Source organism: Panthera tigris, chromosome B3, assembly GCF_018350195.1.
Source record: "Panthera tigris isolate Pti1 chromosome B3, P.tigris_Pti1_mat1.1, whole genome shotgun sequence".
NCBI classification, from domain to species: domain Eukaryota; kingdom Metazoa; phylum Chordata; class Mammalia; order Carnivora; family Felidae; genus Panthera; species Panthera tigris.
This window is the reverse complement of record NC_056665.1, coordinates 28,926,270-30,025,648: the sequence shown is the minus strand read 5'-3', so window position 1 is coordinate 30,025,648 and position 1,099,379 is coordinate 28,926,270. Positions and strand designations below refer to the sequence as shown.

The following is a 1,099,379-nucleotide window of genomic DNA, read 5'->3' as shown; positions in this document are numbered from 1 at the left end:
CAGATCCAGATTTCTTTCCTACCTGGGATTAACTGGTTCACGTTCCTCTCTGGGTGCCTGGGGCTGTGAGTATGCGCCCTCCGCTCCAGGAGCTCTTTGCCTGCTCTCCAAGGCCCAGCAAATTATGCTTAATTTTAAGTGAGCCTGTGCTATGCAAGGGAAGGAACTTCATTAGTGCCTTAGGAGCCAAGAACTGCAGTTGGCGGATCACAAGTTGCCATTAAGAGCGGCTCAAGGCAATTATAGCTGAAACTTAAAAATTGGATTCCACACAGCGGGGGCAGGAGAGAGTCGGTTGCCAAGATCCAGTTCTCCCAAATGTGCAGAGCTCTGAATGGAAACAGGCTGCCTGGGCACAATCCCTGACTTCCTGGAGATCCCGGATAACAGTACACGTACTATCTGGAAGGTACATGGAAGCAACCAGAAGGCTGAGTGGTGTTGGTCACCAGTCTTGGCTTGAGAATCAGAGTGGGGCTGGGAAGGGTGCTGGACTGCTGGGGAATCTGCACTCTGGGGACCACAAGCCCAGGGGTAGAGGGGTTCCACGTGTCTGTCAAGAGGGCAGAACTCAGTTCTCTCACTTGAGCTGGAGTCCCAGAACCGGGGATCAGAAGTCAAGACAGTGAAAACTTCCAGACCTGCAGCTCATCTTCCACTCCCCCACCCCCCAGCACGTTTGCTCCCCACACCACAGCCGAGTGAGAGCATTAAAACAGTAGCAGTGGTCAATGTGCACTCCGTTCACTCCATCCTCACCACCACCCCATGAGATGGATCCATTCTGCCCATTTTCCACTCAACTAATCAGAGCCAGGATTTCAACCCAGATCTGTGCCACTTCTGGCCAGGCACTCTTTCCTCCATCCCATTCCTGCCGCCTGTGTGTGGCCAGGACACTGGGAGGACCGTGGGGGTTCAGGGGACAGCTTCCAGGGGGCAGTCGTAGAGACTTCTTTCGTTCACTAAGTACCGTGTGCTGGGGACCCAGTGGTGGGCAAAGCCAGCAGGAGCTCTGCCTCAATTCTGATAGGCTGAAAGGACAGAGGGAGTGCCAGCTGGAAGGCGAGCAAGGGGCAAAGGCACCTGCTCGCTGCTGTGTGCCGGGGGGGCAGTTTGGAGGAATGGGGCCAAGGTCTGGAATGAATTGTTTTCCCTGGGCACCAGAGGCCCATCTGCTGGGCCACACATTTATCCTGCAGATAAAGCAAGCACCTCTGGAGGCCCATGTTGGGCCCCAGGGATGCCATATAGCCCAGGACCAGGCAGGCCACCAGTGTTCCTCCCAGCACCACCCTGGGCTAGCTACAATCACTCCCTGCTTCCAGGAAGCCAGAGACCCGGTTTGAAGGGATCTTGAGTACATTTCTTAACCTCCATGAACTCCACTCATCTATAGAATGGGGCCTCATCTACCATCTCCTCCAGGACAGTTAGCTGGCAGGATGGATCAGTGCAAATGTTTTAGCCTGAGTTGTTAAAAAGTAGGGCACACCTGGGGCATTCAGAAGGAAGCTGGGGAAGGGAGAAAAGTGTTTCGTGGATCAGACAAAACTGATCATTGCCTGAGAAAGGCCTTAAAGGGATGGTGTTGGAGGGATGAGGCCCTACTGACCCCATCTCAAGCATCTGCACCCCTGATTTTGCCCACTCTCTTGACCTCCAACCACCTTCAGGCCAATTCATCATGCCTTGCAGAGTGGATGAGGGTCCCAGCCTAAACACCTGGAAGGGGAGTCTTCTCCTCAGAATGCCTGTGTCCCAGTGGGACAGGCTCATGGGGTCTATCTGAATGAAGTGTCAAGGAACCTGCTGGAGGGCAAAGTCACCAGGCCCCAAAGGAAGGATGATGTTGAATGCACTAGAAAATGGAGTCGGTGCCTTCCAGGGTGAAGGACTCAGTCTTCTCTAGGAACCCAGCCGGGATGATTCCCATGAATCAGCTTAATTTTATATTCAAAACCATCCTGTGAGGTTCTAGAACTATTCCCACTCTACCAATGAGAAAAGGAGAGGTTTTGTTTGTCCCAAATGCCTAATGAGGGTCTAGGTTTGTTGTTAGGCAATCTGGCTCCTCCTCCCAGCTTCCCGGAGCTTGTGGCCTTCCTCCCTCACCCTCCAGCTGCCACCCCGCTGCCCAACCACAGAGCCCAGGTCCCACCACCTAGTCACTTTCATTTCTGTCCAGACCCATGCCAGCTTCCACCCCACCAGGCTGGCCTCCTCGCTGCCCCATCAGACACGCTTCTGGAATTTCCATGCCCACATTGTTCCTGTCCTTCTCCGTTTCGCAGGGCCCCATCTGGCCAAGAGACTTTTGGGGTGACTCCAATCAGACATGTCCCCTCACCCATCTGAAATCTCCAGTTTGCTCCTCAGATTCGGCTCCTCCCTTCCTGTCAGCACTTGCGGGGGAGGCCTTGGCTTCCACTTCTCCACCTGCTCTCCTCATCTGGCTCCTCGGATTCCGACTCAGACCAGGAGGAGGGCAGGACAGAACTGCTCCTGGCTTCCCCTGAGCACAGGCCATGGACCGGGCTTCCCCACATTTAATCCTCACTACAGCCCTGTGACTCCCTTTCAACAGATGAAGACATTGAAACTCGGAGTAGATAAAGAACATGCCCAAGGCTGCACGGTCAGTAAGTGGTAGGGCTGACTCAAACCTAGCCTGGCTGACTTAAGCCAGTCTTCCTCCCCACCGCTTCCCAAGCCTTCATCTGGTGGCCTGTTAATGTGCCAATGGATAGGTCTGGGTGGTGCAGGCATTCAGTCCAACTGAGACTAGGGCAGCACAGAAGGCTTCCTGATGCAGACACAGTGGAGATGGGGAAGGGGGCAAATCCAGAGGGGCCTGCCAGGCTGAGCAGTCAGACCCCTGGATCCTTCTATAGACCAGCTGACCATGAACAGAGCATCAGCTGAGGAGAGGGAGGCACAGGTTGCCTTCTGGAGCTTCCTGCTTGAGAAGCCCCAGAGCCCACTTGCCTCCTACCACCCACTCAGCTCCACAGGTGAGGAGGGGTGAAATTGTCAAACTAGTGAACCTTGGTTCCACCCACCCGAAGGCCCCTACCAGGGCGGGGGGAGCCTCCCCGACTGCTTCTGAAATGAAAAACACAACCGAGTAACGACCAGCCACCAAAGGCAACTTTGGCACCTTTCTTTTCCTTTTTTTTTAATGCTTTTTTTTAAGATTGATTGATTGGTTGATTGATTGATTGATTGATTGATTTTGAGAGAGAGAGTGAGCAGGGAAGGGGCAGAAAGAGAGGAAGAGAGAGAGTCCTAAGCAAGCTCCATGCTGTCAGCACAGAGCCTGATTCGGGGCTCCATCTCATGAACTGTGAGATCATGACCTGAGCTGAAATCAAGAGCCAGATGCTTAATGGACTGAGGTACCCAGGCACCCCTTTTTCCTTTCATTTTAGGGGATGAAGGAGGGTTTAATAATCTGCCTTCCATTCATCCACCCCCTCCATTTCCCCCCATAATGGTAATCAAGATTGTAAAATACTCAGTCCCCCACTCCACGCTAGCACAGATATATGCAAACATACACACATATTTACCTGCAGGATATGCACAATACTGTCAGTTGCTTTTCTCATTTAACTTGAGGGCTGACCCCAATAGACATGATGGTCATAACACTGCTTAAAAGGTAGCTTCTCTCACTAAAAATAATAGTAATATATAACATACATATTTGCAAATTTATGATTCTTATTACTTCTACTTCTCTGGGCATTCGGTCACATACTTGTAGGGATGGCTAAACAATGAAATATGAGAAACTACAAAACTCCCCTGAAAGCAACAGAAGGAGATCATAGAGCAATGATGAGCCATTATGTTGGTTGGAAAGATCATGTTGTCTCCTCAGATATTTTTAATGAAATGTAAGTTAAAAATCTCAGTGTTTTTTTTTTATTTTACAAGTATTTCTCAGAATCACTTGGAAAAAATGAATAGGTGAAAGAAATCCAGAGACTTGAAATCAATAGGCTATTTAAGCAGATGAAAAAGCTATGATCTATAAAACAGTGTGATACAGGTATAAGAAAAAAAATAAGTCTTTATAACAAATCACATAACCAAAAACAAAAGTTAGCACCTATAAAAATGTAACAGAGGTGGGGCGCCTGGGTGGCTCAGTCAGTTAAGTGTCCGACTTCGGCTCAGGTCACGATCTCGCGGTCCGTGAGTTCGAGCCCCCCGTCGGGCTCTGTGCTGACTGCTCAGAGCCTGGAGCCTGTTTCAGATTCTGTGTCTCCCTCTCTCTCTGACCCTCCCCCATTCATGCTCTGTCTCTCTCTGTCTCAAAAATAAATAAACTTTAAAAAAAATGTAACAGAGAATAAGTAAGACATCACTACATGGAAAGGAAAGAAGGTCTTATCCAATAAAATGTTCTGGTACATTGGTTAGCTATTTGGAAAATAATCTGCATGCTGTAAACCAAAATAAATCCAAACAGATCACACAAAGAGCTATGTGCACAAAGGAAAGAAGAAAGAAAAGAAAGCCTAAGAACTAGAAAGAATTCTAAGTCAATATCTGTTTTATCTCTTTTTGATAAAGGACTTTCTAAAAGAAAGCATGGAAAGAAGGCATCTGAAAGGGGAAGATCAATAAGCTTGATTACATACAGCTGGTAAACCATCATCCACTGAAAACATGAGAAGCAAGATAGAAAAGTAAATTGAAAACTTTTTAAATAAATATAATGGACATAGGGTAAAATCCCTAGTTATGAAGAACTTATGTAAATAATTATTAAGTACATAAAATGCCAACAGAAAGTTGAGAATAGACAAGTCAAAGAAGAATCTAAATGTTTGAATTTTCAAGAAATGAAAAGCTAAGGTGACCTACCTAAAAACCATTTTAATAGCTTTTTCTGATGATTAATGTATGTTCATGGTAGCAAATCTGGCAAATAAAATTGACCCACTAGATCACCATCCAGAAATGACCACCACTAACATATTTGTGTCCTACAAGTAGGGTTTCCTCTGCCTTTTTCTTTTTTAATTAGGATTGTACTGTTGGCATCACATTTTCTGCCCATCAAATTAGCAAAGGTCTTTTTAAAGCATATTGTCAGAATAGGGTTCTGACCATGTAGATGCAATTGAGTTGGAAAGGGGCTTAAATCATCTGTCCTTTGAGGCCACAGCTGAGCCCAGGTGTCAGGCAAAGTGTGACCCCAGTAGACAGGGAGGGTGTAAGGATTTCAGTTGCCAAGGTCACAGCACTAGAGTCACCAGGGAATTTTCCAACAGGATAGACTCTGGGGCCCCACCCAAGTCCAGTGAATCAGAGGATCCCTCTCCCAGGGTCCCCCAATTATTCTGAGCTTGCCAACGGCCTCTCTGCCCCAAGTCTGGCTCCTAGGTTTGGATCCAGGGTCTATCCCGAACTAGTGGTGTGTACTCGGGCATTCCCTGAGCCTTGGTTTCCGTGGAGACTCCTACCTCGCAAGGGTCATCATGAAGATGTAGGACATAGCCCAGCAAATGCGTTTAGCCCACTGCCAGGCCATAGTACGTGTGCAAATATTGTTAGTTCAAAAGGACGAACTCCAAATCAGTATTTGCTTCTGTTTTTATAACAAAGGGCTCATCAAGGGATTTTTGCTGAACAAAGACACTGTAAATTCAAATCTGTGCCTCGTGAGAATCAGGAAAATATTTGCAGCTTTTAAATGGCAATTTCCCCAGCTTTCCAAATACCTCCTGGCTAAATTTCAGAAAGCCCTGCTAACAGTCCTTTCTTTGAACACCTTCTACCTGTCCAAGGTGACACAGCACATCAGAGGCAGTAATGGGCCCTGGCCCCTGAATCCACAGGTGTCCCTTCATTCCCTCTCCAGTCTTGATCCTTTAATGCACAGGGATGGGCTGAGGGAGGGGGGGAGGGGGGGAGGGAAAGGGGGCTGTAGTAGGCAGGGGGATGAGGATGAAGGCAGCTGTAGGCCGTCCCTCAGGTGTGGGCCTGCTTGCTCATTAGGGAGTCACTGTGTCTAGAAGCATGGCCTCCCTCCCTCGCCCTTCCTCAGAGTCGGCTGTCCAGCAGCCCTTGCACATCATGCCTTGGCATAATAAATACTACTTTCTTTTTGGGAAAGTCATTAAACTACTTTTGTGGAAACATTTTAATTGAATTAGACTGTTTTCTGATTGTAATAAATGTTAATTAATTGAGTGGGCTGGGTGTCCTTGGATCTAGCTGGCTTCTCTCAGTTTAATTAGGATGAGAGTATGGACTTACTTCTTTTTGCCGTGAATCTGCGGTTCAAATTCATCTTTTGTGCTAATAAAGTGATCAGGGAGTGCAGGGAGCAGATTATTTCTTCTATCTGAAATTTAATAGACTGCTTCACTCACAGAGCCAAGTGGCAGCCCCTGCTTGTCATCATTGGGGCGTGACCCAGTCCTCTCATCCGGGCTTAATGAGGTTTCTCCATTTGTCTTGGGGAAAAAAAAGAAGTTTTAAGTTCTGCAAACATCCCTTTGTTTGCCAAGAATATGAGTCACCTAGTTCCAGGGGGGTGACATTGCTGGTTCCCGTGGGCACATCTGACCAGAGAGATGGGTAGTCTGCCAAGTAGCCGAGTGCCTACCACCCCGCCCCCCCCCCCCCACGCTTTCTGTCTACACCTGGGGAAGGCAGGCAGGCCCTGGGCAGTTACAGAAACTCAGAACAGCCAAGAGACCCTGGCGGCTTCTTCATTATAGAGACGTGGAAACTGGAGCCTAGAGAGGGAAGAAGCATGTCCAGGACAGCACAGCATTCTTCTGCGACAGTGACATCTACAGCCCAAGGAGTCTTCACTAGTAACAAATTCAGTTTGGTTCCAGCAACGCTGACATGAGCCAGATCCTGAGTTAGGCGAGAGGGGGAAGAGTTGCACAATAGTGCAATTGTGATGGTTGTATAAACTGAGACAACAGAGCAGTCCACACAACATCAAAGGCAACGCGAGGGACCAGGCGTGTTGTCTCAGACTTGTGGGGAAGAAGGGCGGTCGGGAAGCCTTCAAGAGGAGGTGTGCCTGCACTGAGTTCTGGAGGATAAATAGGACCCTTCCAGGTGGACAAAGTGTGAGGAAGGGCGTCCTGGACATAGGTAACAGCATGTGCAAAGCCAAGTTCATTCTGGTGAACATGAGAGCGGCAGGAAGCTCTCAGAGGGAGGACATATTCAGATTTGCACTCTACGAAAGATCCTTCTGGCTGCTGCAGCGGAGGAGGGTCCAGAGGGGGAATCGAGGAGGAGGGACAGCCAGGGGAGAGAGGCTAGGAGATCGCCCAGTTTGACTCACTGCCATGGAAATGCATGAGCAGGGCCAGATCCTAGAAATTCCCAGGAAGTAAAATCAAGAGTTCCTGGCTTGGGCAACTGCCCAGGAGGTCAGGTCTCCAGAGGACTGACACCCTCCCTTTTGGACAAGTTCCTCTGTAACTGACTGGTTTGTTCTTCCTCTGAATGGTGCTCTGCGGTGACAAGACTTTACAGTCGCAAAAACAGCTCCTGTTGTGCAGCTTGGTTTAGCCAGATACGGTTCCCTGCGCTTTACCTGCATAATGCATTTCATCTGCAGAATGGCCCTGTGAGATGGGCCCTGTACCTACCCCCTTTTGCCAGTCAGGAAACCTGGGCATGGAGAGGGTCAATGACTTGCCAAAGGTCACTAAGCTTAGGAAGTGAATGAGCCAGGGCTCCTCTGACCTGTGCCAAAGAAATGTGTGCTCCACATTCACGTAAGGCTTAATTGACTCTCTACTCAAGAAACAGGCAGCAAAAATTTAGGTTTTCCTTTGAGAAATCAAAAGACATTCCCAGAACCAAACAGCCTTCTCCAGGACCAGACCTTGGCATCTTGTTCCCTCCCCTATCCATGCCCAGACGCTTCCTGTCTGGTGGGAAGAGGTGGGGAGTGCAGGCTGGACTTCCTTCTCGAAGGTCCCACAGTACAGCAAGGAGGGCCTGGGCTCAAACGCACGTCCTCCCGGTGCGACTCTGGGCAAACCCCTCTCCTCTCTGAGCCTCAGCAACCAACCATATCTGCATCAGCCCCTCCCAACGCTACACGGGGTCTCCAGAGCCCTGGCACACAGGAGTTGGTGGTTGCTGTGATTATGGCCATCCCAGCTCTTCTCCCGGCTCTCTCCAGACTGAGGTGGTCTGAGGACACAAGACCACCCTTGGAAAAGGATCCTCACAGGGGCAGCCACTGACCCAGAAACTGAGTCCCAGGCCTGCCACCCAGAAATCAAGCTCACTGTCAATGGAGTCTCTTTCTTTAGTAGATCCTTGCTCCTCAGAGAATCCTTGGGTAGTTGCGAGAGTCCCAGAAGCACACCCCTTCCCCATCCACGTGCCAGCCCCAACTCTGCCTGTCAGGATTCTATTTACCCTTCAAAGCCTCAGTCTGCGCACTGCCTTTCCAATCCCACAGAGCACCTCCCTGACTGCTGTCTGTCTCCCTCTCCCCCATCTGCCCCTCGGCACTTGTCTGATGCTGGTGAGCTCCCAGGCCAGGCCTCTGCCTCTGAATTGCCCCCAAGGCCTGCCAGAGCCATCCTGGAGGAAGCTCCAGCTGAGGGATGGAGATGGGGTGGAATTTACCAGGATGAAGTTCTATCCCCCCCACCTTTCTTTCTTTCTTTCTTTCTCTCTCTCTCTCTCTCTCTCTGTCACACACACACACACACACACACACACACACAGAAGTGTGCCCATACACATGCATACAAGCACACATGCTGTCTGGCTCTCCTCCCCTTTTTGTGGCAATGCTAGCCTTCCCTCTAGCTGTGCCCAGGGTGGCTCTGGGCCTCTCCCCATTCCACCTTTCTCCTCACTGGGCCCCTGGTACATATTCCCACCCCACCTTTCCCTCTGGGACACGTCCTGACTGTGGGGCAGGGGCTGGCAGTAGACAAGGTGCCACCACACACCACAGTAGTCCTGTCCTTAGGAAAATATGGGGAACATGGTTTGGGAGATGGTCACCTACCGGCCTCAGGAAACTCCTACAAAATCCAGCGAGAAAGCAAATCTGGATCCTTCCCACTGAGGCCAGGAAAGTGGGCCCTGAAAAGCAAGATTAAAAAGGTTTTCCCTCTCTCTCCCCATTCACTAGAGAGCAAAGCAGCAGAGCCAACTTGTTCCCAATTGATGGGTTTCCTGTCAGCCCCCCCCCCCCTTTTCCTGTAGGATAGACCAGCTGTTGGTGCCAGATTAATGGCCACAATTAAAAGCAAAATGCCCTTGCTGTGGCCGACTGTCCTCCCACACCTGTGAGTCTGGAGGCTGAGCTTTAAGCCCTGGGAATGGAAGATTTGTAATGAAATCAGACAGGCCTCTTAACCGCTGATGGTATCAGGGCCCAGGGGAGATGCAGACTTATTTCCTAATCTCCTGCGGAGCATCTGTCAGCCCCACCACACAGCAATGTCATTCCTGTGTGCAGCAAGGACCTTTCATGGGGCAGATGGTCAACTGCCTGCCTGGCTACCCACCTGCCCACCTCTTCCATCCCCTCCTCCAACCCCTTCCAAGCTTAGGCTGCACAGATATTCACAAGTATTCACACACACACGCGCGTGCGCGCGCGCGCACACACACACCCATTCATAAGTTGCCTGCTGGGATCCATTTGAACAGACAGAAAAAAGGGAAAAATAAGAAGGTCTCTTTAGCAGCAATGGAAAACAGCAAAGAATACCATTGACAACAGAGTAATCATTCTGAGAGATTTCTAGAAGCTGAGAGGCAAAGCTGAGAACCTACGACCCACCAGAGAACTCTGGGGACCAGTTTCCTCACCAGAGCCCAGGAGGCCCCCAACTCAGGGCAGCAGGACTGGGCAAAGTGGCTGGAGGATGCCTCAGAAGCTACATCCAGGCCACTCTTTGTCCTCAGGATTTACTGGATTATGACCACATGCTGAGTCGGTGAGGGGTCCAAGAGGCCTGCATAGCAGAGGGGATAGGACCATGCAATCACAGCACAGGGAAACCATGAGAGGGACTTGACCGAGCAGGGGCAGCTCCTGCCATACCAGAAACTTCTCTACTGCTGTTGCCTCTAACGGCCCACTCCTCTCAGGAAACCCTGAGATCCCATTAGTAGGAGGTGTAAGAGTGGGTGGGTGGAGAGCAGGTGGCATGGCCTGGACTCTACCTCTCCCTGGCCCCAGTCTCTCAGTGGGAAGAGTTCCCCAGGAGACCTAGAACATGAGACACAAGGAATATTGTCTCTCCTGTCCCCACATGGCCATTTTCTCTCAGTTCATGCTCTTGGAAGGACATATTTCCTGTCCACACCCTCCCCAACAAGGTTCAAATTAGGTCAGGAAACCCTGTGTGCTACATCCTCCTCTTGTCATTCATAACACACCTTACCTTAAAGGCTCTGAGAAATCCTGCAGTAACTTTTTTGCCTAATTTACATTCAGTACAGTTACAGGTCTTGAGTGTGCAGTTCAATGAATTTTGACAAAATAACACACCCATATAACCCACAGTCATATCAAGATTCAAAACACTTTCATTGCCCCAGAAAGTTCCTTCATGCCCCTTTCCCATCATCTCTATACCTACCCCAGAGGCAACCACTTTATGACTTCTATGACAATAGATTAGTTTTGCCTGTCCCGAAGCTTCATATACATGGATTCTTATACAGTAGGTGCTCTTTTGTGTCTGGCTTCTTTCACTCAGCGTGATAATTGCAAAATCCATCCATGTTGCTGCATGTGCCAGGAGTTCGTTATTTTTAATTGTTGAGGAGTAGTCCGCTGCAAAAACATATTTATTATAGTTTGCTTATCTCTTTTTGTTTTGTTCAAGCAAAAACCTGGAAAACCCTTAAATATTTAGGGCTTTCCAGTTTTTTGCCTGAACAAAACTACTACAAACACTTCTCTACTAGACTTTGTGAGCACGTGTTTTGCATTTTTCTTGCGTCATTATTCCTAGGAATGGAATTTGCAAGCATATGCAAACTTTGTTCTCCAAAGTACTAATTTACATTTCCCCCAGAAATGCATGAGACTTTCTGTTGTTCCATATCGTCACCATTACTTGGTATTGTTTCTGCAGTAACTTTTTAAATTTTTCGCTTAATTCCTCACTTCTCACACTTATTAGACCACTGAACTATTTTTCCTATAAATCCTTCTAATCTCCCACGGAACTAGTGTGCTGTAGAATTCACTGTGGACGGTGAGGATCTGGACCTTCACTCATAAATAGGAGAGGGGCACCTGGGTGTTTCAGTCAGTTAAGCGTTGGACTTCAGTTCTGGTCATAATCTCACGGTTTGTGAGTTCAAGCCCCGCATTGGGCTCTCTGCTGTCAGCATGGAACCTGCTTCAGATCTTCTGTCCCGCTCTCTCTCTGCCCCTCTCCAGCTCTTTCTTTCTCTCAAACATAAATAAACATTTTAAAAATAGGAAAAATCAAAATGTTTAGCCACAACAACAAATCACCAAACTATGAGGAGAAAGAAAAGCTCAAAAGAAGGGATCAAGGCAAGAAGTCAGAAGAAAAGGCCTACAGGGAAAAGGAGTGAATTCAATAAATAACTTGGAAATTATTCTGAGATTCAAGAGGATGTCACATAGATAAAACTAGAGCGGGCTACTGTGAAAGAGAAAGAGAACTCAGAAATTACAAACATGACTGCAAATGTGAATGCCACTTTAGAAGCATCTATAAGGGAAATGCTGAAAACACAAAGGCACATGGAGAGAGAACCAAGAGATCAAGAAGTGAGAGGAAGACATCCCCAGAGTAGAGGAAGGCTTGAATTCACAGATTGAAAAAGCACGCTACATCTCAAGGAAACCTTGGCAAAGAACAAGATCAACAGCATTTGGTCCTGGTACGTAAACAGACTAAATAAAGGGACAAGTTGAAGACCTCAGAAATAGAAATAATATGAGAATTTAGTTTAGGATAAAGGTAGTATTTTAAATCAGAAGGGGAAAACTATCACTCAAAAGTCTTGGTACAACTGTGTATCCAGAGAAAAAGATGGCTCTCCATGTTATTTCTTATTCTAAAGCAAATTCCAGTTGGATTTTAATTGTAAAAATGAAACTATAAAAATAATAGAATCAAACATATATACTAGATAAGGGGCCGTACTAAGTAAATTCCTGAAACATCAGCAGCTTAGTACAATAGTTTATTATTTGCTCATGTGGAGTCTGACTGGAAGAGATGGAAAGAGCTGGGGACTTTGCTGTCCACAGTTATCCAGAGACTCAGAGTGAAAGAAGTTCTGTCGTCTTCAACAAGTGGTCTCCAAGGCCTCCCTGAGCATTGACATCCATCTGTGAGTCAGAGAAGGAGAGAGAAGTCATGCATGAGACAGCGCACATGTCCAAAACAGGAAAGACAAGTGGGAATAACTTGAAACTGAGGGAATTTAAAAATGATAAAAGGTTTCTCTGCATAACTCTATGTAAATATATTTGAAAAATCTAGTTGAAATATGGTGATTTTCTAAGAATAGATTATTTATCAAAACTGACCCCAGAAGAGATAGAGAGTCTAAACAGATAAATCTCAGTGAAAGAAACAAAGTTGTGAATGAGCCAATCCCTAGGGGCACCTGGGTGGCTCAGTCGGTTAAGTGTCTGACTCTTGATTTCAGCTTAGGTCATGATCTCACGGTTCATGAGTTCCAGCCCCACATCAGGCTCTGTGCTGATAGTGCAGAGACTGCTTGGGATTCTCTCTCTCTCTCTCTTTCTCTCTCTCTCTCTCTCCCCCCTCCCCTGCTTGCTCTCTCTCAAAAAATAAATAAACTAAAAATAAATAAATATTTTAAAAATTAATAAAGAGCCAATTCCTAAAAAATGTCAGAGGGGAGCTTTCTAAAGCTGAAGAAACAAATATTCTCAATGCTTATTAAGTTATTCCAGGGAATAGAAAAAATAAGGGCATGAAGAGACAATGTGAAATTATCTAGCAAATGACTATGGAAATTCAGGTGGCCTGGTAGTAAGCAGACTGTTCGCTGGGGGCTACCTTTACCTCAGCAGCCAAAGTTCAATTTTCTACCAGGCTAACCAGGTGCTAGCAGTTAGTGTTCTAGACAACTCTCTGAAAAGCTGGTGTCTAAATTTAAATCGGACTTCTGGACTTGTCTTACACCAGATTTATCTTATTCAGTGGGTGAATTATACTCTATTTAATTCTTAATGTAAATAGGAAATTATATGTTCAAATACATTTGCTAATAACTTAAAGATAAGCACTAATAAAATGGATATGGGATATGGAAACTGAAAACCACAAGAGGAAAAGCAACAAAATTCAGAAGAAGGAAAAAAGGAAAGAATATTGAAAAAGAATAATAAACAGAAAAAATGAAATAGAATGGCAGAAAGACCAAACATTTCATTGTTACATTATAACTGTGAATTAAATTTCTTTATTAAAGATAAAGCCCCTAATATTGGGCATGCACACACATATTCTTGGATACACTCACACGCATAAATCTGATGATACACCAGTTACAAAATACTCACTTATAGCAAAATGACAAAGATTAACATTGGAGATCTGGCAAAGAGATCTCAAGCAAGTACTGATGAAAGCAGTGCAGAGTATGCTCATATCAGACAAGGTAGAATTCAAGACAAGACACATGTTAAACAAGATAAAGAATGCATTTTTTCCTCAGTAAAAAACACAGTCTACCAAGGAGATGTGAAATAAAAAGGGACTTTATCCAAACCATAGTCACAGTGGGAGAATTTATCTAACCCAGAATCAAACTGAGTAGAGGAAAGAGGTTTGAATATCAAAATTAACAAGCTTCGTGTGTAGCCTCAAAGCAAACTCTGTGTTTTCTTTTCAAATTCTCATGGAACAATAACAACAACTGACCACACACCAGGCCACAAAGATCTCAGTAACCAAAAAGTATACATTATGTGGGCCACGTTCCCTGATCACAATGTAATCAATCTAGAAAATCGACAACAAAAGGATAACGCCTTCACCTCAAGCCTAACCACTTGGAAATTCTCAAACATTCCTCTAAAAAGCTCAAGTTAAATTGAAAAATGAAATTAGGATTACAAACTGTCTGAAATTATTAACGAGAATATTTCATATCAAAACCTAGATAATCTGATTGATACATATATATATATATATATATATATATATATATCTCCACACACCACACACACAATGGAATATTACTCAGCCATAAAAAAGGATGAAATCTTGCCATTTGCAACAACATGGGTGGAGCTAGAGAGTATAATGCTAAGCAAAATAATTAAGTCAGAGAAAGACAAATACCATATGATTTTATGCGTATGTGGAATTTAAGAAATAAAACAAATGAACAAAAGGAAAAAAAGAGACAAAACAAAAAACAGATTCTGAACTATAGAGAACAAACAGATGGTTACCAGAGGAGAGCTGGGTCAGGGAGTGAGTGAAATAGGTGAAGAGAATTAAGAGTACACCCATCTTGATGAGCACTGAGTAATGTATAGAATTGTTGAATCACTATATTGTATACATGAAACTAGCATAACTGTATATTAACTATATTGGAATTAAAATTAAAAACTTAATTTAAAAAATTAAGATCTGCGCAGACTGTGCCATGCCTAAGAAAAAAGAAAAATCACAAATATGTATCATTAGAAAGGGCAAAACATGTAAAAACTTAGATAAAAAATAGATGGCTATTGTGGATAAAGTGAATAAATTACTAGAAATATATCAATTACCAAAATGGACTCATGTGGTGGAAAAATTGCATGGTGCAATAACTACAGAAGAAAATGGAATGACTGCAGGTTCTATCCACCAAAACACATAAATACCTAGACAAATTCAAAGTGAAATTTGACAAACTATTGAAGCACAGATAATCTTATTTAAACTACGTAGGACATAAAGATGGAGAGAGACTCTTTGGCAAGGCTGGCATACCAAACTCTAAAACACAAAATAAATGCTGGAATTATAACAATAAGAGCAGATGCAAGAAGAGCAGGAAGGCTGGAGCACAGATTGCCCTGAGGAAGAAACTGTCACAGTGGGAGTTGCTGTGCGTGTTCACTCGGGCACATGAGTGGCCTGTCACCCAAACACAGCTGTGGGGACATCTCTTAATCTGTGTCCCTGCCCTCTCCTCACTCCCACCACGATCCACATCTATGACTTCATGGGGTGTTCCTTGCACACAGCTGGTCCCCTGGATGTGGACTGCTGTGGTGCTACTGTCCCAGTTGGAGGTGGTCCCAAAAGATGGTGGGGAAGAGAAATTCTCTCAAGGACAGAATGTAGAACAGTACCTCATCCTGACCACCTTCTCCGAAAGCCTGAGATACAGATCTACATTGGTTCATGGGCAATAGCTAGTGGTCTAGCTGGACAATTGGGAGCTTGGAAAGAACAGGATTGGAGGTTGGTGACAAGGTGGTCTCGGGAGAATGTGAGTGGATCTCTCAGAATTGACCCAGAAGCAGAGACTGCTTGTGTCCCATGTTGACGCTCTCCAAAATGTGCCCACTGTGAAGGAAGTTCTCAATGATCAGGTGGACAAGAGTCCTACCCAGTGGATGAGTAGATATCTATCAGCTTCTTCCCTCAGCTACCCCCGGGCCCACTCAAAAGTGGTTTTGGAGGCAGGAACAGAGACCACCTATCCAAGTAAGGAGTTGACAGCCTCTCCAAAGCTGAAGCAGCCACTGCCACTAACAAGACTCTAATTTCCAGTAGTGGAGGCCAATTCCACAAATCCAATGTATTGCAGTAGAGATGACCTGTCAGCATTTGATAGCAAGTTGGTTACACTGGACTCCTTCCATCAGAGAAGGCCCATGGTTTGTCCTCATTGGGATAAATATTTGTATTGGAGTTAAATATGCATTTCCTCTCCTTCATGCTTCTGTCAGGACCACCATTAGTGCACTTAATAAATGCCATCAGAACAACCCACTCAATACTGTTTCTGCCCAAGGAACTCACTTTACAGTAAAAACAGAAGTGAAGCAATGGGCTGATGGACATGGGATTCATGGGGCTTACCACACCCCAGGAGAGTTGGACTGATAGAAAATAGAATGGGCTGTTGAAGATCAGTTAGAGCATCTTGGTAGACAACCTCTTGCGAGTTTGGGATATTGTCCTCCAAGACATGGTATGTGGGCTCAACCAGCAACAAATTTATAGTGATAAAATTTTCGTATTTGTCACTATTGAACCAAATAACCCCCCTTTCAAAAAAAATTTTTGTTCTTATATCTGCTCTATATCTGCTGGTTTAGAGGTTTTGATACCCAAGGGAGGAAAGCTTCAATCTGGGGACATATAGGAAGTTAATAGTGCCAACCAGCCAGTATGGGCTCTCTATGCCACTGGATGAACAGGCCCAAAGGGAGGTCATGGTGTTGGCTGGAATGATTGATTAAGATCTGTGCTGTACAATTTACAGCCAATGTGGCCATTATAAATTAATTTAAATTAAGCAAAATGAGAAATTCCGTTCCTCAGTCACAATAGCCACACGTTGGCTGGTCAGTATCTACACATGGCTATTGGCTACCATATTGGGCTATAGCATATAGCTATTGTCTACAGAATTAGGCAGAGCAGATGTGGAACATTTCTATCACTGCAGAAAGTTGCATTAGACAGTGCCGATTTAGACTATCAAAGGGTAATAGGGAGGTTATTACAACAAGACCTGAAGAAATGAGGTTGACTCTCGGGGAACCCTCTGCTTTACCTGCTAGTACTGGTATGAGTGGTGGTCAAAATGGAAGAAAATCTACACAAACATATTATTTATTATTTACTTATTAATTTTTTAAGAGAGAGAGCATGGGGGAGAGGGGCAGAGAGAGAGAATCTTAAGCAGGCTCCATAGTTAGTGAGCCCAACACGGGGCTCCATCCCATGACTCTGGGATGAAATCAAGAGTTGGGCGCTCAACTGACTGGTGCCACCCAGGTGCCCCACAACAAACAAATTTAGGCAGGACCACCAGGTCTCAGACCCCTCAAGAATAATGGTCCAGGCAACCTTACCAGATAAAGAACCCCTGCCAACTGAGGTGTTGGCTGAAGGCAAAGTCAACCTAGAGTAAATGGTAGAGGAGGGAGGTCACACCTTAGCCAAGGCATAGAGCCCCATATTCCCTACCCGCAGTTTCTTCCTTGCTCAGCCATGTGTATATTCATATATTTTAATGAATTTATCTTATATTTCCCTTTAATCCACTATTGTATATATTGTTTGCAGAATATTGGGACAGGATTGGGACAGAATTAGAGAAGGAATGGACCTTACCCCAGAAATCTTGGACTTGGAGTTGTATAGAGTAACAATAAAAGAATGAAAACATCGTCAGTTTGGCAGGCTGGAACTTTGGTGGGGGGGGGGGCACTATAAGCATGAAAAGCAGGCAGAACTGTAATAGGACTTTATTGGTTATTTTGGCTGCTCCGAGTTTGACTCTCCCAATAACCTTCCCATGTTAGTTTAAGTAGAGCTGGTTTCTGTTGTTTGCAAACAGAACTTCTGACTGGTACAGAAGGATAAATATTGGCAAGGAATTGACCACAAGGCTATTTGCAGATGACGTGCTTGTCTTCCTAGAAATTCCTGGAGAATCAATAGGGAAAAAAAATAGAAAACATTAAACAATTAATGTGGTGACCAGATATAAAATTGCTTTCCTGTTTATCAGCCTTCTTCTGCAAGGAAATTTAATTTTTAAAATCCCATTTCAAAAAACATAAAATAAAACCCCATTTTCCATGTAAAATAAAACTAGACCCACAAGGGCCTTGAATGCCAGACTCTTTTGTCTTGATGGTGCTGAAGAGCAAAAGAGAAGGTGTGAGATCATCTAGACCCATCAGAAAGCTGAACAGGGGAGTGTGCAGGAGGGTGAGGGCTCCGGAGACTCATTCCCCCTGGGACATGCCTGTGGCTGCTGCCCGCCGGGCCCAGGAGGGGCGCTGCGGCTTGAGAGCAGTGACAGAGGTAGTGAATGCTGTGCTGGTGGGGCGTGCAAGGGCTCACCCACGGGAGGGCAGGAGGGACAGGAGTTCTGGTGTGGTCTCCAGGGTGTGAGTCAGTGCCGCTCCTCGGGCCACAGCAGATCCACCTTTTGTGGGCCCTTAGGCTTGTGTACATTGGAGGACTTCTGTAAGGAAAATAATAAAAATTATAAATACAAAATCAGGTATGAACATGAATAATTACTGGGAATAAGAAACCAAAACAACCAACAAAACAATGTATAAAAAAAGCTGACATAGTACAAATATGACAAAATCCCCCCAAATAACACAGAATTCCCCCAAAAGTTTCTTTCGGCTTCACGATGTATTGATAAAGTTGGAAATTTTCAGGATTGTTGCCAAATTGGGGGAAACCTCTATCAAATATCTTTCATAAGTGAGCTGTAAGATTGCAGGGGGAGGACCAGTCTTAAATATTTGGAATTGATGGCTCATTAACCAGAGCAATTCAGATGCATTCTTAAATTGCTGCTACATTGTTTTTAGCTACATAATTGTGTAAGAAAATTACTCTTGCGCTATGTACGCTGTAGTTATTGACGAGTATGTGTAGGAGTTTTGTCACTGGAACACTTGTTTCTCTGGGCCGTCTTGTTCTGTTGGGGATTTCGTGTGCCATTTCATCTGGAAATACCAGACCACATCAGGACAAGATGCATCAGTTACACTGAGATGTGATTCCATATAATGAGATGCATAAAACATACAACTTCACCCAGAAGTACTTGCTACTTGTAGGACTCCTACAGTACACAAGCCCTACTAACGATGGAATTCTGACATTCTTTGAGAGGAGAGAATTTCCGTTTTGACTGGGCATCCATGAGAAATGAGTCCTATGTTCTGATGGTGGAAGCATTTTTTACCGACCAGCTCTGGTTCTGTACATTTCAAACCTTGTTTCTCCTCCACAACCTGCCAGTACTGGGTGCTGACACATTCATATTTCATATAAATTCATATTTCACTATGACCTCTGGTCTGCACCCTTTTGTCATGATAATGGGTGAGTTGGCATGGTGGATATTGCTGGGTAGGAGTATTATTGCCAAACGGCTAGCAATAATTTAGCTATACATCAGAGTGATTGTAAAGTACATAACTATATCCCACTAAACCAAATCTTCAATTCAACTTCCCCTTGGTCAGGTCCCAAAGATGTCCACAGCTATCCAACACCATCCAACATGGTGGAAATATGACATGGGAGTTACAGTGGAAGAGGCAGTGATCTTAATGGAAACATTTCACTTCTGTAAGTTTTACAGAAACATTGTGACCATGTAAATGCATCGCTAAGATCCTTCACAGGGCTTTGGAGAAGATCTGTGTGAGTTTAATTGACATCACAGTATACCCACCTTTGGCTTTGGCTTTCAAACCAGGGGTTGGGGAACCAGGGAATAGTCCCATTAATCATTCCTCTCACTGAAAATCACAACACAGTCCACACCACATACCTCATGCTCACCCTCTCATCTATTCTCACTACAACCTATGAGGCAGGAAATAGCATTCCCGGGCCACAGGTGAAAAAGGGAGGCCCAGAAAGGAAGGACTCTTGGCCAGGGTCACACAATCAACAAGCAATACAGCCCAGCTCTTGTGTCCAGTCCAGGGCGCAGTGCCTACACAAGGCCTACACTGTCACATTTGCACCCACGGTCATCCTGACAGAGAGACAAGGAAGGTGTTATGCTTCTATTTTATAGAGGCAGTAGCTATTATAATTACCTCTCATACCTGCACCCACAGGACGGTTGACAAGCCACTTGTACATCCATGAGTTTATTTAACTGTAACAGCAATCTGCAGGGAGTGCTATCCTCTTTTCTGATAGAGGAAACTGAGGTTCATGGAGGTCATGTGACCTAATTAAAGTCCAACAGCAAGGCACTCCAAGGAGGCACTCCAAACCAGGTCTCCTCACTCTTGGTTCAATGCTCTTTTCACTGCACTTTGCTTTCTTCCCCATTAGAGATCAAAGGAACCCCAGAGTATCATCTAGTCCCATTCCCTTTTGCCACAAATGAGAAACTAAAGCCCAGAGAAGGGAAAGGACTTGCCCAGGTAACACAGATTCTTAACCTAACTGTCAAGTCTGTGTCTCTGCCTCATTTCTCCAGGAGACTTCATCTGCTCCCCCATGTCTAGGGGACCACAATGCTGGCTGGATCTTTGCCCTGACCTCTGACTGACCCATCCAGAAACAGCATATACTAAGTAAGCCTATCACTGTCTTACTGCCCAAACCCCTCTTTTTGGAAATAGTCTCTAACCACAGCTCCCACTGAAGAGGGAGGGGTATCTTAGTCAGCCCTGTTTGTGCTGCGTAGCCCTGCTCCATGGCCACAGCTCATTGGATGATACCTATGAGGGAGGCCAATCCTATATGAGCAAGGCTAGACTTAGGCACTCTGGTGCAGGGCCAGAGTAGGTGGGCAGTCTGAGCACTGGAAGGAGCCCAGACAGACTCAAATTCGGAGCCGCTTGGCGGAAAGGCAGAAGCACAGAAAAGAGACTAGGGGACCCCAGAAAGAGCCTCTGCTCTGTTCCTTTACCAATCCCATGATTCCTAGCAGTAACTTCCAGGTTATTTTTCTCACACTCCCCACATTGAATGGGTTCCCATGAGTGGTTTTTTGTACCATGCAACTTAGACACTATAGAATTAATTTATTTTTATTTTTTAACTAGTCTAATGGGTGGTACAATCATATGGTTCACAAATCTAAACAAAAAGGATACATTTGGAAGTCTCACTCCCACCCCTGTTTCCAAACTCTATTCCTTAGTCCCCAGAAGGGACTTTTCCCACTTTTATTTATTTCTGGTGTATCTTTTTCAGCATTTCTTTATGCAATTTTATGCAAATGTGAATATATATATTCTTACTACCTTCCCCTTCCCATGCTTAAACAAAAGTAGCATACTGGTGATTTGGGACTTTCTGTGGTTCCATACAAATTTTAGGATTGTTTGTTCTAGCTCTGTGAAAAATAATGGTGATATTTTGATAGGGATTGCATTAAATGTATGGATTGCTTTAGGTAGTGCAGACATTTTAACAATATTTGTTCTTCTAATGCATGAGCATGGAATGTCCTTCCATTTCTTTGTGTCTTCTTCAATTTCTGTCATCAATGTTTTATAGTTTTCAGAGTACAGGTCTTTCATTTCCTTCATTAAGTTTATTCCTAAGTATCTTATTCCTTTTTTATACAACTGTAAATGGAATTGATTCTTTAAATTCTCTTTCTACTGTTTCATTACTGGTGTATAGATATGGAACAATTTCTGTATATTGATTTTGAATCCTGCAACTTTACTGAATTCATGTATCAATTCTAGTAGCTTTTTTGTGGAGTCTTTCTTTTTCTATATAGAGTATCATAACATCTGCAAATAGTGAAAGTTTTGACTTGTTCCTTGCCAATTTGGATGCCTTTTATTTCTTTGTGTTTGATTGCTAAGGCTAGGATTTCCAGTATTATGTTACATAAAAGTGGCAAGAGTGGTAAGACATTCCTGTCTTATTCCTGAGAGAGGAAAAGCTCTCAGTTGTTCCCCATTGAAGATGACATTAGCTGTGGGTTTTTCAGATATGGCCTTTATCATGTTGAGGCACGTTCCCTCTAAACCTACTTTGTTGAAGGTTTTTATCATGAATGGATGATATACTTTGTCACATGCTTTTTCTTCATCTATTGAGAGGATTATATGGTTTTTATCCTTTCTTTTATTAATTTAGAGTACCACATTGATTGATTTGCAAATATTGAACCACCCTTGCAACCCAGGAATAAATTCCACTTGATTGTGGTGAATGATTTTTTAATGTTTTCTTGGATTTGGATTGCCATTATTTTATTGAGAATTTTTGTATCCATGTTCATCAGGGATATTGGCCTGTAGTTCCCTTTTTTAGTTGAGTCTTTATCTGTCTTGGTGTCAGGGTAATGCTGGCCTCATGGAATGAATTTGCAAGTTTTCCTTCCTTTTCTACTTTGTGGAATAGTTTGAGAAGAATAGGTATTAACTCTTCTTTAAATGTTTGGTAGAATTCACCTGTGAAGCTATCCTGCCCTGGACTTCTGTTTGTTGGGAGATTTTTGATTACTGAACCAGTTTCTTTGCTGGTTATCAGTCTGACCCCGAATAGTCAAAGCAACCTTGAAAAAGAAAAGCAGGGCGCCTGGGTGATCTGACTTCAGCTCAGGTCATGATCTCATAGTTCATGAGTTTGAGTTCCACATCAGGTGAGCCTGAGCCCCGTTTTAGGTTAGCATGAGCCCCACTTTGGTTAAAACACAAGCCCTGGGTGAGCCCCATTTCTCTCTCTCTCTCTCTCTCTCTGCCCCTCGTGGGATTCTTTTTCTCTTTGTCTGCCCCTTGCTCACTTGTTCTCTCTCTCTCTCTCTCTCTCTCTCTCTCTCTCTCTCAAAAAAGAAAAAAAAAGAAAAGCTGGAGACATCACATTTCGGAACTTCACATTATATTACAAAGCTGCAGTGATCAAAACAGTACAGTACTGGCACAAAAATAGACACATAGATCAATAGAACAGAATAGAAACCCCAGAAATGAACCCACAACTATCTGGTCAATCTTTGACAAAGCAGGAAAGAATATCCAATGGAAAAAAGACAACAAGTGGTCTCTCCAACAAATGGTGCTGGGAAAACTGGACAGCAACATGCAAAAGAATGAATCTGGACCACTTTCTTATGCCATACACAAACATAAATTCAAAATGGATTAAAGACCTAAATGTGAGATGGGAAATTATAAAAATCCTAGAGGAGAATACAAGCAGTAATTTCTTTGACATTGGCCGTGGCAACTTATTTCTAGATATGTCTCCTCAGGCAAGGGAAACAAAAGCAAAAATAAACTATTGGGTCTTCATCAAAATAAAAAGCAGCTGCACAACAAAGGAAACAATAAAATGAAAAGGCAACCTATGGAATGGGAGAAGATATTTGCAAAATGATGCATCTTTACATATTTAGTATGCAAAATATATAAAGAACTTACAAAACTCAACACCCAAAAAACCAAAAATGGGCAGAAGACATGAACAGACATTTTCCCAAAGAAGACATACAGATGGCCAACAGACACATGAAAAGATGCTCAACAACATTCATCATCAGGGAAATACAAATCAAAACTACAATGAGATATCACCTCACACCTGTCAGAATGGCTAAAATCAACAATACAAGAAACAACAGGTGTTGGCAAGGATGTGGAGAAAGGGGAACCCTCTTGTACTGTTGGTGGCAATGTAAACTGGTGCAGCCACTCTGGCGAACAGTATGGAGGCTCCTCAAAAAGTTAAAAATAGAACCACCCTATGACCCAGCAATTGCACTACTAGGTATTCACCCAAAGAATACAAAAACACTAATCAAAAGGGATACATGCACCCCAGTATTTATAGCAGCATTATCTACAATGGACAAATTAGGGAAACAACCCAAATGTCCACTGACTGATGAATGGATAAAGAAGATGTGGTATTTATATATAATGGAATATTACTCAGACATAAAAAAGAATGAAATCTTGCCATTTGCAATGATGTGGTTGGAGCCAGACAGTATTATACAAAGCAAAATAAATCAGTCAGAGAAGGACAAATGCCATATGACTTCACTCATGTGAAATTTAAGAAACAAAACAAATGAGCAAAGGGGAAAAAAAGAGAGAGAGAGAGAGACAGGCAAACCAAGAAAGTGGCTCTTAACTATAGAGAACAAACTGATGGTTATCAGAGGAGAGCTGATAAGCTCAAGGAGAGCACTTGTGATGAACACCTGATGTTGTATGAAAGTGACGAATCACTATATTGTACCCTTGAAACTAATATTACACTGTATGTTAACTAACTGGAATTTAAATAAAAACTTAAAGACATTTTTAAAAAAAGTAGCAGCGGCACCTGGGTGGCTCAGTTGGTTAAGTGTCCAACTATTGGTTTCAGCTCAGATCATGATCTCACTGTCCATTAGTTTGAGCCCCACATTGGGCTCTGCACTGACAGTGCAGAGCCTGCTTGGGATTCTCTCTCCTCCCTCTCCCTCTGCCTCACTCTTTTCTCTGCCCTTCTCTCTCTCTCTCTCTCTCTCTCTCTCTCTCTCTCTCTCAAAATAAGTAAGTAAACTTTTAAAATAAGTAGCACACTATATACATTGCTCTGTATCTTCCTATTTTCATGAACAGTCCTGGAAATCATTCCATGCCATAAAGTGATGCAATTTTCTTTACAATCAAAGTCCATGGTTCATGTTTGGTGCGGTTCCCCACCCCCCCATCCCCTGCCGAGGCCTGTCATTTCATGTAAAACAAAAGAGAGGCAATATCAGGAAATATTCCCGGTCTCTCAGCTGGTGGGGAGAATGGCAGAGGTGAGGCTTTGAGGGGTGCCTGGGTGGCTCAGTCGAAGCATCCGACTTCAGCTCGGGTCATGATCTCCTGCTTTGTGAGTTCAAACTGGGTCAGGCTTTGTGCTGACAGCTCAGAGCCTGGAACCTGCTTCAGAGTCTATTGTCTCCCTCTCTCTTCCCCTCCCCTGCTTGCTCTCTCTCTCTCTCTCTCTCTCAAAAGTAAATAAAAATTAAAAGAAGAAGAAGAAGAAGGAGGAGGAGGAGGAGGAGGAGGAGAAGGGGAATGAGAAGAAGAACAAGTGAGGCTTTGACCAGTGTCTGCCGGAGACTGAGGCGCCCGACCTAGGGATCTAGGGCTTGGCCATGGCAGGGATAAAAGCCCATCATCATCTTACCACAAGACTTGCTGGCCTCTGCCCCTCTTCAGCTTCCTCTGGTTTCTTCCCTGTGGAGTTTAGAAATAGGTCTCTCAACTACTTCAGACCATTCTCCCCATATTTCTCTTGCACAGAACTGCTCCACCCACTGAGTCGGTGACTGTAGAAACCGGAAAGCTGCTAAGGCCTCCCTTGCACGTCCCCCCTCTCCACCTGTCTCGGCACTGCTACGCTCACCTCTGCCCCTGGAGGGTCCTCCCTCCCCCATGGCAGCAAGGACTGCAGGCCCAGAACAGGCAGCTTCCCTTGCCCTCTGCCTTGTATCCATGGCCTTGGGGAGGCTGTGTTTGACTCCCCCGCCTGAGCTCCCCTGCCTTTACCCTCTGCCTCCCTCGGGCTTCCCTGGCCCCTGGCCCCTGCTTCTCCACACCCCTTATTCCTGCCCTCTGCCTAGTGCCCCACCCGAGGCACTGGGGCTGCCCTGGGTGCCTGCCTCAGAATCACTCTTCCCATTTACTCTTTCTCCTTCTCCCCCACTTCTTTATTCCATTCTTCTGCAAATTGCTTTTGAAATTCTATTCCTGCTCCAATACTCACTTCCACTGAAATGCCTTTCTTGACTTTCCAGCCTGCTCCAACACCCCACCAACAATTTACTGCTGGTCACCTCCTCTTGTAGTGAACTGTAGTGCATTTGTCTTTCATTCTTCTCTCTCCTTGCCATCTCTCTCTCTCTCTCTCTCTCTCTCTCTCTCTCTCTTTTTTTTTTTTTTTTTTTTTTGCTTTTGGCTTTGGTAGGGCCATTGCACCAAGTTGGTGTCAAGTGCGTCTCTATACCTGAAAGGAGTGATTATTTTATTTTATTTTATTTTATTTTATTTTATATGTTTATTTATTTTTGAAAAGAGAGAGATAAAGCAGGTGAGGGGCAGAGAGAGAAGGGGACAGAGGAGCTGAAGTAGGCTTCTATGCTGACAGCAGAGAGCCTAATGTGGGGCTCAAACTCACGAACCGGGAGTTCACGACCTGAGCTGAAGTTGGACACTTAACCTACTGAGCCACCAGGTGCCCCAGGAGTGATTATTTTATATGACTGCACATGCACTGTCGCCCCCAGCAGGGCCTGAGAGCCCCTGCTCCAGCTACTCCTTCAGTTGGGAAAACTCCCTGAACTCTAGGGGGACACGCAGAAGAATAGGACGTCCTTGCTGCCCTGCAGGATCCCCCAGTGTGTTGTAGAAGACAAGTCCTGTGTAAGGATAACTGGGGACTACAGGTTGTATTTGTGGTGGAACTTCATCCCCTTTAGTAATTGTTAAGCATTTTTTGAGCATCTATTATGTGTCAGGCATCGTGCTGTTACTTCACTTACGTTGCCTCATTTCATTTTAACAACCACTGCAAGTTTGGTATTGTTAACTTCACTGTACAGATGAGAAAACTGAAGTGAGAAACTTGAGTAACTTACATGAGGTGACATAGGAGGTTCAGAGTCAGGATTTGATTCCAGGATAGTTTGACCCCAACGCTAGGTTCCTTCACTGGCTAGAGCAGCCCTCTCTCAGCTCTGATAGCAAAAAGGAGCAGCTTTCACGCTGGTTCCTTACCTTGTCTCTTTTCTACCCTCAGTGTAACAGGCTGGGGACAGAGCTGGCCCCGGAGGATGGAAGAGGACAATTGGCCTGCACGGGGCTGGAGGGTGGGAAGCAGTGCTTGTCTGTTTGTGTGCACACATGCACAAGGACACAGCTAGTAGGGACAGTAGATCTTATGGGAGTAAATGAGGCTATCCTTGCCTTTTAATGCACTAGCATCTTCACTTGTGTGGAAGCCTTAATACCACCAGAATCACAACTGATAGGAACCCCTAGTTCAAAAAGAGCTACACCCTTCGATCAACAAACCATTACTGAGGTCTTCCCATAAGTGGGGCATGGAATAAAGAGATGCATGAGAAACAGACCTTTCTCCCAAGAGCTCATAACACTGTCCATCACCATGTGGCAAGTAGCTTGACAGGAGAATGCCTGGGGGCTGGGGGGCTGTCAGAGCACAGGGAAGAGGATTTCACTCAGCTTGAGGAGGTAGATCAGGAATCCTTCTTGGAGCTGATGCCTGAGCTGAATTTTAAAGGATGAGCAGTCTTTCAAGTAAAGGCAGGTGAGAGAGGGCATGCCAGCCCATGTGTGTAATGTGTCCAAAGGCTGGGAGAGGAGAGGGGGCAAGGCAGTTTTGGAGAACAGTAAATAGTTGAGTATGACCAGAGCCTCCGCCAGGGGCTTTGTTACAAAGGGTCATTTGCCGAGGTAGGAGTTTGGTCCCTGTTCAGTAGATAAAGAGAATTAATAAAATCCTTTAAGTGAGGGTAAGGCATGGTCAGAGTTGCATTTTAGAGAGATCATTCCAGGAGCTGTCTGATTCTAAATGGTGCCTGGAGAGCAGCCCCTATTATAGCCTCCAGTACTTCTTGCACAAACACACACAAAAAAACACAAAAATGCAAAACAATTCTGAAAATCAAAACTGACAGATAATCAATTACGAGATTCTGAAAGACAAAACAATTGCTTGTCCATGCTTCAACTAGGAAACAAAGCAATCCACTGACATACATAAAGATAGAAATACACTTAATTCTCTTTGTCATCCAGAGACCCCAAATATTTAACAACTAGAAAATTGCACAACTGCCCTTTTGCTGTCATGGGCTGCTTTTTTGAGGTAGCCAGTGCAGTGTTCTCAACTTCCTGTCTTTTTTCTTCTTTTGTAAAGATTGTATTTTGAAGTAATTGCTACACCTAACATGGGGCTTGAACTCACAACCCTAAGATCAATAGGGAGGAAGAAGTTAGAAAAATAAAACAGAGGGCACTTGAGTGGCTCAGTTGGTTGAGTGTCCGACTTCGGCTCAGGTCATGATCTCACGGTTTGTGAGTTCGAGTCCCGCATCAGGCTCTGTGATGACAGCTCGGAGCCTGGAGCCTGCCTCAGATTCTGTCTCCTTCTCTCTCTGCCCCTCCCCACTTGTGCTCTATCTCTCTGTCTCTCAAAAATAAATACATGTAAAACAATTTTTTTTTTGAAAAATAAGAAAACTAAGCCCAAGTAAAGTAGAAGAAAGGAAATAATAACAAAAATGAGTCAAATAGGAAGGCAATTAATTTATTAATTAAATTTAGCAATGTTGCTGGATCCATCCTCTGTATACCAAAATCAGTAGTACTTCTAACCACCTACAGTTAGTGAAATTCAACAATGAGACCATTTCCAGTAACATTAAAAAAGCAACAAATTTATAGGAACACATCTAGTGAAAGGTGTACAAGACCACATACTATATTACTGAGAAAAATCAAAGAAAACCGAAATCAAGGGAGGAGGGGATGTACCATGTTCATAGATTAAAGGACTAAGAATATTCATACCAGCACCATTCTAAATACCCTAAACTAGAAACAACCCAAATGGTCCTCAACAATAGAATGCACAAATTCAGCATGATGTAATCCTACAACTGAATACATTCAGCAATGAGAATGAACAAACTTCTGCTGCATGCAGCAACCCAGATGAATTCCATAAACATCATGTGGAACGGTACACATTTATCTCATTTATAAAAAGTTCAAAAACAGACAAAATGACTCTATGGTGTTAGAAGTCTGGATAGCAGGAGATAAAGACAAAGGAGGGGCTAGGAGAGATTTCTGATGTTAGTCATCTGTTTCCTGACCTCGTGGTGGCTTCACAAGGGTGTATGGCACAAGCCATACATTTATGGTTTGTGCACTTTTCTGAATATGTTTCAATTCAAAAACTCAATAAAAAAAGAATATTCAGGAAATGGAAAATTGTGATATAAAGGACTTACAAGGTTTCTCAAATTCCATAATCCAGATGAATTCTGTGTCATATGTGGATACTGCAGCTCAGCAAAAGAGCTGAGCACTTTATAGTTATTCATTTATTTAGCCCTCTCTGATTAAATAGTGTTCTATGAAATAGGCAATACTCTTATCATCCACCTACCCACTCTCAATTTGAAGATAGTTGCAAAAGTCTGGAAAAAAAAATTAGTGAATATCATTTCTCATTTTCCAGGTGAGAAAACAGGCCCAGAGAGTTTAAAAAAAAAATTTTTTAACACTTATGCATTTTTGAGATTGAGAGAGACAGAGCATGGGTAGGGAGGGGCAGAGAGAGTGGGAGATACAGAATCAGAAGCAGGCTTCTGATGCTGAGCTCGAACTCATGGACCGTGAGATCATTTCCTGAGCCAAAGTCAGAAGCCCAACCAACTGAGCCACCCAGGCACCCCAGGCCCAGAGAGGTTAAAGTAACTTCCGCAAAGTCAAAAGATAACTAAGGAGTAAGAACCAAGAGTCAAACCTTGGCAGTTTAGTCCCAGGACTCATGCCCTATGCCACTCTGCAGAGTCAGCTTGTCAGCTGTTTCTCTTCCATTCCACTCCTTCCCCAGTTCCTGGAACAGTGTTTCTCAAGCTACATAATTCGTTCCAAAGTCCATGTGGTGTCTTTGCCCATGTTTGATGACACTAAAAACAACAGCGCTTCCTATTGTATTGCAGCACTTGCCAATAATGGACAAACTTTTTAAGAGCTTGGAACCCTGTGCCAGGAAAATCACTGAACAAAAAGTCTTCTGTATTTTTGTCACTAGAAGCAGAGTTGGGAAGGGCACATAATACACATGTTCACTGCCAAGAAACTTGCATAATGATTTTCTGCATCTTTAAAGCCCTGAATCCATTAAGGCTTTTTAACTGGTATTTACCACACAAAGGGCAGATATTATCCATACCCATCCCCAAGCTCCTCTTCATGCCATCTTTTATCTAGAACTGTTAAAATTGCTCAGTTAACTATGCATAAACATGTGGAATAATCAGTATTCTCAGCTATGTAAAAATGCAGAAAAAATTTTTAGGAAATATACCAATTATGAACAGTAGTTATCTTTGGGTTGTAGCTTTTTGCGTTGGTTTTTATTTTTTATTTTTTGGTATCCTCAAATTTTCTACAATGATTATATGTCACCTTTTAAATAATACAATTTTTAAAATCAGCTCAGAGTACATAAATTTTTATATAATCATGTAATCATAATTATGTCAAAATGTGTATATAGTAAAAGACGGGAAGAATTGTTAATAATAATTTTTTCTGGATGTAGGGCAATGAGTTTTTTTCTCATTCTACTTTTTAGAACTTTCCAATTTTTCTGTAACAATCATATCAGTCAAGATTCTTGATTGCAGGGGTGCCTGGGTGGCTCAGTCAGTTAAATGTCAGACTTCGGCTCAGGTCATGATCTCACTGCTCGTGAGTTTGAGCCCCATGTCAGGCTCTGTGCCTGCTTCAGATTCTGTTTCTGTCTCTTAGCCCCTCCCCTGCTCATGCTCTGTCTCTCTCTTTCTCAAATATAAATAAAAAATGAACATTTAAAAAAAGATAAAAAAGATAAAAAAAGATTCTTGATTATCAAGAGTGGAAATTGAGTCCAGCTACCTTAAGCAGAAAAGGCTTTATTATAAGATCATAAGGTGTTTCTCACTATCTTTTGGAAGCAAAGGAAGGCTTAGTAGGACAGAACCCAACCAAGGTCAAAGCAAGGTCAACAATTTGGTTAGGAGACTGTCACTGGAACTGCTACCCAGGCACTCGTAGCCATCGCTGCTGCTGGACTCCCGATGCCTGCATTGCTATAACAAATATACTAACTGTCCCTCTATCTTTGTGTCACTCTTTCATGGTCCAGATTTCTGGGCAGGATCCCCTGATTCACTAACAACAATCATGTGCCCATGTTCTAGCTGCCTGAGCTCAGGGAGGACTGTCTGGCTCTTGACTGGGCTTCCCACAAGGTTCATACAATGGGGATCCTTCCAAATAGACAGGGAGTTCAAATGTGGGATAGCTCAAAAAAAAAGACAAATGTCTACTACACTCAGATATTGTTACTATTATTATTATTGTTATTTGCAATGTCTCAAATCAGGCTTCAGAGCTGGTCTAATAAAGATACCAATCACCATAAGTAGGCATTGCTTTTATAATGGGAATAATAATTTTTTTTTTTTTATAAAACACAAACACTTTGTGTCTGTCACACAACATGGATCAGAGTGCATTTTACTTTACACAGTGTGGACTAAAAAACGGGGTTTTATTGGGAGAAGTTATAAGCCAAGGATCAGTGAAAAAAGGGCACGAGGACTCCATCTTCCCCTTGTTCCCCAGACAGGTGTGCCATGGTCAAGTGCCGCAGGACACAGACTGGGTCTGTGTTTCTGGGGATGGACCTCACACCCTTATCTGCTCCTTTTTTTCTAAGTACAACTTTGCCAGTGAAGGTAAAATCAGATTGCCTGAGCACTGGGCAGGAGGAATTTATAGAGTGCCAGGAGTTACCCGAGAAGGCTACTTTTCTAGAAAGGAGAAGTCTCCCGGTGAGTGGAAGGAGTCAGCAAGGGATAGTATGGGTATTGACACCCAGGTCTTGGCCTGGATGGGACGATGGGTGTGCTGTTCATTGAGCGAAACAACACAAGCAGAAGAGGGATAGGGTAGGCTTGGGGGAAATGATGAGTTTGGTTTGGGACGTGTTGAGTCTGGAGTACGTATGAGTCACTCCTGGACAAGGTCAGGGTTCCCATTATACACCCCCCACAGCAGCCTGCACCTCTCTTTTGTATTGCTAATCCTGAATGCACTTTAATCAATAACTGCAGAATTAGTATTGAATCTTTATTTCAGATCATGAGTTCCCAGAGGTCTTGGCTCAGGTCTAACCACTTCACTGTTATATCCCCAGCACTTGGCATTCGGTCAGGCACAGAGTAGGTAACCAATACATATGTGTTGAGTGAATTAATGAATCTCTGTGGAGACCTAGAGCAGGCAGTGGGATATGTGGATAGGAAACTGAAAGACCTGGGATGAAGATCTAGATTCAGAAGAGTTCCACACTTAGATAACTGAATCCAAGGCACTGGGTAAGCTGGGTTACCCACTGAGCCCAGGTGCATTGAGAAAACCAAAGAGCCTAAGCCAGAACCCTGGGAAACACCATCATACCAGGGAGGCAAGGAGGGGAGCAGCCAGAGGTAGGTAGAGAACTAAGAGAGAGGGTGGTGTTCCGGAAGCTAAGGCAGAAGAGAGTTTTCAGCATGGTGGAGTGAATGGAGTCAAATGCTGTCAGTTAGGAGTTCTTGTAAAATGAAAAACACCAATACTTGTGAGGTTCTTGTGTGCCAGGCACTGTTCTAACAGCTCTCAATGTATTAACTCCCTTAATTTTCAAGACCACCAAGTGAGATGGGTGTTATCACTATTGTTCCCTCCCTAAAATGAGGATACTGAGGCACAGAGAGGCCACCCACCTAGGAAGTGGGAGGGCTGTATTCTGAACCTAGGTTATCTGTTTCCCAGGTCTGTGCTCTTCACCATTATATCTGCTGCCTCAGAGAAGAGGTAGCCGGTGGGTCACAAGTAACATCAGGGGGAACAAATTTCAGTGGGGCTGTGGGGTGAAGCTACATGGCAATGAGAAAAACGGTGAGTTGGAAGCAAGAGAGTCAAGACCAGAAGTCCAGCCCTTTGCTACAAAGAGTGGTCCAGCTACACTGACCCCACCTGGGAGTCCATGAGACATGCAGAACCTTGAGCCGCAGCCAGCTCTTCTGAATCAGGCTTTGCAGTTTAACAAGCTTCTTGGGTGATTCATGTGCCTGGTGAAGTCTAGTTGGACTAGATGATCTTTCAGGAACTTAGGCTGTGAAGAGAGAGAGACAGAAGAACACAGTGTTCAGTGAAAGGTTTTTTTAGGTTGGAGAGCCTTGAGCAGGTTTATAGACTGAGACCAGTAGTTTGCAACTCCTGTAACATCCTAGAAGCATCTGGGTGCTATTAAAAAATACTAGTTTCCTAAGGCCTACCCTCAGAAAGTCTGTGGCCCAGGTGATTCTAATGAATCTACATGGCCTACCCAAGGGGAAGGCACAAGTAAGGAAGCACAGGATGGAGGTGGAGACGCCAGGGAATAAAAAAATGGATGAAGGTCTCCTCAGGGAAATGGGAAGGGATGGGGTAAGGATGAAGAAATGCAAAGATGTTTTGTGGAAGGAGGGAAAGCAGTAACAATAAAGCAGAGAGAAATGTGTAGAGGGTGGGGACCCGCAGGCCTGAGAGCCATGATTGGTTGATTCTTTAAATGCTAACTAGGACATGCATGGTGTGAGAAGAGGGTACTTTAAGTCAGATGGTGTTACTGGCCTGCTCAGGGCCTTGCAGTATGTTTCCATCACACATGGCTTACTAGGCCCTTGGTGACTTCATTCTCTGCTCTCCACTGACCTCCAGCACACCAACCTCTTCAGTATTCCTTTTCCCACTGACCATGTTCCTGCCTCAGGGCCTTTGCACTTGCTACTCCCACCTATGGGCTGTTGTTCCTCCAGATACTCACATGGCCTGTTCCCTTACTTCAGTACGGTCTCCTCCAATGCCCTCTTCTCAGAGAAGACTTCCCACATCACTCTCTATTCCCTTTCTCTGAATTGTTTTCTGTTACTGCCCAACATCAGGTCATAAAGCTACTTGCCTATTTGTTTAGGTCTGCCTTCTCTACCAGAACACAAATTCCATTGTCTTGTTCACTGTGGAAAACCCACCACCTAGAACAGTGAGGCACAGAGGTGTGCTTGTAAAAAGTTTGATGAATGAATAAATGACAGGTGCTGCTTGGTGCAAATAAATAGGATACTGAAATGAACAGGTATTGCTGAGAGTGCCTGGGGAAGGTGACTAGGTAGGGAGATTGAGGAAGAATAAGATGAGTAAGGACAAGTAAACAGGCAACATAAAGGCCTGATCGAGGAGGAAGCAAAGGGTTGTAGCAGCAAGAAAGACTATGGTTTCTGCACTACACCAGCAACTCTGTGTTGGTCTGGGAAAGTCTGTTAATCTTCTAAACCTCAATCTCCCCATCAGTAAAATGAGGTTGATGACCATAGTACCCTCCACGTAAGTGTATGATGGGGGTTAAGTGAGCTAGTAGTTCTGGGTGGCTCAGTTGATTAAGCATCGGATTTAGGCTCAGGTCAGGATTTCATGGTTGGTGGGTTCGAGCCCTGCATCTGGCTCAGTGTTAGCAGTGCAGAGCCTGCTTGGGATTCTCTCTCACTCTCTCTCTCTCTCTCTCTCTCTCTGTCCCTCTTCTACTCGCACTCTTTCTCTCTCAAGAGATAAATAAACTTTTTAAAAAAATGTAAAGAAACTATAAGCTCTCAATACGTGCTAATTACTGTGATCAATCCCAGATCGTGGGAAGAGTGTGAAATGTTGTCACCTAAAAAAAAAGTTTCTGTAATCATTCCAAGTGTTGACCCAAAATGTCCCATCCTGATATAGCCTTGACTTGTTACCTTGCCACCACCCACCATCCACACAAACATGTCTCTGCTTTGCCAAAGCCATCAGCAGCCTTTTCGGCTTTCTTTTTCTTCTTTTTTAAGTGTTTATTTATTTTTGACAGAGACAGAGCGCGAGCAGGGGAGAAACAGAGAGAGAGGGAGACACAGAATCCGAAGCAGGCTCCAGGCTCTGAGCTGTCAGCACAGAGCCCGACATGGGGCTTGAACCAACAAACCATGAGATCATGACCTGAGCCGCAGTTGGACCCTTAACCTATTTGAGTCACCCAAGCGCCCCGCCTTTTCTCCTTTCTGATGACTCTTCTGAGAACTACCCTATCGCCTGGCACAATAAGTTCTCCATAAATTGTTGGAGTTCACTACAATTCTCCCAAACAGTGCTGCTTAAGTGTTATCTTGTCAGGAAAACCTTGATGTGAATATGTGGCTCTGGCCTTTTTAAGGAAGATGGGCTACGTACAAAGACAGCATTCTACGGGCTCGGAATCATCTATAAGTCTGGCATAGTAAACATACCTCAATAGGACGGGAGTGGGTTTGTTCCTCTGGAACTTCCCTGATACGCCTTAGGCGTCCAAGGGCGGCCAGAGGCCAAGAGCTGGCGTGGAACCGTCGACTCCTTTAAAAGGCGTGGCCTCGCTGTAGCCGCCGCGGGAGTGATTGGCTCAAACTGCCGGGGGCGGGACTCGGTTGCCAGGGAGCGGCGCGGGGAGCTCGGGGAGCTCGGGGATCTGCGGAGGCTGCGCGAAGAAGCGAGGTGCTTGCTGGGGCCGGGGCTGCGCGACGGCACTGGGGGCTGCGGTGAGCGCCGCGCAGGCCGTGCAGTTCCCAGCGGAGAGGCGCCGCCGCCATTGCCGCCTCGCTCGGTGAGCGCATCCCGCTCGCCGAGCAGGGCCCCAGCGGGGCGCCGGTACCATGGGCCAGTGCGGCATCACCTCCTCCAAGACCGTGCTGGTGTTTCTTAACCTCATCTTCTGGGTGAGCGGGGTCGCCGGGCGGGAAGGGCGAGGGGTCGGCGGCGCGGGTGAGGGGAGGCCTCGTCTGAGGCGCCCCAGGGCCCGGCGGCGACGGGGCCCTGCGGTGAGGCCCTTCGCGGGCTGGGACGGAGGCCCCGGGCGTAGAGGGCGGTGAAGGGAAGCCCTCGGGCGGCCTTCGCGGTTGAGCTTCTTGAGTCCCCGACCCGCTGGCTCCGCGCAGTGAGGCTGGGCCGCCCCCCCCCCCCCCTCCGGCCCTTCCCCTGGAACAGCCTGCTCGTCCGAGAGCTCTCAATGCAGATTCTTTCAGGACACCAGGCTTGAAATAGGATATTCCCCAAAGGGTCAGGCTCCTCTTTCTTTGTCAGGGCCCGGAGCCCCCGCAGCTCCAGTGGCAGTCCTGAAGCGTGTGAGCAAACGGTGCAGCGACGCGGGGACGCTAGCGGCACAGGGCTGAGGGATTTTGACTTCCAGTTCTTTGTGTATCTAGAACTTGTTATTTGGTTACCAGCCCAGAAAACTGAAAGGTTTCAATTTATTAAGCCAAATAATTCTTTGCCCAGGAAAATCATTATATTTGTTTGGTCATTGGGCGTGAGTAACCTGAGATTATAAACCTTGGTGAAATAGGATTCGGATGTCAAAAGATTTTGAAAGCGATGAGTTCACTTTCAATAAAAGGTGGCTTGTGAATTGTTTTGGACACGCCCCCGAAGAAAGGAGTGTTTATAACCACTTAGTTCATCTTAGTTCGGTTTCTTATCTCACCAGGGACTTGTAATAACCGGTGTTGTTCCTATCATTCTCCACCCTCTAGTCCATCTGGACCTTGCACCTGGATGAATAGTAAGCATTTCCCTTACATCGTTTTAAGAAACAAAATCCAGCCCGAAATCTTCAGCAGTAGAATAAGGTTCAGCCTCCTCTTGGTGTTGCAGCTGAAGTCCTCAGTCACCTTTCCTTCCTCATGACTGGCCAGGTTCTTGCTGTCCAGTCCCCAGACATTCCTTGAATGTTCATACTTACTTTGCTTTTGTGTGTCCCCATTCAACTGCTCCTTCTCACGCACACCTAATTTGGAAGGAATCCTTGCCTCCTTACCACCGCGCCCCGCCCCCCCTCCCCAACAAAGGATGAAGCGTTTCATATCCCAACCCCTGTAGCATAAAAGGATAATTCTATGTAATAAGGCATTTACTACACACTCTTACTGCCATAGAGTCTTTTAGGGTATTTCTGGTGTGATGGAAAGAGTCCCAATAATACCTGTTCAAAATCACACATGTGACATTGGGATTTCTATGATCTTTTCTAATTAGAACAGTATTTCTCATACTTTAGTTTGAGTTACCAGCCTTTTTAAAAGGTAAAAGAATATTTCAGTGATCCTCAAATGAGAAACACTCAATTAGATAATAAGGTACTTAGGTAGAGACTTGGCTTTGTATCCTTTACAGTTTCTTGGGATTTTTGTGGGCATAGCTATTTGACTTTGAAGAGTAAACTATCAAATGAATTCTATGCTATTCAGTCTCAGGGACTGGAATCATTAATGTAACAAAATATTAAACATATAGGAGCCATTTTCTTTAATTAATTTTTCATTTACTGTAAAATATCAGTTAATTCTAAGTGCTCATGAATCTTTGGAAATTGTGTATCTACTACTGGTACCTCTGTGGAGAAAGGTCATACCGAACTTCACTTGTGCTTGTCATAGTGGGTTATTGCCAAGACTAAAATCATACTGTGTAGTAAAAATACCCTTTTTCTAGGTTAGTGGGATAGTAAAGCTTTTGTGAGCAGTAATAAGTTAAACAGATATGCAGGGTCAGGGGTGGGAAATGTGGCTTAGAGCAGGATTAGTGGAACATAACTAATGAGGAAACAGTATTAGACATGTCTCCCACCTAACAGTTTAGGGGCAAACTGTTGGAATCTGATGATGCTAGTAATGATAACTAAGATTTCAGTATTTATACCCAGGTAGTTTGCTGAGCACTTTACAGTCTGTTTCCTCACAGCAACCCTATCTGGCAGTAAATATTCTTATGCATATTTTACAGATGCAGACTTTATGGTTTACTGAGGCGAAGTTGCACACCCAAGGTGTGGCAGAGCCTGTGTTCAATCCCAGGTTGTCTTATTATCTAGAGCCTGTGATGTTAGAGCAAAATGTGATTTTAAAAGATTTGGAAAGGGGAAGGAACTCCTTAGCCAAGTTAAAGTCACTTTCTCTAAACCATACTAATTTTAACCTTGGTTAGAGCCAGTTCTTTCATGTGAACTACACTGACTTGTCAGTTTAAAAAATTAGGTCATTATGAGGAAGTACATAAAACAGATGTTAACTGGTTCTTCCTGAGAATGTAATGCATTCTTCAGTTCTAATAAGTGTATTCTTATATAATGGCCCCTCCCTCCTTTTAATGCCGCATACGTGGAAGAATAAACATTCCCTGCATAGAGCATATCAAAAGTTTATCTAGGTTCCCTGGAGCAACTTTGTGAAGACTATATTAGCTGTGTTGCACTAGTTCCTCACTATCAGATGGTAATGGCTGCTTGTGATAATGGCTGACTGGATTAATTGCTTTGGCAAGATCTTTATACCTTTTAATATCTTGATATCCTGTTTTAGTTGGCAGTTTGTTTAATGAGCTGTGGAAATAGATATGTACCTGAAATACTTAGCCTTGGCACTACATGACCTGCCAGTCAAAATTGTTAATGTGGACTTGACCTGGATTCTTTTGGATGGTGTGGTCTAAGAATATTAACTGTGAAAAGGCACAAACGGTCATTTCTAAAGTCCTAAAGGTTGCCTTATTGGAACTAGAGAGTTCCTTACCAAATTCCAGAATGTTAAGGCTTGAAAGATAATTTGGGACAAGTGAAATCACATGTACAACTTGAATCTCTACTTTTTGGAGTGGCATAGCTTTAAATGTAAGTTTATTAGTGCTAGACCATGATAATTTATGGAAGACAGGGGTGTTTGAGGTACATTACTAAATTTTGAAGACTGTTGGAATAGTCATTAGCCTCTTCTATTAACTGCACCCTTGTACCAAGATCAGAAAGGATTCTTAATTTGGTGGGTCATTTGCTGTGACCCAGAGGCCTCATCTAAAACTTTAAATCAGTACTTTTTAATTTTCAGGTTTTATTCTCGTAAGTTAATTGAGTACTCAGTCAAGTTCCATATTACACAAATTGCCTTTACTTTTTCTACCCTATAAGAAAAAACCAACTGGCTAGTATTTATTTTGCTGATGTGTCTTAGGTATTATATTGACTGCAAGAGAAAACTTTGTCCATGCTTATAGAATTTATAATGTGGCATATCTATTTAGACTTTTGTTTTTCATCCATATGAGAGGTGATAGTAACACTAAAATACCTATGGGGGTAGGAAATACTACATGAAAGTCAGATAGCTTTTTAAGTGTCTTTAGAAAGAACTCCAGAATGTGGCACCTTCACTAATCATCGTTCACTTATATGAAGTACCCTATACATACAAATCATATTTGAAAGCCACATATAACCTTTAATATTTATCTTTAAAAAAATCTTTTCATACCACACTTCTATCTGAATATATGTAGTTAAAGAAAATTGCTTTGTTAAACAAATACAGCACAAATACTTGAGCACCTAGTTTATGCTTGTATTATTGATAAAACAATGGAAAAGACAGGGAAGGTCTTGTTCTTACAGAACTGACTTTCTAGTGGAGCAAGCAAAAGTAAGCAAGAAAAATATCAGCTAGTGTTGCATTATGCAGACAGTTAAAACAAGGTCATATCATAGAGTGAGTGAATGAATGGCTGCCTTAGGTTGGCAAAGAAGGCTTCTCCAAAGATGTGAACTCTGGAATACAAGGAGGCACCGATTTGGGCATGATTTGGAGAGGATGAGGGCATTCAATACAGGGAATAGCCTGTAGGCCTTGTGGCAAAAATATACTTGGTATCTTCAGATTACCAAAAGAAGCTTCAACTATAGTTTTCATGCTTTTGTTTAAAAAAAAATAGAGGCAACGGGGCACCTGGGTGGCTCAGTCGGTTAAGTGGCCGACTTCGCTCAGGTCATGATCTCACGGTCAGTGAGTTCGAGCCCCGAGTCAGGCTCTGTGCTGACAGCTCAGAGCCTGGAGCCTGTTTCCGATTCTGTGTCTCTCTCTCTCTCTCTCTCTCTCTCTGACCCTCCCCCGTTCATGCTCTGTCTCTCTCTGTCTCAAAAATAAATAAACGTTAAAAAAAATTAAAAAAAAAAAAATAGAGGCACCTGGGTGGCTCATTTGGTTAAGCATCTGACTTTGGCTCAGATCATGATCTCTCAGTTCATGGGTTCGAGCCCCGAGTTGGGCTCTGTGCTGACAGCTCAGAGCCTGGAGCCTGCTTTGGATTCTGTGTCTCCCTCTTTTTCTGCCCCTCCCCTACTCGTGCTCTGTCTCTGTCTCTCTGTCTCTCTCTCTTTCAAAAATAAACATTTAAAGGGTGCCTGGGTGGCTCAGTCAGTAGAGCATCCAGCTTTGGCCCAGGGCATGAACTCGTGGTTTGTGAATTCAAGCCCCACGTTGGGCTCTGTGCTGACAGCTCAGCGCCTGGAGCCTGCTTCAGATTCTGTGTCTCCCGCTCTCTCTGTTCCTCCCCTGTTTGCTCTCTCTCAAAAATGAATATTTAAAAAAATGTATTTTTAAAAAATTTTTTTAAACATTTATTTATTTTTGAGAGACAGATAGAGGCAGAGCATGAGCAGGGGAGGAACGGAGAGAGAGGGAGACACAGAATCCAAAGCAGCCTCCAGGCTCTGAGCTGTCAGCACAGAGCCTGATGCCGGGCTCAAACTCATGAACCACAAGATCATGACCTGAGCCGAAATCGAGTTGGACGCTTAACCGACTGAGCCACCCAGGCGCCCCAAAATAATTAAAAAAAATAAACATTTAAAAAATAATAATAAATTAAGAAAAATAAAAAAAATGTATAGTGAAATATTTCAAGGAACACTTCCTGTCAGAAATCTCCTTATACATATTTTGTGTTTTCCAGCACATCTTACATGTTTGAGTTAGGAATGTGATTCTTTTAAACTGGAACTTTCATCAGACATCCCGGAATTTGCTTCTCTGTTTCCTGTATTTCTGTCATCATGAATGACTGCTCTAACAAAGACTATGTCATTGGAACACACCTTCAGCTAACAGATTTTTTTCCCCATAATTGTTTTTAGTTCACTATAGAAGAAAAGCTGACTTTGTCAGTAAGCAAGTCATGGTACATAATAGATCTGTTTCTTACCTTGTCTTTGGCAGTTATGAAATTGAATGTTTCCAGTTATATTATTTCATTTTCAGTCATCTGTCCACTGATCAAGTGCCTTGTGGCTCTGAGTAATCATTGACTGAAAGAACTCAGCATTGGGAACTTGGAATCAGCCAGGTGACCATATGCAGGAAAGCTCTCTTTAGTTGGATACTTATTTGCTTTTTAGAATATTTATCATGCATTGAAATATTTTCATGAATTTTATTCCATAAGACCCAGTTCGGGTTGGGATTTTTGCAGAAAATTTATTCCATAAAATTTATACTTGCACCAGACAGGTATACCCTAAGAATCATTCATTCACAAATGCTTGTTGAATATCTGTGCTTTACTTCACTCATAAATGCTTGTTGAATGTCTATACTTTACTTGTTTCTGAGAAATATAAAAGGCAAAAAAGGCATAGTCCCTATTCTGTAACAGCCCATGGGGAGAGGGAGCAGACAGGCAAAATCATCTAATACTTTATTGAATTTAATTTCTAGGCGCACTTTCCCCGTCTCCCCCTCAGATAACTCATGGATAGTCTCAAGTCTTTCTTTATTTCTTCTCCTTCCCCAGCTTAATAGTTTGGTAGAATTGGTAGAGGAGAAAAATTACTTGTGTTTATATATTTGTTTTTAATTTTCTAAAGGCGGTTTGTAGTAAATGCCAGCATATTGTATCTTACATTGTTGCTGCTGCTGATTAAGATGGACAAACTATAAAGTTTATGCATCCCAGGCTCCTATAGTAATAACTGACACTTTTTATAGTCAGAGGAGGTTATGGGGACAGAAGGTCTTAGGAAAAAAGTGCATGTTTAAATTCCATGCTTCTCAGATGACCCTTAGAGCCCTATAATCTGAAAACAGCGTTTCCATGCTGTTAAAATAATTTGGTTTTGGCAATTGGTTGATCTCCAATTTCATTGCCACCCAAACTTTTGGGTCTTTTTAACTGGTAGGTATAGTTGGATTAAGTGAATAACTTTGTTAAAGTAGATAAACAGTGACATAAAAAACTGAATACAGAAAAAGTAAAAATAAGGCAGAATTGAGGAACATGACCCCTGGAATATCATCAAAGTTATAGCGACGTAAAAGGATTAAAATATTTTTTCTTCAAGAATAAATGACAGGGCTCTGGTAGCTCAGTTGGTTAAGCATCTGACTCTTGATTTTGGCTCAAGTCATGATCTCATGGTTCGTGAGTTTGAGTCCCACATCTGGGGGACTCAAGTGCGGAGCTTGCTTGGGATTCTTGCTCTTCCTCTCTGCCCTCTCCTGCTCTCTCTCCCTCTCCTCTGTCTCCCTCTCCTTCTCTCAAAAAATAAATAAACTAAAAAAAAAATTTTTTTTTAAATAATAGTGGCAGTGACATAGATAATGATGACAGGAGTGGCTTATTGTCAAAACTTTGCGACCCTAAGTAGGAATATTTTCTTTTTTTTACTTGGTCTCCTTGAAAGGTGATATTTATGGGGCAAAAAAAGAATAATGTGTTAGATAATCAGAAAGCATCTGAAAATGAGTCAAAGCCAGGAGACCAGAGAAAAGTGATAAACAGGGGAGATTGGCAGAAGTGCCTAAAGTATTTGGGGTTGAAGAGATTCGTGTTTTATGTTGGTGGAATTCATTTGTGAGGAAACAACAGTCTCAATTTCAGATATAATTTTAAATATTTTACTTTTTTTATTATAAATAATATATTTGCTTTTTAAAGAAGACCCTAAAAAGTATTTTAAAACAAACTAACATCACCATAATTTCACATGCAGAGACAAACAATATTTTAGTGTGTTTTTTAAATGTCTGTATGTGATACATGTTTTCCCCCCTACCACAACACAAGTATATTATTAAATTATGCTTTAACAAAATATGTAAAGGCTATAATGCCAAGTATGCCTCTAGATGCCAGGGTTTTTTCTTTTTCTTTTGTTTTTGCTATAATTTTGTTACAGTATTATAACATTTTGATGAACATACCTTCTTCCATACAAATCTTTGTTTCTATCTGACTTATTTTCTTCAGGATAGGTTCCTAGAAGTGGAATTAAGTGGTATGAAAGCAGGGTGCCTGGTGGCTCAGTCAGTTAAGCGTCTGACTTTGGTTCAGGTCATTATCTCAGGGTTTGTGAGTTCAAGCCCTGCATTGGGCACCGTGCTGTTAGTGCTTGGGATTCTGTGTCTCTGCCCCTCTCCCACTGGTTCTCTCTCTCTCTCTCTCTCTCTCTCTCTCTCTCTCTCTCTCTGTCTCTCTAAATAAAACCTTTAGAAAAAAAAATAGGTATGAAAGCATAAATACTGAGGTTGGTATGTGTTGCCAGATTGCTTTCTAAAAAGATTATTCTGTATTAATTTTTACTCCAGTTCTTTTCTCTGTACCCTCACACTTCTTTGAATACTGCTTGGCTTAGGGCACCTGAGTGGCTCAGTTGGTTAAGCATCTGACTTGAGCACGGGTCGTGATCCCACAGTTTGTGAGTTTGGGCCCCACATAGGGCTCTCTGCTGTAGGTGCGAAGCCCACTTCTGGTCCTCTGTCTGTCTGTCTGTCTCTCTCTGCCCCTCCCTCACTTGTGCATTCATTAAAAAATTACGTTTGAATACTGCTTGGCTTTATTATTGACCAGTTTGTTAGACAATGATGTAATTATTTTCATAGCTTCAGAAAGTCTTGGTAAGAGTAGATGTAATTTCTGAAACAGGATTTGAAATCTTTGGAGTAGTCTTTTTTTTCTTGAAACTTGATAAGAAAGTAAACGACATATACAGGCATTGGAGTTAGTAAAGGAGTAATTGTGTTTAATGCTATGAAGTATTTTATCAGAGTAAGAGTTGAAACAAAACATGTCTGGACTAGAGAATATTATGGTATGTAGAATGTTAAAAGATTTAAGGTGATTTTAAGACACTTGTAATGGCACAAAACTGGAGTTTGGGGAAGCTTTCAGAAATACCCTGTGCAGAATTACCAGTAGATTCCTTGCAAGAGAGAAGTATGGTACATAAAAATTAGTATGACTGTACAGGAAACTGAATTAAATGTTAAAAGATGTACATAAGATGGATTTCTGCTGGTATTTTCACCCTCTGCTTCTTTTTTGAAATCTGTTCTCTTACAAAGTCTGGAGAACACAGTGGTTTACCCCTTTCCTTTTCTTGACTGTTTTCTCCCAACATTCCAATCACTTTTACTTTAACAGTTGATTCTTTGAGGCAAAAATTAGTCTGAAGGAGGAGTTGACGAAGACAGACAAGAACTTGTCAGACATTGTGATTTTAACTGAGAGATCTCACATGGTCCCACATCTTTACACCATCTTGATTCCTGCCACTTCTAGACATGAATCCATGACTTACAGCACTATAAGAAAATCACTTCTATTCTTCTTTGCTTTATCCTCCCCCAAATGTTCTATGGGATGCTTTCACCTTCACGCTTCTGAACTTCCATACAGGTACACTTTTCACAGCAGAGCTGTTATCTCCTAGCTTGTAACAAGTCTGTTTGGTTTTTAATAGTGCCCACATTCCAGTGTCAAGCTTCCCTGTGGTTGATGTGCCCCCTTTTGTTTCATATTCCTTCTTCCTTAGGAAATTAAAGAATTTTGTAGTTTTGTGTATTTCAGCATTTCATCAGCTGTTTCTTTCACAGAGGATTTGAAAAGTACAAAAAAAAAAAAAAAAACAACCCAAAACAACTATAAACTATAGACAACTATAGTTTATGTAGTGTCTAAACTATAGAAAAAATCTTGTATAAGAATGAAATTTTTTTACTTTAGAAGATATTTTACATTTGTGTGTATGTAGTGGAAGGGTTAAAGGATAAAATGAATACCATATTTTTGGAATCCCCCAAAATTTTATAGCAAGATAGCTTTATTTTTTAGAGGAACAGCTTGGTGTGGAAAAACACTGGCTCTCCTAAAATTTTAAAATTCTGTGACTTAATTTAGGGCATCCGTTTTTTAAAAGGTAAAAAATTATTCTTTTGGTAGTTTCAATCCTCAGCCTTTTCTTTAAATTTCCCTTCACTTCTTTGTAAAAAGGATGAATATTTTTAGTATACTGTCCTGGCACAAATCCTCCTTATAAGCTCAGATTTTTTTCAGCGGTGACTAAAGCAGTGCAGTGCAGTTGCTTCCAAGTTCTACATTTCATCTCCTTTTCTATTGTACCTCCTCCCCCTCTGCAGCTGCTTTGCTGGCAAAGTCCTGATCCTTTGATAGATCCCAATCCCATCCTGACCCTTCAAAAGCAGGATTTAACCCAGCTCACCTTTTAACCTTTCTAATAGCCATAACTCCTATATTAAACATGTGTGACAACAAAGTCCCTATGCATACTAGTTCAGAATTATTTATTGCTTCCCCTCCATTTACAACTCTACCTATGTCTTTCATACTGATGGTTAGATGTCATTAAAGAAGTTTCTTATTGTTGTTTTTAGGTCTTCATCTATTGTTAGGACACCTACCCTATATTTTTAAAGAAACTTGTCATTTCATAAGTTTATTTTTTCTTTGAATTTTCTCCATTTTATTTTTTTAAGTTTTATTTTTGAGAGAGTGAAAGAGTGTGAGTGGGGGAGGGACAGAGGGAGAGAGAGAATCTCAAGCAGCTCCACGTCCAGTGTAAGCCTGACACAGGGCTCAATCTCATGATTGCAAGATCATGACCTGAGCTGAAATCAGAAGTTGCACACTTAAACTAACTGAGCCACGCGGGCACCCCTCATAAAGTTGTTTATTATGCAACTTAAGATACAGACCCTATACAAATGTCATTAAAAGAAAATTTTGAAGTTGTCTTCTATTTAGGAAATAAGCCTGTGTTTCCAAGTCATGTGATTTATATACTCTCATATCAGCAATCAGCACAGTTTCTGCTTTGGTGTGTAACTAGTAAGTTGTTTCCCACTATGTGTTCAAAATAGAGTTCTGTTATGTTCTCAGCTCTGCTGTGTGAATTGGATGTTGACTGGTTTGCAGCTTGGGAAAAGATACTGCTCTCAAGTCTATTAGGAAAAAAAACAGGCAGCCTTACAAATGGCATCTCCTGCTAGCCTTCCATTGCATTTGTTACATGTCTGGTTGTATCTGCTGTTGGTTTGTTTTTCTGCTTCCTCAGAGTGTCACTTTCAGTTGAGTGCTTCAGTCTGGGTGAAAGGTAGCAGCACAGGAAGCATTTCCCTTGGCCCATTCCCAGGCAGCACCAAGTGTGAGTCTCTTCAGGTGGAAAACTCATCATTTTGTATTTAAAATGCAAGTATTTCAGTGTCTGTGCTTCAGATTAATTGCTGAGTATATATATTTTCCAGTTTTATCTTGTTTTCACTCATATTTCTGTAGACTAAAATTTCATTTATTGGAAGCTCAAAATGGAGTTGTTTTTTTTTACTTATTTTTTACTTTTTAAGTTTTATTTATTTTGAGATGAAGGAAGGGAGAGAGAGAGAGAGAGAGCATGCACACAAGCAGGGCAGGGGCAAAGAGAGAGGGGGAGAAGGAGAATCCTAAGCAGGTCAGTGTGGAACCCAATGTGGGGCTTGAACTCAGGAACCTTTGAGATCATGACCTGAGCCAAAATCAAGAGTAGCTTAATTGACTGAGCCACCCAGGAGCCCCATTGTGTTTATTTTAATTAAGCCTTTTAAGAAATAAATATTGCCTTTTAGTGTAAGAAAAGCTAAGAACCCAAAGGATGGAAAGATGACTAGTGAAGACAAACTGCACACAATTTGATTAATTTGTATTTAGGATTTCTTCTAAATCAGTTGAACACTGAAAGTATTTAGCAAAGTATGTGTATACACACATGTGTGTGTTTTTATATTGCAGATATATAGTTTCTTTATACCAAAGAAAAAGTAGTATTTGGTAAGAATGTTCAGTAGTCCATGTACTTCTGTCATTAGTTAAGCTACTTTTCTTCTTTTCCCTTTCCTATACCTGCCTTCATCCCATAATAATATACCCCCAGATTAAGTATGTCAGTGAACTCTGAGAACTTTTGAACAGGCATGGTTGCTCTAAGTGCAGCATTTATAAACTAATCTATTCCAGATGTGATGGCCATCAGGAATTTAGTAAGATAGATTAAGTTGCCAAATCATGTTTGAATAGTGAACTGAACACTATACATATTAGACTGAAGAGAAAAAAAAAACACCAAAGCTAATGATAAAAATGGGGCAGGGGTGTGATTTCAAGGGAAAGGATGAGATGAATTGTACTCAATAAATGTTGACTGATTGTGCCAAACACCGTTTTAGGTGCTGGGTGGTGTTACAGGGCTAAAAGACAGATGAGCAAAGTTTGTGCCCTAAAGGTATACTGAGACCTGTAGTCATAATAAGGGTGTGTGTGTGTGTGTGTGTGTGTACGCGTGCGCTGAGATAAATGTAGTTGCAACAGTTGTAACAAATGCTGTTAGAGCCATGTAGGGGGTGAGTGGATAAAGGGCACCTAATCCAGCCTGAAAAACTGAAAAGGTCAAGAATTTGCATTTTAATGGGGACAAGGAGTTCTCAGGCAGATGTGGAGAGGGCATTCCAAAGAGAGCCGCATAGAGGTACAGAAGTGAGAATATGTGGTACATTTGGGTACAACTTTTCTCTCAGGGTGTTTGAAAGGTAATGGAATCTGAGGTGAGTAGCAAGGAAGAGCAGCTTTGTTCATCAGGGGCTTTATTTTATTTGCCTCATCCTGATTTTAAACAAGCTAATGTCTTGATCTGGTTTGCCCAAGCTAAATGGGTCCCCTAGACATAAATAAACTCTCTCATGTGAGAGAGTTCATGATATTTCTAGTATCATTGTAGAAGGCTATTTTCTAGTTTGGAGGTTATTGATTTATATGTTAATTTTTTTTTTAAGTTTATTTCTTTGAGGGGGGCAGAGAGGCAGAGAGAGGGAGAGAGAATCCCAAGCAGGCTCCACGCTCAGTGCAGAGTCCAACGTGGGGCTCAGACTCACAAAACAGTGAGATCATGACCTGAGCCAAAACCAAGAGTCGGATGCCTAACTGATTGAGCCACCAGGCACCCCTATGTGTTAAATTTTAAAGGATAGTGAAATAATTCTTTTGTTGTGAAAGTCTCAAAGTGCTCTACAAATAGTAGCTCGTTACGCCAGATATTTTAACACTTAGCCTCACACTGCATTTGATCATTCCCATATAAGCAAGTGGCATTAGGCATTGAGCAGGTACACAGTGATAGCAAAATGGACAACAGTAGAGAGGAGAATGCATGTAAAACTCTGCAGTTGGAGAATGGTATCTGGAGCAGCGCTGAAATAAGGCATATCTCTGTTCCATGACTTTCTACATTCACTTTCCCTTTAGGTGCTCTAAAACCTTACTATTCAAAGTGTAGTCCAAGAACCAGCAGCATCACCTGGGAACTTGGAAATGCAGAGTCCCATGCCCAGCCCCAGCCCTACTGAATCAGAGTCTGCAGTTTAATAAGATCCTTAGGTGATTCCTGTTCATCTTAGAGTTTGAGAAGCACCATTCTAAAGAACAAATCTAAGGGTTTGCAAAGTTCTTGAGTTGTTTCACAGTCTTGACTTGGGACAGTAAGCATTTTGAAAATGGATATCAAGGTTACTAGCAGTTATTATATTTTATTTTTCCCAGTGGGTGGATAGAGGTTAGAAATGCAGATTCTGGAGTCAGATTGCCTGGGTTCAAATCCTGGCTCTGCCACTTCTGCATAATTTCTTCATTCGTTGAGGGCAACTACAATGAGCAAAGGGGTATCCCACCACCCCGCTGATCTGTGGTGGAGGTTTAGTTGAGTTACAAATAAGCCTTTGTTGTGTGTTTGGGGGGTAATTTTTGTCAGTATTATTTATTGTATTCATGATTTCTTGGTCTTAACTGAGCCATCAATTATTGAAAAGAAGGTAGTGTTTGGGAAACTTTTCAACTTTAGTAAAGAAATGTTCTTACTAATGAATAATAGACCTTTTGGCTTCACTGTAAAAAGGTGTATAAGTAGATTTAAAAGTGATGGCAAATCTCATTAAATTATAACCTGCTAAGAAATAGTAGGAACATTTTACTATCAGAGCTTAGAGACTTTTACCAGTGCTCTGATCTTGTTTTCTACAGGGGGCAGCTGGCATTTTATGCTATGTGGGAGCCTATGTCTTTATCACTTACGATGACTATGACCACTTCTTTGAAGATGTGTACACTCTCATCCCTGCTGTAGTGATCATAGCTGTAGGAGCCCTGCTTTTTATCATTGGGCTAATTGGCTGCTGTGCCACAATCCGAGAAAGCCGCTGCGGACTTGCCACAGTAAGTTAGCACTTTATTGACTGCATGTGTCATCATAATATGTGGGAATATTTCATTTGTGTTACTGGCTTGAATTGAACATAAAATTCCATAGACTCTTTGGCTCTTATAATTGGAACAGAATTAGCACTTGTCTTCTAGCAGTTACCTCTGGTAACTGTTTTTTATCAGTTTTTTAAATTTGTATTTAATTTTTGACAATGTTTTCTTCCTTACAGTTTGTCATCATCCTCCTCTTGGTTTTTGTCACAGAAGTTGTTGTAGTGGTTTTGGGATACGTTTACAGAGCAAAGGTATGTTGTCTACTCTAGTTCATGTTTTAAAAGGCAATTTAAGTGTTTCGGGTGAAATAGAACAAACTCATTTTATCAAAGTAAACATTTTCTTATGCCTTAACTCCAGTTTAGTCACTGCTTTAAAAACCTAAAGTTGGGGCACCTGGGTGACTCAGTCAGTTAAGTATCTAACTCTTGATTTCTGCTCAGGTCATCATCTCACAATTTGTGGGATCAAGCCCTGTGTTGGGATTCTCTCTCCTGCTCTCTCTGCCCCTCCCCCTCTCACTCTCTCACTCCAAATAAATAAATAAACTTAAAAAAAATCTAAAGTTAATTAGAAATTGCACAGAGAGAAGGCCCTGGGTGACTCAGTCACTTGAGCATCTGACTTCAGCGCAGTCATGATCTCACAGTTTGTGAGTTCGAGTCCCACATCAGATTGGCTGCTGTCAGCACAGAGCCCGCTTCAGCTCTTTTGTCCACATCTCCTTTATCTGCCCCTCCCTCAGAAATAAATAAACATTAAAAAAAAGAAAGAAAGAAATTGCATACAGAACAGATTGGTGGTTGCCAGATGTGGGGGCTTTGGCGAAATGGGTGAAGGGAGTCAAAAGGTATAAACTTCCAGTTATAAAGTAAGTCAGTCATGGGGATGTAATGTACAGCATGGCAACTAAGTTAATAATACTGTAATGCATATATGGAAGTTGATAAGGGAGTAACTTTTAAAAGTTCTCTCATCACGATAAAAATTTTTTATAATTATGGTAAAGGAGTTAATTAGACTTATTGTGATCATTTTGCCATATAAAAAGATTGAATCATGCTGAAACTAATGTTAGATGTCAATTATACCTCAATTTAAAAAAAAGAAAAGAAAAAATACATGTAGTGAACACACAAGTCCAGTTTCCTGGCTTAATAAAGAGCACATACTAGAGAACTGAGCTTTTGTTTTATGTTTAAGAATACTGCAACGTTTCAGGCTCTTTTTTCTGAATAGTTCTTTCCATTGAAGTTACCTATATAGGTGTCAAAAGGTTGTGTTTAATGTGGATTCTGATCTCGGGAAGTCTCCTGTAAGCTTACTTGATTATTTATTTCAGTTTTAAAGTATTTTTCTGCTACAGTAATTTTTTTCTACAATGTATCCTGTGCTGTGTCAGTTGGGGTCTTGTGAGAAGCAGATGCAAAGATGGAATTCAGTATACGTGGATTCTGTTAGAGGAAAGGTCTGTGAGAGAACATGGGGAAGGAACCAGGTCTGACTGAGAACTGTTAGGCCTGATGCAAGTGTAATCCCAAGTACTTGTTAGTGTAATTGTGTGGTTAATTAAATATGGATGAAGTCTAAGAAAATGAGTACATGAAAAAAAGAAAATTGAATAATTTGAAGAGACTTGGTAAAAACAAGTCACTACAACTTTTTTTTTTCAGTTTCATTACTTAGAGAGAGAGTGTGTGTGTAGTGGGAGAGGGGCAGAGAAAGAGGGAAAGAATCCCCAGGAGGCTCTGTGCTGTCAGTGCCGAGTCAGACTCGAGCTCTGTCTCACAAACTGTTAGATTGTGACCTGAGCCAGAATCAAGAGTCGGACGCTTAACCAACTGGGCCACCCAGGCACCTCAATCACTAAAACATTTTTGATCAAATCAGCTATGAGTACAATTACTGTAAAAGTTTAGGGGAAATTTATTAATAATTAATAGAATTCGACACTTTGATTGTGTTGCAATGTCTCTGCAGTGTAAAGAAACCCAAACTGGAAGTCGCTGTCAATGTACTAAGGATGTGATTTGTGCAGAACAAATGATAAAGAGCTCTAATCAGTGGATCCTATGCAAAGAAAAGACAGGCTTGCATTTTAAGATTGGTGTGAAATACACATTTCTGTGCTTTAAGCTAAATGAAAATGTTCATTTTTTTAAAGTTTTATTTATTTATTTTTGAGGGAGAAACAGAGAGGGCACAAGCAGGGGAGGAGCAGAGAGGGAGGGAGAGAAAGAATCCTAACCAGTCTCTGCACTGTTAGCACAGAGCCTGACGCGAGTCTCGAACTCACAACTGTGAGATCATGACCTGAGCTGAAATCAAGAGTTGGACACTTAATTGACTGAACCACCCAGGTGCCCCGAAGATGTGTACTTTTTCTAAAAGCCTGTGATTTTCTAAAAGCCTGTACTTTTTCTAAAAGCCTCAGTTAACCAACCAACTACTCCTGACCATGCATGGGAGGCTTCTCCATTTGTTAACTATAGTACAACTGCATTTACCACTAATTTTTACATGTAGGATAATAATGAAAACAACAACAACAATATGTTCCTGGGATGGAGAGAGTATGTGAAAGTCAGTTTAGGGTCATGGTTAGGTCCTTTCATTCCACAAATATTCGAGAGGAATGGTTTTAGAACCTTGTCAAAATCATAGATGGCCTACTTGGATTTCACATCTATATTTGACAAACATATGTATATGGGTACCCATATATATACATACACCCAGTTAACCTTTGAACAACACGGGTTTTATATGTATAAATTAATGAATTATATGACATAAATTTCTGGACTCAGGGTAGAGATCAGCCAAAGGGTTTTCTTACTATTTCATATAGTCTCTACCCAAGACATGCTAGGGAATATTCAGCTATCATCTATATTACATTTCAGCTCTCTGTTGAAGGAAGGATTCATTTTAAAATTTGATTCATCCAGGCCTACCTCTAACCCCAGACTATTACATTTGATTGATTTGTTCATACAGAATTTCCAGCTAATCCTTAACTGAACTTTATAGGCATACCCTAGTGACTGTTCCACATGAGGGAGATGTTGTAGCCCTTTGTAAAATCCTTCTGGAACTTAAATTAGAGGCTGTTGTAATATCTGATCATAATTCACTTTCCTCATTTGAGGCAGGATAATAGAAACATTAAATCAACAAGCAAGTAATAACTTTTGGACAAGATAGTTTTCTGTTTCCCCCTTGTTGAATTCTGTTACAGTGTATCTTTTAAAGATTTAGCCTGGGGACTCCAAACTTTTTAAGGGCAAGGCAGTCATCTTTGACTGTCCAGCAGTGCAAGACACCTGGCATAATAAATATTAATGAATTTATGGATTTGTTGAATGAAAAAAAAATTACAGGTCAAGACTTCTAATCTTATTTAATATAGCAAAGTGTTCTATTATTCTAACTTGTAAGTATTTAACTTTCTTTAAATTACCTCAGAATGAGAAGTTTGTTCAGATTTCCTCAGCCCATAAATTCCTGGTATGGAAAGGGGGAAATACACATTTTCTGATTTCTTTTTTAGAGCGAAATTGAGGACTTCATTTTCCATTGCCACTTTAAAAAAAAAAAAAAAAAGCCTTTGTTCTGGACATAGAAAAAGGTGATTATGAGTTGAGATCCTACCTTCTGTGCCCATCCTGATGAATGAGGGTCCTGCCAACTTGAACACCGAGGCAGCTGTTGCCAGCCATTCCCGTCTGGCCCCTCTTTCCTCTTTCTTAGTCATTTCCTTTTCTTTCGCCTTTCTATTTGCCTGCTTTTCCTTTCCACCTAAGTACCATTTAAGGCTAAACAGGCTGCCTTAAAGTAATTAATTGGGGTATAACTTTAGGGCTATGATAAAGACGTAATAGAGGTGCTGGCTTGGTTTCGGCTCAGGTCATGGTCTCATGGTTTGGGAGTTCAAGTCCTGTGTTGGACTCTCCTGGGATTCTCTCTCTTTCTCTCTCTCTCAAAAATAAATAAACTTAAGAAAAAAAAGAGAAGTATTGTTACTGTAATTTATAATTTTAAATCAAAGGCATAATATGCCAATCTAATTTTCAAACCATTGATACATAAGGTACCAGGTAACTGTGCCCCAAAAAAGAATGTATTGGGTTTGCCCCTACTGGTTATCACCTTGTAGTTAAATCACATAACTGGTATAATTACTAAGTAGGTCTAATCATCTTAGAAGGGTAAGGAGAATCTGGTACAAACACATTTTACTAAATGGTACTTTTCTTGCCATTTAGTGGTTGACAGAAATAAGTTATGAAGAGTTTATTTCCTGTCGCCTAATTCATATAACATCAAACTGCACCTTTTTCATAAAATGCTACTTGTAAGGACTGATTTTTTTTCACCTGCTGATTACTTTTGTGTATTTGGCTAAATCGAAACATTGAATAAATAAAATGGAAAGTATGTTGGTATTTGTTCCAAAAGTATCTTGTGGGAGGTCTTTATTTTTAATCTACTTTTGGAAAGGAAAATGAGTAAATCCAACCCACTGAAAGCTTATTTGAAAAGAAAAGCAGTTCATTTATAATTTAGGACATCTGTCTCAGGGTTCAGCTGCTTTCTCTCTCTTGAATAGATTGTTAATCTGCTGTCTTGCACACAGTCTTCTCTTTGAATGCTTATAGTGTGTGATGTAATATGTCTGCATTTTTACCTGAATCTCTGTGGAGACAGGGAGAAAAATTTTTTTCTTAAAAGAAATTCACAAAGATATCTGGCAACTCTGCATACATGTCAGTTAGGTTTCTTAGCTGGAGCCTTGACAAATGTTAATTTTACCAGTATTTTTAAGGGACCGAATTCTTTGTTTTGATTCAGGTGGAAAATGAGGTTGACCGCAGCATTCAGAAAGTGTATAAGACCTACAATGGAACGAACCCTGATGCCGCTAGCCGGGCTATTGATTATGTTCAGAGACAGGTGAGCTCTCTTCAGGTGAATTCGATTTTGAGGGCCAGTCGCTGTTGGGTCAACCTTAAACTCAGCTATTACTGTGTAAATTAAACATGTATTTTTGTAGCCATGGATAGCTTCATGGTGTGTCTGATATTTTCACCTTCACTCTTGAAAAGTTTCTTCCATTGTCACCTAGTGACTTTTTACCAAAAAAGTAATTAGTCAGAAAGGTGATAATGGAAGAGAGGTATGTGTCACAGGAAAGATGGGATCCTCAAGGGACTTCAAGGAGGTAAGAGGTCTTCATATACCTTTAGAAAGCAAGACCAGAAAAGATAATAGACAAAACCGTTAAAAAAAATTATGGATAATTGGAAATGTGTGAAGGTAGAGAGACTGGTATAGTAGATCCTTATATCCATAAACCTACCTCAAAATTTTCAATTTTTTGTTAATCTTTTTTCATCTTTTACCCCACATATCTTTTGCTAGATTATCTTAAAGCAAATCCCAGACATTTCGGAGAAAATATTTGAAATATATTATCATTGGAAATAATATTTAACATGTAAGATATGAAGATTTTTCTTAGCTATAAATTACCCCTTGTGGGTAATATGCTTTTCATGTAGAATTTCTAAAGTTACTAGTCATGTGGCTAATTAAAATTTAACATCCAGTTCTTTAGTCACCCTAGCCACGTTGTAAGTGCTCAGTAACCTCAGGTGCCTAGTGGCTACTATGTTGAACAAGCAGACACCGAACATTCTTATCATTGCAGAAAGTTTTATTGAACTTAACTGGTCTAGAGTAGCTTAAAGCTCTGCAGTGCACAGAATTTTAAAGTTCAACACAGATCTGTGTGTCTTGGGAGGACTAATATTTCTGTTCTCTTTCCCACTAGCTGCACTGTTGTGGAATTCACAACTATTCAGACTGGGAAAATACAGACTGGTTCAAAGAAACCAAAAACCAGAGTGTCCCTCTTAGCTGCTGCAGAGAGACCGCCAGCAGCTGTAATGGCAGTCTGGCCCACCCCTCCGACCTCTATGCCGAGGTAAGTTTGGCTTCTTGGCCAAGACTTGAATCTAGCTTGGTAACCTGGTTGTCTCTGTGAACTATCTTTACCTAGAACTTCTTTTCTACACTCTTTTGTTTGTCTTTATGCTGTTTTATGTTACTGTAAATTATTTTTAAAAACATTGTCTTTCTTTCTTTGGGTTTCTGTTATTTCCATTTCTGCCACTGAGTAGTGATATGTGACCTTATAGCTTTCACTTTAAAAAAAGACTTTTATTGAGGATGACTTTGTGTGTTTCAGGGATGTGAAGCTCTAGTTGTGAAGAAGCTACAAGAAATCATGATGCATGTTATCTGGGCAGCACTGGCATTTGCAGCTATTCAGGTAAGCACAGGGGTTGTTATCAGAATGTGCTCATTCTCTGATGTCAACCATGAATGGTTTTAATCATTAAGTGCATTTAATCCTTGTGTATATAGATAACTTGGAAGTCATTGAGGTACTGGCCGTCAGTTTCCAACGTCTTCCATTTCCTGTCTCTAGTCCTAGACCCATAATGGTTCCAAGAAACCAGAGATCTGGATGCAGGGACTAGGTTTGAGGAGACTTTGCTTTACTTTCTTGACTTGACTAGTGAGTGGCCTGTTCAAAAATACATACTGTCGCCCGGGGCACCTGGGTGGCTCAGTCGGTTAAGTGTCCGACTTCAGCTCAGGTCATGATCTCACGGTCCGTGGGTTCGAGCCCCGCGTCGGGCTCTGGGCTGATGGCTCAGAGCCTGGAGCCTGCTTCGGATTCTGTGTCTCCCTCTCTGTCTGCCCTTCCCCGTTCATGCTCTGTCTCTCTCTGTCTCAAAAATAAAAACGTTAAAAAAAAAAAAAAAATTAAAAATACATACTGTTGCCCTAATGTATTCTTGGGAGGTATTTTAATAGAACTTCACAGAATTTTTAAAAATTGTACTGCTTTATTTCACTATGGAAATGGAAAGCTTCATTTCAATCTTTTTGTACTGTTTCTTCTTCTGGTTCTTATTTTTCTGTCCTCAGGGTTTTATATGTCCATATATGTACATCAGGAACTCCTACTACAACACTAGACTCTTATGCTGATAGGAGCAATTGAGTTGCTTTACAGAAAAGACGAAGTCAAAATGAGGTTCTAACCTCTTCTGTATTTCTGGGCTTAGTTTTATCAGACTAATAGCCATCAAGGAGTCTGTGACATCACTTAGCACATCCAAAAGTATACCATATCATTGTTGGTAGCTGAGAGAACTTGTCTTCCCAACTTCTACCAGTGAAAACAATCTTTTTCCCACCTAATAATGGCGTATGCATAGGAGCTGGTAATTGTTTAATTACTTCTCACTTTATCTACTCCTTCCTCCCTCCCTCACCAAAAAATCCCTTCCACCCACATCCTTAGCCCTCACCTGAAAACAAATAAAGATAGCTATTTTTCTGCTCTGTACAACTACCTACGTTGCTAGTTTCATATACAATGTATCTTAGGGATTCTGTTAGAGGAACATCTTAGAGGAATCTTACAACTGAGAATAACCAACTGTTTAAAATGATTGAGAATCCGGGGCACCTGGGTGGCTGAGTCAGTCTGACTTTGGCTCAGAGCATGATCTCACAGTTCGTGGGTTCGAGCCCCACATGTGCTGACAGCTCAGAGCCTGGAGCCTGCTTCAGATTCTGTCTCCATCTCTCTCTGCCCCTCCCCTGCTCATGCACTGTTTCTCTCTCAAATATAAATAAATATTTTTTAAAAATTAAAACGATTGAGAATCCTTTGTGTCAGATCTAGTTCTCAGAGTGTTCTTTTGGTTGTTTTTGAAATATGCTTCAGGCCTAGAATCTATTTTAAGAAAGTGTAGTTCTCCTTTAATTGTTAGATAAAACCAACATAATTGCTAGTTTAAAGGTAAGTTGCTTAGATTGCCTGCTGTCTGTGTATTTGAAGAAAAGCTAGTGTATTTAATGAGAAATGCCTTAAAGGTGATTGTTTACTTTGCTGGTACTCAAACAGCTTTGAAATGATTCATTTAAAAGCCTAGCTCTTTATTTGCTATGGTCTCTGCCCTTCTAAGCATTTACTTTGTGGCTCAGCATAGCAGTAATATGTTGATCAGCAGGGATGATATTTTGATTGTCCAAACATATTCATTTAGCTAAAAATAATGAAACATGAAGGAAGTCTCTTCCCAAGTGAAATCCTGGTCTGTGCATTCTTAATTATCTTATTTGTGTTAATAAATCAGCACATACTAGCATGCAGCAAAAAAAAGCTTTGAAACTGTAAGGTGCTTGTGGTCATGAAATATACAGCATGTATAAGGAAGACTGATGCACGTGATTACTTTAGCTTCATCCCTCATTTTGTTAAGCTTATTAACCAGGCAGATATTTTTTCATTAAATATTTTTCATTGGGGGCTAATAAATATTTTAGCTAGTCTTTTAATTTTTAAGTATGCCTTCTTCTATGCATTTTATACTTAAATTACCCTTATTTAAGTAATGGCTGATAAAGATTTGATGTGTTCAGTTCAGCAAAACTAAGTCAAGGATTCAGAGCTTTCACAGATTCAAATGCTAATGGTTTGAAAATTTTTAAACTTTGGTTTTAAGGGAAAAAACATACATTAGAAATAACGAAAGAATTTTCCCTAATATGTTTTCTTTTTTTAAAGAGTACCTATAAACCTATAAAGAGTACCTAAACATTTGATACTCAAAATCTGATGTAGATTGGTGCCCTGCGTTTGGAAAACCAGAGCAAAGGTAAAAACAATCCAAAGTGTACTTTTATGCTCATCCTGATAGAGTTAGAGCTAAAAGCACACTTGGAGAGTCTCCAGTCCCTGTTTCCTTCGTAATTGCATTATGTTTTTAATTTCTTTTTTAACATTTATTTATTTTTGAGAGACAGAGTATGAGCTGGTGGCAGGGGAGTGGGGGGGTGGCAGAGACAAAGGGAGACACAGAATCCGAAGCAGGCTCCAGGCCCGAGCTGTCAGCACAGAGCCTGATGTGGGTCTTGAACTCACAAGCTGCGAGATCATGACCTGAGCCGAAGTCAGACACTTAACCAACTGAGCCACCCAGGCACCTCTCCTTTGTTTTAAAGGCCATGAAAACGAGGGGGAGCAAGGATAGTATGACTAATGACCATCACTGAAGCTTGAACCCTGGCCCATTGTACTCTGCCTCGAATTAGAAAGTGAAGAATTAAGGTTTTCAAAAGATTAAATTCCTCAATTCTGTTATGCAACCTAACAGTTAATTGACACTTCAGCTTAATAAAATACACAATGTAATAACATTGAAATATCATTAGCACTTTCCTTCAGGTTCTAAAGTGAGAAAGCTAAGAGCTATCATAGGAAATATAGTTCTAAATAATGTTAGGAGTACCTGGCTGGCTCAGTCAGAAAGCATGCAATTCTTGATCTTGGGGTTGTGATTTCGAGCCCCATGTTGGGTGAGGGATTACTTTCTTTTTCTTATTTTTTTTGAGAGGAAGGGGCAGAGGGAGAGAAAGATTCTGAAGCAGGCTCCATGCCCACTGGGGTAAACCCCATGACTCTGAGATTACTTAAGTAAATAAAACTTTGAAAAATAATGTTAAAGATCGAAAGATGCTTTTTGGTAGTATTGTATCAAAACTGTTGGAAGCATTGTTTCCTTTGAATTTGAGAGTACTTTGTGGTACCGTTAAGTACCATGTTCTGTTGAATGAAGTACTGCATTCTGTTGAAGTTCTAAGGCGTAAAAGTGAATTTAAGAAGAAATGTTTTCATGAACCTGATTTACCAATAAAAGCCTGTAGTTCACGTGTTGGCCATCAGTAGGCCCCGTGGACCAGTCTAGCCCACTACCTCTTTTTGTGTTAGCCACACTCATTTATGCATTATCTGTGACTGCTTTTGTATTATAGTGGCAGGGTTGCATGGTTGTGACAGAGACCCAGTTTTGTCTCTTGGTTTACAAAGCCTAAAATATTCATTATATTGCCCTTTCAGAAAACATGTGCTAGGGGTGCCTGAGTGGTTCAGTCGGTTAAGCGTCCGACTTCAGCTCATGTCATGATCTCACAGTTCGTGAGTTGGAGTCCCGCATTGGGCTCTGGGCTGACAGCTCAGAGCCTGGAGCCCGCTTCAGGTTCTGTGTCTCCTGTCTGCCCCTCCGCTGCTTGCACTCTGTCTCTCGCATTGTCTCAAAAGTAAATAAACATTAAAAAAAATTTTTTTTTAATAAAAAAAAAACAAAACAGAAAACACGTGCTAACTCTTGCTCTAGTCTAGTTAAATGATCTAGGTTTGAATAGGACCAAAATGATAAAAACAAAAAAACAAAAAACAGGGGCACTGGGGTGGCTCAGTCAGTTAAACGTCTGACTTTGGCTCAGGTCATGATCTCATGCTTTGTGGGTTTGACCCCTGCATTGGGCTCTGTACTGACAGCTCAGAGCCTGGAGTCTGCTTCAGATTCATTCTCTCTCTCTCTCTCTCTCTCTCTCTCTCTCTCTCTGCCCCTCCCCTGCTCATACTCTGTCTCTCTCTCTCAATAAATAAACATTAAAAAAATAAAAAAAATAAAAAAACCCTGAAAAATACTAGTTAATTGTTAAACAGGATTTTTTAATGTCGGAGAAAGATTTTTAGGATTTTGCTGCACTTCTTATTTTGTTAGCCTTTTTTTTTTTTTTAAGTTTTTATTTTTAAGTAATCTCCCCTGGACCCAATGTGGGGTGCCAACCCACAATCCTGAGATCAAGAGTCACACACTCAACCAATGAGCCAGTCAGGTGTCCCTTTATTTTGTTGTCTTTTTAATCAGCAAGCTATTTCACTTCGTTGAGTGTCACCAGCCTCTTAAATTAACAATTAATCAATTAGGAATTTTATATTTAAAAGATCTGGTCATAATAATAGACAAAAATCTATGTTTTGATTTGACGATATCAAGTATTTGCTAGGGTAAGGCTTTCTGCAAAGTAAATATGGGAAAAATGGGAATTGTCTGTCTTTGGAGTCTTACAAAGTTGGCATGTCCTCAAGATGGATCACCAAGAGCAAACTTTCACAGAGAACTGTTTCCCAAAGCCATGTTGGTTTTTTCTGGTCTATATTGCCAAGTGTGAAGGAGGTTGAGACTGCTATTTCCTCCTGCTGCTTCTTGACGGCCAGTTACTCATTAATGTGAGTTAAAAACATAAGTGAATAACACTTCACATTGGGCCCCCACATAGGTAAAATCTAGTGGGCTGATTCTGATACACTCTTAAATATTTCAAGTAACTCTTCTTTAAGGCTTGGGAAGCTAATTCTTGAGTGACTAGGTTTTGTTTTGGTTTAGAGGAAATGAAATCTTGTTAACTTTCTGAAAGTTTTGAAAGTTTTACCCATTTGATAGAATTTTTTTCAGATTATTTAAATTTAGTAAAATGTAGGTCTCTCTCTCAGTTTTACCTTAGTTCTTGAGACCCATTCTCCCCATCCCTCATCAAGTGTTAACCACTGATACCAGTTTTCTGTATATCTTCCCAGAAGTAGTTGTGGTTAGACAGCACATAAATATTTTTTATGCAAATAGAAGCTTATGGTATACAGTTTTCTACCTTGCTGTTTTATAAAATTGTTATAATTGTATGTTCACATGTATTTTTTTTAAGGAAACTAGCCCCATTGTGGGGCTCAAACTCATGACCCCGAGATCAGGAGTCGCATGCTCCACCAACTGAGCCAACCAGGCACCCCTATACATGTGCATTTTTAAGAAGTAATACAGACAAATCTTTGTATGCCTTGCCCAGTCCCCCCCGCCCCTGGGGTAATATTTTGCAAAACTGTAGTATATCACAACGAAGGTATGGGCACTGATACAATTCACCAATTTTATTCAGATTTTTCATTTCTACCTGTGTATGTTCAGTTCTGTACAGTTTTATGACCTGGTGGGTTTACTGAACAGTTCTAACACCATAGGGATTCTTCCTGGTACCTGTTTATAACTAACTGCACCCACCTCCATCCTGTGCCTCCTCCCCCCATACCTTGGGCAACCATTAATCTGTTCTCCATTTCTAAAATTTTGTCTTTTCAAAATATATGAATGGAACCATATTGTATGTAACCTTTGGTTCCTTTTTTTTTTTTTTTTTTAAAGTTTATTTATTTTAGAGGGGGGTGGGAGAAACACAAGTGGGAGAGAGAGGGAGACATAGAATATAAAGCAGGCTCCAGGCTCTGAGCTGTCAGCACAGAGCCCAATGCAGGGCTTGAACCCATGGAACCAGGAGATCATGACCAGAGCTGAAGTCAGATGCTTAACCTACTGAGCCACTCAGGCACCCCTATAAGTGACTTTTTGATACAGAGTTCCACATTTTTCTCAGAAAAGGGTGTTTCCAGTGTGCAGTTCCAAAACCTTATATAACAAACAATACCTATTTTCCCATAATGTCCCCTACATAGTATATTCTAGAACATTTTAATCCTTGGCAGTCAGTTTTTTTTAATTACCACTTGCCTCTGTATTTAGCAGTTATTTTTTGCAGTTGCTTGGTATTATATTTAGACTAAGTGCAGATTAGTTCTCATGGCTTGAATGTTGCAGGGCAAATTTTTATTGCAAGAAATAACTCTAAAGCTAAAATATTTCCAAGTCTATTGTTGGAAAATTTTAATCAGTGAAATTTCAGTATAGCAGAGCTTTGGAAGTGGGCCTGTAGCACTTAGTGATGAGGTTTGGAATATAAGAAGTTAATGTGTAGAGTTTAATGTTCATAAACAGACTCATTCCCAAGCATGAGTAGGGTTTTATCAAGTTTATTTAATTGTTTTAAAATCAGGTCAAGTTGACTTAATTGAAATAAAACTCAGGAACAGAAATGATACTTATTTCAGATCCCATTTGAGAGTGCTGACTCCTTCACTAGAAGTTAACCAACTGAAAGGAATGTGAGGGAAGTGGGTTGGGAAGAGAGATTTTTTTTCCAGAAAATCAGTAATTTCTGAGCTTAGCGTTTTTATTGCTTAATTTAACATTGCCTGGGAACATAATTCTGTTTGATTTTATAGCTATTTTGAGGATGTACAGTAAGTAGAAATGTATTTCTTTAGGAATTAGATACTAAACATGTCTAGACTGGCTATAGATATTTACTCAATTTTCAACAATATCCACTTTTAAAATGTCTTCAAGGTGTTTTGTGCTATTACTGCACTCAGCAAATATTGATGTAATGAAACTGATGGATTTAAGCAGCAAATATATATCTTGAATGGGTAGAATGTGAGCTAATTGAGGCTGGAAATTGGAATGTGTGACTTTATACCATGGGGATTCAGATTGAGGACATCGTTATTCTCTGTATATGTATCTCATTAGCAATCTTCCACTTCAAACATTCAGAGCCTGTTTATAGATCTGGTACATTTTGTTGAAATTGATTGACCCCATATGTACAGAAAGCCCTGCCTTTTAAAATCAAATAACTGAAACCATTATGAAAAGTTAGAACAGCAAATTAAGTTACTCTCATTTAGCTCTTTGGTTACTATTTATATTTTGTAAGAAGCCAGGTCAAAAATTCTAGAATCATTTTCTCTTTAATCCAGTTTAATCCTCTTGTTTATTCAAAATAACATGGCATGACTTTATTACAATTCCAGCTTGCTGCCACAGAGGGATTAGGGCTTATTAAAATAAAATCATGAAGGAAGAGTGACCTTTAAAAAGTAATATGTATGTAATACCACAGAGCCAAATCTGGATTTCAAAAATAGTAAATAATTATGAAAGAAACAAAAACCTTCAGACGAATTGATTGGTTTCCACCATAAGGCTTTTGGGCTGTTCATGCGTGTAGTGAATTTTGTGGTTGTTAATAAAACTTATGTCCCCAAATCCAGATGTCTGAAAAGACCACCAGTAAATTTCCTAAATTCACAAAGTCTTGGTCATTCTACTCCCTAGACCTTTGCTATCAGATACAGAATGTTTCCATCATTGCAGAAAGTTATTTTTTTTTAGAGCACTGCTATTGATCAAGAGTGGGAATGGCAGGAGAGCCTTCCATTTCTCCTCTTCGTGTATTGTTCTTAGGTGTTCTTAGGCAGGGAAACTAAAAGTTGGTATTTAAACAGCTCCTAAAAAGATAATACAGTCATTAGAAATTGCCTCTATTACTGTTGTTATTGCTTTTTTGATGATTTGAGATCACTGAACTTTGAAACAGCTCCATTGCCAACAAAGAAATTACACACTTGCTATGAGAGGGTCTTCAGCCTTCTTTTTTCTCTGTTGTTTTCTTCCCACAGCTGCTGGGCATGCTGTGTGCATGCATCGTATTGTGCAGAAGGAGTAGAGATCCTGCTTATGAGCTCCTCATCACCGGTGGAACCTATGCATAGTAGAAAAATGCAAGCCTGAGCTTTTTAGTCTTGTTGTTCTGATTTGGAAGGTGAATTGAGCCAGGTCTACTGCGTTGGCCTCTGAGTTCATTTAGTTAAAGCACACAGGTGTTGGACAAAGCAGCTTGGCTCTTCATGTACCCACCTACTTCCCTACCCACCTATGACTTTCTTTTCCCTTATTCTGACTCTCCATGTCCCTAAGTTTTTAAGTATGGCAGTATATGTTCTAATTCAGAACCATTTGCAGGTTGCATAGTGTGGGAGAATTAAAGGAGGGCTTGGACCTACTTCTGTTACCTCCATGCAGTAATGGGGCTGCTACCGGAGTGTCCCGGGGCCCTTTCAGTCTTCACAATGGAGAACTCTTGGCCAAAGGTTTTTGGGGGGAGGGGGAGGAAACCAGCTGTGGTTAAAGTTAACACCAGATGGTGCCCCTCATCAGTGTCCTTTTAAAAAACATATACTGTAGTCCAATAAGATAGCAACTGTATAAAATTGCTAAAATAGATTTTAGAATCATACAGTGTGTCTCTTGGTTCATCTTCAAAATCAGACTGATCTTTGAAAGTAGCAGTTTTTAATCAAAGCTGGCTTTATAGGAGGAGTATAATATATGCACTACTGTTTTAAAGCAATTAGTGTGAGTGTGTGTGCGTTTTTGTATGACTGAGCCCATTCATCATAAGTCTAAACTCATTAGGATTAATGTACCCATGTAGACTAGCAAAATAGTATGTAGATGTGATCTCAGTTGTAAATAGAAGGATCTAATTCAATAAACTCTGTATCACCCCTCAACATGTACTTTTTAATTATTTGGGGATACTTCAGTTCCCAAGGAGCAGTGTAATGTTTTAAATGTTGGTGCATGTCTACATGATTTGCGTGTGTTTTAATTAGATCAGTTGCCAAATTCTAAAGGCCTTGGGATCCAAAAAGCCAGAGATGCTTTTCACTCTAGTATATCCTACAAATACGAACACCTAACCGTGTACATGACACTGGGCATACGGTGATGATGCTCTCCTTGTCTTGGAGGAATGTGGAGTCCTATTATAGGACTATATACAGAAGCAGTTAATTTCCATACAATGCAATGATTATAGTAACAAAAAAATGGGAGCCCAAAGGAGGTACCCAGAGAGGTCAGAGGCAACTTCCTGGAGGAGAGGCCTGAGCCCAGAGTTTGGATAGGCTTTGTGAGAGAAAGTACACAGGAATGCGAGATGGGTCGGAGTGTGCAGGGAGCTTCAAGTAGCTTGTTGTACCTGGAGCTTAAAATAACAGGGCTGGGAAAAGTTGAAGTGGCAAAGCCCAAGTCCTCTAGGGTCTCCCACGACATCCTGTAGAGGTTCAATGTTACTTGAAAATGAGGCAGCTGTGTGTGTGCCTATTGTGGATGTCCGTGACTGCAGTAGGGAGGATGATTGAAGGGGCGTGAGGTAGGTGTAATGGCTCAGGACAGAGCAAGAGCGTGGGGTAGGGTATCGTTGGTGGAGGTGGGGAGAGGGATGGTGGAATTCCATCACTGATTGCATATGGGATAGAGAAAAGGGAGAGGAAGGAAGGAGTCTAGGTTGAGGCCCATGTTTCTGGCTCAGTCAACTGAGGAAACAGAATTAGTAACAGAGCTAGGAAGCAAGTAAGGACCGTATCTATGGGCATGAGTTCACATTCGGTTTTGGATCTATCAATTTGGGGAAAATCATGCAGGTCTGTCCTGCCTGAAAATGGAGGCGTTGAGAAGAGTAAAAACAAACTCCTGTTCACAGAGTGGAAGTTAACTAAAACATTCATGGTTTTTGAGAACTACAGGAGGTTTGCTGTGTTCCTCTGACTCATCCCATCTCTTGTCCCTACAGGTTGCACAGTAGGCAGGAATGTTTTGCTTGTCCTCATGACCTTTCACTACTGCCTTCTCCCCCCAGCCGTCTCTTTTCTTCTCCCTTCCGGTTTTCGATATGTACCATTCTTTGGCTGTCCCGTCACAGGTTGGAGCTGGGGTGAGCAATATCTGGACCGATGTTGGCTGTCCTCAGCAATTTCTGCACAGCAGAACTGAACCTCTAGAGTAGGCAGTTGCTTTGGGGAAAATGTACCAATTGTTAGCCTGTTCCTTTAACTTGCCCAGGAGGCTAATTCCACACAGTCTGCTTTACTCGTTCCTCTCTGCTTGCCTGGTGAAAGCGCAGCTTCTTCCCTTTAATGGTGGACTGGGAGTTTGTAGTACCTGAGACTCTGTTCCCCAATGCTTATTCTTCAGAGGGCAAAAGAGCCATTTTTTATGTCTGGATTTAATGGATGAGCTCTCAGGCTGTGTCGCTGTCCCACCCTTGTCTGCACATTGGAATCACCTAAAAGAACTTTGGGAACTACAGACCCCTGGATCCCAGAACCTGGGTAGCGTCCAGAGCATGAAGGCTGAGGGCCACTGCTGTATCCTATTGCCTTTTTTAAAGTTACTTTTATTTGGCAATAATTTCAAACTTAGAGAAAAATTACAAGAATAGAAGGCCCAAATATCCTTCATGTAGATTCATCTATTAATATTTTGCCCTGTTTGATCTGTCATTTGTGTTTTTGCATGTGCTCTCTCTGTAAGTACCTCATGGCCCTTAGCTCTAATACTTTGGTGGGTATTTCCTAAGAATAAGGATATTCTAATTCAGCACATTAAACACTGATACAGTACTTTAACCTACCATTCGTGTTTCATTTGACCTCATAATGTCCTTTACACCATATCTCCTCCAGTTCTGGATCCAGTCAAGGACCAGGTATCATTTGTCCTGTCTCTTTGATCTCCTTTAATCTGGAGCATTGCCATAACTTTGTCACTTATGACACTGACATTTTGGAAGAATACAGTCCCTTCCTTTAAATGCTGCTGCTCGTTTGGGGTTTGTCAGATGTTTCTTCTTGATTAGACTAGGTTTTGCATTCCAGGTGGCTGGAGCACCACCCGTGTCATGTGTCCTCTCAGGGTGTAACAATCAGGAGCACACAATGCCATCTGCCCCACAGTGGTGACGTGGTGATGTTAATTTTGATCACCTGGCACCTGGTGTATCCTTCAGGGTGCAGTGAGGGGAATATGAAAACAGGAAACAATATAAACAGTTGCTAACAGTGGTAAAGATTGGTTAGCTACTAAAAGCGGTTTTTAAAAAAAGCTCTAAAGCAGCTTAGTAGGAAACCGCTCCCACACCCAGGGTCAAGGGAAGAGAGGACAAGGAAGGAACTGAGAAAGTCAGAGGAGGGCCCTGCAGGTCTGAGGGTTGGACCTGACAGGAGTGCAGTGCCTGCCCTGTGCTGCAGGATAACTCCCTAGTGGTGCCCACCACTGAGCCAGGAGAGCCAAGAGCCACCATGGAGAATGCCGCTGAGATCCAGGCCAGACTGAAACACAAAGTCTCCTCCAGCTGGCAAAAGAGAAATGTCCTCACTTCTATATGGTGAGGAAGGGCGAGTTTGGCACACATTAGTTAAGGTGGTTTTTGTTCTCTCAATGGTATAGTTACTGTTTTCTCCCAACTCAGGCCATCTCTGGAGACCATACAGTAAGACTGTTTAAAAATCCTGCTTCTCACCAAACTTCCCCTAGGTTTAGCAAATATTGCTGATTCTGGCCTGATTTGATCTTCTCTATGATGATTGTTGTTTTAGATTTCATCTTTACTATGATGGTTGTGAAACACTTTTTCCATTCTGGCACTCCTTCCATGTTTACCAGTCTGTCCTCCCTGCCTTCTCCCCCAGTTTGTTTATGTATGTATGTATGTATGTATGTCCACACACACACACACACACACACACACACACACACACACACACACATTTAAATTCATTATGGACTGATCAAGTCCCATTTTTTTCCCCAGTGATCTATAATTCATTATTGTCCTTTTTTGCTTTTGGTTTTCAAATAGTTTCAGATTTGGCCAGTGGGAGCCCCTTCAAGTTGCTTTTTGTGTCCTGACATTTTTTGTTGAACGTTTTTGTAATTTCTGACTTAACAAGATGTCCCAGGCTTATCTTGTACCCCTGGTGCCCTGAAATCAGTTTCTCTGAGGATCCCTGGTCCCTGACACTAGCTGTGTGCATTACTACAGGGGTGTCTTTGCCGCTCATCCTATCAGAGCTTGTCTTAATCCCTTTTAAAAATTGTTCATAATTCTTTTTTAACAAAAGTAATAGTGCTTTAAAAAATGTAAACCATACAACTATTTTAAAAAAGTACCCACAGGTAAAGTTTAGGGATGGTGTGTATCCTTCCAGACTATTTACATATACAAAAAACTAGATTTGGTGATGGGGTTTAGTTTTGCTTTCTGCTAATATATGAATTCTGTTCTACAAGGTCTTTTTTTCTTCTTCACAGCATAGTGTGTACTCTGTACCAGAATGTAGAATTCTGTCATTTTTGTTTGTCAGCTGCATGGGTATATTAATATCATGCTTAACCAGTGTGCAGTAGATGGACATTCGGATTGACTCCAGCCTTGCTGCAGTGCAGACTTCTGTACACATGCTATTAAGCATTTAACTTTTTTTTAATTTTTAAAAAATTTTTATTGAGTTAAATGCACATAGCATAAAATTAACAATTTTAAAGTGCATGGTTCAGCATTTAGTGCATTCAGCGTTGCACAACCACCTCTCTAGTTCCAGCGCGTTTTCACCACCCCATGTTGTGCATTTTTACGTGGATGCAAGAATGGAGTAATGGATTTACTCTGGACAAAAAGGCACATTAAAAGCTTTTCATGGTTATGTCCAGCTGCCCTCCAGAAAAGCTATTCTAATTTATATTCCCACTAGAGTATGAAAGTGTGCATTTTCCTATACCCTTATTGACATTTTGTGTATTAGCATTTATTTTTCTTCCACTCCAATAAATAAGAATATGTATTCTTTTACTATTAAGATGTTTTAGCCATTTGTATCTGTTGGATTTCCAGTTTCTGTCATCTGCCTAATTTGATAGGGTTTTGGTAGTGGATTTTTTCCCCTTACATATCTTAACAGGGTTAAGTTTACTTAGGAAACTTTTCTATGAAATTCAGTGTCTACTGCTGTGAGTGGGATAATCTTCCTGATACATTTTCTAACTGGTTATTGTTGGTGTGAGGGAGCACCTCCACCTTAGATACATTGATCTTGTATCCAACACAGGTTGGGGGGCAGTTCTTGAAAATAATTTGCACATTCTGGGTGGCTCTTTGTTACAGTGTGTCTGAGGTCTCCTGAGGGTGTTAGTGACCTTGCAAAAATAAGCTAAGTGTTCCTGCTAAATACCTTTTTGGACAGTGCTGTGTACATTCCTATTCCTGGGGAAATGGACTTACACACAAGTCCTTCTCTCCTGAGTGTATTCACTGAAAGAAAAATAGACATGGAAATAATAGGATAGAAAAGAAATGTGTTTATCTTTGCATCCCCAGCACCTGGCACTTAGTGGGCACTGAATGTCTAAAATAAGTTACTATGGTGCCATAAGAATAGGATTTCCATTTTATTTTATTTTTTTAAAGCTGAAAAACCCATTAGCCAGAAAGGTCCTCATCGCTGGCTGCATATTAGAATCACCAGGAGAATGTTTAAAATACTTATGCTCAAATTCGGCTGACTGAGAATTGGTTTCAGTCTATCTAAGGTGGGACCAAAGCATCAGCATTTTTGAAAGTCTTATTAGGTAAACTCCACTGAGAAGCCAGGATTGAGAACCACTGCTAGTCCAGCATATAAACTCTACAAGTGGAGTTCAAGATGAAATAGGCACTCCCTTCCTCCTCCTTTTGGCCCCTAAGTGGGGCTTTGCTGGACACAGTTGGAAAGCCACATCCCTGGGGTCCTGAGAATCCTGTGAGGATGTTAAGGGTGGTGTGCCCACTTGCTGGTGGCAGCTTTGTTCCGGGCCTGTGCTACTGCCTCACACGCCAGGATGGGAAATAGGCAGACATCTTGGTTCACCAGACTGAGGCAGATGTGGCTGGGCCTGGGAATAGCTATGGGAAGGTGTTTGGCATTAGGTGTTGGAGCTCAGTGATGGCATGCATCTAGTTTGGCCAAAAAGCAGATCGCTTCTTCTTTACTCCTTGTCTCCTTTGGGAAGGACTTACTGACATAACCACAGCCCTCCAAAGGGCATGCTGAGTGAGGATGATTATGCCAAGATTCAGAGGACTTTTTGTTCAAAATGGTCATCTCTTGCTTTTAATTAGTACTTATATCTAATTTGAACTTACATGAGGATAGCCGGTACACAAGAGGCTGATTATACCCATCTTACTGATGATGAAGATGAGGTCCAGAGAAATTGTGACTTGCCTAAAACCACACAAGGAAGCACGAGCCTGGCTTTGGACCCTGATGTTCTGACTTCAGAGGCTGTCATCCATCAGGAAGCAGGCTGCCAGCTCCCTCTTTATGTGGTGCCATCTCTTCTGCCGGGAAGGCTGTCCGTCCACACAGTTGTTTCATGGCAGCTGAGGTTCTGACCTGCCTGGTGCATGGAGAATGGAGAAAGCTGCAGAGGCCATGACTCTGACTTAGATTCATTTGTGGGTTTTTTCCCTGGTATAAATTGTGACCTATGAGTTGCTTTCAGCTCCATTCTCTGGCTGCCTGAACGACTAGAGCACAGGCTCTGTTATCTAACACTCATTACCCATCGCCCTCTGGGGCCATAGACACTGCAGCACCTGTCAGAAATGATGATAAATATCTAGGCCAAAGGTTTTTTTAAAAATCTCTGTAGTCGAATGGAATGCTCAGTCAAGATGACAAGGTATTTTCAAGGAACAAATAAAGCACGGATACCTAGCTTTCTCTTTTTCTTCCCTCTTGGCTGCCCATACATGACTGACGCCGGTGGTCAGTCTCCTTGGCTGTCCTGCCTCTTCCGGGCCCTTGCTCAGGCTTTGTCCCTGCCGCTGACCCCCCATCCATGTCCTTCTCAGCCTCGGGAGGACCCGTCTGCCCTCAAGGCCTGGCTCAGTTCAGAAGTCGCTCCTTTCCTCCTTCCTTTCCAGTCCTCCCACTTCTGTCTCTTAGCCTGTAAGTTACCAAGTCCTGTTGATCTGCTTTCCCTGGCCTTCCTGAATTGCTCTTCAGCCCCTTTGCCACTTCCCAGACGAGCCACCATCACTTCCATGTTGGACAGTCTGCACCTAGCATCTGGGGCCTACTCTCACTTGCTTGCTTTCTACCTTATGTCAGAGGATTTACAGCATCTGTGCACCCCTTCTGGAGTGAGTGAGCTCTTTGCACCCCTGAACACCCCTCCACTCCCAATTATTAAATACAGGGCCAGTCACAGAAGTCATCAGGAGGCCTTGATCAAATTCCTTCCGAGGCGCCTGGCAGGTCCCACTCCTGGCAGTCGCAGGCAGGCATTTCCATAGGGCTTTATTCACTGACCTCTCTCCTTCAGGGGAGTAGAAGACCAAGATTGCACACAAGATTATGTTTTCCTTTCCAAACATCCCTATTTATGAACGTCAGATGTGTCAGGGTGTTTGGTCAGTTCCCTTGTAGAATGTGCTTTATAAGGGACAGTGACATTTCCAGGAAGATTTAAGCCTTAGTCTGATTTTTTTCAAAAGCCCAAAGCCTTTCTCTCATCCCATCTGCCACATTGAAGCAGAGGTGGGTGGTATCCAGCAGAGGGCTAGCTGGAGCCCTGCTTCCGGGAGGCCTGCCCTGCATGGGGGCTGCCTCATGCCTTTCCACCTTGCCTGGCCCCAGCATGAGTAACGGGTAGAAAACAACCGTTTCATTGCTTGATGGACTTTTGTGGTGCCCACACCCAAGACAGGTGAGAGGCTGCACCCCAGAGGTACTACCCCTCCCAAGAGAACAGAGCCCATCCCCTCCACCACCAGGTGCCAAGGGTACTTAGTCACCCTACTTTCTTGCTCACGTGATAAAGATGAGGCACAGAGCTGGAAATCTGCGTAGCCATGGAGGGCAGCCCCCTTTTCTCAGTGCCCTCCTTACCCTCTGCCTAGGGCAGAGCTTGGTCAGATGCCTCATTTTTGCCACCGTAGCACCTGACATTTGCCCGGGCATATGGGCCTTCATGGATGCTGCCTGTCACCAGGGATGTTGATGCCGACTGGGGTACCCAGTGGTGGCAGGCAGGGCATTGTGCAGGAGGTCAGATTAGATTCTCCCAGAGTATCTTCTAGTTCTAAATCCTGGGGGATTCCAGTGCTGACCCTCACTCCCTTCTCCATCACACACATGAGCCCTCTCCGGCCCATTGTGGGCTACCAGAGGCAGGCAGAAGCAGAAAGGAGCCCTCTTTTTTCTCTGGGAACAGCCTTCCTGTTTCCTTGGCTTCTCTTGGGTCACCTATTCCCAGAAGTCTCATGACTGCTCTGAACCTCAGGACATTTCCTGTACTGTCATTAACTTTCTGGGCTGTTTGGTCCCCTTGACTGGGTCGTGAGCTCCTTGAGTAAAGCAAGACTGAGGTTTACTCCTCTTGCTCATATGGGGCGGGCCATACAAGTTTATGAATAAGTGAAGTAACGGTCCTAGAGAAAGCTGCCTTCAGGGGATAGTGACCCTCCTCGGCAGTATCTCTCAAGGTGTGCCCAGTGCAGAAGAACGCTGTGTCCCCTGCCACCCCCTTTGGTCGCGCCTGTTGTGCTGGCAGTGTTGGGGTCCCCACAGTTGAGTGGGGGAGTGCCAGGAATGAGGAGCCACTGGTTCCCATGGGCTCTCTCCCCAGCACCCACTCCCAACATCTTTGGCAATGATGGCACCTACTGTGGCCAGAGCAGGGCTTTGGCAGGCCTTGGCCAGCAGTGGAAGTTGTGTTTCTGGGGGCCTGAGAGCCCGGCAACCTCAGGGCCCAGGGCCAGCCTGCGTGGGCTCTGGAGCCCCTACCTGGGTGGGACATGCCATGTTTGATGGAGCGGCACAGGCAGTCGTGCCTTCCCTGAGCCTCAGCTGGGTCTGGAAGATAGGGTCGCTTGCACCCACAAGGCTCCAAGCCTGTTGACTCTGCACTCTGGTCCCTTCACCTCCAGTGGACCCATCACCTATTTCCTCCCCAGACTGAGCTTGGCTCATCCCCAGAATGTTCCAGGCATTCCCACCTCCATCCTGTGCTCACACGTTTACCCCACCCTGATGCTCTTTTCTCTGTGCCCTGTCTGCTACTGCCCTTCTGAGACTCCTTTCCAGTCCCTCTGCCCCCAGAAAGTATGGTCCCCCATCCCAGGTCTCTTGAGCACATGCTCATCGCCATCCCCCATCCCGACCCCTACAGCCTTCTCCCATTGGCCTGTGTGTGAATGTGTCTCCCTGGCAGCGTGGGAGTTCCCAGACTGGGGCCAGGGCTCTTCTCCCTCCCCAGCAGACTTTGCGACAGGACTGGCCCGGGCCTTAGTGATAACACTGGAAGTAAGTGAGCTCTGCTCCCCTGGACTTCTCCATTCACTCCTTTCCCTCATCTTGGACGATGTACTTGGACACAGGGGCAGGAGAAAGAGTGAAAGGGACCCCCACAGACTGAGAAAAAAATGCACTCCTTTATTCCCTGTGGGAGAGACTGTTCAGGGAGCCTCCAGCATCCGTCCTGGGGTGTAGGCTTGGTCTTAGGGCCCCAGCAAGGCTGGGGCAGCAGTGAGGACTCTGCTGGCCCCAGGGCAGGGCAGGTCCAGGTGGGGGCTGCTGCCCCTTCCTCAGAGCTTCTCCAGGTAGGAACCAGGGACGAAGCCACGCTGCCCATTCCGTTCCACTGTCCACCAACCATCCTCCCCTTCCAGGATGACTTCCAGGATGTCTCCCGCAGAGATATTCAACTCGTCGGAATTCTGGGCAAGAGAATGAAAGTGCATTGGGCTGGAGGGGCCCTTTCAGGGGGGCTCTGGTGGGCACCCCCACCCCAGGCAGTAAATGGGAACTTGTCTCCCCGGTGGGCCAGGTCTTCAGAGCCGTACCTGGCCTCCTGGAGCCACAAGACGCGGCTGCTCTGGCTGGGGCAGCCTCCAGAGACATGTAGGGTGTGGAGTGTCTTGTGGGACTCGGCCTCCTGCCCTCCTTGGTTTGTTATTTTTAGGCCTTCCTCACCCTGGGGCTTCTTCCCCCACTTTCCCCCCTGCTGCCCACTTTCCCAGCTCTGCTTACACAGTCAGGTGTGTTCGTCATGCTCTGAGCCTTCTCAGGCGCACCGCACACAGCCTCCCCACTGCTGCTGAGCCAGCCCCTGTCATGCAAGCACACTCCCATTCTCCTGGCCTGTCCCCCCTCTGACTGAAAACCAGGCTTTGGGAGTCTGCACAACCCAGGGCACAGCCTGCCTGCCCCGAGGGGATTCTTGGCTTCCCTCTGTGTGGACTGAGGGGGGCTCTACAACACCCACCAAAGCAGGGAGCAGATTGGACTCTCAAGGATCTCAGAGCACCCGTCCTATGGCCTCTCGACCCATCCTTTCCCCATGGACCTCAGAAGACCAACCCGAGGTCTCGTTCTTGGCACCTGTGGCCCCAGTCTGAGGGCACAGAGTCTGACCCTTGGTCCATCTCCTGCAGGTTGCCCCAGGTGCTGTCAGCATGCCTGCACATGCACACCCAGGCACACAGTGTCCGTGAATGCCTGGACACCGCGTGTGTGTGAGAACAGTTTCGGGCACAGGCCCTCGTACCCGTTCCACATTTGCTTGGCAGATACACAGCCACTGCCAAGTGCTGGGTGCTATTCTAGGGGCACATGCCCCAGCTCACTCCACACTCTGGCCTACCTGTGCCTGCCTGAGGAGAGGGGGTGAGGGCCTCACCTGGGCCGTGTAGTCGTAGAGCACCCTGTAGCCCTGTGCTGGCACGCTTGGGGGGCCCGGCGCCTCCTGCACCGTGATGGCAGAGTAGACAACCTCACTCCGTTCAGGGGTTGGGGTCAGGGTCTCTGTGGAGGCGGAGAGCAAGGTGAGGCTTGGAGCCTACCCCTTTCAAAGGCAGTGATCCCGGAGGCCCCCCTGGCACGGAGCTTCTCCTGACTTGGCTCAGCCTCCCCCCAAAAGCAGAGAACCCGTCTGTGCCACAAAGGAGTCCTCTCCTTTCCCCTGGGCTAAGTTGCTTGGGGGCCCCCACATCACTCCCAGTAACCTGCAGAGGCTGCCAATGATGTGGTCTTGGGACTTCCGTGTAGCAGCCCGGAGAACCTGGGGGCAAGAAGCAAAGCAGGTAGGGAGGGAGAGGGATTCAGCAAAGCCCCAGGGCTGGGGCCATCTGGCCTCTAGGCACAGAGTGACATGAGAGCCCATCAGGCCTGAGGGTGGTCCTTCCCCTGCCTCACCCTTCTAAGCCTCCTCAGCCTGCTTTTTGCAGGCCCTCCTCACTGCATTCCCAAGGCCCTGAGCCCCCAGACCTCTGCTCCATCCTCCTTCTAACCCCCACAGGTGAAGGGGCTGCCCTCTAGAGTTCAGCCCGCTTGGGCCTTGCTGGGACCTTCACCTGCCTGGGCCCAGTCAGACCTCTCCTCCCTGCGCTCCACCATGACCTGGCCAGCCCAGCCATTCCCTGACCATGGGAAGTAGGGACTCCAATGTACATAGCACTAGGAAACAGTGCCAGGCTAATTCACCCCTTCCCTTGTGCCTGGCTCATGCCTGGACTGAGCGGCAGCCATGAAGGTTTGCTGCATAAAAAGACCAGAGCCAGCAAGAGGCAGACCCTGGGGGCATTGGGGAGACAGACGTGGGTACCCACAAAGCAGGCAGTGCTGAGGGCTGTGTAAGTAGAGGCTGATGCTATTCCTAGCCTCTGGAAAGGCTTCCAGGTGGGGTTGAGTCCTGAAAGACAGCTTTAAGTTTATTCATTTATTTTGAGAGAGAGAGAGAAAGAGCAAATGGGGGAGGGGAGGGGAGAGAATCCCAGGCATGACCTAAGCTGACGTCAGATGCTTAACTGACTGAGCCACCTAGGTGCCCCCTGAAAGAAAGCTTTAACGGACAGAAATGGTGCAAGGCATAGCCTGTGAGTGATTGTGAGGTGCAGGGGGGCTGCCCAGGATACATGCCCAGGATAGAAACACATGGACATGGGTGTGTGGACCCGGTCTGATGATACGGGCTGTGCAGGTTCAGCACCAATGACAGAGTCCTGCCCCTACCCAGAGTCAGGGTAAACGTCTGCAGGGTTGTGGCTGGGAGGAGCAGAGCTCATGGAGGCTGCTGCCCATTTCCCCAGCTTTGTCTATACCTGTGACACTTTACTCACTTCCCGGCCACTGGCCCACCCCTCCTCAGCTGTACGTGGCTTCTAGCTCTCCCCTGCTTTGGCTCCTGCCCATCCCCTCCAGTAGCCAGGCCTCCTCCACCTGGTGGGACCGCTCTCTCATCAAGGCACCCGTGTCAGTCCTTTCTTGACGCTGTCCCAGGTGAGATTTTCCATCAGGTGTTTAAATGACCATCTGTGCTGAGACCCAGGTCCTTCCTAGGGTTGCAGGGAGGCCTGAGTCCCCCAAGACTACACTAAGACTGTGAGGGTGTGACTGCCCTCCCTTGGGGCCTTTGCTTTCTCACGGTTCCTGGAGGGGCAGGCTGTGCCCCCGCTCTGAGCACAGGTGGTCACTCCCTGTCTCCAGAGGTGTCCCACAGGGGAGGCTTCAGGAGTTCCCGAAGCCTCAGAGATAAGCTGTCCTCAGGGAGCTGAGAGGTCCATCAACCCCATCCTCATCCTTACCTACCTCCTGAAGGCAGGGCCTTCTCTGCACGAGGCTGGATGGAGAGAGGGCATCACAGGGGCCTCGGGGTGGGAGTGGGGCACAGGCACCACATGAAACCCACAGATGCAGACTCCTCCCACACACACACACACACAGGGCACATGGCCCCCTCAGGAACTTGGGTGCTCTCAATGAGCTGTCACCATTGTCACCCAAGGCCTGAACCGAGAGGGTCTTTGGATTCTGAGTCTGACCTCAATGACTTCTGGGCTCTGGACCTGGAGAAGGGACTTGTGCAGGTGACACAGTAATGCATGGCACTAGGATCCTCTGCAGCCAGGCCAGGGAAGGGGCCCTGAAAGGCCTGGGGAATTCTCCCAGAGAACTGTCTATAAGGTCTGCTCTTGTGTCCTGATCCTGCACGAGCAGGAGTGCTACTGCCGCAGCATGACAGTCCAGGGTACCAATCCAGGCTAGCAGCAGGGTCCAAGGGACAAGGAAGCCAGCCTGGGGCCTCCCTGGAGCTCTGAGCGCAGTCACCGGCAAGTAAATGGGGTGTGATTATTTGCTTAATGTCTGGGTCCCTTTGGACTGAAGGTGTCATGAGTCCAAAATGAGGCTGTCCTGTCCCCAAAGAATGCCCAACACCTAAACCCAGCACTAGGCCAGCCGTAGGTGCTCAGTAAATACACGTGGAAGAAACACTTGGAGGAGGAGGGGCCGGACCCACTTCCTGGCACTTCCTCAGCCCCATCTGGCACCTCACCTCTTTATCACGCCGCACGATGGTTGTACGCCAGGGCTGCCAGATGAGGGCGCGACCTCCCGATCGTAATAGTTCTGGTAGGGCACCGGAGCTGTGGGCAGCAAGCCTGTGAGGCCCAGGGTGACCGAGGGCAGGGCAGGCGGGACCTGCACCACCTGATACCCGACTTGTCCCCATCCAGAGACCCAGATGGGGGCCCCACTTACCCACTCTGGCCCTAGCCTGCCTCGGTGCTTAGAGAGGGGGCCTCTCTCACTTTGACGAGACACACCCCACTGTGGGCACCACTGAGATCAAATATTCTGGGCTCATGATTTAGTGGAACCAAACCGGCTGTAAGAAGGCTCCCGCCTCCATTTCCCCTTCTGAGAGTTGTGTTCTTAAGCACTGTGCCATCTCTGCCTCAGAGGAGGCAGCAGGCCAGGGCCCTGACCAGGGGGCTGCCCCATCCCTGACCCCTCCTTGGGGTCTGGCCCAGGCTCCTTCACCCAGAAGGGAGCTGTGAGCCTTGTTCTGGCAGTTGAGGCTCAGAGAACTGGGGCCAGGCCTCTTAGGGACAGATGGGCCTGGCCCCAGAGGCTGTCTACCTGCAGGCCGGGCCTCACCCGGGGGCTCAGTGCCTGTGCTCTTGGCCTGGATGAAGCCATCGATGTCGGCTTCCACGCTGCAGCCTTCTAGCGTCACCCGCACCTCCTCGTAGAGCTGGCAGTGGGCAAGAGCAGAGGCTGAGGGATCAGGCCTCACCTTGGGGACTACCCTCTTCAAAGCCCTGCTCCTCAGTGGGTGTGAACTCTGGCCAGGGGCCTCCACCCCACCAGCCTCCTCACGGGCCCTGTGCGCACAGCTCAGTGCCTGTATTTGGGGGCCTTGGCGTGGAACTGAGAGGTCAGAACCCTGGCTGACAGCTTCTTCTACTTCCTGAACACCTATTGTGCACAAGGTCCTATGCAAGGGAGTTATCTCACTCCTGTCCTCTGAAGAAGACACCACTTTCCCCATTTTATAAATGAGGAAACTCAGAAAGGGGAAGTGATTTGCCCAAGGTTGCAGAGCAAGAATTCAGTGTAGCCAGTCTTTGCATTAATGGGAGGATCCAAAGCCCCCATTCCTTCCTCTGCCACAAGGAGACCACCAGTCCGTGGTCCAGGCAGAAGGGTTCAGGCAAGTAACAGCAGTGGGCATCAGGGAGTCTGGGCTGCCTCAAGAGAGCTCATGGCTCTCAGGCTCCACTAACAGAGGTCAGAGCCCCTCGTGTGGAAGTGGGTGCCCCTCTCTGCTGGGGGAACCCACCCCAACACTCCTGGCATGTAGAGTTCAGTAAGGGGAACCAGGACACCCCAGGGAGTTGGGGGGCAGAGGAGGGACTGGACCTTGGCTCTTACAAGCACCAGGCCTGGAGTAGAGCAGCCCAGTGTCCTCCAGCCTCTCTGCAAACCTCTGAGGGGCAGTGTCAGAAGGCAGAAGCTCCCTTCTGACCCCAACAGGGAGCAGGTGCTCTGTGGCCTTGAGAGCAGAGCCAAGGACCTGGGAGCAGGGGTGAGCAAAGAGGCAGATGCCAGGGTAACCACAACAACAGTCTTCCAGGCAAGGAGACCAGGGCCTTGTACTGAGTCCCCTGTCCTTTGGGGCCCCAGGGGCAGAGGCTAAGCCCTGAGCTGTTTGTTGATGGACTCGGACCTGGGCATGCTGTTGCCTGGAGTCTGCCCTATCTGCACACCTCCACCCCCAGCTCACTCTCTGCCCCGCCCTGTCCTTAGTCCCCCACCTCATCGTCCTTGACACACTGCAAGGAGAGCTGGTTACAGTGCACCCACAGGGCATTGCGAAGGATGGTCAATCGATCAAACTCTTGCAGCTGGAAAGCCTGCGAGGTGGAGATGGGATGGAGGTGAGAAGTGAGGAGGGGCTCGCAGGGTCAGGCCAGACTGGGCCCCACTCAGCTACCATGGCACTGAGTAGCCACACGCCCCCCCTGCTGAAAGCCAAGTCCAAAGGAAATGCCCTTCTTGGAGGATCCCCACCCCCACCTTTGTGCCAACCCCTGAGGCTTCTGGTTCCTGCCCTCACCCTTCCTCCAGTCTCCATCACATGCTAGAAAAAAAGCCCTTGGGCATTGTTGTGAGAGGAGCACTGGACCCGGAGTCCTAAGGCCTATCTCCCAGGTCTTGTCCACCAGCAGGACCCAGGGAAGCTATGGGCTTTTTCTGAGCCTGAGGGCCAGCTTCAGCAAAAAGGGGTGAAGGATGCCTGCCTCCCCATCAGGGCATAAAGCCAGATGGGGAGCTCCCTGGGACAGGGGCCCAGCACAGGGCCTGGGGAGAGAGCAGATGGGTGAATGAATAAAAGAATGAGGTCTTCCTCCCACTACTGCCTCACTTTCCCCCATGAAGCAGCTGGAGGGATGGACAACCTTCTCATTTTGCAGCAGGAGAAGCAGGCCTCATGCCCACACTCACCTCACAAGTGGTCCGGTGCTCCTGCTCCCACTCACCCCGCACCTTCTCCAACTGCTCGATGTTCTGCCTGTACACTCGCTCTGGAAGCACAGGTGGTCCTCAGGGAGGTCAAGGCCTAGACACCCACCCCCAACCTCCACCCCTTTGCTCCCGCAGCGCCCCTGCACAAAGTGCCCTCCTGCCCCAAGTCCTCGGAGTCCCTCCTCCTGCCTCAGAGAGACCTGCCCTGGCTTCTGGTGCCTCATCCAAAAGCCTGTCAGGACCACTTACTCTGGTACTGCTCTTTTTGGAGGTGACTCTTAGCTCCCTGCTGTGCTCTGAGCTGCCCAGGGCTGCAGTAGAGCCCACACCTCAAGATCAGAGTCCAAACCTTTTGCCACCCCCAGGTCCTACCCTCTCACAATTTCTAGATGGGAAACTGAGGCTTGGAAAGGGCAGCATTGAAGGGGGGGTGGGGTAGAGCAGGGGAGCTGTTGAGTTGGAACCCAGCAGGCTGGGTTCCATGACCTCCGTTCCCAGAAATCTGAGGGACACCTATCTGCCAGCCAAGTCAGCAGCTGGGTTCTGGGAGAAGCAGAGAAAAAGGGAGAACATTTTCAGGGGGCAATAGGGGTGAGCTCTCTGCCCTAGGAGGTGTACCAACAGAGATGAAGCGTGTTGGGAAGGTTCTGGCATCAGATGAAGGATAGAGGAGACAGAAACCCAGAGAAGGCTGTGTGTGTGTGTGTGTGTGTGTGTGTGTATAAGAGAGAGATGATGAACAGGTCTGTCTCCCATGATGGTGGTTGTGAAAGTCCTGGACTCTGGAGCCAGATAGACTGGGTTGAAATGCATTCACCACCACTTCTTGGCTGTGTGGCCTTGGGTAAGTACTTAACCTCTCTGTGTCTCAGTTTACTCATTTGCTTAAAAAAAGGATTCAACAGTGTGGCCAAGCCACTCAGCCAGCTGTGCTGAGGGCTAACCTCACCCACCAGCACACCTGCAGCAGCTGCAGCCAAGCCTCTCAGCTGGCCATGCTGGTGGCCAGTCCTGCCCATCAGTAAGCCTGCAGCAGTCACAGCCAAGTCACAATAGGAGGACATATGCAGCCCACACAGGGGATACCTCTAGAGTCCTGGTTCTAGTGACCAGGAAGGATTGTCCTATTGGGACCCACAAGACATACATAGCTGACCTACCTAACACATAGAAACAAGCACAGTCAGACAAAATGGAGAGATAGAGGAATATGTTTCAAATGAAAGAACAAGACAAAACCTCAGAAAAAGAACTAAATGAAATAAAGATAAGCAGTCTACATGTTAAAGAGTTCAAAGCAATAGTCATAAAAATGCTCACCACACTTGAGAGAAGAGTGGATAAACTCAGAACTTAAAGAGATAGAAGATATTAAAAAAAGAACCAAACAGAGCTGAAGAATGTAATAACTAAATGAAAAATACACTAGAGGCAATCCACAGCAGATTAGGGGATGTAAAAGTACAGATAAGGTTGTAGAAAATATCCAAGTGGAACATCAAAAAATATAAGTTTTTATTTTTATTTATTTTTAATTTTTTTATGTTTATTCATTTTTGAGAGACAGAGACAGAGCACGAGTGGGGGAGGGGCAGAGAGGGAAGGAGACATAGAATGTGAAGCAGGCTCCAGGCTCTGAGCTGTCAGCACGGAGCGCGACACGGGGCTTGAACTCATGAACCGTGAGATCATGACCTGAGCCTAAGTCGGACACTTAACCAACTGAGCCACCCAGACACCCCAAGAAAATAACTTTTTAAATGAGGATAGGTTATGGGGCATCTGGGTGGCTCGGTCAGTTGAGCGTCTGACTGATTTTGGCTCAGGTCATGATCTCACAGTTCATGAGATCGAGCCCCACATCAGGCTCTGTGCTGACAGCAAGGAGCCTGCTTGGGATTCTCTCTCTCCCTCTCTCTCTGTCCTTCCCTTGTTTGTTCTCTGTCTCTCTCTCTGTCTCTCTCTCTCTCTCTCTCAAAATAAATAAATACACATGAGCAAAAAAATTTTTAAATGAGGATAGGTTAGGGGACATCTGGAACATCAGGTGTCCTAAATTTGCATTTTAGGGGTCCCAGAAGGAAAAGAGAGAAGGAAGCAGAAAACTTATTTGAAGAAATAATAGCTGAAAACAACCCTACCACGGGGAAGGAAACAGACATCCAGGTCCAGGAAGCACAGAGAGCCTCAAACAAGACAAACCCAAGGAGGCCCACACCAAAACACATAATCATTACGATGTCAAAAATTAAAGCTAGAGAATCTTAAAAGCAGCAGGAGAAAAACAACTAGTTATATATACACGAAAAACCACAAAGTTATCAGCTGACTTTTTAGCAGAAATTTTGCAGGCTAGAAGGGAGTGATAAAATGCTGACAGAAAAACAAAAACAAAACAAAACCCTAAAACCAAGAATACTCTACCTGACAAGCAGTATAATCAATTATATCTACAAAAATTGGTCAAGAAATATACAAAATAAAAAAGATGTAAAATATGACATCATACATATGAAATGTAGGGGAGGGAGTAAAAATGTAGTGCTTTTAGAACGTGTTGGAACTTAAGTGACCATCAATGTAAAATAAATTACTCTATTCATAGAATGTTATACATGAACCTCATAATAATCATAAACCCAAACCTATAATATAAACAAAAAGAGAAAAGAACCCAGTCATCAAACCACAAGGGAAGACAGGAAAACTACAAAAACATCCAGGAAACAGTTAACAAAATGCCAATAAATGCATGCCTGTCAATAATTACTTTAAATATAAATGGACTAAATGCTCCAGTCAAAAGACATAGGGTGACTGAATGGATAAAAAAACAAGACCCAGCTATATGCTGCCTAGAAGAGATTCATTTCAGACTTAAAGACACACACAGGTTGAAAGTGAAAGGATAGAAAAAGATTCCATGCAAATGGAAGCAAAAACAAAATAAACAAAACACAACTGGGGTAGAAATACTCCTATGAGGCAAAATAGACTTTTAAAAAAGATGGTAACAAGAGACAAAGAAGGGCATTATACAATGATAAAGGGATCAGTCCAACAAGAGGATGTAACAATTGTAAATAGCCACACACCCAATACAGAGACACCTAAATATAAAAAGCAAATAATAACAAACACAAAGGGAGAAGTACAATAATATTAGGACACTAACACTCCACTTACATCATGGGTAAATCATCCAGACAGAAAATCAATAAGGAAATGATGGCTTTGAATGATACTTTAGGCCAGATGAACTTAGATATGTGCAGAAGATTCCATCCCAAACCAGCAGAATACACATTCTTTTCAAGTGCACATGGAACATTCTCCAGGATAGACAGATCACATGTTAGGCCACAAAACAAGTCTTAGTAAATTTAAGAATATTGAAATACTATCAAGCATCTTTTCTGATCACAACAGTATGAAACTTGAAACCAATTACAAGGAAAAAATACAAACACATAGAGGCTAAACAACCAATGGGTCAATGAAGAATTCAAAAAGGAAATTAAAAAAATACCTGGAGATGAATAAAAATGGAAGCAACATTTCAGAATCTTTGAGGGATGGCAGAAGCAATTCTAAGAGGGCAAATTATACCAATACAGGCCTACCTCAAGAAATAAGAAAAACCTCAAATAAACAATTTAATCTTACATCTAAAGGGACTAGAAAAAGAACAAACAAAGCCAAAAGTTAGTTGAAGGAAGGAAATAATAAAGATGAGAGTGAAAATAAATGAAATAGAGACTTAAAAAAATCAGAAAAGTCAATAAAACTAAGAGCTGTTACTTTGAAAAGATAAATAAAATTCATAAACCTTTATCCAGACTCATCAACAAAAAAAGAAAGAGAACTCAAAAAATAAAATCAGAAATGAATGAGGAGAAGTTACAACCGACACCAGAGAAATACAAAGGATTGTAAGAGACTACTAGAAAAAAACAGATGCAGAAAAGCCATTTGAAAAAACTCAACATCCAGTCATGATAAAAACTCTCAAAAAGTGCGTTTAGAGGGAACATACTTCACCATAATAACCCACAGCTAACACCACAGTCAATGGTAAAAAGTTGAAAGCTTTTCCTCTAAGATCAGGAACACAACAAGGATGCCCATTTTTATTCATCATAATATTGGAAGTCCTAGCCACAGCAATGAGAAAGGAAAAAGAAATACCCAAAATGATATGGAAGCAGTAAAACTGTCACTGTTTGCAGATGACATGATACTATACATAGAAAACCCTAAAGCTTTCACCAAAAACTATTAGAACTAGTAAATGAACATAGTAAAGTTGCAGAATACAAAATTAATACACAGAAATCTGTTGTGCCTCCATATACCAATAATGAAGTAGTGGAAAGAGAAATTAAGAAAATAATCCCATTTATAATTGCACCGAAAAGAATAAAGTACCTAAAAATAAATTTAATCAAGGAAATGAGAGACCTGTACTCTGAAAACTAAGGCATTAATGAAAGAAATTAAAGACAACACAAATAAATAAATGGAAAGATATTCCATGTTCACGGATTATAAGAATTAATATTATTAAAATATCACACTACCCAAAGAAATCTACAGATTCAATACAAACCCTATCAAAACACCAACATTTTTCACAGAACCAGAACAAATCCTAAAATTTGTATGGAACCACAAAAGACCCCAAACAGCCAAAGCAATCTTGAGAAAAAAGAACAAAGCTGGAGGTATCACAATCCCAGACTTCAAACTATACCACAAAGCTATAGTAATCAAAACAGTATGGGACTGGCACATAAACAGATCCATAGGTCAATGGAACAGAATAGAGAGCCCAGAAATTAACTCATGTGTATATGGTCAATTAATCTATGACAAAGGAGGTAAGAATATACAATGGGGAAAAGACAGTCTCTTCAATAAATGGCATTGGGAAAACTAGACAGCTACATGCAAAAGAATGAAACTGGACTACTTCCTTATACCATACAAAAAAATAAACTCAAAATGTGTTAAAGGCCTAAATGTAAGACCTGAAACTATAAAAGTCCTGAAAGAAAACATAGGCAATAAACTCTTGGATGTCAGCCTTAAGAGTACTTTTCTGGATCTGCTTCTTCAGGCAAGGGAAACAAAAGCGAAAATAAACAATTGGAACTACATCAAACTAAAAGCTTTTGCACAGCTAAAGGAAACGATCAACAGAATGAAAAGACAACCAAATGAATGGGAGAAGATAAGGGGGTAATACCCAAAATACATAAAGGACTCATACAACTCAACGTAAAAAAAAATATCTGATTTAAAAATAGGCAGAGGCCTGAATAGACATTTTTCCAAAAATGACATACAGATGACCAAAAGACACTTGAAAAGATGCACAAATCATTAATCATCAGGGAAATGCAAATCAAAACCACAATGATATATCATCCCATACCACTCAGAATGGCTAGTAGCAAAAAAAAAAAAAAAAAAAAAAAAAACAAGAAATAACAAGTGTTGGCAAGGATGCGGATAAAGGGAACCTACTTGCACTGTTGGTGGGAAGGCAAACTGGTGCAGCCACTCTGGAAAATAGTATGGAGCTGCCTCAAAAATTAAAAATGGAAATACCAATTCAGTAATTCTACCTCTGGGTATTTACCTGAAGAAACTGAAAACACGAATTTAAAAAGATATATGCATCCCTGTGTTTACTGCAACATTATTTACAAGAGTCAAGATGTGGAAGCAACCCAAGTGTCCATTGATAGATGAATGGATAAAGATGTGCAATGGAATATTACTCAGCCATAAAAAGGAATGAAATCTTGCCACTCATGACAACACGGATGAACTTAGAGGGTTATGATGCCAAGTGAAATAAGTCAGACGGAGAAAAACAGATGCCATATGATTTCACTTTATGTGTGGAACTTAAAAAAACAAACAGCAACAACAAAAAACAGATATAGAGTCATAAAAATAGAGAACTGGTGGTTGCCAGAGGGCAGGGGGTTGGGGGATGCAAAATAGGCGAAGGGGATTAAGAGGTGTAAACTTCCATTCATAAAAGAAATAAGTCACAGGGATGAAAAGTACAGCAGAGGGAAGAGAGTCAATAATAGTGTAATGACACTGGTGACAGACAGTAACACTTATCATGGTGAGCACTGCACAATGTTTATAATTGTTGATTCTATGTTGTACACCTGAAATTGATATGATATTGTAGGTCAACTATACTTCAATTGAAAATCTAAAAATTTAAAAGAGATATAATTAGAGGTGCCTGGGTGGCTCAGTCAGCTAAGTGTCTGACTCCGGCTCAGGTCATGATCTCATGGTTTGTGAGTTCGAGACCCATGTTGGGCTCTGCGCTGACAGCTCAGAGCCTAGAGCCTGCTTCAGATTCTGTGTCCTCCTCTCTCTCTGCCCCTCCCCTGCTCACACTCTGTCTCTCTCTGTCAAAAATAACATAAATAAATAACAAATAAATAAATAAATAAATGGGGGACGATTATAGCAGCCATCTCATAGGACTGCTGTGTTGTGCAGACTGGTTGAAACATGCAAAGTACCAAGAACAGTCTTGGCAAAAGGAAGAACACCAATGTTTTTATTTTACTTGCATGATCGTGTGAGACTGGTAAGCATATGACTCTGTACAGTCCTGCATGAGTGTGTGTCCCCGGGGTGAGGAAAGTGTGGGGTGGGGCAAGGGACAGGCCTATCTGGTCTGCCATCCCAGGGCAGAGGAAATGGGCCAGGCCGCGTACCTGCCTCCGTGGCTGAGTCCTTGCACTGCTTGGCTTTGTTCTGGCTCTGAGGAGACAGAGGAAAAGCAGTGCTGAGCTGGCCCCAGCGCTCGGGCTCCCAGCCTTCCTGGGGGGCTCTGAGGTGCTTCTTTCCCACCCTTCCTGAGCCGCCCAGGGGGACACTTAGGAGCCAACTGTGGGCAAGTTCTACCATTTACTCCAGCCTCACCCCACAAAGGACCACAATCAAAAAGCGTCCAATTAAAAAAATAAAAATAAATGCATAACCCGTGCAGATACATGTGAAAACTGGATATGAAGATCAGAGGGAGAAATATGAACTGGGGCCAGGTCCCACGGCCCTGGCCACCTCTGAACCCACCAGCTGGGACGTGGGCCCTGCCCTTACCTTGTTGCCCCTAATTCACCCACAGTTCTCTGCCCTTTGTGGGCCTCAGCTTTCCTGTCTGTGCAATGGGCGAAATATGTTCTTGGGCCCTGGTGCCTCTGATGCCTCACCCTGGCCCAGGGGCCAAAAAAGTCAAGATCTTGGGCTCTGGATGACCTGGGTGTGTATCCTTTCTTTATTCCTTCTTGGATCTGAGACCTTGGACAAGCCACCCACTGTCTCTGGGCCTCGGTTTCCTCTCTGTGGCATGGGTCTCCTGAGCCTGTCTCCAAGGGTTATGTGAGAGTTAGCTGGCCCTGTCTATGTCCTGAGATTCCAGGAAACCCATTCCACAGATGGGAAGATGGTAGTTCAGAGAGGAGTAAACAGATGTTCCAGATGTGGACCTTTCTTGGGGTGTCTGTGGCATGCCCTCTTTCCCTCCCTGCCCTGCTCCAGCCCTGGGTGACACCACATGGCCTCAGTGGCCCCACGCACCTTCTCCACTTGCTTCTGGTGGCCATTGGTGCTAATGCGCTCAAAGGCCTGCTCGGCGTCATCGGCGTCCCGGCACTTCTGCTCATATGTCTTCTTGGACTGCGGGTGTGGAGAAGCATGACTGGGTGGGGGGGGGGGGTGCGGGGGGCACCCAGAGTGAGGCTCCCTGAACCCAGCCTCCCTTCTCCCTGTCGGGGACTGTGGGTGGAGTGGGGGCCTCCTAACCAGGGACAGGGATCTGGGGGGCCAGAATAGAGATGGAGAAAGGAGTTTTATTTCCAGGCTCTGTCCAGTCTCTTTAGAGACATGGTCACATCAAACCACTAGCAGGTCCCTGAAAATACCATGCATCTGCATGATGCTGGCCTCTGCATATGCTGTCTCCTCTTGCTGAACCTTTTTTCTCCTTTTCACTCAGTGTCCTAGGGGACACAGCTCAGAGGTCCTTTCTCCCTCCACCCCCAAAGTCCCTAGCTAACAGTATGGGTCATCCCGTGGGCCACTTCTGGGACTGACCACCAGCCCATCAGTCAGGAGCCCCCCAAGGGCAGGGCCTGGGTCCATCCACATGAGTCCTTGGCTCCCAGCTCAGCCCCAAACACCCAACAGGCAATGGTGTGTGTTGTTGGGCAGGGGTTGAGGCAAGCCCTGTCCCAGGGGCCCAGCCCAGAGCTCCTGAGGTCCACATTGTGAGTCCTCCACCCCTCCAGGCCAAAGACCCTCACACTCACATCCATAGCCTTCTTGTAGAGAGACAGCTTGCTCTTCTGGACACGGTCCATGACGGCCTCATACTGCAGGGGACACAAGGCTCTGAGCAGGGGGCTGCGGCCTCAGGATGCTCCCCTAGGCCAAGAGGACGGGGTGTCCCTGGGATGAGACACAGCATCCCCTCCTGGCTCTGAAGGGAGCAGTGACAAGATGCCACAGAAAACTAGAGCCCGGGGCAGGTTGTGCCCATTGTGTCTCTTTGCTGCAGACTCCAACCAGGACTTGGTCTCTGTCCCAGGAATACTCGCCCTGCGCGCACACACACACACACACAGTCCTTCACTCACAGTCTCTGTACCTCTTCATGCTGGTCATACACTGTGTACACACCAGCACACATAGGCACACAAAGTTCCACATGACACACAGAAGTACACACTCACAGGCTCCCATTGCTCCCACCGCTCACGCTCGCACACACAGGCCTTCATGTGCACACTCACAGAGCACCCACAGACACCATCCAAAAGCACACACAAGCCACTCTCCATGTCCCTGTGCACAGCCATAGGCCTGTTCACACAGGTGAACATACACATGCCAAACTTTTGCCACTTGTGGGCACACAGGGCCACTGCACCCCTACCTCACCTCCCAGGTTCCTCGTTATGGTAGAGAGAATAGAACTCAGCATGGGCAGCCTCAGCAGGGAGCCTCAGGCTTGCTGTCCAGTCACCAAGGTGTGGGCACACATAGACACTGACACACGTGTACATGCTCACAAGTGAGGACACACGCATGCAGGCTCCCCCCTGCTCCCTCTCACACACGCATGTACATATGCACACAAGTCCAGGCTATCTCCCCTACATACTACATCCCAGTTCTCCACTTGTGGGGGCTCTGGCCACCCTGGGGAAGGTGTCTCTCTGTCTGGAACAGCTTTTGCAGACATTACAGCCCCTCTGGCCACAGAAAAACTAAAAATAGCCAGCCTGGGGCCAGTCTCAGCAGGTGCCCTGCACACATGAGGCAAGTCCCAGCTCAGAGTGTTCACCTGCTTCAGCCCCTGATGCAGAGCTAGCTTTTGGGGCTGGCTTGGGAGACCAACTGTCCACTCAGGGTCCCAAGTTTAGAATCCTAAAAGCCTGAGACCCTGGGTGGCTGGCTGGGCAGAGAGTACAGTCATGCTCTATTTCTGTGGCCAGAGCCACTTCTCAGAGCCTGTCAAAGAAGACTGAAGGAGCCCTGCTTGTGGGCTGGGTCCCCAAAACTTGGGAGATGCACATAAGTGTCCCAACCTGTGAGAGGGAAACTGAGGCACAATGAGGAGAAGAGCTTGCCTAGGACTCCCAGGCCTAGCCTGGCCTTAGCTACGAGCTGGCAAGCCCTCCCCCTCACAGCTCCATTTTGTGGGCCTTTCCATTTTTCAATTCTTTGGAGAGTTTGCAAAGATCCTTCATCTCCAAGCAAGAAGTGTTTCTGTGTGCTGCTGGCCTGTCCCATCCTGTCCAGGTGCCACCCTCATCACTAAGGCCTTGTGAGGCTGAGCACGTGTCCCCAGCTGACTTCCCAGCAGCCATGGGCTCAGCCAGTCAGAGAGTCTCCAGCCTGGGAGGAGACCCTGGGACAGAGAGGTCACCGAGCCTACTCTCCACCCCACCTCTGCAGCTTCCCTGACAAATAGCCTCCAGACTCTGCTTACATATCTCCCTTGATGGGGACCTTAATTCCTTTCCATGTAGTCCCTCCATCTGGGAGCAGCTATGCGCTACCCATGGAGGAGAAGTACCTTTGGATGCCGAGGTCAGCGTGACACCCCCCACCCCCCATCTCCATGCAGGATCTGTGGCCCCTCTCAGCCGGGCAGCCCTACAGAGTGGCTACAGTGACTAACCACCAAGTCTGCCTTTGTCCTAGACAAACAGCCTTGACCCTTCAGCTCAGGACCAGTTTCTGGTGACTCAGGCTGCCTCCTTTAGATACCCCCAAACTCTCACGGAGCTAATCAAAAAGACCAATGCCTTTCCCTCTTCCTGGCATGAGAAGCTCAGGAGAAGACCTCCAGTGGGGCTCTCAGGCCTGCATGCTGGGCCCTCATTCCAGTGGCCCATCTCTGCCCACATGCATCCCCTCTGCCTTCAAGTCACCCTCATCCCCAAGCCTGGAGTGCTGTCCTCCACTGTTCATTGGCTTCATCTCCAAGGTCCATCACCCAACTTCACAGAGATGATGACCACCTCCCACTCGGGGCCCACCCCCAACACCCGCCTCACCTTCTTCCTCTGCTCCTTCTGCCTCTCACGGAACTCCTCGAGGCTTCTCAGCTCCTCACGCAGGGCCAGGGCCAGCTGGATGTGGGAGCTGCCCACATTCTCCATTTCTGGGGGCAGAGCACGGAGGCGTGGAGCCCCGGCCTCCCACATACTCACTCCTGCCTGGACTAGCCCAGCCTCAGCCCCATACCCCCAAATCCTCTGCCAGCCTCAGAGTGCTGTGTGCAGCCTGAGCACCCCACCCCCGCCAGGATCTAACTACCTCCCTCTATGGGGACAGGGGTGTTCCCAGAAGGTCCTGTCACCCTGCAGCCTGGGGTTGAGGACAGTCGGGACTTACGCTGCTTTAGGGAGTCAAAGGAGGCCCTCAGGGAGCTGTAAGACAGAAAGGCCAGGATCAGAAGGAGGGCACAACAGATCCTAAAGCCCCCACTGGCCCCAGGGACGTTATGTTTGGTAGGATGGCCCTAGATTGCTCACACACACTGACCTAGGCGCAAGGGACCCTCTGGTCAGACCCAGTGACCATCCACTCAGCCCCTTCTGGAAGATGGAGCTTCTCTTTGGAAATGATAAAGCCTTCAAACCTTTCCACTGTGCCAGAATGTTCCTGGCTTCTGCATGTTTTCAAGGCCCTCCCTCCTTCAGTGGGGCCCCTCCCCCACGAGGTCCTCACCTGCCTTCAGGATGAGCTGAAGTAGGAAAGAGCAGCATTCAGACCTGGCTTTAGGCAAGTGGCCTGAGGGATGTTTTGGAAGAAGCTGGATGGGGAAGGCAAGCAGGACAGGGATACCAGAGGAGAGAAATGTGGGGTCTTAGGGCAGTATGAGCAGAACATACAGGTGAGGACAGAGAGAGGCTGTCCCTGTCCCTGGCTGGGGTGGCTGAGCAGACAGTGGTGACATTTCTGAGAGGGGACCCAGGAGCGAGTACATGACCCACGAGCAGTGTACAATAGGGTGCATTAAGCTTGGAGCTCCTGAGAGAACCTCTCAGGAGGAGTCAGGAGGCAGCAAGGTGGCCGTTCTAGAGTAGAGACATGGCATTGTCCACTGCAGGGGGCATGCCAGGGAGGGCAGGAAGGGGAGAGGCTAGCCCGGGCATGGGGGGCGGTGGGGAACATCCAAGGGTAGGGCTGCCAGACAGAACAAATGAAAATAGGGGTGCCTGGGTATCTCAGTCGGTTAAACGTCCGACTTCGGCTCAGGTCATGATCTCGTGGTTTGTGAGTTTGAGCCTGTGTCGGGCTCTGTGCTGACAGCTTGGAGCCTGGAGCCTGGAGCCTGCTTGGGATTCTGTGTCTCCTTCTCTCTCTGCCCCTTCCCCACTTATGCTCTGTCTCTATCAAAAATAAATAAATGTTAAGAAAACCAAATGAAAATACAGGATGTCCAGTTAAATTTGAATTTCAGATAAACAGCAAACACTTCTTGAGTAGAAGTATCCCCATGTAATACTTGGAGGATACTTACATTTAAAAAGTATTTATTGTTTATCTGAAATTTGAATTTAACTGGGCGTCCTGTATTTTATCCAGCAGCCCTGCCAGGGCCACAAATGGAGCTGGTGCCTGAGCAAAGGTGTCGGAGCCCACCCAGGACACAGTCCCGTCTGCTGGTAGGTAATGGGGCACCATGAGGCAAACCTTTCCTTGGGTCAGAAACAGGACTGGCAGGGGAGAATGCCTCTCTGCAGGTCATTGGATCTCAGGGATAAGGGCCTCTCAGTGGGGTGAGTTCCCCATCCTGGTAGAGAAAGAAGGAGACTCGAAATCCCAGCCTCAGAAAGCAGCAGGGCCTCGGCAGGGGCTCCCTGCTCTGTGCTCCCACATGCATTAGAAGCAGACCCTGGAGCCAGACAGCCTCGGTTCAGTCCAGGCTACTCACTCTGTGGGACCTCGGGCGAGTTACTTACTCTCTCTGTGTCTCAGTTTCCCCTTTTGTAAAATGAGGATAATAGCACAAACATGATGTTTGTGAGGAATAAATGAATTAATATGTATAAAGTACCTTGTTGGGACCCAGTTGCTGTTGTGCAACCCTCCCCTGAGCCCACATTTGCACACCCCTGTCCTGAACTTGACCCGAGCTGGCCTCTAAACTACCCCACATAAGAGCTTACCAGTTTCCCCACTTATCAGGAACCTCCCCAGTTTTGCTTTCAGGTAGGGGTTCTCTTGAGGTAGCACCATAGGCTGGGCTCCCTTCTCATCTCCCCAAACCCCAAGGCAGGAGGGGCAGCCTGTGTTCACCAGCAGGTGTGTGGGCATGGGCCCATGGGTGCCAAGTCTCCAAGTGCGCAGAGAGACGGTATGCAGGCATTGCAGACTGGACCTAAAGCGGTACTTGTCTGCTCTCTCAGGGGTAAATATCTCGGCCTGAGTTAACTCTGTCCCTTAACCAAGGATGCAAAGTAAGCTGTAGCTCCTTCTGCACCTGGAGGCTCGGTCAGTCGAGGCAGAACGAGAAACTGGGGCCAGAGTGTGGCCAGGCTTGCTGTGGTCACACAGAGGCAGCAGCGAGTCACCCAGGCTCTGGCCACATCCTCTGCCGCTCTCTACCCAGCCAGCCCTGTGCTCCCCTCCCTGCCTCTCTGCCAAGTGGCACGCACGCCCCCTGGTGGCCATATGGCCTCATGATGCCCGCCCGCGACAGCCCTGGACTCTGGCCCTACTGCCAGGGTCCCGCAGTCTTTGCAAGGCAGGCTTTCCAGGGGGCTCCTTCCTCTCATTGGACAGTTAGGGAAACTGAGGCCAATGAGGATCAGCAACCTGGTAGAAGTCACGGGGATCCAGGCCTACAAGAGAACTGTGTGGGGTCTGTCTGGTCAATGCCAGGCCCCTTGCCCTAAACTAAGTGGGTCTCAAAGGGTGGTCTGAAGACCAGCCACATGACCATCAGCTGGAAGCAGGTTGGAAATACGGATTCTTGGGCTCCACCTTAGTCCTCGTGAAGCAGAAACTCCGGGGTGGAGCCCAGCACCCTGTTTTCACAAGCCTCCGGGTGCTGATGATATACATTCAAATGTGAGAATGGCTGGCCTAAATTATTTAATCCTCACAGCTCTGCCAGGGAGGGTCTCATCCTTATCCGCATTTTACAGGTGAGAAAAACAAGCATCAGCGAGGTGAAGAAAGTGATCCACGGCCACACAACAGGTAAGATGGCAAGGCCAGCCCTCTGCTTCTCACCAGAGGAAGGAGGGGTGACTGCCAGGGTGACCCCACCTGCCCTGGGGATGAAGGGTCAGGACTCTTCTCTGACTGAATTGATGCCTTGCCGGCGGCTACACCTCCAACCCCTCTGCTTACCCACACACTCATGTCCTGCCTCAGTCTCTCTATTCACGGTGAGAGCCTCTCCAGACTCAGTGGGGCCCCTCCCCCACCACCAGCCCTCACCCACACCACCTTCAGGCCCCAACTACTTCACGACCACATCTCCTGCCAGAACTCAGGGCCTGAACACCCACAGCCTGGTCTTCACCTCTTTTTAGATCTCACAGCTCACAGACACCTCAAGTGCAGTGTCCAAAACTGGACTCAGCTCCCCACAAAACTCTGTTCTCAGCAAGGTTCCCCTCTCAGCAAAGGCATCGCCCTCTACCTGGCTGTACACACCAGAGACCAGGAGTCATCCTTGTCTCTACCTTCTCCCTCCCCCTGCACTATCTTCCTTCTCACCTCCTAAATCTCTTATCCATCCACCTCACTGCCACCACGCTGGCCCCTGCCTCATCAGCTCCATGCCTCCAGTTTCACCTATTAGACCTGTTTTCTGGGCTACCTGGTCACCTGGCCACCCACCAGTTCCTTCTATTCGCCATGTTCATTCTTGCCTCAGGGCATTTGCACGTGCTGATTCCTTATGTGCAACATCTTTACAGGTCTTCTTCTTCTGTCTCTTCTGGGCATTTGTCCCTGTTGTCACCTTGGGGTGATGCATTGAGTATCTGTCCCTGCACTGACCTGTGAGCCCACTAAACAGGGGCAAGGGCTGGTTCTCCTCCCCACCTTGTCCCCAGGCTTGTAGTCCAGGGCAACAAATTCAATATTTGATAAATACCAAGTCCTTTCTCAATCCCAAACCTACCCTGACCCACCCTCCTTGGCCCATGGCCCTGGGGTGACGGTAAGGAGTCACAACCTCCTGGGACAGCTGGTCCTTCTCCCTACACCCCTCCCTGCCCCCCAGAATGGATTCTGGGAGCCCCTGAGTCCATAGCACTGCCACGTGGACATTCTCCGTTCCCACCCAGCACAGTCCTGATGGTGACAGAGTCCATTCTCGTCTTGGGCTCCTGTTTGTCTGCCAGCTTGCTGCCCCTTGGGGCTGCACGGATGAGGCCACCCTCATTCTACCTGGGACAGTGGGGTAGGGTTGCAGGCCATGAGCCCTCCATGTTCCCTACCTGCTCACCTCTGGGCTGTGGTCCTTCCCGCCCAGCCCCACGGATTCCTGGTGCTGGGGATTTTCTGGCCACTACAGCTCCACTCACACAGGGCCCAGGACACCACCTCTCTTTCTTGGCCCCAGACTTTCAAGAAGGTAGCCTCTGTTCTATGGGGGAGGGGATACTTCACTGTTCTTGGGACCAGAGGCAGCCCACTGTGGGTTAGCCACAATTCTCCCTTGGAGAACAGCCTTCATCTCTGATCTTGTGAAGGACTTGGGGAGCATTTGAAGTTTTCCTCTGCTCCATGAGACCCAGAAAAGATGGCGTCTTGTAGCTTGCCTCCCTCTTGCCACTAGGACCGCCTAGAGTTTCTCTTCTATTGTGTCTCTCTCGCACGGTAAGGGCGGGGCCCCATGCAGGCCTCTATCCTGTGTTATCTGCCACCAATGTCCTCATGTGTGACTCATCCCGTTGTCCTTTTTTGACTTGGCTGTCAGGACACAGAGCCTGAAATGCCATGCTCAAACACGGTCTAAATTGCCAGTGTAAACATGTCCTTCCATATCCTCCCCACCACCTCATGCCCCTGCCTAGACATGTCTACCCCTGCCCACCTACTGGCCAGGAGGCTCCTGCCTCCCAGCTTACAGGAGCAGACTCTTCTCACCTCTGTGCTGGAGGCTGGGCCTCACTGAGCTGGTGTCAGAGGACCCCTGATGGGAACAGGGCCTGCCTCTCTCCCTCTAACACCAACAGCATGTCTTCATTTTCTGAGCTCAGAAAAGAGATCATGAAAAAAAACCAAAAAACAAAACCGCTTCTGACAGGAAAAGCACAGCATTTTAGGCAGTGGCCAAACAGTGAGGCGGGGACTCAAATTCACGGCCTTTGAGGAGCTATCCTGGCCTGCGGTAGCTGCCTAGGGGCTCACAGGAAGTTGGCCGCAGCCCTTTCAGCCTTGATTTCCTTCCATTTCCAGAATGCCTGCCCTCTGCAGCTGCTGGGAGCACGTGGCACCCCAGCACCCCACCCGAGGCAAGATGAGGACTGGACAGGGGAGAAATGAGAGCAACCAGCAGAGCAAAGGCCTGGAGGCTGGAAGGGAGAGTCCAAGCGAACTTTATGCAGAGAAGGACATGGAGTTTAAGCTTGGATAAGCTTGGATAATGGATATCAATGGATAAGCCCTTCACTCATTGAACGAGGTCTTTAAAATGCATTGAGAGGGCTTGTGGGGATCCCTTAGTTTGGGGACTGGGTCTCATATGTGTGTTCTCCATTGCCCCTGCCCAGGAGGTGTTTGCTGAGTCCGTGTGTGAAGGAGGTGAATGTTAGAAATTATTTAACGATGGGGGGAACCTCCCTTTAATGTATATGGCTGAGCCTCCAGGCCTGAGAGAGGTTTCTGGCCAGGCTGAGGTCAGAGGATAATGCAGAAATGCTGCATCTTCTGGCAGCAGAGGTCAGGGAGGCTGGCCCACTCTACTGTCTTTGCTCTCACTGGGCTTCCTCTGGGGTCACTTAACCCCCCAGCTTTTGTTCTCCCCACTTGCTCCTGCCCAGTCTGTGCACCCCCCAGCCCTCTACTTGCCCTCCATAGAGCTAAGAATGAGCATCTCAGGGGACCCAGGGGGGTTGGCTGTGGGGAGGCTGGGAGCTCCACCCTACCAGGGGATGGGCCCTAGAGGATGAGCCGCCAGCCCCATGCTGAATAGCCGGCCATTCCCAGGTGCAAACCTCAAACACAGCCCCCACAAGTCTCCAGGAAAACAAGGAGGTGACCCATGTTGTCATGGCCACCCTTCACTCTCCCCACAAAGAGCCCTCCAGGTTGGTAGGGGACAGGATGACCTGGTCTAATCCAAGACTCTAACAGTCACACAAAGCTGAGTGTCTGGGAGGACCTCCTAGAGGAGGTAGGGCATGAGAAGGCCCTAAAAGGAGGCCCTAATGCAAAGGATTGGGAAGGTTTCACTCAGTGTGTTCGAGTCTGGCTTCAGGGTGGTAGGACCATTTATTTTACATTATTTTTAAATTCTTGAATCCTCCTAACTCAGCATAGGGCATGACACATAGTAGGTGCTCCATAAATGCTTGCTGAATAAATGGATGGATGATGGATGCTTGGCCCCCAGTTAAAGAAAGGAATGACTGAAGAGTCTCACTAATCCTAGTACATGCCACATGGCTCAATAGCAACACTTATTGAGCACCTAGTATGTGCAGTCAGCTGAGCTGGGAGCTGCATAGGGCATGACTCTGAGGGAGGCAGCAGGTGAACTGAGATGGGTTCAGCTCCTGCCCTGTCACTCACTGGCTCTGAATGTGTCCTGACCTTGTCCACCTTTAGCAAGTTCTCTGACATCTCCCCTCTGTCTCCGTCTCTCCCAGGAGGTGCCCTCCCCAGTCCACCCTGTTCTGACCATCCGAGCCTAATGGTGAGCTTGGGGCCCTGCTGGCTCTCCCCCGCCACCCCCGCCTGCTCTGGGAGCATGTGCACAGGGATGTGGGTTTTATTTCTGCCTTTCCTGCTGCTGGGCAGACTGACCCATGGAGCCTGGTGTTTCTGGCCTAGGCTCCAGCTCCTCCTTGGTGGGCAGCAAGGCAGACTTGACTCTACCCCTTGCTCTGGGCTGGGGCTCTACCACTGATGCTCCCACCTTAGATGAAGGCTGACCCTCCAGTGATACTGACTTCTAGCTTTCTGGGCCAGGGAGGGGCTGGGCCTCAAAGGAAATGGTCTAGACCACCAAGTCTAGAAGCCCTAAACTAAATAGGGTGAGCCCAACTTATCTGACCTACACAGGGGCCGGTAAGACCATAAAGAACCCCACTGTTTATTGAGCATTGCCATGACCTGGTACTTTCTGCTTGACATCGTGACTCCAGAGTAGCTCCTGGGGGCGACTCCCCTTTCACAGCCCAGCCCAGGAGTCAGCGAGGTGTAGTGACCACCCCACTGCCACACAGTATATGGAGCAGGGCAGACCTAGCCCCACTTGGCCTCTTACAGCCATGCAAGGGATCAGGACCACCTAGAGCATTACCCTGGCCACTTCTTAATCCTACAATGGAGCAGGATACTGTGTACCTCCTGCACTTCCCGCAGTCCACCTGGCTCCCCTTCCATTGTGTTCTCTTTTTCAGTGGCTTCTCCTTCTCTGTTTAAGTCCCCAGTGACTCACAGGCTTCTGAGTATGAGTGTGCCCTACAGCCTGGTCTCCTGTCACGGCCCTGCCCAGAACACCCTCTCTATCCAACCCCCAGAAGAGGTGACCTTTCCCATCTGGCTTGGGTGGCCAGGAAGCAGAAAGGGATGCCTCCTGGGTCGTACTCCCTCAGCTCCCCTTCCCCAGGGAAGACAAAGAAGGGTTACATCAGACTTTCATTCATTCCTTACCATGCCCTGAGCCCTCCTCTGCACCCAGCCTGCATCTAACCCCAGCCCTGCCCTGTTTATCGGTAAACAGCCCACTGGAGTGGGCAAATGAGAACCAAACTCAACTTGCCCACCGTCACATAGCTCACAAAGGCCAGGTGGGGACTAGACCTCATGCATTCTTACTTCTAGGGCTGTGTTCGTGCTTTCTGGTCCAATGCACAAACCTTTGGGCATTGAGGATTAATCTCCCCTGGCTCACGCCACTTTTAAACCTTCCTCCAGCTCTTCCTGTGTTTTCTCTGGCTCCAGTTTGGAAGCAGAAACCAGCCATGGTCCCACATATCTTTAGAAGACCCAGAAAGTGTTGTATGTTCAAGGCTCAAAATGAGGGAACCTGGGTTCGTTCCAAGTTTTGGAGCTGACAGCCTTTCGGGTCACTCCCCTTGTGCAGAGCCAGATACTCATAGGCTTGACCTCCAAGGGGTTGCTATGGCAGCTGCAGACCCCATAGGTGGGGCTCCTGGGTAGGAGGTGCTCCTACCCAGGGGGAGGCTCCACACCTTCACAAGGCAGCCACAAGACTTACTGTTAGAAGCAGTCACAAGACTTACTGTTAGAAAGTCCTTCAGGGGCTCTCCAATCATCCTGCTCTCTCTACTGCCTCCCTATCCCCCAGTCTGCACACTGGGACCCAGGCCTCGGGGCTGGAGAAGACCCCTGCTTCACAGCAGAACTACTCCTATTGTCTCCCCTTTGGGCCGGGCCTGAGCCAAGCCCCTGGACTCTATTAATCCTTTGATGAAGGCTGTATTGTTATTCTGCTCACTGTTGAGGAAATGGAGGCACAGAGAGTGTCAGTGGCCAGCCTGAGATCCCACAGCTGTTGGATGATGAGATGCCTCTGGAACCCAGATGTATCCCCTCCCGCCACTGTCTCTGGCCACACCTGTCCCCTTGAAGCCCAGGCTAAGCCAAGGCCACGGTGGGGCTTGAGCAACCAGTGGAGGGCCCATCACCTGGCCCTCAGGGCTCTCAGGACTTGGGTGGAGGCTGTCCAGGTGCCGCTGGCTGTGCTACAAACCCCTGAGGACAGTCTCTGCCCCCTGCCCAGAGTCTTCTCGGCACTGAGACAGCAGGGTGTTCTCCCCTACACAGAACCTGACCTCACCCAGAATGCCCTGTAAGCCAAGAGACTTGTCCTCCAGGCATCTCCGACTTGGAGCCATCCAGACCCTTCCAGGTCCTCCCAGGTCCACCCCAAGCCAGGAAGTCCTAAACCCCATCCAAGGGCCCAGAAGTGCCTGGACAAGGAGCAGAGAGCCCAGGGCACGGGGCCTCTTACTTGATCTCTGTCTGGCCGCCTGCCTTCCGGGCGATCTGCACCAGCTCCTTCCCATACCTCTCCTCTGCTTGGGCCCTGCAAGAACAAAGGGTGGTCACTGTCCCTTTACTTCTGCTGGCTGCGGCTCCCTTAGATATCTAAGTGGTGGAAGCTGAGGGTCCACTCACTCAGCCTCTTGGGGCAGGCTGAGCCTGCAGGCCCCTCCTTGACAAAGTTTGGCTCCCAGCCCTCCTTCCAAATACATGTTGGGCCAAATACCCGCACATCTGAGGGGACACCAGATCATTTGCTCGTGAGGGGAGGCCCTGGCTGGGAAAACCAGGAGAGTCACACTTCCAACAGCAGGGTGGCCGGGCTGTCTGTTCCCACAGAGCCAGGAGGACAGCCCACGCCCTGCCGGCCCTCGCCCAGTGGCTGGCTCACCTCTGCCTCAGCAGCTCCTCCACGTCCTTGCACATCTTCCTGCCGTCGAGCAGCCGCTGCAGCAGCACCTCATAGCCTGTGTGGGCCGTGAAGTCCCTGCACTGGAACACGAGACAGAGGGACGCGTGAGTGCCGCTGTGTGGGTTGGGAGGGGCACTGAGCTCGAGGTCCTGGCAAGGACTCCGCTGACATCCAGGAAAAGTCTGTGTCCAGCGTCTGGGGCCTGCCCTGCCTGTCTGCCTCCATTCTCCCATTCAAAGACGAGCTCTTGGGCTTCAGGATGTGGTTTCGCACCACGGGGCCCCTGTCTGTGGGGGTGCCAGGTGTGTGAGCCCTACGCACCATGGCGCTCACAGTCTGGGACACATCAGCTTCACACAAGATGGCCGCGGGGAGGGCCGGCTCCAAGGCCTGGTAATGACAGCCCCGTAGGGTGCCCAGCAGGGCTCGTTTCCGTCACATTCCCAATAACCCTATTATCTTGGTTGTCCAAGTGAGAACACTGAGGCGCGGATGGGTACGGTGCCCATAGTGACACAGCTTGGCAGTGGTAGGCCTGGCGTTGGACCCAGGCTGTCAGGCTGGAGTCCATGCTCACCACCTCTGCACCGCACAGCCTCTGCGAAAAACTGCACCAATCATGTCTCCATCAACAACTGTGTGCCAGATGCCATGCCAGGCTCTGTGTGGGCTCCCGTAACCGTCTTGTACCCACCTGGCAAGGTGGGCATCGAGAGTGACTTGCATCAGGATGCAGGCACATCCTAACACACCCAGGACACCTGACACATGCTTAACACCTTAGGGCCAGCCCTGAAACAGGACAGTGGGGAGAGGGGCATTTGGGAGAGTTCTCCTGGATACGACTGCCCCTCTGCTGCCTGGCACTTTCTCAGCCTGTCCCAGGGCTCCTGACCAATCTGATTCTCCTTTCTCACCCCTGGAATGCATTCTGAGCTGATGGTGCTGGACTTAGTCCTCATAGTCAAGAACTATAAGAGTCGGTCTAGGGAGTGGGTCTTGGGGCCAGGCTGCACACGTGGCTGATTGGCAGAGGAGGGAGATTGATCCTAAGAGAAAGTAGTGAAACATTACGCTGAGAGCAGGGGCTTCTGTGTGTGTTTCTTACCTGAGCCTGGCCCCCACATCCAGTCTTGGGGAAGGACCACCCCCCAGGATGCTTGGCCAGGCAACTGTAAATTGAGGCAATCCCTGAGATTCAGCACCTAGTCTGTCTTCTTTTCCATCCCCATGGACCCCCAAAAGCCTCAGAGACTGGAGAAAGGGTCCCTGCTCTCCTGAGTGCACACATCATAGCCCCATGTCAGACCTCAGCAAATCAGTGGGGCTTTCCCAAGGCCACACCTTGGGGGAGGTAAGTCTAGCCCATCTTAGAGTCAAGAGCTGATGGTGCACCTTTCCCTGCCCCATGTCTTTCCTCAAATGCTGTGTATGGGCATGTAGAGAAAGTCAGGAGAGGAGTCTAAATCAAGGAGAGCTTCCCCCAGGAAGAGGCATTTGAGCCAGGTTCTGGGAGAGAAGGTGCTGTTCTTCCAGGTCTAAGTAGAATAGACATGGTAGAAAGGGCAGAAATTCCACAAATTGTCCCAACAGGCCCTGTGCCAGGCCCAGCCACCCTCAGCAAACTCAGAATCGTGGAATCTCCAGGCATATAGCTCACCTACGACCCCAAACTTATTCCCTCCTCCATAAGCATCCCTAGAAATCCCTGAGGCCAAGACTCAGCTGCTGACTGGATCTCAAGCAGTGTGCCTGGGCTCTGGCTGGCTATTTGGGGCCCCAGGGGAAGGAAGTTGTCCCCCTAACTAACCCCTGCCAGCCTGTCCTGGATCAGGCATCAGCCCCCAGGCCGGTGTGGTTGAGCCAGGCTTTCATTTCTGTGGTTTTTGTGAGTGGCCACTTGCCCACTAACTGGTCAGCAGACCCTGGTTTCCCACCTCTCAGCCTCTGCTCTCCCTCCAAACGCCCCTGGCAGAAGGCTATGACAGCTGGGGAGGAAAAGGAATCTGGAGCCTCAGCCTCCTTCCTTCTCCCCACGAGGGAGGCACTCTGAGCTGGACACCACCATTCAGGACTGAATTCCACAGACCACCAAACTGGGAAGCATCTTGTCCAGTGCCCCCCAGTCCCAGGGAAACTGAGGGCCAGAGAAGGGAAGGACCTACCTCAGGAAACACAGGCAGAGGCAGGACAAGAACGTGGACTTGCAGGGGCCCTGTCACTCTCCATGAAGCCTCTGGGAGAGAGGGCAGAGCTGGCAGACTCTGTACCCTGCCCCACACCCCACCACAGCAGGTTGCTCTGTTCTTCCCTCCTAGGCCCCCGCCCGACCCCAACTCTCCAGGGAAGCCCCTCCGTCCTTACTGAGACTCCCAGAGTGGAAAGAAGCAAAACCAAACCTACACTGGCCATTCTGTAGGATGCAGAAGGTAGCAAGGCCCTTCAGGCTGGGTCCCCAGGAGCTCAAGTCCCCAGAGCGCTGTAGGCTCAAGAATCTTGTCTAGCCTTTGCTCAGAGCCACAGTGGTGCTAGCAGTGGCTGTGGCCAAGTGAGCCACTGTCGCAAGTGACTAGATTGTTCCGAGGAAGTGCTTGGTTCCCCCAGGGCTGCTCCTTCTCAGCACCGCTCCCCTTCCCCCAGCCTGCATCCTCCTCCTTAGCCCCTACTCCACCACCTCCTCCGGGGAGTGGGTTCTGACTCATTATTCAGAGCTGGGCAGAGTCCTGCTCAGGCTGCTGTTGAGGAAACGAATGAACCAATCATTCAGTTAGATAATCAATCAGTTCTGCAAGTTCACAGGCCCGGGCCCAGCCACACAGTCACCCCTGCCAGGGCCCACCCTGGCCTTCCTTCCCAGCACCCACCCAGTTCCACCCTGTGAGTACCAAGGGCTCCATGTCAGCCCCCCTCCTGTGCCGGCTGACATTTCCACAATGCAGAAGCCACCAGGCAGGGCCATTCACCTCCTTCCATCTACTCACAGCCTCTGTTGCCTGAAACCCACCCATGGCCTTGATCGTGGTGAAGTCTACCGGCCACACAGTGCACTGTGAACATCACAGGGGTTTTCTCATTGAAAACGCCACACACCCAGGGTGGTTAGGAGGGTAAGGAAGATGCCTCAAGGGGGGAGGTGACTACCCAAGATCACCCAAATGGTAAAGGTCAGAATCTGGAATATGAATCTAGGTCGGCCTGTCCCCAAGCCCACATACCTACACCAGTCATTCAATAGATAGTCCAGCACTGTTTTTCATGTTGAAACATCAAAAACTAGTTTTAAAAAATAACTTTGGAAAATGATTACTGAAATTCTTTCCAGCTTAAATCAAAGCTGTATTTTGGGCTATCATTCAGTTACCATGGATTCACAGAGACCAGGTCTGTGCCCAGGCTAGGTCAGAGAAACTCTTCCCTGGAGAAGGGCCACGCGGGCTCTGCAGATGTGCACACTAAGAACCAGCAAGCGGCCAGAAGCCATGCCCCATCCCCACCAAGTGGCACCTACAGCAAGCCACTCTGGGGTATGACGCCAGGTGGTGAGAAAGGTCCCCTCCTTTGGGAGGCCTGCACAAGCCAGATGTAGGGACTTGCCATCACACTTGTGTGGCTACTCTGGGCCTCCCTTTCCCCACAGAGGAGCCAGATCAGGGCTGAAAGATGTCTCCCAAGGCTCTAAAAGGAATGCTCAGGAAAGCTCTGAGCAAGTGGAATCATATCTGTGCCTCAGCCTCAAGGCAGTGTGGGGAAGGCCTGGGTGCTCTGTTCTACCTGGGGACAGCCCATCTGCTTCCTTCTCTAGGTGGGTCTAGGTGACAGCCATTGTCCAGGCCTGAGCTCTGCCATGCTCCCACTTGGGTGGATAGAAAAACAGCCTTTGTACCCACCATGACTTCACCCTTTTCCTACCCACATCGCCTTTTTCTTTTTTGAATGTTTTATTTATTTTTGAGAGAGAGAGAAAGAGAGTGGGTGAGGGGCAGAGAGAGGTGGGGCAAAGGATCTGAAGCTGGCTCTACTGTCAGCAGAGAGCCCAATGCGGGGCTCGAACTCACGAACCGTGAGATCATGACATGAGCCTAAGTCAGACGCTTAACCGATTAAGCCACCCAGGTGCCCCTACCCATAGCACTCTTGGTGGTTGCAGGGGCTAGGCCACAGAGACCAGGGCCTGAGCATGCCATTTCCCCTTTGTGGGACTTGGTTTCCTCATGAAGGAAGTGGGAAGAGACCAACCTCTCCCCTCTAGGGCACAGCCCCATCAGGCAGACCTACACAGTCAGGGAAGGTGCCCGGGCCTGGTCTGAGAGACTGTACAGACATCAGCAGACTAGCTGTCAGTTCACACCTCTGGTCCAGTAAAATGGGCCCAACAGATCCCACCACTTATGGTTGATCTGAGAAGCCAATGAAATAATATGCAAAGGTGAGAATGGTGAACAGAGATCAGAGCATGCCCTAAGTAGGGTATGAGGCTAAGGATTATTACCCACATTTTACAGGTGAGGAAAATGGAACCCAGGGAGTTCACCTAACTTGCCCAGAGCCTGCAGGACACAGCCCGGATTTGAAACCAGCTCTCCCAGGGCAAGATCTTGGCTCTTACCCTCTCAATCTCTTGCCTCTCTGCAGTTCCCCAAGCTCAGCAGCTGCTCCGCAAGTTGTAGCTCCCCAGGCCCTGCCCTGTCCCTGCCTGCCAGCCTGGTGCCACCCCCAACAGACAGCAGGGTGAGAGGGTTGGCCTGTCCAGGAATTAGCACTGATATTTTTCTGGGGACCAAGTGGAGGGTGTGGAAGGTAGCTGGGAAGAGCCATCTTGTGACTTTCTGCCCATGAGACCTTGCTGACAGGGAGGAAGGAGCCACCGCAAAGGGCTGTGTGGAGGGGACTGCTGGGTGCAACTAAGAGGAGTCAGAAGTGGACAGGTGCAGGCAGCAGAACAGGGGGAGACTCGGTGGGGGAATGGGGACACCGAGGAACCAGCCGAAGTACCCAGGAGACCAAGAGCTGGCCTGCGGGAATCTGCCACCTGCTGGGCCATTGCCAGCTACCACCTTTCACCCCTTTAGAGTCACTGAGCCCACACCTCACCACAGCTGCGGAGACACCAGAAGTAGCCAGCAGTGGGTATGGGTAGAACACAGCAAATGAAGAAACGAACCCCGTTCTTCCCCATCGTAGGCTCCCAATGTGGAGTGTTCAACTGAGCAAGACAGTGAACTTGTGACATGAGATAGAGCTGGAGTGAGTTATACTGAGACTAGAAAAGGACTAGAAAAGCTCTAACACATGCCCAGGCATGGGGAAGGGAAAGCTAACAGTGGCTTTAGAAGGTGGAAGAAAGAAAAGTTAAGTTGCCAGCTTGCACCTTACTGGGCTCAAAAAACATTTTGCAAAATGTTAACCATTCTTGTTGAAAATGTTTCTAATGTCTGTCATGCTCTTGGGTTGATGGGCTCTTCATTCTTTATTTTTATCCTTTTTTAAAAAAGAAATATTTGGGGCACCTGGGTGGCTCAGTCGGTTAAGCGACCGACTTCAGCTCAGGTCATGATCTCACAATTCGTGAGTTCAAGCCCCACGTCAGGCTCTTTGCTGACAGCTCGGAGCCTGGAGCCTGCTTCAGGTTCTATGTCTCCCTCTCTCTCTGCTCCTCCTCTGCTTGTGCTCTGTCTCTCAATAATAAATAAACATTAAAAAAAATTTTTTTTAAATAAAAAGAAATATTTATTTTTGGAAGAGCGCGAGTGGGGGAGGGGCAGAGAGAGGGGTACAGAAGATCTGAAGGGGGTTCTGCCCTGATAGGCTGACAGCAGAGAGCCCAATGCAGGGCTCAGATTCAGGAACCACGATATCATGACCTGAGCCAAAGACATATGCTCTATCAACTGAGCCACCCAGGTGCTCCAACCATTAAAAAAAAATGTTTTTTTTTGAATGTTTACTTATTTTTGAGAGACAGAGAGAGACAGAGCGTAAGCTGGGGAGGGGCAGAGACAGAGGGAGACACAGAATCCAAAACAGGCTGCAGGCTCTAAGCTGTCGTCACAGAGCACCACACAGGGCTCAAACCCCCGAACAATATGATCATGACCTGAGCCAAAGAGGCTTAACCGACTGAACCACTCAGACACCCCTGCCACTGACTTTTGTGGAAAACCACCTTTTATCAGCGGGAGAGGAGACGGAACAGGAGACTAGACTCACTCTTCTCACCCCAGAAGCCCCAGACAGTGGCCTGAGCAGGCATCAGGGGCGGCACGGTGCCAGCCGCACTGTCCTATCCTCTCGCACACTACTCTCACTGAAGGGACCTCTGCAGCCAGTGTGCCTCCTATGGCCAGTTTACCGGCCACAGTTTACTGTTGCCAGTCTTCTGTGGACTGAGAAACCAAAGCCTAAAGACAGGAAACCTGACGTGAGCACTGAACTCTCCAGAAGGCAGCTCCATGAAGGCAGAAAGTGGGTCTGTTCTCTTGCTGGGTCCCAGAGCCCAGAATCTGCACAGCAAATACATTGGACAAGGGCTAAATAAATGTCTTAGGGAGGCCCTCGAGAGGCTGTGGCTTTAAGACTGCTGGCTCCTGAGGTTCCCCATGGAGGGGACCAGATCACTGGCTTGCATTTCAATGATTCATTACCCAGCACCTTTATATAAACCAGACAGACCCATCCCCTCTACTTCTTAAAGCAGTATTATCATCCCCATTGTACAGATAAGGAAACTGAGACTCAGGGAGGATCAGTCAATGAATAGTAGCCAGGGTCTTTCCACTGCCCCACAGCTACTTCCTCACAGTGGGGCTAATCTCCACCATTCTTAGTTAGCAAATTGAGGAAGGCAAAGGGCCAAAAGCTCAGGTATGGCTTGGATGGATGGATGGATGGTTGGATGGATGACCAGAGACTTCAGTAAGCAAGCTAGTTGCGTACCTGTTGTAAAGCAGGTGGCAGGTGGGTAAAGACAGGGTCCCAAGCCAAGGCCCTTGGGGAATTGGTGAGGAACACTGTCACCTGCAGACCTTTGTGGGGCTATCAGGAATAGAAGGAGTGTCTGTGGCTGATGTCCCCAGAGGCCCAAGCCAGGACTCATGGAGATAGAGAGAGGGAGGCCGACTCCAGATCAGCACAAGGGCTTCCCAAAAGCCGAAGTGATCCCAAATATGGCTACACAGGGTGAGCTGCTTCACCAGGTGGAGAGCACCCTGTCACAGGGGTCTGTAAGCAGGTTAGGGATTCTGCAGAGAGGTCTCAGCTGGGTCTAAGTGTCCCTGGCCCAAGGATTGGGGGGTCCATGCATAAGCAGATAAATGTGGGGTGATTTATAGTTTTTCTAAGATGGCCCAGGGTAGGTGTCAGAGGGAGAGATTCAAGAAGGTAAAGGTGGACTTTTATTTTTAAAAGAACAAAAGCACGTTGAATGTGGTTAGATGAGCTACACTGAGATCAGCTAGGCTGACAGGAGCTTGAGATTAGACATGAGTTTCCAGAGGCATATGGGTGGATCAGCTGATTAAGCATCTCTAGACCTTGGTTTAGATCACGATCTTACGGTTTATGGGTTCAAGCCCCGCATCGGGCTCTGTGTTAACAGTGAAGAGCCTGCTTGGGATTCTCTCTCTCCCTTTCAAAATAAATAAACTTAAATAAATAAATTTAAAAAAAAGAAATGAGTTTCCAGAGGACTCCACTTCTCCACTGAGCCCAGTCTGACCGCCTCCCCGGGGCCTTCAGGGGCCTTCACCCAAGCAGCCAAGCAGTAGAGCTGCCTGGTTGGCAGGGGCCCTGAGATGTCTGGGCCCCTCAGCCTATGGCCAGCAGTCACCCTGAGCCTTCCAGGGGCCCTGTCAGAGCCCTGCGAACTTTCAGAGCTTCTCAGGGATCCCACATAACCAGGTATGGGGGGCAACACTAGCACCAGAAGAGGACTACCATGTATGCGGGTGGGGAGACGGTGGGGGGTGGGGGGGGGCATAGGGAAACACTTATCTTAGTAATACTGACCACAGGGTGCTGTTGTTTGAGGAAAGCAAGAATGAGAGAGGTTATGTAACTTGTCCAGGCCCAATCAGCAATTGTGTGGGCGGGCCTGGCTTTCAACCAAAGTCTGTCTGGTTTGAAAGCTTTGTTCTTTTAAATAAGCCTCCTCAGATTATCAGGAAGGAAAGGTCTTGGCTACCACACTCCCCTCCCCAAGTCTGTGAAGTCCTGCCCACTTCCCTTATGCATTCTCAAGTCTTAAAGGAGTAGCTCGACCCCCACTTCTTCCTACTGCTTTGTGAAACCAAAACGTGTAGAAAGATCAGAAAAGGGAAGGGACAGGGAGTGAACACAAGTCCAGGCAGAAGCCTGCGGGTGGGAATGGGCCCCTGAGGTTTAGAAGACTGGAAGTCTAACGCACAGAGCTCTAAGTGGTCACGGTGAGATCTGAGTGAGGCTGGAGCAGGTGTCTGAAGAGGTAGCCTAAGGCCAGCTGGAGGAGAGACTCATGAGCAGGTGTGGGACCTTCCCAGGAGGTAAAGGGAAGCTTCGCCAGGTTCTGAGTTCAGGGGATGGGAGCTGGGTGGGATGCAGACAGGTAGAGGTCAGTGCTCTAAATCCATTATCACCTCTAATCCTCAGCACCCCCTGGAATGTCAGGCCTGTGCTATTCTTATTGCCCCCTGTTACAGATGAGCACCTGAGGCTCAGCAAGTGGATGATTGCTCAGGTCACACAGTCCCTCTGCACTGGCCCCACCAAGCTGGTGGGGCAGTGGGGACTCCCTAGATCTAGCACTGGGTGGAGTAGAAAGCAGATGCCAGTGGCCGAGGGTGAGGGAAGCAGTGGGATGCAGAGGATAGTTAATGGAGAAGAGGAGAGAACTGAGCCACCCCAGACATTGAGCCCTGGAGGAGACTGACCCCTTCAGCAAGGAGAGGCACCGTCCATTCCCTGTCCATAGCCAGCCACACAGGGCCTCTCGCCACATAGTTTGTGGGTGACCAGCCAGAGACTAGAGGCCAGCACTGATGGTCCACCTACTTACCCTGCACGTCCCGTTCCCCTAGTTTCACCCCTCCTACACACCTACACCTGCCAGGGGATACCCTACAGAACACCACCCCAGGAGGAAGCCCAGGCAGTGGGATGTGGGCAGAGCTCAGGCATTGGGTTCTCGTCCTGGCCAGTTCCATGAAACAGGCAGTGCAACCTTGGGCAAGTCACTTAACATCCTGAGCACAGAGCCCCTCCTGTGTAAAATGAATGTGAACATATTGCCCACCTCTGGGCTCTAGGACTAAATGAAATAATACATGGAGGAGCCCAGCAATGGGCACCCTGACACTTAATGAGCTCCTGGAAAATGGTGGCCATGGTCATGAGTACGTATGAAGTCAAAGAAAGGAAATAAAAAAGGCAAGCTAGGTGTGAATCTTAGCTGTGATACTTATTTGGACTGGTTGCCTCTAATCTCTCAGACTCAATTGTTTTTATTTGTAAAGTGGGATGAACACTTGCACTTTGTGCCCTCACAGGGCTGATGCAGGGTGTCTTTCTTTGTGGCCGTGAATTGCTCCTCCTTTGGGCTTGAGACTTGCTCAAGATACAGAGATGAAGCCCTGGAGCTGCAGAGGAGCCCCGTTCCCATCCCTACGCCTTTTCCTGAAGGCAGGGACAGACCGCTGCAGCCTCTGAAGAAGGCCCTGTGGCCTCCTCTGCCAGCCTTGTCAGGTTCTGGATCTCAGAGCTGACCCTGGGTTCTGGGTGCTAGCTGGGCTCCTGCACCTGCAGGGGGTCTGCACGTGAAGCTCCTTGCCTTTGCAAGGCCATTAACAAGCATGTTGCCACAAAAATCAATTTAATACAGACAAAGAGTCAGGCTCAGAGAGTGGAGGGACTCACCAGGGCCACCCTGTAAATGTAGTAGAATCAAAGCAGGGCATTAGCTTCTAAAGGCAGTGTAAGAGACAAAGATGGCACCTTCTACAGTAATTTAAATCGTATGGTACTGTCATAAGGATAGGCATATAGACCAATGGAATAGAATAGAAAGCCCAGAAATAAGCACATATATGATTTTCCACAAAGACATCAAGGTCATTCAATGCGGAAAGGAGTCTTTTCAACAAATGGTGCTGGGGAAAGTGATATCCACATGCAAAAGAATGAAGTTGGACCCAGTCTTTACACTGTATACAAAAATTAACTCTAAATTTATCCATGGCCTAAATGTAAGAGCTAAAACTGTAAAACCCTGAAAAGAAAACATAGGAGAAAAGCCTCAAAACACTGGACTTAGCAATGATTTCTTGGATTTGACACCAAAACCACAGATAACAAAAGAAAAAATAGATAAATTAGATTTCATGAAAATTAAAAACTTATGCATCAAAAGACAACATCAAGAGAGTAAAAAGATAATGCCCAGATTGAGAGAAAATATTTGCAAATTATATATATGATAAGGGATTAATATCCAGAATATATAAAGACTTCTTACAACTCAGAAAACACTAACAAAAGAGAGAGAGTATGAGCAGGGGAGGGGCAGAGAGAGAGAGTTGAGAGCTGTCCACACAGAGCTGAGGACACAGGGCTTGATCGCAGGAACCATGAGATCACCTGAGCCAAAATCAAGACTCGGACGCTTCACCGACTGAGCCACCCAGGCACCCCAAGAAATGAAATTCTAATGTCTGTTGAAACACAGATAAACCTTAAAGACATGCTAAGTGAAATAAGCCAGACACAAAAGGTCAAATATTGTATGATTCTACTTATATGAGGTTCCTAGGGTAGGCAAATTCATAGAAAGAAAGTAAGAGACGAGGGAAGGGAGATGAAGAGTTACTGTTTAATGAGTCCAGAGTTTCTGCTTGGGATGATGAAAAGTTCTGGAAATAGGTAGTAGTAATGGTCGTGCAACATTATAAATATATTAATGCTGCTGCATTGCACGTTTAAAAATGGTTAAAGTGTTGGGGCGCCTGGGTGGCTCAGTTGGTGAAGCATCCGACTTCAGCTCAGGTCATGATCTCACGGTCTGTGAGTTCGAGCCCCATGTGGGGCTCTGTGCTGACAGCTCGGAGCCTGGAGCCTGCTTCCGATTCTGTGTCTCCCTCTCTCTCTGTCCCTCCCCCACTCATGCTCTGTCTCTCTCTCTCTCTCTCTCTCTCTCAAAAATAAATAAACATTAAAAAAATTTTTAAATGGTTAAAGTGTTAAGTTTTATGTTATGTATATTTACCACAATAAAAAAACATAATCGTAGATTATAAGGTTAAAAAGCAAAACGAGGGGCGCCTGGGTGGCGCAGTCGGTTAAGCGTCCGACTTCAGCCAGGTCACGATCTCGCGGTCTGTGAGTTCGAGCCCCGCGTCAGGCTCTGGGCTGATGGCTCGGAGCCTGGAGCCTGTTTCCGATTCTGTGTCTCCCTCTCTCTCTGCCCCTCCCCCGTTCATGCTCTGTCTCTCTCTGTCCCAAAAATAAATAAAAAACGTTGAAAAAAAAAAAATTTAAAAAAAAAAAAAAGCAAAACGAAACAAACCTCTACCCTCTATTCATTCACAAGTGAGTCAAATGAGGTCACCTAAGTGGTAAAAGCCAGCTGTATGCTGGTTATCAGCAATGGCAATGCATCCAGCATCACAATTATCCACGCCAACGGTTCTCAACCCTGGCTGCACTTTGGAAACACTCAAGAACTTAGGAAAATACTGATGCCCAGCCTCCCACCCTGAAATTCTTATGTAATTGACCTTGGGTGTGGCCTGGGCATTGGGATGTTTGAGAACGACAGTCCTACAAGGTTTGGCTCCCTGTCACATTTTCGATATTATCTCCAAGTACTACCCACCTCGGTCACTTGGCCTCAGTCACACAGGTCTCCTTGTCCCTTGAATATGTCAAGCACTGTCCTGCCTCAGCCCGTCATCCCCTCTTTCCTTCCCAGTATGGCTCAGCTTCTGTTTTCCCATGTCCACTGCTGGGAAACCCTGAGTCCCATCTGGCCACCCCATCCCTGCCTTGGCTGTGGTCTCTGGAGCTCCAGCAGGCACTTCCTGTTGCCCAATAGTGGGTGCTGTCAACACCAGCGGAAGGGGCTGTCATTCCCCCACGTTCTCCTCACCCACTGCTCAGAGTGCCAGGTCTTAGCGAACCACCGCACCTCCCAGTAACCCCCAAGGGCTCTCTGACCTAAGCCTGAGAAGGTAGCAGCCAGGTCTAGACCAGCAACCCCAAAGTCCACCTCGGTGGTATCCCCAGTCCCACATCCCCTCTGAGATTTCTGCCTGCAAAACAGGCATAAGAATACCAAGTTCACAGAGCTATTGTTGGAAGGAAATGCATCTTGTCATTTAAAGCCATGGGAATGACTCTCTGATGGCAGAATTTAATGTGTAATGGTGAACAGAGTTGGGGAGGCATTCTGGGAGTAGGAGGATGCACATACGTGGCTCACCCTGTAGTGTACATGCAATCCTAAGTCTGGGTCCCTTAGAACCTGTTCCTGGTCTGCTAACTCCCCATAGTGAGCAGCAGAAGGTGGTCCCCTTAGTGCTGCCCTTAGCCTCCTCATCTTTAAGGCCTCTGTCTTAGATGAGCATCACTCTGACATCCCACATGAGGAATCTGAAGTTCAGAGAAGGGAAATGATTCTCCCCGGCCCAGCAAGTGAAGGTGGAGGCTAGGAGAGGCATTAAAGAAGGCCTGGAGGGAAGAGCTGTTGGAGTGAGTCCAGGGAAGAGCCCCAGCACGGGCAAGCCCCCAGGGCACAGGGTGCTACTCTCTCTTGCTGGAAGTCCAGGCAGTTTCAGTTTCCACACCAAGTTCCCTTCATTGTGTGGTTTGCGGCATCAGCTAGACTCTGGGTGAGGAGGGAGGGCATCCCGCCCACAGCCTGCAGCTCCTTTTCATGATAGGAAACATCCGCTGCTGGAGAGGGTGCAGGGAGGCAGAAGAAAGTGTCTCTGTCACCCCTTAAGGCCGGTCAGGACCTTTCACAATCTCCAGTCACTTTCCTACCAGTCGCCCTGCATGAGCCTGTGGGCCAGAAAACTGCCTTCCAAACCCATTGTGCCCACTCCCCACTTCCACACCTTCGTCCATGCCATTCCTTCCCCTGGGCTGCCATCTGCCAGCCTGCCTTCTCCCAAATCCTTGCCTGCCCTCCATAGCCCAAGCAAGGCCCTCCCGCTCCATTCCGGGGGGCTACCCCCGTGGTGTGTAGTACACAAGTCCCAGGAACTGGAGTGCAGGGGGTCATTGAGAAGCAGACCTTGTTTTCCACCAAGAATAAAATTGAGGGTGACCAAGGCTGCTGTGGCCAGTAGATCCTCCAGGTGACTTCTGCCAGCCTCACAAATGCACAGCAAGCATAACCAGAGACCTCTGCCTCCTTCTCACACCATCAAACAGCTGGCCATGTCCTGGGAAATAGGCACAGATGAACCAAGTTCTTGGGCCCCAGGGGGACGATGTACCACAAAGTGCACACAGAGTATGTGCAAGAGGTAATGCTATCAAACCACAAATTTCACTTAAAATCTCAGGCTTGAAAACAGCAGTTGCTTAGTTTTGTTTTCAAGTATTTTCCTTTTAATGACATACATAATCTGTGTTCACTTACAGAAAATTAGAGGGGAAATGGAGAGAAAAATAACCCTACTTCCAAAATGACCGAAATCAATGTCAACATATAGAGTCAACATATACAATGTCATGTATCCTATAAGAATTATAACTGAACCAAGAAGAAACTAGTCAATCTCCTTGAATTCAGAGGCAGAATATGATGGTGTCCAATAGACCTGGGAGGGAGTCCCTGCTCTGCCCTGGACATGTGGCCATGGAGTAGGCCCGCCCATGCCTCCATTCAGGAGATAGGAGGACATTGACAGAGAGAGTCTGTCCTCACTCCTTCAGACGGCCATGGCCAAGGACACACTGGGAAGGCATTTGGTAGCAGCAAAGGCAGGACAGCTAGGGCCTCCCTCTCCTACCTCCTGCACTGTCTACAAGCCCCTGATGCTTGGGAGGACCCCTTCCCCAGCCACTGGCCTCCTTGGCCTTCAAGGCCATAGGGGCCTGCCCTGCTGCAAATTCTTGAACAAAGTCTGAGCAGGCTTCAGTTCGTGGCAGAGCCCCTCCAGGCCTGGCCCTCCCAGCCCCTTCCAGGCCACTCTGGTCCCTCCTTCCTGCATAAAAAGGCTCCTGCCCAGCTAGAGATGCGGCCCCACTATCTCACTCAGGAATGTCTCTTCTCCTGGGAATCCACCCAAGAAAATAATCCTCAAGTGAAAAATTTTGATACACAAAGATCTACCCAATGCATCACTGTCTAGAGTAATGAATAATAGGCAGCAGCAACCTACATGTCCAACAATAGGGATTGGATAAATGAATCATACATCTACCAAATCCACAAGCTGGACTGTGTAGCCATTAACAATGGTGTTTTGAAACGAGGAAATCACACCCACACCCACACATGTTCAAAATGGAATTATGATGAAAAGAGGCAGGAGCGTCCACAACAATGTGAGTATACTTAACCCTACTGAACTGTACACTTAAATGTTAAAATGATAAATTTCATGTTAAGTATACTTTACCACAATTAAAAATAAAGTTTAAAGTGAAAAGGGGTGCCTGGACCGCTCAGTTGGTTGAGCGTCTGACTCTTGATTTCAGCTCGGGTCATGATCTTGCCGTTCGTGGGATTGAGCCCCACACCCAGCTCAGCGCTGAAAGTGTGAAACTGGCTTGGGAGTCTCTCTCTCTCTCTGTCTCTCTGTCTGTCTCTCTCTCTCAAAAATAAATAAATAAACATTACAAAAATTAAAATGCAAGGAAAAAAGGTACAGGAGAATACAAAATTGTGTACACAATGTGCTTGCACCTATGTCAAATAATGTTAGGGAAGCAGAGCAAAATATTACCAGTTGTCTTTGTGTGATGAGACTAAGGGTGCTTTTCTCCTGGCTTTCTCTATTTTCCTACTTTCTTCTTAGGATCTTATATTTATTGATTTTATTTCTTTAGAAGGTATGTACATAGCTTTAAGGGCTCAGAACAGAGTAGGTATCCAATGAGCATCAGCCTCTCCTGATTTTCTGTGAGGCCCCAAGACAGTGGTTGGCAGGTCCTGGGGTGGGGGACAGGCCAAAGTGGGGCCTCTATCCTAAATGGGGAACCTCAGAGTCTCAGAACTGGGAAGGGGAAGAGGCAACAGCAGCTGAGCCGACACAAGAGGGGAGGGATGGGCCCATCCTCAGCCCCTGTGTATCCCTGGTGAGTCATTCCCCCACCCGGAAAGTGGTGCCTTCCTCTGTGCTCTGTCTGTTGGGGAGCTCAGCCCCTCCCAGGATGACACAGAGGTTTCCAGATGATGCTAGAGCCTAGCCTCAAAGGGGAGAGATGTGACTACAAGTCAGAGGGAAAAGTTCAGGCTTGCTCCCTCTGTCCCCTTTGGTGGTCCATCTTACCCCTTAGGGGTGAGATGTCACTGTAATATATGTGGCCCATCCTCCTCAAGCCCTTACGTTTCATTTTAACAACACCAAAAGGGATAAGATGTGGATCTCAATAAAACCTGGTTCAAAACTAGATTTTCCTTCTTAAAACAATACTCAGTGGCTTCTTCGCAAAGCCTGGGAGGGAGCCAGAGGGTGGGATGGGAAGGTACAGCTCAGAGCAGGGCACCCCGTGCCTGGCTCAGTTATTAGGGAACCTCAGTGTTCAGTGTTGGACAGTAACTTCCTTGAAGGCCAGTCTCACTCACCTGATTGGATGTGGGGGTGAGGGTAGGTAGGGATCCAGCTTAGACCACCTAGCAGAGAATACTGCTCAACAAATATTTGTAGAATAGAACTCAAAAGAAATGAAGGAGAAAATGGGTTCAGGAAGGCAGTGGAACCATGTTCATGCATTCATTCTACAAACATAGACTGAACACTGTCCCTCGCTTGCCAGCCCTGTGTTGAGAATTTAGACAGATGTTTTCTGCAATAGAGTTTGGCTGCCTGCTGGGAGCTGAGACACTGGCAAGGAGACACTGGGAGGTGAGGGGCAGGACCTTGCCTTTTTTGGGTTTCTGTGCCCGTCTGACTCACTGCTGGGCAGGTTATATGAGATCTAAACCCTTCTCAGCTCAGGCACCTGATATTCTTACCCTCAACTTCGTCTCACTGACAAGCCCCACTCTGAGGCCCAGCCACTAACTTCCTGCAAAGCTGCGATGCTTTTTATCATTTGTATGTGTAACAGAAATTAAATTATCCCTTCCTTCCCCCTGTGGCTAGTCCACCCCTGCCTCACTCCATAGTGGCCTGCATCTGAATGTTTTGCCACAGAAAATAGCGGGCTATAAATAAATACTGGGTAGTCACATTGATAAATTAGAAATACAGGCCTGTTGAGAAACAGAACTGGCCTGCTCCCACACTGAATGTTCCCATCACTTCTGAGCCATTATGTCGGCTTTTTATAATTTTTTGGTCTCCCACCTTGCTATCAGCTATCAGCTATCTGTCAAGCTGTCTTTAACAGTTCATATCACTCATCAATGTATATCATGTTCCATGTAGACCCCCTCTAACTGATACATCTATAAATTAAAAGCTTGGGGCCCCTGGGTGGCTCAGTTAGTTAAGCCTCCGACTTCGGCTCAGGTCATGATCTCGCAGTTTGTGAGTTTGAGCCCCGCGTCGGGCTCTGTGCTGACAGCTCAGAGCCTGGAGCCTGCTTTGGGTTCTGTGTCCCCCTCTCTCTGCCCCTTCTCTGCTCATGCTCTGTCTCTCCTTCTCTCTCAAAAATAAATAAACATTAAAAAAATTTTTTTAATTAAAAGCTTGTTAAAATTATGGGTAAAATTAGAGTTCTTAAGCCCTAAGTAAAAATTATGGGGCATCTCATATGATTAAAGTATATGAGCTTTAATATAAGCTCTTAGCTCCTCAGAAACCGCTTGTGTTTCTCTTACTCTGAGCTAGTGCCAGGAATGGGGCTACATACCACCTGTGTTCTGGATGGTTGAGACTGCCGAATAACTGCAGTGCTATGGTGTTAGACATGATCCTTCTAGTTCATGGGCTTCCTTCCACTATTTAAGACTACTCATTTTGAACTGCTAAGCTATGGAATGGCTTGCCTTGGGCTGGGGTAGGGGGAAAGATGGGGGAGGGGCAGGTTGGGCTCTGTCCCTGGTATTTCTACAGCAGTAAGATCACTGTCTTTTGTTTTACAGATTTGTCTGTAAACTGAGCTTCAAAATACTTCTATAAACCTCGTCTGATCTTCTTACTTCTCTGGGAGGTAGGAAAAACAGACATTTTCCCTCCAATTTGCTGATGTGGCCCAAAGACCCAGTGATCTACTGTGTTGATAGAGGGTGTTGAAGCACCTTGGGTGAGAGCCCAGACACTGGAGCTAGCCTGTCAGGGTTTAATCCCCACTGTGTGACCTTGGGCAAGCTATTTAAGCTCTGTGCCTCAACTTCCTCCTCTGAATAATAGAGATAACAATAGCATCTACTTCATCAGTTTAAGTAGATGAATAGATCAACAGTCCTGAGAACAGTGCCTGGCACTTCTTTAGTACAAGTAAGTGTCATTTGTCCTCATGGGCTGAGCTGAGCATCAGGGAGAGGGGTTAGAATTCAGAGCCCTGGGGTCAGTGATGATGACCATGACCTCCTGGTGTGTTTGCCAGGCTCAGGGTGAGAGGCTCCCACTGGGCACTTCTCTCTGCTCTGGCCTTGCCTAGGCTATACCCTCACTCCAGTCCAGGGAGCCAGCAGGGGAGGAGAGGAGGCACTGGAGGTCTTGAAGCCTGCGATGGCTCAGAGGTGGGGCAGGCACAATGCATGGCTGGATGTCCCTTAGAAAGCCACCACAGCTGCAGCTCCTTTATTGCTGCTGCTGCTGTCCCTGCCACACCTTACCCACTCTTATGCCATCCCCCACTGCCCAGATCCTGCCATGGGGGCTGCTCCTTGCCAGAGCTCTGCCCTCAGGAAGGTGGGGCCAGGGGCCCTGGGGTGGGACAGACGTCCTAGAGGTGAAACGATCAGGGTCTCCTGGTCTGCCCTGGGCTACAGAGCACCCTGGATTTCCAGGCCCTACCTCTTTCCCCCACTTTTCACTCTAAGTCACAGCAGAGGTGATGACTCACTGCCCCACCCCCTACTGCAGCCAGCACCCCTTCGAGAGGACCCAGTTGCCAGCCTGGTACTTGGGCTGGGCTGAGCCAGGTCTGCCTCCATTGTTTTCTCTGGAATGAGCCCCCCTCTTCTTTGTAGAGATGGGGAAACAGAGACCCAGAGAGGAACGGAACGGGTACCCTCCCCAGGTGGCCCTCTGCCCACTGTGTGGTCAGGGCAGGTGAGAAGCAGGCCACTCATATGTTGGCCACAAGCCCCAAGCAGAGCACGGCCCGGAACGGAAGGAAGGCCTGGCTTGTTAACTGTCATCCTCCTAGCCACAGGCCCCAGGAAAGGGCCCAGGGAGGGCCAGGATATTGTCTAAGGCTGAGACGGCTGAGTGAAGGACCAGGGAGTCCTCTGTGTGGTTGAAGGGAGGCACCCTCAGGACAGCCTCATTCCCCAGCTCTAACCAGAGAGGTCTCCGCTTTTTCCCATGAGCTGCTGGGGACAGCCAGAGCTTGAGAAGCAGAGGAAAGATAGAGGCAGGGCTGCTAAAAAGCTGAGGGGATCTGGGGTCCAAAGTGGGCTTGCAGGCTGTGTGGCCCATGCCAAGCCATTTCACCTCCACAAGCCTATTGCGTGCCATCATTTCATGGGGGAAAGGATTTGAAGTATGCTTGCACTGAATTTAAGAAAGTTAGCAAGGAATTGCCCAGCCGTGCTGTCTCCTTAAAGGACCCCTAAAGTCTGCAAAGAAGAGAGGTTATATCAGGAAAAAAGAACTGTCATTTGATTACATTAGATCACCTTTTTAAATCCTCCCATTCAGTTGAGATGCTTATTAATATTTATCTGGACTGTATAGCTGGAGAAAATGAGGCTCAGAGAAATAAGATAGCTTGTCCAGTCTCTAAGTAGCAGGGCCAAGATCCCAATTCAAGTTTGTCTGGTCCCCAAACCCATGACCACCCCCCCTCCCTCCTTCACCTCACATGGCCTCCTCAAGCCCCTATCCATATATTAGATTTTCCTTTTTTAAAAAATATTTTTAGGGGTACCTAGGTGGCTCAGTCAGTTAAGTGTCCAACTTCGGCTCAGGTCATGATATCGCAGTTCGTGAGTTTGAGCCCTACGTCAGGCTCTGTGCTGACAGCTCAGAGCCTGGAGCCTGCTTTGGATTCTGTGTCTCCCTCTCTCTTCCCCTCCCCTGCTTGTGCTCTGTCTCTCTCTCTCTCTCTCAAAAATAAATAAACATTAAAACAATTTTTTTTAATTTTTTAAAAGTTTATTTATTTTGAGAAAGAGAGCGTAAGTAGGGGAGGGGCAGAGAAAGAGGGAGGGAGAGAGAGAGAGAGAGAATCCCAAGCAGACTCTGCACTGTCAGCTCAGAGCCTGATGCGGGGTTCAAACTCATGATCCCCAAGATCATGACCTGAGCCGAAGTCATACGCTTAACCGACTGAGCCACCCAGGCACCCCTAGATTCTCCTAAAAAGATCCTGCAGTGGGGAGATGGTCTCTCAGAGAAATCAGGCCTGGGTGTTTAGAGGATATCCCTCCCCCACCTCACTGTGGAGAAGTTTGCAGAGAAATCAGCACCCCAGGCCAAGGACCCCCTTCATCTTCCAACTCAGAAGGGACAGAAGCCCGGGTCACCTCCACAATAATTAAGACCAAAACATCAACCGCTATATTTATGAGCAAACCTCCTTCCTGGAGCCACACCCCCACCGGCTGCCGAGGGGGAAATTTCAGTGGAGCCAGCCTCCCCAGAGCCCATTCCACTTGTTCAATGCCCCAGCTGTCTTCACTCACCCAAAAGGCATCTCTGAACTGAAGCTGGGGCATCATCTTCAGGCAACTGCCACGGCAAAGCTTGCTCTCCTGCCACAGACAGGGCTGAACGAGGGCCAGGAGCCAGGCGCACCGTCCCAGTCCCGACAGGGCTGGCCCAGGCCCCCCCTCTCTGGCCGGCACCGTTTGCAGCGGCTCAGAAGGCAGCCGCAAGCCAGAGAGGAGCTGCCGGAGGGAGGAAAAGGGCTCAACCTGTTTTGTTTGGGGCTAGAATCAGCAGCAAAATGAGGAAGGAGCAGTACCCTTCCAGGGATGGGAGGGCGGGCCCTGGTGTCCGGCAGGCCCCTTGCCAACCCTGTGGTGATGGAGACACAGTCCAGGCTGCAGGACTGAGAGCAGGGATGCCAGCCGCAGTAGCCAGCAGGAGAGGCAGGCTGGTGCACAGGCCAGGCGGGAAGGCAGCCTGGGGCCTGCGCAGGAAGGTTTGTGCAACCTCCCCCCCCCCCCACCCCGCCCGGGGCAGGCACCGGGCCCTCGCCCACAGGAAGTGGAGCCGCGGTGCTCCCTGGTGCAGCCCCGCCTGACACCTGCCACTCTGCTGCCTGCCTCCACTTGCCCCCTTCCAAAGCCCTAGCTGGGCCATTCTCAGAGCCCATAAACTTAGGGAGCCTGAAGCCCACCGAAGGTGTGGGTGAGGATGGGGCAGGAACCCCAGTGCTGTCGCCCACCATCCCAGCCCCATGGCCAAGCCAGGTGCAGAGATGCTAGATCTCCACTCCCCAGCAGCAAACCATACTGGAGGGCTCACCCAGGTCCAGGACATCACTATCACTCATCAAACCCTGGCTGCCTAGTGCCTCAGTCCACAGTCTGCCCTCAAGGAGCTCGCAGCCTGGGGGCAGACAGCCCTGTGCTATTGTTGGGTGGGGGTGGGGGGCAGGGGGGTGGGGGGAGTGGAAGACAGAGATGGAGTGACTAGGTAACTAGCAAGGGAAAACAGCCTGAGGTCTCATAAGCACTGCCCACCCCCCCACCCCACCCCCTACCCGACCCCCACCCCACCCCCCACCCCCCCCCCACCCCCCCCACCCCCCCCCCCACCCCCCCACCCCCCCCCCCCCCCCTCCCCGCCAAGTCTCCAGATTACACACTCTCTGGGGCAGGAAACCTCCCTCAGGAAATGGAGTCTTCAGGCTGAAGAACGTGGTTGAACTGAGAGACAGGATTATGAAGGCATAGTGTGGGAGTCTGAAAACCCAGGCTGAGGCGCCCATTTTTGTTTTGCCTGGCCCCTACACTTTAGTGGTCGAGGGACCTTAATCGACCCTCTAACTCTCTGAGTCTCAGTTTCCCTATCTGCCACCACCACCCCGTCCCCCAACTTTGGAAAGGAGACAGTGTTGAGAACATTACTGGGATTTCCAGTTTGGCTGGGCAGGTGCTGGGGGCACTGTCTGGTACCACCTTGGAAAGAGCCCTGGGCTGCAGCCCCGAACACAGCCCCAAAGAGCCAGGGCCTGAATGCTCAGCAGAAAATGCTGGCAGGGGAGCCTGAGCCCAGGCTGGGTAGGCAAGAAGGGATGAGTCAGCCTTGTCTACAAATCACCACCCTCACCAATGCCTCCTTTACCACCGACTGAGGTGATAAGACAGATGAAAGCTGGTGTGCAAGACAGCTAAGCTCCCAAGTGCCAGTTCTGTGTGCCCAGACTTAGAGATGGGGCACACCCATACTTCTGAAATAGCCGCCCAGGAGAGAATACTTCAGGGAGAATTGTAGAGCAGTGGGGCTGCCCCTGGGAGTCCCCTACCTCCAGAACCCTTAGGTTTGAGCCACTAAACATCTTCAGCATTGAAGGCACCAAGCCAGGTTTTCTGTTGCTTGCAGCTGATGACAGCTAATGGTGTAAATATCACCTTGAACTTTGAATGCTGAGGCTGCACCTTATCCTAACGGCAGCTGATAGCACTGACTCAGCCTCCCTGGCCTGTTTTTCCATCTATCAATTGGGGTGATGCCTCTAGTTCTGGAGGCAGACTAGAAACCCTATGGTAACAGGAGGTTACCATTGGCAGAAAACTTCACAGCCAGGTTCCTTCCCCTGACTCTCCAGGGGTTCCTCCCATCACCCTCAACAAATTTCTCTTCCTAACAGGCCTTTTCCCTCGCCCCAGAGGTACCCTTCTCGCTGCTACACTTTTCCCCTCTGTTCTCCAGCCTTCCTCCTGGCATGACTTCCTTGACCTACCTTACCTGGGCAAGTCCCCCCAAGGTCCACCTCAAGGACCCCAAAAATAAAGAATTCCTATCCTGACTGCTCTGGTCTAGCCAGGGCAGCCTCGGAAAGATTTGCTGTGCTGGTCATGGGCCAGAGCAATTGTGGAAGGAAGTAATGGGAGGCATCCAAAGAGGCTCTAAAGTTCTCCACTGCAAAGAGGTCTTTCTCCTCCCCTCACACCGCCCCACCTTTCACAGCTTCCGAGGCTGGGCCACCAGGGCAGCCAACTGGGCTTCAGAACACTTGCCAAGTACTGGGGACACCATTAAGCTTTCTACACACACTGTCTCACCTAGTCCTCACCCCATCCTGTGGGGTGCATGCTATCATTGCCCCCACTTCCCAGTGGAACAAACTAGGGATTAAAGTTTATGTGACTCACCCAAGGCCTCACAGCCAAGTGAACAGAGTGCTGGGCTGCACACTCAGGTCTGTCTGATGCCAAAGCCCAGGCTCTTGACCTCCGCGGTATCTTTTGCCAACAGATCTCTCTTTTAATTTAATTTAATTAAAAAAATTTTTTTGATGTTTATTTATTTTTGAGAGAAGGAGAGAGAGAGACAGAGCATGAGAAGTGGAAGGGCAGAGAGAGAGGGAGACACAGAACCCAAAGCAGGCTCCAGGCTCTGAGCTGTCAGCACAGAGTCCGACGTGGGGCTTGAACCCACAAACCGCCAGATCATGACCTGAGCTGAAGTCGGACACTTAAATGACTGAGCCACCCAGGCGCCCCAACAGCCCTCTCTTAACAATGGGTTTCAGCCTTCCTTTCTCCAGTTCTGCCTCCAGACCCTCTCACCGCAATCCCGAGCTGGAAATACTGAGCCTCAGGAGGCTGTTGGGGCTGGTGGTGCTATTGGGTGAGAGTCCAGTGCTGGCACATGGTCTTCACTGTGTTATTTGCATCCATTGAGGATGTCTTGGTTGCAAGAAACATAAAACCAAAGGGTTTATTATGGAGGAAGTGTGTTATCTCCCACATGAGGGGTCTGGAGGCAGCGTGGCCTCCAGGTGGGGTACTTTAGGGCTTCAGCTCAGTTTCTTTGTGGTTCTCCTCCATTTGCTTTCTTCCCCCATGGGTTGCAGCAGCTCTGGCCTACAGCTCCAGACAAAGCCACATCTAGGGGAAGAAACAGGCTACCTCCCCTTGCATCTCATTTTCTTCAAAGTCCTCTCTATCCCCATCCTCCCAGGAGACCTCCCCTCATGTCTTGTGGCCAGAAGTGAGCCACATGTTTGTACTTCACCACTGGGGGGGGGATCCCTTGGGGTGTCATAGGTGTTGGGAGCCAACCGCTGTTACTACCACAGCCTTCTCTAACCCAGGTCCACAAACACTGCTGGACGCCAACCCCTGCCAGGACTTGCTAGAACTGGGGCCCAGAGAGGAGGCAGACCTGGTCTCTGCCTGGAGGAGCCCACAGACAGATTCTAGAAGAACTTTCCCGATGAGAAGTGGTTTGGGGTAGGAGTGGGGGGTGGGTTAAACCAGAAGAGGGTGTTGTTATATCCCTAAAGGAGAGAGAGAGAGAGAGATGAGGCCTGGAAAGGCAGCAGGGATGGGGAAGATGGACCGTGGACGATCCAGGAGGTAGAGAAGCAAGACAGAGACATCTGAGTGCCCCTCAGAAAGGGAACTCTTTTCGGGCCTCCCTCATTCACTAGCCCCCTAGAGAGGTGAATCCAGTCCTGAAAATCACAGCTTTTTAATCACTGTTCCAGCTGCTTCAAAACTCAACTTGCCTTGAGGTCTGGGCAGCTATGCCTCAGGCCAGGCTATGGCTCCTCTTTTAAGGGGGATCCCCCTGCGCAGGCAACGTCCCATCCTGTTTTGCATGGCATTTGAACACATCTGCTTGAAGAATTCAAGTTGTAGTAGGCCCAAGGATTGAGAATAAAATGGAAAATAGGTTACAACATCGATTGCCACAGCCAGCCACTGGGCAAGGCTCAGCTCCCGAAGCTACTTCATTTATCCTAGCCAAATAAACAACAAGATCAATAATACTAGCCTCCATTAAGGGAATATCAGTACCTACAGGCCTGCATGTATTTTACATGCTTTATCTCATTGATTGCTTTCTACCAGGATGAGCTATATCCTTTGCGGGGTCAATGCAAAATGAAAATGTAAGGCCTCTTACTAAAAAGGCAAAGACAAAAATTGCCATTAAAGGTACCAAAATGTAAAGTTTCTCCCTTAGCCATGTTCTCTCACTCTCAGTTTTGTGGTGCTTTATTTGTTATTTAATGTGCTTCTGCGCAAACCCTGTCGGCTTTTGGGCTTCCTGTCCAGCCAACCATGGCACTGTCTTCCCTGGCTGGGGACAGGGAAGTCTAGCCAGTCGTCTCCCTTTCCTCTGTAGATAGCAGTCCCGAAAGGTATTGCAAACTCCCACCAAGACACACTTTTCACCTGCATCAGGAATGGGAGAATGACTCACCCCTGAGTCACCTGCTGAATGTGCCATGGTGCTGTCCACCCAGGGCAGTGACTGTCACCGACATGCCTCATCCTGAGGTGCCACCAGACAACCCCGAGCCTCCCCACACATGCACCCAGATCCCTTCTGGGGGCACAGAGTGGCAGTGGTTGCTAGGAAGGACTGGGGAGGAGGGAGCTGAGAACCTGTGCAGGGGAGGTAGCAGGAGTCAGGACCACATAGGAGCCAGGGCTCCCCACCCTTCACCGTCTCAGACTTCGCTTACAAAACACAAATTCAAAAGATAATATTATTAAGAATTTCAAATGGCAACTGCAGGGTTTTAAGCCCCGAGTGCAGGGTCCTTCTGATCAATAGTGCCCTGCACAACAGCACTAGTAGCTCATCCCTGAAGCCAAATCTGTTCACTACTGTCTGTTCTCCACACAGCAGAATGATATTTTCAGACCCAAATTTGATCATGTACCATCCCTTCGTCACCTTGCTATGACTTCCCATTGTCCTAAGAACAATGGTCATTGCTCTCACATAGCTTACAGACCCTGTGTGATCCGGCCCCAGCCTACCTTTCAACCTCATCTCATATAGGAAGAGTCTGAAGCAAGAGCTTGGACCCTCCTGGAGAGGGGAAGGGCTATAAAGAAGGAGGGTCTCAAAGCTGCTCGGTGACATCGGGAAACCAGAGGGCCTTTACCATAAATTTCACTTGGAAATGGCATTGCCTGTGGTCCAAGGGACATTTATTTTGTTCCTTTCATTGCTGACATGCTGTCTTGATAACATCTGCCATTCTCTAGGCAGGCCAAGCAACATGTGTATCTCCTTCCTTCCTGGAGGAGCAGAGTGCACTGCCATAATGTTGGCCATGGCTGTCAGGTGCCCAAGTTCAGGTGCTGAACTGGAATGTTCCCACTGCCATGCACTGTTCTGGGATGCCTGCAGAGTACCTCTGGGCAGCCAGAGGCTGGGCCACTAGGCTGGGGCTCCCACTCTCAACCCCACCTAGCTTGCCCTGGAATGGGACAAACCCCACTGCAGTGCACCCATCAGCATTTACTGATCTTCCTTCTGGGGACATGAAAACAAGGCATGGCTCCTGCTAGTCTGGTGGGGGAGGCAACCCAGGTGGGGAAATGTGCTGAGTGGCAGGACAGCAGTGTAGCAGTGAGAGAGAGACTCTGCTGGGAGGTCCTCCCATAGGAGGGGATCTGGAGCCTGATTAAGGAGAAGGAACTCACTGGTGAGATCAGGCAGGAAGGGAATTCCAGAAAAACTGCCAAAGCTTGTTGGGTGTCTCACTGCATCAGGCCCTGTGCTATGCACTTCACATACTTTAGGTCTCACCTAATCCAGCAGATACAGAAATTGAGGCTCAGAGAGGTCGGACAATTGTCAGAGTCCCATCCTAACCAGGATCTTTCCTTCCTAGAGGGTAGGGCTGGAGGTGAGAGGCTGGGCCAGGGTCTGGGGCAAAAGCCTGGCGGGAGGGGAAAGAAAGGAAGTCCCCAGCTGAGGAGGAAGTACAGAGACCTGGGGCCAGGCTGGGTGGGGGTGGGGCTCCTAGATCTTATGTCTGAACCTGGAGATCTCCTTCTCTCAGAACCTTGATGGTTCCTGAGGATGTGGCCCTCAGCCCTCAGGATGTGATATAGTTTGTTTTTCAGTTTGTACCAGGAAAACAGTTGCAAATAATAGTAAGTCTTCTTCCCACTCAGACAGCTCTTCTGAGATGACAAGGAGCTTTCAGATTTACTAATTAGCAGCCACAAAAGTGTGACTCTGAGTTTCCATGCACTGTCAATCTTCAGAAGCTGGGGTGCTGCTCAGGATCCTTGAAAGATGTCAAAGAGGTACAAAGTGGCCAGTGGGCAGCCTGCAGAGTAACTGAACAGAGGACCAGCAGACATGGAGAAGGAGCTCCTTCAGTGAGGGCCAAGAATCCCCACCACCAGCTCACTAGTCAGAGGACAGAGGCCTGCAAAGACCATCTGGAGGTTCTCAAATAGTGGGAGGAGTGTCTACCAGAAGCTCTGTGTGACTTCGTAAAACAGTGTAAGGCCGGGCTCCAACTTAGACCTACTGACTGGGTGGGGGCCAGGGAATCTGCAAAGTTTATAGGTTTCATAAGTGAGTCAGACATACACCCTTGGATCAGAACACCTGCTATTGCCTTACTGCTTCATTTTACAGATGGGGAGACTGAGGCCCAGCAGAAAAGAAGACTGACCTGACTCTAACAGGGAAGGCAGGATGTAACCACCTCCCACCCACTCCACCCCTTGCCCCGCCCTCATCCTTTCCAGCCTGTTTGTGTTTTCTATTGCGCAGCTGTCTCGAATTAGGAGCTTTAAAACAGCTTCTCAGCATTGTCTCCTCAATTGGGTTGGTTTTAATTTAGTCAGAAAATGACTTGTTCACAGGAAAGCCAAGCTTGATTCTGGCCTTGTTGGTGTTTTATGTATCACCGAGAACCTGGGATTCAGGGGCAGGAGACCTTGACTTCACTTTGGCCGGCAGGAAATTCATGAAGTTCACATAGGAGGAGGGGACCATGGATGCAGGCAAAGGAATGGCACGTGCCAAGGTGTGGAGGCAGGAAAGTCTCTGGCACATCCAGGGAGGGGGCCGAGAGCCCTAGACTTGGAGTCAGAACAGCAGTGTTTGCAACTTGTTCCAACCTCACCGTGCCAAGACTCGGTTTCTTCATCTGAAAAGCAGGGAATTATCCTATGTATTTAACAGGATTGCTTTAAAGCTTAAATAAGGAGTTTCTCATGTGCCTAGCCCAGAGTCTGAGAACATGAAAAGGTGCCTGGCCCTGAGCCCATGCACAGCAGGCTTCCAACCCACAGTGGTGATGCACCCTTAGACCTGGCATTGTTGCTGCCCACAGCCCTGTGCCCTCAGGCTTGGTGGGAGAAGCCTCACTCTCAGGACTTAAACAGCAGAACCAAGCTGAGGAGTGACTGATAGCTTGAGCAGTATGGGGAACTCGACAACAGACTCTCATTGGACCATGAGACTCCCTACTCTTGGGTGCAGGTACCCATCTGCCTAGTTCCTTCCCAAGCCTGGCCCTCAGCAGCACCCTCCTCTGGGTTATCTGTAGGAAGCATGTTTTCTCATTTTGTAAAATACATGTACATTTTTATTCTGGTATAACTTTAAATTTAGAGAAAAGTGTACAAAGAACTCGTCTCCTTTACCCAGTTTACCAGATTAATTTTTACCCCAAGTGCTTTACTATTGTTTCTTTCTCTATTTTTATATATGCTTATTAATTTCTTTTTTTTTTTTTTGCTTATTTCTTATGTTAGCATGGCATCCCTTCACCCCTAAATTCTTATACCATAGAGACATGGTATCCCTTCACCCCTAATTTCTTCAGTGTATATTTCCTAAAAACAAAAACATTCTCTTACATAACCACAGGACAATTTTTATTTCTAAATGTTCATTTATTTTTGAGAGAGAGAGAGTAGGGGAAGAGCAGTGAGAGGGGGACAGAGGATCTGTGCTGAGAGTGCAGAGCCTGGAGCAGGCCTTGAACTCACGAACTGTAATGTATGTTTTTTCTCCTGGTCTCCTTCAATCTATGACAGTTCCTGCCAGTGATTCTATAGAATTCTTTCTATTTGGATTTGTGTCTAGTCCCTTCCTCATGATGAGATCCAGATCATGCATTTTTGGCAGTAATTCCAGATAAATGATTCTGTGTCCTTCTGGGTGCATCACATCAGGAGGCATGTGATGTCAACTTGTCCCATCAAGGGGATGTTAGCTTTGGTCATTTGACTGAGGTGGTGTCCACCAGTTTTCTTCACCATAAAGTTGCTCTTTTCCCCTTTGTGATTAATCAATAGCTCACAGGAAAATTCTTTGAGACTATGTAAATATGTGTATCCTGTTCCTCATCCCAACCTCACCCATTTGTTTTGGCTTCCAATGATGATTTTCTAACTCCATCATTGCAAATGTGTCTGTTGGTATCCTACTAAAAGGAGAGAGCCCCCTTTACCTCATTTATTTATTCATTTACTTATAATAATGAGAACTCAGTAACTTCTATTTCATCCAATGGGTTATAATCTGTTACTATTATTTATTTTGATGCTCAAACTGTCGCAGACTTGGCCAGTGGGAGCCCCTCTAGAGTGGTTTCTGTTTCCTTCAGATATGGCTCTGTTGCCTTTTGAGCACTTTCTTAACTTCTTGCACAAGATATTCCAGGCTCATCTGGTACGTTACCTGCCCCAAGCTCTGCAGTCAACCTTTCTCCAAGGATCCCTGTTTCCTTTCAATGGTGAGTCCAAAGCTTTTGCTCTTAACTAAATGCTCTTTATCCCTTGTCTCCCAGAAATGGTTGGAGTAGACTTTGAGGAGAGAGTCCAGGTTTTGCATGAGCAGGAGAGCCAAGAAGTTTTAGGCCATTGCTTCTTCTACTGAACCCTAGGAGTGCCTGTTGTCTGGTGGAGCCTAGAGAAGCATGAGTTCTTTTATTATTATTATTATCACTATTAATAACAACAAACATTTCCATTGTGACACTCACTGAGTCCCCACTCCGTGGCAGCCTGGGAGGAGGCAGGGCCAGCCATAAAGGCATTACATGCCAGGCTGAAGATTTGAGACTTCAAGCTAAGGACACTAAAGGGCTATTGAAGGTCTTGGAGCCAGAGGGTCCTCCTATCTCCTCCTTTCCCTCGAAGACTCAAGGCTCAGGTCATGTCTCTTTCTAGGATTGCCTGTTTTCTTCCTGACATCAAGGCCTCGGGGCCAGATCACACAGAAATGGGAAAAGGAGAGAGATAATGTTTAACTGAAGAATAATCTGACACCCTCTCCCAGCAGAAAGCATATTACCAGACCCAGGAGCAAGCATAGAAGGAGGAGAGGGAAGTGGTGAGATATGACAAGCCGGACATTTCAAAACTGCCAGGCCAGAAAATCAGGAACCAGTGTGCTCAGAGGATCTGACTCTCCTGATAGGGGACTCCATTGGTACAAATACAACGATTTCTCATTTAATTTTCTTTTCTCTATCTAATCTTTTTAAGCATGTGGACAAGGCACAGGTTTGATCCTCTAAAATTTCTCTTCCAACAGGACTGCCACGTACAAGGTGGTTCCTTGACCAAGGTGTCACAAACATGAAGATACACTACCCAGATTCCTCTTCAAAGCGGGACCTGCTGCCCAGATGCAGGGAGAGTAGTTAGCAGATAGTCTCCAGCTGTCACTTCCTTCATAGCCTTTCTCGGCTGCAGAGTGAACCAGTGCCTGGCAAGGGCGGGGTTCTTGTCTAGGGTCACACAGTGAGCTAATCATAGAAGTGCCAGGCAGCTTGTCAGAGCCCTTTGATGCCCAACTCCTGCCTTGGGCCAGCCTCTGCTGACCTGGTACCTGGATTCACCTTACGTCCTGGTATTAAACCGGCCCTTCGCTTTGGACCTCAGCCCCTCGGTCTTGACTTTTCCTGTGGGCCCCTCAAGCCCTGTTCCTCCACCCCACCACTTCCTTCTCCTTCCCAGATCTCCTTCTCAATCAGCCAGGAGATCACTTCCTCCCTCTGTTCTGCCCTCCGAACCCTTTGTTCACTTTCTCTGGCTTTGGCCTTTGCCTTCTGCCCTGCTGTCTGCAGGGTTCCTGGGGGCCTTGGCTTATTCAATGGAAGGGCACATATGCCTCAGTTGGTAGAGACTGGAGCCAAGGCCTCACCTGGCAGCATCAGCTTACAGAAGGCATGAATTCACTCCAGTCCCAGTCGGGAAGTGTCACACTGTAGCCGTAAGCAATTAGTGTGTTCCTACCGTGTGCCAGGTGCTGAGTTCTATGCTTTATACTCACTTCACAAAACTGCCTAAGGACAGTATCATCACTCCTGTCATACTGTCCTCAGGAAGGAGAACTGATGTCGCCAGGGTTATGAGACCCCCAAGTCTGTTTGATTCAAACCCCACCCCACTCTATCTTTCTATTATAATCCTGTAAATACCTCCAAACAGACCCAAGGACTGACAATGCCACCACCACTGCAGGGTACACTAGGAAAACCACTTCAGAAAGTCATTTGGTGGTAAATATCAAGGGATTGTTGACGATCTTAACATGTTGACGTCCTGTCAGGAATCCTGTGCCTGGAAATCTACCCCAAGGAAATACCAAGAAACATAGGAAACAACTTGTACACAAAGATGTTCGTAACAGTATTATTTATTATAGGAAAACAGGAACCCTGAAAACAACCTAAATGTCCAAGCCTAATTACATTATGGCATTGCTCTACTCAAAATATACTGCAGCCACTGAAAGTATTTACAAAAGTTTAATGATAACATGGGGGAAATATTTATGACATAATGCCAATGAAAACAGCAGGTCTTAAAACTATGTGTACCGCTCGGTCTCGACCATGAAAACATGCTATGCAATTAAAATAAGAAAAAAGGAAGTGCAAGTCTTCAGCAGCTCCACTTCCTCAGTGTACCCCGCCTGGTGGGGCACAACCCCAACAGCAGTTTCCACTCTGATGGTGTTTCCCTGCTTTGCCTCTCTCCCTATAGGGCTGTGGGCATCTCAGGTGGGGGGCAACTAGGTCTTAGTCCTGTCTGATTTTGTTTAAGTATATTTATTTATTGTGAGAGAAAGAGGCAGAAAGAGGGAGGGAGAGAGAGAATTCTGAGCCGGCAGTGCAGAGCCCAATGCAGGGCTTGAACCCACGAACTGCGAGATCATGACCTGAGCTGAAATCAAGAGTCAGACACTTAACTGACTGAGCCACCTCGGTGCCCCTTCAGTCCTGTCTGATTGAGAGACAGCCGGGACAGAGTCTCTTTCTGAGTGGATGCTCCATCCACACTGTGGAACGAGAGAGCAAATGAAGGAACAGAAGGGGTGGGAATGTTGGCCCAGGTCCCAGGCCACTCACCTCCTTGGGATCAAGCAGTCCAGGATAGGGAAGAGAGAGTGTCCCCATCACCCTGGGCCAGGGGAAGGGAGCTGATGCCTAAGCTGCCGCCCAGAACGGGCACCATATATGCATCATTACCTCGAGTGCTCACAGCTCTAAAATGTTAGAATTGCAAGCCCTTGTTAACATTTACAGAAACTAAGACTCGGTTGTAACTTGCTCCAGCTCTTAGTAAGTGGCAGAGATGGGATTCAGATTTCTCTATCTGCAAAACCCACACCACTGTTATGCCAAGAATTCGTGATCCCCAAATACCGCCAGGGAGCCGAGTCCGATGTAAAAGCAAAAGAGCCTTTATTCGAGCTAGCTCGAGCTCAATCCCCTACCTGCACCGACGCAGCGGTGAGATACCGAGGAGAGAGAGCGAGTTTCAAAAGGACAAAGGTTTTATTGGGGCCTAGGGGCAGTTGGTGAGGTAATGGCTATGGCCTCAGCCGATTGGCTGGGGAAGGGTCCTGGGGAAGGGTCCGAGTCCTGTTAGGCAGGTGAGGGGGTGGTCACTCAAGGGGAGGAGGTGTGGTCAAGGTGAAGGACACAGAACAAGATGGAGTCGGCCGGCGTAGGCCCGCCCTTTCAACCACGACTGTAAAAGTGACCTTGGGCAAGTCCCTTCTCCTGTATGAGCCCTGGGCTTCCCCTCTGGACAGCGAGGTGCTGACTCAGAGGGCTCAGCTCTCCCTCCCCACCATCACAGATAGCCTGTGATGATAAAATACTCTGATTCAACCCCAACCCCACCTAAGTCCCTTGGGGACTTAGGACTGCAATCCATCCAAGTGAAGGTATCTCTACCAACCCCTTTCAGGCAGCTTCGGTCTGGGGTCTGGGTCTGCCCCTTACCAGACACTGGGAGAAACCCCAGGAGCATAGGAGCATCTCATCCACACCTCAGATAGACACCTGTGTGGCAGGTTGCTGGCCATTTCCCCCTGCCTTATTCTCCCTGGGCTGACATCTGAGGGGCATGGAAGGTCCTAGGCCAGCTTTGCTCAGCTCAGCTCTTATGGCCAAGTAGCTCTAAGAAACACTCATCCCCCTCCACCCCCAACACACATCCTGATTGCAGGGGAAACCTGCAATAATAACAGCCTGCACCTGCACAGAATCTCCCACCCACCTTAACCCAATAAAGTGGCCAGGACAAGGATGGTAGTTTCATTTTACAGCTGGAGATCTAAAGGCCCAGGGAAAGACAGTAGCTCTCCACAGCCACACAGTTTGTAAGTGGCAAAGCTGGGATCAAGCTCTAGACTCTCAAACCAGTGTTTAGCGCTTTCCAATCAGAGCCTGCATTTGTCCTATTTATGTGACACACATTTATTGTTTATTAATCCCTGCCACAGGCAGGATGCTGCGGGGCCGTGAAATGGGCAATACACAGCCTCTGCTGCTGAAGGTTTACAGTTGCATGGAGCAGGAGAGGAAGGATAAGGTCTCACATGGGTGGTTAGTTGGTGGGTTACTGAGATCACAATACAAGGATGAGGTGTCAGAGCAGAGAGCACACAGTGAGGTGCCTGAAATACCTGCTGAATGAAAGGCTGCCTGAGCGAGTTGTTTTATTAACTAGATGGGGAGAGGAGAGCAGGATGGAGAAGGAGCCTGAGGTGTGGCAGCAGGAATGAGCACACACAGCCTGACACATGGACAGGATACACATCTGAAAGGAAGGAGAAATAAAGCTAAAAAGTTCAGTAGGACCACATTCTTGAACCACTTTAAATGCCAGGCCAGGAAGTTTCAAAGATCCTTTGTAGATAAAGGTCGTAGTTATAATACATGTTTTCAGACCAGTAGTTTGGCAGCAAAACAGTGAATAATCAGGAAAACAACGGCAGCTCTGGTAGATAGGTGTGAGGGGTAAAGCTGCAGGCAGAGAGGCAGGTGAGGGTTCTAGAAAGGCATGAAGGGGCGGGGCCAGGCCAGGCTGGCACAGAGGAAAAGGGAAGCATGGACATGGGTGAAGAGTGCATGGGCTTGGCTTCTGACAGTGCTCCCAAAAGCTGGGGCACCCTGCTGGCCACCTCAGCCTCACCCCATCCCAAGGGTCAGGCCTGATTCACATAAGGAGGGTAAGAAGGCATCCAGCGGCAGGTCTCATCAGCTCTGCTGCTAGTCCTTTTCCTACCTGGATGAAACACAGTAACACAGTGATGTGCCTGGCTTGGTGCCTGGCACACAGTGGGCACTCAGCCCACAGTGGTAACCCTAGACCCTGAGCTGCACCTTCCAGACCCCTTAAATGCCACTTTGTCCGGATGTGGGACTGCCCTGCCTCAGCTTGACAGAGCTGGAGTTAGGGCCCCGGATGCCAGACCAAGCTGCTTGTGGCCCTGATGCTAGGAGCCACCTGACTCCATGTGTGCCCCTGCCCCCACCTCGTTAGCACTGCCTGTTGGACCACACCATCCTAGGCTGCAGTGGTAGACAAGGGGAGGGAGATGTGAAGATAAACCTGGGTGTGAATTCAACTCTGCCCCTGACTAGCTGCCAGTTCTTGGCAAGTTACTTAACTTCCCTGGGCATCATCTATAGAAAGCGGCCAACAATACTCATGTAACAGGATGTTAAATGGGGCTTTCAGTTATCTGAGAGTTTGGTCTGATGCCCAAAGGTGAGGAGGAAAAAAGACATTAGGAAACTACCCGCATTGACAGGATCTGCCAAAAGGGGGCTCCATATAGGTCCTGCACTATTGCCCATCATCACCTCCAGCTTTATGTAGAGTTTGGGGCAGAGAGGAGACTGGTGAAGGAGGATGATTCCAAAGAGAGTTTTGGGGAATGCTGATGTATCTCTTCCTTTCCCCTCTGTAGATTCAGAGAATCAAAAATGGCCTTAGAGCTTGATCATTACACCTCTCTCCCCCATTTCCATTTTCTTTCTCTCCCTCTCCATTACCCAACTCTGCTTTCCTGGGAGTGGGCTCTGTTCTCACTCAGCCTCTTCCCATGTGGCTGCCCCTGGCTGTTCAAGGCTGACATCCTCGTTTATCATCCTCAAAAAGGGATACGCTTCTTGTCCAATGCTCCAGCCAAAGTCCCTGCCTAACTCTCCTTTGCCATGTTTGGGTCATGTACCCATCTCTGAACCAATCACTGTGGCCAGGGTAGGATGAGGGTTCCCGATTGGCCAGATCTGTGTTACATGTCCACTCCAGGAGCCTATGCAGATCAAGAGTAAGGGAGGGAACTTGCTATACAAGAGGAGGGAACAGGAGGCTAGGCCAGGTGAAATGTCCCATAATTCACTGCTTCAGCCATAGGAGAAAAACACAGCATCTCCTTTGATGTAGCTCTCCCCCCACACCCCATTATTCTCTATCTCAGCACCCTCCCAGTTTCTCTTATTGTTCTTATTGCAATTTATAACTACGTATTTTACTTAACACACTGCCCTGACACGTAAGAGATGCTTAAAGAATAGTTGTGGAATCAATGAGTAAATGTTACCCTTACAGTGACTGCCCTTGCTCTAGACAGCAGCCATACTTAATAGGGTATGCCACCCACCCCTACCCTAGGCTGCGGCAGAGGGCATTCACACCCCATGGCCTCCTACTCACCTCTCCACTCTGACAGGCCCACCCCCAATCTCACTGGCCTTGCCCCAGCGTGGGTGTCCTTAACCTGCATTCGTGCCCATAAGATAAGGGTCCAGAAGGCAAAGAAAAGTATCTCTCCTCCACTGTTTACTGTGTGGTGGTGTCTATTATACTTGTTGTTGCTTGTGTCTTCCTGAGATAAAGCATTCAGGGAGCCTACCAGGGAAGGTCACTGCTCTCCTGCTAGGGAGGAGAGGACGCAAGAAATGGAACTGCAGCACTAGCCAGTGGTGAGGTGAGGGCTCAGCCTATCTTGGTCACTTTGGGAAGGGTCTGGACGAATAGGAGGAGCTCCTGAAACAATGGTGAAAGATGGTTCTGTTGGAGCACAGTGGAAGAGAACCAAGCTATACCCCAAAGGACTTACCTTGGTTTGGATTCTGCCTGGGCCAATTTCTCTTGATTCTCCCCAAGGCTTTATCTGAGTAGTCTTTACCATCCCCAGAGGCCCCACCAAGCTCTCCCTTGGTACCTGCCCTTGGTTATGGCTCAGACCCTCAGATGTTGGAGAAACAGCGCCCTCTAAAGGTCAGAGGGGTGGGGCCATGGAAATCAGCAAGAGGTCCTCTAAGGTTCCATCTTTGGGCTTCAAGAACTTCATGCCAGAGTCAAAAATTTCTGAATTGTATTTAGTTCAAGAACCTTGAACTTCCTAAGGTGGCTCAGGCCAACGGTAAATGAAGATGCTCCCCACAGGCCTGCCTGGCCACGTGCATAGGCGCCACCTGATCCCAAGTGCACCCGCTCAAGTCTTCTGCCTGCCCTGTCCTGCTCCCAAATCTCTTCAGCTTTGGGGCAAGAGGTGGCTGTTTCCCTACCCTGAGCTATGCTCAGTATTCAGGACTTGTAAGCAATATTCGAGCAAATTCTTCAGAGATGTTGGGCCTCTCAACTGGATCCCAGAATGACTACAGAGGAGGGAAGACTGGCTGCTGCTCAACTCCAACTTACATACCCCAAATCTTATAGTTCGAAGAGTTAATCCTGGCACTACCTCTCTACAGAGAGGCATTGTGGCTGTTCAGACTTTCAGAATGTCTCTTCCAGGCACAGGGAAAGGGTTTTGGCATTTGCTGCACTAACATGTTTCCAGACTAAAGCCTCTGTCTTCGTCCTATGACCCAGAAGTTCTGTTCCTGTGCCCGTCCGTGTTGGGGGAGGGAGCAGGCTGAGAGTCCATCGGCAGGGGAGTGGATTAGTAAAACGTGGCCATGGCTGATGCACTATAGGCAACATGGATGCATCATAAAATTGAAGTGCTTCTTTTAAAAACCAGGAAATCAGAGGTGCCTGGGTGGCTCAGTCAGTTAAGCATCTGACATCAGTTCGGCTCATGATCTCACGGTTCGTGAGTTTGAGCCCATGTTAGGCTCTGAGCTGTCAGCACAGAGCCTGGCACCTGCTTTGGATTCTGTGTCTCCCTCTCTCTCTGCCCCTCCCCTGCTTGTTCTCACTTTCTCTCTCTCAAAGATAAATAAATGTTAAAAAAATTTTTTAAGTAAGAAATCAACTGAGATTTTATAATGTGATTCCATTTCTATGCATTAATAATACAGGCATAGGTGCATACTTATTTTTAGCATACTTATTTTATTGTGCTATTGCCTCTGGTGTTAATAAAAGGAACATGACTATCTTGTATCAGTGTGTAAAATATTTCCATGACTTCGCTTATTCTTAGGATACTAGGGAAATGTATTTTCACCCAAAATTTGAGCACAAACTTCATAGACCAGCATGATTGTATAACATCTCCCTTGTGTTAAAAAAAAAAATTTGTTTTAATTTGCAACTTTCACATTTTTCACATGTGAAAAATTTTTCACATTTTACACAACAGTTGAAAGCTATTTCAGTAATTACGGTAATTTAGTACTATTCAGTACTATTCAATAAGTCAGTATTATTTTAACAATAAAATTTGAAAATTTACCAATTGACAGAAATAATATACATAAGTGGAAATGTACATATGTGAGTTAATCACAATATATTTTTGCTCCCCAAATTATTTTTAAGCCACAAGTGTGGAATAACATGCTTATTCTATATTTGGATAAAGTCCTGGTAATGTAGTAATGCTTATAATTTTCCACTTACATTTAAGAAAAATACATAATTTTCCAAGTTAAAAAATAGATATTCACACACATCATGTGCAAGAATACATGCAAATAAAAAGGCATCTAGCGCATCAGAATGCTTATCTGTGGGATAAGTGGGAAGGGTGAAGGAAGGAAACTAAGAAATAAAAGGGAATTCATTAATTCAAAATCAAGGAGGGAGTCTCACTGAGGGTGATAAATGGGCCAAGAAGGCTGAGTAACTCAACCTACTTCTGACACCTAAGGGCAAAAATATAAAACATCTCGCAAAGCTCCTGTCTCCAGGCCAAAGTAAGTCCATCTACTCCAGCTCTGGGGCCCAACTTCTTCCAAGAGTTTGAAACAAAAGCACAGTGGCCTGTGGCTTATCACCTACCCAGAGATCCAGCATTATAAAAAAAACTCCCAGAAGCTTGTATGGAGGATGGTCAAGGCTCAGGGAGTTTCACACTATAACCTGTTAGACAGAGAGAAGCGCCCCCTAGAGGCCAGAAATGTGGCAGCGGTCACAGAATTCTCTTTCTGGTCTATGTGAGTTTAACCAAAACTTCCTGGCCAACTTAGAAGCCCTTGACTGCCCCCAAAGCTCTAGCTATGAGCAGTGTTCAGACTGCTGTGGCTGTGAGGCCAGGAATGGGCTGGCAGAGCACTGGTCAACCTGAAGCCTGTGCCTTTGGTCCTTAATATCCAGCTCCTAAAAAAAAAAATCAGGATTCCAAGAAGACACAAGTCTCAGATTCGCAGTGTGCTGCCTGGCTTATAGAACTCTGAAAAATTCCTGCTGTTTTATATCTGTAATACATTCTGCATCACAGCCTCCTGTGGTACAGGAGCCCTCAGTAAAATTATGAAGAAGGCAAACTTGGGTGGAAGTCTGTACCCCATCTGAAGTCCTCTGTTTATTCTTCACCCCTTCCATTCAAGGGCCAGGGTGCCTGAGACTCTGTTGCCCTTGCCCTTCCTGTGAGAAAAGCTGGTCAACTTGTTCTCACTAAGGTGTGAAGGTCTGAGAGGTTTCCCTTCCTAGGACAAGTTGCATTTGCTCTAAGAGCCTGATGTATATTGCTGCTGATGCTAACAAAGTACTGATGGTGGGACTTTAAGCAACTGAGAAGCAAAGATTTTTCAAGTTAGGCCAAGAGATTGCCACCTGGTCAACCAAACCAATAAATCTTGGAGGCATTATCCCCTGCTGTTTGGTTTTGGAATGCATACCAGTTTCATCTTGGAGGCACAATATGAATTTTATTTCAATAAGTGCTGTGACTTTTTAGAAGATACGATGTGTATAATTGAACTGATATTTATTTTCCTCTCCAATCAAACCAAAATAACTATATTATTTATAATGTTACTCCAAATAGTCAAATTTTAAACCCTCAAAGGATAAATAAGTCTTCTGATTTAAGATGGCTTCTAGGACACCCTTTCCATTTGTATGCCTTGATTTTGCTGTGGCTGGTCATCTTGCTGTGGGAATAGGGTTGCAGATGAAAAAATTATCCTTTTTCCAAAAGGCATGTATTTAATTTTGGATTTTGAAAATTCTAAGGGCCTTTCAGTTTTGCTTCATCTGAGATAAAATTTCCATCCTCTCACCAGCCATTCACTGGTATCACTCTGGGGACACAAGGACTCTGGCCCCCATCATGGACCTCCCCCAACCACATTCCTCTCCACAGCATGAGGAGTCAATAGGAACAAAGAGACATACCCAAGCAGAGCTGTGTCCCCTTCCTGGAACAAATTTCAGATTCCTGAAACTCTGGAATAGCCTTCCCAAACTGCCTCCAAGCCTTGTGAGGGCCTCTTCTTCATACCTGTGTCCTCCTGTGGGTAAACTAAACTGTTGGCATGTGCAGCCATAGGTCCAGAGGATGGGGCAGCTTTGGTAGGCAGCGTGGACAGAGGTTGGACATGTGAGCTGGGATACCCACATGCATGTGCACAAGGTTCTTTGCAATGTAGGACAAAGCTGGGGGGAGGAAGAAAAAGGGAGCCCTTTCCAAGATTCCATGTTCCAGCACAGTCTAGGTATTTGAAATTTGAACCTGGTTTTCCAGGTCTGTATGAAAGTGTATTTGTCAAGGTAAGAGGATAAAACAAATTTTACTTAGTAATTGTTAGTCTGATTTATAACTTTTATGATTTAGACATCCCATGGCACGTTGCCTCCATTTATACTCTTAGCTTGGGCCCTGCAAATTTGGGGAAAGGCCTGACCCTATATTCTCTTGTGAGTTTGAGACACAAACATCTGTTCTCTTGTTCTATGAGGCAGGGAAGGAGATGCAAAAGGAACTTGAGAAGAGAGTAGAGGAAAAAAATGCCTCTAAATACCCCTTCCAGCCCATCTTCCACACGGCCACTACAGGGATCTTTCTTTTCTTCTCATTGCTTTTTTATATTTTTAAACATTTTATTGTGGAAAATCTCAAACATATCCAAAAGTAAGATAGAAGGTAGAACAGAAAAATGAACTCCCATGTCCCCAACACCCACTTGCAGCAATTATCAATTTACAGTCAAATTTATTTAATCTCTATCCCCATTCACGTCCTCCCCCTCTGCTATTATTTTGAAGCAAATCCCAGATATTATATCATTTCATATGTAAATATTTTTGTATATATTTCTCAAAGTTAAGGCCTCTTGGGAAAAACCCATAACCACCTCACACTTAAAAACTATAAACAATAGGGATGCTGGGGTGGCTCAGTTAGTTAAGCCTCCGACTTCAGCTCAGGTCATGATCTCACAGCTTGTGGGTTTGAGCCCCATGTTGGGCTCTGTGCTGACAGCCCCGAGCCTGGAGCCTGCTTCGTATTCTGTGTCTCCATCTCTCTCTACCCCTCTCCTGCTCTTGCTCTGTCTCTCTCTCTCTCTCAAAAATTAATAAAATATTTTAAAAAACAATTAATAATTTTAATGTCAAATATCCAGCCATGTTCACATTTTAAATTTTTTGTATTAATTTTTAAATATTTTATTTTTACGTCATCTCTAACCCAATGTGGGGCTCATACTCCCAACCCCAAGATCAACAGTCGCATACTCCACTGACTGAGGCAGCCAGGTGCCCCAAATTTCTAATAGCCTTTTATTTATTTATTTTTATTATTTTTTTAATGTTTATTTATTTTTGAGACAGAGGGAGACAGAGTGTGAGTGGGGGAGGGGCAGAGGGAGAGGGAGACACAGAATCTGAAACAGGCTCCAGACTCCGAGCTGTCAGCACAGAGCCCATGCAGGGCTCGAACCCACGAACTGTGAGATCATGACCTGAGCCGAAGTTGGACACTTAACTGACTGAGCTACCCAGGCGCCCCTCTAAGAGTCTTTTAAATGTCACAAATGTCTTGTTTTTTTAGTTTGTTTGAATCTTGATACAAATAAGTTGTGATTGGTGATATGTCTCTTAAATTTCTTTTAAATATCAGTTTTATATCTCTTGTCTCTTTTTTTTTTCTTGCAAGTTATTTAAGAAATGAGATCATTTATCCTATCGAGTATCCCATGATGGAGATTTTACAAATTGCATGCCCATGGTGTCCTTTTATATTTTCTTTTGTCCCTTATAATTCCTGTAAATTGCCATTTGAATATAGATTTAGGCTGAAAATCTTGACAAGAATACTTCCTAGAAGGCTTGTGATGTCTGGTTGTCTCTATTTGTTTTGTTTTGTTTAAAGTTTATTTATTTTATTTTGAGAGAGAGAGAGAGAGAGAGCACGAGCAGGGGAGGGGCAGAGAAAGAGAGACTCTCAAGCAGGCTCTGCACTGTTAGTGGAGTGACATGGAGCTCAAACTCAAGAACCATGAGATCATGACCTGAGCCGAAATCAAGAGTTAGACACTTAACCACCCGACCACCCAGGCACCCTGGTTGTCTCTATTTGTGATAGCAGATACCACTAATCAGTGCCACCATTCATTAATTAATTAGGGGTTGCCAAATGATGATATTCCAATTCTATCATTCCCTCTTCATTTATAAAGGGAATTACTTCTATAAAGAGAAACTCCCCCTCATCACTGTTGGGTTCCCCAGTAGTACAGTTTGTATTGGAAAGACAGATAAATGCTCAATTACTTGTCTTTATAAATTTCAAAATAATGAATTTATTCATGAGCATGCTCCAAAGGCAACCGATCAGATTTGTTTTAATTTCATTATGAACTCATGGAGTTAAACTTGATGTGCTTCACTCCATTGCAGTTTTACCTATATTGATGCTAAAATTGTCCTTCTTTGTCCAGAGGGAGCCTCTTCAAGTTGACTCCTAAATCCTTTTAACCCTGTCCTAGCAGTCTTTGAGGACTTCCTTGTCATCTGGTTTGATTGATGTTCCAGGCTCCTCTTGTCCATTTCCTGTCCCAGACCTGGAATCAACCATTTTTTCATGGAGCCTATCCTTTTATCAGAAAGGGGGATTTCAAGACCACGATCTGGGCACTGGGGGTGCTCACTGCTACTGGATAGGTTATTGGTCCTAGATCCTTTCAGAGATCAGAACAAGGAAATATGTCTTTTGTTAGTTTTAAAGATAAAACACATAAATTCATAATGATACTGTCAATTCAAATTCAAGGGTACAGTGTTTTTGCATAACCTCTTATTTCTTCCACCTGAGTCTCCTTTCTTCCATGCTAAAAATCTCATTTCTCAAAGACACCAAGAATTATAGAATTAGAATTTCACATAGTTTCTCATTTGTTTCATCTCATATGTACACACGACAGTCTCTGAATACCAATATCAATTCTCCCATCAGCCAAATGATTGCTGAAAATGGCTTAAGATCATTTGTTTACAATTCTCTTTGTTCTTAGCTTATTTCTTTCTGTAGATATATAGTCAAATTACTGTGTTTGGAACAGTTTCCCTGTGTGCTTATTCCACCAACAGCAAGCATACTTCTCTTTATTTGTTTCATTTCATTTTTTATTTTCAGGGATTCCTTTTTTAAAAATGTTTGTTTGTTTGTTTGTTTGTTTGTTTGGAGAGGCAGAGAGAGAGGGTGAGAGAGAATTCCAGAGCCCGACACAGGGCTCAAACTCACAAACCATGAGAACATGACCTGAGCCAAAATCAAGTCAGTGGCTCAACTGATTGAGCCACCCAGGCACCCCCCCAGGGATTCCTTTTTATTTGATTTTGTTTTTTACTTGAATGAAATCTTTACTTGGTCCCAAAGTTAATATACAAGGCTAATATACAATGTACATTCAAATAAGTTCAGCTTCTTTGTTTTTAAGTTTATTTTTTTATTCTTGAGAGAGAGAGAGAGAGAGAGAGAGAGAGAGAGATACTGAGTGAGGGAGGGTCAGAGAGAGAGAGAGAGAGAGAGAGAGAGAGAGAGAGAGAGAATCCCAAGCAGGCTCCACACTCTCAGTGTGGAGCCTAATGTGGGGCTCAAACTCACAAACCAAGAGATCATGACCTGAGCCAAAATCAAGAGTCAGACGCTTAACCAACTGAGCTACTCAGGCACCCCCAAATAAGTTCAGCTTCTACCCCCATCCCCTCCAGTCTATACCCTCCTTCTCCGTATAAGTAACCATTTTTCACTGGTTTATCTCTCCAATGCTTGTCTGTTTTAAATATAAGCAGATAAGTTTATATGTTTATATGTTTGTATCCCTGCCTTTCTTAGACAAATATTATACACACATGTCTTTTTTACTCAATGGTATGTCTTAGGTGGAGATATTCCTCATTCCTTTTTACAGCTGCCTAGTACTTCTGCACATGGGAATGCCAAAATTTATTCAACCAGCCTGCTGATAGACATGTGGGCTGTTTCCCATTACAAATAGTCCTGAAATTAATTGCTTTTTATATTTTGCCCCAAGTTTATTTGGATACAAATCTTAGACATCATATCATCTCATAGAGGAGTACAGAGGTGGTCATAACTCTCCCTTCCTTAAAACCCAGTAATGGCTCCTCCTCACTTGTGGGATAAAGTCCAAACTCCCTAGCTCAGTAGACAGCACCCTACCAGATCTTACCCTGCTCAGCTCACCAGGTCACATGCTGCCCCTCACTCCCCAGCACCTCTCATGCCCCCTCCACCCAGGAGGATGGTCCATTCTTCCCTGACACTGGGCTTCTTACACATGCTCTACTTTCTGCTTTGAAGGCTTTTTGTCCTTCTTTTCTTCACCTGGTTAACCATGTAGCAGCTTGTGTAAACCAATTGCTGACAATGCATGGATGTATGGATCATGATTTTCTTACATTTACCACCTCACCTCCTGGCCCCTTCAGAATTAGGTTTGACTTAATATCTTCCATGCCCAGCAGAAGCCCAGCATCTCTATGTGCTCACCAAATGTTTGTTGAATGACCAAACAATTGCCTTTCCTTTTAAATAAGCAAAATCAGGGATGCTTGGGTGGCTCAGTGGGTTGAGCATCCAACTCTTGAATTTGGCTTAGGTCATGATCCCAGGCTTGTAGAATCGAGTCCTGCATCAGGCTCTGTGCTGAGCTTGGGATTCTCTCTCTCTTTCTCTCTCTCTGTCTCTCTCTGTCTGTCTCTTACCACACTCCCTCTCTCTAAAAATAAAATTTTTTTAAATTTAAATAAACATAATCAGCTCCAGGTCACAGCCATACCTCTTGCCAACCAGAGAAGCGGCTGTACCATACTAAGCTCTCCTTGGTGTTATTCTTTGTGTGCCCTCCTGAAGGGAAAGCATTTTCTGCCTGTTAGATATTTATAAGAGAGACTTGAGTTATCATCACTGTGGAAAAAAAGAAAGATGTTAGAATCCAGAAACTCAAGTAGGCCAAGAATTTTATGACAGGAACTCGGTTCTGTTGGAAAAAGGCAGACTCAGAGCCAGCAAATGTTGGGCAGAGAAGGGAGGGCCCTGGAGGTCAGCCCTCCACAGCAGGTCCTTGGGCCATCTCACATTTGGCCCCTTCAGAGTTGAAGAAGGCTCCCTTGTTCACCTCTGAGACCCCTTCCAAGGCAGGCCCAGACAGCCTTCTAGGCTGCCTTCAAGATGGGTTTCCCACAGCATGGCAGAACCAATTCCGTTCACGCTTACCTGTTGGCCCAGGCTTTGGGATCTGCCTGCTTTGTCATGTCTGCACTAAAGCTGGCTGAAGACAGGCATGTCCCACTTGAGTGAGCTCCAATCACAGCCTCAGCTCTCTCCCTGCCACTATGATCCTCAGCCTCAACTTGGAAGGCCTTCACTGCGTGCCATCCCTGAGAAGGACATGTGAGCCATGTGGCTGCAGGAGCACACACTCTTGGATTTGTCCCACCCCCTTTAAACATCACCATCTTGGTGATACCACGTTGAAGGAAGCTCTTGGGGAGCTCAGGAGAAGCCTAGAGAGGAAAGAGAAGTTCTGGTTCGAAAAGTTATCAAAGCACCACAGAATCAGAGAGTGCCCCAGGGATCACTAAAGAGGCCTCTCTTCAAACTGTTTTATAAATTTAGGTACCATGGTGTACTTTCTAGCTTGAAGGAGTTCTGATTAAAAAATAATAGTAATAAGTCTGCAAAACCCTAGCCCTACGGCGGCTTCTTGCCTGATACAAGAATTCCCTTTACTATGGCATCTTTGTCACGTGGCCATCCAGACTTACATGCTCTATGAGCCAGGAGGCTCCTTATTGCCCCTAATATGACTTTCTATTATTCGGCAGCTCTAATGATCGTAAGGAGTCCCCAAAGCCTCCATGGTTCTCTGCATTGGTCCTTTTCCCGGTCTTCTTCCCTTTGACTGGGCTGCAGCCAGTTAGTTGAAGGCAGAGCTCAAATCCTTCCCCTCTTCGCACCTCACCTCTTCTCCTTATTAATATCCTCAGGTCCTTGGTCTGCTCCTTTGATATTTAACAGACCATTACCTGCCCTAAAGGGATTCTCTTGTCAGAAGTAAAAATGTTTTATGGCTATCTCTTCAATTTGCTGTGCTACTGATTCAAAACAGCAGTTGTTTTTCTCTTTAATGGTTTTTTTTTTCCTCCTACTTGTGAGTTCTCTCCCTTTTTAAAGGTGTGAAGATGGAAAGCAGGCACCAGCAGGTCTGAGATTGCCTCCCCAGGCGTTTCCCAACACCGTGCTTCTTCCCTTCCTGTCACGGAGGTTGTTGCTGTCAGCAGCCTTACAAGGAGGCAACTTCAGGTGTGCAGAATTACAAAGGAAAGACTTTCTAAATTAGAAGTAAAGCGGTTTGATGATCCACACCAATAGAAACAGTGGTTCAAATTGGTAGTTTTGCACCTGACCGCCTGCACTAGAATTACCCAGAAGGCTTGTTAAAACAGATTCCTGGACCCAGCCCCAAGTTTCTCATTCAGGGGGTGTGTGGTGGGGCCAACATGCATTTATAACTTGTTCCCAGATGATGCGTGTGCTACTGGTCTCAGAACTATACTTTGAGAACCACTGGATGAAATGACCAGAGAAAGATTCCCAAAGGAAGCAAAGTTTCAGAGAATGGAAGTGTTTCTAAGTGCCCAGTAGGAAAGCTTGCGGCTGGACTTGCACACCCTGCAGGTACCTGAGCTCTCTGATGCCCCCGCTCCAGGTGGTTCCTCTCCTGCCTGCCTTCAGCATCCCTCCTCCTAAAAGGAGTCTCACAGCATCCCTCCTCCCAAAAGGAGTCTCACTGGGCCGGAAGCACTGCGCCTGGCACTTAAGCCTTGCTTTGCTGACCATTTTATCTCAGAGACTAAAGGAAACTGCTCCTCTGGACCCAATTTTGGCCATTAAAGAATTGGCAAGAAAACAGCCATTTTGTCTTGGAGGTGGCAATCACCAGAGAACAGAACAAGTCATGGCTCTCAACCAGCATTTAAACAACTCCCATGCATGTCAAAGGGCCCTGCAGACATGTCTCAGTGTCTTCAACACTGCACGGTTCAAAATTCTGGGAAATATGGTTCCCAAGAGATGTGGCTCCCGAGAGAGATGAGAAATACTTTAACAATAACGGTGGCCTGATTTTGCAATGCTAGAGGATGCTAGTAAGGAAGGGAAGCTGAGCAGGAAACCAAAGCAGGAGAACGGGCTGTCACCAGGACCAGGAGGTGTTAGAGTTTGTGGTGGTGGTGGGGGTGGTGGGTGTTGGTTTTTAAAATTTTTCACACCACCTGAGCATCAAAGACTGACAACACACTGTGAAACTTCCTGGTCCAAGAGAAAAGGCAGTTAAGTTTCAGGGGCAGGAGCTGTCAATTGGTAGCCAGTGTGTGTGGAAAAGGAGCCTTCATCTCTGGCATCTTAACTCCAGGCTGTGGGGATTCATCTCACCCTGCAGCCTTATCAAAGCATTGCCCTTTTGTTACTTAGAAAATCACTTTATGGAGATCTTAAAATGCCAAAGTTTTCAAACCATTGTCAGTGGCTATCAGAACTCAGATGAGCTTTAATCAGAATGTGTGTATTTTCTGTTTTAACCTTCAAGAGGAACTTCTACAGTACCCACTGAGGTTTGACGAGAACTGTTTTACGACAGCGGGTTCCAGAGCTTTCCTTCACATTGTATTTTGGCCATGCTTGCTTCATCTTTTTATTACCTAGCAGGGAAAGAATTTCCTTTTTTTTTTTTTTCTAGTCTAAACATTCCCCACGAGAAAAACAGTCTGCTTCTCTATTGAATAATAGACCAAAGAGTCTGTTAATAAAAAGTAAAGTCTATTTAGAAATTAATGGTAGGTAAGAATCAATATAACTCATGTTAATCTTATTTTGCTACCCTATAGAGCACGCAAAAAGCAGATTGCCTTCCTGAGCTTGCTTTGAAGGAGTTGATTCTCTCCAAAATGTCTCCACCATCTGTTGTGAGGACAGCTGTCTTACCCAAGGGCTCATTATTCCTTTCTAGATGAGTCAACATCCTCCTAACTCCCCACCCCCACTGTCCTTCCCTTCCCATTTTGCTAATAATCCTTTCTCCATACACTTCCCAAACATTCCTCCTCAGGGGGGCACCACAGAGCCCCCCACCAACATTCCTTTCCAGCTTCACCTAGCCCAGGCTCCCAGTTCCCAGCTCCTACCTCAGAGCCATCACTTTTGAGTCAAGCAGCCAGGAGCTCTTTCATTCACTCAGCACCCACTATGCCCTTTGGCCCTGGGCCACAGTTTTAATAACAATAACAACAGCTAACATTTACTAAGGACTTTCCATGGGCCAGGCACTGTGCTAGTCCTTTCAGGTAAGAACTCATTTGATCCACACAATGACCCTATTAGGTAAATATAGTAACTCCTCAGTCTCTGTTAACAGTAATGAAACAGACTCAGAGATGCTAAGCAGTTTGCCCAAGGTGATGCTTCACAGTTTTGGGGAGAGACAGAAGATCTAAAGATTAAGTGCTATAGTAGAGGTATGAAAGTATAGTGGGTGACCAGAGGAGGCTTCAACCTACCTTTTTTCCTTCCTCCCGTCCTCTCTTCCTTCCCTCCTTCTTTCCTCCCTCTTTCTTTCTTTCTTTCCTCCTTCTTTTTCTTTCTTTCTTTCTTTCCTCCTTCCTTTCTTTTCTTGCTTTCTCTTTCTCTTTCTTTCTTTTTCTTTTCTTCTAGTGGTTTTGGTGCACCTGTTATGTTCCAGGCATTGTTCTCAGTGCTTGCAAAATATGAGAGAAGAAAACAAAGAACTCTGCCTTCATGGAGCTTATATTCTTGTGGCAAGAAATGAACAAAAGAGAACAGACATTATAAGTAAATTATTTAGTGTGTTTGAAGGTGGTAAGGAATCAAATGAAGAGAAGGGCCTAGGGAAAGGGGAGTCAGTATGTGAGTGGCAGGTTGCGGTATTAAATAGGGTAGTCAGGGTGGCTGAATTAAGCAGGGGACCTTTTACCAAGACCTGATGGAAGGAAAGGAGTTACCCTATGGCTGTATGGGGGAAGAGCATCCTTGGGAGAAGGAACTGGCTAGTGCAAAAGTCCCGAGGCAGGAATATGCCAAGTGCCTGGTGTGTTTGAGGAACTAGAAAGGTGTGGAGGGAGAAGAGTAAATGAGGGAAAATAGCAGATGAGGTCTGAGATAAAAGAGGAGGGGTGGGAAGTCAGATTCTATAGGACCTTGTAGCTATCATAAGGACTTTGGTTTTCAAACTGAGTGAAGTGTGAAGTGGTGGGGAGCTGTTCTATTCTATTCTATTCTATTCTATTCTATTCTATTCTATTCTATTCTTTCTTTCTATTCTGGTGCCCTCTAGAGAAGAGATTATGGAGAAGAAGGTGGAGGGTGGGGGAAAGGGAGTCAAAATGGAAGCAAGAAATAGGAGTTGATTACATTAATCAGAAGAGATGGGTCTGGCAGGAGCAGTGCAGGGGTGAAAAGAGGTGGCTAGACTAGAAATGGAATGAGAGAAAGAGAGGAGTTAAGGACTCAAGGCTTCCCAGAGCCTCACTTAGAAGCCCAAGTGCTTTGTCTCTTGTCCCACCTTCTGTCTACCTTCTGCTCTATTCTGCCTCTTTACAGGTTCCTCTGATTTCACTGTTGGCTTTTAAAGGGCAATGCACCAGTCCTAGCTGATTTTGTATCCCCAGTGCCCAGCAGGGCTCCTGTTTGCACAACTCCAGTGTTCTCCATTCACATTGTAACCTATAGGCAATGCTGCTGTCCTGTGGGGTGCTTCATTATGGGGAACGCAATCAATGATTATCAGAGAAGAAGAAAGGAGGGGGCTGTGGAGGAAGGAAGGAAATCTCTTTGAATTAGCAGATTTGTTTGCAATCACACACTCCAAACTGGAAATAGTTCATTTAAGTTAATTTAATATTAGCATTATATTTTTAATATATTATTATTTAAAAAATAATATCTATATAAAAAATAACACCTACATTTTAAAATTCCTACAGACATTTTTTGTCTGTGAGAGTTGAAGTGTTAAATCCATCATCTCCACTTTTAAATTCCTCTCATAAAAAGCAGTGTTTCTTCCTGCCTGTTTAAATCATATTCCACACTGAAATTGGTTATGTAACTTAGGAATGAAAACAATGTCATGCCTTACTTTTAGTTTGTCCCCTGGGAGGTTGGTACAAGGAAACTTATTGAGGTGGAGTGGAGAATCAATAAATTCATAACCGTAAAGCAATTTGATGAACTTTTTCTTAATTAAATGGGAAATATAAAATTCTTTTCAATAACTGTATCAATTATTAAAACACTCCAATCCAAGTGGCTGCTAGGTAAAGCAGGAAAAGACAGAGCTGGAAAGAAATGTAAAGATCCACTTTGGTTTGTTTATTTATTTATTTTGAGAGGGAGAGAGAGAGAGAGCACAAGCAGGTGAGGGGCAGAGAGAAAGGGAGAGACAGAATCCCAAGCGGGGCTCGAAACCACAAAACTGCGAGATCATGACCTGAGTTGAGATCAAGTCAGACACTTAAGCGACTGAGCCACCCAAGCACTCTGTTTGTGTGTGATCTTTTCCATAGCCCTCTGATGAGGAACAGGACCCAGGGAAGGAGAGAGTGTGGCTGGGATTGTAACGCTGTTGAGCAGCCAAAACCCAGGTCTGCCTTCTCACACCAGCTTAGCGCCTTTCCCAGACACAGTGATGCAGCTTCCTGTCAGAGAAGACACAGAAAACAAAATTACAGGCTTTCAAAGCCAGGCTCTTAAAGCAATACACGGAACCATAGACCAGTGGTTCCAAATGGGGTGATTTTACCCCATGGGAGGCATTTGGTAACACCTGGAGATATTGTCTATCACAAGTATAGAGTGGGGAGGTGCTATTGGCATCTCACCAATAGAGGCCAAGGACACTGCTAAACATCCTAACATACACAGGACAGGCCCCCAGCAAGGAATTATTCAGCTCCAATCATCAATGGTGCTAAGGTGGAGAAACTCTGAACTAGACTGCAGCCCCCAAATGAAGATAAAACCAGTGAGGCAGCTCCCACCCTGGGGGCCAGGACCACAGTGAACTACAGAAAGAGCTGCATTGGTGAGGGCCCCTGAGCTTCTGTTTGGATTCTATTTCCATGGGATGCCAGCCCGGTGAGCAAGCAGGCAAAGGGACCCAGCTTCTCTGGTAGGCTAGGATTCAAGGCTTCAGTCATCAAAACTAGATGTGTCCTCCTCTGAGATCCTGTTTGCCTGGGATTTTATCCTATCAGTATCATTAGTGAGCTCTATTCTCTCATGATTTTTTTTTATGTTTATTTATTTTTGAGAGAGAGAGAGAGAGAGAGAGAGAGAGAGAGAGCATGAGCAGGGGAGGGGCAGAGAGAGAGGGAGACAGAATTTGAAGCAGGCTCCAGGCTCTGAGCTGTCAGCACAGAGCCTGACAGAGCACAGAGATGGGTTGAGCCGGCTCAAACCCATAAACTGTGAGACCATGACCTGAGCTGAAATTGGATGCTTGACTGACTGAGCCACCAAGGCGCCCCTCTCTCATGGGATTTTGAATAAGGTCACCATACACCAAAGTATTTAGGGCCCCTTTTTCTTTTGCCAATCTTCTCAGTTACAATAAAAACTGAGCCTGGGTGGCTCAGTCAGTTAAGCATCTGACTCTTGGTTTTGGCTCAGGTCATGATCTCACAGTTCTTGGTATCAAGCCCTGTGTTGGGCTTTGCGCCGAAGGTGCAGAGCCTGCTTGGGATTCTCTTCTCCCTCTCTCTCTGCCCCTCCACTGCTCTCTCTTTCTCTCAAAAGTAAATAAATAAACTTTAAAAAAAAACCTTAATATGATGCAAATATATATGAGAGAGAAAATATTCTTCTGCTTTAAAAGATCTCAAGAGGGTAGGAACAGAAGTCAAAAGGGAGGGTAATGTTGATGAGCCTGGGAATTTATAAGGAAAGTCAGTGGGAAGGAAAGAGTTGAGGACATCAGAGGACATCAGATATAGAGTATCTAGAGGAGGATGGGATGGGGACTGGGGCTTAGAACCAACTCTGGTGGCTCTACACTTCAGCTACACATGCCTATTCCAGATCATTTTTTTCCAAAATGATCTTCTCAAAGTCAACCTGATAACATACACTTAGTGGTGTTTTCCAGTAAATTCTGAAATGACCCACTTGGTTTCCTGCCTTTACCTCCTGGTTATATCCATCTGCAGAATCAACCTTGATCCAAGGTCTAAGGTCAAGCCTATCATTAGGAAGTATTTTAAGGGGTAATTCTTACATTTTGATATAATTTCACACCTAAGAAAAGTTTCAAGAATATGACTTTGACTCAGATTCACCAACTGTTTATGTTTTACCTCATTTGCATCATTATTCTCTTTCTCTTCCCCTCCCTCCCCACCCTCTCCATGCATACACAGATTTTTTTAAATGATTTGAAAGTAAGTTGCAGATATCATGCTCCTTTGTCTTCCAAGTACTTCAGTGTGTATTTTTAGAACAAGGACATTCTTATTAAAACCATGGTTCAATTGTCAAAAATAGGGAGATTTATCATTGGTACAATATTAACAAATTACAGTACATTTCCAAATGTCAGTATTGTTCCACTAATGTCCCTTATCCCTATATTTTCTTTCTTCAGGATCCAGTACAGGATCATGTGTTGTATCTGGCTGTCATACTTCAATCTCCTTTAAACTAGTAGAAGAGTTCCATGACCCTTTTTATCTTTCTTCACCTATCATTTTTGAAGAACATAAGTATTTGTAGAATGTCCCTTGCTTTGTGTCTGTCCGAGGTTTCCTTGCAGTGATTCAGACTATTTTTGTCAGGAATGCCACAGAAATGATGGTGTGTCCTTCTCAATGACTATATCATAAGACAAATAATATTAGTTTGTCCCGGTATTGGTGATGTTAATTTTTATCGCTTGGTTAAGGTGGTGTCCTCCAGGCTTCTCAGCTATAAATTTACTGTTTTTCTCTTTGCAATGAAAGAATCATTTGTGGTAAGATGCTTTGAAACTGTAAATATAGTGTTCTCCATCAAGCTTTCACCCACTAGTTTTAGCATCCATTGATGATTTTCTAACCCCATCATTTGTTTTATGTTTATTGGTTGGCATTCTACCATATGGAGGGAGGTTCCCTCTTCTGCTCACTTGTTTCATTCATTACTTTATATCACCATGGACTCATAGATTCTTATTTTATTCAAAATGTTATAATCTATTACCATGATTCATTTTGATGCTTAAATTGTACCATATTTGGCCAGTGGGAGCCCCTACAAGCTGACTCCAGTGTCCCTTTCATGCATCCCCATTATTCTTCGTTTGAGGAATTTTAAGAATTCTTGTTTAGTCATTTAGTTGACTCAACAGGTCTCTGGTTTGCTCTGACCTCATGGCTAAGTCTCAGAAAGAAAATGCAAATGAGATCAAAATAGCAGTGGGATTTTTCTGACAAGCTGCACATAGCATTTTTATTTGAAAAGCATGTAAGACTGCATTATATACGTTGCTTTATTTTTGCACTATTAGATGCTCCTATTTTGTGGTTACGTAACATCTCCAGCTCTCTTGCAATATAAATTAACATGAATTCTTGTAGTAATCATGGCTGACTGAAATCCTGCTCCAAATAAATAGAAATGCTGGACAAAATACAAAATGTTTAATATAAATCAGAGTACAAGAGTAAGAACATCTCCAGGTTCTAGAAACAAAGAAGGAATAAACACAAAGAAGGAGTCAGCAGGGGCACAATGGCTCACAGGGGAATCAGATATGGCCACTGGATATGGGCCTTAACCACTGGCGCTGAGGTCTAATGCCAAAGAGAGGGAACGAAATGATGCTTGTATATGTGGAGAGCTAGCCAGGACCACGAAGGAAGATCTCTTTGAGATGGAGACTAGAAAAATGCCACTTACTGGTCTAAAAGGAACAAAGAATTACAGTATCTGCCAGTCATGGGTATATAAGGTCACTGATGAGAAATTGGGATCCAAAACTGCGCCTGTGCAGATACAGGGGAGGTCCTAATTCACTCTATTATGAAGTACGGAAACTTCAGGCTAAGAAATTTAACAAAGAAACCTGTCTAGAACAGATAAAACCACAGGGTTTAACAAAGGACACTTCCACGATGTTCCAGATTCCCATGAAAACAATTCTCACTAAATATGAATTCAGCCATAATTTGCAAACCACAGTGAAACAGAGTCATTGGACTACTAAATGGGAATATAACTAGAAGACACAAAATCATCTCAAAGACACTTTAACATAAATAAACTTAAATATCCAAAGAGATAAAGAATATATAGAGACTATAAGGCAAGAAAAAGGGACATAAAAAGAGACAAAGAAAAAAAAAGCCACAGCCATTGAAACAAACATATATTATGTCAGCTCTCTCATCTTGTACCATTAGTACATTCACTCAGTAGATATCTACTATGTGCTAATCACATCCTGGACACACAATGGTAAAGAAGATATAGCTGCAAGCCCTCAAGAAGCTTACATTCCATTTTTTAAGTGCAAGATAATACACTGATTTCTAGATAAACTGTTATACTTTTTCTTCTTGCCACACATAAACTTTTATAAATGTTTATCATGTCTTTAAATTTAGCAGGGTAGTGGCATTAATACAAACCATCCCCATTTCTTTCCCTCTGTTAAGCATTAGGAATTGTTTTTGCTTTGGTAGCTTGTTTGGGAGTGAGAGGGTTTAGCTGAGATGTTGCAGTATATAATGGGGAAGGGCTGAAGGAGCAGACTGAAGACTAACTTGCTGTGTGACCATCAGGTAATGTGTAAATCGCTTCATCACAGTTCAGTCTCAGCTGAGCCTAGCTCCCCTTTCCTTATCACCCTGGAGGCAGTCCACAATTAAATGTGATCAAGTTTTTCATTAGAGTATTCTTAGGAAATCAATCACTTGCATAATGTCATTGTCATAGACAGAACAACACGGCATCACTTCTGACGGTCCAGCAGCTGGCACAAAAATACCCATGTTTATGTTTTCAGTGTATCTTGTAATGGGATAGCCTCTTTGCCTGTGTCACTAACCACTGCTAATGGTACAAAAGAGCAAAACAGTGATGCCTTCTGTTCATTGGAACCTGGTCTCAGAAGAGATGAAAAATATCTTTGTAGAACAGAGAACTAGTTAGGACTTTATTTTTTAAGGTATGTAAAGTCAAGATTAAAGGCTATCTTATTCTAAAGATATTCTAATATTCTAATGATTCTTTAACCATTTTCAATAGTTTTATAAACTCAAATGATTTCCTTTCTACACCTCATGAACTAACTTTGGTTAATTTGAAATGAAGATATGGCAAACTTTAGGTATTAGTTTTTCTTTGTGTTTGGATTGAGTCCTTTTTTCCAAATAAAACTGAGATATATTTGGTAGCTTCTCTGGAAGCCCTTAGGTAGGAGATGCTCATTGATATCAGTTATAAAAATAATTTATAGCAGCCAGGAAATCTAGCCAAATATTTATTCCACAAAACTCAATGTTGAAATAAAGCAAATTAGTTGTTAATACTTTTATCAAAATTTTCACTCTAATTGGCTTTCCTAAACCATTTTCCAAAGTGAAAAAAAGATTTCATAGCTTAAGTAGAAATTTCTCACTGAAAAGGAAATATTGTTACACAAAAACCTTAGAGAACGAACAGCACAAATTTATTCTTACATTTAAAACTGTAAAGGAATCTGAAAAGACCACATACTGTATGATTCCAACTATATGACTTCTTAAAAAAGGCAAAACTAGAGATACTAAATTCAGTAGTTACCAGGGGTTAGGGATGGAGAAGCACAGATGATTCTTAGGGCAGTGAAACAACTCTATATGATACTATAATGGTGGATGCATGTCATTATATATTTGTCCAAATCCACAGAATGTGCAACACCAAGCGTGAACGCTAACATAAACCATGATCTTTGGTCTTTGAGTAATAATATCGTGTCATTGTATGGTCACTGATTGTAACAAATATTCCACCCTAGTGTAGGATTTTGAGAGCAGGAAGGCTGGTCGTATATGGGGAGCAGAAAGTATATGGAAAAATCACTGTACCTTGTGCTCAATTTTGTTGTGAACCTGCAAGTGCTGTAAAAAATAAAGCTGCAAATGGAAAATAAAAATAAAGCTGCTGTAAAAAACCGCAATGGAAAGAACAAGCCAAACATGACATCATGGCTTTTACCCTGAGTGTCCTGGCTTCCTTTAAATTCATATCACAAACTAGACAGCCATTTTCTGTCCTGTAAAATTGCCCAATCAGAACCACCTAAGAATTGATTTGTACAAATCCTGTCAACTTTTTCATTTTGAAGTAGTACCTGCAGTCAAACAATGGAAGTGATTAAGTCCTTTTGCCAGAATCAGCCAATAATTCAAAAAGTCACATTCCATTTTTACTCTCATGCTACAAAGATAAATTCAAATTCTCCTAATTCCATCAAAATAAAAACAAATGCTTTATTTTTAAATTTTTTAATTTTTAATAAATTTGTAATAATTTTTCTAGTTTGACTTATTAGAAGATATAGAAGCTCTTCTCAAGCAGATGATTCTTTTTCTCCGTTTGCCTGTAAAAGCCAGTTGTTTAATACTAAATTTTCACTCAGGATAAGCTAGGCTCTGCTGTGGTTAAACATACATATCCCCCTCCCCCAAGATCTCAGTGGCTTAACAACCACACACACAATCTCAGCAGCTTAACAGAGTAAAAGTTTATATTTTTTGATCATGCAAAGTCCACTGAGGGTCCAGCTGACCTCCATGTGGTCACTCAGAAATCAAGGCCTCTTTGATCTTGTGGCCCCACCATGTCACCTGAGGCCTTCTCTACAATGCCATGGCAAAGGAAATGGGTTGGTCACTGGCCCAGTCTGAGAGTGACACGCACTATTTCCACTCACTTTTAACTGGTCAGAGGTAACTGCCTACAGGGAGGCTGGGAAGTGTAATTTTCCTCTTGCCAGGAATAAAGGAGGACAGATATTACTGAACACTAATAATATCACCAAAATTCTTATATGTGATGATATCAAGGCTGAATGTAGAATGTTAATTCTTGGGGCACCGGGGCGGTTCAGTGAGTTGAGCTGACTTCGGCTCAGGTCATGGTCTCACGGTTTATGAGTTTAAGCCTTGAGTCGGGCTCTGTGCTGACAGCTCTGAGCCTGGAGTCTGCTTGAGATTCGGTGTCTCCTTTACCCTCTGCCCCTCTCCTGCTTGCGCTCTGTCTCTCTCTCTCTCTCAAAATTAAATGTAAAAAAAAAAAAATTAGAATGTTAATTTTTAACTCATTAAGATAAAAATAAAATCCGTATCTAATGATCTAACAATTCTGATATAGATTTTGAAGAACCTAATAACAAAAACAAATAGTATCATGCTAATCAAACTGGTTATTTCTAATATCCCAACTTCAGTAAGGCTGACAAGTGACAAGTGAGTGATAATGGTGTATCTTTAAATCTTAAACTGCTATCACCAGATAGGTGTTGTAGGTTAAAATGAAAACCTTATACTTTAGGTACCAGGGTAAGCAAGCTATCAGTATGGTGTAAGAGTTTACAATTTGCATTCACACTTCACATCAGCAAAGATGGGGACAACAGAGAGGTAGGCAGATGCTGTTAATTCTATCAAAAAGAGCTTCAGGCTTTCCCAAATACTCATTGAGGACTTGCTAAGCTCCCTGACTGCTATGTGTGCCATAGAAGACACAACTTTAGTCTGGAAGAAGATTAACAGAATATGTAGCTGACCTCTTCCCCCACAAATAAAAGTAATTAAAAAAATTTTTTTTAAATGTTTATTCATTTTTGAGAGAGACAGACAGTGGGGGAGGGGCGGAGAGAGGGAGACCCAGAATCCAAAAGCAGGCTCCAGGCTCTGAGCTGTCGGCACAGAGCCCGATGAGAGGCTCAAACCCACGAACTGCAAGATCATCATGACCTGAACCGACGCTGGCATTCCACCAACTGAGCCACCTAAGTGCCCCAAAGTAATTTAAAAAAAAAAAAAAAAAAGGAAGACTATCTGTAGGTAAGAGCTAGGAAAGCAAATTCCTCACCTTGTCACTTTTCTTCCCCCCCACAAAGGTGAATAAATGGATCCCCTGAATGAGGTTGAAACTGACAAATACTTACCAAGTATGATTTTAATTTCAATAGAATGGACAGTAAACGATATCACTGATAACTAACCAGCTCTACTACTGATTTCAACCTGTGTAATTCTTAGGGTTATTTCTAGCACAAAACAGCAAGACTACATTTGTTACAATACCAACCGAAGTAGGTCAAGTGTACATTCAATTATAACTTGATTCTTTTATCAAAAAAAGAAAAAAAAAAAAAAGAATATGTAGCAAAAATAATTTAAGTTTTGAGAACACTCACTACCAAAATCTAAGAACGAATAAGGTGAGATCATGTATAATAACAAAACCTATGTGAAATATCTGGGAGATCAAAGAAAAACAAACAAACATATAAAAAGATAGGACATTTCATTTTTAATCAGTCAAAAATGAAGAGTTCTGGACAATGTCAAATTCCACACACCATAACGCTATAGTTACACATTAAATATAATTACTATCTATACATATGCAAAAATATAGTTCTATTTCATACAATAAAACCCTTTATAGAAACCATTTTAAAATTAAGCAGAACTTCTCAACATTAAAATGTGAGGTGTAAGTCCTTCTAAAGGTTCCTTTAAAGGTTTTAAAACAAAATGCTAAATCTAAAAACAATGTCCTTTCTGTCAGTTCCAAAGTTAAATCTACTTAAAACAAAAGAAAAACTGATAGCTCAGTCACATACTATTTAAATAATATTGTTCAGGCATCTCTAAAATCCTGCATTTTTTTCAAGTATGGAAATAGAACTCAAATATCCCACGATACAGTACTAAACAGATGGAATATTTAGGAAAGACTTTGTTGTCATATGGCACAATATTGTTTTATTCCTTCAATATATTTTGAAATAAATACCAGGTTTCGTTCTGTTCTTCTAAAAGGCCAAAATTACAATCTACATTTAAGATCATTTTGACTGTGTTAAGACTTGAGTGTAAAATATAACATCAATATTTTATCACAAAAGTAAAGCTGGTAACAAATTATAAAAGAGACAGTACTCCACTCAGATCTACCCAGGGATTAAAGCTCATCGTGATAGAAATACTCATCATGAAGCTGTCTGCCATAATCTGTAGCTTCACTGGTAAGAAACAAGTCCTGGTTCTCCAGAATCTCTGCTTCAGAGAGCTTTCTGTCACTATTCAAATCCATTTCATCAATTAGGTGAAGAGCCTTTAAAACAAAACAAAACAAAATAAAACCAAAAGGTGTCAAGTATAAGTTTTCAGCAAGATGTTCACATTTCAATGTGATTGGATTTGTCAAAATCATTCAGGTGTGCCAAATACTCATTACTATCTCAGTATCTCAAAATATTACACATTATAACCAAGCTATCTACCGCTTCTCTTACTATCTCCTTTCTTAATTTCTGCTAGGTTCTGCCTCCTCCCTACTCAAATCCAATTCAGGATACCTCAAAGTTAAGCAAAATTAATATAACCCACTTTGGGCCCTTATAGGTAAAGTATACACTTTTATTGTTCTATTCACTGTACTATCAAATTAATACATGATATAATCTTAACTTCCTTGACAATCTAAAACAGTTCACAGATTTAAGTCAAGAAATTGCAATGCATGGATCCTAAAGAAACAATGATTCCATTACTTCTTTCTTCAGCTTATGGCTTTGAACTTCTTTTCTATTAATAGCACCAAATCTGGGGAAGAGGAGAATATATAGTCACTTTTTAACACTCACCTCTTCTTGTGCAATTCCTTGATTATTGGGTACTACCCAAGACAACAGCTCTTGGGGGTCAAGCCTGCCATCGGTATCTTTGTCATAATCATTCAGGAATCTATCTTTCTCAACCAGTATCCACTCTGGATCCTCATTTGCTGCTTAATTAAAAAAATAAAACACAATATGCATACACAAGAATAGAACCTGTATCCAATAAGAAGTTTGGTACATCCCTAGAATAAAGGAAATGAATTTAAAGCTTACTACATCAAGGAAGCCCAATGAAACAGATCTACATATCTGAAAAGTCCTAAAATAAGTATACACTATATAATTTTCAAAAGTGACATGTAAGTCTAAATGACCCAGAGTTTTTATTTTTTATTAAAGGTTTGTTTTTTTTTTTTGAGAGAGAGAGATAGAGAGAGAGAATGAGCAGGAAAAGGACAGAGAAGGAGAGGAATAGAGGATCAGAAGCGGGCTCTTTGCTGACAGCAGAGAGCCTGACATAGAGCTCGAACTCACGAGAACTCATGAACTGTGAGATCATGACCTGAGCCAAAGTAGGACACTTAACTGAGTGAGCCACCCAGGTGCCCCACCACTCAGAGTTTTTAAAATGATGTATATTATCACAACAAGTTAAGTCTGTTAACTGCTGCTAATTGTTCTGGTATCTAGTTTCCCCACATTTGAGCGGGGTACAAGTACCCATGTACACATTACATGTACATCATGCGGCTATATAAAGCTTGCCATGTGTGCTTATAAAGTAACATGTGTAATTTTAAAGTGAAATTCACACTAAGTGATGTTTTGAAGCAACAATTCCAAAAAGACCGCTGTGAAAATAAAAAGCTGCACATGCAGACTCCTCAAATTTCAAACACTCAGTAAGACGCCATCCATGGTCTATACCAGTAATTATAGTATTTTGTTTCTTTTTCTTTTAAGATCTACATGCAAGGTACAGGATTTTGTTTAAAAATATCAACCTCTACCTCCTTGCCCATTTGAATTGATAATTATGTTACGTTTGTTTGGAAAGGAAGAAAACTCTTTGAATCTACAAGTGGAACTAAAAGTGAGATAGCATTCTCACTCACATAAGCCATGAGTCTGTTTTGCTTATATTATATTTACTCGGCAGAACAAGCAGAAATCAGGCACAATTCTTCTTGTTCCATTTCCCTCTGTCAAACAGACCTCAAACAGAGTAAGGCTCTCTCCCAATTCCTTTCTTCTTTAATTCCCATTTTTCCTTCCTCCTTCCACACATCCCAGGGTACTTACTTGGATCCCGCCTGTAGTCACCAAGAAATTCTTCCAAACTAACAAATCCATCACCATTTTTGTCATGTTCTTCTAAAGCCTCTTGAATGACAAATTCCTATTGTATGTTCATAAACAACAACAACAACAACAACAATTAATTACAAAATTTTCCCACCACCATCTGGATCCATCCCAGTACAGAAGTTCTTTAGGAATAATCATTTCAATTGTCCATACTTGCAAGACAATCTTTCTAAACTGGAATTTAGAAGCAGGAATAAAACCACAAATATTAAGTAGTTTTAAATTCAATGTCTTTAAGCTTCTGCTATTGAGAAGAACTCCACTTCACCCTCCTAAACAACCTGAACACTAAACTCACAATCCTATTTTCTGCACATTCCCCTCCTTCTCCAGAAGGACACCTCTTATCACCTAGGTCTCCTTCAGCTCCACTTTTCGTCTAGTCCATTAACAAACCCAAAAGAACCCCCATTTTAGATCCCTTTGCGTGGAAGTGTTCTGCCTCTAGATCTAAGTGAAATGTGTCAGTCCCCCATAAACCTACACCTCCTTTCTTCCTCTTCCACCAAATCTACCCCATCCACCCCAAACTGCCCCAAATCTGCTCCTCATTCTTATCATGGCTTATCAACCAACCCTCTCTAACCCAAAGATTACACGCTTTCTAGTTACATTTGACCCAAGGTGACCTGTTTAATGGCCAGCTATTTCAGGCCTTCCCTTATTACCTTCCTGTATCTTCTTGTACCCTTTTCTTACTTTGCCAGTCTCCACCCTGTATAGCAGACCCACATCACTTTCTCCTTTATTCCACAATCATAAAGTCTAAAAGAAAGAGAAACACAAATACAAATACAAACCTAACGCTTATAAATTAATTTTATTCCTTTCAGTGGGCTCTCACTGCAGTTTGGAAGTCTGTCTCTGCTTCAGTTTCCCTAACACATACTCTAAAGCTGTTTTTTGAAAATTCCACTTTGAGCCTGACTACAATTCTATCCAAATACTCTCCCATTTTTCCAAACAAGGTACAGGTCTTCTGAGAGATAGAGCGTGAATGGGGAAGGGAGAGAAGGGGACAGAGGATCTAAACCGGCTCCACACTAACAGCACAGAGCCCGATGTGGGGCTTGAACTCATGAACTGTGAGATCATGACCTGAGCTGAAGTCAGAAGCATCTGACTGAGCCACCCAGGTGCCCCAAGGTATGCCTGTTTATCAGCATTGCATCCTCACCTTTAATTACCTCTATTTTTATGCCTATTCCTCTCATCCTTCTCTTCAGTCTCAGGAATTTGCTGTCTTTCCCTTTTCTCTAGGGTGAATCCCTCAACACTCTTCCTAGGAAGACTTTTCCCATACTTTTCCATTTCCTGAGTGTTTTCTTTCACTCTTAACTCTGGCCTCTCCTAAGGCTCCAATCTCTTCTCATCAGCTTCTTCTTCTATGCCTTTAACACATTCAAGTCCCCAGGACTTTGCTATACTCTTTAATTACCATCCTGGATTCTTTGATGCCTAGCTTCTTATGGGTTACATTTATTACTTTGTCCTCACGACCTGCTGCCACCCAAACACCTTTCCACCTGGATTCTAGCATCACAACTGTAACAAAAACATATTCTCAAAAGTCTCTAATTCTAGCCAAACCCAAAGGCTTCCTTTACATCTGCATGAAATAACTTAAATACAAGTTGTTAGTTTTCTAAAAATCAAATGTTACAGATTTTATATATAGAAATCAGGGGATCTTAACCTGGATAGCCAAAGATTAGTTTTAGAGAATCTGAGAATCTCCTGAAATTATAATCCCATATTTTGTGTGTAGGAGCCTATGTGATTTTTCTGGGATAGTCTACAGGTTGCTCCATATTTTTAAAGGAGTCTGTGATCCCATACAAGTTAAGAATCACTGTAATCCCATACAAGTTAAGTAATCCTCTTGGGAGACAACAGACTTATTTCAATAATGTTGCCATGATTAAAAGAAATTTTGGGGGGCACCTGGGTGGCTCAGTCGGTTAAGCATCTGACTCTTGATTTCAGCTCAGGCATCTCATGGTTGTGAGATGAGGCTAAACCTGCTTGGGATTCTCTCTCTCCCTCAAAAAAAAAAAAAAAAAAAAAGGAAATTTTGGAACTACATGAATGAAAGTACTTTAAATTCTAACTTTTAATCCAAAGTAAAACCGTCTAGTTGATCTTGTACTCTGCCTTTTCCTTTATCAAATATATCTTTAAATGGAAAAAGGGATACACCAAAACAAATTAAGGTAAATAAGAATTAATGAAGCTGCTTTGAATGAGACACCACTTTTTGGTCACATATCTTATGTGCCACAGTCACGTAAGTGGGAGTCAACTCCCACTTGGCATATCCTGTCCCGTCCTGACACGACCCATTCTGTCAATGGTACTACTGTTTTGATCATTTTTATACAAGCTCAAAACCTCACAGTCCTCTCTAGCTTTTCCTTTCTCTTCCCACACTTATTTAGTCAGTCAACATTCTTGCTGTGTTTTCTTCAAAATGTTGTTCATGCCTATTTCGTTCCATTGCCACATTGTACTCTGGGGCCGTGGCACATGATGCCCAAATTATTTCATTGTTTTCACTGGTCATTCCCCTCCTCAGTCTTCAATTCAATTGTTCCTTATTCCCCAGAGAATCAATAACTGCCTGCCATGCTAGGGTTCAATTAGCTAGTCTTAACTTAATTTTGGCACTTAAACAAACTGTGCCCAGCATTGTTCTAAAACTAGGTCGTGTGTTTTGTGCCAGGTGAGAAATCAGAAGCCTCAGTGGCAAATGTGGTCGCAATTGTGGTGTCTTGCCGCTGGGCTATGGAGAAAAAGGTTAACTGCAGCCTTGTTATTCAAGGCAGCAGCTTTTGGCCATGACCCATTTAATATAAAGCTATGTTCCCTCCTTGAAATATCTTCCCTCCCTGAAATATCCAGAGAACCAAGCCACACAGCTGGAGGCTGAGGCTAGGCAACAGACCTCAATATTGAATGTTTAGTCTATTTTTTTATAAGGCTATTTGTTATATTAGCCTTTACAATAGTAAAGTTAACTAGCCTTTACAATAGTTTCTGTTCTCAAGAAGCTTGCCGCGTCATAGTAGGGACTCAATCAATGTTTGTTGAGCTAAATTCTAGAGTTCAACAAAAATTCTGAAGAACTGGTAATTCTTTTAAGTACTAAAGTGATGAGAGGGATCATTCCTCACGCTGCAAACATGTTATTCAGCAACGGCTACACCTACACCCCTCACCAACACCCTAGGAAAAGGGATCCGAAGGTGATATGTTTTCCCAGACCTGAAGTTTTTACAAGTGATGTCGTAAACTAAATAGAAGTACTGATGCTACTGATACTGGAAAACAGAAAAGTGTGAAAGCTACAAAAGGACAAGGAAGGCAATGAAAGTAATGTGGTTATAAGGGAGAAAACAGCCAAGGGAAGCATGCCACTCACACATTTGACAGAGATTTGCCTTCTCCCTCCTAATCAGCACTCCTCCCCGATCAGCAGAAATCCTTTCCCACCTCTCATCTTAAGTAGGGAGATCTTTGGATCTTGGGTTCTCTTAAAAATTCTCATTGCTAGACGATTCATTTTAACAACTTAGAAAAAAACAGGTTTTAAAGTTTTGGTTACTCAAGAATTCTCTTAAAACTTCCTTACCGTCATATAATCAACTTCTTCAGGATGCTCAAAAGCAATAAATTCCTCAAGATTCAAACCAGGACCAGAATCTTGGTTCGCTTTCTCAAATCGCTTCTTGTCCTTTAAATGAAGCTTTGAAAATTAAACATTGAATTTATTTAAGGTCTCATCCACACAACATCATTACACATACTTTGAAAAATACATACTATGTGAAATCTGAAGTACATTCTCGTACATTATCTTCACATTGCCCTTTTGAAGGTAGGTTAGACAAATTAACAAACATTTATGAGAAGCAACTGAGACACAGACTCTAGAGTCAGAGACTCAGATCTGAATGCCAGCAATGCCACTTACCAGCTGTGGTAAGAGCACGTTGCTTAACCTCTCTGGTTTCCTCAGCTATAAAATCAGGATAAAAATCTCCATTAAGCAATTGGGATGAGAATCCCTCTCAAGCAATTAGTAAACCTTAGCATTTAAAAACTGTTACATATTACTATTATTGATAGAAAACTGAAATTAAATGATTGAGAGAGATGTCAGAAATACAGCTGGTATGCTGAACTTTGATCCTCCCTGTTCTTCTACAGTACTACACATTATCTTCTTTAACAATCTCAACTTTTCCGAATGCCCCAAAAGCAATAAATTCAGACTATGTATTAATTCTTGATATATCATTTTCAAATAATTTCTGGTCCTTGGAATGACTTTTCAAAAATGTTAACAGATTTTAGAAAAATAGTCCTCTTATGAGAATACTTCTGGTATATGTATCTAATATTTGAAAGTCTATTGTTGGTAGGCCCTTTAGAGTGCTAATAATTACTCAGGTACAAACACATCAAAAGGTGAAACGGACCTATTTTGAGGTTAAGTAAACATACTTTTTTACTTTCTCACACCATCTTCCTTTTTTTCCTTTTGTAAAGTATGCACAAGTAGTAAATCAAGAAGCAGCTATTAGAGACAAGGCTGTTTTTAATGCATTTCTCAAAAGGAATTCTGTAATCAAAAACCTTGGAAGCCAATAGTGCTATATTGCTAATCTTGCATAAATTCTATTTTGAGAATTTATGGGAAAAACTTTCCTTTCTGTAAACTGTATGTATTAAACAGCACATGAAAAAAAAACACAATTTCAAATATTTTGGAAGTTTTTAATATATGTATCTCATTGTTGAAAATAAATGCTCTTTTCAGTTTTCTAGAATAGAGGTTAGGTAGCAGTCATTTACTGAAACACTAGTTCTTTTAAAATGACTGATTTACAGTGGAGAGGCTCACTTCTTCCCCCAAAGAGTTCATCTTTTAAACCATCCAGATCCCACTAGCCAGTTATTACTAAATCATGACAGAAAGAAAAAAAAAAAAATAACAACAACCTTGTTTCCAAATAGCTGCTTTTAACTTAATGTTTCCTAATTTCACATAACTAGACCAAATAATTTACATTTGCTGTTCAGGGGCTTAACATGGGAAAAAGTAGACAAGAATTTGAGGTACTTTGTTGAGTCAATCAAGTTCTTTTTGAATAAACTACTATTCAAAATACCAAGTGCTTAGATTTCCTTATGAAAGAACCCTTCAGTTTGGAGCAAAAAGGTCCATGTTTCAACAGCGGGAGCTGAATTTGGCCAAATTTGCCTATGGAAAGAAAGGATCTCTTTCAACAAGCTCAGATTGTTTTTTAAAAAATTAAGGAAAGTAGTTTTCTTGTTCATATTTCTCAGATTTTTAAAATCAAATGAAATAATGAGATTTTAAAAAACAGTTTTATTCATGGTTATTTGAAGAAAACAATTTAAGAGCAACTCAAATTAAAGAAGCCAATACACAGGAAGATTGTTTTTCCAAAGTGGCAAAAGATTACAACAAAAAAGGCTGTCAGCTTCATAAAACCTCAACAGTCTTCTGTGTAAAAACACTGTATTTTAGTGGAGAGTAGAAAGTGCTACATACAGTTAGTAAAAAGGTAGAAATGACCATAATCATTTATTTTTATATTGTCACAGAAACTTGTGAAGAACAAAACTGCCATCTTTTGGTAGACTAATGATTTTACACGAGGAAATATATAACCTGTGATGCCAGAACAAAAGTCTAGGTCTTAAAAATTCTGATCAGCCACGTGCCAGATTCTATCTTACATAAATAAATATTGCTTGTACATGCACATTCAGCAGCTGGCTTTAAAAGTTAGACCAATTGAACTTTTGCCAGGTAGATGCCCAAACTTTAATTATCCTGCCTAAAAGTGCTGACTATTATTGTTCACCATAACGTAAAGAAATGCTTTTTCAAGCATTTTACAGCCTTAGAGGGCCATTATTACAGGTTATCTCTATTCTCTACATGGAAAGTTACTAAAAATAAGATAAAATTCAGGCATCAAATTGATTTTTGTTTAATAGGCTTCCATATAGAAAAATTTTATTTTATTTAGATATGCAATTACTTTTGATGATTAGTTATGGTATAATGTTAAGTCTGTAACTTTGAGTAAGACTGATTCATTCTTCATCCTTGTTGATTTTTATTTTGAAGAATAATACATACGTTTCTGAGTTCATCTTTATAATCCATATCCACTCTGAGGGGGTTATATATAACAAATTCTAATAAAGTATTATCAATGGAACTTCATATAGAGACATGAAGAGAGAGACATGAGATAACACCTGGTGCAGAGATATTCCTGGGTTGTCAAAGAATAACCAGTAGGACTTCCATTGAGAAGTGTTCATTTTAGGGATCCATCAATTCCTTTACACTATTAAGATCTAATTCACTCTTAAAAAGTAGAGTCTTATAATCAAAATGTACTGAGTACCTTGGTGGCGAACCCATTATCAGAACCACACATTTTTTAAAAGAAAAACTGTTCTTAAGTAGATTATATTAATGAGTCATGTATCCCTTCAAAGTGAAGATTTTTTTCTCAACACCATCATCTATTACTAATCACCCTGTTCCAAGAATATAGACTCAAGAAACCACATATAAACATTTCTCATGTTTTGATGGAATAGTTATTAAATCTTTTGGGTGCCAAAAGAAAAAAAAAAGACACAATTATAGTCTGATGCTGGTAAGATTTTAAAATATTGTATTTAACTTCTCTCTTGTTACCTAGCAGTTAAGTCATTATATCATTCCATGGTTTGGTTTTAGAGAAGTCTCAGAACTCAAACAATACTTTTAAGATTAATTGATTCCTATAGGATATCTAGGAGACAGGCAAATCCCAAATCTCATTATTGTTTGTTTCTTTTTTAGCATTAAGTAGTAAAAAGACTAATTTCCACTCTCTGTAGTCCACTGTAAGATGAAGACCCAAATAAAGAGGAAAAAAGGGAAAAGGAATCTTAACTAATCTAAAGCTGATATAGTTAACCAATTCTTCAATAATTTTTAAAAGCTAATTATGTATTAAATATAAACCTATGTGAATCACACATGCTTTCTTCAATAATATTCTTTTGTGGGGCACCTGGGTGGCTCAGTCGGTTAAGTGTCAAACTTCAGTTCAGGCCATGATCTCATGGTTCCTGAGTTCGAGCCCCACATCAGGCTCTGTGCTGACAGCTCAGAGCCTGGAGCCTGCTCCAGATTCTGTGTCTCCCTCTCTCCTGCCCCTCCCCCAATCATACTCTGTCTCTCTCTTAAAAATAAACATTAAAATAATATTCTTAACCGTCTGAGCCACCCAGGCACCCCTAAAATATTATTCTTTTGTTTACTGTTTAATATTCTGTTGACCTACCCAACTGCTACTATTTATTGCTATCTCTCCATACTATTATTATCCTCATTTTTTGAGATGAGGAAACTGAGGCATAGGGAGGTTTAATAGCTTACCCAAAGCTGCACAATTGTTAAGCTGTACAGCTGGATGTGAAGCCAGGCAGACTGGCTCCAAGGCTGAAGCCCTTAACCTCTACACTGGTGGCATACACATAGCATAATCATTAGCAGAAAAAACAATCCACTTTGAGTTAGTGATGGCCTATAGAGCTCAAGTGGCCAATATGATTCTGAAATAAATAGAATGTATAATGATAAATATGGCCACAACAAAACCTAAAAAGTAGACACCATAATGGAATATTAAAGAATGGAAGAGGCTCAAATGTTATACAAGTATCCTTGACTAATATTTTGGGATGTAATAATTTGCAACAAGGTGTTTAGTTTAATTGAATCAGTTACTTTTATTCATTTATTCAAAAAAAAAATTTTTTTTTAACATTTATTTATTTTTGAGACAGAGAGAGACAGAGCATGAATGGGGGAGGGTCAGAGAGAGAGGGAGACACAGAATCCGAAACAGGCTCCAGGCTCTGAGCGGTCAGCACAGAGCCCGTTGCGGGGCTTGAACCCATGGACCGGACCGTGAGATCATGACCTGAGCTGAAGTCAGACGCTTAACGGACTGAGCCACCCAGGCACCCCTCATTTATTTTTTAAATAGGCTCCATGCTGGGTCCCTAACACAGGACTTGAACTCAGGACTCTGAGATGAAGAGTTGGACACTTAACTGACTGAGTCACCCAGGTGCCCCTGGGTTTATTTTTTCCACATAGAAAAAACTATTCAAAAAAAGTCTTTAGAGTTACCTTTGAAATATAAAAGTTCATATTGAAATAGCAATTTCTTAAGCTTATTTTCCTTTGTGTTAAGAAGTTCGTACAAATTAATAATTAAAAGTTCTTATTAACTCCTAAATAAAAATTGTCTTCCTCACCTCTGTTTAAGAAGCATTAGAACCTGTGTGGCTCAGTCAGTTAAGTGACCGATTCTTGCTTTTGGCTCATGTCATGATCTTACGGTTTGTGAGTTCCAGCCCTGAGTCGGGCTCTAACGCTGGCAGCATGGAGCCTGCTTGGGATTCTCTCTCTCTCCCTCTCTCTCTGCTCCTCCCCTGCTCACGCTATCTCTGTCTCTCTCAAAATAAATAAACTTAAAATTTAAAAAAATTTTTTTTAAAAAAAGCATTAGAACAAGACATATTTTAATTATGACAAATTAAACCATGAGAATCAACAAAACTTATAGTGACACTGAATCTTCAAAAATGAGTTACTTTAAATGGTACAGCCTCTATGGAAGACCATATGGCAGTTCTTCAAAAAATTAAAAATATAAGTACTACACAATCCAGCAATTCCATTTCAGGGTGTATATCCCAAAGAATTAAAAGCAGGATCTCAAAGAGGTATTTGTACACCCATGCTCATAGCAACATTATTCACAAGAGCCAAAAAGTTGAAGCAACCCAAGTGTCCATGGATAAACAAAGTGTGGTATATACACACAATATATCCATGGATATACATGTGGTACATACATACGATAGAGTATCATTCAGTCTTAAAAAGGAAATTCTTACACATACTACAACATTATGAGGACATGATGTTAAGTGAAGTAAGCCACTCACAAAAAGACAAAAATATGTGATTCCACTTATATGAGGTTCCTAGAATAATCAAATTCAAAGACAGAAAATACAATGGTGACTGCCAGGGACCCAGGGGAGGAGGAATGGAGAGTTGTTGTTTTATGGGTTTAGAATTTCAGCTTTGCAAGGTGAAAAGAGTTCTGGAGATTGGTTGTATTAACAATGTGAATGTACTTAACACTACTGAACTGAACACTTAAAAATGGTTAAAATGGGGGTGGCTGGGTGGCTCAGTCAGTTAAGCATCTGGCTTCAGTTCAGGTCATGATCTCACGGTTCATGAGTTCAAGTCCCGCATCAGGCTCTCTGCTGTCAGTGCAGAGCCTGCTTCAGATCCTCTGTCCCCGTCTCTCTGCCCCTCCCCTGCTCATGCTCTCTCAAAAATAAAAATAAACATTTAAAAAATTTTTAAAAAATGGTAAATTTTAAGTGTATTTTATTACAATTAATTTTTTCAAATAGTTATTTTATATAAAACTATCTGTTTACAAATGGGAATGGGCCTCTAGTCTTAGTCAATATGATATAAAACTGTTCAATAATAACAAAAAATAAAATACTGAGGTACATATTCAAAATAGACTAAAAAGCAACTGTAGCAATGAGGACAAATGATGCAGCTGGGAAAAAAAAATGCAAGGATAATTTAGGTAGTCCGGAATAAGAGTCCTGAATCCGGTGAGAAAGGAAGCCATCAAAATGACCACTGAAGTGGAACAGGTGATTGCCCAGAGGACAAGGCAATCCCAGTCTATAACCTCAGAACCTCTTGTGCTCATTCATGCAGGAAGGGAAAGTGAACTGATAGATCAAAAGGAACAGCCCATGCACGCATACTCACCTGCCGAAAAGACTCCTCTTCTGCATCATCCAGAGCAGTGTTCTCATCAAAGTCAATCACACGATCATACATCTGAATGTTGTATTCATCCCATGACACACTACCGTCACCGTTTTTGTCATATTCAACAAACTGTTGTTTCGCTTCTTGCATAGCATAATGTTTGAAAGACATCTGAATCCACGAACTGAGTTCACCTGTGAGAATTTCCCAGAACACAATGAATGTTGACGGTAATTCTGGTATTTACAGAAGTGAACGTTTCTAAACTTTATCTAAAAGAAAAAAATCCTGAGTGTTTTCAAATACTGAGAGAGAATTAGCCTAGTTGTATTCAATAGAAATAGGAGTAGAAGGTGGTGAGAGCAGTTTGGAATCTAAGAATATAATATTATGTGATCCAAATAGAATGCAAACTCTGAGTACAGAGTTTGGGTATGTTTTGTTCATTAAGGTACTCTAAATGCCTAGAAAGTTCCTGGCTCAATAAGTTATTTGTTAAATGAATTACCAATTAGCCAAAATAGTATTTGACTTTTAAAAATTATCCACAAAATTGCAGATGACCTTTGCTAACTATCACAGATCTCTTGGGAAGTACAAATATGTTAGTAACTACCTATTTATTTTAATATGCATTAGAAATAAATTTTTCATTTATGAAAGTAACATAAAGTTTCCCTTTAAAATAAATTTCATGTTGAGTTGAATCAAAACCATATTAAGGAAGTAACAGATGGCAAGTAGCTATGGTCTAAATTGTGAAAATGTATTCAAGTGACTGATGTTTGAGAAACACTATTACAGTATATGTCCTTCAACCATGTCATAAAACTTCTGGGTGAAATTTTAACAAAAGTTATGGGTAGCATTTAGGATTTAAGCCCTCTTGCAACAGCTCTCTGTCTTATCTTGGTACCTGAAGACATGGGAGAAAGTTTCTAATCTCTAATGTCCACATTCAGATCAACTTTAAAAAAATCTATTCAGAGATATTTACTCTATTGCATTATAGAAAAAAGGTGGTGGGGGAAGAACATGAATATTTGCCAGGACAGCAGGAGTACACCATTTGGTTTAAAAGTGATATACCATTTGGTTTAGAGTGGTACTCCTCTACTGGTTTGGGGGAGGTCAAGTGGATAGAAAAGTGAAGACACTTTGTCTCTCCTGAAACTCTAAATTAGGGCAGAATAATTCAGTACATGGTAACCATGTATTGAACAATTATTATATATCAGGTCCTCTACATATGTTGTCTCTAATCTTCAAAGCAAGGCAATTCTAATCACTGTCCATTTCCGTTTCTAATCTAATTTATTTTACAGTTCAAGAAATTGCCATTTGGAATTGAGGACTCACAGCCAGTAAGCAGAATCCAGATTCAAACCTATGTCTGTTTCTAAAGCCCAAAATCCTTCCACAGAATTTCGGGCTCTCAAGAACCTGAGTCCAGTCCTACCTCTTACAGTGCAAATTAGCAAACTTCTCTGAAGGGTCCTTCAAGTACAATGAGGGTTTCTTCTGGTTTATTTAAAGAGATCATCATGACATAATAGAATACAGATTGGAAAAGGGACCAGAAACATGGGTTCACACTTGAGCTCTGCCATAAGGGGTAAGTTTACTCACCCAAGTTTTTGTTTTCTCATATGTAAAATGAAGATTTGAACTAAGTTCCTTTTGACTTTAAATTTAAAGTTTACTATTAAATATTTGAACATATCTAGGCCCTAATAGGTACCACAAAGTCTTCCAAATCAATTTTTTCTGTGTGCTTGCTAGTATAACCAAAGATAGACCTATTTTTAGTGGACAACTAGAGTCAAAGCTTTGTTTTTATTTCAAGTAGAGAACCCAAAACCTTAATATTTCTGAGGGCACCAATTTTACTGACAACACATCTTAAATTTACCAATTATTTTGTACTTCTCTGTCCAGCAATTTTCTTTATGATTGACTTCAGACGATGAGAAGCATTTAAATAAGAGTTATAGCAAAATATGGGATGCCTGGGTGGCTCAGTCGGTTAAGCATTCAACCTTTGGTTTCTGCTCAGGTGATGATCTCACAGTTTGTGAGTTTGAGGTCCACATAGGGCTCTGCACTGACAGCACAGAGCCTGCTTGGGATTATCTCTCTCCCTCTCTCTTCCCCTCTCATGCTCTCTTTCTTTCTCTCTAAATAAATAAATAAGCTTAAAAAAAAAAAAGAGTTATAACAAAATATCTCCTGAATTTTTTTGGATGATCGACTTAGAAAGTTGAGAGGGTTTACCACTTGAATTAAGCAATGAAGAGAAACAGTTGCACAGCAATTTAATATTCTTTTAATAATCTGTGTGTTTCATTTCTGACTGGAGAACCTACCTGAGAGCAAATTTTTTAAAGTAAACTCTACCAACTGAGCCAGCCAGGTACTCCTCATAAAAAAAAAAAAAAAAAAATTAATGTTTATTTATCTTTGAAAGAGAGAAACAGAGCGTAAGTGGGGGTGGGACAGTGAGAGAAGAAGACACAGAAACCAAAGCAGGCTCCAGGCTCTGAGCTGTCAGCACAGAGCCCAATGTGGGGCTTGAACCCATGAACCATAACATGATGACCTAAGCCGAAACTGGATGCTTAACCAGGTGCCCCTCAGATTTTTTTTTAAGTGAAGGATATTAAAAACTGAATTAAGAGCAAGAAATCTGGATTCTAATCCTGGCCACTCGTTTAAGAAAGGCACTTACCCCTCTGGACTTCAGTTTCTTCAGCTCTACAAAGAGAGGTGGACAAGATGATTCTAAGGCCCCTACCAGGTGTAGTTAGTTGTAATAAACATAATTTACATGCAACAGGTCTTTTTCTACTTATGAAAAAGAAGCAAATTCTTAAATTGCTAATGAAGCATATATCAAAAGAGCAATACAGCATGTAACACCATAAGGTTTTCGACATATTTCTCTAAAAGTCATATTGTTGACATTGATAAAAGTCATATGAGAAACAGGGTGTTTGCTCAATGTATGATTTACACATACCGTGTAGCGTCCACGATGTTTATATATTACCGGAGAGCACTGATTTTTACTTGGAACCCATGCCTAAAGATTTCCAGATAAAACCTACTCAACATGTTCCCCCCACCCCACCCCCGTCACAGTACCTCTCATTTGTTGCAACACTAGCAATCTACACTCAACAGATAGACCTGCTTAATAAAATGTTTATATTTCTATCTCCTACAAAGGGATTTCTCCCTAACATTGTTAGTTGTGTAGGACGTCCTTACTTTCGGTGAGGAAGCCATCTGAGTCCAAGTCAATTTTCTTTATGATTGACTTCAGTCTTTTGTGTTGCTCTTCAGGGGTAAGTTTAACATACTCATCGACTTCTTCCTTTGGGGGGGGTAAGCAATACACAGGGGGGTAAAGCATTATCATCAGTGCGGTAAAATGGTGGAAAAAATAAGGCTACCAGAAGCCTCTCCTGTCCAGGGTTTTGGGGTGACCCACACTTGCTCTCCAAGGCCCCCACCTCCTACACACCTTCAGTGATCCTGCCCCGTGTCGGAAGGGTGGAAGGGTCCCGGCTCCCGGGCCGCTCTATTTCCTCAGGCTCAGAGGCCTCGGGGTCCCCCTGAGAGTGAGAGGCGCCCCGCCCGGACCCCATTGTCAGGCAGCCCGGGCCAGGCCTCGTCTGGCCGCCCCTCTTTGTCCCGGGACAAAGCCCGCCGCAGCCGCGGTGCGAGGCCCGGCCCTCCCAGCCCCCGGCCTGGCCACCTCACCTGGCCGCCCAACAGAGCCTCACGGTCGTATTCGCTGCGGTGCTCGCCCTGCGGGTAGTGCAGCTCCTCGGCGTCCCCGGCGCCGGCTGTCGCGGCACACAGCAACAGCAGCCCCAGCGCCGCGGGCCTCGGGCCCAGCTGCATCGCGCCGACCCGCCGCGGACACAGAGAGGCGAGGAAGGAGACCGGCGGGGGCTCAGGCCCGCGGCGGCGCTTCGCGGGCTGCTGCGGACCGGCGGTGCGGCGTATGTGGGGAGGAAGGACGGAGACGCGGAGGGGGCGGTGGCCGTCTTCCCTCGGGCCGTAGGCGGCTGAGGCCTGAGCGACTACTGCGGTGTTGGGGCTGGCCAGCCCAAGGCCTAAATGGCCCCGGCGGAGGGGCGGGGCGCCAGGCCGCGCCGCTGATTGGGCCGTCCGGCGCTGGGGGAGGGCCGCGGCGATGTGGCGGTCTGCTGCCGGTCCGAAAGCTCCACAGCGCTAGCGGTGGCTGCCGGGAGGCGAGACCCCCGCGGGCGCCTTCGTCTGCGCCAAGAAACCCTCAGAAAGCACGACCCCACCTTACTCCCTCCCTGTCTTTTCCCGTCAGTCTTGTTAATGGCAGAAATTCCTCACTCCGTGTGTCCATCCGCCCTCGAGAAAAGCTGGAGATTTGGATCAAAAAAATATGGTACCTAGAAAAATGTTTATCTTGAGGAACCAACCAACAGTATGCATTTCCCAGTCTTCAAGTGTATGTCTACTTATTTATTTCACCAGAGCAGGAAGAACAAACCCAGCTGCTGAAGTCAGGTATTTGTAGCTGATGCTCAATTTCGTGACTTACAGGTTCTGTGACCATGGCAAAGTTCCTTGGCCCTTGAAAACTTGTTTGCTTACTTATAAAATGGACGTCAATTGACCTTAAAGAGTTGTGAAGATTATATTAAATAAAATAATGCGTTTAGAACAGTAGCTGCAGCATATGGTAAAGTGTTCAATAAATGTGAGCTTACATCCATGTGGGTGAAAAAGTAGATGAATGGACAGGTGGCATAGCTTAGAAAGTACCTAGGAAAACCTTGATGAATAGAATGCATGTACTCGTAGCTTCTATTCCATGTGTGCCTACAGGTCTACGTAATTTCTGTACCTCATCCACACTAAACACAAAAAAAATTTGTGGGCTGCAGCTTGAGCCCTTTTCTTTCATTGACTGCTCCACTTAGGATCAGGCCTTTTCACACGGAAGAAAAGGCTTTCTGGGTTCTCTTTCACTTCCCACAGTTTCTATTTGGATTGGGAGTAAGAATCCTGTTCCAAACTGAAAAACTGAGTGGGCACAAATCAGACAAATTTCCTGGGTCAAGATGGAATTTTATTGTTTTTAGTCAGAGACCATTGAAAGGTTTACAGAGTAGACTAAGTTCAAATGGGATCTTTTCAGCGTTATAAGGAGCAATGCAGAATAAAGTTTTAAGTTTCAGAGTCTAAGTGTAGGCTCTAGAGTTGATTTCTCTAAAACAAACAGAAAAGAAGGAAAAAACTTTTATCACCAAGCCATTTTAATTTTAACTTCAGTTCTGGGTTTTCAGGCAGTCTGTGAAAAAAAGAGACACAAATGTCTCTAACTCAGCTTTGTACCTATTGTTCTCCAGTAAGTGCAAGGTAAACTTTGACTAGCTTCTGATGTGATTCCAATTACAAAGGTTAGGATAAAAGGTATTATAGAAGTTCTTCCGGTCTCAAGGGCTCTACAGGTGGGGGTTTTGGGGCAAAGGGAATCTAACGATATCTAAAGAGGCAGTGGTGAACAGACAAATGTCTGAGCATCAGAACACTTGGGTTCTGTCTTCCCTCAGCCCCTAAGCAGGCTGCTTTTCCTCCTTGTGCCTATTTTTTTCCTCTGTTGCAAAAGGATTGGGTTAGCTCTGAGGATCTTAATTTGAGAATTTAGGGCTGCTAAGGGTTCCTAAATGGTGTGATAATCTCAAAATCTCATGCAAAATTGTGTGCATATGTACATTTCTGGGGAGGAGGTCTATAGTTTTGCTTTCATCAGAGTCTCAAAAAGATCCATGGTAGCAACACTTGTAGAAGTTTCTAAACAACTCTTCATCTCTTAAATGCACAATTTTATGATCTTGGCAGTCAGAATTGTTAGGGGGCAGATTACAGTAACGACCTGTGCTTAAGAGAGGCAAGATGGATGCATTGTCGTTATTTGTAATTAGTCCATTTTATTCAGGGAAAAATAAGTATCTAAAATAAGCAGCCTGTTCATAAAAAAAAAAAAAAAAGGCATTATGAGAATCTGGAGATCAACTTTCTTGACCTATAAAAGTCATAGCACGTAGAAAATTTGTTTTTATTTGTATTCGAAGTATAATTTATATATAGTACAGTGCACAAATCTTATGTGTACAGCTCAATGAACTTTTAGATATATATACACCTTTGAAACCTGCCCGGCACCCCAAAAAACTCCCTCCTGCTCCCTAGATATCATCTCTGCTAAATGTAGTTACTATTCTGACCTCTCTCATCATAGATAAGTTTTGGCTATAAAGATGACATCATATAGCATTAAAAATTACTAATCATATGCCCTTCTGCCCTGCTGGAAAGCAGTATGGTGCCATGGAAAGAACACAGACAATCTTGGAATCACACATACAGAGTTTGAATCTTCAGTCTCCATAGCTTACTCCCTATGTAACCTTGAACAAATGGCTTAATCTTGTTTTTGACCCTGTAGAAAAATGGAATAATATAAAACTGATAAGTTTTGTGTGATAAGTATATTAAATAATCTATATATCTGATCCATAGAAGAAGCTTAAGTTTTTTACTTTCCTTTCTTTTTCCCTAGAGAATTCCTACTCAACCTTCCAGACCCAACACAAGTGTTTCCTAAATGAGGCCTTTTCCAACTCCCTGACAACTAAAATTTTTAATCTCTTAGGTCTCTCTGTTTCCTCATTGTCCCAACATTGTACACATGTTCTTTGGTACAGCATTTAGCACAATCTACTGTGACTATTTGTTGACACTACTACAAGAACATGGGAGCCTTGAGGTCAGGAAATGTGTGATTGTGCCTGTATTTCACTAGTGTCCCTACTAGTAAGAGGAGCTCAATAAATTTTTGTGGAATGAATGAATTCTGCTATAGTGACATTCTTTTAGAAGTATGGAGATAGGAGAGTTAGAAGGGGACATTTATAGATTTCTTCTTGAGTTGGGTAAAATGTGTGTTATGATGACAGTGGCTTACAAAACAAAGCAATTCTTAACATACATAGTGTGGGCATTTGTGTTATAAGCCAAGGTCCATGGAAATGAATGATTTTTGGCACAATAAACAACTTAAGTGGAAAAGCCAACAAATTCCATGAATTTGTAGCTTTTCCAAAGTTGGAAAACACAGGACAAAAGAACAGACTATAGGGCAGTGAATGAAGGAACAACTTAGACTGAATGATCACACAATTACAGGGATTTTGCCGGTTGTTAATCTTTTATTAGTCTTTTGAGGAGAGGAGATGTGAAAATTCCAGGGTCACAGTAGAGTCCTAGAAGGTGACAGAAAATATGAAGGTGGGTAGGAGTGTTATACTACTTAGAAAATATTTTCATTTCCAAGTGTGTAAGTAGTCATAAAATCTTAATAATCTATATAATTCCAAAAAATTCAATGTTATTGTTTCTTGCTGAATGAAAGTTCCTTAAATTAAACATGAATTTGTCCCAATGATCAAATGTAATGACAGCTCTGTCCTCAAATAAAAGGCATCCTCTATATCCGGCAATTCACATTTATGGCCCCAGGCCAGTTACACCCATCTCTGGCTCTAAAGGCAGCCCAAGTGGACAGATACTAGTCAGATTCCTTCCCTGATTTGTTCCCTAAATCCATAGGGTAAATGCATATCTTGGTTGACCTGGCATAATTGTTAATCATGTCCCCTCTCACTCTCAAAAGTTCCAGAATGGGGTGATAAATTATAATGTCACCGTACCTTTGGGCCCCACACTCAAACTGTCCAGCCCCCTCTCAGTACCCCTCCCCAAGTCCCAGTCTTTATTAAGCCTCAGAACCCTTTCCCACACTCTATTCCTCAGGTTCTCAACAATAGGTCCTTGAAGGCTTAGTCAAACACAGTGGCAGTAAAAACAATGAGTACAAAGAAGGAAGGGATGAAACTTAGCTGAAGAAGGCAGTGAGACAAGGAACCAGAAGAGTAAGATTGTGGACTAAAACAGGAGTTTTAATGAATTATAACGGAATTCATTTTCTTTAGGCATTACTAAACCAGCTCTGAAGACAATTTTGTCAGAGGAAATCCAAAACTGATATGAGCAGAGTGGCTTCTCTGAAAGACAGTACTTCCTGAATGTGTAAGTTTTGGGTGATTATAGGATGAAAACTCAGGATTGCTTTATAGTCACACCATGCATGCAAGCCCTACATGTTCTCAGATCCAACCAACAAAGAGAAAATACAGTTGCTATGATTGCAGCTCCATCACAAGATGGTGTTCTGGGACTTGTGAATGATTTGGGCTTCAGTTTTTTGGATTCAAGATCAAACTCAGGTCTGTGGGCCTTTGAGGTTGGTTTCTGTTTAAAAAAAAAAAGGCTTGTACTGCAATGTAGTGCAGAAACAAAGGATATATATAATGCATGCTTGTTTATTTTAGGAAAGTCAGTATATACAAATAAGCAAAAAACAATGATCACAAATCACATTCTTAAAAATAACTGCTATTAACATTGGTGTTTAACTTTCGAGAGTTTTTCTGTATGTGTTATACATATTTTTGAAGGCAGAGATGCTTTATGCAAAACTAAGATACAAAGGAAGGTACTACTATCAATGAAATAGCTTGAAGAAACAGAGGAGCATAGCCTAGAATGTCCTACAAGGTCTGGGGACAAGGTAAAAATCCTCACCAAATATCTGCATTCCATCTCAGGAATTTCTTTGTGTCAGTTCTCTGTAATGAACTTTTGCCTGATATGCTTTTCCTTATTTTCTCCCTTTCTTGTTGCATGTCTTCACCTCCCACCACAAATGCTGCTTGGCCTAGATCCATCTCACCTCTATGAACATATGCTTTGGAATTGAGTATAACAAACTATACCTTTGAATCTCCTCCAAAATATGGCTCCTGGTCTCTATCCTTACATTTTACTCATAATACCCAAAGTGAAAGGTATCTCTCATGCCCTCTCTCCCCAGCACTCAGTAGGAGAGTGGAATTGGAATACAAGGGGAAAAGACAGACATGATTGTATCTGTTATTTATTCTGTTACAGAGGCCAGTTCTTGGACTCCTATTCCCCATGTCTTCTTCTAAAGAGTTCCCCCACCTGGTGCCTTGGGGCAAAAATAATCTGTGTTCTGAAGTTGTTGATTGCAATTTTCTATGTGTATCAATTAGGTAACGTTCGTTCATTGCACAGTATGGATCTTTTATGACTCTACTGGTATTTTGCCTGCTTGTTTTATCAGTTACTGAGAGATAGGTTTCATAATCTCCTACTCTGGTTATTTCTCTACTTTTTTAAGTTTTGTCAATTTTTGTCATATATATTTGAAGCTATGTTAGTAAGGACCTACAGTTCTGGGGTGTCTGTGTGGCTCAGTTGGTTAAGCATCCAATTCTTGATTTCGTCTCAGGTCATGATCTCTCGGTTTGTGGGTTCAAGCCTTGCATCAGCTCTGTGCTGACAGTGCAGAGCCTGCTTGGGATTTTCTCTCTCTCTCTCTCTCTCTCTCCCTTTCTCTCAAAATAAATAAATAAATAAAAAGGACATACAGCTACATGATTTTTATTATCTTTCTGGTAGATTGACATTTTGACATTATGAAATGTTATCTTTAGTTTTAAAGTTTTTTGTCATAAAGACTACCTTGTCTGATGTTAGTATAACTACATCAGGGTTCTTTTCATTACTGTTTGCAGGTATACATTTTTCTATACATTTACTTTTAGCCTCATTGTATCTTTGTATTTAAGGTGTATTTCTTGAAACAGCAATGATTGAATATTTATATTTAGTTTTCAAAATTTTTGCCTTCTAATTTACTTATTTTTGATATAGTGACTGAGAGATTGGGTTTAAATCCATCATCTTACTATTTCTTTTCTACCTGTCTGATATGTTCTATGTTCCTTTTTCTTGCCTTTTTAAAATTCATTTTCTTTTCATTATTTTGTTTTTTCTCTTATTCGTGTGCTAGTTACACATTGATTTACTGTTCCTTTAGTGTTTGTTATCAAAGAGATTATAACCTTGATCTTTGATTTCTGAAAATTTCTCTAATATAAGATAGGACTTTCACCACTCTCTGAATAGTGCAGGGATCTTAGAATCCTTTAATAACATTTACTACCCACCACATGCCTTAATGCTGTTGTTGTTATGTAGTATAATTCTTTCTACATGTTAGACTCTACAAGACGTTGTTGTTGTTGTTGTTGTTGTTGTTGTTGTTATTTCACAAATCAGAGGTGCCTGGGTGGCTCAGTTGGTTGAGCATCGGACTCTTGATTTCGGCTCAGGTCATGATCCTAGTGTTGTAGGATAGAGCCCCACAATCAAGCTCTGCTCTGAGCATGGAGCCTGCTTCAAATTTTCTCTTTCTCCTTCTGACCCTCTCCCCAACTTGCATGCATGATCTCTCTTCCTAAAATAAAAATAATTTTTTTTAAATCAACATTTATTTATTACCTACATATTTACCCTAGCAAGTCCCAGTAGGAGAGTCATAGTACAGACCACTTGGGTTCTATAGTAAAGCCATGAGGTCTATAGCAGAGAATTTTCTTTGAAAATAGAGTTAAACTCTATTTTAACCATTTGAAAAGTATCTCTACGTATGCTATTGTGCCTTGGTAAAGAATGAACATCTGGCTATGATGATATTTTGTGAGGATGGTCTCTATCTTTCTTTATTCCTTCAACCAACAATCATTCTGTGGTTCTGGTTCCCCAGTCAGTACAATACATGGGTCGGGAACCAGAGAGTGGAAGTAGGAGCAGCTCCATTCACTGTCATTCTTAGAAACCCATTTGAAGAATTTAGGTTTTTTGTCTCCATAACTTTAGGTCTTATGGTTCTGTATATCCTGCTTTCTGGAAAGAGGATACCAATACCAGGAAACAAAGAATCCCACTGAACTTAATACTATGACTGCCTCCTTACTACTTTGGGTTCTTTGTGCCAGTAGAAAGGAGTTATAACCTTGTGAAGGAAATCATGAGGAGACAGGTCTGCTGCTGCACAGTGGGGATAGGCAGAAATGTTTGGCACTTGGGTGATCCACTAAAGAGTCTCTTCATACTCATGGCAATTTTAACTATAAATGGAACTATTCCTAATAAGGGCATGGTAATCGGGAGCTCAGGCTCCCCAGAGATGAGGATTGGGTCACCTCACGAAACAAACCATGTAGACCAGCAGAAGTACTACCTGCGGATGAGGAGAATCTAGATTGGATGGTAGAGGAGAAAGATGATGAATATCATCGATGGCCTTGGGTCCCGCTACAGAGGAGAGACTGTAGCTCATCTCACAAAGACTCCTTTCTTCTATTTTGCCAGAAATTGTAATTCACCAGAATCCTTGAGAAAGACATGACAGAGTAGAGTGAACCCAATGTGTAAAGCACTCGGATCTGAACGGTACAAGAGGTAGTCTTTGCAGATATCGTTGATGCTCTGCCCAGATCTTCTGAGATCCCTTTTCCCAGTTTGGTTGGGTAGTATCCACTACCCAGCAGCCATAGGTACTTGAAGTAATGCACCATACCTGCAACTTTCTCTGGAGGATTTCCCTTGTATATTTAAATCCTCTGGGGCTGGAGGTTCCTGGAGTTTGACCAACCTCCCATTTCATAAACTGTGACAAATAATTGATTGGGGGCAAGGGTACAAAAATTCTACTCCCTTGTTTCAAGGCAAGACAAGATCTTTGTGCACTTTATACTTCCCCAGCTTCTTGTAGGATGAGGTTGAAACTAGATTTCACTTGGAATCCCATTATTCCATAGTTCCTTGCCTATCCTGCTTTCCTCCCCCACTTCTCTGTCTCTTCTGAGTGCATTCTCAATAAATTACATGCAAACAAATACCTATTTCAAGGAAGCTTACTTAAAATTTCTCCCAAATAAACTACCTGCACCCAATTCTTTCTCCAATGTAAGAAAGTAGTCATTTATCCAATTGATATTTAATACCTGGGAAGACCATATGACCCTAAGTTATTATAGGAAACAACACCTGGACTTCAACTGTTATAAAAACCATTAAACTTGAATCACAGTATATATTGGCATGCATAACTATATTTATACTTTTAAGGCATTTTAACTCACTTTCTATATGAAAGATTATGTGCGTTTGTAGAAACCTCATTAACAATGAAATATGAAAAACTTCAAGATGTGAAATTAGTTTCAAGGGTATAAATTACAGTAACAAGAAAATCCATTTATAGGGAGAACTTTTAGCTTTTAGAGTGGCCTCAGATTAGGTTGAATTTCCTGTCATCTTAGATTTTCAAACACAAGCTGGATGATCACATGGTGAAAACAAAATAAAGGGCTCATCAAGCATCAGAAGCATTGTATTGGTAGCTAGTTGATGCAGATGATCTATAGTTATGATCTATATTCAGGAACTTAAATATAGTATTTTGAACCCTCTGTTGGAGAAGGATTCAACTGAGAAATTATTATTTCCAATTATTTACTTTTTCTGTTTTTTTTTTAAATTTTGCTTTCTGATACCTAGTACTAAATCCATCATTTGTTTTGTACACTTTTTGCTTTAACCAAATATCATCTTTATAGTAATTACTATTAACTAAAAACATAACCAACACACCAGCCTATGTGATCTTTCAATGAATTGTGTTGGGCATTGACCATGACTGGAGGTATGGACTGAAAACCATCAGCTTTCTATACCTGTAGATGGCTGAAAACCAGATTTAAATTTCAGTTGTTGAATTTAAGCACTTATTGAATTCATAGCCTTTCTCTCATGTGAAAATTAAAGCATCAATTAGGAAGTAGGATGCTTAGAATTGAAGTGGGATATATGGTAGTCTTTGGATGATTGCTGTCTGATGGTACCATTCAATATCCCTGCCCACCATGCCTTAGACCATACCATCATCCATAGCCCTTAAATATCTTATACACCTTCATGGTATCCCATGTAATATTGCTTCTGGCAAAGAAAACACACTTTATGGTGAAAGAGTTAAGGCAATGAACTGATATCTATGGGATTTGCTGGTCTTATCATTTATTCCATCACCCAGAAACAAATGGTCTTATAGATGGCCTATTGAAAACTAAAATAATGCTGGCCAGAAGATTTTCCAAGGTTAAGGTGCTACTTTTCAAGGTGTCCTCTAAGTCAGCAGTCAAGATATAGTCTTATTTTCTTTTTCCATTGTAAAAGTATAGGTTCCAAGATGGAAGTGAGAAGTATACCTTTTTTTTTAAAGTTTATTTATTTATTAAATTTTTTTAATGTTTATTTATTTTTGAGAGTGAGAGTGAGAGAGAAAGAGAGAGAGCACAAGTTGAGGAGGGCTAGAGAGAGAGGGAGACACAGAACCTGAAGCAAGCTCCAGGCTCTGGTTGTCATTACAGAGCCCGATGCGGGGCTCGAACCCACAAATCGTGAGATCATGACCTGAGCTGAAGTCAGACGCTTAACCTGCTGAGCCACCCAGGTGCCCCTAAGTTTATATATTTATTTTGAGAGAGAGAAAGAGAGTGAGCAAGAGAGAGAGCATGCACTTGAGCAGGAGGGGCAGAGAGAAAGGGAGACAGAGAATCCCAAGCAAGCTCCACTCAGTGCAGAGCCCAAGTGGGGCTCAATCGCACCAACCACGAGATCATGACCCAATCTGAAATCAAGAGTCAGATGTTCAACCAACTGAGCCACCCAAGCACCCTGGAAGTGTATCTTTCATACATAACGCAAATTAGAAAAAAATTTGGTTTTCTTTCCATGATCCTTGATGGGCTAGTTTAGAGGTTTTGGTATGCATGAGAGAAATGCTTCTGCCAGAGGCAGGTCCAATTCAGGTCCTCTGAATTGGAAATTAAGACTGCCACCTGGGTGCTTGAAGTTCTTTCTATCACTAGAAAAACAGTTCAAAAAAGGTACTGACTCGGGTGATTGATCGTCCCTATCAAGAAGAGATAGTGTTGGGGCGCCTGGGTGGCTCAGTCGGTTGGGTGTCCGACTTCGGCTCAGGTCATGATCTCGCAGTCCGTGAGTTCGAGCCCCGCGTCGGGCTCTGTGCTGACAATTCAGAGCCTGGAGCCTGTTTCAGATTCTGTGTCTCCCTCTCTCTCTGACCCTCCCCCATTCATGCTCTGTCTCTCTCTCTGTCTCAAAAATAAATAAACGTTAAAAAAATTAAAAAAAAAAAAAGAAGAGATAGTGTCACTGATAAGTGTCAGGGGCTTAACAGACTACAGCTGGGACTCACAGATCTCCTTGGGGTCACCCTTATTACTGCCATGTCCAGTGGTAAAGTAAATGGAAGACTCCAACAATCTTAAGTGGGCAAGGCTATCAAAGGCTCAGATCCCTTGGGAATGAAGGTTTGGGTCATTCAAACAAGTAATGAAGCCTGACCAGCTGGAATTGTTGCTCTGGGCAAGAGAACATGAAATGAGTGGTGGAGGATAAAGGTTAGAAATATCAATTCCAGTCTTGTGACTATTTGCAGAAATAAAGCTTATAGAATCTGCCTAATTTTCTCACATGTTCTGCTCTGCATATACTTTAAACTAGTTTTATTTTCTTTTCCATCCCTTTCTTCCAGGGCATGCTGGTGGTGCTTAGCTTTACAAGTTCACTCATGGGTTACAGAATTCTGAGAGGATCTTGATGGGACTAGATGAGGACTGAATACCATACAGAGAGTCAAACTGTATTCAGCTACCAATGGGATTTGAGGTTATCATTCTTTTAGGGAGGGAGTGAGCACATTTTAATTTTTTCTTCTGCAGGATTAAATACAGGAAGAAGAGTTATGTTAATATTGGACAGGGGCAGCAAAGAAGTGAGCTCTAGTGAATATTGTCACTTTTTTTCCATCTAGCATGGATGATTGGATGATTGGATGATTTCGATGATTGGAGAATTCCCCACCTTAAATCTGCCTCTTACTCTAGAAGTTGAAAATGGCAAATATTTTCTTACCTTCCTTACAGTAAGGGTATGGGTGCATGATCTAGGACCCACCACTAACCAGACACAATCTTCCAATACTCTATATCAGGAGTAAGCCACAGGAGGACTGTGGGGAATTCTCAGCAGCATTACAGAAGGATCAAGTTCCTTGGGCAGAAGTAGTGCTTTCAATGACAAGTTTTGGGGTGTGAATTTGGGTATGTTTCTGGCTGGGTAGCACTGGGAAATTCTTGGAACAGCTCCTATGTCATGTTTTTTTTTGGTTTGCAAAATTTGATTTTTGTATAATTTCATACTTGTCAGCAAAATTGTAAGAATAGTTAAGGAGCCATATGCCCTTAGGACAGGGAGAAAGTGGGGGGTGGGGGTGGAAGAGAGCAAGCACTGGGAAGAATGGTAAAGGAAATGAAGCAAAGTGTAAACAATTGGTAAATTTAAATGAAAGGAATATGGGAGTTCCTTAACCATTTTTGCAACACACACACACACATACACACATGCACATATTTTCTCTGATCCATCTGATAGTAAGTTGTAAACATAGCTCCATACCCCAAAATACTTCAGTGTATATTTCCTAAAAACATGAATATTCTTTTACATAACTACCATACATTTATCTAAATCAGAAAATGTAGGGGCACCTGGGTGGCTCAGTCGGTTAAGCGTCCAACTTTGGCTCAGGTCATGATCTCACAGTCCGTGAGTTCGAGCCCCGTGTCGGGCTCTGTGCTGACAGCTCAGAGCCTGGAGCCTGCTTCAGATTCTGTGTCTCCCTCTCTCTCTGACCCTCCCCCATTCATGCTCTGTCTCCCTCTGTCTCAAAAATAAATAAACATTAAAAAAAAATGTTTAAATCGGAAAATGTAACATTGATATAACACTATTATCTAAAGTATAGTCCACATTCAAATTCCTGTATCAGTTAAACAAATTTATTTTCTGCTTAAATGAATCAGTGTTAGCTTCTGTGAACTCTGATTAATTCAAAGTCTCAGAGCTATCACTTCCTCCCTGATATGTTCCTGGGCCCCAACTTTGGGTTAGATGACTCTCTTATGTACTCTTTATAATAGAGGGTACTCTACCTACCAGAGTATTTATAACACTATTCCTGATTATGTATCTGCCTCTCTAACCTGAATTAAGCCACTTAAAAGGGTAGCTATATCTCTTTTTCACTGGTCTTTCTTCACTGGCTAGCACAGTTTCTGAGATATGGTATATGCTCATAAATATTTGTTGAACAATTGGATCTGTACACTTTAGTGGCAACTCAAATTAAATATGTTCTTTTTAAAATTTTATATATTTTTAAATGTTTATTTTTGAGATAGTGAGAGCAAGTGGGGGAGGGGCAGAGAGAGAGGGGGAACAGTGGTTTGGAAAGAGGCTCTGTGCGGACAGCACAGCTGTGGTGTCAAACTTACAAACCACAAGATCATGACTTGGGCTGAACCGACTGAGCCACCTAGGCCCCCCTCAAATTAAATATATTCTAAGTTGAATTTGTCATATTCACTTTTTCAGTTGAAAGGTATATCTTTCATGGTTCAATGCAGAAATTAGAAACCATTCCATGTACTTTTTATAGGAAGAAACTTATTACAAGAAACTGATGCATATAAGGTCTAGGAGAGCAAGATCTAGGCTGGGCCACTGGAAATTATTCCCAGAAAAAATACAGAACTGGACCATCAGCAACATTCTGAGGTCATCATTTGAATTATTCAAGACACACCTATATAGTTTTGGACCAGGGGTCTGGAAACTGTAATTAAGAAGCTGTTGCCTCTACCACCATGGATGACTTCACTGCCTCTTGGCACTCAGAAAGCTGGAAAATGGCTATGGGAATTCAGCTGCAGAAAAAAATTCACATTTTCACAAGTTTTCTTGATAGTATAAAGGGTAAAAAGGTGATTTTCAGCTTCATCTCACTTCTGCTTGTCATATTTCATGAGTTTATCCCATTATCAGAAACTAATTCACATTCAGAAACCTAGTTGCAAAGGAGTCTGAAAAAAGTAGTTTTCTGCTATCCAGGCTTTGCAATGAAGGAAGATAGCCCACAGAGATGGAGTTGATCCCCAGCATGCACCACAATGGCATCCCCATTCATGAAGTTGCCGAAGTTAGACACCAGTGTGCCCAGTGTGCAAACCTCCACTCCTTTCTGATACCAAGCTGCTCTTCTTGGATGGATGGAGGTGGCAGCACCTCTTCTCTGTGAGATTAAATTTAGAGGATTAAATTTAGTATTCTGAGGGAATGGAATGAAGTACACCTTGGTTGACTGCTCCAGAATCACTGATCCTCTGAGCAATTTTCTGCCCAAGAAAATGGCAGTCACATGACTAACTTGGACTTTCCTCCCTCTGGAGGTGGCAATAACAGATTAATTCATTTTCCAGGTACCCTGTGACTTTTGGGGTCATGTAGTAGAAGGAAAGTGGAGAAACCAAAGCCCAGATTGGTGAGGAGATCTGGGTGACATTATGGAAAGAGCGAGGATTTTATAGTCAGGTGACCCTGGATTTGCCTCTTACTAAATATAACACCTAGAACAAGTTCCTTAGTTTCCCTATATCTTGATTTGTTTATCTTTAAAATACCTATCTCCTAGTGTTGTTGTGAGGATTAAATTAGATAATACACATAGAATGCAGGTATATAAAAGTACACAAAGAAAATGTTGGTTCCTTTATTGATTTCCTATGGCTACAGTGATAAATTATGATACTCTTAGTGGCTTAAAACAACATATATTTACTCTTTTACAGTTTTGGAGGTAGAAGTCTCAATTCAGTTTGACTGGGCTGAAATGAAGGTGTTGGGAGGGCCATACTGGCTCCAGAAGCTCCAGGGGAGAACTTGCTTTTACCACCTTCTAGATTGTTTGGAGAGAGCTGGAGATATGGAGGAAATATAGCCACTAATGGACATGTTGCCTGAGAAAAGAGTGAGAGAGCATAATACCCTGATTGTCCCTTCCTTCCACCTTTCAGTACTCTGTCAGGGCCTCTCACTGGCCAAATCTACCTGGAAGCCACTTGCCAAGGGATGCCAGGAAATGTAGTTCCCTGAGAGCAGAGCAGAGGAAGATCAGGGAACGGGCCAAGAGCAAAAGGCAAATAAGTGTCACAGTCCACATCATTAGCTATTCAAAATATTTACCTCCTTTATTACAGTTTCATGCTTCTTTCTAACAGGATGCAGCTGTGCTTCACACAAATGAAGATGCCCTCATCATCTCCTCAACCTGGGTGAGATAAGTCATCATTGCCATCTTAAAGTCCATCATCTGTAGGAAATTCAGTCTTTCCCAGTAAACTGTGTTTCTTATAGTCTGGTAACATCTGAACTTATTGGCAAAGTTAATACCATTGACATTCTTTGTGTAAATTAGTAGGAAGAAGGAGAAAAAAAAGAAATGATTATATTAAAATATACATAACACAAATATGCATAGCTGTTAGTAATTTCTATAACTGGTCATAAGAGCAGAGTTGATATTTATCACTTCCTTCTTTCGCTATTCATTCCATGCTTCTGTTGTCCTTAGTTAGTGCTTGACTGTTTGTTGTTTTTACCTGGGTAGTGACCTAAACCTTCATTCTTGAAGGATCTGAATCCTACTGGTCTTGCCTTTATTGGGTTTTGCCTTTTTTGGGGGTTTTCCTTTAAACTTTTCAATTGGAGATGGAAAAACAGAGGCACCCCATTGATTCCCCTGGGTACCAGATAGGGTCCTCTTTGTCTTCATTGCTAATTGGACTTACTGCTTCATCCAGTATTGTAACCTCTCCTCTGGCTATTGGTTCAGTGGCATGAGGCCCCAAAATAGTCAGGTGGCAGTTTCTTTTTCTCATTCATTATTGTGTACTCTCATGAAAGCATACCTCCCTTGGGACTGTAGCAGATGAGGTGGATGCCTCTCTCCATGTCCTATCAGTCCACCTGAGTTCATCTGCAGCCGCAATGGAGAGTTCCCTGAACAATGACAGCTTTCTCCCTTCTCTTGTCTCTTCTGGTGGGCTTTCTCTGGCACTCTGCCAAAGGGAATTATAGCCCAGGAATGTGAGAAAGTTAATGTCCTGTGAGTAGGAGTTGTTGGGTATATTCCTTGGTTTCTTGTACCCCAAAAGGACAATTCTGAAGCTTATTTCATACTGTTTTTCAGAGGGTTTTTGGTGAGATTGAGCTTTAGTTGCCTACAGTGCTCATCTACTCATTGTCACACGTTTATTGGTTTTTCTCCCTTCTCTGGCTCACTTTCCTTTCTTCCTCACTTGTGTTTACTAGGATCATTGCCCAAACAAACAATTTGCACCCAAGACCTGTCTTAGGACAAGAACCCAAACTAAAAGAGGAACTAAGACCTCTAGAAGGGTCTAAGGTTGTGGACTTTGTCAGTGGGTCATTAGGTTTCCGGAACCTAGGTGTTCTGGCTGTAAGAGAAACAGCACCATCTGTTGGTCACTAGCTCAAAGCAAATACAGTATTCCATTCTGTAGGACAGCACTGTGTCTCACAGGGGTGTTATTATCCTATGGGGGTGCTGTAATTATGACTTCAGTAGGCCATTCCACCAATCTACTAGGTCAGTTATTCTCTGATGATTCTCACCCCTGCTTCCATGGCTATAGTACACAGGCCCACTGAACCAGGCTGAGGTGGCTTAATAAAGGATCTGACCATAGTTCATGAAGTGAGTGGGTCGTTCACGTGGTTATATTGAGAGCCCTCTCTTCAGTGAATGCCTTTTGATAAGCATTCACATGAGAAGCAAAAATCCTCATCCTACTGGCCAATTTCGAGAGATCTATCCACATACCTCTCCCATAGGTTTCTTTGTTATCAATATTCCAATATGATTCTTTCCAAGTCTCTGAGTAACAGGCATAATAATTAATTACTACCCATGAGCCAGAAGAGGTTTGTACTTTGGGCCATGTTTTCTTCAGGCAAAATGGACATCCAGAAGTGCTGCCCAAAGTTCTCCCTATTGGGGAGAGAGTTGACTTTCACCATTTTCCTTCAGAGTGATTCCTGAATGGAATGGTGATAGTCCAGCAGTCCACTTCCACCTGATGCCAACATATTGTACAAACCCATTTTTAAACTAGGCCCAGGTTTTTTTTCCCTCTGTGACAACTGGTTATAGGGAACTCTTCAGTGGGGTGTGAGCCACCTGCCCATGCAACCTCCTGGTCTGCTCAAGTGTAATCTTTTCTATACCATTTTCAATTGATGATGGTTTATTGCTATGTATGCCCAATCTTATGGCAGTTCAAGAATGGCATGGGGTGCCTGGGTGGCTCAGTCAGTTAAGTGGTTAAGCATCTGACTCTTGATTTTGGCTCAGGTCATGATCTCACAGTTTGGGAGATCAAGCCCTGCGTCAGGCTCTGCACTGACAGTGTGGAGCATGCTTGGGATTCTCTCTCTCCCTCTCTTTCTCTGCCCCTCACCCCTCTCAAAATAAATAAATAAACATTAAAAAAAAAGAATGGCAGCTGAGATCACATCGATCTTGATGTCATCAAGACATGGTCTCTACCAGAATCCAGTGCCCTTTCAGCAGAGGAGAACATGGTATTGTGTTCAAAATCCTAAAATTCTGTGCATCAGATATCTTATTGGGGTTTGCCGGAGGGTCCAAACAGTATCCTTACTTGCCACAGACACTTTGGATCTTCTGAATCATTAGGCTGGAGTGGCAGAGACTTTCATTTCCTGGGAACACAGGTTTCTCAGTAAATGGGTCAAAGAAATATACCCAAATGTGGTATATATGTTGCCTCCAAAATTCAAAGGCTCATCAAGATTGTGCCTCTTTCTTAGTGTTAGGATGTGCAAAGTATAGAAACTTCTCTTTCACTTTAAGGCAGGGATTCTCAACCTCAGTCTTAACATTTGGGCTTGATAATTCTTGGTTGCGGGGAGCTGTCCCGTGCATTGCAGGATATTTAGCAGCATTTTTGGCTTCTACACACTAGATGCCAGTAGCCACTAACTCCCTTACTCCCAGTTGTAACAACCAAAAATCTCTCTAGATATTGCCTGTTAAATGTTCCCTTGGGGACAAAATTGCTTCTGGTTGAGAACCACTGCTATAGGGAGATATTCCAACAATCCTTTCACTGAGTTTTTGTATTTATGGCATTCATGTGTCTTACTAAGAATATTTGCTACTTCCTGTTCACCAAGCCAATCAGCATGGTGTTATCAATGTAGTAGATCAGAGTGATGTTCTATGAGATGATCAAGATCCCTGTGGGCTAGACTGTGACAAAAGTTTGAGAGTTGACATGGCCCTGAAGTAAGGCTGTAAAGGTGTATTGCCAACAGCTGAAACTTTGCTGCTAATTGGTATGAGGGGAGAATGATTTGTCAGATAATAGCAGCATAGTAGATGGCAGGACTATGTTGACTTGTTCTAGAAAAGGTGCCATATATGGATCGGAAGCTGCAAGTGAAGCCACCATCTAGCTTTGTCACTGTCAAACATAGGAGTTAAACAGAAGTGTATTGAGAATCATCACTCCTGCATCTATCAAATCTTTGATGGCGGCACGAATTCCTGCAGTTCCCACAGGGATGTGATATTACCTTTGGCTTACTATTTTGTTAGGGAAGAGCAGTTCCAGGGGCTTCTGCTTGGTCGTACATACCATGGTAGCCCGTTCATTATGGGTCAGGGAGCCAGTGCAGAGAATTTGCCAGTTACCAACATCTAGCCCAAATATGCATTTAGGACCTAGAAATTGCCTTAGAATGTATCTACAGAGGCCATTGAGTTCTCTGTGTGGTGGACTTGGATATACATTTAGCTTATCATCTGATCACCCAAAGCCCTCCATCTATTCAGCTTTAATCTAAGCTGCCTAATGCTTGTGAAGTTGTTACCTTACTCTATAGTCCTTGTGATTATCATTACTAACACATGGCAGAATATAGCAGGTCCCCAAGAATGTGCATGAATTCAGAGCAGCGTCTAATAATCCTTCAAAAGTCTAGTTATGTTCCTTTCTTCAGTGCTCACTCATCTTGTTAATAGTCACAGCTTCTTTTGGGAAAGACTTGGAGATATATTTATAGTATGTAGTCATGACAATGTTGAAGTGTCTTTCCTCAAGAAGACCCAGTTTCTCCTTCAATCACTGGGCCCTGGGTATGTGGCATAACTTAGGTCTGCAACTAAATGAGAGGCTATGACTTCCTTTTGTAACAACTCAAGTCAGGTCTTTGTACACTAGACCTATAGTTTTCCCAGTTGTATATATCAAGTAATACTTTAGTAGGCTGCCCATCTATTTCATTCCTAAAGACCTTGTCATCAGGGAAGTACCCCCACATATCCTTGAGGGTCAAAACATTCCAATTGCCACTTTGCCCCTGTTGTCCATTATGGTAATCGTGCCCCCTTGTCTCTGATGGTTAAGTATTGACACATGGCCTCTGCCACTCTGCCAACATTACCACTGAAATCAGAAAACCCATCCTTGCTCTAGAAAGGATAGTCATTTCAGAGCTTTCAAGGATGCCTATGTTTCTGTCACTAACGTTTTCTCAGTACCTTAGTGCCCTCTGGTCCCTTTCATGCAACATAGTCAGGAAAAGGGTGAGCAGGTTACACATAACAAATCCACTCCAACATTCCCATCACCTTGATGCTTTCGTATATTCTGTGGCTTGGCCCTTTTGAATAGGAACTTTTACATTCATTTCTCCATATTATGTGAGGTGAATTTCTGGCATCTCAGCTTCATTGAAGTCAACCAACCAAGTACACCATTAGATACTCAACTTAGTATATCAAAATTGGGATCTTAGGTAAGGACATATGTATTTAAATTTAGTCTGGCTTGTCAAATATATTCTATCTTTTCTGATGTAACATCCTTAGAATCTACTCCATATAGTTTTCCAGGTTACTGCTAATGTAAATGCACAAGATATTGCAATTCTTTGAGTGTATAAGTTTTGTTTTGTTTTGTTTTGTTTTCTGAAATAGACCTTACAATTCTGTTCTGGGTTCCTGGATTTGATTATAGAAGTGGGTTTGGAGGTAATGAGGGGTGGTGGATAGTATCTGGAGAGAATAGACATCTCTTTGCCAGGCAACTGCTGCATACAGAATCATTAAACAAGGGAATGTCAGTTTCCTAAGATAGAATAGGGATCTCAGGGATATTTACGGGGCTAGTCTGAGGTCCCCTCAAATGTCCCCATCCTAAGTCTCAGAATCCCACTTCTTTCCAATCTATGTCCTATCTTTAACACAGTGATTTAGAAAATCTGTGAGTTCAATTTCATTTTACCCTAGCAACTTGCACAAATAAATTTGGTTCTGATCCTAAGCCATGGTCTGTCCTTAGGCCATAAGAAATAAGAGATTCTCAGCCATGAGCTGAGAGTTTAAAGCACTAATTTTAGCATTTAGTAGCTTCCTAATGCTTGCGAAGTTGTCAACTTACTCTATAGTCCTTGTGATTATCATTACTTTCATGGCAGAGTACAGCAGCTCCAGAATTTTCAATTCCCTTACCTCCATCTGGCATTTTATTTCAAGCAACCACAGATATTAATTTAAGTGATTACACTACCATTGCCTGCCATGGATTACTAGAATTCTACTTTCCACTTACTAGGAGGTGATAACGGCATTCAAGTCAAATAGGTGAGAAAATTAATCCCTTGGTGAACAGTGGAATGGGGTGCTGGTATCAGAACCTCAAAGTCAAGGCTGTCAGGGAAAATCCAGAATCATGGCCAGAGATTTCCAGTTGGAGCTACTGCCGTGGAAGAGGTGCATTGGCCACTGGAGATGACACCTGAAGGAACTGTTATACTTTGATCTCTATATGCTAAACTATTCTAACTGCTTTCTAAAAATTGATTAATTTAATACAAAACCCACTTAGGTATATCTTATTGCTCCATTTTACAGATGAGGAAAATGGAGTTTAGAGATGTTTAATAATTTTCTCAAGAACACACAATTACATAATCTGACTCCAAAATCAGAGTCTTAACTGCTATGGGATACCACTATTCTATACTATACTTCCATTTCATATAATTTCTTATTTATTTATTTATTTATTTATTTATTTATTTATTTAAGTAATCTCCACATCCAATGTGGGGCTCGAACCCACAACCCTGAGATCAAGAATCACACACTCTTCCGACTGAGCCAGCCAGGTGCCCCTCATATAATTTCTTTACGTGGATTAAATACAGTCCATGCGAAGTGCCTCAGCATGGTGCCTCCTACAGTAAATACTGAAGAAAAGCTAACTCCCTTTAGCTATTATTATAGCCTAATGCTTCAAAGAGGAGCTTTGGAGTCAAAGAGACCTGGTTTCAAATCCTAGCACGACCCCCTTCTAGCTGTCTGCCCTAGGAAAAGTAAATCTAGGGCCTTTCTTGATTTGTAAAATAGTAGAAACTACCTAATTCTCAGGTTTTTTTTTTTTTTCAGATGAAATAAGACTCTCTCTCTCTCTATAGTCTTACACATAGAAAATTCTTAGGCAAAATTATCTATTACCATTCCAGTAATAAGGAAGAACTTGAACAAAGAGAGAGGAAGAAATGAATTTCAGGGTTTCAGTGTACTGTATTTTGTCTGGAACATAGGCTGGTTGAGGAAATGGCCTGGAAATGAGGTTGAAGAAGTTATCAGGCCTGATTCAAGCCTTGTGGGCCATGTTAAGGAGGCTGGAGAGATAGTAGATCCACACAGCACATGGGACAAGTGATACTTTAGCAGAGGCTAGGTTATGGTGCAGTAACAAATGTACCAAGCATCTGAGTGGCTTACCAAAATAAATGCTGCATATCCATTGGGGAATCATGCAGTTACACAATCTGGTTCTGTTCCATGCCATCTTCACTCTGGAACCCAGGTTGATGGAACAACTTTTCTCTGAAATAAATCACCGATCTTGTGGCAGACAGAAAAGAGACATGGTGAACCCACAAGCTGGCTTTTAAAATTTCTGCTTGAAATGTGATCCTCACATTTTATTGGTCAAAGCAAGTCACCTGGTCAAGTCTGCCATTGGTGGGGCTGAGGAAGGGGCATTTCATGGAAGGGCACTAGAATATTTGGCAGAACAATAATCAGAACAGATTTTGTGGCAAAATTTAATGAGTTGTGGGGCGCCTGGGTGGCTCAGTCAGTTGAGTGTCTGAGTTCAGCTCGGGTCATGATCTCACGGTTTGTGAGTTTGAGTCCCGTGTTGGGGTCTGTGTGGACAGCTCAGAGTCTGGAGCCTGCTTTGGATTCTGTGTCTCTCTCTCTCTCTCTGCCCCTCCCCAGCTTGCACTCTGTCTCTCCCGCTCTCAAAAATAAGTAAACATTAAAAAATTTTTTTTTTTAAAGTTAATGAGTGGTAATCCAATTAAAAAATGACCAAAGGATTTGAATAGACATTTCTTCAGGGACATACACAAATGGCCAATAAGCACATGAAAAGCAGTTGAACATAATTAGTCATTAGGAGAATATAAATCACAACCACACTTTACCCACTAGGATGGCTGCAATCCAAAAGACAGACGATACAACGGTTGGAAAAAGTGTGGAGAAATTGGAACCCTTGTAAACTGCAGGTAGGAATGTAAAATGGTGCAGCTGGTTTTGGAAATAGTCTGGCAGTTTTTAAGAAAGTTGAACATAGAATTAGCATATGACCCAGCAATTCCACTCCTAGGTCTATACCCAAGAAAAATGAAAACATATGTCCACCCAAAACTTGTACGCAAATGTTCATAGCAATATTATTCATAATAGTGAAAAAGTAGTGATACCTAAATGTCCTTCAACTAATGAATGGATAAATAAAATGTGGTATATCCATACAATGGAATATTATTCAGCCACAAAAAAGGATTGAAGTATTGATACATGTTATAGTGTGGTTGTGCTTTGAAAACATTATCCTGAATGAAAGAGGCCAGTCACAAAATACCACATATTGCATGATTCCCTTCACATGAAATGAATAGGGAATTGAGGGAAAATGGGCAAGTGACTATTAATGAATATGAGGTTTCTTTCTGTAGTGATGAAAATCTTCTAAAATTGACTGCAGTGATGATTGCACAATCCTGTAAATGTTTTTAAAACCACTGAAACATTAAGTGGGTGAATTGTGTGGTATGTAAATTATATCCCATAAGGCTGTTTTACATGTATATAAGAAAGATAATGAGTGTCTTTATTTTCATCTTGTTGGTTTTGAGAGGCTCAAGTGGAACTAACCAGGTAGTTAACCATGTAGATCTGAAGCTCAGGAGCAGAAATCAGGCCTGGAGATATATACTGGGAAATCTAGAGCACAAAAATGCTAACTGAAATTATGTAAAAAGAAGCAATCACCAAGAGGGTGTGTCCAGTGGGAAAAGAGAGGGCTTGCACCTATCCCTGAGGGATACCAACATTTAAGAGATGAGAAAAATAAGAGGAGACTTCAAAAGAGATGAAGAAAGGGTGGTTAGAGATGAAAAAGTGAGATCAAGAGAGTAAAAATGGTAGGTGAAGAAAAAGTGTTTCCAGAAGGAAGAAGTGTCAAAATTTGCAGAGAAATTAAGTTAGGTCATGATGAATACATCCAAAGCATCTGTAGTCAGTCGAGCCCTAGTGACTTTAGAAAGAATGGTTTTCATGGGGCGGTAGGGAAGAAACCAGAGTGCAATAACACTAGTTATCAGACATGAGTTGTAGTTGATGAAGTAGAGACATCCTACACTGGAGAAATGTAGTTGTGAAGGGCAGATCTGCAAAGAAGAAAAATAAAGTGGAGGTTGAAATGGGGTTTGTTGGGTGGGACATTTCAAGATGGGAGAGGTTGTTTAAACCCTTATGGGAATTGAGAGAGGAGAAAAGGAACAGTTGATTAGAGGAATAAAAGCCCTGACTACACTTTATGAAATTGCAGTATGTTCCCTACTCCATCCTTCTTATCCTACTCACTTTGTTTACTGTAGGGTTTATCACATTATCATGTAATTTACTTATATGTTCACTATTTATTGTCTCCAGCTGGCTCCAAGAAGGCAGGCATCTTTATTTACTTTTATTTTATTTTTTAAAGCATTGTTTTAAAAAATGTTTATTTTTGTGAAAGAGAGAGAGGGCATGAGCTGGGGTGGGGGGGGGGGTTGGCGGGGAAGGGCAGAGAAAGAGACATAGAATTGGAAGTAGGCTCCAGGCTCTGAGCTGTCATCACAGAGCTGGAGGTGCTGGGCTGGAACCCATGAGCTGTGTGTGAGATCATGACCTGAGCTGAAGTTGGATGCTTAACCAACTGAGCCACCCAGGCACCCCAAGGCAAGCATTTAAAAAAATGTTTATTTATTTTGATAGAGAGAGAGAGAGAGAGAGAGAGAGAGAGAGAGAATTCCAAGCAGGTTCCACACTGTCAGCTCAGAGCCCAATGCACGGCTTGAACCCAAGAACCATGAGATCAGGACCTGAGCCAAAACCAAGAGTCAGATACTTAAAAGAACTGAGCTACCCAGGTGCCCTAGAAGGTAGGTATTTTTAATGTTTTTTTTATTTATTAACTCCAACCATCTAAAATACCATTTGTCATATGGTAAATGCCCTACAAACAGTTGTTAAATAAATAAAAGAAATTTTCTAAGAAGGCAAAAGGGGAAAGGAGCCAGAACATACCCATTTGATATGGTTCCTGCCTTCACAGCGTTTATAGTCTATTTGTGAGGCAGACTCCATTAGATTCCATGAGTTCTGCTTATTGTGGGTAACAAGGGAAAGGGAAAGGTAGAGTCTGAACTTCCCAGGTGGATGAAAAGTGATGAGGAATATTCATTTGATAATTACGGTCTGCGCGGAGTTTTTCTATTTCATTCAGAACTATGATTTAAACATCGTTAAATTATTTAATTGGTGTGTTTATTTCGTCTTTGAGGTAGAGAAAACATTTGGTAGATCCTTGTACTTTGAGCCTTTCAAGGCTGGCACGCAGGGGATGAAAAAAGGTTTACCGCGGAGGGTAAGCAATGCTTGGTGTAGTGCTGCGTGCTTTTCCGAAGCGTTTTCACAAGTATAGATTTTTGTAAGGCAGACCTCTAGGTCGTTATCTGTGGGACTGTGTCGATAAGACAGGCGGAGGGAAGGGACTGAATCCAAGATTGTAGCTAAAAGCCGCGGTGAGAATGCAGCCTAACGAAGGGAAGAGCTCCACGGAAGCAAGCGCGCCGGTACAACGAAAGCCAACCCACGCCAAGTCTCCCCGCCTTCTCGGCGGGTCGGCGCGAACCTGGCTGCGCCTGCGCGCGGGAGGCCGCAACTAGGGCGGGGAACAGCACGGCCCCGGCTGGGGGTCACGTGGTGCTCCGGCAGCTGCCCCGCCCCCCGTAGCCTCCCCTCCCCGCCCCGCCCCTTTCCCGGCGGGACGCTCGGAGCCGCCCCGAACTGCGCAGGGCTGCCGGGGGTGAGTGTCCGCGAGGGGCGCGCGTAGCGCAGACCCAGGAGGCCCGGGGCTGGGGCCTGGCCGGGCGGAATGCGTTGCGGGGTCCAAGGGACAAAATGGCGGCGGGTACTCCCTTCACCCTCTCCCCTCACCTGGCAGTGTGGGCGGAGAGGGTCTGCGATCGCTGCTGGGGGAGGGGAGCCACGGCTGCTCGGGAGGGCCCGGGGTTCCTCTGAGAAGGCCTGGGGACGAGGGTAGGCAGGCTCCCGGCCTGCGCTGCGGGTTCAACTGGGATGGGGGTGAAGGTGGGGATGGGTACTGCCTCACCCCTTAACTGAGTACGCGGTGGTGCGCGTGTTGAGGCTTCTGGAATGTCCAAACTGCAAGGGGTTTCCATAGGAGACTCCCACCCAGCCCTTCATTTGACAGGTGATCGCCATCATTTCATTCTCCGCAGGGTTTACCACCCCTTGATGATTCCGGTCTTAGCTTTGCTTGGGAAGCAGGGCGGGAATTGTCTTACAAATTCGTAAACTGAGGCCTGGAGGGGTGAAGACTTGAACCAGTGCCTCACACCTGGGAGTATTAGGACCCAGCCTTCTGCCTGTGTTAGTGCTCCTTTCCCCCCCAGTGAGTGAAGGGATTTTTCGAAAGCAGTCAGAAAACTGGTTCTCTGAGCACCTGCTGCTGTCAAGTGGCTCCCGCTGGGATGGGGCTGCCTGCCTTAGACCAGTTTCCTGTTGCTCGTGGACTGTTCCCTCCTTCTATATGTGCCGAGATATTTTCCATGAAAATGGCTGTTCATTATAGTCATCTTACTGAATAGATAGCAATTCCATATAAGTACCATAGTTTGGTATGGTTTACACATTGATTTCACCAACATTAGCTATTTCATTCTCATAATCCAAGGTAGAAGGGTGGGCTAGGCATTATGTTCATTTTATGAATGGGGAAACTAAGGTTCAGAGACGTTATTACTTGCCCCAGGGTCACCAGCTGGTGAATGGTTGATCTGGGATGATGCTTTTATACCTTGGGTTGGTAATCTGACCATTATCCCACTCTGGTTTATTTTGGTGCCCTGGCCCTTGTATTTTTTTCTAGCTATGACTTTTCCTCAAAATGTGTTGGGTGCAGATTGATTTATGCCACATATGGAAGTGATCTGAGTAATATTCACTAAGGAATTAATATTTTAATTAATCAGAGAGTCAATTTTTAATATGATTTGGAAAGTTTCTTTGTGGGAGGAAGTGTGAGAATGAGGGCTTTGAAGGCAGACTGATTTGAGTTTGAATCCCAGCTTCACTACTTGTCCTTTGGCAGATTACTTAATTTTTCTGAGCCGTGGTTTCCTCATCTGTAAAATAGAGATAATGTGATTCACCTCATAAATTTGTTGATAGCAAGTAAATGAGGTATGTGTACAGCATTAAGAACTGCTCCTCGCCCATAGTAAGCCCCCAACAAATGCTTGCCTCTTCATTCTCCGCATTCCCTTGAGCTGCAATTTTTTTGTTCTCTGTAGTTAACCACTTTACCTTAGTCCACCTGGTGGATTGTGCATGGACACATAATCAATGTTGCTATACAAATGCATTTATAAATAATTTTGGTTACTAAGGTTCAAAGGATATAGTGTTTTAAACATAGATTTTAAAAATATCCTTAGGGCTTCATAGATACTTAATCACTGAAAGGTTGATTTGATGTTAACTTTATTAAAAGCTTCACTTAACTACTTTACAGGAATGTTAAGATGAAGGGGGTTGATATTCTATCTTTTCTTTCACCTTCCTACCTAACCACAACTCAACCTAGTTTTAAAGGAGAAACAAAAGTTATTTGGGAATCCCATGTGAACATTCTTTAAACACTTAGATGGTGGTGGTAAGTGGGAAGTTAAACAGAATTCTCTCTAATGGTGCAACTTGATATCCATTGTGAAATTCACGTTTCTGAAATTGTAGAAGTGAGAACTGCAAATGGCTTGAATAACAAAATAAGTAGTAAAAATCTGTTTCCAGTTTTATGCTGGGATGGTAACCTTTTTCACACACATGTTTGGCTTTGGCAGTAGATATTATGGGAAAAGCAAAAAGATCTGCAGTTCACTGGTGAGGCCACCTTAAATTATTAGAAGGAAATGATTTATAGAAAGACTTTATTCTGGACATAGAGATTTCATGGAGCTTTGCTAAAATAATGGCTACTTTTTAATGATAATTTCTTCAATAGTAAGTTCATTATATGTTTTGAAAACATGAATTAGAATAGTAGAATTAATTGCTATGTACTAATTTTCTATTTCAGTAATTATGTATGCATGGACAATTTTGTCTCATAAAAGCTAATCCCCTTTCATTGTTTGGAAGCATATCTCAGAGGTATTTGATTTGTAAAGATTTCAGTATGTGTTAGGCCTATTTAATATAGTATTGCAAAAGAGAGGTAGTGTTGGTTTTTTCAAAGAGGCATGCCAGGTTCATGGGAGAAGATAAATTCATCCTGTGTGATTTATTCATGCTAGTATATATGGAAGTGCTCAGAATTGAAAACTTCATTAAACAACTGGAATTATAAATAAAATGTCTATATTCTTCAAAGTACTTATTTTGCCATAATACACTTAATTTTCCACTTCGCAAAGCTGTGAACAATTACTGGTAGTTTTTGAGTATGCCTGTGACAGCATTGTTTACCTGACTCAGGGAAATACTTGGATTGTCTTCAATTTCAGAAAATGCAAGTACATGAGTGGTAGACTTTGTGAACACCGGAGATTGTAAACCCCAGCTTTGCTAGAATTTATTGGCGAACATGAGAACAATTCATAGATGTACTCACCTGGTTTCTGTTAGATGGGTCTATATTTTTTAGAGTTACTAACAGGCTTCTCACCATTTGGGCCTGCCATTTGCTTCTTGCCCTTTCACAACCTGCGTACCTAAACTCCGATGAAGAGAGACAGGCCTTTCCTGGCCCTTGAGCCAATCTTCCCATTTCCATTTGTAGGACTCAGGTGTTTCCACAGACTTTCTGGGACTGTAGAGCAGGCTAGGACAAGTGAGACTTCAGTTTATCATTGGCAGCTACTTGTTTGGAAATCTCTGGCCCAGGGTCCGTTTCCTGTTTACTGACTTGTTTATTTTTTGTGCTCCATTTTCTGCTTGCCCATTGTTTTGCTGTAGCCTAGAGTTTCTCAAATTTATTTGAGGAGCACTGCCAAATATTTGCCACATCCATTTTTTTATATTAACTGATTTTTTTGTTTATGGTAACATTTTAGATTTTCTTTTAAAATGTAAGTAAAAGGGGCACCTGGGTGGCTCAGTTTGTTAAGCATCCAACTTTTGATTTCAGCTCAGGTCATGATCCTATGGTTCTGAGATTGAGCCCCACATAGGATTCTGTTTGGGATTCTCTCTCTCCCTCTCTCTCTGCTCGTTCTCTGCTTGTGCATGCTCTCTCTCAAAAATAAATATTAAAAAATAAATTGTAAGTAAAAGTGTTTTATTTAGGGAAAAATGTTATATGAATAATAGTATGGGTGGTAGTTAATGGCAAATACGAAAGTAGTAACTGCTTGAAATTTTGGAAGTTCTGGATTAGGTGTTAGGTTTTGTTTTGTTTTGTTTTGTTTTGTTTTGTTTTTAAACAACTTATTGCGATATATTTCACACCATAAAATCAACCATTAAAGTATACATTTCAGTAGTTTTTTGGTGTATTCACAGAATTGTGCAAACATCACCCCAATTTTAGGACATTTTCAGAACCCCATATGAAACCCCATAACAGCCATTCTCTATTCCTGACTGTCATCTCTTCTCCTTCCCACTTTCTGCATCAGCCGTAGGCAACCACTAATCTACTTTTTTTTCTCTGTGGATTTGTCTGTTCTGGCATTTATATTAATAGAATCATATAATAGGTGGCCTTTTGTGTTTGGTTTCTTCCATTTAGCATAGTATTTTCAATGTTCACCCATGCTGTAGTGTATCAACACTTCCCCCCTTTTTTTTTTAACTCTTTAATGTTTTAGAACAGTTTTAGGAGCACAGCAAATTTTTTTAGGGAAAGTACGGAGATTTCCCATATGTTCCCTGTCTCCACTTAGCTTTGCTTCTCCCATCATCAACATCCCCCGCTAGAGTGGAATGTTTGTTAAAATTGATTTAACTTACATTGACAAGTCCCTATCACACCAAAGTCCATAGTTTACATTAGTATTTACTCTTGGTGTTGTATTTATGGGTTTGAACAAATGTGTAATGACATGTATACACCATTATAATATCTTAAAGAATACTTTCATTGCCCTAAAAATTCTTTGTATTCTGCCTGTTTATCCCTCTTTCTCCCTAACCCCTGTAACAATTGATCTTTTCCCTTCCATAGTTTTGACTTTTCTAGAAACTTAATGTCTTTTTGTGGCTGAATACTATTTTATTGTGTGGATATACCACATTTTATTTATCCATTCATCAGTTGATGCACATTTGGATGGTTTCACTTGTTGAATATTATGAATAATGCTGCTATAAACATTTGTGTATAAGTTTTTGTGTGGACATATGTCTTTATTTCTCTTGGGTATATACCAAAGAGTGGAATTGCTGGGTCATATAGTAACTCTACCTTTTGAAGAACTACCAGATTATTTACAAAACCAGCTACAGCATATGACATTCCAAAGTTTATGTTGCGTCCACAATTTTTCCACATCGTCTCCAACACTTGTTATTGTTTGTCTTTGGGATTGTAGCCATCCTAGTGGGTGTGGGTGTGAAGTGATATCTTATTGTGGTTGTGATTTATATATCCCTAATGATTAATGATATTCAACATCTTTTCATGTTCCTATTAGCCATTTGTCTATCTGTTTTGGAAAACTGAGGACATAGCCTTTTTTTTTTTTTTTTTTTTTTTTTTTTTAAAGTAGGCTTCACACCCAGCGCAGAGCCCAACACAGGGCTTAAACTCATGACCCTGAGATCAAGACCTGAGCTGAGATGAAGAGTCAGACACTTAACTGACTGAGCACCCAGGCACCCCAGAACATAGTCTTTTTAACTTCTTCATTTTTATAGATGAGACTTCTGATACTCAAAGAGATCAAATGACCTCTCATGGTCACAGCCAGTGATTTGGTTGACTCCAGTGTCTCTATATACTCTTTCCACTACATCGTGCTTTCTCCTACTTTTTATTTTTTATTTTTATCTATCTATCTATCTATCTCCTACTTTTTACAAGTGAATACAGATGAAGTGATCTGGAAATTAAGATGTAGAAGACATCTGTCAGCTGGGGATGTCAGAGTAGGCTTTATGAAGATGACTTTAGAGTTGGCCTTGAATATTTAAAAGGCTTTGAATATGTAGGAGGGTGAGAGGAAGGCAACATGGTGAGCAAATATTCTTTAGCATGGGCTTTATCAAATAAGTATTTAATGCTTATTGAATGCCAGGTACTGTTCTAGGTTCTGAGACCATAGCCGTAACGAAACCAACAAACACCATGAAGCTTATGTTCTTGTGGGGGGGGGGGGGGAGATGGACAGTATACCAATTAAGTAAATACTATAAGGTGATAAATGCTCTAGAGGAGAAGTGGGATAGGAAGTGCCGGGGGTGGGAGTCAGGATAAATGGGTTGCAATTTAATGTATTTTAATTTATTAAATAATTTAATTTTTTATGTAATCTTTATACCCAACATGGGGCTTGAACTCTCAACCCTGAGATCAAGAGTTGTGTGCTCTACTGACTGAGCCAGCCAGGTGCCCCTAAATGGGTTGCAATTTTAAATAGAATGTTTGGGAAGGCTTCACTGAGGAAGTGATATATGAGTAAAGATGGAGTAAATCTTGAGTCTTTCAGATAAGTGGCCAATAATTAAAAAGCCCTGAGGCCTGAGTGTGTCTGGCATGTTGGGGAACATAAAGAGGCCAGTGTGGCTGGAGTGGAATGAACACCAAAGAGGAGAGGGGTCGAGGTATGGTCAGGGAGGTATGAGTGTGGTAGGCTACTATGAAGACTTTGGCTTTTACTCTGAGATGGGGAGTAACTGGAAGAGTTGTGAGCAGAGAGGCACTGCATTAAAAAATAACAGTTTAGGGGCACCTGGGTGGCGCAGTCGGTTAGGCGTCCGACTTCAGCCGGGTCACGATCTCGCGGTCCGTGAGTTCGAGCCCCGCGTCAGGCTCTGGGCTGATGGCTCGGAGCCTGGAGCCTGTTTCCCATTCTGTGTCTCCCTCTCTCTCTGCCCCTCCCCCATTCATGCTCTGTCTCTCTCTGTCCCCCAAAAAAAAAAAAAAAAAAAATAACAGTTTAATTGAGATATAATTTATACACCATACAATTCAGCCATTAAAAAAAATGGCTTTTGTATCCACAGACTTGTGCAACCATCACCATAATGAATTTTAGAACATTTTTGCCATTTCAGAAAGAAACCTCATGCGCATTAGCAGTCACTCCCATTTTCCTCCAACTTCCTAGCCTTAGGCAACCAATAATCTATTTTCTGACTCTGTGGATTTGCCTGTTCGGGAAATTATGTATAAATTATTCGATATGTTATCTTTTGTGACTGGCTGGCTTCTTAGCATAATGTTTTTAAGGTTCCTTCATGTTGTAGCATGTATTAGCACTTTATTCCTTTTTATGGCCCAGTAATATTCCATCGTATGTATATACCACCTTCTATTTATCCATCATTTGATGGACATTTGGGTTGTTTCCACTTTTGGCCATTATGTATAATGGTGCTATGAATACTTGTGTATAAGTTTTTGTGTGGACTTATGTGTTGTATTTTAAAAGGAGCAAATACACTTGGCAAAGGATAAATTACCTAGGCTCTGAGCCCAGAAGCAACTAGGTTCCAACTGCTACATTTCTTCATTCATTAGCTTTTCTTATGGGGTTAGGTCATTCTATACAGGAATATCCTTGTTGCTTTGTGTTCTATCTTGGTTTCTGCTTTGGGTTTGAGTAAAGGTTTGGCCACATTATATTGATATCCTGAAAAGTAAGATATGTTCTATGTGGAGACTTATATAATAGTAATTAAAATATTCTGATAAAATCTCAGTTTTTGAAAGTTCCTAAGAATAGGTATATCATGTTTTGTATCCTGGGTTGGCATTCATTAGTGGGTCATAAATCAGTTCAGTGAAAGCAGCATTTGAAAAATGAGAAGGAAATCTCAGAGTACATCTCACACAATAGGTATAAACATCACTTTATGAAACTTTTGTTGCAGTTAAACATTTGTGAACCGAGTAAGGATATACTATATGTGTGTTATGTGTACTATATAGATGGTAGTAAAAAAAAAAGTCTCTGGATTGAGAGATCATAGACTCTTAATGTAATTAATTAACAGTGTTTCTCTCGTATTTAATTAAAAAATTTTTTTGGAGAGCACTGAGGTATTGTTCAGCATGGAATATTTAAAACATGCGATATTACATCCAAACAGTATAAAAGAGCAATTTTATTTTTTTGTTTAATGTAATGACAAACTTGTGGTAATGAGACTTCTGTCTTTTTAAGAATAAATGTTTTTTTTGACAATCTTATGACTAAGGATATGTATTTTTTTTTTTTTTTTATTGTAGGAGTCACACCCCAGGGGTTTATGTGGTAAATGAGCTTCTTGGCATACTAACGGAATTAAAGAATGATGGTAAGTGATCAAGCTACCTTAAACACTAACCTGTTTTTTTGTCCTTCCTTCCATATCTTTTTCATTTATTATCTTTGCAGTATACTCTAGAGCATCAGAGAGCTTTATTTCCTTTTACAGCTTCATAGTATTTCTTATTGATTTGTGTTGTTTTTAAATAGCTCTGATGGGCAAAGTGTAGTAAAAGCATTGCTTGTTTGCCAACTGTGATGGTAAGGAATGTGGCCAAAAACCTGAAAGTAAATTAAAAATGCCTGTGATCATCCATAACAGATAATTCCCATAATGAAAGTATATTCACTTTACTTTTTGTAACATTTCCTGTAATTCTAACAAATAAGAATTGAAAACTGATAGCTTGATAGGGAAAAAGAGAAAATAATTGAGAATTAAGCTTTTGTGTTCTGCCTAATTACCAGGAAGTAAAGAGTTCAAAAAATCTAAAAAACACTTTGGTCTGAGCCTATTAATTTTACAGCAACCATCCTCTGCATTTCTATAGTTCCTGAGGGCATATTGTAATATCATACAAAAGTTATTCCTGGTGCTAACTTGAAAGTACCAAGAAAGGAGGAAGTTGATTCAGTAGCCACTGTTTATTTTTTTACCTATTTATTTAAAAAAATTTTTAATCTTTATTTATTTTTGAGAGAGACAAAGCACGAGCAGGGGAGGAACAGAGAGAGGGAGACACAGAATCTGAAGCAGGCTCCAGGCTCTGAGCTGTCAGCACAGAACCTGACGTGGGGCTTAAACTCACGAACCATGAGTTCATGACCTGAGCCAAAGTCGGATGATTAACCGACTGAGCCACCCAGGTGCCCCAGCACCCATTGTTTAAAAGTCAGGGAAGTATGATCAGATTTTCATCCAAAATGGTAAAACTGAAAATAATTTGTGCTTAGCAGGGCTAACTTCAGTTACTTATTTTTGTCGAATACCTCGTTTACAAATGATGTTCATTTATTCATGATGTACTTATTTCAGTCATTTATTCATGATATCTTTATCATGCCAATTATTCATCATTCATGGGAGAAGATAGATGGTAAATACATAAGTATATGATTTAAAATATAATTGTGAGATGTGCTACAAAGGAGTACAGGTTTGTTCGAGCATATAAAAGGGGTCCTGGCTGAGTCCGGGGGTTAAAGTACTTCATTTTGAGAGAGTTACTTTTTAAGTTGGGACTTGAAAGACCAGTAGGTTTTATTTATTTATTTTATTTATTTATTTTTTTAAGACCAGTAGGTTTTAGTTGGACTAAGAGAAACACCATCATCAAGGTGTCATCAAGGATTTGATTGCTTTTCTTCCCTTCTCTCTACCATCTAGTGTGTTTCCATTATATTAAGTTTCTTTATATGATCCTAATTGCCTAGAGGCAGATTTTCTATTTTTTTGGCAGAGTATCACATGACTGATGATGTGTCCTTCTCAGTGAATCACATCAGAAAGCATATGATGGTCAGTTTGTCCTGCTTTTGGTCATGTTACCTTTGATCACTTGGTTAATACAGGATTGTTTTTTCTGTTTAAAGTTTGTGTTTTCTCTTTTGAAATTAATGAGTAGTTTGTTGAGAGAGACTTTGAGGCTGTGTACCTCATCAAATTGTCACCCGCTAGTTTTAGCACTCAATGATGGTAACACTTACTAAACATCTGTGAGGAAAAGGTTGACATACCCACCTATCCGTGTCTGGATACTTGGATTTTTTATTTTATTTAATGTTGTAGTCTATTACTATCATTATTTTGATGCTCAAATTGTTCCAGATTTAGCCAGTGGAAGCTCCTCCAACCTGGCTTTTGCCATATGTCATTATTCTTTGAGCATTTCTGTACTTTGTAGTGTAACAAACTGATCCAGGTTCATTTGTGTTTTCACTGCCTCATTCTTTTTCCCACCTTATTACACAGGCTAGGGCCTTTTTTTGAAGGGAAGTGGTGATGGTGGGCAAGATCCTTGTCTCTTTCAGCATTATAGCATTAAATATGGTGTTTGTTGTAGTTTGTGAAGAGTTTTATCACATGCTTTTTTTCATCTGTTGAGATGAACATAGGGCTTTACTCCTTTATTTTGCTTATTTGGTATATTACATTAATTGATTTGAAAATGTTATACCAGCCTTGCATATTTGAAATAAACTCAACTTGGTTGTGATATCTTAGGTGGATTTGATGTACAAATCTGTGTGTGTGTGTGTGTGTGTGTGTGTGTGTGTGTGTGTGGTATTTTCACATCTTCACTCTTGAACTGGGGGCCAATGGAACGGGATCCTTTAAGACATCCAACAAACGAGCCCACTCATGCCTGCATGGCACTGTGAAGAGCAAGAAGCCCTTTGTTGGCTGGCTGGGTGGAGTGGCTCTACCCAGAACCAGGGCTTGCAGAGCGGGTCCCCTTAAAACATCAGGGTTTGAATCCCAGCCCAGCGCCTGGGGAGGGGGGAGACTGTGGAGTGGAACAAACTGGTGTGCTGGCATCTACACCGCACTGTGAGGACGGCTTAAACAGAGTGGTTTGGGACACCTGGTCCAGGGAGAATGACTGGAGTGTTGCTATTTTTCTCCCCATCACAACAAGGTGGGGCTTCAGGGAATGGGCAATGGGCCCACAGTGGAGGCATGACGCACCTACACCAAATCACGTCTCTCCACGCCTGGTAACTGCATATCTACTGGAGCAAGCCTGACACTGACCAGACCAGACAGCCCCTCATCCAGACCAACACAGTCACTGGTTCCACCGCACCATCAGATATCTGTCTAATGGTTTTGCATTTTCTGATTTGGTTTTGGTCAGTCCTTACTGTTTATATACATGTATAAGTATATAATTTTTTTTTTTCTTCTTCCTTTTCTTCTGCATGTTCCTTCCCTTCCCTATTCTGGTTACTCTGGTTGTTGGTTTGTTTAAAGAGACATTTTTAATCTATTCTTTTTATACCTCTTCTGTATCTCCTTCTTTATTTTCCCCCCTCTGTCTCTCTGGATTAAGCCATATAGTTCCTCTGATTCTTTGCCTGATCAGTTGTTTTTTTTTTTCTTTTCTCTTTCCTCACCCCTGTCATTTCTCTCTTATTCCTATGGGATAAGGCTTCTTCTACCACCAACCCCCCCTCCCCCCCCCCTTTAAAGATTTTTTCCAGGGTTACTTCAACAAACAAAGCACACCTGGTAGAAGGCCCAAACCACCACTACGAGTAGGGAAATAAAGCAACCAGAGTCACAACAACAGAGAACATGCAACACACTCCAAAAACACCTCCTGAAGGGCTAAGCCCTGGACAGTATATGAGCCTTTTTTGATATAATAGTGCTCGCAGGTGCAGGCCACATAATAAGCTATTAAAACACACAAGGGACAGAAAACTATCCAAAATGATGATCCAAAAGAATTCTCCTCAAAAGAAATTCCAGGAAGAAATGCCAGCTAGAGAATTGCTGAAAACAGATATAAACAATATCTGAGCAAGAATTTAGAATAATAGTCATAAAATTCATAGCTGGGCTTTAAAAAGCATAGAAGACAGCAGAGAATCTATTGCTTCAGAGATCAAGGAACTAAGAAATAGTCACCATGAATTAAGAAATACTGTAAATGAAGTACAAAATAAACTAGATGCAGTGACATCAAAGATGGAGGAAGCAGATGGGAGAATAAGTGAAATGGAAGATAAAATTATGGAAAATGATGAAGCCAAGAAAAAGATAAGAAAATACTAGATGAGGAGGGGGGAATTAGAGAACTAAGTGATTCAATGAAATGTAATAGTATCCATATCATAGTTTCAGAAGAAAAGAGAAAGGGGCAGAAGGTTTACTTGAACAAATTATAGCTGAAAACTAATTTGGGGAAGGAGGCAGATATCCAAATCGAGGAGGCACAGAGAACTCCCTTCAGATATAACAAGAATATGTCTTCTCCATGGGATATCATGCTGAAACTGGCAAAATACAAAGATAAAGAGAGAATTATGAAAGCAGCTAGGGACAAATGGGCCTTAACCTACAAGGGTGGACATATAAGGGTAGTAGCACACCTGTCCACTGAAACTTGGCAGGCCGGAAGGGAATGGCAGGAAATATTCAATGTACTGAATAGGAAAAATATGCAGCCAGGAATCCTTTATTCAGCAAAACTGTCATTCAGAATAGAGGGAGACAGAAAGGCTTTCCCAGACAAACAAAAACTGACGGAGTTCATGACCACTAAACCAGCCATGCAAGAGATTGGAAGGGTGACTCTGTGAGTGGAATGCTGCAAAGACTACAGAGGACCAGAGATATCACTACAAGTGTGAAACCTACAGATAACACAATGACACTAAATCCATATCTTTGAATAATCACTCTGAAGGTAAATGGACTAAATGCTCCAATCAAAAGACATAGGATATCAGAATGGACAAAAAAACAAGACCCATCTATATGCTGTCTACAAGAGACTCATTTTAGATCTGAGAACACCTTCAGATTGAAAGTGAGGGGATGGAGAGCCATCTATCATGCTACTGGAAGTCAAAAGAAAGCTGGAGTAGCCGTACTTATATGAGACAAACTAGATTTTAAACTAAAGGCTATAGCAAGAGATGAAGAAGGGCATTATATCATAATTATGGGGATCTATCAAGAAGAGCTAACAATTGTAAATGTTTATGCCCCCAACTTGGAGAACCCAAATATATAAATCAGTTAATCACAAACAAAAGCAACCTTATTGGTAAGAATACAGTAATTGCAGGGGACTTTAATACTCCACTTACAGCAATGGACAGATCATCTAGGCAGAAAATCAATAAAGACACAATGGCCTTGAATGATACACTGGACGAAATGGACTTGACATTATTGACATATATTGACATATATTGACATCTTGACATATACTCAGAACTCTTCATCCAAAAGCAGAAGAATACACATTCTTCTCGAGTGCACATGGAACATTCTCCAAGATAGATCACATACTGGGTCACAAAATAGTCCTCAATAAATATAAAAGAATTGAGATCATACCATGCATATTTTCAGATCACAAAGCTACGAAACTTGAAATCAACCACAAGAAAAAGTTTGGAAAGCCACCAAATGCGTGGAGGTTGAATAATATCCTACTAAGGAATGAATGGGTCAACCAGGCAATTAAAAAAGAAATTAAAAATGTATAGAAGCAAATGAAAATGAAAACAAGACAGTTCAAACCTTTTGGGATGCAGCAAAGGCAGTCCTAAGTGGAAAATACATTGCAATCCAGGCCTATCTCAAGAAATAAGAAAAATCCCAATACAAACTTAACCACACACCCAAAGGAACTAGAAGCAGAAGAGCAAAGAAACCCCAAAGCCAGCAGAAGAAGAGAAATAATAAAGATTAGAGCAGAAATAAATAATATAGAATCCAAAAAAACCCAGTAGAACAGATCAATGAATCTAACAGCTGGTTTTTTAAAAAAATAAAATTGAGAACCCCCTAGCCAGACTTCTCAAAAAGAGAAGAGAGAGAACCCAAATACATAAAAATCATGAATGAAAGAGGAGAGATCACAACCAATCACTCAGATATACAAACAATTTTTAGAGAATACTATGAAAAATTATGCCAACAAACTGGACAACCTGAAATGGACAAATTGCTAGACACCCACACACTACTAAAGCTCAAACGGAAAGAAATAGAAAATTTGAACAGACCCATAACCAACGAAGAAATTGAATCATTTATCAAAAGTCTCCCAACAAATAAGAGTCTTGGGCCAGATGGCTTCCCAGGGGAATTCTAACAGACATTTAAAGCAGAGTTAATACCTATCCTTCTCAAGCTGTTCCAAGAAATAGAAATGGAAGGAAAGCTTCTGGATTCATTCTATGAAGCCAGCATTACCTTGATTCCCAAACCAGACAGAGACCCCACAGGCCAATATCCCTGATGAACATGAATGCAAAAATTCTCAACAAGATACTAGCAAATCGAATTCAACAGTGTATTAAAAAGAATTATTCACCATAACCCAAGTGGGATTCATTCCTGGGCTGCAGGGCTGGTTCAACATTTGCAAATCAATGTGATACATCACATTAATAGAAGAAAGGGTAAGAACCATATGATTTTGACAATATGTGCAGAAAAAACATTTGACAAAATACAGCATCCTTCCTTATTAAAAAACATCAGGAAACTCGGGATAGAAGGAACATACCTTAACATCAAAAAAGCCATATATGAGGGGCACTTGGGTGACTGTTGATTGAGCATCCGACATGGGCTTGGTCATGGTCTTGCATTTTGTGAATTACAGCCCCACGTTGGGCTCTGCTGACAGCTCAGAGCCTGGGGCCTGCTTTGGGTTCTATATTGCTCTTTCTGCCTCTCCCCCACTCATGATCTGTCTCTCTGTCTCAAAAATAAATACACATTAAAAAATTAAAAGCCATATATGAAAAGCCCACAACTAATATCATCCTCAATGGGCAAAAACAGAGCTTTCCCCCTGAGATCAGGAACACAACAGAGATGTCCACTATCACCACTGTTGTTTAACACGGTGTTGGGAGTCCTAGCCTCAGCAATCAGAGAACAAAATGTAATAAAAGGCATCTAAATTGGCAAAGAAGAAGTTCAGACTCACTTTTTGCACATGACATGACACTCTACATGGAAAACCTGAAAGACTCCACCAAAAAGCTGCTAGAACTGATACATGAATTCAGCAAGGTTGCAGGATACAAAAATCAGTGTACAGAAATCGGTTGCATTTCTATGCACCAATAATGAAGCAACAGAAAGAGAAATCAAGAAATCGATCCCATTTGGAATTGCACCAAGAACCATAAAATACATAGAAATAAATGTAACCAAAGATGTAAAAGATCTATATGTTTAACTATAGAAAACTTATGAAAGAAATTGGAGAAGACACAAAGAAATGGAAAAACATTCCATTCTCATGGATTGGAAGAACAAATATTGTTAACATGTTGATACTACCCAAAACAATCTACACATTCAATGCAATCCCAACCAAAATAACACCAGCATCTTTCACAAAGCTAGACAAACAATCCTAAAATTTGTATGAAACCACAAAAGACCCCAAACAGCCAAAGTAATATTGAAGAAGAAAACCAAAGTAGGAGGCATCACAATCCCAGACTTTAGTCTCTACTACAAAGTTGTAATCATCAAGACAGTATGGTGTTGGCACAAAAACAGACACACAGACCAATGGAACAGAATAGAGAACCCAAAAACGGACCCACAAATGTATGGCCAACTCATCTTTGTCAAAGCAGGAAAGATTATCCAATGGAAAAAAGGCAGTCTCTTTAGCAAATGGTGCCTGGAGGACTGGACAGCAACATGCAGAAGAATGAAACTGGACCACTTTCTTACACCATACATAAAAATAAACTCAAAATGGATGAAAGACTTAAATGTGAGACAAGAAACCATCAGAACCCTAGAGGAGAAGACAGGCAACAACCTCTTTGACCTCAGCCATAGCAACTTCTCACTCGACACATCTCCGAAGGCCAGGGAAATAAAAGCAAAAATGAACTATTGGGATCTCATCAAGATAAAAGACTTCTGTACTGCAAAGGAAACAATCAACAAAACTGAAAGGCAACTGACAGAATGGGAGAAGATATTTGCAAATGACACATCGGATAAAGGGTTAGTATCGAAAATCTATAAAGAATTTACCAAACTCAACACCTGAAAAATAAACAATCCAGTGAAGACATGGGCAGAAGACATGAATAGACACTTTTCCAAAGAAGACATCCAGATGGCCAACAGACATATGAAAGATGCTCAACATCACTCATCATCAGGGAAATACAAATCAAAATCACACTGAGATACCACCTGACACTGGTCAGAGTGGCTAAAATTAGCAACTCAGGAAGCAACAGATATTGGCAAGGATGTAGAGAAACGGGAACCCTCTTACACGGTTGGTGGGAATGCAAACTAGTGCAGCCACTCTGGAAAACAGTATGGACGTCCCTCAAAATATTAAAAATAGAACTACCCTTTGACCTAGCAATTGCACTACTAGGAATTTATCTAAAGGATACAGGAATGCTGATTCATAGTGGCACTTGTACCCCAGTGTTTACAGCAGCGCTATCAACAACAGTCAGTGCTAAGTGAAATAAGTCATTCAGAAAAAGACAGATATCATGTTTTCACTCATGTGCAACTTGAGAAACAGAAGACAATAGAGGAAGGGAAGGACAAATAAGTTACAAACAGAGAAGGAGGCAAACCATAAGAGACTCTTAAATACAGAGAACAAACTTGGGGTGCCAGGGTGGTTCAGTTGGTTAAGTATCCAACATCAGCTCAGGTAATGATCTCACGGTCGTTGAGTTTGAGCCCCACCTTGGGCCCTGTGCTGATAGCTTGGAGCCTGGAGCCTGCTTCAGATTATGTCTCTCTCTCTCTCTCTCTCTCTCTCTCTCTCTCTCTCTCTCTCTCTCTTTCTCTCTCTCTGACCCCTCCCCTGCTCATGCTCCCTCATTCTCTCTCTCTCTCAAATATAAACATTAAAAAAAAGTTAATAAAAAAAAAGAGAACTGAATGTTGATGGGGGTGAGGGGTTGGGAGTGAGGAAAATGGATGATGGCATTGAGGAGGACACTTGTTGGGATGAGCACTGGATGTTGTATATAAGTGTTGAATCATGGGAATCTACTCCCGAAGCCAAGACTACACTGTATATACAATGTATGTTAGCTAGCTTGACAATAAATTATTTAAAAAAAAAAAAAAAGCAAAGGGATAGAAAAACATTTATCATGCAAAGGGAAAAGAAAGCTGGAGTAGCAATACTTAAAAAATAGACATTAAAACAAAGACTGTAACGAGAGACAAAAAGACTGTAACGAGAGACAAAAAGGGAGGGCAGAGAGACAGAGACACAAAGAATCCCACGAAGGCTCAGCACTGCACTGCACCTGATGTGGGGCTTGAACTCAGGAACCACAAGATTATGACCTGAACCAAAATCAGATGCTTAACCAACTGTGCCACTCACGTACCCCATAAGGAGCTGGTTCTTCAAAAAGATCAACAGGAGTGCCTGAGTGGCTCAGTCGGTTAAGTGTCCAACTTCAGCTCAGGTCATGATCTCAAGGTTGGTGAGTTCAAGCCCTGTGTTGGGCTCTGTGCTGACAGCTCAAAACCTGGAGCCTGCTTCTGATTCTGTGTCTCCCTCTCTCTCTCTGCCCCTCTCCTGCTCTCTTTCTCTCTCAAAAATAAACATTAAAAAAAAAATTTTTTTTTAACATTTATTTACTTTTGAGACAGAGAGAGACAGAGCATGAATGGGGGAGGGGCAGAAAGAGAGGGAGACACAGAATTGGAAGCAGGCTCCAGGCTCTGAGCCATCAGCCCAGAGCCTGACACGGGGCTCGAACTCACGGACCGCAAGATCGTGACCTGAGCCGAAGTCGGACGCTCAACCGACCGAGCCACCCAGGTGCCCCCAAAATTTTTTTAATTAAAAAAGTCAACAGGGGCGCCTGGGTGGCTTGGTCGGTAAAGCGTCCGACTTCGGCTCAGGTCATGATCTCATGGTCCGTGAGTTCGAGCCCCGCATCGGGCTCTGGGCTGACGGCTCAGAGCCTGGAGCCTGTTTCAGATTCTGTGTCTCCCTCTCTCTCTGCCCCTCCCCTGTTCATGCTCTGTCTCTCTCTGTCTCAAAAATAAATAAATGTTAAAAAAAAAAAAAAAATTAAAAAAAAAAAAAAAGTCAACAAAATTGATAAACCTTTAGCCAGACTCATCAAAGAGAGAGACAGAGAGGACTCAAACAAAATCAGAAATGAAAAAAGGAGAAATACCAACAGAAATAATGTAAATACAAAGAATTGTAAAAGAATATTATGAAAAATTATATGCCAAAAATTGGACAACCTAGAAGAAATGGATACATTTCTAGAAACATATAAACTACCAAAAATGAAATCGGAAGAAATAGAAAATCTGAAGAGATGCCTGGGTGGCTCAGTCAGTTGAGCGATCAACTGTGACTCAGGTCATGATCTCACGATTCCCAAGTGTGAGCCCTGTGTTGGGCTCCATGCTGACAGCTCAGAGCCTGGAGCCTTCTTCACTTTCTGTGTCTCCATCTCTCTCTGCCCCTCCCCCACTCTTACTCTATCTCGCACCCGTAAGAACGCTCTCAAAAAAAAAACAAACAAAAAACATAAAACATTAAAAAATTTAAAAAAAAATCTGAACAGACTGATTACCAGCAATCAATGTGAATCAATAGTCAAAAAAACAAACTCCCAAAAAACAAAATCCAGGACCAAAGAACTTCAACAAGCGAATTCTACTCAACATTTAATGAAGAGTTAATACCTATACTATCAAACTATTTCAGAAAATAGAAGAGGAAGAAAAGCTTCCAAATTCATTCTATGATGCCAGCATTATCCTGATACCAAAATCAGATAAAGACGTTACAAAAAAAGAGAACTACAGGCCACTATCTCTATTGAACACAGATGTAAAAACCCTCAACAAAATACTAGCAAACCAAATCCAACAATATAAAAAAATCATTCACCACAATTAAGTGGGATTCACTCCTGGGTTGCAAGACTGGTTCAATATTCACAAATCAATCAACTTGCTATATCATAACAAGAGAAAGGATAAAAACCATATGATCCTTTCAATAGATGCAGAAAAAGCACCTGACAAAGTACAACATCCATTCATGATTAAAACCCTCACCCATGTAGGTTGAGAGTTAATATATCTCAACATAATAAAGGCCATATATGAAAAACTCACAGCAAACAACATCAAAAACTGAGAACTAAGATCAGGAAGAAGACAAGGATGTCCACTCTTACCATGTTTATTCAACATAGTCCTGGAAGTCCTAGCCACAACAATCAGACAAGAAAAAGAAATAAAAGGCATCCAAATCAGTGAGGAAGAAGTAAAACTTCCACTATTTGCAAATGAATCATACAATATATCAAAAACCCTAAGAATTCCACCAAAAAACTACTAGAACAATAAATAAACTCAGTGAGGCCACAGGATTCAAAATCAATACACAAAATCCACCGCATTTCCATAAGCTAATAATGAAGCAGCAGAAAGAGAATTAAAAAAACAATCCCATTCACAATTGCACCAAAAATAATAAAATACCTGGAAATACATTTAACCAAAAAGGTGAAAGACCTATACTCTGAAAACTATAAAACAATGATGAAAGATATTGAGGACAACACAAAGAGGTGGAAAGATATTCCATGCTCGTGGACTAGGAGAACAAATATTGTTAAAATGTCCCTACTACCCAAAGCAACCTACAGATTTAATGCAATCCCTATCAAAATACCAACAGCATTCTTCACAGAACTAGAGCAAACTAACCTAAAATTTATATGGAACCACAGAAGACCCCAAACGGCAAAAAAAAAACAAACAAACAAACAAAAAAAAAAACAACTTGAAAAAGAACAACAAAATTGGAGGTATCACAATCCCAGATTTCAAGTTATATTACAAAGCCATAATAATCAAAACAGTATAGTACTGGCATAAAAACATAGATCAACAGAACTGAATAGAGAGCCTACAAATATGTCAACATTTATGGTCAATTAATATTTGACAAAGGGAGCAAGTGTATACAATGGAGAAAAGACAGTCTCTTCAACAAATGCTGTTGGGAATAGCTGACAGCTATAAGCAAATCAATGAAACTGGACCACTTTCTTACACCATACACAAAAATAAATTCAAAATGAATTAAAGACTTAAATGTGACCTAAAACCATAAAAATTCTAGAAAAAAGCACAGGCAGTTTATTTCTCTGACATTGGCTACAGCAGCATTTTTCTATATATGTCTCCTGAGGCATGGGACTACATGAAAATAAAAGCCTTCTGCACAAAGGAAATAATCAACAAAACTAAAAGACAACCTATGGAATGGAAGAAGATATTTGCAAAGGACATATCTGATAAAGGGTTAGTATCCAAAATATATAAAGAACTTATACAACTCAACACACAAAAAAGCAAATAATCCAATTAAGGAATGGGCAGAGAACAGGAACAGACATTTCTCAAAAGACAGACAGCTAACAGACACATGAAAAGATGTTCAACATCACTGATCATCAGGGATATGCAAATCAAAACCACAATGAGCTATCACATCACACCTGTCAGAATGTCTAAAATCAAAAACGCAAGAAACAGCAAGTGCCAATGAGGATGTGGAGAAAAAGGAACCCTGTGCACTGCTGGTGGGAATGCAAAATGGCACAGCCACTGAAGAAAACACTAAGAAGGTTCCTCAAAAAATTAAAAATAGAACTACAATATGATCCAGCAATTCCACTATGAGGTATTTACCCAAAGAATATAAAAACATTAAATCAAAAAGATATATGCATCTCTATATTGTGGCATTATTTACAACAGTGAAATTATGGAAGCAGCCATTGACAGATTAATGGATAAAGATGTAGTATACACATAAATTAGAATATTACTCAGCCATAAGGCGGAATGAAATCTTGCCATTTGCAACAACATGAATGGGTCTAGAGTGTATAATGCAAAGTAAAATAAGTCAGGTAGAGAAAGACAAATAGCATACAATTCCACTCATATACAGAATTTAAGAAATCAAACAAATGAACAAGAACAAGAGACAAACTAATACAGAGAATTGTTGAATCACTATATTGTATACCAGAAACTAATATAACACTGTATGTTAACTCTGCTGGAATTAAATTTAAAAAAGAATGGTAACTATATCAATATTGAACAAAGCCAACATTAAGGCAAGGATTACTGCTAGAGACAGAGTGATATTTCAAAATGATAAAAGGTTCATCAACCAGTAAAATGTAACAATTCTAAATATACATCTAATATCATAAAAGGAAAAACTGAAATAGAAAAAAAAAAACACTATTACTATGGAAAATTTTAACATACCTCTTAAGAAGATGGCAGAATAGACAAAAAGAGTTAACAATACAGAAGTCTGAACAACATAACGAGCAAACTTGACATATCTGACATCTGGAACCCAACACTCAACAATGATCGAATATACATTCTTTTCCAGTGTATGGAATTTTCCAGACTGTTGATATCCTGGGTCATAAGCAGGCCGCACTAAATTTCAAAGAATAGAAAGTACCAAAGAGAGACAACCAGAAGAATCCCTGTACATTAGGAAATTAGGCAATACATTTCTAACTAACATACATATAAGAAGCCACACTGGAAATTTTAAAATACTTTCAACTGAGTCATAATAAAAATATGATACATCAGTACTTGTACAGCAGCCAAAGCCATGCTTAAAGGAAAATGTATAGCCATAAATGAGAGAATGTCAAAAAGCTAAAAACCAATTATCTGAGTCTCTATTTCAAGAAGCTAGAAACAGTAGCATATTAATTCCAAAAAAGAAGGAAATATTAAGCACCAAAAATAAATAAAATACAAGACAAACCTATGATAATAAAAAACTAATAATAAAACCTAAAATGGGCTATTTGAAAACACCAATGAAATGTTGATTAAAATGAAACATCACTGTAGATTCTAGAACCTCCAACATTTAAGGGAAAAAAAAGGATATTAAAAATATCAATTTACAGTATTTGATGAAATGCAAATTCCTTGGAAAACATAAATTATCAAACTTTGGCATAAAACGAAACAAAATCTGAGTATTTATTAAAGAAACTGAGTCCCACAAAAGAAAAAATCCAGAGCCCATTGGTTCCACTGGTGAATTTTCCAAACCATGTAAACAAAAAATTACACTAACTTCATAAAGAAAATAAAATAGAAGGAACACAACTCATTTTATGAGGCCTGCATCACCCTGATAACAGAACCTAACAGGATAATACAAGCAAAGTAAATTGCCAGTTCAAACTATATTTTTTTTTAAATATAATTTATTGTCAAGTTGGCTAACATACAGTGCATACAGTGTGCTCTTGGTTTTGGGGGTAGATTCCCGTAATTCATCGCTTACACACAACACCCAGTGCTCATCTCAACAAGTGCCCTCCTCAATGCCCATGAACAATTTTCCCCTCTCCCCCGTGCCCTACCATCAACCCTCAGTTTGGTCTCTGTATTTAAGTCTCTTATGGGTTTGCCTCCCTCTCTGTTTAAAACTATTTTTTCCCTTTCCCTTTCCTAAAACTATTTTTTCCCTTTCCCTTTCCCCATGGTCTTAAGTTTCTCAACTTCCACATATGAGTAAAAACATATGATACCTGTCTTTCTCTGACTTATTTCACTTAGCATAATATTCTCCAGTTCCACCCAGGTTGTTGCAAATGGCAGGATTTCATTCTTTCTCGTTGCCAAGTAGTATTCCATTGTAGATATAAGCCACATCTGCTTTACCCATTCATCAGTTGATGGACATTTGGGCTCTGTCCATTCTTTCACTATTGTTGAAAGCGCTGCTATAAACACTGGGGTACAAGTGCCACTATGAATCAGCATTCCTGTATCCTTTAGATAAATTCCTAGTAGTGCAATTGCTAGGTCAAAGGGTAGTTCTATTTTTAATATTTTGAGGGACGTCCATACTGTTTTCCAGAGTGGCTGCACTAGTTTGCATTCCCACCAACCGTGTAAGAGGGTTCCCGTTTCTCTACATCCTTGCCAATATCTGTTGCTTCCTGAGTTGCTAATTTTAGCCACTCTGACCAGTGTCAGGTGGTATCTCAGTGTGATTTTGATTTGTATTTCCCTGATGATGAGTGATGTTGAGCATCTTTCATATGTCTGTTGGCCATCTGGATGTCTTCTTTGGAAAAGTGTCTATTCATGTCTTCTGCCCATGTCTTCACTGGATTGTTTATTTTTCAGGTGTTGAGTTTGGTAAATTCTTTATAGATTTTCGATACTAACCCTTTATCCGATGTGTCATTTGCAAATATCTTCTCCCATTCTGTCAGTTGCCTTTCAGTTTTGTTGATTGTTTCCTTTGCAGTACAGAAGTCTTTTATCTTGATGAGATCCCAATAGTTCATTTTTGCTTTTATTTCCCTGGCCTTCGGAGATGTGTCGAGTGAGAAGTTGCTATGGCTGAGGTCAAAGAGGTTGTTGCCTGTCTTCTCCTCTAGGGTTCTGATGGTTTCTTGTCTCACATTTAAGTCTTTCATCCATTTTGAGTTTATTTTTATGTATGGTGTAAGAAAGTGGTCCAGTTTCATTCTTCTGCATGTTGCTGTCCAGTCCTCCAGGCACCATTTGCTAAAGAGACTGCCTTTTTTCCATTGGATAATCTTTCCTGCTTTGACAAAGATGAGTTGGCCATACATTTGTGGGTCCGTTTTTGGGTTCTCTATTCTGTTCCATTGGTCTGTGTGTCTGTTTTTGTGCCAACACCATACTGTCTTGATGATTACAACTTTGTAGTAGAGACTAAAGTCTGGGATTGTGATGCCTCCTACTTTGGTTTTCTTCTTCAATATTACTTTGGCTGTTTGGGGTCTTTTGTGGTTTCATACAAATTTTAGGATTGTTTGTCTAGCTTTGTGAAAGATGCTGGTGTTATTTTGGTTGGGATTGCATTGAATGTGTAGATTGTTTTGGGTAGTATCAACATGTTAACAATATTTGTTCTTCCAATCCATGAGAATGGAATGTTTTTCCATTTCTTTGTGTCTTCTCCAATTTCTTTCATAAGTTTTCTATAGTTAAACATATAGATCTTTTACATCTTTGGTTACATTTATTTCTATGTATTTTATGGTTCTTGGTGCAATTCCAAATGGGATCGATTTCTTGATTTCTCTTTCTGTTGCTTCATTATTGGTGCATAGAAATGCAACCGATTTCTGTACACTGATTTTTGTATCCTGCAACCTTGCTGAATTCATGTATCAGTTCTAGCAGCTTTTTGGTGGAGTCTTTCAGGTTTTCCATGTAGAGTGTCATGTCATGTGCAAAAAGTGAGTCTGAACTTCTTCTTTGCCAATTTAGATGCCTTTTATTACATTTTGTTGTCACATGGTCATCTATCTGTAAGAAACCAGAAAGTGTTATCTAGCTTTGTAGCAGGAGAAAAACCTAGTGATTTTGGTGAACATATTATTGTCTCTGTCCCAGAGGCTGTTATAATAATTTTGCTTCACATGGTAATGGCTCAGACTAGGGTAATACTAGTGGATTTATAATTTCAAGATATATGTAGGGATAGAATTGGTAATATTTGATAACTGTTCTAACAGATCTCAAAACAAAGTAGCTCATAAAGAATTGCAATTTATTTTTGTCCATTGTGATAGTCCAAATAGCCTCAGTTCATTTATGGCTTTATTCAGTCTTTAGAAAGATGTGAAATACCAGTAAGATCTGACAAAGTTATCATTCTGTTAGGGAAATTGAACCAGTCACTCAGTTTCTGAGATAAGTTTGTGGTTTGTAAAAATGTAAATGCTACAATTCTTAGAGTTTTAATGTACTCCTGGTGTTCAGTGACTGGTAATCTTATCTTCATTCTATTTAAAATATGAAGGGCTTAGTAGTGGGAATTTAAAACAAAGGGTCTTGAGGCACCTGGGTAAGGCTCAGTCGGTTAAGCATCTGACTTTGGCTCAAGTCATGATCTTGTGGTTTATGAGTTCGAACCCCACATGGGGACATGCTGACAGTGTGGAGTCTCCTTTGGATCCTCTGTCTCCCTGTCTCTGCTTCTCCCTGTCTCTCTTTCTCTCAAAAATAAAATAAAAAACATTAAAAAAATACAAAGGTCTTTCCTGAATTATTTGAAAAGCTGAAAACCATCTTAAAAAGGATGGGGATTTCAATTTATGAGCAAGTAGTATTATGGATGGATTTTGAAGAATTTATAAGGAGTAGATATTTTTATGGAGATACAAACATAAAAATTTAATAAATGGTGCTTGAAACCAGTTCAGGATTATGAACCAAGTTGCTTAAAGTGGAAATTATTCAGGAGAAAAATAGGTTGAAACTTCTTTTCACAATCTAGGAGCAAGTCTCAGAAATTATATGCATAAATCATAAACTGAGAGTTAAACATAAAAACTTTAATTCAAGACTGATATTTATTCCTTTTATTGAAACATTTAGTATTTGAAGAAGCCTCTGCAAAATCTCCATATGGCACTAGGTGGCACACTGTGACTTTGGATGAAAATAATATATTTTGTTTACGTCTCCTGGAAGAAAAGAACTTAGATGAAAATTTTGTTTGAAATAGATAATCTGTAATGTTATGAAGTATCTCAGAGTCATTTTTTGAATACCAAGCCCTGATGCTGAGATTAAAATGTTTAAAACTACTGTACTTTAAGTTACTACTGACATCCTTACAATAATAGGGTTATTAAAAATGACTAGAATTTATTAGTTTATTGAAGAGTTCACTCAGCATATATTACAGAATGCACCTATACTTTTATGGAAAAATGATTTTCAGTCAGGCGTTGTTGTAAGATGAATGTTATACTGGTTTTGCATATGAAATATTAGAATTAAGAATTAAAATAAAGTCTTGAGCTAGTAGCTCTTTCTTTGAATGTGTGCATGTGTACTGAATATAAAAGAACTAACTTTGCAAAATTTATGGTAGAACTGAAACATTTATAGAAGAAAAGAATATTAGATTTCCAGTTTTCTGTTCAGACATTACTGCAGCATTGCTATCTTGTGATAACTTTAGTTCCTAGAAATTCATGAATTTATGAAGACTCTTGAATTAGAGAATAATGTATAGAATGATGGATTTTGTGATCTGATATGTATCTCCATTTATCTACCTGTAAGATTTTATGTGATTGCATAATTGTTGGAAATATCTGAAATTATCGGAAAAAGAGCTGAAGAGCAGGCCACCTACTTAAACTTGTTCATCTGGCCTGAAAGAAATAGTTATACTCCTTGGTTAAACAATGCTTAGGTAACCTAAATGATAGATGCCAATCTAAGTTATCTATAGAGCTAATAATCATTGGGTGATGAGTTTAATCAAAAGGAGATTTTATTGTGTTAAATTTATTGGAAAGTATGGGAATAGAGATGATTCAAGAATTTTGCACAGGATGGAGTTGGAAGAGTGGTCACAGATTAATGAGTTTTGGTGTAAGCTTATGAGTTAGGTAAGTAGATGCCATGTGGATATCCGGTGTAAAGTCAGAGGAATGAAAGAATGTAGGGGTAGGTATTTATTTTAAAGATGTAAAAGTTAAATTCTGGCTGCTTTCATACAAAAACTATGATTGAGTAGTTGTCACAGAGATTGTATGGCCTGCAAAGCCTGAAATAAATTATCTGGCCCTTTGTAGAAGTTTGTTGACCCATGCTTTAGAGGGTAATGCCTTTTTCTTCTCTTCAAGTCATACCGCTCGTCAAGCAGTTTCTTTGAGAATAATGTATTGCTTTCTTTCACATACTCCCGCAATAAACAAGCAATTAAAATTAACCAGTAGGTGAGGAGAACCCAAAATGGAATGTGAATAATGTAATCACACTGAAAGTGGTGAGGATGGGAAGTACTAATTTAAGTAATTTTGGAAACAAAATGCAGTACTTTGGATGCTGTAAGGCTAAAGATAAGAACTTTATAGAAATGTAATCTTAATAATATGTTTCTCAGAGTTGTGGGCTCGCAATTATGAAACTATTTTATTTGTATGTTAGAACTGAACATGTAAGTAAATTCAGATAATGAGAACTGAGTTTCTCACTGGTAGAGAAAGAAATTACAAATGAAGAAAGGGAAAGAGTAAAATCAACCATATGCGTGGGATTAAAATCAGAGGTATCAGACCTGTGATACGTAAGTGGTGGTGCTACAGTGTGTACACAGCAGTATTTGTGCTTCTTAGAAGAGCACATTTCCAAACTGAAGATTGTATTTATTCTTGAAGTAATTTATTTTTAAAGTTGTAAAATCAGTCTTTTTAGAAATAAAAAATCTCTGACTTACTTTCTTTTCCTCGTTTAATCTTTCAATCCCAAATTAGTTTTAAGTGTTTCCTTTATGAGAAAATGTGAGAAATAATGAATTTGTCAGCCAAATATATTTTATATGTTGACTAATCTAAAATATAATAAATATTCTCTTTTCTCTATATAGGCTTCATTCCAGCGCTCTAATAGTCATGACAAAGTAAGGAGAATAGTTGCGGAGGAGGGTCGTACAGCAAGAAATCTGATAGCTTGGAGTGTTCCACTAGAAAGCAAAGATGATGATGGTATGTGTTTTTAAAAAGTTTCATTTTTGTTGTAAATTAGGAGGATATATTTAGCCCTAAACAGTAGATAGACCGAAAACAGTTTACAATTCAAACTCTTGAGCAAATTAGCATGCATTAAATAGGAAATAACTTTTCTGTTGCTTTTTTATCTTAGCTAATATACAAATGGTTTCATGAAAGTGTTAGTTTTGCTCTTTCACATAGGAAGGAATGTGGGTTATGATCGGCATATTAATTTTCTTTTTTAAGTTATAGGAGATTTAGATTTTTTTCTTTTGTTAAATTCTTCTGAAAATAAAGAGGCTTTAAAATTTTACTGTATTCACTACAGTTACCTAGGTATAGTTTAATATAATGTTTTAGAAAATAAAAGGTGAGTGTATTTCTTTAGTTACTATTTGAACTAGTTCTTTCACTTCAATGGGTAGAATGATTGTGAGCACTGCCTAGATCCTGGGGATCCAGAAGATTGTCTTGGGATATAGAAAAAAGGAGGGTGGAGTGTGCCAAAGGGCACCTCACTTTGAAATTTTCTGAGGGCTTGTAGAATATTCCTCATATTGGGTTTGTGTGATGTCCTTTCATGATTAGATTCAGTTACATATTTTTGGAGGGATTCTGTAGAAATTATGTTGTGTCCTTTTCAGGGCATCATAGGAGGCACAAGATAGTGGTTTTGTTTTGTTACTATCGATGTCAACATTTACCACTTGGTTATCTTCTGAGTTTCTCTACTGTTAAGTGACTAACTTTTTCCTTTGTAATTAATAAGTAATATGTGCTAAGATAGTTTGAAACTATGTAAATATCTCTTAAAACAGTCTACCCACTACTTTCAGCTTCTGTTGATAATTCTTAGCTAAGTTATTACTTCTGGTGGTTGTAAAATGGTGATTTGCTAACCTCAGCGTTCCTTCTATACTTATTAACTGACATTTAAAAAAAATGATTTATTGATTTTTGAGAGAGAAAACGTGAGTGTGGAAGGGGCAGAGAGAAGGGGGGACATATAATCCAAAGCAGGCTCTGAGCTGACAGCAGACAACCCGATGCGGAGCTTGAACTCCTGCACCATGAGATCATGACCTGAGCCAAAGTTGGAGGCTCAACCAACTGAGCCAACCAGGTGCCCCTAGCTGACATTCTATTAAAAAGTGTATTTATTTATTTTTGAAAGAGAGTGAGTGCGTGCACACAAGTGGATGAGGGGCAGAGAGAGAGAGAGGGAGAGAGGGAGACACAGAATCCAAAGCAGGCTCCAGGCTGTGAGCTGTCAGCACAGAGCATGACTCTGGGTTTGAACTCACAAACTGTAAGATCATAACCTAAGCCAAAATCAGCGCTTAATCAACTGAGCCACCCAGATGCCCCTATTAGCTGACATTCTAATGTAAGGAAGAGCTTTCTCTTTTCTCTTTGTATTTATATGTGTAAGTTTATATTTGTTTAAATTTGCATGGGGTCATGATTTCTAATTTAATTTAATTTCATATTTAAAGTTATAATCTATCACTCTGTTTTGATGCTTAAATTGTTCTAGGTTTGTCTTAATTGTTCTGTCAGTGGGAGACCTGTTTTAAGCTGGCTCCTGTTTCCTTTTGACATATTTTTCTTCTTTGAGAACACCCTTACCCAGCAGGATGTTTCAAGCCATATAAGAGTTCATCTGTGTTTTATTCTTTTGAATTTACTTTATGTTTACATATATTTTTTAAAATATAAAATTTATTGTCAAGTTGGTTTCCATACAACACCCAGTGCTCATCCCAACAGGTGCCCTCCTCAGTGCCCATCACCCACTTGCCCCTCCCTCCCACCCCCATCAACCCTCAGTTTATTCTCAGTTTTTAAGAGTCTCTTATGGTTTACCTCCTTCCCTCTCTGTGTATGTTTACCTATTTTTTACATTTTATCTTGCTTTTTATACTTTTTTACTTAAAAGTTTATTTTATCTGTATTTTACTTTCTACACTTTTATCTCTGATCCATTTGTAGTTTATTCTTGCATATTGTGTGAGGTGTGGGTCTCATTTTATCTTTTCCCATATGGTAAACAAGTTGCTCCAGCATCACTTACTATAAAGTCCATCTTGGCCCCATTGTTTTTGAGATGTCAGCTTATCATAAATTGAATTTCCATATGTAGTTATATTCTATTTCACTGGGGTGTTCATTCATGTATGAAGGCCATGCTGTTTTAATTATAGAGGCATTATAGTATATTAAAATATCTGTTTAGGGGTGCCTGGGTGGCTCAGTTGGTTAAGCACCCACCTTCGCCTCAGGTCGTCTCACGGCTCGAGGGTTCAGGCCCTGCATTGGGCTCTGTGCTGACAACTCCCCTGCTCACACACGGTCTCTCTCTCTCAAAAATAAACATTAAAAAAAAAATTAAAAAAAAAATCTGTTTGGACCAGTCCTCCCTCAGTAGCTTTTCTTTGTCAGTCTTCCTAGATATTTTTAAGGAACAGTTACTTTGAATCAAAAATTACTGAATAGAGAGGGAAGTTAAATTTGTCTTAAAAATTTTTTTAAATGTTTATTTTTTGAGAGAGCAGAAGCGAATGAACTGATGGGACTATTGAACTGTTGGGGAGGGGCGGAGAGAGATGGAAACACAGAATCTGAAGCAGGCTCCAGGCTCTGAGCTGTCAGCACAGAGCCTGACATGGGACTCGAACTCATGAACTGTGAGATCATGATGAGCCGAAGTCAGACACTTAACCAACTGAGCCACTGAGGCATCCCAAATTTATCTTTTTATATTTAGCTCTATTCTAGCCAAAAAAAAATTTTTTTTTAATTTAAATCCAAGTTAGGTAACATATAGTGTAATAATGATTTCAGGAATAGAATTTAATGATTCATCACTTACATATAACACCCAGTGCTCATCCCAACAAGTGTCCTCTTAATGCTCCATGCCCCTTTAGCTCTCCCCACCACCCAACACTCTGCCAGCAACCCTCACTCAGTTTGTCCTCTGTACTTAAGAGTTCTCTTATGGTTTATCTCCTTTTGTTTTTATTATTTTTGCTTCCCTTATGTTCATGTGTTGTGTATCTTAAATTCCATGTGAGTGAAATCATATGATATTAGTCTTTCTCTGACAAATATCCTCTAGTTCCCTCCACATTTTGCAAGTGGCAGGATTTCATTCTTCTTGATCACCGAGTAATATTTGATTGTGTATATATATCACATCTTCTTTATCCATTCATCCGTCGATGGACATTTGGGCTCTTTCCATACTTTGGCTATTGTCGATAGTGCTGCTATAAACATAGAGGTGCATGTGCCCCTTCAAATCAGCACTCCTGTATCCTGTGGATAAATACCTGGTAGTGCAATTGCTAGATCATAGGGGCAGTTCTATTTTAATTTTTTGAGGAACGTCCATACTGTTTTCCAGAGTGGCTGAACCAGTTTGCATTCCCACCAGCAGTGCAAAAGAGATCCTCTTTCTCCGGATCTTTGCCAGCATCGGTTGTTGCCTGAGTTGTTAATGTTAGCCATTCTGACAGGTGTGAGATGGTATCTCATTGTGGTTTTGATTTGTATTTCCCTGATAAGGAGTGATGTTGAGCATTTTTTCATGTGTCTGTTAGCTATGTGGATGTTTTCCTTTGAAAAGTGTCTATTCATGTCTTTGCCCATTTCTTCACTGATTATTTGTTTTTTGAGCTTTGAGTTTGATTAAGTTCTTTATAGATTTTGGATATTAACCCTTTGTCTGCTATGTCATTTGCAAATATGTTCTCCCCTTTCGTTGGTTGCGGTTTAGTTTTGCTGATTGTTTCCTTTGTTGTGGAGAAGCTTTTTGTCTTGATGAGGTCCCTCCCAATAGTTCATTTGTTCTTTTGTTTCCCTTGCATGGAGGGAAGTAAGAAGTTGCTGTGGCTGAGGTCAAAGAGGTTGTTGCCTGTTTTCTTCTCTAGGATTTTGATGGCTTCCTGTCTTACATTTAGACCTTTAATCCATTTTGAGTTTATTTTTGTGTATGGTGTAAGAAAGTGGTCCAGGTTCATTTTTCTGCATGTTGTTGTCCAGTTTTCCCCTCACCATTTGCTGGAAGAGACTATCTTTTTTCCACTAGATATTCTTTCTGCTTTGTCAAAGATTAGTTGGCCATACATTTGTGGATCCATTTTGGGTTCTCTGTTCTGGTCCATTGATCTGTGTGTCTGTTTATGTGCCAGTACCATACTGTCTTGATGATTACAGCTTTGTAATATAGCTTGAAGTTCGGAATTATGATGCCTCCAGCTTTGGTTATCTTTTTCAGGATTGCTTTGGCTATTCAGGGTCTTTTCTGGTTCCATACTAATTTTAGAATTGTTTGTTCTAGCTCTGTGAATAATGTTGGTGTTATTTTGATAGGGATTGCATTGAATGTATAGCTTGCTTTGGGTAGTATTGACATTTTAACAATATTTGCTTTTCCAATCCATGAGCATGGAATGTTTTTTTTGTGTCTTCTTCAATTTCTTTCATAAGCTTTCTATAGTTTTTGGTGTATAGACTTTTCACATCTTTGGTTAGGTTTCTTCCTGGATATCTTATGGTTTTGGTGCAATTGTAAATGGGATTGAGTCCTTGATTTCTCTTTTTGCTGTTTCATTATTGGTATATAGAAATGCAACCGATTTCTGTACATTGATTTTATATCCTGTGACTTTGCTGAACTCATGGATCAGTCCTACCAGTTTTTTGGTGGAGTCTTTTGGGTTTTTTATATAGAGTATCATGTCCTTTGCAAAGAGTGAATGTTTGACTTCCTCCTTGCTGATTTGGATGCCTTTTATTTCTTTGTGTTGTCTGCTGAGGCTGGGATTTCCAACGCTGTGTTGAATAACAGTGGTGAGAGTGGACATCCTTGTCATGTTCCTGACCTTAGGGGAAAAGCTCTCAGTTTTTCCCCATTGAGGATGGTATCAGTGGTGGGTTTTGTATATGGCCTTTATGATCTTGATGTGTGATCCTTCTATACCTATTTTTTTGTATAAAAGTTTTTTATCAAGAAAGGATGCTGTATTCTACATCTATTGAGAGGATCATGTGGTTCTTATCCTTTCTTTTATCAATGCAGTGTATCACATTGATTAATTTGGAGATATTGAACCAGCTCTGTATCCCAGGAATAAATTCCACTTTATCGTGGTGAATGATTCTGTTAATGTATTGTTGGATCCAGTTTCCTAGTATCTTGTTGAGAATTTTTGCATACATGTTCATCAGGGAAATTAGTCTGTACTTTTCCTTTTTAGTGGGATCTTGTCTGGTTTTAGAATCAAGGTAATGGTGGCCTCATAGAACAAGTTTGGAATTTTTCCTTCAATTGCTATTTCTTGGAACAGCAAGGTATTAACTCTTCTTTACATGTTTAGTAGAATTCCCCTGGAAAGCCATCCAGCCCTGGATTCTTGTTTGTTGGTACATTTTTGATCACTGATTCAATTTTTTACTGGTTATGGGTCTGTTCAAATTTTCTATTTCTTTTTGTTTCAATTTTGGTAGTTTATGTGTTTCTAGGAATTTTCCATTTCTTCCAGATTGCCCAGTTTGTTGGCCTATAATTGCTCATACTATTCTCTTAATATTGTTTATAATTTTGCAGTGTTGGTTGTGATCTCTCCTCTTTCATTCATGATTTTATTTATTTGGGTTCTTTTCCATTTTCTTAAAAAAATTTTTTTTTTAGTGTTTATTTTTGAGAGAGAGGGAGAGAGAGGGAGGGAGGGATGGAGGGAGAGAAAGCACGAGCAGGGAGGTGCAGAGAGAGAGAGGGAGACACAGAATCTAAATCAGTCTCAAGGCTCTGAGCTGTCAGCACAGAACCCGATGTGGGGCTTGAACTCATGGACTGTGAGATCATGATCTGAGCTGAAGTCGGATACTTAATTTATTGAGCCATCCAGGTGCCCCTCCCTTTTCTTTTTGATCAAAAGGAGGTTTATCAATTTTGCTAATTCTTTCAGAGAACCAACTCCTGGTTTCATTGATCTGTTCTACTGTGTTTTTTTTTTTCTTATTTTTAATTTTGTTGTCATTGATTTCTGCTTTAATCTTTGTTAGTTCCCATCATCTGCTGGTTTGGGGCTTTATTTGCTGTTCTTTTTCCAGCTCTTTTAGGTGTAAGGTCAGGTTATGTATTTGAGACCTTCCTTCTTCAGAAAGGTCTGGATTGCTATGTACTTCCTTCTTATGACTGCCTTTGCTGCATCCCAGAGGTTTTGGGCTGTCATATTTTCATTTTCACTGGCTTCCATGTACTTTTTAATTTTCTCTTTAATTTCTTGGTTAACCTATTCGTTCTTTAGTACAATGTTCTTTAATCTCCAAATATTCATGGTCTTTCTAAATTTTTTCTTGTGGTTGATTTTGAATTTCATAGTGCTGTGGTCTGATAGCATTCAAAGTATGATCTTGATCTTTTTGTACTTGTTGAGGGCTGATTTGTGACTCAGTATGTGATCCATTGTGGAGAATATTCCATGTGCACTTGAGAAGAATGTGTATTCTCCTGCTTTAGGATGAAAATTCTGAATATATCTATTAAGTCCATCCAGTCCAGTGTGTCTTTCAGAGCCATTGTTTCCTTGTTGATTTTCTGCCTACATGATCTGTCTTTGCTCTAACTGGGATGTTGAAGTCCCCTTCTATTATGGTATTATTATCAGTGAGTTTCTTTATGTTTGTGATTAATTGATTAATATATTTGGGTTCTACCACATTGGGGTCATAAATATTTATAATTGTTAGATCTTCTCGCTGGGTAGACCCCTTAATTACCATATAATGCCCTTCTTCATCTCTTGTTACAGTCTTTATTTTAAAATCTAGTTTGTTTGATGTAAGTATAATTACTCCAGCTTTCTTCTTGATGACTATTTGCATGATAGATGGTTCTCCATCCCCTTGCTTTCAATCTGCAGGTGTCTTTAGGTCTAAATGAGTCTCCTGTAAGCAGCATATAGACGGGTCTCATTTTCTTATCCATTCTGATACCCTGTCTTTTGAGTGAAATGTTTAGTCCATTGACATTTAGAGTGAGTACTGAAAGATATGAGTTTAGTGACATTGTGTTGCTTGTAGAGGGTGTTTCTGGTGATGTTCTGTGGTTGTTTCTAGTCTTTGTTGCTTTTGGTCTTTTTGTTTTCTTTTGTCTTCTCTCCAATCAAAGGGTTCCCCTTAACATTTCTTGCAGGGCTGGTTTAGTGGTCATGAACTCCTTTAGTTTTTGTTTGGGAAACTCTTTATTTCTCCTTCTATTTTGAATGACAGCCTTACTGGATAAAGAATTCTTGGCTGCACATTTTTCTGGTTTAGCACTTTGAATATATTCTGCTACTCCTTTCTGGCCTGCCAAGTTTCTGTGGATAGGTCTGCTGCGAATCTGATTTGTCTTCCTTTATAGGTTAAGAACATTTTTGCCTTGCTGCTTACATGATTCTTTTCTCATCTGTGTATTTTGTGAATTTGACTACGATATGCCTTGGTGATGGTCGGTTTTTGTTGAATCTAATGGGAGTTTCCTGGTTTTTTGGATTTTGATGTCTACGTTCTTCTCTAGAGTAGGAAAGTTTTCTGCTTAAATTCACTCACATACACCTTCTGCCCCTTTTTCTCTCCTTTCATCTTCTGAGACTCCTATGATTCGAATGTTATCCCTTTTTAATAAGTCACAGAATTCTCCAAGTCTTGTATCGTGATCTTTTGCTCTGTTTGCCTCCTCTTTTCTGCTTCAGTATTCTCTTTATCTTCTAAATCACTGATTTGCTGCTCTGCCTCATCCATCCTTGCCATCGTGGCATACATTTGAGATTGCATCTCGGTTATAGCACTTGTAATTTCATCCTGACTAGATTTTATTTCTTTAAATCTCTGCAGGAAGGGATTCTATGCATTTGTCAACCCCAGCTAATATTCTTATTATTGTGCTCATAAATTCTAGCTCAGACATCTTGCTTATATCTGTGTTGATTAAGCCCCTGGCTGTCATTTCTTCCTCCTCTTTCTTTTGGGGTAAATTCCTTTGTTTTGTCATTTTGGAAGAAGAAAAAAATAAAGTGAAAAATAAAAATGAAAAAATCAAAAATCAAAAATCAAATGAAGGAAGCTAGATCCTAGGTGTGTTTTTAGTCTGCTTGTTGAAGGAATCTTGATAGAGAAAAAAGGGAAAGAAAAGAAAAATAAGACATTTAAAAATTTTAAAAAATAGATAAAATAGAATAAAGTGATATAAAGAAAATGAAATAGAATAAAAATTAAAAAAAAGTAAATGTAAAGTAGAAAAAATAAAAATAAATTTTTCTCTTTTTGTGTCCACTAAAGAGAATGAAACGAAAGAATGAAAAAAAACCAATTTAATCAAAAACAGAAGCAAAAAAAAACGAATGCAAAACAGCAAACAGAATGAAACCTAATGAAGTTGCATCCAGTTTCCCCTAGAACTGAAACTTTGAAGCCCTGTATAGTCCATCTGTTCACTAAGTATGCGATGTGACTTCTGCTGGTCTTCTAGTGGATGTGCTTGGAGGGCGCAGTTGGGCGGGGCTTGGTGTAACAGCTCTATTCTCCACTAGGTTTCACTGCTTAGCTTACTGTGGTTGTCAGTGTTGTGCGCAAATGTGTTCGGAGAGTGGAAATGGCTTCACCGAGTCCCTAGTCTCTGGCACAGGAATGTTGCACTTTCGCCAGTTCACAATCAAGCACCCCTCCTTTGTCTCAGGCCTCTGTCCACCTTCAGCCTCTACCCTCTGCGTGTCCCAAGCTGTCCGCCTGCCAGGCAGCACCTCCCTCCAGAATTTTATATCAGATGAGGTTGTGTTTCAAATCCTCACACTTCAGAGACCCCCCCCCCCCCCCCGGCTTGGACCCGTGCTGACTCCCTGTGGGAGGTTCTTGCTGAGCAATGGCTGGGTGCGGAATTGCCCCTGAAAATGTTCATGCGATCGCACAGCAGAAGAGGGTCAGAGATTATGTCAAGTCACAACACAGCTGTTACTGGGTTTCACCACACTGTGGTGTCTTTGTCCCAATACCAGCAAACATGGCTGCCCTCTGGGGTCTGCTGGGACCTTTGCCTGTTGGCAGGCCTTGTGGCCTCTACCAAATGCACTCCAAGCAGGGGAATCACTTCTCCTGGGGTGGCACATGGACCCCTTAGATCCCTCTGCCTGCTCCTGGGAATCTACACTCCTTATTTCTTCACCAGAGCACCAGGCACTGAGTTTCAGAACTTTAGACTCTGGGCTCCACTGTTTATATAATCCTGATGGTATTGAAACCCTCTCCTTTCTTCCTGTCAGTGGTTTTGGGGAACAGATTTCTTGCTCAGTCCCCTGCAAGTGTTTTCACTCTTTCTCTCTCTTTCTCTCCAGCTACTTGCAGGGGAGTGTTTTTCCTGCACTCTCCTCATGTGCTGCACACTCCCCCTTTCTCTGTCTTCTCTCTGCAAAAACAGTTTCCTACCCTCCATGGCTTTTCTCTTCCCTAGTTCACCTCTCTGCAGTGTGTATCCGCTGAGTTCTGTAGCTCAAGTTATGCAGATTGTTGTGTTAACCCTTAGGTCAATTTCCGAGGTGTTCAAAATGGTTTGATGTTGATCTAGCTGAATTTCAGGGACAAGCCAAGCTCAGGGTCTCCATGCTGCTCTGCCATCTTAACTTTTCCCCTCTGTATTAGCCAAAATTTTCATAAGGAAGCTTACTGTTACGTTTTAAAATTATTTGATAGAGAATATATATTAACATTATTTACTATAAAAGTTATAACATAAAACCTAAGATTGTCTTATGGTTGTTATATATGATTAACGAAATTTTATTTTCCCATTTCCATGGGTTATTTTATTATATAAATCTGAGGTTTATTAAAGTTTCTTCTAGTCAAAAAACATAAAACTAAAGAAAATACAACAGTGAATCACATCTCTGTATATAACCTGATTTTGCATGTAAGTGCATAAGAAATTGGCCAGTACAATTTTAAAGCTTCATTCATGCTTACTTCAAAATAACAGAACTATGAGCACAGAGAATCAGAACTTTCTGAATTTCTAAATAATGATGACAAAAGAAGAATGTTAACTTCATAATTTTTGAGGATTATTTTATATTGTCAGAACTTTACCAATAATAGGAAAATTTTTATTTTCTTTTTAAAAAAATAGCATCTTGTTCTTATTTATGGCTATAATATATACTCACATATTTCTAAGGATAATAATTCAGTTTTTAATAGTTTTCTTCTTTTATTTGTTTTCTCTGGTACTTGTTCTAAGCTGGTTATTCTACTGGATATTCTAAAAAATCTGCTGGTACCTTGTTCTCTATAATCAAAGGATGAATAATATAAGGACTGTGTAGGTGAGTGTAGTTCTGTGCCTTTATCCCTGGTAGAACATTTGAGGGAGGCCCACTTATGTGTGATTAAATTGTTAACAGGTATTATGGCTCACTTCACTTATACTTCTTTTCAGGGGTCCTGGTCCAAAATTATTTTGCAGAAAGGAAAATCATTCTATTATACATTACAGATAGAATCTTATTCCTGTTTTGTCTTGCTCTCAAGAATAGAGTGATTATAAAACAGTAGTTAGGGGTGCCTGGGTGGCTCAGTCGGTTAAGCATCTGACTTCGGTTCAGGTCATTATCTTGTTTGTGAGTTCGAGCCCTGTGTTGGGCTGTGTGCTGACAGCTCAGAGCCTGGAGCCTGCTTCAGATTCTGTGTCTCCCCTTCTCTCTGCCCCTCCCATGCTCATGTTCTGTCTCTCTCTCTCTCTCTCTCTCTCTCTCAGTAATAAATAAATGTTAAAAAAATTTAAAAAACACCAGTAGTTAGTGTCTTTCTAACTACTGGTGAGAAACAGGTGAGAATGATCTTAAATGACATCAAGAATACAAGGAACTGAAAACTTCTCTTCCCAATGAAACTGTGTATTTCATAAATCAGATAAATTAGTCAAAATACTGAGTTTTTAAATGGTAAAAAATATTCTTGATTTGATTGTTAAAATAAATTTTGAATTCAAAGAAGTATTTTTCAGACCTGTTTATAAGTTGAGGAGTATCACTAACTTGATCTTGTTTTTAAATTACTGGAATATCTGACTTATTTAAGAAGTTGATTTATTCCTGTTCTGAGAAAGCCATTCAATAAAATCAGTTTCTGGTACCATGGAAGTTTTTTTTTTATTATTTTATATTGACCATGTATGGATTGTACTGTTCTGTGGTCTCTAGAAGGAGATTATATGTTAGACTGTCCAAATGATTTGTATAGTTCAATTTTGTATTATCCATTTGTTGACTTTTATATTTGTCTGTTTATTCTTGCCTTGAAGGAAAATCTAAATGTCAAACTGGTGGAAAATCAAAGAGGACAATTCAAGGCACACATAAAAATACCAAACAGGTACAGCATATACAACTTTCTACTTGTAGAGTTTTAATTTCATTGAGACAATAAATATTGTGTATTTTGTCTTTATGTAAAAATCATTGTAACATTCTTTAGTTAACAAATGTGTGTATAGTACTGTATACCCAGCTCGTACTAAATACTTTACAAATATAAATTTATTGCTGCTTGTCACAGTCCTTCAATGTTGGCATTATTATCTTTATTTAAAAAATGAGGAAACTGAGGTAGGAATAAGTTCTATAACTTGCTAGTGAGTGACAAAGCCAAGATTTGAACCCATGCCATTAATTTCTAGTTTATGCTCTTAATGCTTCTGCTACACATCCCATATTTGTGAATTCTTTATGATTTTCTTTCTTGGTATGACAGTGTCTTTAGGTTGTAGAATAGTAAGAGTATTGTCTCTAAAAATTTTCACATTGCTTTACTAAAATTTAGAGAATGCAAGCCTACTTTATTTAAAAAATTTTTTTAGCATATGAATAGTTTGCTTTTTAATTCATAGTTATTTTCTCTTAAAGCATAGTTATATATGCTTTTCATATGTATTATTTTGGTTTTGATATTAAATATACCAATATGATTCTGTAAGCCAAAAGGTTCATTCACATAAGGAAAGCAGGAACTTCTAATCAAAATGTCATTGTAAGTTCCTAAGAAAATCCCTGACTCCTCACATACAGTGGTATCAATGATAAAAAAATTAGCTTTAATTAAAAAGATAAAGGATTTTCAAAAATAAGATAACCATCTCTGTGGATCAGAAGTAAAACAAACACATTGACAGGTAGGTGGAGTTGGGGATGTGAACCTAATCAACAAATCTTAGGGGTAAAGGAGGCTGAAATGTCCTGATTATGATGGGAAAACAGATGGAGGATATGGTATAAAATTTTAGGCTTGTGTGGGGTTCTACATTAGAAGCAAAAAAAGCTACAATCTTCCTGGGGTTGTGCCCTGTGAATTGATGTCTGAAGTAGTACAAGGGAGTAGCCTGTGGTTTATGACAGGATCTGTATTCTTGAAGGGTGAGAGTTTTAAGTCCCCAATAAAAGACCTCTGGAAGTGAGATCACTTCCAGAGTGGGCTAGATGATGGTCATCATAACACTAGTACACATGGAGTGAGGGTGAGCAAAGTGAAGAACAAAAATACGAGAAATTCAGACTCAAAATGAACTTGTGATGTAAAATGTCAAAGCACACGAGGAGAATAATGTTATAAAAAAAAGATAACACATTCTGTGAATGAGGTAATGAAAAGGCATTTTCCTAGAGAAGACTTGCAAATAAATGAGCTTAAATTTCTCAAAGGAAAGAATAACTACAAACAAAAAGGAAAATTCTTAAAGAATACAGATGGATATTAATTTTGAACATTTATGGATGAAAGTGAACCAATTAGAAATCTTATAAATGAAATGTCAATGAAATTAAAAAAACCCCATAATTAATGGAGTAAATGTTGTATTGGACAAAGGGAATTTGTGAATTGGAAGACACTACTGTGGAGAATTTAAAACATGTCTCAAAGACCTAACGAGATGGAAAATAAGAAAGATGGATTCCAGGACTGTTGAAAGTAGAGAATAAATAGTGGGCATTGAATATTTGAAAAGATAATGTTGAAAAATTTTCTCATTTTGAGTTCCCAAGAGCTTCAGAGCATAACTGTAGAGCTGAGCAGGGTAAGTAAAAAGAGATATATTCCTAGCTACATTCTAGGGAGTCTGAAGAATGTTAAGGTTAAGGAAAAAAATCTTTAAAAATACCAGGAAGTTGGGGCTCCTGGGTGGCTCAGTCGGTTAAGTGTCCGACTTCGCCTCAGGTCGTGATCTCGCGGTCTGTGAGTTCGAGCCCCGTGTCGGGCTCTGTGCTGACAGCTCAGAGCCTGGAGCCTGTTTCAGATTCTGTGTCTCCCTCTCTCTCTGACCCTCCCCCATTCATGCTCTGTCTCTCTGTGTCTCAAATAAACGTTAAAAAAAATTTTTTTTTTAAATAAAAATAAAAATACCAGGAAATAAACAAAACTACAGAGGAATGACAGATTAATAGCCTTATTATGAACAAAAGGACAATGAAGCAATATATTCGAAGTTTTAAGACAAAATTACTTTTAACCCAGAATTCTATGCTCAGCCAAGTGCAAGAGTAAAATAAAGCCATTTTTAGATATTTTAGACAAAGACTTAAGTGTTTGCCACCCACTGACCCTTAATGAAGGAACTATCAAAGATGAACTTAAAGAAGAAAAGGTAACGTGGAGGAAGGAGCGTGATAAAAAGGTATGTGTAAAATATGTTCGTAAGTCTTACTAACAGTTGATGGTTTGAAAACACACACAATTAGATTTAGAAAAGTGAACTATAGTTTTAGACAATATTAACATGAAAGCTAGATTGTAGGGAGCTAGAATGGAGTTAGAGTGATAAAATCCTTGTCTTATTTAGGAGGAAGTTTTTGTTAGGAAAATATGAAGTAAATGTGTATGATAAAAAGGCCATCTACTAAAAGCAGCCATGATTTCCAACTAGAGGAAAAGAGGAAGTAAATAAATCAAAGTTTTTCAACCCCGTAAAAGGCAAGAGAAAGAAAAGAAAAATTATGGTAAATAAAAAACACAAAAGATGGTGGTGGATATTAAGCATAAATATATTAGCAAACATAATATATGTAATAGATTAAATTCACTACTTACAAGTACTGTGTGTTAACTGGTTGTGTCACTGGAGCTGCACAGGTTAAGTTCACTTAAAAGGCAGTTGATTGAACTAAATCTCTCATTTCAAATTGAGCTATATGTTGCTTACAAGGGACACATTTAAAACTTCAAGGAAAGAGGGCGCCTGGGTGGCTCAGTTGGTTAAGTGGCCGACTTCAGCTCAGGTCATGATCTCACGGTCCATGAGTTCAAGTCCCGCGTCAGGCTCTGTGCTGACAGCTCAGAGCCTGGAGCCTGTTTCAGATTCTGTGTCTCCCTCTCTCTGACTCTCCCCATTCATGCTCTGTCTCTCTCTGTCTCAAAAATAAATAAACGTTAAAAAAAAAAAATTTCTTTAAAACTTCAAGGAAAGACAAAAAACAAAGGGATAGAAAAAGACCCAGGTAGATACTTGGTATTCTAGATATACTCTAAAGTTAGTATAGCAATACTCAGATCAGTTGGAATTCAACATGAAATGCATTGACAACATAAAGATGGTAGTTGCATAATGGTGAAAAGAATAATCATCTATGGAGTATAAAAATAGTAAATTTTTATGTACCTTACAGCATAAGCTTGAAATAAGTAAAGCCCAAACTAACAGAATTATAATAGGAAATGTACATTCATAATCATACTAGGAAATATTAATATCTCCTACTCAGAAACTGATAGATCAAGCAGAAAAAAAATAGTAAGGTTACAGAATTAGGAGTACAATTATGTTACATCTCACATAAATAAATATATGTGTGTGTATTGGCACTCAAGAAATAGTGTACACAGAACATATATGCAAAAATTGAACACATAGTAGGTCGTAAGGGTAGTCTCAATAAATAGAAGTCAGAGAAGTCAGAACATGTTCTTTGACTGTAAGTGCAATTAAATTAGAAAAAAAAAAGGAAGGGTATTTTAACATCATATACAAAAAATAGATTATTGATGGACTAAAGCCCAAATGTGAGAACAAAAATTTAAAACTATCTAGAAAGATATTTTTATTACCTTGAAATAGGAGAGACTTTCCTAGATAAGACAAAAAACACAATTCATGCATAAGTTACGTAAAATTAAATTTATATGCTAAAAAACTCAGTTAAACAAAACTAAAGGTAAGACTGGGAGAAGATACTATATATCAAAATTTATAAAGAGCTAAGATTAATCAGAAAAAAACCGTAAAAAATTGTGGGAAACCTGAATAGCTTGTAAACTGAAAAGATGCTTCTTTTTAGTAGTAACCAGGGAAATACGTCTTGTGAAATCTTGCCACTTTGCCCTCTAGAACTAGGTTCATCATCAGCATATCTTCTGTATTTCACTCTTCTCTTGAACATTCCTTTTACCTTCTTGTTTTAAAACTAAATCCCAACTCACTTGTGAGGATCCTGCTTCCACGGTCTTTAAGTAATAGCTGCAGCACTTCGATCTCTGGTTGTAGAGTTTGGTTAGGTTTTCTGCCTTTCCTTACTGCCATTTCAGACAGTTCTCCCTTCTATCTCCTAAAACTCCCTGGATCTGAAGTGTGTGCTATCAGACTGTACCACCTGCGTTTCCTTCTTGTAGTTGCTGACAGACTTCTAGGTCACTTTTTATTCCTTGAAGATATAATTTCCAGGCTCACTGCAGGCTGTCTACCATCACTGCCATCCTCTCAATTCCTTGCATTTCTTTCTTCCAGCAGTCTTATCTTCTACTCATTTCCATGGTCACACTCTTGCCTTGTCCTTACTGATAACCACTCTTCCTCCAGGATCTCAGTCTCCATCCCTCTTCTACCTGTCATCTTTCTTTCCACCTTACTTCTTCTGATCTCCTGACTCTAATTGTTCTTCAACCCCATATAATCTGTAATTTATTGATCCTGCTACCCTTTGGCTATCTTTCACTTTCCATATGTCTACACTTCCCTGAAAATCCACCTGAGATTCTATGGTTTGTCTGTCATAATCATTTTCTTGCATACTCTCTTGACTGTCTTACTACCCTGCCCCTTGGCAGTATATGCTTGGCAGGACTGTCCTGTTTAAATCTACCTTTCTGCCTGTTGTGCTCTGTATACCTATGCATTTTGAACATGGGTAGAGAAAAGTATCAATTATGTTGACTAGTCTATTTTTACATTTATGACCGCTAACTTCACACGGATAGTACTGTCCCAAAGTCCTATTGCATGCCCCTAGCTTTTTATGTCAATACAGATCCCAGAGTTATTAAAAGGATAATAAAGGAATACTACAGATAACTCTATATGACACAAATTTGATAACCTAGATGAAATGGACTAAGTCCTTTAAAGGCACACTGTCAAAACTCTGTGAAGAGGGGCACCTGGGTGGCTCAGTCAGTTAAGCCTCTGACTTTGGCTAAGGTCATGATTTCATGGTTTGTGAGGTGGAGTCCCGCATCAGGGGCTGACAGCTCTGAGCCTGGAGCTTGCTTAGGATTCTGTGTCTCCCTATCTCTCTGCCCCTCCCCCCTTTGTGCTCTGTCTCTGTCTCTCAAAAATAAACAAACATGGGGCGCCTGGGTGGCGCAGTCGGTTAAGCGTCCGACTTCAACCAGGTCACGATCTCGCGGTCCGTGAGTTCGAGCCCCGCGTCGGGCTCTGGGCTGATGGCTCGGAGCCTGGAGCCTGTTTCCGATTCTGTGTCTCCCTCTCTCTCTGCCCCTCCCCCGTTCATGCTCTGTCTCTCTCTGTCCCAAAAATAAATAAAAAAACGTTGAAAAAAAAAATTTTAAAAATAAACAAACATTTGAAAAAAAAAAAACCTCTCTGAAGAAGAAATAGATAATCTTTATAGGCCTAAAGCTATAAAGAAATTGAATCAGTAATTAATAATCTTCCAAAACAGAAAGTGCCAGGCCCCTGTGGATTCATTGTTGAATTCTAAGTATTTAAGGAAGAAATCAAACCAATTCTCTACAGTCTCTTTTAGAGGGTAGAGGCAGAGGGAATAGTTCCTAACTCATTTAATCAGGCCCTAATACCAAAATCAGACAAAAACATTATAAGAAAAGATAACTGCAGACCAATAACTCTCACGAACATAGATGAAAAACAATCCTCCATAAAATATTAGCAAATTGTATCCCACAATATTTGAAAAGAATGATACACTATGACCAAATGGGATTTATCCCAAGGACAAAGCTAGTTCAACACTCGAAAGTAAATAAATGTAATGCATTACATCAGCAGGCTAAAAAGAAAAATCACATTATCATATCAATAGGTGCAGAAAAAACATGTGACAAAACTCAACACTGATTTATGACAAAAACCTTCAGGAAGCTAGGAATAGAGGGGAGTTTCCTGAACTTGATAAAATAAAATCTACGAAAAAAACCTACAACTAATGTGATACTTAATGGTGAGAAAGTAGAAGCTTTCCCACTAAGATCAGTTATAAGGCAAGGATGCCCCTTTCACTACTGGTTTTCAACATTATAATGGAAGTTCTCCTAATGCAGTATGACAAGAAAAGGAAATAAAAGGCATACAGCTTGGGAAGGAAGGAATAAAACTGTCTTTGTCCACAGATGATAAGATTATGTAAGAAATCTGAAAGTATCAAGAAAAAACTCCTGGAACTAATAACCCATTAGAGCAGGTTGCAGGGTAGAAGATTAATACACAGAAGTCAGTGGCTTTCCTGTATACCAGTGATGAACAAGTGGAATTTAAAATTAAAAACACAATACCATTTATATTAACACTCCCTTGAATTAAATACGTAAGTATAAATCTAAGAATGTATGTATGGATCTATATGAAAAAAACGATAAAACTCTGATGAAAGAAATCAAAGAACTAAATAAATGGAAAGGCATTCCATGTTCATGAATAGAAAGACTGAATATTGTCAAGATGTCATTTCTTCCCAGCTTTATATGTAGATTCAGTATAATCCTGACAACTTATTTTATAGATACTGACAAACTGGTTCTAAACTGTATGTGGAGTCAACGAAATATTGAAGAAGAACAAAGTTGGAGGACTGACACTACCCAACTTTCAGACTTTCTATAAAATTACAGTAATCAAGGCATGTGTTGTTGGCAAAACAATAGGTAAATGGATCATGGAAGAGAATAGAGAGCCCAGAAATAGGCCCACATAAATAGCTAGCTACTCTTTAACACAAGAGCAAAGGCAATACAATGGAACAAATACGGTTTTTTCAACAAATCATGCTAGACCAACTGGATGGACATCCATATGCAAAAAATGAATCTAGGCAGATACCTTATACCCTTCACAAAGTTAAACCAAAAAATGGATCATAAACCTAAATGTAAAGTGCAAAAACTATAACATTCCTGATAACATAGAAGACCTAAATGACCTTGGGTATGGTGATGAGATTTTAGATATAATATCAAATTTGTGATCCATGAAGGAAATCTTGATAAGCTAGATTTAATTAAAATTAAAGCTTTGCTCTACAAAAGACAATGTCAAGAGAATGAGAAGACAGGCCACAGACTGGGAGAAAATATTTGCAAAAGACACCCTTGTTAAAGGATTGTTATCCAAAATATATGAAGAACTCTTTAAACTCAAATAGTAAGATACAGTGTTATATTAGTTTTAGGTGTACAGTATACTGATTAAACAACACTGTATGTTAACTGCCCTAGAATTAAAATAATAAAAAACCTCAACGATAAGAAAACAAGCAACCTGATTAACAAACAGGCCAGAGGATGTACAGAAGGCAAATCAGTATATGAAAAGATACTCCACATCATATGGCATCAGGGAAATGTAAGTTAAAGCAACAATGAGATGTTACTACACACCCATTAGAATGGCCAAAATTGGGAATACTGATAACACCAGATGCTGGTAAAGATGTGGAATCACAGGAACTCTCATTCATTGCTCATGAGAATGCACACTGGTATAGTCACTTAGGAAGACAGTCTGGCAGTTTATAAATTGCTAGTTTATAAAGTCTTATAAAACTAAACCTACTCTTACCATATAATCGAATAGTCCTGGTCCTTGGTATTTATACAGAGGAGTTGAAAACTTAATGTCCACACAATTTGCACATGGATGTTTATAGCAACTTTATTCATAATTGTCAAAACTTGGAAAAAACCAAGATGTCTTTCAGTAGGTGAATGGATAAATAAGCTGTGGTACATCCAGGCAATGGAATGTTATTCAGTAAAAAGAAAAGAGCTATCAAGCTATAAAAAGACATGGAGTGGGGGTGCCTGAGTGGCCTAGTCAGTTAAGCGCCCGACTTAAGCTCAGGTCATGATCTCATGGTTTGTGGGTTTGAGCCCTGTGTCAGCTCTGTGCTGACAGCTCAGACCCTGGAGCCTGCTTCAGATTATGTCTCCCCTCGCTCTCTCTCTCTCTGCCCCTCCCCCGCTCACACTCTGTCTCTTAAAATGAATGTTAAAAAAAGAAAAAAGTCATGGAGGAACTTTATTATTATTTAAAAAAATTTTTTAAATTGTTTATTTTTGAGAGAGATACAGAGCATGAGCAGGGGAGGGGCAGAGAGAGAGGGTGACACAGAATCTGAAGCAGTCTCTAGGCACTGAGCCGTCAGCACAGAGCCTGACTTGGGGTCTTGAACTCATGAGCTGAGCCATGAGATCATGGCCTCAGCTAAAGTTGGAGGCTTAACCGACTGAGCCACCCAGGCACCCTGACATGGAGGAACTTTAAATGCTTACTACCAAGTGAAAGAATCCAACCTCAAAAGGGTACATACCATATGTTTATATGGCATTCTAGAAAAGGCAAAACTGTGGAGACAAGATCAGTGGGGTGGACGCTGCCCAGTAAACATCATTAAAGTCTTCCCCCTCACCACCATTGTGTCTAAGTCAGAGTCTCCCAAAGAGCCTGAACAGCTGTGGAAGCTTTTCATCGGAGGTTTGAGCTTTGAAACAACTGATGAGAATCTGAGGAGCCATTTTGAGCAATGGGGAACGCTTATGGACTGTGTGGTAATGAGAGGTCCAAACACCAAACACTCCAGAGGCTTTGGGTTTATCACGTATGCCACTGTGGAAGAGGTGGATGCAGCCATGAATGCAGAGCCACATAGGGTGGATGGAAGAGTTGTAGAACCAAAGACGGCTGTCTCAAGAGAAGATTCTCAAAGACCTGGTGCCCACTTAACTGTGAAAAAGATTTTTGTCAGTGGCATTAGAGAAGACACTGAAGGTCATCATCTAAGAGATTATTTTGAACAGTATGGGAAAATTGAAGTGATTGAAATCATGACTGACTGAGGCAGTGGTAAAAAAAGGGGCTTTGCTTTTGTAACATTTGATGACCATGACTCTGTAGATAAGATTGTCGTTCAAAAATACCGTACTGTGAATGGCCGTAAATGTGAAGTAAGGAAAGCTGTATCTAAGCAAGAGATGGCTGGTGCTTCATCCAGCCAAAGAGGTTGAAGTGGTTCTGGAAACCTTGGTGGTGGTCATGGAGGTGGTTTTGGTGGGAATGACAACAGTGGTCATGGAGGAAACATGAGTGGGCGAGGTGGCTTTGGTGGCAGTTGAGGAGGTGGTAGATATGGTGGCAGTGGAAATGGCTATAATGGATTTGGTAATTTGGTAATGATGGAAGCAACTTTGGAGGTGGTGGAAGCTATAACGATTTTGGCAATTACAAAAATCAGTCTTCAAATTTTGGACACAAGAAAGGAGGAAAGTTTGGAGGCAGAAGCTCTGGCCATTAAATCACGAAGCCAAGGTATCTATGGAGGTTCCAGCAGCAGCAGTGACTATGGCAGTGGCAGAAGGTTTTAATTACTGCCAGGAAACAAAGCTTGGCAGGAGAGGAGAGCCAGAGAAGTGACAGGGAAGCTACAGGTTACAACAGATTTGTGAGCTCAGCCAAGCACAGTGTGGCCGGGTCTAGCTGCTACAAAGAAGACATATTTTAGGCAATACTCATGTGTATGGGCAAAAAAGTTGAGGACCGTATTTGTGACTAATTGTATAACAGGTTATTTTAGTTTCTGTTCTGTAGAAAGTGTAAAGCATTCTAACAAAGGGTTTTAATGTAGATTTTTTTTGTATGCATACTGTTGATTGCTAAATGTAATAGTCTGATCATGATGATGAATAAATGTGTCTTAAAAAATAAAAGATCAGTAGTTGCCAGAGGTTCGGGTGTGGAGTTAGGGAGGGGAGAACAGTCAGAGCACAGAAGATTCCAGATACCATACTATGTATGATACTTTAATGATGGATACGTGCCATTATACATTTGTCCAAACCCATAAAATGACCAACACCAAGAGTAAACTGTAAGGTAAACTATAATCTTCGGGCGATTATGATGTGTCAGTGTAGGTACATCAAGAAAATATATGTTGAATTTTATGTGCCCATGTACTTTTCTGCGAATTGGTCCATAGGCATCATTAGAGTATCAGGGGAGTCAATGAGCCCTTCTGAGAGAGATGAGTCAGAAATCTCAATTTCTCCCCTCCTCTTTCACTCTCCTTACCTTTATTCTTCCTCTTTCCCTCAAGAGTCATTGATTAAAACAGTATAATGTCACGGAATTCAGTTGTGTCAAACCTTTCTCACCAATTTAGATTGCTTTGTCTTCTTGAGGATCTTGAAAGCAGCTTACTACAGTGAGCTGTAGTAAGGGGATAATTCTCTGATTTTGAATCTTGGTTTTATTACTTAGTGTGAGACCTTGTGTTCATTTCCTAATTTAGTTAAACCTGAGTTTTCTTCTGTAAAATGGAGTTAATAAAGTTACCTATTATATAAAATTGCTTCAAAGATTAAATGAAGTGTAACTGTGTGGAAAGCACTTAGCACAGTGCCTGGCACATAGCAAGTATACCATGAATGTTAGATGCTGCTGCAGTTATTTATTATCATTGCTATTATTTTTATCAGTGGTAAGTAAGAGCCATGTACTTTGGAACTCTATAGTGACTTAATCTCTACAATTTGATTTACCTGTTCCACTCTTTTTCACAAATTTGACAATTTTGCCATTAGTTTATTCCCATTTTTTTCTATGAGCACATTTCTTCTCTTATTCATCTTTCCCACTATAATCATACCTAACATTATTTGGGCACTAATTGTATGCTAGGTGCTATGTGAAATGCTTTATGAACATTGGAGTAGAAGTTGGAAGACTAGGTTCTAGTCCTGGTTCCATCACTCACCCTTTGACCTGCTAAAAAATTCAATCTTTCTGAGCCTCAGTTTTGTTATCTATATAGGAATAATAAATATTTGTCCTGTCTTTACAGTTTGTTGGAATGATTAAATGATAAGTCTTCAAAATCCTTTGATAAAATATAAATAAGCATGCAAGTATAAAGTATTACCATTGTTGCAAAGTTAAACATCAAATTTGCATAGCATATTGCCCTGTAAATGGAATTTTCTAACCGTAGTAGTTTTTTGCCTTACTAGCAACTTTCCTAGTAAAAGCTTCACATAGAGCAATCACAGAGAATAGAAACATCTTAACCTGCAAGCAGTAGTGGCTATTCTACATTGTAAGAAGGCATGGCAAAATGTTTGAATCATATACACATGGTTGCGTGACAAGGTAAATGCATAAATGGGTGAAAATGAGTGAAAGTACTTTTGAGAATTCATAAGATTAGAATCTAAAGTCACAGGAAGCTACTCGCTCTTTGCTGATCAGTGTAGAACAACTTCATGAAGGAGGCACAATTTGGGAAACTTCACAAATTAACTTTAACTTTGGATGGTGTATGGGAAGAGAAGTGAAATGGTCTGGGCTGTATGGTAAAGGGCTGGCAGCACAGGGCCTGCATTACATTACACGCAGTGTAAATGGTAAGCAGTGTTTTTGTGGAGCTCTAATGGGAAGATGGTCTCCTGTGGCTATATGATCTTTGACAAATGAGCCTCTGAACCTCAGTTTTCTGAACTATAAAGTGGAGCTAATAATACATAGTTTATGAATTGTTTGAAGGAGGTTAGAAGATTATGTAAAGTTGCTTTATGATGTTTTGTTGTCCCTGTTATCAGGAGAGTGGACAGAATTGAGCTTGACTTTGGGATAGATGCTAGTTGAATGGGATTTTGAATTTGGTTTAATCCAAGGAAGGGGTATTTGCCATAATAATAAAATTATTTACTACTAGGGCCAGAAAGAACTGGGAAAGCAAGTGAGGCAAAGATGTTGTGGATTGTTGATAATCACTTCAAATTTTATTGCTTGAGTATTGAGAATTTGGACCTGGGCTAGGGCTATCGCATAAAATGTTTGCTAGTTTTCGTTTGTGAAATCTGGTTGGGGGACTGTGGAGGGAGGGTAAGCAGCTCCATCTCAACCTCCCAAATGCGTATATGTCTGTGTATGTATGTATACTTTATTTGCTTCCTTTTTGGTGTTAAAGATTCTGTGTAAAACAAAGATAGGCTATAAAAGATTTACGAAGTTTAGGAATTGCTGTTATATTGAAGACCAGAGCCTAAAACAAAACAGGAGGGTATTAGCCTGTTTCGGCTACTGTCCACTCTAGAGCTCTTCTATGAAAAAGAAAAACAAGCAATCAGGAATGATACACACACATACAAAACAACCCAAAGAAACCTGGGATTGTTTGTTGCTCTAACTGTAGTAGAGGGTTAATATTTATTTATTTTTCAGTTTAAGTAGCCACAGAAAGATAAGCAACTCTTTTGTACTTCTAGTGAGAAGCTTCAGGTTTGCATTTTGAATTTCGGTCTTTATGTAAACTACATGCTTTTTGGTGGAATGACTCTGTGGTAGAGTCTGTAAAACTATAGAATGTAATCTTTATTTTCAAAGCTTGCCAGTGCAACTGAGCAAAGAATGGGTCCTTTAGTGCTCCTTTTTGACTAAGGGTCTGTTAACTGTTGAAGCCATGCTAATCTTCAGTAAGACATGTCTGAAATAAAAACATGTCCTTAAAAACCTGCTGGTTTTAAGATGAGAAGCTTCGTTTTGATGACTTCAGTGTGGTATAAGATAAAAAGAAGAATGTCACGTTTTTAAGTATTTATGTTGAAAAATGTGTTTTATACAAAAGTCCAATCCCTGAAGGCTTTTACAAAATATTTTTATACGTTTATGTTTTGTTTTATCTTACCAGAATGTTGGAGTAGACTGTAAGATAACATCATCTACAACTGGAGATAAACACTTTGATAAAAGTCCCACTAAAGCACGGCATCCTCGGAAAATTGATCTAAGAGCTAGATACTGGGCATTTCTTTTTGACAATCTTCGCCGGGCAGTAGATGAAATTTATGAAACTTGTGAATCAGATCAGAGTGTGGTAGAATGTAAGGTAAGGTTTGCCTGGAGACTCTGAAAGCCAAATTCTCTAATTTTTGTTATACCTGACATGATCATTTTCCTCAGTATGCAGTACTGTATTGTTAACTATCAGTGTCATCATGCTGTATATTAGATCCTCACAACTTATTCATCTTATAACTGAAATTTTGTACCCTTTCATCAGCTCTATCTTCCCCACTCCTTGGAACCACTATTCTACCCTCCTTCTATGATGGCTTCAGGTTTTTTTGGTTTTGATTTTTTGAGTACCCCCCCTTTTTTTTTTGTATTACCTAATTATGTACTTTAATATTCTGTGCAAGATTTGGTAGAAAGCTGTGTTAATACATATTCCTGGGCCAGAAACCAAAAAGATGGATACACACACACACACCCCACATAAAATTATTTTACAAATCTCTCTTATCTGCATTTTCCATTAGTACTGTAGGTGGCACTAGTGAGATTTTCACATTCTTTGGTTTCATGTTTAATGTCTTTAATTGGACATTGCTCCCTTTCTGCTACCATTCTGATCACTCTCCTAATTCACTGTGGTCAGGGAAAAGTGAGATTGATAGCTAACCATAAACGATCCTGGGTGGGATTGGGATGTCATTCTAAGGTGTGTTTTCCAATTTCAGATAACCTTGTGTTTGTAATAGGACATTAAACACATAGTACAATCTGTTTCTAAAAATTCACTAAAAAGCCTTACCTTTTAGTAAGTAGAACTATATGCTATCTTATTTAATACTGAATGAAATTATTTTGAGAAAAGCCAGAGTGTTACGTCTTCATAGAAATATCTTTATAGAGATAGCTTGTGTTTTTACAGTGAACAGGATTGAAAACCCTGGAATTCATTATTTAACTTTTGAAAAATATGAAGGGTCTAAGAAAAGTTACATGTTGAAACAGCAGCTGTGTTTCCTCTATAATTGAAACAGCCAGAATAGGTTTTAGAATAGTTTAAAAATATCATTCATTAGAAGCAGGTTTCAGAATGAAAAGTAATTGAAATCACCCAAATTTATAGTCTGTTTGTCACAATTTTGTTATTATCGCCATGTAAAAATTTTTATGTTTAAAAAGTATGTTTAGGCAAAATCATAACCTTGGAGTTTAATGAGTCAGCATGTTGTGGTAGAAAATACTATTGACCTTAATTTTAGGTTACAGTTTCTTCTATAAAATGAGCATGTGGACCTAGATAATTTCTTTTTTATTTATTTATTTTCATTTATTTATTTATTTGTTTACTTAAAATCTTATTTTTTTAAATTGACATCCAAAAACAAAAAAATAAAAACAAACAAAAAAAATAAATTGACATCCAAATTAGTAAGTAAGCCATAGAAATCAGATCAGGAAATTCTTTGATTTTTGTATTTAAAAACAACAAAAGGTTGAAGAAATAAAATTTGTTTGTAACATGTGTACTTCTTTATAGAAGTGAGTATGACCAATTGCAATCATGTTTCTACCATGAGCAGAAACCCTTGCAACTGTCTGAATTTTGGTCTCTCTTGTTCATCTACCAAAGCTTTGTGAAAATTTAATAATGATAGATCTTTTTTTTTGTGCAAGGTATAGATTATAAAAGTAGAGAAGGTTTTGACAAAGAGAGAGTAGTACAGATGTGTTCTTTATTTTTTGTACTGCTCCAAGATGCTCAAAGGCTTATGCTGGGAAATAAAATCTGAGAGCTTAAAAGCTGATTTTCATACCCAACTCTGCTCTTCTCCCCATCCAGGACTTAACAGGTGGTGAGGTAAAAAGATATAGTTTGGTCTGAGCATGTGCTGGCTGTGTAATAATTAAAATTCTTTTATTTTTATTTTTCTTTAGCTCTGTCCTTACTATAAAAGTGATTTATTTCTTATCTCATTTGATTAGTACCTTTCTGAGACAAAAAGCCCAGAGAGTTTTCCTCACTGTGCAGGTAGATTCAACTCTTGTTTTGTGAATTTACTGACAAGATTTACCCCTATTTGTGATTTTTGTGTTTGAGCCTTATTAAGTAATCACAGTTCAGTTCTTTGTCTCATGAGTAAAATGCAGTTAATAACACCTGTATTATGTAATTCACATGCTAAGTATAGCCTGATAGTGGAAAGTATCTTTTTTATTTCAGCTAGGATGGCTGACCAGAGCTCCACTGTATAATCAAGAGGCTAAATTTCTAATTATTTTAGTTTGAAGATGTGCCTTTTATGCCGTCATCCACTTCCCTGTATGACTTGCTAAGAATTGACGTTTCAGCAAAACTGTAACCACCACCATTGCATTTCCCCATCTCCTTTATAAATTGGGCTAGAGGATGGGCTAGGGCAGATTGCCTTTTAGAGAGTACGTAGTTAATGAAGCGGTAGCCATCCTCTCACCTTGTTCTCACCAAAGTTTGAGGTGGTTTTGAATTTCTTGTAAAGTTTGTGAGTATGGCTGCAAGAATGAGAGACTGACATCTTGTTCTCTGGCTGGATCTTTGCTATGCTGACTGATTTTGATGCCTTTGGAATGTGTTGAATGAGTTTGGGGGAAAGTATCCTGGGTACACATTGTCTTTCTTTTCCCTGTTTCCCATTTTAGCCTGGGGGGTCTGGATGTGTGGCTCTGGAATATTGGGTATAGAGACTGGTGTATGTATCTGCTTTAGAGATTTCATAACACTATAGGCTTTCTGGCATAACTCATGCCAGCTGGGCTTGAAGGGACTATACGATAATATGTCTTGAAAGGAGATGGGATGGGAGTTATCATTGAGCAAGTAAAGAGGACCTCCAGTGAGTCTGATGATTTATGTGAGGGAAGGAGAGTGGACATTGGTGAAGATGTTGTAGTCAGAGGGGCTTCCTATGGGGACAGTTGGTTAGGTGAGAATATGCAAAATGCTGGTGGAGTTGGGGCAGATACTGGTTGGGTAGAGGGAGCCAGGGTGACCTGAACACTGCCTAGAGAACCACATATGCTACCTGTGCAGAAATCACCATCTACTGCAGAGATCAGTAGAGACCAGTGACCTCAGACTGAGTTAGAGAAAGATTAGGGATATATCTCTGCCTGGCAGCACTTGACTCTCTTGGCAGTCAGCATTACTTTTGTCTCTGGAGAAGGACAGGCTGATGACTATAGCAGGTCACTAATATTTGGTGAACTCTTATAAGTAGAATATTGCTCTGTTCCCACAGCTGCTGCACATGGCAAAGCACATAAAGTTTGTGAATGTAGGAGAGTGAGAAGGAGAGTACAGGGGAAGAAGAGAGGAACCAATGAGAACAAGCCATACCCTTCCCACTACCAGCATCTGCTAAAGGCCATGTAATTCTCACTTGTGCTTAATAGGCAGGTTGACTGTAGGTGGGATTTAAAAACTACGCTTTGATATTTGAATATAATTGGAAAATTGTGGAATTTCACTGAGCATACTCAAGAAGTTTAGTATTCAACTTAGTATTTAAGTAATGTTATAGGGAAAAATATAAAAGTATTCTATGTTTATATCTTGGTGAGTTGAGACTTCTCAGTCCAACAAGGAGTAAATTGAGATGTGAGGAAATGCTTTGGAAGATAATGACACGCACTAAAAAGAAACTTCAAGGGCTTCTAGGTGGCTCATTGGTTGAGCATCTGACTCTTGATTTTGGCTCAGGCTATGATCCCAGGTTGTGGGACCAAACCCTGCCTTGGGCTCTGTGCTGAGCATGGAACCTGCTTAGGATTTTCTCTCTCTCTCCCTCTGCCCCTCTTTCCTGCTCACACTCTCTCTAAAATTAAATAAAAGAAACTTTATACTTAGATATAAGGAGAGTGTCACAGTTGGGAAAATAGAGGTCCAGAGACAGAGAAAGAATACTCGTGGAGATAGGAAGAAGACCAGGAGAATAGGAATGTCCTGAAAGCCATGAAAGAAGTAAGTGGTATTGGAGAGGTCATGAATGATTGCAGTTGAGAGAAAGCTTTTCAGTTTGGCCTTCAAGAACAGTAGATAGGATCAAGGCAAAGATTTGTGTTAACAATTTGAAATTCCTTCTGGTGAGTTCCTTGCCCTTTTTATTTTTGAAAAGTAGGAGGTATGGGCTGTTGGTTGCAGCCCTGAAGGTCACAGTTGTGATGGGAAATTCTTCTCTTTCCTGTATCTTCAGTTTTCCTTATTAGATTCCTTCCTAGTCAGCATTTAACATGCTTATTTCTCTTCCATAGTAGATAAGAACAACAAAAGCCCAAACCCTTTCTCTACTTATCCTTTCATCTCTTATCCCACCCCCATGTTTTTCCTTTCCTTCTTAGTCAAGTTTCATGGAAGAACTTTGTGTATTTGCTGCCTCCATTTCCTTTTCTTCCAGGTACTCATTAGACTACTCCAACCTGGTATAACATCCTATCAGAGCTCCACTTAAGCTCTTATTAAAGTGGTTGTTCCTCTCCGTGTTACTAAGCCCAGTAGATGTTTTTCAGCTCCTTCCATGATCTTTGAGTAGCATTTCACACTGTTGACCACTTCCCTCTTCTTTTAGCACTCTCTCCTTTGACTTTTATGAAATAATCTCTGCTATTTTTTCCTCTTTATTGGCTGCTACTTCTGCCTCTTTTTTTTTTTTTTTTTTTTTTTGGTTTTTTGCTTTTCCCACCTGATCTTTAACTGTTGGGAGGTCATTCAGTCTCCTTTTAGTCCATCTTCTTTTCTCACTATCACATACTTTCTCTCTTGGCAGTTTTCTCCATGCCATGGCTTAATTTACCATTCATTTGCTGATGAGTCTTAGTATGTATCTCTAGCTTACACCTTTCTTCTCACTTTTAGGCCTGTATATCCAACTTGCCTAGTTGGGACCTCCAGTTGGATATCTCACAAGCATATCAAACTGACTTACAAAAAAACTAAGTTCATGATCTCTTCTTCTACCTGAAGATGTATTTCTCTCTCCTGAATGGGCCTCTACCCTGCCCCCCCCCCCCCCCCCCCGCCCTTTACCTCACTCACGCCAGCCACTGTCCAATGAATTACCTCCTAAATCTTTCTAATCTGTCTACTTTCATTTCTCATATTTTATGATTCAGTGTTAAAGTTTAGAGATAGATAGGTTTCATTTTAGTCTGTTTAACATGACACTTAATTGATGATTTATGGTTGACAAATCTTTCTTTCTTATACCTGGTTCTCATATATATTATACTCAATAGAGCATAGATTATTTTCTTTTTGGGTATTTGGAATAACTTAATAACTTGATCTCACAGTTACCATGTCATAACTATTACTGGGGTTAGTTAAATCTGATTTTTCCGAGTTAAGAGCTTAGTTTTTAGGAGTAAGCATCATACCATTTTATACCATACTTCACTCTTATTTATTTAGGTATAAGTGTAACTTTAAAAAATGTTTTATTAGTTACAGGTGTACTATATAGTGATAACAACAGTTCCTTACATTATCTGGTGCTCATAATGACATGTACACTCCTTAATCCCAATCACCTATTTAACACCCCCCCCCCCATCCTCTACCCTCTGGGAACCATCAATTCTCTATAATTTAGAGTCTGTATCTTGGTTTCTGTCTCTTTTTTTCCCTTTGCTTGCCTGTTTTGGTTTTTAAATACCACATGTGAGTGAAATCATATGGTATTTGTCTTTGACTGACTTATTTCGCTTAGCATTGTACTCTCTAGCTTCATCTATGTCATTGTAAATGGCAAGCTTTCATTCTTTTTGATGGGTCAATAAAATTCCATTGTATGTATATACCACATCTCATCTTTATCCATTCATCAGTCGATGGACATTTGGGCTCTCTCCATAGTTTGGTTATTGTTGATAATGCTGCTATAAACATTCCAGTGCATGTACCCCTTCAAATATGTATTTTTGTATCCTTTGGGTAAATACCTAATAGTGCCATTGCTGGATCATAGGGTAGTTTTAGTTTTAGTTTTAGTTTTTTGAGGAACCTCTGTTGTCCAGAGTGGCTGTACCAGTTTGCATTCCCACCAACAGTGCCAGAGGGTTCCCCTTTCTATGCATCCTCACCAATACCTATTGTTTCTCATATTGTTAATTTTAGCCATTTTGTTAGGTGTGAGGTAGTGTCTCACCTCACAAATGAAATTGTGGTTTTGATTTGTATTTTCCTGATGATGACTGATGTTGAACATTTTGTATGTGTCTGTTAGCCATCTGGATGTCTTTGGAAAAGTATCTGTTCATACACCTTCTCATTTCTTTACTGGGTTATTTGTTTTTTGGGGGTGTGGAGTTTAATAAGTTCCTTATAGATTTTGGATACTAACTCTTTATCAGAAAGGTTGTTTGCATATATCTACTCCCATTCTGTAGGGTACCTTTTAGTTTTGTTGATTATTTCCTTTGCTGTGAAGCTTTTTATCTTTTTTTTTTTTTTTTTTTTTTTTTTTTTTTTTGAGAGGGCACAAGGGAGCCAGCGGCAGAGAGAGAGAAGTGGTGTTCACCTGGAGCTCATGTTTTACCTGCAGTGGGGCTGGAACTTGTCTGAAGTGGAGCTCGAGCTTGCCCAAAGTGGTATTCAAGCTCATCCAGTATTGGACTCAAACTCACAAACTGTGAGATCACGACCTGAGCCAAAGTCAGATGCTTAATGACTGAGCCACCCAGGCACCCAGAAGCTTTTTATCTTGATGAGGTCCCAGTAGTTCATGTTTGCTTTTGTTTCCCTTGCCTTCAGCCACCTGTCTAGCAAGAAGTTGCTCCTGTGGAGGTCAAAAGGTTGCTGGCTGTGGTCTCCTCTAGCATTTCAGTAGCTTCTTGTTTCATGTTTAGGTCTTTCATTCATTTTGAATTTATTTTTGTGTATGGCGTAAGAGAGTGGTTGAGTTTCATTCTTTCCATGTCACCATCTGGTTTTCCAAGTACCATTTACTGAAGAGACTTTTTTCCATTGGATATTCCTTCCTGCTTATATAGTTGTGGGTTCATTTCTGGGTTTTCTATTCTATTCCATTGATCTATGTGTCTGTTTTTGTGCCAGTACCATACTGTCTTGATGACAACAGCATTGTAATATAGCTTGAAATCCAGAATTTTGATGCCTCCAGTTTTGTTTTTCTTTTCCAAGATTGCTTTGGCTATTCAGAGTCTTTCTGATTCCGTGGCAATTTTAGGATTGTTTGTTCTAGCTCTACGAAAAATGCTGATGGTATTTTGATAGGGATTGCATTAAATGTGGATTGCTTTGGGTAGTATAAACATTTTAACAATGTTTGTTCTTCCAGTCCATGAACATGGAATACTTTTCCATTTCTTTATGTCTTCTTTAATTTCTTTCATAAGTGTTCTATAGTTTTCAGAGAACAGATCTCTTACCTCTTTAGTTAGCTTTATTCCTAGATATCTTACTGGTTTTGGTGCAGTTGCAAATGGGATAGATTCTTTGATTTCTTTTTCTGGTGCTTCTTTATTGGTCTATAGAAATACAACAGAGTTCTGCATATTGATTTTATATCCTTTGACTTTGCTGAATTCAGTCTTAGTTCTCACAGTTTTTAGTGGAGTCTTTTGGTTTTTCTACATAGAGTATCATGTCATCTACAAATAGTGAAAGTTTTGACTTCTTCCTTGCTGATCTGTATGCCCCTTATTTCTTTTGTTGTCTGATTACTGAGGCTAAGACTTCCAGTACTATGTTAAATAATAATGGTGAGAATAGACATCCTTGTCTTGTTTCTGGCAGTAGGGGAAAGGCTCTCAGTTTTTTTTTTTTTTTTTTTTTTTTTTTTGCCAAGGAGGATAATATTAGCTGTGAGTCTTTTGTATATGGCCTTTATGATGTAGAGGTGTGTTCTATCTATCCCTACTTTGTTGAGGGTTTTTAAGTCAAGAATGGATGCTGTTAGTTACTTTATCTATTGACAGGATCATATGGTTCTTATCTTTTATTAATGTAGTGTATCATGCTGATTGATTTGTGAATATTGAACCAGCACTTTAGCCCAGGAGTAAATCCCACTTGATCATGGTAAATAATTCTTTTGGAATTCAGTTAGCTAGTATCTTGTTAAGAGTTTTGCATTCATGTTCATCAAGGATATTGGTCTATAATTCTCCTTTTTAGTGGGGACTTTGTCTGGTTTTGGAATCAAGGTAATGCTGGTTTTGTAGAGTGAGTTTGGAAATTTTACTGCATTTCTATTTTTGGGAACAGTTTGAGGAGAAAAGGTATTAATGTTTGGTAGAATTCCCCTGGGAAACCATCTGGGCCAGGACTCTTGTTTGCTGGGAGATTTTTTGATTACTGTTTCAGTTTCTTTGCTGGTTATGGGTCTGTTCAAATTTTCTTTTTCTTCCTGTTTCACAGTTTTGGTGGTTTGCGAGCTTCTAGGAATTTGTCCATTTCTTCCAGATTGCCCAGTTTGTTGTCATATAATTTTCCATAGTATTCTCTTATAATTGTTTGAATTTCTGTGGTGTTGGTTGTGATTGCTCCTCTTCTATTCGTGATTTGATCTCTTTGGGTCCTTTCTCTTTTTGATAAGTCTACCTAGGGGGTTATCAATTTAGTTTATTCTTTCAAACACCAGCTCTTGTTGATCTGTTCTACCAGGTTTGGTTTTTTTTTTTTGGTATCAATTATTTCTGTTCTAATCTTTATTATTTCTCTTCCACTGGCTTTACACTTTATTTGCTGTTCCTTTTCTAGTTCCTTTGTGTGTAAAGTTAGGTTGTGTATTTGGAACATTTCTTCCTTCTTTAGGAAGGCCTGGATTGCAATAACTTCCCTCTTAGGACTGCCTTTGCTGCATCCCAAAGGTTTTGGACTGTCGTAGTTTCATTTTCCTTTGCTTCCATGTATTTAAAATTTCTTCTTTAAACTTAACAGGAACCCATGGGGGAGGGGAAGGAAAAAAAAAAGGAGAGAGGTTAGAGTGGGAGAGAGCCAAAGCATAAGAGACTCTTAAAAACTGAGAACAAACTGAGGGCTGATAGGGGGTGGGAGGGAGGGGAGGATGGGTGATGGGTATTGAAGAGGGCATCTTTTGGGATGAGCACTGGGTGTTTTTTTTTTTTTTTTATAATGCTCATAGATTTTATTATGAAATTAACATTCATAGCTATGATATACACACATTATCACAGCTTACACATATTCTGAAACTAAAAACAGAGCTGGGATGTAGAAGGTCCAACTTTGCAGTTTTAGAAAGCAGCAGGGCCAGAATTATCAACACAGAATCGAAATGAGCTACAGGGAAAATAGTATCCTTGAGTTACACTTTGTCTTCTCTTTGCACTGGCCATGTACTCTTAACTGTTCAGTGTCAATGAATTTTTGTTTGTCACATGATTTTTGTAACAGCAACTGCCCTGTACTTCTCACAGCATTTCTTCAATGGTAAAATCTCTCATAATTCTCATTTCTTAAGAAAAAAAATTAGAACAGAAATATTCACATGGACAGCATAGCCAGGTAGTCAGCACAGTAGGCCTGAGGCTGGAAAAGACAGGTACCCAAAGGCCCATTTATACATGCTTTTGCTCTAGATTATCAGCTTCCTTGGACATCAAAGGTCTATAATGGTATCAGAATTTAAGGAGCCACAGGGAATCAATGGGTGACTTTAAGATTCTTTTCATGTTTGAGATGACATGATAGTTAAGACAAGTAAACTGCCCTTGAGGAGAAGGTGCTAATTATAGTACATGCATCCTTTGTATATCCCCATGCACTGTGCTTATAGGCGCTTATCCCTTACTTAGAATATGCAATGTTGTTTTCAACAACTATGAACTGAGTGTCTAAGAAGTTAGATCATGGGGTAAAAAAAGAAACACATTTCTCAGCCTTCTTAAGACTGAGAATCTTATGGGAACACCTATACTTCTGACTCAGTCACACAACAAAATATGAAATTAGTCCCAAGAAAAAGCTTCAGAAGAAAAGAGATACATGGGGTTATGTGTAATGATCAAGAGAAGATTTCCCATATTCAAGGGCAAAGCAAGCTTTCCTAAGAAAACACTTTTGAGCTAAGACAGGAGGCCTGACTAGGAGCAAAGTCTATAAGAGGGAGAAGGAAGCATGTGTGTAAAAAGGAGTAAATGTTTCCAGACGATGTAGTTGGAGGAAGCAGAACACCGCTGAGGGGCTGTAAGAAGGTTTGAGTGACAGAACAGGGTGAGAGGTCTGGTCTGGGAAGAGGCTACCAAGCCACATAGGGGCCAGACCATGATCTTATGTATTGCAGGCTGTTTTGTTTTTTTTTTCAATATATGAAATTTATTGTCAAATTGGTTTCCATACAACAGGAGCACTGGGTGTTGTTTGGAAACCAATTTGACAATAAATTTCATATATTGAAAAAAAAAATAAACTAAAAATAAAAAGAATAAAAATAAAAAAAATAAAATTTCTTCTTTAATTTCCTGGTTAACCCATTCATTCTTTAGTAGGATGTTCTTTAAATTTTTTTTTTAATGTTTATTTATTTTTGAGAGAGAGAGAGAGAGCACAAGCAGGGGAAGGGCAGAGAGAGGGAAACACAGAATCTGAAGCAGGCCCCAGGCTCTGAGCTGTTAGCACAGAGCCTAACGTGGGACTCGAACCCACAAACCATGAGATCTGACCTGAGCCGAAGTCGGACACTTAACCGACTGAGTCACCCACTCACCTCAGTAGGATGTTCTTTAGTCTCCAAGTATTTGATGGCTTTTCAAATTTTTTCTTGGGGTTGATGTCGTTTCATAGTGTTGTGATCTGAAAATATGCATGGTATGATCTTGATCTTTTTTGTATCAGTCGAGGGCTGATTTGTGACCTGGTACGTGATCTATTCTGGAGAATGTTTCATGTACACTTGAGAAGAATGTGTATTCTGCTTTAGGATGAGATGTTCTGAATATATCTGTTAAGTCCATCTGGTCCAATGTGCCATTCAAAGCCATTGTTTCCTTGATGATTGTCTGCTTAGATGATCTGTCCATTGCTTTAAGTGGGGTGTTAAAGTCCCCTTCTATTTTATTATCATCAATGAATTTCTCTTTTTTTCAATTTTATTTTTTTAATTTACATCCAAATTAGTTAGCATATAGTGTAACAGTGATTTCAGGAGTAGATTCCTTAATGCCCCTTACCCATTTAGCCCATTCCTCCTCCCACAACCCCTCCAGTAGCCCTCTGTTTGTTCTCCATATTTAAGAGTCTCTTATGTTTTGACCCCCTCCCTGTTTTTATATTATTTTTGCTTCCCTTCCCTTATGTTCATCTGTTCTGTGTCTTAAAGTCCTCATATGAGTGAAGTCATATGATATTTGTCTTTCTCTAATTTTGCTTAGCAGAATACCCTCTAGTTCCATCCACGTAGTTGCAAATGGCAAGACTTCATTCTTTTTGATTGCCGAGTAATACTCCATTGTGTGTGTGTGTGTGTGTGTGTGTGTGTGTGTATGTGTGTGTGTGTGTATGTGTGTGTGTGTGTGTGTGTGTGTGTGTATGCACCACATTTTCTTTATCCATGCATCCATAGATGGACATTTGGGCTCTTTCCATACTTTGGCTGTTGTTGATAGTGCTGCTATAAACATGGGGGTGCATGTGTCCCTTTGAAACAGCATACCTGTATCCCTTGGGTAAATACCTAATAGTGCAATTGCTGGGTCGTAGGGTAGTTCTTTTTTTAATTTTTTGAGGAACCTCCATACTGTTTTCCAGAGTGGCTGCACCAGTTTGCATTCCCACCAACAATGCAAAAGAGATCCTCTTTCTCCACATCCTTGCCAACATCTGTTGTCGCCTGATTGTTAATGTTGGCCATTCTGACAGGTGTAAGGTGGTATCTCATTGTGGTTTTGATTTATATTTCCCTGATGATGAGTGAAGTTGAGCATTTTTTCATGTGTCGGTTGGCCATCTGGCTGTCGTCTTTGGAGAAGTACCTATTCATGTCTTTTGCCCATTTCTTCACTGGATTATTTGTTTTTTGGGTGTTGAGTTTGATAGATTTTGGATACTAACCCTTTATCTGATGTGTCGTTTGCAAATATCTTCCCCCATTCTGTTGGCTGCCTTTTAGTTTTGCTGATTGTTTCATTTGCTGTGTAGAAACTTTTTATTTTGATGAGGTCCCAAGAGTTCATTTTTGCTTTTGTTTCCCTTGCCTCCGGAGACGTGTTGAGTAAGAAGTTGCTGCGGCCAAGATCAAAGAGGTTCTTGCCTGCTTTCTCCTCGAGGATTTTGATGGCTTCCTGTCTTACATTTAGGTCTTTCATCCATTTTGAATTTATTTTTGTGAATGGTGTAAGAAAGTGGTCTAGTTTCATTCTTCTGCATGTTGCTGTCCAGCTCTCCCAGCCCCATGTGTTAAAAGAGACTGTTTTTTTTCCTATTGGATATTCTTTCCTGCTTTGTCAAAGATTAGTTGGCTATATATTTGTGAGTCCATTTCTGGGTTCTCTATTCTGTTCCATTGATCTGAGTGTGTGTTTTTGTGCCACAATGAGTTTCTTTTTAAAAAAATTTTTTTTTTAACATTTGTTTATTTTCGAGAGACAGATCACAAGTGGGAGAGGGGCAGAGACAGAGAAAGACACAGAATCTGAAGCAGGCTCCAGTCTCTGAGCTGTCAGCTCGAGCCTGATGTGGGGCTCAAACCCACAACTGTGAGATCATGACCTGGGTTGAAGTTGGACGCCCAAACGACTGAGCCACCCAGGCGCCCCCACAATGGGTTTCTTTATGTTTGTTTTTAATTGAGTTATATATTTGGGTGCTTTCAAATTGGGGGCATAAATATTTATAACTGTTAGATCTTCTTTCCTTCTTGTTGATGGAAAGACCCCTTAATTATGATATAATGCCCTTCTTTATCTCTTGTTACAGTCTTTGATTTAAAAATCTACCTTGTCTGAAATAAGTATGGCTACTGCAGCTTTCTTTTGATGTCCATTAGCATAATAGATCGTTCTCCATCCCCTTACTTTCAATCTGCAGACATCCTTAGGTGTAAAATGAGTCTCTTGTGGCAGCATATAGACTACTTTTATTTTTTTTTAATCCATTCTAATACCCTGTGTCTTTTGATTCGAGCATTTAGTCCATTTAATTTCAGGGTGATTATTGAAAGATATGAATTTAGTGCCAGTGTGTTACCTGTAGAGTTAGTGTTTTTGGTGATACTTTTCAGTCCTTTTTAGTCTTTGTTGCTTTGGTATTTTAATTTCTCCAAAGAGTCTCCCTTAAAATTTCTTGCAGGGCTGGTTTAATGGTCATGAACTCCTTTAGTTTTTCTTTGTCTGGGAAACTCTTATCTCTCCTTCTGTTTTGAATGACAGCCTTGCTGAATAAAGAATTCTTGGCTGTATATTTATCCTGTTTAGCACATTGAATATATTCCTGCCGTACCTTTCTGACCTGCCAAGTTTCTGTATACAGATCTTCTGTGAACGTGTAGGTTAAGGGCTTTTTTCCCCTTGCTGCTTTCAGGATTCCTTTCTTGCCTGTGCATTTTGTGAATTTGAGTATGATTTGCCTTGGCAGTCGTTGGCTTTTTTTTTTCTTTTTTTTTCAACATTTATTCATTTTTTTAATATGAAATTTATTGTCAAAGGCACTGTGCTAACTACTTCACCCAGATCATCACACTTAATCCACACAATATTCCCACAGACCAGTGCTGTTCTTCCTATTTTCAGAAAGAAGTCCAGGGTTTAGAGAGGTTAAATACGGTAGAGTAAGGGCCTCAATCCAGGCAGCCCCCCTGCTGAGCCTGAGCCTTTAACTACTTTACTACACTGTAGTGAGGGTTAATCAAGATGACACGTGAAAGTGCTTGGAAATTAGAAAGCACTAAACAAGTGTGAGGGAATTTTTATTGCCACTTCCAGATACTTAGACAAGTGACCATGATTAGCCTTCATCCAATGTTAATAATTTAAACATTGTTTCCCCTTGTAACAGCTATTCAAAAGACAATGCTTCATATACAGCAAAAGGTGCAAAAGTACCTGTGAAGGTGTTGTTGTTTTTTTAATATGAAATTTATTGTCAAATTAGTTTCCATACAACAATGCTCATCCCAACAGGTGCCCTCCTTAATGCCCATCACCCACTTTCCCCTCCCTCCCACTCCCTATCAACCCTCAGTTTATTCTCAGTTTTTAAGAGTCTCTTATGGTTTGCCTTGTTCCCTCTCTGTAACTTTTTTCCCCCCTTCCCCTCCCCCATGGTCTTCTGTTAAGTTTCTCAGGATCCACATAAGAGTGAAAACATATGGTATCTTTCTCTGTATGACTTATTTCACTTAGCATAACACTCTTCAGTTCCATCCATGTTGCTACAAAAGGCCATATTTCATTCTTTCTCATTGCCAAGTAGTATTCCATTTTATATATATACACCATAATTTCTTTATCCATTCATCAGTGATGGACATTTAGGCTCTTTCCATAATTTGGCTATTGTTGAAAGTGCTGCTATAAACATTGGGGTACAAGTGCCCTTATGTATGAGTACCCCTGTACCCCTTGGGTAAATTCCTAGCAGTGCTATTGCTGGGTCATAGGGTAGGTCTATTTTTAATTTTTTGAGGAAGCTCCACACTGTTTTCCAGAGTGGCTGCACCAGTTTGCATTCCCACCAACAGTGCAAGAGGGTTCCCATTTCTCCACATCCTTGCCAGCATCTATAGTCTCCTGATTTGTTCATTTTAGCCACTCTGACTGGTGTGAGGTGGTATCTGAGTGTAGTTTTGATTTGTATTTCCCTGATGAGGAGTGACATTGAGCATCTTTCCATGTACCTGTTGGCCATATGGATGTCTTCTTTAGAGAAGTGTCTATTTACGTGTTCTGCCCATTTCTTCATAGGATTATTTGTTTTTCGGGTGTGGAGTTTGGTGAGTTCTTTATAGATTTTGGATACTAGCCCTTTGTCGTCTGATATGTCATTTGCAACTATTGTCTCCCATTCTGTTGGTTGCTTTTTAGTTTTGTTGATTGTTTCCTTTGCAGTGCAGAAGCTTTTTATTTTCATGAGGTCCCAATAGTTCATTTTTGCTATAATTTCCTTGCCTTTGGAAATGTGTCAAGTAAGAAATTGCTGCGGCTGAGGTCAAAGAGGTGTTTTCCTGCTTTCTCCTCTAGGGTTTTGTTGGTTTTCTGTCTCACCAGGAAATGTCCTTCATCCATTTTGAGTTTATTTTTGTGAATGGTGTAAGAAAGTGGTCTAGTTTCATTCTTCTGCATGTTGCTGTCCAGTTCTCCCAGCACCATTTGTTAAAGAGACTGTTTTTCTTTTCCATTGGATATTCTTTCCTGCTTTGTCAAAGATTAGTTGGCCATACTTTCGTGGGTCCAATTCTGGAGTCTCTATTCTATTCCACTGGTCTACGTGTCTGTTTTTGTGGCAATACCATGCTGTCTTAATGACTACAGGTTTGCAGTAGAGGCTAAAGTCTGGGATTGTGATGCCTCCCACTTTGGTCTTCTTCTTCAATACTACTTTGGCTATTCAGGGCCTTTTGTGGTTCCATACAAATTTTAGGATTGCTTATTCTAGCTTCGAGAAGAATGCTGGTACAACTTTGATTGGGATTGCATTGAATGTGTAGATAGCTTTGGGTAGTATTGACATTTTGACAATATTTATTCTTCCAATCCATGAGCACGGAATGTTTTTCCATTTCTTTGTATCTTCTTCAATTTCCTTCATAAGCTTTCTATAGTTTTCAGCATACAGATCTTTTACATCTTTGGTTAGGTTTATTCCTATGTATTTTATGTTTCTTGGTGCAATTGTGAATGGGATCAATTTCTTTATTTGTCTTTCTGTTGCTTCATTATTAGTGTATAAGAATGCAACTGATTTCTGTGCATTGATTTTGTATCCTGCAACTTTGCTGAATTCATGTATCAGTTCTAGCAGACTTTTGGTGGAGTCTGTCGGGTTTTCCATGTATAATAGCATGTCATCTGCAAAAAGTGAAAGCTTGACTTCATCTTTGCCAATTTTGATGCCTTTGATTTCCTTTTGTTGTCTGATTACTGATGCTAGCACTTCCAACACTATGTTAAACAACAGCGGTGAGAGTGGACATCCCTGTCGTGTTCCTGATCTCAGGGGGAAAGCTCTCAGATTTTCTCCATTGAGGATGATATTAACTGTGGGCTTTTCATAAATGGCTTTTATGATGTTTAAGTATGTTCCTTCTGTCCCGACTTTCTCGAGGGTTTTTATTAAGAAACGATGCTGAATTTTGTCAAATGCTTTTTCTGCATCGATTGACAGGATCATATGGTTCTTATCCTTTGTTTTATTAATGTGATGTATCACATTGACTGATTTATGAATATTGAACCAGCCCTATAGCCCAGGAATGAATCCCACTTGATCATGGTGAATAATTCTTTTTGTATGCTGTTGAATTCGATTTGCTAGTATCTCGTTGAGAATTTTTGCATCCATATTCATCTGGGATATTGGCCTGTGGTTCTCTTCTTTTGCTGGGTCTCTTTCTGGTTTGGCAGTCAAAGTAATGCTGGCTTCATAGAATGAGTCTGGAAGTTTTCCTTCCCTTTTTCTTTTTTGGAACAGCTTGAGAAGGATAGGTATTAACTCTGCTTTAAATGTCTGGTAGAATTCCCCAGGGAAGCCATCTGATCCTGGACTCTTATTTGTTGAGAGATTTTTGATAACTGATTCAATTTCTTTGCCAGTTATGGGTCTCTTCAAATTTTCTATTTCTTCCTGAGTTTTGGAAGTGTGTGGGTGCTTAGGTATTTGTCCATTTCTTCTAGGTTGTCCAGTTTGTTGGCATATAATTTTTCATAGTATTCCCTGATAATTACTTATATTTCTGAGGGATTGATTATAGTACTTATATTTTCATTCATAATTTTATCTATTTGGGTCCTCTCCCTTTTCTTTTTGAGAAACCTGGCTGGAGGTGTATCAATTTTGTTTATTTTTTCAAGAAACCAACTCTTGGTTTTATTGATCTGCTGTAAATGGCATGGTGGGTCATAGTGAGACTGCGTTCTTCTTCATGGCTGTGCCCTTAGTTCCTGATAGCTGGCCCAAAGCTCTGAAGCTATTAAGCCTTCAGACAAAGACGCACCAGCTTCTGGATTGCAATGTATTTTCCTCTCAGGACTGCCTTCGCTGCATCCCAAAGCATTTGGATTGTTGTATTTTTATTTTCATTTGTTTCTATATATTTTTTTAATTTCTTCTCTAATCGCCTGGTTGACCCATTCATTCTTTAGTAGGCTGTTCTTTAACCTCCATACTTTTGGAGGTTTTCCACACTTTTTCCTGTGGTTGATTTCAAGCTTCATAGCATGTGGTCTGAAAGTGTACATGGTATGATCTTACTTCTTTATACTTATGAAGGGCTGTTTTGTGACCCAGTATGTGATCTATCTTGGAGAATCTTCCATGTGCACTTGAGAAGAAAAGTATCTTCTGTTGCTTTGGGATGCAGAGTTCTAAATATATCTGTCAAGTCCATTTGGTCCAATGTATCATTCAGGGCCCTTGTTTCTTTATTGATCCTGTGTCTAGATGATCTGTCCATTACTGTAAGTGGAGTATTAAAGTCCTCTGCAATGACCACATTCTTATCAATAAGGTTGCTCATGTTTGTGATTGTTTTATATATTTGGGGGCTCCCATATTCAGCACGTAGACATTTATAATTGTTAGCTCTTCTGATGGATAGACCCTGTAATTATTATATAATGCCCTTCTTCATCTCTTGTTATAGCCTTTAATTTACAGTCTAGTTTGTCTTATATAAGTTTGGCTACTCCAGCTTTCTTTTGAGTTCCAGTAGCATGATAGATAGTTCTCCATCCCATCACTTTCAATCTGACGGTGTCCTCGTGTCTAAAATGAGTCTCTTGTAGACAGCAAATAGATGGGTCTTGTTTTTTTATCCATTCTGATACCCTATGTCTTTTGGTTGGCGCATTTAGTCCATTTACATTCAGTGTTATTATAGAAAGATACGGGTTTAGAGTCATTGTGATGTGTGTAGGTTTCATGCTTGCAGTGATGTCTCTGGTACTTTGTGGTCCTTGCGACATTTCACTCACAGAATCCCCCTTAGGATCTCTTGTAGGGCTGGTTTATTGGTGATGAATTCCTTCAGTTTTGTTTGTTTGGGAAGACCTTTATCTCTCCTTCTATTCTAAATGACAGATTTGCTGGATAAAGGATTCTTGGCTGCATATTTTTTCTGTTCATCACATTGAAGATTTCCTGCCATTCCTTTCTGGCCTGCCAAGTGTCAGTAGATAGGTCTGCTACTACCCTTAGGCATTTACCTTTGTAAGTTAGAGTGTGTTTATCCCTAGATGCTTTCAGAATTCTCTCTTTATCCTTGTATTTTGCCAGTTTCACTATGATATGTTGTGCAGAAGATTGATTCAAGTTTTGTGTGAAGGGAGTTCTCTGTGCCTCTTGGATTTCAATGCTTGTTTCCTTCCCCAGATCAGGGAAGTTCTCAGCTATGATTTGTTCAAGTACACCTTCAGCCCCTTTTTCTCTCTTTTTCTTCTGGAATTCTTTTGATAGGGATATTGTTCCATTTGATTACATCACTTAGTTCTCTAATTCTCCCCTCATACTCCTGGATTTTTTATCTCTCTTTTTCTTAGCTTTTTCTTTTTCCATAATTTTATCTTCTAATTCACCTTCTCTTCTCTGCCTCTTCAGTCTGTGCTATGGCCACCTCCATTTTATTTTGCACCTCATTTATAGCATTTTTTAGCTCCTCCTAACTATATCTTAGTCCCTTTATCTCTGTGGCAATAGATTCTCTGCTCTCCTTTATGTTTTTTTCAAGCCCAGCAATTAATTTTATGACTATTATTTTAAATTCTTGTTCCATTATATTGCTTACATCATTTTTGATCAATTCGTTAGTTGTTGCTACTTCCTGGAGTTCCTTTTGAGGAGAATTCTTCTGTTTCTTCATTTTGGGTAGATCCTGCGGTATCTCCAAACTGCAGGGCACTTCCACTGTGCTCTCCAGAGTAACTTGTCTTGTTGGTAACTTCCGCTGTGTTCTCCAGAGTAACTTGTCAGACTGGTGTGTACCTTATCTTCCCCTCTCTTAGGGGCAGGACTCACTGTGGAGTGGTGTGGCCCCTGTCTGGGCTGCTTGCATACTGCAAGGCTTGTGGTGCTGCTTTGATGGGATCTGGCCAAGGGCGTATTAGACAGGGTGGATCCACAAGGTGCACAGTGGCGGGAGGGCCAGGCTTAGCTTGCTTTGCCGTAGGTGGTCCCCTGTGGGAGGGTCCTGAAGCACCAGGAGGGAGGCTGGCCCCTAGGAGGGATGTATCCACAGAAGCATGGCATTGGGTGTTTGCGGGGTGCAAGGAAGTTTGGTGACGGGAACTGGTTCCCTGTGGACTTTCGTCTGGGGGATGGGAGAGGGAAATGGTACTTGCTAGTGCCTTTGTTCCCCCGCTGAGCTGAGCTCTGTCCTTCTGGGACTCAACAACTCTCCCTCCCGGCATCCTTTTGCCCTCTCCACTCTCAGAGAGTAGAGCTTTTGAGTTTTAACATTCCAGATGTTAAGTCCCAGTGGCTATTAGAACTCATGCAGTCCGGCCTCTCTGCTTTTGCAAGCCAGACTTTGGGGGCTCTGCCTTGCAGGTTGGGCTGCCCCTCCACTGCCCTGGCTCTCTCCTGCCAGTCCGTGTAGCATGCACCGCCTCTCTGCCCTTGCTACCCTCTTCTGCGGGCCTCTTGTTCATGCTTGGCTCTGGAGAGTCCGTTCTGGTGTTTTTCTGAGTTATTTAGGCAGATGTGGGTGGAATCTAAGTGATCAGGAGGATGAGGTGAGCTCAGAGTCCTCCTACACCTCCAACCTCCTCTTCTTTTCTTTTCTTGGATTTAGTTTGTTATTTTTTAGCTTCTTAAGTTGTAAAGTTAAGTTTTTGATTTGAGATCTTTCTAGTTTTTTATGTAAGCATTTATAGCTATAAATTTCCCTCTGAGTACTGCTTTAGATATGTCTCTTAAGTTTTAATCTGTTGTATTGTTACTTTCATTTGTGTCTGTTTTCTGTTACCTCTTGTGATATTTTTCTTGGCCAATTTATTGTTTAAATTCAACAAATTTGTGAATTTTCTAGTTTTAACTTTGTTATCAGTTAACTTTATTCTGCTTTGGTTGGAGAAGATACCTTGTATGATGTCCATCTTTTTAAGCCATCTTTTTAAATGGAGACTTATTATGTGTGTCCTAATGTGTGTTGTATCTTGGAGAATGTCTAGAGTAGGGATTCTTAACCTTGAATTCTTAGACCTGTGTTTGTAAATCATCTGTAGGTATTGAAATTATTTTGTTCATGTATGTTGTTTTGGGTAGGAGTTCCATAACTTTCATGAAATTCTTAAAGATGATTGTCACCTTAAAAGGATGTATCACAGATTCTTGATTAATCTATTCTACTTACACCCTGGATGAGAAACATGGATGATAAAGCATAATAGAGGGATGATGTTACAGACTTGGAAATTTAACTCTCTCTCTGAAAAGTTAAAAAGGGCTATCTTAGATAGCCATCTCAGGAAAGGCTTAGTTATCTAGTCTCCTGTCAAGATGATGAGACCCATTAGAAATGCCCCTGCTTTTGTCTTCTCTATTCCATGGTGCCAATAATTTAGTCACAATTTTTGATTGTGGCAACATGTTAGATCTGCAAATTCTCAGTCTCTTTCTAACCATGCTTGTGGCTTCAGCCTGTCTATAAACTGCCTCATCTTGAATCCTGTTCACTTGCTCTCATCCCCTCCATGAATCCTGTCAAGGTTTTGCTCATTTCTTATTTCCTGGTATTCTGACAATGCCTTCCAATAACAGGCTTCAATACCTATAAACCTGCTCTGCTGCATCTCTGACTTGGGCTTCTTTTTGGAATGACTCTTGTCACAATTAAATTAGGTGAACATTTCCTTATCTTTTCATGATTCCCATAAAAAATTAAATATATTGCAATTATAAAATAGGAAGACTGAATCAAACAAGGCAAGAACATTAAGAAGGTAAACCTTGAATTCCTAATGTTTGCTGAGTTTTATTCTTTTGGTGAAGTTTTGTTTCTTTGGTGAAAACTATTTAATAGGAATTTATTCGTCCCCTGTGGGCACATCAAGGAATTTGAGCTGATGGTGTTAGGAAACAGAGAGAGAAATCTTTAGGAAATGGATTTTTATAAAATTGTATCCCAGGAAATTCTGTCCAGTGTTCTTTAGCAAGAGGCTTCTTATTTCCCCTTCAGAAGAGGATAAGACAGTCATTTGAGTGGGGTATAGCTACACTGTCATGTAGTTGCTCTACACCCATTCCTCTTTTTCTCACTGTTTTTAAATATTTAATAGAGGCACAGTCATGGAAATGATGGTTTGCGAAAGTTATCCATGAAGATGTGCTGCCAGTGAGCTCAAATTACAAAGTGCATTGATAATGGTAACAATATCAGAAATACAATAATTAGCTCTTATATGGCTGATCTGTGTAGTTCTCTTAGTTGTTATATACACTAACGTCTTGGGTGAACATTCCTGTAAGCTATTTCAATTTAGTTGGAATGCTGTAATTATCGATTATGGGACTGAAGTCCTTATGACAGTGTGCTCTTCATTTCATTAGGTGATAGTGAAAGAATGAAGTAGCATAATTTACCATATTAATTTACCAATTATCCTCCAATAAAATAATAAGTGAAATTGAATGATTTGGGGGAGTTTGCAGATATAATTGTTCTTAGTCATGAACAAATAAGGCAGATTTCATGGTAACATATTTGTTTAAAGATTTAGGTATCTTTTGTTGTTTTCTTTGTTAATGAGTATTTACATTGAAATTTGGTCATGATCCATTTCTTAAGTAGAAGTGTTTGGTGGTTTGTATTTTTAATAAGATTGGAAGCATCTTTAATGAAGACCATGTCATCTGCTTTTTTTGTTTCTACTACACTCTGGGTACATACAGTAAAAATTTCATAAATGAGTCTTAAATCTAGTTTGTGATACTCTAGTAAAAATTTACAGGGCCTACAAAATATTTCTACAATCTTTCCTTGACAATTACCTTATTTTTAAGGTATCATGTTTTTGTTTTAGAATTAAGTTATTTGTCTCAGAAATATTTTTTGCAGTTATAGAATTAAAAACTTTAAAATAATTATACTTCATTTAACAGCTACCCTAATACTGATTTTGTAATTCAGTTACACTCACCATAAAGCATGAAATTTTTAAAAACAGTTGAGTTTTATAAGTATCAAAGGATGAATTTATAAGGATTCTTGGAAATAGAACAGTTTCCATAAAAGGTACAGTTCTTGTTTCCTGTTTATTTTTTTAATCATAAAAAAAAATTTTTTTTAAGGCGGCTCCATGCCCAACATGGGGCTTGAACTCATGACCCTGAGATCAAGTGTTGGATGCTCTACTGACTGAGCCAGCCAGGTGCCCCTTATTTCCTACTTATAATTAGAGTATTTTTTTTTTTTGGTAAAACTTCACATTTAAAAAACCAAGAAATACAAACAGACATATTAAAATTTAGTTTTGTTAGAAAAAAATTTAAAATGTACGTATGATTTGTATTAGAAACAAAAATAGCACAGAATGTGAAATAGTATCATAAATCATATCTGAATATAATTTTAGAAATTATATAATCCAGCCTTCTTATTTTACCCATAGGAAACTGAAAAACTATGTGATCTGTCTGACATTATGTAATGAATTACCAGCAGAACTAACCTTTAGTTCTGGACTTATCTTTCATGCAACAACTGTTTACTGAATATTTATTACCGCTTGCACTGTTTTGGGTGCTATTCATGAGCCTGAAGAAGTTATAACTATAACAAAACTGTTTTTGATCAAACACATCCTATTGATATAAACATCAAAGATTTTATAAAAATGTATTTAAGGACTTTCTTTTAGAAAGGAATATCTGTGCCATTCCTGCTGTGGATATTATCTTGGGTTATTGATATTTTTCATCAAGCGTTTCTGTTTTTTTTAATTTTTTCAGTTATTTTCTACTGTTATTTTGAAATGATAGAAATTTACCAGATAATGAGTGCAACACAGAACATAGATCTTGGTGTCCAGACACAAGATGTATAGCAAAGGTTATAGTTCTGTTCTATTATTCCTCTGGATCACTAAAAGTATTTGAGACTTGATTGATGAAGAGAAAGAGTCAATTTATGCCTTTGAAGTAGATTTTGCTCTTCCATGCATGGTGACTCAGTGGGAGTTAAAATTTTAGAAAAAATCATGGTGTTTTTCTCTTAGGATGTGAGATGTGTTATAACAATAACCATTTATTTATAACAATAAACGGCATGAGGGAGAAAAGTGTTTTTTCCCTTTCAGGTTCAGGAATAGCACTTAGGAGTTTAGTCTATGTATTGACATTAGTTATTATACTTGGTAATATCATAGCAGGAGAGGTGACTTTGGGCTGTAGGATTGTGGGAGAGTTTTGCACATGGTATTTGTACTGTCCTTTGCAAGGAAAGTGAAGAATAGTCGTGATTTCCATGTTTCCTCTAAGCTAGTTGTAGGACTTTGGAAGAAATCACCAAACCTTTTTCTACCTTTGTGTCTGTAAATGAGGAGTTTGGTATAAATGAGTGCTGAGGACCTTCAGCCTGAATATAAGCATTTAGTTTGGTATTGGGAGAATAGTTTGGCAAAAGAAATGCCTTAAGCAGGTGTTTAGGTAAACTTGCAGGCATCAGTGGGGAATTTGAGTATGTTATTTTGAGACTTGCAACAATTTTTTTTTAATATGTCAAGTTGGCTAGCATACAGTGTTTACGACAGTTTTCTAAAAATACTTATTTTTGAGAGAGAATGAGAGAGCTTGAGTGGGGGAGGGGCAGAGAGCGAAGGAGACAGAGGATCCAAAGTGGGTTTGCCCTGGGACCATAGAGCCCACTGTGGGGCTTGAACTCACAAACTGTGAGATCATGACCTAAGCTGAAGTTGGATGCTTAACTAACTGAGCCACCCAGGTGCCCCATGACAAATTATTTTTTAGTATCATTGTTTACTTATTCTTAGCTGCAGTAGGTCTCTTGAGTTTTGTTAGTAGGAAATACCATAAGAGAAAATGTCTAATCAAGCCAGCTTGTAAATGAGTTGAGATAAAAATTAGCCACTGCAGTAGAATATTTGTATCATTACCCAGGCAACTGCAAAGTTTATTTATCCACAAAGAACCTGGTAAAAATTAAATTAAAGGAGAGTGGTTTCCATTAGCAGATTTTCATTTATAAGTTTTCATTCATTGAATATATTTTGTATTTTATTTTTTTACTAGGCTGCTTATGTAGAAAATTAAGGGGAAGTATTTGAAAGAAATGAATGATTAAAGGTTGAAGACTACTGTGAATGATACTGTTAGTTTTGAAAGTGGTTTACTTGCCATTTTTCTTTCCAGTGATTTCTCTTTTGAACTATTTATTCTATTTGTAGCTTTTAAAAAACTTTTTAAAACTATTGTTCTTAAAAATAATGCTTTTAAAAACTTGTTTCACTTTTGGTAAAGCTCTTTCTTATAAGGTTCCCTTTATCACTGACTTCTCATGTGATGCATGTTTCTATCCCTTTATCACCACAGGGGCACACCACTGTGCACATTCCTGTAGCTGAATTGGAGAGCTGTGTTGATGTCCTGGGCCCAAGGGCCTGTGCACTAGTATTGTGTGTCAGGAGGACAAAGGGATGGCGCCAACCATCCTGCTCTGTGCGCCAGTAACTAGAATTAATTACAAACCAATCGAATCCGTTGCAGCCAATTGGTAAACTAATTGGTAATTTTAGCTGTATATCTATATGTAGTTATCTGAATGCCTATAACATTACTTTCAGAGCCACTTTTGTTCTGTTTCATCCTGATTGACAAAATGGCCTTCATAGCTGTAGGGAGAAAGATGTGCATCAGTGACTAAGAAGCTGCTCCAGCTGCGTGTCTTGTTTGTATTCCCTTGTTCATAAAACATGACTCAGATTACAGCTGCATGGTACCACTCTGATCATTTCTGATAACATTGTGCTAAACATTCCTTAAAATAGGTTGTTTAAGCCACCAAATGTACTTTCTCTGTGCCAACTAGTATCAGAAGTGTAGCTGCTTATATGCTTGCCCATTAGAGGGTTTTTTTTTCTGTTTTTTTCTTTTTTTCTTTCTTTTTTTTTAAGCAAAAAGGGAAATCATAAAACTTCTGAAATAAATTATTCTGAATTATATCTTTCTGTGCCTAATGTAGGCGATTTAAGTTGAACTTAATTGAATTTGAATTATATTCGTAGAATTGAGAAAAGGAAGCCAAGTAAATTAAAAAATTTTTTCCTTTTCCTGATTGTAGAAGACTTGTATTACCAAGGATTTGGCACTAAGGATTACCTTTGAAAGGAAATAAACTATACTTCTTTGTTCAGAAGAGTATTTTAAATTAGAATATAACATTTATGACTAATGTGAGGTTGGTACTGTATTTTATTTGTGGCTAATTTGGCATACATAATCAATCTTGGGTCTGATTTCCAAAGTGTATCTATATTTTAAAAAACATAAGTGAAAAGTGTTTTTGAGGTTTTGAGTTCCACTGAATACTAGAAAGTAAGCTTAGTTATGGAAAAGTAACATGTTTATAATCCAAGTGATCATTTTTATACTTGGTTGGAGTTACAATAATACTAGAAAGTAAGACTTAGTTATGGAAAAGTAATGTATTTATAAACCAAATGATCATTTTTATAGTTGGTTGGTATTTTCTGATGGTCATCTTTGGGAGTATGGAAAGTTGCCATTTCTAGTAAAATGAGACTGGTATGTCTCTATAGTAAGGTGAGTAGGGTGAGAATGGTATGAGACTGATAAAGTGAACACTTTAAATTTCTTTGTCTTATACATTTTAAATGACAACTTTGGGCAATTAACCACTGTCTACACACATATTTATACTTGGGATCAATTTTTCTTTCTGAGCAATGGAATGGATCTCAGTGGCCTATATTTTTATAGTCTTTTCTTATATACATTTTCATTGCCATTAGTATGCAAGACTAATCAGTACCAAGAAGAAAAAATCTTTGCCAAATATGTAGAATGTATTATTACAGTAATGTAACTTGGATTATCTAAAGACAAAAATTAGCTTTCCCTGCTAATATCAGGAACAAAATACTGATGTCTATTCTCACTGCTTCTTTTCAGTCTTATACTTGAGGTTCTAGCCAGGGCAATTAGACAAGATAAAGAAATAGCATCCAGATTGAAGGGAAGAAGTAAAATTATATCTGCAGATGACTTATAGAATATAAGAATATATCTGCAGATACATATAGAAAACCCTATAGAATCCATTCACACACATAAAATTATTAGAGCTAATAAACAAACTCAGAAGGGTTGCAGAACACAAGATCAGTGCATAAAATTGTGTTTCTATATGTTAGTAATGCACAATAAAAAAGTGAGATTAAGAAAGCAGTCCCATTATAATGGCATGAAAAAGAAAAAAAAAAAAGAAACATTGAGTAATAAATTTAACCAAAGACGTTCAAGACTTATACACTAAAAACTACAAAACATCATTAAAAGAAATTAAAGAAGACCTAAATAAAGAGGAAGATATCTGAACTTGTGGATTGGAAAACTTAATATTAAGATGGCAATGGTCCCCAAAGTGATATACAGATTTAGTTCAATCCCTACTGAAATTCTAATCTCCTTTTTTGCAGAAGTGGACAAGGTGATCCTAAAATCTGAATGGAAATGCAAGGGACACAGAATAGCCAAAAACCATCTTGAAAAAGAACAAAGTTCTTTTCAAAACTCAGAATTCAAAACTCATTACAAAGCTACAGTAATCAAAATAGCATGGTACTGGGATAAGGATAGTTATAGATCAATGGAAGAGAATTGAGAGTTCAGAAATAAATCCACATCTGTGTCCATTGATTTTTGATAAGGGTGCCAAGACCATTTAATGGAAAAAGAATAGTCTTTTCAACAAATGGTGTTGGGATCAACTAGATATCTGCACACAAAGAATTAATTTGGATCCTTACCTCACACCATATACAAAAAAATAACTGAAAATAAATGAAAGATCTAAATGTAAAAACTAAAACTATGAAATTCTTTGAAGAAAACATAGGTGCAAATCTTTGTGACCTTGGACTTGGCAGCAGTTTCTTAGATATGATACCAAAAACACAACCAAAGGTAAAATAAATAAATAGAATTTCATTAAAATTAAAAACTTATGTGTATTACAGGATGCTGTTAGTTGACAAGACACCCCACAGAATGAGAGAAAATATTTTCAAGCCATGTGTCTTATAACAGTCTAATATTTAGAATATATAGAGAGAACTCTTGCAGCTCAAAAATATAAAGGACAAATAACCTAGGCCAAAAATTGGCAAATAATTTGAATAGACATTTCTTCAAAGAAGATTTGCATATGTCCAATAAGCACATGAAAATATGCTCAATAAGTTTAGTCATCAGGGAAATGCAAATAAAAACCACAATACTACTATACTTGTTAGGATGACTAGACTCAACAAATCAGAAAATAGCAGGTGCTGCTGAGGTTGTCAAGAATTTGGCCCTCATACAGACATACCTTGGACATCCTCCAGGTTCAGTTCCAGACCACTGCAATCAAGCAAATACCACAATAGAGCAAGTCAATGAATTTTTTGGTTTCCCAGTACATATAAGTTATGTTTATACTGTAGTCTAAGTGTGCAATAGCAGCATGTCTAAGGAAACAATGTATGTGCCTTAAATAATGCTTTATGCTAAAAATTGCTAGCAGTCATCTGAGGTTTCAATGAATTGTAACCATAACAAATATAATAGTAATGAAAAAGTTTGAAATATTACAAGAATTACCAAAATGTAACATGAGACATGAAGTGAGCAATCACTGTTGGAAAAATGGTGTAGACAGACTTAGCACAGGGTTGCTACAAACCTTCAATTTGTAAAAAAACATGATATCTGTGAACTGCAATAAAATGAAGCATAGTCAAATGAGGTGTGCCTGTATATTGCTGCTGGGAATGTAAAATGGTGCAGCTGTTGTGGAAAACATTTTGGTAGTTCATGTTAAATTTAGAGTTACCATATGACTTAGTAAATCCACTACTAGGTATACACCCAAGAGAAATAGAAACATTTTCCTAGAAAAACTTGGATGTGAATGTTCATAGCAGCATTATTTCTAATAGGCAAAAGGTGGAAACAAGCCAAGTATCCATCAACCGATAAATGAATAAGCAAAATGTGTTTGTTTATGCAATTATTTAGTCACGAAAAAGAATGAAGTACAGATACGTGGTACCAGATGGATGAATCTTGAAAACATTAGTGGCGCCTGGGTGGCTCAGTCGGTTGAGCGTCCGACTTCGGTTCAGGTCATGATCTCACAGTTCATGAGTTCGAGCCCCACGTCAAGCTCTGTGCTGACAGCTTAGAGCCTGGAGCCTGCTTCGGATTCTGTGTCTCCCTCTCTCTCTGTCCCTAACCAATTCGCATTCTGTCTCTGTCTCTCTCAAAAATAAATATTAAAAAAAAATATTCAGAAAAAAAAACATTAAATGAAAGAATTTCGCCACAAAAGGCCATATTCTATATGATACTGTTTATTTGAAATGTCTAGAACTGGCCAATCCATAGAGACCAAAAGTAGATTAGTGGCTTCCAAGGGCTGGAAAGAGGAGAGAATGGGGAGTGACTGCTGATGCGTACTGGGTTTCTTTTTGGGGTGATGACAATGTTTTGGAATTGGATAGATGCACAACTCTGCATGTACTAAAAGTGACTGAATTGTATAATTATAAATGGTAAATTTTATGGTGTGTTAATCTTATCTCAACCAAAAAAAAAATGAGCAAAATATTGCCAGTATTATACAGACTCTTCTAGAACATAGAAAAAGAACTCTGCCATCATAACCTTGATAACCAAAGGTTTCAGGAGAAAGAAAAATAGAGACCACTTAGGAATACAGATGCACAAATCCTAAACCAAATATTGATATATTAATCTGGTTATTCAAATACTGGACAATACATCACAGTCAAGTTAGGTTCTTTCCAGTACCGCAATGTTGGTTTTATCATTTGAGAATGAAATTAATATTTATCAAATTAGATGAATAAAGGTGAAAATCATATGATTGTCCCAGTAGACCTAGGAAAAATACTTGATGAAATTCAGCAAACTGAATGAACATCTTTACTAATAGAATCTTCCAAAAACCTATGTAAACATCATACTTAATGGTGAAATGTTGAGAACTTTCCTTCTGAAATTGGGAATGAGACAAAGTCTGCTATCTTTATTTCCATTCAACATTGTCCTTAAGATCCTGGCCAACACAGGAAGACAAGAATAACATATAAAATATATAACACTTGGAGAGGAAGAAATAAATATGTCATTATTCACAGATGACATATTCATAATTATGTATTTAGAAAATCCAGAAGAATCTAAAGAGAAATTATTAGATGTATTGAGTAAGTTAAAGTTGCTGGATACAAAAATCAATGGTAACAGAAAATGAAAAAAAAGTTAAATAGCAACCCTTTATTCTTAGGGCTAAAGCTAAAAAAAATGTGCAAGACCTCTACACAGGAAACTATCATACATTTTGAGAGACACTGAATAAGGTACAAGTATATATAGGTATAAATAAGATACATATATTTCTTCATAGACCAGAAGATACAATATTATAAAAATGTCAGTTTTCATCCAGTTGTTTTATAGAATATATGCAATTACAATTAAAATTGTATTTTTGATTTTTTCTCCTGGGAAATTGATAACCTGATTTTAAAATTTGTATCGAAATAACAAGGGGCTGGCATTAGCCTAGTCAAAGATATAGTTGGAGGATTTACTCTACTGGGTTTTGCGTTTTATTTTAGAGCTACAGCAGTGTAAGTTAGGTTGATATTGGTACAAAAATAGATAAACAGACCATTGTAACAGAGGAGAGACCCCATGCTCTAAAAGACAATATTGGAGAATATCTTCCTGACCTGTGGTAGGAAAATAATTGCTTAAAATTGATGCAGATAGTATCAGTCTTAGAGTCAGAAGTTAGACTACCTTAAAATTAGGGATTTATGTTCATCAAAACATTCTATTCCATTAGGAGAGTAAAAAGTCAAGTATATGTGTGCAACATGTATAACCAAAAAAGGCCCATATCCAAAAGATGTAAGGAATTCCTTCCCATCAAAGAGTCTTGAATAGGCACTTCACAAAATGAGGATGGCTAATAAGCATGAAAAAAGGCTGAAAATCATTAATAATCATAGAAAACCATCTTGAAACCAAAATGAAACCATTACATAACCACCACCGAGAGTGGCTCAGGTTAAAGTAAACCCCAAACAGACAATACCAAGTGTAGTTGAGGGTGTGGAGTAAGGAGGACTCATACACTGCTGGTGAGAGTGGCAACCACTTTGGAAAACAGTTTGGTGTTATATACTGGAGTATAGCATATGCTCATCTTGTGACTCAGTATTTCCTCTCTTGGGCTTGTTCTCAACAGAAATGCATACATATGTGCAGAGGACATACATGAATAACAGTATATAATTTGGAAATCACCCCAGTGTTCTTCAGCTGTAGATTGGATAAATAAATATGCATGCAATATAATACTGTTCAGTAAGTGACCTTGGACAATGGCAATAAATAAATGGCAGGTTCATCCTGCAACATGGATGAGCCTAGTAAACAAAGTAAAAAAAAGTCACAAAATGTTAATACTCTATGAATTTCATTTATATGAATTTCAAAATCAGGTAAAAATTGAACTATTACAAGTCAAAGCAGTGGTTGCCTCAGAGCAAGGACAGAGTAATGATTGGGAGGAGACACCAGGTAATTTCTAGAGACTAGCATTGTTCTGGGTGGATGGATGCATGGGCCTTTGCTTTGAAATGATCTGTATATACATTTATACACTTTACTGTTTATTAAAGTTAATAATAAAAAAGATTAAAAGAATGGTCACGGGGGGCGGTTCTTGAGAAAGAATATCAATACCATCTCTTGGTCTTTGGACTCTCAGCTTTACTAATTTCTTATCATACAGTGAGAATGAAAATAAAACAAAATAAAAAAAACGAAATCAGTAGGTTTTGCTACTTTCTCAATGAGGAGTATAATGTAAAAACTATTAATTCCTAAGTACTTCAGTCTAAAGTTTTTTCTTAAAACTTTTCAGTATCAGAATGGAGTTTAATGATGTTGTTTGTTTTAACTAGGAGGTGCTAATGATGCTGGATAACTATGTGAGAGATTTCAAAGCATTGATTGACTGGATTCAACTTCAGGAAAAGCTAGAGAAGACAGATGCTCAAAGCAGGTAATGAACTTCGGTCTGTATAGCAGCCAGCAATTTCAAAAGCAGTCATTGAAGTTGACAGTTAACTTGACTTAAGCTTAACTTAAAACTTGTAAAAATCTAAAAGTTGGGATCTGTATTTCTTATTCAGCTCAGTAACAGATATTTATTGGGTACCTACTAGTGCAAAGCACTTTTATCCAGTACAGAGATTTAATTGGTGAATATGATACATTGACTACTCTCATGAATTTGTAGTGTAAGGGTGGAATAAAATAGAGCTTATTATTACAAAAAAGCTATTACAGGTGTTCAGAACAGGACAGGGTCATTTCTCTTGTAGGGGATAGATGAGGAAGGATTTCATGCAGGATGCAGAAGTGTTTAAAAGATGTGATGGATCTTAACAAGTGGTTGGCCTCTTATTTTATTTTTTAAAGTTTATTTATTTTGAGAGAGAGAGAGAGAGAGAGAGAGAGAGAGACAGAGCGTGAGCGGGGGAGAGGCAGAGAGAGGAAAAGAGAGAGAATCCCAATCAGTGCTGATAGCGTGGAGCCTGCTGAGGGGCTCAGATTGTGAGATCATGACCTGAGCCCAGATCAAGAGTGGGACACGTAACCAACTGAGCCACCAAGACGCCCCAAGTGGTTGGCCTTTTAGATGAAGAGAGAAAATTAAGACAGCTATTAAAATGCAGAGCATGTGTGAAGTGAAAGTAATGTAGGGAAAATTATAGTATTTCTTCTTATATATTTATTTAAGTTTATCTTGAGAGAGCGCGCGCAAGCAGGGTAGGGGCAAAGAGAGAAGGAGGGAGAGAATTCCAAGCAACTCTGTGCTGTCAGCACAGAGCCCAATGCAAGGCTCGAACCCGCGAACTATGAGATCATGATGTGAGCTGAAGTCTGACACTTAACTGACTGAACCACCCAGTCTCTCCATGTTTCTTCTTAATGTAGTACTCAGTGAGGAAAATTGATGATTTTCGATTAGGGGAGTAATGAGAGATCAAAGTTACTTTAGAAACCTTCATTTTTTTGTTTGTTTGCTTCAAAATTTTACCTAAATTCCATTTAGTTAACATATAGTATAATAGTTTCAGAATTAGAATTTAGTGATTCATCACTTACATGTAATACCTAGTACTCATCACAAGTGCCTTCCTTAATATCCATCACCAATTTAACCCACTCCCCTGCCTATGTTTCCCTCCAGCAACCCTCTTAACTATAGAGTTAAGAGCCTGTTTTATGGTTTGCACCCCCCCTCTTTTTTTTCCCCTATGTTAATCTGTTTCGAGAAACTTTAATTTGAAATAACCACACAACATTTGAGTCCTAAGTGCCACGCTCTGGAACTATTGTTGTGAAGGAAACAGACGCAGTCCCTGCCCTTAAGAGATACATAGTGCATTCACAGAAAAGATTGATGTGAAATACTTATCAGTGCACAAAATTCATCAAAAAGAAATACAGGGTACTTGGGAAATATAAGAAAAAGCACCATCATCCATTTTGCTGAATCAGGAAAGCTTCCCCAAGGAGGGCATATTTAAGTGAGACAGAAGTATCAAGTAGGTGTTAGCTTGACAACCAGAGAACAAAAGGGTAATCCCGGGTAGAGGTGATGGGTATATGTGATATCCTGGAAGTAGAAGAGAGCACAGTATAGTCAGGGAATTTACAGTTTAGCAGGACTGCAATGGAGAGAACAAGGGGAAGATAGCATGAAAGGAACCTAGAGAGGTAGGTTGGGACCAGATTATGTAGGGCTCTGTAGACATGATACAAACTTTAGACTTTTTTTAAGTTAAGGAAGTGACATGTCAGATTTGTGATTTTAAAATTCTTTCTGGCTGCAGTGTGGGGAGGTTGAAGTACAGCAGTATAGATTACAGATTATGGCTATTCAGACTGGAATAGTAGCAACAGGGAGAGTTGAGAGATAACTCCAGAGATAGATGATCAACTAGGCTTACTATTATTTTGGTTATGTGCAAAGGCAGAAGAACAATTTATTACTCAGTTAAGCTTATAAGTGAAAACTGAGCCATTGTGAACTGGACCAAGTCACTTGAAGCTATGATGGTACCTTTTTACCCAGAGAAAACAGGCCTAGGCTCCTCTTTCCCTTGGATTTAACTGTGGTTCAGTTTCTATAAGTGGAATCATTCAGTACAGAACATGTTTTTTGTCCTATCCTGAGGTATCAGCCCCATGAAGGAATGAGGAGACTAAAGGTATCCCAAGAGACAAGTCCAGGAAGGCTTGATCCCCAGGAAACCAAATTCAGGGAAACCACGATGTGTTGATTTTTTTAACATTTTTGTTCCTCATAATAAAAAAAATTGTTTTTAATTCGTGTGTAGTTAACATACAGTGTTATGTTAGTTTCAGGTGTACAATATAGCAATTCAACAGTTCTGTACATTATTCAGTACTCATCTTAATCCCCTTTACCTGTTTCACCCATCCCTGCCCTTACCTCTGGTGACCATTGTTTGTTCTCTGCAGTTAAGAGTCTGTTTTTTGTTTTTCCCCTTTGTTTTGTTTCTTAAATTCCACATATGAGTGAAATCATATGGTATTTGTCTTTCTCTGACTGACTGACTTCGTATCTCATAATGAAAATTTTTGATATGGTGTTTTTGGTACTTGATTTACCCACACTCCCTGGGTGGGTCAAGCCTAGTTTTCTGTGTTTGTACCAAACAACTTCACACTTAACCCTGGATAATAGGTAAGTAGATTTGTGGGGGCAAGGGATGTGCATTCCCTCACTGGGTTGAACCAAGTTAAGGGATCATCATGCTGATTTGGGATTGGTGGCTCTATTGGTTTTGTGAAGATAAGCAGAAGAAAGTAGGTTCCAAGAAAATGGAAAAGATATACCCAGAGAATCAGGAAACAAGAAATCATGTGGACTTTGAGAGCGTCAGAGTGTTGCTTTAAAGCCTCTCTCTTCTTGGTCTTATCCTCATGAGTCTTGATTCTAGTTTTTTTCCCACCTTGGATGTCCTCGACCTTGTACATTTTATATCCTTGCAATAAATCTTTATTTTCTTCTTTCCTTTTTTTAAAATTTCTTTTTAAAATCTATTTATTTTTAATATAATTTATTGTTAAATTGGCTAAAATAACAGTGTACAGTGTGCTCTTGGTTTTGGGGGTAGATTCCTGTGATTCATCACTTACATATAACACCCAGTGCTTATCCCAGCAAGTGCCCATCACCCATTTTCCCCTCTCCCCCACTCTCCCATCAACCCTGTTTATTCTCTGTATTTAAGAGTTTCTTATCATTTGCCTCTCTGTTTTTATCTTATTTTTCCTTCCCTTCCTCTATGTTCATCTTATTTTGCCTAGCATAATACACCCTAGTTCCATCCACATTGTTGCAAATGGCAAGATTTCATTCTTTTTGATCACTAATATTCCATTGTACAGTAAAACCTTGGTTTGTGAGGATAATTCATTATGGAAACATGCTTGTAATCCAAAGCACTTGTATATCAAAGCAAATTTCCCCTTAAGAAATAATGAAAACTCCACAGATGTTTCATTTCACAACCCAAAAATATTCATATAAAAATGATTGCAATACTATAATATAATGCAAAATAATAAAATATAAAGAAAAATAAATTAACCTGCATTTACCTTTGAAAACCTTCATAGCTGGTGTGAGGAAGACAAGAAAGAGGAAGGTTATTGTGTAGGACGACTTTCACTATCACTAATGGAATCAATGCTATCTGTTGGCTCAGTGGAATCTTTTACTTTTCATGCAACTTTAACAAGGAATCTATCCAATGATGCTTGCTTTTGCCTCCTTTTGAGGGTTTCATGCAAATGTGACATTGCATTGTTGTTAAACAGATTCATTGCTTGCACTGCTAACAGCCTTATTTGGGTAGTGCTTTTCTACAAAACTTTGCATTGTTTCCCACATTTTACACATCTCCTTAATCTCATTTGAAGTGAGGAATTCTTCTGCCTTCTTTTCTTCCTCCTCTGCAGACAAGATGCAGACACAGACTTACAAAATCTTGTACTTTTGGCCAGTCGCATACCTTGTTTGTGCTTCTTGATGATTTCTTTCTTAACTTCTATCATAATCATTTCCTCCTTCTTACTGCCTTTCTTTTCAACCTTTTTCTGCATGGGAGCCATTGTGCGCCCTTGCATGGATGTTAACGACAGTACAGTATGAATAAACTCTTGTCATATATGGTATTTAATGTAACTGGCAATAAGGCAGCAGAGGAAAGGGTCTATATATGCAGGCAGCCTGACCTAGAATGAAGCAAAGCATTCCTAAGCTTACTCTTATATGGAAAAACAAAGGACTGTCCATAGGTCCTTGAAGTAACAAAAAATACACTAGTACCAATTCTGGGCACCTTCTAGTGTTCTGAAAAATCACTGATTTCTGCCAAACCAAACCGCAGCCTGAGACTGAGCATTCGAGCATGGGCGATAGTAACCCACAATCCTACAGCAGGAGAGGGAGAGAACCAGTTCTGATCATGTGATATATGGCATCCCATAATACTTGTATTACAAAACTGCTTATCAAGTGAAAATTTATTAGAAATTTTTGCTCATCTTGTTGAACACTCAATAGAAAAAGTTACTTGCAAAATCCAAGATTTAACTGTATGTGTGTGTGTGTGTGTATATATATATATATATATATATATATACACACACACACACACATATACATATATATACGTATATACATACACACACACATATATATATATGCATGCCACATCTTCTTTATCCATTCATAAAACAGTGGACATGTGGGCTGTTTCCATAAATTGGTTATTGTTGATAGTGCTACAGTAAACATTGGGGTGCATGTGTCCCTTCAAAGCAGCATTTTTGTATCCTTTGGATAAATACCTTGTAGTGCAATTGTGGGGTCATAGAGTAGCTCTATTTTTAATTTTTAAGGAACCTCTATACTGTTTTCCACAGTGGTGCCACCAGTTTGCATTCCCACTAGCAGTGCAAAAGTGCTTCCCTTTCTCTGCCTCCTCATCAACATCTGTTGTTTCCTGAGTTGTTAATTTTAGCTATTCTGACAGGTGTGAGGTGGTATATCTTTGTGGTTTTGATTTTCCTGATGATGAGTGATGTTGAGCATATTTTCATGTGTCTGTTAGCCATCTGATTTCTTCTTTGGAAAAGTGTCTATGTCTCTTACCCATTTCTTCACTGGATTATTTGTTTTGGGGGTATTGAATTTGATAAGTTCTTTATAGGTTTTGGATACTAACCCTTTATCTGATATGTCATTTACAAATATTTTCTCTCATTCCGTCAGTTGCCTTTTAGTTTTGTTGATTGTTTCCTTCACTGTGCAGAAGCTTTTTATCTTGATGAGGTCCCAATAGTTCATGTTGGCTTTTGTTTCCATTGCCTCTGTAGACATTCTAGTAAGAAGTTGCTGTGGCCGAGGTCAAAGAGGTTGTTGCCTGTGTTCTTCTCTGGGATTTTGATGGTTTCCTGTCTTATATTTAGGTCTTTCATTCATTTTGAGTTTATTTTTGTGTATGGTGTAAGAAAGTGGTCCAGGTTCATTCTTCTGCATGCCACTGTCCAGTTTTTCCAACACCCATTTGCTGAAGAGACTATCTTTTTTCCATTGGATATTCTTTCCTGCTTTGTTGAAGATTAGTTGGCCATACATTTGTGGGTACATTTCTGGGTTCTCTATTCTGTTCCATTGATCTATGTGTCTGTTTCTGTGCTAGTACCATACTGTCTTGATGATTCCAGCTTTGAAATACAGCTTGAAGTCTGGAATTGTGATGCCTCCAGCTTTGGATTTCTTTTTCAATATTACTTTGGCTCTTCGGGGTCTTTACTGGTTCTATACACATTTTAGAATTGTTTGTTCTGGCTCTGTGAAGAATATTGGTATTATTTTAATAGGGGTTGCATTGAATGTATAGATTGCTTATAGTGTCAACATTTTAAGAATATTTTTCTCCCAGTCCATGAGCATGGTATATTTTTCCATTTCATATCTTCTTCAATTTATTTCATAAGCTCTTTATAGTTTTCAGCACATAGATCTTTTACCTTTTTGGTTAGGTTTATTCCTTGGTATTTTATGATTTTTGATGCAATTGTGAAGGGGATCGATTCCTTGATTTCTCTTTCTGTTGGTTATCGGTGTATAGTAATGCAACTGATTTCTGTACATTGATTTTATATCCTGCGACTTTGCTGAATTCATGTAACAGTTCTAACAGTTTTTTGGTGGAGTCTTTTGTGTTTTCCACGTAGAGTATCACTGGGACATCTCTTTTTATCTTAACCGCTTATCAGCATATATACTCTTTGCTTCTTGAGGCAGCTTTTAGATATAGAAAACAACCTTAAATTCCCTGTAGATGGCATTACCCATCTTCTGTTCCTCAAATCAAGCATCGAAATTCATTTCACTTAGACTTGAGATTTAAATGTAAAAACTGCAATATTTGTATATTTTTATTTTGGGTAAGAATTCTTTTTTTTTTTTATTAAATATGAAATTTATTGTCAAGTTGGTTTCCATACAACACCCAGTGCTCATCCCAACAGGTGCCCTCCTCAGTACCCATCACCTGCCCTCCCCTGCCTCCCACCCCCATCAACCCTCAGTTTGTTCTCAGTTTTTAAGAGTCTCTTATGTTTTGCCTCCCTCCCTCTCTAACCTCTTTCTTTTTTTTCCCTTACGCTCCCCCATGGTCTTCTGTTAAGTTTCTCAGGATGCACATAAGAGTGAAAACATATGGTATCTGTCTTTCTCTGTATGACTTATTTCACTTAGCATAACACTCTCCAGTTCCATCCATGTTGCTACAAAAGGCCATATTTCATTCTTTCTCATTGCCACATAGTATTCCGTTGCATATATAAACCATTCTTCAGTTGATGAACATTTAGGCTCTTTCCATAATTTGGCTATTATTGAAAGTGCTGCTACAAACATTGGGGTACAAGTGCCCCTATGCATCAGCACTCCTGTATCCCTTGGGTAAATTCCTAGCAGTGCTATTGCTGGGTCATAGGGTAGATCTATTTTTAATTTTTTGAGGAAGCTCCACACTGTTTTCCAGAGCGGCTGCACCAATTTGCATTCCCACCAACAGTGCAAGAGGGTTCCTGTTTCTCCACATCCTCGCCAGCATCTGTAGTCTCCTGATTTGTTCATTTTGGCCACTCTGACTGGCGTGAGGTGGTATCTGAGTATGGTTTTCATTTGTATTCCCCTGATGAGGAGCGGCGTTGAGCATCTTTTCACGTGCCTGTTGGCTATCTGGATCTCTTCTTTAGAGAAGTGTCTATTCATGTTTTCTGCCCATTTCTTCACTGGATTATTTTTCGGGTGTGGAGTTTGGTGAGCTCTTTATAGATTTTGGATACTAGCCCTTTGTCTGATATGTCATTGGCAAATATCTTTTCCCATTCCATTGGCTGACTTTTAGTGTTGTTGATTGTTTCCTTTGCAGTGCAGAAGCTTTTTATCTCCTAGGGGTCCCAGTAGTTCATTTTTGCTTTTAATTCCTTTGTCTTTGGAGATGTGTCAAGTAAGAAATTGCTGCAGCTGAGGTCAGAGAGGTTTCTTCCTGTTTTCTCCTCTAGGGTTTTGATGGTTTTCTGTCTCACATTCAGGTCCTTTATCCATTTTGAGTTTATTTTTGTGAATGGTGTAAGAAAACAGTCTGGTTTCATCCTTCTGCATGTTGCTGTCCAGTTCTCCCAGCACCATTTGTTAAAGAGACTGTCTTTTTTCCATTGGGTATTCTTTCCTGCTTTGTCAAAAATTAGTTGGCCATACTTTTGTGGGTCTAATTCTGGGGTTTCTGTTCTATTCCATTGGTCTATGTGTCTGTTTTTGTGCCAATACCATGCTGTCTTGATGATTACAGCTTTGTAGTAGAGGCTAAAGTCTGGGATTGTGATGCCTCCCACTTTGGTCTTCTTCTTCAGTACCACTTTGGCTATTCGGGGTCTTTTGTGGTTCCATACAAATTTTAGGATTGCTTGTTCTAGCTTCGAGAAGAATGCTGGTACAATTTTGATTGGGATTGCATTGAATGTGGAGATAGCTTTGGGTAGTATTGACATTTTGACAATATTTATTCTTCCAATCTATGAGCATGGAATGTTTTTCCATTTCTTTGTATCTTCTTCAATTTCCTTCATAAGCTTTCTATAGTTTTCAGCATACAGATCTTTTACATCTGTGGTTAGGTTTATTCCTATGTATTTTATGCTTCTTAGTGCAATTGTGAATGGGATCAGTTACTTTATTTGTCTTTCTGTTGCTTCATTATTAGTGTATAAGAATGCAACTGATTTCTGTACATTGATTTTGTATCCTGCGACTTTGCTGAATTCATGTATCAGTTCTAGCAGACTTTTGGTGGAGTCTGTCGGGTTTTCCATGTATAATATCATGTCATTTGCAAAAAGTGAAAGTTTGACTTCATCATTGCCAATTTTGATGCCTTTGATTTCCTTTTGTTGTCTGATTACTGATGCTAGCACTTCCAACACATGTTAAACAACAGCGGTGAGAGTGGACATCCCTGTCGTGTTCCTGATCTCAGGGAGAAAGCTCTCAGATTTTCCCCATTGAGGATGATATTAACTGTGGGCTTTTCATAAATGGCTTTTATGATGTTTAAGTATGTTCCTTCTATCCCGACTTTCTTGAGGGTTTTTATTAAGAACGGATGCTGAATTTTGTCAAATGCTTTTTCTGCATCGATTGTTAGGATCATACGGTTATCTTTTCTTTTATTAATGTGATATATCACATTGATTGATTCGTGAATGTTGAACCAGCCCTAAAGCCCAGGAATGAATCCCACTTGATCATGGTGAATAATTCTTTTTATATGCTGTTGAATTTGATTTGCTAGTGTCTTACTGAGAATTTTTGCATCCATATTCATCAGGGATATCGGCCTGTAGTTCTCTTTTTTTGTTGGGTCTCTGTCTGGTTTAGGAATCAAAGTAATGCTGGCTTCATAGAATGAGTCTGGAAGTTTTCCTTCCCTTTCTATTTTTTGGAATAGCTTGAGAAGGATAGGTATTAACTCTGCTTTAAATGTCTGGTAGAATTCCCCTGGGAAGCCATCTGGTCCTGGACTCTTATTTGTTGAGAGATTTTTGATAACTGATTCAATTTTTTCATTGGTTATGCATCTGTTCAAGCTTTCTGTTTCTTCCTGTTTCAGTTTTGGAAATTTGTGGGTGCTTAGGAATTTGTCCATTTCTTCCAGGTTCTCCAGTTTGTTGGCATATAATTTTTCACAGTATTCCCTGATAATTGCTTGTATTTCTGAGGGATTGGTTGTAATAATTCCATTTTCATTCATGATTGTATCTGTTTGGTTCCTCTTCCTTTTCTTTTTGAGAAGCCTGGCTAGAGGTGTATCAATTTTGTTTATTTTTTCAAAAAACCAACTCTTGGTTGCATTGATCTGCTCTAGTTTTTTTTAGATTCTATATTGTTTATTTCTCCTCCGATCTTTATTATTTCTCTTCTTCTGCTGGGTTTGGGGTGTCTTTGCTGTTCTGCCTCTATTTCCTTTAGGTGTGCTGTTAGATTTTGTATTTGGGATTTTTCTTGTTTCTTGAGATAGGCCTGGATTGCAATGTATTTTCCTCTCAGAACTGCCTTTGCTGCATCCCAAAGCGTTTGGATTGTTGTATTTTCATTTTCATTTGTTTCCGTATATTTTTTAATTTCTTCTCTAATTGCCTGGTTGACCCATTCGTTCTTTCATAGGCCGTTATTTAACCTCCATGCTTTTGGAGGTTTTCTAGACTTTTTCCTGTGGTTGATTTCAAGCTTCATAGCATTGTGGTCTGAAAGTATGCATGGTATGATCTCAATTCTTTCATACTTATGAAGGGCTGTTTTGTGACCCAGTATGTGATCTATCTTGGAGAATCTTATGTGTACACTGGAGAAGAAAGTATTTTCTGTTGCTTTGGGATGCAGAGTTCTAAATATATCTGTCAAGTCCATTTGGTCCAATGTATCATTCAGGGCCCTTGTTTCTTTATTGATCCTGTGTCTACATGATCTCTTCATTCCTGTAAGTGGGGTATTAAAGTCCCCTGCAATTACCACATTCTTATCAATAAGGTTGCTCATGTTTGTGATTAATTGTTTTATATATTTGGGGGCTCCTGTATTTGGCACATAGACATTTATAACTGTTAGCTCTTCCTGATGGATAGACCCTGTAATTATTATATAATGCCCTTCTTCATCTCTTGTTATAGCCTTTAATTTACAGTCTAGTTTGTCTTATATAAGTATGGCTACTCCAGCTTTCTTTTGGCTTCCAGTAGCATGATAGATAGTTCTCCATCCCCTCACTTTCAATCTGAAGGTGTCCTCAGGTCTAAAATGAGTCTCTTGTAGACAGGAAATAGATGGGTCTTGTTTTTTTTATCCATTCTGATACACTATGTCTTTTGGTTGGCACATTTAGCCCATTTACATTCAGTGTTATTATAGAAAGATACGGGTTTAGAGTCATTGTGATGTCTGTAGGTTTCACGCTTGTAGTGATGTCTCTGGTACTTTGTGGTCCTTGTGACATTTCACTCACAGAATCCCCCTTAGGATCTCTTGTAGGGCTGGTTTAGTGGTGATGAATTCCTTCAGGTTTTGTTTGTTTGGGAAGACCTTTATCTCTCCTTCTATTCTAAATGACAGATTTGCTGGATAAAGGATTCTTGGCTGCATATTTTTCTGTTCATCACATTGAAGATTTCCTGCCATTCCTTTCTGGCCTGCCAAGTTCCAGTGGATAGATCCGTCACTAGTCTTACCAGTCTCCCTTTATATGTTAGAGCGTGTTTATCCCTAGATGCTTTCAGAATTTTCTCTCTATCCTTGTATTTTGCCAGTTTCATTATGATATGTCATGCAGAAGATTGATTCAAGTTTTGTCTGAAGGGAGTTCTCTGTGCCTCTTGGATTTCAGTGCCTGTTTCCTTCCCCAGATCAGGGAAGTTCTCAACTATGATTTGTCCAAGTACACCTTCAGTCCCTTTCTCTCTCTCTCTTCATCCTCTGGAATCCCTATTATACAGATATTGTTGTGTTTCATTGCATCACTTAGTTCTCTAATTGTCCCCCTCATACTCCTGGATTTTTTTTTATCTCTCTTTTTTCAGCTTCCTCTTTTTCCATAATTTTATGTTCTAATTCACCTATTCTCTCCTCTGCCTCTTCAATCTGAGCAGTGGTTGCCTCCATTTTATTTTGCAGCTCATTTGTAGCATTTTTAGCTCCTCCTGACTGTTTCTTAGCCTCGATCTCTGTAGCAATAGATTCTCTGCTGTCTTCTATACTTTTTTCAAGCCCAGTGATTAATTTTATGACTATTATTTTAAATTCATGTTCTGTTATATTGCTTAAATCATTTTTGATCAATTCGTTAGCTGTCGCTACTTCCTGGAGTTTCTCTTGAGGAGAATTCTTCTGTGTCATCATTTTGGATAGTCCCTGGAGTGGCGGAACTGCAGGGCACTTCCCCTGTGCTGCCTGGGGTAACTTGTGTTGGTGGGCGGGGCTATAGTCAGACCCGGTGTCTGTCCCCAGCCCACCGCTGGGGCCACAGTCAGATTGGTAGGTACCTTATCTTCCCCTCTCCCAGGGACAGGACTCACTGTGGAGTGGTGTGGCTCCTGTCTGGGCTACTTGGACACTGCCAGGCTTGTGGTGCTGCTTCAGTGGGATCTGGCGTATTAGCCAGGGTGAATCCGCAAGGTGCACAGGGGTGGGAGGGGCAGGCTTAGCTCATGCTTTGCTGTTGGTGGTCCCCTGCGGCAGGGGCCCTGAAGCACCGGGAGGGAGGGAGGCAGGCAGACCCTTTGGAGGGATGAATCCACAAAAGCACAACATTAGGTGTTTTCGCGCTGCAAGCAAGTTTGGTGACGGGAACTGGTTCCCTTTGGGATTTTGGCTGGGGGATGGGTGAGGGAGATGGCGCTGGCCGGCATCTTTGTTCCCCAGTGACCGAGCTGAGCTCTGTCTTCCCGGGCTCAGCAACTCTCCCTCCTGTTGTCCTCTCACCCTCCCCGCTCTCTGAGAGCAGAGCTGATGACTTTTAACCCTCCAGATGTTAAGTCCCGGTGGCTGTTAGAACTCAGGCAGTCCGGCCCCTCTGCTTTTGCAAGGCAGACTCAGGGGCGCTCTGCCTTACTGGGCGGTCTGCCCCTCCACCGCCCCGGCTCCCTCCCCAGTCCGCTTAGCGCGCACTGCCTCTCTGCCCTTCCTACCCTCTTCCATGGGTCTCTTGTCTATGCTTGGCTCTGGAGAGTCCGTTCTGGTAATCTTCTGGTGGTTTTCTGGGTTATTTAGGCAGGTGCTTAGAAATCTAAGCGATCAGCAGGACGCTGTGAGCCCAGCATCCTCCTATGCTGCCATCATCAGGAGTTCAGGATTGTAAGAATTCTATAAGACTAAAGCAGAAACCACAAAGGAAAGTATTAATAGGCTTGATTTTTTTTTTAATGTTTATTTATTTTTGAGACAGAGAGAGCATGAATGGGGGAGGGTCAGAGAGAGAGGGAGACACAGAATCTGAAGCAGGCTCCAGGCTCTGAGCTGTCAGCACAGAGCCTGACGCGGGGCTCGAACTCACGACCGTGAGATCATGACCTGAGCCAAAGTCGGCCGCTTAACCGACTGAGCCACCCAGGCGCCCCTAATAGGCTTGATTTAATAGAAATAAAATATGCCTTTCCACATAAAAGAAAACCAAAAATAAAATTCGAATTTAAATAATTCTTTCATCTGTGCCAAAGGATTGGTAGCCATAATAGTAATAATAATAGTAGTAGTAAATGATTTCAAATTAAGGAGAAAATGATGCAGATTCCACTGGAAAAAAATGACAAAAGCTACCAATATGCAAATCCTAAAAGAAGACATTTAAATGGGTGGTAAGAAATTTCAGCTTCACTAGTAGTGATAATAAAAATAAATAAACAAAACAAATACAAAAACAAATATTTTGCTAATGAATTTTTAAAAAATAAACACTGTTACTAAAATTTGTATAAGAAAATGAACTTGTCACATACTGAAACTCTAGCACAGAAGTCAGCAAACTTTTCCTGTAAAGTGCCAAGTAATAATTATTTTAGACTTTGCAAGCAGTGCTGTCTCTCCCAAGCCATTGACATTTCTAAAATAAGATACTGTTGAGGAGGTTCAAGGGAAATGGACACTTTTTATCTGGCTGAGTTATAATTTGTTAGAACCTTTCTGAAAGGTGATTTGACAATAAATTGTCAAAAGCTTTAGACTTTATTTGGATAATCTTTTATCTGAATTTTCTTGTTTTCTAACAACAAATGTCAGTTTTTAAAAAAAAAATTTTTTTTTAATGTTTATTTTATTATTTTTGAGACAGAGAGAGACAGAGCATGAATGGGGGAGGGGCAGAGGGAGAGGGAGACACAGAATCGGAAGCAGGCTCCAGGCTCTGAGCCATCAACCCAGAGCCCGACGCGGGGCTCGAACTCACGGACCGCGAGATCATGACCTGAGCCGAAGTCGGACACTTAACCGACTGAGCCACCCAGGCGCCCAACAAATGTCAGTTTTTAATGTGACAAGAAAATCGCAACCACTAGATTGAATGCAGAGTAAGAGAGAAGGAGATTCTGGGAGTTATGGAGGTTCCCATTGAGGGCATTAGGGATAGTGAAAATGCTGCCTTAGGAAAACATTTTAGTAAAAATTGTGCATCCTGTCAAGGTTTGGGGAACAGTGAAGAAGAAGTTAGCTTTCCCAGCAAAGAGCAGGGAAATGTTTATGTTCCCACTCCCGTGTAGAAAAAGGAGACTTCATATTTTCCTGTGTATTCTTCATTTAACCCTCTCATCTGTTTTTCTGTCTTGATCTCTGTTCTACACACTTAGTTTTCCAGGGCATCATACACCAGTTTAGTTGTGTAGTAGGCTCAATTAATACCATTGTCTTTTTAATGTGTTTTTAGCTGGGTATATGGAGAGTTTTAAAACCTAAGTAGTGTATCTCATATCTTTGTAACCCCAAAGCCCATTTTAGATGTTACTGTTCTGCAGTGGGTGGAAAATCCTGGACCATGCGTCATCTGTGTTCCTTCCTGGTAATATGGTAACTTGCCGGTAAACAGTACTCTAGGGAAAAATTGTGACCTGATTATGTTTTCACCCAGCAACAACCAGAAAAAAGATGAAAAATTTTTCTTTTTTCTCTGTTAATTTAATCTGTTGTATGTCTTGAATTGACAGACCAACTTCTTTGGCATGGGAAGTAAAGAAGATGTCTCCAGGACGTCATGTGATTCCAAGTCCATCAACAGATAGAATAAGTGTAACATCAAATGCTCGAAGAAGTTTAAATTTTGGGTGAGACAAACTCAAAAAAGCCTACTAAGGCTTACATTATAGTAAATTATTTTCTGTGAATAATACAGTATTATACAACTGGTATTTCACTTAAAAAAATCCATGTATATGTTTGTGTATATGTTTGAAATTATTTGAATCAAAGTTTAAAAAATCCAGTAAAGTTTAACTTTTAGAAGATTTTATAAAATGTAATATATTCAAATATAATTAGGATCCAAAAATTAAAACTCATGAACATATTTCATGCTAAATGATTCATAACATGAACTGGCAATTTCTTTATAACAAAAGATCTAGATGTATATCATAAACTATGTTACTGTCATGAAATTACATCTTTATGCACTGTAATCCCATCAGTGCAGTTTTATAATTGTTATTTTATGCAGTTATATTTTAAATCAATAGAAGAAAAGTTATAAAGAAAGAAGACATATATTTTTTTGTATTTATTACCTATGTAGTTACTTTTGTTAGTGCTCTTTATATCTTAATGTGGATTCAGGTTACTGTCTATTTTTCTTTCATTTTGGCCTGAAGGACCCCCTTTAGTAGTTTTTCTCAGTTTTTATTTTGAAACTATCTTAATTTGTCCTTTAGTTTTAGAAGGATAGTTTTGTAGTGCATAGAATTCTTGGTTGAAAATCTTTTTCTTTCGGGACTTTGAATATGTTCTTTGATAGTGTCTATGTCAATATATTGACAAATTAGTGTACATTTATATTATTAAATGATAAGAGTTTCAAAATAAAATATTTAAGTTATATATGTATATTTTTTAAAAGTCCCCATTTAACTGAAATTTTCTTTAACTGAATGAATGAGAGCTTTTATATCATCCCTTTTCCCATACAATATATTATATTAAATTAATGAAGTATTAGACCAACATAAATTTTTAAATATATTTGACTTAAATTGTTATTGTATGGTACTCTATATATGTGGATACACACACACACACACACACACACACACACACACACAATTAAAATTTAAATATATTAAGCATATATTTAAAATTTTAACTTTTGGGGGGAAAAGTCAAGCAGTTTTAGGGTGCCTAGGTGGCTCAGTCGGTTAAATGCCTGGCTTTCACTCAGGTAATGATCTAGTGGTTTGTGAGTTCGAGCCCTGAGTCAGGGTCTGTGCTGATAGCTTGGAACCTGGAGCCTGCTTGGGATTCTCTCTCTCCCTCTCTCTCTCTGCCCCTCCCCTGCTTGTGCGCGCGCGCTCTCTCTCTCTCTCTCTCTCTCTCTCAAAAAAAAAAAAATTAAAAAAAAAGAAACAGTTTTGAAATGTGTTAATTTATTTAAATAGACATGACATAAATAGTGATAGTGACATTTATATAGCAAATCAGTAGGGAGTAAAATGTTGCACTGATTTTTTTTTTTTCTTCTTCAGATATAGGGGAGAAAGAGAGTATATAAGCAGGGGAGGGACAGAGAGAGAGGGAGGGACAGAATCTTAAGGCTCCATGCTCACTGTGGAGCCCAATGCAGGGCTCAATGTCACCACTGTAAGATCATGACCTGAGCCGATATCAAGAGTTGGATGCTTAACTGACTGAGTACCCATGTGTCCCCTACATTGCTTTTTTATTTGGAAACATTTCAGGTTCTTTTTTTTTTAATCAGGCGTATTCCATTTCTTTTTTATTGACTGCATAATATTTCATCATATATATTTTTTTCACTTTTTAAATTTTTTCTCAAATTTTTTATTTTTTATAATGTAAATATTTAATATGTAAATATTAAATACCACACTACTGCACAAGCAATGGGCCAAATGAGAAATCAAATGGCAAATCAAAATATGTCTCAAAGAAAAAGAAAATCCAATATTCCAAAACCTATGGGATGCAGCAAAAGCAGATGTTAGAGCGAAATTTATGCTATAAATGTTTGTGTTAAGAGAAAAGGTTGAAAGAAGAAATATTACACCACAAGGAACTAGAAAAAGAAGAAACTTAGTCAAAATTTACTAGAGGAAGGAAATAACAAAAATCAGAAATAAATAAAACAGAGACCAGAATAATATTAAGTATGTATTTAAAGTTTAAAAAATTTTAACTTTTACATTTGATTTAATAATGCAGAATTTTCTCCATAGGGGTTCACCTGGCACAGTAGCTGCTCCCCGTCTGGCTCCCACAGGTGTCAGCTGGGCTGACAAGGTAAAGGCTCATCACACAGGCTCCCCTGCTTCTTCAGATGTATCACCTGCCCAGTCTTGTCCACCAATAACAGTGCAGAAGACTTCCCGCAAAAATGGCAAGTGACATTGAATCAACCTTTTTATGTGGTAGATAGGTGGAAGGCTATGGAATTTTACTTATTTTATTTAAAACTGGTGCTAATAGTATTGCATATTTACCTTTTGTATCATTTATGTGATATAATTTGCTTTGAAATTATCTTAAAATAATAAAATAATCTTTTGTAGATCATTCTAATCTCAGGTTTGCTCTGTGTAAACTTGAAGGAGAGTGATTCTTTAAAAAAAAATTTTTTTTTAGTGTTTATTTTTGAGGGAGAGAGAGAGAGACTGAGTGCGAGTGGGGCAAGGGCACTCTAGAGAGGGAGACACAGAATCCGAAGCATGCTCCAGGCTCTGAGCTGTCAGCACAGAGCTTGATGTGGAGCTACAACTTACGAGCCATGAGATCATGACCTGAGCTGAAGTTGGACACTTAACTGACTGAGCCACCCAGGCACCCCAAAAGAGAGTGATTCTTTTGCTAATTCATTTGTAAGATCCTTTATAACTCTTTTGACTTAAATAGAAAAAAAAATGACTACTAGTTCATTCCCTAGGCAGTATACTCTTTTTGTGTCACTACTTCATTTCATTAATATTTGAATACTGTTTTAGTACTAAAAATGATATTCTTATCTTTGCTTACACATTTGTTTTCTATGCCATCAGAATAATTAAGGGGCACAAATAAATGTAAGGACTGTTATTCCATGGACCTGCTTATCCCATAAGAATTTCCTTCATGGACTTTGACAAAAGTGGTGTTTGTACTTTATCATACAAAACCTAGAGTATACAGTGCAGAAGCAGAGGTCATGGGAAGCTATTTTAAGAAGAAACTAGAGTCAGCCTTGATTTGGGAAGATCAATGTTGATACAATGGGGAGGATAGGCACCATGAGGGATGACTGGGGACTAGGGAGTAAGATGTCTGTTTACTTTTAAAGTTTTTATTTATTTATTTTGAGAGAGAGAGAGAGAGTGAGAATACATGTACGCTCACATGGGGAAGGAGTAGAGAGAGAGGGAGAAAGAGAATCCCAAGCAGGCTTCGTGCCATCAGTGTAGAACTCGATTCAGGGCTTGATTTCACGAACCGGGAGATCGTGACCTGAGCCGTGATCAAAAGCCAGACACTTAACCAACTGAGCCACCCAGGGGCCCCTGGGATTGAGATTCTTATTAATCAGAAAGAGAAGTAATGAAAATGAGAAATATATCAGATCTAACTGGAATCTCTTTTGGAACACAAACATTATCTTCTCTCTTTTAACTGAAAGTAGTCTGAACTTAGAACATAAAAAATAAAAACTGGTTGTTTAATGTAAAAAAAAAAAAAGATCTTCCTTCATAAAGCCTTTTTATTTAGACATCAAGAATGAATTTTTTTTTTAATTTTAAACATTTACTAAGTAAGTTGTGCTAAACTTCTGATATATAGAAATGTATATCCACATAACTATATATATACACACATATAAATTATATCAATAGTAATATTTTGAGCTTTACCTATGAAATTAATTTTATTTTTGGTCAAATATTTCATCTGTATAATAAACCTAATCTGTTCATCAGAACCTTAAATCCATCTGAGGTAAGGAATATAATCCTGGGTAGGACTTGGATATGGTAGTGGAATGGTCAGAACTGCCCCTAGCCCATACAGAATGCCTTGGTACAGTTTAGAAAAGGGAGTCTGAGTGGATACAGTCATACACCCATAAACTTGGCTTGGTGAGTAGAGCCTGGCAGGATTTCAGCTCTCACTGTCTCAGCCCAGTGCCCTTATGCAGGGCATAACCTGCATATAGGTGGCAGTCCTGGAAGGAGCTGCTCAGTGGTAGAGTGAGCAGAAAGTGGTGATCAGGCCACCCTTATACTGCTTTACTCCTGTCTGAAAAAAGATTGATTCAGTTTGGCTGAGTTTGGTCAGGTAGGGGGTCCCTTCTGCTCCTTCAAGCCACTTCTGTTGATTTGGTTGAAGAGGGAGATCTCCTTGAAATGGAAGAAGATCATTTTCATGTTCAGGTGTGCACATGGCTATGCAGCATCCAAGTGGTTTTTCAGGGCCTAATCTTAAGAAATAACCCATGGTTCATTTGTGATTTCTAAAAATTATGCTGTCAAGCTGACAGTAGGTGAGCTGTAATTTCTCTCTTTAACTGTCCTTAACCTTTAAGTACAAACCATAAGGAAGGCCTGTTCTAAAACTACTAAGATGAATTCATCACTAGGAGTGGGAGATCAAACCATTGCTCTTGGAGCCTTGTCTTGACTGCCTTTAACCCCGGGTATGTGGAGAGGCTGAGGGGAGAAGAGAGGAGCCAGTGGGCAATCTCTAGGCCATGCTCTCACCTTAGGCACGTGGGCCAGAGGCTCAGGGTGGTGGACTTCTCCAGCCAACCCCTTGGCAAGGCAGGTGCCCTAGGTCTACGTCTACCAGGCTGTTGCCGAGGGCTCCACCGGGTCCTCCCACTCTATCTGCTACTTCAGGGCAGCCACGAGGCCATTGGGCCCAGGGACGTACTCGTGCCTGGGCTGCCCCCTCCTCCAACCTCGAGTGAAGTTTTTGTGTATCTATAGAGGCTTGGATTTTAGAATAATACTAAGTAATCGTGAATTTGTGTTATAAGTTAAGGAGTAACTTCAGAATACTGCTTTCTCCTTTCTTTAGTGAAAGATCCCTTTGGAGCTTCTTGGTTCAGAAAGAAATGTTTTATTGGACATAGCAAAGGCATTGCCACCTTTGCATTATGGATATTCTTTTTTCCATTTTTGTCTCAGTAAGGTGTGTTGACCTATTCAAATAATACTTCTTACTCTTACCCAGTATGTTGCCTTTGGTTTCTCTATACAGACTGAGTACTAGTAATGGTAGTAGTAGTAGTAGAAAATTGAGAGTAGTCATGAGTTCTTTCTTCTAGGAGAAGGTAGGAAAATGTGGGATCATCAAGTTTAGTTTTTGTATTGTGAAAGAGTCTGAGAAAAATGTGTTGCATCATAATTGGAAAAAATATCTTAAAAGAATCATGATATTGGCATATATGATGGTTTTGTTTAAAGCATTACTCTCAGATTACTCTCATAAATATAAGTGTGACTTATTTGGTTGAGATGAAATGAAAGATCTTGATTATAACTAGGCTTAAAGTATCCATGTTCATATATAAGCAAATTTTGTTTTTGACTACTTTGGTCTCGGGGTTTGGGGTTTTGATGCACTTTTATGAAAGTGAATTATGGTGCATATAATTTTTTTTCTTTTCATGTGTTTACCATTTTAAATGTCTTATTTGATGAAACATCTGTGCAAGTCACTGTTTTTTAATGGGTTGTCTTTTTCTTATTGAGATATGAGAATTATTTTTTTTTGGTTATTTTATTTTATTTTATTTTTCTCAACAGAATAATTTTATTTTTTTAAATTTACATCCAAATTAGCATGTAGTGCAACAATGATTTCAGGAGTAGATTCCTTAATGCCCCTTGCCCATTTAGCCTATCCCCTCTCCCACAACCCCTCCAGTAACCTTCTGTTTATTCTCCATATTTATGAGTCTCTTATGTTTTGTCCCTCTCCCTGTTTTTATATCATTTTTGTTTCCCTTCCCTTATGTTCATCTGTTTTGTCTCTTAAAGTCCTCATATGAATGAAGTCATGATTTTTGTCTTTCTCTAATTTCACTTAGCATAATACCCTCCAGTTCCATCCACGTAACTGCAAATGGCAAGATTTCATTCTTTTTGATTGCCAAATAATACTCCATTGAATATATATACACCACATCTTCTTTGTCCATTCATCCATCGATGAACATTTGGGCTCTTTCCATAGTTTGGCTATTGTTGATAGTGCTGCTATAAACATGGGAGTGCATGTGTCTCTTCAAAACAGCACACCTGTATCCCTTGGATAAATGCCTAGTAGTGCAATTGCTGGGTCATAGGGTAGTTCTATTTTTAGTTTTTTGAGGAACCTCCATATTGTTTTCCAGAGTGGCTGCACCAGTTTGCATTCCCACCAACAATGCAAAAGAGATCCTCTTTCTCCGCATCCTCACCAACATCTGTTGTTACCTGAGTTGTTAATGTGAGCCATTTTGACAGGTGTGAGGTGGTATCTCATTGTGGTTTAGATTTGTATTTCCCTGATGATGAGTGATGTTGAGCATTTTTTCATGTGTCAGTTGGCCATCTGGATGTCTTCTTTGGAGAAGTGTCTATTCACTTCTTTTGCCCATTTCTTCACTGGATTATTTGTTTTTTGGGTGTTGAGTTTGATAAGCTCTTTATAGATTTTGGATACTAACCCTTTATGTGATATGTCATTTGAAGCTATCTTCTCCCATTCTGTTGGTTGCCTTTTAGTTTTGCTGATTGCTTCCTTTGCTGTGCAGAAGCTTTTTATTTTGATAAGGTCCCAGTAGTTCATTTTTGCTTTTGTTTCCCTTGCCGCTGGAGACGTGTTGAGTAAGAAGTTGCTGCGGGCAAGATCAAAGAGGTTTTTGCCTGCTTCCTTCTCAAGGATTTTGATGGCTTCCTGTCTTACATTTAGGTCTTTCGTTCATTTTGAGTTTATTTTTGTGTATGGTGTAAGAAAGTGGTCCAGGTTCATTCTTCTGCATGTCGCTATCCAGTTTTCCCAGCACCAGTTGCTGAAGAGACTGTCTTTATTCCATTGAATATTCTTTCCTGCTTTGTCAAAGACTAGTTGGCTATACGTTTGTGGGTCCATTTCTGGGTTTTCTCTTCTGTTCCATTGATCTGAGTGTGTGTTCTTGTGCCAGTACCATACTGTCTTAATGATTACAGCTTTGTAATATAGCTTGAAGTCCGGGTTTGTGATGCCTGCTGCTTTGGTTTTCTTTTTCAAGATTGCTTTGACTATTTGGGGTCTTTTCTGGTTCCATAAAAATTTTAGGATTATTTGTTCTAGCTCTGTGAAGAATGCTGGTGTTATTTTGATAGGGATTGCATTGAATATGTAGATTGCTTTGGGTAGTATTGACATTTTAACAATATTTGTTCTTCCTATCCAGGAGCATGGAATCTTTTTCCATTTTTTTGTGTCTTCTTCAATTTCTTTCATAAGCTTTCTATAGTTTTCAGTGTGTAGATTTTTCACCTCTTTGGTTAGATTTATTCCTAGGTATTTTATGGTTTTTGGTGCAACTGTAAATGGGATCAATTCCCTGATGTCTCTTTCTGTTGCTTTATTGTTGGTGTATGGGAAGGCAACTGATTTCTGTGCATTGATTTTATATCCTGCAACTTTACTGAATTCATGAATCAGTTCTAGCAGGGTTTCTTTTGTGTGGAATCTTCAGGGTTTTCTATATAGAGTATCATGTCATCTGCGAAGAGCAAATGTTTGACCTCCTCCTGGCCAATTTGGATGCCTTTTATTTCTTTGTGTTGTCTGCTTACAGAGGCTAAGGCTTCCAATACTATGTTGAATAACAATGGCGAGAGTGGACATCCCTGTCTTGTTCCTGACCTTAGGGGGAAAGCTCTCAGTTTTTCCCCATTGAGGATGATATTAGCGTTGGGTTGTTCATATGTGGCTTTTATGATCTTGAGGTATGATCCTTCTATCCCTACTTTCTTGAGGGTTTTTATCAAGAAAGGATGCTGTATTTTGTCAAATGTTTTCTCTGCATCTCTTGAGAGGATCATATGGTTCTTGTCCTTTCTTTTATTGATGTGACGAATCACGTTAATTGTTTTGCGGATATTGAAGCAGCCCTGCATCCTGGGTATAAATCCCACTTGGTCGTGGTGAATAATTTTTTTGATGTATTGTTGGATCCACTTGGTTAATATCTTGTTGAGGATTTTTGCATCCATGTTCATCAGGGAAATTGGTCTGTAGTTCTCCTTTTTAGTGGGGTCTCTGTCTGGTTTTGGAATCAAGGTAATGCTGGCTTCATAGACAGAGTTTGGAAGTTTTCCTTCCATTTCTGTTTTTTGGAACAGCTTCAAGAGAATAGGTGTTAATTCTTCCTTAAACGTTTGGTAGAATTCCCCTGGAAAGCCATCTGCCCCTGGTCTCTTGTTTTTTGGGAGATTTTTGATTATTGATTCGATTTCCTTACTGATTATAGGACTGTCCAAATTTTCTATTTCTTCCTGTTTTAGTTTTGGTAGTGTATATGTTTCTAGGAATTTGTCCATTTCTTCCAGATTGCCCATTTTATTGGCATATAATTTCTCATAATATTCTCTTATTATTGTTTTTATTTCTGCTGTGTTGTGATCTCTCCTCTTTCATTCTTAATTATTTATTTGGGTCCTTTCCTTTTTCTTTTTGATCAAATTGGCTAGTGGTTTATCAGTTTTGTTAATTCTTTCAAAGAACCAGCTTCTGGTTTCATTGATCTGTTCTGTTTTTTTGGTTTCGATAGCATTAATTTCTGCTCTAATCTTTATTATTTCTTGTCTTCTGCTGGTTTTGGGTTTTATTTGCTGTTCTTTTTCCAGCTCTTTAAGGTGTAAGGTTAGGTTGTGTGTCTGAGATCTTTCTTCCTTCTTTAGGAAGACCTGGATTGCTATATCCTTTCCTCTTATGACTGCCTTTGCTGCGTCCCAGAGGTTTTGGGTTGTGGTGTTAGCATTTTCTTTGGCTTCCATATACTTTTAAATTTCCTCTTTAACTTCTTTGTTAGCCCATTCATTCTTCAGTAGGATGTTCTTCAGTCTCCAAGTATTTGTTACCTTTCCAAATTTTTTCTTGTGGTTGATTTCGAGGTTCATAGCATTGTGATCTGAACATATGCACGGTATGATCTCGATCTTTTTGTACTTGCTGGGGGCTGATTTGTGTCCCAGGATGTGGTGTATTGTGGAGAACGTTCCATGTGCACTGGAGAAGAATGTATATTCTGCTGCTTTAAGATGAAATGTTCTGAATATATCTGTTAAGTCCATCTGGTCCAGTTTGTCATTCAAAGCCATTGTTTCCTTGTTGATTTTTGATTAGATGATCTGTCCATTGCTGTGAGTGGGGTGTTAAAGCCTCCTACTATTACAGTATTACTATCATTGAGTTTATGTTTGTGATTAATTGATTTATATATTTGGGTGGTTCCACATTTGGTGCATGTTTAGAATTTTTAGGTCTTCTTGGTGGATAGACCCCTTAATTATGATATAATGCCCCTCTTCATCTCTTGATACAGTCTTTATTTTAAAGTCTAGATTGTCTGATGTAAGTGTGGCTACTCAGGCTTTCTTGTGTTGACCATTAGCATGATAGATGGTTCTCCATCCCTTTACTTTCAATATGAAGGTGTCTTTAGGTCTAAAGTGGGTGTCTTATAAACAGCATATAGATGGGTCTTGTTTGTTATCCATTCTGTTACCCTATGTCTTTTGTTTGGAGCATTGAGTCCATTGACATTTAGAGTGAGTACTGAGAGATGTGAATTTATTGCCATTATGTGGCTTGTAGAGTTGGAGTTTCTGGTGGTGTTCTTTGGTCCTTTCTAATCTTTGTTGCTTTTGGTATTTTATACACACACACACACACACACACACACACACATATATATAAAATATTTTTTTAAAATCTTTTCTCCCCACAGAGAGTCCCCCTTAACATTTCTGGCAGGGCTGGTTTAGTGGTCACAAACTCCTTCAATTTTTGTTTTTCTGGGAAACTTTTTATCTCTCCTATTTTGAATGACAGCCTTGCTGGATAAAGAATTCTTGGCTGCATATTTTTCTGATTCAGCACATTGAATATATCCTGCCACTCCTATCTGGCTTGCCAAGTTTCTGTGGATAGGTCTGCTGCAAACCTGATCTGTCTTCCCTTGTAGGTTAGGGACTTTTTTTCCCTTGCTGCTTTGATGATTCTCTCCTTGCCTGAGTATTTTGTGAATTTGACTATGATATGCCTTACTGATGGTCGGTTTTTGTTGAATCTAATGGGAGTTTTCTGTGCTTCTTGGATTTTGATGTCTGTGTCTTTCCCCAGGTTAGGAAAGTTTTCTGCTCTGATTTGCTCACATAAACCTTCTACCCCTATTTCTCTCTCTTCTTCTTCTGGCACCCCTATGATTCTGAGGTTGTTCCTTTTTAATGAGTCACTGATTTCTCTAATTCTTAAATCATGCTCTTTTGCCTTAATCTCCCTCCTTTTTTCTGCTTGGTTATTCTCCATAAGTTTGTCCTCTATATCGCTGATTCTCTGTTCTGCCTCATCCATCCTTGCTGCCGCAGCATCCATTCATGATTGCAGCTCAGTTATAGCATTTTTTATTTCATCCTGACTAGTTTTTACTTCCTTTATCTCTGCAGAAAGGGATTCTAATCTATTTTTGACTCCAGCTAGTATTCTTATTACCGTGATTCTAAATTCTGGTTCAGACATCTTGCTTGTATATGTGTCGGTTAAGTCCCTGGCTGTCATTTTTTCATGCTCTTTCTTTTGGGGTGAATTCCTTTGTTTCGTCACTGAAGGGAGAAAAGGAATCAATGAGGTAGAAAACATTAAAATAAAAAAATTAAAATGAAAAAATATTAAAATTCAAAAATTAAAAACACAGACACAAAAAAATCGAATAAATGATGCTACATTCTAGGTGTGTTTTGGTCTGGGTGTTGAAAGTGGCTTGATAGATTAGAGAAAAAAGGGGAAAGAAGAAGAAAAAAGGAAATCGTTTGAAAATTTGACAAAATGAATACACTGAAGCAGACTAAAATGAAATGATGGAAGTAAACCAGAATTTGAAAAAATTTACACAAAAGTAAAAAATATAGTAGAAAAAAATTAAAGAAAAATATTTTCAATAAAAATGAAAAATAAAGATGAATTTTTTCTGTTTCTGTATTCAAGAAAAAGAAATGAAAAAGATAAAAAGAAAAAAAGGAAATTGTTTGAAAATTTGAAAAAAGGAAAACATTGAAGTAGACTAAAATAAAATGATGCAAGTAAAATAGAATTTCAAAAAACTTACACAAAAGTAAAAAATATAGTAGAAAAATTGAAAAAATATTTTTAATAACAATTGAAAATAAAAATGAATTTTTTCTTTTTCTCAAGAAAAATAAAAGAAATGAAAAAAAGAAAGAAAATTGAATAGATGGACCTGCTAACAGATTGAAATATGACTGAAATTACTTTGTTTACCCCTAGAAGTTAGATTCTGAATCTCTTTATAGTCCATAAACTAAAGGCGGTGAGACTTGTGTTCTTGATGAGCAAGTTTGGCTGAGCGGGTTAGTTAAACGGCTCTGTTCTCCACTAGGTGGCGCTGGTAGCCTGCTGCGGTGGATTGTTGTGGCGCTTGTAGGTGCATATGCCCATGTGTGGGAGTGGTGAAAATTGTGTCACCCAGCTACCCAGTCTTTAGTATCAGAACTCTGTTCTCTCCAGTCAGCAATTGTGCACCTGTCCTTTGTCTTCAGCTTTTAGCTACTCCCCTCTTTTATACTGTCTGTGACCAAGCCCCAGGTAGTACCTCTTTCCTGAGTTTTGTTTCAGTTACAGCTGTTTTCCCCAGCCCCTTACTTCTGAGGGACTGCAGCTTTGACTCGTTGTTCCCCTCTGTGGGAGGGTCTCACCGAGCAATGGCCAAATGCCGGCTGTACCCAGGAAAGTTTGTGGGTACTGTGCTGCTGCTGAGGCCCAGAGATTGCGGCCAGGTGCTAGCCCGCCCCAGAATAAGTTTGCAAGATAGTGTAGCAGCAACGTTTCAGGGGTTATGGAATATCACAACACACATCTGGCACCAGGCTTCACCCTTAACGACCTTATTCCAGCGCCAGCAAATGTGGCCATTCTCTGCGGTCTGCTGGGCCCAGGTTGCCTTACAGCTTCTACCAAATGTCCTTCCAGCAGTGGAACTGCTTCTCCCTGTGTGGCCCGAGAACCTCCCTCACCCCACTCTGCTCTTGGGGATTCACCCTTCCCACCAGAGCACCGCCAGGTATCGAGCTGTGGAGTTGCAGTCTCTGCACTCCCCTGTTTGCAGTCTTAATGGAATTTAAACCCTTTCCTTTCTCCTTTCTCCCTTTTTAGTTCAGTCCCTGCGCCTGTTTCCAATTTTCCACTTTCTCTCCAGCTGCTTTTGGGGAGGGTGCTTTTCCCATATTCTCCCCACCATCTCCGTCCTCTCTCTGCACGCAAAAGCACCTCCCTGCCCTCCACGGCTTCTCTCTCCTCACGTTCACCTCTCCCCGCTGTGTACCTGCTGAATTCTGTGGTTCAGGTTGTGCAGATTGTTGTGTTAATCCTCAGATCAGTTTTGTAAGTGTATACGATGGTTTAACGTTGGTCTGGCTGTATTTCATGTATGCGAGACACACAAAAAACTTCCACGCTGTTCTGCCATCTTGACTCCCTCCCTTAAGTAATTTATAATAGCAGTAGCTTATAGTATTGAAATTTGTAATGATAGCTTATAAAAATGATTTTTGTTAAAGGTGATAGAGCACATACATTTACTTTTTTCTTTCCCTAACCTCAACTAAAATGATATAGAAAGATTTACTGTTTATTTATTTTTGAAAGAGAGACAGAACTCAAGCGAGAGTGGGGCAGAAGGAGAGAGACAGAATTGGAAGCAGGCTTCAGGCTATGAGCTGTCAGCATAGAGCCTGACGTGGGGCTTGAACTCATGAACCATGAGATCATGACCTGACCTGAAGTCAGATGCATAACCAACTGAAACACCTAGGCACCCCTAAAGGAATTTAAAAATAAGACTTAAGGGAGAATAGATAGGAGAAGAGTTAATGAACACATTTTTGGAAGTTAGAAAGTAGAAAGACATATTCTAGTTTCAAATGTTAGTGGTGACATTTGAGTGAATTAGGTGAATCCTGGACCCAGCGAGTGGGCAAAACTGTAATGCAATCCAGTTTGCTTCAGAGAACTCCCAAACGAGTAGGAAATTCCAGAGCAGGTATGTCTGGAAGTGAGGGTAAAGGTAGGGATTATATGTTAATCATCCCAAATTCTCCCCACTTGCCTTCAGCTATGAGTAGCAGGATTACTGTATTTCCCTCACCCCAGCAGAACATTGGAGGTTATTTCTGTATAGAACGTAAAAGAGATGGTATCTTACTGAGGGATACCAGGCAGATACAAAAGTTGGGAGTGCTGTATTGATAACAAGGAGATTAAGTGAAAGACTGTAAAGATAGTGTTTAGATGTGCCTCATCCTTGCATCTACTTCAAGCCTTCTTCTCTCTCCCACTGAACTACCAGGTTTGCAGATCAAGAGAAAACACACCTGAGGAACAAATCCAGAACCAGTGTAGATAATGAGATAATTGGTCTTGATGTTGACATGTAATTGGATGAGTGTCTGGTAGTCTCACAAGACTTTGGAAATCTGAAGCCAGATTGTGGACTACAGTAGATTGTCTGCAAATATGGGTGCCAGCAGTTTCTCCCATTCCTATGCATACATGCCACTCCCACTGTCAAGTGGTAGAGTCTGTTTCCCCTCCCCTTGAATCTTAAGTTTGTCCTGTGACTTCATATGATTAATAGAATGTGACTGATGTGATTGGTTAAGTTCCCAGCCTAGCCTGTACAAGGCCTTGCGCTTACCATTATCATTTTCTCCTGTGGAAGTCAGCTGCCATGTAAGGAAGCCCAGGATAGGCCATTGAATAATGAGAGACTATGTGAAGAGAAAGAGGTGATGAGAAGGAGAAGTAGCTATCTCCACCAACACATGGTACCAAGACTTTAATTTAGGCATGTTGGTGAAGCCATCATGAACATTCTGGCCATATTTGAACCACTCTAGCTGACATCATGTGGAGATGAGAGGAGACCTCCCTCCACTGAACACTCCTCAGATTTCTGACTCAAAAGTTATATGGTTAGTGTTTTAAGATCCTAGGTTTTGGGCTTCTTATATAAAAATAGATAATGGGAATATCCAATATTTGAGTAACAGGAGTTTTAGAAAAAGAGAGAAAGAAAGGAAATTATGAAATTATTAAAGGAAATTTACTTTAACAGAAGGATATGTTTCTTCTTATAGTATAATTATGTAGAAGTATAATTGCTTCTGCTAAACTATCACTAGAAGCCACAAGAAAATTGAACAATGTCTTCAAAATTATGAAGGAAAATGATTTCTATTTTTTTAATGTATTTATTTTTAGAGAGAGAGCACAAGCAGAGGGGGGGAGCAGAGAGAGACAGAGGGAGAGAAAGAATCCCAAGCAGGCCCCATGCTGTGAGCACAGAGCCCGATGCAGGGCTCAATCCCAGAAACCTTGAGATCATGACCTGAGCCAAAATCAAGAGTCAGATGCTCAAATTACTGAGCCACCCAGGCGCCCCTGAAGGAAAATGATTTCTAATCTAAAATAGTGTGTTCAAATTATCTGTTAAATGTGAAAGTAGGCCAAAGATATTTTCCTTCATGCAAGATCTCAAAAAAAATTTTTTTTTACCTCCATGGACCCAATCAGTGCTGGACGGAGCCAGCCCAGAAGAGAGGCCAAAGTAATACTCTATGGTGCTGATGCCACTATGATAGCTGTGTACCAGTTGTAGGGAGCAACCAATCCAGATTTGTGATGGTCCCAGTTCTCCGGAAGAGAGGAATCCAGGAAGACAAATGAAATTCTTAAAACATCTGATGTATTTGCACACATCAATAAGATATTTAAAATTTAGGAGAGTTGGGGTTGAATTAATTCAGAGTGTAGTAGAAAATATTGAGGCTAAATAATGGAGCAAAACGAAATAGGAAATAGGAAAGTTCATAGAGGCACATAAGAGGCACAACTGTAAATCGAGTCTATGAAGGGATAGAGTGAATGGTGCAAAGGTAACGTTTGAAAAGATAAACCCTAAGAATTTCCCCAAACTGTTGAAAGACATCAAGTCTCATATTTAAGAAGCACTGTGAACTCCCAAGCAGAAAAAACAGAAAACAAATCTCATTAGGTGTAATATAGTAAAAATACTAAAAATCAAAGAAAGAGAAAATCTTTACAAGTAGAGCCAAAAAAAAAAAAAAAAAAAGAAAAAGAAAAAAAGAAAAGAAAAAAAAGTGAGCGTGAGAGAGAGAGACTATAGTTGACCCTTGAACTACCCTTGAAAATCCATGTATAACCTTTGTCTTCCCCAGGACATAACTATGCATAGCCTGTTGTTGACTAGAAGCTTTAAAACATAACTAGTCAATGAACACATATTTTGTATATGTGTTACATACTGTATTCTTCTAATAAAGTAAGCTACAAAAAGGAATGTTATTAGGATCATAAGAACAGATTAACTCATAGTACTATACTGTATTTTTCAAAAGAAATCCTTGTATAAGCATACCCACACAGTTTAAACTAATGTTGTCCAAAGGTTAACCCTATTTTCGAAGGAGCAAGAGTAAGTTGATACCTAATGGAAGCCAGATGACCATGGAATGACATCTTTCAGGTGCTGAAGAAAATAACTGACAAGAAAGAATTCTGTATCCAGCAAAAAAAGTAAAGGTGAAATAAAGACAATTCAAGACAAATAAAAATTGAGAGAATTTGTAATCAGTAGAATTATACTACAAGAAGTACTACAGACATTTTTGTAGGTTGAAGGAAAAAGATTCCAAATTCAGACCCAGAAATGCATGAAGGAATGAAGAACACCAGAAGAGTAAACATGTGGAGTACATTAAATATTTAGTATTGACTGTGTGAAACATAATGTCTTTAGAAGCTTGAAATACATATGAGATGAGACTTTCTGACAATAGTCCAAGAGACAAGAGAAGAATAAATGGAGATTATATTTTCTAGGGTCCTGGCATTGTCTTTGAAGTTACAAAAATACTAACTTGTGTTAGATATTATAAGTCAAGGATGTATTTGTGAATTCAAGAAAACCACAGAGAAGAGTAAAGGAATATTCAACTAATAAAACCATTGTGATTAATGCAAAAGAGGCCAAGAAAGGAAAAAAAAATCATAAAACAGATGAAACAAATGAAAACCAAATTATAACGTGATAGAAGTAAATGCAAATATATCCATTCTTAAATTAAAGGTAAATGGTCTAAATATTAAAATTTAAGAACAAAGATTACAATTGCATTAAACAAAGCCCAACTGTATCCGCTTAAAGGGATATACTTTCAGTATGAAGATAGAAAAGTCAGAAAAAAAGGGGGAAAAGATAGTCTATGGATATCCCATTCAGATCAAAGGTGGCATTGCTTTAGTATCAGACAAAATGTATACAGTAACCAAGAAACATTTTAAGGAGAAATCTTTTTTCATTATTAAAAGATTATTTTAACAGAATGGGAAAATAATTCTAAATTTATATGTAACATATCTTTAAAGCATATAGAGCAAAACTGACAGAATTGAAAAAAATGGAAGAATCTAGACTCATACTTGGAAATTTTAACATAACTGTCTCAATGACTGGTAGTACAAGAAGACAAAAATCAATCAAGATATACAATATCTAAACAATATGATTAATGAACTTGATATAATTGATATGTCTAACAAATAATGCTATTCTTTTCCATTTTATTTCCTTTTGATGCATCAACGTAGAAACATTTTACCGATCCTCTGTTCTGTGTGTCTAACCCATATTTTCTTAAATATATTAATAATAGCTATTCTGAAAAGTCTGAGTCTGAAAAGTAAAATATCTGAACTACCTGTGGCTATGTTACCTTAAAAATATTTTGGGGGAGTTTTCAGTTATTTGACCCTTGTTTTGATTCCTCATAATATTTAAGTGAATGTTTAACATGGTATATTTAAAATTATAGAGGCTCCTTTCAAAAGTACTGTTGTTTTTTTTCTTCTGGCAAGAAGATAGAGTATAAGCAATACACCATAATCCTTTAAGGTTTGGTTTGAGGTTTTATTAAAGTTGATGTGTTTCAGTTTTGTCCTTATTCCTTTTGGGGTCTTACCTGAAAATCTGGGGTGTTTGCCAAGGCTACTACATTCCCGAATTCCTCAGCACTCCACAATTGCTAGAATATCTGCTTAGCTCATTAGCATCCCAGCTGCTGCTTTTTGCTGGGTGTCTTGGAGTCTTGCCTTGTATATGCAAAGCTTAGTAGCTGTCAGACTTCTAAAGGGAAGATTAAATGCAGGTTTTTTGGGCTCATTTTCTTGCAGTTCCTCCCTCTCTAAGATTTTTGCCCTTAAGGTCTCAGTTGTTTTAGACTCATTGAATTCCATTATCTGTTTCAGCCAGACAGGACTGCTGGTTTCTGCTAGGACTCACTTTCCCTGTACTGTGAATTTGAAATGTCTTCAGGGAAAAATTCTAGGGTGAATGTGATCTCATGTTGTCCTTCTCTTTCCTCAAGAATTGTAGTTCCTTAAAATCTTGCCTACTTTGGTTGCTTTCCAGTGCCTTTAAATGGTTCAGTTATATAGTTTGTCTAGCTTTCATAGCTGTGTTTGGCACGAAGAGGATTAATTTTGATGTAGGCTACTTTGTCCTGGTAGTAACTTGTAAGTCCAAATAAAGATCCAAACACACATGGAACATTTACCAAAATTGAAACATGCAAAGCCATTAAACAAATTTCAAAAATTGAGATGATTGAACTCTTTTTGTCTTGTTGAACACAGCGGAATTATGTTAGAAATCAATTAAAAAAGATAGCCATATACTTCAACAAATGGTGTTGGGAAAGCTGGACAGCAAATTGCAGAAGAATGAAACTGGACCACTTTCTTATACCATACACAAAGGTAAACTCAAAATGAATGAAAGACCTATATGTAAGACAGGAAACCATCAAAATCCTAGAGGAGAAAACAAGCAAGAATCTCTTTGACTTTGGCCACAGCAACTTATTTGACATGTTTTCTGAATCAAGGGAAACAGAAGCAAACATGAACTACTGGGACCTCATCAGTAAAAGGCTTCTACACATTGAAGGAAATGATCAATAAAACTAAAATACAACTGATGGAATGGGAGAAGAGATTTGCAAATGACATATCAGATAAAGAGTTAGTATCCAAAATCTATACAGAACTTATCAAACTCAACACCCAAAAAAATAAATAATCCAGTGAAGAAATGGGCAGAAGACATGAATGACACTTTTCCAAAGAAGGCATCCAGATGGCTAACAGACACATGCAAAGATGCTCAACATCACTCATCATCAATGAAATACACTTGTCAGAATGGCTAAAGTTAACAACTCAGGAAACAATAGATGTTGGGGAAGAGGCAGGGAAAGGGGAACACTTTTGCACTGTTTGTGGGAATGAAAACTGGTTTAGCTACTCTGGAAAACAGTATGGCATTTCCTCAGAAAGTTAAAGATAGAACTACCATACAACCCAAGCAATTGAACTACTAGGAATTTATCCAAAGGATACAAAAATGCCGCTTTGAAGGGGCACATGCACCCCAATGTTTATAGCAGCACTACCAACAGTAGCCAAATTATGGAAAGAGTCCACATGTCCAGTGACTGATGGATGGATGAAAAATATGTGGTATATATACACAACGGAATATTACTCAGCTATCAAAAAAAATGAAATCTTGCCATTTGCAACAACATATATGGAACTAGAGTGTATTACAGTAAGTGAAATAAATTAGAGAAAGACCTATGATTTTACTCATATGGAATTTAAGAAACAAAACAGATTAACATAGGGGAGGGGAAGAAAAAAATGAAGTAAGATAAAAACAGAGAGGGAAGCAAACCATAAGAGACTTAAATATAGAGAACAAACCGAGGGTTGCTGGAGGGGAGATGGGTAGGGGGGATGGGCTAAATGGGTGATGGGCATTAAGGAAGGCACTTGTTGGGATGAGCGCTGGGTGTTATATGTAAGTGATGAATCACTAAATTATCCTCTTGAAACCAGTACTACACTATATGTTAACTACTTGAATTTAGATTTAAAGAAGTAAAAAGATAGCCATATAAATCTCAGATTTTTGAAATTTTGGAATATATTTCTGAATAATCCATGAGTCAGACAAGAAATCACCATGAAAATTAGAAAATGAAAATGCATATTTAAAATCTTATGGGTTTAAGGTTAATGCTGTGCTCTGAGAAAAATTTCTAGCCTCAATTGCATATATTAGAAAAGAAGAAAACCTAAAATCCACATTTTTTGCCTGTCTCCAGAAGTTAGAAAAGAACAGGTTAAATCCAAGGAACATAAAAAGAAAGGAAAAGATATAGGTGATAACTGAGAAAATCAACAGAGCCAAAAGATAATCTTTCATATAGACTAACAAAATTTCTAATACTGATAAAAAAAGAGGAGACAAAGCATAATACCAAGGTATTACATAAGACTATTGGTAGAAATCCCATGAATATTAAGAAGATAATAGGATATGATGAACAATATTATATACTAAATTTAGAAACTTAGAAGAAATTGACAAATTTCTTGAAAAACACTATGTAAGCAAACTTACATGGCGAGAATTAGAAAAACGTGAAGGAACTTAGTAATTTTTTTTTAAATGTGAGTCTATAATTAAACATTTTTTTGCAAAGAAAATTCCTGGTCAAGATGGCTTCACCTATGAATTCTTCCAAATGTTTAAGGTAAAAATAACAGTAATCACATAGAAACTCTTACTGAAAATGAAAAAATGGAGCTTGTTTTATGATGCCAGCATAACCTGAATGTCAAAACCTAGCAAGGATATTATAAAATAGAACATTTTCTCTTAAACACTGATATAAAAATTATAAACAAAATATTAGTGAATTAAATATAGTGATAAACAAAAATGATAACACATCAGTCAGATGGGAATAAATCTGGTGCTTTTCAATTATTGGTTATATTAATTTGTATTTAGTGCTACTTTATTAATGACATTTATAAAATTTTTAAAAATGTACAAGTTCTTGGGTGTAAGAACTATGATAATGAAATACAGTTTTAAATTTTGTGTACTTCTAAGATTATTCTGAATGTTTAGACACTCTGACATTTTAATTACATAATTTGATATTTTCAATAAGCATTCTTCATTATGGGAATGGTTTTTCAATATAGTTTTTATTGAAAGTTCCTTAAGAAGGTAATTTGTTCATAGCTAATTTCTTAGAGTCTAAGAGACCTATGTTATAGTTTCTATTTTGATATACTCCTCTTTGACTTGCTTCAATCATTTTGCTTTTTTTTTTTAATTACATGACAGTGTTTGTGTTGGCCATCATACTGGTTATGGAGTAGGTCCAAGTGTTAAGCAGTATTTCTATAAGGAAACTTTGAAAGAGGAGTGTTTTTCTTTCCTTTAAAAAGTGAAGTTATTAATCATACTGCTCCTAAGGGTGAGCCTGTTAAATTAACTGGAAACTAAACTCTTTTATTAAGCTTAATTTTGGTATGTGTGATTTTTATTAGGTTGATTATATATATTTTTAATTTATATATATATATATATATATACACGTATATGTATATACACATATATATATATTTAAAAGACAAATGTAATGAGAAATTTTTGAAAGTTAAATATGGAAGAAAATTGATCTCAGATTGGGTAGGATATGATTTAATTTTAATTTAATTTAATTTTAATTAATAATATTTTATTGTTTACCATAATGATATTGTTATATTTCTTAAAAAGTCCTTTTAAAGACACATACTGAATATTTGCAGGAGAAATGATAATGATGTATAGGATTTGTTTTAAAATCTTTCAGAAGAAACAATAGGGAAGGGGAACTATATGAAATAAGAGTGGCAGAATACTGATAATTATTGAAGCTGGATAATTGTAACATGGGGTTCATAATACTATTTTATCTATATTGTGTATTTTAAAATCCTCATGATAAAAAGTTAAAAAAGCACAAGACAAATTTAAATGTAGTTTTCCCTTAGAGATTTCAAAGTGTAGACCTTTGAAAGAAAAAGTTATAGGTCTTTTTTTCTTTTTATTTTAAAATATACAGTACTAATATAGTCACTGCATTTTATTAAAATTTTTTTAATGTTTATTTATTTTGAGAGAGAGGTGAGCACAGGGAGGGGCCAAGAGAGGCAAAGAGAGAGAGAATCCCAAGGAGGCTCTGCACTGTCAGTGTGGAGCTTGACGTGGGGCTTGGACCCGTGAACCATGAGATCGTGACCTGAGCCAAAACCAAGAGTCAGACACTCAACTGACCGAGTCATCCAGGTATCCCAACAGTCATTGTATTTAAAAAAATAGGATAATGAGTTATTCCCAGTTATAAGAACCAGTATTTTGTAAGTATTTTTTTTCCCTTGAAATAATATTCCTTTCCTTTAGTGAATCATTTGGTGGTATGGTCTTGATACTCATAAAAAATGTAGTTTTCATAGTGATGTAAGTTTTTAGTTTTACAGAAATAAGTCTGAGAAATCAGCTTACTTTTTCCTATTAAATTTTTTGCTTTTAATTCTTATACCAAATTTGTTAAGATAAAATTCATATCATTCAATTCATCTATTTATAATTCATCTATTGTTAGTATATTAACACATATAGTACCATAATCACAGTCAATGATAGAACATTTTCATCACCTCAAAAATGTATGTCTTGGCAATGATTTTTTGGATTTGACACCAAAGAAAAGCAACAAAAGCAAAAAACAAGTGGGACTACATCAAACTACAGAGTTCTGTACAGCAAAGGAAACCATCAACAAAATGAGGAGGTAACCTATAGAATGGGAGAAAATACTTGTAAATCATGTATTGGATTGGGGTTAATATCCAAAATATATAAAGAACTCATACAACTCTTTAGCAAAAAACAAACAATGTAATTAAAAAATTGGCAGAGGATCTGAATAGACACTTTTCCAAAAAAGTATCCAACTAGCCTCAGGTACCTGAAAAAGTGCTCAACATCATTAATCATTAGGGAAAGGCAAATCAAAACCACAATGAGATATGACCTTACATCTGTCAGAATGGTTGTCATCAAATAGACAGATAACAAATGTTGGAGAGAATGTGGAGGAAAGGGAACTTTTGTACAGTGTTGATGGGGATGTAAATTGGTATAGCCACTATGGAAAACAGTATGGAGATTCTTCAGAAAATTAAAATAGAATTGCCATATGATCCTGCAATCCCACCTCTGGGTGTGTATCCAAAAGAAATGAAAATACTAACATACCTGCTCCTTGTTCGTAGCAACATTATGTACAATAGCCAAAACATAGAAACAACTTAAGTGTCTATTGGTCAATGAGTGGATAAAGAATATGTGGTGTATATATATTTGAACATTGCTAAGAGAGTAAATCTTAGAAGTTCTTATCTCAAGAAAAAACATTTGTTAACTGTGTGAAGTGTTGTATATTGACTAAACTTACTTTGGTAATCCTTTCCTGATATATGCATATATCAAACAATATGTTGTACACCTTGAACTAATATGATGTTATATGTCAGTTATATCTCAGTACAACTGGAAAGATAAAAAAGAAATCTCATATCCTTTACTTAACACCCTTCTAACCCTGCATCTCCCCATCCATTATTAGTATGTAATACTGTGATTATATTGTATATAACCATTCTGATAGGTATAGAGTGATATCTCATTGTGGTTTTTAATTTGCATTTCACTAATGGCTAATGATGTTGAATGTCTTTTGTTTACTTCTTTGCCAATTGTATATACCCTTCATTGTAGTGTTTCTTCACATCTTTTGCCCATTTTCTAGTTGGATTGTCTGTAATACTACTGTTGAATTTTCAGAGTTCTTTATATATTCTAGACATCATTGGGTATTTCCTACAAGTCTGTTGTTTATCTTTTCATTGTCTTCATAGAGTCTTTTGCAGGGGAAAATTTTTCAATTTTGATGAGGTTTGTGAGGCTTTCCTATGGATCATGCTTTTGGTGTCAAGTGTAAGAACTCATTGTCTAGCCATATGTTTGAAAGATTTCTTGTTTTTTTTTTTTCTTCCTAGGTTTTATAGTTTTACATCTTAAATTAGTGATGCTTTTTGACTGAATTTTGGGTGAAGTGTGAGTTTTAGATGGAGGTTTACTTTTTTGCCTTGGATGTCTTGTTACTACCACCATTTGTTGGAATTTCTCTTGAAATTTTATCAAAAATCAGTTGGACATATTTGTGTGGATGTATTTCTGGGTTTTAAAGTAGTCTATTTCATTGATCTGTGTGTCTGTTGTTCCACCCATACTGTACTTTCTTGATTAATCTCACTCTGTGGTAAGCCTTAAAACATTGAATAGAGTGATTACTTTTAATTTATTCTTTTTTTAAAAAATTGTTTTTAGCTCTTTTAGGTTTTATGTCTTTCTATATAAATTTTAGAGTAAGCTTTTCTAATGTTCAAAAAAATGTTACTGGTATTTTGATAGAAATTACATTATGCTGTTGATCGTTTTAGAGAGAATTGACACTTACGATGCTGGATTTTCTAATCATTTTTTAATGAACATGGTATGTCTTTCAATTTATTAGGTCTTCTCTTTTTTTAATCAGCCTTTTGTAGTTTTTAGGATACATATTCTGTACCTTTTTTCTTAGACTTATTACTAAATATTTTATTTTCTTTAGTGTAATCATAAATTGTTTCAAATTTGTTTTCACATGTTCACTGTTAGTCTGTATAAATGCAGTGCATTTGTGCATTGACTTGTATCCTGCAACATTACTGAATTTATGTAATAATTCTGGAATTTTTATGTAATTCCTTGGGATATTCTATGTAGACAATCATGTCATCTGAAAACAGGGACAGTTTTATTTCTTCTTTTCCTTCCCCCCCATCCCCACATCCCATGCCTTTTTGCACTGTGTAGGACTTCTGGTACTATGTTGAAGAAGCATGGTGAGAGGAAGCATCCTTTTCTTGTTCTAGATCATGGGGAAAATTATTCATTCATTCTTGCACCATTGAGTATATGTTAGCTATAGGTTTTTTGTCGATGCTTTTTATTGAGTTAAGTTCCCCTATATTATAGCTTAATACATTTTTCTCAAGAATGGATATTGGATTTTGTGAAGTACTTTTTCTGCATCAGTTGATAGGATCATATGATTTTACTTGTATAGTCAGTGGACCAGTAGTGAATTACGTTGATTTTTTTTGAATGTTGAACCAGGTTTGCATACTTGTAATTAATTCTACTTGGTCATGGTTTGTAATTCTTTTTATACATTGCTGGATTTGATATGCTGATATTTTGTTGAAGATTTTTATATCTAAATTCATGAGAAATATTGTTATTTAGTTTTATTTTTATGTACTGTCTTTGTGTGTTTTTGTACCAAGGTAAAACTGGCCTTGGTACTTGGGAGGTGTTCTCTCCTCTCCTATTTTCTGGAATAGTTGTGTAAAATTTTTAAATCCTGTTAAAAGTGTTGCATAGAATTTGCCAGAGAAACCATCTGGGCCTGGAGGTTTTCAGTGGGGAACTTTTAAAAAGTACAAATTGAATTCTTTAATAATCATGAGACTATTCAGATAGTCTGTTTTCATTTTGGTTGAGTTTTATAGTTTGTGTTTCTTATAGAATTGGTTTATTAAACTTTATTTTATAGAATGAATATGGTCTGTGATACTGAATGTTCTGTATATATTTGAAAAAAAAAGCATTTTACTGTTGTTGAATGGACTGTTTTGTGTATGCTATTATATCAAGTTGGTTGATTGTATGTTCAATTTTTCTATATACTTGCTGATTTTCTATCTAGTTCTATCAGTCCCTGGGAGGGAGTTAGAAGTCCACATTTGTAATTGTGCATCTTTCTCTTTCTCATTTCATCCTTACAAGTTTTTTTGCTGTGTATCTTGAGTTTATATTGTTCGGTGTATACATACTTAGGGGTATATATCTTCACTGTGCAATGCTTTTATCGTTATATAATATGTTTTTGTTTCTTTAGTAATTTCTTGCTCTGAAGTCTACTTTATCTGATAATAATATATCTACTCCTGCTTTCCTCAGTATTTGCATGGTGTGTCTTTCTCACTTTGAACTTACGTATGACCTTGTATTTAGGTGAATACAAGTATTTAAGTGAATTTCTTGTAGATAACCTAGAGTTCAATTGTATTTTTATTTTTTTTTAATATTTATTTGAGACACAGAGCACAAGTGAGGGAGGGGCAGAGAGAGAGGGACAGAGGATCCACAGCAGGCTCTGTGCTGACATACAGTCAAATGTATGGTATTAGTACTAGGATAGAGGAAAGAACTTGGACTTTTGAGGTAGGCCTATGTTTGGATTCTGAAAGATGGGGGTGGAGGGCAGTTTTTATGTAACCACTGGGACATGAACACCAGAACCAATTTGCCTAAACTTGCATCTTGGCTTTACCTTTACTGGGTGTGTGACCTTGGGGAAATTTCTTATCCTCTCTTTGTCTCATTATTTTCAATGATAAATGGGGTAAGTGAAATGACAAATGATAAATTTTATCAATGATAAAATTGGGGTGATAGTATTGGTATTACAGGGTTGTTGTGGAGATTAAGAGTTACAATATGTAGACACTTGGAACAGTGCTAGCACACAGTACACACTATATAAATGTTTATTATTACTTTCTGACTCTGTGGCCTATGTCAGTCTTAATCTGAATCTCAGTTTTGTCATTTGTAAAACATGGAAAATCATACCAACCCCACAGTGTACTTGTATTAGACATTACATATGCACATACACACACTGCATCTTGTATAGTTAGTGTCATGTTTATATATTAGTTACACCTAATACGAATTTGATTGGAAAAAGTTTTTATTTTATAGGTTTTGAAAATTTTTATCATCTAAAGAAATCTTGATTTATTTCCTTCCCTCAATTGCATAGAACGGAAAGATGCTGAAGGATGGGAGACTGTTCAGAGGGGAAGGCCTGTTCGCTCACGATCAACAGCAGTGATGACAAAAGTTTCAGTAGCAACAGAAACATTAAGGTCAAAGGATGACAGTGATAAAGAAAATATACAACTTTTACCTGATGAAAGCATTGAGAAAGGTGAATTTGATGGAGATGGACCTTCTAATACTATAGAATCTCGGTCCAAAGACTCATTACACTCTTGTGACCATCCTCTTGCTGAAAGAACCCAGGTAGTACATTCTGAAAATCCTTTTACTACATTTTTATAAGGGATATGTCTATGCCGGAATGTCTTATTTTCCTGTTTTATTTTTAACTTTTTATTGTAAAAAAATTCAGATCTCCAGAAGAGTTGCAAGAATGAACAATGAACTCTCCTATACTCTTTACCTAGATTCAGAGACTAACATTTGCCTCATTTTTTCTTTTTTCTTCTTTATTCATACTTACATGTCACACACATGTATACTAAACAATATGCAAACACCATAACCATTTACCTGCATTATAGCATGTATCTACAAAGAATAAAGAAACCCTTAACCATTTTAATTATAAAATTCAGGGAATTTGATATCTATATAGTATTTTCCTCTAATTTATAATTCATATCCATGTACCAGTAATTTCTTCATAGAATTTTTAAAATTTATTTATTTATTTTGAGGGGGGAAAGGGCAGAGAGAGAGGGAGAGAGAGAGAACCCCAAGCAGACTCCACACTGGTAGTGAGGCGCCTGATGCGGGGCTTCAACTCATGAACTGTGAGATCATGACCTGAGCCGAAGTTGGATGCTTACCCAACTGAGCCATCCAGGTGCCCTTTCCTTCATAGAATTTTTTCTCTGAGCAGAGATCCAATCTAGAATCACACATTATAAATTCAGCTTTGTTTCTTTAACATCTTTCATCAGGGACAGTTTTTCAGTTTATCGTTGTTTTTCATGACATTAATGTTTTTGAAGAATACATTGCATTATTTTTTTTGTAGAATATCCTTCAGTTAGTTTATTATCCAAGTTAGCTTATGCATTTTTGACAGAAATAAAGTGATTGGCCTTAGTGTCACATCTAGAGGCATATATTAATTTTCCCAACTTTGTTGTTAATTTGAATTACTTGGTTTAAATGGTGGTCTACTGTTTAATTTGGAGTGTTATTAAAAATGTTGATGAAAGTAAGGATCATTTTGAACTTGCTCTCCTTTTACATCCTGCAATTCAAGTGTATAGTCATTTGCCAATATTTAATGTAATTCTTTAAAGATGATATTCTCAGTATTTCTGCTGTTAGTCCATTTGAAATTTATTTTACTTATTTGATGAAGGAATGCATTTTTTAGATATTTGTTTACATGAATATATATGTTCAATAGGCATAATTTTATGCAAAATGAAACATAAGAGATTGTTTATATGATACAGGGGCTAAGTAAAAATTTGTAAAATAGTTACATTATTTCTCAGTTTAGAATAGTATTTCTGCTTTAAAGTTTTCTCTTTTTACATGTAGGATATTTGTTTTTATTGGAAATTGTACTCAATTTCCATGTTTTTCTTCTTAATGATGATAATGGCTCTTAACTGTACATTGTTCCCGATGTTCTGTAACTCCTTAATGTATGTATGTTTTATGCCCATGTGAGATTGGAAGCTCCTTGTGAGGGGTATCTTATGTTGCCTTTAATTTACTGTATTATGGAGCAGAATCCTAGACACAGGAAATAATCAGTATTTTTGTTGGTTATACTTTTTCAGAAACTTTTTAATGTAGGTAAACTTGGTATAAAAATCTTTTTGTATCACTTAACAGACCTGTAGCATTTTTGCTAACATATATTTTAGCTATAAAACTTAACAATATAAAAATTACATTGGTTTTGCGTAATGAATAAACTTACATGATTTGGGATTTTAGGAATAATCCATACATACAACTTTTGAGTAATTTAACTATTGCTAAAATATTTCCATATAAAAAGTTCACTGCTCTTGGTGTCCAAGCTAATGATAATATTTGTTTTTTCCACTGTCATTCTAAAAATGGAAATAGCATATTGTATATTTTTTCAACATTATAGTTTAGCTTTGATTTTACTGTATAAATGATACTGATTTTTTAATAAACAGGGTTGACTATATTGTAAACATCAGTAATGCCAATATAAATATTGCCAAGAAGATTATAAACTATGGTGAATGATGTATAGATAATGTTGATAGTGATATAAACAATGAGATACAATTTAAATAATACGTACACTAAAATCAGTGCTTTGGGACACTAAGTTTTGACCAATAGTAGAATTTTTAAAGTAGTTTATAAGACTTGACCAAGTTTCATATTTATATAAATAATTAATCAAATTGGGAGCTTCATGGCCACTGCAATATTTATCTAATGTTTATTTAAATAGTGATGTGAGTGGGTTTGAAATTCACAATTTTAGATTTTAGTTCTACTTGTAGCTCATTACTCTGAGTATAATTGGAAAACACAGCACCATTCTTTCTGTACTCTGTTACAAAGTGGAAATAAAGACATGTTTCTATTTACTAAACTAGGAGGTTTTTAAAAAATGGGTATTTGGTTTAAGACAGTACTTTATTTGACTTAGATCATTTTCCTATTTTTGTTGGTTATGTGTTAAATATTTCTAAAGGGTAATGGGGGAGGATATTGAAATCTAAATAGGAATTGCTTGCTCAGATATACTATACTTTTTATGGTGTATTTTCTCTTTTAGATCTGAGAATTGGTATTGTGTACCATGTGGGTTTACATGAAAGATACTTTGAGGTTTGTTAATGTTATCTTAAGGGAGCAACTGTCTTGTTATGAGTAAAATGCCCTGAAAGTATATATTTTGGTGAAAAGTGCCTTCATTTGATATTAGACAGACAATCTTTACAAAACCACATAAATACCTTTAGTTATTTGAATATAAGACAAACTATTATACTTGTGACTAGAATTTCTTTTGTGATGTATATAAAGTACTCATCAAGAATCAGCCTACTAAAAATAAAAATGTAATTGCAATATAGCTTAATAAAGCCAAACTTTCAATATAGCTTAATAAAGCTAAGCTTTCATAAAGCATTTCAGGTATTGCTCTGTACGTAGTAGGTGTGCAAATAAAATTTGTTCTGCTTAATGGTATTTTTTTTCCTTACACTTGAAACGTAGAAAAAAGACGAGTGAGTCGTCAGTCAGCCAGTCAGCTACTGCTTTAGTTGATAGGTGTATTATAATCATTTTTTCTACAATGGAGTAGTTTGTCTGATTCACTCTGTAAATGTGTTTTGTTAGTTCACAGTGAATACATTGGATGAGGTCAAGAGCTCTCGCAGTAGTACTTTACAAGACCATTCTCTGCGAACTTCTGAAATACCTGCTGTTCACATTGATACAGAATGTGTTTCAATTATTCAGCAAGCTGATATGCCTCCTTTGCAAGCAAATGACATATTTTCAGCAGAGAAAGCAGGGATAGAGAGTGAAATGGACCCTTCAGACATTTCAAATGTGAGTGCTGCTAACTTGGTAAGAACAACTTATCAGAATTCTGAGTAAATATATTAAAGAGGCATAAAACTTTAATAGTAATAAATTGTGTTACTTTACACTTTATAAAGTATTTTGTACATGTTATTTCTTTTTAATATTTTATTCTTATAGCAAGCTTTGAGATGCTTCTCATTTTGTAGAGGACGAAAATAAGATCGCCAAGTTAAATAACTGTTGCTAAAATCATTCATTTTGTGATTTGATCAAATGGTTTTTAGTCTGGCATTAAGAAACTAAACCAGTAACAATGAAGTCTTCCATGCAACGTCTAGCACTCTGATGGATGGAAAATGTTGCCTACTGGACTTTTAAAAATTCTCTTAATAGAGTTCTTTAGATAGCCTCTGTCATTTGCTTGGAGTTGGTCTTCAAGATGAAATTTATTTACCATCCCTATTGCAGAACCTTTAAAAATGTGTTGATTTGGAATTACAGTTTTATGCTTTTAGATGACTACTTATTGTCCTCGTGTCTTTCTATTTCTCACTTTAGTAGTAAGATATATGACCTGAGGATAATCCAGAAAGGGTTATTCTAGTATAAAAGTAACTTTTAGAAGACATAGGCACACACAAAAAATTACTGAGAAAAATCATTCAAATCTTATTTTACTTTATTTTTATTTATTTTGAGAGAGAGAGCATGCATGTGTACAAGTGGGGGAGAGGCAGAGAGAGAGAGAGAGAGAGACCCAAGCAAGCTCCACACTGTCGCAAGGCTTGATCTCACAAATCATGAGATCATGACCTGAGGTGAAATCAGTCATATGCTTAACCGACTGAGTCACCAAGGTGCCCCATCAAATTTTATTTTTTAAATGGCCACCGTATACTGTACCTCCTTAAAAACTTAGTGCCTTATCATGCTGAAAGATGCTATTGACAGATGGTATTAGATCAAATTATGTATCTTAGAGAGATAATAACATTAGACACAGATGAAACTTGATAGGGGTTTGTATAAGGGAAAAATAAGGGCTCTATAGTAATAAGAAAAACATTTAAAAATTTAAGTAAGGAATAAAGAGAAAATTATATTTTAAGTTGGCTCTTTTAGTGTGACTGTTCTTAAAGGTGAAACATAATTATGGTCATGTAAGTACTAGGTTTAATATATGGGATAGAAATTGGTCATATTTATATTTTTTACTTGCATAGCTAGGCATCATATTATTTATTTTGCTAATTGATTCTGTGAGAATCAAATTTCAGAAGAGGAAAAAGATCCCATACTTAAATAAGCACTAAATAGTTATTTAAAAATTCTTTCATCCATTTTATTTTGATCACATGTATAAATAAGCTTGTGGTAGAATATGAAAAACTCTTGGTTATTTTAAGGATCAAATTTACGTACTTTACATACTCTGCTTTTGATATGAATATTAGTATATTCTTAGAGTTCTTAGAGGAATTTTATTATTTTTATTTTTATTTTTTTTATTTTTATTTTTTTTTCAATATATGAAATTTATTGTCAAATTGGTTTCCATAGAGGAATTTGAATTAAACCAGATTTTAAAAATCTTTTGTGTTTGGATTTGTCTTGGTGGAGCTAAATCTTTGGATTGTTCTCCACATGTACCTCATTGTGTAGGTTCTCAGTGGGGGGTTGTAGAGAATTGCTACCTGTGATGACAGAACTTTTTCTTTTCCTTCTCAATGCAGTAGTCCTGTAGCTAAAGGTTAATAATAATAATAATAATAATAATAATTCTTCCGTTATCTTATTCAACAGAAATTTTGGTAGAAAATGACTGTTCAAGGGGCACCTGGGTGGCTCAGTTGGTTAAGCGTCCTACTTTGGCTTAGGTTATGATCTCACAGCTAGTGAGTTTGAGCCCCGCGTCAGGGGGCTGACAGCTCAGAGCCTGGAACCTGCTTTGGATTCTGTGTCTCCCTCTTTCTGCCACTTACGCAGCTCACACTCTTTCACTCTCTCAAAAATAAATAAACGTGAAAAAAATTTAATAGAAAATGACTGTTTGAACCTTTCTATTTAAGCTCAACTTTTGCCATTGTTGTAAAAAATGTGCTAATATAAAACCTAGCTACAGTGGATCTAGGTTTTTAAATTTACTAAAATTTCAAATTTTTTTTTTTTACAGTTTATTTATTTTGAGAGAGTGTGAGCTGGGGAGGGGCAGAGAGAGAGGGAGAGAGGGAAAATCCCAAGCAGGCTATATTCCTTTTATAGTGCTTTTCTTTTGTCTTAAAGATACTTGATCTACAACTGTTTTGAATTTTGGCACTCAAATGAAATTCATACTTTGACATTAATAATAATACCTGTTATTTGTATAACTTCACAGTTTCTCATACACAGCTGTCTCATGATGAAGGTAAGTCATGAATTACTGTACCATTTTATGGAATACAAAATAGGCTCTTGGTTTTAAGAAGCTTCCCAGTCACACAAGTAGCAAGTGGTTGAACTTATACTGAACCCCACATTTTATAATTCTAGATCAATGCTATTTTATGTATACTGTTGAGTGTGTCATTAGTACATAAAGAAATGATTACTTTCACTTAATTGATGATTCTTTTGTTTGTTTTTAACTTTATAGTCCATGGCAGAAGTTCTTGCTAAAAAAGAAGAGCTAGCAGATCGTCTAGAAAAGGCCAATGAAGAAGCTATTGCTAGTGCTATTGCTGAAGAGGAGCAGTTAACCAGAGAAATTGAAGCAGAAGAAAACAACGATATTAATATTGAAACTGACAACGACAGTGATTTTTCTGTGAGGTTTTATTTTTTAAATTAAAAATTTTTATTTTTTATTTTTATTTTTTTTTAAATTCCAGTATAGTAACATATAGTGTTGTATTAATTTCAGGTGTAATATAGTGATCACCCATTCTGTACATCTTTACTCAGTGCTCATCCTAAGTGTACCCTTAATCCCCATCACCTGTTTCACTCATTCCCCCCAGCTATCTCCCCTCTGATAGCTTTATTTTAAACGAGCACCCTCAGGTAAAGAAGGGTATTTTTTTTTTCCCAACAAGAGCATTTTTTATTTGAAGCATACTTCAGAATACATGATTCTAAAAGATATATTTAAAACATTCCATCCAAGAAAAATAGAACAGACATTTTTTTTAAGTATTCACAAAAGAATCCCAGAGACATAACAAATGTTACAAATTTAAGAAGACTGAAATCGGGGCGCCTGGTGGCTCAGTTGGTTAAGTGTCCGACTTTGGTTCAGGTCACGATCTTTTAGTTCGTGGGTTTGAGCCCCGCATCAGGCTGTATGCTGACAGCTCAGAGCCTGGAGCCTGCTTCGTGCATTCTGTCTCCCTCTCTCTCTGCCCCTCTCTCCTGCTCGTACTCTGTCTCCCTCTTTCTCAAAAATAAATAAATAAACAAATAAATAAATAAATAAATAAATAAATAACATTAAAAAAAAGACGGAAATCATACTAAGTATAATTTCCATTTACAATGGTACAAAACTAAAGATCAACAAAAAAACAAAGCTGGAAAATCTACAATGTAAATATTAAATATTTAATGTGTAAATATTAACACACCACTGCACAAGCAATGGGCCAAATAAGAAATCCAATGGCAAATTAAGATATGTCTTAAAACGGGCGCTTGGGTGGCTCAGTTGGTTGAGTATCCGACATTGGGTCAGGTCATGATCTCATGGTTCGTGAGTTCGGGCCCCACATCAGGCTCTGTGCTGACAGCTCAGAGCCTGGAGCCTGCTTCGGATTCTGTGTCTCCCTCTCTTTCTGCCCCTCCCCCACACACGTTCTCTCTCTGCCTCTCAAGAATAAAGAAAACTAATTAAAAAAAATTTAAAACAAAAGAAAAATAAAACACAATATTCTGTAACCTATGGGATGCAGCAAAAAGCAAATGTTAGATGCTAGATGCTATAAATGCTTGTATTAAGAAAAAGTGTTGGGGCGCCTGGGTGGCTCAGTCGGTTAAGCATCCGACTTCAGCTCAGGTCACGATCTCACGGTCTGCGAGTTCGAGCCCCGCGTCGGGCTCTGGGCTGATGGCTCAGAGCCTGGAGCCTGCTTCCGATTCTGTGTCTCCCTCTCTCTCTGCCCCTCCCCTGTTCATGCTGTGTCTCTCTCTGTCTCAAAAATAAATAAACGTTAAAAAAAAATTAAAAAAAAAAGTGTTGAAGTAAACAACATTATATCACAAGGAACTAGGAAAAGAGGAGACTTAGGTGAAATTTAGTAGAGGAAGGAAATAACAAAGAAAAATCAGAAGTAGAGACCAGAGTAAACAATAATATAACATTGAAAGTCATGACTGGTTTTTCCAAAAAAAAAAAAAAAAGGAAATAAAATTGGCAATACTTTACATTAACTAAGAAAAAGGAGAGAAGACACATAAGCCAAAATGAAAAATAGAAGAGAAAACAATACAACAGATGATAACAGATTACTATGATTATATATTAATAAATCAAATAACTAGAAGAAAACCAAACAAACAAAATTCCTAAAAACGTACAAGTTACCAAGATTGAGTCATGAATCTTGAATCCAAGAAGTAGGAAATCTTCTTAGACCAATAACAAAAATGAAAGTTGAATTGGGAATCAAAACTCTGAGCACAGAAAAGTCTAAGACCACATGGTTTCATTGGTGGAATTCTATCAAACATTAAAAAAAAAAACAATGACAATATTTACCAAATCTCATAAATAATGGAAGAGAAGAAACATATTCAAAATCATTCCACGAGGCCAGTACTGTTCTGATACCAAAGCAGGATAAAGACAATACAAGAAAAAAAAGTCTAGTTTGTCCCATATAAGTATTGCTACTTGGACTGTATTTTGACATCCATTTGAGTGATAAATGTTTCTCCACTCCCTCACTTTCAATCTTCAGGTGTCTTTAGGTCTAAAATGAGTCTCTTGTAGGCAGCATATAGAGGGGTCTTATTTTTTTAATCCCTTCTGACACCCTATGTCTTTTGATTGGAGCATTTGGTCCATTTACATTCAAAGTAATTATTGATAGATATGTATTTATTGCCATTTTATTACTTGTTTTGTTGTTTTTAATGGAGATTTCCTCTGATCCTTTCTTGCCTTTGTCACTTTTGGTCTTTGTACTCAAAGAGTCCCCTTTAATATTTATTGCGGGGAAATAATATTTATTTAATATATAAATAAATAATATATATTTAATATAATAATATATTTAATATATTTAATTTAATATTTAATATATTTAATAAATAAATAATATTTATTTAATAGTCCCCTTTAATATTTATTGCAGGTTTAGTGGTCATGAACTCCTTTAATTTTTGTTTGGGAAGCTGTGTATCTCCCCTTTTATTCTGAATGATAGCCTTGCAGGATAGAGTATTCTTGGCTGCAGACTTTTTCCATTTAGCACATTGAATGGAGCATGCCACTTACTTCTGGCTTGCCAGGTTTCTGTGGAGAGATCTATTGCTAACCTGATGGGTGGTCTTTTGTAAATTAAGGACTTCTTTTGTCTTGCTGCTTTTAGGATTTTTTCTTTCACTGTATTTTAAAATTTGATTACAATATGTCTTGGTGTTGGCCCGCTTTTGATGATTTTGATCAGAGTTCCCTGTGCTCCTGGATCTTGATGTCTGTTTCCTTTCCCAGATTACGGAAATTTTCTGCTGTTATTTCTTGAAATAACATTTTCTGCTTTCTGGGACTCCTCTGATATGAATGTCTTTATATTTGATGGGGTCACTGAGTTCCCTAAGTCTATTCTTGTGTTGCATAATTATTCTTTCTTTTGTTCAGCTTCATTATTGTTGATTATTTTATCTTTTAGGTCACTAGTTCATTCCTCTGCTTCTTCCAGTCTGCTGTTCAATGCATCAAGCCTGTTTCCAATCTCATTTATTTCATTCATCTCTAGTTGATTTTTTTTTTAAACTCTTTTATCTCTGTTGTAATGAGACATCTCACTGATGTCTTCTATTCTTTTCTCAAGCCCAGTGAGTATCTTTATGATTATTGCTTTAAATTCTCCATCAGGCATGTTACTTATATCTGTTTTGCCTTATCTTGTTTTCATTTGGGATAAATTCCTCTGTCTTGGCATTTTATCTGGTATCTGCCTTCTTCTCTGTGTTAGAAAAGCCAGTTATGTCTCCTTCTCCTGAAAGTAATGACCTTATGTACTGCCCAGGGCCTGGCGCTTCAGGGATTGGCTCTGGTGTGTGCTATACATGCTTTACTGTTGTGTTTTGGCTGCTCTGTCCTTTAGGCCAGTTGTCTGTAGAGCCTCTCCTTGCCTGCTGGGGGCAGTGTTTGGTCCCTGGCCTGAATGTGGTAAGTTTTAACTAGATGTGCTCTGGTGTGTTTGTGCATTAAGACCTGACACCAACTCCACCAGAACCAAGGTCTTGTAGAACTCTCTGGTCAGGAGACGTGGTGTGGGCAGGGGTTTGTGCTGTTTTTCTGGGAGAGGGACTCACCACACTAGGGCTGAGGCAAGCTTGACTGAGAAGGGCAGTCCTGCTAGAGCACAGATGTGTGGGACTTGGTGGAAGCAAGTTAGGCAGCCAGTGTTGGCGCTGAGCTGCTTCCCTCAGATGGCCTTGTGTTCATGCTGAGGGGTGTTGGAGGGAAATGGTTTCAGCCAGCTCCTTTGTTCCTGGACAGCAGTCTCCATGAATGTTGCCTCTCTGGGAAACACTCCTAGAATAGGGAATAATCTCACCACTGTGTGCCCCAGCTGTTCTTCAGATCACTGTTTCCACACTGACTGTCCCTGGGGTTGTTTGCCTGCCTCCTCTCCAGGAGCGGGGTTGTGCCCTCCGGGCTCTATCCCAGCTAAGCCTGCTGACATTTAAAACTCTAACGTTTAAACCCTACTGGTTTCAAGAGCTCAGAAAATTCAGTCCCTCTCTGTTTCCAAGCTAGTGGCTTTGGGGAAACGTTCTCCTTGTGTGTTCCTGGGCTTGTCTTTTTCTCTCGCCCTTCCTCGCGACCACAGCTCCTTCCTCTCTGCAGCACCCATGATCTGTTTCTCCCCTAACCCATGTCTGCCCTTCCTACTTTCTTTGGTATGGCCTCTTCTCTCTTTACTTGTGGAGTATGTCCTGTCTTCAGGGTGATTTCAGGGGTATTTAGGATGATTTGATAGTTACCTAGTTGTGTTCCTGGGACAAGATGAGCCTAGGGTCTTCCTACTTCACTGCCATTTTGGGTTCTTTCTGAGAGCTTTCAGAATTTTTTGCATAATTGTTCAAAAATTACATTTAGAAATAAAATTCTTAGGGCCAGAAGGATTTAGAGTTCATACAAAAACAATAGGAAATCATTTTTTAGCACTTTAACCATTACAGAGTATTTTTTAAAATTTTTCTAATGTTTATTTTTGAGAGAGAGAGAGAGAGAGACAGAGCATGAGCAGTGGAAGAGCAGAGAGAGTGGGAGACACAGAATCCGAAGCAGGCTCCAGGCTCTGAGCTGTCAGCACAGAGCCTGATGTGGGGCTTGAACCCATAAACCGTGAGATCATGACCTGAGCCAAAGTCGGACAGTTAACTGACTGAGCCATCCAGGCGCCCCACAGAGTATTTTTGTATATAATGCAACTGACAAGTTGGAAGTTGTTATTTTCATTTTACAAATCAAGAAATTGAATCTTGGAAAAAGTAAGAACTCAGCATTACTCACATTTTAATTGCAGAGGCTGAAATAGAATCTAAGGTATTTACTTTTTTTCTGTTCCACTAATAAAAAGCAAATGATACATACCTTGCTATCACTAAGCATTCAGGATATGTATGTTGATAAGAGGGATTTCTTCAGAATGAAAGTAACTGTAAATGTTTTAAATATTTTTCTATTAATTTTTAATGCCCAGTGAATAATCTTGAGCTCTTCTGAGGTATACTATGAGTACGGCAGAGTTATATAGTATCAGGCCAATATGTTTCTTTTAAATTTACTTGATTTGTCTCTGCTGTTAATAACAAGTAGGTTTGTCTTCCTCTTAAAATATATAGACTGTATAGTATTTTAACTTGGTGATTATTGTAACTACAAGAGGTATATAGCTTTTTTCTGGTTTTGAACTGTTAAATTCTTACTAACAGGTAAGAAAATTACATCTACAGTTCATTTTTAAGGTGATAATTGTGTTCAAATATTTGTTTTTCACTCTTCCTTATTACATTTTAGGCCAGCATGGGCAGTGGGAGTGTATCTTTCTGTGGTATGTCTATGGATTGGAATGATGTCCTTGCAGATTATGAAGGTATTGTGTGTGTATGCCTGTGTGCATTGTCTGTGTGCAGCTAAAAGGGTTTAAAATAGATTATCTTATTACGTGGAGTTTATATGTGTAAAATAAATAATTTACAGTGGGAATGCTGATGCCTTTTAAAAGCCTGTTCTCAAATGTTGGTTTTATAGAACTGTGTGGTTAAACAGTAATGGTGGTTTTCTTTTTTTCTGGGCAGCTCGTGAAACTTGGCGCCAAAATACATCCTGGGGGGATATTGTAGAGGAGGAACCTGCTAGACCTCCAGGCCATGGAATTCACATGCATGAAAAACTTTCCTCACCATCTCGTAAAAGGTCTGGCCTTTGAAAATTAATTTGAAATGTTTCACAAGAGGGAAACTGACTAGTCTTTAGTAAAATTGCTATACAACATTTTAAGGCATATTATTCATGATAGTTACAGATCTATTAAAAAGTGACAATGTTTTCCTGAAATGTTAAGCCAAAATTAGTTGTGTGTACTTCCTGTATTTATTTTAAGAATGTTGAAGACTAAAAATATTTTTGGCTTTATCATGTAAACATTTGTGTCTTCTATCCATTTGTTTGTGTTAATAGAACAATTGCAGAATCTAAGAAAAAACATGAAGAAAAACAAATGAAAGCACAGCAGCTAAGGGAAAAGTTACGTGAAGAGAAAACATTAAAGCTTCAGAAATTATTAGAAAGGGTGAGTTTTTAATATTTAGAAAATTTTGACAGCCTTAAATTGATGGACTCATTTTTAACTTGACTATTTTTTGGGTCTAAGAGAAGCTAGCAGAACTATAAAAATTAAATTTTCTGGGAAACAAAAGCATTTCTACCTATTGATTTACAGAAGGGTACCTGCAAAAAAGAAAAAAAATTGACATTTATAAGTTAGCTAGTAAATTGATGTTTGCAGAGTTGGCATGGATTATTGAAGTTGCACTTTGTCCTTTGTTGTTTTCATTGGGGCGTTTCTTCGGGGAGTCTTGTGGACAATGTAGGATGAGTTGGTAGGATAGTTTTGAGCTTCAGATGATCAGGTTTGAATAAGTTGGGGCACTAATTGAATTTATAAAGAGATTTTTAGAATATTTAGAGCAGTGCAACTTCTGATCAGTGTGATATAGTAGAAAGAACATGGGATTTGGAGATGGCCAAGCAGGGTTCAAATCCTGGTTTTACCACATAATAAAATATGATGCACTGGGCAAGTTACTTGACAATATTACATTTCAGTTTCTTTCTTTCTTTTTCAAATTAAAAAGAATTTTTTTATGTTTATTTATTTATTTTTAGTGAGAGAGAGAGAGAGAGAGAGAGAGCGCGCTCACAAGCTGGTGAGGGGCAGAGAGAGAGGGAGAGAGAAATCCCAAGTAGGCTCCACACTGTCAGTATAGAGCCCTGTGCAGGGCTTGAACTCACAAACTGTGAGATCATGACCTGAGCCAAAACCAAGAGACGGACGCTTAACCAACTGAACTACCCAGGCACCCTTCAGCTTCTTTATTTTTAAAATGAAAATTTTAATTATTAACATGATGTGATGATTAAATATGGCAAGTGTGTATAACAATGGCATAGTATTAGGATGGCTGATGCTCAGTGTCTGGTCATTCTTACTGTTATGTCAACGTGGCAAATATAGGCAAATATTGTATTAGTTAAATGTGCTATATAACAAAAGACCTCAAAACTTAGCCACTGAAAACAGATGTTTATCACATTATATGTGGGCAAGAGAACCAAGAGTGGCTTGCCTAGTGATTTTTATTCAGAATCTCTCATGAATTTGCAGTCATGCTGTCATTTGGAGCTACAGGATCTACTTCTGGACTCACTCATGTGGTTGTAGGCAGGCCTTAGGTCCTCTTTAGCAGTTGGCTGTAGACTTCAGTTGTTTGCCATGTGGGCCTTTTCATAGCCCAAGTGTCCTTATGACATAGCCCCTGGCTTCCCCACAGAAAGTAATCCAGGAGGAAGAGAGGAAAGGAGAAGGGGACAAAGACAAAGAGAGAGAAGGAAAGAACAAATGAGCTGCCAAATTCGAAGCTGCCCTTGCCTCTTATAACCTAATCCTGGAAGTGATAAACCATCACTTTTGCTGTATTCTGTTGGTTGCAATCCTGGTACAGTGCGGGAGGGAATTAGACAAGGATCTGAGTACCAGGTGGCTGGATGGTTGGGAGCCATCTTGGAGTCTGTGTACTTCAGGTACCTAAAACAACATGACAAAAGATGTGTGACTGTCACAGTATATGGGAACTCCTTTGTTACCTTCTAGTACTAGAAAAGAGTACTAATATGCATAGGTTAAAATATTATTTGCATTGGGGTGCCTGGCTGGCTCAGTCGATGGAGCATATGAGTGACTCTTAATCTTGGGGTTCTGAGTTCAAGCCCAATGTTGTATGTAGAGATTCCTTAAAAATAAAATCTTGGGGTGCCTGGGTGGTTCAGTCAATTAAACATCTGACTTTGGCTTAGATCATGATCTCACGGTTCGTGGGTTCTAGCCCCAGCCTTGGGCTCTGTGCTGACAGGTCAGAGCCTGGAGCCTGCTTCAGATTCTGTGTCTCCCTCTCTCTCTGCCCCTCCCTCGTTTTCTCTCTCTCTCTCAAAAAAAAACAAAACAAAACATTTAAAAATAAAATCTAAAAAAATATATTATTTACGTTACTTATAATGTGTAATTTAAATTTAGGAGAGATAGTTGGACCAAATAATCCCAATATTTTTAAAAAATGAGGTGTGGTATAAGATTCTCTTTAGTACAGTAGAAAAGTTGATTGGGAAAAGAAGGAAATCTGTGATTTTTCTCTTTACCTAATTATTTTATTTTATTTTATTTTATTTTATTTTATTTTATTTTATTTTATTTTGAGAGAGTGTGAGTGGGGGAGAAGGGCAGAGGAAAAGAGAGGGAGAATATGTATTTTTTTAATGTTTATTTACTTAGAGTGAGCATGAGTGCGGAAAGGTCAGAGAGAGAGAGAGAGACAGAGAATCCCAAGCAGCTTGCCACTGCCAGCGCAGAGCACAGTGCAGGGCTTGAACCCATGAACTGTGAGACCATGACCTGAGCTGAAATCAAGAGTCGGATGCTTAACCAACTAAGTCACCCAGGCGCCCTGAGAGAGACAGAGAGAGAGAGAGAGAGAGAGAGAGAGAGAGAGAGAGAGAGAGAGAGAGAGAGAGAGAGAATCTTAAGCAGACTCCATGCTCAGCACAGAACCTGACACAGAGCTTGATCCCACGACCCTGGGATCATAACCTGAGGCAAAATCAAGAGTTGGATGCTCAAATGACTGAGCCACCTGGGTGCCCCTCTTTACCCGAATCTTAAGAATTTGTCATTATTATTATTTTGATCATTCAGAATCAATAAATCAAAATGAAAAACTGCATGTTGTAGGATTCTATAAGAGTTAATGTATTATTTAATTTCAGCTTTAGAGAAATGCTGTAACACAACTACAACTTCACCTCTTACTGTGTTTTTCAGGCAGGAAAAATTATATAGTTTAATTTCTTACATATATATATGTAATCTCCAAGTATTCCTGCAAATAGAATAATAAATTCTTGAAATTGTACAAGACGTTAGAGGTTGTACAACTGGTACAACCTGGTTTAATTTTTACATTAATTTTAATGATAAATCCCACCTTCCTTTTATATAATAGGTTGTTATTTCAACACTGTTTTACATATGTGGTCTCATCTGATCACCAGAATTCTTTGTGGGTCACAGAACTAAACATACTGAATCCCATTTTACAGGTGTGAAAACTGAATCTAGGAGAGGTGAAGTGCTGTTTCCAGCGTCACATTACCAATAATTTGCTGAGCAAGGGCTTTAAAGATCTGTGGTCTAGCTCTTAATCCAGTGCTGTTTCTGCATTATACTTTTTGAGGTTGTTAAAATGCATAATTATGTAGCTAAAATTCAACTTCAGTGGAATGCTAGTTTTATTCCCACTCATGTTGAGCCAGCATTTGATTTTAGCTAGCAGGTGACCAAAGTATATTATGAACTCAAGCAGTCTGGCTTCCTAGTCTGTGTTCTCAATCATTAGTCATGCTCCTTTAGGTCTTTCTGGGTTCTAGAATTTATCATTCCGAAGCTGTTTATCAGTTTTCCCTTCTGTTAAATTACTATGTATGCTGAAATTAATGATATGATAACTCTGTATAGGAGAAAGATGTCCGAAAGTGGAAGGAAGAATTATTAGATCAACGACGCAGGATGATGGAAGAGAAATTACTTCATGCTGAATTTAAACGAGAGGTGCAGTTACAAGCAATTGTTAAAAAAGCACAAGAGGAAGAAGCTAAGGTATATCTTAGGTGCTTTGAACATTGAATTAGTTACCCAAGTACTTTTTTTCAGTTGTTAATATGAGAAGTAATATTTATGAAGTGTTTATTCTGTGCCAGAATAACAGGCTCACTAAAACTTATTAGGTGCAATATCATATACTTATGGTAATCCTGTGAGATGTATATTATGTTTTTACAGCTTTTTTTGAGGTGCAATTGACAGACAATAAATAGCACATATGTAAAGCTTCAATTTGATGAGTTTTGACATGTATATATTCCTGAAACCATCAGCACAGTGAAGATAATAAACAGTTCCATCACCCTCAGAAGTTTGTTCATTCTTCTTTGTATTCATTCCTTCCTCCAACTCTGTTACTGTGCAATTGCTGATCTGTTTTTTGTCATTATAGATGTTAGCAGTTTCTAGAATTTTATATGAATGGAATCGTACAGTATGTATTCTTTTCCTCTGGCATCTTTCACTCAACATAGTTATTTTGAACGTAATCCATACTGTTGTGTATATCAGTTCCTTTTCATTGCTGAGAAGTGTATCATTGTATAGAAATACCATAATTTGTTAATCCAGTCACCTGTTGATGGGTATTTGCTTACTTTCTAATTTTTGGCCATTATAGATCTAGGTGCTGTGAATCATCATGTGTAAATCTTTGTGCACATGTGTGCTTTCATTTTCTTGGGTGAATACCTAAGAATGAATTAGCAGAGCATCATGATAGGTTCATGTTGAACTTTTGAAGAAACAGTTTTCCAAAATGGTTATTATATAAGTTTCCCCTACTATCTGAAAGTAGAGTGTTCCTATGAAACCTTTTGTAACCTGAAATGCCATAAAGATGCAATTACCATTAATTTATATGGAAAAAAATTTGAGCATTCCCAGACCCCAAAATAACCTCTTTTAGTCTTTTCTGATATGTTAGAACACATCTTGCTAATGGATGCACAAAATAAATTGAGATAAAGCACAGATGTTCACACAGTTCAAAACTATGGTGGCCTAAAGCTGAGATGGTGAGTGTAGCTCCTGGAGAATAAGTGTGGCAGTCCACTCTCTCTCACTCTTTGGGGTGTGCTAGCTCTGTAATGGCTCCCTGTAAAACACTGAATATAGTTTTTGCTTTTTGCCTTTTTTCATTAAGCAGAAATTCTCTTTGGATTTCTTTTCTTTTGGTTAGGGAAAACAAGTATAATGTAGGTCTCTTGTAAAAGCGAAGTGGTGTAATGAGAACTTTTGGAAAGCAGGGGATTTTTGTAGTAGTAGACATTCTTACCAGCTGTGGATGAGGGTTCTAATTAGCCACATTTTCACCAACATTTGACATGATTACACACTGTAATTTTAGCCATGTAAGTTTACTATGTGTGTACAGTATTTCATTTGGTTTTAATTTTCATTTTTGAACATCTTTTTATGTGCTTATTTCATATCTTTAGCTCTTGTTTGGTGAAATGTTTGTTCAAATATCTTGTACACTTATTAAAGTTGGACTGTTTTATTGTTGAGTTTTTTCAGCTTTACTGAGGTATAATTGACAAATGGTAAGGTATATAAAGTATACAACATGATGATTTGATATCCATATACATTGTGAAAGGATTCCTCTCATCAAGTTAAATAATGCATCCATCACCTCACATGTTTATCTTTTATGCGTGTCTGTGAGTGAGAGAGAGAACATTTAAGTTCTATTCTCTTAGCATATTTCAATTAGTGTTATCAACTGTAGTTACTGTGTTATGCATTAGATCTTCAGGACTTATTCTTCTTATAACTGAAAGTTTATACCTTTTTACTAACCTCTCCCTATTTCTTTCTCTACCCTTAGCCCCTGGCAGCCACTTTTCTACTCTCTATTTTTATGAGTTCAGCTTTTTTTTTTAGATTCCATATTTAAGTGATACCATGCAGCATTTGTCTTTCCTTGTCTTGTTCATTTAACTTAGCATATTGCCCTCCAGTTTATCCACATTGTCACAAATGAAAAGATTTCTTAGAGGACTTTATGTATTTTAGATACTAAGATCTATGTTTTGCAAATACTTCCTCGCAGACCTTGGATTGCCTTTTCTTTTTCTTAAAAGTATCTTTTGAAGTTTTAAAAATTGATCAAGTCCAATAAATTAACTTTTTTTTTCTGTACCATGTGTCTTTTGTGTCCTATTTAAAAAATCTTTACCTGAATTTAAGGTCACTAAGATTTTCTCTTAATTTTTTTGTAGGAGTTTTAAATTTTACAATGACATCTGTGTCCTCTTTTGAATTAAATTTTGTATCTGGTGCGAGATAGGGTTGAGGTTCATATTTTCATAGGGATATCTAATATTCAAGTACCAGTTGAAAAGATTGTCCTTTTTACGTTGAATTGCCTTAGGACCCTTGTTGAAAGCTATTTGCCATATACTGTATGGGTTTGTTTCTATTTTGTTTCATTTGTCTCGATGCCTTTTTTTAAGCCAATGCCATTTTATCTTGATTACTGTTATAATATCCTGTTACATTGATACATGTCTCTTTAGTGCTTTGAAGTTTTTAGTATGCAAAAAGCCTTTCAACTCATTTAAATTTATTCCTGAGTATGTACTCTTATAGACATGATTGCAGATTGGAATTGTTTTCTTTTCTGTTTTTCAATCTTGTCTCATTTATTTATTTGTTTGTTTATTTATTTCCAAGTTAATATGTAGTGTAGTATTGGTTTCAGGAGTAGAATTTAGTGATTCATCACTTACATGTAACACCCAGTGCTCCTCCCAACAAGTGCCCTCCTTAATGCTCATCACCCATTTAGCCCATCCCTGCCCCACCACCCCTGCAGCAACCCTCAGTTGTTCTCTGCATTTAAGGGTCTTTTATGGTTTGCCTTCCTCTCTGTTTTTATTTTATTTTTCTTTCTCCCCCTGTGTTCATCTGTTGTATTTCTTAAATTCCACCTGAGTGAAATCATGTAATATTTGTCTTTGACTTATTTTGCTTACCATAATACGCTGTAGTTCCATCCACATTGTACCCTATGACCCAGCAATTGCACTACTACGTATTTATCCAAAGGATACCAAAATGGCTGATTCGAAGGGGCACATGCACACCAATGTTTGTAGCAGTACTATCAACAATAGCCAAATTATGGAAAGAGCCCAAATGTCCATTGACTGATGAATGGATAAGGAAGATGTGGTGTGTGTGTGTGTGTGTGTGTGTATATATTCTGCTAGTGTACAGAAATAGAGTTGAATTTTATATGTTGATCATGTTTCTTACAGCCTTGTTTGAACTGGCTCTTTAGTTCTAATAGCTTTTTAGTGGATTCTTTAGGATTTTCTGTATCCAAGATCATGTTATCTGCAAATAGATACACTTTTACTTCTTTTCCAACCTGAATGTCTTTGATTTGTTTTTCTTGCTTTTTGTTCTAGGTAGAACCTGAAATACAGTGTTGAAGTGGTAAATGTGGACATGACATCCTTGTCTTATTCCCAGTCTTTAGAGGAAGTATTTAGTCTTTTATCATAAAGTATGATGTTAGGTGTGGGGTTTTCATAGATGCCTTTCATCAGATTGAGGAAGTTCCTTTTTATTCCTATTTTGTTGCATGTTTGTATCGTAAAGGGATGTTGGATTTTGTTAAATGCTTTTCTGCATCTATTGCAAAATAATATAGTTTTTGTTCTCTTGATATTTTCTGTATTACATTAATTGAATTTGATATGTTTTATGTATTTCTCTAATTTTTTAGTTGTTTAAGGTGGTTGCTTTTTCTGGCCTTAAAAATATTCTTAAGGTCCACTGGAAATGTAATTTCCTTCAGACATATACCAAATATATTCATTTTAGTCCTGTTATATAATCAAGATATAATTTTTATCTCATATACACCTTCTGTGAGTTTGTGAAGTAAGTTAATAGTCATTTCAAATTCCTTATTTTTGGGGTATATACATGGTTGAAAACAAAACATCCACTGTTTAGTTGATAGTGACTATTACTATAACCTACATTAATCAGGACCCGATTTTTTCACTTGCAACATCTACTCATTATTACGGTAGACTTTAATTTTTTTATGAGGAATAGATCTCCTTTGCCTGATTTCTGGCAGTAGCCCTCTTCCATGTGCTGTGTCCTCTTGCCTGTTCTTTGAATTTGCTTCATTACTTCTTGTGCCTGCTCCTTTGCTTTTTTCCTCTAGACTACCTACTTGTATACTCCAGTTCTGCAGATTATCTATTCTGGCCTTTTGTGAATCTGCAGATTCCTTGGAAAGAGTGGGCTGAGCTGATTTTCACCACCTCATCACCCATATCTTCTTGAATTTTTTATAATACCATTTTCCCTCTATGCTATACATAGAATACATACATAGAATAGTATCACTATAGTATAGAATGTTGTCACTAAGTTTAAAAGACTTTTCTGAATCTTTCCATTATGAATCCTGTGAAATACCATTTTCTAGAATATTCTGCACTACCTTGATTTTCTTTATGTTTTCTAACTAATCCTTTACTGTCTTTTTCCTTTTTCATTTGATGCCTAAGTTTTACTGACTTCAGCCCATTTCACTTGTTCTTTTCCTTGAGTATGACAATCATTATCTTGCTTCAACTATCATCTCTCTAGTGACTCCTAGATTTGCATCTTTAGCCCCATCCCCTAATCTTTACTTTTTGTTTCTTTTGATGTTTGGGAATATTTCTTTTGAATTTTAATTCCCATTTAAATAACATACAGGTGTACAATAATTTCAGGTGTACAATATAGTGGTTTAACAATTCTATACATTACTCACTGCTCATCATGATAAGCGTACTTTTAATCCTCTTCACATGTTTTACCTATTCCCCTACCCAGCTGCCCTCTGGTAGCCACCTGATTGTTCTCTAAGTGTCTGTTTTTTGTTTCTCTCTTTTTTTCGTTTGCTTTGTTTCTTAAATTCCACATATAAGTGAAATCATATAGTATTTATCTTTTTCTGACTACTTTCACTTAGCATAATACACTCTGGATCCATCCATGCTGTTGCAAATGGCAAGGTTTCAGTCCTTTTTATGGCTGAGTAATATTCCGTTGTGTATAAATACTACATATCCTTTACCTATTCATCTATCAGTGGACACTTGGGTTGCTTCCATAATTTAGATACTGTAAAAAATGCTGCAATGAACATAAGGGTACATATATCTTTTTGAATCAGTGTTTTCAGATTCTTTGGGTAAATGCCCAGTACTAGGATTACTGGATCATATGGTAATTTTTAATTTTTTGAGGAACCTCCGTGCTGTTTTCCACAGTGGCTATACCAGTTGACACTCCCACGAACAGTGAATGGAGGGGTTCCTTTTTCTCCACATCCTCTCCAACACTTGTTGCTTCTTGTGTTTTTGATTTTAACCTTTGTGACAGGTGTGAGGTGATATCTCATTGTGGTTTTCATTTGTGTATCCCTGAATATTAGTGCTGTTGAACAACTTTTCATATGTCTGTTGGCCATGTTGTATGTCTTCTTTGGAGGAATGTCTGTTCATGTCTTCTGTCCAGTTTTTAATTAGATTATTTGTTTTTGGGGATGTTGTATGAATTCCTGTGTATATTGGATATTAACCCTTTGTTGGATATGTCATTTGCAAATATCTTCTACCATTCAGTAGGTTGTCTTTTAGTTTTGTTGTTTGCAGAAGCTTTTGGTTTTTCTTATTTAAGTTTTTATTTAAATTCCAATTAACATACTGTGTAATATTAGTTTCAGGTGTACAATATAGTGATTCAACACTTGCGTACAATACCTGGTGCTCATCACAACCAGTGCACTCCTTATTCCCCATCACCTGTTTCACCCATCCCTCTACCCATCGTACCCTCTAGTAACTGTCTGTTCTCTATAATTTAGAATCTGTTTCTTTGTCTCTCTCACTTTATCTGTTTTTTTTTTCCTTTTCTCATTTGTTTTGTTTTTTAAATTCCACATATGAGTGAAGTAATTTGGTATTTGTCTTTCTCTGACTTATTTTCACCTAACATAATACTCTCTAGTTCCATCCATGTCATTGCAGATGGCAAGATTTTATTCTTCTTTATGGTTGAGTAATATTTCATTTTCCCTATATACATCACATCTTCATTATCCATTCATCAGTCTGTGGACACTGGGCTGTTACTGTATTTGGCTATTGTACATAATGCTGCTATAAGCATTGTGGTGCACATATCCCTTTGAATTAGTATTTTTGTATTCTTTGGGTAAATACCTAGTAGCATAATTGCTGGGTTGTAGGGTAGTTCTATTTTTAACTTTTTGAGGAATCTCCATACTGTCTTCCAAAGTGGCTGCACCAGTTTATATTCCCACCAACAGTGCAAGAGGGTTCTGCTTTCTCCACAATCTTGTGAATATCTATTATTTCTTGTGTTGTTGATGTTAGCCATTCTGACAGGTGTGAGGTGCTTCTCATTGTAGTTTTGATTTGTATTTCCCTGGTGATCAGTGATGTTGAGCATCTATTCATGCGTCTGTTGGCCATCTGGATGTCTTCTTTGGAAAAAATGCCTATTCATGTCCTCTGCCCACTTTTTAATTGAGATATTCATTTTTTGGATGTTGAATTTTATAAGTTTTTAATATGTTTTGGATAGTAACCCTTTATCAGAGATGTCATTTCCAAATATCTTCTCCCATTCCATAGGTTGTGTTTTAGCTTTATTGATTGTTTTCTTCACTGTACAGAAGCTTTTTATTTTGATGAGATCCCAGAGTTTATTTTTGCTTTTGTTTTCCTTGCCTCGGGAAATGTATCTAGTAGGACGTTGCTGTGGCTGATGTCAGAGAGGTTATTGCCTGTGTTCTCCACTAAGATTTTTATGGTTTTTCAGCTCTCACATTCAGGTTTTTCATCCATTTTGAATTTATGTTTGTGTATGGTGTAAGGAGGTGGTCCAGTTTCATTCTTTTGCATGTTGCTGTCCAGTTTTCCCAGTACTATTTGTTGAAGAGACTGTCTTTTTTCCATTGGATTTTCTTTCCTGCTTTATTGAAGATTAATTACCCATATAGTGAGTTCATTTCTGGGTTTTCTATTCTGTTCTATTTATCTATGTGTCTGTTTTTGTGCCAGTACCATACTGTCTTCATCACTTTAGCTTTGTAATATAACTTGAAATCCAAAATTGTGATGCTTCCAGCTTTGCATTTCTTTTTCAAGATTGCTTTGGGTATTTGGGGTGTTTGTGGTTCCATGCAAATTTTAGGATTGTTTGTTCAAGCTCTGTGAAAAATGCTGGTGGTATTTTGATAGGGTTTGGATTAAATGTATAGATTTCTTTGAGAAGCTTTTAAATTTGATATAGTTCCAATAGTTTATTTTTGTTTTTATTTCCCTTCCCTTGGGAGGTATATTTAGAAAAATGTTACCACAACTGATATCAGAGAAGTTATTCCTTATACTCTCCTCTAGAATTTTTATGGTTTCAGGTCTTACATTTAGGTCTTTAATCTTGAGTTTATAAGAAAGTGGTCCAGTTTCATTTGCTAGCATGTAGCTGTCCAGTTTCCAGCACCATTTGTTGAAGAGACTCTTTTTTTCCAATGTATATTCTTGGTTCCATTGTATAATCATGGGTTTATTTCTGGGCTCTCTCTTCTGTTCTACTGATCTGTGTGGTTTTTGTGTGTGTGTGTGTGTATTTGTACCATAGGGTTTTGATTTCTATAGCTTTATATTATACCTAGAAATCTGGGATTGTGGTATCTCCAGTTTCATTCCTTTTTTTCAAGATTGCTTTGTTTATCTGAGACCTGATGTGGTTACATACACATTTTAGGGTTATTTGTTCTAGTTCTATTAAAAATGCTGTTGGTAGTTTGATAGTGATTGCATAAAATCTGTAGATTGCTTTGGGTAATAAGGGCATTTGAACAATATTTCTTCTCCCAATCCATGAGCATGGACTATCTTTCCATTTGTGTCATCTTCAATTTATCACTATTTTATAGTTTTCAGAAGGTCTTTCACCTTTTTGGCTAAGTTTATTACCAGGTATTTTATTATTTGTGGTACACTTATAAATGAGATTATTTTCTTAATTTATTTTTCTGCTACATCATAGAAATTCTTCGTGTATAGAAATTCAATGGATTTCTATGTATTGATTTTGTATCCTGTGACCTTACTGAATTCATTTATCAGTTCTAGTAGTTCTTTTTGTGGAGTCTTTAGGGTTTTCTATATGTAGTATCATGTTATCTACAAGTAGTGAATGTTACAATTTTTCCTTACCAATTTGGATGCCTTTTATTTCTTTTTGTTGCCTGATTCCTGTGGCTAAGACTTCCAGGTCTATGTTGAATAAAAGTGGTGAGAGTAGACATCCCGTCTTGTTCCTGACCTTAGCTTTTCACCATTGAGTATGATGTTAGCTGTAGGTTTTTCATAGATGGCCTTTATTATGTTGAGGTATATTCCCTGTAAAACTACTGTGTTGAGAGTTTTTATTACAAGTGGATATTGTACTTTATCAAATGCTTTTTCTTCATCTTTTGAAATGATCATACGGTTTTTATTCTTTCTTTTGTTGATGTGATGTATCACGTTAATTGATTTGTGAATATTGAGCCATTTTTTTTAATGTTTATTATTTATTTTTGAGAGACAGAGTGTGAGCAGGAGGAGGGGCAGAGAGAGAGGGAGGCAGAGAATCCTGAGCAGGCTCCATACTGTGAGCTGTCAGCACAGAGCCTGACGTGGGGCTCGAACCTATGGACCTCAAGATCATGACCTGGGCTAAAGTCGGTTGCTTAACAAACTAAGCCACCCAGGTGCCCCTGATTTGTGAATATTGAACCATTCTTCCATCCCAGGAATAAATCCCACTTGATCGTGGTGAATGTTATTTTTAATGTATTGTTGGATTCACTAATATTTTGTTGAAGATTTTTGCATGTGTGTTCATCAGAGATACTCCCCTGTTCTCTTTTTTTGTACTGTCTGGTATTGGTTTTGGTAACAGGGTAATTCTGGCCTCATGGAATGAATTTGGAAGCTTTTTTAACTTTTCTGTTTTTTTAGAATAGTTTGAGAAGTACAGGTTTTAATCCTTACTTAAATCAGGTTTTTATCCTTGCCTGTAATCTGTCAGTTCAAATTTTCTATTACTTCCTGATTGAGTTTTGGCAGGTTATAGGTTTCTAGGAATTTATCCATTTCTTCGAGATTGTCCAGTGTGGTCCTTTTTTTTTTTTCTTTTTTCTGATGAGTCTGGCTAAAGGTTTACCAATTTTGATAATGTTTTCAAACAATGAGCTCCTGGTTTCGTTACTCTGTTCTGTGTTTTGTTTTGTTCTGATTTTTTTTTTTTTTGGTTTTTATTGAATTTATTTCTGCTGCAATCTTTATTATTTCATTCCTTCTACTGGCTTTGAATTTTGTTTGTTGTTCTTTTTATAGCTCCTTTAGGCAGAAGGTTAGGTTATTTGAGGTTTTTCTTACTTATTGAGATAGGCCTGTATTTCTTTAAACTTCCCTCCTAAAATAGCTCTTTCTATATCCCAAGATTTTGGACTGTCCTGTTTTCATTTATCTCCAGGTTTTTTGATTTCCTCTTTGATTTCTTGGTTGACCCATTCATTGTTTTGTAGTATGTTATTTAACTTCTGTAGTATTTGTGTTTTTTCTAGATTTTTTTCTTGTGGTTGAGTTCTAATTTCATAGAGTTTGATCAGAAAAGATGCATGGCATGACTTCAGCCTTTCTTCGACTTGTTTTGTAGGGGCACAGTTGATCTTTGGATTCATTTATCTATTGCTTGGTGATGGCTTTCAGTGGAACTCATCAGCTCACCATCTCTATCTTCCAAACCATCTACTTCCTGAAATACATATTTCAGATAATGATATCCCTAGTTTCCCATTCATTTAGACGTGGAAAAGTTTTGATCATATAGTTTGATTCACTGTTGTTACTGTTGTTGTTTTAAAAGATAAGCTAGTCTTGGGGCGCCTGGGTGGCTCAGTTGGTTGGGTGTCTGACTTCGGCCCAGGTCATGATCTCATGGTTCGTGGGTTCGAGCCCTGTGTTGGGCTTTGTGCTGACAGCTCCTAGCCTGGAGTCTTTCAGATTCTATCTCCCCCTCTCTGCCCACCCCTGCTTGCATATTCTCTCTCTCTCTCTCTCTCTCTCTCTCCCTCTCTCTCAAAAATAAATAAACGTTAACAAAATTTAGTAATTTTAAAGTTTATATATTTTTGAGAGAGGGCACACATGTGTAAGTGGGGGAGGGGCAGAGAGGGAGAGGGAGAGAGAATTCCAAGCAAGCTTCCTGCTGTTAGCACAGAACCCAACACGGGGCTCGATCTCAGGAACCATGATATCATGACCTGAGCCAAAATGGAGCCGGACTTTTAACTGACTGAACCACCCAGTTGCCCTGGGCTGTGTGGCATTTCTATCTGAATACATTTTGGCTAGAGATCAGATACATAGTTCAAAATGGTTTTCCTTCAAAATTTTGTAGGCTTTATTTTCTTTTAGCATTAACTACTTCTGGGGAGAAGTCTGAGGCTCAACTGATTTTTTTTCCCCTCTTCTTACAGGTGATTTGCATTTACTGCTTAGAAGCTTAGAAGAGTTATTCTTTTTCCTTAGTGTTTTGTGATTTAATATGGATATTCTTGGTACTTATTTTCTGAAAATTTTTTCATGACAACATGGCTTCTTTAAGTTCTCAATTTGCTTTTTTTTTCATGGAAAATTTTTTGTATTATATGTTGCAACATTTTCTTTTGTCTTTTTTAATTATAGATGTTATTCATGCTTATATTAGGCCATCTTCATTTGTTCTTTATATTAAAAGCTTGTTACTGATACATAAATTTTCATTTTTAAATTCTGCATTAACTTATCAAAAGACTTGCCTCTTAGCGATTTATTTTTTTGCCATCTTTATTTGTTCCATGCTTGTTCTAATTCAGTTAATTCTATGATGGTGTTATTTTTGTCCTCAGTTTGTTTCCTTAGCTTTCTAATCTTTTATTGTTATGTTGTTTTGTCATTTTTTTCTACCTTTAAATTCAGGTTTTTGTTAACTTCTATATTACAAAGTTTGCCTAGGGTATTTTCTGGTGTTTCGTGGGTTTTGTTTTCTTTCAGATTGGGTTTTTTTAGTTTCTAGTTCACTTCTTATCTATTATTTATTTATAGCTTTATTGAAATATCATTGACACATCAAAATTATATATATTAAGGTTTACAACTCGATGTTTTAATATACATACACATTGTGGAATGATCACAACCCAGCTAATTAACATATCTATCACCTCTCCTTAGTTATCATTTGTTTGTTTGCATATGTGCTGAAAAGATTTAAGATCTCTCTTCTTAGCACATTTCAAGAATACAGTATTGTTAAGTGTCATGATCATGCTGCACATCTCTAAAACTTATTCATCTTCCATCATTGAGACTTTGTACCCTTTGACCAACATCACAGATTGAAATTATTTAACTTTTGCTCACTTTTTAAATTTTATTTTACTTATTTTTGTCTAGAACATTAAGTCCCATTTCTTTTTCTTTCATCTTGATTATGCTTAATGTGTGAGCCCTGATACAGTATGATTCATTTTCCTTCAGTACTGCTGTTTGTCTTATACTTTTAGTACAGTTTGAGGGATGGTTATGTTATTATCCTACTTAAAAAAGTGGCCACGTGGCAAGATAAGTGGGAAACCTTGGTTAGAACTGTATTCAAATTCTTGTCTGAGATGTATAACTTATCTAGTGATAGGTTTTATTCCATTCAGCATGGATTCCTGGAGTCTGTTCTTCTGTCAGAGTCAGTCCCGGTGTTTACTTCCCTGTTTTAGTCCATCATTTTCACTGCAGCATGCCTTCCCTCTGGCTTTCAAGAATGAGAAATTTGATCCCAACTGACATTTCCCTGCTTTATCTTTAGCTAAACTTTACTCATAAAACTTCACTTTCTAGCAAAACTTGGCTGGTAAGTTATCAATATATGTGAAGTCGAGGTGTAGTGTATTTTCCACTACCTTGTTCCTAATTGTCACGCATTTGGTATATGTTGAAGGAAAATGATGTGATGCTCACTTTAAGTTTTGTCTTCTCAAACTCACTAGAAAAACATGTACATACCTACTTAAGTCTTAATGTAATTTATATAATTGCAATCATAATGAAATAAGTAGAACTTCACAAGATGTTTTTGTAAGAATCTTAATTCGTTTCTTGACCTAAAGCTATTTCATTGGCAGATCTTTATTCTAAATTACTCCTTACTAAGGCCAATGGATTTGTTATATACACTGGATTATTATCCATTTTGAGGTAAATATTAAAGGAAAAGACCCATATTTAATTTTTGTTTTCTTCCTTATTAGTGGTTTATATTTTTATATAATGACTGCTGTGGGGTTTCTTATTTTTGTGGTGTGTCTTAGAATTAACTTGATTTGAAACTCCTTTTCTTTGTTTTTATTGAAGGTAAACGAAATTGCCTTCATAAATACCCTTGAAGCCCAGAATAAGCGCCATGATGTCTTATCAAAATTGAAGGAATACGAGCAGAGGCTTAATGAATTACAGGAAGAACGTCAGCGAAGACAGGAAGAAAAACAAGCACGTGATGAAGCTGTTCAGGTAGAATTTTTTCGGCAAGCAGTTATTGAGCACCTGCCGTATTCTAGGCTCTGAGCTAGGTGCTGATGATCCAAAATGGAGTGACACCTGATCTCTGACCCAAGGGTGCCTCATTTAGTATAGCACTGTGGAAATATGAGGTCTGATTGCCAAAAGACAATGTGTACCCCTTTTGATAAGGTAATCAGTGCTTTCATCAGTACATAGCAGTCAGAGTCTGAATCTTTAATCTCAACCAGATGAAGGACTAAATTGGACAGATTATTATCTATTCTTTTCTAATTGGGCTTTGTAAGAACAAGCTTCTTCCATTTAAAAAAGGAATGTGTTTGATTGAGTATATGTAGCCTTACAGAACTGGGCAATCTTTATGCTTATGACAAGGAACATCTGTCATTTATTGGGCAATATCATCAGATACTTTAATTGCTTGGCTCTTGACCTCTGTAGTGAACCCTAATTTAGGTACCGTTTCAGGATAGGAAGAACTGTACTAATGTTTATAAACTATTTTAGATCTTACTTAGTAGAAAGTTTTGCCCACAAGACTCTTTTAGGACTTGACATTTTTGTTTGTTTGTTTGTTTGTTTGTTTGTTTAAACTGGTGTCAAAGATTTTATTCAACTCAATTAATTGGTGAGGGATCCAGTAAGATGTTACAACCAGTGTGAGGGAGAATTCAAAGAATAGACCCATACGTGGGTGATCAATAATGTTGAAATGAATTTGCTGAACAGATATAAAACTGTTCAACAGTCAGAGGCAACAGTCAACAGATGACCAACCCTCCCCAAAATTGTATACATTACCATCATTTTCTTACAACTCACAGTTGAATATATTAGCTCAATGAGACCAGCAGGCAGGGTGCACCCTGTGATTGTGTTTTTCGCAAATCAATGCCTTTCTCAGTTTTCCCATTGTTAAAGAGGGGTTTGTTGCCAAAGTGTAAATGTCCGGTAAATTATTCTAAAAATGTGCTAAGGCTCTGGGTCATATTAAGTATGCTTTCTGAATTCACATTATATTTGCATCAAAGACTGTATTAGAAAAATAAATGTTTTTAGAGGAGGGGGATGATTTTGAGGTAGAAAGTATCCTCACATGTGGACATGCACCTACATGTAAGATATAAATTACAGTTATGTTCACACTGAAAAGAAACTTCTAATGGTATGGTGCAGAGTTGGCCTTTGAGTAGAGGTCCATAGAGAGATTTTGAGGGCATAGAAATACTCAATTTTACTAATAAGGAGGATGATTTCTTAGGACTTATTGATGACATGGCTTTTCCACTCAATTGCAGACCAAATACAATTACCATCTCACTTTTATCAGTTGATATGGCACATTAAAACCAACACTTAAAAAGACTAAAGTGGTATAGGAAATACATAAATATAACATACAAACATATGGGTAAGCATATACATATATGTACACATATTTTACATTTTTCAGCCAGGGTTTAGAAAAACTAAAAAGGAAAAGAAATGAACACAAATGTAATTTTATTTTGTCTTAGAAAAGGAAGTATTTTACATATATATGTGTGCATGTGTAAATACATACACATATATACATACACAAGCACCCACATGCAACCGTGTATGTATGTATATTTGTCATATATGACTATTACATGATTATTTAAATATAATGACATTGTATGATCACTTACATATTCTATATGATTATGTACATGAGTACTTTGATCTCTCTTTTGGACTATCTCTGCTGTTTCTCAACTGTGTCATTATGATTTGTCAGCACTAGCCAGAGTAAGCCAAGCCCACTAGGGATGAGAAGGCCAACCTCATGGGCTGGAAGGACTGCTCACATGGTGATTTCCTGGGTGGCATGGGTCACCTGAATGGGTGCAGTGGCCGTGGTGCCCAGAGTGCATGGTGGGCAGCTTATTCATAGGTCTGCAAACTGAACAGCTTTGGCTGGAAGTCCTGAAGGGAATCCAGCACCAAGATGGCTTTTGAGGTCAAGTGTTGCTACAGGTTTCCATCTGGAACCATGACCACCTACATGCTGGCTGCAAGGGCCGTCTCCACACCATTGAGAACATCTTCAAAGACAAGGCACTTCTCCATGGGAAGAGGAGGAGAAAACCTCTTTGTACAGGCTAGAAATAAGGACTTGACACTTTTGATGTAGAGAACAAATTTTGCAGTGTTCAAATATAAGTGAGGACATACTTTATTATGACCAATGTTTATTTGTTCATTCAGTGATCATTTATTGAATTACTACTATAAGCCATATGTTGTGCTAGATTCAAGGACATGAAAAGGATACATCGTTGTTCTCAATGGGGAGACATATATAAACAAATCTTAATCCTTTAGGATCAGTATAACAGCAACGGCATTCTTGGAAGCACAGAGGAAAACACCATACTCAAACTGAGAGTGGCAAAGAGATGAAAAAGTGAGGTAAACCTTCCTAGAGAAGATGGTCCCTCAGCTGAGATTTGAAAACAATAAGATAGAAGCAAACAATGAGAAGTAGGCATTCCATGCAGGAGACATAGGAGAGTACACTCTCTAGAGTTAGGGAACAGGTCATGCAGAGCTTTGTTATGTTAAAGATTAGAGATGTTATTAATACTTCATGGGTCTTTTTTAAAAATTTTTTTTCAATGTTTATTTGTGAGAGAGAGAGAGAGAGAGAGAGAGACAGACAGATTGTGAGTCGGGGAGGGGCAGAGAGAGAGGAAGACACAGAATCCCAAGCAGGCTCCAGGCTCTGAGCTGTCAGACAGAGCCCGACATAGGGCTTGAACTCACAGACTGCAAGATCATGACCTGAGCTGAGTCACCCAGGTGCCTCTCCTGCTTCTTTATGTTACTGGTGGTTTTAGGAAATTAAAGTATCAATAAATTTTTAAAAGTTCATTGATTATTCTCTACTATTTGTGGGTATTGGCAGGCATTCCTATATTCATCCCTGATCTCTATTTGATTTCAGTTCAGTGTCCTATTTCTCTGCTTGGGACCGTTTTATAAAAATCATTATGTTTTGTAAATTATGTGTTATTTTTGAAGAACCATTAGGCATTAATAATTTAGATATAATTAAGACACAATCCTTGCCTTATGGCAAACAATACAACACAATGTGAAAAGTGTTGTAGAGCTATGTATGAGCTACAGATTAACTCTGTTGGTAGGAAGGGAAATATATGAGTAATATTGCATATTTTGAATAGACATCTTAGCTTCATTTTTTTGCATTCACTTTATAGATCTGAAGATTTGAAATATATAGTTATCTTCCATTTAAAAATGATGACTCTTGGGGCGCCTGGATGGCTCAGTAGGCTAAGCATCCTACTTCAGCTCAGGTTGTGATCTCACAGTTTGTGGGTTTGAGCCCTGCGTCAGGCTCTGCTGACAGCTTAGAGCCTGCAGCCTGCTTTGGGTTCTGTGTCTCTCTCTCTCTCTGCCCCTTCCCTGCTTGCACTCTGTGTCTCTCTCTCTCTCTCAAAAATAAATAAACATTAAAAACAAAATAATGACTCATTTCACAAATTGGGACGTTTATTAAAGCCAGAAGGAAAGCAGTTCTTTCCTGAAAGTAGTAAGGATTTCCTGTACACACTAGCACTTTAAAGTTGTTTTGACTGCTTAGAATTATTTTTCTTATTAAAGGGGTGCCAAGGTGGTTCAGTAAATTGAACATCGGATTTCAGCTCTGGTCATGATCTCACAGTTGTGGAATCGAGCCTTGTGTCAGGCTCTGTGCTGACAGCATGGAGCCTGCTTGGGATTTTCTCTCTCCTTTCTCTCTGCCTCTCTCCTGCTCACACACACTCTCTCTCTCAAAATAAATAAACATTTGGGGCCCCTGGGTGGCTCAGTCGGTTGAGCGTCCGACTTCAGCTCAGGTCACGATCTCGCTTCCGTGAGTTCGAGCCCCGCGTCGGGCTCTGGGCTGATGGCTCAGAGCCTGGAGCCTGCTTCGATTCTGTGTCTCCCTCTCTCTCTGACCCTCCCCCGTTCATGCTCTGTCTCTCTCTGTCTCAAAAATAAATAAACATTAAAAAAAAAATTAAAAAAAAAAATAAACATTTACAAAATTTGGAAATTTCCTATGGATTTAATTTTCAATGAAAAATTAAAAACCTATCAAGTTTAGTCAACCTATACTGATATTAGAAAAGTCCTTTGGGGTGCCTGGGTGGCTCAGTCAGTTAAGCATCTTACTTCAGCTCAGGTCATGATCTCGCGGTTTGTGAGTTCAAGTCCCGTGTTGGGCTCTGTGCTGACAGCTCAAAGCCTGGAGCCTGCTTTGGGTTCTGTGTGTCCCTCTCTCTCTGCCCCTCCCCTGCTCATGCTCTGTCTCTCTCTCAAAAATAAATAAATATTTAAAAAAAATTAAAAAGAAAAGTCCACTGGTAATGTATAACTTATTTATAATTAAAAAAATTTTTTACCGGGTAGTCATTACTAGATGTGCAAGGCACTAATGGCAAGGCAAGCATTCTGTAGATACAATAATAGTAAGGTCCTCTGCTTTTCTTTCACTATTTTACTTTTTAACATTCCCATAAACTGTTACAGGCAATTGTGACCCTTTTTTCTTATGAGTAAAATACTGAGTATATGCTGTCATCATATATTCTCAATTTGCCATTTTAGTTATGTAAATTATTGGTTAGTTTTAAGTTAAATTTCCTTAAATATTCTGCCTGTCCTTTTGCCCTAGTCATTAAATTGTAGGTATAAAGAGCATATAGGGGTAGCAGTATCCATTCTTCGGCTTCCATAAACAAATACTGATTGGAATAAGCAAAGTTTGTGGGGGTTTCAGAGGTTTCAGAAGGCTTAAGGGTTAAATATCTTTCTAACTCATTTGCTGCAGGTTGATACTCTTTATTTGTGTGTATATAGATTTATAATGGCTATTATTTTACAAAGTTATGCTTCATTTAACAGATATTCATGGAACTCTTGCACTGTGCAAAATGCTTATGTGGGGTACAAAGTTTCCTATATTTAGGAAACTTAAATTTTAGAAAGGAAAATATGAGCTGAACTTAATAATTTTATTCATTAGCTATAGTTACCAGTTATCTTTTCCATTTATATTAAAAACAGAAATTAAAATATTGAATATTTTTTGAAGTCCAGTTATATCTATTGGTACAATATTGGAGTATCTGTTATATATATGAATAAGATCAAAAGTTGGCATTATATTTACACATTCAACTTGGCTACATTGTACATACACATAAATTACATATACCCATATATTTCATTTATAAGACCATTTTATAATTTTTGAAAGCATATTTTTGAAACTTTTGGTTTTACAAAGTATGAAATGAAAAGTTCTGGTTTAATTCTTTATATTTAATATCTAAGTTTATTGTATTTTATTGTGAAACTTGTGTTTTCACATGATATAGTTTTTTAAGGTTTTATTTCAAGTTAACATACAGTGTTATATTAGTTTTAGGTATACTATATAGTGATTCAATAATTTCATATATCCCCCAGTGCACATCACAAGTGCACTCCTTAATCCCCACCACCTATTTTACCAATCCCTCCACCCACCTCTCCTTTGTTAACCATCAGTTGGTTGTCTATACTTAAGAGTCTGTTATTGGTTTGTCTCTCTCTCTTTTTGTCTTTCTTTTGTGTGTTTGGTTTCTTAAATTGCCCATATGAGTGAAATCATATGATATTTGTCTTTCTCTGACTGACTTAACTTCCCTTAACATTATAAGCTCAGTCCATGTTGTCACAAATGGCAAGATTTTGTTCTTCTTTATGGCAGAATAATATTTCATTGTATATATATATATATATATATATATATATATATACACACACCACATCTTTATCCACTCATCAGTTGATGGGCACTTGGGCTGCTTCCATATCCTGGGTATTGTAAATAATGCTACTATAAAGATAGTGGTGTATGTTTGAATTAGTGTTTTTGTTTTCTTTGTGTAAATACCCAATAATGCAATTGCGGAATTATAGGGTAATTCTATTTTTAACTTTTTGAAGAACCTCCATAGTGTTTCCCAGAATGGACGTACCAGTTTGCATTCCCACCAACAGTGTAAGAGGGTGCCCCTTTCTGGACATCCTCACCAACACCTGTTGTTTCTTCTGCCTTTGATTGTATTGACATATTTTTTTTAAAATTCATTCCCATTCCCCAGGTAGCTCACATAGCCTCTCCCTGGCCCCTAGTCTTTATGATTAATGGAACACAGTGATGGTAGGTTCTCCTAATTACTACTTATACAGCCTTGTGCAAGTCATTTTACCTTAAAGACCCCCAGTTTGTTGTGATACTAAAATTGCTAATATGGGTAAATACTTAGCACAGTGTTTAGCATAGTAAGTGCCCAGTAAATGACAGAGAAAAAATACTAAAGCAGTTTAAGAGAATACTGAGGAGACATCTGAATACTTCTAATACTTAACTAAGCTCACTATGGTAACTTCATACCTACAAGAAACCCTATCTACCCCAGCAGAAGAAAACTTTTTTAAACTAGTAAGCTAAAAAGTCCCTACTTTTTTTCTTTTTCTTTTTCTTTTCTTTTTTTTTTTTTTTTGGAGGGGGCCCAGGGAAGGAAGGATTGGGAACTACAGGGAATGTACTGATTTCCGGAAGGCATATTTGGCAGATTACAGACTACTGGAGGCATACAGTTAGATTTTAAATATATTCTTTACTGTCAGGCATACTAATCATGAACTAATTGATTATAGCTCTTCTCATTACTAAGTAAGCATAATATGTGGAAATTTTTCTAGCTATATATAAGATCTCAAAAACTCTTTAACACTAAAAACAACAATGTCTGGCACAGAAAATTATTTACAATGAAGAAAATATAAGCAAAAGAGTTTTCTCTTAAACTCACATTTATTTGCAGTTAAAAAAAAAATCTGCATTGGCAGTTTATGGAATGGGAGAAGGTATTTGTTAATGACATATCCACAAAGGGTTAATATGCAATATATAGAAAGAACTAACAACACCCAAATATCAAATGATTCAGTTAATAAGTGAGCAAGACATGAAGACATTTTTCCAAAAATGACATCCAGATGGCCGACAGAGACATGAAAAGATGTTCATCATCACTCATCATCAGGGAAATACAAATCAAACTGACAATGAGATATCACCTCACATCCCTCAGAATGGCTAAAATCAACAGCAGAAGGAACAACAGGTGTTGGTGAGGGTGTGTAGAAAAAGGAACCCTCTTTCACTATTGGTAGGAATGCAAACTGGTGCAGCCATTCTGGAAAACAGTATAGAGGTTCCTCAAAAAGTTAAAAATAGAACTGCCCTATAATCCAGCAAATTGCACTATTGGGTTTTTACGCAAAGAATACAAAACACTAATTCAAACGTGCACCCCTATGTTTATAGCAGCATTATGTACAATAGCCAAGATACGGAAGCAGCCCAAGTACCCGCCAGCTGATGAGTGGATAAAGAAGGTATAGTATATATACAATGGAATATTATTCAGCCATAACAAAGAATGAAATCTTGCCATTTGCAATGACCTGGATGGAGCTAGAGGGTATAATGCTAAGTGAAATAAGGCAGTCAGAGAAAGACAAATACCATATGATTTCACTCATATGTGCAATTTAAGAAACAAATGAGCAAAAAATAAAAATAAAAAACGAAAACAAAAAAACAAGAAACAGACTCTTAACTATAGAGAACCAACTGATGGTTACCAGAGGGGAGGTGCATAGGGCAATGGATAAGTGAAATACAGGTGGTGGGGATTAAGGAGTGTATTTGCTATGATGAACACCAAATGGTTAAAAACTTGAGAAAAATAAATAATAGAAATTAAAAATAATATCATTAAGAGAAAATGAAGATGTGATAATACATTTTTCTCAAAGAATAATAATTTCAAGATAGTCTTGGAATTTAGCCATAATTCTGTACTTGTAAATATGGAGATTTATATGTTGAAAAAGATACTAAAAGGCATTGGACATAAGATAAAAATGTCAACAAATGGTTTTGTGGAAACAAAACAAAACAAAGATATTAGGAACTTTGATGGGAACAAAATCTTTAAAAACATGACTGGAAAAAAAAAAGAAAAAAAACATGACTGAAAATTTTTCTGAATTTTATAAAAAAAAAAAACTCATATAAAAAGTGTATTTAAAATGGCAACCAGAAAAAATAAAACTATGTGCACAAGTAAAAAATGTGTCAGTACAGATAGTAATATGGTGAAAGTTATTAAAGTACTCCTAGTAGGCAAAAATGTACATAGGACATAATACTTCACAGTATTTTGATTAAGTATCTTCTGCCTTAATGTTGAGGATGATAAATAATTACTGAGAATTTACTATATGCTAGGCCCTCTGGTAAGTATTCTTTATGTATTACCTCATTTGTTCTTTACAATATCTGAAGATATTAGTGATGTTATTATTTGTCTTCCAGAAAACTAAGGCACAGTTACAATACAACTAGACCAGAGTCCCTAAGCCAGTAAATAATAGGATCATGGAATAAAATCAGGGAATCTGACCCAGTGCCCACTCTTTTACCCACTATGCTGTATTATGATACCTCTTTTTCCTTGCCACAAGTTTTTCTTTTTTTTTTCCATTTAACTCCTTCATGACATTTTCTGCATCATTTTCTGGTATTTTTGAAACCATTTTTTGAAACCACAAGACTATAGAAGTGATTAACCATAAAGTACATATTAGGTTCTCACAGACTATGAATAACATAGTATCTGCTTCAGAGAGCACTTATTATGTGTAATACTGGTAAATGGCATATGAAAACCAGATTATCATTGATACTTGATTTTTTTTTAATTCTGTGAAGTTTACCTAGTAGTAAGGATCTACTTGAATATCTAAATTTATGTCAAACCTGTGCCACCTTTAATCATTTTCACTTTACACATAATTCTAACATTTTAAAACATTTCTGACTATAGGAACGTAAAAGAGCTCTAGAGGCAGAACGGCAGGCCCGTGTAGAAGAATTGTTAATGAAAAGGAAAGAACAAGAAGCCCGAATTGAACAACAGAGGCAAGAAAAGGAAAAAGCCCGTGAGGATGCAGCCCGAGAAAGAGCTAGGTACTTCATTTGCTATCGTGATTTTGATGCTGATGAACATTTTGTAGTGAGTGGATATTCAGATCAAGTCTTAAAGTCATTTGCTGTCATGTGGTTTTCTAAAGAAAGAGTCACAAATACAGAAATGTAATGAATTTTGATTTCCAGGAATTATGTCATTGTACTCAAAACAGAAACCTTTTGAATCTTCCTATTGAATGGGAAACTTGAAGTATCAGTAGTTTTTGATTGCAAGAAATAAAATTTGATAGAAATAGAATTTGCTAGCTTAAGCAAGGGAGTTTTTTGGAAAATATCGGGAGTATAAGTGATAGGAGGTTAGAGGAACAGGCTTGGAAATAATCAAGCATCAAAGGCTAGTCACAAGAGCCACAGTGGTAGTATTTTGATGGAAACAGTCTAATCAGCATATTGCCACTCTATGATAAATGATCTTCAGCCACTGCTGCGTTTTAAAATCACTTGGTTAAGATTCAAAGATCCAGGAAAAATCATTTAAATGGCCAAGTCTAAGTCACTTTTGGTTGCTGTACACATTTCTGATGTGATATTCTCTGATCTCTTAATTGGGGCAAATTTAGTGGATGTGAAAAGATAGCTGTTTGTGGTTTTAATGTGCTTTTTTGTCCAAGATTAGTAATAATCTTGGCTGAGCAACTTTGCTCATACTTACCAGTTACTCTTTTTTTTTTTTTTTTTTTAATGTAAAGCGCCTATTCAAGTTCTTTGTTCATTTCTGTATTGGGATCTATTAATGTTTAGGAGTTATCTTTACTAGATACCAATTCTTTGTCAGATACATATGTTGCAAATATTTTTGTAGGTTATGGCTTGCCTTTTCACTATCTTTATGATATCTTTTAATACAATTCTTTCTTTTTTGAAGTTTTTATTTAAATTCCAGTTAGTTAACATACTGTGTAATATTAGTTTCAGGTGTAGAATATAGTGATTAAACAATTGCATACAACTCCCAGTGCTCATCACAACAAATGCACTCCTTAATTCCCATCAACTATTTAACCACCCCCTACCTGATTAATATAATTCTTGATTGCAGTGTAGTATAACTGAACAGACTTTGTGATTTGTGCTTTTTTATCTTATTCATGGAATCTTTACCTCTCTGGAGTCCTCTAAAATATTCTTTTTTTAATTTTAATTTTACTTTATTTTGATTTTTTATTTTTCTTTTTTTGAGACCGAGAGACAGACAGAGTGTGAGTGGGGTAGGGGCAGAGAGAGAGAGAGAGAGACACAGAATCAGAAGCAGGCTCCAGGCTCTGAGCTGTCAGCACAGAGCCTGACGTGGGGCTCGAACCCACAAACCGTGAGCCGTGACCTGAGCCGGAGTTGAACGCTTAACTGACTGAGCTACCCAGGTGCCTCTGTAGTCCTAAAATATTCTTTAAAATGTTGTAGTCTTTTTTTTTTTTTTTTTTTTGTAATAGGAAACTCTTTATCTACCTAGAATTCATAATTGTATGGGTTGAGGTAGGAATCCAATTTCATTTTTTTCTCCATGTGGAAACCCTATTCTAAGACACTTTATTGAAACAGCAATTTTTTTTCCTACTGGTCTACAAGACTTTCTAACATAAATGAAGCTTCCATGTATTCATGGTTTGTAGACTCTATCTTATGTATGTATGTTTGTATGCATGTGTTTATTTACATCCAAGTTAGTTAGCATATAGTGCTATAATGATTTCAGGAGTGGGTTCCAGTGATTCATCCCCCATGTATAACACCCAGTGATCATCCCAACAAGTGTCCTCCCTAATGCCCCTTACCCATTTAGCCCATCCCCACACTGACAACCCCTCTAGCAATCCTCAGTTTGTTCTTTGTATTTAAGAGTCTCTTATGTTTTGTTCCCCTCCTTTTGATTTTATATAACTTTTGCTTCCCTTCCCTTATGTTCATCTGTTTTGTATCTTAAATTCCTCTTATGAGTAAAGTCATATGATATTTGTCTTTCTCTGACTGGCTAATTGCGCTTAGCATAATGCCCTCTACTTACATCCACGTAGTTGCAAATGGCAAGATTTCATTCTTTTTGATTTGTGAGTAATATTCGATGGTATATATATATATACCACATCTTCTTAATCCATTCATCTGTCAATGGACATTTGGGCTCTTTCCATACTTTGGCTATTGTCGATAGCACTGCTATAAACATTGGGGTGTACATGTCCCTTCGAAACAGCATACCTGTATCCCTTGGGTAAATACCTAGTAGTGCAATTACTGAGTCATAGGGTGGTTCTATTTTTAATTTTTTGAAGAACCTCAATACAGTTTTTTTTTCAGTGTGGCTGCACCAATTTGCATTCCCACCAGCAGTGCAAAAGAGATCCTCTTTCTCCACATCCTCGCCAACATCTGTTGTTGTCTGAGTCGTTTATTTTAGCCATTATGACTGGTGTGAGATTTTAATTTATATTTCCCTGATGATGAGTGATGTTGAGCATTTTTTCATGTGTCTGTTCACCATCTGGATGTCTTCTGTGAAGAAGTGTCTATTCATGTCTTTTGCCCATATCTTCACTGGATTATTTGCTTTTTGGGTGTTGAGCTTGTTAAGTTCTTTATAGGTTTTGGATACTAACTCTTTATTTGATATGTCATTTGTAAATGTCTTCTCCCATTCCGTTGGTTACCTTTTAGTTTTGTTGGTTGTTTCCTTCACTGTGCAGAAGCTTTTTATTTTGATAAGACCCCAATAGTTCATTTTGCTTTTGTTTCCTTTGCCTTTGGAGATGTGTTGAATAAGAAGTTGCTGTGGCTGAGGTCAAAGAGGGTTTTGCCTGCTTTCTCCTCTAGGATTTTCATGGTTTCCTGTCTTATGTTTAGGTCTTTCATCCATTTTGAGTTTATTTTTGTGTATGGTGTAAGAAAGTTGTCAAGGTTCATTTTTCTGCATGTTGCTGTTCAGTTTTCCCAGCACCACTTGCTGAAGAGACTGTCTTTATTCCATTTTACATACTTTTCTGCTTTGTCAAAGATTAGTTAGCTATATGTTTGTGGGTCCATTTCTGGGTTCTCTATTCTGTTCCATTGAACAGATTGTCTGTTTTTGTGCCAGTACCATACTGTCTTGATGATTACAGCTTTGTAATACAGCTTGAAATCCGGAATTGTGATGCCTCCAGCTTTGGTGTTCTTTTTCAGGATTGCTTTTGGTATTCAGAGTCTTTTCTGGTTCCATACAAATGTTAGGCTTGTTTGTTCTAGCTCTGTAAAGAATGCTGGTGTTATCTTGATAGGGATTGCAGTGAATATGTAGATTGCTTTGGGTAGTGTTAACAATATTTGTTTTAACAATATTTGTTCTTCCAATCCATGAGCATGGGAATATTTTTCAATTTTTTTCTGTCTTCTTCGGTTTCTTTCATTAGCTTTTTATACTTTTCAGTGTATAGATTTTTCACCTCTTTGGTTAGGTTTATTCCTAGGTATCTTACAGTGTTTGGTGCAATTATAAATGGGATCCTTTCCTTGATTTCTCTTTCTGTTGATTCATTATTGGTGTATAGGAATGCAACCAATTTCTTTGCTTTGATTTTGCTGAATTCACGGATCAGTTCTAGCAGTGTTTTGGTGGAATCTTTTGGGTTTTCCATATAGAGTATCATGTTGTCTGCAAAGAGTGAAAGTTTGACTTCCTCCTTGCTGAGTCGGATGCCTGTTATTCCTTTGTGTTGTCTGATTGCTGAGGCTAAGATTTCCATTACAGTGTTGAATAACAGTGATGAGAGTGGACATCCCTGTCGTGTTCTTGACCTTAGGGGGAAAGCTCTCAGTTTTTCCCCATTAAGGATGATATTATCAGAGGGTCTTTCATATATGGCTTTTATGCTCTTGAGGTATGATCCTTGTATACCTATATTCTTGAGGGTTTTTATCAAGAAAGGATGCTGTATCTTGTAAAATGCTTTCTCTTCATCTTATGAGAGGATTGTGTGATTCTTGACCTTTCTTTCAACGTTTTTTATTTATTTTTGGGACAGAGAGAGACAGAGCATGAACGGGGGAGGGGCAGAGAGAGAGGGAGACACAGAATCGGAAACAGGCTCCAGGCTCCGAGCCATCAGCCCAGAGCCTGACGCGGGGCTCGAACTCACGGACCGCGAGATCGTGACCTGGCTGAAGTCGGACGCTTAACCGACTGCGCCACCCAGGCGCCCCTCTTGACCTTTCTTTGATTGATGTGATGTATCACATTGATTGTTTTGCAGATATTGAACTAGCCCTGCATCCTGGGTATAAATCCCACTTGGTCATGGTGAATAATTCTTTTAATGTATTGTTGGATCCGGTTGGTTAGTATCTTGTTGAGGATTTTTGCATCCATTTTCATCAGAGAAATTGGTCTGTAGTTCTCCTTTTTAGAGGGATCTTTGTCTGGTTTTGGAATCAAGGTAACGCTGGCTTCATAGAAAGAGTTTGGAAGTTTTCCTTCCATTTCTATTTTTTGGAACAGCTTCAAGAGAATAGGTGTTAACTCTTCCTTAAACGTTTGGCAGACTTCCCCTGGAAAGCCATCTGGCCCTGAACTCTTTTGTTTTTTGGGAGATTTTAATTACTAATTCAATTTCTTCACTAGTTACGGGTCTGTCCAAATTTTCTATTTCTTCCTGTTTCAGTTTTGGTAGTTTATATGTTTCTAGGAATTTGTCCATATCTTCCAGATTGACATTTTATTGGCATATAATTGCTCATAATATTCTATTATTATTGTTTGTATTTCTGCTGTTTTGGTTGTAATCTCTCCTCCTTCATTCTTGATTTTATTTATTTGGGTCCTTTCCTTTTTCTTTTTGATCAAACTGGGTAGGGATTTATCAATTTTGTTAATTCTTTCAAAGAACCAGCTTCTGGTTTCATTGACCCATTCTACTATTATTTTGGTTTCAATAGCATTGATTTCTGCTCTGATCTTATTATTTCCTGTCTTCTGCTGGTTTGGGGTTTTATTTGCTGTTCTTTTTCTAGCTCTTTAAGGTGTAAGGTTAGGTTATGTATCTGAGATCTTTCTTCCTTCTTTAGGAAGGCCTGGATTGCTATATACTTCCCTTGTTTGACCTCCTTTGCTGCATCCCAGAGGTTTTGGGCTGTGGTGTTAACATTTTCATTGGCTTCTATGTACTTTTTCATTTCCTTTTTAACTTCTTGGTTAGCCCATTCATTCTTTAGTAGAATGTTCTTTAGTCTCCAAGTATTTGTTATCTTTCCAAATTTTTTCTTGTGGTGATTTTGGGTTTCATAGTGTCACGATCTAAAAATATGCACAGTATGATCTCGATCTCTTTGTACTTGGTGAGAGCTGACTTTTGTCCCAGTATGTAATCTATTCTGGAGAATGTTCCATGTGCACTTGAGAAGAATGTGTATTCTGTTGCTTTAGGATGAAATGTTCTGAATATATCTGTTAAGTCAATCTGGTCCAGTGTGTCATTCAAAGCCATTGTTTCCTTGTTGATTTTCTATTTAGATAATCTATCCATTGCAGTAAGTAGGGTGTTGAGGTTCCCTACTATTATGGCAGTATTATCAATGAGTTTCTGTATGTTTGTAATTCATTGATTTATATATTGATTAATTGATTTATATATTTGGCTTCTCCCATGCTTGGAGCATAAATGTTTACAGTTGTAGATCTTCTTGGTGGGTAGACCTCTTAATTATGATATAATGCCCTTCTTCATCTCTTGTTACAGTTATTTTAAAATCTAGGTTGTTTGATATAAGTATGGCTGCTCTTGCTTTCTTTTGGAGACTATTAGCATGATAGATGATTCTCTATCTGCTTATTTTCAAACTGAAGGTGTCTTTAGGTCTAAAGTGGGTCTCTTGTAAACAGCAAATAGATGGATCTTGTTTCGTTATTCATTCTGTTACACTATGTCTTTTGATTGGAGCATTCAGTCCACTGTCGTTTAGAGTGAGCACTGAAAGATATGAATTTATTGACATTATGTTTCTTGTAGAATTGGAGTTTCTGATGGTGTTTTCTGGTCCTTTCTAGTCTTTGTTGCTTTTTGTTTGTTTTGTTTTTCATCTCTTCTCCCCTCAGAGAGTCCCTCTGAAAATTTCTCGCAGGGCTTGTTTAGTGGTCACGAACTCCTTTAGTTTTTGTTTGCCTGGGAAACTCTTTATCTCTCCTTCTATTTTGAATGACAGCCTTGCTGGATAAAGAATTCTTGGCTGCATATTTTTGCAGTTCAGCACTTTGAATATATCCTGCCACTCCTTTCTGGCCTGCCAAGTTTCTGTGGATGGGTCTGCTGTGAACCTGATCTGTCTTCCCTTATAGGTTAAGGACTTTTTTCTTTTGGTACTTTCATGATTCTTTCTTTGCCTGAATATTTTGTGAATTTTAACTATGCTATGCCTTGTTGATGGTTGGTTTTTGTTGAATCTGATGGGAGTTCTCTGTGCTTCCTGGATTTTGATGTCTGTGTCTTTCCCCAGGTTAGGAAAGTTTTCCACTATGATTTGCTCACATAAACCTTCTACCCTTTTTGTCTCTCTTCCTTTTCTGGGACCCCTATGATTTGGATATTATTCCTTTTTAACGAGTCACTGAATTCTCTAATTCTTATACCATGCTCTTTTGCCTTAGTTTTCCTCTTTTTCTTTTGCTTCATTATTCTCCATAATTGTATCTTCTAAATCACTGATTTGCTGCTCTGCTTCATCCATCCATGCCATTTTGGCATCTGTTTGAGATTGAATCTCGGTGATAGCATTTTTAATTTCATCCTGACTAGATTGTATTTCTTTTAATCTCTGTAGAAAGGAATTCTATGCTTTTTTTTCAACCCCACCTAGTATTCTTATTATTGTGATTCTAAATTCTGGTTTAGACATCTTGTTTGTATCTGTGTTCATTAAGTCCTTACCTGTTATTTGGGGTGAACTCCTTCATTTTGTCATTTTGAAGGGATAAAAAGAGTTAATGAAATAAAGAAGAAAAAAAAATAAAAATTCAAAATGACACAAGAAATCAATTCAAGGAATCTAGATCCTAGGCGTGTTTGGTCTGGTTGTTGAAATAAGCTTGATAGAATAGAGAAAAAAAAGGAAAGAAAAGAAAAAAAAAAAGGAAAACATTTGAAAATTAAAATAAATGAATACAATAAAATAGAATAAAATGAAATGGTGAACATAAAATAGAGTTTAAAAATTTTACAAAAAGTAAAACATATTAGAAAAAAATTAAAAATCTTTTTTATAAAATGGAAAATAAAACCTTTTTCTATACTCAAGAATAAGAAAACAAAAGAAAAAAATATTGAATAGATGGACCAGTGAACAGAATGATATACAATTGAAATTACATCCAGTTTCCCCTGGAAGTCAAACTATGAAGCACTTTATACTTTATAAACTAAGCAGGAGGAGAGATTTGCATTATTCCTCTAGAGCACAGGTGGCTCAGTCACGCGGGGCTTGGTGTAGTGGCTCCGTTTTCCACTAGATGGCACTGCTTAGTTTATTGGGGTGGATTGTTCTGGTGCATGTACGTGCTATGCGTATGTATGGGAAGGGTGAAAATGGTGTCACCCAGCTACCTAGTCTCTATTGTCAGAACTCTGTGCTTGTCTACCGGCAGTGAGGCACCCCTGCTTTGTCTCTAGCTTCCGTCCACTCCCCGCTTCTAATCTGTCCGTGACCAAGCCATTGGTCTGCCAGGCGGCACCTCCCTTCTGCGTTTAATTTCAGACGGGGCTGTGTTTCCAAACCCCTCACTTCTGAGGGCCCTGCAGCTTTGACCTGCTCAGACTCTCTGGGGGAGGAGGGTCTTGCCGAGCAAAGGCCGGGTGCTGGTCTGCCATCTGGAACATTCTCGTGACCATGCTGCTGCAAATGCTCAGAGACTGTAGCTGGGTGTGAGCCCACCCCAGAAAAACTTCATGTGATAATGTAGCAGTAGTGTTTTAGGGATTATGGTAAATCACAACACACATCTGGTGCCAGGCTTCACCCTTAACGTCCTTATTCTAACACCAGCGAATGTGGCTGTTCTCTGGGGTCTGCTGGGACCTTTGCCTGTGGGGAGGCTGCACAGCCTCTACCAAATGTCCTGTCAGCTGGGAAATTGCCTCTCTCCCTGTGGCCTGAGGACCCCTTTGTCTTTGTTGTCTGCTTCTGAGGATTTGCCCTGTCCCGCCGGAACTTCACCAGTGTCTTAATGGAATTTAAATTCTCTCCTTTCTCCCTTTTTTCAATCCCTTGTAGTCCCTTTCTCTTTTCTCCCTTTTTTGTTTAGTCTACTCTTTCTTTTTCTCTCCAGCTGCTTTCGGCAGGGGGTGGGAGTACTTTTCCTGTACTCCCCTCCCATCTCCATCCTCTCTACACAAGCAAAAACAGCTCTGTGGTTTCTCTCTCCCCTAGTTCACTTCTCCACACCACATACCTGCCGAATTCTGTGGTTCAGGTTGTGCAGATTGTTATGTTAATCCTCAAATCAGTTTTCTAGGTGTGCAGGATGGTTTGGTGTTGATCTAGCTGCATTTCTGGGAGGAGAGAAGCAAAAAAAAAAAGGTCCATGTTGCTCCACCGTCTTGGCCCCTCCTATAGACTCTATATTCTGGTCAAGTGATCACTTTGTCTGTCTCTAGCCTTAATTCTAAAGATTTACAATAATTCTTGGTGTCTATTACTGTCCTTTATGTTTTTTTTAATTATTAGGACTGTCATGGCCCTTTTGCATTTACATTGTTAGAATCAGCTTGCTCAATTCTAAATTAAAAAAAAAAAGAAATTATAAACATTTTCTTGTGTTTTTTTTTTTAACTTTTAGATACAGGATTTACTGATGCAACACTTATATACAACACCCAGTGTTCATCACACGTGCCCTCTTTAATCCCCATCACCTGTTTAACCAACTCCCTCCCTCCTCCCCTTCTATAACCATCAGTTCTCTATACTTAAGAGTCTTTTTCTTGGTTTTCCTTGCAAATGGCAAGATTTCATTCTTTTTTATGGCTGAGTAACAATTCCATTATATATATTCACCACATATTCTTTATCTACTCATCAGTTGATGTATAATTGGGCTCTTTTCATAATTTGGCTATTGTTGATGCTGCTGTAAACATTGAGGTGCATGTATCCCTTTGAATTAGTATTTTTGTTTTCTTTGGGTAAATATCTAATAGTGTAATTTCTAGATTGTAGGATAGGTATATTTTTAATTTTTTGAGAAACCTCCATACAATCTTCCACAGTGGCTGCAACCGTTTGTATTCCCATAAACAAAGTAAGACGGTTCCACTTTCTCTACATCCTCGCAAATACCTGTGTTAATTTTAGCCTTTCTGATAGGTGTGAGGTGATATCTCATTGTAGTTTTGATTGTATTTCCCTGATGATGAGTGATGTTGAGCATTTTTTCATGCATCTGTTAGCTTTCTGGATGTCTTCTTTGGAAAAATATCTATTCATATCTTATGCCCATTTTTAACTAGATTATTTGTTTTTTGAGTATTGAATTTTATAAGTTCTTTTTAGATTTTGGATACTAACCCTTTATCTGATATGTCATTTACAAATATCTTCTCCCATTCCACAGGTTCATTGTTTCCTTCACTGTACAGAAGGTTTTTATTTTGATGAAGTCTCAGTAGTTTATTTTTGCTTTTGTTTCCCTTGCCTCTGGAGACATGTCAAGTGAGAAGTTGCTGCCCTTGGTCAGAGAGGTTGTTGCCTGTTTTCTCCTGTAGGATTTTGGTGGTTTCCTGTCTCACATTTATTTACTTATTTATTTTTTAATTTATTTTTTAATGTTTATTTATTTTTGAGAGAGACAGAGACAGAAGGCGAGTGGGTTGGGCAGAGAGAGAGGTAGACACAGAATACGAAACGGGCTCCAGGCTCTGAGCTGTCAGCACAGAGCCCAACGCTGGGCTCGAACTCACAAACTGCGAGTTTATGACCCAAGCCAAAATCAGATGCTTAACTGGCTGAGCCATCCAGGCACCCCCTCCTGTCTCACATTTAGATCTTTCATTCATTTTGAATTTATTTTTCTGTATGGTATAAGAAAGTGGTACAGTTTCATTCTTCTGCATGTTGCTGTCCAGTTCTTCCAACACTGAAGAGACTGTCTTTTTTCCATTGGATACTCTTTTATGCTTTGTTGAAGATTAGTTGACAATATATTTGAGGGTTTATTTCTAGGTTTTCTTTTCTGTTCTGTTGATCTGTGTGTCTGTTTTTGTGCCAGTACCATACTGTCTTAATCACTACAACTTTGTAATATAACTTGAAGATCAGAATTATGATGCCTCCGGCTTTGCATTTCTTTGTCAAGATTATTTTGGTTTTTCGGGGTCTTTAGCAGTTCCTTGCAAATATCAGGATTGTTTGCTCTAGCTCTGTGAAAAATGCTGGTGGTATTTTGATAGAGGTTGCAGTAAATGTGTGGATTGCTCTGGGTACTATAGACATTTTAACAATATTTGTTTTTCCAATCCATGAACATGGAATGTTTTTCTCTTTCTTTGTGTTCTCTCCTATTTCTTTCATCAGTATTTTATACTTTTCAGAGTGCAGATCTTTCCCCTGTTTGGTTAGGGTTATTCTTAGATATCTTATGGTATTTGATGCAGTTGTAAATGTGATTAATTCCTTGATTTCTCTGTTGATTCATTATTGGTGTATAGAAATGCAGTAGATTTCTGTATGTTTGTTTGGTATCGTGTGACATTACTGAGTTCATCTTTCAGTTCTAGCAATTTTTTGGTGAAGTCTTTTTGGTTTTCTGTGTAGAGTATCATGTCATCTGCAAATAATGAAAGGTTTGACTTCTTCCTTGCCAATTTGGATGCCTTTATTTCTTTTTGTTGTCTGATCAATATGGCTAGGACTTCCAGTACTATGTTAAGTAACAGTGGTGAAAGTGGACATCCCTGTCTTGTTCTTGACTATAGAGGAAAAGCTCTGCTTTTCCCCATTGAGGATGATATTAGCTCTGGGTTTTTTGTATGTGGCTTTTATTATGTTGAGGTATGTTCCCCATAAACCTACTTTTTTGAGGATTTTTATCAATAATAGATGTTATACTTTGTCAAGTGCTTTTTCTCATCCATTAAAAGGATCACCTGGTTCTTTTCCTTTCTTTATTCATGTGGTGTATCATGGTGATTGATTTGCAAATACTGAACCACCCTTACAACCCAGGAATATATCCTACTTGATCATGGTAAATGATTCTTTTAATGTACTGTTGGATTTAATTTGCTTGTATTTTACTGAGAATTTTTGGTTCCATGTTCATCAAGGACCTTGGCCTGTAGTTTTCTTTTTTAGTGGAGTCTTTGTCTGGTTTTGGTATCAGGGTAATGCTGGTCTCATAGATTGAATTTGGAAGTTTTTCTTCCATTTCTATTTTTTGGAATAGTTTGAGAAGAATAGGTATTAACTCTTCTTTAAATGTTTTTTGGGGACGCCCAGATGACTCGGTCAGTTGGGCATCCGACTTCGGCTCAGGTCATGATCTCATGGCTCATGAGTTCAAGCCCCACATCAGGCTCTGTGCTGACAACTCAGAGCCTGGAGCCTGCTTCAGATTCTGTGTCTCCCTCTCTGCCTCTGCCCTCCCTCACTCACATCTGTCTCTGTCTCAAAAATAAATAACATTAAAAAAATTTTTTTAAATGTTTTTTGGAATTCCCCTGTGAAGCCATCAGCCCATGTACTTTTGTTTGGGATAATTTTGTACTTTTGTTTTGGGATAATTGGGATAATTTTGATTACTGATTTGGTCTGTTTGCTGATTGTTCAACATTTCTGTTTCTTCCTTTTTCAGTTTTGGTAGTTTATATGTTTCTAGCAATTTATTTATTTTTTCCAGGTTGTCCAATTTGTTGGCATACAATTTTTCATAATATTCTCTTATAAGTGTTTGTATCTCTGTGGTGTTGGTTGTTACTTCTCCTCTCTTCATTTGTGATTTTATTTATTTGGGTCCTTTCTCTTCTCTTTTTGAGAAGTCTGGCTAGAGATTTATCAATTTATTAATTAATTCATGGAACCAGCTCCTGGCTTCATTGATCTGTTCTATTGTTTTTTTAGTTTCTATTTCTTTTATTTGTGCTCTAATCTTTGGCATTGTATTGAATCTATAAAGTAATGCGGGGAGATTGATATATTTTAAATTGATCCTTCGAGGTTTATGAACATACTACTAAATGTTTCTTCTATTTGTTTAGATCTTCAGAAATATCTTTACATGAACTGTAACTTTTAAAATGATTAAAATAGTAAACTTTATGGGGTGCCTGCCGTGGCTCAGTTGGTTAAGTATCAGACTTCGGCTCAGGTCATGATCTTGCAGTTCATGAGTTTAAGCCCCGCTTCGGCCTCTGCACTGGTGCTGCGAAGCCTGCTTTGAATTTTCTCTCTGCCCCTTCCCCACTTGCCCTCTGTCTCTCTCAAAATAAATAACTAAACTTTAAAAAAAGTAAATATTATATATATTTCACTACAATAGAAATATGTACAAAAGCTGTTTATTAAAAAGGTTATAAAACTTCTATTATAAATTACATATTTATGTACTACAAATTACATATTATAATCCTTATAACCTTTTTATAAACAGTTTTTGTGCATATTTTTATTGTAGTGAAATATACATAACATAAAATTTACTATTTAAATAATTTTAAAATTTGCAGTTCATTGGCACTAAGTACCTTCCCATTGTTGTGCTTACCATCAACACTGTCCATGTTCATAACACTTTTCATCTCTCAAAACTGAAACTCAGTATCCATTAAGTAATAGCTTTATATTTCACAACCGTCCCCTCCTGCCACCAAGCCCATGACAACCACCATTCTACTTTCTGTCTATGAATGTGACTACTCTAGGCACCTCATATAAATGGAATCATATGCTATTTGTCTTTTGTGATGTCTTTAAGGTTTTTCCATGTTGTAGCATGTGTCAGAATATCCTCCCTTTCTAGGGCTGAATAATATTGCATTGTGTGTATACACTATATTTTGTTTATCCATTCATCTGTCAAGGGACACCTGGATAGCTTCTCCTTTGGGCTGTTGTGAATAAAACTGCTGTACATGTGGGTATATAAATATCTGTTCGGGTCCCTATTTTTAATTTTTTGGGGTATATAGGTAGCCAGAAGTGGAATTGTTGGATCATATGATAAATTTATCTTTCATTTTTTTGTGGAACAGCATACTTTGTTTCTGTAGTGGCTGCTCCATTTTACATTTCCACTGGCACTAGAGTTCTAATTTCTCCATATCATCAGCTTTGCTTTTTTTACTTTTGACTTTTTTTCTTCTTTTTGGGGGAGATAGTAGCCATCCTAATGGGTTGTGAGGTGGCATCTTAATTGTAGTTTTGATTTGCATTCCCCTAATGATAAGTGAGGTTGACTACCTTTTCTTGTACTTAATGTACATTTATATATCATCTTTGGAGAAATGTCTATTCAAAATCTTTGCCTGGTTTTTAATCAGGTTTTTTTTTTTCTTGTTGAGTTGTAGAAGTGTCTTTATATATTTTGAATATTGACCCTTATCAGACATTTGATTTGCAAATATTTTCTCCCATTCTGTGGATTGCCTTTTCACTATGTTCTTGTTAAAAAATTTTAAATTTTGATGTATTCCAATTTGTCTGTGTTTTCTTTTGTTGCATGTACATTTGGTGTCATACCCATGAAACCATTGCCAAACTCTCTGCTCCATATGCTTTCTTCTAGGAGTTTTAGTTTTAGGTTTATGTTTAGGTCTTCAATCCATTTTGAATTAATTATTGTATATGTTATAAGGTGGGGGTCTAACTTCATTCTTTTGCATGTGAATATCTTTTCCCAGTATCATTTGTTGAAAAAATTGTCATTTCCTCATTCGATGGTCTTCCCTTGGCACCCTTATCAAAAATCATTTGATCATATATTTGAGGGTTTATGTATTGGCCTTCTATTCTGTTCCACTGTTGTATAAGTCTTTATACCAGTACTGTAGGTTTGTAATAAGTTTTGAAATCAGGGATCTTTTGGCTTTGTTATTGTTCAAGATTGTTTAGGGTATTCAGGGTCCCATGTGAATTTTAGGATAGATTTTTCCCCCCATTTCTGCAAAAGAAATCATTGAGATTTTGGTAGAGATTCCATTGAATCTGTGACTTGCTTTAGATAGTACTGACATCTTAAAAATATTAAGTCTTCTGATTAATGAATATAAGGTTTTTAAAAATATTTTTGTGTTTGTATTTTCTTTCAGCAAAGTTGCACATTTCAGTTTACAAGCCTTTTACCTCATTAGTTTATTTTTAATTATATGTGTGTTAACATTTTTTGAAATTTATTTTTGTTAGTTTATTTTTGTTATGCTGTTATAAATAAAATCTCCTTAAAAAAAATTTTTTTTAAACATGTATGTTGCTGGTGTTTAGAAATACCATTGATTTAGACCTAGGGCTGCCATAGCAATCTTGAGAAAGAACAAAGATGGAGGTTTCACAATCCCAGATTTCAATATGTCTTACAAAGCTGTAGTAATCAAAATAGTATAGTACTGGCACAAAAATAAACACATAGATCAATGGGACAGAATAGAGATCCCAGAAATAAACCCATGTTTATATGGTCAACTAATCTATGACAAAGAAGGCAAGAATATATAATGGGAAAAAGACCATCTTTTCAACAAATGGTGCTGGGAAAACTGAAGAGCTACATGGAAAGCAATGAAATTGGACCACCTTCTTACACCATACAGAAAAATAAACTTAAAATGGATTAAAGACCTAAATGTGAGACTGAAGGCATAAAACTCCTAGAAGGAACATAGGCAGTAATTTCTTTGACATCAGCCATAGAAACATTTTTTCTAGATAGGTCTTCTCAGGTAAGGGAAACAAACGCAAAATCAAATTATTGGAACTATACCAAAATATAAAGATTTTGCACAGCAAAGGCAACCATCAACAAAATGACAAGGCAGCCTACAGATTGGGAGAAGATAATTGCAAAGAATATATCCAATAAGGGATTAATATCCAAAACATATAAAGAACTTATACAAGTCAACACAAGAAAAAAACAAGTAATCCAATTAAAAATGGGCAGAAGACCTGAATAGATATTTTTCCAAAGAAGACATATATAGATGGCCAACAGACATATGAAAAGCTGCTCAACCTCACTAATCATCTGGGAAATGCAAATCAAAGCCACAGATATTACCTTAAACCTGTGAGAATGGCTAGAATCAAAAAGATAAGAAATAAGTTTTGGTGAGGATGTGGAGAAAAAAGAACTCCAATGCACTGTTGGCAGGTATGTAAATTGGTACATACATTATGAAAAACAATATAGAGATTTCTATCAAAAATTGAAAAATAGAAATAGTATATGATCTAGTAATTCTGCAGATGATTTACCCAAAGAAAATAAATACACTAATTTGAAAAGATTTATACACCCTTGTGTTTATGGCAGTGTTACTTATAATAGTGAAGATTTATGGAATCAACTCAATAGTCCATTGATAGATGAATGGATAATGAAGATGTGATGCACATGTGTGTGTGCGCATGTGCACACACACATACATATTGAATATGACTCAGCCGTAAGAAAGTATGACATATTGCCATTGGAGCAACAAGAATGGACCTAGAGGGTATAATGCTAAATGAAATCAGTCAGAAGAAGACCAAAACTATGTGATTTCTCTCACATGTGGAATTTAAGAAACAAAACAGATGAATGTAGGGGAAGGGAAAAGAAAAAAAGAGGGAAGCAAACCAAAAGTGACTCTTAACTACCGAGAGCAAAGTGACGATTGATGGAGGGAAGTGGGTGTGGGGGAGGTGTGTTAAATAGGTGATGGGTATTGAAAAGTGCACTTGTGATGAGCACTGGGTGTTATATGTAAGTGATGAATCATTAAATTCTACTCTTGAAAACAAGGTTGTATGTTTTTTAAAATCATGGAGTTGAATTTATCAAATGTTTTATCTCCTTATATAGATATGTTCATGTAAAATATCTCCTTTAATCTGATCTAATGTGATGATTAATTTTTTAATATTTAATCAAGCCTGCATTCCTGGGATAAACCCAACTTGGTTTTGATGTAGTATAGGAATTTATTCATATAAGTATGGTTTTTAACTTAAAGGGTGAGATAACCCTATATTTTTTTAATTAATAAACATTTTTCTGAACTATAACATAAACAGAATAATACACAAATGAATAAATCTGCAGCTTGGTGAATTGTCACCATGCCCCTGTATCCTCTAACCTGGTCAAAATATGGAATATTTAGCAGCACCACAGGATCCCTCCCATGTATCTTCCAAATTACCACCCCTTCTTCAACCTTAATAATAATCACTATACAAGCTTCTTGCACTTTTTAGCCTAATTGGTTTTATGCCTAGGAATGAGGTTGCTGGTCTCTGGGTTATTGCAAATGTTCTGCATTAGTAAACACTGCCAAATTGTTTAGCAATATAGTTGTACAGTTTACATTTTCACTAGCATTTTGAATATTCTCGATGCTCTATATTGTTGTCTAAAATTGGAGTAGACAGTTTTTAAGAAAATTTTTTTACAATTTTATTGTGATATAATTGACATATGAAAAATTGCATTTATTAAAGTGTACTATTTCATGAGTTTTCACATATGTAATCTCTGAAACCATCAGCATGATTAAGGTAATGAACATAACCATCATCCCTCCAGATTTTCTCGTGCTGTTTGATAGTCCATCTCTCCTTCCCTCTACCCTCCTCTCCAGACAGCCAATGATTTACTTTCTCTTTTGTCTTTCACTTTCTTTTACTCAGCATTATTATTTTGAGATTCCTTCAGATTGTTACTTGTACATACAGCTTCTTTTTTATTGCTAATTAGTATATATCCATATACTAATTATGCATTTTTCTATTGATAGAAATTTGGGTTTATTCCACTTTTTTGGTCATTATAAATAAGCTTTTCTGAATGTTTGTGTATGAGTACTTTTTGTGGACATATGCTTTCATTTCTCTTGGGCACATAGCTAGGAGATGGATGGCTGGGTTATAGGGTTGATGTATGTTTAACTTTTTAAGAAACTACAAAATGTTTTTCCAAAATTAGTCACACCATTTTAAATACCCACTAGTAGTGAAGGAGTTTCAGTTTCTTCAAAGCCTTGACAACACTTGGTGGATCAGTTTTTTAAACGTATGCCTTTCTAGTTGGAATATTGTGCTGTTGCATTGTGATTGTAATTTGCATTTCTCTGATGACTGATGTTCAGCATCTTTGCATGTGCTTATTAGCCATTCATCTATCTTCTTTGGTAAAACATCTACTCATATCTTTTGCCCATTTTTCAAGTGAGTCCTTCATTATTATTGAATTGTAAAAATTCTTTATATATTCTGGATTCCCATCCTTTCAGGTATGACTTAGAATTTGTGGCTTATCTTTTTATCTTTTAAATAGTTGTTTGAAGTGCAAAAGTTTTAATTTTAATAAAACCCAATATATCAAACTTGTTTTATGTATGAAGCTTTTGGTGTCATATCTAAGAAATCTTGCCAAACTCAAAATCACAAAGATTATTTTTCACATATTTTCTTCAAGAAGTGTTTCAGTTTGGCACTTACATTTAGGTCTATAAGTCCATTTTTCTTGTGACTTTATTTAATTTAATGACTTTTATTTTTAGTGTAGTTGATACACAGTGTTACATTAGTTTCAGGTCTACAACTTAGTGACTTGACAAGTTTATACATTATGCTTTGTTTGCCACACGTGTAGCTACCATTTGTCCTGTTACATCACTATTACAGTATCATTGACTGTATTCCTTATGCTGTGCCTTTTATTCCCATGACTTATTCATTCCGTAACTGGAAACCTGTATCTCCCTATAGCCTTCACCCATTTTGCCCAACTCTCCATATCCCTCCCTTCTGGCAGCCATCAGTTTTCTATATTAATAGGTCTGATTCTGATTTTGTTTGTTTGTTCATGTATTCTTTTCCTTTTAAGGTAACTTTTATGTATGGTATGAAACAAAGATCTAAATTTATTTGCATATGGATATCTATCACAGCATCATTTGTTGAAAGACTATTCTTTCACCATTTATTGCCTTGCCACCTGTTCAAGATCAATTAGTCATACATGTAAGGGTTTATTTATGGATCTGTGCTGTTCTATTCATATGTATATTTCTATTCTTATGCCAGTACCAGACTGTCAATTACTGTGGCTTCATAGCAAGTTTTGGAATCATGCTATGTAAGTTCTCTTACTTTGTCTCTTTCAAAACTGTATTTTCATGTAAGTTTTAGGTTTGCCAGTTTCTACAAAATAGCTTGCAGGGATTTTGGTAGGAATTGCCTTGAATCTATAGATCATTGTGGGAAGAGTTGCCATCTTTACAATATTGTATATTCTGATCCATGAATATGATATCTCTATATCTCCTTTAATTTATCTCAATAGTGTTTTATAGTTTTTAGTTATAGTTCTAATTTGTAGGTCTTGCACTTTTTTTCTTAAATGTATTCTAAATACTCTTCTTGAAGTCATTGTGATTGGAATTATTTTATTTTTGGTAGTATTTGTTGCTAGTATACAGAAAGACAATCAATTTTTTATATATTTCATTTTACAACTTTGTTTTTTATTACCTGCTCAGTTTTCTTACTAGTTTTGATGGTGTTTTCTTTTTGTTGTTGTTGTTGTTTTTCCTTAGGATGTTTTACATATAGACTCACATCATCTGGAAATTACGAGTGTTATACTTCTTGCTTTCTAGTATGAATGTCTTTTTTTTTTCCGTTGTCTTTTGCACTGGCTACATGCCAGCAGTATAATTTTAGTAGAGGCTGTGATATTGTATATACTTACTTTGTTCGTAATTTTAGTAGTGAGGCATTTAGTCTTTCCCTGTTACCAATGATGTTAGTTGTAGGTTTTTCTTAAATCCCCATTATTAGATTGAGGAAATTCTCTTGTATTTCTAGTTTGTTGAGTGCTTTTTAGCATGAATGGACTGAGTTTTGTTAAATAAATGCGCTTTTTTTCTTTTTGCACATCCATTAGGAGGATTGTGCAGAGTTTTTTTGTATGTTGTAGTTATTACATTAATTCATTTTCAATATTAAACCAACCTTGCATGCCTGAGTTAATTCCTACTTGGTCATGGTGTATACTCATTTTTATATGTTCCTAATTTCTTGTTAAGGATATTTACATGAGGGATATTGGTGTATAATTTTCTCATGATGTCTTTGGTTTTCATTCCTCATAGAATATGATGGAAGTGGTTTTTCTTGCACTATTTAGGGGAACTGTTTGTGTTAGGATCAGCATTATTTTTTTAAATATAATTTGCCAGAGAATCTGTCTAGGCTTGGATTTTTCTTTTGGGGGAGATTTTAAATTACCAACTCATTTTTTTTTTCATGTTTCAAGTTTTATTAAATTCTGGTTAGTTAAGGGATTCATCACTTACATATAACACACAGTGCTCATCACAACAAGTGCCCTCCTTAATACCCATCACCTATTTAGCATTTTATGGTCTATTGGGATTTTTTTGTTTCTTATTCAGTCAGCTTTCATAATTTGTGTCTTATTAGGAATTTGACCTTTCCATTTAAGTTCTCTGTTTTTATATATTTATAAAGTTCATTATTTCTAATAAGTAATTTCACTATGATCTATAGTGATGTCTCTTTCATTCCTAATTTTTGTTTACTTTGGGTTTCATTAGCTCTGCTTTTCCTACTTTTATGAGGTTGAATCTTTAGTTGATAGATTTTATATATTTCTACATTCCCTTTTAAATTTTAAAAATTAAAAAAAAATTTTTTAATGTTGATTTTAGAGAGAGAGAGAAAGCGTGAGTGGGGGAGGGGTAGAGGGAGAGGGAGACGGAGGATCCGAAGCAGGGTCCGCAGAGAGCCCTAGGTAGGGCGTGAACTCATGAACCGTGAGTTCATGACCAGAGCCAAAGTTGGATGCTTAACTGACTGAGCCACCCAGGTGCCCCTATTTCTACTTTCCTAATTCAAACATTTAAGGGTATAAAGTTTTTTCTCAGCACTTCTTTAACTTCATCCCATCAATTTTGATATGTTAATTTTAATTAAAGATACTTTCTAATATTTTTTAGATTTTTTTGATACATGAATTATCTAGAATCATGCTTAGTTTCCAAATATTTGGTGATATATCCCCAATTTTCTGTTGTTTTATAATTAAATCTTTTGTAGTCGAGGAATATTCTTTGTATAATTTTAGTCCCTTTAAATTCATTGAGATTATTTTATGACCTTGAATGTAAACTATTCTGGAGAAAGTCCTACAAGCTGTTGTAAAGTGTTTGTGTTCTGCTGTTGTTGGGTCAAGTGTTTTTTGTTTTTGTTTTTTTTTAATGTTTTACTTATTTTGAGAGAGAGAGAGCGGGGGAGGGGCAGAGAAAGAGAGAGAGAGAGAGAGAGAGAGAGAGAGAGAGAGAGAGAATCCCAAGCAAGCTCTGCACTGTCAATGCAGAATCGGATCTGTGGGGCTCAGTCCCATGAACCTGTGAAATCATGACCTGAACTGAAATCAAGAATCTGATGCTTAAAGAACTGAACCACTCAGGCACCCAGGATGGAGTATTCTTTAAATGTCAGTTAAGTTAGTTGGTAGTTTTGTCTAGGCTTCTGTATACTTACTGATTTTCTGTCTAGTTTTATTAATTTCTGATAGACTGTTATGGAATTCCCCTGGAAAGCCATCTGGCCCTGGACTCTTGTTTTTTGGCAGATTTTTGATTACTAATTCGATTTCCTTACTGGTTATGGGTCTGTTCAAATTTTCTATTTCTTCCTGTTTCAGTTTTGGTAGTGTATATGTTTCTAGGAATTTGTCCATTTCTTCCAGATTGCCCATTTTATTGGCACATAATTTCTCATAATATTCTCTTATTATTGTTTTTATTTCTGCTGTGTTGGTTGTGATCTCTCCTCTTTCATTCTTCATTTTATTTATTTGGGTCCTTTCCTTTTTCTTTTCGATCAAACTGGCTAGTGGTTTATCGATTTTGTTAATTCTTGCAAAGAACCAGCTTCTGGTTTCATTGATGTGTTCTGTTTTTTGGGTTTTGATAGCATTAATTTCTGCTCTAATCTTTATTATTTCCTGTCTTCTGTCGGTTTTGAGTTTTATTTGCTATTCTTTTTCCAGCTCTTTAAGGTGTAACGTTAGGTTCTGTATCTGAGACCTTTCTTCCTTCTTTAGGAAAGCCTAGATTGCTGTATACTTTCCTCTTATGACTGCCTTTGCTGCATCCCAGAGGTTTTGGGTGGTGGTGTTATCACTTTCATTGACTTCCATATACTTTTGAAATACTGTTGAATTGTCTATTTATATTCTCAGTTTTGACAATTTTTGCTTTGTGTATTTTGGTGTCTCAATGTTAGGGGCATATAATATCTTCCTTGGGTATTGACCCTTCCATCATTATGAAATGTTCCTCTTTCACATTAAAAAAAAAATATTTCTTGCTATAAAGTCAATTTTTTTCTATTTTAAATATAGCCATGACTGTAGTTTACATGAAATGTCTTTTTCTGTCCTTCTACATTCATACTTTTGTGTCTTTTTTATCTAACCTGTGTCTCTTATGGTCTAAATAAAGTTGAAGTTACTTTTTGATCTAGTCTGCTAGTTTCTGCTTTTTCATGAAAGTGTTTTGTCCATTCTCATTGAATATAATTATTGATATAATTACATTTATATTTTCTATTTTGATCCTTGTTTTCTATACATCTCAAGTTTTTTTTGTTCTCTTACTACTGCTTTTTTTCTTAATACTTTTTTAGTGTATTTAAATTTTTCTCTTGATTTTTAAAACTATTATTTTAGTTGTTTGCTTAGTGGTTGCTCTCTTTACTACAATACAAAGTAAAGAAGTAGATTATTAAAATCTACTTTTGATTAAAACGAACTTAATTTTGGTAAGATAGAGTAACTTTGTTCCACTATAGGTCTATATCCTTTTCCTCTAGTGTTGTCATTGTCACATATATCTATACATGTGGTAAACTCAACAATCCAGTGATAGAATTATCTCTTTCTGTAGTGTCACATTTTTCAAAGAAATTAGAATAAAAGAGAAAATACATTTATAAGTTCCTTTATACTAATTAACATATTTACCATTTCTGGTGTACTTCATTTTCTTTGTTTATGGATTCAGGTTACTTTTTGGCATAATTTCTCTTTAGCTAGATGGCCTTTCTTCAGTATTTTCTACGAAGGGAGTTTTGCTGTCATTGAATTATCTTGGTATTCACTTATCTAGGAATATTTTGACTTCATTTTGTTTTTTTTAAAAAGTTTTGTTGTTGAAGTATCATTGGCGTTTTCCTTCATTCTGAATGATATTTTTGGCAGATTTATTTAGAGTTCTTGTTTTTTTTTCTTTTTTGTTTTCAGTAGTTTGAATTTTTTGACTTCTGTTTTTTTCTGATGAAAAGTTAGCCATTAATCATATTGGTTTTTCCTCTGTATATGGTGAGTTGTTTTTTTCTTCCTGCTCTCAGAATTTTCTGCCTGTGTGTAACCAGTTTCATTCTGATTTGTCTAGGTTTATTGTCTTCATGGTTATTCTGTTCTGTACATATCAAGTTTGGGAAGTGTTTGGCCATTATTTGTTCAGATATTTGTCATTTCTCTTCTGAGTTGTCACAGTTTCTTAAACTTTGCATGGTTTTGATGACCTTGACAGTTTTAGGTAGTGGTCAGGTATATTGTAGAGTGTTCCTCAGGTAGGACTTGTCTGATGCTCTTCTTATGGTGAAATTGATGTTATAGCTTTTGGGGAAGAAGAGCACAGACGTGACTGTGAATTACCATTTGTAACATGTCAGAGGTTCATGCTATCAATTGGACTTATCACTGATTTTATTAACCTTGATCACTTGGCTAAGCTAGTGTTTGTCAGGTTTCTCCATTGTTACTTTAAAAATTTCTCTATGCTGTCCCCGGTGGAAGCAAGCCACTAAGCATAGGCCATGCTGAAAAGGTGGGGAATTATTCTTTACCTCCTTGAGGGAAGAATTCCTACGTTAATTGTTTATAATTTTTCTGTACAGGACAGTTGTCTATTCTCTCCTATTTATTCATTTAAATGTTTTTTTTTAACGTCAGTGTGGACTTATATATATTATATATATACATATATATATACATATATAATTATAAAATTATACATTGTGCTGTAAACCAGTATTATTTATATTGTTACTCAAATTGTTCCAGCTTTGGACATTGGGAGCTATTTCATATGGAATCATCCATTTGTTTAAGGATTCTTGGTTTCTTTTATTGGAAAGGTTTTTAAAAAAACTTTCTATTTTTCTGTTGAGATTCCCTATTTGTTGAATCATTGCCATAATATTTTTCTTTAGTTTGGCATACTTTCTTTTAATTCTTTGAACATATTTGTAACAGCTGTTTTGTAGTCTTTGTCTACTAAATACAGCATATGGCCTCATTCAGGGACAGTTTCAATTGACTGCTTTTTCTTTTCTTTTCTTTTTTTTTTTTTAAGTTTATCTATTTTTCAGAGAGTACAAGAGAAAGCATAAGTGGGGGAGGGACAGAGAGAGGGAGGGAGAGAGAGAGAATCCCAAGCAGGCTCCACACTGTCAGTGTGGAGCCCAATGCTGGTCTTGAACTCACAAACTGAGATTGTGACCTGAGCTGAAGTCTGATGCTTAACTGACTGAACCACCCAGGTGCCCCTAGTTGACTGATTTTTTCAAAGCCTGGTCATGCTTCTTTGTATGTCTCATAATTTATGATTGTTTCTTTTCCTGTTATTTTTGTCTTTGTGAGTTTATGCCTATTCTATTCATTTCTTGTGGTTTTTTGGAAGGGAACAGAAATAAATATGTTTTCAACATGCCGTGTGTATTTTTTATTTATTTTATTTATTTTAAATTTTAGTTAACATACAATACAATATTGGTTTCAGGAGTAGAATTCAGTGATTCATCATTTATATGCAACACCCAGTACTCAGCACAAGTGCCCTCCTTAATACGAATCACCCATCTAGCCCATCTCCCACCCACCTCCCTCCAACAACCCTCAGTTTGTTCTCTGTCATTGAGAGTTTCTTGTGGTTTGTTTCCCTCTCTCATCTTCTTCCCCCACCCTTCCTTCCCCTATGTTCATCTGTTTTGTTGTTTAAATTCCATGTGAGTGAAATCATATGGTAATTATCTTTCTCTGTTTGACTTATCTCTCTTAGCATAATACCTTCTAGCTCCATCAATGTCATTGTAAATGGCAAGATTTCATTCTTTTTGCTGGCTAATATTCAAGTGTGTGTGTGTGTGTGTGTGTCTCACACACACACACAAACCCCACATCTACTTTACCCATTCATTATTTGATGGACATTTGGGCTGTCCATAATATGCTATTGTTCAGAATGCTGCTATAAACATTGGGGTGCATATACCCCTTTGAATCTGTATTTTTGTATCCTTTGGGTAAATACCTAATAGTGCCATTGCTGGATCAAAGGGTAGTGAAAGTAAACAGCAAGCTAGATCTTTTTTCCCCTAGATCTCAAGCTTTGTATACTTTTTGATCCATAGACTTGGTGCAAGCAAGTTGCTTATGCTGTTTTTCTGGGGAAGAGGCCTGTTGTGCTGATTCTCAGGCTGACTTGTTGCAGTGGAAATGTGCCTTCAGGGCATGGGGGTGGGGCTTGGTGTAAATGGCTCTGGCCTCTGCTAGTTGATATAGTTTTGCTCCCTGAGGGCTCTCCATGCTGATGGGTGAGTTGAATATGGCTGTGCTCCCCTCTCTAGCCCCAGAGCTGAAAGATAAATGCCTCCTACTCTTCAGGGGAACCCTCACAGAAGAACAGTCACCCCTCTTGTCACCCCTGTTTCTGTCAGAACCCTGCATTCACTCTACCTGTGTCCTAGCTTCTTTATCTCAGGCCCATGACTGAGTTTCAGAACTCCAAATTTTAGGGACTCTGGAGGCATGGACCATTGCTTTTTTTCTGGGGGAGGGCCTTGGAATGCTTTTGCTGGCCTGTGGGAGGAAAACAGTGGCAGGACTGTAGCAGTTCAGGGTTTATGTCAAAATGTAGCAGAACACCAACAACTCTGCTTGCTGCCCTCAGCCCTTATTCTGCTCCTGTGCCTGGATATAGTGCAGCACCTTTGCCCCACCTGTCCTTTTTGTGACCGAGGGGGTCCTCAGACCACGCTGTCACTCCTGGTATTCCTCCCTGCTTTGCTACTCGGGCACCTTTAAGCCAGGCAATTCCTCCACTGTAGCAGACTTCTACAAGTTCAGATTTTACACTCCACTGCTTATAATACTTTGCGATAGCCTCCATAAGTAGGCTCCCTCCCCACTGCTATACCCACAGCTATGTTTCCCCCAAGACCACTCTCTGCACCTCCTGCCTTCCAAAAGGTGGTTGCTTTTCTACTTGTAGACTTGCAGTTTTTGTTTTCTTAGACCTCTGGTTGATTTCTTAGGTGTTAAGAATGATTTTTATCAAATCATTGTGAGGTCTGTTTAGTGTTTTGGAGGAACAAGACAAGCTTAGGATCTCCCTACTTGTTGCCAATTTAACTCCTCCCTCTCAACATGCCATATTTAAATGAGAGTTCCAGTGGTAGTTAGTATTTAAATCCATACCTGGGTCTGTGTCCAGAAATCTATTATTTTTAAATTTCTTTTTAACATTTATTTATTTTTGACAGGGAGAGAGTGCTGTCAGGGGAGGTGCAGAGAGAGAGAGGGAGACAAGGGATTTGAAGCAGGCTCTATGCTGGCAGCAGAAAACCCAATGTGGGCTGGAGCTCATGAACCATGAGATGAAGACCTGAGCTGAAGTTGGATGCTTAACTGACTGAGCCACCCAGATGCCCCCAGAAACCTATTTTTATAACTGAAAACTTGTGTTGCTTTTTAAACATTTATTGAGCAGTGTATTTGGGACATAGGCACTCAGAAAGAATAATTTAAAAAATAATAATTCTGTAGAATATATAAGCCTATGTATCCTAATCATTTTTAACCTCGTGAAGTTCGATTCTCCAAGCAGTTGAGTTTATCGTTTTTTACTATCTTCTTACAGAGATAGGGAAGAGCGATTGGCTGCACTCACAGCTGCTCAACAAGAAGCAATGGAAGAGCTCCAAAAAAAAATTCAGCTTAAGGTAAGGATAGTATATATTTCAATTTGAAATTTTAGAGCTTTCAATGGCACATGAGATTAAATCTTTTATTTAAGGAATTGTATAAAATTTTAATTTGTATTCTTAATATTTGGTTAATAAGACTTCCATGATTTGGTTTTGGTCCGTTCTAATTCAACTGTCTGAAAAATTTATTTTAATATGATAAAATGATGAGAATAATTAAAGGAATTTTAATTTTCCTATTTTTACTAACCAATTTGTTAGTGACTTGAAGGCATTACTCTTTGGTTTCTGATAGTTATACTTTTTAATTATCTACAAATAAACAAAAAATGATTAGTATAATTAGTTTCACTTGATTTTCAGTGCCTATGAATTGTGCGATTGTAACTTGGGAAATTATGATAAACTATTTTCTAGAAAATCTTTACCATTAGTAATACAGTTTCTAGCAGTATATTTTACACTGTGTAACAATTACTTATACATTGTCTCCTCACAGAGATAGTACATTCCATAAGGTAGAGGGCCATATTTTATCACAGGACTTTATCATTCACTAAAATTTAATGTACCAAAAATCTGTTAGGCCTTCTAGTAGACGTGGGGTAATGAGATGAGTAAGTCATGATTCTAAATTCCAAGAAACTCTTAATGTAGTGTGAGAATCAGTTGCTAAACAGATAATTTCCATATGGACTTGGAGTGCTATGAAAGTATGGATGAGGACATTGAGTTTGATATGAAGCATTTCAGAAGTCAGGAAAAAATTTTAGAGAATAACTCCTGAGCTGAATCTTGAATGGGTAGGAGAATAGGTAGGTGGGTGGGATGACATTTCCAATCATATGAAAAAGTATGAGTGTTAAGTCAGAATTCTGGAATTGTGTTTTTTCAGCTTGGTTATGTTTTTTGTTTTGGGGGTAAGTCACTGGAGGTGTGGAGAACCAGAAATGGTGGTGTGGAGTTGGTGTGGTAGAAGTCTGCATCATGATGGGGTTTGTCTGCTATGAGGATGTGCTTGGTCTTTACGTAGGGGTCAACATTTCTGAAAGTGTGTTCCCAGAAGTGCTTCTCAAAAGTGTGTTGTAGTCAATTAAGTGTGTAAAATGTTTTTTAGTATGAGCTAGGTTTATTGACTCACAATGCACAGAGACATACTACAGGCTCCATATAGTTCAGTGTTAAAAACCTGTTTTGCTTTAATGTAGTGTTTTCCAAATTTATTTGCGGATAGAACCTTTTCCACAAAGCACTTACAATATCCTATGGTGTTGTTCCAAGAAGCACATTCTAAGAGACGTTACTGTGCATGTAGGAGATATTAAAGGGCTTTATGTAAATTCTTATTCTTAGTGTTCAGGTCAACATTGAATGAAGACATTTCTTCTATTATTGTAGAAACTTTAATGGAGATACTGTTTTTTTAAGTTCTCCGTATAATTTGCATCATTTTTATATTCTCACGCTTTGACTTCATTCACAGCATGATGAAAGCATTCGAAGGCACATGGAACAGATTGAACAAAGAAAAGAAAAAGCTGCTGAGTTAAGCAGTGGGCGGCATGCAAATACTGATTATGCCCCCAAACTGACTCCTTATGAAAGAAAGAAGCAGTGTTCCCTCTGTAATGTCCTGGTAGGTTGTCATTACTAATATTGTGATGATATGATTTATTACTAAAGTTTGTTAAACTATGGAAATATATTCTCCCGGTCTTTTAAAATTCATATGATTTTAAACCGTGGATTTCTTTCATGATTTTTATGCTAAGTAAGTAGTATAAAAATAGCATTGGCATTTAAGAGTATCAGCGCAAAGTGCCAGAGTAATGCAATTGCTGCTAAAATGGATATATACCTGCTTAATTGATAGCCCAAGCAATATTTTTGGGTACTGGAATCAAAAAAGAAAAAGGCATTTTCAGTCTTGAAATTTGAACTCTGATACTTAGAAGAAATGATATCCTGTTAAGGTTGGTTACAATGGCATGATTTTTCTTATGTATCTTCTAGAGGATTCTCAGAGTTGTGTTTTAAAGAAAATATTTTTAGCCTAGTATGTAAAGGCTAGTGTGATATCAACTTGCATATAATATACTGGCCTGAATATATAATTAGATATAATTATATGTTGATTACAATTGCTTTGATTTTATGCTTTTAGATCTCTTCAGAGGTGTATCTTTTTAGCCATATTAAAGGAAAAAAACACCAGCAAGCCGTAAGAGAGAATAGCAGCATTCAAGGGCGTGAACTTTCAGATGAAGAAGTGGTAAGCTTTACTTCTGTTCATTTCCACATATTTATTGAAAACTCAGTATGTCCTATATTATAAAGAATTCCATGTTCGGTTGTGATTATTTAAAATTATATTTAACATTTAATAACTACTAAAATATAGTATACAAATATGTCATTTAGTATACATTTTAGTGCTCACTTTGAGTGCATATACTAAAATTTAGTATACAGTTTAACAAGAAACAGAAATAAGAACAATTTTACTGTAAAAAAAGGTCATAGTATTTTGATATTTTAATAATATACAAAAGAATTCTTTAGTGAATCCCTGCATTTCTTGGAAAATAATTAACAATATAAATGTCATGTAAATTGATAATTTTATGAGTACAGTGTTTAGAAATTTTTGGAAATGCATTATTTATTTACCTATAATTGCTTACAGTGGAATTTAGATTTGTATGAATGTTTTTAGAAATATTTTACATTCAATTGTTATCTAGACATGGATGACATTGCTAATCTATGAATTTGTTGGTTCTATTTATAATAGCAAATTTCTAGAGCTACCCAAAGATGAGACATTCATGTTTGTGAAGTATCTCTTAAGGTGCCCAGGAAAAGTTATTATGGTTCTAATGAGAGCAGTAACTGTATATACATACATGTGTGTGTTTAACTCCTGTTCCCCAGTGTAACGTATATTAATAGAGTACACAAATCTCAAGTATACAGCTTGATTAATTTTTACATATGTTTCACTCACATCAAGATATAGATCATTTCTTATACTCCAGAAGTCTCCCTCATGCTCCAACCCAGACATGTCCCCAAGCGGTAACTAGTCTACACCATCAGTTAGTTTTCCCTGTTCTGGAACATTCTTTAAATGGTATCATACAGTATGTACTTTCTGTGTCTGGCTACTTTCACCTATCCCTAACTCTGTGATTGATCTTAAATGTTTATGTGAAGTTGTAGTTCATTCTTTTTCTTAGCTTTTTATCAGTGCTCTCCAGGTGAAGACATTCAGGAATATATTTGTAGTTGAGTAAAATAGGGTTTTATTTATTAAAGAATGGAAAATGTATACTGTGGGGAATTATGGAGCTTCTCAATAAGGTGTTAGAAAGGGCTTATTATAGGATTTGGGCTTGTGCTAGGTGATTTGGTTGGGGAGGGGAAAGTTCGAGGACTTGAAGCTTTGGTCTGGATTGGATGCTGTCAGGAAGCAGGGGTAAGTCTGTGGTTGGTTCTTAATAAATCAATAAATCTTACCTTGGTAGGAGGACTGAAGCTACTGTTTTCTCCTGAGTTTCTGGGTATGACCAGCACTTGATGGGAAATTGCACATAGTTATTTGGGCTTACTTCTCTATGATTTCCTCCTTTTGAGGATATTCCCCCTCAGGCTCCAATGGCTTTGGCAGCTCTAAACCAAATTCTGTCTCTTCAGCTCAGTAAGGCTGCTACTTTTAGTTTGCAGTGTCTCCATGCCAAAAATTGGTATAAGCCTTTCGAGGAAAAATCCAGAGTGAATGTGGAGCTTACCTCATGTGCTTCCTTTCTGTTAGGGATAACGGTCTCTCAAGTTCTGGCTCTGTTGGCTGTACTGTAATGCCTTCAAATTGATATTTGGTATACTTTATAAAACGTTTTGAGTTGGGAGATAATCCAGTCAGTATAAGCCAGTCCACTGTGGCTGGAATTGGAAGTGTCCTAATATTTAATTCCTGTATACACATTGTTTGACATAATGCTTGACACATGGTAAGGTATTTAATAAAAGCTCATTGAGCTGAGTTGAACTGAGAGCTTCTGCTGAATGGCTTTAGGTACCTCTAATAAAACATGTAATTAATCATCTATTTAGTTTACCTCAAATAATTTTTTGTCTTTTACTCAAATTGTATGAGTATTTTAAGAGTGAATAGTAAGGATTTTTTTTTTTATTTTACTTGAATCATTCATATAATTTACCCCATTCACTCTTTAAGTTTGCTGTTTAGAACAAGAGTCATGTGTATGTGTGTGCCACTTTGAAAAAATCTTAAATTGCTTTCTTTAATTAGAATTTAATTATTCCATTACAAATGAAAATTTTCCATTTATAGAAATTACTTGTAATTCTCTTAATTAAAAAACTGTATTATTTAATTTACAACAGATTATTTAAACATTTTCTGGAATGTTGCTGTTATATAAATTGAAATCTAAATTTTATGTGTTTTACTTCAGTGAGAAAAGTTGAGAAGGAAAGAATAGTTCATGCAATTTGAAAGAAAAATGTGCAGTATTGTCTAACTTTTGTAGCTCTTATAGCATAGCCTGATGTTTAGCTGTTGTGATTTGAGATTTGGTTGATGTGTTCATTTTTTGATACTATTTCAGTTGAAAGGAATTAAATTTTCCTTAAGTTCTCACTTAATTCATGTAGTTTTTCTGGGTTATAGCCCTTTCTTCCTGAAAACAAACATGCGATATAGGATATGAGTTATGTGATATAGTAGGGCAGTTTTATATTTACTCACATGGAAGTTTCATTTTTAATCAGTGGAGGTATCTGTAGTAAACATACTTGTTCTACTTAAAGTTATTACTTGTCATCTGTGATGTCTTTATGTTATATACACCTTGTCTGTGACCCTTCTTCCTTGACATGTAAGATTTTATTTATACCACCTCTGACCTAATAAAATTGTACCTTTGACCTTATGCACTTGACATATCAGATAACTTACTCTTGATCTTTGACACATTTTTTTTTAAGCCTGTTAAACGTAATAGGTAGCTGCCTGGCAAGAAAGGTATAATGTTTTGTGTTTTTGTTGTAATTTGACTGGGAAATTTTTCTTGTTTTTTTGAAACTTCACAAAAAGAGCTGTTATGTGTTTGATTTTTTTTCTCTTTCATTGTCTTAAAATCCAGGTGTTAAAAGTAACTAATTTTTGAAGGTCAAAACAAATGGGTGCTAGTTTAAATACATTCCAAAATTTAGTTTTTATACATTGCTAGAGAAATAATGAAGTATAAGTTTTAATTAAACCTCTGATTTCCGAGTCATCCTCTTTTCACACCAATATCTAAAGAAGCTAATAGTGATTTTTGTGAATGTTGAATAAAGTACATCCAACCTTATATAGAGAATGAAGTTAAAAAGGTTTTTTTTTTTATCCATATTTTTCTGTTTGTGAGACTCCTTGGTGTGTTTGTTAACCTGTGTACTTAAGTAAATTTTATTTTCATTTGGTTCATGGATGTATAAAAAGGACTTTCATGAAGGATCTTAACTATAATTTATTGGATGTTTACAACCAAATGTGATTTTATGAATCCCAAATTAGTATTTCAGCTTGGAAAAATTATGCAAATTAGGTGATTGAAAGAAAATGATATTTTAAGTTAGCAAAAACATGAAGACATTACTGTACTTAATGAAATATAAGCTGATCTCTTTTGCCAGAGTGCACTGGTGTTGAGGTGAAAGAAGTCTCCTAGATATCTCCTAGAATTGATGACAGTGTAGGAAATAATAGATAATTCCTAACAGATTGGTTCATTTCCTTGCCTTGCTTACCTTTGTTTGTAGAAGCCAGAAGTATTTGTTGTCTTTTTGTAATCATGTTAGGAAAGCATTTTGTCTGCTTCTCAACAGAAAATCAAGTCAAATGAACAAACTGGGACTCATTTAGAATAAATATTTTTCCCCCAGTACCTCAGTTGGGTACACTTTAAGTTAATTTGAGAAATTATCTAAAAATATCTTACCCTTTCTTGTAGGATATAGCTTCCATTGCCTTTATTTTCTCTTTAATAGGATGGGAAAAATTTTGTGGTATATGTGTATATGTGTGAGAGAGAATGTGTGTGTGAGAGAGAACATGTGTATGTATTCAGTATGTTAACACTCATATATAGCTGATTGTTAACATATAATTCTTCCAACTTTTAGAATTCTTATGGTGGTAAATTCACCACATTGGAACGCGGGCGTGCAGAGGCATGTAGCTATTTATCCGTGCTGATTTAGTCTTCTTCATTGGTTTAAGGAAAAAATTTGAAGTAGGTAACCAGTTTGTTTTAAACTTAGTTTGATCCAATAATTTAAACAGTTTCTCTAGTTTGTACCTAGCCTCTTTTGAATAACAATCCTTAGCCCCTATCTACTTGCTTATCTCCTTAAGATAGCATCTATGTGTATTGGAGGAAGAGTATGGCTTACTTGACCCCCCATATTAAGAGGAAAAGTTGAGGTCTTTCTACCAGATGTCTTCTTTCTTTTCTGATTTCCAGTGTGAGACCCTTCTTTACCTGTTCACTTAGTAAACCAATCATAAACAGTGGCTGGTGAACTCTTGATCTCTTCTTTCCACTTAGTGTTACAGTGGAGCATCAGCCATTTATTTGCCTCTTCCTGACCAGGTCACCCCTCAGTCTTCTCTGCCCATATGTCTCCGAGTCTTTGCCATAACCTTCATTCTGGCCCTGACAGGCCTACTGGCTTCTACCACAGTGTTCATACCACATAAGAACTAAGAACATTTTGGGAAAGCTAAAACACAAGACCTCTTCCTGACCACCTAGCAAGGCCATACTAATAGACCTATTTGGTGACAGGGACAGATGGAGAGACTGTTTCTTTTGAGAATCAAAATTATACTTTGGGCATTACTGTCACTTAGCTAACATATTATCCCCCTTGGGATACACATTAAAACTTTTTCTTCCCCCTCCTTTTATCTTCAAAATGTTTTGGCTGGAAAGAGATAAAATTTCCTTTAACCACTCCTTCCTCCTCATTCTAACCAAGCAATTGAGCCTTAAGGTTGGAAAAGGGAATTTTCTTCTTACTGTGGAATAAATACTATGGTTTGAATTCTCTAGGCTTCATTATTGACATGCTAAAGGGCAAGATAAATAAATTTGTTAAATCTCAGGCGATTAACTTGGTTTATAAACCTATTGTTTTGCTGCATTTATCTGTTTTATATGTCTAAAGTTGATTATTGTAGAGTGTATTTTTCTTGTATTTATTTTAGAACAAATTCTAACCACCTTTCTAGCAAAGTTGAACTGGGCAAATGCCATATGCTAAGAAAGTTAAAATAGATCATCACATTCATAATTTTGAAATATTACTTCATTGATGTCCATTTTGCATACCTTTTCTGATGTTATTTGACCATTGCACTTTTCCTGCTAATAATCACAGTCTCGGGGCGCCTGGGTGGCTCAGTTGGTTGAGCATTGGAATTTGGCTCAGGTCATGATCTCACAGTTTGTGAGTTCGAGCCCCACATCGGGCTCTGTGCTGACAGCTAAGAGCCTGGAGCCTGCTTCGGATTCTGTGTCTCCCTCTCTCTCTGCCCCTCTTCCGTTTGTGCTCTGTCTCACTGTGTCTCTGAAAAATGAATAAACTTAAAAAAATTAAAAAAAAATCACAGTCTCTTTTCTGTATTGGTTTTCTTTTAGTTAACATTCAGTTTTAGAAAAATTGATCATTAATCAGAACTGTAGTTTTCTTACAGTTTTTTCAAGATTCTCTGTCGTTGGGTTGGTAAATTACAACTACATGAAATTCTCTTCCATGAACCTTTTTTTTAAAACACAGTTGGTTTATTTTAAAATGCAGTTTCAAGGGTACCTGGGTGGCTCAGTTGGTTAAGCATCCAACTTTGGCTCAGGTCATGATCTCACTGTTCGTGGGTTTGAGCCCTGCATTGATTGGGTTCTGTGCTGACAGCTTGGAGCCTGCTTCAGGTTCTGTGTCTTTCTGTCCATCCCCCACTCACATATTCTCTCTCTCAAAAATAAATGAATAAACATTAAAAAAATAAATAAAATGTAATTTCAAATAAGTAGCAAATGCCTGCAATTTAGATACTTAAGCTCTCTAGTGTTTGATAAAACTCTATTTTGTGACCCTTAGATAGCTATACAAATGTGAAAAGCCATTTTCAACTGTATTTCTCTGCATGAGTCCATATGTATTATAATATGTGCTGCTTTTTGTTTACAATATGATAGTTATCTAATTTTATAGTTTGCTTATAGTAATTAAAACTATTTTTTCCTTTTTGCATGTGTTTATTTGGAAATTAGAATGGAGTGTCCCAACCTGATATTTAAGTGTTTAAGTTGTAACATGTTGGCTGTTATTTGTAGCTGATACCCATTCCCTTTACAAAGTTGATTAAATATCTAAACATTATTGCTTTTTAAAAGACATAAACTCTTAAACTCCTTAAACTCTTATTCAAGATCATGGTGGCTTGGGATGTCTAAAATAGTGACTACTTTTACACATCTACAGATTACAGACTAATACATTTTCATCTGGCTTTTGTGTGTCATTTGTGAGGAGTCGCAGAATCATCACCATGGGCGACATTGAAAGACCAAAGCAATTGTGATGACTATTTTGCAGCTGCTTTCTTTCAGTTGCATGATAGAGGATCAGAAACAGTGTTGTAGTGAGGCATATTTATATAACCCAAGCTGCTTCTACTTCTCTCAAAGTTTTGTAATATGTACTTCTTTATATAGAAATTTGATACATGCGTAATCTTGAAATCCATAATATGATAATTTCATATTGTAACGATAAAGGAAATAAAGGATTTATTTTTAAAATATTTTTTAATGTTTATTTATTTTTGAGAGACAGAGAGAGACACACACAAATCTGAAGCCCGATGCAGGGCTTGAACCCATGAACTGTTGAGATCATGACCTGAGCTGGAATTAGATGCTCAACCAACTGAGCCACCCAGTTGCCCCGGAAATAATGGATTTATTAATAGGAGTTTATAAGCAGGAATGTTCTCACTCTGACAAGAATAATTGATGAGTTTAACATTTTATTTGCCTAATTTACATAATTCTTATTTTCCTTACTAAATAATTGATTATAAATGCTTTTAATTAATTAATTTAATTAATTTATTTATTTATTTAAAGTACAAGCAGGGTAGGGACAGAGAAAGAGGGAGAGAGAGAATCTCAAGCTGACTCCATGCCATCAGCCCATCAGTCGGGCTTGAACTCATGGGACCGTGAGATCATGACCTGTGTCGAAAGCAAGAGTTGGACACTTAGCTGACTGAGCCACACAGGTGCCCCTAAATGCTTTTATTTTAATTTGGACTTTATTAGGTTCTTTATCTGAAATTCAATGGCCAGCATATTAGTTCCAAAGTAAATATTTATAGAAGAGCAGACCTCTGATCAGAGTTATTGAGTTTTAGTAATAATTATTTTGTGAATTGACTTCTCTTGCAGTCTTTAGAGGCACATCTGTTGTGTCAGGAAAATCACTAAGTTGTAAAACAAAATTTTCACAATCCCAAAATTTGGTCCTGTCTCTCAAAAATTTGTTTTAGATTACAAAGTATTTCAGCATCATAAAGGAGTGTAATAAACCCCGTATTTCTGTCACCTAGATAATGAGATAACACTTATTTCCTGGTCCCTCCATATTTGGAAAGATGGAGGGGATACAGAAGCTATAAAGTGTGGGTAGTGACGCCAGGCTCTGGGAATAGAACTAAATCCTTATGTTGCATGCTGAGAAATCAGTAGATAATCCTAAAACTGGAAAATGAAGAAGTGGCAATGCAAACATATATTCAGGAATATAGAGAAGAAAGATAAAATAACCTACTAAAACCATTGTGCCTGGATTGGAGAAAGAAGTGGGAGAGCGGTGGGAAACTACTTTCTTTGAACCATTGACTGTGTAAATCATGTCTGTGGGTAATATTGACAAAAGCATAAACATTTAAAAAAAAAAATAAAGAACTACAACAATGGCAATTATGTTCATGCCCATGTTGCTCAGGAATCTTCTGTGTCCATAATTTTTTGTTCATGGTTAAATTAGGTAAATTAATGCACGTGCCACCATAGATGGCTATCATAGTGAACTTGGATATTTTGGCCAATTATATTCTTAATTCTTTTATTTTAAATTTATTGCAGTATCCTTTGATGCCTTTAATCCAAATACTGGATTTTTTCTTTTTTTCTGTTGCTTTCTGTTCCTATTATTTGTAGACTAATAATAAAACAATTATCAGTGTATCCCCCACTCAGGTTAGTGAGTATCTCCTGGTAGGAAATTATGTTTTTGTTTGTTTCTAGTGCTTTTGCTTGTGAAAGATATTTTCACTGGGTGTAGATTTGTGGCTTAATAATTATTTTCTCCAAATATTGAGAGATAGTATTCTTTGTTTTCTTGCTTCCATTCCTAGTAGTGTAGATTTTTTTCTTCTTTATTATTTTTTCAAAATTGACTTGGCTGTTCTGTTCCTCTGCTTTTCAGTTTGTACATAACCTCTGCAATTAACTTGTTAAACTAAGAAAATCCAGTTTGAATTTTTATTGACATTGCTGTGGAATTCTACATTAAATTGGCAAAAGTAGGCATCTTTTAAATATATTTTCTTTCCATCCAGCAACATGTTTGTCTACTTGTGCCTTGCATTTGTTTATGTGTCCTTTAGTTAAGCGTTCATTTTCTTCATTTAACTCTTAAACATGTTTTAGTAAGCTTATTTTGTTTCTAAATTAATGGGTTTTAAAAGTATTTTAAAATGACAAAATTTAAAAAATTCCAACAATTTAGAATTACAGTTATTTCCTTTTAAACAAAAAGGTATTTCCAAGGTTATGGATTAGAGAGGTGGCAGTGCCTTTTGTTTTATGAGTATGGGTATATATGTACCATTTAAAAGTCTGAAGTGATTCATGGATTTGACTGCCATTCTGTATAGGGACCAGACTAATCTTCTGGGCATTGCTTCAGTTTTAAACTATGTGATGCTAAAATGAGTCCTGTTCTTTATTTTTAATTTCAACTTTTGTCACATTATGATCAGAGTGTATGGTTTATCTAGGCTTCTACTTTGGAGAGTTTATTGATTTTCTTTATGGCTTAATACGCTGTAAAACATTAAGAATACATTTCTCTCTTTGGGTATATATAATATATATTAGATCAGATTTGCTCATTGTTATGCAAATATTCTCACTTTTCATACCTATTTTTTCTGCTCACTAATACCCTTTTCTCAAAAATGGAAAGATTGCCAGTATACTATTATTACTATTTATACATGTCTTCTTGTGTTTTAAAAATCATTCTATATATATGTATATCACAATGTTTTATTATCATGATTACAACTATTTACATAATTTTTGTCTTAATGATGAATTTTACCTCTTAAAAATATGAAGGGTCCCTCTTTCCTATTTCATGCCTCTCTCCTTGCATATTATTTTTGTATGGTATTAATTTTGCAAACCTCATTTTGGATAGTGCCGCCTGATATGTCCCTTTATATCGTTTCCCTCCCTTCTTCTCCCTTTTGCTCTTGTCTCCATCATAGTTTTGTTTTTGCACCTAGGTCTGTTCTTAAAAAGTATAATTTTATTTTAGCGGTTTCCTGCTTTATAAAAAAGTACCATGCTATATACACCCTTTTGGACTTAACTCTTTTCTACTGAATATTTTAGTGCCTCAATTCATACAAGTTAGAAAATTGTTGCCATTTTTATTCTTTTTTAATATATATATTTTTTAGAAAGAGGGTGCACAGGAGCGGGAGAGAGGAGCAGAGGGAGAGAGAGAAAGAGAGAGTCTTAAACAGGCTCCACACTCAGTGTAGAGCCCAATATGGGACTTGACCCTACAACCCTGGGATCATGACCTGAGCAGAAATCAAGAGTTAGACGCTCAACTGATTGAACCACTCAGGCACCCCAAAATTGTTGCTGTTTTTAAACAGCTTTGAGGCATAACTATCATAAATTAGACTGCACTTACTTTTAAGTTTACTATAACTTTTAGCATATTCATACCATCACCATGATCAGGACAGTGAACATAGCTGCCGCCTCAGTAAGTTTCCTCATCTATTGTATCCCTGCTGATTATCTGCCTACTTTTGTTCTATCAATTTTTGAGAAAGGGATATTGAAACCTTTTATTTTAATTGTGAATTCTTCTATTTCTCTTGGCAGTTCAATCAGTTTTTGCTTTATGTTGTTTCAAATTGTATTATTAGGGGCATAAATGCTAATGATTGTTATGTCCCCTTGATTAATTGATCCCTTTCATATGGAATCACCTTCTTTATTCCTAGTAATATTTTTTGCCACCTTACCTAAATATTAATTATCCATCCCAGCTTTCTTTTATCTAGTGTTAGTGTATCTTTTTCTATTCTTTTACTTTTAACATATTTATATTTTTGCATATGTCTTTTTCTTAAACACTTAAATAGACTTATAGACAATCTGTGTCCTGGTGCTGGTGACTTTGATGTGAAGCTACAGAGTTTCTGAAGCTCTTGTCACCTAGGGCTGTGAAAGGCACTCACAACTGAGGACTTCCAGCTTTGCCTCTGAGCATTCTTTTCCCTTTGATCTTTTATTGAAAGGGTGATGTTATTTGTGATCTTTGGTAATATTGTTACTGGGATATTATTGAAATGACTTTGAAGGATGAAGCCTAATTGTAATGTAGCAAGCTGTATTTGAAATCTGAGAATTCTGAGAAAATACCTTTCATTACAAAGCTTGGTTCAATATAATTGAACCATTCCCTGTTGCAGTATTGAGTTCAACCTTTCTCTATCTTCACAGCATAATAAATTAATAAGCTTGTTGAACTCTGTGCTTTCCTTTGAGTCATTTGTTAAACCTCAGATTAGATCAGAAAAGAACATCAGAATCTACAAAAGAAGTCTTTACCCCATTTATCATCTCCACCTACAGGAAAACTGATGGAGTATTTGTAATTGTCACTGAGTGGCAGGGGGACAGATGGTCGGCTATCATCCTATCAGAAGATGGCCTTTTCTCTTTGGCGTGGTGTCTGTTTCACAGTATTTCATTAGCTTCATTTTTCTTGTTTGTCACTTGAGACAATGTAATACATAAACTATAGTAGATAAAAATAGAAGTGTGTCCTATACCTGTAGAAAGGGACCTTGGTGGAGTTGAATCTTTTGTCTAATTAAAATTGTCTATCAGGTTTTAAAAGTTGTCATTGTCTTATGTTTAATTTTTCAAAATGGATGCTGTCACAAAAGGCATTGTTTTGATAAAAAGCATTACATTTCAGATTTTATTAAATTTACTGTTTGACAAATTTTTAAGTTTTACTTAAATGTAATAGAATTCTCAAACATCTTATCTTTTTAAGCATTTTTTCAGCACCTGCTTGTGCACTTTGCATTAGTCCAGGCACCAGGGAAGCACAGATGAATGTCAAGTGAGCCTAACTTTTCAGTGTATGCTGTCTGAGTTTCATGAATCTCTAAACACACTCATTTTTAAAACTGAACTAGTTCTTTATATGGTGCTTTATTTATGAATAGTGTTTAGGTAATCATCTGTAGATACTTTATTTGATATGGCAAATTCCATCTTACAAATCACTAATTACAAATCATCTTTCCTCTGAACTCATTCCAGAGGATAATCTGCTGAACAGCTTGTGGAGTGATACCAGTCAGAATAATAGTTTACTGCAGATTGTTTTGGTGTTATTCTTGGTAAAATTCTGACACCCAGAGATTCTTACCTCTTTAACTTAAGCAGTTAGCATAAGCCCTTGGCATATAGTAACTATTGAATTAAATGTTAATAAACTAAATGTTAATGAGCTAATTACAATTTATTGTTTTCAATATATCATATTGAAGAGTGGTATTGGTATTCAAAATACATGGTAGAGTGCTGGCTAAAAATATCATGTTGTTTTAGTTGAGTATTCTTTTATTTCCTCCTTTCATCTGCTTCTTTTTCTCCTAATTTTTCTTCTCTTCTAATTTTTTCTTCTTCTCTTCCTTCATTCTCCATTCCTCTACTTCCCCCTGACCCCTCACTTTTCTTACCCTTATCATCATCCAGAAAAAAAAAAGATGTTCCATTCCTCCAGCCTCCACCTTTCCCCAGTTTTTGTAGAAGGCGGTGAGGAAGTGTTGTAAAATGCCTCCTTATTTAGCTTATTTGTTGTTCTGCCACGTAGGCTTAAAAGAATAGAATGTCTTATAATATTTTTAAGAATATAAGAAAAAACATTGTTTGGTTTTAGAATAGACTGGTATCGTTGGATTTTAGATTCATAGTTGAAGAAGTACAGGATGAGGTTTAGAGAAAAATGTTTTTCCAAACAATATATGAAGACCCTTACATTTATTCCTCATATATTTAGATTGTAACTTGGTATCCACCCTGCTCTTGAAAGCAAACTTTTAGCTGCAAAGAAATAAGTAAGCTTCTTGAGTATGAGATTGGATTTCAATAAAGAGGACTTTTGATTTTCAAATACATTTGTAGTATTGCAAAGAAGCTTTAGTTCATTTTTTTTCAAAGGAGACGTGTTTAAACTCTTTTGATCCTAAAAAGAACATCCTTAAATATTCTTATGTCTGTGTTGTAATATTTTAGAACAATGGGCAGCAGATAATTTCTTTTGATATACCACATTTTATGAAATGTGTTTATTCTGAGGTATAACTTGAGTTCTAAAAATGGCAGTTTAATAAAATTCTTTATTGTGTCACTTATGTTTTCTTGCTTAACCTATTTTTAGAACTTTTACATTCTTTTCCAAAAGTCATGAATCTGTCTGTAGCTTAATTTTTTTCATTTCTCTATTAAAAAATGAGGAAGTATGAGAGCTTTTAGAAGAGTGAAAGAACATCAAGGTCATAAATCTCAGTATGAATTATTTAATATAGCAAATTATGGTAGAAAGACCATAAAAGGTAATTAAAAGAATAAGGGTATAAACTTTGATGAGATCATGTCCATATAGGTATTAGTTTCCTTATATACATCATTTGTATTTCATATTGTAGCAATGTTTTTTATTTATTATTTTTTTTTAATTTTTTTTTCAACGTTTTTTATTTATTTTTGGGACAGAGAGAGACAGAGCATGAACGGGGGAGGGGCAGAGAGAGAGGGAGACACAGAATCGGAAACAGGCTCCAGGCTCCGAGCCATCAGCCCAGAGCCTGACGCGGGGCTCGAACTCACGGACCGCGAGATCGTGACCTGGCTGAAGTCGGACGCTTAACCGACTGCGCCACCCAGGCGCCCCTGTAGCAATGTTTTTTAAATAAGTCACAATTGTGACTTAAAAATTAGACTTACAATTTGTGTATAATTAGCCATCACTGATTACCTTTTGGGCTAGTTCCAACGTTAGAAAAGGGGGAACCTTAGGATTTATTGTCTAATCCCTTTATTTTACTAGGGAGGAAACTGAGGCCCAGAGAAGTCACTCAGTCTTGAATTGTAGACTTTATCTTGCAGTGGGTATTTTGACTCATAGTTCAGTGCTGGTTCTACTGCGTCACTCTGCTTTTCTATGCCTAAAAGAAAAACAGTGACTCCTATTAATGCTTATGTAGGATTAATAGTATCAAGTAGCCAAAATGGCCAATTTAGACTCACTTCTGACTTGTTAGTAGGAGAGTAGGACTTGCATTGAGCCAGGATTCCATGAGATTAGGAGTTGTAGTTTTTCTGTTAGGAAGGAAGGAGATTCAGGGGCCTTTGGGATGATTTTTGGTCCTGAGTACTTTATATTTTGAAAACGACTAAGTAAATCATAGATAATGTGTCTTAAGGAGTGTATTTTGCTTTTTCTTATGACTGTGGCATAGTAGAACTGTGAGGAGATTAAAAAGATGAGTGTAGTTTTGCATAGTTACATTCATTCTTCCACAGCACTAATAAGCTTACAATTATAAGCTTATACAAATCAATACTCTTTTCTTTAAAAAGCTTGCTTTTCTTTGCATTTCCATATTAGCATTAATTTTGCAATAATTAAAATATTAATGTAGAAAATTGGATAAAAAATAAATAATAGTTAACATTTTGACCTATTTTCTGCTCTTTATACATGAATATATAAATTTACATGCTTATTTATGTATAAACTACATAGCATAGGTTTGAATCCTGAAATTTCATGTAACATTATCCAGTGTATGTTTTTATATCATTACTGTTGTTTAAAATTAATCAAATCTGTGTAGTATCATCTTATTGCATGCGCTATAATTTATACGATCAATTCCCTACTGCTGATATTTTGTCTGCAGTGTATATATTTATAGAGAAATATTTTTTTACCTCTGTTTCTTTATGGCAGTTTTGCAGAAGTAGTTAGTATCTTTATTATTTTTTAATGGAGCATGTTATTAAATATTACTAAATATTAAGTAGAACACTTAATACTGATATCAGGGATACTGATACCTGAAAAGTTCCATTTTTGAATGGGCAGAGCTATAGATAACTTGAAGCAAGTAATATTTTCAAGTAAAAGGAAATGAGACTGCTCTATTTTTCTGATCTTGGCCAGTTCCTTTTAAGAAAGGATCAAGAATCAGAGCCCAAATGTTAGGTTCTAGGGTTCAGGGCAGGACTCAAATCATAGCAAGAATCTAGAGCAGTAAGTAGGGAAAGAAAAAAGAGTCAAATTTTATGGAATGGACTACTGCTGAGTATAGATCGGAGTGAGAGGAAGTGCTGCCTGCCTGTGTACACAGGTGCCCAAGGATTGCTCAAATATACTGGATGCTGGACCTTGAGCAGCAAGATTAATTTTAACTAGTGGATGGATCCTGCTAGTGTACTTCCTGTCACAACAGATTGGGCTATGGAATTAGGGTGAAGAGCATTAGAACCTTCATCTTTGACTCAGCGAGGAGAGTCTGGATCTTTTAGGTCAGCACTCTTTCTTAGGAGGCTCGGTTTATTCACCATATTGTAATTGCCAGTTAACTTTTGCCCTGTCCGTCCCATAGTCTCAGACATAAGAGGGCCATGTAAGAAATATGATTGGGTCAATAAAATATGTCACTTCTTCTTTCAATAAAACACTTCCTTATTGTTTCTACTTTTTTTTATAAGATATTATCTCCCATCCTTATAACAGATCAAACTTGCGCCGCACACTTCAGTGATCAAATCTGCAGATGTTAGTCTGTAAATCTGTTCATATTTTAAGTTCAGCTCTTAGATAATTCAGGGATATGAATATTATGATTTCATTTACTTCTTTTGGCAAGCCAAATAGTTTTAAGACTCATGTGTACAAATAACTTTTCCTTACAAGGTGACTCTTTTCTGAACTGGTTATTATGGAGAAATTAAAACATAAGTAATAGAACAGTATGATGAACCTCCATGTACTCATCACTGAGCCATAACAATGAAATTCATAATGAATCCCTCCCAAATACTATTTTGAAAACAATTTCCAGATATCATTTCATGATAGCTATTTTTAAAAAGACTTCCTGCTTATTATACATTCTTATTATAAAGAGAGAATTAAAAATCTATCACATTAATCTGGGAACGTTTTAGTGTTTTGCCTTCTTTTCTTTTTTTCTTTTTTTTTTTTCAATTTTTCATTTAAATTCTACTTACTTAGCATACAGTGTAAAATTGTTTCCAGGAGTAGAATTTAGTGATTGATCACTTACATATAACACCCAGTGCCATCCCAACAAGTGCCCTCCTTAATACCCATCAGCCTCCACCCAGCTCCCTCCATTAACCCTCAGTTTGTTTTCTGTCGTAAAGAGTATCTTATTGGTTATTTTCCTCTCTCCTTTTTCCCCTCCCCATATGTTCATCTGTTTTGTTTCTTAAATTCCACATATGAGAAAAGTCATATGGTATTTGTCTTTCCCTGATTGACTTAGTTCGCTTAGCATAATATAGTCTAGCTCATTCCATTTTGTTGCAAATGATAAGATTTCATTCTTGTTGATTGCTAATATTCCATTGTGTGTATGTGTGTATGTATGTGTGTATACACATGTGTATGTGTGTATACACACATACATACGCACATACCTTCTTTATCCATCATCCGATGGATATTTGGACTCTCTCCATAGTTTGTTGATATTGCTGCCTTAAGTATCTGGGAATGTGTATCCCTTCAAATCTGTATTCTTGTATCCTTTGGCTAAATACCTAATAGTGCCATTGCTGGATCATAGGGTAGTTCTGTATTTAGTTTTTTGAGGAACCTCCATACTGTCTTCCACAGTGGCTGTACCAGTTTGCATTCCCACCAACAGTGCAAGTGTTCCCCTTCTCAGCATCCTGTTCAACACCTGCTGTTTATCGTGTTGTTAATTTTAGCCATTCTGACAGGTATGAGGTGGTACCTCATCATGGTTTTGATTTGTATTTCCCTGGTGATGAGCGATGTTGAGTATTTTTCATGTGTCTTTTAACCATCTGTATGTCTTTTTTGGAAAATGTCTATTCATGTCATCTACCCAATTCTTAACTGGGTTATTTGTTTTTGGGTGTTGAGTTTGATGAGTTCTTTATAGATTTTGGATACTAACCCTTTATCAGATATGTTGTTTGCACATATCTTCTCCCATTCCATTGGTTGCCTTTTAGTTTTGTTGATTGTTCCCTTTGCTCTGCAGAAGTTTTTTATCTTGATGAAGTCTTAGTAGTTCATGTTTGCTTTTGTTTCCCTTGCCTCCAGTGTCTAGTGAGAAGTTTCAACAGCCAAGCTCAAAGAGGTTGCTGCCTGTGTTCTCCAGGATTTTTATGGTTTCTTGTCTCACACTTAGAAATTTATTCTTCAATCCATTTTGAACTTATTTTTGTATATGGTATAAGAGAGTGGTCCAGTTTCTTTCTTCTGCATGTTACCCTCCATTTTTCCCAACACCATTTGTTGAAGAGACTGTCGTTTTTCCATTGGGTATTCTTTCCTGCTTTGTTGAAGATTAGTTGACCATATAACTGTGGGTGCATTTCTGGGTTTTCTGTTCTGTTCCATTGATCTGTGTGTTTGTTTTTGTGCCAGTACCATACTATCTTAATGACTACAGCTTTATAACATAGATTGAAGACTGAGATTGTTATGTCTCAGGCTTTGCTTTTCTTTTTCAGGATTGCTTTGGTATTCGGGGTCTTTTTGGTTGCATACAGTTTTAGGAACGGTTTGTTCTAGCTCTTTGAAAAATGCTGATGGTATTTTTATAGCGGTTGCAGCAAATGTGTAGATTGCTTTGGGTAGTATTGACATTTTAACAGTGTTCTTCCAATCCTTGAGCATGGAATGTTTTTCCATTTCTTTGTGTTCTCTTCAGTTTCTTTTATAAGTGTTCTGTAGTTTTCGCAGTACATATTTTTTACCTCTGTAGTTAGGTTTATTCCTAGGTGTCTTACAGTTTTTGATGCAGTTGTAAATGGGATCAATTCCTTGATTTCCCTTTCTGCTACTTCATTATTGTTGTATAGAAATGAAACAAGGTTCTGTACATTGATTTTATATTATGCAACTTTGCTGAATTCATGTGTTAGTTCTAGCAACTCTTTGGTGGAGTCTTTTGGGTTTTCTACATGGAGTATCATGTCGTTTGCAAATAGTGAAAGTTTGACTTCTTCCTTGCTGATTTGGATGCCTTTTATTTCTTTTTGTTGTCTGATTGCTGAGGCTAAGACTTCCAGTACTATGTTAAATAGTAATATGAGAGTGGACATCCCTGTCTTGTTCCCGACCATAGAGGAAAAGATCTCACTTTTTTGCCATTGAGGATGATATTAGCTGTGGCTCTTTTATATGTGGCCTCTATGATGTAAAGGTATGTTCCATCTATCCCTACTTTTTTAAGGGTTTTTATCAAGAGTGGATGCTGTATTGGGGTGCCTGGGTGGCTCAGTCAATTAAGCATCTGACTTGATTTTGGCTAAGGTCATGATCTCATGGTTCCATGAGTTTGAACCCTGCTTACGGCTCTGCGCTGACAGTGCAGAGCCTGCTTGGGATTCTCTCTTTCCCTCTCTTTGCCCCTCCCTGCTTGTGCACATGCTCTCTCTCTCAAAATAAATAAACTTTAAAAAGAATGGATGCTGTATTTTGTGAAATGGTTTTCTGCATATATTGAGAGAATCATATGTATCTTCTCCTTTCTTTTATTAATGTGGTATATCATGATTGATTTGCGAATATTGAACCAGACCTGCAGCCTAGGAATAAATCCCTCTTGATCGTGGTGAATAATTCTTAATGCACTTTGGATTCAATTTGCTACTGTCTTGTTGAGAATTTCTGCATCCATATTTATCAGGGATATTGGCCCATAACTCTTTTTAGTCAGGCTTTGTCTGGTTTTGGAATCAAGGTAATGCTGGCCTTGTAGAAGGAGTTTGGAATTTTTCCTTTTATTGCTGTTTTTTGAAACAGTTTGAGAAGACTCCGCATTAACTTTTCTTTAAATGTCTTGTTGAATTCCCCTGGAAAGCCATCTGGCCCTGGATGTTTGTTTGATGGGAAATTTTTGATTGTTGATTCAGTTTCTTTGCTGGTTATGTGTCTGTTCAAAGTAACTATTTCTTCCTGTTTCAGTTTTGGTAGTTTGTATGTTTCTAGGAATTTGTCCATTTCTTCCAGTTTGGCCAGTTTGGGGCATATAATTTTTCATAATATTCTCTTATAATTATTTGTATTTCTGTGGTGTTGATTGTTATTTGAGTCTATTTTCTTTTAGATAAGTCTGGCTAGGGGTTTATCAATTTTGTTAATTCTTTTGACAAACTAGCTGTTAGTTTTGTTGATCTGTTCTACTGTTCTTTCTTGTTTCTATATCATGTATTTCTGTTCTAGTGTTTATTATTTCCCTTCTTATGCTTGCTTTAGTCTTTACTTGGTGTTCTTTTCCTAGCTCCTTTAGGTATAGGGTTAGGTTGTATATTGTAGACTTTTCTTGCTTTCTGAAGTAGACCTGTATTACAATAAACTTCCTTCTTAAGACTGCCTTTGCTGCATCTCAAAGTCGTGTTTTCATTTTCATTTGCTTCCATGTACTTTTTTATTTGTTTTTTAACTTCCTGGTTAACCCATACATTCTTTAGTAGAATGTTCTTTAACCTCTGTGTATTTGAGGGCTTTCCATATTTTTTCTTGTGGTTGACTTCAAGTTTCATATTGTTGTCATTTGAAAATATTCATGGTATGATCTCAGTCTTTTTGTATTTGTTGAGGTCTGATTTGTGACCCACTATGTCATCTATTCTGGAGAATGTTCCATGTGCACTCAAGAAGAATGTGTATTCTGCTGCGTTAGGATGAAATATTCTGAATATATCTGTTAGGTCCATCCAGTCCAGTGTGTCATTCAAAGCCATTATTTCTTTGTTGATTTTCTGCTTAGATGCTCTGCAGTAAGTGTGGTATTAAAGTCCCCTACTCTTATTGTATTATTACCAATGAGTTCCTTTATGGTTGTTATTAATTAATATATTTAGGTGCTTTCAATTTGGGGGCATAAATGTTTATAATTGTTAGATCTTCTTGATGGATAGACCTCTTAATTATGATATAATGCCCTCCTACATCTCTTGTTATAGTCTTTGTTTTAAAATCTAATTTTTCTGATATAAGTATGGCTCCTCTGGCTTTCTTATGATGTCCATTATCATGGTAGATGGTTTTCCATCCCTTATTTCTAATCTGCAGGTCTCTTTAGCTCTAAAGTGAGTCTCTTGTAAGCAGCATGTAGATAGGTCTTGTTTGTTTGTTTGTTTCATAACCATTCTGACACCCTGTGTCTTTTGATTGGAGCATTTAGACCATTTACATTAGAGTGATTTTTTTTTAATGTTTTAATTTGTTTCTGAGAGAGAGCGAGTGAGGGAGAGGGAGACAGAGTCCAAGCAGGGGAGGGGTAAAGAGAGACGGAGACATCTGAAGCAGGCTCCAGGCTCTGAGCTGTCAGCACAGAGCCTGACGTGGGGCTCGAACTCATGCAAGATCATGACCTGAGCCAAAGTCAGACACTTAATCAACTGAGCCACCCAGGCACTCCCAGAGTGATTATTGATAGACATGAATTTACTGCTTTTGTGTTACCTGTAGATTTGGTGCTTCTAGTGATGTTCCCTGGTCCTTTATAGTCTTTGTTGCTTTTGGTCTTTTTTTCCCCCCACTGAAAGAGTCCCCTATAATATTTTTTGCAGGTCAGGTTTTGTAGACATGAACTCCTTTTGTTTTTGTTTGGGAAAGTATTTATCTCTCCTTCTATTCTAAAAGACAGGCTTGGTGTATAAAAGATTCTTGGCTTTATATTTTTTCCCATTCAGTATGTTGACTGTATCCTGCCACTCCCTTCTGGCCTGCCGAGTTTCTGTGGAGAGGTCTGCTGCAAACCTGATCTATTTTCCCTTGTAGGTTAAAGACTTTTTTTTTCCCTTGCTGCTTTCAGGATTCTTTCCTTGTCTGTGTATTTTGTGAATTTGACTATAATATGTCTTGGTGATGGCTGGCTTTTGTTGAATTTAATGGCAAATCTGTGCTTCTTAGATTTTGATGTCAGTTTCCTTCCCCACATTAGGGAAATTTTCAGTTATCATTTGCTCAAATAAACTTTCTGCCCCTTTTGTCTTTCTTCATCTTCAGAGATGCCCATGACACGAATGTTATTACAATTTAAGGAGTTGATAAGTTCTGTATGTCTACGTTTGTGATACAATATGTTTCTATCTCTGTTGTTTTCAACTTCATTGTTTTTCATAATTGTATCTTATCTGTCACTGATTCGTTCCTCTGCTTCATCTGTCCTCCCTGTCCTGACATCCATTCAGGTTTGTACCTTGGTTATAGCATTTTTAATTTTGGTCTAAGTTTTGAGTTCTTTTATTACTGCAGTAAGGGATTCTCTAGTGTCTTCTATGCTTTTTTTTAAAGCCCAGGTGGCATCCTCATAATTGTTGTTTTAATTCGAGTTCAGACATTTAACTTATATCTGTACTGAATAAATCCCTGGCCATGACTTCTTCCTCTTTCCTCTAGGATGAATTCCTCCGTCTTGGTATATTTTCAAGGTAAAAAAACAAAACTAAGCAAAAATGGAAGCTATATCCTAGGTGTGTTTTGGTCTGATTATTAAAAGAATCTGGATCATGTATATGTATATGTATGTGGATGTGGATATATGTATGTATTTATAATATAAAATAAAATAAATTTTAAAATAAAAAATTAAAAACTTGCTTTTTCTGTATCCCAAGGTGGGAGAAAACAAAAAAAGCTAGATCCTATTTCCCCTAGAGCTGAAACTTTGTAGTACTCTATGATCAGTAGACTTTGTGTGTGCAAAGGGTTTATGCTGGTCCTCTAGGGGTGGGACCTACTGCGCTGATTCTCAGGTGGAGATGTGCCTGCAGAGCACAGGTTAGGAGACTTGGTGTAAGCAGCTCCAGCTTCCACTTTGATGACACTTATTTGCTCATTGAAGTTGGTCAGTGCTGATGGGTGTGGTGAAAATGGTGTTGTCCCACTTTCTCATCCTCAGAGCAGGGATCTTGCGCCTGCCACTCTTTAGGAAGCCCTCATAGAAGAGCAAACAATCACCTCTTTTCTGTCCCTGGCTTCTGCCAGATCCTTGCCTTCACCCTGCCTGCATCTGAGCTGTCTGCCTGCCAGGCAGCACATCATTCCTGTGTTCTATTTCAGGCACATGGCTAGGTTTCAAAACTCCAAATTTTATTAGAGATCCATTGTGTGGACCTGCACTGGTCCTCTGGGGGAGGATCTTACACTGTGGCCAGTGCCAGCTTCTCCCAGAAATTGGTTACACAATCGCCCAGCAGCTGGGAGTTCATGATAAAGCACAGCAGAAAGCCCGCACCAAGGCTTGCTGCTCTCAGCCAGAGGCCCTGTTCCTATTTAGTGAATGGGCAGTTCACTGGCATCCACTGGGTCTTTTGCCCCGGAGAGACCTTGCCACCTTTCCCAAATGCACTTTAAGCAGGGGAACTACTTCCCATGTGACCCCAGGGATACTTAGACCATGCTGCCTCTGCCAGGTCTCTGCCCTCCTTCCCCATGGGAGCACCACTAAACCTACCAGGCACAATCCTGGAGATGGTGCACACCTCCAGAACTTCAGACTTTGTGCTCCTCTGCTTATAAAAACTTGTGGTGTTCAGCTCCTTCCTCAGTCAGTGGTTTTGGGGAAGTTTTTCTTGTACAATTCCCCATATGCACTTTCAGTCTTTCTTTTTCGCCCCTCTCTTGGCAGCCAGGGCTCCCTCCCCATCACAGCACCCACAGCTCTTCTCTCCCCAGATCAACTGTCTGCAGCTCCTCCCCTCCACTATGTGGCTATTTTTTCACCTCTAATTGAGCATTTTTGCTCTCTCAGTTCTCAGATCGATTTCTTAGGTGTTCAAAATGATATATTTATCTAGCTGCATTTGAGCAATGAAGCAAGCTTAGGGTTTCCCTACTCCTCTGCCATCTAAACTCCTCCTCCTGCCTTATTTTCTTTATACATATGCATATACACATATAAGTATACAAAGATATTTATAGGTATATATGTAATTTTTTTACATAATTTCATTAGAGTAGAAGACTAATCTGCTTTAATAAAGACAACAAAAATACAATGATTTTGAGAACACGGAATTTTATTTCTTACAGTATTGCCCTGATGTTAACAGTAGAAGTATTCAGGGTAGATTTATTCCATGTTGTCTTTCCTTTTTTCTTTCCTTCTTTCTATTTTATTTTTATTTGGGTGTAGTTGACACTCAATGTTATATTAGTGTCTGGTGTAGATCTTAGTGATTTGACAAATTTATGCATTATGCTGTGTTCACCACACATGTAACTACTTACTGTCTGTCCTATTACATGGCTAATACAATATCATTTGCTCTATTACATATGCTGTGCCTTTTATCCCTGTGACTTAGTCATTTCATAACTGGAAGTGTGTATCTTCTACTCCCCTTCATCTATTCACCCCTTTCCCCCTGTTAACTATGAGTTTGTTCTGTGTATTTATAGGCCTGATTCTTTTTATTTTTTTTCTGATTCCAGTTTATGAGTGGAATCAAATGCCATTTGGTTTTTCAACGACCCATCTTTCTCTGTCATCCTGTAGTATATGCCCTCTCCTTCAGGCTCAGAGCTGTGTTAGAGTGTTCCAGTCTGCTGAAGAGGAATAAAGTGAATGGACCTTCAAACACTGAGCATGCATTCATATTCTATTGATTAGAATTCAGTCAGGCTATTTCTAGCTATAAGAGGGACTTATAGGACTAGGAAATTCAGTTCCTAACTAAGGAATAATGTGACTTTCTAAGGCTCTATTACTGTACAGTGTCCAGTGGAAGTTTTCCCTGTGTCCTCTATTACATGCCCATGTCAGGTGAACCTAGAGGCTTGATCAGAGTAAGGTTCAACCGAAATCCGTAATTTGTATTGAGTTCTATAATTGGGAACTATAGTTCTATAGTTGGTGTTCAGTTCTTTCACCAAGATGAACATAATGTCTTGATTGTCTTTCTTTTTCTTATATTGATGTATTAGCTATTAATTAATGGATACCTATACCCATGAATTAATGGATAGGGGTATATTCCAATTTTATAATTCATTTTCATTTACTATTTGTGTATATTTATAAAGAGATGCTTTCCCTCATCTACTATTTGGTTACTGAATGGCAGGATAAATTTTTTTTTTGCCACTTTTAAAAATAATGAATTTGTTCTCTAATATGCTGCAAAGACATCCAACTAGTTTTTTTTAATGTGTATTTTTTTAAATTTTTAATGTTTTATTTATTTTTGAGAGAGAAAGAGGCAGAGCATGAGCAGGGGAGGGACAGAGAGAGAGGGAGACACAGAACCCAAAACAATATCCAGGCTCCAAGCTGTCAGCATAGAACCCAATGCAGGGCTTGAACCCACGAACTGAGAGATTATGACCTGAGCTGAAGTCAGACGGTTAACTGACTAAGCTACCCAGGCATCCGTTAAATGTGTATTATTGAAAACTCATGGATTTAAATACTTTTGATGGGTTTCAGTCATTGCAAATATTCTTTTTTGAAGCTCAAATTATGCCATATTTTGATCAGTAGGAGTCTCTTAAAAAGTTTGCTATCAAATTCTTTTGACATGAGCCTAGTTGAATTTGATAGCTATCCTGCTACTTTGTATGGCAATCTTTTTACCCTTATGATCAGTCATTTCACTGGAAGTCCTTGTTACTTTTAAGAAATGGTATATTAGCATACTTAACGTGGCAGGGGAGATACCATGATCAGGAAGGTGGTTTTCCCAGGGCGAGGCTTATCCATTGCACTCGGGATGTGCTGACCCCTGCGATTTCCCCAAATGTGGGAAACTCGACTGCATAATTTGTGGTAGTGGGGGACTACATTCACGCTTTCCCCGGATTAAAAAAAAAAAAAAGAAATGGTATATTAGGGTTGCTAATTACTATTGAGTAGGTCATTGTGAACAGAATTAGGAAATAAATAAAATGTATGTGATCTGTATATGAACTGTGTATTTGCACTCATATATACTTATGTGTGTGTGCATAGGTTTTATTTTTTTCTTTAAATATGATGGGCTCATGAATTCTTAAAATTTAAATTTAGGACTATAGGCATTTTATTTAACCTCTTCTGTATTTTAACTGTATCTCTTTTCTTCCATACCAAAAATTCAGAGAATTGAAGACACAGAGAATGATACAATTATAATATCCATAATCTCCTTTACTTCATCCCACATTACACACAAACTGGTTTAGAATGACATTACCACTACTCCTACTACCAATGTAATTGCTGAGAACAGTTTAAAATTTTGTTCATAAGTTTTCCCCATTCTTTCTGCCTTTTTCAATAGTAATACTGTGAAAAATCTGAGGCACAGCCATGATATACTATTTTCTTTAGCCTTTAACTACCAGTTTAGTCTTAGTTCTGTAAGTTTGTAATTGTTAATACTAGTCCTTATGTCTATGTCTTTCTAGTCATTTTAGTTTTCTAAGGCTTGTTTTTTTTATTACCTCTTAAGTTTTTATTTTGTTAAATTTTTGAACTTTTTTCTTTTAATCTTACTTAAAATTAATTCCATTATAATTAGCATCCAGTGTTATATTATTTTCAGGTATACAATATACTGATTTAGCAGTCTATACATTACTCAGTGCTCATTATGTTAAGTGTACTTTCAAGCCCCTTCACTTGTTTCACCCATCGCCCCACCCACTCCCCTCTGGTAACCACCAGTTCTCTGTATTTAAGAGTCTGGTTTTTTGTTTGTCTCTTTATTCCTTTATTCATTTGTTTTGGTTCTTAAATTCCACATATGAGTGACATTATAAGATATTTTCCTTTCTCTGACTGCCTTATTTTGCTTGGCATTATACCTTGTAGATCTAGCCATGTTGTTTCAAATGGCAAGATTTCATTTTTCATATGGGTAATATTACACACACGCACACACCACATCATCTCTATCATTTCAACTGTTGATGGGCACTTGGGTTGCTTCCATAATTTGGATATTGTAAATAATACTGCAGTAAACATAGGGGTGCATATATCTTTTTGAATTAGTGTTTTTATATTCTTTGGGTTAATACATAAAGTAGTACACTTACTGGATCAAAGGTAATTTATTTTTAATTTTTTGAGGACCTTCCATACTGTTATCCACAATGTCTGTACCAGTTTGCATTCCCACCAATAGTACATGAGCATTCCTTTTCCTCTGTATCCTCTCCAATACTTATTTCTTGTATTTTTTATTTTAGCTATTCTGATAGGTGTGAGTTGGTATCTCACTGTGGTTTTGATTTGCATTCCCCTGATGATACATGATGCTGAGCATCTTTTCATGTACCTGTTGGACATTTGTATGTCATCTTTGAAGAAATGTTTGTTAATGTCTTCTGCCAAGTTTTAATTGGATTTGTTTTTGGGGTGTTGACTTGTGTAAGTTCCTTATCTGTTTTGGATACTAACCCTTTATCGGATATGGCCCATTCTGTAAGGTTGCCTTTAATTTTGTTGATTGTTTCCCTTGCTGTGCAAAAGCTTTATATTTTGATAAAGTCCTGGTAGTTTATTTTTGTTTGTGTTTCCCTTGTATGGGGAGACATATCTAGAAAAATGTTGCTACAGACAATGTCAAAGAAATTGCTGTGTATGTTCTCTTCTAGGATTATCATGGTTTCAGGTCTCACATTTAGTTCTTTAATCCATTTTGAGTTTATTTTTGTTTATAGTGGAAGTAAGTGGTCTGGTTTTGTTCTTTTGCATATAGCTGTACTCTTTTCCCAGAGCCATTTGTTGAGGAGACTGTCTTTTTCCCATTGCATATTCTTGCCTCTTTTGTGGAAAATAATTGCCCATATAGTTGTGGGGTTATTTTTGGGGTCTCTATTCTTACCCATTGATCTGTGTGTCTATTTTTGTGCCATACTATGCGGTTTTAATTTCTACAGCTTGGTAGTTTATCTTGAAATCTGGGGTTATGAAACCTCCAGTTTTGTTCTCTTTCAAGTTTCTTTGGCTATTTGGGGCCTTTTGTGATCCCGTACACATTTTAGGATTATTCATTCTAGTACTGTGAAAAATGTTGTTGATACTTTGATAGGGATTACATTAAGTCTGTAAATTGCTTTGGTTTGGATGGCCATTTCAACAATATTTTTTCTCCCAATCCATTAGCATGGAATGTTTTTCCCTTTGTTTGTGTCGTCTTCAGTTTCTTCCATCAATGTTTATAGTTTTCAGGATACAGGTCTTTTACCTCCTTGGTAAAGTTTATTCCTAGATATTTTGTTATTTATGGTGCAATTATAAATGGAATTGTTTTCATAATTTCTCTTTCTTCTACTGTATTTTTAGTGTATAGAAATGCAACTGATTTCTGTGTATTGATTTGGTGTTCTGTGACCTTAATCAATTCATTTATTATTTCTAGGAGTTTTTTGATGGTGTCTTTAGGGTTTTCTATAGAATACCATGTCACCTGCAAGTAGTGAATATTTTGCTTAATTCTGTACCAATTTGGATGCCTTTTATTTCTTTTCCTTGTCTAATTGCTGTGGCTAAGATTTCTAGGACTATGTTGAGTAAAACTGGTAATAGTGGACATCCTTGTCTTGTTCCTGATCTAAGGGGAAAAGCACTTAGTTTTTACCATCGAGTATGATGTTAGCTGTGAGTTTTTCATAGATGACCTTTATTATGTTGAAGTATGTATCTTGTAAATCTCTTATGTTGACAGTTCTTGTGACTGGATATTACACTTTATCAAATACTTTTTCTGCATCTGTTGAAATGATCATGTGATTTTTATCCTTTCTCTTGTTGATTTGATATATCATATTGATAGATTTGTGAATATTGAAATACCCTTGTGTCCCAGGAATAAATCCCACTTGATCATGGTGAATAATTTTTTTTGATGTATTGGTGGATTCGGTTTGCTTATATTTTGTTGAGAATATTTGCATGTATGATCATTAGAGATACTGGCCTGTCATTCTCTTTGTTTTTAGTGTTGCCATCTGGTTTTGATATGGTGATAATGCTGGCCTCATAAAATGAAACTGAAATGTTACTCTTCTATTGTTTAAATAGTTTGAGAAGAATAGATATTAAGTCTTCTTTGAATGTTTGATAGAATTCATCTGTCAAGCCATCTGGTCCTAAACTTTTGTTTGTTGGGAGTTTTTTATTAGTAATTCACTTTCATTGCTGGTGATCAGTCTTTTCAAATTTTCTATTTCTTCCTGATTGAGTTTTGGTAGGTTATATATTTCTAGGAATTTACCCATTTCTTCATTGTTGCCTAGTTAGTTGGCATATACTTTTTCATACTACTCTCTTATAATTGTATTTCTGTGGTGTTGATTGTTATTTCTCTCTTTAATTCTTGATTTTGTTTATTTGAGTCCTCTCTTTATTTTGATGAGTCTGGGTAGAAGTTTATCATTTTTTTTTCTTTTTCTTTTTTTCAAAAAACAATCTCCTGGTTTCATCGATCTGTTCTATGGTTTTTTTAGTTTCTAATTTATTTATTTATGTTCTGATCTTTTATCATTTCCTTCCTTCTACTGGTTTTGGGTTTTTTTTCTTACTTACTTTATTTATTTTTAGCTCCTTTAGATATAAAGTTCAGTTGTTTATTTGAGATTTTTCTTGCTTCTTGAGTAGGCCTGTATTAGTATAAACTTCCTCTTAGTGCCACGTTTGCTGCATCCCTATGATTTTCAACTGTCGTGTTTTTATTTTCATTTGTATCCATGTTTTATTGATTTCCTCCTTGCTTTCTTGATTGACCCATTCATTGCTTAATAGCATGTTATTTAACCTCCATGTATTTATGTTCTTTCCAGAACTTTTCTTCTGGTTAATTTCTAGTTTCATAGCATTGTGGTGAGAAAAGATGGATGATAGGACTTCCTTTTTTTGAATTTGTTAACACTTGTTTTTTGGCCTTGTATGATCTATTAAGAATATTCCATGTATACTGGAAAAGAAATTGTGTTCTGTTTTAGGATGGAATGTTCTGAATATATCTATTAGATCCATCTGGTCCAGTGTGTCATTCAAACCCAGTTTTCTTGTCGATTTTCTGTTTGGATGAACTGTTCATTGATGTAAGTGGTGTTTTAAAGCCCCCTACTATTACTGAATTACTACTGATTACTGCCTTCATGTTTGTTAATAGTAGCTTTATGTATTTGAGTGCTTTCCTATTGGGTGCATAAATATTTACAATTGTTATATATTCTTGTTGGATGTTTCCTTTATGATCATATAGCATCCTTCTTTGTCTCTTCTTACAGTCTTTGTTTTAAAGTTTATTTCGTCCCGGAAAAGTTTTGCTACCCTGGCTTTCTTTTCATGCCATTTGCATGATGAACACTTTTCCATACTTTCACTTTAAATCTTCTTGTGTCTTCAGGTCTGAAATGAGTCTCTTACAGGCAGCATATGGATTGGTCTTGCTTTTTATTCATTCCGTCCCCCTATGTATTTTGATTGAACTGGTATTTCCATTTACATTCACAGTAATTATTGATAGGCATGTACTTTTATTAGCATTTTTTTTACTAGCTTTATGGTTGTCTTTGCAGTTTTTCTCTGTTCCTTTCTTTTGCTCTCTTCTCTCACAGTGCTCTGCTTCCTTTAGTAATGTATTTGGAATTCTTTCTCTTTATTTTTCCTCTTGCTCTCTTCTCGCACAGTGTCCTGTCTTTAGTAATGTACTTGGATTTCTTTCTCTTTATTTTTTGTATATCTATTAACAGTTTTTGATTTGTGGTTACCATTAGGTTTATGTATAATATATTATGCATATAGCCATCTATAAAGTTTGAACCCATTCTCAAATCACTTAATTTTTACTTCTCTCCCCACCACATTTTAAATGTATGGTGTCATACTTTATATCTTTTTATTTTGTGAATCCCTTGACTGATTTTTATAGATGTACTTAATTTTACTGCTTTTGTGCTACCTACTTTTCTTATTCCTGCTTATGGTCTTTCCTTTCCATCAAAGAATGTCCTTTAACATTTCTTGTAGGCTGGCTTAATGGTGATGAATTTCTTTAACTTCTGTTTGGGAAACTCTTTGCCTCTTCTTGCTGCATAGAGTATTCTTTTTTTTTTTTTTTAATTTTTTTAACGTTTATTTATTTTTGAGACAGAGCATGAATGGGGGAGGGTCAGAGAGAGGGAGACACAGAATCTGAAACAGGCTCCAGGCTCTGAGCTGTCAGCACAGAGCCCGACGCAGGGCTCAAACTCATGGACCGCAAGGTCATGACCTGAGCTGAAGTTGGCCACTTAACCGACTGAGCCACCCAGGCGCCCCTGCATAGAGTATTCTTGGTTGCAGGTTTTTTCTTTCAGCACTTTGAATATATCATGCCACTCCCTCTGGCCTGCAAAGTTTCTGCTGAAATATTAGCTGATGGCATTATGGGGTTTCCCTTGTATGTAACTGTTTTCTTTTGCTGCTTTTAAAATTCTCTTTATTGACCCAGCAATAGCACTGCTAGGAATTTACCCAAGGGATACAGGGATGCTGATTCATAGGGTACTTGTAGCCCAGTATTTATAGCAGCACTTTCAGCAATAGCCAAATTATGGAAAGAATCTAAATGCCCATCAACTGATGAATGGATAAAGAAGTTGTGGTTTATATATACAATGGAATACTACTTGGCAATGAGAAAGAATGAAATATGGCCTTTTGTAGCAACATGGATGGAACTGCAGAGTGTTATGCTAAGTGAAATCAGTCAGGCAGAGAAAGACAGATACCATATGTTTTCACTCTTATGTGGATCCTGAGAAACTTAACAGAAGACCATGGGGGAGGGGAAGGGGGAAAAAAAGTTACAGAGAGGGAAGGAGGCAAACCATAAGAGACTCTTAAAAACTGAGAATAAACTGAGGGTTGATGGGGAGTGGGAGGGAGGGAAAGTGGGTGATGGGCATTGAGGAAGGCACATGTTGGGATGCGCACTAGGTGTTGTATGGAAACCAATTTGACAATAAATTTCATATTAAAAAATAATTTTAAAAATCTCTTTATCACTACATTTTGCCATTTGAATTACCCTCTGTTTTTGTTTGGACCTCCTTGGATTGAGTTTGTTGTGGGATCTCTGTGCCCCCTGGATCTGGATTTCTGTTTCCTTCCCCAGATTCAAGAAGTTTCCAGCTATTGTTTCTCCAAATAAATTTTCTGTTCCCTAGTCTCTTCCCTTTCTGGGACCCCTGTAATGCAGATGTTTTTGTGCTTGATGGTGTCCTGAGTTCCTTTTATTATTCTCAGTTTTTGTCTTTTTCTTTCTCCTGTTCAGCTTGATTGCTTTCCATTACTCTATCATCCAGGTTTTTCATCCATTCTTTTAGTCTACTATTTATTAGCTCTAGTGTATTTTTAGTTTTAACTACTAAGTTTTCCATCTGTGACTGGTTTCTTTTTATGTTTTCTGTATCTTTGTTGAGGGTGTTGCTGAGATCCTCACTCTTTTTTTTTTTTTTTCAAGTCTGGTGAGTGTCTTTATGACTATTACTTTAAATTTCTATCAGGCATATTACGTATGTCCATTCATTTAGTCTTCTTGCTCTGATTTGTCCTGTTCTTTCATTTGAGACGTATTCCTCTGTCTCCTTATTTTGTTTGATTCTCTGTGTTTCTTTGTGTGTTTTAGGAAAGTCAGCTACAGCTCCTGATCTTACTTATGATGAAGAGGTGCTATAGTGCCCTGTATTGCAGTGTCCCCTGTTCACCTGAATCTGGCGCTTCATGGGTATCTCCTGTGTGCACTGCATGTGGTTTACTATTGTGTCTGAGCTGGGTTTGCCTTAAGCATAGTAGTCTGCAAAGTCTCTGTTTTTTGTGGTCAGCGTTTCGTCTCTGAGTTGTTAGTAGGCCAGTGTGGGTCTGCCTAAGCTTGAGTTGGCTTACACCATGCATTTGTCGGAGCCACCATAGCACCACACTGCAGGGCACTTGCCCTGTGTTGTCTCCTGGGAAGCTTTGGTTGGTGGGTAGGGCCTGCAGTCAGACCAGATGTCTGCTCCAACCCACTGCTGGGGCTGCCACCTTACTGGTTTGTGTGTTTTTCTGCCCCTCTCCCCAGGGTCAGAGTCACTTTGGTATGATGCTGACCTCTTTCAGGGCCACTTACACACTGTCACACCTGTGGTGCTACTTTGGTTGGAGTCTCGTCAAGGGTGTGTTGGAGGGTGTGGGTCCATAGGAGAACATGGAGGCAGCGCATGCTGTTAGCAAGCTACGTGGAGAGTGTTTGGGCTGTGCTGTTTCCCATGTATCCCTGTATCTTGGTGAGGGGAGGGGAGGGAAATGGCACTGCCAGCTCTTTTGTTCTTGAAGAAGTCTTCCTAAGATGCCTGCCCCTCTAGCACATGCTCTGAGACTAGTAAACAAACCTCACTTTCATAAACCCCAGGTGTGTTTCAAACTGCCACTTCTGTGCTATATTGCAGTGAGGGCCATGTGGCTCTTGACCATGTCTCCACCCTTCCTACTCTCTTCTCTACGTTAGGTTTGGAGAGCTGCCAGTCTTCTGGGTGGTTTCTGGGTTATTTATGCACATGTGTTTGTTATTTAGGTGTACCTATGTGAGGAGGTGAGCCTAAGATCCTCCTATTCTTCCATCTTTCCTTGGGATCCTCAGAGGCTTGTTCTTTAGTTGATTCCACAGGAGGATCTTATGAATATAATATTCTCTGAGTTTTTTTAATGTTGATAACATTTATCTGTGACTTAATTCCTGAAAGTTGGTTTTACTAGATATAAAATCTTTAGCTCATATTTCTTTCTTTGAAAATACTAAATATATTGCTTCATTTTCTTCTGCCATAAAATGTTGCTGTCAAGAAGGCTGCTGGTAATCTGATTTTTCCCTTGTAACTCACTTGTTTTTTCCCCTATATGTTCAAGTAATTTTTCCTTTTTCTTCTAAGCCCAAAAGTTGTAATAGGATGTATCTTGGCTTTAGCTACTCTGGGTCAGTATTTTTGGGCATGCGGTGTACCCTTTTAGTATTTAATTATATTCTCTTCAGGAGAGTTTTCTTGAGTTATAGTTTTTATTATTTGATCTCTTCCCTTGCTTTGGTTTTCTTTTTTAACAGACTTTTATTTACATCTTTGCCCATCTTTCATATTTCCACTTACTCTCAACTCCTTTTTCTTTATATCTTTGGATATAAACATTTTTCTCCTTTCATCTTTTATTTGTCTAAGGCATTATTTGTTGTTTGTTCTTTCTTCTGTGTCTTCTATTTTATTAACATTTTTAAGTGTTAGTTTTTCATTTTCAATCTTCTTTGAATCTCATGACCTAAATTCTAAATTATTAAGATGGTGAGTTGTGTTGTTTTCTCATGCCTTATACCCCTTGAAAAATTTGTTTTAGCTTGTTTTGAAATGGAGAGTAAAATTTGGATTTAGCCTGTGCATGTTTTTTGGTGTATTTTCATTGTTTGTATTGTTGCTTAATTTTAGCTATTTTTTAAAAATAATTTTGGCTATTGGCCTTGATACTTTTAGGGTGGAATTGGTTTTATAAGACTTTTAGATTCAGTTGTGAATTTGGCATAGGTATTCAAATTTCCTGGAGCTCCTTTTCTGTTATTTTTGTATAAAATAGAGTAACTTGATTTCTGAAATTTCTTTATTCTCTTTCCTTGCTCTTCTTTTGTCTACGCTTTTTCGCCCTTTATCTTTATTATCTCTAGTTGGCACATTTAAATTCCTTTTGCAGCAGTTTTCCCATGGCTCAGTTTTGAGAGTTCATTGGGACTAGCCTTCACCAAAGTATTAAGTCCTTAATGCAGCTGTTTCTTTCACTGCCTTCGGAGTGGGCAAACTTCTCTCCATTTTAGATCCTCTTCTCAAATTGGCCTATTGAATTCTCCAATGGAAAATGGTTCCTTTTCTAGAATTCTGTTGTGGAGTTCATTATTCACTATTTGTTTCCCTTGATTTCTCCTTCAAAGACACTGAAACTCTGCTGATGCGTTGGTAATTTGACCTCACCTACTTGGTGTGGGGTTTAGGGGGATACATTGTCACCTTGTTTTGTTGTAAATATTTTCTGTGGGTTTTGCTATTGATATGTAATTGCTTTTTCTGTTTTATATGGTAATTTAGAGAGAAGCTAAATTTTTTACTGTTTATTTTTGAGAGAGGTAGACAGAGCATGAGGGGGCAGGGGCAGAGACAGAGGGAGACACAGAATCTGAAGCAAGCTCCAGGCTCTGAGCTGTCAGTACAGAACCCAGTGTGTGGCTCAAACTCACCAACTGTGAGATCATGACCTCAGCCAAAATTGGACTTTTAACCGATTGAGCCTCCCAGATGCCCCTAGAGAGAATCTAAAATTTTGCTGCCACTGCCTTCATCTACTTCCAATTTTCTGTTTATAAGGATTTTAATGACTAATATTTCCTCATGGAAATATGCCATAATTTCATCAGCCACTCCTTAGTGTTGAAAAACCTTTACATATACCTTCTATCTTCAGAAGCCATCTCAGTACCTTCCTGTATAAAGTCTCCATAGTTTTAATGGAAAAATGACTATTAATTATCCTCTGTCACGTCCCACAGTGTGTTTCTTTTATCGCCCAAAATTGATTTGTTTCTTATAGAAGCTAAAATATAATGCAAATCACTAGACAGAAACGTATAAAAGCTTGAAATCTGTTTATAGAAAGCTGGACAAAAGACACATTTTAAGTCACAGAGGACAAAATATAAATGGTCTAACATACTAACACCAGTGTTTCAGCCAACAAATTGATAGATTTACAAACAAAATAGAAACACTAGGTAGTGGCAAATCACTTGTGGGCATGTAAATTAATTCCCAGTTTGGTTGTTCAATTTGGGAATACTTATAAAAATCCTTAAAAATATGTGTATTCTGTGATATAGGAATTTCAGTTTTATGATTTGATCAAAGGGAAAATAGATTATGTGTTTAAAATCTTAACTGTAGGAATATTTGTTGCACTGGCATTTATAATATTGATAATAAAAGTTATCTAGATATCTAACAATAAAATAGTAAAATTAGGTATATTCATGAAATGGAATAACTGATAGCCACTAGATTATGTTGTAGAATATTATTTAATAGAATGTATTTGAAATTTTAAATTTAAAAAATTTATAAAATATTATAAATGGCATATCCCACATGTAAAAACACACAAAGAATATAAGATATATTCATATAATTATTTTTAGGTGTTAGTATTTTATGAGATTTTTTATTTCTTAATTTTTATTTATATATTCTATAATTGACACATACTGATTTTGTATTAGGATAGAACTTACTTTTGGGCACCTTAATCAACTGTAAGTTGATTAAGCATCTGGCTCTTGACTTTAGCTCAAGTCATGATCTCGCGGTTTGTGGGTTAGAACCTCACGTCAGGCTCTGCACTGGCAGTGTGGAGCCCGCTTAGGAGTCTCTCTTTCTGCCCCTCCCCCATTGGTGTGCTCTGTCTCTCTCTCTCTTTCTCTCAAAATAAATTTAAAAAAAAGTTTTTTTAAAAAGATAAAACTTACTAAGTCAAATAAAAATATATTCTCATTTGTTTTTAGTTTTGAGATTTTTGAAAATGTTAACATTAACGTGAATGCATAATTCATGTGTGTAGATGTATTGTTCTTTAAGAAGATAGGATTTTTGATAGTTCTAGATAAAGTCCAAGATTTTCTGTATAGTGTCTACCTTTGTGTATAGTGATCTTTAGTGGATTCTATTAGATATGTAAATGACATTTACATGTAACTTAAAATAGTATATTGGACCTTCCATAAAGTAGAAGGTGTCATTTGGAATATTCTTTTTTCTTGGTGCAGAAATAGAAATTAACATGTCAGACTCAGTCTATATCGGCAGTGTTGGGGGAGGGGAATAGCTTGGTCTTGTGAAGTCAGCTAGTTTGACCTTGAGCTTTGTGGCTGTGGACATAATACCAAACCTCTCTGAACCATTATTAAGTATCTTGTAAAATGTAAACATATGACCACCTGTTTTATGGTATTGTGATGATTATAGGAAATAATGTGTTCAGGTTAGCCCTTTGCTGATCATGTATTAATTAAGCATTCAAAAATGGTAACATGGATAATGATTTCACATATGACTTGCTTTATACCATGTATCCTTAGAAGATATGGTAAGAGGATTATCTTTATTTATATTATTGCTTTTGTTTGATTTGAGACCTGGGTATTTTTTTCTAGTTGCATTTGAAATGGGAAACATTCTGGGAAGAGTAACTGTATGTGGGGAACATAAGCATTTTGTTGTGGACTATTATTTTGGAAATGCTTATGATGGAAATACTTTAAGTGGAAATTTGTAGTAGACAGTTTGATATAGGAGTGAAGTTCAGAGGAGAGGTCAGAGCTAGAGCTAAAAATTTGGGAATTGCCTGTGTATAAATAATATTTCAAGTCACTGCACTTGATGAATGAGTTTGGATAGAGAAGTATATAGCTCTGGGATGTTCCAACATTTGCTCATGCAGAGCAAAAGAATCCAACAAAGAAGACTTAGAAGGTGCAGCTGGTAAGTTAGGAGGATAGTGTAATGTCTGGAAGCCTAGTGAAGAAAAAGTGTCAGGAAAGAGGAAGTGATCTACAGGGCTAAGGGTGTTAGAAATTTGAGGAGATCTAAAACAACTTCTAGAAAAGAGTGTGTAGAGAAAATAGTTTAAGGTTCCCTAATTGCCTGGCAATACTAGGGGCCATTTGAGTATAATATTTGTAATGTCATAAATTTAAAGTGAGAGTAGTCAACACAGTTCATAATTACAGCCACATTAATCTGGCCAGGTATGGGCACAGAGTAGGGTGGGAGTTGGATTTAGAATTGGGATTTTGCCATGCAAGTATGAGTAAAGAAGAGAGGGGAAGGGAATGTACATGCTGTGTACATGCAAGGAAGTGATTATAGTAATGGGCTGTAAAATCTAACATTGATAAGGAGGGACATGGGGCCAGAATCTGTGCGCTCCAGCCAAACCACATCGCTGTTTCCAGTAACCACATTCTACTTTCATCTCTTTTTGTGTGTTCTGAAATGCCTTTTTTTTTATTTTTCCTTTCTGCCACCTTTCCCAACACTCAGCTCAAACAAACACTCATATATCTAATATCTGTATGTTCAAATTCAGTCCATTCTTCAAGAGATAGCAGACATGGTACTTCCTTCTTGAAACCTTTCCCCTTTACCCCCAGTGAACATTGCTTTTGTTTCCCTTTTGGGCTCCTATAGCATCCCATCTTTCTAATCGACACTTACTACTGGATATTATAGATTTGTGTGTGTATGTGTGTGTATACACACATACACACACACACACACACTCACATATATACATATGTACATTTACATATACACATACATTTTTTTTTTTTACCTCTCAATGCTGTGTGGTTGTGAGGGATAGGGATATGTCCTTGTATCCTTAGCATTTATAACAGTTGATGTACAGAAAAGGTTTGATAAGTCCATGAAAATCTTAAGTAAAACATTTCTTCAGTGTTTTCCAAAGGAATTGTGAAAAACAGAATTTCGTAAATATTACTTTACTTTTATCTATATACTTTTTTATACTCACTGTAGTCTGTAGCAATGCTATGTTATTCTTTAACCATCATCAATGTTATTATCATTTATTTATCTTGCAGGAGCATCTTTCATTAAAGAAGTATATTATTGACATTGTGGTTGAAAGTGCAGCTCTACCAGAACCATTGAAAGATGGAGAAGAGAGGCAGAAAAATAAAAAAAAAGCCAAAAAGATAAAAGCCCGGATGAACTCCAGGTACCATAAATATCCTTAAAAAGAAAAGAAAACAAAAACTTTAGTGATATATCCTTGCTAATGTATATCTAAGGAAGACCCTGTGCCCTCCCAAAAAGTTTAAACTTGTTTGCTTCAAGAAAGCTTTGAAAATAATACTGATGAGCCTAATTTATAGCCACTTTCTTTGATTGAGAAAGAAAACTGCGTATCGATCTAAAGCCCTTGCTTTCACCTGTTAAGAGCTCTTCTTATAATTGGATGCCAAAGCCTTGCCAAACCTGTGCCTCCTCCAGCATACAGTAGTATGTTTAAGTATGTGTAAACTAAGCCTATTTTTCTTTCCAACTATTGATTTTTAAATGAGGTATCAAAGAAAATCAATAGCAATCAACAAATAGAAGTCTGCTGGCTATAGTGTCAAATCCCATGACTAGGTTTAATCAATTTGGTTGCTGTCACAACAAGAAAAAGTTCAAGAAATATCTTGAAATGGAAAGTGAGTTGTCAGACCCGTAGTTTATCATCAGCCTCCAAAGTACCATCTGAGGATCAGACAGCTATGTAGTACATCATTGCCTTACATGCTTGTAGCATCATCTGATGACTGATGAGTCTTATTCAGGACACAAATGTAGTTCCTCAGTAGTAGATGATTTTTGCTATTTGGGAGTAGGTAATCTAAATGTGTTGTTTTACCTTTATCAGCAAATGTCTTGAAAGTTGGAGAAGCTTGATCCCATGGGATTATAGCAATATAGTTCTAGAATAACAGTGAATGATGGTTATCACTCAGTAGTTTCCAATTTCAGATTGTAATCAAAGGTGTCCATTTCATCTTACAGAATCAATGAAAACTTCAGAGTATTCATTCAAGCAAAGAATAGAAAAGGCTTTTTTTATTGTATTTTTTGAGATCCCACTAAGTTTCTAAAAATAGTTTCACAGTGCACTTGAGGGTATTACTGACCTTCATTTCTAGTTTATGCTAAGAACTTACCTCCTGACACTGAAATGCTATACAGCCCATTTTTGTAAGCTCTTTTTTCTCTATGTACATATTCCCTTGGTAAGCTCCCACTATCTGTGGTTCTAAATGTCCTCTACTTGGTGATGACTACCAATTTTATATCTGCAGTTTTACTCAAACACAAGCTCTTGCTGTTTCCAGAACCCCTCTTTGACCCCATAGTCTTCTCTGTCACAGTAAATAGATACTTTATTCCAGCTTTTATGCCAAAACCCTTACTTGACCTTTCTTTCTCCCACATCTCACATCCAGTCCAACTACAAATGTTCAAAATTTGACTACCTCTCTCTAACTTCACTGCTTACCCTGAACCAATCCTTTATCATCTTTCACCTGAGTTACTGTACTAGCTCTGTGATTAGTATCCTTATTTCTGCCTTTGCCTCCTTGTCTATTCTAAATACTCTATCCAGAGTGAGCCTATTAAAATGTAAGTCAGTCATGTCACTTCTCAAAACCTGAGGGCTCTTTACACCTCAGGTTTCCTCTCCCCACATATATCCATACACTTAGCTCCCTTATCTCCTTCGGTCTTTGTTCAAATGTCACCTTTTCAATGAGGCTCTCCTTGAGAGCTTAACTTGTTTTTTCTTTTTTTTTGTTTTTTTGTTTTTTTGTTAATATAAGTAATGGTAATTTATTAAATAAAATCTTAAAATTATAGGAAAAATACCTATAATTCTGTTGTTAATAATTTGGCTTAAATATCCTCTTTATGCATACCTACCTATATCTATAGACTTTTTTCTTCATTGTGGTATGATATATTTAGGTGAAATGTAGAGATCTCCAATGTAGAGTTTGTTGACTTTGACAAATCTAGGTACTCATGTAATCCACACCCATCAAAATTGTCTTTGTACCTCTTTCCAGTCAGTTTCTCACCAGCCCTGGTGCTTGGTAATCACTGATCTGCTTTCTGTCATTATGGATTTCTTTTTCCTGTTCTGGAAAGGCATACAAATGAAATCAGACTCCTTTGTGGCTAACTTCTTTTACTAAGTGTATTGTTTTTGAGATATATCAGTGTTGTTGCATGTGAGATAGTTTGTTTCTTTTTATTGTTGCACATATCCATTGTGTGCATATCCTATAATTTTTATTTATTCATCTGTTGATAGACTTTGGGTGTCCAGTTAGCATTTGTAAGTTAAGCTCCTGCCAGGTCTTTGGGTATATATGCATTTTCATTTCTGCTGGGTAAATACCTAAAAGTGGAATACCACACCATTTTCCATAGTGGTTATACTCTTATGCACTCCTGTCAGCAATCTGTGGGAGTTCCAGTTTCTCCACAGTCTTGCTAGTACATACTTAATGTTGTTAGTTCTTAAAATTTTGCCCTATTTTCAGTGAGAGTGTAGTGTCATCTCATTGCAATTCTAATTTACATTTCCTTAGTGACAAATTATATCAAACATCTCTTTATGTGCTTTTTAACCATTTGGTATCTTTCTTTATGAAATGTGCATTGAAGGTTTTTGCCTATTTTAAAAGTTGTTATCTTACTTTTGAGTTTTTTATATGTTTTGACTACAAAGTTCTTTGTCACATATGCATTGCAAATGTTATCTTGTAGTCTGGAAATTGTCTATACATTTTCTTGAAGATAGCCTTTGATAAGGAAAGGTTTTTACTTGTGATGATGTCTATTTGGGTTTTTGGTTTCTAAGAGATCTCTGCCTAAACAAAGGTTTAAAAAAGCCTCTTATGTATTTTTTAGAAGTTTTGTTAAGTTTTACTTTTGCATTTAGGCTATGACTCATCTCAAATAAACTAATGGGCAGATGCCTAGGCCCAAATTTATGTTTCCGTACAGGTAACCAGTTGTTCCAACACTATTGCTGAAAAGGTTTCTTTTCCCATTATACTCTGTTAGCACTTTGGTTTAAAAAAAAAAACAAACAAACAAACTTATGAGCTCTAATAGTTTTGTGCATTTATAAGATTTCTTTATGTACATAAACATATCTGAGAAAAAAACAGGTTTTTTAAAATTATATAATATTTATTTCTTTTCATTGTTATCTTCAGCAAAATTTGAATAGAAGCTTTGGTCCTGATCTTAGGGAGAAAGCCTTTAGTTTTTCACCATTAAGGTATTCTGTTAGCTATAGTTTTTTGTAAATGCCCTTTATCAGGTTGAGGAAGCTTTTTTTTTTATTCTTAGATTCCTGAGAGTTTTTTTCATAAATTGATATTCCATGTTTTCAGATGCCTTTTTCTTTTTTTTAATATATGAAATTTATTGTCAAATTGGTTTCCATACAACACCCAGTGCTCATCCCAAAAGGTGCCCTCCTCAATACCCATCACCCACCCTCCCCTCCCTCCCACCCCCCATCATCCCTCAGTTTGTTCTCAGTTTTTAACAGTCTCTTATGTTTTGGCTCTCTCCCACTCTAACCTCTTTTTTTTTTTTTTTTCCTTCCCCTCCCCCATGGGTTTCTGTTAAGTCTCTCAGGATCCACATAAGAGTGAAACCATATGGTATCTGTCTTTCTCTGTATGGCTTATTTCACTTAGCATCACACTCTCCAGTTCCATCCACGTTGCTACAAAAGGCCATATTTCATTCTTTCTCATTGCCACGTAGTATTCCATTGTGTATATAAAACACAACTTCTTTATCCATTCATCAGTTGATGGACATTTAGGCTCTTTCCATAATTTGGCTATTGTTGAGAGTGCCGCTATAAACATTGGGGTACAGGTGCCCCTATGCATCAGTACTCCTGTATCCCTTGGGTAAATTCCTAGCAGTGCTATTGCTGGGTCACAGGGTAGGTCTATTTTTAATTTTCTGAGGAACCTCCACACTGCTTTCCAGAGCGGCTGCACCAATTTGCATTCCCACCAAGAGTGCAAGAGGGTTCCCATTTCTCCACATCCTCTCCAGCATCTATAGTCTCCTGATTTGTTCATTTTGGCCACTCTGACTGGCGTGAAGTGATATCTGAGTGTGGTTTTGATTTGTATTTCCCTGATAAGGAGCGACATTGAACATCTTTTCATGTGCCTGTTGGCCATCCGGATGTCTTCTTTAGAGAAGTGTCTATTCATGTTTTCTGCCCATTTCTTCACTGGGTTATTTGTTTTTCGGGTGTGGAGTTTGGTGAGCTCTTTATAGATTTTGGATACTAGCCCTTTGTCCGATATGTCATTTGCAAATATCTTTTCCCATTCCGTTGGTTGCCTTTTAGTTTTGTTGGTTGTTTCCTTTGCTGTGCAGAAGCTTTTTATCTTCATAAGGTCCCAGTAATTCACTTTTGCTTTTAATTCCCTTGCCTTTGGGGATGTGTCGAGTAAGAGATTGCTACGGCTGAGGTCAGAGAGGTCTTTTCCTGCTTTCTCCTCTAAGGTTTTGATGGTTTCCTGTCTCACATTCAGGTCCTTTATCCATTTTGAGTTTATTTTTGTGAATGGTGAGAGAAAGTGGTCTAGTTTCAATCTTCTGCATGTTACTGTCCAGTTCTCCCAGCACCATTTGTTAAAGAGACTGTCTTTTTACCACTGGATGTTCTTTCCTGCTTTGTCAAAGATGAGTTGGCCATACGTTTGTGGGTCTAGTTCTGGGGTTTCTATTCTATTCCATTGGTCTATGTGTCTGTTTTTGTGCCAATACCATGCTCTCTTGATGATTACAGCTTTGTAGTAGAGGCTAAAGTCTGGGATTGTGATGCCTCCTGCTTTGGTCTTCTTCTTCAAAATTACTTTGGCTATTCGGGGCCTTTTGTGGTTCCATATGAATTTTAGGATTGCTTGTTCTAGTTTCGAGAAGAATGCTGGTGCAATTTTGATTGGGATTGCATTGAATGTGTAGATAGCTTTGGGTAGTATTGACATTTTGACAATATTTATTCTTCCAATCCATGAGCAGGGAATGTCTTTCCATTTCTTTATATCTTCTTCAATTACCTTCATAAGCTTTCTATAGTTTTCAGCATACAGATCTTTTACATCTTTGGTTAGGTTTATCCCTAGGTATTTTATGCTTCTTGGTGCAATTGTGAATGGGATCAGTTTCTTGATTTGTCTTTCTGTTGCTTCATTGTTAGTGTATAAGAATGCAACTGATTTCTGTACATTGATTTTGTATCCTGCAACTTTGCTGAATTCATGTATCAGTTCTAGCAGACTTTTGGTGGAGTCTATCGGGTTTTCCATGTATAATATCATGTCATCTGCAAAAAGCGAAAGCTTGACTTCATCTTTGCCAATTTTGATGCCTTTGATTTCCTTTTGTTGTCTGATTGCTGATGCTAGAACTTCCAGCACTATGTTAAACAACAGCGGTGAGAGTGGGCATCCCTGTCGTGTTCCTGATCTCAGGGAAAAAGCTCTCAGTTTTTCCCCGTTGAGGATGATGTTAGCTGTGGGCTTTTCATAAATGGCTTTTATGATCTTTAAGTATGTTCCTTCTATCCCAACTTTCTCAAGGGTTTTTATTAAGAAAGGGTGCTGGATTTTGTCAAAGGCCTTTTCTGCATCGATTGACAGGATCATATGGTTCTTCTCTATTTTTTTGTTAATGTGATGTATCACGTTGATTGATTTGCGAATGTTGAACCAGCCCTGCATCCCAGGAATGAATCCCACTCGATCATGGTGAATAATTCCTTTTATATGCCGTTGAATTCGATTTGCTAGTATCTTATTGAGAATTTTTGCATCCATATTCATCAGGGATATTGGCCTGTAGTTCTTTTTTTACTGGGTCTCTGTCTGGTTTAGGAATCAAAGTAATACTGGCTTCCTAGAATGAGTCTGGAAGTTTTCCTTCCCTTTCTATTTCTTGGAATAGCTTGAGAAGGATAGGTATTATCTCTGCTTTAAACGTCTGGTAGAACTCCCCTGGGAAGCCATCTGGTCCTGGACTCTTACTTGTTGGGAGATTTTTGATAACCGATTCAATTTCTTCGCTGGTTATGGGTCTGTTCAAGCTTTCTATTTCCTCCTGATTGAGTTTTGGAAGCGTGTGGGTGTTTAGGAATTTGTCCATTTCTTCCAGGTTGTCCAATTTGTTGGCATATAATTTTTCATAGTATTCTCTGATAATTGCTTGTATCTCTGAGGGATTGGTTGTAATAATTCCATTTTCATTCATGATTTTATCTATTTGGGTCATCTCCCTTTTCTTTTTGAGAAGCCTGGCTAGAGGTTTGTCAATTTTGTTTATTTTTTCAAAAAACCAACTCTTGGTTTCGTTGATCTGCTCTACAGTTTTTTTAGATTCTGTATTGTTTATTTCTGCTCTGATCTTTATTATTTCTCTTCTTCTGCTGGGTTTAGGCTGCCTTTGCTGTTCTGCTTCTATTTCCTTTAGGTGTGCTGTTCGATTTTGTATTTGGGATTTTTCTTGTTTCTTGAGATAGGCCTGGATTGCAATGTAATTTCGTCTCAGGACTGCCTTCGCTGCGTCCCAAAGCGTTTGGATTGTTGTATTTTCATTTTTGTTTGTTTCCATATATTTTTTAATTTCTTCTCTAATTGCCTGGTTGACCCACTCATTCGTTAGTAGGGTGTTCTTTAACCTCCGTGCTTTTGGAGGTTTTCCAGACTTTTTCCTGTGGTTGATTTCAAGCTTCATAGCATTGTGGTCTGAAAGTATGCATGGTATAATTTCAATTCTTGTAAACTTATGAAGGGCTGTTTTGTGACCCAGTATATGATCTATCTTGGAGAATGTTCCATGTGCACTCGAGAAGAAAGTATATTCTGTTGCTTTGGGATGCAGAGTTCTAAATATATCTGTCAAGTCCATCTGATCCAATGTATCATTCAGGGCCCTTGTTTCTTTATTGACCATGTGTCTAGATGATCTATCCATTTCTGTAAGTGGGGTGTTAAAGTCCCCTGCAATGACCACATTCTTATCAATAAGGTTGCTTATGTTTATGAGTAATTGTTTTATATATTTGGGGGCTCTGGTATTCGGCGCATAGACATTTATAATTGTTAGCTCTTCCTGATGGATAGACCCTGTAATTATTATATAATGCCCTTCTTCATCTCTTGTTACAGCCTTTAATTGAAAGTCTAGTTTGTCTGATATAAGTATGGCTACTCCAGCTTTCTTTTGGCTTCCAGTAGCATGAGAAATAGTTCTCCATCCCCTCACTCTCAATCTAAAGGTGTCCTCAGGTCTAAAATGAGTCTCTTGTAGACAGCAAATAGATGGGTCTTGTTTTTTTATCCATTCTGATACCCTATGTCTTTTGGTTGGCGCATTTAATCCATTTACATTCAGTGTTATTATAGAAAGATACGGGTTTAGAGTCATTGTGTTGTCTGTATGTTTTATGCTTGTAGCGATGTCTCTGGTACTTTGTCTCACAGGATCCCCCTTAGGATCTCTTGTAGGGCTGGTTTAGTGGTGACGAATTCCTTCAGTTTTTGTTTGTTTGGGAAGACCTTTATCTCTCCTTGTATTCTAAATGACAGACTTGCTGGATAAAGGATTCTCGGCTGCATATTTTTTCTGTTTAGCACACCGAAGATATCGTGCCAATCCTTTTTGGCCTGCCAAGTTTCAAAAGAGAGATCAATCACGAGTCTTATAGGTCTCCCTTTATATGTGAGGGCACGTTTATCCCTTGCTGCTTTCAGAATTTTCTCTTTATCCTTGTATTTTGCCAGTTTCACTATGATATGTCGTGCAGAAGATCGATTCAAATTACGTCTGAAGGGAGTTCTCTGTGCCTCTTGGATTTCAGTGCCTTTTTGCTTCCCCAGTTCAGGGAAGTTCTCAGCTATAATTTCTTCAAGTACCCCTTCAGCACCTTTCCCTCTCTCTTCCTCCTCTGGGATACCAATTATGCGTATATTATTTCTTTTTAGTGTATCACTTAGTTCTCTAATTTTCCCCTCATACTCCTGGATTTTTTTTATCTCTCTTTCTCTCAGCTTCCTCTTTTTCCATAACTTTATCTTCTAGTTCACCTATTCTCTCCTCTGCCTCTTCAATCCGAGCCGTCATCGTTTCCATTTTGTTTTGCATTTCGTTTAAAGCGCTTTTCAGCTCCTCGTGACTGTCTTAGTCCCTTGATCTCTGTAGCAAGAGATTCTCTGCTGTCCTCTATACTGTTTTCAAGCCCAGCGATTAATTTTATGACTGTTATTCTAAATTCACTTTCTGTTATATTATTTAAATCCTTTTTGATCAGTTCATTAGCTGTTGTTATTTCCTGGAGATTCTTCTGAGGGGAATTCTTCCGTTTGGTCATTTTGGATAGTCCCTGGAGTGGTGAGGACCTGCAGGGCACTTCCCCTGTGCTGTGGTGTATAACTGGAGTTGGTGGGCGGGGCCGCAGTCCGACCTGATGTCTGCCCCCAGCCCACCTCTGGGGCCACAGTCAGACTGGTGTGTGCCTTCTCTTCCCCTCTCCTAGGGGCGGGATTCACTGTGGGGTGGCGTGGCCCGTCTGGGCTACTTGCACACTGCCAGGCTTGTGGTGCTGGGGATCTGGCGTATTAGCTGGGGTGGGTAGGCAAGGTGCACGGGGGCAGGAGGGGCAGGCTTAGCTCGCTTCTCCTTAGGTGATCCACTTCAGGAGGGGCCCTGTGGCAGCGGGAGGGAGTCAGATCCGCTGCCTGCGGAGGTTTGGCTCGGCAGAAGCACAGAGTTGGGTGTTTGCGCGGAGCGAGCGAGTTCCCTGGCAGGAACTGGTTCTCTTTGGGATTTTGGCTGGGGGATGGGCGGGGGAGATGGCGCTGGCGAGCGCCTTTGTTCCCCACCAAACTGAGCTCTGTCGTCGGGGGGCTCAGCAGCTCTCCCTCCCTTTGTCCTCCAGCCTTCCCGCTTTCTGAGCAGAGCTGTTAACTTATGACCTCCCAGACGCTAAGTCGCGCTTGCTGTCGGAACACAGTCCGTAAGGCCCCTCCGCTTTTGCCAGCCAGACTCGGGGGCTCTGCTTGGCCGCGAGCCGCCCCTCCGCCCAGGCTCCCTCCCGCCAGTCTGTGGAGCACACACCGCCTCGCAGCCCTTCCTACCCTCTTCCGTGGGCTTCTGCGCTTGGCTCCGGAGACTCCGTTCTGCTAATCCTCTGGTGGTTTTCTGGGTTATTTAAGCAGGTGTACGTGGAATCTAAGTGATCAGCAGGACGCGCTGTGAGTCCTGCTCTTCCCTCTCTCTCCTCAGATGCCTTTTTCTGCATCTATTGAAATGGGCCTTTTAATTTTATCAATGAAGTAAGTTATATTGATTTTTATAACAGCTTTATTGAGATATTCACATACTATACAGTTCACCCACAAAATCTACACAACTCTGTATTGATTATTGGGGAATAATTGACATACAACATAATGATTTGATATTTTTATATATTGTGAAATGACCACTACAATAAATCATTAACATCTGTCACCATACATAGTTACTGAATTTTTTTCTTTTTCTTTAAGATTTGCTCTCATAGTCACTTTCAAATACATAGTACACTACATCCCCATCACATTTATTTTATAACAAGAAGTTTGTACTTTTTAAAAAAATTTTTTTAATGTTTATTTATTTTTGAGAGAGAGAGAGAGGGAGAGGGAGAGATAGCACAAGCAGGGGAGGGACAGAGAGAGAGGGAGACACAGAATCCAAAGCAGGCTCCAGGCTCTGAGCTGTCAACACAGAGCCTGACGTGGGGCTCAAACCCATGAACTGTGAGATCATGACCTGAGCCAAAATTGCGTAACTGACTGAGCCACCCTCATGCCCCAGAAGTTTGTACTTTTTAACTCTCTTCAACCATTTTGCCCACCTTCATCCCCCACCTGTGACAATCACCAGTCTATTCTTTGTGAAGAGCTTGGTTGATTTTGGGTTTTTGGTTTTTGTTTTTTTTTTTTTTTTTTTTGTCGTTTTGTTGTTGTTACCAAAATGAGATCATATGGTATTTGTCTTTGTTTGACTTATTTCACTTAGCATAATGCCCTCAGAGTCCATCTGTGTTGTTGCAAATGGCAAAATTTTATTCATTTTTACGGCTGAGTAATATTCTATTGTGTATATACACTTATACACACCCCACATTTTCTTTATCCATTCACCTGTTGATAGACACTTAGGTTGTTTCTATATCTTGGCTATTGTAAATAATGCTGCAGTGAACATGGGGTGCACATATCTTTTCAAGTTAGTGTTTTCACTTTCTTTGAGTAAATACCAGAAGTGTAATTACTGGATCGTATAGTACTTTAATTTTAAGTTTTGTTTTGTTTTTTTGTGGAACCTCCATACTGCTTTCCATAGTGGCTACGCCAGATTACATTCCCAGCACAAGGGTTCCCTTTGTTCCACATCCTCACCAACAGTTGTTACTTCTTGTCTTTTTGATAGCCATTCTGACAGGTGTGAGGTGATATCTCATTGTGGTTTTGATTTGCATTTCTCTGATGATTAGTGACATTATACATCTTTTCATGTGTATGTTCCCCATCTATATGTCATCATTGAAAAGTGTTCAGATCTTCTGCCCATTTTTTAATCAGATTTTTTGTTTTTGAGTTGTATGAGTTCTTTGTATTTTGGAGATTACCCTTTTATCAGATGTATGATTTGCAAATATTTTCTCCCTCCTGGTAGTTGCCTTTTCATTTTGTTAATGGTTTCTTTTGCTGTGCAGAAGTTTGCTAGTTTGATGTGTTCACACTTGTTGATTTTTTGGTGCCAAATCCAAAAAAATCTTCACCAAGACCAATGTAAAGGAGCTTACCACCGTGTTTCCTTCCAGGACTTTTATGGTGTCTTGTCTATAATCCATTTTGGGTTAATTTTTATATATGGTGTAAGATAGTGTTCCAGTTTCATTCTTTTGCATGTGACTGTCCAGTCTTCTTAATACTATTTACTGAAGACCCTGTCCTTTCTCTGTTATTTATTCTTAGCTCCTTTATTGTGTATTATTGACCATGTATGTGCATTTTTCTTTTCTGGGTTCTCTTGTTCTATTGATATATATGTCTGTTTTTATGCCAATACCATACTTTTTTGATTACTGTTACTTTGTAATGTAGTTTGAAATCAGAGTATGATACCTCTAGCTTTGTTCTTTCTCAGGATTTCTTTGGCTGTTTGGTTCTTTTATGGTTTCATACAAATTTGAGAACTGTTTGTTCTAGTTCCATGAAAAATGTCATTGGAATTTTGATATGGATTGCACTGAATCAGTAGATTGCTTTGCACATTATGGACATTTTAGCAATATTCTTCCAATCCTTGAGCACAGAATATCTATCCATGTATTCAATGTTTTCTTCAATTTCTTTCATCAGTGTCTTGAAGTTTTTATAGTGTACAGGTCTTTCACCTTCTTGGTTAAATTTAATACTGGATTTTTTTGATGTAATTATAAATGAGATTATTTTTTAGGTTTTCCTTTCTGATAGTTATTAGCATATAGAAATACATCAGATTTCTATATATTGATTTTATACTCTGCAACTTTACTAAATTCACTTATTCTTACAGTATTTTGGTGGAGTCTTTAGGGCTATATAGTATCATGTCATCTGAAAATAGTGACAATTTTATTTCCTCCTTATCAATATAAATACCTTTTATTTCTTTTTCTTGCCTAGCTTCTCTGGCTAGTACTTACAATACTATGCTTAATAAAATTCGTGAGAGTAGACATCCTTGTCTGTGGGAAATAAGTTTAAGAATTCTGTATGCTTGCACTAGTGGTTTAACAAGGCTTAGGGCAGAAAGCCACTACAGGGCAAAAGTGCCCAAGGCCAGTCATTAAGTAAGACAAAGCATAGAGGTGGAAAGCCGCCACCTGGGTGAAAGCGCCCAAAGTTAATCACTAACTAAAACAAGGCTTAGGGCAAAAGGCTGTCTCCACAGGATGAAAGCATTTGAGAACAATTAGAGGTGGAAAGCTGCTATGGGGTGAAAGTGCCCAAGGTTAGCTAATGAAAAGGGTGCTTTGTTAGCCTTGAGGCAGCATGCTCCAGCAATCTTAAACTTCAGAGATAACAGCTAGTTGGCTCTATTGTCACAGAGAAACACTGTTCATCTGGCATCTGGCACCAATATAGCATTGTGCTTTAATCTCAACTTCTAATGCCACTCGCCTCCCAAACCCTTTGCTTCTTACACAAATTAATGGTCACTATCTTATTGTTTTCTTCTGCGCATTCACTGCATTTGTAAAACCTTGAGAGCTCAATAAAATAGAGACAAAACCTCTGTTTGGGGCTCTTGTCTCCTCCCGGATATCAACCTCTCTCGTATTCAATTCTGTGTCCACTCTCTTGCTGGACAAGAGAGAATTCCAGACTCAAAGTCTGAGACACTTGTCATGTTCTTGAACTTAGAAGAAAAGCTTGCAACTTTTGACTTTGTCATATATAGCTTTTATTGTATTTAGGTATGTGCTCCCTATACCCATTTTGTTGAACGTTTTTATCAAAAATGGATGTTGAGTTTTATCAAATGCTTTTTCTGGATCTATCAAAATGATGCTATTTTTAATTTTCATTTTGTTAACGAAGTGTATTAGGTTGATTCATTTGGGAAAATTGAACCATATGTGCAACTTGGGAATAAATCTCAATCATAGGGTATAACTCTTTTAATGTGTTGTTGAATTTTGTTTGCTAATATTCTATTGAGGATCTATAATAATTTTTGAATATTAAATCAAGTTTATATTCCTGGAATAAACACCCTTTACTTAGTATTTATTATCTTTTCTATATATCGTTAGATTTAATTTACTAACTCTTTATAAAGGATTGTCACATTTATGCTTATGATGAATATTGATCTGTAGTTACCTTACAATGTCTTTGTCTGGTTTTGGTATCAAGAGAATGTTGGCCTCATTAAATGAGTTTGAGAACTAGTCCCTTTTCTATTTTTGAAGGGATTTCTAGATGATTGGGTTTTTCTTATTCAAATGATAATATTCATAAGTGAAGTCATATATCTTCCATCAGTTTTGGTAATCTGTGTCTTTCAAGTAGTTTGTCCATTTGATCTAAGTTGTTGAACATATTAATGTAAATTTGCATACAGTTGTCCATTATACTTATGGTTTTTGGTACTGTACATAAGAAGGTTGGAAGTCAACACTCACTCCATCCTAACAAAAAGTCAAAATCTGAACAAACTGAAAAATTAGCAACTCTTCTTAGGATCTGTAAGACAAGTGAAATAAAAGGGCAAACTGCAGCCCCTAAAAGTGGAGAAACAGACAGGCAAGTAGAGACTTACAGGTTACTAGACCAGATACCTATAAGCAGAAACCTCTGTAGAAACCAGTACTGGGATAAGAAAACCTGCATCTCTGGAGGTTCAGTGTGGACAAGGCTTAGAGTCAAAACTACAGGATATCCCCACACTTTGTTAAGTTTTACCTCCAAGAGCTTGACCATGTTCTTATATTGAATGCCAGAGAAAAATCTTGCCACACTTCTACTTCCAGCATGAGGAGGGGATAAGGAACCATTTTGAAATATAAAGATGCCTGCCCTGAGGCAAAAGTATTTAATCAGAGCCTAATATGCTGGTGGTTTAGCAGAGATTAATTGACTTGAGGGAAGGAAAATACCTTCCCTTTAATCTTTCACCTGAAGGAAGGGAGAGAGAAGGGAAATACTCAACTCCAGCCCATTTTAGCCATTCTGTCCTACCTCAGGGAAGAAAAGAGCCTGAGAAGCACTTGTGAAGTTTAAAGTTAACAGGCCCTGGTACAATAAAAGACAGACATAATCATGGGAGTAGAGAATGTTCTCCTTCTCTCATACCTTATTACCATATTACTAAAGGCCTATTTATAACAGTTCCATATACTCTGTCTATATCATGTCTACCTGTCAAGTAAAACTACAGGACTTACTAAAAGGTAAAATATGGTTTGAAGAGACAGAGCAAACATTGGAGTTAGACTCAGATATGCTAGGGATATTGGAATTGTTACACTGGAAATTTAAAACAATTTGATAAATATGCTAAGTGTTCTAATGGATAAAGTTGACAGCATGCAAGAAGAGAGGACAATTTAAGCAGAGAGAAATTCTAAGAAAGACTAAAAAAGAAATACTAGAGGTTAAAAACACTGCAGTAGAAATGAAAAATACCTTTGATGGGCTTATTACTATACTGGACATGACTGAAGAAAGCATCTCTGAGCTTCAAGATATTGAAAAAGAAACTCCCCCACCAAACCCCTGAAATAGACTCACAAATACAGAGAACAAATTGATGGTTGCCAGGGGGACATGAGGGAGAGATGAGTGAAATAGGTGAAGGGGACAAAAGGGTACAAACTACTAGTTATAAAATAAATAAGTCATGAGGGTGTTACATGCATAGGGAATATAGTCAATAATACTGTAATAACTTTTTATGATGACAGATGATAACTACACTTATGGTGAGCATTTCACAATGTATAGAATTGTGAAATCACTATGTTGTATACCTGAAACTAATATAATATTGCATGTCAACTGTACGTAAATAAAAAATAAAAATTCAGGGTGGCTTGGTGGCTCGGTTGATTTCAGCTCAGGTCATGATCTCACAATTTGTGAGATCGAGCCCTGCATCGGGCTCTATACTGACAGCGCATGGCCTGCTTGGGATTCTCTCTCTGCTCCTCCCCTGCTTGTGCTGTCTCTCCCTCTCTGTCTCTGTCTCTCTCAAAATAAATAAACTTAAAAAAATTAGAATTAAAAATAGTGTTAGGTGTGTGAGACAGTTAATTAAAAAATACTTTAGTAAAAAAGAAAAAACTTCCAAAACCAAAAGCAACAGAAAAGACTGAAAAAAAAAACAACCCAAAACCCTCAAAACATAATATCTAAGAACTATGAGACAACTACAAAGCACATAACGTGTAAATGAGAATACAGGAAGGGGAAGGTAGGGCAAAAGGAACAGAAGCAGTATTTGAAGCAGTGATGACTGAGAATTTCTCCAAATTAATTTCAGATACCAAACCACAGATCCAGGAGACTCAGATAACCTCAATCATGATAAATGATTCCCCTTCCCCCCCCCCCCCACCCCTGCCAAAATCCAAATGACACTTTGGCATATATTCAAGCTCAGAAAAACAAAAAGAATCTTGAAAGAAAGCAGACGGAAGAAAATGCCATACTTATGGTGGAACAAAGATAAGAATTACATCCAGCTTCCCTTCAGAAAGCATGCATGAAAGCTCATATGGAGCATTCATTAAGGTAGACCACATTTGGGGCCAGAAAAGACACCTTAACAAATTTGAAAGAATAGAAATCATATAGTGACTATTATTAAACCACAGTGGAATTATAATAGAAATCATGATTAGAATGCTGAAATTTCCCCAAATGCTTGGTGATTAAAGAAAACACTTTTAAATGATACATTGGTTAAAGAGGAACTCTCAAGAGAAATTTAAAAATTATTTTAACCTAAATGAAAATGAAAACACAAGTTACCAAAATTTGTGTGATTCAGTAAAAGTAGTACTTAGAATTAAATTTGGATATTAGAAAAGAAGAAAGATCTAAAATCATCTAAGATTCCACCTTAGGAAACTAGTAAAAGAAGAACAAATTAAATCTGAAGTAAGCAAAACAAAAGAAATAAAAATTATTGCAGAAGTCAATGAAATTGAAAAGAAATCAATAGAGAAAATCAAGACCAACACCAATAATACTAGTTCTTTGAAAGATAGATAGCATTGGTAAACTTCTAGTTAGGCTAAGAAAAAAAGGAGACACAAATTAATATAAATGGAAGAGGGGATATCAGTAAGATCCCATGGACATTAAAAGGATAATAAATATTATGAATATCTTTTTTCCCACAAATTTGATAACCTAGGTGAAATCAACAGTTTATTAAAAGACACAATTTGCCGCAATTCACACAAAGAATAGACAATTTAATAGGTATATATCTATTAAAGAAGTTGAATCAATAATTAACTTCCAAAATGAAGTACCAGGCCCAGATGGGTTCACTGGTAAAGTCTACCAGACATTTGAGGAAATTATACCAGTTGTGTACAGTGTCTTTCAGAGTATAGAAGCAGAAGAAATACTTAACCAACGCATTCTATGATGCCACCATTATTTAATACTAAAACCAGGCAAAGATATTAGAAGACAAGAAAATAGATCTCTTTTGTGGACATACATGCAGAAATCCTGAAAATAATATTAGCTAATTAAATCCAACAGTGTATAAAAATAATTATGACCAAGTGGGACATACCTCAGATATGCAAGGCTGGTTCAAAATTTGGAAATCACTTAATATAATCCATCACCTCCATAGACTAAAGAAGAAAAATCACATGATCATGTCAGTAGATGCAGACGAAGCATTTAACAAAACCCAGCACATATTCACAACAAAAACTCTCAGTAAACTAGGAATAGAAAAGAACTTCCTCACTTTTTTAGAATATCTACAATATATGTGCAATTAATAAAATACTTAATGGTAAAAACCTGAAGCTTTCCCACTAAGATCAGGAACAAGGCAGGGATGTCCTCTCACCATTCATTTTCCACATCATAATGGAAGTCCTAGATAATGCAGTAAAACAAGAGAAAGAAATAAAAGGTATACTGGGCATCATGGGGAAGAAGTAAATAAAACTGTCCTTGTTTGCAGATGACATGATTATGTACATAATAAATTTGGAAGAACTGACAAAAAAAAAGCCCTCCTGGGACTAATAATTATAGTAAGGTTTCAAGATGCAAAGTTAATATACAGTGGTCATTTTTCTCTTTACTGGCATTGAATGTAGAATTTGAGATGGAAGAAAAAAACCACAATACCACATACATTAGTAACCCCCCAAATTAAATACTTAGGTATAAACCTAACAAAATATGTACAAGCTCTATGTAGGAATACTACAAAACTCTGTTAAAAGAAATGAATGGTAGTTATATACCTGACACTAATGTAATATTGTATGTCAACTATACTCAAAAAAAAAAAAAGAAATGAAGAGATATTATTCCATGTTTATGAATGCAGAGAATATTGTCAAAATGTCAGTTCTTCCCAGGTTGATTGCATTGATTCAATGCAATCCCAGTCAAAATCCCATCAAGTTATTTTACGGATATTGGCAAACTAATTCCAGAGTTTATATGGAGAGGCAAAAGACCCAGATTAGCCACTATACTATTGAAAGAGAAGAACAAAGTTGGAGGATTGACAATACCTGACTTCAGAACTTATTATAAAACTATAGTAATTAAGACAGTATGGTATTAGCAAAAGAATTGATAGATAGATCAATGCAAAAAATAGCCCAGAAATAGACCCATATAAACAGAGTGAACTGATCTGTGACAGAGGAACAAAGACAATACAATATGGGAAGGATAGCCTTTTCAATAAATGGTGTTGGATGACTGGACATCCACAGCTAAAAATGAATCTGGACACTGATTTTACACTTTATACATGTCATTTTACATTTGTCCAAACCCACAGAATATAGAACACTTAGAGTGAATCCAAATGTAAACTATGGATTTGGGGTGATAATAATGTGTCAGTGTAGGTTCAATAGTTGTAACAAATGTACCACTCTGTTGGGTGTTGTTGACCTTGGGAGAGGCTTAAGCATGTGTGGGGCAACAGGTATATGGGGAATCTCTATACCTTTCTCTCAATTTTTCAGTGAACCTGAAATTTCTATAAAAAATATAGTCTTAAAACATTTTTTTCTATCTTTTTAAACCTCTAAGATTCTATAGTGACATGGCTTTTTTTATTCCTGAAAATTGCGATTGTATTCTTTGATCACTCTGGCCAGGAATTTATCAATTTTAATTAATGAACTTAATTTATGAACTTTCACTGTCATTTGATTTTCATTTTGTTGTATTTCATTTATTTATATTTTAAATTCTTTCTTCCTGTGTTTTCTTTGTATTTATTTTGTCTGTCTCTCTATATTCCTATTGTATCAGTTAATAAAGAATATTAACATTTATTCATATTCATATTCATATTCATTTATTATAATAATATTATTTCACACTTCCATTTCACACTTCAGTATTTTCCAGTTTGCTTCAAATTTTCAAGCTTTGTTGCTAGATACATACAAATTTAGTATTATTTTATATCCTTGAAAAATTGATCCCGTTACCATTATATTTCTTAATATTATGATTCTTAATATTAATAGCTTCTTAATATTTCTTATGATTAAGTCTACTTTATCTAACTTTATCTATCTACTACTATCTATCTACTTTATCTAACTTTAGTATTCTCATGATAAATCTTTTCCCATTCTTTTAGTTTTAAACTTACAACTTTATCTCCTTATATATTTTTGTGTATTTCTTATAATTGTCATATGTGAGTCTTCCTTTTCTGTCTTTTCTGATACTGTCTATTTGCAGTTTTTAATCAGTTTATATTTACTGAAACTATTGCTGTGGTTGTTTTATGTTTTTTAATTAAAAAAATTTTTTAATGTTTATTTAATCTTGAGAGAGAGAGTGCGAGCAGGGAGATGGGCAGAAAGAGAGGGAGACACAGAATCTGAAGCAGACTCCGCTCTGAGCTCTCAGCAAGTCTGATGGGGGGCTGAAACTCATGAACCATGAGATCATGACCTGAGCCAAGTCGGTCGCTTAACCAACTGAGCCACCCAGTTAACATTTGATATATGTGACACTCACTACCTCAACTGAATTGTAAACTCCTTTATGGCAAAGTCTATGTCTCATACATATTCCCCTTTTTTACATGGTGAAGTAACAGGTGTACAGCAGGTGTTTCCTTTTACTCAGGGATTACTGTCCTAGGCTACTAGTTGATACATGAAAAACAGTAATTCCGTATATACTTTAGGAATTTTCATTGTTGTTCATAACAGAAGGGCTAGTATGATACTAGTTAATCTATAATGACTGAAAACAAAATTGTCAAGCGGCATTATCAACATTTCCCCAGTTATTTTTGCTTTAGCACTTACCATCTTCTAAAGTACTATGTATTTATTATTTATTATACTATGTGTATTAGTATACATATATACTATGTATTATATATATTATACTATATTATTTAATATAGTATATATATTATTATTTATTTACACATTGCTTTTCTCCCACTGGAATATATACATGAGGATTTTTGTCTCTATTGTTGGCACCTATTAGGTTTTCAACAAACATTAGTTAAAAAATTAGATGAGATTGGATTATGAAATTAGTGTTCATATCACTGGGATTTCTTTGGCTTTATAAAAGTAGAGAAAAGAACTATGAATTTACTTTCATAAATCAGAATTCAGCCTTGAGGCATGATGGTCCATTCCAGGTTTCATGGTTACAGTTAGTGAGGGTAAGGCTGTAGGGACCTGATTTTAGATGATGTAAAACCAGAGATATTTGGTCTTCCTTTGACACCAGCTAGATGAGGGACATTGTCTAATGGCAAAGCCAGAATTAGCAGGTGGTTTAAATTGTGGGTATGTGTTCTAAAGCTAATTAGTAAGGTTCTATATGACCTATACTGGATGAACTGTGAGAGTGTATGTGGTTCCTTGAAAGTTTTGACATTCAGGCAAAAAATTTATTCTGAAAGAGGAGTCCATAAGAGGAGTCAGAACTTTGTTTGCTGCTGGAAATTAGGTGGAAAGGATCCATCATGTGGTGCAGAAGACCAAGAAAAGCAGTCTAGTAAAGCTCTAATCACTAAACTGCATTTTAGAACAGAAGTGTGATGACGTTAAGCAAGAAATTAGATTTGTGGGACAGATTGTCATTGATCTGGAGTTTGAATGGAGGTAGGAATGAGCAGGGGAGAGAGCTGCTAGTTAGAGCAACTATTAGAGTCATAGGTTTTCACTGTATATAGCCAGACCTGTGTCTGCAGTATTGGCAGCTTGCATATCACCTTTCAGTTATGCAGTGGTAATCACTAGGATAACAGAATCCTTATCTCTGAGAATAAAGGACTTTCAAGAAGATGTTCTGAAATGATGGAAGGAGAGCAATGAGAGAATGAAGGTGTGTGTCTATGTATACCTATATACATATGAATAAATATAGGTATGTAAACATATAAATGAATATATGAGAAGAGAAAGTGAACAGCTATCTGTCCATAATGTGTTTTAGAGGTAAATTCAGGTATAGATACATGCACAGACAAACATAGAGTCTGCCTTGAATTTATGTTTGAGATATGATAGGGTTAATCCTTGGCTTACCATTGACCAGTGAGCCCAACCATGGTCATGGAGACTGTAGTTGAGCAGAAGAGAGGCAGGGGAAAGATATAAGGGCTAACAACTATTATACGATTCTGATGTAGAACTTTAAGGTGAAACCTTTTGCATCCTTTATATGTGTTGGTTATGTCCTCTGTGGTCTTAAGGAATCCATTCAACACATTATTCAGATATTTGAATGATCAGCAAACAAAAGTGAATAGAACATAACTTCTACCCTTGTGACGTTTACAAGGTATTAATAGAGATAAATTACGTATAAATAACCCTTATATGAGACAGTGTGTCCACAGTAGCAGAAGAAAGGTACAAATAAGTATTTAGGTGAACTCCAGGGAGAATAAACTTAGTTATGCCTGGGTAGTCAGGGAAGACTACTTATACAATTGATGATGATGATAAAAAGAAATACATATAAACAAAAAGTGGCTCGTATTTATTAGGCTCTTTATTATGCCCCAGATATTGTCTTAGACTAGAAGTACCCATTATAAGCAAAATTAAAATAGTCTGTGAGTGTTCATTGTGTTGGTAATCCTAAGAGCAGAAACTTGAATAATAGTTTAGATAGCCAATAATAAGGAGACTATCAAGTAATGTATGGCATGATGTTTTTAGAATATGTAACATGGGCATGTATTTATAATGTGGAATATGGAAATCCACTGTATGCTTTTAAGAGAATGAGAGTGAAAAAGTTTGACCTGAAAGACTCTCTGAGACCCTCTGGAAATCAGATTATACTCTAAAAACTATCAGCCAATTAAATAAGAAAAAACTCAATTGATAACAAGTGTTGTGTTGCTTTGCAATATGAATTGAATCATGAAACAGGACAATGATTTTCAAACTGTGATCCTTATACTTCTTGCATTGGAGTCAATTGAGATCCTTTTTAAAAGGTAGATTCACACCTAGACTTCAGCTTATTGATTCGGATTCACTTGGTTTTAGTTGAGAAATCTACATTTTAACAAGTTTTTAACTCCTAATGTACCTAACAATTTGATACCTAGTGTTTATAGGAATTTAGAAGTATGGAATCTTAGAGCTAGAAAAGACCTTAAGAATTTAGCTAGTTCTATTGCCTCATCTTACAAATGGAAGAAAACGTAGGCTCAAAGCCTAGGGTTCTAAAGGCTACAGTTATAATAAAAAAAATTGTTTTAACTTCCTCACACATAATTAGACAATGGTTCATTAAAGATCAAAATTAAATGCCAGAATGTTTGGCACAGACATGTGGTGGAGGAGATGGATAGAAGAAAGAAATCTGAAATAGATTATGTAGATGTCTTGATGTGAGCGAAGGAGACAGGAAGAAATTGCTGATGACCCTAGAGATTCTAGCTATATACCAATGTCCTTGACTGAAGCAGAGCCAAAAGAAGGAAATTCTGGCTTTTGTGACAACATGGATGGACCTTAAGGGTGTTAAACTAAGTGAAAAAAGTCAGAGAGACAAATACTATATGATTCCACTTATATGTGGAATCTGAAAAAGACAAACTCATAGGAACAGAGTAGAAATGGTGATTGTCAGTGGCTTGGGAGTCAAGGAAATGAGATGTTGGTCAGAGTACCAACTTCCAGCTATGAAATGAATAAGTTCTGGGGATCTAATAAACAGGTTGGTGACAATCATTAGCAATATTATATAACTTGAAAGTTACTAAGTATATACTAAATGTTCCGTCACACACACAAAATGGTAGTTATATGGGTATTGGAGGTGTTTACTAACCTTATTGTATTCATTTTGCAATATATACAGCTAGATATATCTAGCTGTATATATTGCAAAATGACATAAGGTGATTACATTGTACCCCTTAAACTTACACTATGCTATATATCAATTATATCTCAATAAAGTTGGGGAAGAAAAGAAATAGGGGCACAGATAAAGATGATGTGATAGATGCTATGTGAGTAGGTTTGAGCTATCAAAGGGATATCCCAGAGGAACTGGTAGACAGGGCTCCCATTTGTATGTGTGTTAAATGTCTACTTATTCTTTTTAACTGAAATTTATTTTTGTAAAAGTAATATTTTTCTCCTGTTCTTTGCCTTCAGCATTAGTCTGTGCAGATATTTATAATACTGCCCTCCTGTTGGAAGCAGTAGCCTAACTGGTGAAAATGTCTCAAAACAGTTCTCAAGAAAAAAATCTCATAATGTCCCAAAAGTATACTGTGCAAATCTAAATTTATAAAATGCAGATGGTAATGTGAAAGAAAATAAAGTTGGATAGCGAGAACAGGGTCACGTTATAGAGAGCCTTGAATGCCATTTAGCAGATTGACTAGATCTTTTAGAAAGGAACCACCATAGGTAACAAAGGGAGTAACATCAAGAAGCCAGTGATTTGGGAAGATTTATAACCTGTGCTATGCTACAGGGTTACAAGGTTGAGAACTTGAGTGAATAGGAGGTTATTCTACTAATCCAAGCATGAAGTGATAGGCCTTACATTATAGTATACTGCAGAAAAAATTAGGAGTAAAGAAAATAATCAAAAAGTGTTTTCATCTAATAATTTTTGATGATATATTATTTGAAAAATGAAAAATAGAAAATAATTTTGAAATTTCAGTCCAAGGTACTATTGAGAAATCTAGTGAAGTGGATATACAATGGTAACCATGAGTTTTGCTTTAAAGTTGTAGAGGAAAAGATGAAGGTTGAACTACCAAGTGAAGAACTACCAAACTAGAAAAGTTTGACATTTGGACTGAAAGCTAAAGTTATATAGTTAGCATACATTATTATAAGCATTCATTATTATAATATTAAAATTTCAATGGTGAGAATAATAGTTATTAAATAGAAATTAAAGAAGATGAAGCCTTGCAAAGGGCAGTGATACTGAGCTGTAAAATACAGGGACAGAAACGTCAAGAAGGAATAGAGAGAAAAGGCCATTGTGTTTGATACTAATCAAGATCATTGCAGACTTTCAAGAATGCATTTTTAATGGAGTAGCATGTTTATATAATCATGATTCTGCCTCCATTTTTTCATTGTTGCCATTCTGTTTCTTGAATATACCTTAATGTATTGGCACTTAAAGTTCTGTCTACCCAATCTGAGCTTTCCCCAGATTTATCTGTGACCAGCTTCTTCACTTCATTCAAGTTTCTACTTAGAGTTATCATTATTTTTTTTAAGTTTATTCATTTTGAGAGAGAAGAGAGAGTATGTTGAAGGGGCAGAGGGAAAGAATCCCAAGCAGGGCCTGCACCATTAGTGTCAAACCCGATGCGGGGCTCAAACCCACAAACCGTGAGATTATGACCTGGGCCAAAATCAGGAGTCAGACGCTTAACCAACTTAGCCACACAGGCACCCCTAGAGTAATTATTTAGAAATCTTTCACGAGGCCCTCTGTAAATCCCATGACTCCTCAACACACACATATATACAGTTACTCTATATTGATTGTTCTGTTTTCTTCATAGCATTTCTTATTTTCAGATTTCTTTCCTTCCTTCCTTCCTTCCTTCCTTCCTTCCTTCCTTCCTTCCTTCCTTCCTTCCTTCTTTCCTCATTTCCCTCCTCCCTTCCTTCCATTTCCCCCCACTGTAAACTTTCATATGAGAATAATTACCTTATTGAGCTTTTTATATCTGAGCTTTTTGTATACTATATGTTTAATGCTGAGAATAATTTTTGATACATTATACATACTCAATAAATATTTATTGAATGAATAATAAAACATGAATATATGAGAAACTATCTGAAGAAGAAATAATAGTATTAAATCAGATTTCATTTGATTTTCTGTGAAACTAAAATTATTTGGGTATTCTTTTGTTTATTATTTACTTATTATTTTTTAAAATATAATTTATTGTCAAATTGGCCAATATACAGTATGTAAAATGTGCTCTTGGATTTTGGGTATTATTAAAATTGGCAAGATTAAAAGTGAAGAATGGGACACATGGGGTTTTAATTCCTTTATTATTAAGTTTTTTATTTTAATTCCAGCAAAGTTAACATACAGTGTTAATTTCAAGCGTACACTACAGTGATTCAGCAATTCTATACATTACTCAGTGCTCGTCATCGTAAGTGTATTCTTTAATTGCCTTCAGCTATTTCACCCATCCCTCCACCCCCCACCCCCCACCCCTTTGGTAACCATGTTTGTTCTCTGTAGTTGAGAGTCTGTTTTTTGGTTTGTCTCTTTTTTTTCCTTTGTTCATTTGTTTTGCTTCTTAAATTCCACATGAGTGAAATCATATGATTTGTCTGTCTCTGACTTATTTCACTTAGCATTATACTCTGTAGCTCCATCCGTGTTGTTGCAAATGGTAAAATTTCACTCTTTTTATGGCTGAATAATATTCCACATATACTTATGGAATAATATAATATTTTATTATAATTTATATATAATATAAATATAATAATATTATATATGTAATATATTCCATATAAATTCCATACACACACACATATATGCCATATCTTCTTTATCCATTCATCTATACATGGACCCTGGGGGTGCTTCCATCATTTGGCTATTATGTAAATAATGCTGCCATAAACATAGGGGTGCACGTAACCCTCTGAATTAGTGCTTTTGTATTTTTTGGGTAAATACCCACTAGTGCAATTAATGGGTCCTAATGTAGTTCTGTTTTTAACTTTTTGAGGAAACTGAATACTGTCTTCCACAGTGGCTGCACCAGTTTGTATTCCCACCAACTGTGCAAGAGAGGGTTCCCGTTTCTCCACATCCTTGCCAACACCTATTGTTTCTTTTGTTGTTGATTTTAGCCATTCTGGCAGGTTTGAGGTGGTATCTCATTGTAGTTTTGATTTGCATTTCCCTTATGATGAGTGATGTTGAGCATCTTTTCATGTGTCTGTTGGCCATCTAGATATCTTAACAGTATTTGTTCTTCCATTCCATGAACATGAAATCCATTTATTTGTGTTGTCTTCAGTTTCTTTCATCAGTGTTTTATAGTTTTCAGAGTGCAGGTCTTTTGCCTCTTTGGTTAGGTTTATTCCTAGGTATTATTTTTGGTGCATTTTTAAATGGGATTATTTTCTTAATTTCTCTTTCTGCTGCTTTGTTATTAGTGTATAGACATTCAACCAATTTCTGCACATTGATTTTGTATCCTAGAACCTCAATAAGTTCACTTATCAGTTCTAGTAGTTTTTTGCTGGAGTCTATAGGGTTTTCTGCATTTGGTATCATATTATCTGCAAATGATTAAAGTTATACTTCTTCCTTACCAATTTGGATGCCTCATATTTCTTTTTCTTGTCTGATTCATGTGCCTAAGACTTCCAGTATTATGTTGAATGAAAGTGGGGGAGAGTGGACATCCTTGTCTTGTTCCTGACCATAGGGGAAAGCTCTCACTTTTTTTCCCATTGAATATGTTTGCTCATATAAAGCTTTTATTATGTTGAGGTGTGTTCCCTCTACATCAACTTTGTTGGGGGCTTTTATCATGATTGGTGTTAAACTCTATCAGATGTTTTTTTCTGCACCTACTGAAATGATCATATGGTTTTTATCCTTTGTCTTGTTGATGTGATGTGTCACTTTGATTAATTTGGGAATATTGACCCACCCTTGCATCCCAGGAACAAAGCACACTTTGAGTGTGGTGAATGATTTCTTTAATGTATTGCTGGATTGGATTCAGTTTGGTAGTATTTTATTGAGGTTTTTTGCATCCTCAAGGATATTGGTCTGTAGTTCTTATTTTTAGTGGTGTCTTTATCTGTTTTTGGTATCAGGATAATTCTGGCCTCATAGATTGAATTTGGAATTTTTCCTTCCTTTTCGATATTTTGGAATAGTTTGAGAAGAATAGGTATTAACTCTTTAACTATTTGGTAGAATTCGCCTGTGAAGCCATCTGGTCCTGGACTTCCATTTGCTGGGAATTTTTTTTATTACTGATTCAATTTCATTGCTGGTAATTGGTCTGTTCAAAATTTCTATTTCTTCCTGCTTCAAATTAGGGAGATTATATGTTTCTAAGAATTTACCCATTTCTTCTAGGTTGTCCAATTTGTTGGCATATAATTTTTCATAATATTCTCTTATAATTGTTTGTATTTCTGTGGTGTCAGTGGTTATTTTTTTCTTGTGGTACTGATTTTGAGTCTTCTCTCTCTCTCTCTCTCTCTCTCTCTCTCTCTCTCTCTCAAAAATAATTACTTGCCACTGTAAAGTGGTTATTTTCCTGTTTTGATATTCCTTAATATTGTGGCTGATAGCAATGAGCATGCGGAGGTTGCAACAGCACATAATTTAATGTTGAACTCTAATTTAGTTATTCTTTTGTTCCCGTGTATAACCTGTGCTAATTTGCTTTTTCCTTATTAAGGGTGTTGTAATTTCCATCTTTCATGATTTTTTTAATGGAGTATTGCTTATTTTTTCATTGTGATCTGGATTGATCTACATCGTGAATAATTCTTTCATAGGTCACTAGACTAATTCTTTGAGACTAGGACTCTTTGGGTGAGCAGTTAAAATTTAAGTTAGTATTTTCCTTTTTTTCTTCCAAAAAGAGAAATTGACAAATGAAGTCAATATTAATGGATTGCTAGAGTGACACCTTTGTTAGATTAACTGTTGATGGCTATCCCTATTGGTTCAGGCAAGCTAGAGCCTAGTTAGACAGTGGCAGAAAAGCATTATCTCAGATTTTTCCAAGCTTTTGGTATTTAAGAAATATAAATAACAAAACAAAACAAATCTTTGTCTCGTCCAGTAACTTTCACTGCCTTTCAAATTATTTCTAAAGTTAAATATTCTTGTATTCAGCTTTGCATTATATACCTCTTAAGGTATATAGATATTTAGCCATTTCAACTATCTTGTAGAAACCTAATATGGTTTTAAATTTAATTATCATGAGTTTAACATTTTTGAAAAATAAGCACCATTCTGTACCATATCTGTAAACTTAGAAATGTTTTTATGAATCTCCTCTTTATCCTATGAGGAAATAATTTTTAGTCTTTTTTGATAACATTTATAGTATTTTAAAGAAATATTCTCGGAAATCAAAGTGTTAAACTAATGTTCCTAATACTGGGAGAGGAGAAACATAGGGTTTTAGATCATCATAAAAATTAGCAGCAAATTAACTGACAGTGATAAAACTTTTTTCTCTTCAGGGCCAAGGAATATGAGAGCTTAATGGAAACAAAAAACTCTGGATCTGACTCACCTTATAAAGCAAAGTGAGTATTTTACCCTATATTTTATTTCTCTATCTCACTGGTGTCTGCCTATACAAAAGTTTATCTGAACTTGTATTCCTGTGATCCTGGGCTTTGGTATTGGTTGCCTAGAGCTTCATTCTTCTAACACAGTGGTCTCCAGCCAGGGATGATTTTGTCAGGGGATGTTTGACTGTGCCTGGGGATATGTAAACACATTTTGGCTATCACAGCTTGGAGAAGTGGTGTTACTCCCATCAAGTGTACAGAGACACAGGGATGCTGTTAAACACTCTGCGGTGAGCAAAGAATTATCTCATCCAAAACATCAGTAGCGCCTAAGTAGAGAAATGCTGTTCTAGCAGAACAGGTTCTGGCAGTGCTGTTCTGGTTCTTGCTCTGAGGAGGCCTTGTTTAGGATTGTTGCCAGGGCCACTTGACAGACGAGGAGGATTTGACTCCACCACTGAGTATACATGTAACTACACAGGAGCTAAGTAAACAAAACCATCATCATTTTCCTTCTCTCAAATATGTTACCAGTAGAGGTGTGGTGAGGAAGATACTCAAAAACACTGCTGATGGGAGTGCAAATTAGTGTAGTCTTAGTGAAAGGCAATGTGAATCCAGAGCTTAGAACATACACTGCTGCTTGGTGAAATAACGCAAAATGTGCCCAAATATTTATATACAAAAATAACTATTTTACTGTTATTTTTCATAGTGAAAAAGTCAAGAAATAACTGCCACAAATTGGGGAATATCTATAACCAGTTGTTGGTGTAGATATGCTATATTATTTTAATGTAGCAGTTATTTACATTTAAAACAGAAATATTGTTGCCTTCAGAAATGAGCTACCCACTGGGGCACCTGCATGGCTCAGTCAGTTAAGCGTCTAACTCTTGATTTCAGCTCATGTCTTGATCTCAGGGTCATGAGTTTAAGCTCTGTGTTGGGCTCTGTGCTGGACATGAAGCCTACCTAAAAAAATAGAAAAAGAAATGAGATGCCCTTAAGATAATTACTTTTATCACTTATGGTTTTGAAACAATTAGTCATTGCCATCCTAAAAGAAAAAAATTGTGTAAAATATTAAAGTTAACAGAATTATCAAGATTATGATACTGTATATCTGGAAAACCCAAGAAAATCAAGTGAAAAACTAGTGGAAATAAGAGAATCAATTCAGTAAGGTGGCTGATTACCAAATTAATGTGATAATATTTGGCTTTTCTGGGCCTTTGCCTCATTCCAGGCTCCTTACTTGTGTTGCCTCGTTTAATCCTCACAACAACTCAATGAGTTTCATTAGGGAAGCTAAGCCTTAGACAGGTAAGTAACTTGGTTTAAGGTTATGCAACAACATAGCCAAGCTACAAAATTAATGCTTTCCTTTCTGATGATCAGTTAGAAAACATCAATATCATTTACAATAGCAATAAAAAATAAACTAAGAATAAACTTGACAAGAAATATGAAGGCTCTATAAAAATTAAAAACCTTAAAATCCTAACAAAGGGTATAAAAGAAGACTTGTATAAATGGAAAAACAAATTACACTCTTGGATAGAAGATATGGTATAGTAAAATAACAACCGTTTTAAAAAAGAATCATTTTAAAGAACATACGGAAAAATAAATGAAAATTTCTAGAAAAAAAATTTTAAGGGATTAGTGAGGTAGGACTGCACTTACAGATATCTAAGTATTTGTTAAAATATTTTTGCACTGGGGCATTAATAAAAATTCAAATTTATGGAAGAGAGTTTTAAAAACAGTCTAGAAATAGATTTAAATATTTGAGCAAATTTAATATATGATGGTGAGATAATGTTTACAAAGATAGCCACAAGCTGAGCCATTCCTGGGGGCATGCCCCTGTGCAATATAATATAACTTTGCCACTATTACATCAAGTGGTGGACTCTATTTCCTTTCCTCTTGAATTTATTCTGGACTTTTGACTTGTTTTTGACCTACAGACGACTACAGAAGCACTATGTGATTTCCAAGACTTGGCCTCGGAAGTCTTAAGCCTTCTCTTTCAACCTCACTTTCTTGCTCCCCTGTGATTGCCGTGTAGGGAAGCCTGGGTCAGCCCCCCGCCCTCCCGCCTTGAGGATGAGAGATCACTTGGTCATGGTGATAATCCTTTTAATATGTAGTTGAATTCATTTTGCTTGTTCTCTTGAGGATTTTTGAATCAGTGTTCATAGGAGCTATTAAAATTTATCAAGCCTCTGCTTGTGTTACATTTGCTTATATCCCATTGACCAAAGCAAGTCATCTCACCAAGTCCAGGGTCATTGTAGGAGGAGAGTGTACAAGTCATGGATAGCAGGGTGTAATTCGGGAGGACCTTTTATGTAAACAGTCTACTTCAGAACTTTCTCTGGATTCTCCTCTCACTTGACTGGCCACTCTTTTTCAGTATCTTTTGCTCGGTTCTTACTTGTCTCCTTGACCTCCAACATTGGCATGCCTATGTCTTGAGCATTCAAATACAGAATTATTCCCTTGGTAATCTTACTCAGTTTTATGACTGTAAACGTTTAGTCACTGATGGATTTTAAATTTAGGACTCCAACCCAGCCCTCTCCCCAGGACTCCAAGCTCATATATCCAACTTCCTATTTAGTATTTCCACTTGGATGTCTGTTTGTTCAGTTGGACCCCTCAAGTGAACGTGTACAAAATTAAACTCTTGAAATTTGCTCCCAAACTTTACCCCTCATATTTTTGCTCGTTTTAGGAAATGGCAAGTCCATCCTTTAAGTTGAGACTAAAATCTTTAGAGTCATCCTCTTTCTCCTCACACTTCATTTTCAGTCCATCAACAAATTCTGTTGGCTCTGTCTTTAAAATATATTCAGAATCTGACCACTTTTCATTACCTCCATAGTAACTACTCTGATTTAACCTACCATTATCTCTCATCTGGATTAATTTAATAGCCTCCTAATTAGTCTTCTACTGCTTCTGCTTTTCGTTACTACAGTCTGTTGACTACTGGGCAGCCAGGACGTTTGTTTAAATTATAAGCCTAGAAAAAATAGCAGTAGCAATAGAAGCATAATTTTTCAGTATCTCCAGATCTTCACATAGAAACCAGGCAAGTAGTTAAGAAAACCAAAAACCCATGGCAGTGTTTAACAACAAACCACCTTACCAGATATCTCCATGAAATCCAAAAAACAAGTAAATCCAAACAGCCTTAGGTACTGCATGTTATTGACATCAGTGTGAAAGAAAGCAAAAAGAAGCAACTGGAATAACAGATGTAAGGAAAGAAGAAGAACCCCAAAATAACTAAGGTTTTCACTGCAAAGTACAGGGAACCAATTTGAAAAAAAACCACTTGAACCTCATTTTCAAGTAAGTTCCTCTGGGAGGGCTCATGTGAACAATGTTGTCTTGGCTCTTGCATATCAATAATTTTATGCCTTCAAAACTTAGTTTTTCCAATTGCAAAATTATTGACCCACATTTTTTTTCTTGAGGATCTTCAATCTTAAAAAATGAACTTTATCTAATCAAAATTGTTAGACTTCAACATAATGACTGTGGTGAACCTGATATAGTTTCTTATAGAACTAAGACTGATGGCCAGAAGAAGAATATTACATAGTAACTGTATCTCATAATTTTATAACATAACTAACAAAAGTATCAGTGAATATGAGGAGAACGTATGCTAATAAATTAAATGTTCTCTAATTATATTGGTAATGATACCAGTAATGTTATTCTGAGTCTGTTCTGCATATAATGTGGGATAAAGTAAAAGATATTATGCAAACTAAAATTCTCTCATCCCCTGTGTTCCTGAGAAGTTGAGTCCTGAGTTTACAAGAAAGGAGAAAGGAGATAAATGTAATATAGAAGAGATGAGGTAAAACCCCTGTAGGACTGAATTTGAATTAAATGAATTTATGAGGTATTTTATCTTTCAGAAAGTGTTATGTGTATTTGTATACATATTTGTATATGTATGTGCATATGTATACATGTATATATATGAATGTATGTGTATATGCACACATTTATTTCCTAGCTCTGCCCATTAAAGAGACCTAGAAACAATGACCATCATAGTGGCAGTGAGCTCACTGATTTGGGACTTGAAATATCATTTCTCACGAAAAGAAGCGAGAACTTCTTAGAAAAATGCCTAATTCTAGATCTAAATGCCCTGTCATACTAGATGGCAAGGAGGCTATCAAAAACTTCTAGCATTTTGTCAAAGGACTCAGTAGCCAACTTAAGAGCTTTATACTGGACAAAGAAGATAATTTGAGCTTCCAACAGGATAATTATTATAACTGATTTAATTTGGTAACCAAATAGTAGATGAAGTGTCTTCTTATTAAAATATTCTAGCCAATAAGTGAAAATGACTCTTTCTCTCTTCCTCTGGTTACCCCTCCCTTTCCAGAAAAATTTAGTCCTGAAGTCATTAGATGAGAGAATACCAAGCAGCCATCTGCAGTGTTGAGATGGCTGGAGACAACAGTGGCACAGTGGGGGATGTAAGAGCCTGAGGAGGCTGAGGTGGATGTTTGTGCAGGGGCATGAGGAGTGGCCATATGTGGAAGCTCAGAGCCCCAGCAGAATGAAGGGAGCTTCCATGTGAGGTGGGGCATCATGGCCTGGTGTGGTGAGTCAGAGCAGAATGAGGAGGGCATCTCTATGGAAAAGCATCCTGGTATAGTCTGTTAGAGCCCACGTGAAGAGGGAAGCCTGACAAAGGCTGTTGAAACAAGCAAGGGTGAGAGAACACAAAAACCCAGAGTGGGGAGTCAGAGCCCAAGCTGGGACATAATAGCATACATACAGAAACAAAGATGGGTGATATGTTACATGTAGGGGAATTGGTCAAATAAATAAATATATTAAGGATGATGAAAGGCAGATTGCTCACTACTGGAGAAGAGTTAAAAATATATCCAGGAAGAATAGAAAGACCATGTAGTGAATTGGAATTATAGGTATCAGTTTTAATTTGTATTTTCCAATATATAGAGATAGAAATATAGATGTAACTGTGTTGATTTATTCATATATATATATATAATATAATATGTATATATGACATATATAATATATGTAATAGTAATATATAATAATATATATATGTATGTGTGTGTGTATATACATATATATACATATATATATGTATATATATATGTATATATATGTATATATTATATACACATTTCCTAGCTCTTTCCACTGAGAGTCAGGGCCTTGAAACAGCAACACCCCAATAGCATTGAGCACATCAAGTATACTCATGTAATGTGAAGGCAAGGTGGTTTCTCAAAAGGGGAAGTGGGTTCTTTTTTCTACAAGAAGGGATGCTGGCGGGCAAAAATGAAAGATACCCAATGTAAGAGGTAACATGTACACTGATTTTTGTCATCTGATCTAGGTATTTCTTAAGATCTTACATTTAAAAATATAGGCTTCACCATATTATTTAAAAATAGAAGGGGAACCAATAGCCCTAAAACTGTTAAGGTGTTTATGTCTTCTTGTCCATCACACTAACGAGCAATATTTCTTCTTAAAGTGGACCCAGTCTCCTTTCTTACATTTTTACAAATCATCCCAGTGATCTAATGAACCCTCCCCAAAACTCTACTGTGACAAAAGTTAGGGCTTCTTACAGAAATACATTTACATTTCACATTTACCGGTGACATATATGAACTTAGAGTTGTTGTGGGAATTTAAGTTTTGAGAAGAAAGTACTTGACCTTACAAAATTCCTCACAAAGCCCTTTATCAGACAGATAATTCTCATGTTCTAGGCTGGGAGGTACAGCGCCTCTACTTTTTCTTCCCATGCTAGAAGAATTTTCTGCCAGAAGTAACTCAAATAACAATTTCTGTGTTAAAAACTGGATCCTCTAAACAGCTTCTGTTCTTCCCCTATAGGGAAAATATAACTTTCAGGGCCTGAGTCCCGACAGTCTATAATTATTCATAGTATGAATCAAAATCTGATGCTTTTTTTTGAAAGGGGCTATATTATTTGTGGTACTTCTGTGGAGGCAGGGAATAAAACAGAGGTTTATCTCATGTTACCAAAGCATCCCCTTGATTTGGCATTCTTCCTTGAAGGGTAGGTTCATATGAATCCCAGATTTGATTTACCTCAGGGTGAAATACAAGCCTCTTGTATTCTGTGAATTAAAATGATCCTTGTGCCTCCCTAAGTACCCCTGATTTTCAGTGGAATGTGAGCATTCTTGGTAAGAATACTGCTAGATTCATATGCATCCATGGCTATGGCTGGATATTTTGTTACATGGTGTGCAGGCTTTATTCAGCCAAAAGCTGAAGTGGCTACTTATCTGTCACACAATAAACTTCATTGCCAATATTCCTCAACATGATAAGGTCAGTAACTTTAATCGGATGGGACTCCAGCCCATATTCGATTAAAAGGGAAAAGAAGTATGTTGTTCTTATTCTGTGTCTGTGTTTTTTATATTCCCTTTTTCCTTGTGTTAGATTGAGACCTTCTGTCAATGAATAGTAATAATAGTTGATCATTTATTGAATGTCTCCTTTACTCCTGAATGGTGTTAAGTACATTATTTGTCTCTGATCTTCAAAAGCTCTGAAAGGAAAGAAAAGGAGATATATATAAGATATATATATATATATATATATATATATATATATATATATATATATGTGTGTGTGTGTGTGTGTGTGTGTTGTACAACACACACACACACACACACACACACACACACACACATATAAAATCTCCACTTTTAAGGTGAAGAAATTGAGATTCAGAGTAGTTAAGTAATTGTCCCAGAGTTTATACATGTGGTATGTACTGGAGCCAGAAATCAAGCATAGGTATGTCTGATATTAGAGTTTATATTCATTCTTTTGACTTATCAAAGTAAACTTCGTATGGATAGCTTAGATTTATTTATTTTTATTAATTTATTTTTATTTATTTTTTGGCAGTGTGTGTGTGTGTGTATGTATATATATATATATATATATATATATATATATATATATATATATATATATAAAATTTATTGTCAAATTGGTTTCCATACAACACCCAGTGCTCATACCAACAGGTGCCCTCCTCAATGCCCATCACCCACTTTCCCTTTCCCCCACACCCCAAAACCCTCAGTTTGTTCTCTGTCTTTAAGAATCTCTTATGATTTGCCTCCTTCCCTCTCTGTAACTTCCCCCCCCCACCCCGCCCCAGTCTTCTGTTAAGTTTCTCAGGATCCACATAAGAGTGAAAACATATGGTATCTGTCTTTCTCTGCCTGACTTACTTCACTTAGCATAATACTCTCCAGTTCCATCCATGTTGCTACAAATGGCCATATTTCATTCTTTCTCATTGCCAAGTAGTATTCCATTGTATATATAAACCACATCTTCTTTATCCATTTTTCAGTTGATGGACATTTAGGCTTTTTCCATACTTTGGCTATTGTTGAAAGTGCTGCTATAAACATTGGGGTACAAGTGCCCTTATGAATCAGCATTCCTGTATCTCTTGGGTAAATTCCTAGCGGTGCTATTGCTGGGTCATAGGGTAGATCTATTTTTAATTTTTTGAGGAAGCTCTACACTTTTCCCGAGCAGCTGTACCAGTTTGCATTCCCACCAATAGTGCAAGAGAATTCCTGTTTCTCCACATCCTCGCCAACATCTATAGTCCCCTGATTGGTTCATTTTAACCACTCTGACCTGTATGAGGTGGTATCTCAGTGTGGTTTTGATTTGTATTTCCCTGATGAGGGGTGACATTGAGCATCTTTTCATGTGCCTGTTGACCATCTGAATGTCTTCTTTAGAGAAGTGTCTATTCATGTCTTCTGCCCATTTCTTCACTGGATTGTTTTTTGGGTGTGGAGTTTGGTGAGTTCTTTATAGATTTTGGATACTAGCCCTTTATCTGATATGTCATTTGCAAGCATCTTTTCCCATTCCATAGGTTGTCTTTTAGTTTTGTTGATTGTTTCCTTTGCAGTGCAGAAGATTTTATCTTGATGAGGTCCCAATAGTTCATTTTTGCTTTCAATTCCCTTGCCTTTGGAGATGTGTCAAGAAATTGCTGCGGCTGAGGTCAGAGAGGTTTTCCTGCTTTCTCCTCTAGGGTTTGATTGTTTCCTGTCTCACATTCAGGTCCTTCATCCATTTTGAGTTTATTTTTGTGAATGGTGTAAGAAAGTGGTCTAGTTTCATTCTTCTGCATGTTGCTGTCCAGTTCTCCCAGCACCATTTGTTAAAGAGACTGTTTTTTTCCATTGGATGTTCTTTCCTGCTTTGTCAAAGACTAGTTGGCCATACATTTGTGGGTCCAATTCTAGAGGCTCTGTTCTATTCCATTGGTCTATGTGTCTGTTTTTGTGCCAATACCATACTGTCTTGATTACAGCTTTGTAGTAGAGGCTAAAGTCTGGGATTGTGATGCCTTCTGCTTTGGTCGTCATCTTCAATATTACTTTCGCTATTTGGGGTCTTTTGTAGCTCCATAAGAATTTTAGGATTGCTTGTTCTAGCTTTGAGAAGAATGCTGGTGCAATTTTGATTGGGATTGCATTGAATGTGTAGATAGCTTTGGGTAGTATTGACATTTTAACAATATTTATTCTTCCAATCCATGAGCACAGAATGTTTTTCCATTTCTTTGTGTCTTCTTCAATTTCCTTTATAAGCTTTCTATAGTTTTCAGCATACAGATCTTTTACATCTTTGATTAGGTTTATCCCTAGGTATTTTATGGTTCTTGGTGCAATTGTGAATGGGATTAGTTTCTTTATTTGTCTTTCTGTTGCTTCATTATTGGTGTGTAAAATGCAACTGATTTCTGTACATTGGTTTTGTTTCCTACAACTTTGCTGAATTCATGTTGGATAGCTTAGGTTTAAACTGTAGTTCACCAGTGCCTTTTTGAGCTGCATTTGCTGTTGTATTCTTTGAGAAATTTAACATTTTTACACAAATATTATTTAGGTGAAATTGTATTCTGTGGTATTATTTATTTGTGAAGAAAATTTCCTTATTTGAACTGACTAATATGGTTTGGAGACAAAAGCAGGAGATTTGAGATCACAGGCCTAACCCCACTAATACCTTTTACCAGTTGTGAGACCTTGGGAAAGTTACTGAATTTGCCTGAGCCTTGGTTTCTTCATTTTTTTCAAATGGGAATAAGACTATTGGACATTGTTTTCATAGGATTATATAAGATCATGTACATTATGTTGTAATTTATGGATATTATTAAGACTAAAGAAGAAATTTCTTCCTAGCCCATTCATCATTAAATACCTGTTGAGTGCACTTATGTAGAGATAGCACATTCAGTGCTGTTAATAAGGCAATGAATAGATAGACATGAGCCGTCTTTCATGAAGTTAATACTATGCTTCTGTACTGTTCAGTATAATAGCTCCTAGCTATATGTGACTATTTAAATTATTAAGATTAAATGCAACTTAAAATTCAGTTCCTCAGTCTCACTAACTATACTTCTGGTGCACAAGAGCCACATTTGGCTAGCAGCCACCATATTGTACAGTCCAGATATGGGACATTCTCATCATTGCATAAAGTTCTGAATGGGAAAGGCTTGTGATGAGTGCTTTGAAGGAATAGTCAAATCAGAGAAAGTAATGTTTGAACTGAAAACCTGAGGATACATAGAAATTTTCTAGATAATGTGGAGGTGAAGGAAGCATTTCAGAAGGAATGAATGAAGAACATTTGCAAAGACACTGAAGGAAGACGAAGAGAGTTAATTTTGATCCAGAAAGACTTCATGTACACAGAGTCTGTGTGGCAGGATTAGCCCTACATGGGCAGAATCGGTCTTCTTTGATTGTAATAGGAGAGGCAAAGGAGAGTATGGGTGAAATATAGGTAGGCTTGTAGGTTTTGTGGCAGAAAGTAAAGATTTTCTTGTTCTAGTAGTTCCATTTTCACTCTGAAATGTAAGATCTTCTTTTGAAAACAAGAGGGAGAAAGGAAAGGATGGAGTTTTGAAGAGAATGGATAATGTATGAAGCAAGACTTTATGGAGAGTGACCAGATTAGACAGATTTAGTAAGATCCTGAATGTATAGTCATAGGAAGATCAGAGATGGAAAAGGCTTGCTAGATGGTAATTATCCAGCTAAATAAATTAATACATCAAGACACTGAGAGTGGTGCCAGCCCACAGTAAGAGTTAAATATTAGTGATTATCACCACTGCTGCCATTTGACTGGTAGGAGTAACAAACAGAACAACAGAAAGGGAATGTAGCATGTTTAGCAGAAAGTGACTATAATCTTGGCCTACAGAATCTATCACGGATAAAAATGGAAGTGAGACAACAGGGGGATGATGTACAGGGGAGAAGTGGAGAGATCTGGAAGTGTTTCTGGTGAATATCTGTCAGTGGGCTACTTAAGCGAGTAAGTGGAAAGGAGAAGAGGATTGCTCAGAGTGAGGTACATGAGACAGAAAAAGTAAGGGCCACAAAGAAATACTACACATAGTTCACTTGCAGGAATCCTACAGTCTAGGTAACGTGTTTATTTTTTGGTGAAAAGCAAATGTTGCTCTGTTGTCTAAGTAAATGACATCAGCAGTGGCAGGCAATCTCCAAATTACTTGTAAATTGGAACGTGGGAGTTTGACATTTTGAGAGTTTACAGTGCTTACAAAATAATATCCAAGCCTACCTTGAAGATATAAATCAAACTATGAAAACCTGCTGAGTTTCTTATACTCATTTTCTCTGCCATCATTGCCTCACCTTCTCCCCATCTGCAGTTCTGTTCTAGTTTCAGTGTCACACAGAAATTGATAGTAGCAATGTCCTAGCTAATCTAGATGGACAGTACTGTCCTCTAGTTCTGTTTTGTACCATGAGGACTAGGAATGGTTTTGTTTGTTCCTCCCCAAAGGTGTTCTGTGAAGCACTTTCTACTACAATAATGAAAGTAGCTTTTGTTTCAAAAGGTTTAGGAAAATGAAATAATATAGTCTAATTCATTAATGTCATTCTTCCCTTTCATTTTGTATTGAAGACTTCAGCGATTAGCCAAAGATCTTCTAAAACAACTACAAGTACAAGACAGTGGCTCATGGGCAAACAATAAGGTTTCTGCTTTAGATCGGACCCTAGGCGAGATCGCTAGAATATTGGAAAAAAAGGTATGTAACTAATCTCTGGCCTTTGGCCTTAATCTTTGTGATTCTTTCTCACTATGACAGGACATAGGATTATAAGGCTGACGCTCACTTATGCATTTCTTCTGTGTTTCCAAAAGCTGGTCAACCACTGATGGATTGTTTTTCCCTTTTGTTTCTGATTAATTTGGTATAGTTTTTAGTCATTTTAATTGAAATCCTCAACAGCAAAAACAAGTCATATTTTTCCACACACAAACAAAATAAAATAAATTTAAAAGGAATCACAGTAATAAAGATATACAATTTTATGCCAGACAATGTAAAACTTTAAATTATAAAGCTCATAAATCGCAACCAGATTTCCGTAAGCACCAATTTCCTTACTGTTTCCAAAAGAAGATTTGGCAGTTTTCTTTAATGACTTAGAGTCATAAATGTTTTTGTGACAGTTAAAACATTCTTAATGATCTTTAAATGATCTTTATTATTCACTATAGAAAACTTAAAATATATCAAGAAGAAATAAACTCCCTATAATGCCCACTGTCGATATTTTATTGTATTTTCTTTTAATCTTTTTACTGGACATTTCTTACATTATTTTATCTGACTACCTGTATCATGAATATTTTCCTGTCTTTAAAAATTCATTGTAACTAAATGAACATACCATAGTTTACACAATTTATATCACTTTGGTGGTTTCTAAGTTTTCTATTTGATGTAATAGCTGTCTGTTTATTATCTAAATTTTTTTGTTTTTTGTTTTCTGGGTTTAATATTTATGACATTTGAGATCTACAAAAAGAATGTAGTGACAAAAATAACCCAAATATAATGAACACCTATGAACTTACCATGAAACTTAAAAACTAGACTGTTCCCAGTACCTCTGTGGTTCCCAATGCGATCCTTCCATATCCCATTCCTGTCTCTGTTTCCCCTGAAGGAAATACTGTACAGTATTAAGGCAATATCTTTTCTGTCTCTTTTTGTTTAAAAAGAAGAATATTTCTTTGTTTTTTAAGAGCTTTATTTCTTTACCAAATGAATGTTTTCCTAAGTAATATATTACTGTTTTGCTTGTATTTGAACTTTATAAAATATACTGTAGACTTCTGTCAGTTTTCAATCAAAATTACGATTCTGAGTTTTATTTAGGTTTACAATGTAGCTGTTTTTCATTCATTTTCTCTGCTGTATAGTGAGTACTTCACTGTGTTAATTATAACACAGTTTTTAAAATCTCTTTTCCTGACATGGACATTGTTTTTCAGGATTGAATTCATTCAGGGTTGAATGTGTATGGGGGTGTGTGTGTGAGAGAAAGAAAAAGAGATTAGAAACAGTGCTGCTTAGACATTCATGTATCAGAGCAAATGAGCAAGAATTTCTCCAAAGTGGGGAGCCTTAGACTTTAGTCTACATCAGAATCACCTAGGACTTGTTAAAACACACCCCACCTTGGGTTTTTGACTCAGTGGGTCCCAAGAATTTGTGTTTCATAGGTAACACTGATGCTGCTGGTCCAAGGGTCATATTTTGAGAATCATTGCTCTTGTCTAGGACATATGCCTCAGGGGTGGAATTACTGGGTTTTAAGCATATGAATGTACCTTTACAAGATAGTGTTCAGCTGCATTTTGGCATCAGACAGTACAGTCCTCTGTAGGAACTAGAGCAGCAGAGCCACAAAGAGTCAGTTCTTCAGTATAACACATCCCTTTCAGAGTGTCGGAGAGTTCAGAGACTGCTAATCGTCAGACGTGTGCTAGATGGAGTGTTTGGAGGCTTGATATGCTTTAGAAAAATGTCTGTTTTTTAAATTAGCATATACTAATTATTTTTATTTTTATAAAGGGTAATTATACTTGGGACTACAGTTTACTTGAAGATACCACGTGTGCACCTTATCTCGTGAATATTGTTTTAGATTGAAGTAATCACAGAATTTTTGAGGAAAAAGTAAAATGATCTATGTAAGAAAGGTATTCAGTATGAAAATCTAAGTAAAGTTATTCTGTTCACAAAGGAGCAATTTACTGGAATACTACTGATTCCTTATAATTTGGGGGAGAAAAATGTAGTCTGGCTCCCAGTCTAAATGGTCTGTGTCAGAAACCTTGCTGTAAAGCTGTCCTTAGAGTATACACTGCAGGACCACCTGAGAGTCTAAACTTACCTACAATAAGATCCTTTTGCTATTTTTATAACAAATCCTTTTTACTTAGCCAGGACAGACTCACTTTATGTGAAATTCTCTTCATAGAGTTATACTGACATTTCAGTGTAATTCAGCTGATATTTATGATTTCAGTCTAGAAATTGTAAATAACCATTCCTTTTTGTTTGGAAAACTGCCTGGAGTAACAAAATCATTAGAGCCAAAGCCAGGTACCCAGTGAAGGATTTGAAGACAGCCTAGAAGTGACAAGGGTGAGACTGGTGGAACTTGAGCAAGCACTCACTGAGGAATGGTGGGAGATGAATCTTGAGCTCTTCACCCTCCTAATTGAGATCTCAACACACTGATGCTTTCTGTTAGTGCTTTGATACAGTTTTGCTTAGATACTTTTTCTGAAGTTCTGAGAACTACGTTAGAACTAAGAGGTTAACTTGTGATGTACAAAAACATTCCTGTAATGAGAGAGATCAGGAAACTGAGGAAACATGAGTATTGTAGTACTTACTCTTTGTCTCAGGTCCCTTCCAACTTTTTGGGTTCTCTGTTTCTGTTTAGAAATAAAGAGTTTGTAAGCTGTGTTGCATATGTTACAGTTTTTAACAAATTCTACCTAGTTCTGTAAAAAAAATTGGTGGTCTAGGGTACTTGTACCTATTCTACTAACAAAAACATTTAAAAATACAGGAAAAAATCAAAAGTAACTTTCTTAAAAGAATCAAATTGCTAAGAAGGAATTGAAAAATTACCAGGCCAAAGAAAAACCAAGAATTTGGGAAGTTGTATTCAGTTATAACTAAATGCCCCAAGGGGAGTTGCCAGGCTGGCAAATGTGAATTATGATTTGCAGGCCTCATGAAGTGGGGACAAAAGTAAAATCCTTAGGGCTGCCTAAGGTGTGAAATCTACTAGATTTTCTCTTAACAAAGATAGACTACCATAACCTATTCCATGATATAATCATAAACCCTCTCACCCCATCCTCTGAGACTGCAAAAGAAGTGCTTTGGTATAATGCAGAAGTTATTACTATAATCCAGCCCTGGTGTCGACTTGTAGCTCAAATTCACATCATCTGTATTATTTCAAATAGTAAAGTGAGTTTAAAGTAGTTCCAGATTGATCAGTGATGTCCCTCGGAACTTGGCAGAAGGAAATAGATGCAAATCCTCATTTGAAGAAGACACCTTTATCCTAGGCTTCAGATAATTTCTCTCAAATGACTTTATAAGAACAAGTAGCCACAGTCCAAAAAAGGGACACAAAACTAAATGAATCATTATGAGTAATAACTAGCTGAAACTTGAATTGAAAGACTTTGTAAATAACAGTTACAGATTATAAAACTATGTTTTTTTGTTTATCTTTTAAGGAAATAAAAGGCTTGAAAATATCTTCAGTTATGGACAGAGTAGGTAATTCAGAACAGTTCTCCTACTGATGCCAATTAATAAAGCTAGACAAAATGTTAACTGGAACTGAATTGCTAACAAAGTAGTGAAGAATTACTAGGCCAAGATCTAGGAACAAGGCATTTGGGGGCCGGGTACAATTAGTGATCCAAAAGAAGTGGATGAGAAACATCCATTTTAGCCCAAGGCTAAAAATGGATGGGCTAAAAATGTTGGAGTCTAGGACTATCAGTGGTAGAGACTGTGGCAAAACCCCCATATTTTGGGTTGAAATCTTAAAGGGCTGCACTAGGTGAGAGGGTAGATTGGAAGTATGCCAATCATTGCACAGACCACAGCTCAACTTCAAATCATCTGGGTAGCTGAAAAAAAGTAGTGACCTTGGATTGCTAAGACCTCCAGGTGCCTCACAGAAGTAAATGGAAAATGTACTCTGGAGGAAGATAATATCAACCTAAGTCTCAAATTATTTCATTAAATAAATTCAAATACAGTGTCTGACAGAAAAAGGTAATTAAGCACATAAAGGGGCAAAACAACATGGATAAAAATCAGTGGAAACAGACCAACAGGGGCTATACTTCCTGTGTTCACAATATAAGTATTATTTTTTAAAACATATACCACATTTTAAAGAAAATAGAAATTTAAGAACTGAACATTTTAATGTTTATTTATTTTGAGAGAGAGAGAGCATGCACGTCAGTGGGAGAGGGGCAGAGAGAGAAAAGGAGAGAGAGAATCCCAAGCAGGCTCTGTGCTATTAGCACAGAGTCTGACTCAGAGCTCATTCTCACAAATCGTGAGATCATGACCTGAGCTGAGATCAAGAGTCGGATGCTCAACTGACTGAGCCAGCCAGGTGCCCCGATTACTGAACATTTTAGTAATCAAAATTAAGAAAATTATGCATCACATAACAGCAGAATAAATCCACTGAAGAAAAAATTAGTTTATTCTAAGTCATAAGAATCTGGACTAAAACATGGAAAAAGATATGAAAAATACAGAAAAGATTACAAGAGGCATATTGAATATAGTGAAGCATTTAATTTATGTATAATAATCCAGGAGGAAAGGAGAGAATAGGGCAGAAACAGTACCTGAAGTGATTATTATTTAGAACTTCCTAAAACTTAAAAATCAACCCAGAAATTCAAGAAGCCAAATACATCCCAAAGAATACAAATAAGAAGAAACCCACACCTAGAGACATCATCGTGAACCTGGAGAAAATCAAATTACAAGCCAATCTTATTCATGAGCTTAGATTCAAAATTCCTAAACAGAATTTTAGCAAACAAAATCTTGCAATGTATGAAAAGAATGGTATATCACAACAAAATTGGATTTGTTCAGTATATTCAAGTTTAGTTTACCATTGGAAAATCAGAGTTTGTCATATTAATAGAAGATAAAAAAAAGATCTTTTGATCATCTCAAAAGATCCAGCAGAAGCATTTGTTAAATTCAGCATCAATTCATGTCAGTAAATGAGGAATAGAAAGCAATTTTCTTAATCTTATAGCTTATATCTAAAGAAATAAAATATAGCTAATATCATAAACTAATGAATAAGTTTAATAAGTCTACTAAGATACAGGAACAGTATATAAATATCAACTCTGTTTATATTATTATCCAAATATTAAGTATTAGGAGTAAATTGATCATGTTCATGGATTGGAAATCTTACTACAGCAATATATGTTTTCATCACAAATTAATTTGTAAATTCAGTGCATCTGCAATTAAAATTTTTTATATTATGAAACTGAAACTGTATTTTCTGGAAATTGAAACGCAGATTCTAAAATTAAAATGTAGGATTTCAAAGAACAGCCAAGACTCTGTTGAAAAAGAATAATATGGGAGGATTTGCTCTACCATATATCAAAACTTACTGTAAAGCTCCACTATTTAAGATAGTGTGTTGTTGGAACAAAGATGGCAAAAAAGTAGAATGGTTATATTCATAAGTAGCATGCTTGATGCATGATGTGAGGCACTTGTTTATGTACATAAAGAAAAAGGAGACACTACAATGCATTAGAGGAATGTATGGTCCATTTTGTGAATGATGCCATAATTCAGAATGTTGACCCAAAGTCAAGAAGATATTCTTCTTTATTATCTCCTAAAAGTCTGTTTTCACTTTTTACATTTAGGTCCATCTGAAATTAACTTTTTGATTATGATGTCAGGTGAGGTCAGCTTTATATAAAAAAAACAGAAAATCCAATTATTAAAACATTCATTCTTCTTTTTCACCATCTTCAGTCCAACAACACACTATCTTAACTACTGCTTTACAGTAAGTTATGATCCTTTCAATAGAGGCAGAAGAAGCATTTGACAAAATACAGCATCCTTTCTTGATAAAAACCCTCAACAAAGTAGGGATAGAAGGAACATACATACCTCAACATCGTAAAGGCCATATATGAAAGGCCCACAGCTAATATCATCCTCAGTGGGAAAAAACTGAGAGCTTTCCCCCTAAGACCAGGAACACGACAGGGATGTCCACTCTCACCACTGTTGTTCAATATAGTACTGGAAGTCCTAGCCTCAGCAATCAGACAGCAAAAAGAAATAAAAGACATCCAAATTGGCAAGGAAGAAGTCAGACTTTCACTTTTCGCAGACAACATGATACGCTACATGGAAAACTCAAAAGACTCTACCAGAAAACTGCTAGAACTGATACATGAATTCAGCAAAGTTGCAGGATATGAAATCAATGTATACAAATTGGTTGCATTTCTATACACCAATAATGAAGCATCTGAAAGGGACATCAAGCAATCAACCCCATTTACAATTGCACCAAAAACCATAAGATACCTAGGAATATACCTAACCAAAGAGATAAAAGATCTGTACACTGAAAACTATAGAAAGCTTATGAAAGAAATTGAAGAAGACACAAAGAAATGGAGAACTATTCCATGCTCATGGATTGGAAGAACAAACATTGTTACCAAAGGAGTCTACACATTTTAAGTGCAATCCCTATCAAACGAATACCAACATTCTTCACAGAGCTAGAACAAACAAATTCTAAAATTTGTATGGAACCAGAAAAGACCCCGAATAGCCAAAGTAATGTTGAAAAAGAAAACCAGAGCTGTAGGCCTCACAATTCTGTACTTCAAGCTATATTATAAAGCTGTATTCATCAAGACTGTGGTACCGGCCCAAAAACAGACACACAGATCAATGGGATAGAATAGAGAACCCAGAAATAGACTCAAAAGACTGTCTTTTCAGTAAATGGTGCTTACACCATACACAAAAATAAATTCAAAATGGATGAAGGACCTAAATATGAGATAGGAAGCCATCAAAATCCTTAGAGAAGAAAACAGGCATCAACCTCTTTGACTATGGCCGCAGGAACTTTTTACTGGACATGTCTCTGTAAGCAAGGGAAACAAAAGTAAACATGAATTGTTGGGATCTCATCAAGGTAAAATGCTTCTGCACAGCAATGGAACAATCAACAAAGCTAAAAGGCAACTGACGACATGGGAAAAGGCTTTTGCAGATGACATATCGGATAAAGAAGGAGACAAACCATAAGAGACTCTTAAATACAAAGAATAAAATGGTTACTGGAGGGAAGGTGGTTGGGGGGGATGGGCTAAATGGGTGATGGGCATTACGGAGGGCACTTGTTTGGATGAGCACTGGGCTTTACTCCTGAAACCAATACTACAGTGTATGTTAACTTGAATTTAAATTAAAAAAATAATTTTAAAAGTTTTATTCATCAAAAGACACTAGAAAAACTGTGAAAAGACAATGTAATGTAAGAAGATCTTTATGTGTATAGCTCATGAAGAAGTGGTATCCAGAGTATATAAGGAATTCTTACAAGTCAACAAGAAAAAAAGATGAACCAGCCAGTAGGAAAATGGACGAGATGACAGGCATTCCAAAAGAAGAACTCTTAATAGCCAATAAGTAAATGCAAAGATAATCAACATCTTTAATAATCAGAAAATTCCAAATGGAAAACTCAATGTAATACTGTGATTCACCTTTCAGAATGGCAAAAGCTAAAGATTGAAAATACCAACTATTGGCAAAGATCTAGAGCATTGGAATGGTCATACCCTGTGATAATATAAGTTAGTACTACCACTTTAGAAAGCAATTTGCTATTATCAACTAAAGTTGCAGGGGTACACATCATATTTTACTTCTATGTCTATGCCCTACAGAAAGCAATGCATATATGCACCAGGAGACATGTATAAAAATTTTCAGTGGCATTTTTATAATTACCAAATATGGGAAAAGCCCAAGTATCCATCAGTGGCTGACTGTATAAATTATGGTATGTTTGTATAATGGAATATTATTCAATAATAAAAACGAACTACAGCTATAGGTAACAACATGGATGTGTCTCACAATGTTTAGTGGGCAAAACAAGTCAAATAAATATAAGTATATATAAATATATATTCATATTTACACACACAATATACATGTTTATATTTACACATATGTATATGTATATACATACACATACATACATACATATACTATTACAGTTCCAGTTATATAAAGTCTAAGAATAGACAAAAGCACCTATATTGTTTTGGAATATATTAATAGATGGTAAAACTATAAAGAAGATACAGAAAATATTTCTTATAATAATCAGGATAATGATTATTCAGAGAATTGCGAGGGAGGTGAAATCAGGAAGATTCATGTAGGTGGCTGCTTGAAGTGCTTCTAGTCTTTTTTTTCTTGACCAGATGGAAATTATACAGTGTTCAAATTACTACTATTCTTCAAATTGTACTTACATGTTTTTTCCTTTTTCTGTATGTTATCTTTCACAATAAAATTACATTTAAAATTCAGGTTAAAAGAATTGCTCCAAAGACCTTTTTGTTGCAGAAATGTTTAATTATTTCAAATAGTTTCTGAAACATTCTTATATATGTAGAGGCATTTTCCTCATTCTTGACATTGTATTAAATTTGGTCCAAGTAAGCACAATTTGTATTTTCATTGACTTTTCTTGTTACTCTGCGATGATGAACATTACTTTTGAGTTTGGATAGTAACAGCATCCCAGAAGCTTTCTGTGGTTTATCAGTAACATGAGACATTTATATACTGTTACTGTAAGTAAACAGTTTAAGCAGATGGATTGGTCATGGAGTTTTTCCAGTTGCCTTTCCTGACTCTTTGTGAATTCTGCCAAACTTAGAGATTCAGCTGTAAATCTCTTGAAGCTGAATAAGCAAACCACGTAGCTGTCAGTAATCATAATTTGAACTGAATTGAGAGATATCAAATCACAACTGACTTTTTGATACCTATCGTAAACCCTGCCTTGTTTTGGTGTTTTTGAAATTTAACCTGGAAAATTCCACTAACAGATAACTGTGGAAGGTAGAAAGTACAAGCTCTTCCTGACCCTATCCTTTTCCCTGCCTGCTTTTTTGCAAACTGAGGCTTGTGGCTATTTAACACATGCCCAGACTCAAAGCAGATAAACCAGTCATCTCTGAGAGCTTTCTCAATCAGTTGTATTTAAAAAATTGTGTTCAGGTTCTGCTAAAACACTGCCTGTCTTCTAAATTTCATGGTTTCATTTGGTTTTGCTTCTTTTATTTTCAGCTGGAATTCTTTAGTTGAGAGGAACTGCAAAACATTCTATCACAGAAGCCTCTGATTTTGATCTCCTCAGTTACTGTGTTCTCAATTTATGTAGTTATTTCTTCATGGCAGCTGTTAAATAACTGTATACAGCTTATATGACACCCGTATTTTGTCAGAAGGTGACAAATACAGCCTATAGCCCAAGGTAAAATGAAAATGTCTCTTATACCTTCTTTAACTAGCATATATTAGAAGATGAGTGCAAGGAAAATGGAATTAAGTTACTTCAAGAATCTGACAGAGGTTTAATCTATATATGGTTTGTATTTTTAAAAACCAAGGAATATAAGGGTAGAAATGTTTACGTATTTTGTTTAAGGTAGTGGTTCCATAGGTGTGTGCAGTTGCCACAACTCATCAGACTGAACACCTAAATTTGTGCATTTTATTGTAAACTGTATCTCAGTAAAACAAAACAGTAAATAATGATTTCAAAATAGTTTACGTTATTTTTCAGATGGTGAGGTTTGCCTTTTAGAAACAGTTTTAGTCCTTTCATCTGAAATCATTTATTGTGGCTTCTTTGTGAAAAGTATTCTTTAAAGACAAATAAATTTGTTATAAAAACTTGAATATTGATAGTGCTAGTTTATAGGAACATTTTCCACACTTGTGGTATTTTCTGTTATGGTTATGCAAATTGACACTTCCAAATCATTCACAGTAATGAATAATTATAACAGCAAAAACTCCAGTGACTAGTTGAGAAATAGAACATTGCCACTAGCATCCCAGAACATTCTGATCACCCATATTTATTCTGCCATTCATACTTTTCTCTTAATATTTGGATAAACTATTACTTTGACTTTTTTTTTCTTTTCTTTATAGTTTTATCCTATAAGAGTATATCCCTAAATAATAAATGTTAGGTCACACATGTCTGGTTTTGAAGTTTATGGAATGAATGCTACTCTCTCTAATTTGGAGTCTTGCCTCTATCAAGATTATGTATTTAAGAATTTATGTTGTTTTAGGGTTTTTTTTTTCTTTTCTATACTGTGTCATTTTCTATATTGTGCAATTTTCTATACTGTGTCATCGCTTCCTACAATGATACTTCTCCATTCTGCTATTGATGGGCACTTGGGTTGTTTTTATGAAAAAATGTGCTTCTAAACATTTATCCTGATACTCATGTGCATGAATTTCTCTAAGGAGTAGAATTCCTGGGTCATGAGGTGTATACATATATCTTTAACTTTTCTTGATAACACTAACCTGTTTTCCAAAGAAATAGTATCAATTCACACTACTACCTGGAGAATATACAAGTCACATTGCTCGTTTCTTCTCTAACACTTGGTATTGCCAGACTTTTTAATGTTTGCTAATCTTGTGAGTATGTAGCGGTGTATTCACTGTAGTTTTCATGTGAATCTCTGTTGTCAGGTAGAGTTAGGCACCTATTCATATTTTTACTGCCATTTGAATGTCTTCTCTTGTGACTTGCATGTTCAAAGCTTTTGCCGAAAAGATTTCTATTGATTTGTAGGAAATCTTTGTATGTTCTCAATATCAATTTGTTCAAATGTGTTAAAGATACCTATTCCTATTATACAGCTGTCTTTTTACTCTCTTTTGACTCTTTCAGTGAACAGAAGTTCTTAATTTTAATGTGGACAAATTTATCAATATTTTATGATTAATAGTTTCTGCTCTTCTTCAGAAACTATTTTCCTACTCCAGAGTCAAGAAGATCTTTTTTTCTCTATATTCTTGAAGTTTTATAGTTTTGTCTTTACTTTTAGTTTGTTATTCACTTGCAATTAATTTTTCTGTTTATTGTGAGGCGGAGATTTAATTTCATTGTTTTCCCCATCTGGATGCTTAATTTTTTGAGCACCATTTATTGAAAAGACCAGTTTACTCTACTGTTCTTTGGTAACTCCTCTATCATAAAGGTTTGTAAATACAGGAGTTTTTTTTCTAGTTTCTCTGTTGTTGTACTTTATTCTCTCTCCAGTTGTCTCTGATATGCTCTTAAAACAGTCCATTAATTTCTTAATTTTATTCACAGTATTTTATTTTCCCTATCTAGAATGCTTACTTTTCAAATTTTCTATGCCTCTTACAATTTCTTGTTCTTTACAAATATTTTCAAACTTACCTTTTATTTTTATGCACAGAAAATATAATTAATAGTCTATCTCTGGTAATCCCAATATTTCATGTCTTCGAATGTATATTTGTCTGTTGTTTTTACATGTTCTTTCTTATGATGTCTTGTTTCCTTTTTAACCCCTTAAATTTTTATTGCATGCTGCTTGTAATTGTTGAAAACTTTTGCATCTGTATTTAGGAGATACTGTTCTTCAGTTTTCTTGTGAAGTCTTTGTCTAGCTTAGATAACTGGACGATACTGCCCCAATGGAATGAATTAGGCAATATTCCCTCTACTTCAATTTTTTTGAAGTTTCAGAAGGATTTGTGTTAATTCTTTAAATGTTTGATGGAATTCACCAGTGAAGCCATTTGGCCCTGGATTTTTCTTTGTTGGGAGGTTTATGATTACTGATTCAATTCTTTACTTGTTGCAGATCTATTCTGATTTTCTATGTCTTCTTACGTCAGTTTTAGTATTTTGCACGTTTCTAGGAATTTGTCCATTTCATCTAGGCTTTCTAATTTGCTGGCATATATCATAGTATATGTTGATTATAGTAAACTCTTAATCCATTTGCTTTAAGGACATTAGTAACATCCTCACTTGCTTTTCTGATTTTAGTCATTTGACTCTTCTCTTTTTTCCTCAGTCTAGCTAAAGGTTTGAAAATTTTGTTGATCTTTTCAAAAATCAACTTTTGGCTTCATTGATTTTTCTCTATTTTTCTACTTTTATTTCACTTATCTCCACTCTAATCTTTATTTCCTACCTTTGGGTTGGCATTGGGTTTGGTTTTCTCTTCTTTTCCTCGTTCCTTAAAATGTAAAATTAAGTTATCGATTTGAGATCTTTGGTGGTGTTTTTTTTTAAGACAAATAAACTCTGAGCACTGCTTTCAATGAATTCCATGTTTTATACATTGTGTTTTCATCATTTATTTCAAAGTATTTTCTAATTTCTCTCGTGATTTCTTTTTATTTGGCAATTATTATCTCTTTAATTGCAATATAATTAGCATACAGCGTTATATTAGTTTCAGGTATACAGTATAGTGATTCAACAATTCTATACATTATTCAGTGCCCATAATGATAAGCATACTCTTAATCCCCTTCACCTATGTCCCCTACCCTCCCCCCCACCCACCTCCCCTCTTTTAACCAGTTTGTTTGCTATACTTCAGAGTCTGTGTTTTGGTCTGTCTATATTTTTCTTTGTTCTTTTGTTTCTTAAATTCCACATATGAGTGAAATCATGTGGTATTTTCTTTCTCTGACTTACTTCACTTAGTATTATACTCTCTACATCCATCCATGTTGCAGATGGCAAGATTTCATTCTTTTTTATGGCTGAGTAATATTTCATTTTATGTATTTACCACATCTTCTTTATCCATTCATCTATCTATGGACACTTGGGTTACTTCCATAATTTGACTATTGTAAATGTTGCAATAAACACAGGACGCATATATCTTTTTGAATTAGTGTTTTCATACTCTTTGGGTTAATACTAGCGTGCAACTACCAAATCATACATAATTCTATCTTTAATTTTTTAAAGAACCTCCATACTGTTTTCCACAATAGCTGCATCAGTTTTCATTCCAACAAACAGTGCGTGAGGGTTCTTTTTTTTCCACATCCTCACCAGCAGTTGTTATTTCTTGTTTTTTATTTTAGCCATCTGACAGGTGTGAGGTCCCCCCGTGATTTCTTATTTACCCACAGGTTGGGCAAGAAAGTGTTATTTAATTTCCACATATTTGTGCATTTTCCAGATTTCCTTCTGTTACTGATATGATTCCCTTGTGGTCAGAGAAGATGAATCAAATAATTTTAGTCTTTTAAATTGTTTGCATTTGTTATATGGTTTTTGTGTTTGAACAGTTTTCAAGAATAATTTGAGACCTACTATAATGGTCCTCTGGAAATATTTTCATTTACTTTTGTTAGGTGGTAAGAGTACCAGGGTTTCTGAAACCATCTTTATCCGAGTTCTTCAAATTCTAGGGTTCCCAAGGCCACATGGGTGTCCTGAACACAGGCTGCAAGTTGGATGATTGGCCAGTTTTAATGTCGTGCTTATCATGAGGATGAAATTTTTGAGAGTCTTGCTTGGAATGGTTTAATATGTATCATTCTGTGAATGTTTCTTACAGATTAGTAAAAGTAGCTTTGAGGGCTGTGCTTCTTTCTCTTGGTTTCACCTCCTCCTGGATTTTGACTTGCAGTTCTCTCTCTGGTAATTTTAATTCTTTGAAGAATATTTTTAAATGTTAACTTTTTTGGTTGTTTTCACTAGGAGGACTTATTTTCATTGCCTTACTTGTCATTTGTGAAATAGTCCTTCTAGTGTCATTTTAAACCACATTTTCAAAATAAAATACATAAGAGGTTGGAAAGATATTAAAATAATGCCTGTAACGTCAGGATTGGGGGAAATGGCTGTTCCAGTTAACTAGTTGTATACCTGAGGATCAACCTGTTTCATATCAAACCATGTTGCATATCTTGGAAAACAGGTGTATGTCATCTTCTACTTAGAAAAGTATCACATATGGAGGATTTAGTTAAAAAGAGATTGAGGTCTGGGGCATCTGGGTGCCTCAGTCATTTAAGTGTCCAGCTTGGGCTCAGGTCATGATCTCGTGGTTCGTGGGTCCATGCCCTGCATCAGGCTCTATGCTGACAGCTCGGAGCCTGGAGCCTGCTTTGGATTCTGTGTCTCCCTTTCTCTCTCTGCCCCTTCCCTGTTCATGCTCTGTCTCTCAAAAATAAATAAACGTTGAAAAATATTTGTTTAAAAAGTTAAAAATACAACTATCCTACAATACAGCAATCACACTCCTGGGTATTTACCCAAAGAATACATGAACACTAATTCAAAAGGATGCATGTACCCCTATGTTTATACCAGCATTATTTACAATAGCCAAGTCATGGAAACAGCCCAAGTGGCTATCAATTGATGAATAGATAAAGGAGATGTGATATATATCTCCATATATATATACACACACACACATACATATATATGTACATATATACATTTTATAGCCATATATATATATACACACATACACACACACACATATATATATATGTATATATATATTCGTGGAATATTATTTGGCCATAAAAGGAGTGCAGTCTTGCCATTTGCAACAACATGGCTAGAGCTAGAGAGTATAATGCTAAGTGAAATAAATAACAAAGACAAATACCATATGATTTCACTCATGTAGAATTTGAGAAACAAAACAAATGAGCAAGGGGGAAAAAAGAGACATACCAAGAAATGGACTTTTAATTGTAGAGAACAAACTGGTAGTTACCATAGGGGCAGGGCGTGGGAAGTTTGGTTAAATAAGTGATTGAGATTAAGGAATACACTTGTGATAAACACTGGGTGGTGTTTGGAATTGTTGAATCACTGTATTGTACACCTGAAATTAACATAACACTGCATATTAGCTAACAGGAATTACAATAAAAACTTAAAAAGAGAACCTGTTCAACCTAGCCCATGCCGTGAGTGATTTTACCTCTCAGTAAGGAGATGTGCTTATTGAAGTTTCTGCCCATAGCATCCTGACAGTATTCCATCATGCTACCTCTCTGGCAATATTCTGTTCTTGGGCTCACCTTAGTGATTGATTGCCTGATGCAGTAAGTAAACACTTACTGTTTTAAACTACATTTATATAAATCTAGGTTCTCGGAAATAGTGACAGTAAAAAATGAGAAATTGCCCATATAAAGACCTTGATGCTGTCTTCAGTTCAGCTCAGTTCTTTTCATTAGTAGACTCCATGGCATATACCTTGTGTACTAAGGAAGATAGAAAACTATCTCCTCCATGAGATATAGAAAACTTATCTCCATGAGATATAGAAAACAAAAGAAAACTTTTCTCCTCCATGGCATATAATATAAAACACTATTTTCTGGTTAAAATAAACATAGATGATATCATGAAAAAGATGCAAAAAAAAAAATATTTATTTTTTAAATAAAATACTCAAGAAACCTTAACTTATATCTTGCTGTTACTAGGTATATATGCACCCCCCCCCCCACCCATACCTGGAAATTCAGTTTTTCTGACATTAGAGATTCCTAAATGGACTGTTGGAGAAACTCTGTCTTAGACTAAATTAAATCATCCAGCTTATTCTATATTCCATTCCCAGGAACTGTGATGAAATGGGATTGTTGAAAGTTGCATGTGATATGGTACAAAATTAGAGCATCAGTGGGAAGGTATTTAAGGAAGCAGCTGAGAACAATGTAAAGCGTGGACCTAGAATCTCCTACCTCTTTATTGGGTGACCCTGGGAAAGTTAATCTCCCTGGGTTTTAGTTTCTTATTAGTAAAATATGTGATATTGACATACCCCAAAGGATTATGTGGCTGTTAAATTAAATAATATATGTTAAAATCCTGCAGTCAGTAGGCAGTCAGCTGATGTTGATAACAATATAATGCAGTCATTAAGAACACAGGGTTCGTAGTTATGGCCCTAAATCCAAATTCCTGATCAGCCTTGTAGTAACTCTGTAAGCTTAGCCAGATTATTAACCTTGGTAGAAAACTTCAGCTTTCTCTTTTGAAAAATATGGATAGGATTGCATATATAACTCTATCAGTTATGAGAATTAAAATTTAGTAGCATTATAATCAAGTACTATTTATTATAGGGATGAAAGGATACTGTAACATCTAAAAATAAAATAATACAGGGGTGCCTGTTTGGCTCAGTCGGTTAAGCATCCGACTTCAGCTCATGTCATGATCTCACGACTTGTGAGTTTGAGTTCTGCATTGGGCTCTGTGCTGATGGCTCAGAGCCTGGAGCCTGCTTCGGATTCTGTGTCCCTCTCCCACTTGTGCTCTGGCTCTCTCTCTCTCAAAAATAAATAAACATTAAAAAATGTTTAAATAATATGTCATTATTTTTAAAAATTAAAAGAGAAAAATAATATGATCAATAAAAACAAAAGGCATAAATTAAAGTTCAACACTTATTCTGAGTTTTTAACATTTTAATGATTTACTTTAAGAACAAGAGCCTAATAAAGTGTGGTTTTCAAAAGCCCGCAGCAAACATTGTATTTAATACTGAAATAACGATGTCCCATCCTGGAGGGTCTGGATAGCTCAATATAGTAACAAAAAGCATTGCTGATAACTGGCTGATATGTACAGCCATATGGATTGTTAAAGTTAGTGCTCCATCTTGATTGGTTATCTGTGAGGTATGTTATTAACATACCTAGACCTCATGCCTAAATAAAAGATAAGCAGGAAAGTAACAAAGTTGAGTATATTTGCTAATAATGTGCTTGTCTACATGGAAAAGCCAATAAAATTCCTGGTTACAGGGTCCATTTATCAAAATATGTTCCTAGACACCAGTGACCAACTAATTAGAAATGTAAGAAAGAAATTAATGATGTCATTCTGAATAACAACAAAAATTGTGCCTAGGAATAGTCTTTTTAAAAAAACCAAAACTTTTCTGGATAAAGTTACAAAACCCTATTCAAAGAATACATAAATCAGTGGGACAGAATAGAAAACCCAGAAAAGGACCCACAACTATATGGTCAAATAATCTTTCACAAAGAAGGAAATGATATCCAATGGAAGAAAAAGACTGCCTCTTCAACAAATGGTGTTGGGAAAACTGGACCCCTTATACCAAACACAAACATAAATTCAAAATGGATGGAATACCTAAATGTGAGACAGGAAACCAACAAAACCCTAGTGGAAACCTCTTTAACCTCATCCGGAACAACTTTTTACTAGATACATCTCCAGAGGCAAGGGAAACAAAAGCAAAAATGAACTACTGGGACTTCCTCAAGATGAAAAGAGTTCTGCATAGTGAAGGAGACAGTCAACAAAACTAAAAGGCATCCTATGGAATGGGAGAAGATATTTGCAAATGACATATCAGATAAAGGGTTAATGTCCGAAATCTATAAAGAAATTGTAAAACTCAAAACCCAAAAAACAAATAATCCAGTTAAGAAATGGGCAGAAGACATGAATAGACCATTTTCCAAAGAACACATCCAAATGGCTAACAGACACATGAAAAGATGCTCAACATCACTGATCATCAGAGAAATACAAATCAAAACCTCCATGAGATACCACCTCACACCTGTCAGAATGGCTAAACTCAACAACACAGGAAACAATAGATGTTGGCAAGGATGTGAAGAAAAGGGAACCTTCTTACACTGTTAGTGGGAATGCAAACTGGTGCAGCCACTCCAGAAAGCAGTATGGAGGTTTCTCAAAAAGTTAAAAATATAACTACTCTATGACTCAGCAATCACACTACTAGGTATTTACCCAAAGGGTATAAAAATACTCAAAGGGGAACAATCACCTTTTGTTTATAGCAGCATTATCAACAATAGCCAAATTATGAAAAGAGCCCAAATGTCCATTGACTGATGAATGGATAAAGAAGATATGGTATATTTATACAATGGAATATTACTCAGCCATCAAAAGAAAGATATCTTGCCATTTACAATGACATGGTTGGAGCTAGAGTGCATTATGCTAAGTGAAGTAAGTCAGAGAAAAACAAATACCATATGATTTCACTCATGTGGAATTTAAGAAACAAAAAAGATGAACATACAGGAAGGTAGAAAAAAAAGAGAGGGAGACAAATCACTAGAGGCTTTTTAACTATAGAGAACAAACTGAGGGTTGCTGGAGGAGAGGTGGGCAGAGGATGGACTAAATGGGTAATGGGTACTAAGGAGGGCACATGTTGTGATGAGCACTGGGTGTTATGTGTCAGTGATGAATCACTAAATTCTCCTGAAACAAATACTACACTAACTAGAAGTTAAGTAGAATTTAAATAATTCTTGATATATAAAGAATATATATATATATATATATATATATATATATATATATATATATATATTTGTATATATAAAAAATAAAAACTTGAAACAAACATACATATATACATATGTATATACATATATACATACATACATACATAGGGGGTTATATGATATTCATGATTGGGAAGACTAAAGATGTCAAGTCACTACCAATTAAACCATAACTAAAATTCAATTAAAGCTTCAGTAAACTTTTTTGTGAAATATTAAAAGATGATCCTAAATTCCTTTTAAAAAATTTAGGGAGAATAACCAAACCAATTTTAAATAAGAAATAAGTGAGAGTTGGTTGATATCATCAACGTAGTCTAATAATCATCTTCTATTATCTTTCCCTCCAAAGAATACCACTTCAGACAATTACCCACATCAGGAGCCCAGCAGAGAAGTTCCAGCACTCTGTTAAAGCAAAAAATCTTGAGGTCAGATGCATAGAAGAGGACAAGATGAAACTTTTAACTTTAGGGTTACCCCTCCCACAAGGAGGCACAGATCAGGGTCAGAAGAGACCTTTTTGGCATGTGATCTCTTCCTTGTGGTAAAGTGAGAGCTTGTTAGTGAGAGTCTGGCTTTCCCAGCTGGGCAGGATGCTGCCAAAGAGACCCATTTCTTTTTAGCCCCACCCTAAGGTGTGCTTCATGTCTGGCTTGTGGACTGTGGCTGCTGGATGAACAGCAGCCAGGGCTCTTGGAAGACATCAAAGAAATGCAGATCCTACTAACTACATTGCCTACTCCATTAGGAAGCTCACCCATGAGAGCCTGGGATACCTCATGTGCAAATCCCAACTGGCTTACAGTTACCCCGCTGCTTTGTGTACCTCACCCATATCCCATATACCCTCTCAGGCTGTGACCAGGTCTGTATGCTCCTGATGCCCTAGACAGCAGTGAGAGGAAACCTTTGCAGATGACTAGTGAGTATGCACAGAAAGCCAGCTCAGCTCTGTAGGATTGCTAGAAACCACACATACTTGCACATTTAGCTCCACCCTAGGAAAGCAAAAGGGGGGCTGTCAGCATGTGGCCTGGCTTTGCAGGATCAAGAGAAGGCATATAATCTTAAAAATTTAAGGAAAAGAAATCAGGAGCAAGTGTATCCATAGAAAAGGTCGGAGAGAGACTTAGAGTCCGTAACAGGGATGACTGAATGTATTTTTGTCCCAAAGCCAGTCAGTAAAGACTGAAGGAGGTGGGAGAGGGAAGATGGCTGCGTAGGAGGACACTGGGCTCACCTGGCGTCCTGCTGATCACTTAGATTCCACCTACACCTGCCTAAATAACCCAGAAAAACGCCAGAGGATTAGCAGAACGGAATCTCCGGAGCCAAGCACAGAGGCCCACGGAAGAGGATAGGAAGGGCGGCGAGGCGGTGCGCGCTCCACAGACTGGCGGGAGGGAGCCTGGGCGGAGGGGCGGCTCACTGGCCAAGCAGAGCCCCCGAGTCTGGCTGGCAAAAGCGGAGGGGCCCGACGGACTGTGTTCCGACAGCAAGCGCGACTTAGCCTCTGGGAGGTCATAAGTTAACAGCTCTGCTCAGAAAGCAGGAAGGCTGGAGGACAAAGGGAGGGAGAGCTGATGAGCCCCCGGACGACAGAGTTCAGTTTGGTGGGGAACAAAGGTGCTCGCCAGCGCCATCTCCCCTGCCCATCCCCCAGCCAAAATCCCAAAGGGAACCAGTCCCTGCCAAGGAACTTGCTCGCTCAGAGCAAACCCCCAACTCTGTGCTTCTGCGGAGCCAAACCTCCAGCAGCAGATCTGACTCCCTCCCGCTGCCACAGGAACCCTCCTGAAGGAGAAGCGAGCTAAGCCTGCCCCTCCTGCCCCTGTGCACCTTGCCTACCCACCCCAGCTAATACGCCAGATCCCCAGCACTACAAGCCTGGCAGTGTGCAAGTAGCCCAGATGGGCCACGCCACCCCACAGTGAATCCCGCCCCTAGGAGAGGGGAAGAGAAGGCACACACCAGTCTGACTGTGGCCCCAGCGGTGGGCTGGGGGCAGACATCAGGTCAGACTGCGGCCCCGCCCACCAACTCCAGTTATATACCACAGCACAGGGGAAGTGCCCTGCAGGTCCTCACCACTCCAGGGACTATCCAAAATGACCAAACGAAAGAATTCCCCTCAGAAGAATCTCCAGGAAATAACAACAGCTAATGAACTGATCAAAAAGGATTTAAATAATATAACAGAAAGTGAATTTAGAATAATAGTCATAAAATGAATCACTGGGCTTGAAAACAGTATAGAGGACAGCAGAGAATCTCTTGCTACAGAGATCAAGAGACTAAGGAACAGTCACGAGGTGCTAAAAGCGCTTTAAACGAAATGCAAAACAAAATGGAAACGACGACAGCTCAGATTGAAGAGGCAGAGGAGAGAATAGGTGAACTAGAAGATAAAGTTATGGAAAAAGAGGAAGCTGAGAGAAAGATAAAAAAATCCAGGAGTATGAGGGGAAAATTAGAGAACTAAGTGATACACTAAAAAGAAATAATATACGCATAATTGGTATCCCAGAGGAGGAAGAGAGAGGGAAGGTGCTGAAGGGGTACTTGAAGAAATTATAGCTGAGAACTTCCCTGAACTGGGGAAGGAAAAAGACATTGAAATCCAAGAGGCACAGAGAACTCCCTTCAGACGTAACTTGAATCGATCTTCCGCACGACATATCATAGTGAAACTGGCAAAATACAAGGATAAAGAGAAAATTCTGAAAGCAGCAAGGGATAAACGTGCCCTCACATATAAAATGAGACCTATAAGACTTGTGACTGATCTCTCTTTTGAAACTTGGCAGGCCAGAAAGGATTGGCACGATATCTTCAGTGTGCTAAACACAAAAAATATGCAGCCGAGAATCCTTTATCCAGCAAGTCTGTCATTTAGAATAGAAGGAGAGATAAAGGTCTTCCCAAACAAACAAAAACTGAAGGAATTCGTCACCACTAAACCAGCCCTACAAGAGATCCTAAGGGGAATCCTGTGAGACAAAGTACCAGAGACATCGCTACAGCATAAAACATGCAGACATCACAATGACTCTAAACCCGTATCTTTCTATAATAACACTGAATGTAAATGGATTAAATGCGCCAACCAAAAGACATAGGGTATCAGAATGGATAAAAAAACAAGACCCATCTATTTTCTGTCTACAAGAGACTCATTTTAGACCTGAGGACACCTTTAGATTGAGAGTGAGGGGTGGAGAACTATTTATCATGCTACTGGAAGCCAAAAGAAAGCTGGAGTAGCCATACTTATATCAGACAAACTAGACTTTCAATTAAAGGCTGTAACAAGAGATGAAGAAGGGCATTATATAATAATTACAGGGTCTATCCATCAGGAAGAGCTAACAATTATAAATGTCTATGCGCCGAATACCAGAGCCCCCAAATATATAAAACAATTACTCATAAACATAAGCAACCTTATTGATAAGAATGTGGTCATTGCAGGGGACTTTAACACCCCACTTACAGAAATGGATAGATCATCTAGACACATGGTCAATAAAGAAACAAGGGCCCTGAATGATACATTGGATCAGATGGACTTGACAGATATATTTAGAACTCTGCATCCCAAAGCAACAGAATATACTTTCTTCTCGAGTGCACATGGAACATTCTCCAAGATAGATCATATACTGGGTCACAAAACAGCCCTTCATAAGTTTACAAGAATTGAAATTATACCATGCATACTTTCAGACCACAATGCTATGAAGCTTGAAATCAACCACAGGAAAAAGTCTGGAAAACCTCCAAAAGCACGGAGGTTAAAGAACACCCTACTAACGAATGAGTGGGTCAACCAGGCAATTAGAGAAGAAATTTAAAAATATATGGAAACAAACAAAAATGAAAATACAACAATCCAAACGCTTTGGGACGCAGCGAAGGCAGTCCTGAGACGAAAATACATTGCAATCCAGGCCTATCTCAAGAAACAAGAAAAATCCCAAATACAAAATCGAACAGCACACCTAAAGGAAATAGAAGCAGAACAGCAAAGGTAGCCTAAACCCAGCAGAAGAAGAGAAATAATAAAGATCAGAGCAGAAATAAACAATACAGAATCTAAAAAAACTGTAGAGCAGATCAATGAAACCAAGAGTTGGTTTTTTGAAAAAATAAACAAAATTGACAAACCTCTAGCCAGGCTTCTCAAAAAGAAAAGGGAGATGACCCAAATAGATAAAATCATGAATGAAAATGGAATTATTACAACCAATCCCTCAGAGATACAAGCAATTATCAGGGAATACTATGAAAAATTATATGCCAACAAATTGGACAACCTGGAAGAAATGGACAAATTCCTAAACACCCACACGCTTCCAAAACTCAATCAGGAGGAAATAGAAAGCTTGAACAGACCCATAACCAGCGAAGAAATTGAATCGGTTATCAAAAATCTCCCAACAAGTAAGAGTCCAGGACCAGATGGCTTCCCAGGGGAGTTCTACCAGACGTTTAAAGCAGAGATAATACCTATCCTTCTCAAGCTATTCCAAGAAATAGAAAGGGAAGGAAAACTTCCAGACTCATTCTAGGAAGCCAGTATTACTTTGATTCCTAAACCAGACAGAGACCCAGTAAAAAAAGAACTACAGGCCAATATCCCTGATGAATATGGATGCAAAAATTCTCAATAAGATACTAGCAAATCGAATTCAACGGCATATAAAAGGAATTATTCACCATGATCGAGTGGGATTCATTCCTGGGATGCAGGGCTGGTTCAACATTCGCAAATCAATCAACGTGATACATCACATTAACAAAAAAATAGAGAAGAACCATATGATCCTGTCAATCGATGCAGAAAAGGCCTTTGACAAAATCCAGCACCCTTTCTTAATAAAAACCCTTGAGAAAGTTGGGATAGAAGGAACATACTTAAAGATCATAAAAGCCATTTATGAAAAGCCCACAGCTAACATCATCCTCAACGGGGAAAAACTGAGAGCTTTTTCCCTGAGATCAGGAACACGACAGGGATGCCCACTCTCACCGCTGTTGTTTAACATAGTGCTGGAAGTTCTAGCATCAGCAATCAGACAACAAAAGGAAATCAAAGGCATCAAAATTGGCAAAGATGAAGTCAAGCTTTCGCTTTTTGCAGATGACATGATATTATACATGGAAAACCCGATAGACTCCACCAAAAGTCTGCTAGAACTGATACATGAATTCAGCAAAGTTGCAGGATACAAAATCAATGTACAGAAATCAGTTGCATTCTTATACACTAACAATGAAGCAACAGAAAGACAAATCAAGAAACTGATCCCATTCACAATTGCACCAAGAAGCATAAAATACCTAGGGATAATCCTAACCAAAGATGTAAAAGATCTGTATGCTGAGAACTATAGAAAGCTTATGAAGGTAATTGAAGAAGATATAAAGAAATGGAAAGACATTCCCTGCTCATGGATTGGAAGAATAAATATTGTCAAAATGTCAATACTACCCAAAGCTATCTACACATTCAATGCAATCCCAATCAAAATTGCACCAGCATTCTTCTCGAAACTAGAACAAGCAATCCTAAAATTCATATGGAACCACAAAAGGCCCCGAATAGCCAAAGTAATTTTGAAGAAGAAGACCAAAGCAGGAGGCATCACAATCCCAGACTTTAGCCTCTACTACAAAGCTGTAACCATCAAGACAGCATGGTATTGGCACAAAAACAGACATATAGACCAATGGAATAGAATAGAAACCCCAGAACTAGACCCACAAACGTATGGCCAACTCATCTTTGACAAAGCAGGAAAGAACATCCAATGGTAAAAAGACAGTCTCTTTAACAAATGGTGCTGGGAGAACTGGACAGCAACATGTAGAAGGTTGAAACTAGACCACTTTCTCACACCATTCACAAAAATAAACTCAAAATGGATAAAGGACCTGAATGTGAGACAGGAAACCATCAAAACCTTAGAGGAGAAAGCAGGAAAAGACCTCTCTGACCTCAGCCGTAGCAATCTCTTACTCGACACATCCCCAAAGGCAAGGGAATTAAAAGCAAAAGTGAATTACTGGGACCTTATGAAGATAAAAAGCTTCTGCACAACAAAGGAAACAACCAACAAAACTAAAAGGCAACCAACGGAATGGGAAAAGATATTTGCAAATGACATATCGGACAAAGGGCTAGTATCCAAAATCTATAAAGAGCTCACCAAACTCCACACCCGAAAAACAAATAACCCATTGAAGAAATAACCCAGAAAACATGAATAGACACTTCTCTAAAGAAGACATCCGGATGGCCAACAGGCACATGAAAAGATGTTCAACGTCGCTCCTTATCAGGGAAATACAAATCAAAACCACACTCAGATATCACCTCACGCCAGTCAGAGTGGCCAAAATGAACAAATCAGGAGACTATAGATGCTGGAGAGGATGTGGAGAAACGGGAACCCTCTTGCACTGTTGGTGGGAATGCAAATTGGTGCAGCCGCTCTGGAAAGCAGTGTGAAGGTTCCTCAGAAAATTAAAAATAGACCTACCCTATGACCCAGCAATAGCACTGCTAGGAATTTATCCAAGGGATACAGGAGTACTGATGCATAGGGGCACTTGTACCCCAATGTTTATAGCAGCACTCTCAACAATAGCCAAATTATGGAAAGAGCCTAAATGTCCATCAACTGATGAATGGATAAAGAAGTTGTGTTTTATATACACAATGGAATACTACGTGGCAATGAGAAAGAATGAAATATGGCCTTTTGTAGCAACGTGGATGGAACTGGAGAGTGTGATGCTAAGTGAAATAAGCCATACAGAAAAAGACAGATACCATATGGTTTCACTCTTATGTGGATCCCGAGAGACTTAACAGAAACCCATGGGGGAGGGGAAGGGAAAAAAAAAAAAAAGAGGTTAGAGTGGGAGAGAGCCAAAGCATAAGAGACTGTTAAAAACTGAGAACAAACTGAGGGTTGATGGGGGGGTGGGAGGGAGGGGAGGGTGGGTGATGGGTATTGAGGAGGGCACCTTTTGGGATGAGCACTGGGTGTTGTATGGAAACCAATTTGACAATAAATTTCATACATTAAAAAAAAAAAAAGACTGAAGGAGGTGATGGCTTTTTAAAATGTGAAGACAGCACTTGTTAATCTGCATCACCTGTTTAACCCAACCCCCTACCCCCACCCCTCTGGTAACCATGAGTTCTATATCACTGAGAGTCTGTTTCTTGGTTGGTCTCTCGCTTCCTCTCTCTCCCTTCCACCCCCTCCGCCTCCCTCTCTACCTCTCTCTCTTCCTCTCTCTCCCTCTCTCCCACTCTCTCCCCCCTCCTTCCTCCTTCACTCTCCTTTGCTTGCTCATTTCTTTTGTTTCTTAAATTCCACATATGAGTGAAATCATATAGTATTTGTCTTTCTCTGACTGATTTATTTTGCTTAGCATTATACTCTGTAGCTATATCCATGTCATTGTGAATGGCAAGATTTCCTTCTTTTTATGGTTTAATAATATTTCATTATATGTAAATACCACATCTTCTTTATCTCTTCATCAGTTGATGGGCACTTGGTCAGCTTCCATATCTTGGCTATTGTTAATAATTCTACTATAAACATAGGGGTGTATGTATCCCTTTGAATTAGTGTTCTTGTAATCTTTGGGAAAATACCTAGTAGCGCAATTGCTGGATTGTAGGGTAGCCTAACTTTTTGAGGAATGTCCATACTGTTTTTCACAGTGACTGCATTCCCACCAACAGTGCATGAGTGTTTTTATACATTCCCACCAACACCTGTTTTTTGTGTTGTTCATTTTAGCCATTCTGAGAGGTGTGAGGTGATATCTCATTGTAGTTTTGATTTGCATTTCCCTGATGATGAGTGATGATGAGCATCTTTTCATGTGTCTGTTGGCCATCTGGATGTCTTTGGAGAAATGTCTATTGGTGTCTTCTGCCCATTTTTTAATTGGATTGTTTTTTGGTTCTTAAGTTGTATCAGTTCTTTGTATATTTTGGATGCCAACCATTTATGGAATATGTCATTTGCAAATATCTTCTCCCAGTCAGGTGGTTTGCCTTTTAGTTTTGTTTGTTTCCTTCATCATGCAGAAGCTTTTTATTTTCATGTAGTCCCAATAGTTTATTTTTGCTTTGGTTTCCCTTATCTCAAGAGACATACCTAGAAACAAGTAACTAACAGGAATTAAAATAAAAATAAATAAGTAAGTAAATAAATAAATAAGAATAAAGCAATGGAAGACATCAAGGAAGCATGACACCATCAAAGGAACAGAATTTTCCAGAGAACTGACTCCAAAAAAATAGAAATCTGATATTTGTGTGATTAAAATTCAAAATAATGTTTTCTTTTTTTTTTTAAAGCTCTTCAGCTGATTTTAATCTTCATTTATTTTTGAGACAGAGAGAGACAGAGCATGAACAGGGGAGGGTCAGAGAGGGAGACACAGAATCCGAAACAGGCTCCGGGCTCCGAGCTGTCAGCACAGAGCCCGACACGGGGCTTGAACCCACAGACTGCGAGATCATTACCTGGGCCGAAGTCGGACGCTCAACCGACTGAGCCACCCAGGCGCCCCTCAAAATAATGTTTTAAAGAGCTCTATAAGCTCCAACAAAATAGAGACATTTAATGAAACCAGGAATACCATACACAAACAAAATGAGAAGTGTAGAAAAGAGACAGAAATCATAAAAAACAACAAAACAAATTCTGTAGCTGAAGAATACAAGGAATGAAATGAAAAGCATGATAGGGAGTATCAACCACACTGTATCAAGCAGAAGAAAGAATCTGTAAAGTAAAAGACAACTCATTTAAATTAGTCCATTAAAGAAACAAAGAATAAAGGATGAAAAAGAGTGAAGAAAGCCTGTGCAAAGTATATGATACCATTAAGAGAAACTTGATTCCAAGAAGGAGAAGAGAGAGAGGAAGGGGTTCTTGAGAAAGCTTATTTAAAGAAATAATGGCTGAGACCTAAACCAATATAGGAATAAATTTGCATATTCAAATTTGTGAAACTCCTAGTTGCCCCCTAAAATGACCTCCAAGACACATTGTAATAAAACTACAAAATCAAAGATTAAAAAAAAATTTTTAACCAGCAAGAGAAGATAATTCCTCACAAAAAAGGGAAACCCCCATAAGGCTATCAGTTCATTTCTTAATAGAAACCTTGCAGGTCAGTTGAGAGTGCCCTGGTATTTTCAAGGTGCTGAAGGAAGAAACTGCCATAAAATATAAAAATAGTTTACCCAACAAATCTATCCATCAGAAATGAAGAAGAGATAAAGGCTTTCCCAGGTAAACAAAAGCAGAAAGAATTAATCACCATTAGCCCTGCCTTTTAAGAAATCCTGAAAGAAGTTCTTCATGCTGAAATGAAACGATGCTCATTTAGTAACATGAAAATATGAAACTGGTTAATTATATATTAATCAAATTCAGAATACCTTAATAAAGTAATATGATGGCATATTAATCACATAATTCTAGTATAAAGGCTAAAAGGACAAAAGTATCAAAAATAACTATAAGCTAGAATAATTTTTTAATTGACACACATTATAAAAAGATGTAAATTGTGACATCAAAACATAAAATGTGGGTGGTGGAGGTAAAAGAGTAGAGTTTTTGTAAATTCAAAGTAAATTTTTATCAGCACAAGAGACTTATCTTGGTAACCACAAAACAAAAGCCAATAAAATAGTACATATACAAAAGATGAAGCATATCACCATGAAAAATAATCAATTTTTAATGAAGGAGGCAAGGGAGGAAAAACAAGGGAAATACAAAATGCCAGAAAACAATATATGGCATTAGTAAATCCTTATTATCAATAATTACTTTAAATGTAAGCAAATAAAATTCTTCAATCAAAAGGCATAGAGTGGATGAATGAATCAAAAACAAGACCTTAGTAAATGGTGCCTGCAAGAGACTTGCTTCAGCTTTGATGACAATGGAATGAATGTGAAAAAATAGAAAAATATATTCCATGCAAATGGAAATCAAAAGAGAGTAGCGGTGGCTATACCTCTTTAAGACAAAATAGATGTTAGGTCAAAAATTGTAAGATACTGGGGCGCCTGGGTGGGTCAGTCGGTTAAGCGGCCGACTTTAGCTCAGGTCATGATCTCGTGGTCCGTGAGTTCTAGCCCCGCGTCAGGCTCTGTGCTGACAGCTCAGAGCCTGGAACCTGTTTCAGATTCTGTGTCTCCCTCTCTCTGACCCTCCCCCGTTCATGCTCTGTCTCTCTCTGTCTCAAAAAATAAATAAACGTTAAAAAAAAATTTTTTTTAAAAGATAAATTTAAAAAAATTGTAAGATACAAAGAAGGTCAGTCTATAATGGGAGATAAAAGGGTCGAAGAATCAAGAGGCTATAACAGTTGTTAATATGTATGCATCTAATATCAGAACCTCTGCGTATATAAAGCAATACCAACAAATATGAAGGGAGATATAGACAATATAATAATAGTAAGGGACGTCAATACCCCACTTTCAACAATGGGTAGATCATCCAGAGAGAAGATCAGTAAGGAAACATTGGGCTTAAATTATACTTTAGACCAAATGGACTAATAGACCCATGCTAAACATTTCATCCAATAGCAGTAGAATAGATATTCTTCTCAAACACACACACAACATTCTCCAGGATAGGTCATATATCAGGTAACAAAACAAGTCTCAGCAAATTTAAGAAAATTGAAATTATACAGACTATTTTTTCTACCTGCAGTGGTATGAAACTAGAAATCAATAACATAAAGAAAAGTGGAAAATACACAAATATGTGGAAATGAAACATTATCCTCCTAAACAACCAGTGGATCAAACGAAATTGAAAGGGAAATTTATGAATATCTTGAAACAAAGAAAAATGGAAGCACAACCTATCAAGACTTCTAGGATGCCACAAAAGCAGCAATAAGAGGGCGTTCATGAAGATAAATGCCTACATTAAAAAAAATCTCAAATAAAAAAACCTAACTTTATACCTCAAGTATATAGAAGAAACAAACCCCAAAGTTAGTAGAAGAAAGGAAATAACAAAGATCAGGCCAGAAATATGTGAAATAGAAATAATAGAAAAGATCAATGAAAGAAAAGCTAGTTGTTTGAAAAGATAAAATTGACAAAAGTTTTAGGTAAACTAAGAAAAGAAATTAAAATCAGAAATAAAAGAGATGTTACAACTGATAACATCAAAATACAAAAGAGCGTAAGAGACTACCATGAATAGTTACACATCATCAGATTGGACAACCTAGAAGAAATGGATTAATTCTTAGAAATACCTACCAAGACTGAATCATGAAGAAGTAGAAAGTATGAACAGAAAGAAAACAAGTGAGGATAGTGAATCAGTAATCAAAAACCTCCCAACAAAGAAAAGCCCAGGACCACATGGATCCACCAGTCAGTTGTACCAAACATTTATAAAAGTATTAATCCTAATCCTTCTCTATTCTAGACTATTCCAAAAAATTGATGAAGAGAGAACACTGCCATTCTCATTTTATGATGCCAGAATTACCCTGATATCAACACTAGATAAGGACACTACAATATAAGAAACTATAGGCCAGTATCCCTGATGAACACAGATACAAAATCCTCATCAAAACAGCAGGAAACCAAATTTAAAAGCACATTAAAAGGATCATACATCATGATCAAGTGAGATTTATTCCTGAGATGCGATGATAGTGCAACATACACAAATCAGTAAAGGTGATATACCACATTAATAGACTGAAAGATAAAAAGATTTCAACAAAATTAAGATGCTTTCATCATTAAAAGCTCCCAGCAAATTGGGAATAGAAGAAATATACGTCCACATAATAAAAGCCATAGATGGCAAGCCCACAGCTAACATCATGCTCAACAATGAAAGTTGAAAGCTTTCCCTCTAAGATCAAGAACAAGGCAAGGATGACAACATCACCACTCCTATTCAACATAGTATTGGAAGTCCTAGACAGAGCAGTTAGGCAAGAAAGAGATGTAAAAGGTATCCAAATCAGAAAGGAAGAAGTAAAATTGTCTCTGTTGGAAGATGGTAAGATCTTAGAAAATTCCAAAGACTCCACAGAAAAACTGTTACAACTAATAAATGAAAATGAAGTTACAGTAAACAAAGTCAGCATACACAAATTAGTAGCGTTTCTAAATACTAACAAGGAAGTATCTGAAGAAGGAATAAAGAAAACAATTCCATTTACAATAGTAGCAAAACCCATAAAATACTTAGGAGTAAATTTAACTGAGGAAGTAAAAACTCTGTACATTGAAAATTATATGATACTGGTGAAAGAAATTAAAGACACACATAAATGGGAAAATGCCATGTTCATGGTTTAGAAGAATATTAAAGTGTCCATACAAAAGCCATCTATAAATTCAACACAAACCCTATCAAAATTCAAATAACATTTTCCACTGAAATAGAAAAAACAATCCAACAACACTACAAAAGACCTCCCATAGCCAAAATGATCCTGAGAAAGAACAAAGCTGAAAGTGTCACATTTCCTGATTTCAGATTATATTATAAAGCTATGACAATCTGGGGCACCTGGGTGTCTCAGTCGGTTGAGCGTCTGACTTCAGCTCTGCTGACAGCTCAGAGCCTGGAGCCTGCTTCGGATTCTGTGTCTCCCTCTCTCCCCCTCCCCTGCTTATGCTCTGTCTCTCTTTGTCTAAAAAATAAATAAAAACATTAAAAAATTTTTTAAAGCTCTGACAATCAAAACAGTTTGATACTGGCATAAGAAAAGACACATAGACCAGTGGAACAGAATTAAGAGCCCAGAAATAAACTCACACATATACAGTCAACTAATATTTGACACGGGAGCCAAGTATAGACAATAGAGATGGGATAGTCTCTTCGATACATGGTATAGGGCAAACTGTATAATCATGTGCAAAAAAATGAAATTGGACTTTTTCCTATACCCCCAAATTAACTCAAAGTCAAATCATCATTTTGTACATCTTAAACTTAACACAGTTTTGTATATGAATCATATCTTAATAGAACTGGAAAAAAATTAAATGGATTACATAGTTATATATAAGACCCTGAGGGGCACCTGTGTGACTTTCATGGTTCATGAGTTCAAGCCCTGTGTCGGGCTCTGTGCTGACAGCTCAGAGCCTGGAGCCTGCTTCAAATTCTGTGTCTCCCTCTGTCTCTCTGCCCTTCCGCTGCTCAGGCTTTCTGTCTCTCCCTCTCCCTCTCCCTCTCCCTCTCCCTCTCCCTCTCCCTCTCCCTCTCCCTCTCTCTCTTTCTCTTTCTCTCTCAAAAATAAATAAACATTAAAAAAATTAAATCTAAGACCCTGAATCATAAAGCTCCTAAAAAATACATAGGGAAAAATTTCCTTCACATTGGTCTTGGCCATGATTGTTTGGGTATGACACCAAAGTACAAGCAACAGAAGCAAAAGCAAACAACTGGGATTTTATATATATATATATATATATATATATATATATATATATATATACACACACACACATATACATACATATAAATATATATGTATGTATATATGTATGTATATATATGTGTGTATATGTGTGTGTATATATATATACACACACATATACATATATGTGTGTGTATATATATGTGTGTGTGTGTGTGTATATACACACACACACACACATATACATTTTTTTTAACGTTTATTTTTTTTGAGAGAGCGAGCATGAGTGGGAGAGGGGCAGAGAGAGGGAGACACAGAATCCAAAGCAGAGTCCAGGCTCTGAGCTGTCAGCACAGAGCCCAATGCAGGGCTTGAACCCATGAACCATGAGACCATGGCCTGAGCTGAAGTCAGACACTTAACTGACTGAGCCACCCTGGTGCCACAACTGGGAATATATTAAACTTAAGAGCTTATGAACAGCAAAATACACAACCAGCAAAATGAAAAGGCAATCTATGGAATGGTAGAAAATATTTATGAACCATATTATCTGATAAGGAGTTAATAACCAAAATATATAAGGAACACCTACAACTCAATAACTAATCATCATCATTATCATCTGATTTTAAAATGGGCAAAGGGCATGAATAGACATTTTTTCAAAGAATACATACAGGTGGCCAGCAGGTTTATATACAGGTGCTAGCATCACTGATCTTTAGGAGAATGCAAATCAAACCCACAGTGAGATATCACCTTACACCTGTTAGAATGGCTATTGCCAAAAAGACAATTAACAGTTATTGGCAAGGATGTGAAGAGTAGAGAACCTTTGTGTACTGTTGTTGGTAATGTAAATTGGTATTGCCATTGTGGAAAACAGTATGGAGGTTCCTCAAAAATTTTAAATTAAACTACCATATGGTCTAGTAATCCTACCTCTGGAATATAGTTGAAAGAAATGAAATCACTATCTTGAAGAAATAGCTGCATTCCCATGTTCATTGCAGCATTGGTCACAATAGCCCACACATGGAATTACCTCATCAACAGAAGAATGGACAAAGAAAATGTGGTCTGTATACAATGGAATATCATTTAGCCATAAAAAGGAGAAATCCTGCTGTTTGTGACAACATGGATGAATTTTGAGAGTATTATGCAAGTGTGAAATAAGTTAGAGAAAGACCAATACCATGTGGTCTCACTAGTAAGTAGTATCTAAAAAAATCAAACTTAGAGGACCAGAGAGTAGAATGGGGGTTGTCAGGGCCTGGGGGTGGAATGGGTAGAGTAAATGTTGGTTAAAGGGTATAAACTTCTAGCTAGACGAATGAGTTCTGGAATCTGATGTGTGGCATCTGATGTGTGGTATGGTGACTATACTTAATGGTACTGTATGATATACTTAAAAGTTACTGTGAGATTAGATCTTAAAGGTCCTTGCCACACATGCATGAAAAATGAGGTGGTGGAGTTGTGAACTAACCTCATTGTAATAATCTTTTGTAATATGTATGTGTACCAAATCATCATATTGTGAACCTTAAACTTCCACACTGATATATGTCAATTATATCTCAATAGATCTGAAAAAGAAGAATAAAGCAAAGATAGTCACTTAAAAGAACAAAACAAAATTGGGGTGCCTGGGTGACTCGGTTAAGCGACCAGCTTCAGCTCAGGTCATGATCTCATGGTTCATGAGTTTGAACCCCACATCGAGCTCTGTGCTGACAGCTTGGAGCCTGGAGCCTGGAGCCTGCTTCAGATTCTGTGTCTCCCTCTCGCTCTCTCTGCCCTTCCCCCAACTTGTGCTGTCTCTCTCTCAAAAAATAATTGTTTTAAAGATTAAAAACAAGTGAGACTTATTTTTAAAGCTGTAGTAATGAAATGTTTGATGTTGGTACAAATAGTATATATGTGGAAAATTTTAGCCCATAAACTTTACATATATATATATATATATATACATATACATATACATATATACATATAATACATATATTATAATATATATAATATATAATATTATATATATTATAAAGCACATACATGTAGACATATACATATGCATAGGGAGTGGATGTTGGTATATATGACTTAAGTTGCATATTGAATAATGGAGAAAGAGTGAACCCTTCAGTGAATGGAACTGGGACATATGAACAAGCAATGAATGGATATAGGAGTAAGTGAGTGAGTGATAGAATTAATAAAACTCTTAAGCCATACATGAAAATTAATTCCAGTATAAGCTAAAGACCTATATGTGAAAAAGCAGAACTTTAGGAGAATAGACTGTATCTTTATGACATTGCTTTGAAAAATAATTTAAGATTCCCCAACATATATAATTAAGGTAGTATGACCATATTAAAGTACAAATTAAAATTCTTCAAGAAACAATACATCCGGAAGTTATATGCCATGAATGAAAAGAGGATATTTGCAACACATAACTGGCAGTTGGACTGGAAAAATATATTTAAATTATTCTACAAATCAGTAAGAAAAAATTAGTCCATTAGAAAATTGAAGTCATAAAAGAGGGAAATCCAAATGGTCATTAAATATTTGCAAAGATGTACAGCCTCATTAATAATCATATCTCTGTAAATTTATACAAGATATTATTTCATTCCCATTTTTCTGGCAAAAACTGCAAATTCGTATGCGTTGGAAAGCACATGATGAAAAGAATTCCCTCATACATTGCTAGTGGGGGTGTAAATCGAGACACTGCTTTGTACAGCCATTTGGCAAAATCTGGCAAAATTGAAGCTGTGCATGCTCTATTTGACCCCCAAAATTCTATTTCTAGGTTTATACTATTAAGAAATACCTATTCCTTAGTATAGAGAAATCTATATAAGAATGTGTGTTGATTCATTTAATTAAGAAACTTAAATGAACTTTCCACTGTGTGCTAAACACTTTGATTCCTGAGAATATGATGGTAAAGAAGATAAAATCTTTTAATTCATCAGACTTCACTTTTGGCAGTTAAAACGAATGGAGACAAAGAGCGTTTACTTTGTGAAAAGTCATTTTTTATATGTACACTTAAAACATTTACTTTTAAAAAACAAGTATACATTGTTAACCAAAAAAGGCAAATTGCAAAAGTCTAAATAACATTTTTAAAAACTGAAAGAAATGTTATAATTCTTGAGGGAGGAAGGGAGAGAGAGAGATAAAAGTATAAAAACACCAATGACCAGTTTAGTCCTTACCTTTGAGAATGTTAGGAGGGGATGTTAACACTATCTGTTTTGTCTTATTTCTTTTTTTTTAATAAAGCAATTTTGAAAAAATAACATTATTAAATGTGGGCTGTGGGCCCATATTATTTGCTATGCTATTGTGTATATTTGAAATATTTCATAATATTTTATTCTGAAAATTAGTAAAGGGAAGAAATCAAGTATTTATCATGCCTTTTTTATGTATGAATACTATCTCAACATAACAAAGTAATGTTATTTAATTCATAAGGGATGATAAAGATAGAAAGTCTCTACTCTGTAAATCCTCTAATTAAATAAATCTAGATAACAACCATCAGTGGTTATTAAAACCATGAGGTGTATGGTTAAATATGGTCTTCCACAGTTATATTTATTATATGTAAGATTGCTTATGTACATATCACTTTTAAACATAATTCACATACTATATAGTTCACCTGTGTAAGACAGCTTACCATTTTTTGTTACATTCAGAGTGTGAAACCATCATTCCAGTCAATTTTAGATCTTTAACATCATTCTAAAAAAGAAACCCTGTACCCATTAGCAGTCATCTCATATTTCTCCCTAACCTCTCCATCCTAAGAAACCACTAATCTACTTTCTGTCTCTATAGATGTGTCTATTTTAGAAATTTCATATAAATGGAAACATAAAATATGTAAACTTTTGTGACTGGTTTTTGTCACACAGCATAAATTGTCAAGGTTCTTCCACATTATAGTATGTATCAGTATTCTTACTTTTGATTGCTGAATAATATTAGACTGTATGGATGTACATTTATTTTGTTGATTAACATGTGAGTTGTTTTTGCTTTTTGTGTGTATGTCAATTTATTTTTCTTTCTAAAAATTAATTACATTTTAATTAACAACAGTTAATTATTAGTTTCAGGTGTACAATATACTGCTTAAACAATTCTGGACATTACTCATCAGTGCTTTTCATGATAAGTGTACTTTTAATCCCCCTCACTTATTTAACCCAACCTCTCCTCTAAGAACCATCAATTTCTTCACTATACTTAAGGGTCTGTATTATTGTTTGTCTCTTTATCCTTTGTTCATTTATTTTATTTCTTAAATTCCACATATGAATGAAATCATATTTCACTGAGTGACCTATTTTACTTAGCATAATACCCTCTAGGACTATCCATGTTGTTGTAAATGGCAAGATTTCATTCTTTTTTACGGCTAAGTAATATTCTATTGTACGTATATACCACATCTTCTTTATCCTTTCGTCAGTCAGTGGGTACTTTGGTTCTTAACATAATTTTGCTATTATAAATAATGCTGCAGTAAACGCCCGTGTGCATATGTTTTTTTTCAAATTAGTGTTTTTGTATTCTTTGGGTAAATACCCAGTAGTGGAATTACTAGGTCATATTGTAATTCTATTTTAACTTTTTGAGGAACTGCCATATTCTTTTCCCCAATGGCTATGCCAGTTTTCATTCCTACCAACAGTGTACCAGGTTCTTTTTTCTCCACATCTTCCCCAACACTTGTTGTTTCTAGTGTTCAGACAGGTGTGAGGTGATATCTCATTGTGTATTTGATATGCATTTCCATGATGATGGGTGATGTTGAGCATTTTTTCATCTGTCTGTTGGCCATCTATATGTCTTCTTTGGAGAAATGTCTGTTCATGTCTTCTGCCCATTTTTAATTTGGATTCTTTGTTTTTGGGCTGCTGGGTTCTGTAAGTTCTTTATATATTTTGGATACTAAACCCGTATCGGATATGTTATTTACAAATACCTTCTCCCATTCAGTTGATTTCCTTTTAGTTTTGTTGATTATTTCCTTTGCTGTGCAGAGAAGCTTTTTATTTTGATATGACAGTCCCAAGACTTTATTTTTGCTTTTGTTTCCCATGCCTCAGGAGACATATCTAGAAAAATGTTAATGCAGCTAATGGCAGAGAAATTACTGTCTATGTTCTCTTCCAGGATTTTTATGGTTTTAAATCTCACATTTAGGTCTTTGGGGTTTACTTTATAGTTAGATAAATATGTATATAATATAAATGTAAACCCTATATACTTATAGGGTTTATTTGGGGTCTATACCATAAGTGGTACAGTTTCACTTTTTAGCATGTTTAGCATGCTTATTTTTCCAGCACCATTTGTTGAAAAGACTCTTTTTATCATTGTATATTCTTGTCTCCTTTGTCAAAGATTCACTGACTATATAGATGTGGGCTGATTTCTGTGCTCTCTCTTCTGTTACATTGATCAGTATGTCTAATTTTGTGCCAGTACCATACTGTTTTGGTTTTTACAGTAGTATATTTTGAAATATGAGATTGTGATACCTCCAGTTTTGGTCTATTTCAAGATTGTTGTGACTCTTTGGGTCTTTTGTGGTTCCATACACATTTTAGGATTATTTGTTCTAGTTCTGTGGTAAATGCTGTTGGTGTTTAGATAGGGATTGCATTAAATCTATAGATTGCTTTGGGTAGTATGGACATCTTAACAATATTGTTCCCCCAATACATAAGCATGGAATATTTCTCTGTGTCATCTTCAATTTCTTTTATCAATGTTATATATATAAGTTTTAAGAGTACAGGTCTTTCGCCTCCTTGGTTAAGGTTATTCCCAGGTATTTTATTATTTTTGGTACAATTGTAAATGGGAATGTTTTCTTAGGTTTTCTTTCTGCTACTTCATTCTTAGTGTATAGAAATGCAACTGATTTCTGTTGATTTTATATCCTGTGACCTTCCTGAATTCACTTATCAGTTCTAGGAGCTTTTTGTTGGAAATTTTAGGGTTTTCTATATAGAGTGTCATATCATATGTGACAGAAAGTTCTTCTTACGAATTTGGTTGTCTTTTATTTCTTTTCCTTGTCGTATTTTGGCCATGATTTCCAGTACTATGTTGAATAAAAGTGGTGGTGAGAGTGGACATCCTTGTCTTGTTCCTTACCTTAGAGGAACAGCTCTTAGTTTTTCACCATTGAGTATGATGTTAGCTGTGGGTTTTTCATAAATGGCCGTTATTATGTTGAGGTATGTTCCTTTAAAACCTATGTGTGGGTTTTTGCAATGAATGGATATTGTATCTAATGCTTTTTCGGCATATATTGAAATGGTCATATGGTGATTTTTTTTTCAATATATGAAATTTATTGTCAAATTGGTTTCCATACAACACCCAGTGCTCATCCCAAAAGGTGCCCTCCTCAATACCCATCACCCACCCTCCCCTCCCTCCCACCCCCATCAACCCTCAGTTTGTTCTCAGTTTTTAAGAGACTCTTATGCTTTGGCTCTCTCCCACTCTAACCTCTTTTTTTTTTTCCTTCCCCTCCCCCATGGGTTTCTGTTAAGTCTCTCGGGATCCACATAAGAGTGAAACCATATGGTATCTGTCTTTCTCTGTATGGCTTATTTCACTTAGCATCACACTCTCCAGTTCCATCCACGTTGCTACAAAAGGCCATATTTCATTCTTTCTCATTGCCACGTAGTATTCCATTGTGTATATAAAACACAACTTCTTTATCCATTCATCAGTTGATGGACATTTAGGCTCTTTCCATAATTTGGCTATTGTTGAGAGTGCTGCTATAAACATTGGGGTACAAGTGCCCCTATGCATCAGTACTCCTGTATCCCTTGGATAAATTCCTAGCAGTGCTATTGCTGGGTCATAGGGTAGGTCTATTTTTAATTTTCTGAGGAACCTTCACACTGCTTTCCAGAGCGGCTGCACCAATTTGCATTCCCACCAACAGTGCAAGAGGGTTCCCGTTTCTCCACATCCTCTCCAGCATCTATAGTCTCCTGATTTGTTCATTTTGGCCACTCTGACTGGCGTGAGGTGATATCTGAGTGTGGTTTTGATTTGTATTTCCCTGATAAGGAGCGACGTTGAACATCTTTTCATGTGCCTGTTGGCCATCCGGATGTCTTCTTTAGAGAAGTGTCTATTCATGTTTTCTGGGTTATTTCTTCAATGGGTTATTTGTTTTTCGGGTGTGGAGTTTGGTGAGCTCTTTATAGATTTTGGATACTAGCCCTTTGTCCGATATGTCATTTGCAAATATCTTTTCCCATTCCGTTGGTTGCCTTTTAGTTTTGTTGGTTGTTTCCTTTGCTGTGCAGAAGCTTTTTATCTTCATAAGGTCCCAGTAATTCACTTTTGCTTTTAATTCCCTTGCCTTTGGGGATGTGTCGAGTAAGAGATTGCTACGGCTGAGGTCAGAGAGGTCTTTTCCTGCTTTCTTCTCTAGGGTTTTGATGGTTTCCTGTCTCACATTCAGGTCCTTTATCCATTTTGAGTTTATTTTTGTGAATGGTGTGAGAAAGTGGTCTAGTTTCAACCTTCTACATGTTGCTGTCCAGTTCTCCCAGCACCATTTGTTAAAGAGACTGTCTTTTTACCATTGGATGTTCTTTCCCGCTTTGTCAAAGATGAGTTGGCCATACGTTTGTGGGTCTAGTTCTGGGGTTTCTATTCTATTCCATTGGTCTATGTGTCTGTTTTTGTGCCAATACCATGCTGTCTTGATGATTACAGCTTTGTAGTGGAGGCTAAAGTCTGGGATTGTGATGCCTCCTGCTTTGGTCTTCTTCTTCAAAAACTTTGGCTATTCGGGGCCTTTTGTGGTTCCATATGAATTTTAGGATTGCTTGTTCTAGTTTCGAGAAGAATGCTGGTGCAATTTTGATTGGGATTGCATTGAATGTGTAGATAGCTTTGGGCAGTATTGACATTTTGACAATATTTATTCTTCCAATCCATGAGCAGGGAATGTCTTTCCATTTCTTTATATCTTCTTCAATTACCTTCATAAGCTTTCTATAGTTCTCAGCATACAGATCTTTTACATCTTTGGTCAGATTTATCCCTAGGTATTTTATGCTTCTTGGTGCAATTGTGAATGGGATAAGTTTCTTGATTTGTCTTTCTGTTGCTTCATTATTAGTGTATAAGAATGCAGCTGATTTCTGTACATTAATTTTGCATCCTGTGACTTTGCTGAATTCATGTATCAGTTCTAGCAGACTTTTGGTGGAGTCTATCGGATTTTCCATGTATAGTATCATGTCTTCTGCAAAAAGCGAAAGCTTGACTTCATCTTTGCCAATTTTGATGCCTTTGATTTCCTTTTGTTGTCTGATTGCTGATGCTAGAACTTCCAACACTATGTTAAACAACAGCGGTGAGAGTGGGCATCCCTGTCGTGTTCCTGATCTCAGGGAAAAAGCTCTCAGTTTTTCCCCGTTGAGGATGATGTTAGCTGTGGGCTTTTCATGAATGGCTTTTATGATGTTTAAATATGTTCCTTCTATCCCGACTTTCTCAAGGGTTTTTATTAAGAAAGGGTGCTGGATTTTGTCAAAGGCCATTTCTGCATCGATTGACAGGATCATATGGTTCTTATCTTTTCTTTATTAATGTGATGTATCACGTTGATTAATTTGTGAATGTTGAACCAGCCCTGCATCCCAGGAATGAATCCCACTTGATCATGGTGAATAATTCTTTTTATATGCTGTTGAATTCGATTTGCTAGTATCTTATTGAGAATTTTTGCATCCATATTCATCAGGGATATTGGCCTGTACTTCTCTTTTTTTACTGGGTTTCTGTCTGGTTTAGGAATCAAAGTAATACTGGCTTCCTAGAATGAGTCTGGAAGTTTTCCTTCCCTTTCTATTTCTTGGAATAGCTTGAGAAGGATAGGTATTATCTCTGCTTTAAACGTCTGGTAGAACTCCCCTGAGAAGCCATCTGGTCCTGGACTCTTAATTGTTGGGAGATTTTTGATAACCGATTCAATTTCTTCGCTGGTTATGCGTCTGTTCAAGCTTTCTATTTCCTCCTGATTGAGTTTTGGAAGCGTGTGGGTGTTTAGGAATTTGTCCATTTCTTCCAGGTTGTCCAATTTGTTGGCATATAATTTTTCATAGTATTCCCTGATAATTGCTTGTATCTCTGAGGGATTGGTCGTAATAATTCCATTTTCATTCATGATTTTATCTATTTAGGTCCTCTTCCTTTTCTTTTTGAGAAGCCTGACTAGAGGTGTATCAATTTTGTTTATTTTTTCAAAAAACCAACTCTTGGTTTTGTTGATCTGCTCTACAGGTTTTTTTTAGATTCTATATTGTTTATTTCTGCTCTGATCTTTATTGTTTCTTCTTCTGCTGGGTTTAGGCTGCCTTTGCTGTTCTGCTTCTATTTCCTTTAGATGTGCTGTTAGATTTTGTATTTGGGATTTTTCTTGTTTCTTGAGATAGGCCTGGATTGCAATGTATTTTCGTCTCAGGACTGCCTTCGCTGCGTCCCAAAGCATTTGGATTGTTGTATTTTCATTTTTGTTTGTTTCCATATATTTTTTAATTTCTTCTCTAATTGCCTGGTTGACCCACTCATTCGTTAGTAGGGTGTTCTTTAACCTCCGTGCTTTTGGAGGTTTTCCAGACTTTTTCCTGTAGTTGATTTCAAGCTTCATAGCATTGTGGTCTGAAAGTATGCATGGTATAATTTCAATTCTTTTATACTTATGAAGGGCTGTTTAGTGACCCAGTACATGATCTATCTTGGAGAATGTTCCATGTGAACTCGAGAGGAAAGTATCTTCTGTTGCTTTGGGATGCAGAGTTCTAAATATATCTGTCAAGTCCATCTGATCCAATGTATCATTCAGGGCCCTTGTTTCTTTATTGATCCTGTGTCTAGATGATCTATCCATTTCTGTAAGTGGAATGTTAAAGTCCCCTGCAATGACCACATTCTTATCAATAAGGTTGCTTATGTTTATGAGTAATTGTTTTATATATTTGGGGGCTCTGGTATTCAGCGCATAGACATTTATAATTGTTAGCTCTTCCTGATGGATAGACCCTGTAATTATTATATAATGCCCTTCTTCATCTCTTGTTACAGCCTTTAATTGAAAGTCTAGTTTGTCTGATATAAGTATGGCTACTCCAGCTTTCTTTTGGCTTCCAGTAGCATGAGAAATAGTTCTCCATCCCCTCACTCTCAATCTAAAGGTATCCTCAGGTCTAAAATGAGTCTCTTGTAGACAGCAAATAGATGGGTCTTGTTTTTTTATCCATTCTGATACCCTATGTCTTTTGGTTGGCGCATTTAATCCATTTACATTCAGTGTTATTATAGAAAGATACGGGTTTAGAGTCATTGTGATGTCTGTATGTTTTATGCTTGTAGCGATGTCTCTGGTACTTTGTCTCACAGGATCCCCCTTAGGATCTCTTGTAGGGCTGGTTTAGTGGTGACAAATTCCTTCAGTTTTTGTTTGTTTGGGAAGACCTTTATCTCTCCTTCTATTCTAAATGACAGACTTGCTGGATAAAGGATTCTCGGCTGCATATTTTTTCTGTTTAGCACACTGAAGATATCGTGCCAATCCTTTCTGGCCTGCCAAGTTTCAAAAGAGAGATCAATCACGAGTCTTATAGGTCTCCCTTTATATGTGAGGGCACGTTTATCCCTTGCTGCTTTCAGAATTTTCTCTTTATCTTTGTATTTTGCCAGTTTCACTATGATATGTCGTGCAGAAGATCGATTCAAGTTACGTCTGAAGGGAGTTCTCTGTGCCTCTTGGATTTCAATGCCTTTTTCCTTCCCCAGTTCAGGGAAGTTCTCAGCTATAATTTCTTCAAGTACCCCTTCAGCACCTTTCCCTCTCTCTTCCTCCTCTGGGATACCAATTATGCGTATATTATTTCTTTTTAGTGTATCACTTAGTTCTCTAATTTTCCCCTCATACTCCTGGATTTTTTTATCTCTCTTTTCCTCAGCTTCCTCTTTTTCCATAATTTTATCTTCTAGTTCACCTATTCTCTCCTCTGCCTCTTCAATCCGAGCCGTGGTCGTTTCCATTTTATTTTGCATGTCGTTTAAAGCGTTTTTCATCTCCTCCTGACTGTTCCTTATTCCCTTGATCTCTGTAGCAAGAGATTCTCTGCTGTCCTCTATACTGTTTTCAAGCCCAGCGATTCATTTTATGACTATTATTCTAAATTCACTTTCTGTTATATTATTTAAATCCTTTTTGATCAGTTCATTAACTGTTGTTATTTCATGGAGATTCTGTTGAGGGGAATTCTTCCGTTTGGTCATTTTGGATAGTCCCTGGAGTGGTGAGGACCTGCAGGGCACTTCCCCTGTGCTGTGGTGTATAACTGGAGTTGGTGAGCAAGGCCGCAGTCAGACCTGATGTCTGCCCCCAGCCCACCGCTGGGGCCACAGTCAGACTGGTGTGTGCCTTCTCTTCCCCTCTCCTAGGGGCGGGATTCACTGTGGGGTGGCGTGGCCCGTTTGGGCTACTTGCACACTGCCAGGCTTGTGGTGCTGGGGATCTGGTGTATTAGCTGGGGTGGGTAGGCAAGGTGCACGGGGGCAGGTGGGCAGGCTTAGCTCGCTTCTCCTTAGGTGATCCACTTCAGGAGGGGCCCTGTGGCAGCAGGAGGGAGTCAGACCCACTGTGGAGGGGTGGCTCCCCAGAAGCACAGTGTTGGGTGTTTGCTCGGAGCAAGCACGTTCCCTGGCAGGAACTGGTTCCCTTTGGGATTTTGGCTGGGGAGTGGGCGAGGGAGATGCCACTGGCGAGCACCTTTGTTCCCTGCCAAACTGAGCTCTGTCGTCCCAGGGCTCAGCAACTCTCCCTCCCTTTGTCCTCCAGCCTTCCTGCTTTCGGAGCAGAGCTGTTAACTTATGACCTCCCAGATGCTAAGTCCTGCTTGCTGTCGGAACACAGTCCGTCAGGCCCCTCCGCTTTTGCCAGCCAGACTCGGGGGCTCTGCTTGGTGGGTGGGCCGCCCCTCTGCCCCAGCTCCCTCCCGCCAGTCTGTGGAACGCACACCGCCTCTCAGCCCTTCCTACCCTCTTCTGTGGGCTTCTCATCTGCGCTTGGCTCTGGAGACTCCGTTCTGCTAATCCTCTGGCAGTTTTCTGCATTATTTAGGCAGGTGTAGGTGGAATCTAAGTGATCGGCAGGACACGCGGTGAGCCCAGCGTCCTCCTATACCGCCATCTTCCGACGATCTCCAATGGTCTTATGGTTTTTATCCTTTCTCTTGTTGACATGTGATGTATCACCTTGATTGATTTGTGAATGTTGAGCCACTTTTGCATTCCAGGAATAAATCCCACTTGATCATGGTGAATGATTTTTTTAATGCATTATTAGATTCAGTTGGTAATATTTTATTGATGATTTTTACATCTATGTTCATTAGCAATTTTGGCCTGTAGTTCTCTTTTTTAGTAGTGTCTTTACCTTGGTTTTGTTGTCAAGGTAATGCTGGCCTCATAAAATGAATTTGGAAACTTTCCTTCCTTCTCTGTTTTGAATAATTTTAGAAGAATAGATATTAACTCTTCTTTAAATGTTTGATAGAATTCACCTGTGAAGTCATCTGGGATAGAATTGTTTTTTGGGAGTTTTTAAATTACTGATTCAATTTCATCATTGATAATCGGTTTGTTCAAAATTTCTATTTCTTCCTGATTCAGCTTTTATAAGTTATATGTCTCTAGGAATTTGTCCATTTCTTCTGGGTTGTCTAATTTGTTGGCATATAATTTTCCATAATATTCCCTTATAATTCTTTTTTTTAAATGTTTGATTTTTGACAGAGAGACAGAGAGACAGAGTGTGAGTGGGGAAGGGGTAGAGAGAGAATGGAACACAGAATCTGAAGCAGGCCCCAGGCTCTGAGCTGCCAGCACAGAGCCTGACGTGGGCTCAGACTCACAGACGAGATCCTGACCTGAGCCCAAGTCGGAAGCTTAACCAACTGAGTCACCCAGGCACTCCCTATAATCCTTTGTATTTCTTCTCTTTCATTTTTTTATTTTTATTCGAGTCCTCTCTTTTTTATTTCTTTTTTTCTTTTGATGAGTTTTTCTTTTGATGAGCTTATCAATTTTGTTGATCTATTCAAAGAACCGGCTTCTAGTTTCATTGATTTTTTGTTTGTTTTGACTTCTATTTTGTTTATTTATTTTCTGATCTTTATTATTTCCTCCCTCATACTGGTTTGTGGTTTTCTGTTTTTCTTTTCCTGTCTCCTTTAGGTGTAAGGTTAGGTTGTTTATCTGAATTTTTCCTGTTTCTTGAGGTAGGCCTGTATTGTATATACTTCCCCCTTAGAACCCCTTTTGGTGCATCCCAAAGGTTTTGGATCATTGTGTTTTTATTTTTATCTCCGTGTATTTTTTTATTTAATTCTTGGTTGACCATTTATTATTTAGTAGCATGTCATTTAACCTCCATGTATTTGAGTTCTTTTCAGATTTTTTTCTTGTAGTTGATTTCTAATTTCATAGTGTTGTAGTCAGAAAAATTGCATGGTATGACTTCAAGCTTTTTGAATTTGTTGAGATTACTTTGTGGCCTAGCATGTGATCTGTTCTGGAGATTGTGCTATGTACACTTGAAAAGAATGTGTATTTTGCTGTTTTAGCATGGAACATTCTGATAGCTGTCGGTCCATCTGGTTTAATATATCATTCAAAGCCACTGTTTCCTTGTTGATTTTCTGTCTGGATGATATGTCCAATGATGTAAGTGGAGTGTTCAAGTTTCCTACTATTATTATATTACTATCAGTTATTTCCTTTATGTTTGTTAATAGCTGCTTTATATACTTGGTTGCTTTCAAGTTGGGTGCATAAATATTTACAATGTTACATCTTCTTGTTAAGTTTTTTTCTTTATGATTATATAGTGTCCTTTTTTGTCTCTTGTTACATTCTTTGTTTTAAAGGTATTTTGTCCAATGTAAGTATTGTCACCCAGGTATTTTCACTTCCATTTGTATAATAAATGCTTCTCCATCCTTTTAGTTTAAATCTTCATGTGTCTTTAGGTCTGAAATGAGTCTCCTCTTGACAGCATAGAGATAGATATTGATTTTTATTTTTTATTCTGTCATTGCATGTCTTTTGATTGGAGTGTTTAGTTTATTATTCAGAGTAATAATTGATACGTATATATTTATTGTCATTTTGTTACTTGTTTTATGGTTGTATTTTTAGTTCTTTGTTCCTTTCTTCTCTTGCATTCTTCTCTCACATTTTGCTGGCTTTATTTAGTGATTTTACTTGGATATTTTTCTCTTTATTTTTTTCATATCTTTTACTAGTTTTTGTTTTGTGGTTACCATTAGGTTTATTTATAATATGCATAAGGCATATAGCAATCTGTATTATGTTGGTGGTTGCATAAGCTTGAACCCATTTTGAAAGCACTAAGTTTTACTCCTCCTCACATATTAGGTATATAGTGTCATACTTTAAAGCTTTTTATTTTGTGAATTCCTTTACTCATTTTTATAGATATACTTAATTTTACTACTTTTATCCTTCCTATTTTTCTTACTCCTGCTTATATTCTTTCCTTTCTACTCAGAGTCCCCTTTAGCATTTCTTGTAAGTCTGGTTTTAGTGGTGATGAATTCCTTTAATGTTGTTTGTCTGGGAAACTATTCATCTCTCTTTCTATTCTGAATGATACCCTTGCTGGATAGAGTATTCTTGGTTGCAAGAGTTTGTTTCTTTCAGCACTTTGAATACAACATGCTACTCCTTTCTGGCCTGCATAGTTTTTGCTGAACAATCAGCTGGTAGCATTATGGGGTTTCCATTGTGTGTAACTGTTGTTGTTTTTTTTTTTTCTCTCTCTCTTACTGCTTTTAAAATTCTCTCATTTTAATTATTATGTGTGTTGGTGTGGACCTGCTTAGGTTGATTTTGTTGGGGGCTATCTGTGTCCCCTGGACCTTGATTACTGTTTTCTTTCCCAAAGTTGAGATGTTTTCAGCTGTTGTTCAGATAAATTTTCTACCTCCTATTCTCTTCCTTCTCCTATGATCCCTATAATGTGAATGTTATTATGCTTGATGGTGTCCCTTAGTTTATTTTTATTTTTTATTGTTATTTTTTCTCCTGTTCAGCTTGATTGCTTTCTGTTACTCTTTCCTCCAGATTGCTGATCTGTTCTTTTGCTTCCTCTAGTCTACTGTTTATTCCATCTAGTGTAGTTTTAATTTCAGTTTCTGAATTCTTTATTTCTGATTGGTTCTTTTTTATGTTTTCAGTCTCTTTCTTGAGGGTCTCAGTGAGTTCCTCCCCGCTGGTTTTCAAAGGCAAATGTTATGGGGATTCATCTTGCCACTGCAGGTCCCCCATGGCTGGGTGCCTGGTATGGGGTCTACTCCTCTTCTCTCTCCAAGTCCATGGTGTCCCTCTGTCCTGCGACAGTCCCATGAGTCAGGTTGGCTCCTAACCACACCTCTACCCTTCCTACCCTTTGGAACATGGCTTGCAACCAAAAACGCTTGCAACCAAGAATACTCTATCCAGCAAGGGTATCATTCAGAATAGAAAGAGAGATGAATAGTTCCCCAGACAAACAACATTAAAGGAATTCATCACCACTAAAACCAGACTTACAAGAAATTCTAAAGGGGACTCTGAGTAGAAAGGAAAGAATATAAGCAGGAGTAAGAAAAATAGGAAGGACAAAAGTAGTAAAATTAAGTATATCTCTACAATTAGCTGTGGAGAGTTTCTCCTACCAGGCTTCTCATTGTTTTATGGATTATTTAGACTATTGTGGATGTTATCTACATGTGTCTGTGGGATGAGGTGAGCCTAGGATCTTCCTCCCATCATCTTCTTCAGAAGTCTCAGTTGGTTTTTTGGGGGGGTATTATAAATAATGTATAAACATCCATGTGCAAGGTTTTGTGTGCCCATATATTTTCATTTCTTTGGGGTATGTACCTTAGAGTGAAATTGCTTAGTTGTATAGTAATTTCTTTATTTAACTTTTCAAGAAACTGCCAAACTCTCCAAAGTCAGTGCACCATTTTATATTCCCACTAGCAACATGTGAAGATTTCAGTTTCTTATCATTCTTTTAAATTTCTGTGTGTGTAAATGTAGACATCCTAGTGAGTGTGAAGTGGTATCTCACTGAGGTTTTGATTTGCATATCCCTGATAACTAATGATATTGACCATTTTCATGTGGTTATTTGTATATCTTTGTGAAGAAATGTCTATTCAAATTCTTTGCTCATTTTTTTAAATGTATTTATTTCAATTTGGGTTAGGTAATATGCCATGTAGTATTGGTTTCAGGAGAACTCAGTGATTTATCACTCACATACAACACCCAGTGCTCATCCAATAACTGCTCTCCTTAATGCCCATCACCCATTTAGCATATCCACCCCCCCACCTCCCCTCAGGCAACCCTCAGTTTGTTCTCTGTGTTTAAGAGTCTCTCATGGTTTGCCTCCCTCTCTGTTTTTATCTTACTTTTCCTTCCCTTCCCGTGTTCATCTCTTGTGTTTCTCAAATTCCACATATGAATGAAATCATATGATATCTGTCTTTTTCTGACTAACCTATTTCACTTAGCATAATATACTCTAGTTCCATCCACATTGCTGGAATTCATTCTTTTTGACTGCTGAGTAGCATTCTATTGTGTGTGTGTGTGTGTGTGTGTGTGTGTGTGTGTGTGTATGTGCATGCACGCACCCGCACCCACATACACATACTACATCTTTACCCACTCAGCAGTTGATGGACATTTGGGCTCTTTCCATAATTTGGCTATTATTGATAGTGCTACTATAAACATTAGGGTATATGTGCCCCTTCAAATCAGCATTTTTGAATCCTTTGGATAAATACCTAGTAGTGTAATTTCTGGGTCATAGGTGAAATAGAAGAGAAAATTATGGAAAAAAATGAAGCTGAAAAAAGAAGGAAAGGAAATTACTAGATCATGAGGGGAAGACTTTGAGAACTAAAGATTCCATGAAACAAAATAATATTTGTATCATAGGAGTCTCACAGGGAGAAGTCCAGGGAAAAGGGGCAGAGGGTTTATTTGAACAAATTACAGCTGAGAACTTCCCTAATCTGGGAAGGAAACAGGCATTCAAGTCCAAGAGGCACAAAGAACTCCATTCAAAGTCAACAAAACAGGTCAACACCATGACAATATCATAGTGAAACTTGCAAAATGCAAACAGAAAATTCTGAAAGCAGCCAGGGACAAATGGTCCTTAACTACATGGGTAGGCACATAAGGTTAGTAGCATACCTATCCGCTGAAACTTGGCAGACCAGAAGGGAGTGGCAGGAAATATTCAATGTAAATGGGAAAAATATGCAACCAAAAATATTTTTTTAGCAATGCTTGTCATTCAGAATAGAAGAAGAGAGAAAGATTTCACCAGGCAAACAAAAACTAAAGGAGTTCTGGACCACTAAACCAGCCCTGCAAGAAATTTTAAGGGAGACTCTTTGAGTGGAGGCGGGAAAAAAACCCAAAGCAACAAAGAGTAGAAGGGGCCAGAGAACATCTCCAGAAACACCAACTCTGCAGGTAACACAATGGCACTAAAGTCATATTTTAATAATAATGTAAATGGATTAAATGCTCAAATCAAAAGACATAGGGTATCAGAAGGGATTAAAAAAAAAACCAAGATCCACTATATGCTGCCTACAAGATACTCATTTTAGACCTAAAAACACCTGCAGATTGAAAGTGAGGGGATGGAGAACCATCTTTCATGCTAATGGAGGTCTAAAGAAAGCCGGAGTAGCCATACTTATATCAGACAAACTAGATCTTAAAACAAAGACTATAACAAAGACTGTAACAAAAGATGAAGAAGGGAATTATATCATAATTGAGGGCTCTATCCATCAAGAAGATATAACAATTGTAAATATTTATGCTTTCAACTTGGAAGCATCCAAATATATAAATCAGTTAATCACAAACATAAACTCATTGATCATAATACAATAATAGTAGGAGACTTTAATACCCCCACTTACAGCTATGGACATATCATCTAAGCAGAAAATCAACAAGGAAATAATGGTTTTGGATGACACACTGTACTGGATGGACCTAACAGATATATTCAGAACATTTCATCCTGAAGTAGCAGAATATACATTCTTCTTGAGTGCACATGGAACATTCTCCAGAGTAGATCACATAGTGGGTCACAAATCAGCCCTCAGCAGATACAAAAAGATCAAGATCATACCATGCATATTTTCAGATCACAATGCTATGAAACTTGAAGCGAACCACAGGACAAAATTTGGAAAGCCCTTAAATACATGGAGGTTAAAGAACATCCTACTAAAGAATGAATGGGTTAACCAGGAAATTAAAGAAGAAATTTTAAAAAATACATGGAAGCAAATGAAAAAAATGAAAACACAGTAGTCCAAACCCTTTCGGATGTAGAAAAGACAGCCTTAAGAGGAAAGTACATTGTGGTTCAGGCCTATCTCAAGAAGCAAGAAAGGTTCTAAATACATAACATAACCTTACACCTAAAGGAGCTAGAAAACGGGCAGCAAATAAAGCCTAAAGCCAGCAGAAGAAGCGAAATAATAAAGATTAGAGCAGAAATAAATGATACAGAAACAAACAAACAAACAAAAAAAAAAAAACAGTAGAACAGGGGACGCCTGGGTGACTCAGTCAGTTAAGTTTAAGTATAAAACTTAGGCTTAGGTCCTGATCTCATGGTTTGTGAGTTCCAGCCCCACATAGGGGTCACTGCTGTCAGCACAGAGCCCACTTGGGATCTTCTGTCTTCCTTTATCTCACATTCTCTCCCTGCCACCAAAAACATTTTTTAAAAAACCAGTAGAACAGATCAATGAAGCTAAAAGGCAGTTTTTTGGAAGAATGAACAAAATTGATAAGCCCCTAGCCAGTCTTTGCTCATTTTTTTAATGTTTATTTTTGAGAGACAGAGAGAAACAGACCATGAGCTGGGGAAGGGTAGAGAAAGAGAGGGAGACACAGAATCCAAAGCACACTCCAGGCTCTGAGCTGTCAGCACAGAGCCCGACGTGGGGCTGAAACTCACAAACTGTGAGATCATGACCTGAGCCAAAGTCGGACGCTTAACCAACTGAGCCACCCAGGTACCCTCAGTCTTTGCTCATTTTCAAACTAGGGTACTTATTGTTGTGTCTTTTATATACTATAGATATCAATCCTTTATCAGTATAATATGATTTGCAGATATTTTTCTCCCATTATTTGTATTGTCTTTTCATTTTCTTGATGGTGTCCTTTGAAGCATAAAAATTTTAACATTGATGAAGTTTAATTTATGTGTTTTGTCTTTCATTGATTGTGGTTTTAGTGTCTTTATCCAAGATTATGATATTGAGGTCTTACTTTTCATGGCATTGGGGAACTCTGTCCTTATGAGTACAAGCCTTCACAAAATGGAAACAAGAAAACTATTTGTTCAACCTCCCTTACAGCATGGCACAGGCATATGATCTAAGTTCTTCATTTAGAAACACCCATGCCATATTTTGTATCAGAATTTAAGGAAGTAAGAAAGTCACAAAAAAGAATCCATTCCAATAAGAGTAGCAGCAGATACATGCAATTTCCAGATTTCAACATGTCAGATTAGTTATAGGTAGCATATATTTCCTTCTGTTTAGTGCACACTGCGGTGTTTTGCCCAATAGTTGCAAGCAATGGGTCCACACTGAAAATCTCCCTCTTACTGTTAGTAATCCATCCCTGAAATGAATTCCTGAAGTGAGAATGTTAACTAGAAGCCTACTTCACATTACTTTAAATTTAAAAAATGCATTTATGTCAATCTTAAACCCCAACCAATTTCCTGAACTGTATTAAAATACAGTAAGATGCAAAAATAAGTAATAGACACTCATGTTAGGATATTAAATGTTTAAAATGTCATAACATGGTTAATATTGTGCTTTGCAGATAGTAACATATTACACATCCCCTTGGTGACAGTGCATTTTTCACAATGTCCACATGTAATCCTGACATTTTGCAGGTTCTGTGTGGATTATAATTCAACTTGTGTATTACTGTATCTAAAAAGTACTGGTTTGAGGTATATATAAATTTTTCTGTATACATAGCAACTGAAAAACTTCCTATTGAGAAATAAGTGTGTTCTATGAAGTTTGAGTATTAAAAACCAAGAGGAATTCCAGGAAAGTATTATCCATAGAAACATTCTTCAGAGATATGCCTGTTTTTATTGAGCATCTGTACTGTACAAGGGGTGCAATTCTTGTCCGTTTAAGCCCATATTTTATATATATATATGTATATATATGTATAAATATATACATGTATGTATAAATATATATATATATATATAAAGTTGTGTTTAGTAACCCCATCTAGATACTCTAAACTTATACAGAATGTAAAAGATAAGAAATTCTTCCTGTTTCCTTAGGTAGATAAGCTCTACCTACTTCTCTTTATGGAAAATTAAGAAACATCTCATTAGATAAGTTCTGGATTCTAAAACTAGCTTTGTTCAGGTATCATCCTAGTCAAGTCACTTCCCTTCCCTAGGCTGTACTTTCTGTATAATATTTGAAGTAGTTTGAATTAGAAGATCTCTGTGGTTCTTTCCAGTTCTATTTATGTTTTGCTTTAAGCACATATATGCAGGTTGTGTTAGCAGAAAATATTCAGATAAAATATTAAGGTTTTTCCTAAATGGCTTTCATCTTGTAGTCACTCTCAGAGAAGCCCAGGTGTTGCCTTATTTAGAAATTATCTCCTGATCTTATAGCATTGGAAGACAGTGATCAAAAATTGTTTTTATGTCTATTTTGCTCATTTAAAATATGTTACCAGCAAGTATTAAGAAAAAGCACATGAACCACAGAATTGATTATTAACTTTTATCATATATATTTCTAGGTGAATGTCTATAATAGGAAAAGGGCACTGGGAAGATAAATTTGGCAGTGTTAATAGGCAAGCCCTCATTGGAGTATTTTTTTCTTTTTCCAAGCATTACTCTGCCACCGGTGAAGTCTCATTATTTCTAAGTGTCCTAATCAATAAGGTCATGAAAGATTGATTTCAGTAGCTGTCACTGTGTTTATGACAAGAAGCATATAGAGTCATTTATAGGAGTGGGCAGTAATTCTCCTGTTAACTAGCAAGTCAGGGAATCAGTAAGCCCATCTTACATGTCTTTAGGTGGTGACGAGAATCTCAATGGTGTTCATCACTGACAGAGGAGGAGACTAATATTGTTAATTGAATTTCCCTAAAGAGAACAAAAATATACCATCATGTAGGGGGAAGGAGTGAAGGGGCAAATCTATACAAATCTCCAGTATGTATGAGTTGGTGGAATTGATTTTCCTCTGCTAATGGCCTAGAATGGATACAGAATTGTCATTAGAAAATAAAAAGTTGATTACAACAGCTCCTTCCCACTTAAGACTTTCAGAAGTCTTAAGAATGGCAACCAACAATGTTTCAAATAAAACGTATGTATTTAAATATATGTAATTTAAAATAAAATATTTTAGCTTTGTTTTTATAAATGTGTATTGTAGAAAATGTGTAACACAAACATTTTCTTATTATTTCTTATGAGTATGATTTTTAAGGACCACACATAATATATAAAAGACACAACTCAACAATAAATACCCTAGTTTGAAAATGAGCAAAGACTGAGGGTACCTGGGTGGCTCAGTCGGTTAAGCGTCCAACTTTGGCTCAGGTCATGATCTTACAGTTTGTGAATTTGAGCCCCACATTGGGCTCTGTGCTGACAGCTCAGGCCTGGAGTATGCTTCGGATTCTGTGTCTCCCTCTCTCTCTGCCCCTCCCCCACTCGCACTCTGTCTCTGTCTCTCAAAAATAAGTAGACATTAATTCAGAGGTGCCCATGGTAGATCCCCATTTTTCTGATTGGAAATCTCTTTGGCAAAATAAAAGATTGGAAATCTCGTCATTAAAAACCAGCTTATATGTCATATCTTCTGGAAGTCTTCCTTCGCAGGCTTCCCCTCTGTATCCATATACTCACACACACCCTGTCATCACATAGGATAAGCAGCTTTTCTTTTATAATCCCATGCATTCATGCTTACCCTTCCCATCATACTTCTCATTAGTACATTGTAGTGGTTCTCAACTCTGTGCTCAGAATTACTTAGGAATTTTCTTAAAAGTAAATATAGATGACTGGGTGATTTCTTTTTGTTGTTGTTGTGTTTGAAATTTTTTTATCATAAAAATTAAAAAGAAAAAGATGCTTTGAGCCTACCACAGACTTATTAAATAAAAACTCCCACCAGTAATTTTGAGATGCAGCCAGGGTTGGGAATCATCACTACACCAGAGTGCTTCATCAGTTTGTTTCTTATAGGATTGTAGAGTCCTTGAGGATCCTTTTGTCTCCATGTCCCTAGAACCTAGTCCAATGTCTGACATATTAATAGATACTCAACAAAGACCTACTGAAGAAACCACAAAATTAATGAGTGATTGAAATTGTCCAGTTAACTAGGAAAATAGTAAAGAGTAAACTTATGAACTTTGCATATATATATAAAGCTTTTCATAAAAAGATATAAGATATACAATTCCAATTTCTTTGAGGATTGAATGAAAAATAGACCAAAATGTACAGCACCATAGACTATGTGTTAGGAAGACCTTATTGCCTATAAGGATTATTAAACTACATCAATAAGTAGATAATTTGTGAAGAGTGTGGACTTCTTTCCGTAAGCAGGTAGCTAGACAAAATCCTGTACACTGAGGATTTAAGCCAAAGAATCCTTGCTATGCAGTTCTAAGACTTTGGGGCCAGGACAAACTTGTTGGAAAAAGTTTGAATTCTATGGTCCCAGGGTGGACCAAACCAAGACTATAAAGTACTTACCTGAGGCTATTCTGGGGTAGTTTGGGTCTCAGGTATAAAAATGGGGCTGAGCATCTTGCGGATAAAAAGCAGAGGAAGGGCAGAAACAGAAGAAAAAGCAACGTGACCATACCTAGGAGGAACAGAAGCAGATGGAAACTGCCATGCAGATTGCATCTAGAAATAAGTTAGAAATAGGCTGTGACTAGAGAGTATTGTTGAGTGACCTCTTTTCCTGATACTGGGTTTTCCAGAAACACGTATTGGTAGTTCATAAGAAACTATAGGGGACTTAACATGTAACTAATATTTTATGAAAAACAAGACTGATCCAATCAGTAGGAAGACTAGACCAGGTAAAAAAATTCATGCTTTTGTCTTTGATTTTATGATTGCATGTTGTACAAAAAGGATCTAGTACTTTTGATTTAAAATATAACAACATAGGGGTGCACAGGTGGCTCAGTTGGTTGAGTGTCTGACTTTGGCTCAGGTCATGATCTCATGATTTGTTAGTTCGAGCCCCTCATGGTACTCACCGCTGTCAGCACAGAGCCTGCTTCAGATCCTCTGTCCCACTCTCTCTCTGCCCCTTCCCTGCTCTCAAAAATAAATAAAGCATTTAAAATATATGTATAACAGTATAGTAGGAATAAAGCTATGTCGGTTGTTTTAGCTGATACAATCAAGGTAAAACATGGATTCCTCTGTTTTCATTTGCATAGTAAGACTATCTCCCTTCTCTCTCTTTTTGTTTTTTAAAGAGGTCTTTGTAGTGTTTTGTATATTCAGGTTATTGGTAGGGTGGAAGATTAACCATAAATCCATTAGAAAAATTAAGATTTTAATTTGCCATATAGTGCAGTCTGATTACCTTATATAAATGTATAAAATAATTTAATTGATATTTATTGTGGACAATAAGAAGCCCAATCTTTGATTTTAGACTTATTTAATAGATTTGATACTATGTCTTGAAGTGACTTCCATTCCTTTTTTTTTTTAACACTTTTTAAGCATATTTAGAAGTTAAAAATTTTTAACATATTTGTCCTTCATATTAAAAGTCATCTAAGAGTATATAGACCAGGAATGTAGATGTGGGAATTGTAAACATGTAGACTGACATAAAATTTCACTCAGCAACATTCTAACTTATCCAGGTTTCCCATACTGTCCAAACTTAGAACATTTTCTTGCAACCTTTCCTAAGCCAAAATGGCATAAAAAGTATCTCCTGACCTGCATTAGTACCTGTTTTTTGCCAACTGAAAGAGGTCCAAAGAGGGTTTTCACTTTTATGAAATACTAATTGCTTCTTTTCTTTATGCCATTTTAGTTTACAAAGGTTCCATGGGAGAAAGGATGCTCTGGTTTCAGATAGTGGACGAAACCTGTACTAATGGAGGTCTTTTGTAAACGTGAGGTGGCATAATGTGAACTTTCAAAAAGCAGAGGTACCTGTAACTTATAAAGGCAGTTTAATTTAACATTATCACTTATAATTGTAAAGTAATAGACTTTGACTTGCAGAGCCATCTTAAAAGCTAACTTGAAGTCTTCATAAGATCCAGACTGGACTTGTATAACTTTTGTTCACTGGACTTACATAACTTTTCAGGAAAGCTCTACAAAGAAGTGGTAACAACTCTCTCTTATACAATTGAAGAAAAGAAGAATGAGATTCATTAAATCTTACAGAAAATTAGAAGTATAAATTTTATTCCATACTCTTCTACCTAAAATAATTTAAAAACCAGAAATTTAGGCTAACAAGATTTTAAAATTCTGTTCTAATTAAAAACTGTCCTTAAGAGTAAAAAGAAAGGTCTACCCTTTTTCTACTGGTTTCTAATTCTTTTGTCTCTCATATTACTTACTCTTGCCTCAACTAACTTGTGACAATATCTTTGGTGCATATTTTTTGAAGACTGATGACAACACTTATGACCTCCCAAAGCTGCTCCCTTGGTGACCACTAATGGTTTATCTAGTGTCAAACAAGATCTTTGTTTTCTCGATTTTAGATAAATTTGCAGCCCACTGCTTCACCAGTCATGATGTCAGCTGTTTACATTTCAGCAAAATGTTTGTCGTAACTTTCAAATACTGGGGAACTGTGGACAGACGGTGTTTATCATGTTGTAGAGACTGTCAGAAATGGTTGGCCTCAACATAACTGAGTCGATCTTAGTGTTTACATTTTAATCTGCAAACTGTCAGGCCTGCTCACTATAGTGACCAATTACAGCATGAGAAGATGAATAGCACAGAATTTTTATACTAGTTGCCATATATTGCCCTGAATTAGTCTTTTTGAGAAGTGTTTTACAGTGATGATGGCTGAAGGATGAGAAGAAGCCATTCCAGCATTGGAAATGATATTACTATTTTGGTTAATGACCCTCTTCCAAAAGTGCAGTGTGGAAACTCACATGTAGAATGTGTTTCCTGTGGGTGATACTCTTGCCTGTTATCTCCAAGTGAGGTCAGAAAAATGTGCTCACAGGTAGATAGAAGAGGAGTTCTTAGAAAGGAGGGATGGCTCCTTGCTTGCACTATGCTCATTTCCACTATGACAGCCAGTTAAAACCTGTTTCTCAGTTTCAGGCATTTATTCAGTCACTTACTGAGCAAGGGTGGGGGGTGGTGTATAAATATAGTATTGCTTAAGCTGTGTCCATAGATCATATACATGTGTATAAATATTGACATATTGAATTTTTAAAAGTACACTTCCTTCCTGACTGCCTACATGCCATTTCCTCTTCTGGAAGACCCATTCACTGAAACCAACCCCTACTTATTCTTCAAAACTAATCTCAGTAATCTCCACCTTCAGAAGCCTTACGCCAGTCTACTATTTGCCTTTATTAACATCCTTGCCCAGCTTTGTTATAGCTGCATAATATAATTTGTCATGTCTACAACATAATATGATTACTGATTTCCTTGTTTACCTCCCCCTACTAAGATATAATCTCCTAAAAGGTAGGGGCTGTTTTATTTAACCATGTGTCATTATGTAAAAAAGAGTGTTTGGCATATAGTAGGTGCTAAATAAATGCTGAATTATTTCATTTAGGACATCTTAGCATTCATGGCCTCCCTTACTTTTTTTCTCATTCCTCACCTCTCCAAAGGCATTATTACTTGTTGATCAGAACAACATCCTCTGTACTGTGCCTATGCCATCCTTCTTTTCTGCATTTCCTTGTGATGTTTCTGTTACAGGCCTCTATTTCCTCTGCTTATCCATGTGTACTGGTTTCTACAAGACCACATTCAAGACACATTTCCTTTAGAAAACCTATGTGTAACTCAATCCTTGATGGTTTAGAGTGTCGTGAGTGATATAGGCCCTCAGGATACTTACTGAAAAAAATGTATTAGACTATAATTAATAATGCTGTATTATGTTTGAAAGTTACTGAGAGAATAGATTTTAAAAGTTCTCATCACAAGAAAAAATATATAGCTATGTATGGTGATGGATGTTAACTAAGCTTTTTGTGGTAATCATTTTGCAATATATACAAATATCAAATTATTTTTTTGTACACTTGAAACTAATATAATGCTGTCAATTGTATCCCAAATAAAAAATAATAATAAGGCAAAAAAAACGAATGATAGATAAATTGATGAGTGAAAAGTCAGTATTATCCTGCAGACTTAAAAAGGAAAAAATATAGTAAACAAGGAGGAAAATAAGTGATGGGAAAAATGATCATAATGGAATTTGAATGTTAGTCATATATTTTCAGTGTGGACATCTCTATGATAGGGAGGGCAGTCCCACAGAAAGGATAAGCCTCAGTTACTTGTCCCAGATGTGCCCTTGGGACTGACCAAACCTGTTAGCTTCAATTTCCTTATGTATGAAGCAGTAGTTTTGAGAGTTCTTTTAGCTCTGCAGTCTAGGAGTCTTACAGATAAGTGACAGTGGCAAAACTCTTTTCTGAGTAGAACTATTTGGGAGATTGATTTGAACTTAATTAATGTGTGTCTCTGGAACCATACTGCAGAAGCTTTCCCTGCTGGAAGAGTTGTATAGTCATGGCAGAGGGGGAGTTTTAGGTTATTATTTGATTAGAGAGGACAAGTATTGTAAGATTTCAAGACTTGCATCTTATGCATGGTTGCATTGTTTAAAGAGAATTTAAATGTTTTTCCCCCAGTGATTGCCTCAAAGCACAATTATAGAAGAGTAGAATATGAATTAGAAAGCTTTCAGCAAGCAGCATCAGAAGTTAATGGAATCTCAGAATAGATGCACTATTTTTCCAACTCCGGAATATTAATAATAATAATAATGCTTATATCTGCAGGCTCTGTCATGGTTTCCAGAGAGTCTTTTGCACTCCATTCCTCATATGAGCAGATCCTCTTAAAAAGTTAGACCAAAGGGGCGCCTGGACGCTCAGTGGCGTCCAACTTCAGCTCAGGTCATGATCTCACAGTTCGTGAGTTCGAGCTCCGTGTTGGGTTCTGTGCTGACAGCTCAGAGCCTGGAACCTGCTTCAGATTCTGTGTCTCCCTCTTTCTGTCCCTCTCCTGCTCATGCTCTGTCTCTCTCTGTCTCTCAAAAATAAACATTAAAAAAAATTTTTTTTTTAAGTTAGACCAGAGCCGATGAATAGGAGTTGGAATAAGGACAAGGAAGTGAGAGGTACCTGGGGAGTGGCAGGTGAAAGAGAACTTATGTTCTACCTACTGCATCACAGAGATGATGTGTATAGTTATTAGGGGATGATTTTGATGATAAGTGTTTCTCTACCATGCCATGATACCAAAAGGACAAGAATATTTGTTGAGTAAAAGAACATGAACACAACCTAGGCATCTAATTTATTGACTTTACCAAAGATTGGTAGACAGACCACCTCTGTAGGATCCTGAAGGCTACCTTTGCACAGAGCCAGAAGATACTGAGAAGTAGAAGACATCTCTAAGCAATGTGATTAAGTAGGTGCAGACTAATAATCATAATTAACACTTATTTTGTGCCAGATACCATTCTGAATTTTTAACCTATATTAACACCTCACACCAACTGTTTGTTGCTTTTATTATCCCACTTTTTACAAAAGAAGAAACTGAGGCTGTAGTCTAAGTTTCTATAGCATATAAGTGGAGAACCAGTTGTTGAAACAGGTAGCTTTCTGTCAGAGTCCATGCTATTAATCACTATGATGTACTGACTAAAGTAGGTTGATATTTATCTTGCCACTTCTTGCTTGAGTGTGCATCTGAATGTAACTGTCTTTATAGCTTCCTCAGCAAAGAGCTTTGGGACTGTCTTCACACATTCTTATAAGCTGCAACTATAAAAGTCGTATTTTCCATATGGAAAGATATCTTTTTCTCAGAAGTGTTTATCCAGCCCAGTAAGGAAAACAGGCATCTTATCCCAAGTGGTTTGATCTTCTGATTTCCTCTACCAACTTAAATAGATTATTGTAGCAGGTTTTAATTTAGGATCTGTATGCCCTCAACTTTTCCTAAAATAATCATAAGAAATACCAGTGTTCTTGAAGGCTATCATACTTATTTTTTTTTAATTTTTTAATGTTTATTTATTTTTGACAGAGAGAGACAGAGCATGAACAGGGGAGGGGCAGAGAGAGAGGGAGACACAGAATCTGAAGCAGGTTCTAGGCTCTGAGCTGTCAGCACAGAGCCCGACGTGGGGCTCGAACTCACAGACTGTGAGATCATGACCTGAGCTGAAGTCGGTCACTCAACTGACTGAGCCATCCAGGCGCCCCAAAGGCTAACATATTTATAATCAACTTAATTTTATTCTGAGGTTTACAAACTTCAACCTTCAATTTTTGTTATATTCAGTTAACTAATTGCTTTTATCTCTTTGGTCCAAAATTGATTTTTAATTACAGTTGATCCTCGAACAATGTGGCAGTTAGGAGCGCTGACCTCCTGTGCAGTTGAAAACCTGTGTATAATGTTTGAGTCCCCCCAAATTTAACTACTAATAGCCCACTATTGACTGGAAGCCTTACTGATAAAATAAACAGTCAATTAACACATATTTTGTGTGGGTATTATATATTGTATTCTTACAATAAAGTAAGCTAGAGAAATGGGGCGCCTGGGTGCTGCGTCCGGTGCTGCGCCTGGATGCTGCAAAGTCGGTTAAGCGTCCGACTTTGGCTCAGGTCATGATCTCATGTTCCTGAGTTCGATCTCTGCATCAGGCTCTGGGCTGACAGCTCAGAGCCTGGAGTCTGCTTCGGATTCTGTGTCTCCCTTTCTCTCTGCCCCTCCCCTGCTTGTGTTCTGTCTCTCTCTCTCAAAAATAAATAAGCATTAAAAATTTTTTTAAAAAAAGGTAAGCTAGGAAAAGATGTTATTAAAATCATAAGAAAGAAAAAAATACATTTACAGTACTGTACTTATAAAAAACATCCGCATATAATTGGATACATGCAGTTCAAACCTATGTTGTTCTAGGGTCAGCTATATATTCTTTGTGGTTTGGGTGAAATATATATACACATATAATTTAAAAATTATTCAATTACAAGAAATATGTTTTTCTTCCATTATTACCTATCTCCCTCTGTCTCTTCCTTCCTTCCTTCCTTCCTTTTCTTTTTTTCCTTCTCAGCATTGTAAAGTTGTTCTGTGAACCATGGTACATGATTAACATATGATGGTGATGATTTCCAGATACATAGCCTATTCACAGGAAGCAGATGGTCTCTAGTTCCTCTGGTGCAAACTCAGAAACCATGTGCAGGTACACACTCTCACCACCTTCACTTATTTGGGGGGAGAGGGGAACATAAGAAGAACAAGATCCTCATGAGTAAGTATGACTATGTAGGGGATGACAAGTTTGCCATGTTGTCCTTATAACAGATCTTTTTGGACAGTGGAACCCAGTACATGATGCCTTTAAATTTTTCTCATACTGAAACCACATTTAGATTATCTAAATGGGTTTAAAATGTTCAGAATATGAGTTACAAGGTGACAATGCCCATGTCTCTTTCAAAAGAGTACAATGACCAAAAAGTAATGCTGGATACCTGAGAGTAGGATTTACTTGGTGACTGAAAACCAACGAGTCACATGATTATTAAAACATAAAGCTAAGTTATAGCATGTAGTTATGGCTGGTGGATGCAGACTTTATTGTGTATATCCTGCCTTTTACTGTGAAAGAATATTTCATCTTTCCACTGAAAAGCATACAGTGTTTATTATGCAATATACTCTTATGAGAGCATGTTCCTGTGTTCCTGAAAACTATGTTAACAGATCCTTAGGAAGTAGATCATTTTTTGAACAAATGTAAATACCTAAATTGTGTACCAGATCCTGCTAACAAGGTGCTTTTTACTACAGAAAAGGAAAGAGGCAATTAGAATACAATAGAATAAGCTGTATAATAACAGGTCTCCTAGGTCATCCTCGCTACTTTCAATCTGCTCTCTACACAGCATCCAGGGCGATCCATAAGTCAGGTCACATCATTTCCATGCTCAGTCTGTTTCAGTGGCATCCCAGAATATTTGGAACAAGAGCTAAAGTGCTCAGGGTGGACTAGAAAGCAATGAATTTGCCCCACATTACATCTCTTTTATCTCAGACTACTTTTTCCCTCATTCACTCTGCTTTCGCCTCATGGACCTTGCTGCCCCTCACATACTTCAGCACTCTTCTGCCTTAGCCTCGTCAACTTACTCTTTTCTCTGCTAAAAAGCTGCATGACTTAGTCCTATACTCAAATGTTGTCTTCTCAAGAGGTCTTCTCTTACCACCTTATTTAAAATCGCAGCCCCTTCTCCCTCCACAGCCCCCAGCCCCTCCTCTCTATTTTTCTTTGTAGTCCTTAATCACCATGTAACATATTTATTTATATTGGTAATTAATTTATATATATTTCTACCCTAACTGGAATATAACTTTCATGAAAGTAGGGGGTTTTATCTGTGCTTAATAAATACTTGCTGAATCAGTCAGTGGATAAAAGCTAAAATACAAGGTGCTGTGAGAGTACATAATCCAGTAATGAATATCAAAGAAGACTTTTAAATTACAGGGAAGCCAGGATTTCAAAGATGTGTAGGAAGTTTTTAACAGTGTTTCAGGCAGGGAGAACAGCACTTGCAAAGACCCAGAGAGGCACAGAAGAGTGTGTGGTACTCTACTCATTCATCATAACTGGAACATTGCAACGATGGGGAGTGGTGAGCAGTGAGACTGCAGAATAATCAGGGACCAGATAATGAAGGGTCAATGAGGAGCCACTGAAGGATTTCAAACAAGGAGTGAAGTGATTAGGTTTGCTATTTCTTTTGAAAAGATTCTTCAAGCTGCAATGTGGGGAGTAGATTAGAGGAAGCCATGCTTGTCGCAGGAAAGCATTTTAGGAGGCTTTTTTTTTAAAGTTTCTACTTAAATTGCAGTTAACATACAGTGTAATATTAGTTTCAGGTGTACAATATAGTGAACCAACACTTCCATACAATACCTGGTGCTCATCATAAGTGCCTTCCTTAATCCCCATCACCCATTTAACACTCACCCACCTCCCCTCTAGTAACCATCACTTTGTTCTCTATAGTTAAGAGTCTGTTTCATGGTTTGCCTATCTCTTCTTTTGTCCCTTTGCTCATTTATTTTGGATAATTAAGTGAGATGGTGGCAGACTGAAATAAGCTGACAGCGGTAGGAATGAGAAACATATGCATTTGAAAAGTATTTAAGAGAATCAATATTGTCTGTGAAAAGTAAGGGAAAAGAAGAAACTAAAAATAGAACAGATGATGGTGGCTTTCAAGGTCAGGTCTTATAGAGAGAAAAGTAACAAATTCCATTTTGGACATGATATGCTTGTATGATATCCAAATGGTGGTAAGATATCTGGCAGAAAGTTAGCTATAAAAATATGAGCGTTAAACACACACATAAAAAGATGCTCAACGTCACTAATCTTGAGGGAAAAGAAAATCAAAACCACAATAAGATCACCTCAAACCTGTCATGATGGCTAAAATAAAAAACAAAAGAAACAACAAGTGTTGGCAAGGATGTGGAGAAAAAGGAACCCTCACACACTGTTGGTAGGAATGCAAACTGGTGCAGCCACTATGGAAAACAGTGTGGAGATTCCACAAAAAAATAAAATTAGAAGTACAATATGTCCCAGTAATTGCACTTCTGGGTATTTGCCTAAAAAATACAAAAATACTAAGTCAAAAAGATACATGCACTCCTATGTTGATTGCAGCATTATTCACAATAGCCAAATTATGGAAGCATCTAAGTGTCCTTTGATAGATGAATAGATAAAGAAGATGTAGTGTGTTGGGGCACCTCGGTGGTGCAGTTGGTTGAGCATCCGACTTCAGCTCAGGTCATGATCTCTCGGTTTGTGGGTTCGAGCCCCACGTCGGGCTCTGTGCTGACAGCTCAGAGCCTGGAGCCTGCTTCGGATTCTATGTCTCCCTCTTTCTCTCTTCCCCTCCCGTTCTCATGCTCTGTCTCTCTCCAAAATAAATAAACATTAAAAAAATTTTTTTAAAAATACATAGTGTGTGTATGCGTATATCTATACATATACATACATATACATAATGGAATATTACTGTGCATGAAAAAACCAAAATCTTTCCACTTGCAACAACATGATGTATCTAGAGAGTATAATGCTAAGTGAAATAGGTCAGTCAGAGAAAGACAAATACCATATGATTTCACTCATGTGGAGTTTAAGAAACAAAGCAAAGAACAAAGGGAAAAAGATACAGAGAGTCAAACTAAGTAACAGACTCTTAACTATAGAGAACAAACTGATGGTTACCAGAGGTGAGTGGAGGGATGGGTGAAATAGGTGAAGGGAATTAAAAAGTACATTTATCATGATGAACACTGGGTAATGTATATAGAATTGTTGAATCACTATATTGTATACTTGAAACTGATAACACACTGTATGCTAACTACAGTGCAGTTAAAACTGAAAAAGAAAAAGAGTGTATTGCGAATACCAGAATAAAGGGGACTAAAATGATCAGTAAAGACAGAAAACAAAAAAACATGGGGTTAGATGAGACACCTGGGCTAGAGATAGATATTTGGGATCTTCAGCTTAGATATAGTGAAGAAAACAGTAGAAATAAGTGATAATCTAAAGAGTAAGGAAAGGATAGAGCAGAGGGGGGAGGAATGGTATTGTTTACTCCACAGATTGGCAAACCACGAACCAGAGCTTGCCCACTGCCAGTTTTTTAATGGCCCGCAAACTAAGAATGGCCTTTATATTTGCTAATGATTACAGTTCACCTAATAACCTTGATTTTTGCCGCTGGACCTTCCAAACTTAAAATATTTACTAACCAATCCCTTAAGGAAAAGCCTACTGATTTAGGCAAAAGAAGACAAGCCTTCAAAGACAAAGATAAATGTTAGTAAGAATGATGGGGAAAATCAGAAGAATGAAGAGGAGAGATGAGGGTTTTCAGATAGTTGGGGAAACTTTAGGCATGTTGGTATATCTCATCTGCTTCAAATACATAGCACATCTCTTCTTCAAATATCTAACAATAAGAAAAAATACTTAAAAAGAAAACTAAGACATAGCCAGGTCAAAGCAAAATTGGGATTTCTGTGGACCAGAAATGGAGTGAATAGAAACACAAAGCAAAAAAGGGCAGACACCAGAGTACTGTCACACTCTTGATCCAGAGGCACTACGGTGACAGGATTGGGTTCCTTCAGACTACAAGGGGCTAGGTGCCCCATAAAAAGCCATGTTCACAACCTAAGGTCAGAGCGTGGGGTAGGGACTTTTCTACTCATGATAGGAGGTTGAATAAAAACTGTATTGACTACTGCCTAGCGCATCAGCTTATAGGAAGCTTTAGGCCCAGGAAGGAAGAGAATACATTGCTTCATACCCAAGAATTAAACCAGCCCACCTGCCTACTCAGTGACTGAATCTGTAGTATCTTCAGTATTACTGCCAGAGCTCTAACCTCTGAATTGCCATTTATGAGACCTGTGGGTGCACCTATGGATGCAACTATGAAGCTGCCCGACAAGAGAGCACAAAGGGATGGACAGACTAAAACCTGTCTCCCAAAATGTGCCTGCAAGCCAAAATTACAGACATGAATATATCAAATTTTAGGAAAGACAGCCATGAAACAACCTTTTAAAAGGGAGTAAGAATTTATAAAAGATATTAATTTCACAGAACTACCTGAAAAAGATTTTTAAAGATATATACTTAGTATACTCAAGGAGATGATAAAAGCATCCAGTTAAAATCAACAGGAAAATATGAAAAAATAGGCAGAAATGAAATAATAGGTAATATGAAAAAGGACTAAAAAAAGCTAGGAAGTAAGAATACATTATTTGAAATTAAAAATAAACTCAACAGGATAAAATCTAGACTAGAAGTAGACAGAGAATTAATCAATAGCTTGAGAGAGAGCATTAAAGACTATACCCAAAACACAGCAGAAAAACAGATTAAAAGGGTGAAAGAATGATTAAGAGTCCTATAGAATGCAGACTGAAGGGTTCTATAGGATTTGGAGTTCCAGAAGGAGAGAAAGGAGAGAAAAGTGTACTTAGTATTTTACACTTAACATCTGAGAATTTTCAACAATCAAAGAAAGGTGTGAATTCACACATGCTGATCATGTAAATCAAAAAAGAAGAGGGATGCCTTGGTAGCCCAGTCAGTTGAGCGTCTGACTCCTGATGTCAGCTCAGGTCTTGATCTCAGGGTCGTGAGTTCAAGCCCTGTGTTGGGCTTGAAGCTTACTTTAAGAGAAGGGAAAAAAAAAAAAAAAAAAAGAAGAAAATACTTAAAACTACCAGAGTAGAGACACACATTACCTAAAAAGTAGTTTGATAGCAAGTTTCTTGTGGGCAGTGCCAAGAGACAATAGAGTACTATCTTCACAATATGTAATCTCAAGAATTTCATGCCAGTGAAACATGATTCAAGAATGAAGGCAAAATGTAGACATTTTGGACATTCAAAAACAAAGAAATAGAACTACTCAGTAAATCAGTTGAAGCTCTGCTTCCGCTAAAGGAAAATGAGTTCATACTGAAAGAATGGGACATGTAAAATTGGTAAGCCTAGAAAGTGTAAACATGCATCCATTGTTAAATTAACCATTGACAATGTTAAAAAAAAACTTGTTAATTTACAAAAAAGGAAAAAAACCTAACCCTTTAGTTCCTGATAAGACAGAAGGGTACATAATTGGAAGTGAGGGTATCCTAAGGGCCTTTTACTAGAAATGGCAAAATAAGAGTTGAGGTGAAGATTTTAAGTAAGTTACTGTTCCTATGAATCAAAATTTCATGATTTAAGGGGCCTGTTTTGGCTTGTTTAAATGGTCCAGGTCTCTCAGATCTCCTCCATATAAACTTATAGCTAGTAATTTATATTTATTCCTGAGGTCTTTCAAAATTAGGCTCAAATTCTTGTTTCATTTCATAAATAATTCTCTAGTATTGCAAGTCTCTATATGAATGATAAAAAAAAAAATAGGAACTGTTAACAGTAAATATGTCCAAAAATTACAGAATGAACATTTCTAAGTAGAATATGGGACTGTCCTCATTTACTATTTCTGAGTATCAAAAATAGTGCAGAGCGGGGCTTAGTTAAGCATCAGGCTTCGACTCAGGTCGTGAGCTCATGGTTCATGGGTTCTAGCCCCACTTTGGTCTCTGTGCTGGTGGTGCACAGAGCCTGGAGCCTGCTTCGAATTCTGTGACTCCCTCTCTCTCCATGCCTCCCCTACTTGCACTCTGTCTCTGCCTCTTAAAAACAAATAAACATTAAAATTTTTTTAAATAGTGCAGAGGTAAAAATACTTATGCAGTGAGGTGTAAATAATAAGTGAATATATTTTTAAAACATTCACTTATATATGTGTTGGTCTTGTTTTTAATGGAACCACCCATAAGCCTAATAATCCAGGGGTGCCTAGGTGGCTCAAGTCAATTAAGCGTCTAGCTCTTGATTTCCGCTCAAGTCATGGTCTCAGGGTTAGTGAGTTCAAGGCTTGTGTTGGGCTCTGTGCTGGTGGTGTAGAGCCTGCTTGGGATTCTCTCTCTCCCTCTCTGACCCTCCCTTGCTTGTGTTTTCTCCCTCTCAAAATAAATAAATAAACATAAAATAATTCATCACTGTCATTATAAAAAAAAAAGCCTAATAATCAAAATGAAAATATCTCCCCAGGAATAATGATCTCTTTCTTCTTTGAAATCTAAATACTTTGTATCTCTCTTCGGACAAGTACCAAGTTTTGCCTTAGCTTATAAGCTACTTGTTCTGACTTTTGTCTCCACTTGTAGACATTAGTGTTGAGGTCTCATGCCATGGCTCTCTATCCTTCACAGGATGCACCAGCACAGTCGGTACACACAGTACACAAATGTTGCATGAATGGCCATTTCATATATCTGAGTTTTGTTTGTTTTTTACCATAAACAACAAATCATTTTATAGTACCTTTTTGCATGTTGTCTTTCAAAGAAGCTATGAACATTTTACAGGTTTTCTGGTAAAGTTTCAATTTGAATAATTGGACCATTAAGTTAAGAAACAAAACAGATGAAAGTAGGGGAAGGAAAAAGAGAGAGATGGAGGCAAACCATTAGGGACTCTTAACAATAGAAAACAAACTGAAGATTGCTGGTGGAAGGTGGGTGGAGAATGGGCTAAATGGGGATTCAGGAGTGCACTTGTGATGAGCACTGGGTATTATATGGAAGTATTGTATTGAAGCATTATACTGTACACATGAAACTAATGTTACACAATGTTATCTAACTAGAATTTAAATTAAAACGTGATACAAAAAGAAAAAAAAAGATTTGTGTACCGCCAGATTGTGTTGATGTTTTGAAAGAACTTCAAACCATGATTTAACATAAAAGACTCTTATTTAAGTCCTGACTGTCATTTCAGTCCTAAGAGAGTTAGGAATTAATGGCTTATGTGAAGTAACTGAGGTGGGAGAGGTTAAGTGAATTCATCCTGGTCACACACAATAGTAGGGATTTTTGATATTGATTTATGCACCTTTTTTTTTTAACTGAGTAAGACACTGAAGTGGAAAATATATCATCTTCTCTAGCATACCTGATAACATGATGTAGTTGTTATTTTTCATATATAAAGCATGTACTTTCTTAAAAAAGCAATAACAATTTCTCCTCTTCTCTGCTCTCAGAGCCCTCTGATCATACTTTTGTTAGAGCATCTACCATAGAATTATGGTGAGTTGTCTGTCTTAACACAGGCTCCCCTTAGTAGTGGAATTGGATGGATCCTCCCCCCCCCCCCAAAAAAAAATGTTTATTGAATGATTCCCTGATTGTTGTTTAATTGCCTTTGGAATTTGGATCCTTAAGGTTGTTTATATTAATCACATTTTCTGAAGCACATCAGTTCTGAGTCTCTTTGTTGATTATGAGTTGGTACTATAAGATTCCCATAAAGGGCAATCAGTGACTATCCTGGAAACCAGTAAGTGACTACTTCTATGGCCTCAATCTTGGAAATGTGCTAACATGTTTGTGTGAGAGAGAAATATGTCAGTTCACACCAGAACCTAAAATCAGAGACTTTTGTCTGATTCCAAGTTTTCCTCATTTTGGGTAAATATATATTTCTGATCTAATATTTAAGACTCTATGACTAGTCTTTTAAAACGGAGTCTGAATCTTTAATAAAGTAGAAAATATTTTCATAAAATAGTGTTGTCCTAATTTGAATTTTATGTATCCTGTTTACTTAAAGCAGTGTGCCACTTTTATTAGAGTTAATAAATGATAACTACTGATAGTTACACTATTCAGTCTATTTTGAAATTGCTGTAACTGTTTAGGAAACCAATATTCAATAAATTGTGTTTTTTAATTAGGCCATCTTGTTAACACTGTTAACCACTTTATTAAGATACAATTCACATAACATAAAATTCACCAATTTAAAGTATACAATTAACTGTTTTTTAGTATATTCACAATGTTGTGTGACCATTACCATAATCAATTTTAGAACTTTTTCATTACCCCATAAAGAAATTCCATACCCCTTAGTCATCACTCCCTAAACCTCCCATCCCCCCTAGCATTTTGTTAACATTTATACTTATGATGGAAATACTTATTTCCTACCTTGTCTTAGTATACAAATCAAAAGTTCATTCTGTATATGTGTGTTTCAGACATCTGTTTCTGTGTACACTCCAGGTTTTCATATGTTACATGTTTAAATGAGCTCCAAATTTAGTAATTTGCCTAGTATCATTTTTTTCTTTTTCCTTCTAAGACTTAAACTTAAAAATTATTATATTACTTCAAGACCAACCATTGCTGTGACAGAATTAAAATCAACAATCTTTTAACTGACTTATCAGCGACCAGTGATTGTACAGTGATTAAAGAGGTATCTTTCCCGGGCGCCTGGGTGGCCCAGTCGGTTAAGCTTCTGACTTCTGCTCAGGTCATGATCTTGCATTTGTGAGTTCAAGCCCCATGTGGGGCTCTGTGCTGACAGCATGAAGCCTGGAGCTTCCTTTGGATTCTATGTCTCCTACTCACTCTGCCCAGCTCATGCTCTGTCTCTCTCTGTCTCTCAATAATAAAATAAATGTTAAAAAAAATTAAAAAGAGGTATCTTTCCACCAAATTTAAATTGGAAGAAGTCATACAGGGTGAATCTCTCTTTCTCTCTGTCTCTGTCTCTCTCTCTCTCTCTCTCTCTCTCTCTCGTAGTTTGGATTATTATATGTATTCAGTGAATACTTCTTGACCTAAATGTGTTCTTTTTCATAGATTTAGGTAATTATTAGAAGATTAAAGTTAGTCACAAGGCATTGTGAATTTTTCAAATAGAAGAGCCCATGTGAATAACAAGCTACACTATACCTTAAGTCTATTTTGATTAATAGAAATTTTATGTAAATCACTTGTCAGAAACACATGAAATGATTTTTTTATCTGTGTCATTTACACTAAATTCTTGCGGGCACAGAGCATTTTCTGAATTAAAATCTCTGTAGACAAGCAGTAAAATGCATAATGTGCTTATGAATAATACATTAACAGCCTTATAGTCAAGATCAGTGATAAACAAATTGGTAGCCTAGTGTCTAGGGACACATTAGACTGTTGAGTCCATTTGATAGAGGACTTTGTAGACTTGTCTGCTATCTTTGTATCAAGTGCCATAGAAACAAATTCAATAAATTTCTTATCTAACTCAAATGACGATTTAGGTAAATCTGATGAGTCTATACAGCTTTCCTGAGGTCTTCTTTGTGTATCCTTTGTGTATCCTTTATACACACTTTGTATAAGTTGTATCATTTATGTGTTCTTATAATGCCTAATTGTAACATCAGGGACACAAATGGATTACTAGGTACAGCTATGAAGGGTGGACTCCTCTTATCATTGTGATTTATTAACTAATAAAAATTACTTTTTATAGTTTGGTTAACTTAAAGCAATAAAGTCAATTTTAGAGTTCCTTTCTGATTAAAGCATTCACCAGGGTACTTCATGATCTTGCTTTCACTGAGTTTATAATCCTTACATATTCATGAATAGAAACTAATTATACCAGACTGCAATGCTACACTATAAACTCCATAAAGATATGGACATGTCTGTTTTATCTGTCCTCAGCATCTAACATAAGAGCATAATGGTCACTCAATAAATGTTTGTTGAATAAATGAATGAAAATGTTAAGTAATGGTGCCCAGTAAGACAGTACTAAAATGCTGGTTAATTAATGTCTCAGATGGCAGCCAGTCAGGAAAATAGTTAACTACTCTCAGTATTTTAAAAATAGGGGAATTTAAAACAAGGATTTCATTACAAAAATTATTGAACAGGCTAGAAGAGCAAAAAGAAGAGGGTAATGGTACCCAGAGACTGATAACTCTGCACCACTCAGCTGGAGGAGTAAATATGGGAATGGTACTGCCTGAAGCTGTGAGTCCACACTGACCACTGGCAGTGCTGGAACTCTACCTCTACCTTTAAAAATAATATTTTTGAATAGTTATGCACTATATATGGTACTTTAAATTGTGGTATAAGGTTTACTGGGCAGAGTACTCTGTATAGGATATGGTTCTCCTATGTAGCTTGTGCATTTTGGTGTTTCATATATTTAGAGACTTGCAGTCTTCTGATTTATTCCTTTTGTAGGCTGGGAGGTGATTTATCAGTACAAAAATAATTAGTATCTACTTGGTGCCAGGTACTATGTTAGATATTAGGATTATAAAATTAATTTTTAAAGTGCAACTTTTAATATGTAAATAAATTTATCAGATTTAGATTTACATCTACATGTAAATATATTCAGACCATGTAAACCATATAAAGTGTTAAGCTTGTATAAAAATTTTTAACAGTTTTCACCTGCCAGTTTACTTTGAAATAGCCATAGTTATTCCTATCAAGTTGTATTGTTCTTTAGGGAAAAAAGGGGGGAAGGAGGTAGCACCTGGATGGCTCTGTTGGTTGAGTGTCAGACTTCAGCTTAGGTCATGATCTCACAGTTCATGGGTTCGAGCCCCATATTGGGCTCTCTGCTATTAGCACAGAGACCACTTAGGATCCTCTGTCCCCCTCCCTCTCTCTGACCCTCCCCTATTTGTGCTCTCTTCTGGAACATAAACATTTTTTAAAAAGTAACATAAATGCATGTCTGCTGCAGTCTCCTGACTGCTAGGCAGTACCACTCACAGGCCATCTGAAATATGAGAACTTTATTTCCTGGCAGATGAGAGAAAAGGTGACTTGTCAGAAATAGGTGTGCTTAATGAGGTGTGCATTCTGAGAAGACAGCATCGTGTCTCGTGTCTGTGGGTAGGCAGCTAACGGTTTTCAAAGCTTAAATATGCACTGTTTCTGAGCTTATGATACAGGATAGGGCTTGGAAAACATAAGCACGAGAACATACAGAAAATCATTCTTAGAGTCTAGCCTCCTCTTTGAACTGTTCTTTGTTCAAACAGCTCCACTCTCTGAGCTTTGGTACAGGTTTTACTGGCCTGTGATGTAGACCCTGATGCTGTGTTAAGAGGTGCCAAACCAATATCCACAAAACCTTTAGAAAACATGGAATCCTTATTAGTTCAAAATAAGGGGAAGGAAAAGCAGGCTTTTTTGTTCAGAGTGTATGGCAACCAATATATGATATCTGTTGGAAGAAAATTGCCTTTCCTAGAAAAAGCACCGTATGTTCCATTTCTTCCTCCTCCTCCATATTTTACTTCTTTATCTTTTGCATGGAATTAATATTATTGAACAGTAAAGGCTAGTTAATGACAACTCAGTAAAATTTTCAGTCCTATATACAAATATCCAATTTGAGGTACTGTTGAAGTCACCAAGGTTATATATTAAAAAGTTAAAATGGTTTTTAAAAGTGTTTTTTCACTTGGCATTATGAGAAAGGAGCCACAAGAGCTCTTCCTGTCCTGCTTTGCATGAGCCCCAGATCCTGTGACTGCCACATACTCATTTAGCACTTAGACATTATCTTGGAAAATCATCAGATTTTTTGTTATGCCTACTTTACCCAGTTAGATTCTAAGCTTTTTGTGGAGGAGACTGTGATTCTGTACCAGACCAGGTAGTATCCTTTATGCCTTCTGTGTAAAAGATGATTGGTAAATTGGCTCTTCTTTCTCCTCGCATCTAATCGGTAGCCAAACCTGTTGCTTTTACTTGTAAATATAGCTTCTAGCCAGCCAGCCTATCTCTCTGAATTGTCACTGATGGTGTTGGGTCCCTACTTATTTCTAAACTGGAATATAATCTCCTATTTGAGTTCTTTGCTCTTTGTCTTAACCCTTTCCACTGTATCCTTATAGCTTCCGAAAGTGAAAATTTAGGTGTGTCACCCTCTCCTTTAAACCTTTTCATGTCTCTCTGTTGCTTTAGAATAAGATCCAGACTCTATATTTTTGCATACAAGAGCCCCTGCAAAATAAGTTCTCTTTGTACCCCTCTGGTGTCATGTCTCGACCTCCCCCACACACACATCTTACACTCTAACCATTGTAAATGGGTTATAGTCCCTTGAATGAGCCCTGCACCCTCTTATCCCCATGCATCTCATCCCCTCAAACACCTAATTCTCCCACCCAACCCTTTTGCTTCTCACAACCCTTACACCACCCCCACCCCAACACACACATATCCACCCTTACCACAAATACTTTTACCTGGATGGCTTCGTGTCTTTTGAGACTCAACTCTGGTGTCCCCTCCTCCAGAAAGTATTTCCTGTCATTCCCCTGATCTTCATTCAACCAGGTTAGGTGTACTCCGTACCTATGTATACATAGGACTTATCACACTACGTACACTGATCTGTTTTCAAATCTGTCTTTCTTAGTAGAATATGAGGTCTTTGAGGGCAGGTCCTGATCCTCTGTGCTTCTGTAGTTCTACCACTTACCAAGCACCAGGTACATAGCTGGCAGACAATAAATGTTTGTTCAAATAAATTCAGTGGGGTTTTTTTTGCTTTTGTTTTTGTTTTTTCATTTTTTTTTTTTTTTTTTTTCGGTTTGTCTTCAGTCTATCTCTTGCCTAAAGCCAAGCAAATGCCTCAGTATTCACAACAGATGTTTGTCTGGGCCAAATAGCTTACTTTACAGAAACAGCCAACTTGGCAGATTTGGTGATACCAAGAAAGAGTTAGTTCTGGGAATACATCACAGTCTATTCAAAGGAAAAATTGATACTATCTTGAAGTGTTGCGGTACTAGCAGTGACTCGTCATTTTATCGACATATCCCAAGTTTGTTATACTTATGTCAAGGACCAGAGGAGACTAGAAAATAGATTTCTATCTCAGAAAAAGCTAATAATTTATATTGTTTACTTATTTAATACAGAATCCAAAGTACAGATACCAGTTATTTTTAGATTTGGTCATCTAAGGTACCAACAACAGTTCCTTATGTATTCTAGGTACTGATCATTTGTTTGATATATCAGCCTTGTTCATATATGAACCCGAGCCAATGAGTTGTAAAATATACTATAAAAATCTAGTGAGATTACAGAGTATGTAACACTTGCCAAACTACCCAAAATGGCTATATTCTATGGCACATATTGGACTCATCTAATATGTCTAACTTTCATAAGGAAATTAGATCATTTTCAAATTCCTTCTTATATTTTGTAATTCCTTTCTGTCTCTTACCATTTATTTTGAACTACTTGAATAATGGCCCTTTTTCAAAGCTTCAGTAGTCTCTCTCAAGAACAATATAGAGCCAACTCAAATCTAGAAGTTAATTGTGTCTGTAGTGCTATCATCCTGTCTAGGGAAACTTCTCAACACTAACTCTATGTCATTCATTACACTCACCTTGCAGACATTTTAGTTCGGTGAAGCAATTTTATTTTTCAGTGCATGCTGTGCAGAGAGTAGTAGTGTGATGTTTAAAGCTCAGATTCTAAAGTCTGACATATCTGGATTTGATTCCTAGATCAGCTCTTCTTACTGGTTAAATAATCTTAAACAAGTTACTCCTCTTCCTGAGCTTTAGTTTCCTCATGCAAATGGAATGGTAACTGTATCAACCTCATGCTGCCCCGTTGTGAATATTCTGAGACACTGCTTGCAAGGCACTTGGAGTGTCTGGTGCATATGCACGTGTGCTCAGCAAGTGTTGGTGATTCTTTTTAATGTGCCTAGCACATAGGAAATAGCAGTAATGAAGACAGATATAGACCCTGCCCTTCTCCGTACCTATGTATACATAGGACTTATCACACTTAATTGCCCTTCTAGACAATTAAACAATTAATTACAATTAAGAGCAATGAGTGTTTGAAGAAATGATTGAGAAAATACAGAATTGTTTGTGGATGTAGTAGGAAGACTGAATACAACCTAGAAGTCAGAGAAGGCCTGTTTGAGGAAATAACCCTGAAGCTGTGACTGACAGGGCAAGAAGGTAGACTCTGAAACAGAGATATTTATGAGAGAAATCATACTTCAGTGCAATTTTGAGATGTCACAAAGGTCCCAGGATATGTCCCCTTAAGAAGCCTCAGGTTAGGAACTAGTATTTATTTGATGACAGCATGGTAGGTACTTAGCAAGATAAAGGAGGGCAGTATGAAGAAGATGATGAAGATCACTAACATTTATGAGAATCAGCTTATTTAATCCTCTCAACAACCATTTAGAGTGGAATTACGTGGCCCAACTTACGAATAAGAATGTTGAGGCATCAAGAGGATAAGTACCTTGGCAGATGTTACGTAGCTAATAAGTGTGAAAAGATTGGGATTCAAACCATGGCAGAATTATTCCAGAGGCCATGTTAATGGTTCCTAAACAGTGACTAAGAAATGGTTTGTGCCCATAGGAGCTCAGTCTAGAGGACAATAATTCTTCTGGCTACAGCTACTATAGCAAGAACTATTTTGCAGTCTTTTCTATCATAAAATTAGCAAATGGTCCTTCTATCTGATTCCTCCCCATACAGTACATCATTTCTGCAGATCTTTCTCAGATCCCTAGCTCTCCCCACCCTGCTAAAGAGGTCTCGCATCATGTACCATTTATGTTCACATGTGAATTTCTTCAGAGGGACAGATTCTTTTTAGGGTCTTTACATTTCTTTTCCATATGATAACTTTACTTATCATATTGGGAGGATATAGACTTTCATGCTGACTTAAAACCAATTTCAGACTTCAGACTAAAGGCTTTGTGTAAATACAAACTTTTTAAAAATGTTTTATTTATTTTTGAGAGAAAGAGAGAGGTAGCGCGAGCAGGGGAGAGGTAGAGAGAGAGGGAGACATGGAATCTGAAGACAGGCTCCAGGCTCTGAGCTGTCAGCACAGAGCCCAACCTGGGGCTCAAACCCACGAACCATGAGATCATGACCTGAGACGAAGTCGGACCCCCAACTGACTGAGCCACCCAGGCACCCCATGTGTAAATATAAATTGATCATCAAACTTTTCTTCAAATGAATTTGAGTATTCCTTGTAAAGAAAAAGGGATTTATATTTGCCTTTTCATAAAGCAAAAAAAATGGTCTGGTGTTCTGCAGACTTAATGACTCCTCTGGGTTTTGTTTGCCTTGGAAAAGCAGACTTTTAAACATTTCAGTTCACCTTTAGTAAAGGTCTTATCTTATTCTCATAGCTAAAAGCAGTAGCACAGAGCAGTTCTCACATTAGAATTCAGTGGGGCAGCATTAACTCTTCAGTAAACATTTGATCATGTTTGCTTTAGGAAAATTAGGAAGAAAGACCAGATATTCTGAAAAAGCCTTCACACTGTTCTCCACATAAGAAGGTATTGTTTGCAACATTATAATGGAGAACAGAAGCTCTGCATTATTAGGCAGTTTTCATCCATGACCAAAGAATAGTTAAAATGATCATCTTGAAGTCCAGAATCTGAAGGACTATTTATTTTTGCCTTCTTCCTTGCCACATTTTGTATCAGTCTCATAAGTAACAGATTTCGCACTGTTTTTGTCTTCTCTATTTTACCTATATCCCTTTTAGATGCTAGAGAACAAGGCCTAAACCAGAGTGCTGGCTCCAGATAATCCATCTGCAAAAACATTGCCCATCACTAGCCATTTCCCTCTTCTATTTCCCCTGGACTGAATAAAGCAGACCTTAGCAGCATCATTTCTGAAATTAGTTGTACTCAACTTTCCTAGTACCCAATCACAAGGCTTTTTAACTTAGTTGCTTCTGGGAAAAAAAATAAAATTAAAACTAAATAATATATAATAGAATAGAATACAATATATAAATGAAACAAAACAAAATAAAATAAAACTTGGGATAAATATCCTGTCGTGGGTACAAGTGGAGAAATCATACTTAAAAGACTTTGAAACAGTATCTGTGCTGAAGTTAGAAGCAAATCCTACAGAGATTTCACTGACATTCAGGAAGGAAAGGATTTTGAAAGACTGCCCCAGCTGAGAAAGTATTGAAGGCCATTTGGGACTGGAGCTGCAGAGGGAGCTCATCTTGGGCCACCTGGAGCCCTTTTTAACCCTGGTCCCACATTGCCTCCCTCCTCAGTCAAGGCCTGCTTCCCTCCTGCTGTGTGCACATTTCTTCCTGTTTCCTGACAGTCTCAAGACCTGCACCACCAGTTAAAAGAACTACTCGTATTTCAGTCCCTTAGAATCTAGTTAGGTCTCATTTCCTTTTTTATTTACTTGTGATGGTCAAACTTGGCATTCTTTTACATTCTCTGAGTCTGGATTATTTCAAGAATTTTTTTTTTAAGCTGCTAGCGAATTCTTATTAGTTTTGATAAATGTAGAGTGGTTGTGTAAGATTTTAACATGAGGGAAAGCTGGATTAAGGCATACAGGAACTTTACTGTCCTTGAAACTTTTCCATATATCCAAAATAATTTCAAAATCAAATTTTCTTTAAAATTTTCAAAATTTAATTTTCTTTTTTAAAAAGTCTCAGAATTTAAAAAATTCGGATATTTAGTGATAAGTATGCCAAAAGCCGAACACATTTTTATTTTAACATGCTAGATTTTCTTTCTGTAGATCCATCATACACTCCGAAGTCAGATAAACCTAGACTCAATCCCCAGCTCTGCCAGTCACTAACAGTAAAAAATTAAATGATTCCTCTAAGGCTTTCTTTTTTTTTTAAATCAGTATAATGAACAGTGATTCCTACCTCATAAGGTTGTTGTGAGAGCTTATGTAACAACCCAGGGCCCGCCACATGGTTAGCCCTTGAATTGTCACTTTCAGCCCTACTGTTTTTTGAGAAAAGTAAGTTTGGATTCCTATTCTTTCCTTTAGTTTGTTTTCACTTTTTAAAATTGCCCTCCCCTTCCCTCTTTCTTCTGTGTCCCTCCTTAAAGACATAGAGTCCTGGTCACTACTTTACTCGAGTACGGGCAAAATAAACAAAGGCCAACGTGAGTAGGGCAGTACATAAGCATCATATCTCGGGCCTCTCCTCTCAGGGCTTGCCTCCTTCAGAGCAGGGCCTACCTTCGCTTGCCTTACCTTGTCAGCCCAGGCAAGGACTAGTGCCTCTTCCACAATTTCTAGCTTACTTGCACCCTTACCTTGACTTTCCCAGCTGTATGGGTATTTCTACACCTTTTCTTTCTCATTGTGGATTGATGAATTTTCTCTCTCCTCTTAAGACAATTTCTGATGTTAGAACCCCAGAAACTAGAATGTGCCTTTATTTTTTTGATGCAGCAGCCATTTACTGAATACCAGTTGTTTAAAATGTTTTTTAATTGAAGTATAATTAGCATACAGTGTTATATTCATTTAATATAATGATTTACACTTCTATATATTACTCAGTGTTCATCAAGATAAATGAATTCTTGGGGTGCCTGGGCGGCTCAGTTGGTTAAGCATTGGCCCCTTGGTTTCAGCTCAGGTCATGATCTCAGGAGATCCAGCCACATGTCAGGGCTCCCTGCTGCCTGTGGAGCCTGCTTAAAAATTTCTCTCCTTCTCCCCTCTCCCCCTCCCCTGCTTATGCATGTGCACACACTCTCTCAAAATAAATAAACAAACAAACAAACTCTTAATCCCCTTTCTATTTCATCCATTTCTGCACCTACCTCCCTCTGGCAACCACCAGTTCTCTGTATTTAAGAGTATGGTTTTTTTTTTTGTTTGTCACTTTTTAAAATTTCTTTTGATTCTTAAATTCCACATATGAGTGAAATCATATGGTATTTGTCTCTGTTTGACCTATTTCACTAGCATTATACCCTCTAGGTCCATTCTTTTTACGAATGGCAAGATCTCATTCTTTTCTATGGCTGAGTAGTCTGAATACCTACTTTTTTGCTAGATTCTATAGAAGCATAATTCCAGCTGTCTCAAGAGCTCACAGTCTGCTTTGTGATTAAGTAGAAACTCATATGATCTAGTTTATAATTAAATAATAGAAAAGTGTCATGAACTATAAATGTCATGATGGAGAGAGAACAGAGTGATGTAGAAACACTCTCCTTTTCCTTGCCATCCAGGTGGAGAAGAGCCTTTGAGCTCTAAGGTCCTGCTCCCTGGGTGCTGCTAGACCCAAAGGAGTTTGTCCATGTTACTCACTTTTGTCCCTATCATCTTCCTGCCCAAAAGAGATTCTCATTGGTTTGATGGTCCCAAGTTGTTTTACCTCTAAGCTTTAAAATTTCCAGGACATTTAAGATGCAAGAACGGAGGGGAAGGAACTGCTGTGTTAAGACTCTTCAAGTTCTGTTGTAAACTAGCAGGTAGCCTCAAAGTTGGGAGAGGTGAGAGAAATAAAGCAGTCGTTCAAGGAACCTCATTTGTAGGTCCTTGACTTTGGGTTTTTTGTCTTTATTTGATAGCGTGAGAACTCAGAAAACTGTTCCAACAGATACCCATTGTGTCCTGAAGAACTAGTCACAGGGACCATTTCCTTTGTGGGAGTACAGCTCTCCATCCATCCCCTCACTGTGGCATCCCCTCACTGCACTGCATTTATCTATATGAAATCTCTGTCTCACCAGCTCTCTGAGTGCTGCACCTGGCCAGTGCCTGCCACTTGACATCCTGGCAGCACTGAGGATGAGGGAGATCAAAAATAACTTTATTGTGAGTTTTGTTGGATTGCAATGATAAACTTTATACACTGATCTTCGGTCATCTGTCTCATAACAGCTTAAAGGGAAGGAGCAGGGTGTCTTGTGTCCCGCACCACCCCCTCTCACTCACCCTGCCCTCATCTCACTTAGTCCAGACAGGTCAAAAATGGCACAGTTCAGCTCCCTTAGGGAGAGCCTTCCAAAGGATCCAAGTTCTGATTAGCATTACAAAGGAATTGTTCCTCTCATCTTGAGAAAGCTTTTCCAGCCTCCCCCAGCCTCACTTACCTTATTACCTAAGCCTTCAAACTGTAGATTATGACTCTTTTGGGCACAACATTTACATAAGTTTCTAATTTCCTTGTGATATTCTCAACCCCAGACCCTGAGTTCTTTCAAATGTGAGTGTACAGCTGAAAGGCTGAGCCTAGACATTTATGTAGATGATGGGACTATGAGGAAGCCAACATTAGAAGGCTTAGAAGGGAAAAATCCTGTCAGCTCATCATGCTCCCTTTAAACTAACATGAACAGGTGAGGATAGCAGAGGAATGAAGATGATGTCCTTTAAGTGTTAGGTTAGTTTTCCATGTGGGAAAAATAACCATAAAAAAATTTACTCTGGGATCTTCTCATCTCTGTAAATTGGTCTACCGAGTTCTAAATTTATGGACTTGCCAAAACCTACTTGTATTATCTCTAAACAGGTCTTAAGGTACCACCAGATGCTCAGAACAAATCTAGCCTATCCTACTAATGAACAGGCAAACAGTTTTCCCCATCTGCCACCTCTGTCTAAAAGGCTAGGAAGGCCTTCCTCCCTGATCACAAAGAACATAATTACCGTCTATAGAGAAGTCAAGTACAAAGGCCACCAGCCTTTGTAGGCCACCAAAGATTAACAGCTGCCTCTCCTTTGATTGGGAGAGGCAATAACAGTTACTCTAGTTAATAATTGAATGGATTCCCGGGCCATGTAATTCAGATTGAAGCTGTCATTTTTTTGCTGGCCTTCAGCTAAGCTGGGTTATTAGAATGGAGCCACTAATCCTATTAGTCAGTTGTCAGTCTCAGAGTGGGAGAGAGCAGAGGAAGGCAGAGCTATTAAGGTGTTATGTCAGGTACATAAGTAAAGCCACACATTTCATCTTTTAGAGGTATTTTTTTCCTCACTCAAATCAGAAAGATAGAGCTCCTTACGAGTGTTCCACTTTCACATGTCTGAATGCAGAGTATTTGGAAAAGGGATAAAAGGGAAAAGGAAAGGTACCTAGTTCATCTTTCTAGATATTTTTAGTCACTAAACAAAGTTTGCTTGGTGCCTACTATGTGCTTGACCCTGATTGAGAATGCAGAGACAGGAGAGCTAGGCTTTATAGCCTAGTACATGAACACAAATAATACAGGAATAATATAAGGGATATATAATATAGGGGATAATATAGAAAGTGATAAGGGCCCCAAGAGAAATGCAGTTAAATACGGAGACCTTTGACTTTAGTTGAAGGTATCAGAAAGGCTTCATGAAAACTATTTGATGTGGGTCTTAAAGGAATGAGGGAGCATTTGAACATTATAGGGTGAGAACGTGGCAGTTTAGATGGAGAGAATAATTATGGTTAAGCATTTTTAGGATACTAGCTTTTTTCTAGACACTAACAGGGATAGGAACAAGTATAAGATGATGTATTTGAGAAGCATCCATTCCCATCGTGGCATTAAGATATCCAGGAGCATAAAGAGCACCGAGTATAGGAAGTACCAGGTGATTAGCGCAAGCAGTTAGTGTGGTGGGCACAGAGAGGAAGGTGAAAAATGAGAGGCCCTTTGAGTCTGTGGATTGTTGTGTGAATGTGACTTCCATTTTTTATTTGCATATAGAGCTTTTAATGCCACGTGCCAAGTCCAGATACAGAGCCACGTGCTTAAGGAGGTGGATTTTCTCCTTTACTTGAACATTTGGGTGCTCGTCGAGCCAACTTGATTTTTCTTTTTCTGTCCTCCTGAGGTGAAAATGTCATGGGATATGATAGGACTATTTTACCCGTTTTTCTGCATAGAGAGGGGGAGAGCTGTTTGTTTGCACTGTGTTCAGGAACGGAATCCAAAAGGAGGCATTCGTTCTTTCTCATGGGCCTTTGTATTGTGTGTTAACCTCTGATACCTCAGAGGACATTTTTGTTCTCTGAGAGAAATCTTTTCATTTGTTCATCCTTTTGTTCAGTCACTCATCCATCAGGTGTTCACCATTCCTGTTCTGTGCCAGAACTGGGGCTGCAAAGGTGAGTCAGCTTAAGGAGCTTCAGACCGAATGAGGGCTTGAGGTAGGGCAGAGATGATGGGAGGAATAGAAGTTGATATAGGAGATGAAGAAGTTAGGAAGATACTAAACAGGTTGCCATCTGGTCATCTTCTGTGGAAGAGGATCCACCTCTGGATTCTGAATTTCCATTGCAAAAGTAACCAGAAACCTCCATGACTCCAGAGGGAGGTTTGTGAGTTTTTTTAGTTCACAGTTGGTTTTGCCTTTTGGTTTATTTCCTTGAAAAGCTGCAAATGACAAATTAAAGCTTCAGTTTTCAATAATACATTAGGAAAAATTTGGCTTTAAATGGCCTTTATCTTCCTGAATTGGCTTTTTTTTTTTCCTGTTTAATGTCTAACTAGAGCTTATATCTTCAGTTTTTTAAGAGGTCACATCCATGTTGTTGGCACTGCATAAAAGGCTTTGAGTTTTGTTTTGTTTTTAAAGCATAGATGTATACATTAAAATGGTCTGCTTTTACTCAGTCCTTTTCGCCTCCACCTCTGCAATGTTGATCCAGTTCTCTCCCATTGTGGAGAGGTCTACAAGAATAGCATTGGTGCTGCTTCATTTCCCTGTGGACAGATTGCATCAATTGGTACATCTGCTTGGCCTGAGGTAAAATATACTTTGTTTTTGAATTAAGAGATATATATAAAGGCTTTACACAGAAATGGATGGATCTTCCTTGTTGGCTATTAAGGAGGCTCAAGGTGAATATGTCCTTCAGTCTTGAAAAACTGAATTTTATTCCTTGGTCATGAAGCTCACTTTCAGGAACAAACTGTTCTACAAGGCACACACAATAACAGGAGTGGAGGATTTTATCCTGTGATCATACCAGAGAAGTTATTGACTATCTGTGTTTTCACAGTCAAAATCATGTGCAGGTATCCTTTTCAGCCTTCTTTCTCAGAACCATCATTCACAACCATTGGTTGAGCACATACTGAGTGCCATCCCCTCTGCTAAGTGTTGGGAATGTGATGAAACAGACATGGCCCCTAAACTCAGGAAGCTCTGAGTTTAGTGGGGATACAAAGATAAAATGCTGGAGAATCATCCCCTCTGGGGAGGAGGAACAGTATTTGCAGAAGCACAGAGGCGTGAAAGAACGAGGGCCATATGGGGAATTTGGTTGAGGGAGAGGCAGGAACATGGCAGGGAAGAAGGCTGTTAATGGGGCATCAGATTTTGAAGACCTGTGCTAAGGAATTTGAGCCTCCCGCAGACAGTGAGGATGAAGTCACTCAAGTGTTTTAAGCAGAGTGACATGATTACATTTACTCTTGAGAATATTATCCTCATTGCATATATAGGCATCCAGAAAAGGACTACTCAAAAGGGAGTCCACAGTCCAGTGCTGGGCCACTGTCACTAGAACAGGGTGAGATAAATACACAAATCCAGAGTAAGTTTTAGCAAACTGGCAGAGTATCTAATGTTTTGTCTGTTGTATGTCTGTTGTATCTAATATTTTTAAATGTGGTCTCCACTTTTGTGCATCTTTTTTTCATTTGTTCAGTATTTGATTTGTATTGCATTTCACAAAAGTATTGGTCTACAATGGAGTAGAAATCGAAGGAAGGAAGGAAGGGCAAAGAAAGAAAAAGGAAAGGAAAGGAGTAGGAAATGAAGGAAACCCTGATTTTTATCTTAGAGTATTTAGAAAGCACAGCTCTAGAGAATAGGCTGGTGTGGGGTGAGCCTGGATCCAAAGATTCCAATTAGGTACTGATTGCTGCAGTACCTCAAGCAAGAGACCATGAAAGCCTGAACTGACGTGGTAGATGTAGGCAAGAGTTAAGAGCTACAACAGAAGTGGAGTAATCAGAACTTGGATTCTGAATCAGTGGGAAAGCTGAGGAAGAGGGAAAAGTCTAGAAGGGCAAGTGTTCTTTTAAGAGTCTGCTGAAAGTTGGACCCTTGCCCTATGCGTTTTTTTTAGCTTTTCCATCCCTGGTTCACAGAGATGTTCCATTTATTTTTTAATGTGGTTCTGCCTTTTCAATATTATCACATATTATGGGGGCACCTGGGTGGCTCAGTTGGTTAAATGCCAGACTTCGGCTCAGGTCGTGACCTCACGGTTTGTGGGTTCAAGCCCCGAGTTGGGTTCTGTGCTGACAGCTCAGAGTCTAGAAGCCTGCTGCAGATTCTGTGTCTCCCTCTCTCTCTCTTCCCCTTGGCGTGTGCGTGCTCTCTCTCTCTCTCAAAAATAAATAAACATTAAATATTATCACATATTTTATCTATAATTCCTACTTCTTTCGAGTATAAGAAGAAAGGAGGTATATATATGTGTTTATATCCCTGTCCTAAGAGTTCCTCTGCTGTATTCCTTATGCTTTAGATGCTTCTGGTACCAGATACAGTAGAAACATTGCTAATGGGATAACCATTCACTACCAAATTAAATCCAGAAAATATTCATGTATATCATATGATCTCACTTATATGAAATTCTACAAGAGACAAAATTAACCTATATTTTGTTTCTTTTTACCTTATGATCCCCTTCACCCATCCCATTTCTTCTACCCCCTATCCTCTGCCTCTAACAACCACTAATCTGTTCTCTGTATCAGTGAGCTTTTTTTTTTTTTAATTCTACATGTTTTTCTCTACCTGACTTATTTCACTTAGGATAATGCCCTCAAGGTTTATCCATGTTGTCACAAATGACAAAATTTCATCCCTTTCATGGCTGAGTAATATTCCATTTTATTTATATACCACATCTTCTGTATACATTTTATTTATCATTGGACATTTATCTTGCTTCCATATCTTGGCTATTGTAAATAATGCTGTGTGAACTTTGGGTACATATATTTTTTTCAAATTAGCATTTTAATTTGCTTCAGCTAAATACTCAGAAGTGGAATTTCTGGATCATATGGTACTTGTACTTTTAATTTTTTGAGGAACCTACATACAGTTTTCCATAGTGGCTGCACCAATTTATATTCCCACCAGTAGTACACAAGGGTTCCCTTTTCTCCATATCCTCACCAACACTAATTCTTTCTTCTTCTTCTCTTTCTTTTTCTTTCTTTCTCTCTTTTTCTTTCTTTCCTTTTCTTTCTTTCTTCCTTCCTTTCCCCTTTCTTTCTTTCTTTCTTTCTTTCAATACCATTCTAACAGGTGTGAGGTAATATCTTACTGAGATTTTAATTTGTATTTCCCTAATGATTAATGGTGTTAAACATCTTTTCATATACCTGTTGGTTATCTATGTGTCTTCTTTGGAAAAATGTATATTCAGACCTTCTGGCCATTTTTTTAATTGGATTGTTTGTGTTTTTTACTATTGAGTTGTTTGAGTTCTTTATGTATTTTACCAGAAATATGATTTGCAAATATTTTCTCCCATTCAGTAGATAGCCTTTTCATTTTGTGGATGGTTTCCTTTGCTACATAGAAACCTTTTAGTGTGATGTAGGCCCACTTATTTATTTTTGCTTTTGCTTTTGGTGTTTAAATCTATGGGACTATAAATCAAATCTGTGGTTGCTTCAAGGAGTGGGGGGATTGACTATAAAAGTGGTATGAGGGAGCTTTCTAAGGTGATGGAAGCGTTCAGGTCTTGATAAGGATTTCTCAAATTTATTTGAATGGTATACTTAAGATCTGAGCCTTTTAACCAATTGCAAAGTATACCTCAATTTAAAAAAATACCCAGTAAACATAAGGTGTTCAATCCAACTGATTATCCAGGAAAGGCCAATAAAAACCTCAATGAGGGGCACCTGGGTGGCTTAGTCGGTTGAGCGTCCAACTTCGGCTCAGGTCATGATCTCGCAGTTCGTGAGTTCGAGCCCCATGTCGGGCTCTGTGCTGACCGCTCAGAGCCTGGAGCCTGCTTCGGATTCTGTGTCTCCCTCTCTCTGCCCCTTCTCCCTCATGCTCTGTCTCTCTCTGTCTCTCAAAAATGAATAAACCTTAAAAAAATTTTTTTTAATTTAAAAAAACAACCCTCAATGAAATGCTATTATGCATTCATAAGAATGACTAAAGTTTTAAAAAAATGATAAAATCAATTTTGGTGTGAATGTAGAATAGCTGAAATTATCACTGTAGTTCATCATGTACACAAATACTTTAGAAAGCTGTTTGGCCATAGCTAATAAAATTGAACCTATGTATACTCTATGACGCAGGAATTCCACTCATATACCCAACATAACTGCATGTCACAGTTGCACAAATACATGTACAAAAATGTTTAAAGCAGCATTATCCAGAGTTTGAAAGTGGAAACAACCCAGAGCACCTTGCTGGCTCAGACCTTGGGACACTCAGTTAAGCATCTGACTTTGATCTAAATCATGATCTCACCAATCCCAAGTTCAAGCCCCTTGTCAGGCTCTCTGCTGAGAGATCAGAGCCTGGAGCCTGTTTCAGATTCTGTGTGTCCCTCTCTCTCTCTGCCTCTCCCCTGGTCATATTGTGTCTCTCTCAAAAATAAAAAAACAAACAAACAAAAAATTGAGGGGCGCCTGTGTGGCTCAGTTAGTTAATCTTCTGACTTCAACGCAGTTCATGATTTCACAGTTCATGGGTTCAAGCCCGGCATCGGGCTCTGTGCTGATAGCTCAGAGCCTGGAGCCTGCTTCAGATTCTGTGTCTCCCTCTCTCTCAAATATAAATAAATATTGGGATGCCTGGGTGGCTCAGTCAGTTAAGCGTCCGACTTCGACTCAGGTCGTGATCTCCCGGTTTGTGAGTTTGTGAGTTCGAGCCCCTGGTCGGGCTGTGTGCTGATAGCTCAGAGCCTGCTTTGGATTCTGTGTCTCCGTCTCTCTTTGCCCCTCCCCCGTTTGTGCTCTATCAAAAATAAATAAAAAATGTTTTAAAAAAATTTTTTTAATAAATAAACATTAAAAAAAAACCCAGATGTCAGTCAGCAGTGAAACATTTAAATAAGTTGATTAAGATAATAAGATAATGGTTATCTTCACCCTGTAATGTTAAAAGTGAAAGTAATGTGGAAGGGATGAAAAAAGATGCTAGAATAAAGTAAATTTTTCCAAAAAAAAAAAAAAGTTGATGTATATAATCAGACAAGGGAATATTACATTCCAGCAAGGGAAATGAATGAAACACAGGTATAGGCAGCAATATGGATGAATTTAGAAAAAAAATTTGAGCAAGAAAAGAATATGTAGATTCTGTAGAATATGTAGAGTATGATTCCGTTTTTATAGAACTCAAAAGAAGACAAAGGTAATATATGATTTTAAAAATCAGGATCGCTTTTACATTTGGGGAAGAAGAAGAGAGAGTGAATGAGATGGGCATCAAGAATATTATGGCATGTTATAAAACTATTTTTTTATTTTTTATTTTGGAGTTGTTACAGGGTATGTACAGGGCGTTGTTTGTTATTTTTTTAATTTTTATTTATATTATTGCTTTTTCATTTTGGATTTGGTATAGGATGTGTTCAATTTGCCATAACTCTTCCAGCTATACCGTTATGATTAGTGCAGTTTTCTTTGTGTTGTGTGCTAATACAAAATTTATTATTATTTTCTAATCATATTGACATCCTAGCCTATGAAGAAAGAATGGTAACAGCATGATGGTTTCAAATTACTGAATACACCTGGGTTTTTCAGTTTTTTTGATGGTTAGTTTTATTGCAAAGAAACATTTTTTCCCATTAAAAACAAAAATTCTTCATTTTCTATCCTAAAAGTATGATTTCTTGTCTAGGATTCACAATAAACTTATTATAGTGTCAAACTGTATTTTATTGTGCACATAGTGAGCGATTAAATGACTAAGGCACTGTACTACCAAAGTCTCGTCAGAAGTCAGTAGTCCACATCAAGCAGAGCATTGTGCTTAGAACATCAGAAGAATCAGACAAACATGTTTGACAGATCTTGTGTATAACTCCTATCTCTCCCTGATGCACCCTCTTATCCCCCCAAAAATACTTAAGTATTTCAAAGATATTTCAGGGCTTGATGAACTATATAGCATGCTCTTAGAAGAAACATAAAGGTGGTGGTATAATAGCAGATTGCGGTGATTGTTTGTATGCATAGAAACTAATACAGTGTACCATAGAATTGCTCTTGCCTGTCCCCATGCCAGAGAAATGCAAAGAGCTCAGAGATGTTCCTTTCACAAGACTTGTAAACAATTCAGAAATTGTAAAGAAATAATCATCGGTTGAGTTCTATAATGCTGACTTAAGATTCTCCCTAAAATAGCTGAAATGGTGAAAAAAATATATAGAGATGGTTAGGTATGAGATTATCTTGTATTGCCAAGGAAAAAAGTAATACGAGAGGAAATCTTTGTGACAGTTAGTTTGTCTTGTTAGGTGGTAATTAACATTACAAGATGATCTGCTTTTTAAAATTATTGCTAAAATATTCTGTATAAAACGGTTTTGCCCTCTGCATGGAGCACTCCATCCCCTCCCCTTTTTTTTTTTTTTTTTTTTTGCCTGTTTCAGAACCTCAACCAGAAAAGCCTGTGCTGACCCTTTCCCCAATATATAGTTGGTTCCCTATTATTCTTATAGAGCACCTTCCCTTTTTCTTCAAGGTACTTATCATAATTGAAATTATTTTATTTATGGTTATTTGATTGGTGTTGTTCTCATCCACTAAATTTTAAGCTTCATGGGGGCAGCAACTATGTCTTCTGTGTTCACCAGTTTCAACCTCCTGTTCCTAGCACTGCATAAACATTCAATAAGTATTTGTAGAATAACTGAACCAACAGAGTGTTTGACACTACAACTAAATATTTCATTTGGTGATCATTCTATGCCTGAGAAATTGGGCTAATTTCTACTTGTATTTCTGTCTAGAATGTAGCAGATCAGATTGCATTTCAAGTTGCTGGTGGATTAACAGCCCTTGAACACATTCTTCAAGTAGTAGTCCCAACCACAAATGTGAACACAGCCTCACGAATTCCTCTTAAGTAAGTATAGTTTTTTAATCTGTCTTTCACGTTTCATTTGTGAGTCATTTCTGCTCTATGGTTTCCATATGGGGGACCACAAGAAACTTGTATGTGTATTCAGGCTTGAATAGCAAAAGCTTACACTCCCCATTAGGGAGAAAAACAGAGGTGCTCGACTTCACTTACAAAACTCAAATCGAGCCTAAAAGCCTTAAAAAGGAAATCTCCTTGGTCTATGACCTTCTCTAATCCTAAAACAAGAAGAATGGATGAACTCCTGGGCAGCTTTAACTGCTTACATAAATTGAACAGAACTGAATAGTAGTAGCAAAAAGGTAGTACAAGAAGAGGTAAGTACATTAACAAAGGCCTGAGCTGTGAAATTTGAAGAAATCCCTAACATACAGGAAGATTAGTCTGAAGCCAAGACTGCCATAGTCTAGAGTCCTGGCCAAATAGCTGGCAACTGAATTGCAGTTCAGTCTTTAACTGCAAATTGCTCTTTGTCATATGGATCCTGCACAAGCTTTGGACCCAAGATCTGCTTTCCTCTTCTCTCAAGTCACTCTGTGATCCCTGGCCGCCTGGGATATAGTAGCAGACAGCTTTATTTCAGAAGGACTACATTCTGGAGGGGTAGCATGTACGGTTTCTGGATATTTTGTGGAGACTCTTATTTACAGAGTTTAAATGAGAAGTTTTGATAAAAGTTTATTTGTATCACTGAGAAAACTTAAATATTTAGTTGGCCCAACAAAAGTGAGTGCTTTATTTGTCCACTGGATACTACAGAAATTGCAAGAATATATCATCTTTTCTCCTGAGAGACATTTTGGTAAAATAAAAATAGCACTGGCTTTGGAGTTGGACAAACCTGGATTCCGGTTTTACCTGTGCCAGTGACCAGCTGGGAGAATTGGGGCAAGTGCCTTATTCTTGTGGCATCTGTTTCCTCATTTGGTTACTCAGGGGTAGTCATATGCACCTCATAGTGCTACTCTGGGGATTGGATGAATCCCCAGAGTTTTATGTGAGAGTTTTTGTCAACCTCAAAGTGTTATATAAATGTTAGGTAACAGTTTTTAAGTAGTAGTTTTGCCTGCTTTAAGACAGTGTTATATTATCTCTTCGAAATGATACATTTCTAAGAACAAACTGATAGTGAAGTTAGTTTAGGTTCCTTTGCTCTACTGACAAAGTAGAGATTAATAAAAGAAGCTATAGGTATCCTTTGAGTCAGGATATCTTTCTGTGTAGCAGAAAGTTCTACATCAGTCAGATATAGCATGCATGGAGGTTTTCTAACCCAGGATAGTTGATATTTCTTATCAAAATGGACTTTAGTGACAGTGTGTTGTTATCACTCAGTGTTTGTTAATTGACAGGGAGAGAGGAAATAAATTTGAGATAAGAAAGGAAATGGCAGGGGCCCCTGGGTGGCTTAAGTGTCTGACTTCGGCTCAGGTCATGATCTTGCAGTTCGTGAGTTCAAGCCCCATGTCGGGCTCTGTGCTGACAGCTGGGAGCTGAGGCCTGCCTCAGATTCTGTCTCCCCTCTCTCTGCCCATCCCCCACTTGTACTCCATCTCTGTCTCTCAAAAATAAATGAACATTAAAAAAATGTTTTTTAAAAAGAAAGGAAATGGCATTTGATTCTTTGGGACTGGGCTTTGATAACTGTTAATCATTCATATTGTTCATCTTAAGTGCACCTGTAGGGGCACCTGGGTGGCTCAGTCAATTAACTGTCTAACTCTTGTTTTCTTTTTTTTCTTTTTAAATTTTTTTTAACGTTTATTTATTTTTGAAAGAGAGAGAGACAGAGAATGAGGAGGGGAAGGGTCAGAGAGAGAGGGACACACAGAATCCAGAGGGGCTCCGGGCTCTGAGCTGTCAGCACAGAGCCCGATGTGGCACTAGAACTCAACGAGCTATGAGATCATGACCTGAGCTGAAGTCGGTTGCTTAACTGACTGAGCCACCCAGGCACCCCTGACTCTTGATTTCCACCCAGGTCATGATCTCGCAGTTCATAAGATCGAGCCCAGTGTCAGGCTCACTCTCTTGCTCTCTCTCTCTGTCTCGCAAATGAAATAAATAAACATTAAAAAGAGTAAAATTAAATGCACCTATAGTTTTTTGTTTTGTCTTGTTTTGCTTTTTTTTGTTTTGTGGTAGGTTTAAACATGCATGAGACTGAGCTCTCTGGCTGGTAACTTAGATGCCTGTTTTACAAAAGCTACATTTGTCATTGTGGCAAAAAGCATGCTTTGGTGCTTATCTGTGCCTATCATTTTGGGAACAGAAGAAGTTTCCATACTTTCTAAAAAGACCTGAGCAAGAGTTAGTGCACCAACATTGGAAACAAGCTCTGGAATCTTGGGAGTCCAGCCCAGTACTCCTCTGATGGTCACCAGCTGACCACAGTGCCAGGATTGAGAGTTTGTTTCTTCATCTCACCTTAGGCCAATAGATTTGTGTGTTCATCCAGGCACTGCTTGCTAAGTGAGGCCAACACTCAGGGCAGTGGGCATCGAGCAGTGACTCAAAGATTCTCTTCTCCTGAGCACAGCTCAAGATCATGTTGACTTTCTAAACTAGCCTCCCTTCTCAGGGCTAGAGGATTAAGTCTAGGAGAGTGTTATGCTGCTTACTTAGAAAGGGGCAAGAGAAATGCCACAGCTGTGTGAGATTTAGTATGGACTCAGACACTCTGGTGGGCATGAGTCAGTGGCTTAACTCAGAAAGTGTTCTTTCTCATATTCCTTCCAACTACTATTCTGTACAAAGCAGTTGTTTTGCTTTTGTTAGAACCAGGGAAAACCCATAGAATTGCTTGAATCCTTGCATCCTTGAGAGGACTTAGTTAGGATGTGGTATTCCAAAATCAACCTTCTTAACAAATGTGTTCCCATAAAATTGTTTTCAGTGCCAAGAAAGATCACCCTGAAACAAGGCAATTTTCATTTCATGTTTTATCTACTTTTGGGATTACTCATATTAATTTGCCTGTTAATTTTAATTGCAGAAAACAAGTACAAAAGAATGAATGAATATTCTAGCCTTTTCTTTGGTTTGGGCTAATAACAATTGTTTATTACAGCTTTTAATATTTGAAAATAGATGGTAGTTTGTCATTTTCTTTGGACATAGAGAATGCCTCAAGTGATGTAAATAAGAAGATAGATCTGATGTGATTAGAAGCTGTGGTCAAAGCTTTGTGTTGTGTTTTTATAACAGATTTACAGAGCGACAATGATAATAGAAGCGAGAGTTGGTACTTACTGGCATTCTACATATCCGAACCCTTTTCAGGCAGCAATAGATGTTCATAATTCACAAAGAAACCCACATCCCCTTTCGGGCCATGATCACTAGGCTAAGTCATCCCTAGGTTGCCTTTCACTTCCTTGGTATTCCTATTTCTTGACACTCGTAGACAATGAAGGACCCAAATGGTTAACTCTCCAAGCCATTCTAGGTTGTTCAATGGAAAACTCACCAGGCCCCTATTTCTTCTCTGTTAGCCGTGCTTATCTTCCTTAATTGCACCTCTGGACCCAATTTTTATATAGAAGTACTATAGTTTCATCAACACAGAACAATGCAGATGGTATAGTATAGCAAAAAATAAATAGGCTCTGGAGTCAGATCTGAGTTTAAATTCTCTGCTTTTCACTTATTAGTTATATGACATTGGTCCAAATTGCTTGTTATAACAGAGCCTCAGTTAAATAGTAACACTACCTTGTTGAGTAGGACTTGTTGGCTGTTGTGAGAATTAAAAATGTGTGTGTTTGTTAAGTGCCCTGTGCAAAGAAAGCACTTAGTTAATATCAGTGGGTTTTGTTGTGGTTGTTATGATGTTGACTTGATATTATCTTAATTAACTGAGCTTTAAATCCCCAACTCTCTGCCACTTTGGCTTCTAAAAAGCTATAATCTGTTTTACTTGTGCATTTGTTTTTTCATCTTAAGCACAAACTTCATCCTGATAAATTTTAGTCTTGCCTGTCAAGATCCATTTTGGATCCTGATGTGACCTCTAACTTAGTGTCTTTTTCTTTAACTTTGTGTCAGACCTAAAGTTGATCTGTAGAATATATGCATCTTCATCTAAATCACTGAAAAAATATCTACCGGGTTAGGGAATAGTTCAGTTTAGCACTTTATTAATGAACTATCTTGTACTCCATTTATTGTATTGCCATCTCCCCAGATAGACTATAATTCCTTGGGACCAGAAACCATAGTAAATACATTACTTTTATTTTTATAAAAACAATATTAGTGTAAATCATAATGGCATCTTAATAAATATCATTTGAATACATGAATTAATTATTTTTCCCATGGATAGAAATCAAGCAGGAAAAGAGCTCACTGCATCGGGGCGCCTGGGTGGCTCAGTTGGTTAAGTGTCCGACTCTTCATTGCAGCTCAGGTCGTGATCTCATGGTTCATGAGATTGAGCCCCATGTTGGGCTCTATGCTGACAGTGCAGAGCCTGCTTGGGATTATCTCCCTGCCTCCCACCCCTGCTTGCTCATGTTCTGTCTCTCATTCAAAATAAAGAACTTTAAAAAAAAAAAAAAAAAAGAGCTTACTGCATCAAATACTTGACTCTGTGGATTTGAAATATGGTCATATCTCAGCCAAAAAGGGTCCTTGATTTTGACCACTCTTTAGGAATTTTTTTTAAATTTTTCTTTAAATTTCTATGTATTTATAATTAAGTCAAGTATCTATAACTGCCACTTACTGAAAAAGCCAAATGGGGATGCTAGAACTGTACTCTTGGTCATCCTTACCACAGTTTTAGAATCACAGCACATTGGTATATTATGAGATGGTCCCGATTTTAAACTATGTTAAAAATAGATACTTCTCGGGGCGCCTGGGTGGCACAGTCGGTTAAGCGTCCGACTTCAGCCAGGTCACAATCTCGCGGTCCGTGAGTTCGAGCCCAGCGTCAGGCTCTGGGCTGATGGCTCGGAGCCTGGAGCCTGTTTCTGATTCTGTGTCTCCCTCTCTCTCTCTGCCCCTCCCCCGTTCATGCTCTGTCTCTCTCTGTCCCAAAAATAAATAAAAAACGTTGAAAAAAAAAATTAAAAAAAAAAAATAAAAAAAAAAATAGATACTTCTCACTGCCGTGTTCTTTATAAAGTAAACCTATTTATTCATATCAAACAAATTAAGTTGTTTTCTTTTTTTTTTTTTTTTTTGCTTTATGGTATATACATCTATGTATAATAAATCGGTCTTAGGTAAAACAGCAGTCACTGAATATAATAATAAAAGTAAATAAATTTAGAATGATGTGAGGTGGAGCTTTGCTTCCTAGGAAGATCATTTACAAGATACCACAAATTTATTCTCCAAAGTAAAATAAAATAAAACTTGTGATTTTGTGCAGTTTATTCACTTGGCAGTATTGCCTGTACTTGATCCTTTGCGTTGGTAAGGAGACAGACCTTACTTAACATTACTGGGTATATCCTTAGTGCTGGTCACTCTGCTAGGGGCTTTGTATGCCTTCCGTATTTACTCCTCACAGTCACTAGCAGCCTCGTCTGTGGCCTGCTACCAGAATGAGGGTCGACTGCCGTCATGTTTGGAACGTGACTGCACCCTGAGGGAGCCATAATATCCCTTTTGAAAGCATGTTTATTCATTCCGAATAGCAACAAGAATGTTCAGAATTGCTTTCCCATGATTATTGAGGTTTTGTCTCTAAAGGCTTCTGTTCCCTTTTCTTGGTCTTATGATACACAGTAGAGACTGGTGGAGTTCATCTTATAATGGAAAAGAGATATTCCTTTGTGTTCCAGAAGCAGGTAAATAATCTAGGGCTTCTAGGACTTTTCAATCCTAATGACCAGGGGAAAAAACTATTTTCCAGGGAGTCCCTTCTTAGGATCAGTTATAAGCATGTGTGGACATGGGAATGGGACTGCCACATTTAGGAACCGTTCCAAATAGACCCTGTCCATAGGGAACTTAGAATCATAGAAAATGAGATGGATTAAACTCTAAGTATCATTAGAGCCTGCTGTATTACCTTGGTGGAACAGGCACTCTGGTGGTATACACAAACTTCAGAAAAGGAATGTTTTGCTGCATATCCAGTGTCTGCAAACTTAGTTTCCTGAGATGCCTGGCCTCATGTGCTCTATAGCGTACTTCTTACTCTGGTCTCTTGACTCACTTGTCTGTTCTTTTGGGGGCTCATTTACTTTGCCTTTTTGTTTTGTTTTGGTTGTTTTTTTTTTTTTTTTTTTTTTTTTTTTGTTAAATTTGTTAAATCTTTGCCTTTCTCTTCAAGTTGCAACACAATCCATACTCTGTTAATTCAGCTTTCACCATGAGTTCCTCCCCTATTATCCTTTCATCTCTCTTCTTGGTCTGTCATACTCACTTCATATCTGTTGTCGTTTTTCTGGGTGTTTTGAATACTACCTGTTCTAAGCATTGCACCATGCCTCTTCTTAGCAGCTCTGTTTTATGCCATGTGATGCTCCCTCAATGGCCATACCTGATTCAACCAAGAGTGGACATTTGACTGGAGCAGCCAATCTATAGACTAGCCAACAATATCAGACTTAAAACTCAGCCCAGAAAGTTAAACTGAGCCAGTCAAATATCTCTCTCAGGAATTTGCAGTTGGAAAGTTGTACAACTCCAGCTCATTTTTTCTAGTGTATTTGAATTTGAAAAATCACGTTGAGTAACTTCTGGGATGGCCATTACAGGGCTCTGTTCACTCCAAGTTTAGCAGGGCTAACGAAGGCCATTTGGGAAAAAAGGAGGAGAACAGAACTGTTTCAGGAGAGAGAAGGGAGATGGAAATGAGAGCGGGTCCAGTCTACAGAGCTGCCATTGTTCCTGCCCTCCTGAGGTCTAGTAGTTCATTTTCTCCTGGATTCATGGGAAGTTCCCAATAACCTTCAATAAATGCCTCTTTTACTTGAGATATTTCTAGTGAATTTCTGTCCCTTCAAACCGAAAGAGCCTGATACTTTTAAATACAAATATTAAAGATTTCTTAAATTCTAGATTGGGTTGAAAATACTTCACTGTGTTATAGAGCCTTCCTTGTGACCTCTTTTGTTTTTCTAAATTCTTTCCTATCAAGAAAGAATGAATGCCCACAGTTTAAAGTAGAAATAGAGAGAAAACACGCTCTACAAGTTCTCTAGACTATAGTTCTTTATGAACATTAAATGTCTCTACAACCTGGGACTGGCTGAACTTTCCTTCTCTCTGCTAACCCCAGTTTGGAGACTCTGTATAGAAAATTATGTAGATTAAACTTTCTGTCTCTGGTTGCTAAGGCAAACACACTTAAGTAGCATACTCTAGAGTGCAGAGCTTATCTTCAGGATCAAAGGTAAGAAAATGTATTATATATTATTCTTTAAGAATAGAAGTGCCTGGGTGGCTCAGTCAGTTAAGTGTCAGACTTTGGCCCAGGTCATGACTTCGCAGTTCATGAGCTCAGGCCCCATGTCAGGCTCTGTGCTGACAGCTCAGAGCCTGGAGCCTGCTTCGGATTCTGTGTCTCCCTCTCTCTCTGCCCCTCCCCCACTCACACTCTGTCTCTCTGCTTCTCTGTCTCTCAAAAATAAATAAACATTAAAACACAAATAACAGTACTATTCATATTTTTTATAGCTATCAAGTGTTAACTTTCTTGGTGGCCCTCAGTCCCAGATTGGTTACCTCGTCATTAACATTATAATTAGGAATTAGTTTGAATCCTGGTAACATTTACAAACAACTGAAAAGTGTATTTCTTTAGACCCTGCTCTCCCAGGCTTGATCATAATGGGCCATAGTCCAACTTTTTGATAAAAATAAGTTTGTTCATGAGAAACCCAATCATTTCACAAGTTATTTTTGGAAACTGGAAAACAGTTGCCTATTTTGACTCCGAGACTATGATGTTTAGAAGGTGAGAAGACTGTGAGATCAATTGTCCCTCCCCCTCAAATCCTGGCAGCATGATGCAGCTCGGAACAGTAATCACGCGCTACAAGATAGAGCTTCATTATATTTTTAAGAACTGAATAATATGCCTTTAATAGCACAGTTTCAGTCACTAGGAGAAAGAGACAGCGTTTGTAAAAGACAAATTGTCCTCTGTTAGTTAAGTCATTTTATAGTACCTAACAGAAAGAAGAAAAGCATTGGCTTATCCCATTTCAGGGCAACCCTTTTGGGGATTGCAGTCTTGTTTCTCTCAGGGAAACCAAGCAGTATCTCCATAGTATTCAACATTTATCTCAAGAGTATGGCTTACTTAAATACCTGATGCAAACTTCAGAGCGTTGTATCATCTCTTATTCCTTCCTGTCTCTCACCCAATAAGAAATGCAAAACTTCATTCTAGAGGGGGTTGTTGTTTTACCAAAATTGCATTGGTAGATGCTGGATTCATGTTTTCTAATACAAGTAGACTTGAAACTTTATTTGTAGTTCAGTCTACGTTAAGGCATTTGTTATCATGTAGAAAGTTCTCCAGCAACAATTTGTCAAACATTTTTGGTTATCTATCTGGTTAAGAAAATCTTTAACTGGACTATCATTGTTAAATCACTCCTGGAACATTATTCACATCTTACCTGAGGCTCTCACTTGCTTGCCATTTTCTTTGCACTATTACCTTTTCCTGGGAATTATTTTCACCAAGCCTAGCTATTGACTCAAAGATCAGGTTAATTGCCTTATTGAAAATCAAAGTGCATGTAAATAGTTCTCTACATTGACATTTGAGTTAAGGTAAATACAGATCTCTCACCTTTTCAAATTGATGCATTCTAACAAAGATGGTTATAAGGTTAATTTCTATTAAGTAAATCCAATTTTCTTATTAATTTCCTTCATAAAGTCAACAATGAATTTCTATGGGCAAAGTATCAATGCATTACATAATCGATGAAGAGCATGTAGCCAAGTCATTTGGTGTTCTAGACAGTGTAACACAGCAGTCTTGTTGAAAACACACTTCAGTACTTTCAGAACCATGAATTATGTAGCACTCTCCTAACTTTGTAACTCTCTTTTCTTGTCACCTTCTGGGACTTGAATCCTTGAAAACTACCTACAGAGGATGAAGATTATATCATATTTTACAAGTACATGCCACAGTCTAACACATAATGTATGTTAGGCTAAAATTTACTTCTGTAAACATACTCACTTTTCCACTTGGCTAGCTCTAGAGCTCAAGCCAAAAATACCTGTATTTAGAATTAGAGAAAGGGGAATATAATGCACTAATGGATTAAACTTAACTGGGTTTCAGTGTCAGAGCATTAGGGTTCAAATACCAGCTTTGCCAGTATTTGATGTGAGACTTGTCTCATAAGGCCTTATTGGCTGTAGTATTTTTCATCTGGGAAATAGGGGAAAGATTCCTGTTTCACAGGGTTGTTGTAAAGATGAAATGCTAATATGTATAAAGGGGCTTTGTGAATTGTCATACTCTAACATGGGACGCCAGTGGCATCTGGGGCAGAATGCAGGATTGTCCTTCACACTGGAAGGTGTGTGGCATCCTTTGGCCCATTAAATAACATTAAATAGCCATTAGATACCTGTGTTCCCATTGTTTTGACAACCAAATATGTCATTACACATTTCTACCTTTTACTTACAGGATTAATACCATCCTGATTGTGAACTATGTGCTGGGCAATAGAGTTGTGGAAATAAGGAAAACATTGTCCATATCCTCAGGAAGCTCACTTGTTAGGGGGTGAGCTAACCAAGGAAAGATGTAATTTAGTACAGTGTGCTAAGTAAAACTATAGAAGTATGCACCAAGTACAGAAATAGCACAGAGGATGGAGCAGTTAACTGCCAGGGGAGGACACAGAGTTATAACATCCAAACTGGGCTTTAAAAGAAAAGATTCAGAGTTTGCCAAATTAACAAATCTTCCTCAGTTGACAGAGAGCACAGCATGTACAAGATCATGGAGGCCTGAAATAATAGGGTGTGCTTAGGGAGCTGTACACGTTAGAACAATATCAGAAATATTTAGGTATGAATGAATTGGGCAAATGACAATTCAGGGAAAAGTAAAAGGCATCCATTCCTTATTTATTTCACATTTGGGGGCGGAGGGAGTTCCTGTCAGTTTTATTCACTCATCTATAATTGTTGCCACTATCTTAATTTCAGCCCTATTGCTTATACTGTTATTACCAAATACAAAGAGGAATTTAGTCATTTAACATACTTTTATTGCCACGGACCTGGTGCTTTGTTTATCGTGGTGGATAGAAGATGTGCAAGAGAACCTTTGCGAAGGAGTGCTTAGAACCCCTGCAGAACACTTGGCGTTTTCAGAAGTACAAGAGTAGTAAAACTGCTTTATAAATATGTTAGATTTTTTAACAGAGTTTTTGGCACGTCTTCCCCAATGTTATCACTGATATAAATGAAGAAACTAAGGCTTAAAAATATGAAAGGATTTGTCATCAGTCATCACGTTGGCAGCTAGGACTGAGCATCCTGTTCTGGTGTCTGTTTTCTGTACCTTCCTGCCTTGTTGTTTCTGATATGTGAGCACGTAACTTTAGCCATTTTAATTAAAATAAAATACCATTTCATTAATATCTTATAAAAAATTACTGTCATTATGCCTGTGAGTTGCTGGAGTTTTGTTGTTGTTGTTATTGTTACTTGTCTGTTGTTTAGTTTTTGACTTTTGGTGGGGGAGAGACTGACTGGTTTTGGATTTTTAGTTTAGGATTTTTTTTTTGTAGTGGTTTGTTGGTATACGTATAGGAAATGTTTGTGGAATCATTTTTCCCACCTAGGAGCCAAAGAGGGACAAGACGAAGTGATCTAACAAAAAATGAGAAAGATAGACAAAAACCACTCATAACTGTTTATAAGACAAAATGTCCAGGGAATATTTAGCAATGAAGTTGAAAAAAGAAATAGAACATTTCAATATTACCTTAAATACCTTTTTCAGAACTTAAATCAGGTGGCACATACGGAGAAAACTGATCATAGTATTTACTCCTGTTATTACCTGTTCTAGATATTATGGAGTTAGAAACCAAGTACCACTTCATGTGCCCACTACATCGTAGCCCTCAGTAAATGTTAATAAAATGGTACTTGCCAGTGTGGGTGAAATCTGGAATACAGCCCACTGTTAATAAATAATTCCTCTTTTCTAAGCAGGATTGTTTGAATATAATTCTAAATATCTGTTTTTAGATCCAAGCCTACTAGAAGTGACTAACTTTCCCTAAGACAATAAAAGTAAAAAATTATTTTGCAAGCCAATTAGCCATAGTGATTGGTAAATACTCTTCTCCATTTGACATATTGAGGCATTTTGTTTGTGTCTCAAAAGGCTGCACAGAGATGGTTACATTTGACAGCTGTTGTACCACTAATAAGATTAAAGTAAAGAAATTAGTTTTGTCGACTTTAATCTGCTGTTTAACACTGCAAACCACCTGGGGTCTTCTCCAGGGTCTGCATGTCTAATTGTGAATTTAAAATTACATAACCAGATCCTACTTACAAATATATCTAAAGATTTGCTAACAGTAACTGTCTTGTTACTAGACCAGACAGTTTAGCACTAGACTTTAAAATTAATGTTTTAATTTGGCAGTCACCCTGCATTTTTAAATGTAGTATTCTAATCTTTGAAACATAACACCTTCTCAGTGGGAGGTTAATTTTAGGAAATGAAGAAAGTTTCATTAGGTTGGTGCTTAAGATATGTATGATTTTTCCATCTAAAATTAGAATATATCTATGGAATAATTAAATTGCCAATTCTAATTGTACCAAATTGACCGATTTAAAAAAAAACAAAAAAAACCTTGAGATAACACATCTAGGTGAAGGTTTCTTACTGCTTGCTCTGGGCACCATTATTATTAGGAAAATAGTTTACTTTAAATATTAATGTTGGTGTTATTAAAATGTTATGTTGTAGAGAAGTTTCTGGGTGGCTTAGTTGGTTAAGCATCTGACTTAGGTCATGATCTCATGGTTCATGAGTTCGAGCCCCACATCAGACTCTGTGCTGACAGCTCAGCGCCTAGAACCTGCTTCGGACTTGGTGTCTCCCTCTCTCCACCCCTCTGCTCATGCTCTGTCTCTTTCTGTCTCTCAAAAGTAAATAAACATTTAAAAAAAGTTATGTTGTAGAATGTGATATCCAGTGCAATAATCCTTTGTGATTATTACATTGAGTTTTAATGCAAACTGAAGCGTAGGGTACATATAATTATTTATAACCCCACAGCGAAGGTCATTTGGTCAGGCAGTCTTATTAGCATCCCTTGAAGACCCCCCATCTTTTTTTTCAATGTTTATTGATTTTTGAGACAGAGACAGAGCTTGAGCGAGGGAGGCACAGAATCTGAAGCAGGCTCCAGGCTCTGAGCTGTCAGCACAGAGCCTAACGCGGGGCTCAAACTCGTGAAACGCGAGATCATGACCCGACCTGAAGTCGGCCACTTAACTGACTGAGCCGCCGAGGTACCCTGAAGACCCCCCATCTTGATCTGAGCTTTATTGTTCCTGAATGTTGGTTCCCCCACTGGCCCTGCTTACCCCAAGTGTTCTGGCATCAGACAAATGGATCAGGAACAAGAAAGGCAGTGTGGCTTTAGACTAGTCTTCACAGCACCATTGGAAAAAAATTTCCTTTCACCCACAGCTCATGCTGATCCAAATGTCCCATTATCCATTGCAAAAAAAAAAAAACTTCCCAAATTCTGACACAAGTTCACCTTTTCTGTGGTCACAAAAATGTCAAAACTGAATAATCCACAGGTATATTGGGCATCACAATCGGAAGTGGAGTTCAGTTTGCCTGCCTGCTGCCTCTAGGGTTAGCACCTTAAAGAAGTTGGTGGGCACTGACTCTTGCTTCTTGCTGATTACCCAGTACTACTTCACATAGGGCTTTCCATCAGCCTCCATCCTGCAGGCAAACCCAGATACACATGACCGTTCAGGGCTCCCGGGGAGTCTGGTCAGACCCAGGCCACCACCTTCAGGAAGCCTTCCCTGACTTGACCTCCAACTTGTGTCAATCTACAGGACTGCCTCTCATCATGAAACCTCTGTGCCTTTCATGGCTTCCCTAGGAGGCTGGAAGCTCCCTACAGGGTAGAGACTAGCTTTTGCCCTGTTTTCCTGATGCCTATCACTGGATCAGGCAGAATGGGTAGTGGCACTAAATACCACTGAAAGAAAAAAAAAAAAAACTAAGGAGAATATGTTAGGAAATGACTATAGTATAGCTGATAACCTGATAGTATAGCTAATACAACCTCATTGAAGATGAGGAATGAGTATGGCATATGCCAAGATATGTTTCAACTGTCTTTAGTATTGGTGGTGATAATTTTGTTTTACTGAAACTGTTGTGTGTTGTAGTATAAAGCAGGTGAATAATTATGGATATTCTAATTCTGTCATCCTCAGTGCATTTGAGGGCCAAGATTTTCCGTGTCAAAGAAAGAATAGAGAGCTATTATATAGAAGAGTTTAAAGGGGAAAAAATCCCTTAGTCCTGAATTTGAATCTGAAATATCACTATGCATTCATAAGATATTTTATCTTTAAGTAGGTGGCATGGTTCCTACCTCTACTCATTCTAATGAGTGTTTAAAAAATAGAATAGTGGAAAATGTGGTTAATTAGTGTGTTAATATATTCCACAGCTGTATATTCTTGTATATTGTGCTTGAAACAAGGAAAGCGGTTGTCCCTTCATTAGACATTTCTGGGCTCAGACAACTCAGTGCTGCACACTGTGATGGCTCCAAAGAGGATGAATCAGGCAAGGACCTTGCCCAGAAGAAATTTAGAGTAGTCCCATAATAGAATAGAGTTCTCAGTGGTTCAAAAGGAGTGTTTTCAGCCTCAAGAATTGGCGTAGGCAGCTCTCAAGTGGCCACTCCTGTAAGGCCAGGCCTAGGTCACAGGCTTCATTCTGGGGGTGGCCACTTGCTTGGTGGGTCCACTTAGGGTATTTGAATCCTAACTGCAGTTGGATCTCCCTAGTTTGAGATAACTCTTTTTTTTAATGTTTATTTATTTAATTTGAGAGAGAGCACGCACTCTAGCAGGGAGAGGGGCAGAGAGAGAAGAAAGAGAGCGCTGTTAGCGCAGAGCCCAATGCAAGACTCAATCCCACAAACGGGGAGATCATGACCTGAGCTGAAACCAAGAGTTTCAGCTCACTTAACTGACTGAGACACCCAGGCACCCCTCAGATAACTCTTTTTAATACTATCTAAAGAAATTATTTTAGTTTGGAGCTTTATAAAGGCAAAGCATAATTTAAGAATGACAGTTTTTATAAACTATATACTATTTATTAAATGCTTAACGCAAATCAAATATATTTTGAGGCTCTAGTTTTAACATTCTTTTCTCCCTTCCCTAAGGAACTGGTATTAAATACTCCAGTTCTGTGTGTTCTGATTCAGTTTCAATAATCTTCTTTGCTAAAACAAATTCTATATCATTTGCTAACCACCCTCTGTTTTGTGAGGATCTGTCACATTTCCACACTTATCCACATCAGGCAACCCCTTTCTTACATGAAGGTTGAAACAGTAATTGATGAAACTTCCTGCAGCTCTATGATGTGACTCTGGTATTTGCTGTGCCTACTTGGCATAGAATTTTGCCCTGCAGGACCATATAACTAAAGGAGTATATAACTATGTATCATTTATTAAATGCTTAATGCAACCAAAGGAATTTGGTAAGTTATATGTACTGGGGCTCTGGTTGTAAAATGCCCATGGAAGTTGTTTTTAAATGTCTGCGGTCTTCACACAGGTGTAAGACAGTGGATTTTGGTGAACAGTATTTTCCGAAAAGTCTTAACTACTGCAAACTGCATAAGAATATAAACTATGTAATTCCTAAGTTATATTATCATACCCTCTTAGGCTACAACCACCTGGGGCTTTTCTAATTAATTATTTCATAGTGTATAGGTACCAATCTTAATGTCTGAGTTTTACTAGTGTTTTATTACTCCTTTTAATATGGAAATATGTTACTGTACTGATTGCCAAAATATCCAGTTTTGTGATGCCTTTTCTCTCCTCACTTTTCAGAGGCAACATTTTCAGTGAGAAGACTTACTGACACAAGATTCACTCATGTAGTCACAATCATTTGGGGCACAAAGCCTTTATCTAAGCCAGCCACAGTGTACTTTTGACAGAATGGACAATAAGATTTTAATGTCTTCTCAGAAGATACTTTTAAAATCTGGGGCTTTCTGTTTGATGTTAAAAAGTGCTTCTGGTCATTTGAGTTTTAAATTACAGGGAAAGCCTCCTGGGCAGACCACCCAGGCTGTGTTCAAAGAAGTGATCTTTCTAAGACAGGTGCTTTTCAAATAGGAGTTGTCTTTCAAACAAGTTTTACTGAGAGGACAAGTTTTTCCTGACCCTGAGATTTTTGGTACCCTCACCCCCCGCTTTTTTTCTTATCAGAAAGTAGTTTCTTTGTGGAAGTTTCTTGGGGGAGTTTTGTGAGCATAAGATTATATAGATGCACATTCCACACTTACCAGTAAATGCTTTTTCTTTAAAGCACAGAGAACATTAGGACAAAATCTTATACTTTGTGTTTTTTATGGGTATGTTTATTGATGCCTTATGATATTCCATAAGTGATTTTAGACAAGTTGTAGGGATTTGATTGAATGAAACAGAAAAATTGAAATTAAAAATCAAGGTTATAGGGGTGCCTGGGTGGCTCAGTTGGTTGGGTGTCGGACTTCAGCTCAGGTTCATGGGCTGACAGCTCAGAGCCTGGAGCCTGCTTGGATTCTGTGTGTGTGTCTCTCTCTCTGCCCCTCCCACTCTCTCTTTCTCTCAAAAATGAATAAGCATTAACAAATTTTTTTAAAAATCAAGATGATAAAAATTATAGATCAAAACAAAAAGGAAAAATAGCATACAATTATAAAGCTATAAGGTTCTACATTTTTAAGTCCTTAAGGATCTACAATTGTATATATTAATCCTACTATAAAACTACAATACACACAAAACCATGTAATATGGCACAATGAATGCTTAACAAAATCATCAGTTAGAGTAGGAAACCAGGGAATATATCCTGTATACAGTTATGATAAAGATACCATTTCAAACCAGTAGAGCAAAAGTAGTTTATTCAATAACCTTTTGGGGGTAGGGGGGATAAATGTAGGTTTCTGGCTCACACCACATGTCAAAATAAATTCTAAAGCGAATTGATAGTGAATTTATAAAACCATAAAATTACCACACACAATGATCATTCAAGAAAAAATAAAAACAAATGGCTGGATACAACTGTATAGTTACCTCATCTCATAGCGAAAAAGAACTTTTTAAACAATGAAAGGAAGGGAAGAAAAAATAAAACCACAAAGAAAATAATTGTTAGACTACATATGATTGTTTAGCTTCGATACATAAAATAATAATACTGTGAAAATAACATGAACAAAATGAAAGGTAGTAGATAAACTGAAAAAAGCATTAACAACATGTATTAACCCTTTGCCATAATGAGAGAATCCTTATAAATCACTAAGAAAAAGATGAAAACCTTTTTTATGTTTTTCATCAATAAAGACATCACCTTATTGATGAAAAACAATAAAAATTTTTAAAATAGAGAATAAGAATAATTAACAAAAAGATGAGTAGACATGGCAACTTCATTTTGAAAAACTTCAATAACCCCTACCTTATCTCACAATCAATTTTAGATCATGGACTTAAGTGTAAAATCTATGAAACTACCAAAAGTGAATTTAAAAGAATATTTTTATAATCTTGAAGTGGAAAGGTTCTTTTAAGTCTGACACAAAACTCAGATGCACTAAAAAAGTTTGACAGATTTTATCAAACAGAAATGAAAACATTCCTTGAAGTCTTGCCATTTGCAACTACGTGGATGGAACTAGAGGGTATTATGCTAAGTGAAATTAGTCAGAGAGAGACAAATATCCTATGACTTCATTCATATGAGGACTTTGTAAGACACAGAACAGATAAACATAAGGGAAGGGAAGCAAAAATAATATAAAAACAGGGAGGGGAACAAAACATAAGAGACTCTTAAATATGGAGAACAAACAGAGGGTTACTGGAGGGGTTGTGGGAGGGGGGATGGGCTAAATGGGTAAGGGGCATTAAGGAATCTACTCCTGAAATCATTGTTGCACTATGTGCTAACTAATTTGGATGTAAATTTAAAAAATAAAAAAAATGAAATGAAAACATTCTTTTGACAAAAATAAGTTTAGATAAACTGAAATATTTATTTGCAACATACAGTGATCAAAGGTTAGCATCTTTATTATTGGTAAAGAGCCTTATAAATCAATAAGAAAAAGACAGCCCTCCCCCATAGAAAAATGGGTATAAAGTATACAGTGATAATTCAAGAAAATGTAAATATGTATGGCCAATAAGAACATGAAAAGGTCTTAAAACACACTAGTAATAAAAGAAATGCAATCTTTAAAAATACTATATGTAGCTGCCAAATTGGTAAAGATTTTTTTAATGAAATTTTCCAGGTTTTGGTAAAAGCATGAAGAAACTCTTTTTCTAAGAGTATAAATCCGTTTTTTTAAAACTCAGATTTTTTTTTTTCTGGAGGACAATTTGAATTTGGCAGTGTCTATCAAAAATCTTAAAAATGTTCATATCTTTTTATCTAATTTATCATTACTGGAAATTTATCACAAGGTGATACGATGTTTTCAGTACAGCTATTATGAGTATGAGTTGTGCCATTGAGCACATCCTGTGTTTGCTAAGTTCCCAAGCATATTAAGCGGCCCTACCACTATAGAACTTGGGAATTGCTTCCCAATTTTTATGTCTAGGATGTAGGCATGAGACCTAAGCTTTGCAACCCAGTATACCTATTCCAGATATCCACTCTGAAGCTGACGAAGCAAGGAGATCCCAAATTCTGTCCTTTTGACAGTTGGAAACAGCTGCATGTAGCATGCAAAGTCACAGTGTAAGTTCAAGCTGTGCCATATGGTGCCCACTGGTTTTTTTCATCAGATCAGTTTGGTTGTGTGTGATTTGGGTATTGGTCCTGGCAGTGTAACTTCTGTGCCTGTGTTTTCTAAATCCCATCATATACTCAATAGCCTATCAATTAATTTCCTTTCTGTTTAAGTCAATCAGGACTTTCTTCTTGTGTCTTGTAACTAACTAAAAGGTCTGACTGTTAAAACAGCATTATTTATAACATCAAAAATTAAACACAAAAATGGTAAGGGAGTGGTTGAAATAAATATTATATCCATAGTATAACACTCTTAATCCTTTTTAAAATCATGCAGTATTTCTCAGTGTAATTATTTTAATCAGAGAAGGAACTTAAGACATTAGAGGCTTACAAAATTGTTGGAAACTATTGTAGACCTCTGGATTGACTGCAAAACAATATGGTAGACTACCTAAAATTGTTTAGTTTCAATACATAAAATAATACTGTGAAAATAATATGAGCAAAATGAAAGGCAGTAGATAAATTGGAAAAAGCATGGGTTTTTTTTTCCAGATTAACTCCAAAACAATACCAAACATATCCACTGGGGGCACTGCTCCCTCTGAAGCCAACACACAAATTGGGAAGGAAATAAGGATGCCATGCACAACTGTCTCTCACACCAGGGAAACTGCAGAATGGGTACAGATCAGAGATTAGGAAATCAGATAAATTAGCATAATCCCACTGGTTCTTGACACCCAGAAGCTGGAAGATTGAACCTGGAATGCTGCTGCAGGAAAGCCTCACATTTCCAAGTCTTGCTTAATAGCAACAAGAGCCAAAGAAAGATGACCTTGACTCAGTTCAGCCTCCAAATCCCATGTGGTAATAGTTGTGTAGAGGGAAAAAAACTCTTCAGTATGTATAGATTATGTCTAGAAGGATATGTAAACTAGTAACCATGGTGATTTCTAAGGTGGGAAATTGAGTGGCTGAGGAACAGAAGTAAGAGGGCAATACTTTTGACTACTTACCTTTTTTTGTGCATGTTGCACCATGGTTGTCATTCCTAGTCAAAAAGTTACAAGGTAAATTTTAATTTATCAAAGCTCAGTAGTTTTTATGCACCCCATGGGAACACACCTTAAGTTCTCTGAAGAACCATTCAAGGCTCTGAAGGAGGGAACATAGTAGGACTCTGGGTTCCTCACTTCTGCTTCCGTCAGAACAACTCTGGTTTTATCAGTTCTGTGGTTTAAGTATCTAAATAAGATTGTGTAAGCTTTGAATCTTCTGAGTAAGAAAGCATTCTGCTGCTTTTATAAAAAACTGAAGACCATTATTACAGGAGAATATTAAATGTCATGGAGAAATATTCATTATGTATTTCTTAAATAAATGTGCATTTATAATATTGGAAAAAAGGGTGGGGTGCCTAGTGGCTCAGTCCATTGAGCATTTGGCTCTTGACTTCAGTTCAGGTCATGATCTCATGGTTTGTGGATTTGAGCCCCATGTCAGACTCTGTGCTGGCAGTGCAAAGCCTGCTTGGGATTCTCTCTACTCCCTCTCTCTCTGCCCCTCCCCCACTCATGCTGGCTCCCCTCTCAAAAACACATAAATAAACTTAAAAAAAAAAAAAAGAACAAAAGACCAGAAGTACAAATGCCAAATTATTGCTTGATAGCTTTTTGCTGTTTCTTTGTCCTTGTCTTTCCCAAATTTATTACAATTATTTTTAAAATTATTTTATTTATTTATTTATTTATTTATTTATTTATTTATTTATTTATTTTGTGTTTTTTGGTGCCGAAACCCGGGAACGAATTAAAAATTATTTTTATAGGGGGTGCCTAACTGGCTCAGTAACTCTAGATCTCAGGGTTGTGAGTTCAAGCCCCACGCTGGGTGTGGGGGCTATTTTAATAAAACAAATAAAAAATATTTTTAAATGTTTGTATGATTTCATTTTTTAATATAATTTATTGTCAAATTGGCTTACATACAACACTCAGTGCTCATCCCAACAAGTGCCCTTCTCAGTGCCCATCACCCATATTCCCTTTCCCCAACCCACCCCATCCACCCTCAGTTTGTTCTCTGTATTTAAGAATCTCTTGTGGTTTGCCTCCCTCCCTCTCTGTTTGTAATTATTTTTTTCCCCTTCCCTTCCCCGATGGTCTTCTGTTAAGTTTCTCAGGATCCACATATGAATGAAAACATATGATATCTCTTCTTCTCTGACTGACTTATTTCACTCGAATAATACCTACCAGTTCCATCCACGTTGCTGCAAATGGGATGATTTCATTCTTTCTCGTTGCCAAGTAATATTCCATTGTATATATAAACCACAACTTCTTTATCCATTCATCAGTTGATGGACATTTAGGCTCTTTCCATAATTTGGCTATTGTTGAAAGTGCTGCTATAAACATTGGGGTAAAAGTGCCCCTATGCATCAGCACTTCTATATCCCTTGGGTAGATTCCTAGCAGTGCTATTGCTGGGTCATAGGGTAGATCTATTTTTAATTTTTTGAGGAAGCTCCACACTGTTTTCCAGAGCGGCTGCACCAGTTTGCATTCCCACCAACAGCACAAGAGGGTTCCCCGTTTCTCCACATCCTCGCCAGCATCTGTAGTCGCCTGAGTTGTTCATTTTAGCCACTCTGACCGGCATGAGGTGGTACCTCAGTGTGGTTTTGATTTGTATTTCCCTGATGAGGAGTGGTGTTGAGCATCTTTTCATGTGTCTGTTGGCCATGTGGATGTCTTCTTTAGAAAAGTGTCTATTCATGTCTTCTTCCCATTTCTTCACTGGATTATTTGTTTTTTGGGTGTGGAGTTTGATGAGTTCTTTATAGATTTTGGATACTAGCCCTTGGTCTGATAGGTCATTTGCAAATGTATTTTCCCATTCCATTGGTTGCCTTTTAGTTTTGTTGATGGTTTCCTTTGCAGTACAGAAGATTTTTATCTTCATGAGGTCCCAATAGTTCATTTTTGCTTTTGTTTCCCTGGCCTTCGGAGATGTGTCGAGTAAGGAGTTGCTATGGCTGAGCTCAAAGAGGTTGTTGCCTGTTTTCTCCTCTAGGGTTCTGATGATTTCTTGTCTCACATTCAGGTCCTTCATCCATTCTGAGTTTATTTTTGTGTATGGTATAAGAAAGTGGTCTAGTTTCATTCTTCTTCATGTTGCTGTCTAGTTCTCCCAGCACCATTTGCTAACAAGACTGCCTTTTTTTCCATTGGATATTCTTTCCTGCTTTGTCAAAGATGAGGTGGCCATACATTTGTGGGTCCAATTCTGGGTTCTCTATTCTATTCCATTGGTCTATGTGTCCGTTTTTGTGGCAATACCACACTGTCTTGATAATTACAGCTTTGGAGTAGAGGCTAAAGTCTAGGTCACAAAAAGCCTTCAGTAAATATAAAAGAATTGAGATCATACCATGCACACTTTCAGATCACAATGCTATGAAACTTGAAATCAACCACAGGAAAAGTTTTGGAAAACTTCCAAACGCGTGGAGGTTAAAGAACATCTTACTAAAGAATGAATGGGTCAACCAGGCAATTAAAGAAGAAATTTAAAAATATATGGAAACAAATGAAAATGAAAACAACAACAATCCAAACCCTTTGAGATACAGCAAAGGCAGTCCTAAGAGGAAAATACATTGCAATCCAGGCCCATCTCAAGAAACAAGAAAAATCCCAAATACAAAAACTAATGGTATACCTAAAGGAACTAGAAGCAGAATAACAAAGAAACCCCAATCCCAGCAGAAGAAGAGAAATAATAAAGATCAGAGCAGAAATAAACCATGTAGAATCAAAAAAACAAATACAAAAACAAAAACAAAAAAAAACAAACAAACAGGAGAACAGATCAGTGAAACCAGTTGGTTTTTTGAAAAAATAAACAAAATTGATAAACCCCCTAGCCAGACTTCTCAAAAAGAAAAGAGAGAGGACCCAAATAGATAAAAATCATGAATGAAAATGGATTTATCACAACCAGTTCCTCAGAAGTACAAACAATTATCATAGAATACTATGAAAAACTATATGCTTACAAACTGGACAACCTGGAAGAAATGGACAAATTCCTAAACACCCACACACTACCAAAACTCAAATGGGAAGAAATAGAAAATATGAACAGACCCATAACTAGTGAAAAAATTGAATCAGTTATCAAAAATCTCCCAACAAATAAGAGTCCAGGACCAGATGGCTTCCCTGAGGAATTCTACCAGACATTTAAAGCAGAGTTAATACCTATTCTTCTCAAGCTATTCCAAAAAATAGAAAGGGAAGGAAAACTTCCAGACTCATTCTATGAAGCTGGCATTACCCTGATTCCCAAACCAGACAGAGACCCCACTAAAAAGGAGAATTACAGGCCAATATCCCTGATGAACATGGATGCAAAAATTCTCAACAAGATACTAGCAAATCAAATTCAACAGCATATAAAAAGAAATTATTCACCATGATCAAGTATTCGTTCCTGGACTGCAGGGGTGGTTCAATATTCACAAATCAGTCAATGTGGTACATCACATTAATAAAAGAAAAGATAAGAACCATATGATCTTGTCAATCAATGCAGAAAAAAGCATTTGACAAAATTCAGCATCCTTTCTTAATGAAACCCCTCGAGGAAGTCGGGATAGAAGGAACATACTTAAACATCACAAAAGCTATATATGAAAGGCCCACAGCTAATGTCATCCTCAATGGGGAATAACTGAGAGCTTTCCCCCTGAGATTAGGAACACGACAGGGATGTCCACTCTCACCACTGTTGTTTAACATAGTGTTGGAAGTCCTAGCCTCAGCAATCAGACAACAAAATGAAATAAAAGGCATCAAAATTGATAAAGAAGAAGTCAAATTTTCACTTTTTGCAGATGACCTGATACTCTCTACATGGAAAACCCGAAAGACTCCACCAAAAGACTGCTAGAACTGATACATGAATTCAGCAAAGTCTCAGGATACAAAATCTATGTACAGAAGTTGGTTGCATTTTTATACACCAATAATGAAGCAACAGAAAAAAAAATAAACTGATCCCATTTAAAATTGCACCAAGAACCATAAAATACCTAGGAATAAACCTAACCAAGCATGTAAAATATCTGTATGCTGAAAATTATGGAAACCTTATGAAGGAAATTGAAGAAGACACAAAGAAATGGAAGAACATTCCATGCTCATGGATTGGAAGAATAAATGTTGTTAAAATGTCAATACTACCCAAAGCAATCTACACATTCAATGCAATCCCAATCAAAGTTGCACCGGCATTCTTCTCAAAGCTAGAACAATCCTAAAATTTGTATGGAACCACAAAAGACCCTGAATACCCATAGTTAATACTGAAGAAGAAAACCAAAGCAGGAGGCATCACAGTCCCAAATAAAAATTATTTTTACAATTATAAGGACAAGTTATTTTTTAAGTAAAAAGAAAACGACTATTTTGCAAAATCCAGATATTTCATCTGGTAAATGAAATGCTAATTTGCATTTGTGAAGGACTCCCTAAGTAGAGACTCCAAACAATGTATTATAAATGGGTTTCATATGGACCAACATTTTTCTGTACAACCTCAGGGATTTAATGAGGCTGGACAGAGGTGAGCCTCCTCCTGGCACCCTGCAGTCTAGAGTCCTTTCATGGTTCATGCCAGTGTACTGTGAAGACATTTGGGAAACAATGTGCTTCGTGATTCTGGAAATAATAGCTTTTATAGATGTTTAATTTGAGTCAATTTTTTAACATTTCATTTGTGCCTTATTCATAACAAGAATAATAAGATTAATGATCCTAATAAAGCCTATCACTTATTTTTAACCTTCCGCCAGGCACTTTCCTAAGTACTTTACATCTATTATCTCACTTAATCCTCATAACACTCATGTGGAGTCTAGGTATTATTATCCTGGTTTTATAGGTGAGAAAATGGATGCTAAGATGTACACATATTTTTAGGAAACTATAATTATATAAAGCAAAGTCCAACTATATCAGATAATGGATAATTACAACAGGGGCTCTCTTCAGCATTTCTCTCCCATATGAGACAGAGAGCTTGACTGTTTTGTTCACCTAACTGTGCCTGAAAGATCATAGGAACTTAGATATTTGTTAAATGAACACTCACATGGCGGTTCTTTGACCAGTGGTTCTCAACTTCGGGTGCACATCACAATTGCTCCATAGAGCTTTTGAAACATGCAAATGTCTAGAACTCACCCAACTAGCATCTCCAAGGGAGGAACTCAGGCAGGTATTTATTTTTAAAGATGTGCAGGTGATTCCAGTCCTCAAACTATTGAGCCCCTATTCCAGAGCAGCGGGGACTTGCAAGTACATCTGAATCACTGGCAGAATTGGTTAAAGCACGGATTGCAGGAGTCTATCCCCAGAGTTTCTATTTAGTAGGTCTGGGGTGGGGGCCTGAGAATTTGCATTTCTAGTAAGCTCCCAGGTGATATTGATGCTTCTGGTCCTGTAGGATTATTGTCCTACAGGGTTGGTTGTAAGGGACTAAATCAAAACATTTATATGTAGAATTTAAGCAGGAGATTTAGTCAGGCCAGAACCCACATTGATCACTCAGGCAATGCAGGTTTTAAACACAATCTTCAGAGCACCCGAAGAGTACCCACTGAGTTTGTGGCTCCAAACATTTCTTTGAACAGTGGCACATGAATTTGTTTTATTCCCTAAGAGGAATACATTTCCTCTTAATGTTAACTGATCCTAAGATCAGTTTGACCTGAGACTACTGTGCGGAGCCCATGCCCACACAGGCGCCAAGCAGGCGTGGTGCTCACTCCCCAGAACCCCGCCGCTCTTGTCTCAGAGGGAAAGCCTGTAGTTTCTCCTCATGTGTTCTCCCTTCTTCATTCATCTGCCTTTATCTAGGACCAGGAGGTTTGGGAACAGGAGCTTTGACCCTTCTATTTCTGGACTTTATTCAAAAATGTCTATGTCCCAAAGTTCCTGGGTGATAGATATCTAATTTTAGATTATTAGGACATTATCAGATAGACTAGTAAACACATTTCCATTATCTGCTATACAACTAAGAAATTAGTAAGAGGTAAGTATTAGATAAATTACTTTGGATAAATTATAAGCTTTTGTATCTAGCTGATGGGCCTTGTACCTGATATTTTGCTTTTTTTTTCAGGGTGATTTCCATCCTGTGCCTGTTGCCTTTGCACGATTCATTTTATGTATTTTAAATTGTTTAGAGAAGAGCTGCTCAAGTTTTATAAATGGTGTTTCTCTCCTATTAGGTCTCTCTGCAATGCAATCAATGTTTACAACCTCACCTGCAGTGACTGCTCAGAAAATTGCACCGATGTTCTGTTTAGTAACAAGATTACCTTCTTAATGGACCTCCTGATACACCAGTTGACGGTATGTAATATTAGCATTCTGAGTTAGAAGCATTTAAGGTTTGGGAAATAGTCCCTGTGGAGAAAATGAAAAGAATTCAGCTTATTTACCCTCCAGATGAAAAAGTGAAGATGACGGAGAGAGTATGGAGACTAGCAAAGAAACCTCTTAATTTGAAAATCTCATATTGGATTCTCGTCTAAGTTCCAATATTTAATGGATAATATATTTATAACACTTGCCAACTTCACAAATTTACATGGTTAAACTGAGGCCTTAGAATCAGTTGGACTCAAAGCCAAACCTTTGAGCCCACAGGAAGGAGGGCTGTAGAAAGGAAGAAAGCTTGGGAAAGCCTTGAAACCTCTCTTGCCAACTCAGTTAAAAGGGTCAGTTTAAAAAGGACTTTTTGATGGCCCTTGATATATACTTTTTTGAATCAAGAAACTCCTCTGTCAAAAAAGAATAAACCTGTTACTCTTTTGACGTGAGAACAAGCAACCAATTGTTGTTCACAGATGTTGAAAGAGGTAGTAAGCTCAGTATAATATCCAAAGGTTTAGGTCTGTCAACTGCAGCCTCCAGAATACAGCCCTGGGGCCAGAAGTTTCCTGGTGAAGTTTCTGAGCCCCTGAGGTATTGGCACAAAATCTCTCTCAAGCTGCAAGTTTACAACACAGGAGATTTATTTTTTAAAACAGATTTACTTTTACTCAGCACATAGTTCTAATTCTTCTTCCTAAACTACATGCCTTTTGCACTATCCCCTCCTCAGTCTGGTTAATTTCTGTACATTCTTCAGACCTTAACTGAAACATAATGGCACCTTCCTCATGAAATCTTCCCCAACCTGACTCTCCCCAAGTACAGGTTAGGAATTTTTTTTATGTGCTCCTAGGCAGTACATCTTTCATAGAACTGATCACATTGAATTGTAGTTAACTATGTGTCCATTTCCCCATTAGCCATAGAATCAACAAGGATAGGAGGCAACTTATCACCCTCTCCAGGATCCTAACACAATCTACACTTAGTAGATTTAGTACATCATTGGTGAATATATGAGTGAACAAGTGAATCCCCACATCTCAAGCTAAGAATCAGAAAGGGAATGATGAGGCCCTTACAGGCAGGCATACTGACAATGAGAAGGGACAACAGTGAGAGAGAACAAAGGCACAGACCTAGAACTGTTTACACAGTACTGCAATGGCTATTTATAGTGATGACTAAGGGTCGTCATCACTTGAAGGGTAAATTATATTTGGTATTATCTATAAAAGAAGGCATTAAAATATGGGTAAGACATTTTAGCCCAAAATCCTACTCAAAATAGTTGAAAGGCAGGGACAAGGAGAAAAGACTTAGCGTTTGTTATATGGCCTCATATTCTAGACATTTTAATATATATCACCTCATTTAGTTTATCTAAACTTAAAGTTAGTATTATTATCCCATTTTTACCAGTATGGAAACTTGAGTCCGAGAGTTTGGCTTGCCCAAGACAACATAGAAAGTCATGGAGCCAAGAGTCAAATGTAGGTCTCTCAAACCCAAATTGAGGGACATTCCACACAGTGACTAACTGCTACTTTTCAAAAGTGTCAATGTCATGAATGACAAGGGAAGAGAGAAGAACTATCACAGATTGGAGGAGGCTAAGAAGATCTGACAAGTAACTGAAATGTGGGATCCTAGACAGAAAAAGGACATTAGTGGTAAAACTGGGAAATTCAAATAAAGTCTATAGAATAGTTAATTTTATTGACTCAATGTTAATTTCCTGCTTTCAATAATTATAGTATGATTTTGTAAGATGTTAGCAATAGGGGATACAGGGTGAAGAGAACTCACTATTTTTGAAACATATATGTTAGTTTAAAATTAATTTAAAATAAGTTAAAAAAAGTTTATAAAACGGGGCACCTGGGTGGCTCAGTCAGTTGAATATCTGACTTGATCTCAGCTCAGGTCTTGATCTCAGGGTCATGAGTTTGGGCCTCTCATTGGGGTCCATGCTGGGTGTGGAGCCTACTTAAAACAAAACAAAACAAAACAAAACAAAATAAAACAAAAAAACATGCTTCCCCGCTGTTCCATGTTGTATCATCTGGAAGAATGTATTCTGTGGAACTTCTTCTATGTTGGTAATGGAAGAAAAGACATTAATATGTACTTTGAACAGAACAAATAACAACAGAGATGGCCTTTGAAATGTGAAGGGATGGATAAGATTTACAGACAGGATCTTCCATCTTAGCTCTTCAGTCCTTTCTATTCTTACTGAAAAATATCATATGCAGTAGTTTATTATTCTCACACTAAATAAAGTGCCTACTATTTCCACTTACAGAGAAGCACAGAATATAATCTGCACCATCCAGGAAATCCCAGTTTAGGAGTAGGAACAGATAGATAGATTGCATATAGTAAACGGTGTGATGGCAGCATATACAGACTACAGTGGAGCACAGGAATGTGTTTTATAGCCTAGGACATCACAAAGGAGGGACATTTGAGCTAGACCTTAGCTCCTCATTTACTAAGTGCCTACCGTGTGCCAGGAGCTTGTAAGTAGCTTGATCCTCTCCTTCTTCCTTGAATAATATACCCATGAAAGACTTCATGGTTTCTTGACACTCAGAAAAGCTTTTAATCTCCTGACCAGTGGATTTCACCACGTTCTGTGTTTAGTTTTCTCAGTTCAGGACTGTAGTCCTGGGACATTTATTTGCCAAATACATTTTATTCCTCCTTTCCTTATACGTGGCACTTCCTGGTTTTTACAGATCTTTTAGGCTGCTTTCAATTCTAATACAGCTGTGACTGAGTTTGTGACAGTTGGCAGAGGAGATTGTGTTTCCTAATTTGGGGAGAAAAGGGATGGAGATGGTTAGGGATGGTGACTTTGCATTTCTTGAAATCACTTGAATATGTTTCCATTTTTCTTGATAACTGGTTTTGATAACCATGTAACTGAAATATGGACCACTAACTTGCAGTACCTATTAAGTAATGGAGAGAAAATAGTCATCAACACATTTTACAGAAGGATGAGAAAGAAGCTAATTAAGTGAAGTCTGGTGAGATATATAAGACACCTAATAATGAGGCACTTCAACCTTCTTGAGCAAACTGAGATGGTTTAGAAGAAAAAAAAATTTTTTTGGTCTAGCTGCTTGAAATTTGTTTTAGCACTCTTATATTTTGTTTGAACTATGTGCAAAGCACTGTACAGATGCCAGGGTTACAGAGAACATTGGACACAGTTCTTTCACTCTAGAAGCCTACAGTTAAGGAAGAACTTGCACACATAAATACTAAAGAAAAGCTGTGAGAAGTTTGTAATGTAATGAGAGCTACAGAGTATCCTAAGCAATCTAGAAGAGTACCTGACACATAAGTGGTGCTCCTCAAATATCTGATGAGTGAATGAGTGAATTCTAACTTGGAACATTAAAGAGGTTTAGGGAAGAAATTGGACTTCACTGTGCCTTGAGGAAGGGTGGAAATTCCTTTCTAGGTTGGGATTTTTACAGAAGATAAATTAGCACAAGTAGCACGGTAAAGTATACCTTGCAACAGAGATTCTAAGTAGGATTTTTGGGATAAGCTCTTTGGAAGTTTATTTGGAGCCCTGTGAAAACAATACATTTAGATAGACATGATTTAGGTTGAAAGCTAGCAAAAATGTATTATATTCCAAGAAGCATGAAAGTTTTAAAATATGTTAAAGCAGATTACTGTCATTCCAGAAGCATGGTTCAACATCTCTGTGCTTAAATTTTCCCAGTGCACAGAACAGTGGGTCTCTAGCTTCAAAATATCTCCTTGAAGAGACCAAATATGCACATTGGAAGGCAATGAAAAGGCCAGTGAAAAGAGCAAGATGGCAGAACAGGAAGTCCCAGCCCTCCTTCCCCCACAGAGGCACCAACATAATAGTATATGGACCAAAATGCCATTGTGAGAATTCCAGAAGACAGTTAAGTTGTTGAAATACCCCCAGGCAGTCTCAAAGCCAAGAACAGCCACATTGAAATGAATAAGAAGAATGGTTTTACTTTACTTGTGTTTACCCCCTCCCTAAGCCAGCAACGCTCAGCACTGGCAGACAATATCCCAGTTCATGAGTTCTCTTCTAGGAGGGAGAGGGGAGTAGAGTGTAAGTCTGGCATTTTGGCTTTTTGGAGAGCTTCCCAAGGGTCTTGAACCTGTTTCACCTGACTCAGGGCACTGACAAGGAGCTGGCATATTTCAGATGCCTGGAAGCCCCTGAGAACATGAGAGAGCAGGGCAGCTTGCTACTGTAGAACCAGAGAACTTAACAATGTTGCAGACAGACACCAGAGGGAGCAAGAGATTATGATGTCCTGAAAAGAAACCAGCAAAACTCTCTACTTGAGAAATTATACACGCAGACCCAGAGAAGTCACATCACCCACCAAAAGGTTTCAGAAACCCCTAGGTTCTCTAACCAAGGTGGCTGGTGTCTTCCTCTCTACAAAGCCAAGATGTAAAGTCTAAAAGAGATGCCTTTTTTCCCCAAATGTACAGATTCCAACACAAAGGTATAAGATACACAAAGAAACAGTGAAACATGGCCTATACAAAAGAACAAGATAAATCTACAGAAACCAGTCTTAAAGAAACAGGTATATGAATTAACTGACAAAGAATTCAAAATAATTATCATAAAGGTGTTCAATGAGCTCAAGAAAATGATGCATGAACAAAATGAAAATAACAAAGAGATAGAAAATATTTTTTTTAAAAAGCAAGTTTTAGAGCTGAAGAAAACAATAATTGAACTGAAAAATTAGGTAGAGGAGTTCACAATCAGACTTGATGAAATAGAAGAAAGAATGAGTGAACTTAAAGACAAGTCATCTGAAATTATGCAGTCACAGGGATAAAAAGGAAAAATAATGAAAAATAGTGAAGAATGTCTAGGGGACACATGCAGTACCATCAGACAGACCAATATACACATTATGGTACTCCCAAAAGGAGGAGAGAGAATGGGGCAGAAAGCTGTTTTAAAGAATAATAGCTAAAAATTTTCCTGTCTGGGGAAGGAAATGGACATCCAGATTCAAGAAGTCCCACAGAATCCAACTATAATGAACCCAAAGAAATCCACACAGAGAAACATTATAATCAACTTGTCAAAAGTCAGAGACAAAGAGAATTTTGAAAGCGGTAAGAAGAAAGTGACTTGTCATGTACAAGGGAACCTTTATAAAATCAGTGATTTCTCACCAGAAACCCTGTAGGCCAGAAGGGATGGAAGGGTATATTCAAAAGAAGGAAAAAAAATGCCAGCCAAGAAAACTATACCCAGTCAAACTACCCTTAAGAAATGAAGAAATTAAAAACTTTCCCAGATAATCAAAACCTAAGAATTCATCACCACTAGCCCTGTCTTACAGAAATTAGAAAGTGAGGGGCACCAGGCTGGCTCAGTCAGTAGAGCATGTAACTCTTGATCTTGGGTTGTGAATTTGAGCCCCACGTTGGATGTAGAGGTTACTTAAAAATAAAATCTTTTAAAAAATTTTTAAAAAGAAATTGTAAGGTGAGTCCTTCAAGTAGGAGCAAAAAGATGCTAAATGGCAATACAAAAGCATATGAAAATACAGTTGATCCTTGAACAACATGGGTTTGAACTGCATGGGTCCACTTACATGTGGGTATTTTAAATAAATAAGTGTTAATAAATAAATAAATGTAGGTAGGTTAAACTCCCCAATAAAAATGCATACAGTGACTGAATGGATCAAAAAACAAGATCTAACTATATACTGTCTACTCAAATAGACTCAAGAGACTCACTTTAGATTTAAGGACACACATAAGATGAAGGTAAAAATTAAAAAAGATATTCAATACAATATAAGACTAAAGAGGCTTAAAGTGAAAAACTCTCAGATAAAGAAGGATAATTTTCTATAAGGCTAAAGAGACTTAAAGTGAAAAACTTAGAGGAGATAAAGAAGGACAGTTTTCAATTTTCTAAGAAGATACTGTAAGTACATAGGCACCCATCAGGGCACCCAAATACAGGAAGCAAACATTGAAAGAATTGAAGGGAGAAAAAGACAGCAACACAATAAAAGTAGGGGATTTCAATACCCCAATTTGAATAATGGATAAACATCCAGAAAGAAAACCAATTAGGGAACCAGATGGTTTAAACAACACTGCAGACCAAATGCATCTAACACACATATACCAAATACTCCACCCAACAGCAGCAAAATACACATTTTTCTCAAGCACACACGGGACATTCTCTGGTATAGATCACATATTAGTTCACAAACAAGTCAACAAATCTAAGAATAAGATATGCCTCATCTTTATCCATTCTTTCATCTGTCAATGGATAGTTGGGACTGCTTCCATAATTTGGCTATTGCAAATAATGCTGTAATAAACATGGGGTACATCTATCTTTTTTTATTAGTGTTTTCATATTCTCTGGGTAAATACCCAGTAGTGGAATTACTGGATCATATAGTAGTTCTATTTTTAATTTTTTGATAAACCTCCATACTGTTTTCCATAGTGGCTGTACCAATTTGCATTCCCACTGGCAGTGTACTAAGGTTCCTTTTTCTCCACATCCTTGCTAACATAATGTTTCTTGTGTTTTTGACGTTAGCCATTCTGACAGGTATGAGGTGATATCTCATTGTGGTTTTTATTTTCATTTCCCAGATGTTTAAGGATTTGGAGCATCTTTTCATGTGTCTTTTGTCTATCTGTCTTCTTTAGGGAAATGTCTGTTCACATTTTCTGCCCATTTTTTAATCGGATTATTTGTTTTTTGAGTATTGAGTTGTTGTTTGAGTGTTGAGTTCTTTATTTTGGATACTAACGCTTTATCCAGATATGTCATTTGCAAATATCTTTTTCCATTCAGTATGTTGTCTTATAGTTTGTTGATTGTTTCCCTTTCCATGCAGAAACTTTTGAATTTGATTAGTCCCAATAGTTTATTTTTGCTTTTGCTTTCCTTGCCTCAAGAGACAAATCTAGAAAGATGTTGCTACAACTGATGTCAAAGAAATTACTGCCTGTTTTCTTTGAGGATTTTTATGGTTTTAGGTCTCACATTTAAGTCTTTAAAACATTTTTAGTTTATTTTTGAGTATGGTGTAACAAAGTCGCCCAGTTTTATTCTTTTGCATGTAGCTGTCTAGTTTTCCTGGCACCATTTGTTGAAGAGACTCTCTTTTTCCCATTGCATATTCTTGCCTCCTTTGTCAAAGATTAATTGACCATATAGTTGTGGGTTTATTTCTGGGCTCTCTATTCTGTTCCATTGATCTATGTGTCTGCTTTTGTGCCAATTCCATAATGTTCTGATTACTATAGCTTGGTAGTATATCTGAAAATCTAGGATTGTGATACCTCCAGTTTTGTTCTTCTTTTTCAAGATTGCTTTAGCTATTTGGAGTTTTTTTGTGATTCCATACACATTTTAGGATTATTTGTCCTAGTTATGTGAAAAATGCTGTTGGTATTTTGATAGGGATTGCATTGAATCTGTAGATTGCTTTAGGTAGTAGGGACATTTTAACAATATTTGTTCTCTCAATCCATGAACATCTTTCCACTTGTTTTTGTCTTCAGTTTCTTTCATCATGTTTTATAGTTGTCGGAGTAGAGATCTTTCACCTCCTTGGTTAAGTTTATTTGACAATTTCTTAAAATAAAACAACACACAGTGAGATTTGCTGCATTGAATGACTCTTCCTTTCATGAATGATTTTTCTTTTACATGTGATGCAATTCAGTAGCATTTTACTCACAGTACTACTCCTGTCAAAAATGGAGTCAATCCTCTCAAATTTCGCCATTGCTTTCTCAACTAACCTTATGTAATATTCTTAATCTTTTTTTGTCATTTCGACAGTCTTTATAGTCCATCTCAAAAACCTCTTTCTTTGCTCATCCTTAAGAAGCAACACCTCATCCATTAAAGTTTTGTCACAAGATTGCAGAGTTCAGTCCCATCTTTAGGCTCTACTTCTAGTTTAGTTCTCTTGCTACTTCCACCACATCTGCAGTTACTTCCTCCACTGAAGTCTGAAACCTCTCAAACTCATCCATGAGAAACCAGCTTCTTCCAAACTCCTGTTAATGTTGATATTTTGACCTCTTCCCATGAATCACAAATGTTCTTAATGGCATCAAGAATGGTGAATCTTTGGGGTGCCTGGGTGGCTCAGTCAATTAAGTGTCTGACTTCAGCTCAGATCATGATCTCACACTTTGTGAGTTTGAGTCCCATGTCAGGCTCTGTGCTGACAGCATGGAACCTCAAGCCTGCTTTGGATTCTGTGTCTCCCTCTCTCTGTGTCCCTCCCCCCAACCTCACACTTTGTCTCTCTCTCTCTCTCTCTCTCAAAAAATAAATAAACATAAAAAAAATAAAAAGAATGGTGAATCTTTTCCGGAAGGTTTTCAATTTACTTTGTCAAGATCCATTTGTGGCAGCTACAGCCTTACAAGTGTATTTCTTAAGTAAGAAGACTTGAAATTGATAATGACTCCTCAATCAATGGACTACAGAATGGATGTTTGTTAGCAGGCATGAAAACAAACATTCATCTCATTGTACAGCATCATCAGAACTCTTGGGTGACCAGGTACTTTGTTAATAAGCAGTAATATTTGGAAAGAAATATTTTTTCTAAGTGGTAGAGGTTTACAGTAGACTTAAAGTATTCAGTAAACCAGGTCATAAACAGATGTGCTGTCATCTAGGCTTTGTTTAGAGAGCAGATGCACAGTAGATTTCGCATAATTCTTAAGGGCCCTAGGATATTCAGAATGGTAAATACACATTGGCTTCAACATAAAGTTACCAGCTGCATTAGCCCTAACAAGAGAGTCAGCCTGCACTTTGAAGCTTTGAAGCCAGGCATGGACTACTCTCTAGCTATGAATGTACGAGATGGCATCTTCTAATATAAGGCAGCTTTATTTACACTGAGAAAATCTGCTGTTTAGCATCTCCACCTTCATTAATTATTCTAGCTAGATTTTCTGGGTAACTTACTGCAGCTTCTGTATCAACACCTGCTCTTCATCTTGCCCTTTGATATTATGGAGAAGGTTTCTTTCCTTAAACCTCATGAACCAATCTCTGCTAGATTCAAAGTTTCTTCTAAACTTTCCTCCCCTCTTGATCTTCATATAGAATTGAAAGGAGTTATGGCCTTGCTCTGGATTAGGTTTTAGCTCAAGGGGATATTGTGGCTAGTTTGATCTTCTATCCAAACAACTAAAACTTTCTCTATATCTGCAGTAAGTCTTGTTCACTGGAGTAGCACTTTAATTTCCATCAAGAAAAAAAAATCCTTCAAGTACTTTTCCTTTGCATTCACATCTTGGCTAACTGGTGCAAGAGGCTTAGCTTTTGGTGTATCTTGGCTTTCGACATGCGTTCCTCACTGAGTTTAATCTTTTGTAGCTTTTGATTTAAAGTGGGAGACATGCCACTATTCTTGTCACTTGAACGATTAGAGGCCATTGTATTAATTGGCCTAACTTCAATATTGTGTATCAAGAATAGGGAGGCCCAAGGAAAGGGAGAGAGTTGGGGGAACAGCTGATAGATGGGGCAATCAGAACACACACAGCATTTATCAAGTTCACTGTCTTTACATGAGTGCAATTCATGGTGCCCCCAAACAATTACAATGGGGGTAACATCAAAGATCACTGATCACAGATCACCATAACAAATACAATAATGAAAAAGTTTGAAGTATTTCAAGAATTTCCAAATGTGACACAGAAACATGAAGTAAGCAAATGCTGTTGGAAAAATGGTGCTGATAGACTTGCTCGATGCAGTGTTGCCACAGACCTTCAATTTGTAAAACAATGCACTATCTGCGAAGCACAATTAAATGAGATATGCCTGCATTTGCACTCTCATGTTTAGTGTAGCATTATTCATAATAGCCAAGAGGTGGAAATAAATATCCATTGACAGATGAGTGGATAAAGAAAATATGTGTGTATGTATGTGTGTGTAAATATATATATTATATATGTATATTATGTATATGTATATATATTTTTTATATGTCTATATACACACATATATATATTCATCCACATAATACTATTCATCCGTAAAAAAGAAGATGGTCCCGTCTTATGCTACAACATGAGTGAACCTGAGGGCAGTATGCTAAGCAAAATAAGCCAGTCACAAGGAACAAATACTGCATGATTTCACTTATTTGAGATATCTGAAGTAGTCAAACTTGTAAAACAGAGAGTAGAATTGTGGTTGCCAGGAGCTGAGGTGAAGGGAAATGGGAAGTTGATGTTTAATGAGTATTGAGTTTCAGTCATGAGAGATGAAAAAGTTCTGGAGATCTGTTTTACAGCAAATTGTAAGTTTGTGCTTATAGTTAATTAGATTGTAATGTATACTTTAAAATTGTTAGAAGGTAAATTTATGTTACATGTTTTTTATCATCAGGAAAGACCAGTGAAAATATTACTGAGTGCTGGGAAAATAGATTAACAGACATTACTTTTGGAAATTGTAAATAGTCTGTATTACAGATGAGCAAATTGAAATGTGGCAAAGAGATCACACAGCTATTCAGTGATAGAAGATGACTTGGATCCTAGTCTCTTGAGCCCCTGTCCAGGGTTTCCCTTCCTATAACCTGAATTGATGTGTACTCACTTTATTGAATTGACAAATGAGACAAAACAACATTTTTGTGACTTTAATTTTATACATGTTTAATATTGGCATCTGGGTAGGATACACTGAAAAAGCATTTAATTAAAAGACTTTTATAATTTCTTGATGTTTCATTGCATTGTAAAAAGCATTAAATATTTTATTAGCATCTTTATTTTTAATTCATAGTGACCTGTTCTTTATTGAATATTTAAAGAATATGCTTATAAATTGTGTGTATATATTTTCTGGAGCCAAGGAGATTATTAATTAAAAAGTGATGTACAAACCTTAAATAATTGATATGATATAGTTGGATCAAATAGGCTGTTGGTGAGTACTTCAGAAGGTGACAGGAAAGTTCTGTATATAAACAAAATATAAATGCAACCCTACAACAAGGGGATTGTATTTTACTGAGTCATGTGCAAAGCCATGCTGGTGCCTGTTTGATTTTCATTATAGCAGCAAAGGCCTGGAACTAGCCATTAACCACATAGTTTTCTTTGTACTAAGGAGCCAGAACATGGACTCCACAGTTAATTATATGGGATTAGAAATCCTTCAACCCTCCACAGGTAATAGTACTCTTCCTGATGCCAATTGCAACCTGTTACCTCCTTTCACTATGTGGCACTTACTCAAGCTGTCAAGGACAACCTGCCCTTTTCATCAGTAATGTGAAGTCTGTTTGTGTCTTATAGGACACGTATTGATACAGAGAATGTCATATTGACACAGAGAATATCAGAAGCAGAAAGGAGGCCTTCATAGTATCTGGTCTAGTTCAGTCCTTTTTTTTATAAACAAGGGCAGTGGAACTCAGAAGAGGAAAGGGGTGAAAGATGTGTGGAGTGGAGTACTTGCCAGAAGTTTCACTGCCTGTTACCAGTAGGACTATGATTAAAATTCAGGTCTCCTAAATCCCAACCTAGATTCTTTCCACTCTGTTACTTGACATGCTGCTAATTTAAGTTTGGCAAGAACAGTTAAGTGATGTTATGACTGTTGTAGAAACTTTACCCTCAAAGCTGCATTCAGAATTGATCTAGTGAATTAAAAATAATGGGCCAAATTATAACTTTAATTGCCCTTCCACTGCATCCGTATGAAGTTCTATCATCACCATCATTATTACTATAACCTAAAATCACTAACTGACTGCTTGAGGGAAAAATTGACACATCCAGCATCATAGCAGAGATTTCATCACACCGTTTTCAAATGGCAGGTAAAGCAAACAATTATTAAATGTGTAAAAAGTTTGAATGAAACAATTAACACACTTGATTTAACACACATGGAACCTTATGTGCAGTATTGGAAATATACATTCTTTATAAGAACACATGGAAAATTTACAAGAAATGACTGTGCAGTAGGCCATAGAGCAAGTCTTAACAAATGTGAAAGAATCAGTTATCATATGAATGATCCAGTTCTGCTTTAGGTTTGAATGAATAAGCTCTTATCAAACTGACCCTCCTGTAGATAACAAGTATAAACTCTGGGTAAAGTATAAAAAAACAAATACCTAAAGATACTAGAGACCATTCAAAAGCTGACACATTCTGATTGGAATAGACACTTGGAAGAAGAGAATGGCATGGTGTGTGTGTCCTGGTTTATGGCTTTTTCCTCTGAGGGCAGGGCATAGATGGTACCACAGGCAATGACTAGAATTACCATAGAAAATCCACAGTCTTTCTGGCCTGAAGAACTAGAGGACAGATTTCAGGGTAAAAACAACTGCTAGAATGTGAGGATGAGGTTCAGAAAGGAGAGAGCCAGAAAGTGGGGTCCCCTTTCAGACAATTAAATAATGTCTGAATGATCCTTGTACCATACATGTGTGGGATAGACTCAACTAAAGACAAAAGAACTAGAGTGAGGTTTTGGGTTCTCCCCACAAATAGAGTTTTACAGTTTGTGTCTAACAAAGTCAAATGCCTGCTTTAAAAAAAAAAATCAAACTTGGGATGCTTGTGTAGCTCAGTTAAGTGTCCGACTTCAGCTCAGGTCATGATCTCATGGCTCATGAGTTTGAACCCAGCATCAGGCTCTGTGCTGACAGCTCAGAGCCTGGAGCCTGCTTCAGATTCTGTCTCCATCACTCTCTGCCCCTCCCCTGCTTGTGTGTGTTCTCTCTCTCAAATATAAATAAACATTAAAAAACTTTTTTTTTCAAAATCAAACTAAAAAATACAATGACAGATTTTAAAAATTCACTGAATAATAAGATGGAATGGTGATAAGTAGAAAAAAGTCACCTTTATTTTTTAATATAATTCACTATATATACAAAAAAATCACCTTTAGACAAATACCACAGTAATAATTATTGCAAGAGAGAATCATTAATGAATAAAAACTAGTGAGCAAAAGTATGATGAGCCTCAGATTCAGAGCTTCAGAATAACTCCCCACAAGATAACTTAATTACAAAAAGGGAAAATAGAAACTTTATAATAAAGAACTTGGTAGATAGTACCTTAACCATGTGATCAAAGCTAGCATATCAACATCATTTACCCTTTGTTATTATGTACTTAGAAGTTCACAGCATCACTTTTGTGGTATTCTTGTCAAAAATGCACAAACATCACTTAATCCCAAAAAAACATCAGACAAATCCAAATTGAAGGTGGCCTACAAAATAACGGGCCAAAATGCAAAGACTGAAAAACTCACAGATGAGAGGAAACTAGAGAGATGTGACAGCTAAACTTACTGTGGAATCCTGAATTGGATCCTGGGGCCCAAAACAAGGACACTAGTGAGAAAACTGTCAAAATTCTAATAAGGTCTATAAATTAGCTCATATGTTTTATACCAGTGTTAATTTTTTGTGTTTGGTAATTATGTAATAGTTGTGTGGCATGTTAACATTAGGGAAAGCTTGGAGAATTGTAAAATTATTTACAAAATAAGTTTAAACTTTTAAGAACAATTTACTAGGGGGCTTGAGGAGCCCTAAGGAGGTGACCAGGGACACTGGCTATTATCAAAAAGACAAAAAATGGGTTACCTGGGTGGCTCAGTCAGTTAAGCATCTAACTCTTGATTTCGACTCAGGTCATGATCAGAGGGTAGTGGGACCGAGCCCTACGTTGGGATCCGCACTGAGCATGGAACCTGCTTGAGATTCTTTCTGGCTCTTGCTCTCCTTTGCCACCCCCCTAATCCCACTCTCTCCCTCTCTCTCTTGAAAAGAAAAAAAATAACAACTGTTGGTGTGGATGTGGAAATGAGAATTCTCAGGCATTGTTGGTAGAAATGCCAGTTGGTGTAGCCAGTGTGGACAACCATATAGAGATTCCTCAAAAAGTAAAAATAGAATTACTGTATGATTCAGCAATTCCACTTTCTGGGTATTTATGTGAAGCAAATGAGAACACTAATTTGAAAAGATATGTGTACTCCCATGTTTATTGCAGGATTATTACAATAGCCAAAATATAGAAACACCCTAAATGTCCATCTGTAGATGAATGAATAAAGAAGATGTGAGATACACACACAGGAGTATTATTTATCCATAAAAAAGAATGAAATTTTGCCATTTGTGACAACCTGGATGGACTTAGAGTGTATTATGCTATGTGAAATAAATCAGACTGTGAAAGACAAATACTGTATGATTTCACTTATATGTAGTATTGAAAAAAGATAAGAGAAACAGATGCATGGATAAGAAAACAAACTGGTCATTACCAGAAAGGATGGGAGTGGAAGGACAGGAAAAATAGGTGAAGGGGTTGAAGGACAAACTTTCAGTTATAAAATAAATAAGCCATGGACATGTAATGTACAGCATAGGGAATGTAGTCAATAAAATTGTGATAACTTTGTATGGTGATGAGTGGTAACTAGACCTATTGTGATCATTTCATAATGTATAAAAATGTTGAATCACTATCTTGTAAAATTGAAACTAATATGATATGTGTGTCAATTATATGTGTGTGTGTGTGTGTGTGTGTGTGTGTGTGTGTGTGTGTGTGTGTATATATATATTTTTTTTTTTTTTTTTTACACCAGTCAGCCTTTCTTTATTGCTGAGCAGGTGGAGTAGTGGGCAAGTCAGGATGCTGGGGAGCAGTTGGGGAGGAGTTATACAGTTGCTATCACTGCAGCCCCTGCAGCCATGGTCACCACACCACTCCCAAACAACTGGGTGTGTAGACAGCAGGAACAGTGAGGGGCCCACAGGGCCCACCAGCAGCCACATAGTCCAACCTGTCTCCACACAGGACACAGACCTGAGGCAACCTGCCAGCACTATCTTCAGACAGGCAGGATACTTGCACCATGCATGACCTGTGACCTTCCACAAAGGTTCCCAGCAAGGCCCAGCAGCCTCAGGAGGTAGAGTCCCAGTCAAAGGGCAGTCTGCTCTTCACAACCCCCACAAAGGGCTAGGATGACAAATGCCCAAGGGACAACAAGGGGATAGGTTGGGGGGTCAGCTGGGGACAGGCAGGAGACAGTTGGGGGACAGGAGAGACAGGTGGGGGGGAATGGGCAGAAGCCAGCAGGAGTCTCACAGGAAGCTCATGGCTCCCCTGAGACATTCACAAAATGTTTCAAAAGAAAAAATGAAACCCCTAAGGAATGGAATTCTACATGTAGAAAACCATAGTTAACTTTAAAAAAGGAAAGAAACGTGTGATCTGACCCACAGCATGGCTAGCTTTCGTGGGGCAGATCTCCTTTAAGAGGAGAGAATATGGCATCTGCAAACACCAGAGTGAACTGTGCTGGACAGAGGCTGGAGGCCTCAGTTGCTGTTCCACTGGCGAATGTTCTCACTTTTGTTGTTCACGTGCCTGCTGCTCTTCAGAGAAGCGGAGCCTGTGTCCTTGTTATCCAGGATCTCGTCCAGCCTCCACCACTTCTCATAGATGAACATGGCAGTGACCAGCACTAGTACCTCGGCTATACTGCCCACGAAGGGCCAGAGGGCAGCAAAGCAGTTTCACACATGAAGCATGATGATGGCCTGGCTGCTGATGCCTTCCAAATTGGTGCCATTGCAGGCATACTTGGCACGGTCTTCCTCCAGATTCAGGTTCCAGGTGTGCAGCTCCCCGCAATCTTGTTCTCTAAGGACACCATGAAGAACTTGCTCTGGGAGCTGTTGCTGATGACCTGGTCCCGAGAGCTTCCATCTTGTACCACACCTGGTCGCTGACCAGGGAAAAGGAGTCCAACTTGCAGCCCCAGCACACCCCTCAGTAGTGTGCTCTGACTTCTTTATAGCCTTGATGTTGAGGAGTCCCTTCACTTTAATACTGGTCTCGCCTGCATGCTCTGGGAGGAAGATGCACAAGTACTCACCAGGGTGGTCATCCAAGCCCATCTCGTGTTTCATCTTCAAGTCTTCCTTCAGCATCTTGCCCCCCTTCACCCAGCTGTAGCTGACGATGTCAGTGGTGTGTTTTGGAGCTGATATCATCTACGGAAGTCCAGATCCTGCTCCCTGCCCCAGAGCAGCTTTTGGTGCTCACTAGTGCCAGTACCACAAGCTGCCATGCTGCCATGTCGCCACCATTGGTGCTGTCCCCTATACTTCAGTTTTTAAAAAGAGTGGAAGGGCAGAAAGAATCGTTGAACTTGAAATTGTATCAATAGGAATTACCCAATCTGAAGAATGGGGAAGCGGGGGTGGGGAGGTGGCAACAAAGAAGAAAAGGAGAAGGAACAGAATGTCAGGGACTTGTTAGACAATATCAACCTATAATATACATGTTTGTTATTGGATGGAAGAAAAATAGAGAATGAGGCATTAAAATATTTTGAAAAAATAATGACTAAAATTTTTCCAGATTTATGAAAGACATAAATATGCAGAGTAAGGAAGCTCAGCAAACCCCCAAAAGAATAAATACAAAGACAATAATGCCTAGATTAGTCATAGTCAGACTAATCAAATACAAAGAGAAAATTTTGAAAATAGCCACATTGCATAAGGCAAATCATGATTCAAATAGAGTCTGATATATCAACAAAGTCTGGAAACCCTTGACCATCTTTAGAAAAAACATCAATCCAGAATTCTGTATTTGGGGGGGAAAACCCTTTAAGAATAAAGGTTAAATAAATACATCTGCATATTACAAAACAGATGCCTAAGAGAATCTGTTGACAACAGGTTTGCACTACTAAAAGTGTCAAAGAAGTTTCAGGTTGAAGGGAAATGATAACCTGTGAAAATTTTCACCTTTAAGACAGAGTGAAGAGCACTGGAAATGAATACTTTTTCCTCTTTATTTCTTTAACAAAATTAAAAAGTATATGTGATGGCTTAAAGCAAAAATTTTAGCATTGTCTTGTAGGGTTACAACATATATGGGTGTACTACATATGATAACTATACTATAAAGGATGGGGAGGACAGAAAATGAGCCTGTAAGGGTACAGCAGTTCCACATCTTACACAAAGTGGTAAATTCAGCTCTCAGTAGACTGTGAAGTTAAGATTGTATGTTATAATCCCTTAGAGCAACTACTAGCAAATAGCTTAGAAACCAACATGTAACCAAGAAACAGACTCTTAACTATAGAGAACAAACTGATGTTACCAGAGGGGAGGTGGTTGAGGGGATGGGTTAAATAGGTGATAGAGATTAAGGAGGGCACTTGTGATGAGCACTGGATATCGTATGGGAGTATTGAATCACTAGATTGTACACATGAAAGTAATATTACACTGTATGTTAACTAACTGGAATTTAAATAAAAACTTTTTTTAATTGGGAAATATATATGTGTGTGAGTTTGAAATATTTCAAAAGAAGGAAGGAAAGGAACAGGAGAACAAAACAGGGACAAACAGAAAACAATAGATATAAACCAAATATATCAATACTTACATTAAATGAAATGTGCAAAACCCTCCAGTTACTAGGCATAAATTGTCAGGATAAAAGGAAGGACTCAACTATAATGCTACCAATGTAAAATACATTTAAAATATAAAGACACACAACCTACATAAATAGAAGTTGGAAGTAAACGGATGAAAAAAGACTCAACTAGTAAGCATTGAAAGCTAGAGTGGCTATATTAATATCAAATGAAGAGAAGTTTAATATATAACTGTTAGGAGATATAAAAGGGGATACTGCATCTTGATAAAAGATCACATCAGTTAGTGGAAAGATAAAACAATCATAAATGTGAGTGATAACATAGTAACAGAGTCTCAAAATACATGAAGCAAATGTTAAAATTAAAGGGGGAAAGTAATTGCATTCTAATACATGGATGTTTTAATACCCTTCAGTAACTGATAAAACATCTTGACTAGTAATGTCAGTTAAGATGTTACTACCTTGATCAAACAGATATTTATACATCACTGTATCCAAAAACTGCAGAATACATACATTCTTTTCTAGCATGCATAGTATGTTTAAAATAGACTATGTGCTAGACCATAAAGCAATCTTAGTAAATTTAAAGAGACTGAAATCAAAGTATGTTCTCTGACCACAATGGAATAAAATTAGAAATCAATACCATATCTACAAAATGAAAAGGAAAATTATAAATTATTTTGAACTGACAATAATTAAAGTATAGCATATCCAAAAACAATGCTTAACGGGATGTTGATAGCTTTAAATATGATTATTATGCAATTTGCCCTGAATGTAATTCAGTTAAAGTAGAAATCAATAGTCATAGAATAAATCACAAATTTTTAAACTTAAAATAGAACAGTAATGAAAATACTACATATCAAAGCTTGGGGGATGCAGTCAAAGCAAAATTGTTAGAAAAATATATAGCCTTAAGTGCCTGTATTTGAAAAGAATAAGGTATATGGCTAGTCAAGTATCTATAACCTAAGAATCATAGAAAAACACCAGCCAAATTGATCTACAGAGAGAAGGGAAATTATAATAAAGATAATTAGAAAACAAAAATTGGAGAGTATCAATAAAGCAAAAATTAGTTATCCACAAAAACTAATAAAATAGAAAAACTTCTGATCAAGAAAAAATGAGGCGCAAATAATATAGAGAATAAAAACGGAAAATTAACTACAGATTGAAGAGGAATTTAAAAGTTGAAGCTACTTTGAATAACTTTATATCAGTGCATTTAAAAGCTTAAGTAAACTAGCTCAACAAGAAATAGAAAGCCTGATGAGGCTGGTTCAGTTGGAAGAGTGTACAACTCGATCTCAGGGCCATGAGTTTGAGCCCCACATTGGGTGTAGAGATTACTAAAAAAAGAGAAACAAGGAAGGAAGGGAGAGAGAGAGAGAAAAAAAAAAGCCTGAATAGTTCCTTAACCATTAAGAAGTTGAATTGGTTATTTACAATCTTTCCATAAAGAAAACACAAGACCTAGATGATTTTACAGCCAACTTCTAGCATATACTCAAGGAATAGATAATTCCATTCTTAAAATATTCCAGAAAGAGAAAAAGTGGGACTACATCCCAATTCATTCTTTGAGGCCAGTACAACACTGGTAACAAGACAAGTATGGTGTAAGAAAAAAAAAGTGTAGGCCAGTCTTTCTCATGAACTGAAAAGCAGAAAGTTCTAAAAATATTAGTAAACTTCAGTAAATTAAATTCACTTTTTTTTTTATTTCCAGCTTAATTAACATGCAGGTTATATTAGTTTCAGGTGTACAATATTGTGATTCAGCAAGTCTACATATTTTTCAGTGCTCATCACTACAAGTGTACTTGTAATCCCCTTCACATATTTCAGCCTTCCCCCTGACCTGCCTCCCCATCAGTTTGTTCGCTGTATTTAAGAATTTGATTTTTGTTTTTCTCTTTTTTTCTTGTTTCTTTTGTTTCTTAAATTCCACAGGAGTGAAATCATATGATATTTGTCTTTGGCTGACTTATTTCATTTAGCATAATACTCTTTATATCCATGTTGTTGCAAATGGCAAGATTTCATTCTTCTTTATAGCTGAGTAATATTCCATTGTGTGTGTGTATAAAATATATGTATTATATATAGTGTATATTTTTTTGGAAATTAAACAATAAATATTTGTTTTATTGATATACTAGGCTTAGACACGTGTTCAACAATCAAGCCTAATAATAGCACTATGGTCAGACTATAAGCCTACTTTTCCAAGCAATCATTTTATAATTTGTTGAGCAAACAAGGGACCAAATGTCTGTCACCTACCTGTGTGATCTTTTTATATAAATACTGCTAGTAAGTCCCATTTGGAACAGCTGAAAATCTTTTAGCAAAAGCTTTCAAGATAAGCCCATAAACTCAGTTTAAATTTCACAAGATAGGGGCACCTGGGTGGCTCAATTGGTTGAGTGTCTGACTCGGGCTTAGGTCATGATCTCATGGCTCATGGGTTTGAGCCCCGCTTCAGGCTCTCTGCTGTCAGCACAGAACCCACTTCAGATCCTCTGTACCCCTCTCTCTCCCCCTCCCCCACTCACGCTATCTCTCTCTCTCAAAACTAAATAAGCATTAAAAAATGTTATATTTATATTATATAAATGTATTAAATATTAAAAATATATTTAATATAAAAATATTTAATATATATTAAAATATATAAATATTATATAAAATTATTCTATTATAATTTACATACATACACAGGTGTACATTCACATACATACATACCGCATCTTCTTTTTCTGTTCATCTATCAATGGACACTTGAGCTGCTTCCATAACTTGGCTGTGGTAAATAATGCTGCAGTAAACATAGGGGTGCATCTATCTTTTCCATTAGTGTTTTAGTATTCTTTGGGTAAATATCCAGTAGTGGAATTACTATATCATACCATAGTTCTGTTTTTAATTTTTTAAGAAACCTCCAAACTGTTTTCCACAATGGCTGCACCAATTTGCATTCCCATCAACAGTGCACAAGGATTCCTTTTTCTCCACATCCTTGCCAGCATGATGTTTCTTGTGTTTTTGGTGTTAGCCATTCTGACAGGTGTGAGGTGATATCTCATTGTGGTTTTGATTTGCATTTCCCTGATGATGAGTGATGTGGAGCATCTTTTCATGTGTCTGTTCACATTCATCTGAATGTCTTCTTTGGAGAAATGTCTGTTCATGTCTTCTGCTCATTTTTTGATTGCGTTGTTTCTTGGGTGTTGAGTTGTATAAGTTCTTTATATATTTTGGATACTAACCCTTTATCAGATATGTCATTTGCAAATATCTTCTCCCATTCAGTAGGTTGTCTTGTAGTTTTGTTGATTGTTTCCCTTTCTGAGCAGAAGCTTTTAAATTTCATGTAGTCCCAATAGTTTATGTTAGCTTTTGTTTCCCTTGCTTTAGGAGACTTATCTAGAAAAATGTTGCTATGGCCGCTGTCAGCGAAATTACCTCCTGTGCTCTCTTCTTGGATTTTTATGGCTTCAGGTCTCACGTTTAGGTCTTTAATCCATTTTGAGTTTATTTTTCAGTATGGTGTAAGAAAGTTGTCCAGTTTTATTCTTTTGCATGTAGCTGTCCAGTTTTCCTAGCACCATTTGTTGAAGAGACTCTTTTTCCCATTGCATATTCTTGCCTCCTTTGTTGAAGATCAGTTGATCATAGATTTATTTTGGGGATCCCTGTTCTCTTCTCTTGATCTATGAGGATCATAGATCTATTTCTGTGCCAACTGCATACAGTTCTGATTTCTACAGCTTTGAAGTATATCTTGAAATCTGGGATTATGATACCTCCGGTTTTGTTCTTTTTCAAGATTGCTTTGACTACATGGAGTCTTTTGTAGTTCCCTACAAATTTTAGGATTATTTGTTCTAGTTATGTGAAAAATGGTGTCAGTATTTTCATAGGGATTGCATTAAATCTGTAGATTGCTTTGGGTAATATTGACGTTTAACAGTATTTGTTCTCTCAATCCGTGAGCATGGAATTTCTTTCCATTTGTTTGTGTCATCTTCAATTCCTTTCATCAGTGTTTTATACTTTTTAGAGTACAGGTTTTTTACATCATTGGTCGAGTTTATTCCTAGATATTTTAGTATTTTGGGTGAAATTTTAAAGATTTGTTTTCTTAATTTCTGTTTTTACTACTTCAGTATCCGTGTATAGAAATGCAATGGATTTTTGCATATTGGTTTTGTATCCTATGACCTTACTGAATTCATTTATCAGTTCTAAGTTTTTTGGTGGAGTCTTTAGGGTTTAGGTTTTAGAGTATCATGTCATCTGCAAATAGTGAAAGTTCTACTTCTTTCTTCCCAGTTTGGATGCATTTTATTGCCTTTTATTGACTGATCGCTGTGACTCAGACTTTCCAGTACTATCTTGAATAAAAGTGTTGAGAGTGGACATCCTTGTCTTGTTCCTGATCTAATGGGAAAAGCTCTTAGTTTTTCACCATTGAGTATGATGTTAGCTGTGGGTTTTTCATAGATGTCCTTTATTATGTTGAGGTATGTTCCCTGTAAACCCCTTAAGAGTTTTTATCATAAATGCATGTTGTACTGTGTCAAATGCTTTTTCTACAATTGTTGAAATGATCATATGGTTTTCATTTATCCTTTCTCTTGTTAATTTGATGTATCACCTTGATTGATTTGCAAACATTGAACCATGCTTATATCCCAGGAGTGAATCCCACTTGATCGTGGTGAATGATTTTTCTAATGTATTGCTGGATTCGCTAATTTTTTTTTTTTGGATTTTTGCATGTGTGTTCATCAGAGATATTGGCCTGTAGTTCTATTTTTTTTTTTTTTGTCTTGTCTGTATCCTGTTTTGGTATCAAGGTAAGGCAGTCCTCATAAAATAAATTTTGAAGCTTTTCTTTCTCTTAGAAGAATAGGTATTAACTCTTCTTCAAATGTTTGATAGAATTCACCTGTGAAGCCATCTGGGTTGGACTTTTGTTTGTTGGGAGTTTTTTGATTACTGATTCATTTTCATCACTGGTAATTGTTCCGTTCAAATTTTCTATTTCTTCCTGATTCAGTTTTCGAGAGGCTATCTGTTTCCAGGAATTTATCCATTTCTTCTAGGTTGTCCAATTTGCTGGCCAACCATAATTATTTTCCTAATATTCTTTTAAAATCCTTTGTATTTCTGTGGTGTCAGTTGTTTCTTTTTCATTTCTGAGTTTGAGTTCTCTCTCTCTCTCTCCCTCTCTCTATCTCTCTCCCCACGTCTCTCTCTTATGAGTCTGGCTAAAGGTTTATCAATTTTGTTCTTTTCAAAGAACCAGCTTCTGGTTTCATTTATGTTTTGTATTTTTCTTTAGTCTCTATTTCATTTTTTTTTTCAAATCTTTATTATATCCTTTCTTCTACATTTTGGGAGTTTTGTTTGTTCTTTTTCTAGCTCCTTTAGCTGTAAGCTTAGGTTGTTTATTTGAGATTTTTCTTGCTTCTTGAGGCATACCTGTATTGCTATAAACTTCCCTCTTAGAACAGCTTTTGCTGCATCCTCAAAAGTTTGGAGCATTGAGTTTTCATTTTCATTTGTCTCTATGTATTCTTTTATTTCTTTTTTGATTTCTTTCTTGGCTCATTTATTATTTAGTAGCATGTTATTTAACCTTAATGTGTTTATGCACTTTCCAGATTTTTTCTTGTGGTTGACTTCTAGTTTCATAGCATTGTGGTCAGAAAAGATAGCTTCAATTTTTTTTTAAGTTGATTTTGACAGAGAAAGGGAGCATGGACATAGAGGCAGAGAAAGAGAGAGAGAATGAATCCCAGGCAGGCTCTGTGCTGAGCATGGATGTGGGGCTCAGTCCCATGACAGTGAGATCATGACCTGAGCTGATATCAAGACTCAGACGCTCGATTGACTGAGCCACCTAGGTGCCCGACTTCAATCTTTTTGAATTTGTTGAGACTTATTTTGTGGCATAACATGTGATCTATTCTGGAGAATATTCCATGTGCACATGAAAAGAATGTGTATTCTGTTTTAGGATGTGATGTTCTACATATACCTGATAGATCCATCTGGTCCAGTGTGTCATTCATTCAGAGCTATTGTTTTCTTGTTAATGTTCTGTCTGGATGATCTATGCATTGATGTATGGAGATGTAAAGTCTCCTACTCTTACTGTATTAGTACTGATTACTTCCTTTATGTTTGTTAGTAGCTGCTTTATGCATTTGGATTCTCCATGTTGGGTGCATAAATATTTACAATTGTTAGTTATTCTTGTTGGGTTGTTTCCTTTCTGATTATGTAGTGTCTTTCTTTGTCTCTTGTTACATTCTTTGTTTTTAAAATCTGTTTTGTCCAATATAAGTATTGCTGCCCTGGCTTTCTGTTCACTTCCATTTGCACAATAAATGCTTTTCCATCTCTTCACTTTCAGTCTGCATGTGTCTTAGGTATGAAAAGAGTCTCTTATAGGCAGCATATTACAGCATATTGTAGGCAAGGTCTTTTTTATCCATTCTGTCTCCCTTTGTCTTTTGGACCGATTAGTCCATTCACATTCAAAGTAACTATTGATAGATACGTACTTATTGACATTTTATTTACTTGTTTTATGGTTATTTTTGTAGTTCTCTGATCCTTCTCTTGCTCTCTTCTCTTAGGGTCCTGGCTTTCACTAGTGATATACTTGGATTACTATTTTATTTTTTGTATATCTGCTACCAGCTTTTTATTTGTGGTTACCTTTAGGTTTATATATAACATCTTATGCATATTGCAGCCTATAATATGCTTGAACCCATTCTAAAGCACTAAATTTTTACTTCTCTCCCCACCACACTTTAGGTATATGGTGTCATACTTTACGTATTTTTATTTTGTGAATCCCTTGATGACTTTTTATAGATATACTTAATTTTACTGCTTTTGTGATCCTACTTTCCTTATTCCTGCTTATGGTCTTTCCTTTCCATCAGAGTGCTCTTTAACATTTCTTTTAAGGCTGGCTTAGTGGTGAACTTCTTTAACTTCTGTTTGGGAAACTCTTTACCTCTTCTTCTGTTGTAAATGATAGCCTTGCTGGATAGAGTATTTTTGGTTGCAAGTTTTTTTTGTTCAACACTTTGAATATATCATGCCGCTTGCTTCTGGCCTGCAAAGTTTCTGCTGAAATATTAGCTGATAGCATTATGGGGTTTCCCTTGTATATAACTGTTTTCTTTTCTCTTGCTACTTTTAAAATTCTCTTTATCACTACTTTTTTTGCTATTTTAATTACTGTATGTTTTTGTTTAGACCTCCTTGAGTTGATTTTGTTGTGGAATCTCTGATTCCTGGATCTGGATTTCTGTTTCCTGCCTCAGTTTCAAGAAATTTTCACTATTATTTCTTTAAATAAGTTTTCTGCCCTCTTTTCTCTCTCTTCTCCCTCTGGGATCCCTATAATTAAATGTGATTACATCTGACAGTGTTGCTGAGTTTCCTTAATCTATTTTCATTCTTTATTCATCTTTTTCCTTTCTCCTATTCAGTTTGATTGCCTTCCATTACTCTCTCCTCCAGGTCACTGATCTATTCTTCTGCTTCCTCTAGTCTACTTATTCCCTTTAGCATGTTTTTAATATCATTTACCGAGTTTTTCATCTCTTGTTGATGCTTTCTTATGCTGTCTATCTTTTTTTTTTTTTTTTTGGAGGGTCTTTCACTCTTCTCAAATACAGTGAGGATCTTCATGACTATTACTTTAAGGTCTCCATCTGTTATATTGCTTATCTCTGTTTTGTTTCACTTTCTTGCTATGATTTTGTCCTGTTCTTTGATTTGGGATGTATTTCTTTGTTTCCTCATTTTGTCTAGTTTTCTGTGTCTGTCTCTCTCTGTGTGTTAGGAAAGTCCGCTATGTCTCCCACTCTTTAAAGTAGTGGCTTTATCAAGAAGAGGTCCTGTAGTGCTCTTTAGGGTAATGTTCCCTATTCACCAGAGCCTGGCGCTTCAGGGTTGTCTCCTATATATGTTGCATGTGTCCTACTGTTGTGGCTGAGCCATGTTTTCCTTTAGTCCCAGTTGTCTGCAGTTGCCCTCTTTGCCTCCTGTATGCACAATAGTCTGGGTCTGCCCTTGGGTTTGAGTTGGGTCATACCATGTATTTGTCAGAGCTGTGATCACACTGAATAGCAGGGTACTTTCCCTGTGTTGTCTTCCTGAGAAGCTTTCGTTGGTGGGTGGGGCCTGTAGTCAGACCCAATATTTGTCCCCAGCCCACCACTGGGGCCACAATGGAACTAGTGTATGGAGTTTTCTTCCCCTCTCCCCAGGCAGGAGTCACTTTGGAGTTGTTCTGACCCCTTTCAGGGCTGTTTGCACACTGCCACTTCTGTTGCACTGCCTTGGATGGGTGTGCTGAGTGCATGTTGGAGGGAACAGATCACAAGGAAACATGGGGGCTGGGCGTGCAGTGTTAGCAGTGTTCACAGGTCTGCTATGGGAGGGGACTTGGAGCTGCTTTGGAAAACTCCTGCCAAGGCCAGGATGGAGGGGGTGGTTCCACAGAAGCACACAGTGGCAGGGCACACTATTAGCAATCTAGGTGGAGACTATTGGCACTGCACTACTTCCTGCATGTGTCTGTGTACCTAGGCTGGGTGGGTGGGGAGAAATGGCACTGCCAGCTGTTTTGCTCTTACAGAAGTCTCCCAACAATCCCTGCCTCTCCAGCACAGGCTCTGAGATTAGTAAACAAATCTCCCTCCCATATACCCCTGGCATCTTTCAAACTGCTGCTTCTCTGCTGTTATCTCAGTAGGGCTGCTTGTTGTGCTGTCTCTTTAAGGGCAGGGACTCCATTTCCTATTGCCCTCCGGCTCTCCCAGAGCTGAATTAATTGATTTTTAAAGTTCTAGGGTTTAAGCCCCACTGATTGTAAGAACTGGTAAAGTTAATCCCCTCTAGTTTTTAGAGCCAAATGTTTTGGGGATTGATCTTACCAGGGAGGGTCCCCTGTGCCTGGGGTGGGGTCTGCTTCTCTCCTGTCTCCACACCTGGAATGTCCCTCCCTCTCTCAGTCCCACAAGTCATTTTGGCCTCTGTCCATGTCTCCACCCTTCCTACCCTATTCAGTGTGGCGTCTTCTGTACATCCAGCTGTGGAGAGTCTGTTCTGCCAGTCTTCAGGTCGTTTTCTGAGTTATTTACACTCGTGTGTGTTATCTAGGTGTACTCGTACAACAAGGTGAGTCTAGCCTACTCTATTATCTTCCCACTGACTTATTTTTTAAATATTATTTTCATAAAGCATGAAAGCAAGGAAAACTCTACATTATATTCTTTTTTTAAAACAAAAAGTTTTTTAATGTTTATTTTTGAGAGAGAGAGAGAGAGAGAGAGAAAGAGAGAGAGAGAGAAGGACAGAAAGAGGGAGACACAAAATCCGAAGCAGACTCCAGGCTCTGAGCGGTCAGCACAGAGCCTGATGCAGGGCTCGAACTCATGAGCTGTGAGATCATGATCTGAGCTGAAGTCAGATGCTTAACCGACTGAGCTACCCAGGCTCCCCCAATGTTCTTTACAGACACATACATATGTGATAAAAAACCTTTTTAAGTAAGGGAATGATGAACAGAACTCATGATCGTGGTTACTTAGGTCCAGAGGCAGGGGATGGGATAGCAGAAAAATGAAAAGTAGTTTAAATCTATTGGTGTTGTTCTAGTCAGATTATTAAATTTTTAGTTAGTAAATTAAAGCCATAGTCTCAGTCTTCTTGGAGTTTACAATGTGGTAGGTAGATAGTTCAAACAAGTAAACACATACACCACATTTTAAGGCTTATAATGAGTGAAGACAGTGTGTGAGATGTACAAGGTCAAGGAAAAGTTCCTGATGGTATCTAAAGAGATGATATCTAAACGAGACCTGAGGGCTGAGTACTGTAATCATTATGCTTGGAAAAGTGAGAAAATATCAACCTTGGTAAAGCTTACAGACTAAGTAAAAGCAAGGAGAAAGAGGAGGGGATGCTAAGTGGTAACAGCCTTGGCTGGAAGGTGTGAAGGATACTGAGTTCATGGTGAAATGACATGGCCTTACCTTTTGCCCTTCAGAAGCTTGCTTGTCTCAGGTTTCAAACATGAAGGAAAATATAAGGAAAGAAGATACTTATTATACTGCTGTTTGGGGAAATAATGACATATTTTAAATAGAAACAAATTGTAACTGATCTCTTGGTGCAAGCAGGAAGACGTGTATCTCCAATCCTGCTCCACGTATCATTCTGTCATTTTTTTTAACAATGAAAGATATTTATTTCATTTATGAAATACACCATACCCATTTCCTAAGAAAAATGAACATGTATGAGGAACAAGATATTTACCTAGTTTCAGAGTACATCCCTACCGAATTATTTTTTTTAAGTTTTTACTTAAATCCCAATTAGTTAACATACAGTGTAACATTAGTTTCAGGTGTATAATCTAGTGATTCAACACTTCAGTACATCACCCAGTGCTCCTCACCAGTGCACTCCTTATCCCCATCACCCATCCACCTCCCCTCTGGTAACCATCAGTTTTTTCTCTATAGTTAAAAGTCTGTTTCTTGGTTTGTCTCTCTTGCTCTTTTTCCCTTTGCTCATTTGTTTTGTTTCCTAAATTCCATATATGAATGAAATCATATGGCATTTGTCTTTCTTTGATCTATTTCGCTTAGCATAGCTAGTTCCATTCATGTCATTGTAAATGGAAGATTTCATTCTTTTTTGTGACAATAGTATTCTGTTGTGTCTGTATACTACATCTTTATCCATTCATCAGTCGATGGACACTTGGACTGTTTTCATATCTTGGCAATTATAAATGTTGATGCCATAAACATAGGGGTGCATATATCCTTTTGAATTAGTGTTTTTGTATTTTTTGGGTGAATACCCAGTGTTGCAATTAATGGATCTTTTTATTAGTGTTCTTTTTTTTATTTTTATTTATTCTTGTTTTTTAATTAAATATTTTAATTCCAATATAGTTAACATTATAAGTGTTATTCATTACAAAATGAGAGAAACTTTATAGTGGAAAAACCTGGCTCATGCCACCTTATTAAGTGATCAAAGTATATATTGTCAATAATGCACAAATCAAAATTGTCTGCCACTTGATAGGCTGCAGTGAGAACATAGCATCACTTCTGTGATATGGCTGTCAAAGATACATAATCTGAATCTAATCATGAGGAAACAGAAAACATACCCAAACTGTGGGACATTCTTCAAAATAATCTATAATCTTCAAAAGTGTCAAAATCATGAAAGTTCAAGATCACACTGAGCAGTTTTTTAGATGGGTAGAAAAGAGACACAACAACTAGATGTAGCATGATTCTAGATACCAGCTTTTCTGAAGTTTGAGATTTTATACACACACAAACACACATTTCCTAAATGTTTATGTATTTTGATAGTATGAGTGTGTGTGAGCGGGAGGGGGGAGAAGGGGTTGCAGAGAGAGAGAGAGGGAGAGAGAACATCACAAACAGTCTGTCAGCCCAGAGCCTGATGTAGGACTCAATCCCACAAACCATGAGATCCTAACATGAACTGAAATCAAGAGTCAGATGCTCAACCAACTGAGCCACCTAGGCACTCCATCACACACATATATTTTAAAAGAAGTGCAGGGGTGCATAGGTGGCTCAGTCAGTTGGGCGTCTGACTTCGGCTCAGGTCATGAGCTCCCAGTCCATGGGTTCAGGCCCAGGTCAGGCTCTGTGCTGACAGCTCAAAGCCTGGAGCCTGCTTCAGATTCTGTGTGTATCTCTCTCTCTGCCCCTCCCCGCTCATGCTCTCTCTCAAAAATAGATAAACATTAAAAAAAAATTTTAAGGAAAAATAGAAATCCAAAACCTTTGATAAGAGTTATGTGGTTTCCATCAGCTGCGTGCATTGACCCTAGTGGCTGAGACACTGGTAATTTATATGCCAAGGCTTATTTCTTGGGGCTTAAATATGCCTTGAACTTACAAAGATTTCCTTATTGGAAAAATGATTGTTCCTATGAAAGGAAAGAAAAGCTTTCATGGTAGACTGTGTATCTAGTTATATAAATGAAACACATTTGTAATACTTGCAGAGAAATTATTAACACAGCTGTTTATGAAAATTTTTTAAAGGAGCCGAGAGCTATTCAGTGTAGATTTTGTGCTCATTTGAACACAGTATTGTTCTTTAACATGGAGATTGATAAAATGTGCAGTCCCAGTCTCAGATGGGACCCTGTAGTAGAATGTTCTAGCTGCAATTAAAAAAACCACAGATGAGAAGCACAAAGGCCACCATCAACAATTGCAAAGCAATAGTTCTATTAGTTTAGGAATAGTTCCAATAGTATATAGCTCATGTCTAACAAGTCTGAAGATACACATTTGGTAACTTCTGTTCAGGAAGAGGAGGGTGGGAACAGAAGCCTCAGATAAAGAAACCTAGAAAGGTTAAGAGTCATACACATATGTGTATGTGCACACATTGAGAAAGCAGAAAGGTGAGAGAAAACAGAAGATTGAGACTAAAAGGAAGATAAGAATGAGACCCAGAAAGAGAATGAGAACAGAAACAAGGGGAGGGCTGAGGAAGGAGAGAGGATAGAAAGAGACTACTAGTGGTCACGTGTGGGCTGTGGGTAGAAGTGGGAAAGACAAATACAGAGAAATCCTGTTTAGGCCTTTCCCAGCACCCTGTAATAATGCAGTCTCTCCGCCTGCCCTCCTGAAGCTTACATCCCAATGTCCTTATATTTGTACTTAGGCATATAGCAGGACATCAGGCAGAAGGCCTTCTGGCTTTTTCAATAAATGAAAGAAAACAGTAACCCCAGACATTAAAATGGTCATACACAGAGCTAAATTCCTGTTTCTGTGCCCTTTCCCACTCCTCCTGGGGTTTATGAGATGTGGGAAAAAGCATTCTTTGTGGTTGGCCTCTGCTCTTGCTCAGTTCGTTCTCACCTGTGAAAGCAGTCTGGTTAGAGAAGTAAAAGCAGCAATATTAGGTCTCATTAACACCTCTGACTGCAGCAAATGAGAGTCCATTAAATCTATACACTTCAGTATGTGGTTGTGTTCCTTGAAAGATAACTTGCTTTCTCTTGAATCTTGACAAATAAATTAACAAATTCCTGTGTTTTAAAAAGTGTGATTTGAGTTTGGCAATTTATTATAAACATACACTTAACCCTACAGCCTAGCAATTTCACTCTTAGCTTTTTATCCAAGAAAAATGAAAGTATTTCTTCACAAAAAAAGACTTGCATAAGAATGATCTTAGCAGCCATATTCATAAATAACTAAAATCCCTAAACAACACACCACCAACAGGTGAATTGATAAACAAATTGTGGTATATCTGTACAATGGAATAATATTTAGCAATAAAAAGGAATAATTATTAATACATTGAACAACATGGATGAATTAGAATTCATGGAAGCATTATTCAGAGTAGGGAAAAAAGCCACATTCAAAAGTCTACCATATGATTCTAGTTATTTGAAATTTTAGAAGATACAAAATAATCTATGACACAAAGCAGATCAGCGGTTACCCAGAGCCTCAAATGTGGAGGAGCACAAGGGAACTTTTGTGGATGATGAAAATATTCATCTTGATTAGGGTGGTTCTTACATGGACACATAACATTTGTCAAAACTTACTGAAGTATATACTTAAAATGGATGCAGTTTATAATAAAATTTATTTTTTAAATGTGCTTTTGCACATGTGGCAAAACATCAACCAGTGAGTCTAGGGAAAGAGTATAGTTCATTGTCTCCTCTTCTCCAACATTTCTGACAGCTTGACATTTTTCAAAACAAAAATTTGGGAGAAATGTGATTTTGTGTACATACAGAAGGGTCATTTGACTTTTGGCATTGCATGCCAGTGAAATTTATTTTGCCCTAGATTTAGAAGAGGAAAAAATACCCTGTCCAAAATATAGTGATGTAAAGACTCTGATTATTGAGGGGAGAAGCAAGCCAAGGGGGCTAATGCCTGTACACCTTCATATGATTTCATATTCATTCTCTCATTTTTTTCTTGATACGAACAACATAAAGGTAATGGCTATTGATTTTCTTTCCTCCTATTTTAAGTAAACACAATATATTCAAATTATTTGTATGCCCTCTTCAGCCAAGAATATACTATTACTAGATATCACAAAGAATGCAGAAAGAAAATAGTGTGGAAGTTGCTCTCAAGAACCTTATAGTCTAGCACGAGGGTCAGCAAACTAAGATCCACAGGTCAAACCATCACTTGTTTGTAAATAAAGTTTTACTGGAACATAACCACACCCATTCATTACATATGGCTGCTCTCTGTCTACAGGGTAGGGTTGAGTCGTTGCGATAGAGACTGTGTGATATGCAAAACATAAAATATTTATTTTCTGGCCCTGTGTAGAAAATACGCACCATCCTCTGGTCTAGAAAATGAAACATGAATGCCAAAGCAAAGAATCCTGTAAGCAAAATAAAGATCAGGTGTTCTGAGAAGTTAGAGGAAAGAGAGATTCCTTCCTAATAAAAAGGTTGGAAATAAACATTTAAAAAATTAAACATGTAAAAAGGGGTGCCTGGATGGCTCAGCCAGTTAAGTGTCTGACTTCAACTCAGGTAATGATCTCATGGTTCACGAACTCGAGTTCCACATTAGGCTCTGTGCTGACAGCTCAGAGCCTGGAGCTTGCTTCTGATTCTGTGTCTCCCTCTCTCTCTGCCCCTCCCCCTCCCCTCCCTGCCCCTCCCTCCCTCCCCCTCTCTCTCTCTCTCAAAAATAAATAAACATTAAAAAAAAAGTTTGGAGAAGTCTCCATTGAGGAGGTAGTGTTGGAAGCCAAACCTAAGTAGGAATTAGGCAGGTGGGAACAGAGTGGCAAATGGCTAGAACAGGAGGCATGGAAGGAAATCGTTCCTTGTGTTCTTGAAAATCACCAAGCAGAAAGCAAATAAAACATAGAGAAAAATAGAAAATAAACCAAATTCAGCAATCCTAGACTCACTTGTCAACAAATCATAAAATATCAAGAGCTATAAAGAACTTCAAAGATCCTCTCATACAACCCTTTCAATTTTCAGGTGAGGGAACAGACTCAAGGAGTCTTAAATAACTCATGCAAGGCCACATACAGATTTAGTGCGGAAACCATACTAAACCAATTGCTTTTGCCTCCACCTCTTGTATTGGGCATGTTGAGATAGTTTAACATTTACTGAGCTACCTTCCTAGACTGGATCCGTAGGGCATGGAGTCTCATCTAAAGATTAGGAATACAGATCAGACTGTCTAGAATACTTTTTTCAAATCACACATACCCACCCTTCCTTTGAGATTTACTGCATGCAGTGAGAAATATATGGGGATATGTTCCCCAAATCAATGTTGTGAAAAAGGAAGACTGAAACCTTTATTTTTATTGTACATTATATATAAAGTCTAACAAATATTTGATATTTTTAGAAAAACAAATAATATAATTTTGAAAACATTATCTATAATTAACTTGGGAAAATCTGGCTTCTTTGTTGGATCAGATTACCTGTCCTGGGGCTCCCAGGTGGCTCAGTCGGCTGAGTGTCCGACTGCAGCCCAGGTCATAATCTCACGGTTCGTGGGTCTGAGTCCCGCATCCGGCTCTGTGCTGATGGCTCGGAGCCTAGGGCCTGCTTCAGATTCTGTGTCTCCCTATCTCTCTGCCCCTCCCCTGCTCACGCTCTGTCTCTCCCTCTCTCTCAAAAATAAATAAACGTAAAAAAAAAATTTTTTTAAAAAGATTACCTGTCCTGAGACTAGCACTTTCATATTTTCCTAACAGTTTAATTCCTGCATTTGTTTTAGGCCAAGCTGACAAAAATTAAGTGATCACTTGTAAAACATAAGCCAACATCATCAGGCTTTATTGTATTACTATCACTGGGTGCTGTTCTGTTTCCGACACAAGAGAAGTAACAGCTCATTGGCTTCTGTCACACTTACCACACTTTTCCGTCACAACGAAGCATCTCAAAGAGCATTCTGCCTTCACTTTTTTCATTTTGACATGACACACTTTTTTTAAAAAAATTTTAAATATTTATTTTTTAGAAAAACTGTGAGCGGGGGAGGGGCAGAGAGTGAGGGAGACAGAGGATCCAAAGCATGCTCTGCACTGACAGCAGAGAGCCCATTGTGGGGCTTGAACTTATGAACCATGAGATCATGACCTGAGCCACCCAGGTGCCCCAACACTACACATTCACTTTCTACCCACTGTACTTTGGCTTTTTCTCCCACCATTCTACTCAAAGTGCTTTCACCAAGATCACCAGTGACTTCCAAGTTCAAAATCTCCCCTTCTTTGGTTTATGTAAATCCCCCTCTGGACATTTGCAAATGTTGATGTTTCCCAGGATTTCTTTTTGAGTTTTTCTTCTCTTCCCCCTTAAGATGTACCACCTTCATGGACAATTTTGTGTTTATGGCTTCAACTATTATACATACACTGGTGATCCCAAATAAGCATCTCCATACCCAGGATCCAGAACTTAGCATGTCCAAAACTAGGCCTGCCCTCCTCCCTTCTCCTGTATTCCCTAGCCTGGTAAATAACTCCTTCCTTCCCATTCCCTAAATATGCAATTTAATCAGATTATTCTCCATTCCCCATCATCTCTCACTTGTAGCAGTACAGTAGCCTCCTTCTCTTAATTTTAACCATTAATTTTAGCCATTAATTTTAACCTCTTCTATAATAGCCTACACATTGTGACAAATCCTCTTTCTGAAATGAATCTTTCATTGGCTAACACATCACTGTCTAGATTAAGAGCAAAATTCCTTAATGATGCATACGTGGCCTTTGTGATCTGATAGTCTTATTTCCCAATACTCTGGCTACACCCAGCAACTTGAGGCTCCCTGAATGTACACACACACTGATTCCTTCTTTCATGCTGTTTCCTTGTGTGCACTCTGCTGCCCCACACCACCACCACCCCACCAAGCTAGGTTCCGGCTGTGAGACTCAGCTCATGACTTATCCCTCTGGGCAATGTTCCTTGTGTTCCAGTCCTTACAGTGCCATGACTTTATTTCTAGGGTTGCTGTACCTAAAACATGGAATTCTATTATGGTATACTTACCAATGAACTCTTTTTTTTTTTTTTAAGTTTATTTTTGAGAGAGAAAGAGAGAGAAAGAGCAGGGGAGTGGTAGAGAGAGAGGGAGAGAGAGAATCCCAAGCAGGCTGAATCCCAGGAACCGTAAGATCATGACCTGAGCTGAAATCAAGAGTCAGGGAAATCAACAGTCAAACACTCAACTGACTAAGGCACCCAGATGCCCTACCAGTGAACTCTTGAGAACAGAGCTTTGTCTTTATCTTCACCCATTGAGCTTGTCACAGAGCCTAGGACCTAGTATTTGAAAAATATTTGATAAGTGAATGAAAGAAATTGTTGTAAGCTAATGGGTTTTGTGGGTCAGAGAATTATACTGTTATTTCAAATACAGGTGAAATATGGATGATATTCATGTCCTTCCTAATGTGAATTTATCTATTTCATGATCCACATATACATACTTACTTAAACTGAATAAGTTCCTCCAAAATGTTAATCTTTCTATAAAGTAGATAGCATGGCTCAGTGGTTATGCATAACAAGTCTTTCCTCATGTTTCTACTTAAACATTTCTGAAGATATAAAACCAAAATTCCGCTCTCATTTCTATATATGCAAAATGTAGAAATATCTATGAGAAAGATATATATATGTGTATTTTCCTGACATTCTACCTTTAAACCCTTCACAGGTACTTCTAGGGTGCCTGGGTGGCTTAGTTGGTTAAGTATCCGACTTCAGCTCATATCATGATCTCACGATTTGTGAGTTTGAGTCCTGCCCTGCGTCAGGCTCTGTGCTGACAGCTCAGAGCCTGGAGTCTGCTTCAGGTTCTGTCTCCCTCTCTCTCTGCCCCTCTCCTGCTTATGCTGTCTTCAAAACTGAATAAATGTTAAAAATGAAGAAAAAAAAAACAACCTTCAACTCATAGAGAAAAGATGGCAGCGTAGGAGGACACTGGGCTCACCTTGTCCTGGTGATCACTTAGATTCCACCCACATGGGCCTAAAAATAACCCAAAAAACTCCCGGAAGATTAGCAGAATGGACTCTCCAGACCCAAGCATAGACAAGAGACCCACAGAAGACAGTACAAAGGGCAGAGAGGCGGTGCATGCTGCACGGACTAGTAGGAGGGAGCTGGGGCAGTGGAGGGGCAGCCCTACAGGCAAGGAAGAACCCCCGAAGTCTGGCTTGCAAAAGTGCCAGACTCCGTGAGTTCTGACAGCCAGCAGGACTTAACATCTGGAATGTGAAAAGTCAACAGCTCTGCTCTCGGGGAGTGGGGAGGGCAAGAGGATGCCGGAAGGGAGAGTTGTTGAGCCCAGAAGACAGAGCTCAGCTCAACAGGGGAACAAAGGTGCTGGCAATCTCCATCTCCCTCTCGCATCCCCCAGCCAAAATTCCAAAGGGAACCAGTTCCCATCAACAAACTTGCTTGCACCAGGCAAACACCCAATGCTGTGCTTCTGTGGGTCCATCCCTCCAACTGACCTGCCTCCCTCCTGGTGCTGCAGGGCCCCTCCCGCAGGGGACCACCACCAACAAAGCTAGCTAAGCCTGCCCCTTCCGCCCCTATGCACCTTGCAGATCCACCCCATCTAATAAGCCCTTGGCCAGATCCCATTGAAGCAGCACAAGCCTGGCAGTGTGTAAACAGCCCAGACAGGGGCCACACCACCCCACAGTGAGTCCTGCCCCTGGGAGGGGGGAAGATAAGGTACACATCAGTCTGACTGTAGCCCCAGCAGTGGGCTGGGGGCAGACATCGGATCTGACTGTGGCCCCACCCACCAACACAAGTTACTCCGGGCAGCACAGGGGAAGAGCCCTGCAGTTTGGAGCTACCTCAGGGACTACCCAAAGTGATGAAACAGAAGAATTCTCCTCACAAGAAACTCCAGGAAGTAACGACAGCTAACCAATTGATCAAAACCGATCTAAGCAATACAACGGAACAAGAATTTAGAATAACAGTCATAAAATTAATCACTGCGCTTGCAAAAAGCATAGAGGACAGCAGAGAATCTATTGCTACAGAGATCAAGGGACTAAAAAATAGTCACGAGGAATTTAAAAATGCTATAAATGAGGTGCAAAATAAAATGGAGGTGGCCATAGCACAGATTGAAGAGGCAGAGGAGAGAATAGGTGAATTCAAAGATAAAGTTATGGGAAAAGAGGAAGCTGAGAAAAAGAGAGAAAAAAATCCAGGAGTATGAGGGGAGAATTAGAGAACTAAGTGATGCAATCAAATGGAACAATATCCATATCATAGGAATTCCAGAAGAAGAGGAGAGAGAGAAAGGGGCTGAAGGTGTACTTGAACAAATCCTAGCTGAGAACTTCCCTGATCTGGGGAAGGAAGCAAGCATTGAAATCCAAGAGGCGCAGAGAACCCCCTGTAGACATAACTTGAATCGATCTTCTGCAGAACATATCATAGTGAAACTGGCAAAATACAAGGATAAAGAGAGAATTCTGAAAGCAGCTAGGGATAAACGGGCCCTAACATACAAAAGTAGACACATAGGGGAGTGCCAAACCTACCTACTGAAATTTGGCAGGCCAGAAAGGAATGGCAGGAAACCTTCAATGTGATGAACAGAAAAAATATGCAGCCAAGAATCCTTTATCCAGCAAGTCTGTCGTTCAGGATGGAAGGAGAGATAAAGGTTTTCCCAAACAAACAAAACCTGAAGGAATTCATCACCACTAAACCAGCCCTACAAAAGATACTAAGGGGGACTCTGTGAGTGAAATGTTGCAAGGACCACAAAGTACCAGAGACATCACTACAAGCACGAAACCTACAGACATCACAATGACTCCTAACCCGTATCTTTGAATAATAACGCTGTATGTAAATGGCTTAATTCTCCAACGAAAAGACATAGGGTATCAGAATGGATAAAAAAACAAAAAACAAGACCCATCTATTTGCTCTCTACAAGAGACTCATTTTAGACCTGAGGACACCTTCAGATTGAAAGTGAGGGGATGGAGAACTATCTATCATGCAACTGGAAGTCAAAAAGAAAGCTGGAGTAGCCATACTTTTATCAGACAAACTAGACTTTAAATTAAAGGCTGTAACAAGAGATGAAGAAGGGCATTATATGATAATTACACAGTCTATCCATCAGGAAGAGCTAACAGTTATAAATGTCTTATGTGCCAAATACGGGAGCCCCCAATTATATGAAAGAATCACAAACATGAGCAACCTTATTGATAAGAATGTGGTAATTGCAGGGGACTTTAATTCTCCATGTACAACAATGGAGAGATCATCTAGACACAGGATCAATAAAGAAACAAGGGCCCTGAATGATACATTGGATCAGATGGACTTGACAGATATATTTAGAACTCTGCATCCCAACGCAACAGAAGATACTTTCTTCTCGAGGGCGCATAAAACATTCTCCAAGATAGATCACCTACTGGGTCACAAAACAGCCCTTCATAAGTATAAAAGAATTGAGATCATACCATGCACACTTTCAGACCACAATGCTATGAAACTTTAAATCAACCACAGGATAAACTTTGGAAAACCTCCAAAAGTATGGAGGTTAAAGAACCACCTACTAAAGAATGAATGGGTCAACCAGGCAATTAGAGAAGAAATTAAAATATATGGAAAAAAATGAAAATACAACAATCCAAACGCTTTGGGACGCAGCAAAGGCAGTCCTGAGAGGAAAATACATTGCAATCAGGCCTATCTCAAGAAACAAGAAAAATCCCAAATACAAAATCTAGTAGCACACCTAAAGGAAATAGAAGCAGAACAGCAAAGATACCCCAAACCCAGCAAAATAAGAGAAGTAATAAAGATCAGAGCAGAAGTAAACAATATAGAATCTATAAAAACCTGTAGAGCAGATCAATGAAACCAAGAGTTGGTTTTTTGAAAAAATAAACAAAACTGATACACCTCTAGCCAGGCTTCTCAAAAAGAAAAGGGAGAGGCCCAAATAGATAAAATCATGAATGAAAATGGAATTATTACAACCAATCTCTCATAATACAAGCAATTATCAGGGAATACTATGAAAAATTACATGCCGACAAACTGGACAACCTAGAAGAAACGGACAAATTCCTAAGCACCCACACACTTCCAAAACTCAAACAGGAAGAAATAGAAAACTTGAAAAGACCCATAACCAGTGAAAAAATTGAATCAGTTATCAAAAATCTCCCAACAAATAAGAGTCCAGGACCGGATGGCTTCCCTGGGGAATTCTACCAGACATTGAAAGCAGAAATAATACCTATCCTTCTCAAGCTGTTCCAAAAAATAGAAAGGGAAGGAAAACTTCCAGACTCATTCTAGGAAGCCAGAATTACTTTGATTCCCAAACCAGACAGAGACCCAGCAAAAGAAGAGAATTACAGGCCAATATCACTGATGAACATGGATGCAAAAATTCTCAACAAGATACTAGCAAATCAAATTCAACAGCATATAAAAAGAATTATTCGCCATGATCAAGTGGAATTCCTTCCTGGGCTGTAGGGCTGGTTCAGTATTCACAAACCAATCAATGTGAGACATCATATTAGTAAAAGAAAAGATAAGAACCATATGATCCTGTCAATCGGTGCAGAAAAAGCATTTGACAAAATACAGCATCCTTTCTTAATAAAACCCCTCGAGAAAGTCGGGATAGAAGGAACACACTTAAACATCATAAAAGCTGTATATGAAAAGCCCACAGCTAATGTCATTCTCAATGGGGAAAAACTGAGAGCATTTCCCCTGAGATCAGGAACATGACAGGGATGTCCACTCTCACCGCTGTTGTTTAATATAGCGTTGGAAGTTCTAGCATCAGCAATCAGACAACAAAAGGAAATCGAAGGCATCAAAATTGGCAAAGATGAAGTCAAGCTTTCACTTTTTGCAGATGACATGATACTATACATGGAAAACCCGATAGACTCCACCAGAAGTCTGCTAGAACTGATATACGAATTCAGCAAAGTTGCAGGATACAAATTAATGTACAGAAATCAGTTGCATTCTTATACACTAAGAATGAAGCAACAGAAAGACAAATAAACTAATCCCATTCACAATTGCACCAGGAATCATAAAATACCTAGGAATAAACCTAACCAGAGATGTAAAAGATCTGTATGTTGAAAACTATAGAAAGCTTATGAAGGAAATTGAAGAAGACACAAAGAAATGGAAAAACATTCCGTGCTCATGGATTGGAAGAATAAATATTATTAAAATGTCAATACTACCCAAAGCTATCTCCACATTCAATACAGTCCCAGTCAAAGTTGTACCAGCATTCTTCTCGAAGCTAGAACAAGCAATCCTAAAATTTGTATGGAACCACAAAAGACCCCGAATAGCCAAAGTAGTACTGAAGAAGAAGACCAAAGTGGGAGGCATCACAATCCCAGACTTTAGCCTCTACTACAAACCTGTAATCATTAAGACAGCATGGTATTGCCACAAAACAGACACGTAGACCAATGGAATAGGGTAGAGACTCTCCAGAATTTGACCCACAAAAGTATGGCCAACTAATCTTTGACAAAGCAGGAAAGAATATCCAATGGAAAAAAGACAGTCTCTTTAACAAATGGTGCTGGGAGAACTAGACAGCAACATGAAGAAGAATGAAACTAGACCACTTTCTTGTACCATTCACAAAAATAAACTCAGAATGGACGAAGGACCTGAATGTGAGACAAGAAACCATCAGACCCCTAGAGGAGAAAACAGGCAACAACCTCTTTGAGCTCAGCCATAGCAACTCCTTACTCGACACATCTCCGAAGGCCAGGGAAACAAAAGCAAAAATGAACTATTGGGGCCTCATGAAGATAAAAATCTTCTGTACTGCAAAGGAAACCATCAACAAAACTAAAAGGCAACCAACGGAATGGGAAAATACATTTGCCAATGACCTATCAGACCAAGGGCTAGTATCCAAAAATCTATAAAGAACTCACCAAACTCCACACCCAAAAAACAAATAATCCAGTGAAGAAATGGGCAGAAGACATGAATAGACACTTTTCTAAGGAAGACATCCACATGGCCAACAGACACATGAAAAGATGCTCAACATCACTCCTCATCAGGGAAATACAAATCAAAACCACACTGAGGTACCACCTCACGCCAGTCAGAGTGGCTAAAATGAACAACTCAGGCGACTACAGATGCTGGCGAGGGTGTGGAGAAACGGGGAACCCTCTTGCGCTGTTGGTGAGAATGCAAACTGGTGCAGCCGCTCTGGAAAACAGTGTGGAGCTTCCTCAAAAAATTAAAAATAGATCTACCCTATGACCCAGCAATAGCACTGCTAGGAATTTACCCAAGGGATACAGGAGTGCTGATGCATAGGGGCACTTGTACCCCAATGTTTATAGCAGCACTTTCAACAATAGCCAAGTTGTGGAAAGAGCCTAAATGTCCATCAACTGATGAATGGATAAAGAAGTTGTGGTTTATATATACAATGGAATACTACTTGGCAAGGAGAAAGAATGAAATATGGCCTTTTGTAGCAACGTGGGTGGAACTGGAGAGTGTTATGCTAAGTGAAATAAGTCATACAGAGAAAGATAGATACCATATGTTTTCATTCATATGTGGATCCTGAGAAACTTAACAGAAGACCATGGGGGAGGGGAAAAGTTACAGAGAGGGAAGGAGGCAAACCATAAGAGACTCTTAAAAACTGAGAATAAACTGAGGGTTGATGGGGAGTGGGAGGTTGGGGAAAGTGGGTGATGGGTGTTGAGGAGGGCACCTGTTGGTATGAGCACTGGGTGTTGTATGGAAACTAATTTGACAATAAATTCCATATTTAAAAAAAACACCTTCACAGGTACTTTTGCAGCTTTTGCTGAATATGAAGCATTGTCTTTTGAATAGCTGTTACAAGGGGAAGCAATATTTAAATTATTAACATTGGATGAAAGCTAATTGTGGTCACTTGTCTAAGTATCTGGAAGTGGCAATAAAAATTCCCTCACACTTGTTTAGTGCTTTCTAATTTCCAAGCACTTTCACGTGTCATCTTGATTAACCCTCACTACAGTGTAGTAAAGTAGTTAAAGGCTCAGGCTCAGCAGGGGGGCTGCCTGGATTGAGGCCCTTACTCTGCCGTATTTAACCTCTCTAAACCCTGGATTTCTTTTCTGAAAATAGGAACAGCAGTACTGGTCTGTGGGAATATTGTGTGGATTAAGTGTGATGATCTGGGTGAAGTAGTTAGCACAGTGTCTTACATTGTTAGCTGATCGCTAATTGTCAGCTGTTCTTACCACTGCCGCCTCTTTCACTACCATTATTACTACAAGAGAAGTCCCTGTGAAGTGACAGTGGGCAAATAGTGAAAGTTTCACTTCTTCCTTACCAATTTGGATGCCTTTTTATTTCATTTTATTATGTGATGGCTGTGGCTAGGACTTCCAGTACTATGTTAAATAATAGTGGTGAGGGTGGACATCTCTGTCATGTTCCTGATCATAGAGGAAAAGCTCCCAGTTTTTCCCCATTGAAGATGATTTTAGCTGTGGATTTTTCATATATGGCCTTTGTTATATTGAGGTATGTTGAGGTATTCTCTCTAAACCTACATTGTTGAGAGTTTTTATCATAAGTGGATATTTGTGAGATGCTTTTTCTGCATCTCTTGAAATGATCATATGGTTCTTATCCTTTTATTAATGTGGTGTATCACAATGACTGATTGGGGAATATTGAACCACCCTTTCAACCTAGAAATAAATCCCATTTGATTATGGTGACTGATTCTCTTGATGCATTATTGGATTCAGTTTGCTAGTATTTTCTTGAGAATTTTTGCATCCATGTTCTTCAGGGATATTGGCCTGTAGTTCTCTTTTTTAGTGGAGTCTTTGTCTGGTTTTGGTATCAGGGAAATGCTGCCTCATAGAGTGAATTTAGAAGTTTTTCCTTCCTTTTCTATTTTTGGAATAGTTTGAGAAAAATAGGTATTAATTCCTCTTTAAATGTTTGATAGAATTTGCCTGTGAAGCCATCTGGCCCTGGATTTTGTTTTTGGGGAATTTATACATTTCTTTCAGGTTGTCCCATTTGTTGGCATATGGTTTTTCATAATATTCTCTTATAATTGTTTGTATCTCTGTGGTGTTGGTTGTTATTTCTCCTCTCTCATTTGTGATTTTATTTGGGTCCTTTTTCTTTTCTTTTTGATAAGTCTAGAGGTTTATCAGTGTTTCTAATTTTTTTCAAGTAACTATCTCCTAGATTTATTGATCTATTTATTGTGTTTTTTTAGTTTCTCTTTCACTTATTTCTGCTCTAATCTTTATTATTTCCTTCCTTTTGCTGGCTTTAGGCTTCGTTTGTTCTTTTCTCTAGCTCCTTCAGGTGTAAGGTTAGGTTGTTTATTTGAAATTATTCTTGGTTCTTGATGTAGGCCTGTATTTCTAAACAATCTTCTGTTGGTTCTCAGTGAACTTAAATCATATTCTTACCATTGTGAACAAACACACTGTACAACTTAAAAATACATAAACCCAACTTCACAATACTAAAAATTATCTGGATAGAATTACCACTGATTACCAAGTTAATTTTCTCTCTCGGGAAATCACGTTACAAAAGGATGGATTTGTACTACTAAGAAAAGCATCTTTCTGTATTGCAAAGAAGAATGTAGGAAGTTTTTGAAATTACTTTCATAGTGTGAGGTAGTGGGAGGAAAAATGTAAATTTGCCTTTTAAAAGTGACAATGACTTTTAACTTAATTTTGCCAAAACACTTTGCCTCACGGTTTGGGCCTATAAATATTGGATTTCTCCTTGGAGTAGGTTTAGAGAAGACACACAGTACTTATTCCAACCTTGATAGTTTCTTTATCCTCAGGAAATTTTCCTCCTCTGGGCCATGATTTTCTCAAATATAAAATGAAAAAATTTGATTCAGAAATTCTTTCTAGATCTAAAACTATATGAAATACCTGTAGATTTTAAGAAGCTAAAATATCTTTTGAGAGGAAGGGGAAATTTTATAGTAAGAATATGTACATGAAGTCAACCTGCAATTTGCTACTGTAAGGTAATGACCACAAGTGTATTCTGAAGAAATATACTAAGGGAAATGCCTTTCATCCATTGGAGAAAAATTGTGGTTTTAGATTTCTGCCTCAGGAGTGACAGATTCAGAAGAGCCAAAAGCTACATAGCTCTGTTTTTTCCCAGGCCAGGTCAGGTACATACCACCAGGTGATAGTTATAAGCACTGGTGCATGCTGGGAAGGTAACCTTCCCCTGCCCTTCAGAGACCACCCACCCCAGGATGGAATGTGTTCCAGACTCAGGTAAGCCAGGTGTGCAATAGATGGGGGCAGTGAGCAGGGGGGAGGGGAGGATGTTGCTAGCACACCTTTCCTAAAGGACAGGCTCCTCAACTTGCAATGTGCCCTTGGCCTGCAACTGTGCTGGAAGGAAGTTAAACTCTAGTGTTGGTCTATAAACATGTATTAGAACTCTAGGTGTGCCTTTCATCTACTAAGTGTCCCAAAAGAGCAGGCTGCTAATGAGTTATTTTACCTCTGGCAAGTAACAGCGATACCCAACTAAACAAAAGACAACAGTATAGAGTAGTGCTCTGAATACATTATCCTTTACAGTGTAGATACTTTCCCCTGCAAGTTTCTTTTTATCAAATCTCATTTTTGAAGACTAGAAAGAACCTTTCTGTCTCACTGAAAATAAGCCCCTCCTTACCTTAATTTAGGCAATTTTGAAATTCTTTCCTAGATGAAACATTGGTTTCCTATTAAATCGTTGCTGTTAAATGATTTAAAAGCAGGAAAAGAAAAGTCTATATAGAAGGATAAGGAGAATTTCTGTGACCACTTGAATAAAATGTCCTGATGAAACACAAAAAACACTTCAGTAAAGGTTACAAGCAAAAGAAAATTCTGTTCTCAGAAGTGAAAGGATCAATACTAAATGAGAAAATACACATACAAACACAAAATTCTATGGAAAAATATGATAAGGAGCTGAACTGAATGTCAGGCTAACTTAGACTGTTGGAAAATAGTAAATTATGGGGAGAAAGTAAAAGACTGTTCAGTACAGTGACATCCTTTTGACCTAGGTCTGAAATCCCAGGATTCACTGCAGCAGGCCTAACAAGGGAAGCTAAGCTCCTGCAGGCCACGAGCATTCTTCATATAACTGCCAGATTATTAGGGAGGTTTTTCAGTTTGTGTTTACTTTATGAAGAAACTGCCAAATGGTATTTCTAAAATTAAGTAGAAAGCCCCAATGAAATAGAAAATCAAAAGTTACCAGCTATGGACAGAGAATATAGGCATATTGTAAAAATATATCTGATTTACTTTACACTGAGCTTATTTTCTTAGGGCTGATGAAGAAGTGACATTTGATGCTCAAACCACATTGACAGTTTCTGGATAATGAGATTAGTATATTTCACCCAGAATTATCCCAACAATCCTTAAATATAATGTATTCTTGCCCTTTGGCCAAGAATAAAGCACTTATGGAATTCTTTTTTTTTTTTTTTTTTAATGGAAGAGACATCAGAAAGACATTGTTTGGCTCATGATCAGTTTTTACTTCCCTCCACCAAAGAAAAAGTTTCTGCTGAATCTTCAGTAAAAGAGATACCCAATGTGAGGAGTCAGTGCACACGGGCTTTAAAGTCTATTAAATTCAGGTTCAAGTACTGGACCTTTCCTTTAATTAGCTGTGAAACTTGGGCATGTCCTTGATATCTCTGAACTTGAATTCACAATCTGTAAAAATTAAATGTTATGATACAGGAAAAATGCTTAACCATGTTTGACTTAGTAGAAAAACCTCATAGATGTTAGTCTCTGTCCTTCCTTCTCTTCCCCTCTCCCAGTGAGTATTGTTCACAATTTATCCTTTTTTTTTTTTTTTTTAGTATCTTTAGGTTGTCATTTGGAGCATAAGCAGTTATACTGATATATACTAAATGATAATTTCAGAGGAAATAAAGATAAGTAAGTCTAACTAATAAAGACAACTGAGTCTCATGTTGTAATACCTTTTTTGCACTCATATCTGTCCTTTCTTGTGCTTCCAGAATCAGTGTCACCTTTTGCTACTGCCTGCCTCTAAAATAGTCACCACTTTCCTCTTTTATATTGTTTTTTCTGTTCCTCTGTAAACCATGAAGCCACAGCTTCTTACATTTGTTTATAAAATCAGAGTTTGTAGGGTCTGAATGACTCATAAGGTGAGCAGAGCATCACTCTGATCCCTTGATCATGTATGTAGTAGATACTCAAATGTTAGATAAGCAGGTGATTAAATAAGTGTCATTAATTTTGGTACCTCAGTTTTTTTAAATTTTTTATTAATTCTCAAACTAAATTCTTCAAAGATGAAATAAATGGATGAAGTACTTCTAATTAAGTGAAAGATTACTAAATACACATGCATAGTGTTTTATTTGAAATGATGAAAATCAGTACAAGGTTTTTGAAAAGAAAGGATTATGAAATTTTGTGATGATGAAGAAACTGACATTACCCAGAAATGTATTTCTCCTATTCTTTCTGTAGTGTGTAAAAGAAAAAGAAAGTTGTGTTTTTAGTGGATTTATTGAGTTAATTTTAAAATGTGGCCAACTTGAAAACACAAGTTATATTTTCTCTGCCTGGGGGGCCCCACTAATAGTGGATAGATATAGGCCTGAATCGTCAAAAACAAAGAAAATAGAAAAAGAAAGCAAATTTGTTTTAATCTGGGAAGCATATACTTAAAGGACAGTTGTCTAAAAGCTAAAACCTAAATTAATGGAAGAAAAATGTCAGAAGAAAATTTGTGCCACAGAACCCCAGAAGGTTCAAGAATTAGAGTCACCAAGTATCTCAGAAAATGAGGATACAAGTGGGGCTGGAAAGAGGGTAATTGGTTGAAAGTCTAAACAAGAGACAGTTTAGATACCCTAGATTTCATGTGCTCTGTGTGCCGCCAAATGACACTCCCCTCAATGGTGGCAGAAACAAGTTTGAAACCTAAAGTTTCTCCAGGTACAGGGACACCATATACAGACACAAAAAAATCCTACAAAAACAAAATGACTAAGTGAAAATCTATTCCTTAAATAGTGAGACACTCGGCCTCCTTCTTCTATGAATCTCTGCAAAAATGGATAGGCCATGTTATATACTCCAGGCTTAGAAGATATAGGATTTCATTCTTCTGAAACTAACTCTCCTGGGAGAACATACCTATACTACTAATAGTTGGGATTTCCCAGTGGAAAAGCTGGGTCTCTGTTTAGTCATCTAAATTGAAGCCCTTCACACAGAGTGTGTGTCCATCTTGTGATTGGATCAAGATTGTGATAAACTAATCTATCTATGCATCAGTCTTGAGTATGAACAGAAAGTCCTACATTACCACTTATTTATGGAAAGCTTACAACCTAAAGAGAAAGAACTCACAGGAAACAGAGACCATGTAAGAAACAGAAGAAAATCTTAAAAAAAGCATAACTTCACAGAGATGAGAAATATATCCATGAAACAAAAATACTATAAAAACAAAGCATACAGGGAGCTAAAAATAGCTCCTGAAAATTAGAAATACAATAGATGAAATGAAAAACTCAGTAGAAGGACTGGAAAATAAAGTTAAGGAAATCATCTAAGAAGTAGGACAAAATGCAAAGAGGTGAAAAGCTGAAGAAAACAAAATATAAGAAAATTACAGGCTCAGTTCAGGACCGAAGTCCAGCAGAGAAAAGTGAGTGGGAGGAAATTAGCAAGGAAATAATGCAAGAAATGTCCCCATAAGTGAAACACATGGTTTTCAGATTGAAAAGAGTACTGAGTTTTTGTGTACACACACACACACACACACACACACACACACACACACACACACAAGAAGGAAGAAGGAGAAGGAGAATCTATACCAAGACACAGGAAATCAGGGATAAGAAGTTCCTGAAAGTTTCTAGAGAGGACAAAACAGACCATGTACAAAAATATTAGAATTTGTTTGGACCGTTTAATGACAGCCCTTGGAGTAGGAAATAACGGAGCAGTCTTTCACAACTCTGAAGGAAAAGTAGTTGCAACCAAGAATCCTCCATTCAGCCAAACCATCATTCAGGTATAAGGATGAAATAAAGATCTATAAAGACTCACTGGTCTCAAAATTTTTCTTTCCATGCAATCTTTCTTAGGAACTTGTTGGAATATATTCCTCAACAAAATGAGAGCATGGGAAGAAAAAAAAGACATGGAATCCAAGAAACAAGGGTATCTAACCCAGGAAGGGGTGGAAGGAATTCTTAAGATGAAGATGAAGGGCAATCCCAAGAGGAGAGTTGTGTCACAGGCCTACAGAGCAGACAGTCCATATTAGTGCAGGGGTGTTGTAGGTTTCAGGGGGAATGTCTCCACTGGGGAAAGAAAAAGAATCAACAATTTCTGCTGTGTCTGAACTTGAGAGGAAATTTCACTGTAACCAGAAAGATTGACAATGAATTAATGACAGATAAATAGGAAATTCAGCATATGAAAAAAAGTTACCTGAGACCAAAAATTTGTATAAGAAAGTAAATGTAATCATCATATGCTAAAGAACTTAACCATGAATGATATTTGTGTAGGCGTAATGGAAGAAACAATATCATGCAGTCAATAGTACCACGGACCAAATGTCCTGCCTCTCTTCCTCTTTCCACATACACAGTTGGATGACATTTCTTGGTTCTCTTGTGGTTGGGTTGGATGGTATGATTATTCTAGCCAATAAGGTGTGAGCAAAAATGAGAAGATCACTTTCAGGTAATGCATTTAATGTTGATTCAAGACCTTACAGAGATTTTTTTTCTTCTTTGCCACTGTGACCTATAGTGCTCTGTACTATCTGATACACTAGCCAATATTAAAGTTAAAATTAATTAAATTTAAAAATACAATCCCTGTATCACACTAACCACATTTCTAGTGCTCAACAGCCACATGTGACTAGTGCAGATATAGAACAGTGTAGACTTAAAAACTTGCATCATCTTAGAAAGTTCTATTGGTTATTGTTGCCATAAATGGTACTTGCTTTGTCACTCCAGAGTAAAGACAACAAGGATGCAGAACAGAGCCCCAGCCGGCCTGAGACGAACATGTCATTTGAATGAAAAATAAAACTTTATTGTTTGAAGCCACTGAAATTTTTGAGGAGTGTTTCACTGCAGCATAACCCAGCTCATCCTGACTTACATAGAAATCCTAGGTTCAAATTCCATTCTCATATACCACCTGCTATATTGGGATAGGCTAGGTTACACTAGTCACAATCGAAAGTTTGTGTGACTGTTTTATAACTACTATAGAGTTTCAAAGGGAGCTTTCATCAGTTAATTGGAGCATAGACTGCAGAAAGATTCTGCTGTAATTACTTGGGTTTAGGAATGGCTCCATGGTCAGATAGAACTTACGGTCAGCAGTCTTAAACAGGCTCTTCTCAGAAAAGTGACTTTCATGGCATGTCTAAATTAACAACAACAGAAAGGAATGAAGGGGACATTAGCTTGTGTTTATAAAGATCCTCTTTTTTTTTAATCCAAGTGAGTATTTATTCCTCTTTTGATAGGACTGATGCAGGTGAAGAGTGAGGATAAGCAAAGGCTGATTATACTAAATGCATTTGAAGTGTAATAATTTGCCAGGTGTTTTTCTACTCATCATCTCATTTGAACTTTATAGTAGTCCTAGTAGGTAGGCAGATACAGAAACCAAGTCTCATAAATGTAAAATTGTTACTTTGAGTCATGTAATCTCCTAGAAGAAAAACTAGATCTTGAATACAGTACCATCTGATTCCATCCAGACCTCTTCTTCCCACCCTTAGCTTATTGTCTCTTCCCCTTTCTTGGTAGTAAGGCTTTTAGGAGTCAACCCCACCTCTCCCTGGGAAGAGTGAGCCCTTACAGACCAAGGGCACAGAGCTCCCAGCCTGGTAATTATATATCCAGCCATTGTACTTTTTTTTAATGTTTATTTACTTATTTATTTTGAGAGAGAGAAAGAGCAGGGAAGAGGCAGAGAAAGAGAATCGCAAGCAGGCTCTACACTGTTAGTGCAGAGCCCAACATGGGGCTCAATCTCACAAACCATGAGATCATGATCTGAGCTTACACTTAACAAACTGAGCTACCCAGGCACCCCTAGCTATTGTACTTCTTAAGTCATCCTTCTCTGTGAGAACTGTTATTCATATACAGTAGTATTTACTGTTTATGTGGTAATGGTAATGGTAGGAATCATAGTAAGAGTAGAAATATAGTAACAGATAACACTTCTGTGTGGCTTACCTATGTGCCAGACATTGTTCTAAGAATTTACACATGTTGATTTACTGCTATGATTATGATTATCCTCATTTCACAATTGAGGAAATAGAGACACAGAAAGGTTAAGGAATTTGTCTAAGACCATGTAACTGTAGAGTCAGAAACCAAGCCCAGGTTCTGACTCCTAGTCCCAACTTTTAACCATGTTACTTCTTGTAAACTATATACAAGAATAGCTGAATATGACACTAGGTATTAGGCAAAAACTGTTTTACCATTCTGTAATAAGAAATACGAATTTGATTTTAATAGAGGAATTCAGATTAGATATTTTTAGAACTCACTTTAACAAGAAAACAATGTTGTCAGTTTACCAATTGGTTCATTTTCTGGGCTCATATAAATTGTTAATATAATGTATTCAATTGAATAAATACTATTTCTTGAGCACTTACTGTATGCCTTGGCATGAGCTAAGCATTTTATGTGGATTAACTCATTTAATCCTCACTAGAATCTTATGATATAGGCACTGTTGTTGTCCCTCTTTTATAAATGAGAATATATTGAAGCTTTGAAGTAGCAACATGCCCAAGGTCGCTCAACTAGCAAGGATAAAGCTGAGACTTGAACTCAGCAATCTAACTTCAGAACCAACACTCTAATATTTAGCTAGCCACTTCTACAATTTCAAAATTATTTATGATTCCAGAAATGTTCCACATTATCTCTGTCCACTTCTGGTGGTTTTCCTGAAATATAATTACTGTATTTTTTTCCATCTAGGTTTATGTTCCAGATGAAAATAATGCTATTTTGGGAAGAAATACAAATAAGCAACTTTTTGAAGGTTTGACAACTGGACTTCTCAAAGTCAGTGCTGTGGTTTTTAGCTGCCTGATTGCCAATCGACCAGATGGAAACAGCCAGCCAGATACACCAAAAATATCGACACAGGAAATGAAAAACAAACCCTCACAAGGTGATACTTTTAACAGTCGAGTTCAGGACCTCATCAGGTAAAATTGTTAGACTTCTTCAAACTTTCTTCTTTAAAAAAAAAAGTTATATTAAAATAATTTAAATCTCAGGGTCCATATGATGGTATTGGTTCTCATGATACCGTCCATAAATTCTTGGCAATAAATACACTACATTTTGTACCACAGAGAAGAAAAATCCTGTTAATGAAAAGCAATACAGTTAGAGCTCATCTGTCATTATTGATATTTAGATATTTGATATTAGAATATGTAGTGTCCAAGCTTTTATAACTTTCTTGCTGTCAACTATTCCCAAATCAAGAATTTCTGAGAATTCTCCTATTTCAGGTCATCTCTTGTTTTAAATTTGATTTGGACTTAAAACAGTAATAGCTACCATTTATGGAGCACTCATTATGTGTAAGGTATTATAATGTAGTAGAGGCTTTGCAGCCCTTGAAGTGTAGGATTTCTAATTTAGACTTTGTAGGTGGTGAAAATGCTCAGGGAGGTTAAGTGCTTTGCCTAAGTTTATTTAATAGATAGATTTACAAGTAAGTAGGAGATTTGAGATTGGAACTCAGGTCTTGCTGGACTACCAAAATCTGTGTGCTTTGCTCTACACGAATGTAGCTATTTCTGACACCTGTTCAAGGTCAACCCTGCTAAGGTCACCTTTTCTCCAGGGAAATTTACTCCTGTTTTGACATCTGAACTCTTTTTTCCTCATGCATCTTGAATCAAGTAGGACATTTAATTTCCCAATAGGGTTCCATTTGGTGTTAATCACTTACCTGCCCCACCTATCTGCAACTTTTCTGTGATCAGCACTGATCTCCAGTTTGAAAAATCCATGAAATTTGTTGCTCTGAAGCTTATGGTAGGTTAATAGAAAAGAGAATGCCTTCTTCTTCATTTGTCTCAAAACAGTTCTTATATTTCTGCTGGTTTCATGTAGTGCTTTCTTGGGAACAGTTGTTTCATTCAGTATCTTTCTTACCCTTGATTATTTTGTTCACATATCCCTTCCATCTGCCTGCCCTCTCTCCCCAAGCATATTTATTGCTAGAAAGTACTAGGTCCTTTGGGTCTACAACGATTTACCTTATAGCACTTAACTTTTTTTTTAATTTTTTATATTAAATATAATTTATTGTCAAAGTGGTTTCTATACAACACCCAGTGCTCATCCCAACAGGTTTTTTAAACTTTTTTTTTAATGTTTATTTATTTTTGAGAGAGTGAGAGAGAGACAGAGCAGGATCGTGGATGGGGCAGAGAGAGAGGAAGACACAGAATCCGAAGCAGACTCCAGGCTCTGAGCTGTCAGCATAGAGCCCAACATGGGGCGCGAACTCATGAACCTTGAGATCATGACCTGAGCTGAAGTTGGACGCTTAACTGACTGAGATTACCCAGGAGCCCCTACAACACTTGACTTATAACCTCCCTGGCCTTTCTCTCATTTGCTTTATCCCATTCAATTTCCCCATCTCCTTTGGTCACTGTAGAACCTAGCTCCTCGGTTGATAAGTGCTATTCTGTCCCTACATTCTCCCTTGGGCTACTGTGTGATGCAGCAACCCTGCATTCTCGTCCAGGCAACATAGCCACAGCCTTGCCCAGCCAAGTGCTTCAGTGTAATTCTAATGGGCTTTCCAGGAGAAAGGACATACATTTTCACATATATTATTATATATTATTATAGTTACCAGATCCTCTATAAAGGAAGAAGGTATTAGGGAAGAAATAACAGTGGTAATCTCCCAAACCAAATAACTCAGATAACTTAAAAAGACTGATTGACAATTACAGCCTTTCAGAACAAAACTCTGCCACTGTTTCTCTGACTTGAACCACTTCTGCTGAAGGTTTTCTTATAAATAATGCATTGTTAGTTGATTGATGATGACTTTGTGTAGAACCACAAACTATATTTTGGATCAGAAGCAAACAGAACATGTCTAATTATTTCCATGCTTGCTCTCTCACCTTCTCAGATATAAACTAACAAGAAATCTCACTCCACTCCCTGCCATTACCTGGGAGTTTTTTGTCACCTTATATCTGTAGAGTTGTAAAACTGGACAGAAAGTTCCAACAGTCTTTGGTGCTGTTCTCTAGCCTATACTCCAGAAGTAGAGCTGGAGCTGAGCACACTACCCTGACATATGTCCCTTTCTTCTCGTGTGATATAAAAGAGGCAAGAGGATATATAACAGAGATGGTAATAACAGTATTTATTCTCATTATTTTACATGGTTCAGTCAAGTGTCTAGATCTAAGAGATTCTCAAATATATATCAGTTCATACTATGGTCACCTGTAGCACTTTGTGCTAGATACCATACAAGGTCCTAGGAAACAAAAAACAAACAAATGGCACAAGAACAGACACTCAGATCGATGGAACAGAATAGATAACCCAGAAATGGACCCACAAACATAATGGCCAACTAATCTTTGACAAAGCAGGAAAGAATATCCTATGGAAAAAAGGCAGTCTCTTCAGCAAGTGGTGCTGGGAAGACTGGACAGCAACATGCAGAAGAATGAACCTGGACCACTTTCTTACACCATACACAAAAATAAACTCAAAATGGATCAAAGACCTCAATGTAAGACAGGAAGCCATCAGAATCCTCGAGGAGAAAGCACGCAAAAACCTCTTTGATCTTGCCTGCAGAAATTTCTTACTCAACACGTCTCCAGAGGCAAGGGAAACAAAAGCAAAAATGAACTATGGGGACCTCATCAAAATAAAAGGCTTCTGCGCAGCAAAGGAAACAATCAGCAAAACTAAAAGGCAACCGACAGAATGGGAGAAGATATTTTCAAATGACATATCAGATAAAGGGTTAGTATCCAAAATCTATAAAGATCTTATCAAACTCAACACCCAAAAAACAAATAATCCAGTGAAGAAATGGGCAAAAGACATGAATAGACACTTCTCCAAGGAAGACATCCAGATGGCCAACCGACACATGAAAAAATGCTCAACATCACTCACCGTCAGGGAAATACAAATCAAAACCACAATGAGATACCACCTCACACCTGTTAGAATGGCTAACATTAACAACTCAGCAACAACAGATGTTGGCAAGGATGTGGAGAAAGAGGATCTCTTTTGCATTGTTGGTAGGAATGCAAACTGGTGCAGCCACTCTGGAAAACAGTATGGAGGTTCCTCAAAAAACTAAAAATAGAACTATCCTATGACCCAGCAATTGCACTACTAGGTATATATCCAAGGGATACAGGTATGCTGTTTTGAAGGGACACATGCACCCCCATGTTTATAGCAGCACTATCAACAATAGCCAAAGTATGGAAAGAGCCAAAACGTCCATTGATGGATGAATGGATAAAGAAGATGTGGTATATATATACAATGGAGTATTATTTGTCAATCAAAAAGAATGAAATCTTGCCATTTGCAGCTATGTGGGTGGAACTAGAACTAGAAGGTAATATGCTAAGTGAAATTAGAGAAAGACAAAAATCATATGTCTTTACTCATATGAGAACTTTAAGATACAAAACAGATGCACATATGAACATAAGGGAAGGGAAGCAAAAATAATATAAAAACAAGGAGGGGGACAAAAACATAAGAGACTCATAAATATGGAGAACAAACAGAGGGTTAATGGAGGGGTTGTGGGAGGGGGGATGAGCTACTCATCTACTCCTGAAATCATTATTTATTGCACTATATGCTAACTAACTTGGATGTAAACTTAAAAAATAAATAAAAGTAAATTAATTAATTAATAAATGCTACTCTCTTAGCAACTTGTTAACTATAGTCACCGTGCTATACATTAATCCCCAGAACTTAGTCATATTATAGAGTTTGTGCCCTTTAATAACATCTAATTTTCCCTAGCCCCTACGCCTTAGTAACCACCATTCTACTCTCCATTTCTAGAAGTCTGGCATTTTTAGATTCTACTTATATGTAAGTGAGATCATACAGTATATATCTTACTGTCTGACTTATTTTACTTAGCATAATGTCTTCAGGGTCCATCAGTGTTATTGGAAATGGAAGGATTTCCTTCTTTTTTTGGATGAATAATATTCTATTATACACACACACACACACACACACACACCTCACCCATCACCCATTTTCTTTATTCATTCATCCATTATAGTCACTTAGAGTTGCTTCCATGTGTTGGCTATTGTGAATAGTGCTGCAATGAACATGGGAGTACAGGTATCTCTTTGAGATAGTGACTCATTTCCCTCAGATGTATACACAGAAGTAGAATTGATGGATTGTATGGTAGTTGTGTTTTTAATTTTTTGAGGAATGTCCCTACTATTTTCCACAGTGGCTATACAAATTTACATTCCCACCAAAAGTGTACAAGGGTTCACTTTTCTTGACATCCTTGCCAAAATTATCTCCTGTCTTTTTGATACTTGCTGTTCTAACAGGTTTGAAGTGGATCTCATTGTGGTCTTGATTTGCACTTTCCCTGATAATTGGTGATGTTGAGTGTCTTTTCCTGTACCTGGTGGGCATCTGTATGTTCCTTGCAAAAATGTCTATTTGGGTCCTTTGCCCACTTTTTAATCAGATTATTTGTGTTTTTACTATTGAATGGTAAGATTTCCTTATATATTTTGGATATGAACCCCTTATCTGGTATGTCATTTGCAAATATTTTCTCCCTTTCAATAGGCTCCTTTTTCACTTTGTTGTTTCCTGTGCTGTGCAGAAGCCTCTAAGGTTGATGTAGTCCCACTTGTTCATTTTTGCTTCTGTTTCTTATTGTATGCAAAAAAATATTTGCCAAGTCCAATGTGAAGGAGTTTTTCCCTGTATTTTCTTCTAAGAGTTTTATGGTTTGAGGTCTTACACTTAAGTCTTTAATCCATCTGAAGTTCATTTTTGTGAGCAGTGTAAGATAGGAATCCAATTTCATTCTTCTGCAAGTGGCTATCCATTTGTTCCAGCACCATTTATTGAAGACACTGTCCTTTCCCCGTTGACTGTTCTTGGCTCCCTTGTCAAAAATTTGTGGACTGTATATGCATGGGTTTGTTTCTGGGTTCTCAATTCTGTTCTGTTGGTCTGTGTGTGTTTTTATGCCAAAACCATACTGTTTTGGTTATGATAGCTTTGTAATTAGTTTGAAATCGTGAAGTGTAATGCCTCCAGCTGTGTTCTTCTTTTACAAGGTTTCTTTGGCTCTTTAAAGTCTTACTAAAGCACAGTCCTTTTCATCATATCCAAGTAGATATTTATATCTATGTCTTAAAACAGGGAAATCAAACTGTGAAACCAGAAGGCAAATAGATGATTCCAAATCACTAACTGATACCAGTCTTTTGGAATCAAAAGTTATCAAATGAAAGGCATCTATTCAACAAGTTATAAAACTGTACTTTAGCACTTTCCTAGCCAACAAACCCTCGCCTCATATCAGAATATAGCATAGGCCCATCAGGGTGCACAAGTTCAAAACTGAACACATAATCTTTTCACCCAGAGGAGCTCCTTTTCCTGTGTGATTTGTCCTTATCAGTGGCACCGATATCCCATTCAGTTACTTAAGCCAGCAATCTGACCACTGTCAAACACTCCTCACAGAGACTCTTTTACCAAATCAATATCCAATTAAGTCTTTAGTATTTACTGAGTAGAGACAGACGTGCCCTGGTGAGAAGAGCAAGTCGCACCTTAATGTCTGGGGCTCAACCGAGGGTGTGGCTCCCTACTGTGCAAGCTGAACCACCTTGGAGTGTGGAGACACAAAGGAATCTAGATCCAAGTCACCTCTTTGCCACTTTTGGAGCTCGGTGTCTGGCCTGCCTGTCTGACTCTTGAGGAGAGACCTGGGAAGATGGCTGGGTAGGAGGATGCTGGGCTCACCTTGTCCCGCTGATTGCTTAGATTCCATCCACATCTGCCTAAACATCCAGAACAACACCAGAAGACTAGCAGAACAGATTCTCCAGAGCCAAGCATAGACAAGAGGCCCACGATAGAGGATAGGAAGGGCAGAGAGTCAGTGCATGCTACACGGACGGGCGGGTGGGAGCCGGGGCAGTGGAGGGGAAGCCCTCCAGGCAAAGAAGAACCCCCAAAGTCTGGCTTGCAAAAGCGGAGGGGCCGGACTCCGTGAGATCTGACAGCCAGCGGGACTTAACATCTGGAATGTTAAAAGTCAACAGCTCTGCTCTTGGAGAGTGGGGAGGGCAAGGGGATGCCAGGAGGGAGAGTTCTTGAGCCCAGAAGACAGAGCTCAGCTCAACGGGGGGACAAACGTGCTGGCAATCGCCATCTCCCTCTCCCTTCCACCAGCCGAAATTCCAAAGGGAACCAGTTCCCATCAACAAACTTGCTTGCACCAGGCAAACACCCAATGCTGTGCTTCTGTGGATCCATCCCTCCAACTGACCTGCCTCCCTCCTGGTGCTGCAGGGCCCCTCCCGCAGGGGACCACCACCAACAAAGCTAGCTAAGCCTGCCCCTTCCGCCGCTATTCACCTTGCAGATCCACCCCATCTAATAAGCCCTTGAGCAGATCCCATTGAAGCAGCACAAGCCTGGCAGTGTGTAAACAGCCCAGACAGGGGCCACACCACCCCACAGTGAGTCCTGCCCCTGGGAGGGGGGAAGATAAGGTACACATCAGTCTGACTGTAGCCCCAGCAGTGGGCTGGGGGCAGACATCGGATCTGACTGTGGCCCCACCCACCAACACAAGTTACTCCGGGCAGCACAGGGGAAGAGCCCTGCAGTTTGGAGCTACCTCAGGGACTACCCAAAGTGATGAAACAGAAGAATTCCCCTCACAAGAAACTCCAGGAAGTAACGACAGCTAACCAATTGATCAAAACCGATCTAAGCAATACAACGGAACAAGAATTTAGAATAACAGTCATAAAATTAATCACTGCACTTGCAAAAAGCATAGAGGACAGCAGAGAATCTATTGCTACAGAGATCAAGGGACTAAAAAATAGTCACGAGGAATTTAAAAATGCTATAAATGAGGTGCAAAATAAAATGGAGGTGGCCATAGCACAGATTGAAGAGGCAGAGGAGAGAATAGGTGAATTCAAAGATAAAGTTATGGGAAAAGAGGAAGCTGAGAAAAAGAGAGAAAAAAATCCAGGAGTATGAGGGGAGAATTAGAGAACTAAGTGATGCAATCAAATGGAACAATATCCGTATCATAGGAATTCCAGAAGAAGAGGAGAGAGAGAAAGGGGCTGAAGGTGTACTTGAACAAATCCTAGCTGAGAACTTCCCTGATCTGGGGAAGGAAGCAAGCATTGAAATCCAAGAGGTACAGAGAACCCCCTGTAGATATAACTTGAATCGATCTTCTGCAGGACATATCATAGTGAAACTGGCAAAATACAAGGATAAAGAGAATTCTGAAAGCAGCTAGGGATAAACGGGCCCTAACATACAAAAGTAGACACATAGGGGAGTGCCAAACCTACCTACTGAAATTTGGCAGGCCAGAAAGGAATGGCAGGAAACCTTCAATGTGATGAACAGAAAAAATATGCAGCCAAGAATCCTTTATCCAGCAAGTCTGTCGTTCAGGATGGAAGGAGAGATAAAGGTTTTCCCAAACAAACAAAACCTGAAGGAATTCATCACCACTAAACCAGCCCTACAAAAGATACTAAGGGGGACTCTGTGAGTGAAATGTTGCAAGGACCACAAAGTACCAGAGACATCACTACAAGCACGAAACCTACAGACATCACAATGACTCCTAACCCGTATCTTTGAATAATAACGCTGTATGTAAATGGCTTAATTCTCCAACGAAAAGACATAGGGTATCAGAATGGATTAAAAAAACAAGACCCATCTATTTGCTCTCTACAAGAGACTCATTTTAGACCTGAGGACACCTTCAGATTGAAAGTGAGGGGATGGAGAACTATCTATCATGCTACTGGAACTCAAAAGAAAGCTGGAGTAGCCATACTTATATCAGACAAACTAGACTTTAAATTAAAGGCTGTAACAAGAGATGAAGAAGGGCATTATATGATAATTACACAGTCTATCCATCAGGAAGAGCTAACAATTATAAATGTCTTATGTGCCAAATACGGGAGCCCCCAATTATATAAAAGAATCACAAACATGAGCAACCTTATTGGTAAGAATGTGGTAATTGCAGGGGACTTTAATTCTCCATGTACAACAATGGAGAGATCATCTAGACACAGGATCAATAAAGAAACAAGGGCCCTGAATGATACATTGGATCAGATGGACTTGACAGATATATTTAGAACTCTGCATCCCAAAGCAACAGAAGATACTTTCTTCTTGAGTGCACATGGAATATTCTCCAAGATAGATTACATACTCGGTCACAAAACAGCCCTTCATAAGTATAAAAGAATTGAGATCATACCATGCACACTTTCAGACCACAATGCTATGAAACTTTAAATCAACCACAGGATAAACTTTGGAAAACCTCCAAAAGCATGGAGGTTAAAGAACACCCTACTAAAGAATGAATGGGTCAACCAGGCGATTAAAGAAGAAATTAAAAAATACATGGAAACAAATGAAAATGAAAATACAACAATCCAAACGCTTTGGGATGCAGCAAAGGCAGTCCTGAGAGGAAAATACATTGCAATCAGGCCTATCTCAAGAAACAAGAAAAATCCCAAATACAAAATCTAACAGCACACCTAAAGGAAATAGAAGCAGAACAGCAAAGATACCCCAAACCCAGCAGAAGAAGAGAAGTAATAAAGATCAGAGCAGAAGTAAACAACATAGAATCTATAAAAACCTGTAGAGCAGATCAATGAAACCAAGAGTTCGTTTTTTGAAAAAATAAACAAAACTGATATACCTCAAGCCAGGCTTCTCAAAAAGAAAAGGGAGAGGCCCAAGTAGATAAAATCGTGAATGAAAATGGAATTATTACAACCAATCCCTCATAATACAAGCAATTATCAGGGAATACTATGAAAAATTATATGCCAACAAAACTGGACAACTTTTAAGAAATGAACAAATTCCTAGACACCCACACATGACCCAAACTCAAATGGGAAGAAATAGAAAACTTGAAAAGACCCATAACCAGTGAAAAAATTGAATCAGTTATCAAAAATCTCCCAACAAATAAGAGTCCAGGACCGGATGGCTTCCCTGGGGAATTCTACCAGACATTGAAAGCAGAAATAATACCTATCCTTCTCAAGCTGTTCCAAAAAATAGAAAGGGAAGGAAAACTTCCAGACTCATTCTAGGAAGCCAGAATTACTTTGATTCCCAAACCAGACAGAGACCCAGCAAAAGAAGAGAATTACAGGCCAATATCACTGATGAACATGGATGCAAAAATTCTCAACAAGATACTAGCAAATCAAATTCAACAGCATATAAAAAGAATTATTCGCCATGATCAAGTGGAATTCCTTCCTGGGCTGTAGGGCTGGTTCAGTATTCACAAACCAATCAATGTGAGACATCATATTAGTAAAAGAAAAGATAAGAACCATATGATCCTGTCAATCGGTGCAGAAAAAGCATTTGACAAAATACAGCATCCTTTCTTAATAAAACCCCTCGAGAAAGTCGGGATAGAAGGAACACACTTAAACATCATAAAAGCTGTATATGAAAAGCCCACAGCTAATGTCATTCTCAATGGGGAAAAACTGAGAGCATTTCCCCTGAGATCAGGAACATGACAGGGATGTCCACTCTCACCGCTGTTGTTTAATATAGCGTTGGAAGTTCTAGCATCAGCAATCAGACAACAAAAGGAAATCGAAGGCATCAAAATTGGCAAAGATGAAGTCAAGCTTTCACTTTTTGCAGATGACATGATACTATACATGGAAAACCCGATAGACTCCACCAGAAGTCTGCTAGAACTGATATACGAATTCAGCAAAGTTGCAGGATACAAATTAATGTACAGAAATCAGTTGCATTCTTATACACTAAGAATGAAGCAACAGAAAGACAAATAAACTAATCCCATTCACAATTGCACCAGGAATCATAAAATACCTAGGAATAAACCTAACCAGAGATGTAAAAGATCTGTATGTTGAAAACTATAGAAAGCTTATGAAGGAAATTGAAGAAGACACAAAGAAATGGAAAAACATTCCGTGCTCATGGATTGGAAGAATAAATATTATTAAAATGTCAATACTACCCAAAGCTATCTCCACATTCAATACAGTCCCAGTCAAAGTTGTACCAGCATTCTTCTCGAAGCTAGAACAAGCAATCCTAAAATTTGTATGGAACCACAAAAGACCCCGAATAGCCAAAGTAGTACTGAAGAAGAAGACCAAAGTGGGAGGCATCACAATCCCAGACTTTAGCCTCTACTACAAACCTGTAATCATTAAGACAGCATGGTATTGCCACAAAACAGACACGTAGACCAATGGAATAGGGTAGAGACTCTCCAGAATTTGACCCACAAAAGTATGGCCAACTAATCTTTGACAAAGCAGGAAAGAATATCCAATGGAAAAAAGACAGTCTCTTTAACAAATGGTGCTGGGAGAACTAGACAGCAACATGAAGAAGAATGAAACTAGACCACTTTCTTGTACCATTCACAAAAATAAACTCAGAATGGACGAAGGACCTGAATGTGAGACAAGAAACCATCAGACCCCTAGAGGAGAAAACAGGCAACAACCTCTTTGAGCTCAGCCATAGCAACTCCTTACTCGACACATCTCCGAAGGCCAGGGAAACAAAAGCAAAAATGAACTATTGGGGCCTCATGAAGATAAAAATCTTCTGTACTGCAAAGGAAACCATCAACAAAACTAAAAGGCAACCAACGGAATGGGAAAATACATTTGCAAATGACCTATCAGACCAAGGGCTAGTATCCAAAAATCTATAAAGAACTCACCAAACTCCACACCCAAAAAACAAATAATCCAGTGAAGAAATGGGCAGAAGACATGAATAGACACTTTTCTAAGGAAGACATCCACATGGCCAACAGACACATGAAAAGATGCTCAACATCACTCCTCATCAGGGAAATACAAATCAAAACCACACTGAGGTACCACCTCACGCCAGTCAGAGTGGCTAAAATGAACAACTCAGGCGACTACAGATGCTGGCGAGGGTGTGGAGAAACGGGGAACCCTCTTGCGCTGTTGGTGAGAATGCAAACTGGTGCAGCCGCTCTGGAAAACAGTGTGGAGCTTCCTCAAAAAATTAAAAATAGATCTACCCTATGACCCAGCAATAGCACTGCTAGGAATTTACCCAAGGGATACAGGAGTGCTGATGCATAGGGGCACTTGTACCCCAATGTTTATAGCAGCACTTTCAACAATAGCCAAGTTGTGGAAAGAGCCTAAATGTCCATCAACTGATGAATGGATAAAGAAGTTGTGGTTTATATATACAATGGAATACTACTTGGCAAGGAGAAGGAATGAAATATGGCCTTTTGTAGCAACGTGGATGGAACTGGAGAGTGTTATGCTAAGTGAAATAAGTCATACAGAGAAAGATAGATACCATATGTTTTCGTTCATATGTGGATCCTGAGAACTTAACAGAAGACCATGGGGGAGGGGAAAAGTTACAGAGAGGGAAGGAGGCAAACCATAAGAGACTCTTAAAAACTGAGAATAAACTGAGGGTTGATGGGGAGTGGGAGGTTGGGGAAAGTGGGTGATGGGTGTTGAGGAGGGCACCTGTTGGTATGAGCACTGGGTGTTGTATGGAAACCAATTTGTCAATAAATTTAATATTTTAAAAAAGTTGTGGTTTATATATACAATGGAATACTACTTGGCAATGAGAAAGAATGAAATATGGCCTTTTGTAGCAATGTGGATGGAACTGGAGAGTGTTGTGCTAAGTGAAATAAGTCATAAAGAGAAAGATAGATACCATATGTTTTCACTCTTATGTGGATCCTGAGAAACTTAACAGAAGACCATGGGTAGGGGAAGGGGGAAAAAAGTTACAGAGAGGGATTGAGGCAAACTATAAGAGACTCTTAAATACTGAGAATAAACTGAGGGTTGATGTGGGGTGGGAGGTTGGGGAAAGTGGGTGATGGGTGTTGAGGAGGGCACCTGTTAGGATGAGCACTAGGTGTTGTATGGAAACCAATGTGACAGTAATTTGCATATTTAAAAACAATCTTTTGTACTTACTGATTCTGACTTGTCACTATCTCTCAGATTTATGACCTTTGCTCTATTGCTATATCTTTAAGTATTCAGGTTCTCTTGCGATAGCAGATAGCTTGGCTCTCTGTTTCTCTCTCTCTTCCCCTTTTCAAAATAATTTATTTTTCCTAATTATAAAAGTAATGTGTGCTCAATGAGAAAAACAATTTGTTAAATCAGAAAAGAAAAATTGGTATTTTTGTAAAAACACAAAAATTACCTTTAATTCCTCCACCCAAAGATAATGACTGGGTTGGTTTTGGTGTACATACATGTGGTGGTTTTATAAAAAATATTGTAATACTTCTGTATATTGTCTTATCATGTATTTATTTTTGTAAATAGGAATTTGCAAATTAGTTTTTGCTGGATTTCCAATTATTTGTTTATGTAGTAGTGATTTGTTTCATGTAACCTATTGTTACTCATGTAGGTTTATTCTAGTTTTTTACTACAGATACCACTTTGAAGAACATCTTTGTACACTCATTTTTCCCTGCAACTGATTGTTTTCTTAAAATAAATGTTGAGAAGTAGAATTTCTGGGTCAAACAATTGCAGTAAGGGTTTTGTCCATATTGCCAAATTGACCTATGCAAAGATTAACTGAGTATGTTCTTGCACCCTCAGTCTACACAATATATCATCATTCTTTTGAGCCTTAGCCAAATTGAGAGGTGAAAATATTTATTTTTATAGTAGTGACATTGAACATTTTAAATGTTTATTGGCCATTTCTATTTTTTTGTGAGTTGCCTGTTCTTTTACTTTGCCCATTTTTCTACTAGTGATGTTGAGTCTTTAATTGTAAAAGCTCTTCTTATATTAAGAACACTGGGCACATGCACATGTGAAGAAGCAGCAGAAGGGCACCATCTGAAAACCAAAGAGAGAGTCCTCAGAGGAGTTCAACATTGTTGGTACCTTGATCTTGGACTATAAGCCTCCATTACTTTGTTGAGATATGAATAGAGTGCACTAAAATATCACTTACCATCATATACTGTGAAATGGAAATACAATGCTGCAGATGATGCTTCTGCTTATTTGGAGCAGTGTTGATTCCTTGTGGTAGGTCTCTGTTTATAAGATCTTAGTTCTTTACTGTGGAACAGTGTTGATTCCTTGTGGTAGGTCTCTGTTTATAAGATCTTAGTTCTTTACTGTGGAACTGACTATGTCATTGAACAGATGGCAACATAGGTTCCTGCCAACTTCAGTCCCCCCCACCATAGAAGGCCAACTAACAGCTATCTATAGATAAAGACACCAGTGTGAAAACCCCAGAAATTGGGGGTGGGTGAGTCTGAAGAACCCTCCCTGGACTTCAGAGACCAAGAAGGACTGCATTAGAAGGGTGAAAGGAAAAACTAACACTCTGATCACATCACCTCTCCCCCAGGCTGGCCACTGAGAGGGTCTCAGTAAGCTTATAGTTTCTCCAATGTGAAAAGAGAACCCAAAGTGGATGTCCAGGTCTTCCAGTGTTGTGGGACACTTCCCAGGAAGCCCACTTGGGTTTTGCCTCATGAAGATCACAGGGGTAATCTGCAGGGTTCAACCAGTGAGAATCAACTAGAAAGGGAGAAGGAGGGGTAGGACTGACAGCAATAAGCATTCAAATCCTGGTGAACTGCACTCCAGCTTGCAGTGATACCTGAGCAGAGATCCCAGATACCATTTCTGCCTATTCATAAAGCTAAACCTATATAGCCCCCATCTTGGCAAGGAGCTTACTTGGCAGTTCTGCCTGATTTGGTTCCTCAGTCTCAGGCTGTACTGGCTGTAAAGCCTGTTCTATAGCCCCACCAGGACAGAGAAGCAAGTTTAATCCCTGCCCAACTGCTCAACATCACCTCCAGTTTTGACCAGCCAGAGAACCCATGCAGCCACAAAGCCCATCCTACAGCCCTGATCAGGCAGGTAGCCAAGCCAACAGCCCTACCTAACTGTTGATCATAGCTTCTGGCCCCACACATTACCAGGAAACCTTAACAGTGACCCTGGGAAATCTCAAAGCATAGCCTACAGCCCCACCCAACTATGAGATAGATCTGGGAGTCCCTCCCAACCAGAGAACCCAGCTGGCAACCTTGCCCAATATCAGAGCACAGCTAGCAGCCCACCTGAAGTCCAGCCTGCAGCCCCACCCAACATTAAGGCACAGCCTTTAAAAACATGGAAGGAAAAAACTGTCAACCAAAAATGCTGTAACTGGCAATGCTGCCCTTCAGAAATAAAGGAGAAATAAAGACTTTCCCAAACAAAAGCTAAAGTTCACCTCCACTCGACCTGTCTTATAAATGCTAAAGGGCATTATTCAAGCTGAAATAAAAGGAAGATAGTAACAAAAGAAGGTAGATGTGTAATAGTCACTGGTAATTGTAAATATATAGTCAGAATCTGAATGTCTGATATTGTAATGTTGGCACATAATTCACTTACAAGTGTAGTTTAAAAGTTAATCAAGGGGCGCCTGGGTGGCTCAGTCGGTTAAGCGTCCGACTTCAGCTCAGGTCATGATCTCGCAGTCCGTGAGTTCAAGCCCCGCATTGGGCTCTGTGCTGACCACTCAGAGCCTGGAACCTGTTTCAGATTCTGAGCCTCCCTCTCTCTCTGACCCTCCCCCGTTCATGCTCTGTCTCTCTCTGTCTCAAAAATAAATAAACGTAAAAAAAATTAAAAATAAATAAAAATAAAAGTTAATCAAATGTATTAAAAGTAACCATAACTACAGTTATTTGTCATTTGATGCACACTATAAAAAATATAAATTATAACATCAGTAACCTCAAATGTGAGCAGGGGAGAAGTAAAAGCATAGTTTCTATATGCTATCAAACTTACAAAGGAAAACCTGTAGTAGACACACAGAAGATTATTATAAAGGAGTCAAATCATACCACAACAAAAAGTTATCAGATCACAAAGGAAGAGAGCAAGAAGCAAGGAACAAGGAAAGTACAAAACAGTCAGAAAACAAAACGGCAATAGTAAGTCCTTACTTATTAATAATTACTTTAAGTGTAAGTGAATTAAATGCTCTAATCAAAAGACAGAGTGGCTGAATGGATTAACAAAACAAGATGCAACGATATACTGCCTATAAGAGACTCATTTTAGCATTAAGGACATACATAGAGTAAAGGGATGGAATAGATATTTCAAAAAAATGGTAATAAGAGAAAGTAGGGGTAGCTGTATTTATATCCGACAAAATAGATTTTAAGCTAAAAATAGTCAAAAGAGACAAAGAAGGTCATTATATAATGATAAAAGGGTAGTCTACTAAGAAAATGTAACAGTGGTAAATATTTATGTGCCCAACTCTGGAGCAAAAATTCTCAACAAAATACTAGCAAACCAAATTCAACAGCACATTAAACGTCTTATAGACCTGACAAAATTATCAATACCTATGTGCCAACTGATAACACTTTTTTATAGTGCATTAGATCTTTTTTCTTATTGGTAAGAAACCAAATGTTGCAGGTACAGGTAACTCCCCATCGTCATCCCTTTTACCTTACTCCTTCTCAGGAAGAAAATCACTATGTTAGTTTGTGTATATCATTCCCATTCATGTTTGTGTGTGTGTGTGTGTGTATGTGTGTGTGTGTGTGTGTGTGTGTGTGTATGATTATGTATATATATGTACAATCATATAATCATATACATACACATACGATTTTATATAAACATTATATATAAAAATATGTATGTGTCAGCATATAGATGGGTCTTGTTTTTTTATCCATTCCAATGCCCTGTGTCTTTTGACTGGAGCATTTGGTCCATTTATATTTAGAGTGATTATTGAAAGATATGAAATTAGTGCCATTGTGTGGCCTGTAAGTTGGTGTTTCTGGTGACATTCTCTGGTCCTTTCTAGTCTTTGTTGCTTTTGATCTTTTTTTGTTTTATTGTGTTTCTTATCCACTCAAAGAGTCCCCCTTAAAATTTCTTACAGAGCTGGTTTAATGGTCACAAACTCCTTTAGTTTTTGTTTGTCTGGGAAACTTTTGATCTCTCCTTCTATTTTGAATGATAGACTTGCTGGATAAAGAATTCTCGGCTGCATATTTTTCCAATTCAGAATGTTGAATATATCCTGCCACTCCTTTCTGACCTGCCAAGTTCCTGTGAACAGATATGCTGTGAACCTGATCTGTCTTCCCTTGTAGGTTAAGGACATTTTTTTTTCCTTGGGGCTCTTATAATTCCTTCCTTGTCTGTGTATTTTGTGAATATGCCTAATTGATGGTCAATTTTGTTGAATTGAATGGGAGTCCTATGTGCTTAATGGATTTTGATGTCTGTGTTCTTTCCCAGATTAGGAAAGTTTTCAGCTATAATTTACTCACATAACCTCCTGCCCCTTTTTTCTCTCTCTTCATCTTCTGAGACCTAAAAACACCTGCAGATCTAAAGTAGGGAATGGAGAACTATCTATCATGCTAATGGACATCAAAAGAAAGCCAGAGTAGCCATACTTATATCAGAAAAACTAGATTTTAAAACAAAGACTGAAACAAGAGATGAAGAAGGGCATTATATCATAATTAAGGGATCTATTCACAAGGAAGACCTAATAATTGTAAATATTTATGCCCCCAACCTGGAACACCCAAATATATAAATCAACATAAAACATAAAGAAACTCGATAATAATACCATAATAGTAGGGGATTTTAACACCCCACTTACAGCAGTGGACAGATCATCTAACTAGAAAATCAACAAGGAAACAATGGTTTTGAATAACACACTGGACGGATGGAATTAAGAAATATATTCAGAACATTTCACCCTAAGGCAGAAGAATACACATTCTTCTCAAGTATACCCCGAAAATTCTCCAGAATAGATCACATAGTGGGTCACAAATCAGCCCTCAACAAGTACAAAAAGATCGAGATCATACTTTGCATATTTTCAGACCACGGCACTATAAAATTCAAAATCAACCACAAGAAAAAATTTGAAAAGACCATGAATACTTGGACATTAATGAACATCCTACTAAAGAATGAATGGGTTAACCAAGAAGTTAAAGGGAAATTAAAAAGTGTAAAAAGTACACGGAAGCCAATGAAAATGAAAACACAACAGTCTAAAACCTCAGGGATGCAGCAAATGTGGCCATAAGAGGGAAGTATATAGGAATCCAGGCCTTCCTAAAGAAGGAGGAAATGGGGTGCCTGGGTGGCTTGGTCGGTTAAGCGCCTGACTTCAGCTCAGGTCATGATCTCATGGTCCGTGAGTTCGAGCCCCGCGTCGGGCTCTGTGCTGACAGCTCAGAGCCTGGAGCCTGTTTCAGATTCTGTGTCTCCCTCTCTCTCTGCCCCTCCCCTGTTCATGCTCTGTCTCTCTCTGTCTCAAAAATAAATAAATGTTAAAAAAAAAAATTTTAAAAGAAGGAGGAAATGTCTCAAATATACAACCTAACCTTATACCTAAAGGAGTTGGAAAAAGAAAAGTAAAGCCCAAAACCAGCAGAAGAAAGAATAAAGATTAGAGCAGAAATTAGTGATATCGCAATAGAAAATAAACAAACAAACAAAAAAAAACAAAAACAGGACCAGGAACTGGTTCTTTGAAAGAATTAACAAAATTGATAAACCCCTAGCCAGATTGATCAAAAAGAAAAAGGAAAGGACCCAAATAAAATCACAAGTGAAAGAGGAGAGATCACAACCAACACTGCAGAAATACAAGCAATAATGAAAGAATATTAATGAGCAATTATATATATGCCAACAAATTGGGCAATCTGGAAGAAATGGACAAATTCCTAAAAACATATAAACTACCTAAACTAAAACAGGAAGGAATAGAAAATTTGAACAGACACATAACCAATAAAGAAACTGAATCAGTAGTCAAAAATCTCCTGAAAAACAAGAGTCCAAGGCCAGATGGCTTTCCAGAGGAATTCTACCAAACATTTAAAGAAGAGTTAATTCTTCTTCTTTTGAAGCTATTCCAAAATATAGAAATGGAAGGAAAACTTCCAAATTCATTCTATGAGCCCAGCATTACCTTTATTCCAAAACCAGACAAAGACCGCACTAAAAAAAAAAACTACAGACCAGTTTCCCTGATGATCATGGATGCAAAAATTCTCAACAAGATACTAGCAAAACGAATCCAATAATACATTAAAAGAATTTTTCACCACGATCAACAGGATGTATTCCTGGTCTGCAGGGCTGGTTCAATATCTGCAAATCAATCAATATAATACATCACGTTAATAAAAAAAAAAAAAAAAAGGATAAGAACCATGTGAACCTCTCAATAGATGCAGAAAATGCATTTGAAAAAATATAATATCCTTTTTTTGGTATAAACCCTCATGAAATTAGGAATAGATGGAACAAACCTCAAGATAATAAAGGCCACATATGAAAGACCCACAGCTGATATCATCTTCAATGGAGAAAAACTGAGAGCTTTCCCCCTAAGGGAAAGCACTTTATCAGATATGTCATTTGCAAATATCTTTTCCCATTCCGTTGGTTGCCTTTTAGTTTTGTTGATTGTCTCCTTTGCAGTGCAAAAGCTTTCAATCTTGATGATGTCCCAATAGTTCATTTTTGCTTTTAATTCCCTTGCCTTTGGAGATGCGTCGAGCAAGAAATTGCTGCGGCTGAGGTCAAAGGGGTTGTTGCCCGCTTCCTCCTCTAGGGTTTTGATGGTTTCCTGTCTCACATTCAGTCCATCATCCATTTTGAGTTTATTTTTGTGGATGGGGTAAGAAAGTGGTCCAGGTTCATTCTTCTGCATGTTGCTGTCCAGTTCTCCCAGCACCATTTGCTAAAGATACTGTCTTTTTTCCATTGGATGCCCTTTCCTGCTTTATCACAGATGAGTTGGCCATACATTTGTGGGTCAAATTCTGGGTTTTCTATTCTATTGGTCTATGTGTCTGTTTTTGTGCCAATACCATACTGTCTTGATTGCAGCTTTGTATTAGAGGCTGAAGTCTGGGATTGTGATGCCTCCCACTTTGGTTTTCTTCTTCAATATTACTTTGGCTGTTTGGGGTCTTTTGTGGTTCCATACAAATTTTAGGATTGCTTTTCTGGCTTTGAGAAGAATGCCAGTGCAATTTTGATTGGGATTGCATTGAATGTATAGATTGCATTGGGTAGTGTTGACATTTTAACAATATTTATTCTTCCAATCCATGAGCACGGAATGTTTTTCCATTTCTTTGTGTCTTCTTCAATTTCCTTCATAAGCTTTCTATAGTTTTCAGCATACAGGTCTTTTACATCTTTGGTTAGGTTTATTCCTAGGTATCTTATGGTTCTTGGTGCAGTTGTAAATGGGATCAGTTTATTTCTCTTTCTCTTGCTTCATTATTGGTGTATAAAAATGCATCCGATTTCTGTACATTGATTTTGTACCCTGCGACTTTGCTGAATTCGTGTATCAGTTCTAGCAGACTTTTGGTGGAGTCTGTCGGGTTTTCTGTGTAAAGTATCATGTCATCTATGAAAAGTGAAAGTTTGACTTCTTCTTTGCCGATTTTGATGTCTTTTATTTCATTTTGTTGTCTGATTGCTGAGGCTAGGACTTCCAACACTATGTTAAACAACAGTGGTGAGAGTGGACATCCCTGTCATGTTCCTGATCTCAGGGGAAATGCTCTCAGTTTTTCCCCATTGAGGATGACATTAGCTGTAGGCTTTTCGTATATGGCTTTTATGATGTTTAAGTGTGTTCCTTCTATCCCGACTTTCTCAAGGGGTTTTATTAAGAAAAGATGCTGTATTTTGTCAAATGCTTTTTCTGCATCGATTGACAGGATCATATGGTTCTTATCCTTTCTTTTATTGATGTCATGTATCACATTGATTGATGTGCAAATATTGAACCAGCCCTGCAGCCCAGGAATGAATTCCACTTGATCATGGTGAATAATTCTTTTATATGCTGTTGAATTCGATTTGCTAGTATCTTGTTGAGAATTTTTGAATCCATATTCATCTGGGATTTTGGCCTGTAGTTCTCTTCTTTTGCCTGGTCTCTGTCTGGTTTGGCAATCAAAGTAATGCTGGCTTCATAGAATGAATCTGGAAGTTTTCCTTCCCTTTCTATTTTTTGGAACAGCTTGAGAAGGATGGGTATTATCTCTGCTTTCAATGTCTGGTAGAATTCCCCAGGGAAGCCATCTGATCCTAGACTCTTATTTGTTGGGAGATTTTTGATAACTGATTTAATTTCCTCACTAGTTATGGGTCTGTTCAAATTTTCTATTTCTTCCCATTTGAGTTTGGGTCATTTCCCATGTGTGGGTGTCTAGGAATTTGTTCATTTCTTATAGGTTGTCCAGTTTTGTTGGCATATAATTTTTCATAGTATTCTCTGATAATTGTTTGTATTTCTGGGGGATTGGTCGTGACAAATCCATTTTCATTCATGATTTTATCTATTTGGGTCCTCTTTTCATTTTGAGAAGTCTGGTTAGGGGTTTATCAATTTTATTTATTTATTTTTTTCAAAAAACCAACTCTTTGTTTCATTGATCTGTTCTACTGTTTTTTTGGATTCTATATTGTTGATTTCTGCTCTGATCTTTATTATATCTCTTATTCTGCTGGTTTTGGGGTGTCTTTGCTGTTCTGCTTCTATTTCCTTTAGGTGTGCTGTTAGGTTTTGTATTTGGGATTTTTCTTGTTTCTTGAGATAGGCCTGGATTGCAATGTATTTTCCTCTTAGGACTGCCTTTGCTGCATCCCAAAGGGTTTGGATTGTTGTGTTTTCATTTTCATTTGTTTCTGTATATTTTTTAATTTCTTCTCTAATTGCCTGGCTGACCCATTCATTCTTTAGTAGGGTGTTCTTTAACCTCCATGCATTTGGAGGTTTTCCAAACTTTTTCCTGTGGTTGATTTCAAGTTTCATAGCATTGTGATATGAAAGTGTGCATGGTAATGATCTCAATTCTTTTGTATTTGTTGAGGGCTGTTTTGTGACCCAGTAAGTGGTCTATCTCGGAGAATGTTCCATGTGCACTCAAAAAGAATATGTATTCTGCTGCTTTAGGAAGAAAAGTTCTAAATATATCTGTCAAGTCCATCTGGTCCATTGTATCATTCAGGGCCATTGTTTCTTTATTGATTTTCTGTCTAGATGATCTGTCTATTGTTGTAAGTGGAGTATTAAAGTCCCCTGCAAATACCACATTCTTACCAATAAGATTGCTTATGTTTGCGATTAGTTGTTTTATATATTTGGGTGTCTCCAAATTCGGTACATAAACATTTATAATTGTTAGCTCTTCTTGATGGATAGACGGCATAATTATTATATAATGCCCTTCTTCATCTCATTACAGTCTTGAGTTTAAAATCTAGTTTGTCTGATATAAGTATGGCTCCTTCAGCTTTCTTTTGACTTCCAGTAGCAGGATAGATGGTTCTCCATCCCCTCATTTACAATCTGAAGGTGTCCTCAGGTCTAAAATTGATCTCTTGTAGACAGCAAATAGATGGGTCTTGTGTTTTTTTGTTTGTTTATCCATTCTGATACCCTATTTCCTTTGGTTGTAGCATTTTGTCTGTTTATATTCAATGTTATTATTGAAAGATATGGGTTTAGAGTCATTGTCTTATCTGTAGATTTCATGCTTATAGTGGTGTCTCTGGTCCTTTGTGGTCTTTGCTACACTCAGAGTTCCCCTTAGGATCTGTTATATGTCTGGTTTAGTGGTGATGAATTTCTTCAGTTTTTGTTTGGGAAAACCTTTATCTCTCATTCTGTTCTGAATGACAGGCTTGCTGGATAAAGGATTCTTGGCTGCATATTTTTCCTATTCATCACATTGAAAATTTCCTGCCACTCCTTTCTGGCCTGCCAAGTTCCAGTAGATAGGTCTGCTACTACCCTTATGTGTCTATCCTTGTAGGTTAAGGCCTGTTTATCCCTAGCTTCTTTCAGAATTCTTTCTATATCCTTGTATTTCGCCAGTTTCAATATGATACGTCATGCAGAAGATCTGTTCAAGTTATGTCTAAAGGGAGTTCTCTGTGCCTCCTGGATTTCAATGCCTGTTTCCTTCCCCAGATTGGAGAAGTTTTCAGGTATAATTTGTTCAAGCACACTGTCAGCCCCTTTCTCTCTGTCTTCTTCTTCTGAAACTCCTGTGATACAGATATTGTTCCGTTTCATTGAATCACTTAGTTCTCTGATTCTCCCATTGTGATCCAGAATTTTTTTTTATCTTTTTCTCAGCTTCATCTTTTTCCATAATTCTATCTTCTATTTCACCTATTCTCCCCTCTGTCTCTTCAATTCTCGCTGTCAGTACCTCTAGTTTATTTTGCACCTCATTTACAGCATTTTTTAATTGATCATGCCTATTTTTTAGTTCCTTGATCTCTGTAGCAATAGATTCTCTGCTGTCTTCTATGCTTTTTTCAAGCCCAGCGATTAATCTTATGACTATTATTCTAAATTCTTGTTCAGTTATATTGTTTATATCTGTTTTGAGCAGTTCTTTAGCTGTCATTTCTTCCTGGAATTTCTTTTGAGAAGAATTCTTCCATTTCGTCATTTTGGCTAGTTTTCTGTCCTTTATGTGTTTTCAAAGCTTATTATCTGCCCTTCACCTTCGAGCACTACTATATTAAAGAGGGGTCATACACTGTCCAGAACCTGGCCCTTTAGGAGGTGTTTTTTGGAGTGCGTTACTTGCTCTCTGTTGTTGTGACTTTGACTACTTTATCTCCCTACTCATATTGATATTTCAAACCCTCCACTAGGTCTGTTTTGATTTGTTCATTGATGTAGCCCTGGAGAGGAAAACAAAAAACAAACAGAAAACAAAAATACACAAACACACAAACAAAAAAACCCAAAACAAAAAGCCAGAAACACCAGCTACAAGTAAGCAACAGGGTGGAAGTGGTGCTGATGGAAGAGGCCTTATCCCATACAAAGAGAGAAATGACAAGAGTGAGGAAAAAGAAAAAATAAAAATTGCCCAGACAGAGAAACTACACAGCTTAATCCAGAGGGAGAGAAAGGAAAATAAAGAAGGAGGCAGGAAAAAAGAAAGAAAATAACATTGGCCAGACAGAGAAACTATTTGGCTTAATCCAGAGAGAGAGAAAGAATGAAGAAGGAGGTGTGGAACATGTATCAAGAGAATGGATTAAATATGTCTGCTTAGACAAACCAACAACCAAGGTAACCGGACTGGAGGAGGAAGAGATAAGAAGGAGAAAAGGAAGGAGGAATGTATCTATATAATAAGAATTGTCGGAGAATTAAACCAGGCAATGCAGCAGTGCTGGTCTCATGGAGGGGCTGTCTAGTTCCTCAGCTACTACTCGGCTCCAGTAGATATGCAGTTACCAGGTGCAGAAGGGCGCGGTTTGGAGTAGGCAGGTCCAGCCTCCAGTGTGGGTTCCGCTGTCCAATGCCTGAAGCCCCACCTTGTTGGTGGTGGGGAGAAAAATGGCAACATGCCAGTCTCTCCTCCACAGACCAGGTATCCCAAACCACTCTGTTCAAGCCATCCTCACTGTGCCGCAGGCGCAAATGAGGCAGTTTGTCCCACTCTGCCGACTTCCGTGCCGTGGCTCTTGATTGCGATTCAAACTCCTGCTCTGTCCTTTGCGGTACTGGGGGAGTGCAGCTGCACACCGCCCGATATATGGTCCCCAGCTGGTAGACGAGGGCAAGCTTTGTCCTATCCCGCTGCACACCAGGGAGGGGATCACTTTCTCCAACTGTGGACTACACTCCTGTCCTAACCACCAAGCCCGAGGCTGGCTCCCCTCCTTCCCAGGTGTGCCATCGGGGCAGCCGGGACCCAGTCGCAGAGAAAGCCATTCATTTAAAGATTCAATCTTTCTCCAGCCTGGTCCGTGGTTTTTCTCTTGTCCAGATACAGTCCTATGCTTCCCCAGCCTCTCTTTCTCTTCCTTTTGTCTCTCTGCAGAAAGGGATACCTCCCCACCATTCGTTGTCTCTCTCCCAGTTTGCAGTCACGCACCTATGGCCTGTCAGGTTGTCCCGGTGAGTCCCTGGAAGCGACTGCCTCCCGGACTCTCGGAGTTCAAAGTCCTTGAGCTTCAACACTGCTTTGTTTGTGATACAAGGGAACTTTGGATTCCCCTACTTCACCATGTTGGCCCTTCCCCAAATTAACATGTGTTGATTTTCAGAACTACTACATACAAAGTCCTGCCCTTTTCATACATGTAAATACAGTAGCACTGAATCAGTATAAAATCTCTAAGCTAAAGCTGATTTATCTACAGGTCATTTATAGTCTTAAAATACTATTTTCAATGATAGTTGCTTTGCAGACTAATAAAAGAACCACTATTTTTGGTCCAGTTTAATAAACAGTTCTGGAAAGCTGTTTAATGGGATGAAAAGATGAAAGTGACTTCTTAAATGTTACTGTCAACTGTCAAGACTGGTACTTTTCATAACAGAGAGCAATTATATTCTCATTATTATACTCTTAATGATGACAGGATTTTGGAAAACAGAGAATCTACAGTTGCATTAGAAATTTAGGTTGAAATAAGAGTATCTGAGTAGCATCATCTTATTTTCTAAATCTCTACATTCTAGGGAATTTGGCTCTCTGGTACTTTAAGAAGTATTGCTTTTCAAGAGTGTAGAGATAATTATAAATCATTTCAAATATTGACAGACTCTTTAGACCACTAAAAATGATCAGATGATCATTTTCATTCATCTTTCTTGAAAAAAATAGCATCAGAATGACCAAAAGAAGGAAGCAAATCACTTACAGAAATAGCTGATTATTCAGGACTAAATCTAAGGAAATTGTTACTTGAGATGCTTTACCCAAACCTATTGTTTGCTTGTTTGAGGGGTCTAAGCCTATGTTTGTTAAGATTTATCTTTGAAGGTGATGATATTGCCTGTGCAGACTGATAACACATATGTTTCTCCCCACATCTAGCTACGTGGTGAACATAGGCCTGATCAACAAGCTTCATGGCTGCTTCCTCTCTGTGCAAGGCCCAGTGGATGAGAATCCCAAGACGGCCACCTTTCTGCAGCATGCTGCAGGACTCTTGCATGGAATGTGCATGCTGTGCTTTGCTGTCACCAGAAGGTAAGGCTTCTACTTGATACTAATCTAGACTCAACTTTGGAAACATCTCTAGAGTTTTGCCAAACTTGGGGTCATTTTATAGGGATGCAAGTGGTCATCTTGGCCTCTTTTTTTCTTTGCCTTACCTTTGTCCTTCTTGGTTTCCCATACTGAGGCAAACCTCATATTTCTTGTTTTTCCCTAGCTACATGCTCCCGTCAAGTCTGTTTTTCTTTTTGGTGTCATAAACTTAACTGTCATTGCTGGAAGAAATCTTGGGGGTCATCCATCCCTCTTCTCCTGAAATCCAGAGGAATTAAGTGATTCTCCTTGAGTCAGTTACAAAGCCTACACCAGATCAAGCCAGGCCCTCTGCACAATACAGCACAGCCTCACAGTGTCCATAAGTTTGTTCACATGCTTTTATTTACAGCCTCCTAGGTTTGTTTATTTTCCCCTTTTGTCTCTTTCTCCAAGATACCTTCATGAATAAAGGAAGGGAGCCATCCAAAAACAATAGCTCCCTAAAGTTACATATGATCTATGTGTGGGGAGACCCGATGTGGTAGAGGCCTGCAAGAATTCACCTGAGGCAGAACAAAAGAGATAGAAGTTTATTGAAAACACTGCAAGGGACCAGCAGACAGGACAACAAAGGAGAGACTGGCTGCCATGAGGCAGTGGTGAGGGGCTGTAGTTAAGGGGGAAGGTGAGGGGTATAGGGAAATGCATAGAATTTTCCTTTTTTGGTACCTGTGTCCAGGGTCCGGGTGTAAGTAACCCATTGTTTGCCTAGGGCTTAGGATATTTTGAGGAGGGTCACCTGTTGGCCTGTTGTATTCAACTAGGGGCTGCTGTCGGCCCTTCTACCTCACTCAGGTTTCCATTGCTCAAGTTGGTTGCCCAAAAGCATCCTGTACACTATGGGCATTATAGCCAATGTGTCAGGGACAACTGCTGGCCTGGTTGGCTCTTTATACCCCTCACCCCATCCTGTGGACTGTCTGCAAAAGCAATAATTCTCTGGGGCGGGGGTGGGGGGCACAAAATAAACCCCTGTTGCATTCTTTTCTCTCCCACCAATTAAAAATCATTTGCAGGGGTGCCTGAGTGGCTCAGTCGGTTAAGCATCTGACTTCAGCTCAGGTCATGATCTCGCAGTCTGTAAGTTCAAGCCCCGCATCGGGCTCTGTGCTGACAGCTCGGAGCCTGGAGCCTGCTTCAGATGCTGTGTCTCCCTCTGCCTCCACCCCTCCCCCACTCACACTCTGTCTCTGTCTCTCAAAAATAAATAGACATTAAAAAAAAAAGATCTGTTTGCATTAGTGATTCAGTGTTTCTGATAGGAATATGATGTAGCCATCAGGCATATTAAGAATGTTCAGTAGGGGCACATAGGTTGCTCAGTCAGTTCAGTGTTCAACTCTTGATTTTGACTCAGGTTGTGATCCCAGGGTTGTAGGATCAAGCCCTACATCAGACTCCTTGCTGAGTGTGGAGCCTGCTTGGGATTCTCTCTCTCTCCCTCTGCCCTCTTCTCCACTCACATGTGTGCTCTCTCTCTCACTCACAATCACTCTCTCTCTCACTCTCAAATTAAAAAAAAAGAAAGAATGTTTAATAAAATAATTTTCGTACAATTAAATTCTAAACAGCACTGCATACAATTTTTTTATTGTGGCTCTTTTTATTTATACCCAAAAGGAGAGAGTACAATAATGAACCCCAGTGATAGCCATTGTCTGGCTCCAGCTATTATCAGTATTTTATTTTTCCCATTCTTATTTTATCCTCCTGCTCACACCCTGGGTTTTTTGTTTTGTCTTGTTGGTTTTTTGTTTGGTGGGAAAGGGGTTATGCTAGAGCATGTAATAACAAATTTCAGGTATCATGACATTTCACCCAAAATAATTCAGCATGTATCTCTGAGGTCTTAAACATAAATGCCATGCCATTATCACCCCAACATAATAAACAATCATTTTGTAATATACCTGGTCCACTTTTCCCCACTGTCTCAAAACATCTTTCTACCAGAAGTTTATTGGAATCAGAATCCAAATTTCAGGTGGCATTTGGTTATTATATCTCCTCTTTTTTATTCTGTAAAATATTCTGCCTCTTTTTTTCTTGCCATTGATTTGTTAGAGAAAAAAATATATTGTTTTTTTATTATTTATCAAGAAGAAAATTAAAACCAAAATTAAAATTAAAAATTTGAAACTTCTGGGGTGCCTGGATGGCTCATTTGGTTAAGTGACTGACTCTTGATTTTGGCTCAGGTCATGATCTCATGGTTCATGAGATCAAGCCCTACTTAGGTCTCTATGCTGACAGCACAGAGCCTGCTTGATATTCTCTCTCTCTCCCTCTTTCTCTCTGCCCCTCCCCCACTCATGCTCACTTTCTCTTTCTCTCTCAAAATAAATAAATTTTAAAAAATTCTGAAACTTCTAAAGTCTCACTGCTTGAAGAAATATCCACCCATTTTCAACGTACACAGAATGCTAGTGACTATATTCAGAATATTTTAAAACAGAGAATTTGCCATCTAAAATGAACCTCCTCAAAGCACCTGGCTGGCTCAGTCAGTTAAGTGTCTGACTCTTGATTTCAGCTCAGATCATGATCTCACAGTCATGGGATTGAGCCCCACATCTGGCTCCATGCTGGACATGGAGCCTGCTTAAGATTGAAGATTCTCTCTCTCCCTCTCCATCTGTCCCTCTCCCCCTTGCACGCACATTCTCTCCCTCTCCCTCCCTCCCTCCCTCCCTCCCTCCCTCCCTCTAAAGAAAGAAAGAAAGAAAGAAAGAAAGAAAGAAAGAAAGAAAGAAAGAAAGAAAGAAAGAAAGAACCTCCCCCCGCAACAATTTTTAGTCTGTTACACATGGAAACCTAACACCCACCTATTCTTCCTTTACTGTTACCTCTCTTAATCCCGTCACATTTCTAGGAAGATTAAGACTACCTGATCATCAGGGAAGCCAAGCATAACCTGTATTAAGTTAGTCTTCTTCCTTCTATAAATGCAGACAGAACCTGTTCCAGGGATTAGATAAGAATTTAGGAAGTGGCTATCTGAGTCTCTAACCTAAATATGATCAGATGGTACCACACGGCAGAGAGGCCAGCAGCGGTATTAGGGCATTGGCACCTAGGGCACTGGCACCTGCCAGCTTGGAGTATAGCCTGCTGCCTGGCTAGCTCCTGTGCAGTAGGCTGCTCCCTGGAAGGTGTCCTCTCCCCCAGGAGACCCCTGTCCAACAGTGGTTCTTTCGTGTACACAGCATTAGAAACCTGCCAGCATCTCAGGGCTTTGTCACCTGTATTCTTTCCTTGAACCTAGATGAATATCACACACATAAGTATTTCCATATGTAGTTATTGTACAGTTTTGGGCTTTGGCTTTCACTTACAGATTTAGTCACTTGAAATCTCTGGAACTTGAAAGAAGCTTAGAGATCAGTCACAGCCACTCACTCTTACAGGGAAAGCAACTGAGCCAAACTAACTTGAATTGGGATATAAGATTCCTACCTCAGTGCTCTCACCTACAGACTTGACTTTGTATTATTCAAAATGTAGGAGCATATATTTCAGTTCTTTGAAGATTTTCTCAATTACATGTATGGAAAGCAGGATCCCCTTCTCTCTAACACACACAGTCATGTCCTTTCCCGTAGACATTGAGCATCTGTCCTATGCCAAACACCAAGACAAGTACCCAAGATACTGCCCACGGGGATCCGACAGCCTGGTGTGGGGTCATACCTGTAAACTAATAGCTGCAGTAGAAGAGAGTGTTCACAGAGAAGGAAGTAAAGCACTCCCACAGGAGATCAAGAAAGGTTTCAATGGACTAAATATTGAAGGGTCCAGAAAGACAAGTAGAGGAGAAGAATGCAACAGAGAAAAGGGTCATAATATGTGTACTCTATGATATAATATGTTATTGGTGTCTTTGGCCCACCTGGAGGTCACCTACCAATGGCTTCTTGTATTTCTCTGCCTGAGGATATTCTCTGGACAAATAGCTGTTTGCTACAAGTACTGGGGAGCTAATACCTCCAGGAGTGACCCTCCACAGTAAATGGGTGGATTATATCCCAGCTCTGCTAACCCTCAGTGAGACAGTCCTGAGGTGTGTTCTGTATAGTCTGTAAAAGGGGCCCCAGTGGTAACCTGTGCACTAACACATCGTTGATTGGCTTTCTCCCTTCCCTCTTTCTCTCCTTTGCTTCCTCACAAATAAACTATTTACACCCATATCCTTGTTTCAGAGTTTGGTTTGGAGGCAACCCAAACTAAGAGATATGGATATACAAGATATTGTCTCATGTTGAATTTGATGTTGCTGTGTGATAGGGTGACTGTGAAGAGTGACAGGAGATGAAGTAGTAAATGAGCTCCATGTGGGGCACCTGGGTGGCTCAGTCGGTTAAGTGTCCTTCTTCAGCTCGGGTCATGATCTCACGACTCATTAGTTCAAATCCTGTGTCAGGCTCTGTGTTGACAGCTCAGAGCCTGGAGCTGCTTCGGATTCTGTGTCTCCCTCTCTCTCTGCCCCTGCCCTGCTCACACTCTGTCTGTCTGTCTGTCTGTCTGTCTCTCTCTCTCTCTCTCTCTCAAAAATAAATAAATTTTTTTTTTTAAATTTAAATGAGCTCCATAGATGTTAGCTCCTAGGAGGCTGAAATGGAGACAAGAACTGGATGTGCTACATTAGAGTTACAGAAAGCCACTGAAGTTTAAGAGAGGGTAACAGGATCAAATTTCTGTTATAGAATGATAATTCCTGGAAAGAGTAAAAATGACTGGAAAGGCATGAGTCTAGAGGACTTGCATGAGGCAAGTGGGAAATGTGGAGGGCCTGTGGGACAGTGGAAATAGAATCAAATGCATTAAGAGGAGACAGAATAAATGTGAGAGAGATGGCATAGAGCTTGGTGGGAAGTAAAAGGAAGGGAGGAACCTAAAATGGTTCCTGGGATTTCTGACTTGAAACTTTTGAGTGGTGGATGGTAGAGTCTCCAAATTAGGAAATATAAGCAGTTTTCCAGAGAAGAAATATGTTTGTTCCTACGAGTACCTAAGGGTCATCCAAGTAGACCAAAGTCTTTATATATATATATGTATAATTGTTTTTTCTGTACAAATACAGCTGGATTTTAAATAAATCAGTAATTAACTCTAGGTGGTATTTAAGAATTCTTAATCCATTGTTCCCATTATAATTTCCTTCTCCAGCTTCAGTTTCTATTAGTAGGCCTTGCTGCAAAAGCAGATTATTCTAGGAGAAAGGGTCCAGGTGGTTTCCTAGCTTAATTTACCTAGGAAGTTCTTAGTATCAGTATCAGCTGCTTCTGTGAGATGAAAGGATGGCCCCTAACTGCAGTTCTTCCTCATTCTTCAGTCTTCAGCCTTTCCAGAACACCACCAAGCCACAGGAAGACAGGGAGTGTTTTCTACCTTTCCATATTAATTTGCCTCTAATATTTACAGACCATTTCATACTACTTCCCATTTCTTCATGGAAATTCTATTTCTAAACTATAAACTACAATGACCTATGGAAAGCACTTTGTTATGTGTGTCAGAGTTTCTTTCTGCAAGGTCACAGCCTTGTCTGGGGACAAAGGTAGTGTGGCTGTCGTTATATTGGAGTAATTCACATAATGCCTGTTTTGGCTATCAGGACAAGCCAGCCAGAGCCAGAAAGTTGAGGAAGGATTGTTGTCAAAGCTCTTTTATGACCAGCAGGAATAAAAAGACAAAGAGGAGCCAGAGAGGCCTTCAAAAATCATCTTGTGAGCTGGCGAGCTCTGAGATAATTAAGTAGCTGATTAGCCCAGGGCTCTGAGTAAACACTGCAGTCTGCTGGTGGCCCAGCCTTTTTGTGACGGTGATTACAGCCCGGCTGCCTTTGCCCTACTCTCCTATTGTGCCCTTAATCTGCTAATTTTTACCTAGGTTTTCTGAAGGACAATTTGGGTGTCAGAGTTTATGTTCTTAATCTTTGCTTCAGTATGGAGGAGAAAAGACTAACTTGATTTTTGTACCAGGCTTGGTTTTGAACTTGCATTTAAGTAAAAATTGGAATTGTGATCTGGTGAAAGGTTTGATGTTATGTTAGGATTAGTTCAGAATTTTAATCCGAGGACTTTTCACAAATTATAATTCTTAATGACTTAAATGAAGTTCAACAGTCTGTAATAGGACTTTCAGAAATACTTATTTCTTTGGCCTTTACTGTTAATCACTTTTACATTCTTGGTCCTTTACGTAGTAAAGAGAAAAGGATAGTTTTCAAATCTCAGTCAGCATCTCAACTGCCCTAATTAGCTGAGACTCACTGAGGCCCCCTGAAGGTGCTAACAGGAGCAGAACAGTAATGAGTGATTATGAATTGCAACCAACACAGGCCTTTTACTTAATCAGCAATCATTGACTAATTCCATAACTGTACTAGACATTGTAGTAATAGGGCCAAGGAGCAGTGGGTTCACAGGGAGAGAGCTGACAGTCCTTATGACCATACAGAATAAGAAGAGGAGCTTATAAAACCTAGCTAATTCTGATTGAAGAAGACTTCTGAATTCTAGAATATATTTACATGAAAAGGAGTTTGTTGTTGTATACATTCATGGTTTTTATTTTCACATCCATAAACTACACTAACAAAATGGGTTCTATCCAAGGTCCCTGGAAACCTGTGTCAAAAAAAAAGAATGATTTATAATTTAGCTCATTAATTATGTGGATATAAATGAGTACTTCTCAAGTGTTTAAGGGTGCTTGAAAACCATTTGTTTGGCAAAGGTAAACTTTAACTCTGCCTGCCTGAATTATTCACTCATGCATTAAACAAATATTTATGTAGTACTTGCTCTGTGCCAGGCCCTGTGCTAAGCTTGGGAGAAAGCAGAAATGACTCAGACATCAATTGTGTCCTCAAGGACCTTGTCGGCTAGTAGAGGAAAGAAGATGCATATACAAAGACCCATGGTATAAGGCAGAGTGGTACAGAGGATAGAAGATAACCCTGAAAAGCACTTAGCACACTGCCTGCCACATAGTAAATGCTTAATAAACATTGGCTGCTGTCATTACATCATTATTGATGGAGTTAAGAGGAGGGAAAGATCACTCTTAGTGGTAGGAATTACCTGTTCCCTAGAGCAAGTAAAATTTAATCTGGACCTTGAAAGATAGAAGGGTTTGTTGGGACATTTAGAGTTGAGAGAAAGTAGATAAACAAATAGCTAAAGCGAAGACATCATGGTAGAAAAATATGAAAAACCAATAGAGTACTTACTTGAGCTCAATTTGGGGATGTATGTGGTGGTGATTTTAGTGCCTCCCAGGTTTTTATGAGATTCAACTGAGGTAATAAATGTAAAAAGGCTGTGTGAACTATTTTGCTAAGATGTGGTGGCAGTGGTGTCATTAAAAGCCTTTGATCAGGGAAGTGACATGCTAAGAACCATATTTTGGGAGCATTAATCAGATATCAGGAATACTTGGTGAAGAATGTATTAGAGAGGAGGCAGAAAATGGGACCATTAACAGTCATCTGGGCAAGAGGCAGAAGGAAGGGAAAAGAATTTTTCTTAATCTTCCCAGAGTCTCTTTCCTCATGTACAATATCATCAGACTCCAGATGCCATCATCTCTGTCTCCTCTGTCTTCCTTGTACCCCAGATCTCATCTGTTGTCACATTTTGTTGAATGGAAGGAACCTTAAAGTTTCCTTAATCCAGTCTTTTATTCATGTGTGAATCTCTCCAATAACCTCATTCATTCTATATTTGAATATGTCTTTTGTCAGGGAACTCATTACACTGAGAGAACCATTCTGTCATTGATAAGTTTTAATGCTTTAAAAAGTCTCTCCTTATACCAATCTCTAACCTGTCTCCCTACCGCTACCTATTAGAACTAGTCCTAATTGTTCCTTGGCAACATACAGACTATTCTATCCATGCTCTCCTCCCTGAACTTCCCTGATCTCACCCTTCCACATATTTCCCTTTGCTTTTATTCTCCTTGTTCAATTACTATAACTGTATAACAGATTTCCCCAAAACTTAGTGGCATAAAACAACCATCTATTGGGGCACCTGGCATGCAACTCTTTTTTTTTTTTTTAAGTAGGCTTCATGACCAGTGTGAAGCCCAGTGCAGGGCTTGAGCTCACAACCCTGAGATCAAGATCTGAGCTGAGATCAAGAGTCGGACACTTGGGGTGCCTGAGTGACTCAGTCACTTAAGCATCCTACTTCAGCTCAGGTCAGGATCTTGCCATTACTGAGTTCGAGCCCCACATCGGTCTCTGTGCTGACAGCTCAGAGCCTGGAGCCTGCTTCAGATTCTGTGCCTCCCTCTCTCTCTGCCCCTCCCCCACCTCAAAAATGTATAAACATTTTTAAAAATTTTTCAAAGAGTCAGACGCTTAACTGACAGCCACCCATGCAACTCTTGATCTCAGAGTGGTGAATTCAGGTCCCACACTGGGGGTAGAGATATATAAAAAAATAAAATCTTAAAAAAACCAATCATCTGTTAATCTCACAGACTCTGTGTGTCAGGAATGTTGTCAAGATACTGAGAGACTGGCTTATCTTTGTTCCACAATATCTGGGCCTCAGTCAGAAGACTTGAAGGCTAGAAGTTGAAATCATCTGAGTGCTTATTCACACACATCTGTGGCTCATGTGGCTGTTAGCCGAGGACCTTTCCACCTGGTCACTCTGCATAGGCCAATCTGGGCTTCCTCACAGCATGGTGGTCAGTTCCCAAAAGGAGCATCTTGACAAAGAACCAGGTAGAAACATTACCTTTTATGAGCCACCCACAGAAGTCATGCAGCCTATTTCCACTGTATTCTGTTCATCAAGGCCTTCACAACACCCACCTCCCCTCCTTCAGAGGTAGGAGAAATAGACTTCACCTCTTCATGGGGAATACAAAGGTCCTAGAAATATAGGACCAGAAATATTGCCGTGGTTGTGTTTGAAAAACATTATTTGCCACATTCCAGCCTTCCCTGTAGATAAATGTGTTTCCAGCATCCTTTTCTCATGTGTCTTCTGTTCTCTCTGCAGTCTCATATTTGGTATATCACCTGTCCCTTGACATCACCTCTGTTAACTTTTAAAACCTGTGGTCATTAGCCACTGTCCTTAGACAAAAGACTTTCTGGGGTTGGGAAATAGGGACTAAAGTAAATATAATAGGATTCAGGAAGTTACATTTGTTGAGCACCTTTTATGTATCCCAGGCTAAGTGCTCCTTGTGAGTTATGTTCCAGCAGTCTTGTCACACCATGCAAGGGAGCACAGCAGCCAGTAGAGTGATGAGGAAGAGTGACTATCGCCTGCTTCAGATCCAGAGAGTGAGAATACAAGAGCAGGAACTTCTGGACTGTTTCTGTACTCACAACTGGGTGATTGCTAGTTGAGAGATTTCAGAAAGATCCATTCCAGCTAGTAATAAAGCCTTAGTTGACTTATAGGGACAGAACAATGAGACCACTTCATTGCTACAATTCAACTTGTGTGTCCACTATGTGCTAGGCACTGTGCCAGAGAAAGGGAGCTGTCTGGGCCATAGCCTACAGGACTAAAGTTTAACAGCAGCCTTCACTTCCTTACTTCTCCCAGAGAGGATACGGTATGATGAAGGCAGACTGTCAGTACATGTATCGGCTCACCAGGTTCAGAGCAGCAGAATATGTCAAGGATGCACCTGCCGTCAGACTCCCACTGGCTGTAGGACTTTGGAGGGCAGGATCTCAAGAAAGGTTTTGTGCACAGTTGTATTGAAGAGCACAGGTTTGGGAGTCAGAACAGCGTGGGTGCAGCTCCTGCTCTCCTAGCTCTGGGCCAGTGGCAGATTCTTTAGCTTCTTAAAGCCTGTTTCCTCACACTGTAAAAGTGAGTTTGATATTTCTTCCCTCACAGGGTCAAATGAGTCAGGGGAAAATAGGGACTAACACATCTGTCACCACAACCTCTTGCCTGTGGTGCTGTAATATATACTTATTATATGATTCCCTTTTTCCAAAAAGATTTGAGAGGGATTACAGTATATGCAGGAGTTTTTATGAAAAAAAAATGTAGAACAAAAGAAAATAGGTAGGAAAAAGTAAATCAAGGCAAAAGCAAGTGAAATTAAGGTACAAATCCTATTCACAACAAGGCCCTGATGGACATTTCCTCATGGAATTCCTACTGGTGGTTTCTACCAAGAACTTCTATTTTATACATCAGATTCTAAACCTCATTGGCTTTCACCCAAAATTGACCATTCCTCCTCACTACCTTATTCTACTCATGATTCTTGTTATCTGACCAGATTTTAAAACCTAAAACCTTAGTGATCTTTAGCTTCTGTCTCCCAGAATCCAGTTCAGTCCAATCTGGTATAATCGAAAGAATGCTTGCCTCAGAAATATTTATCCCTATTTATCCCTCTTACTTGATATTTGTCTGCTTCATTCATTCATTCTCTTGTCCTGTGTATTTGTTTTATGTCTTCAACTACAAAGATTTCCCTAAGGAAAGAGACTAAATGACTTAGCAGTTCCCCTCTGGCACCAGCACCAACCTAGAAGCAAAATAAAAACTCAGGAAACAGCTTTTGACTGGCAAAATTAGCAAATACCAGTGTGTATCATTAACCTGTGCCAGGGCCCCATTTCCTGCACCTGCACTTAACATAGGAAGAAGGCCTGCCCACATCTCATGTTCTTCCTCCTCTAAGGTAAGAGGGAGACATCCAGAGCCCTCATTCCTTGGCAAGGAATGAGATGAATTTTTCCTCATTTCCTTCCATTGCTTTGACAGATCTTTAATCATTACTAGTTATTGAGCACTTGATATGTGCCAGACATTCATCAGGGTATTAGGGAGGTGGTAGTGAACAAAATGCCTATCCTTATGGAATTTATAATCTACCGGGAGAAAAAAGTAAAAAAAAACAATAAACCAATGAACAGTTTGGATAATATTAGCTAGTGTAGCAGTATGAGAAAATAGCAGGGTAATATAGCACAGAGGCCTAGTCAGGGTCTTCTGGAGATGGAGTGGTCAGGGGAGGCCTCTCTGGGGAGATGACACTGAAACTAAGGAGCCAGCCATGTAAAGATCCAAGGGAAGAATATTCTAGTGGAGATGAATGGTAAATTGATGACTCCCAAATGTCTGAGGTGGGTAGTTCCAGAAACAGAGAAGGCAGTATATTGGAATGTGATGAGCAAGAAAGAAAGTGCTAGATGAAGCCAGAGAAGTAAGGCCCTGGAGATGAGGACAGAGAGTGTAGAAGTTTGGGTTTTCTTCTACTTGTGAGGGGAAGCCATTTGAGGATTTTCAGCAGAGAGTGGCATGATCTGATTACTTAAAAAATAAAAAAAGCATCTGTTTACTCTGTGAAGAATGGATGCGAGGTATGAGAACACAATCAGGAAAGATCAGTTAGGAGGGCACTGCAGGCATCATGCAGTCGTGATATGACGTTTTTTTTCCTCCCGGTTACCTACCAGCAGAAGCAATTGCCTTCCTCTGGCAACACATTAGAGCCTCTGGCAGAGCTCCTTCAGCCTAACTGCCAACTTCTTAAGATAACAGAAGCCAAAACATCAGCAAAACTAGCCAAAACCAGCACAGGGCCCTTTGCTGCTTGCAGTGAACGAGAAAACTGAAGTTGGAAGGTTAGAAATGTCCCATCTGAGAGATGTTTCTGGACAGCAGCCCTGGCCTGCAGCTCCAGGATCCAGAACTGCATCCTGTTGTCAGGATGTTGTCAGGGCCGCTCACATTCTCACCTCCTGGGCTCCTCCCTGCCCTTCCTTACCTCCACCTTTACTTGTCCCCAGACTGTCTGGGCCCATCAGCTCTCTATCTTCCCTCTCCCTGGGCCTCCATTCAGACCTGTGCCAGAGCCTGGTTTCTCCTCAGTGGCCTCACCCTCTCCCTCCCATTCCCACTGTTGTCCCCTTGGTTTTCCTCTTTCTTCATCCTCTCCCAGGTTGTCCGTTCCAGACAGCAAGAAAGTCCATCTCTTATCATCTCCAACTTCTCTTCCCAGAAAGGTTTCCTTCTCAGAAGTTGCTCTGTGAGTTCAACTGAAACTTGGATCAGGTACTTTGGAAATCCTCCCAAGTATCAGCCAGCCTCACCCCACCCAGTAATATTACTCTTTCATTGTCCCTGTATTTTTTCTTCTCTCTAACTGAATGACCAGATGTCTTCTAATGCTTATACATACATCTTTCTCACCTTCAGCTTTCTCTTCCTCTCTCACCTCCACTAAGTCATCCCCATTCCCTTCATTGGGGCTCCAAATTAGAACTGCATTAAACCAGCTATAGGGTGTGTGTGCATATGTGTGTGTGTGTGTGTGTGCGTGCGTGCACACGCACAGGAGGGTATAATTTTCAAAGTAGATTCACAAGTGCTGTAACATCCTAGGATTGAACAGAATCTTAGATGTTGTGTTCCATGCCCAGCTGAGGTTTGAGTGCCCTCTGCCACTTACACAGATGTGATCCTCCACTTATTCCAGAATAAGGAAAAATTCAACAATACCTGTTCAACATCCCATTTAACTTTGGGGTATTCTAAGTGTTAGAAGAATTTCTATAAGTTTATCTAATATCTGCTTTCAGGTAATGTCTCTTCTCTGGGGTCAAAAATAACAATATAACACCTCTTCAGTTTGAAAATACCCTTTATGGCCTCCAGTTCTGACATAAATTTCCCAATTCCGTCAGATGTTCCTCAGATGACACTGCTTCCAGATACTTGTACAACACGAGTCACTTTCTTGAGAACTTTCCAATGCATCAGTGTCCTCCTTAATGTAGTATGGCACCCAGTGCTGGACCCAGTGCCCCCAGGGTAGTGGAGCAGGACTAAGCCTTCTAGTTGTGTACGTTGTGTTCCTATTAATTCAGTCAAAAATTGAATTATATTCATTGGCAAACAAGCAACATGATTTCCTCATTTGAACTGTTAAGCAGCTAATTTGCTAAGCCTTTTCTTCCACTTATCACAGACAGCTGTATTCCAGTCCCCTGTCACTCACCTTCTTCCCATTCTAAACATATGCAGCTAGTTTTTATAATCTAAAAATAGGATTTAACAGTCATTGATACAAATTTTATCCTTTTTTTAGTTCTCATTTATTTTTAGTTAAACTTTTTTATTGATCACTTCCCTCTCCTTGAAACTGTCTTCACTCAGTTTCTAGGACACCACACTTTTCTGGTTTTCCTCCTACCCCACTGGTTTCTATTTTTTAGTTTCTTTGCTGATTTCTTCGTACCTCCCCAGTGTCTAAATGTTTGAATATCCCAAGTTTCAATCCTCAGACCACCATCTATGTTCACTTACTGGATGACCTCCTGAGCTTAATACCATGTATGTGTTGATGACTCCCAAATATCCCAAGCCCAGACCACCCCTCTGACCTTAGGCTTGTATATTTATTAAGTCATTCAACAAATAATTTGTTGAGAAGCTACTGTGTGTCAGACACTGCTCTAAGCCCTGGGGACAAAATTGACAGAAAATACCTACCCTTGGGAAGTTAATTGTATCCAACTTGCAATTCATTATCTCCACTTATATGTCTAATGTGCATCTTGAATTTAACAAGTTTAAAACTGAACTCCTGTGGCACAAGAACAGATACTCAGATCAATGGAATAGAATAGAGAACCCAGAAATGGACCCACAAACGTATGGCCAACTAATCTTTGACAAAGCAGGAAAGAATATCCAGTGGAATCAAGACAGTCTCTTCAGCAAGTGGTGCTGGGAAAACTGGACAGCAACATGCAGAAGAATGAACCTGGACCACTTTCTTACACCATACACAAAAATAAAGTGGTTGAAAGACCTCAATGTGAGACAGGAAGCCATCAAAATCCTCGAGGAGAAAGCACGCAAAAACCTCTTTGATCTTGCCCACAGAAATTTCTTACTCAACACATCTCCAGAGGCAAGGGAAACAAAAGCAAAAATGAACTACGGGGACCTCATCAAAATAAAAAGCTTCTGCACAGCGAAGGAAACAGTCAGCAAAACTAAAAGGCAACCGACAGAATGGGAGAAGATATTTTCAAATGACATATCAGATAAAGGGTTAGTAGACTTATCAAACTCAACACCCAAAAAACAAATAATCCAGTGAAGAAATGGCAAAAGACATCAATAGACACTTCTCCAAAGAAGACATCCAGATGGTGAACCGACATGAAAAAATGCTCCACATCACTCATCATCAGGGAAATACAAATCAAAACCACAATGAGATACCACCTTACACCTGTCAGAATGGCTAACATTAACAACTCAGGCAACAACAGATGTTGGCGAGGATGCAGAGAAAGAGGATCTCTTTTGCGTTGTTGGTGGGAATGCAAGCTGGTGCAGCCACTCTGGAAAACAGTATGGAGGTTCCTCAAAAAACTAAACATAGAACTACCCTACGACCCAGCAATTGCACTACTAAGCATTTATCCAAGGGATACAGATGTGCTGTTTTGAAGGGACACATGCACCCCCATGTTTACAGCAGCACTATCAACAATAGCCAAAGTATGGAAAGACCCCAAATGTCCATCGATGGATGAATGGATAAAGAAGACGTGGTATGTATATACAATGGAGTATTACTCGGCAATCAAAAAGAATGAAATCTTGCCATTTGCAACTACGTGGATGGAACTGGAGGGTATTATGCTAAGTGAAATTAGTCAGAGAAAGACAAAAATCCTATGACTTCACTCATATGAGGACTTTAAGAGACAAAACAGATGAACATAAGGGAAGGGAAACAAAAATAATATAAAAACAGGGAGGGGGACAAAACAAAAGAGACTCATAAATATGGAGAACAAACTGAGGGTTGCTGGAGGGGTTGTGGGAGGGGGGATGGGCTAAATGGGTAAGGGGCATTAAGGAATCTACTCCTGAAATCATTGCTTCACTATATACTAACTAATTTGGATGTAAATTTTAAAAAATAAAAAATAAAGTTTAAAAAAAAACAACAACTGAACTCCTGGTTTTCCTCCTGATGTGCTCTATCCACTGTCTTCCCCATTTCTATAAATGGCAGCCACATTCTTGCAGTTACTCAGGGAAAAAACCACTGAGCCATTTTTTACTTCTCTTTATTTCACACCTACATCCAATCTATCAGGAAATCCTGTTGGCTTTGCCTTCTGAAGATTTTCAGAATCCAACCACTTCTCACCACATTCATAGCTACCAGCCTGGCTCATCCACCATGATCTTTCTAACAGCCTCCTAATTGGCCTCCCTGCTTCTGCCTTGGCTCTTCTAAAAGCTTTTCAACCAGTTAGTTATAGTGATTTTTTTTTGAACTTGTCAGATACATCATTGTTCTGCTCAGAACTTTAAAATGGCTTTCTTTCTCATCCAGTAAAATCCTTATAATGTCCTTACAATGGTCTATAAGATCCTACCTGATCTTCTTCCTGTCCTCTCTGACTTCATCTCCTGTTGTTCTTCCATGCACTCAATCTGCTGTAGCCACACTGGCCTTGCTGTTTCTTGAACATGTCCTGCATGTTCCTAGCTCCAAGACTTGAGACATGCTGCTTTTCTGTCTAAAACACCCTGGCGTCAGATATCTTTATGGCTTCCTTCCTCACTTTCTGTAGAACTCTACTTACTTAACACCTTAGAAAAAGCTTCCCTAATCACTTTATATAAAATACTATTAAACATTCACCCACTTTTTCATTCCCCTTCTCCATGTCCCCTTCTCCAGAGTATTTAGCATACCTGACATACTATATATTACATATATTTTTGATTTGTTTCTTCTGTACTCCCACACTAAAATGTAAGCTTTATCAGGAAAAGGGCATCGCTTTTACTGATGAATCCTAGTGCCTGGAGTAGTGCTTACTACAGAGTAGGTCTTCAATAAATATTTGTTGAATAAATGAATGAATCATGAATAACTAGTCCATGTGGTAGGCAGAATAATGCTTTTCCTGAACATTCTAACCTACAAAGACAAAGTACACATTCTTCTCAAGTGCACATCGGACATGTTCCAAGATAGATCAGCTATTAGGCCAAAGATTACGTCTTGTGCGATTTAAAAAATAAATATCATACAAAATATCTTCTCCAACTATTACAGAGCAAAGTTAGAAATCCATAATAGTAGTAAAACTAAAAAATTCACAAATTTGTGGAAATTAAACAACACAGTCTTAAACAACAAATGGATTAAGGACAAAATCACAAAGGAGATTAGAAAATACTTAGAGATGAATGGAAATGAAAACACAACATATCAATGCTTACAAGATACAGTAAAAGCACTGTTAAGGGGGAAGTGTATAACGATAAACATTTATGTTAAAAAATAAGAAATCTCTCAAAACAACCTAACTATACAACTTAAGGAACCAGAAAAAAGAACGAACTAAACTCAGAACTAGCAGGAAGAAGGAAATGGTAAAGATTACAGCAGAGATCATTGAAATAAAGAATAGGGGCACCTAGGTAGCTTAGTTGGTTGAGCATCCAACTCTTGATTTCAGCTCGGGTCATGATCCCAAGGTCATGAGATCAAGCCCTGTGTCAGGCTTGGCGCTGAGCGTGGAGCCTGTTGGGATTCTCTCTCTCTACCCCTCCCCAGCTCACACGTATGCACTCTCATATTCTCCCTCTCTCTTAAAATAAATAAACATGTTTTTTAAAAAAATAAAGTAACAATAGAGAAAATCAATGAAACCAAAAATTCAGGTTTTTTGAAAAGAGCAAGAGAATTGACAACCTTCAACTAGATGAACCAAGAAAAAAAGAGAGAGAGAGAAGACTCAAATTACTAAACTCAGACATGAAAATGGGGTGCTTACGTTGGCAGCACACATATTAAAATTGAAACAATACAGAGAAGACTAACATGACCCCTGCACAAGGATGACACTCAAATTCTTGAAGTGTCCCATATTTTCTGTAGTTTAATACAGTATTGCATACTTGAAATTTACTAATAAAGTAGATTTTAAGCATTCTACCACAAAAAATAAAAAAGATAACTATGTAAAAAAACAAAAACTAAAGTAATGGATGTATTAACTTGATTGTGAGAGTCATTTCACAATATATCCAAATCATCATGTTGTACATTTTGAATAAGTTATAATTTTATTTGTCATTTCTACCTCAATAAAGGTGAGGAAAGAAAAGAAAGTGGGAACATTACTATCAATTATACATAAATAAAAAGGGTTATAAGAAGGTGCTATTAACAATGTATGTCAATAAATTGGATAACCTAGATGAAATGGATAAATCTCTAGAAACAAAAAACCCACCAAGACTAAATCACAAAGAAATAGAAAATATGAATATACCTATATAACTAGTAAGGAGATTGAATCAGTAATCAAAAATCTCCAAAGGAAAGCCCTGAACCTGATGGCTTCAATTGTGAATTCTGCCAAACACTTAGAGAACTAACACCAGTCTTTCTCAAACTTTTCCCAAAAATTTAAGGGGAGAGAACACTTCGTAACTCATTCTCTGAGTTTCTGGATTCTCTGAATCCAGAGCCAGATGAAGACACTACAAAAAGAGAAAATTACAGACTGATACCCCATATGAACATTGATGTAAAAATGCTCAACAAAACACTACCAAACCAAATTTAGCAGCATGGCAAAATGATTATACATCATGACCAAGTGGGATTTATTCCTTGAGTGCAAGAATGGTTCAGTACATGAATATCAATCATTGTAATTAGACCACATTAACAGAATGATGGAAACAACTCATGATCATCTTAATTGATACAGAAAACATTTGACAAAATTCACCACCCTTTCAGTACAAAAACACTCAAAAAACTAGGATAGAAAGAAAGTACCAACATATAATAAAAACCATATATGAAAAACCCACAGGGAACACCATAGTCAATGGTGAAAGACTAGAAGCTTTTCTTCTAAGATCAGGAACAAGGCAAAGATGCCACTTCTCTACTTCTATCCAACATAGTACTGGAATTTCTAGCCAAAGAAATTAGGTGAGAAAAAGAAATAAAAGGCATCCAAATCAGAAGGGAAGAAGTAGAATATCTCTGTTTGCAGATGATATAATCTTATATATAGAAAACCCTAAAGATTACACACACACACACACACACACACAGATTAAAACTAATAAATGAATTTGGCAATGTAGCAGAATACAAAATCAACTCACAAAAAGCAGCTGCATTTTTTTATATTAACAATGTACAGTCTCAAAAAGGAAATTATGAAAACAAGTCCATTTACAATAGCACCAAAAAAAAAAAAACTTAGGAATTAATTTAACTGAGAAGGCAAAAAAGCCTTATACAATGAAAAGGAAAAAACATTGCCAAAAGAAATTAAAGAAGGCATAAATAAGTGGAAGCACGTTCCATGTTCATGGATTGGAAGACAGTATTATTAAGATGTCATTACTACCCAAAGCAATCTGTGGATTTTATGTGATCTCTGACAAAATCTCTTAAGACTTTTTTTTTTTTTGCAGAAATAGAAAAACTGATACTAAAATTCATATGAAATCTCAAGGGAGCCCAAATAAATTTAAAAAATATTGAAAAAAAGAACAAAACTGGAGGACTCACGTTTTCTGATTTCAAAGCTTACTTCAAAGCCACAGTAATCAAAACAATGTGAAACTGGCATACAGGCATATATAACAATGGGACAGAACAGAGAGCCCAGAAATAAACCCTCACACATATGGACAAATGATTTTGACAAGGATGCCAAGACCATTGAATGGGAAAGAAGTCTTTTCAACAAGTGGTGCTGGGGAACATGGACATCCACGTTCAAAAGAGTAAAGCTGAACACTTTTCAAATGCTATGACTCAAAATGGCTCAAAGACCTGAAACTATTAAACTGAGAAGAAAACACAGAGCAGAAGCTTCAGAACATGGGATTTGGCAGTGATTTATTTCTTGGATAGGACACAAGAGGCACAGGCAGTAAAAGAAAAAGTAGACAAATTGGACCTCAGGAAGATTTTTAATTTGTGTATCAAAAGACAGTATCAACACAGTAAAAAGGCAACCTGGAGAATGGGGTAAAATATTTGCAAATTATATATCTGATAAGGAATAAATATCCAGAAACCATGGAAAACTCCTAAACCTCAACAACAACAACAAAAACACTATTAAAAAATGGGCAGGGCATCTGGGTGGCTCAATCGGTTAAGTGTCCAACTCTTTTTTTTTTTTTTTTTTTTTTTTTTTTTTTAATATATGAAATTTACTGTCAAATTGGTTTCCATACAACACCCAGTGCTCATCCCAAAAGGTGCCCTCCTCAATACCCATCACCCACCCTGCCCTCCCTCCCACCCCCCATCAACCCTCAGTTTGTTCTCAGTTTTTAACAGTCTCTAATGCTTTGGCTCTCTCCCACTCTAACCTCTTTTTTTTTTTTTTTTCCTTCCCCTCCCCCATGGGTTTCTGTTATGTTTCTCAGGATCCACATAAGAGTGAAACCATATGGTATCTGTCTTTCTCTGTATGGCTTATTTCACTTAGCATCACACTCTCCAGTTCCATCCATGTTGCTACAAAAGGCCATATTTCATTTTTTCTCATTGCCACGTAGTATTCCATTGTGTATATAAACCACAATTTCTTTATCCATTCATCAGTTGATGGACATTTAGGCTCTTTCCATAATTTGGCTATTGTTGAGAGTGCCGCTATAAACATTGGGGTACAGGTGCCCCTATGCATCAGTACTCCTGTATCCCTTGGATAAATTCCTAGCAGTGCTATTGCTGGGTCATAGGGTAGGTCTATTTTTAATTTTCTGAGGAACCTCCACACTGCTTTCCAGAGCGGCTGCACCAATTTGCATTCCCACCAACAGTGCAAGAGGGTTCCTGTTTCTCCACATCCTCTCCAGCATCTATAGTCTCCTGATTTGTTCATTTTGGCCACTCTGACTGGCGTGAGGTGGTATCTGAGTGTGGTTTTGATTTGTATTTCCCTGATAAGGAGCGACGTTGAACATCTTTTCATGTGCCTGTTGGCCATCCGGATGTCTTCTTTAGAGAAGTGTCTATTCATGTTTTCTGCCCATTTCTTCACTGGGTTATTTGTTTTTCGGGTGTGGAGTTTGATGAGCTCTTTATAGATTTTGGATACTAGCCCTTTGTCCGATGTGTCATTTGCAAATATCTTTTCCCATTCCGTTGGTTGCCTTTTAGTTTTGTTGGTTGTTTCCTTTGCTGTGCAGAAGCTTTTTATCTTCATAAGGTCCCAGTAATTCACTTTTGCTTTTAATTCCCTTGCCTTTGGGGATGTGCCGAGTAAGAGATTGCTACGGCTGAGGTCAGAGAGGTCTTTTCCTGCTTTCTCCTCTAAGGTTTTGATGGTTTCCTGTCTCACATTCAGGTCCTTTATCCATTTTGAGTTTATTTTTGTGAATGGTGTGAGAAAGTGGTCTAGTTTCAACCTTCTGCATGTTGCTGTCCAGTTCTCCCAGCACCATTTGCTAAAGAGACTGTCTTTTTTCCATTGGATGTTCTTTCCTGCTTTGTCAAAGATGAGTTGGCCATACGTTTGTGGGTCTAGTTCTGGGGTTTCTATTCTATTCCATTGGTCTATGTGTCTGTTTTTATGCCAATACCATGCTGTCTTCATGATGACAGCTTTGTAGTAGAGGCTAAAGTCTGGGATTGTGATGCCTCCTGCTTTGGTCTTCTTCTTCAAAATTACTTTGGCTATTCGGGGCCTTTTGTGGTTCCATATGAATTTTAGGATTGCTTGTTCTAGTTTCGAGAAGAATGCTGGTGCAATTTTGACTGGGATTGCATTGAATGTGTAGATAGCTTTGGGTAGTATTGACATTTTGACAATATTTATTCTTCCAATCCATGAGCAGGGAATGTCTTTCCATTTCTTTATATCTTCTTCAATTACCTGCATAAGCTTTCTATAGTTTTCAGCATACAGATCTTTTACATCTTTGGTTAGATTTATTCCTAGGTATTTTATGCTACTTGGTGCAATTGTGAATGGGATCAGTTTCTTCATTTGTCTTTCTGTTGCTTCATTGTTAGTGTATAAGAATGCAACTGATTTCTGCACATTGATTTTGTATCCTGCAACTTTGCTGAATTCATGTATCAGTTCTAGCAGACTTTTGGTGGAGTCTATCGGATTTTCCATGTATAATATCATGTCATCTGCAAAAAGCGAAAGCTTGACTTCATCTTTGCCAATTTTGATGCCTTTGATTTCCTTTTGTTGTCTGATTGCTGATGCTAGAACTTCCAGCACTATATTAAACAGCAGCGGTGACAGTGGGCATCCCTGTCGTGTTCCTGATCTCAGGGAAAAAGCTCTCAGTTTTTCCCCGTTGAGGATGATGTTAGCTGTGGGCTTTTCATAAATGGCCTTTATGATCTTTAAGTATGTTCCTTCTATCCCGACTTTCTCAAGGGTTTTTATTAAGAAAGGGTGCTGGATTTTGTCAAAGGCCTTTTCTGCATCGATTGACAGGATCATATGGTTCTTCTCTTTTTTTTTGTTAATGTGATGTATCACGTTGATCGATTTGCGAATGTTGAACCAGCCCTGCATCCCAGGAATGAATCCCACTTGATCATGGTGAATAATTCTTTTTATATGCTGTTGAATTCGATTAGCTAGTATCTTATTAAGAATTTTTGCATCCATATTCATCAGGGATATTGGCCTGTAGTTCTCTTTTTTTACTGGGTCTCTGTCTGGTTAGGAATCAAAGTAATACTGGCTTCATAGAATGAGTCTGGAAGTTTTCCTTCCCTTTCTATTTCTTGGAATAGCTTGAGAAGGATAGGTATTATCTCTGCTTTAAACGTCTGGTAGAACTCCCCTGGGAAGCCATCTGGTCCTGGACTCTTATTTGTTGGGAGGTTTTTGATAACCGATTCAATTTCTTCGCTGGTTATGGGTCTGTTCAAGCTTTCTATTTCCTCCTGATTGAGTTTTGGAAGAGTGTGGGTGTTTAGAAATTTGTCCATTTCTTCCAGGTTGTCCAATTTGCTGGCATATAATTTTTCATAGTATTCCCTGATAATTGTTTGTATCTCTGAGGGATTGGTTGTAATCATTCCATTTTCATTCATGATTTTATCTATTTGGGTCATCTCCCTTTTCTTTTTGAGAAGCCTGGCTAGAGGTTTGTCAATTTTGTTTATTTTTTCAAAAAACCAACTCTTGGTTTCGTTGATCTGCTCTACAGTTTTTTTAGATTCTATATTGTTTATTTCTGCTCTGATCTTTATTATTTCTCTTCTTCTGCTGGGTTTAGGCTGCCTTTGCTGTTCTGCTTCTATTTCCTTTAGGTGTGCTGTTAGATTTTGTATTTGGGATTTTTCTTGTTTCTTGAGATAGGCCTGGATTGCAATGTATTTTCCTCTCAGGACTGCCTTCGCTGCATCCCAAAGCGTTTGGATTGTTGTATTTTCATTTTCGTTTGTTTCCATATATGTTTTAATTTCTTCTCTAATTGCCTGGTTGACCCACTCATTCGTTAGTAGGGTGTTCTTTAACCTCCGTGCTTTTGGAGGTTTTCCAGACTTTTTCCTGTGGTTGATTTCAAGCTTCATAGCATTGTGGTCTGAAAGTATGCATGGTATAATTTCAATTCTTGTAAACTTATGAAGGGCTGTTTTGTGACCCAGTATATGATCTATCTTGGAGAATGTTCCATGTGCACTCGAGAAGAAAGTATATTCTGTTGCTTTGGGATGCAGAGTTCTAAATATATCTGTCAAGTCCATCTGATCCAATGTATCATTCAGGGCCCTTGTTTCTTTATTGACTGTGTGTCTAGATGATCTATCCATTTCTGTAAGTGGGGTGTTAAAGTCCCCTGCAATGACCACATTCTTATCAATAAGGTTGCTTATGTTTATGAGTAATTGTTTTATATATCTGGGGGCTCGGGTATTTGGCGCATAGACATTTATAATAGTTAGCTCTTCCTGGTGGATAGACCCTGTGATTATTATATAATGCCCTTCTTCATCTCTTGTTATAGCCTTTAATTTAAAGTCTAGTTTGTCTGATATAAGTATGGCTACTCCAGCTTTCTTTTGGCTTCCAGGAGCATGATAAATAGTTCTCCATCCCCTCACTCTCAATCTAAAGGTGTCCTCAGATCTAAAATGAGTCTCTTGTAGACAGCAAATAGATGGGTCTTGTTTTTTTAACCATTCTGATACCCTATGTCTTTTGGTTGGCGCATTTAATCCATTTACATTCAGTGTTATTATAGAAAGATATGGGTTTAGAGTCATTGTGATGTCTGTATGTTTTATGCTTGTAGTGATGTCTCTGGTACTTTGTCTCACAGGATCCCCCTTAGGATCTCTTGTAGGGCTGGTTTCGTGGTGACAAATTCCTTCAGTTTTTGTTTGTTTGGGAAGACCTTTATCTCTCCTTCTATTCTAAATGACAGACTTGCTGGATAAAGGATTCTCGGCTGCATATTTTTTCTGTTTAGCACACTGTAGATATCGTGCCAAGCCTTTCTGGCCTGCCAAGTTTCAAAGGAGAGATCAGTCACGAGTCTTATAGGTCTCCCTTTATATGTGAGGGCACGTTTATCCCTTGCTGCTTTCAGAATTTTCTCTTTATCCTTGTATTTTGCCAGTTTCACTATGATATGTCGTGCAGAAGATCGATTCAAGTTACGTCTGAAGGGAGTTCTCTGTGCCTCTTGGATTTCAATGCCTTTTTCCTTCCCCAGTTCAGGGAAGTTCTCAGCTATAATTTGTTCAAGTACCCCTTCAGCACCCTTCCCTCTCTCTTCCTCCTCTGGGATACCAATTATGCGTATATTATTTTTTTTTAGTGTATCACTTAGTTCTCTAATTTTCCCCTCATACTCCTGGATTTTTTTATCTCTCTTTCTTTCAGCTTCCTCTTTCTCCATAACTTTATCTTCTAGTTCACCTATTCTCTCCTCTGCCTCTTCAAGCCAAGCCATCGTGGATTCCATTTTGTTTTGCAATTCGTTTAAAGCATTTTTCAACTCCTCGTGACTGTTCCTTAGTCCCTCGATCTTTGTGGCAAGAGATTCTCTGCTGTCCTGTATACTGTTTTCAAGCCCAGCGATTCATTTTATGACTATTATTCTAAATTCACTTTCTGTTATATTATTTAAATCCTTTTTGATCAGTTCATTAGCTGTTGTTATTTCCTGGAGATTCTTCTGAGGGGAATTCTTCCGTTTGGTCATTTTGGAGAGTCCCTGGCGTGGTGAGGACCTGCAGTGCACTTCCCCTGTGCTGTGGTGTATAACTGGAGTTAGTGGGCGGGGCCGCAGTCCGACCCGATGTCTGCCCCCAGCCCACTGCTGGGGCCACAGTCAGACTGGTGTGTGCCTTCTCTTCCCCTCTCCTAGGGGCGGGATTCACTGTGGGGTGGCGTGTCCCGTCTGGGCTACTTGCACACTGCCAGGCTTGTGTTGCTGGGGATCTGGCGTATTAGCTGGGGTGGGTAGGCAAGGTGCACGGGGGCTGGAGGGGCAGGCTTAGCTCGCTTCTCCTTAGGTGATCCACTTCAGGAGGGGCCCCTCTTCCGTGGGCCTCTAGTCTGCGCTTGACTCCGGAGACTCCCTTCTGCTAATCCTCTGGCGGTTTTCTGGGTTCTTTAGGCAGGTGTAGGTGGAATCTAAGTGATCGGCAGGACGCGCTGTGAGCCCCGCGTCCTCCTACGCCGCCATCTTCCGGAACCCCCCTCAAGTGTCCAACTCTTGATTTCAGCTCAGGTCATGATCTCACTGTTCCATGGGATCAAAGCCCACATCAGGCTCTGCGCTCATAGCATGGAAGCTGCTTAGTATTCTCTCTCCCTCTCCCTCTCTGCCCCTCCCCACTCACATGCATGCATGCGCTCTCTTTCAAAATAAATGAATAAACATTTTTGTTTAACGGGCAAAAGACTTAAATAGGCATTTCTCCAAAGATATACAAATACCCAATAAGCACATGAAAAGAAGTTTGACACTACTGATAATAGGCAAATGCAAATCAAAACTATAGTGAGATAACCCATTTGGATGGCTACCATCAAAAAAAACAAAACAAAACAAAACAAAAAATAACAAGTGTCAGTGAGGATATGAAGAAATTCAAACACTTGTGTATTGTGGGTGGAAATATAAATGATATAGCTGCTGTGGAAAATATGGCAATTCCTCAAAAAATTAAAAATAGAATTACTGAATGATCCAGCAATTCCACTTCTGGGTATATATCCAGAAGAATTACAAACAGGGTTTTGAAAACATTTGTATGCCCCTGTTCATAGAAGCATTATTTACAACAGTTAAAAAATGGAAGCAACCCAAGTGTTCATCAGTAGATAAGTGGATACACAAAAAGTGTTGTATACATACAATGGAATATTATTTATTCAGCCTTAAAAAGTAAGGAAATTCTGACATATTCTACATCATGAATGAAACTTGAGGACATTAGCTAAGTGAAATAAGCCAGTTACAAGAAACTAAATATAGTGTGATGATTCCATTTACATGAACTATTTAGCATAGTCAGTCATAGAGACAGAAAGTAGACTGATGGTTGCTGGGGGAAGAGGGGACGGGAAGTTATTGTTTAAGGGATATACAGTTTCTGTTTTACATAATACGAAAGAGTTATGGGGATGGTTGGTGGTGAAGGGTGTACTTCATTTTGAGTATATTTATTATCAATGAACTATATACCTGAAATAGTTAAGATGGTAAATTTTATGTTATACGTATTTTAATATGAAAAAGTGGGGGAAAAAAGAATAATGCCCTGCCAAAGTTATCTGTATCCTAATTCCCCAAAACTGTAAATGTGTTATCTTACATGGCAAAAGAGATTTTGCAGAAATTAAGGATCTTGAGATGGGAAGATTTTCCTGGTTTATCCAAGTGGGCCCATTGTAAGTACAAAGGTCCTTGTAGATGAAAGAGAGAAGTGGGAAAGTGAGCGTTAGAGGGGTTTGAAGGTGCTGCTGACTTTGAAGATGGGGGAAGGGGCCACAAGCCAAGAAATGCATGTGTACTCTAAAAGCTGTGAAAGACAAGGAAACAAACTGTCCCTGGAGCCTTTAGAAGGAACACACCTCTGATAACACCTGGTTTTAGCCCACCCAGAAAGACCTGTTTTAGATTCTGACCACCCCTCCACCCCCCGCCCCAGACTGTAAGAGAATAGTATTGTTTTGAGCCACTAGCTTCTGATAACTTGTTCCATCAGCAATAGGAACCTGATACACATTCCTGTCTCTGTTAGACTGTAACCTCTGTAGGACAGGGACCTAGTCTCCCTTGACTGCCCATATCACAGATGGTCACTGTTCCTAGAGCACAGGTAGTTTGGCTTTTCAAATTGAGAGTATCTGACCAGACAATCCTGCCCCTTGTGCTCACCACAAAGCCTGATGAATGGTCAGGCTTTTCCAGATTCAGGTCAGCTTTTCCAGAATATCCCAGTCCTTAAGAGCCCCACACTGGACTACCTCTAAAAAATGATTCACTTTTGAACAGTGAAGTTTACATCCATCATTGGGAGAGTCAGTGACTTAATCCCACCTACTCCCAATACTGCAGACCAGTAAGTGGAATGCTCAGGGTTCAAGGATTAAAATGGGACATTCTTACAAGATGCCTGGGGATTCCAGCACTGAAGGAATGAACAAAGCCAAAATCCAAGAAGATAAGAGAGCAGTCTAGAAGATCACTGGCACTGAACGAGATCAGGGTTGATGTTACCAAGCCAGAAAAATGGGGATCAGGGAGAAGAGAGCAAACAAACCAGGAACAAATAGGGAAAAGGGGGCTGTAGTATCTGGAACTGTCACACCTGGCACATAAGTGGTAAAACACCAAAGATGAATGGATGGCATTTGATCCATGCCCATACAAATTACTGCTTTTTTTTTTTTTTTCCACATCTATACTTTCCTTTAAGGCAAAGTAGGGTTTTCAGGTGCTTGCGCAGGAGTATTGATGGTCCAATTATAGTTATTCCTAATTGAATCTGGCTGTTAATGAACAGAAATGAATATACCACTAAGATCCCTAGTCCTAGAGAACAAACAAAAACACTTTAAAATTCAGTAAAATTGAGAAGATCTCAGAATGTAATGTAATATATTAACTTTCAGATCTGAGTTTTCATATCTTCCATGTATTTTTAAAAGAAAATTTTGTAACTTATGTCTGATATGAATAAGGCCTTTTACATTTTCATTATAAACATTTAGGCTTAAAGTGATTATAACTGACAGTTAAGACCAACAGGAGCCAGTGGCCTGTTCACGGACAAATTATCTGTAATTCAGACTAAATCAAAAGTAAACATTCCCTAAAGTCCTTTCAGCTCTACATTAGTCCTGTGGAAGCCAAATGCAATAGACAAGCCCTTTCCCTTCCTCTCTGTCCTGTGAATTCTATGGGCTCACTTTAAAATGAATAGTCTTGGGGCGCCTGGGTGGCGCAGTCGGTTAAGCGTCCGACTTCAGCCAGGTCACGATCTCGCGGTCTGTGAGTTCGAGCCCCGCGTCAGGCTCTGGGCTGATGGCTCGGAGCCTGGAGCCTGTTTCCGATTCTGTGTCTCCCTCTCTCTCTGCCCCTCCCCCGTTCATGCTCTGTCTCTCTCTGTCCCAAAAATAAATTAAAAACGTTGAAAAAAAAAATTAAAAAAAAAAATTAAAATGAATAGTCTTTTCTATGAAGCAATGTTATATGCATTTTGAACCATTTCCACATCTAAGTCATCGAATGCTTATTTAATTCATTTTTCTGAATCAACATGTTTATTTCATCAGGAGAATGTTGCAAAAGTACCTGGGATGTGTTGTTTCATAGTTTATGATTAGTATTTTCCTAAATAATGGGATGGAGAGGGAAGAAAGAAGTAGTCTGATGACCTTCACTTTTTTCTTATCTGCATTTGTTCTCTTGAAGAAGTAATAGCAGTGAATTCGTGTCATTTAAAAGTTTAGAAAGATTAAGTATGACAAATTGTTTTAAATGACAAAGTTATATTTCTGAGTATCTCATTTGAATATGCTGATAATCAGTTTAAAAACCACACAGGCAGTAAGGGGAAGGCCAGCATTCTGAGTCACAGAGCAGTAAAACTGTTGTCACCAGCAATGATGTCACTCATTCCCAAGGCTCCAAAAGACTGTTGGAAATTAACTTTAGGAAGAAATGTCTTCTGACTTGCCATTGGTTCTAAAAGGCAATCAGTGTTAAATAAGCACAGACCCCTTTTTGGAACCTATGTAATAAAGTCAGACATATTAATCTCTACTCATGCCTCTAGTCAGGGTCTGACCCCAAGTTCTTACGGCTACAATGGAAGAAAGCAAGGAAGAGCCAACTGGCATAAGCTAACAGTTCGTGTAAAGGTCTAGATGTGCCTAAGAGCAAATAAACATCGTTTCTCAACTTTGTGTTTGTATTGAGTCCCATAAGACAAAAAGTATCTCTCCATGATCATATGAGTTTACATTACAGTCTCCATGTACTTTCACAGTGTTCAGTTAACACCCCTGACATTTGACTTAAGAAAAGGGATGGAGAGAAAAGAGGTCACTCCTGTTTAGCCTGGATGCTTTGGTCCTCAGACAAAGCATTGGCTTTAAAGAGTCAAAAGTCCTTGTGGTATCCTGCTTTTTCCACTGACAAATGTGTATGACCTAAAACATCTCAACTACTCTTCATGTATGGAGTGAAGGGGATTAATACCTTCACTACCAACCATGAAAAATGAAGAGTGAGGTGAGGTAAAATACGTGAGTGAATTCAGCAGATCCTGTACCGGACAATGAAAGGACAGTAGTTTCTCTTAGGAAACTAAGAGAGCTGCTTTCTTGAGAAGAGAATAAGGTATATAATGTCATCTCACATCCTTAACAATATCAGAAATAATGCACGTTCAAGAAGTAAATACTTACCATGGCTATGAATAAAACTCTTCTTTGATGACACTAGTAGTAAATCAAAATGAAAAAAAATAATCCGTTTGGAAAAAACAAGTTATGAATTAGAAAACTAGAAAAGATACTAGAAACTTTCCAGCCAGCACTTCCACATTCTTATTTAATTGGTGGCATCTCTTTTTTCTTTTTTTAAGTTTATTCATTTTGAAAGAGAGAGAGCACAGCAGGGGAAGGGGAGAATGAAGGAGGGACAGAATCCCAAGCAGGCTCCACACCATCAGCACAGAGCACGATGAGGGGCTTGAACCCACAAACTGTGAGATCATGACCTTAGCTGAGATCAAGAGTCGGGCACTTAACCAACTGTGTCACCCAGGTGCCCCTTATTAGCCGCATGTCTTCAGTGTTTCTAGGCTAATAAGATAAGCATAGATCTTTAATAATGCCCCTCTCACATTCTAGATTCCATCTGAAAGAAACAACAAAAAAGAAGCTGTGGAGGTGGACATGGTGGGCACCTGTATTCATGTTAAAAATAGGGAAGAGTATGGTAAAGGAAGACACTAAACAGGGACTTGTAACCTCTCTTCCTGAGAGAAAATTATGTCCATGAAACAAGACGTGTGACCCACTTGGAATAGCATGGAGAGGACTGAGGATTTGTACAGAAGTGGCTATAGCAGCTGCAAACCTTACATCTTCTCAGATTCAAACCCAATGGAGAAAAAGTGAGGGCTTTTTTCCAAGCATTTCAGCAAAAGAATCTCCCTCCACTGTGATGTGTGCCATCCCTGAGCCATACTGAACAGCCAGAAGAATAAACTGTGCCTTTTATTACCTTAGGTCCTTGAGTCAGAGTGAATGGGGGAGGAGCCCCACCTAAAGCACGCTGGTTATAAGAGAGAGGGGTAGTTCCTCAGAGAGAAATTTGGGTGCAGTTTCTTTTAAAAAAAAAAGTGAACGAATGCTTGGCAGCCACATTTAGTAAAACTGCAGGCTCTTGGTCACTGGATGCTTCGTATAGACCTGATTCAGGAGTGAGGTAGATTTAACAAACCCTTGCTGGCTTTACTATTAATTTTAGGAGCTCATTTGCCATTGCTGTTGCTTCTTGTTCACCCACGGCACTGCTTGCGAGTTATTAAGCTGACTTCATGGTGATTTGTATAAAGCTAATCCAGCACTTGCTTGTTCTTGGGAGTCTGGCGCCTACAACCTGTCCTGCCAATATTCCTTGATGATGAACCGTGCTTTCAAAAGCAGGTGAACTGTCTCCTCCCCACCACAGTATACCAACACATTACAGAGCCCTTTTTTTTGAGGCCTCATTTTCCTGGTAGCTGTCTCCCCTGAGAAGATTCCCTTTGTGTATCCAGAAAAGAAACTATGGGATTTCTGACTTCTGAGTCCCAGTAGCTCTAATGGACTCTGTCCAGTTTGCCCAGATGTAGACTCTAAGCAAAGTTAGCCTTCCTAGGCTGCAGAGGACAGGGAGGGTGGGTGGCAAGCTCAGCACTGGCTGCACATTGCTCATTTGCTGCTGCTGCTGCTGCAACAGTGAGCAGGTCTCCCAGGGGGAGAAAAGGGCAAGCCACTGTGCTCTCGGGCAGGAGAAGGCTGCATTTATTCCTTGAGGTTTCTTGTTACCTTATTATACAACTCAGATGGTTTGCTTTTAACGGTCTGCTTGTCTTGTTCCATCTGACCTATAAAAATGCTAACATCCTTTAAGTAGATTTCTTTTAAAGAGTTGAATGTTTCTTTGTCAGGTCAAACAGCGTATTTGACAATAATCGCCAGGATCCCACAGGACTGACTGCTGCTCTTCAAGCCACAGACCTGGCTGGAGTTCTGCACATGCTCTACTGTGTCCTCTTCCATGGCACCATCTCGGACCCCAGCACAGCCAGTCCTAAGGAGAGTTACACTCAGAACACAGTCCAAGTGGCCATTCAGAGCTTACAGTTCTTCAACAGTTTTGCAGCTCTTGATCTGCCTGCTTTCCAGGTACCAAGCATTGGTTAGTGATGGTGTTAACCAACCAAGAGTTAATATTTTAGTGTAGATAATGATGTGAGGTTCCTCTCCTGGATTGGGACATTAGGAGTAAACTACAGTAAAGGAAATCACAAAATACATCATTTATTAAGCTACTGTCATCTGGGAACTATTTTAGATACTCTACATATGCTTTCTCATTTATTCTCATGATAGCCCTGCAAAATATTACACCCATTTTGCAGATGGAAAAGCTAACAGTTATTTGCCCAAGGTTACACGTGGCTATGCCAGGACTGGCACCTATGATTTTCTGATTTACCCAAATCTGTGTCACTCTGCTACTAATGAATCTTCTGTGTTGATTTCTTCATAGACAGGCATTATTATCCCATCAACTTTTAAATGTTAAGGAAAGTCTTACATAAACAGAACCAAAGTTAGATAAATTGTTTTGATTGATATGACTTTCTGTGGATGATTTAACTGATTTGTGTCCGGTGTAAAGTGTATGTATAGTTATACGTGCACACCCCCATAAATTAAGTTTTTATAGCAAAAGAAAGAAAAATTGCTTTATGCTGTAATACCAGACTGTCAGCTTAGAAATAGATTTTTTTTCATGTGGGAAATTTAATTTTCAAAAACACTGAACCTTTGGAACAGAGCAAGCCCCAAGGAGTAGACTTTCTCTTTCAGTTTATTAACTGTCAAGTGATTTCATTAAAAAAGGAACAAACTTGGCAGATGATGAACCCATAATTTAGATGAATTGCTTTGCTCAGAGGGAGAAAGGGAAAAAGGTTATAGAGATATAAATGTATGAAAATGGTGGTCTTTGGCCATTCCCAACTAGACGAAACACTTGTTTTGTAGCTGATGACAAATGTGGAATTCTTGTCTTCCTGTCATTTTGTGCACAACAGGAAATTAGTGAGTAAGTTGTATCATTGGGCTCAATAGCTTTCAACTTGGTAGAGTTAGTTTATCCATCACAAGAACAGAATCCTGTTTAGGGTTAAAGCATTTCAGTTTCCAAAGCAATTGAACATTATAGCCTTAGATGGTAACTACATAATGTGTAAAGTTCTGAGAGTTTACAGGCACACCTAATAAGGAGATATCTGCTCCAGAAAATGCCAGTGATTCTTGCCTCTGGGTTGAACATCTGTGTTTTGTGAAGACCCAGGCCCATTGTGTTCTGTGTGGAAACAGCTTGGAAATCCGGAGACACTAGTTTTTGTCCTCAGAACATGGAGGCCAGCAGTCTACCCATCAACTAGTCCAACTAGAGTGATTTCCGTTGTTACTAGGGATTATGAAAAGAAAATATCTAAAAACTGTCTCTTAGCATCTAGTTTTATAGGTCTTCTGACCAGTATTTATACTGCTGTAGGGTGCTCCACATCATAAACAAAATCATCTGTATTAAGTCAGCCATTCCATGAGTCACTCCTGAATGTCGGATCCCAGATCCATGTGCTCCCCACACCATCCCTGTGAGCTCACTGCCTGGTCAGTCTCACTCAAAAGGAACACCACTGAACTCCAACCAGCCCTGCTCCCCGAATGGCCTTTAGGCACAGTTGCCAATAATGTTAGAAAAATCAAAAGCTTATTTCTGGAGCAAATGTCAAACTAACATAAAGACCAAGATTCTTCCTTTCCAGCTCTTTGCCATATCCAGCCTGAAATGTACCCCCTACTTGAAAAAGCAGCAGGAAAGATACCAGAGTGACTCAAGAGTGTTCAAGCCATTCTGTTTTTTATTTTATTTTTGTAATGTTTATTTATTTTGAGAGAGAGAGAGTGCAAGCAAGCAGGGGAGGGACAGAGAAGGAAAGGCCCCTGCGCTCTCAGCAGAGAGCCCCATGCGAAGATCAAACTCAGGAACCTGTGAGATCAGGACCTGAGCAGAAATCAAGAATCGGACACTTAACTGACTGAGCCACCCAGGCACCCCTGTTCAAGCCATTCTTAGAATCAAATGCCCTGCCTACCAAGTAGAATGTCCTGTTCTGGCTGGTTCCTGATAATTCTCCAGTACATTTCTTTCCTCTCTGTCCTTCATGCAGCTCCATATTACTCTTAAGTCTCTCTTCCTGTTTTTTTTCCTCCTGTTTTCTTTTATCTTAGTCAATTTGGCCATCATTGTTTCTCATTCTCTCCCAGACACTGTTCCCAGGTATTCTTTTCTCTTTAACAGGTGCCTGGACCAGGAAAGCTCACAGGGGCCTCCCCCTGGCTGCCATCCTTTCAGTACTCAAGGTCCAGCACATGTGTTTTTCTTACACCTCATCAGTATGTGCAGGGACCCACATGCCCAGAATTTCTAGCATCAGAGCCTTTAATATATCTACCCATGATTACCTTATTGTTCCAGTCACTTTTATGCATTTAAAACCAAACAAAAAAAAACTTAGTTATAACAACCACTTTATTATGATCACAGATTCTCTGGGTCCAAAATTCAGGCAGGGCTTATCACAGTAGGGGTGGCTTGTCGCTACTCTCTGATATAGGGCTTCAGGTAAGAGGCTCAAATAATGAGGTGGTGATGGGAGGGCAGGTTGACACAGATAGCTGGAAGCTAAATTTATCTGGAGGCCCCTTCACTCTCCTATTCAAATCATGGGATGACTTAAAGACTAGGTTCACCAAGGACTGTTGGCCAGCAACACTACATGTGGCTTTTCTGTGTGACTTGGGCTTCTTAAAATGACACGGTGTCTGGGTTCTGAGTGAGTATCCTGAGAGGAAGCTTCCAGAAAACAAATGTTCCAAAAGAAACAGAAGCTGCATGGCTTTTTAGGACCTTGCCTTACAAGTCGTATAGCTATATATCAACCATGCTCTTGATTAAATCAGTCATAAACCTTCTGGATTCAAGGGGAGAAGGCTTAGGCCCCACCTCTCAATGGGGGGACTGTCAAAGATTTATAGACATTTTTTAAACCACTGCACTCTTTTTAGCAAGCTAAAGTAAATCGTCCACACAGATATCATTGATGTAGATGGGTATCTGATCAAGCATGTAATACTCAAGTAAATATAATACAAATATACAATACTTGCATTGTAATGCAATTGAGAGAGTTTGGGAGAAAAGTACTATTTTTCTGATAAATGTGGTCAGAGAAACTCATGTTCTAGTTCATCAAAACAACTTACATGTCAAAAATGAGATTTTTAGGACCTATGTTAATAAAAGACAGAAAAAGAGATTTTAGGTACAGCATGGATCTGACCTCAAGAAAAAATCTGGGAGACAGTTTATGAATTGCCTGTGTGGGTCAAAGGAACTGAAGAATAAAATTGAAATGAGATAAATGGTCTGACCTGCTAAACAGGATAATGTAAGACATGTTGACCATTTGAGTCCCAATGCATCACAAGAATGCAGAGCTCTAATAGGCATCCTCATCAAACCTTTCTGCATCTGGAGTCAGACTGATGTGACTTAAGCCATTATACCACCAAGTTTTATGACCTTAGAGAAGTCATTTGAACCGTTATGGGCTTAGTTTCTCATCTGTAAAATAGAGATTAAAAACACCTACCTCACAAGTGTGAGGATTAAATGAGATTACATAAAGGCACTGTTCTAGTTAGCAAATAGTAGGCCCTCAAGAAATGTGGACTGGGGGCACCTGGGTGGCTCAGTCAGTTAAGTGTCTGACTCTTGGTGTTGGCTCAGGTCATGATCTCACGGTTCGTGGATTTGAGTCCTGTGTCGGGTGCTGACAGTGCAGAGCCTGCTTGGGATTCTCTGTCTCCCTCTCCCTCTCCTCTGCTCATTCTCTCTCTCTACACCCCCCCCCCTCTCAAAATAAATAAATAAACATTAAATTTTTTTTACATTTTTTATAAATGTGGACTGACTCAGCTTCTGAAGATAAATAATTTACCCAAACCATTTTGCAGATGTTGATTCAGAAAGTTAACTTTTGAGTGAAGCTTCCCCAGTGCCCCTCCACACTTGTGTGAAGCCATGAACCTGTGTGCTCGTTTTATGTGGAACCCATCATGTGCTAGTAACAAAAGGTTATCCACTAGACTATTTTCTTAGCTTGTTCCATTTCATTGTATACTAATAAGGCTGTCAAAATATTTTTCCCCCTTCAGCAAAGAGTCTGATTTCACTGTGAATTCATATTGGCACAGATGGCCTTGAGATCCCGGATATTGTATATTGCATACACTTTGACAGATTTTACAATTGAAGGTGGTCTCAAGAAACAAATCAATGTACTGACTTGGCAATTAATTCTGACTAAAAAGGAAATATAGTTTCCTTGAAAAATTGGTTTAATTTTTATATTCAAACTTACATGCCCCTTGACCTGCTCTTATCAGTGAAGGTTAAACAGAGGGCACTGGGTCACAGCATGCTGGACACAACTAATTAAATAAGGGCTGAGCTGAGAAGGTGTCACTACTTGATTTAAAGGAACAGAGCTCTCCTGAACCTCTTTGGGGCTTGAAAAACATTTTGTCTCAGGGCAGTGAAACTGAGACAGAAGGCACTCTTAAAATTTAGCAGTAATTTTATTTCCACAATACTCATTAACAGGACTGGGTTTCACCACTGTTAGGCAAAGTGAATTCATTGAAACTTCTAAGCTGCTATGTATCTGACCTGGTTCAAGGCCGCCAAGACCTCAAATGAAGAGATGAGTTTAAAACGCTGCCTTTCCCCACAGGCCAGCAGTGGTGCTTCATTCCAGTGTCGGCTGCGAGTGTATTCTGTAGGCTTCGCCTCTCCCCTTTGCCCTCCTGTCGCTCTGTCTGTTTGACATGTTTATTAAATAGAAGCTTCAGGCTGCACAGACAGACTCAGGCTCTCCTCCTGCATCGCCCACCAACAACAGCCCTTTGCCTGTCTGGGGAAAGGATCCCAGAAGCCTCATAGTTGAGGGGGCTTCATGGTTTGTTTTTTTTGGGGGGTCAGGGTGTTGTGTTTTTTTACATTCTTTTGGGAACATTGGGTTTATAGGGCTGTTTATTTGAATAATAACCAGTTGTTATTTATATTGCTTTCCTGTTTGAACATAAGTAAATAATTAGAATTATATTTTTATCCCTGTGTTCAAGAAAATATTTTCTCCTTCAGAAAAAGAAAAGTATTAGAAGTTAGCTAAATGGTAACAGGAGATTCACAGGAGAATTTTAGCATTTTTATATTTTTCCACATTTTCTACAATGAGACTATTTGTACCATGGGAAAAAATAACTTCTTACAAATGGAATAAACAACTATGCTTTAGGTGGATAGTATGTCTTGATCCACAAAGTAAGAGTATTTCTCCATGTCTCTTTTCAGGTTAAATGTTACATTGATTATGGTCACTTATTAGAGCAAGAATCTCTAAACTGAACTGTCAATCATAGTGCTCTAGAAATTTCCTATGTTTTTCCGGCACCATGGCAGAAAGTGCACAGGGTCCAGTCTTGCTTTGTGATTTGCAGCCCTGCCTGTCCCTGGGATGGGGAGTTCTAACTGCTCCTTGTCTTTGTCAGTCTATTGTAGGGGCAGAGGGCTTGTCCCTTGCATTCCGGCATATCGCGAGCTCTCTACTGGGCCACTGCAGCCAAGTCTCCTGTGAAAGCCTCCTCCATGAGGTCATCGTCTGTGTGGGCTACTTCACTGTCAACCACCCAGATAACCAGGTAAGAGGCCCTGGACAGTTCCTCAGGCAGCTCCCCCAACACTGAGAGTGTGAGGTATTGGATTGAGAAAAGGCAGGCTAGCCTGCTGGAACCCATCTGTCCTGCGTGAGGCCCTTTAACCAGACTCCAAGGACACCTCTCTGCCTTATTCTACCCAAAGAGATTTGATCAGCACTAGATGAGCACTAAGGCTTCCTCTTAGAGTTATAAAAATAAAATTTTTTCAATAAAATATTCAGTACACAGAAGCATCTACTCCCTTACCACAGAGGTTCTGATGTTCTATCCATATATTTGTTTCGTTGTGATGAGGTAGAGTGCATCTTTCAGTTCGGGTCACTTTGCACGTAGCATTAGAGTCGGGTGCTTTATGAAGCCACTCTTGGCACTTGGCTTCTAGTTGCTTAGGGGGTGCTAGGTGGTGTTGGAGGGGGGCCTGAGAAAGCAGGACTTGGGCTTCTCCCCCTTGAGTCACTCAGAGTAGTTTCACTTTTAACTGTTTGGATTATGTGGTTTCCAAGCAAGATTTCATTTGTAAATAGGGTTCTGCTACTCTAAGAACTTGGGAAAACTGTTACCGATTTCGTAAAATAATAATAATGATGATGAGCACCTTATTTCTCTTCATTTTTAAAACCAGAGTAATGGCATAACTAACACATCAAATAGTAGTTCCTGATAGCCTCATTTATCTAAAACCTTCTGCAACCTCAAGTGTATGGATTATAGCTGAGAAAAAGGCCTCTGGACAACCATTAACCCTCACTTCAAGCTTAATAAGTTTTATTTTAGGCACATCTCTAACAACCGTTTATTAGCCTGCAGCAAACTAGACCAGGGCAGGAGAAGGACAGGAGTTGGTTATAGTGACAAAGCCAAGTTCAAGGTGAGAGCGGGGAAAGAAAAAATAAAAATAAGGCAGGGCCGAGAACTCAGAAACCACAGCCATCTGGATGAAAGGAACACTAAACCCTGTATTTATTTCCGAGAAGATCTGGATGCCCCCAGTGCTAACCTTGAATGAGCATGGAGGCAAAATGTATGTTCTTTGCATTCCCTTTGAAGAAGGTTGAGGAGCATGCAGTCCATTCTGGAAAGAATTCCATAGTTAAAATATAGAAAATGTGGACCAGAACAAGTGTCATTTATAGAAAAGTTCCTCTTTTCCAGACACTGGTGCCAGGAGAACAGATCTTTTTCATCTCCCCCTCCCACCATGGGAACATTCTGGAAGTGCTTTCCCCTTGCTAACACCCCCCAGGTAGCGATGCATTGTTCTTTCCAGGCCCAGCAGGTTCATAAGTCTCTTACAAGCTGCTCTCACCATCTGAGATAGCCACTGTTACCATTTTGGCAAGTTCCCTTACAGTCCTTATTCTGAATACTTTTTCCAGTTTTATTGAGATATAACTGACATACAGCTTTGTATCAGTTTTAGTGTACAAAGTGATAATTTGGTATGTGCATATTATACAAGATTAATACCACAGTAAGTTTAGTTAACATCCATCACTTCACATAGTTACAAACTTTTTTCTCATATGGTGAGAACTTTTAAGATGCACCATCTTAGCAACTTTTAAATGTATGTGTGATACAGTACTAGTCAACATGCTGTACACTACATACCCAGAACATATTTATCTTAGAACTACAAGTTTGTACCCTATGACCACCTTCATCTGTTTCACATCCCCACCCTTCCATGAATAAAAATATTCATGTATGTAGCTGAGATCATACTGTACATACATACTGTTATATCCTACTTTATACACTTAACATTACAGGTCTTCCTTTACTTACACTGGGGTTATGCCCCAATAAACCCATCAGAAGTTGAAAATATCTTAAGTGGAAAGTGCACTTAATACACCTAGCCTACTCTCAGGATGCTCGGAATACTTACATTAACCTACAGTTGGGTAAAATCGTCTAACACAAAGCCTGTCTTCTAGAACAGTGTTGAATATCTCATTTAGTTCATTGAATACTGCAGTGAAAGTGAAAAACCCAATGGTTTCTGGGTAGGGAATGGTTGTTAAGTAGACCAGTTGTTTACCCTCATGATCGCGTGGCTGACTGGGGGCCAGCTGGGAGCTGCCGCCACCCAGCATCACCAGAGAGTATCTTATCAGTAGCCTGGGAAAAGATAAAAATGCAAAGTACTGTTTCTACTGAATGTGTATCACTTTCATAAAATTCAAAAATCATAAGTCGAACCATCAGTCAGGCACTGTCTGTGTATCAAAACCATTCTTTGTGAATATCTATATTGAAGTATAGTTGACACACCTGTTGTGAATATCGTTTTGGCTGCAGGGCTCTATCCTGTGTAGACAGCCCGTGGTTTACCAAACTAATTTCCTGGTTTTTTTTATTTTTTAATGTTTATTTATTTGGGGGAGGGGCAGAGAGGGGAGAAAGAATCCCAGGCAGGCTCCATGCTGTCAGCACAGAGCCTGATGTAAGGCTCAAACTCATGAAACTGTGAGATCATGACCTGAGCTGAGATGAAGAGTTGGACAGTTAACTGACTGAGCCACCCAGGCACCTCCAATTTCCTGTTTTATACTTAAGTTGTTTATTATGTATCATGACACTATCTACTGGACTTGTAAAGAGGTCATCTGTGGATGTGAGAGTATTTTGCTGTGTTACAGTTCTACGGCAAGAGATAAGCTCCTTCACCATATCCGCATTTGGAGATGGTTTGAAACTTTTTGCTTAAGCCAACTCTGTTGTAATGAATTTGCTGAACTCAGAATTGTGTGGGATTTCAGAGAGTTTTTCTGCCAATGCCAGATCACAGACTGATCCTTTCCTACATATAAAGCACACCTCCTAAGTATCTGTGGGCTCACCAGAGTGAATGGGAAATGGGGTCAGGGGAACTGGCATTTGGAGATGCCATGACAGAGCAGTGACTGGACACGTTGGGGCAAGCGGAAATAGACTAAAAGGGCAGAGAGAGCACCAGGCAGCACAAGCAGGAGACAGGTGCGCTATGGCTTGTCATCTGGGGAAGAAGACACAGCAGCATTTGGAGATCATTGTTGAGAAGTGAGCTCACTAAGAGAAAGAAATTAGAAAAGGGAAAAAAGCCAGATCTTCTATTTTGACACCTAGCCTCCCAGAAAGATTGAATATTAAACTGGACATCCACTTCTGATTTGACGCAAGATCAGAGAAGTCAGTTCAGCCCCAAGGCAATTAATGAAAAGCAACAATCTATGAGAAGAAAGAATGTGATAAAAAGTAGAGGAGAAATCAGAAATCAATAGACTTATAGTAAGTGTCAAATACTGAGACACTGCATCTTATGGAGATGTACTTTCTAAGCATAACCCCTGATGTTTGTAAAATCGTTGATACCGTTTTTCCCATCTGGTGTCTTTTGGACCTCATTAGCACTTCAGTGAGGACGTAAGTACATCAGGATGTAGTTCTGCCTCACATACAGGTAAGGGATTGGGATTTGAAGAGGTTATAAGTCCCCTGAAATGGTACAAAGAAATACAAAGATACAAAGAAAACTTTAGGTCCTGGGATGGTATAAATGAGCGTGTTTTATGAACACAAAATTGAACACAGTCTAGCAAAAGAAGGCCTGGGTTCTAACCCCCACTCTGCCACAAGCTCTGTGATCTTAAATCATTTTCCCTCTTGAGGCTTGAGCATGTTTGACTATACAAAGAGGTATACTGGTTCTGGAAATGACGGTGGTGATAGTGCACAATATTGTGAATGTACTTAATGCCACTGAATTGCAGGCTTAAAAATGGTTAAAATGGTAGGTTTTCTGTTATATATATTTTACCACAATAAAAAATGCTTTTTAAAAAAGGAAGTGGATTGTTCTAGATGACCTCCCTTGTGAATTCCAGGAGTCTGTGATATTTTAAAGGCTAAGATTAGAACCACAGACAGACGAGCATTCTGATCTCATGAGGACTCCAAGCCATTTTGTGGTTTTTCAGATGCTCCTTGCCCTACTCTGGATCCTGTCAGCACCAGATGGCTTCATTAGCTGCCTGTCCACTCCATGGCAGTGAACCCTTAAAAGCTGCATATACCCTGGCTCCCCATATTAATAGAGGAGCTCCACTGACAAAACCAGTAAGCAGAGACTTACAGGTGAGATGTCAGGTGCCTTGCTCTGTGAAGCCATCTCTAGCCACAGTTGTTTCACCCACATCAAGGGGTTGTGCTCACCAGCTCGTGGCTGGGCTCCATGCCATCCAGCTGCATGGCAGGGGCTAGGGAGGGGAGAAATAACCCCAAGCTTACTAAGAGGATAACTGCTCATATCCCAGAAGAATTAGGGAGTTTTCTGTAACTAAACAGCTGATTGTTTATTTCATTCTAAAAACTTGTTTTACTAAATTCCCTTTCTAATCTCCCCAGTAATTTGCCAAGTGAGCGTTTGCTGAGGGGATGTGGTAAATTCAGCTTTAAGGTCTCATCCTTTAAGGTCATAGATTCATGGAATCTTCACCTGGAAAGGCTCTGAAATATCTAGCCCAGCTGCCTCATATTACAGGTGGAAAAACTGAGGCTCAGGGAGGAAAGGAATTGCCAAACCAAGAACTGGCACACCCAACTCACAACTTGCAGTCAAGTTTCTGCCCTTTCCACCTCTCTGTTCTTATGAAAGTGAATGTATTTAACCTGATGCCACATTCTCTAAATCAGAGGAATTTCAGAGGAAACATTATGATGCTCAATTCATTTAATGCTTCCGTATCATTAGTCAGTCATGTTAATTTGCAGGGCCTGTTTGTGCACAGTGGATCCTTTATTTTCTCCTGGGGAAACAGCTTGTGTCTTTAAAAGACAGGAGATTTTGAACTCCTGCTGCAGCCTAAGCCTGTTTTATTAGGTAACTGCTTTGCATAAAGGATTGGCACTTTTTATTTGCCACCATTTAGTCTATTAACTGCAAAGACAGCCCCCCTGATACCAAAGATGACTTCAGGGAAGAAACCTGGATAATAAAAATAATACCCTATTCTTGATGGGCCCAATCATGTTTTCTATCGGGTTGCAATTTCTAATTAAAATGTTTTTTTTAATCAAAAACTTCCTTGTATTTTATGGCAATTTCATGACTCTTTCTAAATCCCTTCCCATCTAATTATTATAATGAACATAATTAGTATGTGCTGTCAGCCCTTCACTTTATTTACATTTTATATTGGATAATTAAATGTGGTCTGATAATTAAATTAACTCGAATGACAGATTATTTGACTGCCTGCATATTACCGTATTGGGAATAAGCACCTTTGCATATTCATTTTAGTTAGTGACTTTTTCATTTGGAAAGACCCCATAGATCCTAGCTATCAGAACCAGAGTCTCTTGTGGCAGTTGAAAGGAAGGATCCCTGTGGCCCACCCTCCCCCATCCAGCTTCTCAGTAGAGAAGTCCTTGCAAATCATTTAATCATCTGCCCTGCACTGGACCAAAAGCTCTTGAATGCTTCTGGGGAATCAGAACGGACGAGTAAGGCTGGACAGTGAACCTTTTGAAACTAGATTCACCCTGAGCTGGGTGACATGCATTTCCCAGGTCTTTTGTAATTTGATGACTTAGTAAGAAAACTTAAACGTTCGTTGACTAAACATATCTGAAATGTATCTATTGTACTCACCTCAGGCGTTTCCCTGCAAACAAAAACAGGGCACTTTCCTAGCTGTATACCATCTGCAGCTGAGGAAAGCAGACTGATGTCTTAAGAGTGGCAGTTTTCCAAAGCCCCAGTTCAGCCTTTAGAACTTTGAGAAGGGACCTAATTCCTACTCAAACATTCTTAACTTCACTTTGTTTTTCTCAAAGGCAGATGGTCCTAGGTCACACCCATTTGGTAAACTCCCCCGGCCCGGCCCGTGCGAGGCCATGAATGGGGTCTGCTGTGGTGGGCTCGGGGCAGAGTCTCCAGCGTTTGAGGACTTTCTATTCTCCCAGTGTTGGCAGCTCGTTCTTCAGCTGTCACACAAACATTCACCTTTCTGCATTATCTTTCTTTATGTGACAGATACAGTTCCTTTCATAAAATGAAAATGTATCACGTCTAAGGAAAGCTTAACAATTTCAACAATATAACCATTTGGCAGTTACTCTCTTTATATTACAATACCAAAGAAAAATGTGGGATTTTTCCCCAAAAAGAGAACAACACTTTCCTAATTAAACTTAACTTCTGCCTAAACATTTAACACTTCTAGTGAGTGACCCAGCTAGTATTACGATGGAGAAATTTGCCAGTTAGCACTTTGGGCTGATTGTATTAAGTCACCAATTTCACAGAATCCGCATAAAAGACACCTTTTACTTCGGTCATCTGTTTGGATGAATTTTCCCATGCAAGAGTAGTTGGAACTACCACATGCTCATAGCACATAAACCACCTGAGAGGTTGTAGGGAACTCCTAGCGCCATTACCAGATCAACTGGAGTCGAAGGCAGTCCCACCAAGGAGCCCGCACTTCCACCACTCAGCATGAACACTGGCCACGTATACTTGTACTGAACTGAGAAAGAAACATTCTTCCCCCTGTGATTGGAATGGCTTCCTGATCTGTGACTCTTGCAGTTCCCACAGATCCTCCCGTCTGTGGTCAATGCAGCAGTAGTGAGGGTGGCACCCGAATGGATTCGCATCTTGAATCAGTCTGCAGCTAAAGTTTTGAATTAGCTCTCCACTGGTTCTACAAGTCAGATGTCCTAGAGGATAAGAGCATAGGCTCTGAAGTCAGCCGGCTTAGAAATCCCTATCCTGCTCTATGCCAGCACTATGACTTCGGGCAAGTTACTGAACGCCGAGCCTGACTCCTAGTGAATGCTCATGAAAGGTAGCTGTTGCTACCCCTGCTTGCCCTGTCATCATCACCTTCATGACGCTGAATAATACACCTGATTCAGCAGTAGGCTAAACTCCTAATTCTTACGTAGTGATCTGAAACAAACAGGATTGTACAGATAAACTATCCTTCCTTTGCCAGTTTCCTCAGGTTCTCATTTTTGAGGAACTCAGATCCAGCACATTGCAGTAAAATAACTGTTGTGAAATCTAACAGTAAAACTTTGAAGTAGGAAGATAGCCATAGCTTTATCCCAGTTGGACTATGAAAAGTTGGGATCCCACGAAGGCCCTTCAGCAGTGACTATGAGACCAGGGGCATGAGTAGGGTCATTCTGAGGGCTAGTTTAATTTAACTGCAAGGTGGCATGAAGTTAATCATTCCTCTCAGTTCCATCCCAAGACTAGGCAGAGCCATGGAAGACACACAAGAGGAAGCTAAGAAAACCGTCAACACTCTCTTCCCAAGGTACCCAAACCCAGACCCTCTGAACAGGATGAATACTGTCAGGGCAGCTGTGTGCACAAACCTCAGTCATCCTTGCTCCCTTGAACGTCTTCTATTGGGACGTCAAACATGCATAAGAAAATGATGCCAAAGGGATATTTTGTCCAGAGTTTAACTCCTGACCAGTGATTATTCTAATTTTTCTGGGCCTGCCTTGGTCTTCAGTCACAGAGGAACTTTTTTCATAAATCACTGAGGTAGATTATAAAGAATTAATGTGCAGTGGAGCGCCTAGGCGGCTCAGTCGGTTGGGCATCCAACTCTTGATTTCAGCTCAGGTCATGATCTCACAGTTCATGAGTGTGAGCCCCGCGTCAGGCTCTGCCCCAACAGTACAGATTCTAATCTCCCTCGGGATTCCCTCCCTCCCTCTCTCTCTGCCCCTTCCCAGCTCATACACACAACACTCTTTCTCAGAATAAATAAACTTTAAAAAAAAAAAAAAAAGGATGAATGTGTAATCACAAAGAAAACACCACTCCTGAGATAGGAAATTTTATTAAGACCCTCATTAGTCGCAAAAAGCCCACCATGATGGAACAAATGCTGGTGCGGCAGTCAGGATTGCTAGATCCTTCTACAGCTGCAGAGCTGACTGACCCTGGGCAAGTCACTGCCCTCTGGGCTTCAGTTTCCTATCTGTAAAAAAGGGTGATTTGAAGGGCCCCTCCTACTCTGATAGAGGATGAAGTGTGAAGTCATGGCCAGACCAACATAAAAAGGTAGATTTAATCATTTTCATTTCTAAGTATAGTAATCACAAATATTCCACTCTAGCCACAGCTGGTCTCCTTGCTGTTCCACAGACACACCTCAAGCCTTTGTTCTAAGTGCTTTCTACTGAATACTTACCCTCAGAAAGCAACATGGTTTGGAGAGGCTTCCAAACTTTTTCCTCAGATATCATGTTATCAGGCCTTCTCTGACCACAGTATCTAAAACAGTTACATAAGCCTCATGGTCACTGTTTCCCCTTTACCTTGCTTTATTTTCTTCACACACTTATTACTTCCCACCGTGTATTTCTTTTGTCCGTCTCCGCACTCCCACCCCCACAGCATCCCACTAGAATGTAAGCACCTTGAGAGCAGAGTCTTGTCTCCAGTGCCTGCAGCGGTGCCTGGCACATAGCGACTACCTAATAAACGTTTGTTGATTGAATGACTGGGTGTTGAGATGATACATTTCTCCTTAGGCATAATACTGCACAAAAGGTTAAAATGATCTCAGATTTTGAAAGATACAACACTTCTATTTTACTGACCAAACCTCCTGAACTCACTTCTAGCTAAAAATTTAAGAGCCATTTCTTTGGCACTATGGGTTACTTATCTTCAAATCTGTTCTAAAAGAAATGGCTTTGTTTTGTTTTTGCTGGAGCCAGTAGTCTTGACATCCAAAGGAAACTACGTGTTTAAAGGTTTGGCAAATATTGTGCTTGCGAACACAGTGGTGTGTGGAGAAAAGCTTTGGGGGTGGATCACATCCTAGCCCCTCATTTCCATTGGGTGGTAAACAGAGGCAGGCTGTCCTGAAGGTCGCCTTCACTGACTATAGCAGAGAGACAACAAGTCCTAACTCACAGGGTTGTTTTGAAGAGTAAATGTCATCCTGATCACTCAGGTCTCAGATTTGACTCTCAGCTATGCCTGTGGGGTCTTTGCTTACCAACGTGGTGCCATTGATTTGGTTTGCATGATTTGGTTTTTAAAAAAGGTTTTTGGGGCGCCTGGGTGTCTCTGTTGGTTAAGCATCTGACTTCTGATTTCAGTTCAGGTCATGATCTCACTGTTTGTGAGTTCAAGCCCCAAGTTTGGCTCTGTGCTGACGGCATGGAGCCTTCTTGGGATATTCTCATTTTCTCTCTCTCTCTCTCTCTCCCTCTCTCTCTCTCTCTCCCCCCCTTCCTCCCTCCCTCCCTCTCTCTCTGCCCCTCTGCCACTTGCTCTCTATCTCTCTCTCAAAATCAAAATAAATTTAAAAAAATAAATTCTTCTTTAAAAAAAAAGATTTTCAACAGTTATGACCCACTCTAAGAAAGCACACTGCAGGAAAATCTATACTTAAAGACCCCCAAACCACCATATCATTCAATTTAATAACATTTCCTAAGGGCCTCTTTAAATGTTTATCTTAAATCTCTTCACATGTAGTTCCTTTGAGAATATGTAGCTTTAGTGGGCCGTCAGATGCTGCACACCTTGTCAGAGAACCCGGTGTGTGAGAGCCCTGTCAGGGCAGCAGCCCATGGCTGGCCTCTGCTTCAAGGCATCACTAGTACATTTTTATAGCTTGTTGAGAGGATCATGGGCTCTGGAGCCTGGCAACCTAAGTTCTGATCCCAGCTCTCCCACTTACCAGCTCCGTGATCCTGGACAAACCACTTACATTTCTGGTGCCAGTTTCCTCACCTGTAAACTAGGGAAGCCATCAATAACATCACAGCCTTGTTGTGCAAATTAAATTAGGCCATGCACATGGTGATTAGCACATTCCCTGGGCTGGAACAGATGTTGACTGTGATGTTATTGAAGTGATCATTGTCTGCCTCCTGATTCCCTGCTCTTAGTGGGAGAAGCCCAGGAGTGTGCCCTCGGTAAGCCCTGACACATGATATCAGCTTGGATAGGCTGTCTCTGCTGTCGGGGTGTGTTTCCCCACCCATGAAGAAGCTGCAGAAAGCTCTGCGTGTCCGCTGCCTACAGGGTTCCTCTGTGGACCCAAAAGAGGTAGATGCACCAGGGGTCCACTTGCAGATGCCTCTGGGCTGCCACTCCGTGCACTGCTCTGGTGTAGCTGCCAAGGGGCAGTGACTGGGAGGGTCAGTCCGGCTCTGTCCAGCTGCCAGTCCCCTTCCTAAGGTGCATGCCTCATGCAACTGGACATACCTGACAGGTGACAAACATATGCTTGTCTGGACAGCAGTGAAGGAGAATCTCCACTCACCACTTTGCATTGGAAAAGTAGGATGAAGGAAGACCTCACACCCAGATCATTCTTTTTTGTACAGGCAACTGCTAAACTGAAAACACACCACAGAGATCACTCAGAGGTGCATTGAGATTGTGTTAGGAAAAGAAACTGGAAAATGGCTCACATGAATCACTGTGAACATTTAATGGGTCTTAATTGGAACCTTATCCTACTGTACTTAGAGCAGGGAGATGAAAGCAAAAGAAATCTGAGAGACCATTTATTTCACTCGAGAAAGCAGTAAACTGAAACTACAAAAAGATTTGACTACTATTATATTTTTATGATTAAATAAAATTGTCATAGACTGGTGCTGGTGAGCCCATAAATGCTCCATGGAATGCATCCATGCTCTCTGACTGCTGATAGGATGTGACCAGAAAATCTATCAGCCTGTGCTCTGCATTTATTAACCCTGCTGTTCTCACACCACCCAAGGTTTGACCCAAAGCTCTCCTCCCAGGAATGGTCCAAAGCCCACTTGGAGTATTTGTGTTTTAAGGCATCATTAAATGCATTACCCACCCACCTCCCTACCCACCCCACCCCCCCCCACACACACACACACACACATCCTGTTGGTCTGTGATGGACATAATCTTTCCAGTATTATGTGTGTCTGTGAGCGTGTGTGTAATTATAAGTTCTCTTTTCTTAAAGAAGTGACTTTAGAAAATCAGAATAGCTACTAGTTGAGAATTTGTGGGCAACATGTTTTGTATGATGATTCTTTTATTAATTCTTAAGAAAAACAATAAGCTTTTTTTTAACCACATTTAAATGTAATATCTGTGTGGGTATAGGCAGCATAAGGTGCTTATGTACGTGAATGCTCATAGCACAGAATTATATTATTTCTGCAAGTTCACAGACCTTTAGAGACCATTTAGTCCAACTCCCCTCATTGCCAAAGAGGAGTAGGACTTGAGCCCAAAATCACTGGAATCAAGCCTTCTGACATATTATCTAAGGCTTTCTGCGACTAGCCTTCCCACTCACTCCCCCTTTCCCCACTCTATGGTAGATGGCACACAGGTAATACACGTAAACAGAAAACCCAAAATAAAATAGTCCCTCAAATGTATGATGATGAGTCTGTGTCATTTACAAGGTCTGTGCTCTTTAGACAAGGTTCTTTCTCAAACATAAATTAAAATTAAAATTTGGGTATAGTCCCTGACAGATTATACAATCCGTGACTTTAAGGGTGAGCCAAGTGTTTGAGATAATCTAGCCCAACCTTCTTGTGCTGCAAATGTGTTTGAAGGGAATTTAGAACATGCTTTATTTGAAAGGTAACTGTTCTCACAGAATAGACAACATAAAAGAAGGAAAAAGAAGCTCTAACACAGAACAGAATGCTGGAGGTGACTTATTCTTGGGGAAATGCCAGTACTGTGAGCTTTGTGTCCATATGAGCATTCATCATTCATTCCTTCTCTCATATATCCACTTTTGTTAAATGCCCAGCCTCTATCAAATCACGTGCTGGGAGACGCGGAAATGAATACAATCTAGACCTTGTCCTGTGGAACCCACAGCCTAGGAGCAGTGCTGTCAGTGCAGAGACTCAATCCTTCCTTCAGCAAACACTTAACCAGTACCTGCAGTGGTCCAGGCACTGTTCTAGACACCCAGGATCCAGTGGGAAACAACATAGACAAAGCCCCTGCCCTCAAGTTGCTGACATTCTGGGAGGGAAGGGAAGGGAAGACCATAAATAAATGTGGATCTATGCTAGAGGTTCCTCTTAGAGATCGTTCATGGTGGAGGTGGCGCTTTGGCTGATATCTGAAAGTAGAGCAGGGGTGCCTGGGTGGCTCAGTAGTCAAGCGTCCTCCTTCAGCTCAGGTCATGATCTCACAGTTCGTGGGTTTGAGCCCCATGTCAGGCTCTGTGCAGACAAGCTCGGAGCCTGGAGCCTGCTTTGGATTCTGTGTCTCCCTCTCTCTCTGCCCTTTCCTGCTCATGCTCTGTCTCTCTTGCTCTTGAAAATAAAATTAAAAATTAAAAAAAAAAGTAGAACAGATATTTACTGGGCAGCAAGGTAAGAAAGACCTTCAAGGCATAGGAAAGACCATAAGCAGAGGTACAGGGATGTAAAATAGCCTGGCAGGTTCAGGTTCAGCTGTTCATTCTGACCAGAGCTTAGGAGGCAGGAGAAGGAATAAGAGCTAAGAGTAAACAAGCAGGCCAGGCCCAGGTCTTGAAGGGACGTTATGTGCTAGATCAGGAACTTGGGAATTTTCACCTCCAGGAAATAATGAGAAGCCCCTAAATATTACTAGCAGGAGATGATATGTTCAAAGTATGTCTCAAAGTCATTTCAGTATGTGGAAAATAGGAAGGTAGGCATTAAGGACTTTCCTACTGGAGCCCAAGAATTGAACAGAAGCCCCTGGTTCTGAAGCATCATTCTAACCTATAGGAGCACAATGATGTTTGAGGAAGCAGTCTGCCCAGATGCCTCTTTTGCATCCCTTTGCTGGTGGTAACCTATTTCCCTGAGGAAGCAGAGAACAAACAAGGCACTCACTTGCTTCTCACTCAGTTTCCCTGGAGGGACACAGTAGGACAGCCACTCACCCCTTACTATATGAGGAGACCCTTGTTTCTGGAGGATCACCTGCTCTCCAAAGCTTGTGAGAGGCCACACCCCCAACTACTGGCTTTAGTTAGTCCTCCTGACCCTGGCTGCTTTCCTCCCTTTCTCCCTTCTTCCCTCTCTCTCCTTCCTCCTTGACACTGTGCTGGGGCTTGACAGCAATGAATCCCTGGGACCACCAGGAAAGAAGGCTAGTGCTTAAAGGGCCTACCTCCCACACAGTCTGCCAAGATCTCTGCATTTAATCTCAGCCTAGAAATCTATTTTATGGCAGAAGCAAGTTTGGGAGGAGAGAGAAACTTATGTGCAGTGCTAACCAAAGGATTCTATGTGTTTCTCTGCTCGGAATTTGATTTGCTTATGTATGTGGACAGACTCTCCAAATTTTTCTCCCATGTTATTTAAATAAAGCCACTTCTACACCCTCCCTACTCTACCCGCAAGGCATCAGATGAGAGAAACAAGGTGTGTGTGTTGGGGGCATGCCATTTTCTTTATATGATTCATAGAGGTCACTGGCTTCAAGGCCCCTCCTGTCCTGTTGTTTCTGTCCTGGGCCTGGGCTTTGGGTCTGATAAGACTGGTCAAGAGTGATGTGGACAGAGAGGCTTGGCCTGGCCACCGTGGCTGCTGCCTCTTCACCCCAGCATTGTAGCAGGACCAGTTTTATGGAGAGGAATGTAACAACTCCTTTGTTTTGGTCCTGCTAGAAAAAATAGTCTTTGTTCCAATGATTTACAGATTCTCTCTGCTGTCTCTTTTAATGAATTTAGATGTCTAGACACCTATTTTTGCCCCTCTGTTGAGGATATCTTGTCTCTGACAAGAAAATGAGAAAAGCAAAACAAGAATTCTTAGGCATTAAGAATTTGCCTCAGTGAGATTTAACTGTTTGTACACACATCTGTGCTACTTTATACTCCACTCACCCTACCACACTGACACAACTGGTTGGACCTTAGGTTTAACAGACCAGCTCACAACACTTGCTGAAAGAGGCTGCCCCTGACCCGCCCTGCCCCTGCTGTCTGTACTGTTGTGCGAAGAGGCTGGTGAATTCCATAGGGTGCTGGCCAAAATACCCAGTTGGCTATTCTTGCATATCCAAAGATGGTGTCCCCTGAGGACCTTGAAGGCCCTGGCCTGAGTACCCAAGGCCCTGATAGGGTAGGTATAAGCCCCCTGGAGCTGGGTTTAGGAACCAAAGCTCATTCATTCATTCCCCTAATACTTACTAAGCACCTGTTGTTCGCCATGCACTGTGCTAGGCACCATGCCAGATATTAGGAATATAGCAGTAAATAAAAGGGACATAGCCCCTGTCCCTACAGAGTTTAAAGCCTTAAGACTGTTGAAAACTGGGGATTCACATCTGTCTTCCTTTGCCTAAACAGGTGTTCATATGTGTGGAGCCAGGTAGGGCTATGTGTGTGGTTCTGTCTTTTGGTCCATGGCAGACATAGGGCTGAGGTCCTGAGGACAAACGTATTTAGAAACTTGCCAGCGGGCATTCTGAGAAAAAAAAAATGCAGAGCTTTCTAAAACCACTGATGAAATTCCTCCTAAATAAGGGGGAAATTCAGGATCACTCTTAGATCTTAGCAAAATCAGCAGGATTCAGAGTATAAGTAGGTAAAACTGAACTTGACCATTTTCTGTTTTGTTTCCTTGAAAGTACAGGATTTCTAGAGAGCTGAAAATTTTATGATAATACACCATGGTTGTATCTATGATTGACAGGTAGACACACCCATACATACTTGCCTACATAGGCAAGAAACTGCTACAAAACCTTTTTCTAGCTTATTGTTGTTATTTAGTATCATAGTTATGGTATTGTCAGGGAAGAAGCTGTTCCCATATAAGTGAACTTGGAGATGACCAAAATTACCTTTAAAACATATGTATTTAACGTGAACTATTTGTGATCATATTTTAAATATTATAGTTTCCTGGGGGTTAAGTGTCCAACTTTAGCTCAGGTCATGATCTCACAGTTCATGAGCTCAAGCCCCACATCAGGCTCTGCACTGACAGCTCAGAACCCAGAACCTGCCTTGGATTCTGTATCTCCCTCTCTCTCTGCCCCTCCCCAGCTTGCACTCTGTTCTTGTCTCTCTCTCTCTCAAAAATAAACATTAAAAAATGTTTTAGACAAGGGGCACCTGGGTGGCTCAGTCGGTTGAGCGTCCGACTTCGGCTCAGGTCATGATCTCACAGCTCATGAGTTTAAGCCCCTCATCAGGCTCTGTGCTAACAGCTCGGAGCCTGGAGCCTGCTTCCGATTCTGTGTCTCCCTCTGTCTCTGCCCTAACCCACTCGCATTCTGTCTCTGTCTCTCTCGAAAATAAATAAACATTAAAAAAATTTTTTTTAATTTTTTTAGACAATATTAGTTTCCTTCCTTCTTAAACTTAAATTATACTTAATACATTATATGTTTTCTTAAAATAAATATCTACTATAGTGTTAGGCACATGAGGATTACCATGTGTGCGGAAGCAAATATTTAAAGTGTAGAGTACTAAGTAAAGGTAATGGGTGATAATTAATAAGATACTTTACTACCATATGGTAATGTTCTCAAAACCAACTGAAAAGAGTAGGGATATTTAGTCTTCTACTGAGTGGTTCTAGGCAACTTTTTGAAATTTCATTTCTGCTCAAAATAATTTTAATTCCCACCTCTTCACTTATTAGTGTCAGCTGATGCTTCTTCCTGTTGTCAGTGTACCTAACTCCAGAAGTCTCCTAATTTGCTGACTCCAGCTATCCTAGGCCAGAAAACCACTTTTATTAGACTTGCTTCTGAAACGTGAATTGGTAGACTGAACTGGAGCTTGTAGAACTTTCTTGTGAGTGATTGACACGGATTTCGTGGAAAGACCGGGCACTCTTGAAGGCAGGGATGTCTGACTTGCCACTACCCCATTCCAGGTGCCTTGTACTGCACTTGGCCAGAGTAGATGCTCAGTAAACATTTGATGAATAGACTAATTTGTCTGCTCAGAGGCCTGCTTGCTCACTTCCTGGTTCTGGGCTGAATTCCAGGTAGTCACAGTTGCAGGAAAGGGGCCCTCTGGGTGAGGTGAGGCCAGCTATTTTCCATTTGTACAACAGGATGGACTCTCCACAGGCCTTCCTAGCCACTCTCCTTGGATCCTGCAAAATACGCACAGCAGTTATCCTTTTACAGATGTGAAATCTACACACTCTCCCTAGGCCCACTGCGTTTCTAGACCAGACTTATGACTACTCAGTACCCCACCTCCATTTTCCTCTTTTTCTGTTTTAAATTTAAGTGTTAGGAAAGACCTTTCAGCTTATACCAAGGATTAACATTGTAAGTATATTATACACGATAGCATTTGTTTCAAAAGTATAAGACAGGCTTTGCAGGCACTCAAAACTCAGAAGACAGCCGGCTGCAAGGCTGTCACAAGCCAGTGCTCGCTGTATGGCCACACGTCCCAGCAGTCCGCTCCCAAGAGTCTGGCTCTCCCGCCAACCCTCCTCTCTTTCAGATTCTTATGTCTGATGATTTGAGGCAAACCCTTGGCACCACCCAGCACTGTCAAGAACTGGCTATTCAATACCTCGCCAAGCAGAATATAGGTTTTTGAAGAAAGGTCTTTTGTGTTGGTTTAATCTGTGTATGTTGGTTGGTTTAGTCTGTGCAGAATGGCAATGTGTCATCCTCATCTTCATGTGGGCTGGCAGAGGTGTGCGAGAAGCTGGCTGGCAGCCAGCCGTGGGAATGAACTCAGGCCCCGCGACAGAAAGCCCCTGTATCCAGGAAGGGGCGGACTCAGTCTGATAGCCCTGGATGGGTCTGGGAGGTGAGAAGCCAGGACTCAGTCATAGGAGTTTTCCATGCCCAGCTCCACCAATGACTGGCTGGGGGACCTGGGGCAAGTCTCTTGAACTTTCTGAATGTTGGATTTCTTTTTATAAAAGAGTATCATCATCCCTGTCTGCCCACTTTCAGAGAGCGTTTAGAGACTCAGATGATGTAGGTAGAGGGGCTTTATAAACTACTGAGCACTGTCTCTGCCAGTGACCGGCTTTATGTTGTGGTGGGTGTTGCTGAGGTTCTAGCAATGCAGTGTCCTACAAGACTTTGGATTTCTTCACACCAAATGAGACACCACTCAATACTCACAAAGGGAGGATCTTTTCCAGACCCGTCCTTATAACCAGGCTAAGGAGCCCTGAATTGGTGCTTAGGACCCTGAGGTCCCCAAGCCTAACTTCCTTCTAGGGTAGAAGACAAACAAAGTTCATTATTTAGGGGTGTCTTGATAGGCAGTTGGGGCTGCAATAACAAAGTACCATAGACTGGCTTATAAACAAGACAAATTTGTTTCTCAGAGTTCTGAAGTCTGTGAGTGTAAAATCAGGATGCCAGTCTGCCTGGGTTCTGGGGAGGGCACCCTCCCAGGTTGCAGACTGACAGCTTTTTGTATTCTCACATGGCAGAAAGAGCCCTGAGGGCTCCCTGAGGTCTCATTTATAAGGCACTAATCCCATTCATGAGATCTCTGTCCTCATCCTAATCACCTCCCAAGGGCCCCACCTCCTGATGCCATCACATTGGGAGTTAGGGTTTCAATGTATGAATGGAGGAGGGACACAAACCTTCATCCTGTGAGAAGGGACTAGATATGCAGACGTAAGGCAACATGATGTGAAGATCATTGAAACCTCCAAGTTAGAAAATGGCATCTGTATCTAATAAGAGATGTGGTATGATTCTTCCCCAAGGCAAGTCACAGATGAATTTGTGAAGTAGGAAGCCTCTGACATTTTGATTAATTCTTTCCGTAATTCATGTGCCCAGCACTTGCCCAGCACTCCGGGAGCACAATGGAGCACTAGATAGCAAAAGACACAGTTTCTGCCCTTTGGGAACCCGGAATTAAGCTACACAACTCCGATTGTGATAGCTGCTGCCACGTCTTTGGGGTTGAAAAGGAAAGGCTGTCTCTGGCTGTGCTGCCTGGGCAGACTTCCTGGGCTTAAGGATTTCCTTAAGTGCTTCGAGGGAAGCTCATCCTGGGTCTGAATCAGGAACCCACAACACAAGCCTATTAGCTTTAGTCCTTCCTGTTCTGCTTTTAGATTGATGAGTCTAGCACAACAGCCTCAAGACACACACACAGTAAGCTAAGCCTCTCTTTCTCTGTACCACTTACCAGTGTTTCTTGGACTGTGCTTATGCTGGGATTTTCTTTTCAGAGCTGTCAAAATGCACTTCCTACCCCACCACCACAAGATCCTGGCTGGCATCCCCAGCTCTGTTTGCATATCTCTCTCCTGTGCAAGCAGGGCCAGGGAGGGGCCGCAGAAATGGCTTCCCGGGGTAGCATGAAGCTTATTGGTGAGTCCCAGCCAGAATTCAGGGCCTGCTGCTGTCCGACCCCCATTCTGATGAGGGTGGGATGATGGAAAGCATTCATTAGGCCTCATGACGGGAGGGGACTTCTGGTCCTACTAGTATATGGAAGGCAGATCCAACAGGAGAAGACTTGGAGCAGCAGAACTGGTGAACTAATCAAACACTCATAACTAATAATGTTTTTCATGTTGTGGTCACAGACTCTGTCTCATTTGCTCCTCACCTAAACCCTGAAGGCTGCCATCTATCTCTTTTTTCTTTTCTTTTATTCCAGTGTAGTTAGCATAGAGTGTTATATTAGTTTCAGGTGTACAATATAGCAATTCAACATTCTGTACTCTGTGCTCATCATAAGTGTACTCCCCACCACCTGTTTCACCCATCCCCCCACCCATTTCCCTGCTGGTAACCATCACTTTGTTCTCTATAGTTAAGAGTATGTTTTTGGGGGGCGCCTCGGTGGCTCAGTCGGTTAAGCGTCTGAGTTCGACTCAGGTCATGATCTCACAGTTCGTGGGTTCGAGCCCCATGTCAGGCTCTGTGCTGACAGCCTGGAGCCTGTTTCGGATTCTGTGTCTCCCTCTCTCTCTCTGCCCCTCCCCTGTTCACGCTCTGTCTCTGTCTCAAGAATAAATAAACATTTAAAAAGAAAAAAGAGTATGTTTTTGGTTTGTCTTTTTTTTTCTTTGTTCATTTGTTTTCTTTCTTAAATTCCATGAACGAGTGTAATCATGTGGTATTTGTCTTTCTCTGACTTCTTTCACTTAGCATAATACACTCTAGCTCCATCCACATTGTTGCAAACGGCAAGATGGCTGAGTAATATTCCATCACATATGTATGCCTCTTCTTTATCTATTTATCTATCAAAGGACACTTGGGTTGCTTCCATAATTTGACTATTGTAAATAATGCTGCAGTAAACATAGGGGTGCATGCATCTTTTCGAATTAGTGTTTTTATATTCTTTGGGTAAATACCCACTCGTGGAATTACTGGATCATATGGTAATTCTGTTTTTAATTTTTTGAGGAACCTCCATGCTGTTTGCCAGAGTGGCCTCACCAGTTTGCATTCCCACCAGCAGTGCAAGAGGGTTCCCCTTTCTCCACATCCTCTCCAAACTTGTTTCTTATGATTTGGTTTGTGTGTGTGTGTGTGTGTGTGTGTGTGTGTGTGTGTGTGTGTGTTGTTTTTATTTTAAAGGGAGCATGCATGAGCGGGGGAGGGGGTAGAAGGAGAAAGAGAATCTTAAGCAGGCTCCACACTCAACACAGAGCCCAGTGGAGGGCTCTATCCAATGACCCTGGGATCATGAGCCAAAACCAAGAGTCAGAAGTTTAACCAACTGAGCTACCCAAGCACCCCTCTTATGTTTTTTATTTCAGCCATTCTGACAGGTGTGAGGTTCTATCTCACTGTGGGTTTGATTTGCATTTCCCTGATGTTGTGTGATGATGAGCATCTTTTCATTTTCTGTTGGCCATCTGGATGCCTTCTTTGAGGATATATCTGTTCATGTCTTCTTCCCATTTTTTAATTCAGTTATTTGTTTTTTGGGTATTTGCATAAGTTCTTTATACATTTTGGATGCTAAACCCTTATATCATTTACAAATATCTTCTCCCAGTCAGTAGGTTGTCTTATAGTTTTGTTGATTGTTTCCTTTGCTGTGCAGAATTGTCTATCCCTATTTTATGGAAAGGACCCTGAGGCTCAAATTAGTTAGCTAACCAGAGCCAGAATTAGAGCCCAGGGCTACCTAATAGCAAGCATCCTTGAGCCTGTAGATTCGTGGCTTATGGCCACTGAGAGACAAATGACCCATCTGAAATATACATGGTTAGAGAGGGCAGTCTTTCTAGTGAAACATTATTCTGACCAGGGGCAATGAGAAATCAGCTGTGCTGTAGACTGAATCATATGCCCCCAAAATTCATATTTTGTACTCTAACCCTCAGTGTGACTGTACTTGGAGATTGGGCTGTTAGAAACTACTTATGATTAAATGAAGTCATAAGGGTGGGGTCTTAATGAGATAGGATTGGTGGCCTTATAAGACTAGGAAGACAGATCTCTCCTTCCATGCATACTCGCCAAAGAAAGGACAGATGGAGGTGTCAGTCTGCAAACCAGGAAGAGAGCTTTCATCAACCCTGCTGACACCCTGATCTTAGACTTTCAGGCTCTAGAATTGTGAGAAAATAAATTTCTCTTGTTTCAACCACCCAGTTAGGACAGCCTGAACAGAGTAAAAACAGGCTGGTATTCAATCTGGGAGCTTCTCACCACCTAAAATTCTTCCACGAATCCAGCCCTGAAAGTCCAACCCACCTTCTCAGTGTAGCCTTCCACATTTACCTAAGAAGTAATCTCTTCCTCCCATGGGGCCCCTAATACTTTATCCTTCCCTGTCTGATGACCCAGTCTCCTTTGTATCAATTGTCATTGGTGTACATACCTCATCTCCCTGAGAGCTAAAGCATGGATTTTCTCCGTGTTCCTATAGCACCTGGCACAGGAGGCACTCGGTAAGTGTCCGGTGAATTTAGAGCTCTTTCTTGGCGCTCTCTCTCTCTCTCTCTCTCACAGTGCACCAAGTTATAATTCACCTATATTTACTACTTTGTAGAAAGCACAAGGGGGCCAGAGGTCAGCAGATGAAAGAATCAGTCCATTTGTCTGCTCCAGATTCTTTGTAAAAAAAAATTTTTTTTTTTGGTTGGGGGTAGGTGCACCTGGGTATCTCAGTCAGTTAAGCATCCAGCTCTTGATTTTGGCTCAGGTCATGATCTCACCAGTTTGTGGGTTCAAGCCCCACATCAGGCTCTGCGCTGACAGTGCAAAGCCTGCTTGGGATTCTTTCTCTCTCCCTCTCTCTTAACACTAGCATTCAGATTCTCCTGACCTTCCACTAGGTTATAGCACACACTGGCAGCATATAACTTTCTTTCTTTTAAAGCCCCTTTTTCCCACAGCTGTCAGTAGTTCCAAAAAGAAGAGGGAATAGGGGTCCCTCACCTCCCCAAGCCCCCCCAATCCCTTGTCAATGATAGTTAAGAAAAAGGTGGTGAATACCAGGCATTGGATAAAAGATGCCCTTCTTCATTGACTCTGGAATTATGCCCACTGGCCTCTGCTGAAGAGAAGGGGCCTGGGCTGCCCATGGTCCTCTCTCCAGAGAATGATTAAGAATGGATCCAAGAAGGCTTTGAAGTACTCTCCCTTATGTTCTAGTATAGTCAAATAGTTTCCGTATGATTTATTTTAAATTCAAAATGTAGGAAGCTGGGGGTGCCTGGGTGGCTCAGTCAGTTAAGATCTGATTCTTAATTTCGGGTCAGATCATGATCTCACAGTTTATGGGAATCAAGCCCCGCATCAGGCTCTGTGGCATCCTCTCTCTCTCCCTCCCTCTCTCTGCCCCTCCCCCACTCACACTCTCTCTCAAAATAAATAATTTAAAAAACATCAAAACATAGAAATCTAATTTTGAGTGAGAAGGAATGTATTTAAAGATCCAACACCCCTAGTCATGTTCTCATTCTTTATTTGGGTACTGGCAACACAGGTACATTCACTTTGTAAAAATTGAGCTATTCACTTTAGAGGTGTGTAAGTGTGTGTGTGTGTGTGTGTGTGCGTGCGCGCGCGCGTGTGTGTGTTATACTTCACTGAAAAGTTCACTTTTCTAAAAAATTCTCCACCTTGAAAACTAGGAAAATTGGACAATTTTCCCAGGGTCACACAGCTAGTGAATGCCTGGAGTAAAGGCAAGAACTCAGATCTCCTAGCTCTTTAGTTAGTACCTATTTTAAAAGTGCACCTAAGAGTAAGTGGAAAGTTCAATTTCAGTTTCTTTTGATCTGAATGTTGCTAGAAATTCCCTTGGTTTTCTTAGAGCCCTGCTCTGCATCTCAAAGTTGACATATTTGAGGTACACCTGGGTAGCTCATTTGGCTGAGCAACCTACTTCAGCTCAGGTCATGGTCTCATGGTTCATGGGTTTGAGCCCTGCTTCAACAGCTGACAGCTCAGAGCCTGGAGCCTACTTTGGATTCTGTGTCTCCCTGTCTCTCTGCCCCTCCCCTGCTCATGCTCGCTCTCGCTCTCTCTCTCTCTCTCTTACTCAAAAATAAATTAATGTAAAAAAAATTTTTTTTAAGTTGACATTTGAAAGAGGGTTTTCTCATTATTATGGAGCTATACCAGCTCCCTACATGCTGTCTAACTGGTGGCTGTGGCCACCAGTGAAATTTACAGCCAAGCCACTCCTTTCTCCTGGTGCATGGGTCTGGAAAGGGGCTCCGTGGGAAGCCCCTATATGTTTGTGTTGGCCTGTGTGCCCTGAAAGGGCAGGTGGCCTGGCCAGGCTCAGAGTGGTACTCACCTTAGACCTTATCAGCAGCCCTTTGTCTGGACAAAGGTGACAGACCAGCAGTTATTGATTTAGTTACAGCTCCATCAGGAGGGCATAGAGAGAGAAAACATCATTATAAATCTGAGATTTTCTTTAGCTATTTCCATTTAATTCATTCAGCAAGACTTTCATGTTCCATGATGACTCTGTCGACTTTAGAAAGCTTGAGCAGTTCATGGGGACGTTTGACCACCCTAAGGCCTAGGAGTCAGTGACTGGATGAGATAAAATTGAGCCTTGCCCTCATCCCCCAATCTGTCAAAAGCCTTTCAGTCAACTCTCTCCTGGTGCCCAAGGCTCTGAGTGTCAAGGTCGTGATGCATCCCAGCCTTGCTTCCCTGCCCCTGTGGGAAGTGCTTGGCCTAATTCAGCTGACCATTCAGCAGTGCTCGTTGACATCGGAAACGCCACCCCTCTGTACCAAAAGCCCACCTGAATTACCCAGAAGTGGTCTCGCCCACCAAGTCTCAGTGCTATAGGTTGGCCCCCTCCTGGACTTCCTAATCCTGTCTCCCCACAATGTCTGAAATGTGGTCCAAGGGACAGTGCCGACGAGATGTCCCACTCTGGCTCACAGCCAAGCCGGGGGGTGTGGCTTTTACCACCCTGGGTGGACCCCTTCCCTATAACCTGAATAAGTTCTATCATGGGTGGTCCTGTGGGTAGAACACCCTGCCCAAGGTAACCAGACCTCCTACATCCATTTGTGTCTTCCGTAGTCCAGGGACTTAAAAGTAGTAGCCTCTGGCAGGTCATTCACTACACTGCTGGTGACCTCTATAAACTCACTTCTTCAACAGGCAACTGATAGTCAGCTCTGTTCCTTGAGGGGACTGACAGGCCCCCCAAGGGGCTCGCTTTCACTCCAGTGAGGGTCAGGAGTCCAGATGGAGTAAGTTCTGGTTAAGTTTGCATGTTCTGTGCTCCTTTTACCAGGAACCAGGAGCTGTCGTCTTTGAGTTAACATTGTGCCTGTGCCAGCCAGACTGGCCAATTTAATATGTTTTCAATTAGTGAATCTTCCAATAATAGCATTTTAACAATGAAGTTCCAAAGAAAAAACTTCTTCTTCATTTTTGTCCAAAGGGGGAAAAGAAATGTGTAATAATGGTATTATAAATTCTAAAGTGATGATCATTTGGCTGTGCTACAAAATTTGTTGCTAATAATTAAAATAAAGATTTAAGTAAATGCTTTATCAATAAAATAGACGATAGGACATATTTTTCTCAGCCGGTGTCAGGAAAGGCAGCACACAGCCATGTGCTGAATTGTCACACTGAGTCTTTAAAATTCCTGCTGGATTTGAAGGTATTAACAAGTCCCTATCAACATTCTCTAAGGGTTTTTGATGTCATTTTAGCTATTGAACTAAAATATGTGAACTATTACCTTGTTGATTTTGTCCTTAAACCAAACTGCATTATCATCTGAGAGTATGTTCTTAAAGTATTGTTAAAAGTACTTTGAAAACTTGTAAATCCCTGTAATTTATGTTTCTCCTGCCTCTGCTGTTTCATTCTGTCCTTCTGGTTTTAATTTGAATGCAGTCCTGTCTGGGTGTGTACCTGTAAAATTATGTTTTTCCAAGTACAATTTACAGTCCTGACCTTAGATTCTTACAGTGTCCCCAGCGTTCTCTGAGCTTCCTCTTATACCAAGAAGTGGGCTTCGGGTCCTTCAGTTCTTTCATATTAGAACCATCTAATCAAGGTTACTTGAAACAGATCCGATTTTGACATTTCTTAGTTTATCATGTAGGCCCAGGGAGTAAATTAGGAGGGCTTCCCTGCAAGCCCATTAATTGCATTGCCCCATTCCTTAAAACATATACACTTGTAAACCTAGACTGCCTCAAGACAAGAGTCTCATTTATCTAAACAGTTCTCCTTTTAGACTCAATGGCACTGATGGAAACACAGATAAGGAGTGTGGATCAGAGGAAGGATCTTTTGGAGCCTGTGCTTGCTGAAACTGTTCCTACTCCCCTTACAGTCCCCTTTTCTTTCCAAGGGCCTGTGTGCATATACAGAACAGTCAGTATATCCCCGGAGCTTGGTTAGGGGAAGACCGCAGCAGGCAGTGCAGTGGGAGAGGGCATCTTTCTTCTGAGGGGGCTCTTTGCAGGTTTCAAGGAATAGGACTTCTCTGTTTTAAGGGGAGGATGGAGGGCGGGCGCTTTGTTAAAGCAGAGTCTGTATGTTGAATCCTCTCCCGCCTGGCAGCCGAGCCCTTCATCGTGGACTAGAAATGGCCGCAGAACTTTTGGAATCGTTTCCTTAAGTTGGGAAATGAGATTTCTTTACTTTCTGTTCCTTTAAGAACAGATATCACTTAGGAGTCTTCTTTTTTTTTTTTTTCTCCTTACACTCCTTCAGTGTGTTCTCCATTGTTCTTACAGACACTGGTGGGAGTGGAGGAGAAAGGGGCAGGCAGAGCTTTTTGGCCGTTGACCTAGGTTTCCTCTTCTGTTTCAGGTCATCGTACAGTCTGGCCGCCACCCCACGGTGCTGCAGAAACTCTGCCAGTTGCCCTTCCAGTACTTCAGTGACCCACGACTGATCAAAGTGCTGTTCCCCTCACTTATCGCTGCTTGTTACAACAACCGTCAGAACAAGATCATTCTGGAGCAGGAGATGAGCTGTGTTTTACTGGCCACATTCATTCAGGTACCTTCTGTGTTATGCCTGATTCTCTGACTTTGAGTGGAAGCTAATGCAATTGCAAAGTTAAAGTGAACCAGCTGTTTATTCTTGCGATCCTCAATGTCTTTAAAATTTTTCACGTTTTTCTGTCCTTGAAAATTAATTTCTAAAATATTAGGATAGTAAAACTAGGGTTGAATGGTGTAAACTTCAACGTGGAGGACTTCAAGAAAAGGATATTTTTCCAGTTGTTGAAATGGTACACCCACACCAAGGAAACATTTTAAAAAGGTTGCCAGACTTCTTTAAGGCTTTTAACATTTACATTCACCTTGCCTTTAGTGCAGCTACAGGGAATAGATAAGGATTGCTGAAGAAGGATCAGTTAAAACTTCAGTTGATTTGTAAGTTTTAAAATAAGTATGATTCATACACACACGTGTGTGTAATAAAAACCTGCTATATTGCTTTTTTAAAAATCTAACAATTGTAAGTATGGCCTTATATTTTTCTGATCTGGTTAAAATTCTGTAGGACTAGAATCAGAATTAGTGCTGTAGCAAAATAAAGCAGTATTTTCACATCTACATTAACTGCGTCAACTGACAATAGAAACTCAAGTTGGCTATTCTGTAACATTTGCTAATAGCTAATCCTGCAACTTTTTTTCTGTCATTGTAGATCATTCATTGCTGAAAATCTTCCATTTTCCTTGAAATGTTCTATAAAACCAATGTTTTTTTGTTCCATGATGTACGTGTGATTAAAAGACAATGTTTTCTGTTAATAACAATGAAACAGAAAGCAGAACTCTGTAGCAGTATTCTTCTTTATTCTGGCAAATATACATGCATCTTTGTTGAAAGGATGTGATAGTGCCCAGCTGGTTGGGATGGCTAAAGAGTCCAGCTTTCTTCACCTTAGACAGCAGTTAGTGGTTTATGTTTTTTAAACTATCCTCTATTAGACCATCAGTTAACAAATACAACTAGATCAATTGTGTTTAGAAATGTTTACTTTCAGCTTAGTTGTTCCGTTTGAGTCTGGGTTCTGTTTTCTGAAAATTTTTTCAAAGATCTGCAGATCCACAGGTAGGGTATGGATTTCAAAACAAAAATCTTATGGTTAAATTAAAACCTTAATAAGATCTTACATAACCATCATAGCAACATTTAAGATTTTGCATATATTCTTAAAGGCTTAGGATTAAAATTTAAATAGAAAATACTTGGGCGCCTGGGTGGCTTAGTCGGTTAAGCAGCCCACTCTTAGTTTGGGCTCAGGTCATGATCTCACAATTTGTGAGATCGAGTCCTGGGTCAGGCTCTGTGCTGAAGGCACAGAACCTGCTTGGGCTTCTCTGTTTCCCTCTCTCTCTGCTCCTCCCCTGCGCTCTCTCTTAAAATAAAAAAATAAACTTAAAATAATAACAATAATAATAATAATTTAAAAATACACTATAGAGTATTTTAAGACTGATCTTAAAATTCAGTCTTGTATTCAGGAGGTAATTTCTGAGTGCCTCTGGTGTTCTGGGCACTGTTCTAGGCACTAGGAATACACCAATGAATAAAACAGATAAAAATTCCTGCCTTTATAGATCTTTCATTAAAGTGGGGGAATCAAACAGAAAAGTAAAACAAATAGCATGTCAGGTGGTGTTAAGTACTATGGAGAAAAATAAGGCTGGGAAGGGGGATGGGCTGCCAGGGAGGGGGATGTGATGTGCAATTTTTTTATGACATGAGCAGAGAGGCCCCAACCAAGACAGTGATAGTTGAGCAAAGACAGTTTTGCATCTGTATGAACTTAGTCCCTCACATTTTCAACCACTTGGAAAACAATTTATGAAAATACAAATGATTTCAGAATCTAAAGTAAAAAATTTTTACTTATTTTCATCTGGTATTGATCTTAAAGCCTTCTAACTTTTCTCTGTGCTATTTAACACACATTTAAATGGAATTTAATGTAAATGTAACAAATTGAACATACATTTGGACACACACATTTTGTAAATGTTACAAAAATTTCTTATTTGAGATAGCATGTTAGATTAGTGAAATTAAATCAGATTTTCTTTTCTATAAATAATTATGCTCAAAGGAGTGAATATATAGTGGATTTTAGTGTATAATGTGGTTCTTTGAGGTCTGCATGTGTTAGGTTATTAATAGTCACTAGAAAATGATACTAAAAATAGGAGCTGGTAGTTTGTCATAGGTCTCTGAAAATTTACATAAAAGTGAAATTACTAGACTTTTTTAGCTGCAGAATATGTAAGGGCTTTTAGAGTTATGCTTTTTTAAAAAATGTTAAAAATCTGTCAATATTTTAAGAGCAAGTTTGGCTAAAGCATTCAGTTTGTTTGCTGAAATAAAGTTGTAGTTTCTGGCCCCTGATGATCTGTACCAAGATTTGAGTCATCACTATTTGATTTAAATTGAGAACCTGAACATCAATTTCTTAAGCTTTTATATTTGGGCTCCAAAGTATTCATGCAAAAATAGTTGTCTTTAGACTTCAGAATCACATTGAAAACTGCCGTCAGAGAAATTCTCTGTTCATAGCACTGGTATAAAAACACTTTTCTTGTCTCACACAGGATTTTGTACAGACTTCAGGTCAGGCAGATAACCAGCTTTATCAGCCCAAAGGTACGTCCTATTGAAATGAAATGTCATATGTTTGTTAGCTGAATGGACATGTTTCTTACTCCACCCTCTGGAACTATTACAGAAATCATTTTATTACATCACCCTAAAACATTTGAGATTCGGATACCAAGTATAATTCAATGAGTAAAGAAACTGATTTTGTCATCAAGCATTAATGCATCAGAATATACAGAGAAATTTTGAAAATAAAAGCACAAAACATCTTTACGTAATTTATGTTCACCTCATACAAGATATAACAAATAGTGAATAATTGCTAAAGAGCCACTTTGTAATACAGGAGACAATCAGGTCATTAATATTGGCCTACATTACTCACATAAATGCTAAAATAAGATAGATTTGGTTTCCTGTCTGTGTTCAGAATAAAATTATGAATGATAATACCCCATATTTTCCCCCTTAAATTCAAGTACTTGGATATTTTTATTGAAAATAAAAACTGTAAAATTGTTTTACTTGGAGAAAAAAGAACATCAGATTAGTAAGAGTTCAGAGGCCAAATGATTTACAAGCATTTTTTTTTCCTGTAGTGTTCCTGCTGAGGTGCTTCCTATGATCAGAGCTGGAGATGTAGAATATTAAGGACATTTTTACTTTTTAAAAATATTCTGCTACACACACTGTAATTGAGAAGTACAAATGGCTCTTTGTCTGGCTGTTGTGACAGCACCTTTGATTAATGGGACCCTAATACAGATTTTTCCCCAATTCTTCCATTAGTTTGATACTCCTTAAAGTGGCCAGAGGCCCACTCCCAACAGGACCCTCTAGGTGACCCACCAAGTAGCCCCTACTTGGAGGGGTGGTGAGTCACCTTGTCACCTTGGACAGTCTCTCTCTTTCTCTCCCTCACCTCTCTCTCTCTCTCTTTCTCTCTCTTTCTCTCTCTTTCTCTCTCTTTCTCTCTCTTTCTCTCTCTCTCTCTCTCTCTCTCTCTCACACACACACACACACACACACGTACACCAATTATCTATAGTGGGCAGATGTTGAAAAGTACATAGAAAAGAATATAAAGCTGTACCAGTATCATGAAAAAAAGGTCAGGTTTTATTGGTTCAGACACTCAGAGAAGTAAACAGAAAGCTATGTTCCTTTTCAGAAGTTCAAGTCAACATCATAGTACCATTTGTCTAAGCCAGAATTAGTGTGCAAGTTCAGGACTGCCCTGACTCAGTCACAGCCTTTTTTTTTTTTTTAAGTTATTGGAGGCTGCAGTGAGTGAAATCAGTATAATTTGTTACTATTTCTTAAAACAGTGTTTTAAATTTTGAATATATGAAAATGCCTTGAAAAATCTAATGTATTTTTAATTGTACAGCAACTTTTTTGCCCGTAAGAAGTTCAGACATTCTTTCTTCTTCCTTTCTCCTGAATGTAAGGATGAGTCACCATTTGCTACATATCTGGCAGACATAGTCCCAAGAGCTGCCTCAGCTCGGTGGGTTGAGGCCTGTGAGAGTTTCAACCTTCTTTCTTTTCCAAGGACCCATCTTCTTGACATCCACGCTTTCCCCAATTCCAGTATGCTTAATCCATAAAACAGCAAATGGAGAACTGTTCTCTGCATTTCTCAGAGTCATTATATTGGTGACATCTCTTAATATGCTTACTTGGTTTTAAAAAAAAAAGTGAGGGCACCTAGATGTTTCAGTGGGTTGAGCACCCCACTTCAGCTCAGGTCATGATCTCACTGTGAGTTGGAGCCCCGCGTCAGAATTGCTGCTTTCATCATGGAGCCTACTTTGGATCTTCTGTCTCCCTCTCTCTCTGCCCCTTCCCTGCTTAGTTTCTTCCTCTCTCTTAAAAATAAATAAACATTTTTTTAAAAAGAAATTTTCTTTAAAAAATAATTCAAAAAGTTAAAAAAAATGATTCCATACTAGACATCTGTTCTCCTTTTGCTTAGTTTAAGTCCCCAGAAATGTTTCAGGGCATTTTGAGTTCATTGCCCAGGTAAACCTCTACATTCTAAGTGTAAAGCAGCTCCACATTCTTATTGCTAAAGGAGAATTCTGATTTTCAAACACTGGCTGCTTAATCACTACCCAGCTAGGAGGTTGTTTTCTTTGCCTACATTGATAACCAGTAAAGTTCTCACTCATTCCCTCCGCTTTGTTAGATGACTGAATGCCAGATTTGAGCATTTTTTAAAGTCATATTTAAATTAAAATATTTTAAATTAGGCTATTTTAGACGACAGATGTCAAGTTTATATACAGATATATCATTTCGAGGCTAACTTAAGGATGGAAGAGATGACTGTCACTTTATTTGGATCACCATACTTATTTCCCCCTATTTTCTTACTCTGGAGTCCAAAAACAGGTTTTTTTGTAATGTTTTACATAGGGATTAATGTCTGAATATGTTAGAAGCACAAAATAAATTGTGATTAAAATATGTATATTTTGTGCTGTAGGTAGATAAAAATAGATCAGTTACCTTCTTTATATAAACTTGTATCGTGGTTTATTTGAAGTGCATGTCTCCATTTTGTAGTCAGATATCAAAATAATTTTAATTTCTTAAACTTCAAAGAATTTATTATCTTTTTTTCTTCTCAGGAAAATCCCTTGGTTCCCAAGACTATCTTGAGCTGGCTAACAGATTTCCTCAGGAGGCCTGGGAAGAAGCTCGACAGTTTTTTTTAAAAAAAGAGAAAAAATAAATGATTTGGTTAGTTCTGTATTTGAGTGCCCTTGTTAATATTTTAAACTGTTCAAACAAATGTTCTAACTGTTCCTTAAGAAGCTCATTTTCACATGTTTATACTTTCCCCCTGCATTGTAGATATGGTATATACTTTGCACTATTTATAATGACTGTAGATACTTTAATGTTCTTTCTAATTCTGGAAGTTGAGTTTATTTCACTTATGCACAATATTTTGGAGTTCGGTTGCCTACATCCTATGATAATATATACTTTGCATTTGTAATATGGGTGAAATTAGACATAAAATTAGCAAGTCTGTTTTGTTCTTGTAATAAAATAACTTATTCTGTTTGCAGTGGTGACTTTTCTTATTAAGACAATACCAATTTGAAAGAAAAATGTTAACTCCAAGTCTGGGAGTATTTTAATTAAAGACAAAATTAACCTCTAAATTTCCCTTTTTAAGGTTTGGAGTAAAGATGTTTATAACACTTGGATATTCTAATTACATAATAGGTTTGGGGGCTATTTGAAATGAATTTAGGACATTGTATCCATTGGTCCGCCTCACCTTTCCTAGCGAACAGGACTTTCCTAGCAGACAGGACTGAGAACCATTGCTGAACTGAAAGTATTCTCCAGAATAAAAATTATCGATTCAAAAAGATCAGCCATAGTGAATCACCTTGACGCATTTCCTCAAATAATTGTGAAATGAAGCAACTCTGAAGTAACCATAAAACAAGGCGAGAAGGGCTCTGAATAAAAGTTTTAAACTCCGATGCCCCGCTCACAGTTGAACGTGAGAAGGGTCTGCCTGGGAGACGTAGACCTTTTCATATCTTGTTCCCAGCGTTTCCCCACCTTAAGCCGACGGCCAGTGCTAAGCCGCTCACTGAATGACATCTGTAATAATTTCTGTCCGATAAGGATCAAACATTACCGTGAAGAAAAGATCTGGTTGGAAAAAAAAAGTGGCCTGAATATGTGTCAGAGTCAAAGCTATAGGAAGGTAGGTGGGGCGGGACCAGAAAATAACAAAAGTCTCGGTTTTTTAAAAACAACCTACTTAATGTTCACAACACTCCTTTTTGGAGCCTCACAAAGCTGCTGAGCTATGTGTTTTTACTTCTTTGCAAATCGAAAGAAAATGAAGAGGTCCCCAAAATTAAAAAAAAATAAAGACGGAAACCACGGCGAACGCGTCCCTGTGCCCTCTGTGCTCCCGCGGGCGCGGGTCCCCGGCGTCTTCCCCACGTCGGGCCGCAGGGGCCGCTGCCGGGCCGGGGCCGCGACCCCGCGGGTCCTGCGCGGGCTCCAGGGCGGGGGGCCGCCGGCCCCAAAGCCAGCGGGACCCGCTCTCGGGAAGCCCCTCCCGCCAGGGCTCGGGCGGCGATCAGGCGCCGGACCCGGGACACCGCGGCGGCGCGCACACAATGCCGCGAGCCGGGCCGTGCACCGCTCTCCGAAGGCCGAGGGGCTGGGCCCTAGCGCCCGCACTCCCCCTCCGAGACTGCGGCCGGGGCTCCTCCGCGGCCCGAGGCGGGGGAAGGGGCGGGGCGGGAGAGCAGGCAGGTGTCCGCGGCCGGCTCCATCGGCGACCAGCAGTCGCCCGCCCGGGACCCCCAACCTGGAGAGGAGTTCCCGAATGCCTCTCGCCCAGCGCGTCTTGGGGCGTGAACGCAGAATCCTTGTAGCTGAAAGGAATAATCAAATATTTATAAGATTTCCTGCAAGATGCTTCACAATAGAATATACTTCTTATCTGGTCGGAAATTTGCCAGAAAGCCATAAATAATTGAAACAGCTGTGATTAACCTCTCAGAAACCATACCAGAATTCGCAATTAAACATTTAATTGAATGGTGTCGTTTGCCCCCCTCGTCCGGGAGTCGGGGGGGGGGGGTCGTCTGATTGAGATGAATCCCGGCTCCTCCCGGGTAGGGAGGTTTCGAGAATCGGGCCTTGCAACTCCTCGGTGACTCCCGACCTTCACGGTCTCTGTGCGTCTCGAGTTTAAGGCGCCTTCCGCCCGGCCAGAGTGATTGAAGTTCTGACTCCCCTGGGTTTTACGATTTCCAAACTCGCCGGGGACTGGGAGGGTGCGGCGCGCAGGTGAGTTCCAATTTGCGAGGAGGAGTGCCACCCACTTGTGGCGGGGGCCGCATCCCGGGTCTCCCGAGCTCAGGGGCCACAAGTGGATCAGGCTGGGCTCAGGCGAAAGGCTTATGCTGGGTCCAGCCTGTGAAGCTGACGGTGCGAATGGGCGCGGCTGGGGCAAAAAAGCAACAACTTCATTGGGGCGTCGGAGCCCAGAATTTGAGCCAAATAGGAAAAAGCTGCCCGAAGCCCGGCAGCAACGACATTTGAGCGCCCAGCGCTGTTACCCAACTGAATTTCCTGCTCCGGGCGGCAGCTCGCCTTCTGGGGAGCTCGACACCCTGGATGCCCAACAGGATGTCGAAGCCACAGCTTCCTGCTGAAATTCCGGAGCCTCTCCCTGGCTCCAGGCACTCGGGGCCTCTGTGACCCCGGACCCTGAACTTCGCCCCCGTTGCGCCTAGGTGGGAGTCTCACCTCCCGGCCCAGCCTTTTCTTCCTTCCCCCGCGCAGCTGGGAAAACCACTTGGGTCATTTCTTCCAGAGCTCCTTGCCACCTTTCTAAATTCTTAGGTGTCGATAATCTGAAAAGGGATTACTCCTCACTATCCCTATTCTTCCACTTCTCTCTCCCAGTTCCCACGCCCCCAACCCAGGGGTTCTCCCGCCTTCCGTATTCAAACCACCCCCTTAAATATCCTGTTTGCCAACCGGGAGATTCTCAGCCTTCCTAAACTCCTGCCCCTCCGTTCATTCCCTCACTCACTCTCCCGCCAGCTGCTGACTTTGAGGAGGTGCCCCGATCACCTAGAAGTCCTGCCTTTCTGGCCCAATTGTTGCGGGGCCCCAAACTTGCTTTATAAATTGAACCAACCCCAAATCCCCACACAAATCCACATCTGGATCCCAGTATTTTCTTGTGCCCTTTTCCTCTGCTATTGCTATTCTCAGTCTAACTCCATTTATCTGCATCGTCCATGCACAGTCTCTCTCAACAAGGTGCTAGTCTGTAATTGGTCACACAATCCTCATTATTGCACTGAATCCCAGTATCTTGAGGAAAGTTTACCTTTACATCAATCAGACCCGTATTTAAAAGCCTCTAATCTTCCCTACATCAGCTTAATAAACTCTGAATTTCCTGCTTGGAACTTCTCTTCAAATAGTTTATTATTCATTCATTGTTTCTTCTCTCCAGCATGCTATTCAGCTAATTCTCTTGCTCTCTCTGGTGACCACTTGTATGGGAAAACACAGCTAACTAAAATGTGTGGCAATGTACGTCCTCCCCCAGGCAGCAGTGGCAGAATTAACATTTTCTAGAGAACAATCTTAGACAACGTCTCATTTAAACACAATATTTGCAGCTCTGAGCTTTAAGCCATTCCACATTCAAAATTGAAAGGCTGATTTCTGTTCCACAACCCATTAAATATTAAAGTTCGTTGGGAATACTGCCACAGGGACTCTGAATTTCCCAGAATTGTGCAGCCTTTCAATATGTATTAAATTTTGTGGTATAATGGCCATAAACTTTTCCATCTCTGGGAATCCCTTTCCTGCCTCAATTACATAGGGCTATCCAAATTATTAGATAAATCTTCTGGAAAAAAAATATTCTATAGTGAATCTAGTTAAATAACTAACTCCCATTTTCCACCTATGGCCCCTTTTTATTGAACTTTTTACTACACAATTGGGCATCTCACTCTGAAAGTTCAGTAAGCATAAAATACAACATTTGTAATTGTTACAGGTAATTTAATTTACAAGGAAATCCCAACTGTATTACTGAGCATGTTTAAAGATGACCTGGGAACCACTAAAACTGATATTTATTAATGTAACCAACCATAGATCTGACACCACACCAGAGACCATTGTAATAAGGCTTCAAAGTCAAAGCTTTTCCGTGGAAATGATGCACCTTTTTGGGTGGCCAGCAACAAACTACAGAAGAGTTTATAATATTTTACATAGTGATACATATAGATTCAGGCATCCTAATAAATGGTAATCACTTTTATCTGGGTAATTTCCCAATATTCAAAATCTGACACACTCACCGAATAGCAAAAAGGAGAATTAGATTTTTGATCTATGGATAATAAGAGTTTACTGTACTTAGCATTTGCATTTGCAGTCTTTCAGGGCGCCTGGGTGGCTCAGTTGGTTAAGCATCTGACTCTTGGTTTCGGCTCAGGTCATGATCTCACGGTTTGTGGATTCGAGCCCTGAGAGCCCTGCGTTGGGAGCTGGCAGAGCCTGCTTGGGATTCTCTCTCTCCCTCTCTTGCTGCCCCTCCCCCACTCGTGCTGTCTCTCTCTCTCAAAATAAATAAATTTTTAAAAATTAAAAAACTCCTGCAGTCTTTCAAAAGCAAAAATTCAGAGCTAATTAACAACAAACATTAATGAAATTCTTTACTCAAGAACCTGTTACTTCTGTTTTTAAAGGACAAAACCTAATATTCTGGATTAATCAAAAGTTTTCCAAAGTAAGATTTCTTGGAAGTTTAGCCTGCTATCCAATGGCCAGCCAGTAGGTAAGAGAAAATATCTATATTTCTGTTTGGGAAGGAATGGTCTAACTTAAGGGAGCAAAGCCTCAAAGAATCTAACCCTGATTATTAAAACCGTTTCTAGGCACTTGAGAGGTAAAGCTGGTCCTCATTAACCCTATGTATCTCCTCCCTTATCTCTTAAGTCTGCAGCACCATTTCCTAAATCCCAAAGAAAGGGAATGTTCTCTTCAAATTTTGTGCTAGCATCACCTTGACTTTGAGGAAGTAAAATATAAATTTGGCTTGAGTTTCCCACCTCCCATTTTCTTTCAATAATTGACAGCTAGTCTTCCAGTTTTCCATTTCTAATGGGGGAGGGGGAGGTGACGGAATCCTGCCCTCAGCTCTGCTGAAAAACCTACAGTGGCCTCTGGCCATCCAAGCAGCCCACAGTTTTAACAGAAGGCACCTACTCTTCTATCCAGAGACCACAGCTGCCGCTCAGACACATTTTCCCTTACCAGACTCTACCTGAGATATCCCCTATTCACGGCATCGCTCTTTCAAAACAAATCCTGGACAAAGAAGGATATGCTTGGGGTCATTTATCTCGAGGGACGAGAAAACGGAAACCCAATGCCAGAGATTCTTCAAGAGTAGTGGATTGACTGGTAGGGTGGCAGTTTCCTGAGTCCACCAAGTGAGGCCTTGGTCAGAGGAAAAGAACTGTCCCAGGCTGCCAAAGGGTTAAATATTTGTTAAGGGTAAAACCTGAGCCTCCTGTTTTTTGTGCTTGCCCGGGGGCCTGCTGGAGATTCAGTATCTCTCGGTTATTTCCTGCGATCACTAAAGCCAGTTTTCAAGAAAACAAGTCGCAGGGGTTTGAAATGTCACACCAAGTGACCTGGGCACGGCATATCCAGGGGCCATTCCCAGCCCCCTCCCACCCGGGCCATCCCCCGCCTCCTGCATTTCGGGTCTGGAAAGAAAATAAACCAAGGACACGCCAGACTGGTTCTGGGTGGACTTATTTTCCCGGGCAGCCACGATCCTAGCGGGGGCTTGTTGTGGCTCCTTCAGTGTATCGCTTGCAGGTGATGCCAAACGAAGATAAGGAGCCGCCGCCCGGCCTTCTCCTCTGTCTAGACAGGGGAATTAATAAATGCAGCGAGATTGATCACGTCGCGCATCCACTCTGGGGACAGCGCCGAGGGTGAGCCGTCACAGCCCCCTTGTTCGCCACGGGCCCGCGGGCTCTCTGGTCGACGGCATGGCCCGAGTGGCAGGCGTGCGAGGCGCCCTGGACAGGGGGTTCGGAAAAGAAGCGCCGGAAGGGCCCGAATGCACCGGCCGAAAATGCAGCGAGGGGTGGAGGCTCGGCCTTTGGGGGTGCACCGGACTGGGTTCTGCTCCAAGAGCAGAGGCAAAGCTGAGGGTACGAGACGCCCTCGAGAGCCTGACCGCAGGCTGGAGTCCGCCGAACTGCCGCTAACCGAGCATCGCAGGTTTCCCGCTCAAACGAGGTTTCCCCCACTGCCCCGCGGACCTCGGCCTCGAAACGCCCGGGACCGGGGAAGGGTGGTGGGCAATGCAGAGCGTGGCCTGGAGCAAGGGGCACGCGCCGACTTCCGGGAGGGCAGCCGCGCTTTCTAAAGCGCCAGCCAGGGCCGCCGGGGGGCGCACGGACCCAGCCCCGCCCCCCCCAACAGCGCCCAATCCCCGCCGGGCCCGCCCCCCGGCCGCGCGGGAGCCCTGAGGGCAGCGGCGCGCGAGGCGCGGGCACAAGCATCTGGGCCCACCCCTGGGCACCCGCGGCGGGTTCTGCTCGGCCGCTGTTTCGTTGAAACAAGCTCCGAGCCCCAACCGGCGCTCGTCCAGCCCTCCCGCTGTGCCCACAGCACACAGCAGCAGCATCGCATCGGGTTATTATTTTTTATTAAGATCAAAATATCCATCCCACTGTGAACTGGCTGTTCTTACAATAAATAACAATAACTTACGTTTTGTTCGGCAAAGGCTCACACACTCTGTCCTCCGTCGACTGATAATTTAAAACATTTTCAGGAAAGTCTCGTTTCTACTTTTTTCCGGCAATCATGCGCTTTGGGGATTGAGTGTCTGTTCCATTGGATTGTCCCCGCTTAGAGCCCAGGCAAAGCTGCCTGGGAGCGCGGGACCGGCTTGGGGTTGGAGCCCGCCTGGGCGAGTTCTGGGGGTGGCCCGGCGCCAGATGGGCCCTGCGCGTTCTCCGCGGGTAGGGGGCGCGGACAGAGCGGCGGCAGCCACGCGGAGCGAGGGAAGAGAAGAGGGCAGAGCTAACTCTAGTAAATCCCAAATTCTGGTTTTGAAAAAATAAAAGTTCTTGGATCAGGGCTCTCCGGTCTGGTGAAAGCAGGTTGCATCCTGGCGCTTTGGGCTGTCCTGACTGCTTCTCTGTCCTCTCTCTTTAAATAACAATAATAATAATTACAAAGGCGAGAGAGTTTTCGGAGCTGGAATGGCCAGAGCATGGGTGAGTCTCATGCAGGGAGCATGCGAGGTCCGCGGGCTGGCGAGGATGGGGTCCCCTCACGTCTCCACGGGACTCGGCACCATGCTGTTGGGGGTGTCCGGGAGCTGCGAGGACAGGGAGGTCACATCGCTGCCGGAGGAGTTGCCTAGCGAGCCAGACTCAGAGAAGGAGACCTGGGGGTGCAGAGACACCAGGAAAAGGCAGGTGAAGAGATGCGAGAGCTGGTGCCCCCAGACCGTGTGCTCTGAGTTGAGGGTGTCCCTTAGGGACAAGCCACCGGCTGGGAGCAAGCCCTTCGGGGAAGTGGGCCAGGTCCCCAAGCGCACTCTAGGGTATTAGGGCGAGAGCTGGAGTTGGGTTAATCCCTCTACCTGCCTCTTGAGGGCTTTAATCCAGGGAGACTTGCTTTAGAGCGAATTATGTATGGGCGGAGGTGCAGTTGCAGTCCCCCCCACGTATGTCCCCTCTCATTGTCTACGACCGGCCCCTGGGAAGTACCCCCTTCCCACCTCGGCCCAACGGCCAAATCCCACCCCTCGGAGTAGTGAGGTCGGGTGGGTAGGGCAGGACCTCACCAGCTGCTGGAAGGCGGGTTGGTCCAAGTCACTCTGGAGGGCAAATTCGCTGAGGGCTTTCCACGGTGGCTGGTACGTCTGCACCTCCACTGCGCTGCCCTGAACAGCACTCTCGTGGCGGATGGGGCTGCCCGCCACGAGGGGCGTCCCGGTCAGTCCTTGGAGGCTCTGAGGGACAAGTGGAAGTGGAGGTGAGGGCCGCTCAAGTTAGGCCTTACCTCTCCCGCCGCCTTTGGCACTGAGACCCCAGGCATTGGCCCAAGATATGGGTCCTGGTTTTGGGGGAGACGCACATTCCACCGGACCCAGGTGAGCCCTCCCTCCCCAGTTAAGATGCCCCAGACACAGAACCTCCACCATAGTCCAGCTTCAGCGTTGGCAGCCAACAGAACAAAGGAATTTGAGGCCTGTATTCCCATTTTTCAAGAGGAAAAGTGTTCAAACCAAGCCATGCCAAGAGGACACAACCCGCCGGGACTAGCGGGAGATGCCTCCTGCGGCTCGGAGCTGTGCCAGCTCAGGTCTGCCGCTGGAACAAGGAGGAGACCCGACATCAGGTACAATAATTAATGAGCCTTAATCCCCAAGGTAAGCCTTTCTCTGAACGCACAAACAAACGCTTTTGGAGAGTCCAGTTGCCCCTGGATGTCCCCAGAGCCCGCCCTGAAAAGGGCACCCAGATGCTGCCGCGAGAAGTCGAGGCCCCACCTGACCCGCTCCTCCGCTGCAGGGTCCCTCACCGTCTTGTCGTTGTGTTGCTGCTGCTGCAGCTGCTTCATGAGGATGGATTTCTTCTTGTCTTTGCAGCGCTTGTTCTGGAACCAGACGCGGATGACCCGTGGGCTCAGGCCCGTCATCTCCACCAGCTGCTCCTTCATGAGCGCGTCGGGCCGCGGGTTGGCGGCATAGCACGTCCGCAGAGTGTGCAGCTGCTTCTCGTTGAGCACCGTCCGCACGCGGGTTGTCTTCTCCGTCTGTTTGTGCACGTGCGGGCGCAGTGAGGGCTGCCGGCCCGACGCGGGGTCTGCGAGGACAGGCGGACAAGACGTGAGAGAGGGGCCGCCACCCGCCTGCCCCGTGCCCCACCTTGCGGCGGCTGAGCCCTCCGAGGCCCTATTTCGTTCCTTTTTCTATTGCGTTGATTTCGTTTTATTGTTCGTCTCCCTTTCCAATTGTTCGCCCTACCCCGAGGGAGCTCTGCATTTTCGTCCCTTCCCTAGTTCCCCGATCGGGCTACCCCGCAGCGCTGTCCCCGGAGCTCCATCAGGGCGTGGGAGTCCTGCGCTACGCCGGCTGCGGGAGCCGGGTGGCCGCTCCCGGCTGTGCCTCCTCCACTCACCCGACCCAAGGAATGCCCGTTTGGGCCCTGCGGGACGAAGGAGGCCCTCCGGAAGAAGTCGGAGTTTCAGAGGAAGAAGAAGGAGGAGCTCCCGGGACTCTGAGGGGGAAGGGGACCGACAGGGGCCCAGAGCGCCGCGCAGCTTTGGGGTTAGGGGGCTTGTCTCCCGCTCTTGGGGGCCTGCGAGAGCCATTCCTCCTCGTGCAGAGACCACTGGGACAAGGCCGCGAAGACCCAGCCTGGGGTGCGGACGGTCCTCAAGGGACCAAACGTTCTTCACTGCCAGCTCTCCGGCCTCAGCTCTCGGGTCTCCTCGTTCAAGGCTCCAGCTTCCCTGGCCCGGCGCAGCTCACCCTCCCGGCCGGAGCGCAGCGGCTAGCATTCTCGGTTGGCTTTGGGAACTCTCAACCCCGGGTAAATAGCGCCTGACCCCCGCGGCCGGCAGCCTGAAACCCGTAACACACAAAAGGGAGTACCTCTGAGACCCGAAATCCGGTGCACTAAACACCAGCTTCATCCTGTTTCACACCCCCATCCAAACTAGGTCCACACACCCATGGATATATGCCGCACTGTTTCAATTTATATCCTCCTTCAGGCATTTCTAGGTCTGAATAAATATTTACAAATAGTCCATCCAGCTCAATTTCCTCATTCTATAGGAGAGGCAAGAGAGGACCAGAGAGGGGAGGAGCAGTACAAAACCACAGAGCACCCAGAGGCTCAGCCAGATCTGGAGATTGGTGCTTCAGGTCTGTGGCTGCCCAGCCTGGGGGCACCATCCTGCCCACTAACCACACACTCAGACCCCATCTCTGGGAAGCTCCTGATTAGCACCCAGGGCATCATCCCTTGAAATGTTTTCTATGACCCCAAGTCCACTGTGCCACCACACTCTCCCCACGGAGAAGCACTCTGCTAAGTTGTTCATCAAACTGGGTCTCAAAACACAAATACAGACACCGGCTCTTTGTTGCGGCGGCTGGCCTGCTAGTTGGCGGAGCCCAGGCCCAGTTCTGGGATGGGAGATGTATTCCTTACACACATACCCCCAGGCAAACCTAGCTTTCCTCTCTGGCAGTAACACACAGTGCTTGTAATTCCCCATACAAGTTTCCCAGACAGGCACCGCTAAGATTCTGTTGTCATTCACGCTCCTACTCCTGGCAGACCGTCCCACATATTCCTGATCATGGAGAACACAATTTTCGACAATTCCCCGCATGCTCACACACTCCTACACACAATCCTTGTTCATGTTGATCCACAAACGTTTTCCCCCCCCCCCCCACACACACACTCTGCTGTGTTCCTAGCCACAGATCTGCACTCACACAGAAACACACAATCCTGGCAAACGGAACCGCGCACGAGTGACAACTTTTCGTCCGAGCACAAGCACTCCGGTAACACACACTCGCACGTGCACTCACAACAGCGCAGGGGGCGCCGGGCCCCGCGCGCGGCTTACCTGGCAGATGCAGGCCGCGGGCGCCGGGGAGCGGGCCGGGGCTGCGCGGGCTGCCGGCCGCGGCGCGCTCCAGCAGGAGGCCGTGGTCGGCGCGGCAGAGCAGCTCGTGCTCACGCAGCGAGAACTCGTCGCCGGGCAGCAGCTGGCGGCTGCACACGGAGCAGCGGAAGCACTCGATGTGATACACGCTGTCCCGCGCCCTCATCACCAGATCGCTGCTGCTGAAGCCCACCTGGCACTTGGCGCACTTGATGCCGAACAGCCTGCGGGCCCAAGGCGCGGTCTGTGTCAGCGAGGGGCCTGAGGCCCGCCTCGCCTCCCGGTCTGCGACCGGCTCCGGGCACGCGGGCCCAGGACGCTTTGTGGCCCACAGGGAGCTTGCGGGGACCGACCCTCGGGGAGTTCGCAGGCCCAGACGCTCACGGCGGCACACGTTCGGAGTAGGAGTGGCCTTCTCTCCAGGCTGGGGAGCGCAGACAAGCCGCCACCCCCAGCCCCAGCCCCAGCAGGCGGTAGCTGAGCCCTGGCTCTCGCCGGCCTCACCTGACATAGTCCCGCTTGCAGTAGGTCTTCCCGTCTCTCACGAAGCACGTGCACGTCTCGTCCAGGTACTGGCTGCACTCGGCGCACTTGAGGCAGGCGGCATGCCACTCCAGGTCGGGCGACACCCGCAGGATAAACTGGTCGTGGATCTGACTCCCGCAGCCCACGCACATGGCCGTCCCGGGCTTCTCTGCCAGGGAAGGGCGCGGGACCCGCGTCAGGCCAGGCTCTCCGGACCCGGTCTGGGCCTCGGCCACGCCAACCCCAACCCAACCCAACCCAACCCAACCCAACCCGCTCGCTCCCTCGTTCCCTTTCAAGAATTGCGACCACAAGAAGGAAGTGGGCTTTCTAAACGTCCAAACAGTTGGAAACGAAAAAACAAAACCTTCTGAATTTGCGGAGGCTTTTTGTCTCCTCTCCACCCCCAATTTTTTTTTCCGCTACTACATTCATTTGGACACAGTCATTTTATTGATATATCTTGTAACTAAAAGCTAATACGTAGGGGAGAAGAAAGAATAAAAAGACATTTAAGCACTGCGGACGCCACCGCATCAATACTGAACGGTGATGTTCCGGCATTTCCGTCCACACACTCCCTCTTACAGCGACTCCCTCCAATCCCAACACAGACACATCAGCTTTCATCGGAGTCTCCTCTCATCCTCTCTGACATTTCTTAAATATCCCATATCAAGCTAGAGAAATCTGCCTTCTTGGAAAGGCCAAAAAAGACATGCAAGCAAGCAAAAGAGCCCATATTCCCCAGTCAAACCTAGTTGCCCTAGCGCAAAACAGAAGCAGATTTCACAACCTGAGGTCAGCCTAGCAGCCTAACATTGAGAAAGAATGTTTAATTGTAAATTAAAACAACAGGATTCCAAAGGACAAGTGGCCTGCAGGAGAAATGCATTCGTTTTGTTTTTTTTTTTTTTTTCTCTCCCAGTGTCCTGTCAAATAGAAGCCACTTGTAGAATCCGCTAAACATTCTTCTGCATTAGAAATAATGCATATTACACACATACACATACACACCCACATACAGAGAGAAAGACTTACTCTTGGAATGATCCCCCATAGCACCCAGAAAAGGATAATGAAAAATAATATCCACCATGCAGAAAAGAGATGTGCACAAAGTGTGCGGGCAGGGGCAGAAGGACGAGGGTCGCGCGCCCTGCCTCGGCTCTTTGGTAACTAACTCCTCCTGCCCCGCTGAGTTGAAGGAGCGATTCCGCACCGGCCCGCACGCAGCATGACGTCAGCACGCACTCGCCCGGGGCCGGAGCTGGGGGCGGGACCTGTGGCGTCATGAAGCTTCCCCAGAACCTCGGGGGATGCGGGGGAAGTAATGGGGACCTGGGGGCTGTAGGGCGGGGTGGCTTGGGTGGAAGGCGAGGGTGACGGGGGATTGGCTGCAAGGAAATGGACAAACCCTGATTGGCCCGGAGTGAACAATGGAGCGCAGCCCCCTCGTCCGAAATCTACAAGGATCCTCTCTCCGGCCCCCTATCGTGCTATCCCTGCTGGACCTTGCGTCACCGCCGAGCTGGCTCCGCGGCCACCGCAGCTCTGAGCTTCCTCATGGATTTGCCGGGCAGTCTCCGCAGGCGTGCCCGAGCGGGGTGATGGATACCTGGGGAGGGGGTGGGGACGGGGGGGGGGGGGAGGCCTCTCCTTTAAATGCTCCCTACTTTCACAAATAAAAAAATTTAAAAATCCACTCTTTTGGAACGAGAGCTAGGGGAAAGGGAGGTCTGTTTGGACATAACCATCACCGTCCAGCCGATCACCTTTCTCCTCTCGTGCGCCTTTGTCCTCAGGGTACAAGCTAGAGAGAGAAGTTAGGGAACGACCACTGGCGTTTGGATAAACTCTTTTTAGACTTCCCCCATCCGCCCGCCTGTGGAAAACTTCTCCAAGTTGGAGCATTAGATGGGTAGCGCCAGAACGCAGAATTCGAAGACGCTTGTCGGATCCTGATTCGAGCCTTGACTTGCATTTGGAGGTTTGGCGGGGTGTGTGTGTGTAAGGGAGGGGGGGTAATTTAACACGGACTCCCCTCATCTTTTCCCCACCCGAATAGCACAGCTCCTTCTAGGAACAATGCTGGGGTCGAATGTATGTCCTACTTCCCAAATAAGCGATTTTTATAAGCTCTTCTGTTTGATTTCACAAACCAACTGCAACGCAAATAATCAGAAACAAATGTAGCGCGCGGGGTAATTTACTATCTGTGCACTGGTTTGTCGGTCCTTAGAAAACCCAAGACTTTGGAGCAGAATCCAAGCATTTCTTTCTTTCAAAGAAATCGCTGTGGGTTTTGTTTGAAAGGGTTCAAAGACTGGCACATGAATTATAAATAACATATATCTAACCATGGTGGCTGTTGTTTTCCCTTTAATAGGTGCACCAAGAACTTGGTGCGCGCCTTGGGGTAAAATGTCAGACCCTGGCCCTGGTGCCCGCGGGCGGGTCGGCCTGAGGGTGCGGTCGAGCGCTGCGGCCTTTCTACTAAAAATCTAAGTCTGTTTGGCCTCAAGCTCTCGGTTGCTCTCTGGGAAAGGGGTGCAGCCAAGGGTGCAGGGAGAGACTTTGAGGAGAGTTCGGGCTAGGCCCTCCATACACACCAAACTCGCTACTTGACAATGGTCCACGCACAGCCAGAGAGCGCCCACCCGCCGCCCCCGAGCTGTGTCTAGTGCTTCACGCCGGCAGTCCCGTCGTCCCGCAAGGCTTTCGATCACCGCCACTACCTTTGAAACATCTTGTCACCAGTCTGGTTCTTCCGCACATAAGGTTCGATCGCTCTGCTGACAAGCCATTTCTTGCGTCTTTGGCTACTAGCTCCCACAAAGGGCGCTCACCCTGGGTGTGTACGGAGCAGGTCGGGGATGAGGAGAATGATGCGTTTGAATATGTTTTTGTAAATAAATGGCGTTGAGGAGCCAGGGGAAGGGCAATCTGCGCTTGTATCCTCACCAGGCTACTCTGTGACCTAATGCATCTTATTTTACTTCTCTGTCCCTCAGTTTCCTCATGTGTAAAATGGGGAATAAAATAGTAGCTATCTCTACTATTGTAAGAATTAAACGATTCTCTGGAAAAGGCTTAGAATGACACTTGACGTATACTAAGTGTGCAATACGTGTTAACTGTGATAATTATCATTATGGTTATATCTTTGTGTTGGGAGCCTCTGTGTAGGCTGTGTCTTTCCTGCATGGGTGTCTGTGTGTGGAGGGGAGGTCTAAATATGTCTGTGTGTATATCATCTGAAGATTTCTTTGTATATCTCAATGTGCATTTGCTCTGTGTGTCTGCTGTGGGGTGGAAAATCAAAAAGTGTGGCTTGAGTGTAGTTTGCATACAGGTGATGTCTGTGTACCTGGGTATGTGGTCCTGAAATGGGGGCATGAGGTGAGCATATTGGTGAGCTAGGCTGTGTGCCTGGGGCATGAGCTTCCTCCTTAGGCCACTCTAAGCCTCGCCTGGTTTCCAGCATCTGGCCAGGAGCAAGTGACTAGTCAATAACTCAAGTTTGAAGGCCACCAGGAGAGGATGCCTCCAGCAGAATCTTAGGCCTGGACTTTAACCCTCTTCTGCCAAGAAGAGAAATTTATCACCACCTGGAAAAAAACAATCTTTGAGGCCATCTTAGGGGGAGGGAAGAAATAGTCACCTCTCCTGGAATGCCAGGAAACCAAGTCAAGAATTAATATTTGTTCAGACCCTACCAAGTGCAAATCCCCTGTTATGAGCCTACCAGATCATGTTATGACGTGGGTAATATTAGACTCATTCAATCCCCAAGGAAACTGAGGCTTCCTGAGCAGACATGACTGTTTCCAGTCACAGGGTAAGTCAGAGCTGACATTCAAAGCCAGGTCTGCCTGGTTCCATCTCCCTTGCTTCTTTCAATGTGGCCGCTGAAGACCCACAGAGGTATGGTTCTACCACTCACCCCCTTCACCTCTCTGGAGCTGTAAAGCCAGCAACCTGTTTCAGGGTCCCTCCATGTGGGTCTCCTGGGTCACAGCCACCCCTGGGAGACCAACGCAAGTGTGGGAGAAGAGAAAACAGAGAAAACTCTTACCCTGGCACAGCCACAGGGCACCATTGACCTGGCCCTGCCCTTGTTTTCTGCCTCCTGGCGGCTCCCGGGGTACCCTTCTAGGGGAGGCAGGGGCCACAACACTCTGCACATCCCAGGCTACCACAAGCAGGAGACCTGGATGCCTGCTTTGCTGGGCTCTGGAACACTGTCTTCCCTTAGTAGAAATAGCAGCTTGAGGTCCGTAGCTCTGCATTATCCCATAAAACTAGCCCCAGCTGTGACCCTCCTCCTGGGAAGATTTCAGAAGCACAGAGAAGTCCCCTGAATTCCATCTCCCCAAATCTCCTCACCCCATCACTGCTGCCTAAAACTCTGCTCACAATTCCACTAAAAGGTCAGCTTACTGTGCAAAGATCCTTAAGAAAGAACAGAATAACAGGTGGTCATTCACACTACAGTGATAGTGGCTCTTTCCCTGGGAAGGAGACCTGAGAGAAGGAGCAGGAAAGCACAAGGCCCCAGGGTTGGGAGGTGGGTCACCAAAGCAGGCCAGCTGGCAAAAAACCCACTTTTATTATTTTACAGTTTTGCTTAGTCAGTCCTCCCATCCTTCCTTTTCTTCCTTTTCTTCTACAGTCTAGCACTGGAAAGCTGGAAGAGCCTTTAGAGCCTCTCTCTTCCAGGTCTGTGTTTGACAGAGAAGAAACAGACCACCAGAGAAGGTGGTCATCCTCTCCCTGCCTGTCCATGAAAGGACAGATCCTGCTTGGGGCGCCCAGACAGCTCCCCCACATGCACACACACACACACACGCACGCACGAACACATGTGCACATGTGCATGTATATATGGACACACACACGCACACACGCATGCCCACACATGCACACACATACACACATGCATGCATGCACATGCACACATATGTGCACACACATGCACACACATACTGGACTTCCTTCCCCACTAACTGCCTTCCAGATCTTACCTACTCAAGAGACCCTCATCTGCACAAAGATGTTTTGTCTCCTTGTTTCCATGGAATCACACACATGGGGAGGAATACTGGGTATAACCTACATCTTCAACAGCAGCATCATAATAGCTATCATATCGGCCTCTTGCTTGGGGCCCCCTTCACACACATGGCTGCCCTTATACTCACATTTCTAGAAAGAAGTTACTATTGTTTAAATTATCCCTACTTCACAGATGAGGAAACTGAGGCTTGGAGAGGTTAAGTAATTTGTCCCAGGTTACAAAGCTGGTGGAGCCTTTGAACAAGCCTCTCTGCCTCCAGATCCTGCTTATGGAATCATTACACCATCTTGCTTCCTGATCATTCACAAAGGGGATGCCACAGGAATGATGCCCACCCAACACAAAGAAAGTTGATGCCAGTGAAAAGGGCATTAATCTCTACCATGAGTATCAGAAAGGAAACCGAAGCCCAGAGACCTTGCACCCAGCATGTGAGTGACAGAGATGGAGCTGGAAGCCAGGGCTCTTCCTGCTAGCATCCCTGGGGATGGGGTTCTACCCTTGCCCATCTGAGGACCAGCCCACCTGGCCCTGCCATGGCCGTAGGCCTCTACTTTTCTCCCAAGGCAGTTGGAGATGTTGTGTAGAACAGGAAAAAGAGGCCTCAGCATTCACATCATCACCCACCATCCAGTTCTGAGAACTCAGCTTTGGTGTGGAGTTGGGCACCAAGCTTCAGAGAAAGCAACTAAGACCTGAGAAAAGGAAGAAACTTGACAAGACTCTAGGCCTCCGGACAGGCAGACCTGTGCTCTCATCTGAGGCTCTATCACCTGCCTCCCACTGACTTCCTTTGAGCAAACAGCCACCCAATGGCACTGCTGGGCCCCTCCCTTCTCCTGAACCCTTTCTCTCTTCCCTGACGCCCACTGAGCACTTGCGGCAGGCTGAGTCCTGGGTTAAGTTATTGCAGACCATATCATTTAACACCCAGGTTGTCCATGAAGCCAACCCTGCCTCTAAGGCATTGAGGTAGGTTTTATAGTCATCTTTCAGCAGCTCAGAAATGAATAAACCAATAACTGTCACATGTTAAAAACAACTAGTAAGAGGTGGTACTGAGACTCAAACCCATGCCCTTGCTAGTCCATGAGACTAGTTATAAACTTGTGCTTTTGAGTTTGCCCCAGATGGGACAGTGGACATGTGTCAAAGTCATTCTGTATTAAGAAAACCATGGTCTATATCACTCTTTTCCTTGGGAGATCAATAAGATAATTATAGAAGGATGAGAAAAATGAACCCTTTTTAAAAACATAAGGGAGCTTTGTTTCTTTCCAAATCACACCCTGAAGGCAGCTGCAGGGAGAACCACCAGCTCTAGATTTTCAGGGAGAAGGCCAGGGGAAGGAGTTGTGCTTGGCAGTTTGGGGAAAAGTTGCATATTTCCTATCTTTCCAGAAGGGGGAACCCTCGCCACCTTGGCATGGCCTGGGAGTGCTTCTGAGCAGTCTGGCCCAGCACACTGGTGTTCCTGTCTTCCGCCGGCCCACATCCTCATGGGGCCTCCCTTCTAGTCACTTAGAGCGAATCCCTTCCCTTACTGAGATCCAGGTAGTGGGTAAAATGAGAAAGAAAAGAAGGGAAGGAAAGAGGGAGAGACTGAGCTCCAAAGAGAAATAGATTCACCAAAGCAGGATCAGATGGTGGTTTTGCAGCGAGGCCAGCCTTTTGCAAATGGGCCAGGCTTCAGGCTGGGGGCCTGGATGGACAGGGTGTGCTTCACTGAAACAGATAACAGGTAGAAAAGAGAGGAAGATAATGGTAAGTGACAAAGAGTCTCTCCTTTGACCAAACTCCAGGTGGGCTCCTCTGAGCCCTTTTTCGACTAGGTCTCCACCTTGAACAAAACACTGACATGGTTTCTGACAGCTCAAGGTTATATCCACAGGACCACCCTACCGGCCCCCCCACACACACACTCCCTAAATGCCTTCCTAAGAAAACTCAAGGCTGTCAAGAGAATTTACTGTTTGTTTCTGTCAACATCTGAAGATAGGACCTTTGTCTCCCAGCCTCTTTGGGAGGGAAGAACCTACCTTGGATAAGCAGTTAGCAAACCCACATGGGTTTCTCCTGAACCAACCCCTACTTCCTGCTTTTTGTACTTTTTCACTTCTCTGACTCTCCTGAACCCCCGTCCCCTCCCCTCCCTATTCCCTCATTCTCCCTTTAAAACAGCCAGTCACCTCTGTACAAGTCAAAGTTGAGTTCAGTGCACATGGGACTCTGCCCTGTTACTATACTATATTTCTGACTAAAATCAGTCCTTGCCACTGTACCTAGTGTCCGGCTTTGTTTACCTTTGACTAGGGGTCAGCACCGTGACCTAGACTATAACAGGAACACAAAGGAGGGACCTAGAATAGAATGGTTGGAAAGTCTTCCTGGAGCCCATGGCATCTCATCTGAGCCCTGTAGGATGAGTATGATTCTTCCAGACCAAAAAGGAGAAAGGAAGAGGGAACGGTTTTGCAGAGAGAGGAAGGAGGTGTGTAAGTCATGTGCATTTTGGGGGAAATGTGAACCTGGAGTCAGGAAGGATGTGGGCAGTGGCGCACACCATCCACAGCAGGTCCAGGTAGCTGGGCTGTCACAGAGGAGACAGATGACAAAAGACTGAAAGAGAAGTTTGGGTTAGACTGCAGGAAGCCTCAAATGCCAGGCTGAGGAATTCTGATGGCATTCTTTCGGCGAAGGAGAACTGTGATCCTGATGTAGTGTGAAGAGATTCAGATGGGGAAATGGCATGAACATAGCTGTTCTGTGGAAAGATGAACACATGGATGAATCAAGCAAGGCAGGAAATAAATGGGACACAAGTCAGGAAGGTGTGGGAGGAGGTGAAGAAAGAAGATGTGCTTGTGGACTTTGGGCCAGCCCCTCTCTCTCCTTAGAAACGGACAGGCTAGGAGAAAGCCTGATTTGGAAGAGGGGTGGATAGTGACCAATCAATCTCAACCATTTACATGGGGCAACGGGAAGGATCTCTATATGTAATCCTGAGGAAAGTGGAAAAGAATATCACTGCCTTGTAACTTACTTGCTAAAGATATTGAAAAAATATATCTGGGTTCAGATCCAGACCAGCATCATAGGGAACAATCCTATATTGTGAATTGTATCTTCCTGGGGTGGGAGTAGACTTCACATTTTTTCTGCTGTGCTATTCTGGGCCAGTGCCCTGAAGTCAGCGAATGTAGGCATAGAATCATATTTGCCCTGACTCATGTGGTCCTAGCATTTTCCTTTAGCAGTATTTCTAGATTCAAATTAGAGGAAGTGTCAGCTATCTGCTTGACTTGAACTTTAGTGATGCCTATTTTTCATTTTATTTCCCCAGGAGGAAAACTGAATATTGTAATAGGCTCCTCCCACTGCATAGATGTGGGTGTTTAGGTTTTGCAGACTTTGGGACCCACTTCCAGCCCCCTTACCAATCATAGATGCTCTCCTTTTATGATACTAAAACAAATGAATAATCACTTATTGTATGCCCTCAAATGTGAGGATGCCTCTTCACAAAGCTATTGTCATAACCTTTAAAGGTTTTGAAGGATGTCTTTTATTATCTCCAACACACATTCATAAGACGCTAAATACATGTGTTTTTTTCTCAGACCACAGACTTTTCAAAGACCACAGACTTATGTCCTATTTTGTCTCTTTGTCACCTTAAAATAAACTAGGAATTATAAATGACACCAAATATTTGGCTATTGTCAAAGCCCATCCAGCAACAATTTTTCAAAAGAACACAGATAGGATCCTCTTTCACTGGAAAACATCTTCTGAAGGCTAGAGTTACCAGCAAATTCCAAAAATAGATAAAAAATGAGATAATAGAATCTGGGTTGTCACCTCTTGTCCAATGGGATTATCTGATGTCTAATCATGGACAGATTGTGATTAATGTGATTGTGGATGGGACATTAATCCGATTCAGGAGGGAATCCAGTCAGATTTTCATCTGCTCCAAATGTGTAATTGGTTTGGAGGCAGCAGCAAAGCAGCTTGTACCAGATTTTGCCGCATCACGGTGATGAGGTCTATTTTGATCAGCTTGAGTTATGGGCAATATAAATTATTTATAGCCACTTTAGACATGCCTTATACTTGTAAAGACCTTCAAAACAAAATAACATTCCTCTTGCTATTGTAGGAATCTCATTCAGCCGAATCCTGAAGCCCATAGCTTGTAAAAAGCAAGGGAGAGAAAAGATTATAGGCCAGTAGGCTCATCATCAAGTACTGACTGAACATTACAAGGAACCAGAGGTTGAACCAGACTATAGAGGAGGCCAACTGTTGCATACAGAATGGTCTTGGCCCAAAAGGATTTTGCTGTAGCTGAGAAGAGAGACCCAGACTCGGGAAAGCACAAGCATCCACAGAAAGCAGTATGTGAGGCTCATTCAAGCTGAGCATAAAGCAGAATTCCTTCTGAACTAGGCAAGTTTCATGAAAGTGGTGGGATTTGAGCTGGGTCTGTAAAGGAGAGAAAGCTTCCACTGTAGCCTGTGAGTGAGGAGGGAAAGTGCTGGGGGCAAAAGCTGGCATGCACATGAACACTGGGTACAAGGAAGGATGGTCTGGGTGGAGGGAAGGGGAGATACTATTATTTATTGAACAGTTACTATGTGCTATGGATGGCACTTTATTCATCTCCTTCATTCCTCGTGTATCAGTAGGGTGCTTTGGGCTAATAGAAAGCCCAGTTAAAAGTAATACCATAAACAGGAAATGAGCAGGCTCAAACAACAAGCACAGAGGTAGGGCAGACTGTACAGTTGGATGACCCAGGGCTTCAAAGGTGTCATCAGCAGGTTTTTTTCTGTTTCCCTGCTCTAGTGTCAAGAGACTCAGCTCCATCCTAGGGATAGTTCTTATGGTCACAGAATGGCTGCCAAAATACCTGGGACCATATACCTCCTTGTCTGTGACCAGCAGGAGAAGCTGGCTTTCTGGGGCTCTCACCAAAGGTCAAGGAAGCTTCTTTTTAGAATCTCCCAGAAAACCCATTTTCTGTTTGACCCAAACTGGCTTAGATATGCCTATTCCTGATCCAATAACTGATAAAGAGTCAGACTCCTTTGTTGGCTTAGACTAACTAGTACAGGCACATACACACCACCACTGGTGTGTTGATAAATGTTTAAGCAGAACTGGCTCTCTAGGAGCACCTGGGTGGCTCACTCAGTTGAGTGTCCAAGTTTGGCTCAGGTCATGATCTCTCAGTTCATTAGTTCAAGTCCCACATAGTGCTTTCTGCTATCAGCCTGTCAGCAGACAGCCTCTGTCCCCACTCTCTGTGCCCCTCTCCTGCCTGTGCACTCCCAAAAATAAATAAATATTAAAAAAAACTGGCTCTCTAGGAAAGAACTTGTACATATACATATATGAGTATTATAAATTTATTTATACAAAGAAGTATAGCAAAGAATTTACAAATAATAAATATGCAATACGCTGTACTGTAAATTCCATATAGCCAATTGATTCTTATAGAATGCTTTCAATGATTTTCACCAAACTTTTGCTAACTTATGGTTGCGTAATTAAGTAAATAAATATCTTTCCTATAACCTAGCAATAAACAATTATAAAAATATACTACAATTAATTTTTTTGAGAGAGGGGTAGAGAATGAAGGAGAGAGAATCTTTTTTTTTTTAATATATGAAATTTATTGTCAAATTGGTTTCCATACAACACCCAGTGCTCATCCCAAAAGGTGCCCTCCTCAATACCCATCACCCACCCTCCTCTCCCTCCCACCCCCCATCAACCCTCAGTTTGTTCTCAGTTTTTAAGAGTCTCTTATGCTTTGGCTCTCTTCCACTCTAACCTCTTTTTTTTTTTTCCTTCCCCTCCCCCCATGGGTTTCTGTTAAGTTTCTCGGGATCCACATAAGAGTGAAACCATATGGTATCTGTCTTTCTCTGTATGGCTTATTTCACTTAGCATCACACTCTCCAGTTCTATCCACGTTGCTACAAAAGGCCATATTTCATTTTTTCTCATTGCCACGTAGTATTCCATTGTGTATATAAACCACAATTTCTTTATCCATTCATCAGTTGATGGACATTTAGGCTCTTTCCATAATTTGGCTATTGTTGAGAGTGCTGCTATAAACATTGGGGTACAAGTGCCCCTATGCATCAGTACTCCTGTATCCCTTGGGTAAATTCCTAGCAGTGCTATTGCTGGGTCATAGGGTAGGTCTATTTTTAATTTTCTGAGGAACCTCCACACTGCTTTCCAGAGCGGCTGCACCAATTTGCATTCCCACCAACAGTGCAAGAGGGTTCCCGTTTCTCCACATCCTCTCCAGCATCTATAGTCTCCTGATTTGTTCATTTTGGCCACTCTGACTGGCGTGAGGTGATATCTGAGTGTGGTTTTGATTTGTATTTCCCTGATAAGGAGCGACGTTGAACATCTTTTCATGTGCCTGTTGGCCATCCGGATGTCTTCTTTAGAGAAGTGTCTATTCATGTTTTCTGCCCATTTCTTCACTGGGTTATTTGTTTTTCGGGTGTGGAGTTTGGTGAGCTCTTTATAGATTTTGGATACTAGCCCTTTGTCCGATATGTCATTTGCAAATATCTTTTCCCATTCCGTTGGTTGCCTTTTAGTTTTGTTGGTTGTTTCCTTTGCTGTGCAGAAGCTTTTTATCTTCATAAGGTCCCAGTAATTCACTTTTGCTTTTAATTCCCTTGCCTTTGGGGATGTGTCGAGTAAGAGATTGCTATGGCTGAGGTCAGAGAGGTCTTTTGAAGGAGAGAGAATCTTAAGCAGGCTCCACACCCAGCATGGAGCCCGATGTGGGGTTAGATTTCATGATCCCGAGGTCATGACCTGAGCTGGAATCAAGAGTCAGACGCTTAACCAACTGAGCCACCCAGGCACCCCTACAATTAATATATTTTACATGAAAATGTTTAAAACCCTGGTGCTAAGTCAACAGGAAATGTAAAAAGTCTATGTGAAGAAAACTTTCTTGACTAGGGCCAGGTGGAAAAAAAAAACAAAAAACCAAAACACATAGAGTACCAAAATATGGTCCAGTATACCATTATTTATATGATGTCAATTTTGCTCCAATTAATCTATAAATGTATAAATCTATAAATGTAATTTGGCATGCCACAAATATAATTAAATTGCCAATGGAATTTGACGTAATAATTCTAAAGATAAAATGAAAAAAAAAAGTGTGTGAGAATAGTGAGGAAAGTTTATGAAAGAAGAAAAACGAGGGGTGTTTCTCCCTACTAGATATTCAAATGCATTATAAAGTTCTAATAATGAAAACAGTTTTATATTAAAGCAGAACTTGGCAGATTAAAAAAAATTAATGTTTACTTATTTTTGAGAGAAAAGGACAGAGCATGAGTAGGAGAGGGGCAGAGAGAGAGAGGGAGACACAGAATCTGAAGCAGGCTCCAGGCTCTGAGCTGTTAGCACAGAGGCTGACAATGGGACTCAAACCCACGAGTGGGGAGATCATGACCTGAGCTGAAGTCAGACGCTTAACCTACTGAGCCACCTAGGTGCCTCAGAGATAGCAGGCAGATTTAATATAACGTATTGAAAAGACCAAAATCAAACTTTTGGTTTGATATGATTCAGGAGAAAGGCAAACAATTTTCAGTATATATTATTGGTATATTTGAAAAAAATTAAGTCAGACCTCTCTGCACCACATCATTTACCAGAACCTTCTTCAGATGGGTTAAAAATTTAAATGTAATGGCAAAAACACAAAGATACTAGACTAAAATATATGTGACTCTTCCTGTAACCTTGGGATGAGGATGGGCCTTCCTAGTGGCACAACAAAGGTAGAGTCCAGGTGGGAAAGACCAATGGATTTGACCACATAATACTGCAATGATTGTTGTTCTTTCCAGGCATCCTCACAAGGGTGACATTGTCTTTAAACCCTGCATAGAAATCCCTGATGAACCACCATGATGCCCAAGGAAGACAGAGTGACCTGAAAGTCCAACTACTTCCTTAAGATAACCCAACTTAAGACCATCCAAAATGCTTCATTGTGGGAGCAGACAACATAGATTCCAAGCAATGCAGCAGATCCGCATATCCCTCAATGGGCAGGCTGTGGTGCTGATGGGCAAGAACACTGTGATGTGCAAGGCCATCCGAGGGCATCTGGAGAACAACCCAGCTCTAGGAGAAACTGTTGCCTCATATCTGGGGGGATTATGGGTTTTGTGTCACCAAGGAGGACCTCACTGAGAACAGGACGTTCTGCTGACCAGTAAGGTGCCAGCTGCCACCCATGCTGGTGCCATGGCCCGAGAAGATCTCCTTCTTTCAGGCTTTAGGCATCACCACTAAAATCTCCCAGAGCACCACTAAAATGCAGCTGATTAAGACTGGACACAAGGTGGGAGCCAGCAAAGCCACACTGCTGAATATGCTGAAAATCTCCCCCTTCTCTTTGGGCAGATCATCCAGCAGGTGTTTGACAATGGCAACCTTTGAAGTGTTTGACATCACAGAGGAAACTCTGCATTCCCACTTCCTGGAGGTTGTCCTCAATGTTACCAGCATATGTCTATAGATAGGTTACCCAACTGTTGCATCAGCGCCCCATTCTATCATCAGTGGATGCAAATGGGTCCTGGCTTTGTCTATGGAGACTGATTATACCTTCCCACTTGCTGAAAATGTCGAGGCCTTCTTGGTTAATCCATCTGCATTTGTGGCTGCTGCCCCTGTGGCCACAGCCCCAGCCAAAGTTGAAGCAACAGAAGAGTAAGAAGAATCCAATGAAGATCTGGGATTTTGTCTCTTTGACTGATCATCCAAAACAACCAATTGAGCCAACTTTGTTTGTGAACCTAAATGTTTACTTCTCTTACCAAAAAATGCAATGAATGTTTATTATTTATGACAAGTGGGATGGTACCCTTACAGAGAAAGCCTTAATGTATTGATGACTTAAGTAATTAAGTCATTCTTCAAAACAAGAATGCTAACAAAAAAATGGGCTACAAAGAAGAAAAAATCATAATCAATTATACATGGAAAAATTATTGTCTCAGTACAAATTCAGTAGCTTAAAATAACACCCATTTATTATATCCCTGTTTCCATAACTCAAAATTCTGGGCATGGCTTAACTAGGTTCTCTGCTTGGGGTCTTACAAGGCTGAAATGAATGTGTTGGCTGGGCTGTGCCACACATAGGGAAGGATATGCTTCCAGGCTCCCAGACTGGTGGTAGAATTCATTTACTTGCAACTTTACTTCATGATAGCTTGCTTCTTCAAAGTCAGTAGCACAACAAGAGAGAGAGAGAGACTAAGCAAGAGAGCAAGAGAATGAGATCAAGAGAGAATCTGTTGAGTCTCCATCTTCAGGCGGCCCTTTTAAAGGGTTCACCTAATTGAGTAAGGCCCACCCACTTTTGATGAACACAAAGTCAACTGATTAGAACTTCACTTACATCTGCAAAATCCTTTCATTTTTGCTATAGTTGTTAGAAAAAAGTTACAGCCATTCAAGGGGGAGGGGATTATACAGGGTTTAGATCTTTGGGGATTACCTTAAAGTGTACCCACCACATTAATAATGAATGAAAAGCAGATCAAAGCATGGGGAGGAGCCAAGATGGTGGAACAGCATGGAAGCTTTTTGTGTGTCTTGCATCCATGAAATACAGCCAGACCAACACTAAACCATCTTACGCACCTAAAAAACTGATTGGAGGGTTAACACAACAATCTGCACAACCTGAACCACAGAATTCAGCAGAAAGAGAAAAAATTCATTTTTATTTTCAATTTTTATTAAAAATATTTTTCTTTAATTTTTATTACTATATTTTTACTTTTGTGTAAATTTTTTCAAATTCTGTTTTAGTTCCATCATTTTATTTTAGTCTACTTCAGTGTATTCACTTTTTCAAATTTTCAAACTATTTCCTTTTTTCTTTTTCTTTTTTTCTCTTTTGTTTCTTTTCTTTTTCTTGAATGAAGAAAGAGAAAAACTTCATTTTTACTTTCAATTTCTATTAAAAATATTTTTCTTTAATTTTTTACTATATTTTTTGCTTTTATGTAAATTTTTTCAAATTCTATTTTACTTCCATCATTTTATTTTAGTCTACTACAGTGTATTCATTTTTTCAAATTTTCAAACGATTTTCTTTTTTCTTTTTTAAATCTTTTTTCTCTTTTTTGTTTCTTTGCTTTTACTTGAATACAGAAAAAGAAAAAATTCATTTTTATTTTTAATTTTTATTAAAAATATTTTTCTTTAATTTTTTTCTACTATATTCTTTACTTTTGTGTATAGTTTTTCAAATTCTATTTTACTCCCATCATCTCATTTTAGTCTACTTCAGTATATTCATTTTTTCAAATTCTCAAACGATTTCCTTTTTTTCTCCCCCACCTTTTTTTCTCTAATCTGTCAAACCACTTTCAACACCCAGACCAAAACACACGTAGGATCTAGCAACATTTATTAGATTTGTGTGTGTGTGTGTGTGTGTTTAATTTTTAAATTTTAATATTTTTTAATTTAAATATTTTTAAATTTTAAGTTTTCTACCTCATTAATTCTTTTTCTCCCTTCAAAAATGACAAAACAAAGGAATTCACCCCAAAAGAAAGAGCACGAAGAAATGACAGCCAGGGACTTAACCGACACATATACAAGCAAGATGTCTGAACCAGAATTTAGAATCACGATAATAAGAATACTAGCTGGAGGGGCGCCTGGGTGGCTCAGTCAGTTGAGCGCCGACTTCGGCTCAGGTCATGATCTCACGGTCCGTGAGTTCGAGCCCCGCATCGGGCCCCTGTGCTGACAGCTCAGAGCCCGGAGCCTGTTTCAGATTCTGTGTCTCCCTCTCTCTGACCCTCCCCCATTCATGCTCTGTCTCTCTCTGTCTCAAAAATAAATAAACGTTAAAAAGAAAAAATTAAGAATACTAGCTGGAGTCAAAAATAGATTAGAATCCCTTTCTGCAGAGATAAAGGAAGTAAAAACTAGTCAGGATGAAATAAAAAAGGCTATAACTGAGGTGCAATCACGAATGGATGCTGCGGCAGCAAGGATGGATGAGGCAGAACAGAGAATCAGTGATATAGAGGACAAACTTATGGAGAATAACCAAGCAGAAAAAAGGAGGGAGATTAAGGCAAAAGAGCATGATTTAAGAATTAGAGAAATCAGTGACTCATTAAAAAGGAACAACCTCAGAATCATAGGGGTGCCAGAAGAGGAAGAGAGAGAAGTAGGGGTAGAAGGTTTATGTGAGCAAATCAGAACAGAAAACTTTCCTAACCTGGGGAAAGTCACAGATATCAAAATCCAAGAAGCACAGAAGACTCCCATTAGATTCAACAAAAACCAACCATCAGTAAGGCATATCATAGTCAAATTCACAAAATACTCGGGCAAGGAGAGAATCATGAAAGCAGCAAGGGAAGGTCCTTAACCTACAAGGGAAGACAGATCAGGTTTGCAGCAGACCTATCCACAGAAACTTGGCAGGCCAGAAAGGAGTAGCAGGATATATTCAGTGTGTTAAATCAGAAAAATATTCAGCCAAGAATTCTTTATCCAGCAAGGTTGTCATTCAAAATAGGAGAGATAAAAAGTTTCCCAAACAAAAATTAAAGGAGTTTGTGACCACTAAACCAGCCCTGCCAGAAATGTTAAGGGGGACTCTCTGAGGGGAGAAAAGATTAAAAAAAAAAAAAAAGAAAGAAAAAAAAAATATATATATATATCTCAAAAGCAACAAAGATTAGAAAGGACCAGAGAACACCACCAGAAACTCCAACTCTACAAGCATCACAATGGCAATAAATTCATATCTTTCAGTACTCATTCTAAATGTCAGTGGACTCAATGGTCCAATGAAAAGACCTAGGGTAACAGAATGGATAAGAAAACAAGATCCATCTATATGCTGTTTACAAGAGACCCACTTTAGACCTAAAGACACCTTCAGATTGAAAATAAGGGGATGGAGAACCATCTATCATGCTAATGGTCAACAAAAGCAAGCTGGAGTAGCCACACTTATATCAGACAATCTAGACTTCAAAAAAGACCGTATCAAGAGGTGCAGAAGGGCATTATATCATAATCATGGGGTGTATCCACCAAGAAGACCTAACAATTATAAACATTTATGTGCCAAATGTGGGAGAACCCAAATATATAAATCAATAAATCACAAACATAAAGAAACTCATCGATAGTAATACCATAACAGTAAGAGACTTCAACACCCCACTCACAGCAATGGACAAATCATCTAATCAAAAAATCAACAAGGAAACAATGGCTTTGAATGACACACTGGACCAGATAGACTTAACAGATATATTCAGAACATTTCATCCTAAAGCAGCAGGATATACATTCTTCTCCACTGCACATGGAACGTTCTCCAGAATAGAACACACCCTGGGACACAAATCAGCTCTGAGCAAGTACAAAAAGATCGAGATCATACTGTGCATATGTTCAGACCACAATGCTATGAACCTCGAAATCAACCACAAGAAAAAATTTGGAAAGGTAACAAATACTTGGAGACTGAAGAACATCCTACTGAAGAATGAATGGGCTAACAAAGAAGTTAAAGAGGAAATTTAAAAGTATATGGAAGCCAATGAAAATGCTAACACCACAACCCAAAACCTCTGGGACGCAGCAAAAGCAGTCATAAGAGGAAAGGATATAGCAATCCAGGTCTTCCTAAAGAAGGAAGAAAGATCTCAGATACAAAACCTAACCTTACACCTTAAAGAGCTGGAAAAAGAACAGCAAGTAAAACCCAAAACCACCAGAAGACAAGAAATAATAAAGATTAGAGTAGAAATTAATGCTATCGAAACCGAAAAAACAGAACAGATCAATGAAACCAGAAGCTGGTTCTTTGAAAGAATTAACAAAACTGATAAACCACTAGCCAATTTGATCAAAAAGAAAAAGGAAAGGACCCAAATAAATAAAATCAAGAATGAAAGAGAAGAGATCACAACCAACACAGCAGAAATAAAAGCAATAATAAGAGAATATTATGAGCAATTATATGCCAACAAAATGGGCAATCTGGAAGAAAGGGACAAATTCCTAGAAACATATACACTACCAAAACTGAAACAGGAAGAAATAGAAAATTTGAACAGACCTATAACCAGTAAGGAAATCAAATCAATAATCAAAAATCTCCCAAAAAACAAGAGTCCAGGGCCAGATGGCTTTCCAGGGGAATTCTACCAAACATTTAAGGAAGAGTTAACACCTATTCTCTTGAAGCTGTTCCAAAATATAGAAATGGAAGGAAAACTTCCAAACTCTTTCTATGAAGACAGCATTACCTTGATTCCAAAACTAGAGAGTCCACTAAAAAAGAGAACTATAGACCAATTTCCCTGATGAACATGGATGCAAAAATCCTCAACAAGATACTAACCAAGCGGATCCAACGATACATTAAAAAAATTATTCACCACGACCAAGTGGGATTTATACCTGGGATGCAGGGCTGGTTCAATATCCACAAAACAGTTAATGTGATTCGTCACATCAATAAAAGAAAGGTCAAGAACCATATGATCCTCTCAAGAGATACAGAGAAAGCATTTGACAAAATACAGCATCCTTTCTTGATAAAAACCCTCAAGAAAGTAGGGATAGAAGGATCATAACTCGAGATCATAAAAGCCACATATGAACGACCCAACGCTAATATCATCCTCAATGTGGAAAAACTGAGAGCTTTCCCCCCAAGTCAGGAACAAGACAGGGATGTCCACTCTCACCACTATTATTCAACATAGTATTGGAAGTCTTAGCCTCTGCAATCAGACAACACAAAGAAATAAAAGGCATCCAAATCAGCCAGGAGGAGGTCAAACTTGCACTCTTCACAGATGACATGATACTCTATATGGAAAACCCACAAGATTCCACCAAAAAACTGCTAGAACTGATTCATGAATTCAGCAAAGTTGCAGGATATAAAATCAACACACAGGAATCGGTTGCATTCCTATACACCAACAATGAAGTGACAGAAAGAGAAATCAAGGAATTGATCCCATTTACGGTTGCACAAAAAACCATAAAATACCTAGGAATAAATCTAACCAAAGAGGTGAAAAACCTAAATGCTGAAAACGATAGAGAGCTTATGAAAGAAATTGAAGACACAAAAAAATGGAAAAAGATTCCATACGCCTGGATAGGAAGAACAAATATTGTTAAAATGTCGATACTACCCAAAGCAATCTACATATTCAATTCAATCCCTATCAAAATAACACCAGCATTCTTCACAAAGCTAGAACAAATAATCTTAAAATTTGCATGTCACCAGAAAAGACCCCGAATAGCCAAAACGATCTTGAAAAAGAAAACCAAAGGAGGCATCACAATCCCAGACTTCAAGCTACACTACAAAGCTGTGATCCTCAAGACAGTATGGTACTGGCCCAAGAACAGACACTCAGATCAATGGAACAGAATAGAGAAACCAGAAATGGACCAACAAATGTATGGCCAACTAATCTTTGACAAAGCAGGAAAGAATATCCAATGGATTCAAGACAGTCTCTTCAGCAAGTCGTGCTGGGAAAACTGGACAGCAACATGCAGAAGAATGAACCTGGACCACTTTCTTACACCATACACAAAAATAAACTCAAAATGGTTGAAAGACCTAAATGTAAGACAGGAAGCCATCAAAATCCTTGAGGAGAAAGCAGGCAAAAACCTCTTCGATCTTGCCCGCAGCAACTTCCTACTCAACAAGTCTCCAGAGGCAAGGGAAACAAAAGCAAAAATGAACTACTGGGACCTCATCAAGATAAAAAGCTTCTGCACAGTGAAGGAAACAATCAGCAAAACTAAAAGGCAACCAACAGAATGGGAGAAGATATTGCAAATGACACATCAGATAAAGGGTTAGTATCCAAAATCTACAAAGAACTTATCAAACTCAACAGCCAAAAAACAAATAATCCAGTGAAGAAATGGACAAAAGACATGAATAGACACTTCTCCAAAGAAGACATCCAGATGGCCAACTGACACATGAAAAAAATGCTCAACTTCACTCATCATCAGGGAAATACAAATCAAAACCATAATGAGATACCACCTCACACCTGTCAGAATGGCTCACATTAACGACTCAGGCAACAACAGATGTTGGTGAGGACGCGGAGAAAGAGGATCTCTTTTGCAATGTTGATGGGAATGCAAGCTGGTGCAGCCACTCTGGAAAACAATATGGAGGTTCCTCAAAAAACTAAACATAGAACTACCCTACGACCCAGCAATTGTACTACTAGGCATTTATCCAAGGGATACAGATGTGCTGTTTCGAAGGGACACATGCACCCCCATGTTTACAGCAGCACTATCAACAATAGCCAAGGTATGGAAAGAACCCAAATGTCCCTCAATGGATGAATGGATAAAGAAGAAGTGGTATATATGTACAATGGAGTATTATTTGGCAATCAAAAAGAATGAAATCTTGCCATTTGCAACTACGTGGATGGAACTGGAGGGTATTATCCTAAGTGAAATTAGTCAGCCAGAGAAAGACAAAAATCCTATGACTTCACTCATATGAGGACTTTAAGAGACAAAACAGATGAACATAAGGGAAGGGAAACAAAAATAATATAAAAACAGGGAGGGGGACAAAACAGAAGAGACTCATAAGTATGGAGAACAAACTGAGGGTTACGGGAGGGGTTGTGGGAGGCGGGGTGGGCTAAATGGGTAAGGGGCACTTTTTATTGAAATCCCTTTTCTAAGCACTGAGAATACATCTGTGAATAACACAGACATAATCCCTACCCTTTCTCATGAAGGAGGAGACTAAGGGACAAGTGTATTTCCTTAAATCTATGGGAGCAGAGACGGTATCAGTCTCCTCTCCTCCATCTTCTGCAGGTGGAGAACCTCAGGCTCAGCAAACAGCTACTGAACCACAGAGTCTTCAGGTGCCCTTGAAGGCCGGCCCAGGGCATTACAGGGAAGGACGGTCATCCAGTGGGACTTCAGACTGTATCTCTTGGGTACCGGCAGGTTCTTCTGCACCAGCAAACCTTTTAGTATTCATTTCTATCTATGGATATATTGGAAAGATATGCAGGTTTTATCATGCTCAGAATAAGAGTTCAATATATATGTATAAATCTCAAGCTTCACTTCAGCATTATGAAGACTGGCAAAATGCATGGCTAATTCGATAATGTAGGCAAATTTCTTGGCCATTAATCCCATGAATCATACATGTCTCCTCTAAGAGTCTGAAATCTGAATATTTTAGCACAAGTATGAGGAGAGGAAAAGCTCACTAATTGGGACAAACCAGGAGAAGGTCAGAGCGCATTCTAGAAGATGTGAAAGTCAAGGTCACCTTCTTATGTAATCTGTACATATCTATATATACATTATATTAAACATCAAGAAAATTGACAGTGGATGAGTCATTGTCAAAGAGAGGTCCCATGTTAGTTGCTTTCACATGGAATTAAGAAGGCCATGACTTTAGAACCTTCTTTATTAGTGTGCCTATAGATGCAGCTAATGTCTGAAAGAATAATTTTGGAAAATAACCACCTTTAAATGATGATAAATACCATCAGTTTGCTTATTACACCTTTTTCTCACATATGATTATATTGTCTTTACTTCAGCTAGGATTCTTATTATAAATTCTCAGCCTCTAAACTGAAATTTGCAGAGTCTTCCAGCTTGTAATTGTCACATTTGGGGAGAGTTTCTCAACTTTCCCAAGTGGGAATTACTTGGATTGTGTCTATATTAGCAAGATTAGCAAGATCTCTGAACTCATGACCCTGAGACGAAGACCTGAGCTGAGATCAAGAGTCAGATGCTTAACTGACTGAACCATCCAGGCTCCCCAACAAGATCTCTTTTTATAAAGTATTTGTGTTTCTTATGAGGATAAAACATATGTCTTAAGCACTTACTATGAGCTTCTAAATTGGAAGCTCTTGAGGCTGAGGACTATGCCTATTTTATATCTCCTGGGCCCATAATAAAGCCTGCATATAACTGCTCAATAAATGGTTGTTGAAGTCATGGTGTCCAGGTGTCCCTTCTTAGGTGGTAGCCAGCTTCCACGGTGGCCTCCAGTGACACCTGCCTCCTGTTATTTTCACCCTGGCATAGTCCTCTTTCACACTGTAGCAGGGTTGGTTAGTCTTACCAGTGGAATATGGCAGTCATGATGGTGTGTTACTACCAAGCTTAGGTTATAAAGGACTTCAGCTTACATCTTGGTATCTCTATCTCACTGCTCCCTGCCTTTAGGAAAAAGCCACATGGATAGATCCCTGTGGTGCGGAAATGAAGCCTCCTGCCAACAGCTACACAGGTGAACTTGAAAGTGATTCCCCGACTCTACATAATTCTTCAGAGACTACGGGCATGGCCAATAGTTTGTAATCTTGTGAGAAAGTCTGAGCCAGAACCACCCAGCTGAGCCATTTGGTGATTCCCTACCCCTCAGAAACTGTAAGATAATAAATGTTGTTTCAAGCTGCTAACTGTGGAGGGTAACTTTCTACACAGCAGTAGATAACTACTACAGCATGAAATCCCACACATTTCTCACCAAAACCCTATGATGAAGGCAATGACAGCACCTTCTGATCAATGAAGATACAGAGTCAGTGAAATCAAGGAACTTGTCTAAGATGTCGTGAATATAAACCCAGGTCAGACACCTGCTATCTCTCAGAGAACAAAAATATCACATTTCCCTAGCCCAAATAACCTTACCTTTAAAGTCCATCACTCTGTTATCATTTGGGATTTTTGACATCTGGTAATAATAAGGGCAGTGATTATTAAAAATATACCAAGGGAACCTGTTTGCATAACCCATTAACGTTCAAGGTTTCATGGTCGTGATTTCCAAGTAGAGAAATGACAACACATTGGAAGGAACAGATGAGTTGAAAGGAGAATCTGAAAATGGCATAGTTAAAATCATGTGTAGGTATTTTTAGCACAAAGAAAGAAGTCCTGTTTTGGCAGACACTGCTAAAACATAGGGCCGTTTTCAGGTGCTGTATTTAGAAAATCAGCTAATGTCATAGCAAAATGATTGCTTGTTGAAAATACAGATGAGGGGCGCCTGGGTGGCGCAGTCGGTTAAGCGTCCGACTTCAGCCAGGTCACGATCTCGCGGTCCGTGAGTTCGAGCCCCTCGTCAGGCTCTGGGCTGATGGCTGGGAGCCTGGAGCCTGTTTCCGATTCTGTGTCTCCCTCTCTCTCTGCCCCTCCCCCGTTCATGCTCTGTCTCTCTCTGTCTCAAAAATAAATAAAAAAACGTTGAAAAAAAATTTTTTAAAAGAAAATACAGATGAGCCTTGAAAAAATGAAGGAGATTTTAAGAACATAGGCCCATTTCTATGTGGCCCTTATTGAAGCAGAGGAGGGGACCACCGAGAAGCAGGACTCTGGGGTCCAATCTCCATCAGCCTCCAATTTTAAGTGAAAAAGTGGTTCTGCTGTGCAAACACAGCTTCACGACAAATCCTTGGATGTCTTTTTCTTCTAGCCAGACTGCTGCCCCTAAAATACTCCTGTAGAGAAGTTCTGGGGAAGCTTTGGGGAGCAGCAAATTTGAGCCATATAGATGTATACAGAGAGGACTGAGGGGTGTTAAGCATATTAAATTAAGATGTGAAGCAATGATTCTCATTCATGGAGTCCTGAAACACTGGTGGGTCGAGGTTGGTGTGTGAGGTGTGTACAAGACCTATGCAATTATTGATTAAATTACTGGCTTTTTCAAATGATTTTTTAAAACAGAAAACAAACGGGAGAACTTATCATAACATCTTTTACCCTCATGTGTGATGTGTGTATGTGATGTGTGTGTAACTATGTTGTGTATCTATAGCTTATGCAATTTACACATTTAAAGTGTACAGTTCGATGGGTTTTCATGTACTCAGAGTTGTGGGACCATCACCACAGCCAATCTTAGATATTTTTATTACCCCCCCAAAGAAGTCCATACCCATTAGCAGTCACTCCCCATTCCTCATTCCCCTCTCGGCCTTAGGCAACCTACTCATCTACTTTTTATCTCTACAGATTTGCCTACTCTGGACATTTCCATAAATAGATCATACAAATGTGGTGTTTTGTGACTAGCTTTTTTTACTTAGCATAATCTTTTTCAAGGTTCATCCATGCTGTAGCATGTATCACTACTTCATTCTTTCTTATGAATGAATAATGGTCTATTGTGTGAATATATCACATTTTATTTATCCCTTCATCAGTTGATGGCCATATGCTTTGTCTGCACTTTTTGGCTATTATGAATAATGCTGCTATGAATATTTGTGTACAGGTATTGTGTAAACACACATTTTCATTGCTCTTGGGCATACACCTAGGAGTGGAATTGCTAGGTCATCTGGTAACTCTGTCTAACATTTTGAGGAACTGTCAGGTGGTTTCCCAAACCATCTGTACCATTTAGGAGGGTTCCCATCAGCAATGGATGAGGGTTCTGGTTTTTCCACATCCTCCTCAACTATTGTTATTATCTGCCTTTTAAATTATAGTGATTCTAGAGGTTTGTATCCTTCTCTGTTTTTATCTTATTTTTGCTTCCCTTGCCCAATGTTCATCTGTTTTGTTTCTTAAATTCCACATGAGTGAAATCATATGATTATTTGTCTTTTTCTGACTGATTTATTTCACTTAGCATAATATACTCTAATTCCAACCGTGTTGCTGCAAATAGCAAGATTTCATTCTTTTTGATCTCTGAGTAATATTCCATTGTGTGTACCACATCTTTTTTTATCCATTCTTCGGCCGTGGGATATTTGGGCCCTTTCCATACTTTTGCTATCGACGATAGTGCTGCTGTAAACATTGGGGTGCATGTGTCCGTTTGAATCAGCATTTTTTGTTCCATAGTAGTTGCAATTGCTGGGTCATAGGATAGTTCTATTTTTAATTTTTTGAGGAACTTCCATACTGTTTCCCAGAGTGTGGTTGCACCAGTTTGCATTCCCACCTGCAGTGCAAAAGGATTCCTTCTTCTCCTCATCCTCATCCTCACCAACATCTGTTGTTGCCTGAGGTATTAATGTTAGCCATTCTGACAGGTGTGAGGTGGTAACTCGTGGTTTTGATTTGTATTTCCCTGATGATGAGTGAAGTTGAGCATTTTTTTCATGTGTCAGTTGGCCATCTGGATGTCTTCTTTGGAAAAGTGTCTATTCATGCCTTTTGTCCATTTCTTCACTGGATTAGTTGTTTTTTGGGTGTTGAGTTTGATACTCAAGTTGTTTTTTGGGTGTTGAGTGTTGAGATTTTGGATACTAACCCTTTATCTGATATGTCGTTTGCAATATCTTCTCCCATTCTGTCGGTTGCCTTTTAGTTTTGCTGATTTTTCCTTTGCTGTGCAGAAGCTTTTTATCTTGATGAGGTCCCAATAGTTCATTTTTGCTTTTGTTTCCCTTGCCTCTGAGACATGTTGAGTAAGAAGTTGCTGTGGCCGAGGTCAAAGAGGTTGTTACCTGTTTTCTCCTCTAGGATTTTGATGGCCTCCTGTCTTACATTTAGGTCTTTTAACCATTTTGAGTTTATTTTTGTGTATGGTGTAAGAAAGTGGTTCAGGTTCATTCTTCTTCATGTCGCTGTTCAGTTTTCCCAACACCATTTGCTGAAGAGACTGCCTTTTTTCTATTGGATATTCTTTCCTGCTTTGTCAAAGATTAGTTGGCCATACAGCTGTGGATCCATTTCCGAGTTCTCTACTCTGTTCCATTCTGAGTTCTCTACTCTGTTTTTGTGCCAGTACCATAATGTCTTGATTCCAGCTTTGAAATACAGCTTGAAGTCTGGAATTGTGATGCCTCCAGATTTGATTTTCTTTTTCAACTTTACTTTGGCTATTTGGGGTCTTTTCTGGTTCCATACACATTTTAGAACGGTTTGTTCTAGCTCTGTGAAAAATGTTGGTGTTATTTTGATAGGGATTGAATTGAATATGTAGATTGCTTTGGGTAGTATTGACATTTTAACAATATTTGTTCTTCCTATCCAGGAGCATGGAATCTTTTCCCATTTCTTTGTGTCTTCTTCAATTTCTCTCATAACTTTCTTCAATTTCTCTCATAACTCAGTGTGTAGCTCTTTCACCTCTTTGGTTAGGTTTATTCCTAAGTATTTTATGGTTTTTGGCACAATTGTGAAGAGGGCTGGTTCCTTGATTTCTCTTTCTGCTGCTTCATTATTGCTGTATAGAAATGCAACCGATTTCTGTACATTGAATTTATATCCTGTGCTTTTGCTGAATTTGTGGCAGTTCTAGCAGTTTTTTGGTGGTCTTTTGGGTTTTCCATGTAGGGTATCACATCATCTGCAAGGAGTGAAAGTTTGGCTTCCTCCTTGCTGATTTGGATACTTATTTCTTTTGGTTGTCTGAGTGCTGAGGCTAGGACTTCCAATACTATGTTGAACAACAGTGGTGAGAGTGGATATCCTTGTCATGTTCCTGGCCGTAGGGGGAAAGCTCTCAGTTTTTCCCCATTGAGGATGATATCAGTTGTGGGTCTTTCATATGTGGCCTGTTTGATCTTGAGGTATGTTTCTTCTATCGCTACTTTCTTGAGGGTTTTTATAAAAAAACTATGCTATATTTTGTCAAATGTTTTTTCTGCATCTATTGAAAGGATCATGTGGTTCTTATCCTTTCTTTTATTAATGTGATGTATCACATTGATTGATTTGTGGATATTGCACCAGCCTTGCATCCCGGGAATAAATCCCACTTGTCATGGTAAATAATTCTTTTAATGTATTGTTGGATCCAATTTGCCAGTATCTTGTTGAAAATTTTTGCATCCGTGTTCATCAGGGAAATTGGTCTGAAATTCTCCTTTTTAGTGGACCCTTTGTCAGGTTTTGGAATCAAGGTAATATTGGCCATGTAGAATGAGTTTGGAAGTTCTCCTTCCATTTCTATGTTTTTGGAACAGTTTCAGAAGAATAGGGGTTAACTCTTCTTTAAATGTTTGGTAGAATTCCCCTAGAAAGTCATCTAGCTCTGTACTCTTTTTCTGGGGAGACATTTGATTTCTGATTAAGTTTCTTTATTGGTTATGGGTCTGTTCAAATTTTCTATTTCTATTTCTTCAGTTTTGGTGGTTTATATGTTTCTAGGAATTTGTCCATTTCTTCCCAGTTTGTTGGCATATAATTGTTCATACTATTCTCTTATTGTTTGCATTTCTGTAGCATTAGTTGTGATCTCTCCTCTTTCATTCATGATTTTATTTATTTGGGTCCTTTTCTTTTTCTTTTTTATCAATCTGGCTAGGGGTTTATGAATTTTGTTAATGCTTTCAAAGAACCAACTCCTTGGTTTTTGTTGTTGTTGTTGTTGTTGTTCTGTTTTTTTTTTTTTTTTAATTTCAATATCATTTGATTTCTTCTGTAACTTTATTATTTCCCTTCTTCTGCAGGTTTTGGGCTTTATTTGCTGCTCTGTTTCCAGCTCTGTTAGGTGTAAGGTTAGGTTGTGTATTTGAACCTTTCTTCCTCCTTTAGGGTGGCCTGGATTGCTATATACTTCCCTCTTATGACCACCTTTGCTGCCTCTCAGAGGTTTTGGACTGTCGTGTTTTCTTTTTCCTTGGCTTCCGTGTACTTTTTAATTCATCTGTAATTTCTTGATTAACCCATTCATTCTTTAGTAGGATGTTCTTTAATGTCCAAGTATTCATGGTCTTTCCAAATTTTTTCTTGTGGTTGATTTCGAGTTTCATAGCATTCTGGTCTGAAAATATGCATGGTATGATCTCGATCTTTCTGTACTTGTTGAGAGCTGATTTGTGACCCAGTATGTGATCTATTTTGGAGAATGTTCCATGTGCATTTGAGAAGAATGTGTATTCTGCTGCCTTAGAATGAAATGTTCTGAATATATCTGTTAAGTCCATCTGGTCCAGGGTGTTACTCAACACCATTGTTTCCTTGTCGATTTTCTGCTTAGATGATCTGTCCATTGTTGTAAGTGGGGTGAAGTCCCCTATTATTATGGTATTATTATCAAAGAGTTTCTTTATGCTTGTCATTAATTGATTTATATATTTTGCTACTCCACATTGGGGGCATAAATATTTATAATTGTTAGATCTTCTTGGTGGATAGATCCCTTAATTATGATATAATGCCCCATTCATCTTCTTTCGCAGTCTTTGTTTTAAAATCGAGTTTGTCTGATATGACTACTCCAGCTTTCTTTTGATGACCATTTTCATGACTGGTGGTTCTCCATCCCCTTACTTTCAACCTGCAGGTATCTTTAGGTCTACAGTGAGTTTCTTGTAAGCAGCTATAGATGGGTCTTGTTTTCTTATCCATTCTGATACCCTATGTCTTTTGATTGGAGCATTTAGTCCATTGGCATTTAGAGTGAGTACTGAAAGATATGAATTTAATGCAATTGTGTTGCCATAGAGTTGGTGCTTCTGGTGACATTCTGTGGTCCTTTCTAGTCTTTGTTGCTTTTGTTCTTTTTTGTTTTTTTCATCTTTTCTCCACTCAAAGAATCCCCCTTAAAATTTCTTGCAGGGCTGGTTCACTGGTCACAAACTCCTTTCGTTTTTGTGTGTCTGGGAAACTCTTTATCATTCCTTCTGTTTTGAATGACAGCTTTGCTGAATAAAGAATTCTCGGCTGCATATTTTTCCAATTCAGGATGTTGAATATATCCTGCCACACTCCTTTCTGGCCTGCCAAGTTTCTGTGGATAGGTCGTCTGTGAACCTTTTCTGTCTTCTCTCATAGGTTAAGGAATTTTTCCCTTGCTACTTTCATAATTTTCTCCTTGTCTGTGCATTTTGTGAATTTGACTATGATATGCCATGGTAATGGTTGGTTTTTGTTGGATCTAATGGAAGTTCTCTGTGCTTCTTGGATTTTGATGTCTGTGTCCTTCCCCAGACAGGAAAGTTTTCCACTATAGTTTTCCACTATAATTTGCTCACATAAACCTTCAGCCACCTTTTCTTTCTCTTCATCTTCTGGGACTCCTATGATTCAGATGTTATTCCTTTTTAATAAATCACTGAGTTCTCTAAGTCTTGTATTGTGATCTTTTGCTTTTGTTTACCTCTTTTTTCTTCTTCATTATTCTCCATAATTTTATTGTCTACATCGCTGATTTGCTGCTCTGCTTTGTTCAACCTTGCCATCACGGCATCCATTTTAGATTACATCTCGGTTATAGCATTTTTAATTTTATCCTGACTACATTTTATTTCTTTTATCTCCACAGAAAGGGATTCTCTGCTGTCTTCTATTGTGGTTTTCATTTACATCTCCTTGATAATTAATGATGCCAAGTATTTTTTCATATGCTTTTTGGTATGTGAAGACATTTGTATATATTCTCTGGAAAAAAGTCTATTCAGATTCTTTGCCCATTTATAAAAAATGCATTCTTTTTTATTATTGGGTTGGAAGTGTTCTTTATATATATTCTGGATATAATCCCTTACCAGATATGTGATTTACAAATATTTTCTCCCAATCTGTGGAATGTCTTTTCACTTTCCTGATGGTGTCCTTTGAAGTACAAAGTCTACTGATAATGTCTAATTTTTCAATGTTTCCTTTCATTGTTCATGCTTTTCAGTGTCATATCTAGAAGGCTTTACCTAACCTGAGGTCAAGATGATTTACTCTTATAGTTTCTTCTAAGAAGTTTATAGTTTTAGCTCTTACATTTAGGTCTATTGCTTATTTTGAATTAATTCTCATGTATGCTGTAAAGAAGATACCCAGCTTTGCATGAAGAAACCTCACAACGAGTTACTTTTTCAAGAAGAAGCAAAAGAATGAGCTTCTTGATGCTTGGCCTTTCATTATTGCATTTAAAATTCAAATGATTAGGTTCTAGCTTTTGCTGTGGTCCTGAATTCCCTTTTATTTCCTTCCTCCCTCCCTCCCTCCCTCCTTTCTTTTTAACCTTCCTTCCTCTTTCTTTTCTCTTTCTTTCTTCCTTTCTTCCTTTCTTTTATCTTTCTTTCTTTCTTTCTTTCTTTCTTTCTTTCTTTCTTTCTCTTTTTATAGTTGTTGTCAACTTCTGTTCTTATTCCCCTAAGCAACACCTGCTGTACACTTGTTACTTCACCATGTAATGAAGGGGAATATGTACAAGACATAGACTCTGCCATAAAGGAGTTTACAATTCAGTTGAGGTAGTGAGTGTCACATATATCAAATGTTAACTCAGGGGACCTGGGTGACTCAGTCAGTTAAGTGTCAGACTTTGGCTCAGGTCATGTTCTTGTGGTTCTTTAGCTCGAGGCCCCACATTTGACAATGCAGAGACTGCGTGGGATTCTCTCTCTCTCCCTCTGTCTCTTTGTCTCTCCCCTACTAGCTCTATCTCTCTCTCCCTCTCTCAAAATAGATTAAAAAAAAAACGTTAACCCCTAAGGTCAATAACAACCTAAGGCTCAAACTGGTCCCAGGAACACAGTGAAATGTTTGTATTGTGGCAAAATGACAAAGTCATATATAGATCAATGGAGTACAATCAAAGAGATGTGGATATGAGAGCACTCAAACACTGCTGGTGGAAATGTAACATGGTGTAGCCACTTTGGAAAACAGATTGGTAGTTCCTTAAATGGCTAGGCATAAAGTTGCCAATTCTAATCCTATAGAAGTGAAAACATATCCAGACAAAAACTTGTACACAAATGTTTATAGCAGCATTATTCATAAGAGCCAAAAAGTGGGAAAAAAACCCAAAACATCCATTAACTGATGAATGAATAAATAAAATGCAGTATGTCCATATAAAAGAATATTATTCAGCCATTTCAAGATACATGTTACAACACAATGAACCTTGGAATGGTTATGCTAATTGAAAGAAGCTAGTCACAAAAGCCCACAGATTATATGATTCCATTTACTTAAAAAATGTTCATAATAGGCAAATGCATAATCAGAAAGTAGATGAGTAGCTGCTTCAGGCTTGAGGGGCAGGGCGATAGGGATGTGACAGCTGGAGTGTGAGATTTCCTTTTGAGGTGATGAAAACATTCTAAAATTGACTGTGGTGATGGTTGCACAACTCTGAACTTACCAAAAATAATTTATTTGTAAAAATTTAGTGGGTGAATTATATGATGCATGAATTATATCTCAATAAAGTTGTTATGAAAAAACAAAACAAAACAAACAAGGGCTCCTTGGTGGCTCAGTGGTTAAACATCCGGCTCTTGATCTCAGCTCAGGTCTTGATGTCAGGGTCTTGAGGTCAAGCCTCTCACCTTTGGTTCCTCACTGGGCACAAAGCCTACTTAAGCAAACAAACAAAAAACAAACAAAGAAACAAAGACAACCAAAGCCAGAGGGATGAGGAAAAGGGAGAGATAAGTGCAGGTTGGGAGGTCTAAAAAGGCTTCATAACAAAGGGCTCAACTCTTCATCCATCTATTCATTTGTTCATCCATGAAGTATGCATTGAGCATTTACATGTACCAGATATTGTTCTAGATACAAGGGATACAGCAGTGAACAGAACAAAGCCCTTGCCCTGAAAAACAAAACATAGTTAGAAGAAGGATAAAATGGAGAAGGGGCTACATATCAGTGTTTGAAGAAAGCTAAGACCTGACTGAAGAGTGGGAGCAAGCCAGAGTAGAAGCTCTGCAGGAAAAGCTTTCCAGACAGAAGGAACAGCATGTACAAAGGCCTCAAGGCAGGAGCATGCCTATGCATTGGAGATAGAATAAAAGGGTACCTAAAGCGGAAGAAAAGAGATAAATCAGAGAGCTGAGTAGGGGAAGGTCAAGGAATGATTTGAAGACACCATGAGAGCTTTGGATTTTTTTCCCTCAGTGTTATAAGGGAGGGTTTTGAACAAAGATGGTATAATGTGGTTTATAGTTTAAGAGCATCTCTATTTGTGTTGAGGAGTACAGCCTGTGAAGGCAAGAGCAGAGGCTCAGAGACTAGTTGGGAGGCTTCTGCAATTATGCCAGTGAGAGAGAACATGGCTTGGACCAGAGTGGAAGCAGAAAGCTAAAACCAACAAGAGTTGCTGATGGACTGAATGGAGGATGTGGGTCAGATTTCAAAATGAAATGTTTCAGTTATGTTTCTATCAAGCTGGCGACCAGCTGGGCATGTTTGTGTGGATATGTGTTCTAATCAACTTTACAGAGGTGAAATTTATATATGGTAAAATTCACCAATTTTAAATGTATAGTTTTTTTAGTTTTGATAAATGTATATACTGTCATTGTAAACAGACTACAATCATGATATAGAGCACTTTAATCTCCCTGGAAAGTTCCCTCATGCCCATTTGCCAGGCTTAACTCCTAGAAATGACTGACCTGCTTTTTTCCCTATAGTTTTGCCTTTTGCAGACAGTCATGTAAATAGAATCATATGTCTTTTGTGTTTGGCTTCTTTCACTTAGTATCGTGCTTTTGAGATTCATCCATGTTGCATGTGTGAGTAGTGTGTACTTTTTTAATTGTTTTACAATGAATGCAATAGACCGTACTTAGTCATTTGGGGAAGCCCTAACAAAATACCATAGACTGGATAACTTAAACAACAGAGATGTGTTTTCTTACAGTTCCAGAAGTCTGAGATCAGGGTGTCAGCATGATCGGGTTCTTGTGAGGACTCTCTTCCAGGCTTGCAGATGGCCACCTTCTCTTTGGGTCATCACATGCGGGAGAGAAGAAGGGCACATTAATCCCATTATGAGGGCTCCATCCTCATGGCCTCGTCTACACCTAATCATCAAAGGCCCATCTTCAAATATCAAATTGGGGGAGGGGGATAAGGCTTTAACATATGAGTTTTGGGTGGCACGTTCAGTCCACAGCACCACTGACTATACTAGACCACAATTTGTTAATTCATTTGCTAATTAATAGGCATTTAGATTATTTCCAGTTTGGGGCTATGGCAAATTAGGCTGTTATAAACATTTGAGGACAATTTCAACGTAGGTCTTGGGCTAAAACATTCCAATAAAACTTTACCACTGTTAAGTTGTCAAACTGCTATATGATAGGATAAGTCACGATATTCAGCATTTCTGACACACCAAAAATCTTGGAACTGACAATAGTCTACTAGAGTGAATGGAATTCACTATTGACACTGTGAGAAAATAACATGTGATAGATTAAAAATATTTTCAGGGGTGGCTCAGTTGGTTAAGTGTCCGACTTTGACTCAGGTCGCGATCTCAGGGTCCATGGGTTTTAGCCCCACAATGGGCTCTGTGCTGACAGCTCAAAGCCTGGAGCCTGCTTCAGATTCTGTGTCTCCCACTCTCTCTGCCCCTCCCCTGTTTGCACTCTGACTCTCAATCTCTCTCTCTCAAAAATAAAACATTAAAGAAATTTTTAAAAATATTTTCAATGAGGGGCGCCTGGGTGGCTCTGTTGGTTAAACATGTGACTTTTGATTTTGGCTCAGGTCATCATCTCACAGTTAGTGAGGTGGCCTCTGTGCTGACAGATGGAGGCTGCTTGGGATTTTCTCTCTCTCCCCTCTCTCTGCCCCTCCCGCACTCGCATGCACAAGTGCGCATGTGTGCTCTCTCTCTTTCTCCCTCAAAATAAATAAATAAACTTAAAAATATTTTTTTCAATGAAGTAACTGCTGATGCACAACACAGTGAATACCTATAGGCTTTGCACACCTTGCATGTTTGCAAACTTTTACATTTGTCTAAGCCCTTTCTGCTTCACACATATTTTTACCACCATCAGTTGTAATACATCTTTGCAGATTCCACTTCAGGTTGTATTGAATTAGTGTTTCCTCAACTTCTTTGAAAATATTCTGTTCATTCAGAGTATTGATGGAGACTAATCCTACCATCATTTCAAATATGGTGTTGACTCCTTGAATAAACAATAATGACTGAGCAGTATCAGTAACATCTATTAACTCATCAAAGCCAAGGGAATAATCTGCTTTGACTTTCAATTGATTGCTGACTTGCTTCCCACGTTCTCTTCTGCCCCCAAATTTCATAGTAGTAAACAAGTTAATTTTCTCTGCACACATTTTGTCAGCTGATGCAATCAAACCAAATTTAATTAATTCACCATCAGTAAATGGCATTTGTTGTTCGGCTAACGAATGACTCAGTAACTTCAGCTGCAGCTTCATTTTCCTTCTCTACATTTTTGAAGAAGTTCTGATGTAATGAAAGTCTGTTTTAAATATCTCACGTAGAAGATATATTCTCTCTTAAATTTTCTAGTTTTTTCTGATGGGTGTTCTATGAGTCAAGAATGTTGTGTTGAGTTTTTAGTCAATAGATATATTTTTTGGCTATCATTTTATCGCATAATAAACACAATGCATTGCCATCTAATTCAATAACAGAAAATTCACATACTTTTGGATTATTGTTCAGGCCTACACCTCAGCCCAGCTTCTCCTTCTGCCTAATTCTGCTACTGTCTCATCTTCCACATGTGTGCGTCCTAAGAGAGCCCTCCTACTAGCCATCATGTTTCTTGTTCCAAGAGAAAAGCCTGCTTCTGAGAGGAGTAGAAGTGTAGGAGTGGTCTGAGAAAGCTGGTGATCAGATGGGGGTTTTGGAGCTGTATTGTCCTTTGCTAGCCTCACACTGAGGACCCCCTCACTGCCAGCACCTGGAACACAGATAGCTCTTAACATAAAGTGATGGTCCAGTTGTGAAAATGTTCACTGGTGGTGAATTGAGATGGTATGCCTACAGAAGGGAATGTACCAGGCACCTGAGAAACATGGAGGGGGGAAACTAACAGCACAATGGCACTGGGTGGCAATTACTAAGCTTCACTGAGATCTTAGGAAAAATATTTTTTAAAGACTAGGAGTAATTAACAGGCAATTGGAAACCATGTATAAAAGCTAGAGGGCCTTTCTGGCAGCATACAGCAAAGCAACCTTCAAGGATCTAAAGAATCCGTACTCTTTTTCTTTTTTTTAAAAAGTTATCAATTTTTTTAAGTAATCTTTACACCCAAAGTGGGGCTTCAACTCACAACCCCAAGATCTAGAATTGCACCCTCCACTAACTGAGCCAACTAGGTGTCCTTCCCCATCATTTTTCCATTTAACTCACCAGTATTGTTCCCACACAAATCAGACGAAACCTAGAGAGTGGAAGTAGATGGCCATACAAGTCACCCAAGGAGGAGCCCTATTGCAGCCCCCACACCAGGTTTCGTATCTTTGCTAGAAAAATCAACACAGTCTTAGATACATTTTATGTGGACATTGATTTGATGAATGGGTTCTTTTTTAATCCCTATGAGAAGAATGGCTGAGAAACAGTATGCATTCACATGGGACATAAACCAGTATGTGTACATCTATGGTGTTCCCCCAGAGCTATGTTAACTTTCAGCCTCTCTCATAATGCGGCCACAGAGATCAGGACCGTTTGGACATCCCACAGAACATCACACTGATCTATTACATCGATTGCATCATACTAATTCAGCCAGATGTACAAAATGCAGCCAGCACATTAGAGGCCTTGGTCTGACACATGTACTCCAGAGGTGGGAGATAAGCTGCATAAAGTTCAGGAGCCTGTCCTATCAGAAAGATGTTTATGGGTCCAGTGTCAAGGACATGCCATATATCCTGTCCAAAGAAAAAGGTAAATTATTGCATCTCCTACAATGAAGAAGGAAGCATAATGCCTGGTAGTTCTCTTTGGGTTCTGGATATAGTATATTGCACACTAAGAATATTGCTCTGGCCCATATACCAGGTGATGCAAAAAGCTACAGGCTTTAATTGGAACTCAGGAAAGGAAAAGGTTATACAGCAGGTTCAGGCTTTGGTGCAAGCAGTCTTGCTACTTGGCCATATGCTTCTATATATCATATAGATGGTATGCATGATATTAGTGTTTTCAGTGGTAGAAAAAAGAGGCTGTGTGTAATTTATGGCAATTTCCACTGGGAATCACAACATAAGTCCTTGGGGTGTTGGAGCAAGGCCATACCATCTATAGGAGAGATTTATGTGCCTTTTGGAAAAAAAAAAAAAACCAAACTGCTGGTGTACTACTGGGTCTGATTTTGAGATGCCAAGTGAACACATGTCAGGAACTACCTTATGAGCCAGGTTCTATCAAACCTACTAAGACATAATATCAGGCAGCCAGCAACAATCCATCCTATGGTGGAAGTGGCACATGTGGGATTGAACACATGTAGGCTTACAGATGGTTTACACAGGTTTTGCTTGAGCAGGCAGCCCAGATGCCAGGCCATCACACCACCATTATAATAGCACCTCCTCAGCTCACACTGATGGCTGTATGTAGGATCCCTTACAACCAGCTGAAAAGAGGAAAAATCCTGTATTTGGCTGGTGTAAAGTTGTCTCAGTTTGTGACCTCAAGCTGAGAATGGATGGCAGTTACAATACAGCCTGAATTAGGGGTGGCCTTGAGAAACAGTGGTGAAAGATCTCAGTGTGCAGAACTTCAGGAGGTGCACCTGGGCATCCACTTTGTGGACAGACAAGTGCCCCCAAGGTTAGAATATATAGGAACTCAGGGGCAATGGTAAAGACTCTATAGCTAGTAAGGGCCTGGAAGAAGAAATTTAGGAAGATTAGGGACAAGGATTGTGGGATAGAAGCACAAGGATGGATAGGTGTATAGGTGCATCACCACAAAGTATGAAGCTCTTTTTTTAAGTAGGCTTCACACCCAACGTGGGGCTTGAAATCATGACTCCAAGATCACGATCAAGATCAGTGCTTTACTGACTGAGTCACCCAGGCCACTAGTATGAAGATCTTTGTATCACATGTTGACACCCACCAGAAAGCATCCACCATGGAAGAGGCACTAAATAACTAAGAAAAGCAAAATTCACTTGGCCAGATGACTTCAGCTAGTCTCTGTCATCAGCCACCCAGTGCTGGCACTAAGGACACGTGAATAAAGAGGTTACAGCAGCAGAGACAGAGGCTAGTATGAGTAATAGCATAGGCTCCCACTTACAAAAACTAATTTTAGCTATTGTTGCTATTGAATATACCCCCAATATGATAACAACTATCCAGGAGACTAATTGGCAATATAGTGGCAAGTTGATTACATTGAACCCCTTCCATTCTGGAGGAGCCATGATTCATCCTAACAGGAATTAACATATATTCTGGAATTAACATATATTCCCTGCCTGCAAGATCTTAACCAGCACCATTGTCTGAGGTCTTTTTGAATATTTCATTCACCAGCACAAGTGATCTTACATAACATCATGTCAGATCAGGGACCCAACTCACTGAAGTGGAGGTTCAGGAATGAGTCCATAATCACAGGGTTTGCTCATCTAGTCGTATACGGGACCACCCAGAAGCTACTTCCCTGATAGGGCATCAGAATGGCCCTCTTGAAGCACCAGCTTGGAGGCAATACTTTATGAGGATGGGGTTCATCTTCCAGGATACCATGTACGTCTTGAATCAAAGACTTTCATATTGTGCTGTGTCCCCACTCAGAAGAATTCATGGACCCAGGAACCAAGGGGTAGAATCAGGAGGGACCTACTACCATCACTCTCAGTGGGCACCTGTGGAATTTGAGCTTCCAACTCTCACAACTCTGGACTCTGCAGGGTTAGAGATATTTGTCCCCGAGGGGGAATCTTCCACCAGAGGATACAGCAAGAGTACTATTGATCTATACGCTATAGCTACTACCTGAGCACTTGGGGCACCATGTTCGCAGGGACCAACAGGCAAGAAGGAGAATCATCATCTTGGCCAGTTTGAATGCTTCTCAGTACTCTCTTGCTCGATTTTGACAATAAGGGGACAAGTGCAGCGACCTTGGCCTGAGAAGGCATGGTGGTCAGGGGCTCATATCCTCAGGTAAGCCACTGAGACCAGAGGAGATGCTAACTGAGGGTGAAGAGAATTTAGGATTGAAAACAATGAAGGAGGCAATGAGTACTAGTTGTGGCCCCTGGACAGGAACAGTAATTGGGGCTGTAGTTCGTCCCACTAATGCTCATCTTCTAAGTTTCCATCAGGAATTCTGGAGGAGCTCTCCTGAAACTGGCCTGTGGAGAAGAAAAAAGACAGTGAGGTGTTTTCCAAAATAGACTGGAGTGTTGTCTTCTAGGGTTGACTGTGGCAAATCCACCCTCCCTTCCCCCACTCATTTCTTCCTTCCTTTTCTCTTTGGACAAACATTTCTATTAACACTCACTAAACCTCCACAAACATGAACCAGATAATAAAAACCATGGGTCTTACCACCAAAGCAGCTCATAAATTAGTGGGAAAAACAGACACCCAAACATGTATACAGAAATTGCGCTAATATAAATGTTTTAGTGTTCACGTTTTGGTAGTACTTGACCTCCATGTAAATATGGAACTCCTGCACACTCCCCCTGAAACCCCCCAGGGAGCATCTCATGTGTGCTCATGAGCAGGTCTGGTCAGTTATCGCAGACTTTGGCAGTTTTCTGCCTTTACCTCTCTTCTGGCTCTGCTCTTCCAGAAATCATCCTGATCCATGGGTATTGCCCTTCTGCTGGCACAGATGCTGCTGATTCACTGGAGCCTGGGAGGTGACAAAGCTGTCCTGTGGTGTGGGGCTAGGGAATGTTCTCCCTCCTTTTCTGTTTTGCTTTCTCATGGGGGGAGGGCATGAAGGAGGTTAATTTGTGTACCATTTTTTAAACATTGTATTTAGTCTCTTTCAGTTTTTACTTAAAGTACTCTTCACTTTTCCTTACACTTCCACAGAACTCAGATATGAGTCCAGTGGGGGACCAGACTGGGAGGCAAATGCAGTGATAAATGGAATACTGCATTGTCCTTCCCACATATAGATTCACTGGGGGCATCCAATGGCCCGAGTCTACTCATGGGCACAGACATGGTCTCAGTGATTGCAATGTATGTTCAAGCTGAGTCCTTGTTCGCAGAACCAGGAGGATGAAGAAGAGGGAAGGATTCATTTATCCTGGAAGATCAGGGAAGACCTTACAGAAGAAATGTCACTTGAGCTGAGTGTTAAAGGTGGAGTAGAGGTGGGGAAGAGGCAGAGCAAAAACTGAGCACAGGCCCCTTAGAATATTTGTTGACTCAGTGTTCTTGCCCAGGGAACTTACATTCCCATGGAAGCAGATCAACAATAAACAAATGAACAAAAACGTGCATCCTGTTAGGTGGTGACAAATGCCAAACAGAAAAATCAAACATGAGGGAAGGAGGCTATTTTATCTAGAGTGGCCAAGGCTGGCCTTTCTGGAAATGTAGCTTTTGGGCACAGACCTCAGAGAAGTGATGAAAAGAGCCTTCTGGATCCCCAGGAAAGAGATTTAAGGCAGAAGGAACAACCAAAGTGCAAAGCCCTGAGATGAGAGCCTCTTGGTGAATTCAAGAGCAGCAAGGCCTATGTCTGGGGCACGGTGATAGAACAGGGTTTTGAGCAGAAGACACAATCAGTTTGCTATTTGGAGAAGAGACTTCAGGAGGCAAGGGGATAAACAGAAAGAACAGTTAGGAGGCTCCTGAATGATCCAGGTGATAGAAATAGGGACGGTGTAGTGGTAGAGGAATAAATAAAGAGGTGTTGGTAGAAGTTGTTGGATTCTAGGCATCATCTGAAGGTAGAGCCAATGGGATGTATTAGTTAGACTTCACCAGGATGGAAAGGTTGTTGATAAATTGGGAATTGAGACCATTTCTGAACATATGACTCCCCTGCTTAAAAGTGTCATGGTAAAGTGCAGACCTTTTTAGTAAGTCATTGATTGGTTTGTTGGATTCATCCAACAAATACTGACTGAATGCTTACTATGAGCCAGACACTGTTGAAGACACAATAATTAAAAAAAGGTAGGACATACAGTCAGATGGATGAGACAGACAAGTAACCAGGTCATTACAACCCATGTGACAATTGCCAATAAAGGGGAAAATAGGGGCACATGGGAGAGGTATCCAATTCAGAGTTGGTGGGGGGAGGAGTTTCCAAGCTGAAATTTCAAGAATGAATAGGTATTAAACAGTTAAAGGAGTAAAGGGAGAGTGAGGAAGAAGAGTGGGGAGGCAGAGGGGGTAGGGCATGGAGGATAGTTCTTTATGGCCATGGGGGATGAGAGGGAGGGGAAAGACAAGGCTCAAGAGAAAGGGAAGGATGAGCTCACAAAGGGCTCATAAGTTATATTAAGGGGTTTGCATTTTATCCTAAAAGCCAATGGGGAGTCACTGAAGTATATTCAACAAGGGAGTAATATCACCAATTTTCCTTTTTGAAAGAGTCTTTTGGTTGCAATGGGAGATGGATTGGAGGGTGGAGAAGACTAGAAGGTGGGAGAACAGTGAGAAGGCAACTGTAACCATCCAAACACGGAGAGGGGTAGAAAAGAGTCCTAGATGGATTTGGGAGCTATGTGGGAGAGGAATCACTAGAACTTAATGACTGATAGGGTAAGTGGATAAAGGGGAGAAAGGAGTCAAGTATGGTCCCTAGGTTTCTTGCTTGAGCAGTTGGGTGGAGGTGGAAAGCATGTGCTGAAAAGGGGAGTACAGGAGAATCAAATCTGGAGGGGGATGTTGTCAATTGTGTACATGTGGGTTTGAGATGTTGAGGGACATCCTGTGGAGATGTCCAAGTAGATTGGTGGATATGTGGATCCAAAGGTCAGGAGAGATTTGGCACCAACAGCACTGAAGCCAGGACGTGGGTGGGGTGCCCAGGGACAGGTAGAGGAGAAGAGGAGAGGAAGAGGATAAGGCCAGGGAAGGGGAGAAGGCCAGGGTCGGCCCCAATTCCCCAAATTCAAGGCTTTCCCCAACTACTGTTTCAGTTGTATCTCCAGCCATCCTGCCTCCTTTTACAGCCAGCACACAAAGTTCTGCCCCTGTCCTTGAGTCTTCACCTCACGTTCCTTCCTGGTTTTTGCCCACACGGTTCTTTCCTCCAGAACCTAGCTCAAACATCATCACTTCGGTGAATCCCTCTTTCCGTAATAAGAAATTCGTATGTTTCCTTCAGAGTCTGGTGAGGTCAACTTCTTATGCATCCTTTTATTATATTCCCCTGACCTGGAAAATGTGTTTAGCACGTTACCGGTGGAGCGTTGACACGCGTGAATAAAAAAGCAAACAAAAAAATAACTGGGCGGGGGAGGGGGGACTTCATCCAGAGGGCTAGCAGCCAGGAGACTGACGTCATCAGCTCAGGGTGAAAGTTCACTTTCAGAACGTTGCCCACCGTGGGGCTGAGAGGCATTCTGGGCCACCACTGTCGCTGGTAGTTCACCAGCTCCGCCAGCCATTCAGCCGCTGCACTTCACCCGAGCCTCACCTTTGCCCTACTTCCAAGCCCAGTCCCTAACTTTCCGCCATCCCCGTTGGTTGCGCGACTGCCCAATGGGCAGACAGAAACCGTGAGCTCTCGCTCTTCCCTTGAGCCGTTTCCGCTCTCGTTAGCGCGTCTCGCGAGCGTTACAGTGACTCGCAGAGGCGGCGCTGCTTGGTTAGGCTACCGGAGGCCGTGAGACTGACGGTGCTTCTAGGCGGACGGGAATAGAGACCATGTTCCGAGCGGCGGCTCCAGGGCAGCTCCGGCGGGCGGTGAGTCCTGGAGGGAAAGGCAGAGCCCGATGACGGCCCATCCTCAGTGTACTGCCCCTGTGAGTGCCTTGGCGAAGGTCATAGTCTTCCACAGACCTGACCAGCCTTAACGCAGGCAGGCCCAGCACGGTCTGTGCCTCAGGCCCGAAGTTCTAGGGCCTGCCCTTGACTCCTTCCCGGTGGACCGCGGGGTGGCCGAGGTCAGAGGTCAGGGTGACCCAGAGTATGAAGCCGCGCTTCTGTTTCCCAGCCCCTCTTGAACCTTCCGGATTTACTCCGCATTCTGCCAGGCCGCCAGGTTCTCCAGGTTGGCGGGAGTGGGCAGCTGCGTCCCGGGAATCTTTACCTGAGGAAGGAAAATGTCGCTGCTGGGATGGCCTCTTGGAAAGAGTTTAAAACCTGAATTCACCTGGAAGCCAACATTTCTGGAAGAATTAAAACATTTTCTCTGGGCGCGTAGGGGCTGCTGGAATCCACTCACAGCCAAGCGCTGGGGGGCTCCGGGGTTAAGGGCGGTGTTTTAAGAACTTGCTCTGCTCTCTGATTTATGGGGCAGTGCTGAGTTTAGGGGATTGTAGTGTAAAGTCAGTCATCCAGTTTCACAGCTTTAAGCCAGTTTTATAAGGCAGGCGTCTTTTTATACAGTAGATTGTTGGTTAAATAGCCAGGGAACTATTGGTAATGGTAAGTTTTTGGTGCTTTCCTTAGTGACAAATCAAGAGTTCACCACATTTTTCTCTTCTCCCGTGAGAAACACTGACAGAAAATATATTTTTGTCTTTATGCTATGGGGACAACCGTATTTGGAGGTTGACTGATTACAAGTCAAGTAACAATTTATATTGTGGGTTCTGTAAGTTTTCTAAGTTACAGTTAGGTTAAGTGAAAAACAAGATTGCTAAATTGGGTCAGAAACGTTATGGACGTTTTTTACTTTTTCTATAGTTTGTTTTATGCATGGATATTTTCACATCCACCACTGGGATTTTTCTCCCTGAGACATAGTTGGCAATATTCCTAGATGTCTGTAGGCTCTTTTCTAGTGTATTCTTTGTTTCATTAAAAAAAAAAAGAAAGAAAAGAAAGAAAAGAACAAGAAAAGAAAAGAAAAGAAAAATCCTGCATGCCCCTCTACTCTGTGAAAAAGTTCAAATCCCCATCCTTCAGGTTGCTGTTCAGTTTTCTCACAGGAGATTTTTTTTTCCTCGGAAGATCTAGACATAAACAAGTTACAGTTGTGAATTTGGGAAAACTCCAGGTATCAGAGCCAGACTGGCAGAAAAATAGCTATGCAGTAATTAGAAGGTAGTTTTGTGGACAAGTTAGGAGTCTGGCATAAGTGAAATAATTTTAGTGGGGGCAATTTAGGACTCAGATGTTTTGTAGATCTCATGGAAAAAATGGAATGATTAGCTTAAGTGATTCTTCTTGTCAACACAGTTTGCCAGTGTGCATACTTGGTATTTCCAAATCTTTATTGTGGTTTGCCGAAGAGTTTGACCTTGACTTATTTTGAGAATTTGAAGTCAAGCTAAATAGAGTAGTTGCTCTAAAGTCATAAGAATGCTTCAGAGTTGAATTTCAAGAATCTAAGGAAGTGGTGGGAACACTTCTAAAATGGATCCATACATACACATACATATTTAACTTTTTAAATTTTGAAATAATTTAAGACTTAGAGGAAAGTTATAAGAATAGTGCACATAATTCTCAAAATCCTTTCAGTTTCACCAGCATTAACAGTTTGACATATTTGCTTTATCTCTTTTCCTATATACTTACTATTATTTTTCTGGACTACTTGAGAATATGTTGCAGATATTACCACTTATTCCCAAGTAAGTCAGTGTGTATTTTCTAAAAACAAGGAGGCTCACCTTTCATTTCCATGGTAAAATTGGCAACGTCAGGCAGTTTTAACAATGATAAAATACTGTTGTCTAATCTGCAGACATGCAAACACTGCCAATTGTCATATTAATATCATTTTTAACAGTTTTTCTGGCAATTTGGTCTAGGGTCCTTGAGAATCATGCCTTACATTTAGTTTTCTTGTATCTTTAGTCTTTGTTAGAAAAGCTCCTCAGCCTTTCTTTGGCTTTGATGGCATTGACATTTTTGAAGAGTACAGGCCTTTTTTGTTGTTGTTGACTGTCTCTATTTAGGTTTGTCTGGTGTTTCCGCATGATTAGATTTTGGCAGGAGTATCACAGAAGTGATACTGTGTTTTCAGTGCATCTTGTCAGGCGGCTCATAATGTTAATTTATCTCATTATTGGTGACGTTGACTTTAATTACTTGCATAAAGTGTTGTTCACCAGGTTTTTCCACTCTCAAGTTACTACTTCTCCCTTTGTGATTTTTAACAATTTGTTAAAATTAGATACATTGAGATTATGTGAGTCTCCTGTTTCTCATCACCTGTTGATGTTGAGATATTACTATGATGTAAAATGGTAATTTTTCTAATTCCATGATTCCTTCTACATTTATTATATTCTGTTATAAGGAAGAATATTTTCTTCTTGCTTATTTTTGTATTTATCATGGATCCTTTATTTAGTAGGTTATAATCCATTACTACTCTTACATTTTTTGATGCTTTTAAGTTGTTTTGTATTTCTAAAGTAGGAGTACCTTCATGGGACTTCTGTTTATTTATGCTCTGTTTACTTACAATGTCATAAAGTCAGATAGCTTTTGTGAAATCTGTACTCTTGGAATTAAAAAAAAAAATAGTTCTGTAGCCAACCATGAGTTATTTTGGAAGATATGTTTCCACAAAACTATATTTTTACTAAGAAAGTTAATCTATTAAAAGATTATCTTAAACTGTTAACAATGTGTATAAAGCTAACTATACCCTTAAAAATGATTAATATGATAAATGTTATGTTTTTTTACTGCAATTAAAATTTTTTTTAATGTTTATTTATTTTGAGAGAGAGGTGGGGAGGGACAGAGAGGGAGGGACAAAGAATGAAACTTAAAGCAGGCTCTACACTCAGTGTGGAGCCTGATATGGGGTGCGATCCCATGACCGTGGGATCATGACCTAAGCCTAAATCAAGAGCTGAAAGCTTAACCAACTGAGCCACCCAGATGACCCTGTTTGTTACTGGAATTAAAAAAGGGGGGGGGGATGCCTTAAACTGTTAGAATGTAAGTCAAATGACTTGCATTTGGTATTCAAGTTCTCTTTCCAGTGTTGACCTGATTTGTGCCCTTGAGCAAATTCCTTCATCTTTGGGGGGCTCCTCAATGTCATCTGTTTAATGAAGGTGGTATTTTACATCTGCAATAAGGAGCTTAGAGAACACATTAAGAGGGAAATAGGTAGGGGAAAAAAAGAGGGTTAGGCATTTGCAATTAACATTCTTGCAAGGAAGTTAATCTGAATTATGAGTATTATTTTATATTCATTTGCATTTGAAATTGATTTGTTGACTAATAAGATACCAGACAAATACTTTATGTGGAGAGTGAAGCAACACTTCTCAAGGTCAATTGAGTGTCCTGTTTTTGTATTCATTACTAGATGGAAGGCATAACAATCATGATTCAGAAGCTATGAAACTGGTATGAAGGAACATGACATTTTTCAGAGTCCATGGCCTAGCATTGACAAATGAGATTGAACTCTATAATTTGCATGCAAATTTTAATTTCTTTTGAAAGAAGAAAGCCAATTTTGATGGAGTTCTAAAAGATTTATTGTATAAGGTGAATTCCATAAAATTATGCTGCTTGCCAATGTGTCTACTAAGGGTCTTGTCTGTTTTAAAAGTGAAGTAAATTGAGTGTGTTTTTAATATTATAATCAATGTCATATGACATTTCTAGTCATGATTAAAAGCTATCATATTTTATTACTAAAGAGGTTAAAGTAAGTTATTTAAGTACAGAAATGTAATATACATTTTATTATTACAAAATGTATGTTAAAATAGGGATAGTTGACTTTAATTATATATTATTTATCTTTTGCATTAGAACTTGTAAAGATTGTATAGATTATTCATGCCTTTTTTAAAATTTATTATTTTTTTTAACGTTTATTTATTTTTGAGATAGAGAGAGACAGAGCATGAATGGGGGAGGGTCAGAGAGAGAGAAGGAGACACAGAATCTGAAACAGGTTCCAGGCTCTGCGCTGTCAGCACAGAGCCCGACGTGGGGCCCGAACTCACGGATCACGAGATCACGCCTTGAGCCGAAGTTGGACACGTAACCGACTGAGCCACCCAGGCGCCCCTCATGCCTTTTTATTTTTGAGTTAAGAAGTAAAAAGACCCTCACATTCCCCTTCCCCTTCCCCATATCCCACTTAGTTCGCAAAGATGGTGGGGGGGGGGGTAGTAGGCTAAGTTATTATTTAAAAACATTTTTTTTTTTACATTTATTTATTTTTGAGAGACAGACTGAGACAAAGTGAGAGTGGGGGAGGGACAGAGAGAGACGGAGACACAGGATCAGAAACAGGCTCCAGGCTCTGAGCTGTCAGCACAGAGCCGGATGCGGGGCTTGAACCCACAGACTGTGATATCATGACCTGAGCCGAAGTCGGACGCTCAACCGACTGAGCCACCCAGGTGCCCCTAGGCTAAATTATTCTTACTACTTTAGGTTTTGAGTGGGTTTGTAAGGGAGTTAGATTCTACCTTTTTTTTCTTCTAAGACTTGTGGTAGTTTACTACATGAACATAGAGTTTGTCTATGTTCAGCAGGAACTCTTAAGCAGTAAATCTCCTTGGTTGCTCCTAAAAGACTGAAAAAATCAAAAGCAGTGTCATAATTGTTAAGGTTGAATAAGAGAAGGACCAAAATATTTCCATTGGACTTACTCATAACGAGGTTGTCAGTGACTTTGAAGAGATTGGATTCAGTGTTGTGGTGGAAATGAAAGTCGGTTTGCTGCGAGTAAAGGAGACAGAGAGATGAGGCAGTAGTTGGTGCTTACAGATATCATTTTCAAGAAGTTTGTCTCTGAAAGGGTGGAACCCTTTTAAGCCCTGCCCTAAAAAATTGTACTCTCTCATAAAGGCCAGTCAACTCTATGAGGGTATGTAGTTGGTATACAGAAGAAAACTCACATTTTATTACTTAAACTAATTTTAGTCAGTAATCTTGGTAAGTTTTCTAAGAGCATGATTGGTAGTGATTTAACAAGTTTATATACTGTTCTTGGTAGGTACACATGTAAGTTCTTAGGTAATTAAGTTACCAGTGAGATACAAAGAGTTGCTTTTTAGTTTTTTTATCATTTTGGGGAAACTTCATTTAGTCACTAAACATTCATTGAATATCTGCTGTGTGCCAGGCACAAAGGTAGGTACTAAATTCACAGTGGAGAACAAGACAGACCTAATTCTTGCCCACATGGTATGAATAGATAAGGGAAGAAAGACATTGAACACATTATTTTAAGTATAATCATTGTAACAGAAAGTTGTATAGGGTATTTGGGGAACAAAATGGCAGGATTAATCTAGTTGGGGGGCTGGAGAAATTCTGAAAGGATATCTGAAATTACTTTGTAAACTGAGGTGCTTTACAGTTGTTTTTGAGTGATGAATTAATAGTAAAAGATTTTCTTTAGACAAAAAACGTCATTTTTGAGTTTTGTCTATCTTAGATCACTTATTTAGTATTTTAATTCTGTTCATATTGTATGTGTTCTTATTAGATATCTTGGTTTTTAATATGGATTGTTTCCAGGCTTGAACTAGAAACAGAAACAGAAACTAGAAACAGTTTGATCGTTCAAAACAAAACAAAATTGAAAGTCCATGTGAATTTTGTCTAAGGTAAGGTGGAACATGCTGAAGGAACCCTGGAAATTAAGAAAAAATAGTCTGGAGTAATGACACCTCGTGAAAAGGAGTATCTGTAGCACCCTGGCTTCAATTCTGTATGACCCTGAAGGGCCTGCGTAGCTTCAGGCCTCCTTGTGAGATCAACTGAGATCTTTGTTGTGACTGCATCACAGTGTTTCGGTTTAGCTTCTTCCACTGCTCAGTCCTGTTTCCTTGATGTCTCATAGATGTTGTTTCCAGGAGTACCCCCCGGAAAACTTCTTCCACATTTACACACACAGAAGGAAGATATGATTGTAAGGTGGCAACAAGCATCTAAAGCATCCACTGTATGCAGTGAATTAACTTACTCACCTATGTATCTAGAATGGTCCTAACTGTCTGTGTTCATTCTTGGGAGAATTAAGACAACCGTCATTTAGATTTTCTCTGGCTCAGATGAGCAACTTTGGAGAAAGGCTGATCTAGAGTCTTAAAATTGATTTCTATAGCTCAGTGTATACAGTAGAAGTGTTTAAAGGATGTTTTTAAAGCAACAGAAGATTTTTAAAAAAATAGACTTATTTGGAAAAAAAAGACTATATGGGGGAGCAGTTTTAGACTCACAGCAAAATTGAGGAGAAACTACAGAAAGTTCCTATATATGACTCCCCACCCATCCCTACCCCCTCCCTAGCCTCTCACTATTAACATCCTACCCCAGAGTGGTACTTTTGTTCCAATTGATTCTATACATTCATTTGACAAATGTACAGTGGCATGTATACATCATTATAGTATTGTAAAGAATGGTTTCAATGCCCTAAAATCTACTGTGCTCTGCTTATTTCCCTCTTACCTCCCTGCCCCCACCCCCTGGCAACTACTGATCTTTTCACTGTCTCCATAGCTTTGCCTTTCCAGCATGTCATTTGAGTGAAACTGTATAGTATATAGCCTTTTTTTGGCCTGATCGCACCTTTTTTTTTTTTTTTTAAGTGCTGAATATTCTGTTTTCTGGATGAATTACAGTTTATTTATCCATTCACCTACTGAAGGACATTTTGGTTGCTGTCAAGTTTTGGCAATTATGAATAAAGCTGCTATAGACATCCATGTTTAGGTTTTTGTGTGTAAGTAATTTTTTAGCTCATTTGGGTAAATACTAAGGAGTGTGACTGTTGGACTGTATGACAAGAATATATAAACTAATATATTAGTGAAAAACTGCCATATTCCAAAGTGGCTGTACAGTTTTTAATTTCTCCCAGAGTTCCTGTTGCTCCACATCCTCACCAGCATTTGGTATTGTCAGCGTTTTGGATTTTTGCTATTCTAATTTTTTTTTTAATGTTTATTTTTGAGAGAGAGAAAGAGAGCCAGATCACGATCAGGGAAGGGGCAGAGAGAGAGAGGGAGAAACAGAATCTGAAGCAGGCTCCAGGCTTTGAGCTGTCAGCATCGAATTTGACGTGGGGCCCGAACGCATGAACCGTGAGATCATGACCTGAGCTGAAGTCGGATGCCCAACTTGACTGAGCCACCCAGGCACCCCTGGATTTTCATTATTCTAATAGTATATGCAGTAGTATCTCATTTTTGTTTTAATTTGCAATTCCCTAGTGAGACATGATGTTGAACATCTTTATATGTGCTTATTTACCATCTATATATCTTCTTGGTGAGGTGTTCAGATATTTTGCCCATGTATAAAAACCAATTTGTTTCTTATTGTTGAATTTTTAAGAGCTCTTTGTGTTCTTTTAGATATCTTTTTATCAGATATGTCATTTGCAAATATTTTTCTCCCAGTCTTTGGGTTGTCATCTCATTCTTTTGCTGAAGAGGAGTTTTTGTTTTAAGAGACAGGGAGAACATGAGTAGGGGAGGGACAGAGGGAGAGGGAGAGAGAAAATCTTAAGCAGGCTTCAAGTCTAGCACAGACCCCATGCAGGGATTGATCTCACAACTGTGAGATCATGACCTGACCAGAAATCAAGAGTCAGATGCTTAACTGACTAAGCCACCCAGGTGCCCTGATGAAGAGGTTTTTGAAATCAATGTTCAGTTCATTTATTGGATATTTCCTTTGTGCTAGATACTGAAGTAGAAGCTAGGGTTATAGTGATAAGAAAATCAGACATGGCCCCTGTACTCAAAATCAAGTGGGGAAGACAAAATAATCTAGTTAGTATAGTCAAGTGTGATAAGTGCTATAAGGGAGGCAATTCAGTGTACTGTGTTGGTGCTAACAAAGTTAACTAGTCCAAGGAGAACCAAAGAAAGCTTTTGTGTATAGCTAACATTCATTGAGCATTTATTATGTTCCAGCCACTATTCCAAATAATTCAATCCTCACAACAACTCTGTGAGGTTATTATTATTATCATCTCCATTTTATGATCAGGCAATTGAGACACAGAGAAGTTATGGTGGAGGTGGAATTCAAACCCAGGCAGGGTGGCTCCAGAGCCTGTATGTTTACCACTGCTCTGTACTAAGGCTTCTTGGAAGGATTGGCATTTAAGCAGAAAACTTAAGGATGATTGGAAGCTAACCAGGTAAGAAGGGAAGAGGTCCTCTAGGTAGAGGGAACAATGTGAGGGAAGGCTGGAGGTCAGAGAGAGCAGGCAAGTTCAAGTATCTGAAAATAAGGTGTAAACGGAGAGAGGATATATGGCTAGAGAGGTAGATCACACCATAAAATAAATGCCTGATAAGCCAACAGAGAGTCTAGTTTACCATATCCTAAGGAGACAGGAAGCAATTAATGTGTTTTAAGCAGAGGAATAACAGGCTAGATTTATGTCATGGAAAGCTCACTGAGAGGAATGGATTGAAGGGGAGAAAGTTAGGTTGGGAGATGGTTGGGGTGATATAGGAGAGGGATAATGGCCTGCACTAACTAGGTGGTGGCACCGATGATGGAGAAGTGAATAGATTTAGGAGATACTGTATTTAGAAGGCAGAATTGTTATGATTGGCAGTTGATTGGATGTGAGGGTTGAGAAAAAACTCAGATCTGAGTTTCAGATCATGGTTTGTGCAGCTTGTTAGAGAGTGGTGCATCCCCTGAAGAATTCTGGAGAAGGAGTATGGTGAGAGGCTAGAATATCAGGGGAAAGATGAGTTAAGATTTGAATTGCTGAGTTGGAGAGTGATGAGACAGACACGTTAAGCAGTTGGATATGCAGATGTAGCCTAATTGTAGGTCTGGCGCTTAGCAAGGTTTGTTATCTCTTTCTCCCTCCTTCCCCCAATATATATGTGATTCATGTACAGGTGGTAAATTATAAATTAAGCCATGGAAATGAGAGTGGAATAGTCCATAATTTCAAATAATGCTGAGAGAACAAGTAAGGTAAAGCCTGAAGCATATCTGTTGGTAATTTTAGTGAGGACATAAACCAGAATGCATGTAGTTGAGGCATGAATGGGAGCTGAGGAATTAGAGAATTGGAGTGGAAGGTGGGGCTAGTGGGTTTTTAATTTTGGGCTTGTTTAAAATTGGGAGAGCCTCAAACATGTTACATGTTGATGGGAAGGAGCCCTGGAAAATGAAAGAGGTTTGAGACATGACTGAGAGGAGATTATAGAAAAAGCCTTTGACTAGATTTGGTAAAGCCCAGATAAAGATACCAGATCTAGGACCTGTAGCAGCTTCTATTTTGACAGGGCAGGGGCGAGAATTTTTGTTGGATATCAGGAAAGTGCAGCAGGTCCCCTCTGATGGCTTCAGTTTTCATTGTGAATAAGGAAGTGAGGTGCTTTTCTGAGAGTAGGGAGCAAACTGTTGGCAGTTGAGAACATCAGAGGGGAATCTTTGAAATGGTTGTATGGAGAGTGAGAGTGCCAACATGGATATCATAGTAACATTGTCAGGCAGTTTTGAGCGCCCAGATAAGGTTAATGACCCAGAATTTATCGTGACTGCAGTGTGCATTAAGTAATTATAATTTCAGTGTTTGAAGAGATTGGGATTCCTTTTTTGGCTGTTACCTAATTAAATATTTCGGTAGTTTATCTTTAATGTTTAAGGACTTGGTTTCTTTTCCCCCATAAAAAATAGGGCCCTTTGGGGCACCTGGGTGGCTCAGTTGGTTAGGCAACCGACTTCAGCTCAGGTCATGATCTCACAGTTCGTGAGTTCCAACCCCACACGGGACTCCGTGCTGACAGCTCAGAGCCTGGAGCCTACTTCAGATTCTGTGTCTTCCCTCTCTCTACCCCTCCCCTGCTCATGCTCTGTGTCTCTCTGTCTCTCAATAATAAATAAATGTTAAAAAAGTTAAAAAAAAAAAAATAGGGCCCTAAGTATGCAGATGCAATGGATCTGCAGATCCAAGATAATAAAATGTAACTTTTGTTTAAAAACCTTTTTGGTAATGGACCTGTACCTTTTGAATCTTTAGTGGTATCTATCCAACTCTAATATATAAAATTGGATTTTAGGGCTATGGAATTTTTAGAGCTGGAAAAGAGGGCTTTGACATCATTTGTTTCTTTTTGATCAGTGCTGTTTTTAAAAAAGCAGGGAAGTATTTGCTAAGTGAAATCTTATAGGAATGACCCATATACATGTTTCCCCTGTTATACAGAATAGAGCTTTCCTGTGAAACCTTTCATAAGCTGAAATGGTATAAAGTGAAGAAGCAATTACCATTAATTTATACAGAAAAATTTTTAAGCATTTTCAGACCCCAAAAATAATCTCTCTTAGGCTTAAAAAAATTTTTTTTAATGTTTATTTATTTTTGAGACAGAGACAGACAGAGCTCGAGTAGGGGAGGGGCAGAGAGAGGGAGACACAGAATCCGAGGCAGGTTCCAGGCTCTGAGCTGTCAGCACAGAGCCCAAAGCAGGGCTTGAGCCCATGATCGTGACCTGAGCCGAAGTCAGATGCTTAACTGACTGAGCCACCCAGGCGCCCCATCTCTTAGGCTTTTCTGATACCATAGGACACATCTTGCTAATGGATACACAGAGTAAGTTGAGACAAATCACAGATGCTCACACAGTTCAAAGCTATGGTGGCTTGATGCTGAGTGTATATCCAGGGAAGGAGCTTTATGGTTCCATTCTTGCTGCTTTGGGATGTGTGATGCTTTGGGTTACAGCTTGCTGCAAAACCAATGCTGAAGGCTATTTTTGCTTGTCACCTTTTTTTCATAAAAGTGAAAATCCTCTTTGGATTTCTTTTGGTTAGTGGAAACAGGAAGATGTTTTATAAAAGTGAAGTGGTATAATGTGAACTTTTGAAAAGTGGGGAATACCTATATAAGACAGCTTAAAATGATGGTACTTTGATGTGAGCTGGTAATTAAAAATTCAGATTCTGGAGTCTGACTACTTGCACTTTTAAGCTGGCTTTGTTTTCTTAGTTATGTAGCCACTAAGCTTCATTTTCCTTGTCTGTAAAGTCAGGGTAATACAGTACCTACATCAGAGTTACGTGTTTTAAGTAAGATATACAGTTGACCCTTGAACAATATGGGTTTGAACCGCACTGGTCTACTTGTATGTGAAAATTTTTGATAAATAACTGTATAGTACTGTAAGTGTATTTTCTTTTCTAATGATTTTCTTAATATTTTCTTTAGCTTTAGTGTAAGAATACAGTGTGTAATACATATAACATACCAAATATGGGTTAACCGTTAACGTAATTGGGGAGGCTCTGGTCCAACAGTAGGCTGTTAGTTTTGGGGGAGTCAAAAGTTACATGTAGATCTTTGACCGCACCAGGGTCAGTGCCCTAACCCCTATGTTGTTCAAGGGTCAACTCTATATATTTTGGTTTAGTTAATTTGGTTAAAGCAAAGCCGAGGAGCCATTCTGGGAACCCTGCTTGCCTAGTTCTCACTTCATCCTATGTGGTGGTTCCTGAGATGCCTCCCTGGAACTCTTAGCTTCTTTATATGGAGTGTAGTTTGAAACCTTCTGATCTAGTTCATCTCCCTCAATTTGCATGTGAAGAAACTGGGCTCTAGATTGAGGCATATCATTTTATTTTTATTTTTTAAACAATCTGATTTTTTAAGTCTATTTATTTTAAGAAAGAGAGAGTGAGTAGGGAAGGAGCAGAGAGAGGGAAAGAGAATCCCTAGCAGGCTCCACACTGTGGGGCTCGATCTCACAAACCAGGAGATTATGACCTGAGCTGAAATCAAGAGTCAGACACTTAACCAAATGAGCCCCCTAGGCACCCTACAGCGTAACATATTAAAGGCTACAGGCCAATTTCTCCTGCTAAACACAACTATTATTGCTGCATTAAGCCATATAACCATGTTTAGGTGCTGTAGGTTTTCTTTACATGGTATCTGAGGAATAGAAGGTAGAACACTGAGTTAGAAGGAAGCTTAGTATTAAAAAAAATAATAAGAAGGAGTCAATTGATAATGTAACATAGAGTGTTGGGGCTCTGGGTGGCTCAGTCAGTTGAGTGTCTGACTTGATTTTGGCTCAGATCATGATTGTGGGATTGAGCCCCATGTTGGGCTCAACACTGAGCATGGAGCCTGCTTAAGATTCTCTCTGTCTCCCCTGCTTTCTCTCTCTCTCTCTCTCTCTCTCTCTCTCTCTTAAAAAAAAAAAGTAATATAGAGTGCCTTTGTGATGTATATAGTACTTAGTAAAGATTGATAAGGCAAATAAATGAACTGAGTGTGTTCTTACATATATTCTTTTGTTGTTGTTTACTCTTATAATTTTGAATAGTCTTTTAAAATTTTTTTTATTTTTGAGAGAGAGAGAGAGAGAGAGAGAGACAGAGAGACAGAGTCTGAGCAGGGGAGGAGCAGAGAGAGGGAGACACAGAATCCGAAGCAGGTTCTAGGCTTTGAGCTATCAGCACAGAGCCCGATGCGGGGCTTGAACTCATGGATCGCGAGATCATGACCTGAGCTGAAGTCAGATGCTTAACTGACTGAGCCACTCAGCCGCCCTTGAATAGTCTTTTTAAAAGAATATACTGTGTCCCCCTAGGAGTTCTAAAAAGCTTGAGGATTCCTTGGGAGGATGGCCTACTTTATCTTATGATAGGACTATAATTTATAGCAATTATGGGCCTTCTGCCACCAAATCTTGGATTTATTCTTCAAATGGTGATGGAAATCTCATAATTTTTATAGTAAATGATGTGTGAAACATAATCAAAAATATGGTGTCTGATATATATTGGTAATAAGTAGCTTGTTACTGGCAATTCTTGTGAAATGTGATTTAAATCATAAATTATGCCATTGAGTTCTAATTAGAGTTCTTTGCAAGATACTGTGCTCTTCTGATTAAAAAAGAAAAAGTACTATATATTTCTACAGATGTGTATTAAAAAACAAAAACAAAAAACATTGTAGCAGACTCTTTGAATAGGCCTGGTATTTGCCTTCTAAGAACTTTCATTCCCTCCGAAGAATTGTGAACTGTTGTGAATTGCCACAACTTTCTGGAGAACAGTTTGTGCCAGTATTAAAAGCCTTAAAAGTATGCCTATCTCTTGATCTAACACTTCTAGGAATTTGTCATAAGAAAAGAATCATAAGATCTGCATAAATATTTCTAACCTTAACTTTAACCACTTCCTATAAGAAGGCAATTTTTTTTATCGTTATACAAGCAGGTACTCGATCTAGCAACAACAAAAGTCTCATTTTCCCCCCTTTACTTGCTTCCATTGAGTGAAAAAAAAAAGGAGGGAAAAAAAAAAAAAACAAGAAATGCCATCCATGATACATAATGCAGTGATTTCTTCCTCTGTCATGTCCCTAGAGTCTCTGGTCCCCAGCTCTGGGATTGGTTCATCAAGGATAGAGGGGGTTAGAGGACTGAGGAGAAGGTTGAGGATGAACTGGTAAAGGTAGAAAGCTTAGGGGAGGAAGGGTCCCTGCTGGAAAGTTGCACAGAATCTGGCTTAGTCTTCTATGCAAGCAGAGAAGCTAAAGTCTGGCCAGGTTCTTTTTTTTTTTTTTTAATTTTTTAAATGTTTTTATTTGTTTTTGAGAGAGAGACAGACAGAGCATGAGCAGGGGAGGATCAGAAAGAGGGAGACACAGAATCTGAAGCAGACTCCAGGCTCTGAACTGTCAGCACAGAGCCTGATGTGGGGCTTGAACCCACCGACCACGAGATCATGACCTGAGCCGAAGTCAGATGCTTCACTGACTGAACGACCCAGGCACCCCATGTCTGGCCAGATTCTGATCAGAAGAGTCTTTCCAGACTGAAACAAACTCTCATTTGTTGAGGATGAGTGCAAAGATTTAGCTATGAGGATGGTCTTCCCTGCATTTTTAAAAAAATGTGTTATTTATTTATTTATTTATTTATTTATTTATTTATTTATTTATTTAAAGTAATCTCTGCACCCAACGTAGAATTCAAACTTACAGGCCTGAGATCAAGAGTTGCACACTCCACTGAGTAAGCCAGCCAGGTGCCCCTGCATTGTTTTTACAGATTACAGAACTGGTTAAACTGGTATGCTCATATACTTAACACCAATAAAAAGGAAAAGCATTAAAATATAGCAATAGGTATTTATAGTATAGTAAATGAAAACATAAGTATTTTCTAAATTTAATTGTGTAATGAGCATTGTAAGTCCTATGCCTCCCTGCCTTTCATTCATACCCTCCTGTGTAAATTTACAGCTCTGGATGTAAATTTTATACCATGCTTCCTTCACTCCAACTCCATATCAAAGATTATTGCTGAATTAAGCCATATAACCATGCCATTTGATTTTCAGTGCCCATTTTTCTCATTTCTCATTGCAATTTTTCACAAGGATAATTCCACAGTTTTCTTATTTTCTTAGACTTTGTCACACCTGTGGTACCCTTCCTTATGTTTTCACAAGACAGGAACACCTGAGCTTGTTCCTTTCTTACCCTTGATTCTGTGCGTCATGATCTGCAACCTCCAGCAGCTTGGATCTCTTCATTAACTGAAAAACTGTCTAATAATTGTATGTAACAGGTTTTATTTCCCTTAAAATCTTTGAGCACAGTGAGCATTCTTATTCATTTTTGTGTTCCTGATGTTTGAAATTATTCCAGATGACCATGAGCTTGGTCTCTTGATAGTCCACAGTAGATATAAGTGGATACTGGTTGGTTCCAAGATGCTGTCTGCAAGCTTCTTTTTTGAATTCAGAAGCATGTTCAAGCAGTTGAAACCTGAGCAAAATTACTGTGTAGCATTTAAAGACATTACATTATTAGTTATTTGGGTATTGAATGCATTTTACATGAAGCAATAGAAATCAACTTTAGTAAGTGTTCTAACCCATTATTTCTAGATGTACTGTATCTTTAGGAGTTTGCTGCAAGTGAGTGTAATTGGCAGTAGTTTGATTCCTGGTTTGATAATTAATCGGTACAACTTAAGAATTTTAAATTTAGATGTATTTAGCAGTTTCTCATCGAACATACAGTATTGAGAAACATATATTAATGGGAAAGTTGTTTTGAAATAATTAAATTTTTCTAATAGTAGAATACAAATGCATTTTCTGTTTTAATTAAGAATATTAGTAATAGAATGATAGACACAAATAGCTTAATTTTTGCCATTGAGCAAGTATTTTATGAATATATAGAACTGAGTGTTGTGTACAGTTTTCTTTGAGGCACACATACTTAATAATTAGAGTTTTGAAGACCCTGTTTGCATTACAATATTCTTTTTCACCTTTTTTTTCCTTTTAGGCCTCTTTGTTACGATTTCAGAGTACCCTGGTAATAGCCGAGCATGCAAATGATACTCTAGCACCCGTTACATTAAATACCATCACTGCAGCCACACGTCTTGGAGGTGAAGTGTCTTGCTTAGTAGCTGGAACCAAATGTGACAAGGTGAGAAATTTTTAAGGTCAACCATAGCAAATATAATCTCCATCAAGAGACAGGGAAAGATGGCAACAGAGAATTATGCTGAAGACTGTAACCCAAACTGGGCTCTAATCCTCATTAAATGGCCAATGTCACAATCATTACTACGTGTGAAAAAGGAACTAAAAGGTTTGCTCACTAAGCATTTTGTCTTTTGAAATGAGGTAAAATACTTGATTTAGTTCTCCTGGCACCATCATATGCCATCAGGTACCAAGTAGAATGATAATATTTGAGTCCCCTTAGAGGTTAATAGCCGATCTCTTTTTTGTATTGATGAATATACTAGCTAATTGCTTTTAATTCCTGAAAGTAGGAAATCTGGACAAAGTATCATAGGTGTTAATTTTTAATTGGTATAAGAATTCAGATGGAACTACTATGCTTTTCAAACTGTAGCTCTGACTAAAAGATGTTCTTAGTTTTTGTTGTTGTTGAAATAAGATAATAGCTTTGTAAACTAACCCCTGGAAAGGTACTGTAACAGGGTTTGCAGGCTCTGTACCACTGGGCAGCTGTGTAGTTGAAATCATGCTTCACTTCAGTTGAGCCACCAGTTCACTCCCATCCTGTATAGAAGTTACCAAGTGTGCAGTTGGGGACTTGGACCTCAGAGGAAGAAATCTGGAAAAAGCATGTTTCTTTTTAGAGGATTTAATTTATTTTTTTATTAAATGACATTGATGAAGAGCATGTAATATAGTGCAGGCTCAGAATACTACTGTCACTTTTGTCTAATTTCTTACATGAAATTAGTATCTTGAAAGAATGTATTCTTGCAGGTTTAGGGTTAAGTTGTGTGGATTACTTTGCCTAAATCCTGCTAACAACTGTTGAATCTTATTTATTTGATAGTGACCACAATGTATGATAAAATGGCTAAGCTGTCTTTTTTGGTTGCCCTGTATTCATTCATTCATTCATTCATTCATTCATTCATTCACTCGTTTATTTTTTTTATAGAGAGCGCAAACTGGGGAGAGGGACAGGGAGAGGGGAAAGAATCTTAAGCAGGCTCCATGCTCAGTGCAGACCCCGGAGCCCGATGCAGGGCTCAATCCCATGACCCTGGGATCATGACCTGCACTGAAATCATGAGTTGGATGCTCAACTGACTGAGCCACTCAGACACCCCACCCTGCTTTTAGATATACAAGTTCTGGGTTTGATTCTTTGGCTGTGATTTTAAATAATTATTCTAATATTATTTTTTAAATATTTGAAATGCTATTTTATTTGTACTATTTTGAGAAAAAGCAGAAATAATCTTCTCTTTAGTTACATTCTTATTGTTTTGTCACATTCTAATTTGAAAGAAAAATAATCAGTATCTGCATAAAGAGACTCCATTAACGGCTAGGCAGATTTCAGTTTTTTGTAACTATCTATCAAAAGCAGCAAGTGATTCTTCTGTGTAGTGCCAGAAGTTTTTGCTGGTAAAAAAGATAATTTTGATAGTACAAGATAGTCTGCCAGTGATCTGCCAGTGAATTCTTGGTTCAGCAGAGGTACTCTTGCAAACTTGAAAACAGTGAATATTGTTGCAATCTTACCTTCCATTGATGGGGCAAGAGGAATAGCTCTTTATGCCTACTCATCAGTGAATCAGTAAACAAGAAGACAAGACCATAATATGATTGTTATGTCTCTGCTAAAGCAGAAATCAGTCTTGCTGTAATTAGACAATTAAAAGGGGGAATTCTAATTATCTTCTATATATAAGAAATCCGAGTGGTTAAAATTTTATGCTTTCCCAGAATTTAATTATAATTCCACACAGGAAAAATGAGGAAATAAAATAAAAATTATTTAGCTTCATCATAGATAAATAGATGTAGGTGGGCAGGAGCTCAGTAGTTGACAATGGACTATTATATAAGACTTCTTCTATTGCCTAGATTCACTAATTTTAACAGCAGAAATTATTATTATCAAATAAAGTACAGTGTCCTGTAAACAAATGTGGTTAGGTCCTGTTCTTTACCTCTAGGAAACCCTGAGTCTGAAATATATTGGCTGTGTTATTACTGTATGTGTGAGACTGAGAACCTAAGCACTGCCTCATTTTCACCATTTCTAAAATGATGAATTTAACACTTACATTGAGTGAAAGGTAAAGGGCACAATCTACAATTAAATTTGAATAGAGAGCTGTGCTGATTTTGGCTTACCAGATAATACTTATTCAAAGTAAGAATTTTTATTTAAGGTCAGTTGGTAGTAAGATCAGTTGGCCTAAGTTTTGTTTTTGTTTTTTGTTAAAGGGTTTTCTTTTTTCCCCCTAAGTTGCCCTTTTTCTATTAAAAAAAAATTTATTTTTTTTTTTTACTGTTTATTTTTGAGAGAGAGAGAGAGAGCAAGTGAGTACAGGGGAGAGGTAGAGAGCGAGGGAGACACAGAATCCGAAACAGGCTCCAGGCTCTGAGCTGTCAGCATAGAGCCTGATGCAGGGCTCGAACTCATAGACTGCGAGATCATGACCTGAGCCGAGGTCGGATGCTTAACCGACTGAGCCACCCAGATGCCCCTAGTCGCCCTTTTTCTAATAAGAACAATTTCTATAGTTGACCCTTAAGATTTTATGCTCTGTTGGTATTTGTAGTGGTGGCTCTATTTGTATCTATCTTTCTGTTAGATGGATAATTAAAAACTCTTTTAATTATAGGTGGCACAGGATCTCTGCAAAGTAGCAGGTGTAACAAAAGTTCTGATTGCTCAGCATGATGCATACAAAGGCCTCCTTCCAGGTGAGATTTTTCCATTGGAAAAAGTGTAATGTCTAAATTATACTTGAATATAAGAATATGAAAACATTATGAAGTGTATTTATCAAATGTGTTTAATTCTTAGAGGAACTGACACCATTAATTTTGGCAACTCAGAAGCAGTTCAATTACACACACATCTGTGCTGGAGCATCTGCCTTTGGAAAGGTGAGAAGATTGAGAATGTGGAATCTGATGTCATTATTTGGAAGGGTTATTAGATTTCATTGTGCTTGAAATGTACAACAGACTGTGTTTAGGTAGCTAATCCTGGCTTTCTGAATTAATATGGTAATAGTTTTGCTAAAATGTATTCTTTTAAGACTTTGTTACAATTTCTATAAAAATGCCACCTCCACCTTTTCAAATTTTGTCATAGAGACAACTCTGTGCTTTCAAGATTTTGTCATAATTTATTAGAATGCTACTTCCAGAGTTTCAAATTTTGTCATGGACAAAACTCTAGGATATTTTTAAAAATTATTTTTCTTTAAAAACAATGTTGAACTGTCTCTGTGTGTGTGTGAATGTCATTGTAGTCGTAACCCATCTTAAGCAATGGTTTATTTGGGTGGCTGATAGATATTTACAAAGGCCAAATTCAGTTTACTTGGGGGATTTGGTAATGGCTGTGTGGTAGTTGAAAACATCCTTAGGGTAAAGAAAACTATAATCTGATCATGTGCATTGTGATATGTCTGAAGAAAGAATGTGCTGTCGGGCAGTTAGTTATCTGCATGAAGTTTTAAAAAAGGGGGAAGCTAAGTGGGAGCCCAAGAGAATTTGTCAGTGGGTTGTTCTTGCTCTCTCTGTGGCCATGGGTATTCTAGCTCCCTTTTATCCCATTCTTAATCTGCTGTTTTTAGTTTTTGTTTTACTTTTAAAGATTATAAATTAGTTGTACACAAATACATTTTTATTATAGAGGGTGCATGTAGTACTGAGCAGTATGCAGAGCAGAGCAAGGTATCAAAGTCTCCCTTTCTTCCCAGCTCCCTCTTCCCGCTTCAGAGGTACAGGTGTTAACAATTGTACGTTCTTTTAGTCCTGCTGCTGTGGATTTTGAAATTGTAATACCTGTACAAATTTTTTTTACTCCTAAGATAATATAACATGAATTATTTTGAGACTGGTGGTTTTTACTTAAGAATGTGTCCTGAAAATATTTGCTCATGTCTGTCTCATTTTTTTGTGGCTGCATAATATTCAATATTTAGCTAAGGATGGACAGTTAGGTTGCTTCTAATTTTTTGCATTTCTAAGCCTTACTGTAAATAAATGTCCCTGTACATACATCTTTGTATACATGTGCTGCTATTTATTTAGAGTAGAGCTCTAGAAGTGAAATAGTTGGGTCAAAGACTGTGTGCTTTTAAAATTTTGATATATATTGCTAAATTGCTGTCTTAAGAGGATGTCTTGCCAGCACTTGGTATTATACGTTTTTTTTTTTTTTTTTTTTTAATTTTTTTTTTTTTCAACGTTTTTTATTTATTTTTGGGACAGAGAGAGACAGAGCATGAACAGGGGAGGGGCAGAGAGAGAGGGAGACACAGAATCGGAAACAGGCTCCAGGCTCCGAGCCATCAGGCCAGAGCCTGACGCGGGGCTCGAACTCACGGACCGCGAGATCGTGACCTGGCTGAAGTCGGACGCTTAACCGACTGCGCCACCCAGGCGCCCCGGTATTATACATTTTAACATTTTCCCCCAATCTGATGGGTGAAAAATTATATTTTGTAACTTTTGCATTTCTCTGATAGTAAGATCAGACGTCTTTTCATATAGTTATTGGTTGTTTTTATTTCCTTTTTTGAATTGTCTTGATTTGACTTTTTTTTCTTTTACTATCATAATTTTGGTGTAATTGATTTTAAAGTTTATTTATTTTGAGAGAGAGAAAGAGAAAGCACAGGAGGGGCAGAGAGAGAGAGAATTCCAAGCAGGCTCCACACCACTGGAGCAGAGCCCAACATGGGGCTCGAACCCATGAACCGTGAGATCATAACCTGAGCTGAAATCAAGAGTTGGACGCTTAACTGCCTGAGCCACCCAGGCGCCCCTGTTGTAATTGATTTTAAAATATTAGTTTGAGGAATAAGATATCTTATTCAAATATCTCTTATATCAAATAACCATGTTGAGTGATTAACAGTGAGCTCCCAACATACTGATCTTGTTTCTTGTGAAATGAATAGTGTTTGTGAATATTAATCTGTGATATAGTATTGCTTCTAGGCATGAATCACTGCAAACCATGTAGAGAACTTGCAGAATAACTCATGTAAATTGGTGTAGTTTGTTTTTAACCTCTAGAATTATCAATTTGAACTCACTAATTTTTTTCTTTTAAGGTTAACAGAATTTCTAGGCAGTAACAATGTTCCACCTACAATGTAAACACAAGTTTAACAAACAATTACTCTTTTATTAGGTTATCACATTGCAGACTATCATACATTTTTCAGGGTTTTTTTTTATAGACTTTAGTGATTGATAGGTAAGGTGAGTCCACAGACATATATGACCTTGGGCTAGTCATTTTACCTTCCTGACGTCTGTTTTTCTTGTACGTAAAATGGTGTAGTTTGATCAAGTGATGTCTAAGATCTATCAAGTAGAGAGGTTAAAAAAAAAAGAATGGGTTTCCTCTGTGGTAGGTTGCCCTTTCTCTGGAAAAGATTAAGTCAAGATTGACATCTCACCACTGTTACAGATGAGCATTGAAGTAAAAGATCTTTGTGGACCATTCTATCTGAGGATTTTGATTTGGTACTAGATGATTTAAACAGATTTCATGAGTCTTGAGTTTCTGTGTTGATGGTTAATCTAAAATATTGTTAAACCAAAAAAAGGGCATTCGTTGCATCTAATTAGCTAGATTTTAATAGTCTGAGCTTAATTGTGGTGTTGCAACATATGAGAGTTTTGAGAACAAGGGTCACATAATAGTAGCTGGTGCTGTATAGCCTCTGAATGGGTTTGGAATGAAAAAGAGTCCATTAGATGAAGCTGAGCAGTCTGCTCTGTAATAGTCCTTTACCAACTGTGGTTTGAGATTGCATACTTCATACTGGTATGCTAGAATTTAAAAATCTGTCATCCTTTTGTACATGAAAAAACACTGACAGTTGTTTCATCTCTTTCCCTGAAATCATGTGGTCAAGGCTGTTTGGACAGTGTAGAGATAGATCTGTTTACATCTACCCTGTCAGGACATTTAAATAAAAGATCAGATCTGGAGAAACATAAAGCCTTTAAGCACCATGATAAATTTTTTTTCAAGATGTGCTAAATAAAACAGGGATAAGAAGGTACAAAAGGTATTAAAATGCAAGCAATTTAGAAAGTTTAAAACTGTAAAAAGAGATACAGTCTGCACAGCCTAACATTTGTAATAGAATTTGCTTGACCAGATAACAGTATTCCAATAGTATTTCCTGAACAGTTAAAGAAGGTGATTTCAAGAAGAGTTACTTACTGAAGCAGGCTTTAAATATTGTCAAACTTGATTTATTTTAAAAGTAGGCATCTTCTAAACTTATTTACCAAGTTAGAAGTATATTTAATGGCATTTTAATTGTTTTCCCAAATGCTTCATTTTCTAAGAGATGTTAATTTTTCTAATTGTGGTTTTATAAACTGTGGTACTTTTCAGTGGCTCTTCTGTCATGGTTGAAGGAGAACTGCTATGTAATGAAGGTAAAAATAAACTGAAAGTTAGAAAATCTTTCCTGTTGGGAGATATGACAGGAGGAAAATTGACTCAGGCTGTCAACCCTTGTTAGCATCAATATATATAGAACTGCTTGCTTATCAGATGTAGGGTAGGGACCCAAGAGGAATAGAAGACACAAAACCTCTACCCTCGGGGTGCTTCTGAGTTTAGTCATGAATCATTATAGTATGTATATTAAAATTGTTTTAAAACTAACCACATGTTAGTGCCAATTAAGTAGTGTAATTTTACATGCAAGTGGGTAATCCCGGGAGAATTCTTAGAGAACAAAGACGGTTTGGGGATGGAATTGAGAGAAAGTTGAATACTGTTATAGTGAGAGTTTGCCTCCTGGAGATGGTTTCATGTACCAAGTTCAGGAGATACCCTGGAATAAGCTCTGTAGAAAGCAGTGTAGAATTCAGCTTTCTATTTGTGTGATAAAAGCAGCACTTCACTTTTTTCATTACACTTAGATGATGTTATCATCTAAGAAAACCTTTGAGTCTAGAAAGTATGGACATTCAGTCTTCACTAACTAACTCTGTTTTAGAGCCCTAGAGTCATAGAATTTTAGACTAGAAGCTAGGAATTACCTTCCTGTTATTTGTGAGGTGACGTAACTGAGACTTTGGGGAAATCATGGCTTTCCCAATGATCCCTGCTAGTGAGGGCAAAGTTATCACACATATCTATTCCAGAAATGTTCTGTGCATATACAAGGAAAAGAATATACATTACTTTTGTTGCTTCTGTACATATTATACAGCTGTGCTTCACCTTTCTCATATGGTTACATAGGATTCCATTATACGGATGAGCTATAATTTATAAACCTATCCCTTGTTGATGGGTATTTAGGTGAGTTTTGATCTTTTTTATTGCAATATTGATTTTTAAAAAGGTGTAAATGTCTGCTTTGATACTTTTTCTTTCATATACATTAAATATATACATGTCTAATCTTTTTCAGTATTTGAGAATTTTACTACTCCTCTAAATATTTTTCTATCTTACCTAAATTAAGTAATCCACAAGGGTCACACTTTGTGAGTAATGTTCATTAAAGTGAATATCATATCTTACAATTCAACTTACTGAGTTAAGGTGGTTTATTACTGTAAAACTCATAAAACTCTTAATGTAGTTAGAGTAATGGTAGACTCTTACTTAATCTTTTTTTTAATACGAAATTTATTGTCAAATTGGTTTCCATACAACACCCAGTGCTCATCCCAACAGGTGCCCTCCTCAATGCCCATCACCCACTTGCCCCTCCCTCCCACCCCTCCATCAACCCTCAGTTTATTCTCAGTTTTTAAGTCTCTTATGGTTTGGCTCCCTCCCTCTCTAACTTTTTTTTTCTCTTCCCCTTCCCCATAGTCTTCTGTTAAATTTCTCAGGATCCACATAAGAGTGAAAACATATGGTATCTGTCTTTCTCTGTATGACTTATTTCACTTAGCATAACACTCTCCAGTTCCATCCACCTTGCTATAAAAGGCCATATTTCATTCTTTCTCATTGCCAAGTAGTATTCCATTGTGTATATAAACTACAATTTCTTTATCCATTCATCAGTTGATGGACATTTAGGCTCTTTCCATAATTTGGCTATTGTTGAAAGTGCTGCTGTAAACATTGGGGCACAAGTGCCCCTATGCATCAGCACTCCTGTATCCCTTGGATAAATTCCTAGCAGTGCTACTCCTGGGTCACAGGGTAGATCTATTTTTAATTTTTTGAGGAAGACTTTTACTTAATCATAAAGACTATCCAAAAAGTTGTACTTGAAGTTGTAGTATGTCTAAAGATGCATATGAAATATAAAATACTTGAATTAAAACTTCTACAGAATATGCATTTAGAGAATGTTATTGTTGATAGTTGATAGCCATCCATAAGTATGTATGTGTGTAATTCACTGCTTATTTTGCTTTTAGAACCTTTTGCCCAGAATAGCAGCCAAACTTGATGTTGCTCCAATTTCTGATATCATTGCAATCAAATCACCTGACACATTTGTGAGAACTATTTATGCAGGTGAGTACCCAAGGAAAATAATTAATCAACATAATAACTTTTGGTGAATTTTAAAAGCAGAAATTAATTTGAAGATAGGATTTTATTTATTTATTTATTTATTTATTTGATTTTTTAAAAATATAATTTATTGTTCAATTGGTTTCCATACAACACCCAGTGCTCATCCCAACAAGTGCTCTCGTCAATGCCCATCACCCACTTGCCCCCTCCCCTACCCCCCATCAACCCTCAGTTTGTTCTCCGTATTTAAGAGTCTTTTATGGTTTGCTTCCCTCCCTCTCTGTTTGTAACTTTTTTCCCCCTTCCCCTCCCCCATGGTCTTCTGTTAAGTTTCTCAAGATCCGCATATGAGTGAAAACATATGGTATCTGTCTTTCTCTGGCTGACTTACTTCACTTAGCATAATACCCTCCAGTTCCATCCATGTTGCTGCAAATAGCCATATTTCATTCTTTCTCATTGCCAAGTAGTAGTGCATTGTATATATAAACCACATCTTCTTTATCCATTCATCAGTTGATGGACATTTAGGTTCTTACCATACTTTGGCTATTGTTGAAAGTGCTGCTATAAACATTGGGGTACATGTGCCCCTATGCATCAGCACTCTTGTATCCCTTGGGTAAATTCCCAGCAGTGTTATTGCTGGGTCATAGGGTAGTTCTATTTTTAATTTTTTAAGGAACTTCCACACTGTTTTCCAGAATGGTTGCACCAGTTTGCATTCCCACCAAGAGTGCAAGAGGGTTCCTGTTTCTCCACATCCTCTCCAGCATGAAGATAGGATTTAAAACAAGCCATACCTTTGCTTTAAATGGACCATCTTAAAGGTTTCTGAGAAAAACCTTAATCTTAGAATTGATACTAGACCATGACATTTCATTCTGTTTGATAGATCCAGAGCACTTTTCTTTCCTGCCTGGTTATTCAGTTTACAGAGTGACGAGATTTTTCCAATCATCAATAAAGATTAGATTCACTGTTCAGTACATTTTGTAAGTGGCACCTGGAGAAGCAAAACTTTTCCATTTAAAAAAAAATAGTATTCTTAATCTTTGCTGCTTCTATTCCATTTCCATCTGCATTAAGAAATTCATTTCAGTGTCTCTTTCGTTGATTGATCTTCTAAGCACTCTGGTCTCTAGTGGGGCTAGAGAAAGCAATGAACTCTTTGTTCTTTCTGATTGAAGTTCTGTGTTTCAATTTAATGGTTAGTTCTCAAATTAGATCTTTCGTCTTTAGTAGTTTGAGGGGAAATATTAGTCAAGTTTAGGTCACTCTTACGTGATTGCTAATCCATAAGAAATGTCTTAAATTCTTTTAAAATCCTGGCATATCACACCTCTTGTTCTTTAATACCCTATCATATTTTCATTTATTTTCCTCTCTTAGCATGCATAGTGGCTTCAGTCTTAAGTTGTTGCAGCTAATGTTGTTGAGTTATGGATTGTTTTTGGAGAAGGAAGCTTTTGTTTATATTTCTTTTAGGAAGACCATGCCTTATTAGGGTGGCTGCCTAGTCTATTCCAGTTCCTTACTTCCAGGCAGGTCAGAACTTGTCCTTCTTTTAAAAACATCCAAGGTTATACAAATATCCACTGATCAGTTTTTTCAGTGTTATGGTCCTTTTCCCTGCACTTAGTAGAGGTAGAAAACAATTGGTCCACAGTTATTTCTTCCCTGTTTTCATGAAGTAAATTCTTAACCTCTAAGGAATACATGTCTTTCATGAGTGTTTTTTAAAAATTTTTTTTTTCAACGTTTTTTATTTATTTTTGGGACAGAGAGAGAGACAGAGCATGAACGGGGGAGGGGCAGAGAGAGAGGGAGACACAGAATCGGAAACAGGCTCCAGGCTCTGAGCCATCAGCCCAGAGCCCGACGCGGGGCTCGAACTCACGGACCGCGAGATCGTGACCTGGCTGAAGTCGGACGCTTAACCGACTGCGCCACCCAGGCGCCCCTCATGAGTGTTTTTTTAAAAATAAATTGTGTATTTCAGGAAATGCTTTATGTACGGTGAAGTGTGATGAAAAAGTGAAGGTGTTTTCTGTCCGAGGAACATCTTTTGAAGCTGCAGCAACAAGTGGAGGTAGTGCCAGTTCAGAAAAGGGTGAGTGTTCATTTGAAGTTCGTATTTGTTTTGTTTCTTGTTTTTCTTTTAGTTCATGGATTATATTAGAGTAAGAGATGGCCTCTGCTTAGATTTCTAATACACAGTGTCTGAGAGCTCAGTCTAAGTAATATTCCCAAGCTTATACAAAAGTAACGTGCCTTTTTCATATCATTTTTGGTACTAGTATAGTTGTTTTTGTAGATCAGAGGGGTGAGAGAAAAGGTCCATTAAGATTAATCTGTTATGTTGATGTTAGGATTTTTTACTTTTCTCTCCATTTCCTATTATAGTACTTGAGAGGTTCAGTGTAATGGAAGGATGTAATTAAAAGTAAATGTTTAGGGGCGCTTGGGTGGCTCAGTCAGTTAGGCTTCCGACTTCAGCTCAGGTCATGATCTCACGGTTCGTGGGTTCGAGCCCCGTGTTGGGCTTTGTGCTGACAGCTCAGAGCCTGGAGCCTGTTTCAGATTCTCTGTCTCCCTCTCTCTATGCTCCTCCCCTGTACACTCTGTGTCTCTGCCTCAAAAATAAATAAACATTAAAAAAAAATTAAAAAAAAAAAGTAAATGTTTAGAGGATGTTACTCTTTACTGTATACAGTATCTTATTTGAACCCCATAAAGAGAGGGTCATTCCAGTTCTGTAGTAGACTCAGCGAAGTAAATGACTTTTCAAAAGTCGTGTAGCTGATAAGGTAAAAGCTAGAGCCCAGTCCCTTGAATTCTTTCCAAAAATCCCAGAGAATGAAATGAACACAAAAAATTCACAGTAACTAACAAACTTCAATTTCATGGAATTAATTCTTTGTTTATCTTAAAAATTACTATTATTGAACTTTAACTCGTGGTCATTGTTTTGTTATCTGTATCAATATATACAGCATCAAGTACTTCCCCAGTAGGGATATCAGAATGGCTTGACCAGAAATTAACAAAAAGTGATCGACCAGAGCTAACTGGGGCCAGAGTAGTGATATCTGGTGGTAAGTAGATTATTGTAATTTATTAATTTTAAAAGATACTTTGATTTTAAAATACTTTGATTTTATTAGTATTCATTTTAGAGGAGCATAGGGTTTTTTTTTTTTTTTTTCCAAATGTAACAAGTTGGTAAGTTGCAAGTATTATTCCCATTTTAGCAATTAAAATGAAATCATGAGCTTGATAACCCACTTTGGGCTCTTTATTGCACATCTGTATCTCTGGCACCAGGGGGAGCATGGCACAAGTCATCTCTGTAGCTGTATAGAATGGAGTTTGTGTATTCTTTATGGAATGGAGTTTAGGTTTAGTTAAATTTTTTTTCCCCCATCTGTTTTCAACAAGGCCGGGGTTTGAAGAATGGAGAGAACTTTAAGTTGTTGTATGATTTGGCAGATCAACTACATGCTGCAGGTAAGGTTATTTTCTTTGGTAGAAAAATATTCTTTTTTTGTTGGATATATTTTTTCCTTATTTCATTTATACAGAGGTCATTCAAGGCTGCAAATTATTTTGCTTTCTCTGGTTTTGACTTTTCTCTCTGAAATGGTTTTTCTTAGTCTCCAAGTAGCATTCATTGTGGAGACGGTATCCTTATGCTTTTTAATTATTTATGTCACACTCTTATATTTGCCAAATCTTTGTATTTTTTCTATTAAATAATTTTTTTTTAATGTCAGCTTTAGTGCCTACTTCTGATTCAGGAATGTCCTTGCTTTTCTCTTTATTGGTAGTCTAATATAAACCTCTCCTAAAAATAGAAGTTAACATTATCTAAAAATTGTAGTTAACCAGGGGCGCCTGGGTGGCTCAGTTGGTTGAGAGTCCGACTTTGGCTCAGGTCATGATCTCGCATTTTGTGGGTTTGGGTGCCACATCAGGCTCTGTGCTAACAGCACGGAGCCTGGAGCCTGCTTCAGATTCTGTGTTTCCCCTCTCTCTATCCCTCCCCTGCTCTCACTCTGTTTCTCCCTCTTTCTCAAAAATAAACATCTAAAAAAGAATTGTAGTTAACCATTTATAGAAAAGCTAGTACGTATTAAAAATGTACTGATCAGAGTGGAATGTCTTTTGAAAAGTCAGAAAATTGGCAATATTTTAGTTTTTAATGATAGAACTATTACATGAATATATTCTTTTTTGTAAAAAAGTCTCCATTCTGTCTTTCCTTATTTAAGGGTTTTGTGTATAACTTTCTAGGTTTTCCCTATGCTTTTATATGAGTATATATTTATATATGTACTCATAGAAACCGTAATGGCTTTGTCTGAATAAAGGCACGATATTGACTCTTTATGATCAGATGGTGTTATTTGAGGGTGTTTCATTCACTTATTCTTTAATTGAAGAAATATTTATTGAGTGTCTGCCATATGTCAGGCATTATTTTAGGAGCTAGGGAAATAACAGTGAGTAAAATAAGCAAAGTTATGTTTGTATTGGGTGAGACTGGACTTTGTATTAGGTTCCTGTGGCTGCTGTAACAAATTGCTGTAAACTTGGTGGCTTAAAACAACAGAAGATTGTGCTCTCACAGTTCTAGAGGCCAGAAGTGTGAAGTGTGTTGAAATCATGGTGTTGGCAGGACCACACTCTGGGAGCAATCTGTTCATTTCTGTGTCTAGAGGTTTCCCTGACATTTCTAGGCATGTGGCTGCATCACTCCAATCTCTGCCTCAGTCTTTATATCACCTTCTCCTCTGTGTATCTGTCTCACATCTCCTTCTGTATCTCTCTAATGAGGGATACATGTGATGACATTTAGAGACCACCTAGATAATTCAGGGTAGGCAACTTCTCCTAAGATCCTTAATTTTATATCATATCTGCTGCCATGTTTGTTAATACTCACAGATTCTGGGGATTAGAAAGTGAATATATCTTTGGAGGGGCTGTTTTTCTGCCTACCACAGACACTAAACAAAATAAATTAGTAAATAGTATATTAAATTAAGGGTAGTAAACGCTATGAAAAGGATGAGGAGGAGGAGTTTGGAGAGGGAGGGTTTCAGTTTTAAATAAGGTGGTCAGAGGAAGCCTTAAGAAGGAGACATCTGAACAAAGGTTTGATGGATGTGAGGAAGCAAGCCATGAGATCTGAAAGAGAGTGTTTCAGGTAGAGGGACCAGTAAAGTAACAAAGGGCCTGACTAAGGCAGAAGCATGTCTGGTCTGTGTGATGAATAGTAGGGAGGCCAGTGTGGCTGGAATGGGAAGTGCAAAAAGGAAGAGTAGTTAAGAGACAAGATTGGGGGTAATAGACCAGACCATGCCTTTGTAAAGAGATTGTTTTTCTCTGGATGAAATGGGAAACCATTGAAAGATTTGAGAAGAGTCACATGATCTGTTTTGAGTCACATCTAGCTACAGTTTTGAGCACAGAGTATAGGGAAATAAGTGCATTAACAGGGAGATCAATTAGGCTGTTTCAATCAGGTGAGAGACATGTGTGGTTTGGATAAGGTTAGTAGCAATGGATGTGGGGAGAAATAGTTTTGGGATATATAGTTGAAGGTAAAGAACCACTTGGATTTCCTGACAGATTGGATATATATTATGAGAGAGAGGTTTTTTTTTTTATTTTTTGTTTACACTTATTTATTTTTGAGAGACAGTGAGACAAAGTAAGAGTGGGGGAGGGACAGAGAGAGACGGGGACAGAATCCGAAGCAGGCTCCAGGTTCCGAGCTGTCAGCACAGAGCCTGATGCAGGGCTTGAACTCACAAACTGTGAGATCATGACCTTAGCTAAAGTCAGATGCCCAATCAACTGAGCCACCCAGGAGCCCTGAGTACAGACAGCTCTTTAGAGAAATTTTGCTGTATAGGAGAACAGCAAAATGAACATTATTTGCGGGGGGGGGGGGGGGGGGGTGGAATGGGGCCAACAAGGGTGTTACAAAGAGGGGACAAATAATAGCATGCTTCTGTGCTGATGGGAATGCTCCAGTTGAGAGGGAAAAATTAATCATATAGCAGAGGGAAGGGAGAGTTGCTGCAGTGATGTCCTTAAGTAGGCCACAAAAAATGTTGGTCACAGCTTCAAGTTTATGGGTGTATGTTAGTTGAAGCATGTGAAAGTTTGCTTGTGATTATTTCAGTTTTTTCAGTGAAATAAGAAGCAAGCTCATCAGCTGAGAGTGATGATGTTAAAGAGTATTGGAAGTTTAATGAGAGAAGGAAAACTATGAAATTATAGTTTAGGAAAGAGTGAGAGAATTAAGGCCTATTTATTTAAAGTAAAACCCAGTTAGCACAGCTTGGTGTTGGTGTTTTTCTCCAGTTATGCTGAACTACAGGGGGACAGGTATGGAAAAGGTAAGGGAGGTTGTTTAATCAATTAACCAGAGATGGAGCTTTTTCCAGTTGGGTGTGATGATTTAAGAGGAAGGCAAGGAAATTGCAGGCGTATGCAACTAAGTGATTAGAGTCATTGATCGTAGAATTTAAGCTAGGGTAAAGAAGAGCAAACACAGTGGGAGAGAGGGACAGTGAATAGAAATGTAGATCCCAGTGAGGTCAGAGGATTGTTGGAGTTGGGTATGAAGTGAGTCAGCTGGAAAGAGTAGGTCACAGAGAGACATTGGAAATTGTCAGGGGATTGGTAATTGAAAGTTTGAGGGATATGACCATGGGTGTGGCTGAGGACAGAGATGACTGCAGGAGAGTTGTTTAAGGAACCAAGAAGCCAGGTATTAAAATCTTCAAGAATTAAGACTAGTATTGGAGAAAGTGACAATGACCCAGAAGCTAAAAATCATTGAGAAATGAAGGAGATTGACCTAGTGGTTGATAGATGACACAGCAATACGTGGGTGATTATGATGACATGAGATTCAAAGCTGAAGGCTTTTAAGGAGGAAGGAGGGAAAACTTTCTGAGGGTATCAATGAGGTGCCCGCCTATAGGCCCAGTGGTATGAAGTTGGTGGCAGATAACATCTGCTGGAGAGGATTGCAGGGGAATCATTGTCCTCAGGGAGCATCTAGACAAATAGGAAGATGGGTGAAGATTAGGACGTATGCAGGGCATTATGGAGATTAGTGTGTGGGTTATGAAGGATAACCTTTGAGTCTGGGGCTTGTTGTAGTGACTATGCAAGTAAAGGGCAGGATGTGATCAGTCATCACTGATCTAGGTAGTGTTGTTGAGACTGAGCATTAGGAGGTAGTGAGGAGTACTATTTGTGACTTCCTCTTGTCCTCTGTAGATGAAGATGAAGAGGATCGGAGGGTCATTCAACCCCTACTGTGAGAGCGGTGACCTTATTCCCAAGTACAGGGCTCCTTATTGACTCCTGATGAAGGAGGATAGAAGGCTAGTTAACTTCTCATTTTTTTTTTAGATAGCAGATATTGGTTAAAACTTATCTTGTGTTATACGTAACTTGTCTTTTTCTGATCATAGGAAATAATGATATAGTACCTTTCTTCAAAAGTTGTGAAGTTGTCAGGGCACCTGGGTGGCTCGGTAGGTTGGGCGTCAGACTTTGGCTCAGGTCGTGATCTTGCGGTTCACGAGTTCGAGCACTGCATCAGGCTCTGTGCTGACAGTTCAGAGCCTGGAGCCTGCTTCAGATTCTGTGCCTCTCCCTCTGTCTCTGCCCCTCTCCCGCTCGTGCTCTGTCTCTGTCTCTCTCTCGAAAATGGATAAACATTAAAAAAAAAATTTTAAAGAAAAGGAAAAGTTGTGAAGTTATTGAGGCATTTGGGTGACTCAGTTGGTTATGTGTCTGACAGCACGGAGCCTGCTTGGGATTCTCCCTCCTCCCCTCCCCAACTTGTGTGTGCACATGCTCACTCTCTCTCAAAAAATAAATAAATAAACTTTAAAAATCTTAAAAAAAAATTTGAACTTATTGCATAAAGGACCATTATATAATGGCATGCCAAACAGATTATAATGTATGTTTTATGAACGCCTGAATGTCTTTTTGATAAAGCAAGCAGAGGACTTCAGCCAAATTTAAAATCTTAAATCCTTGGGTATAAATAGAAGGCATTTCTTGAAGTTTTGTGTGTAAAATGCACTAGTACTTCATTTTAGAATTTTTGACCAGTGACAGGAGGATTTTTTTTTTAAACAAGGCCTTTATAAAATAAATTTCTGATTGTACTTGTTGGTGTCTTTCTAATACACTTATTAGTGAATATCCCGACCAGTGGAATAAGAGCTTAAAAAAATGACAAATATGTTTTTCCCCATTTAGTTGGTGCTTCTCGTGCTGCTGTTGATGCTGGCTTTGTTCCCAATGATATGCAAGTTGGACAGACGGGAAAAATAGTAGCACCAGTAAGTATTGCAATAAAATATGCCATCCAAAATTCTATGGAGATAAAAAGTGTGTGTATGTGTATGTGTTTATATTTGTACACTTTATATATATATGTATAATTTACTGAATAACTATCTCAGTGATTTATGTTCTATTCAGTGTATCTAGGCAGTTAGCCATTACCATGGTGAACGTGTCCTCCTCACAAGATCTGTGGATTTCTTGGTCTCAGTAATGTGCTTTGCAGTTCTTAAATCCAGCATTGTCTTTCAGATATTTTCTTAGGTTTTTATTCAAATTCCAGTGTCTTTCATGGGGTACCTGAGTAGCTCAGTCAGTTAAGTGTCCAACTCTTGGTTTCACCTTAGGTCATGATCTCATGGTTTGTGAGTTTGAGCCCCACCTCTGTCATTATTGTATACATTGACCCACATTTGGCCAGTGAGAGCCTCTTTGAGATGGTGGCTCCTGTGTCTTTTCTGACCTGTTCCCATCATTCTTTGAGCCCTTTCTTACTTTCTAACAGAACAATATGTTCCAGGCTCATTTTGTACTTTTCCTATCCCAGCCTGGAATTTGTCTTTTCTCCAATGAGTCTTGGTGCCCTTTAACGAAGAATAGTATTTTGTAGGCAACATCTGGATGCTGCTAGTTGCATTCATTGCTATTGGGATGTTGTTATTCCCAAGACCTCTCAGTGAAAAAATCTAGGGAATGTATATAACTGTGTGTATGTGTAGGCAAACACACATGCATAATTACATACAGTACACATTTACATCTGTATTTCTGAATCAGTCTCTATATATTGAAAAGTGTAAGGGCAACTGGGTGGCTCAGTCAGTTAAGCATTGATTTTGACTCTTGATTTTGGCTCAGGTCATGATCTCATGGTTTGTGAGTTCAAGCCCCACATTGGGCTGTGTGCTGACAGTGTGGAGGCTGCTTGCGATTCTCTCTCTCCCTCTCTCTCTGCCCCTCCCCTGCTCACTTGGGAGCTCTGTCTCAAAATGAATTAAAAAAAAGAAAACTGTAGTTCACTTTGATACTGCCAATTCCAGTCTAATACCACAGAGTCAATTCCAGTTCTCTCCCTTTATCTTTTGTAATGCCCTTACCCCACTGTAAAAAACCTGGACCCTCCCAATATCCTACCCTGCACAGATGCCCTCCTTGCCCTGCTCAGGCTCTGACACTCTGCACTGAACAGTCCTTCTATATAGATACTCTTCCCACTTTGCTTGGACTCTGACACCCCTTTCTGGATCATTTCTTCCCAAAGTGCAGTTTTACATTCTACCAACAATGTATTTGGGTTCCAGTTGCTCTTCATTTTTACCTACCAACATTTGGTGTTTTAGCTGTTCAAGTGCATGTGCAGTGGTACCTTATTGTGGTTTTAATTTGCATTTGCCTGATATCTAATCATGATGAACACTGTTGTGTTTTGGGGATTCACATGTCTTCCTTAAGAAGTGTCCATTTAACTCTTTAGCCCTTATTTATTGAATTGCTTGTCTTTTGTTACTGAGATGTTGATATTATATATATTTATATATATAGTTATATTATGTAATTGTATAACCTTCTTGTCAGATATATTTTGCAAATATTTTCTCCCAAAGTGTGGCTTGCCTGTTTATTTTCTTAATGGTATCAAGTTGAGGAACTTCCCTACTATTCCCAATTTGTTGAGAGTTATTACCATGAATGGTGGTTGAATTTTGTCAAACGTTTTTCTACACTTACTGAAATGATCATGTTTTTTCCTACTTTATTTTGTTAATATGATGAGTTACAGTTTTGATTTTTGAAAGTTAAATCACTTTGAATTATAGTGATAAACCCTATTTGATCATGATAGGTTATCTTTTTTAAAAAATTTTTTTTAATGTTTATTTTGTGTGTGTGTGTGAGAGAGAGAGAGAGAGAGAGCGCGAGCATGTGCGCGAGCCGGGGAGGGGCAGAGAGAGAGGGAGACACAGAATCCAAAGCAGGCTCCAGGCTCCAGGCTCCGAGCTGTCAGCACAGAGCCCAATGTGGGTCTCGAACCCACAAACAGTGAGATCATGACCTGAGCTGAAGTCAGACGCTCAACTGACTGAGCCACCCAGGTGCCCTGTGATAGGTTATCTTTTTAATATATTGCTGGTTTTGATTGACCAGTATTTTGTTGAGGATTTTGAGGTCTGTCTTGATCAAAATAATCTGCAACTTTCTTTTTTAAAAATACTTGTCTAAAAAAAATGAAAATACTTGTCTAATTTTGGTATCATCATGATGCTGGCTTCATAAAACGAGTTGAAAGATGTTCCCTCCTGCTCTATTTTCTGAATGAGTTTGTGTAAGATTGTATTTGCTTTGTTTTGTCTTAAATGTGATAGAATTCAGTAGTGATGTCATTTTGGCCCGGAGTTTTCTTTGGTGGAGTATTTGAGAGTTGACTCAATTTCTTTAATGGTTTTAGGGCTATTGAGATTTTCGATTTTATTTTGAGTCTGTTTGACTAAGTGATATGTTTCAAGGAATTGGCCCTATTCTTCTAAGTGGTCAAACGTATTAGATAAAGGTGTTTATGATACTGCTCTAATTGCTTTTTATTGTCTATAAGATCTTCTGAAGTGATAGGTCCTCTTTAATTTCTGCAATTGTAATTTGTGTCTTCTCTTTTTTGTTCACCTCTTCATCAGTCTAGTGAAAAGTTTCTAAAAAATTTTTAAGGGTTGTGTACGTGACTCAGTTGGTTAAGTATCCAACCCTTGATTTCAGCTCAGGTCATGATCTCTCAGTTTGTGAGATCAAGCTCCATGTAGTGCTCTCTGCTGACAGTGTGGAGCCTGCTTAGGATTGTTTCTCTCCCTTTCTCTCTGCCCCTCCCCTGCTAACCCATGAACATGCTCTCCCTCTCAAAATAAATAAATAAACGTTAAAAAAAATGTTTTTTTTAATCTCATTGATCCAACTATTTTAGAATAATAGCTTTACTGAGGTATAATTCATATACCATACAATTCATCTGATTAAATGTTTAATTCAGTGGCTTTTAGTACAGTCACAGTTATACGACCATCACCTCAGTTAGTTCTGGAACATTTTCATCGCCCCCAAAAGAAACTGCATAGGTGTTTTGTTTTTGTTTTTGTTTTTTTCTCCAACTCCCCCAGGCCAAGGCAACTAACATTCTACTTTCTGTCTATGTAGATTTATTTGCCTATTATGGATATTTCATGTTAATAGAATTATATAATATGTGGTCTTTTATGTTTTTTATTTTCATTTAGCATAATGTTTTTAAGGTTTATCTATGTCATAGTATTACTTTTTATTGTTAATAGTATTCCATTATGTGGATATGCCACCTTTTATTTATCCATTCATAATTTGATGGACATTTGGGTTGTTTTTACATTTTGACTATTATGAATAGTGCAGATATGAACATTCATGTGTAAGTTTTTGTGTGGACCTGTATTTTAATTTTTCTTGAATGTGTATCTAGGGCTGGAATTGCTGGATCATATGTTAACTCTATGTTTAACCTTTGGAGGATCTGCCAAATTATTTTCCATAGCAGCTATACCAATTTTTATGAACCAATTTTTGGCTTTGTTAATTGTTTTCATTGTCTTTTTTTTTATTTTTAGTCGATTTTTTTCTCTCTTAATTTTCTCCCTTGTGATTACTTTGGGTTTACCTTGCTCCTAAAGTAGAACTTTACTTCATCAACTTTGTATTGTTTATTTTTAAAATTTTGTAAAAAGTTTGTTTGTTTACTTACATACATATGTATGTATGTAATCTCTATACCCAGCATAGGGCTTGCATGCTTTTTTGACTAGGTCAGCCAAGTGCCCCTCTATTGTTTATTTTTAAATTTTTTTAAATTTGATGTTTATTTATTTATTTTTTTTGTCTTCATTCATTCAGCTTTTTTTAATTAATTAATTAATTTATTTATTTAATATATGAAATTTACTGTCAAATTGGTTTCCATACAACACCCAGTGCTCATCCCAAAAGGTGCCCTCCTCAATACCCATCACCCACCCTACCCTCCCTCCCACCCCCATCAACCCTCAGTTTGTTCTCAGTTTTTAACAGTCTCTTATGCTTTGGCTCTCTCCCACTCTAACCTCTTTTTTTTTTTTTCCCCTTCCCCTCCCCCATGGGTTTCTGTTACGTTTCTCAGGATCCACATAAGAGTGAAACCATATGGTATCTGTCTTTCTCTGTATGGCTTATTTCACTTAGCATCACACTCTCCAGTTCCATCCACATTGCTACAAAAGGCCATATTTCATTCTTTCTCATTGCCCCGTAGTATTCCATTGTGTATATAAACCATAATTTCTTTATCCATTCATCAGTTGATGGACATTTAGGCTCTTTCCATAATTTGGCTATTGTTGAGAGTGCTGCTGTAAACACTGGGGTACAAGTGCCCCTATGCATCAGTACTCCTGTATCCCTTGGATAAATTCCTAGCAGTGCTATTGCTGGGTCATAGGGTAGGTCTATTTTTAATTTTCTGAGGAACCTCCACACTGCTTTCCAGAGCGGCTGCACCAATTTGCATTCCCACCAACAGTGCAAGAGGGTTCCCGTTTCTCCACATCCTCTCCAGCATCTATAGTCTCCTGATTTGTTCATTTTGGCCACTCTGACTGGCGTGAGGTGATATCTGAGTGTGGTTTTGATTTGTATTTCCCTGATAAGGAGTGACGTTGAACATCTTTTCATGTGCCTGTTGGCCATCCGGATGTCTTCTTTAGAGAAGTGTCTATTCATGTTTTCTGCCCATTTCTTCACTGGGTTATTTGTTTTTCGGGTATGGAGTTTGGTGAGCTCTTTATAGATTTTGGATACTAGCCCTTTGTCCGATATGTCATTTGCAAATATCTTTTCCCATTCCGTTGGTTGCCTTTTAGTTTTGTTGGTTGTTTCCTTTGCTGTGCAGAAGCTTTTTATCTTCATAAGGTCCCAGTAATTCACTTTTGCTTTTAATTCCCTTGCCTTTGGGGATGTGTTGAGTAAGAGATTGCTATGGCTGAGGTCAGAGAGGTCTTTTCCTGCTTTCTCCTCTAAGGTTTTGATGGTTTCCTGTCTCACATTCAGGTCCTTTATCCATTTTGCGTTTATTTTTGTGAATGGTGTGAGAAAGTGGTCTAGTTTCAACCTTCTGCATGTTGCTGTCCAGTTCTCCCAGCACCATTTGTTAAAGAGACTGTCTTTTTTCCATTGGATGTTCTTTCCTGCTTTGTCAAAGATGAGTTGACCATACGTTTGTGGGTCTAGTTCTGGGGTTTCTATTCTATTCCATTGGTCTATGTGTCTGTTTTTATGCCAATACCATGCTGTCTTCATGATGACAGCTTTGTAGTAGAGGCTAAAGTCTGGGATTGTGATGCCTCCTGCTTTGGTCTTCTTCTTCAAAATTACTTTGGCTATTCGGGGCCTTTTGTGGTTCCATATGAATTTTAGGATTGCTTGTTCTAGTTTCGAGAAGAATGCTGGTGCAATTTTGATTGGGGTTGCATTGAATGTGTAGATAGCCTTGGGTAGTATTGACATTTTGACAATATTTATTCTTCCAATCCATGAGCAAGGAATGTCCTTCCATTTCTTTATATCTTCTTCAATTTCCTTCATAAGCTTTCTATAGTTTTCAGCATACAGATCTTTTACATCTTTGGTTAGATTTATTCCTAGGTATTTTATGCTTCTTGGTGCAATTGTGAATGGGATCAGTTTCTTTATTTGTCTTTCTGTTACTTCATTGTTAGTGTATAAGAATGCAACTGATTTCTGTACATTGATTTTGTATCCTGCAACTTTGCTGAATTCATGTATCAGTTCTAGCAGACTTTTGGTGGAGTCTATCGGATTTTCCATGTATAATATCATGTCATCTGCAAAAAGCGAAAGCTTGACTTCATCTTTGCCAATTTTGTTGCCTTTGATTTCCTTTTGTTGTCTGATTGCTGAAGCTAGAACTTCCAGCACTATGTTAAACAACAGCGGTGAGAGTGGGCATCCCTGTCGTGTTCCTGATCTCAGGGAAAAAGCTCTCAGTTTTTCCCCGTTGAGGATGATGTTAGCTGTGGGCTTTTCATAAATGGCTTTTATGATCTTTAAGTATGTTCGTTCTATCCCGACTTTCTCAAGGGTTTTTATTAAGAAAGGGTGCTGGGTTTTGTCAAAGGCCTTTTCTGCATCGATTGACAGGATCATATGGTTCTTCTCTTTTTTTTTGTTAATGTGATGTATCACGTTGATTGATTTGTGAATGTTGAACCAGCCCTGCATCCCAGGAATGAATCCCACTTGATCATGGTGAATAATTCTTTTTATATGCTGTTGAATTCGATTTGCTAGTATCTTGTTGAGATTTTTGCATCCATATTCATCAGGGATATTGGCCCGTAGTTCTCTTTTTTTACTGGGTCTCTGTCTGGTTTAGGAATCAAAGTAATACTGGCTTCATAGAATGAGTCTGGAAGTTTTCCTTCCCTTTCTATTTCTTGGAATAGCTTGAGAAGGATAGGTATTATCTCTGCTTTAAAAGTCTGGTAGAACTCCCCTGGGAAGCCATCTGGTCCTGGACTCTTATTTGTTGGGAGATTTTTGATAACCGATTCAATTTCTTCGCTGGTTATGGGTCTGTTCAAGCTTTCTATTTCCTCCTGATTGAGTTTTGGAAGCGTGTGGGTGTTTAGGAATTTGTCCATTTCTTCCAGGTTGTCCAATTTGTTGGCATATAATTTTTCATAGTATTCCCTGATAATTGTTTGTATCTCTGAGGGATTGGTTGTAATAATTCCATTTTCATTCATGATTTTATCTATTTGGGTCATCTCCCTTTTCTTTTTGAGAAGCCTGGCTAGAGGTTTGTCAATTTTGTTTATTTTTTCAAAAAACCAACTCTTGGTTTCGTTAATCTGCTCTACAGTTTTTTTAGATTCTGTATTGTTTATTTCTGCTCTGATCTTTATTATTTCTCTTCTTCTGCTGGGTTTAGGCTGCCTTTGCTGTTCTGCTTCTATTTCCTTTAGGTGTGCTGTTAGATTTTGTATTTGGGATTTTTCTTGTTTCTTGAGATAGGCCTGGATTGCGATGTATTTTCCTCTCAGGACTGCCTTCGCTGCGTCCCAAAGCGTTTGGATTGTTGTATTTTCATTTTCGTTTGTTTCCATATATTTTTTAATTTCTTCTCTAATTGCCTGGTTGACCCACTCATTCGTTAGTAGGGTGTTCTTTAACCTCCATACTTTTGGATGTTTTCCAGACTTTTTCCTGTGGTTGATTTCAAGCTTCATAGCATTGTGGTCTGAAAGTATGCATGGTATAATTTCAATTCTTGTAAACTTATGAAGGGCTGTTTTGTGACCCAGTATATGATCTATCTTGGAGAATGTTCCATGTGCACTCGAGAAGAAAGTATATTCTGTTGCTTTGGGATGCAGAGTTCTAAATATATCTGTCAAGTCCATCTGCTCCAGTGTATCATTCAGGGCCCTTGTTTCTTTATGGACTGTGTGTCTAGATGATCTATCCATTTTTGTAAGTGGAGTGTTAAAGTCCCCTGCAATGACCACATTCTTATCAATAAGGTTGCTTATGTTTATGAGTAATTGTTTTATATATTTGGGGGCTCCGGAATTCGGCGCATAGACATTTATAATTGTTAGCTCTTCCTGATGGATAGACCCTGTAATTATTATATAATGCCCTTCTTCATCTCTTGTTACAGCCTTTAATTGAAAGTCTAGTTTGTCTGATATAAGTATGGCTACTCCAGCTTTCTTTTGGCTTCCAGTAGCATGATAAATAGTTCTCCATCCCCTCGCTCTCAATCTAAAGGTGTCCTCAGATCTAAAATGAGTCTCTTGTAGACAGCAAATAGATGGGTCTTGTTTTTTTATCCATTCTGATACCCTATGTCTTTTGGTTGGCGCATTTAATCCATTTACATTCAGTGTTATTATAGAAAGATACGGGTTTAGAGTCATTGTGATGTCTGTATGTTTTATGCTTGTAATGATGTCTCTGGTACTTTGTCTCACAGGGTCCTCCTTAGGATCTCTTGTAGGGCTGGTTTAGTGGTGACAAATTCCTTCAGTTTTTGTTTGTTTGGGAAGACCTTTATCTCTCCTTCTATTCTAAATGACAGACTTGCTGGATAAAGGATTCTCGGCTGCATATTTTTTCTGTTTAGCACACTGAAGATATCGTTCCAAGCCTTTCTGGCCTGCCAAGTTTCAAAAGAGAGATCAGTCACGAGTCTTATAGGTCTCCCTTTATATGTGAGGGCACGTTTATCCCTTGCTGCTTTCAGAATTTTCTCTTTATCCTTGTATTTTGCCAGTTTCACTATGATATGTCGTGCAGAAGATTGATTCAAGTTACGTCTGAAGGGAGTTCTCTGTGCCTCTTGGATTTCAATGCCTTTTTCCTTCCCCAGTTCAGGGAAGTTCTCAGCTATAATTTCTTCAAGTACCCCTTCAGCACCTTTCCCTCTCTCTTCCTCCTCTGGGATACCAATTATGCGTATATTATTTCTTTTTAGTGTATCACTTAGTTCTTTAATTTTTCCCTCATACTCCTGGATTTTTTTATCTTTCTCTCAGCTTCCTCTTTTTCCATAACTTTATCTTCTAGTTCACCTATTCTCTCCTCTGCCTCTTCAATCCGAGCCGTCGTCGTTTCCATTTTGTTTTGCATTTCGTTTAAAGCGCTTTTCAGCTCTTCGTGACTGTTCCTTAGTCCCTTGATCTCTGTGGCAAGAGATTCTCTGCTGTCCTCTATACTGTTTTCAAGCCCAGCGATTAATTTTATGACTATTATTCTAAATTCACTTTCTGTTATATTATTTAAATCCTTTTTGATCAGTTCATTAGCTGTTGTTATTTCCTGGAGATTCTGTTGAGGGGAATTCTTCCGTTTGGTCATTTTGGATAGTCCCTGGAGTGGTGAGGACCTGCAGGGCACTTCCCCTGTGCTGTGGTGTATAACTGGAGTTGGTGGGCGGGGCCGCAGTCCGACCTGATGTCTGCCCCCAGCCCACCTCTGGGGCCACAGTCAGACTGGTGTGTGCCTTCTCTTCCCCTCTCCTAGGGGCGGGATTCACTGTGGGGTGGCGTGGCCCGTCTGGGCTACTTGCACACTGCCAGGCTTGTGGTGCTGGGGATCTGGTGTATTAGCTGGGGTGGGTAGGCAAGGTGCACGGGGGCAGGAGGGGCAGGCTTAGCTCTCTTCTCCTTAGGTGATCCACTTCAGGAGGGGCCCTGTGGCAGCGGGAGGGAGTCAGATCCGCTGCCGGAGGTTTGGCTCGGCAGAAGCACAGAGTTGGGTGTTTGCGCGGAGCGAGCGAGTTCCCTGGCAGGAACTGGTTCTCTTTGGGATTTTGGCTGGGGGATGGGCGGGGGAGATGGCGCTGGCGAGCGCCTTTGTTCCCCACCAAACTGAGCTCTGTCGTCCGGGGGCTCAGCAGCTCTCCCTCCCTTTGTCCTCCAGCCTTCCCGCTTTCTGAGCAGAGCTGTTAACTTATGACCTCCCAGACGCTACGTCGCGCTTGCTGTCGGAACACAGTCCGTCAGGCCCCTCCGCTTTTGCCTGCCAGACTCAGGGACTCTGGCCGGCGGGCCGCCCCTCCGCCCCGGCTCCCTCCCGCCAGTCCGTGGAGCGTGCACCGCCTCGCCGCCCTTCCTACCCTGTTCCGTGGGCCTCTCGTCTGTGTTTGGCTCCGGAGACTCCGTTCTGTTAATCCTCTGGCGGTTTTCTGGGTTATTTAGGCAGGTGTAGGTGGAATCTAAGTGATCGGCAGGTCGCGCGGTGAGCCCAGCATCCTCCTACACCGCCATCTTCCCTCCCTCAATGTTTATTTATTTTTGAAGGAGAGAGAGGCAGAGCATGAGTGGGGGAAGTGCAGAGAAAGAGGGAGACACAGAATCCGAAATAGGCTGCAGGCTCTGAGCTGTCAGCACAGAGCCCGATGTGGGGCTCGAACCCATGAACTGTGAGATCATGGCTTGAGCTGAAGTCGGGTGCTTAACTGACTGAGCCACCCAGGCACCCCATGTATTGTTTATTTTTAAATATAAATATTAAATATATAAATTTCCCTCTTAAGCACTACTTAAGCTGCATCCCACCAATTTTGATATATTGTATTTTTATCTTTTATGTAAAAAATATTTTCTAATTTATAAAATTAGAAATATTTAATTTCTAAATATTTGTGGGTTTTTTTCCCTAGAAAGCTTTCAATTATTGATTTCTAATTTAATTTTGGAGAATATCTCCTTAATATTTCAGTCTTAAACTTTATTGAGATTTATTTTAATGGCCTAACAAATGCCCTCTCTTGGTGAACATATGCACTTGAAAAGAGTGTATATTTTGCCATTAGACACTGCAGGAATAAATATCAGTGAACTTTGAGGATATGATAGCAAAACTATCTGAAATGACAGAGAGAAAAACACACATACACACACAGGAAAAAAAAATAGAGCATTGTTGAGCTGTGGGACAACTTTAACAGGCCTGCTATATGTATGATTGGAACAGCAAAACTCTGAGGAAATAATGACCATAAAAGTTTTAAATTTGATGAAGTCTGTAAACCCACAGATCTCAGAAGCTCAGCAAACCCCAAGAACAGTAAACATGACAGAAACTGCAAGGCACATCATAATCAAATCGATTAAAGATTGATAAAAAAGTTCTTAAAAGCAGTAAAGAGACAAATGTGATTTAAATGCTCTAATCAAAAAGCAGAGACTGTCAGAATGTATAAAAAGCAAGACCTCATCTATGGCAATCCTAGTAATTGATAGAATAACTAGACCAAGAAATTCAGTAAGGGCATGAAGAGTATTTAGACCAGGGGTCAGCAAACTTTATCTGTAAAGAGTAATAAAGCAAATACTTTTTGTTTTATGGGTCATAGAATGTCTCTTGTAACTATTTAACTCTACTGTTGTATAGCAAACTTAGCCATAGACAGATCAGTAAATGAATGAATGTGGCTGTATTTCAGTAAAACTTTATGTACGGAAACAGACAGCAGTCCACATGTTCAACATTTACAGAACAGTGAGCCACATATCTTTCAGTACTTCTATGCTGGGACTCCAGTTACACATATTTTAAATATCTTTATATTCTTCCACAGGTTATGGAAGTTCTGTTCATTCTTTTTCATCATTTTTCCCTCTGTTCTTCAGATTGGGTAATTTCTGTTGGTCTACCATCAGGTCACTGACTCCTCTATAATTTTTAATTTGCTGTTAAAACCATCTAGAGAATTTCTTATTTTGGATTTTATATTTTCAGTTCTGATTTACATTTGGTTCTTTCTATAATTTTAATTTCTCAGCTGAGATTTCTTATCTGTGTAATCATTGCAGATATCTTTTCCTTTACATCCTTGATCATACTTAAAATAGCTGCTTTAAAATCTTTGTGTGCTAGTTCTAAAATTTATGTTATTTCAAGGTTGCCCTTTGATTCTATTTCGCATTTTCCTGTTTCATTATATGTGTGGTACAATGGTTCTCAAAATTTTTGTCTTAGGATTCCTTTTAAAAATTGAGAGCTCTCAAAGAGCTTTTGTTTATTTGGGTCATACCTGTTGATACTTATGGTATTAGAAATTCAAACAGAAAATTTTTAAAAATTTGTTTGAAAATAATAAAATCATTTTTCATAATATAAATAACATTTGGGTTAAAAAAACCAAATCTTCCAAAACAAAAATAAATTTAATGGGAATAGTTGCATTGCTTTACATTTTTGGCTTCATATTTGGTTTAATAGAAAATTACTAGATTCTCATTTCTGCTTCCAGTATGTTTTTTTATATTAGTCTGATTGAAGTATATGAAGAAAATCCACCATCACACAGATATATAAAGTTGGAAAAGAAGGGAATATTTTAATAGCCTTTTCAGAAAATTGTGGATATTCTTCTTTTATACTACACCAAAATTTGACAAGTAGTAATTTCTTAAAGGTTATTTGCAATGTGGAATACAAAACCATATTGATGAACTTTTCATATTTTTATATTAAAATCCATTGGTCTGTATTGCACTTTGAATAGATGTTTTACCATCTTGTAACATAATGCATGGTTCATTTAGAAAATACAGGCATATCTTGTTTTATTGTGTTTTGCTTTATTGTGCTTCACATATATTATGTTTTTTTTAAAATAAATTAATGGTTTTTGGCAACCCTGCATTGAGGAAGTCTATTAACACTATTTTTTCAACAACATTTGCTCACTTTGTGTCTCTGTGTCACACTTTGATTATTCTTGCGATATTTACAAGTTTTTCATTATTTTTGTATTTGTTATGCCAATCTGTGATCAGAGATCTTTGATGTTATTATTGTAATTGTTTTGGGGTACCATCACCTCACCCATATAAGGCAGTGAATTTAATCGATGAACGTTTGTCACACAGAATACTAAAAAGATGTGTACTCAAAGGCCATGATTTAAAAAACTAATAATTTGCTTCATCATGAACAATCTTAAGTGAAACCAGCTTTTTTATTTTTAAAGTTTTTTAAACTGAGTATGTGGCCATGAAGAATGCAGTGACAACTAGTTCAGTTTGGTGCAGCTATCTTGATTAATGTTAAGGCAGCAGCATTTTGACCCACTATTGTTTTTTGCATCATCAGTACAAAAGTCAATACAGTTTTTCCAGGATAAATAATGAGATTCAAAAAAGTTATTTAACATTGATTATTTAATTTAGCACTATTTTTGTTGCCAACCATTCACATAAAGGAATTCTTTGATGATTAGTTGTTATTGATTCTGGACAAACAGAACTAAACACAAAACTCAAACTCCAAACTCTGTCTTCTCTTTTAGTTACCAGCCAGGTTACTTAAAAGCTATCTCTCACATGTCGAATGCAGGCATCGCCAGAGTTTTGAGCATGGTATATATGCAGTCTGTGATTCTCTGTCTGGATTTTTTCCTTCCTTCTCAGCTAATGTGGCAGCCACAAATTCTGTTTCTGTGTTTCCTTAACTGGTAAGACTGCAGGTTTCCATCCAAAGTGACTGCTTTCTGACTAGCTTTTATCCCCTGTGGGAAATCTGGAAATGCCCCAAGGGAGAAAATAGATGTATAAGGTAGGCCCATCTTATTATGCCTCCCTCCCCTACAGAATTCTGCCTTCTCCAGTGCTGCCTGTCTTGTCTCCAGTGCACTTAAACAGTTGCTGTCTGTATTTTCAGGAGGTTTTAGAGTTTTTCTCTGCAGGAGGATTAGTCTGATACAAGCTATTCATTCCCTCAGGGCCATAAGCAGGAGTTCTAAGGCCCAGAATTGAATGCATTATTTCACGTGTGCTCTGATGAGTACAGAGTTGGATTATTATCTTCCTGAATAATATTTTAATTAATGCTACTTAATATTACATTAGGTTTTTGGCAGCCATATCCCACTGTTGGCATGTATTACACTTGTGGACATCCAAAATCTTAGTCTTCTCCTTCGCCCGTATTTTATTGCCAACCATGTCTCCCTTATCTAATAATAATAAAGTATTCCTTTGTGTTTAAAGCTGAACTGTTACTTTATTAAAGTTGGGTTTTTGTTGTCAACCATTGGAAACCTCTTGAATCTTTTTTTTTTAATTCTTTTTTTTTTAATGTTTCTTATTTTTGAGAGAGACACACACAACAGAGCCTGAGCGGGGGACGGACAGAAAGAGAGGGAGACACAGAATCTGAAGCAGGCTCCAGGCTCCCAGCTGTCAGCACAGAGCCTGACACAGGGCTGGAACCCACAAACCATGAGATCATGACCTGAGCTAAAGTTGGACACTTAACCAACTGAGCCACCCAGGCGCCCCGAAGCCTCTTGAATCTTTTAAAGCTTGTTTTTTTCTATTCACATTCCAGTCAACTTTATATTCTTTGAAGATCCTGTGTTCTATTTTGTTGCCATTTTGTATAGCTATGGAAAGCATCACCACAGTTCTCTCTGATGAAAATAGTAAGAAGTTCCCTATTCAGGTAAGGGGACACAAAGGCAAATTTTGTTATCCTCACAAAACACTTTTACTTTTGTTTTTGATTATTTGAGAAAATGTAAAATGCCCAGAAAATGCCATGAATTTAGTTATACTATTAAATACATTTTTATTTTATCATTCACAGCAGTTTATACCATATAGATATGGAAGATTATTGAGTGTGTGTGTGTGTGTGTGTGTGTGTGTGTGTGTGTCTTGCATGTTTATGGATTCATGCCTCCTGCAAGAATTAAGAATTTAGACCGAGGGATAGGGAACCACTGGTTCAGCTTACTGTTGCAACAAAGACTTCCGTATTCCTCTTTATTTTTTAATTAACCTTATATTTGGAAGTAATTTCAAACTTAGAAAAAGATGAAAATTAAAAATAGTACAGTATAGGGGTGCCTGGGTGGTTCAGTTGGTTAAGCATCCAACTTTGGCTCAGGTCGTGATCTCACAGTTGGTGGGTTTGAGCCCTGCGTCAGGCTCTGTGTTGACAGCTCAGAGCCTGGAGCCTGCTTCGGATTCTGTGTCTCCCTCTCTTCTCTCTGCTCCTCTCCCACTCATGCTCTGTCTGTCTCTCAAAAGTGAATAAACATTAAACAAATAAATAAAAAGAATAGTACAGTACATATGTATATACACATATATACACAAATTTTCCCTGAACATGCGACAGTAACATCATGACCCCTAAATATTTCAGTGTGTATTTCCTAAGAAAGAAATATTTTTTTATATAACCAAAGTATAAAGTATATTTAGATTTTGTCAGTTTAAATTCTAATTCCAAGTTTCTATATTATAATGGGATATTCCAACTTTATCATTTAGCTTAGTAACCTTCATTATACTACTGTCCCATCTCCATATGGAATCCAGTTTAGGGTCAAGTATTGCATTTAGTTGCTATAGCTCTTTAGCCTTTAGTCTCATGGTTGTAGTAAGGAATAACTCTCACTTCTTATTTAGCCTCAGTCTTAGGCAGGCCCTCTGTACCCAGACCTCAGGGCTGGGGCTTTCTTACTCCTGTTCCCCACCCCTCTACATGTAGCCAAACTCTGCCTTTTGTCTCTTGCAGGGAGGTGCTGGGTGGCATTTTGGTCTTGGAATAACTTAGGTGGAAGATAGAGTTTGGAGATACGTAAGCAAATAAATTTTATTCTGTTCATTTGCTAGAGCTAGTATGTTAAGTTTGGCACTAGGCTTTCTAGGAGCTGGTTCATATTGGGAAACAAGATCAGTGTCCTGATTTACAGTGTCCCTAAGGTAAAAATAAACTAATTGCACAGGGGAAGCATAACTTGGCCTGTTATCAAGATCAGAGAGAGATATTTATCCCTTGAGCCCTCATAAAGAGGAGGACACTATTGATTAACATCCTCAACAATACCTTTACTATAAATAGGACAGTGGTTTCATAGGGTGTTTTTTTAATAATGTCCCTCAGTGTCAGCCAGTTGCCTAATATTTTAGGTACAGTTCTGTAAGGAGCCAGAATTATTTGGTTTGGGGCTTGCTGGTGTGGTTTTCCCAGGATAAAATTTCAGAGTAGTGATTTAGTTGTAGAACTCTTCTTCAGATGAAATCGTATCAGGAAGCCCCATGAGTAGCAGGGAAAGTGGAAATGAAGTGGGGTGGTATAACCAAGAGGGCTGCTAACATAGCCCTTTCCTTTCTCTTTTTCCTGAAAAGGTCTCTATGGCCCCTCTGCAGAATAACTAAAGCCCTGAGCACATTTTAAAAAATCACTTGTCCATGAAAAACTGGATTGCATAGCCTCATATAGTTTTCCACAAATAGATCTACCTGAAATGAATTTTGATTTTGCCCTCTGTTAGTGTATATCAATATTATGTTGTACCAATTTTTCAAGCTCTTTATTTAGTATTATTTCCCCTATTCTCAGGCACTGATCTTTCTCCTTCTACTTTCAGAAGTCAACTTGTTTTCCCTATAAAAGCAAAACAATACAACTTACCTTTATACATCAAAGAAAGAGGTGAGCCCTTCCTAATTTAATGCTAATCTCTCTAACCTGTCCTTGGATTCCATAAATTCCTACCTCCTTCAGGATAGTCCATTATTTACTCCCATGCTCTGGATTCAGAACCTCTCTGTCTCTACTGGCTCATTTTCATAATCTTTTTTTTTTTTTTTTAATTTTTATTCATTTTTGAGAGAGGGGGTTAGAAGGGGCAGAGAGAGCAAGAAAGAGAATCCCAAACAGGCTCTGCCTGTCAGCTCAGAGCCCCATGTGGTGCTCGAACCCACAAACTGTGAGATCATGACGAGCTGAAATCATGAGCTGGATGCTTAATAGACTGAGCCACCCAGGCGCCCCTCCTTTTTATAATCTTAAAAAAGAAAATTCAGGGCTCCTGGGTGGTGCAGTCAGCTGACCATCAGACTTTGGTTCAGCTCATGATCTTACATTCGTGAGTTTGAGCCCTGCATTGGGTTCTGTGCTTACAGCTCAGAGCCTGGAGCCTGCTTTGGATTCTGTGTCTCCCTCTCTGTCTGCCCCTCCCCTGCTCACGCTCTCTCTCTGTCTCTCAAAAAATTTTTTAAAAAGTTAAAAAAAAAAAAAATCCTTTGTCTTCCCAACAGCCTCTTTTCCCCACTAAGCTATCACCTATTTCATCTCTCTTGTCAGGCTAAGCTTAAAAAAGTAGCTTACATTTGCTAAATCCACTTTGCTTCCTATTCTTTTCTATTCATTTTTAAAATAGGCATATATAAAAATAATATAGTAAACACCTTTGTTTTTACTACTAAATTAAAAAATATTATAATACAGTTGAAACCCCTGTGTACTCTTTCTTTAATATATATGCTTCCCTTCTCTCAAAAAGTAACCATTACCCTAAATTTGATGATAGTGATTTCATACATCTCACTTTTACTGTGTATCTACAGTTCCCTAAACAGTCTGTAGCTGAACTTTTCAACTTGAGTACTATGAATGATTTACAAGTGTGACGAGATGTTGATCCTCTCAGCCTTTGGAACAGGAGACATTATGACCAGCCGGTTTTGTAGCCCAGTGCACCATACAAATGGTACCATTTTCTGTGTGCCATGTTGTAAAAAAGTTGAGAAACACTGATAGGTAATATCGTTTTGTATACGTTTTGAAAACATTATATCAACAGCATACTGTATGTGTTCTTTATGTTTTTAAGTCTCATGTTTGAGATTCTTCCATTTTAATTCAGGTGAAGGTTTTTCATTTGTGTTTCATTGATGTATGGTATTCTGTTATATAAATATATCACACTTCACCCATTTTCCTACTAATGGATGCTTATTTAGGTAGTCTATAATTTCTGCTGTTATAAATACTGTTCCTTGAAGATTCTTCTGGCTCCTTGTATGTTAATGTTTCCCCAGAGAAGTATGCCTGAGAGTGAAACTGCTTGATTACCGGAAATGAAGTGTTCACCAAAGTGGCTATTTACACTTACCAGCAGTTTATAAAACTTACCTTCTCCCATCCTCTTTGAACTTTGGTATTTTTGGTTTTTTAAAGTTTTGTGGTTCTGGAGATAGATGGTAGTTCTGGAGATAGCAGTGATGGTTTGCACGGCAAGGCAAGTATACTTAATGCCACAGAACTATGCTTAGCAGTGATTAAAATGGTAAATTTTATGTTATGTATACTTTGCCACAATTGTTTTAAAAAAAGCTTTGCTAGTCTAATGGGCATGAATCTCAGTTTTTTATTTGCTTTTCCCTGATACTAGTGAGGTATCTTTATATTCTAAATTCCATTAATGTTTTTTTTTTCTCTCTGAATTTCCTGTTCCTATCTTTTTGCCCATTTTTCTATTGAATTGTTCTTATCAACTCTGGAAGTTTTTAATATCTTTTGGATACTAATCTTTTGGTTATGTGTGTCGCATACATGTTCTCTCAGTTTTTAGCCATCTTTTCCTTTTCTTTATATCTTTTGATAAACAGAAGCTTTTAATTTTAATGTGGTTCAACTTACTGTTTTCTTTTTTGGTATCTACTGTCTGTATTGTGTTTAAGAACTATTTTGGGGCGCCTGGGTGGCTCAGTCAGTTAAGCATCTGACTTCAGCTCAGGTCATGATCTCGCAGTCCGTGAGTTCAAGCCCCGTGTTGGGCTCTGCTGACAGCTCAGAGCCTGGAGCCTGTTTCAGATTCTGTGTCTTCCTCTCTCTCTGACCCTCCCCCATTCATGCTCTGTCTCTCTCTGTCTCAAAAACAAATAAATGTTAAAAAAAAAAAAGATTTTTTTTAAAAAGAAGTATTTCCTGGAGCGGCTGGGTGGCTCAGTCGGTTAAGCGTTCGACTTTGGCTCAGGTCATGATCTCACAGTTCATGGGTTCAAGCCCCGCATGGGGCTCTGTGCTGACAGCTCGGAGCCTGGAGCCTGCTTTGGATTGTGTGTCTTCCTCTCTCTCTGCCCCTCCCCTGCTCGTTCTCTGTCTGTCTCTCTCAAAAGTAAATAAACATTAAAAAAATATATTTCCTAAGACAAGGTCTTATGATACTCACCTGTATGTGTTTTGAAAACTTTTAAAATTTGCTTTTCACATTTTAGTTTATAATCTACTTGGCTTTATTTTATTTTTTATTAAAAAAATTTTGTTAATGTTTTTATTTATTTTTGAGACAGAGAAAGACAGAGCATGATCAGGGGAGGGGCAGAGAGAGAGGGAGCATAGAATCCAAAGCAGGCTCCAGGCTCTGAGCGGTCAGCACAGAGCCCAACATGGGGCTTGAATTCACGGACTGTGAGATCGTGACCTGAGCTGAAGTCGGATGCCCAGCTGACAGAACCACCTAGGCGCCTCTACTTGGTTTTATTTTGATGTTTGGTGTGAAGTAGGTGTTCAGTTTTTTCCTTGTATGACTAATCTCCTCCTCCACTGGTCTCTAGTGTTACTTCTTACAAGTTTATATAGCACACAAGTCTATTTCTGGGCTCTCTGTTCTGTTCTGTCAGTCAGTGGTTTATCATTGTACCTGTACTGTATCTAAAGCTTTAGTAATAAAATTATGTAGTTGGGCAGTATCCCTTTTTCCCCATTCTTCTCCAGAATGGTCTTAGCTGTTCTTGGCTCTCTGCCTTTCTCTTGCAGTTTTAGAATTAGTTTGTCAAACTCCACAGTTGAAGTTTTGATTGGAAATGTAGGTTGTTTTGCCCAAATTTAGTGTGATTCTTGCTATTGTGTAGTTATTGAAAATTCAGAGAACCTTAAATGATAAGAATTCACCAAGGTTTTCGACATAATATAAAATATTTAAAACACCAATTACTTACTTGTTTCACACTTACTAAACTCATTATTTAGTATGTTTCTGGACAGAAGGCAGTGATACTGGATGGTGTCAAATATTTCTTCTGCATTGCTCCAAACATGTATGAATTGTTATATGAGTAAATAATGAAAGATTTGCTAAAGGCAAATAATTCTTAGTTAATAACCAACGCCATATAATATACTGATTGAGGACTTGCCCAGGTGAGATTTGGTCATGAGAATTAGGAGAATTCAGTGGTGAGTCAGGGTGCATGGGAGGAGTTGGTAAAGGGGCTCACATTCAGATGCTGAGAGGTGATGGACAGTTTTCTTGTCTCCTAAGACTCCAGAAATAGATGCTGTGAATCATTGTCCAAAGCCAGGTAAGCAACAAGATTAAAAAAAATCTCAAAATGGGTATCTCTTTGTGTTCCCATTAATGTGTAGTTATACAGTGTGAACATAAGATACGATCCTGTCAAATAGCTGAGATACAACTGTTGAGTGGACACAAAAGTCTCTATGAGATTCATAAACACTTTACATGTGCACTCATGCAAATTCATTATTATTCTGTAAAAAAATTTATTTGAATAGTGAGTTCTATATTTAAAAAGTACAAGTTGTAACAAATATTCAGGCAGCAAAAATTCAAGTGAACTTATAGATGCATAGATTTAATTGGGGTGAGTTGACATCTTTGCAATATTTTGTCTTCTATACAACACCATGATTTTATTTCTCCATTCAAATAGTTTTATAATTTCTTTATAAATGTATACAGATAAATAAGGAATGCAATTGATGTTTATATATTGCTTTCATTAATTTATCTGTAGATTCTTGGGTGTTGTACATGCATAGTCATGTCTTGTCTTCTGGAAATAATGAAATTTTGTCTTATCCTTTTGTTTGATTTTTTTTTTTTTTTTTTTTTTTTGGTGCTGTGTCAGCTATTAACCTGGACATTGTTAATAGAAGTGGTGATAGTAAATACCCTGTCCCTTATTTTCCAGGAATTTCTTCTAGGTTTCACCACTAGGTATGATGTTTGCTATCTGTTTTATCAGATTAAGAAAAACAAGAAACAGAAGTTTTCTATAATAGTGTCATATAATTATTGCTTACTTGCTTGCTTGCTTGCTTGTATAACCTTGGACAAATCACTTCTGTGTACCACAGTTTTCTCAACTGTATAATGGTGATAATAGTCTCTATCTCATGGTAAATAGTAAAGATAGAATAAGTAATATGTAAAACACTTAAAACCATACCTCACATATAGTACAAGTGTTATAAAAGTATAGAAGTATAAAAATAGCCATATTTTTATAATTATAAATCCTTGTTTGCTAAGAGATCTTTTGTTTTGAAATCATGAACAGATATTGAAATCTTATTTCTATAACTCATATTTGGCAGTCTCATTGGATTTTGTTAGGACATTAATTAATATTTGTTGAGCTTAGTAGAATGTCAGACTTAAACTATGACTAGAATTTAATTTGGCTTTTTAAGGCTTGGCATATTTATTGGTACTTCCCATTTTACGTTTTTCTCTGAATTGCCTTTTAGAAGCTCTGTTTGACTTTACGTCCTATCCATCCAAACATATAGGCTTATTGCAATCATTAAAGAATCTGTTATCTACTGCCAGGGAAATATGTTTTTACACTTAGTGCAACTTCTTAGTGGAAGTAGATTACTTTGTATTTTGGTATTTTACTAACAGATCAGTGGTCTGTTTATAACTCTGAGAGTAGGGGAATAGTTACTAGGTGAAGAAGCAGTTTGGGGGAATTTACCAAAACAAGAAATTTTGTTTTGGGGGTTCTTTTTTGAAAATTCACTTATGCTGAAAAAGTCTGTGTAGGAGCAAACTTTATGTAGAGTTATTTGTATACAGCTGGGACTGAATTTATGGACTGCTTTTCTGACTTGCTAAAAAGCTAAAGATTGACAAGCCCTTTCATACTGCATTATCCAGCTTGGCTTTTAACTCCAAGAGAACTGTGTTCACAAATTGATGCTCTATTCCTTTGGGGTTGGTATAGAAGCATTAAATTGTACTAAAATATTCATATGTGAGCGCATTTAGCTGAAAGCAATTGATGTTCTATTCCCAAGAGGGCAAAGAGGAATGCTGTATGGACCTGCAGTCCAGAAAACACCCTAAGCATGCTTCTTAAAGGTAATTACGTGGCCAGGATGATCAGAGTCCTTACAGTGAAGCTTAAAATGACAAAGGAGAAGTTGTAGAATTTATAAACTGAGGTTAATATGTATAAATTGTTCAGTTGTGCAACAGTTAAAAACTTAATTGGTAAAAATTAGTTCTAATTACATCTTTGAGTTCAAATTATAGCTTTGATTTATTTTCTTAGCTTATTTTCTGATTTTTATTAGACTGATTTCTTTAAACATTTATTCCCAAAGACCAAGATCAGTGAAGTTTTTTATTCATTACTATTTTATATATGAGGTTGAAATTTTTAACTTTTGGAGAGTCTTGAGCTCTTTTTACATGTATAACTTTAAAAGCATGCCACTGTTACGATAAACTGACATGTCTTGTAGGCAGTCAATCTAATTTAACAACTGGCATGAAAATCAATAAGAGTGGACAGATCTTTGTTGCTTTGTTGTAGCTATCTTTGTGTGCTAACTTGAAAAGAATAAAACTATTCTAAATTTCTATTTTTATTCTAATTGTATTTTTGGTTCTTTCATGTAAAAGCTAATTTATTTTCTCATGTATAGTTTCAGATGTGATAAACATGCACACAAATGTCAGAGAACATAAGACATTGTAAATTAAATAAAATGGAGAATTGATCATTTAGCATACATACTTCTGTCCTTGTGTTCACTTTAGGGCCAAAGATAATTGAGCACTAAAATCTTGTATAAAAGAACATTTGGATGACTTAATCTAATATCATTCTATATTAATATTAACTGAACTTAGTCTGAAAAGGAATTTGGGAAATGGTGTTTGGGACAGAAGAATGTATTCCATTTCCTTTTTTGTTTTTTTAAAGTTTATTTTAGAGAGAGCATGTGCATGAGCTGGGGAGGGGCAGAGAGAGAGAGAATCCCAAGCAGGCTCTGAGCTGTCAGTGCAGAGCCCAACATGGGGTCAATCTCAGTGAGATCATGACCTGAGCCGAAAACCAAGAGTCAGTTGTGTAACCGACTGAACCACTCAGGCGTCCCCTCCATTTCCTTGAAGTGAGGTTACTTAGAGGGTCTCTGGTTAGGTTGGATGAATAGTAAATTTATTATTTTCTTACAGGTACTTTATTTTTCCATATTATTAGTGCCACTAAAAGTCTTACAACTTTAGAAAGTACTTCAAAGAGTCTTTGTGTAACTTGGGCTGAACTTTACAACTCTGGTTGCTTTTTTTTTATCTTAAAAAAATTTTTTTTTAACGTTTACTTATTTTTGAGAGAGAGACAGTATGAGCAGGGGAGGGACAGAGAGAGAGAGGGAGACACAGAATGTGAATCAGGCTCCAGGCTCTGAGCTGTCAACACAGAGCCTGATGTGGGTTTCAAACCCACAAACCACAAGATCATGACCTGAACTGAAGTCAGGCACTTAACCAACTGAGCTACCCAGGCGCCCCTAAATTTTACTTTTTAGAACAGTTTTAGCTTTACAGAAAATTTGCAAAGAAACTACAGAGAATTCCTATAAATCTTGTACTTGGTTTCCCCTATTATATTTCTTTAACATTATGTGAACTATTTATTTTTTATAATTGTCAAGACCACAAGATTCTAGAACTTAAGTTTTTTGAAGATGGAGAATTATGTGAAGGCTTCTGTCAAGGTGATAACTTTCTAATAACTTTTTTATTATGGTATAAAATCTAATAAAATCTGCCATTTCAACCATTTTTGAGTGTACAATTCAGTGGTATTAATTACATTTACAGTGTCATGTAACCATCACCACTATCTGTTGTCCAAAATTTTCATCACCCCAAACTGAAACTGTATACCCATTAAGCGGTAACTCTCCATTGCCTAACCCCCACCCCTGTTTCTGGTAATCTCTGTGTACTTTATGTCTCTGTGATTCTTGCCTATGCTAGGTATTTCAAGGAGGTGGAATCATATAATATTTGCCCTTTTGTGTCTTATTTCATTTAGCATGATTTCAGATTTCATTTATGTTGTAGCATGTATTAGAATTTCATTTCTTTCTATGGCTGAAAAATATTCCAGTAATCTTCCATGAACATTTTGTTTATCCATTTATCTGCTGGTGGGTATTAGGTTGGTTTGTTTTCACCTTTTGCCTATTGTGAATAATGCTGCTATGAACATTCACATACAAGTATCTGTTTGAGTCTGTTTTTAGTTGTTTTGAGTATACATCTAAGAGTAGGATTGCTGGGTCATATGGTAATTCTGTGTTTAGCTTTTTGAGGAACCTTCAAACTGTTTTCCTCTGGTTACTTTATAGCTCTCATGAGGTCCTTGGCATAGAAGTTACCTTAAGAATTTTAGAGTAAAGATCAAGAAATGCTGTGCAGAAGCAATGGCCTAACTCTTCTTAGTAGTTTTAGGAAAGCGGCAGCTTGGTAAGTGAAAAGAATACTGCCTGGAGGTCAGGTTCTAGTGCCATCTCTGTTTTGTGGACCTCAATTTTTTCATTGATACAATAAAGTGATTACATAGATAATCTTAGAGATGCCTTACTACTCCCAAATTCTATGTATGTATATATAATTTAGCATGTTCTGACTTAGATCAACTAAAACCTTGCTGACAAAAAATTTTATAGTCAGATTTCTTACCTGACCTGCTAAAATGCAAAGGTCTGTAATAGACTGATTGTATATCTAAGTGTTTTGATGGCATATACCCAAATATTTCAATGTAAATTAATCACCTGAATAATTTTAGTAAAGTATATAATAATATTCACTTTTTCTGGCTTATGTTTAAATTTGCATTGCAAGTCACAATGCAGTTGATGTTCTTATTTTCTAAAAAAAATCTTTTAACTTTGCATTTGAGCAAATGGGTTATTAAATTTATATTTTGAACTAAATAGGTGTATAATGAATGCTAGTGGTATAATTTGTCATCTGCTTTGGACATATTGTAACTAAGCTGTTGTGAAGAAGACATTTACTTGGCTTCTTCTGGGGAGAAAAGGTGGGCCAGGAGAAAGAATATAGAAGTACTTATGTCTAAAGATGAATTTAGGATTTCAAAGAATCTTTGTCTAAAAAATCCAAGCTATATATTCTGTGCCTGGTAAACACCAAGTCCATCACATTCATGTGAGGAACCTTCCTTCAGAGGCTACATGAAGACTGTTACTTTTTTTTCCTAAATGGGCTTTCTGGCTTTGCTTCTAGGCCTTTCCCATTAGGTTATTTAGAACCAGATACTGACTTCATTGAAAACTGGATCAAAGTTTTTATCTGAAAGTATTGGCTAGTTTTTAGTACATGTTGTATAAACATTGTCAACAACAATTAAGAAATAATTTCCAACTCTTGCCTCTTCTGTGAGTCAGTCTCTGACGGACTTGTAGCTAGTCTGTGTTTATGGAGGGCCTGCAAATTCCAATTGACATGCAAGTGGTTGGTAGAGGAATGTAAAAGATGTAGCTTATGTCCCTTCTCAGAATATGAAACTTATAGCTGTTGTACTAACTGATATCTTTAATAACATGGGATAAAAATTGTTAGCTAAAATTGATAGTACTTTTTTGTATATAAACTTCAGTTTATATATAACTTAAGTTTATATATAAGTTAGCTGTTCATTTCATCTCATCTTGTGTTAGTGTTTTTTCTCTAAGGTAAATATGCTCACTGCACTTTTATAGACTAGTGGCTTCAGTTGAAGCATATTACCAGTACTGTCATAATATTCAGTTATTTGTGGTGTAGTAGAAAATGTACTGAATTTAATATTAAAAGTACTTGGGTCAAGAAGCTGGCCTTTTATAGGTACACTATATGTATAACCTTCAACAACACACCAAGCCTGCCTGAGCCTGTGCTTTCTCTTCTATAAAATGGGAATACTTTTTAAAAATTTTTTTATTAAAAAAATTTGTTTAAATGTTCATTTATTTTTGAGGAAGAGTGTGAGTAGGGGAGGGAGAGAGGGAGATATAGAATCTGAAGCAGGCTCCAGGCTCTGAGCTGTCAGCACAGAGCCTGATGTGGGGCTCGAACTCGTGAACCACGAGATCATGACCTGAGCCGAAGTCAGATGCTTAACCGACTGAGCCACCCAGGTGCCCCTAAAGTAGGAATAATTTCTATCCCATAGAGTTATTGTTATAGTTAAGTGAGATAATGTATGTAAAGTACACCATGGAACTCTAATGATTAGTATACCATCTTGACTCCTGATAAAACCTGAGGTAGTCCTAGTATAGGAGCATTGTCTAATGGCTGGGACATACCTTCAGCTTTAAACCAAGAGTATGGGTAATGTCCTCCATTCATGTTAAAACTTAGTTTAGCCATAATCCTGCCTGAGAACTTCATAATATAGGCAGAGAACTGTTGGAGAAAAGACCCATAGATAGTTGTGCCTTGTGTTTTGGAGCCTCTTCCAAAAAGAAAAGAAGCTTAACACAATTTGGCAAACAGAGGAAATAGTTTGGCCTTTTAAATGAGCAACAGGATGAAATACAGCAATATTAATGCACAGGAGACTTGCAGTAATTAGAAAATATAGTTTGGTGAATCTACTTCTCAGAGATATTCATTATTTGCTATGATAAATTCCATTTAATTCCTAACATGGCATTTGTCCTCTGTTTGTGTGTTGTGTCTTAGCTGTAACAGTTGCTGTTTAAGGTAATGCTTCTGTAGTCTTCTAAATAAGAAGGTTGAGAAAGCATTTGTTATCTTGTAAAACTGTTGTCCTGTCTGCGACAGTCTTAGGGGTATTGTTTTTGAGCACGTAATATTGGATCTCTGAACTCTAGAATTGCTTTTATGTTCCTTCCCTAGCTCTGGAAAAGGAGACTGTTGGTAGAAAAGAAGTTTTAAACCTGATTTTTAAAGAGATGAAGCAAGGGTGCCTTTGTGGCTCAATAGGTTGAGCGTCCGACTTTGGCTCCCGTCATGAACTTGCAGTGCGTGAGTTTGAGCCCCGTGTTGGTCTCTGTGCTGACAACTCAGAGCCTGGAGCCTGCTTTGGATTCTGTGTCTCCCTCTCCCTCTGTTCCTCCCCCCTTGGCACACTGACTCTCTCAAAAATAAATAAAGATTTTTTAAAAATTATTTTTAATTTGCTTAAAAAAAATAAAGAGATGAAGCAATGTTGGCTCAGCTTCTCTGCTCTGAAAGCTTCTAATTAAACTAATGTATTCTTATTTTGTATAAACAAAAAAGTAAATGTTTACACCTTTCCTTTCTACTTTTTTAAAGTAAAGCAGATCTGAAGTTGCTATAGGCAGAATACTGCCCAATTCCAGGAAAAAGTGAATGTATGAGTTTATGTCATAAAACTCATGTAATTTCAATTTCATATATATATGTTTTACATAGCCAATATGGGTCTTGGTATCGAAACTGGGGAATGTATCTCTCTATATTAAGATTGTGTTCGAATTTTGCAAAGAAATTTACCCCAACTTTCTAAACCAGTCTAGGAAGTTGGGCAAATTTCTAGCTTTACAGCTAGTGCTAAATGCAATAAAGAAACTAATAGGTATCAATGAAAAGAAATTTTTCCAATACATTATCCCAGAAGAATTGTATCAAATTAATAACTTCCTTGAGATGCTGGTAGTTGCCGCTTTAAAGTGGAATTTAGGGGTGCCTGGGTGGCTGAGTCAATTGACTCTTGATTTTGACTCAGAGCATGATCCCAGTGTCATGGTATTGAGCCCTGCGTCAGGTTCCATGCTGCTCATGGAGCCTGCCTGAGACTCTCTCTCTCTCTCTCTCTCTCTCTCTCTCTCTCTGCCCCTCTCCCCCACTCTCTCTCTCTCAAAATAAAAAAAATAATAAAAAGTAAAGTGGAATTTAGATAATAGTTGGCTGTCCTTTGCCTTCTACTTTAGAGATTTAGTGATCATTTAGTAATAACATTAATAATAACACCAAACATATTTTGAACACTATACATGCACTGTGTTATTTAATAATCACAACAGTTGTATTAGCTGTAGTTATTTATCTCCATTTTGCACATGAGGGGATTGAGATTTTGAGAGGTTAAATAATTTGCCTGAAAACAGATTAGGGAAGAGTTAAGATCTGAACCCATCTCTCCCTGATCTTTCTTATTTAGTTATATTAGTGATTGAATAAATGTAGTGGTTTTGTGTTGTGTACTTACGCATTTCAACTTTCTTGAGTTGAGATCTTAGCTCGTTAATTTTCTATCATCCTTGTTTCCTAATATAAAAAATTTTTTAAGTTATAAATTGTTTTTTGTTTTTGTTTTTTTGTATTACTTTAGCTACATCCTACAGGTGCTAATATACTTTGCCCTTTTTTGGTGTTTTGTTCCAAGTATTTTGTGTGTGTGTGTGTGTGTGTGTGTGTGTGTGTGTGTGTGTGTGTTTATTTGTTTTGAGAGGGAAAGAGAGTGGGGAAGGGAAAGAGAGAATCCCAAGCAGTCTCCCTGCTGTCAGTGCAGAGGCTGATACAGGGCTTGAACTCATGAACCATGAGATCATGACCTGAACTGAAATGAAGAGTCAGGTGTGGGGCACCTGGGTGGCTCAGTCGGTTAAGCGTCCAACTTCAGCTCAGGTCATGATCTCATGGTTCATGGGTTTGAGCCCAGCATCCTGCTCTGTGCTGATAGCCTAGAGCCTGCCTTGAAATCTCCCTCCCTCTCTCTCTCTCTCTCTCTCTCTCTCTCTCTGCCCTCCTCCACTTGTGCTGTCTCTCAAAAATAAGCATTAAAGAAAAAAAATTTTAAGAGTCAGGTGCTCAGCTGACTGAGCCACCCAAGCTCCCCTTGTTCCAAGTATTTTTAAATTTCTATTTAAACATTTTTTTAAAAATTCAGATTATTTAGATACTTTTTTTTTGGAAAAGTATGAGTTTTTAAGGATAGATTTTTTAGGTCCTTCTAGAGTTTTAAGAAATATATTACTTATGAGAGGACAAAACTTGATAGTTTCTTTTCAGAATAAAAATTAACTGTATTAAGCCAGTAGTTTTCGTGTGCTTTTGGTTTTCCTGTAATAGTCCACACTACCTGAAATTTGATGGACTTTTGTCATCATTTATGACACTATTGGCTGCTCTTTTGTTTAATCTTGATGCCTCTCATGCTGGTCTTCAGCTTTGTTATACTACTGACTTTTCCTTTTCTTTCTCTTTCAAAGTTTAAAACAACCTATAAATGCTCTTATTCTGAGCCAATACAAGCAAAGCAGACACGTGAAACTAAAGTCGTTTTATCTGTAGCTCTCCTTTCAGACCATGTGCTACAGTACCTTTGTAGAGTGTACAAGAAAGTTCTTTAGCTTATTCTAAAATTATCTTGGATCTGTGCTATCCAGTACGGTAACCACTAAACTACATGTGGCTATTGGACACATGAAATGTAAATTAGTCTGAATTGAGATTATTATTAAAATTATTTTCACGTGTTTTTTACTTTATTTAATGTGGCTAATAGAAATTTTAAAATTAAATATGTGGCTCACACTATGTATCTTTTTTGGATTTAACAACATTAGACAAAAATTGGCGTTAGACAAAAATCACAATGTGTAAGTCAGAAACCACTTTCTCCTTAGCTTCTGCACTAAAATCCCCTGGAGAGTAGGACTCAGATAACACCCCTTGAATTCCAGGTTTCCTGCACAAGGTTTGGGTTAAGCAGGAGTGATGTTAGTACATTCTTTCTGAAGAAAGTAACTGAAATTCAAATAATCTACCAGAGAATATTCTGGCCATGTTGATTCCACAGGTTGGTTAGATTTCTGTAAAAGTATTTTAAGACTGCATTGTAGTCATCTTTCTGTTTATCAGACATGCAGGTTTATCAGTAAGCTAGGACCAGTAAAACCTGCATTTAATAGCTTATTTTGTCTGAAGGACTAAGGGAGCCAGAGTAGATGGGATAAGCTGCAAAAGTGGGCTCCTGGTGGGCAGAAGATAGAATTGACTACAGAGCCGTGTCATCCCCTGACCTTTTCATTTCTCAGTGGCAGATACTGAAAGCATTTGCACAAGAGACCAGAGCTCTGTCATACTTTGATGTTTTTTCCCTTAGCTTGGATTATAGATTTTTATTACTTTACCTTAACCTATGTTGCTAGACTGTGAGTTTCTTGAGGACATGGGACAAAGAATCATAGTTGTCTTTATAGCCCCTATAAAGTATAACAGCAGTATCAACAACTATGAAGTCATAGTTAACTCTCAACTTTTTAGTCTCTCAACTTTTTCCTGTTATGGCATACTTAGAAAATTACAGTATTTGTACCACAGAGAATTTTGGCTTCCCTCTGCTTCTAGTCTATACAACTTTTTTGTATGAATTATGAGAAAAGTACCCCTTTCTCAAGTTACTTTACTGCCATCTGTTGGAAAATTATTGTAATAAATATGCAGTTCTGTAATGGCTGTGATATAAGTGATGGCTCCCTCCAGAGCTGTTCTGTGTACATAGTACATAGTATATAGTACATAGTTGCTCAGCTGTACATAGTAGCCTTGAGATTACCTCAGGAGCCCACCTGGCCAATGAGTGGGCTGAGAAAATCAATATTTGAGCATACCTGAAGGCACATCAGTGTCTTGGGAAACTAGATACTATGCCAAGGACTGACGCCTCACAGTACCCTTTGAAGTAGGGTTCTTATAATTCCAGTTTTTCAGGTGAGCAAGCTGAGGCATAGAGGCTAAATACTGGCCCACAGTCATGGGTCTACCAGGTGGCTGAACTGGAATTTAAACCTAGGCAATGAAATTCTAGAGCCTAGGTTCTTAATCATAGTGATATACTCCTCTTGTAAACCTTTGTTAAACCACACTGGATGCAGCACTTTCCAAGCCCTATTCCTGTTTTCATCTCAGCCCACTGTAAGGTATTTTAGAGCCCTGCCCCTGAATTCTTTTGTTGAGCCTGTAGCTGTAGTCTTTTTTAGGTTTTGACAAGAGAAGAGTAATTTGTGCTTTCTCCTACTGGTCCTTGTTTCTGTTGAAGTGAATGCCATCCCTTCTTTCTATTTCAGAATAACCTCTGGTCCTCTTACCACCCTGGTGGCTTTCTTTTTTCCCACATTCCCATCCCCATTCTTCATTTGCAGAATGACCATCCCAAACTGCTGCCAGCTCATGTAGGTTGATCTAGTTTCACTTCTAGATTCTCTCCCTTTGTTAAGGCTGCTAGGATTTTATCTCCAGAACTACCCCTCCCTACTTCTGTGTCTGTTCCTTTCTTTAATCCTACCTTTTTTTGAACCCTTAATTGCTGTTCTTCCCTCCAAGTCACCTCTCATTTTCTCTCCAAACTATCTTACTTACTATCTGATTTTAGAAGGAAAGTGCTTCAGGGCAGGGATTGCCTTGTTATGTTGTGAAGCAGGGTCTAAAGTGCTCCATAAATTAGCATCTGTGGAGAGTTTTATACATACTAATTATTATTATTGAAATACAGAAATGCTTTCTGAGCCATGAGGAAGCATCCTAAGATAATAGTCTAATTGCCTGTACATGTTTTTTAAAAAAGAAGAAAAAAGTCTCTCTTCCTGCCTCAGAGAGCTATCAGATCTCAGAACAGAAGCCCAAATCCCAGGACTCTTTCTGGTTATTATTTCAATGCTTTTATATTTATTCAGAGAACCATGTTTGTAAGACAGTAAAATAAGGTCCCGTTGGTCATGTGAACCTATTTGGACCACTTATACTGGTCAGAGAGGCAGGAATGGCCCCTTGGTTTGCTTTGGCCCAGAATCTTTTATTTCCTTAGTGACATTTATGGTTAAAGTCAATGGTATTCATATCTCATGGGGTTTAAAGTAAATTTCATTTATATTTATGTAGATGTTTACTGCCAGGATGATCATTTTTTATTAGCATTTTATGATGCAAATGGAGAAGCTTTTAAGACTTGTTGAATTTTAATGTAGACATGTATGTTAGAAGGACTCATTTACAGAACTATTGATCCTTTACAATGCTTGCTTTGAGAATACACTTGGAAGAGTGGTTAGTGAGACAGTTTTCTATCTGTACGTTTGTCTTTCTAAATAACTTGCTTTATAAATCTTATTGTCCTGGTTTTCCTGAATGTGAGATTTATTAGTAAGTGTATTTTGATTAACAATTTAATGAATGATCTTTTGTGAAAAAAATGCTAGTCAAAATAAACTGGTGTTAAAATTATCATTTGAAGTTACCTGTAAATCTTAAATAAAAAAGTGGTGCTTTTTCAAAGAAAAGAAGCTTGTTGACCACTCCATGCCTGATCATGTATTATATATATATAGATGAGATATATACATCACATATATATGAGATGTATGTATCTCATCTATATCTATGTCTGTATCTATCTGTATAGATAGATTGCTGGGATTGGGATTGTTTTTTATCCTTTCCCATACATTTTACTTCCTGCAGCCTAAGACAGTCTTTTAGGCCAAATTGCACTTACTTATCTTTATAGAGCAAGTTGAATTGGGAAACAAGCCCACATAATTTTTAGATGATTTAACTTACTTTAGGGATTAAGTTGTTTCCTTTTACAGGGTACACAGTGGTACCTTGCTGCTCTAGAAGCAGTTGGACAATTTATGCCTTTAAAGATAAGACCCGGGGGATATACCATCCCCTGGCCTGGTCCTGCTGGAAAGAGTTAATAGATTTCAAGCTGCATAAGAGCTTATGGATCATCTATTCTAGTAGTTCTTAGCTCTGGCTGCACATTAGAGTATCCTGTGGAGCTTTTTTAAGAAGCTCTAGTGTTGGGGCTGTACCCCTTCTGTTTGCAGTTGGGGAAACTGAGAGAGGGAGAAATTGGCTTGTATCCAGCCACATACCACACATGCTTAGGTATTATGAAAAATCCCTATTCTCAGATCTTAGTTGAAATGCTGTCACATTTTGGAGTGAGCAGTTATTAAATTAGATCATAAGCAGTGCAGAACAGGGTGGGACCACCTGACACTGTCATTGACTTTGAAGTATCTACCCAGTAATAAAACATATAAAAATAAAAAGCCACCTTCAGTGCCTTCCACCTTAATCATATTGAGGAGAGTCTTCACTGTCAGTTGTGATGAAACCGTAGTGTCAATCTGTTTACATAGTGGGTGAACCCCCCTACCCAAGGTAGGACTTGCTAGTTCAGTTTAGGTGTGGGGAAAAGCTTTTCAGTTAAAGCTTTAATTATATCCAATAGATAGAATGGAGCAGCTAAGCTCTTTTAATTAAGCACTGATTAAATTGGTTTTCCATGATAGTTTTAATTTTCAAACATGGACACTTTAAATTTTTTAGATAAGGGGACAGAGAGCAACAGTCAGTTATTTTCTTTGTTACTTCAGTTATTACTGGGGGTGAAGGGTTAGGAGGAGGCACAAATACTGTCATCAACATTTACTTAGAAACTACAGTCTGGGGGCCCTTTTATTAAGTGCTAGAAATACAAAGGTTACGCCTATGCCTTCAAGAAGTTTATATTCCTTACTTAGGGAGACTGTGTGTGCATGTACACATGCATATGTGTCTGTTAGAATCTCTTGAGGCTGATTTGTAGTTTTGGTTTTTCTGAACATGAAGTCTAATAAATATATCCTAATGATCATTTTTAACAAATTTCTTTTTATGAGAAGCCAGACAAGTCAAAATATATTTTAGTATGTGTTTATATGTTAATGTACATTGTGTGTATATTGTGAATGGGTATATACAGAATGATGAGTTAAAGTGTGATTATCTAAAAGTAGCCCAGGGACGCCTGAGTGGCTCAGTCGGTTAAGCGCCTGACTCTTGGTTTTGGCTCAGGTCATGATCTCGTGGTTTCGGGAGTTCAAGCCCTGTGTCTGGCTCTGCGCTGGCAGTATGATCCTGCTTGGGATTCTCTTTGCCCTTCCTCTACTCGCGCTTTCTGTAAATGAATGAATAAATAAATAGCCTAGACAAAAAGTGCTACCTCACAGGAAATTGTGAGATTAAGTGAAACAGGTGATGTAAAATGCTTAGTATAGTGGTTGGCACATATTTAATGCTCATAGATTCTCATTATCCACGTTTATTATTCAGAGGAAAAAGAAGACTATGGATTAGGGAGATCAGGGAAGGAGGTAAGCATAATTTAAGTAATACATATTGCATCTTTTCTATTTAAAATATCTTCAGTCTGAGACCTGAATTGCTAATAGCACATACTGTGGAAGATACAATATAATATATATAAGTATGTATTAATGATAATGGTCTCTTTTATTTCAGGAGCTTTATATTGCTGTAGGAATATCTGGAGCCATTCAACATTTAGCTGGGATGAAAGACAGCAAGGTAACTACACAATAATAATGATCCTAAAAGAAAGATTTTTATATTTTAAAATTTTGGTTTCACTCTGTTTCCATATAGTTATACAGTGTATGTAAGTTCAGCCATTCAGATTAACATTTCTTTCAGGAACTGAAAGAAGTACAAGCTGCTGTTCACTGATTGAAGGTGTACCATTGGTAGGAGAGGCAGTGCCATGTCAGGAAAAAAATTGTGACCCTGAGTCCCAGCTTTGCTACTAGCTTACCACATGATGTGTCCTGTCTGCACCTCTGTTCTTTGCCTAACACAGGTGTTGGTTGATGATGTCTGAGGTCCCTTTCAGCTCTGAAATTAGTGGATAGAAAATTTAGGGTGAAAACAGCTTGATGAGGTTCTGACCATCTAACTAGTTTATAAGATTTCTCATCCCTGATTCTCTATCTGCTTTACCCTGGTCCCCTAAAAGTCCCACCCTCATATGTCAGCACAGCTCCTCTTCTCAGGCTGTTACTAAAGTGTGACGGACACATTTGGAGTTGGAGCATCTTAATATCTGAGTAATTGTTAAAAATACAGGATGTAGAGGAAACACTTGATTTTAAATTGCTGCTTGGACTATATCGGGAAGTCCTGTGTAATGACTCTGTGAACATATATTTCAGAATATGACACATTAATTCATGCATACGAATGTACAGTTTGAATTATGAACTTAGTCTTTCATGAGGACAGAGATGCTTCTGACACTCTGGCTTTTATGCATTCAGATGGAAGTTTGATATAAAAGGTAATAAAACTTTTAACAGGTTTAACTTCTAACTTGAAAAAAATGCATTCACTACCTCCTTGTAACCTCTAAATGAATTGGCCCAAAACCAGTCAGATTTCACAGTTGGATGGCAGGTTTCTTTACTGAGATATGAAAACAAGCAGTGCCAATGGGGAAAATGTTATTGCTGCATTAAAGAAAAAAAAAAACACTCTAGTACAGTAACCTTAAAAAATACTTTTAGCTGGGCCAGTTCAGACATATCTAATTCTGCTTTCTCTAAAATAAAAGATTCTTCCTGCCAAGAAGTTCCTGGCAAAAATTGTCATTCCATGCCAGCAGGACTAGCTTGCAGGAGAGATGGAGTAGCTAGTATATGTTAAAGCAAAAAGGGAACAATTGAAGTAAGGAGACCAGTGTTCGGGAACAATCTGTAAGAAGAAATTTGAGCCAAGAGTTTGTCTGTTTATGCAGTCAACAAATATTTATTAAGCACTTAGTTTGTACCAGATGCTGGGGATGCTTAAATGAAAAAGGCATAGCCCTTGTCATCAGTGCCTTATGTGGGAAACACAACAATCTCTGGTTGTAATTTTGGTTAAGGTCAAAAATGGGATATTAGAGTAATTGGTTTATATCTGATAATCACATTGCATACAAGCTACAGTTTTAATTAGCATCATGGTATAGTTTAGAGAATATGAGATTTGGTCGTTATATCAAATGAGTCAATGTAATGAAAGCACTTTTTGAACTATATATGTATTAATTTCATTGAATACAATCTGTGCTTTAAAAGTTGTGTAAGGAAGGGGAGCATTCTTAAATACTTTAGTGGTTCCTTGCCCACAGTTGTGTGCTCTTGCTTTAAAAATAACTGCTATACAGTAGGAATGAAAAAGCTTTCAGATGATTAAACTGTCAGATGTTTGACTAGGTGGCCTCCAGGAAAATCATTAACCATCATTAATTAAATAAATCTCTGCTAGTTGCTGTGAAGCAGGCTTACATATTCCCAGAAGAGAAACACCTCCATACAAATCAAATGCTTGTGATTCAAAATGTTAGTCCTTGTGACTTTGGATTTAAGGTTCATATTGAAACCATCATTTATTGTCTTCGACCACACATGTTTCTCTGGAATAGTAGTTACCTGGACTGCACTGTGCTCTAATCTCAGATATTCTGGAATATTTTCATCTCTTTGAGGGACCCTAGAGGAATTACACATATGTCATATAGCCTATATTTTAAGCCAGCCTATATATCAAAGTTCTTCTAAAATGTGTTCCAGCTGTTTTCATGTGATAGAGTAATAGGCATTAGAAACTTAATTTTACTTCTAGAGAAATGAATTATTATAATCTATTAAAATAACACCACATTAGGGGCGCCTGGGTAGCTCAGTCGGTTAAGTCTCCACCTCTTGATTTCCACTCAGGTCATGATCTCTCCATTTGTGATATTGAGCCCTGCATCAGGCTCCTTGCTGATTTTATTTTATTATATTTATTTATTTATTTATATTATTATATATATTTTATTATTATATTTATTTATTATATTATATTTATTATATTTTATTATTATTTATTATATTCTTGGGATTCTCTCTCTTCCCCTCCCCCACGTGCACATGTTCTCTAAATAAATAAATAAATAAATAAATAAATAATTTTTTTTTAAAAACAAACATTTTTTTAAAGCAAAAATAACACCACATTAGAATCAAATATTAGAGTCAATACTTATTTTGAGAGTGAGTGCACACGTGTACACGTGTGCATGAGTGCAGAGAGAGGGATACACAGAATCAGGCAGGCTCTGGGCTGCCAGTGCAGAGCCCCATGTGAGGCTGGAACTCACAAACTGTGAGATGATGACCTGGAGCCAGTATCAAGAGTTGGACGCTTAACCGACCGAGTCACCCAGGTGCCCCTAGAGTCAAAACTTTAATTGCAGTGGTGTTAGAAGCACCTATGAAGAATACCAAACACTTTGTAACATATACGTAAATCTGTTATTAATAAATTGAATAATTGGTAAATGCAGCACCTTTTTGTGTGACTATTTCTCCTTAATCTGTTACTAATTGGTCATTATAATCCTTCATGTTAAAAATTCTTGTAGGAGATAAGAGGACCTTTTGGTAGTTCTTGTAGGAGACATAGTAATTTATTATATTATATTTGCTGCATACCTAAGGACTTAAACCTTTTTGTTTTAAAGTTCCTTACTAACAGGCTGACTAGATAACTTCTATATTGTAATAAAGACCCAGGATAATAATTTAAAAATAGTAAGTGGAATGCAGTATATGGAAGATAAATAGTTTGAGCTACAAACTATATGAATTAGGGTGTGGATTTGTTCTGTTTTTGTTTTTGTCTTTTTTTTAAGTTGAAATCCAACATTTAAAATCACAAGTTTAGGAGCACCTGGGTGGTTCAGTTGGTTAAGCGTCTGACTCTTGATTTCGGCTCAGGTTTGATTTCACAGTTGTGAGATCAAGTCCTGCATCCAACTCTGTGCTGAGCATGGAGCCTGCTTGAGATTCTCTCTCTCTCTGTCCTTCCCAGACATGCACATGTGCACATGCTCTCTCTCTTTCAAAAATAAAAAAACCCCGCATTTAAATTTATATATTGTTAACAGGACATAGAAGATATTAATCATTTTATAAGTGAAATAAGCTAAAGGTTGACTAATCATAATAAATATCTAATGATTTAATAAAGTAGACTTCTAACTATTATATTGAATAAAACACACCAAATATAAGGTACTTAATTTTTCATTCAAAGGTTTTATTCAGTGTATCTAAAGTTTTTTGATAAACTGCAGAACTTTTCAGTTACCTTTTGTTTAAGTCAGATTATTGAGGTATAATTTATATATAGTAAAATTCAACTTTTTGAGTGTACTCTACTTAAAACAAAATTCTGTGGTAAAATACACATAAAATTTACTATGTTTACCTTTTTTAAGTGTAGAATTAAAAATTGTGTACACATTGTCAGTGATATTAAATTATTCATAATGTTGTGCAACCATCACCACCATCCAATTCCAGAATTCTTTTCATCTTGTAAAATGAAACTCTGTACCCATTAAACAATAAGTTCCTCATTTCCCCCCATACCTTCCACCTCCTGGTAACCACAGTTATACTTTCTGTCTCTATGATTTTGACTATTCTGAGTACCTCAGATAAGTGGAGTCATCACATATATTTGTCTTTTTGTGACTGGCTTACTTCACTTAGCGTATGTTGTTAGAGTTCATCCATGGTGTAGCATATGTCAGAATTTGCTCCTTTTCTGGGCTGAATAATATTCTGTTGTATCTGTATAACACATTTGGCTTATGTATTTATCCGTTGATGGACACTTGGATTGCTTCCATATTTAGGTATTGCAAATAATGCTACTGTGAACATGGGTGTGCAAATATGTCTTTGAGCCCTGTTTTAATTTCTTTTCAGCATATACCCAGAAAGTGGTATTGCTGGATCACATGGCAGTTCTACTTTTAATTTTCTAAGGAACTGCCATAATGTTTTCCACAGTGGTTGTACATTTCACATTCCCACCAATGGTGTACAAGAGCTCCAATTTTCCACATTCTTGCCAATACTTGTGGTTATATATATTTTTTAATAGTAGCCATCCTAATGAGTGTGAGGTGATATTGTAGTTTTGATTTGCATTTCCCTAGTGATCAGTAATGTGGAACGCCTTTTCATGTGCTTATTTGGCTATTTATGTATCTTCTTTGGAGAAGTGGTTATTCAGGTTGTCTTTTTGAATAGGCTTATTTGGGGGTTTTTTGTTCAGCTTAGAAGTTTTATTAAAAAATATTCTGTATATTAATCCCTTTTCCAATGTATGATTTGCAAATATTTCTCCCTTTCTCTGGATTGATTTTTTACTCTGTTTATAGTGTCTTTTGATTCACAACATTTAAAAATTCCCATGAAGTTCAGTTTGTCTTTTTTTCTATTATTGCTTATATGTTTGATGGACTATCCAAGAAATTATTGTCAAAAACAATGTCATACAGCCTTTCCTCTGTGTTTTCTTCTGAGAGTTTTATAGTTTTAGTTAGGTCTTATGCTTAAATCTTTGATCCATTTTGAGTTACTTTTTGTTTTGGTATTAAGTGTCCCAACTTTATCGAGTTTTCCCAAAACCATTTGTTGTAAAGGCTCTCCTTCTGCATTCAGTGGTCTTGACACTCTTGTCAAAAATCGTTTGACCATATATGTGAGTGTCTATTTCAGAGCTCTCTCTATTCTATCCTGTCCGTCTGTATGTGTGTCTTTATGCCAGTACCACACTGTTTTAATTACTGTAGCTTTGTAGTAAGTTTTGAAATCAGGAAGTATGGGTCCTCCATCTTTGCTCTTTTTCTAGATTGTTTTAGCTATTCAGTGTCCCTTGAGATTCCATATGAATTTTAGGATAGGTTTTTTTAATTTCTGCAAAAAGAATGTCATTGGAAGGACAGTTTTGATGGATATAAAATTTGGGGTCAACAATTTTTTTCTTTTAGCATTTTGAATGTATCAATCAGCTCACTGCCTTCTGGTCTCCAATATTTCTGATGAGAAATCTGCCAATATTGAGGATCCCTTGTATGTAATGAGTCTCATGTCCCTGTTTTCAAGATTCTGTTTTTATCTTTGGCTTTTGAAAGTTTGACTATAATGTGTCTTGTGTGGGTCTCTTTGAATTCATCTTTCTTGGAGTTTGTTGAACATCTTGGATGTTTATATTAATGTCCTTCATCAAATTTAGGAAGTTTGCAGCCACTGTTTCTTCAATTCTTTCTGCCTCTTTTTCTTTCTTCTGGGTCTCCCACAATATATATTTTTGTCTGCTTGTTGTTGGCCCACAGGACCCTTCACTTTTCTTTAATCTTTTTCTTTCTATTCTAAGGACTTGATAATTTTCATTGTCCTACTTTCTTTTTAAAAAAATTTTTTTAAATGTTCATTTGTTTTTGAGAGAGAGAGACAGAGTGCAAGTGGGGGAGGGGACAGAGAGAGGGAGACACAGAATCCAAAGCAGGCTCCAGACTCTGAGCTGTCAGCACAGCCCGATGCAGGGCTCAAACCCACAAACTGCGAGATCATGACCTGAGCCAAAGTTGGATGCTTAATTGACTGAGCCGCCCAGGCGCCCCTCCATTGTCCTACTTTCAGGTTTGCTGATTCTGTCTTCTGCTTGTTCAGATCTGCGTTTGAGTCTCTCCAGTGAATTTTTTATTTCAGTTATTATATTTTACATCTCCAGAATTTTCTTTTTGGTTTCTCTTTAAATTTCGCCTCTTTTTTGATATTTCCATTTTGTTCATACATTGCTAGCTTGACTTCCTCCACATCTTTATAATTCTTTGAGCATCTTTAAAATGGTTGTTTTAAAGTCTTTCTATGGTAGGGCTGCCTTTGGATCTTTTTCTTTAAAAAAATTTTTTTTAATGTTTATTTTTTAGAGAGAGAGAGAGCATGAGCGGGGGAGGAGCAGAGAGAGAGAGGGAGACACAGAATCTGAAGCAGGCTCCAGGCTCTAAGCTGTCAGTACAGAGCCTGACACGGGGCTCGAACTCACCAACCATGAGATCATGACCTAAGCTGAAGTCGGACACCCAGACGACTAAGCCACCCAGGCACCCCCGGATCTTTTTCATAGGCAATTTCTATTGATTTTATTTTTTATTTTTTTGCCTTTGAATGGAATTTTCCTTGATTTTTTTTTTCCTGTTTCTTAGTATGCCTTGTGATTTTGTTGTTGTTGTTGAAAACTGGATATTTAAATCTGATAATATGGTATTCCTGTTAATCAGATTCTCCTCCTTTCCCAGGGTTTGCTGTTTGTTTTAAAAAAAAAAAAAAATTTTTTTTTTTAACATTTATTTTTGAGACAGAGAGAGACAGAGCATGAATGGGGGAGGGTCAGAGAGAGAGGGAGACACAGAATCCAAAACAGGCTCCAGGCTCTGAGCGGTCAGCACAGAGCCCGATGCGGGGCTTGAACTCAGGGACCTGACCGTGAGAGATCATGACCTGAGCTGAAGTCAGACGCTTAACTGGACTGAGCCACCCAGGCGCCGCACTGTTTGTTTTTATTTATCGTTCTTTTTTGATTGTTGTAGGCTCTTTGCCAAAGATTAACCTGAGGTATAAACTTAAGGTCTTTTTGTGTCCTTTCTCAGCCTGAATGTGTGGCCAATTTGTAATTTTCCCTGTATCAGCAGTTGCTTTTGAGAAAAAGAGAACAATGAAGGGAGGCAGAAGAAGTGCTTTAAGGCTTTAAATCCCCTGGAGGTAACTTTAGCCAGAGTAGGGGAGGGACGTGCAACAGTGGGGAAGTGCAACAGCAATGGCCATCCTCCTCTATTTGTATGCATCTCTTTGATCAGAAACTGCAGTCAGTAACCAAAGCACTGGTCCCCCAGTAGTTGGGGGACAAGAGTTCTTTTTGCCCACTCTTGTTCCTGCAGGCTGTGTGCAAGCTGCTCCAGGAATATGTGCACAGCTGCTTGCCACTGGGGGTGGGGACTGTTACTGCACTAAAGAGCTGCAGCTTACTTTGCAAGCCATGCCCTGGAAGTTGCAAGCTCCAAGAGTTCCAAAATGGTTACATTAGACAGATTCTGCCAATGCAGTTGTTAACAGTCTAGATGGGGAGACAGATTGCTGATGCTTCCTACTTTGCCATCTTCCCAGAATCCTCTCCTCTGATTTATTACTTCCTAAAATATTTTCTTTCCATAAGTCAGAGAAGAACTTAGAAAAATAATGGTTTAAAATCTTTTAAAATACTGTGATGGGCCAGTGGGGAGTGGGAGATAATTTTGTTATGTACCAACCCAGAAATTTATAAATTTACAATATTGGCACAATGAATCAGATTAATCTTATTTGGTAGACATTTTTAACCATATAAATTTGTTGTTGGGAATGTTAAAATACAGCCATCAATCTATATGTTTTCTTGATAAAGGCCAAACTCTTTATTTCACAGACAATTGTGGCTATTAACAAAGACCCAGAAGCTCCAATTTTTCAAGTGGCAGATTACGGAATAGTCGCTGATTTATTTAAGGTAAGCTGGCCATCAGAGAGGTGGCTGTTACCTAGCTTGTCATCCAAGAACCTTTTAGAGTTGATAGAAAAGAGGCTATTATAGGAAAGTCTTGTATGTGTGTGTACTGTGTCTCTATATATTAATACGTTTACCAGTTTTGAGCTACTTAAAGTGAAGTTGTCCTGATAAATACATGACATTTATATAAAGTGTTATAACTTTCCCTTTAAGAGGGAGTCCATTGGGGCCATTTCCGTTTTTCATACTAACTTTTCCTCCCACTGGTATATCTTAGTGGTCAAATGACTGCCGTTAATTACTGTTCTTACGGGGGAGCCTGGTTGGCTCAGTGGGTTAAGCTTCCAAATCCTGATTTCAGCTCAGATCATGATCTTATGGTTCCTGGGTTCGAGCCCCACATAGGGCCCTGCGCTGGTGGTACAGAGCCTGTTTGGGATTCTTTCTCTCCAGTCTCTCTCTCTGCCCCTACCCCGCTTGCTCTCGCTTTCAAAATAAATAAACTTTAAAAAAAGAAAAAAAGAGGTAATCCATATTGTCTTTAAAATATCCACAGGACTTTTGGCATCTCGTGTGCATAGTTAGTACACAATGTGAAGTGATTCAGGTAATTATAACTTAGAATCATATTTGACAGGTACCTTAAAGAAATTCACATCAAATACCCTCATTCAGAAATTTGCCAACAATGCTACAGCTTTTCAGGGAAAGAGGGGGCATTCAAGTCCATTTTATCTGACTCAACAAGTATGCTCTGCTTGAGAGTTAAAGGCCTTCCTAACCTGATAAATGTAGGGGAGAACACTTATTTCCCACTCTTCATAGTCTTCACTGTTTTGAGTGTTCTTTCCACCCTGCCACCACCCCTGTAGTTACCCTACCCATGAATGAAATTACTTTAGTGATATTGATGTGCACCTGATACTCATTTGGCCACATTTAAAGGTGATAGCTCATGCATGGCCTAACTGCTTTTTGTCCCTCAGGGCCTGTCTACAAACTTCTAGGTTGCCTAGAAGTGCAGAAAGCACTCATGCAGGCATTGAGGCTCTGAAAGTAGCATCTAGCCCAGGGAGAAGTCGGTTTGCTAGAGTGAGGAACCCCTTGCACAGAATTACAGTGAGCTACTGTGGGCCTTAAGAGAGGCTGCAGCCTGAGAATAGAGCCAGGGTGGTCCTCTTGGCAAGAGGATTGGCCCATTACCACGGCTCCACTAGCAGTGTATATGATCCAGATAAACTAATGAGTGTATTTTGAGAACACGTCTAAACTGTGAAGTATGTGTTCATAGGGCATCCTTCACCTCAGGAGCACCCCCCCACCCCATCCCTCAAAGGGCCTGTATCTTGCCCTGGAAGAGTACAGCCCCACTTCAGTGATCCTGGGGTCCTATAATTGAAATTTAGGATTTAGGTAGTTCTTCTGCAATTGTTACTTGGCCCAGCTGTGTAAGAACAATATATATAAGTTTTAAGTTTATTATGTTGAGAGAGAGAGAGAGCTAGCGCGCACATGCGTGGGTGAGCAGGGGAAGGGCAGAGAAAGAGGGAGAGTCCGAAGCGCAGAGCCCGATGTGGGGCCCAACCTCACAAACCGTGAGATCATGACTTGAGCCGAAATCAAGAGTCCGATTCCTAACCAACTGAGCCACCCAGGAGCCCCTGTAAGAACAGTAATTAATGGTAGTCATTTGACCACTAAGATATGCCAGTTGGAGGAAAAGTTAGTGTGAATTTTTTGTATCTCTGTACAAGGATAACTTTGTTCAAGTACCAAGCATTTAGCTCCAGTGAGAAGGGGTAGAGGGGTAAAGACCTTTTAAATAAAAAATATGAAATTAAACACTTCTGAACCCTATCCATGTATTGTGTTGACACATTTGCAAACAGACATCTACTGTAGTTTGCCTTTTATTTTTCTTCAAGAGAATATTTTAATAAATTTGCAAGTTGTTTTGTTTATGTTTTTCTGTTAGCGTATTGTGTATTGCAACCTACAGACAGGGCTTACTTGATAAATGGATGAAGTATTAGTTGGAAATTTGTGATGTTTATACGGTGGACACCTGCCTTGGGGCAGGAGCATCTTTGTAGCAATTACTGATGGAATGGTATCACACACACTGTGCTTCTTGCATTTAGGGGAGCTCCCAGGTTTGACATGAGAGAGAGACAGAGAGGTATGTGAGCGAGTGAGAGCGTGTGTGTGCTGAGAGAGGTATCTTGTTGAGAGTCCTAGGATAGTAGAAGTGGAAAGGGACCTAAAGAATCATTCAGTTAGCCGATTTCCACCTGGAGATTCTCAAGCTGTTCTTGGTGTTTTAAGAAGCCTACATGTGATAATGTGTTTGGACTAAGACCTAAAGTTTATTTGCTTTTAGCTAGAATTATATTAAGGTAGTGATTATCTCATCCTGCTCCGAAGTTCTGAAGCACAGTTATATATACCTTTAATTAATATAAAGGGAGAAAAGTTAATCCTTTAAAAAGCAGTCTGATTAGATTATAAAATATCAAAAATATTGCTTGGGGGGCACCTAGCTGGCTTGGTTGGTAGAGCATGTGACTCTTGATCTCGGGATTGTAAGTTCAAGCCCCATGTTGGGTATAGAAATGACTTAAAAATAAAATCTTTAAAAAAAAAATTACTGCTTGAGTTGCAGCTTCCCATTAGCTACTACATGTATAACACAAATGAGTCATGTTCTTTTTTAAATTGCCTATGTCCCAAAGAGATGTGATTTGGGGAAGTTATTCTGCAAGTTTTTGGTACAACTAAGGCTCCTGATTCCATCCTTTCACTCATCACCCTGCCTTCCCATCTCATCAGGGACTGCCAGGTGGTTCATCACTACTGCTCTTTAATAAATCGCAGTAAATGGGGCGCCTGGGTGGCGCAGTCGGTTAAGCGTCCGACTTCAGCCAGGTCACGATCTCGCGGTCTGTGAGTTCGAGCCCCGCGTCAGGCTCTGGGCTGATGGCTCGGAGCCTGGAGCCTGTTTCCGATTCTGTGTCTCCCTCTCTCTCTGCCCCTTCCCCGTTCATGCTCTGTCTCTCTCTGTCCCAAAAATAAATAAAAAACGTTGGAAAAAAAAAAATTTTAAAAATAAATCGCAGTAAACAGGATTGCACCTTTGGCAGACTCTGGGAACTTAGACGGTATCCATCAGATTGTTTTGTCAGTTGAAATCAGAATGAGTATAATATAGATGAATATTGTAGTAATTCTGACCGAAGAGTGGACAAGGTAGTATAGTGACTATACTCTTCAGGGTCACCCTCTGTCTTTTAAAAATCAAATATTTAAAGGTATAACAATACATAAAAGTACAATTATGCAAAATATGAGTGAGTGAGAGCATAATCTATTTCAGATTAAGACTTTAAAGAAAATATTGTAAGTCAGGGGTGCCTGCCTAGCTCAATTGGGAGAGCATGCAGATCTTGATCTCAGGGTTGTAAGTTCAAGCCCCACGTCAGGCGTAGAGACTACTTAAAAAAATAAAATCTTAAAAAAAATATCATAAGTCAAATAATAGTTATGTAAAAAGGACTTTTTTAGACTAAATTTCTGTGTAAAAATTTTAAATTTCAAACTGTCACACATAGCGTGACTAATAATTCTCTAAGTGATATGGTATCCACCAAACTTCATGTCTGGAGTAAATGTAAATGTAAATTTATTCTTTAATATTTATTGTTTTATGTCACCCTTCAGTAATCATGAGTTAGAGATGACAAGTTGTTTTTTTCTTAATATAAGAAAAATAATATGGTACAGTAGTTAAGAGCTTTAATTCAGATTCTGTCTTGGCCACATACTAGTTAAGTTATCTTGGCCAATTACTTAATTTTTCTGAATGTAAGCTTCCTCAAAAGTAATATAAATAATATACTACCTACCTTACATGGTTGTATTGAAAGTTAAATGAGATTATGCTATACCTAGTACAGTCTTGGTTAAATATTAGCCTACCTGTTTGTATTTCTTTTCATAATAGGTACATAATAGGTGTTCAATAAATGGTAAATATTATAATCAGAGTCAGAGTGACAGAGCACAGGACACCACCTGACTGGTTGTTGTTGTTGTTTTTTTTTTAAAGCTTTCCTGAAATTTAATTCACAAATCATAAAGTTCACCCTTTTAAAATGCAAAGTTCAGTGAGTTTTAGTATATTCAGAGTTATGCAACCATTAGCTATTTAATTCCAGAACATTTTCTTCACACTGAGAAGAAACCCCATACCCATTTGCAGTCACTCCCTGTTCTGCACTCCCCAGCCCCTGGCAACAACTAACCTGTTTTGTGTTTCTATGGATTTGCCAATCCTGGACATTTCATATAAATAGAATCATGTAATATATGGGCTTTCTGTGGTTGGCTTCTTAGCATAATGTTTTCAAGATTCATCTGTGTTGTCTCCTATATCAGCACTTTCGTTTCCTTTTAGTGCAAAATAATATCCATTGTGTGGATATGCCTCATTTTGTTTATGCATTAATCATTTGATAGACATTTGACTTTCTACTCTTTGGCTATTATAAATGCTACTGTGAGCATTTAAGCTTTTATACATACATATATGTTTTTATCTTGTTTGGGTATATATCTAGGAATGGAATTTCTGGGTCACTTGAAAACTCTATTTTTAGCATTTTGAAGAACTGTCAGATTGTTTTCCAAAGTGGCTGCCCCATTTTACATTTCCACCAATAATGTATATGAAGGCTCCAATTTCTCCATACACTCACTAACACTTCTTACTATCCCATCTTTTTTGTTATAGACTTCCTAATGGGTATGAAATGGTAACTTGTTGTGGTCTTGATTTGTATTTCCTTGATAGCTAATGATGATGAGCATTTCTTCATGTCTTTATTAACCATTTATAATGTATTTTCTTTGGAGATATGTCTGTGCAAATCCTTTGCCCATTTTAAAGTTGTGTTATTTGTCTTTTTGTAGTTGAGTTATAAGAGTTCTTTATTCTGGATACAAGTTCTTTATTAGGTATATGATTTGCAAATATTTTCTTCATTCTGCGGGTTGACTTTTCCTGTTTTCTCTCTCCCTCTTCTCTTTTCTTTTCTTTTGCAATTTACTTATTTGTTTTTATTACTGGCTTTATTAAATGAGTCATGAATCAGGCAGCATCCCATCTAACAAGTAGAGGGGAGCTCCTGTCTTTTCACTTTCTCGGTGTCCTTTGACGCATACAGGTTTACAATTTGTTGAAGTCCAGTTTATTTTTTCTTTTATTGCTTGTCCTTTAGTAGGTGTCATATATGTGAAACTTTTGTCTAATCCAGTACAATGATTATAGGCCTACAAATATCTGTTCTAAGTCCCCACTTTGATTTCCTTTGGGTATATACCTTTGAATTGCTGGATAATGTGGTAATTCTGTGGTTAGCTTTTCAAAGAATCTCCAAGCTGCTTTCTCTAGTGGCTGCACCACTTTACATTCAGCAGTGTGCAAATGTTCTAGTTTTTCCACATCTTTGTTAACAGCTGTTACTTTTCTTTTTTAAATATTTTAAGACAGAGAGAGAGAGACCATAAGTGGGAATGGGGCAGAGAGAGAGGGAGACACAGAATCCAAAGCAGTCTCCAGGCTCTGAGCTGTCAGCACAGAGCCCGATGTGGCGCTCAAACTCATGAACTGTGAGGTCATGACCTGAGATGAAGTCGGATGCTTAACCGACTGAGCCACCCAAGCACCCCAGAATATCTTATTTTAAATGTAAATTTACTTTCATTTAGTCTTACTGAATAGAGAGCTGCCTCTACAATATCTAAAATAAAAATAAGAATCCAGATCTTTGAGTTTGCTCAGGCTATAAGATATTCAGTGAACCAGAGTTGGCATTTTCTTTTCCCTAAGTAAGGCATTGTGTGGTATGCTTGGAAAGTCTGAGGTTGATCTAATAAAAAAGGATATAGATGATGGACAAAGTCCTCTTAACCCTATTTTGGGTAGTGTGGCAGGAAGACGTTCTGTAAGGTTTTTAAAAATTGTGTGTTCTAACTCAGGTTAAATGTTTCATTTAAAAGAAGTTGTTAGGCTCTAGCCTATTTTTCATGAAACACGTCGGTCCCACGTGAGGCTTGTTTAGCATGTCATCTGTGTGACTGGCATAAGCTCATGGTCTCTCCACCGTGGAAAGCTGGGACAAGTGGTGCCAGCACCTAATGCTGCCCCTGAGCTAATGCCTGCTGGCTCCATGGTAAACATGGGCCTTTTAACAGGCTGGAGACAAAGTGACATTCGGAAGAAACAACATGTCGACAATTTCCTTAATAAATTTTGTACGAACACATTATTTCCACCTAATGGAAATGTAGCTCTCTTAAATAATTGAGAGGCTATATTCATCAGTGGCGAGTTCAACTGGGATCTCTCTGAGCTAGGACAGTCGACAGCCCCATGGAAGACTGGGTAATTGATGTTTTACACAAGTGGCTCGGCTAGTTTTCAGGTGGGCTCCGTGTGACCCTCCCCTGCAGTCCCCACTCACAGCCTCCTCTGTTGTCCAGGCTGAAAGCAGCTTCACACTGAAAGTTCCAGTTGCAGCCCCTGAACTGCCAAGACTAAGGGTTAGTAATTAATCCATTTTAAAATGGGAGCCAACTCCGTCAGTTTTCCTTCACTGTGGTTTCTTATTTTGTCTGTTGACCAGACATTGCATTAGCACAACCTTTATTTTCATAAAGAATGGTGAAATTGAATGTTCAGCGTGCAGCCTGTTTTTAAGTGCAGAAAGATAGTAACATGTGCTGAAGAAGCAACTGTAGTGTTTGTGGAAGGAAAGATGAGTGAGCAAACGAACAATGAGAAAACAAGTGCTAGGGGGGCCAGCAAGAGTCATGACTAAGGAAGAGACTTTGGTATGGACTTTGAAGGAAAGGCCAGAGTACAGTAAGGGAAGGAAGAATGCCCAGAAAACATGAAGGTAAAAAATACACATGACTCTCCTCACAAAAGAAAAATTGGACTCCTGTTTCTGTGGTGCCTTTGTAAGGTTTGTGGTTGTGTCACAAAGGTCCCTAGGCAGTGCGTGGGCCAGTGGTCCTGCCAGCCGTGTGTCTGGGTGGTTTCTCCCTGTAAACGTGTATAGTCTTCCCACAGATGGGAGGGAGGCCACCCAAGGGGGGAGTTGGATGGGGGAGGGGCACCTCGTGCCTCAGCAGTGATGCGCGTGGCTTCTTTTGGCCTCCGTGTACTTCTTAAGGAGCTATGACTGTAGCACACTAAAGGCTCAAATTGCTTAATTACTTTTATTTTTTTTAATTTGCAGGTAGTTCCTGAAATGACTGAGCTGCTGAAGAAAAAATGAGTTACCATATTTCAAGAAGGAATATATGTCAAAGTATTCAGTTGAAGTAGAAATTCATGGCTAGTATATTCAAAAGTATGAAGAGCTAAATATCGTAATTTAAGAAAAATTCTCACAGATGCCAGAATGCTTTTTTATGAGCCTGTTATTATATTTCTTTTTAATTATTTGTGGTTCCAAACAATTATTTTTTGAAATTTTCTAATTCTGTAATACAATATATAATAATAAAACATTTCCACAGCTTTAAAACTACTACCAGAAATATGCCTAGCTTCATAAAGAAAAAAAACTGAAGAAAATGAGTAAAAATTGATTTTTTCTTTGCCTGTCTTGTTCATGGAGGACTCTGGGTTTTATGCAAGATTATAAAAATGAATGCTCCTACCAGACTAATCATCTTAATATGATTATTGAGAGAAGGGAACTAGATTGGCAAATTCAGCTAAAAAAGCATGAATATTCTCTTAAATATATTCCAGTCTTCAGAAAACCATAACTAATATGACAAAAGCAGATCTGATAAACCTGAATCTACTGAATATATTTAGTTGGCTTAAGTTAAATTTAATTTTCCATTTCATTTTAAAGTTTTGTCAGCTTATAGAGGACTTTGTCTATAAAGAAGAGGGGAATGGAGAAGGAGGGGCTGCTTTGCCACAATATGGCCTCTTTTGTTAACAGATAGTTTGATATTATGTTTAAATTCCTGCTCAGAGATTGCTTTGGCTTTTCTCTGGCCCTCCTGATGCTTCCTTTGGGTTCTCTTAGGAAGCAGCCAGGCATGGGAGATGGCCACACTTGCGGTTGCCTCTGGCACTCTCACTCTGCCCCCTAGGGCACAGCTGAGATCAAGAGTTCCACAGGGGCTAGAAGCTAGTATAAGTGCGAGACCAAGAACAGAGGCTAGTGAGGCTTGGTCCATTCTGTGGGAAGGTACAGGCAGTTATCTGGAGTCCTGTAAAAGCCAGGAGCCAGCAGGCAAGTAGAATGAAGACAGCTGTGTCTGAAGCAGATCTGCAGAAGTTGTAGTAGGTAACAGGACGAGGAAACCTCAGGGAGGGCATAGGAAGTGACCAGTGGTACATGAGGGGAGGGGCGGACTAGGTGAACTGATTTGTGTCATAATCCCTTGCTATGAAACACTTTTAGAAGTTAAACGCCTCTGGCATTTCAGCCTTCTTGAACCTCATAGGATGAAAAGATGGCAATAAAATGAAGCACAGCATTGTAGATAGAATGTCAGGGCTGAGAGCGATCATCTGGTTCAGCTCCCTTGTTCAGATGGGACACTGAAGCACAGAGAAGTGGTGAAGAAAACGAAGACTTGTCCAAGACCACAGGTTTGAGGCTCTTCCCAGGGGAGTTCACCTTGCTTAGGGCCCTCTCCCTTTACCCTGTTGGACACTGTACCTTGGGGATAGGAGAGATGCACAGGCGACAAGTGGAGAGGGACCCCTAGTCTAGGGTGTGCTGGCTCAGGGAGGACCAGTCCCAGGTGGCACGTCTGTGTGGTTCCCAGCCTCAGAATGGAACTGATTGGTCTTTCTCTCCTTTGGTTTCTTCCTGTCATGACCACCACACCCCATCTCCATAATAGCATCAAGTACCACGCGCTTACTATATGCTAGGCGCCACTGGAACACTTCACACTTATTAAACCTTCAGTCCTCACAGCACCCTGTAGGATAAATGCTATTATTATCCCTATTTTTACAGATGAGGAAGCTGAGGCACAGCAAGGTTCTGTAACTTGCCCAAATTCAGGTAGCCTGTACATGAGAGCCAGGATTTGAAACCAGGAAGTCTGGCTTCAGAGCCATGGTTTCACCAGTGTAGGTTTCTGCCTCACCTCGACCCAAGGAACAGGGAGACTTGCTGCACAGTAACCTCAGGTAAAGGGCGCTAAGTGCTCAGTGCCAGGTGGGCTGGGCACACATTCAGGATCCTAGCTGGGGAGGAGAGATGGTGTTCTGGGTTTGTCTCTCCAGCAGGATTTTATTCAACTCAGAAGCCCCTCTAAGTGCCTATTTAGAGTTTACCTTAAAAAGGCAGCTGTGCGGGGTGGTGGCAAATTGTTAAAACTATAATATATGCCAGAAGGTGCAATTTGGTGTGTTCTTTTCATACTGTGTTTTATTGGACACCAAGCTGTCAGCTCCTAATGACTCTGCCCCTATATCAGGCTTGAGGACTCAGAAGAACAGCTGGAAGCAGTGTGGGGAAAGATGTTAGGGGTAGCTTTCTTTAGTGTGTGTGTGGGTGTGTGTGTTTTGTGCTTTTCTCCCTAGTTTTTTTTTTTTTTTTAACGTTTATTTATTTTTGAGACAGAGACAGAGCATGAATGGGGGAGGGTCAGAGAGAGAGGGAGACACAGAATCGGAAGCAGGCTCCAGGCTCTGAGCTGTCAGCACAGGGCCCGACGCGGGGCTCGAACTCACGGACCGCGAGATCGTGACCTGAGCCGAAGTCGGACGCTTAACCGACTGAGCCACCCAGGCGCCCCTCTCCCTAGTTTTTTGAAGTCTTTGGTTAACCTCATACAGCCCCTGGGAGTTGGGTGGTCTGATTACTTTGGCCAAACAATCCCTGAGAGAGCAGAAATACACATGTTGAAAGCCAGCCCTGTGAGCAAAGAGCTGAATAGGTCCTTGAGGCCATCTAAATCAAGCAAATGACTACCTCACTCTATGGACTGAGACCCAATGAGAGCCTGATCTCAGCTTTTCAGTAGTTGAGAAAGTGCGAAATCCAGCATTTTCCCTAGTGTAGTTCTCTCAGCAGTACTGTGGGGGGACATTCCCTGCTGGGTTCCCTGGCCCACCTGCTTTGCTGTGTGGGACTACGGAGTAAACACCTAGAAGAGTCTGGCCCAGCCACTGCCCTGAAGTAGCATCCTGCTGGGTTCTAAGAATACAGGCTTCTGGAGGCACAGCCTTTCCCCCCAAGATTTTGCAGCTACCATGAGTGATTAGAAAAGCATACAGTATGAACATATACAGAGAGGGCTTCCTTAGTGGGCCGGCCCCGTCATTCTTTCTGGGGTAGAGGCTGTGATATCAGTATGTGGGGTAGAAGTAGAAACTGAGATCTGAGCTCACATAGATGCTTGAAGTGGTCAGAGATGGAGACTGGGATTGGAGGGGGGAGTCAGGAAGGGGGTTGAGGCTGATAGGTAATTAAGGCCAGATTGTGGAGGCCATTGACTGATATACTGACGAATTTGGACTTTTCCCTCATAGTCAGTGGTTCTCAAACTTTGCCCTCAAGGAATACTGCTATTTCAGGAGCTGGACCAGGAATGGTACTGGGAAGGGTATAGAGGTCTTCTCCTGATTTGCAGGGAAAATCACTGGAATTTTCCCAATCCTGTCTTACATACTTTTTTTCCCCCCTAAAACTTTGGTGGCTGCTATGCCTTCTCTTAGGAATACAAGCAATATGTCTGTATATCGGGGCGCCTGGGTAGCTCCATCAGTTAAGCAGTTAAGTTTCTGACTTTGGCTCAGGTCATGATCTTGTGGTTCGTGAATTTGAGCCCTCCGTCAGGCTCTGTGCTGAGAGCTCAGAGCCTGGAGCCTGCTTCAGATTCTGTGCCTCCCTCTCTCTCTGCCCACCCCTGCCCTGCTCGTGCTCTCTCTCAAAAATGATCTCTCTCAAAAAAATCTCAAAAATTTAAATGTTTAAATTTTTTTAATAAATATGTCTGTATATCAAGAATGTTCCACAAAGTGCTACCTGACTTCCTGAGACCTTGCCACCTGAGCAAGTCTTAAGCACCCTCCTAGCAAAAAATTGACTTTTTCAGGAGGGTCCCATAATCTAACCTAGGGAAATAATCTAACCTGGTGGTATATTCAGGATAGATAGATGGAGAAGATGGAAGAGATTGGAAGGCTGTTGCAGGAATCCTCTGGCCTTTTGCCCCAGATGGGTTTGACTGAAAGCTCTTTGGTTACAGAATGGGTCCCTGGAGACTGTGGAAATGGGTCCAGTCCTGTGGGCGAGGCTGGAAGAGAGTGGGGGCTCTTCCTCCTGGGATAGTGTGGGAGCCATGCTGCCGTTGGAGGCTGGGCGTGTCTATACAGGGCTGGAGGGCTTAAAACGCCAGCCATAAGTGCTCTCTGCTTTCTGAAAGGGATGATCAGCTTGGTTGCATTTCATGCTCTCACGAGGGATTTTTGTCTTGGTCCACATAAAAGTGGGCTTAAAAGGCTGGGAAACCCAAAAAACACTTGATTACAACAGATGGATTTGGTTAGCTATTGCTGAGCTAAAGGAAGTTTGATAACCTTGTAAAAAGCCCATATAGGGTGATATACTGCCACAATTTCATAGTGCCCTAAGTTTTAAAAAATGTTTTGTGGAGAGCACAAGTGAAGAAGAGTTGCTGATAACTGTTGGTTTATAAAACACTTTCATGTAAGTTACCCCATCAGAGGTGGAAAGGGTGAAGAAATCAGGCTCTCAGAAGGTGATTTCCCCAGGTCACAAAGCAAATGGTGAAACTAGAACACACCAGAATTTGTGGCAAATATTATTTATTAAGAATCTACTAGGTGCATTTTATTATCCTTCCCTAATACAACAATCCCCCAAATGGATATTGTTATCCCTGCTTCGTGGATGAACAAATGGACTGAGAGGTAACCAGAGAGGCGCAGTGAAATGTGGAATTTGAACAGGGCTCCAGGTCTAGAGTCCCTTACCACCACACCAGGCTGCCTCCCAATGTCTCCCAGCTTCTCCAGGACTCTTCTTCTGCTGACATTGCCCCAAAACAGTGAGCTTGTCATTAGAAGCATGGAACAGAGATGGAATTAGGAATTTATTGGGAAGGAAGCTGGCAATTACTTTCTACGGTACCTGGATTGGTGCGTGGTCAGGTCCTGGTGAGGCTTCACTTGTCTGGGTTTCTGTCTTTGCCTCCCACAACTGGTTGTCAGGTTTGCTACTATTTGTCCGCTCACCTCCAGCTCAGAGGGCTGTTCTCTTTCCCAGTGTGGGGTTGCGTGGGGAACACTGGGGACTGAACAGTTCAGGAGGACTGAACACTGAATGGGCTGGTCACAGGGACACTTGTGTTCTTATCCTAGTTTTGTTACTGCCTCAGAAGCAACCTGGTCATGTTCCTTCTTTTGGGATTCATTTTCATCATCTGTAAAATGGCAAATTGAATTTGGTAATCTTTCAAGCTGTCTTTAAGCTTTAATCTTAAAGCTTAAATGTGTTGGCAGATCTCAAACTTAGGCAGATGGAGACAAAAATCATTTTTGAGAGCTTTTTATGTCCAGGATGCTCTGCTGAACCCTTTACATATATTACCTCATTCTCGCCTCCTAATCCCACAAGGCGTAGTAGCGGTCCCCACTCTCCAGGTAAGAAAACCAACACCTACAGACCTTAAAACACTTGCCCAAGGATTCATGACTAGTAAATGGAGACCTTAGGCCAAATTCTCTCAACTACATATCCTGTCCTCTCTGGGATCATGGTGGACGTATCTAATGAATGCAGCCTGGCTGAGGCAGGCTGACATGGAGAGGAGCAAGATGAGACAGCTGAGCCAAGTTCAGAGGGAGCTGTCAAAATAACCAAAGAACTGCACCCCAGGCAGAAGGCCCAGCAAGGACAAGGAACAGAAACACTAAGAACATGACTGACTCTGGACCCCAGTCCCTGAGTCCCCATCTAGCCCGACATTCCTCAATTCTGAGGCAGTCTTTGCTCAGGGAAGCAGGGGTCTTTGTACTAGAATCTGGATCTGGTCTGCACACTGGCTATCTTTTGCAACATTTAGCAAACCCAGGTCCCAGAACCCCACATCCCTTCTTTATGCAGTGGAGGCAGAGGTGAGCCTACCTAGTTATGAGGCATAATTGATGTTGAGGAGGCTCCTAGAGCGCTTGGTGAAAGGTGCCCCATAAATCTCAGACACTGAAGGATTCTTCCACATTCATCACAGTGTTTAATGTCCTGATTGATCTCTAGGGTAGTCAATTTCATTTGCTTGTTTCAAGATGAACAGTCTGCTCCCCTATGCTGTAGCCTAGGGCTCTGCATAAGATTATGCTAGCGTGGTCTCTTTGGTAGCATGCACTAAATTCAGCAAATGTTCCATCATTTTATTTGGATAATTGAATTAACTATTCACCAGGAGACACTACCAAACTTTTCAGCACTGGAGCGAAAAAAAAAAAAAAAATCCTTGCTCAGTTTATATTGGAAAAACAAGCTTTCAGCTTGTACTGGAAAAGGGGGAGGAAAGGCAGATAAGGTGCTTCCTGTCTGGGGAACAACAGTGCTCTCTTGGCTAACTCAGGGTGACTCCAAGGCATTACCTACAAAGGAACTGTTGGGGATATGACAGCAGGGATGAGCTCTGTAGGAGCAGACAGTGCCTTGGCTGGCAATGGGGCTGGGGGGCAGGGCTCACACCCTGTCACCACCCATATACCTCCATACACCACACTAGCTGCTGCAGCAAATGAAACAACTGAGCATCTCCTGCACAGCCTTCCCCAGAAGTGCTGAACATGGGCAGGCAGTGCAACACCCCAGACATCTATTATTAATAAAGATGGTTTCTGTTTGTGTCTCCCTTGACACATTCTCAAAGGGCTTTCCCTTCCATTATGTCATTAGCTATCCCAGCAACCCTCATGGGGGCAGGGAGGCTGGGAGTTATTATTCCTGTTGTACAGGGGGAGGAAGTGGGTCCAGGGATTCACTTGGAGCCGTGTAACTGGAAACAGTGCTGGACTGAGAATCCAACTGCCTGGGCTTAGACACACTCTAGATGCAGAACAGTACCTGAGGTGAAGGATGGAGGTGGAGTGATCCTGACTTCTCTCCAGTCTTGAGAAGTCCATTCAAAAGTTGGGGTTAACCATGCCAGCCCCTAGAGTTGTTGGGTGTCATTGTTAAGCAACTCTACACAAGTATCCTGTTGACTGGTTAGTAAGAAACTCTTTTAAGAAGGCTTCCTTGGACCTTATTTGAGGCTCTCTGTAGCTCAGAGAGTAGAGCTTCCATTCTTAGTCTTTCTCTTTAGAGATGAGGAAGTTGCACCAGAGAGGAGCATGGAGGCAACACCAGAACAAGAGCTTCTGTCAAGAGCTGTCTTGGAGTGAGAAAGAAGTTCCTGAACTGAGGGTCATGGATGGAATGAATACCCACCACACTAAAGAGAATTCCAGACCACTAGCCTCTGACCATGCAGGATCTATGAAAATCCCCACAGTTGTGGACTTGATCTGAAAAGCCAAGGCTTGGGTTAGATGCATTGCACTGAGCTGGCAGGCAAGGGGCCGGTACGTTCTTCAGTGGAGGAGGGCCTTACAGCTCTCCAGTCCTGGGCAGACTTTGAACCAGGTCTGCAGGGCTCTGGCCCAGCTCTGCTGTGAGCTGCTCAGTAGCCCTGCTAGCTCTGAACCTTGTCCTCTTGTCAGGGTGGCACCCTGGCCGCAGGATTGGCTCATCTCCAGCTACGGTGGAAAGGCTGAGCAGGGAGGCTGGCTCTGCAAAAGGGGCCATGGCACTCTGCAGACACAGTGGGCTGGTACCTCTAGACTGAGAGGGCCATGTGGGCTGATGAATGGCCTGGGGGGCTGAGTCCAGATTTCTATCTCCTGCTTCCCCCCCACCTTTTCCTTCTTTCTTTTTAAAGAAAGTGCAAGAGTGTGTGAGCATGGGAGGGGCAGAGGGAGAAAGAGAGAGAGAGAGAGAGAGAGAGAGAGAGAGAGAGAGAGAATCTTAAGCAGGCTCCATGCCCAACACGGAGCCCCTTGCCAGGCTCTATCTCAAGACAGTGAGATCATGACCTGAATGGAAATCTAGAGTCGGAGGCTTAACTGACTGAGCCACCCTGGTGCCCCTAGCTCCTGCTCTCTTATTGACACCCAGTTTAATTCCAGGAAGCTCAATCCAGCATATCCAGCATGACATCTGACTGAGATATACCTGGGTTTGAATCCTGCCACTAGTTTACCACTTAGCTGTGTGCCCTTGGGCAGGTCATTTAATCCATCATTCTGTGCCTGTTTTTTCCTCTGGAAAGCAAGGAAAAGAATGCCACTTTGCAGATTGTGATAAAGAGGGAAGGTTGCAGAGAGCACCTGTGACAACAGGAAGTGAATCAATGGGAGCCATTATTGTTATCACCCCCTCATTGGCTCATAAGAGACAGGGGCTCTTACCTAAGCTCTATTCCCTTCTGGGAGGGCACCAGAGTGGGCTCTGTGAAAGGGTGGATGAGTAAGGGGAAACCATTTCCCAGAGCTGCAAACCTCCCAGGGAGTGCTCAGGCTCCATCTCCACTGACCCCCAGCTGCCCACCAACCATAACTCTGGGCTATGGCACCCAGGGGAGCCGTGAAAGCCAAAGCTTTTACCCTCCTCCTCCTGCATTCCAGGCCTTGGGACTCCACCCCATGCCTGTCCCCAGGCAAGCAAGTGGCTTCCTCCATCTGTGTGCACCCTCTAATGCTATGATTGTGGGCTCTGTCCTCTGAGAGGACCTCCTCTTGGTATCTCTGTCCTCAGTTTTATTTATTTAAAAAAAATTTTTTTTAACGTTTATTTATTTTTGAGACAGAGAGAGACAGAGCATGAACGGGGGAGGGTCAGAAAGAGGGAGACACAGAGTCCAAAGCAGACTCCAGGCTCTGAGCTGTCAGCACAGAGCCTGACGCGGGGCTCGAATTCACGGACCGCGAGATCATGCCTGAGCCGTAGTCGGCGCTTAACCGACTGAGCCACCCAGGCGCCCCTGTCCTCAGTTTTAATTGGCCCATGGGGCAATGCTAACACTGGTACGGCCCGTTCAGGCATGAGGCCAACATTGAGTGCTCAGGCAGACTTTCACCTCACAGCAGTTTGCAAATTCCCTAAGAAATCAGTTTTCGAAAGTAGAGCTCTTCTGTAAACCCCATTTCTAGATGGGGAAACTGAAGCAGAGAGCAGGTGCCACTTGCCTAGCATCTTACCCCATTGCTCTCCTCCCTGTCCTGTGGTTTTCTCTGGAGTAGAAGTCCAGAGCAGAGGCGAGTGCTGGCTAGGAGTGGGGTCTCACTTCTGGTGCAGGGCAGGCTCCACCACCTGTTGGGGTACCCTAAGAGCTGGGGCAGTGGGAGCTCAGCAAGCTGGGTTTGGCTGAGGACAGTAGCTGTTTCTAGTCCAGCAGGTGCAGACCACTAATTACAGACCCTTATGGCTCCTACCCTAGAGATTATAAATCATGTAATACCCTCCACCCATTATGTGGCAAAAGCTGAGAGTACCGCTTTGCTTCCAAAAGCTCTGAAAGCTGGGAGCCTTAGCACTCAACACACTACCAGGTGGATTTGGGCTCCAGGTTCAGTGCCTCTCTTATTAGTGTCTGACCTCAGGAAAGTCTCTTAAACCTATCTGAACCTCAGTTTCTTCCATCTGTGTAACAGGGCTAGTATACTGGCCTCACAGGATTGTTGGAAGGCTTAAAGGAGCTCCAGTAGAGGCCCTAGTGGAGAGCTCAGTAACAGAAACTGTAATGACATTGCTAGCCACTCAGAATGCCTCAGATTACTCCCCCAAATGGCTCAAGTGGACACTGCTCATCTCCCCAGGAATCAAGCGGATGCTCTTTGCCTGCATGTGGTCATACCTTATAATTTAGCCATCTTTCCCAAGTGGCTCTGCCCAAGCTTGTGGCCTTTTATGCACAGTTCTGGGGTTCTAATGGGACTCAGGCCTGATCCCTGTTTTTGAGGACCAAGGGGAGGCAGGCAGGGAAGCAGATGCTGACCCAGCCATGGGATCACTGCACTATCATGATGAGTCCACAGGAGGACACAGAAGTCCTGAGGACACCCTGAACTATAGTGAGGGACTAGTGAGATACAGTGAGAACAACCTAAAGGTGGAGGGGACAAAGAACAGGTTGGGAGGATAGCCAGAAGGACAGGTAAGTGGAAGGGGCTATGAACACACTGAGAAGTTCAGCTGGGGCAATGGGAGCCCTTGGAATTAAGTCTTCCCTTTTGTGTACATATAAAACAAAACATAGCAGTTATAAACACAGAATTCCTTGGAGGCTTTTCAGCGAGGGAGACACGCAGCAGGCTCATCAGCCTGGAAGGACCCACTAGTGGAATGTGGAACCAGCAGCGGTGCCTGGGCCTCAGCAAGGCTGTGATGGGGTTTAGGGCAGGTGCTTTGAAGGGCAGAATGGCCAGGATTTACCACTGCTTGTGAGGGATGAGGAGGGAGCCAATGATGCCCATGCCATGCATGGTAATAGCTGGGTAGATGATGGTGCCCTGGCTGGGAACCTGGGAGGAAGAGCAGGCTTCAGGCAAGATACCACACTCGGTTGTGGACCTTTGGAGTTTGAGGTCCCCAAGGAATGGAGACCTGGGTCAGGGAACTGGGTGTGGGAACTGGTGTTGTCAGCAAGGAAGGCAAAATTCCAAGCTCTGTTTTGGTGGGGAGATGAAGGAGCGGGAAGAGACCAGTGCAGTCACACAGCCAGGCAGTGTGAGAACTTCCCGCCTGCGGTCCAGGGCTCCTTCCACTCTGTAGAGGCCTCAAGAGCTGCTGGGTGCGGCTTGGGCCTACCTGGGTGGCTTTACCCCAGGCCAGGCCAACCCAAACCCACTCATGCTTCTTCACCTGGGCTAGCAGTTGCAAAGGAAAACCTCTGCCAACCAGAAGTCTCAGTGCAGTTGGTTTTTATTATTAAAGCCAAGATTGGAAAACAGCTGTCCCCCCACCCCCCCCAGTGACCCTCCCACCCACCTCCAGATTCATCTCATTATGTCCTATGAAGGTGAAAACTAGACTTGTCTGGAAAAGACTCAGAAATGCTCATGCCGAATGAGAGAATGAGGATGAATGAAATAGGCTCAGATGGTGGTCTTTGTATGATTGTGTCGGCTCCACCCAGGATTCCCAGAAAAGACGGCTTGGGGGTGGGGCTAGATAGCCCCTGCTCACAGTGCTGTTCCCAAGGGTCCGGGGTGGGCGCCAGGAACAAAGGCAACGGAAGAGGCTGGGCTGCCCCTGCGCTCTACCCTGCTGAAGCTGGGCCACAGGCTGGTTTTTATAAAAATGGTTTAAAAAGACCCCAACCATGAGCACCACCCTCCCCTGAGCAGGGCCAGAGGAGGCGCCAGCTCTGGGCTTTGAGGTCTGAGGCATGTGGCCTCCTGGCCTGGTGACACCTCCCTGGAGGCAGGCAGCACCCTGAGGGAGGCCAGGTGGGCTCCCAGGCCTTGAGTGATGCCCCTGGTTGCCTCTGGGGCTCTAGGAGAGCATCCAGATAGCTCTCCCTCCTCCTCCCACGCAGCCCACCTGGAGGTTCTAGGCTTCAGGGACCCTGTGCAACTTTTGCTCTTTGGATTCCAAAGATCTGAATTTCTCCTCCAGCATGGGTGCAGCAGGCTGGAAGTGGATGACAGGCTTGATCTGAAAGACAGTGAAGCCCTCCTGATTCTTCTGGTTGAAAAGACTTACCCTGTGCTCCAGCTCGGGGCTGGTTTGGGCCGAGCCCGCTGGGCTGGGCCAGGTGACAGGGGCTGGGTCCAAGGCCCTCTGGGATGGGCAGGGGTCCTCTGATAGGGAGGACAGCAGGTCCTGGACCGTGGCCTCTGCCATCTGCTGCTGGGGTGGTAGAGGCAGTGGCTGAGGAGAGGGGCTGGGCTCTGAGGACGGCTCCTCACGGGCGGTACTACAGTCTGTGGAAGAGCCCAGTGTCTGGCTGCTGTTGCTCTGGGCCCGGGTGACGGAGCTGTGAGCAGAGCGGGAGGCGCTCTCGGAGGTGGCACTTGCACGGGTGCCATTGCTGCTGAGCTTCAGGGGCACATCGACTGAGAAGAGGTCAGAGGAGATGTTGGGCTGGTGGACATCGATGGCAGCTGTGGTGACTACACACACAGCTGGCTCTGGAACACCACTGTCTGCAAGAAAGGAGGGGATGCTGGTAACACTTCTCCCTATGCCACACCTCTGCAGGCCCTGATGTGGGTGGCTCTGACCTGAATGGTGGACAGTGAGTGTGCCTGGGCTCTGCTGGGGGGGTAGGGGGGGTTGGTCTGTGGTCCAATTTCCCAATGTTTGCTGGCCTGCCCTGAGGGAGGATTATGCCCTGCCCTCGTCTTGGTGAACTCGTGTGGACATGGGACATGCACTGGTCAATTATCTGTGAGAACTGATCTGTGGCATCTATATAAACGGTAAATGGCTGTTGCTCTGCCTGGCAGTCAGCAATGTTCTAGAATAGATGGTAGCTGTTCTGCCCACTGGGTGCTGAAGGAAAGATGACAACCTGGGAGCAGAGTACCTGGATGATCTGCCATGGACCTTTGTTGATTTAGTTAAACCACAGTGCTGCTGGGGTTATTAATGCCAACATCCTAACTCAGAAGGCATGAGGTGCCAGGACAAGGAATTTGGGTTTCATGGTCAGGGGGAGTCATTCAAAGTTTTAAATGGGGCCAGTCTGAGAGTGACATGATCAGAGCTGTGTCTTCAGAAGATTGATTCATCCCTGAAGGATGCATTGCAGGGGGAGGACAGAGGACACTTCAGAAGGTCTTTAAGTGAAAAGTATCCAGGGGCCAAGTTACAGTGGGCAGGCACAGTGAGGGCAAGTTGTGGGGTGAGTGCACTGGGTGAGAGGTCTGAGCTAGAGATGATGGTGTTTGAAATCAGCAGATTGGATGAAGCTTTGAAAAAGAGAGGGAGAAAAGAGATCTTGAGGGGGCTAAATTATAGAGAAGAAAAAAATCCAATGCATTATACATGTCACACAATGTAACATTCTAGTCTTACAAAGGAATATATAAGGATTTGAAGGCTGTGAAATACAAACTATAAGGTTTAAGACACTGGCTAAGGAGAAACAAGACACTGAAGGCCTGCGTATTATTTTACACTTGATCTTAGCCAAAAGGCTGAGAAGCAATAGGCCTGCGTATTATTTTAAAATTCAACCTTTCCCGTAAGTGGAAACCACTAGGCTCCCCTGAAACTTCTTTCAAGTGCAAGAATGAAATGTAACTGGAGCAAGGACATGCCCCACACCTGTTGCTCCTCAAACCCAACTACCTCACCCCCATCATGATCATGCTGAAAGGGTCTCAGGTTGAGAGGCACTGAGGTCACTCAGATTTCTAACCTCCAGCCCCCCTTTCATATGAGGGTCCCACATGCAGCCCTCACTGGTAATCACGGAGTACTCCACCCTTGACATCCATAGCTGGGTGCTGGACTTGGCTGGGAGTTAAAGCTCCAGGTCTTTGAACTCTGCCTGCAGTTACGGTTCACAGGCAACAGGAGATGGGCACGCCAGCCCTGGACACAGACTCACCACTGCTGGGCCCATTGTAGTACTGACTGATGTAGCTGTTCATGTCATCTTTCACTGCGGCATCTATGCAGAGGACAGAGAAAGGTGAGTGTGGTGGCTCGCCAGGCTGTGGCCAGTTCATGTCCCTCCCCCAGTACTAAAGCCCCTACCCATCACCATGAGAGGAGGCGTTGTCTCCCAGAGGCTCTCTGCTGCTTTCCAATCCTCAGTGGGGCTCTGCGCCAAGGCTGGGCTGGCCTGGGTATCAGGGACCCAGGTCTTCATGAAGCATCTGGCTTGACGTATGGCACAGGCAGGGCCCTTTCCTTCTCTGTCTTCAGTTTCCCCATCTCTGAGATGAGGGGTGTGGAAACAGTTCCTCAGGGTTTTCCCTGCCTGGATGGCCTAAGTCTCTGAGTCTACCTGAGGTTCTCAGGGTGACCGGAAATGCCATCCTCAGTACAAAAGTCTCAAAGCCCTGCAAGTGGCCACACACAGACAGCTGCAGAGGCTGATCACTGATGACATCCCCTTGGCTCACCCATCTGAGTACCTAGTCTCCCATGGAGTACAGGGATGGAACAGGGGCTGCGCTTCCCCACTACCTAGTACGGGGTGAGTGCTCAGTAAATAGTTACTGCATGAATTAAGCATGACAGGGTATAAAGCTGTTCAGATCAAAGGAGATGACATGGGATCAGAATCTCAAAGAAATGGTGGTTCATCATCCTGATAGGAATGAAGAGGGAATGGGAGAGAGGAAAGGTGAGAAATTCAGAGTGGCCTGAGAATGGGAGGACAAGCAGATGACTGGAGACCCCAAAAGCCATCCCAAGGAGCTTGGCCTTGTTATGAGGGCAGTGAAGAACCACATGAAAGTTTGAATGCGGTCAGGTGTGACTCACTCCCAAGGTTGTGGGGTGAGTGGTTCAGAAGGTGCCAGGATTTAGGCAAGGAGACCAGAGACGATGCCCAGGTGAGGCTGACAGGTCCTGGGGAGGGAAGTGGTGCCTGATGGGACAGAAGGGAGGGATCAGAGTCAAATGATAATCAGGAGGGACCTGGCATGGTTTGGAGAGTAACAAGATGATCTTTGACTCAGTTTGGTAACTTGTCAGCTGAGCTCAAGGTATGCTCCATTAGCAACCGTGGTCTCCCCTGGGTCCTAGGGTCCTACAAGGACCTATCAGAATCAGACCTGATTTCAAACCTTGACCTACCACATTTTAGCTAAATGGTCCTCTCTGAGCCTCTGTTCCCTTATCTGTTAAGGAGATTAAGCAAGCTAACGAATGTCGAATTTCTCCAGTGGGGTCAGGCACACGAAGGCCTTCAACACACAGAAGTCTAGTTCTTCCTCTCCTATGGACGTCTGAGGGAGTCCACACCCCTAGGTGCTTCTCCTAGGAGCCGTGGTCTACAGATGAGTGGACCAGATGCTTTCTACGGCTGCCTTCCTGGACACACCTGAAATCACTGCAAAGGCCAATCTGTCCTGACGCTGGAAGTCTGTGAGCACAGGCAGACCTGGCTCTTAGAAGCTTTTTTGGCCTCTTTTGATCTTTAAATGCCTGTGGTGAGAGGTGTGTTTTGCATTAATGCCTCAGCTGAGGGAGGGGCCCGAGGGAGTCTCTCGCTCTAGGCCCTGTTCCAGGATCAGCCAGCAATGCTCCCTCAGAATCAGACAGCAATACAATTCTCCATGGCTCTTTATAATTTATGTTGTAAATGCTGTCTAGCCCTGCAGGTCACCCTGGGAAGTAGGTGGTGGCTGGTGTGGCTGCTTCCGGCAAGCAGTGACAGGAGGGGGTCCCCCAGGCCTATTGGGCCAGACAGGAGGTTCTGGTCCCTTCCTTTGCACCATGGCTGCAGGGGCCTTGTGACATGGGCAGAACTATGAACTCGGCTAAAATATCTGCAGACCTGTGAAAATTCATCCTAAGGGAGTTACACACAGAAGTTGGCCTGGGGTGATGAAGAAAAACCCAGACCCTAGAAAATTACATGGACAGCTACATGCAGAATGAAACTGGACCACTTTCTTACTGAATGAGAGAAGTTATCTGCAAATCATATTCGATAAAGGGCTAAAATCCAAAATATATAAAGAACTCCTACAACTCAGCAGTAAAAAAAAACAAACTAATTAAAAAATGGGCAGTGGACCTGAACAGACATTTTTTTCAAAGAAGAAATATAGCTGGCCAACAGACACATGAAAAGATGCTCAACATCACTCCCCATCAGGGAAACGCAAATCAAAATTACAATGAGCTGTCACCTCATACCTGTCAGAATGGCTAAAATCAACAACACAAGAAATAAGAGGTGTTGGCAAGGATATGGAGAAAGAGGAACCCTCTCTTGCACTGTTGGTGGGAATGCAAACTGGTACAGCCACTGTGGGAAACAATATGGAGGTTCCTCAAAGAGTTAAAAATAGAAAGACCATGGAATTCTACCAGTGGGTATTTACCCAGAGAAAATGAAGACACAAATTTGAAAAGATATATGCATCCCTATGTTTACTACAGCATTATTTGCAAAAGCCAAGATGTGGAAGTACCCTAAGTGTCCACTGATAAAAGAACAAATGAAGAAGATGTGGTGTACACACAGAGAGAAATATTACTGAGTCATAAAAAAGGATGAGATCATGCCATTTAAGGCAACACGGACAGAACTAGAGGCCTTATGCTAAATAAGTCAGAGAAAGACAAATACCATATAATTTCACTTACATGTGGAATCTAGAAAACAAAGAATAAATAAACAGTGGAAAACAGACCTGTACATATGGAGACTGACTGATGGCTGCCAGATGGGAGGTGGTGGGGAGATAGGCAAAATGGTTGAAGAGGAGTGGGAGATACAGGCTTCTGGTTATGGAGTAAGTCCCAGGAATGAAAGGTAGAGCATGGGAGATGTTGTCAATGGTATCGTAATAGCACTGTATGGTGACAGATGGTAGCCACACTTGTGGTGAGCACAGCATAATAAACTTGTTAAATCACTGTTGTACGCTTGAAACTAATGTAACATTGTATAAACAAATTGTAACAAACAAACCCAAAACCCAGATCCTGGGTCTTGTCCTGGGGCATGCCACTGCCACAGGAGCCTGAGGTCACATCCCCTCTCTGGTCCTCAGTTTCTTCATCTGTACCACCAGGGGCGGGTGAGGCCCTTGCAGATTGTGATGTTGCTGGGCTAGATGGCTTCCAAAACCTCTGCCAGCTCTAAAGCACCCAGAGGTGAGAGAGCAGTGTGGGAAGGGACCAGAGGCATCTGGGCTATCACCTCACTACCTCCTGATGGGGGGCTCTCCCCTCCATGGCCTGCACACCTGGGGAAGGGAGGGCCTACCTCTTTGTTAAGGAGCTCTAACAGTCAGCTGTGGACAGCTTCTTGTTCATTTGTGCTCAGTAGGATCACAGTGTGCTGGACCCTGTGCTGGGTACTGAGGCCAGGAGTCCTGGCCTCTGAGGAGCACAGGCGGGGCCTTACCAGGATGTCCATTCCTTGGTCAAACAGCCAATCTCCATTTAATCAAGCCTTGCAGACCCTGGTCCTGTCTTTCACAGGTACCAAGGCTAAGCCCACTGCTCCTCACTGTCTATGTGATGGTGACAGACCATCCAACACTTAAACACTTAAAAGGCCCTCCTGAGAAGTCTCCTCTGGGAAACCACTGTCCATTTTCTACCCCTCCCCAGTTTTCCAGCCTTTCCACTCTGAAGGCTTCACTAGGGGTTACAGATGTGACCAAAACAGGTGGAGGAGGGGAAGGGAGGGAGCATTCACTGTGCCTTCATAGCTCCACACCTTGGGGTTTGGCACCACACACACCGAGATCCTTTAATCCTGGCCACTGCCCTGCAAGGCCAGGATTACTTAATAGACTGGTCCTTCCTAAAATCTGGCGGGATTACTCCCCTAATGCAGGCTGACATCTTCCAAGTGGGTGCAGCAACCGCCCTACTCCACTGACTCACGAGACACCCAGGGCTTCTCTGCAGTAACTGGGGCCAGGCCAAGCCCTTACCACACTTGGCTGTGTAACCTCCATGGAAGATTCCTGTTTCTCATCCCAGGCAAATGTCAGTACAGAGGTGCAGCCTGCTGAGGAGGACTCTTTTTTTTTTTTTTTTAAGTTTACTTATTTATTTTGAGAGAGAGAGTGGGGGAGGGGCAGAAAGAGAGGGGGGAGAGAGAGAGCGAGAGCGAGCGAGAGCAGGGAAGGGACAGAAAGAAAGGGAGAGAGAGAGAATCCCAAGCAGGCTCCACGCTGTCAGCATGGAGCCTGATGTGGGGCTCGAACCCATGAACTGTGAGATCATGACCTGATCTGAAACCAAGAGTTGGAGTTGACTTAATCAACTAAGCCACGCAGGCACCCCAGAGCACTCTTAATGTTGGTTCAGTCCAAGGTATTAGATCTTTCTCCTATCTCAGTGTTGACTGTTTGAGGTTGCCACATCTTCATCCAAGCCATTGGAAAAAACAATCTAGGCTAGGTGAACTGTAGCCCTGATGTCTCTCTTGAACTTATGACTGATCTGGCAACTGGCCAACTTCGTCTGAATGACCTCTAGCTACTTCTGACTCAACATGTCCCAAATAGAACTCAGTTTCTCCCTCCACCTCCATCTTGGTGAATGGTTTCTTTGCCCACCCAGGCTGGGAGACTGGCTACTTCTCAGTGCTTTCTCTTTCCTCACCCGATTCCTACCAAGTCTGTGACTATTCGAGGGACCCCTGATGCCCTCTGTTATGGTCCTGTGGTCTAGCCATAGGTCAGATGTCGTGCTTTCCCCTTTGGACTCTTGTCATGTCTTGGGTTTAATGAATGGGATGGCTAGCTGCATGAATATGCCTGACAAAACCTAGGGCCCAGGTGGCCACTGGAGGTTTGTCCAGTCTGCATTTGCTCCCTCTATTCCCACACAGGGGCCTCAGAATGAGCTTTAAGATACAGATCTGAGGGGCGCCTGGGTGGCTCAGTCGGTTAAGCGTCCGACTTCGGCTCAGGTCACGATCTCGCAGTCCGTGAGTTCGAGCCCCGCGTCAGGCTCTGGGCTGACAGCTCAGAGCCTGGAGCCTGCTTCAGATTCTGTGTCTCCCTCTCGTTCTGACCCTCCCCCATTCATGCTCTGTCTCTCTCTGTCTCAAAAATAAATAAAAAAAACATTAAAAAAAAAAAAAAGATACAGATCTGAAAGCGAGGCCTGCTGGACTCCTCTAGCAATGCTGACACTGTTCATGCCTGCTCTCTGCTTTAAGCAGGCCTTCTTCTCCAGAACTGACCACTTGGGCTGGGGTTCCGTCCTGACCCACACAGGGGCCACATTTTCTTCAGCATCTCTCTAGCACTTAGCATGAGGCTTGCCATATGCCAGCAATAAATAGTGTTGACTGGACAGATGACTGTGTCTGGGGGCCTGCAGGACCTCCCAGGACCTCCCCCTCTGGGATTCTCTCTCACTGTTCAGCACACAGCCTCTCTCCTTGTCCCTGATCCCTGCCTGGAGACTAGAGACTGTTGGGTAACTGGGAACTTGGGGAAAAGGAGAGGAGGTAGACACAGATGCTTGTGGCCAGGAACAGGCCACCATTCATCCTCTACACGAGGGGCTGCCCACCTTCCACCTAAGAATAATCTCCTGCCCCAGAGTTTGTTTTGATTTGGCCCCAAGGGGCCCTAGGGCCATGGAGGAACCACCCCATGGGAGGACTGAGCTGGCTGCCCCTGGAGGGGCTGGAAAGAAGGGTGGGCACAAACAAAGGCTCCAGGACAAAACAGCCACCTTGTGGTCTCAGGCAAATCCCTAGGCACTCTGAGCCTCAGCTTCCTCACAGGTGAAATGGGGATGAGAAACACCAACCTGCTGGGGAGCTGTAAGATTTACTGAGGTAATGAATGTCAAGTCTAGCCCTGGGATGTCCCTCACCTTTCTGAACCCCTGGCCCATGGCGTTCCCTACCAACCCCAAAGTCTTGAGGCTTCTGAGGCAGCTACAGCAGCTGCTCTTGGCCACCTGGCACCTTTCTTCCTGGGGTGTAAACATTCTGAAAATGCATCCGGGCTAATCCTCCCAAAGCCCTTCGAGTGCTGGCCATGGCAACGCTCATTATGTGTGTTTGCCCCTGGGGTGGAGCCCCAACTTGCCTGGCAAGGCTGAGGTTGAGAGAAAGGCTGAGGTTGAGTCAGCTGGGCCTCCTGGAAGGGGTGAGAGCGGGTGCTGTGGGGCAGGGTCCCAGGACCCCACATCCATACATCCTGTGCAGACACGGGCCCAAAGTCCATAGGGAAGCCCTGATTCCTGGTTTGGGGCTCCTGGTCCCTGACTAGGCAGCCCTCATAGAAGGAGGCACGGACATTCACTGGGCACCTGCTGTGTACCATGCACTAGAGCTGTGCCTGTGACCAAAAGCCCAATCCTTCGCAGAGAAGATGTGCTTCTGCTACTATCCTCATTCTGGAAAAACTGGGGCTCAGAGACAGGACGAGCAGGATTATGGGGTCCCTTGTTCAAAAAGCCAGATCATATGTGATAAGGGGCTAATAATATCTACCACATATAAAGAACTCCTACAACTCAACAGTGGAAAGAACCAAACCAGTTAAAAGCTGGGCAGAGGATCTGAATAGACATTTTTCCAAAGAACATATATAGATGGCCAACAGACACATGAGAAGATGCTCCACATCACTCGTCATCAGAGGACTACAAACCACAATGAGATACCACCTCATACTTGTTAGAATGGCTATTAGCAAAAAGACAAGAGGTAATTTTGGCAAGATGTCAAGAAAAGTGAACACTTGCAGAGTTTTGGTGGGAATGTACATTTTATAGCCACTGTGGAAAGTAGTATGGAGGTTTCTCAAAAATCAAAAATACAACTACCATAGAATTCCACTCCTGGGTATTTACCCAAAGTAAACGAAAACACTAACTTGAAAAGATGCACCCTCACATTCATCACAGCATTATTTATAATAGCTAATACATGGAAACAACATAAGTGTCCAATGGTGGATGAATAAAGATGTGGCATGTGTACATACACACACACAGATACACACACACACAGACACACACAGATACACACACACTGGAGTATTTCAGCTATAAAAAAGAAAGAAATTGCGCCATTTGCAACATGGATGTCCCTTGAAGGCATTATGCTAAGTGAAATAAGTCAGGGAGAGAAAGACAAATACTATATGATCTCAATTATGTGTAATCTAAAAACAAAACAAAAATAAGAAAACTCTGAGCTCACAGATACAAAGAACAAATTGGTAGTTGTTAGAGGTGGGGGTTGGTGAAATGGGTGAGTGGGGTCAAAGGGTACAAATTTTATTATAAAATAAATAAGTTATGGGGATATGCTGTATTGCATGGTGACAATAGTTACTAATAATGTACTGCATATTTGAAAGTTGTTAAGCAAGTAAATCTTAGAAGTTCTCATCACATTAAAAAGAATATTTGTAACTGGGGGGTCTGGGGGGGTTCAGTCGGTTAAACGTCTGATTCTTGGTTTCGGCTCAGGTCACGATCTTATGGTTCCTGAGATCGAGACTCACATCAGGCTCTGTGCTGACTGCATGGAGCCTGCTTGGGATTCTCTCTCTCCCTCTCTCTTTGCTCCTCCCCTGCTTATTCTCTCTCTCAAAATAAATAAACTTAAAAATTTTTTTTAATTTTATAAATATGTATGGTTACAGATGTTAACTAGATTTATTATGATCATTTTGCAATATATACAAATATCTAATTGTTACATAGTATACCCAAAACTAATAAGCTATATGCCAATTACACATCTGTTAAAAAAAAAAAAAGCATTAAGGATTTCAAGTAGACCACAGCAGAGCACTGAACCAAGTTCGAGCCCCTGTATGACCAACCAAGTCACCAGGCCATGGACCCAGTCCCGATCAGAGAGGTAAAGTAACTTGTTCAAGGCTGAGCTGAGATACAAACCCCTAGCCCTAGCCCTCTGCCCTGCCAACTGTCTCACTATTTTGTGTGAGGCCCTACAGCTCTGGGGCTTCCCTGGGTCCTCAGTGACTCCACTAGGAACACATGTGAGGAGGCCAGCAGTGGCAGAAACCCCGACTTGTCTCCATAGCACATAGGTCTCTGCTCTCCTAAGGGTACACCCTGGTGCCAGCTGCTTGGCAGAGGGAAGGCCCTCTGGGGGGCCGCCTGGCCTGGTGCACCTCTGTGGGGGTTTCTCTGAGTGCTGGGGCAGCATACAGGGACACAGAGGTTTCCTGTGATATACAGTGAAACTGTGGCACTCCCACCAGTAGCTGTAATTCATAAATTATGGGCAAGTTTCAAGACTAATAAATTTGGGAGGGAAGTATTAACGACTACACAGGGGCACCGTGAACTTGGCAGGCCCCAAAGTCTGGAACTTTGCAGCCTGGGTTTTAAAAATGATTTGTGCCAGAGCAAGTCTAAACAGAAGCTGGTCGGCGTTAGTCTGGCTCTGACCTGCTGGCAACTGTTGAGACTGTAGGAACCACTCAGCACTCCCACCCCTCAGGGCCACCCTCCCGCAGTGAGCAAGGCCCCCTCCACAGGCTCCTGTCACTTCTCGCTCATTTCTGCAGGTTAATCCTTGGAAAGTCTGTGTGCTGTTGTGACACAGTGAGCTTCGGAGCCCTCACTGGCCTGAAGGTCATCGTTAGCAACAAAGGCTGCCCTTTCTACATCTCCAGAGTAGCCCAGGGCATCCCTAGCTTGTCCGGCCATAATTTCTAATGTCATGGAAATCCCTCCCTGGACACAGCTCCTGATCAAAGAGAAATCAGCTGGGGGATGCCCTGTCTCACTGGCCCACTGGAGGCTATGAATCACACATGCCACTTGCTGGCCCCCCAGCTTCTGCCCTCTGCTTCAGCGGTGTTGGCTTTGCTACTGATGGCTCTGGAGGTTGGCAGTGAAGTGGCAGAAGTGGCCTGTGGGGGAGTGGACTGTGCATGGCATAGACTGGGGCAGGTACAGGGCAGGTGTGCGTCTAGAGAGGTTGGAGGTAGGGGTGTCACAGAACAGATAAAGGAGAGCAGGGGTGGGCTCCAGGTATAGATGGGTGGGGCATTTGCAGCTGCTCCCAGGGATACATGTTTGGCATCTCTATGGGAGGCCTGGGTGCCTTGTTCAGACACCTCCTAGTCTCAGGAGGGTCAGCACAGATGCCATGACATCCTGGCTAGTAACACACAGCTGATCAAATTTACCCTGAGTGGGCTTCGAGTGTGACCCAGCTTTCTCCCTTCTTATTCTGCCACCTCCATCCCTCCTGGAAGTTGTTCATTATGGGGACAGCAGAGAGAGGGAGCAGGATGGAGAGGCAAGGACTCCTAGAATGTGTAGGATTATTTCAAAGGCTTGGTTTGTTTGTAGACTCTCCAAACCCAGATCTTGACTCCCTGTGGGCCCAAATGTGGCATCAGGTGTTGAGGGTCTGGAGGTCACTGGCTCAGGGACAATAATGGCCATGCTGTTATCGCGAGAGCCAAGGATCCTGATGATAGAGAGGTGCTATAGAATGTGTGGCTGTTTGGAGGCGCTCACCTGAGCTCAGATGTTTATAGTGAAGAGACAACAGAACCAGGCAGGCCTAAGCCCCAGGTGAGCTGCAGCCTCGAGATGGGCTGTGAGCACCACTGTGGGCAGAGCAAGGAGGCTGGCTGCCCAGCAGCTGCTCCTCTGACTCATTCTGCTTTATCAATGAGGAAGACCCTGGGATGAGCTGGAGACTGTGAAGCTCCTGTCCTTGGGAAGCAAGACAAGCAGGCAAAAGCTGCTGACTTCTAGAAGAACTTGCAAAAAGAATATTCTTATATTCTTTTATTCTGGATTCCACAAACACCAGCCTAGGGAGCCGAAAGTCAAGAGGGGTTTCTGGAGTGCACTGCTGCCAGATAGTCCCTGAGCCCAGAGCACTGCAAGGACCCACATTAGCACAAGTGACATCCACAAGCCGCCTTTTGTTCTTTGATCAGTTACAGACTTGCACATTACATTTCACACAACAAGCACTACAGGGAGCCTGCTGAGGGCCAGGCCTGGGTGGGCTCTGGAGATAAACAAGTCTTGGGGGGAACACACATATAAATGGTCACAGCAACACGGCACAGTTGATTGGGTCTCATGGGAGTTCATGGAAGTCTAGAGGGGAGAGAGTGGTGGCTGGGAGCTCACCTGGAGATGGGTTCTAAGGAGGAAGAGAAGTTTGGCAGGCAGGCCTGGCCCGCCAGTGATCAGCATGTGGAAAAGTTCCAAGACCTACCGCTGCATAGAACACAGAGCTAAAAGATGTTTCCCTTGCCCACAGTGAAGGTGAAGACAGTGGGAGGAGTTGAGGCTGGGCAAGCGAGATCATTAAAGGTCTGTATGCCACCTGTTAGAGGGTGAATCGTTGTGTCTCCCCCAAATTCATATGTTGCCCTAACCCCCAGTACCTCAGAATGGGGTCTCATTTGGAAATGAGGCTGAAGCAGAAGTCACTAATTAAGGTGATGTCATACTGGAGTAGGGTGGGTCCCCAACCCAGTATGACTTGGGTCCTTATAAAAAAGGAAATGTGAACACAGACACACACACAGGGAGAATGCCAGGTGAAGAGGAAGCCAAGGAACACCAAGCATTATGAGCAAACCACCAGAAGCTAGGGGACAGACCCTCACAGCCCTCGGGAGGAACCAACCTGCCAAGACCTTGATCTCAGACGTCAGCCTCGAGAGCCGTGAGACAGTAAACTGACAGGTAAGCAGTTTGCCGTGCTTCATCACCATTACTGCAGCCCAAGCAGCCATCAGCCAACGTGTTAAGTCAGGAATCAAAGAAGCTACAGCCCAACACAGATGGATGTAAAGTGCTGCACAGTGGAATGGGAGCAGGGAACGGGGATGGGGGGGGCCTCCCAGGGAACACGGGGCAGGGGGTCGGGTCAGCTGTGAGCTCAGGCCAGGCAGCCACATCTAAGGGTTCTCGGTTCAGAACAAAAAAGCAGGGGTGGCCCCTTAGCACTCCACCCTGGTCTTGCAGCTCCCCAAGAACTGTGTTCTGTTCTAGATGTCACTCTAAGAGGAACCAAAACACTGGAATGTTCAAGGAGAGATGATACAGCAAGAACATGGAGAGCTTCTCTCCTGAGGGTTGGCTGTGGGAATGCAGTGACAGTCCCCGCAGGAGAAAACACTCAAAGGCCAGTCTTTGAAATGACACCTCAGTATAACACTGTATGTCAAACAGACTTCAATAAAAAAATAAAATGAAAGGTGCCTCAGCCGGGAGGGCATCCACTGCAACCAATGCAGAACAGCTGCAGCCAAGTAGGAAAGACAGGTGCTGGGGGGCAGACCTCAGCCCAGAACAAAGAATTCTTTTCTAATAAACAGAGCCATTGAAAGTTGGGTTGGTGTGGGCTTCCCTGGGAGTTCAGGAGCACCTGTTGTTAAAGAAGGTAAGCTGAGGCCAGGGAGCCTCTTGGCAAGAGTTTTAGATGGGATGAACACATCAGCTGAAGTCCACAGGACTCTGAGGGAGTCCCTCCCTCAGAGAAGTCCCTCCCAGCCCCCAACTTCTACAGTTCTAAGATCCGAAGTTCTCTCTAAAAGATCATAACAGCAATCACCCCACTCCACAAAACCTGTCCACAGTGACTTACAGCCTCCAGAGCTTTCTCACATCCATCAGCTCCTCATGCTGCCTGTGAGGCAGGCAGAGCTGGAGCTGTGAGGCACTTTATAGAAGGGAACACTGAAGCCTCAAGTCACAGAGCTGGGGAGTAGTGGAGCCCAAGGCTCTGGCCTCCTGCCTCCCAACCCACACAGCTCTGCTGGGCTGTCCTGGCAAGGGGAACATGGCAAGCCAAGGTGAAGTGGGCCCGAGGTCAAGCTGGGGTTTAGGGCCCCACAGCCTGGGTTCTAAGCTCAGCACCATCATTTCCAGTGTATAATTCTGTGAAATTCTTTTTTTTTTTTTTTAATGTTTGTTTGTTTATTTTGAGAGAGACACAGCAGGGGAGGGGCAGAGAGAGAGAGAGAGCGAGAGCGAGAGCGAGAGAGAGAGAATCCCAAGCAGGCTCTGCACTGGTAGCATGAAGCCCAATTCAGGGCTCGATCTCATGAACCCTGAGATCATGACCTGAGCCAAAATCAAGAGTCAGACACTTAACCGACTGAGCCACATAGGCGTCTCTACCCTGAAATTCTTTCAACTTCTCTGGGTCTGAGTTTTCTCCTCCATATGAGAGAAAGGTGACGTGAGGATGAAATGAGATCACACTGTAAAAACCTCCCTCCGGGGAAGGGGCGATTTGATGAACTTTTAATTCCCTTACCTTCAGGTAAAAAATGTAAACTTGAAAATGTATCCTGAATTATTAGGGGAGGTCAATATTTAAAAGAATTTTTTGATAAAGTGACGTAACCCCTTACCCATCACTTTAGTGATAACATTTTCAGGTACAAGTTAGGGCAGGGAGGACTCAGACAGGAACACAAAAGGTGCCTGGGGAGGGAAGTCTGTGTTGAGAGCTCCTAGGATCCCCTTGGGGCCCTAACGTGGGTGCTCATCCCCCTACCCCCTGGCTCCCCAGCTCCCTGAGCTGAGGTAGATCCCTGACTTGAGTCCATTTGAACACAGCCTCCCCAAATCCTGCGAAGGTCCAAACTTGACAGGGCTGTGTCACCAGGCAATACCATCTGACATTTGCAGGACTGTTCTGCAGCTCTGGAGGCCACTTGCACCCACTTCCCTGAGCCTCACAACAACACTGTGAGGAAAGCTCAGCACCATTCCCATTTGCCAGCTAGCACAACCAAGGCTCAGAAGGAGGAAGTTCCCTGTTCAAGATAACACAGCTGGCCATCTATACAGTACTCATGCCCCATTCTCCACTAATCTCTCCTGCCCACCAGTTTGTTACCACCTCCAAGATTTAGGTTCTGGGCTGTACTGGCCCTAAGGATGGACTGACTATCTGGCCCCTGCGGGCGGGGTAATCCAGAAGGAAAGTCTCAAGTCTCTGGTTTGAAGCCTAGCTCCGCCATTTATTAGTGATGCGCCTTTGTACAACTTTTATTTCATCCGTAAAATAGGTAAGTCATACTTCTAATGCAGTGAGGGATGGCGAGATAATAATGCATGCAAAGCACGCCAGCGGCCCACAGGCATAGAATGGGTGCAAGTCACTGAGATGACTTCGTGGTTGGGGCAAGGCAGCCTGACTAAACGCTTGCTCCAGGGCTAGGAAAGGTCGTCCCGGGGGCACCCCCTCCTGAGGTGAGCCCCTCCTCCCACCAGTCCCGCAAGGAGGCTCGCCCGCCCTCAGGATTCTGGGCGCAGAGGCCTGGGTGGGGGCGGGCCGCCGGCGGGCTCACCTTGCGAGGGCTGCAGCTCCTCCACGACGCTCTCGGCGGCCGTCTCCTCCGCCCACGTGCCGGCCTCCACCACCTTGTAGCGGCTGCGCGGCTGGCTGAGCACGTGAGGGGCCTGCAGCGCCGCCTCGCGCTCGGCAGCCAGGTCCAGGTCCTGCTGAGCCAGGTGCGCCCGCAGCTGCCGGATCTCAAACTGCAAGAGGAGAGGGGCTGTGGGCGGTGGGCTGCGCGCGGGAGGGCGGGGCCAGGGGCGCTTTGCTCCTGGGGCGGGAGCCAGGAGCCTGGCGCTGAGAGTCCTGAGGGGTGGGTGGGGCCTTCCTTACAAATCTCCAACGACACCAGTCGCTAGAGCCTTTGACGTTTATGGAGTCTTATCCAAGTAATAAAGTGCGTTCCTGTGTGTCATCTCTGGGATACTGTGTAGTCTGGCCCCATTGTGAAGACAAGATGGCCATTAGGGGAAACACACCTGTGGTCTGTGGGAAGAGCACTGAAGGAGAGGCGAAAAACACGGGTTTGAATCTTGATCTAGTTACTTGCCTAAATGTGCGATCCAGGTGTGCCTTAATTCAGGTGTCTTACACTGATGATGAATGTAACACAGGATACCTGGGAACATCCAGGGCCAGCCTAACCAGCCGTGGGAGCCCATCCTGATGTCAGGGATCATCACCTGCTTGCTGGGCTGTCGACCGTCCATTTGTCTTCCAGCAACACCCACTTGCCTCTTCTAGGAGGTGTTCAGAAAGGGTTGGGCCCTAGTCCAGGCTCTGTAGCTTCCTGACCATGTGGCTGGGTTCCCTTATCTGTATAACAGGGGTTCTCACACCCTAGATCTCTCTGAGGACTTGGGTACTTAAATAAGGGCTTTGAAAAAAGCTGCACATATTTTGATTTTGGTTAATTATTTTTTGTTGTTGTTGGGAAAAGCCAACAAACCCAGATGCTTCTTGGGTTTGTGGCTGAAATGGCTGTTCATCCTTGGGCCTTTCTGGGCCATCTGTGCAAAGACAAAGTTGACGTCTGTCGTTGAAGGGCCTGGCTGTGGGCTCAGCTACAAGGAGAGCCTTCACTGCCACCTAGTGTCCCAAGAACACATTGCATCACTTCTGCACAACCTCCAGACAAACTCAAAGCCTGAAACAAGTGGTGGTGGAGGAGGGCAGTCCCAGGGAAGCCCAGTGCCTGGTCTCCCTACCTAGAAGATTACCTACTTGCCCATGATGCTCGGTGTCCTGCTCTGACCCCTCCCTGTAATGTTAGCCTCACACCTCCAACTCCTACCTGACAACAACATGGAACTGGGTCACAGGAATCACCAACTCAACTTGGTCAGAATAGGACTCTTCACTGCATCTGAAAATCACTCCTCAGGTGGTTTCATCTCATCTTAGCTGGAGCCAAAAATGAATCACCTCCTTTGTTTCCTTGCCTTCCCTCCCCCACCATGCAATCTGTCCCCAAGTCCAGCTCCACCTCCAAGTGCTACGCCAAGCCTGCCTGCCCCACCCCCCACCACCTTCACTGCCAGCCCTCACCGGGGCAACTGCAACTTCTACAGCCTTTTGCCATCTATTCTCCAGAAGAAGTCAGAGAGATTCTCCCAAACCTAGATCACATCATATCACCATCTTGTCTACAAATCTCAACTGGGAGGAAACTCAACTCCTTACCCTTGGCTTACAAAGCAGGTGCATGATCTGGCCCTGTCTCTCTGGCCTACTTCGCCTCATCCTTTCTCTCTTTACCTCTCCCTGTGATGCAGGGCTTCTTGTAGTTCCTTAAACACACCAAGCATGTGTTGATCTGAAGGCCACTTCCCCAGCTGTGCTGTTTGCTCACAGATCACATAGTCAGCTCCTCTGCTCAGACCCAACCCCCCCCACCTGAGGCAGCCACCCAGGCACTTTGTCATGCCAGCCTGTTTGAATTCTCTGCATTGGACTTATCACCTTCTGATATTTTATAATCTATTTTAATATTTTATTATTTTTCTTTTGGTGTAAATGAAATGCACAATTAGAGCATTCGTTAACATTAGGGTGGTCAAATAGGAGACTGACGTTGGGACAACCTCCCAATGTCAGTGTCCACAGGTTTTGTCTCTGGGACCACTCAGTTTTTCAGAGAGCTCATCAGCCTCTGGCAGCCTCTGTGCTGGGAGCAGGGCAAGGGAATGGGGCAGAGGGTCCCATCATTATACAGAAGGATTATCACTTAATCCTCGTTTTCAGCCCTGTACCCCTTCTCTGACCCTTGCCTAACCCAGGGACCACCTGCAGAGCCCTCTGGTTCAGTTTCTCCAGAGGAAAAACCTCTATGATTCTTGTAGGATGAGGGTGTGTGGTCTCCTGGCTGTTCAGGATTGGGATGGGGCCTAAGGGGCTCAAATATTGTGTGTACAGGCTTTTAGCCAACCCCTCTCCCTTTGGTCAGCTTCCCAATCACTCCTTTCTTCCCAAACTCTCAAGGGTTCTGAGGGCAGAATTAGCCCATTTCCCTCATTATCCTCTGCAGGCACTTGAATTATAAATTCTCCATTCTGCTAGATCGGTTACCCCTTTCTCATCCACTATTTTTCTCAAATCCACTTAAGTCTCTATATTCTTTGTCCTTATGGACAGGACTTAAAGAGACACTTTCTTAATTCTTAAGTGTTTATGGTTTTTTAAATAGTGATTTTAGTGGAGTTTGGGAAAGGAGATGATACAAATATGTGTAGTCACTCCATCATTTTCTTTAAGAACTATCTTTTGGTTTTCCCCTCTCACTTCAGTGATGGTATGATGGTTAAAAGAAAAAGAAAGAAAGAAAGAAAGAAAAAAGTCCTGATGGGTAGTTTATGCCAATCTCTGTGGTGTAAATACTCCACCATAGCCAATTTCAAACTACCAACACAATGTCATGGAGAATTGGGAAGACATGTACACAAGTGGTTCTCAGGGATAAGGGCTCTAGCACAGCACTGCCACCTTCGCCCCCCTAATAAAATATAATCTATGTAAGAGCAGGGGTCTTGACTGTTTTGTTGCCTGGTGTAGAGAAGGCACTCAATAATTATTGTTGAATTAATGAATGAATGAAACTAATCAGCTCTGCTCAATTCTGTGGTTTCAGACCAAGCTCCAATCTTAGCCCAAAGCTGAGATAGTCTGAGCCCTGATCCTGCTCACACACTAAGCTCTGACCGTGAGCCCCAACCATGGTTACACACTGAACCCTGTACCTGCTCACACACTGTGCCCTATCTCTGCTTTCAGTCTAGGCTCAGACTCTGGACCTCAACAACTCAGTACTTACATGGGGCCATTGGTTGTAGATGGTAAGAAAGCAACCCTGGCTTATTATACGGTGGTCTTCTGTGCAGGGGGAGAGAGTTCAAGCTACCTCTCTGGCATCAAGGTCTCAGAGGTCACAAGGGGCCCATGAGGCAACCTTCCTGAGTTCTGCTGGGGCTGGAAGCCCCTCCTTCCCAGGCTGATCTGAACTTCCCATGGGCATATGTAGACCACTTTCTCCAAGGCTGCTCGTCAGGGCCAGTAGGCCCAGCTAATGGCCTTCTAGGCCACTCTGAGCAGATGCATTATTGATAACTTGTAATTGATATAGAGCTGCCCATGAGTGTCCCACTGGAATTCAGGCCAGACAGCCAGAGGCCAGGGCTTGCCCAGCCCCAAGCCCACATGTGCAGACATAGGCACATACATTAAAACAAGTTTTAGGCTACAGATATGAACCCCAAGTATATGGGAGTTCTCCTAGACATTCATTCATTCATTCATTCATTCATTCATTCATTTACTCATTCAGATAAAGCATGGTGAGGGCTATGTTAAAATTCTGTTACGTGTTTTAGAATGAAAATGTGTCTCTCAGCTTGGAAGTGAGTCCTCAGTGGCCCCATGTGAGGGGGACCGTGTCTGCTGCACTGTGGGGAGTAAATCTCCCAGGACAGTCTCAAGGGGTGACACCGGGTAGCACTTGTGGCAGGGGAGGCACGATGTGTCCAAAAGACAGAGGCCTGGTAGGTAAGAGAGCCTGGGGAGATCAACAGAAGCCACACCAGGCAGAGCCCTTTAGCCACAGCAAGATGTTTCTAGGATGTCGGCCTTTAAAGAGTGACAGGAAATCACTGAAATCTTTTGAACGGAAGGACAGGTGAGGGAGGAGGTGTTGTGGTGACTCAGGTGAGCACTTTGGAAGGACTGTGCTGACAGCATGGCGAAGGATTGGACAGAGATGGGCCAGGGTGGACCTGGGAATACCAGCTGGGATGCTATTTCTGCAACCTAGGCCAAATAACCAGAATTTGGACTAGGTTGGAGACAGTGGAGACAGGAGGTTAAGGCGACTAGTAGGAGGTAGAAGTGTCAGGATGGGCATGGATTGGAATGAGGGTGAAGGAGAGGGACATATTTTTACAAGCTTCAGAGGGTATGTGCCCTGAGGAGGAATGACTGACTTCCTACAGAGGAAGTGCATATAGCTAAATGGCTCTCAGCTCAGCTCAATTCAGCTCAGCTCTAAGGGGCTGTCAGGGTATTGCAGCAGGGACACTCAGAGCCTGGCTTCTGCTTCTCCTCTACTGAACATGGCCACATGTACTTCCCCAGCTGACTGAAGGGCTGTCAGGGGTCCTAGGATATCAGGACCTCATTAGTCAGTGGGTGAACTGGGGCTCCAGGGTTGGAAGAAGCCTCTGTGCTGGGAGACAGGGCAGGGGAAAAGCTAGGTCAACAGGGTGCATCAGAAACAAAGCTAGGCCCAGAATCCAGGCCTCTGGCTTCTAGCTTCACAGACTTTGTGTCAAGGAACTCGAAGCCTTAGAGACAAGATGGAAGAGACTAGGCTCAAGCAGAATACAGAGGGGTTGGTGGCTATAGGGGCCAGGAAAAAGCAGGAGGCTCCAAGTGGGGAAAAAGCAAGGGCTGGAGGCAGGCACCAGAATTCTCAGCCCTTCACCCCTCCCTCACTCTGACTTTGGGTGAGTCTCTGTTCCTCTTTGGACCTTGGTTTTACTGTGTGTTCAATAAGGCAAATGGACTAGCTGAACTCTGAGTCTATGACAAGCTCTGTGCTGGCTCTGGGAGCCTAGCTGGGAGGGAATAAAGTACAAGTGACAGGTGGCTCCTGGTGCTGTCTTGAGGGCCATCCCCTGTTCCCTGATGAAATGCCCCATTCCCGGAGGGCCGACTCTTTACAGAAAGATAACATAATCCAGAATCTCTAAAACACATTATTAACAGTGTGTAGTACACAAAAAGAGTTACTATTCATGCAAATAAGCAAACACACACACACACACACACACACACACACACCCAATGTTCAATTATCAAGACATAAAACAGTCAAGAGGCTGCTTAGAATTTTCATAAAGGCTGGCTTATCTAATATTTGAGTTAGCAGATAAGGACTTCAAAATAAGTGTGATGATTATATTGAATTAGGAGGAAAGATGAACAGAATGGATGTAGCATTTCAGTGGAGAAACAGAACTTGTAAGAGGAATCAAATGGAACTTCTAGAAGTTCAACATGCAATATCTGAAATTGAGAATTCCATTGGATGGGCTTAACAGCAGACCAGACATTGTAGAAGATAAGATTGTTGGACTTGAGGGCAGGTCTACAGGAAAATATTGCAACATATGGCCAAAAAAAAGGAGGCGGGGGGGGGGTGGGTAGGGAGAATGAGTGATCAAAATAGGTCTAAGAGAGATGTGAGACATGCTCAAAGGGCCTAACATAGGCAAGCAGAATTTCAAAAGGAGAAGGAAAGGATAAAGCAAAAACAATCAGTAAAGAAATCATGGTCAAGAACTTTCCCAATATAATAAAAAAAAATCCACAAATTCAAGAAACTCAGAGAATCTGAAGCAGGATAAATACAAAAGATGCACACCTAGACACTCTGTGGTCAAACTGTTGAAACCAGTTAAGAAGAAACATCCAAGCTCTCCAGGGCTCATGTGGGCCTGGGCCTTGGGCCTCGAGGGGCAAAGGCACATGGTGGCTCTGATGACAAAATGAAGCAAATTTTCCATTGGCAAACTGGCCTGGGGGAAAAAAAGACCATCCTGAGACTCAGGGAGAATGAAAGTGCAGTCACAGCCCTTCTTAATGCATATCATTAGCTAAGTATTTCTATCAGATAACCTGACCAGATCAGCCAGCATCCACAGGGAAGCCCTCAGCATGCATTACAGAGTGAGTCAAGGCCTCTTCCATTGGGGCTGGGCTTTTAATGCATGCCCAGGTGGGGCCAGACCCCTGGGGCGGCAGAGCTGGCACACCCAGTACATCTCTGCCTATAATGGTCTGGTTTGTGGAGTACACTTGACACGGCCTTGGCCTGATCAATGCACACTCTGGCCAGAAGCTCGATGCTATCTAATGCAAGAGCAATAATTTTCTTCCATCCTATTAGTGCTGTCTGCACAGACTGCCCTGCCTTCAAACCTATCTGCTATTGGGATGGCATCCAATGTTTATTTCCATTAGTTTCGCCATTGTTGGTAACAATAAAAATCAGGAGACAGTTGCAAACTAATGATTTAGGAGCAGGGGGAAGCTGAATTCGACCTTGGCCCCTTTCCATCCATTGTGAAGATGACTAGTAGTTGGCCATAAATTTAAATTATGGCAAAAGGATAACATAAGTTATTCCTCTGATGGCTAATTTTATCAGCTAAATAGGCTTGTCATTAAAGCTATCGGCTGTTTTACAAATCACTTCCCATGCTTAAACACACACATACACACACACACACACACACACACACACACACACACACTTCCCTTCCGACAGTGGAGATCTTGAATAATCCAGGTAACAAAGGCGATTGTGCTGAGCTGGGGACTTGTGGCCTCTGCGGGAAAAGTGGGGAAGTGGGGGGCTCTCTGGAATGAGTCAGATCAAGCACCACCCCTAGAACCAGGATAGGACCCTTTTCTGCTCTTTCCAATCTGCTGATGGCCATGGAAGCCCTTCTCTGAGTTGGCGGCCCAGCCTCAAAGGTGAGAATCTGTGCAGCCGTTGGCGTTCTCTCAGAGGTGCTGAGCACCGGGGATCCTGGGTCCCAAGCAAGGTCCGCAGATCACCTCCCACCACCTAACAAGTGGGTTACGACCCCTGCACGATCCCTGCACCTGAAAATGGAGCAGATGGAGAGGGAGGAGCAGGACACGGCCCTTCCCCCCACCGCCTACTTCCACCAGAAATGCCTATTGCGTGGGGTCAAGATTATTATTCTGTTTCTTACAGAAAAAGGTCAAGGTGACTTGCATCATCCAGAGAGGATTAATAGATGTGATTGTGCCCACGGGATGGGGGAAAGGGGTAAAGAACGTCGTGAGCCCACGGGCCTCATTTTATGGATTAGTCCCCGTGCAAGTGACTGTTTTCTTGCTGGGCACATAGACCACTTTAGTCTGCATCTGGTGCCTTAAGTGTGACTGTGAAACTGAGTCCCATCTACGAAATGGGGGCAGAAGCCTGGCTAATAAAAACCTGTACACAGTTCTCTACTCTCCCCTTCTCTACTTCTCCCCTGCTGAAGGAAGAAAACTGCAAGGACTTAGAAGGAACTACAAAATGGGAGGAGCCTGGAGGCCAGACTGACTGTGTCAAACAGTGGCCCACCACCCCCTGTCCACTGCAACCTGCACTGGGCTTGTGATGTGACAGACAAACTCTTCTTGTGGTAGGTCACTGACATTTCGTATTTGTTTGATGTAGCAGCTTGTGTTACTCTGCCTGACAGTGACTTGTACAGACACCCCAGGCCTGGTGTAGGCAAGCAGACCCTGACGCTGCGTTCCATCCCTGGCCCTCTACCACGAACTGTGTGGCCTGGGCAAGCAACGGCCTCTCTCAGACATTGTCTTCCCATCTATAAAGGGGTTAATAATACCTAGCCTACCCACTCTAACCACAAAGCCAAAGGGAGTTAAAATACACTGGAGCGCCTGGGTGGCTCAGTCGGTTAAGCGTCTAACCCTTGGTTTCAGCTCAGCAGTTTGTATGAGCCTGCTTGGGATTCTCTTTGTCTCTCTCTCCCCCTCCCAGGTGCCCTCTCCCTCCCAAATAAATAAAGAAACTTAAAAGAATTTTTTTAAATACATGGAAGCACATTTGTAAGTGGCCACCATTATACAAATGATTTAGTATATTTATTTTCTCTCTCTCCCCTTTTTTTTACATTCCCAGAAAGACTCTGGTAGGCTGGACTTTATATATGTTACTTGACTTAGTCTGATCCTTATAGCATCCTGGTGGCATAAACCTTGTTTCCTCCGTTTTTCCAACAAGGAAATCGAGGCCCAGGGATTAAGGGGGAAGCTAGTCATTGGTGGAGTGGAGGTTGGAATCTTGCTTGCTGGCTCCTTGTCTAAGAGGGCTCCCTCCACCCTCCAGGCTGCCCCCACACAGGACTCCTCTTTCAGGGACTGAAGCTTGCCCAGGGCCCAAGACTGTCCTAAGAGGTTCACTGAGCTCCACTGGCCTCCTTGCAGGCTAGGCCTCGAGTCGCCCTAGATACCTGGGTTTTTGCTAATGGTCTCAGGGTGAATGGTACTCAACTTAGAGAACTTCCTTCTGTCCTTCCCAAAGGACCCTGGAGAAAAGAAATAAATTTTGACTGTGAGCCAGGTTGGATCCTATTAACACTGGGCCAAAGGCAAAGCTTACAGGGCAAAGAGCAAGTACAATGGGGACTTCAGAACAGGTTTCAGAATTAGAGCAAGATCCTGCGCACAGCTGTACATAAAGCTTCAGAAGTGGTTTCTTAAGACGAGTTGGAAGAATATACAGTGATTTAACCGCTGTATCTAAAACAGCTTTAATCTCTGAAGCAGTCAGAACACAGGGACAAAAGCTCATGCTATCTCTCCAAAGGATAGTAACTAGCATCCCACCTCTGGAATCCATCTATGTATCAGCAAAATTAACCCCTAAGGACATCCTGGCCAGGAGTCTCAGACAGAGAGTAAAACACAAGTGAATGAGAAGGAACTTTCATCAGCAGAAGGACTGTTGAATTTGGGGGTCTGAGGCTATCTGCTTCTGTCACAGAAGTGAGCAACCTGGAAGCAGGATGCAGAAGGCCTGCCAGAGCTTAGGCAGGGGAAGACTGACCAACAGAGTATCCTCCTTCCCCGCTGGCCCCAGATTTCCAGAAGGAATCTGTTCAGGGTGAGCTGAGCCCATCAGTCAGAAGAGATGATGGAAATACGGGAAGCAGGGCAATGAGCCACAAGAGTTCTGTTTCCATCCTAATCTTCTAACTGCTGTGTGAAGTTGGGCACACCTCTCCCCCTCTCTGTGCCTCAGATTCCCCCATCCGCCAAATCTAGGATTCTGCCAGATGCCCTCTAAGGATGCTTTCATTTATAACATAAAGTGGTTCTGGGGCACCTGGGGTGTGGCCTGTGGTAAGAAATGAGCTGCCACATGGCACAGAAGATAAAATGTACAAGATATTCATGTAAGAAACCTGCACACTGTGTCACCCAAGAGTCTCTACAGCACTTTACCTCTGTGGTCTTCCTCCCCAAACCCATAACTCCAATCTAGTCATGAGGAAAACATCAGACAAATCCCAACTGAGGAGCATCCTACAAAATACCTGACCAGTACTCCAAATGGTCAATATCATTAAAAACAAGGCAAGTCTGAGGAACTTTTATAGCCAAGAGGAGACTAAAGAGACATGATGACCAAATGTAATGTGGTGTCCTGAATGGGATCCTGGAACAGATAAAAGATGTTAGATAAAAACTAAGGAAACTGGAACAACGAATGGACTCTAATAATAACATACCAATATTGATTTATTAATTGTAAGAAATGCATGATATTAATGTGAGACGGTCTCAGGGAAATTGGGTGTGGGGTATACACGGGAACTCTGTACGATCTTCATGACTTTCCTATAAATCTAAAACCGTTCTAAAAAAATAGTTTATTTTAAAAAGAGCTAAAGATGAGTAAAGTCTTGAGAAATATTTACACAGATTCATCTTGGGGAAAGAGCAGGATGAATGCAAATTTGGTGTTTCATTAAACTGAAATTCTACACACTTCATGGGAAGTTTGGTAAATTTCAACGTTTTAGGTAGTGCATACAAATTCGATTTGGAAATTGCTTTATTAAACTAGGAGAATTCCAGCAGGGAGACAGAACACAGGAGTGTTTGACAAAGATGATTGAAATGACCTGGAGTGGGGTTGGAGGTAGCAGGGAGGTGCGCAGCAGGAAGAGACTCTTAGGAAATGCTGTTGAGACAGCTGAGTAGAGCTGGGTCTGTGCCTGTGGGAGAGCTGCGCTCAGGCTGTGGTTTAAAGATACCCTGGTGCATAATCTGGCCAATGCCTTCAACTGAGCACCAAGAAGCCATATGAATAGAAAAATAATGTAGAAAGACTCTAAGCAAGGTGGGCTGGGAAAGAACAGTATTCCATTAGGACAACTGAGTCTATTCCTGGCTCTAAAAGCCCTCAATCAACTGTGAACTCTTGGGAAAGTCACCACTCCTCAATTTTCTTAACTGTAAAATAAATGGGTGTATGTCAGGGAGGGGCTGGGCTGGCATTAGTTGCCATTCATCATGTGCCGGGTTTTAGGTGACATAATGTCAGAACCATCCTTCAAGGAGTTTTACTATTGCTCTTTTTCAGACTAGGAAAACCAAGGCCCACACAGGTCCCACCAGTGACCAAAGCTACAAGGCCAGGAAGTGGCCAAGCTGGCTTTGCACTCAGGTCTGTTGCTGAAGTCTCTCCTAACCATTCCAGGCGCTATCCTCTCAGAGTGGTTGGCTGCCCTGATAACGCCATGAGCACCCTCATTTTTTAAGGGTATTTGTAGCCCAGTCAAGTCTCAAACCTAGTCCCAAAACACAGGTGGAAATGAGGTAGGTGTCCACTGGCCCCGCCTGTGGAGTGGAGAGCAGCATCCATGGTTCCTCTGCTCTCACCGGGCCCCCTCCCGCCCTCCCTGTGGCCCGCTGGGATTCCAGTCCAGCTGCCTCTTTCTGCTGTCTCAACTAAGATTACAGGCTTCAGGTGTTTTTTAAATTAAAACGGTTTGTTTCTTTCTGTTCATCTCTTTTCCAGATGTCGCTACCTAGAGGGAATCTGTCTTTATTTATTGGCTCTTTCCTGTGCAGAATCCAAGGGAGTCTCCCTCTGGCCGAGCCCCCTAGGAAGGAGGGCACATGTGGGGGGTGACCTAAACCAGGACAGCAGGAACACGCGGTCTCTGGGGGCTCAGGACAGGAGTCCTGCTGGAAACCGCTGGGGGTGGGGTTGCCATTAGGGTTTTCTCTCAGCTACGTGGCCCATGTGGTGTTGATGTGAGGCTGCTGTAGGGTCAGCTTGTTCTCTGCCGGGCTGGGAGGCTGTGTGTGAATTTATGAAGGGCAGATATGGCACCCTGTGGGCGTCTATCATGTGGCCACTGAGGCAGAGTGTTCATTTTCCGATTAGACAGTAGACTGAGAGCTGCCTGACTAAGCTCCAGCCAGGTCCTGGATGTCACCCAGATCTGTCCTCTCTCCTCTTCCTCTATACCTCTGTCTGTCCCAAACCTAGGCCTCTCTACCCAGGCATCCTGTCTCCATTCCTGCCCTCACCCATCCTGCCTCCAACAGCAGCCAGAGAGATCCATCAGAAACTCCAAACTGATCAGATCTCCTACCCCTGCTTCTAACACTCCAGGCCTCACCCTTCCCTATAGGCTGGAGCCCAAGCTCCCTGATCAGCCAGGCAGGCCCTTCCCAAGACTGCCTCCAGATCCTCCTACTTTCTCCTGCTGCTCATACTCTGAATGGCCCTAAGCGCCCCTGGTACAACAGCTGCTCTAGTGCCTCACCTGTCCCCTCTGCCAGACATCCGTCTCCAAGAGACCCTGCCCGATGTCAGCTCCCCTGGAAACCCACCACTCTCCTGTCCCCGTGGCATGCAGAGCCCCCAGGCACGTCCCTGCTGAAGCATGCATGCACCAGATTGCCACTGTTTATGGGCCTGCCACACTCCTTGAGTCACCCAGAGCCTCATGAGGGTAGGGGCCAAATCCTCTCCACGACAGTGCTCCTAGAGCCCGGCACAGGTTGGGATGGTGCTGGCTGACCAGATGCATGGGTGAGAAAATGAAGCTGAGTCCAACTACTTAGGGGCTAGGATATTGGTCTTCCTGTCCACAGCTCTGGATAGACCGCCCTACACCCCGGATCCCTTGGATAATGTGCTCCTGAGGGCTATGTCCCCTGATGTCCCCTCATCACCCATAAGCATTTTGTGTTCCCAAAGTAGATAAAAAGATTTGGTTCCCTGACAGACATTCCAAGGAGATGATTTTGAAGACTCTGTGTGCCGGTTCCTGTGGGACATTTCTAGGGATCCATTTGTGGTGACATTCCACAGATTTCCCACTCCCCCCACCCCCCCCAGCTCTTCCTCCAGCTATGAGAGGTTGGGGTTGAGGGGCCAAGAGACCCACAATGTGCGGGGCGCTGGGCTGAGGGAAAACATGAGTCAGGCGAGGCCTGCCCTTGTGGAGCAGTCCACTCAGTGGGAGAAGCAGTCCCGGGTGCAAATAACGACAGCCCATGGCAGCAAGTGCCCCGTGCTCTCTGGAGGCCAACAGCAAGGGCTGGTGGGTAAAGGAGCAGTGGCTGTGGTGAAGGGGGAGTGCCATGTTTTGTGGAAAAGCAAAGACTTGCAGGCTGTGCACAAGTTCAATAGGCAGAGCTTGCAAGGGGTAAGGATTCAGGAGAGGGGCACAGCACAACCAAAGCTAAGAGACAGGATGGCATGGGGCTTGTCAGAATGACAGGTGACTCCACCTGACTCCATCAGAGTGTTCACGTACGAGATGAATGAGGCATGAGGTCGACAAGACAGACAGCTGTGTGCGGCCCTCAGACCTCATTGAGAGTGCCTGGGTGCTCGGCTATGGGGCAGGGGGAGGGAACCAAGGGGTGTGCATCCTCACCACACCGCAAGCCAGAAGTGCTCAGCCCCACGTGGGGCAAGTAGCTGGGGCATTCTATGCCTGGATTGGCCCTGGGCACTAAGGGCGGGGGCATAGCTTATGTGGCTCACAGGGCAAGGGGCAGTGGAGTGTCCTCTCCCCAGCAGCCAAGGCGTAGGCCAGAATGACAGTCCATCCTCTCACACACCTTCCACCACCTTGCTAGCTAGTCCCCTCTCTGGCATTCCTACTCTGCGCACTGGGTACTAGAACATTGCTTCACTGGAAGCTGTGTTTCTACAGAGCTCTGGAGCCTTGTTGCAGGACCCAGCTAGACAAGCCCTCTCCCTGGCCCAGCTGTCCAGCCCCCCTGGCTCTGCCGAGCACGGCCTCCCAGGGCCTGTCACCTTTTTCTCTTCCCTGCAGCTCCTAGAAGACAGAGAAGTGCTAACAACTCTTTGGGGTGTCTGTGGTGGGGGGGGAGGGTCCTGAGTGGTGACTGGCCCGCACTGGTGCCCGCAACCTCTACAGACAGAAGTTGTCCCCTGCTCTAGAGACCACTGAGCTGAGAAGACTCTGATGAACTGAGTTGGTGACTCAGCTGGCTCAGGTTGGAGAGCTGACTGGTCACTGTGGTACCAAAACAAAAGCACCCAGGCCTGGCTGCGCTGAGCAGGAGTGACCTTAGAGACTTGTTTCCCACTCTCGGGGCCTCAGGCTCCCTTTGTGTCTTTGGGGGCCCAGCTGCTCTGGCTTCCTGCAGCTTTAGGCACCAGCAGGGCCCTCAGCCCTGGACAGACTGGAAGTGGTAGGGCGTTACCCCTTGCTCCTGACAGATCTGCGTCAGTCTCTCCAGCTGCTCGTCTTGGATGACCTTGGCCTTCTCGTATTGCTGGATGACCATCTCCATCTCCACCTTCACAGGCAGGACATAAGCTGGAAGAGAGACAGCTCTGTGAAGAACTTGGCAGTAGCAGGGCTCAGGCTGGGAAGGGGCCGGTCCCAGCATTCAGTCAGCAGCAGGTTCAGTCCAGGAGCAGTTCCTAGAGGGGCCAGGGGTGTAGGGCTTGGGGGGAATGTCTAGGTACCCAATAGCATCCAGGCAGTAGAAAAGGGCCAGAATCGTAACCAGTGGTGACTGAGATATCTGTTTTTCTTCTTTTCCCTAGTGATAACACCCTTACTTTTGGCTGTGTGCACAGCTGCCTAGAGCAAGGACTATGTTTTCTAGTCTCCTAGGCAGTTATGGGCAGCCATGAGACCACATTATGGACAATGGGATGAAAGAGGTGTGATGCAGCAGCTTCCAGGAGCTGGTATTGATGAGGAAGTGGAAATATTGGAACCCTCACTCACTGCTGGTGGGAAAGTAAATTGGGGCAGCCACTTTGGAAAAACTCTTTAGGAGTTCCTTAGATGGTTAAACACAGTGACTACATGGCCCAGCGATTCAATTCTTGGAGAAATGAAAACATATGTCCACACAAAAACTTGTACATGAATGTCCACAGCAGCCCAAAGTGGAAACAAACTTAATGCCCATCAGTTGATGGATACAGAAAACGTGCTCCATCCATACAAAGGAGCACTATTCAACAATAAAAAGGAATGAAGTTCTGATACATATGCTACACATGGATGAACCTTGAAGACGTTTTTGCAGGGTGAAAGAAGTCAGACACAGCAGACCACATATCATATGGTTCCATTTCTATGAAATGTTCAGAAGATGCAAATCTATAGAGACAGGAAGTGGATTAGTGACTGCCTAGGGCTGAGAGGCTAATGTGGAGTGACTATTAGTGGGTATGGGCTTTCTTTCTGAAGTGGCAAAAATGCTCTAAGCTTAGATTTTGGTGATATTTGCACGAATCTATGAATATACTAAAAGCCATTGAATTGTGCACTTCAAATGGGTGTTTTACGGTGTGTGACCTATATCTTAATAACAATGTCTAAAAAGAAAAGGCATCTGGAACTTTCCTTTCGCCTCTTTATCTTTGTCTCTTCCTTCTTCCTAGCTGCTGAAATGAGGATGTGATAGCTGGCACCGGAGCAGCCATCTTGGGCCATGGGTGACTTTGTAAAGTAGACTATATGCAGCAGAGCAACAAAATGGGAGGAGCATGGAATCTTGACTACAGAGAGTGCCACATCAGCCCCGGACTTCCTACCTGCAGACTCTCATGTGACAGAAATAAGCTTCTGTTTTAAGTCCCTGTTATTCTGGGTCTGTTACTCATAGACAATCATATCAATCACTGATGCACACACTGAGACCCAGAGCAGAGAGACTAGACTCTGGATTGGAGGGTCCCAGTGGTAGCCCCATAGGCCCCTCCCTTGGGCAGTTCTCTGGGCTCTGTGGAAGTCAACTCCTGACCCAACCCTTGTGCTCTGGCCTTCACACTCTCATATCTCACAGAACCAAGCTCTTCCTGACTCGACAGAAACCCCAGTCACATGCCTCTATTGCCACTGTATTCTACAATCTCCACATCTCCACTCTTCAAGTCCCTTTTCCACCCACAGTGTCCCACCCTCCAGATGTTCTCTGGCTGCTGCAGGGATCATGCAGAGAAGAGAAAGCATAACTCTTGCTTGCTTCTAAACTTGAGGGCAGCCCACATGTCCTTCAGACCTATCTCCAGGTTCCAGAGGCTGGACCAAGCGGCTTCTGCCTCCTCAGATCTCTGCTGAAGCCAGTTCACACCCAGGGCAAGAGAAACAAATTAATGCCCACACATGCACACAGCACATGCCTATCCTGCAGCTCCCAGTGGCACAGCAATGCCTGATTTGTATCAGGAAAAGGGGAGGGGACAGCTGGGAAGAGTATCACAAGGGCTGTCAAGATCCATCAGTGTGAGGGTGTCCAGCTGTCCACAGCTGGCAGAGAAGAGTCAGAAGGCACTGTTCCTTCCCTGAAGGAATGTTCTCATAAATGGAGCCAAGAGCAGGGCCCTGAGCAGATGGGGGTGAGTGAACGTATGAAGAACACTGGTGGGTGCCAACAATCCTACTTTCCACTTCTGGCTCATCGCCTGCTCTGCTGTGTGACTATTCTCCCTCTTGGTCTCAGTTTCCCCAGTTACCAAATGACAGGAATGGACTAGATGATCTCTCAAAGCCTTCCCACTTGGGCCTTTCAGTTTGATAAAGATTCTGGATTAAGAGATCCCTGACAAGACATCATACCTCACACTGCTAACTGGATAGGATATGGGGTGGGGACAGGGAAAGGGTGCCCTGCCAAGGGATGAGACCTCAGGATGAGGCTGTCCTTTCTGCCTCAGGCTCCCTAGTCCCTGACAAAGGTTGTCGGGGTACTCTCACAGCCACAATTTCTGTCATTTGCAACCAAAATTCAGGGCTGGAATAACTTTAGAGTCTATATACTATACAGTCTATAGTCTTAGCAGTCTATCCCAGTGATTTAAAACTGTTCCAAAGGGCCAGAAGATCCTCAGAGATGCCCCCAGGGAGAAGAGAGGGGGCACGGAGGTGGGCTCTGGCGCCCTGCTCCGAGTCATCCAGAGCAGCCCCACTTTTAATCCATTTTTCACACTGGGTAGCTGCATGAGATTTTGCAGAAGAAAGGGGTTTGCTACTTAAAAAAAAACTTAAAAGCTTAGGACTCCTCATCTGCTCACGCCTTGCCCCTCCATGTGACCACCTGGCCTGAAGCTGCCTGCACTCCAGCAGAAGCCCACCTCCTAGAGGCAGACCAGCCCATCTGTGGGTGGCTCTGTGCCTAGTCTGCCTGAGGAGAGTGGGCCTCCCTGTCATGTCCCCAGAGGTCCAAGGACCATCCTCTGGAACCCAGAGTTGGTTCCACCCTCTTCCCCCTCCCCAGACCACCCATCCCATCCCGGTACCCTGTCCTGTACTTCAGGGACAAGGCTTCTGGTCTCCTCTTCAGCCAAGCATCCCTCCTCTGGGGGGTCACACTCTGGTCTGTCACCACTTTCTGGAAATACATGAACCACCCGGGTCAGGGCATAGCCCTCTAGATGAGGTGGCTCAGGAGGAAGGGTGGCCTTGCCTCTGATGGTAGCAAAGGCAATGATAAAGTGGAATGGATCAGACACTCACTGGGATGGACACCTAGATGGGAGCATGTGCTACTAAAACTGGGTGAAGCACCAGCCAAAACCCAAACCAAGCCAGGAACTCCCATAGAAACCTTCTCTAGTTGTTTGCAGCTCGACAGGCTTGGGAGGGGCACCCCCCTGCTGGACACGCAGGTGAGATGGACCCTGCGGGGAGCAACACCTTGACCAGTAACCTGGACAAAGCCAGTGGCGAGTCTGCAGGCAGCAGGGAGCCAGGGTAGGTGTGTGTTGGAACGCTCAGGATGTACAAAGCCACTGCTCCCAGAATAGCAGGCCCTGCTGTGAGCACTCACATGAAGGGCTGGCCATCCAGACATACAATAAATAGTTATGTGGTAATGAACACTCAAGTGTTTGCACGTGACATCTGGCCAGTACGTGTGGTTCCTGAACACATGACATCAAGTGAGCAGTGACAGGCTTGGTCTCTCCATTGCCAATAGTTTCCATCCTCCAATCCCTGAGGCTGGCGGGGTCATCCCTCCCTCCCACCCCATATCACATGGTCTCTCTCCTTAGTTGATAGCTCCATGTTCTATAGCAGCCACCTATCACCCTGCCAGCTCTGCCGACCCATTTGGACCACTCACCATCAATGACCCTCTTCACCCGCCAGATCCGGAGCATGATAATGAGGCTGATGGCGTCCCAGGGGCTCCTGGGCCCATTAGCCACGGTGGACGCCACCATCGGGGCCAAGGACAGGATGATCACAGCCCCGTCAAACACCTGTGAGAGGAATTGGATTTCAGTGCCCTGGGCCACCTTCCTGAATGTCCCAGAAACAGGCAAAGCATCTGGTGCTGGCCAGTTTCTCCAGGAGGTCTGTTTCCACATCAGAAGGTCACCCTTATCTGTGGCTGCCTCTCCTGAAAGTCCTCAGTCTTTAGGGACCTCCCACTCGCAGACATGCCCCTGAGCGCTCTTTCCTCTTAGAGACCTCAGCCCATCCCCAGCCTTTGTTCAGATGGCCTTGGGTTGCTTCCAGCATCTTGTCCCTTGGGATGGGGACTGCATTCCATGTCCCAGAGTTCCTGTTCCAGCCTTGCTGAATCCCTCACTGGCAGTGGGGGCTGAACGCAGGATCCTTCCCCTGGGGTAACAGGAGCCCAGAGCCTGTATCTCATTTCTATCTGGCATTGAGTCTCTCACCGTGCAGGGAGGCAGGGCTAGGAGAGGAGGGGGCCCAGCATGGGCGATACAGCCTTGGGCCCTGACCTTCTATCTGCCTGTTCCAGCTTGGCCTTGATCTGTGACTTCCATGGGCCAGGCCTCTATGTTTGCTCCCAGCATTAGGCCCAAAGAGGCTAAAATGTGGATGTTGGGTGGGGTTGGGGGTGAGGAAGCAGTTGGGCAGCAGACACTAACCACTTTGCCTTGTCCTAAGTGCACAAAACCCCCAGCAACAGCCAGCCTTCCTTGGCACCTCATCTCCACCCACTGCACCCCACCCCCTACATGATGCAGAGCAGCTGGATGCTCTACAGAGACACAGGCTGGGAGGAGCCTGTATGGTTTCCTGCCCAGCTCTCCAACCACCAGGCCATTTTAGAGTGGACTTACTTGTTTGAAAACACCTTTCACAGCTTTTCCAAATGATTCAAGAATACCTTTTCAAATTTTGCAGAATTTAGAGAAGTTTTAGACTGTCCCTTTGCCAGGAACCTTCTCAGTCTGCCCGCCTCCCGACCCTCAACAGCACAGCTGCAGGGACTCCTGCATCCAGTGTGGGAGGACAGGGCCTTTTTGATGCTCCCACCCTGAGGTGGGTGGGACAGTGGCATTTTCCAGCTCCCAGGATGGCTAAGCGTAGGTAGGGGGTAGGTGTGGACACTGGCCTTTACCTCTATTTTGTTTTCGATGTAATCCCAGATCCCAAGTACTATAATCCGCAGAACAGTCTGAGGAGAGGAAATGGAAGAAGAGGTTATGTTTACTGCTCTCCAGCCCCTGCCCCTCCCCCTAGCAGAGAAGATTCTGGAGCTCAGAATCAGGGTGGGCCGCTGCCTCCTTATTCAGTAATGGGAACCGTCTTCACTATCTGCTGAGTGTTTCTCAGACCACATGCGCTCTCCACCACAGGTCGAGTGCCTCAGCTCCAGTCTGCATCACCATCACCATCTGTGCAACCCCTCCCCACCACCTGCCCCTGCTCAACACCCTGCAGTGCAGAATATACCTGGATCCTTTGAAACAACACTCAAACCTGTCTCCCTCTCCAGAGTCATCTCCTGCACTCCTGTCATGCCACAAATCTACAAACATGCAAGCTCTTTCCTCTTTCACCTTGTCTTTGCATGTGGCAGACTGACAGTTCACTCCTCTTCCCTTTAATCTCTTCTCTTTTTATTTGAGAGAGAGAGAGAGAGAGAGAGAGAGAGAGAGAGAGAGAGAGCATGCACAAGTGCAGGGAGGGGGAGGATGAGAGGGGGAAAGAGTGAGAATCTCATGCAAGCTCCATGCCCAGTGCAAAGCCTGACGTGGGCTCCATCCCATGACCCTGGGATCATGACCTGAGCCAAAATCAAGAGCTGGACACTCAACTGACTGAGCCACCCAAGTGGCCCTCTTCTCTCTTCAAGAATAATTGGATAATTAGCATGGTTACGTAGCCAAAGACGATACTTCCCAGCCCTGTAGGCACTAGGTTCCTTCTCCTCTTTCCCTCTTCCCAAAGACTAGAATGTGGGTGTGTAGGTATGGTGGTGAACCATCTTCAGGTAGGGAGGGCAGGGCAAGATGAAGCATCCTGGGTCCCCACTAGCCCCACACCACCATGTCTGCTTTCACTGTTTACTCCACCTGTCCTTCTGTGAGAGAGAAATGAACCCTGCGTTGTTGAAGCCCCATTGTATTTTCTGTTTTCTTGTTGGAGCAGCTTGGCCTATGTGCTAACCATCAGGGCCATTTCCCTTCTCTGCCTGGAAAGGGCCTTCCTGTCCTTCTGGCATCTGCTCGAGTGTCACCTCTGTGAAGTTCTTCCACATTCCCCAGGCTCAGTGCCTCTTTCCTTGGCATTCCTGTAGAACTTGAACACCAATAACTCTCCACTACACTTCATCGTAGCTTGTGGTGATTACCTCCGTGATCCCCCAATCAAGGCTCAAGAGACACTGATTTCTCTCCATTACCCCAAATCCCTGACATAGAGTAGACACTGAATGATTATACAGTTTGAGTGAATGAACAAATGCATGCATGAATGACTAATTCCTTAAAACCCTCAGTAATTCACTCCAATGCCGTACCTTCAGGAGAGGCTTCCTCACCAACAGTACATCTTTCTACAAAGAGAATATTTAAAAGCTGGTCTCATATTACTGGTACATTTGTCTGTAGGCCCTTCCTTAAACCAAGATGACTAGTTCACAGTAATTCACACCAGGTGGTGTCCCTTCTCCCACATGCTGCAGTACAAGGCCAGCCATCTGGACTCAACAAAGCTGCAGAAAGCCCATGGATCTTCACCCACATTTATGCCACAAAAAGGCTTAGCTGATAAAATTCCCCTCTTCCTTAGAAAAGACTATCCTGACTTCCACGAGGGCATGAGTAGGTGGGACACAGGTGGCATCTCTGAGAACAGAGAGGGTCATACAGCAGCCTGATGTCCGTTCCCACATGGCTTCCTTATCTACAGGTTGGAGGACCCATGCTTCACTGCAAGACAGCTCTAAGTGAGTGGAGAGAAATCTGGGTTGAGGTCCAAGATATCCTGAAGTTACAGCTCAGTAACAGGCTGGTTGTGTAGCCTTGGGCAAGTCAAATCCCCTCTCTGGGCCTCAGTTTCCTCTCTGCCAGAGAGATGGGTTATAGGATATGAATCTTCCAATTCTTTATGAAACTAACCTTTGCCATGTACTCATACCAATAGGTGCCAGGCCGTGGGCCAGCCCGCCTTACATGTGATTCTCACTTTGCAGAAAGGGAAGCTGAAGCTCAGAGAGGTTAAGGAAGCTGCCCGGGGTCCTTCAGGCATTGCATGGTGAGCTGACATTTGGACTCAGAAGTTGACTCTGCATGTTACACTCAAGTGGCATAAAAACACCACACATGGGCCTGGGTTTTTTTTTTGTTGTTGTTGTTGCTGTTCATTCTAACTTGTGCTGACATTGAAATTTGGTGTTTGTCTCCTCTGAAATGTTACACCAGCCACATCTACTCCAAATTCCCAACTGTGAGGTTTCCAAGGCAAAAAGTCCAGGCCAGGACAGGGGGGAACAAGGCCTGGTCCAAACAGGACTTCTCTGGCTGCTGCTTCTCCTCCTTCTTTTTTCTGTTTCAAGATTGTGGTAAAATACACAGAACATGAATTTTACCATTTTAACTATTTCTAAAAGTGTACTGTGGGATTAAGTACATTCACATTGTCACACAACCATCACCACCATCCATCTCCAGAAGTTTTTCATCATTTACATTAAATACTAACTACCCCCTCTCCCTCCCCCCCCCCCCCCACCCCCCCCCACCCCCGCCCCTGTCAACCACCATTCTCCTTTCTGTCTCTGAGCCTCACTGTGTTCGGGGAACCTCATATAAAAGGAATCATCTCACTTCTCTATAAACAAGGCAGCAGCCCAGGGGATATGGGGTTGGGGGAGGAAGAGGGAGCTGGCCAGGCATGAGACTCAGCCAGACACCCCCCCCCCCCCACAATGAGGGGATGAGCAGGCATCACACATGAAGCCCTGTGCTCCAGGAAGGGATGGAAGTTTAATGGGTGGATGACTGAAGTAGTGATGTATAAACAAGCAGAACAGCTGGAGCACTGGCTACCTGCCTCCCTCCAGGCTGGCTCATCCACGTGGGATCTATCCTCTGAGGCCTGGCTCAGCTCACCCTCCTCTGGGGAAGCCTTTCCTTCCTAACCCAGCCCATGGAAACAGAACAGCCAAAGGCAGCCGTGGAAACACCTCCTGGTCCAGCCTCCTGGCATAGATGGGGAAATGGCGGCCTGGAGACAGCTGCTCCAAATCAGAGTCAAAGCCAGAATGAGAACGCAGCTCTGAAACACCCCACCTGGTGGCTTTCCCCTGCAGCATCTTTTGCCGGGATCCCTCATCCATGGAGACAGGGACCTGGCCACACTGCCCTGCCAAGGGCTGACCAATCCAGCGAAGGCTATGTTTCTCAATGTACAGGCAAGGACACCCTGCTTCAGCAGCATCTGGGGATTTGTCTACAGTGCAGATTCCTGGGGTCTCATGGAGATCCAGATATCAGAATCTCTGGGTGCAGGGCCCAGGAGCATGCGTTTTTAACAAACTTCCCCCAGGGCGTCCACCAAAACCACAGGGATGTATAAAGTGACAATTTCACGAGTGCAAACAGGGAGGCTGCATGCCCTGATGCAAGAAGGAGAAAGAGCATTATATGAGGAGTCAAAAGTCTGATCCTCTTTCTGTTTCTGACCAGCCCTTACTGACCACGTGACATCGGCTGGAACAAAGGGCGACGAGCACCCCATGCCGCCTGCCTCCCCGAAGCTCCACGGGGAAAGACAAGTGCAGGGCAATGAGGTGGGACTATTTTATCACCCACTCCCACCCCTAGGACTCTCGGTCCTGCAATCCTGCCCCCCAAAGTTGCAAAGGGCTTTGAGGAAGGGTCCAAGGGAACCCAAATCCTCAGCTCAACCTGCCTCTTTCCCACCTGGAACTCAGGGTTTTCAGCCTCCTTTGTTCCAACCTTGCCTTCAGGAGACAAGGATGCTCTGACACGTGAGATAGGCCAAAGTCTTAGCAAAACTTCATGGATAGTATCATTTGAGTATTACTATAAGCCCAGCTCTCATGCCATCTTACAGATGCAGAAACAGGCTCAGGGAGAAACAGATAAACAGGGTCCTCAAGTCCCTCTTCCTTCTACCACAAGTACCCTCAGAAAGCCCTGTTTTCTGGAAGGATACTTCTCTTCTCTCCCCAGAGAAGGGATTCAGGCTTCAGGTAACAGGAGGGCAGAGTGAGAACCTTGCATCTGCTCCAGGCCCTGTGTTAGTCAGGTGGCAGCAAGGCCTCCTGCCCTTCCTGCTGAGGCCCAAGCCTCATGTTTTAGGGGACTGAGCTTCTCTCCCTGGGATAGGGTCTGATGAGCTCCTAGGGTTTGGGAACCTTGGGGGACACAGGCAGAAGCACCTGTTGGTCTGTAAGATGCCTCTATGCGAATTTTTCAAAGGTACTAATTTTCCAGGCAGAGGGAGATCCTGGTTCACAGCTTGGTGAGCTGAGCGGGGGCTGGCACCCTTGCTCTCTGCAAAACCATTCTGAAACCAGGCCTACCAGTGGGGGAGAACGGGGCAGTGCATGCCTGGCCCTGAGCCTGTGTCCCTGTAACCCTGCAGCTGGCCAGGGTGGGGAGGTGCAGGCTGGCCTAAGGAATACCCACAGTGCGTACTAGGTGCAGAGGGCTGGCCCCAAGCACTTCTTCAAGGAACAAATCTACTCTTGGGCAAATTTTCCCTGCAAAGAGAGCTGCTGGCTCCCTCCTCCAAGTAACCCCCAGACCCAGAGTTAAACTAGAGCAGCAAGAGGAAAACGTGGAATCCACATTCCAGTTATGAGGAAAAATTAAGAAATGTGGGAGGGGCTGAAAGCACTCCTGAATTGGTGTGCAGAAGAAAGGTTTTGGGGTAACAAGTGCAGGTTGAGGGGTGATAGTGGGGCAGTACAACAGTGTCTCCTAGGCTTAGGCATCGACAAAACAGGAGCAGAGGGACCAGCTTCACTCCTCTATCCGCACACAGTCAAAACCCATGGAGACAGAGCACGATGAGCCAGACATAGCCCCCTCCCCAGGAGGGTGGCCTCTTGCCTAGGGATCTAAATGTGAGCCCCCTCCACATGCAATAGCCAATACCTCTGGGGGACATGGGTTCACAGGTCCCTGGTGCTAGGTTCATTTTGACAGGAGGTTCCCAGCTACCTTAAAAGAATGGGTACAAGACCTGCAGGGTAGAGAATGGGGTGGTGGACCACATGACCAAATGTTAGTCCCTTGAACACTGACTGTGTGCTCTCTGTGCCCACCCTGGGGTAAGGAGGCAGACTGAAACACACAGATGTGCAAAGTTGAGTTCCAGAACTTCCACTCAGCCTAGAAACCTTTTTAGTTTCCTCCATTCTAAAAAATCCCTCACTGACCCCATGTCTCCCTTAAGCCACTCTCCTCTCTCTTCTCCCAGGTTTTGAAGAGGTGTCTCCACTTAACCCACCGCAATCTGACATGAGCCCACCACAGCAGTGGAACCACTTACACCTTGGTTACTGATGACTATTTGTTGTCAGATCTCATGGATGATGTCCTGCAATTAATCTTAGTCTGGCAGCGTGTGGGGCACTGAGCACATCCCTGCTCTTCAAGGACTCCTCTTTCCTCTCCAGGGAGCCGCATGCTCTGCGTTCTCCTCCCACTGCCCTGCCTATATCTTCTCGGTTACCTTTGCAGATTTCTTTTCCTCCCTCCATACCAAGATTATTTCCCAGGGCTCCAGTTTCTTCTCTTTTTCCTCCCCACATCCCTGGACGATCGTACCGTTGGCTGCAACTCCCACCAATATCCTGAAGCCCCCTAAGTCCATGTGTCCGGCTTAGGCCTCCTCCTGCTGTAGTTCTGACTTGGCAAACCCCATCACTATCCCCTCTCTGTCTTGTCTTCTCCACTGCTACCCTCCCTCCCAACCCCTGGCCACCAGTGATGAACATTCCCAAGTCCCACAAAATACAGCTCTTTAATTCATCTCCAGTTTGTCCCTTCCTCCACCTCTACTTGCACTTTCTGGTTCAAACCTTTAACCCCACACAGCTGAGCCATGCCTCCTACATGGTCTCCAAATTCCAGTCTTCCTCCTTCCTCCAAACCCAGCTCTCAGGGTGATTTCTCTAAAAAGCCAATTTCATCATTCCCCATCATGTCCCTCTTCTGCCTGGAGGCCTCCCGGGTCTCCCCACCGCCCTTGGATCAAGACCCCAATTCCTGAGCAAGGCACTGAGGGGCCTTTGTGACCTGGCCTTGCCTGGGTTCTCAGGACGTCTTGCCACCTCCACTGCCATAGTCAACAACCAGACACGTGGTGTCAGCTCACGGCTCTTGCCCTTCTGCATTCTGTGACTGCCGTCTGAGGTCCTTCTATCTCACCCACCTGGAAGCTCACACATCTGCAGACAGATTGCTTCCCCTCTAAGGTCTTCCATGACTGCCTTAAGCTTGAACTTAAGCTCCTTTCCTGGCTCTCTCAATACATACATTTGCTTCCTAGCCAACTACAGCCAACTTACAACCCAGCACCACCTACAGTGCATCACAGAGTCACTTAGAAATGTTGGCTAAATGAATAAATAAATAAGAGCTTCCATTTGTCAAGTGCCTCTGTATTAGGAGGGATGATGGTTAATTTTATGTGTCAACTTGACTGGACCATTGAAAAAGTTTCACTGGACATAGACCAAATTAACAGTGGTTGTCTGTGGGTGATAAGAATATGGGTGATTTTTATTTTCTTATTTTGGCTTGTTTATATTTTCTTAATTTTCTACAATAGCCAGAATTATCCTTGTAAACATGAAGATTATTTCATAAAAAAAAATTATTTTGTGATTGGATAGAGCCTCAGTGCTTACTCTAATGTAGATGAAGCATGAGAAGTCACCAGGGACCCAACCTATGGATTCTCTTGTCTGGTGGCTCCCAGCTCTTTTTGAATGTTACCCTGATGGCCCAGAATGAGGTCCCAGTCTGCTTCTGAGGCCAAGGGCCAGTGAGGACAGGCTTCTTTCCTACTAGGTACCTCCTCCAGGAGTTAGAAGTATTATCCCAGTTCTCCCCACTTGCCCAGATCAGTTGTTCCTAAGAATGTGGTGGTAAGGTGCACCTGGGTGGGTCAGTCAGTTAAGCATAGGACTCTTGATTTTGGCTCAGGTTGTGATCTCGCGGTTCATGGGACTGAGTCCCAAGTTGGGCTCTGTGTTAACAGTGTGCAGCCTGTTTGGGATTTTCTTTCTGCCCCACTCCCTCAGTCTCTCTTTCTCTCAACACAAACAAACAAACAAATAAAGGATGTGAGGTAAGCGGAACATTCTGGACCTGAAATTATTCCTAGAATCTCAGAGCTAGAGGGAGAACCTTAAATGTTATGTCGCATGGCCCAACCCCTTTCCGTTGTTTTCATCCCTTATCCAGTAGCTCAATGAGTGGGTCATTTGCCTGAGCCTGCAAACTTCCAATGACAGTGAGCTTGACACTATCTAAAGTAGTACATTCCAACTTGTCTAGAAAATTCATCTCTGTATCCGACTTTCACGCTCCCTAAGATCACTGCCAAGGTCGTGGCAAATGAAAAAATGGAAATGAGATTTTGAAGAATAATTTCTCAAATGTTTATTCACTCCTTCAATGATGAGTGTTAGATGCCCAGTCCTATATCAGGTGATCAGGGGAGACAGAAGAATATACTAAGGCTCCTGTCCTACTGCTCACAGCAGAAGGGGAGGCAAAACCTGGGCCCAAGGGAGTGAAATAACAATGGGTTCAGCTCAGAGTAGGGGAGATCTACAAGGGCTGGTGAGGACAGGATGCCTGAAAGAGGTGAAGGAGGGGGACCTGGGCTGAGCCTTGAAGGAAGGGAAGGTGTCAGAAAAGCAGTAGCAAGCGGGACAGTCCTTCCAGGCAGAAATCACAGGCATTTCCAAAATAAGTACATGGAATTTGACAGGGCCTCCACTAGCTTATGTGGTACCTCCATGCAAATGGGGAGGTTCCTGACCCTATGGCGCCTCTATCTATTGGAAAACGGTTATAATATACTCACTTTACAAATGAGACATTTGGCTGCCATCTTCCAGGAAAGTGTCACAACACACAAACAGATCTATAATGTGAGTTACCCCCTTTCACGTCCACATAACCCTGCATAGTGGCATTGTTTTTTTTTTTTATCTCTGCACAGTACCAGGTGGGGCCTGGTTGGGGTATGAGGACAAAGGGCTCCTGGCAGTGCTGAAAAAGCAGCAACAAGTCACTGCAGACTTGCTCTAGCGCCAGCCCAACAGAGGCGGGAGGCACAGGCTGGGGATGGCAGGATCGAACCTTCTAAATCAAGTCTGGTCCCTCTAGAAGTCCACTGCTCTGGGCTCTTACCCACTTCTTTCTCTTCAGTCTGTTTAAGGCATGTTCATAAACCTAACAGGCTTTTCCCGTGAGGTGGCGGGGCAGCTGCTATTCACGTTACAGATGGGGCAAGGGAAGTCAGAAGTGGCAGGATGGGCAGGGACTCCCTCGGCTGGGGGTGAGGCAGGTCTGGGACCCTGATTTCCTTCCACCTCTCCGGAAGTTGGAAAGGGAGACAGAAATTAAACTCTCCCCTAAGGGCAAGCAGTGGCTCCACCTCAGGTGGGGTCAGAAAGGCAGCCTCTAGGACAGCTCCAATTCCTTCAGGTCAAAGATGGGGGAAGCCAAGACACAGAGAGAGGCGGTGACTTGCCCAAGGACATATAGCAAGTCAGTGGCCAAACAGGCTCCCTTCTGTTGAGTTCTCATGGGGCTCTGAAGGTACGCAACGGCATCCTCATCTCTCAGCATAAAGCATTCTACCACCCTCTTGCCTTCTGTGTGGTTACTGAGGCTCACTCCTGCTTGGAAGCAGCGGGTAGGAGGGGGACCCCCTCATGAATCCAGAATCTTGGGGTGACTGCTGATTTGCTAAGAGGAGGCCTTGGTTCAGTTCAGTTTGGCACTGGCCTCCTCTTGGCACACGGCACAGGTAACAGGGCAGGCCACACTCCCTCAAGACTGAGAGGCTGCCTTGGGAGAGGAGGTGGCCCTAAGAAGCCTTGATCAACTGATGGGTAGAAACATAAAACGTGGTCTATCCATCCAAAGGAATAGTATTCAGACGTAACAGGAGTGGAACACTAACCCATGTTACAATGTGAGTAAACTTGAAAACATGTTGATATAAAAGGCCATGTATTTTGTGATTCCATTAATATGAAATATCCTGAAGAGTTAAGTTCACAGACACAGAAAGCAGATCAGTGGTCGGCAAGGGTTGGGTAAAGGTGGAATGGGGAGTGACTGCGTAATGGGTTTGGGGCCTCCTTGAGAGTTGAGGAAAATGCTTGGGAACTAGAAAGAGGTCATGTACAACACTGGTTATGCACTGAATGCACTAGAGGGTAGAGTTTAAGGAGTTATGTTATGTGCAAGCACCTGGGTAGCTCAGTCATTTAAGCATCCAACTCCTGATTTCAGCTCAGGTCATGATCTCCCAGTTCGTGGGTTCGAGCCCCATATTATGTAAACTTTACCTCAATAAAATAATAATAATAGGAGGAGAAGGAAGAAGCAGCTGTTGCCACCACTGCTTTGAGGCTCCTATCTAGAGGGCCAGCCATGGGTCAGCTTTTTCTTCTTCCAGGAAAAGAGCTGGGCTTCTCCAGATCCCCCCACACCCAGCATTAGGGGACAGGGCCAACACCTCATGGCCTGCACTGGAGCTCTGCTGCAGGGTGGCCCAGTCTGGTCAGGCCCTAAATCCTTGTACAGTCAGGAAGAGAAGCAGCTGGACCCCCTGGCTGCACGTGGCTGGCCGGTCCTGGTGTCAGCCAAGGGTGGGGCAGCCTGTGTTTTTGCAAACACCATTTGTACAATTCTCCATCTGGATCCCAAAGGCTCTGCTCGTTCTTGGGTGCTTCAGAGCCATCTGGAATATCAGGGCCCAGGAAAAGTTCGAGGGCACCCGCTTTCGCCTTGGTCACCTTGGGACCCCACACAGACTGCTCGACTGAGGGAGACTCGCTCTTACCACTTTGAGAAGCATCTGTCTCACTGGAAAATAGCACAGCCTGTTTGAACAGATGTCCTCAAACTGAGCCCAAAGCAGCCTCACGCTTCCCTTCTTTGAGTCTAGATCTGTCCTCTGGGGCCTGCACAGAACGGAGTAACCCATCTTCCCTGAAGGAGCCCTCAGAGCACAGAGATGGGCAAAGGACGACATAGAGCACTTACACACCCACATTCTGGTCCAGCCTGTCACTCCTGCAGACCCTGGGCAGCTTTCCACACCTTCCCAGGCCTCAGTTTCCCAACTTGTAAAACGTCACACCCACATTCTGGGTTGTCCTAAAGCTCAGTGGAGACAAGGAGTGGAATATTGCTCCGAACAAGTCAAAAGGTACCACGGCATCAGGAGCCCTTTGGGTCAAACCTTTGTAGAATTTGTCTGTGAATTAACACCCACTCATTAAGTCTAGCCAGTCTTGGAGTCCTGGAGAGACCCCCCACCTGTGGCCCAGAGACATATCCCTGGGTATTTCCGGAGGAAGTATTTCCCACTCAGCCTTGAAGGAGTAATATGGACGTCACACTAGAGGAGGATGAGCCAGTAGCACTGGGTCTGGGGTCAGATGCACTGTAGGGTTGGACTTCTTCTTTCTCAGCTCCTGGCCCTGGCAGCCTTTCTCCCAGATTCTCCGTCCCCTCACAACCTGCTGGCACCAGGGCCACAAAAATATGCAGCGGTGACAGACCAGATTAGGAGCCCAGAAGCCTGGGCCCAGTTTGGGCTAGAATTGGCTGTGTGACCCCAGGCTGCTCCCCTTGTCCGTGTGATTTTTTAAAAGGGTACAACTGGCATTTTCAGGGGACAAATACACTGGTGTGGTGCACTACTCAGGGAAATTGGCTGCCCTGGCCTTTCTCACCGGAGGTGCCCTGGTCACACAACTCCAAACCCTCTGAGAAACAGGCTAGGGGGACATCTATGAGGCTATTCTAGCCCCTTCTGATGCTTGGTTCTTCTGGGCACTCCATGACATGTGAGAGCCCAGGCTCATGAGCTGAGCTGCCTCATCACAAGATCACTGTCCCAGCCCCTGTGTTCATGCTGGTCAGGGTGTGCTGGGGAGACAGATCTCTCCTGTTACTCTACTGCTAGCCCTCTGTTGCTCCACCTGTTACTCTTCTCTTACTACCTTGTTACAGCTCCACCCAACCCTCTCTTCGACAAGGTCCAAGGTCAGGGGCACAGTCATTCTCCTCCAGCTGGGCCTGTGGGAAGCCCCAGGCCCATCCCCCTCTGGATGTGTGAATGGGAGTGAGTGGGGGGGTTTGAGACTGAGATTCCTTTGCACAGGGGCTTGTCTGTTTCAGGTGGCTTGTCTCCGGCAGTGACAGGAAGGGAATGCCAAATTCACGATGGGTAATAAATTCTGCAAAGGCAATAAAACCAAAGCGGAGGGATAGATGGAAGAACCGCAACAACTGATTAAACATTTTTGTTGGCAGTCACAGACACATGACACATTTTCTGAGGTTTGCAGCAAGGAGACATCTGGCCTTGGCCCGTGTGTTTGTGGGAGGGAATCATGGTGAGTAGAGGCCAGGGAGCTGGAGAGGGCAAGACCCTAAAAAGGCAGCAGGCTGGGAAGCAGGCACTGTTTAGGGGGTACTGAGGCACCTCCAGGGCAGCGGTCTCAGCGAGCCGCTTGGGACACTCCCAGGAGGGGCAGTGTCAGGATCTGCCCCCACATTCACAGCTTTAGGCCCAGGCTTGCCTGCCAATTCCGTGGACTGCAGGAGTCGAGGCCTGGAAAGAGAACGCTTTGTGTTTGGAATGCCTGCTGCCCAGCCCCACCACACCCCACACCCAGACTCAGGGTTCTGGACTGAAGGCCTGAGGCCCAACCCTCCCCTGATTTTTGCAGGGTATCGAGGGCCATCATATAGGGCCTCCAGCTGGCCCAGAAGAGGACCTTGGGACTTTTAACTCCCTGAGTTTCCTGATCAGGTCTCAAAATATTCTGTACTTCCATACCTTCACTCATGAGGTTCCTTTCCCACTTCATCCTGTCCTTCAAGGTTCTGCTGTGCTCTGAGACCCAGAGGCCCCTTTGCCACCAGGGAAGCAGCACCCACTGATCTGTATGTGTGTGTCTGTGTCTGTGTGTGCATGCATCTTCCCAACAGGCTCTTTGCCTTTTCTCCCCTGCCATTCTCCCCATGCCTGCTGCCCATTGAAATGCCCCACTGGGGCTCTGCGTGAGCTAATGTGGACCTGTGGCAGTGGTGGTAGAGCACATGGGTGGAGAGGGGCAGTGACCAGCCACCTGACTTAGACTAGCCTTCTGCTCTCTTGAGAAGAACCGGATTTCCACATGCAACTCTCCAGTCCCTCAATGACCCGCCACTGCTCACAAGATAAAGCCCAGCCTTGCCAGTCACCCTGGGAGACCCTGCCTGCAGCAAGCCCAAGTTAACAGCACTGAAATGCAGGTCAGGGTATCACTGTGACAGTCTGGAAACTGCTTGAAAGAAGTGTCACGCACCCCTGTGTAAAGGCAGAGCAATGTCCTGGGATCTGGTTTACCACATATTTCAGTCCCACGCTGGGCTACCAGCTGGCATTAAACCCAGTGCCCACAAGGCCCCAGGAGCTTTTCCCCCTCTCACATAGAGATACCGACTTAGGTATCTCACATAGAGATACCTCTCACATAGAGATACCTGACACATAGAGATACCGACTTAGGCTTTACTGGCTGACTTGATAAAGGGAGCCTCTCACCCCTGATCCCACCACTTTGTTCATGTGGCCCTCTGTTCATACCAAGGGGGCAGCTCTCGGCCTAGCCAGACCCCATGGTCCTGCAGCACCTGCTCAATCCACTGGCCAGGCATGCGACTCCATCTTCTCTGCCCTCTGCAGGCCTGAGCATCCCCCCTCAAGGGGCAGCTTCCAAACTGCTCTCTCTACCTCCAGGCCCCCGAGGCATCAGCCCAGACTCTTATCTATAGCTCCTTACTGTAAACATGACCATTTGCTCTCCTTCAGCTACGCCCTACTCAGTCTCACCTTCACAAATGTCATCGCCAGCCCCTTACTTGGACAACACCTGCCCATCCTCTCATATTCCATGCAGGGGTCACCTCCTGGGGCCCAGGTCTCCCTGAAGGGGTCGACAGCTGCCCCTCCAGCGCCATTTCCCAGCACAGAGCTCAGTTCTCTGTATTGTTTCTCCCTCTTTGCAGCCTTGAGGGCTAGAAGAGGGCTGGATGCTAGTAAATATTTAGAGAATAAAGCTTGGTCTCCCCAGGGCAGGAGTTGCCCTACAGAAGTCCCAGGGCCCCAGTCTTTACCTACCTCTGAGAAGAACACAGAGAGAATGACCAGACTGATCCAGTGAATTATGCCAGCAAACTGGAATGCACTGGAAACTGCAATGAACACAATAATGGACCAATTTTAGGCACAAGGAGTTAGGTGCGTTGATAGAGGACCTTCACAGCGTGGAGGCAGACCTCTGTGAGCCCGGGGCCCGCTCATGTGAACATTTGGATCCGGACAGAATCAGGCCAGAGAACATCCAGGGCAGCTTTAAGTGGTGTCTGTGATGGAGCTGGTAGGAGGGTGCGGGGCCAGTGGTGCTGCTCCTCCCTCTGTCTGTCCCCCCATAGGCCATGCCTCAGAATTCTAGCTCAGTCCCATCAGCTCTGGTGGGCTGTGAGCTATAGCCATCCTCCCAGAAAGGAGCCCTCCAGAGGGGGGCTTATCAAGACATTCATGGCTGTCAGAGCTCAGTAGGCAGCTTCAGTCAAGTCTACCTGAGCTTTCGGAAACCCTTACCACAATTCACAGCCAAAGCTCTGGGCACTGGGTGGGACTCAAAGCGAGCTTACTTTGAATTTTCACTGTGAAAACCCTGATGTAGAGATGGCTATGCTGGCAGGGGTGTTTGGAGTGAGGCTGGAGAAAGGCCTGGAAGAGGGAGCCGGGCCTGGTAGGGAGATGTCACCTCCTGAACATGACAGCTCAAGCAGCTGGGGTCTGCCATGCTTCCAAGTTGCTCCATTTGCCCTCCAGACGCCATAGTGAAGTGGGGAGAGCCATCAGCCCCTGAAAGCTCCCAGCCCACCTTCCACCAGACAATCCTTAGAGTTAAGGCACTATCTCTGGAAGACCCCTTTAAAATACGGGAGCCATGGCCAACTTCAGAGCCTAATCAAGGTGTAGTTTATCAGGTAGTGACGCCAAAAGCAGGGTTCTGGGCCCAGGACAAGGGTTAGGTGGGCTCTGATGGAGAATGGATGGGAGGGGATGCTTTCTAGAAGGCAGGCCTGAAAGACAGCCAGGCAGAGCGGTGGGCAGGGCCAAAACAAGGTGGAGGAATGCTGCCAAGAACAGGCCTACATTGCTTCTCTGCTGGTCAGGCCTGCTTAGCGTGTAGCTCAGAATTCCCTGGGGGCTAAAAGAAAAGTACCCCAGGACTCAGTGGGGAAGGCTGACCTGAAAGAGAGGAACCCAGAGCCTCCCCCAAAGCTCTGGGATCACAGAATGGGCAGAAGCCAGAACCTGGAGCATGTCTGGGAGAGAGAGGCTGCGGTACCAGGTTCCAGGTGGGAGACCTCAGGGTCCCCTGGTATTGGGCCAATGTGACTGACCCTTAGAAGCTGGGGCCTGGAGGCACCGTGGATTCTTTCCATCCCAGGCCACATGAATACTAGTGGGAACCGAGAGTCTGAGGCCTGTCTGACTCTGAAAAGACCTCCAGATGATTCTGAAAACATAAAATCTCTCCCCATTATTTCTCAAATGAATTCCTGTGCCTTTTTTTACGGTTTGCTTTAGAAGAGCAATAAATCTCTGATTGTGCGTTTTATGGAATTTAAGATGCCTTTTATGAGCTGCTATTGGATCTCCCACCAAAATCAATCTCCTGGATACTTAATTTTAAGCAAAATTCCAGTGTCGGCCAGGTTCTCAGTTCTATTCAATGCCTTGTCACAACCTGAGCAGCCGAGGGCCCCAAGTATAACCTACGACAGGGAAAGAAAGACTCTGTTATGGCCAGACCTCATAAAAAGCAGACATATGGATGAGTGGGAGGGAAAGTATACAACATGGTTTAATTGAAGACAGGTTGAGTGTAAAATCAGTGCTGGTCACTTTATGCTGGAAGATACTTTGATTGGAACCAAGGGGCCACCAGCTGCACAAAACCCAATGAGGCTTATCAGACAAAAGCAATTCTGTACTGCCTGTCATCCTCTCTAGAGAGTAGGGAGGGCTGATAGGGCATGGAAGGAGCTTTGATGGACCCTGAGTACAGAGGCTCCAGTAAAAGAACTGGGGGCATTTGAGAAAACAAGTCTAAGATGACTGACTGGGTTTGAGGATGGATCTATAGTTCTACACTTTGCCAATGGTGGAAACTTGCAGGCCAAAAATTTTATCTTTGTTTTTTTTATTTGCATTTGTATAATCCGCTTTCTGAATTGGGGAAATATAGGGATCCAGGAGCTCTAACAGAAACTGCTCACTCATCTGAAGCCAAGAGTAAAGACACCTGGCTCTCCCCAGAGAGCCAGATAGGGGTCTGCGAGGGTGGGGGGCAAGAAGTGGGCACCTCCCAACAGCCATGTTGCCATGGGACATCTAGAAGGACAGAAGAGGTAGCAGACAAGCCATTGACTGCCATGTGCATCAGGCTCCCATAAACACAAGACTAGAACAAACACCAAGACACTATGGTGGGAAAAAAAACTGGCCATGCCATTAAATGGCCTGATGGCTTGAAGACCCTTACCTAGGGAAAGTCTCTAACTTCTCCAAATCTTAATTCCCTTGCCTATAAGGTGAGATAAAATCAGTCATGCCACCTCACAGGGTTGCTGCGAGGGTCAAATGTATGGAAAAATCCTTTCAAAATGATCACATTATGTGTAAATAACACTGCCAAATTATGGCTGGATAAAAACACAAGCAATCATATCATCATTGTGGTTGCTGTTATTATTAGTTAGTAGAAGGTGATATGCCTCCACACATAAGAACTCTCTTTAAGATACAGAAAAGTCCAACCTAGAGAATTCCAAATGGGAACAATAAAAAGAAAAGTGCATACAGGGGTCCCCAACACTTTTGATCTCATCAGTTTCTGATCACGGAATGCTAGGGAGGGGGATTGGAGAGGCCACATTGGGTAGAAAGGGGCAAACAGGTATTCGGGGGGACAGAGAAAGAAGCTGTCAGATTTCCTCCCCGGGCAGTAATCCCCATGAGCCATGGGGCCAGGGTCATAACAGTGGCATTGGGCTGGGGGCATATTGCACTGCTGGTTGGGGACCCCTGATGGATGCACACTGAATATTGACATCATATGTATTTGCATATGTATCTCTCTTGCTACTCACACTGGAGAAGCTTTATATCTATTAGAAGTTCCAGAGTCAGGAGAATCACCACCAATATTACACAGGCTACCAGGAAACTGTTGAGACTTGCACTGAGCAAAAATACCTGCCACACGGCTGCTCTCTTCCCACAGCACGGCTTCAGCCAGGTAGACCTGTGGGGACACAAGAGGGAGAGGAGGTAAGATCCTGGCCACAGCCCTGGTCCCAAACATACCCTCATCATTCCTCCCAGCAAAATGCAACCTTATTCAAGAGGCCACTGGGTAGAATCACAAAGAGCAAAACCAATCATAAAAAGGTGCAGCTAGGTTTATAGGCTGACCTGGGCAACACACAGCATCCATCTGGGTTTCAGTCTCCTCATCTTTACAGTGGGTGTGAAACCCACATCTCATGGGCTTCTTGCAAACACTGGAGATCACAAAGGTCAGTGAAGAGCCTGGCTAGGTATAAGAACTGCATGAAAACGAGCTGTTATTACTGTATGTCTGTCTAGTCGTGGAACCTAGCACAAACTCTGCATTTAGGAGACCCTCAGTTCGCCTCTAATGAATGATTGATAAATTAACGAATGAATTTTCAGTGGTTTTCAGCTATATAAGAAGAGATCTGAGCTAAATCCCTATTTCTCAGAGGGGGTTGTATGGAATCCTAGTTCCACAGAATGTTAATGGTTGTTACTTGATAATTCTATGGTTGGATAGGTTTTGGAAAATTAGGGTCAAAGTCAAATGGCTATTTTTCTAGGCAGGACATTGCAGTGCCTTTAATATGTTATTTTACATCATCATGCTCAAAAGGGATTATAGTATCAGTGCTTTCCAAACTTGCTGGACAGCACCCTCATGTCACAGGGCATCTAGTGGGACTAGTGCTTCATGGAAGATCTTTTCAGAAACCCTGCCTAGATGATCTTGAACAACCACAGGTAGAGATCAAGTCACCGAGGACGGAGTTTTTCCTGAGTAGGACTGGAAGTGAGAAGGAGGTGAAAAACCTCAGAGCTGGGGCAGGCATTTGATGTACTCCCTTCAGGAACACAAGATCCTAGGAAAAAGAGGTGTCTCTGAGGGGGCAGGTGGTATTGAGGCCAAACCTCATTGCCGTCTTGAGGAAGAATTAGGCATCCTGAAGTAGCAGAGACAGTGCTAGTCAGGGAGTCCCCACTTCTGGCTCCACCTTCAGACACACAGGACTATGTGTGAAGGTTATCTGTGCATTTCAGGCCTCAGCCTCCCATTTGTAAAACTCCTTAACTCCTAGGATTGTTGCAAGTTAAATGAGGGAATGTATCTGATCTATAAAGCACCATGGAGCTGAAATGGATTGTTAATGATGATGACGATGATGTTGGAAAGTTATCTGATGACCCAGACAGCTGGCTGTCCCCATCCTCTGCACACAGGGCAAGCGTCCGCTGAAGTGGGTCAGGGCCCAATGCCCTGAAAATCCTAAAGTGTCACTGGAAGAGGGAATTCTGAGATGCTCTCTTCTCCCCAAAGGAATACTGTGAGTGCTTCAAGGAGGAGTTTCTCCCTCAGAATCCATCTAGGGAAAGCTTGAAGGAGCCCCCAGTTGTTGGAAGGTGGTACAAAGCTCATGGCTCTTCAAAAAACCTGGCAGGAAATTTGGCTTATTCAAGTCTTTCTGGAGAGTTTCCAAAACCTGTGGGAATGACAGGTGCTGTCTTGGTTCTAAGAGAATGCAAAGACTCGGGGGTTCAGTCTCCAGCCTCAGGGAGCTGGTCCCACAAATAGGGGTAGAGGGATTTCAACAGGTGATTGTGGAAAAGGAAGAAGGTATTTTGGACAGGGTTGAGAGGGGACTGATGTGAGCCCCACCTGGCCCAAGAGTATGGGGTGAGGATGAGGAGACCAGCCAGGCCAGAGAGAGTTCTCACTAAGGGACAAGCAGAAGACAGGGAGACAAAGGTGAGTGGAGACCAGATTGTGAAGGCCATTGATGAATGCCTCCACCACTCACTGCAGATGGGTTTCAAAGTCTGATGCAGAAACACTTCTCTCCAACTTCTTGCAGACTCACATGGGCCAACCCATAAGCAAGAGGCTACCGGGTAGATCCCAAACTGACATCATATGGAGCTCAGTAGGGTTGCCAGATAAAACACAGAACATCCAGTTAAATCTCAGATAAACAATGAACAATTTTCTAGTGTGAGTATATCCCAAACATTGCATAGTTATACTAAAGAAAGTATTCATTGTTTATTTGAAATTCAACTTTAACTGGGTGTCCTGTATTCAGGGCAGAGGGGTGTTGAGGGTGCCTGGTAAGGGTGGCTGTGATTTGGTCAGGTGAGAAGCCAGTGCCTGTGAAGGAAAGGCCACGAGAAGGGCTGCCAGACAGAGGACTGGGTGTGTCTGTCCAGGGCGGGCAGGAAAGAAGGACAGGGGTGCTGAAGCCTCCACCTCACAGCTCAGAGGGACGGAGCCCCAGAGAAGCTTAGAGGCTGCTGCCCACAGGTGCTATCAGCTGCGTGTGGATATGAAAGACCCTTTGAACTGTAAGATCTCTTTGGTCATCACTACTCAGCTGACCTCTTCTGATTCATCTGCATGTCTCACCTACTCCCCCTTCTTCCTCTCCCAGTGTGACATTCCTGCCCCCACTTTCCAGTGGCCCTATTTTAATCTTTCACACCTCTCTTGTGGCTCATCACTTCCCCTCCCGCCCTCCTGTCAAGTTCTCCCGGATCACCGGATCACTGATCACTACAAGCACTGTCATTGCCATGCCCCAAAGCAGACATCGCTCCAGTTCCACATCTTCTCGAAAACCCAGTCCAGTTACTTGTGGCCCCTAAAAATGGTGGCCTTTCACTGTCATCTGAAATGTGACGCAAGCACCTCCTGCAGTTATAACTAAAGAGGGGAGCTGCAAGGCCGTTTGCCTGGGCCGGCGTCAGGGTGAGCAGCGAGCAGGAAGACGGCCTGCACATTAAACGGAAGAAGCCGGGGAATGTTTTGGCCTCTGTGCCTTGTATACCCCAGGAGAATGGGATACGCCCCTCAGAGTCTGCTCCTTCTACCTCAAGCACAAAGTTCCAAAGAGAGAAGGGGATGAAACAAACTATTTATTTACCCACAAACAGGAGACTCCAATCTGTACCTGCTTCCATGGGAGGAAAAGTCATTTTAAGTTGCTCCTTAAAACGCTGAAATGTCGGGGCTCCTGGATGGCTCAGTTAGTTGAGCATCCAACTTTGGTTCAGGTCATAATCTCACGGCTCGTGGGTTCGAGCCCCATGTCAGGCTGTGTGCTTCCAGCTCAGAGCCTGGAGCCTGCTTCAGACTCTATGTCTCCCTCTCTCTCTCTGCCCCACCCCTGCTTGCACACTCTCTCTCAAAAATGAATAAATGTTAAACACAAAAATTAAAAAAAAAAACCACTGAAATGTTGATTTTTGTTTTTTTGTTCGGATAGCGAAACTTCCTAACCGGACCAAGGTCTGGTTATTGTAAAGATGTAGGTGTGAAGTGGGGTGGCTGAGACTGGGAACTCACAGCCAGGTAAAGAGCTACTACTGGCAGGTGTCTGCAGCCACCCACAGTCTGCAGTCAGCAATAGCGGGCCTGGCCCCGAGACTGCAGCATGCCTTGGCCTCGGGGTGCAGTCAGGCAGGGCACCAGGCAAGTGGCAGGATTCAGAAACCAGGCAGGGGAAGGTCTGGGAGTCAGATGAATGCCAGTACCCACCACGTTGCTACAGAGGCACTGTCATCAAAACAGGCAACAACCCTTGGACAGCTTACATTTGAGTGGGTGAGAGAGTCAAACAACAAACATAACAAATTATGTTTGTAAATTATGTGGTTTACTACAGGTGGTAGGTACTTTAGAGGAAATATAGAGCATAAAGGGTGACATTTCAGATAAGGCGGTCAGCATAGGCTGCACTGAGAAAGTGACATTTGAGAAAGAGTTGGAGGGAGTGATATCCGGGGACATGGTGGAAATGTACACTAAACAGCGACTCTTCATGGTAAAATTCTACTCAGCCCCAAAGAACGTCTGACAGAATAAACACCAGAACAGGAGCCAGGAGTTGGGCTGAGTGGAGACATCCTCCTTCAGTGCAGAGTGTGGTTTAACAAACCCCACCTAGGGCAGATGCTGCAGACATTTCTACAGTCCTTGGTGCAATGCACATGGTTCCCAAAGAACCCCAAGGCAGCTGCAGAACGAAGCCTGTGCCCCACTGCTCTAATCCTGTTCTTCTACTCTGTGCCAGCTCCACAGTCCCCTCACACTTGCTTTCAACTACCAGTCCTTCAGCCAGGCCCACCTGGGAGTGACTTCATGAAGCCCCAATTTTGCACAGGTTCAAGAGGTACAATTTGCATCATGGTGTATGTGAACCCCAGGACCCCAGGGTAATACACAGGGAGATGGACTGAACTAAAGATGGAGGGAAGCCAACCTATAAAAGAAAGGGACAGAGTATCTGATGAAGAGCAGATGCCTTGGGGCCGGGAGGCTGGAATCTGCATTGTGGTCAGTGGTTCTCAACACTGGTTGCATCCTAGGACCACCGAGAGAGCTTTAACAATTCCAGTGCCCAGATCACACATCAGACCACTTAAACCACAACCTCTGGGTTGAGACCCAGGCCTCAGAATGTTTTGATCTCCTTAGGGGGTTCCAATGTGCGGCCGAGATTGAGAACCGCTGCCCTAGGTCTCCAGGGACCAGCAGCATCAGCATCATCTGGGAGCTGGTTAGAAATGCAGAATCTTGGGCCTTCTCCGTGCCCTCTGAATAAGGGTCTGCATTTCAGTGAGATCCCAAGTGATCTAAGTGAGAACTGCTTTGAACTTAGCAAGAGGTAACAGGTATTTCAGGAGATGGATGGAGCACAGCAAGGGGAGTCTGGGAGCAAGAGAGATGAGACAATGAAGGCAAGCAGGTGCCAACCCAGGCCCAGGGAGTGGTGAGGCAGGCAGGTCCTCTGGAGGGGGAAGAAGGTGGCAGGGACACTCACTGAGACTGAGTGTGTGCATTTGTTTTTTTTTTTTTTAATTTTTAAAAAATTTTTTTAACGTTTATTTATTTTTGAGACAGAGAGAGACAGAGCATGAATGGGGGAGGGTCAGAGAGAGGGAGACACAGAATCCAAAACAGGCTCCAGGCTCTGAGCTGTCAGCCCAGAGCTCGACGCGGGGCTCAAACTCATGGACCGTGAGATAATGACTTGAGCCAAAGTCGGCCGCTTAACCGACTGAGCCACCCAGGCGCCCCTGACTGTGTGCATTTGGGGGCGAGGAGTGGGGGGCGGTGGGGAGTGCCAAGGCCTTCCTTAGCCATGGATGCGAGGCTGAAGCCTGAATCCAAGAAGGCTCTGGGCTTCTAGCTCCTTGAAGAGCAGGACCATGGATTCCAAGCCTCCAGGACAGAAGATGGGTTGAAGCAGCAGACTTTCTGGCTGAGGGATTGTTTGGAAATTCCAGCCTGCTAATAAAATTCCTGTGAAATTCAAATGACTCAGACATTCCTAAGAGACTGTGTTTTAGCAGAAAAATAGAATGTGTCCAGTTTCGAAATACTCTTGAGTGGTTAAATAATGACTCAAGGAGCTTAATGGGCCAGAAGGGAAATCAGCATTGACTTGTTAATTAGAGAAGATACTTCCTTCAGCATCCAGCCCAATCAAGGCCCTGGCGCTGGTTCTCAAGATGGTGTTATCCCTGGAATTGTCACCAGAGGGCAGGCGTCTCCCAATTTCATATCTTGGTACAGCAACAGCAAAGGGACAGCTCCAGGAGGCAGGATTGGGCTGCCAAAGTCTGTAAATACCAACAACCAGATGGCATCTCCTGGCAGGTAGGCAGGTGTTCTACCGTGGGTTCCACTAGTTCCTGAGGCCTCAGAGAAATCCTGGGTGGGAGGGGAGGCTGGGTACCTTTGCTGCTTCTGCTTTATATTCTTAGTTACCTTGATAACAAGTTTGAGAGAATAACTTCTAGAAAATTAAAAAGAGCTTTGGCAAATTTCTGATGTACTTTTCATGTGAGGTAAGGCCACGGGGGTGGCCAGAAGCAGGCATCTCCAGGTCACTGCTCCATCAGGCAGCATTCCCAAGCCTGGCACTGGAACAGCCCCTTTCTGCGAGGTGAAGCAGAAACACAAGTGCCAGGATAGCAAGGGCTCTTTGCTCCTGTGGGGAGTGGCCTCTCCTGCCCTAGCAATCCACTAAGCAATTGGGCCACCGTGACTGCCAGGCTGGTGTGGCTGGGAAGATGCACAATAGGAGAAGGGGCAGTGGCTAGAGTCTTGGGAATGTGGAGAACCTTCAAATTGTTCAAAAAAGTGCTTCACAGGCAGTGGAGAGGCATGGTGTCCCCAGAGGAGGTAGCAGGCTACAGAAAAACCTATTTCCCTGTAGGCAGCCAGACCAGATGGCCTTGTCAGTCCTACATTGTGATTTTCATCCCATCAAGTCTCCAAAGAAAGGAGCTGAGGGAGGGGGTGGAGTGAGTCAGAGGTCTGTCTGGTAGTGGGAGCGGAATGAAGTCTGGAGCACTGGGATTCCCTACCTGCCCCTAAATGCTGACCTTGGGAGGCACTGCTAGATCTGAACCTCAGAACCCTTCTAAGCTGCAGAGCTCTCTAACAATAGATGAAAATTTTGGCCCTATGCCTGGAAAATACATGAAACCACAACACTGTGCATAACATTCTAAGGGGTGCATGGACCCTCTGGATCTCACTGATGATCTCACTGATTAAAGGATACCTGGGTTCCAGGTTCAAACTCTGAGTCCCCTCCTGGCCCCAAGTGCTCCAATTCTGTGATGCTGAACATCTGGGGCTGGATGTCGCAGACTTGGTGGCGGTGCCAAATGTCCACAGAACACCCCATGGCCCCACTTTACTCATCTTTACTGTATTTATTCCAGATGATTAAAACACTGTCAGTGAAAGCCATGAGGCTGACTTTAATCCAATCTCTGGCATTGACCTATGCTTGATTCTTACTGATTTAACAAACACTTATACAGCATTTACTATGAAACAGGAGCTTTTCTGAGCACTTTACAAATGTTAACTCAGCTAGTTGTTTTAAGGCAATTCTTTCCATTTTTTTCCGCTGTTAATGAATGGTGGGGAAAGCTAGACTCTTCCACCAATTGGGTTGGGTCACAACTGGAATTTCCAAATCACGGCCCCACAACTGACTGAACTCTGAGTGTATTCTTTGAGCCTTAGTTTCCTAATCCCCCAAATAGGAGTATTATCTTCCTTTGCAGGCTTGTTGTTCTAAAATATTAAAAATAACATATGTAAAGCCCATAACATAGTGCTCACTACATGCCTATAATACGTATCTACTATGATGATGATTTAGGTATGTGGGCATTGGAAAAAGGGTTAATTATCTAAATAAAGGAAGTCTTGACATTCATTCCATTCCATGCATGGTTATTATGTGCCCCCTAAATGTCACTGTATTAGGTGATGAGCACATGAGAGTGGACAAGGCCTTCATCTCACAGAGCCTGAAGCCTTGTAAGTGAATTCTGACTAAGGAGTGAGCTCCTAGTACTAGTCCACTCTGAAAAGCAAAACAAATAAAGGGAGAAAAGAAACAGGAGAGGGAATGAGCTCACACACATAGGACTTCTCCAAAGAGACAAATATCCACTAGTGATGATAACTCCATGCCCACAGGGACACCTTTTTGCTAAATATCTGAAACGGTTTTTGAGGCTTCTTTCTCTCCCAGGGAGAACCAGAACAACAGGAAAAGCACGGTCTGGCATCCTCTTTGTTCCTACATCCAATTCCAGGAGGCAAACCACAGCGGTGCACACAGACCCAGAAATATGAGCACATAAATCTACTTCATGTAACAGGAACTCTCAGGTTGGAGGTGAGAGATGACCGTCTCAGCCATTTGTGGGAACTAAAGAAATTGGTTTCCATACTGGCAGCTTCAGTTCTGCAATCAGAGCTAAAGGTTAGCCCCATTGCCTTGGGGAAGAGAGGACGGCATGCAGCTGGGGTCAAATGCAATCTGACATTTGCTTGTCCAAGAATCTCAGGTTTCTTGCATCCTCTGAAAGGCCAATTCTGGGAAAGACAGCAGGGTGTGGCAGTAAGAGCTTGAGGCTGGGTGGTAGGAGCCATCACCCATCTTGGTGAGTCACAAAACCCCCCTCTGGGGATACAAAGGCCCATACACACCATGGACTGGCTGCTCCTACCTGGGGGGACCAAGGGTATTGTCCACATACATTTGAAGGGTTGCTACAGAGTTCAACCTGACTTATTAGGCAGTGGGGTGCTGTTGGACCAAGTGGCTATAAAGGCCCCTCCTACCTCAAGAGTCCTCAATTCTCAAAACTGGCCACAAATCTGAGACTCTCCTTTTGCCATGCTTTGCAGTAGGGATGCCTGGGTAAGCTTCCTAACCAGATGGGAACCAGTGGGCTATAGTTTTCCAATTCTCTATCCAGCTCTTTGGTTCTGAGCTGTGGTTTGGCAAGGCAAATCCTGAGCCAACCACACTGCCCCTTCTTCTATTTGGCCAAAGTGTGGGTTCCAGGTGCCTCCACAGATGACTGAGGACCCTCCAACACCATAAATGCAGCTCACTTTCCCTGGGGAACTTGTCCTCGGGCTTAACACTTTGCCAATTCCAGGCAGCTCTCACGCATTGGGTAAAGGTGGTCAGAGGCACTCTGACACCACCTAGTGGTAGCCTGCAGCTGTATACCCTGCACCTGTCAGAGTCCGTGTGGATGGGCGGTTTATTTGGCTGAGAAATAATAAATCTGTGGATTTATTGCCTTCTTAACCAAAGAAAAATCTTTGAGGTTTTTGGACTACAGAAAAGAAGCTAACCTGGAAAATTTCGCCAGGAAATTTTTTTAATCTTAATTAAACCTTTATTGCTTGGCTGGGGCATCAAGAAGAACCTGCCTGGAAGCCTTAGCCTACTAAAAATATAAAGGGTCCCAGGTCACAGGGCTTGGGATCCAGCTGGTATGCCACAGGAAGAAGTGGTGTTTCATTACAGACAAATCTTACCGACATCACAAAAATGGATTAATGAAGCTCCTTTCGAACTTTTTTCTCCTTGGGGGAAAAATGATACAAAAGACTTCGCCAGCCAAGTGAAGATACAGAACTTCTAGACTGCATTTGCAAGGTCATGGCAGGGATGAACCTGCCTTTTAGTCCTGAACTCCAAAAGGCTTTTCCTTCTTCTAAAAGGACACTAAAATTGTACTAGGTGGAGTTGCCATGTTCTGAAGCATATCTGATTTTCTCTAGGATGACTTTGTGAAGGGTGTGTGGAATTTCTGAGGTGGGCCAGCCACACATCACAGCCTTGCATTCTGGGGCCTGAGAAACCTAGTGCCTCCCTTGTGGCTTATCCTTGACCCCACAGAGGTCTGGGAGACAGCCCCTAATTCTCTCCAAACAGAACTGGCTTCCACTTCTCTTCATCCCTATCTTAACACAGCCCCATCCATTCACTCACTCATTCATTCAACTCATTCCTTCTTTCCATCAACACTGTCTCTGTTCCAGGCTCAAAGGATCTGATCCTTGCCCTGAGGGAGCATATGATCCAGCACTGGAGGCAGACTGGTGAGCGGACGAGTAGAGTCCAGTGTCAAGAGTTTTGAGATAAAGGGAGATAAAGGGCTAGTGGTACACAGAGATGAGGCCCTACCTTGGGTGGGGTGGGGCACAGAGGAGGAGGAGGAGGTGGTCCTTGAATGAGATAGTGTAAGGAGAAATGAGAGTATTTTGGGCTGTGGTTTAGTAGGTTCCTCCCCTTCCCCTTTGCTTCCAGCTTGGTTTGCTGGCATATCTAAAATTAGTTTAGTTCTTATTTAAAGATGTTGCTATATTGGACCTGTCTCCCCACCACCCCCCCTCCCCACCTCCAGTCTGACATCTGAAAAACCATTCCTGGCACCTATTATGTTTTTTCCCTCTGACTGAAGTTCTGACAGAAATGTGCCAATGGCATCATCTTTAAGTAATAACATCCCTTTCTGTCTACCCATCCTTCCTCCAAGCTTCTGATGTCAGGACTTTAGCCCTGACCTCTCACGTTAGACCTTTTAGAACCCTAAAATATAAATAATTACAAAAGACTGAGTATCTTTCATTACTTTATTTTTATATTTTTGACAAAGACTATCCCATCATGTCTCATGACCCTCTCTGCACCCTCTTTCCACCAAAAAGATGGACAGCACTATCTTTCTTTGTGGCCACAGAGTCTCCTCTGTAAAACGGGGGTGAACAACTCTTGTCTTGTACTGCCTTCCTCAACACATTCTATCACCATCATCTCCCTAGGGTGGAGACTCTGGGCTTCTCTGAATTTTCTCTTTTGTGGCCTCTTGTCCAGCCCAGACTCTTCAATGTAGTGTACCTGATTATAGAAGGTAGAACTTCCAGTCTACAACATGAAGTAGCCTCTTGCAAACCTAGTTTCCCTCCTCCAAAAGTGGACAGTTGGTTCGCTGAAAAGCAATTCTGTGCCTCACTTCTGCATCATTGAATGGGGTTATGTCCAATGCCAAAGAATGAGAACCAGGTAAAGGAGGCTTTGGTTACATGGAAACATAAGCACTATTCACCAGGATGACAAACACAAGTCAAAACTGCATCAAGTGAAAGAATCAAGTTGACTAAGTTATAGAAGAAACAGTCTAAGAAGGCAGACATGTTCCTAGATCTTTCCCAAATGATGGTAAGAAAACCTGAAGAGGGGCACCTGGGTGGCTCAGTCGGTTGGGCGTCCGACTTCGGCTCAGGTCATGATCTCACAGTTAGTGAGTTTGAGTCCCGCATCAGGCTCTGTGCTGACAGCTCAGAGCCTGGAGCCAGCTTCAGATTCTGTGTCTCCCTCTCTCTCTCTCTGCCCCTCCCCCGCTCACACTCTGTCTCTGTATCCCTCAAAAATAAATAAACCTTAAAAAATAAAAAATAAAAAAAAAAAGAAAAGCTGAAGAAAAGATCTAATTCTGGATCAAAGGCTATGAATGGAGACTTGGCTCTCTTAATGGCTGTGGTAACTAGGGTGATTCTCCAATATCCATCCCACTTCCACCCCAGTAGGTAACAGCAATGTGTTTTGGGAAATGATACAGTTCAAGTGGTGGGTATGACTGGCCAACACATTTTCCCATATCCTTTGTGACCCAATTCCAGCCAATGAGACATGAAGAGAGAGCAGGTAAAGGTTTCTGGGAAAGTTCTTTGTTGCTCTTAAAAGAGAATAATGGGCAGTCATTGTCTCTTACCAGACATGAATGAGGAAGACAGGCAGCCCTCTCGCAAACTGAAGGAAACCTTACAGCGTGAGAATGAAGTCAACACTGTTGGCAACAGAATGGAGAGATGGAAGGAATCTGGTCCTTGTTGATGCTGTTCAGACTCTGGAACTGTGCTCCAAGTTACATGGGCTAATGAAAGTCCTCATTATTGAGTATAAGATGGGCTTTCCTTTGTATGCAGTTCACAGCAGCTGGCTGATAGTCCCTGATCCTTTGTGAGAAGGGTGGTATAATGAAAAGATATTAAGGCAGCAGAAATTTATAGGACCTGGAGATGGCAGAACATGAGGGATGAGGGCAAAGGAACTGAGCTGCTCCCCCAGGTTATTGATGTAGTACAGCATTGTGACCAGCTCAGGTGGGGTTCAGACATGCTCAGATACCTTCTCTGTTCCCCTTCTTCCTGTCTCCTGAGTGTTTACATCTGTGGACATACATGAAGACTTTTTTTTTTTTAAGTTTATTTATTTATTTTGGGAGAGAGAGAAAGACAGCTAGCGAGCTGGAGAGGGGCAGAGACAGAGGGAGAGAGAGAATCCCAAGCAGGTTCTGCACTGTCAGCGCAGAGCCTGACAAGGGACTCAAACTCACGAACGGTGAGATCATGACCTGAGCCGAAACCAAGAGTTGGACGCTTGACTGGCTGAACCACCCAGGTGTCCCAAGGTTTGTGTTTTATCACTACTGAAGGATGAGGCACTGGTCAGGGCAGGAAGAGGCAGGGAGGGAAAGATTGATGACACAGTGGCAGGATGTGCCAGTGCGGCCCTTTGGACTGGATTGGATACTTGGTGGTAAAGAAGCAAAGGTCAGAAGCACATGGAACCAGAGCTGTGGCCACAAGCAGAGCCACTTCTGGGTTCACTGATAGTAGAGTACAGTCTGGGGGTGGGTGGGAGGGTGGCTTTTCTTCCTCACCTGGCATGGAGCGCACACTGCATGGGTACCCTGCGGCCTTGTGGTTTCTGAAGTCCCTGAACTGGGCACAAGCATTTCCACAATGGATACTGTTGATGGCAGTGGGTTCGTAGGCAGTGGACATGGATGAGAGGAAGCCAGGGGAGGAGGAAGGACACAAATTCCAGTGGTGACCACACACCTGACTGACTAGCTGCATGGAGCTTTGGTGTCTTGGAAACCACTGGCTCCAGGTGAGGCAGCAAGGAGGCTCACAGTCTCTCTAAATAAGCAAAAATGCACATGTAGCTCATTCCGGTGGTAATGGGTTGTGGAGGCCAGGCAGCTAGGTATAAGTACATGGATTGGAGCCATAGAAAATACATTTTGGGAAAAGACAGTTCAGTTTCAGGCTGAACTGGTTGTGGTTCCTCAGGCTGGACATGAGTGCTCTTAATGAAAGGGCTATTTTTAGCAATGACTTGTATGGGGACAAGTTTGTGACCAACTCAGAAGAATAGATTATTCCACAGATACTTGTTAGGATTCTGAGGTGTGTTTAGGATCCCTGTGAAGACATCCAGGAAGCAGTTGGATATAAGCCAGTAGTTTGAGAGAGAGAGATCTACACTAGAGACATGGCTTTGAAAGTATAAGTTGAGGGGTGCCTGGGTGGCTCAGTCGGCTGAGCGTCCGACTTCAGCTCAGGTCATGATCTCATGGTTTGTGAGTTGGAGTCCTGCATCAGGTTCTGTGCTGACAGCTCAAAGCCTGGAGCCTGCTTTGGATTCTGTGTCTCCCTCTCTCTCTGCTCCTCCCCCACTCACTCTCTGTCTCTCTCTCTTTCAAAAATAAATAAACATTAAAAAAAAAAAAAAAAAAGAAAGTACAAGTTGAAAAATATTAAGTTATGGGACTGTATGGAAGTATCCAGTGTGTAGAATTAGTAGAGAGAGAATGACCAAAGACAGAAAATGAAGAGCTCCAACACTGAGGGGCCAAGTAGAGAAAAAACAATTTTTAAAAGGCTTAGAAGGAAGAGCCAGAGGGACAGGAAGAAAATCAGGAGCTGGCATAGCAGCTGACACAGGGAGGCTGTGATTCAAGAGGGAGGGGTGGCTGACAACTTCAAATGCTGGAAAGAAGATAGCATAAGGATCCCAGCAAAACATAGGCCGTCGATGACCCTGAGGAGAATAGTTGTCACAGCACAGATGAGGCTGAAGCTGGATTGAAGTAGTCTCAGGAATGATTGGGAGGGGAAAGGGGACATGGCAAGTGCAGATGAGGCTTTCAAGAAGTCTGGCCACAAAGAGGAAGAGAGAGAGGGTGGCAGCTAACAGGAGACCAGCAGTCAAGGGAGAATGTGAGAGACCCATGTGCATGCCGAGTCAGAGTGAGGAGGCAACTGATGGAACCACGTTCAGGACAAGGTGGGAGGGGAAGGGAATCAGAGCTCAGAGATGAGACAGGCCCCAGAAGGAGCGGGGAGGACTGAGGGGGTGGGGTGCAGCCCCACTGGAACTGTTTCTACTTTCATAGCAGGAGCAGAGGAGGTCATCTGCTGGGGGCAACAGGGAATTTGAGGAAAATGGAAACAATCTGAAATAACCACTGGGGACCAGGAGTGGCAGCTAGCCAGGACCACAGAGGAACACTGTAGGGCAGAACCAAGAAAGAGAGACTAGAGACATTGAGTCTGAGGAGGTGCTATTATGGATCGAATGTCTGTGTCCCCCCCCAAATTTTATGTTGAAGTCCTAACAACCTCAATGTATGGTATTTGAAGGTGGGGCCTCTGGGAGGTGCTTAGGCAAGGTCAGGGTGGGAATAATGCCCTTATAAGAGGAAGAGACCAGAGCTCACACTCTCCCTTTACTCACATATAATGAGGAAAGGCCATATGAGGACAGAGAAAGAAGATGGCCATCTACAACCCAAAGAGTCCTCGCCGGCCCTGTTGGCACCTTGGTCACGGACTTCTATCTCCCAGAACTGTGAGAAAATAACATTTCTAACGTTTAAGCCACCCAGTCTATGGTCTTTTGTTATGGTAGCCTGAGCTGACTAAGGTGCCGATCTGGACAGATGTCTGATTTTCCTCCCTGAACCGTCAGCAGCCTGGGTATAGAAATGAAGAGAGTAGACACTGGGTAGCTCTGTAGTCTGGGCTCTGCTAGGCAGATACATAAGGACAAAGAAAGGGCTCTTAGGAAAGTCAGGGAGCTTGATGGAGATGGGGCTTTTCCCCACTGACTGTCTCCTGTACAGTCCCTGCTCCTTCTTCACAGGGCTTTCCTGGGCAAAAGGGAAAGTGGACTTAAAAGCACCCCAACAAGTTAAAGGTATCTGAGAGTGTAGCCTCGCAAGGCACGTTAACCACAGTCACAACTGTGATGTTATAAAGGGATAGGTGACAAACAGAAGCCCAATATTGCGAGCCTGAGTCAGGAGCCAAGAGATGAAGCTCTATTTCAGACTCTGTTGCTGTGTGACTGTGGGCAACACACGGGCGTCCCAGGGCGTCCAGGGCGTACTGGACTCTGGACTCTGGAATATTAGAATATTTAGAATAGATGCTTTCTAAGGTCTTTTTCAACTCTAACATTTTCAGATTCTGGGTAATATAATAGCATTGAAATATTGCTAAGTTCAAAAGAAGTGAATGGTGGGGCAGCTGGGTCACTAGGCACTTTCCTGCTGGGGTCCCTGAGATCTCTTCATTTCCTACAGACAAGATTCACATCTCTATATAGCACTTCCTGTAGCAGTGTTAAGAAAGAGACAAGTACAAAATGGAGTCACCTTTGCTAAGCCCCACATCAGCAAACTGAAACTTAATACTTAGCCTAATTGTAGCTTCAGCCTCTCCCAGGAATGTAACCTTTAACCAGTCAACCTGGAATTACCTGGACCGGTAATCTTCCTGACAGACACCCCCCTCGCACCACCCCCCCATCCCCTGAAGGAAGGTGGCCTTGCCGGAAACAATCCACTCTTTCCTAGAATAACTTCCTTGCCCTGACTCCTGCCTACACAAGTCTTTCATTTTACACAGCTCCTCAGACCTCCTTTCTATCTGCTAGATGGGATGGCACTTGATTTGTGAATTGTTGAATAAAGCCACTTAGATCTTCAAATTTACTCAGCTGAATTTTGTTTTTTTAACCGTAGAAAGAGGTGTTTTTGATGAGACTTACGTCAAACCTTTTTGAAGGCTGACCTGAACTGTAGGTAGTGTTATTTTGCAGCGTTTCAGAAAGGGCCAGGTTGGAAATTTTGGGGAAACCCCAGGAAATGCAGCAAAAGCCAAGAAGCCTTGTGAAGAGAGGCCTGTCCCCTCTGCAGTATGCTTTTGTTTCTCTTCCTCTTCCTCTGGCTTCTGCTCTGTGCCTGCTCTTCCTTCCTCTGGGAAGCCCTCTGGCTGCCAATGGAGCGCCTCACTGAGAGCTCCAGCAGCTAGGCAAATCCCTCCCAAGCCGCTTCCTATTTACCCAACAGGAGCGGCTTTCCAGGGCACACCTGGAGGCTCAAATCAAATCAAGAGCCTCCCTGCCTTGCGGGCACTTCATTTGTATTCTCCCTAATCAGAAGAAACCCTGCAGAGGCCTAATTCAGGAGCCAGTGGAATGAGAAAGCAGAACTCCTGCCCTCTCTGGTGCATGGGAGGGAGTGGCACACGCCGTATACAGTGTGCCCATAGGCTGCCTGTGTGGAAATTGCCCCGAACCAGAATCCTTGGAGGCTTTCCCGGTTCTTTCCCCACCTTCTGACTGTAAACTTGAAAAAAAGGGACTAACACTGGCTCCGGCTGGGTGAGAAAGGAGTAGTACCTGATGATAAGGGAGCAGAAGGCAAACAAGCAAGGCCCACCCCCGCCCCCAGATGGGATATGTGTGACATTCCTCAGGTACTCCTGGCTGCCCAAGAACAAAGGAAAGGAAAGAAAACAAATGGTTAGCTGATAAGAGATCACAGTCATACAGTACCTGGGTCTCCATCGGTTTACAAATGTCTTAGTAAATTACAAGAAAAAGGCAATCTTATCTATAGCCTAATCTCCAGAAACCTACAGACTCAGTTTCCTGAAGCCCCTAATATCACCCTCCCCTCCACAGTGATGTGGGGAACAAAGTCAAGAAGGAAATGGCAGGTGAAATTAAATTTCCTTATAACCTGCAGCTCATTGACAAATACTTGAGGCAAATACAGAGTATAACATTTCTCTAGGAACCCCCTTCCCTCCTAATGTTAATGCCTTACTAGGGGGAAAACAACCTTAGCTTGACAATAGCAAAGCCCCTGGCATCTTATGAGTCTTCTTTAGCATATCAAAGTACTTCTGGAGGCCTCCCTTTTGTCTTTACCTCCCCCAGCTCCATAGTATATAACCAGTCTCTCCTGAGGGTCCAGAGCAGCTCTTTCTGCCTCCTGGTCCTGTCCCACTGCTTTAATAAAATCACCTTTTTGCACCAAAGACGTCTTCAAGAATTCTTTCTTGGCTGTCAGCTCCAAACCCCCACCAGCATTCCAAAACCTCATCATTGGGAAAGACTGGGACCTGTTATCAGGCTGCACTCCTACTTTTGGCCACCAGACTGTAGTGATATGCATGATGACCAGGGAAGGACCTAGTTTACAGGCCCCAGTGAAAATGCATGGCTCTTTGTTCAATAACTATTAATTTCAAGGCTGCAGCAGTAAAACATTAAACTAAAGATAGGGCCTTTGCAACTGCACAGGTCACATGAGAATGAGGCTGGTCCTGGCTGGGGCTTGCAGACCTGGAAATCCAGGAGAAGCCAGCCCTGCCATCAGATGGGTGCTGATAGTGCTCGGGATTAGTCTGTCACCACTGATAGGCATCCCTTGGCCATCTCCCACCTGCTTGCCTGTCTTTTCCCCCAGTGTCCTGCTGACTGTATGCACAATACTTAGAGAAAATTATATTTTCAGAGAAAGCCACTAGGGTACAGTTTTTGCAAAAGGTGCATGGTTTCACAATTGTTAGGAAATCTCTCTCGGGAAGTGGGAGAGCCTCTCTGGGAAACAAGCACAGAAAATCCAAGGTCTGCAAATTTAACTTTAGCTAAGCCCTCTCACTTACTTCTAAAATAACCCAGCAACCTTTCATTTTTATATTCAAAGCAGCCAGCATGTTCCAAAATATGTACAGACACCTGAGAAAGAAGAGTGGCCCAGAAGTGGCTCCCAAGGTCCTGGTCGATGTTTAAAATCCTGTATCTGAGAACAACAAGGTGGGGCTGGGAAAAGTCTGACCTGCCCTGAGACCCCAGGACCTGTTGTTCCTACCCTTCAGGTTCCCCCAGGTAAAAGGAAAAGTTAATTGGGGAACAAAGGCATTCAATCTGCTTTGAATCTAACCACTCCTTTGAATCAAGGACTAGCATATCCTGCAAGTCCTCCCAGAAAAGGGAGCAGGAAAGTCCACAAAGCTCCTAGCTAAATGGTGCTACATTCCCTTACACACTCACATGTTACTGCACGCAGAATGCTTTCTTCCCAGCCTCTTCCCTGGTGAGAGTTGGCTGACAGAGGAGAGCAAGTCCAAGTCCACCCACTATGGGCTCTGTGACCTTGGGCCAGTCCCTAATCCTTATGGGTCTCCTGATTCCCAAGTGTACAGAGAGGAGGTTGGATGGGCCACTAAGGAGCAATTCAGTCCTGAAACAATTTTATGAATGTCTGAGTCCCAAGTAAATGTCATATTAGAGGTTGTCTAGCAGCGACAGGTATTTTCTGTACCTAAAACATTTTTCTGTGGAAGCAATGCCTGAGGAGAAAAAGAGCTCAGGTGGCAGATGTGAACCTGGGGTCTCTAATCTCTGTGCTGCTTCATTGGAGGTACCCATGGATTATGGGGGTTATGCAAAACAGGCTTCTTAGCTACTCAACAGCCCCAGCACCTACCCTTCTCTTTGGTAATCTTCGTCCAGATTTGACAGGAGCTGAGAGCCCGCCGTGGAGAGGTCGACTGCAGCCAGGGGCAGATCACGATAGGCAAAGTTCACCAGCTGCACGGGAGCAATGCTCTTGGTTTCTTCGTCTACTTGTTGGGAGATGATCTCAACTTCAGAAATTCCTCCTTCTATGGCAGGCCTGAGTTGGGGAGAAGGGCGACAGTCAACCCTTAAGAACAAAATAATTTTTCTACTCTCCAAGGAAAGGAGGAGGAGATGCATCAGAATGTATGCTGTGCTGGTGGAGAGTGGGGAAGCTTGAGGTCACCATTCTTACACACTGGCCACCTAAGGGACTGGACTGAAGCCCCATTCTCCTCTACCAGTTGGGGAACAGTGGAAGAATGGAAAGAGGAATTGCTCAGATCTAAAAATATGAGCTATGGAGGCAGGAGCCTTATCTATCAATGGGGCTAAAGACCCAGATGGAAATTCTGCCAACCAGAAAAACCAGGGCTTAGACCTTTAGGATTTTTGGTCCCTAGAGTTTATATCGGAGTAATATATTCTTGTAAACTGTCTCCTGGGTTTCTGTGTACAAGTCCTTTGAAATGTTTCTACCATCTATACCACAATAGAGAAGAGAGGTTTCTGTTCATGACTGGATGTACTGCTGGTGGTCGTGGAGCCCAGCTGGAGAGACAGAGTGAGCCTTGGACAGTGAGGACAGCAGGAACCAGCTGTCACTGGGTGTCACTCCCTTCTTACTTGAACTGGTCCTACTACTCTCTCCTTTTAAGGTTGAGAGTAGGAAATGGAGGCCACTTGATCAAACATCTGTGGAGTTATCGGTCTCCTATGTCATTGTCAGGCTAGGGCACTGCAAATAACTGAACTCTGGCATTACAGGGCTTCTCATCCAGGGGCAGTATCCCCTCCCAACCTACCAGGAGATTTCTGGCAATTTGTGGAAATTTTGGCTGCCACACTGACCACAGGAGGTCACTACTGACATAAGTAGGAGTGGACATTACACATCCTCTGCCCAAACACCAAGAGACACCCTGTGGAGAGATGCTGGGCTGGATCATTTTGCTTTAACTTCCTGGGGTGCCATCTTTGCTCCCCCAACACACTCCTGACCCCATCTTATCCTGTAGAATCTGAGGGGCTGGGTCTTATGCCTCGGGCCAAATAATGAAGGTCAGAAAGAAAAATGGTGTGGATGGAGAGGAATAAAAATTAAATATTTGGGGAAACACTGAGAGGTCAGTTTGAATACTGAAGTGGCAGCCAGTCTTGGCAGCTGTGCCTGGGCTCTGGTGCCCCATCTCTAATGCTGACTTCCATTGGGCTTCTCTACAGCCTCAGTTTCTCCAACTGAAACACACAGGTGAAACAGAGGCTCCTTAAGGGCCATTCTTTCTTATGCTACAGTCTGATATGGATATGAAATATGGGGCACCAAGTAGGGGGAGGAGCTCTGCAGGGACAAGTTCCTACATTTGGGTGGGGGACTCTAAATTCTAGACTTTTCTTTTCCAACCATCACTGAAATCTAGCCAGTAATACACAGTGGCAGTTATCCAGGAAGTTTAGAGCTGAATTTGCCTATTGCTCATTTGATTGAATCATCCAGATAATTGAGGAAATAGTGGGATTTTTATTTGAATGCCCCAGGTTGGCAGCCTAAACTACCTGGATTCACCAAGTAATTTCCAATGCCCCAATTCTCTTTGGTAGGCATTATTTAAACCTTTGCTTTTTGCTACCTGTCAAGCACAGATAATAGTACTCATCACTGTATGACATTTACAAAATGACTCAAGATCTTTAGACAGAACAGTCATAGGATAGGAGGCTTCTGTGTTTCTCAACAACTGAAATACAAGTGGTGGGTGTTCAGTGGGGGAATCCTGGCTCCTCCAGGTATTTCCAAAAAAGTAGATGCTGAGTTGGGGTGCCTGGGTGGCTCAGTCAGTTAAGCGTCTGACTTTGGCTCAGGTCATGATCTCACAGCTTGTGAGTTTGAGCCCCACATTGGGCTCTGTGCTGACAGCTTGGAGCCTGGAGCCTGCTTCAGATTCTTTCTCCCTATATCTCTCTGCCCCTCCCCCGCTCACACTCTCAAAAAATAAACATTAAAAAATTTTTTTTGAAAAGTAGATGCTGGGTTGAATTTGTTGTTTTCTCTTGGACTACTCAAGGAAACTACGGGTGGCTTAATTGAACAGACAGAACTTTTTGATTAATGGGATGTTCATTGAGGGCTGGGGTGAGTTTCTGAGACTAACAGGATGTGGCTCTGAGAAGCAGGGAACAGGGTACTACTGCCTTTCTTGTTCTCTGTTACCCTCCTGCCAGTGGCCATAGCAGCCAGCACCATCTCTGGTCATGTGGTCATCTCAACAGGAGGAAACAAGGCCTCCCTTGGTAGGACTGAGGGTCCCACAGTTCATAGCCTGGGTATTGATACAAACCTCTGGTCCTGAATATGAAGAACAGCATGATGGACAACATGTATTAATGGCCCCATTCTTCACTCCTCCCTTTGCCATGTGACTCCATAGAACTACTCCCATCAGAAAGAAGAGTGTGTTTTTCCACCCTTGATTCTGTTTTGTTTTTTTTTTTAATTTTTAAAAATACTTATTTATTTTTGAGAGGGAGCTGGAGTAGAGAGAGAGAGAGGGAGACAGAGAATTCAAAGCAGGCTCTACAATGTCATCGTAGAGCCTGACGCAGGGCTTGAACCCATGAACTGTGAGATTATGACCTGAGCCAAAATCAACAGACACTCAACTGACTGAGCCACCCAGGTGCCCCATGGGTTCAGTTTTATGATTTGTTTTGGTCAAAGGGATGTCATGTTAGCAGACATGACACAAGCAGAGGCATGAAAAGACACTTGAATTTCTGCTTGTGATTTTGTGTATCTGATATTGCCATTAGAAGGTGACCAGTCTAGCCTAGGGGAAGCTGAGAGGCACCTTGAGCAGAATCCAGTTTCACCTAGATCAGCTGATAGAAGTCAAGCCCCATATCTAAGAGTGATCCCCGATTGGTGGAACTATCTAGCTGGCTACCCCAAACATAAAGGGATAAATACTTATTGCTATATTCTATTCAGGTACCATGGTTGGTTGGTACACAGCATTACTGTGGCAATACATAATGGGTTCCTGCTCCAGATGACAGCAGCCAGTCCCATAAACAGGCAGGCTGGGGCAGTGTGGTGTAACAGAAAGATTGCTGTTCTCATCTTGGTATTTTTGCCAACGTGTTGCAGGACACAAATGAGTGACCACTTTGCTGGTATTTGGTAAGACTAGGTGGTGGTCAATGTGGCGTCTTAGATTTTGGGAACTGAAAGCACTTCTCCCTTACAAGTTCTGCCCTTGGTTTCATAAAGCCTGCTTTTAGAAACCCTCTCACGATTTCTAAATTTCCTTGCCAATTCTCATTTTGTTAATTCACCTTAAGTACTTCCTAATCTTGTCTTGAGGTTTGCTTTTGAAGTTTTCCTCATTTTCTGAGGCCTCCTACTAGAGGAAGTGTGTTTAGTGGTTGTCTGAATCAGAAGATCCTGTCTTATGGAAAATTCATAGCAACACTTTTGGACTGCAGAATTCCTCTGCTTTTTTTTTTTTTTTTTTTTTTTTAAGAGAAAGAGGGGCAGGAGTAGAGGGAGAAAGAGAGAATCTTAAGCAGGCTTCCCGCTCAGTGTAGAGCCCGATGCAGGGATCGATCTTATGACCACAAGCCCAAACCAAGAGTCATACTCTTAACCGGCCAAGCCACCCAGGTGCCCCATCCTTCGCTTTTTCAAACCAAAAACTGAGATGACATTAGTGGGGCAACTCAGAGAAAAAGCTTAAATGTGAGGTTCAAGGACAAAGTCACCTGGAACACCTCCATCTACATAGGGCTGAGGAAGAAACTGTTGGTTGCACCCATGATTCTGAATTACCAACTCAGCATCCACAGAGAGGAGATCCCGGTGTTACTTACTGTGGATTGGTCATGTTGAAAGATGCAACCAGAGCCATGGGTTTTCTTGGTGTCTACTGTGGCTCAGCTGTCTTGAAGCTTGCTGTCAGCATTTCTAAGCGTGAGTTCTTACAAGACATACAAAATGGTACCTTGAAAACAAATAATTGAATGGTAGGAATTTATCACACTCAGATGTCAAACCAAAGTTCTCCTAAGCTCATCTAAAAATGGAAGTCCTTAGAACTTTGTTCCATACAGCACTTTTCTTCAAAGTTATGTTTGAACACAGTACATGTTGAAAAGATTCTTACAATTACCCTATGGTAGAATAGGCAGAATTTTTTTTCAGAGATGAATAAATAAGTCAAGAATGACAAAATGACTTTTCTGTGTCACACACAGATGATGGAAGAGCTAGATTGGACCCAGTTTTTCTGACTTTTCATCTATAGCTCTTTCCACCAAATAGCCATGCCTAAGCAAACCAGGGTAATGTTCTACTCCAGCTTTGGGAATCTCAAAAATCTGAAGTGTCTTCCTACAAGGAGAGAGGCAGCATACCCTGGAGCCAGACTGCCTGGGGTCAGAGCCCGGCTCCCATTTATAAGCCTTGTCACCCTGGGTAAATTCCTTAATCCCTTTGTTCCCAGTTTCTCCACCTATAAAATAACAATGAAAACAGGACTAACTAAATGAGTTAATGCTTGTGAAACACTTAGAATAGTGCCTGGCATGTAGTGTTGGCTTGTATTATCACAAGTATTATTTTATAAATTTAGATTACACAGTCTGTTGAATCTGAGCACATTCCAAAACATTTGGATGGCTGGGTGTAAGATTTCCTCTTAAAATTTGGATTAGGTAAACAGAATATACTTTTCTATAAACCAGTGCTATGGCACCACCTGGAAGTCTTCTAAGAGACAGTAATGATCCGGCAAAAAGTACACAAAGAGACAGATCCGGGTTCTGGGTGATTGTGTACAAGTTACAACAGAGGGTATTCCAATCCTTGTGGAGACTGTCTTCTATTGCAAAATGCTTTTCCTGCAAGGCAGCAACATGAGAGCAACCCCCTCTCTGAATCCCAAAGCTCAGCAACTAGAGGCACTTGAACGGGAGAGACAAAGTCTCCTTACATCATGTAAAAGGAAAAGATGCTCCCAGGGTGAAAAGTATCAGGAGATGGTTGGTAAATCTGCAAAGTGGGGAAGCTCCTTCAAGTTCAGTGTAATTAAGAAGTGACAGTTGAAGTTAAAAGTACTTGAGGAAATTTTGGGAAAGTCTTAGAGTAGTTACTCTAAGAGAGATGCGGAACTCTAAGAGAGTAGTTACTCTAAGAGAGATGGGGAACTTTCTAAAATTAGAAGGGCTTCAATATATGAAGCCACCGTTTCCATATCAGATGGATGTGGGGCAAAAAAAGAAAGGGACACCCACAGGGAGCATGTAGACAGATGTTTTAGAACCACACCATTGGGGCGCCTGGGTGGCTCAGTCGGTTAAGCGTCCGACTTCGGCTCAGGTCATGATCTCACACTCCGTGAGTTCGAGCCCCGCGTCGGGCTCTGTGCTGACAGCTCAGAGCCTGGAGCCTGTTTCGGATTCTGTGTCTCCCTCTCTCTCTGCCCCTCCCCTATTCATGCTCTGTCTCTCTCTGTCTCAAAAATAAAAAAATAAAATAAAATAAAAAATAAATAAAAACAAAAAAGAACCACACCATGTTAAGGGGTTCACTTCACTTTATTATACCTTAGTAAGACGGTTCTGAACATTAGAATCAGAACTCTTCTTTACAGTATTGGGAATTGTGAATTAATTGTATACTAAGCTTTATACACATACATATACATATTATTCCATAATAGAGACATAGTTGGTCTCAATCTTTTTTGTTCTCTTTATAAAGCCTGAAGCTAAGAAACACCCCGGTAGGAAGACTGGTCATGTGGAGTGCTTCAACTCAACTGACAATGAAGCCAGGATCAAGGTACCCACACATGGGAGACCAGCTGAGCAATGCCCCCTTCCAGAATGGGGTTTTCACAAGTTGTATCTCCAAGTGAACACTTTACATGTTTCATAAGGTATTAACCCTATGAAGGACATAACAGGAAGATCTTTGCTCTTATGGACCTTCCAGTCTGGTTGGCTGACAAGTTTGAAACACACAAAACTTGAAATTTTGTGTGTGCCCTTGGTAGTGAATGAGTAAAAATGGATAGATCTACATTTATAAATAAAAAAACACCAACTACTGCAGGAATATAGTATGGCCAATGATGAGGGAAACAAAGGCAGAAGGAAATGGCAGGTAAAATTAAATTTCCTTATAACTTGCAGCCCATTGGCAATACTTGAGGCAGGCAGAGTAAAAAGTTTCCCCAGGAACTTCACTGTCTTAATGCTAATGCTTTGCTAGAGGGAAAAACAACCTTAGCGTGACAATAGCTAGGCCTCAGGGATCCCGTGAGTCTTCCTTAGCATATGAAAATCTCCTGGACTTCCCCCAACTCCTAGTTATGTAAGCAGTCTCTCCTCAAGGTCCTGGGCAGTTCTTCCTGCCCAGGGGTCCTGTCCACGTGCTTCAATAAAATCACCTTTTTGCACCAAAGATGTCTTCAAGAATTCTTTCTTGGCTGTCGGGTCCGTACCCCACGAACCCGACTATCACCCTTAAAACCTCATCAGCCAATAGAAAAGAAAATGATTTTTAAAAATTCTTTGACTTTTTAGGAAGGAAAATTCCAAATATACATTATTACAGGGAATTACAAAAAGGACTTCCAGTTATCTATCACCTAACTTCAACAGTCATCAACTCATGGATAGTCTTGTTTTCTCTATATTCCTGCCCATTCCTCACCCCTCATGATGATGTCATTTCATTCATCTATAAGCGTTACAGTATGTAGCTTAAAGGATAAGGAATCCATTTAAAAGATATACCATAAAATCGTCAATGCTCCTAAGCCAGCAATATTTTCTTAATATTGTTAAATATCCAGGCATTGTTCACATTTCCCCATTTGTCCTGTAGTCAGAAGCCAAATGAGGACCACATGTTATGACTGGTTAATATATCTCTTAAGTCTCATTGAATCTGTAGGTTTCCCCCTCTATCTCATTTTTTTCCATGCAATTTATTGGAAAAACTGGGTCATCTGTTCCAGAAAGTTTCCCAGTCTGGATTATGGTAACTGTAACTCTTTCATGTCATGTTCCTGTCCTCTACCTTTCCTGCAGTTTTTAGTTAATCTATAGACTTCAATCAGATTCAGGTTCAATTTTTTTTTTTTTTTTTTTTTTGCAAGACTGCATAGGCATGAAAGTGTCATGACTTTCATCAGGAGATACATGTCTTCTTCTTCTTTTTTTTTTTTTTTTTTTAAGATTTTATTTTTAAAATACACCTAATGTGGGGCTCGAACTCACAACCCTGAGATCAAGACTCACATGATCCACCAACTGAGCTAGCCAGATGCCCTAGGAGATACAATACATAATATCTTCTTGTTCCTCTTTTTTTGTGATATTAACAGACATTGATGATCACTTCCCAGATCCATAAATTCATTAGGATTTGCAAAAGGGGCGTATTATGATTTGTATCATTCCTTCTTCATTTATCAGCTTCTATGAAAACAAATTCCTCCTCACCAACTATTTGATTCCCCTAAACATTTCACATAGAAAAGAAAGGATAAATGCTTAACTTCTTCTGTTTATTGATTTTCAAAATAATTAATTGGTATCGTTTATCCTCCAAACTTATCAATGAGATATTTTTTTGTTTTCCACAGCATCATGGATTTAACCATTCACTCAGCAGGGGTGGAGTGAAAGAGCAGACTCCCTGGTAAGCAGGACAGTAGTTTCCTGAGGAGATGTGGGAGTGGGTGAGAAATGACTGGCATCTCCAGTACAAGATAAAGATGAGGCAGGAGAGAGGGTAAATCATATTTGGATGGACAGTGAGTAGGTGTGGGACCCAAGGAATTTAACAAAAATCCCCTACCCCTGGACAAGCAGAGCAAGACTAACTCCATTTTGTGCTACACCCATTATCTCATGTATAACCCCCACATGACCTACTTATTGCTTAAGACACTCCCCCACCCTAGTCAAGCCGCTGAGCACACCTTTACTGGAAACTGGCTCATATAGGAATGCGGAACCCCTAACCGCCAAAGAATGTAAACCCCGCTTTTTGCCCGCCAAACTTGCGCGCCAATTCTGACCAGAGTGATAGGCTAGTTCAAACAGTTACTATAGGGTAAATTGTAATTCAATTGGCCACCTGCGTGTGGACTGACAGGACTATGCAACTTTCTGTGTGTGTTACAATCTCATTGGCCACTGGCCCCTATAAAACTGCTACGCCTCTTAACCTAGGGGTCCAAGTCCCTGCTCCACTGTGTGGGGTATACTTGGGCCCAAGCTCGAGCTTGCAATAAACCCTCGTGCGTTTGCATCGGTTTTGGCTCCTTGGTGGTCTCTTGGATTCGAAATCGGGGGCACTACAGTAGGCTGCTTCAGTCAGTGGTTTTGATCCTTAACAAGCAGCACATTTTAGAAAGCAAGTTCCTTGAAGGTGATGTTATTTAAAAATAATATTCTCCAAATAAAATAACCCCCAAAGCACAAGCCTAGCATGAAGCAGGTGTAGTCTAGCACTCTATAAATGAACATCTGAAGTGCAAACCTGCTGTCTCATAAACCTAGTAAAAGCAGAAGAGAAAACCTGTTTTGGATTTACAGGGTCTGGCTATGGTGGGTGGTGAGGCTGCTATTTTGACTTTAGCAAAATCCCAGTTTCTTCCACTTGTTGCTCATTCGTCTTTGTAATTACCAATATCATTTGCTTGTTCCAGCCAGATCTGCAAAATTCAAGCTGGCATCCTAGGAATTTTAAACCTGAAAAAGGCTTCTAAAATCAAGTTGTCAGTTCCCTCACTTAACAGGTGAAAAAGTCCATAATACCGCTCACCTGACCCCAGAGGCACCCAGGTCAATTCCTCATCCCTTACTTGTGTAACAGCCCGATGGCATATGTGACCTGCTTTAATATGCATCCCATTCAGGTTTCCAAGCCTGGTTTACTCAGAATCACCTGGGGGCCTTTGGAGATGTATAGATTCTTAGGCTACCCTGCAGAAATGCTGAATCATAATTCTGCAGGTAGAGTTTGAGAATCTTTTCGTAAGTTCCTCAGGTGTTTCTGACATGCAACCACTCCATTTGACTCTGTATCAACGTTCTCAAACTTTCCATTTCACCAGAATCACCTGGAAAAGATTATTGGCCCCACCCACAAGCTTTCTAATTTAGTATGTCTGGGGTGGGAGCCTGAGAATTCATATTTTCAACAAATTCCCAGGGGATACTGGTTTGCTGATGCACAGACCACGTTCTGATCTTCTGAATCATAAACTGTACTTGAGGTAAAGATGGCATTTTTATCCCTATTTAGCAGATGGAATTTACTGGCTGCAAAGCTACTGTGGTGGAACTGTCAGTAGAACCTACCTGGTCCAGGCTGAAAGAGACTGAGTATATCAGTTGGGAATACTTTCATTTGCAAGTAACAAATATCTGACTAACAGTGACTTAGGCAGTGAAGACAGAGGTGGGGGGAGAGGGGAGGGAAGAGGGGAGGAGGGGGAGGGGGGAGAGGGGGAGGGAGAGGGAAAGGGAGAGGAGAGAAGGAGGAGAGGGAGGGAGAGGGGGTGGGAGAGGGAGAGGGGGAGAGAGAGGGAGAGGGGGAGAGAGGGGGAGAGAGAGGGAGGGAGAGGGGGAGAGAGAGGGAGGGAGAGGGGGAGAGAGAGGGAGAGGGGGAGAGAGGGGGAGAGAGAGGGAGGGAGAGGGGGAGAGAGAGGGAGGGAGAGGGAGGGGGGAGGGAGGGAGGGGGGGGAGAGAGAGAGAGAGGGAGAGAGGGAGAGAGGGAGGGAGGGAGGGAGGGAGGGATGGGGGGGAGAGAGAGAGAGAGAGAGAGAGAGAGAGAGAGAGAGAGAGAGAGAGAGAGAGGGGGAGGGAGGGAGGGAGGGAGAGAGAATCTTAAGTAGGCTCCATGCTTATTAGGACAGAGCCTGGCATGGGGCTCGATTTGATGATCCTGGGATCACAACCTGATCTAAAATCAAGAATCAGACGTTCAACTGACTGAGCCACCCAGGTGTCCCAAGACTTTTAATTATCTTAAGTAGCAAGAAGTCTGGAGGCCGTGGCTCTCTGATATCACCAAGGACTCAAACTCTTTTCATCTTTCCCCAATCCTCTGTGTGATGCATTACTCATACTTTATGCCCTGTGGTTGTAGAATGGCTACTGTAGCTCCAGCTTGCACACCAGCTTCACACAAGAAGAAAGAACCAAAGGCTTTCTCCTATTTTATTCTGCAGGAATGATCTTTCCAAGCCCTGTAGCCAACATCTCCTGATGTCTCTTTGGGCAGAGGTGGGTCACATGGTCGCATGGCTGCAAAGGAGTCTGGGACAATGGGCAGCTGGCCAAAGGAGTAAGGGGTGATATGATAGCCTAGTTCAGTCATAATTCATCCTTTGGGGCTGGGTATATCGTTTCCATAAACAAATCTCCATTTCTCAGCAAGTAAGCAGTGGGAAGGAGCAGTTGCATGCATAACTAATTGTCTGCCAGGCCAGGTTTGGACACTTCTGATATGGTTCTGAGGCTCAGCTGGATAAGTTTCCTGGGTCTCCAAACAGACTGACCAAATATTGGTAAATGGCTGGCAGGAAGTATGAAGGATGTGCTCTCACAAAATCTCAGGGTTCTTTTATTTAGAAAGCATTGCATGTGTGTAAGGTTCAGTTTTGACATCATCAAGCTTGCTGTAGAATCTGTCCCTAGGGAGAAGCCACTGAGTGCTGGCACCTTTCATGGACATGATGTTCCACACCCCCAGGAGGAGAATGTTGTGTTTCTTGTGCTGAATGAGAAAGGTTTCTGTATAACAACACAAGGTCATCCTTGTTGTTGCCTTGACCTATTAATACCTTGCTCCATTAACAAGGAACTAAAATGAAGACAATCAATCATGTATCCAAGCATTCTCCCACTCTAATCTCCAGTCTTTTGTAAAATTCTTAGCTACCAAATGAGTGGGCAGGGAGCCCACAGTGGCTGTCTTTTCTAGGAGGAGCACAGTGTCTTATGGACACCTCTAACTTTCTATTGTTTGCTCCTCTTCACTTAGACAGTGATGCAGCCTATCAATTATTATGAGTCTCATCAAGTATGGGAAACATAAAACAAGATCATGCAAAACTAGACCAAATCATCCCAAATTACTTGAGTATTCTGAGAAAAGAATCAAGAAGACCATTATCATAATCTTTCCATTTTTCTCAATATTTTTTCCTAACAAACACTCCCCTAAATTGAACATACCGTGTCCCTGCTGGGACAAAAGATCCACTGCCTTCTCATCCTTAGCTAGACTGGACAGAAAAGGATGCCACCTAGCAGGCACTCCTCAACCCCAGCCTGATGTCATTTTCCCTCTGGAATTCTGCAAAACTTCTGGAAAACTCCATTATCTATGATTTGGGGAAGTACCAACAATGAGGTGGAGCTGTAATGGCTGCCCTGTTATCCCTTCCCCACCTTGCTGGGTCAAGCAAATCTTTATTTATTTATTTATTTATTTATTCATTAATTTATTTATTATTTTTTTTACACATTTATTCATTTTTGAGAGACAGAGAGAGACAGAACATGAGCAGGGAAGGGGCAGGGAGAGAGGGAGATACAGAATCCGAAGCAGGCTCCAGGCTCTGAGCTGTCAGCACAGAGCCCAATGCGGGGCTCGAACCCATGAACCATGAGATCATGACCTGAGCCAAAGTGGGACACCTAAACGACTGAGCCACCCAGGTGCCCCCTGGGTCAAGCAAATCTTAAGTGTATATGCCCCACTTTGCAAATCTCCAAAGCAATATTTTGCTTTATATGATATTAATTAAAATATATTAAGAAGCCAGATATAATTAATTTTGCCACTAAATTCTACATGACACCAGGCAAGTGACCATTCTTAGATAAACAGAGGGGAGAAAGTCCTCTTCCTTCAATACCTTTTCTACTGCAAATGGTGTGATATGAAAGTCATCCTCATTCTTTACCCTCCCTGTATCAATATCTCCTTTGTTACAGACTGAATGTTTTTGTCCCACCTCAAGAGTCCTATGTTGAAATCTTAATCCTAATGATGGTATTAAGATATAGGTATTTAGGGGCGCCTGGGTGGCGCAGTCGGTTAAGCGTCCGACTTCAGCCAGGTCATGATCTCGCAGTCCGTGAGTTCGAGCCCCGCGTCAGGCTCTGGGCTGATGGCTCGGAGCCTGGAGCCTGTTTCCGATTCTGTGTCTCCCTCTCTCTCTGCCCCTCCCCCGTTCATGCTCTGTCTCTCTCTGTCCCAAAAAATAAATTAAAAAAAACGTTGAAAAAAAAAATTTAAAAAAAAAAAAAAAAAAAAAAAAGATATAGGTATTTGGGGGTGCCTGGGTGGCTCAGTTGGTTGAGCATCCAACTTTGGTTCAGGTCATGATCTCATGGCTCGTGGGTTCAAGCCCCATGTCGGGCTGTGTGCTGACAGCTCAGAGCCTGGAGCTTGCTTTGGATTCTGTGTCTCCTTCTCTCTCTGCCCCTCCCCTGCTCATGCTCTGTCTCCCTCTTCCTCTCTCTCAAAAATAAATAAACATTAAAAAAAAAAAGATATAGATCTTTGGAAGGTAATTACGTCTTGGGGGTAGTGCCCTCACAAATGGGATTAGTACAGTTATAGGAAAAGACACTTGGCCATGTGAGGATACGAGAATACAGCTGTCTGCAAACCACGAAGAGAGCTCTCACAAAATACCAGATCTGCCATCACCTTGATTTTGGACTTCCCAGCCTCCAGAACTGTGAGAAATAAACATTTGTTGAAGTCATCCAGTCTATGGTATTCTGTTACAGCAGCCTGAACGGACCAAGATAGTTCCATAAATTTTCATTGCCCTTTTACCCTGTCTCTGGGTTTGGCCATGTGACTTGCTTTGTCCAAGTATATTGGAAGCTGTGATGGTTAATTTTATGTGTCCCCTTAATATTGATATTAATAATATCAATTTTATCATAAAAGGATAAACATGATTTCTAGGTATGTCTGTGGAGGTGTTTTTGGATGAGATTGACATTTGAACTGGTAGACTGAGTAAAGTAGGTTGCCCTCCTCAATATAGGTGGGCCTCATCCAATCTGCTGGAAGGCCTGAATGGAATACAAGGTTGAGTAAGAAAGAATTCTTTCTCTCTGCCTCACTGTCTTTGCGTTGGGACATCAGTCTTCTGCTCTGACTCAGACTCAAACTTATACTAGTGGCTCTCCTGGCTAGACTTCTCAGCTTCCATAACCATGTGAGTCAATTCCTTGTAATAACTCTCTTTATTGATACACACACACACACAGTATTGGTTCTGTTTCTCTGTAGTACCCTAATATATGGATAAACATGAAAAGCACTCACATGATTGGGCTGGCCCTCTCACTTGTCCATCACCATGACAACATACACACCCAGGGCTGACCTGCTGGAGGATGCCTAACTGCCTCATTCAAGGCCAGCCACAGACAGTTGCCCCCCAGATATGTGAGTGAGCTCAGTTAAGACCAAAAGACCCACCTAGCTATCCCCAGCCTAGCTAGCCACCTAGCTATTTAATCCAGACCCATGAGTTAAATAAAGTTTTTAAAAAAATTCTTTATTTACTAGCATCTTTAGCATCAGCAGTTCTTTATTAGCATCTCCCATGTTCTAGGAACAATACTAAAATAAACATTGACATTATTATGATAAATGAGACATGGTCACGGCACTCAAACTTGTGGGCTAGTGATGGAGACAGATGCATAGATAGAAATTAAAATTCAAAAAGGTGAGAAATAATGAAACATTACAAGAGTGTGTTGAAAGCTGTAAATTTCTTTATAAATATTAAGTAACTTATGATTCCTCACACTGGCAGGCATAATTCCCTTCTTCCTTCAGCCATCTGCCAAGGGAAGGCTTGGTTTTTTTAAGCCCACCAAGTTCGGGTATAGTTTATTATGTGATATTACTGTGGCAATAGATCACTGGTACATTATAGACAAATGTCCACTGCAACACATAAAATACAAAGATGTATATTTTTATTTTATTTTTAAAATCTTTATTTTTGAGAGAGAGAGAGAGAGGATGAGCAGGGGAGGGGCAGAGAGAGAGGGGGACAGAGGATCTGAAGTGGGCTCTGTGTTCACAGCAGCAAGCCCAATGTGGGGCTCGAACTCATGAACTGTGAGATTATGACCTGAGCCGAAGTTGGATGCTCAACCGACTAGGCTACCCAGGCACCCCAGTGTATGTTTTTAAAACACAAAACTTCCCTCCATCCTCCTTATTAACCTTTCATATCTCAGTTGAGGTCCCTATGTTAGCACCCAGGTATGGAAATCCTTGCTTAGAATAATGTAAGCATGTATTCACATATACAGGCTAATTTTTGTGGGTTTGTGCTTAACAAAAAAACCCACCAACTTTGCAATTTGCTTTTAGCACATATCAACATATAAGGACATCCTTTCTGGTCAATAGATAAAGATTTACATTTTTTCTAACTTCTTAATTCACATATATACACACATGCACATATATAACTTTACATAAATTGCTTGTCATAAAATTCAAGTTTTTAGTGATGCTTGCATCCCCTATATTACCTGCCTTACTACTGTCCTCCCCCAACAGACCTATGTGCACACACACATAACCATGTTAAACCTATTGTATCTTTCCTTACTATTCTGTGTGCTTATATAATTACACAAATGGTTGTTTTATTTAAAAATATATATTATTCAGGGGCACATAGGTGGCTCCATCCATTAAGTCTGACTTCAGCTCAGATCATGATCTCACGATTCTAGGAGTTCGAGTCCCACATTGAGTTCTGCACTGACAGCATGAAGCCTGCTTTGGGTTCTCGGTTTTCCTCTTTACCCACCCCTGCGTGTGCACATGTGTGCATGTTCTCTCTCTCTCTCTCTCTCTCTCTCAAAAATAAACATTAGAAGATGTATATATATATATTATTCATACTTACCTACTTTCCCCCCCCCCCCACTCAATATCTGGTAGAAACCCCCTCTCCCAAGTCAAGCAGAAAACTCTCACGGTTTAATTAATGGTTGTATAGTATTTCAAGGTGTAGATGTGCCACAATTTAGTTAACAATTTAGCCATTGATGGGCAGTTTTTGTTTTTTTGGCCATTGTGGAAAATGCTACAATAAACATCCTTGTATACATTTCAATTTGTATTTATTTTAAATTTATTTTTAATGTTTATTATTAAGAGACTGAGAGAGACAGAGCATGAGCATGGGAGAGGCAGAAAGAGGGGGAGACACAGAATCCGAGCAGGCTCCAGGCTCTGAGCTATCAGCACAGAGCCAGACACAGGGCTCGAACTCACAAACCATGAGATCATGGCCTGAGCCGAAGTCTGACACTTAACCGACTGAGCCACCCAGGTGCCCCTATTTGTATTTATTTTTAATTGGATGGGATGGATTCTTAGGGGTGGCAGTAATGGGATGAAGAGTATATATTTAAAATTTTTGTACTTAAAACAAGATTGCTTTCCAAAGGACTGTAATACTTCATACTACACAGCAATTCTTTGAGGGAAGAGTCTAAATCATTCACAAGCTGTTGAGGGTGGCTGTGAACCAGATAAGTCCACATACTTGCTTAATTATACCCTCTTCTCCATGGATCACTGGAGTAAAAACAGAAAACAAGGGTGAAAGCAAAACTAGTAATACATATCTTTATACCACAACATACTCAGGTGACTTAGGGACCATCCTGTCATAGCATTCCTATGAGTTGTTTTAGCAACACTCAATCCCCTGGGAATCCTACTTTCTTCCTTGTGCCACAAACCCTAACCATCCAAAGCAAACCAATCAAATAACCAGTTTCTGGGTTCCCTCTAGTGCCCTAGTGCCCATCCCCTGCTTACTGCCAGGGCTTATAAGCTGGCAAAGAGAAGGAGTAAAATTATGGTGAGCTTAAACTACATATAACTCCTAACCAACTAGATATATTCTCAAAGGAGAAGAAACTTAGGAAGAGTCACTCTCTTTTTTAATAACTTGAGTAGATCAATATATAGGATAGTGCCCAAAACATTACCAGAAACTGTCAGAAGGTGGCACCAGAATTTCCTGAAGTTGTCCCCTTCAGTGTTGTGCTCTCCTGTCCTCACTTGCAGAGAAGTCAGGTCTCCTTTCACAGATCATAGGTCTTTGCATGATCACAATGGTCAAAATGTTGGCCAATGGCTCATCTGAACACCAGCGGCACAGTGTCCATTGGCACTAAGCTGGGGTTCTGTTTTAGGTCAGGATCTGGGGAGAGGTACCATCACCAATACCTGTCTTTGGAGAACCCAAGTCTTTTTGGAAGGCTCCCAATTTGGAGCTATCCCTTTATATGATGTAGTAGTGTCATATAGATACAATGGTGCATACATCTCTTGGGATGCTGGAAAGATAGCACTTCCTTCTAAACAGCACTGTATATTTTAAAAGGGTAGAGACTGGAGCAAATGCAAGTCAAGGTGTCTACTACATGACTTTATATTGGTCAGGACCCCTCAGAGAACAGGCATTTATAGAGATCCCAGGAAGGGCAAAGCTTGGTGCTGGGTACTGGGATGCAACATGGTCTAAGGCCATCCCTGCTCTCAAGCTTTCAATCTCACCAGATGAAAGTTTCCAAAGCAGCAATATGTGGATAATGATTGAAGAGGACATGTACAGAGTGAAGGTGTGGCAAGAATAAGGAAGAGGAAGGCAGCATGGGCTGCACAATTGAAAAGGCACTGGTTCTTCACATGGATGTGGTGACCTGGCCTTGCCCTGGACCATTTATCCAGTCAGTGGCAGAAGAAAAAAGAGAACACCAGCTTTCTGGCCTCAAGGCCAAGGGTGTCCACTAGAGGCTCTAGCTGCATCCGACCTGAGACCCACCTACAGAGCTTGTCTAAAATGCAGATTCCTGGGTCACTCTAGTTATCCTGATCCAGGTAGCCAGGAACTGAAGTTTCCTGGGAGTCCTGCCTAACTAACTGCCCCCCCCCCCCACACCATTGGCTTTACTTTTATGTCCCTCCTTCAAGAACCACAGTCAGAGTTAATTACACAAACACCTCCAGGCTTCAGTTCATTCCAGCGCACTCTGCTGTCAACCCTCTGTAAACCTACTGCCATTCCCAGCTTGTGTGCACTTAGTAAATCCTCCATCATCTCTAGAAGTTCCTGGCCCTGAGCTCATTTTGCTGGCTTCAATAGTCCTTTCTTATCTGCCTTCAACTCAGAACAAACTACAGATATTCTCACCAAAGTTTACATTCAGGCTCAGAAAACACAATGAAACAACTCCAAGACCCCAACTGGTCAAAACACCCACCTGGGCTCTTCACGCAGTTCAGACTGTGTGGGACAGAGATTTTGAAACTAGGGAAAATCCCTTAGTCAGAGCCCAGTTTTGCCACTGGGATGACATGTAACTGACCCACCTCAGGCACTGTCACAGTATGTCGTTTGGTCCTGGTATGTGACAAAGTAGGACTGCACGTGAGAAAATTTTTTACTGTTACTACCACATATCATTGTCTCTAAGAAGCCATCAATGTAAGGTACAGAGTCAATTTAATAACAGCCTGTCAATGAAAAAAAACTTACATACTGTCACATTAAATCTGTGCATCAACTGTAAGACCCTGGTGGTTTCAATATAGGGGAAATATTAATTCAGTGATAGCACTGAAGGTTGTGAATATGGTGCTACTGTTAATATTGAACATTTAAAACATGAGATGATAAAAAATAAATATAAACTGAGTATCAGGATATCTGAGGAAGAAGGAAGTCTAGAGCCACCTTACAAACCCAGCCTTCTGGTAATTGGTTAAAACGGCCAAAAAGCAAAGGGAAGGGAGAGAGGGAACTCATATGTAAAGGTACAGAAGGGGACAACGAGACCATAACAGCCAAGAGAGAATCAATCTGAGGAGCCATCTCACTGAGACTCCTAATCTGGAAGGGTAGGGAAGGTCTCTTGGGAGAGCCAAGGCTGCCACACCGGAGGCAACTTTAATATCCACTATCAGCACTGCCCCCAGGCTGCAGAAGTGGGCTGCAAAAGAAACACTTAACATGGCCTTAGCTGCTCTGCAATCTGTTCCTCTGACCCAGTTTCTAAGTGGTGTAGACTTGCTCACATGTACCCACAGGGGTAGGTCCAATCACGGAAGAGCTTAGGGCCAATGCTACCCTTGAGGGCCTTTCTCCAAAGTGGCTGTTCAAGTGGGAAGTAGGGAACTGTCAGGAACCAGAGTGACCTCTGTCCAACTTCCAACAGAACAGGATGTCTTTCCAGCTCAGAGGACAGAGATACAGGGAAGAGCCCAGTCACAGCCTCACTCTGAGGGGTGCAGACAAGGGAGACTGGCTCCTGGGACTGTGATTTCCACAAACCAAATAAAAGTCACAGACACTAAGATGGTCCACCTTATCAGTAAACAAAGACACATAAATTAAAGCCACCTTTCTCCTAATGGACTGGGAAAGATTTATAAAAACTAGTGCTGATGATGGTATAGGAATAATAGCCATTCACACACATTGTTGATAGGACTGTAATTTGTTGAAAATTTGCTCAGGGTAATTTGACAATATTTATCAAAATTATTTTAATGTGGGGGTGCCTGGGTGGCTCAGTCGGTTAAGCATCTGGCTCAGGTCATGATCTCACTGTTCAGGCTCACTGCTGTCAGCGGGGAGCCTGCTTTGGATCCTCTGTCTCCCTCTCTCTCTGCCCCTCCACAGCCTGCGCGCGTGCACTCTCTCTCTCTCAAAAATAAACAAACATTAAAAAAAATAACTTTAACATGCACACTTTTTGACCCAGCAATTCCACTTTTAGGGGATACATTTTAAGGAATTAAGCTATTAAATACACACACACACACACACACACACACACACACACACACACACAAACCATTGTTATAACAGCACCATGCCTAACACATAGCAGGTGCTCCAAAAATATTTGTTGATACAGGAATAAATAAAGTAATAAATTGAAAGCAATATAAATGTCTATCAATAGGAGACTGGTTAAATAAATAAGGAACATGTATGTTATGGGATTGTTACCCAGTTATTGAAAAGGATGAATGTCGCCTAAGAGCTGAGGGTTGGGAGACACTGCAAAGATATGAGGGAAGTCGCTGGAATAATGGAAATATTTTAAATCTTGATTTTGATGAGATGATGGTTGCAGTGTGCATTTAAAATGAGTGCTTTTTATTGTTTGTTAATTATACATTCAGCAATATGGCTAATTTAAAAAAATGGATGAAAGTATACTATTCTCATTAACATGGAAACTTGTCTGCAATGTAACATTAAAAAGTAGGTTACAAAATAACATATATAATGATCCCACTTATGAAAAATACATATTGGGGCACCTGGGTGGCTCAGTTGGTTGAGCTGCCGACTTTGGCTCAGGTCATGATCTCGTGGTTCGTGGGTTCGAGCCCTGCATTGGGTTCTGTGCTGACAGCTCAGAGCCTGGAGCCTGCTTAGATTCTGTCACCCTTTCTCTCTGCCCCTCCGCTGCCTGCACTCTGTCTCTCTCTCTAAAATAAACATTAAATTTTTTTTAAAAAAGTAGGCTACAAAATAACACATATGATGATCCCACTTATGAAAAATACATAGAAAATGTGTATGTGACAGGGTGTGGAATGGGACTATCCTGTTGTCCTAGAGTTGCGTAGATGCCTTTTAAAAGAGATGCCAGACCATCTATTTGGAATATACTAACAGATGGTCAAGCTGGTCCAGTAACTGCTACTCCCAACAGCATGTAGGAGGGAAGGCTACAGAAACCCATGCCAGACTCCCAGGCTGGCTGGGGCAGTGGGAGATGGCCAGGTGAGGACAGAGGGCAGTGATGGGAGCAGCCTGTCCTTAACCACCAGCTAAGCAAGGATGTGACACCAGTCAAGGTTCTTAGTGAAAATTCAACTCAATAGTTTAAGCAGAGCATGGATTTTTAAAGGATACTGAATCCTGGGTGGGTCAGAGAGCCAAGCATAAAAAACTACATAGTCAGGAACACCAACCAGACCTAATGCTACTCCAGTAAAAGCATCACTGATGCTACTGCACCAAACATCCTCTCCTTTCCCTTCCAAGTCCTAGACCCCACAACTCCATCTCATTGGCAGAGACAGGTCAAACGGCTGCATCAGGGCTACAAGGGAGGCTACTACCTTGCATGGGGGTGGGGCGGTGGACTCAATTTGGGAATTTCCCCGAATCTGGAAAGGCCATTCAAAGGATGTAGGATGGTCCCAGATAAGGAACCACCCTCTATAGTTATAGATTTCCTATGGGCATGTTGACAGGACTCCACTTAAGAAGGGTGCCTCCTAGGCCAGAGGGACCCAGGGACATAGTGCCAAAGCAGGAACTAAGAGTAGCCCTAAAAAGTTAGTGTGTTCAGTGGAATGGTGCATGCAACACTCTCTTCCCTGGCAGAGTGAGCAGAGGGGCTGGGGTGTGTCAGGGCAGCAGAAGAGCTGGTCTGCAGGTCAGGCTGTGTTGACTGGATGAGAGACTGAAGTTTTGATTTAGATGGGATATTTTAACACCTGAAAAATGAGTCTGTCCTAAATCCTGAGAGTGACTAGAAAAGTTAAAGCACCTTCAAACATTCATATCAGGTGATGGAAAACGGGAGACAACAGAATATTGGATAAAGTCATAAGCTGAATGCTTCCCCATCAACTTCCATTCACCTAAAAGGTCTGGATGACTATATTCCCAATTACGAACCGCAGTTATACATAGGGAGGCAGGGAAGTGGTATTCTTGAGGAGGGTTCTCAAATCTCAGTGCTTTTTGTTTGTGAGCATCTTTTAAGGAAAAAAAAAAGGATATTTCCATTAAAAAAATCTAGATATAATGAAATTTGAAAACACTGTACTAAGTGAAAGCCAGTCATCAAAGGCCACATATTGTATAATTCCATTTACATAAAATATCCAGAACAAATAAATCTCCAGAGGCAGAAAGCAGATCAGTTGTTGCCAGGGGTGGGAGGCCAGAAGAATGGGGAGTGACTACTTGATGGGTACAGAGTTTCCTTTTGGGTTATGAAATGTTCTAGAACCAAACAGTAATGGTTGTACAACAATGTGAATGTACTAAATGTCAGTAATGGTAAAGTTCATGTTCTATGTATTTTACCACAATTTTAAAAACTGGGACAGTTAAAACAAAACCCAATGACAACAAAAATCTAGATATATTGATTGACAAGGAAATTATGTCCACCATAAATTAGAAAAAGTAGGTTTTAAAACAATGCCCAATATAAGAAACCCAATGTATGAATATATAAAGCATCTGAAAGGGCAGATCACATAATGTTAACAGTAGTTATTTCTGGGCAGTAAAAATACTGTTAACTGCCTATATTTCCATATTGTCTAATTTTCCTTTACAATGAATGAAATCTGTTTAAAAAATGTACATAGTGTAAAAATTAGTAAGTGCGTAAGAGAGGTACAGAAAAGCGACCGTGGAAATTCAGAGGCAGAAGAGATGGCTTCCAACTGTATGTGTTCTTGTTACTTCCTTAAAGCAGTCTCCTGACAGGTGTCATTACCTCCAGGCTTCTCTTTTCATATACATCTTATATGCTTCTGCCAGATGACTCTTCTGAAGCACAGCTGTGATTTGCTCATTCCTCGACTCAAATATCCTCAGTGGTTCCCCACTGCTTACTGAACATATAGTCTCAATTCCTTGCCTGTGATTCAGATCCTTCCACCATCTTGTCTCAACCTTTTAAGCCCTTCCTTATCCTTCTCCATGCACTTCACTCCAGCCATCTTACCCAGACACTATATTACTAGTGTGCATGCACGTGTACGCGTGCGCGCGCACACACACACACACACACACACACACACAATTATCTACCTTTCTGCCTATAGAATTTTCTCTGCTTGGAACATGGATTCCCCTATTCTATCGTGCCTGGCTCTCTCACTCAACCTTCTCTAAACCAGTGTCATTGCCTCCACTTGAGGACAGTGAAGAGGAGACATCTTTTTCTTCTCTCCCACCTACTTCAATTGTACCTCTCTCAGGGCATGAATTACTTTTTATTTCCTGTTATAGTGGTTTATGCTCATGTAATTTCTACTCTAGACTATCGGCTCCTTAAAGGTCAGGGTTTCTAATCAGCAAATTAAAAAAAAAAATCTCTGGCACGTTTCTATGTACCAGATTTAGTCGGTGGCTTTTCTAAAGACAGAAAAATAATGAAAGGCTCTTGGATGGCCCCATGAGTGTGCTTCCCACATTCAAAAGGTATTCCTCAATAATCCATCAAACTCAAGGACTGTTCTCCACGTGTCAACGCTGTGCTGAGGCAGCTTGCGAAGTGCCATCTAGTAGTGAATGTGCAAGGTCATTTTTGTGCCTAAGGAGAAACTGAGCTGAGCTGTTATCCAGCAACTGATTTCCTTTCAGAATTCAGCAACACATGAAAAAAATTAATAGGCTTTATTTAGGGGGGGGGGACACAGTTTTAGGCTTATAGAAAAATTGAGCAGGAAGTACAGAGCACTCCCATGTACCCACCTCCCAATAGTTTCCACCATTTTTAACATGTTATGTTAGTGCGGTACATTGTTACAACTGATGAACCAATATATATATGTATATGTATATATATACAGATATGTATATATATCTTTTGATTTTTTTTTTTGAGAGGTCACAAGTGAGAGAGAGAGAGAAAATCCACAAAGGGCAGAGAGAGAGACACACAGACAGACAGACAGATGGGGCTCACCTGGGGCTCGTGTTCACCCAAAGTGGGGCTCAACACCAGTGTAGGACTCAAACTCACGAACTGTGAGATCATGATCTGAGCCGAAGTCAGATGCTTAATGACTGAGCCACCCAGGTCTCCTTGATAACCAATACTGATACTTAATAAACTCTTCAGTTTACATTGGGGGTCACTGTGTTTTATATCTTGTGAGTTTTGACAGATTTATGTCATGTGTCCACCATAACAGTATCATATGGAATAGTTTTACTGCCCCTAAATGCCCTCTCTCCATTCGTCCCTCCATCCCCCTGAATATCTGACAACACTCATCTTTTTAATGTGTCTAGTTGTGCCTTTTCTAGGATGTCATATAGGTGGAGTCAGACAGCTTGTCACCTTTTCAAATTGGCCTCTTTCACTTACTAATATGCATTTAAAGGTTCTCCAGTCCTTTTCCATGGCTAGATAGCTCATGTCTTTTAATTGCTGATTAAACTCCATTGTCCAGATGTACAACAGTTTGTTAATCCATTCATCTATTGAAGGACATCTTGGCTTCTTCCAGTTTTGGGTAATTATGTTCTTTCTTTTTAATATTTATTTGTTTTTGGGGAGAATGTAAGTTGGGGAGGGACAGAGAGAAGGGGACAGAGGATCCACAGTGGGCTCCGTGCTGACAGGCTGACAGCAGTGAGCCCAATGTGGGGCTCAAACTCACGAACCAAACTGCGAGATCATGACCTGAGCTGAAGTCAGACACTCAACCAACTGAGCCACCCAGATGACCCTTTGGTAATTATGAATAAAACTGCTATAAAGATTCATGTGCTGGTTTTTGTGTGGACAACTCCTTTGGGTCAATACTGAGGAGTGCAACTGCTGCACTGAATGGTAAGAATATGTTTAGTGTGAACCTGCCACACTGTTCTCCAAAGTAGCTGTACCATACCACGCTGCAGTCCCACTAGAAATGAGTGAGAGAGTTCCTGTTGTTCCACATCCTCACCAGGGTTTGGTGCGTTCGGTGTTCTGGGATTTTTGCATTCTAATCGATATGTATCGATCACTGTGGTATCTCTTAATGACACAGGATGTGGAGCATCTTTTCATATGCTTGTATGACATCTGTAGATCTTCTTTGGTTAGGTAACTGTGCAGATATTTTGCCCACTTTTTAGTTGGGTTTTATTGGGTTGTTTTCTTATTATTGAGTTTTAAGAGTTCTTTGCATAATTTAAGCACATGTCCTTTGTCAGGTATCTGTTTTGCAAATATTTTTCTTCCAGAAGAGAATATATTTCTTCCAGATATTTTCTTTTGTGGCTTGTCTTTTCATTACATATTGTTTTTTACCCTTGGGAAGATAAGCACCACAGTGGACAGACAGACTGGGCCATCTTTGACCTCCGGCATTTACTGAGCAACTCTGTTTGGCATCCAGGTCTATGGACTTATGCTTGGCTCTGTATGTGTGCTCAACTCACTGGCTTCAAAAGAATAACTGATTTTTAAGTCAAATAGAAAAACTTGCCATTGCCACTTTTGAAGTGTGCCAGGAAGTGTGTAATCATTGCTAAGCATATGGAGTCTTTTAATATGTCTTGACCTTCCTTTGTATATTTGTTCAACAAATGGTAGAGCCCTTGAAGGAACTGGGTGCTGGTCCTGGCTCCTTGCTTGCAAAGCAGCCTCACCCCCTCTGCCACATGCCCTGGACACCACATGAGATGAGTCCGCAGCCTTCTCTCTCAATCCATGGACTGAGTTCAGAACAATTCAACATGACTCCCTGGACTCTCTGCCATCTCCCACACTACACCTTTCCCACTTCTATCCTCACCTTGCCCTTGAGGTTTGGTACCTGCTGAGTTCTTCTAGTTCCAGCTTGAGGTCCGCTCCACTGTGCCTCTGATCCCAGAAGCACCTGGTGCAAAAACCCTCCCAGTTGGCCTAGCCTCAGGTAAATGTGCTTTCCACAGCTCATGTGGCCTCTCACATGGGACTCAAAGGGAGATACACAGAAGAGTAAGATATCACCTTGCTTCAAACAGTCTAGCTGGAACAGGATATTAACATAAAGTGGTCTGTGATAAGTGTCAAAGAATTCTGCAGATAGCAAATACAGTTGGTTAGTATAGTTAATATTGAGGAGACTTCTACTGTGATTTTAATTGTAATCCCTCCTCCTGAGTTTCCTCACCTATAACAAAGGCTGACAGAGGTGAATTAGATTCATTCTTTTCAGAGTGTGGTCCTTGGACTAGTGGCATCATTCGCATTCCCTGAGAGCTTGTTAGAAATGCAGATTCTCATCTTATCCCAGACCTAATGAATCAGAGAGCTGTATCATAAGATTCCCAGGAGATTTATAAGACATCACAGTTTGAAAAGTGTTGGGAGGCATGATCTTTAAATTCCCTTTCAGTCCTAAGCTTCTGCAATCTGTGCCATTTCTTTTGACCCTGTCAGAAGGAAGGCTGCTAGGAGTTCCTGGGAGGACGCTGATTGGCTGGGCTTGAGGAGAGCCTGAGGGTGCCTCAGCAACCAGGCTCTTGTGCCAGGCGCCCAGGCACGGTAGGTAGGCACCAGCTGCTGGTTGGCACAACCCTCCTGGAGATTCGTGCTGCCTTCCTGCCAGGGAAACAGCTCAAGCTGTCACGACAGAGCATGACCCAACGTGGAAGCTAGGGGTAGAACTCATATGAGGTGAGCTCTGTCTGTTTATGCAGCTTCCCTTAGAGACCTGGCCTCCCCATCACTGAGCAGGCTTGGCTGCTCAGCACACCTTTCAGTCTGCTGAGTAGGGAGAGTGAAGGGAGAGAAGGGAATTTGCAACATTTATGGCAAGTTCGGAGGCTGTAGATTTGGTAGTAGGGGAGAGACAGTGTCTACTAAACCTCTACCTGCAAATACAAAGAAAGTTTCAGATGTCAAATTCCCTTGGTTGCTTTGGGCTGATTACTTGCACCACAACAGAAGGACATGGAATAAGAGTTATGCAGTGGGAACCAGCAATGCACGTTCTAGCCCAGACTTCCCTCTTTTGAGGGATTTGGTCAAGTTTCCTTCCTTTTCTGGACCTCAGTGTTCGCATCTGTAAAATGAGACCAGATTTGCTCATCCAAATATTTCAGCTCCTGGGATGAGCCTGACACTACGCTAGATGCTGGGAACACAAGTGATATTTAAAGAGTTGACAGTTTGAAAAAAATTTTATTTTTAAAATTTATTACGAGAGAGAGAAAGAGAGTGTGTGAGTGGGGGAGGGACAGAGAGAGAGAGGGAGAAAGAGAGAATACCAAGCCAGCTCCTTGCTGTCAGCATGCAGTCTGATGTGAGGCTTGAATACACGAATCATGAGAGCTTGGGCTGAAACCAAGAATTGGACACTTACGACTGAGTCACCCAGGTGCCCTATGGAAAAAAATTTATTTATTTATTTTTTATTTTTAAAAAAATGTTTTATTTATTTTTGAGAGAGAAAGAGAGAACATGCGCACACATATGCAAGCTGGGGAGGGGCGGAGAGAGAGGGAGACAGAGGTCCGATGTAGGCTCAAACTCATGAACCAGGAGAACATGACCTGAGCCAAAGTCAGATGCTTTACTGACTGAACCACCCAGGCGCCCCTCCCATGTGCCATCCTTCCGTACCCTCAATGTGACCGTAGTAGGACCAGTCACTGACAAATATGCCAGGACCTGTATGTTCAAGGGAACATTGTCTGTAATACATGTTCCTTGGCAGGCCTAAACACTTATTCTAGTACATCCATTCATCTCTCATCCTCTGAAACATTTTCTGAACCCCTACCTGGTACCCAGATCCCCCAGTGGTATGGGGGCTATAGAGTTAACTGAGACACCATCCCCACCATCTCCTTGAGCAAGGGTTGGCAAACTAAGGCCTGCAGGCCAAATCCAGCTGACTGCCTGTTTTTGAAAATAGAATTGTATTGGAACACAGCCATGCCCATTCTTGTATGTATTGTCTGGCTGCTTTTGTGATACAATGGCCAACTGAATAGTGTGACAGATTGTATGGCCCATAACAGCTAAAATATTTACTACCTGGTCCTTTACAGAAAATGTTTGTGACCCCTCCCTTACAGCAACAGACACATAAGCAAATAATGACAATGTGACATGATCAGAATTCTAAGACAGGGATGGGAAGGGAGGGAGGGAGGTGCCAGAGGTGATTCCCAAGCTATGCCTTGCAGGACCATTGGCTTGTTGGGAAGATAAGCTGGTAGGAAAGTGGAAAGGACCCTCCAATAAGAAAAAACTGCATATGTGAACACATAGAGGCAAAACAGGCTGGATCTGGCAAGAACACACATGTCAAGTAGACACTTGGGGCAGCCCAGCAATCTCTCTTCCATCCCCTAATCCCATCACCTTCCCTCTTTCCCAGATGGCTGCTTGATGCCTTCTCTCTCCTCACACCTCCAATGCCTCTGTTCACACTCAGCTGATGACCTCCTTCCTACAGCCCAGGAAAACTAAGACAATCGCTAGAGAAGTTCCACGTGCTGCCCTTCCCACAGTTTCCTCTTATCTGCACCTTGCCATGGCCTCTGCCTTCCCTCTTCCCTTCAGAGGAACTGTCCAAATCCTAGCCAAGGACTACCCTACCACTTGGGACTGGATCCCATCTGCTTTCCTTGCAAACAGAGATAACTCTCAACCGTCTATCTTCACTCCTGCATCACCGATTTCTCCCTCTCACAAAGTGCGACATGCTACAGAGCTCCTCCCATCCTGAAAACCTCCCTTACCATAACCAGCCTGTCCAGCGGCACCCTTTTTACCTGTTCCTTTCCAGCACATTCATTTGAAAAGGTGTGTACATGTGCTGCCTCCAATGCCTTTCTTCTCCTTCTCTCTTGAATCCACTACTTCACTCAAGCTTTTGCCTCCACTTCCTCAAAACTGCTCTCATTGAGTTCACCAATGCCCTACTTCTTTTTTTTTCAAGTTTTATTTAGAGAGAGAGAAAAAGAGCACAAGCAGAGGAGGTGAAGAGAGAGTGGGAGACAGAGAATCCCAAGCAGGCTCCATTCTCACAGCCCAACGTGGGGCTCGGACTCACGAACCACGTGATCACGACCTGAGGCAAAACTGAGTCAGACGCTTAACCTACTGAGCTACCTGGGTGCCCTGACCAATGCCCTACTTATAATCTACTGGTCAAATCTCAATCTTCAATCTCCCTGGCCTAATTGCAGCATTTGACCTGGTGAATTACTCACTCCCTCTTCTTCAATACACTTTCATTACTGGCATGTAGGAATCTACTCCCTTCTGGATTTGCATCTTCATCTCCCCATCTAATAAATGCTCACTTTTTTTGTATCTGTTCTGGGAATCTCACCAATCTCAAGACATATAAGCACTGTCCAACAGAACTTCCTGCAACAATGGAAAGCTACTGTGCCCATGTTGTACACTATGGTAGCCCCTTGCCACATCTGGCTGTTGAGCACTTGAAGTGTGGCTAGTGTGACTCCTGGCTGGTGGCTTCTATGTTGGACAGAGCAGGTCTATTTGCTGATGATTCACAAAATACATCTTTACCCTCAACTACTCCCCTTAATTCTAGACTTGTGGACCCAACCGCGTACCAGACATCTCCATCTAAATAAATGTCTCACCTGCCTCACTATAGCCTCTCCCATCTCTGCTAATGACAACTCCATCCTTCCATCAGTCCAAAAAGCCTGGGAGTCATCTTAGACTCCTCCCTTTCATGCCCCACACCCAGTGTCAGCAGATCTGTCAGTGCTATTTCAAAATATATCCCCAATCTTCTCACCATGTCCCCCACCCTGTCCAAGCCCCTGTCATCTCTCAGCTGGTTTACTGCAACAGGCAACTAATTGCTCTCCCTACTTCCACCTTTACCTGCCCTCCAAACAGCAGACACGCCCCTTCTCTGCTCACCACCTCCCAGTGGTTTCCCATCCTGGCCAGTGTGTGATGGCTTCTAAGTTCTACACTCTGCCTCCTGCTGCCTCTCCAACTTCTGCCCTGCTAGCCACACCAACTTCATTCTTCAAAGACATCAAGCACAATCCCACCTCTGGGCCTTTTCTCTGCCCAGGAGTGCTCTTTCCTCAGGTGTTCCATGGCCTGTCCCATCACCTCCAGGTCTTTGCTCAGCTATCACCTCATTGCCAAGGTCTTCCCTGACCACCCAATTCAAATAGCACGCTCTGCCCACATGTCCTATCTCTTCTACTTGCTTTATCTTTCTTCACAGTATGTCTCACCATCTGCATACTATATATAATGGTTATTTATTTATTATCTCCTCCACTAGAATGTAAGCTCGTTGAGAGCAGAGTTTTTGTCTCATTTACTATGGTAGTCTCAGCACCCAGAAGAGAAGGTGCTCAGGAAACATTCATTGAATGAATGAAGTGTAAGTGGAGGAGTAGGGAAGGAGGAGAGGCTAGAGAAGCAGATGGTTCATGAAGAGACTAAGGGCACAATGCTGGGGGTCTGGACATGGGTGGAGAGTCACCACAAGTGACTTGGCCCTCTGTCCAGGTAGTTTCTTGGCCAACCTTCTTGGCCCTCTGTCCAGGTAGTTTCTTTATCCTCCCAGTACTGCTGACCTCCCACAAGCCTCCCTCTTTAGGCAGTAGGAGGAGGACACACCCCTGCTTCCAGTTGAGGAAACTGGATCTTCCTTTACTGTGCAAGTAGCTGGACTGGTTCCAGGTCCCTCCTCCAATGGAAGGCAGTCTCTGAAGCGTAGTGATCTGCTCCTGACCCCTACTCCTTCTTCCAGTTCGAGTGGGCAGCTGACCAGGGATGGGGAAGTTACCTGCCTAAGGGTGCCCTCCCTCTGCTCTGGCTGTCTGTAAGGGAGTAGAGTCTGTGCGTGACAAAGGGGTAAGAAGAGGGGTATTTCCCATGTGAGTCTGAGGCTGGAGTCCCCAAGGCAGCAGGCTCTGCCTTTTCAGGATACTAATGAGACATTTTGAAGCTGTGGTGTTGGGGCATTTTCACGCTGGAAGAACCACCGGACATCATCTGGGGACGGGTCTAACTATCCCACTTCTTTTTCTTTTTATTAAATTATTTATTTTTAAAATAAATTTATTTGGGGGGGGGGTGGGCAGAGAGAGGGAGACACAGAATCTGAAGCAGGCTCCAGGCTCTGAGCTGTCAGCATAGAGCCTGATGCGGGGTTTGAACCCACCAACTGTGAGATCATGATCTGAGCCAAAGTCAGACAATTAACCAACTGAGCCATCCAGGTGCCCCATAACCATTTCACTTCTAAGGTAAAGAAAAAAAATGCTCAGAGAGGGTTGGTGACCTGCCCAAAGTCACTCAAGGAGTTAGTGCCTGAGCCAGGACCGGAATCTAGGTCTCTCTCCTGTATCTCTTCACAACATGATGCTGCCTGGATTAACAGTATCCTCTGGGTCGATTTCTCTTGGCTCCTCTCTGAGATCATGCCCAGTGGTTTCAACAAAATGCTGATTCCTGAGTCTAGGAAAGGCTTCACTGTCATAGCCTGGGTAAGGAGCTTCCTCTTTTGGGCCTTAACCTCTGTGGCTGTATGTAAGGTTCTGACCCTGATCCTTTCACAGATGACGGAAATGAGAGGACAGATTGCAGTTGTTACAGCAATAATGAAGGGCATTTGCACCAGGTACTTCAGCTGCTTGGCATCCCTTAGCAAGATGGTTTGCTAAATCTCAGCAATGACCAGCCATGTTATCTTGGGAAAGTCACTAATTCATATAGCTATCCACCCACTCATTATTCACTGACATCCAAAAAGAATTTGTGCCAGCTTGCAATATTACAAAATGTGGCCACCAAAGGAAAAGTAAAAGCTTAAAACAATGTTCAGATAAAAATATGGAGATTATAGGGGGAAAAACTCAAGCCAAGAATTGAACATGTATTGTTTTGGTAATTAGAAAAAAAAAAAACCTTAAGAATCTAAGCTGATATAGGGGTGCCTGGGTGGCTCAGTTGATTAAGCGTCCAACTTCAGCTCAGGTCATGATCTTGTGGTTCATGGGTTCGAGCCCCACGTCAGGCTCTGTGCTGACAGCTTAGAGCCTGGAGCCCACTTCAGATTCTGTGTCTCCCTCTCTCTCTCTCTCCTCTCCTGCTTTTGTTCTGTCTATCAAGAATAAATAAACATTAAAAATTAAAAAAAAGAACCAAACTGATACAGTTATTATCTTTTAGCTGTGGGCTTTCAAGCCTTTTTGTTCCCTAGCCTCAATTTCCTCATGTATAAAATGATGGGGTTGAACTTAATGATCTAAAATCTATGTCAGTATTGCTATTCTGTGATTCTGTCTTTATAGAGGGATGGAGCAGAGTATCCACTCTGCATTTCTCTCTCTTCCCATCTCCTTTTCCCCAGTTTCAAACAATGACTGACACATGGACATACTTAAGCTACATTGTCCAAGTTCTCTGCTTTGAAGGGAACAGACAGTCTGGCATTAGCAGAAGCCACTCAACGAGTTTATTCAACATTTACTGAGCACATACCATAGGCAGGGCATAGTGCCAAGGCTATGGAGATAAGCCAGATAAATCTGACAAAGATGCTGTCCTCAAGACATTTTCAAAGGCAACTGTAGTAAAGTCAGCAGGAGCGGGTTCTAAAGAGGGCAGAGACAAAGCCCTATGGGAGCTCAGAGGATGGAGAGGCCATTTTTTACTGAAGGAATCTGGGATGCTTTTGGAGGAACCTCTTTAATATGGCCTTGAAGTAGGAGTAGGATTTTTAAATGACGAAAGCAATCCACGCACATAGTAAAAACAATTCAAATGATTCAAAGTATATAAAATGACAGAAACGAAAGATTTTCCCCTCAGCCTCCCACCCCTAGTCCTAACTTACAGAGACAACCACTCCAGGTTACTTTAAAAAACATTCTTTTTTTTTTTTTTTTAATGTTTGTTTATTTTTGAGACAGGGAGAGACAGAGCATGAATGGGGGAGGGTCAGAGAGAGAGGGAGACACAGAATCTGAAACGGGCTCCAGGCTCTGAGCTGTCATCACAGAGCCCGACGCGGGGCTCGAACTCACGGACCGCAAGATCATGACCTGAGCTGAAGTCGGATGCTCAACCGATTGAGCCACCCAGGCGCCCCTTAAAAAACATTCTTAAACATCTGGTCTGCTGCATCAACTTGGGTTAATATACCCTATCAGGATGTGTGATAAGGTCAGTGGCACCTGGGTACTTCTCTCTGCCTCTCCTGAGGAAGCAGAACAGTGGACTGTAGATGTAGGCTCTGGAGCCAGACAATGGGGGTACCAATCTCAACGCTTCAATTTTCTAGCTGCATGACCTTTGGCAGGTTACTTCACTTCTCTGTACTTGAGTGTACTTATCTGGAAAATGGGTATGAAAATAGCACCTAACTCAAAGCATTGTTATGAATTCAATAACCCACAAAAGGCTTAGAAAAGTGACTGGGACATAATAGGGATTCAATAAACGTTAACTATCATATTGTTAAATATCCTTCCCAACTTTTATCCTGCCAACTTTGATTGGCTGTACCAATGCTTTTTTTACATGGCAAGATTTAAATAATTTAGATTCTGTTTTCAAGCTATATGAAGGTTTTTCATCTTTGCAAATTGCTTATAAATTGAATCTAAAACTTCAATACCACTAAGTAGTACTTATATTTAGGATTAAATTCACTGCAGAATCAGGTAGTGTGAATAAATCATGAGAGAAAGGGATATAATACTATTTCATTAAACCCATGTTGCTAGATGGAATTGTTCAAGTATATAGGTTTCTTTATCTTTACATTCCATTAAATTGCTCGAAATCATGGTATATTTCAGCTAGCTTCATATTTAGTCCAGACTTCTTGCACAAGTTTTTCTTTAATGAGGTTTCTCATTGCCTTTTTGGTTATAGAAAATAGAAATATATGTTTTCTTTATCTAATGGTAAGACCGCCAGGATCCCTAATTTTCCCGTTAAGTGGCCAGTTTGGGACACATTACTCAATGGACTTGCTGCATGACTGTCATCCTGGCTTGGCTATATTTTTTTCTCTCAGATTTCATGACTTCTTTGTTGGATCCATTTAATCTTTGCTGGAGCACGTCCTCAAGTAAATTTTCCTCAGTAAAATTGTGTGGAAAGGAAATTTTCTGAGTCTTTATATGTCTGACATTATTTTACATTACACTTGCTCTAAATTTTCTCCTCTTACTTCAACACTATGGCTTCCATCTCTGGTCTCCAATAAAGTGGTTTTTCTCTGTTAGCCAGTGACGTCCTAATTACCCAAAACAGTGGACACTTTTAATCCTATACTTTTCTGTAGAATTTGACATTGTTGATGACCCTCTGATTCTTAAAACCCTCTGTTCTCTTGCTTTGTGGAACACTATGTATCTTTGTTTTTTTTCCTCTCCTTTTCTTTTTATTTCCTTTGAGGTTTTTCTTCCTCTTCCTAACCCTTCAAAAACTGGTATTCTTTGATGTCCCATCTCTGCCCACTGATGGTCTTTCTCTGCATGGGCTTTCTGAAATAGCTCATCTAACACTAGGGCTTCAGCCACCATCTGTGTGTTGAAACAGAGCTCTAACTAAATGTTGCATAAGAATTTCAAAATTAGTATGTCCAAATCTTAATTATCTTACCTCCATCCAAAGGCTGTTTCTGCTCTTGTGGTTTTAATTTTGGTTCATGGAGTCACCATCCACCCAAATCTCCTTATTTAAGAACTGTGGAGTCATCATCAACCTTTCCCTCTTTCACATTTCCCAACCAGGTGCCAAGTCTTCTCAAGTCTATATCAGAACTATCTCTGGAATTTCATCATCTTCTCTATTCTCACTGCTACCTTAATTCAGTTCCTCACTATTTCTCACCTAGCTTACTAAAAGAGCCTCCTAACTGGCCTCTCTGCCCCCACTCTCTCCCCAGCCTCTCTACCCTTCATTCAGCTAGTTATCTTCCAAAAAAAAATTTTTTTGTTATCATGCCTTTCCCTGTTTAAGACCCCATCTGTCTCTCTGCTACATATAGAACAAAGCTTAAAATCCTTAGGGTGACACACAACACTTTGTAATTTACCTGTCTACATTTATTTACATTTTGAACCCCCTCTCACCCTTCAACCCCACATTTTCTATACTTCAGCCACAGAAATTTCTGAGGATCCCATTCTTCTCATGCACTTCCCTTCACAGCTTTCTTATTTACTGTTTTGTTCCTAAGTTCTTCAAGCCCAGTTGTTTCCTCTATATTCCCGGAGTACCCTGCTAATAACTTCTGAATTTACAATGTTATTGATGTGTGTTTCCATCTTCCTTTGTAGCTATGCTGTACAGTTCTGGGACATCAGTTTCACTTACTGGAATCATCAGCACCCAGCACAGGTCTGACCACTAGAAGATGCTTTAGTTCTATGTTGAGGGAAGAAAATAAGACAGAACCTTGGAGAAGGAGTATGCTCAGGAGCAGGAAGAGGAGCCATGAGGGTCATGTGAAGGTAATGACCCTGCAGAGTAGTAAAGGACTAGGCGAGAGAATTTCAAGGAGGAGGAGATGGTCAGCAATGTCAAATGCTACAGGGAGGCTGAAGACGAGGCTGGGAAATAGGTCACCGGATCTGGAGACTTGGTGGCCTCTCGCCACACTCAGGAAGAGCATTTTAGTAGCAAGAGAAAGGAGCTGAGATTTGAAGGGCTTGGGAGAGAGGGAGTAGTGAGGAAGCAGTTCTTTTCTGATCTGACTACTACAACATTTGACATCCACCTTTCCATTATTGAATCACTTTCCCCTTTTTTGACTTCTTTGATACAACATTTTAACATCACCTCAGATTCCTTCAAGGGCTCCTTGTTCTCTATCACCCTTTAAATGTCAAGGATACAAGGGTTCTGTTTTTAGTTCTTGTCTCTGTTACTCAATAAACTCTACTCTTCATGACGACTTCAATGATGCCTATCTCTTGGCAACCCCACATCCTTATTGGCAGCCTGGGACTCTCCCCAGTCTTCAGACACATATTTAGTTCTGCCCATTGTACGTGTAGATGCCCCAGAGGTACAACCTCACATTTCTGGAACTCATCTCCTGCAACCAAAACTCTCCCCCAAACACCTGCTTCCCAATTTCCACCAACTATACCTACACTACCAAAGGGTATAACCCCACTGCTACTGCTTAAATCCTGGCCCTAAAATTTCTCAGCTACTTTATTACAATCTCCTCAAGTCAAGTCTCAATCCTTTCTTGCAGCATTCTCCACACTGTTTCCAAAGACGCCTTTTTCCTCTAACGTGTAAAAAATTTGATGCATAATTTACACACAATAAAACACATATATTAAAAGCACATGGCTTGGAGTGTTTGAACAGAACTACCATTCCAATTGAGATACAGAAGATTTCCATTGCCCCAGAAAGTTCCCTGGTGACTCTTCACAGTTGAACCCCTGACACCCAGAGGCAAGTGCTGCCCGAATTTCTAGTACCAGAGATTGGCTTTGCCTGTTCTTAAACTGTATGTAAATGGAATCACATGACATAGATTATTTTGTGTCTGGATTCTTTAGTTCAACATAATGTCTGTGAGATTCATCTAGGTTCTTGCATCTATCAGTAGTTTGCTCTTTTATACTGCTTAGTAGTGTCCAATTGCATGGATATACCACAATTTATTTTTCCATTTATCTGCTAATGAAAAATTGAGTTGTTTCCAGTTTTGGTTCTTTTGAAAAAGTTGCATGAGCATTCTTGTAGAAGTCTTATTTGAATATATATTTTTAACTTTAGGTAAGTATCTAGGAGTAGAGTTGCCAGTTTGTAGGATAGGTGTATGTTGAACTTGATAAGAAGCTGCCAAACAGCTTTCCAAAGTGGTTGTAACATTTTATAATTCCACCAGCCATGTATGAGAGTTCCAGTTGCCAAAAGAAGTTTTTTTAAAAATGCAAATCTGTCATACCATTTTCCTACTTTAAACTCATCTCTGGTTTTTTCCATACACGTTCAAATTCCACAGGATGTACGCAAGGCCCTCCATTTTCTGTGTCCCAACTGTCCAGCCTCATCTCTTGCTATTTCTCCACATGCTCCCTTTTCTCCAATCATACCAACCTTACTCAGTTCCCTCAATTTTTGAAGTTCTTTCATAGTTTCGCAGAAGTCCTTCCCTCTGCCACAATGCCATTTTCTGAGTAGCTTTTCAGAGGTGTTTGCTGATTACTTCACACCTGCACCCACACCCCTGTGAGCTAATTGCTGCTATTCCATACTGCCTTGACATACAGGGTATAACTCCATTATAATACTCTGCTTGAAGCATCGGAATATGTTATTTCCTTCTCTCTACCTGACCAGCTCCTGAAAGACACTCTCCCTCGCTTCCTTCTACGATTGAATGATGGCCTACCACCAGACAGAACCTATGCTAGGAGCTATGCCTAGAATGAGTAGTAAAGACAGTCATGGTCCAGGCTCCCACAGAGCTTAGGGTAGAGTGGAAAACAGTCAAGTAATTACGCCCATAAATGCAAAATTAGAAACTGAGTTAAGTTTTCCAAACAAAAGGAATGATGAGTCTATAAGAATGTAAAAGATGAATCTGTCCTAAGTGGGGTGGCAGACGAGAGCATGGAAGGAAGGGTTCCCTGAAGAAATAATGCTCAAACTGGGATCAAAAGGAGGTACAGGAATTAAGTAGGTGAAGTGTGTCCCCTTTTTGTGGTGGAAGAGAACTTGGGACTGTTCAAAAAACTGAATGAAACTAACGTGCTAAGGACAGAACAGAGGCTGATGGCCCCACCCGAGGGAAGAGAGCTGAGCAAGGCCAGAGCAGAAGTTGCTGAGGTCACTATCTTGCTTGAGACCAAGGAGCAGTGGAACTGGTAGTATTATCCTTTGCCAACAGCCCTGATGGTAGCCCACTGTCTGTCATTGTACCCAACACATTGCCACGCATAATAGACATTTGTGAATTAATAAATTTTAGATGTGTTCAAGAAATTGACAGCTAAAGGAAACACATCTCATGTATCCTGAGTGGGCTATAGCCTTGAAGGAAGAGTGTTTTTAAGAAAAGCATAACTTAGAATTTGTTGAGGGAATACAGCTAACAGAGATCAAGTGATTAAGTATGTATATACAGTTCTGACATAGGTGGGAAGGTATGCAACCATGAATACAAAGATTATTAGGAACAATTCTTCCTTTGAGGTAAGACAAAAGGGCAGGAAAATAGGGAAAGCTGTAGAGGAAAAACACTGTTGGGAGAGGCATTATTATAGTCATGTGGCTCTGGGGACATTTTCCTGAATCCATGTGGTGTTGTTAGCCACTTTTTCTCAGCTGTGCCATGGATTCTGGCCAGGATCACAGTAAGCAGATCTATGGAAGGGTGACTGTACAACTGGTGAGGTGCTAGAAGTTTTCATGTACATTCCCCATCTCACTGAATTTTCACAACAACTCTGCAAAGTATAGAGTTTTAGTCCCAATTCACAGATATTTACAGAACTCATGTTCAAAGAAGTTAAGAAGCTTGCCTAGGTCTACCCTGTCAGTAAGTAGCTGACCTGGAATTAGAACCCAAGTCCATCTAACTCCACCACAAGGAGCCACAGCAACTTGGGAGTCTGGTCACTCCATTCCCTTCTCACTGGTTTCAGATGTTTTGTTCCAATATGGCTGGAACATCAAGTTCAGTGAGCCCAGGCACAGAGCAGTGGTGGAAGCAGTTTTTGCCTGCAAAATGGGCTTAATCTGCATAATGTGACTCCCAGGGTCTCGAATGAATGAATGAGAAATAAAAAGGAAGTTTGGGAACCTAGAATGTAATAGTCTGACATAAAACACATTATCTTCTTATTGGGATGGGAAGAATCAGAAAGAAACCAATACTGGAGTGCCTCATAGGTCAACTGAACTAAAGGTAAGGACAATGACTTGTCCATAGTCAATGGCAGGGCAGAAGAAAACTGGAGATATGTCTTCCTGTGACCTTTTGAGCTCTGTACACAAATGCCATGATAAGAATAACTTAGGTGGTAATTACAGTGATTATGGGTGGAGTAGCTCTTAAAAGAGAAACCTATCCCATGGAAAGCTACAAAGCGGTGAAGGCTCTGGGCCAGGAGACAGGTGGCCCACACCAGCAGAGAACAGCAGGTGATATGGCAACTAGCCCCATCTGTAGAGAACAGTACTGCTGGAGTGGTCTCAATTAGATGAAGACAGGAGAGCCCAATGGGCAGGTAGTTGTTCCCAGTTTGGAATGGTGCCCTGGGAGATCTTAACAGGGGACATCACTGTGTATCACTGCTGCCACCAGATAGGGTGGACTCTTGATCATTATCAAGTTTCTTTATGATAGAGTTCTTACAGTTACAAATTGGGGCCTACTTAATCTGTTGCTATAGTTGACTTATATTTGTTTAGCATAACCTAAGACTCATTCAAGCCTTGGCATCTTTTCCAACTTTAGGAGCTGCCTGTAGCAGGTTGAATAGTGTCCCTTCACCCCCAGCCCCCAACAAATTCATGTCTACTCAGAACCTCAGGACATGACTTTATTTAGAAATAGTTTATAATTAGTTAAAATGAGGTCATATTAGATTAGGGTGAGTCTTAAGTCCAATGATAAGTATCATAAGATACAGAAGAGGAGACGGCTATGTGAAGATAAAGGTAGAGACTGGGGGTGCCTGAGTGGCTCAGTTGGTTAAGTGTCAGACTTCAGCTCAGGTCATGATCTCACAGTTTGGGAGTTTGAGTCCCATGTCGAACTCTGTGCTAACAGCTCACAGCCTAGAGCCTGCTTTGGATTCTGTGTCTCCCTCTCTCTCAGCCCCTTCCCTGCTCACACTCTGTCTCTCTCTCTCTCAAAAATAAACATTAAAAAAATTTAAAAAAAAAAAAAAAAAGGTAGAGACTGGAGTGATGTGGCCATAAGCCAAGGAAGGCCTGGGGCTACCAGAAGAGGCAAGGAAGGATTCTCCCTTAGAGCCTTTGGTGGGGGGAGTGTGGCCCTGCCAACACCTGGATCTTGGACTTCTGGCCTCCAGAACCCTGAGGAAATGAATTTCTGTTCTTTTAAGCCACCTATTTTGTGGTGCTGTTACACCAGCCTTAGGAAACTAACACAGGAGCCGAGGTCATTCTTCCTAAAGGGACATGTTGAGGGGCTCTCCAGCCCCTAGCAGCCCCTTAGAGTAATCTAAGATTGTAATCTAGATTGCTTAGAGCAATGTAGAAAAATGTCTTCCAGATTTCAAATTGAGGGAGAAGTGTGATGTCTACTGAGGTAGCACAGAGGGCTCAATAACAGTATGATAGTTTCCGGAAGACCCAAAGGCTGTACATCAAAAGGTCTTATTGTATGGTTTTAGCTGGCAAATGTACTGTGTCAGGATGTGGCCTCTAGTTTTGTCAATCTCAAGGTTGAGTCAACCTTTAGCATGATTAGCTAAATCTTGCTGATCAGATTTGCAAGAAATAAAAATTAGGTTGCAAATGTATTCATCTGTACATGTGTGAGAAAAAGAGAAAGCTTCTCTTGCACTATCCGAAATGCTCATGTGCATGACCAGGAGCCCAGAGTCAGCATACCTGGAAGCTGATCAGTGACTGTAAGCTGCATGAAATCAAAGCACGGAGGCAGAGTACCACCCAGCAAGCAAAGACAAGGGGACTCTATCCAGGCCGTGAAGAAGCCAGTGGCCCTCTATGTACCACAACAATGTATTTGTCTCCAGCACACAAAATTTAGGCCTGATAGTCTATGGCATTCACTACAAGTTTCTAGGTCTCTGGCTTCTTTTTATGTTCTGGGGCCAACTGCCCCACTTCTACCCACATAGCTTTTCTCTAAATAAGGTGTTAAATAATTAATTTTAAACTTGTCAAATTGTACTTATGTTCTGAACTTGCCTCCCTAAGACCACAAACCATGTCATCTTAACTAATGTACCAGGCTCTTCTAAATTCACATTTACAATTTGTTCATTCCTCTAATAACTAATACCACCTGTATGAATTTCCTATGGCTACTACAACAAATTACCACAAAGTTGGTGGCTTAAAAGAACAGAAATTTATTCTCATGGTTCTGGAGGCAAAAGGTCCAAAATCAGTGCTAGCAGAGCTGTGCTTCTCTCTGGGGGAGAATCTGTTCCTTCCTTCTTCCAGCTTTGGTCACTCCAGGTGTTCCTTGGCTTGAAGCCACATCACTCTAATCTGTCTCCGTGGTCCCACTGCCATGTCCTCCTCTTCTCTGTGTCTCATCTCTCTCTGCCTCTCTCTTATGAGGACACTTGTGATAGTATTTTTCAACCAACAATAATCCAGAATTATCTCCTCATTTCAAAGTCCTTCACTTAGCCACATCTTCAAAGACCCTTTTTCCAAGTAAGGTAACATTCATAGATTCCAGGGATTTGATGTGGATACCTTTTAGCATTTTAGGGCCTACTACACTACCATTTGTGGATTTTGAAGACTGGGACCTATCTGTCTTGATTTACCTTCAGTGTCTCATACACAAATGGATTGAATAAAGTAAAGCAATTTTATCTCCAAATTCTTTTTTTTTTTAAGTTTATTTACTCTGAGGCAGGGAGGGGGGAAAGAGAAGGGAGAGGGAGAGGGAGAGGGAGGGAAAGGGAGGGAGGGAGGGAGGGAGGGGGGGGGGAGAGAGAAAGAGAGAGAGAGAGAGAGAGAGAGAGAGAGAGGGAGAATCCCAACCAGGTTCCACACTGCCAATGAGAGCCAGATGTGGGGCTCCAACCCACAAACTGTGAGATCATGACCTGAGCCAAAATCAAGAGTTGGAGCTCAACTGATTGAGCTACCCAGGTGCCCTTATCCAAATTCTAAGGCAACTCACTACCACTAAATCCTATCAACATCCCTCTAAAAGGTAATCTAGAACCTTTATACTCAAAGGTTTCTCAAGACAAGTCAACATGATTGGGTTTCATGTGTACGTGACTCAATGTGAATTATTTCTGACAATGAATCCATCTCTTTAGGTCAATCTGTCAGTACAAATGTAATCACAATCAGCATCAACTTTGACTATGATATCAGATATCTTACATTATTATCTTTTTCCCTACCTGTTCAAATCCTTTCTACCTTTCAAGGCCCAGCTAATGCCCCACCTTCCTAGGAACCTTCTATGACATTTTCTTACCCTCCACACCTCAAGATCCTATCTTCCTTTGAGTTTTTTCTGCCCTGCCTTGAGGAATCATTTCTGCCTGGGTCTTGGTAAACTCTTCCTGAGTGGAATTTTCTTTCTCAAATAAGACTCAATGCATATAATATATTGTTGGACTTTTGTTAAATAATTGTTGGTTAGTGAATGTAAAGGGAACTATTGATTGTTAGAGTACAGATTAGAGTCCACAACAAATGGACTAACTGCTCTCTATTTGGAGCCAGAAAAAAACAAAAAAACAAAAAAACAAACACCTATTTGCTTGGAGGGTCCAAGAGAAGACAGAATATTTGTTTTGGGTCAATTAACTTAGAAACTTAGGTGACTGTCTCTTGGAGGATGTATTTAACATTCAGCTAGAAGGGAAAGTTCTCTTACATAACTGGTAACTGGTAAGATAGTCAGGAAATGAGAAAAGTGATTTTCTAGCAAGAAGACTTTGGTGGGAACCACCATCTTTCAGTAATTTGCCAAAATGACCAACACAAAGAAAGGAGAGGAGAGGCACCTGCTATATGTTCTGTAGGCCTTTTAGAACACAAGGATGTCCCTTGTGGACACCAAGGGAACGGACTGTGTTCAAAAAGGCACACACCACAAATGTTACTGTGGCAAAACTGGAAGAGTCTACAGTGTTAACCAGCATGCTGTTGGCATTATTGTAAACAAACAAGTTAAGGCCAAGATTCTTGCCAAGAGAAATAATGTACGACTTCAGCATATTAAGCACTCTAAGAGCCAAGATAGATTCTTGAGGCATGTGGAAGAATGATCAGAAAAAGAAAGAAACCAAACAAAGTTATTTGGGTTCAACTGAAGTGCCAGCATGCTCCAACCAGAGAAACACACTTTGTGAGAACCAGTGGAAAGGAGGCTGAGCAGCTGGAACCCATTCTCTGTGAATTCATGGCAGAAGTGTAAAAAAAAAAAAAAAAAAAAAAAAAAAAGACCTCAGACCTTAAAAAAAGAAAAAAAGAAGACCCTGGTGACTGGACTCACATCTTAACTACCAGCCATGATCTTCATGTTGCTAAATACAACCCTCAACCTCTCAGCCACCTTAGACACAAATAGACACAACTGATCACTCATTCCTCCTTCTTGAAATACTTTGTTCTCTGGTCTTTCAGGAGACCATACCATCTGGTTTGTCTCTCTCCTCACTGGATGTTTTTTTTCTCAGTTTTCATTCTGGGTCCTCATCATCGTCATCCTCCTCCTCTAAATGTTGACATACTCCAGGGTTCTTTACTCAGATCTTTTACCTTATCCATCTATCCTCTCTGCCAGGGCCTAGGTGAGCTCACTCAATCTCATGGCTTAAAATGTCATCTGCATGTGCTGTCTTCAAAATTTTTATCTCCAGCCCCATCGTTTCCCCTGAAATCCAGATTTGCATATCCAGGTGCCCGCTTGACACCTTCAGTTAGACATCTATTAAATGTAAAACTTAACACTGAAACACAACTCTTCATTTCCCCCACCTAAAATCTACTCCTTCTCCGTCTGTAACCTCAAAAAATGGCAACTTCATCCTTTCAGCTGCTCAGGCCCTAAACTCTGAAGTCCACCTTGAACCCTCTCTTTCTCTCCTACCCCACACCCAATCCATCAGCAAATCCTACCAGTTCTAGCTTCAAAATACATCCACAATCCAACCACTTGTCCCTGTTCCACTGAGAGCACACTGGAGAGCCACCATCATCCCTCACCTGGGATACCCAAATAGCCTCCTCATTGCTCTCCCTTTTCTTCTCCTACCCCTGCAGTCTACACCCATACAGCAGCCAAGTGTACCTTCTAAGACAAATTAAATCATGTCAGTCCTCTGCCCTCAACTATCCAAAGTTGTTCCATCAAATTTTAAATAGAATCCAAATTCTCACCATGGAATACAAGGCCCTACAAACTCCCTTTCCAGTTTTATTTCCTACTCCATTATCACAGCACTCTCCTTACACAGGCTTCAGCAGGTTATTAAACTGCACACATAATACCTTAAAATATAAAATATAGTATAAACAGGAAATTTGTGACATCAATAACATAAATTGTGTGTGTGGAGCTGTAACGGAGTAGAGTTTTTTTGTTTAATGGGTATTAAGTTTCAGTTTTGTGAGATGACAAGAGTTCTGGACATGGGCAGTATTGATGATAGCATAACAATGTGAATGTATTTAAGATCATTTAACTGTGCACTTCAAGATAGTTAAAATGGTAAATTTTGTTATGTGTGTTTTAAAAATGAAAAAATTTAAAAATCATGCATATTATGTCTCAAAGGAGAGGCACAAAAGGTGAATAATAACTATAGTAGGATGATAGATGATTTTTTTCTTATTGCTAAAAATGTTTCCAGTTTATGTATTGCTTATGTGTAACTTTTATGTATTAGTTCTATAATAAAAATACATAAAAAGCTGCATATAAAACTTACATCTAAAACTTACACAACTTACACAAACACAGAAATAGACTCATATAGAGAGCAAACTGGTGGTTGCCAGAGGGGTGTGATGGTGGGAGAATAGGCAAAATAGATGAAGGAGGAAAAAAAATCGCATTATATTTAGTATAGTATTTAATTACATAAAAATCTGGAAATAAACCGTATGTGTCACTAGCTACAGACCCCAAACCCCCCACTGAGTAACATCAATTTTAATGGACACATTTCCACAGGAACTGGACAGGAGGTCTTTAATCTAAATATAGGAGTGCTCAGATTTTCAAATGCAGACTGTGGATGCTATCTGACATAGGCCAATCATGCTATAGATGAAGGAGCTGTTGCAAAAACTCTGAACATCCCCATACTTTGTCATTTGATAATGTGGTGTCTTTTGACACAGACCAAGCTACAGAGCTGCCTACAGTGTATAATTAAGGGTTTCGGATGTACTCCTGCCAAATGCCATTCATCTATGCTTGACTCTTCCAACAACTATAACCGAAGTATAATTTGTAAAGCAAGATCACCGTGTGAATTATTTTGTCCTGCTGTTTTAAGGTACTGCACAGATCAGAGTAATTATTCTGGAATCCCTAAACCACAAAGCCTAATCCCATCATTTTATGGGAAAGGATGTCCAGACTCAGAAGAGGGAAGTGACTTGTCCAGAGTTACATTTTTAGTGTATGGAATGAATGGTGTATGAGCTGGACTCCAGAAATTCTGATGCCATAATCTGATGCTTCTCTTCAAAACGTAGAATGTTACCTTTGGAAAAGGAGAGTAACAAATAACAGTCTCAATGTGGTTACAGCTAGAAAAGGCTTTATTTCTAACTTTTGCCTGTAGGCTCCATAGCTTTCTGGTTATATTTTAAGAACTACCTAATTTCAGCAAGTAAGACTAATTTTCAGGTGTTAAAAAAAATTTTTTTTCTGAGGCAGATAGATTCTTGATAACCTGGTAAAATCTGAGTTGATCATGATACATTTGTAAAATATTTTGTTTAGAAACTTAAACTGTCTTTTTCGTAACATCTAACCACGTCTAACCAATCCTACAACAATCCTGAGATAAACAGGGCAAGTATAAGAACCCTGATGCTTACAGAAGAGATGAACCACAGGTTCTAGGGATAATGAGTAAAAGCCAATATGACTTGAGGTGGTATGAAAAGGGAAATGTACAATGGACTAGAAGTCAGGAAACCTAGGTTCTATGTTCTAGTTCTGCCACTAACCAGTAACTTGAGCTTTGGCAAGTCATTTGCCTTTCTGGGTCCAATTTCCTCATCTGTACAATGAGGATGCAGAATGTGTTAGCCAGGCCTGTAATAAACAAATACGTACACTGAATGGCTTAAACAACAGACACTTATTTTCTTACAGTTCTGGAAGGTAGAAATCCAAGATTGGGGTTCCAGCATGGTCAGGTTCTGGTGAGAACCCTCCTCCTGGTTTGCAGATGGCCACCTTATCACTGAGTTCTCAGATGGTGAAGAGAGTGAAAGAGAAATCTTTCTCTTTCCTTTAAGTTTATTTATTTTCTTAGTCATTTCTATACCCAATGTGGGGCTCGAACTCAAGACCCTGAGATCAAGAGTCACATGCTCTTCCAACTGAGCCAGCCAGGAACCCCTCTCTTCCTCTTCTTAGAAAGCCATAGTACTATTGGATTAGGGACCCCTCCTTATGACCTCATGTAACCTTAAGTACCTCCTAAAGACCCTATCTCCAGTCATGTTGGGGGTTAGGGCTTCAACATACGCATTTCGGGGTGGGGGACACAATTCAGTCCATAATTATCTTTGGAGTTCCTTAAGCACAAGTCTAGAACACAGAAGATGTTCACAGTTGTCTGTGGAATGAGAAATTCTACCTTGCCTCCTTGATTTGAGAAATTGCATGAGGTGTATTTCTAGACTATTGGTTAGTGATCATCTTGAAGGTCTTCTATGTATGTCTTCCCTTAAACATTTTTTTAAAGTTTCTTTATATATTGAGAGAGAGAGAGAGAGAGAGAGGAAAAGAGAGAGAGAGAGAGAGAGAGAGAGAGAGAGAGAAGATCCCCAGCCTAATTCAGGGTTCGATCTCACAAACTGAGATCAGAACCTGAGCCAAAATCAAGAGTCAGATGTTTAACTGACAAAGCTACCCAGGTGCCCCTATGTTTTCTCTTTTTAAAGGTAATTACAAGCCAAAGGTGATCTTGGGCCAAAGCAGGTCTCTCCCAAGGTTGAAGCCTTAATGCTCTTCAGAAAGTAGTAAGTACATCTAACTGTTCAGCCCTTGGGTGTGACATGCAACTTGTGCTGCTGCATTTAGAAAAAACCATAATGGTGTCAACTGGAGGTGGGTTATATGGGCCTTCTTTTTTTTTTTTTTTTTTAATGTTTATTTATTTGAGAGAGAGAGAGAGAGACAGAGTGCAAGCAGGGGAGGGGCAGAGAGAGAGGGAGACACAGAATCTGAAGCTGGCTCCAGGCTCTGAGCTGTCAGCACAGAGCCTGATGCGGGGCTCCAACTCACAAACTGTGAGATCATGATCTGAGCCGAAGTCGGACGCTTAACTGACTGAGTCAAGCAGGCACCCCAAGTGGAGGTGGGTTCTAAATCAGAAGTCTACAGCTAAATTTTCTAACAACCACGAAGATTACTGAACAATTGTGGTCCTTCACCAAAGCACAAAGTACTTTGTCATTCCTAAGTCACCCCTGAAGCACCTGAACATGTTTAGAGCAGCTGTGGGATCAAAAACAGCCTCTTGGGGGCTCCTAGTGGGTTAAGCATCCTTACTCTTGACTTCCACTCAGGTCACGGTCTCAGGGTTGTGAGAGCCTGCTGGGCATGAAGACTGCTTAAGATTCTCTCCCTCCCCCTCTCCTTCTGTCCCTTTCCTGCTTGCACGTGCAAGCTCACTCTCTAAGAAAGAAAGAAAGAAAGAAAGAAAGAAAGAAAGAAAGAAAGAAAGAAAGAAAGAAAGAAAGAAAGAATCAGCTTCTGGTAGGGAGAACCAGCTTACCTCAGGTCAAATATGATTCCCTCTAATGGTGATCAACTCAAGAGTTCTCCAGTCATTATTTTTTGTTTAATATACTTATTGTCAAAGTATAAAAGTATTTGGGGCACTTAAATACATTTTCAACAAAAATACCCCAAGGATGATTAGGATATTGCATTCGAGTTGTTGTATTCAGACCCAAGATCTTTTAGGAGTATGACAGTCTGAATTTCTGTAATTACTTTATTGGTTTACTTCTTATTTATGATATAAGCCATAACTGCTTATACAGACAGTCCCCCAATTGTAATGGTTCAACCTATGATTTTTTGATTTCATGATGGTACAAAAGCAGTATACATTTAGTAGAAATTGTACTTCAAATTTTGAATTTGGATCTTTTCCCATGCTAGTGATATGCAGTACAGTATTTCCCCTGATGCTGGACAGCAGTAGCAAGAGGCAGCTACCTCCCAGTCAGCCACAGGCTGTCAGGGTAAACAACCGATACATTTACAACCATTCTGTTTTTCACTTTCAGTAGAGTATTGAATAAATTCAGCAGAGTATTCAGTATTCAATATTCAACACTTTATTATAGAATATGTTTTGCATTAGATGATCTTATGCTAATGTAAGTGTTCTAAGCATGTTTAAGGTAGGTTAGGCTAAGCTATGATGTCAGGTGTACTGGGTGTATTAAATGCATTTTCCATTTAACAATATTTTCAACTTATGATGGGGTTATGAACCAAAGATCTGTAGACACTAAATTTTCTCTATGTTAGTGATTTCAAACCCAAATTTACCTTTCAAGCCTATTACAATCTTCATCTTCACTTGATCCAAACTGTCCGAGTTCTGATATTTTGTGAATTGGGAAGACACTGAGTTTTCTGGATTGATCCTATAGAGCAGTGGATCTCAAATGGGGATGATTTTTACCCTAGGGGACATTTGGCAATGTTCGGAGACATTTTTGATTATCATAACCGAGGAGGGGGCTGGTAGTACAACTGGCAGTAATGCTTATTTTGCTTGGGAGGGATGGCATGGGGAAAGAAAAAAGTCCCAAACACTTTATAAAAAAAAAAAGAAAAAAGCTTCAAAGGTTGGTAGAATTTCAAATTCCTTTTAAAAATAAGTTACTCCCGGGGCACCTGGGTGGCTCAGTCGGTTAAGCGTCTGATTTCCACTCAGGTCATGATCTCACTACTCATGAGTTCGAGCGCCACATCGGGCTCTGTGCTAATAGCTTGGAGCCTGGAGCCTGCTTCAGATTCTGTGTCTTCTTCTCTCTCTGCCCCTTCCCCACTCACGCTCTGTCTCTCTCTGTCTCTCAAAAATAAATAAATGTAAAAAAAAAAAATAAAAAATAAGTTACTCCCTGTGCTCCCATTATTTTAGTGATTTCTATATATCCTTCATCATTCCAAAAAGGTTCTGAAGTGGTTAATTCTTCCTATGGTGTTGACTCAGTTTTCCCATATAAAGCTTACATGGGCTGTAGGACTGATCAATACAAATTTCAGTTTAGAAAGAAAAATGGTTTTGGAAGGACCAAGAAAAACCATCATGTTTTGGCAGTTAGAAGACAGGAGTTAATTCCTACTATGCACATAGTGCTAAATGCTGAGAAGGGTATTTTTAAAAAGTATAAATCACAGCTGGTGTCCTTAAGTGATTTATAATTTGCCTGAAAGAGATAGGCTCAGTGCCCAAGGGAGGACATCTTCCATTACACACGGCCTGTGCTAAGGGCCTCCAGGTGGGCACAGCCCTTCTGGCTTTCCCTCCTCTGGCCAGGGAAGCAGGGGCAGAGCAGAAAGGGGTGAAGGTGGTCCTCAAGTGGGGACAGCACGGATAAAGTCTTAGAAGTGGGCACATATTGGGAAAGGCCGGGGGCAGTAACTAAACTTAATTACCTGCAGATACAAGGGAGTCTCTGAAGGTATCCAAATAAGAAGTTACAATGATCAAAGTTGGCAGTTACCAAGTGCTTTACTCTTTACCAGGCACATTCATTTAATCCTCTTCCTGACAGCCCTAATGACCTAGCTACTCTTCTTCCCATTTTATGGATAAAGAAACTGAGGATGTGGGGGGCAGCACAGGTTAAATAACTCACTAAAGTCACACAGTTAGCAAGTGCTAGAGCCAGGGTCCAAACGCTGGCCAGAGCCTATACTCGTAACCACTTCTCCAGACTGCCTCTTGCTAGACAGGAATGATGAGAGCAGAGCAAAGACCAGATGCCTTAGGAGGGTGCTGCCAACAGAACACTTCAAGGAGTAGAAGAAGTCAACAGGGTCAGATGTTGCTGAGCCATCAGGAACGAAATCTGAGAATCGGCCATCGGATTTGTGATTAGGCAATCACGGGTGACCTTTAAGAGTTCCGTTTCAGTAGAGGGGTAGGAACAGGGGTTCCTTGTAGGACATCAAGGGAGGAGTGATAGCAGATAGAGCCCCCAGGGAAGAAACTGACAGTGAAAGGACATGGAGAGACAGGAGAGAAATGTCCAAGCTTTTCTTTTGAGATGATGTCCCCAAACAATAGAACACTTTATTTCAGGGACTATAGTATATTTCACCCTGTTCTTTTGTCTTGGAAGGGCAAAACTAACAAAGTTGAGTAGTCATGGTTAAAGGAGAATTAGCAAGTGTCACAGAAATTGTTCATTAAAAACACTGCATCAAACTGAGGTACAATACAACGATATAACTGTTTGAAGGGACACCATTATGGGTGAAAGGTTACTTGACTTTATATACTGCATTGGCTGGACACGATGGCAGTTTCGTAACTAAGGTAGGAGACCGTGAGGGAATCACAGATGAAAGAACTCTTTTCAGATCTGTTTTGAGCCAAAAGAGAGCAGCGAAAATGAATGTGTATGTTCTGGCTTTAGACTGAAATCCAAAGAACAGCTGCCTGATCCCAGTCTGGACTTCCAAAACCCTGGCCTGCAAAGAGCAGAATACTTATTAAAATTCTTTGTTTTAATGAGCTGTGGGAACATGCATTATCAGCCCCTGTCCTAGCTACGGAGTAGTTTTTATGATAAACCAAAAGCAGTTTTAAGGAGGCAGCATTTTTTTTGAAGGGGAATTCTCTACTGGCAGGTAATTCAGGCTGCCTAGGGCAGCAATTAAAGTCACAGAGGAGGAGGAAAACAGGAGGAGAGGAGGAGGAAAACAGGAGGAGAGGAGGAGGAGGAGCCAGAGTGTGAGGCCACCCTGTGGCTGAGGAGCAGTTTCACTGACATAAAGTCAGTGAAGTTCATAACCATGAACTTCCTCCAGCACCCCAGTGTACTAAATTCTAAAGGGTTCTAAGGCTGACTTATTCCCCCAAATGCCCATCATTGTGCTGGGGCCCAAGAACTACTGCAAACCACAGATGTATGAAAGGTAACCAGAAGTCTGGGACTGCTTGGGCCAAAAGAATCTCAGGCTGTGATGCTGTTGGTACATGCTTCCTGCCAAAACTCAGACACATGAGCTAAGTGCTTTGGCAATGAACTCTCACACTCTGGCTTAAATAGGAAAGACACCAACAGGTATTTAATCTTTAAAAAATGCAACAGGCTGATGCTGGTAATGCAGTGATTAATCTGCCTGTGTGAGTGTGTAGATTCTTCTTCCTTTCTAGTTAACTCAGGCCACTAGGAAAGTTGATGGAATCTGGTGTCTCCTTCTTTGGAAGTCTTCAAAAAACATTATGTATGCCAAATAGAGGGAAAACTACACAGGTCTCCTCTTCCTCTCTGGCCATCTCCCCCTGTACTTCCTGCTACCTTGTCACACATCCAACCCTCAGGCAACTTTCTTTCCATTTTCCTGAGTCTATCTGGGAGGTTCCTCTCTCCCAGACACCCACTTAAGAGTAAGATGAGATCTCTCCTGATTCTTCTCTACTTCCCTTGCCGTTCCCCACTGTTCACTACATGGAAGTGTAAGGGCTAACAGAAACAAGAAGAGTGGAAGGCTGGAAAGATTCAAGGATGCCACAGTGACTTGTCAGTTCTTTTCCTTAACATCAGGGTTCGGGAAGTAAACAAAATAGATAAAATCCCTGTGTTCTAGAGCCTTCATGCCCGGGGTGGGGGTGGGGGTGGGGGTGGGGGAGATGGGCAATAAATAAAATAACCAATTTATATGGTAAATTAGGAGGGGCTATGAATGAAAACAAAGCAGGGAGGAGAGCTAAGAATGCTCATTGGAGAGTGCTTCATTTTATTTTTTTTTATGATTTTATTTTATTTTTGAGAGAGAGACAGAGTGTGAGCTGGGGAGTGGCAGAGAGACAGGGAGACAGAATCTGAAGCAGACTCCAGGCTCTGAGCTGTTGTCAGTGCAGAGCCTGATGCAGGGCTTGAACTCACAGACTGTGAGATCATGACCTGAGCTGAAGTTGGAAGCCCAACCGACTGAGCCACCCAGGTGCCCCGAGTGCTTCATTTTAAAGGAGTAGTCAGATTTCAAGCAAAGCCAAACGGAGGTGAGGGAGTAAACCAATCAGATATCTGTGAGAAGGACATTCCAGGACAGGGAACCACTAATGCTAAGGCTCTGAGGTAGGGGGAACAGCAAGGTCAGTGTGGATGGGCACAGGCAGAGTGCTATTCATTCTGTATTCTGAAAAAGCCCTGAGTTTGAGCCACAGTGATCTGGGCTTGAACTTAGCTTGGCTCCTTAAATCTCCTGTACCTTGGACTCCCCTGTCTCCACACCTATACACAGTTAACCACAAAGGATAACTGTAAAGGGTTAAAGGAGATACAGAATGTAAATCTATCATAGGACACAGATCATGCCCAGTTCCTACCTACCACACATTAGTCCCTTGCCTCTTCTCCTGGTTACAGGGTTCCTTTCATCTAGCTCTCATTGTGGTTGAGCAAACATGTCTAGAACTATGCCATTCAAGGGTCTCTAGGAGTACAAAAAAGAAAAAAAAAAAAAACCCTGCAAACCAGTATGCATCTATGTATATAGTACGGTTGGCAAACAGTAATATTTTAGTATCCACATTCAAAAATCTAGAATTCACACCTAACTATTAATGCTGACTATTGCTGAGGAGTAAGATTACTAAAGATTCTAATCATTTATCTTCTATCTTCTATATTTATGTAATGCTTGACATTTTACAATGAATACATACTACATTTGCAAACAGAAATCACAATATAGGCTAGTGTTGATGCAGAAGAAGTGATTTCCTGGCCCTCTCCTATTGAGTAGCCACCATTCCATCTTGCTTACCCAAGCAAGGATGCCTGGTGTGACCTAACTTTAGGAACTCTTACACCTTCTGTGTGGGGAAACTGGGTACAAATAAGGCCAAAGGGAGCTAGAGGGTTCACAGATCAGACCTGAACTACAGGTCTTATGGTGGGTGAAGGTCTTATGGTGGGTCTTATGGTGGGTGTGCCTGGCCAGCAACTGTGAACTCTGGTCCAGTTTGGAAACGGAATGGATTAACTTATGGATTGTGAACCATTTTCTTAATAAAATTAAAACTCTTAAAATGGCTGCCACCAAGGGGAGAAAAAGAGACTGATGAAAATAAAGTATCTTAAAAATAAGCTGTGAACTTCTTTTATGACTCAAGATTGTTGACCCTGAAAAAAATATCATTTTAAAGAATACTAAATTAAGAATACTATAACAAAAAACACATTTCACAACTAAGTAGTTTACAAGGTCAAAGAAAGACAAATAAGCCAGTTTCCAGTGTCTTACTCAATGATACATTAAAATGTGCATTACAATCAGTCATTGCAATGCATGCTAGCCATAGCTTGGCAAAATTTTAGTTGTTCTCCTCACCTCCAAAAAACCCCAAAAAGACACTTGGTGAGAGGAAAAAATAATGCTTAAGCATCCATAGTTGACCATACGGTTTTTCCTAGTTTAACTTTTTTTTAATGTTATTTATTTTTGGGAGAGACAGAGAGACTGACCATGAGTGGGGGAGGGGCAGAGAGAGAGGGAGACATAGAATCTGAAGTGGGCTCCAGGCTGTGAGCTGTCAGCACAAAGCCCGACACAAGGCTCAAACTCACCAACTGGGAGATCATGATCTGAGCTGAAGTCGGATGCTCAACTGACTGAGCTACCTAGGTGCCCCTTGGATGCTTTTTAATTATGAGATTTCTTACTGAAGAAGATAGTGATGCTCTACATAGGAAAATCCATTTCCTCTCCAGAAATCAAACAACACCTCTCTTTACTTTCTGCTGCTTCCCCAGTAACACCAGGACTCATCTTGAGTTTATCTGAAGCATAGACTGGAAATCCCCAGGGAGGGAAGACTCCATCTCAGCATTTCCATAAGCACTAGGGAATGTGCTCTTCCACAACCGAATGTTTTCCATGAGGCAAAATGGCTACACAAACTGCTTTACTGTCAACACAACACAGTATAATGAAAAAAGTAAGAATACGGTGTTCTAAAACCAGTCATATTGTCCAAGGAAGAAAATTTACAAGATAGTCTTATATTTCCTACCTAGTATCAGTCACCAATTTGTGATTACAAACTTGTAACTTCCATGGGATATCATTTTCAAATAATCCCTTATATTTACCTATACCTTTTTCACGACCATCATAAATATGTGACCTGAATATAGAAGTTTGTAGCCCCATAGAGTGCTTTTTCCATTAATGCAACTATAGCAATTTCTAAGTCTATGGAGAACTACTAGGAATGTGTAGCAAAATCCAATATTTGCATTATAATAATGCGCTTGCAAAAAAATGATTAAGTAGACATCCATAGCTGAATGCACAGATACTAAGATTTTCAAATGAATAACTGCTCTGCTCTCGCAGAGACTGGATTATGGTCCGTGACTGGTATGGATTCCTTCACCCCATTAAGACACTCACATACAAGTGTGATAGGTAATGTTGTTCTTGTGACTAGCAGTGAGACCAGAAGCCAGTGTGCAGGGTGGCAAGACTGGAGTGGGATGCAATAATGAAAAACATGAGTGACTCATTCTATCTGATGCATATACATTTTACAGATTTAAATCTGAAGGGAAACAACTTTTTGAACTTAACTGCTTGTTTGAGAGAGTTAAATGGAAGCATGTTTAAGACACCATTTTTTATAGGCTCAGTGCCACCTCAAAAAATTCCACAGACCCATTCTGAAATAACAGTTTCTCTTACTGGAAAGCTGCAAAGACTGATGTGGAATCTATGAAATGGAAAATCGGATCCAAGTATGTATGCTCATGCATAAGCTTGATCTAAATGCAGATACAGCAGCAGCACCAGGGGTAAAGGTTCCTTCCAATACCCCTCCACCCCCAGCAATTACATGCTTTTGAGTGTGCACCTTTATCGTGGCTCTGTGTGACCTTGGGCAAGTTAGCTAACCTTTCTTAGTCTTAGCTTCTTCATCTTCAACATGCAGATAATAGGTTTGTTTTAAGGACCAAATGAGATCGTGCACAAACAGCCTTTAGCTCAGTACCTGGCACATATGAGCATTTAAGAATGTGTCCTCATGATCAGATATGGCACACAGACTATATTTTACAAGCTATTAGTTCTACTGCCATATCCCAATGTCTTGTGATAACCATTTATATTCTACGCTTCTAGTTTTTACTATTCTTTTTACCACAGTGAAAACATATATCCCACTTTTCCGACTGATGCTTGAAGCAAGGTGACAAACTAAGAAATAGGTAACATACACACTAAAGAAATTTAGTCTTTAGGATATGATGTTATTAAGTATATGGAATATAAACAAATCATGTAATTTATAACATATGGAGCATCATATCAGAGGTTTTATTTTAAAAGAAACAAAAGCCAAGCAGTATTAAAGAAGATAGGAAGAACCAATATGGGCTTATCGCTAGGTATTAGTGACTGAAGCAAGGATTGGTGGGCTAAATTATGGAAGATTTCATGGGGTCTGACTTCCAACAGGTGGCAAGCTTTAGTCATCTTCAGATGCAAAACCTTAATGAGTTTGAGTATGCAAGTCTGGAGGGTTCTGTTCAAGGCCTCCTCTTGGCAACCAAGGGAAACAATTTTCGGGGTTTAAGCCTCCTTGGCAAGTTAGCAAGCAGGGAACTGTATGCCCTAGGTTGCACCTATCCCCTGAAGGGGATTCTGGCCTGACGGTGAAAACCCACCATCCTTTCCTGACAGCCCATCCTGCCGCTGTAGCGCCTCCAGACAAATGGGGGAAGCCCAGTAGGAAGTGGTCACGACCAACCAAGCCACAAATGCCCAGGGTGTGGGATTTCCACTTCAATACCACGCCTGAAAACCGAAAATAGGCGCCACTCATCCCATACTGCAATGGGATTCCCCCAGCAGCAATCCCCCCCCCCCAACACACACCCCAGCTTGCATGTTTTATTAATAAATGCAAGATGGCACACGGAGGCAAAGAATGGGAGGTAAAACATCTGCAGCTGGACCCGAACCAGAGCAGTTTGCAAAAATAAATAAAGAGCATGTGACGAGAAGCAGATTCCCAGGCTGGCACTGAAGTCCTGGGTTGCCCCACGCACCCTCCTCTTGCTCCCCTGGCGAGCGGGGATGAAGGTCAGCGGTGAGATCCCAGCCCTCCCGGACACGCATCCTGCAAACCTCGACTGGCCCCTACCTCGGGCCCGGCCACAGGACCCGGACACCGAGGCGGGGAAGCCCCAGCCACGGCCGGCTTCGAGGACACATACCTGCTGCCTGGGCTCGGGATTCGCTTGGCTCTGCAGCGGTGCCGGCCGCAGCTCGCGCTCCCGGGGCTCCCCTGTCCGCCCCCCCGCCCCCTCGCGGCTCTGCCGCTCCCTGGGCTCCTCCGCCCACCGCGCTCGGGGGCGCGCGCGCGGTCTCGCTCCGGCGGCTTACCCGGGCCCGCGCCTGCGCCCTCGCCTCCCGCCGTCCGCGCGCGCGCCCCCGGCGGCTGCGGAGCGGCGGCGCGGCTGTCTAGGAAACAGCAGTCTCGGCGGGTCCGGCTGGGGGCTGCAGCCGGGCAGGGGGCGGGGGCTAGGCAGCCACCAGGGCCCGAACGCAGCGCGCCGGCGTCGTGGCGTGGGTGAGGGGGTCGCGCGGCCGAGTCGGGGGGCGGGGTGGGGGCGCGTGTGCATGTGTGGAGGAGAGGGGGGGGTAGCGAAAGGAAGATCTGAGCTGGAGGCGGGCGGGGCGCCTCGGGGAAGCAACAAGTGCGCTGGCCGGCAGGGCCCCGCCTGGGGGATTTCGTACGATCAAGCTAAGAAACCTCCTTTGGCTTTGGTGCAGCGCTTTGCAGTTTCCCGAGCTCTTTGCCGGTTTTTCGTTACATCCGCACATGGCACTCGGTGAGGGAGCGAATGGCAGGCATTACCCTCTACGTTTTGAGGCCACCCAGGGGAAAACCACCTCTTTCTGGCCAAGGTCGTAACAGAATCAGAAACCCCTGACCCTCCATGTGCTGTCTTGGAATAAAAATACCTAGCAGAAGCCTCATTTGATAGTCTCAGCCCAGGACCCTTGTAGGGCAGTGTTTCTCAACCTTTTTTTCCCTATCCATTATCGTCCTCTTAAGACATTTAGACATTTTGCTCACGAATCGCCGCACCCCCACATGAAATTCAAATATGATTGATAAACTGTATAGTTATTTACAGTTAAGTGTAGCTGAATCTTATACATATAGTAAGATTTCACCCCTTGGAGATGATACTGACCTCATTGAGTTCTAGGACCATAGTTCCTTGGTTAGCAGGTGGGTAAGTGGAGTAGGTGAGGATTCTGGATGCAACCACAGTTTTTCTCTGTAGGTTAAAAGAGTCCTCGCATATATATGCACGAGTCTAATGTCTGCAGGTGCCGTGAGCAGTGGAACATGGTCTCTATGGCAGCTTCTGGGATTCATAGCTTTTATTTGTAGTCTGTATCAACTCATGCTAAAAATACAGCCATTTTCCTATGGGGTCCTGACATTTTTGTTAAGATACTTGAAAAGTTTGGAAATCTTCCTTTCTAGGACACTTCAGTGTAGCCTTTGGCTCTGCAGACAACCTTATTTTCTGGATCTCCTACCTCTTCTGAAGCAGATTTTGGTTTTGTTTAGGCCCATTTGGCCTCCCAGGAGTGTTTTTGTCATTCTTGCTTCCTCCTCCTCTTCTGCTTTCCTAGCTAAAAGATGAAAATTGTGGAGTTGAAAGAGTAAAAACCTAGGTCAAGCAATTGCCCCGGGGGCTGCATCATGCTCTTCTCAGACTCAGGAATGTCTGGGTAGGGTGTGAGTATCTAATTTGGCAAGCTGGGAATAGGTAAAATTTCTTCTTCAGGCCACCCCTCATCTGTGTTTCTTACCCTAATGGTGCAATTTCAGAGGGAAAAAAAGCCTTGGAGGTGATATTTGTAGAAGCTACCTGGGTTGCCAGAGAATTTTTCTTCTACATTTCCAGAAGAAAGAAATGTGGACTGGAAGGGAGAAAGTGGGGATGTGTCAAGAAATCTTGGGAGGATGGATGAAATGGGGGTGAGGGGAGTATAGTTTTCTGACGGGGTGGAAGCATTTTAATTACACTCAAAAAAAGGTGTAAAAAAAAAAAGCCTTAGCATAGTTGGCCAACATTGTTATCCACTCTAGTTTTCCCCCACTTAGTAGAACTTTAAAGATTTGATTAATACCGTTGAAAAGCACCCAGTTACAATGCTAGTTAAAAGAGTAGGACAAGTATTTTGAAATTTACAGACAAATTGGAACATCACTTTAGTTACCTGGAGTCTTTGTAGTCTAATACAATTTTTGGTTCCAGGTACAATGCTACTTCAAGGGAACTTTCTGTCTACAATGGCTGTTCATAAAGACAGAGAATGAGAAAACTATGTAGAAATTGCGTACTAACATCTTTTACCTGTGTCTTCTAAGTGTGATGCCCCAACTGCCCCCCCCACCCCCCGTTTTTTGGTAATCTGAGTTTATGGAAAATGTAGGTGCAACCATTTTAGGTGGTAGTGTGAAGTCAAAAATCCCTGAACACCTATAATTTGTCAGCTCTATGCTGACCCCTGGTGGTATCCTACTTCACAGCACATACTGCAAATTAAAATCTTCGCCCCTTTAGGTAAATTATACAGGGTGTTGAAAACAGAGATAGGTAGACAAGATGGCGTTCTGCTTTCTCCAAACTTGTCCTGTTCTTGTTTTCAAATACCCCTAACACCCAGAGGAGGACTAGCCCTTGAGGCTGATCCGTTTAGAGGAACTGAACAGCTCTGGCAGGCCTCTTTAGCTTGTTCTTAAACTTGCCTACAAGAATCACTTGGGGACTCTTGTTTAAAATCAGATTCTGGAGCCTTACCTCAAATCCATTAAAATCTAATCTGCAGAAAGTGGCATGTGATTTTTATTTTTAACTGCCCTAACTGTTTATAAACAGAACAGGTTTGCTTCAGAAGACTAGGTAACTAAACCAGAGGGAATTTTGTGGGTGAGGGAGCTCCCCAGCCATAGGAAAATGGGGTTATCAAGCAGGAGTGGAAGAAATTAACTGGGTTTAAGCCTTGTATGTCACTTTCTTGCCAGATATACCCGGTTTTAATGTGGTTGTAATTGGCATAATATCCCATACCAAAATGTCTTTTGAGGTAAGTCCGATTTTCTTTAAGTTAAAAAGACTCTTTCAAGAGTACTAGAATCACATAATCAGAAAGTTTGTGCATGTATGCCGCTGTAAGATTATGAGAGGGCAGATTAGAGATTATGTTGATCTTGTGACTATCTGAAAAAAGATTGATATCAGGGTTAAAATTTGTTCTCTTGAGGTAGTTGCTTGTAAAAATGGAACATATAAATCTGATGCCACATGATTTGTGAAATTTAATACCAAGAGATCTTAAATTGTTAATGTTTATGTATCTGTTTTAAAACCTTTTTTAAATGTTGGTTTATGATGCTTCTTCATTTATTTGGAACACACAGGGAGAAGGCAATCTGAGTTAGTGAGAATCCTGAAAAATGCAATATATGTGACTTTGTGTGATACTTTTTTAAACATTTAAGTATAGACAAATAAGTGCTAACAAAAGAGCTCTTAAAAAATCCTGCTGAGATAGCTTTAATGAATAAATATGATTGAATTAAAATCAGCAAAATTCATGTACATACAGTCTTGTGTGGATAAAACACAAAGCATACTACCATACACGCAGTAGGTCTTCAATTAACATTCATATTAGGGGCGCCTGGGTGGCTCAGTTGGTTAAGTGTCCGACTTCGGCTCAGGTCATGATCTCACCGTTGGTGGGTTCGAGCCCCACATTGGGCTCTGTGCCGACATATCAGAGCCTGGAGACTGCTTCAGATTCTATGTTTCCCTCTCTCTCTGCCCCTCCCCATCCTGTGCTCTGTCTTTCTCTCTCTGTGTCTCAAAACCAAATAAACATTAAAAAAATTAAAAATTCATATTAAAAAGGTTTTCTTACAAGTAGGTTAAATATAATTCAGCAAACCCATCTTCAAGGATAGTACCTTGATGGTAGATTTCACCTTGAACAGTGGGCGTTCAAAGAGTGGGGCAAAAAGGGCATCACCTTGGGTGTAGGCAGTAGTAATTCTCATTGTCCTTAGAAAATCTAAACTATCACAAACCTACTAAAAATTTGTCTACTTCTTATTACTGGTAATTTTTATGTATCAGAAATTCTAAACAATGTCGGTGATAAAAATCTATCAGTCTAAGTTCTAAACAATTTCTCTAGTTAGTTTTAATAATGTATATATAAGCTGTAAGTTAGCACATTTTAATTACCATTTAATAACTATATTCTACATGGAAGTTAATTCACAGAACTCCCAGTTATATAGTTGGCCTTCAGTAAACATAGACTCATCTATATGGGTATTTCCCCAAGTAGATTCATAACAATTCAGGGTAATTCAGAGCTTTGGGCACAGTTCATGTCTACAACTCCTTTGGTCTATATCTCTCATTTAAATAATTATTAATAAACAGTGGTAGCACAGTGATTATAAGGATGAAGAAACAGAAACTGATTGCTTCAGTGTTGTTACTCTGTGTGACCAGTTAGAGTTTTCATTTGTATGGTAAACTCAAGAGTAAAACAAAGTGCAAACTTGATGGTGTAATATTTTGGGTTGGTAAGTACACATTTTAGTTCATATGTGAAATCATTCTTTTAAATAATTGAATCAGAGAATATTTTTAACTTTGAAATTTATTCTTTTTGTTAATATTTGCTTTAAAACTAAAGAACAAATCAAGAGACTAGGAGGTGTAATGTTTTTATTTAGTATGTCAACAAACCAATATGTAGGTTTAAGTTTTTCCTTTTTTCAAAAACATTAATTCCATTACTTTTTTGGGGGTACTATAATACTTATATTGGCATAGACGTGGAGTTGAATAAAAGAATTTCATGATCTGTTTCTTTCCTGGATATTATTATTTGTTTCATTTCATGATCATTATTTGAAATAATTTTGTCACATAGGAGAGGAGGTCTTAAAGGCAAACCCCCTCTGTATGTCATGTTCTGAATATACCATTGGGCTAAAATGATCACAAAGTGGATGGTATTCAAATGAATTGAGCTTTACTATAAGCTTAATATTTGGAACTTTACTTGTTCTTCATGAGGAAACTGTTCTTTTGGTTACATAATTCATGTGCCAAAATGGAATATCAGTGTATATATATATTATATGTGTGTGTGTATAATGAATATATATGTATATAATGAATATGTATGTGTATATAATGAATATGTATATAAGGAAAATGATCCTATATTCCAACTATAGTAAGATTGGTCTATTTTAAAACTTAGCAAGCACATGACTGTGTTTATTGATGGAATCCTATTTTTCTTAAAACAGCCCCTATTAAGAAGGTATAGTTATAGATGAGAAAACTGAGGTACAAAGGGATTAAGTAACTTGCTCAAGATCACATAGCTAGTAGGTTCAGGAACCAAGATCCTGATTCAGAGACCCCAAGTTCAACCCCAGTGCCTCAAGTGACTCACATGTATACATCAAATTGTGCCTCAATGAGTTTTTGATGTTTTGAAGTTACAAAATTACACTATTAATAAAACTTTTGTGTTCATTATTTGTAGGACTACAGAAGGAGCATAAACTTCTTTGGGATTGTGCATTCCAAAAATTGGCTTGTTATAAAAACTTATGTTATTCATATATGCTACTTTTATATAATTAAGGTCTTGTGAGCCACTGCCTTTATCTTCTCAGTGCCATATAAAGTAAAGCCTTTTGGGGCATGGGAGTTTGAAAGAGGAAGACAGATGATACTGTATGCCACTTTCCTCCTTTTTCATGAAGGTTACTACCTTATTGAAATGACAATTCTTATGAACTCTCTATGCATAATATTTTTTCTTGGTAGAGACATAATACAAAAAATAGAGACATAATACAAAAAATAACTTTTATAATAAAAGAAATATAATTCCTTGCCATCCCCCAGAACTCCCTGCTTGAAAGGGCATTCCCCCATTCAATACCCTTTTAATAAAATTCTATTTCCCTCTTAACCCAACTTTTAGCCTTGTATTTAATAATGAATAGTTTTCCTGTGGCTTAAAAAAAAGGTTGGTGAAGGAGGAGAAATTAAATATATTAACAAAGTAAAATTTCTGCTAGGGTATCACTAGGTAAAAGAAAGGCTCATATGAAATTGGTAAACAGATTCTACTTTCCTTCTCTTCATATGTTACTAAAATTGTTACGTAAAATATTTCCCATTTTTATGTTTCTTTATGGCTGCCATAATTTCTATCAAAGCAGAAGAAATAGAGGTGAACTATAAAGTGAGAGCCAGTTGCCTCTCTACTCTGCAATCTAGGAGGAAAAAAGTTTCACCCAAGGACAAATCAGGTAAGTATTTGTTAATTCTTTCTAATGTTTTGGAACCATACATACAGCCATGATTTGTCAACTGTAACCATAGATTATGGGTTTAAATTAAGAGACAATAAGGTAGACTCCACAGTATGGAAGTTCTGTAACTTTTAATTTATAGAAACTGGAGTCTCATTTCAGAAGCCTGTACGTGTAGAATCCTGTTCAATTATGTATTAACTATAAAAGCATCACAGACAACAAAGTTCTGTAAACTGGCTAAATCTAAGTCTGGTCTTTGTGATTTAAAAATAATACGAGTAGAACTAAAGAAGGTTAAGAAAGTTTTGGAGAATAGGAGTCTGGAAAATAGTCCAAGTTGTTGAGCTTAGAAAACAAAGCCTAAGAGGTAATCATACTTTTCCAGCAGGTAAGATATTGTCATACTGAGAATGGTACCTGTCCTTTTCCCATCTCCTTAGGGGAAACACAGCAGGATAAATTTACATTAGAAAAATCAAAGATTTTGAAATTAAGATGTTTAAGATTAGAAGGGTTTATGTTAGGAAATTGTAGAATCTGCTTTATAAAAGGTCTAAGTAGCCTGATCATCTGCCAAGAATAGCTTATACATCCATCTAATCCCCTTATACATCCATCTAATTTTATGATGCTATGGTTGATTTTGAAAAACACAGTGATTTATGTCTAAGGCAGTAGCTAACATGGTATATTTCTAATGATAGAATATGTAAATTTATAGAACTTGACTTCAGGAGTATCATGGAAAGTTATAAAGTTATTTTATGAGCCCAGAAATAGTCATATATTTTATTCAGTTCCATTGTTGGCCATGTGACCATTATTAACATGTTTAATTTTTCTGTTTCATATATGAATATATATTAACACTGACAGAAATGGAATTATGGACTCTTAATGAATCATTTTTATCAAGACTCAAGAGAAGGATGGGAGGATAAATTTAAAGATGAGTGTGTTCAGGATTGTTGAGGACTGCTCTCTGAAATGTGCGATAAGGTGGCAATGTCAAACAATAAGTGGACCATGGTGGGATAATCTGAAAATGGCATTTGGGAACAAAGACAAGACTGTTCTCACTTCTTTCCATTGATTCCGAGAAAGAGGGGAAAGTAAGGACTAAATAGTTATATTGGAAAATGCACCTTGTGAGTTAAAGGAAAACCAGATTTTTATTAAAAATGAACTGCAGAGAAGTAAAAAATAAACTTAGGATAAAAAGAGTTTATCCTTAGAGAAATGGACTCTAGGGGCACCTGGGTGGCTCAGTTGGTTAAGTGTCTGACTTTGGCTCAGTTCATGATCGCACAGCTTGTGGGTTCAGGCCCCACATCAGGCTCTGTGCTTACATATCAGAGGCTAGAGCCTGCTTCAGATTCTGTGTCTCCTGCTCTCTCTGCCCTTCCCTGCTCATGCTCTCTTCTCTCTGTCTCAATAAATAAACATTAAAAAATTTTAAAAAGAAGAAATGGACTCTAGTCGATGGGGAATGGGGTGGAGAGTTAAGAATGGCTTGAGAAGTCAAAGAATTGGAGTGAGTGTGATTTAGGGGGGTTGAGTGTGAAGATGTGATGGTCAGAGGCAAAAGGAAAAACAACATGCTGATGGAGGTGACTAAAACAGAAATGAAGGTAGTATTTGAGTTAAAGAGAAAAGTAGGCACATGTTAGAGGAAAATCAGGGCCATTAAGAGAATATTTCTTTATGAGCAAGAAAATATTAAAGATGACCAGTTATGTATACTGAGGAAAATGGGAGAAGATAGTAATTATTCCAGGCCTGAGAAGGGCACATACATGTGAAAAATCACTAGGCTGACTGACCATTTATTTCAAGAAGAGTTTTCCTGGGACAGTGTTCAGAGACTTAACTCTGTTTGGATGTTGATTGTAGAGTGTCTAGTCTTCAAAGCCGTAGGAAACCTTTAGAAAGGCTAGGGTACTAGGGATAACACTAAGGGGTTGTGTTGGAAAGCTATGATTTTTATCTTCTTTATATCTCTGTGTAGAGCTGTAGCATTTTGTAGGAGACCTGGATAATTCAAGACTATTCTTAGCAGCAAAGAATGGAAAGTTTGCTATGGCCACGTGGCAGTAGCTTAAAAGAGTTATTTTATTTTACTTTTTCAGAGTGCACAAGTGAGGGAGAGGGGCAGAGGGAGGGAGATCTCACAACCCTGGGATCATGACCTGGTACAATATCAAGAGTGGGATGCTCAACCAAGTCACTCAGGCGCCCCTTGAAAGTTTTTTAAATCACTCACCAGTCAGCTTTGAAACTGTAATTCTTGATGAATTATTAATTTGGGAGGATCTGTGTTATTTCGAATTTTATATATAAAATGAATCTTTATTATCAAATCATTTCCTATTTGCATAAAATGCAGCCATGCACTATTTAGGTTTTCCCATTAAGAGTAATGATAGCTGGGATACCTGGGTGGCTCAGTTGGTTGAGTGTCCGACTCTTGATTTTGGCTCAGGTCATAATCTCATGGTTTGTGGAATTGAGGCTCACGTGGGGCTCTGTGCTGACAGCATGGAGACTGTTTGGGATTCTCCCTCTCCCTCTCTGTGCCTTTCCCCTCAAATAAATAAATAAACTGAAAAAAAAAGAGTAATGATAGCTAACATTTGTTGACTGTTTCTTATGTGCCAGGCACTTTACATGTATAGATTCATTTTATATTCAGAAAACTCTTTGAAGTAAGCACTATTATTCTGCCTCAAGCTGCCTCGTATAGGTGAGGAAATTGGGTGCAAAGATTTTACCCAGTGTCACACACTTATTCTGTGGTGGAATGCTTCAGTGTGGAACTGGGATTCGCATTCTATGTCTCTGGTTCCAGAATCCATGCCCTTAACCCTTATACTATATACCTTTGTATATATACTTACACTTATACATATATTATGTATAATACATAATGTATAATACATATGTATAATATGTATAATACATATATTATGTATAAGTGTATGTATATATATGTATATATATGAAACATATGTATATGTGAAATATATGTATAATATATATATAAATTGTGAGTTGAAGGTTGCTTGAAACTATTCTTTGAAACATTGGTGACTTGAGTATATTGATAAGTGGCACAATTTACATAAAAAAATGGCTTTTGTGAGCTGTTGTGTAGAATGAAAATTGACTTAGTGCTTCTTTTAAAAATTTTTTTTAATGTTTATTTATTTTTGAGAGAGAGAGAGAGCATGAAAAGGGGAGGGCAGAGAGAGAAGGAGACACAGAATCTGAAGCAGGCTCCAGGCTCCAGCTGTCAGCACAGAGCCTGATGCAGGACTTGAACCCATGAACCGCGAGATCATGACCTGAGCTGAAGTCAGATGCTTAACGGACTGAGCCACCCAAGTGCCCCCCCCGCCTTTTTAAAATTTTTTTCCCCTTCTATAAATGTGTTAAAGAAGTCATGCCAGTACACTTAGTGATGTGAAGGGCTATTGCTTTGGTTAGGCCAGTTGCTGTTATTCAGAAGACCACATTGGTAATATAACCTTACTTAGTGAATTTACCAGGATCTGACTCTCAGTTTTGTGGTCTTAGAAACCTGATCTGGTCATTAAATGTCTCATAGAGCATTACATTAGTCTAACAACCTCATTAGCTGAATATGTAAAGCCAGAAGGTAAATTTATTACTTTGCAGTGAGATAAAACTGTTACATAAACCAGTCATACCAGGATGCTCAGTGTATTTTTCTTTCAGGTGTTGGACCTAGATGGGAAACCAAATTATAATCAAGAAGTTTCTTGGTGAACAACAAGCACCATGAATATGTCTTGTTTTTTTGTTTTTTGTTTTGGTTTGTTTGTTTTCACAAAATTTATCTCTTTCAGAAATTCCTCAAGGATATCATCAATAATAGCTGCTATTGGCATGTACTGTCAGTCCTTAACTTATAAATAGCCTCCACCCCTGTGCCCTACCACCAGGGGCTCTGCTGCCATAGAAACGGTTGTTAATAAACATGGGTATTTTAGAGAATCTGTGGGTTCAGAATTGAAGGAAGGGAAAGTCTGTGAAAAACTGAGTTGCTAAAGGGTGCTAATTTCAGGGATGGACTCCTAAGTAGGATGAGTAGAGATCTCTTTACTTAAAATATATTTCTGTAGCACTGCCTGAGGTCCTTACCCCCACCCCTGCCACTTCTGTTATATTGCCTGAAATTTCACCAAATAGAGATTGGTTTTTATTTGTTAAATGTTCTCTTAAAACTATAAATACCTATGCATGGCAGATATTCTTAGTGACCTTTCTAATACCCATTCCCTGTTGCTCACCTTCATTTTCTTAGGGGCAACAATGTGCCCATCTTCAAGCAAAAAACCCTAGTTAAAGTCATTTATAACCATCCCATTCTCTTTTGCCAGTGATCCTGAAGACAAGTCTGCTGACTTTAGGGAAGGCTTTTGTTTTCCTAATATAGAGACTGTTAGGTGGCTGGTACTTTTTCCACTTTCTTTGTGCCTTAACTGCAGACATGCAGCTGGGAGATGTAGCAGCCATCTTGCAACCATGAGATGGCAAGCATGATACTGAAAATGTGATTCCAAACAAACTGAGGACTGTGGAGGAGAAGGATCAAAAGAGTCAAGAACATTGTTGGACAGTGTCCAACCTTAGACTGCCTACCTCCAGGCTTATTATGGGGGGAAAAAGGGGGAGAAAAGTTGTAACCTTTGTTGTATAATAGCAAAGCATTTGATTAACCTGTGCCTACTGTTTCTTGGAAGGCTGACTGTGCAAATTGAAGCTGCAGTGTTAGGAGAAATGGTAGGAGAAATTTGGAATGTTGTCATGTGTTGGTTACTTTTTGTGGCTTTTCAGAAGGATCCTAGAGAAGGGGGTGAACTCAAATTACTGCCCCTCAGCACGAGAGCAGTGGGGGCAACAAAATATAGCTTTGCTATGGAGGTATTCTGCCTTTAGCTCACACTCTAAATGGACAAGGAGTCTCATAATTTGGAATTTTGTAGGATTATGTGCAGTACCTCCTCACCTAAGACTATTTTTAGAATTGCTTCAAATCTTTCATGAGAGTTCAGAAGTCAGTATGCTAAGCTCTCAGCTAAGAGATGAAAATCTCCAGGCCTAAAACTTATTTCCAGAAATGATTTTTGGCTATGGTTACTCATACAAGGAATTGATCTGGAGAAAATAGCCCAGAAGCTTGATGCATCTTTGAGGGAACTATAAGATAGAGGTGGCAGCTGGTTGTGATTGTTTTTACCTTCTAAGCAATCCACATTCCTTCTTTCCTAAGTCAAACCAACATGAAGTAGACTACAAAAGCTGTGGAGCCCCTGAGAAGGGCATCTGCTTCAAAACCTACCTTAGATATGGCCATAGAGGACAATGTCAAAGCAGATATTCCAGAGATTTAAACTAAGAGCTGCCAGATTGGCTAACCAGGGAGTTTACCTTATTGCCTGCTAAGGAATCTCTGATTTCTGACCAATGAGATTATGATGTGGGTTGTGAACTGTTGACCACTGTGTGCTTCCTGTTGTCCCCTTTTCGCAATAGAATTTTTATTGAGGGGCACCTGGGTGGTTCAGTCGGTTAAGTGTCCGACTTAGGCCTAGGTCATGATCTCACCATTCCCGAGTTCAAGCCCTGGGTCAGGCTCTGTACTGACAGCTCAGAGCCTGGAGCCTGTTTCAGATACTGTATCTTCCTCTCCCTCTCTCTGTCCCTTCCCCATTGGTGCTCTGTCTCTCTCTCAAAAATAAATAAACATTAAAAAAAAATAGAATTTTTATTGAGGCCACTGTGTTGTTTCTTTTTCATTATTTTATAAATATATATAGAAAGGGAATTGTTTAGAGACAGGTTATCTTTTAGCCATATAGATGGTCAGATAAGAGTTGCCATATTTGTACTACATAGAACAGATAGAAAATCACCCAGACATCTGATTTCATGCAGTAATTGGGTGAAATAGTGGGGTTGTCTTCCTTGAAGAAATGATAAGTCTGTTCTTTTTAACATATGTGTAAGAAATTGTGTGTGTGTGTGTGTGCACATGTGTATATTGAGTTGAGGCCTGACAGACATTGTTGGTTGGCCATCCCATATCCATTCCTTACTGCTACCATAAAAATTAGGAAGTTAAATATTTAATTGCAACCTTTCTTACTGCTGCAGTAATATAATTCTAATCCATGAATCTGGGGGGGGGGGGAGAACTTCATGGAAGGCTTTCCCTGTTTCTAAATAAAGGGTCAGACAGGGCTGGGGTTAACCCCATTTTCTTGCTTTGACCTTAGATATGATGTTTGGAGCTGCAATGATCATCTTGCAATCATTAGACAACAAATATGAATACAAAAGGTCAATATGTTCAGTGTAGTGGAGCAAAAATATTGAAGATATTGATGAATTCATTCACTACTAAACCAACCTTAGCAATCACTGAGTTCAAGATTTTTTGTTTTTTGAAAATAATGAGTCCGTATTTGTATATGCTATTGTGAACTAAGTTCTCTGTTCCCTATAACCCAGTGTCCTTAACTGTTATAGTATAAACGTCTATTTCTATACAATGTCAAGGATAGTTTTTGTTCATTGTTAGTCATGATGTCTTATTAGTAAATAATGGATATATGAAGAGAGGAAAAGATTTTTTTAACTTTTTACAATAGACTGATTCACATGTGAAATTGCATTATTGAAGTGTTAACTATGGCATCTTCTCAATATGTGGCCCGGATTATATTTTTTTACTTTTTGGAATCGAATATTGCCATAGCTCAGCATTGCACTTTTAATATAATTAAGAAATACCTTTTAAAAATTAGTTTCTCATGCTCAGTTATATAATAAGAAATGCTAAAGATTGTTAGAACCCTGTAAAAGTCTTCAGGAAGAAATTGCTGACTCCAGTGGAACGGGTCGATATAAAAGTCTTGGCTTTTGTGTGGAACAGTCTTTTAGTTCTGCGTCATTGACTACTAGTAAATGTTTATTCCAAAGTGATGTTTTACTTTAACTGCCTTATATCAGAGCATGTACTTTTTCTTCCAATGTCCATTTAGTGTTTTTGTTCACTTCAGACATTTGTTTTATTCCAGTTGTTAACTCAACCTTATGAGGTTTAAGATTATGCTTTTCTATTTTTGCCCTTTTTAAAATTAATTAGAAGTAATAGCCAAGTGTGCCAGTTTTTGTAGCATAAGGAAATGCTTGAACACCAAACAAAGGTAAATATGGAGCTAAGCAGAATAGACATGTTTCTTTGGGTGTATTTCATAGAAAAATTATATTTGGCTTCAGGAAAAACTCGCTTTCTAATTTTTATTCACATTGACAAGATGTGATCCAAGTACTTTCTTAGGAAGAGAAAGATTATTTTGACCTGATGTTGGGGTTTTTTTTTTGTACGTTCTAAAAACAAAAGCTTTTAAAATTATTTAAGAAATAAGCTGAAAGGCCTAACACTAATTATTACCGTATTACCATACCATCTATTATTACCATACCTAAATACATAGTAAGTAATTTTGAGGTGTTGAGATGTACTGGTCTCCACTGTGGTTTTGTTGCTGGCCTCATACATAATATTTTGTTTTTCTTTCCTAATGTGCCCTGAGTCAGGCCTGACAAAAAACTAATATTGTAAGACTGAAACTAATATTGTAAGATTGTTAGCAAGCTAACATCTAAGTGGGAGGCTCTTAAATGTATTATAAGGGTGGTTTTAACCAACTGGCTAGAAAAACCTGATCTATTTCTAGGGAGATTTATACATTCTACAGGAAGAATTTGAAACAAAATTTAAAACTTGGGTTTTTTGTTATTTAAATTACTCTTATTTTTAAGAATGTGTTATTAGAGTGGTGGCTTTTATGACTATCCTATAAAGTTTTTCTGCTGGGTGATTCTCCTATCTACTTTTCCTGGCTACCTTGTTTACTGGCTGTTCTTAAATTGTATTGATATACATGTGCCCATATTCTTTCACTATGGGAGGCAACATTGCTATGTGGATACTTTCCTCTCTGACCTCATCTCTTGCCACTATCTGCTCAAACTGCACAGCTCTTCTAGTTAGCTCACTATTTATTATTTAAGCCCCCATAGTCATGAGATTGCAAAGGGAAGCCAAAATTATATTCAGATGAACAAATCACTTATAAAACTAGTTGTCCTTCATATATGCATGCCTGTTTAGTCTATGGGCATTTTTAGCCAGTCTTTTCCGGGTTGTTGAATACTCCTGTAAAACACTTAATGCAATACAAAGTGCTTTTAGGGTTCAATTGCAAACTTTGAAAAGATGTAGATAGATGATGAAAATGATGTTGTTGAACTCAAATTACAAATGAAACTGAAGACAAATGAAGGTTTGGCAGAGTTAGGCCACCGCAATTAAAAAACAGAGAAAATAGAAAGATGATGCTGACCCTCTCATCTCTTAAAAAAAATTGAATATCAAGATTAAAAGAAGGTCTTGGAAAAATTGTCAACAATCTCAGATTTTTTACAATAAAACCTTCTTTACAATTATGATATAGAAGCTAGACGTTAGGTGAAGTTAGTTTGTATGTAACAATTTTGTTGGAAAATTATGCCCAAATCTTTACTTCATTTGTTCATGATTAAGAATTAGTACATAATTGCAATTATAACTGAAATTTGTTAAATATAAGATAAACTGATCAAAATTCTTACCACTATATGTGAAATTTTCATCCCTTTTTTTAAAGTTTATTTATTTATTTTGAGAGTGTGAGTGCAAGCGATGGGGGAGAGACAGAGAGAGAAGGAGAGAGAGAGAATTCCAAGCAGGCTCCATGCTATCAGTGCAGAGCCTGATGTGGGGCTTGATCTCACGAAGTGTGAGCCAAAAGCAAGAGTCAGCCATTTAAGAGTCGGCTTCTTAACTGACTGAGCTGCCCAGGTGCCCCAAATTTTCACCTGTCTTATGTGGACTGACTTTAAATGGCTTTTTTCTAATACCAATTATATTTAGAGGAAGATGATCTCATATACACTCTGTAACTGGGATTTAAAAGAATTTTGTATATTTTATATCTGGGATTTAGAGAATATAATTACATATTACATTCATACATAAATTCATAAGAGTAAATATGCATGGTGTACTTACCATGGCAAATTCTTTATAATTCCACATATAAGAGGCTGCTTAGTTAATGTCCGCCCATTCTTCAGATCTTGACTTCTTCAGGAAAACCTCCCCTGACAACTGCGATTTTATATATATGTGTATGATTCCTTCATATGACTCTTTCATAGCCTTCGAGGTTCCTGAGGCAGGGACCTTTTTGGATTTGTTCATCATTTTATATTTTCTCTGCCTACTAGGGTACCTTGTCTGTATTAGGCATTCAAAAATACATTTTGAGTTTTTTTAACATTTATTTATTATTGAGAGAGGAAGACAGACCATGAGCATGGGAGGGGCAGAAAGAGGGGGAGACACAGAATCTGAAGCAGGCTCCAGGCTCTGAGCTGTCACCACAGAGCCTGACACGGGTTTCAAACTCACAAACCGCGAGATCATGACCTGAGCTGAAGTCAGATGCTTGACCAACCGAGCCACCCAGGCGCCCCTCAAAAATATATTTTGAATCAATGAGGAATGATATGAGTGTGCCATCTGAAATGTGGCGGACCTAAGTTTAAATTGTGGTTCTGCCACTGACAAGCTGTCCCAAGTTTTGGGACAATCCATTTAACCTCTCTTAGATTCCATTTCCTTCTCTCTAAAATGACAATAATCTACATTGCGAGATTATTGGTAAGGCTTGTATAATATATATGAAATTTTTATTTCTATTTATTTACTTATTTTTTTGCTTGGAATTTTTTAAATTTTATTTTTCTTCCAATGTAGTTAACATACAGTGTTATACTAGTTTCAAGTGTACAATATAGTGATTCAACAGTTCTGTATATTACTCAGTACTTACTATAAGTGCACTCTTTAATCCCCCACCTAATTACCTATCTCCTCACTCACCTCCCCTCTGGTAACTATCAGTTCTCTACAATTAAGAGTCTGTTTCTTGATTTGTCTCTCTTTCTCCTTTTTTTCCCTTTGCTTTTTTGTTTTGTTTCTTAGATTTGACATATGAGTGAAATCATATAGTATTTGTCTTTCTCTGACTTCTTTTGTTTAGCATTATGCTCTCTAGATCCATCCATGTTGTTGCAAATGGCAAGATTTCATTCTTTTTAATGGCTGAATAATATTCCATCACGTATATATACTACATCTTTATTCATTCATCAGTCTGTGGACACTTGGGCTGCCCCCATATCTTGCCTATTGTAAATAATGCTGCTATAAACATAGGGGTGCATGTATCCCTTTGAATTGGTGTTCTTGTATTTTTTGGGTAAATACCCAGTAATGCAATTGCTGGATCATTAGGTGGTTCTATTTTTAACTTTTTGAGGAGCCTCCATCCTATCTCCCACAGTGGCTGCACTAGTCTGCATTCCCACCAGCAGTGCACGAGGGTTCCTTTTTCTTCATCCTCGTCAACACCTGTGGTTTCTTGTATTATTGATTTTAGCCATTCTGACAGGTGTGAAGTTATATCTCATTCTAGTTTTGATTTGCATTCTCTGATGATGAACTTCTTTTCATGTGTCTGTTGGCCATCTGTATGTCTTTATACCACATCCTATTTATCCATGCATCTATTGATGGATCTATCGATAGATATCTGTCTAGATATCGATATCTGTCTATCAATAGATAGAACTTGGGTTGCTTCCATAGTTTAGCTTTTGTAAATAATGGTGCAATAAACATAGGGGTGTGTACATCCTGTTGAGCAAGTTAGTGTTTTCTATTCTTTGAGTAAATAGCCAGTTGTGCAATTACTAGATAATAGGATATAATTCTATAGTTAATGTTTTGAGGAACCTCCATACTGTTTTCTACAGCAGCTGCACCAATTTGCATTCCCACCAATCATTCATGAGAGTTCCTTTTTCTCCATATGCTTGTCAATACTTGTTTCTCATGTTGTTGATTTTAGCCATTCTGACAGATATTAGGTAATATCTTAATTGTGATTTTGATTTGCATTTCCCTGATGATGAGTGATATGGAACATCTTTTTTTTTTTAATTTTTTTAATTTTTTTTTTTTTTTTTAATGTTTGAGAGGGAGAGACAGAGTGTGAGTGGGGAGGGGCAGAGAGAGAGGAAGACAGAATCTGAAGCAGGCTCCAGGCTCTGAGCTGTCAGCACAGAGCCCAATGTGGGGCTTTAACTTGCAGACTGTGAGATCATGACCTGAGTTAAAGTCTGGTGCTTAACCTACTAACCCACCCAGGTGCCCCATTGAACATGTTTTCATGTGTCTATTGGCCATCTGTATGTCTTCTTTGGAGAAGTGTCTGCTCATGTCTAATGTCCTTTTTTAGTTGGATTATTTTTTGGTGTTGAGTTGTATAGTTCTTAATATATATTTTAGATATTAACCCTTTGTCAAAATTTCATTTGCGAATATCCTTTCTTTTTTTTTTTTTTTTTAATTTTTTTTAACGTTTTATTTATTTTTGAGACAGAGGGAGACACAGCATGAACGGGGGAGGGGCAGAGAGAGAGGGAGACACAGAATGGGAAGCAGGCTCCAGGCTCTGAGCCATCAGCCCAGAGCCCGACGCGGGGCTCGAACTCACAGACCGTGAGATCGTGACCTGAGCCGAAGTCGGACGCCCAACCGACTGAGCCACCCAGGCGCCCCTATCCTTTCTTATTCAATATGTTGTTTTTTAGTTTTGTTGCTTGTTTCCTTTGTTGTGCAAAAGCTTTTTATTTTGATGTAATCACAATAATTTATTTTTGCTTTTGTTTCCCTTGCCTTAGGAAACATCTCTAGAGAGATGTTGCTACTGGTGATGTCTAAGAAATTACTGCTCCCTTCTTGAATTTTTGTGGTTTCAGGTCTCACATTTAGGTCTTTAATCCATTTTGAGTTTCTGTGTATGGTATAAGAAAGTGGTCCAGTTCCATTCTTTTGCATGTAACTGTCTAGTTTTCCCAGCACCATTGTTGAAGACACTGTCATTTTCCCATTGCATATTCTTGCCTCATTTGTTGAAGCTTAATTGACCATATAATTCTGGGTTTATTTCTAGGCTTTCAGATCTGTTCCATTGTTCTGTGTGTCTCTTTTTGTGCCAGTACCATTCTGTTTTGATTATTATAGCTTTGTAGTATAATTTGAAATCCGGGATTGTGGTACCTTCAGTTTTGTTCTTCTTTTTCAAGATTGCTTTGACTATTCAGGGTCTTTTGTGATTTCATACAAATTTTAGGATTTTTGTTCTAGTTCTGTAAAAATTAATATTGGTATTTTGATAGGGATTATATTAAATCTGTAGATTGCTTTAGGTAGTTTGGACATTTTAACAATACTTCTCCCAGTCCATGAGCATGGAGTATCTTCCCATTTATTTGCATTGTCTTCAGTTTCCTTCATTAATATCTTATAGTTTTCAAAGTGTAGGTCTTTTACATCCTTGGTTAAGTTTATTCCTAGATACTTTATTATTTTGGATGCAGTTGTAAATAGGACTATTGCTTATTTTCTTTTTTTGCTACTTCATTATTAGTGTCTAGAAAGGCAATGGATTTCTGTATATTGATTTTATATTTTGTAACCTTACTGATTTATCAGTTCTAGCAGTTTTGGCGGAATCTTTAGTGTTTTCTTTTTTTTAAAAAATATTTTTTTATTTTTGAGAGAGAGAGCATGAGCAGAGGAGGAGCAGAGACGGGGGATACACAGTGGGTTCTGTGCTGACAGCAGCAAGCCCAATGTGGGGCTCAAATTAATGAACTGTGAGATCATGACCTGATTCGAAGTCAGACACTCCACCAACTGAGCCACCCAGGCTCCCTGAGTCTTTAGGGTTTTCTATATATAGTATCATGTCATCTGCAAATATTGAAGGTTTTACTTCTTCCTCACCAATTTGGATGTCTCTGATTTCTTTTTCTTGTCTCAGTGCTGTGACTAGGACTTCCAGTACTGTTGAATAAAAGCGTGAGAGTGGACCTCCTTGTCTTGTTGGGGCTCTTAGGGGGAAACTCTCAGGTTTCTGCTATTGTATATGATGTTAGCTGTGGATTTTTCATAGATGACCTTTATTGTGTTGAGGTATATTCCCTCTAAACCTACATTTTTGTATGTTTCTACCATGAATGGTTGTTGTACTTTGTCAAATGCTTTTCTGCATCCGTTGAAATGATCATATGGTTTTTATCCTTTCTTGTTGATGTGATGTATCACGTTGATAGATTTGTGAATGTTGAACCATGCTTGCATCTGGGAATAAATACCACTTGATCCTGGTAAGTGATTTTTGTAGTGTATCATTGCATTTGGTTTGCTAATACTTGTTGAGGATTTTTGCATCTATGTTCATCAGAGACATTGGCTTGTAGTTCTCTTTTTTCTGTAGTGTCTTTATCTGATTTTGGTAGCAGGGTAATAATGCTGGCCTCATAAAATGAATTTGGAATCTTCCATTTTGGGGGAATATCTTGAGAACAATAGGTATTAATTCTTTAAGTGTTTGCTAGAATTCACTTGTGAAGCCATCTGGTCCTGGATTTTTTTTGTCAGGATTCCATTTCCTTGCTGGTAATCAGTCTGGTCAAACGTTCTGTTTCTTTCTGCTTAACTTTGGTAGGTTATATGTTTCTAGGTATTTATCCATTTCTTCTAGGTTGTCCAATGGGCTGGCATATAGTTTTTCATAATAATCTCTCATAATCCTTTGTATTTCTGTAGTGTCAATTATTGTTTCTACTCTTTCGTTTCTTATTTGGGTCTTCTCTTTCTCTCTTTTTCATGAGTCTGGTTAAAGATTTGTCAATTTTGTTGATCTCTATAAGAACCAACTTCTGGTTTCACTGATCTGTTGTATTGTTTGTTTGTTTGTTTTACTTTCTATATCCTTTCTTTTTTTTCTTATCTAATAATTTACTTTTTATAATTTACACCCAAGTTAGTTAGCACATGGTGCAATAATGATTAAGCCCCTTACCCATTTAGCCCATCCCCCTCCCACAACCCTTCCAGCAACCTTGTTTGTTCTTATATTTAAGAGTCTTTTATGTTTTGTCCCCGTCCCTGTTTTTATGTTATTTTTGCATCCCTTCCTTTATGTTCATATGTTTTGTATCTTAAAGTCCTCATATGAGTGAAGCCATATGATATTTGTCTTTCTCTAACTGACTAATTTTGCTTAGCATAATACCCTCTAGTTCCATCCACGTAGTTGCAAGTGGCAAGATTTTATTCTTTTTGATTGCCGAGTAATACTCCATAGTGTGTGTATGCACACACACACACACACACACCCCACGTCTTCTTTATCCATTCATTCATCGATGGACATTTGGGCTCTTTGGCTACTGTTGATAGTGCTGCTATAAACATTGGGGTGCATGTGTCCCTTCGAAACAGCATACCTGTATCCTTTGGATAAATGCATAGTAGTGCAATTGCTGGGTCGTAGGGTAGTTCTATTTTTAATTTTTCGAGGAACCTCTATACTGTTTTCTAGAGTGGCTACACCAGTTTGCATTCCCACCAGTGGTGCAGAAGAGATCCTCTTTCTCCACATCCTCGCCAACATATGTTGTTGCCTGAGATGTTAATGTTGGCCATTCTGACAGGTATGAGGTGATATCTCGTTGTTGTTTTGATATGTATTTCCCTGATGATGAGTAATGTTGAGCATTTTTTCATGTGTTGACTGGCCTTCTGAATGTCTTCTTTGGAGAAGTGTCTATTCATGTCTTTTACCCATTTCTTCACTGGATTATTTGTTTTTTGGATACTAACCCTTTATCTGATATGTCATTTGCAAATATCTTCTCCCATTCCGTCGGTTGCCTTTTAGTTTTGCTGATTGTTTCCTTTGCTGTGCAGAAGATTTTTATTTTGATGAGGTCCAAATAGTTCATTGTTGCTTTGGTTTCTCTTGCCTCCAGAGAGGTGTTGAGTAAGAAGTTGCTGCGGCCAAGGTCAGAGAGGTTTCTGCCTGCTTTCTCTTTGAGGATTTTGATGGCTTCCTGTCTTACATTTAGTCTTTTATCCATTTTGGGTTTTGTGTGTGTGTGTGTGTAATGTGTAAGAAAGTGGTCCAGGTCCATTTTTCTGCATGTCGCTGTCCAGTTTTCCCAGCACCATTTGCTGAAGAGACTTTTTATTCCATTGGATATGCTTTCCTGCTTTGTCAAAGATTAGTTGGCCATATGTTTGTGGGTCCATTTCTAGGTTCTCTATTCTGTTCCATTGATGAGTGTCTGTTTTTGTGCCAGTACCATACTGTCTTAATGATTACAGCTTTGTAATACAGCTTGAAGTCCGGGATTGTGATGCCTCCAGCTTTGGTTTTCTTTTTCAAGATTGCTTTGGCTATTTGGGGTCTTTTCTGGTTCCATCCAAATTTTAGGATTGTCTGTTCTAGCTCTGTGAAGAATGCTCATGTTATTTTGATAGGTATTGCATTGACTATGTAGATTGCTTTGGGTAGTATTGACATTTTAACAATATTTGTTTTTCCTATCCAGGAGCATGGAATAATTTCCCATTTTTATGTGTCATCTTCAATTTCTTTCATAAGCTTTCTATAATTTTCAGTGTATAGATTTTTCACCTCTTTGGTTAGATTTATTCCTAGGTATTTTATGGGTTTTGGTGCAATTGTAAATGAGATCAATTCCTTGATTTCTCTTTCTGTTGCTTCATTATTGGTGTATAGGAATGCAACCGATTTCTGTACATTGATTTTATATCCTGTGACTTTGCCGAATTCATGGATCAGTTCTAGCAGTTTTTTGGTGGAATCTTTTGGGTTTTCCATATACAGAATCATGTCATCTGTGAAGAGTGAAAGTTTGACCTCCTCCTGACCGATTGGATGCCTTTTATTTCTTTGTGTTGTCTGATTGCTGTGTCTAAGACTTCCAATACTATGTTGAAAACAGTGGTGAGAGTAGACATCCCTGTCTTGTTTCTGACTTTAGGGGGAAAGCTCTCACTTTTTCCCCACTGAGGATGATATTAGTGGTGGGTCTTTCATATATGGCTTTTATGATCTTGAGGTATGATCCTTCTATCTGTACTTCCTTGAGAATTTTTATCAAGAAAGAATGCTGCATTTTGTAAAATGCTTTCTCTGTATCTATTGAGAGGATCATGTGGTTCTTGTCCTTTCTTTTATTGATGTGATGTATCACATTGTTTTGCAGATATTGAACCAGCCCTGCATCCCAGGTATAAATCCCACTTGGTTGTGGTGAATAATTTTTTTAATGTATTGTTAGATCCAGTTGGCTAGTATCTTGTTGAGGATTTTGCATCCATCTTCATCAGGGAAATTGGCCTATAGTCCTCCTTTTGAGTAGGATCTTTGTCTGATTTTGGAATCAAGGTAATGCTGGCTTCATGGAAAGAGTTTGGAAGTTTTCCTTCCATTTCTATTTTTTGGAACAGCTTCAAGAGAATGGGTGTTAACTCTTCCTTAAATGTTTGGTAGAATTCCCCTGGAAAGCCATCTGGCCCTGGACTCTTGTTTTTTGGGAGATTTTTGATTATTGATTCGATTTTCTTACTGGCTATAGATGTGTTCAAATTTTCTATTTCTTCCTGTTTCAGTTTTGGTAGTGTATATGTTTCTAGGAATTTGTCCATTTCTTCCAGATTGCCCATTTTATTGGAGTATGATTACTTGTAATATTCTCTTATTATTGTTTTTATTTCAGCTGTGTTGGTTGTGATCTCTCCTCTTTCATTCTTGGTTTTATTTATTTGGGTCCTCTCCTTTTTCTTTTTGATCAAACTGGCCAGGGGTTTATCAATCTTGTTAATTCTTTCAAAGAACCAGCTTCTGGTTTCATTAATCTGTTCTAGTGGTTTTTTTGGTTTTGATAGCATTGATTCCTGCTCTAATCTTTATTTCCTGTCTTCTGCTGGTTTTGAGTTTTATTTGCTGTTCTTTTTCCAGCTCTTTAAGGTGTAAGTTTAGGTTGTATATCTGTGACCTTTCTTCCTTCTTTAGGGAGGCCCAAATTGCTATGTACTTGCCTCTTCTGACTGCCTTTGCTGTGTCCCAGAGGTTTTGTGCTGTTGTGTTGTCATTTTCATTGGCTTCCATGTACTTTTTAAATTCCTCTTTAACTTCTTGGTTACCCCATTCATTCTTTAGTATGGTGGTCTTTAGTATCCAAGTATTTGTTACCTTTCCATATTGTTTCTTGTGGTTGATTTCGAGTTTCATAGCATTGTGGTCTGAAAATATGCATGATATGATCTCGATGTTTTTGTACTTGTTGAGGGCTGATTTGTGTCCCAGTATGTGGTCTATTCTGGAGAATGTTCCATGTGCACTGGAGAAGAATGTGTATTCTGTTGCTTTAGGATGAAATGTTCTGAATATATCTGTTAAGTCAATACGGTCCAGTGTCATTCAAAGCCATCGTTTCCTTGTTGATTTTCTGTTTAGATGATCTGTCCAATGCTGTAAGTGGGGTGTTGAAGTCCCCTCCTATTATGGTATGATTATCAATGAGTTTCTTTATGTTTGTGATTGATTAATTAATTTATATATATGGGTGCCCTCACATTTGGTGCATAAATGTTTACAATTGTTAGGTCTTCTTGGTGGATAGACCCCTTGATTATGATATAATGCCCTTCTTCATTTCTTGATACAGTCTTTATTTTAAAGTCTAGATTGTCTGATATAAGTATGGCTACTCTGGCTTTCTTTGGCAAACATTAACCTGATAGATGGTTATCCATCCCCTTACTTTCAATCTGAAGGTGTCTTTAGGTCTAAAGTGGGTCTCTTGTAAACAGCATATAGATGGGTCTTGTTTTGTTATCCATTCTGTTACCCTATGTCTTTTGATCAGAGCATTTAGTCCATTGATGTTTAGAGTGAGTACTGAAAGATATGAATTTATTGCCATTATGTTGCCTGCAGAGTTGGAGTTTCTAGTGGTTTTCTCTGGTCCTTTCTAGTCTTTGTTGCTTTTGGTCTTTTTTTTTTTTTTTTTTTTTTTTTTCATCTTTTCTCCCCTCCGAGAATCCACCTTAAAATGACTTGCAGGGCTGGTTTAGTGGTCATGAAATCCTTTAATTTTTATTTGTCTGGGAAACTTTTAATCTCTCCTATTTTGAATGACAGCCTTGCTGGATAAAGAATTATTGGCTGCATATTTTTCTGATTTAGCACATTGAACATATCCTGCCACTCCCTTCTGGCCTGCCACGTTTCTGTGGTAGGTCTGCTGTTAACCTGATCTGTCTTCCCTTGTAAGTTAAGGACTTTTCTTGCTGCTTTCATGATTCTTTCCTTGCCTGAGCATTTTGTGAATTTGACTATGACAGGCCTTGTTTGATGATTGGTTTTTGTTGAATCAAATGGGAGTCCTCTGTGCTTCCTGGATTTTGATGTCTGTGTCTTTCCCCAGGTTAGGAAAATTTTCCACTATGATTTGCTCACATAACCCTTCTATCCCTATTTCTCTCTCTTCATCTTCTGGTACCCCTATGATTCTGATGTTGTTCCTTTTTAATGAGTCACTGATTTCTCTAATTCTTAAATCGTGCTCTTTTGCTTTAGTCTCCCTCTTTTTTTCTGCTTCATTGTTCTCCATTAGTTTGTCCTCTATATCACTGATTTGGTGTTCTGTGTCATCCATCCTTCTGCTATGGCATCCATTGAGATTGCAGCTCAGTTATAGCATTTTTTATTTCATCCTAACTTTTATTGCTGCAGAAAGGGATTCTAATGTATTTTCAACCCAGCCAGTATTCTTGTTATTGTGATTCTAAATTCTGGTTGAGACATCTTGCTTGTATCTGTGTTGATTAAGTCCCTGGCTGTCATTTCTTTCTGTTCTCTTTTGGGGTGAATTTCTTCGTGTTGTCATTTTGAAGGAAGAGAAGGAATTAAAACTGCAAAAAAAAAAAAAAAAAAAAAGAAATTAAAATTTAAAAACTAAAAACAACACAAAAACATCAAGTAAAGGATGCTATTTCTTAGGTGTGCTCTGCTCTGGTTGTTGAAAGGAGCTTGACAGATTAGAAAAAAGGGAATGATAAGAAAAGAAAAAAAAAATGATAATTTGAAAAAATGAGTACAATGAAATAAAATAAAATTAAATGATGGAAGTAAAAAAATATAATTTGAAAAATTTACAAAAAGTTAAAAAATATAGTAGAAAAAATAAAGAGAAATATTTTTAATAAAAATTAAAAATAAATATAAATGTTTTCTCTTTCTGTATTCATGAATTAAGAGAAGAAAATAATTAAATAGATGGACCAGCAAAAAGACTGAAGTATGATTGAAATTATACTGGTTTCCCTTAGAAGTCAAACTATGAAGTGCTTTATAGTCCATAAACTAAGCAGGCAGAGACTCGTGGTGTTGCTGAAGAGCGAGGTTGGCCCAGTTTGGTGGGGCTTAGTGTAACAGCTCAGTTCTCCACTGGATGGCGCTGCTTAGCTTACTGGGGTGGATTGTTGTAGTGCATGTAGGTGTGTATGTGCATGAGTGGGAGGGGTGAAAATGGCATCACCCACCTACCCAGTCTTTAGTAACAGAACCCTGTGCTCTCCCCAACCAGCAATTGTCCACCCCTCCTTTGTCTTCCTACCACTCCTCACTTTTACACTGTCCGTGACCAAGCTGTCAGATTGCCAGGCGGCACCTCCCTCCTGAGTTTTATCTCAGATGGGCTGTGTTTCCCAACCCCTCACTTCTGAGGGATTGTGGCTTTGACCCATTCTGACCCTCTTGGGGAGGGTCTTACTGAGCAATGGCCGGGTGCCGGCCCACCCCCAGGAATGTTCACGAGACCGTGCTGCTGCTGATGCCCAGAGACTGTGGCTGGGTGCCAGCCCACCCCAGAAAAAGTTCACACAATCATGTAGCAGCAGTGTTTCAGGGATTATGGTTAATCACAACACATATCTGGCACCAGGCTTCCCCCTTAACATCTTTGTTCCAGTATCAGCAAATGTGGTTCTGGAACACAGGACCTGCTGAAACAAAGGGTCCTCTGGGCCCTTCACCTTTGGAGTGGCCGCACAGCCTTTACCAAATGTCCTCCCAGCAGGGGAACTGCCTCTCCCTTTCTGGCCCAAGGGCCCTTTGGACCTTGCTCTCTGCTCCTGGGTATTGGCCCTTCCCACCAGAGCACTTCCAGGTATTGAGCTGTGGAGTTTCAGACTCTGCTGTCCCCCTGTTTATAGAGTCTTAATGGAATTTAAACCCTCTCTTTTCTCCTTTATCTCTTTTTTGTTCAGTCCCTTGCATACTCTTTTCTCTCCAGCTGCTTTCAGGCAGTGGGGGTGGGGGGATGCTTTTGTTACTCTCCCCACCCCCCAATCTCTCTCCTCTCTCCACAAGCAAAAACAGCTCCCTGCCCTCTGTGACTTTCTCCCCCAGTTCATCTTTCCATGCCGCATACCTGCTGAGTTCTGTGGTTCAGGTTGTGCAGATTGTTGTGTTAATCCTCAAATGAGTTTTCTAGGTGTGCAGGTTGGTTTAGTGTTGATCTGGCTGTATTTCAGGGACGAGAGATGCAAAAAAAACCTTCCATGCTATTCTGCCATCTTGGCCCCTTGAGAATATATCCTTTATTTCTGCTCCAATCTTTAGTATTTCCTTCTTTCTTCTGGCTTTGGGGTTTGTTTATTGTTCTTTTTCTATATACTTTATGTGTAATGTTAGGTTGTTTATTGGAGATTTTTCTTCTTGAGGTAGGCATGTATTGTTGTAACCTTTTGTCCTTAGGACTGCTTTTGCTGCATCCCAAAGATTTTAGACCATTTTCTTTTCAATTTCATTTGTCTCTAATTGTTTTTTACTTCTTCTTTGATTTCTTGGTTGATGCATTCATTGTTAGCCACATGTGTAGCATGTGGTTAATGTCTATTTATTTGCGTTTTTCCAGATTTTTGTTGTTGTTTTTGATTTCTAGTTTCATAGCATGGTCAGAAAAGGTGCATGGTATGACTTCAGTCTTTCTGAATTTGTTGGGACTTGTTTTGTGGCCTAACATGTCTGGAGAATATTTTAAGTGCATTTGAAAAGAATGTGTTTTCTGCTTTTTAGGATGGAATATTCTGAATATATGTTAGATCTGTCTGGTCCAATGTGTTATTCAAAGCCACTTTGCCTTGTTTTTGTGTCTGGATGATCTATCCATTGATGTAGGTGGGGTGTTAAAGTCCCTCCTTTATGTTTATTTGTGGCTTTATGTATATGGATGCTTTCATGTTGGGTATATAAATATTTGCAATTATTTTATCTTCTTGTGGTCATATAGTGTCTCTTTTTGTTTCTTGTTACAGTCTTTGTTTTTAAAGTCTATGTTGTCTGATATAAATATTGCTTCTGTGGCTTTCCTTTCACTTCCACTTGCATGATAAATACTTTCCATCTTTTTTCACTTTTAGTCTGCATGTGTCTTTAGGTGTGAAATGAATCTCTGGTCTTGCTTTTTCATCCATTCCATCACCCTGTGTGTTTTGATTGGAGTGTTTAGTCCATTTACATTCAGAGTAATTATTGATAGATATGTACTGACTGCCATTTTTTTTTACTAGCTTTATGGTTGTTTTTGTAGTTCTCTTCTCTAATGGTTTGCTGCCTTTTTTTAGTTCTACTAGATTCCTTTCTATTTATTTTTTGCCTATCTGTTATTGGGTTTTGACTAATGGCTTTGACCATTAGGTTTATATATAACATCTTATGCATATAGCAGTCTATAATACATTTGAGCCCATTCTAAAAGCACTCAGTTTTTACTCTTCTCCGCACCCCCACCCCATTTTAGATACATGGTATCATACTTCACATTTTTCTTTTATTTTTTGAATCCCTTGACTGATTATTATACATATACTTACTTTTACTGCTTTTGTGCTTCCTACTTTTCTTACTCCTGTTTATGGTCTTTCCTTTCCACTCAAAGAGTCGACTTTAACATTTCTTATCAGGCTGGTTTAGTAGTGATGAATTCCTTTAGCTGTTGTTTTTCTGGGAAACTTTTTATTTCACTTTCTATTCTGAATGATAGCCTTGCTAGATAGAGTATTCTTGGTTGCTGGTTTTTTCTTTCAGCACCTTGAATATATCATGCCACTCCCCTCTGGCCCTGCATAGTTTCTGCTGAAAAAAATCAGCTGACAGCCTTATTTTGTTTCCCTTGTATGTGACTGATTTCTCTTGCTGCTTTTAAAATTCTCTCTTTATCACTACTTATGGACATTTTAATTTTTGTGTCTTGGTATGGTCCTACTTGGGTTGATTTTATTGGCGGCTCTCTGTGCCTCCTGGATCTGGATGTCTTTTTCTTCCCCATATTTAGGAAGTTTTCAGCTATTACTTCTTCAAATAAATTTTCTGCCTCCTTTTCTCTCTCTTCTTCCGGGGTCTGTATAACGTGAATGTTATTATGCTTGATGGGATGTCTCTGAGTTCCCTTACTCTATTTTCATTTTTAAAAAATTTTTATTTAAAATCCAGTGAGTAAACATACAGTGTAATATTAGTTTCAGGTGTACAATATAGTGATTAAACAGTTCCATACAACACCAGGTGCTCATCACAAGTATACTCCTTAGTCCCCAATCACCTATTTAACCCATCCACCCACCCACCTCCCTTCTGGTAACCATCAGTTTGTTCTCTGTACTTAAGAGTATGTTTCTTGGTTTGTCTCTCTTTTTTCCCTATGCTTGTTTGTTTTGTTCCTTAAATTCCACATATAAGTGAAATTATGTGGTATTTCTTATTCTCTGACTGACTTATTTTGCTTAGCATAATACTCTCTAGCTCCATCCACATAATTGCAAATGGCAAGATTTCATTCATTTTTATGGCTGAGTAATATTCTCTTGCATATATATACACCACATCTTTATCCATTTATCAGTCAGTACACATTTGGGCTCTTTGCTATTGTAGATAATGCTAGTTATAAACATCGAGGTATGTATATCCCTTTGATTTAGTGTTTTATATTCTTTGGGTAAAACCTAGTAGTGTAATTGCTGGATTGGAGGATAGCTCCATTTTTAACTTTTGAGGAACTTTCATACTGTTTTCCAGAGTGGCTGCACCAGTTTGCATTCCCACTGACAGTGTAAGCGGTGTTCCCCTTTCTCCACATCCTTGCCAATATCTGTTGTTTCCTGTGTTGTCTATTTTCATTTTTTATTTGTTTTTCTATCTCCTTTTCAGCTTGATTGCTTTCTGTTACTCTGTCCTCCATGTCACTGATCCATTCTTCTGCTGCCTCTAGTATTTTATTCCATCTAGCATACTTTTAATTTCCGTTATTGAATTTTTCATCTCTGATTGGTATTTTTTTAATGTTTTCTATATCTTTGTTGTAGATCTCACTGTGGTCCTCCACTATTTTCTCAAGTACAGTGAGTATCCTTATGACCAATACTTTAAATTCTCTATCAGGTATTTTACTTATCTCCATTTTGTTTAGCTCCCTTGCTATGATTTTGTCCTGTTCTTTCATTTGCAACATATTCCTCTGTCTTCTCATTTTGTCTAATTCACTGAGTCTGTTTCTATGGTTTAGGAAAGTCAGCAACATCTTTTGCTCTTAAAAGTAGTAGCTTTTTGGGGCGCCTGGGTGGCTTGGTCGGTTAAGCGTCTGACTTCAGCTCAGGTCTTGATCTCACGGTCCGTGAGTTCGAGCCCCACGTCGGGCTCTGTGCTGACAGCTCAGAGTCTGGAGCCTGTTTCAGCTTCTGTGTCTCCCTCTCTCTCTGCCCCTCCCCTGTTCATGCTCTGTCTCTCTCTCTCTCTCAAAAATAAATAAACCTTAAAAAAAATTAAAAAGTAGTAGCTTTTTAAAGAAGTCCTACAGTGTCCTGCACCACAGTGTCCTCTGTTCACCAGTGTCTTCTATGTGTGTTTTATGCCCTTCTTTTGTGGCCGAGCCACCTTTGTCTTCAGTCCAGTCAACTGTAGTGGTTCTCTTAGCCTGTTGTGGGCAGGGTTTGATCCCTGTGTTGTTAGTGGGCCGCCTTGGGCTTGAATTGAGTTGGACCAGGTGTCTGCCAGAGCTGTGATAACTGAACTCCCTATATCACTCCCTGAGAAGCTTTCACTGATGGGCAGGGACCTGTAGTCAGACCTGACATCTGCCCCTGGCCCACTGCTGTGGCTGCAGTTGGATTGGTGTGTGTGGTTACTCTTTTCCCAGTACAGGAGTCATTTTGGAGTGATGGTGGATCCTCTGAGGGCTGCCATACTCTGCCAGGCTTGTGGCACTGCCTTGGATGGCCTCTTGTCAAGGTCATATTAGAAAGTTGTTATCTGCAGGAGAATGTGGTGTGTAGTGTGTGCTGCCAGCCAGCATTGTGCGGGTCTGCTGTGGCAGGGGACCTGCAGCTACCTGGGAAAACTCCTGCAGGGTCCAGGCTGGGATGCAGGGGGCAGGTCTGCAGAAGAGCAAGATGGGTGCATGCTGTTAGCAAGCTAGGGGAGTGGTAATGCTGCACTGGTTCCTGCATGTGTCTGTGTATCTAGACAGGGGCAGGGAGAGAAATGCTGCTCACCAGCTCTTTTGTTCTTGGAGAAGTCTCCTAAGGATCCCTGCCCTGCACAAGCTGAGATTAGTAAATAAGTCTTCCTGTGTACCCCAAGCATTTTTCAAACTGCTGCTTATATGCTGTATCTCAGTGAGGCTGTTTGTTGTGCTGTGTTTTTAAGGGTTGGGACTCAGTTTCCTCTTGCCCTCCCAGCTCTTCTAGAGCTGAATGCTGCTTTAAATTTTTTTTTAATGTTTATTTATTTTTGAGAGAGAGGGACAGAATGTGAGCATTACAGGGGCAGATAGAGGGGAGACACAGAATATGAAGCAGGCTCCAGGCTCTGAGCTGTCAGCACAGAGCCCAATGCGGGATTCGAACTCACGAACCATGAGATCATGACCCAAGCTGAAGTCAGACACTTAACCAACTGAGCCACCCAGGGGCCCCATGAATGCTGATTTTTTAAGTTCCAGGGGCACCTGGCTGGCCCAGTCAGAAGAGCGTGCAACTCTTGATCTTGGGGTTGAGTTTGAGCCCCACACTGGGTACAGAGATTACTTAAAAATAAAACCTTAAAGTGATTGTAAGAACCTGTGAACTTAGGCCCCTCTGTTTTTCACAGCCAAATGTTATGGGAATTAGTCTTCCCGGCTTGGGACCTAAGTGCCTGATGTGGGATCTACTCCTCTCCCCTCTCCACACCTTTGGCGTCCCCCTACCTCCCCTGGAGTTTCATGGGTTAATTTGGCTCCTGACCACATTTCTGCGCTTCATACCCTCTTCAGTGTGGCATTTTCTCTACAATTAACTGTGAAGAGTTTGTTCTTCTAGACTTCTGGTTATTTTCTGCTTTATTTACTCTGATGTGGGTGTTCTCTAGGTGTAACTTTGGGACAAGGTGAGCCTAGAATCCTACTCTGTTTTCTCTGGACATCCCTGAAACTTTTTTTCCCATAATGTTTATTCATTTTTGAGAGAGAGAGAGAGAGAGAGAGAGAGAGAGAGAGAGAGAGAGAGAATGAATGAATGAATATGGAGGAGGAGTAGAGAGAGAGAGACACAGAACCTGAAGCAGGCTCCAGGCTCTGAGCTGTCAGCACAAAGCTGGACGTAGGGCTTGAACTCATGAACTGCGAGATCATGGCCTGAGCTGAAATTGGATGCTTAACCAATGAGCCACCCAGGTGCCCCAGAAATGTCTTCTGTATTTTTATACCACAAAAGCTAAAATAAGAGTCTTGGTATAAGGAAACTATTCTTATGTAGTTGAGTACAGAAAGTACTGAAGTACAGAAAGTACTCCATATCATGGAGTATGATAAAAGGCATTTGAAAGAAAGATCTCATTTCCAGTTTCCCTTTTGATGAAGTGAGGCCAGCGTTGCCTCACTGTTTCCTTTCACCAGGTCCCTTGGAATTAACAGAAATCAAAGAGAGTAGTTAGGGCTCAGACTTTCTAGCCAGCTAGTACTATAGTGAGTGACCATAACTAGCTGTTCTTTAACAATGTGTTGGGTTTTAAATTTATCAATTGGGAACTTCTTGATGAATTTGTTTTTTATACTAATAGAATTTTACTGAGGTGTAATTTATATGCAATAAAGAGTACAGATCTCAAGAATTGAGCTTAATTAATTTTGAAGAATGTGTAGCCACCACTTCAGTCAAGATACAGAACATTTCCGTTACCCTAGAAAATTCCTGCCAGTCAAATCCCTGCTCCCAGAGGCAGCCACTGTTTTTATCACCCACTCTTAACTTTGCCTGTTCTTGAACATCATTTAAATATAATCATTTGGTTTATACTATTTTGTATATGGCTTTTTAAGCTTAGTATTATTATGTTTTAGAGATTCATTTATGTTATTATTTGTGTCAGTTCTTTAAATTGCTGAACATTATTCAGTAGTATGACTGTACCAGAGTTTGTACATCCATACTCCTGGTAATGGGCCATGGATTGTTTTTTGGTTTCTGACTATTAAAAATAAAGCTGGTGTGGATATTCTTGGACAAGTCTTTTTGTGGACATAGGCCTTCATTTCTCTTGGATATACTTAGGATTCCTGGGTCATAGGTTAATTGAATGTTTAACATTAAAAACAGCAATAATGGTTATACCATTCAACACCCTCACCAGTAATATATGAGAGCTCCCAATTGCTCTGCTTCCTTACACTTGCTATTATCGGTTCTTTTTAAATTTTCTTATTAATTTTTTTAATGTTTAATTTTGAGAGAGAGAGAGAGAGAGAGTGTGAGCGGAGAAGGGGCAGAGAGAGAGGGAGGCACAGAAACAGAAGCAGGCTCCAGGCTCTGAGCTGTCAGCACAGAGCCTATCGCAGGGCTCGAACCCACGAATTGTGAGATTATGACCTGAGCCAAAGTTGGATGCTCAACCAACTGAGCCACCCAGTTGCCCCGATATTATCAGTTCTTTTGATTTTGGCCTTTCTGAGGTTGTGTGATGTCCCATTTCAATTTTCATTTGCATATCTGTGATAGGTAATGACATTAACACTTTTTCATATGCTTATTGGCTGTTTGAAAAAACGTTTTTATCAAGTTTCCAAATCTTTTGCCCTGTTTAAAAATTGTTCTAAGAAATCTTCACAAAGCTATGAAGATACTCTCCAATTTTTCTTTCAGAATTTTTATAGTTTTAGCTTTCACAATTAGGCCTATGATCCATCTCAAATTAATTATTGAATACGATGTGAGGTAGGGGCTAAAGTTAAAGACTTATCCAGAACTAGTACAGACTCACTTCTATTGTATTTATTGGTCAGAGAAGACATCAGGCAGTCCAGATTCAAGATGGGGAGAAACACTCCACCTATTTATGAAAGAATAACGTGTGCATACAGAGAAAGAGGAATTAATGTGGGCCATTTTTGGAGATAAGCTACTATGTTAATCTGAAGTAAGATTGACTTTAGTATATCAACCTTGTATCCTGTGATCTTGCTCAATTTACTTATTCTAGTAGCTTGTGGATATTTTGGGTTTTCATATACATAGTCTTGTCACAGGTGAATAATGACAGCTGTACTTCCTCCTTTCCAGTTTTTATGCCTTATTTCTTTTTATTGCCTAATGCACTGGTAGAGACCTGTATAATGTTGAATAGAAGTAGTAAGATTGGATGTCCTGACCTTACTTGTAATTTTAGGGGAAAAATTTTCAATATTTGAATATTAAGTATGATGTTAATATTAGGTTTTTATTAGATACTGTTTATTGGATTGAGGAAATTTTTCTAGTTTTTTGTGGATATTTTTCTACAGGTGTTGAGTTTTATCAAATGCCTTTTCTGTATGTTATTGAGGTGATGGTATGCTTTTTCTACTTTATTTTGTTACTGTGGTGAATTATATTAACTCATGTGGGGAATAAGCTTAGGAATTCCCTGAGCCTGCACCTATGGGTTAACAAGGCATAAAGAATTACAAAGCCATAGGATGCTCACACTCAAGTTTGAGTAAACAAGATTAGGCAAATAAGGATGGAGAAGGGGGGCTAAGGCCCCCAGAATAGAGTAGGGGGTGCAAAGGCCCCCAGAATAGAGCGGGGGCAAAGGCCCCCAATACAAAGGTATATGAGGTAAGCAAGATTAGGTATCCAGGGCAAAAGCGCCCCCCAATTTAGTACTACAGCAGAAAGCTGCTTTCACAGGAAGGAAGGGCCAAATTAGGGAAACCGGTAAATAGGGCTATAGACTGCTGTGCTGCAGGTGAAGCTGCCCAGACTGGAGCTGATTTACAAAGAAAGGTGCCTTGTTAACCCTGAGGTTGCATGCTCTATCTTATCCCCTAGGCTAGCTAAGATAAACAGACACGGTGCCTCCTGTCTGCTGTTAACAACCATCTGCCCATCTGCCCAGTGCCAGGATTTTGTTTTGTATTAACCCAAACCTCTAAACCCTAATATCTTCAAGACCCTCTTTCCCTTACATCCATGAGTTAATGTTCACACATTTATTGTCTCTTTGTGCACGTCCATCACCATGTTTGTAAGCCTTGCTGATCCTAATAAAAATGGAGGGAGGACCCTTAATCAGGACTCTTGTCTTTTCCTGGACATTAGCCATCTCTCTCATTTGAATTCTGCATCTGCTTTCTTGCTGGCCAAGAGAGAACTTTAGACTTAGAGTCTATGACAGATTCATATTTGTTAAACTAACCATGCATGCTTGTGATAAATTCCACTGGTCATGATAAATTATCCTTTTACCATATCACTGAATTCACCTTGCTAATATTTTGTTTAGGATTTTTAATTTTTTAGTTCATGTTCATGAGGATTAATGGTAATTTTATTTTAATATTCTTGTCAAATTTTGGTGTCAGAGTTATATTGGCTTCAGTAAAATGAGTTGTGAGATGTGTATTTTTTCTCTATTCTCTGCAAGTTTGTATAAAATTGTTATCAGTTTTTCCTTAAATATTTGGTGAGATTTACCAGTAAAGTCATCAAGGCATGGTGTTTTCTTTGTGGGAAGATTTAAAATTTTTATTTTTTTATTTATTTTTGAGAGAGAGAGAGTGACAGAGTGCAAGAAGGGGAGGGACAGAGAGAAGGGGACACAGAATCTGAAGCAGGCTCCCGCCTCTTAGCTGTCAGCACAGAGCCCAATGCAGGGCTTGAACTCACAGACTATGAGATCATGACCTGAGCTCAAGTTGGATGCTTAACCAACTGAGCCACCCAGGTGCCCCTAAATTTTTTTTTAATGTTTATTTATTTTTGAAAGAGAGAGAGAGCGAGCAAGCAGAAGCAGGGGAGGGGCAGAAAAAGAGAGCGGGAGACACAGAATATGGAACAGGCTCCAGGCTCTGAGCTGTCAGCACAGAGTCCAACCCAGGGCTTGATCCCACAAACTGTGAGATCAAGTCCAGAGCCAAAGTAGGATGCTTACTGACTGAGCCACCCAGGCACCCCTAGATTTCTATTTCTTATGCCACTTTCAGAAATTTTTACTTTTTTTTTTAAGTTTTTTTTTTTTGTCTTTTGTTTCTAACATTTTTATTTATTTCTTTTGAGAGAGAGAGAGAGAGAGAAAGAGAGAGAGAGCACACATGCAAGCAAGGGGAGGGGCAGAGAGAAAGGGAGAGGGAGAATCCCAAGCAGGCTCTGGGCTCTCAGAGCAGAGTCCAACGTGGGCTCAATCTCATGAACTATGAGGTCATGACCTATGCCAAAATTAAGAGTTGGAGGCTCAACCAACTGAGCTTCCCAGGCACTCCCGGAAAGTTTTATTTCACAGGAATTTTGTTTCATCTAAGTCATCAAATGTAATGGCATGAAATAATTCATAGCAGGCTTTTATTAAAATGTATGAATCATTGTAATGATGTTGCCTTTTTTATTCCTGATATTGGTAGTTTGTTTGTATGTTCTCTTTTTCCTCTTTATCTAGTCTGACCACCTATGTCTTTTATTTGAGGTATTTAGTCCATTTGTCCTTAATACTTAATGATAGAATGATAGGAGAGGGCATAAGTCTTCCATCTTGTTCTTTAATATCTGTTTCTCCCACCTGTGTTTTGTTTTATGATTTGTACTTTCTGACTTTCTGCCTTCTTTGGTTAAGCAAGTTTTTTTGTTGTTGTTTTAAATTTAAAAAATTTATTTATTTTGAGAGGGAGTACAAGTAGAGGAGGGGCAGAGAGAGAGAGAGAGAGAGAGAGAGAGAGAGAGAGAGAGAGAATCCCAAGCAGGCTCTGCACTGCCAGCACAGAATCTGACATGGGACTCGATCCCACAAACCATGAGACAGTGACCTCAGCCAAAACCAAGAGCTGGACGCTTAACCAAATGAGCCACCCAGCTGCCCCTGTTTAAGTAAGTCTTTTAAAAAATATTCGATTTTATCTCCTTTATTGGTGTTTTAGCTATACCTGTGTATAATTTTTTTTAGTTGTTCCAGTGACAACAATAAGCATTCTTACATTGTCACAATTTACCTTGAACTATTAATCATTTCAGATGTGTAACAATATTATGTTATATTTCCATTTCTTCTCTGCTGTTCTTTATGTTATTGCTGACATAAATTTCTACTTGTATTACAAATCTTACCATCCATTTTTATTATTTTTGCTAAAAATAAGTTTGTATTTGCCTATATATTTGCCACATAGTGTTCTTCATTCCTTCTTTTTTTTTAATATATGAAATTTATTGTCAAATTGCGTTCCATACAATACCCAGTGCTCATCCCAAAAAATGCCATCTTCAATACCCATCACCTACCCTCCCCTCCCTCCCACCGCCCATCAACCCTCAGTTTGTTCTCAGTTTTTAAGAGTCTCTTATGCTTTGGCTATCTCCCACTCTAACCTTTTTTTTCCCTTCCCCTCCCCCATGGGTTTCTGTTAAGTTTCTCAGGATCCACATAAGAGTGAAAACATATGGTTATCTGTCTTTCTCTGTATGGCTTATTTCACTTAGCATCACACTCTCCAGTTCCATCCTCGTTGCTACAAAGGACCATATTTCATTCTTTCTCATTGCCACGTAGTACTCCATTGTGTATATAAACAACAATTTCTTTATGCATTCATCAGTTGATGGACATTTAGGCTCTTTCCACAACTTGGCTATTGTTGAGAGTGCTGCTATAAACATTGGGGTACAAGTGCCCCTATGCATCAGTACTCCTGTATCCCTTGGGTAAATTCCTAGTAGTGCTACTGCTGGGTCATAGGGTAGGTCTATTTTTAATTTTTTGAGAAAGCTCCACACTGTTTTCTAGAGCAGCTGCACCAGTTTGCATTCCCACCAACAATGCAAGAGAGTTCCCATCTCTCCACATCCTCGCCAGCATCTATAGTCTCCTGATTTGTTCATTTTGGCCACTCTGACTGGTATGAGGTGATATCTGAGTGTGGTTTTGATTTGTATTTCCCTGATGAAGAGCGGCATTGAGCATCTTTTCATGTGCCTGTTGGCCATCCGGATGTCTTCTTTAGAGAAGTGTCTATTCATGTTTTCTGCCCGTTTCTTCACTGGGTTATTTGTTTTTTGGGTGTGGAGTTTGGTGAGCTCTTTATAGATTTTGGATACTAGCCCTTTGTCTGATAAGTCATTTGCAAATATCTTTTCCCATTCCGTTGTTTGCCTTTTAGTTTTGTTGTTTCCTTTGCTGTGCAGAAGCTTTTTATCTTCTTGAGGTCCCAATAGTTCATTTTTGCTTTTAATTCCCTTGCCTTTGGGGATGTGTCAAGTAAGAAATTGCTGTGGCTGAGGTCAGAGAGGTCTTTTCCTGCTTTTTCCTCTAGGGTTTTGATGGTTTCCTGTCTCACATTCAGGTCCTTTATCCATTTTGAGTTTGTTTTTGTGAATGGTGTAAGAAAGTGGTCTAGTTTCATCCTTCTGCATGTTGCTGTCCAGTTCTCCCATCACCATTTGTTAAAGAGACTGTCTTTTTTCCATAGGATATTCTTTCCTGCTTTGTCAAAGATGAGTTGGCCATACTTTTGTGGGTCTAGTTCTGGGGTTTCTATTCTATTCCATTGGCCTATGTCTGATTTTGTGCCAATACCATGCTGTCTTGATGATTACAGGTTTGTAGTAGAGACTAAAGTCTGGGATTGTGATGCCACCTGCTTTGGTCTTCTTCTTCAAAATTACTTTGGTTATTCGGGGCCTTTCGTGGTTCCATATGAATTTTAGGATTGCTTGTTCTAGCTTTGAGAAGAATGCTGGTGTAATTTTGATTGGGATTGCATTGAATGTGTAGATAGCTTTGGGTAGTATTGACATTTTAACAATATTTATTCTTCCAACCCGTGAGCATGGAATGTTTTTCCATTTCTTTATATCTTCTTCAATTTCCTTCATAAACTTTCTATAGTTTTCAGCATACAGATCTTTTACATCTTTGGTTAGGTTTATTCCTAGGTATTTTATGCTTCTTGGTGCAATTGTGAATGGGATCAGTTTCTTTAGTTGTCTTTCTGTTGCTTCATTATTAGTGTATAAGAATGCAGGTGATTTCTGTACATTGATTTTTTGTCCTGCAACTTTGCTGAATTCATGTATCAGTTCTAGCAGACTTTTGGTAGAGTCTATCGGATTTTCCTTGTATAATAGCATGTCATCTGCAAAAAGTGAAAGCTTGACTTCATCTTTGCCAATTTTGATGCCTTTGATTTCCTTTTGTTGTCTGATTGCTGATGCTAGCACTTCCAACACTATGTTAAACAACAACGGTGAGAGTGGACATCCCTGTCGTGTTTCTGATCTCAGGGAAAAAGCTCTCAGTTTTTCCTCATTGAGGATGATATTAGCTGTGGACTTTTCATAAATAGCTTTTATGATGTTTAAGTATGTTTCTTCTATCCCAACTTTCTCGAGGGTTTTTATTAAGAAACGATGCTGAATTTTGTCAAATGCTTTTTCTGCATCGATTGACAGGATCATATGGTTCTTATCTTTTCTTTTATTAATGTGATGTATCACGTTGGTTGATTTGCGAATGTTGAACCAGCCCTGCATCCCAGGAATGAATCCCACTTGATCATGGTGAATAATTCTTTTTATAAGCTGTTGAATTCGATTTGCTAGTATCTTATTGAGAATTTATGCATCCATATTCATCAGGGATATTGGCCTGTAGTTCTCTTTTTCTACTGGGTCTCTGTCTGGTTTAGGAATCAAAGTAATGCTGGCTTCATAGAATGAGTCTGGAAGTTTTCCTCCCCTTTCTATTTTTTGGAATAGCTTGAGAAGGATAGGTATTACCTCTGCTTTAAAATCTGGTAGAATTCCCCAGGGAAGCCATCTGGTCCTGGACTCTTATTTGTTGGGACATTTTTGATAACTGATTCAATCTCTTCGCTGGTTATGGGTCTGTTCAAGCTTTCTATTTCCTCCTGTTTGAGTTTTGGAAGTGTGTGGGTGTTTAGGAATTTGTCCATTTCTTCCAGGTTGTCCAGTTTGTTGGCATATAATTTTTCATAGTATTCCCTGATAATCGCTTGTATCTCTGAGGGATTGGTTGTAATAATTCCATTTGCATTCATGATTTTATCTATTTGGGTCATCTCCCTTTTCTTTTTGAGGAGCCTGGCTAGAGGTTTATCAATTTTGTTTATTTTTTCAAAAAACCAACTCTTGGTTTCATTGGTCTGCTCTACAGTTTTTTTAGATTCTATATTGTTTATTTCTGCTCTGATCTTTATTATTTCTCTTCTTCTGCTGGGTTTGGGGTGTCTTTGCTGCTCTGCTTGTATTTCCTTTAGGTGTACTGTTAGATTATATATTTGGGATTTTTCTTGTTTCTTGAGATAGGCCTGAATTGCAATGTATTTTCCTCTCAGGACTGCCTTCGCTGCATCCCAGTGTTTGGATTGTTGTGTTTTCATTTTCGTTTGTTTCCATATATTTTTTAATTTCTTCTCTAATTGCCTGGTTGACCCATTCATTCTTTAGTAGGGTGTTCTTTAACCTCCATACTTTTGGAGGTTTTCCAGACTTTTTCCTGTGGTTGATTTCAAGCTTCATAGCATTGTGGTCCGAAAGTATGCATGGTATGATCTCAATTCTTGTATACTTATGAAGGGCTGTTTTGTGACCCAGTATGTGACCTATCTTGGAGAATGTTCCATGTGCACTCGAGAAGAAAGTAGATTCTGTTGCTTTGGGATTCAGAGTTCTAAATATATCTGTCAAGTCCATCTGATCCAATGTATCATTCAGGGCCCTTGTTTCTTTATTTACCATGTATCTAGATGATCTATCCATTGTTTTAAGTGGGGTATTAAAGTCCCCTGCAATGACCACATTCTTATCAATAAGGTTGCTTATGTTTGTGATTAATTGTTTTATATATTTGGGGGCTCCCGTATTCGGTGCATAGACATTTATAATTGTTAGTTCTTCTTGATGGATAGACCCTGTAATTGTATAATGCTCTTCTTCATCTCTTGTTACAGCCTTTAATTTAAAGTCTAGTTTGTCTGATATAAGTATGGCTACTCCAGCTTTCTTTTGACTTCCAGTAGCATGATAAATAGTTCTCCATCCCCTCACTTTCAATCTGAAAGTGTCCTCAGGTCTAAAATGAGTCTCTTGTAGAGAGCAAATAGATGGGTCTTGTTTTTTTATCCATTCTGATACCCTATGTCTTTCGGTTGGTGCATTTAGTCCATTTACATTCAGTGTTATAGAAAGATATGGGTTTAGAGTCATTGTGATGTCTGTAGGTTTCGTGCTTGTATTGATGTCTCTGGTACTTTGTCTCACAGGATCCCCCTTAGGACTTCTTGTAGGGCTGGTTTAGTGGTGATGAATTCCTTCAGTTTTTGTTTTTTTGGGAAGAACTTTATCTCTCCTTCTATTCTAAATGACAGACTTGCTGGATAAAGGATTCTCGGCTGCATATTTTTTCTGTTTAGCACACTGAAGATATCGTTCCAAGCCTTTCTGACCGGCCAAGTTTCAAAAGAGAGATCAGTCACGAGTCTTATAGGTCTCCCTTTATATGTGAGGGCACGTTTATCCCTTGCTGCTTTCAGAATTTTCTCTTTGTCCTTGTATTTTGCCAGTTTCACTATGATATGTCATGCAGAAGATCAATTCAAGTTACGTCTGAAGGGAGTTCTCTGTGCCTCTTGGATTTCAATTCCTTTTTCCTTCCCCACTTCAGTGAAGTTCTCAGCTATTATTTCTTCAAGTACACCTTCAGCACCTTTCCCTCTCTCCTTCTCCTCTGGAATACCAATTATACGTAGATTATTTCTCTTTAGTGTATCACTTAGTTCTCCAATTTTCCCCTCATACTCCTGGATTTTTTTATCTCTCTTTTTCTCAGCTTCTTGTTTTTCCATAATTTTATCTTCTAGTTCACCTATTCTCTCCTCTGCCTCTTCAATCCGAGCCGTAGTTGTCTCCATTTTATCTTGCAACTCGTTGATAGCATTTGTTAGCTCCTCCTGGCTGTTCCTTAGTCCCTTGATCTCTGTAGCAATAGATTCTCTGCTGTCCTTTATACTGTTTTCAAGCCCAGCGATTAATTTTATGACTATTATTCTAAACTCACTTTCTGTTATATTTAAATAATTTTTGATCAGTTCGTTAGCTGTTGTTATTTCCTGGGGACTTTTTTTGAGGGGAGTTCTTCCGTTTTGTCATTTTGATAGTCCCTAGAGTGGTGCAGAACTGCAGGGCACTTCCCCTGTACTGTCTTCAATAAGTTGCGTTGGTGGGCGGGGCTGCAGTCTGACCTGATGTCTGCCCCCAGCCCAATGCTGGGGCCACAGTCAGACTGGTGTGTACCTTCTCTTCCCTTCTCCTAGGGGCGGGATTCACTGTGGGGTGGTGTGGCCCATCTGGGCTACTTGCACATTGCCAGGCTTGTGGTGCTGGGGATCTGGCATATTAGGTGGGGTGGATCGGCAAGGTGCACAGGGGTGGGAGGGGAAGGCTCAGTTCGCTTTTCCTTTGGTGATCTGCTTTGGGAGGGGCCCTGTGGCACTGGTAGTGAGTCAGACCCGCCACTGGAGGGATGGATCCACAGAAGCACAGCCTTGGGTGTTTGCTCGGTGCAAGCAAGTTCCCTGGCAGGAACTGGTTCCCTTTGGGATTTTGGCTGGGGGATGGGTGAGGGTGATGGCACTGGCAAGCACCTTTGTTCCCCACCACGCTGCGCTCTGTCGTCCGGGGCTCAACAACTCTCCCTCCCGTTGTCCTCCAGCCCTCCCGCTCTCCGAGCAGAGCTATTAACTTATAACTTTCCAGATGTTAAGTCCCGCTTGCTGTCAGAACACACTCCGTCCAGCCCCTCCACTTTTGCAAGCCAGACTCGGGGGCTCTGCTTTGCCGGCAGGCTGCCCCTCTGCCCCGGCTCCCTCCTGCCAGTCCGTGTAGCGCGCACCGCCTCTCCGCCCTTCCTACCCTCTTCCGTGGGCCTCTCATCTATGCTTGGCTCTGGAGAGTCCGTTCTGCTATTCTCTTGGTGGTTTTCTGGGTTATTAAGGCAGTTGTGGGTGGAATCTAAGTCATCCACAGGACACGGTGAGCCCAGCGTCCTCCTACGCCGCCATCTTCCGCTCCTTAAAATCTCTTCATTCCTTTTTGTGGAATCAGGCTCCAGTCTGGGATCATTTAACTTTAGACTGAAGAAATTTCTTTGGGACTTTTTGTAGTGTTGGTCCATTAGTCACAGATTCTCTATAAACCTTTTTTTTTTTTTAGTTTATTTATTTTGAGAGAGGGAGAGACAGAGAGAGAGTGTGCATGTGCACAGGTGGGGGAGAGACAGAAAGAGAGGGAGAGGCAGAGAATCCAAGTAGGCTCCACGCTGTCAGTGCAGAGCCTGATTCAGGGCTCAATCTCACTAACCACAAGATCATGACCTGATCCAAAATCAAGATTCAGATGTTTAACTGACTGAGCCAACCAGGCATCCCTCAACTTTTGTTTTAAAATATCTATTTTGTATCATTTCTTTGTGTCATTGTCAAGAATATTTTTGTTAGGAAATGAATTCTAGGAATTTCTGTCTTTCTTTCAACACTTGAAACATCATTTTGTTATCTTCTGACTTTTGCGATGAAAAATTAACCATTTTTTCATGTGTCTGTTGACCATCCATAAGTCTTCTTTGGAAAAATGTCTGTTCAGATCTTCTGCATATCTTTTAATTTGACTGGTGGTTTTTTTTTTTTTTTTTGGTGTTGAATTGTATGAGTTCTTTATATATTATGGATATTAACCCCTAATCAGGTATATCATTTGCAAAAATCTCCCATTGAAGTTGCCTTTTCATTTAGTTGATGGTTTCCATTACTCTGCAAAAAAAATTTTAATTTTATGTAGTTTACTGTTGCTATTATTTTCCTTCCTGAGGAGGGTGATCTAGAAAAATATTGCTAAGGCTGACATCCAAGAGATTACTGGCAATGTTTTCTTTTAGAAGTTTTATGGTTTCAGGTCTAACATTTAGATCTTTAATTCATTTGAGTTTCTTTTTGTATATGATATAAGAAAATGGTTTGGTTTCATTCTTTTGCATGTAGTTGTCCAGTTTTCTCAACACCATTTATTGAAGAGACCATCTTTTCCCCATTGTATATTCTTGCCTCCTTTGTTGTAGATTAATTGACCATATAAACACGGGTTTATTTCTGGGCTCTCTATTTTGTTCCGTTGATCTATGTGTCTTTTTGTGCTGGTACAATACTGTTTTGATTACTATACCTTTGTAATATAGTTTGAAATCTGGGAACGTGATATTTCAGGGTTTTTTTTCTCTCTCAAGATTGCTTTGGCTATTCAGGGACTTCTGTGGTTCTATACAAATGATAGGATTATTTTTCCTAGTTCTGTGAAAAATATTATTGGTATTTTGCTAGGGATTACATTGAATCTGTAGATTGCTTTAGGTAACATGGACGTTTTAACTTCCAATCTTTCCTTTTATTTGTGTCATCTTTAATTTCTTTTATTAATGTCTTACTATTTTGTGAGTATAGGCCTTTCACCTCATTGGTTAAATTTATTCTTTCTCCTAACTCATTATTAGTGTATAGAAACGCAATACACTTCTGTATATTAATTTTGCATCCTACCGCTTTATTGAATTTTCAGTTCTAACAGTTTTTTGGTGAAGTATGTAGGGTTTTCTACACATAGTATCATAGAGTATCATGTCATCAGCAAATAGTGACAGTTTTCCTTTTTTTACAATAATTTGAATGCCTTTTATTTTTTTCTTATCTGATAGCTTTGGCTGGGAATTCTAATACTGTGTTGAAAAAAAGTAGTGAGAGTGTACATCCTTGTCCTGTTTTTAATCTTAGAAGAGATTTTCGTTTTTTATCTTTGATTGTGTTTACTGTGAGTTTGTAATACGTAGCTCATATATGGCCATTGAAGTTTCTTCCCTCTAAACCCACTTTGTTGAGAGTTTTTATCATGAAAGGATCTTAAATTTTGTCAGATGCTCTTTCTGCATCTATTCAGATGATTGCAGGATTCTAATCTTTCATTTTGATAATGTATATTATATTGATTGATTTGTAAATATTAAACCATCCTTGCATCCTCAAAATAAATGCCACTGGATTGTGGTGAATGATCTTTTTAGTGTATTGCTGACTTTGTTTTGGAGATATTGCATTGAGAATTTTTCATCTACCTTTATCAGGGATATTGGTCTGTAATTTATTATTGGAGGTGTCTTTGTCTGGTTTTGGTATCAGGGCTGCCCTTGTAGAATGAATTTGGAAGCGTTCTTTACTCTTCTGTTTTTTGGAGTAGTTTGGAAGGGTAGGTGATGATAACTCTTCTTGGGGCACCTGGGTGTCTCAGTTGGTTAAGTGTCCAACTTCAGCTCAGGTCATGATCTCACGGTTTGTGAGTTCGAGCCCTCCATCAGGCTCTATGCTGACAGCTCAGAGCCTGGAGCCTGCTTTGGATTCTGTGTCTCCCTCTCTCTCTGTCCCTCCTCAACTTGTGCTCTATCTCTCTCCCTCTCTCAAAAATAAATAAAATGTAGGGGCGCCTGGGTGGCTCAGTCAGTGAAGTGTCCAACTTTGGCTCAGGTAATGATCTCACGGTTCATGAGTTCAAACCCCACATTGGGCTCTGTGCTGACATCTCAGAGTCTGGAGGCTGCTTCACATTCTGTGTCTCCCTGTCTCTCTACCCCTTCCCTGCTCATACTCTGTCTCTCTCTCTCTCTCAAAAATAAACATTAAAAAAGTTAAAAAAAAAAAAAAAGAAAAAAGTAATTAAAAAAGGGGGGAGCGCCTGGTTGCTCAGTTGGTTGGGCGTCAGACTTCAGCTCAGGTCATGATCTCACTGTTAATAAATTCAAGCTCCGCGTCGGGGTCTGTGCTGACAGCTCAGAGCCTGGAGCCTGCTTTGGATTCTGTGTCTCCCCCTCTGTCTGCCCTTCCCCAACTCATGCTTTGTCTGTCACTCTCTCAAAAATAAATACACATTAAATTTTTTTAAAAATAAAAAACCAAATAAAATGTAAAAAAATAAAAATAAACTCTTCTTTATTGTTTTATTTAAATTAAATGAAATTTAACTTAAATTTTATTTTTTTATTAAAAAAATTTTTTTTAACATTCATTTTTGAAAGGCAGAGAGACAGAGCACAAATGGGGGAGGGGCAGAGAGAGAGAGGGAGACACAGAAACAGAAGCAGGCTCCAGTCTCTGAGCTATCAGCACAGAGCCTGATGTGGGGCTCGAACTCATGGACCGTGAGATCATGAGCCAAAGTCGGCCATTTAACTGACTGAGCCACCCAGGCGCCCCACTTAAATTTTATTTTAACTTAAGTTTTATTTTAATCCAAGTTGGTTAACATATAGTGTAATAATGATTTTAGGAATATAATTTAGTGATCCATCACTTACATATAACACGCAATGCTCATCCCAACATGTGCCCTAATTCCCATCACCCATTTAACCCATCCCCCCACCCAACACCCCACAGCCACCCTTAGTTTGTTCTCTGTATTTAAGAGTCTCTTATGGTTTGCCTCCCTCTCTGTTTTTATCTTATTTTTGCTGCCCTTCCCCTATTCTTATCTGTTTTGTTTCTTAAGTTCCACATATGAGTGAAAACATATATTTGTCTTTCTCTGACTGAATTATTTAGCTTAACATAATACCCTCTTGTTCCATCCATGTTGTTGCAAATGGTAAGATTTCATTTTTTTGATCTCTAAGTAATATTCCATTGTACATATATATACCACATCTTCTTTATCCATATGCAGTTGATGGACATTTGGGCTCTTTCCATACTGTGGCTCTTGTTGATAGTGCTGCTATAAACATTGGGGTGCATGTGCCCCTTCAAATCAGCATTTTTGTATCCTTTGGATAAATACCTAGTACTGCAATTACTGGGTTGTAGGGTAGTTCTGTTTTTAATTTTTTGAGGAACCTCTATACTGTTTTCCAGAGTGGCCACGCCAGTTTGCATTCTCACCAGCAGTGCAGAAGGGTTCCTGTTTCCCCACATCCTCACCAACATCTGTTTCATGAGTTGTTAATTTTAGCCATTCAGACAGGTGTGAGGTGGTATCTCATTGTGGTTTTGATTTGTATTTCTCTCATGATAAGTGATGTTTCAGGTATCTATTAGCCATCTGGATGTCTTCTTTGGAAAAGTGTCTGTTCATGTCTTTTGCCCATTTCTTCACTAGATTTTTTTTTTCAATGTCAAGTTCGGTAAGTTCTTTATAGGTTTGGATACTAACCGTTTATCTGATATATTATTTGCAAATATGTTCTCCCATTCCATCGGTTGCCTTTTAGTTTTACTGATTCTTTCCTTTGCTGTGCAAGGAGCTTTTACTCTCCCTTTTTTTTAATTTAATTTTTTTTAATCTACATGCAAATTAGCATATAGTGCAACAATGATTTCAGGAGTAGATTCCTTAGAACTCCTTACCCATATAGCCCATCCCCTCTCCCACACCCCCTCCAGTAACCCTCTGGTTGTTCTCCATGTTTATGAGTCTTTTATTTTTTTTCCCCTCCCTATTTTTATATTATTTTTGTTTCATCTGTTTTGTCTGTTAAAGTCCTCATATGAGTGAAGTCATATGATATTTGTCTTTCTCTGACTGACTAATTTCACTTAACATAATACCCTCTAGTTCCATTCACATAGTTGGAAAAGAAGCTTTTTATCTTGATGAGGTCCCAATAGTACATTTTTGCTTCTTTTTCTCTTGCCTCTGGAGATATATCAAATAAGAAGTTGCTGTGGCCGAGGTCAAAGAGGTCATTGCCTCTAGCATTTTGATGGCTTACTATCTTATGTTTAGGTCTTCATCCATTTTAAATTTATTTTTTTGTATGGTGTAAGAAAGTGGTCCAAGTTCATTCTGCTTCATGTCGCTGTCCAGTTTTCCCAACACCATTTGCTGAAGAAACTCTTTTTCCCTTGGGTCCTCTTTTCTGCTTTGTTAAAGATTAGTTGGGCATGCATTTGTGGGTCCATTTCTAGGTTCTCTATTCTGTTGATCTATTGATCATTGATCGATTTGTCTGTTTTTGTGCCAGTACCATACTGTCTTGATGATTCCAGCTTTGAAATGCAGCTTGAAGTTGAGAATTGTGATGCCTCCAGCTTTGGTTTTCTTTTTCCACGTTACTTTGGCTATTTGGGGGTCTTTTCTGATTCCATACAGGTTTTAGAATTATTTGTTCTATTCTGTGAAGAATGCTGGTGTTATTTTAACAGGGATTGCATTGAATATATATAGATTGCTTTGCATAGTACTGACATTTTAACAATATTTGTTTTTCTAATCCACGAGTATGGAATGTTTTTCAATTTTTTTGTCTTCAATTTATTTCTAAGCTTTCTGTAGTTTTCAGTGTATAGATTTTTCACCTCTTTGGTTAGATTTATTCCTAGGTATCTTATGGTTTTTGGTGCAATTGTAAATGACATTGATTCCTTGATTTCTCTTTCTGCTGCTTCATTATTGGTGTATAGAAATGCAACCAATTTCTGTACATTGATTTTATATCCTATGACTTTGCTGAATTCATGTATCAGTTCTAGCAGTTTTTTGATAGAGTCTTTTGGGTTTTCCACATAGAGTATTATGTCATCTGCAAAGAGTGAAAGTTTGACTTCCTCCTTCCTGATTTGGATGCCTTTATTTCTTTGTGTTGTCTAATTACTGAGGCTAGGACTTCCAACACTATGTTGAACCACAGTGGTGAGAGTGGACATCCTTGTCATGTTCTTGACCTCAGGAGGAAAGCTCTCAGTTTTTCCCCATTGAGGATGATATTAGCTGTGGGTCTTTCATATATAGCCTTTATGATCTTGACATATGTTCCTTATATCTCTACTTTCTTGAGGGTTTTTATCAAGAAAGTTTGCTGTATTTTGTGAAATGCTTTTTCTGCATCTGTTGAGAGGATCATGTGGTTCTCATCCTTTCTTTTATTAATGTGATGTATCACATTGTTTGATTTATGGATATTGAACCAGGCTTGCAGCTCAGGAATAGGTCCCCCTTGATCATGGTGAATAATTCTTTTAACATACTGTTGGATCCTGTTGGCTAGTGTCTTGTTAAGAATTTTTACATCCATGTTCATCCATGTTCAAAAGGGAAATCATCTCCTTTTTAGTGGTGTCTTTGTCTGGTTTTGGAATCAAGGTAATGCTGGCCTCATAGAATGAGTTTAGAAGTTTTCCTTCCATTTTTATTGTTTGAAACAGCTTCAAAAGAATAGGTGTTAACTCTTCTTTAAATGTTTCATAGAATTCCCTCCTAAAGTCCCTGGACTCTTGATGGTTGGGAGATTTTTGATTACTGATTCAATTTCTTTCAGGCTATGGGTCTGTTCAAACTTTCTATTTCTTCCTGTTTCAGTTTTGGCAGCTTATAGATCTCTAGGAATTTGTCCATTTCTTCCAGATTGCCCAGTTTGTTGGCATATAATTGCTCATACTATTCTGTTATTATTGCTTGTATTTCTGTTTTGTTATGTTCTCTCCTCTTTCATTTGTGAGTTTATTTATTTGTATCCTTTCCTTTTTCTTTTTGACTAATCTGGCTGGGGGGTGGGGGGTATCAGTTTTGTTAATTCTTTCAAAGAACCAGCTCCTGGTTTCATTGATCTGTTCTGTTTTTTTTTTCTTTTGATTTCAATATCATTGCTTTCTGCTCTAATCTTTATTATGTCCCTTCTTCTGCTGGTTTTGGGCTTTATCTGCTGGGTTTTTCCCCCCCCCAGCTCTTTTAGGTGTAAGGTTAGGGTTAGGTTGTGTATTTGACACCTTCCCTCTTTAGGGAGGCCTGAATTGCTATGTACTTCCCTCTTTTGACCTCCTTTGCTGCATCCCAAATGTTTTGGACTGTGGTGTTTTCATTTTCATTGTCTTTTATGTACTTTTTAATTTCCTCCTTAATTTCTTGGTTAACCCATTCATTCTTTAGTAGGATGTTTTAGTTCCAAGTATTCATATCTTCCCAAATTTTTTCTTGTGGTTGATTTAGATTTTCATAACTTGGTGGTCTGAAAATATGCATGGTATGATCTTGATCTTTTTGCACTTGTTGAGGGCTGATTTGTGACCCAATATTCAACCTATTCTGGAGAATGTTCCATGTGCACTGGAGAAGAATGTGTATTCTGCTGCCTTAGGAAGAAATGTTCTGAATATACCTATTAGGTCCATCTAGTCCAGTGTGTCATTCAAAGCCATTGTTTCCTTGTTGGTTTTTTTGCTTAGATGATCTGTCCATTGTTGTAAGTGGGGTGATGAAGTCCCCTACTATTATGACATTACTGTCAATGAGTTTGTTTATGTTTGTGATTAATTGATTTATGTATTTGGGTGCTCTCACATTTGGAGTATAAATGTTTACAATTATTAGATCTTCTTGGTGGCTAGACCCCTTAATTATGATAGAATGCTGTTTTTCATCTCTTGTTACAGTTTTTATTTTAAAATCTAGTTTGTCTGACATATGTATGGCTACTCTAGCTTTCTTTTGATGACCATTTACATGATAGACGGTTCTCCATCCTCTAACTTACAACCTGCAGGTATCTTTAGGTCTAAAATGAGTTACTTGTAAACAGCATATAGATGGGTCTTGTTCTGTTATCCGTTCTGATATCCTATATCTTTTGGTTGGAGCATTTAGTCCATTTACATTAGAGTGAGTACTGAAAGGTATGTATTTAGTGCCATTGTGTTGCCTATAGAGTTGGTGTTTCTGGTGATGTTCTGTGGTCCTTCCTAGTCTTTGTTGTTTTTGTTCTTTTTTGTTTTGCTTTGTCTTTTCTTCACTCAAAGAGTCCCTTTTAAAATTCTTGCAGGGCTGGTTCACTGGTCACAAACTCCTTTAGTTATTGTTTGGGAAACTCTTTCCTTCTTTTTTGAATGAGCGCCTTGCTGGATAAAGAATTCTTGGCTGAAATTATGGAAAGAGCCTAAATGTCCATCAACTGATGAATGGGTAAAGAAATTGTGGTTTATATACACAATGGAGTACTACGTGGCAATGAGAAAGAATGAAATATGGCCCTTTGTAGCAACATGGATGGAACTGGAGAGTGTGATGCTAAGTGAAATAAGCCATACAGAGAAAGACAGATACCATATGGTTTCACTCTTATGTGGATCCTGAGAAACTTAACAGAAACCCATGGGGGAGGGGAAGGAAAAAAAAAAGAGGTTAGAGTGGAAGAGAGCCTAAGCATAAGAGACTCTTAAAAACTGAGAACAAACTGAGGGTTGATGGGGGGTGGGAGGGAGGGGAGGGTGGGTGATGGGTACCTTTTGGGATGAGCACTGGGTGTTGTATGGAAACCAATTTGACAATAAACTTCATATATTGAAAAAAAAAAGAATTCTTGGCTGTGTATTTTTCTGATTCAGCATGTTGAATATATCTTGCCAGTCCTTTCTGGCCTGCCTAGTTTCTATGGATAGGTCTGCTGATATGTGTTCCCTTATAGTTTAAGGACTTTGTTCTCTTACTGCTTTCACAATTCGTTCATTGTCTATGTATTTTGTGAATTTGACTGTGATACGCCTTGGTGATGGTCGGTTTTTGTTGAATCTAATGGGAGTTCTCTGTGCCTCTTGGGTTTTGATGTCCATGTCCTTTCCCAGATTAGGAAACTTTTTTGTTATCATTTGCTGACATTGACCTTCTGCCGTTTTCTCTCTCTTCATCTTCTGGGACTCTTATGGTTTGGATGTTATTCCTTTTAAATAAGTCACTGAGTTCTCTGAGTCTTGTTCATGATCTTTGCATTTGTTTCCCTCTTTCCTCCTTTATTATTCTCTATAACTTTATTGTCTGTATTGCTGATTTGCTGCTCTACTTGGTCCATCCTTGCCCTTGTGGCATCTATTTGAGATTGCATCTCAGTTTTAATATTTTCAATTTTGGCCCAACTAGATTTTGTATCTTTTATCTGAGCAGAAAGAGACTCTCTGGTGTCATTTATTCCTTTTTCAACCCCAGGTAGTATTATTTTCATGGTTCTAACTTCTAGTTCAGACATCTTCTGTGTCAAGTCCTTGACTGTCATTTTTTCCTCTTTCATCTGGGGTGAATTTTTCATTTTGTCATTTTGGAGGAAGAAACAATTAATAAAATTAAAAATTAAAATAAAAAAATTAAAAACAAAATAAAAAATCAAATAGGCACCTTGATCCTAGGTGTGTTTCAGTGTTCTTGTTGAAAGAAGCTTGATAGACCAGAGAAAAAAGGGAAAGGAAGAAAAAGGTAAGAAAATTTAAAAAATTTAAAAATTATATAATAAAATAGAATAAAGGAAAGGAAAGGAAATAGAATAAAAAAATTTTTTAAAGGAAAAAAGGGGCGCCTGGGTGGCTCAGTCAGTTGAGCAACCGACTTCAGCTCAGGCCATGATCTCACATTTTGTGAGTTCAAGCCCCGCATCTGGCTCTATGCTGACAGCTCAGAGACTGGAGCCTGCTTCGGATTCTGTGTCTCCCTCTCTTTCTGCCCCTCCCCCACTCATGCTCTGTCTCTCTCTGTCTCAGAAATAAATAAATACTAAAAATTTTTTTTAAAAAGGAAAAAAAAATTTTTTTCTCTCTTTATCCTAAGAAAGAGAAAGAATGAAAAAAATTTTTAAGCAAAAAATAGAAACAAAGAAAAACAACAAATCAGTGAATCAGCAAACAGAATGAAACCCGAATGAAGTTATATCCCGATTCCCTAGAACTGAAACTACAGTATGACTCTAGTCCATACACTAAGTAGGTGGAATGACTTGGGCTTGTCTTCTGGGGGATGTGCTTGGAGGGTGCAGTTGGGTGGAGCTTTGTGTAACAGCTCCATTCTCCACTAGGTGGTGTTGCTTAGCTTTTGGGGGTGGGAGTGTGTGTGCCCAGATGTGTGTGTGTGGGAGAGGTGGAAGTGGCTTTGCTCATCTCCCTTGTCCCTGGCACAGGAGCTTTGGACTCTCACCAACCCAGGATCAAGCACCCCTCCTCTGTCTCAGGTCTTTGTCTACTCCCTGCCTCTACCTGTCCATGTCCAAGCTGTCCATCTGCCAGATGGCAATTCCCTCTAGAGTTTTATCTGAGATGTGATTACCCCACACTTCAGAGAACCCTGTGGCTTGGACCCACACCATCTGTCTGGGGATGTTTCACTGAGCAATGGCTGGGTGCTGGCTTGCCCCAGAAAACGTTCATGTGAGTGTGCAGTGGCAGGGGATCAGACATTATGGCAAGTCACAACACACAGCTGACACCAGGTTTTACCGCACTATGGCATCTTTGTTCCAATACCAGCAAATATGGCTACTCTCTGGGGTCCGCTGGGACCTTTGCCTGTGGGGAGGCCATATGGTGTCTACCAAATGCACTCCATTCAGGGGAATTGCTTCTCCCCATGTGGCACAGGGACCCCTCAGATTGTGCTGCCTGCTCTTGGGGATCCACCCAGCTTCCTCACCATAGCACCGCCAGGCACTGAGCCCCGAAACTTCAGACTCTCCACTCCACTGTTTATAGAATCCTGTTGATATTGAAACCCTCTCCTTTCTCCCTATCAATGGTTTTGGGGAACAGATTTCTTGTTCAGTCCCCTGAGAGTGTTTTCACTCTTTGTCTCTGGCTACTTTTGGGGGGGACTGCTTCTCTTGCATGATCCCAGTGCACCACATTCTCCCCCTTTTTCTTTCACTCTTGGTCCTCTCTCCAAGAAAGCAGCTCCCTAACCTCTGCGGCTTTTCTCTTCCCCAGTTCATCTCTCTGCACCATGTACCTGCCAAGTTCTTTGGTTGACATTATGCTTATTGTTGCGTTTAACCTCAGATCAGTTTCCTAGGTGTTCAAAATGGTTTGGTGCTGATCTAGCTGTGTTTCAGGGACAAGACAAGCTCAGGGTCTCTATGGTGCTCTGCCATCTTAACTCTGAGACTTTAACTCTTCTTTAAATGTTTGATAAGGGCACCTGGGTGGCTCAGTCGGTTAAGTGTCCGACTTCAGGTCAGGTCATGATCTCGTGGCTCATGAGTTTGAGCCCTACATCGGGGTCTATGCTGACAGCTCAGAGCCTGGAGCCTGCTTTGGATTCTGTGTCTCCCTCTCACTCTGCCCCTCCCCTACCCACGCTCTGTCTCTCTCTGTCTCTTAAAAATAAATAAATATTAAATATATGATAAAATTCACCTGTGAAGTAGTGTGGTCCTGGACGTTTTTTTTGTTGTGAGTATTTTGATTACCAATTCATTTTCACTACTAGTAATTTGTTCAGGTTTTCCATTTCTTCCCGAGTAAGTCTTGGAAGATCATATGTTTCAAGGAATTTATCCACCTCTTTTAGGTTGTCCAATTTGTTACCTTATAATTTTTCATAGTAGTCTTTTATCCTTTTCATTTCTGTGACATTAGTTGTAATTGCTTTCTTTTCTGATTTTATTGTTACTCAGTTTTTGTATCTTAAATTTAAAAATTTTGATTCCACCATGGTAAACATAATCATACAGTATTATATTAGTTTCAGGTATACAGTATACTGATCATCAAGATAAGTAGAGTCTTGGGTTGCCTGAGTGTCTCAGTCAGTTAAGTGTCCAACTTTTGATTTCAGCTCAGGTCATTCGTGGGATTGAGACCTGCATCGGGCTCTGTGCTGACAATGTAGAGCCTACTTAGGATTCTCTCTCCCTCTCTCTCTGCTCCTCCCTTGTTTAAAAACAATTTTTTAAATGTTTTATTTATTTTTGAGAGAGACAGAGTCAAATAGGGGAGGGGCAGAGAGTGGGAGACACAGAATCTGAAGCAGGTTCCAGGCTCTGAGCTGTCAGCACAAAGCCCAATGCAGGGCTTGAGCCCATGAACCGTGAGATCATGACCTGAGCTGAAGTTGGAAGCTTAACCAATTGAACCACTCAGGCACCCATTCTCCTCCCCTGTTCATGAGTGTGCGTGAGCTCTTTCTCTATCAGAATAAATAAACATTTTTTATAAAGGTAAATGTACTCTTAATCCCCTTCATCTATCTCACCCATCCCCCACCTAACCTCACCTGTGGTAACTATCAGTTTGTTCTCTATAGTTAAAGGAGTCCTTCTTTTTGTTTTGTCTCTTTCTCCTTTTTTCTTTGTTTGTTTCTTAAGTTCCACATATGAGTGAAATCACGTGGTATCATTTCTGATTTGGTTTGAGTCCACTCTTTTTTCGATGAATCTCGCTAAAGGTTTATCAATTTTGTGTATCTTTTCAAAGAACCAGTTCTTAATTTCATTGATCTTTTCTATATAATTTTTAATTTGTATTTCACTTATATCCATTCTGATCTTCCTTCCATCTAGTAACTTTGTGCTTTGCTCTTCCTTTTCTAGTTCCTTTAGGTGGAAGGTTAGATTGTTGAATTTTTTTCTTGTTTCTTGAGATAGGCCTGTATCACTATAAACTTCCCTCTTAGAATTACTTTTACTGTGTCTGAAAGATTTTGAATTGTTTCCATTTTCATTTGTCTCCAGGTATTTTTCAATTTTTTTTTTTTGATTTCTTCATTGACCAATTAACTGTTTAGTTGCATGTTGTTTAGCCTTAATGCATTTGTGGGGTTTTTTTACAGTTTTGTTTTGTTTTTGTAATTGGCTTCTATCTAGTTTTATGCCATTGTGGCCAGAAAAGCTGCTCGATATATCAGATTTCAGTTGTCTTAAGTTTATTGAGTTTTGTGGCCTAAGATGTGACTTATCTTGGAGAATGTTCCATGTTCACTTGAAAAGAATGTAGATTCTCTTTTTAGATGGTTCGGTATAAAGTCATCTGACCTGCTTGGTTGTTCAAAGCCACTGTTGCCTTATCTGATCTAGCCATTGATTTAGTGTATTGTTATTATATTACTATCAATTTCTCCCCTGATGTCTGTTAATATATATTTTTAAGTGTTAGGTGCCCCACATTGGGTGTATAGATATTTACAACTGCTATGGATCTTCTTGTTGGAGTGACCCCTTTATTGTTATGTAATACCCTTCTTTGTCTCTTGTTACAGTCTTAAGCCAGAAGGCTGAGAAGTGATACTACCTGATTTCAAAATTTGCTGGTAACCTGGAGTAATCAGTAGAGTCCAGTTTTTCCAGGAAGAAAAGAAAAATGCTAGTTTTAAGCCACTATCTTCAAAGGAGATGTTTTTCTGTTTAATTTCTTGTTATTGTGACTGTAATCTATTTGGTTAGTCATCTGCAGAGTTTCTCCTTGCCTGTAGTGGGTAGTGTTTGGATCTTGGCCAGAGTATGGCCAGTTTTAACTAGGTGTACTCTGGAGTGTCTGTTAAAAGAGACTGGATGCTATTTCCACTAGAGCTGAAACTTTGCAGAACTCTGTGGTTCCTGTAGAGGTGCTGGTCTTCTGGGGGAGGGGCCCATTGTGCTGGTTCTCAGGTACACTTTCTGGAGAGAAGCAGTACCAGCAGAGCGCAGGGGAGGCAGGGGGGTTGGTGTAAGCAGATTAGGCAGCCAATGTTGGCACTGTGCTGTTTACCAAAGTTAGTTTAAGGTGAGGAGGGGAATGGTGCCAGGGTGCTCCTCTGTCCCTGGAGAAGGGAGCTCAAGCCTGCTGTTGTCAGGGAAGCCCTTCTAGAAGAGGGAACAATTTTGCATCATGAGTTCTAGGTGTTCTCAGATGGCTGTTCTCATGCAGTCTGTCTCTGGGTTGCTTGCCTGCCTGGAGTAGTGCAGTGCATCTTGGGCTCTATCCCAGCCAGGTCTGCTGAGATCCAGAACTTTGAACTTGAGGGACCTGGTGTGGCAGGAACTCAGCAGGTGTCTCTGTGCCTATGCTGAGGGACAAGGAGGGAAGTGGCACCTGCTGGTTCTTTTGTCTTCAGAGAGGCAATGCCACCTCTCTCAGATGTGATCCAAGAAGGGAGAACCATCTGTCTCAGTGTGTCTCAGGCAATCCTCAGATGGAGCCTTCTGCCCTCGGGTTACCTGCCTGTCTTCTCTACTGGAGCACTGGAGCACCCTCAGGTTCTATACCAGCCACAGCATGGACCTCTAAAACTCTAGTCTTTTAGCCCTGCTGGTTATCAGAACTCATGAAAATCAGTCTCTTTTGTTTTCCCAGTCAATGGCTTTGGAGAAGTGTTTTCCTTGTGTGATCTCCTGTGTGCTCCTCTCTCTCACTTCTATCTATGACCAGGGCACCCTTTCCCTCCACAGCCCCCTCAATCCCTCTCTCCCCACAAACCATATCTCCATGCCTGCTACTTTCTACAACGTAGCCTCCTCTCTCCCTCCAGGTGTGCACTTTGTTCTGGCAGTCCTCAGATTGATTTCTTGGGTATTCAGAATGTTTGATATTTTTCTAGCTGTGTTTAGGGGAGGTAGCAAGCCTATGGTCCTACTACTTAATGCACCATCTTAGCTCTTCTACTGTAATCTGTTTGGGATATTGCAAAGGCATAACCATCATAGGTATTGAAAAATTTCAGCAAGTTTTCTGGTTGATGAATTTGTTTGAGATAAGATTAGTAGCAGCTAACATTCTTTCTCATGTTTAGAAGGTGAACCAGAGGAACTTATAGAACCTGTAAAAATGTGATTTAAAGGCATGTCACTGACTGGTATGTTCATTTGGGGAATTCCATGTCATTCCATACAAAATTATTTTTTAGAGTTCATGAAACAAATATTTTTTTAATTTATTTTATTTATTTTTACTTTTTAAAGTTTATTTATTTTGAGAGAGAAAGCATGAGCAACATAGGGGCATAGAGAAAGGGGAAAGAAAGAATCCCAAGCAGGCTCTGCACTGTTAGTGCAGAGCCCTATGCAGGGCTTGAATTCATGAACCGTGAGATCATTACCTGAGCTTAAACCAAGAGTTGAATGCTTAACTGACTAAGCCACCCAAGTGCTCCTGAAACACATATTTCTATATAGCTTATATTTAAGAAGGTGATGGTTGAGGTGGTGATAATTTGCCTTACTCATATACATTAAAATGAAATATGGAAAGACTGATATGCTCTTTCAAGAGAATGCCTTAATAATTATTCAAAGTTCTAATATTTTTAGTAAAACGTAAGTAATTATAAGTGACTAGCAGTCAGCCATCAACAATAAATTCCTAAAAAATATTTGTTAAACGTCTACCATTAATAAAGCAACAGGCTAGATTAGGCAGAGGAATAAAGATGATTAAGACGCAATTCCTGTTTCAGTAAACCTATAGTCTAGTTAAGGAAATAAAGCATATTCATATAAAGACTATAAAGACTAAAGAAAAATCCAGTGTAGTAAATAAAGAAAGTTTTTGAGTTTCTACTTTTTATCTTTTCTCTACATGATTCATTCTTCATTTTTCCTATAAGAATTTCATTCCCTTCATAAACCTGGTAGTGTCCTTTGGATCTACTCAGTACTAAAAGATGTTATACAGCACAGAATACCATAGACATTCAAACTGTAGACTAATCTGGTGGTTCTTAATGTGTGGTCAAAGACCAGCAGCACTAGCATCACCTGGCAAATTGTTACAAATGCAAATTCTCAGACTGTATACCAGACCTATTGAGTTAGAAACTCTGAGGGTAGAGCCTAGCAGGCTGTTCTTTAACAGACCTTCTGAGTAACTCTGATGTATACTAGTTTATCCCTTCACCTGTTGATGGACATTTACATTTTTCCATTTTGGGGCTGTTGGGAACAATGAATACCCACATACATGTTTGTGCAGAAATGTTTTTTACTTCTCCTGGAGAAATACACAAGAGTGGAATTTCTAGATTATATGTTAGGTTTATTAGTTATTTATTGCTGTATAACAAATACTCAGAAGTTGAAAATAAAAATTTATTATCTCACAGTTTCTTAAGGTGGGGAATACAGCAATGACTTAGTGAGATAGTTCTGGCTCAGGACAGTCAAGGTGTCAAGGTGATTTGTGGCTTTGCTCATCGCAAGTCTTGACAGAGAGAATCCACTTCTAAGGTAATACATATGGCTGCTGTCAGTCCTTAGCTCCTTGTTATATGAGCTTTTCTACGGAGCTGCCTCATTATGTGGCAGCTCTATTCCCCCAGAGCAAAGCAATCTAAAAGGGAAAAAGAGAGCATATAAGACATAAGCTACAGTCTTTATAATCTAGTTTTGAATGCGACATCTCATCACTTCTGTCATATTTCTTCTGTAGAGGTGAACCAGTAAGTCTAGCCCACATTCAAGAGGAGAAGATTAGACAAATAGCATAAATATCAGAAATGGAATTCACTGATGTTCACCTTAAAGGCTTTCTACCATAGTAGGTATTTGTTTAAATTTATAAGAAACTATCACACTATTTCTCAAAGTCTTTGTACCTCTTTATACTTCCACTAGTGATGACAGGCCTTTTTCATTTTAGACATTCTAACAGGTATGTAGATTTTTACTATGGTTTTGAGTTGCCTTTGTCTGATGATTAATAATACTGAGCATCTTTTTCATGTGATTGTTAACTATTCATATATCTTCTTTGGTAAAATGGCTTCACATTTTTGCCCATTTAAAAAAAAATTTTTTTTTACATCTATTTATTTTTGAGAGACAGAGAGAGACAGCGTGAGCAGGGGAGGGGCAGAGAGAGAGGGAGACACAGAAACCAAAGCATGTTCCAGGCTCCGAGCTGTCAGCACAGGGCCCGACGCGGGGCTCGAACCCACGAACCGTGAGATCATGACCTGAGCTGAAGTCGGACGCTGAACCGACTGAGCCACCCAGGCACCCCTTTGCCCATTTTTAAAAATAGTTCATATATATATGTGAAATAGTTGCAATACTTCACATATATACATATTTTAATATGTAAATATATACTATATACTAGCAGAATTATTAACTAATATTTATGATAATATATAAAATTATATATTATAATACAAATCTTTTGTCAGATACTTGTGTAAGAAATATGTCTCCCAGTCTATGGCTTCCCTTTCCATTTTCTTAATCGTGTTAAGCAAACATTTTTATTTTGATCAAGTCAATTTATCAATTTTTTTATGGTTCATATTTTTTATATTCTTTTTTTTAACATTTATTCATTTTTGAGAGTGAGAGAGACAGAGCATGAGCAGGGGAGGGGCAGAGAGAGAGGGCGACACAGGATCAGAAGCAGGCTCTAGGCTCTGAGCTGTCAGCCCAGAGCGTGATGCGGGGCTCGAACTCATGGACTGCAAGATCATGACCTGAGCCGAAGTCGGATGCTCAACCGACTGAGCCACCCAGCCACCCCAATATTTTTATATTCTAATAAATCTTTGCTTTCTCCAAGGTTGCAAGGATTTTTCGAGATTTTGTTTTTATTAATGTAAACTGATGGGTAATTGGGAACTCTCAATATTATAACAATGTACTATAGCAATTAGCTGTGTAATTCATGTATATATGGTATATATAAGCTGCTTTGTAGGACTATACATTTAATGTTGAAGTTTTTGTGTTTTTCATCAACTAGACTGTATATACTCAGTAGAAAATTAAGAGTAGAAAATGGTTTTAATTCTTTTTTTTAATATTTTTTTAAATGTTTATTTATTTTTGAGACAGAGAGAGACAGAGCATGACCAAGGGAGGGGCAGAGAGAGAGGGAAACACAGAATCCGAAGCAGGCTCCAGGCTCTGAGCTGTCAGCACAGAGCCAGACATGGGGCTCAAACTCATCAACCATGAGATCATGACATGAGCCGAAGTCGGAAGCTCAACCAACTGAGCCACTCAGGCACCCCCCAAAATTGTTTTAATTCTTTTGTGTATCTTTCCTTGCCTGGTATAAAGTAAGGACTCAGTAAGCATTTGTTGGTTTAATGATGTGTTTTGACTTTAAGGTAGCAGTAGGGTACTTATATTTAAGTGTTCAAAAGTGGAGCTTTATCAGAATGATTAGGGCTGTAAATAACAAATGAGAATCTTTTCAATACAGTAATAATTGAAGCCATGGGAATGGATGAGATCTCCACGGAAGAGAATGTATAGAAATAGGGTTGAACCTGGGAGCGTAGCACCTCTGAGCCATAATGAACAAGGATGCTCCTAAGAAGGATGAATATGGATCAGTTATTTGCATTATTTTAACATCTCTGAATGTGCTGTGTCTAAGACATTGAATACTAAAACAGTATTCTTCATTTTGAGTAGTAAGAATAAAATCTTTCAGTAGTCAAAAATTAATTTTCTGTCCCCTTTTCTCTTTCTTCTTCTTGGGACTCCTATAATACATATGTTATTACATTTCATGGGGTCACTGAGTTCCCTAAGTCTATTCTCATGTTGCACAATTCTGTCTCTGTTTTGTTCAGCTTTATTATTTTCCATTATTTTGTCTTCTAGTTCACTAATTTGTTTCTCTTATTCTTCCAGCCTGTTGTTCATTGCATCAAGCTATTTATAATCTCATTTCTTGCATTCTTCATCTCTGATTGTTTCCTAACTCTTTCATCTCTGTTGTAAAGGTCCCACTGATGTCTTCATTTCTTTTCTCAGGCTCAGTGAGTATCTTTATGATTGTTGCTTTAAATTCTCCATCAGACATGTTACTTACATCTCTTCACTGAGATGTCTGGCCCTAGCCTTATCTAGTTCTTTCATTTGGGATGAATTCCTCTTTCTTGGCATTTTGTATAGGTCTCTGCCTTCTTCTCTAATTTTGAAAATCCAGTTATGTCTCCTACTCCAAAAGTAATGGTCTTATGAAGAAGAGGTCATGTAGTGCCCAGGGCCTGGCATTTCAAGGGCGTGTCTCTGGTGTGTGCTGCGTGTGCTCTGCTATTGTGTTTTAGCTACTCCGTCCTTCAGATGCTTCAGATCTACAAATGCTATCTTTGCCTATTGTGGGCAGTGTTTTGTTCCTGGTCTGAGTGTGACAAGTTTTTGTTTTTGTTTTTGTTTTTAATTTTTTTTTATTTGACGTTTATTTATTTTTGAGACATAGAGAGACAGAGCATGAACAGGGGAGGGTCAGAGAGAGAGGGAGACACAGAATCTGGAACAGGCTCCAGGCTCCGAGCTGTCAGCACAGAGCCCGATGCAGGGCTCGAACTCACGGACTGTGAGATCATGACCTGAGCTGAAGTCGGTCGCCCAACCGACTGAGCCACCCAGGCGCCCCTGAGTGTGACAAGTTTTAACTAGATGTGCTCTTGCCTGGTTGTGAAATGAGACTTGATACCAGTTACACCAGAACTGAGGTCCTGCAGAACTCTTTGGTCGGGAGATGTGATGTGGGCAGGGGTTTATGCTGGTGTTATTGGAGAAGGGCCTTCTGCACTGGGACTAAGGCAAGCTTGACTGTGAAGAGTCATCCCACCAGCACACTGTGGTGTGAGGCTTGGTGTAAGAAAGTTTGGCAGCCAGTGTGGGTGCTGCACTGCTTCCTGCAGGTAGCTCTGTATTTATGTGATCGACGGTATAGGGACGTGGTGCCAGCCAGCTCCTTTGTTCCTGGAGAGGCATCTCCATGAATGCTGTTTCTCAGGGATGTGCTCCCAGAAAAGCAAACAATGTCCCCCCCCACACACACCTCCCCTCCACCGTCCTTAGGCATTCTTCAGATCACAGTTTCCGCACTATCTGCCCCTGGATTTTTTTGCCTGCCTTAGCTCCAGGAGTAGCACAGTGCCCTCTGGGGTCTATCCCAGCAAAGATGACTGATCTTTAAAACTCCAGGCTTTAAGCCCCACTGGTTGTAAGAACTCACGAAATTCAGCCCCTCTTGTTTTTCAAGCCAGTGCTTTTGGGGAAATGTTATCCTTGTGCATTCCCCTGTGTGTTTGTCTCATACTTCTCAGTGGCCTTGGTTCCCTTCCCTCTGCAGCATCCATGATCCCTTTTTCCCCTGAACCACATCGCTGTACTTCCTACCTTCTTCAATGTGGCCTCTTCTCTTCCTTTAGTTGTGAAGTTTGTTCTGTTACTCTTCAGGTTGATTTCTGGGGTATTTAGGCTGATTTGATAGTTATCTAGTTGTTTTTGTGGGACAAGACAAGCTTAGAGCTCTCCTCTACCACTATCTTCCACCTCTCTAGCACACCTAGATTTTTATATATTGATTTTGTATCCTGCAACTTTAGTGAATTCATTGATTTCTTCTAACAGTTTTTCTTGTTGGAGTGTGTTGGCTTTTTATATATAGTATGTCCTCTAGAAACAGAGCTGTATTTCTTTCTTTCTGACTTGTATACTTATTAAATCTTTTTCTTGCCTAATTGCCCTGGGTAGGGCTTCCAGTACTGTGAATAAAAGTGGTGAGAGTGACCTAATACCAAAACTAGATAAAGGCACCACAAAACAGAGAACTACAGGCCAATAAATCTGGTGAATATCGTTGTGAAAATCCTTGACAAAATACTAGCAAACTGTATCCAATAATATATTAAAAAATTTAGTTATCATAATCAAGTGGAGTTATTCCCAGGATGCAAGGGTGGTTCAGTATTTGTAAATCAATCAACATGATATATCATATCAAAAGGGGAAAGATAAAACCATATGATAATTCTGATACAGAAAAATATTTGACAAGTACATTAATTCATGATAAATGTCTTCAACAAAGTAGGTTTACAGAGAGTATACCTCACAATAATCAAGACCACATTTGGAAAACCCACAACAATCATCATACTCACTGGGAGAAACAGAGCTTTGTCAGGAACAAGACAAGGATGTTCAGTCTGTCTCATCACTTTTATCCAAGACACTACTGGAAGTCCTAGCTGCAGCATCTGACAACAAAAAGAAATAGAAGGCATCTGACTTGGTAAGGAAGAAGTAAAACTTTGACTATATATTTGCAGATGACATGATGCACTATAGAGAAAATCCAAAAGACACCACCAAAAAACTGCTAGAACTGATAAATGAATTCAGTAATGGTGCAGGATACAAAATCAATGTGTAGAAATCTGTTGCATTTCCAGATATAATAATGAAGCAGCAGAAAGAGAAATTAAGGAAATAATCCTATTTACAAGTGCACCCAAAATAATGAGATACCTAGGAATAATCCTACCCAAAGAGGTGAAATATCTGTACTCTGAAAAGCATAAAACATTGATGAAAGAAAATGAAGATGACACAAAGAAATGGAAAGACATTTCATGCTCTTGGATTGGAAGAAAAAATATTGTTAAAATGTCTATGTAGCCAAAGCAATCTATACATTTAATGTAATCCCTATCAAAACACAAACAATAGTTTTTACAGAACTAAAGCAAAGAATCCTAAAATTAATATGGAACCAGAAAAGACCCTGAATAGCCAAAGCAACCTTGAAAAAGAATAGCAGAGCTGGAGTGTATCACAATTCCAGACTATACTATATATTACAAAGCTATAGTGATCAAAATAGTATGGTACTGGCACAAAAAGAGACACATAGAACAGAAAAGAAAACCCAGAAATGATCCAACAATTATATGGCCAATTACTTTTCAACAAAGTAGGAAAGGATATCCAGTGGGGAAAAGATGGTCTCTTCAACAATTGGTGTTGGGAAAACTGGACAGCAACATACAAAAAAATGAAACTGGACCACTTTCTTACACCATGCACAAAAATAAATAAAATAGATTAAGGACTTGAATGTGAGACCTGAAACCATAAAAATCCTAGAAGAGAGCACAGGCAGTAATGTCTCTGACATGGGCTGTAGCAACATTTTTCTTGATAGGTCTCCTGAGGGAAGAGAAATAAAAAATCATTGGGATTCTATCAAAACAAAAAGGTTCTACACAGCAAAGGAAACAACCAACAAAACTAAAAGGCAACCGACAGAATGGGAGAAGATATTTGCAAATGACATCTGATAGTGTTAATATCCAAAATATATAAAGAACTGATACAAGTAAACACCCCCAAAAACAAATAATTCAAAGAAAATGGGGAGAAGACATGAATAGACATTTCTCCAGAGAAGACACAGAAATGGCCTAGAGACATGAAAAGATGCTCAACATCACTCATCATCAGGGAAATGCAAATCAACACTATAATGACATATCACCCCATACCTATCAGAACGGCTAAAATCAAAAGCACAAGAAATGACAGGTGTTGGCGAGGATGTGGAGAAAAGGGAACCCTCTTGCACTGTTGGTGGGAATGCAAACTGGTGCCGCCACTCTGGAAGACAGTATGGAGTTTCCTCAAAAAGTTTAAAGTAGAGCTACTTTAGGATCCAACAATTGCACTAGTGGATATCCCCAAAATGCAGAAATACTACTTCAAAGGGATAAATGCATCCTTTGTTTATTGCAGCATTATTTACAACCGTCAAAATATGGAATTCCCCCTAGTATCCATCAGTTGTGAATGGTTCAAGAAGAGGTGTTTTATATACACAATGGAAAATTATTCAGCCATGTAAAAAATGAAGACTTGCCATTTACAACAACATGAATGGAACTAGAGAGTATTATGCTAAGTGAAATAAGTCAGAGAAAGACAAATACCACATGATTTCACTCATATGTGGTATTTAAGAAATAAACCAAAAGAGCAATGGGGAAAAAAAAGAGACCAACCAAGAAACAGTTTCTGAAGTATCAGAACTGATGGTTACCGGAGAGGAGGTGTGTTGGCGCATGGGTGAATTAGGAGATGGGGATTAAGGAGGGCAATTGTGATGTGTACTGGGTGATGTCTAGAATTATTGAATCATTATTTTGTCCACCTGAAAGTTATATGACACAGTTAACTATGCTGGAGTTAAACAGTAGGTGGTCAGAGTGACCATCCTTGTCTTGTTCCTTATCTTAGACGAAATACTTTTATCTTTTTACCATTCAGTACGATGTTAACTATGGGCTTGTCATATAAGGCCTTTATTATGTTGAGGTACATTTACTCTGTACCTAATTTGTTGAGAGTTTTTCTTATGAAAGGATGTTGAATTTTATCAAACGCTTTTTCTGCATCTATTGAGCTGATTGTAGGATTTTTGTCATTTTGTTAATGTGGTGAATCGTATTTATTGATTTGCATGTGTTGAACCATCCTTGCATCCCAGGAATAAAGTCCACTTGAGTAGGCTGTATGATTCTTCTGTTGTGGTTCTGAATTTAATTTGCTAGTTTTTTGTTGAGGATTTTGGCATCTATGTTCATTAGAGATATTGGCCTGTCCTTTTTTTTTTTTTTTTTTTTTTTTTTTTTTTTTTGGTAGTGTCCTTCTCTGACTTTGGTATCAGGATAATCCTTGCCTTGTGAAATCAGTTTGTAAAAGTATTCCATCCTGTTCATTTTTTTGGGAACAATTTGAGAAATATTGGTATTAATTCTTTAAATATATGCCTCAAAAGTTAGATAGAATATGACAGGGAAGCCATTTGGTCCTGTACTTTTGTTTTGGAGGAGGTGTTTACTGATTGAATCTCCTTACTAGAAATCAGTCTGTTCAAGGTGACTACTTTTTCATGATTCAGTCTTGGTAGGTTTTATTTTTCTAGTAATTTATCTATTCCAGATTATCTAATTTGTCGATATATGATTATTCATCGTAATCTCTTATGATCATTAGTATACCTGTGTTCTCAGTTGTAATGTCTCTTTTGTTTCTGATTTTGTGTCTTCCTTTTTATTAGTTCATTAAATGGTTTCTTTATTCTGTTTGTCTTTTCAAAAAAAACAGGTCTTTGTTTCATCATTGTTGTCTGTCATTCTAGTCTCTATTTCATTTATTTTCACTCTGATGTTTGCTATTTCCTTTCTTCTACTAACTTTGGACTTTGTTCTTTTCTAGTTACTTGAGATGTAAGGTTAGGTTATTTATTGGAGAGCTTTCTTTCTTTTTAAATGTATGTGTTTACTGCTGCAAACGTTCCTCTTAAAAGTGCTTTTTTTGGGGCGCCTGGGTGGCGCAGTCGGTTGAGCGTCCGACTTCAGCCAGGTCACGATCTCGCGGTCCGTGAGTTCGAGCCCCGCGTCAGGCTCTGGGCTGATGGCTCGGAGCCTGGAGCCTGTTTCCGATTCTGTGTCTCCCTCTCTCTCTGCCCCTCCCCCGTTCATGCTCTGTCTCTCTCTGTCCCAAAAATAAATAAAAAACGTTGAAAAAAAAAAAAAATTTAAAAAAAAAAAAAGTGCTTTTTTTGCATCTGATAAGGTTTTGTATGTTGTGTTTCCATTTTCATTTGTTTCAAGATATGTATTTTTTATTTCTTTTTGACTTATAACCTGTTAGTTATTCAGGAACATGTTGTTTAATCTTCACACATATGTGACTTTGTACCAGCTCTTGTACTGAATTTCTATTTGCATACTATTGTGGTCATAAAAGATAGTTGATATAATTTTAATCTTCTCATATGAATTAAGATTTTTATTTTGGTGGCCTAACTTATGATATATCCTGGAGAATTCCATGTGCACTTGAGAAAAATGCGTATCTTGCTGCTGTTGGTTGGAATACTATATCTGTTTATTTAGTCCATCTGATCTAATTGTGTAGCTTAAGTCCAGTGTTCCCTTATTGATTTTCTGTTTGAATGATCTATCCATTGATAAAGGCTGGGTATTGAAGTTCCCTGTTAATCATTGTATTGCTGGTTATTTCTCCCTTCAGATCTTTTAATTGCTTTATAATATTTAGGTGCTATGATATTGGGAGGATAAATACTTAAAATTGTTACATCCTCTTGATGAATTTACCCTTTAACATCATATAATTACCGTGTTTGTGTCTTGTTACACTTTTTTTGACTTAAAATCTTTTTTGTGTGCTAAATATAGCTACCCTGTTTTCTTTTGGTTTCCATTTGCATGGGATATCTTTTTCCATTACTTCACTTTCAGTATATATGTGTTCTTAAGGCTAAGTAACTGTTTTCTAGACAGCATAAGATTGGTTAGAGTTTTTTCATTGAATTCAGCCAGTCTGTATTTTGATTGGAGAAGTTAATTCATTTAATTTTAAACCAGTTATTGACAGGTATAGATTTCCTAGTAACATTTTGTTAATTGTTTTCTGGTTGGTTTGTAATTCCTTTGTTCCTCTCTTCTGCTTTTGCTTTCTTTGTGATTTGATGATTTTCTGTAGTGTTATGATTAGATTCCTTTCTCGTTCTCATTTGTAAATCAACTATAGGTTTTTGTTTATGGTTAACAGGAAGCTTACATAAAACATAGTAATGATAGTATATTTTAAGCTGATAACAATTTAACTTTGAACACAAACAAAAGCACAACATTTTTATACCCTTCCACTTTGTTTCTGATGTCACAATTTATATCTTTTTTAGTTGTGTAGCCATTAAGAAATTATAGTAGTTATAGTTATTTTTATTACCTTTGTCTTTAACCTTTATACTAAAGTTATAAGTGATTTACCCACCATCATTACAATGTTAGAGTATTCTGAATTAACTAAGAAATTTCTTTTATCACTGAATTTTATACTTTCATATGTTCTCATGTTACTTATTAGTGTCCTTTCATTTCAATTTAAAAGATTCCTTTTAACATTTTTTATATGAGTGGTCTGTTGATGAACACCTTCACCTTTTGTTTATAGGAAACTCTTTTTATCTTTCCTTCAGTGCTGCAGATCAACTTTGTTTGGTGATGTATTCTTGGTTGCCATTTTTTTTTCTTTCAATACTTTGTATCATCCCATTCCCTTCTGGCCTTCACGATTTCTCCTGAAAAATCTGCTCAAAGTCTTATGTGGGTTTTGTTGTATGTAACAAGATTGCTTTTCTCTTGCTGCTTTTAAGAATCTTTCATCATATTTTAACAATTTAATTATAATGTATCTCAGTGTGGGTCTCTTTGGATCCATCTATGACATTTTTTGGGTTTCTTGGATCTGGATGTCTGTGTCTTTCTCAGGTGAGGGAAATTTTCAGCTATTGTTTTTTTATTTTTATTTTTTTGAATTAGCTTTCAGTCCCTTTTTCTTTCTCTTCCCCTTCTGAGAATGGGTGTCCTCTTGTCCTCTTGCTGGTGTCCCAGAAGTCTCTTAAACTATCATCACTCTCCTTTTTTTTTTTGTTCCTCTGATTGGATGATGTCCACTGTCTGGTCTTCCAGGTCACTGATCCTTTGTTCTGCTTGGTTTAGTCTGATTTTGAATCCCCCTTTTGAATTTTTCAGTTCAGTTATTGCTCATCCATATGATTTGTTTGGTACTATTTTGTATTCTTTGTGAAATTCTCACTTTGTTCATGCATTTCTCTCCTGATCTCACTGAGCACCTCTGTTATTGTTATTTTGAACTCTTTATGGGACAAATCACTGCTCTCCATTTCATTAAGGTCAGTATCTGCAGATTTAGCTTGTTCTTTTGTTGCGAACATATTTTCCTGTTTCTTCACTTTCCTTAATGGTTCTGTGTTGGTTTCTGTGCATAAGGTAAAATAGCCAACTCTCCCAGTATTGTTAGACTGGCCTCATGTAGGAGATGTACCTCATCAGTCAGCTTAGCCTGAGTCCTGGTTGCCTCCCAAACCTTTGTGTTTGCCTGAGTTGCTCTGTGTGTGTGTGTGTGTGTGTGTGTGTGTGTGTGTATGTGTGTGTGTGTGTGTTTTAGTGACCCCAGTACTTGTCAGTGTGTCAGATCTGTCAGTGTTCTAAAGGTATGTGAAATGCCCATATCCCTGTTAGGTTCTTAGAGGGCTACTAATTGCCTGTTTAGTTTCCTCATGCAGGTTTATTGGAAGCGTGGCCTTCTAGCAGCATTTGGGAAGTCAGGACATCAGATATGCAATCTAGCCCCTGCCAGGGAGAAACTGGGAGCTACCAGTTTATGCTTACTCATTCTGTGGTAATCCAATGAGAATAGTCACTGGGCATGCTTCTAACTTGTTCTCAGATAGAACCACCTCTTTGTTTTGTGTGGTTGCAGAATGGTGAATGCTGAGCTCTAGAGGTAGGTAATTTGAGAGTCATTTCCTCAGGTGGCAGCCATAAAAGTTGAGGGCACCTTGTAGACAAGGTCCTTTTAGGGAGAAGCTGGAGACTTGTTTTTACTGTTGGAGTGAGCTGAGAGAAGACAATTGGTGGGAGGTACCACCAGCTCTCTATAAGGTTCCTGGGGGGATCCCAGTCAACTTCCACATGAAGGCTGATTAGAAGCTGGACCCTCAGGCAGCAGGTGGGAAATTATACAGTCAGATCCCTTCTAGGGAGAAACCGTGAGATGGCATTTTGTCTCCTCCCTCTGTGCTGAGTTCTGGGGTGGGAAGGGGCAGGAGACAATATTGCCTGAGGTGCTTATATGCCCATTTGAAAACTGCTCTTTAAATTTTTTTTTTAATGCTTGTTTATATTTGAGAGAGAGGGAGAAGCAGAGGGAGAGCGAGAGAGCAAGAGAGAGAAAGAGAAAGGGAAAGAGAAAGAATGAGCAGGGGAAGGGCAGAGAGAGATGGAGACAGAATCTGAAGCAGGCTCCAGGCTCTGAGCTATCAGCACAGAGCCTGATGCAGGGCTCGAACTCACAAGATGTGAGGTCATGACCTGAGCTGAAGCCTTAAGCTTAACCGACTGAACCACTCAGGCACCCCCAAAAATTCTCTTTTTAAAATATTGTTATGTGGGACTTGTGAATGCTGAGCACTGTTGGCTATGACAGCTAGGTGATTTGAGGGCCTGTCCCTTTGGTGGCAGCTGCAAAAGATGAGGTACTTTATATGTGGACAAACTCCTTCCAGGGTGAAGCTGGAGACTTGGTGTTATTGTTGGAGTGAGCCAGAGGGAGAATGTGTGGGAAGTGCTCCCTGGCTCATTCAGGCTCCTGGGAAGATCTAACTTGGCGCATAGATTCAGGCTAATTCGAAGTTTGACCTCAGGCAGCAGCTGGGAAGGTGCGTAGTCAAACTCCCTCCAGGGAGAAACTGGAAGTTGGTTGTTTTTGCCTGCTTCCTTTTCACTGAGCCAGGAGGAATAGTCACATAAAACTGTGTGTCTGCTAAAACCACTTCTTTTTTTACTGTAGTCTTGTAGGACTTGTGAATGCAAGCTGTGTTGACTCACAGAGATTGGTAATTTGGGGACATGTCCATTACATGGCAGACTTAGAGGCTGAGGTATTGTATGTGTGGTACAAACCCTTTGCTTCTCACAGAGAAGCTGAGAGTTGGGAGATCCTTTCCTATTGGAAAGTGCTATGCCAGGGGTAGGGTTTGTAGTGAGAATGTATCTCAGCCTTTCCAACCTGTTTCCATGTGGGTATTTTCTCAGTTGCCCAATGTGCAGTAATCACTCAACTAGTTTCTGCATTTCTCACTAAGAGAATTGATCTGTGTGTAGCTGTGTATTTGGTTCATCCGAGATAGGATGGAAATTCAGGAGACTTCTGTGTTGCCATCTTGGTGATGTTCCCCACCCCCCTGCTGAGTTTTTAATTTCAGTGAAATATAACTTATCCTTTTTTCATGGATTGTACCATTAGTGTCGTATCTAAATGGTCATGATCAAACCAAAGATATCTATATTTTCTTCTATGTTATCTCCTACAAGTTTTGTACTTTACATTTAGGTCTGTAATCCATTTTGAGCTAATTTTTGTGAAGGATGTAAGGTCTATGCTAGATTGGTTTTTCTAAAGGTGGATGTGTTATTCAGCACTATCTGTTAAAGACCGTCTTTTCTCCATTGTATTCACTTTGCTCTTTTGTCAAAGGTCATTTGACTATAGTTGTGTGGGTGTATTTCTGGGCTCTCTATTCTGTTCCGTTGATCTAGTCCATTCTTTCACCAATACCGTATTATCTTGATTGCTGTAGCTTTATAGTAACTCTTAAAGTTAGGTAGTGCCAGCCCTCCAACTTTATTCTTTTACTTCAATATTGTGTTGGCTGTTCCTGAGTCTTTGGCCTCTATATAAATTTTAGAACCAATTTATCAATACCCATAGAATAACTTGCTGAGATTTCAATTGATATTGCATTAAATCTCTAGATCAAGCTGGGAAGAACTAATATCTTGACAATATTGATTCTTCCTATCTGTGAACATGAACTGTCTCTCCATTAGTCTTTTAGTTTCTTTCTTCAGAATTACATTTTCCTCATATAGATCTTGTACATATTTTGTTAGATATGTTCCTAAGCATTTTATATATTGGGGTGTTAATGTAAATGGCATTTTTGATTTTAATTTTTTTAGGTAATCTCTACACCCAACATGGGGTTTGAACTCATGACCCCGAGATCAAGAGTTGCACACTCTACTGACTGAGCCAGCTAAGTGCCCCAGCATTTTTAATTTTAAATTCTGGTTGTTCATTGCTGGTATATTATAAAGCAGTTGAGTTTTGAATATTAACTTTATATCCTACAACCTTGCTAATATTCACTTATTCATTCCAAGAGTTTTTTGGTTGATTCTTTAGGGTATTTTATATAGACAAACATGTCACTGTGGACAAAGACAGTTTTGTTTCTTCCTTCTGAATCTCTGTACCATTTATTTCCTTTGTTCTCTTAAAACATTAAGCTAAGTCTGCATTAGCTAAGACTTACAGTATGATACTGAAAAGGGGGTGGTGAGACGAGACATTCTTGCCTTGTTTCTGATCTTAGTGGGAAAGCTTCTAGCTTCTCACCATTAAATATGATGTTGCCTGTAGATTTTTGGATAGATGTTCTTTATCAAATTTAGGAAGTTCCCCTCTTCTAGTTTGTTGAGATTTTTTTTTTATCATAAATAGATATTGGATATTATCAGATGTTTATTCCTGCAATTATTGATTTAATCATGTGATTTTTCTTAAGGCTGTTGATATTGACAGATTACATTAATTTTTGTCTTTTAGATTATACTGATATTTGAATTTGAACTAGATTTGTGTAAGTGGAATAAAGTCTACTTGGTTGTGGTGTCTAATATTTTTAGACACTGTTGGACTCAATTTCCTAATATTTTGTAGAGGATTTTTCAATTTGTGTTCATGAGAGAGAATGGTCTGGCGTTTTCTTATAAATTCTTTGTCTGGTTTTGGCATTAGGGTAATGCTGGCCTCATTTAGTGAGTTAGAAAATATTCTCTCTGCTTCTTTCTTCTGGACAAGATTTTATAGAATTGGTATAATTTCTTTCTTAATTGTTTGGCAGAAATCACTAGTGAACCTATGTGGGCTTGGAACTTTCTGTTTTGGAAGGTTATTGTTAATTCAGTTTCTTTAATGCAGATAAGTCTTTTGGGGACTATTCTTTTGTGGGCTTTGGTAGATTGTGTCTTTCAAGGAATTGGTCCATTTTATCTAGGTTATTAAATTTGTGGGCATAGAGTTGTTAATAATAGCCCTTTATTATTTTTTTAATGTCCATAGTATCTATAGTATTGTCCCCTCTTTCATTTCTGATTTTAGTAATTGGTATTTTTTTTTTAATTTTTTAATGTTTATTTTTTTTGAGGGAGAGAGAGAGAAACAGAGCATGAGCTGGGGAGGAGCAGAGAGAGAGAGAGACACAGAATCCGAAGCAGGCTCCAGACTCTGAGCTCTCAGCAGTGAGCCCGGTGCAGGGCTCAAACCCACCAACTGTGATATCATGACCTGAGCTGAAGTCAGATGCTTAACTGACTGAGCCACCCAGGTGCCCCATAATTTGTATCTTCTTTCTTTTTTTCTTAACCTGGCTAGAGGCTTAATGAATTTATTGATTTTTATGAAGAACCAGCTTTTGGTTTCATTGATTTTTCTCTATTATTTTCCTCATCAATTTCACAGATTTTTGCTTTAATTTTTATTATTTCTTTTCTTCTTACTTTGTATTTAATTTGGGGTGTGTGTGTGTGTGTGTGTGTGTGTGTGTGTGTGGTTTTTTTTTTTTTTTTTACTTTTGTAAGATGGAAGCTTAGATGATGAATTTCAGTTCTTTCTTCTTTTTTAATATATGTATTTAATGCTGTAAATGTTACCTCTAAGCACTACTTTCACTGCATCCCACAAATTTTGATAAGTTGTGATTTTGTTTTCATTTAGTTAAAAATATTTTAAAATTTCTCTTGAGATTTCTCCTCTTTGACCCATATATTACTTAAAAGTGTGTTATTTAATCTCTATTTATTTGGGGATTTTCCAGCTGTTATTATTTTCTAGTTTAATTTTGTGATCTGAGACCACATATTGATGGTTTTTATCTTGTTAATTGTATTAGGGTATATTTCATGGCCCAGAATTTGGTCTCTCTTCGTGAATATGCCATGTGACCTTGAGAAGAATATGTATTCTGCTATTGGATGAAGTATTCTGTAGATGTTTGATTATTATATTTGATATATAGCTATTTGATGGTGCCGTTGCATTCAGTTATGTCATTACTGATTTTGTGCCTACTGGATCTATTACTAATAGAAGGGTATTGAAGGCTTTCAGTTGCTTTTTTTTTTTTTTTTTTTTTTTTGGCTTGGTCTGCTGTTCTTTCTTGGTTTTAATTTATTTCTTTAAATTCAAGTTAGTTGACATACAATATAGTATTGGTTTTAGGAGTAGAACCCAGTGATTCATTGTTTACATAGAATACCCAGTGGTCATCCCAAGTGCCCTCCCTAATACCTATCACCCATTTAACCCATCCTTCCACCCACCACCCCTCCAGCAACCCTCAGTTTGTTCTCTGTATTTAATAGTCTCTTATGGTTTGCCTCCCTCTCTGTTTTTATCTTATTTTTCCTTCCCTTCCCTATGTTCATCTGTTGTGTTTCTTAAATTCCACATGTGAGTGAAATCATATGGTGTTTGTGTTTCTCTGACTGATTTTGTTTAGCGTAATACACTCTGGTTCCATCCACATTGTTGCAAATGGCAAGATTTCATTCTTTTTGATCACTGAGTAGTATTCCATTGTATATATGTATATATACCACTTTATCCATTCATCAGTCAAGGGACATTTGGACTCTTTCCATAATTTGGCTACACTTTCTTCTTGTCCCACAATCCATACAGTTTAGGAGGGAGATCCCATAACGGATTAGTTCTTACAAATTTAGACCATTTATTTGAGTAAAGTTGTTGAATATAAGTCCAATTTTATTTTGGTCTCAGAATTGATGAAAAATATCATTGGCAAAAAAAGTTATCACATATAAAATCCAGAAACAAGTTAATTATCTTAATTTTGTCTAATTAAATTCTTCATACCTTTGCTTTAGTTTTTCAAACTATACCTAAGATATAAGTTAAATAACCATCCCCTGGATCAGTTTGGGTGAGTTGGATATTTTTTGAAGCCTTTGGTTATAGCTTCACTTTCTGTTTTTAGTTTTGTAGAATTTTAGCTCAGGGAACTAGGAGAGGCATTTCATATTGGCATTGAATGAGTGGACGTGTCTTTTTGAATGGTGGTTTCCTTGTGCTGTGACAGTTTGTCAGCTTAGCTTCCTCTAGTCCAACTGTCTTAAATCTCTGGAATTTGATCACCTAGCTATGCTTATTCTTGATGTAGTATAACCTGCATAAAACTAATAAATATTAATGTTTGTTGTTATTAGCTAATATTTAGTTGTATTAAGAGCTAATATTTATTGATTACTCATGTATCAGGAACTATTCTAAGGGCTTTACACAGTTAGGTGTTTGTTTTGAGGATTAAAAGAAATAAGAGGTTGATAATACTTATATCTCCATTTTACAGGTGAGAAAACTATTAAACAACTTGCTCAAGATTACAGTTGGTGACAAATCCAAGTTTTCATCACAGGGCTGCCTTACTCCAAAGCTCATTCTCTTAATTGCACTACTTGCTGCTCAATCCTGAGGACTTTCTAAGTTTTAGGAATCAGTTGCTTAGGCTTGAAACTATAGAATAACATGAAAGTAATGGTCTCTTCTAACAGCAAAACACATATTTCTAAGTTTTCTAGTTCTCAGCCCCAAATCTTATTCTTATAAATATAGCTTTAGTACTTTTTACTTCCTAACAGGGACAAGTTGTGGTTCATACAAAATTGAGAATAGAAAGTATAGCAAAGGTGCTTTAGATATGTTTACTATTTTAGAGGGAGGAAAATCTATCCATCGGTATTTTAAATTTTAGTCCTAATAATACCATCACTAACTTCCTCTCTCCCTTCCTCTCTCTCCCTTCCTCCCTTCATTCGTTTCTTTCCTTTTTTCCTGCTGGCATTGATTGTGGTACTTTGTGGAAATTATCTAAGCTTTTGGTATTTTAGTTTCTAATCTTATAAAATATGCCCTTTTTCTATATTTGAAAAGAGAGGTTTAATATTTTCATTTGAAATAAATTTGGGTTACCAAGATTAGTGTTATTACTATTGGGGCACCTGGGTGGCTCAGTTGGTTGCAGGTCATGATCTTGCGGTTCTTGAGTTTGAGCCCTGCGTCAGACTCTGTGCTCAGAACATCTTAGAACCTGGCGCCTGCTTTGGATTCTGTGTGTGTCGCTCTCTCTGCCCCTCCCCCACTCATGTTCTATCTCTCCAAAATAAATAAATGTTAAAAATTTTTAAGTGTTATTACTATTAATGTTCTATGAAATTTTATCTATCACTGTGTTTAATAAAACCTCTTCTTATTTATTATTTCAAAGCTTTAATGAAAACTCGGTTATATATGTTCTCTTTCACAGAAAATTGCTTTGTGTAAAAATGTTTTTATTTTAGTGTCTACTTTTAAAAATAGGGGTAAAAGTCCTCTCCATTCTCTACCAACTATATAGAATATTTTCATCTGGATTATTCATATTAATATTTCTAAAAAGTACTGATTTTATTTTCTATCATAGAAGTTAGAGTAAAAGCCTTGGGTGATTGGATGATAAGATTTCACCCTGATAAAATTATCAGGTTTTTTTTTCCCCATGTGAAGTTAATAGTGGCTCCATCATTCTGTAAAAATGTAAAACTACAATGAGATATCATCCCACACCTGTCAAAATGGCTAAAATCAATAGCACAAGAAACAAGTGTTGGTGAGGATTTGGAGAAAAAGGAACCTTGTGCACTGTTGGTGGGAATGCAAAGTGGTGCAGTCACTCTGGAAAACAGTATAGAGGTTCCTCAAAAAGTTAAAAATAGAACTACCCTATGATACAGCAATTGTACTACTGATATTTACCCTAAAAATACAAAAACACTAATTCAAAGGGATACATGCATCTCTATGTTTATTGCAGCATTATTTATAATAGCCAAGATATGGAAGCAGCCCAAGTGTCCATTGATACATGAATCAATAAAAAAGAGGTGGTATATATACATAATGGAATATTATTTGGCCATAAAAAAGAATGAAAATTGGCCATTTGCAACACGGATGGATCTAGAGAGTATAATGCTAAGCAAAATAAGTCAGAGAAAGACAAATACCATATGATTTCACTCATATTTGGAATTTAAGAAATAAAACAAATGAGCCTAGGGGGAAAAAAAGAGACAAATCAAGAACCAGACCCTTAACTACAGAGAACAAACTGATGGTTACCAGAGGGGAGGTGCATGGGGAGATAGTTGAAATAGGTGATGGGGATTAAAGAAAGAGAACACTTATTGGGGCACCTGGGGGCTCAGTCAGATAAGCATCCAACTTCAACTCATGATCTTACAGTTTGTGGGTTCAAGCCCCGCATTGGGCTCTGTGCTGACAGCTCAGAGGCTGGAGCCTGATTCAGATTCTGTGTCTCTGACTCTCTCTCTGACCTATTCCCTGCTTACACTCTGTCTCTGTCTCTGTCTCTATCTCTCTCTCAAAAATAAATGATAAAAAAATAAAGAGTACACTTATCATGATGAACACTAATGTATAGAATTGTTGAATCAATGTATTGTCCACCTGAAACTAATAGTGTATGTTAATATACTGGAATTAAAATAAGCAACTTAATAAAAAAATAAAAACAATTTTAAAAGCTTTTTTTTAATGCACAGTACCTTTTCTTGCTCAAATTTATCTTTCATGTGGATTTTTCTGGTTTAACTGAACTATTTGAAGACCAAATGTATAGTTGCAGCTTGAATTAATCTGTCTTCTACAAAATTGTCCAGGGGCTACATAGTGACAAAAGGGAAAAAAAACTGGTTTCAGTGCATTTCAATCATAAGATTGAAGTGATCTATTTTAATCTTTCATATTTGCTTGAAAAAATACATATATTTTCTGGGTACAAAGATCTATGATATTTACTGGATCAAGCTTTTTAAATGTGTTATTACCTTTTTAGATTCGACCTTACCTTTTAACTTGAGAGTGAGTTATATTAATATTCCTATAGTGAGATTAAGGACTTATGTATTTCTATCCATTTTTATCTAATACACCTATTTCAAACAGTGTTGTTAAATGCATTATTTTTTCTTGGAGGATTGTATCTTTTATCAGTATGAACCATTCCTCTTTATCTCCTTTTATGATTTTTGCCTTGAGATCTATTGTCTGATACTGTTATTGCTGTGTGTGAGGCTGGGTTAGCGTTTAACTGCATTCTTTTTCCATTCTCTTATTTTTTTAACTTTGTCAGTTATTTTTAGGTATGTCTCATGAAAACAGTACAAAGCTGGATGTTGAGCATTATTTTGTGTTTTATTATCTTATATTACTCAATTTAAAAGCATTTGTCTTTTCATATCAGATAAAGAGTTAGCATCCAAAATCTATAAAGAACTTATCAAACTCAACACCCAAAAAACAAATGATCCAGTGAAGAAATTGGCAAAAGACACAAATAGACACTTTTCCAAAGAAGAAATCCAGATGGCTAATAGATGCATGACAAAAATGCTCACCATCACTCATCATCAGGGAAACACAAAACCACAATGAGATACTATCTCATACCTGTCAGAGTGGCTAAAATTAACAACTCGGGCAATGACAGATCTTGGTGAGGAGGTGGAGAAAGAGGAACCCTTTTGCACTGCTGGTGGGAATGCAAACTGGTGGGGGTGCAGCCACTCTGGAAAACTGTATGGCAGTTCCTCAAAAAATTAAAAATAGAACTACCTTACGACCCAGCAATTGCATTACTGGGTATTTATCCAAAGGATATAGGAGTGCTGTTTCTAAGGGACACATGTACCCCAATGTTTATAGCAACACTATTGACAATAGCCAAAGTATGGAAAGAGCCCAAATGTCCATCGACTGATGAATGGATGAAGAAGATGTGGTATATACATATATATACAATGGAGTATTACTTAGGGATCAAAAAGAATGAAATCTTACCATTTGGAACAACATGGATGGAACTAGAGTGTATTATGCTAAGTGAAATAAGTCCGTCAGAGAACAACAAATATATGACTTCACTCATATGTGAAATTAAGAAACACAACAGAAGAACCTAGGGGAAGGAAAGCAAAAATTAGATGAAAACAGAGAGGGAGACAAAGTATAAGAGAAGGGCCCTTGCTGGGATGAGCACCAAGTGTTATATGTAGGTGATAAGTCACTGGATTCTACTCATTATTGCATTATATGCTAACTAATTTGGATATAAATTAAAAATAAATAAAAAATAATTTAGTCTGAGATTAATGTCCTTATATTTATGATTATTGCTTTTGTAGAGTTATTACCAATCTATTTTATGCTTTTTAAATTCATTGTGTTTTCTTCTTGCTTTTATTTTTTCCTTTCACTGTGCTTTCTAGATTGATCAATTGTTCTTTATTCTGTCATTCTTTATCTTTCTTTTTCATTCAGTGGTTTAGAAATCTTTGCATTTTTACCTTGTCTTCCAGTTGTTTCTCTTACAATTTGACCTCACATTTAAATGTATTTTTGTATCTAATCATTGCTTACAAAAATCTGTATCCTCTTTTTGACCAATAATAAAAGGTTTCATATTCCTTCTTATCTCTCAGTTTGGGTTTCACATTATTTCATTTTTAAAAAATTATGTATCAGCTATTTTCACTCAAAAGGAAAAAATAACAGTTTTATTTCTTCCTCATCTAGTCTCTCTCCATACCATTTGGAATTCTTTTAATGTCTTGTTGGAATTTCAGGATCTATTCTTCTGTCTCTCGGGTTTTTTTTTTCTCATGATTTTCTTTTCTTTGCCTTTTTGCATTAGAACCAGAGTGTGTTACTTGGCTTAATCTTCTAATTCACTATATCTTTTTCATAGTGCTTTTCTCCAATACAGTTCTAATGGTAACCACCTGTAGTTAGTGTCAGATTCCACAGATGCCTGATGCCACTGTGCACACTGCCTGAGAAGACTCCCTTACTTCAGATGCCATTTGCAAGTTAGGGCTCCCCAGGCCACCTATTCTTTTGGCTTCAAACCTGGGGGTTCCCATAACCCATTGGGTTCAGCAATTTGCTAGAAAAACTAACAGAACTCAGGAAAGTGCTCTACACATGATTACAGAACAGGACCAGCCAAATGAAGACACCTACAGGACAAGGTTTAGGAGGGTCCTGAATGCAGGACTTCCACGCTGTCTTCCTGTGGAATTAGGACATGTCACTCTCCCAGCATATACATGTGCTCACCAATGAGGAAACTCTACTGAACTTCTGTGTCCAGGGTTTTTATTGGGATGTCATTACATAGGTATGATTGATGGAATCATTGGCCACATGATTGAACTTAATCTCTGGTGTCCCTTCTCTCCTCTCCTCCCCAATGATTGGACTGGCTCACAGCCCCAACCCTCTAATCACATGGTTGGTTCTTGAATCATCTCATTAGTATAAATTCGTAACCTTGAGAATGATTACAAGGGGCTGATGAGTAACAAAGACCCTCCTATTACTTGGGAAATTCCAAAGATTTACTTTCCCTCCCAGGAACCAGGGACAAAGACCAAATACATTCTTTATTATATGACACATGGTATTGGTTCTCTTTAAACATTTGGTGGTTCTTAGTTGTATGCCTACTCATATTTGAGGTTTATTCTGCTTTCCTCCCTCTAAATGATGTTTCTTAATATTGTAGTCCATCCCCTTCTTCAATCCTCTTGCCACTTGGGCTCTGCCGGTATTCCATCCTGGGGCAAACTTGCACGTTGCCTACTGCTTAGCTAACATAAGTGGAAGATTCAGTAAGAAGGTTTTATCTGCCTATATGTTGTTTTGTTTGTTTGTTTGTTTGTTTGTTTGTTTGTTTGTTTGTTTTAGTCTCCTAGTGGATCCAGGATACCCTTCTCCTTTTATCCATTGCCTCTAAACACAGAACATTCTTAGAATTTTTCCTACCTTTTACATCAGTCCCTTCCTAAACATATTTAAGCCTCATTCATTTCCTCTATAATTGCCATCCCATCTCTTTTCTTTTAGAGCTCTTAATTTTTTGTTCTGCAGATTACACTATTTATTTTCTTTCACTCATACTTGTTTTTACTTTAAGAAATATTTATTTGTTTTGGACGTAGAGAGAAAGCAGACACATATTAATTTTAGAATTTTGTTCCAATCTCTTTTCAGTTATATTTGCAAGCTGATTATTGCCAATCTATAGAAAATACCTTACTCTTCATATATTCATTTTGTAGTTTGCTACTTTATCCTCTTACTAGTTCTATGACTTTCTTGTTTTATTTCCTTTGGGTTTCCCAATTATATTTTGTTCTTCTCTAATTTCTTTTAATATATATAGAGTGAGGTTTTTTTTTTATTATCTCATTAGATACTTCTGAGGCAATATTTGAAAATAGTGTAGTAATGGGTCAGAGTTTTTATTTCTTAGTTCAAAGAGTAGCTTTTGGATTTATTCACTAAGTCTCTTCTCTGTCTCTTCCAGTTTATGATTTTATTTTTAATATCTTCTTTATGCTTTTTTGAGGTTTGTTTTATTGACATGCATGTTTAGCAAATGGGTTATATATCAGTTACTGTTGCAAGCACTCTACATAATCTCTAATCCTCACAGATTCTCTTTCAATATAGGTTGTATAATTCTCATTTTACATCTGAGGAAACTGGCTCAGTTTAAGTAGCTTGCCCAAGACCACATTACTAGTAAAAGGTGGAGCCAAGACTCACACCCAGTTTTCTGACTCCAAATTCTGTTCATTTTTACTGTTCTAAAGGAAAACATTTAGGACTATGAAACATCTTCCTAGGATACCTATTGTAATATATAGTAATCTTGCATGGTTTGGTGTATTGATAAAAAAATTTTGAAAACAGATTCCCAAAGGTTAGGTTCCAAAATTTTAAATTTTTAATTAATTTTTATTGCATTAAAATTAGAAATTGTACAACTTCTGGTCTTAAGGAATATATGGTAGACACTGACTGCTTCCTTCATAGCCACTCCCCCACTCTTCCTTTCTTGTTTCCTTTATTTGGTATACCCAGATTTTGTTCGGTTATCAAAGTGGTCATCTGTTTCAGGTAATGTTTGGTCCCTTCTGAGCTATAAAGTTTCTGACTCTTGATAATCTAACTCAAACAGGGTGAATCCACTCCTCTTGACAGTGATTGGTTTAGAAATGAGTAAATGATATCATTCTGGCCAATAATACTGGAGGAAAAGTCTGTTAGGTACTCTGGGAAAGTTTTGCTTACTTAAAAAAGACATAGGTAAAGGGAGTTTTTTTAAACCTCTGAATGTCATCTTAGTTATTTCCAGATTGCCATAGCAGTCATGAGACCATGAATATAGGCAGCCTACAAAGAGGTTGGCAGAGCACAAAACCAGAAAGATCCTGGGTCTTTGATGACATCACTTTAAATTTTAAGTCATTTTGCACTTACAGACAGAGCATCTTAACAGATAGAGAATTTATTGAGATTGTGATATGATATGTAACCAAATCATATGTTTTACAAGTGCTAAGCAAGGTATACTTTTTGATTTTAGAGTTAAAAGCAGAGTTTTATAGTTAGTCATATTCTTGCTTTGATTCTAGACTTTTCTTCTTAATGAGCAAGTTACTTAATTTCTCTAATCCAGGGATTGGCCAGCTTTTCTATAGAGTCCAAAGAATAAATATTTTAGGCTTTATGGGCCATACAGTTTCTATGTACCTACTTAACACTGCTGTTGTGGTGTGAAAGCAGCCATATATAAATGAATGAGTGTGGCTGTATTCCAGTGAAACTATTTATATTTGAATTCCTTATTTTTAATGGGTAGGATATAATTTTCACATATCATAAAATATTCTTTTTTATTGTTCAACCATTTAAAAATGTAAAAAAGTACATTTTTATCTCAAAGGCCATACAAAATCAGCTGGAGGGCTATAACACTCATATATACACTCTATAACACTCTATAACACTCATATAGCCTTGGAAAATCTATTGAGGAATAAAAGAGTTCTTGCTCATTTGCTACATGACATTTCTTTATGTAGGGAGGAATGGGCTTGATAAACTGGATTTTTGGAGCATACTGCAAAGCCTTGGTAATTTCATTCCAAAAGCTAATTTATGTAAGTGACAATAGGGGGAAAAATGGAAGCATAAATGTTCTGTCTCTTAAATATAGGTCTCTGTCTGGAGACATTAAGTAGAACTTACTACTTACATTATTTATTTTAGAAAATAGAAGCTGTCTTCCTCTCAGTATCTCAAATGAAAAAAGTCATTCCATATCATAACTGATCTGTTATAAAAGAAGGGGTCCTGCCACTTTGTCCCTTTTGGAAACAGGGCTTATCCAAAGGCACTGACCATGGATGAACTCCCCCCGCCCCCACACACACACACACACTTTTTTTCCTCCTAATATTTTCCTCCTAATAATGACTGACAGAGAAGAGGCAGTCCCAACTGCTCAGTCATTTGTAAGAAAAAACCTCACTAGCAGATATCTTAGAAACCAAAGGAAGCAATCTGATTATAACATAATATTAACCTGACTAGAAATAGAAGGATCTTGTTGCAAAAAGCTCTTTGACTGATTTCTATCTCTTAGATTTTGGAATTTTTTACTTTCAACTTTATAAAAAAAAAAAGAACTAATGAATTAATTAGGGCCTGGCAAAAAGAGGTGAGTTCTCTCTGATCTTTGGCAAGAATTCTTAAAATCACTAAATTAGGATTCATGTAAAAATTAAAGGAGATAAGTGTAAAGCACTTAGCTTTGGGAATTCAAAAGTTAGCTATTGTTTACTTTTTTTATTATCTTCTGCATCCTTGCTTATTTTATGTCTACTGGAGCTGTCAAAAATTGAGAGGTGTAGATAAATCTGTACTACTGTAGTATTTCTATCCATTTCTCTTTATATATAACAGTTCAGTTTATGTACTTTAATGTTATTTGGTATACAGTGGTTTACGATGTTGCATTATAAAATATACCTTTTACTAATATAAAGTGAACTTTCGTTATTCTATTTGTTTTTACCTCAAATTCCATTTTGTCTGATATTTCTATACAACCTAGTTTCTGTTGTATATTCTCATAATTTTAATCTTAGGTTTTGGGTGTTTTTCTCTGAATAACATATAGTTGTCTCTTCATAGTCTTAAGGGTTTTAACTTTTACGGTGGGTGATTTACTAATAATGAATATAAATAAATTAATGATATATCTTTATTTTCCTCCAGTCATCTTTTTTTTTCTGCCTTGATTCTTTATAACATTTACCATATGATTTATTTCTTTTAATTCCACCAGTATTGTAAAATTAAATATTTGTGTTTAATTCTATTGGTTATTTTTACCAGCAAGCTAGCCAACTTCTCTTTAATCTGTAATTCTTCTCTGTTTGTCAGAATCACGAGTGGAATAGTGAAAACTGTTTTCTGGTTCAAGATTGTGGATTTAGCACATGTGGACTCATGGTCTTGTTTCTTCTTAAATCCCGTTAAAATAGATTAGGTAGATATGAAGAGGTGTCAACTTAAAACAGCAAGGAGAGAAGGAAAGGAAGAGTTAAGGGTTATCAGTAGAGATGTGATTTGACCAGTTTTCTGGAAGATGGAAAATGGATGTTGGTGGATTAAAACCATAGCCCAGAGTGTGCTGTAAGTAGACTGCAGTGAACTGGGAGTGCTACCACCCTGCTCTCCCCTAAAACCGCAGAGGGACTTTCAGGCATAGTCTTACCAGGCAGGACAGAGAGCAAGAGTAAGAAATAGGATTGACTAAGGTAGGGAGGGTGGGAAAGACTTAACTGAAGATAAGTATATAAAACACCTGTGATAATACCCTCCCCGCTTCCTGCATGCAGAATAGGCTGGAGAGAGTGTAGTCAGGTGTATATACCCCCAAGAAAAAAAGAAGTCTCTTCTAAAGAGATTAAGTGAAATCAGTGGGGAGCTAGGACTTGTAGTGTGGGTTGTTGGCTCTGGAATAGGGGTCAGCAGACTTTATGTAAAGTGTCAGATGGTGGATATTTTAAGATTTGCAGGCCACATAAGGTTATGATTTCAGTGGAATATGCCTCTTGTAGTTTTTGTGTTTGTTTTCTATAACACTTTAAAAAGTAAAAGTCATTCTCAGTTCAAGGGTCATACTGAAACAGTCTGATCTGTAATTCACTTCCACCCTGTTTAGGAAGAAGATCCTCCTCAATCTCTCATCTGATGGCTGTGCAGTTGGAAAGCTAGCTCCTTACCAGCTTTTCCTGAAAATAAACCTGCCTGTCGAGTGTTCTCCCTAGGTATATGGAACACCTAATCCTACTTCTTACTCAAGGTGGGAGGTCTGTTGGGAAACAGATCTACTTACAGAACAGCAGAGGAATCCACAGCTCTTATCTAGAATAATCAATCAAGTACTGCAGTTTTTTTTCCTCACATTTACTTATTTTTGAGAGACAGAGCAAGACAAAGTGTGAATGGAGGAGGGGCAATGAGGGGGGCAGGACACAGAATCTGAAGCAGGTCTCAGGCTCTGAGCTGTCAGCATAGAGCCCAATGCGGGGCTCGTACCCATGGACTGTGAGATCATGACCTCAGCCAAAGTCAGACACTTAACTGACTGAGCCACCCAGGTGCCCCCAAGTACTGCAGTTTTAAATATGAGTAGACAACCAAGCCTTACCAGATATTTGAGGAAAAGCAACATAATAGAGAAGACCAAGATAAACAGAAAAACTGATACTGGAAGGAAGTAATGTAATGCAGGGCACCAAAAAGAACCTAGAGATATTTTTTAACCAGTGTATTATGAGAGATTTGAATTGTTGTTGAATCCCTAAAATGGGAGCAGCTGTGGAAAATTAATAAGAGAATAAATAGCTTTTTAGAGATTAAAAATATCACTGAAGTTTTAAAAAAGTAGTAGGGATGAAAGGTACAGTTGAAAAAAATCTCCCAGAACATTGATGAAAGGAAATATGACAAAATTTAGACCCAAAGGGGACGAATCTAGGGTGTCCAATGTCCAAATTAAAGGAGTTTTATAACAGGGGAAAATTATCAAAATAAACAATAATAACAGATAAATTTCTCAAGGCTTAAGGAATATGGACATTCCTATAGAAAGGGACCAAAAATGATTGTCCAGCACTATTTGGGAAATTTTTTTGTGTGAAAATGAGACCAGGTGTCTCAAAAGTTTAAAACCCCAAACATAAATTGAAGATTTTAAATACTTCTAGGGGGTGGGGAGAGAACAACCAAACAGGTTACCTTCAAAGTTTTAATGATCAGACTGGAATTGGACTTCTATCTATATCACTGGATACTAGAAGAAAATAAAGCAATATAAAAATTTAAGGGCAGTTGTTATCTATGTAAAGTAATATGACCAGTCAAGATGTCTTAGTTATGCAGGAATTCAAAGTTTCTACCGCATCCTGTTTTCGGAAGTCAGTTGACAAGGTAATGCAGGAAAATAAAGTAAAACCCACAGGAACACATGTGATCTAGGAAGGTGGAATCGGTCCAAAAGATCATTTAAGGGAAATTTTAGAATGCCAGCTGACTTTGGTAGCAGTTCTAGAGAACATTCAGTCCAGATTTGAGCAGAAGGTAGGGGAGAGCTTTGAAAAGAATCTCTCAGAAAATAAAAGGGGACTACATGCAGTAAATTGTATGATTAAGAGCTAAATATTTGAGATGTTATGATACAGCACATTTATTTTTCAGTCTCTCCCCAACCACCCCAAACTATGTAAGAATAGTGTGGTACAAATAAGATGCACATTAAAATCATGCTACATGATTTTAACCAATCTACAGCTTAAGAAAAGAGAATCTATTCTGTGTTGCTGCTGGAAATATCATTAGTGGCCCAGGTATGTGACTCTGAAACAAGAAAAGGAAATGTTATTCTTCATACTGCATGAATTTGCTGTGAATACTATTTACATAGTTACATTAATAAAACTTAAGTTTATTGTTTTTCAACTTTTAAAGTAAATTTAGAGACAGAGTTATGAAAGACTTCATTAGGGTTACATACCAGAATGTAAATGTTAAAAACCTTCATGATGCGGGTGCCATGATGGCTCAGTTGGTTAAGTGTTTGTCTGGCTCTTGATTTTGGCTCAGGTCATGATCTCACGGTTCTTGAGGTCGAGCCCCACTCCATCTGTGCTGTCAGCACAGAGCCTGCTTGGCATTCTTCCTCTCCCTCTCTCAGCCCCACCCCCTGCTCATGCTCTCTCTCTCTCAAGAAATAAATAAATACACTTAAAAAAAAAAAAAAAGAACCTTCATAATGAAGAGTTAAGATACAGCCATCACAGCAGAATGAGGAAGCAGAGGGAGACAAAAGGTAGAAGCAGAGTTTGCAGTTACTTATTTTACATGATAAGGAGTCAGTCCATGAGTTGACTCAATTCATTAAGACATAGAAGTATGTTATTTAAAATTACACATGTAACCAAGAGAAGAAATAAAGATAATGTAACTTACCAAATATTCAAATTAAAAAGGAAGAGAGTAGTGTAAGGGAACAAAGCCTCATCTTTGCTAGCTGGGACTTTGTTGTCTAGGATGCTGATTATAGAAATAAGAATAAGTGTTTTGAATTATGGAGGTAAACACCAGCAAACTGAAAACAGAAACTGTTTAAGAAAATCTTGCCATTGGTCACATTTGTTCTTCTCTTATTTCCTTGATAATTTCTTAATGGGCTCCTTCTGCAACCATTAAATGTTGATCTGGTCTCTGTGTCACATGACACATGCACACTCTGAGCTAGTACATTCACATAAATAGCTTCAGTAACCACCTGTGGAATTTGAATCCCAAGTTTCTCACGCAAACCTCATTTTAACCTAAATGCAAGGTCTGCATTTTCAGACATTTCTTTCCATAGGTCCCAGTAGCACTTGAAATTTAATATGACCTAATGGAAATCTTTATTTTACTCATGAAATCTGTTTTTATGTTCCTTTATTTTTTTATTTATTCATTTATTTTTTAATGTTTATTTATTTTTGAGAGCAAAAGAGACAGAGCACGAGTGGGGGAGAGACAGAAAAAGAGGGAGACAGAATCCGATGCAGGCTCCAAGCTCTGAGCTGTCAGCACAGAGCCGGACATGGGACTTGAACCCAAGAACTATGAGATCATTACCTGAGCCGAAGTCAGATGTCTAACCAACTGAGCCACCCAGGCGCCCGATATTCCTTTATTTTTTAAAAAGCTTTGTTGAGGTATTATTATGGAACCAGGCTGGATCGCTGATGGAAGAACGAAGCGGCGCTCAGAGATCTTGGAGGATTGGAAGTTTATTTACATTGATGGGCTCAGGGGAGATGGTCTCTCCAAAGATCTGAGCCCAGAGAGCATAAGCATGGGGCACAATTTATAGTCTGCTACTTCCGCATTAGTGGCAATTGGTGTGCGCAGCAAACGGGGCAGGAAGAAGAACCCAGAAGAAGAGTCTTCAGGTGAGGACTGGAATTCCCTATCAGTCCTGTTGGCCATCTTATAACATAATTTTTCCCTATCAAGGTCAGGGTTTATTATTTTCCCCATCAGTATAATCTATATGCCATAAAATTCATCTATTTTAAGTGTATAATTCAATGACATTAAATTTAGAGTTTATGTAACCTTCTCCACAATCCAATTCAGAACATTTCCATCACTCGAAAAAGATTCTTTATGCTCATTTGTAGTCATTTCCTGTGTCTAGCTGTAGTCCCAAGCAATCATTAATCTACTCCTGTCTCTATTGATTTGTTTTTTCCAAGGATTTTGTATAAATAGAAACATACAACATGCAGTCTTTCATGACTGGCTTATTTAGCGTGTTTTTGAAATCCACTCATGTTGTAACGTGTTCTAATACTTTTTTCATTTTTATTGCTGAATAGCATTTCACTGTATGGCTATAAACATATTTTTTAATCCATTTATCAGTTGATAAACATTTGAGTGGTTTCTAGTTTTAGGGATTATGAATAACGTTCTACATTTTCATATATGTCTTTGTGTGGACGTGTGTTTCCACTTCTCTTGGATACATTCATGGTAAATTTATGTTTAACTTTTTAAGGAACTATCAAACTATTTCCCAAAGTTGTACCATTTTACAGTCCCACCATCAAAGTATGAGAGATACAGTTTCTCCGTATTCCTGCTAGCACTTATTATTGTGTATCATTTTTATCATAGACATTCTAAAGGTATGATATGATACCTCATTGTGGTTTTAAATACGTGTCCCTCATGGATACTCAAAAGTAAACCTTCATTTCTTTCTTTCATATACTGCTCACTCATTCTCTGGATGTACCTGTTAAGCGTATCTTTAATTCTCTTTCTCATCTTCATGCCCATTGCTTTACTTCTTCACTTTCTTGATTATTAAAATAGCCTCTAAACTGCTTTGCCTGATATCCATTCCTCTGCAGGTCGCAGTCTATTTTCCACATTGCCATCCAAATGAATTTTCAAGAATGCAGATGTGATCTTCTCTCTTCTTTGCTACAAATCCTTTAAGCCTTTAAGATAATGTCTATCATGTGGACCCTTTTTATTTTACGTTATCTGTTCCTGCCACTCTTTTCCCCCACCATCCTGCCTTCCTACAAACCCTTACACACTCTACACACATATTCTGCACAGATCGTGGCCTGCAATCTACCTGTAATTATTTGAGTACATTAGGAATACATTCTTTCTTCTTTGCCTTTGAACATGCTGTTAATTCTGCCTGGAATGTTCATCCATCTCTGTTTATAAGCTCTTACTCATTCTTCAAGGCTCAGCACAAATAATACCTCCTCTTAGAATCTTTTCCTGTTTCTTGGTAACAGTTAAGCTTTGTTTTTGTATATGTTAATATAGTGACATACATAGGTGTCTGTGAGAATATATTAGTATGATTTGAATGAAATTGTCATTTTTGTAAGTCCAAATATGATTTAAATGAGTCAGCCTAAAACATTTTTGTAATTACTTATGTACCTGTCATTTGTTAAAAGCAGTAGGCCACTTACTACATTTTTGTTGATAGGTAAATGAACAAATAAATTGTTCTTAAAGACCAAGACTTTCATTTCGAGTTAAGTTATCTTGAAAAGTGTTAGATTTTTGGGGGTGCCTGGGTGGCTCAGTTGGTTAAGTGTCCGACTCTTGATTTCGGCTCAGGCCGAAAAATGCGAAAATCTCGCATTTTGTAAGTTCGAGCACTGGTTTGGGCTCTGTGCTGGTGGTGCAGGGTGCCTGCTCGGGATTTTCTGTCTCCCTCTCTCTCTGCTCCTTCCTTGCTTGCGCATGCACTCTCTCTCAGAATGAATAAATAAACTTAAAAATAAAGAAAAATGTTAGATTTTCTACTTTAGAATCACAAAGACTCAAAGGTTAGGTTCATTTGCATTGTGCAAAAATAATACCAAACCAATTTCCAAGATATATCTCTGAATAATACATCTTGAATGTCATGGATGAAGCTACAGATTATTATCTTTCACATTAAGATTTAGTAGTCGTTTTCATGTTAGTGTACAGCATCATAGTTCTGTAGTTCAAATAAAATAATAAAGTTTACTGTTTTTCATAAAAATACCATTTTAAAATGCAAACACTAAATAAACTAACATGATTAATATATACGTATATGTGTATGCATATGTATATATAAAGATTGTAGCTATGTAAAAATTGCCTTTGAATGTGAGAAATAATATGCAATAATGATTTGTTTTCAGAGTATGGGGTTATATGAGTTTATTTTAATACTTTATTAAAATAAAAATTATACTAGTTTCACATCAAGTAGTAATGTCTGAATTGTTATTTTAGACAAGATAACCATCTAAATGTTTTGCATACTTTAGGTAATTATATGATGAAGAACCCTGTACTTCATTTAAACAAAATTATAGTTTTAGTCAACATTTTAAAATTATTTGTGATTTTTGGGGTACATCGGTGGCTCAGTCAGTTGAGCGTCTGGCTCTTGGTTTCTGCTTGGGTCATGATCTCACAGTTTGTGGATCTCACAGTTTGTGGAGCATCTGACTCTGCACTGGCAGCACAGAGCCTGCTTGGGATTCTCTCTCCCTTTCTCTCTGCCCCTTCCCTGCTCACACTCTCTCTCAAAATAAATAAAGAAACATTAGTAAAATAAAATAAAGTAAAAAATTTATGATTTTTAAAACTCAGGGTTTGCTTAATGCATATATTATAGCTTTACCGTAGTTTGCAGGTAGTTTCATTGCCATTAATATTAGTCATGTTCAGTAATTATATTCATTTCAAATTGAACATGATGTTATCTGTTCTGTTGTAACTATTACCTCTTTTTAGTTTTGTAAGTCCTTCATATCATCATTTATATAAATGTCATGTGCTTCATAAGGAAATTCTTTTTTAAAAATACCCTGTGGAAACCTTGTCCGTTAGCTCTCAATTAAAATTCCTTTTCTCCACAAATTTATACAGCGCTCTTGAATTATTCCTACATGAAAAGATAAATAAGGAGTCTAAAGAATGTGGTTTATTTTATAACTTTAAAAATTGGACAGTGATTTGAGAGGGCAGCTTAGTACAAGTCCTTTTATAAATAAAATTCTGCTTCATTTGCAACTCTGAACATGAGAACTGAAAGGGGTGTTTCCCTTGGCTGGTGCCTGACCTCTGTGCACACCTTGGTCTTTGTCTCAACCTTGCCCACACTGCACACTACAGCCATATAAATCAGATTTTCAATTTGTTATAAAATGCAAGGCACAGATATTGTAGTCTGCAGTATTCAAAAACTTTTGAAACGCTGAATATCCAACAAAATTTGTTGTTTGTATGAATGTAAGTTTTTATTGAGGTAAGTCTGTTTGTTTGAAAAAAGGACTCCTGCAGTTAGCTAGTGATTATTTCAAATTAAGTAGATTTAATTTCTCTCTATGTCTCTGTCTTTCTTTGCTTGTCTGTATAAGGCTTTGGGAAGAAACCTTGATATTACACCTGTGTTAATAGGAAGCTGTTGATTGAGATTTCTGTTACAAAGTCTTCCTGTCAGGAGTAAGTCACTTTATAAAACGAAATTGAGAGCTTGTAATCATAAAGTGAGTATCCTTCATCTCTTCATGTGTTTTTTTAAATTCCTTTGTTTCTGTTATAGCAGGTAACTTCACATACATCTTAATAGCTACTTTGCTGTGCCAGATGCCAGATATTTTTTAAAAGGAAAGCATATGTAAATTGGTAAATATAATGTTCAATCTACAGTAAATTTGTAAAAGTATAGTTCTTTTATAAAAGTTTTAAAGGTTCTATAGAAATGCAAACCTTTAAATGCTGTTAAAGATTTTTCCATAGTATATTTTTGGCCATTTTCGATAAACTGAAAATTTGGAAGTTATTGATTAATTCTGTTTAAAAGTCAGATTAGTAATAGGCTTTATGAAAAAGTAAAAAGTCAATTCAGGTCATTCAGTTTCATTTACTGAGTCATATCTTTTATATTTTGTATATACTGAGTCATATACTTTTATACTTTTTTTATATACTGTATTTGTACTTTTTAATATTGATCTTTTAGTTTTTTATGTTCAGATGTTTTTATTGATATGTAGTAAGTATCTAAACAAATAGATAAACTAACTGAAGAATTTTGTCACTAACATATAAATGTCTTCATTTTCATCATTTTAAAATATTTGCTATTAGAATATTTGACTTTTATAATGCCTTCAAAAGATAATTTCTCCTAAATTATTAATTTTAGGTGCTGTTTTTCAATCTTAAACTTTTGACCAAGAATGAAACTGTTTAAAAATTAAGATGCCAACAGGTAACCTCTTGTAAATTTATATGTCAGTGTATGTCACATAGCAATTGAACACTCCCGCAAAAAAAAGTGTGCTAATACAAAGCTATATTTTTCCCCATCTAAAATTGTTCCAGAAATCTGAAATGTTTTGGTTTTGAAAGATCACTTTTTATAGCATGAAACTATTTTATTTTAGACATATTTTGTTGCTTTTTACAAATTGACAAATTCTAGCTTACCCTATATCTGATACCAACTTTACAAAACAGTAAGTGATATCATCATATGTGGAATTTAAGAAGCAAACAGATGAACATAGGGGAAGAAAAGGAAAAATTAGATAAAAACAAAGAGGGAGGCAAACCATAAGAGACTCTTAAATACAGAGAACAAACTGAGAGTTGCTGGAGAGATGGTGGTTGGTGGATGGGCTAAATGGGTGATGGGCATTAAGGAGGGCACTTGTTAGGATAAACACTGGGTGTCATATGTAAGTGATGAATCACCAAATTCTACTGCTGAAACCAATACTACACTGTTAACTAACTTGAATTTAAATAAATAATTTTTTATATTAAAAAAATTGTTTTTAATGTTTATTCATTTTTGACAGAGAGACAGAGAGACAGAGAGTGAGTGGGGGAGGAGCAGAGAGAGAAGAGACACAGAGTCCAAGGCAGGCTCCAGGCTCTGAGCTGTTAGCACAGAGCCAGATGCAGGGCTCAAACTCAAACTGTGAGATCATGACCTGAGCTGAAGTCAGTTGCTTAACTGACTAAGTCACCCAGATGCCCCTTAAATAAATAAATTTTTTAAAAAGGAGTAAATGAAATCAAAGTAACAAAATAGATTGAGAGATAATGCTTCAAGTTAGATGAGCATTCTTTATAGGTAAAATACCAGTAGAAAACCCTATGTGATGATTCCTGTGATTCTGATGTAACGTTAATTGGGATTTTATTTGTTAGCCAAATTATTCCTGAAAAATGGTAAGCATTATCTTATTAAAAGTTGTTTCATTGTAAAGAAGCACACCATTGTGTAAAAAAGAAAAAATCCAGAAGGATTAGTTCTGATTGGTTTACTTTCTTTTTTCCCACCTAAATTATTTTGTAATTCTGTTTTCTTCTTTGTATTTTTATACTTTTATAGTTATAATGTCATGGTGAAACCAATTCTTCTCAAATCTGAAGTAAAAGAAATATTTAAAAATTTTAAATTCTGGTGGTGGAGACATCTGGCTCAGTAGCAATTATATCTAAACAACTGTTGATATTCAGTGGCAAGTAAATGCTAGCTGATTTTTTTTATGCCAAATCTGAGTAATGCCATTTTCTTCACATAAGATGATTCTAAGTCATTTTCTAGACAGTTAGGAAGCAGTAATGTGCAGTTTTATCCCTCTTAAAGGCTGAAAGATAAAGTGTTCAGCAATTTATTCTTCTAATTATAAATAGTGATATAATGACTCAGCGAATTCTAGAGATATTTCTAAATTTTTCTATATAATGGTTTTGGAATAAAAGAAAAAAGTTAAAAAAAAAAATAGGTGTGGGGAAGGAGGTGCAGGATGGAAGGAAGGGACCATGGGAGACCAGGAAGGCAAAGAGATAAAGTAGGATAAAGGAAGGGTCAAAGATAAAGAAGGACGTAAGGATGGAGAAAGAAGGGGGGAGAGAAAGCATGCAAGAAATGGAAGTTTATTTTTTCAATATTCTAAAAGTTTTGGCTGTATATCAAGCAATGACTTAGGTTTTTAATTTTACTTTAGAACTTTAGATGTCTTTTCAGTTATCAGCTGTTACCTAAAATCCTCTTGCAAATCAAAACCTTGTAAGATTACTTTTTGGGTTTTTTGTTGTTGTTGTTATTTTAAAGATTTTATTGTTAAGTAATCTGTATACCCAACGTGGAGCTTGAACCCATAACCCCAAAATCAAGAATCTCGTGCTCTACCGACTGAACCAGCCAGGCATCCCTGGGTTTTGTTTTGGTTTTTTTAATTGTCATATATGAAATATTTAAAGATAATTTTGGAAATCAGAATTTATTTCAATTACATAAATCATTTTCCAACAGCAGTTTTCATAGTTTAATGAATTTGAGACCAAAAGGAAAGATAAGATTTTAAATATACCTTTGGAACAGAGAAACTCTAAACAAAAGCTGTTGCAGAGTCTTAGTATTAAATGAGAAAGGCCACCATTTATTTTAAGATCCTAATCCCCTTTTAAAAATCTAATGAATATAGAGATTCCTTATGTCTGTAATATAACCTATAAATCTGTTATAATTAATGGTCATATCCTTAGGACATATTATTTTTTTCCCTGAAAGGGACAGAAGTCCCTACTTATCAAATAAGGAATAAGATTAAGTTCTTCATTTTGAGAAGCAATTCTTCATTTAATTTTTAGAATCGCCACTTCAGTCTAAGATACTTAGTCCTTTACTTGTTTTATTAGAAAAACTTAATTTGCCTTTCTCTAGTTTCATTTATGTATGTGTTTAAATCACGAAGAGCCCTGTGGTCCCAGTCACAGGTCATTTTGCCTGAATGGAGGGATGTGTTATGTGATACCCACTATTCCCAGCCCATTTTGTAGGTAAGTAAAATGTGCTGGGGTGGGGGAAGGTAATTTTATTTTTTATCAGCTACTAACTTCTTTAGAAGTGATAAATATTGATCAAAAAGTGTAAGATGAAAAAGTGTGAGGAATGCTGTATATAAAACAAAATTATACTTTAAAAACAAACAATGTGGCAAATCACAATCTTGCTCAAAGTGTTTATTTTGGAAATTGGTAGTGATTTCAAGATTAGTATGATTTTTTTTAATAATCCATTTTGGTGAACTCTATGATTTTAGCAATTTAGGGAAGACAGTCTATGTTTAATATTAATGATAAAACAGGTAGAGAATTCATTAATATAAGAAAGCCCAACATCAGGTGTTTGAGTTCAGAATACATAAATACGTAACTGTGTTGGTACCAAAACTTACATTTGATATGTTAAAAAGAAAATGAAACATTAAGTTTCTCTAATGGTGTTAAAAAAAAAAAGTCTAGGCCACTATTGTTTTAAATAATATATGATTCACTTTGGGAGTATATAGCCAGGTCAGTAAAGGACTTGAAAATAGTACTTGTTTAGCTGGCTTCCTTTGAATTTGGTTGAATGGGATTTAAGGGGGGCATAGTAAACCTCTTTTAATACATGAATTAACAACATAATACTACCAATGACGTCCATAGACTTTAGGGGAGCTGACACTTAAGGACTTCAAGATATTTTGTGGCATGTGCATGAATTACTCTGTTTTTGTTCATTAACTGAGATGAGAGGTATAGAATCTAGATTTAAGATCTTATTGAAGTAAAATTCATATGAAAAATGAAAAATATTGGGATTTGGTGTGGAGGAGAGGAGGCAGAGAAATAATCTCATAATTATCTCAATCCGTTTTTAGAGGTTTTCATATGGGAAATAGTGAGTAGGTATTTTTCCTCTCAAGTTAATAAAATGAAAAAGGAAGAGGATAGAGGAACAAATCAACAATTGCTTTGTACCCCCTAGGTGCCTGTATGTTTTTCTTTTTAAAGTTTATTTACCAAAATGTAATTTATGAATGATAAACTACATTCTTTTTTAAAAATATTTTTTAATGTTTGTTAATTTTTTAGAAAAAGAGACACAGTGCAAATGAGGGAGGGGCAGAGAGAGAGACACACACACACAGAATCTGAATCAGGCTCTGGGCTCTGAGCTGTCAGCACAGAGCCTGATGCGGGGCTTGAACTCACAAACCCTGAGATCATGACCTGAGCTGAAGATGGATGCTCAACTGACTAAGCCATCAAGGTGTCCCTAAACTACATTCTTAAAAGTACACAACTGATGAATTTTGACAAATATTTATACCCAAGAAACTGTCACCACCATAACAAGATCCAGAGCATTTCTGTTATCCCACATTTGCTGACCATATTTTTCATGTTTTCATTTCACAAAAACATTAGAGGAAAGAGGGAGAGAAGATGTAAGGAAATAGAAAAATAAAGGGGAAATGAGAAATTAAGCAACTTGCTAAAGGTCATACAACTAGGATTAAATTAAAGAAATGGCCTTTGAAAAGTACAACTCCCAAGTTTCACCTAATCTTATGGTGTATTCATTCTGAATTCTTTCTAATGGGATAGGACATGTAGCATTCATTAAATGAAACTAAAATACTCATCAAAACAAATACATTTAATAATTAAAAGATACTAACATTTTTTTTCTTTAATTTACATCCAAGTTAGTTACCATATAGTGCAACAATGATTTCGGGAGTAGATTCCTTAATGCCCCTTACCCATTTAGCCCATCCCCCCTCCCACAAGCCCTCCAGTAACCCTCTGTTTGTTCTCCATATTTAAGAGTCTCTTATGTTTTGTCCCCCTCCCTGTTTTTATATTATTTTTGCTTCCCTTCCCCTTTCCCTTATGTTCATCTTTTTTGTATCTTAAAGTCCTCATATGAGTGAAGTCATATGATATTTGTCTTTCTCTGACATAATACCCTCTAGTTCCATCCATGTAGTTGCAAATGGCAAGATTTCATTCTTTTTGATTGCTAAGTAATACTCCATTGAAGATACTAACATTTTGTATCTTGATTGTAGTGATGGCTTCTTGGGTAAAAAGGCTGTCCTTTCTCCATTGAATTACCTTTACACTTTTGTCAAAAATCAATTGATCAGATGTGGTGGGACTATTATACTCCATTGATCTATGTTTCTATCTTTCATGATTACCAAACCATCTTGATAACTGAAACTTTATGAAAAGTGAAATCAGGTCATGTGAGTCCTTAACTTTGTTCTTCAGCTCATTGATCTTTAGTCTTCTTTTCTAAAAGACTGTATTTAATGTTAAAAATTTCCAACTACATTTTACCTGCATCTTACAAATGTTATAATTTGTTCATTTCTAAGTTAAATATTTTTTCCGTTATGATTTCTTCTTTAACCTAGATGGGGTTTTTTGTTATCCTTTAATATTTATATCTAATTTAATTGCATTGTGGTCAGAGTACTTGGTATATCAAGCTGTCTCTGTACTAAAGCCGTGTTTATACTGCACTGAATAAGTTGAGAGAAAGAATTAAGAGTACTGAAATTTGGAGACTCACTGGGATGGGAAGAAACATAGGGTCTTAACTAAGGCTGCTATAGCAAAAAAAACATAGGCTGGGTGGCTTATGAACAATAGGAATTTCTCACAATTCTGGAGGCCAGAAATCTGAGATCAGGGTGTCAGCATGATTGGGTTTTGGTGAGTGCCTGCTTCCTGGTTTGCAGATGTATCTGGGTAGATCTCTTGACCAGCAGGTTTGTTTTCAGGAAGACCTGGTAAGGGATCAGCTTTGTAGACCACACAGCCATCAATGACAGAAAGAAGAGCATCTTCTAGAGTAGGATGCCAGCAAATTACAGACTATAGGCCAGATATTTGGGGGGCAGGGAGCAGATTACTTTTGTATGGACCTTTTACTAAGAATATTTTTTGGTTTTTAAAGAGTTGTAATAAACAAGCACACCAAAAAATACAGATTAGGGGCACCTGGGTAGCTCAGTTGGTTAACTTGATTTCAGCCCAGGCCATGATCTCATGGTTCATGAGTTTGAGCCCCATGTCAGGCTGTGCTGACAGTGCAGAGCCTGCTTGGGATGCTCTCTCTCTCCCTCTCTCTCTGCCCCTCCTCCACTCACTCTCTCTCTCTCAAAATAAATAAACTTAAAAAAAAAATAAAGAAGATTATGCCATACATGGCAGGAAGAGAGAGCTCTCTGGAATCTCTTTTATAAGGGCATTAATCCCCTTTATGACAGCTCTATCCTCATGTTCTAATTACTTCCCAAAGGCCCCACTTAATACCATCACATTGAAGTTAGGATGTCAACATATGAATTTTGGGGGTACACAAACATTCAGTCTATAACACTTAGGTTGTCACTCTGCTTTTGTATTTTGGGCAAATGTATTTTAAGTTTATTTTCAAAAAGTTACCAATGGAAGTGAATGGACCACTTTGCTCATACTGGGTTGAGGAATACATCTAATTTCTTCCTAATCTGAACTTTAATAGTAGTAATTAAAGAATAGTTGAAACTGTGTCCCTGGTTTTATGGTGGATAGGGAAGGAAGCAAAGTTATCATGTTGCACAACAGCGGAAGATTTCTGTGGGATTAGCACCCCCTGTGCAGTATGGATGGTGTACCCTGGAGTTGTTCAACACCTTGGAAGGAAGTGAAGTCAGGGAGACAGAGAGAAGGAAGGAATATAATGGCTAAGGTTTAAATAAAGTTGAATGGCAGAGACATTTTATATCATATGTTAGTTTTAAAAGTAACTGCTTTCCAATAATTTTAGGGCCATCCTTTCTTATATAGCACTATAGGTAAAATAGGTCTGAAGATGATAAACTCACTTCCATCTCAACTCCTACTACTTCCTGTGTTCCCTATTTCTGTTAATGACATCCCAACTGTCTTATCACTGAGAATCTTTGACTCTATCATTGACCCTTGTCAAGTTGTCAAACCATAATTCTACCTTTGTTGTATGTCTCTTATCTGTCTAATCCTCTTTGTTCTTACTATCACTATACTAGTTCAGACCTTTTTAACCCCTCATTGTCTATAGAAATAATTTTCTAACCAATTTTCCTCTTTTTTTAAGTTTATTTATTTATTTTGAAGAGAGAGGGAGCAGGGGAGAGGGAGAGAGAGAATCCCAAGTAGGCTCTGTATTGCCAGCACAAAGCCTGATGTGGGGCTGGTCCCATGAACCACAAGATCATGACCTGAGTGGAAACCAAGAGTTGGATGCTCACCACCACTGAGCCACCCAGGTGCCCCACTAACCAATTTCCTTGCAGCCTAATTCTAATTACTACTTCTGCAGTTTGCCACCCAAACACTTCTACAGCTTTCTCTTCTTCCTTGGTCTGTGTTCTAACTAGAACCATTTACTATTTATGTTAAATGTACTTCCATCCTTTCTTCCTGTCTATGCGTATTGAAATCCTACTTATATTTCAAGGCCTTTTCCTCTCTCAACCCTATCACAAATCAGAATTAACCTCTTCCTCATTTGAACAGAGAAATATGCGAAATTTATTACTTTATATTTTGTCTTTGTATACTCATCTCCTTTTTTGGACTATAAATATTCCCCACTCCACCCCACCACCTAGGAGAGTGTGTTGGTCACAGTAACAAAATTTAAGTAATTGTTGACTTATAGACAGTGAATTTATAGAAATAATTTCATCTCAGAATCAGTAGTCATTATATTTTTCTTAAGTGAATGGGTAGGTAATAAATAAAATAATTAGAAATACTGCAGTGGCAATAAACAAGTACAGTTTACAAATTTAATTTAGTTTTATCATACATTGGTCTTTGTCCTCTTGTGTCTATTTTTTTTTCTTCTTTGTACTTTATTTAAACCAGCATACTCTAGTTTTTCTTATCTAATTTCTTTAGTTGACTATTTAGCTCTTTGGTTTTTTTAAGCTACTTTATTTTTTTTTCAATATATGAAGTTTATTGTCAAATTGGTTTCCATACAACACCCAGTGCTCATCCCAAAAGGTGCCCTCCTCAATACCCATCACCCACCCTCCCCTCCCTCCCACCCCCCATCAACCCTCAGTTTGTTCTCAGTTTTTAAGAGTCTCTTATGTTAAGCTACTTTAAAATTGAGGACAGCTTGGTATCAGTTGGTGTTGAGATCTGCTTTGAAGCCTAGTTCATGTATAGTATTTTAAATGGCCTATGTGTAGTAGAGAAGTATGTGGATTCTTTAATTGATGGGTGAAAGGTTTTATATATGTACATAAGATCAAGCATTTATAATGTGCTGTTGAAATCTGTTATGCCCTCAACTAATTTTTTATCTGCTTGATTTATCGATACCTGAAGAGGTAGGTCAAAATTTGTCACAGTGATTTTGGATCTTCAGCATCTCACAATTTCTGTTAATTTTTGCATAAAATATTTTGAGACAATATTATTAAGTCCATATAAATTCGGGATGGCTATGTCTTCTGGTGAGGTATCCCTTTTATCATTATATAATGACCTTTATCTCTAGTAATGCTTTTTGCTTTGGAATCTATTTCATCTGACATTCATATAGCCATGTCAGCTTTCATTTGTTGAACATTTGATGGTTTCCTTTTTTTTTCTTTCAATTTTCCATTAGGTATGTCCGTAAACATATATAGTTAGTCGGACTTCTTTTCTGTCTTTATTGGAGTGATTGAATTTTATTTGTCCATTCTACATTTTATAGCTTATTTTCATTAACATGTCTTGAAATCAATTTAGTTGTGGGCATCATTTATTTAATGAAAAGAAAAAATAGAAAATTTGAGGGTAAATAGTGCATACTGAGTGGAAGTATTATTTTTGAGACTTTTGTTTCAGGTGTGTGTGTGTGTGTGAGTGTATGTGTGTGTGTGTGCATGTGTGTACGTGTTTTGGAGCACATTTGATTAGTCACCAAGTCCTGTCTGGATTATCTATGGAATTTATCCTTACTACCCTATTCTCTTTGCTGTTGCCTTAGTATTATTTCCTTTCTGAAGTTTTGCAGTAGCTTTCTTTTTTTAATCCTAGTCTTATTCACAGTGCTTTTGCAGTGATTGTTCTAAAAGGTAGATTTGGGTTTTTTTTTTAACTATTATTTATTTACGTAGTAATCTCTATACCCAACTATTATTTATTTATGTAGTAATCTCTAGACCCAATGTGGGGCTAGAACTCACGACCCCGAGATCAAAAGTCACACACTCTTCTGACTGAGCCAGCCAGGCACCTCTGACTTTGTCTTTTTGATTCACAAATTATTTCAAGGGATTCCTATGTCCTAAGGTACATCTTCAAATGTTTTAGCTTATCACTCAAAGCTGTTTATCATAATAGTCTATTTGATATCCTCTTCTATAACTTCTCCAGACATACCTTGATTCTAAACATTCTGAAAACTACATGCAGGTTCCCAAACATGCTAAGGCCTGACTCCATGCTCTGCATATGCTAGTCTCCTTCCTGAAACATCTTTACTCCTTAGTCTTTGAAGTAAGCTAATTTATTGCTCTTCTGTGAGCCATCTTTATCCTAACCAGAATGATTCTAGGGCTCTTTAAGGTTTTTTTTTAATTTTTATTTATTATTGAGAGAGACAGAGAGAGAGAGAGAGAGCACAAGCTGGGGAGAGGTAGAGAGAGAGGGAGACACAGAATCTGAAGCAGGTTCCAGGCTCTGAGCTTGTCAGCACAGAGCCCTATGTGGGGCTCAAACCCACAGACCGTGAGATCATGACCTGAACCAAAGTCAGACACTTAACCAACTGAACCACCCAGGCGCCCCTTCACTGATTAATATTTTAATTATTTACAGTCTTCCTCAAAATTATGAGGAATTGTGCCTAGCAAAGTAAATAATAAGTTAATAAGTGAAGGAAGTAATAAATTACACCTACATATTGCTACCAGTGATTACAGAAAACTCAAATTTTAAATTTTCTAGTAAAATGTACTATATTATCTTAACCCTACAATATCTGTAAATAACTTTTATGTAGCGATTATGATTTTTTTTTAACTTTTTATGTGGTTATTAATAAATTTCAAGTAAAAGAGAAAGTGACCTTAAGCAAACATTTTTTTAAATGAGGCAATATAAATGCCAGTATAAATATATATATGAAAGTATGATTAGCATTCACCATAACTCAGTTTAGAGGCCTATATGAATTCTAATAGTTTTTTGAATTATTTATCTTTTCTAGTATTGTGATAAAATATATGTAATATGAATTTCCCATTTTAATCATTTTTAAGTGTTAAGTGACATTAAGTGCATTCACATTGTACCACCGTCACCACTATCCATCTCCTTCAGAACATTTTTATCATTTCAAATTGAAATCATTACCCATTAAGCAATAGCCATTTCCCCTTCCTTTTGCCTTTGGTAACCATTGTTCTACTTTCTGTTTCTATGAATGTGAATATTCTAGGTACCTTTTGTAAGTGGAATCATACAATTGGCATCTTGTGTGTTTGGCTTATTTTACTTAGCATAATGTCTTCATCATAATGTTTTAGCATATTGTTGAATTTCCCTCCTTTTAAAAGCTGAATGATATTCCATTGGATGTAGGTACCATATTTTGTTTATCCATTCATCCATCAAGGGACATCTAAACTGTTTCCACCTTTTGGCTATTCTGAGTAATGTTGCTATGAACATGAATGTACAAATATCTCTTTAACAACCTGCTTTCAATACTTTTATAATCTAAGGTGGAATTGCTGGATCATATGGTAATTCTATGTTTAACTTTTTGAGGCCCTGCCATATTGTTACAGTGGCTGCACCAGTCTACATTCCCACCAGAAATGCAGAGAGTTCCAATATGTCCACATCCTTGTGAACACTTACTATTTTTTGGGTTTGTTTGTTTGGTTTTTGATAATAGCTTAATGGATGTGAAGTGGTATCTCATTGTGGTTTTCATTGGCATTTCTCGAGTGATTGGTGATGTTGAATGTTTTTTCATGTGGTTATTGGCCATCTGTATATCTTCTTTGGACTAATATTTATTTAGGTCCTTTGCCTGTACTTCATCCGGGTTGTTTTTTATTTTTTGCTGTTGAGTTTTCTCTATACATTTCAGGTATTAATTCCTTATCAGATAGGTCATTTACAGATATTTCTCCCATCCTGTGGCTTGCCTTCTTACCTCTGTTCATAATGTTATTTCACGCACAGATTTTAAGTCCACTTTGTCTATTTTTTCTTTTGTTGCCTGTGCTTTTGTTGTCATGTGAAAAAAATCATTGCCAAATTCTGTCATGAAGCTTTTTCTCTGTGTTTTCTTCTAAAAGTTTTATAGTTTTCACTCTTATAGTTTTAACTCTTACGTTTAGGGATGTGATGTGCTTGAGTTAATTTTTGTATATAGTGTAAGGTAAATCCTTTGGCATGTCAGCTTTCCCAACACCATTTGCTGTAAAGATCATTTTTCTTTTCCCATTGAATGCTCTTTGCACCCTTGTTGAATTGACCATATATGTGAGGATTTATTTTTGGCCTCTATTCTATTCCATTGGTCTGTATGTTTGTCCTATGCCAGTACCACATTGTTTTGATTACTGTCACTTTGTAGTAAGTTTTGAACTTGGGAAGTGTTAGTCCTCCAACTTGCTTATTCTTCACAATTGTTTTGTCTGTTCAAGATTTCTTGAAATTCCATATGAATTTTAAACTTTTTAAAAATTTTTTATTTTTTTATTTTTTTAAAGTTTATTTATTTATTTTGAGAGAGAGTGGAAATAGGGCAGGGACAAAGAGAGAGAGAATCACAAGCAGGCTTTGCACTATCAGTGCAGAGCCCAACATAGGACTCGATCTCATGAGCCCTGAGATTATGACCTGAGCCAAAATCAAGAATCAGACGTTTAACTGACTGAGCTGCCTAGGTGCCCCTAAATATTTTTTAAGTTTATTTATTTATTTTTGAGAGACAGAGCGAGCACAAGTGGGGGAGGGGCAGAGAGAGGGAGAGAGAGAATCCCAAGCAGGCTCTGTGCCGTTAGCATGGAGTCTGATGCCAAGCTCAGTCCCACCAACCATGAGATCATGACCTGAGCAGAAATCAAGAGCTGGATGCTCAACTGACTGAGCCACCCAGGCACCCCAACCATATAAGTTTTAGAATGAGTTCTTCTATTTCTGTGAAAAACATTTATTTGGTTTTTATCAGATTTTCTTGAGTACTCCTATAGGTAGTTATTTTTTTTTTATTGTGTCAGACATTGTGTATGAAAACTGTAGAAATATTTTAAGGCTCTTGATTGTATTATATTCTTTTAGAGAGGACTTATACAAACTGGCAGATGTTTAGAGGCACTAGTGATCATAGATTACCTAATCTAATTAGTGATTGAGATAATTCAGAGCTGCTGCATGTACCAGGCTTTCTGGTTTACCATTTTGGCTAAGATAAATTCGGGGATTAACTTTGTCATCTTCCAGAAAATCCTGCAAGGATTTTGATTGGCATTGAATCTTTAGGTCAAGTATGAGTATTGACTAATAAAGTGAAGACTTTGAATTTATGATAATGTTGTGTACCTTAATTGATTTATGTGTTCTTAAGTTTCTTTAGTGTCTATTTAGTGTGGTCTTCTTTAGTCTTAGTGTGGTGGTCTTACATATCTTTCACTAGTTTTTAAAAATAGATATCTTAATATTTTTGGATGATATTTTCTTTTTTTAAATTTATATCCAAGTTAGTTAACAAGTACTCTAGTTCCATCCATGCGTTGTTGCAAATGACAAGATTTGATTCTTTTTGATCGCTGAGTAATATTCCATTGTATATACACCACATCTTCTTTAGGATGATATTTTCAATGACATTTAAAAGATTAAATTTCCTAATGCTAACTGCTTGTATATGGAAATAAAATTATTTTTATACTGACTTTATGTGTAATGATCTTGCTGAATTCATTTATTAGTTATGATAGTTGTATATGTAGGTAGTACTAAAGAAACTATACAATCTTGTTGTTTTCAAAAATGGCAGTTCTGTTTCTTTCTATCCAATCTTTACTTTTCCTTTTTTTGCTGCATTGCATTGGCTGGAATCTATAGTATTTCTTTTGAATAGAAGTTGTGGGAATGCTCATCCTTGTCTTGTTTCTGATTTTAAGAAAAGAGAGCTCAGTATTTCATTATCAAATATGGTATCAGCTATAGGTTTTTATTGATATCCTTTAATAGATTTTATTTTAAGCTTATTTTATTTAGATTTATTTTATTTTATAGGTTTTTATTGATATCTTTTAATAGATTTAGTAAGTTCCCTTCTCTTCTTTGCTGAGAGTATTATCATGAATGAGTTTCATATTTTATCAAATGCTTTATTTGTGCCTATCAAAATGGTCATATGATTTTCTTTTATTTGACTAAAGTGTTAAGCTACATGAATTTTTTTACAATTCATTATGGTATGTTTATGGTATATTTTATATGCATATATTTAAAGCATACAGTTTGAGTTTTGACTCAAAGTATGCAGCCATGAAACCACATGCACAATCAAGATAATGAACATACCCATCATCTCGAAAAGTTTCCTAATGCCCCTTTGTCATTCATCATTCCCACCATTCCTGTGTTCTCAAGTGAACGGTTACCAATTTTTTGTCATGCTTGGTTTGTGGTGCCCAGAATCTTACCTAAATGAAATTATGCTTGATAAACTCTCTATAGGGTAATGCTAGCTTCATACAATGAGTTGGAAAGCGTTCCCACCTCTTCGTTTTTCTGGAAGAGTTTGTGAAGGGTTTGTAATAATTCTTTCTTAAATATTTGGTTGAGGTCACAAATGAAGCCATTGTGTCTGGAGTTTTATTTGTGGGAAGATTTTTAAATATAAATTCAATGCCTGTAGTATATTCAGGGTTATTCAAGTTATCTATTTTTTCTTGAATAATCTTTGGTAGTTTGTGCCTTTCAAGGAATAATTCCATTTCATCTAAGTAATTAAATTTATTGGTATAAAACCATTTTTAATATTTCCTAATTTAATATAAAAAC

At 40.0% G+C, this 1,099,379-nt stretch overlaps 7 protein-coding genes, 3 long non-coding RNA genes, 2 other non-coding genes and 2 pseudogenes across 24 annotated transcripts; 8 read left to right on the top strand and 6 right to left on the bottom strand.

Moving 5' to 3' along the window:
* Positions 1–17,472: 17,472 nt before the first annotated feature.
* LOC122239207 lies at positions 17,473–34,920 on the bottom strand. Its single transcript, XR_006218159.1, has 4 exons — positions 34,834–34,920; positions 32,519–32,657; positions 18,093–18,216; positions 17,473–17,669 (listed from the first exon to the last, which is right to left on the bottom strand). It is a non-coding gene; the product is annotated as an uncharacterized LOC122239207 (long non-coding RNA).
* Positions 34,921–35,041: 121 nt separating this feature from the next.
* Positions 35,042–64,148, top strand: TSPAN3 (tetraspanin 3). Its single transcript, XM_042988330.1, has 7 exons — positions 35,042–35,295; positions 48,734–48,925; positions 49,144–49,218; positions 53,822–53,923; positions 54,804–54,956; positions 55,221–55,304; positions 63,255–64,148. The coding sequence occupies exons 1-7, from the start codon at positions 35,233–35,235 to the stop codon at positions 63,345–63,347; spliced, it is 762 nt and encodes a 253-aa protein (XP_042844264.1). The 5' UTR covers positions 35,042–35,232; the 3' UTR covers positions 63,348–64,148.
* Positions 64,149–72,873: 8,725 nt separating this feature from the next.
* Positions 72,874–119,848, bottom strand: PSTPIP1 (proline-serine-threonine phosphatase interacting protein 1). 3 transcript variants are annotated; one of them, XM_007084623.3, is made up of 15 exons: positions 119,387–119,848; positions 99,424–99,524; positions 99,001–99,075; positions 90,222–90,256; positions 89,882–89,988; positions 87,626–87,688; positions 86,895–86,993; positions 86,030–86,075; positions 79,251–79,330; positions 78,560–78,658; positions 77,400–77,496; positions 76,795–76,885; positions 74,468–74,523; positions 74,143–74,267; positions 72,874–73,180 (listed from the first exon to the last, which is right to left on the bottom strand). In XM_007084623.3, the coding sequence occupies exons 1-15, from the start codon at positions 119,420–119,422 to the stop codon at positions 73,049–73,051; spliced, it is 1,242 nt and encodes a 413-aa protein (XP_007084685.1). In that variant the 5' UTR covers positions 119,423–119,848; the 3' UTR covers positions 72,874–73,048. The 3 variants fall into 3 exon arrangements, with proteins under 3 accessions (XP_007084685.1, XP_015394168.1, XP_042844263.1); XM_015538682.2 differs by lacking the exon at positions 99,001–99,075; XM_042988329.1 differs by lacking the exons at positions 90,222–90,256; positions 119,387–119,848 and having other exon boundaries at positions 99,424–99,515.
* Positions 119,849–157,165: 37,317 nt separating this feature from the next.
* RCN2 (reticulocalbin 2) lies at positions 157,166–173,979 on the bottom strand. 2 transcript variants are annotated; one of them, XM_042988328.1, is made up of 7 exons: positions 173,570–173,979; positions 173,075–173,180; positions 169,802–169,998; positions 163,508–163,621; positions 159,811–159,907; positions 158,533–158,672; positions 157,166–158,000 (listed from the first exon to the last, which is right to left on the bottom strand). In XM_042988328.1, the coding sequence occupies exons 1-7, from the start codon at positions 173,711–173,713 to the stop codon at positions 157,848–157,850; spliced, it is 951 nt and encodes a 316-aa protein (XP_042844262.1). In that variant the 5' UTR covers positions 173,714–173,979; the 3' UTR covers positions 157,166–157,847. The 2 variants fall into 2 exon arrangements, with proteins under 2 accessions (XP_042844262.1, XP_042844259.1); XM_042988325.1 differs by having other exon boundaries at positions 158,533–158,675; positions 173,570–173,978.
* On the top strand, positions 173,726–723,277 carry SCAPER (S-phase cyclin A associated protein in the ER). 7 transcript variants are annotated; one of them, XM_042988320.1, is made up of 34 exons: positions 173,726–173,814; positions 174,156–174,358; positions 177,850–177,946; positions 205,873–205,940; positions 225,091–225,208; positions 236,559–236,629; positions 249,457–249,654; positions 280,968–281,068; positions 295,369–295,485; positions 297,607–297,767; positions 321,553–321,815; positions 324,897–325,130; positions 327,724–327,894; positions 333,319–333,394; positions 333,600–333,717; positions 333,982–334,093; positions 337,589–337,729; positions 350,230–350,385; positions 359,382–359,524; positions 385,714–385,795; positions 387,264–387,416; positions 387,945–388,052; positions 425,131–425,267; positions 452,667–452,732; positions 463,794–463,920; positions 553,535–553,650; positions 578,993–579,116; positions 629,981–630,213; positions 655,344–655,499; positions 686,271–686,508; positions 692,020–692,169; positions 717,416–717,607; positions 720,189–720,240; positions 722,832–723,277. In XM_042988320.1, the coding sequence occupies exons 4-34, from the start codon at positions 205,935–205,937 to the stop codon at positions 722,933–722,935; spliced, it is 4,224 nt and encodes a 1,407-aa protein (XP_042844254.1). In that variant the 5' UTR covers positions 173,726–173,814; positions 174,156–174,358; positions 177,850–177,946; positions 205,873–205,934; the 3' UTR covers positions 722,936–723,277. The 7 variants fall into 7 exon arrangements, with proteins under 7 accessions (XP_042844254.1, XP_042844255.1, XP_042844257.1 ...); XM_042988321.1 differs by lacking the exon at positions 177,850–177,946; XM_042988323.1 differs by lacking the exons at positions 173,726–173,814; positions 174,156–174,358; positions 177,850–177,946 and adding an exon at positions 198,214–198,261 and having other exon boundaries at positions 324,897–325,112.
* Positions 244,203–246,282, top strand: LOC102954274 (annotated as a pseudogene).
* LOC122239969 lies at positions 412,127–412,291 on the top strand. Its single transcript, XR_006219354.1, has one exon. It is a non-coding gene; the product is annotated as a U1 spliceosomal RNA (small nuclear RNA).
* LOC122239790 lies at positions 672,383–672,489 on the top strand. The gene has a single exon (XR_006219175.1). It is a non-coding gene; the product is annotated as a U6 spliceosomal RNA (small nuclear RNA).
* Positions 723,278–730,093: 6,816 nt separating the features above from the next.
* Positions 730,094–735,085, bottom strand: ISL2 (ISL LIM homeobox 2). The gene is made up of 6 exons (XM_042987676.1): positions 735,028–735,085; positions 733,966–734,155; positions 733,423–733,685; positions 731,353–731,636; positions 730,613–730,780; positions 730,094–730,210 (listed from the first exon to the last, which is right to left on the bottom strand). The coding sequence occupies exons 1-6, from the start codon at positions 735,083–735,085 to the stop codon at positions 730,094–730,096; spliced, it is 1,080 nt and encodes a 359-aa protein (XP_042843610.1).
* Positions 735,086–747,048: 11,963 nt separating this feature from the next.
* LOC102951504 lies at positions 747,049–747,902 on the top strand (annotated as a pseudogene).
* An 18,884-nt stretch (positions 747,903–766,786) lies between these two features.
* Positions 766,787–773,247, bottom strand: LOC122239206. The gene is made up of 3 exons (XR_006218158.1): positions 772,670–773,247; positions 771,887–772,248; positions 766,787–766,854 (listed from the first exon to the last, which is right to left on the bottom strand). It is a non-coding gene; the product is annotated as an uncharacterized LOC122239206 (long non-coding RNA).
* A 2,171-nt stretch (positions 773,248–775,418) lies between these two features.
* On the top strand, positions 775,419–857,643 carry ETFA (electron transfer flavoprotein subunit alpha). Of its 3 annotated transcripts, none has more exons than XM_007084627.3 (12): positions 775,422–775,783; positions 791,289–791,435; positions 794,137–794,218; positions 794,322–794,404; positions 799,898–799,997; positions 802,003–802,113; positions 802,997–803,098; positions 803,442–803,510; positions 808,305–808,387; positions 842,116–842,181; positions 849,958–850,038; positions 857,340–857,643. In XM_007084627.3, exons 1-12 carry the CDS (start codon positions 775,745–775,747, stop codon positions 857,376–857,378), a joined length of 1,002 nt encoding a protein of 333 aa, XP_007084689.2. In that variant the 5' UTR covers positions 775,422–775,744; the 3' UTR covers positions 857,379–857,643. The 3 variants fall into 3 exon arrangements, with proteins under 3 accessions (XP_007084691.2, XP_007084689.2, XP_007084690.2); XM_007084628.3 differs by having other exon boundaries at positions 775,769–775,842; XM_007084629.3 differs by lacking the exon at positions 849,958–850,038 and having other exon boundaries at positions 775,419–775,783.
* A 10,519-nt stretch (positions 857,644–868,162) lies between these two features.
* TMEM266 (transmembrane protein 266) lies at positions 868,163–992,989 on the bottom strand. Of its 2 annotated transcripts, none has more exons than XM_042988317.1 (11): positions 992,921–992,989; positions 941,549–941,679; positions 937,548–937,736; positions 919,394–919,548; positions 916,344–916,417; positions 903,052–903,108; positions 901,798–901,936; positions 897,913–898,028; positions 884,120–884,309; positions 870,727–870,789; positions 868,163–869,314 (listed from the first exon to the last, which is right to left on the bottom strand). In XM_042988317.1, the coding sequence occupies exons 2-11, from the start codon at positions 941,584–941,586 to the stop codon at positions 868,719–868,721; spliced, it is 1,617 nt and encodes a 538-aa protein (XP_042844251.1). In that variant the 5' UTR covers positions 941,587–941,679; positions 992,921–992,989; the 3' UTR covers positions 868,163–868,718. The 2 variants fall into 2 exon arrangements, with proteins under 2 accessions (XP_042844251.1, XP_042844250.1); XM_042988316.1 differs by lacking the exon at positions 992,921–992,989 and adding an exon at positions 953,771–953,829.
* A 210-nt stretch (positions 992,990–993,199) lies between these two features.
* On the top strand, positions 993,200–1,085,722 carry LOC107179875. Its single transcript, XR_006218478.1, has 6 exons — positions 993,200–993,276; positions 995,758–995,819; positions 998,998–999,090; positions 1,078,084–1,078,189; positions 1,084,871–1,084,999; positions 1,085,662–1,085,722. It is a non-coding gene; the product is annotated as an uncharacterized LOC107179875 (long non-coding RNA).
* Positions 1,085,723–1,099,379: the final 13,657 nt, after the last annotated feature.

What these genes read in the sequence shown, in the direction of transcription:
- TSPAN3 (XM_042988330.1), top strand. Translation starts at nt 35,233, where the DNA reads ATGGGCCAGTGCGGCATCACCTCCTCCAAGACCGTGCTGGTGTTTCTT. An exon ending in GCCGCTGCGGACTTGCCACA is followed by an intron (nt 48,926 to 49,143) that starts GTAAGTTAGCAC and finishes TCTTCCTTACAG; the next exon opens with TTTGTCATCATCCTCCTCTT. An exon ending in CCTCCGACCTCTATGCCGAG is followed by an intron (nt 54,957 to 55,220) that starts GTAAGTTTGGCT and finishes TGTGTGTTTCAG; the next exon opens with GGATGTGAAGCTCTAGTTGT.
- SCAPER (XM_042988321.1), top strand. An exon ending in TCCTCACCATCTCGTAAAAG is followed by an intron (nt 333,718 to 333,981) that starts GTCTGGCCTTTG and finishes TTGTGTTAATAG; the next exon opens with AACAATTGCAGAATCTAAGA. An exon ending in TTGATCTGCCTGCTTTCCAG is followed by an intron (nt 686,509 to 692,019) that starts GTACCAAGCATT and finishes TGTCTTTGTCAG; the next exon opens with TCTATTGTAGGGGCAGAGGG.
- ETFA (XM_007084627.3), top strand. Translation starts at nt 775,745, where the DNA reads ATGTTCCGAGCGGCGGCTCCAGGGCAGCTCCGGCGGGCG. An exon ending in CTGGAACCAAATGTGACAAG is followed by an intron (nt 791,436 to 794,136) that starts GTGAGAAATTTT and finishes TTTTAATTATAG; the next exon opens with GTGGCACAGGATCTCTGCAA. An exon ending in CTGGGATGAAAGACAGCAAG is followed by an intron (nt 842,182 to 849,957) that starts GTAACTACACAA and finishes TTTATTTCACAG; the next exon opens with ACAATTGTGGCTATTAACAA.
- RCN2 (XM_042988325.1), bottom strand. Translation starts at nt 173,713, where the DNA reads ATGCAGCTGGGCCCGAGGCCCGCGGCGCTGGGGCTGCTGTTGCTGTGT. An exon ending in AAGAGGAGTCTTTTCGGCAG is followed by an intron (nt 163,622 to 169,801) that starts GTGAGTATGCGT and finishes TAATTTTCAAAG; the next exon opens with CTTCATTTAAAGGACAAGAA. An exon ending in AAGGAATTGCACAAGAAGAG is followed by an intron (nt 158,001 to 158,532) that starts GTGAGTGTTAAA and finishes TTTGTTTTAAAG; the next exon opens with GCTCTTCACCTAATTGATGA.
- ISL2 (XM_042987676.1), bottom strand. Translation starts at nt 735,085, where the DNA reads ATGGTGGATATTATTTTTCATTATCCTTTTCTGGGTGCTATGGGGGAT. An exon ending in TATGGGGGATCATTCCAAGA is followed by an intron (nt 734,156 to 735,027) that starts GTAAGTCTTTCT and finishes CTTCCCTGGCAG; the next exon opens with AGAAGCCCGGGACGGCCATG. An exon ending in AGCAACACAACGACAAGACG is followed by an intron (nt 730,781 to 731,352) that starts GTGAGGGACCCT and finishes CTTGTCCCTCAG; the next exon opens with AGCCTCCAAGGACTGACCGG.
- PSTPIP1 (XM_007084623.3), bottom strand. Translation starts at nt 119,422, where the DNA reads ATGATGCCCCAGCTTCAGTTCAGAGATGCCTTTTGG. An exon ending in CTTTGACTCCCTAAAGCAGC is followed by an intron (nt 89,989 to 90,221) that starts GTAAGTCCCGAC and finishes CTCTGCCCCCAG; the next exon opens with AAATGGAGAATGTGGGCAGC. An exon ending in TCTACGACTACACGGCCCAG is followed by an intron (nt 73,181 to 74,142) that starts GTGAGGCCCTCA and finishes TCTCTTGCCCAG; the next exon opens with AATTCCGACGAGTTGAATAT.
- TMEM266 (XM_042988317.1), bottom strand. Translation starts at nt 941,586, where the DNA reads ATGGCTCTGGTTGCATCTTTCAACATGACCAATCCACA. An exon ending in TCTCTGTGTTCTTCTCAGAG is followed by an intron (nt 903,109 to 916,343) that starts GTAGGTAAAGAC and finishes TCCTCTCCTCAG; the next exon opens with ACTGTTCTGCGGATTATAGT. An exon ending in AGATCTGTCAGGAGCAAGGG is followed by an intron (nt 884,310 to 897,912) that starts GTAACGCCCTAC and finishes CTCCTCTTGCAG; the next exon opens with TTTGAGATCCGGCAGCTGCG.